Below are 1153433 nucleotides of genomic sequence, written 5' to 3'. Positions count from 1 at the left end.
TTGTTAGTGATGGATTAAAATATTTAAATGAATTCATTCATTTCAAAGTTTTTCATGAGCGTCAAATAAATACTAAACCTCTTTATTCTTCACAGTAGTTAACAACCCCCCCCCCATATTTTGTGCTTCAAAAGTTCACTAAAAGCAATATTTATTAGTGAAACTTTTATCATCATTAAATTTTGGCATGAATTATTTTATTTAAATTTTAGTAAGAATCAGAAGAAAAAGTTGTTGCATTGCTGGTTATAATGTGGACCCTGTAGGCTAGACTAGAAATAGGTTACAGGCTGTACAAAAACAGGGCATAGGCTAAATTTAGCCCATGGACTAGAACTAGCTAACACTTGTCTTAGAATAGTCATTAAAGATTATTTATTATTGTCATTTTTTAAGAAGAAATGGAGTAGGAGAACATAGGGTAAAAGCTTTTAATATATTTCTAGAATTCTTTCTCTTATTTCACAAGAGCCTGTGTGACTCTCCTTTTCTCTGTTGTGCAGATTTCTTGGAGGGGCAGTTACAAAAACTGAAATATTAAATAAGAAGTTGGGGGAGATGGAAACTCCCAAGCCAAATGACATCTATATCATTGCAATTCTATATCTGTAAAATCCTATCCATTCTGGAGTTAGGGGTTCATGTGGCTGGTTTCATATCATATTATGTCATGATCATATTATGATCATAATCATATTATGACATGAATAATAAAATGAATCAAGTGTATCTGCCACCCCTTTTTCTCTTCTTAGCAAACACCCTTACTCTTTTGATTTTTCACATTATTATTATTATTATTATTATTTTGTATTTTTATGAAGTGAGAAGCAAGAGGCAGAGAGACAGGCTCCCACATGTGCCCATCTGGGATCCATCCGGCATGCCCCCTAGGGGGCGATGCTCTGTCCATCTGGGGTATTGCTCCATTGCAACCGGAGCCATTCCGGAGCCTGAGGCCATTCTCGTGCAGAGACCATGGAGTCATCCTCAGCACCTGGGCCATGGAACCTTGTATGCAGGAGGGGAAGAGAGAGATAGAGAGAAAGGAGTGGAGGAGGGGTGGAGAAGCAGATGGACGCTTCTTATGTGTGCTCTGGCCAGGAATTAAACCCAGGAATTCCATACGCCAGGCTGACACTCTACCACTGAGCCAACAGGCTAGGGCCTCACATTAATCTTAATATATGAAGTATTATTATACCAAACATTGTTAGTGAATGATGAGTCTAAAGATTTTACCTTTCCCAAGGATTTGCATTTAAACTAAGAACAAAGCCCTATGCCACAATATTTAATCATTTGTTGCTACTATATATTATCCCTGAAGAATGCAGATAAAGAAAATATTTTTGAGCTTTCCAGAATCAGATGATCATACTTCATACCTTCTTATGAAGCTGACTTTAAGCCAATGTTCTTTAATTTTAAAGTATTTCTCAGTGTACTATTAAACTCTTCTTCACCTTGCTGTAGTCTTTTTTATTTTTATTTCTAAAAAAGACTGTTTTATACCACGGCATGGTACATGTATTTGAGAGGTATTCATAAGCTCAATAAAAGTACAACCAAAAAGACAATTAGCATATTAATAATCCACACAATACAGAGAAATGTTATCCAGACATTTTATAACATCCTCTTTTCCAGTGCCAAGAACAAAGGGAATATGTGAAAACACACTGACAAGAGGATAGCGTGTATGTATGTGCATGCATGCACGTTTGTATTTGTGTAGAAAATTGGCAATGAATTCACTGGGGAACAATTTTTTTTCATTTTCTGCTGCATGAGGTTTTAGAACTGTTTCTATATATTTCTGCATCACTGATTCCAAATCTGAAATCCGTTTCCTGGTGCATACTCTCGTTTTTATGCAATTTTAATTTCTTTTTGTTACAGTTAATGGCATGCATTAGTTTTTAAATTGGAGTTAAAAAGCAATGACTCTTGGACTGAACATACCCACAAGGCAATTAATGTTTTACAAACATCACTTTTATATAATTGTAGTTGTTCTTAAATGTAAAAAATTATTATCTGATAAAAACACCCTTTAGTTTGTTTTAAGATTGAATCATGGCTTCTTTAAGTAGGCATAAATATAAGAATAGTCCTGACACCTTCTGTTATATATGTGACTGTTACACACTTCAACGTCAAAGGTGCAATATTTCATCATTGTGACACGTGCATATATTGCCTATTTTCTTTTCTTTTTCTTTTTTTTTTGTATTTTTCTGAAGCTGGAAACAGGGAGAGACAGTCAGACAGACTTCCGCATGCGCCTGACCAGGATCCACCCGGCACGCCCACCAGGGGCGACGCTCTGCCCACCAGGGGGCGATGCTCTGCCCCTCTGGGGCGTTGCTCTGCCGCGACCAGAGCTGCTCTAGCGCCTGGGGCAGAGGCCAAGGAGCCATCCCCAGCGCCCGGGCTATCTTTGCTCCAATGGAGCCTTGGCTGCGGGAGGGGAAGAGAGAGACAGAGAGGAAGGGGGGGTGGAGAAGCAAATGGGCGCTTCTCCCATGTGCCCTGGCCAGGAATCGAACCCGGGTCCCCCGCACGCCAGGCCGACGCTCTACCGCTGAGCCAACCAGTATATATTGCCTATTTTCAAGTTCCCCTTGGTGATCAAGACAAGAATTGGGCTCTTCATATTGTGTGTCATAATTGTGAGGAAATGCTTCATGACTGGACAAAAAGAAAATGCAAAGGAATGTCTTTTGGTATTCCCATGATTTGGCATGAACCTAAGGACTACAGCAGTGATTGTTATTTCTGTCTGATCCATACAAAGGGCATTGGCCAGAAAAAAATGGCATATGATTGCATATCCTAATATTCCTTCAGCAATACGACCTATCCCACACTCTGAGACACTTCCAGTTCCAGTTTTCAATGGTTTCATTTCTTCTAAGGACAAAGAAAATGAACATGGTGATCAAGTGTATTTTGATAAGATGCATGAGGAAATGGTTGTAGAATCTGAAGGGTCTTCTTCTGATGCCAAGCAGTCATTAACCCCTCAGTAGTTTAGCCAACCTGAATTGAATGACTTAGTAAGAATGACATAAAAATTGTCCTTGACTTTCTGAAGTATGAAGAGCATAACTGGATCATTTGTGTGGATCTTAAAATGGTAAATTTCCTGCTAGGACAACAGAGAGGTTTCACGAAGTATCCTTGCTTTCTGTGTTTGTGGGACAGCCAAGCTCAGGAGAAACACTGGACACAGAAGGAGTGGCCAAAACGTGAAGCTCTGGAAGTAGGGATGCAAAATATTGTGAATGAACCTGTACTTAATCGAGACAGGATCATTTTCCCCCCACTTCACATCAAACTTGGCTTAATGAAGCAGTTTGTTCAGGCTTGAATAGAGAAAGTGAATGCTTTTAACATATTATTTCTGCTTTTCCTGCCTTGTCTTTTGAGAAGATAAAAGCAGGTGTATTCAATGGACCTCAAATTTGAACCCTCATATGTGATGAAAAATTTGCCAGGAAGATGAATAAGGAGGAGAAAGCAGCATGGCAGTCTTTTGTGGCAGTTACAAAGAACTTCCTTGGCAACAAAAAAGCAGAAAATTATGAACTTCTGGTTCAGAGGATGCTGTTGGTTTTCTGTGACATTGGATGTAACATGAGTGTTAAGATTCACTTCTGAACAGTCACCTTGATAAGTTTCCCAAAGATCTTGGCGCTGTTAGTGATGAGCAGACTACTGCTGGAGCATCAAACGGGATTGTCCTCAACAAGTACACAAACACAAGAGCTTCAAATGCAAATTTTTGCCTGAATAAAATTTAAATAAGTTTTGCACAAATTTTATGATTAAAATAAGTGTTTTAATATGTTCTATTTTGAAATTGTAGACAAATTCTGATGCAATCATATCTTTTAGTGTATTAGTGTATTTACTGTATTATATAAATTATTATATTTTTACAAAGATGATGCCCAAGAAGACATTCTACTTTATTATGTTAAACTAAACGTTGAAAATTTTACAATAAGATGAAAACCTAAAATCTTGAATTGCAAAGAAACTGTAGCTTACAGAGAAAAACTAATATCAGATTTGAGATCAGCACACTCGAATTAGGTACAAACAAGTGTTTTTGTGGATGCAACAAAAATTTTGTTCCCCAGTGTTATCTATCATTGGTAACAGACTACCCTTAAACCTAATGGATTAAAGTAATAACCATTTATTTATATGCTAATGATTCTTTAATTTGGGCTGCATTCAACTGGGGATTTTACTGCGGATTTTTCCTGGAGTCAGTACTGAGTCTATCTGTGGTCATGTGGGAGTTCATTTGTGGCTGATGGTCCATATTACATTACTTACATGCGGGGTCAGCTGTTGCCTTGATGGAGGTTGCTTTATTTTCCATGTAGTTTCTCCAGTGGGGTAGTCTGAGTTTCTTACATGGTAGTGGTAGTATTCCAAAAGAACATGTCCCAATAATCGAGCACTTAATAAGCCTTCACTTGTGTCATAAGTGCAATATCCGACTGGCCAAAGCAAGACACATAATCATACTGGGAGTCCATGTGGGAGTAGAGTATATACGGATGTGGATACAAGAGGGATGACTCATTTGGGCTAGTATTGTGGTGATAATAAGATCTCTCTACAAAATGTTAGGTTGGAAAGTTGATGATACTTTTTTTTCTTAACAAACATAGGGCAATATATTATATATATATATATCTCAATATATATATGATTCACAATTTACATAGCTGATTTAAGTATGATTATGTTTTGTTATGTGCTTTGGCACTTTAAACAATTGTAATTGTTTTTCAAAGAAGTCATGACTTTGCAAGGCGGTATAAAGGACATATAATGCAGCTACAAGTTCAACAGCAGTACAATCAATGCTCTATATGTAGTGCTTAAGGTAATTTTGGTTTAAAAGTTATAAGCTTCGGTTGTCAACGCTGCCACTTGCTATCTTGGACAAATTCTAAAACTCTCTATCTCAGTTTCCTCAGCTATAATAATTGATAGTAATAGTTTCAAAAATATGTCCAGTGACAGCCACACATTAAACCATGAAAAATATGCCTAGTATTATTATTTAATAATAGTGAATAAATTTTTTAATATGTACTTTTCCTAGATCCTTTAATGACTTATCATCCAAATATCTGTTCAGTCTTTTCTTTACTGACTTAAAAATCATTGAATTATTGCTATATATTACATGTAGGTACCACCACCATAAAAGACAACGGCAGTGAGTTGTTCTACTTGGCTCCATTTCCAACTGGATCCACTGGTTTATATATACTTTATTCCAACATTTTCCTTCGGAAATGATTTGGCACCACTTGGGAATCATATATTTCTACCTCTTTCCATCCTAGCTTGTATTAAGCTTATGGTGGTAGACTGAATGAAAATTCAAGAATTTGGGATCAAGGAGATCTGTGTAGTAATCCCACAACTGCACTTATAGCTATATGACTCTGAGTTTGTTTTTCAACTGTAAAATGGAAATATTAACAGAGCCTTAACAAGGTTGTGAGAATTCAAAGAGATAATGTTTATAAAATGCCCAGCACATAGATGGACTGAGTAAAGGATATCCTTTAAAATAAATTTAAATGTGTTTTTGCAGTATTATTCATTATCTAATCACAGTGTCAGATGAGCTTTGTGACACATTGGTGTATAAGAATATTTCTGCTGCCAAAGCTAGCACTGTTAGTTTTAATCAAAGATTCCAGATAACTGTGATTACTTTGCATTTGTGTCAAGACTGCCTCAGGTCATAGCCAAGAACAAATAGCCTACTGTCGGATGGCAATATAGAAACAGACTTTGGAATGATAGCATGCAGCTAGCTCCCCATGACTCTTTCTGAAACATTTCAAAACTACTCCAAAAAGCATAAAAGACAGAAGGAAACATCAGGGAATATTTATGGAAAATGATCAAGCAAAGATAAATTATCTCTCAAAGCATTCTATAATAGTTTTAAACTTATATGCATTTTTCAAATAAGTATAATAGTTTTAGAATATCAAGGAAAACTATGCAAAGCAAAACAAATATCTAAGTACAAATGGAATGAAACCTCATTTCTTCTACTACCCTAAAGATATGGCTTGATTATGTTCAGTCTATTTTAGAGTGGCATTAACTTTTTAAAGCCTTCAGGTTAGTAAACTCTATCTTCACTGCAATTAATAGAATGCTAGTAGACAAATAGCATTAAAGATCTTTCTAGAAATATCGGGTTTCTGGAGTACCATGGTATAGTGGGGTTGAAAGACATATCAACTTTACCAACCAATTTCAGTTAGGTTTTGCGGTTTCTTTGGTCCACAGTGGCTGACCTGGGAACAGAGAAATGCAGCCTACAGAGGTCAGCACCTCTTAGACACAGAGCTGAACAGAGGAAGGGCTCAGAAGGAACCTAAGTGCCAAGAGGTGGGCCAGGACAGGCCGAAGCAGCCAGAGCCATGGAGGCTTATATTCCACTGCAAGAAGATAAGTGATCAATGACAAACATATGAGGTAATTATTGTTTAGCATGTTGGAAGAGAATGAGTACAATAGGAAAACAAAAAAATAGAAGAGAAAGAGAGAGAGAGAGAGAGAGAGAGAGAGAGAGAGAGAAAACCAAGGGGGATTGAAAATGCCAGATAGGAAGAAGAGGTCTAGTTGAAGAATTAAATAGGATGATCAGGGTATACTTCATTGAAAAGGTGAGCAAAGACTTGAAAGAGAGGAGAAAACCAAGCATACAGTCACTAGGAGCAGAGTGTTTCAGGCAGAAGAGGCAGTAAGTGCAAAGGCCCAAAGGTGGAGTGTATTTAGCAAGTTCAAGGGCCAGCAGAGAGGCCACTGTGGCTGGAGCAGAGTGAGTGAGAGGGTTTATGTATGAAATAGTTTCAGAGGGCAAATGGGAACTCTTTCTTTTGGAGGTATATGGGCCATTTAATGGTTTTGGGTTTACTGTGAGTGCCTTTGCAAGGCTTTGAAGAAAGCAAAATTGCATAAATTATGTTTGTGAAAGATCCATCTGGCTGCTGAATTGGGAAAATAGTCTATGGGGATGAAGGTGGTAGAGAAAAGGGTAGAAACCCAGAAACTCATTAAGAGGCCTTTGAAGTAATCTGGGGGGAGAAGGTGGTGGCTCAGACCAAGGTGGTATCAGTGGAAATGGTCAGAAGTGTTGTATCCTGGATATATTTTGAATGTAGAACCAACAAGATCTCCTAATGGAAAATACTAGGGACTTTTTGCCATGTCAACTTCATTTTGGTCTGGTAACATCACTGATTCTAAATTTTTAATCATCACCTGAGCAAATAACTATAATCCTTCCCAGCTGCTCAAAGCAGTACACTGAATCATGTTGAAATGCATTTGACCTTCCAGGCATGCTGGAACTGATGCAGAAGGGGCAGGGGAGGGTGGAGTTTGAACATTGACTTCCTCTTATAAGGTAACTCTCCAAGTGAGAAAAGAACAGCCTCATAGGCAATGAGGCAATGGTAGCTGAAAAGGGAAGCCCACAAAGGTGGGAATGAAAGGTTGGGCTTCAGCATGCTTTGTGTCCCCTGAAGCCTTTATCCTTATCCCAGTTTATAGAGCCTTAACTCTTTCTTCAATACTGTGACTTTTACACAGAAGGAACCTGATGAGGCTATAAACTTCACTGGACATAATTAGACAACTTGAGCAAACCTTAATTGTGTGCTTGTATGTGTGTGTGTGTTTTATTTTTATATTATTATTATTATTGCTACCTTAGCTCTGAAGTTTGAAAATTTAAGAAATTCTTTAGTATCTTCAGAGGAGGTCTTTGGTATCGCTTTGTTTCTTAAGCCAAACATTTAAGGATATAAACTTGTCATTCTTTCTATAATTGGTTTACTCTCACTGGGGAGTTGTCACCAACAGATCTTACCTCTTACAATTTCTTTGTTGCTGAGTTGTCTCCCATACCTTGCCCTCAATTATTCTACTCCCTCATGTAGACCCATTTTTGTCTGTCAGGTTTTCTGGTTATAAGCAACAAAACTAAATCTGACAAATTTAAACTGAAAATGAATTTATTGGAAGAGACCTCATAGAATTGATGGAAGCACAGAAGGATTAAGTTAAGAAATGGCAATCAGTAAGGCCACTTGTAACAGGCAATACAGCTGATGTCATGCCTTCCCATATGTCAACTGCTGGAGGTGTCTCACCTCTGCATGCTGATTGGAGCTGATGTTGCTCTGGTCTGGGTCTGGACTCTAATCACTGAGTGTGTGCACCACACCTGCAAGGCTTTCAGTTGTGGGTGGGAACATCCAATTGTTTAATCTTAGGTTATAGATATCTCCCACTTGACTGTCTGAGGGCGGGGTAAGGAAGTTCCTGAGAATGAGAAGGGTAGACTATCCTATTACATGCAAAGAGGAATTTTCTTCCAGAAGAAAATATTTGGATACTGAATAGCAAAACATAATAATAAAATGAAACAACCAACTGGAAACATTTTAAAGAAAAAATATATATTTGCATAGAAATAGATAAAGATTTACATATACCTTGCATTTGCCCTAAAGAACTCATTCCATATCTATTTTCAGGTAGTTTTCTATTTGAAATGTTATTACTGTTGAGTTGGAAATTTCTCCTGTTCTTAAACATTTATGATTATTTCACTATTTATCTTTTTTTTCCTTTTCTTGTTCAACTTTCATTTCTTCCAGCCACTTTTTATTCTTCTCTTTATTTTGCTTCTTTCCTTGCTGACTTTATGACCTCTTTCCCCCTACTTATTTTAAGTGAAACATCTCGTATATATCTTATTTTCTTTTTTCTTTTATCATAAGAAATTCACTTGTTAGGACCTATGCAAAATCAAGTAAGTTCCGTTTATTTTCAAACATACTTCTTTATTAACCCCTTTCCTGACCCCCCTGACCCTGACAACTATCCCCTTCAATGTTTTCTATTATTTCCTAGGTATCCTGGTGTTTTTATGGATGCCAAAGAGATAGCAATTGACCTCAGAAAGGCAGTGCAGTACAACTGCTAAGGGTATGTCCTCTAGAATCAAATTGCTGGTATCATTTATATGATATAATAATAGTAACACCTACTGTTACTGGAGAAGGACTGAGACCAGGGCAGGCTTGCCCCAGCAAGGTCCAGAAATAGGATTCTTCTGTGGTGTTTCAGGAAAAGAATTCCGGGAATACACATGTAAGAGAATTTTAAGTGATAGTGGCAAGATTTAAGAGTGTAAAGACACAGTACTCCCACAGAGAGGCAGAGAGAGGGGAGGCCATAGTCGTGGCTGCATGGACAAAGGCAAAAGGGGAGTTCTCTGTGGCTGTGCACTGCTCCCTGGTGTCAAGTCTTGTGGGGATCCTTCGAGTTTATGAGAAAAGAAGCTGAAAAGTACATGCTCAATAGAAGGGCGTGAGTGTGCTTCAAGGAGGATGCATGCTGGGTTCTTTGTCTATCTTCCATGTATTTTCTTCGGTCTGGGAAAGAGCAGGCTGTCTTCTAAACTATCCAATTACTTTCCTGGATTTTCTGGGCACATGTGCCTTCTCCAATCCAATCCAAGCTAGTCTCCTTCCCCTTTTATGGCCACCATTTCAGCTAATGCCAGCAATGCCTCATAATTCTGCTTCATTATTTGTCTTTTACTGCACATCTGCCTAGTAAAAAGAAGCAGTCTGTGCGGTCTTGGCTTCTACTGCGCATGTGCCCAGTGAAAGGCGTTCCCTTTGAGGTTCCCCACCCCACCATTAATCCACAGACTGATGCTGATTGCTTCCTAGGGTGACTGAAAAGTATCTTTCCTGCTTAATCAGATGCCCAGAGTGACTGTAAACTGTCCTTTTCTAGTCTACCTCACTTAATCTAATGTAGGGTTCCATTTGCTCTCTTCCTCTTTGTTAGTATCTGACTAACTGCCTACTGTAACACAATTTCCTTGAGTTGGTAGGAAGTTTAAATGATTTATTACTTAAGTGCTTACAACAATGCCTGTAACATAGCACAGCATTGATGTGAAGCTGTTTTTATTATTACTACTTTCTGTATCAAAGTGTATCTTTTTCTGGTCTCATTATTCCAGGGTCCTCTTCTGTGATTTATAAAGTGTTAAAATAATGTCATTAGCATGATATGTTCATGGATTTAAATGGTGTAAGGTGTGATTTTAATCCAGGCAACATATCTTTATTTCAATATGAGGTTTATAAAGTTACAAATGTTATAACCAAAAGAGGCATTAATGTCTTTTTGGTACCATGGTAAAGGTGCTCATTAAAAGGAAATTAAAAATGGAACTGCCTTTTGACCCAGCTATTCTACTTTTAGGAATATATCCTAAGAATACCAAATCACTGATTCAAAAGAAGATATGCACCCCCATGTTTATTGTAACATTGTTTACAATAGCCAAGATCTGCAAATAGCCCAAGTGTCTTTCAGTAGGCAAGTGGATTAAAAAGCTGTGGTACATACACACAATGGAATACTGCACAGCCATGAAAAAGAAGGAAATCTTACTTTTTGTGACAGCATGGGTAGACTTGGAGAGTATTATGATAAGTGGAATAAGCCAGGCAGAGAAAGAAAAATATCATATGATCTCACATATATGTGCAATCTAATGAACAAAGTGAACTGAGGAACAGAATAGAGGCAGACTTGGGGTCACAGGGAGCAGAGGGACAGCAGTCAGAGGGAAGGGAGAGAGGGAATGGGATTAGAGAAGGTAAAGGGATTAATGAAACTATATATACATAACACAGAGATACTGATAACAGGACAACAAATCCTAGAGGGAAGGGGGGAAGGAGTTAGAGGGATTGAGGCAAAGGGGGTCTAAAAAGGAACACAGGTGAGGGAGTTATATTCAGTGGGACACTTGAATCCATGTAAACACAATCAATTAAAAACTAATAAAAAAATAATAAAGAAAATGGGCCTTTGAGCCATTAGTTACTCCGTATAGTAACACATCAGCCTTAATGTCTAGAGTTTACTTTTTCACCACATCCTTCCAACTGCCAGGCACTTCCCTCAACCCCAGATTGCAACATTTTATTTTGAATATTTTCAAATATACCACAAAGTCGAATAAATTTTACAGTGAATGCCCTTGTTTCTCACACAGACTTCCAGACTCTATATTTTCATGTTTTCAATTATGGACATGATTAGATTTAGTTATAGTATGGGTACAAAACAGAAAATGAAAAGAATATAAACTTTACATTCAGAGACCCATATTTAAGTCCATTTTCTTGACTTCCTGCTGTATTTCCACGGTTTATTTGTTAAACTCTTTGAATTTAGTTTCTTTATTTGTAAAACTGATTTTGAAATGTTGCTTTAGAGATCAAATAACATAGCTTAGGTGTATAATAAACACTAGATAAATATTCTCTCCTTTTTAGTAGTTTTTATATTTTTATTGTAGTCATTTAAATAATAATTATACTCCAGACCAATGGCCTTTCTTTAGTGTTTTCCAGTTTTCAAGTCTGTAAAAGAAGTTGGCAACTGATTTAAACAACTCTGTTGGAAACTCGATGCTTTGGCAATTTATCGTGGGCCAATCCATTCTGATGATATAGTTTCAGGACTCGGAGGGATTCTGTTTAACTTTTTAGGGTTTTCCCTAGCATTTCAAGTGAAGATTTTTGTGTTTAAAATTCTTTATTTTATTTCTTTGGCATGTGATTGTCATTTCTTTCTTTGCTTCGATATTTGAAACATATTTCCCTTTTTAATTTTTATTTTTGGATATCCTTTATTTTATGACCTTTTCCAAATCTTATATTTCTGCTTAAAAAATATTTTTCTCATGTCTGTATGTGTAATTTGAGCTTGTCAGTTCCTGAGTGCTTGTTTTTCTCCCAACTGCCATTGCTCATTTCTGTCCCATCCGTTGTTCTTTGCAGTGTTTCCTGACCTTATTCATGAATTCTGTAATCAGGAAGCACTTAAGTTATTTTTCTCCCTCTCTCCTTTTTTTCCATTTGGAAGGATGCAGCATTTTCTCTGTCAATCAAGCAACTCCTTATGCATTTTTATATGTTATTCTTATTGGTATCATCCTTCTTCTAGCTCCTTTCATATTTTCAAGCTACATTATTGAAAGATGCTTTCATCAGTGCAAATCATTCAATTTTTCATTTGTTATTTATGCAGCTTTTTTATATGCTCCTGTGTTTACCCAAATCTAGTCTTAACCTGAACTGATCTACTTTGAATTCTGCTTTTTTTTAACACAAAATATATCAGAAACAAACAACTCTATTTAAACAACTATTTAATAAGCTATCATTATTATTAGGTTGTATTTTAAAATTAACTTTTTATAAATTCTTTAAAAGATGGCTTGATGTTTGATAAATTCTAATAGATATGGTAGTTTATTCTTTTCATATACCTTATAAAAAAGCCCAGAAATAAAACCACATATATATGGTCAAATAATCTTTGATAAAGGGGCCAAGAACACACAATGGAGAAAAGAAAGCCTCTTCAACAAATGGTGTTGGGAAAACTGGAAAGCCACATGCAAAAGAATGAAACTCGACTACAGCCTGTCCCCGTGTACTAAAATTAATTCAAAATGGATCAAAGACCTAAATATAAGACCTGAAACAATAAAGTACATAGAAGAAGACATAAGTACTAAACTCATGGACCTGGGTTTTAAAGAACATTTTATGAACTTGACTCCAATGGCAAGAGAAGTGAAGGCAAAGATAAATGAATGGGACTACATCAGAATAAAAAGTTTTTGCTCAGCAAGAGAAACTGATATCAAAATAAACAGACAGCCAACTAAATGGGAAATGATATTTTCAAACAACAGCTCAGATAAGGGCCTAATTTCCAAAATTTACAAAGAACTCATAAAACTCAACAACAAACAAACAAACAATCCAATAAAAAAATGGGAAGAGGACATGAATAGACACTTCTCCCAGGAAGAGATACAAATGGCCAACAGATATATGAAAAGATGCTCAGCTTCATTAGTTATTAGGGAAATGCAAATCAAAACTACAATGAGATACCACCTCACCCCTGTTAGATTAGCTATTATCAACAAGACGGGTAATAGCAAATGTTGGAGAGGCTGTGGAGAAAAAGGAACCCTCATTCACTGTTGGTGGGACTGTAAAGTAGTACAACCATTATGGAGGAAAGTATGGTGGTTCCTCAAAAAACTGCAAATAGAACTACCTTATGACCCAGCAATCCCTCTACTGGGTATATACCCCAAAACCTCAGAAACATTGATACGTGAAGACACATGTAGCCCCATGTTCATTGCAGCACTGTTCACAGTGGCCAAGACATGGAAACAACCAAAAAGCCCTTCAATAGAAGACTGGATAAAGAAGATGTGGCACATATACACTATGGAATACTACTCAGCCATAAGAAATGATGACATCAGATCATTTACAGCAAAATGGTGGGATCTTGATAACATTATAAGGAGTGAAATAAGTAAATCAGAAAAAAACAAGAACTACATGATTCCATACATTGGTGGAACATAAAAATGAGACTAAGAGACATGGACAAAAGTGTGGTGGTTACCAGGGGTGGGGGGAGGGAGGACAGGGGGAGAGTTAGGGGGAGGGGGAGGGGCACAGAGAACTAGATAGAGGGTGGCGAAGGACAATCTGACTTTGGGCGAGGGGTATGCAACATAATTTAATGACAAAATAACCTAGACATGTTTTCTTTGAATATATGTACCCTGATTTATTAATGTCATCCCATTACCATTAATAAAAATTTATTTAAAAAAAAAAAATAATGATAGCTGTTCGGCCTATAGTGGGTAGCCAAGTAAAAATAGTTAACATGCCAATGATTAATTTCTTAATTATAAAAGACTATCTATTTTTTAATTAAAATAACTATGAATCTAAACATAAATAACAAAACCCCAAGTTTGAGAAATGCTAAAAAATATTTTAAGGATATACAGATAATAAAGTGCTAGTGTTGCCAGTGGAAATGGAATTTTTTTATGGAGTTGCAGGGAAGACATTCCACAAAATTCACGTATGGAAGATTGTGGCTTGGTCAAGTCTAATGGAGTTGAAATAGAGGCTGCCACAGGTTCCCAATGTCTCATCTCCATCCCTCCTGCCATGGAGAATGCCTAACCTTGTCTTCATCAGGCCCAATAAAAAAATTAGTGTCCAAGTAATCTGTGTCACAGTTAATTCCAGTTTGGCCCTGTTTCCATCTGGCCAGCATAGTCTTTTCGATTGCACCCAAGCGGGACTGTGCTCAGGCCCATGTTTGGAGCCCCTGCTTGGTGCCCGTGCCACTGGCCACTGTTAGGTCCCAAGCACCCGTTACAACTGCATGGCTGCTTGGACGGTGTACAGGCAAATGGGGTGAGCACATGTTTCCAAGCAAGAGAGGAGAGGAAAGAGCTTTTTTGTGAGGCATGGGTTTATAGGGCTAGTTGCTTCTTTAAACTAACAAATCAACTTCTTAATCTTTTGCTGGCTTCTTATGGTCCTTCCCACTAACTAATCATATTCTTTTTCTAGGCTAGACTGACAGGCCTCTATGGCTGCCTCAAATTAGAAACATTTACCCCATAATCTGGGGAAGAACTGATTTCCCCCAGGGAGACTGAAAAGCCTCCCTACATGGAGGAGGGGAGAGTGTTAATCTCTTTAGTGTGGCAAAACACCAATCCCCTAGGGTGACCAGAACTGTAAATACTATAGCTTCCTAATAAATGGGATGCTGTAAGTATATAAGCTTAATATTTGATTCCCTCTTCCCTAGTTTATTACGCTTAATGTCTGATTCCCTCTGTTGCCTTCCTTAAGTAGTATTTAGCTACCTACACTAACACTAGTTCAGCAAAGTCCTCTAACCCCAGTGCCCTATCCTTCCTGGGTATTCACTGTGAGAACTGGTGGGGTTTCTAGAAGCAAAATCCATATATGGGGGCCCCTCCCCATACTTTGGCCCTGTGGAGTTTCTCATCTTTATGCTAGTCCACACTCATCTTGCAGTAATTAATCAAGCTTACCATTTAAATGTACTTGCCAGTTTATGGTCCTGTGGATTCTGTTCCAGATAAAAAGAGACTTGCTGTATTCTCTGCATTCAGTTGTCTCTCCAGATTTCAGGGTGATGGTTTGCCCTGCAACTTCAATTCTCTGCTGGGTCCAACAAAAGTAATTGATTTTCAGTTTGTTCAGCTTTTATTTTCTTGTTGTGGGGATGAGTGTGATGACTTCCAAGCCCTTTAGATTTTGGAGCTGAAACTAGAAATCCAGGATGTTATCAACAAATGATGCTGGAAACTATTGGACCTCCATATGAAAATAAAAAAGAATCTCAGTTCGTAGCTTACATCACTTTAAAAAATTCACTCAAAATAGATGACAGGCTTTAATGTGAAACCTAAAACTATGAAACATCCAGAAGAAAACATAAGAGAAAATATTTGTGACCTCATATTAAACAAAGTTTCTTTTAAGATTATGACACCAAAATCATGACCCACAAAAGAAAAATTTGATAAAAGATTTTGTTTATTAATTTTAGAGAGGAGAGAAAAGGGTGGGGGGAGAGAAGCAAGAAGCATCAACTCCCATATGTGCGTTGATGAGACAAGTCTGGGGTTTTGAACCGGGGACCTCAGCGTGTGAGGTCGATGCTTTATCCACTGCACCACCACAGGCCAGGCAAAATTTTCATTTTTATTTTTTAATTGAATTTATTGGAGTGACACTAGTTAGCAAAACTGTATAGGTTTCAGGTGCACAATTCTATAGTACATCTTCTGTATATACTGTGTTGAGTGTTCAATTCCCCGAGTCAAGTCTCTGTCTATCACCATTTATCCCCTCTCACCTCCTCCACTCCACCTCCACCCCTGGCAATCACCACACTGTTGTCTGTGTCCATGAGTTTTTTTCTCTCTTTTTTTTTTGGTCCTTTATTGCTCAATCCCTCCACTTGTCTCACCCAGCTACCCCCTCCCCCCAACCCTGTCAGCTGTCAGCCAGCTCTCTATGAGTTTGTCTCTATTTTGCTTATTAGTTGATTAGATAAATTTGACTTCATTAAAATTAAAAACTTCTGTTCTTTATAAGGCATAGTTTAGAAAGAGACAAGCCACCAACTGGATAAAAATATATTTACTTCATTATAGAAGACTATATTCTCAAATATAAATGTAAAAAACCTCTTCAAATATGATTATAAAAAGTTGAACTGTCCTATTTTTAAAATGTGAGTAAAAGGTCTGGCTATACACTTCGTTAAGAAAAGATACGAATGGCAAATAAGCACATGGAACAATTTTAAATAACATTTGTTATTAAGAAAGTGCAAATTAAATTCACAATGAAATACCACTACATACATTTTAGAATTAGTGAAAAAAAATTCTGCTAATAACAAGTACTAGCAAGGATGTGGAGCAACTGAAATGCTCATATATTGCTGATGGGAATGGAAACTAGTACAGCTACTGTGAGAAACAGTTTAGCAGTTGCTTATGAAGTTAGACATATGTTTCCAATATGGTCCAGCATTATCACTCTTAGGTAATATGTTTAAGTGAAGAAACTGTACACTAATGTTTATAGCAACTCTATTTATAATAGCTCTAGATTGGTAACAACCCAAGTCAAGCAGCTGGTGAATGGATAAACCAACTGTGACATATCAGATGATGCAACCCTCTTCAGTTATAAAATGAAATGGTCTATCGACACATGCAATGACGTGGGTGAATCTCAAAGACATTAATTATGTGGAGTGATAAAAACCAGTCCTAAATGGCTATATCCTGAATGATTCCATTTGTGTAACATTTTGGAAAAGGCAAAACAATGGGACAGAAAACAGTGATTGTCAAGAAATGGGAGTAGAGAGAACATCTCAGTCATTTAGTCTTCAATAACAAAAATGCCATAGACTGGGTGGCTTATAAACAGCAGAAATTTATTTCTCACAGTTCTGGAGGCAGGGAAATACAAGATCAAGGTGGTTTAGAATTAAAAATTAACCTTAATATTAGACATGCTTCTTTCTGTGTGCCCACTATCTGCCACTTTGCAAATGCAAATCCATTTATTTTGCTTCCACTATTTTATTCATAAGTAGAATATTTTTTTAATTGATTTTATTGGGATGACACTGGTTAATGATACAGGTTTTAGGTGTCCAATTCTATAACACATCTCTGTACACCATACTGTGTGTTTAACCCCTCTAAGTCAAGTCATCATCTATCAACATTTATTTCCCCTATACCCTTCTCAATCTCCCCCAATCACCACACTGTTGTTTGTGTCTATGAGTTTCTTTTATTTGTCCTTTTTTGCTCAAACCCTCCACCTGCCTCACCCAGGGAACCCCCTGCCCATAGCTGTCTTCCTGCTTTATATGTATGAGTCTGTCTCTATTTTGCTAGTGAGTTCATTTTGTTTATTATATTCCACACGTGAATGAAAGCATATGATACTTATTTTTCTCTGACTGGCCAAAACATGAATTCAAAAGAATATATGTACCCCTTTGTTCATGGCAGCATTATTTACAATAGTCAAAATTTGGAAACAGCCCAAGTGACCACGAGAAGATGAATGGATAAAAAAGCTGTGGTCCATTTATACAATGGAATACTAAGTGCCATAAAAAGAAGGAAATCTTGCCTTTTGCAACCGTATGGATGGACCTAGAGAGCATTATGCTAAACAAAACAAGTAGAATTATTTTTTTCTTTTTTCTTCTATTACATTTAGTTTACTGGGGTAACACTGGTTAATAAAATTACATAAGTTTCAGGTGCATAGTTCTACAATACATCATCTCTCTAATGCATGTGTGTTCATCACCCCAAGTCAACCATCCATCACCCTCTATCTCCCCTTTTCCCTCCACCATCTCCACTACCCTCTTTTCCTTCCTACAGTCCCTACATTGTTGTTTGTCTCTATAAATGTTTTTTCCTTTGCTTGATTGCTTTATCTTTTTATCCCAATCCCCATAATTGTTATTCAGGGATCTGGAAAGGTACTACAGAAGCTGACTGGGCTTTGTCATTTTGTTCTCCAACTCTCAAAGTGGACCTAATAACGATCTTTAGGCAAAATATTTCCCTCTAAAACAAACCAAAAAAATGTATCTGCATAGTAATTAAGTATTTAAGCAATTTGGATATTTCTCTGTTATCTCAAGGTATTTCAAAAATTATACAAAACTGGATATTCTAGTAATATTTTAATCCAACAATTCAGTTTAATCTTAAGGAAGTTGGACATTGAACATTCTTCATTCATAGGTTTTAACAAAGGTAAAGATTAATTTTCCTTACAATGAAGTTGACCAGTTCTCATGACTTTTTTACCATGGGAGTGATATTGGCAGTAAACAAACTATAGTAATTAATTTATTTGAGTACTTACAACCTGTGGTATTAGTTTCTAATACTATAAATTGAGTTGTTTAAACAAAATAAATATATTACCTTCCTGTTCTGGAGACCAGAAATCTAAGATCGAGGTGTTGGCACACTCATGCTTCCCACTGAAGGCTTCAGGGAAGGTTCGGTACCAGACCTGTCTACTGGTCTCGGATAGTTGCCATGGTTTGTTGGCAGCATAACTGTTTTTTACATGATTCTCTCTCTGTGTGCACATCTGTGTCCAAATTTCCTCTTTTTATAAGGATTCTAATCATATTGGATTAGAAGGCCACCCTACCCCAGTGTGATTTCATCTTAACTAGTTATAACAGCCGTATTTCCAAATAAAGTCATACTCCAAGGTACTGAGTTTTGGACCTCAACATGTGAATTTTGTGGGAAGGGACACAAGTCAACCTGTGTACCTGTAGTCACACTTCATGTCAGAGGTAGAGGTTTCAGCCAAAGCCAGCCAACTCTTCTCACATATTTTCATAACATGGCTGTTGACCACTGTAAAAACTAGGAAAGAATATTAGAAGCAGACCATTGCACTGATTTTATGGTTTAGAGAAAACCTTCAAACTTCTTTTTTGATTATCTGCTTAATAAATAAGACACTGATTTTTTTTCCAATAGTGATATTATATTTCTGTTTCTCTTTGAATTAAACTATTCTTGAAGTAATTACATAGCTAGAACAGATCTTTATGATGAAAGATCAGTAGCCAATGCATGAGTTTCAACTTTTCCAGTGTTCCAGTAAGATGATGAAAAAGATGAACTTATACTTTTAGAAGATTATTCTTTAGTGGAATGGTTTGCTTTGTCCAAATTCCTTATCCTTCCATGCAGCTATTATATTTGCTACTGGTCATTAAATTTTCTTTCTCTCTTGTTTTCACAGCATGTTGTAGCATTGGCCCTTGACTACAAAAGTTTGATTTAAAAATGTGTAGGAAAGGGAATTTAGTAACACTCACATACTAGATATAAAATGTCAACCAATCTTCTGCTCCTTTGCTTCCGTTGAGATGTTTTCAGGCAGTGTGCTGAGTGTTATTTCACTGTTTCATTTTCCTTTGATTTATTTATTCTCATATTTAGTACACATTATTTTCTCTATCTCTTTTTAGATATTATTTAGAAGCATTGCTTCTAATTTTACTTTACTAAGAATAATTAGTTTAAAAAATACTTTCTTCATCATCTCATGATGTATGTTGTTATTTTCTATCTGTAAATCTTTATTTCTTTTTCTTCTTCTTCAGGGGAAAATGAAGTCTCCTTTTGGTGACGATTTAACTTCACAGACAGGAATTGATTATTCTCTCTGTTAGACCAAAAGTAAAGCATCAGGTAAACTATACTACTCACAAAAATTAGGGAATATTTCAAACTGAATATGTAGCTATAAAATATTCCCTAATTTTTGTGAACAGTATATTTTCAGAAATGACGCACATAAAGAATCTTTCTCTGGCTTAGGTCTGGCCCTCAGGCAGCCAGAAAGTCACTAAAGGTCATTCAAATGAAATGGAATTCTTTCAGGGGAGTCACTGGTACTGATATTTAATTAGGTCATTTAGGGTGTTCATTCTGCAAAAGGAAGGTTTGTATTATTTCTGGGCAAAACAGAAAAAGTAAATGAAAGCTGGGCACTTGAGGATTCTCTCCTTACACAAAGACCAAAATAGGTCTTTAGTTTCCTAAGAGACAAAAATCATGCAACTTTTAATGTGATGTGGCACCTAGAAGTTTGTATTTTAAATATTCTTTAAGCACCAGATCAAGCAATTAACCATTGCTTCTTAAATTCACATACTTCTGGATTATTGGACTCACCGTTCACATAGACTCAGTTGAAATCTACTGTGGGGTTCTTATTCAAGATACTCATTACCTCGCTCTCTAGGGTGGCGTGATGGGGATGGAAGGATTGAGCAGAAAAGGAAAAAAAGAAAAAGAAAAAACTCATGGACATAAACAACAGTTTGGTGATTTCTGGGGGAAAGGGGGTGAGGGAAGTGAAGCAGGGTGTAGGGGGATAAATGGTGATGGATAGAGTCTTTACTTGAAGTGGTAAACGCACAGTACAGTGTACAGATGATATGTTGTGGAAAAGTGCACCTGAAACCTGTATAATTTTGTTGACTAGCATCACCCCAATAAATTCAATAAAAAAGATACTTATCAGCTTATGTGATTTGATTTTTTTAAAAATCAAAGAACACTAAAGTGTTCATGACAACTTCCTCTACCCATGAAGTGGCAGTAGCATCTCCACTGTCAAGAAGATAGTACTGAAATGATCCAAAGGGCACATGGATTAGTGAAATAGGTTGCAGATCCTACTCTTGGAAACACAATGGCTCCATGACATTGCTTCAGGACTATGAAACAGCAAAGTATTCTTCACCTGACAGTTAAAGTTACAATTGCCCAAGGAACTCATTTATCATTTTTATAATGATATATAGTATAACAAATATATTAAATGATATATATATAATATAAAAATATGTATCATGTATTTTGTATAATAGGATTCTGTGTTAGAAATCATTTAGAAAAATTATTAATTGCTAAAAATGTTTATAAAATAGATGTACCCTAATATCTTGATATTAAAAGTAAACAGAGTTGAGAAAAAAGTATTCTCCTAGATATATATTTTTTTAAAGTAAGGAGTTGAACTTTATTCCTTTACAACTAGATTGTGAGTTCCCTGAAGCATTTCTTTAGGATTTTTATGGTTTTATTTTTTTATTATTCCCCATGACTAGTACATTGTAAATAATCCACAAATTTTTATTCAATGAGTAATTGAATAAATTAGTGAGTAAGCTAATAAACAGACAAGCTTACCATCTCAATTCTTTGACCCTCTGTTTCATTATGCTGAACTAACAGTCTGACTTTGGAGAAGATGGCTGAGGAGAAAATGAAAGAGCTACACCGAGTTTGGCTGAGTGCAGCTTTCAGCTTTCTTGTTGGGAAGTTGAAAGTTCTATTCTTGCTCTGCCCTGATTTTCAGTGGCAATGACCTAGTAGTATACATGGAGTAGCAACTAGGCCAGCAGATACTACCCTTTCATCTTAAGTCATAAAAGTTAATATTTTGAAATTTTGATATGTAGCTTACTTAGTCTTTGAGACAGTACTTTCCCTGAGCTTTCTACCTGACATGTGGGACAAAATCCAATACGTACATCTAAGTCCCATATAATTACTTGTTGCATGTAATGTGCAGTAATAGAATGTGAAGACATTCTGCCTCCTCTTTCTATGACACATAGATATAAAGCTACCAATAGAGAAATAAGCAATGACACAATCATTCTAATGCTAAAGAGATATATGTTATGTCAGGACAGGGTCAAAAATATAAACTGACATATTTATATAATATATAAAATATTTTCCATAACTTTTGGCTAATAGCACAAGAGATCAAAGTTTAACTTTTTATTTCTTAAAATTTAACCCTTCATTTCAATTCAATATTTATTTAACAAGCATTATGGTATGAAACAGATATAAAAATAGGGCAAGATAGGGACCTTATTTTCAAGAAACACATAATTTAATAGTGTGACTAAGATAGAATACAAATAATTGTGACTAAGAACAAGTAAATAAGAAAAGTACAGATAATTTGTATGGCATTTTTTTTATTTATTCAATTTTCAGAGAGGAGAGGTGGGGGGAGAAAGGGGAGGAGCAGGAAGCATCAACTCCCATATGTGCCTTGACCAGGCAAGCCCAGGGTATCGAACAGGTGACCTCAGTGTTCCAGGTCAATGCTTTATCTCACTGCGCCACCACAGGTCAGGCTTGTATGGCATTTGAAGAGCAGGTGCTAGTTTATTTAACTGAGATTCATGAAAAGAATGACATTTCAAATGGACATGAAAGTATAGGGTTTTGTTTCGTGAGGAGTAAAAGAATTGGTGAAAAAAGAGCATAAGTCAAGGTGTGACAGTGAAAAGTGGTTTATATTTTGGAATAATGAATAGTTGAATGCATTTGGATCCTAAAGTACATTGGAGATGTGGTGAGAAATGAAGTTAGGAAGACAGGTAGCTTTACTGAAGAAGGGTCGAAATATTAGGTGCAATATCCAGACTTCATTTCATTGGAAATGTAGAGCCTCTGAAAAGGTGGAGGAAAAGAAAAGTAGGTTTGGTGCTGTGCTTTAATAAATGTGGTCTGGCAGAAATTAAGGTAGAGAGAGGTAAGAGGAGAAAAGATGAGTTGTGCAATTATTACAATACCCTACTGCCTGGATTATTTAGAGGGGCTTGGAAAGTAAAGATGTAAGAAATATTACATAGGGTCTAGATGGGAAATAAATGAGACATTCAATTTAGGTAATTTCAGACCATTTTCAAAGGTGTGAATAGTTGAAGGAGAACCACAGGGATTGTCAATGCAGTTCTTTGGGATTTGTTAGAGCAGGGACCATCACCACCCCTGGTCTAAAGTAATGGTGAGACAGAAGCATTATCAGATCCCAGAGGAGAATTGTGTGGAGCAGAAAGCCTTCAGCAGAAAGAGGCAGCTTCATGGAAACCTCAGGAAACAGGTACATTCTAACTTTATTCTTCTCCCTTCTTGTGGTTTCTCACTAGGGCTCCCCATTGGCCAAGCATAACTGAAGGCCAGAAGTCAAGAGAACCATTAATGTCATCGTTTTAAGTCAGTCTTCCAGAGCATGCAGAGGGTCAGGAATGATCTGGAGGGAAAACGAAAACTACCCTATACTTTTATGGAGCAGTGCAGGGTACTTTAGGTGAGATGCCAAGCAGATGTGGATATGCAGATTTGGAGCACAGTGGGATTGTTGGGCTAAAGATTAAGAGGTTTGAACTGCTGCAGTTATGAGAGCGCATGAGATCATAGGGAGAGAGGATATAAAGAAAGAAGGAGTAAATTCATGGCATAGAACTTTCAGGAACAGCTAGATTTAAAAGACATGAGAATGAAGAGGAGACAATAAAGAGAATAGGGAGGAATACCAAAACCAGGAACAAAGAATGATGGGGCTCAAGGGAAGATCCAGTGCCAGGGAGGAAAAGAGACAGGAAAGAAACCTAAAGCAGAAAGATTTTTGAGAAAGTGTGCAAAAACACAAATTGGCTCTTTGACAATTTAGGGTGAAAGGTTGATTTTATCAATGCTGACATGGACCTGTTATGGTTGTACTTTGGAACTGGGGAGTGTATGGCCAGGGGCTGCCATTATGGCCATTCACATGCAGGTTTTCATTGAATTCGGACAGACGGTAATGAAACAATGGAGCCAAGAACTGGTGGGCCATTGCCTTTAATCCTTGCTTGTACCCGGCGGGTGAGAAATACACACAGTGGGAAAACACTTTCCTTTCTATTCAGGGCTCCCAAAGCCACTGACTCATCTGAGTATTCCTAGAATCAAAGGCCCCACCAGTCTTATTCACCTCTGTTCCCCATCTCCTTCTCTCTGCACAAACTCTGCACAAACTGGCTTCTTCTTCAGCATTCTATCATCTTGGCTGCCTCTCTTCTGCAATGCTGATGGCAGGAACTGAGCATAAGGGAGCCCCCAGTCTTCTTTATTTTATAGTATAGAAATTAAAGCATTCAAGCCAATATACAAATAAGGAAGTCTCTGATACAAAGCCACTTATCTGAAAGGTAAATGAGATTCCTCATAAGAGTGCACCACCCCACATCATGCAACAGTCAAGGGTGTGGGGAAAAGCTTAGTTTTGAGAAGATCTTAGTATTAGAAGGATGTTGAAAAGATCTGAATATTAAAAGGGTGGGAAAAGCTTAATCTTGAAACTAAGCCTTAGGCTATAAGGACCTTGCTAGTTTATAGCCTGTCTCCCACACCCAGTGCAAACTATAAGTGAGCAAACATATATATCATATTTACAAACTTATTTGACCAACACGGAGATAGGGAAGAGAATGATGATGACTATAGTTATAGTGTAGGAGTTGAGGCCAGGAACAAGTGATCACATCCTCACTTTTCCAGTCAGTTTTATTTTCTTCTGCTACTTTTCCTGCTTCTTTTCCTTCGCATTTATTGAGCACTTATAATATTACACATACTTCACCTACTTATAGCATCTTGTTTCAAACACAACCCAATCTGGTAGATATTATCTTCATCTTATATGAAAGTTTTAGAGAAGTTATGGATCTTGTCCATGGTTACACATTTAATAGGTTTTAAGCTTATTTTCAAAACCAGAACCCTTAGGCCCCAAAGCTGTACACTCTACACAGCATCAAACATCATATCTGACACATAATAGTTATTTATCAACCAACTGAAGAAAGAATGAATGAGGTGTGACATAGAATACTACACAAAAGACAGGCAACCTAGGTACTATTTCTAGCCTTGCTATTATGTACAATGCAACTTCTTTATTAAAAAAAAGCTTGCTTTTAACTTCTCTGAAAATAATTATGTCATAAAATACTTTCTTTAGAGAGAGTTACTACATAAATATTAGATGAATCATGAATATTTTCCATACGGCAAATGTTGGAGTCAAATTAAATTACTTTGTAAGATCTTTAGAGTAAAATACTTTATCATGTAATTGTAACTAGTGTTGCCTCAAGGGAATGGATGACATAATTCTAGATACTTTATTATCTGCCATATTCATTGTTCAATTTAAAGTATATAAATCAAGATGTTGGACAATTACTTACAATGTGATCATAGTAAGTTGTTGTAAAATCAGTGACATCTAAAATTTTAGGCCAGAAAATAAAGCAAATCTCATGAAAAAAGAAACAACGAGAGCTCCAAAAAATAAAATAAAATAAAATGAAAGTACCCACTGTTATTTTTCATTTTAGTTGAAAAATCAGAACTGAGCAATCTGGTCTGTTCTAGAAATGTTTGCCTTAAATAAGAAGTGTCCATAATTTTTTTAGCATCCCCGCCAACACAAGTAACACTTAGCCTTCCATTCATGAACTTTTGCTATACTGTTAAGAGAACACCGTCTGTCTAACATGAAACATGTAGTGATGATTTTGTGAAATTTTTGTATCAAATGCATTAAAATTACAGAAATTATTGGATAAATATCTTCCATCTTTTAAAACTTGCATTTCAGCCAATTTTTTTCATTTTTTCTCCCTTACTCTGTTTTTTTTTAGAAATTCCTTCAATTCTATGTAGTTTTATATACTGCTGTCCTTAGACTACTTGAGACATATTGTAGATAATTAACATATACTCACACTTGTAAAGTAAAAAAATGACACATTTTATTATCCTCACAGCACAATCACAAAAATGACACCCAGAAATGTTAATTGATTTAATTAACATTGAGATAAATGTGGATTTAGCAGGGCCATAGAATGACCCGTGTCCAAATAACAAGTCTAGGACTCTAGTATTCACCAATTAGTCAGACTGTGTTCAGAGCTCTGTACTCTTTCATTATAGACATGACATAATATCTACACCACTTTTGGATATACTAATAAATGTATTAAAACTGATATATCTATGGAGTTGAAAATCAAGAGACAAACACAATTCTCTACATTTAATACATTCTCTACTGCCTTCTATATAATACATATTCATTAAATGCTATTGAATGAATGATGCTAATGTAAGTACATAGGTGTTGGGATATAGCATGAAGAAAGAAATGTGAGGTAATGTAATAAAGTCAACTATAAGCCGATATCCATTGTCTCAGTTCAACTACCCCTAAGATCAGCATTTTAAGTCATATTTTGGAAATTTGGATAAAGTGAAGAGAAAAGAGGGGACAATTTTAACTTTGAGGGAATAGATGTTATGAGAAAAGCCTCAAGGTAGCATCTTTACTCACCTAAGAAAAATAAGTTATTTCACATAAGGGCAGATTGCACTCAATTATGTATAGAGGTATGGTATTACTACTCTCTTTCATAAATGAAAAAGTTAAAATTGGGTTTATGTTAAATAATTTTGGAAATATTTAAATTTCACATTATATATTAACTAGTTAGACTGAAAACATGTCATTAAAATCATCTGCTTTCAGTTTACAATATGCTTTTATATACATTATTTTATTCGTTTCATTTGATTCTCATAAAATATTCTGAAAGGCAGATAGAATAGATATTCTTTTCATTTCAGGGGAAATAAATCTATAGCTCAGAGAGGTTTTGTACTTTCTCTAGGACATGTGATCTGTAAGTGCCAGTAAGAACAAGAACTCATGTTTCCTGACTTACACTATAGTGTCCTTTACAATAGTCTAGCCTGCCTGAGAGGTACACATGGAGTGACTTCCAGTCTCAAACTTCTAGGTTCTCAAACAGTATGTAATGCATCCTTAATGCACAGTTAAATGTATATAGTATCTACCTGTATTGACCTTTTAGATTACATAAGGTTAGTATTAATGTCTTAAATTACTATAAGTACATTACATGTACAAAACAGGGTTAAAGCCATTTTTATGAGATCTTTTCATCTGAATTCATTTTTCTGAAATATATATTTTTAAATTTTTATTAATTTTTAATTTATTGTGTTTACATGGATTCAAGTGTTCCAATGAGTATAACTCCCTCACTCCCTACCCCTGTGTCCCTATTTATACCCCCTTTGCACCCCTGCCCCTAATCCCTCCCCCCTTCCCTCTAGGATTTGCTGTCCTGTTATCTATATCTCTGTGTTATGTATATATAGTTTCACTAATCTCTTTTCTTTCTGTGATCCCATCTCTTCATCCCCCTTTCCTTTGACTTCTGTCCCTCTGGTTCCTATTACCCTGTCTCTGCCTCTATTCCATTCCTCAGTTCAGTTTGTTTATTAGACTCCACATATATGTGAGATCATATGATATTTTTCTTTCTCTACCTGGCTTATTTTACTTGGCATAATAATCTCCAGGTCCATCCATGCTATCATAAAAGGAAAGACTTTCTTCTTTTACACTGCCACATAGTATTCCATTGTGTATATGTACCACTGCTTTTTAATCCACTTGTCTACTGAAAGACACATGGGCTGTTTCCAGATCTTGGCTATTGTAAACAATGCTGCAATAAACATGGAGGTGCATATCTTCTTTTGAATCAGTGAATTGGTGTTCTTAGGATATATTCCTAAAAGTGGGATAGCTCGGTCAAAAGGCAGTTACTTTTTTTTTTTTTTTTTTTTTGAGGAAACCGTATACAGTTCTCCACAGTGGCTGCATCAGTCTGCATTCCACCAACAGTGCAGGAGAGTTTCCCTTTTTTCTACACCTTCCCCAGCACTTATTGTGTGTTGTTTTGTTAATGAGCACCATTCTGATGGGTGTGAGGTGGTATCTCATTGTGGTTTTAATTTGCATTTCTCTGATGATTAGTGACATTGAACATTTATCCTCTTTGGAGGAGTGTTTATTCAGTTCTTTTGCTCATTTTTTAATTGGATTCTTTACCATCCTAGTCTTGAGTTTTAGAGGCTCCTTATAAATTTTGGTTATTAACCCCTTATCAGTCATATTGGCGAATATGTTCTCCCATTGTGTGGTTTGTTTTTTATTTTGTTCATGCTGTCTTTTGCTGTGCAAAAGCTTTTCGGTTTGATAGAGTCTCATTTGTTCATCCTGTCCTTTATTTCACTTGCCCATGAAGAAAAATCAGCACGAATATTGCTGAGAGATATCAGAGAGTTTACTGCCTATGTTTTCTTACAAGATGTTTATGGTTACACGATTTACATTTAAGTGTTTTATCCATTTTGACTTTATTTTTGTGAATGGTGTAAGTTGGTGGTCTAGTTTCATTTTTTTTTTTCATGTACCCGTCCAATTTTCCCAACACCATTTATTAAAGAGCCTGTCTTTACTCCATTGTACACTCTTACCTCCTTTGTCAAATATCAATTGACCATAAAGGTGTTGGTTTATTTCTGGGTTCTCTGTTCTGTTCCATTGATCTGTATGCCTGTTTTTATGCCAATACCAAGCTGTTTTCAGTACAATTATTACTTGATATCAGAAATTGTGATACCTCCCACTTTATTCTTTATTTTCTAGATTGCTGAGGCTATTTGGCTTCTTTTTTGGTTCCATACACATTTTTGGAATATTTGTTCTATATCTTTGAAGTATGCTATTGGTATTTTAATAGCAATCTCATTGAATATATAGATCTTTGGGTAATATAGACATTTTAATGATGTTTATTCTTTCTATCCATGAACACGGTATATGCTTCCACTTGTTTGTATCTTCCTTGATTTCTTTTATTGATGTTTTAGAAATTTTCAAGTACAAGTTCTTTACCTTCTTGGTTAAATTTACTCCTAGGTACTTTATTTTTCTTTCTTGCAATAGTGAAAGGAATTGTTTCCTTAATTTCTCTTTCAGATAGCTTATTGTTGATGTATAAAAATGCCACTGATTTCTGAATATTAATTTTATATCCTGCCACCTTGTCAAGTTCATTTACCAGGTTTAGTAGTTTTTTGACTGAGACTTTAGGGTTTTCTTTGTAGAGTATCATGTCATCAGCAAATAATGATAGTTTTACTTCTTCCAATTTGAATGCCTTTTATTTCTTCTTCTTGTTTGATTGCTGTGGCTAGGACTTCCAGAACTATGTTAAATAAGAGTGGTGAAAGGGGGCACCCCTGCCTTGTTCTTGATCTTAAGGGGATTGCTTTTAATTTTTGCCTATTGACTATGATGTTGGCCGTGGGTTTGTCATAGATGGACTTTATCATGTTGAGGTATGTTCCCTGTATTTCCACTTTGCTGAGAATTTTGATTATAAATGGGTGCTGTATTTTATCAAACGCCTTTTCTGCATCTATTGATATTATCATGTGATTTTTATCTTTCCTTTTCTTTATGTAATGAATCACATTGATTGATTTGCAAATACCGTACCAGCCTTGCTTCCCCAGAATAAATTCCACTTGATCATGATGTATGATTTTTTTCATGTATTACTGGATCTGGTTTGCTAATATTTTGTTGAGAAGTTTAGCATATAAGTTCATCAGGGATATTGACCTATAGTTTTCTTTCTTTGTAGTGTGTTTACCTGGTTTTGGAATGAAGATTATGCTTGCCTCATTAAAGGAGCTTGGAAGTCTTCCCTTCTCTTGAATTTTTTGAAATAGCTTGAGAAGGATAGGAATTAGTTCTTTGAATATTTGGTAAAATTTGCCTGTGAAGCCATCTGGTCCAAGAATTTTGTTTGCTAGGAGTTTTTTTCAATTTTATTTGTTGTAATCAGTCTTTTTAGTTTTTCTGATTCTTCTAGATTGAGTTTTGGAAGATTATATGTTTTTAGGAATTTATCCATTTCACCTAGGTTGTCCAATTCTTTTGGCATATAGATCTTCATAGTATTTTCTTACAATCTTTTGTATTTCTGTGGTGTCAGTTGTTACTTCTCACTTTCATTTCTAATTTTATTTATTTGAGTTCTCTCTCTTTTTTTCTGGATGAGTCTGTTTAAAGGATCATCAATCTTGTTTACCTTTTCAAAGAACTAGCTCTTAGTCTCATTGATCCTCTGTATTGTTTTTTTTAGCCTCTATGTCATTTATTTCTGCTCTGATCTTTCTTATTTCCTTCCTTCTACTTCCTCTGGTCTTTATTTGTTGTTCTTTTTCAAGTTATTTTAGATGCAGGGTTATGTTGTTTATTTGAGCTTTTTCTTGCCTCTTAAGGTATGCCTGTAATGATATGAACTTCCCTCTCAAGACTGTTTTTGCTGTGTCCCATAAATTTTGAGTTGTTGTATGTTTGTTTTCATTTGATTTATTGAATTTTTTTATTTCTTCCTTGATCTCATTGTTATCCCATTTGTTATTTAATAACATGCTATTTAGCCTCCAAGTGTTTGAATGTTTTTCAGTTTTTCTATTGTAGTTGACTTCTAGTTTCATGCCATTGTGGTCAGAGAAGATGCTCAATATGATTTCAATCTTCTTAAATTTATTGAGACTTGTTTTATGTTTTAACATGTAGTCTATCCTAGAGAATGTACCATGAACACCTGAAAACAATGTATATTATGATGCTTTGGGATGAAAGGTTCTGAAGATATCGATTAAATCCAGTTGATCTAGTTTGTCATTTAAGGCTGCTATTTCTTTGCTAATTTTTTTTCTGGAGGATCTATCCATTGATGTTAGTGTGGCAATAAAATCCTCTACTATTATAATATTGCTGTTGATCTCACCCTTTATGTCCATCAAAATCTGCTTTATATACTTAGGTGCTCCTATATCAGGTACATAGATATTTATAATGGTTTTATCCTCCTGTTGGATTGCTCCATTTATCATGCTGTTGTAGTGACCTTCTTTATCTCTTACTATAGCCTTTGTTTTAAAGTCTATTTGTCTGATATAAGTATTGCTGCCACAGCTTTTTTTTCATTTTCACTTGTGTAAAATACTTTTTTCCATCCTTTCACTTTTAGTCTATGTGTATTTTTTGTTCTGAGGTGGGTCTCTTGTAGACAGCATATGTATGGTTTCTGTTTTCTTATGCATGCAGCTACCCTTTGTCTTTTGATTGAAGCATTTATTCCATTTACATTTAAGGTTATTATTGATATATAGTTGTTTATTGCCATTTTATATTTTAAATCCACAATTCTCTTTTTCTCAAATTTTTTTTCATTTACTCTTTTTTACAGCAGCCCCCTTAACATTTCTTACAGTACTGGTTTGGTTATAATGAATTCCTTGAAAATTTTTTTTATTGGAAAGCTTTTTATTTCTCTTTCAATTTTAAATGATAGACTTGTGAGATAAATATGTCTTGGTTGTAGGTTCTTGCTTTGCATCACTTTGAATATTTCTTGCCAATCCCTTCTGGCCTCAAGTATTTCTGTTGAGAAGTCGGATGTCATCCTTATGGGGGCTCCTCTGTAGGTAATTAACTGCTCTTTTCTTCCAGCTTTTAGTATTCTTTCTTAGTCTCTTAACTTTGACACTTTAATTATGATGTGTCTTGCTGTAGGCCTCCGTGGGTTCCTCTTTAATGGAACTCTCTGTGCTTCTTGAACTTGTGTGACTTTTTCCTTCATCAATTTAGGGAATTTTTCAGGTATGATTTCTTCAAACAGGTTCTCTATTTCTTGTTCTTTTTCTTCTTCTTCAGGAACTCCTATGATGCGAATATTACTTCTCTTCGGGTTGTCAGAGAACTCTCTTAGAGTTTCCTCAGACTTTTTTGAGCCTCTTTTCTTTTCGCTGCTCTGCTTCTCTGCTTTCATTTATCTCATCTTCTAAGTTGCTGATTCGATCCTCTGTTTCATTTAGCCTGCTTTTAATTTTTGCTAGTGCAGTCTTCATTTCTGATATTTTATTCGTCATGTCTGACTTGGTTTTTTTATGACTTCATTCTTCTTTTGGTGCTTGCTATCTCTTTATTTAGGTACTCCATATGTCCACCCATTGTTGCTCTAAGATCCTTGAGCATCCTAAAAATTTATGGTTTTAAACTCTGCATCTGGTATATTGGTTACTTCCCTCTCATTCAGTTCTTTTTCTGGGGATTTCTCTTGTTGATTCATTTGAGTCACATTTCTTGGTCTGACCATTTTGTCTGTGTATTAAGTAGCACTGTCTTACTTTGAAATTTTTGTGTGGTCTTTACGAAGAAGATGGGCTCAGTGGTACTGTCCTCCAGGCCACTTGCTTTTCTTGTTCTAGGAATGCTTCTTGAAGGTACTATTTTTCCTCTTGTTTTATGTGAGTATTAGATGCAGTTGGTCTTTTTGTGTGTACATTTATCCCTTCAGACTGGCTGGCTCTAAGGGTCAACCTTGACTATGTATTATATAGTACACACTGTGCAATGTCTGTCCTGTTGGGCGTATTTGTTTTCCACAGTGTCTGGTGTTTGCTAGACTCTATCTTAGGGTGTACTGTTTGTATAGATAGTTGAGTCTAGGATTGGTGCTGTCTGCCACCCACTACCAGTAGCATTGGCTCTAGTTCTTCTTGGGTTGTCATCAGCTGTTTCCTGTAACCCACTGTGGACTACCCATCTGCAGCTACTACACTTTTCACTGTTTATGTCTGCGTTTTCTGTGTCTGGGTACTGTGGAGAGGCGAACCTTTGTATAAGGGTCAGCTTCCTCCTGCTTAGAGGTGACAAGAGCTACATAAAAGCCCCAAGCTCTGTAAGATTTGTCTCCACTTTTCAGCTGCTCCTCCTCTTGGTCTTCCCACAGAGTCTTCTGTAATAAAACTATAGTATGGGCTCAGTTTGGCCTCACCTAACCAATCCTTCTACATATTGCATGTTTTTTGGGTTAGGGCAGCTGAAGTTGTGAATACAACATTTGTGGGACCCCTACTTCCAGAGTCTGTTGGTCAGGAGCTCAGTACTGGGAATGTGGCCCCTACTCTAGAGCTTGATCCATGATCCACTGCTGGATACTCATATTTTATTTCTATCCAAGAAGGTGAGCATCAGGTTCAGACCAATAGTGGCCAACAGGGCCCTTTGCAGAAGTTCTTTCAGCTGTTGTGACCCCAGTCTCATGGAGGAAGACTGAGAGAGTCCTCTTCTGGGGCTGACCATGCCCCTCCTGAAAATGGCTAAGCCCCTCAACCAGATCCAATGGTAGACTCACAGGGACCCACACTTTAAATGTCCATGCTCCAATCCTCTCTCCATTCCCCCTGTGGAATCTAGCCTAGCAGGAAAGAATATTCAGTGCCCAGGATGGCTGACTGTGAAGCTCCACCCTATCCAATGCACATGAGCCACTGTGCCAGTGCTGATCACAGAGAGTGGAAATTGCCTCAGCTGCACCTTGTGTGAGAAGTTTAACCTTAGGATACCACTCTAGTAAGGGTTGTTAGGTCCTGAGCCAATGCTTTCCACAGCTGGCCCCTGGGTGGGCCAGCCCTGGGCCTCCCAAGCAGGAACCCAGCACAGAACAGTGAGAGACACTCCCTGTGACTGGCCCTCAGCAACCTTCTTGGAGCTACAAGCAATTCAGAGTTTGTGACTGCCTCTGCTGGGCCCAGGTGTACATGGAAATACCAAGCTGCACTCCAAGGCTGGCTTTTGCCCACTCTGGTCCTGGGGGAAAGTCTGCTCAAACAGCCAAGTTTTCCTGAGTCTCGTCTCCTGAAGCCTGTCTGCTAGCTGCTTGTTGGGCTCCACTGCTGAAAAATACCTCTGCTCCTGTGTAGAGCCTGTGGCAATTTAGCGATTAGGAAGGGTGGTGGATGTGGCTCTGCCCCTTGGCCTCAGGTGTCAGTCTGTCTAGACTTTTTTCACAGACCTCAGTGTAGTGTGGTCCCAGGAATCCAGTGGCCTCTCAGAGTGGCCGCTGAGTCCCAGAGGAGTGGTCTTCCCCCTCTCTGGACAGTTTCAGCTGTCTCCTGTGAGGTGGAAGCAACAGTCATAGACTTTGGAGAGTGTGTGTGTGTGTGGGGGGCTTCAGTCTCAACACCAGAAAACCGAGTCACTGACGTGCCCTCTGCTTCTTGGCTTCCCAGAACTACCCGTCACTATCCCTGGGGTAGGAGAGATTTCCAAAGGTGGAGCAGCTGCTTTTCCCAGGCTGATGCCACACAAAGGGGATGCTCCACCCAAGAAAGTTGGTGACTGCAGTACTGGAGAATGACTCAGCACAGGGGTTCTGGTGACCATCCCCCACAGTGTCTCTCCCTGGGCCTCCAACTTTACACTCTCCTTATGCAACTCTAGTCCTCTCAGCTCTCCCCTGCCAGAGCCCCAGGTAAGTGGCTGTGAATGAGGTTTTCTGAAAGGGCCCTTTAAAACAGTGTGTGTCTGAGAGGTGTGTCTCTTGCAAACAGAAACCCGGCTCTTTTCACAGCTAAATGCTATCTGGGCACCTCTTCTAGGTTCTAGGTCTCTAGGCTGGGGCTCTAGGCCTGGGGCTGAAGACCCACACTTGTCAGAGCAACTCACCCCACTGTGAGAGTCCCTCCAGGCCGCTGCTCGCTCCTGGCAGCGGGGTAGCCCTTTCTGTCTCCATCCTTCCTACCAGTCTCAGTGTGGTGTCTTTGATGTGATCCTTGGTTATAGATTCCTCTTAGTTTAGTCCAAAGTTGGTTTTTTCAAGATGATTGTTCTTCAATTAAGTTGTAATTCAATTTGGTCCTGGGAGGTGGCAGTTGGAACATTAGCCTACTCTGTCACTATCTTTCATCTTTGAAATATATTTTTGAATTCATTACCCTGGAGTTCGCTTGATTCTGAATTTTCAGGGACCAAGTTGTGACAGCAGTTCACATTGCTATGCTGACATGTTCATTCCCTTTTTCTGCCTTTAAATGTTTTAAAAATTTCAAAAAAAAGACACTTTCCCTCCTTGGTTTGTCTCCTTATTTCAAAAGAGTAGGCAGGGTGGGCTACATTGAGAGAGGTGGCCTGGGTGCCCAACGTGAGCTGTTCAAACTAATTGGAAGCAGTAGCTCAGGCCAGAAGAAAAACTGAGAATTCTAATTGTCAGCATAATGCTCAAAGTGAAATTTACAAGAAACAAATAAAAACTATGGACTATAATTGTATTCTGCCAAAAGGATCTTTCGGAGACATTTCTTGAAGTTACTATCAAAAGAGAAGGAAATGGCTAAAAGTATAATTTTCTCCTGTATCATTTTTTTTGCCACTTTAGTGATGAGAAAAATTAAGCGAGCGCACAAGAAAATTACTGACTAGGCCAATGAAAACCAACTTTTGTCCTCAAAGGAGAAGTGGTGTAGATGGATTCTCTCCATTTCTAATTATGAAATCACCTTTAAGGAACATATTACTAAAAATATTTACATATTTTCACAAGCCAAAAATTCAATGATTATTTGTCCAATTATTTCAATATAGAAGGCACTAATTAGGTATTCCAGTCCTGTCTCCAAAGAGTCTGCAGTCTAGTGGAGCTTGTACATATTAACTAATAGAAAATGACAACTTTTAATCAAGTAGTACAGGAAAGAAAGGCTGGGGATTTAGTAACAGGAGATATTATTTCTAGTTGAAAGAAATCAAAGAGAGCTTCTTGGAGGAATTCAATTTTGTCTATATTTGGAAAATCAAAAAGATTTGCATATGTGGAGATGGTAGAGGCATTATTTAAATTTTCTAGGTGTTGAAAACTGTGTGACAAAAGTATCCAGTGAGGGCTGTTGGTGGGAATGTAAAGTAGTACAACCATTATGGAAGAAAGTATGGTAGTTCCTCAAAAAACTGAAAATAGAACTACCTTATGACCCAGCAATCCCTACTGGGTATATACCCCCAAAACTCAGAAACATTGATACGTAAAGACACATGCAGCCCCATGTTCATTGCAGCATTGTTCACAGGGGCCAGGACATGGAAGCAACCAAAAAGCCCGTCAATAGATGACTGGATAAAGAAGATATGTGGCACATATACACTATGGAATACTACTCAGCCATAAGAAATGATGACATCGGATCATTTACAGCAAAATGGTGGGATCTTGATAACATTATACGAAGTGAAATAAGTAAATCAGAAAAAACAAGAACTGCATTATTCCATACGTAGGTGGGACATAATAGTGAGACTAAGAGACATTGATAAGAGTGTGGTGGGAGAGGGAGAGGGAAAGGGGGAGGGGGGGCACAAAGAAAACTAGATAGAAGGTGACAGAGGACAATCTGACTTTGGGTGATGGGTATGCAACATAATTGAACGACAAGATAACCTGGACATGTTATCTTTGAATATATGTATCCTGATTTATTGATGTCACCCCATTAAAAAAATAAAATTATTAAAAAAAAAGTATCCAGTGAGGGGAAAAACTATGGTGTCACAAATCACACTCAGTGGAATTTAACTATAGCACAGGCCGCATGAAGGTTAGTGAGAAATGAAGATTTGAAAGGATGCTTGGAGGCCAAAAGAAATTTTCATTTATTCTGTGAGCTGTGGGAAACCACTTGAGGTTCTTGAGCTTGTATTTATTTATTTATTTTTAAATTTTTTTGAGAGCGAGGGACAGACAGACAGGAAGGGAGATGAGAAGCACCAATTCTTAGTGGCAGCTCCTTAGTTGTTCATTTACTGCTTTCTCATATGTGCCTTGACTGGGGGTGCGAGGTGGAGGGGACTACACCAGAAAAAGTGACTCTTTCCCTAGCTGAAGCCAGTGACCTTGGGCTCAAGCCAGCGACCATGGGGTCATGTCTATGATCCCACGCTCAAGCCAGTGACCCCACACTCAAGCTAATGAGCCCACACTCAAGCTGGCAAACTTGATGTTTCAAACCTGGGTCCTCTGCGTTCCAGTCCGATGCTCTATCCACTGTGCCACCACCTGGTCAGGCAAAGGTTCTTGAGCTTTGAATGAAATGATCCGAGCTGTGCTTGTGGAAGATGAATCTGGCAGTAAATTGTAAGGTGTTCTCAAGGGATAAGAGCCGGGAGGTGGGAATTCCAATTAAGGAGTTATTGTGGTAGCCTAGGAAAGTGATCATGCAGGTCTGACGTTAGAGAGGCAACAGCAATGGAAAGAAGTGGGTAAGTAGAATATGCTGTGCTTATACCCTAGACTCTGCTGGGTTCTGAGCTAATAATATTGGTGAGCAAAATATAAAAGGCCTTTGCATCCATAAATTATAATGTAGTAGTGAGCAAAAAACTATCCAAGTAATTTTATAATTATATAATGGCAAATACAGAATGGGCTGTGAAGGGAATATACTTGGTGTTGGAAGAGCCCGTAGTGGGAGATCTGACCAGGCTTGTGCAGACAGCGAGATTCCCTGAAGAAGTAACATTTGATATGAAATAAGATAGGTGAGAATTAACTATAGAAAGGGTGAGGGACACAGAATAGTATTCTAAGCAGAAGGACCAGCATATCCGAAGCCTCAAGAGGTGAGAGGGAACCTGGTATAAGTTCAGTGAAGGAGAGGAAAAGAGGGAAAGCAATGTGCAATGAGAGTGAGATTACAGTCAGGTGAGATTATTCAAGGACTCATAGGTCAGATTAAGGTTTTGTACTTTATAGGTAATGAATTTAAAACAGTGGAGAGATGGTTATAATTTAAGCTCAATACTCTGACAAATACATAAAGAATGATCTTGAGATGGGCAAAATGAATCTAGGGAGACCAATTAAGAGGTTATTATACTAGTCCAAGTATGAACAGTAGGAATAGTAGCTTGCACTAAGTTGGTTGCAGGGAAAGAGAGAAGTTAATTGCATAAGACTAATAAACTGCAAGTGGCTTAGAGAGAAGGAATCCTTTTTAAATTTTATTATTTATTTATTTATGTTTATGAAGTCATTCAAAGATTAGAGGGGAAACTCTGATTTTGGTTTTGAGAACAATGAACGTAAATAGCCTTTGAGACATCTAAGTGGAGAAATCTGGTGGGCAGCTGGACATTTAGGCTTAGAACTGAAGTTAACTTGGAAACCATCTGGTGGATTATAAGACAGGCAAGATGAAACCAACGGGGAGATCCATGGATTATAACATACACAGTGCAAAGAGAAGAGGGACAAAGTCTGGCAATTGAAGATATTGATATTCAGTGACTAATTAGGGGAGAGTGAAACAGTACAGAGGACCAAAAAGGTAAGGCCAGTGGTTTTAAAAATAATTACTTTTCAATTAGTTACATGCAACACTCTTTAGTTTTAGGTGTTCAGCATGGTGTAGAGTCAATCATATATTTTATAAAGTGTTCCCCCTGATATTTTCAGTACCCACCTGGCACCATACAGAGTTATTGGAATATCACTGACTGTGTTCCCTATGCTGTACTTTACATCCCCATGTCTATTTTGTAGCTACCAATCTGTTGTGTAAGTAGAAGTACTGCACGCTAACGATTGTGCCACTGGAGCTCTGGCTGTAACTACCAACCTGTACTTCTTAGTTCCTTCACCATTTACACCCCGCCCCCCATCCATCAGACTGTTATCTGTGTCTAAGGAGTCTGTTTTCTATTTTTTTTTTTGTTTCTTTTGTTCTTTAGATTCCATCTGTAAGGGAAATCCTATGCTATTTGTCTTTCTCTGGCTTATTTCACTTAGCCTAATACCCTCTAGTTCCAATGGTAAGATTCATTCTTTTTCTATAGGCCAGCAATTTTTTTTTTTTTTTTTGTATTTTTCTGAAGCTGGAAAGGGGAGAGACAGTCAGACAGACTCCCGCATGCGCCTGACCGGGATCCACCTGGCACGCCCATCAGGGGCGATGCTCTGCCCCTCTGGGGCATCGCTCTGTTGCGACCAGAGCCACTCTAGTGCCTGGGGCAGAGGCCAAGGAGCCATCCCCAGCGCCCGGGCCATCTTTGCTCCAATGGAGCCTCGCTGCGGGAGGGGAAGAGAGAGACAGAGAGGAAGGAGAGGGGGAGGGGTGGAGAAGCAGATGGGCGCTTCTCCTGTGTGCCCTGGCCGGGAATCGAACCTGGGACTTCTGCACACCAGGCCGACGCTCCACCACTGAGCCAACCGGCCAGGGCCTAGGCCAGCAATTTTAAAGAAAAACCAAATGAGGGGCATCGTGAAAACAAAGAAAAGAGAATGTTTCAAAAGGAAGGAGTGATCCAGAGCGGCAAGCCCTGCTGGATGTTCAGGTAAGAGGAGCACAGGAAACATCTATAGGATTTAGTTACTTGGATGCCATTAGTGACCTTACAGAGAGGCACTTTAGTGGTGTGATTGGGCCACAATGGAGCAAAATGAGATTATAAAAGTTTGAGGGGAAAGAAGAGTAAGCATTGTGCATCTATGCTATCTATCTAAATCCTTGGGAGAAGTTTTGAGTATGAAGGAGGTGAGATAGTGTAATAGCTAAAGAAAAGAAGTGGGATAGAGACGTTTTTTAAATGGAGTTATTGTCTTCAGAAAATTATTTGACCATGTAGTGTTCTATTGTGTAAATGTACCACAGCTTTTTTATTCACTCCTCTACTGATGGGCACGTAGACTGTTTCTAAATCTTGGCTCTTGTAAATAACACTGCAATGAACATGGGGGGGGGTGCATATATTATTTCAAATTAGTGTTTCAGAATTCTTAGGACATATACCCAGAAGTGGGAAATCTTACCTTTTGTAACAGCATGAATGGACCTGGAAAGCATTATGCTAAGAAAAATAAGCCAGTCAGAGGAAGATAAGTACCATATGATTTCACTCTTTTGTTGAATCTAATGAACAAGCTAAATAGAGACAGACTCATACATAAAGAGCAGGCTGGCAGCTGTTGGAGGGTGGAAGGCTGGGTGATGGGGGTGGAGAGATTGAGCACAAAAGGAGAAAAAAAGGGAAAAAAACTCATGGACATGCACAACAGTGCGGTGATTGCAGGGACAGAGTTGGAGGAGGGTATGGGGGTTATGTGGTGACGGATGAAGAGTTGGGGGGTGAACACACAATAGAGTGACAAAGATGTGTTGTAGAATTGGACGTCTGAAGCCTGTATGATAATGTTATCTAGTGTTACCCCAATAAATTCAATTAAGAAAAAGAATTTTAGTCACTTTGTGAAAAATGTTAAATGCATGGTACTGTCTAAACATAGAAATACAAAAGTAAAATCTTTGAAAGCAAAGTAAACAAATAGTCAATTCCTGAGAGATAACTAGTTGGTATAAAGATTAAATTTTATTTAGGCCTCTCAGAGCAGACAGGGAAAGACTACATGTCATAAAACTCCATTATCTTATAACAATAATAAAAATAGTTTATACGAATGAGTGATTTCTATTATACAAGTAATATCTCATTTAGTCATCATTAAAGCCCATGTAGTAGTTACTACTCTCATATATGTTTTCCACATGCAGACACCTGAGCTAAAGATGGCATGTCAATTGGCTAAGATCACTACGGTAATTTTGTCTGAGGGATGTTTAGATCCAGACACTCTGACCCAGAGCCTGTGTTCTTTTTTGACTATGCTACAGGACCTTCATTTACACTGCTTCTTCAGAGAAGATGAATTTCTTTTTGGTACCAATCTCTAAAAAGAACTGGTCATGTAGGATCTCATATACGGGGCATTGGATAACATGATAGAACATGTCTATAGGCTTTAAGTGGTTAGAGCAGCCATTGATTTTCTTTTTGACATCAATGAATGTCCAGGTGGACTGGAACCTTCTACATCTACTTCCTGGTTCAGACCTGCTTGTATAATAGCAGCTATAGCTCCCCTTTGTCCTGCTAAGGTGATTTGTCCATGTTCTGCTTCCTGCACTCAATCCTCAAAGCCTGAACTCAGCTGCTTTGTAAGATTTTTATTCTTGGTTTCTTAGAATTGTTGACTTTCTGAAACAGTCAGGATGTCTTTTTTCACTTATAAAAATAATATATGTTTATTAAATACAATTTAGAGAATTCAGAGAAGTATGAAGAAGAAATAAATAATCACTTATAATCCTTTTATCTCCATATAACCATTGAAAACATTAAACATCCTTTCTGTCTTTGTTCTATGGATTTATGTGTATGTAACATCTATCTTTTGGTATAGACACTTTGCTTTATAATTTGTATCAATATCTATATAGGTGAAATCATACTATAAACCATATTTTATAAAATGCTTTCTTTGCTTACATATTTTGAATGATTTGCCATGGTGTTAAATATTTCTCTTTGAGGCCCTGGCTGGTTGGCTCAGTGTAAAGCATCAGCCCGGCTTGTGGAAGTCCTGGGTTTGATTCCCAGTCAGGGCACACAGGAGAAGTGACCATCTGCTTCTTCACCCCTCCCCCTTCTCCCTCTCTCCTCTCTCACTCTTCCCCTCCCACAGCCATGGCTCAATTGGTTCCAGGGAGTTGGCCTCGGGCACTGAGGATGGCTCCTCAGGTGATGAAAAATGGCTCCATTGCTGAGCAATAGAGCAATGGCCCCAGATGGGCAGAGCATCGCCCCTTAGTGGGCTTGCTGGGTGGATCCTGATCTAGGCACCTGTGGGAATCTGTGTCTCTGCCTATCTTCCTCTCACCAAAATAATAAAAAAAATTCTCTTCAAAATAGTTTAATCTTATTTTAATACAAGGGTGAACATTCTGTCTTTACCCAATTCTATATTGCCATACATTCAGCTCTTTTTCTCATTGTTTTGACAATCATAGGTAAGACTGCTATGAACATGGTACATAAATTTCTGTGCATAGGTATGATTTATTTCTTTAGGAAAGTTCCTAAGAGGCAAATTGCTGTGTTAAAAAGAATTTAAAAATTTTATCTGCTTATTTAGAAAAATTGACTTCTCTCCAAGGTACTGTGTCTTATTTTTTTAAAATCACCTTGTTGATGTATGATTAATATATAAAAATTGGACATATGTAATTCATACTACTTGATTTGTTGAGAGCTAAGTATACACCTGTCAAACTATCAGTATATCAAGGCCATAAACTCATCTATCACTTCCCAAGTTACCTCCTATTCTTGTTATTTATTAATTTTAAAATACATCTATTTTTTCTTTTGTGGTAAGATCACTTAACATAAGACCAACCTTCTTAGAAAATTTTTAAGAGTACAATATTAAGAGTATAATATTGTTAACTATAGGTTCTGTGTTGTCCAGACTTAACTTACATAACTGAAATTTGTAGGGAACACTGTCTTAGATTATAGTAAATAACATAGCACTTTGTACTTTGTAGTTGCTCAAGAAATGATGAGTCTTATTATTCAAGATGAGCAAACCACAATTTTTTGTTGAGCTTAATTATAGAGGATATTTATTATTATAAATGAAATTAATTTTTTAAGTAACATTTTGGTGCCTAATTTTCTTAAACAATTTTCATGTTTCTTTAGGATATTTCATACAATAATAGTGATGATAATGAGAAAAACTTGAGAGCTTTTTAATCTAGCAGACACTGAATTAATCATTTTATATGCAACACATCACTAGTCTCCATTTGCATAGGTACTATTATTCTACCCGTTTTACATATGAGGAAATTGAGACTGGAAAGTCTTACATGATATGCCCAAAGTATAAAGTGGCAAAACCTGGCTTCAAAGCAGGTACTCTGAACCCAGAGTCTGTATATTTTACTAGTACTCAGAAAGAAGGAAAATAATGTGAATGTATTATAATAATCTGGAATTCTGCTTCTTGTTACTGAAAACCTAACACTGACCATAAAGTCAGACAGTAGCAGTTTATCCATAACATGCAAAAAGAGAATTTTTCTGTATATCCCCCCTTTTTAAAAAATCCATCCCTGGGTTCCTCATGTTGTTCTTCTGTTACTGCTATCAAAATCTACTCTTATGAATGGATTTCATGAATCATTTATTTAAGGTTTCCTGGGGTTTGCAATTGTATTTTAATAAGAGCCAGCATTTTAATTCAAACTCATGTAGTTCTAATGACAGCATTTTAAACCTTAGAAAATTGATCGGTAAAAAAATTTGTGGGGAAGGGTAGTCTTTCTTAAAGGACCTGTGGTAGGCAGCCATACACATTGCCTACGCAGAACACCAGGCTTTAAGCTCAGTCTCTTCTCTCTCTCACTCTCTTTCTCTCTCACTCTTTCTTCCTTCCCTGAATTTTTTCCTCAGCTATTTTATGAGAGCAATTTAAGGAAAGTATCTTTAGGAAAGTAATAAAAATGAATGCATCAGTGCTTTTGGAAGAAAGTGCAGTGATTGAAAACTGATATTTATATTCATTACTTTTTTCTTCTTCTTAAAGCTTTTGGTTTTTGGCTTCAGGACCTTTGGTCCACAGGAAGAACATTATGCTAGATTGGTTTAAGTGAGGAATGGTGGAGACAGACAACAACATTGGAAGTCAGGGTGAAGCAGCTACAAATCCTAGAATGTTCACAGTGTCTTTGCTGTAACCCTCTGTGCGGCTCAGTATAGACTAACTTTAATGGAAGGGTCTCTTTGAATGAATGGAGAATGTTTGAGAAAATGATGGATGCGCAGGATTGCCTCCCTCCTACCAGCTGTGAAACTGATTGACCGTAAAGCTTTTTTCCTACCATGGTTGTTAGTTTAAGGAGAGAAAAATATATGTAGGAGTGGAAATTATTCAAGGACATCATCTTTCTTGATTTTCTCATTTTCTTCTCCAAGTGGTCAGAGGGTAATTTTGTAAGGTTGAAAGATATGCAAATCAATACACTGTTTTTGAAATTTATGCACAGTGGCCTTAGAGATGCCAAGGAACTGTCAAGGATCATCCAAACCAGCTTTTGACTTGTACTGTAACCAACCACCCACCCCCTGTACAGCTCAAGGAAAGTCACTGGACAGCGGGGGGCAAGTTAACAGTTTTTAAATGTTATCAGTAAAAAGGTTTCTACTAAAATTTATAGACAAACTGCTAGTTTCTTCTGCAGCTATTAGCTTAAGCTCTGCAATACAGTAAATATGATTTAGGACCACACTAGATTTTACCAGGTGTATTTCAAGAATTCACTATTCTCGCCTGTTATTTTAAGACCATGGATGTAACCATCTGATAACTGGCTCAGCTATATCACTGATTTTTCAGTGAAGAAAAGGGGTTGATAAAGAGGGAGAGCATTAAATTCTTGTGTCTGTTCTTTCCAAGGCTGCTGTGTTCCATTTTTAGTTCACCCTCATATGTTAGTTTGTGAACTACAATAGACAAACTGAGATATAAATAAGACTGGATGTTTTTCTTGTGCTACAGAGCCAATGAGCCAAAAGGAAATAAAGTCCATTTAATTCCAACTCAGTAGTGTTTATACTCCCATTTTGACAACTGTGTCCACTTTTGAACAATTTAAATCGCATGATGGGCATCTCTGAAATGTAGATAAGAAAGTTGGTTTTCATAGTCTGTACAGGTGCTCTGCCCCGTTAGGTTTCCAAGCGGCTTGTAAAACCTACCTCTTCCACACACTTCCCCTTCCCAAACCTGTAAGTCTAGCTGCTCTAAAGAAGCACTCTGTTCTGAATCTCACTGCCATGGTGGTGCTGGGGTTGGTAATCAGGTTACACAAAACTGTGAGGTCAAATATGAGCCTTAGATTAAAGACATCTTTACAGTTCTTTGATATGACCTCATTGAGTGGACCCTGGAAAATGTGTGAGGAATTCTGAAGACAGCTGAGGGAAACAAAGCTTCTAGAACAAAGTATTTGTATGGGGAAAAAGTATCATAATCATCTTGTAAATAAAAAGAGAATGCAAAGCAGTGTAGAGACCTAGAACTTTCAAGTTCAGTTAGGCTGCTTGGGCCTCTTCTGCTGATGCTCATACAAACCCTCAAACCGTACGTGTGTCCACCCGTGTCCCAGCGTGGATATGCGGAAATATGTTTGTAAATTCTTGCCAAGCAAGGGCAGGGGAAGGGAGCCATCTGGTGTGGGAGGTGTGTGCTGGTTAACTCTATCAGGAAGCAGGTGGCTGAGCTGCAGGGGGTTTCCTAGCTGAGAACTGGAGAAAGGGCAGACTTCATTGGTATGATGGACACTGAGCCAGCCAGGTAAGAGAAAGGAACTTACTGACCTGGGAGGAAGACGTTCAGAACTGCTCCTTTTGCTCCGTTTTCACTTTGACTAGCACTCAGTTTCATTCTGCAGGCATTTATTGAGTGCCACCACATGTAAGCCACTGTGCCTTTTGGGAAATAAATAAAAAGAAATGCCATGGATGAGAAAGAAGGGTACTCCTTTAGGGAAGAAAACATTTATAAGGGTCATGATGCTTCATAACTCCCTAAATGCCTGTGAGACTTCTGCAGACATTGCACAGAACCACTCTGAGGCTGGATTCTGTCTCCTGCAGGAGGTAGCCATGTAGATACACAACTCACGTAAAACCAGCGCCTGGGTTTCCTGTAGACAGGCATGGTTGCTGTATCGTAAACAGTTATTTTCCCAGGCGTGAACTCTCTGTCTCTCTCCCATACACATTCTTCTTTTTCAAGTGCAATATATTTTAACTTTAAAATGTTGTTATGCTAGGTGAAAGGTTGGAACCAAGTAAAAAAATAGGTATGTATAAAGGTTACATTAATAAGCACAGAAAAAATACAGAACATTTAGAAGTTTATCATTTTTCTATGTTTATATTATAAATGTGTTTTAATACAAATAAATAATAAATATGTGTACATTATAATAAATATAATATATAGTTCTTATAATAAAAATCATTATTGTAATGGTCAATCCCTTCATTGACTAAATTAAGAATTCAAAGTCCAGAGAAATTAAATGGGTTGGCCGAAGTCATACAATTGAGGTCATACAATTGAGTAGAGATAAATTTGGAGAAGAAATCAGTTTACTTACTGTTTACTCTAGAGGTCATAAAAACGACAATATGTTACTTCTTGAATATGAGAAACCAAAAATACATTTTATTGGAACATGTGGGTTAAGCCTTGCCTCCTACCTTCTTTTCTTCAGTATTGTCTGGGAAGCTCACTAAGTCTCAACAAATCCCTTTCTTGTCTTATAGTCTCAATTTTCTGCTCTACAGATGCTTCTAATAAACTAACCTTGTTTTTGAAACCATGTGAAGGCTTTAGTCAATAGTTGTTTGATGAAGATTTAGCATATTTAAAAAAAATTTCACATTCTACTAACAGATGGATTTTTTCTTCTTATTATATTCTAAATTAACTATCATGGTTCAGCTTTCTGGAAGTACATCAGAGCTGAAATTGGAATACTAGGATTATTGCAGGTTAATGTAAAATTACCTTGTGATGAATTATTTTTGCATAAAGTTCTGTCGAAATATAGCAACATTCCTCCATCCCAAAACACTTACCTCCTAAGCTTTCTCATACAATGAATTGTATTGTCATAGGAGGTACCACTTCAAAGGAAGTCAGAAAGAACCAGAGCATTCTTGAGTACGTTTCCCAATAAAGTGATAAAATCTTCTTTGTTTAAATCTAGAATTCTCTAGTGTAGAATTTTTAAAACAATTATTTTAGTAATTTATATATGTTGAACTGGGGGAGATATTAAAGAAAATGTTTTTGATATGATTGAGACAATTTTAATACTTTATTTTGAGAATGATCACAAAAATATATTCTGCTACGATTGTAGAGTTTTAGCAGCAAAATGACAAAAGGTAAGGAGATGGAATCAATGTTTCACAAAATATTTAAACTTAGAAAAAATCTGCTATTGCTTTGTATTTTATTTATCTACCTATTTATTTTGTTTATTGAATTTATTGGAGTGACATTGGTTAATAAAATTTTACAGGTTTCAGGTGTACAATTCTATAATAGATCATCTGAATATTGCATTGTGGGTCCTCCACTCCAAACAAGTTTCCCTCTATCACCATCTCTCACCCCCTCTACCCTCTTTGACATCTCCCACCCCTTTTCCCTCCTGCAATCCCCATAGTATATGATATTTATTGCCTGTGTCTATAAGCTTTCCTTCCTTAATCCTTTCAATTTTTTCTTTGTATTTTGTTTGTAACTTGTTATTAAAAAGGTACATTCAATGAACAATCCTTTCTAGCAATACATCTGGTAACTGTAACAATAGATGACACTCTTGTTTTGATAGGTTATAAATAGTCATTAAGGTACTGGTGAATTGTTTATTTCTGCTGCTTAAACCTTCATGTGCTCCTACTCTGTACATTATAATATTGCTTTGAGTCTACAAACCACAATTTACAATACTTTATACAGAGACCCATTGATACTAGAGTGAATGTTTTCAAACAATCCTTTAAAATGTCTTCTATTCCTCTCTAATCACCAACATTTATTGAATGCTTATCATATTCAAGGCACTGCACTAAAGACCTTAAAGCATAATATTTACAATTCTCAAACAACCTTAAAGTCATCTACTTTTATCTCCATTTTACAAATGAGAAATCTGAAGTGTCCAGAGATGAAGTTAATTGCCAAGGTCCTTCAATCAGTAAGCAGAAAAATTGAGACTTGAGTCCAGTTCTGTCATGCTCAGAGGTTATGGTGTCTGTCACAGTGCTTTGGGGCCTCAATGCAGATTCAGATGGTTCATCTCCTTCACTAGTAAATCAGGAGTCAGCGATTCTCTTTGTAATTGTTCTCTATTGTCAGTAGGCTCATAAAAATGGGTGTTAAATAGTAAAAAACTAAAATAAAACCTACATAGGCATTAGGAGAGACATTGACATTATCTAGTGACTTGCTAAAAAGACCAACAAAGTTAACATCACCTGGGGGAATGTAGCTTTGATGGTTTTCACATACTTGGACCAAAGAGAACTTAGACATCTGTCAGGTCTACAGAGAACCTGAAGTGTTCATTCTGCTCCTTTGACCAGAGGAGCTCAGGTTATGTTATTTTCCCTCTCTTTCTGAGCTTTTGTCAAAAATGAGACTCCAATATTTCATTTGAAGATAAATTTTGCTGCTTTATGAGAAGTTGAAAATCACTGCTCTACTCATGGTCTTGAAGTTTACACATGAGAAAAGTGAAGCTCAATTCATGACTTAACCCAAATTATTGCAGATCTGGAACTAAAACCCAGAACCCAGCTTTCCTGCCTTTCAATTAAAAGTATTTTAGCAGTGTGTTTTATAGGGATGAGGAATGGTTTTAGATTCAGAAAACTGAGGCTTTATTCATGACTCTACCTAGAGTCAGTTGGATAATCTAAATTACAAGCTTTATTTTTCTATGACTTAGTATCTCTGGCTATACAAAGAAGAGGTATTTATAATCTTTATGTTCATTTCTAGCTTTTATATTTAATGTAAATATTGTCACTCAATTTCTAAAATGTATCATTTTTAAAACAAGTTAAAAACAATATGAAAATGATACTATGCTAAAAAGGAATCAAGTAGTACCCAAGGGTCTAAAGAAAAATTGAATGTCTCCTTTCTCCCTGCTCCCACCGCTGCTCCATGACACAAAGCAAGCAATAGTGGTTTCTGTGATACCATTCAACAGTACATTTTGGCTCTATTTCTAGTTTTTACCACTAGACAGTACTGATTCCCTTTAAAAATGAAGAATCTATTGCATTTAAACTACTAGTAAATTGGTCACTTCCCATGGTTTAGTTATGTTTCGTTTTTGGTGTTATATAGTGTACTCTGCATTTGTTCATTTACCCACTTTAGAACAGATCATTTGGTATTTTTTTTTGTTCCTGTTATGAACTTTATAACTATTAATAACTGTATATCTTTTAGGTTGATTCTAAAAATTAAAAGGCTAACTAAGAGCTTTTACAGTCATATGATGATATAGTTCATACACATAGCAGACAGACCCTAGGGTGGCCATTATGTTTATGCCTTGGCCTGGAATGTGGGTGGAACGTTGACTTGCTTCTAACAGTAGAAAATGGCACAGGTGATGGATTTTTTACTCCCATGATTATATTATGTGTGTGTGTGTGTGTGTGTGTGTGTGCACATGCTTGTGTGCCCCTGAATGGTAGACATAAAAAAAATGGGAACCTCAATCTTACAACCAAAAGGAGATGATTCTGTCAATAACCTGAGTGAGCTTGAAAGTGGATTTTTTTCTAGTCTAACCTCCAGGTGAGAATGCAGTCTGACCAATATCTGAATTTCAGCCATGTGATAACTTAAGCAAAGAATTCCTAGGCTATACCTAGACTCCTGACCATGGAAACTGCGAAATAATTGTGTATGTGGGTTTAAGTTGCTGTTTGTCAGCACTTGTTATGCAACAATAGAAAGTTAATACAATATAGATCCAAGTAGAATTATTTTGTGAAAAATGAAGTAAATGTAAATTTTAATTTCTTTTTTTTGTGTGGCAGAGACAGAAAGAATCGAGAGAGGGACAGACAGGGACAGACAGACAGGAAGGGAGAGAGATGAGAATCATCAATTCTTCATTGCGGTTCCTTAGTTGTTCATTGATTGATTTCTCATATGTGCCTTGACCAGGGGGCTACAGCAAACCGAGTGACCCCTTGCTTGAGCCAGCGACCTTGGGCTCAAGCTGGTAAGCCTTGCTCAAACCAGATGAGCCCGTGCTCAAGCTGGCAACCTCGGGGTCTCGAACTTGGGTCCTCCACATCCCAGTCCGACACTCTATCCACTGTGCCACCGCCTGATCAAACAGTAAATGTAATTTTATATCACTAAATTTGTACTGACTAACAAAAGAACATCCAAATATTAAGGTCTACTTCTCTCTTAATTACTTTATTTGCTTTTAGCAAGATCTTAGGTGCGGTGGGTTGAACTGATCACATTGTTCAGTTCTTGACAGATTACTGTCCTTGGTCTATACATGATCATTCTTTATTTATTCATTGCTTTTTTCCTACTCACTTTTCATTTCCAATCTCTCTACCATGGGCAATTATTGTAATGTGTTCAATGTGTAGCTGGTTGTTTACATGCATTGCAGAAAAACAAGAATTATTCTTTGGGGTAAATGTTTATTTTATTGCTTTATAATGCATTTAATTATATAGAAATCTCATTCAGATTTTAATTTTTTCTCTCAACAATATACACTTAAGGTTCAACATATTGTTATATGTACATCATATTCTTGCTTTAAAAAGCGATGTAGTTTTCCATGAGCACCTACTCTAATTTATCTACTCTACTGCAAGAAACACTCAGAGCATCTTCAAATCACTGACACCATAAACAATACTACTTACAGAATTTTATTTTTTCCTAAAATTTTTTATAATTATTTATCAATTAAATAAAATACAACTTGGGTTTTGATTAGAATTGCAATGAACTTTTAGATTAGTCTGGGAAAATGAATATCTGTAGATGATTAAGATGTCCCTTCCAAAGCACGGAATCCATTGACTTACATCATCTTCTATGTTTTTTGTTGGAATTTTTACATGTTCTACATAGAAGGCTTGTGTATTTCTCACCATCTTCCTTCTCGACTGATGCTATAGAGGGTTTACTTTTTTTTCTAAGTAAATGATGACATTTTTGTAAATTAGGGAAATATTTTTCTTTTATAAACATGTTTCTCTTATTCTTTTTATTTTTTATAGATTTATCCAGGATTTTTTGTAATCAGTAGCAGTGATGGAGGCACTGGTTTTTTATTTCTAATCCTTATAGGAGATAAATGTAAACTTTCTTTCTTTTGTTTTTGCTAAGTGAGAGGCAGGGAAGCAGAAAGACAGATTCCTGTATGTGCTCAGACTAGGATCTATCCGCAAACCTCCCTATATGGCGATGCTCTGCCCATCTGGGGCCATTGCTCTGTTGCTCACTTGAGCTATTTTAGTGCCTGAGGCAAGGCCATTCTCAGCACCCAGGGCCAACTTGCTTCAATGAACTATGGCTGCAGGAGGGGGGGTAGAGAGAGAGAGAAAGAGAGAGAGAGAGAGAGAGAGAGAGAGAGAGAGAGATGGAAGGGGAAGAGGTGGAGTAGCAGAAAGGCATTTCTCCTGTGTGCCCTAACAGGTAATTGAACCTGGGACTTCCACATACTGGGTCAATGCTCTACCACTGAGCCAACTGGCCAGGGTCTAAAGTTCCTTTTTAAAGTATAATGTTTACTGTAGACTTTAAAAAAATAACTTTAATCAAGTATAATTGATAACAAATATTTAATATGTTTAATTTGATGTTTTGAAATATATATATTAATGCCATTACCATAATCAATATAATAAACCTATCCTTTATCAACTCCTAAAACCTTCCCTAAGCCCCTGTGTAAGTGTTTCCTCTCACACTTCCCTAGGTTACTCCATGCCCTTCACCATTCTTATGTACAAGAATCACTGATCTGTTTTCTCTCACTATACATTGTTTTGCATTCCCTAGTTTTATATAAAGATAATTATTCACGATGTACTTTTTCATATTGTTTCAGTCAGCATATTTATTTTAAGGCTCATCCATGTTTTTGCGTTTATGAATAGTTTATTCTCTTTAAGTACTGATTAGTATTTCATTGTATGGATATACCACAATTTACCTATTCATTGTTTGATGGAAATTAGAGTCATTTCTAGTTTTCAGTTTTTATCAATATAGCCGCTATGAACATTAGTATACAAGTCTTTGTATGGATTTATGCTGTTATTTCTCTTGGATAAATGCCTAGGAATATAATGAATGAGTCATATTTTTGATGCATGTTTATTTTTATAAGAATCTCCCAAACTGTTTTCCAAGTAAGTTGCCCCATCTTACATGACCATATGCAGTTTTTCCATGTTGCCAGCATTTGACACACTATCAGTTTAAAAATGTTTTTTATCCATTTCTTAAGTATATAGTGGTATCTCATTGTGATTTAAATTTGTATTACTATAATGACTAATAACATTGACTATTTTTTAAAATAGAGATGGCTCATTTGTCATCCATATATTTTCCTTGGTCAAATGTGTGCCAAAATATTTTGAACATTTTATTTTAGTTTGTTATCAAGTATTTTTGAGAGTTTTAAAGTAATATATTTTGTTATAAATGCTTAATTACATTTGATTTTTAGATATTTTTTCAATATTTTTTCCATCTGTGGCTCATTTTTCATTCTTTTGAAAATGTCTTTTTTTGTGTGTGTGACAGAAATAGAGAAAGACAGAGAGAGGGACAGATAGGGACAGACAGACAGGAAAGGAGAGAGATGAGAAGCATCAGTTCTTCATTCCGGCACCTTAGTTGTTCATTGACTGCTTTCGCATATGTGCCTTGGCCAGGGGGCTACAGCAGAGCGAGTGACCCCTTTCTCAAGCCAGCGACCTTGGGCTCAAGCTGGTGAGCCCGCACTCAAGCCGGTGACCTCGATATTTCAAACCTGGGTCCTCTGTGTCCCAGTCTGACACTCTATTCACTGAGCCACTGACTGGTCAGGCTAAAAAAGCCTTTTAAAGAGTTCTTAATTTTGATGTATCCAACGTTAAATTTGTTCTTTTATAGATCATGCTTTTGATATGTCTAAGAAACCTTTGCCTAATTGAGCATCATGAATATTTTCTACTATATTTTCTTATGAAAGTTTTGTGGTTTTTGATTTTGCATTTACACTTATGATCCATTTAGAGGTAACTTTTGTTTACATTGGGGAATGTGGATGGACTTATATATTTTTCAGAGAAATACTAGTAGTTCCAGGACCATTTGTTGAAAAATAATCTTTTTCCCCCCACTGAATCATTTTGTATTTTTTGTCAAAAATCAAGTGACTACATATGTGTGGCCAGGACCTAATTAACTTGAAGCAAGGGAGGCAGGTGGGTGTGGATTGGGCAGACATATAGTCAAATATGTGCAGAAAATTATAATAGGTGTTATGAATAAAACAGAGTATGGTATAAGAGCCTAGGGGCAAAGGAAAGAGTGACTAACGTCCTAGAGAGAACAACAGAAGTCAGAGGGCAGGGGTGCTGCTGGAGCAGAATGTTATTTATTATTTATTTATTTATTTATTTTACAGGGACAGAGAGAGAGTCAGAGTGAGGGATAGATAGGGTCAGACAGACAGGAACGGAGAGAGATGAGAAGCATGAATCATCAGTTTTTCGTTGCGACACCTTAGCTGTTCATTGATTGCTTTCTCATATGTGCCTTGACTGCGGGCCTTCAGCAGACCAAGTAACCCCTTGCTTGAGCCAGCGACCTTGAGTTCAAGCTGGTGAGCTTTTTTGCTCACGCCAGATGAGCCCGTGCTCAAGCTGGCGACCTCGGGGTCCCGAACCTGGTTCCCCCGCATCCCAGTCCAACACTCTATCCACTGCGCCACCGCCTGGTCAGGGTGGAGCAGAATATTAAAGAGCACGCGGGGCCCCACCAGCAGTCAGCGCAGTCTCAAGTGCACACTCCCATCATGAATACACTGTACTTTCCTTCTGGAGCATTAACAAATTGTAATTTATTAATTATTTGTAAAAAAAAACAAACAAAACTTACTTAATATTGCTTTTCCTGCTTGAAAATGTAAGCTCCCACTGGATGCGTGCTCACCATTGTGTGCCCAGAGATTTTCCTTCTCCACTATATAAAGTCAGCATTTCACAACCCTTTGTTTTTTTTTGTTTTTGTTTTTTTGTATTTTTCTGAAGCTGGAAACGAGGAGAGACAGTCAGACAGACTCCCGCATGCGCCCGACCGGGATCCACCCGGCACGCCCACCAGGGGGCGACGCTCTGCCCACCAGGGGGCGATGCTCTGCCCCTCCGGGTGTCGCTCTGCTGCGACCAGAGCCACTCTAGTGCCTGGGGCAGAGGCCAAGGAGCCATCCCCAGCGCCCGGGCCATCTTTGCTCCAATGGAGCCTTGGCTGCGGGAGGGGAAGAGAGAGACAGAGAGGAAGGGGGGGGTGGAGAAGCAAATGGGCGCTTCTCCTATGTGCCCTGGCCGGGAATCAAACCCGGGTCCCCCGCACACCAGGCCGACGCTCTACCGCTGAGCCAACCGGCCAGGGCTCACAACCTTTTATTATGTTAATGTTCAAAGCTATGCAGAAGTAAAGGATATTTAATAAACACTGTTGTGCCTATCACCAGTTTCAATAATATCCATTTTTTTGCCAACCTTATTTCAAATATCACCTACTTTTTTTTTTTTGCTTAATTATTTTCAAGCAAATTCCATGTCATTTCACTTAACATGAATCTCTAACAGAAAAGAATAGTTTTTTTTTTAACTACTACCTCATTAAAACACCTAATAGCTATCATTTCCAGACCATTTTCAAACTTACCTAATTGTTTAAAAAATACCTTTTGGGAGTTATTTTGTTGAAATCAGGTCTAAAACAAGATTCACCTGTTGCATTTGATTATTATATATCTTCTGGAATTTTATTCTGTAATAAAACCCTAATTTTTTGTTGTTGTTTCTGCAGTTTTTTTCTGGATAACATCTTAGGTTTTGGATATGGCTAATTGCTTCTTTGTGTTTTCTTTTTAACTAGTTCTTTTATTCATACATTTTCTATAAACTGATTGTTAGATTAAGGAGCTTCATTAAATGCAGGTTCTACTTTTTCACAATTACATTTTATAGGTAGAAGTGAATATTTCCTAATGTGTAACATCCATATCAGGAGCAAATAATGTTGGATTATCCCATTGTTAGTGTCCCATCATAATTTGGAAAGCCTTCATTGAAGTGGCATTGAGGTGACATTTTTTTTTAATTTTTATTTTATTTATTCATTTTAGAGAGGAGAGAGAGAGGGAGAGAGAGAGACAGAGAGAGGAGAGAGAGACGGGGGGAGGAGCTGGAAGCATCAACTCCCATATGTGCCTTGACCAAGCAAGCCCAGGGTTTTGAACTGGCAACCTCAGCATTTCCAGGTCGACGCTTTATCCACTGCGTCACCACAGGTCAGGCCCTGAAGTGACATTTGAATGGGATCTTCAAAGAGCCTTGCAAAAGGTTAAGGAAAGTGGTGAATCCAGTGGGAGGGAGGAGCAAGCCCAAAGGCCCAGAATCGTCATATAGGGTATATGAAAACAAGTTCTGCTTTCCTTTTCTCCTCAGATTTAGAATAGATAATGCCTTTCAATTTACAGGTTAAATTTTATTTTTTTATTTTTTTATTTTTTTTTTCCATTTTTTTTTTTCTGAAGCTGGAAATAGGGAGAGACAGTCAGACAGACTCCCGCATGCGCCCGACCGGGATCCACCCGGCACGCCCACCATGGGGCGACGCTCTGCCCACCAGGGGGCGATGCTCTGCCCATCATGGGCGTCGCCATGTTGCGACCAGAGCCACTCTAGCGCCTGGGGCAGAGGCCACAGAGCCATCCCCAGCGCCCGGGCCATGTTTGCTCCAATGGAGCCTTGGCTGCAGGAGGGGAAGAGAGAGACAGAGAGGAAAGCGCGGCGGAGGGGTGGAGAAGCAAATGGGCGCTTCTCCTGTGTGCCCTGGCCGGGAATCGAACCCGGGTCCTCCGCACGCTAGGCCGACGCTCTACCGCTGAGCCAACCGGCCAGGGCTACAGGTTAAATTTTAAACTCAATTTTATTCACCATTACTTTCAGGATAATTAATTTTGAAGCTGAAACTTTCTATACTCTTGCTAAGTATAGGTTTGGCTACTTAAATAATTCTTACCAATCAAGGTCAAATCTAGAAAGAGACCTTCTAGTTTAATATTATGGCCTGATCATTTAGTGGTATATAAATAAAGCTCTTAGCAATAAAACTTACTGAATTCTGCTCATTTAAATAAGGGTTACCTTTATGAAATAATTGACTTTAGGGGTCAAGAAGATATTATATTGAATTCAGCACACTGTAGAATTTATCAAGTATATCCTGGGATAATGTTATATGTATTTTATTGAATTGGTAAACTTGACATTTGGTTAACAGGAAGCAATAGGACCTGCTAGGAAGTTTATTCACAGTGGTAGGAGAGGCCATCATTCAATTTGTGTCTTCTAAGAATGCTTGGGGTTTGGATGTATTGATCATTTACACTTTGGAAGGCTGAGAACTAAACATAAAAGGTATGTCTATTTTATGTAGAAGAGGTAAGTAGTGTCCTATGAGAAGGGTTTCTTCCCTAGAATATCTCCTTTCAATTTTGTTGTTGATTGAGATTTCACCATTAATAAACAATTGACCATGGCTAGAACGAAGCTACTCTATCCTGATTTCATAATACATTTTACCAGCATTGGCGACTTGGTATGTATTAGCTTTGGTGGGGGAGTCTATCTTTGAGAGGATAAGGAGGTGTCAGTAGAATAAGGAGAATGGGGATGATCAAAATGAAGGACAAGGGAACTTTCAAGGGAGATGAGGCTCAAGAGTGGGAATCTAACCCTATTAGTTGTTCTATGAGGCCATTGCTTGGGTTGATGTCAGCTAACCCTCAATAATAGTAAATTGGGATGCATGTGCTTACAGGTCGATGTGTATATTTTTATAGCTATCATTTTGAGTTGCTGAAGCTGGCAAAAGGTGAGAGTTGAAAGGATGAGCTTCAAATATCTCTTTTGATGATACTCGGTCATGGTGATAAAGTATAAACATAATCTAGTAATGCATGGCTTGTATGGTACGTTCCATTGTAGATCAAAATATTGTGCAAATTCTTTTTGCAAGATGGAGATAAACCAGGCGAAAATCAGCTCCTGGGGTGGTATATGACGCCAAGGGTTCTGGTGTGTATGGAAACAGAAGGGCTTGGTTTATAGTGGCATTTGCCAAAGTGGAAAGACGGAGCCATAAACAAATAGAAGAACGGCTAAAGTCAAAACTAGGAGTCACAGGGTTTCATGTCAAACTGAGGCATCATCTAGCTCAGGTGTCAGCTGCAAAAGATGGCTTGCATCTGGTTGCCCCTATATAAGCTAGCTGTTCTGCACTCCTGGGAAAGGCACGCTTGCTACAGGAGGACATCATGGGGAACGCCCACTAGTGTGAACAGTGCTTTTCCATGCTAGTATCTGGGAGAATCGCTTGCTGGTGTGTTAAACAATAAACTTCACATAAATGTCACCAAGAGAAAACAGATTCATAAGGTCACTTAAACACTCAATTTAAAGTGCAGTTGTGCTTTAAGTAGTGACTTATCTTGAATTCTATTCTGAACTGGTGTTTATCTGGGGACATAAAAACAACCCAAACAAATAGCCACTGAATACATTTTGGTGGTAGATGAGGAAGAGTTATTTCTACAGATTGTGATTTGAGCCAGTATTTTTCTTAATTATGAGCATAAAATGTGACTAGAATACATTCCCAAGCCATTCCACAGTCAAATGGGTGCCATTAGTTTGGAAGCTGCACAAGTAAATAAACTCAATGTGATTCTGAATATGCACATCTCTGATGCGGGGGTGGGGGGGGGTAGGGGGAGCATAAAACCAAGCTGCTAAAAGAGTGAAGGGAGAAAGAAGAGTGAGGTGGGCTGAGATATGGATGTCCTGGTCCCTGTTGCAGAAGATGATGTAGTATTTAAACAAAGAGTTTTAGGTTTCAGCAGTGATTAAACTATAAAAAATACAAAGACATCTTTAACTTCTTTGCATGAGGAGGCTTCTGGAAGGCATCTCAGAAAACTCGAATATTGGGGACAGTAGATAAAAGACAAGGCTCTTGTAGGCTGCACCCATTTTTCTGCTCCTCTGTGTGTGGAAGTCACTGACAGGAAATATCCTCCATGTGCTAACTTCTCCATGTTTCTGCATTGTGCTGCCTGAGCTTCTATTTTACGAAAGAGCTGCACGGTCATTTATTCATTCAATGAACATCTATCTCACATCTATATGCCACATACCACATGACAAGCTGGGCATGAAGATATAAAGAAGACACAGAACTTGTTCTCTAGGAGCTCACAGTCTAGGAGGTTCATTTATAGCAGTCTTTGGAAGCACTATTGCTTGATGTTGCCTATTTCAGATAAAAAGAGAAAATATGCTATTCTTTCTTTTCTATTTTCTCTTCTGTCTCCCTATGATGCCAAACTTCCAATCAGCAATTATTGTACATTTCCAAGCTTCTATCAAAAACTGTTTCTATTTTTATTCCGACCAAGGCAGCCACCCTACTCAGTTCCTCTCTTTATTCTTCCTTTTTCCTCCTGATTAGCTCCTAAAGAAAAAATTGTTTTATTTACTGAAGCAAAGAGACCACTGATTTCAAAGTTGCTTTCTTCTTCTTACTCTTTTGAATACATTTTTCATATAACAAACACACTTTATAAAACAAGCACAACTTTCTAAATGTTTTCTTTGTCATCCCCAGTCACCAATAATATAGATGAGGGGTACCTGGTTTCCTGAAATAAATGTGTGAGCTTGTGCATTTTACTTGATTCAAGCATAGGAGTCACAGTTTTCTAGAACTGATTACACTTAGAAGAATTTTCTAAGTTTTACTGTTCCTGCCTCTTATAAATGAAGGTGGCATTGGCAGAAAGAAAATTCATGTTTTAGGGGATTTGGTGACTTTCCCACATGCCATTGTGTCAAAACTGAAAAAGAGAGCATACACCATAATCAACCCAACTTCCATAGAGAAAAGCAAGATGGATGTGTAGCTACTTCCCTAAAGTGGCAGACATCTGTTCACTCAGTCTTAGGTCTATTATTTGTTGTTGGTAAGACATCACCATCTCTGTGCTGAGGTTTCAGTGGATAATCTCTCAGTGGTTTTTTTGTTTTGTTTTGTCGTGTTGAAACCTGCTTAATGAAAACATCCTTTAGCTTTCTGCTGTATCTCAGGAAGAACAACTTTGCAAAATCCAATAGAGAATTTATTTCAAAAAGCAGGGAAGCCTAATATTTTCCTTTATTGAGAAGCTGTACTGTTGTAAATTATTTACTTGAAAAGCTTCCATTGCTTGAGTATCCTGTCCTAAATGCAGAATGGTATCCGTAACAACCCCCTTTGATCCTAGTCAGTCTCTCTGGATCCTTTGAACATTATATTACAAAGATGTAATTCATCTTCAATATATCACTATCATTGAACTTAATATTAATAAATATATATATGAAAGCTGCAATTAAAATCAATGGAAACAATACTTCTTAAATCATTCATGTAAGTTAGGTATCTATTATCTAATATCCTTTCAGTTCCTGCTAATGCATTACTTTTCTTCCTTGGATAGTATGACCTTTCCTCTACTCAGTAATCCAGAAGTGATAGAACAGCATTTTAACAACTATCATTTCTTTGTATATTTTACCCTCTAAAAATGTGTCTTACAATAGTATATTGATTTCCAGTGGGAAAGGGGGTTGAAGGATATAAAAGAGGGTATAGGATAAATGGTAATGAGGAATATATGGTAATGGAAAGAGACTTGACTTGGAGTAGTGAGCACACAATACAATATACAGAAGATGTATTATAGATTTGTATACCCAAAACCTTATACAATTTTATTAACCAATGTCACTCCAATAAATTCAACAAAAAGTAAAAAAAAACAAACACAAAAAATATGTCTTACATGTTTATTTTAGATAGAGGAGGAATTTGTAAAATATTAAGCATTCTTTCCATATACTCATACTCTGTAATTTTAGAAACAACTTTTCTCCCTTTTCTTTTTTCTTACCCTTTTCTTTTTTACTCAGTGAGAGGTGGGAAGGCAGAGACAGACTCCCACATAAGACCCAACCCCATCAATGCCGCAAACCCCCCACCAAGCAATGCTCTGCACATCTGAGCCACTACTTCGTTGCTTGACAACTGAGCTATTTTAGTGCCTGAGGTGGGGCCATGGAGCCATCCTCAGCACCTGGGACCAACTTTTCTCAAACCATTTGAGCCATGACTGAGGGAGGGGAAGAGAGAGAGAGATAATGATGGGGGAAGGGGTGGAGAAGCAGATGGTCACTTCTCCTGTGTGCTCTGAACCCAGGATTTCCACACACTAGGCCAATGCTCTACCACTGAGCCAACAAGCCAAGGCTCTCCTCTTTTTAAAACCTTGACTTATGGAGAAAAAAGTTTTAAAAAGTATATATTTTTTCATATCAATGTGCCATCAAAGCTTTATAAGGTCTGGAAATATTTTAAGCGTAAATAATACACTTTTAAATTAAAGCTTATGGAAAGATGCTTGGTAAAGTAAAATGACTAGAAAAAAATGTTCAAGTACACAAAAAATTTTAGTTAAATGCCTATCTGGCAATTATATAAGAACAAAGGGTATTAGAGCAATATTCATGTGTTTATTTTATTGCAAGTATATATTGAGACCATCTATTGAAATCTCATCCTTAAGCAATGTTAAGTTCTCTTTTGTTGCTAACTCAGGAAAAACAGCACACAGATGTGCAGGACTCTGTGGAGTATCTTCTTGTAGGAGTGACCTGAAATATTTAGTCTTAGCCAGTGTTCTTCAGAAAACAGAGCCAAAGGAAAAACTTTCCAAGGTAAGTCTTCATTGAAAAGTGTAAGTAAATGGTGACAATAGTGAGTGAAAAGGAAGAAGCAGGGAAGGAAAAATAGAAAATACAAGGTGGTTCATTACCAAACTGGCATGACTTCACAAAAAAGTATAGCTAGTTGCTTTATCATGTAAATGAGATAGGGTGTAGAGACCATTGCTCTTTGGAACAGTCTCACAGAAGAAGGAAGGAAGAGGAATCCAAGAGAGATCTCTCTCATTGTCATCTCCTACACTCTGAGTCATGCCACTTGTCCCCTTTGGGCAACCCTTGGGGAGCCAGATCCCACACCTCATGGTATTGCACTTCATCTGAGTGTGAAAGACTAGGAGAAGCCAGAATCTTTAGTTGGACTTGGGGCCTGGAGCTGCAGCAGCTCCTGCCTCAGTGGGTATAATAAAGATTGGTCCAGCCCAGCCCTAAATTTCAAGGGGTGGGGCAGTGACAGAAGAAGCTGGTATGCTATAAGGTGAGGCAACACAAGGGCTCTCTGAACCACTGGGGACCAGAAGACAGGGGAGTTTTTGCAAGCCTGGGAAGACCCAGACGTCAGGCCCAGGACATTCCTCCCCTGCCATCCTCAGCTCTGCTATCACCCTCTTATGATACTAGAATATGGAACTTCCATTTTTGTAAGAGTGAGATACCCTCATTTCAAGAAGGGTGTCCAAGAAGGAAGGTATAAATCTGGCCAATCATAGATTCCTTAAAGATGGTAGCCAAACACAATCCCTGTAAAGAGTTTGAAGATGCTTAGTAAGTCAAACTACAGCCTTCTCTGCTGTTGCTTATCCTGCAAATGTACTTGACATTCATCATCTTTCTCAAGTATTTCTTCCCTTAAGGGCCCTCCTCAAGGGGTAAGGGTCTAAGTTTTTAATTGTCTTGCCTGATTGGGATGTAGCTGTTTCTTGTTTACTGACGTTTTCACTGGACATGAAAGTAGTAAGAGACATTCTAGTGAATTCCCTAGGTTTTAGGTACATTTTTCTCTGGCTCATATTGTTGTCATTCTAGCTTGCTATGTTAAGTAGGATTAACTCCCCAAATGCTGTACTTCATTTTTTCCCCTCCATGTCCACTGACATGAGGAGTTCTGTGGGTGGAGCTCAGAACACATTCCTAGCAGCTGTGGCTGATACAATGCTGTGAGAATACTCCAGCTCCCAGAAGCTTCCTGGGCATACCCAGGAAGGAAGCTTGTCTGCTATAAGGAAGTGACTTAGCACTAACCATGCAGCTTCCTGATCTTTTCAGCCATTGGCTATGAAGGACACACTGTAACATCCTATTGGCTGAACCCATGTATATAAGCTAGCTTACTTCCTGAATAAAGTGGATCTGCGTCACTGAATCTGGTCCCCGGAGTCAGGTCTTTGCTTCTCTGTCGTCCTCACCCCTAGCAGGACTTGTCCACAACTGGCGCCCAACATGGGGCAGGGACCTAACCTGCATCCAAGGGACGGTTGAGTGACCCTCTGCCATGAGAAACCTTCTCCCCCACTCTAGAGCCCTGCAGGCTTGAGCCCTGCATGCCCTACTGCAGAGTAGGCGAGTTGAAGTTTGTGAAAAGGATCTCTGTACTTACTGGGATATTCTCTCTGGTCTCAATCCCTTGACTGAGGACGTGCCCCTCTGGGGCCCAAATACTTGGGCCCGAGCTCTCCGACGTGTTCATTCGGCTGAGGTGCGTGAGGGACGGGCCTTCCCTCTTGGAATCACTCCTGCCATATTGGCAATACACGCCTGCTTGACCAGAGCTCCTGCTGGGGACCCTCCATAGGTCCTAAGGTCCTACAGGCTACTCCTCTTTCTGAGGAGCCCCTAACTCCCTATTTACCCCCCTCCACTGAGGAGGAAACTATTGAATAGTTTAGCCTCCGAGTTTGAGAAAATCGTGGCTGAGTTTGCAGAAACGAAACCAACTGAATTGCTAACTGTGCCATCAGCTCTGCCACCGGAAGAAGCAGAAGTCGCTACTTCCACATTCCCTGCTGGGGCTCAATGCCCCACCCCAGAGGTTATGCTTGTGTTTTTCAGCCAGTTTGGATCCCAGGAACCACCAACCTGCTTGACAGAGTTTCTTGGGCACCCACTATGTGGTTCAGTCTTCACCCATCCAAAGCCACAGCCCTGGCCTTCTCCACACAGACTACGCCTGGGGGGAAGAGGTCCTCAGTGCTCCAGAAGAAGACCTTGCTGCTGACGTGCACACCTCATCAACTGGGGGGATGTGGAGGCTTTGGCAGGGCAGGCCCAGAGAATTGTCCCTGACGGGCCCCCAGACCCTGGTGCTCTGTTCTTGCTTATGTGTGCTATAGTGACCGCTGACTCCCAGACACAGGCGGCGGCAGCCTGGGGCTCGAGCCCAGCAGGGTGAGCTGGTGTTTTCAGATCATCTTTGGAGGATGAGGAGAATTGGGCCAGAGTTGTGATTCGCAAACTCCAGAAGGTAAATGGTGGCAGCTGTGGCGGGAGGATGAATGGAAGCCAGGCTTGCATTGCCAAGTGGCCGCTGGAATGGCAGGGAGTGCCTGCTAAGCCGCTGGTGGGTTCGCTGACATTTTGGGACAGAGGGGTGAATGTCATCCTGCTCTCCAGAGCAGAGATGGAAATGCTGACTGCCATTGCCACGTGCTCCTCTTTGGGACAGTGTAAGACCTGCCAGGATGGCAGGGATGAGGGGGGTGGCTGAGGCCTCATGTACATGGACTGATTTCCTGGACTACAATCCTGGTGAGCACTGGCTCCTTTGTTGGATGGACTTACGGATTTTGGACAATGTGAAATATCCTGATGGGGGTGGAGGGCGGCTTTGCTGAGAGCCCTTCCCCTGCTCTGGGAAGCTTTTCCCATGGCTACAAAGAAGGCCGAGGACATTTTGTGCTTTTGGCAAAGTTCTCAGAGACTGGTGAAATGTACCTTTGTAATTGTTGAAATTGTATGATTTGTCATGTTGTTGTAATTTGTGTAATGTGCCTTGTAACCATATGCAGTACACAGCCCACGGCAAGCCATCCATTCTGTGTTTGGATGCTGGGACCTTTGTGGGAAGGGGGTATGCATGGACCTACGTCCACTTTTTTTATTTTATTTATTCATTTTTAGAGAGGAAAGAGAGAGGGAGAGAGAGAGACAGAGAAAGAGAAGGGGGGAGGAGCTGGAAGCATCAACTTCCATATGTGCCTTGACCAGGCAAGCCCAGGGTTTCAAACTGGCAACCTCAGCATTTCTAGGTCAATGCTTTATCCACTGCACCACCACAGGTCAGGACCTACATCCATTTTTTACAATCAAAATGGAACTGTGTTTAACGGCCGGCACCTAGAAGGTCTCTGTAACACAATGGGAGGAAAATGACAACCCGACCCCTAGGAGGAATCCCCTGTTTAAGACCCCTGTTCTATTTCCTAACTAGTCAAACATTACAGAAGCTTGCCTCATTGTTTAATCCAGCTAATCTATTAGTATATAGTGTAATAGATATTATAGTTGTTTTAGTTCTACTAGGGTTCCATTGCATAATGTGTAGCATTCAGAAGCTACAACAACAGCAAGCTGCCATTCATCAAGTCCAATTGGCCTTAATTAAAAGAGAAGGGGGAGGTGTGGGTGGAGTGCAGAGCGCATTCCTGGCAGCTGTGGCTGATGCAGTGCTGTGAGAATACTCCAGCTCCCAGAAGCTTCCTGAACATACCTAGGAACGGAGCTTGCCCACTACAAGGAAGTGACTCAGCGCCAACCATGCAGCTTCCTGATCTTTTCAGCCATTGGTATGAAGGACGCACTGTAACACCCTATAGGCTGAACCCATGTAAATAAGCTAGCTTACTTCCTGAATAAAGTGGATCTACATCACTGAACCTGGTCTCTGGAGTAGGGTCTTTGCATCTCCGTTGTCCTCACCCTCGGCAGGACTTGTCCACAAAGTTCATAGTGGCTAAGTAGCTGCCATAGCCTCCAATTCCATAGAAATTTTAGTATATCCTCTGAGAGAAGTGGGGACCACCTCCATTCCCAGGATCAGGGTTTCTACCTTACAGATTTTATGCTTCCAGGTTGAGAAGCACACATTTTGCCAGGAGTCACCGAGAGTGATGGAGAAACAGATTTCTCCTAATACTGTTCTCACATATTGCAACTGTTAGGTGGACAATATCACACACTGGCTGTTGTTTAAATGCAGATACTGCATCCTGGAAAATAGGGTCACAGTCCTGTAATGTGTTTTCCCAAGCTAGTACTTTAGTTGAGCTTTGAGCAGACTATTTTTCTTATCACACCAGGCTTCTAGCAAAGCTCCTACAGTCATGAGCCCTTTGTCTTAACTCATATTCTTTAAAAAATGAATCTTATGGTTTAAAGTACTGTCATGGGGGTACCATATTGAATTATCAGACATTATGTCCGCTGTTGAATAGTGCTGGTGGGGGCCAGATTCCATGTGACATTAAAAGACACACTGAGTTCAGAGGTGGTTGGTGTTGCCCAAACAAGCCTCTTTGGCCCCAAAGGGTAGGGTGTGGGAGCTGGGGCTGAGTTGGTTCTTGCTGCACTGGCACATGGAGGTGTACCAGAGCCAGTTCCTTGGTTTGGGAGAGAATGAGATGCTGGCAGTGCTCAGAGGCTAGGCCATAGTGGCAGGAATGGAAGCTCTACATTGAACACATGACCGAGGCCAGGGTGGGGGAGAAGGTACAGCCAAGCTGATCTGGGAAGTGGGGAACATAACTTGGGTTTGGTACACATTCTAAACACATTTTCATTGATTATAATCCCATATAATTTCTGAAACAGGTAGCAGTCAAGAAGACCCATACTGTTGGTTTCAGACTTGCCTCTGCAGCAACAGCACCCAATTTTAGTGCAACAGACGGAGCTAGCTGCAGAGTCAAGTTCTTCCTCGTCCTCCTCACCTTCATTTTCCGAACATGTGGTGTGCCTTGCTGGTGCAGTGAAAATTGCTGAAGTTTAGGTGTGAGGACACCTGGTTCTTGTACAAGACCTGTCACCAGCTAGCAGGCTGACCCAAAACACCTTTTTTTCTGTTTTCTGGCTTCAGAGTCCTTACCTAAAATAAGGGGTAGCTAATGTCTCATTCAGTTCTAAATCTTATAAACTGTCATTCAAATCAAATTATATTGGGAAGGCTTATTACTGTCTTCAGACTTCCTTCTGCACTTTGAAGGAGATGATACCCAGTGCAGAACGCACTCTCTGGTGGAGTGCAGATGGGGGCTTACATGCAGTAAGATGGAAACACAGTAAGAACAGATACAGTTAAGAATTGTGAAAAATAAGCCTTTGAATATTATTAAAATAAACATTGCTATACAAAGGTGATACATATGGACATATAAAAGGAATAAAAGTTAAAATTAACCTGAAACTAGGCTCAACCCGGTCTTTTCAATACCACTCATTCTTCCTCTTTTTCAGTAAGCAGTGTTAAGGCATTTATTTTGAAAGGACTTTTCCTATCAGGTGATGTTTTAGGGGGTCATCTGCAGTGGGCACCTCTGCCATTGCTTGGCAGCTGAGCGCCCTGGCCTAGAATCCCTGCAGCCTCTCTCTTTGCGCTGTGGCCTCATTATGGAGGAAGCTGTCACTTCAACCCTCAGGTTCTGTTCTTTGAAACAGCCACTGATCGAACATCATAGGTTTGGCTCATTGATCGTTGCTCATTACATATTTATGTTGAGGGGAGTCTTCAAATTAACTTTTAGCTTCTCATTATCTTTTAATACTACCTACATTCAAGTTAAGTCAGTCTAGAAAGATAAAGAAAAATTATGCAAAGACCCTCTAATCTCTTTCTTTTGCCTGAACTCCTTGGACTAATCTTCCAGGCAAGAGGGTTACCAGAATGATAAAATAACAGGCCTACAGTTATAGTTATTTATTCCTCACTTTGTTTTTCCTATTTAAAAGGCTTCTAGGTGTTCCAGGTTTTTAGTGAAATAGAGTCTTTAGCATTAAACCAGACTCTCACTTCTGTTAAACTCTGAACTTTTCTAATTTTTAGTATTTTATACCCGTTCTCAGATCACTCAGCAATTTTTCACCTTTGGTTTCTTTTCAGTCATCCACTGAATTTGTTATTTATTTAAGTAAACTGATTTTTAAAGTTCTCTCTTGGTGTCTGATTGTTCCTTCTTTAATTAAAGCTTCCTTTGCCTGACCAGACAGTGGTACAGTGGATAGAGTGTCGGATTTGGATGCAGAGGACCCAGGTTTGAAACCCTGAGGTGGCCGGCTTGAGCGCAGGCTCATCTGGTTTGAGCAAAGCTCACCAGCTTGAGCAAGGGGTAACTCGCTCTGCTGAAGCCCTTCTGTCAAGGCACATATGAGAAAGCAACCAATGAACAACTAAAGTGGTGAAACAAAGAATTGATGCTTCTCATCTCTCTCCCTCTTTGTCTGTTTGCCCCTATCTGTCCCTCTCTCTGTCTCTGTCTCATACACACACACACACACACACACACACACACACACACACACACACACACTCACACACAAATTAAAGCTTCCCTTTGGTTTATGAATAATAAAGATAATAAGTAAGATAATAAGTAAGTTTATATAAGTACATGCCTTCATATTTTTTATTTTACTGAAATGTATCTGTTGACCAGGTCTTCGGGTCTTTATGGTGGACACCATGGTGGGTTGTTGCCCAGATCCTCATAGAAGCGCTTGTGTCTACGGCCATACCACCTTGAACGCGCCCGATCTCGTCTGATCTCGGAAGCTAAGCAGGATTGGGCCTGGTTAGTACTTGGATGGGAGAAGAAGCGCTTATGACCTTAATTGTGAGGGTGTTGTCAGCAGGTGGCCTGTCACCTGTCAGTCCCTGTGATGTGCAACATTTAAATTATTGTAAAATTATTTTCTCTGAGATGTACTCATGGTAAATACTGGTCCTTAAAACATCCTAAGTCATTCTTCCTCTTTGTGATTTTATGATTTTGTCTGAAGTGCATTTGCAGAATGCCACTACTGCTCTGTCTACTATGATTAGCTAGCATTTATAAATCGCTTTATGTGCTAGAAGCTGCTTATATACACGCATCAGCTAATTCCATCTATACAACCATCCTCCTGGGTAGGTATTATTAGTGTTTCCAGGATGAGGATACTAAGACTTAGATTAGGAAACTTGCTCAAAATTATAAGATCATAATAGTGAGACTGGGGACCCAACCCAGGAGGTCTGACTATACACACACAGTCTTAACCATTTTGCATCCCACCTCTTGATACTAGGGGACAGAAATATATTTCAACAAAATTTTAGTGTGAGGGTGGGATAAGGTTGTGTACTATTTGTGGTTTACTGCAATATAAAAAATAAGAACTAATTAAACTAGACCTAGAAAATACAAGTAAATAATTATGGGAATACCCCCAAATCTGTTACATTTAGAAGAGATAAGTGCTAGAAATATTTTTTTAATTTAATTTTTATCTCTATAGCTGGGAAGTTATCATGTGTATGCGTGTGTATTTTAAAGACTAGATATATCAAATTGTCACTACTCTATAACTGGCTGTTTTAAAAAACTATATATATATATATATATATATATATATATATATATATATATATCTTGTTAAAACAAAAAAAACAAACATAAGAGAATAGTATAACAGTTTAAGTACTTTACATTTCAAAAGCATTAGTTTCAAATTCCAAACTGATATGGCATTTTTATTAAAAATGTCTCAATGCTTTGTTTTCATGGTAAAGTGCATGACTAAATTTGCAAGATTTATTTTCTTCTAAGATTATTGCCATTTAAGAAAATATTTTTATTTAAAAAATTAAAGAATATTTGCAGTAGAAAAGATTCTGGTTGTTTTGTTCCTATGTGTTCTTTTTAAAAATAATTTTGAATAGCAGATGGTTACATTCAGACAACATAGGGTTTAGTCAGTTTTTTATTTTATTTTATTTTATTATTTTTATTACTCATTGCTTAAAATTTAGAAAACCTGAGTTTATGAAAGGAAGGAAGTTAATCAGTTTATAGTAAATTTTATCTCACATTTTCCCCTCCATGCGAATAGAATTAGCCATGTGTTATAGTGTTGAGATGCACTTTACATCTATTCTGGCATATGGGATGTTTTGGATCAGGTTTTTGGCCTGCCTTCAAACTCTTGCATATTTTCCAAGCTGCTTTGACTTAAATAAACTCTAATTTTTAAAAATGGAAATGAGGCAATGGTTTAAAATATTTAAAATGTCCTCTTTTTTGTCAGTCAATAATACTTATTTCAAAACCACTCTATGCAAATAAATTATGTGACAGAAAGTTAAAAAGAAGAAAAGTGGATACTGTTACTTTCATTACCATTACTGCAATGTACACCACATGCATTGAGCTCTGCTATTTGGATAATTATTTTCTGAATGGATAGAAGAGACAATGTAAGTATCATCTTTTAATGATACTTAAAAGATCTCATCTCTGCTCTGAATTCTTTTTCCACTTAAGAAACAGAGGTTATGCATTCATTTTTTTTAAAATTGAGATACAATTGACATTAACACTGTATAAGTTTAAGGTATATAAAATTTACCTGATAAATTTGTATGTTGCCATATGATTACCACTGTAGCATTAGATAACACTTTTTATCACATCACATAATTAACTTTTTAAATTTTTTTGGTATATGGTAAGAGAATTAAGAACTATTCTCTTAGCAATTTGAAATTTATAATACAATATTGTTGGTTATAATCACTATGATGTACATTAGATCTCCAGAACTTATTTATGTACCAGTTTCATGTTTATACCTTTAAATAAGATCTTCCTAATTTCTTCTCCTCCCAGCCGCTGGCATCTACCATTCTACTCTCTGTTTATACAAGATAAACTTTTTAGATTCCACATACAAGTGACATCATACAGTATTTGTCTTTCTCTCTTTTAGCATAAGGCCCTCAAGTTTCATCCATGTTATCACCAGTGGTAGGATTTCCTTCTTTCTCATTGCTGAAAATTATCCCATTGTAGGTATTTATCACATATTTATTCATTCATCCATTGACGTAAACTTAGGTTGTTTCCATGTCTGGACTATTGTATATAATGCTGCAGTAAACACGGATTGCAGATATCTTTTCGGTATTCTTTTAAAATTTACTTTGGAGAGGTACCCAGAAATAAGCATTTGGATTATCTAGTAGTTTTATTTTTAATTTTTTGAGGAACCTTCATACTGTTTTCCATATTGGCGAAACCAACTGACACTCCTACCAGTAGTGCACAAAGGTTCTTTTCTCCACATCCTCATTTTATGATAGTCATTCTAAAAGATGTAAGGTGATATCTCTTTGTGGGTTTGATTTGTGTTGTCTTGATGATTAGTGATGATGAGTATCTTTTCATATACCTGGCAACCATTTATATGTCTTCTTTGGAAAATTATCTATACAGGTATCTGTCAATTTTTTTTTTCTTTTTCTTTTCTGCAGCTGGAAACGGGGAGAGACAGTCAGACAGACTCCTGCATGCGCCCGACCGGGATCCACCCGGCACGCCCACCAGGGGAGACGCTCTGCCCACCAGGGGGCGACGCTCTGCCCCTCCCGGGAGTCGCTCTGTCGTGACCAGAGCCACTCTAGCGCCTGGGGCAGAGGCCAAGGAGCCATCCCCAGTGCCCGGGCCATCTTTGCTCCAATGGAGCCTTGGCTGCGGGAGGGGAAGAGAGAGACAGAGAGGAAGGGGGGGGGGTGGAGAAGCAAATGGGCGCGTCTCCTATGTGCCCTGGCCGGGAATCGAACCCGAGTCCCCCTCACGCCAGGCCGATGCTCTACCACTGAGCCAACCGGCCAGGGCCTTCTGTCAATTTTTTAATTGGATTTTTTCATATCTCAATTACTGGGATGTATGAGGTCTTATATATTTTGAATATTAACCATTTATTCAATATATGGCTTGCAAATATTTCCCCCCCATTTCATATGTTGCCTTTTTATTTTGTTGGTTGTTTCCTTTGTGCACAGAAGCTTTTTTAGTTTGATGTAGTCTTACTTCTTGATTTTTGCTTTGGTTGCTTTGTGCTTTAGGTGTCATATTAAAAAAATCATTGCCAATACCAATGTTAAAGAGCTTCTTCCTTGTATTTTCTTCTGTTAGTTTTATTGTATCATGTCTTAGTCTTTAATTCATTTCAGGTTAACTTGTATGAGTGTGTGTGTAAGAGATAGAGTTCAATTTCCCTTTAATACCTGTGGTTATTCAGTTTTCAAACATCATTTTCCGAAGAGACTTTCCTTCCCCCACTAGGTATTCTCTGTGCTTGTAAATTTTAGTTCACTGTAGATATAGGGGGTTATTTCTCAACTATTGATTCTATTCTATTGACTTAGGTGTTTGTTTTGTTATGCTAGTACAGATACTGTTTTAATTACTGTAGTTTTGTAGTACAGTGTGCAATCAGGAAGTGTGATGCCTCAGCTTTGTTCTTTCTCCTTAGTATTGAATTGCTATATTTTGTGGTTTCATAGAAATTTTAGGATTGCTGTTTCTATTTCCAAAATAAAAGAGTTGCTATTGGGATTTTGATAGAAATTGTTCTGAATATATACATGTTTTGGGGTAGTCCAGACACATTAACGATATGAATTCTTTTGATTCATTGACAAAAGGCATTGTTCTAATATTTGTGTCTTCTTCAATTTCTTTTATAAAGTCTTTTTTTATATTTTAAATTTTATTTAGAAAATTAACTTTAACAATGTGACATTGATCAATAAGAGTACATAGGTTTCAGGTGACTTATTTCTATAGCATTTGAACTGTTATGTTGTATGTCCATCATCCAAAGTCAAATAATTTTCCATCACCTTATATTTGTCCTTGTTCCCTTCTCCTGGTAACCATTTCACTTTTATCTATGTCTATGAGTCTCAGTTTTATATCTCACCTATGTGTGAAATCATACAGTTCTTAGCCTTTTCTGATTTACTTATTTCACTCAGTATAATGTTCTCAAGGTCCATCCATGTTGCTGTAAATGTCACTATCTTATAATTTATTATGGCTGAGCAGTATTCCATTGTATACATGTACCACATCTTCTTTATCTAGTCCTCTATTAAGGGACACTTTAGTTGTTTCCATGTCTTGGACACTGTGAATAATGCTGCAATGAACATGGAGGTACATGTGTCTTTATGTACCAATGTTTTTGAGTTTTGGGGGTAGATAACAGGCAGAGGGATTGCTGGGTCATATCATAGTTCTATTGTTAAGTTTTTGAGAAACCACCATACTTTCTTCCAGAATGGTTGTTCTAATTTCCATTCCTACCAGCAGTGGATAAGAGTTCCTTTTTCTCCACAACCTGTCCAACATTTGCTTTTACCTGTCTTGTTGATAGTAGCCAATTTAACAGGTGTGAGGTGGTATCTCAGTGTAGTTTTGATTTGCATTTCTTGAATAGCTAGAGAAGATGAGCATCCTTTCGTATATCTGTTGGCCATTTGCATGTCTTCTTGGGAGAAGGGTCTGTCCAGATCCTTTCCCCATTTTTTAATTAGATTGTGTTTGCTTGTTTGTTGCTGAGCTTTGTGAGTTCTTTATATATTTTGGATAATAATCCTGTATCAGAGAAGTTCTTTGCGAATATTATCTCCCATTTAATTGGCTGTCTATTTGTTTTGTTGTCAGTTTCTTTTGCTGTGCAGAAACCTTTTAGTTTGATATAGTTCCATTCATTTATTATTGCCTTTGGGGTCAAATTCATAAATTGTTCTCAATGGTCAATGTCCATGAACTTAGTACTTATATTTTCTTCTATGTAATTTATAATTTCTAATCTTATATTTAAGTCTTTAATTCATTTTGAATTAATTTTTGTACATGTGGACAAACTAGTCAAGTTTCATTCTTTTGCATGTGGCTTGGTTAGTTAGAGAGTCCTCCCCAAACACGAAGGTTATGGGTTTGATCCCTGGACAGGGCACATATAGGAACAGTCTATGTCTCTCTCTCTCTTTCTCTCTCTGTCTGTCTGTCTCTTCTTCTCTCTCTAAAATCAATCAATAATTATTTTTTTTCTTTTTTTTTTTTTTTTGTATTTTTCTGAATCTGGAAACGGAGAGAGACAGCCAGACAGACTCCCGCATGCGCCCGACCGGGATCCACCCGGCACGCCCACCAGGGGCGACGCTCTGCCCACCAGGGGGCGATGCTCTGTCCCTCCGGGGGGGGGGTCGCTCTGGGGCGACCAGAGCCACTCTAGCACCTGGGGCAGAGGCCAAGGAGCCATCCCCAGCGCCCGGGCCATCTTTGCTCCAATGGAGCCTTGGCTGCGGGAGGGGAAGAGAGAGACAGAGAGGAAGGAGGGGGTGGGGGGTGGAGAAGCAAATGGGCGCTTCTATGTGCCCTGTTCAGGAATCGAACCCGGGTCCCCTGCACGCCAGGCCGACGCTCTACCGCTGAGCCAACCGGCCAGGGCTCAATAATTATTTTTTTTAAAAATACAAGAAATGGAGCTCATTTTATCTATTTTTGTAATAATAAATTTATGTATCTTTATTTGTGTGTTTGATAAAGTTCTAAAAAGAAATACTCCCAAAGATTGGGATTGGGGAGAGACACAGAGAAAGGCTTTTCACTTGATTTTATACTTTTCATACCTCTACATGGAATATTTTTGTGATAGGTTGTTTTACATTTACAATTTAAAGAAAGCAATTGAGCCCTGGCCAGTTGGTTCAGTGGTAGTGCATTGGCTTGGCATGTGGAAGTCCTGGGTTTCATTCCCAGCTAGGGCACACAGGAGAGGCACCCATAAACTAAAAAGCACATCTCAGTGGCCTCTGAATATAGCACATTACCTGCCTAAAAGAGAGGAGAATTCAGAAAAACCATTGCTGGGGGAAGAAACACCAGAGGTTTTGCTTAACTGATGTGTGGTAAAAAATTACATCATGATGATGGGGGTGAGGATGGTGATGATAATGCCAACTGATTCTATTACTGAAGAAAGAGGATATAACAGGAAGTACAAAAAAAACAAAAAAACAAATCATAGCTATCTTAGTCTATCAAACAATATTCTTTACTATATTTCAGAAATATGATAATAGGAGATAACTTAATTTTTGACTAGTTATTGTCCTAAATATTTGTGCTATCAAATAAGAATAATTTCAACATATGGATACCATCCAAAAAGAGTATGGTTACTTAAGTTTAGTAAAAATAAAATGTTCCTATTAACCAATGTCATCCCATTAAGTTTAATAATAATATAAAGTAAAATGTCACCATATGCTATTTCACATTCCATGAAGTTTAAGTGCATGTATGAGATCAATTATATATGGAATGTTCTGCAAGACTCCTTTAAACTTTAGATTTCTATACTTAAATGGAATTTTAACTTTCATTATTCTACGCTTTCAATTCCCATGCATAAATAAAATTTTGGTTAGACTCTTAATTATCCTTTGGAAATAAATCTGGGTATAAGATGTAAAACAATGACTTTAATATTCCCTGAAAAAAAAAAAAACTGCTGCAGTATGCTGTGTCTATATAGGATCACAACTATCTTTTTTTCTTTGTCTACCACTTGCCGTCAATCTTTTGGAAGCAGTGAGTGAAAATGGAAACTGTCATACTAGACCTCAGCATTCGCTTCAGAGCCTTCAGCAGCACATTTTTGTTTCCTTTTCTTAAGCTCTGAGCTTCATTCTGTCCTTTCTTGATAACCAGAACTTGACTTTATCTGCACCTGTCACTCCAGCCAGTATACAGATTTGCTCATTACACTTGTCTTCCATATCACTTAAAAGACCTAGCTACGATTCCAGATTGCTTTCAAAAATGCTCCCTTCTGGTCATAGCTGTATATATCTTCTCCTGCATAAGAAAATAGGTAGGTGTGAAGACCCTAAGGCAACAGAAAGAGTTTCCATAAAATACTGAAGATATAGTCTAGTGTTAATGCACCAATTCAAGGTAAAAAAAGTAAAGCTAAAATTTCAAGACCATTATGCCCTTGTACCCAGGAATTGAGAACAGTCTGTTAAGTAATGCATGCACAGCAATCATTTGTACAGAGAGATTATGAAAAATGTGCCCTCTGAGGTTTCTGTTAGAATGATAAATGTGGTCCAATCAAACCATTATAATGACTTAAATGCAGCTGAATGTCATTTGTTGATTGCTGTAGATCTTTAAGAAAAAAATAGTCATTGTGAACTCACGAAAAGGTCTAAATTGCTTTATAACCTATGACAGTGCTGGTGACTGGTAATAGCCATTGGCTTTTGTGGAAATTATGAACTATGAAGGTCTAAATGTCATGTCTACATGAAAATGTAAAAAGAGTTTTTTTCCTTTAAAAAATATATTCTTACAATTATTTATAAAAATCCAAAAAAGTTAGAATTTTAAATAGCTTAATAACTTGTTTAACTAATAAGGACTCCTGTGCTATGATCTAACATAGGACATTTTTGTACAGTTATCATTGACCACATAAATTTACATAGTTTTGGATCTGTTATCTTCTGGGTCCAAATAAGTTTTATTGAGGAGTAAAGACTCCAGGTTACAAAGTTGCCACTTGTAATTAAAAAGTATATATATAAAATTATAATTTTATAAATTAAATAAAATATATTTAAATATAAATAAAATATTTTTAAAAATATAATTTAAATATATTTTTAAATTAAGAATATATTATTTCATAAGTTAGAAAAAAGAATAGTAACATCAAAATCATGAAAAATATTATGTAACAAAAGTAAAAAAACACCATATCATGAAATGAGTATAATTCAACTTTATAATTTTGTGAGTATGAAGGCAGATTGATTTGCTTCATCATTCATTTGTTTGCTGACTCAACAAAAATTTAATAAATTTTATTTATGTTTAAGATGCTTGGAATATATCTTTTGGGTATTTGTTATAATAATCATTTGTTTGTTTTTTAAACTAGATTACCATTTCTAAAGTTATACGTAACACATATTTTCCTAAAAAGTTTTCCTTCAGATGAATAGAGGTAGATTAGATTAACATTTTATCTGAGTCTTGTTATTTTGGTGAATAAGCAGCAGCAAGATGCTGACAGAAGCAGGACACCAGGTCTATAGTGACTCTCATTGAGGGCCAGGCCAGAAGATAAATATGGTACTTAACTCAGATATGGAAAGAAGACACTGGAGCAGTTTTTCCAATGGAGTTTGGTCAAAGGAGAGTCAGATCCACTGTCTGGGTATATACGGCCCCAGAGGCTTGAAATATTTTTACCTTCCTAAGTTTTTTTCTTAGATCTTGGACAATACTATTAATTTTGTCAAGGAAATAAAACTTTAGTCACCATTATATTTAGGGTTTTTGTTGCTACAAATATTTTTTTTTTTTTTTTTTTTTTTTTTTTTTTTTGGTGAGAGGAGGGGAAATAGTAATAGTCAGGCAGACTCCTGCATGCACCCTGACCAAGATCCACCTGGCAATCCCATCTGGGTCTGATGCTTCAGTACCAAGCTATTTTTAGCACCTGAGGTTGATGTGCTCTAATGGAGCTATCCTTAGTGCCCAAGGTCACACTTGAACCAACTGACCCACTGGCTCTTGGAGGGGGAGAGAGAGAGAAGGGGGTGAGGAAAATGGTCACTTCTCCTGTGTGCCCTGACCGAGAATCTAACCTGGGACATGCACACACTGGGCTGACGTTCTATCCACTGAGCCACTGGTCAGGGCCTATTGCTACAAATCTTGTTCCAAATTGTAAATTCACAGAAGAAGGACATTAGGAGTGTGTGTGTTAGGGTTCTGGGGAAACGACACTTGTTCCATGTATGCTACCAGACAAAAGAATTGTTGCTGTCACAAACTTAAAATTGACTCATTAAATTGTAAAATATAAGTCATGTTCTAATGTACAAGTTGGTAAAAAAACATTTCTTTTTTTTATACAGTGGTACCTTGAGATACAAACAGATCAACATACAAATTTTTTTTTTTAAGATACGAGCTGCGATTCGGTCCGTATTTTTGTTCGAGATCCCAGCGAAATTTCAAGATACAAGTCATGATTTGGAAAGCTGCCACTAGTTGGCGCGTTGGTGCACGGGTCCAGTATCAGCAGTTTGATATACGAGTTGACTGACTTACGAGCTCGGTTACAGAATGAATTAAATTTGTATCTCAAGGTACTACTGTATTTTGTTAAATTTATTTGGGTGATATTGGTTAATAAATTCTGTAGGTTTCAAGTGTAAAAATGTATAATACATTATCTGTATATTGCAGTGTGTGTTCACCACACTAAGTCAAATCACCTCTGTCACCATATAGTTTATCCCCTTTACTCTCTTACACCTTTTCTTTGTACCCTCTTTCCCTCTGGTAACCACCATATTGTTGTCTGTGTGATGAGCTTTTGTTTGTTTTTTGCTTTCAGATTTTCATATATCCTACATATGAGTGAAATCATGTGATTCTTGACTTTTTTCTGTCTGACTTATTTCACTTAGCACCATAATCTCAAGTTCCATCTATGTTGTTGCAAATGGCAGCATTTCATCTTTGCTTATGGCTCAGTGGTATTCCATTTTATACATATACCACATCTTTACCCAGTCATTGCTCAAAGAACACTTTAACTTTAGTGGTCTCCATGTCTTGGTCACCATGAGTAATGCTGCAGTGAACATAGGGATGCATATATCTTTGTGAATAAATGTTTTCAAATTTTGGGGGTAGACACCAAGAAGGGAGGTTGTTGGGTCATATGGTAATTCTATTTTTAATTTTTTTCTTTTTTTCTTTATGATTTTAATTTGTGTTTACATAGATTCAAGGGTCTCACTGAATATATCTCCCCCACCTCCTTATTCCCCCTTGCCACCCCATGCTGCCTCCCCCCAATGCCTTCTCCCCTTCCCTCCAGGATTTGCTGTCCTGTTCTCTATAATGCTGTGTTATGTATATATAATTTCATTAGTCTCTTTCCCTTTTCTGATCCCATCTTCTCCTCTACTTTCCCTCTGTCTGCTTTCCCTCTGGTCCCTTTGATGCTGCCTCTGCCTCTGTTCCATTGCTCAGTTCACATTGTTCATTGGATTCCTCAAATGAGTGAGCTCATATGGTATTTTTCTTTCTCTGCCTGGCTTATTTCACTTAGCATAATATATCCAGGTCCATCCATGTTATCACAAAAGGTGAGATTTCCTTCTTCCTCATGGCCATGTAGTATTACATTGTGTATATGTAGCACTGCTTTTTAATCCACATGTCCACTGATGGACACTTGGGATGTTTCCAGATCTTGGCTATTGTAAACAATGCTGCAATAAGCATGGGGGTGCATTTCTTTTTTGGAATCAGTGATTTGGTATTCATAGGATATATTCCTAAAAGTGGATAGCTGGGTCAAAGGGTAGTTCCATTTTTAATTTCTTGAGGAATCTCTCCATACTGTTTTCCACAGTGGCTGCACCAGTCTGCATTCCTACTAGCACTTCAGGAGGGTTCCCTTTCCTCCGCACCCTCTCCAGTACTTATTATGTGTTGTTTTGTTAATGAGCACCATTCTGACAGGTGTGAGGTGGTATCTCATTGTGGTTTTAATTTGCATTTCTCTAATGATTAGTGAAGTTGAACATTTTTTCATCTGCCAATTGGTCATCTGTTTGTTCTCTTTGAAGAAGTGTCTATTCATTTCTTTTGTCCATTTTTGATTGGATTGTTATCTTCCTGGTGTTGAGTTTTACAAGTTCTTTATAAATTTTGGTTATTAACCCCTTATCAGACGTATTGACGAATATATTGTCCCATTGTGTGGGTTGTTTTTTTATTTTGTTAATGGCATCTTTCACTGAGCAAAAGCTTTTTAGTTTCATATAGTCCCATTTGTTCATCCTGTCCTTTATTTCACTTGCCTATGAGATAAATCAGCAAAAATATTGCTATGAGATATATCGAGGAGTTTACTGCCTATGTTTTCTTTCAAGATGTTTATAGTTTCACAATTTACATTTAAGACTTTTATCCATTATGAGTTTACTTTTGTGAATAGTGTGAGTTGGTGATCCAGTTTCATTTTTTTCCAAGTACATGTCCAATTTTCACAACACCATTTGTTAAAGAGACTATCTTTACTACATTGTATGCTCTTACCTCTATTGTCAAATATCAATTGTCCACATAAGTGTGGATTTATTTCTGGGTTCTCTGTTCTGTTCCATTGATCTTTATGCCTGTTCTTATGCCAGTACCAAGCTGTTTTGAGTACAATGGCCTTGTAGTATAACTTGATATCAGTAAATGTGATACCTTCCATTTTATTCTTCTTTTTCAGGATTGCTGAGGCTATTCACGTTATTTTTGGAATATTTGTTCTATATATTTGAAATATGTCATTGATATTTTAATAGAAACTGCATTGAATTTATAGATTGCTTTGGGTAATACAGATATTTTAATGATGTTTGTTCTTCTTATCCATGAACATGGTATATGCTTCTATTTGTTTGTATCTTCCTTGATTTCCTTTAACAATGTTTTATAATTTTCTGAGTACAAGTCTTTTTGGTTAAATATACTCCTAGGTACTTTATTATTATTATTTTTGTAATAGTGAAGAGAATTGTTTCCTTAATTTCTCTTTCAGACAGTTCATTGTTGGTATATAAAAATGCCTCTGATTTCTGAATATTGACTTTATATCCTGCCACCTTGATGAATTCATTTTATCAGGTCCAGTGGCTTTTTGACTGAGACTTTAGTTTTCTATATACAGTATTATATCATCTGCAACTAATGATAGTTTTATTTCTTCTTTTCCAATTTGGATGCCTTTTATTTCTTCTTCTTGTCTGATTGCTGTGGCTAGGACTTCCAGAACTATGTTGAATAAAAGTGGTGAAAGGGGACACCCCTGCCTTGTTTCTGATCTTAAGGGAATTGCTTTTCATTTTTGCCCATTGATTATGATGTTGGCTGTGGGTTTGTCATAGATGGCCTTTATCATGTTGAGGTATGATCCCTGTATTCCCACTTTGCTGAGAATTTTGATCATAAATGGGTGCTGGATTTTATCAAATGTTTTTTCTGCATCTATTGATATTATCATGTGATTTTTATCCTTTCTTTTGTTTATGTGTTGAATCACATTGATTGATTTGCAAATATTGTACCAGCCTTGTGTCCCTAGATTAAATCCCACCTGATTATGATTTATGATTTTTTTCATGTATTTATGGATCTGGTTTGCTAATATTTTGTTGAGAATTTTAGCATCTTAAATTCATCAGGAATATTGGTCTGTCATTTTCTTTCTTTGTAGTGTCTTTGCCTGGTTTTAGAATCAGTATTATGCTTGCCTCATAAAAGGAGTTTGGAAGTCTTCCCTCCTCTTGAATTTTTTGGAGTAGCTTGAGAAGGATAGGAGTTAGTTCTTCTTTGAATATTTGGTAAAATTCTCCAATGAAGCCATCTGACCCAGGACTTTTCTTTGTTTGAAGTTTTTTGATAACTCTTTTAGTCTCATTCGATGATATCTGCCTGTTTAGGTTTTCTGATTTTTCTATATTGATTTTTGAAAGATTATATGTTTCGAGGAATTTGTCCATTTTGCCTAGGTTGTCTAATTTTATGGCATACAGTTCTTCATAGTAATTTCTTACAATCTTTGGATCTCTGCTATGTCAGTTGTTACTTCTCCTCTCTCATTTCTAGTTTTATTTATTTGAGTCCTATCTCTTTTTCTTGTTGAGTCTGGTTAAAGATTCATCAATTTTGTTTACCTCTTCAAAGAAACAGCTCTTGGTTGCATTGATCCTCTGTATTGTTTTTTTTATTCTCTTTGTCATTTATTTCCTCTCTGATCTTTATTATTTCCTTCAACTTCCTATGGGTTTTACCTGCTGTTCTTTTTCTAGTTCTTTTAGATGCAGTGTTCAATTTTTTTTTTTTGTATTTTTCTGAAGTTGGAAACGGGGAGACAGTCAGACAGACTCCCGCATGCGCCCAACCAGGATCCACCCAGCATGCCCACCAGGGGGCGATGCTCTGCCCATCTGGGGCATCGCTCTGTTGCGACCAGAGCCACTCTAGCATCTGAGGCAGAGGCCACAGAGCCATCCTCAGCGCCTGAGCCAACTTTGCTCCAATGGAGCCTTGGGTGTGGGAGGGGAAGAGAGAGACAGAGAGGAAGGAGAGGGGGAGGGGTGGAGAAGCAGATGGGCGCTTCTCCTGTGTGCCCTGACCAGGAATCGAACCTGGGACTCCTGCATGCCAGGCCAACGCTCTACCATTGAGCCAACCAGCCAGGGCAGTGTTCAATTTTTTATTTGAGCTTTTTCTACTTTCTAAGGTATTCCCATAGTGCTATGAACTTCCCTCTCAGGACTGCTTTTACTGTATCCCATAAATTTTTAGGTGTTGTATGTTCGTTTTCATTTGTTTCAAGAAAATTTTTGATTTCTTCCTTGATCTCACTGTTAACCCACTTGTTATTTAATAACATACTATTTAGTTTCCAATGTTTGAGTTTTTTCCAGTTTTTCTATTGTAGTTGATTTCTAGGTTCATGCCATTGTGATCAGAGAAGATGCTTGATATGATTTCAATCTTCTTAAATTTTTTGAGACTCGTTTTTTGTCCTAGCATGTGGTCTATCCTAGAGAATGTACCATAAGCACTTGAAAAGAATGTATATTCTGCTGCTTTAGGATGAAAGGTTCTAAAGATATCTGTTAAATCCCGTTGATCTAGTGTGTCCTTTAAGTCTGTTGTTTCTTTGTTAATTTTCTTTCTTAAGGATCTATCCAGTGATGTTAGTGTGGCATTAAAATCCTCTACTATCATAGTATTGCTGTTGATCTTGCCCTTTATGCCCATGAAAATCTGTTTTATGTGTTTAGGTGCTCCTATATTAGATGTGTAGATATTTATAAGATTATATCTTTCTGTTGGATTGCTCCCTTTATCATTATGTAGTGACCTTCTTTATCCCTTACTATAGACTTTTTTCTAAATTCTATTTTGTCTGATGTAAGTATTGCTACCCAGCTCTTTTTTTATTTTCCATTTGCATGAAATATTTCTTCCATCCCTTTACTTTCTATGTGTATCTTTTGTTTTGAGGTGTGTCTCTTATAGACAACATTTGTATAGGTCCTGTTTCCTTATCCGTGCAGCTACCCTATGTCTTTTGATTGGCACATTTAATCCATTTACATTTAAGGTTATTACTGATATGTAGTTGTTTATTGCCATTTTATTCTTTAAATATACATTCCTCTTTTACTAGACTTTTCCCCCCTTTGTCTGTTTACAGCAGGCCCCTTAACATTTCTTGTAGCATTGGTTTGGTTGTAATGAATTCCTTGAGCTTTTCTTTTTATTTCTCCTTCAATTTAAATGATAGCCTTGCTAGATAGAGAAGTCTTTGTTGTAAGTAAGCTCTTGTTTTGCATTACTTTGAATATTTCTTGCCATTTCCTTCTGGCCTCTAATGTTTCTCTTGAGAAGTCAGATGTCATCCTTATGGGGGCTCCTCTGTAGGTTATAGACTGCTTTTCTCTTAAAGCTTTTAGTATTCTTTCTTTATCTCTTTATTTTTTTTATTTTAGTTATGATGTGTCTTGGTGTTGACCTTTTTGGGTTCATCCTTAATGGAACTCTTTGTGCTTCTTGAACTTGTGTGACTTTGTCATTCATCAATTTAGGGAAGTTTTTAGCTATTTCTTCAATCAGATTCTCTATGCCTTGTTCTTTCTCTTCTCCTTCAGGAACCCATATGATGAGGATGTTATTTCTCTTCATGTTGTCACAGAGCTCTCTTAGATTTTCTTCAGACATTTTGAGCCTTTTATTTTTGTTATTTGCTGCTCTGCTTCCATGCTTTCATTTATCTTGTCCTCTAACTCACTGATTCTATGCTCACCTTCACCCATCCTGTATTTAATTCCTTCCAGTGTAATCTGCATTTCTGATATTGTATTTGTCATTTCTGACTCATTCTTTTTTATTTTTTCAATGTCCTTTTTTATACTTGCTTTTTATTTAGGTTCTTGTTATGTCCATCGATCATTGCTCTAGGATCTTTGAGCATCCTAACAATCATTATTTTAAACTCTGCATCTGGTAATTTCATTATTTCTAACTAATTGAAATCTTTTTCTGGGGATTGCTCTTGATTCATTTGGGTTGTATTTCTCTGCCTTCCCATTTTGTCAGTGTATAAGAATGGTGTGGTTATAGGATTTTGATGGGTGTGGCCTCTGTGTTCCCTAGGCATGGTCTGTCTGCAGGCCCATCACCCCCTCTGCCACCATCTTGGGTGTTTGGTCACAGGCACTGCCGGTGCTGACCCACTGCAGCGGTCACTGCAGTTTCTGCCTCACCTCCATGGTTGGGACTGTGTTCACATGCCCGGGCTGTAAGCCTTGGCTTGGCCAGCCTCCACACCTCCTCTGAGGGTGGGTCTACACTTGTGTGCCTTGGTTGCAAGTCCTGGTCGGACTCAGCTTTTGCCCCGCCCTGTGGGTGGGACTGCATTCATGGGTTTGAGCTGTAAGCCCTGGCAAGGCCACTGCCTCTGCCCTGCCCCGGTGGGCTGGACTGTGCTCTTGCTTTATGGCTACAAGTCTTGGCAGGCCTTGGCCTTCATCCAGCCCTCATGGATGGGACTGTGCTCCTTCACTCAACTGCAGGTCTCAGCTGATTTCCCACCTTTAGCCCTGCTCCTGTAGGCGGGACTGCAGGCAGAACCACTCTTACTCACCCAGCCTGCAGTTGTGGGTCTGAGCACTTTTGTGTGCCCCTTCCGCTGCCATTGCCACCCTCAACCTCTGCCCCTACTGGACAGGACTGAGCTGTCACTGGGCCTCAGTCGTGGCCAGTCCCCAGCTTCCGGTTCTGCCACCACTGAGCACTCAGCGTTGTAGTGGGGGGCAATGCAGCTCAGACCTTAGCACTTAATACTGTATCCCTGATGGGTCCCTGCTTTTAAGTGACTCTGCTCTGAGTGCAGCAGGAGAGCTTCTGTTTGGCTGGTGACCTACTTCCCTTTGCTGGTATTGCTGGTTCCAGGAAAAAATATTCACTTTAGATTTGGGGAATAACTCAGCCCAGGGGTTAAGGTTTCTGTCCCTCAAAATATTTTTCCCTGTGCCTCCTAGATTATACTCTCCTTCTGCTACTCCAGTTCTCTCACCTCTCCCTGTTCCCCTGAGCCCCAGGTGAGTGGTTGTGAAAGAGATGTTCTGCATGGTCACTTTAAGAAGAATCCTGGGTCTGAGAAATCTGTCTCTTTCTTGAAAACAGTATTCTAGATTGTTTTGCAGCTAAATACTGTGTGTATGCCTCTTCGAGGGTCTGGAGCTGCAGGATATGGGTTCATTTCTAGGATCCAGGTCCTTCCTCTCCTCTCTCCACTGAACTTACTTCCCGCTGAGCCAGTCCCTCTGGGCTGTCGTTTGCTATGGGGAGCTGGGCACCCCTTTCTGTGTTTCCAACCAGTCTCAGTGTGACTTCTTTAGTGTTCCTTGGTTAAAGAGTCCTCTTAGTTTAGTCCAAAGTGGTTTTTCCAGTTGATTGTTCTTAAAATTAAGTTGTAATCCACTTTGGTACTGGGAGGTAGAAGTTGGTATGTCTGCCTACTCCATCACCATCTTGCTGCCGACATGGAAGCATTCTATTTTTAATTTTTTGAAGAAACTTTATCCAGTTTTTCATTGTAGTTGTACAAATTTACATTTTCCCCCGCAGTATATGAGGGTTCCTTTTCCCCATAATCACTTCTGATACTTGTTAGTTTTTGTGTTGTGGATAATAGCCATTCTTATAGGTGTGAGATGGTCTCTTCACTAGGTATTAGAAAAATGCAAATCAAATCAACAATAAGGTAACAAACATACTCTCCATCAAGATAGAAAATAAGAACAAAGGAACTATGAGTCCTTTGGTATCCATCAAATAATGATGCATTTAATTATGATGGTTGAACCTGACAGATAATGGTCCTACTCATGTGTTCATGTCAACTCTTATTAATTGCTCTCACTTCTTGTGGTTTATATCTTTGAAAGTATTATTCCAACTATTTGAAATTGATGTTATAAGGATGCCTGCAACATTGTCTGGTATATTGTAAGCATTCAAATATCTGTTGACTCAGTGGATCAATCAAATCATCTTTGACTAAGTCCTCTATTTTTTTTCTGGGGGAGACTCTCAGGGATTCTGCCTGCATCTCCTAAAGTCTCATACCATTGATGCTTCTTCTACTCCCTCTATTCTTCCCCATCACTACACTTACCCTCCCTTATTTTGAAATTCTCTGTAGACATGATATTTCAAGTCATCAGTGTCTCAGGGATGGGCAACATCTGGAATTATGCATATATGCCACCCTGCTCTTTGTTCTATTTAGCATTAGACTTTGATGCTTTTTTCATTACAACTAGTTGTATAAACTGTTGTTTCTGTACTGAGTCCCATTTTTTCTGTTTCTAAGAAAAAATATTGGCTTGATTATTGAGATAGTGTTCCCTTGTCTATCAAGGGGGTTAGGTTCCAGAACCCCCACAATAGGTGAAAAACCACAAAGTAGTAACCTTTTATTTATTTTATTATTTACATATATTTTAAGGCTTTATAAACCCTCCCCACACTCTTATACACCTTTCCCACACTGTTATGAACCTTTTTCACACTTACTTTGCTTATTCTACCACAAAAACAATTAAAATAATAAATATATAAAAATACCTATATACTGCAAAATCCTGTGAAATAGTGAAAAATTCACGATACAAAATTAGATATTAACAATTTAAAAATCTACAATACAGTGAGACCATGAAAAATGAATCACAATATGGCGAGGGATGACTGTATAAGCAAATAAAATACTACCAGTGTTTGGTTATATATCCTGAATTAAATGTTAAATTCAACGATAATAACTAAAATTTACTTTCCCCTCATAGTAAGACCAAAGAGAGATTTTAAAAGTATTTAAATATATAGCTTAAAATTTTTAGTTTTGTTATGAATATTATTTAAAGTAATATTGGCAAAAAATAAGACTTCTACTTATGTATGTGTTTTGCTGATAATTAATAAGGTTTTCCATATTTTTATATGATCTGCTAGAGAAAAACCAAAACCAAATATAATGAAATTTCTATGGAGCCAATATTATAAACATAAAATTCATTATGATGTTATCATAATTTTCTCTGAAATCTTTATAACTATTGAATGGAAGATGTTAGAATATTAAAGAGAGTTATTTTTTGCTAGTTTATTTAAGGAAAACATGCTATTGAATACCTTATTAAATAGTTTAAAATTGTGATAATTCATTTAAAAATACAGAATATATATCAGATATTATCCAAGTGCCTCATAGTAGAAGTCATATTTTAAACTGGTCTACATGCTAGAAAAAAATAAGTATAAAGAACACAAGGGCTAACAGAAAACAAAAGGGCTCAAATTATTTCTTTCCCCACCTGGCCTTTCATCTACCAGTAGGCCGAATATGTCATAAGAAAGAAAACTATGAAATATGAACTCCATAGTTGTCTACATTTCCATCAGTTACAGATTCATTTGTTTAACAAGTACAATACCTCTGGGAAATTACCACCTGGAAGATTTACCTTTTCCAGTTTATAAATCAATAGCCCTTGCTTTAAGCTTTGCAGAACCAGGTAAAATATAATTAAAGTTTTAAGCTAAAGGAAGCAACTGGGGAGGAATTCCTGATGTTAATTAACATGATCAAGACTCTCTGTTTGAATTTTGGCCTTTGGCTCTCACTTGTATGTTCAACTTTATCAACTGAACAAGTAGGCCTTAATTCTGTGAGGTCACCAGTTGTAGTGTATTTCTTTTCATAAAACAGAAGCTCTTTTAATCCCTCCAAATTATAGACTTAATTTACTACACATTCCATCTAAAGTTTATGCCATTCTTTGACTTATAACTTACAATCTGGAATGTCTAGGCCAATATTCCATGCAAGATTCATGGAGGTGGTGGTGTGTTGTAAATGCCTATGTGATATTTCAGTCTGTGATGAGTGAGATAGCTTATTCCTGCTCTTAGAATTTATAGTCTAGTAGAGAGACATTCAATATATTTTTACATAAATATTCAATTACAACCGTGATATAAATAGTATGGACCCACTAACTGACTAATTATTCCATCTAAACTATTTAAAGCTCATTGCCCCTCTTACTTCAGAGAGATGAGATGAACACCCAAACTTACAGTTCTTATAGTGTTTACTCATAGCCTTGTTTCCCAAGCAAGTCTACACTAGCTGGGTCCGGAGCATTTTCCAAGTTTTTACGACCTGACACTAAAATCAGCTCAGTGCTCTTAGTCCTACTCTCAATTCCTATCTTTCAGTAAATCATATTTCTTTCCATGGACACCACCAGTTTCTTCCATGCATACATTAGAGTATACATCACAATGACATTGTGTGATTTCAGTCTTAATGTTGCTTATCTCCATATTTTTCATGTTTCTACACAATCATACATTACTAAAAAAATATTGCAGTACATCTGAGTCCATCTACTTCTTAAAAATTGAAGGCCCTGGCCGGTTGGCTCAGCGGTAGAGCGTCGGCCTAGCGTGCGGAGGACTTGGGTTCGATTTCCAGCCAGGGCACACAGGAGAAGCGCCCATTTGCTTCTCCACCCCTCCGCCGTGCTTTCCTCTCTGTCTCTCTCTTCCCCTCCCGCAGCCAAGGCTCCATTGGAGCAAAGATGGCCCGGGCGCTGGGGATGGCTCTGTGGCCTCTGCCTCAGGCGCTAGAGTGGCTCTGGTCGCAACATGGCGACCCCCAGGATGGGCAGAGCATCGCCCCCTGGTGGGCAGAGCGTCGCCCCTGGTGGGCGTGCCAGGTGGATCCCGGTCGAGCGCATGTGGGAGTCTGTCTGACTGTCTTTCCCTGTTTCCAGCTTCAGAAAAATGAAAAAAATAAAAATAAAAATAAAATAAAAAAATAAATAAAAAATAAAAATTGAAATTATTTTTATTATGGAAACTTCCAAATATATACAAGAGTAGAGGACATAGTACTTTATAGAAAAATCCAATGTACCCATCACCTTAAGTCAACAGTCATCCATTATTTTCATCGTTTTTCACTTACCACTATTACCCCAACATTTTATTTTGCTGGGATATTTTTAAAACAAATCCAAGGTATTGTGTCATTTATCTATAATTACTCTTTTATTGATCTCTCACTGCAAAGGCATTTTTAACATACTTATTGTGCCATTATCACAACTATTCTAATTAATCGTAATTCCTCAATGTCATCTGATATCCTCCAGTCTGTATTCAAATATTTTTGTTCCCCAAATATCCATTTTTACAGTTGGTTTGCTCAAATCAGGAATCAGTTGTGCTTCACACATTGTGTTCGTATTCTGTCTTTTAAGTTCCTTGTATGCTATAGTAGTGTCTTCCCCTACACTTTTTATTTGCCATTGATTTGTTATCAAACTAGCCTATGTGTCCTTTAGAATGTCCAATGTATTAGAATTTGGTTCATTTCTTCTTTCTTGTCTTATTTAACATTAAAAATTTTTTTTACTCCATGTACTTCCAATAAAGGGTTCAATTACAGTAAATGTTCAATTACATCAATTACATCTATGGATTTTTTAAAAAAATTTTGAGGCAAAAATAATTCATCATCATTAACATACTTTGTTATTGTTCTTATTATGAGGACAGAATGTCAGTTATGCTAAAACTGGTCATTGGCCTTGTTTTTCCTTTTTTTGTATATATTTAATTTTTATCAAAGTAATACATGCACATGGTTGAAATATAATATTGCACAGAAGTCTTTTATAGCTATACTTTCCCTGTCTTCTGCTCTCTCTGCACTATTACCAATCCCAAATTTAACTATTTCTATCTTTAGTTCTTCTTGTCATTATGTCTAATCCTCTAAATAACATGCTTACACTCTTCTTTCTTGATTTATCAACTTTAGAGATAATCTTTTCAGGCAGGATGTCAATAGACAATGATTTAACTAACTTATTTATACCACCTCGCCATTTTATGCTTCCTAATGTAGCAAGTCTATAGTAACAATTATATTCTTTTCAGTTCCCCTATTTCTTGCATTTATTACTGTAAAAAATTCAGTTTTACTTATTTTTCTTGTTCTATAAATTTTAGACAGAATTACTAATTATATTGACAGATGAGGCTATCAACTTTTCACTTTCCTGTTTTTCCTTCTTGCTCTCTCTTACTCAAGGTTTACTCATCTTGAACCTCCCTCTTCTGATGGGGATAAATGCCATTTTTCTTGAATGAATTAAGGCTTGCTTCACACAGAAAGTGCATTGCTTCCAGTCAGTTGTGGAGCATTACTATTACAGCTGTGGACACAGAGCCCTGCCCCAGGCACCCTCATGAACTGAAGTGTCTCTTATAGGAAGATCCAATTTTAAGTCCTGGCTTCACTTTTAGCCTGAAGTCCTTTCTTAAGAGCCTAAAGAAGTATTGGAACTTAGAACCACAGTACACATAAACTTGATGAAAGAGTGACATATTTGGGGTCACATTTATTTTATTTATTTATTTATTTATTTATTTATTTATTTATTTATTTATTTAATGTTTTAAACATTGCTGTGGATTTAGCACCTCAGTACAGCTTCAGCCCAACAGGGGTTTGCTGCTGGCTAGGTAGTCTGGGTGCTTCCTTAAAGTGCAATGAAAAAAAGAGAAGAAATGGAAAGAAAAGTCCATTTCTGCCTGCATAAGTGGAGAATATCTTTCTAATAATACCGAGATCCAAGATGCCATGAAACTTAAATGTATTTCAGTCCTTAAATATATGAAAAAATCTGTAACAGTATAGTGTAAACTATGATAAATGGTTAAAATCTTTAGCATTCAAAATTATTCTCCCACATAAGTAAAAGATAAATAATAACAAGAAAAAAAAGGACAGATTAGACAATACATGATAGAAGAAATGCAGCAGTCCTAAAGCTCTGAAACTGAGACATTTTAGAGACATGCAAAAATGTTGTGTTTAAAGCATCACAAAGTTGTATTAGAGAAGAGACTAAGACATGTCTAGAAATATGAGAAAGCAGAGCTTATTCTTGTTATTCTGATTAGATCAACACATAATTTTTACAATAAGAATGCACCTGAACTATGACCCAGCAACCTTACCTTGGGAAAGCTGGCCCATGGAGAAGTAACGTGTCAGAATACCAGTATTTTTGTAGAAGGAATTGGCCTGATTCCTTTTGACTAAGAATTATATACATATATATATAACTTAGGTACACATGATATTTTAATGATTTTTACATTATACTATTTATTGTCTGTCTCTCTCCTTGGTTAGAATCTCAGTGAGTGTAGGAATCTTTTCATCTTCCCCTCCGTCTCTAAGGTATCAAACAGTCACTCAGCTATTCCTGCACTCTGCCAACTCCATGGGGCAGATGCCCAGAGACAGCTTGAGGGGCTTACACTGATGGCCCACTGCCCCTCACCTCTACTTCTCTCCCGTAATTTTCAGTTACTTCTTTGGCCCTTTTTCCCTGTTTTGCCACTTGCTCACTGTGTGAGTTTGAACAAGTTACTTGCATTCTCTGAGCTACAACTTCCTCATCTATACAGGGAAAAAACAGGTTAACAGTTATTCCTATGGAAAATACTATGATTAATAAAGAATATAAGAATAAACTTTCACATGCTCATAACTGTAAACTTAATTTTGCCCCTACCTCTATTTATAGAGTTTATTTATTATTTAAGTTTATATATAATTATATATGATATTTTTATATTATGTATATATAAGTAACATATTCCATAAGAATTACATATATGTACATGTTTTTATATGTATATATACATACATATTTGTATATATATGTTTATATATTTTCCCTAGCCAAACTTGTATATATGTATATTCCTATTTTATAGCTTCATATTTATTTTGAAATATCCGCTAATTCTGCTCAGAAAAATTAGGGAATATTTTATAGCTTCATATCCATTTTGAAATGTCCCTTAATTTTTGTGAGTAGTATATATGTATGTATGTGTGTGTGTATGTATCTTTTCTATAGCCAATGCAATTAGGCTGTATGTATGTATCTATTACCATAGTTTTTGCTCCTTAAGAAGCACTTTTTCCCCTCAAAAGTGGAGAGGAAAATGCCCATGAGTCTAATGGAGTGAATGTGCATTTTTTTTTTTTAGCTGTTGTGGATTCCCAGACAATTAGAAGAATATTTGAAACAGTCAAGTCTCTTCTCATTTGTTAATAACAGTGCTAATGGTTGCTAATACTGCTGTTGAGTTTACGTTGTTGAAATATTACTGTGGTATTAAATATTTTAACATACAATATGGTTCAGAATTTTTTTTTATTTTCCTCAAAACCCTAGGTGCGTCTTATGGTCAGGTGTATCTTGTGGAGCAAAAAATAAGGTATTTTCTGATTAATGCCTAATACTGACCATTGTATTTGTTAGCATTTTAACTGCCTTTTGTTTTTCCTTCCTTTATCTCAGTGTTCTTCAGTGTTTACCATGGCAAATGTTTTATTATTCTACACATAAGGTAAAAATATATGTTCTGTTTTCCTATAACCCCCACACCCTATCTTGTCCTTTATAACTCTCTTATACGGAGTAACCATGAAAGATTCAAGAATACTGAGATAAAGGCTGGTGGGAAAAGAAAGGCATGACATGATTACAATACAATACTGAGAATGAATCGGCACAGCAGTGTCTGACTTCTAACCAGGAGAGTCTCGGCTAGTTCTCATCTATTTGCGAATATACAGAATAAAATTTTCTTGAAACTGTGTTCCTTCTCTGTTATAATTGGTTGTGTTTATTATACAACCAGTTTGGGGGTAGAATGTGATTGGAATATTCAGTATTTTATTTTTAGAATTTATAACGAATTGCAAGGATATACTCCTATCTCTATTCGCAGGTGTAATCTCCCGCAGTGAACTCATGAAGGCAGGGTCTAAGTCAGATTTGTTCACCCACACATCTACAATATTTGGAATGTAAGTGTGTTTAGAAAATATTCTCTACTGAATAAACAAATAAGAGGAAATTCTGCTAGTAATTGTATGTGAGGATAAGTGTTTCTAACCAGCTCCCAAACTTGACTCTTCAACTCATTTTTCTTGATTTGATTGTAGAGAAACTTGGGGAAATCAGAGATCAAGGCCCTACTAACCTTTGCTATTTTGTTCTGGTAGTGTTTTAGCAGGAGGAAAGTGGGTTCCGGTAGCTTAAAGGGAAAAAGGGGAAGGAAAAATATGGAATTTGGAGCAGAAATTTGGAATTGTTTTAAACTAAACACTGTTGTATATAAAAGATTACATTAAAACCAGAAAAAAAATTTATATTTTTATTATGTCTGGAAAGGCTATGATAAAGGGAACAGAAAGCAATTACATACTTTGAAAAATTATAAAAATGTGGTGCTAGTTATACTGAAGACAAAGTTTAATAGCAATTATTATTTTAATGTTTTGCCAACATTATTTTCAAGGTATGAATATATTAATACAATAAGGCTTAGAGAATCACTATTGAGCACACCTTTACTTAATAGTTAAATTAATCATTTTTAAAAAATGGAAGTTATGACCTTAACCATAGTAGTTTTTGTTGATTTGGAGATATAATAAAACCTGAGATTCTACTTAATTTGGAATTTGTGATCATTTGCTGAGGCTGACATTTCCTTTTGTATTATTTTAGAAAAGTTTTAATTGAATAGATTAAATGCTTAGAGAAGATGGTGGGGGTGGTGTTTAACCTTTATGAAAGAGACAACATAATTTTAGAAGACTTTAGAACATTATTTATATGCAAATGGTGTTATTATTTATGAATTGATTTTTGTCTTCTTATTAAAGGAAGCCTAGAATAATTTGTTTTACAAATATAGTTTTCATTACTCTAGCACATATAATTATTCTAGCTAATTATTAAAGACAGTGAATTGATGATGTTTATTATTCATTTACCTATTAAGCAAGTATTTATTTAAGGCTAATCATGTGCAAGGCCCTGTGAAGGGTACAGAAACAAACATAATCCTTCTTCTTATGGAGTTTATGGTCTAGCTTAGTCTAATGTTTTTAAAACTTGTTTTATTGCATGGCTTTATTAGTAAAAATACTTGATTATGTACCATTAATATATGCATATTTATTTATAAATTGCATGCCTGTAGTACTTCACTAATAAACTAAGTATATAAAATAAACCAAATCAAAAACAAATTTTGACCAGATGAGATAAAAAGTAACATAAATAAAAGTTTTAATAATGGATATTCAGGTACCACCCCTGAAGTCGTCACCTGCTTACCTATGTGAGAAACTACCTAGAAGGTAAGGTAAACACTGAGTCAATAAAGAGAAAATGTTTGTATATTTATAAATGTAATAAATAATGTAAAGAAAAATAAAGTGTTATAGGAAAAGGAGGAAAGGGAAATCTAAGTTATATAGCAATGTTTGAAAGACCATTCTGAGGAAAGTAATATTTGAGCAGAGGCCTGAATCAACCAGGTCAAGCCAGGTAGGAAGAATGTTCTAGAATAAAGGTAACACATGCTCACATTTCTTGTTGGTTCACTTGAGGTGCTGAAAGAAGCCAGTGTGGCTGAAGTGTAAGGATTGAGAGGATCTGTGTATGTGGACGGGGAGAGGCTGAAGAATTAAGGAGGGCCTAGAATAAAAAAAATTTGTATTTTTGTCTTAGTTTGTTGACAAATAATTGAAGGTTTTTAAGTACGATATTGTTATAATCTGTTTTACATTTAGAAACAGATATTGGTGTAATGACACTGAGGATTGGGCCTCGAGCGACTGAGTGAGTAGTTAGCGCTATACTTACTGAGATGGAGAAAATTGGGAGAGTAATATACTGGAGAATAGAACTACACCTTGGGCATGTTAAATTTGGTATGTTGTATTTGTTAGACTAATGCTAGCTGCAAGAACTGAAACCCAAATTTCAGGGGCATGGTAAAATAAAAGGGTGATTTTCTGATTAGTGCGTGGCTTTTGTCTATCCACTGATTTAAGGACCAAAGCTGTTTCTCCTGGAGTGTCCCCGTATCACAATGCCCCAGAGTCCTCTGAATCCAAGTGGTGGGAAAGGAATGAGAGTATGGAGAATATACTTTTGCTTCTTATTATTCTCAAAGCAGAATAACTTATAGCACTTCTGTTTATTTTCTTCTGGGGAAGGGGAAAATAGCTATATGTCCCCAACAAGATTATAAGGGCCAAGGAAATGTCCATTCCCAGCAAGAGTAGACATTTTCCATGAGCAACTTGGCACACTGTGGAAGAAGATGCTCAATGGGCACCCATTTCTGCCACAGACACCTATGAGAGATCTCTCTTGATGCAGCAGGCAAAAAGTAGCTCAAGAAAGTGTTCTGGTCTTATGATAGAAACATTATCATCAATAGTATATTTTCCTGAAAAATGACAACAGAAATCTCACTAGGATTGAATTCCAGGGCCTACCTACATTAGTGGCCAGAGACAGATAGTACAGCAAAGAAAACTGAAATGATCAAGAATATGAAAGAAAAAAATGAAGAAATGATGGAATCACCGGAGCTATGAGAATTTCTTCAAAAATATCTTCCAAACTTTTCACAGTCCAAATTTTTATTGTATTCATATGTTTTCACAATTGTCTAAATGAAACTATTTTTCTATATATCATAAAATATAGTTTCCTAATTGCCACAATGACTATCTTTTAGATTTTTATTTAAATTTTCTTTGTTTGTTTTAGAAAGTACTTTAGCATTTTTTGTTGAGCAATAGTCATAACATTTTAAATTTAATTTTAAAAATAACATTTTGATTTTTAACATAGCAAAAGTCACCTCAATTTTACTTATAAATTTATATCTAAGTTCATAGATTGGGTTGAACAATCAATACATAAGCAAGTTTAATTGATAGAGACATAAGAAATGAATGAAAGTAAAGAGATCTTTATCATTTAAAAAATTATCTAGAAAATTAAATTTAATGCAGTGATATTTATCAATAAGAATACTTAAGTTTCAGGTAAACATTTCTATAGCATTTAAACTGTTGATTATATTGTATACTTATCACTTAGTCAAATCATTTTCTGTAACTGTATATTTGTGCCTCTTTATGCCCTTCCCCCAATCTCTTTCCCATAAAGAGGTCTTTTAGTAAGCAATCAATTTCATTTCATTTGGTAAAATGTCAATACTTTAATTTGTTAAAATATAGTTTATACTGACATAAATTTAGAGCAGAGGTTAGTATACGCTAGCCTGGTGGTCAAATACAGTTTGACACCTGTTTATATGTACAACTCACAAGCTAAAAATAACTTTTACATTTAAAAAATAGCTCACGTCAATAAAAAGAAGTATAATATTGTTGACACATAAAATTGTATTCAATTCCAATTTCAGTCTTAGAAAATAAAGTTTGATTGGAACAAAGGCACTTCATTCAGTTACTTACTATCCATGGCTTTTTTACATTTCAAAAACAGAGTTAGTAGCTACAAGAGAGACCTGAAAAGCCTAAAATGTTTACTATCTAGCCTTTTATAAAAGAAATTTATGGACCCTTGATTCAGAATATAGAAGGGAAGACAACTGCTATTTAAGATGACACATGTAATGCACTGAAAACAGACAAACAGAAAGAAAAACATCCAAGAAACATGAGTTTCTTTGCTATCCTTCTTCATTTTCTTATGTAGTCATTTTGAAAAAAAATAAAACATTCAGAGCACATTCATATTATTAAATTCAAGCACATTTACTTATAAGATTTACTAATTAAGATAATTTTATATATTTAAATTTATATTGGAATTAATGTAGTTTTTAAACATATAACGTATACATGAACTGATTAAAGTTTTTAAGACAGATTGTTTTAAATTTATAAGGTGATTGTAACAGATGTTTAATAGCAGAATTACAGAAAGGTGGCATATTTAGTTCACAGAATACCTTTAGATTAAAATTTACTGCCTTTGAAAATCAAAGTGTGTGAACCAAAAAGAGAAAATGAACTTTGCCTTTTATTTGTTTATATTTAATATTTAAAACTGTGGTATGTTAGCAAGTTAGTTGAATATCTTACCAGTTATGTAAATTAAGTGCAAATCAAATTGTTAGTCAAAAAAGCATAATAGATTAAATACATAAAATAATGAATCTCCAAATACCATTAATGCAGAAACTATATCTTTAAGTCTTTTGTATTTTCCTCTGAATAGAACAAAGTTGTTTCAATTTGTGGTCAGTTGAAAAATTTCTAGTAGAATTGAATGTCCATTTTTGACAAAATACTTGATCTAATTTTCCATTTTGTCAGAATTTAATCCAATTTCTGTGTATTTAAATATCACATTATGTTACTATAAACTGTAAAACCAGAGATTTAGAATCCTGATTCTAATCATCACCCCATAATTTCCTCCCTGGCAATCTTATAATACTTTTATCTTCTTAAATATTTCATTGTTTTCTTTTTAGTGTACTCCTTGTTTTGGGGGGATAACACCTGGCACTAAATATTTTGAAATTATATTTTTAAAAAATAATATAAAAAATAATATTTAAATACCTAGTCTAAAGTATAAAGATGTTTAAAAAAACAAACCTCTGCATTTGTGCACTATAATGAAAAAAACAAACTCTGCTCTCCCAGGTATTGCCAAAAATATGATTTCCTCTGGAGTACTGATTTTAAATACTATAGGGAAATACTTCTAGCAAAAGTAAAGCATAATTGTCAAGAAGTTAAAAATAAAACTGTAAGATCGGTGGATAATGGGGAATGGTCACATGGGGAACCAAGACCGTGAACTTTGGCTAGTACTGCCCACAACCAAGCCCACCAAAAGAAATTTCCCAGGAGTCCTTTGGAGAAAAGCGACCATCTGCCAGCCAGTGAGATTTCACCACATCATATTAGTTCGACCACCCTAGGGACCCTTTAAATATCCCTCACAGGGGTCACTCCTTGCGACTTCCCTGGCCTCCATCTTTCCTTGGGGCCAGGAAACATCATCGGGAAGGATGCGCGCTCTGTACTCAACAAAGCCTTTGCCATTCCACACTTTGTGGCTCTGGCCCCCTTCCTTCCTTCTTGGTGGAAAAAAATACCTTACAATACAACTTCTGTGTATACTGTATATATGTATGTATATGCATATATTTTTTTCTCTTCTTAAACATTTCATTTTTTTTCCTTTTTGCATATCATCTTGTTTGGGGAAGATTCATACACATATGTATGTTTTAACCAGCTTTTATGTTGCAAGTGGTAAAATACATAGTCAATCAGCCTTATAATATTATATAAATTTCTTCTGAGTGTGGGGATGAGAATATGGTATAGCTATCTTCAAGGCTGATGAAGAAAAGAGCACTTCTTTGTTTGTTGGAAGAGCACAAACGGAAATTTGGTTTAATAATATCTTTAGTCATGTCTAGGCTTCTACAGGTGAACAAAAACAAACATTAATTTTGAATGTTAGTAAAGTTATAAGTTCTGGTTGGTCAAGCTTTAAGCCTTGAGATAAGTCTTTGTTGACACAAATGAATTGTTTTCTTTTCATGTTTGCCCTTTGTAAAAGGATGTGAAGGATCTCACAATGTCTTTTCACCAGGTGTGACATTGCCCATTCGTTTTTTTTTAGAGAGAGAGAGAAACATCAATTTGTTGTTCCACTTATTCATACATTCATTGTTTGACTCTTGTATGTACCCTGACCAGGGAAGGGATCAAACCCACAATCTTGGCATATCAGGACAACACGCTATTCAACTAAGCTACCTGGCCAGGGCTCCTCATTATTTTTCTTATTGCTTTGAGATCTGAGGCAATTCTTACTTGTCTTCTCAGAGCTAGCTAAGATTTTGTGCTTGCTCTGATGTTGCTGACACTGGATGAGAAAAGATACTAGAAATGTTTTCATTGTGAGTGAATAAATGGACAGGGTCAGGGATGTGGAAACAGATTTTATAGTGGTATCATAAAAGTTAGTGTTAATGTTTATTTATAGCAATATATATTTTAGTTAAAGCAATTATAATGACCTATAATAACAAATGAAAAAAATCAAATGGAAGAGATTCAGAAAATGGAAATTGTCTCTGTTTATAAAAAATATTTTCAGAGATATAGTTAATAAGCAAATTGGACAGTCAATTGACACTATTATTCTGAAAGAATTCTTTCTGTAACCATATTACCTCACTCATGAACATTACTGTTTGAACCAACTAATTAGATCTGTTCTTCCTCTTATAAAAATAATTTCTTGGTACAAAAATGCTCTCTCTGTGCCATTAAACTGCCTTTCTTCTTTACAGTCTCAGCCTTAGGAACAGGAGGCCACACTGCAAAAGCCAAGAGCCAGTCTATTTGAAAGAAAAGGTCTGTCAGGGAAGAAAAGCCACGGGGCTTTTCCATCATTTCTCCCTATAGAGTCCACAAAGGTTAATACAGCTTGACAGAAACTGAATTTTGATAAAAAATGTACATATACTTACTGAATATAAAATAATTTTAGTTCAACCTCATAGGAAGAAAATACCACTGAGATATAATAATTTAGAAAGGTTTGAAATAATGTTTTTATTGAATTTATTGTGGTGGCATTGGTTTTCAAAATCACACAAGTCTCAAGTGTACAATTCTGGGTTGAAGATCCCTGCATGGGGTTAAGACCCCTTGCTTCTGAGGGAGGAAGTTTTGCAGCCAAGATATTCCTTTGGCTTCCCAGCAACCACATGTGGGTGTGGGGCTCAGCCATTTTCACATGTCCATCCTTCTTGCCTGTCTCTATGTGTCTTCTTCTGTAAATCCTAAATCAGGGGTCCCCAAACTTTTTACACAGGGGGCCAGTTCACTGTCCCTCAAACCGTTGAAGGGCTGGACTATAAAAAAAAAAAAAAAAAAAAAAGCTATGACCAGATCCCTATGAACACTGCACATACCTTATTTTAAAGTAAAAAAATAAAACAGGAACAAATACAATATTTAAAATAGCCCTGGCCGGTTGGCTCAGCGGTAGAGCGTTGGCCTGGCGTGCGGGGGACCCGGGTTCGATTCCCGGCCAGGGCACATAGGAGAAGCGCCCATTTGCTTCTCCACCCCCACCCCCCTCCTTCCTCTCTGTCTCTCTCTTCCCCTCCCGCAGCCAAGGCTCCATTGGAGCAAAGATGGCCCGGGCACTGGGGATGGCTCCTTGGCCTCTGCCCCAGGTGCTAGAGTGGCTCTGGTAGCGGCAGAGCGACGGCCCCGGAGGGGCAGAGCATTGCCCCCTGGTGGGCAGAGCGTCGCCCCTGGTGGGCATGCCGGGTGGATCCCGGTCGGGCGCATGCGGGAGTCTGTCTGACTGTCTCTCCCCATTTCCAGCTTCAGAAAAATACAAAAAAAAATATATTTAAAATAAAGAACAAGTAAATTTAAATCAACAAACTGACCAGTATTTCAATGAGAACTATGCTCCTCTCACTGACCACCAATGAAAGAGGTGCCCCTTCCAGAAGTGCGGCAGGGGCCGGATAAATGGCCTCAGGGGGCAGCATGCGGCCCGCGGCCGTAGTTTGGGGACCCCTGTCCTAAATTATAGATACTATTTCAGAACAACTAGCCTTCAGTTGGTTAGTCAAGTTAATTGTTCTATAATTTAGCTGTAAATCCAGTTTGGCACCAAGAGCAAGTTAGTATAATTCTACCTACTCAGCAGCCTTCTTTTAAAATCTACCATAAGCATTACTTTTATTAATCCTAGAAATCACTTAGTGATAATATTTTCTTTTTCTTTATTTATTTAGTGAGAGGATGGGGAGGCAGGGATAGACTCCAGCATGTGCCCCACTGGGATCTACCTGTCAAGCCCATTATGGGGCGATGCTCTGCCCATTTGGGGCCCTTGGTCCATTGCAACTGGAGTCATTCTTTAGTGCCTGAGGGGAAGGCCATGGAGCTATCCTCAGGGCCCAGAGCCATCTTGCTCCAATTGAGCCATGGTTGTAAGAGGAGAGGAGAAAAGAGAGAGACACAGAGAGAGAGAGAGAGAGAGAGAAAAGCAAGAGGAGGAGTAGTGGAGAAGCAGATGGGCACTTCTCTGTGCCCTGACCAAAAATCGAACCCAGGACTTCCACATGCTGGACCAACACTCTACCACTGAGCTAACCAGCCAGGGCAATAATATTTTCTAAGGTCAATAAGTTCTTTGATTTAATAGATTAGATTAAAATGTCCAGCAAACATGACAGGTAAATGAAATTCCTTTCCAGTAAGTGCCCAAGTATTTAAAGATTTTATTTTTAAAAATTAATTAATCTTAGTGGTTTTTTTGTAAGTGTTATTAATAGCCACAATCCTTTGGAAATTGAAATTTTAATTTTTTGTTCTTAATTTATAAGATAGCTTTTCTTTTAGTTAGCTTATTTTTATATCTTAGATTTCAATTTATGTATTAACCACAGGTGGCTAACTATGAAATAAACTGTAAAAGAAAACCCAGGATAAATTCTTATTTTTGAGATGTTAGAGTAATGATATTTATTTGTTCTGTAGCTTCTATGAGACAACTGATTAAGTTTACTTTCCTATCTACTTCCAAAGCAGTTTTCCATAGAAAACTTTTAAGGTTTTTAATTATTGGAACCAATTTATAGATGAAGAAACAGGTTAGGGTCATTTGTAGATAGTGTCCATGCCCTGCCCATATTCCTTTGACATTTGTCATTTCAAACTGCTAGTAACTATGACCTTTTGCCTCTCCAGAACCACTATCAGTGAGCCCACAAAGTGCTTGATTATAATAACTGAATTCCACGTGACATTGCTTGGATCAAGGAAAACACAGGGATGAAGGTTCAACAATGGACACATGACCTTGGCACCCATTAGTTCCCCTATTATATGCATAACCCAGAAGTTGCTGGCCTGATGAAAAGCTATGTAACTTAGTTCTTAAAGGCACACCTTTGAAGCTAGCTGGAAAATATAACTGTGAGGAGGTGGGGTGATGCTTTTAAGAGGTATTATACACTTGGAGTTGACTGAGACTATATGGCTGTGCCCCTGATAGGTAGAAAAGGAATGAATGGATGGAAGTGACTCATCTTAATATTTGTCTGATTGGAGAATTTGTGATTCTTGTTCCCACAAGTTTGAACTCTAGTAGATTAGAGGTCTTGGTTCCCAGGAATGGAAAGTAAGTCTGCAAAGGGACATGATAAATGTTCTAGTATATCTTAACTAGGGCTATTACCTGATAGTTATTTGCTTCTAATACTAGTAGATATGCAGGCAAAGAAAGAAGTTACCATACTGGCAGGATAATGACCCTGATCATCGAGAAGGGGCAGAGTTGCTACTACCAACTGAGAGAAAGAACAAGTGTGTCTGGAGTCCCAGGGATTCATGGAGATAGTTCTTGGGGCTTCCATGCCTGGTAAATTTGAATGGGCATTGCACCATCCATACCTGACAAGGGTACAGAAACAGGCGCTCTGACCCCTCAGGGATGAAAGTTTGGATCACCCTACTAGGCAAGCAACCTGGAGAAGCTAAATCACTTCTGAGGATAAAGAAAGGAGATAATGCATATAGATTATGGTCTCAGGATCAACTGAAGCAGCAGGGAGTGTACCTTATTCCATTAACATTCCTAATGTAATTTTACAAATGGAATTGTGAATCAGTGACATGACTCAGGGACCTTCATGTGGGGCATAGGAGAATCTGAGTGGTGCAAGAAGAGGAATGTAGAAAGACGTTACACCTGTCCTACTCATGGGCCTTTGATCTTTACAATTTGTATGTACCCTGCCGCAGCTTCTACCTGATGGGATTTCTTTGACTAAGTATTTACTCTGATCACTTCTCTGTCTGTTGTAAGAACAGGCTAGAATTAACACCTGCTCTTCCCCACAAAATAAAACTCGGACAGTGTCTGATGGGAGTTGCTGTTTCTCATCCTGCAGTGGGATGACTTTTAGGGGTGTCTCCCAAGCAGCCTCTCAGTTGCCCATGGTGATGACTTGATTCATGATACATCTGTTAATGACTTCTTTCTTTTTTCTGTCTCATTTCCCCACTCAACTACCAGGTTTCTTAGAGTTGTCTTGTACATCAACTACTTGTACTTAAATGTTTGCCTCAAGGTCAGCTTCCAGGGGCCCCAAACTAAGACCAGAGGTGTCTCTTCAGTGTCATACAGCCAGTGGCAGAACAGCATTTACCAGGTCTCCTGACTCTTAGACTAGAGCTCTTCTTAGTCTTGTGTTTCTGAAGTGTTTTTGTATACTAGACTTAGATAAAGTAGATTAAGTATAGACCTTTGTGTAGAAAAATGACATTAACCACATCATGAAGGTGGGAGTTCAGTCATAAAATATCTCTCCCAGCTTTTTTATGTGTGTATGAGGTAGTAGATTTGTGGATTCAAACTTTGTAAAAAAAAAATACACACACACACATATTTACTATGTCCATATGTTTTTCTCACTCTTGTGCCCCTTTGAAGGAGGGGGGATTCATTGCTGAGTCAGTTCGTTGGCCCCTCTTTGCTGCACAGAGTCTGTGAGAGAAGCAGATACACTGCACCTCTCTGCTCGCACCAGTGACCTGGTGGGCGTTTGGAGAATGGAGGGCTGGGCTTCTGGGGAAGGCGTGGTGTGAAATAGGGACTGCAGGGTGTGCAGGAACGGGGATTGGAAAGGGCTGTGTAGACAAAGGGAGCTACACTGATGAACTAATGAAGGAGTGAGTTTTAGCCATTGATGTAAGAGAGAAAATATGGAGAGAAGAGCCATGTGGGTTAAGTTTGTGAGGATCTCTGTCTGTGTGGAGAATGTTGGGAGTGGCAGTGATGGCTAGAGAAGATTCCAAAGATATTTCATTCTGTCTTTTGGGCTCTCTTAAAAGATGAGTGAAGATTCAAAATACATTTTTATTTACTTTTGTTTGACTATGTTTCTCTGACTGTGATACCATGTGTAGGGCCAGTAGTCGTGGCCTTCGTCATGGCCATTTACATGCAGGTTCTCATTGGATTTGGGGAGATGGTAAAAAAGCAGTGGAGCCAGAAAACGGTGGGCCATTCCTTAATTAAAGTCTCTCATCGGCTGATGAGCAAACACACAGGGCTCCCACAGCCACTGACACATTCTCCACTTCACAACCAGGAGAATCCTCTCCGGTTCCTCCTAGAATCAAAGGCCCCCTCAGGCCTCAGTAGGACTCCCAAAGCCCTCAGCCCTGGTTCCTCACCTGCACACCTTCTCTCCTCTGCCAACATGGCTTCTTATTCAGCACTCTGCATTCTCTCTGCTCTCACTCTACAAATATGGCTTCTTTCTGCCTCTTGTCCTTCTCTCCTTCTCAAAACTTTCTGGCGCAAAAATCTCTGCTCCAGCAAACATTAGCAAAACAATGGCCCTCCCCAAGCAGGAAGGTAATTTGCAATTTCACAAACCACATATACCTGGCGCTGCCCAGCCCCAATGCAAACTATAAGTGAGTAAACATAAAAATCATTATTTTACTAACTTATTTGACCAACACTATGCTAGCCTCAATTCCAGTAGATCCTTATCGTTTCCAGGGGGAGAAGTAGTTATTAGACCAAATGTAGCTCAAATAGAGTTCCTACTAATTTTAATTTGTAGAGCTTCTCATACCTGTGTACGAGACTCATATTTCTGGGGAGGCAGCGTGCCTGCCCGTGGGATGAGAGGTGAAGGACAAAGGTGGTGAGTGAAGCAAAACACACTTAATTCGAGAATAAATCAGGAGTAATGGCTCCAGGGTTTCTAAAGCAGTTGTCAATGGCTTTAGTTTTCAACCTAGGATAAGGACTCAGGTAGTTCAGGTCCTGGAATAGGAAGGGAAAAGCAACAGCTCAGTCTGTGCTCAGGTCTCTATGGTCCTTGTGAGGAAGGAAGGCTGCACAGGAGCCCCGGCCTGCAGGGTGCCAGCCCTGAGTGCTCAGTGGTGTTCCACAGCGCCCTCTGCAGGGTCCAGCCCTCTGCCAGCGTCCAGACCACCTGCAAACGGCGTTGAATGGGAGGAGTGACAGCGAGCTGAGTTAGTATAGAAAAAAAGAATCAATAGAAGGGGAAGGAAAAGAAAAGCAACTTACTCTGTTGGATTACTACTATTATTATTTTTAATAAGGACAACTTTAAAAAAGAGTTTTAAGAGTGATATCGAAAGAAGTTGTTGGGTCTCTAAGAGGCTATGAAGGTCGCGGGTGATGCTTTCAAAGGAACACAGTGAAGAGTCGCCCCAGGGGGCTGAGAAGAGTTCTTCAACCCGGGGACACTGATTAGAAACTCAGTCAGATTGAACACAAGAGGCATATTTAAGATAATTAAAATCCTTATTAATAATAAATTTGCTGTAAGCTTCTAATTGGATAGAAAAACATGGAAGAAAATAGAGGCCAGGAGTTCAGAAATGATCATAGTGATTTCTCTGAATAAACCATAAATAAATACTATCACAAAAAAGCAAGGTTAGAAAAGGCATGGCTAAGAGACACTGTGATTTTGATAGCAGTAAAAATATAGAAGCCATTATAGAAGTGAAAATATAGACTAGGGCGGAAATACAGTCAGAAGATACAGTCAGACAGAGGGACAGGATGGCAAGAGGGATTCAAAGCAGGTCTTGAGAGAGTGAAAAAACACAGATGTGTTTAATTAAATTGTAGTGAGAACATACTATAGAGCAGGGCAGTGTTCGAATTCTGTTTGGTAAAGAAATATTTAAAGGAACAGCTGAGAAAAATAAAGTAATCTTGGGAGATGGAAGGCAGGAGAAAAATTATTGGTTGGTAGAAGGTAGAAAATAAACATGGTAATGGGAGAAATCAAAATAAGATTTTAGTCCTTAAAGTATATAAAAAAAACCCACAACAGATATGCTGTCTGCTTTAGAGAACTGGGAAAACCAAACACAGCGGTCCATAACCTAAAACAGAGTGGAGGATTTTGAGAGGGTGGCAGTCTTTCCATCATTACATTGTATCATCTATTACATGCTAGGCTTCAGAAAGGTGGTGGAGGGCTTATGGAATCTAAGCAAAACAAATAGAAAAATTAGAAACCTACTCCCCAAAGTGAGATGATCATGGGATTTGGAAGATTAATACAAATCGAAAGATATTTGCTAGATTCCACAATAAAAACTACTGAGTCAATATTAAATTATGTGTTTATGTGCCACTAATTTATTACCTTAGAGCATGAAGGGATTATATAATAATGTCCCAAAGCACTAGACTGTTCCTTGGGCTATGTGAGAGTTAGTGATGTGGAGATAAAGAGAAAGAAGATACAAGAGGAATAAATGAAAATAATTTTAAGTTCTAACTTTACACATGAAAAGATGTTTTGTTATCAAAAGAAATTTATTGCCACAGCATACTGAAAACACAAAGATGCTGATATTTACTTAAAAAAAGTTGCAGATTTAATTTATTCAAATTAAAAAGAGCATTTTAGAGTTATTTTGGATTAACACATTAAAAATGGATTCAATTATAATTTCTTCTCCTAAATATCATCAGTATGCTTTCCTTCTAGTCAATCCTTAACAAAACCCCTAAAAAGAGACTATATATCTATTTGGAGCATCTACTTTATTATATTTATAATCCTATTTCATTCTTGTTCTAGTCTTTCTTCTAATAGAGTAAGTATAAAACATTTATCTAATCTTAGCCATTAAAATTCCTTCTTGAACAGCTTGGGCTGAAGAGTAAGGAACACCTTGCCATGTGAACATATCAGCATTATGACTTAATACCCCATTCCTCCAGGTTTCTGCTCAGGTAACATGAAGGGATGATGATGGTTTAACTGGGCATAGTGGCCTCTGAGGTAGCGACACAGATTATTTTGAGATATAGTTCATGGGTAGAAATACTAGTCAGGGCTCACCTAGATTAAATCTGGTAGAAAAAAAGGGGGAAGGGTCAAGGGAAAGGCTATGCTTTTAGCTTGTATAATAGGATACACAATAATGTCATTGAATGAGCTGGAAAATAGTGGAGGAACCAAGGGGTTATATTAAAAAATTGAGCCTGACCAGGCGGTGGCACAGTGGATAGAGCATCGGACTGGGATGCGGAGGACCCAGGTTCGAGACCCTGAGGTCGCCAGCTTGAGTGCGGGCTCATCTGGTTTGAGCAAAGCTCACCAGCTTGGACCCAAGGTTGCTGGCTTGAGCAAGGGGTTACTCGGTCTGCTGAAGGCCCATGGTTAAGGCACATATGAGAAAGCAATCAATGGACAACTAAGGTGTTGCAATGAAAAAGTTGATTTAAGACATTTCAAGTATTAGATGCTTATAGATATGTAGGGAGAGATGCCGGAAATGTAATAGTGGAGCTTGGTGCTGGAAACAAGATTTTGGAAGTCTATTCATGGAGCTAGAAGAGATTACAGACAGAAAGATTAAGTACGAAATTCTTAGGACTGAGCCCTAAAGTTTGCCGATATTTAGAAGTCAGGAGGATGACCCAGCAAATGATTGAGGATAAAATGAAAGGAAAACCAAGACTGTGTGACATGAAAAAACAAAGTATATTTTTTAAGAAAATGAGTGCTCTCTGACCGCTGCTGAAGGCCAAAACATAGAAGACCAGCAAAGTGGTCATGTATTTGACCAGATGGCAGTTTATTGATTTCCAAAGAATAAACAGTGAAAATTCAAAAGTATAGGAAACCAGTGTGTTTGAAAAATAAATGGGAGGTGAAGAAGTGAAGACCACAAAAGCATTTTTTGCAAGAGAGAGAAAGAGAGAGGCATTAAGAGAGAGAGATGGAAAGCATCAACTTGTGGTTGCATCACTTTACTTGTTCATTGATTGATTCTCATATGTGCCTTGACTGGGGGGGCTCAAGCTGAACCAGTGATCCCTTGCTCAAGCCAGTAACTTTGGATTCAAGCCAGTGACCATGGAATCATTCAATGCTGGATGAGCCGGGCTCAAACCAGTAACTTTGGGGTTTCAAATCTGGGTTCTCAGCACCCCAGGTCGATGCTCTATCCAATGCACCACCACTGGTCAGGTCACAAAAATAAATTTTTGAGAAGTTCTGTGTGAAGGAATCAGAGATGGAATATTAACTACAGTAACACGGAGGGAGAAGGTGTGTATTTTAAGGAAAGTATTCCCTAGAACAGGGATCCCCAAACTTTTTACACAGGGGGCCAGTTCTCTCAGACTGTTGGAGGGCTGGACTATAAAAAAACTATGAACAAATCCCTATGCACACTGCACATATCTTATTTTAAAGTAAAAAAACAAAATGGGAACAAATACAATATTTAAAATAAAGAACAAGTAAATTTAAATCAACAAACTAACCAGTATATCAATGGGAACTATGGGCCTGCTTTTGGCTAATGAGATGGTCAATGTCCAGTTCCATATTTGTCACTGCTAGCCGTAACAAGTGATATGACGCACTTCTGGAGCCGTGATGCGTGCGTACAGCGTCACTGGAAGTAGTACTGTACGTTGAGTGATGCCGCGCTTTGTGTCTCATTTGAGGAAACTATGGCTTAGAGAGAGAAGTATCTAGCTAGCGTTTCCACTTAGACCAGTATGACTCCAGAGGCAACAAAGTGTGTATATATGTGTGTGCATATGTGCTCATGAACTGAGGAGCTTAACAAATGTTGCCAGTCTTGAGACTTACAGAGCAGACCATTAACACATTTTACAGTCTGATTTTTATAGAGTTCAGACAAAGTCAAGAAAGAAATAGACAGTTTACGAATAAAGTATGGGCGAAAATACGGAAGAGGTGCCCCTTCCGTAAGTGCTGCAGGGTCCGGATAAATGGCCTCAGGGGGCCGTAGTTTGGGGACCTCTGCCCTAGAACATATGCATGTCAATGGCAGATGGGAATATTATGGTCAAGTAGAAGGGATCAGTAATGCCAGAGAGAAAGGGATGACTACAGAATGAAAGCCTTGGGGAAGGGGGGTAGAAACAGGATCTGGAGCACAAGTGCAGGGTTGGCAGGGCATATCTGATTTATAACAGAAGAGAAGGCAAAGCATTAGTGTATAGATATAGCTACAGTCATTGATTTTGTGGTGAGAAGACAAAGGCTTTCCTATCTGCGAAAAAAAGGAGGAATCTGCATGTGACAGTTGAGAAGAGGTCCCATGCAGGGCCAAAACAAGCATCATCCCCTTGATGTTGTGGGCTAAGTCTCCACTGGACACACAGTGAACTGAAACTGACACTCACACCATCTAATAAACTTTATGCCATTTTCTTTACAGAGAGTAGATTTAGTTATTGCCAGTAAATCCTTTTTTCATTGCCAGAAAATCTTCAAATAAAGAACTCTTCTAGGTGTTATTAAAAATAGATCCAGGGGTTTGAAGAACCCCATGTCCTTACCAGAGTCACAGTCCTGGTGCCCTGTGTAGAGAGAAAAGGAAGTCCACTTGCCTCAAGGAGCTCTATTACCTGCTACATTTGAGGTAACATTAAAATAATAGGAAAGAGAACAGCTGAATGAAGACCTACTGTGTGCTGGCACTGTGTTGTACACTATGCATATTTATCCTACTTAGCCTTCACAACAGAGCTCTAAAGGAAAGCTATTTCCTTCCTGTCTCATTTGAGGAAACTATGGCTTAGAGAGAAAGTATCTAGCTAGGGTTTCCACTTAGACCAGTATGACTCCAGAGGCAACAAAGTGTGTATATATGTGTGTGCACATGTGCTCATTAACTGAGGAGCTTAACAAATGTTGCCAGTCTTGAGACTTATAGAGCAGACCATTAACAAATTTTAAAGTCTGATTTTTATAGAGTTCAGACAAAGTCAAGAAAGAAATAGTTTGCAAATAAAGTATGGGCGAAAATAAGAATGAGCAAAAGAAACAATCTAATATAATATTAAAGAACTTAGAACTGAAAACAAAGAAAAAAGTTTGATTTTATCTTAGTTCAAAAATAGATTGATTTCAGTAAAGAAATAAAGATATGTAAATATTGATGTAGTTGCTGATTTTGGAATTACAGAATTTCTAGCATTAGTGGTATCATAGAGCATTCCAACTAGACTTTTCATTTACAGGTGAGGGGGGACTAAAGAGGGTCAATGGTTTGCCCAAAGTTAAAGAGAGAGTTAATTTGTCAAGATTAATCTGATTCCTTGCCTTTTTAAAACTTCCCCACTGTATCACAAGGCATCTTGTAAGCACAGATAGAGAGCAGTGAAAGTGGATATTTAAACTGAAAGAACAAAAGAAAGAATATGGTTAAGACAAGGAGAAAAGGAAAAAGCAGAAGTACAAATTACATAGGCTAAAACATATTCAAGCAAAGTGTATGGAATGTTTCAAGAGAACTGTGGTCAGATTTAAATGAGTGTAACAAAGAAGAGGGGCAGAACTGAAACAGAATTAGGGGAAGAATGCTAAATAGCACGTGGTAGCCTAAGAAGAGATGAAGACCAAAAGCTTACACGGGAAAGGTCCTGACATTATAATGCATCTGAGAGCCACAGTGCTGAATTCTAGATGTTTGAAAATGTTCTCATCAAACTTGGAAAAATCTTCAGTGAGGTGTGGAAAATGTCAAGTGACTACAATATTGAAATAAGGGACTGATGATGTTTCTTTAAAAGAATGTGGGAAGAGAGAGGATCTTGGCCTCATTAAATGTGGTTGTCAAGTTGCCTTTTCCCCCCAGTAATCCTGCTGCAAATGATCTCATGAATAGTTTATTGGATGACACATGCAGCACAGTGGTATACTGTAAATCAGAAGGAAATGACCATGATCTTGAAATTACAAAAGATGCTGCAGGAGGAAGGTAGGGAGAGTACTTTAGTTTAGATTAGATAGACCGTGTTTTTCTCTTTGGGCCCATGCTGAGCTATGTGAAAACATTGCATTCCATTGAACCCGGGGTGCCTCATGCTCAGTAGAGGTGGGAAAAGATAAATGACAGGTGCAGTGAAGCAATGTGTCTTTATTATGCAGGTAAGCCTATGTTCCTCTTCATGAGGAGACATGCCAAATTTATACCAAGTTAAGACTCCAATTGGCGCCTTCTAAATGGAAATGAGTTAAATCGGCTTTGCTTGTCAAATGATATTGTCTGGGCAATAAAAGGAGGATGAGAGAGAATACATGATAAATGGGAGCAATAGGGATAGTATTCAAGATGAAAATTAGAAGAGAAATTGGTGAGAAATCTTTATAAAAATACTATACTTTGTAAACCTTACAACATTTATGATTCTCTGTAACAAAATATATTTTGTAGTTGTAATATGGTCTGATAAAACATTTAACTATTTGTGGCATGTATAATCTGAAAATTCGAAAAGTACAGTTCACTTTATAATATGTAAAATATTTCTTATAGTAAAATATGCTAATTAAAAGTCATTAAATAAGTTGATAAGCGTCAAGCTAGACATAGTGCATTCAAAGATTTAGTTTCTAAGCAAAGTAAATAAAAACAAGGAAAATGAAAACATGAGTATAATATATATTTTATATCATGAGTTATGACATTATTGAAATGTGTTATTTTTACTTTGTTGCAACTTTCTGCCATTCCAATAAAAATTCTATAGAGAACCAATGCTAGTGTTTTCTTCTGTTAAAGAATAGTCTAATTAAAATTGTTGTTCCTACTATATTCTAAAAATATTAAAATTTTAATCATACAATTGTATAGAGACTCATAATTTTAATATTCTAGTTCCTAGCTAACCATGTTTTATACTGTTTCTCTTACACTACTATCCTGGTTCAAATACACACACACACACACACACACACACTCACACACACACTATCTCGGGTTTCAATGATAGATCCTGGGATATTCCAAAAGGAATATTTTTAAAAAATATTATCTGTAGTACCATATTCTAGAACACTTTTTATTCTTTGTCTTTCATTAACTTTCCACAAGATAAAAACATTGTGAGGGATATTCAGCATTGAGTCCTACTCCCTTGTATACTGTCTCCTGTTTTGTAGGTGCAGAATCCTGTTAATTGAATTGTGTAGAATCATGTTAGTATGGTTCTAGTTTCCACCAATGAGAGACATTTGATGAAATTTGGAAGTTGTAACAGAAGGTAGAAAATACTGTTCTTCTAGTAGTGGTAAGTAGATGTTTGGATTTACACAAATGTGACTTTTTTAAAACCTTTTTATTGAGATCTAGCATGTATACTTTAAAGTTGTTGGTCAAATAAGTTTATAAAATATGAATTTTATGTTTGCTTGCTTACTGTTAGCATTGGGGGCTGGGCAGAGCCAGGTATATGTGGGTCTGTGAAATGGTGCAATACCTTCCTGCTTGGGAAGGGCCATTGTCTTGTTAATGTTTGCTGGAGGAGAGGTTTTTGTGCCAGAAAGTTTTGAAAAAGAGAAGAAGGAAAAGAGGTAGAGAGAAAAGCCATGTTTGCAGAGAGAGCAGAGAGAATGCAAAGTGCTGAAGAAGAAATGAGTTTGTGCAAAGAGAGAGAAGGTGTGCAGATGAGGAACCAGAACTGAGTGAGGGGCTTTTGTGAGCTCCACTGAGACTGGCGGGGCCTTTGATTCTAGGAAAAACCAGAAAAGATTGTCCTGATTGTGGAACCGGAGAGTGTGTCAGTGGCTTTGGGAGTCCTGTGTGTGTTGCTCGTCAGCGGGTGCGAGACTTGAAAAAAGGAATGGCCCACTATTTTTTGGCTCCACTATTTCTTTACTGTCTGCCTGAATCTAATAGAAACTTGCATGTGCATGGCCGCGACGACGGTGGCCCTTGGCCATACAAAATTGTACTAACATTAAATTGCATCTTGATGAATATTTGTATAGCTATCTATGGAACCAAATCCTTGATAAATACACATAACATTTTTAGCACCCCAAAAAGTTTCTTTCATATCACATGCCAATCAAAAGCTTGCAACCCCAGCAGAAACCACTCCCCTGACTTTGAACAGCTTAGATCAACTTGATTCATATAAATTGACGCACGTAGTATTTCAGCTTTATCTAGGAATTGACAAATAAAATTATATAAGATATTTAATGTGAACAACATGAGGACTTTATATATGTATATGTTGTGAAAGTATTCCTATCCCCATCAGTTTCATGAATACATGCATCAACTCACATACTTGTATATGTATATATTTGGTAAAAGCACTTAAGTTCTACTCTCTTAGAAAATTTCTATAATACAATACAGAAATTTCAACTATAGTCACTATGTGTTATATTAGCTCCTCATACCTTACTCATAACTGAAAGTTTGTGCTTTTTAACAACTACTTCCTATTTCTCCTGCCACTCCCTAGCCTCTGGCAATAATCATTCTACTGTCTGTTAATATGAATTCAACTTTTTATTTTGCTTAATGCCCTTCAGTTTTATCCAAATTGTTACAAGTGGCAGGATTTTCTTCTTTCTTAAGCCTGAATAGTATTCTACTGTATGTATATACCACATTTTCATTATCCATTTATCTGTTGATGGACACTTAGGTCGTTTTTGTACTTTGGCTATTATGAGTAAACCTGTAATGAATCATTAGAGTATGATATCTCTTCAAGGTAATGATTTTGCTTCCTTTGGACATACACATGGAAGTGAGATTACTGGGTCAGATATACCCTTTGCAAATATATTCTTTCATCCTATAAGTTGCTTTTGATTTTGTTAATGGTTTCCTTTGCTGTGAAGAGGCTTTCTGGTTTGATATCATCCCACTTGTTTATTTTTGCTTTTAGTGTTTTTGTGTCAAATCCAAAAACCATCACCAAGACCCATGTCAAAGAGCTTATTCCCTTTTTTTTTTTTTTCCTAGGAGTTTCAGAGTTTTAGGTTTCAAGTGGTTCAAATCTTTATCCCATTTTGAGATAATTTTCATATATAGTGAAAGATTGGGGTCCAGTTTCAGTCTTTTCCATGTGGTTGTCCAGTTTTCTTAGCAACATTTATTAAAGAGACTATTCTTTCCCCATGTATGTTCATGGTTCCTTTGTCAAAAATTCACTGACCAAATATGTATAGGTTTATTTCTGGTCTCTCAGTTCTGTTTCATTGATCTTTGTGCCTATTTTTATGCCAATACCATATAAAGTGTAAGAAACTGCACTTTGAAATCAGACAGTGTGATGCCTCCAGCTTTGTTCTTCTTTTTCAACATTGCTTTGACTATTCTGGATCTTTTGTGGTTCCATATGAATTTTAGGATTTAAAAATAAATTTCTGGCCCTGGCCGGTTGACTCAGCAATAGATCATCACCCCACATGTGGAAGTCCCAGATTCAATTCCTGGTCAGGGCACATTGGCGAAGCAACCATCTGCTTCTCCACCTCTCTCCCTGCTCTCTCTCTGTCTCCTTTCTCTCTCTCTCTTCCCCTCCTACAGCCATTGCTCAAATGATTCCATCGCCTTGCCTTAGGTGCTAAAATAGCTCGATTGCTGAGCAATGGAGCAGCAGCCCCAGATGGGTAAAGCATCGCCCCATAGAGGGTTTGCTGTGTAAATCCCAGCTGGGGTGCATGTGAAAGTCTGTCTCTCTGCCTTCCTGTCTCTCACTTAATAAAAAATTGTTTTGTCTATGAAAAATGCCATTGGAATTTTGGTAGAAAGGCAATACATCTGTAGATTGTTTTAGTTAGTATGTACATTTGAACAATGTTAAGGCATATAGCCTCAGAGGGAGGGGAAGTACCCACTGTTCTTTCAAGCCCTAGAAGGATCTACCACTGCTTCTTTGTTTGCTGCAGTCCTATGGAGTCATGAATGCCAAGCTGACTGCCTTTCAGAAAGCTGTGTGATTTGGGGCCCAGTCCTTGAGTGGCAGCCTTAAAATTTGGGGTACTAGATATGTGGTCCAAATCCTTCATGCATATATTCATGTATATAAATAATACTTCTTTGTTTGTTTTAGTGCCATGGAACTCCAAGGGAAGTGCTATTGGCTATCAGAGCTAGATGATCAAGGGGGGCCTCTCCCTTGGGGCACAGTGTAGAAGTGGAGAGGCTAGATTTGTGAACAAGCTGCCTCCAGGAAGATCCTGTTGACTTGGTTTTATTGTGGAAGAGAGCCAGAGGAAAGAGGGAGGGGAAGTACTCACTGTTCTTTCAAGCCCTAGAAGGATCTACCACAGTCATCATCTAGATGCATGCTAATTAGAAGCTGGACAGTCAGGCAACAGCTTGAATATGTGTAGTCAAAGCCCTTCCAAAGAAAGACTAAGAGATGGGTGTTTTTGCTGCTTCCTCTGCATTGAGCCCTGGAGGGATAGTCACAGAGAATGCTTGTGCACCCATTAACAACTGCTTCTTTGTTTGCTGTAGTCCTATAGAGTCATGAATGCCAAGCTGACTGCCTTTCTGAAAGCTGTGTGATTTTGGGCCCAGTCCTTGAGTGGCAGCCTTAAAATTGGTGTACTAGATATGTGGTCCAAATCCTTCACATATATATTCATGTATATGTCTTTGAATGAACATATCCTTTTATTTCTCTTATGTAAATGCTTATTAGTGGAATGGCTGGTTCATAGATAGGTAATAAGCTGCCAAACTGTTTTCCAAAGTGGTTGTACCATTTTACATTTTAACCAGCAGTGTAGTTAGTATACTTGGTATGGTAATCTTAATTTTAAGCCCTCTAACAGGTATGTAATGGCATTTTCTTGTCATGAGTTTTTATTTCTCTAATGAATAATGATGTTGGTTGTTTTTTAAGGCTTATTTGCTATTGGTATATCATCTTTATTAAAACGTTAAAATTTTAAACTATATTTTTAAAATTGATTGCTTACTTAACATTGAATTCTGAAAGGTTTCTTTTTTTTTCTTTTATTTACTTTTAATTTTTGACTTAATGTACATTTTTCTTTAATATTGAATTTATTAGGATAACATTGGTCAACAAAACTATATAGGTTTCAGGTGTACAACTCTACAACATATCATCTGTATATTGTATCACGTGTTTACCCCCCCAAATCAAGTCTTCTCCCATCATCACTTAACCCCCCTCTACCCTCTTTTACAGTGTTACCTTGAGATACGAGTTTAATTCGTTCTGTAACCGAGCTCGTAAGTCAGTCAACTCGTACATCAAACAAATTTCTCCCATTTAAAATAACTAAAATAGATTTAATCCGTTCCAGCCCTGTGTAACATCCCCAAATCATTCTAAATTATGAAAAATGACATGTTTTTAATTAAGAAACACACATGTATACTTTACCAATGCATAACAAAATATATGAAATAAAAAAAAGTGTTATTTAGTACTGTATTCTTACCTTGGAGACAGACGAGTGCGGCTAACGGAGGTGAATGGCGGAGGAGGGGGGAGGGAGGAAGGGATGCAGGCATTGTAGACATGTAAACTAAAACTGCACTTTCTTAACACTAAATGTAAACTAAAACTGCATTTTGTTTACTTTAAACAAAACTAAAACTGCACTTTCTTTACTTAAAATAAAACCACAAAAATCTTAATTGTAAAAAATGTACTTTCTTAACATTAAAACTACACTTTCTTTACTTAAAATGAAACCACAAAATCTTAATTGTAAAAAAATGCACTTTCTTAACTTTAAACTTAACCTAAGCTTAACATTACGTATTTTTCATTTAATCATCACCTGTTTTTGCCTTTTTGGCTGCACTTTCACTTGCAGGACTTTTGAATAAAAATCTATCCAAAGAGGTTTGCTTTTGCTTGCCTTTTAAAATGTTACAGAAATGTGACAAACAAGTGTCATTAAAAAGTGCTGAAGCACAACCAGTTGAAACTTTTTCTGGGTGTTTCTTTTCAATGAAACTTGAAAGCTTCTCCCACATTACCAGCATGTCTTTAATTTCACTTGTAGAAATCACTTCCTCCGACTCTACCTCCTCCTCACTACTAATCTCTTGCAGAAGCTCCGTATGTTGCATCATCTGTAGCTCCTTCAACTTCTCAGTTAAGAGTACCTCCTCATGTTCCTCGATGAGCTTGTTCACTTCACCCTCATCTACCTTCAGAACCATCGACTTTCTGAGGAACACAATCTCCTCCAATGCTTCTACCTTAGTTTCAGTCTCTGGTTCGAATTTTTCGAAGTCCCTGTCTGCAACAACATCAAGCCATAACTTTTTCCATGCTGAGTTCAAGGTTCTTCTTGTAACCTCTTGCCATGCCAAGTCAATAATGCGTAAACATATCATGATGTTGTAGTGATCTTTCCAAAACTCTCAAAGGTTAGAATTATATTCTCAGTCACCTCAGAGCAGGAGCAGAACAAGTGCTTTGTGGAAAGCTTTTTAAAGTTGTAAATAACCTGCTGATCCATAGGTTGCAAGATTGAAGTCGTGTTGGGTGGGAGGTAGAGGACTTTCACGAGTTTGAACTCATTGAGAATGTCATCTTCAAGACCAGGTAGGTGGGCTAGAGCATTATCAAGGATTAATAATGCTTTCATCGGGAGTTTATTTTCTTGAAGATATTTCTTCACTGCAGGACCAAAGATGAGATTTACCCATTCAATAAAAAACTGCTGTGTAACTCATTCCCCAGCATTGGTGCACCACATAACCTGCAGTTTTTCTTTAAGAATCTTGTGAGTCTTCACCAGTTAGAATGGCGCTCATCAACAAAAGAACACAGAATAAGTGCTGGCAAGGATGTGGAGAAAAGGGAACCCTTCTGCACTGCTGGTGGGAATGCAGACTGGTGCAGCCACTGTGGAAAATAGTATGGAGATTCCTCAAAAAATTAAAAATTGAACTGCCTTTTGACCCAGCTATCCCATTTTTAGGAATATACCCTAAGAACATCATAGAACTGTTCCAAAAGGAGAAATGCACCCCCATGTTTATGGCAGCATTGTTCACAATAGTGAAGATCTGGAAACACTCCAAGTATCTGTCAGTGGACAAGTAAATTAAAAAGCTTTGGTACATATATACTATGGAATACTACTCAGCCATAAGAAACGATCACATCGGATCATTTACAATAACATGGATGGATGTTGATAACATTATACTGAATGAAAGAAGTAAATCAGAAGAAAACTAAGAACTATATGAATCCATACATAGATGAGACATAAAAATGAGACTCAGAGACATCAATGTGATGGTAATGGGGAAGTAGGGGGGGAGGAAGGAGAGAGAGGAGGTGGGGAAGGGGAGGGGCACATAGAAGGTGACGGAAGACAATTTGACTTTAGGTGAGGAGTATGCAACATAATCAAATGTCAAAATTATCTGGAGATGTTTTCTCTGAACATATGTACCCTGATTTATCAATGCCACCATATTAAAATTAATAAATTAAAATGTAAATGCAAAGAAAAAGAATCTTGTGAGTCTTAAGAGCTTGAGGATTTTCGGAATGATACACTAGCAGTGGCTTTACTTTACAGTCACTGCTAGCATTTGCACACAATGCAAGGGTCAGACGGTCCTTCATGGGTTTATGGCCTGGCAGCTTCTTCTCCTCTGCGGTGATAAAAGTCCTCCAGGGCATTTTTTTCCAAAACAATCCTGTTTCATCACAGTTGAACACTTGTTGGGGGATGTAGCCTTCCTTTGCGATAAGTGCAGCAAAATGTGCGATGTACTCCTCAGCTGCCTTAACGTCAGCACTCACAGCTTCACCATGCCTCACCACCGAGTGGATGCCAGATCTCTTCTTGAAATTTTCAAACAAGCCATGACTTGCCTTAAACATATCTTCTGCTGCCTCTTTTGAGGTTGATGGTTCTTTCTTCTTCAAGTCGCCATAAATAATACGTGCCTTTTCACATATTACAGTCTCCATCACTGTACCTCCTGTGAGTTCTTTCTCTTTCACCCACAGTAGCAGAAGCTTCTCTATTTCTTTATGGACATTTGTCCTTAATTGGGACAGAATTGTAATTCCTTTCACTGGATTTGTGCTTTTGATGGCATCCTTTTGTTTAAGGATGGTATAAATTGTAGATGTATTGCAGTTGTACAGCCTTGCCAGTTCAGTCACTCATATACCACGCTAATGTTTTTCTATTATTTATTGCTTTACTTCTATTGACATTATTCTCTTCTTCTCACCACTGTCCTTTACACTCACTTTCTTCGGCCCCATGATAGCACACAAAAAATGTTAGTAAAAAATGCAAAAATGATGCAAGAACAAGTACAGCACATGAGATTTGACTTGATTCTGCGGGTAACACATGAGAAAGAACTAGATGCTGGTATTGTGCTGCCGATACTGGACCCATGAACCAACGCACCAACTAGCGGCAGCTTCCCAAATCACAACTTGTGTCTCAGAATTTTGCTCAGATCTTGAACAAAAATACAGACTGAATCTTAAAAAATACAGACTGTATCTTTAAAAATTTATATGTTGGTCTGCTTGTATCTCAAGGTGCCACTGTACTTCCCCCATCTTCCTATCCCTCTGGTAACCACCATACTGTTGTCTGTGTATGTGAAGTTGTTTTTTGTTTAATTTGCTTAATCCCTTCACTTTTTTTGCCCAGCCCTGCTATGCCCTGTTACAGTAATATAATGTTATAGTAATTAAATAAACAGAAATATAGAAAAATATAGAAGATATATAGAAATAAGTTAGGATATAATATTAAAATCCATTGAGGCAAGTGAATAAGGTAAGCCCTCTGGGTGAGAGTGAATTTAGTGGGTACAGATATGATATACAAGACTATGCCCTCTGCGTGTGTATGAGAAATTACACATAGATAAAAAGAAACCCCTGCAAGGAACTTCCTAAAAGTGACTTGATGTGACAATTCTGTAGATTAACATAAAAAAGAGCTCCCTGTGAGAACTCCCCAAAAGTGGTTTGATGTGATAATCCTTTAAATGAACACCTGTTAGAAGGCGTATGACACAAAGGGTACTTAAACCAAGGGGGTCCCAGCTGCTTTTAGTCATCCAGACTCCAATGTTGAATATGGACTGTTTCCATACCGCTCTTACCAAGAACAGCTGAGAGGAGCACGCCAATGAGGCCCCATTAAATTGTACCCAGGCACGTCATAGGATTAGTGAGTAATAAACTGCCTGTGTGATTCTTGCAACTACCTTGTGTATTGGTCATGTCTTTCCTATGGTGGTGATTGGTCTTGGTACCAATAAGTAGAATTCTAATAGCCGCCTCAAGGGTAGTCTTGAAGAAGCTGCCAGCCCTGCTGTTAAGCAGGAGTGTCCCACTGCACGGGGAAGTCTAATTGGGGATGCCTGATTGAGGTAGAGCTTGACCGCTACTGGGACAGCTCCACTCTTCTGACAGCTGTAGCCCTGCTCTCTATCTATAGACCTGTTTCTATTTTCTTTGTTAGTTCATTTTGTTCATTAAATTCCACATCTGAGTGAAATTATATGGTACTTGTTTTTCTCTGACTGGTTTATTCACTTAACATAATTCTCTCCAGGTCCATGCATGCTGTCGCAAAGGGTAAGGTTTCTTCTTTTTTACTACTGAGTAGTATTCCATTGTGAAAATGTACCACAGCTTTTTTATCTATTCATCTACTGATAGACACTTGGGTTGCTTCCAAATTTTGGCTCTTGTAAATAATACTGCAGTGAACATAGGGGTGCATATATTCTTTCAAATTAGTGTTTTGGATTTCTTCAGATAAATTCCCAAAAGTGGGATTGCTAGGTCAAAAGGCAGTTCCATTTTTAATTTTTTAAAATAACTTCATACTGCTTTCCCCAATGGCTGTACCAATCTGCATTTGCACCAATAGTGCACAAGAGTTCCTTTTCTCCACATTCTTGCTAACATGTTCATAGATTTATTGGTAATAGCCATTCTGACAGATGTGAGGTGATTTCTTATTGTGGTTTTTGCATTTCTCTGATGATTAGTGATGTTGAGCATCTTTGTATATGTCCATTGGTCATCTGTACGTCCTCTTTGGAGAAGAATCTATTCAAGTCCTTTACCCAGTTTTAATTGGATTGTTGTTTTTTTATTTTTTGGTGTAGAGTTTTATAAGTTATTTATAAATTTTAGATATTAACCTCTTATCAGATGTATCATTAATGAATATGTCTCCCATTCAGTGGATTGTCTTTTCATTTTGTTGATAGTTTCCTTTGCTGTGCAAAAACTTTTTAGTTTGTTGTAATCTCATTTGTATTTTTTCTTTTGTTATTCTTGCCTGAGGACTTTATATATCATAGCTTTATGTTTTTTATCAGATATATGATTTTTAAGTATTTTCTTTTGGCTTTCATTTGTTTTGATATTCTCATAACAATGTCTCTCAAAGAGCAGTTTTTAATTTTAAGAAAGTCCTATTTATCAATTTTTAATGGATCACATTTTTTTTTATGTTATCTGTAACAAATCTTGGCTTAATCTAAGATAACAATAGTATTCTTTTATGTTTTACTCTGAAGGTTTATAGTTTAATTTATTATATTTTGGTCTGTGATCCAGCTACACACACACAGACACATACACACACACACACATATATATAGTGCAAGGAATAGATCAAAGTTCAAATTTTTTGCACATGTATAATTGTTCCAAAAGCAACATTTTTTTTGAAATCACTATTCTTTCTCCTATAACTTTCCTTTGAAAGTTTTTCCAAAATCAGTTGTTTATACATGAGTGGGTGTATTTCCATGCGCTTTTTAAAAATTATTTTTATTATTAATTTTAATGGGGTGACATTGATCAACCAGGGCACATATGTTCAGAGAAAACATCTCCAGGTTATTTTGACATTTGATTATGCTGCATACCCATCACCCAAAGTCAAATTGTCTTCTGTCACCTTCTATCTGGTTTTCTTTGTGCCCTTCCCTCTGGTAACCACCACACTCTTGTCCATGTCTCTGAGTCTCATTTTTATGTCCCACCTATGTATGTAATCATATAGTTCTTAGTTTTTTATGATTTACTTTTTATTCTGTTCCATTCATCTATGTTTCTATCTTTAAATCAAATCACACTCTCTTGATTATTATAGCTCTAAAGTAAGTCTTGAAATTTGATATTAATTGACCTCAAATTTTTTTCTTCATAAAACTTTTGTTATTCTAGGTCTTTTGTATTTCTATGTGATTTTAGAATTAGCTTGTCAATTTCTAAAACAAAGTGTACTGGGATTCTGATATAAATGACATCAAATCTACATGCCAATTTTAGAGAATTGCCATCTTATCAATGTCGGGTCTTCTGATCTATCAACATGGTATGTTACTTTATTTACTTTGGTCTTCTTTCATTTCTCCTAGCACTGTGTTTTAGTTTTCAGTATATAAGCCTTATGTATATTTTGCTTGATTAATCCCTAATTAGTTCATATTTTTTGATACTACAACATTGTTGTCCAATTTCTGATTTTTTGTCTTCAAAAATTATCTCTTTTATTACAAACTATAAAATAGCTACATTTTACCCTGATTGGGTGGCTCAGTAGATAAAGCATCAACCTAGCATGCCAGAGGTCATTCCTGAGTAGCACTACCCAGCTCAGTTTACACTCTGGTGATAAGGAAAGTTTATAAAAATATCTTGAAAAATAAATTCATATTACATAGCTATCTAATAAAAAAATAAAAAAATTGCTAATTGCTGCACCAACTAACATTCTGATTCATTGTTTGTGTAAATTTAGTCAAAGAGAGTCTTACAATTATGAACTCTTCTTTAACATTGAAAAGAGTTTTAGGCCCTGGCCGGTTGGCTCAGTGGTAGAGCGACAGCCTGGCGTGCAGCAGTCCCTGGTTCAATTCCCAGACAGGGCACACAGGAGAAGAGCCCATCTGCTTCTCCCCCCTCTCCCCTCTCCTTTCTCTCTATCTCTCTCTTCCCCTCCCACAGCCAAGGCTCCATTGGAACAAAGTTGGCCCCGGATACTGAGGATGGCTCTGTGGCCTCCACCTCAGGTGCTAGAATGGCTCTGGCTGCAATGGAGTAAAGCCCCAGATGGGCAGAGCATTGCCCCCTGGTGTGCATTCCAGGTGGATCTTTGTCGGGCACATGCAGGAGTCTATCTGACTGCCTCCTTGCTTCTCACTTCAGAAAAATGCAAAAAAAAGAAAAGAGTTTTAGGTTGTTTTTAAGTATCAGTAGAGGAAAACCAACACCATCCAATCAAGATAAGAAATAAATAATAAAATCATATAGATTGCACTGATGTAGTCTTCAGTATGGAAAGAACTATTTCATTTAACTTGATGAGCTACTATATCTTTTTTTTTTTTCAAAGAACTAACGTTTTAGGAAAATAATAGAGTACAAATGGAAAGCTTATGCCTATCTGAAATGTTAGACTGATGCATGGAAAAAAAAGTCATTTCAAACTTTATATAATTACACCTACCTGCAATTAGAGTTGCTTTGTGAGGAGAAGTAAGCCAGGTGCAAATTAAATGCAACCAATGAGATGACTCCCAGCTAGTACTTCTTAATAGGCATTGTATTGTTCTGAAGGCTAAGTAGATAATACCTTTATTACACCACAGAATTTTTATCTTAGTCCAATAATTCTGAAAGTTTTAAAGTGAAATTCCTGCTACTTGAAACAGCTGGATTTTAAAGATGAAAAGAATTCTAACGTAAGTTTTCTGATTACTTGTTATTCATTCATAGTATAAAATGAAAGATGGATTGAATAACAATTTAGTTATAATGGTGATTTTATTTTTAAGGAAACTCTAGAAAATCTGAAAAAATCATTGAGAAGTAAGTAATATATATTTTGATGATAATGTTATCTTCCTCATGTTATGTCTCCCTACTAAGTCACTAGAAATACAAATGGAGGGTGTAGAAAACATAAACTTTTGCCTCATTTGTTCTTCTCATAAGAAGCAGTATGAAATTCATTAGTCCACAAGGGATAGATCACCTTATTAAAACTAACTTAAGGCAAGATAAATTTTCAAAATTCTTACCAATCATATTTGCATATTCCTGGTTTTTAATATACAGTACATCATGAAATTCTTGAACTTACAGAATTAAAAGAAAATGTGCTGAGAAGTTAAATAATTAAAAAATGATGCAAACATTTAGTATAGACTAAAAACAAAAACAAGGTTCTTGTTATTTTCAATATTATTTTTGTTTCCATGAGAATTTTATAGTAATAAAGGGGTATTTGGTTTATGATTTTGAACAGAGAACATATATAACATTAAACCAGAGGATTAATTTAGCTCAGTTGGAATAATTATGGAGCTGTAACTGTTAAAAAAATAACTCCAAAACAAAACAGACAGACTAAACAGAATAAAAAGACCTTCACCTTTTTAGTTGAATTACTGCTAAAATGCTCATAAAATTCACAAGGAAGTAGCTCTTGTGACAATGTAACCCTCCCAGAACAAAACCAATTAGAAAGGACTTTCTGTTTCATAACAAGGGACAGAGATCAGATTTACCCTCTTATCAGAAACAACAACAACAATAAAACCCTGACAAAATATGTGAAAATAGTGATTTTCAAGGTACTAGACATCAGGCAATTAAGTTCAGTTATCCCTAAAATACAAGAAACAAACCAAAAGCTATGCTATACAGTCATCCTAAGCTACCATCTTAAAATATTCCAGGCAAACCTCAGGGAGTAAGGAACAAAAGGGGAAACTGGTAGGCTCCTGATTAAGGAAGACCAAGAAAGTTTGAGCTTTGGCAGAAAGTACCACAAAGAGGAGATCTATGGAGAAAATTCTAGAAAGTGTCAGAATCCCCCTTAAATATTCAACAGTATATATTGATTAGTACATACATGCAAGGAAAGTACATAAAGCTGTGAAAAGAACTACCCAAAATTATTAAAGGATAAAGTAACCAATGTTTACCACATGATTGGGAATAAATGTACAAACAAGACTAAAAAACCTCACAATTCACAGAGCAGTGATAGAATGAATACCCAGAAGAGTCTTCACTCATTAGAGGGTAATAATACCTTGAAACTAAATATTGCATTGGTCTTGCCTTACAAATTTTAAGAAACAAAACCTGAAAGATTCAGACATTGCCCAGCAACTTAACTGCATCTCAGAAAAAACTCAAGAATATTTATATAAAAAACATTCTATACCCAACAAAATAAAATTTACAATTAAAAATTATTGAGCAGGCAAAGAGTAGGAAAATACAACCCCTAACAAACAGAAAAATGGAAACTGGTTCAGAAATTATATGAATGTTAGAATTAACAGATAAGGACATTGACCAATTATAACTGTTTATCTCATCTTCAAAAGTTTAAGTAGAAACATGAAGGTACAAAAGAGACCCAACAAACAATTGAAATTGAAAAACAATTAATATACCAAAACCACCAATACTTAAATCTAATGAAAGTTGTGCCAGCCTATACAATGAAAACTAAAGGCAGTGTTAAGAGAAATTAAAAACCTAAAGATAAAGTGTGATAAGGGGTCTGAAGACTTAAGATTAAGATGTAAAACTGTAAGCAAAAAAATGAACAAACAAGAAAAACAAACAAAACTCATTGACACAACAATATGTGGTTACCAGAGGGAAGAAGGGTGATGGGGTGGTAGAGGGTAAATGGGGTCAGATATATGGTGATTGAGAAAGATTTGACTTTGCATGTGGGCACACAATGCAATACACAGATCGTGTATCACAGAATTGCACATTTTGAACCTATATTATTTTATTAACCAATGTCACCCTAATAAGTTAATTTAAAAAGGATTTCATTGTAAGATAGTCTTCCTAGCAATAAAATGAAAAAATAAAAATAAAAAAAAGATACCATTCTTTACAAATTGATGTATAGATTCAATGCAGGTCCAGACACATTCCCTGTAGCCTACTTTTTAAAAAATGACAAGTTGATTCTTCAATTTTTATTAGATTTCAAAGGACCTAGAATAAGCAACATAAGTTTGATTAAAGAGAATGAGTTAAAGAGCTAGCATTACCTGATTTCAAGACTTTTTGTAAAGCTACAGTCAAAATGGAAATATAGATAGACTACTAGATAATTACTAGAAGAGAATAGAGAATTGAGAAAAACCCATACATAAATGGGCAAATAATTTTTAATAAAAATGCAATGAAGAAAGGATAGTCTTTTCAAAAATGATGCTGGAATACTTGGATATCCAGTAGCCAAATACAAAACAAAACAAAAAAACCCTGGATTTGTATGTTGTACTACATATAAAAATTAACACATAATCGATAATATATCTAAATTTAAAATATAAATTTATAAAACCTCTGGAAGAAAACAGTACAAAATAGTGTTCAAGTCACAAAAATCATGACTCAGAATATAAAAACTTAATAAATTGGATTTAAAATTAATAGTTTTTACTCTTCAAAAGAAACCTGTAGGCCCTGGCCGGTTGGCTCAGCGGTAGAGCGTCGGCCTGGCGTGCGGGGGACCCGGGTTCGATTCCCGGCCAGGGCACATAGGAGAAGCGCCCATTTGCTTCTCTACCCCACCCCCTCCTTCCTCTCTGTCTCTCTCTTCCCCTCCCGCAGCCGAGGCTCCATTGGAGCAAAGATGGCCCGGGCGCTGGGGATGGCTCCTTGGCCTCTGCCCCAGGTGCTAGAGTGGCTCTGGTCTCGGCAGAGCGACGCCCCGGAGGGGCAGAGCGTCACCCCTGGTGGGCGTGCCGGGTGGATCCCGGTCGGGGCGCATGCGGGAGTCTGTCTGACTGTCTCTCCCCGTTTCCAGCTTCAGAAAAATACAAAAAAAAAAAAAAAAAGAAACCTGTAAATATGAAAAGACAAGCCTTTTCATAAGAAAATATTTGCAAAATGCATATCTGACAAAGGACTTGTATCTAGAGTATGAACATAAATCTTTCAATTCAATAATAAAAAATTTTTGAACAAGGTTAAAAATCTGATCAGACATACTTCCAAAGAAGACTTACAGAGGGCAAATAAGCCCATGAAAAGATACTCTATGTCATTAATTATTAGGGAAATGCAAATTAAAACCACAATAAAATACATCTACTGGAATAGTAAAAGTAAAAAGAGATTGGCAATGATCAAAGAAATACATGTCTTTGTGAATAAATATTTTCAATTTTTCAGGTAGCCACCTGGAAGAGCTGGGTCATATGTTAACTCTATTCTTAATTTTTGAGGAAACTCCATACTGTTTTCTATTGTGGCTCCATATGTGGTGGCCAGGAGGATGGGGTGTGTGTGTAAGGGTAGTAAAGGGTAAAGGGGGTCAAAAATATGGTGATAGATGATGATCTGACTTTGGATGGTGGGCACATAATACAATATGAAGATCATGTATCATAGAAATGTACAAGTGAAACCGATATAAATTTATTAACCAATGTCACTCCAATAAATTTAATAAAAAGAAAAATAAATAAATTTCAAATTTTAATAAACAGAGAGATTGACAATGCCAAACTTTGGAGAGGATGAGGAGAAATGAGATTCTTCATACACTGCTGGTAAGAATGTAAGAAGTTACATTCATTTTGTCAAATGTTTCTTTAAAAGTTCAATATAGACTATGAATCTAGCTATTCCACCATGATCTAGCTATTCCACTCCTAGTTATTTATCCAAATGAAAATATGTCAGTTAAGTTTTTATATTTATAATTGTTTACTTGGTAGGAAATACAAAGTTGCCGAATCAGGAAACAAATCAAGTATTTATTCAGAGAGCACTTTAGTGCCATTTCTCCATGTCTCAAAACTCCATGGATGACCTATGAGGGCTCAATGTTCCTGTGCATGGAGAGGGATAACAACACCACAGGAGAGAAACTCCAAAATCATGAATCTCAGATTTCACATAAAGCAGCTGGCAAATATACCCTCTCTTCCCCTCCAGACATAAGAAGTGAGAGCACACTTTGCTCTGGAGTGTATAGAATGTGAGTGAATATTTTCTGGGAGGGGGAGAAATGTCTCTAGATCTACTACCCTTTGAGATAAAAATAAATTACAGCTTTAGGGAGGGATAAGGAGCTGTCCTACTTGGGGCACATTCTGAGAAGCAGGATTCTTTGGAAAGACAATAATGTTGGGAAAAATAAAAGGCAGCAGGAAAGAAGGAAGACCTAATTTCAGATGGGTTGATTCCATAAAAGAAGACCTAGGCAATGGGTCTGCAGGAGCTGAGCAGGACTCCATTCAGGACAGGACACTGTGGACATCACTCATTCACAGGTCTCCTCCAGGAGTCAGAGAAGACTCAAGGGCATGTAACACACAAAATGTTATATGTCTCTGGTGGTCTTTATATTTAAGCTTGTGACTTTATTATTATGTGATCCAAATACCAGTGCTCTATGTTTAGAAAGCCCTTACCACGCAGAAAAGTGAAAATATTCATGAGCATTGTTTCCTGATTGTGGCCATCTAAAATTTGTATATGAATGCTTATAGCCCTGATCTGGACAAAATACAAATATTCATCACAAATCCACGGACAAACAATTGTGATATATCTGCATAACTAAATGCTAAATTTCTTTTTCAGCAAGAAAAATAAATGAACTGTTGAAATATACAACTAGATAGATGAATCTAAATTTTTTTTAACTGAACGAACAATGCCAAACCAAAAAACAAAACAAAAATAAGAATATACTGGTAATTCTATTTACACAAAATTCTGGAAAATGCAAATTAACTTAAAGCGACATTGCCAACAAGCAGATCAGTGGTTGTATGGAAATAGTAGATGTGCAGAGGGGTTGGGATGAGTAGGACAGAAAAGGTACAAGGAAAATTTGGGGTGTATATATTCATTTTCTTTATTGTAGTGATGGTTTCATGACCTTCTTTCCACACATATCAAAACCTATCAAATTGTACACTTTAAATATATGCAGTTTATTTTATATCCATTTTACCATGATATAGCTGTTTTTGAAAAATCAGTTCCTCTAGATTTTAAAAATTTATATATTTATTTGAATTTCTGGTTTAGAGTTTCCTGGAGAGAGAAAAGGACAAGAATAGCTTATCCAACTGTTAGGGAAATTAAAGGCCACAGTGCTCACATTCCTCAGGCTTACACTTAACCTGGGTCTGAAGCTGGAGTAAGTGACTTCAGCCTGGGGACTGGTAGATCCTGAGGTTGGAAAATGTTACAGGACAGGCTGAGCTGTAATTTTTGATGCGAGTCTACTAAATTTGTACAGTGAAAATCAAGTAGAAAGGAGGAAATTCAGGTTCATTTATACTTCCATGACTTATTGTTGATGTTATATAAGTCACTTAATTTTCCTGTTGTAAAGGTTTTTATTTTTTGTTAAGAAAAAATAAAAATTACTATCCATTTGTTTTGGAAAATTTGTAACCCATTTTATGTATTGTATTTTAGCATTTATTCCTTAAGATGATGTTATAAACTATCAATATTCCCATTTATATATTCAAACGGGATATCCAACTTTGTGACTGCTCATTGTATCTATTTCCTTAAACTATGAATGCATGTGAGCAGATGTATTACCTCTTCCTTATGAGAGCCACCTTGGTCTATCCTGTCTCTCTGCTTCTGCTAACACCTCCCATTGGCTACACACTCAACCAGAAGTCACAGGGCAAGAGAGCTCTGGCAGTGCTCACTCCTTGGATATCTGCTATTTCCAGTGTATACTCTTTCTTTTCTTCTTCTTCTTCTTCTTTTTTTTTTTTTTTGATAATTCATTCATTTCCATAATTGTAACTCTTACCTTTAGAGAAATGAGCCAACTCACTTGGTCTTTTTTCCTGAGATTCTATAGTTAGGATGTAACTAAGGGCTAAAATATTCCAAGGAATCAATAAAGGAGAACTAACTGTATTTTTATTTATTCATTTATTTAATTAATAACATTTATTGAGTGCTTAGTATATGTAATAGAAGGTAAGGATACAAAATCTATGAGAAATAGGATTTAGAAAGGGAGAGAAATAAATCATTTTGGAAGAGTGAGATAATATTTATGATAAGATGATTTATGGAGAGTTAAGGGAATACAGGAAAAGTTTTAAGCATTATGTACCGATAAATGTTTAACAGTTATTTCTGAGGGGAAAAACAAAATATCCCCTCACACAACTTGTAGTGACTCCCATGAAGTAAACACTTTCGCTCTGGATGACTACAGGTCAGCAAGGTGATGACACTGAACACAGAGTTGGAAAGAGACATGCACAAGTGGCTCTCACAGCCCATTTAAGCCAGCTTCAGCTTAACACTACTTTTAAGTCGGACTCAGGATGCAATAAGGAGTGCTTCCTGAAAGAACCCACATTCTTTAATCCACAGATAAAATTGATAGATAGATAGATAGATAGATAGATAGATAGATAGATAGATAGATAGATAGAAGAGATCTAGATAAAGGATGAGTGGGACAGAGAAATTGATTTGGTAGCAGAAACAAGATATATATTATATTTTAGATGACATGCAATTTCTAAACATAGGATATGTCTGTATGGACTTAAATTGTTATATTTTTCTGTAGAAAACATGGGCACCAGGGAACAGTGACTAGCAGGAGAAGCCAGAGAGGAGGACTCTGTGCTAAAATGAGGATTGTACCCTGAAAGAGAAGCTTTGTGAGTTGAAACAGAATACAGCAGCTCCAAATCCCATCATTTCTGTTGATTTAAGTTTAATAAACCTTGTTGAATATCTGTGATGGTCCAGACACTGTATTTGGCACTGGCATATGTAGATAAATAGACATGGTAGTTTCTGCTCTTGACGAGATTCCAGTTGAATGGGAAGCTTGTTAAAGAATAGAAGGGTTCCTTGAACTTTACATAATTGATTATGTCTTTGTGGACACTTCCATCTCATCTCCACTCTCTAGGTAACCTGTGTATTTCCTGTCTCCCCAAAGTTACACTTTGTACTCACTCCTAGATCTATATTTTTGTCCTTGATGACAACCTGAGTTCAAGTCTCACATCTTTCTTTTCCTACACTATATATCTGTTAGAATCCTGCCACCATGACAAAATTAACATCTCACAAACAAAACTCAGTTTTCACTAAACCAAATCCTTTTGCAATTATCCCATTTTATATTCTTAGGTTCAAAATCAAGGGGATATTCTTTAAGTCATACCTCGTCTTTATCCCCTAACAGTAGGTAGATACCACTTTCTTTGAGTTCTTTCTTTGTATTGATCTCTTATTGTAACATTCCATTTTATGACTATAGCACATTTAGTATATCCATTCTCATGATGATAAATAGTTGGGATATTTTCTACTTTATGGCTATTGAAAGTAAAACTGTTATGAATATTTTTAAAACAAACTCTTGTATGGACATATATGTATTTTCATTCCTCTTGAGTAAACATCAAGTATTGGAATTACTGGGGCATAGTATATATCTAACTTTATAAGAAACTACCTAAGAGAGTTTGCTAAATTTGTAGTGTTTTACAGTCCCACCAGCATGTAGATGAATTCCAATTGCTCCACATCCTTACTAACATTTTGTATTACTGGTTTTTTCAATTTAATTTATTCCAGTGAGTGTGAAGTGGTAGTTCATTGTGGTATAATATTAGTTTTCACTAAATAAAAAATGAAAACATGTTTTTAATGAGTTTTCAGAGTTTTGATCTCTACAACCTACAATTAATTTGTATCTTGTAAGCCCTTAACGGGCTGATATTACCAGTTAATTTGACACATTGTGAGAACAGAGAGCAAAATTTTATTGTGAGGGGCGTTTGGAAAGAGTAAGGATGGACACAGTATTTTTTGCTTCACAGGATCTAGGAAGCCTGTGAAAAGCTTTGTAGTATTGTGAGGTATGTGTGTGTGTGTGTGTGTGTGTGTGTGTGTGTATAATTTTTACTAGTGAGGGAGTCATCAAAATCAAAAAGTGATCTTTAAGAATGAATAGTTAAGTAAATAACTGATGCTTGAGAATATTGTTTCTAATTTTTCCTATATATTTAACATTAGATGAAATTTATTGATTAATATTTAAAGAATTCTTATAGATATAAGTATATTTGTTGTGCATTTCATTCTCTTTTCTTCTCATCATTCTAACTCCCTACAGAACTGAATAAAAACACTGACCCTGCTCAAAAAATCATTTAATTTGCTCCAAAGCTTGAGCTTTGATTGGTTGCTGTGCTAGACCTGGAGCCTTACGTTAAGTGGGGGTTCATCAACTTTTAGAGTTTAGTATTCATGTTTGTCTAATTCCATTAGAGTTGAAGGTTTTAGGATTTTTGCTCTCCATACAGAAATAAAAGGTGCATTTAGTGGCTTGGTCCTATGCCAACAAAGCACTTCTCAATGGTTTATGTGTAATTTTCAGTTTAACCTTAGAAATTTTAAATTCCTTAACTTGAACTACTTGCTTTAGGAGACCATTCAGAGAACTAATAACTGTTTGGGCCTATTTCATTTCTATACATAAATGGTAATATAAAGCATCCTAAGTCCTAAAGTCTAGATAAATTCTGATAAATTTTGCCATGGTTTACACTATCTTTGTCAAGTATGTGTTATCGATCCTCTTACTTCTCACATTTCCATTTCAAAAGTGGTAAACATTTATCCCTCTATGAGAGAGGAGCCCACATGTATTTACAGTAAAATAAAATCATCTTAACTTCATAAAATTAGGCTTGAGAGTGTCCCTTCAGTTGCCTGTAAATTGATAGCCAAACCAGTACTTGAGCACAAAACTGGCCATGACAGTCCTGATTTTGTTGTGATGAAGCAGCAGGAACCAAATCTTGGCATCTACATCAGGTGCGGGTCTTATGGGTTGCCACCTAAACTTCAATCTTTTCCTCTTGGGACTGGTTTGCACCATGGTTTTTACTCTTATTTTAAATAATGGACATTGATCCCCATTTTCTTTTCTTAGTGACTGCCTTTCTGAAATCTCCTGCTTACAGTCACTTCAGCAGGCACAGGGCCAGAATAGTTTGCTTTAGGTCAAAGAGTAGAATTTGAAAGCTCTCAGATTTACATAGCTGCAGAACTTACCATGTCAGTTTTCCTTATGCATTACAAGGTTTATACTATTGCCTTTACTTTTTTCTCTTGTTTTCTCCTTGACTCTCAGCAGTCAAGTTTCTAGTCCATTAAAGTCATGTCATTTCCAATTCTAAGTGTATGACCTCATTACTTTTCCTTCTGGAGTTTATCATTACTTTTGTTTCTTTTTTCTCCTTGAAATCACACTTCAGGATCCAGAGATATTCCCCCCTATTCTTATTCTTTATTTTAGATTGATTTTTTTACCTTTGTCTAAAGTTTATGCTTTTACTTATCTCAATTAACATTGTTCTCTGGGAAATTGTTTTGTAAAGGTGGACACTGAGTGCTCTATATTTCCCTCTTCTTATTGAGGGAATTTGTGTTGGAAGAGAACATGTAATTATAAAGTGTAGGTGTTAGGGATGCCTGGTGAGTCTGGCCATCAGCCATGAAAAGCCAGAAATCCAATCTCACCTGTATTCCTAAGTGATAAGATGTTGGCATGTTGAATCATGCAGAGACCTCACAAAAGACCAGTATATAAAATAAGAATGCAGCTTACTAATTTAAAATAAGAAATGTAACTATTAGAAATACCAGATATTTCTCTCAGCCAGACCTGCCAAACTTTAGACAAACTACTTGGATTAGTGATGATATAATTGGAACAAGAAGCATTGGTTAAACGGACTTGATGTGTAATAGCAACTATCTTTAATAGCTTCTTGCCTCTGGTTACATTGCAGAAATATTTCAGCTGAATCATGTCAGTGCCTATGCCTGTATGGAAACATATCTTCTCTCTTGGTTACTATTTGTGTTATCATTACAGACATTTGCTTCTGTGACAATTTTCTTTTGTGCTCTTACAGCTACACAATCTTTGTTTTTAATGACATGTTTTTAGCTCAGTTATATTAATAATGTTGATTGGGTTGTGGTCAATAGTTGTTAACCAAAGAGTGTGTCTGTATATATGTGTTTGCTTTTTTCAGTTGGGTTATTAGGAAAAAGTTTCAGCTGTCCTTATTTCCCCCATGTCCTTTCATTACTTTCATAATCATTCTTTTGCTTACATATAGACTCATATTTTAAAAATGTATGTCATGCTATATCCAAGCTATTATATTTAGATATCTAGCACTAAAAATAATATTCAAACAATACATGTGTTTCTAGTTCCATTCCTAGCTCTTCTACTACCTAGCAAATATCCTTTTCTATCATAGCCTAACATTTTTTTCTGGTAGTACAGGTATACTCTGTACATTAGAGGAAATACTCAACATACTTAAGGAAAAGTATAGATTGAAACAGCAATCTGAAGTTATGGTATTTGTAGTGACTTATGAAATATATTTTTTCAGAAATAAGACAGAACAGACACTGTATTAGAAGCAGAGATGAGCATGTCATTATATTTGTCTCCAGGTGTTCAAAGTATCATGAGAAAGACATATATTTTTTAATAAATTTATTTTTATTTTTATTTATTTATCCATTTTAGAGAACAGAGAGAGAGAGAGAGAGAGAGAGAGAGAGAGAGAGAGAGAGAAAGAAGCAGGGAGCATCAACTCCCGTATGTGCCTTGACCGGGCATGCCCAGGGTTTTGAACTGGCGACCTCAGCATTCCAGGTCTATGCTTGATCCACTGCGCCACCACAGGTCAGGCGAGAAAGACAGATATTTAGCTATGTTTAGGAAAGACAGGGTTTTCCAAGAAAGTAATATTTGAGATTTGTGAGAAGTAAGTAGATTTTTCCTGGTCAGATTGAATGAGAACATTGCTCACGTGTTTGGAGAAGTTGAGTTTGGCTGCCAGTGGAATTCAGAGCAAGAAATGAAGTTACAAGGCTGGGGAGATCAACAGGTGACTTTGAAAGACCTTCCGTATGCTGCTAAGAAATCTTGACTTCTTCCTATAGGCAAAGGGGAGCAATTGTATCTTTAAGGCTACAGCTTGGGAGGGAGACAGAACTGGAGACATGGATTTGGGAGAAATAATAAACCACTGAAGCAGGTAGATTAAGAAGACAGCCAGTAGATTACAAAGAGAAGAGGTTCAGGGAGAACAAGAATCCTTGCCTTGGTATGATGCGTAGACTCTTGTTTGGGAATGAATTGGAGACCTAAGGATATCTCACGAGCTTTAGGAAATATCTATCTATGCATAGCAGGTTTTCTGAAAATTGCTGGAAGTATCCTGTTGAAAAGTAAGTGAAAACAACCAGTAAAGGGTCTCTTCATCACCCCCTGCACTACCCCCGAGTCAAATAAATAGTATAATGACTTCAGTTGTAAAAATTGTCACAATAGTTATTTACCTATCATAACCTCAGGCCTCTGACACTCATTTATTTTTACTATTTCTAAACTTTGCCTTTTATTTTTTAGTTCCATGCCTTATGTGTGCCTTAATTGCTATAGTCAAGTAAGAAACTTTTTTTCCCCATCAACTTTATTTCTCCATCAACTTTATTTCTTCTAACTCCTTTGCCTTTTTTCTTTGACACCACTTTAAAAATGATCTGCACCCTTTATAGTTTCCACATGTCCATCTGTTGCTCTTTGCAACAGATTCCTTCTGGTTTCAGAGCACTCTTTCACCGTCCTTCTGTGTATCTTTATATATCCTTTGTCCTTTTCCGTGACTTCATCCAAATAACTATCCTATTTGCTTGATTCAGCTAGTAAATCCTTTTCTACTATCCTCTTTTCTTAAACAATTTAATGATTGCAGTCAGTCTCTTTTTAAATTTAAAGCTTAATTTAAAAGAACCCTTTCTTTAATTTATCGCATAGCACACCTTCAGCAACCTTAGATAGCATACCTAAGACAGGAACAGGCACATTTGAACATTTTTCCAGTTTGGGATATTTGTCCCTTTCTTGAAGGAAGGGATTATCCTTTTATATTCGTATGTCTTTCTCATATCTTTGGATTTTTAAAATCTGTTTATCTATAATGAATAGGATTAAATTACCCAAAGATTTGAAACCAAGGCTTCTGAAATTTATCGGTGTGCACATTATCTTGTGGAGAAGACTCATAATTTTAGCTAATTCTTAAAGATCTCTAAGATAAAAATAAAACAGCTTGCTTAAGGGTTTAAGGCTCAAGATCTTGCCTTCAACTTATGCAAAGAATAAGTATGAATAGCTTTTTATATAAACTTGAAATAAGTTGTGTATAATTGATATCACTACTTTTCTTCCTTAGATGTCTGGTTGGTGTCACTATCACATTTCATTGACTTCCTGATCATATTCAGCAAGACTTTATATTTGTGGACTCTCTTCCTACTATATTAGCTATTGTGTAACGATTTTGAATGTAGCTCTCTTAAATTTGTTTTTTGAAAAAACTTTTTTTTTTTCCAAAGAACAAAATCAGAAACAGAAAAACAGGAACTTCTGGCAGCATAGAAACAAAGTGTGTAATTTTCTAGCCATTCAGCTGCCACCTGCCCTGCCACCAGAGATTCAGTCTAATTATGCTCGCTGATTGAGCCAGCCACAGAAAGAGACATGATGTATGGGAAAGGGGAGGTTCTTTGAAGAGTTAAAGCAATCTTTCTCTAAAAACTGGTTCTGTTTTTGCTTTGGTGCAAACTTTAACTGCTTCTTCCTGCCCATGATGTAAACCTAGATTCCACAGAAGTAGGTGACAGAGTGGAAGCTGAAGGTACTAACATTAATCATGAGGAAGTCTAATTTTTCCAGCTTTCAGTTCCACCAAGTGACAGGGTGATTTTCACTTTTCTCTTTCAGAATCCTAATGTGCTAAATGATATTTAGGCTTCACACTCTCCTCAAAGTATCCCAGTGTCATTCTAACAAATGACTGTGTCTTCTGTGAGATGTCAGGGTGGATCCTGGGCACATCTGGCTTATTTCCTTTTTTCAGCAAAAGGGAGGGCTTGGCAAACTCTCACCTGCCTCAGGTGGTATGTAGTCAGTGTTCTTGTTGCCTCTGTGGGATAAAAGCGTGATTCTCCACTTCTGAATAAGTGTCAAAGGTTCCCATGATGATCAAATTATCTGACATTGATATAACTGCTCTTTAGTTATCTTGGTAGCGTTTCAACTTTTTCCTTAGTGTTTCAGTTTATATATATATATTATCATGGAAATGATGTTACATGTAATTATATTAAAGGCATATTTGTCAGGTAATCAGTAATGACTTTTTAAGTACTTTTAATTTGGTATCTAAGCAAATTTAATCCATAAAAGTACCACTCAGTACAGGCAGAGAGTAGGCCTTTTTTTTGTGAAAACATAAGTTAGCCAACTTTACAACTTAGTTTAATGTCCAAGTTTTTGGGGGGACAAATGATGGTGTCATACTTTATAAAACAATGCTAGTTTTTAGAAAATTCTTCTTTATTATTAGGCAAACTTGATTTATTAGCTAAATACCTATTTTTTTTCTGAAACTTTCAAGATTAAGTCTCAAATCATTCTGGTCTAGAGACTTTAGTCATAACTTACTATTGTTTCTTGCTTCTGCCTCTTTTAAATTATGCTGACTTTAATAAATAAATCATTTTATTCCAAAAAGTATTTTTCACCTCTCCATTACACACTATTTTTCTACACTTTAGTTATATAAATATGACACTTTTTATAAGACTACTTTATTTTATTTTATTGATTGATTTTAATTTATTGTGTTTACATAAATTTTAGTGTCACCCCGAATGCATCACCCTCTCCCCAGTATTCCCCTCAACATCTCCTTTCCCCCCCTACCCACAGTGCCCTCTCCCCTTCCCTTCAGATTATCCCATCCTATCATCCCCTTTCCCTCTGTCCTCTTTTCCTCTTGTCCCTTTGATCTCTCCTCTGTCTCAATTCTGTTCCTCAGTTCACATTGTTCATTGGATTCCTCAAATGAGTGAGGTCATATGATATTTTTCTTTCTCTGCCTGGCTTATTTCACTTAACATAATAGTTTCCAGGTCCATCCATGTTGTCTCAAAAGGTAAGATTTTCTTTTTTTTCATGGCCCCATAGTATTACACTGTATATATGTATCATAGCTTTTTTAAATTTATTATTAATTTTAATGGGGTGACATTGATAAATCAGGGTACATATTTTCAGAGAAAACATCTCCAGGTTATTTTGACACTTGATTATGTTGCATCCCCATCACCCAAAGTCAAATTGTCTTTCGTCACCTTCTATCTGGTTTTCTTTGTGCTTCTCTCCTCCCCCCTTCTCCTCCCCCCCATAACCACCACACTCTTGTCCATGTCTCTGAGTCTCATTTTTATGTCCCACCTATGTATGGAATCATATAGTTCTTAGATTTTTCTGATTTACTTATTTCACGCAGTATAATGCTATCAAGGTTCATCCATGTTGTTGTAAATGATCCAATGTCATCATTTCTTATGGATGAGTAATATTCCATAGTATATATGTACCAAAGCTTTTTAATCAACTCGTCCACTGATGGACACTTGGGTTGTTTCCAGATCTTCGCTATTGTGAACAATGCTCCCATAAACATGGGGGTGCATTTCTTCTTTTGAATCAGTGATATGGTGATCTTGGGATATAGTTCTAAAAGTGGGATGGCTGGGTCAAAAAGCAGTTCCATTTTTAATTTTTTGAGGAATCTCCATACTGTTTTCCACAGTGGCTGCAAAAGTCTGCATTCCCACCAGCTCTACAGGAGGGTTCCTTTTTCTCCACATCCTTGCCAGCACTTATTCTGTATTGTTTTGTTAATGAGCGCCATTCTGACTAGTGTGAGGTTGTATCTCATTGTGGTTTTAATTTGCATTTCTCTAATGATTAGTGATGTTGAACATTTTTTAATCTGCCTATTGGCCATCTGTATGTCCTCTTTGGAGAAGTGTCTATTCATTTCTTTTGCCCATTTTTGATTGAATTGTTTATCTTCCTGGTGCTGAGTTTTACAAGGTCTTTAAAAAATTTGGTTATTAACCCCTTATCAGACATGTTGTTGAATATGTTCTCCCATTCCATGGTTTGTCTTTTTATTCTGTTCATACTGTCTTTAGCTGTGCAAAAGCTTTTTAGTTTGATATAGTCCCATTTGTTTATCCTGTCTTTTATTTCATTAGCCTGTGGAGATAAATCAGCAAATATATTTCTGCGAGAGATGTTGGAGAGCTTACTGCCTATGTTTTCTTCTAAGATGCTTATGGTTACACGACTTACATTTAAGTCTTTTATCCATTTTGAGTTTATTTTTGTGAATGGTGTAAGTTGGTGGTGTAGTTTCATTTTTTTTTTTTTGCAAGTAGGTGTCCAATTTTCCCAACACCGTTTGTTAAAGAGGCTGTCTTTACTCCATTGTATGCTCTTACTTCTTCAAATATCAATTATCCATAAAAGTGTGGGTTTATTTCTGGGTTCTCTGTTCTGTTCCACTGATCTATAATATATGCCTGTTCTTATGCCAGTACCAATTTGTTTTGAGTACAATGGCCTTGAAGTATAGCTTGATATCAGGAAGTGTGATACCACCCACTTTATTCTTCTTTTTCAAGATTGCTGAGGCTATTCATGTTCTTTTTTGGTTCCATATAAATTTTTGGAATATGTGTTCTATATCTTTAAAGTATGTCATTGGTATTTTAATTGGTATTGCATTGAATTTATAAATTGCTTTGGGTAATATAGACATTTTAATGATGTTTTTTCTTCCTAACCATGAACATGGTATATGCTCCACTTGTTTGTATCTTCCTTGATTTCTTTTATTAATGTTTTATAATTTTTCGAGTACAAGTCTTTAATCTCCTTGGTTAAATTTACTCCCAGGTACTTTATTATTTTGTTGTTGTTGTTGCAATAGTGAAGGGGATTGTTTCCTTAATTTCTCTTTCAGACGGTTCATTGTTGGTGTATAAAAAATGCCTCTGATCTGAATATTAATTTTATATCCTACCACCTTGCTGAATTCATTTATAAGGTCCAGTAGTTTTTTGACCGAGACTTTAGGGTTTTCTATATACAATATCATATCTTCTGCAAATAATGATAGTTTTACTTTTTCTTTTCCAATTTGGATACCTTTTATTTCTTCTTCTTGTCTGATTGCTGTGGCTAAGACTTCCAGAACTATGTTGAATAAGAGTGGTGAAAGGGGGCACCCTGCCTTGTTCCTGATCTTAAGGGAATTGCTTTTAATTTTTGCCCATTGAGTATGATGTTGGTTTTGGGTTTGTTATAGATTACCTTTATCATGTTGAGGTATGTTCCCTGTATTCCCACTTTGCTGAGAGTTTTGATTATAAATGGGTGCTGGATTTTATCAAATGCTTTTTCTGCATCTATTGATATTATCATGTGGTTTTTCTCCTTCCTTTTGTTTATGTGATGAATCATATTGATTGATTTGCAAATATTGTACCAGCCCTGCCTCCCCAGGATAAATCCCACTTGATCATGATGTATGATCTTTTTCATGTATTGATGGATCTGGTTTGCTAATATGTTGTTGAGGATTTTAGCATCTAAATTCATCAGGGGTATTAGCCTATAAGTTTCTTTCTTTGTGTTGTCTTTGCCTGGTTTTAGAATCAGAATTATACTTGCCTCATAAAAGGAGCTTGGAAGTCTTCCCTCTTGAATTTTTTGAAATAACTTGAGAAGGATAGAAGTTAGTTCTTTTTTGAATATTTGGTAGATGTTGCCTGTGAAGCAATCTGGCCCCGGGCTTTTGTTTGTTGGGAGTTTTTTGATAACTGTTTTTTATCTCATTTGTTGTAATTGGTTCATTTAGGTTTTCTGATTCTTCCATATTGATTTTTCAAAGATTATATGTTTCAAGGAATTTGTCCATTTCACCTAGGTTGTCAATTTTTTGGCATACAGTTCTTCATAATATTTTCTTACAATCCTTTGTATTTCTGTGGTGTCAGTTGTTATTTCTCCACCCATTTCTAATTTTATTTATTTGAGTCCTCTCTTTTTTTCTTGGTGAGTCTGGTTAAAGGTTCATCAATCTTGTTTACCTTTTCAAAGAACCAGCTCTTGGTTTCATTGATCATCTGTATTGTTTTTATAGCCTCTATGTCATTTATTTCTGCTATGATATTTTTTATTTCCTTCCTTCTACTTCCTCTGGGATTTACTTGCTGTTCTTTTCCTAATTTTTTTAGATGCAAGGTTAAGCTGTTTATTGAGCTTATTCTAGCTTCTTAAGGTATGCTTGTAATGCTATGAACTTCCCTCTTAGGACTGCTTTTTCTGTGTCCAATAAATTTTGAGTTGTTGTATGCTCATTATAATTTGTTTCTAGGAATTTTTTTTATTTCTTCTTTGATATCATTGTTAATCTATTTGATATTTAATAACATGCCATTTAGTTTCCAAGTGTTTGAGTACTTTTCAGTTTTTCTATTATAGTTGATTTTTAGTTTCATGCCATTGTGATCAGAGAAGATGCTTGATATGATTTCAATCTTCTTAAATATTTTGAGACCCCTTTTGTGCCCTAACATGTGATCTATCGTAGAGAATGTACCATGAGCACTTGAAAAGAATGTATATTCTGCTGCTTTAGGGTGAAAGGTTCTGAAGATGTCTATTAAATCCGGTTGATCTAGTGCAGGGGTCCCCAAACCACAGCCCATGGGCCGCATGCGGCCCCCTGAGGCCATTTATCTGACCTCTGACGCACTTCCGGAAGGGGAACCTCTTTCATTGATTGTCAGTGAGAGGAGCATAGTTACCATTGAAATACTGGTCAGTTTGTTGATTTAAATTTACTTGTTCTTTATTTTAAATATTGTATTTTTCTCATTTTGTTTTTTTACTTTAAAATAAGATATGTGCAGTGCACATAGGGAATTGTTTATAGTCTTTTTTTTTTATAGTCCAGCCCTTCAAACAGTCTGAGGGACAGTGAACTGCCCCCTGTATAAAAAGTTTGGGGACCCCTGATTTAGTGTGTCCTTTAAGTCTGCTGTTTCTTTGTTAATTTTCTTTCTTGAGGATTTATCTAGTGATGTTAGTGGGGTAGTGAAATCCCCTACTATTATAGAATTGTTGATCTCACCCTTTATGTCCATCAAAGTCTGCTTTGTATAATTAAGTGCTTCTATTTTAGGTGCATAAATATTTATAATGGTTATATCTTCCTGTTGGATTGCTCCCTTTATCATTATGTAGTGACCTTCTTTATCCCTTACTATAGCCTTTGTTTTAAAATCTATTTTGTCAGATATAAATATTGCTACCCCAGCTCTTATTTCATTTCCATTTGCATGAAATATTTTTTCCAACCTTTATTTTCAGTATATGAATATCTTTTGTTTTGAGGTGTGTCTCTTGCAGACAGCATATGTATGGGTCCTGTTTTCTTATCCATGCAGCTACCCTATGTCTTTTGATTGGATCATTTAATCCATTTACATTTAAGGTTATTATTAATATTTAGTTTTTTATTGCCATTTTATTCTTTAAATCTACATTCCTCTTTTACTATATTGTTCCTTCTTTGTTCTGTTTACAATAGGCTCCTTAACATTTCTTGCAGCATTGGTTTGGATATGATGAATTCCTTGAATTTTTTTTGTCTGGGAAACATTTTATTTATTTTTCCTTCTATTTTAAACAATAGCTTTGCTGGATAAAAAAGTCTTTGTTATAGGCTCTTGTTTTGCATTACTTTGAATATTTCTTGCTATTCCCTTCTGGCCTCAAGTGTTTTTGTTGAGAAGTTGGATGTCATCCTTATGGGAGCTCCCTTGTAGATGATTGACTTTTTTTCTCTTGCAGCTTTTAGTATTTTTTCTTTATCTCTTAGCTTTGGTATTTTAATTATGATGTGTCTTGGTGTAGGTTTCTTTGGGTTTCTCTTTAGTGCAACTCTGTGCTACTTGAACTTGTGTGATTTTTTTCTTTCATCAATTTAGGGAAGTTTTCAGCTATGATTTCTTCAAACAGGCTCTCTGTCCCTTGTTCTTTCTGTTCTTCTTTAAGAACCCCTATGATGCGGATGTTGTTTCTTTTTATGTTATCACAGAGCTCTCTTAGAGTTTCCTCAAACTTTTTGAGCCTCTTTTCTTTTTGCTGTTCCACTTCTGTGCTTTCATTTATCTTGTCTTCTAAATCGCTGATTCAATCCTCTGCTTTATCCAGCCTGCTTTTAATTCCTTCTAGTGTAGTCTTCATTTCTGATTTTGTATTTTTCATTTCTGACTGGTTCTTCTTTATTATCACAATGTACTTTCTGATGCTTGTTATCTTTTTATTTAGGTGCTCATTGTGTCCATTCATTGTTGCTCTAAGATCTTTGAACATTCTAATAATCATTATTTGAAACTCTGCTTCCCATAGTTTGGTTATTTCCATCTCACTCAGTTCTTTTTCTAGGGATTTCTCTTGTTGATTCATTTGGATTGCATTTCTCTGTCTTCCTATTTTGTCTCTGTGTACACTCCTTGTTTGGTTGTGTTGTTTGTGAAGCTAGCTAATTCTAGGGTTGGTATTGTCTGCCTCCAATTTTCAGTTGTGTTATTTTTAAGTCTTCTTGGGTTGGCATCAGCTGTTGTTTGTAATCCGCTACGGGCTACTTATCTGCTATCACTGTTCTTTTTTGTTTTTTGTTTTGGCGTTTTTTTATGTCTTAGTTCAGATGTGAGGAGCCCTTCCTTAATCTTTCACTCTAACAAGGGTTGTTAGGTCCTGAACTGGTGCTTTCTATATCTGGCTGCTAAATGTTCCTGTCCTGGACCTTCCTGTCCAGGGGCTCATGCTGATCAGTGGGGGTCACTGCATATTACTGGCTCTTATCAACCTATTTGGAGCTACAGGCGATCCAGATCTTGTATCTGCCTCTGCAGGTCCCAGGTGTCATTGTAAATATCAGCTGCACTGCTAGGCTTGCTTTTATCTACCCTTGGTCTGAGGGAAGTTCCTTTAAAAGTTCAAGTTCCCTGAGATCTGCTTTCTGTTGCCTCTTATTGCTGGCTACTTGTTGGGCTCAGTACTGTAATTCAGTGATTAGGTATAGTATTGGATGTGGCCTGCTTCTTAGCCTCAGGTGTCATTCTATCCAGTCTCTTATTTATTTATTTTGTTTTGTTTTTTTCTTATTTTTCAGCACTATGTAGGGTGTAGTCACAGGGGTCCAGTGGGTGTGGCCCCTGTTCTCCCCTTGTGTGGTCTGTCCAATGGCCCGCTGACGCTGTTGCTGCCTGGGGCATTTGGGCTCAGGTGCTGCCGGTGAGAGCCCACCTCTGCAGCTGCCGCAGCCTCCACTGCCCCAGGCAGGCTCATGGAGGAGGACCACTTCCAAGGCTTCCCCAGCCTCCACTGCTACTGAGGGTCCGCCTGCACCGTGGGCAAGTTTGCGCACAAAGGTGGGGGTGTTTGCATGTGGGCTAAAACTTTCTCAGCAGCCGCAGTGGCTCCCACCTCTGCTGGGGGACCTGTGCACGCCTGCTGGGACCACCCCCAAGGTCGCCCAGCATCTGCTGCTGCTGAGGGCCCACCTGCGCCACAAGCAGGTTTGCATGCCCACCTGGATCTCCATAGAGGCCGGCAACTTCTGCTCTCACTGGTGGGCTCGTGCGTGCCCATGCTAACCCACTCCGCTGTCACTTGGATCTCCGCCCGGCCAAGGGCGGGCCCTTGCCACAGGCAGGACTGTGTGCAAGCCTTGACGTCTGCAGTGGCATAGTGGTTCCCGCCCCTGTTGGCCGGCCTGTGCACGCTCACTCCGACTGCCCTGACTATGCCCTGCAGCTTCCAGCCCACCCGCCTGGGGTGAGCACTCAGCACTCCTGGAGGGGGGCAGTAGCTTAGAACTCTGTACTCACTATTTATGTCCCTAATGTGCTGCCTGCCTCTAAGTGCCTCTTTGTTCTAACTAGGGCAGGTGAGCCTCTGGTAGATGGGGTAATTTCTTCCCTTTGCTGGTAATGCTGTTCCTAGAAAAAATGTTCACTTTAGATTTGGGGAGTGGCTCAGCCCAGGGGTTAGGGTGTACCTTCCTCCCAAGTGTCTCTCCCTGTGCCTCCGAGACCACTCTCTCCCCTGGAAACTCTGGTCCTCCCAGCACTTCCTGCTCCTGGAGCTCTGGGAAAGTGGCTGTGAGCGAGGCTCTCCGTGCAGTCCCTTCAGCAGGGAGCCTGGGTCCAAGAGTTCTGCCTCCTTCTCTCAAACAGTATCTAGGCTCTTTTCTCAGCCAAATATAGTCCATAAGCCCCTTCCAGGCTCCAGGGCTCTAGGCTGGGATTCTTGCTTTGGGGCTGAGGACCCACATCTCACTGGGCAACCCTCCCTGTCGCGAGAGTCCCTCCCGGCCGCACTGGCTCCCAAGGTCAGGGCAGCCCTTTCCGCATCTTCACCTTTCCTACCAGTCTCAGTGTGGGTTTTTTGGTGGTCCTTGGCTGTAGAATCCTCTTAGTTTAGTCCAAAGTTGTTCTTTCATGATGAGTATTCTCAGAATTAAGTTGTAATCCACCTTGGTTCTGGGAAGTGGGAGTTGGAGTGTCTGCCTACGCTGTGGCCATCTTGTCTTCCAAGACTACTTTAATAGTAAAATCAGGGAGGTAGGTAAGGCAGTGTTGGATGATGTGTTAGTTTTCTACTGCTGTATAACAAATATCAAATATTAATGGCTTTGAAATAATATTTCCTGACTCATAGTTCTGCAGCACAGCCTAGCTGTCAGTACTCAGGGTCCCACAAGATAAAAATCAATGCATCAGATATGATAAGTTTTTGCTTGAATGCTCTGGGGTAAAAAATCTTCTAAGCACATTTTTGTTGTTGGCAGAATTTAGTGTCTTGAGGTAATAATGTGAGGCCCCTATTTTCTTGCTTGCTGTAAGCTGGGGTCACTCTAAGCTCCTAGTTTGCCACATTTCTTTCCACAAGGTCTTTTCCAACAGCTCTCTAGCAAATATGCCTTGAATTCTTCAAGGCTTTGATCTTTGGGCCCACATGTAAGGGGCTGTGTGATTAGGTCAAAACCACCCCAATGATTTTCCTTTGTTAAAGTCAATTGATTTGGATTCTTAATTATATCTGCAAAAATCCCTTCATAACAGTACTTATATTAGAGTTTGACTGTATAACTGAGAGAAATTTTATGTACATCAGAGACTTAGATGGGGGGGAGCTCTTAGAGTTTTGCTTGCCACAAATAGCTAACTCAGGGGTTCCTAAACATTTTACACAGGGGGCCAGTTCACTGTCCCTCAGACCATTGGAGGGTCGCCACATACAGTGCTCCTCTCACTGACCACCAATGAAAGAGGTGCCCCTTCCGGAAGTGCAGCGGGGGCTGGATAAATGGCCTCAGGGGGCCGCATGTGGCCTGCGGGCCATAGTTTGGGGATGCCTGACTAACTTATCAGCCACTACTAATTCCCTTCTCTCACATCATACATGGAATAGAAGTTGGAAAACTACATACTCTGTTTTTCAGCCTCCCGTTCAGGTAAGGTGACTAGTTGATCTAGCCAAGGACGAATTAAGAAAAAATGCATGGAAAGCTACTGAGAAACTTTTGCTTTCCTTATAAAATAACAAGAATACTCTTAATTTTTTTTTTACTGTATGGAATAGAGGTATGATGCTTAATGATGCATGGGCCATCTGGTGACCATGAGGTAACAAACGTTTATTTTAAACCAGGTGGGCATGAGCATATGCACATTTCTCTGGGGGACAATTGATGATATTCTTATTTGGTAACACAATGCTAAGGTGAATGGGGAAAGAATATTAAAAGTCCTTGAACTACTGCTCCAAGCTTAGATCTTTTTTCTTACAGACTTCTTGTTAATTTTAGGAGACAATGAAATGTGTTTAGTGATAAAACTACTATAATTTATGTTCCAACATTTCTAACTGTTATAAAGCAAAAAGGTGAGTTAATATTAGTTACTACATACTAACCGTGGAGCTATATTCTTTGTATGTTAGTTCACTAATCTTCACAGGAACTCTATTAAAAAGAAATTTATATTATTCTTATCCAGAATTCTCCTGTCACAGAAATAGCAAGTGCTGGGGTAGGTTTTCAAGACAAATCTGTCTGGCTCATTTTATTAAATCATGCTGCTTCTCTGAAGAGTTTAATCTTCTTCCTGTGGGCACCTTCTTAATTTCATTATAATAATTTTGTTATTTTGTATGCTCATAGGTGTTAAACAAAATAAGTATTTAGAAAACCTATGCTATGGATAGAATTGTGTCTCCCCAAAATTCACGTGTTGAAGCTCTAAGCCTCAATGTGATATTTGAAGATAGGCCTTAGGGAGATGCTTAGGTTTAGATGAGGTCATGATGGTAGGGTTCTCATGATGGAATTAGTGTCCTTATAAGAACATCAGAAAGTTCTCTCTCTTTCTGCTTCTCTTTATCTGACAGATTGACAGGTGAGGACATGATAAAAAAGTGACTGAAGCCAGGATTAGAGGATTAGAGCTCTCACCAGAACCCAACCATTGTGGCACACTGTCCTCACACTTCTTACCTTCATAGCTATAAGAAAATTATTTTCTGCTGTTTAAGCCACCCAGTACATTGTATTTTGTTACAGAAGCCTTAGTAGACTAAGACAGGTGATACCTGTCATGTCCCTCTTCTTCTGAACCAACATAAAAACCCAACATAAAAACTGGATGTGGCAGATGTTGACTGTACTCTTTAATCCTTGCAAAATTCTAGGTCTTTCTATGTTTACCTCAAAGCCAGATAAATGTAAATCTTTCACTGTGTTCAGAAGAAATTGCTGAAGGCAGGAAATCATATTTAGATACATTCCTTTATATCTTTCCTGAACATTTATGTTTTCTTGGGGACTGTTCTCTCATGGTATTCCCTTGGATATGTCTCTACCCACTGTGGGCATTTCAAAATAGTGTAATTCACTTCTGTAAACTGCTGACGTCTGCCCCTCAGAACATGCTATTATTCATGTTTCTTCTAAAGAAATATCCCTAGGGTTGTGAGATTTCAATTTGAATCTTGTACTTACTATAGCTGCTGCCCACCCATGAGATATATCCTTAGAAGGTATTCAAAGCAATAGGTAGCATTATCACTACCTAGAGCCCTGAATTCCAACATTCTGCATTATCTTTTAGTCTGATAAAACCATACTCAACCACAAGTGAGCCTCAAAAACACTTTTACTTCTATTACATCATGGCCCAGAATAAAAACAGAAAAATTCTTTCTCCTTTCTCTGACCATGCATATGGTTTTCCCCTTTGTTTCCAATCTAAAATCAAAGTGGGGGAAATGGAGAAAAAAGATAAGGGAAACTTCATATCACATAGGTTAAAGTGCCCCACTTACATCTACTAATGTCAACCTGGTCTCAGAAGGCTTTGTCATTAGAAGGTACCCTTAGCCCATTCTCCTCAACCCCCTCAACTCCATCTTAAATGGGAATGCATAGGGAGAGCTCTGCAGAGAAAAGTGAAAAAAGTTTCCCCGAAGACTGGTTTCATTCAAGTTCAGGGTATAAATCACATGCTTAAAGCTGCATTGCCACACAATTTAGCCTTGTCTCCTTAGAACTACTGTTTGTCCATCTCTTCAAGAGGAGTTTAGTTGTGGAAGTGAGGAGTCAAGAAAATTTTAAGTTCCCCCTTCTGCAATGATTTCCAAAATCATTAGCCATATTACCCTTTATTCTAACAAAAGTTTATCTGAGGTTTCATTTATATAAATCCAATAAATTCAGAGAGGTCTAAATGAGTCAAGGAGTAGGAAGTACCCTAGATATTGGAATACTGTTGAAAGTCACTGACTTAGAGGTTAGAAGTCATGACCAATATTTCCTGGTCCAGGCCTATATCCCTAACACTCCTAACAATGGGCCATGGGGATGCAGAGAAGACTGGGCCTATGCTTTGGAAGGTCCAGATTGATTTTTGTTTTATTCACTTTGGTATATTTGACATGTACCATATATGGGGAGAGGCTAAGCCCTGTCGAGCTGGTGGGTAAAAACTTTCCCATCTGTGTAGAGTTTCTTCAATCAAGGGTTTCACTGGAATCCAGACAACACTCTGGCCTGCTTCAGTCATTGGCAGAGGAAAAAATGTGGGTGTGAGATACTCTAATTAAGCACCAGCTCCTTCCCAGACTCTACCTTACTGCCTACTATAATAAAACCAAACTCATGGCATTCTTTTAGAAAAAGAATTCCAGAATATCTGACTGTGAGTTTCTTAAGTTTGCAGGACTTTCCTTGTGCTCAGAGCAGAAGATGGAAAGACCAGTGTTTGCTGCTCAGTCACTCTCAGGTATCTTTTACAATCTCTGAAGATCTGTTGAATTTCTTGCCACTCATCCTGTTTATATACATGAGTGATTGGGGGCAGAGGCTGACCCTGCTGTTGTATAAAAGTAATCAACAACAGTAAATTTGGGCCTTTGTGTTTCTCAGGTGTAGAAAGTCATTTATTTCACACTATAACATAAATTATCCACATTCAGCCAGGTTCTGAAATTGTCTTTCTCAACTCCAGTTAAAGTTCATGGAGTTTTCTGCGTGGATTTAGTATGGGATTAATTCCAGAACCATGACCTTATACCTTCTTACCCATGGGTATTTCCTGCATAGCATTTTCTCTCAAGATTGAATCTGATTAGAACATAGATATTTCTGCAGAGATATTGGTTATAGAAGCAGCTCTCAAGAGCATCTCTCACTTATCAATAAGCCCCTACTTACAAAGCCCTATTGATGTGAAGTGTTTGTGCTTTGCCCTTCTGATTATTATTTATTTAACTTTGATTTTCATGCCACTTCATATTTAACCAGTCATATGTTAAAATATAAATGAAAGGAGCCATGTGAAAATGTGCAAAAAATAAACAGGCTTACATTTAGAGTTGTGAATTAGAAGAAAAAAATACATAGACTGGAGGTAATATTTATTTATACCAAGTTGATTGACCAATTGCTAAACCAACCCACTGACATTGACCTGAATATCTATTGTATAACCATGCAAAAAATACAGTTATTGCATAAATTAAGATATACTAACCATATAAAGAACACCATTGGAGATTGAACTCTTGAAACAAAATCCTATCCCATGATGCCCTCTTTGTAAAACATAGCCTGGTATTAACCATTGCCAGCTAAATTTTCCAATGTTGGCCTTACTTTTGCAGCTATCCACTCTAATGCTTTGTCTGGCTGCATAATTGATGTGTTGGTTATTTATTTGCTCATCATTCTGTTTTTGTGGGCAGACTGAAAAGAAGAAACTGTTTAGACCCAAGATATATAATCACAAACATGTTTGTCTCACATAGACTCTAGGAATTTAAATGTCTGGATATATGCCAGGCCGACAAAGCAAAACAAACAAAAAAAATAGAATTTTAGAGGTTACCTAGGAGATATTTATTTCTATTTGAACAGCTTTAACATTAATGGGAATATTAAATTTCTCAAAACAAAAAATAAATCTAGTAAATCAGAATTCCAATTTGTATATGGACAATCTAATTTTATGTACTAAAGACATTAATAAATTTAGTTAGAATTTCTATGAAATTCTCTCTGTCAGTGACAGAGAGCAGAAAATCAGTAATAGGAAAAAAACAGCATGATTTCAAAGAAGTAACCAAATTGGAGAGAAACGCTTATGTTGTAAGGACTTAGGCACCTATAAGGAGAGATCTGAAGAACCCTCATGGTCATCAAGGTCATAATCATAATGACCCGGGGTGGAAAGAAAGAGTTGAAATAAGATTTAGTCTAGATTTAAAGCCATCTCTGGCATGGGGAAAAGGAGGAGTGAGAGGTATCAAAATCAAAGCTATGAGGTAATTACATACATACCTTAGTAAAGTAATTGCTAGGCAATCAAAGGACCATAGGGGCTGCATGCGTGTAGTGAGGCGGCATAGCATTGAGTTTATAAGTAAAACGTATCTCTGTGCCCTTTAGCTACCAAAAATCCTTCAGCAAGTAGCTTAGACCCTGAAATCATCAGTTTCTTTACCTGTAAAGTAGAGGTAATATTGATACCTTAGCTCATAGTCTAGTTGAAGATTAAGTCTTAATACACATAAAGTACTTGACAAAGTACCAAGTCCATACAGATGTTCTATTGTGGAAAAGTCCTGCCGGGGGTGAGGATGATGGAGATGCAAAGACCCAACTCCGGGGACCAGGTTCAGTGACGCAGATCCACTTTATTCAGGAAGTAAGCTAGCATATATAGATGAGTTCAGCCTATAGGGTGTTACAGTTTGTCCTTCATAGCCAATGGCTGAAAAGATCAGGAAGCTGCGTGGTTGGCGCTAAGTCACTTCCTTATAGTGGGCGAGCTTCCTTCCTAGGTATGCCCAGGAGGCTTCTGGGAGCTGGAGTATTTTCACAGCATTGCATCAGCCACAGCTGCTAGAAATGCGCTCTGCACTCCACCTATATCTCCCCTTTCTCTTTTAATTAAGGCCAATTGGACTTGATGAATGACATATTGCTATTGTTGTAGCTTCTGAATGCTACGCATTATGCAACGGAACCTTAGTAGAACTAAAACAACTATAATACCTATTATACTATATGCTAATAGATTAGCTGGATTAAACAATGAGGCAAGCTTCTGTAATATTTGACTAGTTAGGAAATGGAACAGGGGTCTTAAACAGGGGATTCCTCCTGGGGGTCAGGATGTCATTTCCCTCCCATTGTGTTACAGAGACCTTCTAGGTGCTGTTAAACACAGTTCCATTTTGATTGTAAAAAATTGATGTAGGTTCATGCACGCTCCCTTCCCACAAAGGTCCCAGCGTCCAAACAGGAAACGAATGGCTTGCTGTGGGCTGCGTACTGCATATGGTTGCAAGGCACATTACACAAATTATAACAACATGACAAATCATACAATTTCAACAGTTACTAAGGTACATTTCACCAGTCTCTGAGCACTTTGCCAAAAGTGCAAAATGTCCTCAGCCTTCTTTCTAGCCATGGGAAAAACTTCTCAGGGCAGGGGAAGAGCCTCTATCAAAACCACCCCCCACCCCCATCAGGGTATTTCACATTGTCCAAAATCCATAAGTCCATCCAACAAAGGAGCCAATGCTCACTCCGGTCATAGTCCAGGATATCAGTCCATTCACATGAGGCCTCAGCCACCCCCCTCATCCCTGCTGTCCTGGCAGGTCTTACACTGTCCCAAAGAAGAGTACGTGGCAATGGCAGTCTGCATTTCCATCTCTGCTCTGGAAAGCATGATGGCATTCACCCCTCTGTCCCAAAATGTCAGTGAACCCACCAGCAGCTTAGCAGGCACTCCCTGCCGTTCCAGTGGCCACTCTGCGATGCAAGCCTGGCTTCCATTCATCCTCCTGCAGCTGCCACCGTTTACCTTCTGGAGTCTCCAAATCTCAACTCTGCCCAATTCTCCTCATCCTCCAAAGATGAACTGAAAACACCAGCTCACACTGCCGGGCTCAAACCTCGGGCCGCCGCCGCCTGCGTCTGGGAGTCAGCGGTCACTATAGCACACATAAGCAAGAACCACCAGGGTCTGGGGGCTGTCAGGGTTAATTCTCTGGGCCTGCCCCACCAAAGCCTCTACATCCCCCCAGGTGATGGGGCGTGCATGCCAGCTGCAAGGTCTTCTTCTGGAGCACTGAGGACCTCTTTCCCTCAGGGGTAGCTGGTGTGGAGAAGGCCTGGGCTGTGGCTTTGGAAAGGTGAAGACTGAATCATTTAGTGGGGCCCCAAGAGACCCGGTCAAGCAGGTTGGGGGGTTCCTGGGATCCAAATTGGCTGAAAAACACAAGCATAACCTCTCCCCTGCATTAGAAGAGTGTGTGATCCCTGCCACTGTGCCATAGCTGGGTCCTTCCAGTGTCATTTCAGAGAGAGGGGCAGGAGAGAGGGAGAGCCAGAGATACAAAAAAATAGACAGAAAGAAAAAAGACACATGGGGGCGTATAGGCTGGCCCATGGGTCTGCAGCTGGAACACGTGTTGGAGTTAAAGCTGGGGTAGAAAATGGCGTCTGACACAAACCAATGACAAAGAAAAAATTCTCAAGGCAGCCAGGGAAAAGAAGAGTACAACATATAAAGGAAGGCCTATTAGATTATCATCAGATTTCTCAGCAGAAACTCTACAAGCTAGAAGAGAGTGGACCCCAATATTTAAAGCCCTGAAAGAGAGGAACTTTCAGCCAAGAATACTATACCCATCAAAGCTATCCTTCAAGTATGAAGGAGATATAAAAACATTCACAAAAACACAAAAGATGAGAGAATTTATCAATAGAAAGCCCCCACTCCAGGAAATACTAAAGGGGGTTTTCCAACCAGATTCAAAGAACAAAAGAAAACAACACCACAAGTAACAGCTCCACCAAGAACACAATAAAACCAAACTTAAACTGTGACAACAAAGGAAAAAAAGGGGGGAGAGAATGGAGATTAACAGTAGCAAAGGACGATGAAGTGCAGAAATACTTATAAGATAGGGTACTACAATGAATATGGTAGGTACCCTTTTCATTACTTAATGGTAACCACCCTAGAAAAAACCACCACAAAAACACATGACTTAAAAAAGGTAGCAACAGAGGAAAGAAGTATGAAACACAAACAAACAAAAACAAATGATAGAAAAACAAAAGAGAAGAATCAAACTAGATACAAAACTAACAGAAAGCAATTTATAAAATGGCAGTAGGGAACCCACAAGTGTCAATAATTACACTAAATGTAAATGGATTAAACTTACCAATAAAAAGACACAGAGTAGCAGAATGGATTAAAAAAGAAAATCCAACTATATGCTGCCTACAAGAAACACATCTAAGCAACAAGGATAAAAACAAATTCAAAGTGAAAGGCTGGAAAACAATACTCCAAGCAAACAACACCCAAAAAAAAGCAGGTGTAGCAATACTCATATCTGATAATGCTGACTACAAGACAGAAAAAGTACTCAGAGACAAAAATGATCACTTCATAATGATTAAGGGGACACTGAATCAAGAAGACATAAAAATCCTTAATATATATGCACCAAACCAAGGAGCACCAAAATATATAAGACAGCTACTTATTGACCTTAAAACAAAAACTAACAAAAATACAATCATACTTGGAGACCTCAATACTCCGCTGACGGCTCTAGATCGGTCATCCAAACAGAGAATCAACAAAGACATAGTGGCCTTAAACGAAATACTACAACACCTGGATATGATAGACATCTACAGGACACTTCATCCCAAAGCGACAGAGTATACATTTTTCTCTAGTGTACATGGAACATTCTCAAGAATTGACCATATGTTGGGCCACAAAGACAATATCAGCAAATTTAGAAAAATTGAAATTGTACCAAGCATATTTTCTGATCATAAAGCCTTGAAACTAGAATTCAACTGCAAAAAAAGGGGGAAAAACCCACAAAAATGTGGAAACTAAACAACATACTTCTAAAAAATGAATGGGTCAAAGGAGAAATAAGCGCAGAGATCAAAAGATATATACAGACAAATGAAAATGAAAATACGACATATCAGAATCTCTGGGATGCAGCAAAAGCAGTAATAAGAGGAAAGTTCATATCACTTCAGGCCTATATGAACAAACAAGAGAGAGCCGAAGTAAACCACTTAACTTCACACCTTAAGGAACTAGAAAAAGAAGAACAAAGACAACCCAAAACCAGCCGAAGAAAGGAGATAATAAAAATCAGAGCAGAAATAAATGAAATAGAGAACAGAAAAACTATAGAAAAAATCAATAAAACAAGGAGCTGGTTCTTTGAAAAGATCAACAAAATTGACAAACCCTTGGCAAGACTCACCAAGGAAAAAAGGCACAGAACTCAAATAAATAAAATCCAAAATGAAAGAGGAGAGATCACCACAGACATCATAGATATACAAAGAATTATTGTAGAATACTATGAAAAATTATATGCCACCAAATACAACAATCTAGAAGAAATGGATAAATTCCTAGAACAATACAACCTTCCTAGACTGAGTCATGAAGAAGCAGAAAGCCTAAACAGACCAATCAGCAGGGAGGAAATAGAAAAAACTATTAAAAACCTCCCCCAAAATAAAAGTCCAGGCCCAGACGGTTATACTAGTGAATTCTATCAAACATTCAAAGAAGACTTGGTTCCTATACTACTCAAAGTATTCCAAAAAATTGAAGAAGAAGCAATACTTCCAAACACATTTTATGAGGCCAACATAACCCTCATACCAAAACCTGGCAAGGATGGCACAAAGAAAGAAAACTACAGACCAATATCTCTAATGAATACAGATGCTAAAATTCTAAACAAAATACTGGCAAACCGAATACAACAACATATTAAAAAAATAATACATCATGATCAAGTGGGATTCATCCCAGAATCTCAAGGATGGTTCAACATACGCAAAACGGTTAACGTAATACACCATATCAACAAAACAAAGAACAAAAACCACATGATCTTATCAATAGATGCAGAAAAGGCTTTTGATAAAATACAACACAATTTTATGTTTAAGACTCTCAACAAAATGGGTATAGAAGGAAAATATCTCAACATGATAAAGGCCATATATGATAAACCATCAGCCAACATCATTTTAAACGGCATAAAACTGAGGACTTTCTACCTTAAATCAGGAACAAGACAGGGTTGTCCACTCTCTCCACTCTTATTTAACGTGGTGCTAGAAGTTCTGGCCAGAGCAATCAGACAAGACAAAGAAATAAAAGGCATCCATATCGGAAAAGAAGAAGTAAAGGTATCACTTTTTGCTGATGATATGATCCTATACATCGGAAACCCGAAGGACTCCACAAAAAGATTATTAGAAACAATAAACCAATACAGTAAGGTCGCAGGATACAAAATTAACATACAGAAGTCCATAGCCTTTCTCTATGCCAACAATGAAATATTAGAAAACGAACTCAAAAAAATAATCCCCTTCACGATTGCAACAAAAAAAATAAAATACCTAGGAATAAACATAACAAAGAATGTAAAGGACCTATATAATGAAAATTACAAAGCATTGTTAAGGGAAATCGAGAAAGATACAACGAGATGGAAAAATATTCCTTGTTCTTGGATAGGAAGAATAAATATAATCAAAATGGCCATATTACCCAAAGCAATATACAAATTTAATGCAATTCCCATCAAAATCCCTATGAGATTTTTTAAAGAAATGGAACAAAAAATCATCAGATTTATATGGAACTATAAAAACCCCCGAATAGCCAAAACAATCCTAAGGAAAAAGAATGAAGCTGGGGGCATTACAATACCTGACTTTAAACTATATTATAGGGCCACGATAATCAAAACAGCATGGTATTGGCAGAAAAATAGACACTCAGACCAATGGAACAGAATAGAAAGCCCAGAAATAAAACCACATATATATGGTCAAATAATCTTTGATAAAGGGGCCAACAACACACAATGGAGAAAAGAAAGCCTCTTCAACAAATGGTGTTGGGAAAACTGGAAAGCCACATGCAAAAGAATAAAACTCGACTACAGCCTGTCCCCGTGTACTAAAATTAATTCAAAATGGATCAAAGACCTAAATATAAGACCTGAAACAATAAAGTACATAGAAGAAGACATAGGTACCTAACTCATGGACCTGGGTTTTAAAGAACATTTTATGAACTTGACTCCAATGGCAAGAGAAGTGAAGGCAAAGATAAATGAATGGGACTACATCAGAATAAAAAGTTTTTGCTCAGCAAGAGAAACTGATATAAAAATAAACAGACAGCCAACTAAATGGGAAATGATATTTTCAAACAACAGCTCAGATAAGGGCCTAATTTCCAAAATTTACAACGAACTCATTAAACTCAACAACAAACAAACAAACATACAATCCAATAAAAAAATGGGAAGAGGACATGAATAGACACTTCTCCCAGGAAGAGATACAAATGGCCAACAGATATATGAAAAGATGCTCAGCTTCATTAGTTATTAGGGAAATGCAAATCAAAACTACAATGAGATACCACCTCACCCCTGTTAGATTAGCTATTATCAACAAGACGGGTAATAGCAAATGTTGGAGAGGCTGTGGAGAAAAAGGAACCCTCATTCACTGTTGGTGGGACTGTAAAGTAGTACAACCATTATGGAGGAAAGTATGGTGGTTCCTCAAAAAACTGCAAATAGAACTACCTTATGACCCAGCAATCCCTCTACTGGGTATATACCCCAAAACCTCAGAAACATTGATACGTGAAGACACATGTAGCCCCATGTTCATTGCAGCACTGTTCACAGTGGCCAAGACATGGAAACAACCAAAAAGCCCTTCAATAGAAGACTGGATAAAGAAGATGTGGCACATATACACTATGGAATACTACTCAGCCATAAGAAATGATGACATCAGATCATTTACAGCAAAATGGTGGGATCTTGATAACATTATAAGGAGTGAAATAAGTAAATCAGAAAAAAACAAGAACTACATGATTCCATACATTGGTGGAACATAAAAATGAGACTAAGAGACATGGACAAGAGTGTGGTGGTTACCAGGGGTGGGGGGAGGGAGGACAGGGGGAGAGTTAGGGGGAGGGGGAGGGGCACAGAGAACTAGATAGAGGGTGGCGAAGGACAATCTGACTTTGGGCGAGGGGTATGCAACATAATTTAATGACAAAATAACCTAGACATGTTTTCTTTGAATATATGTACCCTGATTTATTAATGTCATCCCATTACCATTAATAAAAATTTATTTAAAAAAAAAAAAAAAAAAAAGAAAATGGCGTCTGAGAGGCTGGGTGGGGCATTGAACCCCGGCAGGGAGTGTGGAAGTAGCAACTTCTGCTTTTTCCACTGGCAGAGCTGATGGCGCAGTTAGCAATTCAGTTGATTTTGTCAAACTTGGAGGCTTAACTACTTTCCTCCTCAGTGGAGGGGGGCGAATAGGAAGATAGGGGCTCCCCAGACAGAGAGGTAGCCTGCAATATCTTTGGCACTGGTGGAGGGTCCCCAGCAGGAGCACTGGTCAGGCAGGCGTGTATCCCTAGCAGGGCAGGAGTGAGGCTGAGAGGGAAGGTTTGTCCCCCATGCACCTCAGCCAAAGGAATGTGCCGGAAAGCTCGGGCCCAAGTATCCATATCCCAGAGAGGCATGTCCCAGAGCCAAGGATTGAAACCTGAGATCTCCCAGTAAGTACAAAGATCCTTTTCACTAACTTCAACTCGCCTACTCTGCAATAGGGCATGCAGGGCTTGAGCCTTTGGGGCTCGAGAGTAGGGGAGAAGGTTTCCCATTGCAGAGGGTCATTCACCCGTCCCTTGGATGCCAGTTAGGTCCCTGCTCCATGTTGGGCACCAGTTGTGGACAGGTCTTGCCGGGGGTGCGGACGATGGAGACGCAAGGACCCAACTCCGGGGACCAGGTTCAGTGACGCAGATCCACTTTATTCAGGAAGTAAACTAGTTTATATACATGGGTTCAGCCTATAAGATGTTACAGCGTGTCCTTCATAGCCAATGGCTGAAAAGATCAGGGAGCTGCGTGGTTGGCGCTAAGTCACTTCCTTATAGTGGGTGAGCTCCCTTTCTGGGTATGCCCAGGAGGCTTCTGGGAGCTGGAGTGTTCTCACAGCATTGCATCAGCCACAGCTGCTAGGAATGCGCTCTACACTCCGCCTACATTCTATATCTATGTATTAGTATTTATTAATAATTATTATTGTAACTCAGTCCCACATCAAACTTTGGAATCAATCCTATTACAAAGTATGGCAGGAGTCTGATATGTGACCCTCTATCTATAGCCTCAAGTTTATCATCAGTCTTACTGTAGATTCTGCTTGAATTATTTTGCTCATTTATGCATATACTCATTTAATGGATATATATTGACTATCTTCCCTTGAGAGACTTCATTCAATGCATATGTATTGACTATCTTCCCTTGAGAGACTTCTATTCTAGTAGAGACTGTTATGATAAAGAAGAACTATATAAATAAACAAGGTAATGGAGGAAGGATAAGTACTATGAAGGAAACAAGGGTGGCTAGGGTGGGAAGACTATGCTAGATAATTGGTCAGGGAAGGCCTTTCTCAGCAGATGGCATTTAAACAGAGATCTGAATGGGGAAGTGGAGATATCGTGGGAAGATATTTAGGAAAACATTACAGGTAGAGAAAATAGTAGAAATAAAAGCAGGGAGGTAAGAAACACATTGGTATATTTGAGATATACAGTGCCTGTATATCTGGACCACAGGGGAACAAATATGTTTCTAAGATGAGAAGAGGCTGGAAAAACAGATCACCAAGGCCCTGAAAGCTATGGGAAGGAGTTTAGGTGGTTTATATCCAACTGCCTAATTAACACTGCTACTTGATTACCTCAAAAACAATTCAAACTAAGGCTTTGACAGTATTTGGGGTGTGTGCACATGAACACTGGAATACCACTGTTGTTTTAATATGTGGCCTCCATTATTTTAGTGCGTTCGATAACCTACTGTATGAGGCGGTAACAAATTTAGGAGCATTACAAGTTTTCCAGAATCTCTGTTGATCTTGCCCAAGGGCCAAGTGAATGCCTCAGCCTCTTTTCTCTGAACCAATGAACCCTAGCCTAGCCTTGATGTCTGAACTATCAGCCTCTTTCTCCTGGATCACAGGAGCTGTCTACTGCTGCCTCTGTTGGTACCTCAGGCACACAGATTATTTGTAGTTTTCACTCAAATTGTGGGCATGACCTGAGTTAACTCCTAGAGCCAAAAGGATCGCTGTTTTTAACAAGATACTTACACTCAGTTTTAGACATTCCCCTGTCCTCTCCAAAGAGAGTTTATATATTCTGATCCCAAGGCTCCAATCCCAAAAAATCATTCTAAAGGACACTCACATGCTCTAGTAAAGCAGTATAATGATACACACACACACACACACACACACACACACACACACACACATTATTCTGTGTGAATTTAGAGTTCACTTTGTATCAAGAGACCTTGTGACCCATCCTTTCGGAGTCCTTTTGACTGAGATCCAAGACCCAGTCTTGGTCCCTCCTAAGGTCCAGTAGTACTCTTTCTCATCAAAATTTCAGAATCCAACTTCAAGTTATTTACATTGAGCCTCCAGGTTTAGATTTATCCCTAAATTCTGAGAAACCTGTCTCTAAGCCAAGGACATTGTTCCTTCTCATTGAACACAAATTTACTTGCTATATGCTATGCACCAGATACTGTCTTAGAAATGCAGGTTGTAGCAGTTAGCAATAGAGCCACAGACCTGGTTGTACCTTTAGTGAAGTAAGCAAGAAATTCTCCAAGATCAGGGGAGATCAGAGTGCTATGAGAGTGCAGAGTGCTATGTCCAGCCTGGACTTGTTGTGTCTATGCTGACAGTCGTGGAAGGAGTACGATTCAGTCACATGTAAAGTATTGGATTCAGAGGGGACTGAAATTGAGGGAAGATTGTATAATTCTGTGTTTATGACTACATAAATCTCTTTCTATATTATTTGAGAAATTATGCTGCAGTTTTTTTAGGTGGTTAATGAGATAAAGATAAAACAACCTACAAAGTAACTGAGAGTCAACTTCTTATTTGTCTTCTGTAAAGTTAGCCTTAGCTTTAATATCTTTTTTTTTTTAATTCAGGTTCTGAATTTTTACAATTTATTTATTTTTTACATTTTATTTATTCATTTTTTTAGAGAGAGGAGACACAGAGAGAGAAAGAGACAGAGAGAGGAAAGAGATAGAAAGAACAGAGGGAGGAGCAGGAAGCATATCTTAAGGGGCTTAAGGTAGATTGCATTCTTGGCTTCAGTTGTTCACCATTCCCTGCATCCATAGCTTTTGCCATGTAACTTTGCTTTTCCTCTTACTGAAGGTAAAGTGAACTCTCCACTCTGACTTTGTGCTCAACTATGTAACTTGCTTGGGCCAATGGATGTTAGCAGATATGCAAACAAAAGCTTGAAAATGGACTTCAAATGATTGGGCTTGCTTTCTTGCACCTTTGCTATCACCATGAGAAGAACTTCCTCTAGGTAAATGCTGCCTATACAGCCTGGACCCCAGAATGAAGATACACAAAGCTGACCTGATTCAACCTACAATGAGGAAATAAGCCTAGACACAATGAAAACTTGAAGCAGAGATGACCCATTTGACCAGAGCACATAAACCAGCGGTTCTCAACTTGTGGGTCATGACCCCGGCGGGGGTCGAATGACCAAAACACAGGGGTCGCCTAAAGCCATCGGAAAATACATATTAAACAAACCCTTAGTGGACCCATGTATACCTAAGTAAGAATAAGTAAGTGCTGTTTTAAGCCACTGAATTTTGAATGGTTTGTCACATAACGTCATGTTACTAAAAATTTTGCACCAGTGATAGTCCTACATTTCAATGTTAGGATGCCTGACTTATTCTTTTTTCTTTCTCAGGAACTACATTTGCTGGTTTGTGTCCTGGTTTTCCAATATTTGTGGCTGAACCCATTCTCCCCCCAGTTACAGTAACTTCTTCATCTTTACTTTTTGTGACTGTCTTATGCCTGGACTTTATCATGACCTAATAGGCCCCATAGGTAATTGATTGAACCCTGTGTATTAATACTATCTACATGTGCTTCCTATCACCTCTCCTCCCTATGGATTTAGATTTACTGTCAACTTCTATCTCTGTTTAATTATTTCCAGAAGAAATTGTTTGACATCTTGCACATAAGTTATGTATAAGAGGTTGTACTAAAAAATGGGAACATATAAGTGACTAAGACAGTCTTTACCCTCAAAGCATTTATAAGCTAGATATTATGTGCCAAATTGTACCCTCCTTAATTCAGATGTTAAAGTCCTAACCTTCACTAACTTAGAATGAGACTGTATTTGGGGATAAGGTCTTTAAAGAATTAATTTAGTTAAAATGAAGCCATTATGTTGGGCCCTAATACAATAACACTAGTATACTGATAAAAAGAAGAAATTAGGACATAGAGATGTAGAAAGAGAAAACCATATGAAAACACAGGGACAAGATGGCCATCTACAAGCCAAGGAGAAGAAATTAAGCTGGCTGGCATTTTGATCTCTGAATTCTAGCCTCTAGAATGATGGAAAAGTAATTATTTGTTGTTTAAATCACTCAGTCTATGGCATTCTGTGATGGCAGCTGCAGCCAGCTCGTACACTAAACCAAGGACATGAACATGAACTAGGATAGGTGCACTTTTCTTAAAGTCACATTCAAAACACTATGGAAACACAGAAGAGGTATGCAGAAGTTAGGAGAAAGGAGGAAGAAGACAAATCTTTAAAGAAATGGTAACATTTTGAATTTTGACTGATGTATAGGATGGGATTAAGTAAAAAAATGGGAAAAGAATATTTGAAGTAGTGTGAAAAGCATATGCAAATATAGGAAGACATGCTAACTTATGGCATATTTAGGTAATGACAAATTGTTTGGTGAAGTTAGAAATATGAGATTATCAAAAAATGACTATCACAGACACCTTATGCAGGTGGTTCATACTTAAAGAGAATGCATTCTTTACCTTTGAACATATAAATGATCTACCATGCAAAATAACTTTTGTAACAAGAGAGTGATTTTTTCTATTTTTTTAATTTTATTTAGAAAATTAAATTTAATGAGGTGACATTGATCAGTAAGAGTACATAGGTTCCAGGTAAATACCTCTATAGTATTTGAATTGTTGATTGCATTGTGTACCTATCACCCAAAGTCAAATCATTTTCTGTCATTGCATATTTATCCCTCTTTACTCCCTACCTCCCCACCCCCGTTACTCCAAATCTGTCCCCCTGTTAACCACTTCACTTTTATCTATGTCCATGAATTTGTTCTATATCCCACCTATGTGAAAACTCATATAGTTCTTACCTTTTTCTGATTTACTTGCTTCACTCAGTATAATGTTCTCAAGATCCATCCATGTTGTTGTAAATGTCACTGTCATTATTTCTTTTTGCTATATAGTATTCCATTCCATTTATGTATCACATCTTCTTTATCTAATCTTCTATTGGACACTTTGGTTGTTTCCATGTCTTAGCCACTGAGAATAATGCTGCGATAAACATGGAGTTACATGTGTCTTTGCATAGCACTGTTGTAGAGCATTTTGGGTAGATACCCTCTAGGGGAATTGCTGGGTCATATGGTAGTCCTATTCTTATTTTTATTTCTTTGAGGAACAACCCTACTTTCTTCCATAATGGCTCTACCAGTTTACATTCCCAACAGCAGTGAACAAGGGTTCTTTTTTCTCCATAGCCTCTCTAACACTTGTTATTACCTGTCTTTTTGATAATGGCCCATCTAACAGGTGTGAAGTGGTATCTCATGTGTAGTTTTGATTTGCATTTCTCTAATACCTGGCAAAGATGAGCATCTTTTCATATATCTGTTGGCCATTTATTCTATTCTAATTGGCCCTCTGGTGTCAAATTGCATGAGATTTTAAACACCTTGACAACTTGATTTTAATATCTAGCTGCCAAGCTTTTGGTGATTATTTTAAAACTCAAGATATAATTTAGCATTAGTGGCAATTTAGACTGATATAAATATACAGAACATTATAAACCAACCAAGATTGATATTTCTGAATTTCTATTAGTGTATTCTTACCAGAGCATAATCATTACACCAAATGGTCTTTTGTTTTTTAGGCTATCTAACTAACACCCGAAGTTAAAGCTCTGAAGTGGTTGCAGAGGTTGTCAAATTACAGAAATTTGGGTACTTTTTAACATCAAACTGGAGTAATTTTTTTATCTTTTAAAAAGGCTGAGAATCCATGTTTGTTTCAGGTTGGACAAATAAGGATGGGGAGAGGGGCTAAAGCTTTTAGCCTATAGAAGAAGGGAGATGAGTGAATTTCTCTTATTGGGCTTCTCTCCAGAAAGAGTCATCTGGCGAGTTGGCAAATAACTAAATCAAACAGCCATGTGCCAGATGTGCCCAGCTGCTGTTGGGCCATCTGCCGCTTGTTTTTGTGCCATATGCCACTTTTACATTTGGTTGATGGGGGTATGAGAGGCAAAATTCACAGTGCAAATGTTTTTGCATTATTCTTGTAAATTGAATCAGAAAAAATCGAACTGATACCCAGCTAGGCTAGAGAGTGAGTCCAGCAGAGTTGATGCAGAGATAAATACTGCCAGGACTGCTTAGGGTCTTACTCTAAAGCTAGAAACAACATTGGAATACACTGTGGGAAAACAAATGACAAAGTGGTGCTTTAATCCTGAATCTTTGGTGGCCTTGTTAACTTTAATCATCTCTAAGGCAATCTTTTACTTTTTTTGTCTTACTTTTTTTTTTTCACTTTACTTTCTCCCTTATCTATGGGTTTATAGATAGCAATATTACTCCAAATAAAAACAGAGCCAATTACTTTCTTTTTATTAAAAATGAGTTATATTTGTAGTTTTATATTTCTGAGTTGTTGGTTTATATGGCACAGTAAAACAAAAAATGATTGCTTTGTAATTTGAAATCTATAGGAAATATAATATCACTGACAGGGTATAAACAGAGGAAAAAAGGTAAAGAATTTTAGAGACAGTAATATGCAAAATGTCATGGGGTTTTTTGGTTTTTTTGTCTACATTGTTTAGCTAGAGTTCATTTAATGTGTTAACTCTATTTTAGGATTATTTTTCTTTAAGCATTTTAATAAGTGTTCTTGGTGACAAACTTTATGAAATGGTTAGTTTATAATGTTCAGTATATTTATATCAGTCTAAATTGCCATGAATGTTAAATTATATCTTGAGCTTTAAAATAATCACCAAAAGACGTTATTAGATGTTTTGGCATTTAAAGTTTGACTTGAGAGATATTCTGTGAGATCCAAATGGACTGTTTCTATAAGAAAAATTTTAGGCTCATAGACCATGATTCTAACCTAGGATGGTAAGGGATTCTCTGTGAGTGACTAATTTTTCAGATTCCTCACCAGAAAATTCAGTAGGCTGGAGTAATTTATACCAAAGTTCCAATTCAGCTCTGGAGTGTATGATTATCACTTGCAGAATTTGGTTTAAGATCCCCTGACTATCTTCCCTAACACAGAAAATTGAGAACAGATTACACATGAAGGTCAGCATCATCCATGGAGAATTGAAGGGGAATATGAAAGAACAATTTTGTGGCTTCAATATATTCCAGAATCATGCAAGATGCTCTCCACATATTATCTCTATAATCCCTTCAGCATATCTATTAAAATTAGTTATTAGATTAAACCACCTGAAGTTCCCTACTTTATTGGTCAAAAGCTGCCAAATATCAGCAATATCATATGGGTCATTCTAATTGTTATGCTGTTTCACAGATCAAAACACTGAGGTCTAGAGAAGATAAATAACTTGCCCAGATTCACAACTAATAAGTGGCCAACCTGGAATTTAAACTCAGCTCCTACTTTTATATACTATATAAAGCATTGCTTTTATAAACTATGTAAACATAGTTTATTATTAGCTATTTCTATTTGCATGTAAATGATACCCTAAAACATTTTCAAATTATATTTTGATGGGTGAAATGTGCCTCAACATACAATTTATCTTGCTAGAAAGCCCCTACTTTTTCTATTCTACTATTCTACATATTAACTTTTGAAAAGAACTGTAGAAATATGGCAACTGTATCTCAAAATTTCCACAGTTAGCATTTTAAGAAGTAGAGTTAGTTTCATATACCAAGTGGTGACATGGTTTCCAATTCTTTCAATTTATTTTGTTTTAGTCTTAAGCTTAAATTTTGCTTATAGTCCTTTATTAGAGATTTGATATTTGTGTGTGTGTGGGGGGTATAATTCAGCTTTTGGTAACATGCATTTTTTTCTTATGCTAATTTTTTTTTCTTTTCCTTTTCTTTTGGTAACACTTAAGATGTATCCTGTTAACAAAATTTTAAGTGCACCACACAGTGTTGTTCACTACTGGATCAATGTTGTTCAACATATTTCTAGAACTTATTCATCCTGTACAATTGAAACTTTATACCTGTAAACAGCCACTCCCTAGTTTCTTACAAATGTTTTTTTGTTCTGTTTGTGCATACATAGTTTGCTTTATTAGCAGATGTTGGGTGCAGTTTTATGGGGTGGGCAAAGCGAACAGCTCTAAATAGCTAAAAATATGCTTATTTGGACTATACTTAGAGCTATTGAATATAGAGAAAAGAAAGTTTTATATACTTTGGCACAACAGTACCTGCCTTCTGTGAAGAAGTAAACCATATAGAAGCCGATAGACAGGGGCCATTTTTGACCCATTTATATAACACTGTGTTATCCAGGTATGTACCCAGAGGGAAAGGAAACATGATGAAGCATCCATTTGATGAGATCACGATTGCCCTTCAGGGATCACTGTGCCAATAGGGGATGCAGGGGAAAGGATGCCTCTCAGAAGTCATGAGCAGTTCTTTTAGTAGTTCCTTCTCTGTTCCCTAGAAATTCCATCATATGAGGTACATGCCTTTATTAATTTAGTACCAGGTATTTGGCATCTGGGTGATTTATACACCTAGAACTGTTCTTAGCATATAACAGGTACTTGACAAATAATTTTTGAATAAATAAATGGTCTCTAATATGCACAGTAATATTAGAAGGTAGATATTGCTATATAACTGTGTCACAGATTAGAGATCCATCTTCCCAAATCAATTGTTTTGGGTAAGTATTTGAGATACAGTAGCTATATCTCTATGGTTCTTTGTCATAGAGTTAATATATAGCATATTAGAATAGAAAAAGGAGAGACTTTCTAGTGAGAAAAGTTGTACGGTAAAGCACATATATCTCATTAGAAATATAATTTGAAAAGTTTTTAGGGTATTATGTGCATGCAAATAGAAATAACTAATAATAAACCACATTTATCTAGTTTATAAAAGTGTTTTACATAGTATCTGAAAGTGTGGGCTGGGTTTAAATTCCAGGATGGCTATTTTCATTGCTAACAGGTGAGCATAGCCCAGAGAAGCACATGGAGGGAAGATGACATCTTTTTAAATTGATGGCAGAAAAGAAGAGCTCTCACATTCACAAATAGCCAATAAAAGCTGTCTATAAATATGCTCCAAACACAGCTTTGGCTCTCTGTCCTCACTTCTGCCCAATATTCAAGCAGACTACATTGTGTTTGGGGAAAGTCATAAATTTGGGGATCAGAACTTAATTTTTTTTTTTGTATTTTTCTGAAGCTGGAAACGGGGAGAGACAGTCAGACAGACTCCCGCATGTGCACCACCGGGATCCACCCGGCACGCCCACCAGGGGCAACGCTCTGCCCACCAGGGGGCGATGCTCTGCCCCTCCGGGGCGTCGCTCTGCCGTGACCAGAGCCACTCTAGCGCCTGGGGCAGAGGCCAAGGAGCCATCCCCAGCGCCCGGGCCATCTTTGCTCCAATGGAACCTTGGCTGCGGGAGGGGAAGAGAGAGACAGAGAGGAAGGAGCGGGGGAGGGTGGGGTGGAGAAGCAGATGGGTGCTTCTCCTTTGTGCTCTGGCCGGGAATTGAACCCGGGTCCCCCACACGCCAGGCCGACGCTCTACCGCTTAGCCAACCGGCCAGGGCCCAGAACTTAATTTGAATTCTGATTTCTCACACAATAGCTGTAGGCAAATAACCTCTTGTGTTTTCAGTATCAGAATCTGTAAAATGGGATCTATAATACACATCTCACAATGTGCTTTGGAGAATAAAATAAAATGGTATGTCAAGGGCAACTAGCAGAGACTTTGGCTCACAGTTAAATTCTCAACAAATGTTAGTTTCAGTCTCTACTTTTTGAGTTTCCATTGTCTACATCAAGGATTCCCCCAATGCTTACTCATTTCATTATGATTTTGTCAGTGTAGAAATGTTCAAGGTGGAGGTAGTTGAATAAGCTGATTTATTTCTTTCTCGCTTCCTTTCCTTTTCCCTTGCATGGCTCTACAAATGGGTTTAACTTGACGATTTCTTCAGAAGCTATGTCTAGCGGAAGAGGTATTGAGATGCTAGGTTCTTCTCACTGAAAAACACAATAGAAGCTAGGAAAAAACTGGCCATAAATAGGTCCATGCATATGTGGGGACCCAGCTCCTCTTCATGTGACAGAAGCAGATTGCTGTCCGGGTGAGTGAGAAGGTGGGCACAAGATGAGGTGTTTCTTCCCAACAAAAGAATGTTCTTTATGACAAAGTGTGACTAGGCAGAGCTTGTAGCTCCAGGAGAATATATTATAAAAGTGGCCTTATCCTCCATTAAAATGAACTGGCAATATGATTTATATTAATATATATTTTCATTTGAAAAAATGCTGTCCTCTTTGTTTTTATATTTTTGGATGCTACATTTATTTTTTCTCTCTTTGAAAACTCAATGACCATCTGCACTATTGAGAACTAGAGAAGTTATTATGACAGCTAAGTTTCAGATTCAGTTAAGACGACTGGTAAATTGCATGCATTGGCTTTTAAAAATTTGGGACAGATTCTAAACACCTATATAGCAGCTTTAAAACAAAATGTGTCACTCTTAAATTCTGGAAAATTCTCAAAAAAGAAAAGAACATAAAATCTGTTTGGCATGCTTCTTTGAGAAAAATATTCAGAGCATAAAAAATAACTTAGGTTAAAACAGAACCCGATTTTTTCTCTCCCTTCTTTGGCTTCCTCCACCATGCTGCAGCCGCTAACACTAGCACTACTGACCAACACATTTTTTTTTCTGGAAAATTCCTTCTTCCCTAACCTGGGTTCCTTATCCTGAAATGACTGTTTTTTATTTTCTAATATTTTATTTTTTTGTAACTTTTTGTTTCTTTCTCTTCCTCCAAATTGTAGCTTCCTGTCCCTCAATTCTGTTTTCTTCTTTCTATGTTCTCTGTTCCTCAGTGAGCTCACAGTGTCCCATGAATTCAATGATTATTCCCAAATAGGTAACTTTCTTTTCTTTTTTTTTTTTTTTTTTGTATTTTTCTGAAGCTGGAAACGGGGAGAGACAGTCAGACAGACTCCCGCATGCGCCCGACCGGGATCCACCCGGCACGCCCACCAGGGGCTACGCTCTGCCCACCAGGGGCTACGCTCTGCCCACCAGGGGGCGATGCTCTGCCCCTTCGGGGGCGTTGCTCTGTTGCGACCAGAGCCACTCTAGTGCCTGAGGCAGAGGCCGCAGAGCCATCCCCAGCGCCCGGGCCATCTTTGCTCCAATGGAGCCTGGGCTGCGGGAGGGGAAGAGAGAGACAGAGAGGAAGGAGAGGGGGAGGGGTGGAGAAGCAGATGGGCGCTTCTCCTGTGTGCCCTGGCCAGGAATTGAACCCGGGACTTCTGCACGCCAGGCCGACGCTCTACCACTGAGCCAACCGGCCAGGGCGACCAAATAGGTAATTTTCAAATACCACTCTTATATAACAACCATGTTTAATGTTTTATTTCACATTTTCAAGTCTTTTATTGACAATACCCCAATAATTACATTGGCACCACAATAAAATCACTCCCATTTTTTTATACTGGCATTTAGAAATAAAACTAAAAATCTCAGCTCTACACTTGACTGCTTCCTTTCTTACCTGATTTTAAGTAATTCAGTTATCAGATTTTTTCTATACATCTAATCTCTTCTTTCTTTTCATTGCAACAATCATGCTATATTTCATCAGTTGTAACATATACTTTTTTAAATATTAAGATTGATAAAACCAACACATGTCCTACAATCAATGGTGGATTAAGATTGTTATAATTTAATTAGCACTGCTTTCATCATTGTACATAGAATAATGTTGCATTTTACAAATGATGGTGTCTTAGATTTGATGTCTAACTTTATACAAAGTACTAATTATCACTCTCTTAGATTTTGACAATTGTTTTTCTCAAGCTGTGGTTATTTTTTTTCTTATCATCATAATATTTCTCTTAAAGTATAATTCTGATTACTGCCTTGGTTAAGAATTTTTATTCCCATTAGTATCATATACATTCAAAATTCTGTGTGTTGGTATTCAAAGACCTCTTATAGTCTTATCTTCCACAGTTCTAATAATTTCTCTCTATATATACAAACTGAAATAGTTGTAAAGTACACCCTATAACTTATCTTTGTTCCTTTGATGAAAGCAGTGTTCTGCATCAGATGCTACATTCTTCCTTCCATCTGTTGATAACCTACCTGTGAATCAAGAACCAGTTTAAATGTCACTAACTTTATGAAGCCGTATGAATATTCTCAGCCTCTATGGTTTCTCTCTTACTCATGAAAGATACTATTATTATTCCCACCTAATAAAGAAGAAAGTTGCATTGACAATATAATAAGAGAAGTGTCACTAAAGGGCCAGGGTAGGTGACAAGGCAAGGATTTGAAGGTAGATTCTGTCTTAGTTGAAATAATACATTATATTTAGTTACACATGAAATGTAAGAATGAGCTGAGGAAAACAAGGAGAAGTCTAAGCTTCAGCTTTCTATGTTGTAGAAGTATAAGCCTAATAATAATTTTATTTTACCTTAATATCTACTTATAATTAAATAACCTAAAATACTCTAGTTTCAACTGGATGCTTGATAATTTATTTATAGGGAAAATTTAGAGTGCTGGGATTTAATGTCTTCTTATATATCTGGACAGAGCACAATAGTTATCAATATAGTATAGGAAACTATATTCAATAATGTTGCCAGCAACAGATTTTGCCAACCAAAAAGGAAATAAATAAAATTAAATTAAAGGACATATTAAAAAGGTAAACACAGAGCTACATTTTTGCATAGGAATAAATAGGACCCTTTAAACTGGAACTGATTTAGATAATGGGTTTCCTTCCCATGCCTCTGTATTAGTCAGAGAAACAGAACCAGCAGTACAGTATATATGTATATAAAGAAATTTATTGTGAAAAATTGGTTCATAAGTTATGGAGGCTGAAAAGTGCCATTATTTGCCCAATACAAGCTGCCAGCCCAGGAAAGTTGGGTGTCTTAAAAATTAAGCACTATTCTGACACTAACCCTACATATAGATTAAGGGTTCATTTCTATAAGATTAACTCCAGTTTGGATGACATTCTCAACTATGGGGTCCCCAGGTTACCCTCAACTTCTGTCTGACTTGCCTGCAGATCAAAGATTATCATGATCCCTTCTTTAGGTTTTATAATTTTCTACAGTGGCTCACGGAACCCAGGAAAACAGGTTACTTACTACTGCTGATTTATTGCAAAGGATGTTTTAAAGGCTACAGGTGAACTGTCAGATGAAGTGATAAGGTGAGGTTTGGATGGGTTCTGAATGCAGGAGCTCTATCTCTGTGGAGTTGGGGTGTGCCAATCTCCTGGCACATGGACATCTTCACCAACTGGAAAGCTCTCCAAATCCTGTACATTGGGTATTTTTTCATCATATGGGCACGATCAATTATTAACAAAGTTTCATACCCTCTTCTGTATCCAGAGAATAAAAGCTGAAGGTTTCAAGCTTATAATCATGACTTAGTCTTTCTAGTGACCAGCCCCCATCTAGGAGCTAACCAGCATCACACCATTAGAACAAAAATACTCCTGTAACTTAGGAAATGCTAAGGGATTTAGAAACTCCATCATAAAGATTGTCTTTTCTATTTCTTCTAGAATTTCTTAAAGCTTGGTTTTTACATTCACAACTATTTTAGTTAATTTTCATGTCTGTTGTGAAGTAAAGATTAAAGTTCATTCTGATTATATATATATGTATATATATGTATATGTGTGTGTGTATATATATATATATATACACACACACATATACATATGGCCAGAGACAGAGAGAGAGACAAAGAGATGGACAGATAGGGACAGACAGGAAGGGAGAGAGATGAGAAGCATCGATTCTTTGTTGCGGCACTTGAGTTTTTCATTGATTGCTTTCTCATATGTGCCTTGATGGGGGTGGGGGACTACAGCAGATCAAATGACCCTTTGCTCAAGCCAGCAACCTTGGGCTCACCTCAAGCCAGCGACCTTGGGCTCAAGCCAGCATCCTTGGGCTTAAAGCCAGCAACCTCTGAGCTCAAGCCAGCAACCACGAGGTCATGTGCATGATCCCACGCTCAAGCTAGTGACCCCGAACTCAAGCTGGTTAACCTATGCTCAAGCTGGCAACCTCAGGATTTCAAACCTGAGTCCTCCATGTCCTAGTCTGACCCCCTATTCACTGCCTGGTCAGGCTAAGGTTCATATTTCTATATGAGTGTCCTATTTTCTATTACTGTTTGTTAAAAAGTATCAATTTTCCGATTCAATTACCTTGGCCCCTTTACTTAAAATCATTTGGTGTTATAGAAATAAATTTACTTCTGTATTCTTTATTCTGTTCCAATATTGTATATGTTTATTCTTGTGTTAGTACCGTATTGTCCTAATTACTCTACTTTTGTAGTAAGTTCTCAGTTTTCAACTAATGCTACAGCGCATTAACATCTATTTGCACGTAGACTTGCCATTCTCCACTACATCCCCTTCTTGATTACCAGAGTGAACTTTGAACAAGACATTTTGGCTTTTATAGGTTCTTTTCAATGTAAATTTTAGAATCAGCTTGTCAATTTCCATAAGAAAGTTTTCTGCAGTTTTGATTATTTTGAATATATAGACCAATAAGCATAGAAATTCCATCTTACCGATATTATGCTTTCTGATCCATAAATATTGCATACCTTTCAATCTATTTGGATAATTAGTTTCTCTCAGTAATATGTTGCAGTTTATAGTGTACAGATCTGGGGAGCATTTTATTAAATTTAATTCAAGTTAGAATGTAATTAAAGTGGTAAAATTTCAAGTTCTAATTTTTCAATGTTAATCTATACAAATGTAATTAAGTTTTTAGTCTTTTTGTATCATATGAAATTACTAATTTACTTATGCATTGTAATAGGTTTCTTTTGTAGATTTCTTAGGATTTTTGATGTGTATAATCATGTTGTTTTTGAGTAAGGACAGTCTTTACATATTTGGCTCTCTTTTTGCTTTTATTCCTTTTATTTTCTTTTTTGCCTTATTGCACTGGTTACAACCTCCTTTGCAATATGAAATGGAAGTGGTGTTAGAAAACATTCTTTCTTTGTTCTCAATTTTAGGGAAAAATCATTTAATCTTTTATTAAAGATGATGATAACTCTAGGCATTATGTAGACACTATTTATTATTTTAAAAATGCTCATTTTTAAGCCCTAGCCAGTTGGTTCAGTGTTAGAGCATTGGCCTGGCGTGTGGGAGTCCTGGGTTCGATTCCCAGCCAGGGCACACAGGAGAAGTGCCCATCTGCTTCTCCACCCCTCCCCCTCTCCTTCCTCTCTGTCTCTCTATTCCCCTTCTGCAGCCAAGGCTCCATTGGAGCAAAGTTGGCCCGGGCGCTGAGGATGGCTCTGTGGCCTCTGCCTCAAGTGCTAGAATGGCTCTGGTTGCAGCAGAGTGACGCCTCAGATCGGCAGAGCATCGCCCCCTGGTGGGCATGCCAGGTGGATCCTGGTCAGGCGCATGCGGGAGTCTGTGTGACTGCCTTCCCATTTCCAACTTCGGAAAAATACAAAAAATAAAAATAAAAAGCTCGTTTTTATTACTAATTTGTAAGTGTACATTGAATTCTGTTAAATACTTTTTCTACATATTGAGAGAATCGTGGTTTTCCTTCTTTGTTAATATGTTGAATTACATTGATTGATTTTCAAATCTTGAACCAACCTTGTATTTCTGGTGGGAAAAAGAAAAAGTAGTTGGTCATGGTGTAAATAACCTCTTAAGATATTGTTGGATTTGATTTGGTAATATTTTTCTGAAGGTATTTATGTCTATATTCAGAAGTGATTCTTGTAATATGTGTCTTATTTTGGTATCAAGGCAATATTAACCTTATAGAATAAGTAGAATAGTTTATGCAGTTTTTTAAATTATTTCTTCCTTTAACAATGGATAGAAATCACAATTGAACCACGTGGGCCTGGTATTTTAATTTTTGTAACTATAAAATGCTTTAATAGTTATAGGACTACTTATATTTTCTATTTTTTCTTGAATTGCTTTTTAAAATTTTTTTTGCCTTTAAAGTAATTTGTCTATTTAATCTTTGCCAAATTTAGTGGTATAGATGCAGTCCAAATATTTATTTATTATTCTTTTATTACTTCTATACTCAATTTAGACAATTTTGTTCTAGCTGTCTCTGTTTTTTTCTTGATGTCTCTCAGTATGTCTAGTTGATCAATTTTAGAGTTTTTTAAAAAAGTGTTTGGTTTCCTGATTTTTCCTTTTATTCATTTTTTTCAAGTTAAGTGAATATAAGATTCCAAATATGAAAACACAACATGATATGACAGAATTGCATTGGCAACAGTAGATTTTAATTTCTCAGAACATTGTAAGTTTAAAAGATAAAAAATAAGTAGAAGTATAAAACTAAATAATAAGTTATATCTTATTTAGTAAAAATAATTATCAAAATCATTCAAACAACATATATCTTTTTTTAAAGTTCTCAACAGTACATAAAAATGACTATGCATTATATGTATCAAACACTAAATATATTTTTAAAAGCAGAAAGATTAAAGATAGCATTCTTGTTTAGTGGAAAATGAAACTAAAAAATGTAAATCCTGTCATGTGAAAATTAATAACTCACTTAAAAAGTTCTTAAAGAAACTTTTAACCAAAAATTCAGAAAAAATTAAAACAGTAATTTTTATATTACTACCTAGAAGAGACAATTATATTTAACTAAAATAGTACTCAGAGAAAATACATATACTTTGCCTGACCAGGTGGTGGCACAGTGGATAAAGCATCAGCCTGGGATGCTGAGGACCCAGGTTCAAAAGCCGAGGTCACAGGCTTGTGCACAGGCTCACCAGCTTGAGTGTTGCTGGCTTGTGTGTGATCATAAACATGACCCCATGGTCACTGGCTTGAGCCCAGAGGTCGCTGGCTTGAATAAAATATCAGTGACTCTTCTGGAGCCCCCTGGTCAAGGCACATATGAGAAAGCAATCAATGAACAACTAAGGTGCCGCAATAAAGAATTAATGCTTCTCATATCTGTCCTTATCTGTCTGTCTCTCTCTCACTAAAAAAAAAAAAAAGGAAAATACATATACTTTGAGTTTTTTCTTTGCTTAATCTCTTCACCTTTGTCACCCAGACCCAAAGTTCTTCCCCTCTGACAGATGTCAGTGAATAAGTGTATAAAAAAATAATAAGCATAAAAATAAATTAAACATCTGACTCAAGAAGTTATAAAGACATGAAAAAATTGGTTAAGTGAGAGCAGGAAAGGATAGATGATTAAAAATTAGAAAATAAATGCCATAACTAAGCAATAACCCCAGGAGCTGTTTTAGTAAAAACAATATTAATCACATTAATAAGAACACAATAAAAAAGATAACATATTAGCTTACCCAATAAATAAAGTAATCAGGCCTTTAGGGTAACTAAGAGTCAAAAGAGGCTATAAATGAAAGAGACTTTTGAAAATATAAATGGAAAAATATGATATAATGTATAAGTGTTAATTTTAATTCAATTTATAAACATGGAGATTCTAAATATACAAATTACCACAGTAGAAGGAGAACAAGTTATTGAAGAACAGCATAAAAAAATATACCAGGCAATATGTATAACATGTGAATTTTATTGTGTCATTAAAAAAGGTAATTTTTAATGCTACAAACTTTTCCTTAGACTCATAGAAAGAGTTGTGATTGGAAGTTCAGTCGCAAAGGTAGTTTGTCTCCTACCATCTCCTGAAATTTGCTTATTCCTCCTGTTTTTAAATCTCTGTCCATGGAGCTATCCCATGACTTTTATGGTCACTCTGAAATAATAAAATATTGCATTAACTTAGCAATTAGAATGTTCATTCTTAAGAAGAATTAATACTCTGATCTTCTTGTATTTTTATCTCCTCAAAGAAGTGCTTATTGTTGATTCAAACAGGTAGGCAATGATGAAAGGAGAGCAGGGTCTTTCTCTTGTAGCTAGTTTTAGGCCATTAACTTTCTGCAACTTCTTCTGAGGGCTCTGTCTTACCATTCACTTTGGTAGTTGCTCTCTCATCTTAAGTCTTAACCAAAATTTCTACATTGTGACATAAAAGTAATTCAATAAAATTCACTAGATGAGTGATTCTAGTGAGAGAAATCATATAGTTATTTGTAAAGATAATAAAAATACATTTGGTAAAATTCAATACTGATATATTTTTTTAAGTAAAGACTGAATAGATGATTTCTTAACTTGATAAAACATATCTATCTGAATTCCAAAAAGAATGAAATAGTTAAGATGCCCATTAATGTTACTAGCCGGTATCTACTCTCACCACTATTATTTAACATAGTCTGAAAGTATCAGTCTCAATAATTAGAAGAAAGAAATAATGAGAAATATAAGACTGGAAAACAATATGTAATTTTTTTTCAAAAAGTTATAAAATATTATACATGAAAAATCCAAAAAAACAAATTAAAATAATTTTCAACTAGTAAGAAAATCAGTAATGTTGATGAGGGGTGCTTTTTATAAAAATAATAACCAAATTGAATAGTCTTTTCATGTAACTATACAAAAAGATTCAGTAACAGAAAAATATTTTCTATTTAGTAATACAAAAATTATGAAAGATATATACAAAAAAGCTCTAATATATCAATGATACCAAACTATGACTGAGAAAAGGCATTTTCTATTTCCTTTTTTTAAATTTATTAATTGATTTTAGAGAGAGAGAGAGGAAGGGGAAAGGAGAGAAAAACATCAATGTGTTGCTCCACTTATTAATGCATTCATTGGATAATTCTTATATGTGCCCTGACTAGAGATCAAACCCACAACCTTGGCATATCAGGATAATGCTCAATTGAGCTACCTGAGCAGAGCAAGAAAAAGCATTTTCTATTCTGGAATGGGAATTTGTAATATCACAAGAGAATTATTTTCTAACCTAATCTGAAATTTTAATTCAATCTCAAAAAAATCACTATTAAGTTTATTTTTAGAAATGAATACTCTGATTCTAAATTTTATGTGAAAAATGAAAAGTAATAATTAATTATGTTACAAATATTGAAACAGTATAAATATTATCAATTTGAAACAGTTGGCAACACTGCTTAAATAAGCAAATAAATGAATAGGACTAAAAAGGGAGTTCAGAAAAGGATACACTTGATTAATAAAAGAATTTAGCATATGATGAAAATTATATTTTATTCTATTAGTGAACAGATGAATTATTCAGCAAATAAGCTAAACGAGACAGCTAAATGAGTAACTAAAACAAATTTAGAGACTTAAATATAGAGTGAAAGCATAAATATATTAGAAGAAATCATGAAAAGTTTTTAAAAAATTTTTTGGAAAGACAGTTGTCCTAGAGATAATATAATAATAAAACACAAGCTATAAAAGAAATATTTTTATTTCACATAAAAATAAATGTGAGAAGGTAAAATGGAAAAATAAATACAATTGACAAAGAATGAATTTTCTTTATATATATGTTTTTCCCAAAAAAATAAATTTTAGGAAAAACCAATAACCCAGTAAATGTGAGACAAGATTATAAATACATAGTATATAGAAGGAAAATATAATTTACTTTTAAACATATACAGGAGTCTAATCCTGGCTGGGTAGCTCAGTTTGTTACAGCATCCTCCTCATGTGACAAGGTTGTAGGTTTGATCCCTGGTCAGGGCACAGGAACAATAAATTGACCTCTCTCTCTCTCTCTCTCTCTCTCCTTTCTTTTCTCTGTAAAAAAATTAAAAGTAAAGTTTAAAAATTTTCTAAACTTCACACACAATAAATAGGAACAAACTGAAACTATAAGGAGAAAATTTCTGGTATAAGACTGCCAGAGATATATTAAAAGTTGATACATTGTTGGGAAGGGCACAGGGAAACAAGTATTCATAAGTATTGGTAGAATGCTGTGAAGGACAATTTTGAATATCTATCAAAATATGAAAAATACAAATAGGCTTTCACCATCACTATTGCTTTTAGAAATTCATCCTCACACAAATGCAAAATAAGCTATGCATAAGGATATTTACTTAGTGATATTTATAACTTCAAAAGGGTGGAAACAAGCTAATTTCCAATTGTAAGGCATTATTTATTTTAATTATGGTATACTCATGCAACGGGATGAGGAAAGTTTTATGTCCATTCATATAGAATGATCTCTGGGATAAATTACTATTATATAATCATGTAATATTATTATGACATAATGGCAACAAATTGAACAATGCACGTAATGCCACATTAATCATGGAGAATGGGAGACTACATTTCCCTGTATGCCTTTTGTATATTTTGAATTTTGTATTATTTTGAATTTTACGGCATGTGATTAATTTTATCTATTCAGAAGTATTTAACTTAAATATGTTAAAAATAAAGAACCCTGATGATGATGTTGATGATAGCTACCACACATTGAATGCTTTAGGTAGGGGCTTTCATACATTATCTCTAATGCTCACAATGACTATTTAAGACCCATTATAAAGATAAGGAAACTGAGACTTGAAAAGGTTAATTAATGTCTCCAATATTACAGGGTTAGTAACCCACTTACCACCTGGAAATCAGGTCGATCTAACTTCAACACCAGTGATAACCAAGGCTTGGCCATATTCAACTGAACATCACGTTTAACAAAGTTTAAATAGATGTTAACCATTACTCCACCTCATTGAGTAATATAGCACAATCTTTTCCTTTTAAATGCCAAGTTTGATATAAATTAGCTAACTTTATTACTATAGTTTGTGATTTTATGTACATGAAATCTTGTTCTCTGAAAGATCCAATTAAGATTACACAAAGGTTTATAACAGTAGTGTTGTGTGAACCGTTCAGCATTCCAACAACAAACTAGATAAACATTTTGGCAATCACTAATTAAAAAGCTGGCTCTAAGTACAACAACCTGGAGTCAGTTTGCATTCACATTTCTATTAAAGGCTAATGAATACACAGCTAAACTAATTTAGTCAAATTGTTTCTTTATTGTGTTCAAAGTTAAAACTAACAATTCAGCGTTAGCCCTGAATCTTTTAAATTATTTTTTCCTCCCCTATTGAGTAAAAGTCTAATTAAAAGCTTTTAGTCTTTCACATTATGCACGCTGCTAAGTGATATTGTTTAGTCTGCAGGGATTCAATTATGGCTTAGCTTTAAAATATACATTTCTACAAGAATTTTTTTTTAACCCACTTTACCTAAAAGGGATTTGTGCTCTAAAACTTAATTTGATAACAAGATTATCAAATTTTGATACAAAAGAAAAATTGTCTTTTGTGTGAGATTTTATTTCTATTTGTATTTGGTGTACAATTTTAACCCAGCTTTAAGACAACTTATTGACTGCTTTACGTTTTAAGTCAGGTGGAGTGAATATTTAAAAGTTTCCTAAAGCACTATGTAGTAAGTGTGACTTTTATTCTGCATATTCACAAACAGGACAGGCAATGTAATTTTCAGGGCCTAGTGCAAAAGAATAACATGGGGTTCCTTGTTCAAAAACAAAGAATTTTAATATGGCAACAACAGAGCATGAAACGGAAGCACAGGCCTTTCTGACCATGGGTCCCGGTGCAACTTCCCAGGTTGTAAGCCCATGAGGCCAGTACTGCTCCCAAGTGTAGGGTGTAGAAATCACATTATGTTATTATTCCTTTTTATATTAAAATGATTCCCCAAGATATAAAAACGAGACTAAGAGACATGGACAAGAGTGTGGTGGTTGGGGGGGGGAGGGAAGAGAGGTAGGGAGAGGGGGGAGGGGAAGGGCACAAAGAAAACTAGATAGAAGGTGACAGAAGACAATTTGACTTTGGGTGATGGGTATGTAACATAATTAAATGGCAAAATAACCTGGAGATGTTTTCTCTGAACATATGTACCCTGATTTATTAATATCACCCCATTAAATAAAAAAAGGGGAAAAAATGATTCCCCAAATCCCACTCTACTATACTGACAGACAAATCCACCTTCTTGGAGCTCTGCCACTACGAGGGCTGAGCCTTCCAGCGCTGAAGGCTTCTTACCTTAACTGTGCTGGTTGCTACTGAAATGCTCCTGGCCCAAGCCCACAGCTCGCTCCCATTGCCGAGGATAGCTGTCTTCAGTGAGAGCTTGGTGTCCAGAAGTCAACCTTCTTAACTACACCAAATTTATAATAGCAATTAATACATTTTGAGAGTGAATGGAAGCTTATACTGACCTAACAAGCTTATAAGGAACTCAGTCAATTTAATAGCAAATAAACAAATCACCCAGTTAAAAAACTGGTAAAGAACCTGAATTTGCCAACCAAGACATATAAATGGCCAACAGATACATGAAAAGATGCTCAATGTCACTAAAAAATTAAATGAAGAAAACCGGAAATTCTTTTATTAATTAAAGCATTGGAGTGATATTGGTTCACCACACCATACAGGTTTTAAGTATATAAATCAACAAAACCACCATCAGCACACTACATCATGTGCCCGTCGCCTTGAGCAAAGTCTCTTTCCGTCCCCATGGCCCCAACTTTGCCCACCTCCATCGACTTCCCACCTCCCTTTCCCTCTGGCTATCACCACTAATTTATAGTGTGCATACAATTTGTCATTTTACGGAACCCCAGTTTACATGAGCATAGCAGATTCTGTGGAGACCTTGTCATCCCTTTACACTCAGAGGGCTGCAGAAACGTAGCTCCCCAGCCTGAGAGAAACCCCTCCCCCTGGCATTGGCAGTTCCCCAAACAACAATTTATATAGCCTTGCTTTCAACATTGGGTCTAAATTGTTCCTGTGTCTCATTTAAAGCTTGTAATGATAGTAATTAGGTAAAAATGACTTTATTGTCTCTCCCTATCATTGCCAATGTTACCTTAACAGAATTTTCAGAGAAACGTTGAAACAAAGAAAAACCTGCCATTTACTCTTAATGGGAATTTTTATACAAACTTAATTTCAGTTTCAATGGGATGCGGCATTCGGATGGAAACCTTAGGGAGTAGTTAATGTTCAAAATGAATTCCCCTTGATACCTCTACTAAATTGTTGCTAGCATAAGACTATTTCAATAGCCTGACCTGTGGTGGCGCAGTGGATAAAGCATCGACCTGAAATGCTGAGGTCACCGGTTTGAAACCCTGAGTTTGCCTGGTCAAGGCACATATGGGGTTTGATGTTTCCTGCTCCTCCCGCCTTCTCTCTCTCTCTCCCTCTCTCTCTCTCTCTCTCTCTCCCTTCTCTAAAATGAATAAATAAAATCTTTTTTTAAAAAAAGACTATTTCAATAACCGTTACATTAAAAAATGCAATTGAATATGTCAGTACAGCATAACAACCTGAAGAAATTTACTCTTTAAACTCAATTTTCAATAGTTTTCCAAGTCCTTAAGTCTTCAGAGAGCTATCATTTTTGTGGGAAAAGATAATCTTCATGATTGTCTAGTTAGTTTCCATTTGTATTTCTTCGGTTCCTTAAGAGAAGTTGGTCATAAACAGTCACTTTCTGTTTTCATGTCAGCTTAGTTATCTCCAGATTTTCCATAATTGCTCTGTCAAAGTTTATCTGATTGTCCACAGAAAGTCATGGAACTATTTGTTCCTGAGATACTTTATTTGGAGTCCATTATAATGATGTCAAAGGGAAGGACTTCATGAATGTAAAACAGTTTTTCCAGAGCCACTCCCCTACCATATTCTACACCTCTCCCCTTAGCTTGCAATCCAGAAGAGCCTAGAAAATTCCTATCAGCTCACTGAAGGGCCAGTGAAATTAATAAACTTACCGAAGGCTCTAGTTCTAGGCAAAGTCACAGTTGAAATTAGAACCCAGGCCTCGCCTGACCTGTGGTGGCACAGTGGATAAAGCATAGACCTGGAAATGCTGAGGTCACCGGTTCAAAACCCTGGGCTTGCCTGGTCAAGGCACATATGGGAGTCGATGCTTCCTGCTCCTCCCCACCTTCTCTCTCTGTCTCTCTCTCCTCTCTCTCTCTCTCTCTCCCTTTCTCTCTTCTCTCTAAAATGCATAAATAAAATAAAATAAAATAAAAAGCTTTAAAAAAAAAAAAAAAAAACCCCAGGCCTCTACCACTCTTTCCATTAAATTATCTGTGAGGTTACTGATTGTTAATTTTTATTTCTATTGCCATGATTTTTTTCTTTCGCATTGTTTCTTTTTCTCTGCTTTTCTTCTTTAATCCATCAAGACTGATTATTTCTTATGTCACATTCATTCATATTGCTGTTTTATCTTCATGTTTTTCTCTTTAAAGACTCTCTTTCAGCTCCTTCATCTCACAATATCTGTTGAATGAATGAATGAATGAATGAATGAAATGAATGTATGAGGGCAGTGGCAGTGCCTGTCTGGGCATCCATAGGCAATGCTCTCTTAGCTGGCATCTTCTTGGATAGTGCTCAGTTTTACATTATGTGAGGGATAAACTGGCTCTTACCTGAAGGCTCTGGAGAAGCTCTGCTCCCAGGCTCCTTCAGGTTGTTGGCAGAATTCAGGGTGTGCAACTGTGGCACTGAGGTCCTTGTGCTTTGGAACTGCAGCCTCTCTTATCTACATCCTGAAGGCCACCTACACTCCTATCCACCCCTCCATCTTTGAGCCGGCAATTGTGTATCAAGTTCTTCTCACATTTTGACTCTCTGACTTCTGCTGCACCTCTTCTGCCCCAGCCAGAGAAAATTTTGCTTTTAAGGACTAGATTGAGTCTATTTAGATAATCCAGGCTAATCTTGATATGACACGTGAATCCCTTTTGCCATACAGTGGAACATTTCCTCATGTTCCAGGGATCAGGATGACCTACCACAGCCCCTAAATTTGAATTCTTATAAGGAATACTCATAATCATTTTTAATTCCCATGCCACTGGGAATAATTAGCAAACCTCTGAAAGCATGGGATTGGTAAAATCTTGTCAAGAATCTTTACTTTTAAATATAATATAAATGAATTTTAAAAATTTGCATACATCAATGTTTACTCTTTATGTTGGAAAGTCCTATTGGTTTTGATAAATGCATAGTGTCAAATATCCACCATTACAGGATCATGCAGAATAGTTTCACTAGTGTGCTTCACCTAATTATCCCTCCCCCGCATGTACCTGAACCACTGGAACCACTACCCTTTTTACTGTCTATGTATGTAGTTTTCCCTTATCCAAAATGTCATTTGTTAGAATCATATAGTATTTAGACTTTTTATTTAACAATATGCACTCAGCTTTTCTCCATATCTTTTCATTGCTTGATAACTCATTTCTTTTTTTTTTTTTTTTTTGTATTTCTCTGAAGCTGGAAACGGGGAGAGGCAGTCAGACTCCTGCATGCGCCCGACCGGGATCCACCCGGAACGCCCACCAGGGGGCGACGCTCTGCCCACCAGGGGGCAATGCTCTGTCCTTCCGGGGCATCACTCTGTCGTGACCAGAGCCACTCTAGCGCCTGGGGAAGAGGCCAAGGAGCCATCCCAGCGCCCGGGCCATCTTTGCTCCAATGGAGCCTCGCTGTGGGAGGGGAAGAGAGAGACAGAGAGGAAGGAGAGGGGGAGGGGTGGAGAAGCAGATGGGCGCTTCTCCTGTGTGCCCTGGCCGGGAATCAAACCCGGGAACTCTGCACGCCAGGCCGACGCTCTACCACTGAGCCAACCGGACAGGGCCATAACTCATTTCTTTTTATTGTTGAATAATATTGCATTGTATACCTTCAGTTTGTTTATTCATTCACCTACTTAAGAACATCTTGGATGCATCCAGTTTTCAGTAGTTATGCATATAGCTGCTATAAACATTTATGCATAGGTATTTTTGTGGACATGTTTTTAACTCGTGTCTAAATACCTCAGAACATGATTGTTATATAGGATTATACTATGCTTAATTTTATAAGATGCCAAGTTGTCCTCCAAAGTGGTTATACCGATTTTCCTTCCCAACAGAAATGAATAAAAGGTTCTATTGCTCTGCATCTTTGCTAGGATGGTATTGCCAGTGTTTTTTATTTTAGACATTCCAACAGGTATGCAGTGATATCTTGTTTTGGTTTGCATTTCCCTGATGATAAATGATGTTGGTCATTTCTTCATATGTTTATTTTCCATCTGTATATCTTCTTTGTTAAGGGTCTATTCAAATCTTGTGTACATGTTTAATTGGGCTGCTTGGTTTTTTTATTGTTGACTTTTAAGAGTTCTTTGTTTATTTTGAATAGAAGACTATCAGATAAGGTGTTTCACAAATATTTTCTCCTGTGACTTGTCATTTTATTCTCTTGACGTATTTTGTAGAGCAGTAGCTTTTAATTTTAACTAAATCTGACATTACTTTTTCTTTCATAGGTCTTTTTTTGGTGTGTGTCTATAGTCTTATCACCAAACCCTAGGTCACCTGGATTTCTCCTATGTTTTTTCTAGATGTTTTGTAGTTTTATTTTTTTAAAGTTTTATTTATTCATTTTAGAGAGAGGAGAGAGAGAGAGAGAGAGAGAGAGAAAGTGGGGAGGGGAATGGGAAGCATCAGCTCATAGTTGCTTCTCCTATGTGCCTTGACCAGGCAAACCTGCAAACCCGGCATTTCAAACCAGCGACCTCAGTATTCCGAGTTGATGCTCCAACCACTGTGCACCACAGGTCAGGCAATGTTTTATAGTTTTACAATAATTTTACATTTAGGTCTATGATCTATTTGAGCTAAATTATGTGGAAGGTGTATGGGCTGTGTCTGGATTCTTTTGCATACAGATGTACAACTGTTCTAGCACCATTTATTAAAAGAATTTTCTTTCTTCATAGAACTTCCTTTGTCTGCTTGTCAGAGATTAGTTGATTATACTTGTGTGGGTCTGTTTCTGGGATGTCTATTTTGTTCAATGTGTCATTTTTTTGTGTGTGTGTGTTTTTGCCAGTACCACACTGTCTTGAACATTGTAGCTTTACAGAAAATTTCCAGTCCAGTAATGGAATCCTCCAACTCTGTCCTTCTCCTTCAGGCTATTCTGTACTTCGTGCATTTCCATACAAACTTTGTAACCACTTTAGCAATCTCCACAAAATCACTTACTAACACTGTATTAAAACTACTGATAAAGTTAAAAAAATGACATCTTAACAATAAAGTCTTCTTTTTCATTAAAAATTTTTTTTTTATTAAGTGACAGGTGAGGAGGCAGAGAGACAGACTCCCTCCCGCATGTGCCCTAATCAGGGTGCACCTGGCAAGCACCTTACTGGGTGAGGCTCTGCCCATCTAGGGTCATTGCTCCATTGCTAGGCAACTGAACTATTTTAGCATCTGAGGCAAGGCCATGGTGCCATCCTCAGTGCTCTGGGCCAACTTGCTCAAACCATTTGAGCAATGGCTGGAGGAAGGAGAAGAGAGAGAGTGAGAGAAGGGGGAGACGGAGGGGTGGAGACACAGATGGTCACTTTTTCTGTGTGCCTGACCGGGAATTGAACCCAGAACAACCACATGCTGGTCCAATGCTCTACCACTGAGCCAGGGCCTCTTTTACTTTCTTGATAATATTCTTTGATGCACAAAAAATTCTAATTTTGATAAAGTCCAATTTATCTGTTTTGTTGTTGTTGCCTGTATTTTTGGTATAATATTCTTAAAGTCATTGGCAAATCCACATCATGAAGATTTTCCTCAGTATTTTATTAGAATTTTGCAGTTTTAGCTTTCAAGTTCAGATCTTTAATATAGTTCTGATAATTTTTGTGTGTGGTGTAAGTTAAGGATCCAATTTCCTTGTTTTGCATGTGAATATCTAGTTTTGCCAGCATCATTTGTTGAAAAGATTGTCTTTTCCGCACTGAATGGTATTGGCAACCTTGTCAAAAATCAATTGATCATATATGTAACAGTCAATTTCTGGGATTTTTATTCAATTTAATTGGTCTATATGTATATCTTTATGCTAGTATCATACTCTTATGATGACTTTGTAGTTAAGTTTCAAAGTTGGAAAATGTTAGTCCTCCAACTTTATTCTTTTTTCTTTTCAAGGTTGTTTTTGCTCTATTCCCTTTTTATTCCATGTAAATTTGATAATTGGGTTTTAAATATCTGCAAAAAGATTTTGGGATATTGATAGGGATTTTGTTGAATTTGTATATTTCTTTGGGTAGTACTGACATCTTAACAGTGTTAACTCTTGTTACACATGAAATGAGATATATTTTTATTTATATAAGACATTTTTTGGCCCTGGCCGGTTGGCTCAGTGGTGGAGCGTCGGCCTGGCGTGCAGAAGTCCCGGGTTCGATTCCCGGCCAGGGCACACAGGAGAGGCGCCCATCTGCTTCTCCACCCCTCCCCCTCTCCTTCCTCTCTGTCTCTCTCTTCCCCTCCCGCAGCGAGGCTCCATTGGAGCAAGGATGGTCCAGGCTCTGGGGATGGCTCCTTGGCCTCTGCCCCAGGCACTAGAGTGGCTCTGGTCGTGGCAGAGCGATGCCCTGGAGGGACAGAGCATTGCTCCCTGGTGGGCAGAGCGTCACCCCCTGGTGGGCAGAGCTTCGCCCCTGGTGGGCGTGCTGGGTGGATCCCGTTCGGGCGCATGTGGGAGTCTGTCTGACTGTCTCTCCCCGTTTCCAGCTTCAGAAAAATACAAAAAAAAAAAAAAGACATTTTTAGTTTATTCTAGCAATGTTTTGTAAGTTTCAGTATATAAAGCCTTTTGGCTCCTTGGTTAGATTTCTAAGTATTTAATTCTTTTAGGTAGTATTGTAAATGTAATTGCTTTTCTAATTTTATTTTCAGATTATTCATTGGTAACACTAACAAATGCAACTCTGTATCCTGCAAATTTACAGAATTTGTTTATTACTCATCATAGTCTTATGGCTTCTGTGAGATTTTGTATAATTATGTCATCTGTGAATATGGATATTTTTACTTCTTGCTTTTCTTTCTGGGTACATTTTTTTTGTCATAGTTTTGGTTAGAACTGACAATACAGTTTTGAGCAGCAGTGGTGAATGTGGTCATCCTTGCACTTTTTAGTTTTCACCCCTGAATATGATGTTAGCTGTGGATTTTTCATAAACCCCGTTTATCATGTTGAGGAATCTTTATTCCTATTTTCTGTAAGTTTTCATCATGAAAGAGTGTTGGATTTTGTGAAATCCCTTTTCTGCATCAAATGAAATGATTATGTGGGGTTTTTTTGTCTGCATCCTGTGAATGTAATATATTACACTGATTGGCTTTCTTGTGTTGAACTACCCTTGTATTTCTGGGTTAAGTTCCACTTGGCTATGGTGAATAATTCTTTTTATATGTTATTGGTTTAATATGCTTACTTTGTTGAGGAGTTTTATTTGTATGTGCACAAAGGATATTGGCTTGAAACTTGTTGTGTCTTTATCTGACTTCAGTATCAAACTAATGCTGGCTTCATGAAATAGTGGGTAATATCTTACTAATATTGATTAAATAGAGAATTGATTTATTTGATGTAGTTTTTTTCAGAAAGTGAAATATTCATTAATAAAAATATAGTGATTGTATATTCATTATAAAATCAGGCTATTGGGGTTAGAAGTTTTAGTGATATATGAAAATTGCTTCAGAATGAGGAGAAAACAATTTTGGTCCATGGTCTTCCAAATAGATACTGTTTAGCTTGTGTATCATTCTTATATTGTCTTGTTCTTCCTATTTTCTACTTATTTTCTACTAAGTGAGACCCTTCTTTTCTACCAGGCCTGGCTTTATTGTATAAATTCATATTAATTATATTATACATATTTTATAAACTCATGAAATGATGTTATGGGAATTATGATATTCAAATCTACAAGATTTCAGGTAAATTTTTATTTGTACATTGCTTGCTATGTGACCTTAATAAATCACTTAGCCTTTTAGTTTACATCTTAGAAACCTAAGATATTTTTCATGTTAAAAAGTACAAAGGGCCTGGCCTGTGGTGGCACAGTGGATAAAGCGTCGATCTGGAATGCTGAGGTCGCTAGTTCGAAATCCTGGGCTTGCCTGGTCAAGGCACATATGGGAGTTGATGCTTTCTGCTCCTCCCTCCTTCTCACTCTCTTTCCTCTAAAATGAAAAAATAAAATCCTTTTAAAAAAGTACAAAGAGTTGGTGTTTTAGCCTTCAAAGACTAATTTCTTATTTCCAAAGATGAAAACTAAAGATATATGAATTAATATATAGATTCACTAATATATAGATTAATTAAAAATTGTTCTCCAAAAGGTATAATTTCAGCTCATCCTATGAATGATCTCTAAAATTATTATCAAATATTTACAATAGGTTCCCTGGGCTCTGACTTGTAAAAGAAGTCTTTGAATTCTAAATATACATATATGTCTATACTTCTAAATGAGAATTCTCATACTTTCTTTCATGGCCAATTTCTTAATCATAAGGAATGCTTAATTCTGATTTCTAATATTCAATACAGCTTAATCAAATAGCAATACAAATTGAAGAAAATGAAAACTCTACACATTTGCAATCTAGAAAATATGATGAATTAGGAAAAAAGAGTTCACATATAAGTGAGAAAATGTAATAAAGTGTTAATATTCAGTTTTTCTTCATTATTTAGCACTTAATTTTAGGCAATGTTTAATAAAGTTTTTATTTCTTCTATAATTTATAAATCAGTCACCTTAAAGATAAAATGAGTTTTTATATTTCCTTAAATAACAATAGTTTGAAAAATTAAAGAATATCTCTTTATTTTCATTCTATATGTGTGTTTTACCTTAAGCCTGAAATATTATTTTACATAATAAACTCTCAATTAAGGTTAGACATGTTTAAATATAGTTGAGGGCTGGGCAGGAGTATATTTGGGAGGGAGATTGAATATGCATTTTTTTGTAGACCCAGGGGCCTGAGGGTTCAGGAAGAGGGACATGAGTGGAATTTAGTGAAAGTCAGTGATCAAGACAGATCAGATTATTAAAAAAATAAAATAAAATAAAAAAAAAAAAAAAAAAGACAGATCAGATTATTAGCTTCAATTAGATACTAACTATCACAGAAAGGTCCGAGGGCAAGAAATAATAACCAACAAAGAATCTATGCCTGGAAGAATAGGGCCAGAGAGGTATAGTCAGAATTAGGGATAGTTTTTGACATTTAAAATATTAAATGAAATAAGACTGGAAATGTTGATAAGATTATCAATATTTGATAGGCATAAATAATAATGATAATCCAAGATTACAATGATTTACACCTAAGTTTTCTAATAGTTTTATACTTTGAGCTTTTACATTTATGTCACATAAATTTTGAGTTAATTTTTTTTTTTTTTTAAAGATTTTATTTATTCATTATAGAGAGGGGAGAGAGAGAGAGAAAGGGGGAGGAGCTGGAAGCATCAACTCCCACATGTGCCTTGACCAGGCAAGCCCAGGGTTTTGAACCAGCAACCTCAGCGTTTCCAGGTTGACACTTTATCCACTGCGCCGCCACAGGTCAGGCTTGAGTTAATTTTTTGAAACAATTGACTTTTTTTTTTAAGTGAGAGAGAGAGAAAAAGGGGGACAGACAGGGACAAACAGGCTGGGAGAGAGATGACAAGCATCAATGCTTTGTGGCAACACCTTAGTTGTTCATTGATTGCTTTCTCATATGTGCCTTGACCAGGGCCCCCAGGAGAGCGAATGACCCCTTGCTCAAGCCAGTGACCTTTGGGCTCAAGCCAGTGACTTTGGGGTCATGTCTATGACCCCATGCTCAAACTGGCAACCCCATACTCAAGCGTTTGAGCCCATGCTCAAGTTGGATGAGCCTGCACTCAAGCCAGCAACCTTAGAGTTTCGAACCTGGGTCCTCAGCATCCCAGGTCAATGCTCTGTCTACTGCACCACTGTCTAGTCAGATGAGACAATTGACATTTAATATTTTCTCTAAAAAATACAAAGGAAATGAACTCTTTAGGTCAATACAACTCAGAGAAAGAAGATATTCTGAGTTAACTTTTATATATAGTGTAAGGTAGTATTTATTCTTTTTTCTTATGTAATATTCAGTTGTCCCAGTACCATTTGTTGAAAAGACTCTTCTTTTAAAAATCAATTAACCACAATTGTATGGGTTTTGTTCTGGGCTTCGAATGCTGTTCCTTTGTTCTATATAACTATCCTTATGCCAACACCAGATTCTCTCTCTTTTTAATTTTATTTTTCATTGACTTGAGAGAGTGAGAGTGAGAGAGAGGAAAAGAGTGAAAGAGAGAGAAGCATTAACTCATTGCTTCACTTAGTTGTTTCATTTCATTGTGTATTCATTGATTGCTTCTTGCATGTGCCCTGACTGGGGATGGATTCTGTGACCTTGGTGTGCTGCTGGGCAGATGTCTTATCCACTGAGCTGCCTTACCAGAGCCAACACCCTGTTCTGTTGCTTAGTGTAGCTTTGTAGTAGGTTTTGAAATTAGGAAGTTTAATTTCTACTTTGTTCTTTTGCAATATTATTTTGGTTATTTGGAATCATAAGATTGTAAGATCAGCTTATATGTTTTGTAAAAAAGATAGTTAAAATTTTGATAGAAATTGTATTGGATCTGTAAATTCAATTTTGGGAATATTGCCTTTTTAACAATATTGTCTTTTAATCCATGAACACAGAATATTTTTCATTTATTTATATTTTAAAATATTTTTTTATTTATTTTTTATTTTTTTTACAGAGACAGAGCGAGAGTCAGAGAGAGGGATAGATAGGGACACACAGACAGGAACAGAGAGATGAGAAACATCAATCATCAGTTTTTCGTTGGAGCACTTTAGTTGTTCATTGTTTGCTTTCTCATATGTACCTTGACCATGGGCCTTCAGCAGACCGAGTAACCCCTTGCTCAAGCCAGTGACCTTGGGTCCAAGCTGGTGAGCTTTGTTCAAACCAGATGAGCCCGCGCTCAAGCTGGCGACCTCGGGGTCTCAAACCTGGGTCCTCCACATCCCAGTCCGACGCTCATCCACTGCGCCACCGCCTGGTCAGGCTAAAATATTTTTTAAAATTACATTTTGTAGCACCTGACCTGTGGTGGCACAGTGGATAAAAGCATCAACCTGGAATACTGAGGTCACCGGTTTGAAACAATGTGCTTGCCTGGTCAAGGCACGTACGAGAAGCAACTATTATGAGTTGCTCCTTCTCCCTTTTTTCTCTCTCTCTCCTTTCTCAGATCAATAAATAAAATTTTAGAAAATTATATTTTGTAGTTTTCAGTGTACAAAGCATGTGCTTCCTTGGTTAAATTAATTTTACTATTTTAGATAGTATTTTAAGTGGAATTTCTTTAAAATCAATTTTAGATTGTTTATCGATAGTATGTAGAAATACAACTAGTTTTTGTATGTTGATTTTGTATATTGCAAACTTGCTACATTCTGTTTTTATTTTGTTGTTGTTGTTTTAACTTTAGTGTGTTTTGCTTTGTAAATTCTTTAGGGTTTTTTATTTGTAATATTATGTCATGTACAAATAAAAATAGTTTGCTTCTTCCTTTCCAATAAGGATACTTATAGTTTATTGTTTTTGTCTCATTACCTTGACTAAAACTTTCAGTACAATGTTGAGGACAAGTGACAAGAGTGTAGAACTTTATTTTGTTCTTAATCTTAGTAGGAAATATTTCAGTCTTTTAAAATTGAATTAGCTGTGTTTTGCATTGATGCCTTTTATCAGGTTGAGGAAGCTTTCTTCTATTATTTTGTTGAGTGTATTTTTCATAAGAGTGTTAAATTTTGTCAAATACTTTTTGTTTCTATTGAGTTGACCATTCATTTTTCTCTTTCATTCTGGTACACAACGTACTATATTAAGTGATTTTCATTTGTTGACTTAATCTTGTATTCTTGGGATAAATCTCAGTGGGTATGTTGTATTATTTTTCTATGTGCTGCTAGATTGGTTTGACAGTATTTTGTTGAAAATTTTTATATCTATACTGATAAGGGATATTGATCTGTAATTTTCTTGTGATGTCTTTGTCTGGTTTTGAAATATGCTTTTGAACATGCCTTCATAGAATTCAGTAATAAATGATCCCTCATTTTCTGGGTTTTTTTTTGTTGTTGTTATAGTTTTTGAAGGATAAGTATTAATTTTTATTTAAACATTTGTAATATTTATCAGTGAAGCCATCTTCTTTTGTGACCTTCCCCCCCCCTTTTTTTAGTGGGAATTTTAAAAATTACTAACTGTAAAAGAAACAAGTTGTATTGGACAAGATAAACAGACAGAAATTGATCCTATTTCAATACTAGTGCCAGCAACAAGGGAGAGAGCACAGAGCAAGTCTGAGTACCCAGCTCTGCCAACACAAAGAATGGAGAGTTTTGAAGAGCTGGGGTGGTATTGGGGGAAATCATAGACCATCTGTGTTTGCTCATTGACCTTATCTAAAGGAAAATTAAATTATCTCTTATCTTCAACACCAAGGGTAGTTTTACAACTTAGAGCAAAGCATCCCTCCCCCCAAAATTGGGCTCTTATTTTTCCCTAGGAACTGGGAAATAGTGGTACTATTTTTCTTAATAATTATTAATACATTTCAAAGATATGGTTTTTAGGTCTTTAAGAAAGACATCCCTGTATTGAAATACTTGTAAGAGGCTGGGAAGAGATTTGCATTCCATCAGGGTAGAAAAAGAATTTACAATTTCAACTTTCTAGAGTAAATGCTATAAGTAAAGGGACATCATAAGTCCACAATGAGGGAAGCTGAGAGGAATGTTAACACCATCTTGATCATAACTCCAACTCCAACTCTTTCTTTCTTATAGAGCTATTCAGATGTTGTATTGTTGAGTCATTTTTGCTAGTTTCTGTCTTTCTAGGAATTTATCTATTTTATCCAGGTTATCTAAATTGTGATATACAGTTGTCCATTTTACTCAATTATAATTCTTTGTATTTTCCAATTTTTTTCAGGAGATAGGATAATTGTAGTTCCTCTTTCTCTCAAAACACAAGTTGACATATTTTTAATGACTAACTAAATGGTTTGTTTCATTCATGTTTCTCTTTCATTTTGATTCAGTTTAGTAAGTTATTTTTCTAGAAAACTATTTTATTTACAGTTTCAAAGTTATCAGCATAAGGTTATTAATAGTATCTTTTTATTTAAAACTTTGCTTTATCTGTATTTATGACTCATCATGTTTTTAATTTTTATCGTTAATTTATTATGTTGACATGGTTTTAAGTGTCCCACTCAATGTAACACCCTCTACCCCCTGCATGGTGCTCCCTATGCCCCATGCACAGTCTCTTTCCATCCACCTTTCACTGCCTTTGTCCCCCCGCCCCCTCTTTCATCCCCCCTTTCCTTCTGGGAATTGCTATCCTGTTGCCTGTATATATGTCTTATATGTATATAACTTGGCTAATCACTTCACCTTCTTTGATCTCATGCCCTCTTCCCCCTCCTCTCTGACAGCAGTCTATCTGTTCCCTGTTACTCTGCCTCTGTTTCTATTTTGCTCCTCAGTTTATTGTGTTTATTAGATGCCACATATAAGTGAGATCATATGGTAATTGTCTTTCTCTGCCTGGCTTATTTCACTTAGCATAATAATCTCCAGGTCTATCTATGCCATTGCAAAAAAGTAATTTTTTTTTAAGTGAGAGAAGGGAAGGTAAAGAGACCTGCATGCACCCCACCTGGGATTCACCTGACAACCCCCCTTCTGAGGCTGATGCTCAAATCATGTGAACTGTCCTCAGCACCCAGGCCGACACTTGGACGAACCAATCCATGGCTGCAAAAGGGAGAGAGAGAGAGAAGGGGGAGAAGGAGAGGAAGAGAAACAGATGGTTGTTTCTCTTGTGTGCCAAGATGAGGGATAAAACCCGGGACATCCACACACCAGGGTGATGCTCTACTCACTGAGCTGGTAATCATTTTTAATATAATTTTTCCTTCAGAAATTTTGTAACAAAATTTTAAATTCCTTATGCTTTTCAAAAAAAGCATACGTTAGATTCTTTGATTCTGTTTTATTTTTTATATTACAATGTTTAGTGTCATATTTATTTTATTCTATATATGTTCTTTTAGTTTATTGTTACCTTTTAACTTCATAAGTATCACCCTCAACTCAATAAATTTTATTCTGCATATGATCCCATTGGCATAAGGTTATTTCTTCGGACTACTTTAAATTTCAGCCCACTCTTCTTCCCTAGGTACATAGGAACAGTCCTAGGATTTCCTAACCAATGGATAGGAGGTTAGCTTGCAAATGTCAGCTATCACCAACTATTCAAAAATTTTGCAGTTTTGTGGATTTCTCTTTTAGCAGCTCTTCCCACCTTAACTCTGGCCTCATGGTATTACTTATTCCAGCCTATGGAGTGAGAAGTAGTGGTGACTCTTAACATTTCCTTTGTTGTAGCTAGATACTGAGTAGAATGCCAAATGTTGTCTTGACTCCTTTTTTCATCTTTAAAATATACATTACCTGACCTGTGGTGGCACAGTAGATAAAGTGTTGACCTGGAACACTGGGGTTGCTGTTTCAAAACCCTGGGCTTGCCTGGTCAAGCCACATATAGAAGTTAATGCTTCCTGCTCATCCCTACTTTTTCTCTCTCCCTGTCTCTATCTTCTCCTCTCTAAAATGAATAAATAAAAATCTAAAAAAAGTTTTTAGAAAAGGATATACATTTAAGGGCAAGCAACAGAGGTTTATTTTTATCAAGTAATAAAAGATCATCTACTGCACTTATTGTGTCTTCTGTTCACAGGTATATTTCCCCAACACATTTCACAGAATTCAGTTGTATCTCTCTATTTGAGTGGTTTTGTTTAGAAAAATAAAGGCTAGTCTAGTGCCATGTACATATATATAGTTACCCAAGGCATTGCCTTGGCAAGATTGATGAAGCCAATTTTGGATCTTAATTCCTTTAAAACTATATTCTACTTCAAACTGCTGACCCCTCCGGGAAATATTTTTAATGGTCTGCAAACAAGGCAGCTGGAATGTTTATCTGCATCTTTGTGGCTGAAATAGTGTGAGATGAAACCATGAAACTATTCAGCTGGTATGGTCACCCACCATTGCCACTTAGTACATAGAATTTGGCTCTAGTGTGCAGGTTTTTGAGTAGATCATAGTCAGCCATCTGCAAGTTCTTTGCTAGTGACTTTTTAACACAGGCTCCTAATTTGTGAAAAAGTTACAGACTTTCACCTGCAGTAAGAGATAGATTTACAAATTCCTGGCCTTTATTCTCTATTCTTTGTCTTAGTATAACTCTCTCCCTCAGCTCCCAAGGCCAGTACCTCAGTGAATAAGGAATTGCAGAACACAGCCAGAACAGGCTAAGGCAAAGCTCACACCAGCGTGTATCACTCCTGACAATGTGATCACAGTGTCTGTCCACCCAGAATTCTAGGAAAAACACAAGAAGCTGAAGATGAACTGGGTGGGAATCCAATTGTCCAATGGGTTTCCTGATTTTCTTGGTTTTTCCCAGCTGTATGTTTCTAAAATAGAGTTAGCTCATTGAGCAGTTAAGTAATCTGGGAACAGTTCTTCAGAGAACATAGTAACCTCTTAGCCCCCAGTGATTTTTATTCTTTATAATTGGTTAGGCATTGCCAACTGCTGCTAGCTGGTAGCTTTCCAGTACTGGAGCTCCCTCTGTGCTTGAACGCTCTGTGCCCAACATATTTAAGGAAAATTGAGAAGAAATGGGGGGCGATAATTAAAAATCTGTCCTACCCAAACTGTTTGGTAGTTTAAGATGTAGTTATTCATGTTTCTTCCAAGCCCTGCAGAAAATAATTATTTCTTCTAATTAAAGCAACACTTCTGGCTAATTGGTATCCCTAAATATGTTTTTTGTTTATCAACAAAAAGTGGCAGTTTTCCTTGAAATACCTTGGATTTCACTTTCAAATTGGTAGAATTCCACAGAGCATAGGACAAAAGTTCTTTGTTCTCATAAACTATAGGTATTTTCCTAAGTGTTTCAGAGTGAAAGGGAAGAGAAAGGCCTTTGAAAATAATGGAAAGGGAGAAAGAGTCTGTGTATGTATGTGTCTGTGTGTGTGCATGTGTTTGTATGTGTGTGTGTGACAGAAAAAAGAGAGAGAGAGAGAGAGAGAGAGAGAGAGGTAGATATTGGACTGCATTTGAAGAAAAGAACAGAATTAGGAAAGTCCTGAGATTAGATGATTCTCACTCCCCAAGAATTGCCCACAAAAGAGGCAAAGACCTGGGAAACGTGCATAGTGTTTCAGAGTTCACTGGACCCTAAACAAAGGGACTCCCTCCCTCCTGTGCTCTCCCTGTGACAAATGAGAAGCAAAGCTGCCAGATCTGAATAGGCCACTCCCTCTGGGAAAAGAGGTTTCAGAGTATCTCCAAAGTCAAGGTAAAAGACTCTGGGAAACTCGGATGCTACTATGTAAGTCCCTGAGAACTTTGCATATCTGTTGGGAATAAAAGGGGGCAGAAAGAATGAAAATAGTAAAAATTTAGTTGATTTAAAGAAAAAAATAAATGCTTCATTTTTTTCTTACTTGAGATTTTTTTTTTATCAAGATTCATACCTGCTAAGGAATGGTATTTATATACTAAAAAAAGAATCACAGAAACTAGTGGCACTAAGGTTTTTATGAATCAGGCATACTCAATTACTGGCAGATAATAAGTGAATTGTCAGTTTCTAAGTTTTACATATGCTTCAAATTTCTGCTGTTTTAGTTAGTTCAACATCAATGATGATGTATAAAAGGATGTGTTTTGTCAAGTACATTCAAATTTCACTAAAATGTCTCCCCCCTAAACTACCATTACAAGGATCAACTTGGCACTCTCTGTTAAAGTTGATGGTATCTATTAAAGTTGAAAATGCAAATTAACCAAAAGTGGCCTGCAAGCCACCAATTCCACTTCTAGCTTTTACTCTGGAGAAATACCTGAATATGTGTAGAGGAGACAAATGCAAATATGCTCATTACAGCACTGTTTCTCCATCAAAAAGCTTGAGGAAATTTTAATATTCATTAATAGGAATATACATTTTAAAATTGTGGCATATTTATAAATGGCATGCATAACATTTCAAAGGAATGAACTAGGTCCATATGTGCCAATATAGACAGATCTCAAAAATCTAATATTGACTGGAGAAAGCAAATTACTACATAATGATGTCATTTATTTAAGCTTGTTTATGGATTATTGAAAATGTAATAGTTTTTTTTAAAAAAATACCTCTAATTCAATGAGAGGTTGCTACTAGTGAGAGAAGAAAATACAACCATAGATTGAATACTGAGTGGACTACAATTGTATCAGAAATGCTTTGTTAAACTAAGAAACAACTGTGGCAAATAACACAAAATGTCAACAAATGGTACATTCATGTTATATTTTCTGCACTTTATTTTAGAATATGGTATAATTTTTTTAGAAAAGTCATTCCCCCTTCAAACTCACACAAACAGCAATTCAATAGAAGATTTCTAATCATTTTAAATTCCTTTATTAGATAATTATCAGTTTCTTCCATACACTAGGTTTGAAGAGGCTTAAACTCTCCTTTGTCAAAGGAGAGTTCAATGGCAGTTGGGTCTCAGTGCTGCGGCAGAGGGGCAGGCTGTGTGCTGTGTGTCCAGGGGGCTGGGAGAGCCATGGAAGGAGAGATAGACTGTCACTGAACATTCAAAGATTCTCAGGGTAGGAAAAATTGTGTTAGATTTTATTTAAATCCTACTCATTCTTGCCTGACCAGGTGGTGGCACAGTAGATAGAGTGTCGGACTGGGATGCGGAGGACCCAGGTTCAATACCCCGAGGTTGCCAGCTTGTGCATGGGCTCATCTGGTTTGAGCAATAGCTCAGCAGCTTGGACCCAAGGTCTCTGGCTTGAGCAAGGGGTTACTTAGCCTGCTGTAGCTCCATGGTCAAGGCACATATGAGAAAGCAATCAATGAACAACTAAGGTGTTGCAATGAAAAACTAATGATTGATGCTTCTCATCTCTCTCTCATCTCCTGTCTGTCTGTCCATATCTATCCCTCTCTCTGACTCTCAATCTGTTTCTGTAAAAAAAAAAGAAAAAAAATCCTACTCATTCTTCAGGTAGGGCATTCCAGGCTGAGGGATGGAGTTGTGAAAACTGCTTAGTGTATTAGAGAATGATGAGACATCTGGCGTCCCTAAAGAGAAGATTCTCACAGAGATGACTGGGAAATGGGGGTGGAAGCATGGCTGAAAGAGGAGCTTGACAGAGTCATCAGTGCTCAAGAGTTTACACAGACTGTGTAAGTCATGGGAATGTGTGTGTCCTATGGAGGTGAGTGATATGATCTAACCTGCATTTGGGGTAGATCGCTCTGAAAAAGTGTAAATAATTAAAGTACAATGCAACCTGAAAGCTGACAAGCCAAGAATACAACCTGAAATACAGTCTGAAAATACAAGAAATACAACCTGAAAGCAGAAAGGTGAGGTAGCATTCTAGGTTAGACATGAAGAGAACTGAGCAAGGAAGCATTTGTAAAGTGAATCAGAAGGGGACGTAGCCAAGGGGAAAACAATGGCTGCATCCTCTGGGGCTGACAGCTGAGGGACAGAAGCCAGCAAAATCAACAGCACTGAGTCCAATAGAGAGGTGAGAAGGAATTAAGAAGCAAGCTTGAAATCAGTGGAAGAGAGGGTTTCTACCATAAGATGTTAGTATTAAATATTTCACAACTTTATGATAGATGAGGTCTCAGCTGATTGATCTCCAAGAAAATGGCTTGAGTCCAGTAATGAAAGAGGAAGCCAGGCTACAAGATGATGACAGGATGAGACCGACTACTTGTTATGAAGGTGTAATGGTAAAGAAAAGGAAAAAATTGTAGTAGTAGATTTAGAATAAAGGAAATTTACTCTTAATTGTACTTGTAGTTCACTTTCAGATCTATTCAGCAATCTACGAACTTCAGATATATAACATAAAGCATCAGGCTTACAAGATGGGTTATTGGTGAGCTTTTAATAAGAGGAAGCATGACAGAGTTCTGACTTTCAGCAGAGGCAAGACATCTATGAAATATCTCATTGAATTATGCTGTTCATTCCATTTATCATATATACCCAATACTGGATTGAAAAGCTTTCATAAGCAAGTCTATAAGATTAAAGTTTAGGGGTTTGTAGAACAAAAAAACAGCGTTTTTAGACAAGGGCAAATTTTTTTTTTTTTAGAATGGGATTTCTACAACCTGAAGAAAGAATCGTGTTTTGCCTTTTATGAAGAAAAAAAGGGGGGGTATTAATGAGAATTGTTTGAGTCTGCAAAGGCTTTATAATATGTAATACAAATAATAAGAAAACAGGCAATGCAGAGAAAGCATGGATTAAATTGCATGTTGAGGAGGAATGCTTGGGGAGGATTAAGATGGCCAGAAATAGAACTGTTTCTCAGACTTTCTAGGCAGATCAGGTGCCACTCAATACAGGACAGAGTTTTCTCTGTGCGCAACTGGAGTTGGGTGGAACAGTTGTGCCCACCGAAACTGTGAATTGGAAAGCAACTTTTCCTGAGTTTCCTTAGTTAGAAAGTCTTCTCGCCTGACCTGTGGTGGCGCAGTGGATAAAGCGTCGACCTGGAAATGCTGAGGTTGCCGGTTCGAAACCCTGGGCTTGCCTGGTCAAGGCACATATGGGAGTTGATGCTTCCAGCTCCTCCCCCCTTCTCTCTCTCTGTCTCTCCTCTCTCTCTGTCTCTCCCTCTCCTGTCTAAAATGAATAAATAAAAAAAAAAAAAAGAAAAAATTAAAAAAAAAAAAAAGAAAGTCTTCTCATCCTCCCTTCACCTGCTGTTAGCCCTGGTCACTGATGTTTTCATTTTGTGGAACTACTGAGGATGGGGACCGTGGGCATAATCTACTGTTTCTTTCTATCTGTTCCATCCCCACATTTATAGTAACTTACACTTTATTAAACACATTCATTTAACTCCGGCAGTAGGATTTCTAATCTCTGTTTTAAAGAAAAAGGATGACACAAAGGCTCAAATAAGTTAAATTAGTTATCCTATCAATTGAGAAGTGATGAGAGAACCCAGCCCATGGGGAAGATTTTGCTTTTTCCTTCTTTCCACTTGGGAGAATGTAGTGGAAATTACTTGGTTCCTTCATAAACCTCTTCCTTTAGTCCTTCTTTTAGTTTTTCTGTTAGTCCTTTATAAGGTCATGATATTTTGGCCAAAGCCTTGGTCCTTAAATAAATGGTAAGGCCCATGTGTAAAAACAAGTGGTCTGCTTTTCTCTTTGATGCCTAGGTTCCCAGAAGATGGGTCACTTCTGTTTTTGTTTCTTATTATCCACACACCTGGGTGATTGTGGCAGGCTAGTCACTCCCAACCTCTATTGCAAAGGTTTTGTGAAAGGTGACAGAAGTGGGGGTTCTGAATCTTACAACACTGGGCTCAAGTCCTAAATCTTTACTTGCTCTTCTAAAGTTCCTCTGCTCTTGCCTTCTAACTGGTTGTGTAGAAAAATCCAGACATGAGCTATAATTAGAACTATGCTTTTTATTACTTTTCATATAAAAAAATCAAGCTTTTCTAATAATCAATGTATGGATTAACACTGGTTCCCATAGCTGTTGGCAACTCAGTCAGTAAAAGCAGGCCCTTGAGGTTCTGAAGGAAAATGGGAGTTTCTCAGTGTTGAGGTGTTGACAGTGCTGCCCTCGCTCAGTTGATTTTGCTGTTCCCTGACACTAAGTGTAAACTGAGTGTACTTTACTTGCCATTTATTGCCATGAAGGCGATTATTTTTATAAAAGCAAGACCTGGAAAAATATATTTTTAACTGTTTTGTACTAAGAGGTAGAATGACTTTGAACCATTTCACAAAGAGATTTGCCATTTATCTTGTGGTGAAATATTTAAAACAGTTGTTGGAATTTAAAAGTTGTACATCTTTATTTTATTTCATGAAGAGCTTAATATTCTAAACACTAAATATTTTTGTGAGAGAAATGGCTTTCAACAGTATGACATCTAGAATTTGTATTTTAAAAAATTCCACCAAATTTTTTTCCTCTTGACGGTAAACATGACATTTAAGCATTAAAGGAGAAAGTAAATGCTTTTATTTTAAAAAAAAATATCTCACTACAGAGAGAGTGCTTCAAAAATGGACATTTGGAAATGTTTCTACTGTTGTGAAATTTTATTGCTGAAAATAATGCATTGCATTACTTTTAAAAAACACTTGTAGCCCTGGCCGGTTGGCTCAGCGGTAGAGTGTCGGCCTGGCGTGCAGAAGTCCTGGGTTCAATTCCCGGCCAGGGCACACAAGAGAAGCGCCCATTTGCTTCTCCACCCCTCCCCCTCTCCTTCCTCTCTGTCTCTCTTTTCCCTTCCCACAGCTGAGGCTCCATTGCAGCAGAGATGGCCCGGGCGCTGGGGATGGCTCCTTGGCCTCTGCCCCAGGCGCTAGAGTGGCTCTGGTCGCGACAGAGCGACGCCCCCTGGTGGGCAGAGCGTAGCCCCTGGTGGGCGTGCCGGGTGGATCCCGGTTGGGCGCATGCGGGAGTCTGTCTGACTGTCTCTCCCCGTTTCCAGCTTCAGAAAAATACAAAAACAAACAAACAACAAACAAACAAACAAACAAACAAAACACTTGTATTTAAAAAACTAGGAAACTGAATTTCCTGTTTTAAGATTTTCCAAATGAAGTTATTCAATGAATTTTGAACTTATTTGTTTAAAAATAAATCAGAAGAATTATCAACTTTCAATTTGTTTATAAGAACACTGATTAAATTAAGGAGGATGAAAATTTGCTATCTGAATTGGCAAAAAAATTTTTATAATTGGTAGATAGAACCACAAATAAGTTTCATGATTTAGTAAACATAGTTAATTATATACTTGAATTTGAAACTATGTATACTTTTAAAATATTTTTTACCTATTATAACTAACAAAGCCCTCTATTAAAACCAGACCTTCAAATAGCTGCATTACAAAATTTAATAAAAATTTATCTACCATATTTATTTTAGACAATATTGTATAAGGAGCAAAAAAAGCTTTCTCTCATTAATTTAAAAAGATTTCAAAGGATTTTATTTAATTTTTGTCTTCTTTTTTTGAATGTGTTCTATAATATACCAGGACATTTTATGAAGTAGATCTACTATACTGAGGGTACATGCTCAAAATCTTTTTTTACAACTAGGCATACCTAACCAGAAATCTTGCTCTGTTCCTCAAAAAAAGGTTACAGACAGAACCTGGTAATTTTGAGGATGGATTCCTGAAAATGGGAATTTAGATAATTTCTCTACAGAATTATTATAATATTGGAGCTCTGCTGAGACTTGCTCTTGGAAGCTCATATTAGTAATCACTCTTCTTCAAATCCCTGATACTGTCATGTACCTCCAACCACACTTTCTTTCAGCTGCTGGTGGTGCGTTTGTCGGTGGGTCTTTGCCTGTTGCTGTAATGCATGGTGCCCTTACTGATGTGCCTGTTGATCCTTACTGCCTATTTCTTTGGCCATTCTCCTGAAGGTTCTTCAAGCTGCTCTAAAAGTTGCATCACAAGTTGTAGTTTGATAACCCTCCTTTGTGTCTGTGTTCAGTTCCGACAGTATTACTTATACACCTTTAACAGCATTATTCAGTCAGGATCATTTACCAAGGAATTGGTAAAAGATTAAGAACAAGAATAGCAGCAAAGAACCAGCGTAGGTTGTAGAACTCACTTAATTTAGGGTAGGCTGTAGACAACTCCCTGTCTGAGTCTGTAGAAGAAGAAAGCGCGGAAAAATTGTCACTCCAATTCTAAATAAAAGATCCTTTTATTAATATTTATTCAAATCTAAAAATAGTCAATTAAACTGATCCAACCTCCAACTAAACTGTACTGTTCTGACACAATCCCTTTACTAAGTTGTACTTACTGTCCACCCAGATAGGGGACAAACTTTCTTGCAATCAGTAGGGATATCTGGATGCAGACACCTTAATTAAACTATAAGTTTCTCTAAGGTGAACATCATCTCACAGGTCACAGGTTTTTGTTTGTTTGTTTTTAATGCATCTTTTGCATTTATAGCTCAAGGATAGATGTTGAGTAGAACTTCAAGAGATATTTATTAAATTGTGAGTTACAATTTACTGGTAAGTAGAGCAATAAAGATTATAATGCAAGATTGCAAATGACTCCCAAATAATTTAATGATGTAGTGGTTTTAAATATGAATGTATCTCACACATCTGTAAAATACACATATTTAAGAGCACATAATAAATTGTCTATAAAAACATAATTCAAAGGGAGCTGAAAATAAAAAGAAAAGACTTCAATTTCTTGCCTCAGTGCTTTTGAAGCTGTAACCTTGCCCTTTCCCTCCAAGTGCTGAGGACAGAGCTCTACAGTTGACGTAATCTGAGCAAAACTATTCAAATCCTTCCTCATTTTTACTGGTTTCTCTGGAAGGGGAGGCACTTTTGTCTGTCTCTCTTCTTCGCTCCCCACTAGTCCCACCCTCCTTTCCATCAGAGCTAACCTACTGAGAGAGCTCTTTTCTCACACCTGTTGTAAAGAATAAATAAGTACATAACCATTTACTGAGAAAGCCCACAGTGGTTATTACATACAGATTCCAGAGTATTAAAATTAAAGTTCCCTTGAGAATTTAGAGCAAAGTCATGATAAATGAAATTCCAGACCAGTATCTTTTCCTTGGCTCTCCCCAGTAATCTTTTGGTTTTAATCACTAGGCTGAGAGGACTGATTCACAGAAAACCAAACAACTATACTGACTTAACTCTTATGGAAGCCCCCAAAGCCCTAGCACATTTCCCTTATACTAATGTAAACCTGCTAATAAAAATCCCATTTAAAGAAAGGTAAGGAAGGGGATTCTCGTCCCTCACCGCTGTCTTTCTCGAGAGAACAGCTGATTGAAAGTATGATAAGATAGCACGTGGCACCTTCATTACCTTCTCTTTATAGCAATATACTCATATGTCTTAAAGAATATTATTTTCTGTTAAAAATATTGTCTAGATCTTTTTTTCCCATTTATTTTCAATTTCTATGACTAATTCCAGATTTCATTTAAAGAGAACTGAGAATTGACATATTTTTATTTAGTAGTCTAAACATGTCAGTTCCAGTGAGGTTCAGAGGACCAAGGTATTTATTATGCTTCTTAAAGGGAAATGGTGCCAATAACAGATTCAGGTGCTTACAGGAGAAAAGCTGCTTCAGGCGTGCACGTGCAGACTAATGATTGTGAGTCACTGATGCCCAAATCCACTGGAAAAATTTGATCACATTTTTATTAAAAGCAACAGAAAGAAAACATGCAAAATATGATACACTGTATGGAGCTTTTTAAAAATCTTTATAAAAGGATATACAATAAAAATATGGTAGTGGTTCAGAATACAGATAACTTAGAAATAAATTATCAGCCCTGGCCAGATAGCTGGGCTGGTTAGAGTGTCATTCATCCCTGTGCACAGAGGTTGCTGATTCTGTCCCCAGTCAAGGCACATACAGGAACAGTGCGATGTTTCTGTCTTTCTCCCCCTTCCTCTCTATCTAATACTAATAAATCAACAAATAAAAATGTGAAACTTTTTAAAAAAAGAAAAAAATGACGGGGACTACATTAGTCAGGTTCATTTTAACTCTCATCTGAAGACGTGTTTCTCATTATGTCATTGGCTTCTCTCTGTCTCCCTTTTCTCTATCTGTGAAACACCATGATTTCTATTTCTTTGCAAAAACTGATGTGAAAGGCTATCTTCAAAAAACATTCCACTACCTTAAAAGAATGTGAAGTGAGAGTTCATAATAATAATTTTTTAAAACTTGTTTTCAATTTGAGAATCTATAGACAAATTTCTGAGGTACATAGAAAATCTGTAAATAGGGAGAAAATTTTTACTTGGCTTAATTAAAGTAGACCTTTGTATTTATGATTTATTCACATAGTGGTAAAAGAGAACCCTTAATTAGTCTTCATTTCTTTGTTAGAGAGAGAGAGAGAGAGAGAGAGAGAGAGAGAGTGTGTGTGTGTGTGTGTGTGTGTAGAGAGTGTACATTATAAGGCACAGCTCTGCTGACATCCGTGTCTGCAGCTCAGTCTCCTAAAGTCTAATAAAGGATATACTATAGGAATGTGATCCTTTAAATATGATTATCTAATTAGTAATAAGAACTTTCAAATAGATATTTTATTATTTGAGTGTTGAATATTACATTTGTTTATCTACTTCACCCAAAAGGCATACAATACACACTAGCAATATTATGAAGATTTTTTTTGAAGCTACAATCTAGTGAAGTGAGGCTCAGAAGACCTTCACACAAATCTCAACAAACTGCTACCTTTCTACCAATTGCTATCTTTTTTGCACTTGCAGAATCACAGCTGGGTCTTCTTATGAAAAGAGAGCACATAATAATTGCACTAAATATGCATTAAATTACTTCGCAAAATGATAGTGGCATCCATTATAAATCTTGTGTTTGAGGAGTTTAATCAGCTATTTAAATTTTCATCAGAATGCAAGTCAACATGCAAGTTCTTAGCCAAAGGCATTCTATTTATCACATAAATATTTGTTGATTAAGAAAAGTACAGGCCCCCACACTTTCCTAGGGTTTCAGAGTCACACAAGCATTTCTCAGGAGCAATAAATAAAACCATGAAATTTTTTAAAAAGTCAAACTTTAATTTTGAAACACTGTTTAGTTGGCAATCATGTTTCCTATGAATAGTATGTCACTTCACAGTGATTTAATGTTATAGTCCTCAAAAAATCAAGTTTATTAGAGTGGAATTAGAGAACATAGAAAATGCTAGTAATTGTATTTTTGAAGAACAAAGCTATTACATGCAAAGCTAACTCTTTGCTGATTATATCACAAGGTTTTATTTTAGCTCCTTCTATGTTAAATCTTTTGTATACCAGAGCACTTACACCAAAATGAAAAGGATTGGACTATTTGAGGTTGTAGTATTTTATTTTATCATTTCTTTTCACATTTACCTGATCTCCATTACATTCAGGGTATGGGTCTGTATCGATTAGCTTCAGAAAAGAGAGTTGGTACATTTTCTATCTGCTGGGCTCCAGGGAAAGAATCAAGAAGAAAGTGACTTCTTGTCTCTATCACAGCAAGTCCTCCAATTATCAAGCCCTGAGTATCATACAGGTGCTGGGAGGAAGAGAAAAAGGGAAAGAAGGTAGAAAGAAACTGAGGTCACCTTGAACTTGGCTAGGATTGGTTGGTTTCTAGATAACTGAATAAAATTTAAAAATTTTTTCCCTGCAGTAATTTATTATTCTGAGGTGAAAGGCAAAAATAGTGAATATTTGTAGAAAATATAAATGGGAGTGCCCAATTAAAAAATAGAAAAAATACCATACTTAAATATTGTGGTTTTGCTCTTGGAATGAGGGTTTGTAGTATAAAAGACATATAAATTCTCAATTTTACAGTTCTAATGTCTAGCAATTACTCTGAGAGATATAAAATGGTATGGTAGAAAATTATTTAGGTGAATCTCTCTTTCCCTTTGTAAGAGATAGTTTAGACTATAATGTGCATTGTCAGGAAAGCTCTGTGATATTTTATCTGCTCTATTTTATTGTATTCACTGAAATTTAAATCCTATGATGAAAAAGATTGTTCTATTTTGTCACTGTACTTACATCTATAACCCAGAATGATGTGTGGAACATAGTAGACATACCAAATTTTTACTGAATGAGAGGCTGAATAAATGAATGTATGTGTGCTGAGGAGACTATCGAAATGAAATAAGGACAAATGGCTTTTTAAGCCAGAAAACACTCTGCATTTTCAAGAGCTTCTCCTAAGTAGACAAAGTTACTGAATTTAATTGTTAGAGCCACTGTTGCTAAGTGAGAGATCTGAGTGACAATTACAGTGCTTATTCAGTTTATATATGGGTATGTGATGCGCTCTTTCTTTCTCTCTCTCTCTTCTATGAAGATGTCACCTCTAACAGGAATGGGTATTTATATAATTGAAAGGAGGTTTAAAAAATATATTTGCAAATAATACATTTTCCAACTATTTATATGTAAACACTGGCCCTTGTGTTCAAAAAATCTTTTGCCGTCGGCCTGGCGTGCAGGGGACTCAGGTTCGATTCCCGGCCAGGGCACATAGGAGAAGCGCCCATTTGCTTCTCCACCCCACCCCCCTCCTTCCTCTCTGTCTCTCTCTTCCCCTCCCACAGCCAAGGCTCCATTGGAGCAAAGATGGCCTGGGCGCTGGGGATGGCTCCTTGGCCTCTGCCCCAGGCGCTAGAGTGGCTCTGGTCACAGCAGAACAATACCCCGGAGGGGCAGAGCATCGCCCCTGGTGGGTATGCCGGGTGGATCCCGGTCGAGCGCATGCGGGAGTCTGTCTGGCTGTCTCTCCCCGTTTCCAGCTTTAGAAAAAAAAAATACAAAAAAAAATCTTTTGCAGTTATTGGCTAAGAAATTCTTGTAACACTCAGTGTCTTAACTCCAAAAGTTTGAAATTCTGGTTGACCTGCCATAGCTAACCAGGCATATGACCCCAAGCAAATAACTCTGGGCCTCAGTTTCTCCCTCTAAGGACTGCAATTTGCAGTGTTCTGGGAGAGCTCTAAGGTTTCTTCTAGCACAGTAGCCTATGAAATTACATTCTTAGATTTACCTTGACTGCTGCTGGCAACCTAGAGTATATGACTGTGTATATTTAGAAGTGTGTTTCCTGCTCCCCTTTGCCCTTAGTGACTTCCAATTGCCACGTCTCTGCTCCTCTTCTATTGGCAAATGGAGTTGGTTAGTACTTTCACATCCATGAGCAGTATTCAAGATACACATATTCAATTACTGAATCCAGCCAGGCAACAACTTAATTATGGTACTGGTGACTGTCTCTCCATTTAATGTTAATAGTACTCATAAGTAAATCATGGCGTGACAGCAATTGAGAAGTAGCAAATAAGAGCTCTCTAAATTCATATCTCAAAGCTATATGGAACATGATGTCCTCTTTTTTCTGCTGTCTCAGTGTGTGTGTGTGTACTTGTTGAATAAATATGTATATACTGCCACCAGCCCAAAAGAAGGTGTTATTCTGAGATAGAAAACCATCAGTCCTTTCACAAACAGTCTAATAAGCAAAAGGAGAGCAAAACTTTTCAGAAACACAATAGTAGCATTTGGTTCACAAAGCATCTCACTACTTGGCTGAGGAAAAATTAACTCTGAAATCTAGTCTGCTGTCTGGGGTGATGAGTTTTGTGTATACATATTACCTTTAATCTCGCTATCTGCTTCTACATACTTGAGGATAATGACTCTGCTACCACAATCTTCCCTAAATTTTAGCCTCATTTTCTTTGTCCTCTTTCCATTCATTTCATATAATCATATATTTTAAAGCCTCTTAAAATTTCTCTTTTCAATGAATTTAATCACTTTTTTATAACTATTCAAAAATGATTATTAAAATTATATTCATTTATATACATTGCACTCTCTCTCTCTTTCTCTTTCTCAGCGTCTCCTTCTCTCACTCCCTACCTCCTTCCCTTTCTCATAATATTGAGGAGCATGAGAGTCCCCGGCAAGGACTTAAAGCTTGTCTGGTTAATCAGAACAGCTGTTTATCTGACATTTGGAAGCTCACTGGAGCAATATTCGGTTTTCAAGGTAAATAAATTAGCCCCTTTCCCTCAGAATTGTTGGACAGTTCAAGTTTTCAAAGTCAGTGTTGTTGCCAGCTCTCCCCATCCTGTCTCATAATGCCACCATCCTCTGCAAACCTTTTCCGATACCGTGTGCCAGGCTTCTGGGAAATAAAGGGCAAAGAGATTTAAAATATTATCTCAGACTTTGGGGGAGATGAAGACCATAAACATAGATATGCTGTTAAAACCATATACTGGTAGCATATTCTCCATGTCAAATAAGTGAGGGAAATAATAATTACTACAGGAGTACGGAAGTTGAAGCTCAGGCAGGTAGGAAGATCCACAGAGGAGAATAATGGTCGTCTAGGCTTCAGTGTCGCCTCTTGAGACCCGGCTGTTTGTGGAAGTGACCTATGTACTACCAAAGGATGCACAGATGGACGTCTCAAATGACAATAATCTCCTCAAATTGCATAGGAACATTTGTTCTTATGCCCTTTTGCCCCTCCATGGGTGAGTCAGATTTTCAGTGGGTTAAGGACCACTTCTTTTCTTCCTGTTCTTGGCTGAAGCTGCTCATTCCCAGTGTAGGTTGACTTCTGCCCAAGGCCTTTGGCTAATGTGGTTCTGCGGATGTTGGCCTCCAGCCTGATCTCACCACCTTACCACCTCACCATTATCAGAGTTCCTGTTTTGTGAATCTGTGGGTAAATTTTTGCTTTGTACTTCAAATTACTTATAATGAGCACTCATTGGGCCTCTGTGGATGAGTCCCTACTTGCTGTCCCACCCCAAATCCAGACCACCCAGAGAATGAGTTTTCTCTTCTCTTTTTTAAATGGTTATTATTGAATTATTAGGTGACATTGGTTTGCAAAACCATATAGGTTGCCAGTGTACAACTTAACAAAACAACATTTTCACAGTGCAGCATGTGCCCATTGGCCCAAGCCATGTCTCCTTCCATCTCCATTTCCCCCACTTTTGCCCTCCTCCACCTACCCCCGTTCCCCTTCCCTCTGGCTATCACCACACTACTGTCTGTGTCTACATTTATGTATATATGTTTGGTTAATCCCTTCACCTTCTTTTATCCACTGAGAAACAAAATGAAAACAGAGACATGAATAGAACAGACCGGTAACTCTTAGAGAAGGGGGAAGAAAGGGAGTTTTCTGTTCTTGAACCAACTTTTTAGAGCCGGTTTTTCAATATTTGTTGCCAGATTTCCAAATGTTAGCCATCCACCTGTCTCCCTGCTCTTTTTGTTATCATTATCACACTGGCTTGAATGGATGCCTTGAATTTCAGATAAGAACCTTTGTCTAGTTGTGTTTTGTTCCTATCTGTTCTTTTTCTTTGATTAACTCATCTCCAAATGTCATATCTGCCCATGATCTGATTATTAAGTCATAAATGTCCTCAATCCTTGCCGTTGTTATTCTACTTTTTAAGACTCACAACTTGTTGAATCTTAGGCAGAAATGACATATAATCCTGAATTTTTGTATAACTCAAACTTGCACAAAGATTGAAAGTGATATAAGACCTAATACAAATTGAGATAGGTAGAAGGAAAACATCTTAATAAGAGGTAGGGGAAGAAATTTAAGCAAAATTAAAGATGTAGGAAGGCTATAGTACATTTGAGAGGAATAAGTATTTATATAAAATAATGAATGTCTAACTTATGTAATAGTTTGGAAGAAATAGAGTTTATTTATTTTTTAAAATAATGTCTTCTGAATTAGAACTTATAAAATCTAAAATGTTTTGCAGAATCTTTAGAGATCCTTGGCAATATTGGTTCTTCAGAGGCAATATTTAAAACTTTTATTTATTTTCTATTTTTAGATGATTCAAAATTAGACATATTTTAAAAAATATTTTATTTACTGATTTTTAGAGAGAGAGAGGGGGGAAAGAGAGAGAGAGAGAGAGAGAGAAGGGGGAGGAGCATGAAGCATCAACTCCCATATGTGCCTTGACCAGGCAAGCCCAAGTTTTCGAACCGGCAACCTCAGTGTTCCAGGTTGAAGCTTTATCCCACTGCACCACCACAGGTCAGGCAAAATTAGGCATATTTTTATGCAAGTATGTGCTTCATGGTGCTTAGCATTGAATTATTTTTCTACTATTTTCACCATCACATTATAATATTTTGAGGCATCATATATATGGTGATAGAATGTCAAGATTCCAAACTAAAATAATACACATTGCTAATAATAATATTATTATTTCTTAAAATAATACACATTGCTAATAACCTGTAATTTGTCACACTAGTAATTTTCTACAAGGCTGTAAAATATTATCACAAGGAACTCATTTTATTTGACAGTGTTATATCTCTAAGTATATTTTTGTTATTTAAAAATAAATATTTTAATTTTGAGCTACTCTGCTATGGGATGTTCTCATTTTTAAAAATTATTATTAACAGCACAAGCCCTGACTTTTAATTTAGAGTGGGTGTAGCTTGTAATTTTTAAAGTACTTTTATGACTAGAAGCCATTTTTCAGTGATAATTAAAATTATATTAAGTGAATCTTGTAAAATGTAACACCATAAACTGTTGCAGTGGTGCTAATCTGATAAATCTCAAAAGCAATGAATGTCATTAGCACTTTAAACACATAGAAAACAAACATAAAGAAAGCTACAGAAGCAAACATAATGGTAGCCCTTAACATTTCAAATGATTAGCAGTGATGCTAATTTTTAAGCTTAGTGTCTGCTGAGACTCTTGCAAGGAGGGTAGAGGTTCTAAATTGTGCCTTATTTCATTAGAAGAGAAAGAATACCCAAATAATTTTTCTAAAATATTTACTTTTGGGCCTGACCTATGGTGATGCAGTGGATAAAGCATAGACCTGGATCGCTGAGGTTGCTGGTTCAAAACCCTGACCTTGCCTGGTCAAGGTACATATGGGAGTTGATGTTTTCTGCTCCTTCCCCCATTCTCTCTATTTCTGTCTCTCTACTCTCTCTCTCTCAAAATAAATTTTTTAAAATCTTTAAAAATTTTTAAATATTTACTTTTGAAAGAAATAAAGTTATAAATTGATAGACTGAGCATCTTCCTGCAAACAAAGAAGAAAAATTTGGTGTAAAACAAAGTAAGTCTTCAATAAATGCTTATGAATTTTGTGAGCCTACAGACATTCTCAAAGCTTCCCAAGAAATTTCATGGTAGGTCCAGCTTGGATATTATAATCCAAAGAACCCATGAAACATGAGGACAACACTGAAATCCTTTGAGGCCAATATTCTCCTGTGAAGAGGGAGAACTAAGGCACCAAGTTTAGTGTAGCAGCATAGATCAGAACAACATAAATTAGTGCTATCCTAAAATAGTGCACTTCTCCATAGGGTCAGTAACAAGATCCAGCCCCAAAGAAGATTACATCTCTAACATGCTTATGTTCACCACACTGTGCCTGAGAAAGCCTTGGACACACAGGATACAGGGCTTTTTATACAAAATAATAGTTTTTCTTCTAAAATAAAAATGTGGGATCATTTTTATGTCTTCATCTTTTCACACATAACATTGAAAAGGAATCAGTCATAATTTTGAAGTCTGCTTAAAGCTAGGGAAAGAACAAATGCTTCTACTTGAGAAGAATTTTGTTAAATTAAATTTTCTTATTAATGTACAGTACCATATGTATAATATAAAAAATACCATAACAGATTTTTTTGAGTTGCAATTTCTTAATTTAGTCTGTCCTCATACATTACTTTCCTTTGAAAATGTGGTTCAAAAAGTACTTTCTCAACATGGAGAATTCCAGTTTTAGGAGATGTGGATTTTGAAGCAATTTTGTGACAGAAGCTTATGGAGCGTGTGTGGGGGGTATGTGGGAGTGAGACTTGGGAGAGAAAAAGAGACCAGGGGAAGTGCAGGGAGAAATCACGGGTAGAAAATAGTCCTTTTGTTTTTCCTCAATATCAGAGTAGTGTCCCAAGGTCTGAGCAAGTAGGAAAACTCTTAAAAATATACTAGAATTATCCACAATTTAATTTCATTAAACTATGAAAGATGAAACATCATTCTGGGATAGTTCTTAGTCTGCTTGACTATTATAACAAAATACCATAGACCGAGTGCTTTCAACAGCAGACATTTAGTTTTCATAGTTCTGGAGGTTGGGAAGTCCAAGATCAACGTGCTGGCTAATTAGGTTCCTGGTGAAGGCTTTCTTTCTAGTTTGCAGATGACCTTCTTATTGTGTCTTTACAGGTTAAGTGGAGAGAGGATGAAAGGGAAAGGGAGAGGGAGGGGAGAAGAGAGAGACAGAGCTCATGTGTGCATGTGCGTGTGTGTGTGCGTGTGCGTGTACATGTGCGTGTGTGTGTGTGTGTGAGAGAGAGAGAGAGAGACAGAGAGGGTGAGAGAGAGGGCAGGACTCACTTCTTCTTTTATAGCAGGGGTCGGGAACCTATGGCTCGTGAGCTAGATGTGGCTCTTTTAATGGCTGCATTTGGCTCGCAGACAAACCTTTGATTAAAAAAATAATAACGTTAAAAATATAAAACATTCTCATGTATTGCAATTCATTCATTTCCTACCATTCATGGTCATGGTTGCGGGTGGCTGGAGCCAATCACAGCTGTCTTCCAGGACAACACCAAATTTTTATTGGATAATGTGTAACGTACATGGGTTGTTGTATGGCTCTCATGGAATTACATTTTAAAATATGTGGCATTCATGGCTCTCTCAGCCAAAAAGGTTCCCGACCCCTGTTTCATAAGGACACTAATCCCACCATGGGAGATTTACCCTCATGACTTAATGTCCTCCCAAAGGCACATATTCAAATACCATCACAGTGGAGAATAAGGCTTCCACATATGAATTTGGCGCTAGTGGGCTTGATTCAGCCCATAGCAGGTAGTGCAAATCATTTTCCTTTGATTTTTGTTTCTTTCTGTTTTGGGGTTTTTGTTTTTGTTTTTTTTGTCACAGTGGAAGATAAAAACAGAGGTGGAAGCACCTATCACCATACCCAAGAAAAGGAAGAGTCATTTTTTTTTTCAGCTCTCTAGCATAAAGATAGATAAAACAATCGTGGTCAGCAAGGCATGGTAGAGGGTTTTGCAATGTTGACTTTTTTTTTTTTTTTTGTATTTTTCTGAAGCTGGAAACAGGGAGGCAGTCAGACAGACTCCTGCATGCGCCCGACCGGGATCCACCCAGCACACCCACCAGGGGGCGATGCTCTGCCCATCCGGGGCGTCACTCCGTCACAACCAGAGCCACTCTAGCACTGGGGCAGAGGCCAAGGAGCCATCCCCAGCTCCCGGGCCATCTTTTGCTCCAATGGAGCCTCGGCTGTGGGAGGGGAAGAAAGAGAAAGAGAGGAAGGAGAAGGGGAGGGGTGGAGAAGCAGATGGGCACCTCTCCTGTGTGCCCTGGCCTGGAATCGAACCCGGGACTTCCGCACGCCAGGCTGACGCTCTACCACTGAGCCAACCGGCCAGGGCCGCAATGTTGACTTAAGAGAGAAATAGGAAGAGGAGACAAATAACCCTAAACCTTCTCTATTAGGTAAGAAACAGTTAAAAATTGTCAGAGGTTCTTACAGAGTCTTTTACAGGGTCCAAAATTTGTGTTCTAAATTATACCCCGTTGGCTAGTTTCATAGAGGAAACTCATCCTGAATAATTGTCTCTTTGTCCTGTCCTGTTCCAGGGGTGAGGCTAGGCCTTGATAAGATCTACTACACTGTAATACATTGAGAGAATGATTACCCAAAATTATTGATTGTTTTTTTTCTTCTTCTTCCAAGTGAGAGAAGCGGAGATAGAGAGACAGATTCTTGTATGCATCCTGACTGAGATCGACCCAACAACCCCCATTTGGGGCAGATGCTCTGCCCACCTGGGGCCATGCTCACAACAGAGCTCTTTTTAGCACCTGAGGTAGAGGCTACACGGAGCCATCCTCAGCACCTGGGCTGATACACTTAAACTAATTGAGCCATGGCTGCAGGAGGGGAAGAGAGGGGGGGAGAGGGGAGGGGTGGAGAAGCAGATGGTTGCTTCTCCTGTGTGCCCTGACTGGGAATCAAAACCAGAACAGTCACGTGCTGGGCTGATGCTCTACCACTGAGCAACCAGCCAGGGCCCTGAAATTATTGTTGTCGTTGTTCTTCCCCTCATTATCTCAATATGTCAAGGGTTCAAATTATTTTGGTTTTCTTGGATTTTTAGAAGCAGAACTCAACAATTTAGCTCCTAAGGGCATAATGACATTGAACTTTTTATAAGGGATCAGACTCCTCTTAAGTATATTTATAAGCTGCAATAAAACAATGACAATTGATATGTCTCTCATTAAAACAATGGGGACAAAGGGCTCCTGAGTTAGCTCCACCAAGGAAGAAAAAGTAAATAGAAATCAATTGTAGAGTTAGTTGTATTTCTATTTAATCTACTATATTTTCTTTTTATTTTGGTTAATGTGAAAACATTTATGGGGCTTTTACAGGTCCTCTCATGTTATTAATTTCCAAAACCCATTTCTGCATAGTCTTCCACTCCTCAGTAGTGATTTTCTTACAGAATAATATTTCATGAACGTAGTGGAACCTGGGGAAGGACTACTGTTTGATTCCTGCAGTGTTGTTTTTGAGATTAAAAGAGATCTGTCCACACTGTGACTTCCTTTCCTGACAATGGGGAAGTATCTGAATTGATCTAACTAACCTCTTTCATCTCATCTTATTTCCAAGAAGTAAACAATCACACATGGCTATGGACAAGGGATTTCTCTGGAACACACTGTTGACTGATTTTTCAGGAATATGACATTCAATCAGCTGTACTAATGCATCATATATCAACATTTACCTGAGTCTGCATATATCAGATGATGATTGAAAAAATTCTGTCAGTATTACCTGATGTTTTCTTTTGGAGGAGTGATGCCAATTTTTCTTGACTTTATTGGGTCTGTGATTCTTTTTCACATACCACACTATACTAGATCAGTTTAGAAAAATAGAATATACTCCAGTGCTGCTTCATTATTCACAATTGTCAAGAACTATGCAGAAGCAGTAAGCAGCTTTGTGTCTCTACCTTCTTCTTTAACTCCATCCACCAACCACTCTTATACCCATCCAGATGTGAGAGGAAGTTACTAATAAAAGAATCAAATTCTTAAGCCATTTTTAACAGGCAGGGGCAACATGTATTTAAATTTTTTTAAATTATTAACTCACTTTTATTTTGTTTTCTTCTGTGTTGCTGAATTTCGCTTTTGACAGGGAATTTTAAGTCCAGTGTTTACCTAAAATATAATCAGACCATTAATAATAATAAATATTTATAGAGCACTTTTACTCAGGTATCAGGGTAGCTACGGGCTATATTTTTTTGAGAATATAGAGCAAAAAGCAGTAATCTTACTTACTGACATTTACCCAACTATAGTACTTTGATTTTCATTTTCTTTTATGTCTTTGTGTTTAAATTCATGTGTTGACCTAAAATTCTAAGTGTGACTGTAAAAGAGTGTTCCTTGCCAACTCTTGGAGAATATTTACCGTGAGCAATAAATAAATGCTTGTGGTTTTAAACCACTAAAAATTAGGATTTCTAGAACTTATGAATGCTGAGGTATTATCTTATCCTGATTAATACAGTCTTCTGGGAAATCTATATGCCTTTCATTGCTATTCATTTTTCTTTCCTCACTACCTACTGTGTCTAAAGTTTTTCTTTAGTATGATAATAGCCATGCTTCCAAAGTCCTTCCTTTTAAGTATTAAGCAATGATTTGAGGTCTGATTTCTAGTCATCTGAGTTTCACCCAGAAACGAAGAAGTTGTCTTTTATCAAAAGTAAGACATGAATAGCAATGGTGAGAAAAAATATTATTAAAATTTGACAAAGAGTTATGTAATAAAATAAATAGCACAATAAAAAGATGTTCAAAAGAGGCAAACAATTTCTAGAGAAAATACGAAACTTATTAATGATGGAAAAACAAAGTTTAATCTCATGGTAAGCAGAGACATTTATATTAACATATTATTTACATACAGTTTTATTTATCACATTGACACAAGTTATTTAAAGATAATATTCAATACTTAATAGGCTGCAGTTTGACAAGATCCTCATACTCCACTGGTAGAAGTGCTAATTAGAATAACCCTTTGGGAAAACAACTGGGAGCTACATATTAGAAAGCTGTGAGGATGTTAATTCCTCATGACAAAGAAATCCCATTCATAGACTATATCCCAAGGAAATAAAAATCAATAATTTAGTCCAATATTTGCATACAAGGGTATGTATCCTAGCATTTTTCAAATAATAAAGAGTGGAAACAGCCTGTTTTTTAAATAAGGGAATTTAAGTATATCACAATATATCCTCATATAAGAAAAAATAATAAAATTATTAAAACCACAGATGAAAACATTCATGTCATGAAAACATGATCTCATTATAATATTAAGGGAAATAGGCATAATAAAGTGCTAGGTTTTTGTTTTTAAATATGTAAATTTGTAAAGCACTGCTTTGGTTTTTAGATTTTTAATATTTTCTTAATTGTTCTATGTTTCATATTTTCCAAATTTTGTATCTAATTATGCCTTATAAAAACCTGACAATCAACAATAAGTTTACATAAAATGCATTCTATGCGTGAAGACTATTCTAAGCACTCTCCTTGTAATCCTATGCAATAGAATAATTATTTTCCTCATTTTACAGGAAGGGATATGTAGGCAAGGAAAGAATAAGTAGTTTGCCCAAGGTCATCCAACCCACAAACTTGAAAGTCCATGCTCCTACACTATGACATAAAAAGTAAACATAAGAAATGATTTTAGGTTCTGAGGAAGTGGGTATTAGAGATCACACACTGAATAGAGCTCTTCCAAAGGAAGAATATGTGTTCTGTGACGGTAAAGGGCTTTTGGAGATCAAGTCCAACCTCCTGCTTTTTGATAAATAAAAATTTGTATTGGCTTCATAGCAAGCACATTTTATATTCTGTTTCAAAACAGAAACCTACATACGTGATCAAAACAGGACCACACTCTGATTATGATTACCCAGGGCAGAGAAGCTCAATCCATTCCTTCTGACCACTTTTCCTGCAACTTCTGACTGCTGGCCAGCAGCTTCCCTGTCAATCTGTTACAGATGAGGCTGCTTCTTCTACCCTGGGGAAGGCACCTTTGGAAATAGCTCATGCATTCTTCAGGGAACCCCAAACCAAGAGTACTGGTATAACTCCCTGACTCTGCCCAGAACTAGAATAGGGAACATTGATTTCAGTTCGGGGAATGTATTATATATTTCTCCTGTGGTCTGGGGTGGGGTGGGGGGGAATCTCCACTTTAGTCCCCATACTCATAAAATATTCTGCTGTTACCTCTGTTCTCTCTCTACATATCCTGTATTAGGAACATCAGAGAAACCTTATGTAGGCCTTCTCAAGGTCAGGGGTTTGGGCAGACCAAAGAGCTGCTCATCCTTCATATAATTTACACAGAAATTATTTGAAGCTATCATGTAGCAGTTTTATTTTACATCTGGTTTTTCAGAGATTGTCACTCAAGGATTTTGCCAGGGAGAAAGGTGGCCCGCTGCTATACCATCACTTCAGCCCTGCCCTTTGCCCTTGCTCTCTCTGCAAATATATGACTCTGTACACACCTGAACTTAAGATGCCACAGTGCTGAGATATGCTTGTTTCAGTTATTGCGGAAACTTCCATTTAGGTATCATTTTGTTTTCCCTTTCTTAAACAAAATTATTTTTGATATTTCAATTTTCAAACACAGCACTAAGAACTTCTCCCTAGGTGGTGGTGAGATTTTCTTCCTAGTGCTTCAGTTAATAAAGCATTTTGGGATAATGAAGGGTGAAGATCACAGTATAAATGTAAAAATTCTTATATTAATGAAGCATACCATATTATTGGACCCTTCATGGAGTTTTCCATTGCCAAATCAAGCTCATTATTCTGCACCTGAGCACCACAATCCCTGGAGTTCCATGACATGTTTTAATAAGAAAAACATCCCGTTTCGTTTTATAAAACCTTCTTTTCCCTCTTTGACGGTCTTCTTCTCACTGGCTTTTAGGATGGCTTCAGAGATTCATACTTTCAAATAGGAATTCCCTTAAGACACATCTTTTTCAATTGTGTGGGTTGAAGCATGGTAAGGGTTTGCTATCATATGAGAAATAGTGTAGTAAGTCTTGCCAGAAAATATGTACTGGATGATGTGATATGAAATATTTCTGACTTTGGGTTTATGATCCAAACCATGACATAGCAGAGACTTCATGGTATTCTGAAACCAAGTTTATATATTATGACAATTCTTGTCTTTTCTGATCTCAGTGTCAGGCTGATGTGTTGGGCAATACATACTTGAGAGCCTATTAGAGAAAGGCAATGATTCACAATATTTTTCATTGATCCTCTTCTCAGAATTAATTTCTCACTACTATGTTGTTTCACCAGACTTTGTATGTGATCCTCTGTTTTTTCTTGTTATTGCTCTCTCTTAGTCACTAAATCATTTCTGGTGAAAAATAAAGGATTATAGCTCATTTATGATTCTATCCGTTCTATTTAGCACAGAGCCTGATGCATTGTTTTAGCTTGGTTGGATTGGTTGAATGGATTTGATTACATTGTTAGGATCAATACATTAATGCCAAGTAATGACTTCAGTTTATTCTATGAATAAGAAGTAGTGGCTTTAGTTTTTTTATATTCTTATTGGTTCAGAGAAAATATGTTTTAAATAGGTTTCAAATTATGAAATCAGGTTTACTATTAAGTGTAGATTTTAAAAATTGAAAATAATTTATTAAAATGTTTAAAAGAATCTCATATTGACAAGATGTAAAACTTAAAAGATTTTAACAAATAAAAGCAGTAAAAACTATATTTTTGACAAAAGCATGAAAACAGAAAGTTATAACAAAAATAAAGACTTAAGAAAAACATATGCACACAAACACATACATACACCTCTTTTCTCTTACAAATTTCAGTTTGTAAGTCAAAGGAAATATCAAAACAAATTATAAAATTTCTAGGAAATAAAGATAGTACATTACAATCAAAAGCTATAGGATAAGGCTATGAACGTACCCAGAAGACATTTTTGAGCATTAATTTAATTTATTAAAGATAGAATAAAAGTGAATCACTTAAATATCAAACTCAGAAATTAGCAAAATAAAAAATCTCAGAAGAATACAAAGACAAAATTGTTAAAAGTATAAATTAATGAATTAAAAAGGAAAACTGACATAGATAAATCCAAGAGCTGGTTTTATGAAAAAGTACTGTTAAAAAAACTCAGCTACCAGATAGTTTAATGAAGAATAAAAGAGGGGCCCTGGCTGGTTGCTCAGTCAGTTAAGAGTGTCATCCGAAAGGACAAAAAGACAAACTTGCAGGTCTGACCCCAGTCAGGGCACACATGGGAAGTACATGGGAAGCAACCAATAAGTGCATGACTGAGCAAAGCAACAAATGAATGCTTCCCTTCCCTCCTCAAACACCCCCACCTCCGTCTCTCTAAAAATCAATAAAAATTAAGCCTTGGTGGTATAGCTCAGTTGGTTGGAGCATCATCCTAGATTGTGAAGGTTGCACATTCTTTTTTTTTTTTAAAACTTTTTGCTAGTTTTTTTTTTTTAAATTTTTAAATTTTATATTATTTATTCATTTTTAGAGAGGAGAGAGATAGAGAGGGAGAGAGAGAGGAGGGGGGAGGAGCTGGAAGCATCAACTCCCATATGTGCCTTGACCAGGCAAGCCCAGGGTTTCGAAACGGCAACCTCAGCATTTCCAGGTCGACGCTTTATCCACTGCGCCACCACAGGTCAGGCTGGTTGCACATTCTATTCCCCTGTCAGAGCACATACAGGAGCAGCTCCATGTTCCTGTCTCTCTCTCCTTGCCACCCCCCTCTCTCTCAAAAGAAAGAAAGAAAGAAGGAAAGAAAGAAAGAAAGAAAGAAAGAAAGAAAGAAAGAAAGAAAGAAAGAAAGAAAGAAAGAAAGAAAGAAGGAAGGAAGGAAGGAAGGAAGGAAGGAAGGAAGGAAGGAAGGAAGGAAAGAAAGAAAGAAAGAAAGAAAGAAAGAGAAAGAAAGAGAAGCGTAAATAAGAATGAAAAAAAACCCCAGTATTCATGAATTGAGGGGAAATATATACTTTAAATATTAAGAGATTTTGTTTTGCGTTTTTCCATATTAATGTAGTTGGAAAAATACTAGATAAAATATATGTTTTTGAAAAATTAAATGTTCAAAATTGACCTAAAAAGGAAAGACAACTTAATTGAGTAACAGTGAGATTAACTGGGAAATTTTAAATCTGTACCCATCCTTAGCTACTAATAAACTAACAAAACAAAGGAAACTATACATAGTTACTACAATATTATTGACTGTATTTCCTATGCTGTACTTCACATTCCTATGACTATTTTGTACTTCTCAATCCCCTCACCTTTCACCCAGTCCCCCAAGCCCACTCCCCTCTGGCTACCATTAGTCTGTTCTCTGTAACTGCGTCTATTTCTGTTTTATTTTGTGGATACTGAAAATATCAGGAAGAACCCTTTTTAAAGTATATGATTTTCTAATCACTATACTGTACACTTGAAATTCTCTTCTCTAAAATCAAGGAATAAAATCTTTAAAAAAAAGAAAGAAAAAACCCCCACATGCCCTCATACCACGTTCTAGTTTACTTTCCCCAGACACACTGGCATCTTTGGTGTACCCTAAACAGTCCAGGCATTTACCGTTACAGCCTGGGCACTGCCACTAAGTCTTCCTGGAACACTCTTACCCAGAAATATCTGTGCAAAACAAATACTGCATTTCATATCAATGGATAAGTGAATTATTTAATAGATAATAATAGAATAATTATTTTCAGTGCTTGAGTTACATTCCTATCTTACTCCTTATACTAAATAAATTTTATGGGGATGAAAACCTTAAATGTAAAATTTTAAACCATAAAATAAAAAAAAGAAAACATAGATTAGAACAGATACTTAGCTTGTATAAACTAGTACAAGCAAACTAGTGGCATTAAATTATTATCTATCATCTATCTATCTATTTATCTATCTATATATCATCTATCTCTACTATTTTAGTGTATAAATGTAAATTAAAATTGGAATTGTGCTGATATTTTGTGTCTACTCTCCTACCTTTGGATATATTGATGTAGTATATACAGGGGTGGACAAAGGCAAGTTTACAGCTATTTGTATGGAAAAATACCTAATATAATAATAAACTGTGTTTCATGTACTCACAACTATAAACTTACCTTTGCCTACCCCTGTATTTATCTATAGGGAAGATCTTAGTAATGGCAAAAACCATCTATGGTAATATATATATATATATATATATATATGATATATATGATATATATATATCATGACCAAGCTAGAAAATAAAAAATAACCTGGGGAGAATACTTACAACAAGACAGGTTAAAGGAAAATATCTCTAATATACAAAGAGTTCTTGAATAATCCACAAAAGAATAAATGATATAAACTACCCAGTAACTTAAGAAATAATTATAAAACAAATTAAAATATTTATCATCTAAAATATTTTCTAGTATTAAAAACATTGATATTAGTGTTGGCAAAGGTGTAATGACGTATATCCTCATTCATATCGGTGAAAGGATGAGTTGATATAATCTTTTTCCAGAAAATTTGGCTATTAAAATTTTTAAAATTTATATACCCTTTGAAGCAGAAATTCTATTTCTAGAAAACTCATCTTACAGAATTATACAAGAATTATCTCAATGCAAGACTGTGCACTCATAAGTGGAGATATAAAGAAAAATTTATATGTCAACCAGTCTGGTTTTTTATAGTATAGTTATAAAACACTATGTTGCTGTTTGACAAAAAGAGACTTGTCTAATTGTACAAGTATGGAAAGGTTTATAAGATGTATTGTTAAACAAAAAAGGACACAATGTATCCTATATTTGGTATGATTATATTTTTGTAAAAATATATATGCATAGCTATCTGTCTAAACTCAACACACACATTTTAGCCTATGTAGACTAAAACAATAAAAAGCATGTTCATTATTTACTAATAATCATTAATTTAGGGCTTTAGGCATTTTCAATTTCTAACACACATTTTGTTAACATTTGCATTTTTTTATACAACGAGCATGTATTTTAAAAAAAAAACATATGTAGAAACAGAAGTTTAAAAAGATTATGTGAGTCTGACCAGGCCGTGGCGAGCATCGGACTGAGATGTGGAGGACCCAGGTTTGAAACCTCAAGGTTGTCGGCTTGAACATGGGCTCACCAGCTTGAGCAAGGGGTTGTTGGCTTGAGCATGGGATCATAGACATGACACTATGGTCACTAACTTAAACTCAAACGTCACTGGGGGTTTTTTTTTTGTTGTTTTTTTTGTTTGTTTGTTTGTTTGTTTTTGTATTTTTCTGAAGCTGGAAACGGGGAGAGACAGTCAGACAGACTCCCGCATGCACCGTGCCAGTTCCACCCGGCACGTCCACCAGGGGCTACGCTCTGCCCACCAGGGGGCGATGCTCTGCTCCTCCAGGGCGTCGCTCTGCCGCGACCAGAGCCACTCCAGCGCCCGGGGCAGAGGCCAAGGAGCCATCCCCAGCGCCCGGGTCATCTTTGCTCCAATGGAGCCTCGGCTGCAGCTGCGGGAGAGGAAGAGAGAGAGACAGAGAGGAAGGAGAGGGGGAGGGGTGGAGAAGCAGATGGGCACTTCTCCTGTGTGCCCTGGCCGGGAATCGAACCCGGGACTTTTGCACGCCAGGCCGACGCTCTACCACTGAGCCAACCGGCCAGGGCCAAATGTCACTGGTTTGAAGCCCAAGGACACTGGCTTGAGCAAGGGGTCACTCACTCTGCTGTAGACACCCAGTCAAAGTATATATGAGAGAGCAATCAGGGAACAACTAAGATGCCGCAACAAAGAATTTATACTTCTCATCTCTCTCCTTTCCTGTCTGTCTGTCCTTGTCTCTCTCTCTCTCTCTCTCTCTCTCTCTCTCTGTGTGTCTCTGTCAAAAAAAAAAAGATTATGTGAGATGTAAAACTGAGATTCATAGACATAGACAAAAGTGAGTTAGTTACCAGAGGTGCAGGGTTAATGGGAAGTAAAGGAGGCCAAATATGTGGTGACCGAAGGTGGTTTGTCTTTGGGCGATGGGCACACAACATCACATGCCATGGAGATGCACACCTCAAACCTGTGTGGTCTTATGAATCAATGTCACCTCGTGAAATTTAATTTCTAAATCAAAAAATAGAATGATTAAAAGGAATCAGTAAATATAGACATTCCTAAAACATATTTTAAGTCTTTGCTTCATCTGACGATGATACAGGACTACAAGTCAAGTGGAAGAATGTATACAGCATCTCTAAACATAGTTCCTGGGAAATAAGAAATGGTGAATTATTTCTGGGCAATCGATAGCAAAATGTTTAATCTAATCGCTCTTATATGATTTCTGAAACATATTGTCTTGAAATAGATGAATCCCATGCAGTGTTTTACTTATTCACTTCTGTCAATGAATATGCTATAAAAAGGTGACTTTTCTAATCTTTGTGATTTTTCTTATCTTTTGAAACATTTTATTTCTACCAATGTTTGAGAAATGTTCTCAGAGTAAATTGAGTGTGAAGAGTTTTAAGAAAGGGATTTAGTAATATGTCTTTTTGAAATGCTAATCCTTAGAACATTTTAAAATTTTGAGCTCATATCAGTCTCCTAGTTGCACTGAAAGAATGGAAACATTTGCACTTAGCCAGTTAACTTCCTTGAGGAGGAAGCTTATCAAGGAGTTTTTTCCTTAAGTATACCCAAGTGACTTTATACATTCTAAATTTTTTTGCAAATTCAACATGATTAAAAGCAACATCATGTAATAAAATCTCATTTCTTAAAAATAACAGCACACAATTATTTAAAAAATTACTAACTTTAATCCCAAGACTAGTCTGGACAATATGAAAAAGTCAAATTGTAGAGCATCTCTCCTGCAAGCCTTGCTGCCAGAGAAAGGAATAACAGACTCGCTCCAAGAGTCAAGCTGGGGCCCTGGCCGGTTGGCTCAGTGGTAGAGCGTCGGCCTGGCGTGCAAGGGGTCCCGGGTTCGATTCCCGGCCAGGGCACACAGAAGAAGCGCCCATCTGCTTCTCCACCCCTCCCCCTCTCCTTCCTCTCTGTCTCTCTCTTCCCCTCCCGCAGCAGAGGCTCCATTGGAGCAAAGATGGCCCGGGCGCTGGAGATGGCTCCTTGGACTCTGCCCCAGGCGCTAGAGTGGCTCTGCTGCGACAGAGCGACCCCCCCCCAAGGGCAGAGCACCCCCTGTGGTGGCGCAGTGGATAAAGCATCGACCTGGAAATGGTGAGGTTGCCGGTTCGAAACCCTGGGCTTTGCCTGGTCAGGGCACATATGGGAGTTGATGCTTCCAGCTCCTCCCCACCTTCTCTCTCTGTCTCTCTCTCTCCCTTTCTCTCTCCTCTCTAAAAAAAAAAAGTTAAAAAAAAAAACTTGTGGAGTGTACGTTCTTGAAAATAAAGCCACATTAATACTGATTTCTAGAATCTAAATTAATTTTAGATTTAGAAAATTGGGCAAGAGCTAGGTTTGTCCTGTTTTCCTTAGAAATAGTCTCCTATTAAATATACAGATTAATAATCCTGAAGTTGAGCAATATTTGAACTACTCTGAAATTAAAGTTTCCTAAATATTTAAGAAATACATATTAATAAAGAATTTAGGAACTTATATATAGCAGATAGGAATTTAATTTGATGAATAAATTGACTAAAATAGAACTATAAACTATCAATCTATTACTGAATATTTTAGTTTGCTTGTGTATATTTGAAAATAATTGCAAAACTCGTTTTAAAATATTCTATAATTCATATTTTATACTCCTCAAATTCATTAATGTATTGTTTTGATATTAATTTTGGGATTTGGAATTCAATAGTATTTAGAACAGAGGTTTACTTATTTTCTAAGATGTCCATTTGTGTCAATAATCTTCAAATTAGTTTACGTAAATATAAATAAATTTCTCAGGTTTCTATAAAAAGAGAGTTGTTTTTTAAATTTTCTTTTTATAATTAGATTAACACAAGTTCAACATTTAACTGATAGTTAAAATAAAAACTATTGTACTGAACTTTGGAACAAAAGTGTTTGAGACATATTTGTGTGTGTGGGGGTGTGTGTGTGTGTGGGTGTGTGAAAGAGAAAGAGAGAGAAGAATGGAAAGAGATGAGAAATATCAACTTGTAGTTATAGCACTTTAGTTGTTCATTGATTGCTTTTCATATGGTGCTGTGATGGGGGGGTGGGGAGGAGGTTGCAGCTGAGCCAGTGACCCCTGGCTCAAATTAGGGACCATGAGATCATGTTGATGATTCGATACTCAAGCTGATGGCCCCAGGCTCAACCCAGTGAGCCTGTACTCAGCCAGTAACCTCGGGATTTTGAACTTGGTTACTTCAGCATCCCAGGTCCATGCTTTATCCACTGCGGCACCACTAGTCATACTAGTCATGCTGAGGTGCATATTTCTCTTACCACTTATTTACATCCTGTATTAGCGTCAACTCTTTTTAAAATAGATTCTGATTATGAAAAAAAATTAAAATATAACCATTTTTTTTCATAGAAACCTGAGAAATTTAATTATATTTACATAAACTAATTTGAAGATTATTGACAAAAATGAATATGCTTGAAAATAAATAAGACTTTATTCTAAATACCTTTGAATTTCAAATTCCAAACTTAATGTTAATACTCAATATATTGGTGGGGATAGTTGGAGGGAAGTATAGGGGGGATAAAGGGACGAAGACCTGATCTGATGGGGTGAATACACAATATGGTGTACAGAAATGTGTTGTAGAATTGGACAGCTGAAACCTGTATAATTTTGTTAACCAGTGTCACCTCAATAAATTCAATTAAAAACATTGAACAGTCTAGATGTTTTCCTTTCTTTCTTTTTTCTCACAGACCAATGGCTAATGATTATTTGTTGATGCTTATCTGTAAATTCAAAGTACTTGACATACATAATATGTGAAGCATTGCCTATTTCAGCTGCACATTTGGGACTTGAGATCATTGTACATTTAAATCTATTTATACTGAGCACATTCTGAATTCTCTAATGTGCATTAGGAGAAAAGCCTTGCTAAAATAGAATGTGTTCTCTGGTTTTTACAAAAATTGTTTAACCATTCATCTTCAACTATTTTTACAAGATTTGGCTTTCACTTTTGGAGAAAATGTTTATTTGTATGTCTAAAGATTGTTGTATTTGTGCTAGGTGAAGGTGCAATTCAAACAACCATTACAGTCAGTGACTCAATTTGGTAGATTTGTTTTTTCTTTTTCCATGACCTTTGTTCAAGATAAATCACCAGTTTCTTATTGACAACAGCCAATTTCATTGATATTTCCTGGTTGTTTTCCAGTGGTATATTGGTTTGTTTTCATTTAAAAGGGGGCTCGACTATTTAAATGATTTGTCTATCCTATGTCTTAAAGGCCGATAGGTAGGTAGCATCAAACACAGCTTTGATGCCAGAATGGATTCAACTCAAACGCATCCTGTTTTATGAATATAGCATGTGTATAAAGCATCATCACCCATAAAGGGTAATAGGCAATGACAGAGTGTAAAAGACAGAGGGAGTCATTGAGGGTCAAGCAAAGAGTAGCATATTTTTTTTCTCCCCCAAAGAATATGTGGACACAGTTTTATTACTGCAGATAAGTGAAACCTGTGTGAAATATATGGGATATTTCATGTATCTGATAAGTAGTTTGTTAGCCTGATGGAATTAAAATCACCTGTAAGAAAAAGCAAGACATTCCATTGAATCATAAGTAGTGTTTCTCAACATAAATATTTTTTTAAAATTTTGTAAGTATGCTTGTGGGGCAGCTGTGATAGGCTTGCTCGCGGGTTACCAGCTGCAAGCACTTTGCCTGATTGGTAGTGAGTGCATGGCTGCACCCTGTGTGTATGGCCTGTGTAAGGCTATGGCTGCTTGCGCTCCAGGGGAGATGGGGGATTGCCGATGCGCAGATTGCCTGCCCAATACTGTGAGGGGCCAGTGTGCTCTTTGTTTGCCTGACAGGCGGTTTCCCCTGCCTGTGTGCTTGTCCACCATTGTGAGGCTTTATTAAATGAAATGACCCAGTGCTTTTCCTGCTCTGCAGTTTTTCTACCATCTGCCTGAATCCAGTGTGGACCTGCCTGGCCTTGGCCACTGGCATTACAATACTAATTGTTAAATACTGATAAAATATACTTTTGCCATTAAATAAGGTGACCAATCATCCTCCTCTAGGGAGACAGTCCTTCTTTTGTTAAGTTCCATCCTTCCTTGAAAAGTGTCCTCCTACATGTCTTCCTTTTTGATATTGGAAGGCTAATCTGTAAATGTCCGTATTCGATTGATGCAGAGTCGATCCATTGTGTATGATGTGACAAATTTGTATTTGACATGACGATTTGTCAAGGATCAGTACAGTGTGGAGAGATGCGATTATGAGATGCATGTGCTCCGCATGGGAGACCTTGAGAGAGCGCGTGAGAGTGCACAAATGGCTTTGTGTACTTCTTACTGAAACACAGCATGGCACATCCGACATTGCAGACTCATGATTATTTCTTTCTCAGTGAATATTCAATCAGACAGGTAAGCACAATTCACGTTTTATTAATTCATTATCTATTAATAATTACCAAATACGTATAATTTTATTTACAAGTATTTTCCCAAAATTCGAGTTTTAAAGTGGAAATCTAACCTCAAACTATATCTATTAATAAAGCATTTTGATTAAATACTTGCATAAAACAGACATTTTTTAATTAAAAAATGATAAATACACCCGAATATCACTCCAAATTAGTGGTTTTGTTTGATATTTAGTTTTACTAAATGAGTACTTTTTTCTTACAATTATTATTAAAAATTAATAGGCATGTAAGCATAATTACAATATAAAATATTACAAATGTTTTTATTATGCATTTATCATATTATAGTGTATTACTGTTGCAATGAATAAAATATTTCTTTTATTTATGATATGGTTTTCTTCCATTTATTTTTGTCCTCCTTTTCATTGTAAAAATGTTGGTCACCTTACATTAAATCATAAAACTTAACAGTTTGATCTTGTTATGGACTGAATGTTTGTGTTCCCCAAAATTCATAGGTTGTAGCTCTAAACTTCACAATGGGAAGTCATTAGGAGATGGGTTCTTTGGGAAATAATTAGGCTTAAATGAGGTAATAAGGGTAGAGAGTCCTCATGATGGAATTAGTTTGCTTACAAGAAATGATTCTCTCTCCCGCCTCTCTCTCTTTCTCTCTCTTCTGAGGATTCATCAAGAACATACTGATATGCCAGCCAGGAAAAGGACTTTTGCCACAGTCTGAATATGTGGGTTTCCAGAACTGTGAGAAATAAATGGCTGTTGTTTTAAGCCACTGTAATGCTGGTGGCCAAGGCCAGGCAGGTTCTCATTGAATTCAGGCAGAAGGTAGGGGAGCCATGGAGCTGGAACGTGTCAGGCCATACCCATATATTGGAGGCTCACAAAGATAGGCGAGTGAATAAATAAAAAAGGAAAAGAGCTAATAAGCAAAGGAGAGCCTGCTTTTCTCAGTGAAGGGCAAGGGAGCAGGAAAACTGTGCCTCACGGTGGCGGGAGAGTGACTGGGAGAATACCCACCCAGGGAAAGCACCCACACAGCCTTACATAGACCACACACAGACATGGTGCTGCCAGGTGCTCATGCACTAATCAGGCAATGTGCTTGTGAATCAGCGAGCAAGCCTAACACAGCTCTTTTCCCCACAACCACTCAATGTATGGTATTTTGTTATAGCATCCTAAGCTAAGACAGTTCTATAGTACTTTTGCATATTTCCCTGTTCAACTGATTTTACATAACTTTGGTGATAAAAATTCATGCTAACTTTTCTAAGTATGCAGTTGAGGGACATTCTTGAGGTCATGGGTCAGTGTAAGTACCAACTATGATGTTGTCTATTTAGGCTGTAAGTGCCAGTCCAAAGGGGCAAGGGCTCTACCTAATTCCAACTGCATCAGCCAATTCAGTTTAAAATGAATTAGGCCAGACACAAAATAATTGCATGAAGATAATTTTACTTTTCCATTTGCTACTTTGGGCATGTACAAGCTTATTGGAAACTACTTTATTTAGTATCAAAATTACATCTTGCATCACATAGATATTTATTGATTGTTGCAGTGCTATTGCTTTGAAACCCCCGTCCCCCCTTTTTTACTAATATGAAAGAAATAAGATGTTCATAATAACAAACGTGCTAACTAGTTCTGCTTTAAGAGTCTTTGTGGGTTTTGTTTTGTTTTTGGGTAATTTTTACATTCCAGAAATTCTTTATTGCTGTTAATTTATCACAATTAATACTTTTAATAATTATTATGGCTTGCATTATTAAGAAAAAGTAATATTCTATTTCAATATTATAGTGCAGTTTGAAAATCATTGTGTTGTCTCCCCTTGGTGTTTTAATACATCATGGTCTTACATTTTAATTGTGAGGCAACATAATATACTCAGAGTAAGAGCAGATTTAAAGATGTGGCCTCCAGTCTTGGCACTTCCATCTCTTACTGAGTAATCAATCTTCAATCAGTCACTCTACCTTTCTGGAACTTGGTTTCTACATAAAAACTTGGGCTCTCATCCCTAGATCTAAGTCTATGTGATGTCATTTGAGATTACTTTGTTTCTAATGGTAGATGAAGTGCCAAATTTACCAAGGATTTACATTTTATTTTAGGATTGCTATGAGCAGAATAATATCATTCACACTAATTTTCATTCAGGTATGCTAATTTTGCATACAAAAAAATAAAACAGGATAGATTTGTAGTTCATATGACTCATATGACAGGAATAAACCTGTGAAGTAGTTCATGCTGTGAGGATTTTATTAGGTGTGGATTCAGAAAAAGAGATTGAGAACATCAGGTCTAATTCCTGTGGCCACTGATTACTCCATAACATTCTGTGATCCCATTAATCCACTACAGATATCCCCCATTCTCCACTTCAGAAATGAAAAGGGTGCAAAATATCCTTTGAATTACTTTATCTACCACATCGAGAGGCATCGGTTTCTTTTATAATATTTTGTCAACTCAATGACAATATTTTTGCTTCAAAATTTTTTTTCTCTTTAGAACAACAATGTCCCCACTTATTTTTAATAGCACTTTTAAACAACCATGAATTCAATCTAATAATTATATATAAAATATTCATCCTAAGCATGAACAGTGAAAATAATTGCTGAAAAGAACCACAGAGACAAACGTAAAAAGGTAATAGGAAATGTAATGTAATCATTTATAAAACTGAAGAAAGGAACACTCTCATTGGATGCTAAATGTATTAACTTAAATCTTAGCAAGACTGAAGAGGACAGATAGGAAAAATCAGAAAAAGCAGAGAAAAGATGATGTTGTAGCTACATTTGGAGATTAAAAATGGTAGTGAGACAGCTTGCTGACACCTGAACAATGGTGGGAGTGTCCACAGATAACAATAGGGAGAAAGGGGAAAATATCCATTAAAACACTACAATATTCTGAGGCAGCGTAGTATAAGGGCATGTTAAGTTCAGCACGACTCAGTCACCCTCTAGGGATTCTTGGTGCCAATTTAAGACTAAAGCTCACCAATTAGAACAGCACAGCATCCTGGAATTATGCAGCATTTGGGGAAACCAATTTTTCATACTACAAAGAGCAGAAAATAGCAATATATTACTGCATAGTTCAAATTGTCAATTGTTCATGAAATTTTCTGATTCACCAGAAAAGTTTAAAATGTTTTGAGAAACTTCTATCTTATAAAGCAGAGAACTAAAAATCTTTTCAAAGGACTTTATTGACAAAAAGAATGCTTTTTTGTGGCGTCTGAAGACCCAGATTCTGATATTGTGTCATCCACTTACATGATGTTACGTTGAACAAGTCATTGAACTTCCTTGAGCTTTAGTTTGATTCCCTCTGTTCAGTGAGAACATCTGTTTTATGTACCTTGCAGACTAGAAAGGATTAAAATCTAATTGAGATAAAGTATGTCTTTGAGTAATTAAAATATATAAAATATAGTTGTCAGATTATGTTACTATAATTGAAAATTTTAAGCTTTGAACATGCAGAAGATCCACAATTCTCCTTTTCCCAAAACACCTCATTTCTCCTTCCTAGTAAACCAAGCAGTACTGTGGAATAAATGTTAGTATTGAGTCCAAGGACCAGAAAACTCTCTAGAGGAAAAAGAAACAAAGTAAGTAAGCAAATAGTGGGATGGCTTTATTTACATATTGGGAATGGAATTTTACTTGTGTTGTAATTAAACTTAATACAATTTCTGTTTTATGCATATGACAAGGTAGCTTCTAAAGGAATACAGTTATGCAGCCTCCTAAAAGCATACAGAAGTCTAGGTGATGCTCTGTGATATTCGTTTTAAGCATGGTTTTATAAAAGATCAAATTTGCATTTAATGGGAACTTAACGCTGACAGATTCTTGTCAAAGATATGAGGGAGTTGGCATTTTTGTACAAACAGCTTCTTCTTAATAGAAGTGCTTCAAAGTGGGACAGCCCAGGGGACCCTCAGCCAGGTTTGCCAACACATGGCTCCTTAAGGTGGCTCTCTCGGCTTCCACATTCTGTGACTCCTTCTCCAGTTATGTAAGAACATACTCATGGCACATTTCGATGTGAACCTCCTTTTTACCTAACCAAAAGGATTGTAGTATCATAAATATAGGGAATGTCTTACCAGGTTTGTCAGCTCTAAGCAGTGGGCTGGGGTAAGGTAATACAAAGAGGAGTAAATTGGTTATTGTAGATAAATAGCATGATACATGAGAGAATATTGACTATTCATGTTTTCTTGTTGAATGAGATTTGTATCAAAATAAAGAGCTTCTACACCAAAGTCATGTTTAGTTAAAAAAAATGAAAGAGTTTTGTGCTTTTGTGATGGGAGGCACAATGGGGTGAATTTTTGTCATATTTTGCAGGATTTTAGAACTACTAATTTGTTGATAGAAGGGCAGAACAAAAGATTTGCAAATTCATTTGAGAAGGGATGAAGGGTTATTTCTTTCCAAATTTTTTTTTATAGAAATTGCTGCAAAGCAAAAATAGAAACAAAAGTGAGATGGAAGCCTCTACATTTGGATACTTTCCACTATAGGTTTTCAAATATATTATTTGCTGTTGAAAGACTGGACTGTTTTCACTCTCTTACTGAGGAGATCAAAGTTGTCTTCAAAGGTAGAGGACAGGCCCTGGCCAGTTGGCTCAGTGGTAGAGCGTCGGCCTGGCATGCGGGGGAACCGGGTTCGATTCCCGGCCAGGGCACATAGGAGAAGCGCCCATTTGCTTCTCCACCCCCCCTTCCTCTCTGTCTCTCTCTTCCCCTCCTGCAGCCAAGGCTCCATTGGAGCAAAGATGGCCGGGGCACTGGGGATGGCTCCTTGGCCTCTGCCCCAGGCGCTAGAGTGGCTCTGGTCGCAGCAGAGCGACCCCCCGGAGGGGCAGAGCATCGCCCCCTGGTGGGCAGAGCGTCCCCCCTGGTGGTCAGAGCGTCGCCCCACGTCGCACGGTGGGCGTGCCGGGTGGATCTTGGTCGGGCGCATGCGGGAGTCTGTCTGACTGTCTCTCCCCGTTTCCAGCTTCAGAAAAATACAAAAAAAAAAAGGTAGAGGACAGCAGGTGAACGGCATTAGGCCACATGAGTCCGTGAATGCTGGTGCTGGCCTCATAGTCTGCTGCGGAGGTTAGCTCTCCTATCCACTTCAGCAACTGACAAGAGTCTTGTGAGTCATGAAGTTCTGATTGGGGGAGAAAAGTTTAGGCTCACTGTTCATTCACTGCTTCCTATAAAGTGCGTTAGGATCTATTTCAGTGGCTGGACATTTTGACGGGAACACAGTGGATAGATGAGAAAAAGAGGTAAGGGAGACAGTGTACCTGGAGACTGTGGCTAAGATGTGTTCCAAAACTTTGTCTCCATTTTTAACACTGTCTACTGCATATAAGAGGCAGTTACTCAGTTTTGGATTATAGAAACCTGGGGTAGATTATAGAAGTCTTATGATTTCTCAGCTGTGACTGCCAAATTTTCCTACCTCAGAAAAACCCCCTTGCCAGGTAGTGATAGCCTCAGCCCGGCGGGAGTGTCAGGAAATAACAATTCTGGTTAGATGCTATCAACAGACGTTGAGGCCACTTGAAGGCTCAGGACACCAGCTTCTTGTGCTCATCTACTGTCAGGTAAGCCCAACTTAAAATAGTCATGGGGGTAGTAGTTATGGTTCAAAGGACTGAAAAAGACTGAAGATTGCTGCATGAGAAAGCCCCGCAGGGGAGGGATCTGCAAACTGGAGTCCCTGGCCCTCAGATGGTGCAGTCATCTGTTGAGGTAGTGTGAAATGGCTATTATAGGAGAGATATTTGGAGCCAAACAGGGAGGTCAGAATGGCTATGGAGCTAAAGTGGAGCATCTCCAGGGCCAGATGTGGCACCTTCTCTGAATGGGGGTGAGGAGGTTGTGTGGAATGTCAGCCAACCTGAGCACAGTGGCAACTCAAACCCATAGCAGGCTGGTTGTCCTGCTTGTCTCGCTTACTGCCTAACCAGACAGGAAGTGAGAACTTGAAGTTTATGTCCACGGAAACACAAAGAACTCTAGATTTCATTTATTATTCTACACCTAAGTTTTTGCATTTTTATTTGGCATGCTTTCTCCCATTTGTCCCTAGAAAATTTATTTATAAAAGCTAAAATTCCAACTACTATAAAAGTAGTTTCATGGAGGGAGCATACTTCCCACTTTTTAGTCCAACAACATCTAATAATATATGACAATGACATTAAAGGAAGACCTGGGACATCGCCCACAATGGCCTAATACTCCTAGGAGGGTTTGTGAAGTCTTATGTCTTATATTATAGTTCTTATGTCTTATATTAGAGTCCATACAAGATTAGTATTGTGTTATATAAAATAACTGTGCATGCTTATTTTAATATAAAACAATGTATTAAATTGCTTACTAGTTGTAAGCCCAAAAAGGATCTTTGCCCCCGAATATTGTTTCTCCCATTTTTCTCCTCTAGGATGTCCTCAGTAGTCCATACTTTAATGCCTTTGGAAACGTTGATATTGTCCTCTAATTGAAATCGAGTTCATTTGCAGTTTCTACTATTGCTATTTTCATTTTAGGCATCCCATCTAAAAAGAATTTTCAGTCTTGTTTTCTTACTGTGACTGGCAAAAGCACAGGGAGTGAGTGTGTTACTTTGTACAGACATCTTGCTTCACAGAGGCAGGAATGCCGGCCGACACCTTCATTCCAGGTTCTGACCACAGAATCAGGAAGGGCAGGGAAAACTTTATCCCTGAACCACCATGGATCTCCTGTGTGCCATTCCATGCAGCATGTCACCAGATTGTAGTCATTGTCCCTTGAGAAAAAAGATAAATAAAAACAAAACACTAGGTCAAATAAGTGGGGACTGGCTATGGTGAGTGTGGAATTACTCAGCAAACCCAAAAATAGAAAATCTAAAGGGCAACTTCTTTGAAGTGATTTTAATGACAGGGTTTTAAAAAGAAATACAGCATTGTATTCTCCATGTGTCCTCTATTTTCCTTTGTATTTTTACTTAACAGAGAAAGGCCAAAGGAACTTGGGGGTGTATTCACCATCTTAGTTAGTTTTCTATTCTTAAAGGTCTTTCACATCTTTCATGCTGAAGAATGGGTGTTTGTCCAGAGTACCATAGTACTCATCTGCAAAGCAAATTGGATTGTAAGTATCTAAATACTTTTTCTTGCCTTCAGCATTTTTTTTCTGCACCTAGATGTGTTCTGGTAAGAGGTCCCTGCCAACTTTCAGATGACCACCTTCTTACTGTGTGTCCTCACATGGCAGAGACAGAAGATAGCTTACTCTCTTTTCTTAAAAAACACTAATCTCATCATGAAAACCCCAGTCTCATGACTTCACCTAAACCTTATGATCTTCCTCAATATCCCAAATCCAAACACTGTCACATTCAGAGCTGGGGCTTCAAAATGTGAATTTGGAGAGGACACAGTTTAGTCCACAGCATCATACAGCTTTAGGTTCGAGCTGGTTTCTTTGTCCCTAAAGTGGGCCCTGGCCCTGCACAGGCAGGTTTGGATTCTTTCTGCCAAATGCTCTGGGTCATTGCCAACGCAGTCTTGGGACTGGTTCTGCTCTTACCTTGATGGTACTATCTTCTTCTTTTATCTTTTTTGAGAAATTTTATTTTATAGAGCAGTTTTATGTTCATAGAAAAATGGAGCAGAGAGGAGTTCCCATGCACTCCCTGACCCCTCCACACACACACACATGCACAGCCTCCCCTCTATCAACATCCTGCACCGGAGGTTGCATTTGTTACAACTGATGAGCCCACATGGACACGTCATTACCACCAGAAGTTCATGCTTGCTTTAGGGTTTGCTCTTGCTGTTGCACATTCTGTGGGTTTTGACAAATGTCTAATGACATGTTTTCACCATTTTTGTATCACAGAATAGTTTCCGTGCCCTAGTCATCTCTCCCTTCGTCCTAACCCCTAGCAACCCCTAATCTTTTTACTGTCTTCCATAGGTTTACTTTGTCCAGAATGTCACAGAGTTGGAATCACATAACATACAAGCTTTGCAGAAAGGTTTGTTTCACTTAACAATAAGCATTTAAGATTCCTGCATGTCTTTTTGTGATTAGATAGTTTATTTCTTTTTTGTGCTACAGATAGTACCATCTTTAATTGCCTAGATTCCTGTCCTTGTCTTCATGTCTGTTGGTGCCTAAATTTGGACCCAACTGCTCATTCTTTAGGAGTCTGAGTCTTCAGCTCTGCTAGTTAGATCTTGATCCTCAGCTTGTGGAACCTGAGTTTTGTCTGCCTTTCTTTTACTCAGTCATCTTTCATCCATGTTTCTTCCTGCTGCATATTTGGTATCTTGTTGGCAACTGTCCTATGTAAGTCTGTGGCTTCAGCTCAGCCCACATTGGGGCTGGCCTACCTTTGTGTGAAGTCCTGTCCTTGGCAGAGCCCTCGTATGGCAGTGACAGGCAAGGAATAACAGTAATGCTATGGAAATGTTTGTGCATTTGCTCCTAGCAGAATTTAAGCCTGTTCCAAGAAGCAAACTGGCATCTTGGTCCTGATGAGAGAATTCTGTGGTGGCTACAGGAATCCAATAAAAAATTCACGTATACACAACCCCAAACTGACAAACAAGTATAGTAAAATAGCTGTTAAGTTATTAAAATAAATTTTTTAGATTTTAAAATGGGGTTGATATTAAAAATTCTTTTTGAAACTTATCAATTAACATTGCTGTTCATTATACAGCAAATGGTTTACTTTCCCTTCTCTCTCTGCTCCTCCTACCCTGGAAGTTAAATATCTAGAAACTCCAAATAGTTCAGAAAAATGTCCGTAGCTTTATGGGTGCTTATATTATAGTATATTAGATATAATCTGAAAGCAAGGATTGGCTAAATATCACATATGTGATCCAGCCTTTTTTAATTCAGTTGTTTTATCACCATCTATAACTGCGTTCTTTTTTCTTGCAGAGAAATAATATGGCATGACATGGAAAGAAGTTCATTAAATGTGTTGAAACATTAACCTTTCTTGGTTTTTCTGTACTGATATAAATGACATAACTGCATATTGTGTTTGAATCCATGTGGGAAGTTTGAAGGAATGTTGTGAGAATTTATCTGCAGGTTGCTCAAGCTCTGTATGAAATATATGAAATCTGAAAAAGGTGCTATATTAGGAAAATTCCACAACAATAAAAAACACACTATTATTTTACTACAGCAGATGCAAACAAGAGAGAAGAGGAAGCCAGCTTGAGAGAACACAGTGATGGGCCAGGCAGTTGAGATGATTATAACCATTGGTATCTAAAGCACTCTCTTCATACACTGTTTGATGAGAAAGGAGACAATGCCAGAAATTATGAATCTATGTCATAATTACATTCAACTACATTCAGAGTGGCCTGTTCTTGACCCGTATCTGAGAACAATTTGGTAGTTGTTTCTTTTCCAATGGAGTGGGTGAAATCTCTTTTGTTTATCTTTAACTGAATGGTTAAATTCATCCTTACAGAACTGCAAATGATTTAATTTAACATGGAGTGAATAAAAAATGGATTTACTCCCACCTTGATTGCTGTCAGCATTTTAATAGTGGAAGAAGTGTCTTTCTACACCTGGGATTAGACAAGATCTGAGGGAGGAAAGGCTCAGGATGCATGGCTGAGGAAGTATCATGCTGTCTGTCCCCAGGGAGAAAAGAAATCTGTCCTCGTTTTGAAATAGCTCTTGGCTACGGCTCAGAAACACTCAATGGACAGCTTTAGAAATTGTAGCACTTCCTTTCACAAAGAGAAAAATCACTGTATGTCTGTGTACTCTTAAGGGAGGCAGAGGAGGTTAAGAGGTAGATGCAGAAATTATTAGGTACTTGTAACAAGTACCCACATTATGAAATATTCTTTTTTATTAACAGTATAGATAGATTTCTGTAAATATAGATTTAATTTCTGATTTCAATTTTTTTATTGAACTTATTGGGGTGACATTGATTAGTAAGATTATACAGGTTCCAAGCGTACTTTTCTATGACACATGATCTGTATAATGCATTGTGTGTCTACCACCCAAGGTCAAATCATCTTCTCTTACTGTATATTTGACCCTCTTTAACTTTACCCCCACCCCCCTTTTCGTTACTAACTACCATACTAGTAGTTGGCTTGGTCTGAGGTTTTTCTTTTTTTAATAATAATTTTATTTTTTAATGGGGTGACATCAATAAATCAGGATACATATATTCAAAGATAACATGTCCAGGTTATCTTGTCGTTCAATTATGTTGCATACCTATCACCCAAAGTCAGATTGTCCTCTGTCACCTTCTATCTAGTTTCTTGATTTTCATTCATTTGTTGCTCTCAGATTTTAATTATTTTGTTCTGTATTCAGATCATGAGTTCCAATTCTGCATTAAGGGATACATAAAATGTATATGAATTAGTTAATGTCATAATATTCAAGAATACTTTTACCATGGTCTTAGATTTTTTTTTTTCATAAATATTCTGTAGTCCTCAAAAATTTCACCCAATGTGGGTAGACTTCCTTTTTCAGTGAAACTGAGCTGGGGCACACAGCTTCTGTTTTCTATCAGTTGCATCTTCCTTCCCACACTTGAAGGTCTAATCTTAGATATCCCTCACCTTTATATTGCAGGCCACCGAAACTGCCAAACCTAAATTTAGTTTTGAGCTTGAAGAGTTTACATAGGGTCAATGGAGTTAGAGTTAGAATTCTTTTCTGTTAAAAGGTATTTCAACCAGGAAAGAATAAAACTAACAACTGTTTTTTTGTTGTCCGTGTGAAACAGTATAAGAAAACTGACATATAAATTAGACATTTTAGCAATACGCTGAGAAAAAGACCTGAACATTAGTGTCCTTTCAAACTGTTTTAGTATTGTCCTTCTGGAATAAAAAGCCACTTTTACAGAAAATAGGGGAACTCTATTTTGAAGATTCCTTGATGGTATTGATGTGAAATCAAATATATTATCAAAGTATGTACTCAGCCAGGAGATGTTCTTTTATATGACCTAATACATTTCATTTTTAAAATAGCATTTCTTTGTTATTAGATTCATTCTTAGGAAATTGACTAAAAAGAAGATAAACTTTAGAAGTAAGCAGTGCTAAGCTCAACAATCACCAAGTAGACTGAGGATCTGAAGACCCAGCAGAGTCACTCTCCATTCTAGCCTTGAAGGATTGCTTTGGGAGGGTTACTGACATAAGATGTGCAGAACACCTAATGAAGTATCCACATATAACAATTATTCAATAGAGAGCTTTTATCCTCCTCAAAGGGTTATAAGGACCCAGAAAAAGTAACACTGAGCTCTTTCTTTTTTATTCTCCCCTCAGATATTATAGGAGACAGTTGAATATGGATCACTTGCTAGAGCAGGGGTCGGGAACCTATGGCTCACGAGCCAGATGTGGCTCTTTTGATGGCTGCATCTGGCTCACAGACAAATCTTTAATAAAAAATAATAATAACGTTAAAAATATATATAAAACATTCTCATGTATTACAATCCATTCATTTCCTACCGTTCATGTTCATGGTTGCGGGTGGCTGAAGCCAATCACAGCTGTCCTCTGGGACAACACGAAATTTTTATTGGATAATACATAACATACACAGGTCGTTGTATGGCTTTCATGGAATTACATTTTAAAATATGTGACGTTCTTGGCTCTCTCAGCCAAAAAGCTTCCTGACCCCTGTGCTAGAGCCTTAAACAGCCACAAACCTTTAGTCTTGGTAAAGAGAAATAATTAGAATATTAGGGATATCCCAATAATTTTGTCTAAGTGACAATAGAGGTGAGTGCACTGCTAGTTTTATCACTGGATGTTCTGGCCTCCTGGGCACAATCAAATAGAATTGCTGTCCTTGGGAATTGTCCAGTCACTAGGAGAAGAGAAACTTACTTATAAAATTTGGTCATCTGCAGCAATAATTTTATTCTTGTATCTAATTATGAAACTCTATCTCTGAAAAAACAACAACCAGGTTTGCTATTTATAAGTTTGAAGAAATACTTTTTGTAGTATTTGAAATAGTTATTTTGAATGGACACACAAAGATGTGATTGAGATTATATAATGTGATACTTTACAGGTTAGAAACTATAAAATCTTTGAAATTAAATTAGTTGCAGTTTGAAAGTACTTGTGAGATAATAAAACTTCATTAACAAATATTTTTGTCTACCTATTCTATGCCAGGTCCTGAGGATAGAGTGATAAGTAGAGAAACCATGGTTCCCACTCTTAAGAAGTTTATACTCCAATGAAACAGATAATGATAAATGCTGAGACAAAAAAAGAAACAGAATAACATGGTGGAGTGTAATGTGGGGGGGATGGCCAGGGAAGATACCTTTTTTTGTGACAGAGACAGAGAGAGGGACAGATACTGACAGACAGGAAAGGAGAGAGATGAGAAGCATTGGTTCTTCCTTGCAGCACCTTAGTTGTTCATTGATTGCTTTCTAATATGTGCCTTGACTGGGGGTTACAGCAGACTAAGTGACCCCTTGCTCAAGCCAGCAACCTTTGGCTCAAGCTTGTGAGCCTTGCTCAAACCAGATGATCCCACACTCAAGCTGGCGACCTTGGATTTTTGAACCTGGTTCCTCCGAATCTCATTCCAACGTCCTATCCACTGTGCCACCAGGCAGGGAAGATGTCTTGAAAAAGTTAACTCTGGAAAGGTGAGAATAATTCAACCACATAAAGACCTAGGGCACAAGAACTCCAAGCAGAGGGAACAGAAAGTGTGGTATGGTGAGCAAATGAGTGCAGAGGCCATGAGACCAAAACAAGTATAGTGCATTCAGGGGAAGGGGGGAAAACATTGTGGTTAGACCATTGTTTGAGAGGGTGAATTTAGCAGGAACCGGAGTTAGAAGGATGAGTAATGTATGCAGGACCATAGTAAGGAGTTGTGTGTTACAAAAATTAATTGACTAGAACAGTTATCATAGAGTTTTAAGTAAGGAGAGGCTGAGTAAAACCTCCTTGGTGCTGCATGGAGAATGGATTGTGGAGGAAAATACAGAAAGAAAAGATTCAACCTTAGCCGGATAGCTTAGTTGGTTAGAGTGCCCTCTGAAGCACAGAGGTTACCAGTTTGATACCTGGTCAGGGCACATACAGGAAGAGATCAATGTTCAGATCAATGTTTCTCTCTCTCTCTCTTTCTCCCTTCCTCTCTAAAGTCAATGAGAGAAAGAAAGAAAGAAAGAAAGAAAGAAAGAAAGAAAGAAAGAAAGAGAGATGAAAGAAAGATGAAAGAAGAAAGAGAGGGAAGAAAGAAAAGAAGGAAAGGAAGGAAGGAAGGAAGGGAGGGAGGGAGGAAGGAAGGAAGGAAGAAAGGAAGGAAAAGAAAGAAAAAGAAAGAAAAGAAAGAAAGAGAAAGAAAGAAAGAGAAAGGAAAGAGAAGGAAGGAAGGAATGAATGAATGAATGAATGAAGGAAGGAAGGAAGGAAGGAAGGAAGGAAGGAAGGAAGGAAGGAAGGAAGGAAGGAAGGAAGGAAGGAAGGAAGGAAGGAAGGAAGGAAGGAAGGAAGGAAGGAAGAAGATACAGTTTATTTTACTATGTCAGTAAACTAGCTGAGAGATGATGGTGGTTTGAATAAAAGTCATGGCTACAAACAGAAGAAATGGTGGGTTTTGAGTATATTTTAGAGAAAACTTATAGGACTTGACAAATTCAGTAAAGGGAATGGTGGTGAGAGAAAGGAAAATCATGAGTGACTCAGGTTTGACCTAGACAATGGAGTAGACGTTGCTGTATTTATGATATACGGAAGACTAAGAGTAAAAGATTTCAGGTAGATCTGGAGTTCTGTTTGGGACATTGTCCTATTAGACATTCAAATGGAATTGAGTAAAAGAGTATTTTAGGCCTTCAGCATATAAATGGTGTTTATAAGCCATGTCATTTGAGTCATTCACTCGGACATATAAGAGAAATTAAAACTGAATTATTTCAACATTTAGACATTCATATGATAAGGAATAGCCCATAAATGAGAATGAAAAGGAAAAGCATATAAGCATAGTACAATAAATATTAAAGTAATAATAACAACAGCAGCAATAATAATAATAAAAGTGTTTCAAGAATGTGGTGTTGGTCTACCAGTATGAAATGCTCTTGAGAAATCAAAAAGAAAAAGAGAGAAACGGGAACACAGGGTTGAGTGACGTGGAGCAGGCTGATGGTCTTGGCAAGCCCATTTGCAGTGGAATGGAGGAGATGGGTAACAGAATGTAGTGCATCAAGAGGTGGTGAAAGGAAAAAATAATCAGAAGATTCAAGAACTTTTTCTTTGAAAATGAGTGAAGAAATAGAGTTGTAGGTAAGGGGAGAAAGGGGATGGGAAGTTATTTCTTTTTCTTTTTTTATTATTCTTAAGAAAAAGTGCTAAACTATAAGAGCAAAATGCTTAAGCATGTAAGACAGTATGAAACCCAGGGTACAAGTACTAATAGGATGATCTTTGAAAGAAAAAGTATGGTCATGTTATTTTTCAGAGGATTAAAAATGTGTAATGACACAGGAACACACGGCAATGGAGAAGTGCTCTTGCTGATGGGCGAAGAAAGAATTCCTATCCAATAACTTTTTGTTTTTTTGTTTTGAGCAGGATTGAGCATATTATAATTTGAGATAAGATTTTGAAGGAGAAGTAAAAAGATGTGAATTCATTTTACGGAAGAGTGGAAGAGCTAGTTTGCAGGGCAGTGTTGAAAATTCAATTGTAATTTATAGTTATTAATAAGTTTGGCCAGATTGTCCATCTATTAGTTTCCTAGGGCTACCCTCACATAGTATCACAATGAGGGTGGCTTACAGCAACAGAAATTTATTCTCTCACAGTTCAGGATGGTCGAAGCCCAAAATGAAGGCATTGGCATGGATGGTTTCATCTGGGAGCTCTGAAGGATAAATTGTTCCATGCTTCTTACATAGCTTATGGTGGTTGTTGGCAATCCTTTTGCTATTCTTTGGTTTAAAAATATATCACTCCTTTCTCTTCTTCCATCTCCACATAGTGTTTGCCCCTCTGTGTGTACCTGTATTCTATTTTCCATCTTCTTATATGAACAGTCATATTAGATTTAGGTGCTGCTCTAATCCAATATGATTTCATCTTAAGTTGATTACACTTATAAAGACTCTTCCCAATATGGTCTCATGGATTTTGGTAAGATAGTACTCAACCCAGTACATCCTATTCATACAATTTTCTCTAAAATGTTTAGTTACCTGGGTCCAAATACTGAATGAGTTTAATCAGGGTCATATTTTTAAAACTAGTATGTTATTTCTTCCTGTATACATTAACTTTAGACATCAAATTAGTTTTTGGTAGTTTTTGTTAAGTGAACAAAATTTATCCTTTTTTTGTGTGAAGATTTATTTTCAAGTTAGATTATATGTTGCATGATTCTGATGACTTTGAATGAAGGATGAAGTCAAAGACCACACATCTTCTGTAGCTCAGCTTTTTATTTAAGACATGCTTCATCATCTGAACAACAGTCCAGAGGCCTGAGCACTGCTCCCACTCCACCAGTGACTGTAAGTTTCTTTTAAGAAATTATCACTTTTCTTAAATTGCAAAAAAAATCATTGATTTTAAAATAAATTTCTGCTCCAAAGTTTACTAATGAGAAAACAGAAGGAATCAACTGCATTACCAAAGACATTATATTTATTTTTAAAAAGTTATTGAATTTATTGGGATGACATTGGTTAATAAAATTATACAGGTTTCAGGCCCTGACCGGTTGGCTCAGTGGTAGAGCGTCGGCCTGGCGTGCAAAAGTCCCGGGTTCGATTCCCAGCCAGGGCACACAGGAGAAGCGCCCGTCTGCTTCTCCACCCCTCCCCCTTTCCTTCCTCTCTGTCTCTCTCTTCCCTTCCCACAGCCAAGGCTCCATTACAGCAAAGATGGCCCGGGCGCTGGGGATGGCTCCTTGACCTCTGCCCCAGGCGCTAGAGTGGCTCTGGTTCAACAGAGCGACGCCCCGGAGGGGCAGAGCATCGCCCCCTGGTGGGCATGCCGGGTGGATCCCGGTCAGGCGCATGTGGGAGTCTGTCTGACTGTCTCTCCCTGTTTCCAGCTTCAGAAATAAATAAATAAATAAATAAATAAATAAATAAATAAATAAATAAATAAAATTATACAGGTTTCAGGTACACAATTCTACAATACATTATTTGTATATTGTACTATATTTAAATAGAGTTCCAGCTGGTAGAACTCCTAGCCTAGTGTTTATTTGCTGTGCCATAAAATTGTTGCGAATCTTTCTGCCTTATTTATTAATATAAAGTGAGAGGAATATATCTATTGAGCCTCTGTAGTGATTTTTTTAAGTATAGCATAAGAAGAAATAAATGAAAAACATTTGCAAATTCTAGATTCTCCCCCTAATGGGTGAAACCATTTTAAGTCTGGCTTCTGACATTCAGATCTTGATTGCTAAGTCTTTTATTGTAGCATAAAAAATACATTCAAGGGCATATAAATACAAAACCTATATCTTGCTTTAAAACAAATATCAAAAAACATTATAGAAATTACCGCATTTCTTTTAACTACAAAAAAATAACTCTTTCTAATGATTAGAAATTATTTATTTCCACATCACAGATTCTCCCCCCCCATTTTCATAATTATATAGCTAGTATTGTAGAAATAACTCTGAAGTTATCCATTTGTCAGCCTAGAAGAGCAAACAAAATATCAGAGACAGTATGTTTGACCACATTTCCAGTTTGTAAATAAGTCTTGGTTGGATAGCTCTGTTTGTAAAGTGTAAATGTGATCAACAGACCCTTAGTCCCTACAGTCCACAGAGAAGGCTAAATATGCTTCTGACTTTTACCTGATCAACTACACAAAATATTGATATAGTGAAGTGATGCATTGCTGTTGTTCATCTCCTTGTACTCGGATTTAACGTGTTTACAAAGGGACACTGATCTGGAAGCAGATTGAAGCAGTTATATATTAAAAGTTTGTTGGGAACAACAGATTGCAAAATAAAAGTTTATCCTCTGATCGCACATTTTCCATTAGTATTGAGCATGGGCCTACATTTTCATTCTAGTCACCTCTCTGTTCATTTCCTGTTCATTTTAAACTTAATGCCTCATCCATTAATTTATAGAATTAAAAACCATAACTGAATTCTATTGCCTCTGAGTGTGCTTCCCAACAGTGCACAGCCAAACAAGGCCATGGCAGGCCTATTCCACAGCCTGTGCGATTCATTAGTAGCAAGAATGTGAAAAGTAGCTGGTCAGCGGTGTTCATATCCTTAATGAATGTCAGTCCTGGAAGCCTGGCTCCCCTGCAATAAGAGATTCGAAAACTGCTAATTAGAATTACTACATTAAAGCAGAGAGGAAAATCTATTGGCACCCTGGTCAGTGCATAAAGATTCTCCATAACAGCTTTCTATGGCACCGATGACCTCCACAGGCAGGGCTCATTAAGGAAAATATCTTCATCCAGCAACTTCTTTTATGATGAACTGAATCAATCAGAAGATTTCAGTGCTGAGTGGAAAATAAATATAAAGCCCTATTTAACATTGTGAAATAGTGTACAAAGTTGGCTTGAACCCAATGACATATATAAGTGAAACCCACCCTATCATTGGAACAACCCATGAGCACAATGTTTGTACATGGAAATCACCTCCAGTCCCCATTTTGGAAAACGTTGGACAGTTTCATAGTCAGAAAGTTGGTATATAGCTGACAGGTGTAGATTCTCCCACAGGAAGAATAACTAGGAAGGTACTATGATTGAGGATGAAGGGTTGTTGCCTAAAGTGTTTCTGTTTTTATTCTCACTTATTGCAAGAATTGTGCCCTTGGCAAAAAATATCCTTTAGGTTCTGCTGAGAACACTCTTAAAGGATCAAGTCAAGTTCTGGGATTTTCCTGAACCCTGATAAAGGCTGAGAAGAAGAGCCCTCTGCTTGCTTTTAAGCTTGCTGAATCTCTGAGTGTCAGCCGCTTCTGATTTCCACTCTGGACAAATCTTTTTCTCAAGGGGTTGTTGAGGAACTGACCTGCATAATCTGAGTCTCTCCGTGTTCTCCGGCCCTTCACCATCGCATTCAAACCTGTAGGCCTTGATCTGTCACAGCTTGTAAACAATATCTGAACCTCTTGGAATAAGAGACAACGCTGGGGCAGGTAATGCTGTGCTTTATTCCACCTGCCTCCTCTGATGCACCAGCAAGAACAGTAAACCACAAAGTCTGGAATCCTAGTTTTGCCTTCTCCAGCTGTGTGTCCATAGGCTAATCACATGATCTCTCTACGTTTTATGTTTACCTTTTCTGAAATACTAATTATGCATTTGAGAAGACTGTTTAAAGAATTTTATGTGATATTTTATGTAAAAGTGTCCCTAGAGGAGAGAAAGGCTTGCAGGAATAATAATTTTCTCTCCCTGAAACTTTGCATTAAGCATCCAAGAAAGAGGAGAGCTCAAGGGTAGGTGTGGAATGGTCCTGAAAACTTGTCATTGGCAGTTCCCCCGTGTCTGAAAGACCAGGCCCTGTGGTTTGGAGAAGCATGTACTTCTCTCTTGGTCTGCTCTCCCATCCCACCCACAGTGGGAATCCCTCTCCACTTTGCCATGCCCCTAATGATCTTCACTGCCTTTGAAATGGCTTCTTTCCTTCTTTGTTGGAGGTGCAGTGGGGAATCCAGTAAGAAATATGTTCTGGTACAATATCTCTCTAATAGATTCCACTTGTGTGCATATTATTGATACACTCCTGCTTCCATGTCATTGCTTTTAACAAAAGGAGGAGCAGGAAAATTATAGTTACCACGTGTCTTCAAAAATATCATATGAGGTATACTGTCTACATTTGTTCTTCAATATTATGTCTCCATTTCCCAGAATCATAGTAAGCACTCAATAAATACTTGCTAAAACATTAAATAAATTAGCTAAGGGTTGAGGTAGGGCTGGGAAATTTACAGACTAGTGACAGAAGCAGCAGTGAGGCGGATAAGGGGAGACAATACAAAGTAATCTTAAAAATCTAAAAGTTATATTGGTAGTAAGGGTGATTTAGAGTCCTTGGAGCACTCAAAGATCTGTAACTCATCAAAAGAGAGTACTTGAGGAGTACTTTGATCTTGGTACTATTTTAAGAGTCTGGGGAAAAGTAAAGTTACTGAGCAAATATTAACACTGAGAAAGTTGAGTGCAATATATATGGAAGGTGCTGAGTGGAAAAATGTTTACATATGAAGCAATGGATATAGAAGCAAATGATTTAGTCATTTCATGTGATCTGGAGGTCTCATAGATTTGTTGCATCTGGATATGGCATTATCCAGGATAAAGAGGCTCAATTGTATGTTTTACGTGCTTGGTGAGATGGAGAAAGTGCATCGGAAAAGGTGCTCAGATCTCTCTCTGCTACCCCTCCCTCCCTGGGGGATGGATGGACAGTCCTTCTAAGAAAAAAATGCAAGCATACACTTTGAGGATTCTGAGGCCCAGGAATAATAATACAGTCCTTGGCACAAAGAAAAATAGGGCCCCAGAAGAATCCCATCCACCCACCCCACAAATAACACAACTTTAGCACCACAATGTCTTAGAGACCACTCGGCTTAACCCCAACCTACCTTTTGTCCCTATTTATATTAGCCTTTATAAGAGTCTGGGGCTTCCAGGTAATCCCGTATCACTTCTCATCTTCAGATTGCTGTGTACATTACTAAATCTAAAACCTTCTCATTGTCTCCCCTGGCACTCAGTCTGCCACAATCTTCTCTAAACTTTTTCTTTAGAGAATTACAAAACTCTCATGTGATTGCTGTGTCTCTCCCTCACCACTGCTGCCACTGGGCCAGGAATTAGAGTACATGTTCTGGCTTCTTTGAGCTCTCACCATCTACCCTTTCAGCCTAAAACCCTCAAACTTCAAAGTTTATGCCATCAGACTACACCATTTGTTAATTCTCTCTTTTATGTCTACATCACTCTCAGGCCGTTGCTTGAAGATATTGGCTCATTACTGTGCACAAGTCCTGCCGGGGGTAAGGATGACAGAGACACAAAGACCTGATTCTGGGGACCAGGTTCAGTGATGCAGATCCACTTTATTCAGGAAGTAAGTTAGCTTATATACATGGGTTCAGCCAATAAAATATTACAGCATGTCCTTCATAGCCAATGGCTGAAAAGATCAGGGAGCTGCGTGGTTGGCGCTAAGTCACTTCCTTATAGCGGGCGAGCTTCCTTCCTGGGTATGCCCAGGAGGCTTCTGGGAGCTGGAGTATTCTCACAGCATTGCATCAGCCACAGCTGCTAGGAATGTGCTCTGTGCTCCACTCACACATTACTATCACTTTTATCAGACATATTCCTGCAATCATTATTGATTATTTCAATAGTCATATCAATGATACTTCTAATACCCTGGGCAGGACCTTCAGTCCTCCAACCATCTTGTTCTCCAACCTTCCTAGGTCTCTCATTCCCAGAGTTACTCACTCCAGTGCTATACTATAAAACTTTCTGTGATGGTGCAGTATTCTATATCTGCACTGCCCAATGTGGTAGCCACGAGCTATCTGTGGCTACTGACCATTAGAAAAGTGACTCATGTTATTGAGGAACTGAATCTTAATTTTAATTAATTAAAATTTACATTTAAATAGCTGCATGTGGCTAGTGGCTATCTTTAATGACTTCCTAGACTTCATCATTATAAAAAGCTACATCCTCTCTATAATCTTAAATTCAAGGATCACCAGCAACTCTCAAAGCATCATCTATTACCTTTCTAACTTACTCTCTTCACTTCCCTAACCATAACAAAGCTTCTACCAAAGAGTGACCCTATTGATTCTATCAGCTTTTACCATTCCTTTTTTGATCTTTGTGTCTTCACTTCACTCTTTAATCAGCTGGGTTCTAGGGTCCATCAATATAAGCACAACCTTGAATCACATTTAACTCCATTGTCCCCATATCTCTTCATCACACTTACCTGGTAAAACCTAAACTCCACTTAAATGCAACCCCTCACCTACTCAAACCTGCATTAGTAGCACTAAATGTGACTAATGATAAGTATGACCATGTTCACTGGTTTGATTCTTCACCATTAATTTCAAGTGGTCCTGAGTGTTGGGAAAGTATCAACTACAACTTATCATTTTTTTCACCTTTCCATTCCCCAAGTAAAAATCTCACACTTTTTCTATTTTCCTTAAACATCTAATATATTCTCCCCGACCCAAGACCTTCAGCTTCTGTGTTTTATTCTTATCTCATGAAGAAAATATAAAGAATAACAAGTAGACCTCCTTTCCTATCACTTGGACTAATGGACCCTTTATGCCAACTCCTCTGCTGTGTACTAGATTCCATCCTCTCTTGACTAGAAAAGGACATTTGTCAATCTCTTCTTTATCATCAGTTTATCCACTTGTCTTCTCCACTTTCAAGTAAAAATTTCTTGAAACAAAATTTCTTCTATTCTCTCTTGAACTTATTTTAGGTAAGCTTTAATCCCAGTACTGCTCCCAAAATGCTTTTATCAAGGTCACCAATGGTTTCCACATTTAATCAAACAACTGATTCTTGGTGCCCACTCATTTGTCCTATCAGCAGCATTGAACACAGCTGAACACTCATTGGGGGAAATACTTTTTTCGCTAGGGCTCTGGACAAATCTTGGTTCTCCTCCATCTCAGTCATTCTATCTTCTTTACAGTTTCCTTCTCATCTCAAAGTTTATACTTTGAAATGACTCACTGCTCAATCTTGAGAACTCACTTCTTTGTCTATATGTATTCCCTAGGTTATCTCGTTTTTCTCATAACTCTGGGAGCTGATGAACTCCGGACCTGTTTCACATGGCTGCCTTATTGGCATCTCTACCTGGAGGATTAATACATATCAGAAACCTAATATGTCCACATCCTCACTTATTATTCATCCAATATCCTCCAAATCTGTTCCTCCTATAATTTTCCTCATCTCAATAAATAACTGTATTCCCTTGTGGCTCAGGCTAAAAAACCTTGGAGTAATTATTCATTTGATCCATCATCAAATTCTCTCAGTGACACTTAAAAATACACCTAGAATCGGAACACTTTTTACCATCCCCATGCCACTATCCTGGTCTTGTCCACAGTCTATTGTTATTTGGATTATTAAACTAGCTTCCTAATTGATTGCTTTTTTCCCCACCTTGGCCTTTATTAAGCTTAATCTATCATATTAAAGCATCCAGAATTGTCCCTTAACATTTGGGTCAGATCATACCTTCCTCTGGTCAAAACCACTCCATGGTTCTGTTTTACCTTCAGAGAAAAATTTCCGAACTTCTTAGGACATGGCCTTCTGCTACTATTTAACAGGATTTTCTACTAATCTGTCTCTCCTTTGGTAATTGGCTTCTTGCTCTTCCTCAGGGGCTTTACACTTGTTCCAACCTTTAAGTGTAAAGGACCTTTACACTTGCTGTTTCCTCTGCCTAAAATCTTCTTCCTAAATCCATGTGCATATTTCCCCCATTCCTGTCCTCCCAACATGCCCTATTCTTCTCACACTGCTTTATTTTTTTCTGTAACACTCCTTGCTATGTGACAATTTATATATTTACTTGTATATTTGTTACTGTCTGTTTTTCTTCTAGCCAACTGAAGGCTCAGTGAGGGCAGGAGTTTTGTTTAGTTTGTTTACTGCTGTTTTACTAGCATTTGAGCAGTTCCTGACAAATAAAATGTGTTCAATATATTGAGAGGTCTCAAAAATAAATAACTGATCTCTGCCTTTAAGGGCAGATATTAGTTATCCTGTGAGAAAAATCCCATAAGCCATAAATATTAACACCTTGGTGTAATTTATGTCCAGTTACAGCTAAAATGACTTGAGGGGATGAGGACGGGTGGGAATCAGGACTCCGGTATCCAGTCCTGAAACTGTCTGTCCTTAGCCCACTCTATGACTCTTAGTTTTCATTTCTTGGTCTAGATTTCATCATCTATAAAATAATGTTGTTGGACTAGTTGGGGTTCTTGGCCTGAGGCCCAGGGACCCCTTGTCAGCCCACAATGGGCTCCAGGGGATTTTTGTACCATCTATTGCTTTATGAAAAATTTTGAGGCTCTGAGCACATGTGTACATTTCTTTTCTGGAAAAAGAAAAGGTTTGTACTCCTGAAATGGAGTAGAAATCCTTGAAGTCTCTTTCAGTCCTAACTTTATGTGATTCTAAGTTTTGAAAAGAGGAGGACAGAAGCTGGCTCGATGCTGCTCTGCGCAGCTGGAGGGGCAGCCCCAGTTCTGCCACATCCTGAGCAGGTCCCCTCTCTCACTTAGGATTACATCACTCGCAGAATAAAGGCATTGGACTAGAGGATCCAAAACAATACCTCCAATTCTATATTCAACTCAAACAAACCAGACCAAAGCAAACAAACAAACAAGTAAAACTTTGTAGTAAGTTTAGGAAGTCAGATTGGTCGCTGCTGGGTCTTTAAGAGTCAACATCCCACATCTGCTAATGGTCCACGAGCACCTTGAGAGGTAAAGAAGGAATAATATAGATGTGTTTCCTGTGTAAGACTAAAAGCTCAGGGACTCAGCCAACATCTGAAAAATGGAAAGTTAAGTTTTTACCAGTGTTTGGAAATGGAGAAGAAAAAGCTTCATGCTTCCCCTAAAAAGAATTAGGATCTGGTCCTCTAAAATTTAACCTAATAAACCCTGAAATAAATGCTAGAAAAGATCTTTTTATTGTGTTGTAGAATTTTATTTTGAAGGATTAAAGGGGGGAATATACAGTCCTTGTTAGTCTAATTTTCTTATTAGACTCCAGATAAAAAATTTTTTTTTATTGAGGAATGAATCTGTCACAACATGCATAAAATTTATGTGTTTCACTCTTCCCAGCTTTTACTCCTGGCCTCCATGCCCTTGCTAGTGACAGTTATTCCTTTCTTTATAAGTGTGTCCTGTTTGGTCTGGGGAAAAAAAAAATGTGACTGGGGTCTAAGAACAACACACAGCACTTACAGGAAGTTATTTGAAGTCCCTCCCTCCCCCGATACAATGTGGTCCTGGGGACAACAGTGTGGAAAAGGTAAAGAAATCCCTCCTTCTTTCATTCAGCACCCACTGTATGCCACACCCTGTGCCCAACACTTGAAGTCAAATGAGACACACTCCCTGCTCTACATCTGAGGAGTCACAAAACAAAGCTGGATTTGCATTGGAATCTACTCTCTTTCCAGGGTTTTGCTCCACCCTCCTGTAAGTAGGGAGGCTGGGTCCTATAAGGAGAGGGCCTTTAGCCAGTAGACAAGTTGTCTTCATGACTCCTGTTGGGAAATGGGACTGAATGGGGTATTTTTCCCCACGCCTGGCCCGAACTCGGCTCTGCCTCGAGGGCCCATTAGGCTTCAGGTCACAGCAGCTGGAGCCCAGGCGCCCAGAGCCGGTCACGCGTCTGTGCTGCCCGCTCCGTGAGGCACAATGGAGTCATTGACTATTTATTTACTCCGTACAACAAGGCCGCTGTTGACTTAATTACGGGAGGGAGCCTCCCTGCCACCCCTGGGATCTTTAAATGACTAACGAACTCTACGGACTCTCCGATGACGCTAAATCTCTGCTCCTTAACCTCTGTAAACCCCGAGTCTCCCCCACATGGAGGGGCTTCATAGGCATGTAGGGGGCATGGAGAGCCAGGAGTGGTGACGAAGAAGGTAGGGACTGGTGCTTTTGCGCGAAAGCCAAGCTAGGGTTTGGCAGGACTGAGTCTCTGTGTTTCAGGGCTGGACTGAGTCAGGAGCTAGCCCGAGGTTGTGGAGGGTGGCGAGGCTGCGCCTGGTTCAGGGGAGGGCTGAACTCTGAGGCTGGTCTCCGCTTAGGGCCACGGAAATGAGCGAATGGAGACCAGGGCTGGAACCTTATACATGGACAGCCTGTTTGAAAACTGCCTCCCTGCCCAGGAGGCGGGCCTGCTACCGCTCGCCTCGCTTCAACCTCCTAGCGAAGAGCCGCTCGCTAACTTCCTCTGGGGGCAACTTGCCAAATCTCTGCTCTAGGTAATATTGTAGGGATGAGGATAAAATAGAACCGGTATTGGATAGATGTTGACTTTTCCGACCCAGAGGAGCGGAGATCGGGAATTGTTTGCAAAAGCTAATCGTTTCTACTGAGAACCTGGATAGCCCGGTGTGTTCCCCAGCGGTGGCCCCTTCCTGGAAGCAGTTTCGGGAAGACTTAGGGATTTAGGCATCCCTCCTCCCCCTCCGGCCTTTTAAAAAGTCTTTAGAGTATTTAGAACCGAGTCCAGCCAGACCGGGACTGCTCCCTAGGTTTTTTTTCCCCAATAACCTTTGAACTGCGACCTCCGGTTCGGCGCCGATCAGATCTCAAGCCAAACTTCTTTCTGCAATTTGTTTGGGTTGGGAGTTTAGGGATCTGGGGGGAGCGAGGCGTCTGCCATTCAGGCGCCAGACAGCACCAAGACTGCCCGCCAGTCTCTCAACCCTTGGGAGAAGTTTCTTTCGATTCTCAGCAACTGAGGCAGAGAGAGAGGGGCGCAGTGACTCCAGGAATCTAAGGGGTGGGGCGACTCACTGGTAATGTGCACGAGGTAGAGGTGCGGGTAAGGCGCAGGTAAAGACCATTCTCGCAGACTTCCAAGGGAAATGGCAGTACTTTGACTAAAAGGTCCACTTTGGAGACTACCAGCTGCTCCCCAAATGCTGGCAGCAGAGAAGTTTCGTTGCTATGGTTTCAGAGAGGTATAAAGGCCACCGCTCAGAACCAAACGAGCTGGGGCTCCCTATACGTGTGGTCACCACCCAAGGGCCAGGCAAATTCCTTGGCGATTTGCACCACTCCTTGACCGAACATCTCTTCCCGCTCCTCCCATCCCGGAGCAGGCGGGGGTGTGCTCGGATGCGAGTATTACTAACATCTAAGTCTGGGGCATCCAGAATTCTCGCACTTTCGCTTCTGAGGTCCAAGGACCAGCGCTGTGCCCCCATTGGCCCTGGCGGCCCGGAGCCCACAGGGGCTGCGGGGAAAAGAGCGCGGCTCCTTTAAAACAGGAGGCGAGGAACCCCCGCCAGGAGGCGTGTCTGTCTCCGCCGCTGCGGCCGCTGCTCCACCGTCTCTGTCTCCGCCGCCGTCACTCGCGCTCGGCGCCCGCGGCTGCGCTGCTCTGTCCGTGAGCCGGGGACTTCCCGCCCGACCTCCTCCGGCTGCTCCTCCCCGAGGACCACCCCTCCCCCTCCCCGCCCACCTCACCCCCATCGGAAGGTAAGGACTCCCCCGGGGTGGGCTCCGATCCAGGCTGCCTTCCCAAGAGTATTTTCCCACGAGGACAGAAGGGACCAGGGGGTGGGCGAGGGACATTTTCCGCCTGGAAAGGAAGAAAGCGAAGAGCAGCGTGGCAGAGCCCGGTGCGCTGGGGGCACCCGCTGCGAGTGGCTTAGTCCCGCTCGCTGCAGCCAATTCCTGTCAAGGATACAACTGGCTTGGTTGGCTGCAGACGCTCCCGGTCTCCACATAGAATAATTTAATAAGTGGACGTGTCAGGAAGTGGCCTCCGGTACTGGGACTCAAGCGAGGCGAAGAGACACAGATTGCAAGAAGCTGTGTGTCTGCTTGCGGGTCTGATGAACTCCCCAACCTTCCTTCCATCCTCCCATTCTACCATTAACCCTGCTCCCTAGTTCTTCTGTGCTGAAGAAGTACACATTCATGCTAACCGCTGCCACTATTAAGAGCTTTGAAGAAACTCGGAGGGCGTCCCAGTAGGATGGGGTGGGGGGAGTGTCACTAGGGTAGATCATAGACGGCAAGAACTTTTAATGACTCTCTCACATCCCCTGGCATTTTTACCTTTAAGGAGTTCTTTACTAAACAACATGACCCAACTGAGGCTCTTTATAATGATTTCCAGTGTAGGGAATAGAGGATATTATAGTAGAAAAATTACCACCGTATACTTTCAGTAACAAACAGATTACCTCCTGTGATTTCTTCATCTTCATGCTGTAAGTATTCTGCCAACAGAAATTACCTTATGGATTATTATTTTCATTTCACAAGAGATGATTGATTGACTTGAATCTTAGTTTGTAGTTTACTAGAAGATATTTCAATCTTTAATTCTCTAAATTTATTACCTTATAACTTTTTAAAATATAAACCATTTTTGTCATCACCAGGGAGGCTTCCAGGGGCTTTAGGAATTTCTTAGTTAAACAAACAAACAAAATGAAATGTACAAAAGGAAAGTGATAGAAAATAAGTGATGCCTAGAAGTCTTACCTGTTTGTTTTCTTCTACTTAAACCCATTGAAGTTTGCATAAGCTGATATTAAAAGAGAAAGGTTCCGGTTTAATTTCTTAATTAAGACATACTTCTTTTCATTATCAAAACAATTAATTAAAACTCTAAATCTCATTAAACTTCAGTGCAGCAGAATGTTGGTGGAACAATTGATAGGTGTTGAGAATCACAAGGGATTTCATAGCATAATATTCATAGTTACGAAGAAGAAAGTGCAAGTATGCAACAGTGTGGTTTTAACTTATAACAGCTCTGATTTTATTCTCTGGCAACTCTAATGCCATGGATGAACAGGCTGTTTATTTTAGCTTAGTTACAATACAACAGGCCACATGCATGGAAGACTTAAGTCGAATGTTACTATAAGATGAGGTTTCTCAAATGTCACACAACAGCAGGAATTCAGTGACAAGTTAAGTGGAATTCTTACACAGAATTCAATGTGAGACATTTAAATATAGATATGGCATGAAGAACCTTGAAAAACCTTTAAAATTCAGGTTGTCCTAGGATTACGTATTTGCTGTTTCTTGAAAAAGGTATATAAATGTGCTGGAAGGATTATTGTTCATGCCCCAGCAGGTGGCAGCTAACTAGAATAAGATTCATTTTCAACGGGAGAACAGAAAAATAAAATTGCTTCTCAAGTAATATTGTCCCAAAATAAGAGGTCATTAGTGTCAGTTAATGTGAAAATACAATGAAAAATAAAGCTAATGGCTTTTTGTTTTTGTTGTAACTAGCTTTGCATGAACACGATATACATTTTGTTCCTTGATAATTTATCATAGGCTTGATATCTCTTCATGTCAGCATTCTGGGTTTTTTTTTGTTTTTTTTTTGAGCCATACTTTTAGACACAGCTCCTCTTTTTGAGCAGTTAGTCATCTCTGCTTTGACCTTGGAACCTACAGAGCCTTGTCTCCTAGAAATAAAGGTTGCCATATGGTTAAAATAAATAACAAAACAAAACAAAAAACAATAAATGAAACCATTAAATAAGGTGTTTAAATCTTACTATTGCTAAATATATATGATCTCCTGACACCAAACAGTGTTTTTGTGTGTTTTTTTTTCTTTGAGAAAGGAGCAAAGTACAAAACTGACACAATGTTTAAAAGAGATTTAGAACTGGGTAGAGAATAGTATATAATGATTTTTATCAATCCTTCATATAGTCCCAGAACTATGATGTATATTATTAGTATTAGGAAGAAACTTGTAATAATTTCAAAATTGCATTACTCTAAGCATTTTATACCAAATCATTTTGTTCTAATATTAGGGGGATAATTTTAGGGTTTTTTTTTGTTGTTGTTGCTGCTTTTGCCCTGAGAGTGAGCGATATCTAGTGAGAAAGAATGAGAATTAATCTGATTACCCTTGTAACAGATGGAAATCTAGAGGTGGAGAATTCTATAGCAATAACTGATTGTACACTTTAGAAATGTTTCTAGCCACTGAACATTGACAGCATGTTATTCAGTATTCTAAATTCTTGGTGGTCTTTTGGGCATTCTTTTTTTGTACTGGGAAATGAGTAGTTTAGTGCTCATGAGTGAACTCAGAGTTAATGTAAGTGGCTTTTGTGATAGTATGTCTTGGAGGGGGATGACTATTAGCACATCCTGGGTATGCCAAACAATTTCAGTAAGGTACCCTGAAATATACACACAGCACAGTTGACAAAAAAAAAAGTCCTCTTGATGATGTGAGCAATGCAGTGATTCAAATTCACAGGCTTTGAGTAGTAGAAAGATGCAATTGTCACTTCAAATGGTACATTACCCATTCAATGTACTACTATACTTTCAATGTACTACTCCAGAATGAATCTATGACTGGTGCGCTGTCCGCGGTCCTGAAGAAAGGTTTTCTACTGCCTTGCAGTTTAGTTGGACAGGTGGAGATATCTGTGGTGTTGAAACCTTTCAGATTCATTGATGGATGTAAATGAACCTAATTTATCACAGGTGCACAACTAGTTCTTTGGAGACCAATTAACAGTAAAAAATTATAATGCACGTTTTACTGTTTAATTTACTGTGTGAGAATTTCATGCGTCTGGAAGCTTGATTTTTCACTTTTTCTACTAGAAATCTAATAAATAATCTCACAAAAATGAAATAGTTTAGAATGCTAATTTTCAGCAGAGAAGTTACAACTGTAATGTCAAATGCCATTATGTTAACAGAATACACACAAAAAAGGAGTTATGATACATTTTGTTTTCTCAGGTTCCATTAAATGACAACTACATGGCAGAATTGCAGTATTTTCTATAGTCACAGTGTTCTATTTTCATGTATTAGGTATCAATTATATTGACAACTAAAAAATAGGAATATTTATTGTTTCCCTGGAAGTCATTATTATCTCTGCTAGGATCAAAAAGCATAAAGAACAAATAGAATGGAGTCAATGAGACTGCAAGTACAAGACAGAACATGTTGGGCTGTACTTGTTTTACAAGAGATATTTTAAACATGGACTGAAGGAGTCGCTAGATACCCTTGGTTTTAGCACAAGGTGTTCCTTTTAAAGTGCTCAAATAGTCAAATTATTTGATTGAATTGCCTGCTATACTGCAGAACTAGCCATTCATGATACTTATTTTTGACACTGCAGTTATGCCTCCATCTTAAAAATAAAATCAATGCCCACTTAATGCTTTGGCAAAATGAAAGTTTATTTTTAAATAAGCATTTTATAATATCTTAAGAAAAATAGATTGAAGGAATCATTATGACGGAATGAAAACATTACATTGTTTTCTTGCTTTCTGGAGGAAACAGTACTCATATCACTATTTAAAAATTAGATTATTCTTCAAATAAGATATGATTTTGTATGTTGTCCTAAGGTTTAACCTATGCCCTGTTAGTTGGTTCTATAAAAAAAGAGATTAATTTTAATATACAGGTCTAGAAGTTTGCCTCTTGTGCTTCTTTGCCACTTAAAAACAATAATATATAGCAATATATTTATTACTATCCATTTTTATTTCACTTGGTAATGTAAAACATTATGTAGTATTGAGTATTTTTATCTATATGTCTAGCAGACAGCATATTACCTATTTGAACAATAAAGTGTATTTTTTATTATTTTAATAAAAAAAATACTCTACTTTTTTCTTGACTAAATTGCTAGTTTGAAAGCCAAGACAGTCACTGCCTGGGAACTCTAAATATTCTGACCAGGACACCAGGAAACAATAAGGCACTTTTAGATAGAACTGTGACAAAGAAAAACATCCATTCAAAAGACCAAAGAGAAGATATCTGGGCATAAGTGACTGAGGCCTTTGGAGTTTACTTCACCAATTCAAACATTGTCATCTTTTTATATATGCACAATTATTTTAGGTGAGCTAAAAAGTGGGTGGAAAAATATGATTCTTTCTCTTATTCAACTTTTTTTTTTTTTTTTTTTTGCCCTAAAAGGCAACTTGAAGAAATCTATTTTTATTTCTTGGTAGTAATCAAGGAATATCCCACTCAAGTTTTAAATGACGATCTTCATCTCTCCGATTCTGCTCCTATCTATATTCATTCCTGGACAAAATTTTAAAAGTATAACTAAGACCCTCTTTCAACTTAAGCACAAGTTACATTTGCAGTAAATTCCTTCATTTTAGACCACTTCATTTTTTACAACTCTTAAGCAAAGTGATTTTGACTTAGTTTGTCATTTATTAAAAATTCATCAGTTGATTGTAAGAAGTCCGCTTGCATGCACCAGTCACTCTCCTGGAAAAGAGTATTATTGAAAATAAAAGCACTTTCCCCAAGTAAATAAATTCGACTTCTTCCTTGCAACTCAAGGCAGGCGATCAGAGCGGTTGCATAATAGATATTGGGAAAGCTCACTCACTGGCAGGGAGCCTTAAGAAGCAAGCAGCTATCTCAATTTTTCTCACTTAATCTTGGCTTCACGTCAGAAGCTGTGCAGCAGTGCAGTAGAATAGGGCCTGGCAAAAACCTTTGCTCGCAAAGCGCCTTTGTACGGGTACGCTACCTCGCTACTGACACCTCGGCGGTTTCCAGGGCTGGATTTCCTATTGATTTCCCTCCTCCTTTGCTTCTCCAGGCTCGCGCAGCCAGACATTGTGGGTGTGCGTGCTGGATTTCTCCCGGATGCTCTCCGAATAACATGGATGTCCCACCATTCCTTGCAGTGGAAGGTTGCTCCTTGGCGCAGTGAGTGAAGAACATGCAGCGATTGCTAATGGGTTTGGGAAGCGGAGACTCCTTCCTCTCTCTGTGACCATGCCGTGATCGTGCCTGCGGCCACCGCTCAACACATCCTCATTCCTACCCGAACCGGGAGCCTAACGCTAGATCCGGGAAGTGGGTGCCGCGCGCGTGTGGACACAGAAACACCATGAAGATTATTTCTCCAATTCTAAGTAATTCAGTCTTCAGGCGCACCATTAAACTCCTGCTCTGCTTACTGTGGATTGGATATTCTCAAGGAACTACACATGTATTAAGATTTGGTAAGATTCCCCATCTCCAGTGCTGGGTATCTGGCTACCAGGCAGCCGGATGTAAACAGGCGGGTTCGCGCTGCCAGGCGGGTGGGCTCCACGCATTCCAACCTGTTTCCCTGCTCCGTAGCCTCTGGGTTTTAAAGAACCGCCTGTGCCTTTTCTTTTATTATCTTTCCCCCCATTTTCTTAACAGAAAATTAACTGCAGGAGGTTGAAGTGAGTGACAGTGTTTGACAGTGGTCGCTGCTTGACCTCCCCATAGTAGCCTGCCGGAGAGCGGCTCGTGTCGTTGGGGGCACACCGCCTGGGCGCCCCGCCTGTCTCACCCGGAGTTTTCCAGGCTGGGCGGCTGCGAGGTCCTCACGAAGGTGCGCGCCGGGGCTACACGTCTCTCAGCTTGCGAGGCTGCTGAGTTAATACTTGCTAACTCTGACGAGTTATATAGTCCGTGCGCTTTCGCCTGGGACTCGGACAGGTCCGCAGGTGGAAGGCGCTAGTCTTTTAGATTTCTTTTGTCAGCAGAAAGATTTTTTAGTTAATTCCACCGCTTTTCAGTTAATCGTTTCGTGCTGTCTTTACAGGGATTCGGAGCTCTTAAAAATCTTGTTAGGTTAAAAAGCTCTACTTAGCAAGGGGAGGCTGCTACCTAGCTGGAGTGAAGTTGTGTCCGACGGGGTGGGGTGGAGGGGTGTCTGTTTTCACCCCGGCAGTACTCCTTTCTTAGCTTTCTCATTGCTCCTTCTGGACTAATAAATGATTAACAGTGATGATTGGGGCAGAGGGTAGTTGTATATGGGAGTCTTAGTCTGCATCTTTATTTCCCTGTGACGTGATTAAAGGGCCCAGGTAGCCGTTATGTATTATGGGAGTCTGCTTTCCCAAAGAATCAGGGTTTCCTGAGAGCGCAAAGGAAAATCTAAACGTGGGACTCCAGTGGAAATGCTGGTCAGAAGGTTTTCTGGGAGACAATGAAGTGTGGGCAATACTCAGCTGCTCTTGATGGCCAGTGGAGTTTTAGTAGAATTAGGGAAAGTTCCCATAAGTAGATAAGAGGGACAGAGAAGAATTTCAGCTGGGTAAATGCTTCCACCCTGGGTGCTTCCTTTAACAGTTCAAGTGGATTTCGACCAAAGAGTGCAGGAGACCGTATAATCCTGAATATGTGCTTTTGAGATAAAAGCAGATACATTAAGTCACTCAGTCAAATTTTAATCAAAGAGTGATTACCTGTATCTCCTATTATGTCAACAGCATCTTCTCTTTCCTTTCCCCATGTGCTTTTTCTATAATAATAAAAATTTATCACTTCTCTCAGGCTTTGTGGAAGCAAGATAGAAATGCTTTTCTCATATTAAAAAAGGAAACCCTACTTTTCCCTTCCTCCCAACACATAGACACCTGGAGTCCAGTAGGCTAGTAATGACTAAAAAACAATGCATTATAACTAGATTCCTGGTGTAGTAGTTTTACTTCTTTCTTCATGCCTTTAGATGGTGCTTAAGCACGTTGCTCTTAGCAACAAGGGTCCACAGGAATGCTTATTTCTTTAGATGAGATTAAACAGGTCCCTCTTATCACTGGAAATGTGTGTGTGTTCAGCTGTTCTGCTTCAAGCACATAAGTGCTACAGTAGGGTAGTTTTGCCAATATTTTGAGTAGTACAACCTACTTATTTGGAATATTAAGTTATCTTCTGAAGTGTGTTTGTGAATGAGTGTGTGTTAGTGTGTTTGCAGACTGGGTGGGAAAGAAAGAAAGACTGGGAGCTGGAACACTGAAACAGTACTCTAAAGATTTAATTATCGCTGCTCTGGTCTTGCAGCACAATATTTGCTGAATCATTAGATTGTTACATTCGCTGATCATTTCATATCTTCATATTAAAAATCTTGGTGACTGTAGCAGAGTGGGTAGCTGCTTTCCAAAAAAAGCTGACACACACAAAAACACATTTTCCTAGACCAATGCTTACTAAGAATCTCCTTAAGAAAAGGGGAGCAGGTCAAGACCTTCCCACCAGTGCCTTGGTACCCTAAAACAACAGCCCAGTTTCTAAATAACCTGGTATTTTCTCCATTAACTTCAAAAATCTTCCATGTGGAGGGCCATTTTCTTTGATTTCTGACTTGAGTTGAGGGGCAGGTCTGTGTATATTGTAATCACTGTGACATTTCACTGTTGAGGCTACTTTGATGCAGTGGTGACAATTTTGCTTTCCTCTGGGGAAGACATTTTTTTGAGTGGAGTGTAAGCCACTTTTGAGAAAGGCTATTTTCAACTTTGACTGAAAAGGTGAACCAGAATCTTATACCTGGCCCTGTGCCTGGGAAGGGAAGAGGTTGGAGTTGCTGGTGGAACAGCTACCTTTGGACAGCCCTTGGATGTTGGTGAGACCCACCATCTCTGATAAGGTGGCACCTAGCCCCTTCTTTCACCCACTGACCCAAGCTAGCTAGCAACTTCCAGTAGCGGCCACAACAGTGGAGCTATGGCAACCACCACCTTCCGGGGTTCTGTGCTGTCCTTGACCCAGCTCCCACTTCCTGTGTCCCCTATCATCCTGCTCAGGGTACGACCCTTGCCAAATCCCTCAAAACCCTATCCAGGTGCTCTCTCTCCTCTCTCTCTCTCTCTCTCTCTCTCTCTCTCTCTCTCTCACACACACACACACACACACACACACACACACACACGCACACACTCACACACTTATTCATTCACACAGGCAAATGTGTTATCGCCTAGAAAAGCAAGTCAAATACTTTGGCACAAGGACTCTGGTGCCCAAGAAAACTTCCTGCAGTTCCGCCCACTTGTGCCTGTGTCACAGTGCTCCCCACTTCCCAGTCCCAACCCACTTGGCTTCGTACTGGGCTGCCCACGCGGGCCTGCTCCTCAACTGCTGCTTAGCAAACATATCCCAATGAAGGCCTCCCAAGGAGGAGGAGCACAACCCCAGGGCGCTTCCCTGAGGCTATAAAGCAGCCTGCGGGGCACCCCAGGGTCAGCTCCTCAGGAGGGGACCGGCAGCTTTTGGTGGTGGCCATTTCCCCGCCTTCGATCCAGGGTGGCTTCTCCAGGGCGACAACCCAGAGGTGTCAGCAGACAAGGTGGATCTTGGAAAGTTAGAGTCAATTCCTCCACGGCAAGTCAGCTCAGACATTCTCCGCCAGCTTTTCCAGATGCGCAGGCCCTGGGTCCCCCCCGCCCCCTTGACCCCCCAGTCGCGCCTCTCCCTATCGCTCAAGCTTTGGGGCCCCAGCAGCACTATGTAAATGAGGCACTTTGTGTCCTGCAGCTGTTTCCCAGCCCTGCGGTTCCCTGGAGGGGGCTCCAGCGGGATCCTTCCGCCCAAGGGGCGTGGCCCCCAATTCCCTGGTCTCTCAGTATTCGGTGGCTCAGCAGAACTTGAACGTTTATGTTGTTACTTTAGCCGCCCTTCTCTTTCGGTTGGCTGCACTTCTGCTTCTGGGAAAGCGTGAGGTTATTCGAAGCCGGCTCTGGACAGGGCTTTGTGCAGGGCTAGAAGTCCCCTCAGAGTTTGGGGACATCTTTTTAAAGGAATCACTCATCAAGCCACCCCTTGTTTCCTTTCTTTAGGGTCGGGTTTTTCAACTTCCATGTGCGAATTGACATTTTTGTCAAAACGAAGATAGCACCCCAAACTTTCTTTCAAACTTCTGGGCGTTTTTTTTTCTTCAAGATCCTTTCCGGAGGAGCTGAGCAGGTGGTAGGCCATTTCTTCCCTGTAGAAGTTTCGACCAAGCTTTTCTCTTAAGCATACCAGTAGAAAGCCTTCAGTAAAAGGTTTCCCAGGCGAGGTTCCCCTCTCCCTCCAAGATGCGCCAGTTTCTTGGCCCTGCGCACTGCCCACAGGTCCATGACGCTCCTGTGCGTACGTCCGAGGTGAAGGCAAGCAGCTCAGGGACAGCTCAGATAATTAAATTCACGGCCTGAGAGGGAACACAAAGGGTTCCTATGGAAATCCCTGTATTTGTTGGATGTCTCATGTGATCCCAGATATAATAATTAGTAGCAGATGTACTACAACGTCGGGGAGTGTGAGTGAATTGACTGAGTTTAGAAGCCACCACGCTCAGCAAGTTCTTTGAAAGAGATTTTTCTTCCTTTGGGAGTTGAGGTGGGCGGGAGGGAGGAGTGGCCTTACATCTGGAATCAGGAAAAGTGGCTCTTGGGAGGCGGGGATTCGGGAGTAATAGCAGCTACTGCCTGAAACAGATAAAGCCTGAACACCTGCTCTGCTGAGCTCTGGAAAGCAGGGGAGGGAAAGGAAGGCTTTCCAAGAATTGCCAACACAAAGGCTACAATATATTCAATAATTTTTTTCTATTTTTTCACATAAGTTCTCACTTATTCTTAAAGCTTCAAATAATACCTCTGATGTGATCCATCAACGGAGGCACACTTATTTCAGAAAACGACTTTGAAAAATGATCTTTCCATCCTCTAGAAATAGCTCCCCTTCTCCACCCAGCCACATGGATCTCAGCGCCTTTTCTCGCTTTGTGTGGTTGTCTTTCAGCAGTGAACATGGGTTTATATGTCAGCAGAGATTTCTTCAGACACCTTTTGCTTTTTAGTTTAACTCAAGTGATCATTGCAGTGTGTTCATTTCCTGAATTCTCAAATGACACTGTTTCAACATTTACTCAGCACAGCAAAGTTAATGCGAATTGTTCCCACACAAAGGAGGAATGTATGCCATGGACCAAATGTGGGATGTACCATTCACCATGAAATATAGTTTTGTTTGTGATAATCATGACAATCTTTGATTTTCTTTTAATTGTCAAAATTTCTGTAGGAAAATGCTTTGCTCTTTTGTGGTAGCAATTTGAGTGAGGAATTAATTTTTTTGTTGTTAGAATTTTATTGAGTTACTGCAGGTCCAGTTACATTTATTTCCTGGAAATGGTCAATGTCCATTTTGCACACCAAGTAGAAAGCAGTTCACTGTTATTCAACTGTATTATACTTAAATCACTATACTGCATCCATAAACCTTTGCAGGTTGTTGGAGATCCCAGGTTTTCCTTAGTAGGATGGTCTGATGGATTTACATGGAATGGGTTATTTGCATTTGTGGTGAAGCTTTATCTTCTATGCACTTTCAATTTATAGTCCATTTATCAAGGAACTAGAAGTGCTTCAAATGAATCTTAAACCCTAAATCTTAGCATGAAAGGTAAGGTCAAAAGCTCCTGAAAGGAAAGGAAGTAGATGCACATCATCATTATTGACTGGTCTAGATTAAACTCTGAAGGGGAAGATTTCAATCTGATAACGTCCTCATAGGGCTTCCTGTTTTTCTTTGCTGCTTCTGCTGACAATTTTGTAAGGTAATTAAGTTGGCTGATTGAAGTCATGATGGTCATGGGGCGATAAAGACCATTTGAATTTAATGGAATTTAAAACAACAGAGCACTGAACACAACTCTTACCCGAACAAGAATTTTAATGGCCCATTCTGGGTGCTGACTAAATAGAACGCCCTTAACAAGTTTAATAGAAAGGGCAAGGCAGATTAGCACTAGATAGTCTTTATGGTTGAAGATTGGAGAATTAAAATTATCCCTTTAAAAGACTCATTAATGCCTTATCAAGATTTAATGTAGGTTAAATAAGCTTTCTTTAGACCTTCATCATATACTGTTAACCTAGGTTAAGGACCAAGTTTCAGTAAGAAAATAATTTTGAGAGCTGACTTATATGGCTCTCTTATTTCAAAAAACAAAAGACATTTAAAATTCTCTAAGAGTATATAGATACAGTGTTGAGGGTTACTATTGATAATGAATCTTTTCTTTCTGTAACCTTTTTGTAAAGAACAAATTTGACTTTTCTTTTAAAGTTTCATTATTGGTAATTTTTTCTTATAAACAAAGCTTGTCTGTAGTTGAAAAACTGCAGATATAATAAAGAAATGTTCTCCTTCTGCAGTTTCAATAGTCATAGGTATTTGATCTGGTTTATGTTGTCATTTTAATTCTGTTCTTTTTTCTTGCTGAAACTTTTGCATACAGGCTACCATACTTCAGTGCATTCAGATTCCTTCTGCTCCCAGGAAAAGAGCAGGTCCTTGATTTACATTGGGGTCACTAAAGAGCAGTCAGTGCCAAGGTGAAAGTCAAACTTCAGTCTCTTATGTGATTGTTCCCTCCAACTCTTTCTCATCTTGTGGAATTGTCTACTCAAAGTTATCAGTTGCTTTGACTATTCAAGAAGAACCTGAGAACCAAGTTTTCATATAAAAAAAATCTGCCAAATTTTATGGTACATAGTTTTTATTTTTAAATTGATTTATTGCTTGATTTTAGAGAGACAGTATGGGAGGGAGGGAGAGAGAGAGAGAGAAACATCTATTTGTTCCTCCACTCTTCCATGCCCTCATTGTTTGATTCTTGTATGTGCCCTCACTGGGGATTGAACCCACAACCTTGGTATATCGAGACCACACTCTAACCATCTGAGCTGCCTGGCCAGGGCTAATTGTACACAGTTTTTAAAACTGTTTCAAGAATTCTGTGTTGATTAAACCTAAAGCATTTAGTTAACTAGGTTGGATGTGGCTTCCCCCCAACCAAAGGTCACCAGTTTTCACCCTCCAGCTCATCCCACATTTTACAGGTTCTCTAAGAAACACATATTTTTCTCACTCCTTAGGGATCCCCAAACAGGTAAGGCTTATTTATCTCTTGTCTCACATCTTTGGGGGAAAAACATTTTATATTGCTGTATTTTCAAAGGGACAAAATCAGCTAATCTGGTGATAATACTAATCTGATAAAATTAGAATGGATGGTTAGAGAAGACCTTCAAAACCTGCAGGATTTATGTATTTATTTTATATTTGGGCTTGGAGGCTACTCTTCATCTATAGCAGGATTCAGAGAGGGCATTTGCCTATAGATTGACTTAAACCTTTTATTCCCTTAATTAAAAACTTCTTTTCTAGATTTAGTAGAGAGCCAGTTCACTCGACAGCATGGTGTGAAAATCTGAAAAGGGTCTGGGAGCTTGTGACTTTCAGATATTTTCCCATTGGTACATGTAAGTCTATCTTTCTTTTTAGTTAATCATTTGCCCTCTCACATGGCCTGGGTTTAAGACAAGTATATTCTGGAAGGAAGAGTACATATCCCTGGACTGTAAATTTAAGATGAGTTTGTTAGATCCATCGATTCTGCCTGTAAGAGAGATGCTCAGATAGAAAAGAAAATACCAGGTGCCTAAGGGAGTGCTCAGTGATTAGCACTGATTTGAAGGGGAGGCTGAGAAAAGAAAAGTCAAATGCCATTTGATACACAGTCTTTTCTAAAGCTACTGCCAGACATCTCAGTGCTTTATACGTTGATATTTTTTATTGTATTAATCCAACTCTTTGAGCAGATGTGATTATTTTGTATTAGATGTCAGTGATATTCCTAGGGAGTTATATATATTATGTATGTATATATATATAATGTATGTATGTATGTATATTGAAGTACTAATTGAGTGGCTCAAAAATATATGCAATAGTTGTGTAAGAAGATTTTTGTGTCTTAAATTTTTATTGGGGAGATGGGACTCTGACTGGAACCTATAAAACTTGTGTGATAGGAAAGGAGAGAGGGAAATGATTCATATGAGGAAGAAAAGGAAATTAAGAAAAGTGAGCTTTGGGACAGGGAATATCAGAGGATAGATAAAGCTTTGCTTTTCTAGAACTTTAATATTTAGGTTATAGGGTTTGGACACCTGTCTGTAGCCCCTGGAAAGCTATTGAAGGTAAAAGATAAGCTTGACTTGGTCTTTAATAAGCAGTCAAGTGGTTTCTCAGTCTGCTGCTTGCATTTTATGAAGAATAAGTGGGTCTCCTTTCTATGTCTTTAAAATGAAAGCAAAGGACACATCCTTGTTCTTGATTACTGAAGCCTTTAAGGAGTTCTTGGTCTGGGATCACAGACGTTTCTTAAGTGAAATTCTGAAATGAAATAAAAGAATATTTTTAAACATATGGTCTGATGAAATGAGTAAGCAGGGGAAAGTTTCCAGTTAATCTAAGGGAAAATGCATGGGAAGACAATTTAAAACTAGTTAGATTCTTTGAGGGATACCGTAAATTGTCTCCAAGGCATTCTCAATGTTTTGTCTTAATTTCAAGAGATCTTCATTACCCGAAACATTATCTATAATATATAATACAATTATTTTAAAAAAGAATTAATTAAAAACAATTTTAATAGAATGAGCTCATTGTTGGTGATATTGTCTAAGTCTGCGTGCACTCAGGATTCAGACCCTAAATTTAGTTGTTTGAGTCATTAATTTTACTCCTGATTTTGTCATCTAGTGGCTACAAATTAGGAAAAATAATTAAATCTCACTGAGCCTTGACTTCCATATCTGTAGAGTGGATATTACTTGCTATGTGTCTAACTTTCAAGGATAATGTTGGAATCAATAGGAAAATGTATATAGCTCTGGGCTATCACAGAAAAGGACTTTTGGGATTAAAAATGTAATTGTTTATTTACTGTGTATGTGTGGAACAAAGTAAAATTTGTTATTACTCATGGACATTTTATTCAACACCTTAAACTGTGCATTGAAAATAGTCTGTCTTTTAAAAATTATTTTCAAGTAGTTTTCTTTAAAATGCACCGGAAGTTATCATAAACATGTTGAAAAGGACTTATTGACTAATAGAACAAATTTTTGTTTGAGTTGATAGTTTTATAGAACAGCAAGTCCATTGTTTCTTTTTCCTCTTTAAACATCAGGAATTTAATTGGCATTATCAAATATCCCAGGTATTAGTAGGAAACAAATCACAACTGAAAGCAAGAAATAATGAGCAAAGAAATAATGCTAAGTCATAAGGTAAAGATTTTTCACTTTGTCACAACTGTATAGTTTTTTAAATTTATGATCATAAACATTTCTGAAAAATTATGCCTGATTTTATATATTCTTCATTCTTCATCTAGCTGCCTGTGATGACCTTTTAGCAGTCATTCAAGTTTTGTAGACGCATGACTGTATTTGATCCATTTGTATTGATTCAGAGAAGTTTCATGAACATTCAGATTTACAACAGTTGTCTGGGGCAGATAAGTGGGACTTTTCTATGGTTATGTTGACATCTTCATTGCAAAGCTATCTTAGGCAGATTCTTTTTAAGGCACAACAGACTCTGCTGTCAACCTCACATCACTAACCTCACCCTTCCTCCCTCAGGCTCCTCTACATTGCCTTTGACTCTTCCTTTCATCATCTACCCCAGCGTTGGTGCGTGGGAAGAGATGAAGACCCCTACCTCTCCACACAACCAGTGGTGCCACATGAGAGAATCCAGGCCTTTGAAAAAGTCTATTTAACTTATAACACATTTTTATATTTGGATTTTTTTTTAATGTTTTCAAAGCTTCAGAATATGAAGCTTATTAGGAAAATTTCCTGGATATTGAGGATAGTAAAGTTTTGGATCAGTGATTCCCGAATATCCGGAGTGGGATGAAGGAGAGGAAGTCTCAAGATTTTTATGATAACCTAAAGTGGGAATGGACTAAATACCTATTGAAAAAGACTCTCCTGTTTTAAGTCTGGTGTCCGTTGCCCTGGAAGCAATTCTGCACTGTTGTAGATGTGATGTTGGAGTATGGGAAGATATAGTGGAGGTTCTGCTTCCAGGGTTGAAGGCAGAACATATTCTAGTCAGTCATCCTTCCCTGAGCATTCTGGGTTAATCCTTCAGAGAGCCTTCCTGGAGACTGGAGGTGATGTTCCAGTCACTCATGTCATCTTGTTTTCTAAGATGCATCTCTTTTCCTTGTGCTCTTCCATATGTCAACTGTCCTTTGAAATGTAATTCAAGTTTTACTGTCCTCAAAATGTTTATTTTAGCCTGACCAGGCAGTGGCGCAGTGGATAGAGCCTTGGACTGGGATGTGGAGGACCCAGATTCAAGACCCCGAGGTCGCCAGCTTGAGCATGGGCTCATCTGGCTTGAGCAAAAAGCTCACCAGCTTGGACCCAAGGTCGCTGGCTCGAGCAACGGGTTACTTGGTTTGCTGAAGGCCCGCGTTCAAGGCACATATGAGAAAGCAATCAATGAACAACTAAGGTGTCGCAACGAAAAACTAATGATTGATGCTTCTCATCTCTCTCCGTTCCTGCCTGTCTGTCCCTGTCTATCCCTCTCTCTGACTCTCTTTCTGTCCCTGTAAAAAATATATATATTTATTTTAGGTAAGGATTTGGTAGAATAGAGTAAGCATCGGCAAGAAAACTTGATTATATCAATGGTTCCAAAACCTTGTTTCACATAAAAATGGAAAAAACTTTAAATATTGTAAATTTAAGGTTCCCAAACCTGGAGATTTTATGAATTTAAATGTGTCATTTTTCACAGCTGCATACTTCCACAACTGCATAGTAATAGTATCTTTACGTTTTAAGAAAACTTTTAAGTAATGTATTTGAAAGAAACAGAACAGAACTCCAAGGCAGGATGAGAGTCACCTACTAGGGTTGATAATTCTAATAAGTTTTTTTAAATTATTTTTTTTATCTTAAAATAGTTACAGTTCCTCTATTTTTTTTTTTTTTTTTTTGTATTTTTCTGAAGCTGGAAACGGGGAGAGACAGTCAGACAGACTCCCGCATGCGCCCGACCAGGATCCATCTGGCACGCCCACCAGGGGGCGATGCTCTGCCCACCAGGGGGCAATGCTCTGCCCCTCCAGGGTGTCGCTCTGTTTCGACCAGAGCCACTCCAGCGCCTGGGGCAGAGGCCAAGGAGCCATCCCCAGCGCCCGGGCCATCTTTGCTCCAATGGAGCCTCACTGCGGGAGGGGAAGAGAGAGACAGAGAGGAAGGAGAGGGGGAGGGGTGGAGAAGCAGATGGGCGCCTCTCCTGTGTGCCCTGGCCGGGAATCGAACCCAGGACTTCTGCACGCCAGGCCGACGCTCTACCACTGAGCCAACCGGCCAGGGCCCAGTTCCTCTATTTTTAATGGGCACATGCCTCAGCTTTTTGGATTGACAATTTATAATTATGACTAAGCTATGAAAAACAATGAGTAAATTTTGAGATAAAGGTTGTGGGTTTGATATTTTATCATTCCTCATAGAACACACTCAGTGTTGGGCTCTCAGCATATCTCTGAAGCTCTGACTGGTTCTTTAAAACCTAAGGATTTAGAATATTCATACACAACCAACACCACAGCCCAAAGGGATCTTAAACAGGTGTTGTTTTACAAATAATGTCTAAGATGATATATAGTTGTGGGACCTTTCCCTCTCAACATCCTACTAAAGGAGCTCCTAATAGGTCATTTAAAAATTTTGTTTTCTCCAACTTTATCAGAAACAAATTCCAGCAGACATCTGCTCTCATTGAGAAGACCTCAACTAAGTTGTCTTGAATACATGCAAATGACCCAGAATCTAGGCTGAAAGTGAAGTCCAGCCTAGGTAGTGTTCATGGACAATACCATGCCCACCTCTACCCTAGCATCATTGCTCTGATTATATTCTCTGGGTTATTATTAAGTCATGGTGCCAAGAGTTGAAATCTGGACACTACCTTTGGAATGAAATCAGAATGTTCTTATATATTCTTTCAGGTAGGCATTATCAATAATTATGTATACTGCTTTAGTATTAAAATTGATAATATCTTCATCAATATTATTGGTAACTATTTTCAATATTGATTGCCTACTGTGTAAAACATCAGTTTATTTCTATAATTTAAGTTGTCATCTGAGAAACTGTACACAGAATTATGTATAGGACACATGTAATTGATTCATAATTTATTTATTTATAGGCAGTCCCTAGATTATAAACAAGATATATTCTGAAGATTTATTCTTAAGTTGAATTGGTATATAAGTTGGAACAGGTACATTTACCTATTAAATGCAACTTAAATGTTTATTTTTACCTTTCTGTGCATATAAGTACTTAAACATTTTCAAATCTATGGAACCTAACTTGTTCGTAACCTAGGTACAGCCTGTATTTATTTTTAATTAATTAATTAATTTATTTATTTATTTATTTATGAGACAGAGAAAAAGAGAGAAACATCTATTTGTTGTTTCACTTATTTATGCATTCATAGTTTGATTCTAATATGTGCCCTGGTGGGGCATCGAACCCACAACCTTTTTTGTATCTGTACAACATTCTAACCAACTAAGCTACCCAGTCAGGGTGATAGTATGACTTAAAAGTAGCACAGTTATAGATAGGTAAGAGATTCTAATGTATTAAAATTATTATAATCACATTTTAATGATAATTTCAAGAGAAATATTGAAGAAACTAATCAACTTAACTTTACTATTTCTCAGAAGTTTTCTTATATGTACTCAACTATATTTACAAATATGTGTTTAAATTTTGTCAATTCTTTTAATTAAAACAGTTCAGAAGGTATATCACAACTGAGAACATGTAAATGTGTTTTGTTGTGTTTTTTTTTGGCGAGAGACAGACAGATAGGGACAGACAGACAGGAAGGGAGAGAGATGAGAAGCATCAATTCTTTGTTGCGGCACCTTAGTTGTTCATTGAATGCTTTCTCAAATGTGCTTTGACTGGGGGCTCTAGTTGAGCCAGTGACTCCTTGCTCAAGCCAGTGACCTTGGGCCTCAAGACAGCAACCTCTGGGCTTAACCCAGAAACCATAGGGTCATGTCTATGTTTCTGTGCTTAACCTGGTGATCCCGTGCTCAAGCCAGATTAGCCTGCGTTCAAGCCACCGATCTTGGGATTTCAAACCTGAGTCCTTAGCGTCCTAGGCCATCTCTATCCACTGTGCCACTACCTGGTCAGGCTATAAATGTGTAATTTTTAAAAAATGTGTCTAGTGCTGTGAAGTTCTCTGGAAGACAAATATGAAAAAACCTTTTATATGGCATGAATTTCACAGTAGGTTTTATTCATATATATTTATCCGATTATAGTTCTAGAAGTACTATGCCTATAATGTTACCATTTGCGTAGGATAAATTTATATATATGTAGGAAATGAAGAATGTTCACAATAGGGAATACAAATTAGTAAATTTACATTTATTCAAGGATATGAATTTATTGGCTTTAGGTAGGAGTCTCTGACTTTACTAAATTTGATCACAAGTAAATGGTAATAGAAGTGAATTTTTCAAAGTACTTTAAATTTCATACATCTTTTATTTCCTAGCAGGTAGCCAGAATACATCAGCATTTTTAATATAAACAAAGATAGAATCTTAGCTAAGATTTCAAAGTATCGTATTTTGTAAGTAAATTATGGTGAGGATTTTAACTGTCAAAAACTTTTTTTATTATTCTTCTGTATTGTGTAGAAGGCCACTGTACTTGAATATAAAAAAGTACTTATGTATTAATAAAATGATCTACTTAGTGTAAGTAACCTCACTCCCTCTATTTTAGGTGTTACTTATCAAGAAAGAGAGATAAAGCTAAATTTGTTCACGAGAAAATAATATTGTAAGGAGGATGCTGAAAGCTTCCTATCAGTTCTTTCAAATTCAATTTAAATTTTAAATTTTAAATTTTTTAAAATTTAAATTGCCATTCAATTCACCAAATATTTATTAGCATTGTTGAATATCTGGTTCAGTTCTTTGATTACTGACCTAGTATAATGGTTGGAAATCAAGATATAATTAAAAATTTAATAAATATGAAAATTTTCTTAAAATATGGTTATTTTAACAAATACATTATATGGAGGTTTTTAATGCTACTCTCGTGTTTTGTTTTTTATTTTTTGTTTTTTTGTTTTTTTGTATTTTTCTGAAGCTGGAAACGGGGAGAGACAGTCAGACAGACTCCCGCATGCACCCCACCGGGATCCACCCTGCACGCCCACCAGGCAGCGATGCTCTGCCCCTCTGGGGCATCGCTCTGTCGCAACCAGAGCCACTCTAGCGCCTGCGGCAGAGGCCAAGGAGCCATCCCCAGCGCCCGGGCCATCTTTGCTCCAATGGAGCCTCGCTGCAGGAGGGGAAGAGAGGGACAGAGAGGAAGGAGAGGGGGAGGGGTGAAGAAGCAGTGGGCGCCTCTCCTGTGTGCCCTGGCCGGGAATTGAACCCGGGACTTCTGCATGCCAGGCCGACGCTTGTTTTTTACCACTGAGCCAACCGGCCAGGGCCCTCGTTTTTTTTCTGATAGGCAATCATGTATATTTTTCAGTTCTATATTTTTGGTTCTTTTCAATATTTTATTTTAAAACCTTCTTCATTGACATTTAGTCTAAGACATTCACATATAGTTAGATATAACTTATTAAAATGTATGTGTGCATGAGGACAGTGAAAGGGGGGAAGGAACACATCTAAATTACTTGAAGTGTTTGAGTACTATATTGATTAGGCTATAGATTTAGTGACATGACAGACCCCCCCAAAACAACAACAATAACAACAACAGAGTAGATGTTCACTTCTCTCTCACATACAAGTCTAGATTTTGGCAGTTAATATATGGTATGGTGGATCTACAACCTTCTGGGTTCTACTGCTTCCAGTTCTCTGTTATGGCATCTGGTGTGGCCTTTCTGATCATCTAAAAGGGAGCTCTGGTGATCTCATGCCCTTCCCAACAAGAGGATGGATACCTCCGGGATGCTATACACACCATTTTACCCCACATCCCATTGGTAGGAACTTACTTAGTCCTGTGGCTATTCCTGGGTGCACAGGAGGCTAGGAATTGAAGGCTTATTACAGAAAATGTTGTACCCAGCTGAAAAGTTCTGAGTCTATTCCCATAGAAGACAAGGAAGATGAATATTGAAGGGCTACTGACAGTCTCTGCCACTGGCATCCAAGTAAACATTTTAAAAAGAGGCTCTTAAGAATTTTTTACTTTATTTTTGTGGCCATGAAGTAATAATGCCTTGTAGCATGTTTGGAAAGTATAAAGAAGTGTAAAAGCATAAATAAAACTTCTAATTATGCCATTCAGCCAAAAGCACTGTTGTCATTTTGTTTCTATTTACTAGTTTTTCAAAATTAAGATAAAACAAAAATATTTTGGTTGCTTATAAGAGTAATACATAGTTATTGTAGAAAATGGAAAATATATAGAAAATTATGAAGAAAATAAATGTTACCTCTCCATAAGTGTCATTTTGAAATTTATTCTTGAATCTAACTATATGTGTTTTGTTTTTAATTTAGAAATTAAATTTAAGGGATGACATTGGTCCATAAGAACACATGTTTTATTAATTTAATTTTTTTCACTTAATGCTTTATTGTGAACATTTTTCTATAATGATGTATTTTGTGTAGCACTATTTAGCAGGTTTTTACTTTTTCTTATGTAGATATTTCTCATTTTTAATTAGTTCTTCAAATTATAGGGCCATGAGCTTGGGTTTTGGATTCTAACATCTCTGAGTTTGAACTGGGGTCTGCTGTTTTGGGGCTATATGATTAAAATATATAGCTGATGAATCTAAGTTTTAGTTTCCTTATCTGTAAAATGGGAATGATAATATTGCCCACCCCAGTTATTCTTGGAATTAAAAGAGAAAACACATGTAGTACTTAATGAAGGGCCTGGATTATAAGTACCTCAAAGTGTTAACCATCCATCAATCAGTCAATCATTTCATTAATTTTGCCACAAAAAGTACTTGATTTCTGTAATTGGTTCAGGCTCATTTAGAGCAGATGCTTATAGATCTTGTGCTGTTTTCAAAAATGTGCTTGGACCCCACAGAAGTGCTTCGAGGTCTTCCAAGCCATGGGGGCGCCCTTTAAAAACACGAGCACCCAGGTGATTGTCCAGGATCCAGTCGACCTGTAAACACAGTTGTAGGTCTGGCCCTCCCTCTCTGCTTCCGAGGCTGAGAATGGCTCTTCAGTGTTCCCATGTGGTTTCACAGCAGTCCTTTTCTTGCTTTCTGATTTGCTAAGAAAATTCCAGGCGTTTTACTTTCAATCGTATTATCACCTCTGATGCTTAAATGTTTTCTGTAGGGAAATGGATTTGTTTAGGGATTTTAGGAAATTAAATTGAACTTCAAAAGCCTCTTCCACATAACAATTAATATTTTGGGTGTATGGCTCAGGGTGTATGGCTAGGTTAGTTTGCCTAGCTTTTTCTTTAAAGGGTATACTCTTAAATAGTAGATTTATTTGTTTTACTTATTTAAGATCATACTTTTAAAAACTGGACATGTTAAGGCTTCATAAATCCCTACTGAGATGGTATAAAAATGTGTGGCTGGAGCCTTTGAGGTAGACTAATGCTGTGATCTAAGGAGTGGGAAATTGGCAGTGATTATCCTAGGTAATCTATATTAGAGAGGAGCCTATGTCACTGGAGAAGGTACCTATTAGCCTGCTCAGAGAAGAAAGTGGTTTTTGTGTTAGTAAAGCAAAAATGCCTAAGAGTGATTTACACTGTATAAGAAAGCAAATTTCAATGTGGCTGTAGACACTATCTCATCTTTTAATAGAGTCTACATAACCTCAGCACTAATATTTGTAGTCATATTTTAATAAGAGAGACCGTCTGTGTATTGTCACTCTGTGCCCCCCTAAACATCCCTCCTCTAGTTACCCTGATATGCTCTTCTTAACCTTTTAGGTTGCCTTTAAGTTCAATATTTTCTAATTTGTGGCACATGGATACAGACACAATGGAATCTTAAATTTAAATCACACCACCTTCCCCTAAAAGGATAGGGTTGCAGAATTCTCTTGGAATATTGCCATGCATCAGCCTTTGAGAGGCACTTGTAAGTTAAAAGAACCACAACCTGTTGCTAATAATCTACTATTGCCAGGAGCCCAGTGTCAGACTGATCCGGAAAAGGTATGGTCAGGCAGATTAGTATGGTAGAGCCAACTGCACCACTTAAAAGGTGTGTGACCTAAGACCAATTACTTAACCTTTGAGTCTAATTTTGCTTACTTAAAAAAATAAGGATAATAGCACCTCACTTATATTATTCTTGTGGGACTAAAATGAAATAAAGTCCTTGCACTTAGAAAGAATCCAAAGCATCCTTTCCCTTTTTGTTATCGGAAACTTTGAATGTGGAAGAGCCATTGAACGATAGTTTAGCTTTGTATTCTACAAGAGCCTGTCTGTCAAATGCAGAGTTGTCTGTGTTTATTGACTACTAGCTTTGGCTTTTGTGCAGCTGAGATTTAAATTCAGCCCTAGGCTGTTATTCATAGATCTTAGAGGAGGAAGGCAGGCACCTGTAATTATAGCAGTAATGGTGAGTTGTTGCCGAATTACATAGTGTGTTAGGCTTTTCTCTGTTGCTTGACTTGAGTATTGCTATAGTAAGTAGTTCTGGGAGTAAAAGACAATGTTTTAGCAAGTATTTGTCTTTCTGGTATCCATTTTAACATAATTCTAGAATCTTCATACACAAGCAAGAGTTCTTCTGTTGCTCTCCAGCAGCAGATCAAAGGGCCCGTTTTTAGAAGGTTGTCTGTGCAGAGTTTAACAGTCCTTTCATTTTTGGACTGGTACTAGATTACATATAGAGGAGTGAAGGAAAGATAGTCTTTTCCTCTGATGTTTGTAAAATGTTTGATTCAAGTTTCCATGATTCAAAACACTACTCTACAAAATCTAATACTCCAAGCTTTGCAAATGCTCATCTCTGTTTCTTCATTTCCTGTTCTCACGTTGATTGGTCAAGAGAGCAGCAGTTCACTTGATCTTTCCAAAGTGGTGATGGGGTGGATGGCTCTGTGTGTAAGGGTGACATTTGGGCAGGTGAGGGAAGGTGGGAGAGAAGACTCTTTTGTTCTCTCTGCTGGTTCCCTTTCCTCAATTACTGTTTATTCCTCTTTCCCTCAATTATTATATTGGTTTTGCCAAGGTTCTCAACATCAGTTGAATGAGAAATAACTAAACAGTATCTTCAAAATGATGTTTGTGAAATCTAAAATTAAAATGAGCCTCCAAACCCAGATTATTTTCCATTTTTTTCTCATTTATATGAGCACCCTGATCACAGGGTTATCCTGACATGCCAAGGAGATTTAAAATCTTTACTGAAACTTATTAAATGTGCTGTTTTTAATATGGCCTTGTCTACATAACCCAGAAAGCCCCTAATGGGTAATGATCTATCCATCTGGTTGCTTAGCAAACAAGCTATTCTAGCACCTGAAGCGAGGACATGGAGCCATCCTTGCTCGAATCGAGCCATGGCTGCAGTGGCAGGGGGTGAGATGGGGGTGGGGGATGAAAGGGGAGGAGTGGGGAAGTAGATGGTCTCTTCTCTTATGTGCTCAGACTGGGAATCAAACCCAGGACTTCCACACACCAGGCCGATATTTTATCACTGAGCCAACTGGCCAGGGCCTTCTCTAGCTTTTAAGAGCAGAGATGAATCTCAACTCTTTGTACCTAGGGTAGAAAGGAAGGAAGCCTCTTACATAACTTACATAGTTTTCCCTCTTGCTTACCTTTCTCTGACTCATTTCTTCCCGAAGATGGACCACTATGATGCCTTTTTTTTCCCCTCTTCCTCAAGCTAGACAGCAAGGTGGATCTATTTACTTCTCTTGGTTTTATTACATGATCTACTCTTCATGTGGGTTTCTGATTTTTCCCATCACCCTTCCTTTTCTAGGACCCACTTTTATTTCCTTCTACCCAGAGTCACCCTATTCTCAGTATATCTGTTTTCCTCTTTGTATAGTGAGCAGATTTATTAAATAATCAAAATCACACATAGGCTGTGGGAGGATGGAAGTATTTGGACCCTTTGGTAACATAGAGGGATGGCTGAGGTCCTGGGATAGAGACTATGAGCTACAATGACCATATTAAAAAAATTTTTTTTTATTTATTCACTTTAGAGAGGAGAGAGAGCAAGAGAGAGAGACAGAGAAGTGGGGAGGGGAGGAGTAGGAAGCATCAACTCTAATATGTCCCTTGACCAGGCAAGCCTGGGGTTTCAAACAGGCGACCTCAACTTTTCAGGTCAATGCTTTGTTCAATGATCACATTTTTGAAAAGTCTAAGTCAACATTCAGGTGTGACACCTATGGGTAGATTTATAGGGAGAAAAAATTGTGTGGTTGAGTATGGAACTGTTTACTACATATTATACAAATAAATAATAGTTGTATGGTGCTTTGCATTTTATATGCATTATATATATATTTATTTAATCTTTACAATAAATCTAAGAATAAGTACTGCTAATCTTTCACAGATGAGGAAGGAAGCTAGAAATGCTGTGTTTTTGGTTTTTGGTTTTGGTTTTGTGTGTGTGTGTGTGTGTGTTTCATTTTTTTGAGAGTGAGAGAGGCAGACAGGGACAGACAGGAAGGCAGAGAGATGAGAAATATCAATTCTTCATTGCGGTACCTTAGTTGTTCATTGATTGCTTTCTCATATGTGCCTTAATTGAGGGGCTGCAGCCAAGCATTTCTAATCACTCAGTTTAATATATTAATGAGTTAATATATACTGCTCACAAAAATTAAGGGATATTTTATTAATTCATATTCATTTTGAAATATCCCCTATTTTTTGTGAGCAGTATATATGAATAAGTGACTGTGGTGTAGGCATTTCTAGTCTTTCTTGAACCACTCCCACCCAGAATCCAGCATAAGAGATATGGCAAACTAGAGAGTATGGGCTCTGGAGCCAGACAAGCCCGCATTTAAATTCTCACTTTGACACTTGCTAGGTGTCAAGCCCCATGTAAATCACATTTCCGGTAGCCTCAGTTTTTTCATCTCTAAAATGGGGGTGATGGACTCACTATGAGGATTTAAGGAGATATATGAAATGCACCTACATTGTATTTGGCATGTGGCAAACACTCAATAAAGAGTAATCATCATAATTATTATTAATTTCATGTATATTGTTCAGATCTTAACATCACATCACACTCTAGAAATCAGAATAACTCATATTCTTCTATGTGTTTTCTTTGTGTAAAAGGTAAACCTAAATTGGAAAAGGCTGCTTGGGAGTTATTTCAGAAGAGCAATGGTTCTTCTTGCTGAGAAAGATGTTCTTTATTTCTTTCTTTTTTACTTATTTTTTTATTAAATGAGAGGCCATTTATCCAGCCCCTGCTGCACTTCTGGAAGGGACATCTCTTTCATTGGTGGTCAGTGAGAGGAGTGTAGTTCCCATTGAAATACTGGTCAGTTTGTTAATTTAAATTTACTTGTTCTTTATTTTAAATATTGCATTTGTTCCCGTTTTGTTTTGTTTTTTTACTTTAAAATAAGATATGTGCAGTATGCATAGGGATTTGTTCATATCAATAGTTTTTTTTAATAGTCCGGCCCTCCAACGGTCTGAGGGACAGTGAACTGGCTCCCTGTGTAAAAAGTTTGGGGACCCCTGCTTTGGACCAACAAAAATGGCAATTTCATGTGGCTTAATGCAGTGGTTCTCAAAATGTGGTCTCTGGACCACCTCCAGCAGCAGCAGCACCTGGGAACTTCTTAGAAATGCAGCGTCTCAGATCCCACTCCGATCTACATCATCAGGAGCTGAGGGTTTAGAGTCTGTGGTTTACCAAGACCTCCAGATGACTCTGCCAGCACTTAAATTTGAGAACTACTTGTTCAAACCACTGGTGAACCTAATATATTCACTGAGCAGCTACTCTGTGACAGATGCCATGTTAGCCACTGGGTTTAGAGTCTGAGCAGAAATGAACATGGTTCTTGCCTTTAGAGAGTTTATACTTGCCTGGAAGGAAAAAGTTTTGAGAAGCACAAATATCAGGTTATTCTTCTTAGTGGTATTTTCATTTTATTAGAGTTTCTAGATCTATGCCAAAAGACTGGAGTCTTCAGAGGCAAAAATTAGAGTGGAAAGAGCCTGCCTTCTCATCAAATGGGTGGGTAAGACCAAGCAAGACAAACACAGGTCCAGGAAGGAGGGGTGTGGGAACAGAGGTGGGGCCAGTGTTTAGGGCTTAGTGCCATCAACCCAAACATCTTGGGCCTCTTCTCTGCCCCTCCCATCATTGTAACTCTGGGAGTGGTTCCATTTTATTTTGAGGCCCTTTTGGGTTGGTAGGAGTATAGTAAGCTTACCTTTCAGCATGATTCAACTGGAAATGTTTGAGACAGAACATGGTCAGCCTCTAGCCAGCTGGTTCGTTCAGCTGCTGATCTGCTGCTCCCTCTTGCTGTGAGGAGCGTCATTTCGTGGGCAGATGGCAAGGGCTCAGGAAAAGCTTCATTCCAGAATGCTCTTCATGTCTCTTCAGTGAGCTGTGGAGCATGACATAGAGGATGCTCTGCCTTTCGCAGCCTGGAGGTTGGTCTAGAGAGTATAGTCACACAGAGGCAAGAGGAGCAAGCAGCGCTCAGTAGAGATGAAGAGCAGGGACTGAGCCCTTCCTATGGTCTGGGTTTCCCCCACTCTGAGGGTTATGCTCCTAATGCATGTCCATTAACCCTTTGTCATACCAAAGGGAGACATTTCTAATACTCTTCCAATTACTAAGGCATAAGTCCTGAGAGTTTAACAAGTATTACTTTGCTGAGTAATATTTTGAAGTTAGAATGATTCTGGGTTCATATTTTCTTAGTTTCTTTATAGCCAACTTTTTATAAATAATACCTAAGTACAAGTAATGCAACTTGAATAATTCTCTGTTTGTTTTTTTAAAGCATCCCTAGGCCATTTGTGCCACCAAGTTCCCAAAGAGAATGAAATAAACATCTGTTGTATGTTCTATTTTTTCAAAACAAGAGGATTTTAAAGCAATCTGAAGTAAATGAGCATTGAATCTCATTTGGAATCTCTTCCTTCCTTTGGTGACAGCTTAGAAAATAATTGACAGAGAATTTAATGATGGGATTAGAACCTGAAAGTATACAGGGAAAGGGAGGATGCTTGGTCACAATTTATACTTTAAGTACCAGTGGCTCATTTTCATAACATTAAAAAGGTTGCTCCTATTATTAATACTTAATTTGAACTAAATTCCCATATGTAATTCCAGCCTTGTTATGGGAGAAATAATTCACATACCAAATAGCAGCAATTGTGTACTTACCAAAGGCAAGCCAGATGCTTATCACATATCAGGAATGGAAGTCCCACCTCTGAGAATGCAAAAGAATGCTCATATAATCAGTACAGGTTTTTACCCAGTCGATCAAATTATATTTCCTCTGCTTTTACTGAGGCAGGAAGAGGGGCGATTCTAAAGGTTATGAAATCAATGCAAGCTGCTCTTGGATTGTATTATTTGCCTGAAATGAGGATTCAGATTTTTCTCATCACCTGAAAGACAAATTGTATTTTTTTTTTCATGGAGTCCTTCAGAAATTCCCTGAGTGTGTTTGCGTATGACATGAATAATTCATTTTACTCACTACACATTACAGCACTTAACGAAGACTGGCCAGAATCTCCTCCTCGGGGAAGCTAATTTGGAGCATCATTATGACTCTGATTTCACAATGTTTAGAGGTTTTATAACCCACCTGATGAAGTCCTCCTTTCTTTTTCAGTCCTTTTAGAGAAATGCTTAAAGTCTAAAATTTCATTGAGTATATTCTTGGAAGGAAATGATCCTAGATTTTGACATTTATTCCACCCCCTACTCCTGAATGAAAACAAAAAAGAAAAAGAAAAAAACATATAGACAAAGAGATACTTTCTAATATAAACTCAATCTACTGCTCATAAATATTTCCTTGCTGTTGAAAATCAAAGACATAATTTTAATGTTATATGTACATTTCTTCCTGAATTTTTCAACATTGGAACAAGACCAGGAAAAATACTATGTGAGTACATATGTGGACACATCCCTTAGAACTCTGTATGAAAACTTTTGTGTATTTTCCTTAGTCAGAGTGCATTTTTTTTCCACATTGCCATAATACCTCAGTGCTCTCTCAGCTGTCATTTATGACCACATGGGATATGTCCTACCAGAGAGCAGATGGCCTTGTGTACTGTGGCTCATACTGAATACAAAAAGTCTGAAGGCAATGCTGACTCTTCAGCTCACTCCACCAATGAACCTCAGTCTTCGTGCCTTTCTTTCTTTCTTCATTACTTCACAATCCCTCAAGACACACCGTTGGCCAAAGTGAGCACTCTTAGTGACTTCAGGTTGGAACTGGGAAATTCCTCCATGACTCTATAATGCACATCACTAAATATCTTTTCCAGACTGATTTGATTTTAAGTATCTAGGGCAGACCTTATTTTACTCAGTAAAGCTTGTTTTTAGTTATACTTTTATAAGCCCTAGGAGGATATCTTTAAAAAAGAAGAACAAATGAACTTCTTCATTTTTCAGAGCGCTTGGCCAATCTGCATATAAAAAGATGTTCAAGTTTACTAGCAGTCAGAGAAAGGCAAATTGAAAACAAGTGATACATCACTTCGTACTCATCAGCCTGGCAGAAATGGAATAGAGCTATAGCATCTCTTGCTGGCTGGAATGCAGAGGAGAGGGTATTTTCATATATTGCTAGTGGAAATGGAAGTGTTACAGCTTTTTTTGGAAAGCAATCTGGCAGTATCTATTAAAATTGAATATAAACATGCAAATAATATACTTAAAAACTTCTCTCCCGTAGAAATGAAAGCACTACGTATGAAGACATAAATAATTGAATGTTTATTTCAGTATTGTTTGTTGTGGCAAAAAATGAAAATAGAGTAAATTTCTAATAAGTGGAGACTCACTGAATGAATGATGATATAGTCATGCTATGCAATAGTATATCACTATTAAAATAACATATTAAGACTATGCCAGATAACTTAGAAGGCTTTCCAAAAGATACTATTGAATGAGGTCAATAAGTACATGTATAAAAATACATACAAATATATAATATATATTTAATAGTATATGTTATAAAATATAATAATATCTAAAGTATATAATATTTTACTTATTTGTAAAACAGTGATAAAAATCCCTGTGCAAATGTATATGCATCTGTTATATCTGTCCATGTATGTGTGAGTCTAAGTGTGTATGTGAGCCCATGCATTTTTAAGTATAGTTTTGTATGAGATTATATGAATACAGAGGAAAAACCCATTGATTATTAACATAGATGCCTGGAGAAGAGGTGTGGATATTTTGGGAAAATGTGGATTATATTGGAGGGCCAAAGGGAGGAAACATCCAAAAGAGAAAAGCGGCTGTGTGAAAAGACATGGAGAATACTTACGCATCCATGTAAAGTTAAGTGTATGCCTTTACTTGCAGAAGTGGAAAAAAAAATGAAGAAAAAAATGGGAAAATGAAAATATTCCTGGAAGAGTCCCCTGTAATGCAAAGCTTAGTACATATTAGTTTAATTTGATTGCTTTTCTTTGACTTTGACAGAGGATAGAGAAAGAAGTGTTTTAGGTGTGGGACCTTGGGAGACAGCAAGAGCAGCTCAGATTGAATATGGAAACAGATGGTGTTTGAAGCCTGAAGAGACAGTGAGGTGGGAAAGCACAGAGACAGCTTTTCTCTATTTTGACATTTATCTGAGGTTGGCCCCTGGAACAGAGGTGAGCTAGCTCCAAATCAAGTTAAAGAAATCCTGATTATTCCCATTTTTGAAGAGCAGCTCACAAATCTATGTTATCCTTGACATTTATAGGGAATTGTGTTCCTTACAAATGCCAGTAGCACTAAGCTTTCCATTATTCATCTTAATGAAGTATTCATTGAAGCTTTAGCTACTTGGACAGTCTGGCTCCTTTCCCACGGGAAGTTTCCCCGAATTTGGAATGCAGGGTAGCAGTGGGAGTGGAAAATGTCTGGAGCCAAACTAAAGATTGTACAGATTCTCCATGAAGGTTTGGTTTTTCCTACAGAAAATATATGTACGTGGGATCACTACTCTTTTCTGAAAAGAAACAGGAGATCCAATTTGCAACAAAGTACTTAGAATTAATAGCAAGTGTTGTGAATCTTACTGTACCCAAGTTTTACTGGTCAGTCATAAAAATTAGTAGAGACATTAGATGTAATCAATATAATTGATTGTATTATTAGCAGAACAATTAGTTATATTGTTGTTGACTAGTGCCAAATCAAAGGTTTCAATAAATGTATCTTAGATAATTTATATAACCCTATTGCATAAAACACTGAAAATTAACATAGTAAATTAAATTTCTCATAAGAGTAACACCCCACACAACCACCAATAGTATTTCTATACAATCTGTTTCATTCCTTTTCTAGTATGCATCTTTTCCCCTTAATTTTTACTATTTGTGTATCATTTTAGCCTACTTTTTTCAAGAAAACATTGATTAGATTAAAGCACTTATTAATATGAAATATGAGATAAAATGTTAGAGATAGCAGAGCATGTATGTAACTAGTTAGTTTTTCTTGCAATCAATACTGTGTATCAGCGACAAATTCAAATTTCAGATAGCATTGTTCTTTCCTCCTCTAGGTCTTTGTATCTGTCTCTTATAACTGTTGTTTTGCTCTCTGCCTGACCAGCATTTCCGTTTTCTGCTAACTCTCCTGTGGGTTATTCCAGAAGAGAGTTCAGTTCGGTTTTCTGAGCATTTGAGTCACTCTCCAGGACAGGAGAGGCACTGATTAGCAGTGCCAATGCTGGCACTGAAGTTATCACCTATGTTCCTAAACTAGTTTTTCCATCTGAATTTCCTTAAAAAAATTTTTTTTTGATGAAACATTCACTCTATCAGACTTGAAAGCGTGGAGGCATTTTTGTTGTCTCTTTCTCTTCCTGTGCACACGCCATATTGTCATTATTAGATTATTAAATCTTTTCTCTAAGTACCCCAGTTCCCAGTTCAGCTCTTCACTGTCTTCTGCTTTGTCTGTTGAGAGACAGTGCAGTGCTGTGCTTAAGGAGTGGGCTCTGGACCTGGAATTACTGGGGAATACCCCACCTACTACATTGTAGTTAGTTGTATGACTTTGGTCAAGATTCTTAATGACTCTACTTGTCTCTGGTCTGTAAAGTAGGTAATATAATAGTACTATTTCCAGTGCAAGGTTGTGGTGAGGACTGCTGAGTATTTATTAGACACCAAGCACTCAGAGTGTATCCCTGGCTTCTTTGATGTCTGTTTCTTTCTGATTTGTTCAGATTGTTGCCAGATTGATTTCCCTAAAACATAGTTTTATTCCTACTGTTTCTCATACTCTCCTTCCACTCACTCTCCAACCTCATGAAACTACTTCCCAAATGAAATCCAAAGTCCTTGGCCTGGCATTTAAGGTCCTACATAACCAGCTTTTATGAACTCTTTCCTGTGGTCCTTTACATGCTAGACAATCCAAACTATATGATGTTCTTTCTTAAATGGCCCAGTGTAAGGATGATATATATCGGTGGTTTTCAACCTTTTTACATTTAGAAACCAGTAAAAATAGGAGAACTGTTTCAGATACTGCTAAGAGAACAATCACCCTGAGCATAAGAAAATTTGACTAAGATCATTGGGTTTATAATCTTAATACAACAGTAGGGTGGATAACTCTTTGACCAGCAAGAAATTTCTGGCGGGCCAGTCCACAGACCAGTGGTCCAGAAACACTGTTATGTGCAGTTTATTTAATATCTCAGAAGACATAGGCAGGCACAGACTGAAAGCTGGAACAGGGTCTCAGGGAGCCATGATGTGCCATGAATTAACCTTTGATTGCTCAATTGCATCAGGCCCTGTGAGAGTGTCCTGTGCAACTGAGATAGCAGGAGAGCTAGCTCTAGGGCAGGTTGAAGCAGAGGCCTGTTATCACCCAGTCTGGAAGTAGCTCAACAGTTTAACAATTTCCTTAGTCAAAATGATGCATACCAACTGAAATGTCACCCCTGACCAAGTGCCTTCTTCTTGACTCCTTCACTGAGCTTTCTTGTTCATTGAGCTTTTGTAGAAATCCCTATATATTCAAGAAGACCTAGATAAAATATTACCTTCATTCTTATTGCTCTGCCTTTCTGAAATCCCACAGCAATTCTAAATAACTGTTTTGTAAGTTACACATTTGTCTGCCTTCTTTTTTATAGTTATTTTATACAGGAGCACATATAATTATCCACAGTTATCAAAGTTGTTAAAAAATCTACTAGATGGCCAAGACAGTGAGCTTTTCATTTCTGCACCCATATCCTGGTGTTCTTATCCTACTGGGAAGCCAGTCAGTATGTGCTCTTATCCTCCTGGGAAGCCAGTCAGTACGTGCTGGGGGAATAACTTTGAACCAGCACTATGTAATATGTGTGCTCCCTAGTACTTTGCTCACTGATCATAAATAACCAGGTTTTAATTATGACAATATTTTGTTCCTGAGGATTCTGTGAGGAAATCACAATCTGAAATGTTTTGTTAAAATAAATGCTTCATTTAAGTGAACTGATTAGCCTGTCAGTGGGTTATTCTGTCAGTCAGATTGTCATCCATTTTTTTCATTCATTCATTCAAAGACTGCTAGCAATTCACAACTAAAAGATACTGGTGGTCTCTAAGCTGTTGTAAAATTTCTGATGGATAATCTGATGGATCACAAATATAAAAAGTAAGATTTTTTTTCATTTTCAGTGCTATTCTAATTTTTAGCCTCCAGAGTTATCTACTTATAAAGTGGTTTGGAGTCCCCCTTTTATTTCTCAATATGTCTTTCTGTGAGGTTTTTCTTTAATGAGCTCATTAGAATGACTGTTTTTTTTTTAAAGTAATAGTGCACATTTTATCATCTATAATAAACAAAAATGTCAGTACTTTTTTTCATGTGAACCAAACCAACATACAATAATAAGTTCTAAATACAAATCATTGACATTAAAAGAAAACCAAAAAATGGAGAGCGCTCTTAGGCTTGGTGATTACCTTGCAGTCAATCCTGCTGGCTAGTTAATACCCTGAGAATCTGTTACCATTGAGCTTTTTATGTGGCTCTCTATACTGAATTGAGTGAAATTATCACTCATGGTAGCTATTTTTATAACATAAAATAAGAACAAAAACAGGCATGTTTTATGTCAGTCAGTTGTCAACACTAAAGAAAAATATTTCAACTTTTGGTCATTAAAAAATTAACACTTGGAAAATAATTTTTAAAATCTTGGTAGGATGGGAAGATCACTTTGTATTTCTTATTTTATTTTTAAAAGGCCCATAGTGACTTTGATAAGACATAAGAAAAACTGTTTTGAAATCAAAAGGGCAACCCTAGCCAGTTGGCTCAGTGGTAGAGCATCGGCTTGGCTTATGGATGTTCTGGGTTCGATTCCTGGTCAGGGCACACTGGAGTAGTGATCATCTGCTTTTCCACCTCTCCTCCTGCCCATTCTCTCTCTGTCTCTGTCTTACTTCCTTTCCCCTCCCACAGCAATGGCTTGATTGATTGGTTCAGTGAGTTGGCCTAGGGCTCTGAGGATGGCTCTGTGGCCTCCACCTCAGGTGCAAAAAAAAAGGCAAAAAAAAAAAGACTTAAGGCTTGGTCACTGAGTAATGGCCCCAGATGGGTAGAGCATCACCCCTTGGTGGGCTTGCTGGTGTATCCCAGTTGGGGTGTATGCGGGAGTCTGTCTCTCTGCCTCCCCTCCTCTCACTAAATCAATCAATCAAAAGGGCTTCTTGTAGTTACATAAGAAAGTTTACATTATTAAGCAATTTAAAAACTTCAATTTTAAAAAGAACCAAGTATGAATGAAAATACGTTAGTTTTTTTTTTAAAGCAAATACAATGAGAATCTATAAAACCCTACAGTTCATCCAACACCCTTATTTCCTTCTACAGGGAATGTGAGTGTCAAAGTAGTCGCTCAGCAGTATTAATCTCCAGGTGGGTGTAGAAATCGGCTCCTGCCATGTCTCTAACTCCCAGTCCTGTGCTCTTTGCTGCATGACACTGTCACTTAATTTTATTCTATGGTTATTCTTTCTCCTCTCAAATTCTTAGGGTTCTTATTAGAATTTGCTACACTGAAATTCTAAGATAAAACCTTATGAAAAAATCAAATAACTTATTTTTTTTAAAATATTTTTTAATTAAAAAGTTTTTTAAATTTTATTTATTGATTATAGAAAGTGGAAGGGGTTGAGAGAGAGACAGGGACATTGGTCCGTTCCTGTATGTTCCCTGACCAGGAATTAACCTGATAAGCTCTGTACTTCAGAGTGATGCTCTAACCAACTGAGCTATCCAGGCAGGGCTGAATGACTTCTTATTCACCATAGATTAAACATGTTTATATTTGCACCTCACCCAGAGTCTAAAATACTACATTTTTTGTGTGTATTGCTGTTTCACTGTAAATCCTCTTGGTGATCTTGGCGTTCCGGAAGCATCTAGTGGGAGTGAGATGTGTACTGGATCAGAGCATTTTCAAAGAATTTCAGAAGTAGTTATTTACTTGTTATTTCTATTTTAAGCCACACAAGAACCTTGATTTTGTAGGTAGCATATTAAGAGGAGAACAATATTACAGATGAAAGAGAATTCACATAGGAACAGGAGAAATGGTACCCTTGTCAGTCCTAAACTCTTCATTAATACTTAACCAGAGAGCAATATAGTACACTCCCTAACTATGGACGCACAATATTTTGAGTAGAGCAATTCCTAGCTCTGCTTCAGAATGATGGCGTCAGGACCTCAGCACTCTGATACTGGACCAAGAATTATCTTGGCAGGGAACTGCAGGGCAGTTACTACTGAGAGCTTAAAAGAAAGTGCTAAGTAGATAATTAACATCTTTCTTCTCAGTGGCAAGCTGGAAAAGTTCTTGGTCAGAAGCCATAAAAATGTCTCAGGCCTATGAAGGGAGTTTTACTTTAAGTGTGTGTTCTTGGTGTGATTGTATATGTGTGGATGACAGCGTGTGATCTAACTTATGTTACTATTTTATCAGAGTAGAACTTGTCTTCAACATCAGTTTGATCATTTGAAAATGAAAATACATAGTATTTCTTTGTTAGTTGGCTTGCAATGAATACCTTATACACATTGATTTAAAAATATTCTTTGTAAAGAGGAGACACTGAACAAGGTTAAAGGACGTAAGGTTTCTTGCACATGAAAGTACTACCCATTCAGGGTAGTTGCATGTAAGTTTTCTTCAGACATGGATGATTGGTCATAGGAATCATGTAAATGCTCCCTGTGCTGTGTTCCCAACAAAATATAATTTCTTATTAGAAAGCAGAATCTCTGTTCTCTTGTTCTTTACACATACAAGAAGTCAACAGTTCATTTTGAGCAGTTATTCAAGGAATTTTAATACTCTAATACACAATTAAGAATCTTGTGACTGTGGAATCGTCATTCTTCTACTTAGATACTGTCCTGCTCCTCCCTATCCACCCCATGTCCTGATAAACCAATCTGTGCTGTGGTATAATTTTAAACAATGGATTAGGTGATGTTTTCTGCCCAGGAAACACTGAACAACAATCGACTCTGTAAACATTTATTGGACACCTAATTTGGTGTGGGAATACAAAGATGAGGGTTCAGTGCCATATTTAAAGATAATTGTATACTTCTTTTTTGCTTTTTGGGAACAAATTCATCCTAGTCTATCAAGGCATCTATTTGCTTGGGCTGATAGGAGGGGGTAATGATTTGAGTACATTAAGAAAAGACAATGAAAATATTCATGTCACTGAAAAATAGGAGGAAAGAGCACAATAATAACCACACAGAATGAGCTATTTTCTTGACACAAGATCTTCTAAATATCTTTTTCTTCCCCTGGGGCAAATCAACAAAAGACCACTGTGTATAGAGGTCAGAACCTTCTCCACTGTTAAGACTTTGTAGAGCTAGAGAAGAAGATGTGAGCAGAGGAAGAAAAACCATTCCCTTTTCATCCTGACCTGTGGTGGCTCGGCGTAGATAAGGCATTGACCTGGAATGCTAAGGTTGATAGTTTGAAACCTCAGGCTTGCCCGGTCAAGGCACGTACGAGAAGCAACTACTGTGAGTTGATGCTTCCCTCTCCTTCTCTCTCTTCTCTTTCGAAAATCTTTAAAAATTAATAAATAAAAGAAAAAAACCTCCTTTCCAGACTCTATGATTTTAAAAAGGTGGAGGATGAGGAGGAGCAGGAAGCCTGGAGGACATGATATGGTCAGGTTGAAGGGGACTCGGAGGTTTCGTGTTTGAGGTGCAGACACTGCGTTGCGAGCTGTGGGTCTGTCCACAGGGGGTGACCCACGACAGAGGCTAGAGAGGACTTTGGGACTGGCAGAAGCCCAAGAGAACTTTTCCGTGTATTGGAGATAAAATAACGACTCTGAGGGCTGTTGTGTGGATCACATGGAAGAGGTAGGTGAAGTATCCAGCAAAGTGCTTGGCATTTAGAAGAAACTAGAGAAGTATAACTAGCCTCATTTTTTTCTAAATTGCCTTCTGGCAGGACTGAATAAACTAACTTCCTCAAGGTTTGAAAAGACTCAGAGAGCAGACTGGCCTGGCTTGCTGCTTTTCCAGATGTGTGACCCTGGCTAAATTGCTTTACCTCTTTAAGCCTCAATGTTCTCATCTATAAAATGAGGATATTCTTTTTTTTTTTTTTATAAATTTTTATTAATGTTAATGAGATGACATTAATAATTCAGGGTACATATATTCAAAGAAAAACATGTCTAGGTTATCTTGTCATTAAATTATGTTGCATACCCCTCGCCCAGAGTCAGATTGTCCTCCGTCACCCTCTATCTAGTTTTCTCTGTGCCCCTCCCCCTCCCCCTAAATGAGGATATTCTTAATAAATACTTTGTAGGCTGGTGATGAGGATTAAAAAAGATAACATGTAAAATTGGCTTAGCCATGTGCCTGTGCCTTGCTTTTGGTAAGGGTGTAATAAATATTTATTACGTGCGAGGGTAGGAAATTTTACTATTTGTTCTTTTGTGTTATCTGATATGTCTCCCTCCCCCCCCCCCCCGAAGTTAGAAGCAGAGAGGCAGTCAGACAGACTTCCACATGAGCCTGACCGGAATCCACCGGCATGCCCACCAGGGGGCGATGCTCTGGCCATCTGGGGCATTTTCTGTTGTGGCCAGAGCCATTCTAGCGCCTGAGGTGGAGGCCATGGAGCTGTTCCCAGAGCCCAGGCCAACTTTGCTCCAATGGAGCCTTGGCTGAGGGAGGGGAAGAGAGTGACAGAGAGGAAGGAGAGGGGGAATGGTGAAGAAGTAGATGAGCACTTATCCTGTGTGCCCTGACCGGAAATCGAACCCAGGACCTCCACACAGGGCCAATGCTCTACTGCTGACCCAACTGGCCAGGGGCCTATCTGATACGTCTTAAAACTAACCTCCATTCTTTTTTATTGAAAAATACCTATCTCAGGTACTTGATTTTTTTCTTGTTGTTTAGTTTCCCCTATGCTGAAGAACAAAATATATAGCTTTGCATTTAAAATTCCACAACAGAACAGATGGTCCATGGGGATGAGAACTTATTTTTTTTACTCTGAATCAAGAGGTGAGCTGTGTGATTAAAAGAGAAAGCTTTACATTTATTTATCCCCTGTTGCCTACATTTGCAGTCACCCAATTAATGATCACTAGTTGCCTATGCAAATTGCTCCCAAGAGTAGCTTAAGGAACACTTTATGAGTCTTGGAGGCCAGGAATAGCTCTTAAAATAGTGACTAGAGATTTGCAGTCCCTCTTTAGTATGCTGGGATAAACAGTGCATGACCAATCACAGCAACACAATGGCCCCAAATCTGACTGTAGCCACTGATAACACATGTGCTGTATAGATCACCCTTAAACATAGAATAAAATCTGGCTATGGCAGTTTTTAGACACTGAGAGGCAAATGGTAGAAAGTGGGCTTCCATGCTCACTGGTGGGGCCACTGGCAGCAGAATTCTAGAGGCTCTCAGCAGAAGCTCCAACTGGAGGTGAGAAAGAGATCATGTAGTGGGATACAAGTCCTGGATCATTGGCGAGGGAAGATTACTGTAATCAAGCCCTGGTCCCCTTCCTCAGAGTGGATTCTCAGAGAAGTTTTCTTCTTCTCAGGCAAACTCAAAATAATGAAATCTTGGCGCTGTAGGGATTTTGAATATCAGTAGAAATGTGGTTCAAACTTTAAAGTACCTTGTAGGCATCTGATTCAGTGAACAGAAGAGCTGATGTGAACTTTTCTCACTAATTTGAATATACATATATATGTTAATATATATATATATTTTAATAGAAAAAGGCAAGATGCTGTTACATTGAGTGGTACACTTGAAATTTGTATGGTTTGGTGAAGCATGTCATCCTAATAAATTAAAAATAAAATTTTAAAAAAGGACAAGATATTTATATATTTTCCCTCTGAGAATTTTGTGAATGTTGGGTAAAATTTTATAGCACATTGAGTTTAATTTAATGGTTTGAGTATCACCTTCTGATCATGGAGATTTGAAATGTTCTCTTTTCACTGTTATGTGGAATCTAAAGAGCAAAATAAAGAAATAAAATTGAGCCTGACCAGGCGGTGGCACAGTGGATAGAGCGTTGGACTGGGATGCGGAAGGACCCGGGTTCGAGACCCCGAGGTCGCCAGCTTGAGTGCGGGTTCATCTGGTTTGAGCAAAAGCTCACCAGCTTGAACCCAAGGTCACTGGATCGAGCAAGGGGTTCCTCAGTCTGCTGAAGGCCCGCGGTCAAGGCACATATGAGAAAGCAATCAATGAACAACTAAGGTGTCACAAGGAAAAACTAATGATTGATGCTTCTCATCTCTCCGTTCCTGTCTGTCCCTATCTATCCCTCTCTCTGACTCTCTCTCTGTCTCTGTAAAAAAAAAAGAAAAGAAATAAAATAGAAACAGACTCATAGATACAGAGAACAGACTGATAGTTGCCAGAAGGTAGAAGCTTTTGGGAACTGGGTGAAAAAGATGAAGGGGTTAAGAATTGCAGATTGGAAGTTAAAAAATAGTCTCAGGGATGTGAAGTACAGCATAGAGAATATAGTCAATAATATTGCGTAGTGTCAGATGGGTACTTGAAATATTGGGTGAGCACTTTGTGAAGTATATGATTGTCTAACCACTATTCTGTACACCTGTAACTAATACAAAATAATATCGAATGTCCACTGTAGTTGAAAAGTTAAATTAAAAAGATAAAATGTTGCTTTTCTGACTATATTCTGGAAGGTTATAAAGCCTCTCTAAGTGAGAGGGTAGCCCTAACCTTCTGTGGTTATCTAGTGTGTTACACACCTGTGTGGGGCGGAGGCTGTCTTTATCCCTGAGGGTCCAACAGACATGCCAGTGCAGGCAAACGGGCCACTCTCTCCCCAACTGGACATCCTGACCCCTGAAGGGAAAACAAAAACCACAGGAAATAAAGACTATTTTATTTCCCTGCAGTTACCTTGTGATGATTCTGGATACTTGGTAAATCTGTTTCTGCTCCCGAAGAGGAGTCTGAGGAGAAAATAAAGTTCTGTCCATAGAGATGTAGGTTGTTCAAAGTGAGCCTACATTTTCAAAGAAAATAATAGATCACATAGTCATATATATATAAATCATATATATATGATTTTTGAGTGCTTTCATCCAGAACCATGAGTGTACTTTGCTGTTCTTTTTTGTACACAGTAGGAGTCAGCAGCAGTGGGGCTGTCTTGTGCTTCTCTCCCCAGGAGTTGTTGGGAGCTCTGACCGTTGTCTGGTGCTGGCACTTTCCACTGTGCAGGGAAGAGTCCACTTCCGCTGGGACTCGTTCACCACCTACTCTGCCTAAACTGTGCCAAGAACAAGACAGTTCCCCGACTAACTACATCATGAAGACGCTCAGTGATTTTTAGTGATATTTTTTTTCAACAGAAGCGGGTTTAAAAAACATTTTAAAACAGGATGGTGCTGTGTCCACTGCCCCAGTTTTCTCCTTCACTCTGGAATCCCTTTCTCTTCTAGCTGGCTGGAGATGTCTCTAGGCCTCTGTTTCTGCACTTTTCCATTGCCTCTAGGCCAGTGGCTCAAGCAATTTTCTTTACACAGTGAAATGAAGCAAAGAGACTTTCAGCAGAACTTACTTTCTCTAAAACAAAGAGACTTTCAGCAGAACTTACTTTTTCTAAAAGACACCCTACCCCTGGCCTCGCGGCTAGTTTTATAGACTTTGACCTTGGTCTGGTTTTGCAAGGTTGCAGATGTTCCCAGAATGTTGCTCCCTGAGTTAATCCTATAGATACATTGTAAATGAGGTTGTTTCACTGCTTTGTTTTACTGCTAGGCTTCCCCTCCTCCCCACACCCTGTCCAGGATGTAATCTTGCCTTTAAAAGCTTGCTTCTGAGTGTGTTTGGGGTAGTGAGTTTTTGGAAAGCTAGTTCCCTCATTGTTTGCCAGCTTTTGAAATAAAGACTCCTTAATTGACTACTTAATTGTGTGGCAAACATCTGTTTCTCACTGTTCCAATATAATAATATGTGATTTCCAAATCTCTGTCTCTAGTCCTGTCCTCTTTTTTTTTTTTTCTATTTTTTAAAAAATTTTCTTTTTCTTCTTTTCCAAGTGAGAAGAGGGGAGATAGCTTGCGCCCCCCACTGGGATCTACCCGGCAACCCCATCTGGGGCCCTTACTCTGCCCATCTTGGGCCATGCTCATAACTGAGCTATTTTTAGCACCTTAGGTGGAGGCTCCAGGGAGTCAATCTCAGTGCCCAGGGTGATGCGCTTGCTTGAACCAATCATTGCAGGAGGGGAAGAGAGAGAGAGAGAAAGAGAGAGAGAGAGAGAGAGAGAGAGAGAGAAGGGGAGGGGGAAGTGGGGAGAAGCAGTTGGTGCTTCTCTTGTGTGCCCTGACTGGAAATTGAACCCGGGACATTCATACGCCTGGCTGACCCTCTACCATTGAGCTAACCAGGTAGGGCCATTCTGTACTCTTTTCAAGCCGTCAAAATTTCTTTTGGCACTTCAAGAGTCATGTGCCCAAATAGTACTTGTGTTCTTTCTGGAATCCACAATCCACATTCTTTTTTTTTTTTTTAAGTGAGAGGCGGGGAGGCAGTGAGAGAGACACCTGCAGCCCCCCCCCCCCCGGCCTGACCACCATCCACCACCCACCACCCACCACCAGACAAGCCCTCTACCAGGCAATACTCTGCCTATCTGGGCCACTACTTCATTGCTTGGCAACCAAACTATTTTAGTGCCTGAGGCAAGGCCATGGAGCCATCCTCAGCACCTGGGTTTAATGAAACTATTAGAGCCATGGCTGCAGGAGGGAAAGGGGGGGAGGGGTGAAGAAGTAGATGGTCGCTTCTCCTGTGTGCCCTGACCAGGAATCGAACCCAGGACTTCCATAGGCCAGGCCAACACTTTACTGCTGAGCAAACTGGCCAGGGCCAGAATCCACATTCTTATTCTTATTAATGCCACTGCCATTCTAGTTACTTGAACTCAGAATCATGGATTTTGATTTGTCTTTGACTTTTTCCTCTCCCTGCTTTCATGGCTAAACATTTTCCAAGCCCTGGGGACTCTTCATTCTCAGTGTCTTCTGAATCTGCCATATCCACACATTCATAGCTAGGTATTCATTTTTTTTACAAGGATGATTGCAGTAACTTCCTAATTTGTTTGTCTCCATTCTTCTTTTCTTTTACTTCATACAGAAATATTAAAATATATACATAATTATTTAAAGTTAAGATATATTGTTTATCCTTCTCAAAATTCAATTTAAGATTCTCTGTAAGTATAATCTTTCTTAGTACATTTCAAAGATGAGTTGGCTTATAAATTTTATTCAGAATTTTTCAGGAGTAAAACTTTTGAGCAAGTTGTGTTTTTATATACTTAAATATTTATATTACATTTTGCTAGTGGTAAGTTTTTATAAGTAAGCAAAGTATTTTTTTCAAATTGTATTTTGAAGTTTCATGTATGTTATAGCCCTACATGATTTTTAGTATCTCAAAATGTTCCACAAAATGGAAAGCTTGACTGAGATAATAATGATTTTTTCTGTACTGAACTCTTAGTGACACAGTTATATATATTTTTTCAGCTGCAAGGCTATGTATTTAGAATTTGCCTTGTGAGAAAAATATTCTGTGGCCGAGCTTGAATAGAGTGGGGGTGTGGTGAATAATGAAGGTTTTTCTTTATTTAAATCCTATGATTTATATTACCCTTGCTCTTACTAAAGCAAGATTTTCATGTGGGAGCAAGAACTAGTCTGGATAGAGAATATGTAATTTGGGGAATTGGTATCTTCTGAAAATTTTGAGATTCTTCTTGGTTCATTTTGTATAATCATTTCCTAGAACTAAATCACCATCTTTAAGATCTTGTAGATTTAAAAAAAATTATTATGGGTGTTTTGGGGGGATGGGGTAAAAAATAATAATGACTTTAAAAAATGAGTGGAGGGGAGATAGACTCCCACATGTGCCCAATTGGAACCCACCCAGCAACCCCCATCTGGGGCCAATGCTCAGCCAACCGAGTTATCCTCAGGGCACAAGGCCATGCTCAAACTAATCAAGCCACTGGCTACAAGAGAGGAAGAGGGAGAGAAGGGGGAGAGGGAGGGGTGAGAAGCAGATAGTTGCTTCTCCTGTGTGCCCTGACCTGGAATCAAACTCAGGACATCCACACACTGGACCAACGCTCTATCCACTAAGCCAAACAGCCAGGTCCATAATAATAATTTAAAGTAAAAAAAAAATGTTCTAGATGACTTAAAATTATATTGTAAATTTCTGTTAAATTAAGATCTAAAAATGGCCTATATAATAATTTTAAAGTAGAAATTTCTATATAGTTTATAATTTGTGTAATATATTCCATGTAGCTTTAAAAAACTTTCAGATTTAACTGCTTATATGGGCATATATATATTGTATTTTATAAGCAAAATTAAAAAAATTCACAGTATCTTTACTGCAGACAATAATTGGCAAAGAAATCTAAACTTACAAGAACTGCAGGAGAGAAATAAAACTATCACTTGATGTGAGTAAGCAATCGAAAAACTACATTGCTGGTCATTTATGTACTCAAAAAAAGAATTGGTTTTCTATTCTCATAAAGGAAAGGCATTAGCAAAAATGTCCTTTTGCATTCCTTCATGAGGCCTATTTACTTAATGGAAATCTTAGCAAATATGTTCTTCTTCTTTTTATTGATAATGGTCTAGCTACATAATAGATGCATAATGTGACGAGCATCTAATGTACTTCACAACTGCCAAAAATGGTGCCAATTAGGACAAAAAGGATTGCTCCATTTCTATTTATTTCAAAGTCCCTTTTTTATATTTGCTGCTATATAGTAAATATCGTGATTAAAAATCTTCTATTCTGTTTCTGTGTTTTTCTGTGTTAATATGCCTTGTAAAAATTTGTAATTTCATAGGGCATTGCTCAAGAACAAAGAATGTTGTAAATTAATGGGGACATATACTTAACATCTGAAAAAATAGAGGCAAAAGTAACATTTTAATTTTCTAACATTATATACAATATAATGCTAATCACTTTACCAATGTAGTCACATTGTCCAATTACCATCCTAACCTAGGGTAACTAACAACAGTTATCTCCCTGCACCTCAGATCCTCAGCTGTAAAATAGAGAGATACTTACAGGAATACTGTAGTGAGTAAATAAATGATATAAATAAAGAAGCCAGCAAGGTACCTGATACTTTCTTCTGTATCTTCTTCCCAGATCACTTTCATACTTCATCCTTTCTCCCTCACAGATCTTACGTTTCATTGTGATAGACAAAAACATACATAAAAGGCAATAAAACATTAAGCATCGGGCAGAGAACAGAAAGTGTGGTAGGGAAAACACTTGGCATGAAACCCTTAAACTATAGGTAGTACTGAGTATAAGATCTACTGAGTATAAGACCTTGGTTGATCACAAAGTCTATTTCTCCATTTATCCATTGGATGAAGGTTTAACTGGGTATTCCAAATTCGTTATATGGGCAGAAAGGCTAATTGTAAATCCAAGTTAAATGTTCTCATGGATTGAAGTAAGTGATTAGGAAGATGTCATGGAAGAAATGGGACATGAAGTGGGCTTTAGAGGGCTATTAGGATTTGGTGAGTTTAAGGAATGCATTCAGTTTTTGTTATTTTGTTCTTAGCCAACGGAAATGTTTCTATTTTTCACAGAATGACATAATTGACCCAAACAATTTGCTCTGAAGTTACACTGGCCATTAGTTTAATTGCTTTAATACTGTAGGTGAGATTTATTTCAGTGATTTAAAACCACAGAAGATGATGCATCCTGTGAATAGTTCCATTACTGCATTTATAGATAAATATTTCTGAAGAACTCCTGAATGGAGCTTAGAACTTTCCAATACAGCATCCTCTGGAAAGACCAAAATAAAGCAGCTGCACTGTGAGATCACCATCAACAAACATGTGCTCAACGTCTTTTTTTGTCCCTGGCACACTCTTTCAATGAATCCATATTTGTAATTAATAAATGTATGACATCACTACTTTCCAGTAAATATGTATAAAGTAACATTTAAAAGTGACACATCAAGTGTTGTTAGTGGTTTTCTTAGTAAACTGCTGGAGAAGTGTGCTTTTAAAACAAAGTCACAGCTAAAGGGATCTGGGAAGCATCATCGCCATACAGCAGGCAATTGAATTCCCTGGAAGAGCTGATATTGTCTAGAGAGGATGCATCTATGTTTACAAGGCAACATACACTTTTTATCTATTGATTTTTTTTATCATAATGCCTATTGAGGTTATTGATAAGTGTATAGAACTGATTAAATTTGGCATATTTTATGTCATCTTGAGTCCTGATTTTGTCTCAGATTTTCAGAGCCTGGGATGTGAAATAGGTCATGTATCTTAAACAATTGCTCAGCTGCTTTCAGCATGCAGCTGGTGCTTGGTAACCACTTTTTTTTTTTCAGATGCACTGAGCATTCCTATTTCCCAAAAGTGGGTACTATCGGGTCAATATGTGTTAATATAATATGGATTGCTCCTATATATAATATGGACTGTTCCATAGGACCCATCTCAGAGATAAGCTTAAGTATTTCTGTGGTTTGTCTGCCCATCCCTTGGCTAGTTAACTTTGTTCTAGAAAGCAATGTTGGTTTCACTAGGTGTCCATTGATCAAAGTAACAACTTTTAGCAGAAAGGACATCTTGGGACTTCTGAGAAGAAAAACATAGTTCTGGCAGACACTTAATGTTTCATAGGCTCCATTACACATACATCACCTCATTTAATTCTCACATCAGCCCTATATAAAAATTATTTCCATTTTCATCTTTTAGATGAAGAAACTAAATTTTAAAGATAAGTTATCCAAATTTACACAAATAGACATATGAAACTAGGGTTTTCTGATTTCCAAAGATATGAAGTTTTTCTTTTATAGTCTACTGATTTCAATTAACTCTACTTCTTTCCACCTTCTTTGTCAAAGTAATTATTATATGTGCAAGTATATGTAGAGAGAATATTAATTTCAAAATGGAAATACCAATACACTGTTGTTGAAATAATAATAAAAATATATCTCTGAGATGTAGTTATAATAGTAATTATCTAGTGAATATTATGCTAGGATAAATATTTGGTTTAGAATATTGGCTTATATAGGTATACCTAGACACCTTGAACTTAAATACAATTTGTACAGAAAATCAATGTTTGGTCTTTGGTTGAATCTTGTGAAAAGATGACTCTTGGAAAATTCCTGAGGGAATGTTTATCTTGTTTATGCCAATTAGTGCAGATCTCGGATTAAAAATTATAATTATGACATAATGTTTCTTTTGGAAGATGATCATGTCAATGCAATTATGAAAAAGCTCTGGTATGAACAAATGTTAATCAATGCTAGTGGAAAAACATTTTCCAAGAAATATGTACAAGATCACTCATTCACACATGGTTATAGAAATAAAAATCATGAAATATCAAATAAAAATTACCTTTCTGTGTATAAGTCTTTGAAAAGGAATTTATTAAAAACAATGAAACACAGGAAATAAGGTGAAATTAGAGAGAAATTCAGTAGAATTAAGTTTAAGATACAGCATGGAGCAAATCTTATTTGACAGGAGTCAACTGATGTCACCAAAAACTAGAGGGAATCATTAGATTTTATGAAGAAATGAACAATGTTGTAATTTGGCTCAGTGAATTAAATTAACCAGTAATTAAGATGATCCTGCAGAGGCACTTGAATCTCTATTTCATTACCCAGTGGTTTGGAGCCACAAGAACCTTAAGACAAATGCTTGCACAGTCGATCTGGTTAATCAGCCAATTCTAAGACCAGTCAACTCTAAAGGAAAATCATTTGAGGAAGATTCTTATGCCCAGTTGTAAGTAACTAGACTGAGGATCTGAAAGCTGCATATCTTTCTGCCTGTGTAATAGAACTTGAACCCATGAAGTCTGTACAATAAGTATATTTTCTGGTTCTTTTCTGCTTAAGAAATTAAAAATAGTGATCAGATTCCAATTCCTCTTTGCCCTGAGACATATGGACACATTTATTTTTAATTCCATTTAAGAGCCTAGAATAGCTCAAAGCCCTTTCCTTCCAGATTGTATTACTTCCTCCTGTTTTCTGTCCCCACCACCCCTCTATAAATCTGCAAGGACCTTATGACCCAGTCCTCATCAGACTCAGACCTAAAGACTCATTCTCTTTTCCAGATTCCACAAGAAATGCTGTGTTTTGTTTTGTTTCAATTTTATTGGAGATTTACAGAGGGGAAACTGTTATATTGAAGGATTTAGAACTGTCTTTCATCTTGTTGGCCATATTTAATACTTTTATATTCTCTCCAAGCTAAACCATTCCAAAAGCCAGTATCCCCACACATGTCACTCCTCACTGACGAATACTTTCTGTTTAATCTAATGTCTGTCTCCTGTCACCACAGGATTCCTGCTTTTGAGGGGACTGGCCCTGCCAGCCTAGTCTGCTCCTTCTGAAATGCTGGTCAGTGAGATTCTATTTCAGTATCAGAAGACTGAGGAAAAAATAGGTGGTTACAGTTTCCACAGTAACCTTCTTACTATTCTTCTATAAGTGTCTGCCAATTGTATTTCTAGTGAGAGAATTTTTGTGTGTGTGGTTTATCAGTTTTGTTGTTGTTGTTGTTTGGCATTGGCTATGCTGCCTTAATGTGGTGGTATCCACTTTAGGAAGTGACTTACTCACTTGTGACAGTGGATCACCAATAATTCTATATTGATTGGCTTTAAGGTCTGGGAAAGCTTTATGAAGTAAAGAGTTTATATGGATTCATTTTACACTGGAGCTACTGAGTACAAGAAAATGGCTTGGGAAACTTCTTGTAGTGAAAGGATACTGGTCTTTGGGGAGATCCAAGGAACAGATGAGCAGAACAGAGATTTTCCAACTCTTGGGAGAAGCATAAGTTCAAGGGGTTAAGTATAGATGAGGATAATTTTAAAGAGGGAAGAAACAGCTGAGATTTTAAGGTCTACTTGACGACTATAAAGAATGCCACAGAGCCTTGGCTTTGGCCACAGGTGTGTCCTGAAGCTTGAAAATTGCCTGACATGTTGCCATATTTCCTGAGAGACACACCAGAAATATGCTTCTGTATGCTGACACAGAGTTGAGAAGGACGTGTAAGACATAAAGAGTGATGGAAAGACAAATAAATGGAGAACACCTCTGAACATAAGCTTCTGATTGGCAAATTTTTGCTGGTAAAGGGCCAGATAGTAAATATTTTCAACTTCACAGGACATGTATTTTCTATAGCAACTACTCAATCCTACCTTTGTAGGCATAGCTGGGTTTCAGTAAAACTTTATTTACAAAATCAGGTAATGGATGGGTGGCCTGAGGGTGCTGGTTTCTGCCCCTTGTCTAGATATGTTTCCACAGATTTCTATGAATCAGTATGTTTACTGTGCCTTGTGTTAGCGAGTCGTGAATGAACTAGCAGAGAAATGTAAGATTTTTTTTTCCAATTTTACTTTCTTCTTATAATCATTACTATAGAATTAATTGGACATGAACATTTTTGATTCCACCATTACCTCTTTGCATTATACTATTTCATTTTTATCACTCTTTAATAAAAATAGCATGCATGACAGAGTGATCATGGATATTGGCTTATCAACATTTTTAAATATCTAAAGTAGGAGAGGGGTCTTCAAGAAGAGGTATAAATGTCCTAATTATACCCTTTATGGAGTTATAAAAGTGTGACTATATATAGTATTACATTTTCTCTTTAAGAGTCATTGGAGAGGCCCTGGCCGGTTGGCTCAGTGGTAGAGCGTTGGCCTGGCATGCAGGAGTCCCGGGTTCGATTCCCGGCCAGGGCACACAGGAAAAGTGCCCATCTGCTTCTCCACCCCTCTCCCTCTCCTTCCTCTCTATCTCTCTCTTCCCCTCCCACAGCCAAGGCTCCATTGGAGCAAAATTGGCCCGGGTGCTGAGGATGGCTCCATGGCCTCTGCCTCAGGCGCTAGAATGGCTCTGGTTGCAACAGAGTGACGCCCCAGATGGGCAGAGCATTGCCCCCTGGTGGGCATGCTGGGTGGATCCCGGTCGGGTGTATGAGGGAGTCTGTCTGACTGCCTCCCTATTTCCAACTTCAGAAAAAAGAAAAAAAAAAGAGTCATTGGAGAGAAAATAAAAGGTAAAAATATTGCTAAATACTTTAACATACATCTTTAAATGTATATCTCAAAAGCTAAATGATTTAATTCCAATTTTAATAGAGGAGTACTCAAATAGAACAGCACTAAATATATCCAGTGATTGATGGAAGAAGCAGAATACAGTAAATATCAAAATAAATGATGTGGTTGTATTGTGATTACCTCTTAAAACAGATGAATGGATACATGACTCTGAGTTTTAATCAGGGCATTAAATTTTGTTCAGCCTTATCTATTGAGGCAGCAATAATGCTAAAGTGGGCAAGTAAATTTTGGATGCAAGAAAGTATTTTTTAAAAATCACTTTAGAAGTGATTTTTTTCACTTATTATGTATAAATGAAAATTATTTTTGAAACTTTTAGTGGGATAGATCTTTTGCATATGTAATTATACATGGAAGATTTCAAACTTAAGCCAGATAATAATTCTCTCTTTTCCTTGATTATATGCTCTAGAAATATGATTACAACCTGAAATCATTTGCACTGTAGTAATTGTAATTTGTAGTATCTTGGTCTAGAATTGTATTCATTTTGAATTACTTTCCTTAGCAGGAAAAATATATCCTATATGCTGAGGTATGGTCTATCAGGCGTCCCCAAACTACGGCCTGCGGGCCGCATGCAGCCCCCATGAGGCCATTTTTCCGGCCCCCCACTGCACTTCCGGAAGGGCCACCTCTTTCATTGGTGGTCAGTGAGAGGAGCACTGTATGTGGCGGCCCTCCAACGGTCTGAGGGACAGTGAACTGGCCCTCTGTGTAAAAAGTTTGGGGACCCCTGGAAGTTTTACTTATATTTATTTATATAGTTATTACTGTAATAAATTTTAGAAATATTTTAGGTTTACATTAAATAACATATTCAAAATATTTCTTCTCTAAGTCTTGGCAATTTGACAATATAATTTTTAAAACGCTATTTTTAAAATGTATTATGATTTCTGAATTAGAGAAGAAAGCGTTGTTTTATACTAGCTGTCGTGACTTTCTGGTTCTAGCTTTCTTTTACAGGTGGTGGAAATGATCCTAATTTACAAAATCCCTTCCATTTGTAAGCCAAGGTTACTTTCATTGTACATATTTCGTATGGAACTACACAATCTGCTCACTAAGAAATAATTTCAAATTTGGCGATTGTGTTCCATTCTTCTTATTTAAATTTATAGTTTTTCAGATTAAAAAAAAGGTGCCAATTTGACTCATGTGGATGATGGTACTAAAAGCTTCTTCATGAACTGCTTTCAGTCCTCCTACCGCTCCCTGTAGCATGACTGAACCCTGAACATTGCCCCCAGATGAAAACGTCTATGTGTTACTACCCTCCACTGAATCTACTGTTGATCAGTTGCCTCTATTTTGTTGTGTGCATGTGTCATCCTGTTGGGAACAAACTAACCTTTTTACTTGAACTTCTTCTCAGACATTTCTTCCTCCCCCTTTTTATTATACTCCAAATGTGAGAACACTCCTGTGATTTTTTTTAGTGTAGGCTGCTTCTCCATCAGTTCCCTAAAATTCTGGAACCAAGAGACCGGCTTAGCATCCTCCTTGATTGCCACTATTTTACTCTTTCTTTTCCTCAGTAATCTAAGGATTTAGTTCAGTTTGCCTCTGTGGCTTTCTCTTGCCATCGTATTTGAAGACAGCACTCATGTTGACTATAGGCCACCCATCTCTCAATGTTTCAGCATCCTAAAACCTGGTAATGTTTGCCTCTGTCCTGTCTCAACCGGTCTGAACCACTATCCTTGTGCTTATAGTCTCTATCATCACATGAAAGTACTCCAACTTCCGAAAGCTCTAACAGTGAACATACTTTCTGTGGATATCTTACCCCACCCTCTCCCATTCTGCACTCCCTTTTCTGTCCCCATAATGAACTTATTATTTATCTCCTTTGAGTCCTTCTGTCCTCATGTGCCCTCCACATCTTATTCATTCTGGTTCATCTGCTCAAATGTTCAGCTTGTACTACAGAGACTGCCATTTCCAGTGAGTACTTGCTGTTACTTTAGAATACATTGTCCCTTTGTTATTTTACCAGTTTCCTTTCATCCTTCCAGAGCCCAAGTTATCCTCCTGTGTCTGTTTTTTCTTCTGTAGTGGACTCCCAGATTTAGTTGATGTGGGCTGTGCAGTGAAATGAGTGCTGACTAACTAACTCTAAAACAGATTTTCACACTTTAAAGCCGTTGGATCATGGCCACTTTTTTCATCTCTGGTTGACTCATTCACTAATGAAGTTGTCTATGCTAGACCTCTCCAGATTCAGGGTTTGCAGAATTTCTCCTGACATCCTGGGTTATGCAGTATACTCCGACCTTTCAGGTTCCTCATGATTGCTCCAAATAAGCAGAACAGGTAAGCTAGCCCAATAGATTGCAGAGTGCAATGGGAAAAAAGAAGTACACTGTGCAAAGATTTCCATCTGAGTGCTTTGGTTGTCTTAGATATATAGCTTTTTATTTATGAAGATCATTGAATTGTGATTCTCTCTCTCTCTCTCTCTCTCTCTCTCTTTCTCTCTCTCTCTCACACACACACCCCAGAAATAAAAACAACCAACCAAATAAAGAAATACATATTTGCCTACATAAAGAGTGCCAAATTTTAAAAAAAAAATATTTTTCTTTTTTTTCTTTCTCTTAAACTTACTAGAGTGACACTAGTTAACAAAATAATGCAGATTTCAGGTGCACAGTTCTATGACACATCATCTGTACATTGTACTATGTGTTCACCATCTCAAATCAAGTCTACGTAACACTATCATATATTAGCTAAGTAATACACTTAACATATAATGCCAGTGGTCTATTCAGTTCATTCATCTGGGGTTGTGTGTGTGTGTGTGTGTGTGAAGAAACAGAGAGAGAGACAGAGAAAAGGCCAGATAAGGACAGACAGACAGGAAGATAGAGATGAGAAGCATCAATTCTTTGTTGCGGCACCTGAGTTGTTCATTGATTGCTTTCTCACATGTGCCTTGACAGGGGAGGGGAGCACAACAGAGCGAGTGACCCCTTGCTCAAGCCAGTGACCTTGGGCTCAAGCCCCCGACCTTGGGCTTTAAGCCAGCGGCTATAGGGTCATGTCTATGATCCCATGCTCAAGCCAGAGACCCTGTGCTCACGCTGGTGAGCCCACGCTCAAGCCAGTGATCTTGGGGTTTTGAATGTGGGTCCTCTACATCCCACTCTGATGCTCTGTCCATTGTGCCACCACCTAGTCAGGCTCATCTGGATTTCTAGTGATGTATATAGGTTACTGCACATCATATATATGACTTTAACAATCAGAGTCCACTTGAATAAAACAGAAACTGATATATCCCCTAGGCCAGGGTAATGTGTTGATACATATTTTTATTATAATAGAAATAAATATCATTCTTGATATGTGATGATTTATACTTATTTGTAGAGAAATAGAAGGGTTTTTTATTAATGATTTTTATCATAATTCATATACCACTGACAGAGAAATTATATGTGGAATACCAATTTAAATAATTCCATTATAAACTTGTTACATAAAATAAAGTTTTATTTTGCTTTTCTACACTTCAGAAGGGCTTATGGTGGAGTTGGGACAATACGGAGTCTGAAGAAAATGTGAGTTCTTGTTCGGAGATTATTCCACTAAAGTTGTTATTTCAACCCTTTTCAATGTCGGTGTTTCTAAGTCCTCATTGGAACATGGCAGTTTGTGTATATGATTTAAAGTTCTTTCCAGTTTTAAGATGTACGGCTCTTAACAGAGATATGATATGAGGGAAAAAGACTGTAACAATGTATCAATTAATTAAAGTAGGTTATATGTGTTAGGTCTTTCATTAGTAACTTTCTGGAGTATTATTTGTAGTTCATTTGTTAGTGTAGTCACAATCTCCAGTTCCCAAATAGTTATTTTAGAAGTAACTAATTAAAAATAATTTTTTTTAAGTGAGAGGAGGGAAGATAGTGAGACAGACTCCCACATGCACCTTGACTGGGATCCACCTTGCATCCCCATCTGGGGAAGATGCTCAAGTACCAAGCTATTTTCAATGCCTGAGGTTGACTCACTGGAACCAAACAAGCCACTGGCTGTGGGAGGGTAAGAGAGAGAGAAGTTGGAGGAGGAAAGGGAGGGGAAAGAGAAGAGAAACAGATGGTCGCTTCTCTTGTATGGCCTGACCAGGAATCGAACCTGGTTGTTCATATGCTGGGTTGATGCTTTAATCTATTGAGCCACCTGCCAGGGCCAAAAATAATCTTTGTAAAGTTCTTTGCAAAAAAACACTTAAGATTTGACAACACTAAAGGCAATGATAATAACAATAAATGTATTTGTATCTTAATAGAATATTTTAATATATACTTATTTATTTGAATTACCTAAATGGTGTTCTTACAATAACTTAAAATTTTTTTTTACTTATTAATTTAACTTTAGAAAAAATTAAATATATAAGGAAAAATTATATTATCCATTTAGTGAGAAAAATGGGACTTGCTTATTAAATAATTGTTCTTGGGACATTTGAATGCCTATTAAAATATAAAAAGCAAGCAGAGAGAATAGTTGAAAGAAATATATCAAATAGTATGTATTATTACATATGAAGTTCTTGTGACAAAGATCATGAGAAAAGAGACAAAAAATTGACAAAAAAACATGAGGAAAGAGGATTCACATACCATGAAATACAAATTCTCTTAATAAGAAATAAAAATGACATCAATTTACTATAATATTTTTAATCTTACTAGTAAATAAATGCCAATAACAAAAATATATAACTATTTAACAAACTGATATTGAGTATATTTTTGTAAGAATACAAAATCTGTTTTACTTTTTTATATTACCCTATATATATATTTTTTTATTATTTTTATTTATTTTTATTTTTCTGAAGCTGGAAACGGGGAGGCAGTCAGACAGACTCCCGCATGCGCCCGACCGGGATCCACCCGGCGTGGCATGACATGCCCACCAGGGGGTGATGCTCTGCCCATCTGGGGCACTTGGGGCAATTTTGCTCCAGTGGAGCCTTGGCTGTGGGAGGGGAAGAGAGAGACAGAGAGGAAGGAGAGAGGGAGGGGTGGAGAAGCAGATGGGCGCTTCTCCTGTGTGCCCTGGCCGGGAATCGAACCCGGGACTTCTGCACGCCAGGCCGACGCTCTACCACTGAGCCAACCGGCCAGGGCCTACCCTATATTTTTTATTTAATATACAGTGTGTTTGTAAAGTCATGGTGCATTTTTGACCGGTCACAGGAAAGCAACAAAAGACGATAGAAATATGAAATCTTCACCAAATAAAAAGAAAACCCTCCTAGGGTTATGTGGCAGCATGTGCACATGCACAGATGATGATGTAACACCGTGTATGCAGCGGAGCAGCCCACGGCCATGCTAGTCGAGATGTGGACGGTACAGAGGAAAGTTCGGTGTGTTCTGTGGCTTGCTAAATTCGAATCTGTCACCAAAGTGCAACGTGAATATCAATGCATTTATAACGAAGCACCACCACATAGGAATAACATTACTCAGTGAGATAAGCAGTTGAAGGAAACCGGCAGTTTGGTGGAGAAACCCCGTACTGGTAGGCCATCAGTCAATGATGAGTCTGTAGAGGCTATACGGGATAGCTACCTAAGGAGCCCTAAAAAATCTGTGTGTGAGCCCACATTGAACTGCATTGAATAGGTATGAAACTGGGAGAGTTTTCCTTTTATTTGGTGAAGATTTCACATTTCTATAGTCTCTTGTTGCTTTCCTGTGACCAGTCAAAAGTGCACCATGACTTTACGGACACATTGTATTATTTTATAATTGAAATGAACACAAAACAAAATTTAGCTTTAGGTGTTCTGGAAGCCAGGGCAACATGGAACTAAAAGCAGAATATATAATAATCTGATAAATGAAGACTTTTTTTTTTGTACATACATACATGTGTAAAGGGCATATGTAAGAAATGAAAACAGCAGAATGAACAAGGGCTTTTTTAGGATCAGTTTTAGTTATTCTTAGATCTTTTCATTTAATAATTCAAGGACTTAATATTAGAATGTAATGTGATTGGGCTTTTGTGAGAACAATATCAATTATCTGACCATATAGTCCTAATTATCAATCAAAAGAGGGTTGGCCACCTTCTCTGATGTGCCTATTATCTCAGCTTCACTTTTGGCAAATGTTGGCTAATAATAAATTTAGGGGTAAATCTCCCAGTGGTTACCTTGAATGCACATATTCTGATACTGAAGATCAGTTTGCTTTAGTTGGATGAGGGGATTTTAATTCTGTTATAAGTATAAAAGGACAGACATATTCTGTGTAGCCCCACATAATAAAATTGACTCAGTCATTCACAAATGTATTTCCTAACAATATAGTAAAAATTTAATTAAAATTTTTTTTTATTAATTTAGTGGTGGGGCAACTCCTGCCTGCCCTCTGACAAGGATCCACCTGGCAAGCCCCCTATAGGGCTGCTGCTCTGTTGCTTGGCAACTGAGCTATTTCAGTGCCTGAGGCAAGGTTATGGAGCTATCCTCAGCTCCCCAGGCCAACTTGCTGGAACCATTTGAGCCATGGCTGTGGGAAAGGTAGAGACAGAGAGAGGGAGAGAGAGAGAGAAGGGGAGAGGGGTGGAGAAGCAGGTTGTAGCTTCTCCTGTGCACCTTAACGGGGAATTGAACCTTAGACTTCAACACACTGGACCAAAGCTCTACTGCTGAGCCAACTGGCCAGGGCAGTAAAAATTTAATAAGAATTTTGAAATTATATACTGGATGTATATGTATATATTATTTATAAATAAAATATTCAACATTTCTTAATTTTTACTTCAATGCATTTGCCAAAATTTGTGAAAATATTTTCTGAAATATGATTTGTCACATTTGAATATCTTGGAGTCCTTAAAGTTGTTGAATTTTTTTTTAATCTGAAAGTTTTCACACTAACAGTGCCAAATGGAAGAAATTTAAGAAACTATGTCTATGATTAACATTTATTACAACTTATATTTGGATTTAAGATAAATTATTTTTATTTAACATTTTTAGAATGAATTAAAGTATCTAATAAATTTTCTGCAAAGACAATCTATGAAAATAACAGTTTTTCTAGTTAAATTATTTACATTGAGAAGTTTTTAAAGTATTTTTGTTTGAAAATTTAAATTACTTACTGTCAATGATAGAATGCTTTTAATAAATTTGTTAATCAAGTAACATTTTCTAGATATTTCAGGTATCTTTAATAAATATTTTGAAATATATTTAAAAAAGGACAACTATTTGATAGGAAGATTTTGAACATGATTTTCTTGAAATAGTGAGACTAAAAATACAAAGATAAACTTTGGAAAAAAGTTGAAAAAGACAACATTTCCTAGTTTAAAAACATGTGAGGGAACTGAAAGAACATTATGACTTCCTAAAGTATAAATTTTTCACTATTCATTCATTCTGGTAGATTTACTCTTCAATATATTGACTAACTAATAGACTCCAAAATAGTATTGAATCTATGGAAAACCATCCTGCATGGCAGGTAAGCTATGTAACCTCTTGAAGAGCATATAGTTCATGGCCTTCTAATGCAGAAAACAAGAGAAATCTGGGAAATCACAAGTCATATACAGATGGCATGGGATTTTGTAGCTCTAATAACAATAGATTTAGAGCATGAATGTAAAAAAAAAAAGACAAAGCATCATGGAGTCTTTGTTTGAATAAATTTGCAATAAGTTTGGGAATGAACATCATTAAAATATTGGATTATATTATTTGTAATGTTGTCTTCTTTATTACTGCTATTGATCCTATGGAGTTTTAGAAATATGGCAAATTGAAAGCCCATGAATATGCCAGATATTTTGGGGTCTCAAAAATTATATCAAGGATGTGATTCTGGTCTAAGGGCAATTTCAGCATCAGCTCCAGGGCTTTTGGTCCAGAATCCAACTGGCTTAAAGTGTGGATACACAAGAGAAAGCATTATATTGCTACTAAGTAAGTGGCACTTAATGAGTGTAACAATAACTGCTCAGTGCTTTTCATCTTAACCTTTTTATTGTGCAATTTATGGTACTTTATATATATGGTATTTTACAAATACCCCCCCCCCCCAAAGAAAGAAAGAAATTTAATGAAAAAGAATTAAAAAAAAGTGAAATAATGAAGAAAAAAAGAGAGGAAAGGGAAAGGAAAAATAAAACAGAGAGAAGGTGGGAGACAGAAAGACATTGGGGAAGGAACAGAGGGAAGGACTAAGAGGTTTATTTTTTGTGTATAGCTCTGCCAGTTATTGCTGGTGTGAAGTTTGGTGAAACATTAAACATCACTGGGCCTCAGTGTTCTCAATGTGAAAGGAGATGCTTCTACCTGATAATCTTTAAAGTGGGTTTCAGGCCTTTTGGTGTTGATCCCATGGAAATGTCTTCTGAATCTCCTTTCCCACTCCATCTTTTCATGTGTTCTATGCTTCAACCAGAACTCACTACTTCTTACCAGTCTCTAAACCTCTTTCCCCTTTATAGATTATTCAATGCATAGTTTTCTAATATCCCTTGTCTTATGGGAATTCTACTTAAACATGGTTGAGCTCAATTGTCATCCTCATAGCCTTTTTTTATTCCTGATGCTAAAAATTTATTTCTCCTCCCTCTGCACCACTGTAGTATTCCTTTGTTTACACCTCTCTTTATTTAATTGAATTTGTTGAGGAGATATTAGTTAATAAAGTTACATAAGTTTCAGATGTATCATTTCATAATGCATCATCTGCACACTGCACTGTGTGTTCATTGGTTCAAGGCAGGTCTCCTTCCATCACCAGTATTCTCCTCCTTACCCACTCTCTGCCTCCTCCACCCTCCGCTCCCTGTGGTAATCACCACACTGTAGTCTGTCTGAGCATTTTTTTCTTTGCTTTATTCCTTCACCCTTTTTACCCAGCCACCTCCCCTCTTGCAGCTGTCAGTCTGTTTTCTCTATCTTTGAGTCTGTTTCTATTTTGTTTGTTAGTTTATCTTATTCATTAGATTCAAAATATAAATGAAATTATATGGCACTTGTCTTTGTTTGACTAGCTTATTTTACTTAGCATACTTCTCTTTTAACTCTTAATATATTTTATCATCAGTTATTATATATGTAATAATATCTTTGAAGGTAGAAGTCAAATGGGTTTTAATACTATATTTTTCATAGCTACAGGTAGTTCTTTTTTTTATAAATAAATTTTTATTTTAATGGGGTGACATCAATAAATCAGGGTACATATATTCAAAGAAAACATTTCCAGGTTATCTTGTCATTTAGTTCTGTTGCATACCCATCACCCAAAGAGAGATCGTCCTCCGTCACTCTCTATCCAGTTTTCTTTGTACCCCTCTCCCTCCTTCCCTCCCCCCACATCCCATAACCACCCCACTCCTGTCCATGTCTCTTAGTCTCATTTTTATGTCCCACCAATGTATGGAATCCTGCAGTTCTTGTTTTTTTCTGATTTACTTATTTCACTGCGCATAATGTTATCAAGATTCCACCATTCTGCTGTAAGTGATCTGATGTCATCATTTCTTCTAGCTGAATAGTATACCATGGTGTATATGTGCCCCATCTTCTTTATCCAGTCTTCTATTTTTTTTTACAGTGATTAAAAGCCTTTAGGCAAACTCTTGGCCAATATAGCAAGAATCCATAAAAGAGTAGTGTCCTTAACATGTTCACCAAGTCCAAGTTGGCCCCATCACCATGCCAAATTCCTGAAAAATGCAACCCAACCACAGTTCAGTCTGTTAGGAGCTGTCACAGGGAGCAGGAGTCCAGGAAAAGTCCACATCCAGGAAAAGTCCTTAGCTACAGGTAGTTCTTGATTGTTTTAGGCAGTCAATAAATTAGTTCAATGGAGTTGGGTTTATTTTGACATTTTTTTGAAGATTATTTCTGTTGTTTTATGGAAGTACAAAAACTCCCTTTTTTGGTGGCAGAATGCTGTGGTAGGGAAAAAGTACAGAATAAAATCTGGATCTGCACTCCACTTTTTAAGCTGAATTATTGTGTGAATCGAGACAAATTATTAATTTTTATGAGACATTATTCTGATGGTGGGTGCTATCTACCTCTCAGATTTTTTTTTTTAAGGAAAGAGAAATAATGTATTTTATATGACTGGCCAGAGGATGTACCCTCCATATATCATTTTTCTTTTTATTATTCTTTTAAGAAAAATTAGAAACTTTATTAATTAGTACATATTTTGTTTTATGTTATTTCAACCTTCCTATAGAGTCACTCTTGATATCCAATATTATTTATTAAAATATAAAAGTACACACTAATATTCAAACTAATATCTTATACTTGTATCTGAATAGTTTTTTCAAGAGTTATAGCTTGGGATAATAATTTTATTAATTTAAAATTATTGCCTGACTAGGCAGTGATGTAGTGGATAGAGTGTCAAACTGGGACACAGAGGACCCAGGTTCAAAACCCCTTGGTTGCCAGCTTGAGCACAGGCTCATCCAGCCTGCGTGCAGGCTCACCGGCTTAACGGCGGGGTCACTGGCTTGAGTGTGGAATCATAGACATGGTCACTGGCTTGAGCCCAAAGGTCTCTGCTTGAAGTCTTAGGTCACTGCCTTGAGCCCAAGGTCACTGGCTTGAGCAAGGGGTCACTCACTCTGCTAAAGCACATATAAGAAAGCAATCAATGAACTAAGGAGACTAAGGAGCCACATCAAAGAACAGATGCTTCTTATCTCTCTCCCTTCCTGTCTCTCTCTATCTGTCCCTCTCTCTGTTTCTGTCAGAAGAAAAATTGTATATAAATAATTTAAATACTATTCCATTAATCAGTTTATAAAATATGGAGGACATGTTTCTTATAAAAGTGACACAAATGCGAAAATCATATTCTGAAAAACATACATAGCAACAAAGCATATGTATATGCAATTGAAGCATATGGATCTCCATATGTTAAAACACTTTCTTCCAGAAACATGGCTATCGTATTGATAATCAGTGTGGTATGATGCCCGATTTAACTAAAGATTAGAGTCTTCCATTAAGCAGTAATACAAACTTAACTTACATTTTAAGAATAACTAATTCTTAAAGTAGTGATTCTTAAGCCTTGCTAAATGGTAGACTAGCATGAAAAACTTTTAAAAACTGCTGTGTCTGAGTTCTCACCCAAAGACATTTTTATTTGATTTGGGGTTGTAGTGCAAGCTTTTTTTTTTTTTTTTTTTTTTTTAAGTTCTCCAGTGTGTAGCCAGGGTTGAAAATTGTGTTTCTCAAAGTATCAAATAATAGAGAGAGGGGGTGAGGGGAGGGGAGGGGCACAAAGAAAACCAGATAGAAGGTGACGGAAGGCAATTTGACTTTGGGTGAGGGGTATGCAGTATAATCAAATGTCATAATAATCTGGAGAAGTTTTCTCTCAACATATGTACCCTGATTTATCAATGTCACTGCATTAAATTTAGTAATAAAAATAAATAAATAAAAAGTATCAAATAAAATATTGTTTTCAAGTTCCTCCAAAACTACTTTACTCTACGATGTTTTGGGGTATTTTTGTAAGAGGATGCCAATGATAGTATGAAAGATAGGTTTGCTCAACACTTAAGTTGTCAGTTCCACGCATCAAAAACTGAAGCACCCTCCAGCAAAAACTAAATAATGCAAACAGAATATTTAGTGTCAAGCAGGTTAAAATTCCATTTCAATATGCTTCTTTATTGCTTTCCCATCTTAAAAAAAAAAAGATGTTACAGTCCCAAAGTGAACGGAAATGAGCTGGAGTGGGTGGTGAACATTGAGAAAACTGTCTGAGTGTGGTCTGTAGAAACATCTCACCTACGTTTCAGATTCAACAAGGGATTGACATGAAAATCCTATGATTATTGGTAATAAAAGTAAATGACAGTTTTATTTTTGCAGTAAGTTTGTATCTTTTAGTTACTTTAAAAATGCAGTTTTCAGTAAGTAATAGGGCTAAAAAAAACACTTTCTCTTTAGCGCATTGCTTTGAAAATAATGTACTGACTTTCCACATAGTACCCTCCCTGTATTTCAGTGACGTCCAATAGATGTTATTATTCAACTATAACCTGCTATTAAAGTCAGAAGAAGAAATGACACCTTTAGCTTTTTTCATCCTTTTGTTTGTTTTTCTTCCATTCTCAGTAATTTTTTTTATTTATCTTTTCTACTCATCATTTATACATCCCTGGCAATTTCAATCTAGAAGAAACAAATTAAGAAAAAAATTAATTGACTTTATTTGCTCTAATGCTGCTAGTCCATATTATCTGCTTTCCTAAACGAGTTTGGAATTGCTAGCTTTGGGGGTACTGCATGACATTTTGGGTTGCTGCCAGCATATCCTGAGCAAATATATTTAAATCAAAGCTAAGCTGCTTAAATATTCATGTTATGCTCTTATTATGGTTTAGAGAAGTGTGAAACCATTTAAGATTTGCAAACCTGTTAAAGGGCCAAAAAATGTATTTGAATTGTCAGAAATATGCTTTAAATTGATGTTAACCTAGTTTAATCAGGAAAGGTTTCCATAGTTCATTAGTTGTGATACATTCAAAATGTTTTATTTGTTTGTAATTTTCCAGTCATTAGAGCAATACAAATCAAATATTTTTCTGCGGAAATATCTATTGGAAAAGACCTCCAGAATGCTATGTTATGAAAATATAAAGTCTTCCATTGCATGTGCTTTATGTCTAACTTTGATTTTATAAGCACCCTTAAAGCACATATACAGTACATTTTATTCTATTAATTTTTCCTTGTTGCTCTATTGATATGTTTCTTCAAAAATGTTCAGGAGTATAAATGGTAATACAAGGGGACTTGACTTGAGGTGGTGAACACACAGTACATTACACAGATGATGTGTTATAGAATTGTACACCTGAAACCTATATATTTTGATTAACTAATGGCACCCCTATAAATTTAATTAAAAATAAAATTTATATAAAACATTAACTTACTTCTCAGTAATAGGATTTGAGGATTACAAATTGTTTGACCAAAGTATAAGAGAGAAAAAAGAAAATAGCAGTAATCCGCTGTTATCCAAGGAGGTTTCAAGATGCCCAGTGGATGCATGAAACCATGGATAATACCAAACCCAATATACACTGTATTTTTTTGTCTATCTTACATACCTATGATAAAGTTGTTTTTTTCACTGAGAGGAGGGCAGATAGTGAGACATATGCCTGCATGCATCCCAAGTGGGATGCACTGAACAACCCCTGTCTGGGGCCAATGCTTGAATCAACTGAGCTATTCTCAGTGCCCAGGGCCAGTGCTCAAACCAATTGAACCACTGGCTGTGAGAGGAGAAGAAGGAGAGAAGAAGGAGAGGGAGGGAGAGAGAAGCAGATAATCGCTTCTCATTTGTGCTCTGACCGAGGATCGAACCCAGGCTTTTTGCACACTGGGCTGATGCCTGTGCACTGAGCCAACTGGCCAGGGCCATGCCTATGATAAAGTTTAATTTATAAATTAAGTATGGATAAAGATTAGCAATAAAAATAAAATAGAACAATTATTACAATATTCTATAGAAAAGTTATATGAATATGGTATCTCTCTCTCTCTCTCTCTCCCTCTCTCTCTCTTTGTCTCTCTCTGTAGTGGTTGCTAAGTGACTAATGGGTAGGGAATGTATATAGCATAAATATGCTGGACAAAAGGATGATTCATGTTCCAGGTGGGACAAAGCAAGACAGTGCAAATTTTCATCACACCACTAAGAATCGCGTGTAATTAAAAACTTATGAGTTGTTTATTTTGGTAATTTTCCACTTAATATTTTCCGACCACAGTTGACTGTAGGTAAGTTAAACCAAAGCAATCAAAATGGCAAATAAAGGGGGACTATTATAATCAAGAAATGCTAAACACTAAGGAATCATTACATGAAACAATACAGGAAGCCAGGGTGGGGAGGCTGAGCTCACACCTCTGTGTAAGGGACAGATTTGATTTCTTTCTTCCACAGATTGAAGTAAGTAGCCTGATTTCCTCGCTGGATCCTCTCCCTGCCCCTTCTCCTTCTTAGTCTTCTTAGATTAATAGCATTTTTATTGCAGAGTCAAAATATCTGATTTTGTATAAAATATTTTTAAAAAATTTTTCCTCATGACAAAGAAACTATTCACAGTTTTACAGTCCCTGAATACCAAACGCTATCTGTTTATAATCATAGATTCTAATGACAGTGGAATCATCTATGATAGGATGGAGCATTTTCAAAGCATTCTACAAAATTCCATTTGAATTCATGAGATGCCAGTGAGAATTACTGCTGTCCCACCTCCAGCTCTGACATGAAATTGGCCAAGCATGCTACCTTCCCAGCCAGGGAAGAACCTGGAAAGCCAGTGCAGCTGTCCCAGACTAGCCCCTGGTGCTATTTTATGCCTTCTGTCCAAGTGTTCAGATTTCAGTATAGGAGACTGACCAGTTATAGCAGTAGTCTTGGTCATGAGTTCTACATGCCCTATGTTGAGCTCTTTTTAGAATTTCTAAAACTCAACCCTTGGTGGGTCCAATTCAACTATTTAGCTTTTACTGAATTTTACTCTTTATGTCGCAGTATGAGAGAGGAGTTACAATCCATTTCTCTGTGGGGAAATCACAGGTAGTTTTTTGCTTCACTGAGGCACAAACCTGCTGGGACAGAGCTTGAGAGAATTGCAGAAGCATCAGCTTTAGTGCTCCGCGAAGGAGAAGCATTTCATCACATTGGTGGGAATTGGGTGGGTGTTCAAGATTTTCAGACCATGATCATCAACATTTGTATAATTCTTTATATGACAATACCTGCATTTCATTGAAATTCATTTTTTTTAGCTCTACCTTAGGGTTGCAAGCCAGATCAATAATGCATGATTATCAGAACGATTTTCCACTTTTAAAATTAGTGATTTGTTTTTAAGGTACAAACTTGTATGCCATTTATAAAAGAGAGTGAAAAATCTATTCTCATAATATGGTGACATTTCTAAATCAGAATGAAAATACTCTGTATTACGTGGATAGTGTTATTGGTAAAACACAATACTATATTTTATTGTTTTCAGTTTAAGAAATTCTAAAGAAAATTTTGGTTTTAATGATATACAAGGGTTGATAAAAGTAGATTTAAAGTTGCGAATACATGAAAGTGTGCTTGAGTGTAGTAAGTAAACTGCAAGATTGTTTAAATAGAAATAAGAAAAAATATCTCATCTATAACTTATGTCCTTAACCTAGTTATTAGCAATTTAATTTACTTTCTTTTAGCTTTTTATGCATTTACTTTTTATAAATGATCTTTTTCACATAGGATTGAATTATACACTTTTTGCCATGCTGCTACAAGATTTTGTAGTCATTAGGTTTTTGTTTTTATTTTTTAGGTTAAAAATATTGTAGTTGTTTTTAATTCTTGGTCAGTTCCAATGGATTAAAAGTCTAGTTTTACTCCCAGGTCAGGATTTAGCTCTGTAAAGCCTCTTCTTCCTCTCTTTCTCTCTCTCTCTCTCTCTCTCTCTCTCTCTCTCTCTCTCACACACACACACACACACAAGACAAGGAAGGAAGCTGGTCATAAAGCTGACAGAAAGCTAATAAATAAAAAGGAGCAGTCCAAATGTCAGTCTATCAACAATCAGGTACCAATGATAATCAGTATCAATATTTTAATAAAATATTTTTCCTAATTGGAATTATTGGATTCACTGAATATGGTTTGTTTTATGCTCAGTTATACTGTTAGACTTTCTTATAAACCTAACATGTGAAGATCCTTTTCTTACAAATGCTTCAAATTGTGCTTAGGACCTGGAGTTTCTTCACACGTCCTGAGCATTCACAAAGTTTTAAATGCAGCAAATACATTACTTTTTAACGGTTTTTTAAATTTTTTAATATAATTCTGAATTTTAAGTGCTGTTGGAGATAATTTCATAAAACTCACTAGTTTATAAATGTCTTCATATTTTATCTACTGGATTTAGAGATTACAGAATAAAACTATTATTTGGGGAGTCATGTGTGTGATGCACGGGATTGGTAGCATGTGCCAGAAGGAAAAGGGACAAAGACTTTTCTTGGAAAAGTTGGTTCATTTGCTTGTTTTTGCTCTCTCTGTGTTGTATGTCTGAAAAAAGAAGAAAAAAGGATAGATAAATACTGTTTTTAGAAATCTTGGTTCTGTTTAGTTTGAAAGATTTCAGCAATATGTTGTTTTATATGTTAAGCCCTCAGGCATGTTTTATTCATGAACTTGATTGGGATTATAAAATGCTTCTAATATATGGCAGGTCTTGGGGGCCTAACATACTTTTAGGTTGCTGGGCACTGGCAGGAATAGGGACAGACGTTTGAAAGGAAAAGAAAAATGCTGAAAGGGGCACATGAATATGAGAAGACACTAAAGGAAAACTTTACTAACATTATAATTTTGATTTCATATAGCCAGGAAACGATAGGAGAAGAACACCTAGGGCCCAGAAATACTTTAATAGAATCCTTAATTAGATACTGAAATATTTTTAATTTGATATAGAACATTTTCACTGGAATAATTTATACTCAAACTTGCTTAAGCTGAATATTGTTTATCCAGGAAGCTACTTGGAGGAGAACATGTTAGAGTTCCCACTAGTTAAGAGTTGTTCTGAAAATCAAATTCTAAAAAACAGAGAAGTTCTGGTTGGGTACATGAAATATCGGGGGACCATTTTTGAAGACTGTAATTGTCTACCTGTATTCTGCTGTATTCTTCAAATTAATACAAAATAATATTGAATACAAACTGTAATTTTAAAAAAACAGTAGTTTAATCAAATAACAAGTAATTATCTGAAATACATATTTTCTGTGTCTACTGTATCTAGGGAACAATATTTGGCATATAGTAAATGCTCAAACATTTTGTTGAAATAATGAGAAAACTCCCTACCTGTGGTGGCGCAGCGGATAAAGCGTCCACTGGGAACGCTGAGGTCTCTGGTTTGAAATACTGGGCTTGCCTGGTCAAGGCACATATGGGAATTGATGCTTCCTGTTCCCTTTCTCTCTCTCTCTCTCTTTCTCTTCTCCTTTCTTCTCTTCTTTTCTTTCTCTTCTCTCTAAAATGAATAAAGTCTTTTAAAAAAATAATGAAAAACCATTATTATATTTTATTTTTAAAATTTTATTGATTGATTTGAGAGAGACAGAGAGAGGGAGGGAGAGAAAGAGAAGCATTCATTTGTTGTTTTACTTAGTTGTTTGTTCATTGATTGCTTCTCACAAATGTTATTTTAATTCAATATCAGATGTGTATTTGGTATGTGCATTTGTGCATTTGTATGTAAAAACAACTTTAATTAAAAAATAGGTTAAAGAAGAATGTGAGCTGTTTACTATACTTCTTATGTATAAATCTTGGGTTCTTGCATTCATGAGTGAGACTTTTTTAAATCTATGTTTATTTATATATCTAAATCTTAAATGTTTTTAATATTTTCAGATTTTTTTAATCAGACAAAATATATGTCTTGTATAGATAAAAATATACCAAAACAAAAAAATACAATGGTAGAGGATAAACTCGGAGTTTAGATGATTATTTCTGGACTATTTGGGGGATATCTATAACAGAGTGAAGTTAATTACCCCATTGAAGCAAGCTTTGATAAAAATGTAATATTTAGTTTAGTTGAATTACTGGATTTATTGGTAAACAATTCTAAAGGGAACACTAATGTTTCATGTATGCACGTGTGCTTAGGCGAAGCTGAGAGTGTGAACGAGAAAAAAGTACATGCACATTAAGCTGTAGATATGTAACTATCAATAATCAAACCATTGCATAGGAACTCATGAACAAATTCTGATTAATGCCTATTTTTTTCTTTGTCTACATAATTTTAATATCAGCATTAGTATTTATAATTTAGGTAATCATAACAGGTATGGGAAACTTGTGAGGTATAACCATATGTTAATCAATTTGCACCTTTTGAGGTCACTTATTGATTACAGACCAATCTTGATATATTTAATTTGTGTTTAATGCTTTTGGGACTTATGGCAGGATGGTACCGAGTATAAATTAACAGTATGCCAGTACGGTGGTATGGCACTTAGCATCCCTGAGATTTCAATATATGATATAATTTTTACATCTGTATATAATCTTTATTAGCCCAAATAATCTACCTACATTTTGCTCTTATGATATAATAAACATTTTTTCTTAGCTAATTCTACTTTAATTAACATTCTGACTCTTCTACCTCTAAAAATAAATGTCTATTTTAGTCTAAACACAACCTTTGTCTCTGAATTTAGCCACATTATAGTGATAGTTACTGCTAAATGCTTCTGTAGATTCTTTAATTTCTTTCATGGAATTAGGAATTTCAATTACCCTAACATTTATGATTTTAGTGTTTCACAGAAGCTTATTCCTTTGAATCATTTTTTCCTGCATGATAAGGTTGACCTGGAATTAGAAATTATGACTAACCTTGCTTAGTAAACATCAGCTCTGGGGATGTTACAGAATCTTGTGGCTACTACTTTGAGAGTAAAGGTAAAGAGTATTTAATGAATGGAAAGGTTTTAAAGTAAATTTAAAATTGTTAAATCTTTTTATAATACTTGTACTTTAAATAATTAAATTCATATTTAGGCCTTAAAAGTAATTCATTTTGCAAAGGAAAAAGCAAAAGTACTTCAACTATCACTTTTAAGACTATTTTTTAGAAAATAATTCTTTCTGAAAAACATATTGTTTATATTTTAAAAACATTAAAATATAAATTTGTTCTTTAAATTTGATAGTATTACAGTATTATTGCTTTGATACCCAATTAAAATTTTTTCTATATTCTACAATTTTCTGTGAGAAAACTCTACTTTTTTAAAGTAAAATTTTGGAAGAATATTAACATTAAAATAATATATTGTCCATGCAGCTATTTCAAGAATTTTTATGCAACTAACAAATTTCATCACAATATATTTGTGAAAAGTGTGTACAGATCTCTTTTTGAACAGGCTTGTTAGCTACTTCCATGATTCAAATATTCTTTCATTTAATGTAGTGTTTCCAGTATTTTTCAGATTTCGGCACATAGGAAACGATAGGGGTGACTGAGTGGAGTGAAGGGACACATGAGGATGCTGGCAGCTGGAGGTTGCTGGCCCAAGCTTGGGCTGCCCAGCCAGCTAAAGTGCATCCCTCAAGCTTGCATGTTTGGGGGGCTCTGATGTAACTGAACTCACCTAAGCTAAGTTGGCCTCAGTTCTAAATACAGTGGGTACAAAGGTCCATCAGATAGGGTCATGACCGGCTCTGTATTTTGTGCGTGCCACAGAGCTGTTTACTTGGTAAAACCTGGCTCTGTTCTGAAGTTGTGTGTGGCCCCCTCGGGTAGCCTTTTAGCAAAAAACAGTCAGGACTTTGTCAGTTTCAATGAGAGCTCCTCCTGAAGAGGCTCATTTATTGGCATAGAATATTATCATGTTAAATTTAATAGACCCTCTCGGTCCTGGAGGCCAAAGATTTCTTGATTTGAAATTAATTTTCAATGTAAGAGAATAAGGCCAATAATTCATTTTAGAAATCAAATTGAATTCTTTATTTTGTGATTATGATTCCAATTTTTTTTACTGTAATATCTTTAGAAAGTATAAAAGTACATTCAAAATTTTGATAGCTTTCAAAACTGGAGCCCTAATAACAGGAAAATCAAACCACCCTGGTCACCTGCCTTGTGCTTCTGTGCTATTCTTAGGTAAGGACTAAGGCATCCAGCACACCTTATTTGCAGGAATGTATTTTTCTTGATCTTTAAAAGTAAGAACTGTCAGCTCATATGTAATGAAAACTATCCAGGCATGATTTCTAGCCCAATTTGGCATACTCCAAGGGTCTTTTGAAAGGCGTCTGACATTTCTGATGATTACCTAAATTGAATTGAACCTTTTGAATGTTGTCATTTTAAAGCATGTAAGACTCAGTCCAAAGAAGAAAAAAAATAAAAGCCATATATTAAAATTTCTGTTGATGTGGAAGAAATGATTTATTTTCTCATGTAGAAGGCACAAATATGATACATTTGTTATGGATCTTAAGAAAAATCTATTATGATATTCTCTTACTGAAAGAACTGTTCCACTCTTTGTTAGTATATTCACAATATAGTTTTATTCAAAGACATAGGCTATAACCCTTTTTTAGAAAGCACAACTTATGTGGACACAGTAGTGATGATTCTTCCTAAAATTGAATCATTACTCTACAAAAAAGAAACTTTATAGGAAATTTCAGAAGAATAATTTTTCAACTGTATTGAACTATTCATGGTAGTCAATGAGTAAGTCCAAAACTATATAGGCTCACTGCAGGGAATCCTTGCTTATATGCACTATGGTGGGTATTCTGCTTTGGGCGGTAGAAATTGCATACCGCTTGCTGTTGTCCTCACCTGTGTTTTCCAAATTCTGCCTCTACTTTTCCTTCCACTCCTGCCTTTCTCTCTGCCAGTTTTCTAGATGTGCTGTGACAGTGGCAAAGCCCCAGCAGAAATGTCACCTCCTCTATGAAGCCTTTCCTAGTCTCTCTCCAGTTTTCTGTCCTGCAAGCAGTGTGTCACTGTACTTCCCCTGGGCCATTTAGGCCTGTTTATGCACAAATGCTCAAAGGAGAAAAACTCTGGAGTAACTGTTCTATAGACCTAAGACCCAGTATAGAAACTCTGATGGAATCAATGTAGGAAATAGGTACTATACTCTTCAATCAGATGTTTGTTTTTTCTTGACTAGAAGAATAGGCCCTAAAATAAATTTATTATATTAGTAATGTAGCACCAGTTTTAAAACTAATTTGTAGCAACATGCATTCTTAATAGTGACAGGAAATGTTGCAAATAACCTAGAATAGTCTTCTTTTTGCAGTTTGGATTACTTTTTAATATATAAATAGTAAGAATATTACAACACATTTTAACACATTGGCCCATTTCATATAGATAGGATATTTACAGTCCCATCCTAGAGAAATTAGCATTCAAACTTTGAACAGCAGGGAGTTATCTCCATATAGAGAATCTTCAATTTTCACTCTGCGATGCCTTCATTTTCTTTGGAAGGACACTTGGAAGCATAAACCATGGGTTCTCTAACATTAAATTTTGTGTCGTTAGAAGCCCGAGGGAAAGCAGAAGGACATTTCTGACAAGTCACTTTTTTCTTTTTTACTTTGGTGAAAAGTTATATCTTTTTTATTTGGTGTTACAACATATTGATTCCTTGTAATGAAGCCAATGTAGGCAGTCATTTTATGATGAGAGTTAGATACGACATATAACTATTTTTAGCAGATGTACTTTTAGTACCAGTGTATATGTGTTCAGTGTGTGTGTGCAGTATTACCTTAGACATATGACAGGATGATATGATGTAGATATAAAATGATAGCTTTTAAAATATTTTTTAATCAAGCCAGAAGAATAAGCTAATTTTCTAGTTCCTAAATGGTGGAGATGAAGCCATGTGGACACTTATGAATGTTAGCTCTGGGTGCTTATATTAGTTTTCTATTGCTAACAACATTTTATCACAAACTTTGTGGCTTAAAACAATACATATTTATTATTTTCTAGTTTTTTAGGTTAGAAGTCTGCTTTAGGTCTCACCAAACTAAAATTAAGGTATGAGCAGGAAGAAAATTGTTCTTTTTTTTTCTTTAAGTGAGAGGAGGGGAGATAGTGAGACAGACTCCTGCATGTGCCCCAACCAGGATCCACCCAGCAACCTCCATCTGTGGCTGATGCTCGAATCAACTGAGCTATTCTCAGTGATCTATGCTGGTGCTCGTACCAATTGAGCCACTGTCTGTGGGAGGTGAAGAGGGAGAGAAGGGGAGAGGGACGGGTTTTATGCACTGAGCCACCAGCCAGGGCCAGGAATTTCTTCTTAAGGGATAGTCCTTTTCCTATTTATTCAGTTATTGGCAGCAATCTATTCCTTGTGGTTGTAGGACTGATACCCTGCTTACTTGCTGGCTGTCAGCTGATGGCTGTTCTGAGGTTCTAGATGCCACCACATGCCCTATGTCCTGCTTCCTTCCTCCATTTTTATAGCCATTAATAACCAATTGAGTACTCACATTTTGTTTTTCTGACACTGCCCTGAAAAGTTCTCCACTTCTAAGGATTCATGTGATTAGATTGGGTTTATCAGGACAATCCATGAAAATCTTCATATTCCCTGGTCTATAGTCTGAATCATATCTGCAATGTTCCTTTTCCATGTAACATAACATATTCACAGGTTTCAGGGATTCAGATGTTGACATCTTTGGGAAAGCAAGTTTTCTTTCTATAACACTAAAGAAAATTATCTTAATATTTCTCAGTCACTGAAAATTGTTTAGTAATCAGGGATTACTATGAGAATATCAGTTTGTTTTAAACTGGGCAAAAGTAGAGAACTCAGAGTAAAAACTCAGTTTTGTACATTCTAAAGCCCTAGCCTTTTGACTGCCAATAGCTTTTCTCCAGAGCCAGGCTAGTAGAGTGTTGCATTCTGATATTCTTAGCTATGTTTAGACATGAGAAGCTGAGGTTTGCTTCACAAAGGTATCTGGTTTTGAATCTTCATTCTGACTTATTAGCTGTAGAGTCTTAGGGAAGTCATTTAACCTTTCTGTGCCTAATGTTGATTATATAAAATATAGATACAAATAGTATTCATTGCAGGATATTAAATGTTAATATATTTCTGACTGAAAGTTATTCGTGTTTAGCACTACATTAGAGTTATATACAATTATTATAGAACTATGCATTGCTACTAAGTCATGCCAATGACCTTCACTCTATAGGTCTTTTTCTAATATAGTAATGTGCTCCATATGAAACTGGACTGAAGTGCTTTTTAAATTGATGAATGATTGGAAGTAGGAAATATGAGAAATTGTCATTTTCAAATTGACAGCGTATTTTATGTTTCTCAGGAGAAGACTGAATTTACCTATAAGGTCTGAATGTCCCTTTGTTTTGGAGAAAAAAAATATCACCAGGACTTTTATTTCAGAAGAATTAAAATCAAAATGTTATGCTAACATAGAAATCTTCAAGACTTTGAGGAACAAAATTCCTCTGCTTTAAAATATATATATATATATATTTAAATATCTGTATTTAAAGTATATTTATATAAAATTATATTTATATAATTATATTTATATAAAATTACAGGTACAGGTACTTGTTAGAAATTATGTTTCTTGTTAGGAAATAAAAAGGTTGTCTTTTATGGGACTCTTGATGAATAGGAAGCCAAGATTCAGGAAAAGAAGCCATGATGAAGGACCTGTGCCTTGGATGGGGACCATATGAGCATGGGGAATAGCCAGTCTATGCATCATCATGACCAGAGACTAAGACTGCATATTTTAGGGACATTTATTTCTAAAGTCCAGTTTTAATCTTTGCTTATGATATGAAATTCCCTAAAGCCTATAAAAATGTCTCATTACGCAGTCTAGTTTGCTTTTGCCTATGCTCTGCGGTGTAAAAGTCTGGCCCTTCCCAGTGTTTGTAAGGACTTTGTAAAGAGGAAGTTAGTTGGTATAGTCCAAGTGAAGACAAGATGGAGAAATGAGAAGCGCTATGCAGAAGAGCAGGACAGGGGACTGACTGGGGCTTCTGGCCAAGGGGACAGTTGACATTCGGTCCGGATTTTTCATTCATGACTGTGTTTCGGCAGATTCCCAAAACTGTGTAGTTGGAATGGTTCATCAGAGGTGGGGATGGGCTCACATGACTGCTGTGTGGGTTTTATAGGGAAGAACTTTAGCAACTAGGAAATCTGAATTATAGTAAGAAATGACTTTCTTAAATAAGGAACAGTTTATAACAGGGGTCCCCAAACTTTTTACACAGGGGGCCAGTTCACTGTCCCTCAGACCATTGGAGGGCCGGACTATAAAAAAACTATGAAGAAATCCCTGTGCACACTGCACATATCTTATTTTAAAGTAGAAAAACAAAATGGGAACAAATACTATATTTAAAATAAAGAACAAGTAAATTTAAATCAACAAACTGACCAGTATTTCAATGGGAACTATGCTCCTCTCATTGACCACCAATGAAAGAGGTGCCCCTTCTGGAAGTGCGGTGGGGGCCGGATAAATGGCCTCAGGGGGCCGCATGTGGGCCATGGGCCATAGTTTGGGGACCTCTGCTTTATAATATAATGTTGAAGATTATTGTGTTAAAGAAAGCAAATATATGTCTTTGTATAGGTCTAGTAAAATGCCATAGACTAACAGTTGGACTCCTTAAATATTTCAGACACTTATCTTTTTATATATTATTAATCAAAATTTTTTCTTTGAAATTTTAGTGAAGTACAGCAATATGACATCATTTCAAAGGATATTCTATTAAAATAATATAATAGTAAATAAAGTAATAGTAATAAATAATGATGGCATTTTACAGGTAATGTTTTAGAGACAAATTTCTTTAAAGAAATTTGTGATAACAAGGTAACTTTCTTTCCCTAATCTAGAGAGTTATAGACTATCTTATTGGCAGACATAATGGTTAGAATGGGACCAAAATAGGAAGAATATAAATTGTATTCTTGTCTACATTGCTCATCTTTTGTTTTTAAAGACTTTATTTATTCATTTTTAGAGAGGAGAGGGAGAGAAAGAGAGAGAGAGAGCGAGCAAAAAACAGAAGGAGGGCGGAGCAAGAAGCATCAACTCTCACATGTGCCTTGACTAGACAAGCCCAGGGTTTTGAACCAGCAACCTCAGCACTCCAGGTTGATGCTTTATCCACTGCACCACCACAGGTCAGGCTTACATTGCTCATCTCTACATCAAACTAGAAAACTCAGTTTCAACTGGGAGTATACTACCTGGTCTGTGGAGTAGTCCTAAAAATCAATTCTGAGAGGATGTTTTAAAATGCCATAACTCTTTCTCAGGGAATCACTTCACAGGCACATGAGAGAAGAAGGTTCTTTCCTTGCAAGTACTTCTAGAACTTTGCATCGATCCAAGGATGACGCAAGGGTTCTAATGTCCACCACACAGATAGAATCAGGTCATGGGCACAAGGAAAAGCACCCCAACCTGTATGGAGAACAGCATTTTCTAAGGTTAATCCTGAGGAGCACTGGTATCATTAAATATGGGTGTTTTAATCCAAGAAAGATTTCATGTGAAGTGCAGGACTAGAGTATATTATAGATTTTTCCTTACTGTAAGAATGTCAAGATATTTCAGTGTAATAATGTGTATAGTAATCTCTAAGAGAAGGTAAAATATAAGGTATATGGCAATTTTCAAAATATTTGATTATAATATCCCCTCTTTTTGTGACTTTTTTTAAATTACTGGAGTCTACTTAGGTGAAGTATTTGAATAGGATAAGCCAAAGAGCACATATGGAACAGAGCACCCGGTTTGGAAGCTGACAAAAAACAGAAAAAAACTATCAGGAGAATAAGATATTCTACACAAGATAAAGTCAGCCTCAAGAGGGAGTCAATGCCCTGAACAAAGATAGCATTCAGTAAGTGAAGCGCAACACATAGATGCATGAAACGAGGTGAAGAAAATGTAATTAATAAAGCAACTTACTGCTCCGAGTTTCGGTATGTGAGGTTCTTCTTGTGTTGGAGCTAGTCTCAGTGGGACAGGTATAAAAGTTGCCTGTGGTTAAAAGTAATTCCATTTAACTTTATTATAATTTTTACTTCTTATAAAAAGACCTTGTTGTAGATACTCCAAGGTAGAAAGATATAGGCTTTTTAAAGGGTTTATACTTAGCAGAGATGGAGTACATAGTACATTAGATCTGCAGTTCTCTGTAAGCCAGTCTTGATAACAAAACTTAATTCTTCCTCCACTATTTCATTTATTAGCATACCTGTAGCATTAAATAGTCCTAGAAATGCAATATAGCCAAGAAGATGGCATCTAAGAGCAATAGATCTTGACCTTCCTTGGAGAACTTAATATAAAAGCATATTCTCAGATGCTAGATTTAGAGAGTCTTACCCAGTAGGTCTACAGTGGAATCCAGGGCTCTCCAGGTTTGAGAAGCTGCTTCTATGACTCTGAGGAAGGAGATCCAGGGACCATTCTAATGAAACTGTCATGAAACCTTTGTGGTAGTGAATATATTGCTCCTATCTAGCTGGAGAATATCAAACAAGATGCTTATGTTACTTATATCAAATGAATTCAGATTTTTAAGATTCCAGTCAGGTCAAGTATTTAGCAGCATTTCTCAGAAAAAAATTATCTTCAATTTGGAGAGTAAGATTAGATTAATTTAAGTTTTATGTGGGTTGAGTGTTGTTTTGACTAGAGGGAAGTGAAGTCTAAAAGCATGAGGTAAGATTGTCTTCCCAAATGAGCTCAAAAACAAGAACAACAAGAACAGCAATAAATCAAAGACAGGTTTATTTAAATCTTGGCTTCCAGTCAATGCTGTTGTCATTGACACTCTAAGCTGTTATGGTTCACACTTATTCTGTTGTTTCCAAAATGCCTTTTTCTTTCATGGCCAGTGCTCTTCATTTGTCAGTTATGTTGCTCTGAGTCATGGTTTCATCACCTTAAAACACTTTCAGACTTCATTGATTCCTTGAACTTAAACTGACCTATTAAGTTAATTTCATGTACCTCAGAGAAGCACAGTTGTAGTTTATGAATGTATAAGATTTGATATGATAATCACTAATGTGCTTCTATTTTGTTAATTTTTTACCCTGATTTATTGATGTCACCCCATTAAAATTAATAAAAATTTATAAAAAAAAGAAAAACAACTAATATGCAATTTGTGCCATTTTTTATAACTTCATTAATATTAGCATGTTACTATTGTTAGCAGCATTTCAATAAGTTGAATAGCCCTAAAAATGCCCAAAACTCAGTAGGAAGTTCTTTTGTGCTCCAGCTTGTAGTGTTCCTTTACTTCACAACTAGTAGTCAATTGCTATACAACTAAAATCATTTTGAATTAGTAAAAACATGTTTGTTGGTTACTTTGAAATATTAATATTACAAAAATAAAAGCTGCCTCACTACTTCATCTTGTCATGACACATATTGTCTTTCATTCATCCATTTTTCAAGACATAAATGACTTGAGGTATCAACTTTTATGGAGAGCAAAGGAGACATCAATTATTTCAGGCACTACAAGAGCTTCAATGTACTTTTAGAGAATGCACTTTCCTGAGGTTTAACAGGAAGCCCTTGCAGATGATGAAGATGGAGATAGAGAAATGGCTGCTGTTGACTATTTCCTGTTGACTCGGGAGTTAGAAACAGTTACTTTTTATTTTACTAGATTTTGAAGGATGAATGAAATTTAAAGGTGTTCATTTAATGCTTTCAAAGAAAACATTTTAAAAATAATATTCTTCATTCTGAGATTTGATCTAAGCATCTACTAATGTACACTAGTAGTAACTGTGTCAGATGACACAGGAAAATAAAATACCTATTTATTCATTTCTGACTTGGCAAGTTGCATATCACAAGATGCATTTCTTACCCTTTTCCAGCAACAGAAATATGCTTTCACTGTATAATTTAAAGCCATTTTCTATTGTAAAATTTAAAAAAGAAATTGGAAATGTGTTGAAATTGGATTGTTTCTGGACCAGAGAAAACACTATGAATGAGACTGCATATAAATAATTGAAAAGTGTATAGGAGAAAAAGCCAAGAATTCATTTGTAATTCTGAATAAAGCCAAATTTTTATTTAATTATACGGTAGTGGGCTTTAAACATATATTTGTAGTGAAGTCTGTAAAATTGCCAGATGCTAAAGTAACACAGATAGGCCAATTATGGATTATATTTCATTAACATAATCAGAGATTTTATTAAAGATAAAAAGCTTTCAAGGTCTGGATCAGAGACAAGATTTTTTGTGCCTCAATATAGTCTGGTAAAAATGCACAATGATTCAAATGCAGAGTAGGGCAAGCTAGAGTCTTTTATCCTTATTTTTAAGAGTTGACAAAACTAGGGCTCCACTTCCCTTTACCTAAGATTGCCCTTGCCTGATATATTGGGAAGAAAGAGGAGGAATAGTTTCTGGTAGGAGATGGGCAGGGAAACATTTTCCCCTGACTGATAACATTTGAAAATGCCTATCTACTCTATCCACACCTTTTGGTATCATCTAAGTTCAGCAACATGGTACAATATCAACAAATAAACCTCATGCTGTATTTCACTTACAAGTATGGAACTTCCTATAATGGAAAGCAACCAAGATTATTATTTCACCTATTGGAACCCAGTACGTGCTGCTTCAATAAGCCTTCCTTATTTTTTCCTAGATTTATTCCATGGTTCAGTTTCACTTTCTATTCCTCTACTAAAGCTTAACTTCACCTAAAACTATTCAGTTTTGGGGTTTCTTTCTTTACTGGAGGACTAGATCAAATAAATAGAAATCTAAGTTTCAATTCCAGCTGATGTTTTATAGTCTTTTTGCTCCATGTATTTTTATAGTATCTTTTACTCTGGCATGGATGAAAAGCTTCAGTTGTTATCCATGTGGATTACAATGGAAATTATAGACAGGTAATAAAAAACACAGAAGATGTTCTAGACAAAAACTTGTAAAAAGGTGGATGGCCATCTCTTGTGGTTTTTGATTTGCTTTTGTAACAGCTACTAGATTTCATTCCCTTTTAAACAGGTCCTAGGACAGATTCCTTTGTGAGCTGCCCTTACTGGATCCTGTTATAACTTTACAGGAAATGGAGAAGGTAGAGACCTTTTGCAGATAAAATCTTAGGAGATATTTTTGAACCAAAGTAATCCAGTAAACTGCAGACATAAGTAATATTTTCTTCCCAGTTTGACTAAGAGAGAGGAAACTTCTCCGTATTTCATAAGATGCCACATTATAATGACTTCATTTTTTTTCTCACCTGCTCCTTCCCTCCACCTGCCCCCAACACAAACCACTACCATTTGTTTTGTTGGACAGCACTGAATGCAGACCCATGGGGTGAGGAGTAAGTAACCCTACTCTGGTTCCAAAGAAGCCATCAGGACAGCAATCACTAAAAATATTTAGAGTTTGAATGGTCATCTCTTAGTATTATTGATGGGTAGATCTTAGCATGTGTGGGAAGTTCACTGTGTGTTCTCTTATTATCCACCAATTAGAAGGTTCTAAGGTTGTAACCCCATACTAGAGAAAACAAAGGGATTTAATCAATACTATTGGAACCTATGATTTCAAATTTCTTGATAAATGAACTATACTATTTTAACAGATGGGATACTGCTTATCATTTTTATCAGATTGAAACAATGTGCAAATTGAAAAAAAGAAAACTGTTACTGGCATGCAAGACGAGACAACTATCTTTCCCACATTCCTTAATAGAAGACCCACGCTGGTCAAACAAAATTATTTCAAATAAACAATATCATTTTTTTCCTTTTTCTTCTAGAAGACATTGACTTATGGGACCAATTAGGTTAAGAGACTGTCCGAATAGAATTTCTGTTATTTTTAATGAAATTATATCATTGTTAAGTAAACATTAATGGCTTACATATTTGTAAGTGGTACATTTACTCTATGCATTCAGTAGATAGTGGGATGTAAGATCTTAAGCGGCTTTGTTTTTCTTCAATCAGCACCTCACCATGCTATACTGAGTGTTCACTTTCCAAACTTTAATAACACCTTGATTAGATTGTATAGCTTTCTAGTCAATTTACTTCTTAAAAGTCAGCTCAGTTTAATATTTCACTTTCATTTCATCCTGTAAATGAAATAGTAGGGAAAGCATTATTTCTTGGAATGACACAGGTACCAGGGCTAAATTTGATTGTAGACAACTCCTCTTTCCTTCTCTTCAGAAGACTCATTTCTCCTGACCTGAAGGACTCTCTTACATTCTGGTATGGCATTTGATGGTGTGTGAGCTGCTTTACTCTTGCCTCTCTCTCCCCTCTGCCATAATTTTCTACTTTTCTATTTCTTGCTTGGCTACCTATGGAAGCAGTCAGAAAGTAGTTTGTTGTCTAAACAGATCTCTAGGGAGGAACAAAAAGCTAGTGTCTCATTCTTGGAATAGCCTGAGATTTTTTTTTTCAGGTTCAAGATTTCTTTTTATTTGATTTTCTTTCTTTCTTTCTTTCTTTCTTTCTTTCTTTCTTTCTTTCTTTCTTTCTTTCTTTCTTTCTTTCTTTCTTTCTTTCTTTCTTTCCTTCCTTCCTCCCTCCCTTCCTTCCTTCCTTCCTTCCTTCCTTCCTTCCTTCCTTCCTTCCTTCCTTCCTTCCTTCTTTCCTTCCTTCCTTCCTTCCTTCTTTTCTTCCTTCCTTCTTTCCTTCTTTTCTTCCTTCTTTCCTCCCTCCCTCCCTCTCTCCTTCTCTCCCTCCCTCCCTTCCTCCCTCTCTCCCTCCCTCCTTTTCTCCCTCCTTCCTTCCTTCCTTTTCCCCTCCCTCCCTTTTCTTTTTTAAAATTAATTAATTAATTAATCTATCTAATTGTGTTTATATAGATTCTAGGGTCACCCTGAATGCATCCCCCTCCTCCATATTCCCCTCAACATCTCTCTTGCCCCCTCCCTACAGCACCCTCCCCCTTCCCTTCAGGTTTGTCCCATCCTATCATCCCCTTTCCCTCTGTCCTCTTTTCCTCTGGTCTCTTTGATTTTAAGGTGTCTTTGTCTTTCAAACTGTGGTCACACATGCCTAAGCACTTGGCTTTGGGACAAAGGGAATTCTCCTCCCTTCCCTCAGAAGTCCTCTCACTCTGCTGATTTGAAATCCCTCTCTGTTTTCCTAAGTGTTCTCCTTTTATATCCTGGAAGGGTAGGGGAATGGTCTTTCTGGAAGGGTGGGCACAAGACCTTCAGGAGGGTTATTATCTTCAGACTTAGTGAGTTTTTGTCCTTGATCTTTGAGCTTAGTCACCAATTACTGAGTAACAGGAAAATCCCTATTCACTATCCTGCCATGCACTGTACAAGGAAAATAAGACAACAACCTAACAAATTCTTAGCTAACTTTTTACAGTATAGTAGCCAGCATTCTACATCTTTTGTTTATCAGGTATTTTACATATGTTCAAACCTTTAGAGGACTGCATGCTCTATAGTACAACAATGATGCTATAAACACCAGGACATATCTGGGGTAAAATTATTGGAGTGATTATAATAACTCATATATTACTGTTACCTTTTGCTATATTCCTTTTGTGCCCTGATGCAGAGTTGTTGTATCAGTTCCATGCTTTCACTTTATTTTCTTAATGTACCACCATCATTTTTTATATGCATACCCATTAGAAAAAGTCCTGAACTTGACATAAGAAAATCTGAGTTAAAATCTGGTCTCCTCTGTTTGACTCTATTGCTGTGTGACTATGGATAATCCTCTTACTTTGTTGAACTTTAGTATTCTGTAGCCTATGTATAACACTTTGGTAGGTTATTCAATCTCACATATTATGCCTAGTATAAATCCAAGTTATTTAGAATATGCTATTGAGTCTATAATTTATTGTGCTTTCTCAATATTTACCTAATGTCACTTGATTTAAGTACATCCCCAGCAGTGTGGTATTCCCTAACAATTTAATATCTATAACTTTTATACAGTCCTGTCAAAGTAGACCTTGAGGTATTTTGAGCTAATTATTTTGATCATTGTCATATACTGATTTAGTGATTGAGTAGTGAACATATCTTACAGCTAAACATCAGAGTAATAAAAATGACTAAATATTATAAAGATCAGTTTATGTAAAACTTCAGTGCTTTGATATTTGTGCAGGATCTGTCTCTTTTTAAAATTAAGGTTGACATTGATGTTTTAGTCTTGCAAATATTATTTGAGAAATGTGATATATTTCTTTAAAACATGCAATTCCCTAATTAACTGGATAGCTTAAAGATTATTACATTTTTAAGCATGCATATGTAACAAAAGCATAAATATATCTGAAAGTTGGTGTTCATTTAAGAGAAATTCTTTTGCTTAGTAAGCTTTTTCATTAATAACACAAGTTTAGTTTATTATGTATATACATGAATAGAAAAGAGGCTGTTATTTTAAGCATTTAAGATGAGCTATGTCTTTCATGTAATCAGAGTGTCCATAAAGAAATTTTCTTCAACAAAGAACGTTTTTCTATTGTCATACCACATTTGAAATATAGTGTTTCGCTTAAGATAGTTGGATGTTATATTTGTATTGTTAAACATTTTTACTGTTACTAGTTCCAACATTTATTAAAATGCCATAGGTTTATTGTTATAACCATTCTAAAAGATGTTTCTTTATAAATTATCATTTTTTAATGGTATGTTTGTGATTGACTGTATCTAGATGTCTCTTAAGTCTTATCTTTGGAGATAGCTTCCCTTTTGGAAATTTCTGCACCAAAATGATTGCCTTTCAAAGACATCTTTTGCTTCATGCCTTAGTTTTTGTTTAAATTTGTTTTCTTTGTAGAGATATAATAGAGAAACAGTGGAAACAGTGATACTGAAAATAACCTTTTGTTGGTATTTTAAAAAATATCCAGGGTTATTTATTTTGACTTCTGTATTCACTATAGAGTCCTAAGAGACACATCATAGATTTCTAATTCTTAATATATGCATTTAAAATAAATGTACCCACACATGTTTGCAGAAATATAAAGGTACTGCATTTTTTTTTGTTTTTTTGTTTTTAATCAGGAAATCCTTCCATGGCCTGACAGATAAAATGTACAGTCTAAAGATTATTCAAAATTCATGAAGTTTGTGCAGACTAAAATTTATAAGTGTGTGAATAAGAAACAATTTCCATTTCAGATTCTTTTTGAACAAGCACAATACATAATTATGATTAGCTGATTGGCAGCTATTCCTTCTAGTGATTTAAAATCATTATGCAGTTTGTTGCACTGTCCGCTTTCAGTTCTTTGATTGCTAATTTGAAAAAATGATATTCATTTCAAAATGAGAAATGTTATATATTCAGAATTGGAAAACAACAAATCGGGTTCATTTTCTTTTCTTTTCCTTTTTTTTTAATTTTTATTGTATTTTTACGAACTGAGAAGCAAGGCAGAGGCAGACAGACAGAATCCCGCATGTGCCTGACCGGGATCCATCCGGCATACGGACCAGGGGGAGATGCTTGGCCCCTCTGGGGCGTTGCTCCACAAACCGAAGCCATTCTAGTGCCGGAGGTGGAGGCAGACCATGGAGCTGTTCTCAGCCTCTGGACCAACTTTGCTCCAATGGAGCCTTGGCTGCGGGAGGAGAAGAGAGACATAGAAGGAGAGGGGGAGGGGCGGAGAAGCAGATGGGCGCTTCTGTGTGCCCTTACCAGGAATCAAAAGTTAGGTTCCTTTTCAATTTTTTAGTTTAATAGAAACTTCAGATAAGATGCGAGGAGGGGAGAAAAGAGTTTAATGACTAAAATCGAAATTATCTCTAATTGATTATATCTTGTTATGTTTATTCAGTTCATTTCAAATAAATTCTGTCATTTCTATATATTTTACAACTCATATCATTTATTTTATTTCTGAGATTTCAGTCCTATGATAAGAAAATGCTTTTTCTTTCACTTTACTTTTTTTATCCTTTTTTTTTTTTTTTTTTTTACTTTCAGGCAAGAAAATGCAGGGACCATTTTTTTATTGTAAGTTTAATTTGCTTCTGTGTTTAATTTAGAATCTTATGTACCACTTCAGAAAGATATACAATAAATATCAAAAAAAATTATTTTAGCTTTCTGGTTTCATTCACTCATCACTTCTTTTAGGAATTTTAAGAATTTTAATGATTTTAGGACAAGTGGTACCCAGTTCTTTCTTGTCTGTGTATGTACAAGCATGGATTTTGTACACAATTAGAACATCCTTTGTTATTGAATAATGTAGATAGCAGTCACATAAAACATTTAGTTGGACTTAATTTACAGTGCTAGTGGTTTGTACTTTAGTTGGTATGATACTTTATTAGAAAACAAATATTCTCTTCCAGCAAACAAAATAGGAATTGGAACTGAACTAAAATTTTTCAATGACTAGCTCTGATGGACTACAGCTGCCACCATTAAAATAGCTTATATTCTTGTTCCGGAACCAAATGACAACTAAATCAATTAATTCTACAACTAGTTATGGATCTGTTTTTGCCCATGTTTTCAACATACTGCATGCCCTGAGGTTTGTAGCACATTTTATGTATCTGCTCTGCCATAAAGTGAAACACATTCATAGCTTAGAGGAATAGATGTGGTGATCGATCACTAAATGGGAAGCACCAAAAATGAGTAGCAGATGTTGCTTTCTGATTTTACCTTGTTTTACATATCACAAATTAAGCTCAAAGAAAGGTTTGTAGGACTATTGTACAGTGCATATTATCACTGTTAGATAGTTGAACAAAACAAAACAAAACAAAAATAAGAAAACACTGCCCTGCTGCTCAGTTCTTTAAAACTTACTAGCCATATGTCTCATTGCCTAGTTCTTTTAATGCCTTCTCTCACCAACATTGTCCTACTAATGAATTCTTTATGGAGTGCTTGCAGAGAAGGTGGTTGTAGAGTGGGTTTGTATTGAAGGGATAGTGAGGAACAAACCAAACTCTCCTTTTCTAGACTAATGCTACTGCCAGAAGTGCTTTGATCACTTGGGACTTAATCAAATGTTACTATTGGTCTGTTCATTTAAAATAATCTAATTGAATAAGTAATAATATAAAAAAAGCTTGGGATAAATGCCTTTAACATTTGTTTAGCCTGACCAGGTGGTGGCGCAGTGGATACAGCATCTGACTGGGATGCAGAGGACCCAGGTTCAAAACCTCAAGGTCTGAGCGTGGGCTCATCCAGCTTGAGCAGGGGCTCAACAACGTGAGCATGGGATCGCTGGCTTGAGTGTGGGATCATAGATATGACCCCTACTGTTGGTGGCTTGAGTCCAAAGGTCACTGGATTGAAGCCCAAGGTTGCTGGCTTGAGCCCAAGGTCACTGGCCAGAGCAAGGGGTCACGCGCTCTGCTCTGCCTTAGCTCCCCCCCTCCCCCAAAGGCACATATGAGAAATCAATCAATGAACAGCTAAACAAACTAAGGAGTGGCAAAAAAGAATTAATGCTTCTCATTTCTCTCTCTTCCTGTCTGTCTGTCCCTATCTTTCTCTCTCTCTGTCTTTCTCTCTGTCTCTGTCACAAAAATAAGACAAAACAAAAAATACAGATTTGTTTATAATTAGAAAGGAAACGTCCTAATCATTTAGAATTAAGTATTTAAAGTCACACAAGCCAGAATATGTGGAAAACTTTTAGTACATATAGTTCTTATAGGTGTCAATTTTATTTATTTTTAATATAATGAATGTCCTGGAGATGTGTCGGTCAATTAAACTACTTGGCTTTTTATGAAGAGTTTAGACTTGAGTACTGTACTTTTCATTTCTGCTGTGGATTTTTATAATATAAAGGGACTATGGTTTTAAGCATCTTATTTCTATAATAATCATATTCCACCCTTACCCTCTATATTATATTTCTACTAAGCTGTTACATGTATCAGTGTTATATCTAAGTCAGGGAGATAAATTAAGATTCCAGAGGAGAAAAAAAAAGAGGAAAATTGGCATGTTTTTTCAGTCTCTCTATACTTTCTACTACCCAAATCACATTGTGCAAATTGGATATTAGATAACTTTTATAGGTAATATAATTATTTGATTATCTACTGTAGATACCGCAAAAGAAAGCTCACCTGACACTGTTTATCACAATATCTCTAGTTGTAAATCTTTGTGAAAGCTAAATGTAAATCTTTACAGCACTGATTTCTTTTTTGCTCATGCAGCTCACGGATTTTTCTTCTTCCCATAGTCCCATGCAAGCAAACACTCAGACTGCTTCATTACATGGATCATTTGTGCTTCCTAGATAACCAGAAGGTGTAACTCTTGTTTGATCAATTATAGGAGACTTCCCGCAAGGCCTTAGATAAAGAATTCTTGAAAGAAATTCTTATCTGCTCTGCCTGACTCTCTTTGATGACTGATAACACATCTGAAGGTACTGTACGTTAGAGGCTGACACCCATTTACAAAAGGTGTATTGTGCCCCAGAGATCTGATGCTTTGCGTCACTGACTAAAATTCTGCTATTCTCTTGTGTTTCTCGAATTTAAGAAAGTAAACTCAGTAAGCAAACATGTAATTGAGTTTCTTATTTTTTTACTTCACAAATATTGTATTTGAGTCCATCAAAATATTTAAGAATTGCGTGAGAAACGTATTATAGAGAATGTAGTTAAAAGGAATTATTTTGTCTAAGAAAAGGTTGTATAGTAGACTCCGAACTTAAATCAGTTTAAAAGTTGGATCAGATTTAAGAAGTGTATAAATTATAAAAAGCTATTTCATCACTTTTACTTCTTTTCAATGAGAACTTTCCCCCTGGTTGTGGTTTGTTTGTTTTCATCGTGTTTCACTCTGGGGAGAGTTCTGGGCATGAAATTCTTCTCTCTTTCCATAAACAAAAGAAAGGAGAGTGGCATATGGGGGTGAGCAAAAGTAGCTTTTCAGCTGTGAGTCACACTGTGCCATTGTAACATGCTTTTGAGTTAATAAAACTATTGTAATAATCGTAAACTGCGTGTATTTTTCCATATGAACAATTGTAAACTTATTTTGTCCTTCCCCTGTATAGTATTCAGTAATCTTCTATTGAGTATGGTATTATTTAGTATAAGGAAATGTCTTAAAGACATAATATTTATACAGCCTTGGAATTCCAATCTGAAGTAAACTATTTATATTTATGAGTGGAATAAAAGAAGATGATGGGAATAAAAATCATTAATACCTACACAAATGGACTAAAATTTTATACCGTATTTTTCACTCCATAAGATGCACCTTACCATAAGACACACCATTTTAAGGAGAAAAAAAAATTCTGAACCTAATGGTGTGTTAAAATATTTAATAAAATACTGTATATTTTTGCTCCATAAGATGCACGGGCATTTTCCTCTCCACTTTTGGGGGGGGAAAGTGCATCTTATGGAGTGAAAAATATGATAATTTTTATAAATTAAAAGTATAAGAGTACTTGAATATTGGAGAAGCATAAAAAGGATTAAACTTTTATATGTAGAGTGAAATATATAGAAATAAATCAGGAAAATACTACATTTGATCTAGTTAATCTGGGAAGGTTTTATGGAAGGACAAAATGGATACAGGCATGTCATAAAATGAAACATTTCATTTTTTTCTGTTGTGAGACATTAATAAATACTAATTAAGATGTTGTGCCATTTTTCTTTAATTTAGTAAATACCCAACTAACCCTAAGAACACCATACAATTGGCCCTGGCTGGCTGGCTCAGCGGTAGAGCGTCGGCCTGGCGTGAGGGGGACCTGGGCTTGATTCCCGGCCAGGGCACATAGGAGAAGTGCCCATTTGCTTCTCCACCCCCCTTCCTTCCTCTCTGTCTCTCTCTTCCCCTCCCGCAGCCAAGGCTCCATTGGAGCAAAGATGGCCCGGGCGCTGGGGATGGCTCCTTGGCCTCTGCCCCAGGCGCTAGAGTGGCTCTGGTCGGGGCAGAGCGACCCCCGGAGGGGCAGAGCATCGCCCCCTGGTGGGCAGAGCGTCGCCCCTGGTGGGCGTGCCGGGTGGATCCTGGTCGGGCGCATGTGGGAGTCTGTCTGACTGTCTTTCCCCGTTTCCAGCTTCAGAAAAATACAAAAAGAAAAAAAAAAGTTAATGAATTCAGCTATTACATACATTTCCCAGGTGAGGTAGTCAGGTCTTCAAGGAGAATTAACTGGTAGGTGCCTTTCAACTGGACAGCTAGCTGCGAGCAAGTTGGTAGATGGTATAGTGTAGTAATTAAAGGAAATGGCCCTGGAGTCCACTAAGACTAGGTTTGCCTTCAAATTGTTCATCTATAAAATGTGAATGATTATAGTATTTATCTTTTAGTACTATTGGGAGAATCTCCAGAGATAACACAGAAAGAGGTTGGCACTTGGAAAGAATTCACTGAATCTCACCTATATGGTAATTATGGTAGGGGGATGAAAAGGTGAAATTTTAGACTGGTAGTTTTTAAGATAGTCCTTGTATTCCTCATGATAATTTTTAATTTTTTTAATGTTTATTTTTATGATCTATAAAAATTGATTCTGCCTCACTTGGTTAACCACTGTCATGACCAGATGCTAAGCATGTTTTATCATATTTACACCATATTCAAACCAAGTGATGTTATACCAAGGCTCTATGAATGAAGTTTTTACAGTGGTTCCAGGAAGACAAAGTGGTGTGATCTTAGCTCATCACCAAGGTATAATGGTACGTATAGCCAAACCAGAAAAAAATGGTACCATATTTAAATCGTAAACACTTGATCCCAGAGAAGCAGCAAAAATGTAATTAGTTCAGTTTATTAATCATGAATTGTTTTTATGTTGTTTTGTAAATTTATAAACTCTCTATGGACTAAAAGTATATGAAGACTCTACCGAGTATCTGTTTATATATGTTTAAGAAATTTGTTCGGCCGTGGCTGGTTGGCTTGGTGGTAGAGCATCGGCCTGGCATGTGGAAGTCCCAGGTTTGATTCCCAGTCATGGCACACAGGAGAAGCACCCATCTGCTTCTTCACCCTTTCCCCTCTCCTTCCTCTCTATCTCTCTATTCTCTTCCTGCAGCCAAGGCTCCATTGGAGCAAGGTTGGCCCCGGGCACTGAGGATGGCTCCACGGCCCCTGCCTCAGGCACTGGAATGGCTTTGGCCACAATGGAGCAACGTCCCAAATGGACGGAACATCACCCCCTGGTGGGCATGCCTGGTGGATCCTGGTCGGGCGCATGCCAGAGTCTGTCTGACCAACCCCCTGCTTCTAACTTTGGAAAAATACAAAAAAAAAATCTCGTAAAGTTAAGACTAGAGTCTGTGAAAATAGATGTTCTTTAGGGGAGGTGGATACAATCTTCAAGTTTCAAATACCTTGAAAGTGTGGAGCACACACTTAAGGGGGCAATTTAAGGTGGTATGACCAGAGCAATGATTGTCAGTTATCACTGGGCTCAGGGTTGATAGAAGGAGGGTGCTAGTTCAGTATTAGAGAAAAAAACCCCGGCAAGAATGGTGACGGTTATTGAGGCTACTGAAAGGCAAATGTTTCAAATTTCAGAAATTACCCACAACTGACCCTTCTTCAGAGCTTGGCCACCAAACAATTCATCAAATTATGTTCCCATCCATTATGATCTATCTGGCTTTCTCTGTGGTTATTCCTTGATTGGATGGCTAATGATGAAACATGGGACTCAGGGCAGGATTCAAGCATGTTGGCTACTTTTCAGTCCATTCCATTGGCAGAATGAGGACCTTAACCATATGGTGATGCTGTGCACTTCACTCATTCTAGTGGTTTATTCATGTCTGCCTGCTGCAGGAAATTAATGCTGTTCATACTTGTTTAGCCTTAATAAAAATCTTTTTAGCTGAAGCACAGGGATAAGGTCACCATCTGCCACAAAGAAATGCCAGTATTAAATGAGCAACAGGAGGAAAGTGTCTTTTATTCTTAGGGACTTCTAGAAAGAACTTGAAATACATTAAATACAAATTGATTCTCCTCTTCACCAGTTTATACCATAATTTACATTTTATATTGTCAGTTGCATTGTAATGGCTGTGGAATCTATGAGTGTAGCGTGCTTGCTATTCCTAGAAATAGCACCACAGGTAGCTTTTAAAAATATGAATGTCTTTACAATCAAACATATACTCTCTGTGTCAAATACTGCTTGAAAATTAAGCTGAGACAGCTGAGTGAGCATCTTTGAGCTTAGGTAGATTATGGACTATGAACTACTTTTATTAAAAAATACATTTTAAAATGGAGGTATATAATTTGAATGAGATTTTATTATTTATAAATTCATTGATAGTTAGGAAAAGTTAATGAGTATGGTCTTTTTAGCCAGATTTTCATGAGTGCATATTTTGAGTCTTTGAAAATTGTCAGGTACTCAAAAATCTGCTTCTACCACCAGAATTTAATTGTGAGAAGACAACTAGAATAGTTAAATGCCATTTTGTTCTTATATCTTTGTATCCTATGTATTATAGTGAATGCTTAGTTTTTCTTTGTTCAGTATGTTCTATAAGCATATCACAATTAATGATTACTGGATGGAGGAATGATTAAAATGGTTTTAAAAAATCACAATATTGATTTTTTAAAATATTACATTTTATGCCAAGGAATGAACTTGTTCTTTCATTTGTAATTTATAACAACTGCTTTTGAATATAGTGGTAAAAATTGAAGCCAGGATCTAATATTTTGAATGAAACATTCATTTTTACCTCATTCTGCCCCCTTTACCTTTTTGGTGATATTTAACCTTTTGTATGTTATTTGCAGCAATATGCCCTTAATGTTCAAACATCTATTGGCATTTTACTGAAATAGATTATGTTGTTCATAGCTACAAAATCAGCAGACTTTTTCAATTGAAGAAAAAATTGAGACACAATCAATATGTGAATAACAAACAAACAGAAAGAATGTGTAATTATAAACCAAAAAGTTAGTAGGACCTTATCTTCATTTTATTTTGGTTTTAAAAAATTTGATCTTACACAATAATACAAATTAGAGAGAAATGTCTGAACAGATCCAAGCTCTAATTCCTATTGCTGTGGTCAGTAATCTCATTTCTTTGACCTTATTTTCTCTATAACCTTTACTTCTTAGCAGACTTACCACTTTCTCTAATTTTATTAGGAATGATCATGAGGCTCTCTGTTTCAAAGGTGCTGGAAGCGGTATTTGTTGGATAGGTGGTTATATCATGTAAGTACTCCATTCTCAGGGAGGGAGAAAATATTTTCTATCTGAAAATTTTTTGACTGGCATAGTTGAAAACCAGCCAGTCATGTATCATTATGGCTATTTGCCATGTGTTTTTGTACAGGAGCCTGCATGCAGTTCAGGAGACAAAGACTTTGATTTCAAGCATATAAAACAGTGATTTAGTTTTAAAAATTAATTGCAAAGAATAAATGTTAGTATTATGAGTTTTGTAGAAACTTTTACTGCTGAAAATTTATTATTTCTAATTTCAATATATTTAATCTTTGTCTAACTTTAACTTCTTTTCTTACCTGTTAGGATAACAAATAGGTTATTAACATGGACATATAAGTTACCTACTTAATGAAATAGGTTTTGTTATAGCTGATTTGTACTCACCAATGACTAATGTCAGCACTTAGATGGCTTGATATTTTAGGTTATTTTATTATGGCAGTATCTTTAATTGTATATGCTAAAGCTTTTTATTTTAAAAAATTAAATTTTGAGGGGCAAAATCATACTCTATTCAATAAAGAGAAAGAGGGGACTTGCCAAATCTCATAAAATCATAAAGCAACACAGGTATCAGCAGAAAATCCAAGTAGCACTGGCTTCATGTTGTTGTGCTATGCCCCAGGCAGGTGCAGGCCCCTCCCCACAGCTTCTGTGAATCTACAAAGGCTCACGGTGGGAGGTAAAGTTTGTGTGCCCAAAGTCATGCCATAGAAGGATTTCTGCTTATTCTGGAGAAGTTTCAGTTCTGCACAGTATCAACTCACAGGGAAAACAAAACCTTTTTGTCAGTGTCCAAAAAAACAACCATTTAAACCAATTATTCTGAAGAGCACTAAACTTTGCTGATGATGTTAGGAGAGCGGGGATGGGGAGGTAGTTTTATCACATCCATGCAAATGATGTTTAATTGTAAGTTAAGTCAACCTTCCTATTTAATGTATCTCTCAGAATTTTATCTGGCCTCAACTTCATAGCATTCCACTGCTTTCCCTTCCTCCTCTCTTATCCTCCTATCTAATTTTCTCTCAGCCAGGAAAAAACAAATCTCATTTTTATAATACAAAGGAAATCTCATTTTCGTACTTTCCACAGTGCCTCACTGTGACTTTGTAGCTTTGGTGTCTACCTCTGAGGAAGTACTGCTTGCTACTTCATAAGGCATTTTCCTGGACAGAGAAGATTCCTTCTGAATGAAAATTCTTGTGCCAGCTGTTTAGATATGTTAAGATATGCCAGCCTGTTATATATTTATTTATTTTTACTTTATAACCATGTATTTTCTTCACAGATTGCCAACTCAAGATCAAACTAGATTGTTAAAAAAAATACTGAGCAAAAAACAACAACAACAACAACAAAAAAAAGTACTGGGCAAGTAAGTGCCCTGTTCAATGGTCTCTTCTTTGCTTTTCTCTCACTCACTTTGTTAGACTTAGAAATATTAGCCAGTTCCCAAAAGAAGTAATTACTTATATTGGTAAAGAAATATGGACTCAATTATTGAGAACTTGAAAGCAGGAATAGCCTGAGCATAGTGATTATGGGATGTAAGGAAAGTGGGCTGTGAACAGTACGTTGACAAACAGGAACGACATAGGCAAACATAATACGATTCTTTATGAAAATGTACTTTGGAAATCAGAAGACAAGCCTATTTTTAAGCCCAAGGATAATTTTGATTTCAAAATAACTCTGTGTTTGATTCATTTTACTCTAATATTCATGTAATTAAAGTATACACTTGGTGACACATTCATTTTCTTTCATATAACTGAGAGAATATATTCTTATATTTTTCAGGGATTCTTTTTTGGGACTAGAAGCTAATAGCATAAATTGGGAAACTATGTTGTGTTTTGGAAGGGGATTGTATAAGCTGTTTTGATTTCAGAATCCATGCTGAAATCTATGTTAGCTATTTTATCCAGTATACTCTGAGCAAATCTCAGAGGAACTTTTGTGTTTGGCTATCATTAGGCTTATTAAACTAATTAATAATTAATTAGTTTTCATCTCACTTGTGGAAGATTGGAATATATCTTTGGAGATATAGAAATAAATCGCCTGACCTGTGGTGGCGCAGTGGATAGAGCATCGACCTGGAAATGCTGAGGTCGCCAGTTCGAAACCCTGGGCTTGCCTGGTCAAGGCACATATGGGAGTTGATACTTCCAGCTCCTCCCCACCTTCTCTCTCTGTCTCTCTCTCCTCTCTCCCTCTTCCTTTCTCTCTCCTCTCTAAAATGAATAAAATAAAATAAAAAATATAGAAATAAATCTCCAACTATACTTTAGAAAGCATTACTTACAGAAAAACAGTGCTTTGTTATAATTTGTTTGTAAATTATTTACTATTAACTTAAAGTTTGTAACTATTTGTACTAATTGCAGAGACTATCACAGATTACTTCTGAATATTAAATACATGATATTTTAAGGTAAATGCAATTTTATTATTATTTTTTTGAATTACAAATGACCAAGTTTAACATAAAACATGTTTCTAATATATTTTGTCATGTATAAGTAGTTGATTTTGATTTAATCAGTGAATGAGTGCAGACATGTATCATTGATTATTATATTTTCTAGTGAAGCCAAAATACTAATATTTTTATTTTCCTTAGTATGTTAAACTTTCTCCCTTAGAGTCATTCATGTAACACATTTATTGAGCACCTACTATTGGCACACCTGTGCTTAGCACTGGAAAAATAGAATGAACTGTGTCCCTTCTTCTCAGTGGATTTCCCAGCTTTATCAACAGGCAAGCTAGGGATTGTCAGTGATATATCTCTGATCGGATACGCTGCCCTGAGTGCAACGGGCTAAAAAAGATGGAGATATTTTGCATATCATTTTATTCAACACATAGACTGAGCAGTTCAGTCTTCCCAAAGCTGGTGATGCCATCTAGAAATTAAAGGATTTGAGTGGCATTTGAGTGGCACAAGAATAAAGGCATTTTCATGCAGGGAAATTACTGTGAGCCAAAACTGGGGAGAGTGGTGGAGGTGGTGGAGAGATCACGGACATTCACTGATAGGAAATGCTAGGTAATACAGTTTGCAGAGAGAAAAGGATATGTGTGAAGCCAGAGCTGAAGATGAGGTTACAGGGATAGGCAGCTGTGATGTCGGGAAAGGTTTCAGGATTTAAACTAACGACTGATTGGCAGCATAAAAGTTAAAAAGGATCATAGAAAGGATTTGGAGCAAGGGAATGGCATCAGGTTTATATTTTAGGAAGATCATGCTGGAAGCAATGGGAATGTGAGGTGTGTGTATAGCAGTGAGCAAAGCGTGTTTAAGCAGATTTGATAAACAAGTGAGAAACATGTTAAGAGGCTACTGGAATAATCCAGATAACAAATAAGAGGCCTGAACTAAAGTTGTGGGAGCAGGAATGGGGAAGCGATGAATGGGACGGTCGGCTCAGTGTGACTTAGGGACCAAATAGAAGTGAGAAGTGATGGGAAAGCAGGAGTTTAAAATCACATGGTTTTCAAGTCTACAGCTTATAAAGCTATTTTTTCAGTGTCCATAAAAGGATGATTTTACTTGTTATTTTAACAGATTTCATAATGATAATAACTACACTTATTTTTATTTGGTATTTGTCATAAGCAATTATTTGCATCTAATGTGCAATTTTTTATATATTAGCTGTGTGACATAGAGATGTAAAAATAGACTTAGTAATGTATCATAGTAGTCTTATATTAAAGCTTGTTGTATATCTATCAAAAGGAGTCGTCTTGATTTTTATTTATTTTTTCATAGGTATTAAAATATTGCAGAACTTATAATGGGCATTCTGTTTATTTTTTATGAAATTCTACTCCGAGACCTGTCCTCCTCAGAGTTCTCACTGTGACAAAGGCTATGCTGGGCAAGTGGCAGTGCTGTAATGTAGAGTAATTTTTACTATAGTAGTACATTTGCTAAATAAAAAACTTCTACTTTCAGATCTTCTACAGTATGATTAGTAGTGGGTACAGAAGTGCCACTTCTGTCCCTTTTGAGTTTATACCAGTCTAAATGTTTTCCAGAACTACATTCTTCCTTTTCCAGGCATGTCTTTTAAGCAGAATGCCACTTTTAGATAATCACCTTTAAAAACCCTCTATCACTGGTATAATTTATATGACTATTTCTTATACTATTTTCCTGTGTTAATTTTGTTGGTCTGCTTTCCCTCTCTCCTTAACCAAAGAGTTACTTAAATTGGAAACGAATATGGACATTTTGCCAACACTTCACTTGGATTATAATGAAAGATACCGGGCAGCTCTTTAGAGTGTTTTGTAGACTTTTTCAAATAAAGAGAAATGTGTTAGCTTTAGCTTATAACCTGAGTTTAATTTGTTTATTTTTTTATAACTTTGCAGTCAACCTTATTTTCATTTACACCAGATATGCCATGAGTCTTCTGATTGCCAAAGACAACAAAGAATGAAATGAGAATTTTAGCAGAGCAGGTATTAGTCCCAGTTGCTTGGCTCTTTTGATAGCACATATGAATTATTCAGCATCCATATTTAATAGCGTATGTTATACTCCTTAATACATCTATAACCATCCACATCCAGAGGGGAGACTATCCTGCTGCTTGTGGTTTGTATATTTCATTTTTCAATGAAAGCTGAAGTGAACATTGAATACTTTCTCAAAGACCTACTATAGACTGAATATTACTACTTTAGCATATTATCATCTATTGTATTTTCTGAAAAGATTTCCTTGGGAATTCTATCAGATTTTTAAGATAATTTTAAATATATTCTATTTTCAATGTTTGCTAGCTGATTCTTAAACTGCGTTGCCATGACATTTAAAAATTTATGTATATATGCATATATATGAATGTATGGGACATGATAAGATGATATTTATATCTTTGATATGAGGAAATGATGTCTGGATAATGTTAAGATGATATTCAGAAAACTGTTTCCAGGAAGCAGTGAAAGCCTCAATAAAAATAGTAATTATTATAATAATAATTATTTATTATTGGCACTTCTCTCAAGCATCAGAGAAGTCTGAGGCAAAATGTATTTTTTTAACATAGAAAACATGCTACTGGTTTGTCTCAACTATTTGTTATATATCACTGCTTAAATAGAGTATCCATTTTTAAACAAGTGAGAAATTATAGGTGCAGAATTTATGAGTTCAAAATGCTTCTTCTATTATTGACAAATAACTTAATCACTGGAAACATTTATTGCTTTATTGGCGTAGCTTACAGACAGCAGGCTGCTGCTGTCTTGCAGGAGTCAGGCTGCAGAAGCATGTCATAATTCAATTGAAACACATTTCTTCTATCAGGAAAACTAAATAGCATCAAATACCCCTGACTTGACATAGCGTGATGACAACATCCTTGACTAAGCACAGATCATTTGCTTTTTCAAAAAGATAGGTCTAAATATCTGTACACTAAGTTCTATATCTTACTCCAAATTATGTAAACTACTTGTAGTTTTACAATCATACTATATATTTTTAAGCTACCTTAGCAATAAAAGTATTCAGTTTCTTCATTTTAGGAATGAAAACATTCAAGTTCCTTATAGGTCAAATGATTTTCAACAGCTGGTTAGTGGCTGATTAGGGATATAATGCGAGACACGTGACCTCAGCCCAGTCCAGTACTTTTTATTTTGTCATTGCCTTATATTTAATTATTTTTGGCATAGTAAACTAATCGCAATGATTGGTGATTTTTCTTTAATCTTTCAAAAATAATTTTTTTTTCTTTTATGGGAATGTTGTGTCAATAAAAAAAAAACAAAAAACACAAAAACTCCTAAATCATTATGAGCAAAATACACTGATGACAGTTTTGGGGGCACTTGCTCTGTGATATATATATGACATACAGTGATATGATAACCATGTATGTTAATAATCTTTTTCAGTCATTAATGCAAAAAACTAATTCTACAAAATTTAGAGAAGGATTTGCACCATAAATATTAGTAAATATGATTATAACAGTCAGGGAGGTTTTATAGGAATAAGGGCAATTATATTGAAATATACTTAGATCATAAAACATGACTATAAAATGAAAGTCTTTAATGTGAATATTTCTTTTAGAAAAATAAACACAATTACAGTTATATTTCTGCATAATAGGCAAAGAAATGCTATGGTTCTTTTGAACTATGTTATGTGATCCAAAGGAGCATTATTGTTTTAATTTATGCTGCCATTTTTCTCTTTGGTGGAAAATATAATTAGAAAGTGTGATTTTGTATTTAGTGAAATAGCTTTATTAGTTTCGTGGGGGTGGTGATATATGTATAAAGCATTATTATGTAAAAACCACAGATTTCTAGTTATGATTTTTTAGTTAAGTTGTTTTATGCTCATATGAAATTTAATTTATTAGCCTTTACTAATGTAATTGGTGACTATGGTGGGCCTTCATATTGTATCAAGGTTTTCCCTGGGAGAGCAGTTACCTGGGGAAAGCCATGCTGTAGTGTTTTTAGTCTTCTCCCTGGAATTTAGGAAAAATGAAAACAACCTTGAAGTGGAAGGAGAAGTGATGTCACTAAGGGAAATGTTCAGTTTGAATAGGTATGGGGGAGAGCTGTCTGTACTGGTGGTAACTGCATATTTCTGAGGCTGGCTTCCTTGTGAGTATCCATGGGATTACTCTGATCATTGTGATGGAAATGAAATTTTGAGAAGTGATATGTAAGCAAGCAGATTGTGGAAAGCCTGCCAAATTAAAGGGTTTTCACTCCAAGCTGTAGGTGAAAAGTTGTCACTAAGTCTACTAAGCAAGGAAATGCTAAGGTAGAGTGCCCAGAATACACTTTTGTGTTTATTTTAAGCATTTGAATGACCTTGAACAACTCTTTGGTGGATGAAGAAAGACCAGACTGGGAAAGAACCTCAGTGATCTATTAGCTCCTTGCTTGAACTTTTATTTATTGAATCTAAAAGTAGGCTTCAAAAGTCCATTCCATCAAATCTGTTTTCATGTAATGACAGTAAAATTAAAGCGGGTCTTTCTCTGGTGGATATGCAACAAGCAAGAAGAAGAGCAGCTAGAGTTTACACTTGGGATATTTATTTGTAATTCTTGCACACATAAGAGTCTTTGTAGTAATTGTGAAGTATTTTAAGTAACTGATAACTTCTTGCAATGACCAGATAATGAAATACCTGGTCCTGAGAAGAATGTAGTTATGTGTAATAAGATTAAATCTCTAAATAATTCTGTCTAGATTATTTGATTGTAGCACACTAGAATTTGAAATCAGGCACCTGAACAGCATTATTGAGGAGGCAAATTTTGTCTTTAACTCATACCACCTCCTTTTTTTCATGCAGTTTAATAAATGAGAAAGAATTTCGGGGAGGGATCAATTCATGCCACACAAAGAATTACTTACTCTGCCTTTGTGTAGAATCAGTCTTATGGTCTGACAAAGTCATTTTTTTCCAGATGTAATTAAACCATTAATAAGTAATGTTAATATATTATAAGTATATAATATAATAAGTACATTATAAGTATTAAACATTGTAAGTATTGTTTAATATATTATTAGTACAATAACAATGTAATAATGTAATAGTACAGTGTGTCTGTAAAGTCATGGTGCACTTTTGACCGGTCACAGGAAAGCAAGAAAAGATGATAGAAACGTGAAATCTGCACCAAATAAAAAGAAAACCCTCCCAGTTTCTGTAGGATGATGTGGCAGCATGTGCGTATGCGCAGATGATGACATAACACTGTATACAGCGGAGTAGTCCATGGCCATGCCAGTAGAGATGTGGATGGTACAGAGGAAAGTTCAGTGTGTTCTGTGGCTTGCTAAATTCAAATCTGTGACCAAAGTGCAATGTGAATATCAGCGTGTTTATAATGAAGCACCACCACATAGGAATAACATTACTCGGTGGGATAAGCAGTTAAAGGAAACCGGCAGTTTGGTGGAAAAACCCCGTTCTGGTAGACCATCAGTCAGTGACGAGTCTGTAGAGGCTATACGGGATAGCTACCTAAGGAACCCTAAAAAATCTGTGCGTAAGCTCACATCGAACTGCACTGAATAGGTATGAAACTGGGAGAGTTTTCCTTTTATTTTGTGCAGATTTCACATTTCTATTGTCTTTTGTTGCTTTCCTGTGACTGGTCAGAAGTGCACCATGATTTTACGGACACACTGTATTTAGTGTTTAGTAATATTTTTGTCAAATGGTTGTTAAAATACCCTAGGTTACTTTTGTTATTAACTAAGAAACACTGGTCTGAAGGATAAGACACTGACCATTCTAGAAGTAACTCTGCTTCTGATCATCCTTAAAACCAAACAGAAGTCTCCCCTTCTCTCAAGCCTTACCTATGTCTTCTTTATAAACTAGAGGTAATACTATTAGGTCTACTATTAGTTCTATCTCAACCATAACATTATTATAAGGATAAAAGGAGATGATGTATGTGAATGGGAACTGTCATTATTTTTTACTTGTATGGGAACACTTGTTTTATAATCTTTTGACAATGAGCTTTGACAGCCATCCTATATGAATATTATCAACATGGAAAACATAAAGTGCTAAAAAACCCAATGTGACTCATATAGGAACAATATTATTCAACTTATACATATAAAACTGCTCTATGGTTTTGCATCATTCTTTCGCTTACTCAAAAACTATTTATTAATATGATGTGATAATTATACCGTATGATGCTCTAGGTGCTGAGTATATAGCACTAAATAAAAAAGGCAAAAATCTTGGCTTTCATGGGAATAGGTAAATTAAGAATTTTTTTTCAGAGTAATGTAGGAAATGACATGTTAATACTGAATAAATATTATCATTTTATTAGTCAGTAGGGAAAAAAAAACTATTAAGAGGAATATTTGCCTGACCAGGTGGTGGTGCAGTGGATGAATTGTCAGCCTGGGATGCTAAGGACCCAGGTTTGAAACCCCTAGGTCGTTGGCTTGAGTGTGGGGTCACTGGCTAGAGCATGGGATCATAGACATAACCCTATGGTTTCTGGCTTGAGCCCAAAGGATAGTGGCTTGAAGCTCAAAGTCACTGGCTTGAATCCAAGGTCGCAGGCTTAAGCAAGGGGTCACTCACTCTGCTGGAACTCCCCAGTCAAGGCACATATAAGAAGCAATCAATGAACAACTAAGGTGCCGCAACGAAGAGTTGATGCTTCTCATGTCTTTCCTTTTATGTTTATCTGTTCCTGTTAGTCTCTCTCTTGCTATAAAATAAGAAAAGAGAAAAATTTGTATCTTTATATTTTAATTACCAAGAAATGTATAACTACTCTAATCTCCATAATGTTAAAAAATATAAACTATAATCCAATTCAACTATAAAAGTATATGTGTTCCCCTTTTTCCTTTTTCCACTTAGACTGTAATTGAAATCGTATATAAGAAAGCTCTAAATAGACATGAGTTGTAAAATATTTTAGGCATCACTTATGCTTATATAAATAATAATAATAATATATTTTTAGTATATTTTATCACCTTGTATTTAACCAAATTTTTATGACTTACATATTATCAACAGATAAAAACAGTGCTTGTTATAGTATCAACTTGTTAATGTTCTCACATAGTGAGTGGTAGAGGTGAATTTTGTGTGAGATTAATCTGAGAGCTTGTTGAGAAAATTATCATTTCCGTTTTGGGGTTTGTTGCAGTTAATATACAGAGGTTGGCAAAAGTGAGTTTACAGTTGTTGGTATTGAAAAAGACAAGCAGGTTATGATTATTATAATAGTTTTATTAATTCACTCACAACTGTAAACCTCCTCTTACCCATGCCTATATTTGTTGAAGGATGAATTCCTCTATTGTTTGAGGGAACCTGAGTTCTTAATTTGATTTTATCATATGTGACTTAGAAGCTGCTTTTCTTCTCTGGGCTCAGCATCCCTTATTCAAAATAAAGTAATCAGACCAAATGATGTCTAAATTTTTAAATTTGGGTTTTTACATTCATACATGCACTTTTTATTTTATTTTTATTTTTTGCTTGATGTTTTTGCTTAATTTTCAAAATAATTTTCTTTATTGCATTTCTGATAATAGGTGGGTTTATCTTTTTTCTTTCATGGGGATAAATTTATGTGTATAGAAAACAGGTATAAAACATATTACACTTCTCTTTAGAAATCTGAGAGTTAGAGGAAGAACCGGCAAGGTAGAGGAAAGAAGCAAAATAATTTTTTTTTCATTTTTCCGAAGCTGGAAACGGGGAGGCAGTCAGACAGACTCCTGCATGTGCCCTGCCAGGATCCACCCAGCATGCCCACCAGGGGGCGATGCTCTGCCCCTCTGGGGCGTAGCTCTGTTGCATCCAGAGCCATCCTAGCGCATGAGGCAGAGGCCACAGAGCCATCCTCAGCGCCCGGGCCATCTTTGCTCCAATGGAGCCTTGGCTGCAGGAGGGGAAGAGAGACAGAGAGGAAGGAGAGGGGGAAGGGTGGAGAAGCAGATGGGTGCTTCTCCTGTGTGCCCTGGCTGGGAATCGAACCCGGGATTCCTGCACACCAGGCCGACTCTCTACCACTGAGCCAACCGGCCAGGGCCTGCAAATTAATATTTAAATAGGTGATTATATTTTAGAAAAAATAAATTCAGTTTTGCTTAAAATAGATTTGTCTACTGATAGGGGTGAACACCTATATTTTCATTGGAATTCTAAGACTTTTACTTTTTGAACACTATGACCATTAGATTTAATTTTGAAAATAAAGCCTCTCATAGAATCTACCCTTTCAGCTGTGGTTCCAAATGGACATTGCCAAAATGTCATAAATCCTCAGGAAAAAGTGTGCCCTATTTACATAAGGAGGTGATACACGATTAGCTTTTATTTCAGGAGTAAAAATCACCATGGTTCTCATCCCAAACAGACAGTTTGTCATTGATTGTGGCTAGAGAACCATGCTTTCTGGTCCATGGGAACTTTCCAAGAAGAGCCAACAAGGGTCTTGGAGGCTGTAAGGTAGGTGGATAATGGGGAATGGTCACATGGGGAACCCAGGCCTGCGAACTTTGGCTAGGACCGCCCACAACCAAGGGCGCCAAAAGAAACTTCCTAGGAGTCCTTGGGAAAAAAGCGACTGACTGTCAGCCAGTGAGATTTCGCTATGTCATATTAGCCTGACTTCCCTAGAGGACCCCTTTACATTTGCCCACGTGGTCTCTCCATGTGCGATTTTCCTGACTTCCATCTCCCAGGCCAGTGAATCTCCTCCGAGAAACGCTCTGTACTGAATAAAGCCTTTGCTATTCCACACCTTGTGGCTCCGGCCCCCCTTCCTTCCCGGCAGGGGAAAAATACCTTACAGAGGCCATTTGATTATTCTTTTGTGGAAAACCATTTATTTAAAATATAAGTAAATTCTAACTGACATTTTTTATTTCTCCAATACTAACTGATTCCTTTTTTTCCCCTGGTATTTGTGGAATCTGGTATTTGTGTTGTTTTTATTTTAATATGGTGATATTCTGAAGTACTTTTGTAGAAGCTGAATTTGAGAAGTCAACATCTTGCCTACTATGGTAACATAGACTTTGATTTTTTTTTTTTTGTAAATCTTTTTATTTTTGGAATTAAACTGTTGAAGTCAAATAAATCTTTTTTAGAGGCTATTCAAGTAACTAGCTAGGTTACCCCAAGCATGTGGTGCTCTTCTATAGAATTTGCATTTCTAAGTATGTGAGTTTAAGAGGAAAAAGAAGAAGAAGAAAAAAGGAAACCTCTGTCTATGCAAGTACAAAAATGTGCGTGTTTGCCGTGATATACCTTGTTTCTAGAGGATGGCATAAAAAGAGAAAATTCTTATATTCCTTTGGAGCTGGGGTTTATGCTGCCAGTGTGGGTGGCCTACAAATAAACCCAGTCAAGTTGTCTTGGGTTGTTCCCCAGGCCCATGGCAGAAGCAAATATAAACATGTTTTTTGGCAGAAGCAAATATAAATATGTTCTGCGGGATGCACTTTAAATTTTTAAATGTTTCCAAATGATTTAATTATGAGAAATTCAAACATATAAATAATGGAAGAGTAGTACAGTGAAAACCCATGTAACCCCCCCCGAGATTAAAAAGATCAGTTGTCAGCATTTTGCCAAATTTGCTTTATATTCGTGTCTGCCTTTTCATTTTCTATCTCGTTGTTGAACCATCTGAGTGTAATTTGCAGAGATCATGGTGCTTCACCCATAATTATTTCAGGATGTATCTCCAAAGAATAGGTGAATACATACCACACTGTCTTCATCACTCATAAGATAATTAATAATTCCTTAATATTATTTCATGTCTATTCTGTGTTCAGATTTCCACGGGTAATGCTACATCCTTTATAGTCATTATTTTCTCTAGAGTTCTACCATAGTTTACATAGCTTAAGGACACACATACGTGTTTATGTATATGAATATATTATATATGCATATATACATACATTAATTTAAAGTATAAATCTAAATGCTTATTAGGTAAGTTTAAACTTTTTTGGCAAAAATTGCTTCTATTCTATACTTCATGCTATATCTCATTAGAGGTGCAAGAAGTAAGGATCCTGCCCTATTAATGAGGCTCTAGGGTTGATCACTTGGTTAAGGTGATGACTACCTAATATTCTTATAAATGTATATACTTATTTTTTCCTTTGCCATTAGCAAATTATCCTTCAGGTGATATTTTGTCCTTAGTTGAATGTTTTTGTTTCCAGATAATGTTTTTCCTGTTAGTTACAGTATCCTATAATGATACTAGCTGAATCAATTACTTTCTTGAGAGTTGATATGTATTAAGCAGATATTTAACATTTATTAGCTGATGTTCTGTAAAAAATGACTTTTCCTTCATCAACTAAGAATGAACCACAGCTGTTTGTAATCGGTAAATAATATTTTTTCACTTCAGTTGTCAATTCTCAGTGAGAGTTGTTGGCATAACAGTTACCTTCTAATAAGAGCAAATGGGTCTTTCTTCCTACCTCCCTTTTTCTCTTTTGAGTAACACTATGCACTCATTTAAGAAATTTATTACATGAATTATAATAAATTAGAATTCTTACTTGAAGGCCACACTTTCTAAGCTGTCTTGTTGACATGCCTTCATTTGTTTTTCAGGTTTCCTTTCTGTATAGCACAAGGTGTCCTAGGCTATTCTTGTACAGGTCCTGCCCCAGACCTGGACTTAGACACTTCTCTAGGGAGCCCCAGAGTAATGTCTGGGCTCATAATATTGCTGAGTTAACTTCTGGTTGCCAGTAATGATTATATATTATATATGTAATTATTAAAATTAGAAGTACAATAGATGATTTTCATGGTAGATTTAATACAGCTAAGAGAATTAGGGAATGAAAAGATGCAGAATTATCCAGATAATAGCACAGATGTGATAGAGATAGGGAAGTTTCAAATACAGAAGATAGAATAAGAAGGCATAGTATACATTTGATCAGGATGCTAGGAGGTGAGATTAGACAGAACAGAAGAAAAGCAAGTCAAGGAGGTAATGGCTAAATATTTCTGGATGTATTAAAGATACAAATTCTCAGATACAGGAAATTCAACAAACCAAAATAGAAATTCATACCTGGACACATTACAGTGAAACTTCACAGTATCTAAGACAGACAGAAAAATCTTAGCACCCACCAGATAGAAAATTGATTACCCACAAAGGAACAAAATTGAACTGACAGCTAATTTCTTAATAGAAACAATGGCAACCAGAAGTTAACTCAGCAGTATTATTTTCCAAAAACATAGGCAAAATGAAAACATTCTCAGACCACAAAAATAAAGAAATGTTTAGTAACCAATGAACTTTCAATGAATGTAGTTAAGGAAAAGAAAAGGAGCCTTAAAGTGAGGTCAGGGTTGCAACAAGGAATTATCAAAGGAAATAATCAGCAAATGTATAAATATAAATTATCATGAGTTGTATAAAATTATAATAAAAATTTATAGTTATAAACAAGAATGAAAATACTAGACATAAGTACTATATAGATCTGAAGGATAATGATCAAAGTTAAAGTATTGTTATCTTTGCATTATTTTGATTACATTTAGATTAAGTTAACTGTATATTCTCTAATTTTAGAGTAACCCTGACAGGAACAGAAATAAACATAGAGGGGAGAATGGATAGAGTGGACCTGAGAGGAAAACACAAGTCCAGCCACAGTTAGATCAGGTTGCAGTCCTTGCCTGTGTGAGAGCATTTTTTACACATCAGAACCCCTGAGGTTTAAATACTTTAAAAGGTATTGCTTTTCATCATTTTACTATTTATGAAACCAAACCAAATTTCATTATAGAGAATTTGGAATACCAAATTATATAGTTCACAATAAATATAAATGTAATAAATCTTAATACATTTAAAAAGAAATAATATCCTCTATTGTGTAATACCATATAAAGGTACATACACATATATATTTAAAGAAATTATCTGTAATTTCTTCATAGAGATTGTCAAAATTTTGATGCACCCTCTTTAGACATCTTTCTATTTTATTTATTATGTCGCCTATAATACATAAACTTGTATTATATAATCTATTTTCTATATATTTAGCATCTATGTACCTATGTACTTGTCTATCTACATTCTTATTTATTAAGTGTATCATTCTGCCTTTAAGATGCAGGTAAGATTAGATTGCTTCCCATGCATGATGGTAAGTTTATTGACTACCCCAGAGTGTTTGAATTTTGGCGCACATATGGATTTTGGATTATTTTATTCTTATAAGTATTTTAATGTGTAAATGTTGAATACAAGATTAGGAATGTTTTCAAGGCTTTTGATTTAGATCGTCAGATTACCATAGAGGTTATATTAACTCATAGCTCAGAGTATATGGGATGTACATTTCACTTGCCAGCATTTGGTTCTCTGATATACGTGTCTTTTCTTTTTTACGTAAGATTTTTCGAATACATATTTACACTGATTTTCTATTCTTTCCTAAATTATACTGACTAAGAGTGAAAATAAGATGAGAAAGGAAAGGTATTTTGTGTATTTGGACTTTTCTAATGAGGAAAATAAAATAGCAAAATGCCTGCATGGCCAGATATATCCAACCTGGAAATAAAGCCTTTTTTTTTTTTTAAGAGCAGTGATGTGACACAATGCCTGTGATTTACTTTGGAAGTATGCCCATAGCTCACATTAGTAATAATGAAAGTTAATGACATAGCTTATGGAATCAGAAAGTGGTCTTCAATATTCCTAGCTACTTGCTGGGGTAGAAGCTATTTTATGTTGTCAGTGGGTGTCAGTTTGTAATTACAAATTGTACAAACACTATGCATGGTATGTATTTTGCCAACAAGGATTAACTTGGCATCTAGAAAAATGTTTTATTTTTAACACCCAAGAAAAACAAAATCTGTGCCTTTTTTTAAAGTACAGTGTTTGAAGAGTAACTAAACACCCATGATATATAATTTATTGCTTTCAAATTTAATGGGAAGTACATGTTTTTGTATTTTTAAAAATTTAAGTGATCATTTACCAACTTTTCTCACCAAATAATGAGTTAGAGTGAGCTTTCAATTTCAAAAATTGTTGTAATATTTAGATTGAAAATCACTTATATTTTAGGACCATATATTGTACACTTAATATAGCTATAGCATAAGGATTAAAGAGAGACTGATCAAATAAACTTGGAAATAGCTTCACTCATGGTTTCTGAAATAGCTTTGGTACTTGATTGTCCCTGGTTTTATGTTTAGTAAAAGATACTAAATATGCTAAAAAGTAATTAAAGTAATAAATGAACAGTTTACTTGAACCTAACTAGATCTAGTTGACTTTTATTTTTCTTTTTACTCTGCTCCAGCTTCTCTGGTCTTTCTAAACACACTAATTTTCTTTCCACCCTGAAGCTTTCATATATGCAGCCCTTTCTTCTCCTCCTCCTCCTCCTCCTCCTCCTCCTCCTCCTCCTCCTCCTCCTTCTTCTTTTTTTTTTTTTTTACAGAGACAGAGAGAGAGTCAGAGAGAGGGATAGATAGGAACAGACAGACAGGAACAGAGAGAGATGAGAAGCATCAATCATCAGTTTTTCGTTGCTACACTTTAGTTGTTCATTGATTGCTTTCTCATATGTGCCTTGACCGTTGGGCTACAGGAGTACAGGAGACCGAGTAACCCTTTGCTTGAGCCAGCGACCTTGGGTCCAAGTTAGTGAGCTTTGCTCAAACCAGATGAGCCTGCACTCAAGCTGGCAACCTCGGAGTCTGGAACCTGAGTCCTACTGATCCCAGTCCAACGCTCTATCCACTGTGCCACCACCTGGTCAGGCCAGCTCTTTCTTCTTAATTGATTCTCTTTTACTCATTCTCCTTTTCATTCTCCAAAATCTGCTTTCTTGAGTAAGACAACTTAAGAAGGCTAGTCCTTTTGTTTTTTCTCCTCACACTTCCCTCCCACCCCTGCATTCTTTATAGACCTTACCACAACCCTGGAGTCTATATTCATTTTTCCACTGGCTTGTTCAGTTCGTACCACCTGCAATAGGTGATAGTTCCACATGTCAGAGATCGTACCTATCTTCTTAACCTTCTGTTTCCAGTGCTTGCCAAAATGCCAGGCACATAGTAGATGCTCAATAAATATTTTGACTTACTGTAAAATGAATGACAAAATGAATGAATCAGAGATACGCACATTTTGGAATTTATTCACTGTTATTTGAACTTGTTAAAATATGATAGTCTGCATTTTTTATTTTCATATTTCATGTTCACAAAATGAGCTGGTAACATTTTTGTTCCACCAGATGGGCAAGTTGAAAAGAATGCTGAGCAGATTATTACTTATTCTTTTTTACGTACCTAATATCATAAAATTTCATACTTAGTACTGAAGATTTATTCCTTATGTAAAAGTTCCATATGTTCACATTTCACAGTTAAAGTTAACTTTAAATTAACTTTAAATTCTACATTATAAGTGTTACCAAATTTATAGCTAAAATATTCTAAATTATGCTTATTAAATATTCCAATTTAAAATTTAAACATTGAATACTTTTATAAGCTCATTTTAAAAATTGTTATAAACTTTGTAAAGATGGAATATGTTTACAAAAGATTTTTATATACAATGATAAAGTTTGTTTTAAGAAAAAGTTTGATAATATAAGAAATAGCAATGCTATTTTTTCACTTACCAAATTCAAATGTCTTGGTCAATTTAAAATAAAATATTTTATTTTTTAGTAAAGTTTATGCTTTTTATCAATATGTTAATACATTTTCTAGCTCTCATAATATAAAGGCTTTATTTGTTTTAGAACACTAACTCTGTAGCAAATAAAGCTTAAGATTGTATTGGTTTAGAAAAGTGGCAGTGATATTTGGTACATCTTAATGTATGAACTTTGATTTTGTGAAATTCCCTGCTTTATTCTTTATAGTTTTTTATGGAGAAAATTAGTTAATTTTGTAGCAACATGTTATTTTCAATATTTTACATTTCTTATTTCTACCACTAAAATATATGTTTTCAAATTAGACTATTTTTTCCACTTGTAGATTTATTGGCATAGTATTGGCATATACTCTGTTTTAAGATCCATAGTATGGGAACTGTATTGCAAAGACTGTAACAGTGCTTGGCCCTTACCTCATACTCAGTGAATTATTTACTTCCTTCCTTAGTTACTTGATAGGAGGGGATTAAGGGGTATGGAAGTAAAGAGGGACAAATATACGGTGAGGAAAAATGATCTGACTTTGGGTGATAGGCACACAACACAATCAACAGTTCAAATGCTATAGAAATGTTTACCTGAAATGTATCTACTCTTATTGATCAATGTCACCCATTAAATTTAATTTCCTAAATAAAATTTAAAAAAAAGAAAAAAATTAGTGAAGGCACAAAAGTGAACTGATACGTCTTTTAAGTATCAGGGAAGGACCAGATTGAGTATTCTTGGTTTTCATGATATTGCATATAAAATCTATACTTTATAATACTATAGCACTTATATTTTTGATTCTGGTTTGCTATAATACTGTTGGATGGATAGGTCTGCCTCACTTACTGATAAAGAAACCTATGAAGTAAAATAATATGTCCTAGAAGTTATTCTAATTGAAGGTAATTTCTGGATTAAAGGATTTAAAGTAAATTCTATCCTCTATCAAACTGTAAATATTGATTATCAATGTATATATAGAGGAATTTTTTTTTTAGAAAGTCAATTATCTTTGTATATTGAAATTTTTAAGATAAAATAAGCCCAGGAATTCTAAATTCTAAGTGTAAGGTCTGTTACTATAATGAAAAGATAGGATTTATGGCACCAATATATGGAACTTACATAGAGAGGAGATTTTTTTCTCATCTTTTTTTGGATTTGGAGTGATCTGCAAATTTTCTAGACAGGGACATAGATCTTATTTAGAACTAAATGTGTTGGCTCATAGAGTTGATTAACGTTTAGGTTAAGGTGACATTGCAGAAAACTACTTTTGGTGAAAGGTTTTCAACTTGATCTTGGTGAGTTTAATGTTCTTGATGGATGGATTTTCTTGTGTGTAATTTCAAACAAATTTAAATAGGTAAACAAAATGTTATAAAAAGTGTGAGTTTTCTTTTCTTGATACTACCCTTGTCCTACACGATTGAGGGAAAGGAAGTGAATACTAAAAAGAGCAAATCTCTGAAAGACTAAAATTATTCTTTGAAAGCCATTATTCCTCAAAGACTTTTATTCATATTTATTGGCAGTTCATGCTTTGATTATAACTAATTCTGCATCTTTTAACAGTGTTGAATAATGGAAAGTGTGCACTACAAAACCAAAACCAGGGTTTGGATCCCAACTCAGCTTATTTGATCAGGCTGATTATATCTGTAAATTGGGTATAAGAATACTACCTTTCAGGGTTATAATGTAAAATCATATAAGTTATGTTAAATGTTTAGATCACTGCCTGGTAAGGTAATTCATAAATGCTAGTTATTGTTATCAATACTTTATAAGTTCTAATAACTTTCTCCTAGATTGTTTTTTATAAAAAAAATGGAGACTGCAAATATCTTGAGATAATTAGGATGCTAAATTACCTTTTCAATATTAATGACAGGGATGCTTTCTCAGCTTAAGACTCAACTCCCTTGACAATCATATAAATACAGATTTAGAAGCAAACAAAGCTTCCAGAACACACTCAAAATTATAGAAAGCATCTTGAATAAATGAGGGCTCCTGGGAAATCTCTTAAGCACTTCAACTTGTATCTCAGTATTAATACATGATTCTACTAAAACATATTTGATAGTGGGTATTTTGAATTTTTTATTATTTTTAAAAATTAAATTTTAAATTAGATTTATGGGGGTGATTGTGGGTTTTCTTTTTTATATATATATTTTAAATTTTTATTTATTTATTATTTAATTAATTGTGTTTGCATAGATTCTAGTGTCGCCCTGAATGCATGCCCCCTCCCCTGTATTCCCCTTAACATCTCCCTTGCCACCCCCAACAGCGCCCTCCCCACTTCCCTTCAGGTTTATCCCATCCTATCATCCCCTTTCCCTCTGTCCTCTTTTCCTCTGATCCCTTTGATGCTGCCTCTGCCTCTGTTCCATTGCTCAGTTCACATTGTTCCTTGTATTCCTCAAATGAGTGAGGTCATATGATATTTTTCTTTCTCTGCCTGGCTTATTACACTTAACAAAATAGTTTCCAGGTCCATTTATGTTGTTGCAAAAGGTAAGATTTCCTTCTTTTTCATGGCCCCATAGTATTCCATTGTATATATGTACCACTGTTTTTTAATCCACTCGTCCACTGATGGACACTTGGGCTGTTTCCAGATCTTTGCTATTGTGAATAATGCTGCATAAACATGGGGGTGCAATTCTTTTTTCAGTCGGTGATATGGTGTTCTTGGGATATATTCCTAAAAGTGGGATAGCTGGGTCAAAAGGCAGATCCATTTTTAATTTTTTGAGGAATCTCCATACTGTTTTCCACAGTGGCTGCACCAGTCTGCATTCCCATCAGCAGTGCAGGAGGGTTCCCCTTTCTCCACATCCTCACCAGCACCTATCGTGTGTTGTTTTGTTAATGAGTGCCATCTGACTGGTGTGAGGTGATATCTCATTGTGGTTTTAATTTGCATTTCTCTAATGATTAGTGATGTTGAACATTTTTTCATCTGTCTATTGGCCATCTGTATGTCCTCTTTGGAGAAGTGTCTATTCATTTCTTTTGCCCATTTTTTGATTGGGCTGTTTGTCTTCCTGGTGTTGAGTTTTACAAGTTCTTTATAAATTTTAGTTATTAACCCCTTATCAGACGTATTGTCAAATATGTTCTCCCATTGTGTGGTTTGTCTTTTTATTCTGTTCATATTGTCTTTAGCTGTACAAAAGCTTTTTAGTTTGATATAGTCCCATTTGTTTATCCTGTTTTTTTATTTCACTTGCCAGTGGAGATAAATCAGCAAATATATTGCTGTGAGAGATGTTAGAGAGCTTACTGCCTATGTTTTCTTCTAAGATGCTTATGGTTTCACAACTTACATTTAAGTCTTTTTATTTATTTTGAGTTTATTTTTGTGAATGGTGTAAGTTAGTGGTCTAGTTTCATTTTTTTTCAGGTAGCTGTCCAATTTTCCCAACACCATTTGTTAAAGAGGCTGTCTTACTCCATTGTATGCTCTTACCTCGTTTGGGTTTTCTTTAATTCTATTAAATAGGACTATTTTTCTGGGTGTCCATTTTTAAACAATTTTCCAAACTCACAATGGAGCCAGAAAACTGAAGGTAGTTTCATTTTTTGCACATTGTGTCATTAATTAATAATTTGGAGATTACTTAACATTTTTCATATAACACAATGTTTGAAATTTATAGCAAATGATGATTTTTATGAAATTTCTTATACCAATTATCTTGCTTATAATTTTAGATTACATAATTCCTGGACAGATACATCAGTGGGAACATATGTTTCATTTATCTACTCAGTGACTACACCTCATTGTGTCTAGATATACTTGAATGGGCTTAACTTTTAAAATCAGAAGGGAGGCAGTTACCATCAGCACGTCCTATATTTTCTACTTATGTCTCACCATTTGTACTTTCTGAAAAAGCAACCAGGTCTGTAGAAAGAACTGAAAATAATCCCATTTGAAACCTGGCTTTGTTGCTTACTAACTTTGGAAAAGTTACTCGGCATTCCTGAATTGTAGTTTTCTCATCTGTAATATTGGGATAATAATATAACAATAAAATATATACTGATCTTGTTGGCAAACATTAATGATATTTTTGTAAGAAAACTGGCACTCATACACTGTTGGTGATGATATTTCTTATTAAAAACATATCTCTAGGGCAATTTGGTATTACCTATTAAACATTAAAAGGTACAGTACCTTAGGCTCAGTAACATCATTTCTTGGAATATACTCTACAGAAATTGGTACAAATAGACTTATGTACGGGATGGTCATTGGAACATTATTTATAATAGGTAACTTTGGGAACACTTGACTATCCATTACTAAGGAAAGGTTAAATGAATCATAGTATAGTCATGCAACATAAAAGAGAATGTACTGAAATGAAAAGCTCTCTGAAGCATAATAAATCAATCACAGGTAATAGAAAGTATAATATTTATGTAAAATGTAAAAATATAAGAGTAATTAATATAAAATTATAATTTGTATATTAATTATTGAAATATATAATTCTTAGGTACTATTATAAGTATGTTGATCACAAAAATGATACACAATTATTGATAGCGGTTTCTTTTGGGGGCATGCTAAGAATTTTGAGTGTTTGGGGCTGGTGAATGCATTCATATATTAATGAAACATGAAAGTTAAAACAAATATTACTAAATTTTTAAAAAATGAAGTACTGCCTTCTTTTCACTGTTATTAATGCCCTTTTCATCATTCCAGTTCAGTGTTTTTATGATCTTGCTAGAGATTCTCACCCAAAGTGGGAGGGGCAGGATACTCTAGAAGGTAATAATTCTATTAGGACTCTAGGGCAAGCTAAGTTTGCCATCTTCTTTTGACACTGTATGCCTGCCCTCCCTCCAGCTGGGAATGCCTGCTCCAGGGAGCTGTGACTGATAGGAGGGGCTTTTGTGCTGTCGGTGACAATGCTCACAGAGAAGAAAAGGGCTGAAGATATTTAAAACCCAACATCCAATGGAAAGGGAGAGGAAAGAGACCCCCTAAAGAAGACTAGGAAATAAACAAAAGAATAAAGAAAAGTTGGGAGATGTGGCATTCCAGGACCCTGGGAGAGACAGTTTTGAAAAGGGAGGGATTAGCCAACCATGAACCATGTAAAAACCTTAGAGAAGTCAAATACATTAGATGATGAAGGATGATTTTTTTTATTTTTAGTACAGTGATAATTTGTGAGAACAGCTTCAGTGGAGGTTGGGGGAGGGAAGTTAGGATCCAGTCCAAAATAAATGAGTGAGTAGGAAATGAGAGCATAAATATTATAGACTACTTTTTTTCAAGACATTTAGCTATGAATGTGAGAGAAGAGTGAAAACTAGATGGGGACTCTTTGATTTCCTAAATCTTATTTTTTGAAGACAGTTAAAAAAATACATCACTTGTTCAAAGTCATCAAATTTTTCATAGACATCTGACCTTGAAATGATTAATTAAAAAACAAATCATTTTTATTCCTTAGTCATACATTTTGTGACTTGGTTTTTCTAGGGAAGTGCCTAAAGAAGTTATGTTGTTCAATTTTGACATTTTTCTTGACACTTTTCTGACATTTTTGATGGTTAAAAGGGGGTGTTTAGTAACTTACAAATAGTTCTAGTTTTAAGTTATCTCATTCATGTTTTATGATGTAAGTTTTGGAGTTTTTCACTTCCCTTTTTCCATGGCTTGAATAAAAGTCCTTGTGTACTTTGACACTCTGCTTAGTTTTTAATTAGTAAAAATTTGGCCTTGCTCATGGCTTTCTTTTAGTCAAAAATGATGTCTTCAACACTATGTCTCCTGCCATTTCAGAATACTAGGCGAGATGTAAAAGCAAGCAAGACGGGGCAGCTGGAGGGGTGAGGGGAGGGAGGAGAAGATAGGCGTATGTGGGAATGCTATGTGGAGGGAATCTAGAGGTGCAACTATGTGGAGGGTATCTAGAAGGAGCAACTATGTGGAGGGTATCTAGAAGGTGCAACTATGTGGAGGGTATCTAGAAGGAGCAACTATGTGTAGGGTATCTAGAAGGTACAACTATGTGGAGGGTATCTAGAAGGAGCAACTATGTGGAGGGTATCTAGAAGGAGCAACTATGTGGAAAGTATCTAGAAGGAGCAACTATGTGGAAGGTATCTAGAAGGTGCAACTATGTGGAGGGTGTCTAGAAGGTGCAACTATGTGGAGGGTATCTAGAAGGTGCAACTATGTGGAGGGTATCTAGAAGGAGCAACTATGTGGAGGGTATCTAGAGGTGCAAGCCATGGAGAAAGCAACTTGTAGCATCATCATTGAACCCCTAACTTCCTGTAATTTATACAAAATTAAGAACCAGTTATATTTAAATACTACTCCCTTCATTTATAGATGAACAAATTAAAGCTAAATACCTATAGCATATATATATAAATTGGAAATGGATAATATGCTAAATTACATATTTATCTTTAGTTCTACTCAGATTACTCAAATTATTGCGTTGATACATGGAACAACACAAATATTGCATGGAAATTTATGTACTTTTCTGAGACATAGATATAATATGTTTAAAATATTCTATATAGCAACTAGGTCAGTAATTTTTTTTAAGAGATGACTAGAAAATTTGGGAACCAAAGAAAAATGAGAAAAACTCATCATAATATAATTTAGATTTTACCAGTATAAATTTTTTAGTAATTTTTTCAGTTTTATTTTTATTTGAAACATTTTTAAACTGAAAAATATTTTATGTTAATGCTGGTAATATTGAAGAACAAGAACAACAATATAAATTATATATACTAGGTTGGTTATTGTACACTAAGGGTCAGTAATTGACAGCCTGGATTTAGCATTAAAATCTTTAAACATATATTGTATTAAATACTCTGTTTTATTGTACCTTACATTCATTATAAATAACTTTAAGTTATTTATGAAGTTTATGAGATTATACATAAAGAAATAAGGTACGTAGCCTATTCATTTTATAGTTCATAATACCCCTCATATGAGCTGTGTACTTCCCATTCACCATCAAAAATTTGCATGAAATTGTGTTCCTGGACACGATCATAGTGAATGCGGAAATGATTTGTTTTTACAATTCAAATATCATGCTTGTTAGTTCAGTGTTTTCAAAAATAAGTACAGTAAATATAAAATTTTTAACTTGTTTTAGAGAACAACCTTATTTGATGAAGGTTAGCTCTGGCATTAAGTCTAAAAATTACCGTGATCAGTTAGTTTTTGGTGAATTTGGTGTTCAGATTGTAGAGGATTGCACTGCTTTTATTACCGACATTGTTCATTTCCTTTACAAGTTTTCAGTTCTGCTTTCATGTGCTGAGAGATGTTCAGTTGCTGTCCGTGACGGTGTTGCTCAAGCTCATTCCTTTGGCCAATGGCTTGGGGAAATTTTCCTCCATGAATAAGCTGGCTATAGGCTGGTACTTCTTTAGAGAAAAGTGAAGAGGGTTTTCACACTTTGGCTCATCTGGTGACTTTCTTCCCTTCAGTTTCCTGGGAAGAGGGTTTTCACACTTTGGCTCATCTGGTGACTTTCTTCCCTTCAGTGATTCAGTTTCCGGTGACTCCTGTTGTCATTAACAATAACGCTAAACTAAAAATGAGTTTGGTTCCATTGTACCAGACTTGGAAAACTAAAATAATGGTACTAAGACAATTCCACTTTAAACATTTCCTGTTGAATGCATACAAGTCCCTTTGGTTTATTGATCTAATTTCACAAAGCCCCAAATGTATTAGTGCCAACTCTACCAGTTTAAAGTGAAAATAAAATAGAGGAGTAAAGAAGGTTGGTCAGCTTACATTTCTCTCTGAGATGAGAACCTAAAGAAGATTTGACTTACACAATTTCTTGGGCAGGCACAGCAACTACTTGAAACATTTAGAAATCATGGGATATTTCAATTTTTATCTGAAAGTGGAGCAAAAGGAGTGGCAATCGCTAATCATTCTTCTGATGAAACCTTTTTTTTAACTAAATTATATTAAAAATAAATTTTGAAATGACACGTTGATGTTTTAAATTAGGATAAAATATGCTGTTATTAAGAATAGGCTAATAAATAGCAATTAGTTAATAAAAACACAAACCCTGTTTTTCTTAGTATTCACTATGTGCCGGACTTTGTTTCAGTGTTTTGTATAAGTTAAACAATCACCAGTGAAATATGTTATAATTATTCTATTTTTTTCAGATGATTAAAATAATGTGTAGGGGGATGCACAGTCACACTGCAGTGAAGTGGCAAAGCTGGGGTCCAAGCCCACCCGGCAGTTGGTCCTGGTGCCTATTGGCTAAACTCCCCCACTGGGCTGCTCTGCTTAGGAACACTCTCTGTGGGAATTGGGACTCATTTCAGAGAGTGGATATTTTTTTCTTTCTAACTGAAAAAAGTTGAATTAAATGTTTACTTAAAAAGAAATTCTTATTCTCATATGAAAATTCAAAATCTATATCCTTCAATATAATGTAGAAGTATAGAGAATGTTTGTTTTATGCCTTTCTGATGTCAAACATATTTATCTAAAATAGTTTTAAAAACAATGTAATATGGGTATTTTTAAATATGTGATTTTAGGAATGAAATTTTAAACTTTCACTTACGTGTTTGGTTTTATGTATACTGGATGAATATACACTTTTAAAAGATTAAAGTTTGGCCCTGGATGTTTGGCTCAGTAATAGAGCATTGGCCCGGCATGTGGATATCCCTGGTGTGATTCTCGATCAGGGCACACAAGAGAAGTGACCATCTGCTTCTTCACACCTCCCCCTCTTGCTTCTCTGTCTCTTTGTGTGTGGCTCTCTCTCTTCCCCTCTTGTGGCCATGACATGATTGGAGCAAGTTGGCTCTGGACACTGAGGATGGCTCCATGGCCATCCTGGCTCTGCCTCAGGTGCTAAGAAGAACTCTGCATCAGATCAATGCCCTACACGGGCAGAGATTTTAGGTGGAGCACGGAGTGCATTCCTAGCAGCTGTGGCTGATGCAATGCTGTGAGAATACTCCAGCTCCCAGAAGCCTCCTGGGCATACCCAGGAAGGAAGCTCGCCTGCTATAAGGAAGTGACTTAGCACCAACCACACAGCTCCCTGATCTTTTTAGCCATTGGCTTTGAAGGACACGCTGTAACATCCTATTGGCTGAACCCATGTATATAAGCTAGTTTACTTCCTGAATAAAGTGGGTCTGTGTCACTGAACCTGGTCCCCACAGTTGGGTCTTTGCATCTCCATCGTCCTCACCCCCAGCAAGACCTGTCCACAGAGCATTGCCCCCCTAGTGCGCTTGCTAGGTGGATATCCCAGTCGGGGCATATGTGGGAGTCTGTCTTTGCCTCCCCTCCTCTCACTGAATAAATAAATTAATAAAAATAAATTTTAAAAATTAAAAAAATTAAAAGGTCAAAATCCATGGAAATGTAATTAAAATTATCATTTAAAGGTGTTTTCATTTTTACTTTTATTTCTTGACTGGGTAGACTAGTAATTGACACAGATCATTAGAGCTCTTCTTTCTAATTTTGAAAACAGACACTGCTGCTGTTAGCTCCTGATGTATTTTAAATGACTAATAGTTTTATACATTAAAATCTCTTAAATTATATACCTGTGTTCACATTTCGTGAGAGCTGTAAATTAGATAAAGATATGAGAGGGACAGTTTGTAGAATTGTGTCTTACACAAAATGCATTTTAGGTTTTTCTATTAAATAAACCACGTACTAATTTGAGATTTATCTAAGTCAGGTTGGAATGAGTCACTGGTGTCAACCTTCTGTTCTTAGTATCACTAAAGTGATGTTCACTTGAATTTTTCAGACGACTTTCTGTGGAAAGTACAAAAAACAGCCAAGTCACTTTCCACAAAGACAGGAGCAGTTAGGACCACTGTGTTTGAATGAACTCTTTTGTATGTTTAATTAAACATAACTGTTCGGATCAGGTGTTTCGTTTTTCATAAACTTTGAGAATTGATTCCTGATTTGACTATTTTAGGAATCTTTAAATCCTAAATTGACTCCTGAAACCTTATGTAAGTACTATTAGCTTAGAAAATTTGTTCTTTAAAAATGTCTGTACATTGCACTGTGTGCCCACCACCCAAATTCAAATCTGTCACGGTATATTCAACCCCTTTACCCTTTACAACCCCCTTGTTTCTGGTAACTACCATATGTTATCTATGTGTATGAGTTTTTGTTCATTAGTTGCTTTCAGTTTTATGTCCCACATATGGTGGAATCATATGGTTCTTAAATTTTTCTGTCTGACTTATTTCACTTAGCATGGTATTCTCAAGGTCTATTTATATTGTCACAAATGGCAATATTTCATCTGTTCTTATGGCTAAGTAGTATTCCATTATATATATTTGTTTTGTAGCAAATATATACAATTCTTTAATAAATTGTGCTATTGTAAAGAGCAGAAGAATTAATTGATTTTAGAGAGATAATTAGTTATTGCCTTAGAGATGTATCTGAATTTTGCCTGTATGATTAAACACACCAATAATATTATTCTATGTATATATAAAACTATTTCCTTCTGTAGGTGTTCATCAAAAAAAGAATGAAAAGAAAAAAATTTTCTATATGGTTTTTTAGGCCAAGTTTCTTTTGATATAACAAAGATTGTGAACGTAAGTTAAAAAACATATGAAAACTTTTAAAAGTTAAAAAAAACTTTTCATAGTTAAAAACTATGAAGATACAGTATATTTAGATAATGGAATGTTATACATTGTACATAAATATGAATAGATTGCAGCTAAAATAGATAAAGATGAATTATAGAATCATAATGTGGAATGAAAAACAGGTTGTAGAGGAGAATGTAGAGTGTAATCCCATTTCTATAAAGTTCTGATAAACTCAAAACTAAGCAATTTAGCAACATACAAATATACGATAAAACTATTTTTTTGTGTGTGGGGCAGAGACAGAGAGAGTCAGAGAGAGGGACAGATAGGGACAGACAGACAGGAAGGAAGAGATGAGAAACATCAATTCTTTGTTGCGGCTCCTTAGCCGTTCATTGATTGCTTTCTCACATATGCCTTGACCAGGGGGCTACCTCAGACTGAGTGAACCCCCACTCTATCCAGCGACCCTGGGCCCAAGCTGGTGAGCTTTGCTCAAACCAGATGAGCCCGCGTTCAAGCTGGCGACCTCGGGGTCTGGTCTCAAACCTGGGTCCTCCGCATCCCAGTCCGATGTTCTATCCACTGCACCACTGCCTGGCCAGGTGTTATAAAACTACTTTTTTAAAAAAGGAAAAAACAATGCTAAATACAAATATTAAGGTAATGCTCCCATTGGGAAGTAGAGGCCTGAGTTTGAGAAGAAGGAAGTGGTAATATTCTAGGGAATAACTTAATGGCGGGATCACAAGAATTAGTTTTATCATCATGCTTTATAACTTACATAAGTGTAAATTGTTTTGGATCCATCGAATAACACATCATAGAAAAAGCTGGAAGATGGTCGTTAATGTTCTGCCTTTTTGTCATTGTATATGCCTTTGAAGAAACCGGTGAAGTGGGAAATTTAGGCAATTAACTAGTTGTTAGATTTACATGAGCTCAAATAATAGGCTTACTGATTTTATTTTTAGTTAGGACTAAATCATCATTTCTAGAGCTTTACATTTTACTTTTCTATTTAAAGTTTATTTTAATTCACTTCAAACCAAATTTAAACATATAAGAGAAAATTAAACCTCACAAATATTTATTGACTTCTCACACTACTTCTCAGATGGTGTGTTGAGTACAGCAGCAGTTCCAGAGGGAGTAAGATGAATTTCTGTTCTTCAGGAGGTTGAAGTTCAACAGGGACAAGAGACTAAATTTGATTATAATTCCAATTAGTACAAATTCTGAAAACACAAAGAGTTAGATAAATTTAAATGAAGGGAGTACTTGAAACTAATCCAATTCTTCATATTACAAGAAAATGTGAACAAAGATAAAGCTTTATATAATAGCTTTAAGAGAAATCATAAAACTTATTTTGTCAACTCTCTTTCATCATTACCTAAGTTTATATATCTTCTATGCTTAGGGTTTTCTTTTTAAATATTGAAATGTAAAGGCAAATGTATCAATTTAATGAAATATCATATGTGAGATATAATTTATGCAGAAGATATGTTAATGCCATACATCCTTGACCTGAATGACATTATATGTAATTTATTTTTATTTAACAAGTCCTTTATCTTCTCTAGGAGTCAGTTTGGTATGCTAAAAAGAGTGCCATGTTTTAGAGACTTGGTTTGAATTCCATCTCTGATATTTTCTTTCTAAATAATGTTAAGTACACTATTTATCTTTTCCAAAACTCAATTTCTTTACTTCTACAATGGAGTTGCTAATATCTCCCAGGCAGATCTGTGAGGATTGAATTTTATAATGTATAGCCTGTTCAGGTGGTGTGCAGTGGATAGAGCAGCTGCCTAGAACATGGGGGACCCAGGTTTGAAACCATGAGGTCACCGCCTTGAGCACAGGCTTATTTGGCTTGAGAGTGAGGTCTCTGGCTTGAGTGTGGAATCATAGACATGACTCCATGGTCATTGGCTTGAACACAAGGTTGCTGGCTTGAAACCCAAGGTTGCTGGCTTGAGCAAGTGGTCACTGGCTCAGCTGGATTCCCCCTACCCTTCAAGGAACATATGAGAAAGCAATCAATGAAAAACTAAGGTGCTACAGTGAAGAACTGATGCTTCTCATCTCTCTCCCTTCCTGTATGTCTGTTCCTATCTGTTCCTCTCTCTGTCTCTATGTCTGTCTCTCTCTCACACACATATATATTATATATAGAAAGCACAACCACAGTGGCTGCTATTTGTTTATATCCCCCAAATGCCAGGTAGGATTTAAAGCCACTTTAAAGATAAGGTCTTCAGTGTTTGCAAAGTGGATTGTTAAAAACCCTAAATTTATTAATCCCCTAGTCTTTGATGGTTAAATGTGCTGAATGACTGATTTATCCATGAATTATCTACTAAAAGCTGAATGCCAAGGGTGTTTGAAGGCTTCTCTCTAATTCAACTACTAGCAAATATCTTTTTTGAACAAAAGTCTCTAGTTATCTTTCTGCCTTGAACTGAAAACTTAGGAAGAAGTTATACAGATGCAGACCTTGTCCCTGCATCCTTTGATGGAATGGACACAGAAAAGAAATGATCCAGGTAGAGGATGAAGAATCTGGGACACTTTCTATCTGCTGCTGAATTAGATATTAACCTTGGCTTGTTTTTTCATTGAAGTCCTGCCTGTAAATTCCAAAATAACAAGAGTATTTATAATCAGATAGAAAGCAACACATGCATTCCAAATGATATTTGGATTATTTGAAAATTTTCTGCTCTATGACTTTGCTTTCTTAGTCTGAATTATTGGAGTTGACTGTAGAAATGTCACTACTGTGTACCCAGCCCAGTGAAAAGAATATAGTTTTCATTTCAGTCTCTTTCTCCCATATATTCTGTTCAACCCCCCCCCAAAAAAAACCAAAAACTAAAATAAAAACTAAACCTTCATGAAGTATTTTAAATTTATAATGTTTCACTACTTGTTTAAAAGTGCATGTGAATCTCTTTTAAATATGTATGTCATATATTTTTTATTAATTTAGAAATATAAAATTTAATTCCCTTTAAATAAGTGACTTTCTCAATTTTTAAAGAGATACAGGTAAACTTATTTCAATGGCATTGTAGTAGGTCTCTTGCTATATAATTTTTAATATAAAATCAATACCCATGGCATAGTAATTAGTAGCAAGTAAGACTTATTTTAAGTCTTTGTAAACAAAGGATTGGAAAGTTTTGATTCTATCAATCACATATCTCTAAAAGCAGTCTGGCTTTATGAGGAGCAGGGAAAAGGAGGTGAAAGATAATAATATGTAAAATGAATTTAGTGCTCAAAAAAGTCTCTCTCTCTCTTTTTTTTACAAGTCAAATAATAGTTTATAATTCTCACTGGAAATGGTACACCTTAGTTTGAAAGAATGGTTTGTTTCTTGAGCAGCAAATTCAATTTTAGAGTTGCTGAGGAGATCAGAGAATCTTAATCCTAGAAGGTCATTTAAAAAGCAAGTCTAAACATTTTCAAGGACCACTGATGGAAGGCAAACTACGATTTCAATTGAAGAAAGTGTTTCTGCAAATTATTCAGGACTTAGCCAAATGTGCAAAAGCTACATATCCTGAGGGGCAGCTCAAAACTTTGCTGTCTGAGCTTGTTTTTGAGGAACAAGAATAATCTCAGTTCACCACTAAGTGTTAGAACACACAAGATGGGGGCTATTTTTTCTATTCTCAAGCAAATAATTTTTTGAAATTGTATTAAATTTCATCTTTTTATAAAAGAAACATAATTAGCTATAGAATTGCTATGTTAGCTTATCAGTGGTAGTCAACCTGGTCCCTACCGCCCACTAATGGGCATTTCAGCTTTCATGGTGGGCAGTAGTGGAGCAACCAAAGTATAAATAAAAAGATATATTTAACTATAGTTTTATAAAGATTTATTCTGCCAAACTTAGCAAAATCCAACATAAAGTACTTGTAAGTAATTATTATTATATGCTTTAACTTGCTGTAACTCTGCTTTATAAATTTTATAAAGTTACTTCCCTACTTTATAAATCACCATTACTGTGGAATGGATGGGCAGTTAGAAAATCTTACTACTAACAGAGATACAAAAGTGGGTGGTAGCTATAAAAAGGTTGACTAGCCCTGGCTTATATGATTACTTTGGGTTTCAAGGTTTACATCTTTTAATTCCATGATATCTTCTGTAAATTACTTATCTTAGCCTGAATAAAATTACATTTAGATGTCACCAAATAACTTATAATCTGTGGATTTGTGCATGTATATAGAAAAAATTTTATTTTGAAAATGAACTATTAAAGTATTTCTTGTGGCTTTGGTTGCATTAATATAACACATGGTAATATATTATTAAACATTTTATACATGAGGAAATGTACATATATATGGGCTTCTTGCAGTAGAGAGGAAGGAATGTTTAGTTCAGCTCTAGATTCCAAATACAATTATGCTAGTAAAGTTGTGTAGCAGTGCAATTAATGTTAGTTTCATTGTCTACCAACTTCAGAGTATGTTTCATGGACCAACAACATTGATTTTTCCTTGCAGTTGTTAGAAATGCAGATTCTCTGGCTCTAGCCCAGATCTACTGAATCAGAAACTGAATTTTAACAAGATCTCCAAATAATTCATATGAGCACCAAAGTTTAGGAATAACTGGTCTAATAGATACTTAGAGGTCTTGTGGCACAAAATTATTACTAACTAAATATGTAAAGATGGTCTAAGTGATGAAAGTGTTATTAATAAACATAAAATCTACATATTTAAGCTTTATTGTTTCTAAACTGGAAAATTACTTAAGCTGTGTGTACAAACTTTTTAAAAATAGTGTGTAATAAAGAATATTAGTGTATTCAAAATTGCATAATGGTCAAGTTTGAAAAGACAGTGTGAAACCAGTAGCCAGGGCCACCATGACAGCCGCCTGGCCCATGCAGGTTTGCATTAGATTCAGACAGATGGTAATGAAACAACGGAGCCAAGAACTGGTAGGCCATTAGCTTTAATCCTAGCTTGCACCCGGCGGGCAAGTAAAAACACACACTGGGCTCCAAAACCCACTCATTCAGTACTCACAAAGCTACTGACTTATCAGAGTTCTCCTAGAATCAAAGGTTTCTAGCTCACCAGACTTATTCACCTCTGTCCCCCAACTCCTTCTTTCTCCCTGCACAAACTCTGCACAAACTGGCTTTTCCTTCAGCACTCTGCCATCTTGGCTGCTTCTCCTGGCCTCCTCCACGTGGCCTTTCTTTGCTCTCTGCTCTCTAATGCTAATCTCAGGAACCAAGAGAGAGCAAGATCCTGGTCTGCCCCACTTTACAGTGTAGAAATCAAAACCTTTAAACCAATATACAAAATAGAGAAGTCTCTAATACAAAGTCACTTATCTGAGGCATGATGGGATTCCATATGAGAGTGCACCGCCCTACATCAAAAAGGGTGGGAAAGGCTTAGTTCTAAAACCAAACCCCAGGCTACAAGGATCCTGCCTGCCCACAGCCCACTCCCAACACACATTAATATAATCACGTCCATCCCAAGCAATCACCTGGGCATGGGCTTCCATGTGGGCAGCGCCATCTTCAACAAAGTAAGCATAATATCTTTTATCTGCCCAACAGACAGATTGTAGACTATTTGAAAATTATTAACAACTGGTTTAATAGTATTCAATAACAATTCCAGATATGAAAACTAAAACTACAGCATGGTACCTATTTTTTAGTATATTTTAGCCAAAATTAAAAGGTAAAAATGTATCTAGCCTATTGATGAAGTAATGCATGAGGAGAGAGGCAAAAAGTGTTGCTGTAGTTGAAGTTATGTCTCATTTCATCTAACTATTATAGTGTTAAGGAAATGAGGAAATGGTTCAGTTGTATATGAAACTAACAAAATTGTGCACATAATTAAGAAGTAAACATTACTAACCCTCCTGATACAGGACTAACACTCTGTGATTTATATAATCCCACACATGACAGAGGGCTTTCTTTCACATTCATCAGGAAGAGTTCTGTCAAGGATTTCTACATGGGAGGACACAGGGATGCCCGAAGATGGGTGCGAAGCTCAGACTTCAGGTGGTGGGAACGTTGCTGTAGCGGGTCCAGTCCCATCATCCTCTCAGGGTCTTATTGAGCCAACTTTGTTCTCACATTCTCAGCAAAAGTGTCCTTGTGTCTTACTGCCTCAGAGTGTTTCTGTTTGACTAGGTAAGGTCAAGGTCTGAGAGTTGGGGAGAAGTAGGTCTTTAAACAAACAAATGATAAATAGGGCTTCTATTACCAAAATAGATTCCAAGCAGGCAATTAACAAAAAGTATTCAGTAAAGTCGTATTCATAAAAATAGAACAAAATTACACACCAAAAGATGAGATATTCTGCTTTTTACAATGTAAATCACAACAATCTGACTAAATCAGTTGTTAACACTAAGCGTAAACATTACAGGGAACTTGTAGGACTGTTTATAAACAGCCAGTTACCTTAGGGAAGTTGCTCTGGCACTAGGTAAATATCTTATGGGACTGAGAATACAGGGGGTCCTCCGGTTACAACAGTCTCGACATACGACGTTTCAAGTTTACAACAAAACTTCAAAAAATTGAGACATGAGTGTTTCAGCTTAGGCTGTTAGCATCATACTTCCGGACTACCTGGGCAAACCTGTGGGAATGCACATGGCAGAAGAATTCGCAGTATTCTTTTTCTGTAACTTAGTTCTTAGTTAGGTTTTTGTGTTCTAGATTATGTTTTGACAACTGTGTTAGGATAGGTAAGTGACTTAGGCTAGGGTGTGTTTCGATTTACACCAAAATTCGGGTTACATCACTGAGATAGGAACGGAACTGTGCCATAACCTGAGGAACCCCATTACTGCTTATAATTTATTTTACAACAAAGATACTTTAAGAATGTATTTTTCATTGGAAAATCTTTGTCCCCCAAACAAATCATTATAATTTAAGTCACTAGTGTTTCTCGTGCATTCATGCAGATTAATAAGGAAAATACTGGATAGAAATTTTCATGGCGTGGCTTCTTGACCTTTAACAAGGAGGTTTCTTGATCTTGCTCCCTCATTTGTTAAGTGAAGCTGTTGGATAGAGAGCTTTAAGATCCCTTCTAATTCTATTGCTTCTTGGGCCCGTTGGCTAAGATCAAGTATAAGGTTCTATCCAATTCTGTAATACATTATGGTCAAATTGTTCTGAGTGGCACAAATAAAATTAATATTAAACATAGCAAAATCTTCTGTATAGAGAGAAGTATTAATGTAAAGATTATTTAATGTTTGTTTAAAATTTATATGTACAACACTTAATGTGTTAAGCATTTTGGACTTTTTAAGAAGTTTATAAAACATATAAATTTTCTAGTGATATATATTTATTATTATATTTATTATTAAGATTTTTGTGTTAGAAAAATAGCAAAATACAAATAGAAAATGAAAGTACTCATTTTTAAGATTATTTTAATCATGGTTATATGGTGAAAAAAGCTTGATATATTTTAAAGTAATATTATGATTTATTTATATGTTGGTTAAAAATGATTACTTTAGAACATGTACTGAGGTTTTCATGAAACTACCTCTGATCAGTGTTTGGATTAGTAGAGTAACTGGATATTTTATGTTGACATGGATTGAAATTTAAAAAAAATAAGATAATGAAATAACTGAGATTTTGAAAAGAAAAGTATTTACTTTCATTAATGATAAAAACATTTTGTTCTGGCTAAAAACATAGAAATGGAATAATCCTAACATTTTATGAAATAATGAAATGTAATATAAATTATTATTTTTGAAAAAATTTAAATTTGACTTAATATTTTGAAATACAGGAAATAAATGTCTAGTTCTAGAGTTTATTTTATTTAATGAGTAGTATAACTGCAAAGTGAGTCCAAATGGTGAAAGAAAATTGTTGGCCAAAATTTATGCCAAGATTTTTTTAATTAAAATCTAGTTGGTGACTTTCATCTCAATTAAAATCAAGTGATTATTCTTTCAAACTAATCACAAGGTATTAGATTTATAAACATTTTTACAAATACTTTTAAAATCCTGTAAAATTTTCACATAATAAAAATATTTCTAAACATCCACTTTACCACATTCTTTTCATACTATTAGCTTTTTTTTATTAAACTACTTGTTTTTTCCATTTGCCATAATATAATCAGCCAACTAGCATGTGGCAGAAATGATATTTATGGTCACCCCCATTTCAATATAAAATATTATAACAATTCACTATGTTTTAAGTGTCTTGTTTTCAAAAGATTAACTGCTTTGACAACATCCTGTCACACTCATAAAACTGGCTTCAAATTCTTTGTCATAATATTTTGCCTATAATTAATGTAAACAGTGACTTTCATGTGTGATGCTATTACTGTATCCTAGTTTTGCTTTTTTTTTATTATAGTCAAATTTACACTCTGTCATTTGTATACTCTTGAAATAAAATATTAATTTTAAGGAACTCAGTGTGAAGACAGTAAATCCTCTAATACAACATTGTCTTTAATGGTTAATAATAAATGAAATGTATATTTTATTGGAACAATCTAATGACTTGCGACCTGTTAGAGACACTTATGTTTGAGTCAACTGTGTAGCAGTCCTACATAAAAGAATGAAAGTGGTAATGACGGAATAGAGGCATTTTTCAATAAATAAAATCATGATAACAAATTATACTTCTGTCTAAGATATGCAATATGGAAACGTGTAATGATCACATAGCTTTTTCAGTTTTATTATTTTCTTTTGAGAATGAAGTAAAGCAGATCTTCTGTGTAGATCTATGTTTTATGGAAACAGGAATTCTGAAATGACATAATTTTTGAAGACATCCTGAAATTTTCAGTTTCTAAAAATGGTGGAACAGAATTGTTTTCTTAATGGTACACTAATTTCTTACTAAGTAATGTGAAAGGAGACTGCCTATATTTTATACATTGTTCATTTACATGTATAAAGCTGTGAGAAAATATAGACTTTCTTAGATTCAGTTAGAAATATGGCTGCCTTCCCAGCAGAAGGCAAGCATATAAAAACTGAATTTCCTCACTTTTTAAACAAGTGGGTCCTCAACCCTTAATATATACATATGTATATATTTTTTCAGTTATAACACATTTTTTACTCTATTTAATAAATTCACATGCAGATAAATTATCTGAGTTTTGACTCTCTTAATTAGCATTAGGTAGTCTTGCGTTCCAAACTAGACTTTTTTTTTATGGAACAACTTAGCCAAATTCTCAGGCCACTATATAAACAATGATCAATTGCATTTTTCTGGAATCCATTTTCTGTGTCCCGAGCTTTCTTATTGAATAAGTTAAGTGTATACATCTTTGTAATTTTTACTTTTCATTGAATAAATATGCATATTTTATATGACATGTTATAATATTAAATGCACAAACTGTGGGAAGATGTGTAGTCATGGAGGAGAACCAGCATGTTTTAGAAGAAGGAGGAGAGACTTAAAACCAGATGGACCTCAAGCTTGAAACCTGAACATATCACTTGCTAGCTATGAACCTTTAGGAAAGTTGCTTATCTTATATTTCAGTTTGCTCACCTAATAGGGGAGGTTAAGTGTTAAAGGAATTCAATTATACAGCAGATGATCTATCAGTTATATGTATATCATACTTTTATATAAGATTCAAAGAAAATTTGAGCCAATTTTTTTTATTGTTACTACAGTATTAAATGTGGTATTTATCTTGTATAGGTAGTCCAACCATTCCAAAAAAGATCTCCAACTGTAAATATATTGTCCTTTAAAATAGGCCACAGGTTGTAATTTAGTCAGGCAACTGCAAAGTGGGCAAACACAGTTTGGATTTTTAATCCTCTGCTTTAATTACTGAAAATGTGTTGCCTTCTAAGCAGATACCAAGTAACATTTATTAGCTTCCTCTGAAGTATTGTGATTGAACAGTTGTGATTTTACTCAGTGCCTATTTCTCAAGTGATATTTGGCTACTTGATGAAAAATTTTATTAATCGGCTAAAAATATCAATATTGTAAAATATGTGTGTAAGGAGAGAGCAAATATTGGTTCTAACAGTCATAGCCATGTATTAACCATTTGTTTTTCTTTTACAGTTCTCATAGTTAGATACTGACTCCCTGGTGTCTGTTATCCACCACACAATTATGTGATTATTTTAAACTATAGTCTTTTCAACCTATAGCTAATCTTAAGACATGAAAAACATTGCAATTTTTTTTTTATTTCTCACAAAAAAAGGGCCATTGTGAATGTTTTGAGTCCCCACTTGTTTTGACTTATTAAGATTGCAAGATGAAGTGTTTATTGGAATGTATCTTGTTGCTAAGACAAATATACTGGTAATAAGTTTTTAAAAAGTGATATAGCAAGTGTTTGTTTCATTATAGCTAGAGAGAAAGCTGTCATGTTAATGTACTGCAGCATTTAATGACACTTCTGTGTGTGATAAAAGCCACAAATACTTTCATTAGTTAAAAGGATGAGCCCCACTTACGTAGGAGCATTATTTTCTTATGCATTCTGTTTGAACTTCTAGCATGTATAATTTTCTTTTGTTAAAGATGTAATCGGTCAGCTAATCAGCAAAGATTTATTGCAGACTTTTCCTGTAATGTATGTCGCTGTACTTTTGCAGAACACAAAGATTGGAAGACAAGGTAAGCAGCTTCCCACTGCATTGGAAAGAATAAATTCTCTCTGTGAAACAGGTAGCAATATTAGCTAATAGATGAGTAAGTGATGAACAACCTTTCCAGAAGTATTCTATGAAACATTATTTCCTTGAAATGCTCTGAGGAAAATATTCTATAGCCAAATATGTTTGGGAAATGTGGCCCAATAGATATTTCTTTTAGAGATTTACAGTATTCTTCATCATATTAAAGAGTCTGAAAAGGACAGCAATAAAGGAGCCAATAAAAATTATTTGGCCAAGCAATTTTCCGAACTTATTTTGACCATGTTCTGAGTATCCCCTGTAGGAAGCCACTTCAAGAAATGCTTCTTGATTTTGAATCTAATTAATCCAACAGATGGATTAATTAGATGGGAAAACTTACTTTTCTATGATAAAATGCTAATTTAAAAAGTGTCCTTAAAAATTCATTTTTGAAGGCAGCGGAGATTTTTACAACTTTGCAGAAAGAAAACTGGATAAACCATGCAAAAATATAAAATATAAATGCCCTTGGTTTAGGAATTATGCTTCTAGAAATTTACACATGTTCAAAAGCTTGTGATGGGTAAGTCTTAGTTCTGAACCGAGGGCTATCTCATCAGCATGCCAGTTACTGTCCTCTGCAGCGTTTCCCAGTATACCTTGGGATATACTGGCTTACACAGTATGTGCTGCTGAGATGAAGAATAGGGGCAGATCTATGGAGGGTGGGAAGGTTGGGAAAAGATTGCAGCAGGTGGACTTAAATCAACCACAGTGGAGGGGCAATATTTTGATACGAGAAGAGACATTATTTTACACTTGATATTCCAAATTTCAAGTCTAAAATGAGCAGTTGGTCTATTGTGGCCTTAAAAACATTTTTAGGGCCTGACCTGTGGTGGCACAGTGGATAAAGCATCAACCTGGAAACACTGAGGTTGCCGGTTCAAAACCCTGGCTTGCCTGGTCAAGGCATATATGGGAGTTGATGCTTCCTGCTCCCCCCCCCCGCTCTCTCTCTCCCCCCCTACTCTCTAAAATAAAAAAAAAAACATTTTTGGGAGGGTAGAGTTGCTACTACATGTCAGGCAGGCAGAGTTTTCAGCATTTGATTATATCTCAGTTCACAAAACCATTCCACAATATCAATTTTATTATTTTTCATTTTTATGTGCATCAAGTGACTAAGATTTTAGGTAAACTTCCTTCAGTTACACTTCTAGTGAATGTTGGAGATTTCTTTTTTTGTTGAATTCATTAGGGTGACACTGGTTAATAAAATGAATTACATAGGTTTCAGGTGCACCATTTCCATAATACATCATGTGTATACCACATCACACATTCACCACCCCAACTCAAGTCTCCTTCCGTGTGGTGGAGATCTGTAACCCCATCTCAGAGCTTGTATTTTAGCTGCTTTATTATATTCATATAAAACTGTTGTCTAATTAAATCCCAGAATAGGCCTGACCTGTGGTGGCGCAGTGGATAAAGCGTCGACCTGGAAATGCTGAGGTTGCCGGTTCGAAACCCTGGGCTTGCCTGGTCAAGGCACATATAGGAGCTGATGCTTCCAGCTCCTCCCCCCTGTCTCTCTCTCCTCTATCTGTCTCTCTCTCTCTCCCTCTCTCCTCTCTAAAATGAGTAAATAAAATAAATAAAATTTAAAAAATTAAATCCCAGTATAAAAATACCTTCTCTCTTATTCTTAGGGAAAGTGTGATTTCTTTCCTATCATACTGAAACCCACATTCTTTGATTGAGTTATTGATGGTACATAAAAACAGAAATGATTATGAACCACAGCTGATCTTGAGTTGCAACTGTACATGTACATAAAAGGTATCAAGCACAAATTATTTATGTAAATTTTGAACTTCTCTTGGTCCAAAATGGAACCAGTCAAGTTTGCTTATCTGGACCTTTATATTTGACTTCCTCTTAAGAATTTTATAAATTCAAGTCTCTATAGGGTATATATGGGACAGCTCTGATGGCTTTCCTGACTTTTTTTTTTTAGTACAACCAGCCAGAATGAGATTAAGTTTGGGGTAATGAAATAAACTAATCTAGATAATCTCTATAGCAGAATATATGAGAGAGTGCCTCAAAAATCAGAGGGAACCTGTGGCTTTTCCAAAGTTTTTCTCACATCTTGTAATACCTTTATCTTAACACATAATTCTGCAATATTAATACAGAGGAAAAGAGAATGAAAAGTTATGCAACACTTTTGGGGGGGCGGAAGCAATCAAATTTTTTAAACTTTTTTTCAGTTACAGTTTACATTCATTATTATTCTGTATTAGTTTCATATATATAGCAAAGTGGTTTAGAAAATCATTTACTTCACAGAGGGGTCCTCCCTATGATGCAAATATACACCTAGCTCCATACGTAATCACAGTGTTATTGACTATATTCTTTATTCTGTAATTTACATCTCTCTGACTGTTCTGTAACTGGCAATTTGTACAGCATAATCCTTTCATCTTGTTCACCTATCCCCTGAACACCCTTCCCCCACACTATCAATCTGTTCTCTGTATCTATGAACCTGTTTCTTGTTTTGTTTATTTTGTTCTTTAGATTCCACATACAAGTGAAATTATATAGTATTTATCTTACTCTGACTGACTTATTTTTCTTAGCATAATAAATACCCTCTAGGTCCATCCGTGTTGTCTCAGAAGGTAAGATTTTATTCTTACTTATGTCTGAGTAGTATTCAACTGTGTATGTGTACCACAGCTTTTTTACCCACTCATCTATTGATGGGTACTTGAGTGGCTTTCATATCCTAGCTATTGTAAATAATGCTGCAGTGAACATAGGGATGCTCATGTTCTTTTGAATTAATGTTTTGTGTTTCCTCAGACATATTTTCACAAGTGAAACCACTGGGTCAAAGGCTATCTATCCTATTTTTATTTTTTTGTGGAATTTTCCCACTCTTTTTCATAGTGGTTCACGCAACACTGTTTAAGTATTTCTTTCTGGAGTATAATTTTCCTGCATAACCAGGAAGTAGAATGCTGGTAGACATTACTAATGTTTACCAGTTTAATTAAAACTTAGTTTAATTAAAAATTTTATATCTTTTCTTGATCACCTCCCTCTCCCCTGATCTTTTCCAGAAACTCTCCTAACACCTTACTTTTTTTTATTCATAGCAGTTATCATAATGCATTGTTTAATTGCTTGTCTTTTCCTATGTAGACTATAAGCTAAATATTTTCTGGAACAACATTTTTTTTTTGCTTTCAATATTATTCACAATAATTAGCATACAGTAAGCAGCTAAATATCTATCTGTTGAAATAATAAACTAATGAATTTCCATGGCTTTCAATCTTTCAACTAGAATGTTAAGTTATAAGTGGGATCTATGTTGATTTCTTTGGACTCTCCCATGTTTTCACGTATAATGTTGTATACGTAGTATGCAACAAGCAGATTCTTTATTAATGAATGAGTCAAGTATTCTAAATAAATATTTAGTACATATTACATATTTAAAACTATTTGAGTAAATCTGTTTTAGCAAATGATTATATTTTCCTGCAGGTAGGAAGACACTTAGTCTTGGCAGCCAGAAATAATTTTTCCATAAGATATTTCTGTTACCCTCTTCTCCCATCCAATCAACAAAATACTTACTATAGATTTACTGCAATAAAGACTATACTAGGAACTTGCTAGAGGGAAGATGGGAAAAAGGGATTTAAAGATGAATGAGTAATGAACTCTATTCTCAAAGAGTTGACCATCTACAGGGGAGAAGGTGTATTTATGGTCCTGACTGTTGTAGAAAGCAGTGAAGCATAAGGGGTAAGAGCTAGGGCTATGATTCCTAATCAAGCTGCATTACTTCAGTTTTTAAAAGCCTGTCAATATAAAAATATAAAAAATATTAGCTTAACAGAATATTTTGTTGTTGTTGTTCACAATCTGATGCTTAATGAGTGACTCTCACCGACAGCTTCAAGCCATGAATATCAGGGTAGGTTTGATGGAGGAGGTCACACTGCATTATCTGGGCCTTACCTGTTTAAGGAAGTTGAGAAGGGCAAAAAGCCATTACAACCTGAGAGGAAAATACAAAGACCCTCTACTACATGCACATTGATTAAGTAGTAGTGATAAGCATCAGCAGGGCTCATCAATATTGTCACTTCTTTTCTCCTTACTGTAAAAGCGGAAGATAATGTTTCCTTACTTTTTAAATATTAGGTGTAGCCACAGGCTAATTTAGGTTAATGGACTATAGTTGGAACTGATATTTGTTATTTCTGGGCCAAATTCCTAAAGAGGCCGTGCTTGATTTTTCCATACTTCCTTCCTTTCTATTTTTAATAGATTTAAAGCGTCAGGTAAAGATAGAGAGTGTCAGGGCCTTGGCCAGTTGGCTCAGTGGATAGAGCACCGGCACAGCTTATGGATGTCCCAGGTTTGATTCCTGGTCAGGGCACACAGAGAAGGGGCTATCTGCTTCTCTCCTCCTTCTCTCCCTATTCTCCTCCCACAGCCAGTGGCTCAATTGGTTTGAGTGTCCCCAAGCATTGAGGATAGCTCAGTTGATTTGAACATTGGCCCCAGATGGGGGTTGCCAGGTGGGTTCCAGTTAGGGTACATGTAGGGGTTTGTCTCTCTATCTACCCCCCTCTCATTAAAAAAAAGTGTCAAACTGACAGAGCCTTCATCAGCATAGATCTTTGCCAGCATGAATCAGAACCCTCTCCATAAACACCTGTTAGACATGGAGCATAAGCAATAAAAAAACAATTCTTCTTTAAAATCACTGATATTTGGATTTGATTATTGCTATAGCATAATCTAGTTTAATCTGACCAACTATAGAAATCTTGCCAATTCTCATATATATAATATTTAAGTTTCTAAGGGAGTTGGTATTAGAAAATGTAGATAGTACTCAATTTTATTCACTAAAACTGTTTTCTTATCTTTGTCTAAGACTGGGATTTAATAAGTGAGATACTTAAAAAGCCCAAGGCCTACATAGCATAATTCCAAGATACAGACAGAGGTAGATGGTAAGTAGACTGCCAATTGTTTGTCTAACATTTTATCACCTCACACTATATATACTATTTTACAAATCGATTCTTCCTCAAATTGATAAGAAAGTCAAGGCTCTTGAGGGCAATGAAAAAAATTAGCTTAACAGAAATTTTGTTGTTGTTGTTTACAATCTGATGCCTAATGAGTAACTTAAAAACTGGAGTGATGTGGCTTGACATAAAGTAGAAGAGAAGTTAGGCTATTTAAGGAAGATTTACGCATACATGTTAATTTCCATATAAGAACACAATTTAGTTTTTTTAGATAGCTTCCTTTACTTTCTGATTCTCACATGTTCAGTTACACAAAGATGATTGTTTATGTTACTGGTGGATATATGTTATCAACAGCATGAGTATTCCTTCTGGAGGCAGGTCTAGTGCCTATGGTCAGTTCTAAGAGTTAAGACAGCCACATGAGATACTGATTTTGGGATTTTAGTATTCTACCAATTATGATTGTATGTAAATTTATGTTAATGACAAAGAATTAGAACCCTTCCTCTTTAGAAAGATTGAGTCCTACTAGCACATAGTAAAATAAAAATAGTTAGGGAAATACACAAATAGGGAAAGTACAGATAGGGAAAAACCTGTCTGATGCACTCATACAGGAACTAACTTAACAATTCTCCTTTCAGTTTTTAAATATCTGATACCTTTAACTTACCAATTCTTGAATTTCAGAGATGAGCAAGCTGTTGGGAATCATTCACATATTTTTATACTTTGGTTTAATTTTCTACACTTTAGGATGAGTCAGACTTCCCTGTTTTTCAGCACCCACTTTATAAAAAATGTAAAGTGTACTGTGACTTCCAAACATGACCTGAATGAACAACTTTAGGAAAATAATGTACGTGTATAATTACATGCTGTCAATTCTCTTATACGAGGGAGGATACTCAAGTTTGCATGTTAATCACACACACGGTTTCTGATTTTCCTCCTCTGAGCATTAAGTGCTGTTTTAAGGACCATATAATGAGGTATATAAAAAGAGGAAAGCCGACACCCCTAGTGCTGTAGAAAGTGTGATATAATGAAGAATAAATAGGGAGCAATGTACAGCAAGATGCACTGAGATCGTGGAGGTTAGGATGCATAAACCAGAAGAAGCTGGAATGATGTCTGAGAAGGCAGCAGAGTAGAAGTGATTCCCTAGATGTGCACATAGACCGGCTATTCTATCGCGGACCCCCTCTGGCTCCTCTTGGCAGGTGTCTGACTTCAAATTATCCTCCACCTTCACCATTACTTCAGTTCAGAAAAGAGAGCTTTTATCACAGTGATTTTTATTTAATATTCTTACTGGGTAATTATTTGCTTCAGTCTTTATTCTACAATGCAATTCATGATCTAGTCTGCTTATTATTGACATTTTTTTAAAAAAAATAGAAAATTGAATGGGAACATTAACTTAGAATTTCTAATCATCAAGGTAGATGTACTAAACTATACAAAATTTTTTATTATTGAATGTTGAACCAGAAAGAAAATAAGCACTAAATCAGCATGTTTCACTGATTGCTGTGGAACTGGTTGGAAATTGAAAACATGAGGGTAGCTGCTGCTACATCGTCTCACCTTCCACATGGTAGATTAAATTATGGCTGCTTTGTGGATAAGACTGATTTTCTCATCTCAGATGTGTAGCTGGAGAAGGTCATTTTCCTCTATGGTGGGGCTTTCTACAGGGGACGCAGACTCAGAGCTCACTGCTGTCTGCAGCTCCTACGGCGCCTAGAAAGGAAGGTGCCTGGTCATGAGGAAGGCAAGGGCTGCACTTTCATATCCCTGACACCGATTTTTACACAAGCTGATGGGACAGAGGGGGTAAGTGGAGCGATTCCCCTCAGACTTTGGCTTCTGGAAAAAAAGCTGAGTTCTTTTCAGGGATTCAGAGAAGGCAATAGTTCTCTTAGCAGATTCCCATGGGTACATAGCTGTGTCACAGACCTGGCCTGTCTCATAGCCTCAGGCTGTCCCAGAGTGAAGGCTTTCATGTTCTCTTTCTGTTGAGTCCCACAGAGTGTGGCCTGTGCTCTTACAGAGAGTTGACATATCACAGGCACCAGGTACCCAATCACAACAAGTATAGCAGGGTCCTCTAAGTCTCCCCTCCCCCCACAAGCAAAAACAATCTGCTCATCCTTTCAAAAAAAAAATGCCATAAACCGGTCACACTTACATGTAGTTTTGCCACCCAAATTAAAACTACTGCATTATGATCAAACCCCATCAACTCTATAGTTTTAGATTAAAGGCCCATCAGCATTCTCTCTTTCAGGAACCAGAGAAATGAAGGAACCAATTACAAAATGCTATTTGCTTAAGAATCCTTTCAAGTTCAGCAAAAGAGGATAGTCTCAGGGATGTCTTATCATAATGACATAGTTGGAACTAAAATTTGGAATGAAAATTTCCGATTAAAAAGTTAATTTTCAACTTAAAGGTCATTTCCCAGTTACCAGAAGGGATGTTTTCTCAGAACATGTCAACTACTGTTTGATTTTTGTGATTTTAATGAAGGCCAGTCTTGCCTTTTGTTTCCATGGCTTTGTGTGTGAAGCGGCGCTGTGCACAGAGGTATTTCTGATGTTCTTCAGATCTCATTAGGAGGAGGTGCCAGCAGTGGCCCTCTCATCAGTTCATTGTAGGGCATGATGCCTGGTACTTTAAAGGCGCTTCCATTATGCTCAGTTCAATAACATTCTGTTAGCAACTAGGAAAATTGGCGCTCTTTCCTTATCTCCTCTAGGCGAATTTGTCAGGTGATGACTGTTGGGTGATGACATGTTTAATCCTTCCCTGTAGAGCAAGACTGTAGCACAGACTCCTTTAAATAGTTAATTCTTTCAAGGAGCAGATTAAGTCAAATTATTTTCCAGCAAAGCGTGGAAGGCTGGCACCGCGTTGGTGGCTGTGTGTGCTTTGGCACCAGGCCGCCAGGGTTGTCCCCCAGCTCTATCACTTAGTGTGATGGGTGACTGTGCAAGTCGTGGAGTCTACCTTTACACCCATTTCTTCAGCTACAAAATGTGCATAATTGTTGTGTTCTTGCAATGAGAATTAAATGAGCCAACTCATATAAAGTGCTTAGAAAGGTATCTGGCACCCAGCTAGCATTTAGTAAATATCAACTATGATAACAAATTACATTTGAAACCTGTGGGGCCATTGATTTTTGAAGTAGAAATATTTTAGAAGTAACCTATACATTACATAACATCCACTTTAGGGTTTGAGGAAGAAACTCTAAATATACACTTTGATACTTCTGTAGAGAAATACATAGAATATTTGTATGATATGGGATAAAAAAATTAAAAATACCTTCAAGTCAGTTCAGGTTAGATTTTGCTGCTAACCAAGTTACCAAAAACAACTTTTTTAGAGAGAATTTTAGATCTTAAAATTTCAGATTAGGAATTGTATACCTCTATGATATTTTCCTATATCCCTAAGTCAATCCAGACCCTACAGTAGGATGGCAAGCATTATTTCAAAGTCAAGGGTCAGACCCATTCTCTGTCTTCAAAGTATTGCTGACTCAAGCCTCACTGTAGGGCAGGCTGGTTTATACATGGGTCCTAGTATTCAATTAGGACTAAACAGGCAACATACAAAAAATAAAATTATTCCTCACTGAAATCTCCCGACTGGGTTTTCAGAAAACATATTCTCACAATCTGGTCTTGCTTCACGATTTCAGAGATTTTCCTCTGTAATACATATGTGGAGCTGCCTCCAGCTGTATTTCATGTCCACAGAATCATCTTCCTTTGACTAATCCCATTTTATTTTTTTCAGAAAATTCCAGGGCAGTCTTGGTGGTCAGAGGCAGAGACCGCCAAGTCTCCAGTGCCTATATCCAAGTCCCACATTGCTCTGTTTTGCTTTCGGTAGGCAATAGTAATTAATGCCTAAGTGGACATTGAGGTTCAGTAAAAAGGTTGATTTGAAGTCCTGGAAAAGAAAATGGCATCTAGGCTGACCAGGTGGTGGTGCAGTAGTAGATAGGGTGTCAGCCTGGATGCTGAGGACCCAGGTTCTAAACCCCGAGGTTGCTGGCTTGAGCACTGGATTACTGGCTGGAGTGTAAGATCATGGACATGACCCCATGGTAGCTGGCTTGAGCCCACTGTTGCTGGCTTGAGCAAGGGGTCTCTGGCTCTGCTGGAGCCTCCTAGTCAAGGCACATATGAGAAAGTGAACAACTAAGGTGCCACAACAAAGAATTGATGCTTCTCATCTCTCTCCTTTCTTGTCTCTCTGTTCCTGTCTCTCACTAAAAAAAAAAAAAAAAAAAAGAAAAAGAAAAAAAAAGCCATTTCCTTATGGTATTCCAGAAACTATAACTGATTTTGTCTGTTTTTTCCATTCTATATATTCAGTACATGGTGGTGGTACACATTCAAGTTATTGTTTTGATTATGAAATTTAAGATAAGGAAAAGACTTTCTATAATATTTAACTGACGCTGAAAAAAGTTAATTAGCTAAAGCATGAGACTGGGTGATGCTCTGGCTTAGTCTATGAATATCTTCTCTTAAGGGTAAAATCCATGCTTCTATTCTGTTGGGTTAATGGTCCAGATGGAGTCTTAAGCTGGATTTTTTTTTCATCAGCAGAAAGCTGAAGTGCCTAGAAGACTCATGCTTATAGAAATTAAACTTGCATTATTATTCATTTACCTTGTTTCTTTCTAGATTTCAAAATTCTTTTGGGGTATCCCGATGATGGCAAAACTCAAAATATAGTTGACACAATTCAATTTATCTATTTCCTTCTGGGTTTTGTTTGTTTGTTTGTTTTAGCTTTCCTTCAGCAGAACACCATCAGCAAATTAACTTTGTAGAATTTTGCTCGACATTTAGAAAAATGATGGCAAAATGAATGCATTTCCACCCAATAATTCCCTTATAGTCTCCAAGGCTCACCACTCATTAATTGCTTTTCTAATTGCCTTATGAGAAATTGCTATTTATAGGTTTTTCTCCTTTTTTTTTCTAAATTCATTGACACTTGCTAATTTGCTTACTAGATAATTTAAGATAAGTTACATAATTTATTTAAGTATTTACAGATAATTTCAACCAGCTAAAATCTGAATTGCCCTTGTGATACAGTGTTCTCTGTTGTTCTATTTTTGACATTCATTAATTCAACCATTTATTCAGCAAACAGGTTTTGAATGCTTATAATGAACAAGGCATTGATCCAACTACTGTAGAATCTATAAGGAGAGTTGTTGTCCTAAAGGAGCTTATGTTCTATTAGGGAAAGAAGACTAACATAATTAGAATTCAAGGTCGAAAGTGATAAATGCAGAGGATTGGACAACATTTTATTGGAATTCAGAAACGGAATAGAGATAATTTCTGGATGAGTATTTTAAAGTTGGTTTAATGGAGGTAACTGTATTAAGTGGTATAGTGAAAAATAAATACAACTTATTTTTTATTAAAATTGATTATAATATTACCTTTTTTTTTGGTCCATCAAGAATAGATTGCTTAGGTAAATAATGACACATCTAAAATTAGGTTGATATGAAAATTATTTAACAGCCAGTACAATGTGTATAATGACACTTCAGAATAGATTTCTGACTTTTCAGAATGGACAGATGTCAACATATTGGCTAAATATAAACCCTACTTATAACTGAATATATAATAATTAAAATAATGACTCAAATCTATATTTCTGAAGGATTCCTGCAACATGCTGTTGCATTAAAAAAGCAAGTTAAGCAACAACATATATATTATGATCTATTTGTATAAAGATAGATAGATGATAGATAGATAGATAGATAGACAGATAGATAACCTTGAGAATTTGCAGAACAATTCAACAAAAATTGAGTAGAATTTTGGATGCTTTTTACCTACTTCTTTGAATTTTCTGTTTTCTTTGAATAATTTACAGTCACTATGAATTAATTTTCCAAAAGAAATGAAGTAATCTAAACATCATGTCAAAAGTCATTATGAACAATATCCTGTTAGTGATAAATTAGTGAAGAACATGACAATTAGAAAAAAAATTATAGTTATGTGTGTGTATTCATGCAAACAATCCAGTTTGATGAGAGAAGAAAGGGAGTGAAAAGAAGATGATGAAGAAAAGATGGAGGAAATAGAGAAAATGACTTGTTGGGAAATCTAGTAAAGCTTTTAAAAAAATAAAAATTTGACTCTGTGACTAGCAAATGCAGAGAGAAGCAACTATGGTTTTGAGCTGAGTAATGATTATTTAAAACCCTCACTTATAAGTTGTTCTAGAAACAATCTCTAGGAGAGATTTTTGTTGACTGAGACTATAATTAGGGGCACTGTTTAAGAGGTTAATTTAATAACTTACAAGGTAAGCAAGCCGGACATAGAATGTGATGGTGAGAGAAGACATGCAAGAGAATTATAAATACCATTTTTTTAAGGAAGGATGAACAGAACTTACACATTGTCAGGGTAAGGAAGGCAAAGGAGAGGAAGGAGCCACTGGCTATTACTGGTAATCTAGATCTAAATAAATTTGTTATAAAAGAGCTTCAGGTTTATGAGAGAAGTTCTGAGAAATCAGAGAATGTTAGATCTAGGAGTTTTCATTTATTTATTTTCTCCATTCTGTGTAAGAAAATGAAAGGGGGTTAAGTGACTCATCAAAAAGTTTTACAGTTAAAGGTTGAGTTTAGATATATTGAATTTGAAGTGGAATAGGATATGCCATTGGGATATCTCATAAACTCATTAGAAATATGAGTTGAGAACTCAGTCAAACCCTGTCTTTCCCTTTATCAAAATTAGTGACTACTCTGTGGTCCTCTAGAATTATGCTTACTTCTAATATGGCATTTACTAAATTGTACCTCATATGTTGATATTATTGATTTCTAGTTATTGTATCGCTGAGAAAGAAAGGACCATGAATATTCCTTTAAAAAATGTATATATACTCCTTAGTCCAGTGTCAGCACTGCAGGTACACAAAATTGTTTAGATGAATAAATAAAAAGGTAGCAAGGAATTCATATCTTTAAGAGTCTCCCTAGAGGATATAATAGAACCTAGGGAAGTGAAAGTCCTCACAGGTGACTACATAATTACAGAAGACCTTCTCCTAGTTGAGCTCATCCACCCGCACAGGTATCAGTATAGTTATATAGGTACGATACCTATTTACTGAAAACTTTCAAATATGTATTTACAGTTCTGATCTCTTTTGAATTGCAGATATGATTTCCTGAATAGTCCCCTTAAAATCAAGAATTCCAACATTGAATAGATCATATGTCTCCCCATTCAGTCTGTTTCTCCTTCCTAAGACTTATTTGGTTCATTGTACCACCATCCAATGTACCAGAAATCTGAGAGCTGATATTTTCTCATGCTCCAAATCTGATTCTTATTCTATTAAATTTATTTTCTCAATATCTCATAAGTAGATAATTCCCTCTGCCCCTGAATTCTCTTGCTGCTCCTTGTTGATTCTGATTCTCATAACTGCTCAACTGAAACATTGCAGTGACCTACCAACTTGTCTTTGTTGGCTCCAAGTTTACCTATGTCCTTGAGCCACCACCATCAGAAAATAGAATTACAGAATCATTTCTATAAAACACAAGTATAATTTTATTTATTTTAAAAAATATTCACATGGCTTTCAGTTGCTCATGTTATAGATGACATGCCTTGGTGTGTTGGAGTGCCTGCCCCGTTTGGGTCTGTCTCTCTAATTTCCCAGGTATCTCTTACACACTGGTCCAGCCATACTGATCTAATTACATCTTTTCAAACAATCCATGCCATTTTGTACCTTGTTAATTCTTTTTCTTCGAATGCTGTTTCCTCTAATATGAAGAATTTCTGTTCATTTTATAAGAACAAGATTAATTACCATCTCATTTGAGTAGCATTCTCTGACCTTTCTTGATAGAACTGATCACTTTTCTCTTACATCCAGAATGTGCCTGATTCCATGTATATACATAATATATAATAAACAGTTTCTATCATACATTATTGCCTAAAAGACAGGGGTTTATACTGTGAATTTCAAGACAGGAGAAACTATCTTCATCAGCTTTTAGTTTGGTATCTTGTGCAGTGCTGACAGTAAATATTCAATAAATATTTATCAACTTTTGTATAGAAGGATGCTGATGACTGAGAAGCAAGTATGCTTTTAATTAGGTTATTTGTGACCTTAATATAACACTTTCAAGAGAGAAGGAAAGATAAGAAGAGATTTTAGAAGTTTAAGGAATTAAAAAGTGAAGAATCAAAGTCAGTGAATGTGGTATAAAAAAAAAAAAGATAGAATCTCAAAGGAGTATCAGCGACCAAAGCAATTTTGGAAGGGCATACCTAAAAAGGGAGTATAGGCTCTTGGAAAGGAACCAATGGAAGAAACATATGTGAGTTTTAAGAATATTGTTGTATATAAGAAGAAGGTTCTATATGAGGAAGAGAAGATGAAGTTGAAGAGGGAGAGGACTTTGTCTATAGATCTTTGTATATTTATATGTCTTTATGTGTTTAATATTTGCACATAAGATCATTCAATGTATTTACATAGAATTGTAGGAAAAGAGTGTGGATGAACATAAGAAAAAGAAGAGAGCATGGAAAAGAAATAGGGAAGAGATTTTAAAGGTGGATAAGTTGAATAGTTAAGACAAAATGAACAATTAGGTCTAGCTTATCTCAAACTTTGATATGAAATTGTCACCATAGGTCTTTCCTCATCCTTGTCTTCTAGTACATTTACCCATTCATAACCACATTAGGAGACTAATCTAAAGCAAGGTTCTAGAAAGCTCTAAGTGTCATGATAAGTGCTTCAGCTTTGATCTGTTATGCAAAGGGCAGCTCTTCTCTGAGTGTCCTTGTGGAAGTGGTGCTTTAGATGGATTAAGTTTACCTGGCTACAAGAAGTGAGGAAGTCTCCAAGAAGAGCAATTAAGAAACTAATAGAAGTGTTCAAGCAGAAATAACAGTTTAAGAATTAGTTTATCAGCTGGCACAAAAAGAAGCATTGCCATGAAGTGTATCAGAAGAAAAATAGGCAGAAATTGAAGATCAGTTAGCTTGGCGGCTATAGAAGGGGCAAGAGTCAAGTCTGGAAAGAGATAAGAGTACATCTTCTACCTTGTTATTTCCTCTCCTTGGAATGTCCTTTATACTACTTTGAAAGATATCATACTGCATATAAAATAATATTAAATCTGCAATGCTGTTCAGAGAAGGCAAGCCTGTCTGAAGATTTTAAATGAGCTGTTTAAATAACTGAGATGTCATGCGAGGCTCACAGTTTACATGCTGACCATGCTGTTGGGCCAGTTATGCTGACAGGGGACTGTAAAGACAATATGAATTGTGCTCTGGTTTTAAGTGTGAGTGCCTACCTATAAGAGTTCAGTGATTTTACTACATGACAGCTGTTGAACCACTTATTTTCATTATAAAGGAAATTAAACATCTGCCCTCATAGTTAATCACAATCCATGACTATCCAGTTTTTGCTGCCACTTGAACTTATTTATCATCATTTTATGGCATCTCTGTATTTGTTTTGCATATATCCTTTTAAAGTTATGCAATTCTGAGTTTTAATATCATAAATCTTCTTTCCTTGTATTGATTCAACTTTTCACTCATTGGCATTAAGAGAAAATAATTTAGATTCAAGAAGCAATTCTTATAAGAATACTACATGTAGACAGAGAAAATACAAACATTTTTTTCTAGATATCTAAATTATTGATGGTGATCAGCTAATCAGAAGGAGAGCTGTGATATGAATTGTTTTATCTTTTTTCCCCCAAATACCATTTACACAATTCAACAGTTTTTATAGTCTTAGGAAAATAATGAGTTGAAAGATAGACCCTCACAACTTTATATCTTCAACTGTTAATAACTGACGTAAGATTTGTTTGATATTGTTGATTAGACAGTGGTATTAAAGGGCATTGTCAAATGCTTTCCACATCTGCTTTTAGTACAGAAAAGCTTTAGCCAGTGTGTGGTGTTAATGTAGTTGAGAAACTAATCACTTTTTAAGATATGCTGTTTCATAAATACTATTTTGTTTTCTTACCCACAAAATATTCAATCTATATGTTAATATTATAATGAGTGGTTTTTAAGTCAGTCCAAATAATCTAAACCATATATAAAAGGCATTTGTATTTTATGCTGGTTCTATTTTTAAGTAAGATGCAATCTCAATAAAATCCGTGGAAATCTGTGGAAATGCTTGCGAACATTGATCATGTTTTTTTTTTCCAAGGCTTTTGATATTTTCTTGTTTTTTTTCTCCTTACTCTAAACCAGCAGACTTATAAACCATGTACTTGAACAGCAAAAGCATTTGCCATTTGGTAGAATTGGCTGACATTTCATTTTTTTTTTCTGGGCAGATTGCAGATTAGTTTGACATTATTTTGCTGGGTTCTGAACTACATCATTAGCATACTGTTTATGACTAAAAGCAAAGTAGTTTCATTTGCGACATAATACCCCACATTTTCTACAAGTAGTAAAACATATGATTTCTCTGAGAATAACTAGGTATTGCTCCAGTCTTATAAAAAAAAAAGCAACAGAATTCTATTAATGTAACAATATTTATCACTAAAATGGTGTGTCAGAGGGGAACAAAAACCTCCATAAAAGCATGATGTGTTTACTGTTGATATCTCTAAATCTTGGCTGGGAATGAGAAACATTCATGAAATATTGGGCTTAAACTGAGATTACATCAGTATGGTAGCAATATCGTGCTTGTCAACTAACGGAATGTAACTGCCTGGTTGTACCACATGAAAATGAAAATTTGCTTTTTGATCTAAGGCATAATTCTTTTCCTGTCCATGTTGGATAACTTTTTGTTTTTAATGTAAAGAAAATAAGAGCCAGGCAATAGTACCACAAGATGGCTTTGTTTGGGAAATCAAGGGAATAACAAACTGCTGATCATTTTTTAATTCAAGTGGCGATCAACTAATTACCATGCTCTTATTTCACTTCTTAGTGTATTTGTTCACCTCCCATTTTCCCTTCACTGAATTAACTCTAAAATCAATAAGGTCCTATTGTACAATTCTTGGCTTCTCTTCCATTTAAAAAGCAATTGTAGTATTATGCTTGTATGATATATATGAGCTATGTTGAAGAATTCACTTGCTATGATTTCTTTCTCTTTTCTTTCATAATGCGGACATATTTTATGAAGACAGAACATCTTGTTGCTGTAAAATGCTGCTTTTACTGACAGTAAGCACCTCAATGAAGTATTGTGCAAATGTTTTGGTCACACACACTTCAGCGTTTAAGCAAAACATCAAACCAATTAGCAAGCTATGCTTCAGAGATAAAGAATATAGCCTACTAGCAGACTTTAATGCATTTTTTCTCCAGTTACACTCATGGATTTAATTCTTTCTAGTTACATGAAAGCAGATAGAAAATCTTGAGGGACAAGCTATAATTTCATGGTCATCTAAGATAATTATTATACTAATTACCAGTTATTAATTTCTTTCCCATTTGTTTCATTGACATTTTGAAAGGGTAAAGGAGACTGTTTTCATGAACTTACTTTTAAACTGCTCAACATTTTTGGTCCTAAAAGGTATTCAGGAATGATATACATTGCACTAACACACTTTATTCATGTTGTGCATCAAAGATGACCTGGTTTTTGCAATACCTTAGATAGAATGCAATTATATCAGATAAAATGTATTCAATTGTCAAGAATGATTTTAGAAATATCACATACATCTTTTCATTTTACCGTGCCCATCTTCTTCTAATTCGCCCTATATGTTAGATTTTATCTGAAATTTGTTCATCAATTTTCTCCAACTATAGAATACAACAGGCTGGGAGTGGGGATAAGCAATACAAAATATGAAATAGACTTACAAAAGGCAGTTACAAGAATGACATTCTGACCCTGGCTGGTTGGCTCAGTGGTAGAGCGTCGGCCTGGCATGCAGGAGTCCCAGGTTTGATTCCCGGCCAGGGCACACAGGAGAAGCGCCCATCTGCTTCTCCACCCCTCCCCCTCTTCTTCCTCTCTGTCTCTCTCTTCCCCTCCCGCAGCCAAGGCTCCACTTGAGCAAAGTTGGCCCAGGTGCGGGGGATGGCTCTCTGGCCTCTGCGCTAGAATGGCTCTGGTTGCGGCAGAGCATCGCCCCCTGGTGGGCATGCCGGGTGGATCCCGGTCGGGCATATGCGGGAGTCTGCCTGCCTGCCTCCCCATTTCCAACTTCAGAAAAATGCAAAAAAATAAAAATAAATAAATAAATAAATAAAGAGGTTCCTTTGATTCTAATAGTTTTTACAAATTATTATTAGTTTTTTTCTGATATATATTAGGATTTAAGACAAAACATACTTTTTTTAGGAAAGGAAAGAGAGAGATAGAGACATTTGTTGTTCCACTGATTTATGCAGTCGTTGGGAAACTTTTTTATGTGCCTTGACCAGGGATTGAACTCACACTCTTGGCATACAGGACAATGCTCTAATCACCTAAGCTACCCAAGTAGGGCCATAATATTTTTAGATAATTATTTATCAACCTATTTGAGTATAGTCAGATTACTATTATTTTTATGAATATCAATATTTTTTTATTACTGTAAAGTTGTTCATATATATTCTTCTAGATTTTACCAATGTGTAATAATTCTTAAAAGGCCAAATTTATTGTAGATTTTGATAGATTTTATTTTCATTTTGTTTACCAATCAACTAAAATAATTATATTTTATTTACTAAATATTGGTTGGTTTCAGCCAGAGTAAGTCCATTGTTCAAAAGCCAGTAGTTAAAAACTAGTCAGAATTTTAATCAATTGCTTTGTGTCACAGAATGAGAGTGGGTGTGTTTTTGTCTTGTTTTGTTTTTGTTTTAAGCAAATCAGGGAGACAATGTTTCAAAGAGTGACAGAGGCAGAAAGCAATGATTTATTAGTTATTTCTTTATGTGTGTCTCAGTATTTGTCACCTGATGGGCCTTTGTGCCACAGAGAGAGGCTGATAGTGCAGGCAAGGTGAAATGGCTTGAGAGGGTTTCAAATTGCCTGTAAACTTAGAACTATTAATAATTTTTCTAGTTTGTCATTTAATTGAAAAAACATGCCTAGGGTCACTAGTTGACCTTCACAAATCATCAATGACACAGCTGAAGAGGGAACTATAGACTCCTACTTTTAAGTGCACTAAGTGCACTGTTTTTCATGTGCCATTGCCATTAAACAAAGCAATTCTGCAGTGCTGGAGGGAATGCCATACTGTGAGCAGTCATTGCTTAGCAAATGCTTTTCACACTAAGATATTTCCCTCAGACTTTCTACATAGTATTGTTTGCTTAAAGAATTCTGAAATAAAATGAAAATGAAATATTCAGGTTTAGACTCATTGCAAGGGAAACTGCAATAAAGGGAACTGCTATTACCATAGAAACAAGAAAGTATGCACATCAACAGCTTTTGAAACCAACAAGACTCTTGATAACAACACATTATAACCTAGCATCCTTTAGGTTTCACAGAGTAATTTTTGACTTTGTGTTTTCACTATAAGCCATATATTTGGCTTACATTGGTAGGATTAACTCTGTCTCAAGATGCTATGATGCTCAAATAGATTATTCAGAATATGTAGGGTATAGCAAGACTAGGTTTACTGTTGTAAGTAAGCAAAAGTTTATTCTTGTATTATTATTTATTATTATATTAATTTCCATACAAACAACTGTAAACCTACTTTGCCCCAACCTGTAATTTTTATTCAGAATATAGGATTAATTAATCTGAGCTTAGTGATGGCAGCTGGACTCTCAGGTATACAAATAGATTGGAGAGTAAAAGTTATTTGATCTGTATTTTTATTGTGACATTCTGTGTTATTTGACAACGCTAGAGAATATGTTATACCCCAACCTAATATTTCATATAATTACTGGAGGGGGGGGAGGAGAGGGAGGGAGAGGGAAAGAGGAGGGGGAGGGGCACAAAGAAAACCAGATAGAAGGTGACGGAGGACAATCTGACTTTGGGTGATGGGTATGCAACATAATTGAATGACAAGATAACCTGGACATGTTTTCTTTGAACATATGTACCCTGATTTATTGATGTCACCCCATTAAAATTAATAAAAATTTATTTTAAAAAAAGCATTAGTAATTTTTAAAGCTTTTGTTACTCATGATAGAATTTACTTATTTTTAAATGAGAAGAGGGAAGGTAATGAGACAGACTCCCACATGCGCACCAATTGGGATTCACCCTAGCCAAAATGCTCAAATCAACTGAGCCATTTTTAATGCCTTAAGCTGAAGTTCTCAAACCAACAGAGCTATCCTCAGCACCCAAGGCCAACATTCGAACCATTTGAGCCACTGGCTGTGGGGGGAGAAGAAGAGAAGGAAGAGAGGAAGAGGGAAAGAAGCAGATGTGTGCCCTGACCAAGAATTGAACCTGGGATGTCTGTATGCTAGACCGACACTCTACCAGTGAGCCAACTGGCCAGAGCTAAAAAATTTTGTTAAGTAGAATATTCTTAACTTTTTTATACATAGTAGCTTAAGCAGATTTAAATTTTTTCTTGACTTTTATGATTCATAATTAAGGCTATCAATTATAATATTATATTTTGCTGTGACTCATAGATGCCCTCTGTATTTTTGTTTATTTAGCCCTGCTTGTATTTACTCTAAATTAGTAGTAGTCAACCTGGTCTCTACTGCCCACTAGTGGGCATTCCAGCTTTCATGGTGGGTGGTAGCAGAGCAACCAAAGTATAAATAAAAAGGTAGATTTAACTACAGTAAGTCATTTTATAAAGATTTATTCTGCCAAACAGCGAAACTCCGACATAAAGAACTTGTTAAGTAATTATTATATGCTTTAACTTGCTGTAGCTCTGCTTTGTAAATTTTATAAAGTAAAGTTACTTCCCTACTTTATAAATCACCATTACTGTGGAACCAGTGGGCGGTTAGAAAATTTTACTACTAACAGAGATACAAAAGTGGGCGGTAGATATAAAAAGGTTGACTACCCCTGCTCTAAATGATGCGAGTCTGGTACAGGCATTCTTCCTATCAAGTGTCACTTCACTGTCAGCTCTCCTTCTTCATGTTATTCACTCAGTTACTATTTCTTATCTATGTGAATAGGTTAGACATTTCTCCAGAACAAGGACAAACAGGCTTTGCATGAGCAATGAAGACTTTTCTTATTATTAAAATATGGGTTTAATGACTCTTTTGTAGAATTTATTTCTGCAGCCCAAATATCTCTTTTATCAACATCTAAGTCCTGCCAATTTTTTTTTGTGATTGAAATATGGGATGGTTAACTTAATGATAAATGGAACTATTATTGTATTTTGAAAATGTATTACAATACTGAAGATATGAAAATCAATTTAATCTCTAAATTTAGAGCATTAATGATGCTATTATGAAAATGGGAGAAAGAAAATAATCTGAATACTTGAAGGCTTTTATTTAAAATTTTTTAAATGTCTAAAGCAGGAAATTCAAATTTTAAAATGACTATCACCTCAAATTAATTACCATAATTTTTCATGTTAAGTTTGGGTCTTTGCAACAAAATCATCTGCTTAGGAGGGATAGCAATAAGTGACAATTTTTATCTCTTGTGGACAAGGCCCACTAGGGGTGAGGACGATGGAGATGCAGAGACCCGACTCCAGGGACCAGGTTCAGTGACACAGATCCACTTTATTCAAGAAGTAAGCTAGCTTATATACACAGGTTCAGCCTATAGGGTGTTACAGCATGTTCTTCAAAGCCAATGCCTAAAATGATCAGGGAGCTGCCTGATTGACACTGTGTCACTTCCTTATAGTGGGTGAACTCCTTACTGGGTGTACCTAGGAGGGTTTCAGGTGCTGGAGTATTCTCACAGCATTGCATCAGCCACAGCTGTTAGGAATGTGCTCTGCGATCTACCTACATTTCTACCTTCTCTTTTAATTAGGGCCAGTTGGACTTGATGAATGATAGCTTGCTGTTTTTGTCTCTAAGGGCAGGATAATGCCAGGGTGGGGAAAAGCAGCCCAGATGTGGGGGTCCACCCACATCTGAGAGTCAGTGGTCACTATAGCACACACAAGTAAGAACAGAGAACGAAGGCCCGGAGGCCCATCAGGGGCCATTCTCTGGGCTTGCTCTGCCAAAGCCTCCATATCCCCCCAGGTGAGGGGGTGCACACGTTGGCCATGAGGTCTTCTGGAGACTCACCATCTCCTGGGTTGAGGGGTTCATCAGAGGCATCATCTTGGGACACTGGGATGGCCTTATGTTTTGTCCTGGGATCCAAATTGGCTGAGGGCTGTTTTCTGGAAAGACACAAGCATAACCTCTCCCTTGCGTTAGAAGAGGGTGTGGTCATCACCACTGTGTCGTGGTTGGGTCCTTCCAGCGTACCAATAGCAATGGGGTCTGTTGGCTATGAAGCCCTCCCCAATGCTTGCAAGCAGGAGCCACGCCGCCAGAATTAAAAGTTAAATAACTGAGAGTGAATACAGCACTGAGGAGCACTTCTCTGGGTTAGGCCAGGGGCATTGGTTTTTCTGCACACTCAGCCATGAGTGTGTTAAACTTGGGGTCTAAGCCTCCTCAGTGGAGGGGGGCGAATAGAGAGGTAGGGGCTCCTCAGGGCCTTGGCGGGAGATGGCTAGTAGGGCAGGAGTGAGGCCAAGAGGGAAGGTTTGTCCCTCATGTAACCTGAGAGGATTTCCTAGTAGATACAAAGATCCTTTTCATTAACTTTAACTTGCCTACTCTGCAATAGGGCATGCAGGAGAATGTTTCCCATTGCAGAGGGTCACTCACCCATCCTTTGAGCGCGGGCTGCGTCCCTGTTCGAGGTGCTAGTTGTGGACAAGGCCTGCCGGTGGTGAGGACGACGGAGACGCAAAGACCCGACTCTGGAGACGAGGTTCAGTGATGCAGATCCACTTTATTCAGGAAGCAAGCTAGCTTATATACACAGGTTCAGCCTATAGGGTGTTACAGTGTGTTCTTCAAAGCCAATGGCTAAAAAGATCAGAGAGCTGCCTGGTTCGTGCTGAGTTACTTCCTTACAGCGGGTGAGCTCCCTCCTGGGTGTGCCCAGGAGGGTTCTGGGAGCTGGAGTGTTCTCACAGCATTGCATCAGCCACAGCTGTTAGAAATGCACTCTGTGTTCTACCTACAATCTCTTCATGACTTTGTTTTTTTTTAATAAGCTGCCTCTTATTTGCTTTGCTAATATGACACTTCCTAAGTTTAAATTTTTTGTCTCATACATTGCAAACTACATGAGTGAGTCATAAGATAATCCAGTTCTTAATGTTGTATGTAATGTCTACACAAGAAAAGTAATAATATTTTAGCTCTAGGTTTTTCTCCTTATTTATTTATTTATTCTTAAATTTTTTGAGAGAGTCAGGGAGAGAGGAACAGGAACATTGAGCTTCTCCTATATGTGCCCTGACCTGGGGTGGGGGAGAATTGAACTGCCAATCTTTGCTCTGAGATGAGGTGGCAACCAACAATTTCTCACATCTTAAAACACAAGAAATTTTATCTTAGAGGAATGATTTTTCAAAAAGTAACAGTAATTTTATTTAGGGAATAAAAGTTAATTTTCATGACTCAGTTTTCTTTTGGTAAAATGACAGGATTTTAATTATGTGATCTCTAAAATTCTGGTCAATGCTAAGATTGATTGAATCATATTAAAGATTGGAGGATGAGTGCATCCGTTGATGTTTGGCCTTTGAATCTGGTCTACCTGCCAGGAAATAATTACTTGGCAGCTAGTCATGAAAGGTCAGAGTATCTTGGCTGTTTTTCACCTAATCTTTTAATATTCATTCAAGCATGACAATTTTTTTTGTGGTGTAAGTTGTGATCTGTGAAGTTATACATTCTTCTGCAACTCCATTTTTAGGGTTTTGAACCTGTTTTTACAATTTATATTGGAACACATGAGAAGACTGGTTGATAATGAAAGTTTTAAATTAAGTTTAGACTTTGGTAGGAATGGCAAAGAATATAATGATTGTTGAAAAGTTATGATGAAAATGTATGAGGGGGCAAATTTGAGCTAAATGCCAGGCCTTTTTGATAACTAGAATCATCCAAAAAGGAAACTGCTTTGTGTGATGTGAGTTTTCCCATCATTGGTTGTATTTAAAGAGCAGTTGTATGGTTATATGGTAGAATTTTTCAAAACCAGTGAGTGGGAGACTGAATGACCTTGCCTTAAGGTTCTTTCTAATTTTAAGTTTCTGTGAGTTGCAAATAAAATATAATTATATTAACTTGGGAATTTTTCTAGAGTAAGGATTCCATGAAGAATTATGCTTAGAACATCTGTCATTCTTGACTAATGCATGGGACTCTATAGTGATATATTAGAATAATTAATAAGCAAGGATTTCTTTTTTCTTCTTCTTTTCCAAGTGAGAGGAGATAGAGAGACAAATTCCTGCATGCAACCTGACCAGGATCCACCCAGTAACCCCCATCTGGGGATGATGCTCTGCCCATCTGGTATTATGCTTGCAACTGAGCTATTGTTAGTGCCTGAGACAGAAGCTCCACAGATAAGCAAGGATTTCAACACTGATGTGACAACTTTAAGAAAAAAAAAAACAAAAATTCTTTGAGAGGCTATCTATCTATAATGAGAATTGAATGAACAGTTGAAGTTAAACCTTGGGCAAAGATGAAAACTAATACAAACCTAAATCTCAACAATAGAATTTGTGGACTATGAGTTGATGATTCAGTTTAAAATTGTATTCTTGTGTGTCTGTGTTTAGTATTGGAATCTCTAAGAAAAACTGATGGACCCTAATTAAGTAATAATACTTCTGTTGTCAAAGCTGGGAGTGGGAAAGGAGGTTGGTAGGAGAGGAGACCTGGGCACTATGATTTCAGCTTCACTGGAATCAAAGCCTAAGAATAATATTAGCTGAGAGGGGTATCTGACAGAAGGGGTGGATTAAGAGTTGCTCAAAAGAATGGGTTGGAGGTGATGGGGGTGCTAGGAAGTTAAAACATTCTGTAATTTTATATATATTTTTTCTTTTTTTTGTATTTTTATGAAGCTGGAAACAGGGAGAGACAGTCAGACAGACTCCCGCATGCACCCGACTGGGATCCACCCAGTATGCCCACCAGGGGCGACGCTCTGCCCACCAGGGGGCGATGCTCTGCCCCTCCGGGGCGTCGCTCTGCCACGACCAGAGCCACTCACTCTAGCGCCTGGGGCAGAAGCCAAGGAGCCATCCCCAGTGCCCGGGCCATCTTTGCTCCAATGGAGCCCTGGCTGCGGGAGGGGAAGAGAGAGACAGAGAGGAAGGAGGGGGGGCGGGTTGAGAAGCAAACGGGGGCTTCTCCTATGTGCCCTGGCCGGGAATCAAACCCAGGTCCCCCCCATGCCAGGCTGACGCTCTACCGCTGAGCCAACCCGCCAGGGCCTATTTTTATTTTGTCTCTTTAGTGGCCTCTAAGGTCGAAGTCAAGGATTGTGTCTTGTTCACTGTAAAATCCCCAGCCTCTGCTACATTGGCATAGGATTTTGAGTAGTGAATATTTGTTAAACAATGAGTAACGAAATGAATTTAAGTGATATAGTTGAGAAGTTTACTGATCCACCTTTAATAGATATAGAGTACAGTTTAGAAAACTTTTGACCCAGTGACCCTCAGGGGCTATTAAAATACATGTTAGCCAGTGGCTAGTGAGGAAGTACAAGCTTCATCTTTTTGTTCTTTCCATTTTCCATTTATTTCCTTTTGTTTCTCCTTTCCTCCTTTTTTTTTATCAACCTTCCCTCCCTTTTCTTCCTGCTTTCCTCTAATTAAATATATATTTAATTATATTCATATATTAATTATATATTTTTATTAATTATATATTAATTTATATATTATTAATTATATATTTATAGATCATATAAATTATATATATTTATATATCATATTAATTATTATATATCATATTAATTATAGATATATTTATAGATCATAAAGACAATATAATTTCTTTTCATTTATAAAAAATATAATTATACACCATAATTATTGAATGAGACTTTTCTGTTTGTCTTCTCTTAATAGTTAAATACAGCAGATGGACTAAAATTCTGCCAAAATTTCATTGATTATAAGGTGTTTTACTCTTTCCTGTGCTTCTAAGGGAACTGTAATAAGTCTCTCATCTGATTTTTTTAAAGCTTTGATGAAGTCTAGTTCAAAAGTAGACCTAATCATAGCTTATAATGAGCTTTGAGAGATTTTTCTTCCAAATTTGAAGATAAAAAAATAACCAAATCATAATAGAATTTTAAATATTGTTATTGAAGTCTTGAAATTGTTATTGAAATCAGAAAATAACTCTTAAAAATAAATTGCCTATATATCAGGTTCATTGTATCCATGTTTGAATAAATATTAACACAGCTCATGAAACTTTGCATTTTACAGACACATAATATATAAAAATGCTGCCATATCGGTAACAAATATACCTAAAGAATGGTCACCATAGTGGGTTGATTATGTTTGATGTACAGAATTTAGAAAAAATGTCTTCTTTTAAAAGGCATTTTCTTGTCAGCAAGTGTACATAAAAGATAATAGCTTGTACTATTTCAAGTGTTATGCATAAGTTCAATACATTTACAAGTCAGCAATTTTTAGACCCTACTTACAAATAGCTGTTGGGGAAGAACATGAGGCATTTGGAGCTTTTATGTAGTTTCATGATTACATAGTAACTGTAAGAGTGTAAATGACCTCATAGCTCAAGCATAAAATTAAACTATGAAACATTATTGTCTTCACATAAAATGAAAATTCAGTGATATCAAGAATGCTCCATTAGTGGCCATCCCCCTAATTATTTGTAGAATGTCATCAGTGACTATTTTATTTAAAGACTGTCATGTGTTTAGGTTGCTACTGATTTATTCCAAAGCTACTGTTATCAGGGACGGAAAGAAAATGCAAATAATTATTGGGATGATATAACGGAGAACTACTTATGTGTTAAACCACATAAGTATTTGTATTTTAAGGAACACTAGATTCTCTTCTGTATGCTCAATAATAGGTAAGCATGAGCTAGTTAAAAAGCAAACAAACAAAAAAAAGACAAACTCCCAAAATGATAGATTTTATGCTCACCTGAAATTGATCAATTTTGTAAGCACATAGAAGAACATCTAATGCAGGCAAAAATCAATGTGACTCCATGAGGAATACTTCTTGTTGGATTAATCCAATTTCCTTCTGTGCCAGAATGACAGATTTAGTAGATCCATCTGAAGTCAAAGTCTCAATATGACTTGATTCATTGAGGCTTTTATTCTCTTCTGAACTGTGTCACAGTTAACAACCTGAGAAACGTAAGCTTTTCTATAAATACACAGAAGGTTCAGAAGTTTTGGCCAATGGGGACATTTCAAATAAACCATACCAGAATGATCACCTGATACCTTTATACATGATATCAATAATACCATCAGAAAAACTTGAAGAATAAGTAACATTTATCTAGCCCTTATTATGTGCTAGATATGATTTCTGGACAAGGTATTCAATCACTCTGCCTAGGATTGCTCATGGATAATTGGTAATAACAATTCTTAGCTCTTAGAGTTGTTACGAGGATTAAATGAGTTATGGTTTATAAAATATTTAAACAGTGGCTGTTTCTCAGCTAATGCTACAAACATTTTGTTAGATAAATAAAAATGTAATCCAAACAATAAATTGTTGATTACAGAATAATACTTCGTAAGGAGTTAGCCAAAGTATTGCTTTTAGTGATGAGTTCCAAACAGTTCCCAGTGATAGAAAATGATTGAGTAAGCAGAGTATAATACAGCAGAAGAAGTGCTGTGATCTCAGTGGGACACTGGTTGAGCATATGTCAAGAACACAGGGCTGTGGTAATTTAAAATACACAAGCATTAGGTTGCGTTGAAGGAACAGTGTCAAAACAACTTTGACAGTGGGGTTAGTGCTTTTACTTCTTTTCTATATATTGTAACCAATTTAGTTTTCTCTTCCTTTCATCCTCCCCCTTCTCTCCCCTTCTTCTTCCTTTCTTTTTTTTTTTTTCTTCTTAAAAATACTTTAAAGAAAAAAGAGGTTACCCAGAGGAAAACAATAGCAATCATTTTATTATTGAAAAAATATATGCTGGAGAAATTAATAAAGCTTGGATTGACAGATTTTCTATATAGGCTATTTTGGTTTTTGTTTTTGTTTTTTTGTGTTTTTTTTTTTTGTATTTTTCTGAAGCTGGAAACGGGGAGAGACAGTCAGACAGACTCCCGCAATGGCCCGACCAGGATCCACCCGGCACGCCCACCAGGGGCGACGCTCTGCCCCTCCGGGGCGTCGCTCTGCCACGACCAGAGCCACTCTAGCGCCTGGAGCAGAGGCCAAGGAGCCATCCCCAGCGCCCGGGCCATCTTTGCTCCAATGAAGCTTTGGCTGCGGGAGGGGAAGAGAGAGACAGAGAGGAAGGAGGGTGGGGGCGGAGAAGCAAATGGGCGCTTCTCCTATGTGCCCTGGCCGGGAATCGAACCCGGGTCCCCCGCACACCAGGCCGACGCTCTACCGCTGAGCCAACCGGCCAGGGCCTATTTTGTTTTTTTTTTTTAAACAGAATTTTAAGGCATTCCTGTCCATGTCATCATTTAAGAAAAGTCAGGATGGGCTCTGGTTTTCCATGACAGTTAGGTTCTCCTATTGAACAGGCCTTTACTGCACCCTCAGAAATGAAAACTGGGCTCTGGTTCTGCCGTGGAAGTAGGGCATATGTGACTCAACGTCTTGTACCATACAAGATCTGCACCATAGCTCTATATCTTGTGTAAGTCCCCACTGTAGTGCTTCTCTCTATTGTCTCTCTCAATTATTATTTTATCTTGGACTCCATACCTATAATATGCTTTCCTCTTTTTATGCTTTATGGACTTTCTTTTCCAGTCAGCTCACTTTCCACATGATCTGTGCTCTTACATGTTTCAAATCACTAAATCCTTAAAAGAACTCTTTGATACAGTTATCATTCTGTTCATTATTTAGTGCGGGAAGCTGAGATTCAGAGAAGTTCATTTGCTCCAGGCCCCCCAACCTGGAGGTAATGGTGGAGCTGAAATTCAGGCTCTGGTCTTCTCACTGTACAATCTGGAAATTTTTTCCAAACCACTTACTGAATTTTGCTGAAGGGGTAAATATGGAATAGTGCTTCCAAATACAGAGGGTTTGTCTGCTCTTTTGTAAAATAATAGAGAGTGGGTCTCACATATGTGTTCTATTCATCTAGGTAATATGCTCCAAAGCTAAACAAAGTTATTTTCTCATCTTTGCTCTTGTTTCTTTTCCCCTGAAGTTCTACTCTCTTAAACTTTCTAAGACATACTCTCAAACTGTTCCTTAGTTTTAGCCTATACTCACAATTCCTTAATAATTCTCTGGCAATGCTAAGTCACTGGGAAGATGCTCTCAGATGGCTGGCCTTTCCCCTAACTCCTTAGGCAGATTAGTGCTTCTCTGATCTACCTGCCAGGTGTGCAGAGGCCTCAGAGCATAGCCTGTCTGTTCTCCCTCACAAACCAGAGCCAGGCAGGGCTTCTTCTGCTTTGTCTCCTGGGAGCTTTGAAAGGCCTAGAACGCTATTAGTGTATTTCCAGTGAGAGTAGTCTACTGTGGCTTATGTTAAGAGCAAACTTTTCAGAGTCTATTATTTTCTCCTTTAAACTTTATTTACATTTTGAATTTTGTTGAAATATAAAAATGATATGATTCTTATATCTTCATGGAAATGTGCTTAACCAGACGATTGTACTATACTTATCCCATGGATGTGTATGTCCCATCACAAGCCTGCACTGCACGCTCTGGGTGATAGAAGCAACTCTTGCAGAAATGCAATTCTCAAGAAGAGCCACATTCAGTCTGAGGCACGGCGCAGCTCTGTGTGGAAGCCTTCCTGAGAACACAGAGCACTGTATAATCATAGAATAGACGTGTGCGGATTTGTGTCTCACAGACACTTGGCTTAATTTTAGAGGATATAAAAAAATAGACCATGAATTGATTTAAGTATACTGTTTATAAAAAAGTTTGCTTGGCTAAGAATTTAATTTTAAGTTAATTTGAGATATTGAAACCATAATTATATCACTCAATTCTTAAGAACAGACCTTGAAGTCTTTCTCACAAAGACCTCCTAAAGATTTGTTTTTATAATTAGCTTTTTTTTTTTTTTTTCATTTTTCTGAAGCTGGAAACAGGGAGAGACAGTCAGACAGACTCCCGCATGCGCCCGACCGGGATCCACCTGGCACGCCCACCAGGGGGCGACGCTCTGCCCCCCAGGGGGCGATGCTCTGCCCATCCTGGGCGTCGCCATATTGCGACCAGAGCCACTCTAGCGCCTGGGGCAGAGGCCACAGAGCCATCCCCAGCGCCCGGGCCATCTTTGCTCCAATGGAGCCTCGGCTGCGGGAGGGGAAGAGAGAGACAGAGAGGAAAGCGCGGCGGAGGGGTGGAGAAGCAAATGGGCGCTTCTCCTGTGTGCCCTGGCCGGGAATCGAACCCGGGTCCTCCGCACGCTAGGTTTATAATTAGCTTTTTGATAGTCTTACAAATTACGTATATTTTTGATTCTTTTATCTGTTCTTTCCTATTTCCATGAGATCAGATTTCTTGCTTTTCGGTGCTGCCATTTAGTTCTCTGTTTTTGTTTTCCTGAACAACTCCCTCCAGCTCTGTTGTCCCCCCACATCTAGTCCCACATCTATCTCTCTCATGCTGTTGAATGAAGTAAAATCTCTCCCTTACTTATGTGTATTGCATGCATTTTTCATGGTTATTCACTTTTGGATTGTAGGCTCTTCAAGGACATGGGTTACTTCTGTTCACTTGTGTTATAGGCAAGAGTGATATTGAGCTGTGATGACAAAGAATAAACAAAAAAAATCTGGTCTGGGATAAGTATCATTATTATTAAAACGAGAATAAAAGATGCTGTAATTTCCTCCACAATGATGTCAGAAAACAAGTGATACATATTTCTGTTTTGGAACAGAATCTGCTTACTTTAAACATTGCACGGTAATCACTTCTAATGGTTAACCTGATACCCTTGGAAATGTTGGAATTTTGCATTAGTACTTTAAGAATTTTTCAGATCTCCCCAATTATTTTCCTTAGTTTAAGTATTAAGTCTTTTGAATGATCTTCTTTATATACCATGGGATATTGTGGTACAACAGATAAGAGCAAAGATTGGAGACAAACTTAAGGTATTAAATCCTGGTTTTATCACTTATCACCAATGAGACTGTGAAAAAATTTCATCTTTCTGTGTCCTAGTTTTACAAGATAATAATAGTTCCTACCATATAAGTTTGTTGTTTGGATTAATTTAGTGATATATGTATAGAGAATAGTGCCGGACACATTGCAAGTGCTGTGTGCATATTAATACTGTTCTGATATTACTTTGAACTGAGTTGAACTGTTGATAATTCTATAGTGCTAGTACATCTTTAATACCTTGTGGCTTTTCAGTATTCCTCTAGTTCTTATCTATTTTTGCTTCTCTAGCTCATGCCTCATTATGAAATAAACGCCTGCCATCTAAATTAGTGTATATTCCATTTTCTCCTAAAACATGTAAAACCAGTGAAAGCAGAGGATGAGCTGAATATTCCAGTTATCCTCTCCAAATTACATTTATTAGTCTGCTGCATAGTGTTAGGTGCATTGTCTATTAGCAGTTTCTTTCATCATCATCATTATTTTTATCATTGCATAATCATAATTTCATCATATCTAACACTTATTGAGTGATCAGGTCCTGCCAGGAACTAGTCTAAGCACTTAGAATTATAGAATCACTTAATCTTCACAAAAACCACACGAAGTAGGTAATATTACCTTCAGTTACATGTGTGGAAATGTCAGAGTGGTTACTCCTCTTGCTTCTGTCAACCCTTTCACTGAGGCAGAAAACCATTTTAACAGAAACATTCCTTATAGATAATCCACTGTCCCTTTCCTACTTTAAACCCTCAGAAGATGATAAACGACCATTGATTTCCCTTATGACAATTTCAAAGATTATTTTAGGGGATATTGAAGGTCTAATACTTGAACAGGGATCAGCCTGATTGGTTTTGGCAAGTATAATACTAATACATTAGAGGGAGAAGCATATATAACATAAATTGTGACATAGAATGAGAACAAGTTCCTGTGTATGGTTACATGTAATGCCTCCTGAAATGATCAAGTGGAGGAGGCCTAGTAATGATGAATTGGGAAAAAAGACGGTTTCTAGTATTGCTCTGTGGTAGATGGGTCCAGCGGGTGGGCTGGGAGGATAGGGCTTGGCTTGGCATTTCACAGAGACAGATGCTCAAATGGATTTTACAGGTGATTTTATGCTGGTTCATGGTGGGTTCATTGGCAGATTTTGCTCTTGGCTCTAGTTCATTTTTTCAGGCTCTGAGGTGACACTATGTATCTCTGTTGGCAATACATATATAATGACCTTGCCATATTTTATCAGTTCATCTTAGAATGTATTTTTATCCTCTTTTTACCTAATTTCAATGCAACAAGTTTTTTTAATGTAAATTTTTACAGAGTCAGATTACAATGGAAGTTTCCTTAATTATGGTATGAATCTAACATTAAAATGCTAGGGTAAAAATAGATTCTTAGTGAATTAAGTCAGCAACCTGCTCTTATTGACTTAATTTAAAATCTCACATCCAATAATTTAGACCAAAATAATAAAAGCTATCACTTGCCGAAAGGTCACTGAGTGTCAGTGTTTTGGATCCTTTACCAAGATTGTAGCTATTAATTGTCACAGCAATCCAATGAGGTAGGAACTATGATTGTACCCATTTTCCTAGTGTAGAAAACACAACCTGGGGTAGGTAAATGACTTGCCTGTGACCGCTCAGGAGGTAGCCACGTAAGCTTGCCCCCAGGCCTCTGTCCCCGGAACCGAGGTTCTCAACCCCGGCACCACCTCATTTGAGAGTGATCTCCAGGCAGGGTGCTTCATTACACGGACTTTTTCTATAGCTGTCAAGCACAAAAGGAGCCAAAAGCTCTTTTGCAGGGACATACTAAATTATAACTTGAAGTTGTTTTTTTTTTTTTTTTTCTGTATCAGCTTGAAAATAGGAGACATAAGTTTTTATTTTAATTAGTAACATTGAAATACACTAAATAGAATCTGTGAAGGCAGCTGTGTATTCTCCCTTTGACTTGAAAACTACATTCATTGATATCTTTTTAGTCTTTGGAAAGAAATCTATTGTCCATTCTAGCTGCTCCTCCGCTGAACCCTTTTGAATATCGTCCATGAAAGACTCTGCTCTCTCTTCTTTGGGAAAATAACAATGGCATGCTGTACTTCACAGGTGCAAAAATGAAATGATTTGCTCCATCATTGAGTTTGCTTAATTTACAGCTTTTATGTTTAATTACATCTATTGTTCATAGATTGGATATTGAGGATCCAACAAAGATGATATTTTGAATCAGCTTTGTAATGTCATTCAGTAAGTCTCCCACTGCAGGATACTTCAATCTTTTCTCCCATTGCGACAGTTTGGATATCCTCAGGGGTTCCGAGCTATCTTCAATTAGGCCAGCTGTCTGAATGTGGAGTGTAAAACTACTATTGCAGTGGGGAATTGAATATTATTTGGCCCAATTTTACCTTTCTAGTCAAAAGTGAATCACATGTGCCCACATATGCAATAAAAGTAGACAGATGCAGCATGTGCAAAAATGCTGTTGGTACAATTTTCTGTTCAAAGCTTTTATGATAAGGAGAGAACACCCATCTGCCACTAATAAGTGGAATAACCTTGTGGATGTTTCCTTACCTCTCTGGGTTTCTATTTCCTTACCTGTAAAATAAAGGAGTTATTCTAAATCTTTTTGTAGCCATTGAGATAGAAACATGAATGTTTTATTATCTTGGGAATTTCATCATTCTTGCTCCAACAACCTGAGGAGGTCTCAGGTCAGCATCACCTAAGACTCACCTCATGACTCCAGTCTCTCTAAGAATGGACAATGTGATCTCAAATGTCTTTCTACCCTGTTCTCTTAGATTTGCATGTTTCCTGAGAGCTTGTCCAGAAAATGATCAGAATGAAACTTAAAGGAAGATAAAACTTATCTTTTAGAGACTGATGTGCAGTAAGCTTCCAGCTGACTGTTCAAGGTGTAGTTCTCATTTGGAAAAGCTTCACAAAGCTTTTGCAGATAGGTGAATTGAACGATAGTCTTGGCTGTAGAGAACTGGGGTAGTATTCACATTTTTGAGCCTATAAAAGTCTGTCCTAGTTTATCTTTTTTGTGTGTGTGTGTGACAGAGACAGAGAAAGGGACAGAGAGGAACAGACAGACAGGAAGGGAGAGATGAGAAGCATCAATTCTTCATTGCGGCACCTCAATTGTCCATTGACTGCTTTCTCATATGTGTCTTGACTGGGGGGGGGGGAATACAGCAAACCAACTGACCCCTTGCTCAAGCCAGCGACCTTGGGCTCAACCTGGTGAGTCTTGCTCAAACCAGATGAGCCTGTGCTCAAGCTGTTGACCTCGGGGTTTCGAACCTGGGTCCTCCGCATCCCAATCTGACACTTTCTTCACTGTGCCACCACCTGGTTAGGCTGTTCTAGTTTATCTTCAAATACCAACTTAGATTATTCATAATTTATTATGCTGTGCATTTTTATCGGTATCCACAAGCATGGGAGACCTAAGGATTAGATAGAAGGGAACAAAATCTTAGCGATTAAGAAGACACTGTGTTGCCCTGGCCGGTTGGCTCAGCGGTAGAGCGTCGACCTGGCGTGCAGGGGACCCGGGTTTGATTCCCGGCCAGGGCACATAGGAGAAGCGCCCATTTGCTTCTCCACCCCCCCTCCTTCCTCTCTGTCTCTCTCTCCCCCTCCCGCAGCCAAGGCTCTATTGGAGCAAAGATGGCCCGCGCACTGGGGATGGCTCCTTGGCCTTTGCCCCAGGCGCTAGAGTGGCTCTGGTCGCGGCAGAGCAATGCCCCGGAGGGGCAGAGCATTGCCCCCTGGTGGGCAGAGCGTGGCCCCTGGTGGGCGTGCGCATGTGGGAGTCTGTCTGACTGTCTCTCCCCGTTTCCAGCTTCAGAAAAATACAAAAAAAAAAAAAAAAAAAAAAAAAAAAAAAGGAAGAAGAAGAAGAAGACATTGTGTAACATTGATGGTCAAGAAGCCTAAATCTTTTTTTCAGGTAGTCAATGAACATGGTTATGTCTGGATCTGACTGAGTCCCAATTATGTTCAATCATTTATTCATCTAATAAAAATGAAGTTATGCACCCAGAATGTGTCTATCATGTTTTCTAGGACCTGGAACAGAGAAATGAACACAATGGACAAAACCTTTACTTTATAAGATTTATACCAAGAAGAATTTAGCACTGAGGTGTGAGCTTACTCTCCCTGAGCATTGTTTTTATGCCTACTTATATAATTACCCCTTTCCCTTTGAGTCTTTTTTTTTTTTTTTTTTTTTTTTTTTTGGCTGTTGAAATTTTATTTTGTCACAAAAACCCAACAGATAGTTCTTAGTATAATAGATAAAATGTGATTATGTGGTGATCCCTCACTCTCTGGTACCATGGCAAGGATTATGAGTTGGGACGATTAGGGTAAACCTGCGGCATCAAAGACAGTGCTGACCTAAGGTAATAAGTTAATCACAAATGAATAGTATTGGATGAGTTTCAATTCAGTTTGTCAGCAGATTTCATCGGAGTGGCAAGTGGGTGAGAGTGAGGAAGGCATGTGTGACTTTCTCTCCATGGTCTGGCTGGAGGGTAGGAGAGGACTACCTTGTGTTTTAGGAAAGAGAAGACCTTGGAAGTACAAGTAAATTCATAGGTACATTGCTCAAATCATAAATGTGGCAGCTGAGAAAACTGAACTGAAAGATTTTAAATGAATTGTCAGAATTATATAGAAAGTCACTGAGGAGTTTTTGGTGCTGAAGGGGTAAAGCACCAGGTGTCTAGTTGAAAGACGGCAGCCTTGAGCTTTCAACCAGAGGATCTCTTATCTTCCCTCTGGAAACACACTTATACGCCTTATGCAGCATAGTCTCTGCTTACACTTGGGCAGGACTTTTTTGGAGTAAAACGTAAAGGTCCCATCCCCTGTTGTCTTTTAATTCACTAAAGGACAAAAAAATACAAGAATTAGTAAAGGTGATTATTAGAGGTTCTTGAAGAGCGGCTCCTCCCTATCCAAAATTTGGCTCTGCTCCATTTTTGGCGTTATGTATGGGTGGAAATCTCAGTGTGTGCTTTTAGCTTCGTTGGCCTTTGGGATGCTTCATTGCACATGATGTGGCACTCATCACAGAGCTCCGCTCAGCACAGATGTGTCTAACCTGCTGTCTGTACACTTGAGGATTGGAAAGGTGATGTGCTCAGCATTCTATTGTAAGCTTATTTTTCTAGGTACTTCAAAAGCCACAATGAAAAAGTTTCTCCTGCCACCTGAGGCTTCCTTTTACTCTTTCATTGGTGTTCAGAGATGATCAATAGGGAATACTCTTAAAACACTTTCAAGTTGAAACTGTTGAACTCTGACAAGTTTGGGAAGTACAACACAACAGCATTCTCTTTAATTTCTATCTGTATCTTATTGAAAATGTACATGATCAAATTAATTATCCTTCAAAGCTATCCCAGTTAATATTTTAATAATTATTCACTCACCAGTCAAGGCCAGTTCTCTAGAAGGTATTAGTGATGAGGGAAAATATACTATATTTCCCCATGTATAAGATGCTTCCTTGTATAAGACACACCTTAATTTTGGGGCCCGAAATTTGGAAAAAAAGTATTACATAAAGTTATTGAACTCAAGTTTTATTCATCATAAAATTCATACAACTCCTTATCACTGTCAAAACTCCCATCCATTAGCTTGTCCTCATCTGTGTCTGATGACAAATCACTGTCTTCATATATTATCTCGTCCTCAGTTCCATCTATGGCATTTGAAATGCCACACTTCTTAAATGACTTGACTACAATCTCAATCTTGGTATTATCCCAGGAATTTTTCACCAGGTACAAACTTCTCCTATAGTTGGTTTCTTCACTCTTCCTGCTGGTGTCAAATTGTCCCCAGAAGACTTCATCCATTGGTTCCATTCGTCTCTGATGGCAGATTTGAAGGGTTTGCTAATGCTGACATCAAGTAGTTGGAGCTGGGATGTCAAGCCTCCAGGTATGATGGGAAATTTTGTTTTTCACTCTGCAACAATCTTCTTTGTGTTTTTTGTTATATGTTCCCTGAACTGATCAAGCACCAATAGGGCAGATTTGCATAAGAGCCCACCTGGTCTCCTTCTCCACACTTTCTCAAACCAGATCTTCATTCCATTCTGATCCATCCAACCCTTGCATAAATATGGACAACCTAGTTAGAACAACTGTATAATGGCTATTTTCATGTCTACTTGTTTTTACAGTCACAATTTTCAATCCTTTCTTATCAACAGTTCTGTTACTTGGGACATCAAATTGAAGGGGGACTTCATCCATATTTGCAATCTGTCCCAACTCAAACTGATGTGTCTTCAACATTGAATGACAAAACGATGAATTTCAAGGACCTTCTGCTCATAGTTTTCAGGCATCTCTTGGGCAAGTCTGGTGTTTGTATGCATGCTTAGTCCATTCTGTTTCATGAACTTGAAGCACCAATTGTATCCTCCTCTGAACTCAGTAACTTCTTTTTCATTAGCAATCCTTCTTGCCTCATGCTGAACCATCTTTGTGGACACAGGAATTCCAATTGCCCTTCGCTCTTCAATCCATATCTTCAATTCTCTCTGTAAATCAGTCCATTTTGCTGACTTGTCACTCATGGCTTTCTTCTGCTGTGGCATTTTCAGTAGGGTTCTTCTTCCTGTAGCCAGTGTAGGTTTGATTTCTCAGTTGGAGGAGGACCAAACTTATATTCAGCAGCACGATTTCCATTCACTTTTGCAAACTGGATCACTTTTGACTTGAATTCAGCATTGTAAGAAAATATTTTCTAAGCCATTTCTGGCCAGAAAGTGGCAAAGCATAATTTACCACAATATACTAGTAACAAGTGTGAAACAATGAGCACAAAGACAACAAGCATGAAAAAGCGGGAAATGCAAGTAAAAAAATCTACAACCACTGTATATGATGTACCCAGTTTTTAGACTCCAGATTTTCAAAAAGGGTGTGTCTTATACATGGGTAAAATGTTTTCAAGGAACTCACATTTTTGGAAAGGAGAAAAAAGAAAGAGAACAGTTGAAGTACAATATCATGAATACTATATATAGTTATACACAGAGTATCATAGGTATTATATGACACAGTAGATTGTCATAATAAATGTGCTTTGTCATTTAGAAATAATTCTCAATTACATGGTTGGAATTTGTCAAATTTATCATAGAAAAACATTTCAAAATGTATTAATTATAGGGATATGTTTTAGTTCCTAGAATTGGCATTATTTCAAATCTTTTTATTCTCCAGAAATTTCTGATTAATAAAGAATTATTTTGTTTGTTCCTTGCACTTACAACAGTTTTCAGCACATAGTAAAAGGTAAATAAATATTTAATGAATGATCCTTAAGTGAAAAAATAACACCATCAGAATTTGACTATAAGATTATAGTGGCCCTGGGTGCTGAGCATTGTGTGGGTCAGAGCATTTCCCTTACTATGTTTGGAAGAACGTATTTTATATCTCTTCTCCTACCTGCCTCTGATCCCATATCTACCTGTCTCTGTCTGTGTTAGGTGGCCTCCCAGAGCGGCCCATCAAACTCTATGTTTCATTGTCATGGCAATCAAAAAAACTTTAAAATTTTTTCTCTCTTTTTTTTATTTATTGAGTTTTGGAGAGAGGGAGGAGAGAGAGAGAGAAAGAGAGAGAGAGTGAGAAAGAGGGGGGAGAAGCAAGAAGCATTTACTCATAGTAGTTGCTTTCTGTATGTGCCTTGACAGGGCAAGCCTAGGGATTTGAATTGGCGACCTCAGCATTCCAGGTTGACGCTTTATCCACTGTGCTACCTTGGGTCAGGCTGAAATTCTCTCTTAATATAACTCTGTCTGTATTCTTCACTAGATGGCAGGCTCCTAAGGGTCAAGAAGTGCATTATTTATTGTTTCCTTTTGGTGCCCAACATAGTGCCACAAAAATGCCTCACAATGAGTATGTTCTTGATGCATGCTTGCTGAAAAAAATCTGTACCCATAGGTAGAAAGACCACTTTTTGTTATTAAATATACTAATTTAAATATTGACTTTTTCTCCAAATCAGCCATATTTATAATATAGCCATCAAGTTTGAATAGATGGTATGTGATAGGGTTATGATATAATTGCATGATCTTTTAACTGGATAGAAAAGACAAGAAAATAATACAATAGTGAGGTTCTGGCTGGTTGGCTCAGCAGTAGAGTGGCAGCCTGGTGTGTAGAAGTCCTGGGTTCAATTCCCGGTTAAGACACATGGAGAAGAGACCATCTGGTTCTCCACTCCTTCTCTTTCCCCTTCTCTCTCTCTCTCTCTCTCTCTCTCTCTCTCTCTCTCTTTCTCCCACAGCATGGCTCAAATTGTTGGACCAAATTGGCCCTGGGTGCTGAGCATGACTCCATGGCCTTGCCTCTGGTGCTAAAATAGCTTGGTTGCTAAACAACAAAGCAGCAGACCCAGACGGTGAAGCATCACCTGGTAAGGGCTTGCCTGGTGGATCCCTGTCAGGATACAAGTGGAAGTCTGTCTCACTGCCTCCACACCTCTCTCATAAAAAAATAATTTTTTTTTTTTAATTTCAAAGAAGTATACAACAGTGAGTTGCAATCAAATTTAATTTCCGCATCATTCTTGAAAATCTTTTTGTATTTATAGTTGAAACATTATTAAGAATAGTTTTAGGCCCTGGCCGGTTGGCTCAGCGGTAGAGCGTCGGCCTAGCGTGCGGAGGACCCGGGTTCGATTCCCGGCCAGGGCACACAGGAGAAGCGCCCATTTGCTTCTCCACCCCTCCGCCGCACTTTCCTCTCTGTCTCTCTCTTCCCCTCCCGCAGCCAAGGCTCCATTGGAGCAAAGATGGCCCGGGCGCTGGGGATGGCTCTGTGGCCTCTGCCTCAGGCGCTAGAGTGGCTCTGGTCGCAACATGGCGACGCCCAGGATGGGCAGATTATCGCCCCCTGGTGGGCAGAGCGTAGCCCCTGGTGGGCGTGCCGGGTGGATCCCGGTCGGGCGCATGCGGGAGTCTGTCTGACTGTCTCTCCCCGTTTCCAGCTTCAGAAAAATGAAAAAAAAAAAAAAAAAAAAAAAAAAAAAAAAAAAAAGAATAGTTTTAATAATTGCCTGACCTGTGGTTGCGCAGTGGATAAAGCGTCGACCTGGAAATGCTGAGGTTGCCGGTTCGAAACCCTGGGCTTGCCTGGTCAAGGCACATATGGGAGTTGATGATTCCAGCTCCTCCCCCATCTCTCTCTGTCTCTCTTTCCCTCTCTCTCTCCTCTCTAAAATGAATAAATAAAATAAAAATTAAAAAAAAAGAAAAAAAAAAGAATAGTTTTAATAGTGAATACTGAAAGTATGCTGCAGACTCTGTAATCATTTATTAATACTTTCACAGTTTTCTTCCACACTGAAGCTTGATATGTATTTGGATTTGGATTTTACTTTTTCTGATGCCCTAACCACTTTCACTTCTATGTTAGTCCAAGATAGTCTTCAAAGTAAAGGAACTTTTTCCACAGAGATTGGGTTGTACAGAGGTATACTGTGCTGTAAAAAGCTAGTTTCCAGCCGCCCCGTTGTAATCACAGGGTCCTAGGTGTGTCTGTGAACATATCCTCTTATGGCAAAGAGCATGCATGTGATGGCTCTTGTGATTTTCAGAAAACATCTGGCTTAGTAGTTCTTGCCTCTTCTGTTCAATGTCAAGTTTGACATGTTTTGTATTTAAACGTGATAATTTACAGTAACTACTATATCCAGAGGAATTTGGACTTCAAGGTTATCAAGAGAGTGGCATATCCAGAATTAAACATTTTATCCAAAATGTTATGTAATTGTCTTTCTATATATTTGGTACATACTTTTCCTTACAAAGAGCATTTATAAAATATATTTAATTCAGAATTATAATATTTTTTAAAGTGTTTATATATAAATTTTTTTCAGTAAATGTTACTTTTTCAAATACATTTTCATGATTAAGGAAAAAAATGTTATTTTGACTGCATAATTATTATTGTTTTTCTGACAGAGACAGAGAGAGAGACAGAGAGAGGGACAGACAGGGACAGAAATACAGGAAGGGAGAGAGATAAGAAGCATCAATTCTTCATTGTGGCACCTTAGTTGTTCATTGATTGCTTTTTCATATGTGCTTTGACTGGGGGGTTACAGCAGAATGAGTGACCACTTGCTCAAGCCAGAGACCTTGGGTTCACGCTGGTGAGCCTTGCTCAAACCAGAGGAGCCTGCGCTCAAGCTGGAAACCTTGAGGTTTCAAACCTGGGTCCTCCGTGTCCCAGTCTGATGCTTTATCCACTGAGCCACCACCTGGTCAGGATTGATTGCATTATTTAATTTAATTTTTAAAAAAATAAAATTATGTGTCATATTTTATTATAATTGTATAGTACAGAACTTGTGAAACATCTACTTGTGAAGTGAGTATTCACTTGCTACATTGTTTGATAAGTTCATATTTTCTTTTTTTATTAATTTTAATGGGGTGACACTAATAAATCAGGGTACATATATTCAGAGAAAACATCATCTTTAGGTTATTTTGATATTTAATTATGTTCTTACCCATAACCCAAAGTCAAATTGTCTTCCATCACCTTCTATCTGGTTTTCCTTGTGCCCCTCCCCTCCCCCCTCTCCCTTCCTCTCCTCCCCCGCCCCCCAACCACCACTCTCTTGTCCATGTCTCTTAGTCTCATTTTTGTGTTCCATCTATGTATGGAATCATGCAGTTCTTATTTTTTTCTGATTTACTTATTTCATTCCATATAATGTTATCAAGATCCATCCATGTTGTAAATGATCTGATATCATCCTTTCTTATGGCTGAGTAGTATTCCATAGTATATATATACCACATCTTCTTTATCCAGTCTTCTATTGAAGGGCTTTTTGGTTGTTTTCATGTCTTGGCCACTGTGAACAGTGCTGCAATGAACATGGGGGGGCTGCATGTATCTTTATGTACCAATGTTTTTGAGTTTGGAGAGTATATACCCAGTAGAGAGATTGCTGGGTCATATGGTAGTTCTATTTTTAGTTTTTTGAGGAACCACCATACTTTCTTCCATAATGGTTGTACTACTTTACATTCCCACCAACAGTGGATGAGGGTTCCTTTTTCTCCACAGCCTCTCCAACACTTGCTAATTTAATTTTTTAACCAACTATTTTTGTTGAGGTAAATGCAAACATTGTAATGAATTGATAATTTTGAAAAATTATCTCTCAGCTGGGGTAATGAGTATCCAGCTAAGTACTAGAACACTACATATTAATATGAGAAGGAAACAAAAATAAGTTAATAAATAATGAAGGACAAGGAGGACACTGTTTAAAATGGGGTTGTAAACAGTCAAGTTTTCAGTAACTTACTGTAATGTGTAAGGTTTTTTCATCAGAAGGTGCTTACCATTTTTATATTTAATGATATGTATATTGAAGATGTATCTCCACATTGCAAATGTCTATATATCTTCGTAATTGCTAATCATAAGGACATGACACTTTGGAAGTTATCCAAAGGTACTTTTCCCTAAAACATTTTACTAAAACTTTAATCTCCTCATTTAGTTTTCCTTTCTTTAGATTTAGCTAATATAATAGCTTAAAAAAAAAAGTTGCCATTGCCGGATAGCTCGTTTGCTTAGAACATCAACCCAGAGTGCAGGTTGCCAGTTTGATTCCCGGTCAGGGCACATACAAGAATGGATTGTTATTGTTTTTCTCTCTCTCTCCTTTCCTCTCTTGCTAAAGTCAATAAATAAAATTTGAAAAAAACATTGATTTATCAAGAAATACTGCTATCACTCTTTGTGATATATTGGTAATATTTGCTTCACAAAACTAAGAGCACTTTCTTCATATGTATTTGATGTTTTTTAGCATAGCAATGAACTTTATTTTTATTTTTTAATTTAATTTGTTAGGATGACATTGGTTAATAAAATTAGATAAGTTTCAGGTGTAACATTCCATAATATATCATCTGTCCACTTCACCACACATTCATCACCTCAGTATTTGATCTTTTTTTAAAGTGTAGTCATAGAAGAAACCTGTCATAAGGAAAATGATTGTACTATAGGAAGCCATCTGTGATTTAAAATAATAGCCATTTATTGAGAGCTGACTCTCTGCCAGGCATCTTATTAAATGGTTTGCATGTGGCAGGTTGTTTGTGCTTCACAACAAACCCATGAGATTGGTGCTATTATCTTCATTGCACAAAAGAGGTAACAGGTGTGGACAGTGCAAGCCTCTGGGCAAGATCACTGAGCTTATAAATGGTGGATTGAGTATTTCAACAGGTGTGTTTAATGTCAAACCTCAGGCTCTTAACCACTGTATTGTATTTTAAGATCCTGCTTCATAAAAATGTTTTGAAGATGATAAATGACATGATGTATAATATTTGTGGTACTTTACAGTGGATTAAAGGAAGAAAAATTTAAATAGCATTAGCTTTTGAAAGAATTTCTATATTATTTTTTACTTCAAATAAGCATTTTTAAAGTATTTTATTCTCTGTATGTTTAAACCACATTTTTCTAGAGAAGGTAGTTTTAAATACTTGAAAAATTGTTTTGTCTCAAAATTATATAATCATGCAGCCTTCTTTAATTCTACCTTCATTTTTTTATTTTTTAATTCCTAAGTCCTATAACTCATGGAAGGGGGACCAAATAGTCATTACTTATTCACAGATGCCTCTCAGGAAGAGAAGAAACTTTTTTCTCATCTCTAAGAGAGAAACTCTACTGTGACACTTTCTTGCCTTTTACCTTCTAATCTCAGGGGAGGAAAGCTTTCTATTTGCTTTCAGTTACTGTGTACACGGTATCTCTCCCAATTACTCCTATTATCTGGTTTCTTAAATATCTACTTTCTGCTTATACATTTACTCATGATTTTTGTATCCTTAAATTCTTTTCCTCAGCATTGCTTCCCCCTTAAATTACTCTCACATCTCACAACTGCCTGTTAGTAGCAAATTGTAGATAAAGTGATCTGCAGTTTTTCTAATTACTACTCATTCCTTCTTTAATCTTTTATTATCTTGGTTCTATCCATAGCACTGCAGTGCAATCATTCTTACATAGGTCATTACTTCCCTCTAAATAGCCAAATCCAACTTCCTGTACTTTGTGCTCATTTTATTTAACCACTCAGAAGCATTACTATCCAAATAGACTTCCACATTCAGCAAGCATTCTGTAGATGCCCATTCCGTGCAAGACTTTAGCTTTAGAGGGTGGATGTATGCCCACCAGGAGTTCCCATTTAAATGGAGGAATAGAAGCAAAAACAGTTAACTTACTGATACAAGGAGATAAGTACTGTAATGCAACTACTTGCCAAGTAAGGCATTGTTGAGCAAAGAGATTTTGGGGTAATTTCACAGAGGAAGTGGTAGTTGAAAGAATTACTCAGTAGGAATTTCAGGCAAATTAAATGGGAGTTGAGAGGAAGCATAGTGTGTTTTAGAAATAGTGAGTGTGGTTCACCTTACAATGCCTGGGGAAAGAATGGAGGTAGGTATAATAAGAATTGGAAACAGTTCAGGCCCAGATTGTACAGATATGGAACACTTCCCATTCTTTCTGTTCTTCCCCTTTTGATTCCTGTTTTTCTTGGTTGACTGCCATATTTTTAGACTACTCCTCAGCCATAGCTTTTCCGTGATATGGCATCATTCCTCACCCTGTCCCAGGTGAGGTTATCTGCTCATCTCTTTAACTGTTATATTAGAGACCTGTGGTTTACTACCATCTATAAATCTCTGCCCCTGACCTCTCTTCTGAACTACTAATATGAACTTTCATCTTTTGCTATATATTATATAAAATATAATAAAAAATCATAGAATAATCTTAAAACTCTTTGCCCCTTCTGTATTCTTTATCTCATTCAATCATCATCACTTTTTTTTATTATTACCAGGGAGTTATATTAGATTTTTCTTTCTCCTTCTCAATACCTTTTGACATCCAATCAGTAATTTTTCTGAAATTCTTGCTATCTCTAGCTCCTTATTTTAAGATTCATTTAGTTTATACCATTATTATTTTTACCTAAACTATTATCTGAATATTTTAATGGTTGTTGCACTCCCTGGAAACTTTTCTTTTAGTGTCTTTTATACTTTTATACCAGAGTTAAAAATATAAAACTATTCTTTCTAAAATTTTCTATGTTACTCAATTTTGTACAAAATAAAACCCAACTTTGGCAAGGTCCATTCCAGGGGCTCTTTTAAATACTGTTACTACTCATCTTACTGGCCTTAAAATCCCCTGTGTGACCACCCCTGCTCTATATTTCATCAATTCACTGAGTATGCTCTTTGATTTCCCTGAGAATTCACTCAATATTTAATAGGCCCACTTTCTTGCCTCATTTTCTTTTTGTAAAGTGAACTCCGGGTTTTTTGTTGTTGTTGTTATTGTTATTGCTGTTTTTTATGTTCCAGCTATTCATGCATAACTCCATTGGAAACCAACTGGTCTTTGGTATTTCTTTTCATGGTCTGGACCTCTAATAATGTCTATGTGTTCTACCTTGCTTCAAAATAGCTCAGTTATCTGTTTTTCTAATTAGATATTTAATTTTTTAAACATATACTTTATATATTTTTCTATCTACTTGGGTTGTAGAATAATACTTTGTAGTTGTATTACTTGAGCATTGTAATGTGTGTTCAAATGCAACAGTCTATTTATATTTTAGTGTTCTTTGTGTCAACCATAGGTATCTCAACTGTTTGGAGGTTAAGATTGTATGTGACATATTTATTTGACTGTAAGTATCTCAAGGACAGGGATTTAGCTATATTTACAATCAACTACTCCCAAGACTGTTGGGCACATCATAATACTGTTCAAATATTTATTGTTTAATATTTCTGATCCTGTCTTATATTTTTAATAACAATGAGGAAGAGACAGCTTCTTTGTAAACCATGCATATTTATGATTCCCTTGAATATTCTTTTATTTTTTTTCACCAAATAATCAGTCTGATTTAGCTGACTCTACTAAAGGCTCTCAATAAAAATCTAGACTTTCTTTTATGATCACATTCATTTCACAATTTGTAATGTCTACTTTAGAGTCTTCTTTATTAGACTATCAACTAAAGTCAGTAGTTGTATTCAGCATGTGTATTTGTATATATAAACAATGAAAGACACTGCAGTTTATATCACTGCAATTCTGAACTTTTGTTGTTTAAGTTTAATGATTTAAAAGTACCTAGGATGCACAGTCATGTGGCTGAGTAACCACTCCACCCCATTTTTATGATATTTTTATTTCATAGAAGAGTGACTTAGGTACGCAACAGAGTCCTGGTTCACTGCTGCATTTGAAAACTTATAGTAAATGTTAAGGGTCTTATTCTCATTTAGTAACAGAAACACAGGATATGTGGTTTTCCATGCTAAACTTATTACTTAAATTTTATTATGTTTTCTTGAATTTAGTAATTCCTTTTATTTTTATTTTATTTTTTTTATTCATTTTAGAGAGGAGAGGGAGAGACAGAGAGAGAGACAGGACAGACAGAAATAGAGAAGGGGGGAGGAGCTGGAAGCATCAACTCCCATATGTGCCTTGACCAGGCAAGCCCAGGGTTTCGAACCAGCGACCTCAGCATTTCCAGGTTGTCCTTTTATTTTTTTAAGTGAGAGCGAGACAGAGAGAGTGACAGAAATAGACAAACAGTAAGGGAGAGAGATGAGAAATGTCAAAACATATTTGTTCTTTGATTGCTTCTCATATGTGTCTGGAACAGGGGGCTCCAGCTGAGCCTGTGATCCCTTGCTCAAGCTAGTGACATTGGGCTCAATTCAGTGACCTTGGGCTTTAAACTAGAGACCATAGGGTCATGTATGATCCCATGCTCAAATAGGCTACCCTGTGCTCAATCAAGCCAGAGACCTCGGGGCCTCAAACCTGGGTCCTCTGTTTCCCAGGTTGACACTCTATCTACTGTGGCACCACTGATCAGGTAGTATTTCCTTTTTTGATTTGAGTATAATGCTTATTTAATTGGGACCACAATCACATTTTTAGGTGGAAACAAAAGTATTAAACTCTATGATTGGGATATGTCTTCTTACCAAATATGCATTTGAGCCTTTACATTTCTCATCTTCTTTGGAATAACATGAGGCCATGTGAATTGTCCAACTAGAGGGATGTGAGAGTGACCTTCATCTCTTTGAGGCCAGAACTTTAAAAAACATGAAACTCTTGAGTTCTCTTTTTAAGTGGCCACAGAGTGGTCATGGAAACTCCCTGGTAAGATTGTGGAGCTATAGGCTGGATCCATTTGAATCCCTATGCCTCCTTAGAGAGCTGCTGGACCTGCAGTTGATTTAGAGCCACAGAGATTTTGTTATAGGCCATAGAGATATTAAACATTTATTATTGCACCTCAACCTAGCCTATCCTGTTTAATACATGAGTTTTGGAGGTAATCCTGGTGCTCTGCAGGGGTGTCCTAGACTAAGTTTAAGAATAAAGATAGAGGAGCAGGAGCAGTTCATAACATGTATTTCCAAAGGAACCACATCATCACCAGGTTCAAAACACCTCCTGAGGGAACAAAGAGGGAGCAAGAGATTAGGAATCAAGGAGGCCTGGGAGTGTCTGAGAAGTGGAGTGTGCATAGTGTAAGAGAAATTGGCACAAGTTGTGAACAAAGTTAGGTTCACAGACTTGACACCACTTCATAGCAGTGTAAATAGGTCAGCTTATTTGATGGGATAGTATTAGGACAAATGCTTAAGACTTGTTACTTTAGAGCTACATTTCTCACAGCCTATATTCCTCTCCAGTATTGCCAACAATACACAACCTTTCTGTGACAGTATGGTTCACCTCTGTGAGATGAGTGTCAAGAAACTGGGATATAGTCCTCCAATATTCTGTGTTTATTTTACTTTATTTATTTATTTTTTTGTGACAGAGACAGAGAGAAAGAGAAGGACAGATAAAGACAGATAGACAGGAAGGGAGAGAGATGAGAAGAATCAATTCTTCATTGTGGCACCTTAGTTGTTTATTGATTGCTTTCTCTTATGTGCCTTGACTGGAGGGCTACAGCTGAAGAAGTGACCCCTTGCTCAGGCCAGTGACCTTGGGCTTGAAGCCTGCGACCTTTGGGCTCAAGCAAAGGATCATGGGGTCATGTCTATGATCCATGCTCAAGCCAGAGACCCTGTACTCAAGCTGGTGAGTCTCCGTTCAAGTTGGATGAGCCTGTGCTCAAGCCGGTGACCTCGAGGTTTTGAACCTGGTTCCTCTGAGTTCCAGTCCAACACTCTATCCACTGCGCCACCACCTTTATTAATACATTGTGGATTTTATTTTCAATGTAGTTGTTAATACTTTTATATTACATGTTATGAGTTGGATTTTCTAAATTAATCAATTTATGGGTAAATTAATACTTAATGTATTTGTAGTAAAAATGTATTTTAGGCTGTTAGGGTCACTAAAAAACTTCATCTAACTATAAGTATTTTCAAGCTTAAAAATGGAAGATCACACTTTTCCAATGAAAGAGCATAATAGCCACAATCTTGAAAAAAAATTATTCCAGTCTTGCCATTGTAGGACATGGTTTGATTAACATTTTGAAACATACTATAGATAACTAGAAACTGCATATTAATAAAACAAACATAGGTAGAATTTAACAACTAGATAAATTTTAAAAACTGAACACTATGACTATTGAAAAATAATTTTGAAGACATTATTTAACTCTAATATAAATCATTAAGGCATCTCTAAATTTTAAAAATGACCCGATTCTCTTGACATCACTGAAAATATTTATTTTGTCAAAGCCAAGGAAAAAATAGTAAGTCTTAAAGGGACAAAATATACCCCAAGAAATTTCACTGTTTGTAAAGTTTCATTTTAACTCATGTTGTTATTACTAACAGTCCAACATCGGTGTTTCTATTTATTTCTTATTAACAGGGTACTAGGAATTAGAAGGTAGGATTTTTGTGATAAGGAAACAGAATGGCTATTTGAATGTTGTTCAGCAATGTTTTTTAAAAGAAAACATTATCTTTTTTTTTTTTTTTTATTCATTTTAGAGAGGAGAGGGAGAGACAGAGAGACAGAGAGAGTGAGAGAGAGAAGGGGGGAGGAGCTGGAAGCATCAACTCCCATATGTGCCTTGACCAGGCAAGCCCAGGGTTTCGAACTGGCGACCTCAGCATTTCCAGGTCGACGCTTTATCCACTGCGCCACCACAGGTCAGGCCAGAAAACATTATCTTAAGGATGCATTATATGATTTTTTTATAAAAATGATGATACTTGCAAAAATGTCTGTGACACTTAATGTTCTGAAGAATGTAGACTTGAAAAAAATAAACATTAAATGATAATTTCTGTACTATAGGAAATAGGAAATACATGTAGACTTTTGTTATATTTACCTTGTCATTTCTTGAGGATCTCAGCTATAGCTAGGCACTGTGCTAAGTGATGAAAGAACAGAGTTAGAATCACGAACCCAGGAAACAGATTGTTCATATATACTTTCAATAACTTTCAAGGTATTCCTTTGTTAAAGAATGCAAAAAAAAAAGCTGTAAAGAGGCTCTGGGTTGGGTATTTGGGAATAACTAGGCCTGAGGAAGTTCAAGGAAAAGTCATTTAAGGAATACAGCCTTAGTAGGGCTGAAGGAGAGTGAGAAATTAGACTTGGATATTTGCAACCTGTGTGGGGTGCCATTGTGATGTTTTATGATATGAAGAATTTAGAAAAAAATAATTTGAGCAAAGGTGAGAGTTCAATTTTGGGGCCATGTTGCTTTCATGGTACCTGTGGAACACCAACTGGAGATGTCCCATGGGCAGGTGGACATTGACAATCAGAGCATGTTAGAGTTTTCTAAGCTGGCGAAAATGATTTGACAGTCATCATTTTGAATAGATAAATTTGACACGACACAACATCCATTCATAATAATAATATAAAACAATCTTAACAGATTAGGAAAAGAAAAAAACTTCTTTAAATTATTAAGAGGCAGCTAAAAAAATGTGTCAGCTACTATTATACCTAATTGTGAAAGAAAATATTCCCCCAAGATTGAAAACAAAGCAGGGATTTTTTTCCAAGTCAATTCAATGGTTTCAATTCGTTGCAATATAGGAAGGCGGTCAAGAAACCTGTTCCGGAACCAGACTAATTGGATTCATATCCCAATTATTTTCAGTTACTGTGTAACCTTTGAAAATTAATTAACCTTTTCATATCTTAAGTTTCTTATCAGTACAATGGATATGATATAATAATGAAAACTTGTGAGAATTTAAGAGATAATACCTATAATGTACTTATAAAAGTAGTATAAAATATTCAAAAATACTAGCTATATTTCTAAAGAGAGTGTTCAAGAGAGGAGAGCTGGAGCTGTAAACCTGAGAATATCATCATTTTAAGAACAAGCGGAGAAACACAATGCCAAAAAAGACCCCAAAATAAAGGCCAGAAAAATGGGGAAAACACAAGATCTACCATGGGACACAAAGCAGAAGATAACTTCAAGGATAGGACAATAATCAGTAGTGCAGAAGGATGTGGGAAATTCAGTGTTATAAGCTGATAAGTGTGTCTATGAAGTTTGACGTCTACAGGTTGGTCGTTGCTGACATTTTAGAAGTAAAATAAATTTATTGGAAGGTGTAAAGTAGAAACCAGAGTAAGATGTTGGGGAGTGGATTATCAGTGAAAGGGTGAAGATGCTTATCAAATATTGCCTAATTCCTTCCTTCAGTATACATGTGTTGTAAAGTCATGGTGTGCAAAGCATTGTGTCTGGGACACAGCCATGAGCTTGGTTTAGTCCCTGAACTCATGGAGCATTTAGTCCAGCAGGAATAATAGTCTTTAAATAACTTTGTGTCCATTTGATTTCAATTATAATTTTAATACATGTTATAAAGGAGAATTTCCTGGTGCTTTCAGAGTGGGCACCCGAGGTCCTGATTTAGTTTTAGGAATTAGGAATGTCTTCCTTGAGGAAAACTTTTATGTCCAAGCACTAAGAGAAAGGTGGAAATTACCTTTTTAAAAGAGCAAGGGTGAGGCCCTGGCCGGTTGGCTCAGTGGTAGAGCGTCGGCTTGGCGTGCGGGAGTCCCGGGTTTGATTCCTGGCCCGGGCACACAGGAGAAGTGCCCATCTGCTTCTCCACCCCTCCCCCTTTCCTTCCTCTCTGTCTCTCTCTTCCCCTCCCGCAGCCAAGGCTCCATTGGAGCAAAGTTGGCCCGGGAGCTGGGGATGGCTCTGTGGCCTCTGCCTCAGGCGCTAGAGTGGCTCTGATTGCGGCAGAGCGACGCCTCAGATGGGCAGAGCATCACCCCCTGGTGGGCATGCCGGGTGGATCCTGGTCCACGCATGCGGGAGTCTGTCAGACTGCCTCCCCGTTTCCAACTTCAGAGAAATACAAAAAAGAAAATAAATAAATAAATAAATAAATAAATAAATAAATAAATAAATAAATGAGCAAGGGTGAAGAAAGCCCAAGCAGGAGGAATCCCAGGTGTGATAGCTCTGAGAGAATGAGCTGGCGCATTTGAGGAAGTGGAAGTAAACCAGGGATTAAAACTGTGGCAGTGAAGAGGGCCTCATGAGAATCAGAGATTGAGATGATGCCAGGAATTCTTTTCTATACCCTAAAATCAATGGGATACCACTGAAGGGTTGAAACAACATACTGGCATGATTAAATAGCATTTAAAATGATCAATCTGGCTGCATTTTGTAGAAAATATTGAAAGGAGTAGATGTGAGGAATACAATTAAGAGCCAATGAAAATGTTCCAGGTAAAAAGTGATGGCAGATTGTATTTGAGTGGTGGTTTGAGAATTCGGGAGGAATTGAAGGATTCAAGGCATATTTTAGAAGACAGCATCTATAGGATTATGTGATTTTCTGAATAAGGGAAACTGGGGAAAAAGGTAGCATTATTTGATTCCTAATGTCTCACTAGCATAATTTATTGTATGTTAGAAGCAGACCAAATTTTTGGAAGAAGTTTCTGAATTCAGTTTTTCACATTTAGAGTTTGAGGTTTTCTTTGTGATAATGCAAGTTGAATGAACAGTTTGATAAACTGGTTTGCTACCTCTTCAGTTGGCAAGCCACGGGTGTTAAAGAGATTGCCCTGTAGGGAACAGATGAGGGCCCTAAGATTAAGCCTTGCGTACCTGTGGCACTGGTTATTTTTGAGGAGGCTGTTGTAGTTAGTGACTTGGGCACAGAGGATAGAGGTATAAGGTGAATGTGATGTTATTAAACCATGGGAAGTTCACAGAGGGCAATACAGTCAACAGCAGCATATGCTGTTGTCTGGTCAAGAAAGATGAAGACTGAAAACAATCCAGTGACGTTAGCAGCCTAGTAGTCACTAGTGACCTTAGCAAAGACGATTTTGGTGAAATGATAGGAAAAAGAAATTAGATTGGAATATATCTGGGAGTATTGTTAGAAGAAATTTGGCTATGAAAAGAAGCAGAGAGATATTAGGTGGCAGTTGTGGATGGATGAATAACAAGAAAGTAATTTTTTAAAGGTAAGATTTCTGTGCATATGTTATTTTCTTTTACTAATTATCTTAACTATTCTTGAACTAAGCTTCACTAGCAAGATTTAACATTGCCTTGAGATAGTGGATATCATCTCTACTAGCCTTGCAGAGTGCAAATATAATAGCATAATTTTATGCCTGTTCTTATTCTAGTTGCAGATCAGTTATGTCTGTGAAAAGCCAGACAATATATTGTATTATCTCATATTTCCTACAAGTTAGCTTTCAGAAGTGTCCACAAACTAAAATGATTTAGATCTGCTTTGCTTTCCTAAAATCTTTTAAGGAGGCTATTGTGATTTGGTTCAGTGTCTTATCTTCCAGGAAAACAGCTCTAGCGTCAATGGAAAGAGCATCACACAGTTCAAGTTCTTAGCAGCTGTTTCAGTTGAGGCAAGTTTCTTCTCTGTGTCTGTTTTCTCATCTGTGACGTGGGAATTTTCTTTCTGTTAGAGTTGTTCTGATGGTTCAAATGAAATAGTATATGTAAAAAGTCAAGTTGAATACCATACACTCAATGAATGATATTTTCTATCTTGGTTTTAAGACAATGCTTTTTGTAGCATGCCATTAATTTCCGTTTCACTTATTTTAAGCCAAATATTAGTCTGTGATCTCTGTACTTTTTCTTTTTGATTCTGTAATGATGATTTTAGAATAAAACTTGTACAAACAAGAAAAGGTCAATGGGGTTTTATGGTCTGTCATAATTGTAACGGACTGTATCTTCTGTCATGGCAAATTCACCAAGAATATGTTTAATAGGGCAGCTGCTGCTACCAGATCTCTGAGGCTTGTGTCAATTTTCATCCTTGGTTTTTTCCTCTTCTTCTAATAGGACTGTATTCTTGCTTCTGTCTGCTTATAGTAATATATAACTTTTAATTACATAGTAATTACCAGGCAAATACAATCGAGGCATGAAGGCAGGATGACACACCAGCAGGCAGGATAGCTTTTCTTACTTGTACTTTTTGGTTCTAGTCACTATCTTAAAATGTCAATGACAAATCATTGCTTATTTTTAAGAACTTAAGGCACATTTTTCAAAGAGAAGAAAATATAATTTGTTTTTAACTGACAAGATAATTTTATTAATGAAGGGAAGCATATATTTCCAGCAAACATCTTGGTAATTCTATTTAGAGTTGTTGAAACATTGTGCTGTCCTGTATTGTAACACGAAGAACATTGGTTTTAATAATTTAACTTCAGTTGGACACATTCCAATGTTGCACTTAGGTACAATGTTAGAAAAATCAGTTTTTAAAAATGTTTTTCCCCTACTCAGCTTTTTCATTTTAAAATTAGACAAAAGAGTAAATAAGATCTAAATTTCTAAAGTTAAGAGAGGTTTGACTAATTATAAATTTAAGAAATATAAGGCATTAAATAAAATTTTTGTGAAATGTTTTAAAGTAAATGACTGGATAAAGAAGATGTGGCACATATATACTATGGAATACTACTAAGCCATAACAAATGATGACATCAGATCATTTACAACAAAATGGTTGGATCTTGATAACATTATATGGAGTGAAATAAGTAAATCAGAAAAAACCAAGAGCTGCATGATTTCATATATAGGTGGGACATAAAAACGAGACTAAGAGACATGTACAAGAGTGTGGTGGTTATGAGGGGGGAGGGAAGGAGGGAGAGGGGTGGGGGAGGGGGAGGGACACAAAGAAAACTAGATAGAAGGTGACGGAGGACAATCTGACTTCGGGTGATGGGTATGCAACATAATTGAATGACAAGATAACCTGAAGAAAAAAAACTAAGAACTATATGAATCCATACATAGATGGGACATAAAAATGAGACTCAGAGACATGAACAAGAATGTGATGGCAACAGGGGTAGGGGTTGGGGGGAGGGGAGGGGCACAAGAAAACCAGATAGAAGGTGACAGAAGACAATTTAACTTTGGGGGAAGGGTACACAGCACAATCAAATGTCAAAATAATCTAGAGATGTTTTCTTTCAACATATGTACCCTGATTTATCAATGTCACTGCATTAAATTTAATAAATAAATTAAAAAAAAAGATAACCTGAACCTGTTCTCTTTGACCATATGTACCCTGATTTATTGATGTCACCCCATTAAAATTAATAAAAATTTATAAAAAAAATTAGAATTTAAAATAAAGGGCCTATCTTGTAGTTGTATGATTTTAAATAATGTTTAAAATATCTTTTTACCTATGTTATTTAAATACCCTTTCCATAAACTCTGTGAAGGCTAACTTGGACTATGGTTATCTTTGACTTTCTGATTTGAGCACATTTTAGTTGTCCATTATTTGCTTTTGTCAGAAATGTTACCAGACTAAATGTTACCAGTCTGTTTGCCTGTGTGCATTGAAGTAAGGTTTATATTTTAAGAAAATGGCACCACGCTCAGAGTCACAGGTGAGCTCAGACTCCAAAACCTGGTTGCTTGATGATTGCTGGGGAATGGGTTAATTAGGGGAAAAATCATTAATCATGGTGGCTAACGCATTTGGAATCATGGGCCCTGCTGATTGGTTAAAGCTGTCACTGGAAAGAGACTAGGACCAAGGTGGGTCTGCCCTGGTACTATCTGGAATGTGTGAATTCTTGACTTTTTGCAGGAGAGCTTTCACAACAGAGTCCAGTTGATTTTGAGAGTACATTTATTAAAACTGGGGACAGTGAAACAAAGGAAGGGCTTACGATAGAAGAGGCAAGATTATGGTCACGGGGTGAGCCTCGGTGGAGCTGCCTTGGCCTTTTGGAGACTTGAGGAAGAGTTGCGTCTACATGAGGCTATCCTTTTAAAAAGAAAGTCACAGAAGCAGAAGAAGAAAGCCAGCTCGCCTGTGGAGACTCAGGAAACAATTTACAGAGGCAAAGGAGGACCTTTGGAGAAAGTATTAGGGTGTTAACACGGAATGAGCTGCCACTGCTCCCCTAATTACAAGTCTTCTGGAAACCCTTAGAGCTTAGGAGAAAGGAAGCAATGATGCACACTTGAGAAAACAAGGGAGGGAAGGTACCAGCATGCTTCAAGGAGAGCATGCCCTGGGTTCTTTGTCTTTAGAGTTTTTACCTGTTTTCTAAAGGTGGGAATTTTCAGGGCATTCTCAGGGGAGGATCTCAATAAAATATTCATCAAGTACACAGGTGTGTCTTTTAATAAGCTGACTCATCAAAATGAGAGTATAGAAGGGTCAAGGCTATTCTTTAGTCAGTTTCATCTTCAAAGAATGTCACCAAAGAGGAACTGGGACTAAGGAAGTTCTGCCCACCCCCCAAACAACAACAACAAAAGTGCTGGAATGTATAAACCATTTAAACCATTTGCTTCTAAGTATCCTTGGTTAAAGAAGATAAGACCTTGGGATTTATTATCTGGCTGTAAATTGTGCTGTTGACTATTTAACTATCTGCCTCAATATCTCTATTCCACTTTGTTGGGCAAACCAATGTGAGTTTAGGTTTGCTTGCTTGTATTCTGCATTGGAGCCATGTGTGTATATCTGTGGAAGGCTGTGGGTGCTTGTGCTCAAGGTGGCAGATTGAAAATTGCATATTGCCTTCTTGCTTTGGAGGGGCCATTGTTTGCTGGAGAAGAGGTTTTTTTCCTCCAGCCTGTTTTGCTGGAGAGTCTAGAGAGAGGGAGTGCTGAGGAGTTTGGGAGCGCTGAGATTTCAGGCAGGCCTGTTTGGCTGGGGAGTGCTGAAGCTGGTGGGGGCCTGTGAGTCCAAGAGGGTCTGGAAAGAAAGAAAGGGACACGGTCATCCCTGCCTGTTTGCTCATCTGCCATTAAGGGACTTTAATAAATGGAATGGCCCACCATGTTCTGGCTCCACAATTCCTTTACTGTCTGTCCGAATCCAATGTGCACCTTGCATGGCCAGTGGCTACTATCGTTATGGCCATGCAGGTTCTTATTGGATTTGAGCAGGTGGTAAAACAAAACAAAACAGTGGAGCCAGAACATGGAGGGCATTCTGTTTATTAAAGTCTCAGACCAGCGGACAAGCAAACAGGCAGGAAAGACCACTTCCCTCTCATTCAGAGATCCTAAAACCCTGATGCATTGTCCAGCTCCACAACCTGGAAAATCTTCTCCAATTCCTCCTGGAATCAAAGGCCCCCACCAGCCTTAGCAGAGCTCCCAAAACCCTTTAGATCCAGTTCCACATCTGCAATCCTTCTTCTCTTCCTGCAAAACCCAGGCTGGGGAAAAATAAAATCTCCTCTCCAGCAAACATTAGCAATACATACAATGGTCTCTCACAAACAGGAAGATAATTTACAATTTGTAATCTGCCACCCGGGGGGCAAGCACCTCAACCCTTCATGAACTACATACACAGGGCGCTGCCCGGGCCAATTCAAAATATAAGTGAGTAAACCTAAAGAAAACATATTTTACAAACTTATTTGCCCAACATTCTACCCCTTTTGCTTGTGTTACAATCTATACCACTGGTTTTCTTGTGCAAGAAATGAGGTATACTACATAAACAAACTATAGTAACAGCACAGATTATACAATTTCAACAATTATAAAGGTGCCCTTTACAATGTCTCTCTGAGCACTTTGCCCAAAGCATAAAGTTGACCGTCTCTAGCCCCTTTACAGTAGGTGGGAGGGTCTCAGGGCTGTGTCCATGGAAACCTTACAAGTGTCCTTGGTGCATTCTGGTGCAGGCAGGCATCCACCGGAGCTGCCCCTCCCCATCAAGGTCTCCCATACTATCCAAAAAGGACATATCCATCCAACAAGGGAGCCAGTGCCACCCTCTGGTCGCAGTCCAAGAGTCAGTCCATAATAGACAGCCCAGCTGTATGTGCAAATCACCAAGGTAAGTGTAAGGCCAGTAGCCACCCCACCATCAGAGCTGCCTGGCCTGTGCAGGTTCAGGTTTGATTTGGACAGATGGTAATGAAACAATGGAGCCAAGGACTGGTGGGTCATCATCTTTAATCCTAGATTGCACCCAGTGGGTGAGAAATACACACAGTGGGAAAACACTTCTCTTTCCATTCAGGGCTCCCAAAGCTACTGACTTATCTGTGTTTCCTAGAATCAGAGGTTTCCACCTCACCAGCCTTATTCCCCTTTGTTCCCCATCTTCTTCTTTCTGCACAAACTTTGCACTAACTGGCTTCTCCTTCAGCACTCCACCATCTTGGCTGCCTCTCTCCTCTCCTCCACATGGCCTTTCTCTGCTCTCTGCTCTAATGATAATCTCAGGAACCAAGAGAGCAAGCTCCCGGTCTGCTCCACTTTATAGTGCAGAAATCAAAACCTTTAATCCAATATACAAAATAGAGAAGTCTTTAATACAAAGTCACTTATCCGAGGCATGATGGGATTGCACCACCCCATGTCAAAAAGGGTGGGAAAGGCTTAGTCCTAAAACCAAGCCCCAGGCTACAAGGGTCCTGCCTGCCCACAGCCCGCCCCCAACACGCATTAATATCACCTGGGTGAGGCTTCCATGTGGGCAGCGCCATCTTTAACAAAGTGAGCATAATATATTTTATCTGCCCAACAGCCACCATCACAGCCACCTGGCCCATACAGGTTTGCATTGGATACAGTCGGTAATGAAACAACGGAGCCAAGAACTGGTGGGCCATTAGCTTTAATCCTAGCTTGCACCTTGCGGGCAAGTAAAAACACACACTGGGCTCCAAAACCCACCCATTCAGTGCTCATAAAGCCACTCACTTATCCAAATTTTCTAGAATCAAAGGTTTCTAGCTCACCAGCCTTATTCACCTCCATTCCCATCTTCTTCTCTCTGCACAAACTCTGCAGAAACTGGCTTTTCCCTCAGCACTCTACCATCTTGGCTGCTTCTCCTGGCCTCTTCCACGTGGCCTTTCTCTGCTCTCTTCTCTAATGCCAATCTCAGGAACCAAGAGAGAGTAAGCTCCTGGTCTGCCCCCATTTTATAGTATAGAAATCAAAACCTTTAATCCAATATACAAACAAGAAAGTCTCTGATACTCAGTCACTTAACTGAGGCATAATGGGATTCCTCATGAGAGTGCACCATCCTACATCAAAAATGGTGGGGAAAGCTTAGTCTTAAAACTAAGCCTTAGGCTATAAGAATCCTGCCTGCTTACAGCCTGTCCACCCACATCTAATGCAAACTATAAGCAAGCAAACATATATATCATTATTTACAAACTTATTTGACCAAGAGTAAAGAAATAGTGGAGCCAAAAAATGGTGGGCCATTCCGTTTATTAAAGTCTTGCACCAGCACATGAACAAACAGGCAGGGAAGACCACTTCCCTCTCATTCAGAGCTCCCGAAGCCCTGACACAGTCTCTGGTTCCACAACCAAGAGAATCTTCTCTGGTTCCTCCTGGAATCAAAGACTTCCACCAGCCTCAGTGGAGCTCCTAAAGCCCGTCAGCTCTGGTTCCACATCTGCACACCTTCCTCTCTTCTTGCAAAACCCAGGCTGGGGATAAAGTCCCTTCTCCAACAAATATTAGCAATACAATGGCCCCTCTCAAGCAGGAAAGTAATCCGCAATTGGCAATCTGCTGCCTTTCATGGACTACATACACCTGGTGCTACCTAGGCCATTGCAAAATGATATAAGCGAGCAAACCTAAAAAAAACCCACATTTTACAAACTTATTTGCCAAAAAAACCTGCATGGCCATGGTGGTGGCCACTGGCCCCACTCACTTGTCAAAGAATTTTCTTTGCTTCTTGCTATCCTGTCTAAGAGCCAGGATAGGGAGTAGGTGATCATTATATCAGGTCTTGATGTCTGCCATTATGTTCTTCTGATTGGTTTTATGAGGGTATGATCCCTAGGGTCTTCTGCTTTTGTGGGCCTGGGGCTGATACACAACTAAAGACAAGATGTTATCTTAAGTCTGTTTTTGTGGCCAACAGATCTAAAGCTTTGATCTTAAGATAATTTGATGCTGACCAGAATCTGATGTCCTAGAAAAGGTCATGTTAAATGGAGTGTCTGCAGGGTTAAAGAAGCACAGAAAGCATAAGCTATAATAAAAAACAAATGCAATCAGCAATACCAAATTTGTAATATGGGAGATGCAATATTCATTATTTCTATTTTAATTTATTATTTATGAATATAACCTTAAAGTACTCATTATTTGCTCAACACATATATCTTGGATCTCTTCCAGCCTGAATACAAAATAAGACAACTTTATTTTATATATTCAAATTATTAATGCTGAAGCTCACATCGGACGAATGCTGGAAATTGTGTTCTTTTAAATCACCCCTAATCTCTATTTGAGAGGTTGCTAATGTTCTGACTCCTGTGTGCTCAATGCAGGTAATTCTGTTTCATTCTTATCTAATTACAACAATATTCTACCACTCATGACCCCAGGGGAATGCTCTTATGTTATGCATAGTTCTTTTTCCTTGGTGACTTGGCTGGAAGGTAGGCTCCAGGGTGAATTGGGTGTGGATTTCTAACTTGGGCACCTCAGGTTTGCATAAGACTTTCTACTTTTCCACAAAATGTTACAATTAGAGTCACAAACTTCAGTAAGATTGGGCTAAAACCTTTATGATACCATAACAAAGAATAACTGAATTTTACATCAACTGGTACTGGGAATGGCTTTTTTTTTTTTTCCTAAAGTGAAAAGCCAGTTGGCAGAGAGACAGACTCCGGCCTGTGCCCAATTGGGATCCACCCAGCAATCCCACTAGGGAGTGATGCTCTGCCCATCTGGGGCATTGCTCTGTTGCAACTGGAGCCATCCTCAGTGCCCAGGACAACTTGTTCCAGTGGAGCCTTGGCTGAGGGAGGGGAAGAGAAAAAGAGGGGGGAAACAGTGGAGAAGCAGATGATACCTTCTTTTCCCATGTGTCCTGACCAGGAATTGAACCTGGGACATCCACACACTGGGCCGATGCTCTACCACCAAGCAATCCGGCCAGGGCCAGGAATAGCTTTTCTGAAGAGTCAGATGCCCCAACTTGATTTTAAGTCCTCACTGTGTCTATTTGTCTAGCTTGTAGCTGGTCTTCCCCTGGAAGGAATCAGCTTTCTCTTAAACATATATATTCTCAAACATCTACTTACCTTAGGGAATTGACCAAACTGTTACTCAATTTACTATATGAGTAATAAAGAGATTAGGTAGCCTTTTGCCCCATCAAAACCCCTTGACATTAATGCCCTGGATTAATTTTTTTTCTTCCACAGTTGCTTTCATGGAAATTTCCAAGTCCACACCGCTTTTGGTGTATGGTCTGGTTCATTGGCTCCACCATGATAATTAGTTCAAAAGAACATTTCCCCAACTCTTGTTTGCTCAGTATGAAGTCATACACACATGGAACAGTAGCATTTTGGTTCATACTTTACTTTATCCAAGACTATTAACTCCATTCACTCTGTAGGGAAGTGAAATATCAGGGCTGTGCTTTTCCTCCTGCAGCTGTCTCATCCATCCCCATTCCCGGTATCCTTCTGCTCATGCTTGATATACTCTCAAAACAAATCAGGTTTCAGGCAGCATGCTACCTAAATCTAGATATTTAAGATTTAGGGGAGCTATGTCTAACATAATTTACAGAGGCTGCATTTTTCTGAAAGATACAACTTCACATTACTGAACAGAACACTTTCTGTCTCTGAAGTATCTGCACTTGATTTATTGCACTGCATTCAAGCCTTCCTCAAAAGTTCCATATATAAATATCTGAATTCAAAGTAGGGCCTTCTAGAGTGGTCCCTCCAACAACAAAGGATTTATTGGTTCCTGATATAATTCTGCCAATTTTTATCCCACAGGACTGAAAGTACTGGCATCTGTTGCCCAATTCTTTTTTAAGCTTTTATAAAGAAAGCATTAGTTTCATTCTTTATCAGTCAGCACAATGTATTTCTTTTATAATTTTGTGATTTCCTACTTTGAAGAGTTTTTAAGTGGGTGTATTTCTAAAATTATTTTGCCTTTTCTCTCTCTCTCTCTCTCTCTCTCTCTCTATATATATATATATATATTATATATATTATATATAATATATAATATATATATATTATGCTCTTTGAAATATTCGATTTATCTGAATGTCAAATATTACGATAGTAATGTAAATTTATATTACCTCATTCTATAGTAAGTAAATCATTTAATAATTACATCAAACATATAAAATGATTGAAAAAATTTCTATGAAATTTAATGCTAATAAAATGAGTATTATTTTACTTATGGATTAAATTTAATCAATTTCTAATCATGTCCAAAATCAAAATATAAGTGCTTCTTTAAAACAAGCCAGAATTTGTAAAATATATAATAAACATCCATTGTATATTCTAAAATCTTAAATTTCTCTGATGGTAGAATAATTGCTGCATGAAACTTCAAATATATTGAAAGAAATACTTTTGGGGAAATAATGTTACATGCTATTTGTAAATACAGCTAATACTACAAATATTTCTGATATACTTTTTACAACCACTTTCTGTTTTCACATAAAAACATCTAACTATACTATTTTCTCCTGCACTAGGCATACCATTTGCCTTAAATATTTGAATTAATTTTTAAAATTTCTGAACATTTAAGCATGAAAATTATAACTTAAGGTTTTTTAGTATCACATTTTTTATTAAAGTATTTGAAAATAAAATTTTTAATAAAAATCAAACTAAAAAGCAAGCAAAAACTTTACTAAGGTATCTTTTTAATAGTATATTCATCCAACCTAAATATGAAAGTTTTCATTATCTTTGGCATAACCAAAGGAATGTTTGTTGCTTTGTTCCTGTGTTCTTATTTGCCACTTCAAATTAGTCAGTCTATTTATTTATGTGTCAATGAGAATAAATAGCACTGGGAAATATATATATATATATATATATATATATTCACTTTACATGAGTGAATATGTATATATGTCTAGTATATAAATATTTCTTTGGGAGACTTTAAAAAATCAACACCTGTAGTTCTGTGATTTTTAGTATATTGTCAATTGGAGGGCAGAAATTGTTTTACCTATGAACATATATTTTGTTGTACTTTCTGAGTGAGCATGACTCCTTGTACACTGTAGTAGGCACCATAAATAATCCTGGATGATAATAGTGATGGAATCTGTTCATTTTGAAACATTCTTATATCTAGATTCTTGTTAATTCACATTCTTTCTATCTTATCTGAAGCTTTTATCTTTTCTCTCTTGGCATATTTTAATAACCAAAATTATTATCAATCTCAAAAATATTTTTATTTTCAATCTATCCTACCAGATGAATGCTGGAATAACGCTCCAAATACAACTCTATTATGCCACTACCTTTATCATAAGACTCCAGGGGTTCCTTAATGTTTTCTAAATTTATATCAAATGTCAAGACTGGAATTATCTTTTATAGCTTAGTTGTTTTTTTATTTCCCTCATATAACACATTTTCTTCATCAACATCACATTCTAGGCAAATGGAATAAACTTCCTGTTTTATACACTTACTTCCAGAATCATTCTAAGCCCAGCTCTAAGGCTGCCATCTTCAGGGAGTGTCTGAATTTTCTCAGTGGAATGCAAACCATGCTACTTCAAGCCATCCTCCCTCCAGAACTTAAATGCATCTGTTTTGATCACAGTTTAGAAACACAGTTGATGTTTGATTGACTGGCTATTTGGGATCAAAATCTTATTTAATAGAGTTATAATTCTACTTCTTAGAGAGGTACCCAGGGTAATTTTCTAAAAGAATATCATAGGTTTTTTCTATAGTGTCAGTTTATTGAACACCACTTTCTAAATTTATTATTAACTTAGAATTATGTATTTAACCTACTCCATTCTAAATTTGCTTATACAATTTTTATTTTGTTCTTTATTTTTAAAATATTTCTTCTTTACTGAATGTATTTCATCGGAGTTATGATATAATATATAAAATGAATAGATGAGACTAATATGACCTTTTAAAATAAAACTGTTATTTACAGATGCAGAAAACAAAGGCAAATATTTAGCTGGGAAGCATAACTTTAAAAAGAGTTCCTGTTTCTTACAGGTCTGACTTTTATGCTTCTGTTATTTAGTATTGTGAAATAATTCTGGGGAGAATTTTTTGGAATACACATTGTTTGTCTTTTAAAACCAAAAAGGCACTTGTGCATTTAAATATCATTTTCTTGTCAAATAAATAAAACTATACATACAGGGTAGCTCAAAAGTAGGTTTACAGTTGTGCATATGGAAAACAATACAAGAATTAACTATTTTACATACTTACAATGTCAACCTACTTTTGCCTTATCCTGTATATGTAACCTTTTCTTTTTCAGAATATTTTATATATCCATTTTTGATTAGTCAGCTCTGTACTGCATTATGAGGCATGCCACTGCTCAACAGCCCACAGTGAATTTGGCAGAAACAAGAACTAATGTCCAGATTTTCTAAATCCTTTGTGGTTCTCTGTGCACTAAATATGCTTACAACACTGCCACCATTTCTGTGAGTAACTATTCAATTGTACCAGTTGTGACAGACCTGGTGACTGAGAAATGCAAATTTAATAAAATCTTAGATTTTTAAAAATTTAAATTTTTCTTGAAAATTTATAAGCCTGATCTCTCTCCTTTAATGACATGGTACAGGGCAGAAAATTTGCGAATGAGACTGGGGTTAGGGATTATTATTAGCCCTAAAGATCTTCAAGTCTGTTAACGTTTTCTTCCATCGATCTATCCATCTATCCGTTTGTTCATCCTTCCATCCATCATTCATCCGTCCATCCATCCTTTCATTTGTTTCCTTAACAAACTTGTACGTCTCATCACCTCAGACACAGGAAAAGATTAAGTCTGAGGAAAACCCAGTTCATCTTAATCTCCCTTTCTGCTGTAGTCCATATATAATAAATGTAGAGGTAGGATTGTTTTGAAGGAAGACTTTCTTATGAGTATGGGAATCCAGAAGTAGGTGATTCTTCTAAAATAAGTGTATTTCCCTTCTCTATATGAGGGTAGGGGGAAATAGTATATTAGATTGTCAATTAAGAAAAATAAATAATATTTAATGTGTCTGAGTTAATTCAAATTTCAGAGATACCTGAATTATTATTTACTCTGTTTACTTCTTAAATATATGAAATGTAATGATATTTCTATGCTGTTTACAGCCCCGTGCTTAGTAATTAAAAAGTAGTATGAATGCTACATGAAATATGTTTTTGTGGTACATAGTCCACTATTATTTGTACTTGTTAGTTTATATTACTTATCTGCAGGGTTAAATTTAAACCAAATGTGTAAGGTAATGTTTGTTATTGATTAATTCTTAACATCCTTTTTCTTGTCAATAGGTGACAAAGTTATCTGTCCTATACTCACTCCTGCACAGACATTGCTTTTAAATACTTTCTAGGAAACATTAACCATAGTAGTAAATCTTGGTTTGTGCTCAGACCCGTGCATATTAGTTTCTCTTTTGTTTGTGTACTTTACTGAACATAGCTGTCACCTGTTCCATATTACACAGAAATTTTAGTAATGCATGTTTGTAAGGAGATGCTTAATAAATGTAATTGGAAGATGAAAGTAATGCTGCTAAGAATTCTAATTTGGGGGAAATCTTATTGCGTAATGCAAATGCCAACCAGGAAATTTTTTTTATAACCTTGTGACCATTTTTTATCATTCTTAGAAATGGTTAAAATTTGTCTTCAAGATGTTTTTGTTCAAGTGATTTCTTTTAATTATTTTAAATTATTTTTATAAATTTGTTACTCTGATACTAAGCTCATGCATGCACATATGGCAGTGTATAGAAAATAATGCAGCATGAAACCACATTATTCTATAGCAATGGAAGTCCTCGTATATCAACTATGTCCCATCTCACAATAAAAATAAATTTGTCTGAAAGAAAAAATTTGCTTGGAATCTTATGTTTCAATAGACTGTTAGAGAGCTGGAGTAGGAGGTAATTGTAAAGACAAGGACCCTCCATGGACCAGGCCTTGCTTTGAGAGCCCTGACATTCACATTTGTTGATAGCTGAGTGTATATCAAGGAGAAGCTTCTGAAATGTGACAGAACACATACAGGAGTGGGAAACATAGTTAATAATAATAAATAATACAATAATTAATAAATAATAATACAAGAATAAATTCTATTTCATGTACTAACAACTGTAAACTGACTTTTGCCAATTCCTCTATGCTATATAAAATTCACTGCTTTCTTATTTCTGAGTTTTTAGTAACAGAGATAGCTTATATAAACTATGCTCCCAAATCGTTTTTTGGTTTTTTTTTTCATGAGTGAGATAGAGAGAGACAGGCACAGGCAGACAGGAAGAGAGATAAGAAGCATCAATTCTTTGTTGTGGTTCCTTAGTAGTTCATTGATTGCTTTGTCATATGTGCCTTGACCAGGGGGCTCTAGTAGAGCAAGTGACTCCTTTCTCAAGCCAGCAACCTTGGGTTTAAGCCAGTGACTTTGGGGTCATTTTTATGATCCCACGCTCAAGATGGCAACTTCATGCTCAAGTCTGTGAGCCTGTGCTCAAGCTGGCAACCTCATAGCCTACCAAAGTATTAATTTTTAGCCAAAAATATCGACTTTGGCATTGTTGGACATTATAAAAGAAAAATATTTAAATCATATAAATAACAATGAAAAAAATGCTCAATTTCTCATAATAAGGTGACTTTTAAAAAAGGTATACTCTTAATCTCATAATTAAAACTTTTAAAATCATTAGGTAGATATTAAAGTTTATGATCCAAATGAAATTACCTTCCAATCAAAATTTATTTGATGGACATTGCAGTGAAATGTGTATAGCGAGTAATCTCCTAGTAAATTTATAAAATATAAATGGTATGGAACTGAGTGGCTTTAATTTATTGCTCTATTCTTTTAAGTGCATTTAGTGTGTTTATAGATGATACATATTGATATACATTCACAATAATGTACCTTTATATATACTTTATTATATCCCATATCTGTTAACAAAATAACAGAAGAATCCAGTAAATTCTTTGTATTTCTGTATATGTTGTTATTTCTATCCAAAGGATCATCAAATACCTATACATTTTTTAAAAAGCACTAGTTGCTTGTGTAAAAAAAAAATTATATTGAAGTAAATCTTTAGCCACCTGTATTCGTTCAGAGGAAATAATTCTAAAAAGATGAGTAAATTCCTGGATACCTAAAGGTTAACTCCTAAAGCCTGGATATACTTATTTTAAAGACCACAGCTGAAAAGCTTTGTAAATTACTTTCTTTCTTGCCTTGTTAAGCAAATAGTACAGTGAGCTTGACGCAAATATTTTTTATTGAATCAGAGTAATCTCCATGAACTTTATTTATTGTAAAACACTGAAGCTTCAGCTACAGGTAGTGATATAGATGAGTAGAAAATGGAGCCACACAGATACATGCCTGAAACTTGCAGAAAGCTTCATTATGTTCTTCCTCAGTCATTGAAAATAGTTAAGTGTCTTACAGCATAGCCTTTGAAAACACATAGGTTTGAGTTTGAATCCCAAAGCTTTCACTTTCACAGTCGACTATGGTTTGGAAAAGGTTTTCTCACCTCTGCAAAACTTGGTTTTCTGAATCTTGGGCTTAGAGTAATAATATCAGCTTTAAGGAATAAATAAGACAACCTGTGTAATCTATTTAAAATTACTGTGTGGCATGTAATAAATGCTCAACAAATGATGATGATGTTCTAGAAGCAGAAGATAGTGACAACAGTATAAGAAATAGAAAAAGATAAATCAAGATCAATTAAGATGGAAAAGTACACTTAGTTTTTTGAAGTCTGTTATTATCTTTTCTATAATGGGTTTTCTTATTTTTTGCTGCCATAGTATATAATATTGCCATGCCAAACTTTACTATTTATCTAATAGTGCTGATCTTGATTACTATTTTATATACCTTCCAATTTTGTGCTTTCTGGTTTGTTTAGCTTTATTTATTTTTAAAATTTCTTTTTAATTATTTAATTAAATAGTGAGTTTTACCAGTCAAGGAGAGACCTCAATTTCTATTCAGCAAGCAAGTAATAATGATATTTTGTAGTAAGTTCTTTTCAGCTGTCTTTATTTTCTCTATAGTACTTTTGTATTTTTTTCTGCTCCTTTTTTCTTTCTTTTCTTTCCTTCTTTTCCTTCCTTCCTTCCTTCCTTCCTTCCTTCCTTCCTTCCTTCCTTCCTTCCTTCCTTCCTTCCTTCCTTCCTTCTTCCTGCTATTTTAACTCTATGTTTTAAGACTATTTATTTATTTTAGAGAAGAAAGAGAGAGAAAGAGAGGAGGAGGAGGAGCAGAAAGCATCAACTCCCATATATGCCATGACATGGCAAGCCCAGGATTTCAAACTAGCAACCTCAGCGTTCCAGGCTGATGCTTTATCCACTGTGCTAACACAGGTTAGGCCAAAGATCTGATTCTTGATCACAAGTCTGGCTTGCTATATAGCTGGCTGCACTGACAAAACATTCATACAATGTGGATGAATGACACCTCAGAACCCAATTCGTTACCTTAGCTACTCCATAAAAAAAGACTGGGATCTGTGAGTCTTGATCCAGTGGGAGACACCAATACACCAATAGCCATTGACTATATTTTATATCCAATAGTGAAGTTCACTAGAATCAGGGATGTACTGGTTCATTTTTTAATAACACTAAATAGTCTTCTTGCCTTCTTTTCTTAGCTAATACAAAAGTGTGCCTAATTTAAAAGAAATAAGCTGATGTACTGGGAGAACTGAACTGTATGAAATAAACCCCGCTGTGTATTACCACAGGTATCCCAGGAACCATCTGCACCACCAGGTTAACTCTGGACTACGCCTATGTATTTACTATTTACTAGATTGTTGACAATGGGGAGAAATCAGAATAGTTTTGGCACTTTTGACATTTCATTTTGTTTGAGTCTCTGCTTTACTTTACTACGGAATAAGACAAGCCAGAAAGTAAACCAGCCTGAATTGGTTTGCGTGCTGTTGCCTAAGAGCTAATCAGAGTCCAGCATATGGGGCATTTGAACAAAGAAATGGATGTTAAGTATCTGGTGTGTGTCTGGACAGCTCCAGAATCAGGTGGTTCTGCTTGGTAATCTTAGATGTAGCCTGAGGGGATAGGCACAGCTTTGGCCACTCTACCTGTAAGTGGCCTAAATTCCACCATTGGCCTTTCCACCTTCCTCATGTGAAAATTCCTCTTTGGCTTCATGGATGCTTTCCTAAACTAAGAGCTGTTTGGTGAAGGCTTATTTCTAGATTTAGGAATAAAATTGTTGCTGGTATATTACATTCAAATTCAGCAAATATTTATTGAGTATCTGCTACCCATCAGGCAGCATATAGATGATATTCGTTGAGGTGCAAATATGAAAACAGTTGTTAAGAGCAATTCTGAAACCAGATCACACTGAATTATAGCTCCTGCCATATTTTTTCATATGTGGCTCTAGGCATTCAACTTTTATGTGCTTCATTCTCCTCATCTGTAAAATGGAACTTTGAACAGAAATTAGTGGGATGCAGTGTGAAATGAAGGGCATGCTTACCCCTCTGTTTTGGAAGGCCACAGGGCTCAGTTCTTAGACTTCCTCACTTTTTTAATATTATATATTCCTAGTGAACTTATCTAATCCTTGTGACTTTAAATACTATATGTATTCTGATCACTTTCAAATTTATCATATCTCAATTTTTGACTCTCTCCTCTGAAATGTAGATCTGTACACACAATTTCCTCTGTGACATTTTAAACTGAACCCTTGTTTGTATACTCTCACCAAGCTTTTTTTTTTTTTAAATAATCTTTCTTGATTAAGCAAATGACACCTCTATACTTCTAATTGCAGAGGCGAAACATTTAAAAGTCCTTTTTAAATCTGTTTTTCCCCTTCAATCTCACATGTAATCTATCAACCAAATCTGTTCAGCTTTACCTTCAAATTTAAGCAGGTCTTTGACTAATATAATTTTGGTCAATGCTTTATTGTTATAATATTAATGAGACACCATAAGACCCAACTCTTGTTTATATCCATTAGTCTGTGGTAAAATTGATTTTGTTATATGTCACTTCACTTAAGTCTCAGAACCTGTCGACAACAGTGAGGACTCACTGTATATCTGAATCTGACCACTTCTCATTGTCTCAGTCACTATCTTCTTGATCCAAGCCACCATAGCTCTCTTCTTGATTATTGTAGGTGGCTCCTACTAGTCCCCTTGCATCTCTTCTTGTTGATATTCAGTTTCTTCTGAACATACAAAGTTATTCTTTAAAGGCACAGGTAGAATCATAAGCACTCCTCTGCTAGAAAGAACCAAAACTCTTAAACTGATTCTAAACCCCATCTGAAACCCAGTTTCCTTATCTCCCTCCCTCAGCTTCCAGGACCTCCTTGCTCTTTCTTAGACTTGGCAGAGATGCTCCTGCCTCTGGGCATTTTCACTTTTCTATTTCCTCTGCCTGGATGCTCTTCCTTCAGCTATATGCATATGTTTCCCCCACCCCACCCCTATCTTGGTCTGCGCACAGATGTTACCTTCTCAGTGAAGGCTTCCCTGACTATTCTATAAAAATTACCACCCAGCCCCTAGCACTCCCAAGTGTCCACCTATTTTGTTTTTCTCTATAACAGGAACCAGCCACTCTTATACTATGTATTTACTTATATACCTGCTTATTTTCTCCTCTAATAGAATGCAATTTCCAAGAAAGTAGGGATTTTTGCCTAATTTGTTTACTGCCAGATCCCTAGAGCTTAGAGTAGTGGCTGGTACATAATAGACATGTAATGAAGATGTATTGAGTGGGTGAATTAACTTATTTCATGAGAATTTACTGAGTACTAAACATACAGCATTGGGTTGGGTGTTGCTTACAATAAAGAGGGGATAAAAGTACTTCATACCTTCAAGAAAATTAAAATCTAAGTTACGAAATGATATACATACATATTTATAGTATAAGACAAAATATGATAAGCAGCATAAGAAATACAAGTAAAAAGCAAAGAGAAATAAAGTGTGCTCCTTTGAGAAATCTGCATTTAAGAATGGACCCGAGCCCTGGCCGGTTGGCTCAGTGGTAGAGCTTCGGCCTGGCGTGCAAGGGGTCCCGGGTTTGATTCCCGGCCAGGGCACACAGGAGAAGCGCCCATCTGCTTCTCCACCCCTCCCCCTCTCCTTCCTCTCTGTCTCTCTCTTCCCCTCCCGCAGCGAGGCTCCATTGGAGCAAAGATGGCCCAAGTGCTGGGGATGGCTCCTTGGCCTCTGCTCCAGGTGCTAGAGTGGCTCTGGTCGCGACAGAGCGATGCCCCCTGGTGGGCGTGCCGGGTGGATCCTGGTCGGGCGCATGCGGGAGTCTGTCTGTCTCTCCCCGTTTCCAGCTTCGGAAAAATACAAAAAAAAAAAAAAAAAAAAAAGGACCGGAAATAGGTAATATATTTTAACCAGGAGATATGACAAGTTTATATAGAAAATGAAAAGGTAGGTGATTTGCAGAGATTAGTGAGCATTTCAGTTTGTGAAGAGTGTAGACTATTTACACAGAAGGAGTAAAAGATGTCCTTTATATATAGTAGACACTTCTTCACATACAGTTCTGACAAAGACAAGCTTCTATGCACTTATGTCTTGAGCAGGAAAACCATGTGATATCTATTCCCCTTTCTACTTTTTCCTTTGTTCATAGCCAATAAGTCAGAGACCTGTGTGTGGCCTGGTGTGGAAAGACCTGCTCTCTCAAACAGTAGCTATTACCCAGGTCAATCAGGATTTGTCTTTTGGAAACTTGAACTATAAAGTAAGTAGATAATCAGGCAAAAGGAATGGGCACACAGCAGAAAGGTCATGTGGCAGAGACAGACCATGAGGAAGCATCTTAGTAAGCAGAAGTTACAGTAGTATTTACAAGTATGAAGAATCTCTGATTAAGCAAATGTATAGTCAATGTTTAAGAAGAAGCAGATTGAGATAAGAAAATAATATGTAGACTAAAAGGTAGCTAGTAAGTAGGAAGAGAATTAGTCAATATACACACTGAGAGAAGATATAACTTAGTGAATATCTATGCCATATTAATGGAGACGCATTGATGTCAAGAAGATTACATACTTCTGTTTTTACTGCTGTTGGAGCAACAAGAAGAGAGCTACATGGATTCTGATGATTTAAAAAAAAGAAAATTAAGCCTGGCCTGTGATGGCGCAGTGGATAAGTCCTCAACCTGGAATTGAGTCACCCGTTCAAAATCCCAGGCTTGCCTGGTCAAGCACATACAAGAAACAACTATTACGAGTTGATGCTTCCTGATCTTCATCTCTCTTTCTCTCTCTCTCTCTAAAATCAATAAATAAAATCTTTAAAAATTTTTAAGTCTGTTTCATACCACTATAGCTATATCATAAGTCTCTATTATTTAAGATTGCCTGAGTGCATTGCTGATACTACTTGCAACTCAGAGATCCTTGTACAAACCATTTGCCCTTTAGCAATTAGCTTCCTCTTCTGTACTATGACATACCAGACAAAATGGAGTTGCTACATGCCTTTCAAGGATTTATATAGCAATGAAAATAACCTTTGATTTTTTTCTATTGAATGTTTACTTATATGCATTCCATATAGAAAAGTATTATAATTAAAGTAGCCTATTATTCTATTTGGACAGCTGGGAACAGAAAAACTAGTTTAGTGAAAACTTGTGCAACTGACTTTTTTTTTCTACTTTTATTTCATTTGGTGGTTTTTTTGGAAGTTGTATGTCTTGTCCATGAAAGATGAGGATTTAATTGCTATCATCAAACATGCTGCCTAATAAGTTGCTTACTCTGGCAGAGAAAATTAGAAGTAGCTTGAATATGAGCAAAATCTTTTTCATATGGCAGATTTTATATGATATAGATTTATATAACTAGATTTTTTTATATCACATGTCATCTGTCATTGACGATTGGCATAATGGCTGCAGTTGATGTTATTATACACACAAATACAATGATAAATGAATCTTGCTTTGTATGCATTTACTATTTTTCAAATATTCTCTTAAAGAAAAAAATTTTAAATATTGTAATATTTGACATAAATTTTTATTTATATGGTAGAGCAATATTTAATTCTACTTTATTTGTAGTACTTATTTTTGCTTGCCTGTGCCTAGGGATGCAAAGCAGACCACTTAAAGGTAATATTAAAATAAATAGAACTTTCTCCTCTCAGTTGTTTATCCCATCTACTCAAATATAATTCATTATAGTCTGCATGGGAAGGTTCTTATTTTCTTTAGAGGAAGGTTTTACTTCAAGGCAACTCATACTTCTCAAGTTTTTATATAAAATGATCTATTTAGATATAATTTTACAAAACTCTTTTGTCATAAGGATACTAATGAAGTCTTCTGTGTTGCCTACCTCGGGAAACTAATATTTTCAAAATGCCATAAGAAATCTGGACATAAGGAAACACTGAAAAACAAAAATCTAGAAAATCAAATTTGAAGAGAGGAGTCAATTATCTTTATCAAGTAAATCAGCATTAATATTTCAGTATTGTTTAAATTTTTACAATATTTTTAAAGAATATAGAAAAAAATTCAAAATCAGTATAATCACCTAAGTTTATAGTGATGTCACCTAGAAGACACAATGTGAAAGAAGTGACATCATGGATCATATAACAAGGAATTCACAACTGCCTAATGCAATTATTTACAAACACATGTACACATATGTCAAAAACTGCAAAAATCCAAGATTATACCACTTGACTTTTGGTTACATGCTGAAATTTCAATACATGGGATGATACTACGTGAAAGAGAAATATGATGACTAAACCAGTATTTCTCATTTTTCTAAACTCTGAGTAAGGACCTTTTTTATTTGAAAGGTGAGGAGGAGGAATCCCTAGCATTAAGTACTTACTTCTCATCTACATAAATAATTGAACAAGTTTATAAGTCTGATAATCCTCCGTCATGATTATAATTAAAAAAATGATATTTTCCAAAATTAATCAAGCTTAATAAATTAGTAAGATCTTTAAATCTCAGAAATTTGTCCAGTAATTGCTATTTCCTTTTAAAAATAATTTATTGATTCTGAAGCTATATGTTTGTTTAAACTCCCAATTTTTTATAAAATTAATTTTAAAATGTCAAAATTATTTATATGTTTATATATGGATATAAATATATGCGTATATATGTTGAATATGAAAAATGAGTCTGCTAGTCTATTATTATAAAATAAAATTATGTGTTTATTTATTTGTTTATATATATAGCTATATTTTTGTGTGTGTGACAGAGACAGAGAGAGAGAGATAGAGAGAGGAGCAGATAGGGACAAACAGGAGGGGAGAGAGATGAGAAGCATCAATATTTAATTGTGTCACTTTAGTTGTTCATTGATTTCTTTCTCATATCTGCTTGAACAGGGGGCTACAGCAGACTGGGTGGTGCCTTGCTCAAACCAGTGACCTTGGGTTCAAGCTGGTGAGCTATGCTCAAACCAGATAAGCCCATGCTCAAGCTGATGACCTCGGGGTTTTGAACCTGGGTCCTCTGTGTCCCAGTCCAATGCTCTATTCACTGTGCCACCACCTGGTCAGGCATATTTATTTTCTTAATTTATTTAATCATTCAACAAATAATGTGTGCAATATTCCAGTTACTGTGTTACAAAAATGATGAATAAATTACATACCCTAATCTCAAGCAACTCATAATCTAAAGGGGTATAATACAGATAAAAAGATGAATGCAATGCACAGAGGTCACTATTAGATAAAATATTTATAGGACCTGGCTGGACAGATCAGTTAGATAGAGTGTCTTCCCAATCTGCAAGGGTTTGATCTCTGGTCAGGGCAAATACAGAAAAAGATCTATGTTTCTGTTTGTCTGTCTCTCTCTCCCTTCCTCTCTCTCTAAAATCAATAAATAATAAAATAAAAAATAAAATATTTATAGAATAGTTTTCACTTGCAATAAGAACACATGTGGTGGTGTTTGACGTTGAGAACCTTGTAAATTGGGTGCCCCAGGCAGAGTATAAATGAAAAGATTCAGGCCTATGGTGGAGCAGCTAAGATAAATTTTTGCTTTCTGCAAAGAAAAAAAAATGAATAACTTTCAAACAAAAAGAAGGAGTCTTTTTTTGTGTAATTTTTTTTAATTAAAAATTATAACAAAGGGTGAAAAGAAAACAGCACTTAAAGATAAAGAAGTAACAATGCAAGTTGCTGTGATAATGTAGTTCAGAGTTTTAAGGGTTGTGGCTTAAGTCTTTAGTCCTGAAGCTAAGCCCTTACAGCTGGACTCTTGGACTTTAATCCCCTCTCAGGAATAAACACTAGAATAGAACAGGGCATGAATTTGAAACTGTGATGTCTATATTAACTAAAATATGGATGGGCTGGATCCTCCCTGGCACAGGATAAAAAATCTCTACACATTGGATCATAGAAAGAAGTAGAAGGCAGACTCTGTCCAGGGCTCTGAGTGAAAAGCAAAACAAACAAACTAAAAAAATAAAATGTTTATATTTCTATAAAAAATCAGAATTCAAAGCTTGTTCCATGCAAGGTATAATATGCAGTTTTACTCTCTTCATGGTGCAGGTATCTCTAAGTAGACTCTCTAATATAAAAATTGATCTCAGGACAATGAAATATTTTGGACACCTGGCAGAATCAAATGCAATGCAAAACGGCTCTGAAGGACTATGTCCAGCCCAGCTGAACACAGAGTCCCACTGAGTAAAACATTTCCACTCAGAATCAGCCCTGCTTCACCTCCAGCCATGACAAGTCATCCACACCAAGTGATAGTTAGAAATTACAACAGAGGAGAGTCAGCATCCCTGAGAGCTTGAGATAAGAATCTGAAAATTATCATAAAATGAATGTAAACTCAATGATGACAAGAATTGCTTTGTTATTTTCACTGTTGTACCAATATTGAGAATAATTCTAGAATTTTTGAATAAATTAATATACTTAAAATAAAGAGATTCAAGGGGAAATAGAGTTCATAAAAAAAGTCAGAAAATGAGCAAAGTTGAAAAAAATAAAGTAGAACTTCTAGAAATAAAAATTGTAGATATAAAAATTTAAAAATATGAGACGAGACAGGTTGAGGGGTAAATCTAAAGAAAAAATATCTGGGGACAATTATCCAAATGTGGCACAAATGAAAAAAAGACAGTTTTTGGAGAATAATTAAGAAATATGGAGAATAAAAATGACAGAATTTACCTGTCTCTCCATCTATCCATCTGCAACATGAATTCCAGAAGGAGATGAATGAAGAAGAAATAGTATTTATTGAGCTCATGATGAAATATATGAATCCTCAAATTGAAAGCCACAGTGAGTTCTGAGAAGATTTTATAAAAATAAATCTATTTATAGACATTTTGAACAAATAAACTATAATTAGTTGAACTACGGAGATTTTAAAAGCAGTACTGGAAGCTCCAAATCAGAAGAATGAGATCTTCAAAGTGCTGAGAAGAAATAGTTCTCAGACTAGGATTCTAAATTTGAATTGGTAAGTTAATGATAAAAAATGAGGCTAAAATAAGAACATTTTTAGGCAAACAAATATTGCAGAGGTTTCTATGCATAGACAATCTCTGAACTACTAGAGAATAGACTTCAGGAAGAATACGTTAAAACCAACTATAAAAAATGTGAAACATTATGAGCAATGGTGAACAAAGAATTGGTAAGCCTATAGGCAAATATAAATAATTGATGGCTCTAAAAATAACTTTGGGCAGCTAAAATGAAAATGGAAATAAAATACAAAACAGCAATGAGAGAGTGGCAGAGGAAGATGGGTACATAAACCTCCTTAGCTCTTTGTGTTAGGGTGAAGAGTTGAAAGGTCCTTAACTTTTTTATTTTGTTAGGATAAAATATGAATGGAACTTAGAATAGAAGGTCAATCAGGATATAAATAGATACAATTTTGAAGCCAATAGATGAACATTTTGGAAATTAAAAAAATTATCAGATTTTTTTGATAAGAAAAAGAGTATAAATTAAAAGCAAAACCCCCCACAAAACACACAAAACAATCTGTGCAGATAAAGTTGTATTTGTAGAAATGTGAAAGCCAGAGAAAGCAGTGATATTGAAAGGTATAAGTAGTTCAGAGTGCCTGGAAAGGAGGCAGGTTCAAGTTTGCAGAAGGAAAAAGATTAGGGTGTGATATAGGATGAAGCTAGATAAGTGATCAAAAGCTATAGGGATCATCATATTCCATATCAAGTGTCAGAAGGTGTTTTAAGATAAGAAGTCAGATTTATGTGCATTGGAAGATCTGCCTTGCCATCTACAACAGCATGGATGCACCTTGAGGGTATTATGCTAAGTGAGATAAGCCAGGCACAGACAAATACTGTATGTTATTACTAATATGTGGAATTTAAGGGCAGCATTTGTAGAAACACAGAGTAGGATCATAGTCACCAGGGTCAGGGGACTAGAGGAGATGTTGGATGGTGCAAACTTGCAACCAGAAAATGCTTATTATCTACTACTCTTTTATCTCTGTCTCCAACACCTATTTAAAAATCCTTATCAAATTCAGCAAAAGGTGTTTTTTGGTTTTTTTTAATGACTGTAAGCAAACATTAAATATCCCTTTCTTGAACTTCTGTAGCATTTTACACTTCTCTTATAGGGAAATTATTTTTCTTTCTTTTTCTTTCAAGAATAGTCTTTTCATATACAGTGTACTTTAAAAAATATTTTAAGGCCCTGGCCAGTTGGCTCAGTGGTAGAGCGTCGGCCTGGCGTACAGGAATTCTGGGTTTGATTCCTGGCCAGGGCACACAGAAGAGGCGCCCTTTGCTTCTCCACCCCTCCCCCTCTCTTTCCTCTCTGTCTCTTTCTTCCCCTCCTGCAGCCAATGCTCCATTGGAGCAAAGTTGGCCCAGGCGCTGAGGATGGCTCCATGGCCTCTGCCTCAGGCACTAGAGTGGCTCTGGTTGCAACAGAGCGATGCCCCAAATGGGCAGAGCAGCGCCCCCTGGTGGGCATGCCGGGTGGATCCCAGTCAGGCGCATGCGGGAGTCTGTCTGACTGCCTCCCCGTTTTCAGCTTCAGGAAAAAAAAAATATATATATATATTTTAAGACTGATTTTGACAAGAAAGGTACAGAATAGATGTTAAAATGTAAGAAATGGATAATTAGTGATGTACGATGTGTGTGGGTGGTGGGAGATGCCTGCAAACCAAATTTAAATAATCTTAAGTGAGTTTTAAGTGATCTTAAGTGAGCTTTAAGTGATCTTAAGTGAGCTTTAAGTTTCGCAGGTAATTTTTGGGAGGCAAATGTAAAGAAGAACTTGATGGGCTTTGTGTTCATTTGTATTTATTTTATATTTTTGGTCTTAGGTTGAATTCCTTAGGAGAAAACAATGTATTCTGGTGTGCTGTAAATTTTATAGATTAAATAGTTTTATAGCTGTAGATTAAAGCACGATCATGTGCATGACCTTGGGGTTGTGGGTCTGGAGAGAAGATTAAAATACAGTGTCAGTTTTTAATGGCAATTAGTATGTGACTGGAAAACCTAAATAAGTAAGTAACTAAATAAATAAAACTAGATAAATTTAAAAGGAAATATACATAACAGGTTGTGGCAACAGCAGAACAGATGCCACAAGGAATTACATTACCTGATTAATTGCCAAATGAGCCACATTAAATCTTTGCTGGAACAAATAAAAATAAATTACCAAATTAATGATATAGGCAATTGTTGCCACAGGAGTGTAGTTGGAGTGAAAAGTCAGAAACTGAGCAGTTAAAGATAATGCTGCGATTCTTTCTTACTGGGATCCTAAGAATGTTTGAAGGTGTTCACAAGAGATTGGCCTCACAGTGGTGCCATGGATGAGTAGGAAGAGACGGGAGTAGACCACTGATGTACAATTTCCAGTCTAGACATGAGATGACAGAAGCAATGATGGAAATGGAAGAAACCGCTTCTGTAAAGGTTTCCCTAACTCTCTGCTCTATGTTGACTGATTTCTCTCTCTCTTACCTGCCACATGCCTTGCTGCTTTACACATGTGGGTCTTTGATAATTTGCTATGTAATTATTAAAGATATTAATAACAACAATTTTAGGATTTATATTTTACAAAGTGCTTTCCCTGCTCATCTGACTCTTCTAAGCATATTGTGAGCTAGGCAGGACAGGAATTTTTATCACCATTTTTACACATGAAACTAAAGCCCTTCTTACAACATTAGAAACCTCAAGCAACAACGTTCATTTTTGTCTTACAGAGCCTAGAATAGTGCTTTGAAAATGAAAAAGCAGTCAACAAATTTCAGTGTGATGAGTGTGAGTTCAATTTTGAGGCACTACAATCTCATAAAATTAGATGATATAGATTACGCTGCCAACACATGCCTTCAAGTTTTAAAGTTAACTTTTTTTTATTTTTTACTTCCTAATGAGCAAGGTTTAGTTTTTAAATAGATGACAGCTTCATATTTTATTGTAGATGTAATTTCACACGAGGAATCCTTTTTTCATGCTATTGGAAAATGTTACAGAATTTTCAGATAGGATGTTATAAGTATCTCTCTAAAATGAGTACACACTGCCCCAGTGAAAAATGTATTTATATCTGCATATACTTACTTTACATGAACCAAATCTCAGGTAAAATAATAGGTAAGAGTAAAATTTAAAGTATTAGGTGTTGGAGAACACATTAACTGTTCTCAATTTCTAATAATCATAATAGGTCACATTTTTAATTTAATAATTCATTACTTTTTATGAGTGTTATTGTTTTGTTAGTTTATTTTGCTCATTAGACTCCACATATGAGTGAAATCATATGGTTCTAGTCTTTCTCTGACTGGCTTATTTCACTTAGCATATGCTCTCCATGTCAATCCATGCTGTTGCAAAGGGTAGGATTTCCTTCCTTTTATGACCACATAGTATTCCATTATGTAAATGTACCACAACTGGAGGGTTTTTTGTTTGTTTGTTTGTTTCTGTGACAGAGATAGAGAGAGAGAGAAAGGAACAGATAGGAACAAACAGATAGGAAGGGAGAGAGATAAGAAGCATCAATTCTTTGTTGTGGCACCTTAGTTGTTCATTGATTGCTTTCTCATATGTGCCTTGACCGTGGAGCTACAGCAGACCAAGTGACCCCTTACTCAAGCCAGTGGCCTTGAGCTCAAGTTGGTGAACCTTGCTCAAACCAGCTGAGCCCACACTCAAGCCAGCAACCTGATGGTTTTAAACCTGGGTCCTCCACGCTCTAGTCTGATGCTCTATCCACTGTGCCACTGCCTGGTCAGGCTGTACCACTGCTTTTTTTACCCATTCATCTACTAATGGACACTTAGGCTGTTTCCATATCTTGTCTATTGTAGTGAGTAATAATTCATTATTTTTTAAGAGATACTTTGAAAAGGAAAAGTATCCTTGCCAATTTAGTAATGTAAAAGAGGCAACATTAAAACATAGAAACAAACACTGGAATGAGGTCTAATAATCCAGCTTTACCAGTAATTTATTTTATCCACATGGGAAAGTTGAGGGGTTTGGGGTTAATACCTCTGAATTTTCTTTCAGATATTAAATATATTTATTCAACTGCTATTTAATATTTAATGTACAACTGACACTTGTGATATAACAGAGGATAAAAATAACATTTGTTGGCCCTGGCCGGTTGGCTCAGTGGTAGAGCGTCGGCCTGGCGTGCAAAAGTCCCAGGTTCGATTCCCAGCCAGGGCACACAGGAGAAGCGCCCATCTGCTTCTCCACCCCTCCTCCTCTCCTTCCTCTCTGTCTCTCTCTTCCCCTCCCGCAGCCAGGGCTCCATTGGAGCAAAGTTGGCCCAGGCACTGAGTATGGCTTTGTGGCCTCTGCCTCAGGTGCTAGAATGGCTCTGGACGCAACAGAGCGACGCCCCAGAGGGGCAGAGCATCGCCCCCTGGTGGGCATGCCGGGTCGATCCCGGTCGGGCGCATGCGGGAGTCTGTCTGACTGCCTCCTTATTTCCAGCTTCAGAAAAATACAAAATAAATAAATAAATGAATAACATTTGTTCTCCTGAATCTGATATACTGTTAATGTCTACTGGATATATTAATTGTGTCATGCCTTGAAATAGACAGACCTTGTGCCACAAAAAAAGCATTGTTTATTTCAAAGAAAATGGAACTACAGAAATTGGCCTAAATTTGGGAAATATAGCATCTGCGTGAAGAAAAGTTAGTGATACATTTTACTTAGGTACTAGTGGAATATTTAGAGAATATCAGAAACCTACTGAGAAAAGGATTTCAATAAAGATACAACAAAATCCATTACCAGAGATATTAAAGAGGAAGAAAACAGAAAACTGATTATTAGCTGGTCCTTGGTGACTTCTGGGTAAAATACAGTGGGATAGCAAAGCATAGTCAGGTCGAAGGAATTACAAAGTGAGTAGGTAATGCAATAGAGGCAGTGTGGCATATGTGTTATGTTTGAAGAAATATCTGTAGTTTAAAAACATGGGTAAAGGTAGATAGGATTGTAAGTTATAGGAAATAAGAATTTGAGAAATGTTTTTTGTGTAATAAAAAATTTTAGTAGACAAATATGCATATGAGGATAGAATTGGCATGATATTGAAGTCTGGAAGCTATTGTATTATGGCAACATTGGTTAAGTTTGAGGAACAAAGAAGTGAGTGAAAGAGAGAGGTAAAGATACAGAAAAACCTCAAGTTGAATATTCATAGACTTATCAAAAGTCTCAAAAGTTTGGAATAGTTAAAGAACAAGGTGGGGAGTCAACAACATGAAAATAAAAGGGTTGGTCAGGAGAGTAAGAAAATAAGCCACAGACTGAGAGAAAGAATTTGCAAAAAAGATACATCTGATCAAGAACTGGTATCCCCAAAACTCTTAAAACTTAACAATAACAAAACAACCTGATTAAAAGGAGGTCTAAGACCTTAAGTGACACCTAACCAAAGAAAATATACAGATGGAAAGTATGAAAAGACATTCCACATAATGTGTTATCAGGAAAATGAAAATTAAAACAACGAGATAGCACTGCACCCCTATTAGAATGGCCAAAATCCAAAACAATGACAGCACCAAATGCTGGCAAAGATGTAGAGCAACAGGAACTCTCATTCATTGCTGGTGGGAATGCAAAATGGTACAGCCACTTTGGAAGACAATTTGGCAGTTTCTTACAAACCTAAACATATGCTTAGCTTAGGATCTAACAATTGAATGCCTTGGTGTTTATCCAAATGAGTTGAAACTTATATCCATACAAAAACCTGCATTCAGATGCTTATTGCGGCTTTATTTATAATTGTCTAAACCTGGAAGTAATTAAAAAGTCCTTCAGGAAGTAAATCGATAAACTCTAGTACATCTGGACAATGGAACAGTATTTTGTACTAAAAAGAATGAGCCATTGAGCCATGAAAAGACATGAAAAAAACAAACAAACCAACCTTAAGTGTGTATTATTATTAAGTAAAAGTAGCCAGCCTGTAAAAACTATCTACTGTATGATTCCAACTATAAAAAATTATAAAAAAATCCAAAACTATGTATAGAGTAAAAAAATCAGAGATTGTTAAGGGTAGGGGGCAGTGAGGGTATGATTAGGTAGAGCACAGAGGAATTTTAGGGCATTGAACATACTGTGTATGATATTATACTGATGGATACAGATCTATAAGCATTTTCCAAACCCTCACAATGTATAATACCAAGAATGAACTGTAATTCAAGTTATAGACTTTGGGTGATTATGACATGTCAATGTAGGTTCATCTGCTGTAACAAATGTGCCACTCTGGTGAGAGATGTTGATAACGGGAGAGAAAGGCTATGCAGGTGTAGGGCAGGAGGTATACGGGAGATACCTGCACCATCTTCTCAATTTTGCTGTGACTCTAGAACAAACTGCTCTAAAAATATTCTTTAAATATAGGAACAGCCTGACCAGGCAGTGGTGCAGTGGATAGAGCATTGGACGGGGATTCGGAGGACCCGTGTTCGAGACCCCGAAGTTGCCAGCTTGAGCGCGGGCTCATCTGGTTTGAGCAAAGCTCACCAGCTTGGTCCCAAGGTCACTGGCATGAGCAGGGGGTTACTCGGTCTGCTGAAGTCCCACGGTCAAGGCACATATGAGAAAGCAATCAATGAACAACTAAGGTGTCACAAGGAAAAACTAATGATTGATTCTTCTCATCTCTCTTCGTTCCTGTCTGTCTGTCCCTATCTGTCCCTCTCTCTGACTCTCTCTCTCTCTGTCTCTGTAAAAAATAAAATAAATAAATAAATACATACATACATACATAAAGAAACAAAATAATAATAGGTACTCAATAAAAGAATCTTTTCTTAAAAAACAGGAAAGAAGGAAAAGTAAAGGAAGGGAGAAAGAGAAGGAAGATGGGGAAAGGAGGAAGAGACAGAGGGATGGAAAGTGGGCAGTAGGGAGTATGAAAGTCCAGATCAGGAGCAAACAAACTTTTTCTGTAAAGGGCCAGATACTAAAGATTTTAAAATTTAAGAGCTGTAAAATCTGTTGCAATGATTCTACTCTGCCTTATAGTGCAAAAGCAGCCTTAGATAATATATAAGCCAATAGATATTTTGTTCCATTAAAACTTCATTTACAAAAATAAGTGGCTGGTTAGATTTGTTCTAAGAGACATACTTTACTGACTCCTGATCCAGATGATGCCAGAATCTAATTGGTTACAGAATGCCAAACTAGTATGACTTCATGACTTCCCTGAATGAATGGGACTGTGTATATACACACATATGTACAGGTACATATGTAAATATTTGTATGTATGTATACATCTCCCATACAAAATTTTCAGCTTCCCATTGCATATAAAAGTTTTACACAAAACCATAATCTATTGAGTGTGCAGTAGCATTGTAGCTTAAAAACAATATACATATTTTAATTTAAAAATACTTTATTATTTAAAAATCTTAACCATTATCTGAGTCTCAGTGAATTGAAATATTTTTGCCGGTAAATTTGTAAAAAAAACTCGGTATCTGCAGACTGCAACAAAATGCAATAAAAGGAGCTATTCTTGTAATTCTGATGCAATGATGTCTGTATTGATAGAAGAGTAAAGAAACATTGCAAGTTAGCCTCTAGTCTCATAGTGAGTTTTGTTTTCTGCATGATTCCCATGAATGCTTTATCTGCTGTTACACTGTCCTCACTTTTAATTCCAAAGCAAAGCAAGGATTTTCTCTGTCTTTAGCATACAAGTGGCTAAAGAGGTAGTATTTAAGTATAACAGAGATGTCATCAGGGCCATTGGGTCCTTTCCAGTACTTTGAAGACTCCTTGGCAGGGATGGAGTTGGCATTTTACCTAGTCATCTTTGGCTGAATTTACTTCCTCTGAATTCTTTCATCTCAGTTAGACCTTGCAGTTGAATCCCCCTATATGAATATGAAACTGTCCTTAGTTCCTGATTCTTCCCCCAAATTACCACCCACAAAAAACATGAAATGGTTGTATGGGTAGAAAATGTGTAGTAACTTTTAAATTGAATTGAATATTAAGCCTCCCTATTTTTAAAAGTTTTGGAGACCATGCTCTCTTTCTCTCCTTCTGCATTTTCACACGTTCTCTCCTGTTTGTACATCAGCCTGACTGTTGTCGAATACGTTCTATGGTTGCTTTCATTTATGTAATAGATGTCTAAAGTATTATTTCAATATATTAGCTCCCTTCGGTTAGCATACGTCAAGTCGAAAATACAATTCCTGATCTCAAAGACCTTCTTATTTAACTGAAAACAATGGATATTAAATAGACCTAAGAGAGCAAATAATCAACATATACCATCAGTGTCAATTGAATAAAGCAGAATTTCACAGATTCTACTGTTTTTCCATCAAGTCAAAGTGGATGGAGTAGGTAGTTGATTTAACTGACTCAATAACAGCTATGTTAGAACAAAATGCATATTTTGTTAAAGGTCTGAAGGTTGAGATTAGAGGTATGAGCTTGTTCATAAAACAGGGTTGTATAGATCATTGAAGGAAGTTAGAAAAACATAACGACAACTTTGGCAAGCAGAAGTTTTGGTTCACATACTGAAATTCATATGATGAGATAGAAGGGTTGTTTAATTTTAGGGTACAGTGAGATTGGGGCTGAAATTATTTGTAGAGAAATTTAGACCATACTCAGCAAAGTCTGCATATAATTTTATGATTTAACATGCTTTACTTTTACTCTCTTTGGCAAGGCCTTTCTTCATAAACTGAAAATAACTCATGAATGAATTATAACCAGTATCTCTTCATGTTTTAGAAGCTCCATGAATTTGTAATGAATTCTATTCTTTGTATTCTCTGTTTGAGTGATGAAAGGGTCAGAAGCACAATTTATAGGTTAAATGATATTAGAGAACTCTGCATTGTATGACATATTTCATTAAAGCAGAGACTATGAGCTGGGGCTTTAGCAACCAGGAATTTCACTCATCTGACCAACAATCTTGTTCATAATTACTTTTATAATTGCTAAAAATAAAAAAAAGAACTGTGTGCATGCATATTTTAAAGTTTTACAACTGTAGTTTTTATTCAGAGTTCATTTTAGTTGTAAGAGATACTATGACATATAAAGTATAGTAATTAATTCTATAATGCTTATGTAAAGTATTAAAGTTTGTCTATAACTAAGAGTTCTGAAAATATATAGTAGAACGTACTAAAATTGGAACTGATATTCTTTCAAGGATCTTTCTTAGGAGGAGAAAGGTTAGTTACAAACTATCCCAAGAAAATTAAAAATCAGATTAAATTCATTGCTTTTCATCAAAAGGTTAATTGTTGCCAATTAAAAACTTGGCTTAAAATTTTTCTATTTATAAAATTAAATTATTTTAAAGTAAAAACAATATAATGTGTAATGTATAATTATTATATGACAACAGATGCACATACATTAATATATCCAGTGAATGATACTGGTAGCTACAAGTAAGTCAATTTAAACCTCTTTCAGACATCTTTTATTGTCCCTGATGGAGCCATGTTTAATGTACATTTTGGAAGCCTAGTATAATGTACATTAAAACTATAAAAGAAAGCTTGACCTGTGGTGGCGCAGTGGATAAAGCTTCGACCTGGAACGCTGAGGTCACTGGTTCAAAACCCTGGGCTTGCCTGGTCAAGGCACATATGGGAGTTGATGCTTCCTGCTCCTCTCTCTCTCTCTCTCCCTCTCTCTTTCTCTCTCTCTCTCTGCTCTCTAAGATGAATAAATAAATAAAGTTTAAAAAAAACTATGAAAGAAAGAACAAGAAACTACTATGTATATTTGAGTAATAAATGGCACAAGTTTGAGTGCAGTTAGAGTTTAGCAGAAGTAAATATTGCCTTTAAAAAGAATAAACATTTTTCAAATTTTGTAACACTCATTTTATTTATTTTAATAAATGGCTAAAGAGAAATTTCAGACCCAAGGTTGATCAATTATGCTATTTGAAAGACTGTTAGAAGACAAGAAAATACTTAATTATCCACATAATCATAGTGTAAAAACCAATAATTTATTTAAATATGTAATGACCTAGCTGGTGATGAACATTTTTTTCTACTCTTTATTAAGCAAGCTATAATATTTTAGTTTAAATAAACTAAATATATATAATATTTTTAAAATAATGTTGAATAGCTCCTGTGGTAGGGTGTAATTAAAAGTACAAAGTCCTCAAGACAGTGAATGACTTGAACCTTGAAATTAAAGCAAATGTGGAGACATAACAAGAACAATAAGTGAAATGGGAGGGCTCACAACTGTTAATGAGTTTCAGAATTTTACATGATCACTGGATAAATCAATTCCACTGTTATGTACCCCTTCCTTTGGCTAGATTGATTCTGTGAGAGATAAATTGTCACTATTTTTATTTTCGAAAGAATTCTTGTTTTTACTGTTTCCTAATAAAATGTATAGGTTATGGTCTAAATAAAATAGGAAGGTTTTATGTTTGTACACAGAAGGCCTGAGTTCGAGTCCTCCTCTCTGTGTCATATCTCTGTTGTGTGATCTTGAACAAGTCACATTTCTCTGTATGAGACTGATTTTTCATCTGAAAAAATTAAGCAATATTCATGCTTTTTTCACCCAGGAGTGAATCTGTGCATGCTTATGGCAACATTTTGTTCATTTCCAAGTGCTTGGGAGTCATTAGTTCTGCCCGAATTCCTTTTCCTTTCCTTTTCCTCCCTCATGCCCCACACACACATACATACTTCCCTTCCTTCCTTCTTTCCAATGGCTATTACGAGTGATATATAAAGAAAAAAAATCAAAGCTTAAATAATTGTCTTTTAAACTACTAAAAATTAGAGATGACTTAAAAAAAAAGCTTTTAACTCAATCTTTTACTTTTTATGCAGATATTTAGGTTTCTAATAAGTACAAGGTAAGTAGATACCCTCTGTGATATCACTGGTATAGGCTAAAATCAGTATTATTTCTTCCTAACCTTTTATTCCAAGCTTGTATAAAAGCCATTAAAAATGATTTGTAGAGAGTAACTCATTAGCCTAATAATTTCATAGGGCAAAAATGTAATGATTGGGTTATTTCAAATCCCTAACCTGCTTCTAGAAAGTAGAATAGTGTCCTATTTCTTTGAATAAGGTAATTTTCTAGTGTATGTGGCATGAATAGGAAAAGGCAGTAAGCTGACAGAAACCCACAGCTGTGATTTTTCTGGTGTTCAATACAAGGTAAGTAATTAATTAAGTCACCAACAGTAGAAGTTGAGTCATGGATGAGGTCTCCAACTTGGCCTGTATTATTGGACTCTCACTGGATGACTCAGCTAAGTCACTACCTTAACTTTGCTTTCTCCAGATAGGCGCATGGTTCAGAATGGACTGACAGGGGGTTTAGGTGGCAATGCTGTAATTTACTTTCTAGATCCCATTTACCCATTTCAGAAAATACACATTTGCCTTAGAACCAGGATTTAATTTCACAGGTTTTGTTTGTTGTGCAAATTAACTGCACAATGTCACGGACAGTGCAGATTGGCAAGGGTCTTATGGGTGCCTTTATTCATTGATACCTCCAATCCATTCATTCGTTTTCACAGATATTTATTAACTATCTCCTATGTTCTAAGTACTGTGCTAGATACTGGAATTAAGGAGATGAAAAGGAACAGCATGAGCGTTGACATCACTGGAGCTCTTTGAGCTTCTCAGTTCACAGCTAGGGAAACTGATACCCAGAACTTTTACTTGCTTAAGGTTCACAGTTAATGGCCAAGCCAGGATTAGGATCTCAGGCTCTAAACCAGTACTTTGATATACTTACCATAATTGTGATGCCTTTAATTATTCCTGTAAATTCACTTAAGCATGGTATAGTATAGTTAAGCATCATATATTTATGCCAAGAATTAAATATATAAAATATCTAAACAGCACATACCAGAGAAAACTCATTTGGATTTAGATGCAGGCTTTATATATAACCCCCTTTGAAACAAAAACAAAAACAAAAAACTTGAACTGCTTTAAAGGAAGAATATCTTCATTTACATTTGTGCCGTTTCTTAGTATCTTTATTCTGTGAATCTGTCCATAAATAACTGTCTCTGTCTTTCCTTTGAAGTGTACTTTGTGCCACATTTTCTGTGTCATAAACCAGATATAAGAGAAAAAAAAACAAATGGCACTTTTACTCAAGTTAGGGTTATGGGATATTTGTTGTTCTCTGACACAGCTAAATACATATTCATAGTACCCTACAAATATAGTAGAAATTCCATCTCTGCCTCTAGGCTGCTTTCAACTAGGTCACACCAGTCAGTTAGGATATGTATTGGTTCTTATAACCCTATTGGGAGAAATCCATTTTTGGAGGTTGGGCTGGGAAACAGTTTAGGCCGTGGCTTATGTATATTTATAGTGCTTGCATTTACTCTCTTGCTATTCCCCTGTGTGAATCATTGTATGGGCTTGTGTTGACAGTATTGGATGAAGCACAATGTTTTAACCTCTTTTCTTTTGTGATTATATAAACATGTACACTGTCTGTGGTGACCTAGGAATGCTGATCAGAACATCTGTTATGATAAATGGAACAATGAATGAGAGTTGATTTTTGAATTGTAAAGTACTAAAAGTCACTCTTCTGATCTGTGGCTTTATGCAAATGTGAGTGTTTGAAAATGTTGCTAAAACCTGTCATTCTTTAACTTGCCTGAGGTAGAGAGTTTGCTTTTTATTGTTCTCACGTGGGTGTTGCCCAGCTAAGGAGTTATTTGTCTTTGTTGGAATCAGTCAAATTAACCATTATATCCATTTGTATAGCAATTTAAGCATTCTAGAGCCTGCAGGAAAGTGCCAACTTATTGTAACCAATAATGTAAGGATAACCCCTAGACTTCTCAGCAAAGATTTTTTTAGTATGCAGTCAGCATCACTTCCATATATCACTGGCAAATTTTGGGTTAAGGATCTAAGAGCAGTAAGGTAAAATTTGATAACATGAACATTACTGTTATAATTCTTCTCTTAAATGAATGATGAGTCAAAGGAGACCTTAGACCCAGAGGCAGATTATAAACTCAATTGCATTAGACTCTCTGGCTATCCTTCTGATTTCTTATAAACCCTCCTCACTGTGTCAGAATAGCCAGTCTCCAGGATATCATCAGCTACCTTTCCCGTTATTGGCTTGGCTGTAAGCAGAAGACATTTTAAATATTTCAAAGTTATTTTCATGAATTTAAAAATATCTTTTGTTTTTTTCCTTTTAACTCACAATAGGTCTCTAAGTCAAACAATAGGAATTTTAGTTTTGATTTACTTAACACATAGGAAGTTCAGGAAATAGTCTTAACCAGGTTACTCAAGTACTCAAAGAATACTGGACGGTGCTGTTCTGGAGGGAAGGGGATGTAGAGGTGGCATTGTCTCTGCCCTCTCTAAAACCAGGTCAGTTTTTATTTTAATTTTCAAGGTCATATTCTGTAAAGATAAATTGGCTAAATTTGCTGAATAATATTTCCATATGATTGGGAATGTTCTCCCTTTTGCTTGGGTTCTGTCCAATGCTAAGAATCTAAAAATGTATAATCCTCTGTCCCAAATTACTTCATCATCAAAAATTGTTTTCTTTTTATAAAGTTTCCTCAGATACATCAATATTATTTTTATTTTAAGAAGTCCAGAAAATAGTAATTATGTATAATCATATTACTCAGATATTTTCCATTAATAATTTGGTATGTGTACTTTCATTTCTTTATACCCATGCTCACATATTTATAGGTAAATGTAGAAACATTACTGAAATGGAAAAGCTAAGTTTTATTGAGGTAGCCCTGGTATTCTAAGGATTTTAGTTTAGCCTCTCATTTAACCTTTACAACGAACCTACAAAGTTGGCACTTAGTAATCCTGATAATGTAGCAGCTTTTTTTCAATAAGACACTGAAATATAAAAAAAAATATATAATTTGTCTGAGTCCACTTGGTATAAAGGCAAAACTGGGCTGTGAACCCAAGTACCATTGACTTCAGGGTCCTTATTTTTAACCAGGACACAATATTGTCTCTGAAAAAATAGGCTGACTGCTATGTTTGACCTGCTATTTCAGTAGGAATATATTCTGAATATTTTTCCATGTCAAGAAATGTACATCTACCCAACCATTTTAATGACTGCACACTATTCATTGGTGGGTTTACCATAGTAGATAGAACCAACCCCCAAGTGATGTACATTTACATTATCTTTAGTTTATTTCACCCTTGAAAATAATATTGCTATGAACATCTTTGAATGTATATAAATTGTACTAAAATTTGTATAATTCTTCAACATCCATGCAATTTACCTTTACTACTAGAAAAATATTATTCTTCAGAGTACCTTGTTTAAAGAGTATTCCTTGATTCTGGCGGCCAATAAGATTATATCATACAAGGAATATTTATTGAGCATCTACTGTGTGACAGACACTCAGATAAAAGCTGGAAATTCAACACTGAACAAATGAAGAAAAGTTTACAGGCTAGTTATTTTCACTATATGGTGAATTTTAGAAGTTTTGTTTTTAAGCTCTGCTTGATTATAGATACATGGTTTACTTTTCAGATATTTAGGATTAGTACCAGTTTTAATGGTGTATTTAATGAAAGTAACTATTTTAAACAAAAGTCTGTCCTGTGTGTGTGTGTGTGTGCGTGTGTGTGTGTGTGTGTGTGTGTGTGTGTGTTCCAACTCACTCTCCATCCTGAACACACAAAACTTCATAATCTGCAGTTGGTTCATTTCATTTGACTATAATAAATACATGTTCTTTTAAACTTTATTTAACAGTGTCAGACCACTATATTTTCCTCCTCTATTTTGTCTCTAGATTAACTAATTAGTTAAGTTTTCTTCAGATATTGCTTTTCAATGAATCTCTATGGGTATCTATCTGTTTTGCATGCATAATCACATTTATGTACATTATATAAATATTATCTCTCTACCGGCTTAGTCACATTATATGCAATTAAAATTTTCACAAATGTGTTTTTTTTTGTTTGTTTTGTTTTGTTTTGTTTTTTTTTTTCATTTTTCTGAAGCTGGAAACAGGGAGAGACAGTCAGACAGACTCCCGCATGCGCCCGACCAGGATCCACCCGGCACGCCCACCATGGGGCGATGCTCTGCCCACCAGGGGGTGATGCTCTGCCCATCCTGGGCGTCGCCATGTTGCGACCAGAGCCACTCTAGCACCTGGGGCAGCGGCCAAGGAGCCATCCCCAGCGCCCGGGCCATCTTTGCTCCAATGGAGCCTCGGCTGCGGGAAGGGAAGAGAGAGACAGAGAGGAAAGCGCGGCGGAGGGGTGGAGAAGCAAATGGGCGCTTCTCCTGTGTGCCCTGGCCGGGAATCGAACCACAAATGTGTTTTTGAGTTATTTGTTTGCAAAAATAAAGTTACTAGCTTTAATACTGAATTTACATATTTACATTGTCCTTGACAAAAAACTTTCTGCAATATTTTCTTTCTCCTTTGGATTCTTTCAGCTTTTAAATTTTCAGGAATAATATCCATTATTGAATGCTAAAACAAGTTATGAAGAATAAGAACTTTTATATAAATTCCACTTAGCCTCAAAAATTTAGCCTTCTATCTCATAAACTGTCCTAATTAGAAAAATAACTCATGACACTTTGTAACTCGCAAAGGGCTTTAGTAGATACTTGAGGCCAGCATCTGATCCACATGATTCTCTTAGTTACCTGGGAAAGGGGGAAAAATTATGACCATTGATCGATTTCTACAATGTTTATTTTATATTTTGTTGATATATTATTTTTATTTTCCTCAATTTATTTTGTATTAATACTCATAACACTCTCATATACCTTCCCCATTCATATTAGTAGGTTATTCTTTGAAGCTTTATTAAACACACTTTGTGCAGAACACCAAGTTAAGTCCAGTGAGTCAAAGACGAATAAGGTATCTCTCCCATTTTCAAAGAATTTTCTGAGGAACCACATATGGTAATAAGTTATGTCACTTTATGCTGTTAGAAGGACTAGAAAAGAGAAATGAAAAAGGTGTTGCAAGTGGGAGTCTTGAAGTTTATATGAGGGAGTTTGTGGTGAGGTGGTCTTCACAGAGGAGATGATATGTTATTAGTGCTTACGTGAATGCTAACCTTTATTAGCAATCTCAAAATATATTTTTAAAAAAAGGAAGATATTTTTAAGGATTTAAAAAATCTTGCCTGAATAGTTAGTAGTAAATAGAAGAAAATAGTTTTTTTTTCTTTTACTCCCTCATTTAAAACAAAATGATAAACATACAAAAATACATAGCTTATATGTAATAGGGTATAATCCAACTAATAGTATAAGGAGATTTAAAAAAATTTTAAATCAATATTTATTGATTTTAGAAAGAAAAGAGAAAGAATGAACGAGATGGGGGAAGAGCAGAAAGCATCAACTTGTAGTAGTTGCATCTTGTATGTGCTTTAACTAGGCAAGCCCAAGGTTTTGAATTGGTGACCTCAGGATTCCAGGTTGACACTTTTATCCATTGCACCACCCACCACAGTTCAGGCAAGAAGATTTTTTTTTTAATTTTATTTATTCATTTTTAGAGAGGAGAGAGACAGAGAGAGAGAAGGGGGGAGGAGCTGGAAGCATCAACTCCCATACGTGCCTTGACCAGGCAGGCCCAGGGTTTTGAACCGGCGACCTCAGCATTTCCAGGTCGACGCTTTATCCACTGCACCACCACAGGTCAGGCCAAGAAGATTTTTTAAAACTGCAAAATAAGCATGTAAAAGGTAATAAATGGACTTTCTTGAAAGTATAGTTTATATAAATAATGTGAATTATTTTATATGTAATATCAAATTACATATTTAGGTTACTTTATAGATTGTACTATTAAATTGATTTTATTATTATTTTTTCAATCTAGGCAAAGGAGGGGAAGCAGAGATAGAATCCTGCATGCACCCCGACTGGGACCCACCTGGCAAACCCACTAGGGGCAATGCTTTGCCCATCTGTGGCATTGATCTATTGCTCAGCAACCGAGCTCTTCTTAGCACCTGAGGTGGAGGCCATGGAGCCATCCTTGGTGCCTGTGGCCAACTCTCTCTAGTTGAGCCATGGCTGCAGTAGAGAGAGAGAGAGAGAGAGAGAGAGAGAGAGAGAAAGAGAGAGAGAGAGAAGCGAGAGTGGGAGAGGTGGAGAAGCACTTGGACATTTCTCCTATGTGCTTTGACTGGGTATCAAACCCAGGAAATCCACATGCCAGGCTGACACTCTACTATTGCACCAAGCACTGGCCAGGGCCAAATTGACTTTTTAAAATATGAATTTGTTAGTCATATTTTTTAGTATTAATTCTGATTTAAAACTTCAATGAAATCAGTGATGCTTTTCAATTTATTAAGCAATCTTAGAATCATTAGTTTGCCAAATCTCTGATTTTCAAGAGCATTTTTCAGTTTCTCCATTTTGCAGAAAAGAAAATAGAAGTCTGGATAGTAAAAGGGTTTGCTCATTCAATCACTTTTTGCTTTTGCTTTTTATTTAGCTGACCTATTTTTAAAAAAAATCAATATAATTAGAATCTGTGCTCCTGACCTTCAAATAGTTGGTATTATTTATACTGTTTTATATGCTGGTTATTCTTGTGGCTGCTTTCTGTGTTATCTTAGTTTGATCTGTTCTATTTATATCTTGATATTATTCAAGCATCTGCCTTCCCAATCAGTATGCATTTCTTCTGGATCTTTAATTTTTAACATTTAAGTAACCATTTTCCAATTTTCTCCACAGTATGTAGTGTAACTACTTTAAAACTAATATTACTTGAATGTGTAACTACAGGTTCTTCTCTATGATTTTAAAAGTCCGTTTGTAAGAAGAAAAAGCAAAACCTATTTCCCATTCACTAGAGAAAACTATTTTGAAAACCAGAGGTTTGTAAAGTTTAAAAGCTTATTTATTTTTTAAATAAGAAAGCACATCTATATGCCTGTGTACAACCCATCTTTGTGCAATGGGACTAAGACATTATTTCCTGCAACTCGATTTCAGTTTGTATACTGCCATCTACTCATATTCTTTGTTCTGCACTGTATTCAGCAGCTTTCTTTTTCCAAATCCTCAATACAAATTTGAGTTGAATTGAATGTGGTAAGTGGAGGAGGTATGCCAGAGTACGTTCATGCTTTCTATAGTCAAATGACTACAAACAATGCTGAAACTGCAAAACATTCCAAGATATTTCACAGACACAACTGCCATTGGTCACATGTTTATACAGTTTTTCGTTTACTTGCAATGTTGGCAAAGATGCTAATTTACATGCTTGGATGAACTTAACTTCGTAACATTATAATGAAGGATATTATTGTTTGTAAAAATATGGCTAAAAATATTGGAACCAATTCTTTCATTAAATTAGAAATAACTGTTGCTTCATGGCCCAAGGGAATTGAAAGCAAGTGGGAAGAGTGGTAGGTATCTCTCAGTTTGCAGTGGAGATGGGTCACTGCTCCCCTTGTTGGAAAATCCATACCTTACACCATGTACTTCCTACACAATTTCCTTTTTGGGGGGATGTGACTGACTCACTCATTTTTTATGAGTTGTCAGTCATTAAGGTCACGTGTGCATATCTTTTTTCCACTTGCATACACAGGTAACTAGGATGGCATATACCACCTTCACATAAAATCAGTCTCAGAATGTTATAGACATACTTCGTATGGATGTACAAGTCTATGAATCTGTTTTAAGAAATTGAAAATATTTAGCATTCAGTAAAAGAAACCTTATGTGAAAACAAGCAGAAGTTGAAGATAGAGGCAGTATTATCCAGCAGGAAATAATACAGCATAGTGATTAAAAGATGAAGCCTGGATTGAGGGCTTGTTTCCTAATCCAGTTATCTATTGCTTAGTGACCATGAAACTGACATTCGGCAATACACTCAGGATGCTGGACTAATAAGGTGTTGCTAGAACAGAACATAGTAGACCCAGTAAAGCAAGTTATTGGCCTAAGAGTTAAACTACTTATAAGACCATGGGACAAAAAGCAGGAAAGCAATTCTTAGACTCAACTATGGGAACAAATATTAGGGTTATATTTAGAATTAAAATATAAACTATTATAACAATGGGAAATATATTGAGGTTATAAAATGTGATTCAATTATATTTCTTGCTGACTTTCTATGGATATTAATGTTTGAAAAATATTTATTGCAATGCCTGATATAGAGTATGCTCTCAAAAAATGTTGAGTGTCAGAAGCTTTCATCCTTCAGTGTGAGCTCGGGTTTAAATATGTTTCATGCTGATTTGATTTTCTTAAGCTTCTGATTGCAAGAGTATGCATTTAGAATGTTCGAAAATGATCTGGGACTTAAAGAATGTAAAGCAGAGACACATTTTATCCACATGGTGGTTGGGGCCAGAGATGAATATCTTTCCAAAGAAAGTGACTGTGCCAAAGGATGCCAGTGCATTGGGAAGAGAAAGAGCTGCAATTGTATATGTTCAGACCATGTGATCCTCAATGTATGTGTATGTAAGTGTGTATATATGTGTATGTATGTGTTTATATATGTAAGTAGAAACTAGGTTCTTGGAAAAAGAACATCATTTTTGGATGCATTTAACACTGCATACTATGGCCGTAGGCCTGGGGAAGTGGGAATGTTAAGAAAGGAGTGTGGAAAGGGAGACAGAAGATAGATTGTGCAGAACACTGTAAGTAGCACTAAGCTTAAAAGTTAGGCAGTTATTGAAAGATTTTGAGAAATTAAGTGACACGATCAAAATTGCATTTTAGAAAGATTATTCTGGTTGCAGTGTGGAGAAACTACTGAAAAAAGCCAGAATAGGGTCAAGTCTCTGTGAAAAGCCTGTTAGAAAGATGCATTATTACCACGTGAAAGACATAGTGTATTTGCACTTGGTCAAGCAGGTGAAAAGGTTTGCAGTGATATTCCTGTATAAATGATGGAGACCTATGAACTATTAGCTACAATAATTAAGATCATTAGCTACTTTAACAATAGAAGAACATCCAGTGGGGATATCCATGGAGTGATGATCTGAGGCTTAGTATTTAACTCTTTTTTTCACCATTTTTATTTCTCCTAGAGAAGTAGAGACTACAGGTGCCAGCAAATTTGTCATTTCTAGATACCCATATATAGTAGTAGCGGCAATCATCCAAAGGATGGGTAGATTTGATGATTTTTTTTTTGACAGAGACAGAGAGAGAGAGAGTCAGAGAGAGGGACAGATAGGGATAGACAGACAGGAAAGGAGAGAGATGAGAAGCATCAATTCTTCCTTGCAGCACCTTAGTTGAACAATGATTGCTTTCTCATATTGCCTTGACTGGTGGGCTACAGCAGAGCGAGTTACCCCTTGCTCAAGCCAGCAACCTTGGTTTCAAAGCAGCAACCTTCGGCTTCAAGCCAGTGACCTTTGGGCTCAAGCCAGCGTCCATGGGGTCATGTCTATGATCCCATGCTCAAGCCAGTAACGTCACACTCAAGCTGGTGAGCCATGCTCAAGCCAGAGACCTCAGAGTTCCAAACCTGGGTCCTCTGCATCCCAGTCTGACACTATATGCACTGTGCCACCACCTAGTCAGGCAACCTGATGATTTTTTGTGTCAATTTTTAAGACTCCTATCCTTTGTACTTATAATAATAGTACAATTCTAGTACATAGTAAGACTTTTCATAAATACTTGTAGACTCATTTAATGGTCCTTCTGAGACATCTATTAAAATATGCATAATAACAATGATTTCTTATAAGTAGAGACTTTAAAATATGAATTTATTTCATTTACTTTCAGTGTAATTACTCATTGCTTTATATTTACCACTTACATCACCTTAATAATCTTTAATAATTTTTGTTTAGGTTCTTTTATTTATATTTTCTTATCAATTTGAACAAAAATTTTATTATATCAATGATTACATTTGATTGTACAGTATTTTATTATATGCTTACTAATCTTAGGCATTAATATGCTTTCTTGAATTATTACAGTCCAAAATAATTATCACCTTTACCTTTCTTTTAATAATGCTAGAACATAAACATCCTTTAATTCAGTGGATTCATTTCTTAACTTGCATTATTGTTACCATGTGCTTAAATTCTACTTACATTATAAACTTCATAAGATGCTCTCACTCTTGCTCTTTCAGCCAAATTCAATATTCATTCACTAATTATTCAAGAATAATTAGTGAGCCTGACCAGGCAATGGTGCAGTGAATAGAATATCGGACTGGGGTATGGAGTACCCAGGTTCAAAACTCCAAGCTCACTGATCATGATAGACATGACCCCATGGTCACTAGCTTGAGCTCAATGGTCGCTGCCTTGAGCCCAAAGCCACTGGCTTGAGCAAAGGTCACTTGGTCTGCTGGTACCCTCCTGTGAAGGCACATATGAGAAAGTAATCAATGAACAACTAAGGTGCCACAAAGAAGAATTGATGCTCCTCAACTCTTTCCCTTCCTGTCTGTCTGTCCCTATCTGTTACTCTCTCTCTGACTCTCTATGTCAAAAATTTTAAAAAAGAAAGAATAATTAGTGAGATCTATTAAGTATCTTCATAATATCCATTATGGTGATTATATTTTATTTATGTTTGATGAATTAATATTTTATGTATTATTAAAACCTTCCAAATTCTTAAATAGAATTACAAAAATTTTTTTGACCTAAGTTTGAGGTACCCGCCTAACTTTTCTTTAAAAGTAATTTATAGTATATTTTTTAAATCTTCTCTGCCCATGCGTGCCCCATATACATCATGGGTAATGATCTCTTTTCTTAAGTTAATATGTTTGGGAGGCATCATAGAAGATAATTGTGCCTGGAAAGCTTGTATAATATTGATGTTTTTAGTTATATATATAAAATTTTAAATTCTGGCTCTGGATTAATAAAAAGTAATTGTTCATGTTTCTTAATTAAGTAGAAAATGAACCCATTCCTAAGCAAATGTAAGGATTTCTTTACATATTCAAATCAATGGGAGATACAAAAACTTAGTTTAATTTTATTTTTTTACTTTGAAGAAAGTCAAAGATAGAAAAGGTTTAACCCATTATCATCAAATATTAATCATTTTTAATTTTAATTTTGTATTTATACCACATAGAAACTATACTTTAAACTGAGGAAAGTAGAAAATTCAGTTCTTCATTTTATTTTGCTGTTAAGAAATAATTTCAGGTTTGGATTTTTATAATTGATTCTTTATTACCAATTAACTTTAAAAGTACTTTCCAACTGTTCGATTATTTTTCTATTCCATTACAAGATCTTACATTTCTCCTTACATATTATTATTAAGGTCATCATACCTCATATTTTAGATAAGTGCTGTGTATATTGCCTGAATGACATTTAGAAGAAAACTACTAGTTTGTAGTAGAGTAGGTAAGGGCTTTGAAGTCAGGCACCAACAGATTCTAAAGCTGGCTCAGTCACTTGATAGCTGTATATGATCTTTGACCAGCATGGTTTTTTTTTTTCCTGCAATATAATATTACTTGGGATTATTTTGAAGATTAAGTGAAATCTTAAACACTTACTGAGGGCTTACTTCTATGGAAGCTACTTTTCTAAGTACTTCATTATGAGATAACAGTTAATCTTTATAATAACTGTGCATTAGCCTCCATTATCATTCCTTTTTTATAGGAGAAGATACTAGAACTGAGGATTTAAGAAACTGTCCAAATGTACATGACGGCAACTGGCAGAGCCAGAATGTATACCCATATTGCTCCGCAGTTCATGCTCATTCAACTATTCTCTAACACATGAACAACAGTTCTAATTTAGTTCTTGACACTCATTAGGCATGTAAATACTTTTTATCCTTGTGCTTACCATAAATCAACAGAGATTTTAAGTATATTCAGATGCCAGTTCATAATAAGTTGATTACTCTGGTAACTCTACTATCAATTTATTTGAAGAAAGAAAAAGAGAACTATTTCAAACCAGTATAGTGTACAACAACAAATTCTTCCTGAATAGAAATTTTTCTGATCATTGTGGTATTTTTTGAGTCCTATTTCTTCATATTTAGAGGAATTGGTACCATACATAACTTCTTACTAATTTGTCATAGGTAGTTTGCTCATAGTATCTTCATCTGACTGTCATGTATCAAGAGACTTTTGATGAGGTATGAATTTCAAGCTGTGGAAATGGCCTATTCAGGGAGTTTAATTTGTAAATGACTGTGCTGAGAGTATATGGTGTTAAATTTTAAAGCTACAAAGATAAATGCTCTCTTTTTATTAAATACTGGTTTCCCAAGGACATAATTTGGAGGGTACCAGGTATCAGGTGCTCCCCTTCTATTCTATTCATCAAAGCAACAATAAGGAAGAAATTCTGATGGAGGTATATAGGTCTTAGTTAGGTCAGTCATTACTGAAGAGAAAGAATTGATGTCAAGGAAAAAAAAGGCTGGGACGAGAATGAGGTTACTCATGGCAAATAGAAGGCGAAAAATGGGAAGGTCATGTTTTTAAATTATACTTCACATTTTTTGGCCAAGATTATATGCTCTAGTGTTATACACTGATTGGAAGATTTTCACCATTTGGGAGAATTATCTTTCACAAATCTCAAGCAACTTCTGAAAAAACAGTAAAACAGAGATGCTACTTTGTTCTCTATTTCTTGCAAGATGCTGCAATTTGCAACTAAATAAGTGGGGCTTCTAATACATATGTCATAAAATTATTCTAAAGAATTATGATTTCTGAATTAATGAAGACAAATTAATATAATTTTCCCAGTTTATCTTTATAGATTTATATAAATATAGAAGATTGATTGTTCCAGAACTCAGTGTAAAATTTTTAGGGATATTGTTCACTTGTTAAAACAAGATCTATATATACCTAGGCACTAAAAAAAGCAGTTACTAAAGATGAAATTATGTTACATTTTGGCAGTACTACCATGATAATTTTGCCAGTATGGATTTCTCTAAAAGGGCACATACCAAATATTCAAATTATATAAAAAGTTAGCACAAACTTCATGTCCTTAAATCTCTCTCTCTCACACACACATACACACACACACACAGCACACATATAAAGACGTACACACATACAAAGAAGTATAGGAAAGTTTCTACGTTTTCTCTTGTAAAAACTGTGAGATTACTTTTTCTTTTTTGCCAGGTGGTATTTTTGAATATGTGGAATCTGGCCCAATGGGAGCTGAGGAACTTGCATTCAGATTTGCGGTAAACACTATCAACAGAAACAGAACCTTGTTGCCCAATACCACCCTGACTTACGACACCCAGAAGATAAACCTTTATGACAGCTTTGAAGCATCCAAGAAAGGTAATTGATAGATATTTAACATTATGTTTTCTGGAATTCAAATTTCTAGTTATTCTTAAGAGATTTTTTAATTTCAAATATAATTAAGTAATTACGAGTGTTTCACGAAAGTTTTCTTATTCAAAGTGTGCCTATATTTATCAGGAAAAGTAAAGTAATATAACTACTTGTTGCAAAGATTTTGCTTATCACAAAAAAATGCAATCAGATCTGTGATAGTAAAATTGCTTTTTTTTTTGCCACTAACCCTTCTTTTATGTTAATAAATTATTTTACTTTAAGAATTCACCACCCTGGCCACATGGCTCAATGCATAGAGCGTCACCTTGGCATGCCAAGGTCATGGGTTTGATTCCTTGTCAGAGCACATATGAGAAGCAACCAGTAAGTGCACAACTAAGAACTCACCTATAATAAAGCAATAGGTATCAATGGATTTTTACCAAGTTTTGTAATCCATTCTTACAATTTATTTGCATTATCTTTCAATTTTATTATTTGATTACTGTGGTCCCAATTTACTGTCTACCTTGAAAGTCCTGTAGTTCCCAGTGGTCTCTAAACTTTATTGGAAATTTTGAGCAACCTTTTATTTATATATAATCTATGACCACTTATAACCACTTGGTATTCTTTTTATACCTGAGAATAAATAGCTAATGAGAAAAACTGTATTTTTTGAAGAAAATATTAGAACACTTTATTATTTTAAAGTATTATGTTAATATTAAATATTAATGATAGTGCTTTATCATTTATGTTATAAATGTTTACCATTTATGTTTTAAATATGATTTTTTAGAATATGAGCTTAACAATTATATATGAAGGAAGATGATATAGAAATTATTATCAAGGCATTATTTTAACCAATCAACAATAATAAATGTGTATTTTGTTTTGTTAGTTTTTTGTTGTTTTAGGTTTGTTTTTTTTTAAGCAAGAGAGAGAAAGACAGACAGACAAGGACAGACAGAAAAGAAGAGATGAGAAGCATCAATTTTTCGTTGAGGCACCTAAGTTGTTCATTGATTGCTTTCTCATATGTGCCTTGATGGGGGAAGGGGGCTCCAGATGAGCTGGTGACCTCTTCCTCAAGCCAGCAACCTTTGGCCTCAAGCCAGCGACCATGATCCCACACTCAAGTCATTGACCCTAAGCTCAAGGTGGTGAGCTTGTACTCAAGCTGGGTGAGGCCAGGATCAAGCTAGAGACCTCACGGGTTTCAAACTTGGGTCCTCAGCATTCTAGGCCAATATTCTATCCACTGTACTACTGCCTGTTCAGGCAGTAGTAAATGTGTTTTGAGAGATGGTTCCATATTTTACTTTGTCTAAGTAGGTGATATTTTAGTGTGTGGTTAGCATTCATGTAACAAGAATTAAATTTTATAGTACTGTATAGATTTTCTCAAAGGAGTGGGCTTACAAAGCATTTGTTCTAAATTCTTATTTTTTAAACAATATTTGCTTTTCTTTAATGATAATATTGTTTTATTAGCCACCTTACACTGATGAAAATGTACATAATTATTTATAATTCTAACTTGGTGCAGGTTTCTTCTAAGCTCATTAATATTAATGGCAGCTGATCAAGTACAATATTTCTTGAGATGAAAGAATTCTTCTTTTCCCCCAGCTACCTAGTGTTTATCAAAGCCTGTATTCTGCCTGCCCTTTGAATTCATATCTTTATGAATACAGATAAGTTTCCATATTTCAGAACCATGTCAGGGTGACGAAAGGTTTTAAAGGCTGAAAAAAAAGGGTAAAGGTTATTGTGAAATACTACATTTGTCATCATAATTGCAAAATAAGTCATTAACTTGAAGATAAGTGCATTTGATTAGTGACATAGTTCATGATTATTTCCATTAGGAAAAAGAAGCTCTGTCTCAGTTGAAATCATTTCGACCAAAGAATATGTAATATGAGTGCAGTATAAATAAAATATTAATATATTTTCTAATGGACTACAAAGGAGCAACATTTAAAAAAAGATGAGAATGTTCTAACAACAAAGAGATTTCTATCTTGGGAATACCCTACCAAAATTATGAGATGTTAAAATTATTTGGTTTTAAATATTAAAAGGAATTTATAAACTTTGTCATCCATTGGGATCAAATTCATTAATTGACTTTGAGCAGAAGCGAGGCAAAGCTGAAATAAGTGTGTGAGTAACTGTATTTGTGAGCTGTTGAAAGGGTTAATGTCATGGTTTGGATCTTGTAAAAGATTAATATAAGGGGATAGCTAATATAGTTTTTAAACCTTGTGGTGGAGCCAATAAGTAAATATGTGTTGCTAAGAACATTAATGTTTAATTATCAGATAACTTAATTATTTGGACATTCTTAAAATGGTTTAAAATTTTTTTATAGGCAAAATATAAAAAATTAAATGTAAAATAATTTGCAATTTCTCTGATACCATGGCCTTACACTTTTCATGGGTAGTACGGTTTTGTTCAATAAGTGAATATTTGGAAGCATTAAACCTTGAAGTATTATTTGAATCATATACTGCTTTTACATGACTCCTCTGATAACTTAAAACTCTTTCTTATTTGTAACACAGGTACATTCTGAATAACCTAATATAATGCTTTTTAGTTTATTTGATTTGTGACTTGTCAAAAACTTAGTGAAGGAAGATCCTTTGTTCTCAGTGTATGTGAATTAAAATCCAAATGAGTGAAAAATTTTAGACTCTAGCCTTTGTGTTGGTTCAGATTTCCGACTATTATTTTAAAAGTAAGAATGTACATATTTCAAAGTAATTTATTTAGATTAATTGAATTTTGAAAGAAAGTTTAAACAAGTGGAGTTTTTCAGTTAAAATTTACTTAATATCTCTATGCTTAAAAAATTAATCCATCGCATTGCATTTTATGCAGTAAATTTTCTGAAAAAAAATCAAAACATTTTACACATTAAAATTATAAACTATTTCGGAAGGATTGGGTCTGAACACTAATTTGATGCCTAACTCTCAATTAATAATCCTTAGTTCTGTTTAAATATTTGCAGGGATGGGCCTCTTAGAACACATGATTCCATTTTTGGACATTTCTTATGTTTGATTACATTTCATTTTTAAAATTGAATCAAAATTTTTGAGAAGCTTCTAACCATTTGTCCTAATTCTTCCTTTTCCAGACAAATGAAATGAACTTAAGTGTCTTTCATAGGCCAGATATTTAAATATTTGAAGATGATTTCATGTTTTCAATAATTATTCACTTTCTAAACCCAAATTCACCTCAATAGCTTAAAGAATTTCAAGTCCTGACTGACCAGGCAGTGGCACAGTGGATAAAGCATCGACCTGGGATGCTGAGGTCCCAGGTTTGAAACCCTGAGGTCACAGGTTTGAGTGCAAGCTCATCTGGCTTGAGCATGGGCTTACCAGTTCGAGTGCGGGGGTTGCAGCTATAGCATAGGATCGTAGATTGTTTGCTGGATTGGGCCCAAAGGTCGCTGGCTAAAGCCCAAGGTCACTGGCTTGAGGTCAAGGTTGTTAGCTTGATCAAGGGGTCACTGGCTCAGCTGGAGCTCCCCTCACCCGCCCCAGTCAAGGCACAGATGAGAAAGCAATCAATGAACAACTTAAGTGCTGCAGTAAGTTGATGTTTCTCGTCTCTCTCCCTTTCTGACTGACCCCCCTCTCTCTCACTAAAAAACAAACAAACAAAAAAAAACCATTTTAAATCCAGTCAAAATATATCTATTCTCATGTGAAACCTTCTAGATTGTTTATGCCTCTCTTGATTATTACAATTATTATTGATATGAATATAATTTGTTAGAAATAAATATAAACTTTACTTATCTAAATGCCTTTTTTTTTCTTAAGTGAGAAGTGGGGAGGCAGAGAGACAGACACCTGCATGCACCCCTATTGGGATCCATTCAACAAGGCCCCTATGGAGCAATGCTCTGTCCTACTGGGGCCTTTTCTCTGGTTGCTTGGCAAGGAACTATTTTAGTGCCTGTGGCAAGGCCATGAAGCCATCCTCAGCACCCAGGTCCAACTTGCTCCAACTGAGCCATAGCTGTGGGAGAGGAAGAGAGAGACAGAGAGAGAAAAGGGAGAGAGGGAAGTGTGGAGAAGCAGATGGGCGCTTCTCCTGTGTGCCCTGACAGGAATTGAACCCAGGACTTCCACATGCCAGGCTGATGCTCTACCACTGAGCCAACTGGCCAGGGCCTCTAAATGACTTTAACATTCATTCTAGCCAATAAAATTAATTATTTTGAGTCACATCAGGTTTTATTTGGTTTGTTGTATGCATAGATTGACTATCTCATTATATATAAGCAAATGCTTAGCTGTATGTGGCCATAGTTTTTTCATGTGGAGAGCAGACCAAATGGGTTCTGATTAAAAATTCAAAATTATAGAAAATGGCCAGTGAGTTTGGGAAGGACCACTATTCTTCCAACTCCTTGATAAGAACTATTCTTCCAAATAAATATTAACCTCTTGAATTCTAGAATATATTTTCTCTGTTTCCTGATCTCTCTCCCTCTCTTGACATTATTTGTCAAATTATTGGATACTGACTGCATGTTTCTGGATGAATCAATTCCCTTCTAAGAAACTGAAAATGTGTAGAGTAGACAAAATGTAAAATTAGCTAAATGCAGATGTTATATTATAAAACACAAATCTTTCTTCAGGATAATTCCTTTGGGTTTACAATAATAATAGTAATGTTGGTACACTGGCATCTCTCCTCTCATTATTGACAGACTTCTATCTCCTCTTCAGCCTGTGATCAGCTGTCTCTTGGGGTGGCTGCCATCTTCGGTCCTTCACACAGCTCTTCAGCAAATGCTGTGCAGTCTATCTGCAATGCTCTGGGGGTTCCCCACATACAGACTCGCTGGAAGCACCAGGTGTCAGACAACAAAGATTCCTTCTATGTCAGTCTCTACCCAGACTTCTCTTCACTCAGCCGTGCCATTTTGGACTTGGTGCAATTCTTCAAGTGGAAAACTGTCACAGTTGTATATGATGACAGCACTGGTAAGAAAAATCAGTAGCTTTCGGAGCTATGTTTTAAATATTAATAATTTTTTTCTGAAACTTACTTGAGGTTCTTACTCTATTCTCGTTTTGTTTTGTTTTAAATTGAGGAATGGAAAGACATTTGGTATCAAACATCAACATTAACTTCACACATCTCTGCTCCTCCCCGAAAAGAACAAAAAACACATTTAATTCATATACTTTTTAGAAAATATTTATGAAAAAGTGGGGTTTTTTCTGTGAAGAATAAACTAATTTTGGATAAAAGATACAGATAGTCTGAAATATAATACTGAAATATTTAATCCAAGAATACTTTTACTCAGTCCAAGTAATTACTCAACCTAAGATCTCATGAATGAGCCTTCAGGGAAACTTATCAAGAAATTCAGAATTTTGCTTTTATATTTTTCTAGCTGTTTAGGTGCAAATAATGCTTATGAATAGTAGTAACCTTTAATAACCTTTATCTGTATAACCGGTTAAAGTTTGGGAAAAAAATTTATTTAAATTTCAAACAATATAATGTCCATTGAAATACTCAGAGTTTTTGCAAATGTTTATGTGCAGACACACTTTTGGGACTTGAAAAATAAGATTTAATAAGTGGTATTTATCCATGTCTTTAATGAACATTTGCTGTGCTTTCTTTTTTTGATGTATGCTAGTTTTATATATGAATGGTTTACTTGAGTTATAAATTAAAAACAAGTCATAGATAAATATAAGAAAGTTAATAGTAAAATTAAAGTGTTAATTTTTCTTGGTTATAGTTGAAAGAAGTATATACTGTTTTGGTTATTATATAGTGATAAAAAATTTCATGATAAAATAATTATCAGTGGTCTCTAAATTAGAATTTAAAAATATTTTATTCTAACACTTTTCACTATACCCTGATGTTTACATAAAAATTAAAATCTATTGAAATTTAAATTCTCCCAAAGTGTGCCAAGAACACACTTTGTTCATGCATTCAGTATTCATGACTATGAAGAAATTAGTCTATTTGACAATAAAAATTACCATGTAGAAAACAACAGATAGGCATTCTCCCAAAAGAACAGGGAATAAGAAGTAACAGGGATGAAAAAAAAAGAAAAACATTTTAAAAACATTTGAATTGGGATAAGAAACAGTGAATCTAAATACATATTTATAAAGTGATTTTGCTTTTCTGATTAAAAAGTAAAATGTTTACAAATAATTTAACTGTTTTTTATTTTATTTAGAAAATTAACAGGGTAACATTGATCAATAAGAGTACCTAGATTTCAGGTGAACATTTGTATAGCATTTGAACTGTGATTATGTTGTATGTCCATCTCCCAAAGTCAAATCATTTTCCGTCACCTTATTTTTTTCCCACTTTTACACCCTTCCTTCCTACTCACTCCCCCCTCACCATTCACTCAAGTCCCCTCCCCCTCCTTCATGTCCCTTTCCCCTGATAATCATTTCACTTTTATCTATGTCCATAAATCTCAATATTATATCTGACCTATGTGTAAAATCATACCATTCTTAGCTTTTTCTGATTTACTTGTTTCACTCAGTATAATGTTCTCAAGGTCCATCCATGTTGTCGTAAATGTCACCATGTCATCATTTCTTATGGCTAAGTAGTATTCCATTGTATATACGTACCACCTCTTCTTTATCCAATCTTGTATTGAGGCGCACTTTGGTTGTTTCCATGTCTTGGCCACTGTGGATAATGCTGCAATGAACATTGGGTCGCATGTTACTTTATGTAAAGTTTTTGAGGTAGATACCCAGTAGAGCAGTGGTTCCCAACCTTTTTTGGGCCACAGACCAGTTTAATGTCAGAAAATATTTTCACAGACCGGCCTTTAGGGTGGGATGAATAGATGTATCACATGACCGAGACAAGCGTCAAGAGTGAGTCTTAGACGGATGTAACAGAAGGAATCTGGTCATTTTTAAAAAATAAAACATTGTTCAGACTTAAATATAAATAAAACAGAAATAATGTAAGTTATTTATTCTTTCTCTGCAGACCGGTACTAAATGGCCCACGGACTGGTACCAGTCCGCAGCCCGGGGGTTGGGGACCACTGCAGTAGAAGGATTGCTGTGTCATATGATAGTTCTATTCTTAATTTTTTGAGGAACCACCATACTTTCTTCCATAATGGTTGTACTAATTTGCATTCCCCGCAGCAGTGAATGAGGGTTTCTTTTTCTCTACAGTCTCTCCAACACTTATTATTATCTGTCTTGTTGATAATAGCCAATCTAACAGGTGTGATGTGGTATCTCATTGTAGTGTAGGTTTGCATTTCTCAAATAGCTAGCAAAGATGAGCATCTTTTCATATATCTGTTGGCCATTTGTATATCCTCTTGGAAGAAGAGTCTGTTCATGTCCTCTCTCCCCAGTTTTGGTTTTTTTTTTTTTTTGTATTTTTCTGAAGCTGGAAATGAGGAGAGACAGTCAGACAGACTCCCGCATGCTCCCGACCGGGATTCACCCGGCACGCCCACCAGGGGCGATGCTCTGCCCACCAGGGAGCGATGCTCTGCCCCTCCAGGGTGTAGCTCTGTTGCGACCAAAGCCACTTTAGCGCCTGGGGCAGAGGCCAAGGAGCCATCCCCAGCGCCCGGGCCATCTTTGCTCCAATGGAGCCTCGGCTGCAGGAGGGGAAGAGAGAGACAGAGAGGAAGGAGAGGAGGAGGGGTGGAGAAGCAGATGGGCGCTTCTCCTGTGTGCCCTGGCCGGGAATTGAACCCGGGACCTCTGCACGTCAGACCGATGCTCTACCACTGAGCCAGCCAGCCAGGGTCCCAATCTCCCCAGTTTTTAATTGGACTATTTGCTTGTTTATTATGTATTCATTAGAGATACTGATCTGTAGTTTTCTTTCATTGTGTTGTCCTTGCCAGGTTTTGGTATGAGGGTTTTGTTGGCCTCATAAAATGTGTTCGGAAGTATTGCTTCTTTTTCTATTTTTTGGAAGACTTTGAGAAGGATAGGTACCAAATCTTCTTTGAATATTTGTTAGAATTCACTAGTGTAGAAATAAATAAAATAGAGAAAAACTATAAAGACAAGTAATATAATGAAAAGCTGGTTCTTTTGAAAGATCAATGACATTGACAAACCACTAGCTAGACTCATTAAGAAAAAGAAGGACTCATATAAACAAAATCCAAAATGAAAGAGGAAAAATTACCACAGACATCATAGATATACAAAAGATCATAGTAGAGCCTGAACTGTGTTGGCACAGTGGATAAAGCGTCAACCTGAAATGCTCAGGTCGCTGGTTCAAAACCCTGCACTGAGCTGGTCAAGGCACCTATGAGAGTTGATGCTTCCTGCTTTTCTCTCTCTCTCTCTCTCTCTTTCTTTCTGTCTTTCTTCTGTAAAATGAATAAATAAAAAATAAATAAAAAATATTATAGTAGAATATTATGAAAGATCATATGCCACCGCATTCAAGAATATAGAGGAAATAGATAAATTCCTAGAGTTATATATGGTGCTCCTAGACTGAGCCACAAAGAAGTGGAAAACTTAAAGAGATCTATAAGCAAGGAGGAAATAGAAACAACTATCAAAAATCTCCCCAAAAACAAAAGTCCAGGACCAGATGGCTACAGTTTTAACTTTCTATGTGAGTGCTTTCTGGGTTGTGTAATGTGATGGTCCAGGACATTCTCTGTTACAAATTGGTCCACATATGTTTCTGGATATTTATATACATAAAGATATAAATATGAGTACATAAGCATTAAGCTTCCATGGGTTATTTACTCTCTATTCCCTTTGATATCATTTAGGAGAATGCTGCCTGAATATCACATAGCCTCATATATATCTGCACATACACATGATTGATACATATACACATATATGTGGGTATTGTACATGTGATATTTTATAGATATTTCTTACTATTTTAAAACTCCTCATAGTAGAAAGAAAATTGATAAATGCTTAAAATGTTTATGGGTATCCAGTTATCCCTTAGCATTTCCAGAGGATTGCTTCCAGGAAGCCCCATAAACACCAAAATTTGTGGATGCTCATATCCCATATATAAAATGGCATATAACATATACACATCCTCCTGTATGTATTAAATCATCTTTAAATTACTTACAGTATCCATTACAATATAAATGCTATGTCAATAATGGTTATACTGTATTGTTTAGGAAATAATGACAAGAAAAAAGCTGTGCATATTTGTACAGACACCACCATCATAGGCCTAACTATGTAGTATACAATGTCAGCAACAATGTAGCATTTTCTTCAGATCCACAATCTGTTAAATTCAGGGATGGGGGGCTGTGGATACAGAGGGTAGACTGTACCACCTTTCTTTACTATTGTGTATGTGTGTGACATTTCTTTATTTCATACACGTAGTTCTTGAAAAATTCAATAAAGAAATAATGGGATTTGTGGTTGAGGTTATATCACTATTTAAAAGAAACTTTGTCACTCTTCTTACTTTGAAGGTGGCATAGGTACTTGAAGATTCTAAAGGTCCTTGATTACTTAAATATTAATGCTGAGAATCACTACAGAATTATTCATAGAATAAGTATAACTTTGACATCGTTGAGGAAAAAAACGTATAATTGCTCTACTTCATGCAATATTAAATTCAAAATATATTGATTAAGTACCTGCTAAACATTCCAGGGACTAGTACATGTGTATATGTGTGCCCGTAAAAGAAACAAAGTCACAGCCCTTTCTGAGTTTGTAGTTCCCATTTAAGGATACATGATTGTTCATGGTTTTAATATTGTTTGTAATGAGCTAATTGCACTTGTAACTAGGCACCTGTCATCCCTTTTAATTGAAAGCACTTTTGAGAACTTCACTGTTAATGTTGTGGGGTTTTTTTATAGGATAGAACTGACTAAGGGAGACAGAAGAATCCCTTTGAAATGTATACAGAAGTACATAGAAGTAGATGTCTTTTGTCTTTTTGGACATGTTTAAAAATCTCAAGGTAGAATTTTAATGATAGAATTTTACAGACAGAATTTTTAAACTTCCAAGTGCACGACATTGCTCTTTGATCATGTGGGAGGAAACCTGATTATAGCCAGGACTGTGAACTGAAATGGGAAAACAAATCCACCTTACACCCAGCAAGATAAACATTATTGACTCCATTATGGACTAAATGTATCTGCTATTTACTGTGCCATTTTATTTACATTCCCTTTTTCCCTTTTCAGGCTCATTTATTATGCATGCCATTCCTCCCATTTATATTCATTTCTTTTTCGTTGTGTTGTCCAGTTTGATGCATGATAATTATACTTGCAGGCAGTCTTTGTTCCCACCCCAAAACAGATGGAATGATAGATGAAATGTAGTGCTGGAGAAGGAGAAATTCTTAGAATGATGTTAGCAGGAGCTGTTTATTTTTTATGATAATTAGCATTTGTTGTTGTCGTGGATGAATGCTTTTAAACACCCTGAAAGTCTGTTATAGCTCTGAATGATGTCCAAAAATGATGGAGGAGAATTGGCTTCAGAAACAAAGCTGTGTTTCTGTCAGTCACTTTGGAGCATATGATTCATTTTAAATTTAAAGTAAAAATAAGTTGGATAGCTGTCAGCTTGAAAGCAATTCCAGGATAAGTTGTGAATATTTGCTTGAAAATCCCTGTGTTTCATCTTTGTTTATAGATCAGCAGTCCATTAACAAAGAACTCTGGATTAGTAAACAAGTCTGGCTTCTATTCTCAGTTTTGCTACTAAATTACTGGTACAGCTTTAGGGAATAAAAGAAGGGAATGGGAATGACTATAGAAAGGAGTTATAATGCAGTAGGCATCGTGGTTATTGCTATTATACTGCTTACAAAAATTAGGTGATATTTGAAAATGGATATGAAACAATAAAAGCATTTGATTTTTTTAATATTAAACAAGAACATCAGAAAAGCAAACGACAAGTCAAAGAAAGTTGTTTGAATATGCAAATGAAATGCAAAACCAACTTTATTTCATTGGTGAAAATGCACTATACAAAAGGCTGAAAGTACTGGAGTATCTGCATTTTCCCTGATCTCCAAGTTTTTGTGAGGAGTATATATAAACTATTTCACTTCCGTAACTGCTTCCTCTGGTGACTGGCTCTTCTGCCCACCAACAGCTCAGGACAGAAACTTGAACATCTTCCTTGATTCCTTCTTTTCACTGGACCCACAATCAAATTTTAACCATTGCAATTCTACACCTCTATGATATCTCAAATTTATGCATCTTTTTTGTCATCTCTCACCTGGATTTTCACTAACAGCCTTCTTATTGGTCTTCTTACTTCAAATCTGTGCCCACTAACCCAGTCTCTATACTGCAGATCGAGTAATCTTAAAAAAATGCAATTCTGATCCATTGTCCTATTAATAGTTTCTCATTGCTCTAAGGGTTCAGTCAACATTTTTAAAAGGCTTATAAAACCTGACATGCTCTAGTCCCTGTACCTCTCCAATGACATTTGAGTCTAATATTTTGCTTATGACTTTCCAAATGAGCCACTAAACTTCCTTCAGTTGCTGAAAATGCTATTCTGTCTGCTTGAAAAGCTCCCATTTTGGCCCCCACGCCTCCTGCCCACTAAATGTACACACCAGTGCATGTATGCGTTTGCACATACTCCCTCATGCCTATCTCCTAGGCTTAGGTTTCACAAAGAAAGACTGCCCTTTTTCAGCCATGAAGCCTGAAGTAAGAGTCCCCCAACATATCCCCATAGTACCATGCTACTCACATGACCGTCCCTACAGAAAATTGCACCACATTATGAATAACTTTTTGGCTGTATTTTCTCCTAGATCAAATACATGTCAAACTGGAATGGAAGCTAAGGCTGCTCATTGTGCTATCACTACCTCCTAGATGTTTCCTGGCTCACAAAAGTTACTCAGTAAATATTTAAGAAATGAATGTGTTAAGAAGTATTATAATATCCATTGTTTTGACAAAAACAACAACAACAACAATGGATTAAGTAATCGGCCCTAGGTCAATTTAGGTTAGGTAGTTTTTTAGTACTTGTCATCAAGTAAAATATTCACAAATAATTTTTAGATTGATAGACATAATTTCTTTCATCATTGAAAGATTTTCATAAGAGCTAGAGTGAATTGGGCTTCTATCCAACTGTAATTAAACTTATATTTACTCATTTAATTATTTGAACATCATAAAGCATCTTCTGTATACAGCTGCTATGTTAACCACAAGGATAGCATTATAGATAAAACTTTGACTATCACCATGGGCTCAGAGTAGAGTGTTTGTGTGTGTTTGGAGTGGGGGAGAACATGTGAGCAGGACATTATTATAGTGTGGCAAATGCAGACAAAAGGTAAGAAAGCAATATTGTGGAAGCCTAGGAGAGGAAGATTTTAAAGCTGCCTAAGGAATGCAGAGGAGAGTTTTGGAGAAGGTGGCATTATCATGAAGTGATAATCAGGTTACAAGTAGGAATACTTTAACTAGAGGAGGAGGGTGCGAAGGGTGCAACCAGTGAACATGTGAAGAAGCTAGAGGAGCCAGTTTGTCAGGGAATGCAAGCATTTCATTATGACTGAGCTTCATAGACAACGAAGATGAAGAATGATGATGGAGAATTTATAAAATGTCAGGATAGGAGAAATCACAAAAAGCTTTCTACTAGCTACTCTGCCCTTCCTTCTCCCCAGAGTACCCTGGAATCTGCATGGTTAAAGCAGTATCAGTCATGTTTGTGTGACATGACCCTACTTTCCAAGTCACCTATTTAATTCCTTTTAGTTTTCTTTTTGCATGAGAGAAGGGGAGACATACAGACTCCCACATGTGCCACCAACAGGATCCACCTGGCAAGCCCCCTAATGGCCATGCTGTGCCCATCTAGGCTGTTGCTCAGCAACAAAGCTATTTTTAGCAACTGAGGCAAAGGCTCTACAGAGCCATCCTCAGTAGGGGGGGGGGCAACTTGCTGGAACCAATCAAGTCATGGCTGCAGGAGGGGAAGAGAGAGAGAGAGAGAGAGAGAGAGAGAGAGAGAAGGGAATAGGAGAGTTAGAGAAGCAGAAGGTTGCTTCTTCTGTGTGCCCTGACTGAGAATTGAATCTGAGACATTCACATGCCAGGCCGACTCTCTATCAGTGAGCCAATGACATAGACAGAGAGAGGTATTGGGTAGCCTGGACTATCATGGTTACTATGGTCTTTGATGTCAAAGCATTCATTCTGGATTGAAATTTTGTCTCTCTTGTATAATTTTCAGCAAATTACTTGACTTTAAAAGCCTGAGTTAAAAAAAAAAAGCCTGAGTTGACATATTTATAAATTGAAGAAAATGCATACTTTAGGGGATTGTAGTCATGACTAGCGGAATATTATATGTAAAATCTCCATAGAGCCACATAGTGGAGCTTAAAACTCACAACACAAATGTCATGGACTATGTTACATTTATTCCTTATCATCTGAGAAAAAAATTATTATTAATTCTACTTTTTTAATATGAGAAAATTCAGATAGAAAGAATTGAAATAAATTTCCCAAGGTTACATAGCCAATAGATGGTAGATCTGGGTTTTGACCCTGGACAGTCAACTCCAGAACCCACTCGGTTAAATACCGTGATATATTGTTAGCTGTTATGTTTTTATTTGACTCATTTTGTTGTCATTGTTTTTTTAAAAAAGAATGACACAATCAGAATTATTTGTGTTAAAGTCTCTCTGACAATAGTGTGAAGAGTATCTTGGGGCTACTGAGATGTGTTGTGAGACCAGAGAATTTCTGACTTAGTCTCTCACAGAGATTGTGATGAAGTGATTTTGAGATAGGAATTCTAGGAAGATTTAGGAGATATATAAAATATTATAGGATTTAGTAACTAAGGGGCGGGAGTGATGGAGACAATTTAAGAATGGCCTCTATGTTTTTGGTCTAGGTTACTAATCTGTGGCACATTTACCTAAAAGAGGAAAACAACAACAACAACAACAAAATTTGAGAGAGGGTATAATAAATCGGGTTCTTAACACATTAAGATTGAAGCAACTATGAAATATTCCCTTGGAATCATTCAGTGGTGTTGGAGGTCTTAGTATATCCTGAAAAATAGTAATTCAGTATAGATATATTTATAGGTATATTAGGCTTTCATTGGTATTTTTCTGGCCTCCATTTGGACTTATTTTGTCACATGAGGAAATGAAGAAAATACACATACAAAAACAGAATGATAGTACAAGACAGTGTAGAGTAAGTAGTCATGGAGATGAACATAAACATAAAAAATAATTTAGAAGAAAGAATGTAAGTATTTAAAATTAATGAAGAAAAATCAGTTATTTCTTCAGGTATATAATTTTTAACATGTGAAGCTTTGATTTATGTCTATTATATGAACATAGAAAAAAAAAGTCCAGGGCTTTTATCCTAAGCAAAAGCAGAAATATTTTCTTTATTAACTTTATTAATTTAAAGCATATTTTTAGACTATGTTCTAGATATATCTGTGTGTACTTTTGGCTTTGTCAAAATAAAATGTAGAGTTAACTAATAATAAAAATTAATTTTATTTTATCTTAGACCTATGGTTAAATAGGAAAAAATAAAATAATTCAGTAAAATGAGTTAGTATGAAAATATATGTTTCTGTAGGATAACTTTTGAATAATATTACAATTTTTGTATTACAAAACATCACTAAATAATTTCAATTTTGTTTCAGAGAGTGGAGTAATTTGGATCTAAGATGATTATATGTTGTACATTCTAAATTCAAATCTTTAAGTTTTCTAATTCCAAGTATATATATATATACTTAGCAATTATGAGTTAAACTTAATTAGATATAGTTGATTGCATAGCTTGATGTACTAGTATTTTCACAAAGTAGATTTTGCTTGAACAAAGTTTCTTTATTTCTATTTAAGCAAACATAAAACTAATTTGAATTTATACATATTACGTGGGTTCTGAGTATATGAGAGTGAATATTTTAAAACATTCATAGAACTAATTCTTTCTCTAAGTTTTAAATTTTTTTAATATATGCAAACCTTAAAAAACAACAACAAAAAAATTTCTAACCTATAACAATCACAAAATTCACATTACTGCCTATGGTAAAATAAATACATATGTAGGTCTAAACAAAAAAGCAGGGGAGGATCTGATACCAAACTTCAATGATTAGTAATATTTGCCTTTCTTGGAAAAAAAACAAAGTGAGAATAATTCCCTGGTCAAAGCTAGACAGTGCCAATTGTTCTAAATTTAAATCTGGAACATTAGCCTGGCCCTATTGATAGTTACTTTTCTCGTAGCCTTTTTCTATTCTTGTTTGTCTCCCTCTCTGAGCAGCATAGAGATAGGCTTAGTACTTATATTATCTCTCTGATTCATGTCACAATTTTGACTACTTTTTTTAAGTGGAAAAATAAAGCTCTCCTATTTTGGCTTCTGTTCCATCATTTTCTATTACCTTCTTCTTTTCAGCCATTTAGTCCTATTCTTATACTCTAGAACTCTATTCTTTCCTTGGTCCTTAACAAGCTGATGTTATTCAAGTTTTCTTGTTTTCTACTTCTTCACCCCACTCTCCCTAAGTGAATACGTGGACTCATGGGTTTCTATTTGTTTACTAGAAACTAGCCCATGCCTTACTCTGCCTATGCAGTCATGTGCTACTTAATGCCGGGAATAGGTTTTTAGAAATGTGTTGTTACACGATTTCACTATTATGTGAAGATCATAGAATGCACTTACACAAGTCTAGATGCCTCACCCTACTACACAAGTAGGCTGTATAGTATGCCATCATTGTAATATATGGTCTGTTATCCACCAAAACATGTTATACAGTGCGATACTGTATGTTGTAGATTCACTGATCTACAATTTCATTTGTTTCTACTGAGCTCCATACTCACAGATCTAGCCACATCTTTACATGGATGCATCAAAGGCACATCTAACTCAAAATGATAAAAACCAAACTTATTATCTGTACCTCAAAACTTGCTTTTTCTCCTGTATTTTCCTCTTTATCAGGTTACTCAGTCAGATCCTTTGTGACAATTCTAGATTATTGTCTTCCTCTCATCCCTTTTTTCCAATTGATCATTTAATTTTATTGCACATCTTTCAAATTTAGTTCAATCCTCTATCCTGCTACCTGTCTTAGTTAACTCACTTATCATTTACTACCTAACCATGTCTGCCGACTGCGTAATTTAACCTCATCTATCTGATGCAGGCATGCATCAGACCAAAAGAAATGGTCTTTTTAACAATGATAGTCTGGCCATGTCAGTTTCAGGCTTAAAGCTGTTTGATGGCTCAATCTTTAGAAGAATGAGTGCTAATTCCTCAACATGACACATGCAGCCTCCATCATTGGCACTCTCATGCCTCTGTGATTTTACTTCCCTGGTATTCCCTTAACACTTATACTACAACTGTCCTTATGTAATTATAGTTCTCCCTTTCCAATCATACTCTGCTGTCACATGGTCTCTTTTGCTGTGCAAAAATTGTTCTCTCTCCCTGTCAAGCTCTTTCCCCTTGGTAATGATTCACTACTTTCAGGATGCATCCTAAAATATTCTTACAAAGTATAAATGTGAAGTAACCTTCTCGACTCCTACTCATGTGAGCTGATAATGCTGTTCTTTGTGTGTATAGGCAAGAGTTAAATTAGTTGTTAAAATGAATTCATCATGAGTTCTGTAGTAAAGCTTATTTTCATCAGGATCACCGTCCTAACCCATTTAGCAAGGGTGTTGCTTTCCTGGGCATGAGAGGTCTAATTATTTATAATTAATTCACCTGTTTATTTACTTCTTAATTTTTTACTTTAAATTTATTCCTTTGTTTTGTCCTCCAAAATTATCAGACATTTGCTACGTGTCGGCACTCTTCTAGGTAATGGAGATAGAAGAGTGAACAAAACTGACAAAAATTCTTTGGTGGAGTTTGCATTCTAGTTTGGGTGGTAAACAGTAACAAAATTAATATGTATACTATATAGTATCAAATGCGGTAAGTGTTATGGAAAGAAATAAAGTAGGGGAAATATATAGCGTGCAGCTTAGTATTACAATCGTAAGTTATATTGTCAGAAGTGACTTTATTTGTTTGGTGACGCTTGGCCAATGCTTGAATGAGCTGAGAAAATATGCCATGGGAGTGTGAAGGAAGAGTGTTTCAGAGAAAAAGCAAGGAGAAAAAAGTAAGTAGGGGAGAAAAAGTTAAAGAATTTCAAGGAAGGGATTTTGTTTCTTTGTGTTTTTAGAAAAGGAGTTTGGGAAAATTGAAGATTTTTATGACATTGTTTTATGTGCATGCATGTGTATTTGTGTATAAATGTGCAAAATATTACATATGTTTCCTTATTTTCTTGACAACAGTAATGTCATTTGGTTAAAAATAACTCAGTGTAGAGACTTTTCGGCAGAGGGGCTCATTTTTATATGAGTTACTTAGTAATGATTATGGTCCATTGCACCAACCCCTAAAAAAGTGACTGAATTTATTTTAAAATACAATAATATTTCATGTAAAAAAAAAAGAAAAATGAGTCTAATATGTGTCTATTTCTGCAAGATGTAGTATATTTTTTTATCAGGTAATCAGTTAAAAATATATTGATTTGGTATCAGACACACATTTTAAAATTTCAGAATCTGGATGCATTACAACCGAGGTTTGATGCTCGTGGTACATCAGGCTAACGCAACTGACTTCTAAAGCACTTTTCTCTATCCTACTCAGTATTGTGTCAATGTTTATCTTGTTTTAAATATAAGGTATGTACAATATATTTGGGGACAAAATTATCTAGAATTAAAATTTTTGAGAAGGCAGGAAAAGGTTAACACCCAAAGTCTAGGGTAATTGTTCATAATTATTTCAATATTATTTCAGATGAAATATGGCATGGTGTCTATTCTGATAGTGTTTCAGTGACTCAAAAAAGAACTCAAAAAATGACTTTATTTTGTATAAATGCATTAAATACATACTAAATCTACCGGGTGATAAACAGCCTTGACTAGTAAAAGCTAATGACAATACAAAGCCTTAAAACTCTCCTTTCTCCCATATAACTACCAAAGATGTTATTTTACTATTCATAAATGCTTGCATTTCTGTAAACCCAGTTATCTTTCCTTTGATAAAACAATATTTATTATATAACAAATTTTAAAATTAAAATCCAGGGTGACGTTGATCAATAAGAGGACACAGATTTCAAGTGAACATTTCTATAGCATTTGAACTGTTGATTGTATTGTGTGCGCACCACCCAATGTCAAATCGCTTTTTATCACTGTATTTTTCCCTCTTTACTCCCTTCCCTTCCACCCTCCTGCCTCTGGTAAGCACTTCACTTTTTATCTATGTCCATTAGTGTCAGTTTTATATCCATCTTCTGTGTGAAATCATATCATTCTTAGCTTTTTCTGATTTACTTACATCACTCAGTATAATGTTCTTGAGGCCCCAGTAATGTGTTCTCAAGTAATGTGATTGCTGTGCTACTGTTAAAGCTAAAGATTCCTAGGCTAACTTTTATGATTCAGTAACTCTAGGGTTATATCCAAGGACTTGCAATCAGATGAGACATTATTAGTGTTTACCAATGTCTGATTATCTCTTTTTCTAGACTTCATCAGATTAGTTTCCTCATCTTCAACTTTAGGTTTGTCCACGTAGATAGCTATAGTTGAAGAAATGTGAGCAGTAGTTTTGCTCAGTTTTAGGTAGAAGCATTTAATTACCTGGCACTAATTCTTCAGCTTACTCATTCCCTTCTTTTTTTTTTTTGAAGTTTATTTTTATTTATTTATTTATTTTTAAATTTTATTTAGAAAATTAACAGGGTGGCATTGATCAATAAGAGTACATAGGTTTCAGATAAATATTTCTATAACATTTGAACTGTTGATCATGTTGTGTACTCATCACCCAAAGTCAAATCATTTTCCATCACTTTATATTTGTCCCTCTTTATAACCTTCATCCCACTCCTTCCCTATCTTTCTCTATTATGTCTCTTACCCCCTGGTAAGACACATCATTTTATCTGTGTCTACCTCATTCCCTTCAATAGCTATATGTCAAAGCACCCTAAAATACTGAGCCAAAATATTGAAGATAGCAGCCCTGGACAATTAATTATTTAGGTTTATTATGGACCTTGCTTTTATGAGACATATAGTTTTGTTCTGCTAAATCACTGTGATTTGGGGATGAATTTTTCCTACAATGTAACCTAGTCCAGTAGTTCTTGGACTTCACTGTGCAATAAAATAATTAGAAGAACTTGGTAAGCACACCTTGCTATGCTTACTACCCATTTTTGATTTAGTAGATATAAAATGTGGCCTGAGACATTTTTTTTCTAATAAGTCACCAAGTGATTATTATGCTACTAGTTTAGCAACCACACTTTGAGAACCATTGATTCATTGGATCTTGAATATTATGCATTTTATAGACAAAAAAAAATTTTAATAATTTTAAACATCTTTGAATGATTAGTGATTTAATATTGTCAAAATTATCCATTACTTATTAAAAATACTTATTCAGTTGTCTGAACTTTCACTCTAAGTAGTTTTTTGGGGGTTGTTTTTTTTTTTGTATTTTTCTGAAGCTTGAAATGGGGAGGCAATCAGACAGATTCCCACATGCACCCGACCGGGATCCACCCCGCACGCCCACCAGGGGGCAATGCTCTGCCCATGGGGGCATTGCTCTGTTGCGACCAGAGCCACTGTAGTGCCTGAGGCAAAGGCCATAGAGCCATCCCCAGCTCACAGGCCATCTTTGCTCCAACGGAGCCTTGGCTGCAGGAGGGGTGGAGAAGCAAATGGGCGCCTCTCCTGTGTGCCCTGGCTGGGAATCGAACCCGGGACCTCCGCACACCAGTCTGACGTTCTATCACTGAGCCAACCGGCCAGAACCTCACTCCAAGTAGTTTTAATTGTGCTAAATACTCTTGTTTTTAGAGTAAAATAGCTTTACATTCAATTTAATGTAGATGGAGAACCTTACACTTTAAATATAGTAAAAATTATCATGTGTAAAGTAGTAAGAATTAGAGTAATCTAGCATTGATAAAGTGATTTATAATATCCATTTCAGCAAATTTACAAATAGTTGTACTTTTTAATTTAACTTTAAAAAAATTTTTTCAAAAAGTACTAATTGCATGACTAATGATTCTTAGTTGTCAATTAAGCATATTTTAAAATCTCCTGTTCCATTTTCACAATTAGCTTTTTATCCTTTTATCCAATTGAAATAATTAGATTGGCATTAAAGAAAGAAAATTAAGTCAACCCTTGAAATATTAACACTAACTTTTTAATTACCCTATTAATTACACAATGAAAAATGACAAACTGTAATTTCCTTTCCTAAAGTATGACTGAAGGTCATAGAGCTATCTTATTGGCATATTGAGAGACCAAAGCAAAGATGCAATTTTTTTTTCTTTTAAATATCATCAGATGTCATTGGAAACTTTGCCAAGGAACTAGATTACTATTTTAAATATAATCTTTAAACATTGTTTTATCTCTTCTTAAAGGGAACATATTATATATTAAGAAGTAACATGACACTCAATAGCCAAAAAACAAACAATCCTATTAAAAAATGGGTAGAGACTATTTTGCTTGTTAGTTCATTTTGTTCATTAGATTCCACAGATTAGTGAAATTATATGGTACTTTTCTTTCTCTGACTGGCTTATACATAGAGAGAAGGCTGACAGTTGTTGGGGGGGGGTACTGGGTGGAAAGGATAGAAGAAGTGAGTAAAAAGGGTCAAAAGAGAAAACTGATGGACACAGACAATAGTGTGGTGATTGCTGTGGGGAGGCGGAAGGATGAGGAGGAGGGTATGGGGGAATAAATGGTGATGGATGACAGCTAAAATTGGGAGGGTGAATATACAACATGTATAGAGATATTGTAGAATTGGGCACTTGAAACCTGTAAAATTATGTTATCCAGTGTTACTCAATAAATTCAAAATGATGACCACAATAAGTCTAGTTAGCATCCGTCACCATATATATAACTACTTCTCTTGTCAAGTAGGGATGCCCAAGAATAGAAACAACAAGGTCGAAAGAGATCATGAAGGGTCTGACATGCCCTAAAGTTAGAGCATGTACTCATTTAAGAGTTAAGTACGCTTGGTCAAGGCAGCCCTGTGGAGGGAGCTGACTCTAAAACTGGAAATGACTGAATATCGCTGTACAAGTTGGATGCAGATGTAGGTTCCCAGAGGGGAAACAAAGGCAATCTTGGTTTGAGCTTCAGAATGTTGGTTACCAGGAATTAATAAACTTTCTAGGAGAAATTGATGTTATTAACTATTACATAAAAAAGCAAATTTATAAAAATTTATAACACATGGGGCACAATGCGATGTGTAGAGGGTGTTATGTTGAGTGGGACACCGGAAACCATGTCAACACAATAAAATAAAAAATTATAGCATATTTTAGCACATCAGAATGTTATTAAATTTTGTCATTATTCATGCTAGTCACTATATACATCTGGCTCTGCTTTCAGACACAGAAAATTACATTTCCCCACCCTCTTTGAAGTTAGGTAAGACCATGTGATTTTAGTTCACTAATGAAATGTGAGCCAAAGTACTAAATCACTTCTTGGTGCATATTTTAAAATCCAGTAATCAATTTGTCATTTTGTTCTCATACCATGATGATGATGATAACATGTGTCCAGACAGAGGTCCTGGCATAACTACAGTGTGTACAGCCACCCTGTCAATCAATGCTAGATCAATGGTAGGAGAGACAAATAAACTTGCATGTTTTTAAGCCACTGAGATTTGGAGGCTGATTTTATTAAACATAACAACAGCCTATCTTGACTGCTAGAAAAAGTAAGAAATAGTGGCTGTAAAAAGGCTTGATAACAAAGGAAAAAAAAGGGGGAGGAACCCTTAAAATTACCATAAACTAATCAAAAAGAGGTAAGAGCCACTGATTATTTTGATACTTACCTCTAAACTGTGTTGTTATATGAAAGTTTACTTATATCAGTTAGCAACTAGTGACCGAAATTCACTCTACTGAAGATATACTTTATAATTCTCTCACTCAGGAGATTAGCTTTTCTATCAGTAACTGTTGTATTATAACCCAATTTGTAATCTTGATATTATAGGTTTTGCTCCAATGTGTAAACTATTATCAATATTTCCTTCAAAAGGCAAAACATGAGACAAAGCAGGGTTGTTCTGCATCTCACAACAGACAATATATGTCAAATAAGAGTCACATGCACACCTGAAACCCATGTGATTTTATTAACCAGTGTTACTCCAATAAATTTAATTAAAAATAAGGTAAATAAGTTTTGAAAAAGTAAATTAAACCGTAAAAGCCAGATGGCTGTTTTGTCTTTCTATACATTTATTTATAAAAATGTAAAGATATCTGACACCTTTAAGATGTAAAACAGGTTTGTTCAACAGAACTGGAATGTGAAATGTAAATTCTCTGTCTCTCCTATGCAAGTAATGATTATGTTGTTCTTTAAAAAAATATCGAGTTTTGGAGTTAGTTGAAAATTTCCTTTATAAAACTGAATTATAAGTTGGTGATATTTATTGCATTATTATTTTTAAAAATCCTGGAATTCAGTGCTTTTGATTAGTTCTTATTTTTCCTCTAAGAGTATTGATGTTAAATTACATTTTAAATTGCATTAATGCACATTTATTTTGAATATGATTAGGACTTCTGCTCTTCACTGTCTAACACTAGAGTCAAATATAAAAGTTCAGCTTTGTTATTAAAGCTGTATTACAAATAAATGATATTTATAATATTTTGGGTTTTTTTTTAAAACCTATCACAATCTAGTGCTTGAACAGTATTTTCTATTTCTCCCATTTAAAAAAAAATTCATTTCAAAATTTCATCTGGAACTGTCTACTTTTATAAGAGATTTAGTTTATTGCTTCTCCTCCCAATAAGCTGTTCCAGGGAATTCATCTTTTTTATTACCTCTCCTCCTGGAACAGGTGCTGACATGTAGTAAATGCTCAGTACATATTTGTTGAGTGAATAAATGTGTAAAGATTATACAGATATAGGTCTATGAACTTGTATCTGGCACAACTACATCTCCCACTTACATTTCAGAGAAAGGTTTTTGTTTGTTTGTTTGTTTTGGTGATTTGGTTATAACTCTGCCTATATAGTTTAGAAAGTACAAAATTTACTTGTGTTGTTCTTAATCTACTTTATTCTTACCAGCTAGGCTTCTGGTAAAGTAAAAAGAAAACATAATTACAAAGGGGCATTAAGGGATCTTAGTGGGTGATGAAAATTTGACTTGACTATAGTAATAATTTCATGATATCAAAATTAATCAAATTTTGTCCTTTAAAAGTATACAATCTTGTTTACTTCAATCATACCAGAAAAATATGGAAACTCACACCAAACCAATACTAACATATCAACTTGCTTTATGTTACAACTACAACATTTCTGGAAATATTCTGCCCCTACACTTAGAGATGTGAAAAAGATATCACTATGGAAAATTGAGGATGACTTTGAGATTCTTTGTCTTCTAATTAGGAATATATGGGAAGCAGATAATAGAACATTTGGAGAAGAAAGTATGTTATTTATATTAACAGGGAGAAGAGCAACAGGAAAGATATAATGCATGAGAGATAAATTTCACTAATAATTAGCCCTGGCTGGTTGGCTCAGAGGTAGAGTGTTGGCCCAGTGTGTGGAAGTCCCGGATTTGATTCCTGGTCAGGGCACACAGGAGAAGCGACCATCTGCTTCTCCACTCCACCCCTTTCTCCCTCTTCCACTCCTGCAGCCACAGCTTTTAGCAAGCTGGCCCTGGGTGCTGAGGATGGTTCCATAGCCTCACTTCAAATGCTAAAATAGCTCAGTTGCCAAGCAATGGAGCAGTGGCCCCAGATGGGCATATGTCGCCTGGTAGGAGGATTACTGGGTGGATCCCGGTTGGGGTGCATATGAGAGTCTGTCTCTGCTTCCCTGCCTCTCACTTAACAACAAAAATCAATAATCACCATAACAACTGCTATTGAGAACTTGCTCCATGCTGTTTATGGTCTAAGTACTTAGCATGCGTTCCTCATTTTTCTAGTTTCACAACTTTGTTTTATTGTCATCATATATACCAGTGTGGGATCTGAGTTGTAAAAACAGTAAGGAACTTTTTAAAGGTGAAATATCCCTGTGTTAGTATCGGGATTTGAATCCCAATGAGAATCCAGCACTCACGTTCTTTGCTACCACTACCTTCAACACAAGTAAGAAAATACCAACAAACCACAGCTGAGCAGTGATGACAAAATGAATCAAACTGTTATGTGTATTGGAGGGTGAGGAGGGACTTGGTAGCTGAAGCTAAACAAGAGTCCAGTAGAAAAGTGTACAGGCCTGCAGAAAGCTTTAAACAAAAGTAACATTATGATACTGTATTTACAACTTTTATACTTTATGCATTTTTAAGGACTCAAAGTTTCTCCAAGGCTATAAAAGTGCATATTAAGCCAAGGTTTTATTTTATGAGACATAAGAAACTACAGCAGACAAGGAGATAAGCAGAGTTGAGTAATGATATATAGCGTCTCTAGTTTTACAGAGGATGAAGATTATATCAGAAGTAGCAGATTGTCACTCTAAAAAGGATGCATAATGTTCTTCATACAACTTGCTAAATCATTTGCTTTTTTGTGTGTTTTTTTTAACTAAAGATAAATAGCTTCTGCCATACAGTGAAAGGGCAGACAAAGCCAATTTAGATCATAGAAAAGTCTACCTGGAATACACAGTTGATGACAAGCACATGAAGCATTCATTCAGCATGGAAAGCAGAAGGCACTTACCACTGTGATGTACTAAATACAGTTTCAAATACCTATGGCTTAGGCCAGAGTTTCTTGTCCTTGAAACTGTTGGCATTGAGGATAGAAAGTTCATTGTTGAATGGTTAGCAGCATCCCTGGCCTCTACCTACTAGATGCCAGCCGCGGTCCCTACCCCCAGTTGTGACAATCAGATGTCTCCAGACATTGCCAAATGTCTCCTGGAGGAAATATCACCCCTGATGGAGACCTTGTAGCTTAGAAGCTATACATAGGCTCAATACAATCAGCGTTGGGCCAAACAGTGTCTCTATTCATTGGTCACATAAACATTTGTTAGTTGCTTACTGAGTGACTATTACCATTTCAGGTTCTTAAAGTACATAAATAAAGAGTATGAGATTTGAATTAAACCATGAATTACACTCTTCATTCATTCAGAACCACCAGTGTTCTGAATTCTATTAAATTAGTCTGATAAAGTAAAATGTATTCTATTAAATTATCAGTATTATATTAAATTATTAGACCATAAATTATAGGCCTTATTAATTCATATCTATATAGATATATTTTCAATGAATTATCATTTTTCTTGGAAAATGCATATGAAAATTGACTCAAATGATTTTTAGTGTTTCTTTTTTTAAAGTTATAGACTAAAATACTATTTCTCAATAGGATAAACTAAGGCTTGATTGAATTCAAAGCTATAAAGATTGTTTACCCAACTGTGATTCTATGTGTTTACTGTTTGAGTAATAATCATTATATCTTTAAATTATTTCTATTGTTAGAGAATTTAAGAAATAACTAAACATTCAGAGTAATTATCAGAACCATTATCTTTCCAGAAGCTTCTTTTTAACTATTTTGCCCCTCTCCATTCCCTCCAAGAAAGTAGTTCAAGTCCTGGAATAAAAACAAAGAAATAAATAAGCAAATAATAATAGCTTCAGAAACTGTAACACATATTTTATTTTTGTCATTTTATTTAATCATTTCAGGAAGCAAAGAGAAATTAGAGGCCACACAAGTCATTAATCCAAGGTCCCATGTTAATTAGTACCCCGTCTGGCTGAATCTAGTTTGTGCTTTTGCCATTCTACCACTTTACCTCTGAGTTCCAGTCGTTTGGGGTAATATTCAAAATGTTTAACAGTCAATGTCCTCATACCTGAGAGACGTTTACCAGCTGAGGATCAACTGTGACTTGCATAGATGATCCTAGTCCACATTCAAGTACAAGCCACATTTGATCTTTTAGGTAAAGTCTCATAAATTATTAGAACTGAGTTTCCTTCCTAAACTACTCTGAATGATCTCCTCTCAGTGAACTTGGAGATTTAAATTTTATACCAACAGGCAAATGAGTTTACAAAATGTTCAAGGTATTAACAGGGTCACCATACTCAGGGTAAGAATCAGGGAAGTGAGACCAAGTGCTAGCCAAGAGTGAAGGAAGTATGAGCCCAGACTCTGAGTCTGGTATGGTGCTGGCTGACACGAGGCAGCTGAGGAAGGGAAGGGAAGGCAGTGACTGTGAGGAAGAGGAGGGTACAGAAGCATTGAAGTAGCTAGTCAGAAAAGCCCTCAGTACCGGGTCTGAGCAGAGACCACACTGAGGGCTGCAGGAGACAGCAGAAAGGCCAGAAGAGCCTTTGCCATCTCGAGGCCTCCCAGGAATGTCTTATGTATTAAAATGGACTCAGTGCTCCTTGACAGACTCTGAAATGGGGCTTCTAGGAGATCCCGACAAATGACTGTTTCCTTTGACCAAAGCAACCTGAAAGCAGTTTCGACCCCATTCTTAGAATGAATCCAGATACCTAAATTTTCCTTCATCTTCCAGAGCACATAATTTGTCAGACCACAACTAAAGAACAAAGGATTAAAAAAAAAATCCCCAAAGAGGAATTATATTAGAAACTAATTACCATATGTCCCCATGTATAAGACGCTCCCATGTACAAGACACTTCTTAATTTGGGGGCCTGAAATTTGAAAAAAAGAAATGTATTACATAAAGTTGTTGAACTCAAGTTTATTTATCATAAAATTCATACAACTCCTCATCCGTGCAAAAAAGCAGTAAAACTGCAAGTAAAATAATTTACAACCACTGTGTAGGACACACCCAGTTTTTAGACCCCAAATTTTTCAAAAAACAGTGCATCTTATACATGGGGAAATACGGTAGTAAAGAAAGTCTAAATGACCAGAAACAGAAACATATCTTTCTCTGTTTGACAGAAAGAAGAGAAAAAAGCATGCAGTCTACTTGGTTCCTGGGTGGAACCAAGTGGTGAGCACTGGAGGGCTCACCAATGACGAGGAAAGGACGAGGAGACGTGGGCAGAGATCAAGTCTATCCATTTCCATTTCAGTTTACCAGTCTACTGCGTCTGAGGAATACTCAGTGGACAAAGAAAAGCAGCACCCAAAACTGCTTCATTTCATAATTGGCTGTGTTTAGGAACGTTGATGCTTGGGTGAGGGAGGGTGAGAGTCAGTGCCAGCCCCACAGAGAAAGTGACAGTTGGGGGCGGGGTTGCAGGGGGGCGGGGTCTCTCTGTGGAGACACCAGCCTGCACTTCCCAGCACCCACCACCCCTCTTTGCTTCATTAGAACTAATCTCCCCTAAATGGCCCATCATCTGTGCCAGCATGATTTTTTTCACATTTACTAAAAGCTTTTCCCCTGTTTTTTTTTTCTTTTGTTTCTAAGTAACTATTTAATTTCCTCTCCTCTCTATTTTGCAGTTAACTGACTTGAAACCTCTGATGTGAAATGGGGTTTGCAGACCAATTTCTTCTGTCTTTCTCTACATCCACCCTGAACACCCAGTCACAGCCACTGCATGTGCATTAACAGAAAGGCCCATTAGTGTGATATTGTTTTTGCACTTTTTGTAGACAAAGAAGAAAGAGGCCTCCAGTTGGAATGAACTCATTGTATCTTTTCTTTCTCTCTTTTTCTTTTTTGGAAAAAAATGTTTTCCTTTTAAATTCAGAAATGTAATGGCATTGAGGTCCTATATTGTTTTTATCTAAAATGTTTTTCTCCCATCTTTACTCTCCTAGATTATGATCAATTTTCCCCTAGAATGAATTATTCAAATTGAGCCCAGTATTCTGAATCCTTAGAAACAAAACAATGTCTTAGTACTTTGGGTCTATTCTATTCACTTATCACTTGGCACATTCTGCTTGGTATTGGCAGACAGTCTTTTTTCCAACGTATAATTTATTTCTCTAAATGTACTACAAACTCCTCAAGATTAAAGATCATAAAATTCAGTCATTCATTCAACAAATATTTTTGGATATCTTCCATATGGTAGATGTGCTCTAATCACCTGAGACAGATACAGGAAATAATCAGATAAAAATCCCTAGCTCCATGGGGTTTATATTATAGCAGAGGGAGATAGAAAATTAATCATCAATGTTCTAAGTTTATAAAGTGCATAGTATATTAGAAGGTGATACGTACAACAGGAAAAATAATAAAGTGATGTAGGATAAATCTGAACTCTAAAAGGAGAAGACTACAATTTTAAATACGTTGGTCAAGGTGGACGAGAGAGCAGGCCTGGTGCATAAATAGGAAACGAGCATTATAGACAAAGGAAATACTCTAAGGTTGAAAGTTGAAGAATGGAGTTGCTCTCTGCTGACTCCAGAAGGACTGTGCGCGGGACAGTGTACAGCTTTGGAGATATTAACTTTTGGGTATCTACAGACTTCCAGAAAGGGATGTAGTGGGCAGTTGAATGTAAGAGTCTGGGGATCCAGGAGGGTCTGGGCTGGATAGACATTTGAGAGTAATATCAAAGCCATGGAAATGGGTGAGATCAATATAGGAGTGAGTGTATATAATTCAAAGAAGACTGAAGTTGAGAAAAGATGGGTCTGTAAGACGAGAGAACAAAGAACTTGTGATATTCTATAAATAAAGTGAAGAAATGCTATCAAAGAAGCAGAGAGTGATATTACTTATCAGTAAAATGAAGGGTGTGACTTGACCAGGGAATTTAATAACCTGGAGGTCACTGTTAATCTTAATAAGAGCAGTTTTAATAGAATGGTGGGCACAAAAACCTTATCAGAGTGAGCTTAAATGTGAACGAGAAGTGGGAAATAAGAGACTGAGAGATGATGAATATAGACAACTCCTGCTAGGAACTTTTTCATAAAGGAGAGCAGAGCAGTGAGGTACTAGCTGGTGGGGAAGTTAGTGCAAGAGAAAACGTCTTTAAAATTAAATAACAGTATGCTTGATTGTGGAGAGAATTACAGTAGAAAAGAAAGACTTGATAACACAGAATGGAGAGAATTGTGGTCTATTCTAACAATATGAAGGAAATGCTCTTTTTTTTTCTAGCAGGTAGCATAGCAGTCTCCCTGAGGAGAGACCCAATCTGTGATTGCTTTGATAAGCCCAGTGGTAGATAGACCTCTAGGGTTTCTCTGTCAGCTGGTTAAGATCGAGAGAGTTAAGACAGAGTTTATAATTGCCACAGGAAAGAGGAAAAAGGTGTGTGAAGGGACAAACAATAATGCTTAGGAAGGAGACATTAGTGTCACATAATCAAGAAGAAAGATTTGGTGATTTTTAGAGTGTGTTGTGCCTTGTAATATAAGCCCTGTCCCCTGTCTCCCACTAATTTTTTCAGTAAAATCAACATGTGTAAGTTTTTAATTTAGAAAATGTTGAAATGTGCTGAAAGCTGTCTCAAGGTGGTAGACAGATTTGAAGAGTGAAACCAGAGCCAGCCATGGAAGGACACATCCAGGTTGCATGGCTGCTTTTCTCTGCCAGACCTCTGTCATCGTTGTTTGCCCCAGGCGGTGCTCATATATTTTATACCAAATTACCCACTTAGAACATTATACATGTCTAATTCTTCAAAGTCCTGCCTGGTAACATACTCCAGACTCCTAACTGACTGACTTCTTTGTTCTGACTTTCTGAGCTGTCATCTTAGCCTCGCTAGGTGCACAGCCTCTGCTTATCTTTCCCCATTCCCATCACTCATATTTTTTTTCCTTGTTCAATGTCAGGAAAACAGAACTTTTTAAAGTTCCCCAAACCCACCATAACAAATACTTAAAATAGAATGGTTTTACTGCCCAAACTTTTTATGAGCAAAAAATATTCAAACCACAGCACAATTCAGTGGGCTCCACAGGTGCTGTTGTCACTGTTGGAAGTTGGAGCTAAGTACTTTGGACATACCTGGAAATTAAGTTGCCCTTTGAAAGTTCAAACTGTGACATCAGAACAGAATGAATGAGAATGAAGAGTTGTAAATCTACCTTAACAATACAGGTTGGCCTCCAGATGAGCAAAATTCGATTATCTCCTGTTTCAAGATACTAACATCCACAAGGAAAGAATATGTCCATTTGAAAGAGGATAGATTAGACATATGGGTTTCTTAAAAAGAGGCTCAAACAGGAAAACAAAGATGAGACATCTAAAAAGTGTTTATGGAAAATAGATTCTTAGCTGATTTACTACTAATATGACCAGGATTATTGAACACTGGATAAAAAGATTTGAGTACTAGCTTTGGAAGAAGATTTCCAGGATTTGAATCTGGCTTTGTGACTTAGTAATTATGGGTCTTTGAACCTTACCCAGGCAACAGTGCCTTCATCATCTGCAAACTGGGGCTGACAATAGTATTTCTTCACAGAGTTCTTATGGATGAAATACAAACCCTCAATAAAAGCTATCTATAATTATTATACTCATTAGGCCAATTCCCTTTGTTCTGACTCCAAATTAATATTAAGTAAGCTTCAGATTACAATATGCTTTCTCATGTAATTTGAGAGTGCAGTGGCCATGCAATTCCAGTATTGTCATGCATGTGACAGATATAGGTCTCATAAATTATAAATTGGATTTTTGGTTTTATGTCACTCTCGTGAACTTGATTAATGCGACTCTATTATGTTAGCAATGTGGCATATATTTCAGAGCAATTCAAAGGTTTTTTGAGCTAAAGTAAAAATGCAAAAATTCAACATGGCCCTGGTTGGCTGGCTCAGTGGTAGACTGTTGGCCTGGCGTGTGGAAGTCCCAGGTTTGATTCCTGGCCAGGGCATACAGGAGAAGCACCCATCTGCTTCTCCATACTTCCTTTTCTCCTTCTTCTCTGTCTCTCTCTTCCCCTCCTGTAGCCAAGGCTCCAGTGGAGCAAAGTTGGCCCAGATGCTGAGGCTGGCTCCATGGCCTCCACCTCAGACGCAAGAATGGCTCCACTTGCAAGGGAGCAGCAACACCCCAGATAGACAGAGCATCGCCCCCTGGTGGGCATGCTGGGTGGATCCTGGTCAGGCACATGCGGGATTCTTTCTCTCTGCCTCCCTGCTTCTCACTTCAGAAAAATACACACACACAAAAAGTCAACATGTATTTCTTCAGTTAAGGTGTAGTTAAATTCAATGTTACTTTTTTTATTATAAGAAATTCTCTTTCTAGAAAAATAAATAATAGAGAATACATACAGATATGTGGTAGGATATTAGGATGACACAGCTTGTAGAAAGAATGCCTCCTGCTCTTCTCACACTTATGCAGATAGAGGCTAAAACTCAAGTCAACCTCCTTTTCAATAATAGCTTGTACTATTTCAATATCCCCTAGTTTACCACCCCAAAATCCATCCTTAGAAAGACCACCAAAGTAGTATATGAACAATAAATCTTGGCCCTGGCCGGTTTGCTCAGCGGTAGAGCGTCAGCCTGGTGTGCGGGGACCCGGATTCGATTCCCGGCCAGGGCACATAGGAGAAGCGCCCATTTGCTTCTCCACCCCCACCCCTTCCTTCCTCTCTGTCTCTCTCTTCCCCTCCCCGCAGCCAAGGCTCCATTGGAGCAAAGATGGCCCCGGCGCTTGGGGATGGCTCCTTGGCCTCTGCCCCAGGCGCTAGAGTGGCTCTGGTCGCGGCAGAGCGACGCCCCCTGGTGGGCAGAGCATCGCCCCCTGGTGGGCAGAGCATCGCCCCTGGTGGGCGTGCCGGGTAGATTCCGGTGGGGCGCATGCGGGAGTCTGTCTGACTGTCTCTCCCCATTTCCAGCTTCAGAAAAATACAAAAAAAAACCCAAAAAACACCCAATAAATCTTGTTGATATCAATCTTCTTAATTACTTCAGTGATTCCATAGTGGGCAGGGTCAGTACACCTAACTCCCCCACCCCCTAGCTTCCTCACCCTTAGAGATGCAGCCATACAGCAATGTTCATATCTTAAAGTAGGTCTGTGCTCCTGGCTGCAGTTTATTAGACCAAAGATTCACACAGCTTGTGTGAGCCCTTTCTCTCCAGAAATTTGGAAGTGAGACCAAGAAAGATTAGCTGGTCTCTACCAGCTACTGGACTTATAACAGGTACACTTAACAAGTGAATTTGAAAGGTGCCCACATCTCCTTTGTGAGGCAGAGAAAGCTGTCCTGTTAGAAAACAAGAATGAAGCAGACACACAGAAAAGAACAGAAGTGTATGAAGGGGATATCTGAACAGCCTTGTTTCTATTTGTCTGTGTTTCTAAGGAATGATTGAAATCCTTACTTGAGTTTCATGAAACTACCTGAAATTTTCTAATAAACTCTCTCTTTGTGCTTAAGCCAGCCTGAATTGTATTGTTTTGTTTTGCTTTAATACTTGCAACTACAAAGTTTCCTCTCTTGGAAAGTACAATCTGCCTGACCTGTGGTGGCACAGTGGATAAAGCATTGACCTGGAATGCTACTACAATTTGATGCTTCCTACTCCCTCCCCCAAAACAAACAAAACAGAAAGAACAATCTCATATGATGCTCTTTATAACTAGTTCTTGCCTAATTCTGGTCCAGACTCACCTCCCACTATGTTAAGCTTATACTTGATTTTTCAATACTATCAACCAATGAATTCAGGAGATTTTGTGAACTATCCACACTCTCATATTATCATATTGTGTACATGCAGTTTCTTCTTCCTCTAATACTCATTCATCATTATCCAGCTGCCAAATAGTTACTCATTTTGGGGCATTCTATACCTACCATTTCCATTTCACTTTAGAACAATGGTTCTCAAAGTGTGCACCAGGGTGCACTGGTGTGCCTTAGAAGATTTCCAGGTGTGCCCTATGGTATTCCAGAGAAATATGTGCAGTTGGAGACCAAAAAACCAACAGGATTTTTAGAGTTTAGATTTTTGAGGGACAGAGGTGTGGGAAATTGGCTGTAAACTGACAGTCTGCCCAACCCCCCACTTCACTTGCCTGATTAGGTTGCAAAAGGCTGTTAAACTGTGGTGCTGGATTGTTTACACTACCCCCCATGTTCTCTGGAAAGACTGGAGGCAAGTTTATTTTATCCTTTGTTTGGTATAAAGTTAAGATGATATGTATGGTGGAAGTTTTCTGCAGTCAACACAATTAAGAGTAAAAACAGAGTAATTCTTCAATGTATTGATAAGGAAATGAGAATTTGCCTTTCAAATATCACTAGGACACATCAGGCTCATGTTTCTCATAAACACAGAGTGAAAACTTAACACATTTGCGCGAGAACCTGCCAAATTTACTAAATCTTATAAGAATATATCTATATATATAAAATGTTAACTTTTTTTAATCCCCTTTTTTTTACGAATTCTAAAAAGCATAACTCAAAAAATGTAATATAAAAATTTTTTTAATGTCAGAATAAATTTAATTTTGTAGTATTTATTTCATTTAATTATCATAAAACATGCTTGGACTTTATATATTTTTTAAATATTTGACTTAATTATAACATATTTCTCAGAAATTTGCATATAGTGCACCTCCAATTATTTGTAGGATTTTAAATGTGTCCTGACTTCAAAAAGTTTGAGAAACACTGCCTTAGAGACTCCCATTATTGTACATAATTTGTGGCAGAGAAATGATTTGCGTGACTTTCTTCTCACTATCCTATAATCTCCCAGATGGAAGCTATCTATTGTTTATATTTTTGGATTTCATTTTTACATTCCAAATTCAGATCACAAAGTATGTGCTGTTATGAATTCTTAATATATATTCATATTTTTCAACCTTTTAGAAGATAAGTTGTATGTTCAAAGAGCACAGTTGCTGAAGGCATTGGGAATTAATGGTATTGTTTTCTGGGACAAAAGAAATAAAATCTGAGGTCCTAAAGAGTCACAGTCTACATGGTATTAATACCTGCACATAGTAGTTTCGGTTGTTAGTCATGGGCCCACCACAAAAAGCTTCTTAAGCTGTTTTATCAATGTCTACTTTAAATTATATTTGATGTATTAAGTGGCAGGATACAACTGTTAACAGCAGCTTCCTGGGTCAGAGCCAAAAAATGCTGTGAAGGATGATTTGCCACTTCATAACTGCACTGGCCTGGACACAAGTGGGGATTGAACTAAGCAGGGACTAATCAGCCACTGTCTAGAGAGTTGACGCTGTGTCACCACAAGCTGAGAGGGCAGTCAGAGTAACAGGAGGACAGGTGTATATCTGAGCAGAATGGTCTCAGGAAAAAGGAAACTGCAGTGTGGTTATCAGAATCGAACAGTGAGGTTTGCCAGTCCCAGCAGGGGCGGGGAGCAGTGCCAGGAGAGCGGGCGATGAAGTGTCTCAGATGAAGGATGAAGAATGCTGTGAAGTAGGAGGATGACTGTACAGAACCCCTGGTTGGCCTGTCGTGCCTGGATTATGCATGTCCTGGTCTAATCACTCCTTATTTACACCTCTTCCTCAGGCTATCTATTTCTATCTTGAAACGGCCCCATTTTGGCAAAAAACAAGAAAGTGCTTTTAATTTTAAATAACTATAATAATTTTAAATAGCAATCAAAAGATTACCAAACTCTGGCCACAAACCAAACTACAGTCATCCTGGTTGGAAAGTTTATGGCACATCGCCATGATGCATTTCTGGGCTGTGCTTGTGTATTGTCCCAGAAGCCCTTCGAGGAAATCTCCTTAGTAGCTGTGGTTCAGGCAAGGCTCACTGTCTCCCCAGGCAACTCAGTGATGCATCCAGCTTCAACCCTTCCACTCCCACCAAATAACCTCAGTCTGGGTCAGACAGTTCTTTGGATTTAGACAGAACTTTCACGGAAAATCTCTCTTCATGAGTATGAGGGTCTGTTGGCTTTCTGTGCAATGGAGTAATGAAGGTAACAGAGGAAGAGAGACCTGAGCAACAGGAATTCCTTTCTCTAACCATGCCTTTTCAGTTATGGGAGGCAGTGAGTCCCATTTTTGCTCAGTTCACTGTGAATTTGGTCTGCACGTATTACTAAGAGTCCTGACAAATACAACCGCCTTCTCATTAAAGTGTCCAGCTTTCTACCTGCCCTATCTCATTACACCAGGCATAGGTCCACATTCAGTAGCTGTCTGCATGGGACAAATTAAAATTAGGTGATAGGCTGGATCTAAGGCTGGGCTAGCCTAGGACAGAGCCACTTATCATGACTACAGTGCCCCCAGTGTGCATAACCTTTAAGTTACCACGGCTGGAAATCAGTCACTAATGTGCTTATTCACTCATAAATCATATGCAGCAAATTTTAATAGCGGTAAGCAAAGAAGAATTAAAATTTAACATTAATTCTATTGACTTCTTACAAACTGAAGCATTCTGAATAGAATTGACCTTAACAGATATTGAGCTTAGACCCCAAGGCTTTAGAGGCCAAAGGGTTTTAGCCTTGGCATAGTAAAATGCACTGTTTTCTTTTGTTTTTCCTTTCTTTTTTTTTTTTTAATAATGGCATAATTGCTTTTTCTTATAGCAGTGAGAGATAAAACAGGGAAATTATATTTCAGTGTTAGCTTTAGGAGCATCAGGCAGGCTGACAGACCCTGCTTTCCAGGGAACACAGATATAGTCTATGTAACACCTCAGTTCAGTCCATTATCTGAGGAAGGCTGTGACCAGCTAGGACCCTCGTGGAGGTAGCGTGCATCTGGCCTTGAATGTCATCTTAAGCTAGTCTTGGACCCAGCCTCAGGTTCATGATAGCAATTTTGGCATTTGCTGTCCATTTCTTTCCCATTATCCCTGGTGCGTTTCCCATTCTTAACTTGAAATCTCTGGTTATAGCCCCGAGACCTTGCCTAGCGCAACTGCATTCTGCTGTCTATACTGTTTTTGGAACAACTTTCTTTAGATGGACTGATTGTCTGGAAGGATAATTTATCCTTCCACTTGGCCTAGAAAAATCTCAGGCTGCTGTAATATGTATGTCACACTTTGGAATTCATTGTGTATTGAATCAAGCTGAAGGACTGCGTATTTCCATGGCCACTGACTACAGTTCCACCCAGCTGCTCTCATAGTTTTCATGCCTATACTAAAACTGTTCTGCGTGCACCTGCATTCTTCATTCCCACCTTTCTATCATAAAATGGTCCAAGAAAACTGTACTTATCAGAGTTCTGAAATTAGCCCCATAGTCAATGAGCTGCTACTGGATGTACCTGGATGTACAAATATATAAGGGCAGTGCTAATTAGGAAGCTTTAGTTTAGAGTAATTAATTTGAGGGATCAAAGTAGCTCAATCCAGTGAATTAGAAGCAGTATGAGTTGGTAGCTTCCTGTATATGTTTTGAAAGAAGATCAGATAGGATTTTTTTTCTTTTTTTTAAATTAGAAAATTAACTTTAATAGGATGAAATTGATCAATAAGAGTACATAGGTTTGAGGTGAACATTTCTACAGCATTTGAGCTGTTGATTATGTTATATATCCTTCACTCAGTTAAATCATATTTCATCACCTTATATTTGTCCTTCTTTACACACTTCCTGCCACCCCACCCCCTCCCCATTCAACTAAGTCCCCTTCTCCCTCCCCCACATCCCCTTCCCCCTGGTAACCACTTCACTTTTATCTATGTCCATAAGTCTCAATATTATATCCAACCTATGTGTAAAATCATATCATTCTTAGCTTTTTTTGATTTACTTGTTTCACTCAGTATAATGTTCTCTAGATTCATCCATGTTGTCGAAATGTCACAATGTCATCTTTTCTTAATGGCTAAGTAGTATTCCATTGTATATATATATACTACATCTTTATCCAATCCACTATCGAGGGGCACTTTGGTTGTTTCCATGTCATTGCCACTGTGAATAATGCTGCAATGAACATTGGGGCACATGTTACTTTATGTACCAATACTTTTAAGTTTTTGAGGGATTGCTGGGTCATATGGCATTTCTATTCTCAATTTTTTGCAGAACCACCATACTTTCTTCCATAGTAATTGTACTAATTTGCATTCCCACCAGCAGTGAATGAGAGTTCCTTTTTCTCCACAGCCTCTCCAACACTTATTATTATCTGTCTTGTTGAGAATAGCCAACTATTCACTAACAGGTGTGATGTGGTATCTCATTGTAGTTTAGGTTTGCATTTCTCTAATAGCTAGAGAAGATCAGCATCTCTTCTTATACTTGTTGGCCATTTGTATGTCCTCTTGAGAGAAGTGTCTGTTCATGTCTTCTCCCCATTTTTTAATTGGGTCATTTGCTTGTTTATTGCTGAGCTTTGTAAGTTCTTTTTATATTTTGAATATTATCCCCTTATTGGAGCTGTTGTTTACCAATATAATCTCCCATTTAGTTGGCTGCTTATTTGTTTTGTTGCCAGTTTGTTTGTTGTTGTTTTCTGTGCAGAATCTTTTTAGTTTGATAAAGTCCCATTTATTTACTTTTGCCTTTACTTCCATTGCCTTTGGGGTCAAATTCATAAATTGTTCTCTATGGCAAAGGTCCATATAATTTCAGGTCTTATATTTAGGTCTTTGATCCATTTTGAATTCATTTTTGTACAATGGGACAAATTGTAGTCAAGTTTTATTCTTTTGCACATGGTTTTTCTATTTTCCCAGCACCGTTTATTGAAAAGAGGTTTCTTTTCTCCATTGTGTGTTTTTGGCTACTTTGTTCAAGATGATTTGTCCATATATATGTGGTTTTATTTCTGCATTCTCAGTTCTGTTCCATTGGTCTATATCTTTGTTTTTCTGCCAAAACCATGCTGTTTTGACTATCATGGCTCTATAATTTGAAGTCAAGTAGTGTGAAACCACTGGCTTCATTCTTTTTCCTTAGGATTGTTTGGCTATTTGGTGGTTGTTTTTTTTTATGGTTCCATAAAAACCTGGTAATTTTTTTTCTATTTCTTTAAAAAATGATATTGGGATTTTAATGAAGATTACATTAAATTTGTATATTGCTTTGAGTAAAGTGGTCATTTTAACTTTGTTAATCGGTCTGACCTGTGGTGGCGCAGTGGATAAAGCATTGACCTGGAAATGCTGAGGTCGCCGGTTCGAAACCCTGGGCTTGCCTGTTCAAGGCACATATGGGAGTTGATGCTTCCTGCTCCTCTCCCCTTCTCTCTCTCTCCCTCTCTCTCTCTCCTTTCTAAAATGAATAAAAAATAAAAAAACAAAGAAACAAACAAAAAAAAAACTTTGTTAATTCTTCCAATCCATGAACATGGAATATTTTTTATTTCACTGTGTCTTTTTCAATTTCTTTCAATAATATTTTCTACTTTTCAGTATATAGGTCCTTCACATTCTTTGTTAAGTTTATTCCTAGGTACTTTATATATTTTTTATTGCAATTGTAAAAGGAATTATTATTTTTCAATTTTTTTATTTTTGAGTTCATTTTCTGAAGTTTCATTGCTGGCAAATAGAAAAGCAGTAGAGCCAGACCTGTGGTGGTGCAGTGGATAAAAGTATCAACCTGGAATGCTGAGGTTGCTGGTTCAAAACCTTGGACCTGCCTGGTCAAGGTACATATGAAAGTTGATGCTTGCTGCTTCCCCCTTTCTCTACCTCTCTCTCCTATCTCTAAAATGAAAAGATTAAAAAAAAGTCTAGAAAAAAAGTAGACTTTTTTTTTTTTTTTTAAAGATTTTATTTATTTATTATAGAGAGGGGGGAGAGAGAGAGAGAGAGAGAAGGGGGGAGGAGCAGAAAGCATCAACTCCCATATGTGCCTTGACCAGGCAAGCCCAGGGTTTTGAACCGACAACCTCAGCATTTCCAGGTTGACACTTTATCCACTGCGCCACCACAGGTCAGGCCAAAAGTAGACTTTTTATATTGTTTTTGTATCTGTGACTTTACTGTATTAGTTTCTTGTTTCTAATAGTTTTTTGGTGGAGTCTTTGGGATTTTCTATATACAGGATCAAGTCATCTGCAAAAAATGATACCTTTACTTCTTCTTTCCCTATTCAAATGCCTTTTATTTGTTTCTCTTGCTTGATTGTTCTGGCTAAAACTTCTAGAACTATGTTGAATAAGAGTGGAGAGAGTGGGCAATTTTGTCTTGTTCTTGATTTTAGAGGAAAGCCTTTATTTTTTCACCATTTAGTATAATATTAGCTGATGGTTTGTCATACATGGCCTTTATTATATTAAGGTACTTACCTTCTATTCTGATTGTAGTGAGTTTTTTTTTTAAACATAAAGGGATGTTGTATCTTATTGAATACCTTTTATGCATCTATTGATAGGATCATATGATTCTTGTTCTTTGTTTTGTTGATGTGGTGTATTACCATATTTCTCATGTATAAGACGCAACATTTTTGAAAAATTTGGGGTCAAAAACCTGCATGAGTCTTATACAGTGGTTGTAGATTCTTTTTACTTGCATTTCTTGCTTTTTTGCACTTGTTTTTGCATTCATTGTTGAAGACAGTGATTCATCATCAGATACAGATGAGGACAAGCTAATGGATCAGAGTTTTGACAGTGATGAGGAGTTGTATGAATTTAATGATGAATAAAACTTGAATTCGATAACTTTATATAATATATTTTTTCAAATTTTGGGTTGAATTTATTATTCAACTTGATAGTATTTTGTTTAGGATCTTGGCATCTGTATTCATTAGAGATATTGGTCTGTAGTTTTCTTTTCTGTGTTGTCCTTGCCAGGATTTAGTATGAGGGTTGTGTTGGCCTCATAAAATGTGTTGGGGAGTATTGCCTCTTGTTCTATTTTAGAAGACTTTGAGAAGGATAGGTACTAAATCTTTTTTGAAAGTTTGGTAGAATTCACTAGTGTAACCATCTGGTCCTGGACTTCTGTTTATGGGGAGGTTTCTAATACTTGTTTCTACTTCCTCTCTATTAGTAAGTCTATTTAGATTTTCCACTTTTTATTTGTTCAGCCTAGAAAGATTGTCTAGTTCTAAGAATTTATCTATTTCCTCTAGGTTGTTAAATTTGGTGGTAAATAATCTTTCATAATATTCTACTATGATCTTTTGTATATCTATTATGTCTGTGGCAATTTCTCCTCTTTCATTTTGAATTTTGTTTATGTGTCTTTCCTCTTTTTTCCTTATTGAATCTAGTCAGCAGTTGGTCGATTTTATTGATCTTTTCAAGAACCAGCTCTTTGTTATATTAATTTTTTTCTATAGCTTTTTTGTTTTCTATTTCATTTAGTTCTGCTCTCCTTTTTACTATTTCCTTTCTTTTGCTCACTTTAGGTTGCCTTTGTTCTTTTTCTAGTTCCTGAAGGTGTGATGTTATGTTGTTTACTTGTTGTTTACTTGGGATCTCTCTTGTTTCTTGATATAAGCCTAAATAATATAAACTTTCATCTTATTACTGCTTTTGCAGCATTCCAGAAATTTTGACATGTCATGTCATTTTCATTTGTCTGTATATAGCTTTTCATCTCTGCTTTTATTTCTTCTTTGACTCAGTCAGTTTTTATAAGTATGTTGTTTAATTTCTACATTTTTGTGCATTTCTTTGCTTCCTTTTTACAGTTAAATTTTAATTTCAAAGCCTATGATCAGAAAATATGCTTGGTATAATTTCAATCTTCCTGAATTTGTTTATGTTAGTTTTATGGCCCAACATATGATCTATCCTTGAGAATGTTCCATGCATACTGGAGAAGAATATATAATTTGAAATTGTGGGATGAAATGTCCTATAAATGTCTATTATGTCCATTTGGTCCAGAGTGTCATTTAAGGCCGACATTTCTTTATTGGTTTTCTGTTTGGATAATCTATCTAAAGTTGTCAATGGTGTGTTAAATTCTCCAAGTATAATTGTGTTTTTGTCTGCTTCTATGTTTAGATCAGTTAGTAGATGCTTATATATTTTGGTGCTCCCTGGTTCGGTGCATACATATTAAAAAGTGTTAGGTCTTCTTGATACAATGTCACCTTTATCATTATGAAAGGTCCATCTTTTTCTCTGGTTACCTTTGTTGCCTTGAAGTCAGCATTGTTATATATGAGTATGGCTGCACCTGCTTTTCTTTGTATATTATTTGCTTGGGGAATTTTTTTCTAGCCTTTCACTTTGAGTCTACTTTTGTCCTTGCAGCTTAGATGTGTCTCTTGAAGGTAGCATATGGGTGGGTTTTGGTTTATGATCCAGTCTACTACTCTGTGCCTCATTATTGGTGAGTTCAGTCCATTTACATTTAGGGTAATTACTGACACTTGAGGATTTCCATGTGATTGAGATTTTTTCTGGAGATTTTTTCTTTTCTTTCTGAAATATGTCTCTGTCTTGTGTAGCCACAGTATTTTACTTCTTCTTCCTTGTTGGCATTTGAGAGTGGTATTGTTAAGAACCTTAACAAAAAACAACTAAAAAATTGAAAAATTAAAAAAAAATACAATAGTATAATTTTTTTAAAAAATTCTGATAAGTAAAAAAGAAAAACCACAGGAAAAAAAGATAGAAAGCAAAAAAAAAATTAAAGACAAAATACTCACAAAAAATAAGAATAAAAATTTTAAAAATGAAAAAAGAAAAAATGATATTAAAAAAAGGGAAGAAGGGATAATAAAAAGGAAAATAAATGTCAGCTTTGAGAAATTTTTTTCAGTAGGTGTCACTATATTACAATTTTTAGCTTTGTGAAGTTCCTAGGCTGTCCAGTTAGATGTTGCTGTTGCAATGATGTAGGCGGGACAGTAGTGTTGATGGATGGGGCATGTAATGAGGGTTTTTCAGCTCTAAAAATGGTGATCTCAGGCTTCCTGGCACTCCTTCTTACATCTCAACAGACCTAGAGACCAGATGTGGAGCACCTCTGTTCTTCAGGGGAGACAGCGGCTTTGGAGAGCTAGCTGTGGCGTTAGTCTCTGCTCATCTCCATACCGTGAGGTGAGGGGGGTGGGATCTGGGAGACTGGGAGACCCACTTTAGCTTTCTCTGTCTCTTTCAAGTGCCGGTTGCAGGCAGACCACAGGAGCACTGGCCATGACCTTGTACTCTTGCTGCTTTGGTTTATCTCCTCCTCTGCCCTTCTTTCTTACTACTCCTCACAGCAGAAAGAGACCAAGTCACTCCGAGTCTTGCCCTCCATACCTCTCAGACAAAATCCAGAGAGCCCAAGATTCCTTTCTCCCCATAGTCCAGAAGAGAAAGAAAAAACAAACAAACAAAAACAGTCAGTCCAGGTTTGTCTACTCTCATTTCCAAAGCCCATCGTGATTATGGTTTATCTTCTACAGCCCTTTGCACCCTGTTCTCACTTTAGTCCATTAGGTGAATGGATCTTTTAGGTGTGACTGCAAGCCCCATTGGGGTTTCTTTACTGCGCTATAATTGTTCAATTTGTTAAAATTTCAAGAGGAGAGATCAGGAGTATCTCTCACGACACCATTATTCTGACATCATTCCTACAGAATTTTCTAAAATGGATGTAAAGTGTTCTAGAAAGAGAAAAATCAAAGATGTTTCTAGGTTTTTGGCCTGAGTACCTGGAATGATAAGAGTTGCCATTATCCTACATGGAAGCAACTGAGGAAGGAGCAGATTTGGGGTGGGGAGAAGAAGTGCAAAGTTTAGGTAATGATATCTACTGTACCTCAGTGTAGAGATGTTGCATTATTCCAGACTCTTTAAGAACATCCTCACTTCTAATATCAGCTGCAAAGTTTTGGGTTTTTAAGACCACCTTCACTTTTGACACCATCTGGAATTTCAAGGGTACCCAAGATCACCTGAAACTTTGATAATTCACTTGAATAACTTATATAATGACTAACTGATGTTATACTCCATATTGTGATTTATAACAACAAAAGGATACAGATTAAGATTAGCCAAGAGAAAAGACACGTGGGACAAAGTCCAGAAGAGGTCCACATTTAGAGGTTCCAGTTGTCTTCTCCTAGTGGATTTGTGGACAGTATTCATTATGGAAGACAACAGTAAGTGACAATATACATGGAGTATTACCACCTAAGAAAGCTCACCTGAGTTTTACTGTCCAGAGTTTCTTCTGGTGCTCAGTCATGTAGATACGGCTGAGCACTGGCCTGGCTGACCAGGCCAGTCTCTAACCCCACCAGTGGTTGAAAACCTCATAACTCAACTCCTCAACCATAAATCACATTGTTTGACTATGCTGTGGCCCAAGGTACCCAGGTAACAAAGACATTCTTACCAGGCAGGACATTTCAAGGGCTTAGACATTACCTCCCAGGAGTCTCTAGCACAGGCCAAACTTCTTTATGGGTAAGGTTAATTTATTACTACACAGTTGTGAAATAGGAGAGTGCATTTAGGAGTCTAGATTTTGGGAAAGCTTTTTGGCAAAGAGATATAAATCTGGTAGTCATGAGCATATACATGGAGTATTAATTATGTTCTAAGCAGAAAGCAGAATTTACTTCGATGCTTGAAATGAAGAGATTTTGTTAGAGACCACTCAAAAGACTGCAAGCAGGGTTTGGGGAGTAAGCAGGGCTTATTGAGGCACACATACACCAGGCTTCTATGTTGTCCAAGTGAGAAGTAAGTATTTGAAACCCATGAGAAGGGTTAATATGTATCAGGTAGAATATTAAGTAATTCATGTTTATCAGCCCATTTGATTTTTTTCCTATATGTTAATAAACATAATTATCATAGTTTTACAGATAAGAGCACTAAAGTTTAGAAAACTTCAATACCTTTGTCTTTAGTTATTCAGTAGAATGCTAATAAGGTGTATGCAGACTGCCATGCCACTATGCGGCTCAGAAATTTGGCGACATAATATTGACCTTTCGGTTTCAGCATTTCTTCACAACTTACTTGCTAACGGTCACTCTGTAATTTCCTGCTAGTGACTTTCCCACCTAGGCCTTCCCAAGAGGCATCTGCTCTGCTAGATCAGTGCTGTAGTATTTGTGGTGCGAACTTTACAAATGGCAGTAGAGCAGAAATAACAAAAACATCACAGTCAGATTCTCCTGAGGAGAGAAGTCTGCAAAGAGGCAAATTATATTTCCCAGGGAAATAGAAGCAGAGCAGTGTGATGTGTGCTTGCATGTGTATGCATATGGGTATGATGTGTCAGAGTGAGTTTTCAGGATTTGAAGAGGAAACACTGTTTGAAGAGGAAAAATAGAGAATTGTAATGAGTGGCTTCACACTATAAATATGTACATTTTAAGAATATTTTCTGGAGACTGTATGTCAGAATTTCTATCTGGACTCCAATTATTTGAATGCATTACGGTTCAGGATTGAACCATATGGGTCCTGGCTTTGGTAGAGAGCATGATGCTTATGTGAGGCCTACACTGTATCATTTTCCATTTTGAAGCATAGGAAGGCTTTTCCATCAACAGGACAATACAATGGAGAGGATATGATGATACAAAAAGTAAGAGGGTATTTTAATGTAGGGCTGACCATGCCTAGCCCACCACCCCGGATCTAATCCCTCATTGAAGCATGCCCTTGAACACAGAATTAGTCTGAAATCATTCTCAACACAATATTTTCGGTAGCCATTGACAATCAATCGACCCTGGCATATCTATTGAAACTCATTTGCCACTTAGATGCCAATATATCAAGCTAAAGTGTTTCTTTTTTAAAACATATTTTGAATTTTAAGTTTCTTAGGCTCCAGAATAAAGTAAAAATACAGCATAACTCCCAAAGAGAGAAGGCAGTCCCTCTCTGGAAGGTCAGTTAGAACCTGAGGATTTTCCCAGGAGACCAGCCCTCTAATTTCACTTTACATAACTGGCTTTCTCTCTTTGAACAAGATGAAACAGCTTGGGAAGTTTCGCCTTCCTTTCCTCTTCTCCCTTCTTTTTCTAGATCCCAGTTTTCTTTATTTTCTTTATTTTATGGACTGAGGAAATATTGACCTATGCCCCAGAAGAGAAGAGCTCACAAAAATCTGGGGACAGAATTTTTTTTGCAGTGCCAATGTACCTCTCCTGTCAAAACCACTTTTTAAAATTTTCTCATGACAATCAACTTCCTTCTTTATATTTAGAGTTTTACCAAATATTACAATGTACAGAACTGGTAAACCTAATCTATCTAGCTTTCTTTAACACACTCTGTAGCAGAAATAAAACATTCTAAGAAAAATAACTTGAAATGTTATCCTTTCTCTACTGAAAAAAAGAGGGAGGGTGAGGAAACTGAATATAGATGAGTCATTTTTGTATCACTTATTATACAGTGCATTTTGGGCTGGGGGGAGGGAGGCTAGCCGGCACAAAGACCACATTAACTGAAATGATAAATAGGCCTGATGAATAAGCCAGGTGGCAAAGCTCTAGTTTGTGTAGCTGCCGAAATCAATACATGGGGAAGGGAGGAAACTTGGGACTCCCTTCCTGGGGCCAGGGGGAGGCTGGGCCTGTGGAGAGGTGGTGTGATTGATCTCTGTAGAAGAACTCGCCAGCTGGAGTGTGTGTAAATGGCTCCTTCTGGATTCTCCTTAAAAACTAAATTGATGGCAACTTTAGAAAAGAGCAGCTCAGACCTCCCTCCATCCCCTGTAAGCTTAAGATAAACCTTGATTTCAGCTACTGTAAAACGACTAAAAAAAAGTAAAAAGAACTTTAAGAAAATATACTCTCAGTGAGGGAATTAGAAGAAATAGAATGTTACTCGTCTACCAAAATAAAATGATAATTGCAATGCGCTGTTGTTCTTTGTTAGAAGATTTTTCAGGAACCCATCTGTGCAGATTGTTTCTTTTTCGTTATCATTACATCAACTAATTACATTAGGGAAAAGGGGACATTTTAATTAAAAGACTGTTTTAAGGAGTTATAATTCTACTTTTTCATTAAATAACTTTATTTCTTAAAGATGAAAAAAATTTTAATTACAATTGAAATTCAATATTATTTTGTATTCGTCTCAGGTATACAGCACCTTGGCTAGATAATATGCTGATAACTTAACCAGGTGCCAAATTTGTTAAAGTAAACCATTTTTCTGAAAATTGAATTTTTCTTTGAAAATTATTTGTATTAACTACATTTTCAACAAAATAGATTTTTCCCTTTTATTTTATCTAATAGATGGGTCCTTTTATTTCTCCATTTTGACCAAAGGGCCATAGGACAGGACTACATATAAACTATTACAAATATTTTGAGAGGCTTAACTTTTATCCTAAAAAGAATGGAAAAATAATTTCCATTTACAAAACATGCATATTTATTTCTCTCTGATGAATTTGATTAGGGTAATCTTTTCCAAATCTGACGTTTTTAGAACATGGTTAATTGCAGAGGGATATTAGGAGAGGGAAGGAGATCGACAGAGATCTGCAGAGGAAAATTTATAGCCAGCATTATAATTAAAAGATATTCCTCCTATTTAAGCATATTTCCCTATGGGTATAATCTCTCCACATACAGGGATGCCATCCAATAACTCATATTAATTAGGTGCATAAACATCTATTTTTTTTATATTTTGAATGCATTTTTTATTATGTCAACTCTCTCTACTCTTCCAAGGTGTTCTAGATAACAATTCAGGCAGGAATTTTTAGCTCAATGTTAGACAATGAGGAAGACAAAGAATCTGGAATGAAAATGTAGATTAAAAAAAGGAAATGACACCACAGGGCACATTACCAAATGCTTGGAAGTCAAGAGAGAAGTAAAAGCACCTGGTAGAGGAGATAATGGAAAGCCAGAATTTAAAAACTATGATGCTACTTTCAGTATCAAATAGCTCTCTGGATTTCTTCTCTCTGATAGAAATATTGAGTCACTTTTATTCCAAAAATTGGAAGGTGAAAAGCTTATAGGAACAGCTTTTGTATAAAAAAAATGCCTAAGTCAAAATGTATTTCATGCAGTTGAAGACCAGATACATACTATCATTCCAATCATGGTATTTATCAATGCAACAATGTCTGGCACATAGTAGACATGCAGTAAATTTATGTTGAGTAAATGAATGAAGGCAACATTTCCTTAAATCCCTAAGTAGGATATGGCAGTTCCTAGAAGCAGCAGTTATTTTCTTAGCTTTTCAATATTATTCCCTTGGAAAGCTGGCAAACTGAAATCTGTTACCTTGATGCCAGCAGGGATGTGTATGTGTGAAGAGAATAAGTAAGCATTTATTGTATCTGATGGCTCAAGGGGCTATCCACATGCACTCTTAAGAGACTTGAAAATACTTGGCAATATTTATACTGAGGGTGAACTTCACAAATACTATTTATAGTTTTTTATAATATAGTTATAATTTTGAGTCAGTTGAGCTTTTCAACATAAAACTATGGGCTAATTTGTTACTATATAGCTCTTCTCCTCTTTAATAAGTTCATCTCTAAAAATTTCATTATAATTTTGCTGTTAGGTTTTCAATCAAATTAGTGTCACCTTCCAAGAGTAGATTTAAAAATCAGTGAATTAAAAACAAACAAACCTCTATATTCTTCCTATTTTTAAGATGCCAAAATAACAATGACAACTGCCCCTTATTAAGAATGTAATATTTGCAATTTACTCTTTTTGGTGTTTTATATATTAATACACAGATGGTTTTACCCTGCTATAGGGAAAAGGAAAACAAAGAGCTATATAATGCCTTGTACAAAGTCACATAGATCATAGATTCTTGAAGTGAGATTCAAATCTAACAACCAGGCTATTTCTATTATGAAAGGCTAAATCTCCCAAATTTGCACTTAATTTTCACAAAATCTTATGAGTTAAGGAAGTCAAGGGTAGCTTTCTTTTCTTTATTCAGTTAAGGTTGGTATCAATCAGTCTGTGTTTACATAAATAATTTGTTAGAATAATAAAAATTTACAGCTAAGGAAAATTTAGAGATAATCCAAGTTAGTAATTTTTAGATGTTTTTGTTTTAATACTACTTTACATTTGTGAGGATATCTAAAAGCACTTGTAATATATATATATATATATATATATATATTGATATCATATTAGTAATAAAAATTATAATATTCAAAATACTTATTTGTGTGTGTGTGTGTGTGTGTGTATTTTTCTAACATGCGAAGCAGGGAGGCAGAAAGACAGACTCCTGCATGCGCCTGACCAGGACCACCCGGCAAGCCTACCAGGGGATGATGCTCTGCCCATCTGGGCCGTTGCTCTGTTGTAACCCTTCTAGCACCTGAAGCAAAGGCCGTGGAGCCATCCTCAGTATCCGAGCCAACTTTATTACAATGGAGCCTTGGCTGCAGGAGGGGAAGAGAGAGAGAGAGAGAGAGAGAGAGAGAAGAGAGAGAAGAGAGAGAGAGAGAGAGAGAGAGAGAGAGAAGAGAGAGAGAGAGAAAGAAAATAAAGGGAAAGGTGGAGAAGCAGATGGGCGCTTCTCCTGTATGCCCTGGCTGGGAATTGAACCAAGGACTTCCACATGCCGGGCCGATGCTCTACCACTGAGCCCACTGGCCAGGGCCTGAAATAGGAATATTAAATGGTCACACTATCTAATGAACATATACATGGTCAAGATAATCAGGCATTTTAGTGAGTATATTTTGTGATTCTATGATCCACTCCAAATTTTCTCTAATATTGTTTGTTGTTGTTTTTTATATTTTTTTATTAAAGGTCTCATTCGTTTGCAAGAGCTTATCAAAGCTCCATCAAGATACAATCTTCGACTTAAAATTCGTCAACTACCTGCTGATACAAAGGATGCAAAACCCTTACTAAAAGAAATGAAAAGAGGCAAAGAGTTCCATGTAATCTTTGACTGTAGTCATGAAATGGCAGCAGGCATTTTGAAACAGGTAATCTATAAATTACTTAATTCTTAGTTTCTTTCAAAATTTGCATTTAAAGTATGGCTTTTTGGTTTTCAAATTAAAGGGTTATTGTTTATACTGTCAGTTAAAATAAAAAGCCAAAGAATTCAACTAGATGTAATTTTCTGATAAAATGTCTGACAATTGCTTTTAATTAATTGTTTTACAACAAAAGTTATGTAAACATAGATGATATTCAAACAAATTGTAGTTTGTAGGTTATTTTAAGTGACTATAATATTCTTTATTAATGCTAATATTGATTAATGAGTTAGATTTTTGTTTGGAACTAAAATAAAGGAAGAAACTAACAATCAACAGTTCAGCAGCTCAACCATTAAAATTATCCAGTGGGAAAAAGAGAAAAAAGATTTTCTATTTAGCTGGCATCTACCATGAGATGCCTTACACATCCGATCTCACTTAATCATCACCACAACCAAAAGAAGTAGGGACTATCTCTACTTTCTACTTTACAGACAAAGAGAATGAGTCTCAGAAAGATTGAATAACTTGGCCAATGCCCAACAGCATGGAAGTAGCAGAGAGATGCATCTCTCACCAACTAATGTCAAGAAATAAAACTGAAGGAATGAATGAATAAGAAAAAAAAAAACAAAGAAAAACTCATAGACACAGATAACATGCATATTTATTTCTCTCTGATAAATTTGATTAGGGTAATCTTTTCCAAATCTGACATTTTTAGAACATGGTTAATTGCAGAGGGATATTGGGAGAGGAAAGGAGATTGACAGATAACAGTGTAGTGCTTACCAGTGGGAAGGGAGGTAAGAGGGCAGGCAAAGGTAAAGGGGGTCTAGTATATGTGATAGAAGAGTTGACTTTGGGTGGTAAACACACAATGCCATATACAGATGTTGTATCATAGAATTGTACACTTGAAACCCAAATAATTTTACTAACCTCTATCACCCCAATAAATTTAATTAAAAAAATTCCTTCCAGAATAAGCACTGCCTACTTAAAAATATAATACTAAATTAATTGAATGAAATAACTTATGGCAGTAAGACTTCTTAATATTTTTTAGCACTATTCAGACCTAACAGTACATTTGAAAACAGCAATTACTTTTAGCTCGTAACTGACAGATGAGGGAGTTAATGTCTGGGGTTAAATAGCTAGTACAAGGCCACATACTTACAGTGTAGTAAAGCGTGAATTTGAGCACGAGTCTTTGGACTTTGCTTTTTTAAGATCATTATGTACACTGGCTAACAACACAGTGGTTTAGGATTATCCAACTGTCTTGAAAACTTTAATGTCTAGGATAAAATTTCACTACTGCTGAGTGATGCAGATTCAGATGTCAAGTTATATTCTGTAAAATTATACCCCATAAAATATAACTCCCAACAGTAAGTGTCTGTTATAACATGGTTATTTTATTAAACAGATGTTTGTCCAGCCTCCCAATATGAATGTTGGTTTCACTGCAGTAAAATGTTTAATTGGATTTGAAAAATTGCTCTAGTGTTAGATTTGGGTAATAAAGCATATGAGAGTTTTTTTGTTTTGATTTTGTAATAAATTTTGTAAAAAATTATGCAATAAACACTAAAATCCAGAGTAGGGATTTTTCATTTAAATCCAACACAGTCCTTGATCACATTAAGAATACACTGACATGGCCCTGACCAGTTGGCTCAGTGGTAGAGCGTCCGCCTGGAGTGTGGAAGTTCCAAGTTTGATTCCTGGTCAGGGCACACAGGAGAAGCGCCCATCTGCTTCTCCACCCCTCCCCCTCTTCTTCCTCTCTGTCTCTCTCTTCCCCTCCTGCAACTAAGGCTCCATTGGAGCAAAGTTGGCCCGGGTGCTGAGGATGGCTCCATGGCCTCCACCTCAGGTGCTAGAATGGCTCTGTTTGCAGCGGAGCAACAGCCCAGATGGGCCAAGCATTGCCCCCTGGTGGGCATGCCGGGCAGATTTTGGTCGGCTGCATGTGGGAGTCTGTCTCTCTGCTGTTCCCCCCCTTCTCACTTTGGAAAAATACAAAAAAGGAAAAAGAAAAAATATACGGACATGGATAGTAGACTTCTTTATGCTTGGAGTGAATTAGCACTCAGCTGTTTGTCAGTGACAGAACTTTGGTAGGCTTTTTCTAGTCTTCCAACTAATATGTAAATAATCAGTTGTCTTGTCCCTAGAATAACTATTTCTGACTTATTTTCCTATCTGCAAGGTGAGAGAACCCATATCTTTTCATAGTTTTTCCATTCTGCCTTCTCTTTGATTCATTCATTATTTTGTACTTGTTTTCATATGTGTAGTCTGACCTAGAAATATAATATTAATAAATATTTATTCTAAAATATATCCATCAGGATACACACAGAATTATAACAATATTTAATATATATATATAACAAGAAAAAAATGTATAATTATAACAAGATTAGTAAATGAAAAATTAGAGGAATAATAAATGAGTTTATAAAAATTAAGAAGTAACATTATTACACAGAATGTATACTTTTAGGTACTATAACACTGGTAGACCACATATATCAATATATTATAGTATTTGTGTTTTTAGCTTACTCTCTTCCAGAGATTTGTCTCTTGTTTGTATCTCAGTTATTCTAGAAACCAATTCAAGAAGAAAGCAAATAGTTTGCGTACTTTTTGAATAACTGTGGTGATTTACATCTGTTTCTTTAAGGTCGGGGAAATGTCTCTAAAGTACAAAAAGAACTCCTGTTGGCATTGCACTTTGCAGCACATTTTCCCTAATTGAGTAATACCTTTCATCAAAATAAAATGGTGTTCCTCATTAGAGTACTTGTTGTGGATACATTACAAATATAAAGAACTAAGATGTGCTGTCTCTGTTTTTTGTGTCAAATGAAATGTTACCTTTAATATGCAAAGCAATAAGCTTTACAATTGCAAACATTCCACTTATAGCTTTTCTATCAAGAGAATTAGTTCTGAAATTTCTGTAGAAACCACTAATCTTCTTTAACTAAGGAGAAAAGATTTAGTTTGACCCTTAATATTAAAGGCTGGCTCTTTATTACATCCTACTATTGTGTTCTCACTTGTCTTAATAAAATAATTTATTTCATAAAATGTGTACCTTCAATATAAATATATTTATATTTATTTTTATTTTTTACTTCTTAGGCATTAGCTATGGGAATGATGACAGAATATTATCATTATATCTTTACCACTCTGGTAAGTAATTTATAAAACAATGATAATACTTGAAATTTTATTATTATGACATTACTGAATGGGAAATGGGTTTTGGAGTAAGGTTAAATAATATAATGATCCATACTTTTGTAGTTATACTATATATTATTTTGATAAAACCCAAGAAAAATTATCATAGAGAACTAATAATTCTTGATAGGAAGCTGATGATTTTTGAAATAATATAATTTCATATATTAAATTTAAAATACCTTATTTTTATATTGCTTTAGAGGACTTTCAGAACATAATGGATTTTAAAATTATTTTGCTGAGAAATTAGTGTTTTAGAATAGCACAAATTCTAATATTGTTAGTTCTGCTCACTTTATAAATATCATGTTTATTAAAGCTGCTCTTTTAGTAATTAAATTTGCTATCTAGTTTTTGCCTGTGTGTTGTTGGATTTTTAAAAAGTCAATATGATTTAACTTGCAATTAACAAATTGAATGTTATTTTTCTTTTATCTCTACATACCCACCATACGGTTTTTCCTTAATATCTGACTTTATCTCTTTACCAGACCAACTTACTCTTAGCTCTATTTCTTTATAGTTCATATCCTGATTTTCCTTTATTAAAAAATAAAATTCAACTGAGTAAATTTGAAAATCTAATTGGCTTTATTCAGTGATTTCTGAATTGGACAGCATCCCATTTACCAAGTAAATGGGAGCTTCGAGGAACTGTATAAAAGGCTTTTAATGGGGGGGGGGCGTGGAAAAAGAAAGTTATAAATGAAGAAAAGGATTAATTCAGGCAAGGTACCTCCCACTGGGGAATAAAGCGATTTATTTAGGCAGATTATCTACCTCCCTGGTGTTGACCAGAAAATTACAGACAGAGAGACCAATTAAGATGACATTCCTAAGAAAAGTTTGACTGCAATTAAGTTAGGTATTAAGCCATGGTTTGGTGACATGGCTTTGCAAAATTGATTCCACTTGCAGGGGTCTCGAACTCAACTCAGCATGTGGACCGCAGAGCAAGATTACAGCCGTTCGGCGGGCCGCACTAGGTCTACAAAAGGCAACTGTTACGCAACACTTTTCAGTGTCACAAAACGACCAGAAACTGTAGTTCGTGTATTAGTCTGTGGGCCGCACAAAATTGTTCGGCGGGCCGCATGCGGCCCGCGGGCCGCGAGTTTGAGACCTCTGATTGGGGTCTGTTTCTATTTAACAGCTTTCTTTGTGAAATCAGTCTCTGTCACTGATTTTTCTTCTGCCCATTTCTAAAATATGAAAATATACTCAACTTTGGGCCTTCATTCTATTTTCTTTTATTCTCTGATTATTTTCTTCAGAAATGAGATGTATTTATGGTCTCAGTTATTACTTTGTTCAAAAAGATTTAAATGTCTATCTGTAATAGTCCTGAATTATGCATCACAGAACAATTCTAATTGTTGTGGCATTAAGATAATTTAAAATTATTTAAACCTTAATGTACTGTCCTATAAATCAACCCCTCTTCTGACTTCCTTCAAAACTCCCATTGTCTCTGACTCATACATCACCAACAAATTCTACTGTTCTTTCCTCAATAGTGTCTCTAGCCTGCATATTGTCTACCCTCACAATGACCAACTGAACCAATGCTCAATCACTTGTTAACTTAAAAATCTTCCAGTTGAAGCTACCTGATCAAATTACTAAAATTTGCCTGACCTGTGGTGGCACAGTGGGATAAAGTGTCGACCTGGAAGTGCTGAGGTCGCCGGTTCAAAACCCTGGGCTTGCCTGGTCAAGGCACATATGGGAGTTGATGCTTCCAGCTCCTCCCCCCCTTCTCTCTCTCTGTCCCTCCTCTCTCTCTCTCTGTCTCTCCCTCTCCTCTCTAAATGAATAAAAAATAAAAAAAATTAAAAAAAAAACTTAGAAAAAAAAATTACTAAAATTTAGTTGATCACATTAGCTTCTTGTATTAAAACTCTCCTTCAATAGAGATCCTTCTAGTTTTAGGTTGCATTTTACTGGTAAATACTAAAGTTAACTCTGCCGTATTATCTCTATATTGCTTCTCACCAGGAGATTTTTTGTGGCCTGTAAGAAAGTTAATAATAGGCTGGTGGAGAGGGAGTGACCGCCTTCACTCATCAGCAACTTATATTTTAATCATGCTGAAATTCAGCTCTAGCATAATCATAAGATTTTAGAGAAATCAAAAGTATCTTTTAATAAGAAAAAAACAACAACTAGTTTAAGATGTATAGAACTCAGTGTGTAATTGAAGGCATTTTTAGTTTGATTCTAAACTAACTTTTCTAGTTGTTGTTTGTTTGTTTGCTGCTATTCACTTTCATGAATTCTTTTTTGTAGCCAAACTGATCTAGATCAGTTTTCCAAATAGGTTTTATGTTTTCTGATTTTTGTCTCCACTGACATTTCAAATGACTGCGTCCTTTGCCCTTTTGCCTCTCAAAAGCCTGGCCTGACTCTCACAGCCACTCAGATTCCATCTGCTCTATGAAGTTGTTTCTGACAATAAAAATTGGAAGTCATCTGTCTTGCTTCTGAATTTTGCTGACTTCTACTCTTTTACCCCTTAGTGTATATTGCAATATATTATTTATTTATTCCTTGGAAAAAAAATTTATATAATCTTCTTGGCTCAATTGCAAACATTGAAAAATAAAAATCTAAAGATCCATCATATTTTTAAGCACAGAGCACAGCTCAGGCTAATGTCTGTTGCTCTCCTCAGGGTTTTATTCCCATTATCTAGCCTGTCTAGCAGTATGGGTTCAAGGCAAGGTATGTAGAAAACCAATAGCATTGATCTTGCCCCAGTTCTCATGTTGTCAGTATGATCAGTTCAAAAGAAGGCAAGAGTCCCACATGCTGCATGCATGGTCTTATGGTGACATTCAAGTCCCCTGAGAGCTTTGGTCTCCTGTCTCCTGGGAAAACTAAAAGGCAAGGCCAGTGCATTCCCTGTATGCAGACTGGAAAGGCAACTATATCTAAGGTGTTTCTTATGGTGAAGTTGCTGGATAGGGTGTAAGACAAAGGGACCACAAGCATTCTGCAACCAAAAATGCTACCATTCTTCTTAACTTTTTTTCTCAGCTTTCATATAATTTTATTTAGTTAGAAGCCATATTTTATAAACTGTTTATTAAATAAAAAATAAAAAGAGAGGGAGAAAAACAGAAAGATAGCAATAAGAGATAACTAGCCAAGGAAGCAGGGCATAGGAAAAACATGTCTAGTCAGTTAAAAGCAAAATATTAATGCATAATACTTAACATGGAGAAGAAAGCTTATGCAAATATTAAATGTAGTTATAAATAACCTGTTGTTCTATTGGTAGAATTAGAATATTATACATGTGTAAAGTGTATACATTTGTGTTGGCAAAGGAAAGTAAATATGCTTATGTAAAGTATATATATTTGCATTTGTGAAGCATGAGGATAGTCTAGTTGAATCTTGGTGATTTGTGATATTTAACATCATTTGAGACGCATTGCATTAACTATCCTAAAGAGAGCAAGAATAAGTGACTCTTTCAATTATGCATGCCTGTGAATATACTCTGTTGATAACAACACAAACAATTTTGTCTTTCAGGACCTCTTCGCTCTTGATGTGGAGCCCTACCGATACAGTGGCGTTAACATGACAGGGTTCAGAATATTGAATACTGAAAATACCCAAGTCTCCTCTATTATTGAAAAATGGTCCATGGAACGGTTGCAGGCACCTCCGAAACCCGATTCAGGTTTGCTGGATGGATTTATGACGGTATGAATACCCACTTAAAGATCAGTTTGTATGTTTCTAAGTAAAATTGTGTAAATTATTCAATCCTTTCGATCCAAATTTTGGTTTAACTGTTTAAAGGAATGATGTCTGAACTACTATTACAAATAATTCTTTTAACAATTTTCTTTTTCTTATTTTTTGTTAATTCAGTAAGAGTAGGGAAGGCTAAAACAGATTCCTGCATGCTACCCAACCAGGATCCACATGGCAAGCCCATTAAGGGGACCACACTATGCCTATGTATGTGTTGCTCAGTTGCTCAGCAACCAAGCTCTTCTTAGTGCCTGAGGTGGAGGCCGTGGAGCCAACCTCAGGGCCTGGGTTCAACTCACTCTAATCAAGCCATGACTGCAGGAGGGGAAGAGAGAGAAGAGAGAGAGAGAGAGAGAGAGAAGTGAGAGGGGGAGAGGGAAAGAAAGGGAGATGGACACTTCTATTGTGTGCCCTGACTGAAAATTGAACCTGAGACATCCACATGCTGGGCTGACACTCTACTACTGAGCCAACCAACCAGGACTGACAACAATTTTCTAAATCAGTTTTTCATTGCAAATTTGCACCTTTGTTAAAAAGTATCTCAGGACTCATTTCTTCTATTGTAGAATTCAGTGTAGTATTATTCACTGTAGAATACTACACTGCAGTAATTTCTCTAAAATTAATTAGTGCCATATATATGATAAATTAGAGACTGAAGTCATTGCCTAAGAGTTATTCTTCTGATTTTAACTGCCAATATAAAGACTCTTTGACATGTTGGTTTCTGATAACTGATGTCATATAGATGACTTAGGTACATCACAGACAAGTCTTCATTAAGTTCACTCATTTTTAATACATTTTTATTATCAAAGAAGTTTAATATGCTTTAATAAAATAGCCTAGAAAAAGATCATGGAGTAGAAGTCAATGTTAAAGAAGTCCTTCATATACATCCTCTAATTCCATACCCTATCTCTCAAAACCAAACAAGAAAATATGAAACCACAAAGGAAATTCTTTCAAGCTTAGATTTCAGTGAGGGCTCCTTCACTAATAACAAGGATATAGTTTCCTATGTAGCCTGATAGAAGAGTAAAACACAGAAGCACAGGCAGTCCACAAGATTTAAATATTTAGGAAACTAGGTACTTATTCAAACTTAAAATAACTAACTTTTATAACCACACATATTGTTTTAAAGCAACTTAACATATTTTAAATTTTCATATATCTAAGAATTTATCCATGTTGTCCAGATAGTCAAATTTGTTGACATATAGTTGTTTGTAATATTTTCTTGCAATCCCTTGTATTTCTGTGAAGTCAATTGTGACTTTTCCTCTTTAATTTTCTGATTTCATTTATTTGGTTCCTCTCTCTTATTTTCTTGATGAGGCACGTTAAGAGTTTCTTGATCTCGTTTATCTTTCAAAGAACCAGCTCTTGATTTCATTAATCTTTTGGGGTTTTTCTTAGGCTCTATTTTGTTTATTTCTGCTCTGATTTCTATTATGTTCTTTCTTCTACTAACTTTGGGCTTTGTTTGATGTCCTTTTCCTAATTTCTTTAAGTGTAAAGTTAGATTGTTTATTTGGGATTTTTTTTTGTTTGTTTCTTGAGGTAGCCCTGTAATGCTATGAATTTCCCTCTTAGGGCTGCTTATGCTGTGTTCCATAAATTTTGGGTTATTGTGTTCTCATTTTTACTTCTTTCAAAGTATTTATTAAAATTTATTTCTTGATCTCATTGTTAATCCATTTATTGTTTAATAACAAGCTTCAATACTCTTAAATTTATTGAGATTTCTTTTGTGGTCTATACTAGAAAATGTTCCATGTGCACTTGAAAAAAATGTATATTATGATCTTTGGATGAAAGGCTCTAAAGATATCAATGAAATTAATCTGATCTAATATGTCACTTATAGCCACTGTTTCCTTGTTGATATTTTGTTGGAAGATCTATCCATTGATGTCAATCGGTTGTTAAATCTCCTGTTATGTCTGTATTGCTGTCAGTCTCTCCTTTATATCCATCAAAATTTGCCTCATATTTTAAGTGCTTTTATGTTGGATGCATAAATATTTACAAACATTATATCCTCTTGTTGGATGCTCCCTTTGTCATTATGTAGTGTCCTTCTTTGTGCCTTAGGTATAGTCTTTCTTTTAAACAAGCCTGTTTTGTCATATATGAGTATTGCTATTCCAACTTTTTTTTTGGAACTTACTCATTTTTAAAGCTCAAGATTAACCAACAGTCACACTTGACATTTTCAAGTGCTGGTTTACACTTACAAACTAGATTAATACAAAAACTGTAAAAGAAGGGTAAATATTACTATATAACGTTATTTATACCAGTGATACAAGTGAGAGAGAGAGAAAGAGAGGAAGGGAGGGACAGATAGATGGGAAGGGAGAGAGATGAGAGGCATCAGCTTATAGTTGGGGTACTTTAGTTGTTCACTGCTTGCCTTCTTGTATGTGCTTTGATGCAGGGAGGGGGGAACTCCAGCCAAGCCAGTGACCCCTTGCTCAAGCCAGCAACTTTGGGCTTTAAGCCAGCAATCTCTGGGCTTAAGCCAGCGACCATGGGGTCATGTCCATGATCTCACGCTTAAGCCAGTGACCCTGTGCTCAATCTGGGGAGCTCACACTGAAGCTGAATGAGCCTGTGCTCAAACCCATGACCTCGGGGTTTCAAACCTGTGTCCTCAGCATCGAGGCTGACACACTTTTCGCTGTACCACTGCCTCATCAGGCTTACCGTTTTTTTTATTAATGAAGGAAAGCATTCTGAATAAATTGGTTTATCTCATATTCCACTAAAACCCCAAAAATGAAGTATAAAATGTAACAAAATAATGAATTTTAATTGTATGCACGATACACAGGATTTGCTACAGGCTTGGAGGATTGGGTAATGAAGACAATAGTACCACTATTTTCTCACAAAATTTAGGAGATTGACAAAATTAGAAGATACTGAATGTCTTACTGACATCTTACATTTTTGTCAGTACAAAATTATATTTAACTTTTGATTATTGATGTCTTCTGAATTTGGTACTTATTTGGTTGATCTAATTTCCTAATTCTTTCTTTAAATTTTGTTAAAATTTCTTTTTTCTATGCTATTTTATGATAGCAAGAGAGGTATATAATTACCAAGGGTTTTACATAACTTCCTAATATTTTGCTGAAAAAATATGTAACATTGAACAAAATTTATTAATATAAGTTTTATTTTTTACCACAGAATAAATATTTTGGGGTTCATATTATAATCAAATATGGAAGAAATCTTTATGTAAAATATTTCAGAGTATGTGATGAAGTCATAAATACAACATTCATTGAATTTGTGTATGATTGATTTAACGAATAGTAAAAGGACATGTAGTATTGGCATGAATAATAGAATGACACTTTCTTCACTTTATATACCTATTAATCTTCCACGATGTACTAATTGCAAGTTAAGTTTGAATATAAATAATTTAGATGACCTAACAACATCTATTGGTTTATTAACACATGGCATTCCAATTGCCTTTGTTCGTTGACAGATTAAAAAATCAGCATTTATCTAAAGCCAATAAAGAGATAGAATTTCTATTTTAAGTAATTGTTTTTTTCCATGAAAAATGACAGCTGCAATGAAGCATTTACTTTATAGTTCTGTTACTCTTTAGATCTACTTTTAAACTTTCATTTGGTAAAGGTAAGGTTGACGAGAGACTGTTGTGCCCCTTCTACCTTGAAGTGTATAATATGTCTTCAAAGCATTGATCTAAAATCGTGCAATACAAACTCATAGTTTTATCCAGGTTCTTTCATATTTGTATTTTATATTTAAATATACTTACAGATATATATATATATATATATATATATATATATATATATATTGCCACTCGCAGATATATGAACAAATCTAACTAGACAGAAATTCCTGTTATTCAGGAAAGAGGGTTCATCAAGGGGCAGTCAATGACAAGGACATCTAGAGAAGGTGATGGCCAATGCTCACAGGAGAGCAAAGTCCAGCATCGCCATCTAGGAACTAGCAATCCTCTGAGATTTAGGATGCCACACATATGATAAATTAGAGACCGAAAAGAAGACGTTATCTCATAGTTAGCCTTCTGATTTTAACTGCAAGCTTTTTCGTCATGCTCAATTTTAGAACAATTTTATTTAAAAATTAAATCAACTGAAAAATATTACAACTACATAAAGAACTTAGTGTATAATAATATATATTATGTATAATAAACAGCAATCATAACTAATTTCTATATCAATATATATCACCGATATTTTCCTCTTTTTTTTTTTTTAAGTTATCTACCTACATATTCCACCAGTAGAGATATTCTCTTGGCTAGTTGATTCAAAGAATTGCCTGTATCTGTTATTAGAAACAGGAACGTACGCACATATAAAGTTTGACTTTAAGGACCCTAGGAGGTAGAGTAGCCCTAGGAAGTTTGATCTAAATAACGACTATGTAGAAATTCTGAGTCAAGCTCCCATTTACAAACTACTGTTATCTGACAATCTTTACTATAAAAATTACCTATTTATGAAATACATTAAAATTTTACTACCTCCTAGTGCTATTATTGCCCATGACAACATCATGAGGCAGATAAGATCCTCATTTTATAGATGCAGATACATAGAATAGGTAAGTTTTGCATAAAGGAATATCCCTGAACTATAATCAGAAGCAAATATAAAGGAACCCTTAGCACCCAGAGTTAAAAAAGTTGGGCATGATGAATAAGAAACCAGCAAAAATGTTACATTTATTGCTTTTTCTTTAACTTTAGTATATAGGGTTTCATATCAATTTTGAGTGGTGGGTCTTCTTAACCCTCTGATTTCTTTCCTAAACAGATTAAGCCAACAAAGAGGGGTTAAGAGGCAGCATCTGAATCCCATTTCTAACCCTTTCTAATGCTGTTACTTAATCTCTTTGAGCCTCCCTTGTCAAATAGAAATAATAAATTTTGGTGTGTTGTCCTAAGGCTCAAAAAGTATAATAAATTAACATATAAAAATATTGGAAACCTTCCTCAGGGCTTTTTATAATTACAAGCTATATTATTATTGCCTCTTCTTAAACCCCCAGTGTCTGATAAATGTAGAACAAATTTTGACACAGTGATTATAGTTTAAATTATCCAGTCTTATTATTTCAGCATCATTTGCAATTCTTTTTAGGCAATAATATAACATAGTAGATAATATGGTTTGTATGTGTTTGTGTTAAGTGGTTAATTGACATAGAAACTTTAAGAAGCTTTCATAAAAAATCTACTTAGTACTTGAATTAATAATCTTAAAAACACACCCAATCACAATAATTTTAAATGTGCTTTTAGAATGATATGTCCTTATTTAATAGGTTTTTAAGTTTAGTTAGGAGTTTATTAAATGGTATGCATTATTTGTTTCTTTTTTTTTAAATAATTTTATTTTTTTAATGGGGCAACATCAATAAATCAGGATACATATATTCAAAGATAACATATCCAGGTTATCTTGTCGTTCAGTTATGTTGCATACCCATCACCCAAAGTCAGATTGTCCTCTGTCACCTTCTATCTAGTTTTCTTTGTGCTCCTCCCCCTTTCCCTCTCCCTCTCCCCCCTCCCCCCGTAACCACCACACTCTTATCAATGTCTCTTAATGTCAGGTCACTTCCTTTTTAGGTTAAGAGATGGTTCTTTGGGCAGAAAATTCAATGATGAATTTTGCTTAGCTTTTTTTTAGTTCTTTTGTTTGTTTTTTGTCAGTTATAGAAGACTGCTAAGTCTATCCTATCTTAGAACAAGAACCTTGGGATGAGAATCACCTGACTATTGAAACTGAGGTGTCCTCATTCCATCCTTTATAAACTTCTAATTGTTTAACATTGCCAAGTTTCAATTACTTTATCTATTTAATGGAAACCATAATACATCATAGTGTCACTATGAAGATTAAATACATGGGTATTCTGCTTAAAGACAGTACCTAGTCAACAGTTGATCCTTCAAAAATGGTATCCATTTTCTTCAAGGCAAATACCATTCTAAACTTTAATGCAGTGCTATTTCTATTCCAAGTAAATTTCATCACTCAGAGAGTTTCTTGATACCCTGTTGTACAAATTTGACAACTGATAAGAATGCAACTATGTGAATACTACTTTTTAAAAAAATCTAAGAATAGATTGCTTACTCTAATGCACTAGATAAAATAGGTGAATGAATGAATATAAATCAGAACTAGTTTAATATCAAATTGTTGATGTCATTTCATGATACTGGTACTTAACTAATTATATTTACATTAGAAAGACAGTTCTTCAAAAATTGTAGCCTCTGCATTTTTGTGATATAAAAAGCCTAAGAAATGGTTAAGGATTTCCTGTGATGCACTAATTTTCAAGATATCCTTGCCTAATATTCTTTAAATTCACATTAATAAATTAAAAGGATATTTCAGACAAAATGAAATAAGTTGTAGGATGAATTTGCCCTGAGGATATTAGGAATTCTCTTGCTTTATTGTGCAGAGAGGGAATATTATGTTGATCTTTCATTTGCCTTTCTAAAAGAAGTTATAAATATTTTATTCATTAATCTTCAGAATACCCTCTGACCGAATTGAACCAAAGGGAGAAATAAAGTTATTAAATATATACTGTACAGATATTGAAATGGTACCAAATCAATTCTTCATGAAAAATTCCTATACTATATTGTTAGTCATTAATTTATTCTCCAAATATTTACTGAACATCTGTTACATGTAATATGTGGTATTAGACCATGTGGAGGATAAGAAATATATATATCTGCACCTGAAGAATTATCAATTTACTAAGCTAATTAAAACTAGCCTTTAATAATTAAATTTTTTTTACATGTAGTAAGGAATTTATTAAGAAAGTAGTAAGCTTAGATGGGAATTTATCTATTTTTTGTCTAGGGTAAATTGAGCCTCACTAAATGTCACAGCTAGAGAATATTACATGTCCAAATTAACAGGCTGAACAGTTTCTTTTCTGCGCTATTCTCTCACTGCACATGGCCAAAAGTCCACCATTCTCTGACAGGTTGTGATACTCAGAGACTTGATCAACTTGATCAGGTTGGTAGATGAGCACAGGCTCCACTGTATGATACTCCACATGGAAGTGCCCTCCTTAAACTGGAGTGCTCCATGCTGCTACCAGGTTTGAAGCATTCCAGAAAATGATACCACAACCCCAAAGCTGTTGCCAGGCTTGGAGTTTTGCTATTTCTGCCATAAAAATGGCAGTCAGATTGTCATGTTAGTCACCGCACTTCTTTTGCCTCTGGTCCTAGAGACCATTTTTTGCCAATTGAAGCTGCATGTCTTGTCACTCACAACTGGGGCTAAAGCTCAAGTTTATTCTCAAATTACCCTGGATTACCACTGTTCCATCCTTCAGCTTCCCATTTCCTAGCTCTTTAGTTTACATAACAAATGTGAATTTGGGAGCCTTTCCTTAGTGCCAGCATGGGTGAGTCAGGAGCCCCATATCATAGGTTGTTTGCGGACCCAACCCTCCTCTAGTGCTCTCAGGTCTGGTCTGGGCTGTGGACTCAGCTGGTGATTGCTTTCACTCACCTACCTGACTGCCTGGGCAGTCTTCATCCTCAAAGGTATCCCGATTGAAGTCTTGACTATTTTTTTCTCTAGGAGTTTCCTTGACCCTTTTGAAAATTTATCTACTTTCTCCCCACCAAAATTTCAAGCTCCTGGTCCTAAGGAATGGAGGAAAGAGAGATCTCTGTAAAAGCAAAAGCACAGTTGCTATGGCTACTGCAGAAATGCTACAGAGTTGGTCCCTGGCTGGTAGTTCAGTTGGTTAGAGCCCTGTTCTAATGTGACAAGGTTGTGGTTTTGATCCCTGGTCAGGACATATAAAAGAATCAACCAATCAATATGTAAATAAGTGGAACAACAAAATCAATGTTTCTTTCTCCCTCTCTCTAAAATTGATAATTTTTTTTTTTTTTTTTTTTTTTTTTGTATTTTTCTGAAGCTGGAAACAGGGAGAGACAGTCAGACAGACTCCCGCATGCGCCCGACCGGGATCCACCCGGCACGCCCACCAGGGTCCACGCTCTGCCCACCAGGGGGTGATGCTCTGCCCCTCCGGGGCGTCGCTCTGCCGCGACCAGAGCCACTCTAGCACCTGGGGCAGAGGCCAAGGAGCCATCCCCAGCACCCGGGCCATCTTTGCTCCAATGGAGCCTTGGCTGCGGGAGGGGAAGAGAGAGACAGAGAGGAAAGAGGGGGAGGGGTGGAGAAGCAGATGGGCGCTTCTCCTATGTGCCCTGGCCGGGAATCGAATCTGGGTCCCCTGCACGCCAGGCCGATGCTCTACCGCTGAGCCAACTGGCCAGGGCTAAAATTGATAATTTTTAAAAGAAATGATGCAGAGTTAGCTTTCATCTCCTTAAATCAACAAATAAGGAAGGAAAGATGAGAAAACCTATACCCAAAGTATTTGTGTCTTTCAACATGGAGCTAAAATAATAATAATAATAATAATAATAATAATAATAATTTTATTTTATTATTTTAGCATCACCAAGTACTAGGCACATCTGCTACAGTGTTATAAGAATTTGACAGTTTGGTAAGATTGGGAAGGACATTTTGGAGGAGATAGTGCTTGAGCTGGATCTTGCAGGTAAATTGAAACATAAAATAGCATCCTGATAAGACTAGATGAGAGCAGAAAGGCCAAATTGGAAGAAAAGAATGGAAAGCCATGAAATCATGGCATTTGTGGTAGTTATATGAAGCTATGCTAGCCTTACATTTATCTCTCACATAAATACTGCAAAATAAACATTTCTCAATTTACTGCTGATGAAAGTGAGGCTCAAATATGTTTAGTATGTTGTCCAAGGACATTTAGCTCAGAAGGTGAAAGCTGAACTTTAAGTCCAAGCCTTTCTACCTTATTCCCTTGTGTACTTCCTGCCCTGCCCTGCTCCCAGTAAGGTTCATATGATGGCTCTGTGCATTGGACTCCCTACAGGCAAAGGCAGGAAGCTGTAATTCTAGTCTGTGGACACAAGAAGACCCTGCAGGCATCCCCAAACTACGGCCCGCGGGCTGCATGAGGCCCCCTGAGGCCATTTATCCGGCCCCCGGCCACACTTCCGGAAGGGGCACCTCTTTCATTGGTGGTCAGTGAGAGGAGCACTGTATGTGGCAGCCTTCCAATGGTCTGAGGGACAGTGAACTGGCCCTCTGTGTAAAAAGTTTGGGGACCCCTGCGAGGGCTCAAAGACATGTTTGAAAGGGAAGACCTGTTAGAGGTAGGAAAGGAGACTAAGGAGACAAGGTTCAGAAGGGAGAATAAGAAAATAGGACAGACTGAGGTGACTGCAGAGATACTAGTGCTTTTTAACAAAAATAGGGGGCTGTGTAGAGGAGGTAACTTGGAAAATAGGATGGCATTGATTGAAATATGATGATAGTGATACCTAAAGGGAGAGAGGCCTGACAAGAAGTTGGAAGCCAAAATATTATTTCTCATTGCAGTAGGAGGTGAGGGCTTAATTTCTCTTTCAGAAATAAGGGAAACATCCCAGAACCTATTGCCCTATGTTTTCAGTCGTTCATAGAAAGAATGTAGCCTGTCTGTTTGGCCACCTAGACTGAGCAAGCCTGAAAGTGAGAACATTTATTTATATTGAATGTCAGTTAAAGAATTACTTCATCTTTTAGTCTCTTTGCTTCTCCTTAGTCACGCCAGAGCCTGAGGCTCTGCACCAGTTATGTCTTGGGTCTTGGGAGTATTCCTTGGGAAAAGAGGTTTTTAATTTGTGTTCTGGTCCTGGCTTTCAAGGAAAATATTACTTCTGCTAAATATTGCCTTTAAAAATCAACTTCTCATACTCCATTCTCAGCCTTAAATATTTATTCCTTTCTCCAAATTCTTTACTTTATCAAAGGGAAAGAAAAGTGAATAAGTGATAAATTAAAGACTGTGAAATACCTTTAAAATATGAACTTCTCTAACCCCTAAGGCAGGTGCACACAAATTTAACTGACAAAAAATCGTGCTGAGTTCTGTAGATTTAAATCTGCAACTAAAACTTAAGTAAACTTTAAGTAAATTTGAAATAATCAAAATTACAAGGTAAACACAGATGTAACTCATTTGTTCACTTTTTTTTTTTTTTTTGTATTTTTCTGAAGCTGGAAACGGAGAGAGACAGTCAGACAGACTCCCGCATGCGCCCGACCGGGATCCACCCCGCACGCCCACCAGGGGGTGACGCTCTGCCCACCAGGGGGCGATGCTCTGCCCCTCCAGGGCGTTGCTCTGTTGTGACCAGAGCCACTCTAGCGCCTGGGGCAGAGGCCAAGGAGCCATCCCCAGCGCCCGGGCCATCTTTGCTCCAATGGAGCCTCTGCTGCGGGAGGGGAAGAGAGAGACAGAGAGGAAGGAGAGGGGGAGGGGTGGAGAAGCAGATGGGTGCTTCTCCTGTGTGCCCTGGCTGGGAATCGAACCCGGGACTTCTGCACGCCAGGCCGATGCTCTACACTGAGCCAACCGGCCAGGGCCTCATTTGTTCACTTTTAAAAGCACTGTGATTATCTAGTATTATTAAAATGTTATTGTAGATGATGCATACTGCAGAAAATTTGTAAGCCAAGAAATATATGAACTAAATTAAAATTTTTTATTCATTAGTCAGAAAGAAAATAGAATTACAACTGACATTTTAGGGACCAGTGGAAGCTCTCTTAATCTACGTTTCCTTAACTATTCACAGAAGTAACCAAAACTCTTTATACCTTGGTTAAAATAAACTGGTGTCTTGGCAGCCTAAAAACTCATTTCTAGCAGGCTGCTCAATAATGTTTCTGTATTTTGCTCCCACAGTTGGGTTTTTAAAAATATTAATAATGTTTCTTCCCAAACTAGTTTATGCTTGTTGTACTTATTAATTACATAATTCAATTAAATGTTACATAAAATAATGAAATACAATGGCAAAACAGAAACTTGTTTCTAAGAATGATTACTTTGAAAAACTTGATAAAGTCAAGCCATTTAAGATGATTTTCATATTCATATGAACAAGGGAGTTCTACAAGGTAGATTTTGAACATAATTTTCTTTATAAATATCTTTTTTCTTTTAACTAAAAGAAACCAAAGCTGGAAATTATGGATAATCCATTATGTGACACAGAAGATAAATAAAGTGTTATGGCTCTACTTTAATACATTTAGGGATAAATTTACAGTTAGATGTTTTACATTAAAACAAATTCTAAAGTATATATGCTTTAACTAGTCATCTTAATCAACTGACCAAATATTAGCTTCGGGTTGCTTTGCAAAAGGGGTCATCTATGTATGTATTTCTATTATTTTTTTTGTCCTTGTACATATTTTATTAAAAATAGGGTCATATATTATTCACCATTTGCATGATGTTTTCTTAAAGTTAAACTATTCAAAATCTGTTATGTGTCAGGTACTGTTCTTGGCCCAAGGATATAGTGGTAAACAAGATAAAAATACAATTTAACTTTTATTTGGTAAATAGAAGAGAGAAATGAAAGGAAAAAAAATAAAGATAAGAGGTCAGAGAGTGATTAGGGGTACAGAGGGCTGTTTAGCTAGGGTGTTAGGCAGAGATGATGTGTAAGACAGGTCTCTCTTTTTTTTTTTTAAGAGAGGAAAGGGAGAGACAGAGAGAGAGAGAGAGAAGAGAGAGAGAGAGAGAGAAGGGGGGAGGAGCTGGAAGCATCAACTCCCATATGTGCCTTGACCAGGCAAGCCCAGGGTTTCGAACCCGCGACCTCAGCATTTCCAGGTCGACGCTTTATCCACTGCGCCACCACAGGTCAGGCAAGACAGGTCTCAATGATATGAAATAGGTGGCCATGCAAAGATTTATCAGAAGAACATGCTATGCAGTAGGAACAAGTGGACACTCTTTGAGATAGAAACAAGCAAGTTGTATTTGAAGAAAAGAAATGTGACTTTAGGCTTATTTAGAGTAAGAAGAAAAATGATACAAGATTGGAGAAACGGTCTTTGAAGGACATGTAAGTTTGGGTTTCAGTGTCATTACAGTGGAAGGACTTTAATGAGGGTAGAGATTTAACCTGACTTCAGCATTGAAATGAAGTCTATGGCTTTGGTGTGACATTAGAGTGTAGAAAGCAAGAGTAAAAATGGGGACAAGAGTTAGCTGTTTCAGCAATGCTGAGGGACAATGTCAGTGATTTAGACTCAGGTTTTATCAGTGGGAAGAGTGGTTGACTTGGAGATATAGCTTGGGGTGATGTCCAAATGATTCATTAATGGGTAAATTTGGGATCTGAGTGGAATACAGGATGGTGTAGCAGTTACTGTCAGTTACTTACCCATATCCTTCTGGCTTTATGGTTCAGGGTGCCCAGAGAATTGTGGCAGCCAATGTCTGCTTCTCTGTGTCTGAGAACTTTTTCCAGAAGGCTGCTCTGCTTATGTGTCCAGCTGGATGGAAGGACTGGGCAATTAACGTGTCTCCCCCACAGCTCAAAAAAATCCATTACCAGTGGGAATGGCCCAGCTTCTTCAGTCTTACAGTGAGATAATTCTGAGATGTGCACTGTATATATATTTTTTAAATTACCCTGTGAGATCAAACTCCATTTGCACATTATTGTAGCTGGCTTATTAACCATTTAGTAGCTGTTTTTTCTTCCATGTCATTTCTTCTCTTTCTTGCTGGTGTTTCCTTACACAGAATAATTGTGTCAAGGTCTGCTACCATGGGAACACACATTGAGATAGAGGATGCTCAGATTTTTAAAGTCTGAGAAAGTTGATAAAAATGAGTCATGTGCTGAAAATGTAGAAGAGTTAAAAAGCTGATTTGAGGATGAAAACATATGTACCCTTGTTATACATTATGCTTGAATTGCCTAGCAGACATTCAAATAGAGATGTTTTCTCTTGTTTCTCACTACTGTATTCTTTGTGCCATAACAATATAACACATCATACGCATTTCATGTTTGTTGAATAGGGGAAAGAATTATTTGGAGAATGAATGATTTTGAGATGACGACTATTTTATGAGGTTGAAACTCAGGTAAAATGTCAGGATTAGAGTACAGATTTTTGAGTCAACAGGACATAGATAATATTTAAAACCAAGGGGCTAGATAAGATCATCTGGGAACACAATGTGTGTGAAGGAGTGAAGAGTGTCAAGGACTGACCTGAAAGAGTAAGAAAAAGAAGTGGGAGCTCTCAAAGGTGATTGAAGAGAGGGGGGTACGATAAGGTAGAAAGGAAATGAAACAGCAGCTGATTTATTGGACACCTAGAGAAGAAAGTGTTTGAAGAATGACAGAGAGGTCAGTTGTGTCAAACATGTTACTGACACTGTTCAAATGTAATGAGTTTAGAGAATTGGTCACTAGATAAAATACATATGAATTCATATTTACAAATGAGTATTGGACTTAACTGGTCATTTCTTGTTAGGAAAAAAAATTTTTTATGTCCACCTCTCTATAATAGAACTGTGTCACTTTAGAGGGAATAGAAAAATCTCTATGGACAGTGTAGATATGTCAAGTGGTGACAAATTAAAGGAAATAAAGTTTGATAAAATGTATTAGCTTATATGTAAAATAAAATTAGTGACAGTTAATGTGAGAATTCACTGTTTTAATATGATACCAATGTATGGCAGTAATTACTTACAATGGCTAACAAATGACAAAGTTAAATATAGTAAAAAAAAAAAGTATTTTGCATACCAATTAGTTTCTCCATCTACTTTGATGCTCTTTAAATGTTAAATATTGAATACACAGTTATTTAAATTGCATTGTTTTTGTTTCTTTTATGACTATGTAAAATAAATTCCTTAAGAAGTGCAACAATAAAAAATATACATCAACAGTGTTAGGAAATATATAAGAAGATAATTAAAATTCTAATCTACTAGTCAGTGTTATATTCAATATTTTCTTGTTCATCAAAATGTACCCACAGGAGCATGGTTGGACAGAATATCTTTCTGTGATCTTTAGTGGCTCAGTAGGCCCCATGAATGACTCAGTTACAAATCAGTGACTGCTTCAGGCTTTCTTTTTTGTTTTTAGTTCAAAGATGGACACCTTGAGGACATCACCTAGAGAAAAATTTATCATATGTTGTTTCAGATCTCTAATAGTAAAAGCTGAATTTTCTTGACTTTGTTCTACCAAATATCTTTTATACATATAATAGTTTAAAATTTTTTTAATATATTAGAGAATATTAACCAGATATCATAAAATTAGATTAGGTGCCCCCCTCTAAAAATATAATACCATTTCAAGACCTCTCTATTGGTGTATTTATTATTCTAACATTTTATTTTATTATTGTATATTTTCAAACATTACTATACTATGCAGACTGTTAATTTTTAATTTAAAAAATATAAAATATTATATTTGTTTTGGTCCTCCATAAGGCAAATGCCAAGATGAGATTAGATGTACAATGGATTTATTAGCAGATATGCCAGTGAAGTATAAAAAGGGAGAAAGTTGAAATATGTAGAGCGTCTTCAAGCTGAGATGCAGGTCTGAAATCTGTGAAAGGAGAGAGGAAAATTAGGACTGGATAATAAGAACCTATACTGCAATTCAGGAATGCTTATCCATGATGAAAAGGATTCCTTGAGCCAGAACTTCCCTATGGATAAAATGGCATTAAGCATAAGTAGCCTGATTCTAGCAAGCTAGCTCTCCTCAGTCATTGGTTAGGAGCAGTCTGCTGAACACTGTGGTGTGTAAGAAGGTGCAGAAGCTGGAGGCTGTTAACAGGTTTATACCCTGTAGTAATTTGTCTTAAAGCAAGATTTGAACAGGGCATCTCCATGCCCATGACCTATATATTTTTGGGCCTTTTAATAGAGTTATTGTCAAGGGGAGGTAGATTTCCTTTCTTGGTTTCCTTAAATTATAATGCCCATCCCTAATTTACCAGGTGCTGTAAGTATTATCAGTGGAGAGACTGGGGATGGATGGACTCTGTAGTGACATCATTGCTTTGAATGAAAATCAACAGTTAAATAAAAATGAAATCTCAAAACATTTGTCTTACTTATAGGAGAGTATAAAATTAGATGTGTTCACAAATAGATTTGTTTTAATTAGACACAGAATACTAAAAACAAATTAATTCAAAATGCCAAGAGGGTTATTATATTTTAATAAGGAAGACCCAGCAGTGTTCAAGAAAATGGTGACAGAAACTTGTAAGCAAGCACAGAAGATAGTATAATCAGATTACAAAGTGCATAGGTTTAATAATTGAATTAATAAACAATAACCATGTGTATTATTTATTTTTAAAGAACTGATAGTATAGTCTTGAAACTGAAATGTTACAGCAGAGAGAAAGAAGGACTAGGCTCCCCCATTCAGCAAGCTCTCAACATACTTTACCTTAATTAAAAGAACAGTTTCATTCTTGATAACAGTGTTTGATTCACACACACACACACACACACACATAAAATTGCAAAGATTGCAGGTTCTCTCAATATTTCTAGATGATCAACTATTATAGTTACTCTAAAACTAGTTGTCATTGTACAGTAATATCACTTACAACTCAATAATAGATTAAAACAAGTGTTGATTAAGTGACAGGCATTGTCTCGAGTACTGTTGATACACAGGAGAAGCAAATCAGGTGTTATTCTCTCTGCAGCTGGTTAGTTGAAATTTTATTTATTTGTCTCTTGGGCAAATAAAATATATGTTTTCTTATTGCTCCTCTGAGGACAGGGATACTGCAGTAAGTAAAAAAAATAAAATAAACAGATAAAATAAGTTAATGAATAACTAAATAAATAAGTCCCAAAGTACAACTTGCTAACAGAGGAGAAATCTTCCTCTGTAGCTAGAATCTTTTATTCTGTAATTAACACTGCTAAATTCTTTAATAGCATAGACCCTATGATACAGAAGTCTATTTCAGATATAGGATTTTTAAAAGATAATTAAATCTCAGTGAAAATAAAGATAATTTATTTGAAAAAGTATTCCATTATTGGAAAGTAAACTGCTATCAGCATCAGTCAACATTCCTTACTTTACATTCTTAATATTTTTAAAATACATCTTAATTGTCTTTTTTGATAATAAATTATTATTTTAAGAAGTTAAAATAATATATAAAACTGAATAATACAATCTTTAATGATACGTTTATTAATAGTTTTATATATATTCCTCAATAATTTTTAGTCATAAATTCACCCACATGTATATTTTTAACATAAATTTAATTTCAATATACATGATGTTAGATGACTTTGCTTTTTCAATTAATATTTCTGAATTTATTGTTACTCATTTACTTGCCTTTTCTTTTTTAATTACTACATTGAATCTAGTATATAAGTGTATATGATCATTTCCTGATAATAATTTGTTTCTAGTGCTTGATAAATAGTCCTATGGAAAATATATTTTTATATTTATAAATTTCAATAACATGTGTATTATTTCCTTAGGATAAATTCTTAGCAATGGTATACTTGATTAAAAATTTTGCGTGTTATAAATTTTTATATTAATTTCCAAAGGACTCTTCAAACCTCATATAATAGTTTTTCAGTTTTCATTCATTATGTGTTTGAATTGCGTCTCCAAAAAAGGTATTTTGAAGTCCTAATTCTTACTATCTTTGAGACCTTATTTGGAAATAGTTTTTACAGATATTAACAGGTTAAGATCAAATTATTAAGGGTGGGCATTGGTCCTATAAGATTGATGTACTTGTAAAAAGAGAGAAATTTGAACACACAAACACGTAAACACAGAGAACACTACGTGAAGACACAAAGAGGGAGAACACCAGATGAAAATGAAGGTAGAGGTTAGAATTATGCAACTGCCAGCTAAGATATGTCAAGTATTTCTTGTCAACACCAGAAGCTAAGAGAAGATCTAGGAATAGAACAGATTCTGCTCTGCATCCTTAAGAGAAATATGGCCCTGCTGACATCTGAAATTTAAACTTTCAGGCTGTGAGAATACATTTCTATTGTTTTAAACCATATCAGTTTGTGGTAATTTGTTAAGGCAACTTCAGGAAACTCATACAACCTATGACCATATTAGAAAGTGCTTCTTTACCCACACTCTCTCCAGATTGAGCATTATTACTAATTTATTCCTTTTGTCAATCAGAAAATGAAATTAAAAAGATACCCAATAATTTTAAATTATGTGGAGCTTATTATATAAGAGGCAGAGAAATTTTACATCATATAAAGGCATATATTTATTTATAGTTTTACTTTTCTATTTTTCAATCAACCTACCTCTCAATCCATTACTTTGTTTTATAAAATACATAATTTAAGCAACTATTATCCAGTTGGTATAGGAAAAAGTGCTATAAAATTGAAGGAAGGGACATTTCCACTAAATAAATAGGTAGCTAAACTCAGGGTGTCATACTCCTCACTGAAGAACTGGGCCTTGCAAGGTCTAGGTATTTAGCTGATGGCTCTAGTAGTGACTGGTTTGCAGGGTTAAAACCTGTTTGTGATTTCTGGCTCACCTCTTATCTCTTAGCTTCAGGTTTTGGCACAAACCTAAGGTGGCAGAGAATCATCTATTTATGTAGAAAAGAAGGCATAGAATTCCTGCCATTAAAGTTCTGTTTTGCTCTCATAGGAGTTTTTCTATGTTGCTAAAATATGCAGAATTAGTTCTGGATGGGAAAGAGCCTCCTGACAGTGTTAGTTCTGAGATGTTCTGGGTTTATCTTTAGCTTTGGGGATTATCTCGTGAAAGCCAAAACCTAGAAAACATTTATCAATGCCACTGTTGGAGTTGGCTGGCTTTAGGTTGATTTGATCAGGATGACATTTACAATGTTTTAAATACAAGAAGAGTCCATAGATGAGTCCTCATTCTGGAGTCTTTTCAAATGGAAAGCATTTCAAATATCATCTCCTGGGATGATGGGATAGTTGCAGAGAGTGACAGTAATGGGGAAGTGGGAGAGTAGGTGACTTGCACTCAGAGACCTGCATTCTATACCTGGTGTTGCTGCTTATTCAATGTGTGTCTCTGGAAGGGTGACTGAACCACTGATTTCTAAACAGTGAGATGGATTTATAAAGCATACCACAAAAGTGATTGTTAGAACCAAATGAGACCACATTTATCCCACTATTTTGCAAACACCTACTCTAAATATATGTAAAATGTTTTCAGATATAATGATTTAGTTTGAATCAAGAGTAATTAGACTTTGTGGTTCATAGTTAATTCTTCTCTTGTAGGAATCTTTCAGTCATATTTAATCTGTAGATTGAAATCAAAATGAAAACTTTATAACTCAAAATGCAGTTGATTGAGGCTGACCCTAGGCAAAAGAGTATTATTATTGAAGGATGGTCATAGCCCCTCCTGTGGCCCACCCATCCGGGACTTGGTACTTCCCATGTGGGTTCATCTAAACCAAAGTAACCAAACTGATAAATAATAATCTTGATAAGCTATCTTTGCAAATATGAAAATTAGGAAATATTAATTAGTAAAGCTAAAGTATAAATCTGCCTTGATATACTTCTTCTCAACCAGGGTTCTCTCTGTATACTACCTTAAAATTGATAATAAACATTTTGAAACTTGAGCTGACACTTCAAAGCAATTTTTGTGACACTTGACCTTCAATTCCTAATGTAAAACCAGGAAGGACTAAGTTAATGCCATCATAGATGTAGACTTCAAAGTAGAGGCTCAGCCTGTTTATGAGAGTGAGAGCTCTGGTTAGTGGTGAATAGATAAAACAACAAAAAACAGTTTCTGAGTATAGGGCACTTATTACTTTAACAATTACCAAGACTTTGAATGATGTAACACTTTTAATGAAGATCATAGAGACTTGCTCTATCTACTTCCCTAACCTAGAAACCAGAATGAAACATTAGTACACCATTAATCTATACAATTTAGGAGTCCTATTGCTTCTTGCATGGATTATACACATTTTTATTATAAGGAAATTTTTATATTTTTCTTCCTTTTTTGTTATACAAGTTATCAACCTCTGTCATCTGGTTCAAAATATTTCAGGACAATATTTCTTCTTTCAGGATACAATTGACTCATTGACTCTGGTGAAATATTGATGGATTCCTACTCCTTTGCCTCCTCGTCTATATCTAGTGAACCCCTGCAGGCTATTCAGGGCTCATCCTGAATTTCTCACTTAGGCAGACCTTCCCTGACCACTTACTTCATTGCAGACACACTCCCTCCTAGTCAATGTGCTGTCACCGCTATACTATCCTCACAGCTTTATTTACTTATGTGTTTGTTGTTTAATGGCTCTCCCCTTCCAATGCAAGATCCATAAAAACAGAAATCTTACCTGTCTTGATTACCAGAGCCTCTAAAAAACTCAATTTATCAAACGAATGAATGGATGGATGAATTAATTAATGAACTTCAGTTTTATCATCTGAAAAATAGCTGTGCCACCTACATTACTGGGTTCTTAAAAATTATACAAAAAAAGAACATAAACACATGTAAAACATTCACCATGCCTAGTAAATACTCTAAAAAATAGTGACTGTTGAAAGAAATGTAGACTTATATTATGTTTTCAAAACAACTATCCACAGAGGGAAGTTGAAATAGCAGGACGTAAGCATAGTTTTATTTCCTGTGGGACAAGTGGGGGAGATTGAGCTAAAAAGGGAAGAGTGATTTAAATGAGTGAATTTAGATTTATATGCAGTTTCTTAGCCTTGGAATAATTGATATGAAAAAGTAACTTGTTTTTCTGCGGTTGATTCTATCTTGCTTGACTTTGGCTCACCCTTGGGGTTCCAGGAATCTTGAGGTTTCTATTCAATGGATAGAATCTTGCTGCCATCCCTGTGTGTATACACTCAGATGACCACCTATGCCTTTCTGAGTATCACATTTGTAAGGAATATCTGGATCAGTATGAATCACTGGGTATTAATAAAAATGTGCAAGGAGACACACCTTTTCTGATTTAGTTTCTATGAATACACGTATTTATTCCACTTAACATTTGATATATTTTACATTGGCAGCCTCATCGGCTGCTGAATTTTATAGAAGATAAACTACGAATGTCTGTGAATAAAATTAGAAAGATTTAAAACAATCTTCAAGATAAAGTTAAGTGCCATGATTAAATTCACTGACTATATAGTAAATACAATGACAAAAATATTTTTCTAAAATCCCACAAAAGAATATTTGAAATCATCCTGAGCTTACATTTTGTCCATCTGTGTCCTTAGTTCCATAATTTGAGATACAAAAATATCATAATTTTAATGTAAAATCTGGAGTGTAATACTCATGGCTATATGCTTATACATGTCCTCTCTAAATATGTGGTTGTAATATTAACTATCAATATACTACGTAAAGTGATAATTTGTATTGAAGGAAAAAAATTGAATTCAAATATCCTTTTCTTGCTTTTACATTACTTCTTTGGGAAGCCAGTGACTTATATCCAGACCCTCTGAAGCAAAGCACAGAGGTAAAATTTCTTTAATGCTGTGATGAGTTTTAATGTTAAAGGGCACTGTTGATGTCCATATAAGATTAAAAGAAGAAGTGTATTATATTAGCTTAATAACAATCAGTAAAAAACTTCCCAGTTAAGGTGTGAACTCAAAGCATTATAACTAAAAATTCTAGTGGCATTTCCATGTATTCTGGACACACAAATCTGCAACAATTGGCCAAAAACATTACATAATGAAAGCTAGCAAGCAGTATATTTTTCTAAAATATAGTAGACTGTGGCATTATACTTGACATTTAGAAAAGCTTTTCATAGTGGTTTTTTTCTATCAATATTTCTACAGCAATTTGATGCTAAGAATGTATTTATCTTGTTTCTCAAATTTCTTTCAACTGCTAATATATGAACTACTATATAAATTATCCCTAAGATAGGTCAAATTAATCACAAATGTCTGAGTAAATTTGCAGCCAAGCTGAAATTAGAACTTTTAATCATGATTAGAAATGTAACTGAATGGAGTCAATCATAGAAAAAATTATATTTAACTCCTCAATGCATTCAGGGTTTTTTTTTTGGGGGGGGGAGGGAGCCATAGGATTATAGTTGACTGTTATCACTTGAAACCCTTTTACTTTATGTGTGATTCAAGGACCAGAAGTATCAGTAGCAACGCAGACATACAGAATCTCAGATCTATTGAATCATAACCTGCCTTCTAACAAGATCCCCAGGGCTCTGTGTGCCCAATAAAGTTGGAGAAGCACTGACTTAGAACATCACTATATATTCCCTTTTTTTTTCCTTGTATGTAATAGATGTGAGCTACTTACCAAGGTGGACAGCAATAAAAATATTAATGTTATAATAAAATGTCATATATCTATTACACTTTTAATATCTATATGAGGATGAGAAAGCCCAATTCCCAGGAGTAAACTATGCAAGATATATTTTATTTTCTGCTAACTAGGCTTAAATATATTGCTTTATATAAAGCTTTAAAACTATCTCAATGCTTTGTTCAGGTGACAAAATGCTTATGGGCAATAATGTTTCTGAGCTGAATTTTTACTCTTATCACCTCTGAGGAACACAGTATTCTCATATGTATCCAATATCCTTAACTGACTAGAGAATTCCTGCTCAAACTTCAGTGTTCAGCAGGACTCTGTTCAGATCTTATTTATAGTTTCCTATTGGATTTTATGCCCAGGACTGTAATATGTTTTAAAAATTCACATTAAAAACACAATAATTCAATTAATTATGTAACCAGAACTCTATTTCTTCAAATAGCTATATGTTTCCTTATAAAAAGTAGACTTTTTCAAAAGACTAAGTCTATGTTTATATATATTAATATTGGGTTGAGTATATAAGCAAAAGTATACTTTAAAAATATTTGGTAATCAGAGAAAATAAAACCTTTAATTTTTCATTTTACAATGGAAACTTGTCACACACACAAAGAAAAGGGAAGCATGGATGCACACCATTTTCTAAGTGTAGGAGAGAAAATGTCAAAACAAAAGATGGCTAAGTCTAAAGACACACTGTCTTTAAAGTTGTGAGATTATTTAATTCGAAAAGAAAAATCACACCAATATTCTACTTAAGAGTCACATTGTCGGTATCATTGTTGCTTGTATGCATGGGCAAAACCTCCTGATCTTTTCTGTTTTAAATTATATAACTCGGAGGTGACGTCAGAGTAATGGCAGGGTAGGAAGCGATACCGATAAATCTCCCCCAAAACTCAACAAGATCTTCAACCAGAAACAGAAAAACCTATCCTTGAAGCCTCCAGATGTTTCGCAATACACCCGAAGGTATGGCCAAGCGAAAAATTGGCTAAATATATCATCAAACCCCGAAGGAAATAGGGAGTAAGAAATGCTCCGCCTTCCTCACTAACCTAAACCGGGTGTTTTTACCAAAAAGCCCGTCAATAGATGACTGGATAAAGAAGATGTGGCACATATACACTATGGAATACTACTCAGCCATAAGAAATGATGACATCGGATCATTTACAGCAAAATGGTGGGATCTTGATAACATTATACGAAGTGAAATAAGTAAATCAGAAAAAACCAGGAACTGCATTGTTCCATACGTAGGTGGGACATAAAAGTGAAACTAAAGGACATTGATAAGAGTGTGGTGGTTACGGGGGGAGGGGGGAGAGGGAGAGAAAAAGGGGGAGGGGCACAAAGAAAACTAGATAGAAGGTGACAGAGGACAATCTGACTTTGGGTGATGGGTATGCAACATGGTTGAACAACAAGATAACATGGACTTGTTATCTTTGAATATCTGTATCCTGATTTATTGATGTCGCCCCATTAAAAAAATAAAATTATTAAAAAAATTTAATTACATAACTCATGTGAATGCTGTTTTCTTAAGGACATTAAATGGTGCCTATGCTTTCTCAATGACTCAGAATGCTAATTTCCTTCAGGTAATTGGATTAACGGAGACTCAAGTCAATAGGATATTTTTTTATAAATATATAATGTTATACATTCTACTTAATAAAAATTAAGATATTATTCAAATAACTAGTATATAAAAAGAAAGAGTCTGAGTTTTGTCATTTTCCAAAAGTTCTATTAGGCTAAATAGATATTGAGTGAAAAATGGTGATAAATCAGTTTCTTTTCATTGAAGCTGTTGGACATTTTCATCTCAGCTACTTCTCAGTCTTAGTCTGCTCCATGAGCAACTATTTATTACTAGCCTTTGTACTGATCTTTAAACTATCTCTTTGGTAATCAGGATATTTCAGTTTTGTTTCTAATGACCATATTAGAAATAGGCAAACTTTGGCTACATATGTGACAGAAAAAGCTAAACTTTCTAATCCTGTCTTTTAAAATATCTGTCTTGAAGCAAAGAGAACAACTTAGCTGTGCTTTGTTCCCTTGTCCTCTATTCTCTAGAAGTGAAAACGGGATAAGGTAAAGTACATGGTACCCTAAAAACCTTAAGCTTGATTTAAAGAATGCTTTCTTTCTTTTATGTTAGAGTACGTTAAAATTAGATACTTTTTTTTCAGCTGTCAGATGAAGTTTATTGCTTTCAAAGTAAGCTTTATTCTTAGTGAGATGACTTCCCTTTTTCTTTCTCATATTAAAACACAAAAAAATATCTAATCCATTTTACAATAGCAAATTCATGTGTTATTTACAGAGGTCGTACAGAATGGAAGTAGGTTGCCAGGGCACTCCTTCTGAGCTAATAAAACACTTGAGCATAGCCCATTTACAGGAGATGTTTCTCTTATCTGTTGGCAAGATCTTTTTTAATAGGAGGAAAATTTAAAAAAAAAGTCATACTTCCAAAATTGAAATGTCAATCATATCTCCAAAAATAAAATTAAAATGAATTAACAAATCTATTTTTACAATAACTATTAGAATAATTTTCCTCAAGAGTTTTTTGGTCTTTTTTTGATGAGTTGTTAGTAGCATGAAATGAGTATACTTTTTGATTTTCTTGAATCTCAATTTTTCAATATATTGATATATCCTACTCCAAGTCTCTGTTTCTAAAAATGGTGTTCAATTAACACTTTTGAGTTTAAAAAACTAGGCTTTAATATTCAAATATAAATGAATTCTTTAAAACACACCGAGGCTCCTCAGTTTACAACACAGTTCTGTTCCTAGGACAGTGATATAACCCGAATTCTGGTGGAAGTCAAAACACACCCTAGCCTAAGTCACTTACCTATCCTAACACAATTGTAAAATCATAATCTAGAACATAAAAACAAAACTAAGCCACAGAAAAATAAAAGGACATAAATATACTGTACTGTACACTATCCTGTGTATTCTTCTGTTATGTGCAAACAAACTAGTTTGCCCATGGAGTCCATAAGTATGATGCTAATGGTGTAAGCTGAAACTTACACCATTAAACTAAAAGTCTCAAGTTTTTAGTTTTCTTAATGGAGTGAGTGTTGTAAACTCAAAATGTCATATGTCGAGACTGTCGTAATCCAAAGACCCCCTGTATTTTGACATTAACTTTTAAAATGTTATCTCTTGAGCGATCCATTGGATTTTTGCCCTGGTTAGCTCACTTCAGAGTTGATCACAAAGAACTACTCATTTGTTTTCGATGCAAGTAATTGTTCTCCAGTTCATGTTTCACCACACACAATACCTAATTTCACTTTTATTACTGAATTTATCTTTGCTTTGTCACATGTCCTTTGTTTCCTTAGTATTTTGTTTCTTTTTATGTTTAATGTGGTTCATCTATTCACTTAAACTTCTGAAAAATGATTTTTGTCATTGTGAATTTCAAATCAGAGGAACTGATTTTAAAATAACCTGAATTTAAAATATAAAGCAAACTGATTTTAATAATATAAAGCAAACAAATTATTGTACTATGAAAACACTAAAGTAATTTAAAGTGTTTCTTGAGTTTAAATAGCAACTATAATATCAATAAATCCACTGATGTAAAATAATCCTGAAAGAAGTTCTGAAGTCCAGCCCTTCCACCTCACTGTGCTCACCTGAGACCCCTCCCCCTGCTTCACGCCTCCATCCCCACTTTCTTATCTTTCTACTTTTCCACCTTCCTTTGTCATTTCCTAAGCATCTATGGATAAACCTAAAGCTTCACAAATATAGTTTGAAAATGATTTGCCCAGATCATTTCTAATATTCTTTTGGACAGTACTTTTTATATACCTGAATACTGTTTAACAAATAATCACTAAAATGGGTTGGAAAATAACACAGTAGAGAGGTAGTTTTGAGGGCAGTGGCAAAAAATGCAATCAGGTTCAATTAGACATTTCCCTCTAGCAGAGGCCTGAGTGAGTTTCTGGAAAGAAAAGATAAATTATAATGGAAGAGGGCAATAACAGGGGTGGTTCTAGAAGTTCTGCTGTTTTAATCGATTAGAAATATTATTATGGTACAGTGAAATATGGAACTATAATAGTAATCATAAGTACCTATTCATTTATTTCAGATTATGTTACAGATATATGAAATATTTTTATCTTGTTTAAATATTCACCCACCCTGGGTAGATATATTAATTTCTATTTGCAGAGAAAGTTATATGAATAAAAGAAAGGGTCAAAGATGTTTTCTTTTTCTTTTTCTTTTTTTTACAGAGACAGAGAGTCAGAGAGAGGGATAGACAGGGACAAACAGGAACGAGGAGATGAGAAGCATCAATCATTAGTTTTTCGTTGTGCGTTGCGACACCTTAGTTGTTCATTGATTGCTTTCTCATATGTGCCTTGACCGCGGGCCTTCAGCAGACCGAGTAATCCCTTGCTCGAGCCAGCGACCTTGGGTCCAAGCTGATGAGCTTTGCTCCCGTGCTTAAGCTGGCAACCTCGGGGTCTCGAACCTGGATCCTTGGCATCCCAGACCAACGCTCTATCCACTGCACCACCGCCTGGTCAGGCAAAGATGTTTTCTTATAAGATTCCCTTGACAACCTGTGGGGAGAAAATGCCTTTGCACTGACCTTTACACATATTGATCTCAATCCTCACAGCCTATGAAACTCTAAAGCAGGTACACTTATTCTCATTTTATAGCTAAAAGAGAGAGATTCCAAAAGATGAAATGAACTGTTTAATGTAGGGACATTGGGCTCCTTCTCCAGTGCCCTTTCCTGGCTATACTTTACTACTTCCTTAATCTCTACAGGAATCAATTTTTCCTGTCAGCCTTCAAAAGCTTGTTGATTGCTTTCTAATTATAAATACTTGGAGAAAAGTATGTAAATTGATATGCAAATGATCTTTCCCCCTTAGCAAATTAGCACTTTACTTCCATTTAATTAAGTAGCTTTGTGGAGGAAATGGCTTTTCGAAAGAAGAATGGAAAGTGTTTGGATTTGTTCTAGGGGTGTTTTAGTAAGCCTTGATGATGAAGTACAGAAAAAGGAGGGGTGAGTGGGAGCAAACATGACAGCAGAGAGAAAAGCGGAGGGGAGACAATCAAACTTAAGTGTAATGGCTGAGATACTTTCATGAGATAGTACATTGCCTTTCTTTTTCTTTCCCTAATGGTAACACTTTTTTTAAGTAAAATAAAACTTTGAAAATAAGAAAATTCTGTTCCCTTTCATATATCTGGGTGTTGATGACTAATCATTTATTGGAAATGGATATACAGTATTTAAGGTTAAATGTTCAGAATTGACAGGATGTGCTTCTAATTAGGATAAATTGATTCCTTAAATATATTACAAATGTGTAAAAAAAATTAATTGTTGCAATGAGAATTGTTAAAAGATAGACTGGGGTGTATTAAAAAATGTTGAGTTTATTTGAACAAAAACCGGTTCCAATCAGGTAGTATCCAACCTAGCAGACAAAAAGGAGCTCCAAGGAGCCATACAAAATGAAAGGCTTTGATGGGCAGAAGGGAACAGGACAAGGAAGTTATATTAGCAAAAAACTGGTTGGTTTTTGCAAGGTTGCTTTAAGGGATGGCAGGGATCTATTAGGCAGATTAGCAAACCAGTGCTGATTGAAGGATTCCTGATTGACTGGATTAAAATTCCATTTCAGAGAGAGCTGAACTGCAATTAAATCTCAGTTTGGCGAGGTGAAGCTTAGCATAAGTGATACCATTTTGGGCCTGTTGTATTGTTTTTTACAGAATTAATGGAATAAATTTCTGCCCTTATATGTGTTTAATGGTATTAGGAGCAAGGAGTATTTGTATGTGTGTGGGGTTACTTCTGTGCTCCCTGCTTTAATGCTATCTTCCATAATTGATACTGAAGAGGAAACCAGTACATATGTATTGAATGTGCAAGTCCATGAGTAAAGAGTACCAATTTCAGTTTATAATTGAAACAAAGATGAATGATATTCACAATGATATATTAAATTTGTAATATCCAAAATTTATTTGTGGATATATGCAATACTTTAGTCTTTATTAAATTGGGCTACCAAGGTTCATAAATAGCTGGTTCCTATAAATCATATAATATAGTATTAAATTAGCACTTCTTCTTAACAATGAAAATATTGTTTAACCTCCTACCCATAATGCTATACCAGGTGTTATTTTGTCAATATTCCCAAATTATTTTGAATTTATCTTGCTTGTTCTTATATTTTATTGATTAAAATAAAATAAAAAATAATAACAAACTGATATTAATTGAGTACCCCAGCAAAACTCCGCTATGCTATTGGCAAATTCACTTATCCTCAGTGACCTTCAAGAAAAATAGAGAGAAATCATATTTGCCAATTTCTAGGCTAATTTAATATAGTGAGAAAGGAACAATATTTACACTAGAAAATAGTGTGTCAGATGCACAATTATGATAGAAATTAGATTTATTTTATTATAAACAATATGGATACCAGTGACTAAAATCACATATCAGAGTAAAGGTCAGATGGACATTCAGGTCTTAAGATAGATGTAAAAATATCTTTCCACTATTATTGAAAACTGATATGCCAAGAACAATTAAAAACATACAAGTACTGAAAGTTATCTTCAAACTACAAGATTTTTATTTTTTATTTTTTTATTTTTTTTATTTTTCTGAAGTTGGAAACAGGGAGGCAGTCAGACAGACTCCCGCATGCGCCAGACTGGGATCCACCCGGCATGCCCACCAGGGGGCAATGCTCTGCCGATCTGGGGCGTTGCTCTGTTATGATCAGAGCCACTCTAGTGCCTGAGGCAGAGGCCATGGAGCCATCCTCAGCACCCGGGCCAACCTTGCTCCGATGGAGCCTCGGCTGCGGGAGGGGAAAAGAGAGACAGAGAGGAAGGAGAGGGGGAGGGGTGGAGAAGCAGATGGGCGCTTCTCCTGTGTGCCCTGCCGGGAATTGAACCTGGGACTCCTGCATGCCAGGCTGACTCTCTACCACTGAGCCAACTGGCCAGGGCACTACAAGATTTTTGTGAAGAAGATTTTGAATTTTATATCCCCAACTATGGCCGTTCCTCCTTTATCTGGACATTACTTTCCTTGTTTTTTTGTAAAAAGTCCTTGTGAGATCATGCTGCTAATATGTACAGTATCCTGCCCTTTTATAAGAGAAGAGTGTCTTTGAGATTACCCAGTTCACCTTTGCTTTTAGATGAAGATACTGAGGTCTGGAGAGGTCATTTGAGTTGGTCCCCTTGTACTGCTTCTTAGAAGCAGAAATTTGATACCAAATTTGATATCTAATCCTCAACTAAGAAAGGGTTTTCAACCCTGACATACTGTTTTCATGCTCTGAATAGAGTCATCACTTTATTATATAATTTGTCCAGTAAAACAATTCTAACTCTAAAGAAAGTAAACATATAAATGTGTGTTCTGAAATTTGCAACATACTGTAAGGGCTTTTTTTTTCATAATTACATAATTGTCCTGAGCATTTTTAATTTGTTGCATGACAGATTTCCTGAATGAAATAGCAGCTGTTACAAGAAAGTATCAACCACATTCTCTCCAGGCCCATTGGCTGCTGTTTTGCTTTTATATCCTCTCACCACTAACTATACAGCAGCTAGAGCAGAGGAGTTGTTAGCAAAATGTACTTTCACTGCTTGACAAACATACACGTTACCTTGTGGCAATATTTGATTTTATATCATTTACTTACGTCTGTATATGTCTAACACCCAACAGAAAAAAGAAAAAGTGGGGAAATTAACTAAATAACTGTGAGCCATCAAATAGGCCCAGATTAAATAATGAGCTTTCAGTTGACTGGAGTAGAATAACATTAAGCCTTTGGAGTTCAGTGGGCAGTTAGATGCACTAATGGCAGTGCTGTGCTGGAAAAGCATGTATTTTAGCTAAATTTTTTAACATGGAGGTGATTGCACATTATGATATGAATAGCTGTACTAAATGCATGGAGGTTTTATGTCAACACAGGAGGTGATTAAGGCCCCCTGTACCAGGTAACAGCTCGCTGGAGGAATGTAATGATGGTAAACTGAAGTCTGAAAGCAAATTTCCCTCTTAATAGTCCATTGACTCACCTCCTAGAGTCACCGTGGTGATGATACTGCTCTTTATTTTCATTTCACATCAAAGAAACATAAGTTGTTTTGATGTTTTTGAGCTCATACTTCTTCGGAAAGAGAGAGAGAGAGAAGAGAGAGAGAGAGGAACTCTTGCAATAAAGATAAATGCAATTCATTCAGTTATTCATTTTAAGAAATATATTGGTTGTTTTTATTGAATATTTTTTGTAGTTTAGGATGATTTTTTCCTCTTTTATCTTCCTCCTCTCTTCCAACTGAATTATTCAGCCTCTCTCTAGTTGTAACAAAATTACAGAAAAGGGCATTGTATCTTGAACGTGTTCTCAATGTGATTATTAGACTGTCCCAGCACCCCACACCCTCTAAGAGCTTGACTTTTTTTCAATGCAAAGTGCCATTTGTATGTGAAATAGCTAGTATAGTTTTCCCAATGAAAGGATTTACCTATTATTTTTTTTCTTATCTTCTATATGTTCTTTATTCTTATAGTATGTAGGATGAATATACCTGGATGTCTTATTTTATCATTTGTTTAAGCATAGGAGTTAATTTGCCTTTATTTAAATAAATATTCTATCCAGCACACAGAATTTTCATTAATTTAGATATCAATTAAAGTATACAGCTATGGTATTATTTATTACTAATTCCTAGGGTTTCCATTCTAGGTTTTAAAAGCAGCTTAGTATTTCTCATACCAAAACATTTTAGACTATCTTTATTTACTAATACTACTTTTCTCAAGCACATCTGTTTTATTTACTTTTGAGATAATAAACAAAGTAATGATTCTGTCATCTAGGATTTGTTTAAATATGGAAATATCAATCTTCAAATAGTCTTATAGTAAAACAAATTTAAAAGAGCACAGAGGGGTTTAAGTTGAATTCATTTTTTTGCACACTAGTAAAAAAAAATAAAATGCAAAACTATTTTTATCCTTACATTGCTGTTGAGTGAAATAGTTTTATCTTAAGAATTATTTTTGAATTACCTTACAAAACACTTAAGCCCCAAATCTTAGCGTTCAGATTTCTAAAATCAAGGATGAATTACTTTCGCATGTGGATTTCTTCACCTTAAATACACTGCTGCTGCCAAGACTTAGGCGGCTGATCATTAAACAGTCTTGTAATTTCCGTTTACTAGCGTAAGTGAGCGGCTGGATTTAACCATTTGAGTCAAGTGGTTGTATTTTATAGCCATTTATTTCTCAGGATGAGAAATGTTTAAGTAAACTTGCCATCTCTTAAATCAGACAGCTTCTTCTAATCTATTGGTACTCAGGACAATGTAGGAGATTGGTTGTTGCTTCATTTTTTTTTCAATTTATTTTTATTTAAAAAATTTTTTTTGCTATCAAAACATGTAACTACCTCTTATTTTAAAAGGCAGGTTTTATAGCAACAACTTGCACAGAATATAAACTTAATATTTGTTTCTTTTTTTGAATGTCGTCACTCCTTTATCTAAAAGTTATTCTATGTATTTTTTCTGTACCAGTTACTTTTTGTTATAGTATGAGTGGACCTGGAGATTATTATGCTGAGTGAAATAAGCCAGTCAGAGAAAGCCAGTCAGGTACTATATGATTTCACTTATATGTAGAACCTAAGAAACAAAATCAACTAAAACACAAAATAGAAACAGATTCATAGATACGGAGAACAGACCAACAGCTGTTAGAGGGGATGAGGTTGAGGGGGTCTGGGTGAAAGAGGTGAAGGGATTAAGCAAAGAAAAAAAACTAATGGACACAGACAACAGTGTGGAGATTGTAGGAGGAAAAGGGGGTACAGGGAGGTGGAGGTGGGTAGACGGAAGTAGATGGTGATGAATGGAGACTTGACTTGGGGTGGTGAACACACAATGCAATATACAGATGATGTAGAATTGTGCACGTGAAACCTGTATAATTTTATCAACTAATGATACCACAATAAATTAAAAAAAAATTATACCTATTTACACTGGTCTTTTCATTTCATGCCTTTAACTTCATAACCTACTATAGAATGCTGACATTTTTACACGCAACACATATATTATCTAATGTACAACATGCATTTTACTAGCCTGAAAGAAATAACTTGCAAATTCTAATATTATACCTTATGCTTTCAAGAAAGTTTATATTTTTACTTCTCATCAGATTTATGTTTCACATAACATGATTCCATATAAACTCTAAAAATCTAATTAATCCGTCTGCCTCAATATATCCATTAATGGGAAGGGGCAGTGATTTTTTACTTTATTAAAAATACTACTAGTGAAGATTAAATATGGTGGTGTTATAGTTTTTTTTGTTTTTTGTTTGTTTGTTTTGTATTTTTCTGAAGTGAGAAGTGGAGAGGCAGACAGACAGACTCCAACATGTGCCCAACCGGGATCCATCCAGCATGCCTACCAGAGGGTGATGCTCTGCTTATCTGGGGCATTGCTCCGCTGTGACTAGAGCCATCCTCAGGGCCAGAGGTGAAGGCCATGGAGCCATTCTCAGTGGCCAGGCCAACTTTGCTCCGATGGATAGTTGACTGTGGGACGGGAAGAGAGAGATAGAGAGAAAGGAGAGGAAGAAGGGTGGAGAAGCAGATGGGCACTTCTCCTGTGTGCCCTGACCAGGAATCAAACCCAGGACTTCTACATGCTGGGCCAACACTCACCCGCTGAGTCAAATGGCCAGGGCCATAGGTTTTTTTTGTTTTTTGGGTTTTTTTTTTATTTCAACATCTTGGATATTTTTGAAATATATATAGTAGTAGCATTCCTGTTTTTAAATAAAAAAAAACTTATGAGAAAATTAGTGATTATCATAAGATTTACTATTTATATATGACAAAATTAAACTGAAACCTAATCTACTAAATCTTACTATTATAAAGTCTATTTAAAAAATAACTTTTGTGATTCAACTTTATAGTGCTACATTTGAAACGTACTAATCCTGGTTGTTTCTTCATCTTCTTTTTGTCTTCCAATCCAAGTATAATCTATGCATTTGACTAACATATTCTGTTTGTGTTTATTTTTATTCATCTCTTAACATTTTTATGACTGATAAAGTTGTTTGTACAAATAGTTAAAATGAATAGATATGATACCAATTCATAGCTCCGGAATGTACATATTGTGCTAATGAGTACAATATCAGTGATTCAAATTCCATTTTTAGTTTTAATATAGGATTTTACATTCTCCTCAGACCCGGGGTGCACCTGGACTATATGCACAGTGGGATGGATGCCAACTGTAAAACCCACTTTGGAAACTGTTCATTGTTGGGCAAGTTGAGATCCAAAGGAATGAAGTGCTGTGAGATGGTAGGGAAGGAGGAAACCCTAATTCCTAGCCCAAAGAAATAAAAGAGCTGGTGGCATCAGAATCATTTACCAAATCTGGGGCCAAAGCTGAAAGGAGAAAAGTTATGGGAGCTAGCAATTTATGATGTGATCAGTATGGAATAATTTGAGATGCAATCATTTTTTATTACCAGCTCTTCTAAGGGACCAGGCCTTCTTGCCCAGGGGTATGTCTATCTATCATCTATCTATCATCTATCTATCATCTATCTATCATCTATCTATCTATCTATCTATCTATCTATCTATCTATCTATCTATCATCTATCATCTATCTATCATCATCTATCATCTATCTCTCAATGCAGATACATATACACACACACTGTGAAATATATATGTAAACTGTGAAAATGAAATTTTTATATTTTATATGCACAAATAAGAGTGTTTATCATCCTATCCCAGACATAATAAAACTCAACTACAATTCATATAATCAAACTTTAAAAATTTTTTACTGTAGTATGCAAGATAGAAAATGTTTAGAAATACCAAAAATAAAAACAGATTGTAAAAATTTTAGTAACATTTTTTAAATAAGCCCATTATTAGAAACTTGAAAATGTGTTTATTTCAGGGATATCTTGGAACTTCCTGCTTCTATGGCTATAGATACATTTTGTACTACACTGTAACATCTATAATTTTAGGATAATAATCTTAGAATTCAAAGAAACCTTAGATCAATTGATGCAGTCCTTTTTATAGCTAAGGATCTAAACACTAAGGTAGTTAAATGAATAAATAGAAAGTGACATCCAATAAAATGTAAGAAACTCAACAGTATTTATATAATAAAAAGAAATAGATATAAATTCAAAACATGACATCACTGTTGGGCAACATAGAGAGCTAAGTGGAGAAATTAGATTTCTTCCTTTCCAACTGAATTTAATATCTTATGAAGGAAATATCCATTGATAATTTTAATAATATGTTGTTATAAAGCCTGTCTTTTAAAACTCTTCTTGCTATCTTTTTCTTATATTACATTATATAGAATTAATAAATGTGTCTGTACAATCAGTGATCTATTTAAAATACTTTCTGATAATATTACTTCTCTCTCAATGTCATTTCTTTTTTAAAAAATTATTTAACACAATTGGAGGTATATGTGTAGGGTTTGAATCAATATATATTTTAAGTAAATCTTTGACTTAAAATACTAAAGAAAAAGTTCTGAATATGTTATAGAAAATTATTGTGATTTCAGAAAATTAAAATGGAGACAAATTAATTAAAATGTAGGTTAATAGTCAATGAATATTCACTTTTAAATCAACATTATCAATTATCTTTCAAAATTTTTTTCTGAATTACATTTCAAATACCTGTATCATTTATTTGTAATTTTCTAAGAACATGTTTATTATTGACTCAAAATGATTAATAATTTAGTCTTTGCTTTTTAAAATTAGATATAAGGGGAACATTCTACCACATACATGGGAATCACTAAGCTAATTCTAGTGAAGATCATTGAGATTTATTTCCTACTGATGTTTCCAAACAGAAAGCTTTTATGCTTCCACATTTAGGATTACACTGAGACAGAAACATCTATTCTGGGTGAGTAATAGAGAGATTTAAGAACTGAGGAGAGAGAAGGAACTGGAAAGAGCTATCCTAGCCCAGCACACCAGTATCTTGAAGTAGAAGTACTAGCAAGAAGCGTAGTTATATTTGAGAAGAAAAGAAATATCTCCTATTCAGTCTAGGGTAATATCCCTAGCTGTTGACATTGATTTGGATTTAATTTTATCATATATGCAAATATGCTCTATAAACTGTAGTCTAGTATGTAAATGTTAGATGTTAAGAAACATGTGCTATAGGAAACAGAATGTGGGTTTGGCATTCACATAGGCATGGGTTTTTAAAAAAATAAAAATAGAAATGAGTTAGACATCATTTTTTGTTAACATAATTCCACTAATATTATTATTTCAGTCTTAAGTGCTTGAAAAGAACTTAGAGGGATCATGAAGATCATTACCATACCTGTTGCAAAAACTCATTCTTGGGAAACACCAGGACTGAGCCAATGTCAACCTGATAAAATTGAAATACCTTAAATGCAGTTCTGGGATAGTTTAATGCTTAATATAATATTATAAGGGTAGGAGAGTCAATGAAATCTTTATCATCATTAAAGGTGGCATTCAGTAGAGTACAACTTCCTACAATTGGAAAATTATATTCCTAATAAAGATGATGTAGTTCTTTATAAAGAAAAAATAATCGAAAGCTGTATATCTTTCATGTAGGTCAATAGCTGGTTCTTTGTTTACTTTTTCTTGACTTTATATCAACCCTTAATGAAGTTGTAGAGAATCACATTTATCTTAGATTGGGTGATCATACATTCTTTTCTGTCCTGGACATTCCTGGTCATCATAGTATTATAGTTAAAATGCTCCTCTCATTCTCAAAAATCTCTTTGTTTGATAAATTATATGGCCACACTTCTTTTAGGGATAGGTCTTATTAATCAGTCAGAATGAATTTATTAGGTACATAAATGGTGCATGGGAGAAATTGATGAGATAGAGGAGGCATTAATGAAAGATAATCAAGACATACTCCTTGTACTTAGATATTGGTACCTAGATGGGGAGAGAAGAAATACTTTAAATGGTTAAGTCAACCTAATGAAATGACATAGTAAGTGATATGTCCAAGTAATAGAAAAAGGAGTTCAGAGATTTGTGGGATGAAATGAAGAGCATTTCCCCCCTTCTCAGCACTGTGAGATTTCCTTACCCCACAACATCTAATTGAAGGACTCCTGCAATCTAGACATGCCTTTTCTGTCTAATCTTTATTTTATTGCTCTCTGCTTTGCTGCTGTAGACTTCCAGTGTTAAACTCTATATAAACATTTTCACCTTTACTTTCTGAAATCAGTGTATCTAGTAGCTATTTTGAGATAATGATCCAGGTTTATGGCTTTTCACAGATAACAATCATTCATATATTAAATGGCTACTCTTATACCCAATTTATGTGGTCCTACAAATTAAATTTCTACTGTTATTGGTTTCTTTCCTTCATCAGACCTTTTCCTAAAGCAGGGTTTCCCAAAGAAGCACTATTAGGAAACAGTGGTTGATTGCCCCATATTTTGAAGGTTGTCTGATTTTAGTTCTGTGTGATTCCATAAATATTAAATATAGAGTCATCACTGACACTGACTTACAATAAGAAAAGATGCTGTTTAATCTCTCAGGAAATTGAATAAGAAGTGATAATTTATGTGTATGCCTTACACACTTGAGGGATAATAGAGACATTGATTATTTTTTACTTATTTCTATTTAGAAGATATTTTTTGTTATGTTCATGAGTAAATCATCAGAGAAAAGATGTAAGATTTTTAAATTGTTGTATAGGTAGTATAATCCTAAGAATGACTTAAAGGTTAATTTTGGCTTTAATGTATATTTGCTGTAGCTATACTGTTATTTTTTTTAGTGCACAATTTTAATCTTCAATATTTGTAAGGCCACCAGGTCTCTGGACATAATTCTAGAAAGCAACACTTTTCACTGGTCACTGACATCCAAAGACTTTTGATTCTGATATTTTTCACATGGCATATTGTGCTCACCCAATTGTTCATCCCTACAAGGAAAATGAATATTCCATACATTCTCAAATGATATTTGCTTTTGGTTTTCATGATGTAAGTGAATTACATGGTGATTGTATGACCAAGTTCATTGAGGATTATTTGTAACAATGCTTCTGTGTGAATTTGATTAATAAAACTATCTAAATCTTAAAGTCAACCAGTAAATTTAAATACAACTATTGATTCTTTAGAACTTAATAAACCTCATAAAGATTGAAAAATGCACTTATATACATAACACTGAGATAGGCCTTAGGTAATTATTGTAATTTTCTCTTCATAGGAGGATTTGAAGAATAATCTTCATGTGTTGGATAACCTCTCAGTGTCCAGAGAAAAGATGTAAAATCTTCATTAAAAGTGATTATGCTTGGTTAGTCTCTACTTTAATAGAAAATCAAGACTTTCTAATGGGAAATTAGTTTCTGTTGTTTCAGAAGATTATGGTAGTGATTTTGTTGAAGCATATGAAAGGTACTAAAGTGAATCAGTAATCTAAGTGGTTAATTTTTTAAATGATTAAAGAAAACTTGAATGCATAATATCATCATGAATTGGTTATAGTTATGTTTTGATAATAAACTTGTAATTCAAATATGCCTACAAACAGCAATCACATTTGACAGAAAGGATTATTAACATTAATAATCACTTGCTTTGATTGGAACCTAACCTGTGACAGTTATATTGATGACTAGAGTACCTATAAATGAAAATAAGAATTTAGATTGGTGGAAATTAAAACATATATCCAAAATAACATATTGTCAAAAATAAATAATAATTGCCTGTTTGAACAATGTACATAAAAAAGCTATAAAGTTATGTGACTACTATATATTTTTAACATTTTATTTATACACCTTTTAAAAACTAAAAAAAATACAAATGATACAAAACAATGAAATTTGTGCTCAGAAATTAAAACCTGCATTGTAAATAATTTTATTTTTTTAACATTTCTGCAACACAGTAACCAAGCCAAGAAAGCAAAGTAATATTATATTTTGAATTTGTTACATTTATTTTCCTACCTGCCACCTTACCTGGACAGAAACTACCTGCTTGAAAGTATTACAGATATTAATATTAACAATATTTACCTTAAACTCTATTTTTCTCCTGGCTTTTAGTATCTGATATTTTATATTTCTCATATTAGTCATGGTCTTGCATATGGCAAAATGTAAACTTTATTTTTATCAATTCATTCATATATATACAATTATTTAAATATTTGTTGAATACCAGGCACTATGCTATATTTAACAAGTAAATATATGAATTCCCCCAGTATACCTTATTTTACAAGATAAGGCAACTAATTCTTATTTACATACTCTTTATAACAAGAAAATAAACAACCCATGGGATTTGAGAGAAAATTGGATATTATTTCATATATCAAGTTCTACTGCCCTGAATAATGCAGAGCTAGTAGAAAATTGAACAAGATATTTGATATGGGTAGGTACTCTAAAGAATAAAGCCCACGACTGGTCTGTCTGATATTCCTGGAGTACATAAAACCTCATCAGGAAAGTGAGTTGCAAAGATTGCGTGTGGGTGGCCTGGTCTGGATCCTCTTTGCTACTGGCTGGCTTCCCGCCATTCGGCTGCCTTTGCTCACTAGACCAGTACATAATAGGCACATCACTTGTTGGATGCTCTCTTTCAAGTCTTTTTATCTTTTAATGATTTGTCTGGCTGCTTTCTACTTTTCCTGGGAATAAAGTAAAGCTGTTTGAAATCTTGGTTTCAGAGCTAGTTCTTGTGACTGTGCTATAATGAGGGCCCAGACCATTTGCCATTATGCTGCACAAGGAATTCAAAATACCACCGCAGAAGAGATGAGACTGGGAAGTGAGAAGGTGAGGGAAAAAGGCCCTTCATTCCATCTCTAGAGATGAGGGTTTCAATAAAGCAAAGGTATATTTATAGACAACTGAGAGCTGTCTATGTGCATGTGCAGTGTGTGTGTGTGCGCGCGTGCGTGTACATGTGTGTGTGTGTGTGTGTGTGTGTGCATTTTACAGGTAAGAACTCTACACAAACTAATATCTAAGCAAAAATGATAAAATACCAATGTGCATAATTGTGAATAAATTGCCAAATGGTACTTGCCCAGATGCAGTAAATTAGATTCAAAAATAATTTCAGTAAATTATTTGGTTGAGGTTAGAAAATGTAATAATCTAAAAGCCAAAGATATTAGAAATTAATTTGATTAACTTAGCTTATCACAGGCATGGCAGGTATAAGAATAACTGTCACAGAGTAAATAGATTAGACTAAGTAGATTAGATCATATGATCGTATGTGCTAGACAAAATATATATCTTATTTCATTGAATTACTCAAAAACCCTGTATTATAAATGTTTCCTTCTCATTTGATATATGAGAAAACTGATGCTTAGAGAGGTGAAACAGCTTACCCAAATCATATCATGAGTGACACAGCCAAAATCTCCATTTACATCTCTGACACCAAGCGTTGTTTAAAAAAAAAAAGCGATTGAGTTAATTAAATTAATAGAATGGTTGTAAGCATGGGCTTTTAAGTCAGACCTGGGTTTAAGTTCTACCACTGATGTGTAATAGCTGTGTGGGCTAAACTGCCCTCATTTTTATAAATGGGGATAAAAATACATATAGGAAGCTCTCAATATTGTTAATATTAAGATGAATATGTTGCCTTAAATGACTCAGTTATCTATGACAAATGTAACTCCATCGTTATTCATCCAAATATTTTTTCTTAAGTGAGAAGCAGGGAGGCAGAGGGACAGACTCCCGCATGTGCCCTGATTGGGATCCACGGGACAAGACCCCTATGTGGCAATGCTTTGCCCATCTGGGGCCATTGCTCCATTGCTTGGCAAACAAGTTACTTTGGTGCCTGAGATGGGGCCATGGAGCCATCCTCTGCACCTGGGGCTAGCTTACTTTAACCAAGCCATGGCTGCAGGAGGGAATGAAAGAGATATAGATAGAGAAGGGAGAGGGGAAGGGGTGGAAAAGCAGATAGTTGCTTCTCCTGTGTACCCTGACTGGGATTGAACCCAGAACTTGCTGTGCTGATGTGTCACCACTGAATCAACCAACCAGGGCCATCCAAATATTTTAAGGGATGTTTTATTTGTCTTCACCCAGGAACATCATAACCTATCTGATCCCTTAATTGTGACTCAAAACAAATTGCTGAGGCTTTTAAAATGTTAAGAGTCCATTATTATTTCTTTCTGTGTAGGTTCCTCTGTTGAAATAGGTACTTTGTAACTCGAGGGTATACTGCTAATGAATATGGATATATTAAAAGCGACTCTTTTGACAACCCTTTCTTAACAGTGAGCAATATATTAAGAAGACTTGTTTTGCATATTCTTTCAACCACATAACACTAAAGATCTATATGTTATAATTACAATTATCCTTTCTCTTCATTGTCCTGCTGAGGAATGCACTGTAATTCTGGCAGCCAGACTACAGAGTTGGCTTGCTTTCCTTGGATTGCAGATGTCTAATTACAGGCAACCATTTCATTTAAAATGGCTCATTAAAGTGGAAACCACTTAGCATCAGTAACATGGATCAGCATCCATGATTATGCATTTAATTAGAGAAGTACATTTTTTCCACTTTTCAAATTTTTCTATCAACTTATCGATCTACTTATGCATGTTTCTATCATATATGCATACACATGTTTAAACAGATATATACAAAGCCTTTCTTAGGTATTAATTTTATTTGTTTAAAAGAATTAAAATTCTTTGGTTAATTGTTTCATGTAATATCTATAGGAAGTTCCAATTATAAAATTATATAATTTATGCTATTTAAGTAGATTGGGTATTACATATAAAGAATAAATTTCCTACTTTATAGGCTTTTCTAGATGTATTATATTTTACCTTAGTAAATGTCTTTATCACTAAAATATTATTTTTTATTATAATTTCAAAGAATTGAAATATGAAAAAAGACTATTTTCAGATCCTGAACTACTGATTTTACCAATCACTGAAATGGGATTGTGGAAAGAGAAAAAACACCTGATCTTTCTTATGCATAAAAAATCAATAAAGCCTGACCAGGCAGTGGCACAGTGGATAAAGCTTCAGATTGGGATGCAGAAGACCCAGGTTTGAAACCCCAAGGTCACCAGTTTGAGTGTGGGATCATCTCGTTTGAGCAAGGATCACCAGCTTAAGCCCAGAGTTGCTGGCTTGAGCAAGGGGTCACTTGGTCTGCTGTAGTCCCCTGGTTAAGGCACATATGAGAAAGCAATCAGTGAGCAACTAAGGTGCCCCAATAAAGAACTGATGCTTCTCATCTCTCTCCCTTCCTATCTGTCTGTCCTTATCTGTCCCTTTCTCTGTCTCCCTCTGTCTGTCACAAAAAAAGAATCAATCATTAAAACATAGTTTTGATTTAATATTATGTTTTGTTTTTCATATTGTGAAAATAAGTTTATCTAATATTTGTTCAAAAATAGAATATTTAAAATTTATAGTCTTTTTACTTTTAATATAAAATAAATTGCATTTAGGCCCTGGCCGGTTGGCTCAGCGGTAGTGCGTCAGCCTGGCGTGTGGGGGACCCGGTTTCGATTCCCGGCCAGGGCACATAGGAGAAGCGCCCATTTGCTTCTCCACCCCCCACCCCCTCCTTCCTCTCTGTCTCTCTCTTCCCCTCCCGCAGCCAAGGCTCCATTGGAGCAAAGATGGCCTGGGTGCTGGGGATGGCTCCTTGGCCTCTGCCCCAGGTGTTAGAGTGGCTCTGGTTGCGGCAAAAGCGACGCCCCGGAGGGGCAGAGCATCGCCCCTGGTGGGCGTGCCGGGTGGATCCCGGTCGGGCGCATGCGGGAGTCTGTCTGACTGTCTCTCCCCGTTTCCAGCTTCAGAAAAATACAAATAAATAAATAAATAAATAAAATAAAATAAAATAAATTGCATTAAAATTTTTTTAAGAGAATTGGCTTTATGTTATAATTCTACTAAACAGCATTGCTGAAGTATATGATCTATAATTAGTTGGCTATTAAATCAGTGTTTACATACTTATTTGCAAGTTATTTTAAATGGCCTTGGGCTTTTTAGATCCATATGTTTTAATTAATGAGGTGTTACTTAAAGGCTTTTATAACAATATCTAAGGATAGACTGGTCTGTCTTTTATTAGCTTCTTTTTTCATTTCATTAGAAGTAAACAATTTGTTCCTTTCTGCACAATCTAGATATGCGGATGTACTATATCATGTCATATCTAAGGCAGTAAAGAATTTTCTGTTGAGAACTCCAGATCCCAACAGAGTCAAATTTAACATGTATGTGAAAACGAGATTGAAAATGATATATAAATTAAGAATATATAATATAAAACCTGCTCTAACTCCATTTTGCAAGGCAGCCAAGGATGGCTTCATGAGTTCAAGGTTGGTCAGTATCAATAGAAGCTTATTTATTTCCTCAGTGGATTTTTTTTTTTTTTACAGAGACAGAGAGAGAGTAAGAGAGAGAGATAGACAGGGACAGACAGACAGGAATGGAGAGATGAGGAGCATCAATCATTAATTTTTCATTGAGCATTGCGACACCTTAGTTGTTCATTGATTGCTTTCTCATACGTGCCTTGACCGCGGGCCTTCAGCAGCCCGAGTAACCCCTTGCTCGATCCAGCGACCTTGGGTCCAAGCTGATGAGCTTTGCTCAAACCAGATGAGCCCGTGCTCAAGCTGGCGACCTCGGGGTCTCGAACCTGGGTCCTTCTGCATCCCAGTCTGACGCTCTATCCACCGCGCTACCGCCTGGTCAGGCCATCAGTGGATGTTTAAATTGCATTCTCTCTTTTTCCACAAGGATTACTAAAGTAAAAAAAAAAAAATGCTGACAGGTATGTTATTTACTATCCATCAGAAGTTCTAAAATAATTGTTATGAATGTATACTGAGACCTTGATACATACAAGCGTTGTATGCTAGTTGCATTTTGCCCCATTCTACTCCCATCATTCTTAATGAGTCAGAAGCAAGAAAAGAAACAAATGAAATTGAGAGTAGAAGAGGAAAGAACAGAGAAAAAACAAGATACAAAGGGAAAAGAACAGCATGAAAAATGGAGAGAAAAAGAGATACTCCGCAGAAGGGAAAGGGTCACATAAACAGAAGCAAAAATGAGAAGATCAACCAGGACTTGAGAGAATAAAATGGGAAGTTAATATTAAACCACCCAGGGCAGGGGGTGGGTAGCCGGGAAGAGCTGTTTGAATCTGAAGTGTTAGTAAACTCTACATCTCACAAACTGCAATTTACTTGAGTACTTATCTTCAAAGTATTATCACATCTTTTCACTGCTTTGAAATGCAAAGTAGATGATTGATTACTATTCATAGTTCTTAAACTTTCCTTGCAAGCTTATCTTCAAGTATTTCTATGCAGTTTTAGTCCCAGTAGCTAACAAATCTTAGAAATTATTCTGGCAGTAAAGAGAGCATTACACATCTTAAGAAAGGAATGGATTCAAGTAAAAGTGAACTGTGAGTCATTTTTAAATAGCAATTCCCATCCTAACCTGGTTGCCAAAGGAACTGTTTTGCTTTGATTCTTTCTCATCCTTGCCTCAGTTACTGTATTGCCTTTCTGGTCAAGTACTATAGAGGGGGCCACCACGAAAGTATCTCTGTACTACAGGAGTCGGGAACCTTTTTGGCTGAGAGAACCATGAACACCACATATTTTAAAATGTAATTCCATGAGAGCCATACAATATGTTTAACACTAAATACAAGTAAATGTGTGCATTTTATGTAAGACCAACACTTTTAAAGTACAATAAGTTTCTGAATTCTTTTTAATAACATTGTTATGCTATTGCTAACCAATGATGAATAAAGTACTTCTTACCATTAGTGCAACTTCTGGTGCTGCATGGTTTTGCTGATGGCTTTGTAGTCTGGTTGATACGTGGTGAGGTTAAGCTTCATGCAGTCATTGAGACTTCCATTCATTAAACGTGATCGTAGGTTGGTCTTAACTTTCTTCAGATGTGAGAAAGACTGCTCACATGCATACGTAGAGCCAAACATTGTCAGTACAGCAATACTCACACGCTGCAGTGTGTGGTATGTGATGGGAAGCACGTTCCAAGTTTTGACAATCAGCTGGTCCGCGGATTGAAGTTTTTTCATTTCTCCACACTTGTATTTGCTCACCAACTCTGCTTGCTGTTGTGCAAGTCTTTCCAAATCTTTATTCAGTGACTTGAACTTATTCACCCACATGCCTGAGGCCTTCAGGTCAGCAGCTTGTAGCTCAAAATCTCTGACGGAGACACCAGGGATGTAACTCAGGTTGGCGCTGTCCACTGCACACTCGTGTGGATGGGTGATGAACTTAAAAAGACGAGTGCACTCACGAAATTCTCCACAGCGCACTTTGAATGACTGCAAGAGATTAGATGTGAAGCCCGCTAGCTGCTGGAGATCAAGATGTTGAGCATAGTTACTTGCTGTGTATGCATCTTTAAACTCTCCCAGTTTTTCAAAGTGTAGTAAATGACCTGTTTCAATGTCAGTGATAAAGAGTTCCGGCTTGTTTTCAAATGCAAACACTGTTTGTTGAAGGGATAAGACTGTATTTCCAACACCTTGCATTTTCACATTGAGCTGGTTCAGATGTTCAGTCATGTCCACGAGATAGTAGAACGTCAAGAGCCACTCAGTGTTAGCTAAGTCAGGATGCTCGACGTTTTTCATTTCAAGAAAAGTCCGGATTTTGCTCTGACAAGTCACAAAATGGCTGAGCGCCTTCCCTCTTGACAACCAACTCACATTGCTGTGCAGAAGCAGACCAGGATAATTATTTCTAACTTCATCCAGCAGTGTTTTAAACTGGCAATCATTTAAAGCCTGGGCAACAATAAGGTTGACCACCCTAATGACCAGCGACATCACCTCACCAAGCTGCTCACCACACATCTGAGCACAAAGCGCCTCCTGATGTAGGATGCAGTGAAAACTTAGGATGGGTCCCTTTTCATGTTCACAAAGAAGAGCTACGAATCCTCTGTTTTTCCCCACAATGCACGGAGCACCATCAGTACACACCGAAATAAGTTTATCAATCGGTAGATTTTTTTCTTTAGCAAACTCAGTGAAAGACTTGAATAAATCCTCCCCTCTTGTTGTCTCCTTCATAGGCAAAACAGCAAGACTTTCCTCACGTAGTGTGTCACCAACAGCATACCTTGCAATCACGCTGAACTGGGATAAATGGCTTATGTCTGTTGACTCATCTAAAACAAGAGGAAAGAATGGTGCTGCATTTATGTCCTTCACTTGTGTTGCCTCAATTTGATTTGTGATCACGATGGTACAATCATGAACAGTTCTTGCCGACAGAGGCATGTCTTTTATTCATTTGATTATCTTGTCTTTATCCAAAAAGTCATCAAAAAGTTTATTGGCAACATGAAGCATGAATGTTTTGGCATACTCCCTGTCTGTGAATGGCTTTCCATTTCTCACAATTGTTAAAGCACCAGCAAAGCTAGCCAAATTCCAGTCACCTTGTTGGGTCCAAACACGGAGTTGCTGCTGACTAGCTTGCACAGTAACTACTCTGCACAGGAGCTCTTGACATGCTTTCTTCCTGCTCTACCCTGCTGGATATTTTGATGCAAATGTAGTATGGCATGTGTCGAAGTGCCACTTTATATTTGAATGTTGCATGGATGCAATTTTATTATTGCATATTAGACACACCGCAGAACCTGCTCTCTCCACAAAGGCGAATTCCTCTGTCCATTCCTGCTGAAAGTACAATACTCCTCATCTTTTTTTCTTTTAGCCATCATCTTCGTTAAAAGGGTTTCTGCAATTAGCTAGCTGACTACTTGATTAAAAGGAGGGAAGTTTACTTCCTGACCTCACAACAACCCATATACATTACGCATTATCCAATAAAAATTTGGTGTTGTCCTGTTGGACAGCTGTGATTGGCTCTAGCCACCTGCAACCATGAACTTGAGCATTAGGAAATGAATGGATTGTAATACATGAGAATGTTTTATATATATATATTTGTATTTTTCTGAAGCTGGAAACGGGGAGAGACAGTCAGACAGACTCCCGCATGCGCCCGACCGGGATCCACCCAGCACGTCCACCACCGCCCACCAGAGGCAACGCTCTGTCCACCAGGGGGCGATGCTCTGCCCCTCCGGGACATCGCTCTGCCGCAACCAGAGCCACTCTAGCGCCTGGGGCAGAGGCCAAGGAGCCATCCCAGCACCCGGGCCATCTTTGCTCCAATGGAGCCTTGGCTGCGGGAGGGGAAGAGAGAGACAGAGAGGAAGGGGGGGGGTGGAGAAGCAAATGGGCGCTTCTCCTATGTTCCCTGGCCGGGAATCGAACCCGGGTCCCCCGCACGCCAGGCCGACGCTCTACCGCTGAGCCAACCAGCCAGGGCGAGAATGTTTTATATTTTTAACATTATTATTTTTCTTATTAAAGATTTGTCTGTGAGCCAGATGCAGCCATCAAAGAGCCACATCTGGCTCGTGAGCCATAGGTTCCTGATCCCTGTTGTACTAAGAATTTTAAGAAGGGGTGAAAATAAAGTGTATACAAAGTCTTGGCTTAACCTCACTATAATTGGAATATAGGTAGACATGATGATGCAACTCATGTGAAGTTTCAAAGACAACATAAATATAAAATTTAAATACAGTGTAAATTTCAGCATAAAAGAACTAGAGAGACACATGACAAAAACGTTCTCATTTTGGTTTGGTTTTTTTATGGAGTTTGGCAAAAATAACCTAAACCCACTGTAAAGCCAGTAGCCGTGGCCGCCATCACAGCTGCCTGGCCCATGCAGGTTCGCATTGGATTTGGATAGTCGGTAAAGAAACAACGGAGCCAAGAACTGGTGGGCCATTAGCTTTAATCCTAGTTTGCTCCAGCGGACAATTAAAAATGCACACTGGGCTCCAAAACCCACTCATTCAGTGCTCACAAAGCTACTGACTTATCCGAGTTTCCTGGAATCAAAGGTTTCTAGCTCACTAGCCTTATTCTCCTCTGTTCCCCATCTCCTTCTCTCTGCACATACTGGCTTCTCCTTCAGCACTCCGCCATCTTGGCTGACTCTCCTCTCCTCCATGTGGCCTTTATCTGCTCTCCTCTCTACTCTTCTCTTAGAACGTAATCACTCTTCCCTGGAACAATGTGATCTCTCTTCCTTTTTAAAACCTTTTGGCACAAAAGCCCTCCCCCAACACACATTAATATAATTACACCCATCCCAAGCAAGAAGGGCAACTAATATTATCACCTGGGCAACAGGCTTCCATGTCGGCAGCACCATCTTTTTTTTTTTTTTTCTTTTTTGTATTTTTCCGAAGCTGGAAACGGGAAGAGACAGTCAGACAGACTCCTGCATGCGCCCGACCGGGATCCACCCGGCACGCCCACCAGGGGGTGAAGCTCTGCCCCTCTGGGGCATCACTCTGTTGTGACCAGAGCCACTCTAGCGCCTTCGGCAGAGGCCAAGGAGCCATCCCCAGCGCCCAGGCCATCTTTGCTCCAGTGGAGCCTCACTGCAGAGGAGAAGAGAGAGACAGAGAGGAAGGAGAGAGGGAGGGGTGGAGAAGCAGATGGGCGCCTCTCCTGTGTGCCCTGGCCAGGAATTGAACCCGGGACTTCTGCACGGCAGGCCGACGCAGCACCATCTTTAACAAAATAAGCATAATAGATTTTATCTGCCCAACACCCACTTTTAATAAAAGCCATGAAATAGATAACAGTGTTTAAATTGAAAGGTAAAAAAATAATACTCTCACACAGATATAAAAATGAACACGTGTTAAATAGTTTTATTTAACTCTCTAGGGAACCAGCAGATGTTAATACCAGTTTAAAAGAGAATTAAAAAAACAGACAAATTTATGGACCAGAAATATGCAAATAGAGGCAAAACTATTTCTTTATCCACAAAAAAGAGGAGGAAGTCAAATGTATCCCCTACCAGATAAGACAGAATTTATGTCTGAGAAGTACCTACAATTAATAAAGTTTTAAACTATCTTCCATAGAATTATAATCTTGACCTGCGAAGGTCAAAACTGCTATTGATGATACAGGGCTTTCTTTTCATTACAAGTGTTTCCTCTCAAATAGTAAGGTCAAGAACCTAGAGAACAATAATAATACTTGCTGCATCATATTTTTAAATGAGTAATAAACAGCATATCACAAACATTACAAAAGATAGAAACCTTGACTACACAAGTTATTACATAACATTTTTCAGTTCTTGGTGTTTGTACACACACACTGTTTTCCCCCCTTTGTGGTTGATAATGGCTTTATATTTTGATGATTCTACAATATCTCAAAAATATTAGGGTCCATCCAGAAAAATGGTATCATGCTGAAAAACAAATGCAAAACCATGACTGCAATTGATCTCTAGGTTTGGGTCATGTATTTCAGTTGTATTGCTTTTATGTTAACTTTTGTACCTGTCAGCAAAATGCCTTCATAGGCTATAGGTCTACTTTGGCTGCAGATGTGAAAGTTGATGGTATACTATGGAAGGCCGAACAAAAATCAATCCAGTTCAAAATTGATTATAATCAGAAAAATGTTACAGTGTCAACGCAATATTTAGGATGAGCATAATAAGATGGGAGTTAGAGGCAAATGAGGTATTGCTTACTCGGGAATATCAAATCTAAGAAGGCAGAGATTGAGATATATGACTTTTCTTTTTCCCTTGTGAAAAGAAAGAGGTAACTCTTCTCATGTATAAATTAGAATTAAACTGCTATGTTGAAGAACCACACCACAACTTTATAGACAAACTATAATACAATTGGTATTTTGAATATATACATATATATGTGTATACATGTATATTCAAAAATTATCTCCCTTTTTATTTTCAGAAGTAGTTTATTTTTTATGGTAATAGCATAATCTTCATTTTTTACTATCTTCATGATGTAGTGCAAATTACAGTTTTGTAATTTTCCCCTGAGAATTGTTCGGTGTTCCTACCTGTCCTGTTGTCATCACTTTGACCCTGTATGGCCAGTAGTCACAGCCATCACAGCCGGGCACGTGCAGGTTCTCACTGAATTTAGACAGATGGCAGAGAAACAGCAGAGCAGAAACTGGTGGACCATACATTTATTCTAGCCTTGCACCCGGCAGGTGAGTAAAAACAGAAAGGGCACAAAAACCCACTCATTCAGTTTTTGCAAAGTTACTGACACATCTGGGTTTTCCTAAAATCAAAGGCCCCACACCAGCTCAGTCCCCTCTGGTTCCCCATCTCCTTCTCTCTGCACAAACTTGGCACAAACTGGCTTTTCCTTCAGCACCTGGCTATCTTGGCTGCTGCTTCTCTGCAAAAACATGGCCTCCTTTTTCCCTCCTCCTTCTTGTTCTTAAAACATTTTGGAGTGAAACCCCTACTCTAGTACACATTAGCATAACAAAGCCCCTTCCCAAGCAGGAAGGTAATTAGCAATTTCACAGATCACATATCTGGACAGCAGCTATTTTTAACAATAAAAGTGAGCAAAATCAAATAACACAAATTTTACAAATTTATTTGCCCAACAGGCCCCTAGTTTCTTTTTTTTTTTTTTGATAATTTTTTTTTTTTTTTTTTTTCATTTTCCTGAAGCTGGAAACGGGGAGAGACAGTCAGACAGACTCCCGCATGTGCCCGACCGGAATCCACCTGGCACGCCCACCAGGGGCGACGCTCTGCCCACCAGGGGGCGATGCTTTGCCCATCCTGGGCGTCGCCATGTTGTAACCAGAGCCACTCTAGCGCCTGAGGCAGAGGCCACAGAGCCATCCCCAGCGCCCGGGCCATCCTTGCTCCAATGGAGCCTTGGCTGCAGGAGGGGAAGAGAGAGACAGAGAGGAAAGCGCGGCGGAGGGGTGGAGAAGCAAATGGGCGCTTCTCCTGTGTGCCCTGGCCGGGAATCGAACCCGGGTCCTCCGCACACTAGGCCGACGCTCTACCGCTGAGCCAACTGGCCAGGGTGCCCCTAGTTTCTTTATCCTCTAAAACACCAGCATCATTCACTCATTTATTCCTTTATCCATCCATTCATTTATGCAGTAAATATTTATTAAACCAAAGAGATAGTCTTTGTCTTCACAGAAAGCTTACATTCCAGAACAAGGCTGCTTGACCTTGGCATTGTTGACCATTTGGGCTAAGTAAACCTTTGTGTGTGGGGGGGATATCTGTTAGGCAATGTAGGGCATTTAGCAGCATCCTACACCTCTTCCTAGTAGATGCCACTAGTAGTCTCTGAAAATGTCTCCAGAGTGTCAGATGTTCCCTCAGTGGCAAAATAATGCCTGAAGAAAACAACCATTCTAGAGGGAGAGAATGGACAATAAGCAAATGCAACAACATTTTACAGTGGTAATAACTGCTGTGAATTAAAATAGATACTGGGACTATGATAAGAGAGGTAGCAGAGGCGAGAGCTCAAAGGTTTTATATCAAGGACAGCAGTCTGCATAGTACACAGACACGGGAAGCCCTATTTATCTTTACATAGATGTTTATCGTTCACTGAGACCCTATCTGTGAAATTGTCAATTAGGACAAGAGCCTGATATAATATTTATTATGATTAAATTATTTCTGGTTCTTCAGTATTTATAAAATGCCACAGTGATAGTAAGATGTTTTTGAATATGTCAAGTACTTCAACTGAATAGAGCATTTATAATTTCAAATGGACTATCACAGGCTGTTGATTTCATTGTCCCATTTCTGCTACTGAGAAACATGAAGATTAAGTCCTGTAGACCCTCGGTGGTATAAGTGGAAGACTGATTAAATCATGTATATCTCAGCTAGGAGGTATGTTTATTTTAAACTATTCTGTTAATTTTTGTTCATTACATCATTTAACTTTTTTGTGTGTGAGAGAGAGAGCAAGAGAGACAGGACGGGAGAGAGTTCAGAAGCATCATTTTGTAGTTGCATAATTTTTAGTTGTTCATTGATTGCATATGAAAAGCATTTTATACATGCCTCGACTGGTGGTTTCAGTTGAGCCAGTGACCCCTTGCTCGAGCCAATGACATTAGGCATCAAGCCAGTGATCGTTGAGCTCAAGTCAGCAACCACAGAGTCATTTCAGTGATCCTACACTCAAACTGGCAACCCTGTGCTAAAGCTGACAAGCCTGCACTCAGGCCAGATGAACTCAAGTTCAAGCCAGTGACCTTGGGGTTTTGAACCTGGGACCTCAGCATCCCAGGTTGGCACACTATCCTCTGAAGTCACCACCAGTCAGGCTATTTTAAAACCAGGTCTTCCATTTTTATGGGTTTCAGAATTGTCAAGACTCTGAAGGGGACATTCTGTGATTCTGTAATAAATGAAAGAGCAGTGGACTGTGATGTGGACTCTAATTAAGGCTCTATTATTGACTGGCTGGGGACCTTGGGCAAATCATTTCACTCTGGGTGTCTTCTCTTAAATGAGGATTTTTATACTTTCTTTTAGTGACTTCATGATTTTCTAGGAAGAAATGACATTGTAAATATAAAATAGTTTTTTATTTTTATTTTTAAGAGTTCATTTTAATCTTTTATTGAATATATTGGGTAACATTGGTTAATAAAACTATACAGTTTTAAAGTGCATAACTCAATAACACAGTATCTGTACACTATATTAGGCAATCATTGTCCAAAGCTTCTGTCCCCATTTATCCCCCTTTGCTCAGTTCTTCCTTCCCCCACCTCCTTTTCCTTCTATCACCATACCATTGTCTGTATATATGTGTCAGATAAATATTGTGGGAGAACAAACTTTCCTCTACCCCCAAGGTTCTTCTGACTGGTCTAATAATCAAATAGACATGAGACAGATTAGCAAGAGAAATTTAATACATACTTATGTATGGGAAACCCACATACATGAGAAAGTCTGGGATCCCACATGCAAGAGAGGTTCAGAGATAGAAAAATAACCTGAGTATTTAAGACATTCTGAGCTAGAGATGAGGTAATGCACCTTGCGGATTTCAAAGTGTCATGGCAGGATAATAAAAAGAAGAGTTGGTTAGTAAATAGGTCAAAAGTGGTTATATATGATAATCTCTTATTATGGGCAAGGCCCCTAATTTAACTTCTTTTAGGTAGTTAATGGGAGGGACAGATGTTTTTATTGAGCCTGAAAGTACAATTGTGGTTAGCTCAAAACAATCCACAAACCACAGAAGCATATCTTAGGGTGACTTCTTTTGAACTCCCACAATATTATTGAGAGCAATCTATTTCTCAGATACTCTTGAGGCTGAGAGGGAACAACTGTCACTATTCCCATTGCTCAATGTTTCTTCTCATCTAATCTATTCAAATTTTTCAGGTCCCTGACCTACCCTAGTAAGTTTCCCTTCAATTTGCAAATATTCTTGAAAGTTATGCCAATGTTCTCTCTCTCTCTCTCTCTCTCTCTCTCTTTCTCTCTCTCATTGACCTGATAACCCAGATGGCTGTTAAGTGACTAATAGGCAGGTAGCATCCACAACATGAATGTCCTGGACAAAAGAATGATTCACATACTGGACGAACAGTGTGGAATGGTGTGAGATTTCATCACACTACTGAAACGGCGCATGATTTAGAATTTATTGTTTATATGTGGAATTTTCCATTCAATGTTTTCAAACTAAAGTTGACTGTAGATAATTTAAACCACAGAAAATAAAACTGCATAAGGGGATACTACTGTAGAATAGATTTGTTCCTGCTCAAGAACCAATTTTGCCTTCAGGGGTAACATGGCAAAGTCCTCCCTTTTCTCCTTTGTGGATAGTTCATGTATTAGACTCTCTAGATTCTAATTAGAGTCTACCTTTGCCAGCAGCTTTTTAGCAGATCCAGTCCAGAACATATGTGCAATGGCTTTGTGGTATAGGACAGTGGCTCAGCTAGCAGAAGACAGTGTTAAGCTCTTGTGTTCCATGTTGGTTTATACTTCTGAAATTACTTAAGGTCTTTGAGCATTTGGCCAGAAAATAGCATTATATTTGTTGTTCTTGAGTTACAAGGCTGAAATGAGGTGACACCTAGAAAGCACTCAGCACAATGCCAAGCACATCATAAGCACAAATGTTTATCATTATTAATACCAAGTTACAACAGCCAAAAATAAAAAATGAAAAGAGTAGGAGGGACTAATGCTCTTAAGTTACACTACTGTGTTTTGTACTTATGCGATTATTATTTTCATTTTAAACTATGTATACAACTTAACCTTTGCTCCTGGTTGTTGTTTGTTTGTTGGTTGGTTGGTTTTGACTCCATGTTAAAACTTACCATATATAAATTTAATTGGCTTTTGTGGTTCTAATCCTAGATTAAAAACAGAAACAAAAATTAAACAGTGCTTTGGGGAGGACAAGTTCAGGGAAAGCTACAAGCATGAAAATAATGAAAGAATCCAACCAGAAATTTCCCCTTAGGACTATGGTTCTCAACCTTGACAATATAAAATGGACTGAAGTATGACTTAGGTGTGGGAATTAAAAAAAGAAAAAAAAGTCAGTAAGAGGTTATATTAGGAAACTGGGTAAAGAACTGCATATTCAAATATGTAATATTTGAATCCAATAAATCCTATAAAGTTAGACCAGTGCTTTTCAATTGCTGGTCTGTGTAATGACACCCATCCACCAGAAATTTCGTACCCATCTGCAAAAGAGTTAACCACCCTGATGTTGGATGAAGATTATAGACCCAGTGGTTATATACTCCATAATCTTCATACAACATCAGAGTGGTTAACTCTTTTGTGAACTGGCACAAAATTTCTGGTGGACCTTTGATTGAAAAACACTAAAGTTGACCACCCAGTCCAGATCTCTCCTTCTCTTTACAAGAATATTGCTAGATTTTGCCCATAATTTTTTGCTGAAATCCAGACATACTGTGTTTACAGAATTTGTCCATTAGAAGGAAAAGTTTTCCTCCACTCATAGGTTCCAGAGGTCAGGGTCTGCAAATTCACTGAAATGTGTTTCACAGGAGAAAAGACCAGGGTTTATTCACAGGTGCACAGAGAGTACTCAGTGATAAGTAACTCTGTGAACAGCCAGGGGTAAAGTGTTACATACAAAAAAGGAAAAAAGAATCAGAGCTGCTGTGGGAAAGCATGGAAGGTTCTATTGGCCTTTTTATACTAATAAGATGGGCTGTCTGTCTCCATGGCAGCTGAAGTCACAGGAAACCCTCTTGGAGATGGTTAATGGCAGCTCTGTTTTCAGGAGACTCTGATTTAACCAGATAAGTCAAATTCAGGTAAGATTCTTTTCCTGTATTTAACATGACTCACACTGCATTAAAAAAGCCAGTTATAGCCAGACGACATAACTGTGTACTATGCCCCAGTTTTTTTTGACTGGGCCAAATAATTTGCCCAAGGTCAACAGCTAATAAACATCACAGCCAGGATAAACTGAGGTTTACCTGACTCCAAGGTCAACATTTCTATTATACCATGCTGTTCTCAGTGTGTCCAAATGATTACTGCCTCGCTTAGAGTTCTAATCAGGTTAAAAAGCTAACATAAATTTTTACTTGGGCTGATTATACAATAGAATATAATGTTTTCTATAGCAAATTAAATGTCTTTACAGTTTTTAGCAACGTAGAGGGTCTTGATCATCTTATTTGAAAAATTTCTCAGCACAGTGGTGTGCAATTCACTGGGCACAGAAACTCAACTAAGAGTCATATTCCTACAGAATATCTTGGCCTTTGGAGGTCTCTTTCCATAGTTTTTTTTCAACCGAAATTTTGTTCTCCTTGACAAAGAAAAAAAGCAGTAAAGGTGAAGTTTCATGGTTTCTTGTTTTCCTTCTAGTCTCTAACATTGTAGGAGAGGAAACATTTTTTTTTCTAACCTCTTAGGATTCTTGGCTAGGACTGAAAATTAAACTTATAAAGACAGATTAACAAAAAAAGAGTGTAAAATTTATTTAATATAATTTTTATGTGGCACAGGAACCTTCATAAGGAAATGAAAACTCAAGGAGACAGACCTGAGTATTTTATGCAAGTTCTGAGGAAGAGTGGACAGCACTGGAGGAATAGGATAGGTATAGAAGTATGAGGTAATTATAGTAAAATGACGAAAACTTAGCAAGGCCTGTTAGTTACAATTCTGCTTGGTGTGCCTTTGTTTTTGGAGATGAAGATGTTCTTTCCCTCCAGGCATAGGGAGGGCACCTCCCACATGAGGGGATTTATGATTTGTTTCACTTTACCTGAATTAGAAATTAAGAGAGAAGGTTAGAGTAAGCTTCTTGTTCCTGTCCTTTTTAATAACTCTTTCAGCTTAAAATATTCAATAATAAGATGCCATATTTTAGGATACCATGTCCTGAACCACATCAATACCAACTCTAACTTTCACACATGGGGCCCTTTCACGGCGTTGCAAGGAAAGCATTCTAGGTCCACACAAGGCCCATATATAGGAGCATATGGTGAAGTGGTGAGGTTTATTGAAGCTAGAGCAGACACAAAGGACTGTCCCAGGTTCAGCTCCAGTGTCTTATCTCCATTCTTTCTACTGTAGAGAAAGTCCATCTTGTCTTCATCAGGCCCAGAAGAGAGTCCAGGATCCAGAGATTCAGTTTCAGGGTTCAGTCCAGTTTGGTACCTGTCCTTATACAACTAATCTGTCTTCCTGTCTGTGCTCCAGCTGGCACTGCATTTGGAGTCCTGGGGTCTAACTATCACATGGATAGAGTGAGAATGCACAAACCTGGTGACCAAGTGTTACCTAGCCAGAGCGACTTGGGCTTGGGAACAACCAGGCCCTTCTTCAGACTAATCATTCTTTTATGGGCTGGCTTTTGGGTCCTCCCCTAACAATACATTTTCTAGATCTCTCTGGGTTTTGTCTCTTATCCACTCTGATCCTTTTCCCAGGGTAAACTGACAGGTCTCTGTGGTCCTCATCCTAGCTCCTACTGCACATACCTTATAGTAGAAGCACTGTCCCCTGCACCATCTTGACTTCCACTGGGCATGTACCCAGAAGAGGAATTTCTCCTACTGTTTTACCTTTCTTTTGGAAATCCTGGGGATTAGGTCCCAGTGTAGTGGTCTCCTGAGAAGACTATAAATGCTGCAGATTCCTAGTGAAGCAGGCCCATTGTTCAATTCAGCTCCCCAGCTGATTATGCTTAATAATGTCTGATTCCCTTTGCTCCCTTCCTTGATTAATATCTAGCTACCTACGCTAACACAATGTGACAGGTTTTATTATTTCCATATTTTTTTCTTACTCTAAAAATAACTAAAAAGTAAGAGTTCCTTAAGGCAATGTCGAGGTAGACATTATACTTGCTTTATCTAAGCACTAATTTAATTCTTGGCCTCCTTATAGGTAAACAAAAAGGCAAGCAAAATGACTTATGCAATTTCCATAACAACTGAAGGGAAAATATTTTATTAGTTTATTTGCAAATATATTTTTTCATGCTCTAAGAGAAATTTATTAAATAAATGTTTATATAAGAAACATTAAACAAAATGATGCTCAAATACTGCATATAACATTTTTTTGTGGAGTTATTTAGTTTATGTACTTAATTAGTTTTTTGATTAAAGCTGAGGGTATAATATTAACATGTTATTCAGTGAAAAAATACCTACTGGTAGCAAAAACTGTTATAAATCTTTAGGTTTTAGAGATCTAAATTTTAGATTTATGCAGTGCAGGGAAAGTATCAGAATGAATACCCACCATATCACAGAGAATGCTCTCTGTATTTGAGATACTCACATAGCAAACAGCTAAACATGATGCGCCTGCTATTCTAGTGCTAATTATCAATAGAATCGATGCTTAAAAAGAATCTGGCAAAGTTATGAATAGATGTGCAGTATAAGATTATATTATAAAATTTAACTTTCTTTGAACTAGTTTCAAAGTTTAATGCCATGTACAACATTAAAAATTAAAGAAAAATTTCTTAGTCCCATCTTTTCTTTATTGTGTAAATATATATTTTTAAACCTTAGCTCTTCAGGATGTTGTTACCATGCAGGTATATTTTTAAATGTTTCCCAATTTCTGTCCTCGTTGGGATCATTTAAGATTGTAACATTTTAATTTTGATTTTCAGAGGACTTTTTTTTTATTTTGACAGACACAGAGAGAGGGACAGGTAGGGACAGATAGACAGAAAGGAAGAGAGATGAGAAGCATCAATTCTTCATTGCGGCTCCTTAGTCTCCTTAGTTGTTCATTGATTGCTTTCTGATATGTGCCTTGACTGAGGGGCTACAGCAGACTGAATGACCCCTTGATCAAGCCAGTGACCTTGAACTCAAGCCAGTGACCATGGGATCATGCCTATGATCCCACACTCATGCTAGCAACCCCACACTCAAGCTGGTGAGCCTGCACTCAAGCAGGTGACCTTGGGTTTTGAACCTGGGTCCTCTGCATCCCAGTCTGATGCTTTATCCACTGCCTGGCCAGACTTCAGAGGACCTTTGTTTCAATACTTTCTGATTGATCTTTTGCACCATATAAGAATCTTAGGTCTTGCTGTTCCCTGAAAATTTTAATATCTGATTTTTTTAAAAAGACATGAACTAAATTATAATTGTATCCCATAATTCCCATACACCAACCAGCCTTACCCAAGACTATCTTGAACATTAGAATAGCAGGTCATATTCACACAGTCCCATCATTCCAAGGTTGCCACCAGTTTTTATTTAAATTACCAGCCAGGCAGGCAAGAGAAAATATTAACTTCTCTAGTTGAATAATGCTTCAAGGAGAGTTGAGCACTTTTTCTTTCTTCTTCCCTATCATTTGTATAGCTAATCACTGTAGTATTTAAGCATATAAATGTGGAATGATCATCCATTTTAATTATCTAACCAAATAACCTTTATCATCCTGTTAAAAAACAAAATTCATCTGAGTATTTTAAAGAACAAATTGGCTTTATTTGACAATTCATGAATTGGGAAGCATCCCTTCTAGGAAGTACAAAGGAATTCTTCAGATCTGCAGAAAAGGAAAAGCTTTTACAGACAGAAGGAGGCAGAAAATAGAAATTTTTAGCAAAGAGTGGATAATTTCAGGCGAAGCTCACTGTTCTTTGGGGCAGGAAGAGTCTTTAGAGATCATCTCACTGGTGCTGTCCAAGAAATTCCAGTCTGACATTGCTGGGGTAGGTTGAAACTTCAATTATGTTAGATACTGAATCACTGTTTGTTTAGCACAAGTTACTCCATTTTAAGACTCTATCTTCTTTTCTAACAATTCTCAAAAATAGTAGCATTTATAATCCAGTCTCAATTTATTGTCAGCATCACGCTGCCTTCAAGTTTCTAGCTTTGCAGATAAGATATATTTTATTATTCTAGCTTTCCTTTTAAAAAACATCTTTAATTAAATACTTACACTGTTGTATTCTAATACTGAACCTCTCAGTTTCTCTTGGCAAGTATGCATGTGCACAGGAAGGGGCATGCACACTCATATTCTTTTTAGTATAATAGCCTGGCCCTTGATACTTGGTTATCTGAGGCCACTGATGTCTATATTCCAGTATGTTATCCTAGGAACAGCTTGGGGAACTCCTGAATGTTTTTCTTTCTCTAATATATAATATAATTTTTATAATCCTTGTTAATATTTTGATATTTTTTTCTTCTCATATTTTTTACTTTAAGATCCTCTGAATTAAATCAGCTGTTCACCAGAGAAATAATATTCTTCTCTGTCTATATAAAAATAATGTTTTATACTTAGCCAATGATGACCAATATTGGTATCATAAATTATGATTCTGCTACCATCTATATAATCAGCTGCTTAGGATTTTTTTCCCCTTTCTAAGCCACACATTGAGTTCGAGAAAGGATAAAACAACACCTGGGTTCCAGGAGCCCCTTAGCTTCCTGCCTAGAATATCATGGCTTCGAGGAATGGTTTGCATATTTATCATGTTGGCATCATTCATACCGACATGAACCAGCAGGCATGGGTAGTTACTTGTCAGCAGGTGTGAGAAGTGTTGGCAGTTTTTCCATCATGTCCTGTATACATGTTCCAGAAAGATGATGCACTTTTTATTTGGGCATGTCAAGTCTACATAAAATTGGCTCTTCTCCTTGGTGAATATGACAGGCTTTATCCAATGGACACCCTTATTCTTTTTGAAAATAGAATATGACTCTTCCTAAGTCATTACTATTTGATTTCTTGGATCTTTTGAAAATTCTGCGCTTCATGTCTATAATCCAAATATTAACAATAGTGTTTTATAATAACAATATAGACACCAATGTTGATAGGGACATCATTTACTACTATTTGGGTTGTTTAAATTATACTTGGTCACATATGAAAACAGAGAGGAAGACGATCTTTGTAATTTTTTGAGGCCACAGTGCATGAAATAGAGAAACTGCAATACAAAGTTGATCTTTGGATATTATTAGACAACAATTCTGTCTTACTTTGTTCTGTGGCTGGTAGGCCACATGCTATAGAGGCAGTAGCCAGGAAGATTTCAAATACTGCCAAGTCAGAAAGAGATTTCAACCACAGGGACCTGGCATTGTGATTGCTAGAATTTCTTCTGAAAAATGTTAATATTTTAGGCAAAAATAAAGGATGTTACCACAATATCTACATATAAAACTTGGGACAAATCCTGGCTGGGAAAATGTAAGTTACAGGATGATGTGAAAATGGGAAGCGAATAACTGAAAAGGATGCATTCAAGCAAAATAAGTGAATAATTTTTAGCTAGTTATTTCTTATTCTAGTACTTGTTAAAAATAAAATGGACTAGGATGTATTATCTGTTAGAGAACATCACAGAATACAGTTATAACTTTGTTCTGCCATTCTTCTGATCCATTTAGCACAAAGAAGATAATTAAATAACAATTATTTAGTGGTGAGAAAATTTGTATTCTGGGACTTAAGCAGCCTTCTTCATTTAAAGGACAAATTAATGTTGAGAAATTTGGGAAGAACTAAAGACTTTGCGAAGGACAATAAATATTTAATGGAATTACATGAAATTGTCATTGTTATAAGTCAAAACTAGTTGGTATCTATAATTTCATATGGTTCAACCAAAGTAGTTTTTTTTTTTTTTTTTGTATTTCTCTGAAGTTGGAAATGGGGAGGCAGTCAGACAGACTGCCACATGCGCCCGACCGGGATCCACTTGGCATGCCCACCAGGGGGCGATGCTCTGCCCATCTAGGGCGCTGCTCTGTTGCAACCAGAGCCATTCTAGAGCCTGAGGCAGAGGCCATAGAGCCATCCTCAGTGCCCGGGGCAACTTTGCTCCAATGGAGCCTTGGCTGCAGGAGGGGAAGAGGAGGGAGAGGGGGAGGGATGGAGAAGCAGATGGGCGGTTCTCCTGTGTGCCCTGGCTGGGAATTGAACCCGAGACTCCTGCACGCCAGGCCGATGCTCTACCACTGAGCCAACCGGCCAGGGCCCAAAGTAGTTTTAATATTATTTGTATCATAAACATTTAACATAAATTCCTTCCTTTCCATCAGACTTAGAGTTCTATCAGAGTAGAATTATAGATCTTCATATTCCCCAGGATACTTCAAAGTACCTAATACCAAGGAGGTGCTGAGCAAAATTTTGAGTTTAAATATGAGTCAAATAAGAACCTGAGACTGTTCTCTAGAATAATCATCTCAAACATTTTGATTGACTATGACTCAAAATATGTGTATATTTATTTAGTAACAAATTATGTTCTAATTCAGTACAATATTGTTTACATCATTAAACATGTATACATAAATTAAAATTTTTTAAAAGTGATTGTTTGTTTCTTTGTTTAAAAAAAAAACTTTGGCTTAGAAAAAATCCCAAATTTTAGTCTAGAATAAATATTAAATTTCAATAAGTACTGAAAAAAAAATTATTGGCCTAATTTACATCTGACTTTTTTCTTTTTCTTATTTAAGAAAGCTATATTAAGGCAAAAAATATATAATGCTTACTAAGTGCCTGGAATAAAAAAGACAAATTTATTTAAGTTAATAAATTTATACATTACAAAAGAAGTATGTCTGCTAAACAGATTTCAGAGCAAAGTCTCAGAATATAATACCCAGAATCTGTCCTTAAGCCTGGTCTGATAATTCAGATTAATATGTGACTTCCCTTCAACTGAAGATGATGATAGTATTTCTTCATGGTAATCAAAGATGGTTAAAAATATATACTTGTTTTCTATATTTAAGCATTTCATATATATTTATATAACATTGGTATGAAAAAAAGTTCTCTTCATTGTAAACAAGTAAGACTCCTCAATGAAGGCAACCATTCAAAATATATTTACTTCTTGGTTTCTTCCTATAGCAAAACAAGATAAATCTTGCTTATTGGACATTTGTATGTGCCAGTTTCTGTGATAAGTATTTTACTTAGAATTGCCTCATTAACCCATAATTTTCTGGTTGAAGTATTATTTTTACCATTTTGTGGTTGTGCATACTTGCCTTAGAGTGACTAAGTTGGTTAGGGTCACACTGTAGAGAAGTGGCAGGTCTGGGATTTGAACATAGTTTCTTAGATTTCAATCCCTTAGACCATAATCACAATAAATATTGCTTCTCTTCTCATAAGAACCAGACTTTATGGTGTGTGCATGATGCCTTCTTTTTTTATCGAGCTCACAAAAGATCAGATAAATGTGTTTGAAAATCACTCAATCAAATTCACTGGAAATTGGATAGAAAATAAAAGTATCAAACCCGGGAGCAGAATCCTTTCTCCTCAATGGCATAACCAGTATTTCTTTCTTGGGTGCTGATTAATGGCACACAATGTTGCATGGCTATTACACATATCTATAGTTCCAGCTATAGTAACAAGATTCATCAATGTCTCAATGCTATGGCAAGAAAAAGCATTCGAAAAGAATGATGCAATTCTTTTTTGTAGTTTCAAGAGTCTTATTTTTGGATAGTTAGCAGCTGAATGGTCAGAAAGAAAGAAATATTGTGACTCTTGTTGCTGGACGTATGATAGATAGAACAATGATAGGTAGACATCCCATACTCTTTCACACAGACTCACTGGCTATTTTCTTCACTGCCTTTTAATTTACTTTTCATGCATTTTATAGACTAAATAGGGCAGGCAACTGGTTCAAGACTATTTTGTCAAGTGAATATTTTTATTTACTTTCAAGTTAATTTCAAGTTTTCTTAGCATTGTGACATATTATGGTACAATAAGAAGAGTTCTGGATTTAGAAGCAAAACATTGAAATTCTCTTTCATGATACACTTTAACCAGTGGTGGGATTCAGCCAGTTTGCACCAGTTTGGCAGAACCAATACCTACTTTTTGTTGAGTTCAGCAAACTGGTTGTTAAAATGACACTTGTAATCAGGAGTCTCTCTAAGGTGGGTGCCTAGGCAGTGCCCAATGTAGAAATCACAAATTTACATTCCTTACTCTTTTTCAACGTTCATCTGTGCAACAGTGTATTTTAAGTCCTGTGGTAATATTTATATTTATTCCATCCATAGGTGAAAAAATTTGATGAAACTATGCTTGTATTATTTATTTATTCATTTGAATAATAATTTATTCAAAAAAATTATTATTTATTCATTATATCTTTAATGAAATACTACATTTTAATTCCTTTATGTTTGTTACTTCAGTAAACAAACATATAACATAAAGAGAAAAAGTGCCAAACAACCAGGGGCTGACAAACTGTCACTGGAAATATCTTAAATAACAGTTTTATTGTTTGGTATTATTTAATCTTTTTTATTAATATTTTAAAACTCATGACATAATCAAATTTTGTGTACCTCTTTTATTGTTCTTTTTTAAATATTAAATGTATGAAATAATAAACTACGTTTTGGTACATTTTTTTTTTATACTTAAAATGGTCATTAGAGCAGAGAACCGGTTGTTAAGTTATTTGAATACCACCACTGCACTTAACTGTACATTTCTAGGGTCACTTTGTTTCTAAACTTCTTTTGCTCTTTTATTCTTTATTTTTACTTTTTAATTTCATAAATTTTATGTTCAAAAGTAGACAGAATAGTAATAGCAAACCCTATGTACTTTACCTAGTGTAAAGCCAGTATCCACGGCCAGGGCCACCATCAAAGCAGCCGCTCGGCCCATGCAGGTTCTCATTGGATTCGGACAGTCGGTAAAGAAACAATGGAGCCACAAACTGGTGGGCCATAGTCTTTAATTCTAGCTTGCACCCGGCGGGCAAGTAAAAAACATACACTGGGCTCCAAAACCCACTCACATTCAGTGCTCACAAAGCCACTGACTTACCCGAGTTTCCTAGAGTCAAAGGTTTCTAGCTCACCAGCCTTATTCTCCTCAGTTCCCCATCTCCTTCCTTATCCCAGATACAAACTCTGTACAAACTGGCATCTCACTCAGCACTCCGCCATCTTGGCTGCTTCTCCTGGCCTACTCCACGTGGCCTCCTTCTGCTCTCTGCTCTGCTCTCTCCTCTAATGATAATCTCAGGAACCAAGAGCGCAAGCTCCCGCTCCGTCCCCATTTTATAGTGTAGAAATCCAAACCCTTAATCCAATATACAAAATAGGGAAGTCTCTATAACAAAGTCACTTCTCTGAGGCATGATTGGATTGTACCGCCCCACATCAAAAAGGTTGGGAAAGGCTTAATCCCAAAACCAAGCACCAGGCTACAAGGATTCTACCTGCCCACAGAGACACACATTAATATCACCTGGGCAACGGCCTCACGTGGGCAGCGCCGTCTTTAACAAAGTGAGCATAATATATTTTATCTGCCCAACACCTAGCTTCAAAAATTATCAGCACACTGTGGATTTTATTTCATTTCTATCCCCTCCTACTTTCCCCTCCCATGTTACAATATAGCAAATGCCAGCTATAACATCATTTCATTCATAGATATTAAATTAAGTCATCCCAATATGTCAAGGTTGATAATTCCATCCCCATTCAGGGCACATACAAGAATCACCCAGTGAATGCATAAGTAAGTACAACAGCAAGTCAATGTTTCTCTCTATTTTTTTCTCTCTCCGTTTCTCTCAAAAAAATTAATGCAAAATTTTGTATCACAAAAAAATAAGAACTCTTTCAAAAACACATATAACTTTAACAGTATAGTATCTGAAATTAACTAATAATTCTTTCATCATTGCAATGTTCTAATTTCCAACAGCTTCATATACTTAATTTTTCTTTACAGTTGGGTTTTTAGAATTAGGATCTAATTAGAATCTACTCATTATGATAGGCTGACATTACTGTCTAGATTTTACTGATTGCATCTCCATGATATTCTTCAACATGTTCATCTATCCTTTGTATTTTCTGTAAATTGATAGTTGGTTAAAGACTTAATCAAATTTAGATTGGATTGTTTGTTTGTTGGTTGGTTGGTTTCTGAGCAAAACTACCTCATATATAGTATATGTTCTTCCATCAGAAGATAACTTGGTGTTTGGTTGTCTTTTATGGTATTAGGAAACAATGATGATCAATGCCCAAATTTATTAAGTCAAAAGAATAAAATAGAGTTTATTTTCTTATTTCTTTATTTATTAGCTGAAATATTTCTGCAAATTTTTTTTCTATTTTTTATTTGTTTTCCTAGTCACACAATTTTTTTTTAATAATTTTATTTTTTTAATGGGGTGACATCAATAAATCAGGATACATATATTCAAAGATAACAAGTCCACGTTATCTTGTCGTTCAATTATGTTGCATACCCACCACCCAAAGTCAGATTGTCCTCTGTCACCTTCTATCTTGTTTTCTTTGTGCCCCTCCCCACCCCCTTTCCCTATCCCATTCCCCCCTCCCCCCCGTAACCACCACACTCTTATCAATGTCTCTTAGTTTCACTATTATGTCCCACCTACGTATGGAATAATACAGTTCCTGGTTTTTTCTGATTTACTTATTTCGCTTCGTATCATGTTATCAAGATCCCACCATTTTGCTGTAAATGTTCCGATGTCATCATTTCTTATGGCTGAGTAGTATTCCATAGTGTATATGTGCCACATCTTCTTTATCCAGTCATCTATTGATGGGCTTTTTGGTTGTTTCCATGTCCTGGCCACTGTGAACAATGCTGCAATAAACATGGGGCTGCATGTGTCTTTATGTATCAATGTTTCTGAGTTTTTGGGATATATACCCAGTAGAGGGATTGCTGGGTAATAAGGTAGTTCTATTTTCAGTTTTTTGAGGAACCACCATACTTTCTTCCATAATGGTTGTACTACTTTACATTCCCACCAACAGTGTATGAGGGTTCCGTTTTCTCCACAGCCTCTCCAACATTTGCTATTACCTGTCTTGCTAATAACAGCTAATCGAACAGGTGTGAGGTGGTATCTCATTGCCGTTTTGATTTGCATTTCTCTAATAGCTAAAGAAGATGAGCATCTTTTCATATATCTGTTGGCCATTTGTATTTCTTCCTGGGAGAAGTGTCTATTCATATCCTCTTCCCATTTTTTTATTGGATTGTTGGTTTGTTGTTGAGTTTTATGAGTTCTTTGTATATTTTGGATATTAGGCCCTTATCTGAGCTGTTGTTTGAAAATATCATTTCCCATTTAGTTGGCTTTCTGTTTATTTTGTTATCAGTTTCTCTTGCTGAGCAAAAACTTCTTAGTCTGATGTAGTCCCATTCATTAATTTTTGCCTTCACTTCTCTTGCCTGTGGAGTCAAATTCATAAAATGCTCTTTAAAACCCAGATCCAGGAGTTGAGTACCTATGTCTTCTTCTATGTACTTAATTGTTTCAGGTCTTATGTTTAGATCTGTGATCCATTTTGAGTTAATTTTTGTACAGGGGGAGAGACTGTAGTCCAGTTTCATTCTTTTGCATGTGGCTTTCCAGTTTTCCCAGCACCATTTATTGAAGAGGCTTTCTTTTCTCCATTGTGTGTTGTTGGCCCCTTTATCAAAAACTATTTGACTATATATATGTGGTTTTATTTCTGGACTTTCTATTCTGTTCCATTGGTCTGATTGTCTATTTTTCTGCCAATACCATGCTGTTTTGATTGTCGTGGCCCTATAATATAGTTTGAAGTCAGGTATTGTAATGCCCCCAGCTTCATTCTTTTTCTTTAGGATTGCTTTGGCTATTCGGGGTTTTTTATAGTTCCATATAAATCTGATGATTTTTGCTCTATTTCTTTAAAAAACGTCATTGGAAGTTTGATGGGAATTGCATTAAATTTGTATATTGCTTTGGGTAATATAGCCATCTTGATTATATTTATTCTTCCTAGCCAAGAACAAGGTATATTCTTCCATCTCATTATATCTTTTTCGATTTCCCTTAACAATGGTTTATAGTTTTCATTATATAAGTCCTTTACATTCTTTGTTATGTTTATTCCTAAGTATTTTATTTTTTTTGTTGCAATCGTGAAGGGGATTATTCTTTTGAGTTCCTTCTCAGTTGTTTCATTGTTGGCATATAGAAAGGCTATTGACTTCTGTATGTTAATTTTGTATCCTGCGACCTTACTGTATTGGCTTATTGTTTCTAGTAGTCTTTTTGTGGATTCTTTGTGATTTTCAATGTATAGGATCATATCATCTGCAAAAAGTGATACCTTTACTTCTTCTTTTCTGATATGGATGCCTTTTATTTCTTTGTCTTGTCTGATTGCTCTGGCTAGAACTTCTAGTACCTCATTAAATAAGAGTGGAGAGAGTGGACAACCCTGTCTTGTTCCTGATTTAAGGGGGAAAGCCTTCAGTTTAGTGCCATTTAATATGATGTTAGCTGATGGTTTATCGTATATGGCCTTTATCATGTTGAGATATTTTCCTTCTATACCCATTTTGTTGAGAGTCTTAAACATAAAATTGTGTTGTATTTTATCGAAAGCCTTTACTGCGTCTATTGATAAGATCATGTGGTTTTTGTTTTTTGTTTTGTTGATATGGTGTATTACGTTAACCGTTTTACATATGTTGAACCATCCTTGAGATTCTGGGATGAATCCCACTTGATCATGATGTATTATTTTTTTAATATGTTGTTGTATTCGATTTGCTAGTATTTTGTTTAGTATTTTAGCATCTGTATTCATTAGAGATATTGGTCTGTAGTTTTCTTTTTTTGTGCCATCCTTGCCTGGTTTTGGTATGAGGGTTATGTTGGCCTCATAAAATGTGTTTGGAAGTATTGCTTCTTCTTAAATTTTTTGGAAGACTTTGAGTAGAATAGGAACCAAGTCTTCTTTGAATGTTTGATAAAATTCGCTTGTATAGCCGTCAGGGCCTGGACTTTTATTTTTGGGGAGGTTTTTAATGGTTTTTTCTATTTCTTCTTTACTGATAGGTCTGTTTAGGCTTTCTGCTTCTTCTTGACTCAGTCTAGGAAGGTTGTATTGTTCTAGGAATTTATCCATTTCTTCTAGGTTGTTGAATTTAGTGGCATAAAGTTTTTCATAGTATTCTACAATAATTCTTTGTATATCTACGGTGTCCGTGGTGATTTCTCCTCTTTCATTTTGGATTTTGTTTATATGGGTTCTTTCTCTTTTTTCCTTGGTAGTTCTTGCCAAGGGTTTGTCAATTTTGTTGATCTTTTCAAAGAACCAGCTCCTTGTTCTATTAATTTTTTCTATAGTTTTTCTGTTCTCTAATTCATTTATTTCTGCTCTGATTTTTATTATCTCCTTTCTTCGACTGGTTTTGGGTTGTCTTTGTTCTTCTTTTTCTAGTTCCTTAAGGTGGGAAGTTAAGTGGTTCACTTGGGCTCTCTCTTGTTTGTTCATATATGCCTGAAGTGATATGAACTTCCCTCTTATTACTGCTTTTGCTGCATCCCATAGATTCTGATATGTTGTATTGTCATTTTCATTAGTCTGTACATATCTTTTGATCTCTGCACTTATTTCTTCTTTGACCCATTCATTTTTTAAAAGTATGTTGTTTAGTTTCCACATTTTTGTGGGATTTTTTTCCTCTTTTTTGCAGTTGAATTCTAGTTTCAAGGCTTTATGATCAGAAAATATGCTTGGTACAACTTCAATTTTTCTGAATTTGCTGATGTTGTTTTTGTGGCCCAACATATGGTCAATTCTTGAGAATGATCCATGTACACTGGAGAAAAATGTATCTCAGTCACTTTGGGATGAAATGTCCTGTAGATGTCTATCATATCCAGGTGCTCTAGTGTTTTGTTTAAGGCCACTATGTCTTTGTTGATTCTCTGTTTGGATGACCGATCTAGAACCGTCAGCGGTGTATTGAGGTCTCCAAGTATGATTGTGTTTTTGTCAGTTTTTGTTTTAAGATCAATAAGTAGCTGTCTTATGTATTTTGGTGCTCCTTGGTTTGGTGCATATATATTAAGAATTGTTATGTCTTCTTGATTCAGTGTCCCCTTAGCCATTATGAAATGGGCATTTTTGTCTCTGAGTACTTTTCCTGTCTTGTAGTCAGCATTATCCGATATGAGTATTGCTACACCTGCTTTTTTTTGGATGTTATTTGCTTGGAGTATTGTTTTCCAGCCTTTCACTTTGAATTTGTTTTTATCCTTGTTACTTAGATGAGTTTCCTGTAGGCAGCATACAGTTGGATTTTCTTTTTTAATCCATTCTGCTACTCTGTGCCTTTTTATTGGTGAGTTTAATCCGTTTACATTTAGTGTAATTATTGATACTTGTGAGTTCCCTATTGCCATTTTATATCTTGCTTTCTGTTAGTGTTGTGTCTTGTTTGATCCTTCTCTTTCGTTTTTCTATCTTTTGTTTTTATTTGGTTGTATTCCATACATCTTTCCTCTGTTGCTATCTTTTTTATCTCATGTGCTTCAGTGGTGGTTTTTTCAATGGTGGTTACCTTTGAGTAATGAAAAGGGTCCCTACCCTGTTCATTGTAGCGAACTATTTTGTGAGTACTTTTGCACTCCATCGTCCTTTGCTACTGTTAATCTCCATCTTCTCCCCCTCTTTCTTTTTGTTGTTGTCACAGTTTAAATTTGGTTTTATTGTGTTCTTCTTGGAGCTTTTACTTGTGGCTCTGTTTTTTTTTTCTTTGTATCTGATTGGAGAACCCCCTTTAGTAATTCCTGGAGTGGGGTTTTTCTGATGATAAATTCCCTCATCTTTTCTGTATCTGTGAATGTTTTTATTTCTCCTTCATATTTGAAGGATAGCTTTGATGGGTATAGTATTCGTGGCTGAAAGTTCCTCTCTTTCAGGACTTTAAATATTGGGGTCCACTCTCTTCTAGCTTGTAGAGTTTCTGCTGAGAAATCTGATGATAATCTAATGGGCCTTCCTTTATATGTTGTATTCTTCTTTTCCCTGGCTGCCTTGAGAATTTTTTCTTTGCTGTTGGTTTGTGTCAATTTCATTATGATATGCCTTGGAGTAGGTTTGTTGGGGTTAAGAAAACTCGGAGTTCTGTTTGCTTCTTGAACTTGAGGCTTTAGTTCTTTCCACAGGCTTGGGAAGTTCTCATCTATTATTTGTTTGACTATGTTCTCCATTTCATTTTCTCTCTCTTCTCCCTCTGTTATACCTATTATTCTTATGTTATTCTTTTTGATGGAGTCAGATAATTCTTGTAGGGCTATCTCATTTTTTTTAATTTTTGAGTCTCTTTCTTCTTCTCTCTGTTGTGCCTCAAGTTGCTTGTCTTCTATTTCACTAATCCTCTCTTCTATCTGACCTGTTCTATTAGCTAAGCTTGTTACTTTGTTTTTCAGCTTGTGAATTGAGTTTTTCATCTCTGGTTTGTTTTTATAGTTTCAATTTCCTTGGACATATATTCTTTGTGTTCATTGAGTTGTTTTCTGAGCTCCTTAAATTGTCTTTCTGTGTTTTCTTGTATATCTCGGAGGATTTTTAGGATTTCTATCTTGAATTCTCTGTCATTTAGCTCCAAAGTTTCCAATATATTAAATTTTTTCTCCATAGATTTTTCCTCATCTAGCTGTGTTACCTCTCTTTCTTTTGTATCCATGATATTCGATTTTCTCTTCCTTAATGGCATCTGAGGGTGGTTTTGTTGATAGTATTAATGAGATTTAATAAAGAATAAAAAGTTAAAAAAATAATAAAAAAAATAAAAAATCGAAAATAGTTTTTTTTTTAAAAAAATTATAATGAAATAAAGAAAAATAAAATAAAATAAAAATTTTTTAAATAAGGAAATTATTCCCCCCCTCCTTTTTTCCTCTCCTCTCCTCTCCCCTCTTTCTTGAGAAAATCTTGTGGTGAACTGTGAATTATAACAAACAATGCCTGTGATTAAGGGCCTGAATTGGGGAAAAGTAATAAAGGGGAAAAAAAAAAAAAAAGCGTATGGACCCACAAAAAGCAAATAAGGAAAAAATTTGGGTCAAGAATAAAATGATTTGCTTTTAGGTGTTGGTTATCTAAGAGTTATGATGAGAGGAATAAGAGGAAAACGGAAAAATGGGGAGACAAATTAAAAAATTACTATTGTATTTAGTGGAACAAGAACTAGATAAAATGGAGAGCCAGGGATGAGAGCACTGCTAGTGAGTTAAAAAGGTGAAGTAAAACCCCCCCAAAATGCCACAAACATAAGTTTGAGTCCCAGATATGATCATTTGTTTGTTATTGAGGTTTGAATGAGAGGAGATGTAAAGGAGAAAGGAAAAAACTAATATAGAGGGAGAAAAGAAAGAGAGAGAGAGAAAAAAAGAGGGAACCACTAATAGAAGAAAAAAGAAAGGAGAGAGAGAGAGAGAGAGAGTTAAGGGTTTTGGAGTGTAACCCTCATAGAGAGAAAGGAAGAGAAGAGAAAAGATAATGGGAGATGTAACACTTATGGGTAGTGTAGTTCAAGGAGAGGAGAGAGTAAGACCGGTAGAGAGTTAATCGGCCAAATTGGAGGAGGAAAAAAAGTATCAAGAATGAAGATAAGAGAAACAAACGAACAAATATAATAAAATGGGATAGGTTATAAAGTCTGCAGATTATTCTTGATTTTGAGAGGTTATCTTCTTGCTTTTTCTTTTCTCTCCCTCTTCCTGGTTGGTGACTCTGTACCCCAGGTTCTGCCCCTTTGGCACGCTCAGGTAGAGGTTTGCAGTTGATAAGTCTCTATGGCAATGTCATGTATTGTGCTTTAGTCTCGTTGGCAGTCGAGGCTATTAGCATTTATAGGCTCCGACAGTGAGAGAGTCCGTGTTCCTGGAACCTTTCTCCTAGTCTTTCCTTCCTCAATTAGTAGCCTGATAATCCAGCTATGGGGTTGCTGCTGCCTCTGCCTGGATAGTAAGAGGCTCAAAGAGCTGGCAACTCCCCACTCTATTTCCACTCAGCACAGGGCTCTGGGTGAGGCTCAGTCAGTCAGAGCTGCTAGCATAACCAGGTGGGCTTTCCGCCCACTCAAAGACCTCTGGTTCTGTCTGCCACTCTGTCTGGTAACACAGGCGGGCGCTCACTTCCAGGGCTCTTGGAGGAAACTCACTCACTGGCTTCGCGCGCAGACCAGGATATCCGGCCAGCAGTCTCACGCTCTGAGTGAAACCCTCAACTGCAGGGAAAAGTTGCAGCGTTGGAATTGAGTCTTGCTCCGTCCCCGTGCGCGGCTTTTGCAAGGCGCTGGGGCGGCCCGAGATTCCGCTTTGGCCCACACAAAGGCCCCTGACTCTGCCCCTCTGTGCGATAACACGGGCGCGCACTGCCGAGGCACTCGGAGGAATCTCTCATTCACTATCTGCGCGCGCAAACCAGGATATGAGGCTGGCCGCGTTTCCCTCTGAGTGAAACCCCCAGCAGCACGGAAAATTTCCACCGTTGGAATTAGTTCTCACTCCCTCCCGTGCGTGGCTTTCCCAGGGCGCTGGGGCTGCCCAGAGACTCTGCCCTTGGCCCACAGAAAGGCCTCTGACCCTGCCTCTCCGTGGGGCAACATGGGCACCCACTCTCGGGGCCTAGGAAGAAATCTCTCGCCCACTAACTGCGCACCAACCAGGAGACCGGGTAAAATGGCCGCCCCGCTTGTCTTTCTTTGTTTGGGTTTGGCGCGAGTGTTAGCTTGTATTGCCCGGGTTGCCACAGGATCAGTTTTTTCTCGGCTTGGATCTCCGTGCCACAGCCTGGTTCAGCCGTTTGTGCTGTGGCCTGAATCTATTCACCCCCTTTGCCCACCTCAGTTTCTATATTCACAGTTACCAGAGAAAGCCACCCTGTTTAGGTTAGTGAGGAAGGCGGAGCATTTCTTACTCCCTATTTCCTTCGGGGTTTGGTTATGTATTTAGCCAATTTTTCACTCGACCATACCTTTGGGTGTATTGCGAAGCATCTGGAGGCTCCAAGTATAGGTTTTTCTGTTTCTGGTTGAAGATCTTGTTGAGTTTTGGGGGAGATTTATCGGAATCGCTTCCTACCCCTCCATTACTCTGACGTCATCCCCACACAATTTTATGTAAGAAATAAATAAATAAATACTTAATTACTTCCCTTTATCTACCAGGTTCTAAAATAATATATTGGCTCATTATTATCTACCACCATTTATCAATTAATTATTTATTATTACTAAATAATTAAAAATACTTGTTTCTATTTATTCTATTCAGTTATTATTCTTGATTTTCTGGTTATTTTATTTCAGCCAATGTAAACCTCTACAAGAGAGCCTTTAAAAAGTTTTTTGTCAGACCTATGTCTCATTGATAGTGTCTTTAAATTAGCATTAATAAACTTTTCCAGGTTTGTCTTATATTTCATTTTGCCCAGCACTAGAATCACCAATTTATCCAAAGAGCCTGGTTTCTTTTAGTGGTAAATGGTAAATCAAGACTGTAATATGGGCATTGAGGGTATTCATTGCTATTGAGTTGGCCATTGTTTCTAGGCCTTTTCAGTAGGTGGAGCAGTAAAATATTTATTTTTAATTACAAGATATAATACATCATGAGTTTATTTGGATAATTCAAGTTTAAAACTATATGATTTTTATTTATTCTTTTTTGTGTTATATCTATATCTCCTCTTCCCAATATTTAGAATCAATTTCTTGAGGACACCAGAAATTACAGAATTAGAATATTAGAATATTAAAAGAGTACAGTATTTTCTTTATCCAACATATACACATATTAATCTCAGAATACCAACACCACCACAAACATGAACACATGATATAATAATAAATATGAGGGATAATATTTTACATGTAAAAGTGCATTGTAAGTTCAAAGTTCTGTACTAAGTTAAGTAGTTTTTATGTGTAATCATGAATGTACTTTGCAAGTGTTTCCATAAGCCTCCAAAGGGAAAACCTCTTAGATATATGATATAGCGTGACACAGAAAATATAGTAGAAAGTAAACTTTGTAAATCTGCCACATTTTTAAGTCAACATAGAAAATAATAAGGTTATCATCATTTCATTTACAAAACTCTCTGTTGTGATATTCCCATGAGCATTATAATATGTCTAAAGATACAAGACAATTTTAAGTGAAGAAACTACTTTGTTTTCTTTAAGATCTAGAATTTAAATTCGCAATAAAATCTGGTGTGTTCCTTACATGGAGTTACTTATGGTCTAAAGAATTTTTGAGAAAAATGAACTTGTTATACAATTATGAGGACAGTACATGAAAGATAAATATTTTTCCAGTTAAAATACTTTAGAATACTACTTTTCTATGTCTTAACTATCAAAAGACTCTAATCCAGTGGTTCTCAAAGTGTGCGCCAAGGTGCACTGGTGCACCTTAGAAGATTTCCAGGTGCGCCTTCTGGTATTCCAGAGAAATATGTGCCTGTTGGGGACCAAAAAACCAAGAGTTTTTGGAGTTTAGATTTTTGGGGGGACTGATGTGTGGGGAATTGGCTGTAAACTGACAGTCTGCCCAACCCCCCATCTCACTTGCCTGATTAGGTTGCCAAAGGCTGTTAAGCTGTGGTGCTGTGTTTACATTACCCCCCATGTTCCCCAGAAAGACTGGAGGCAAGTTTCTTCTATCCTTTGTTTGGTGTAAAGTTAAGATGGTATGTATGGTAGGGGTTTTCTGCACTTGGTAAAATTCTTGGGTTGCCTTGGAAACATGATCAGAGACCATTGATTTGCTAATGGCTTCACTTTGCCCTATAAATAAAGCAAGATGCGGTTTTTGGGTGCACTTTGTTCTTGCCTGCAGCAATTACAGGGCCCTACCGACCACAGTATTTTCTTAATTTCGCATATTTTCTTAATTCCACACTGTTCCACTCGGGACCTGGAATTACTAGCTGCGCTGGTTCGTGGCATGTGCCCACATATAAAAATAAATATAGTTACTCTATTATACCATTTCATTACGGAAATACTGCTCTTTTTGTTAACACATCATTATTATATTTATTATTAACACATCATTATACTCTTTTTAGCTAAATACATCCAAATAAAATAAATAGATTTCTCAAAAAAAAGTGTAATATTGAAGAATTCTATTCTGGAAGTGAGCAAAAGTTAAGTGTAAATAAAATAGGACATGAAGGCTGATGGGCAGATTTAATTTATAGCATTTTCTATCACTTAACATTGAACAATATGATTGGATTAGAAACCCATTCATGGAAGCTTCAAGTGATTTTGGTTTAACATTAACAGAAGAAGAACTGCCAACTATATCCACTAATTGTGGATTGATGATTAAACATAAGGAATTGTCTCTTGAAGCCTTTTGGATTTCTATAAAAGGAGAATATGTGGCAATATCTAAAAAAAGCTTTGAACATTTTACTATAATTTTCAACATCCTATTTATGTGAATTAGGATTTTCTACCCTAAACACAATTAAGAGTAAAAAGAAAAAAAATTCTTCAATGTATTGATGAGGAAATGAAAGTTTGCCTTTCAAATTATGACCAAACATTGAAGAAATTGCTAGGACACATCAGGCTCATGTTTCTCATAAACACAAGAATGAAAAAACAATATATTTGTGCCTGGACCTGCCAAATTTACTAAATCTTATTAAGAATGTATCTATATATATAAAAAGATAAATTTTTTGTCGTTTTTAAATTTTTTAACCCTTGTTTTTTACAAATTCTAAAAAGCATAACTCAAAAAATGTAACATAAAAATGTTTTTAATGTCAGAATAAATTTAATTTTGTCTTATTTATTTTGTTTACCATAAAAGCACACTTGAACTTTATATTTTTTTCTTTAATATTTGACTTAATTATTATAACATATTTCTCAGAAATTTGTATATAGTGTGCCTACAATGATTTGTAGGATTTTAAATGCACTCCGACTTCAAAAAGTTTGAGAACCACTGCTCTAACCATTAAAAATTACTGAGAAAGTAGGTGTTGTATTAATATGACAAAGAGAAACAAACAGAATTACCAAACTTATTAAAAATTTGTGGCTTGTATAACTACTGCATGATAGATAATGGTTTTCCAACACATTAATAAAGTGTTCCTGGGCTTTCTACTGTGTAAACTAATATAGACTACTGATAATGGCCCTGGCTGGTTGAGTGAGCAGTAGAACATTGAGCTGGCATGTGGAAATCCTGGGATTGATTCCTGGTCAGGGCACACAGGAGAGATGACCATTTGCTTCTCCCATCCTCCCCCTTTTTTCTCTTTCTCTAACTCTTCCTTTCTCACACCCATGGCTTGATTGATTCTAGCCTGTTGGATCTGGGTGCTGAGGATGGCTCCTTGGAGCCTTCACCTCAGGTGCTAAAAATAGCTTGGTTGCAAGCATGGGCCCCAGATGGGAAGAGCATTGGTGCCAGACAGGGTTTATCAGGTGGATTCTCATCGGGGCACATGCAGGAGCCTGTCTCTATATCTCCTCTAATCTCACTAAGAAAAGAATATTGATAATGTAAAATACATTAAAATAATAGTATAATTAAAAATAGTCTTATGTTATTGTATGCATTAATTTTGTTAATTATAATTTTATTATATTTTAGGACTGTTTTTTATAGTGCCTTTCAAACTTTTAATTAATATGTTTGGTTTCACAAATTGAAGCCATCAAATACTTTTAGAATTATATGAATTGCATTATGGAATGAAGAACAATGATAAATTACTTTTGGTAAATAATAATAGAAGATATTAAATTAGCATTTGCTAGGAAAGAACTGTCACGTTATTTCTTTATATAGACTATTCCTTCAATATGCAGCTGATCTTGATGATAGAAAATTTATGTTGGTAGTTATTATTTTTCTTTGTTGTATATTTTTAGGATTATTTTCAGAATTTCAGACTTAAGTAAAAGTATTTATATAATCTAATAAACTTATACAAATATATACTTAACCATAATCTCACTATCAAAGTGTACTTTAATTTGCATACAAAGTATATTTCTTTTAAAAACTGAATAGCTGCCTAAGTTATATTTTGTATTTAATCAGTTTTCTCCACCCAAATTTGCTTAAAGCAGAGATACTGTGGTATAGGATACAGTACATGCAGGGTCTGGGTTCTACTTCGGATTACTGGTTCACTTAGCTCTCTGACATAGGACCTTTCAAATAGCTACTGAACATTTGATGAGCACTTACCATACATCAGACCTGTGAAATCCACCAGAGATAGGTCATTAAAAGCATGTCTTTCTTGAGAGGGTTAGTATAAATTATCTTTAAAAGAATTCCTAACACTATATAAATCCAAAGTATCTTTTCATCTAGATGCTAGAGAGTTTTCAAGAAGGTTTATTCCCTTGGAAACGTAATGATAGGAAATTAGTTTTATCTTCCAGATAAACTAGTATGTTATCAGCTCTAGGTTGTCAGATCAGAAATCACAGTACACACTAATAAAAATTTAACTTGAAGGTGTTACCTACCAAGTGTGTGTGATAGGTTTTCAGTCATTTGGAGCAAGGCAGTATCAGATGCCAACACTAAAATAACATTAATTAAATATGACAAAATAATAGCTAAATATTGTGAAATATTTTCTTCTCTTATAGGTATGCCTGTAGGTATACCAAACCTATTGGAAAAAAATGATTTATATAGTACATTTCATCCTAGGAAAGCAATTTATGAAACATTATTATAATGGAAATTGTATTTTTTTTCAATAAGTTAGACATGAAATCTTTAACACCTGGGGGAAAATGCTTATAAGGAATAGTTTCTGTTAAGAGAGGGCTGTAGGCATTTCATTTGAAAGGTTTTGTATCAGAGGACTTTTATGGGAGATGTAAAGGTCCCTCCCTCCAGGTTTTGTGTTCCTTAATAACATCTGAGGCCACTGTGTTGCCATTCCTTGTTAGTGCTGCTCCTGCACAGCTCAGACAAGACTAGCAGAAGAGGTAAGTTTCCCTAAGGGAGTAGTTAGAAAATTAATTAAACAGAGGGAGGCAATGGGATATTTAGAAAACAAATTAGAGTCAAGACCAAACACAGGCAAGAACAAACAAGAGCAACAAGAACCATGAAAGGACCACGTTTACAAAAGTGTGGCCTTTCTGCTACTATCCTAAAAGAACTTGGATAACAATTTTTCATAGGAACACAAATTTCCTCTGTTTACAATAGTGTATATTAATAAATACTTATATTTAAAAAGTTTAATTATTTTATTCCAATAGTTTAGATTAGAAGATATGTTCTCACTTAAAGGCTTCATACCAATCACAAATCTCAGTCTGGTTTAAATGGCATTTGGAAGGTTGCTACAGAGTCTTATTACAAAGTGCAGGTATGCAAGGGCTTGGTGTGAAAATATTTAGTCCTCTTTGAAAACAACTTCTTCAGATGGCCAACATTTGAATTTAAAAAGTTGTCTTGTTTTTCAGTCCTGCGTAAACTAAAAAATCAGAGTACTAGAATCTAGAATTTATTAGACAAGTAGGCATAAACACTGAATTAGTTTAAAATACAGAGTTAATTTGTCTGCCAGTCACTATATATGAATTGCCCAATTTTCATGAAGTTTGGTCAAAACTGGCATTAACTTTTTGCTACTGCTCCTACTAAGAATTTAATTCTTATAACCCTTAAATCAAATAAACATTCTTAAGGCAAATATATCTTTAATATATATGTATTTAATTTTGAAGTGTGACCTCCTGAAATCTTGTAAATAATAATTTGCCAAGAACAAGTGGCTGACTTTCAAGTTTCAGAAAATATTGGTTTGGTTTGTCAGGGAAGGGGAAAAGAAAGTAATTGCCCAGTTATTGATGTAACTCGATTGAGTAATCATGATTTTGTGGCCTGTGAATCAATGAATATTAAAGCCTTCTATTATATTATCTGTCTGAAGAAATATCTTTGTAAACAGGGGAACTGAGGTTTAGGCCACCATTTTCTGAGTAAATCAATAAACATTTATAATGTATCTAATGTGTGTTGTACAAAGGTAAAAAAAGTTTAGATTTCCTGGAATTTATAGTATAGTAAATATGAAAAATCACAAATACCTTACTTAAATGATTAAAATGTAAACATTGAATAAAAATTGGATAACTCTTCTATTATCTAGAGGGATAATATCTTAGTTTTCTTGAATGTTTATTTCAGTGAAGCATACTACATACATTCTCTCATTTAAGTTCTCAAAGTAGGACTAAATTTAATTCCCAATGTCCAGTTGAGGTCAACACAATTGTCATTTCTATATCATAGAAGGTTCAGAGAGATAAGAAACTTGTCTAAGGTCAAATAACCCAATATTCAATCAATGAAGTTTGTCTTTTTGCCTCTCTCATAATCTGATTACCTAAGGACTCTTTTATATGTACAGGCATGAGTGTTAGAAATTCTGTGTAAATAGAATTGTGATTCTTCCAAGTACAGTTTAGAAAGTTTATACTAGTGCTATGCTGATGAAAAAGAACATTTTCATGTATTTTCTTTTCCAAATGTTTCTCCTTTAAAAATTTGTTTCCTTTACTCATTCAAATCTATATATTTAGTAGACTTTTCTGTTTATAATCAGATGATTTATACTTGCTAACTTCATTGTTGGCATTAAGAAGTAAACATATTAAGCAAAGAGGAAAAAGTACTTAAACCTTAGTTGCTTGCAAAAAGTATACTGTATAAGTGATGTAAATTATTTCAGTACATTTTAGTGTGTTTCAATAACTGTCTTATTTTTAAGTCAGAGCCTGTAATGTGGGATTATTATTCATTTGAGGTATTATCCTCTTTAAAGTGTACTTTATGTAGTTCAAGGTATATGTTGATTATTAAGTGCACATTGTTTATAGTTAAATGACTTGCTGATGTTCCTGTATTGCTCCCTGTTGGAAAATACTCGAACAGTGGAAACAAAATCTTTGCTGTTTGTTTAATTGTGCCCTAGGGTGGAGCTGGGAATGTGTCTAGGAGTAAGAGAACACCAGCTTTAATAAGCATACAATGCAATTTAACAGTTCATAAAATAGTAAAATTTAATCCTAGACTGAGAGATTTATTAAATTTCACTCAGCAAAATAGAGTGTAGGATATGGAAGCAAGTGAGAATTAAGTGAAATGATTTCAGGGGTAATAGATTTTATTACCTGATAAAGTGGGGGAGTCATTCTTTTTTCAAGCTGTTTCTTCTTAATTCATTCATTGGAAATAATTGTCTTACATAGGAAAGCTTTTTGCAAACAAATAAATAAGTTGGGAACAACTAAAAGCATTTGCTTAACTTTGTTTAATTTTAAAAAAAGTAAAACTATTCTACTGAAATCTTGTATAGATTATGGCTGAAATATTTTGAACTATAAATTAAAGTATTTTGTATTCAAAGAGAATTGACCAATTTTCTATTCTCTCAAATCCATTTACAGTGCCCCTGAACTAAATGATGCTTAACAACACTACAGTTTCAGATAGTTTCATTTTTTTGCATATCAAGTAACATTAAAAAATTCTTAGGCATATCCTCTGTATCAATAATGTTCAATTCTATCAAAGACATAAATGGATGCTATTTAATTTTTTAAACTTATTTTGTTTTTCCCTAATGTAAAGAAGTATTAAACAGTATGAACATATTGTTAAAGCATATGAGGTACCCTTGTAAGGTTGAAAAACAGTTTTTTTATGATTAAAAGAAGGAGCCTTACCCAAAGCTAGAAGTCTCTTGATATGTATTACAAAAACAGCAGCTAAGGACTGTGTTGAGATTTAACTGTCTGACACACATTGTGTCATTTGAGTCTCATTTAACCCTGGTGCAGTAAGTAGGGAAGGTATCATTTCCCATGTTTTATAGCTGAGAAATAGGAGGTTTGGAGAGGTTACAATTTACCAGTGAAAATACAGCCGTAAGGTGCAAAAGATTCAGTTCTGGTCATTGGAGTTCAAGTTATCAAAGCACTTAAAGCCCTTTGCTGTATATTAAGCACCACCATTTAATATCATTAGTATTTGAAGATTTAAAGAATTTTACTTGAGTCATACTTTTATTTGAATCATACTTTTATATCATTTTTGTAATATTAAAAAAATCCATAGACAAGTCCAATATTTCATTTTATTAAAATAAGGTTTGTATTTTAGTGGTCACTTGCTAGATAACAACAGCACTTTATTTTTAAATAAAAATACATTTTAAATTGTTTAATGTCCTTTATGCAAGATGCCTGTGAAAGTTTTAATAGGCTACTTAAATATGTATTTAGTCATATTTAATTACATGAGATGTTAAAATTAAAAACATAAAAACAAGCATAACAGAATCTATGCCTCTTGTGTTGTGTATCATTTTCTTTTGATATTTTTGCTTATCAAGTTCAATTTTTGAGACAGCACTGTCATACAAAATTAATTTTTCATCACTTGACTTTGACAGCTGTGTGTTTTACATTATCTGTACTGTGCAATATCTGTCTCACAGGAGGTTACTTGATACGTGTTAAACAATATTGATAGTCAAATGTCAACTGTTAGTTGGTGGATGACATGAAGTGTAAGTGATATTTCAGGAGTGAATCAGAACAACACTTTTCAAGGAAAGTTAAATGTCCACAAGAGCTCACCTATTGAGTGTCCTCTTTTAGCTTTGTTTAGAAAGATCATCGGGCACAACCAGGAAAGGAGCACTGGTCATACAGTCTTTTCAGGTTGACCTGTATACAGAAGTCACCTTTAGTGCCAGTGCCATTGTGTTCCGTGGCTACAAATAGAAATATTGTCAATTGTTGATTGGATTTTTTGGTTATGTCTGACACCAATCACCTATAAAGAAGAAAACAAGGGAGCAAGGGCATTTACGTCTGCGGGACTCTGATGATTTCATTTGTCATTCCCTTTTGTTGTTGTTTTTGTTTAAGTAGAAATCTAAGTTAAAACAGGTTCCCTCAAGAAAAATATAACTGACCCATTAGGAAATTGGTGAGGAAACAAACATGTAATTGTGACTCCTTCATTTCTCCAGTGGGTTCCTGTTAGCATGCATGTTCTATTCCCATTGGCTATGTTTTCCCCACACTGTTCTTCAGTATTTGTCTCCTGACTATAGAGATCAACAAAATTCAATACCTGTAGCATATGTTATAAAATCATTCACTAGAATATGACAATGAAAGAGTTTTTGCTTTTCAGACAAACTCATAGTAAAACTTTTCTGCCCAGGATCTTTCAAGGTTATATTTTTAACCAAAACAGACGCAAAGGTTTTACTTAATCATATCTTACCATATGCCCCCTTTCTTTTTTAAATTAAGTATCTCCTAATCTTACTCAGAATGAGGGACATGACAGATTCATATTTGCCTGAGTACTTAGGATGACAGGACCATCATCTCCTGTTCTAATTTGATAAATGACTTAGTCTAAAATGGTGTCATTAGGTACATGCTTTGACAGGATTTGAAGTTTGTCCAAATTCAGGATGTTAATTACAGCTTTCTTGTCTAGTTAATATTCACCTAAAAAGTAGATGTGTCATATGGATCAGGTTCAGTTCACCTAGAAGCAAAGTAGTTATCATCAAAGTGTAATGTGATCAATACATTCTGCTTTTCTTATTTGTGTAACATTTGACTAAGAAACTTCCTTATGACTGAATCATCAGATGTAATGAGCTTGCTTTTAACTGTGCATCTCCTAGAGTCAGACTGAACAGTCTCGGCAGCAGGTAGAATTCCCAGGGCTCTCTGTAAGAGGCTGCAGTGCCAGTACAAATTATTCTGGGTGTTCCTTAGAGACTCTCATGTACAAATGGAATAATGTTTCAAAGAACATCAAGGCCATCCTCCAGAGGAACAAGTAATGACAAAAAGGCAATATACAGATCGAGGGTCTTGGCAGAAAATCAAAGGGGCTGTCCCTTCTGCTTTGATTCGGTGACAGTGTGGTAAGAACATTGCAGTCAAAGGATTTGTTTTTAACAACTGAGTGATCTCCCCGCCACTGAAGCCATGGGCCAGTGTAATTGTCCTAATTCACTCAATCCTGAAAATGACTCTGATTTAGAGGTTTCTAGAAAAGGAATATAGAAATAGAATTATTTAGTCACTTTCTGTTACTTGGTCATTGTCATTTATCTGACTAAATAGCTCAAATTAATAAGCTCTATGGATATAATATGAATGTTTATGTAGCCAGAAAATAAATGTATTTTTTATTTTTTTCTTGACATGTTACCATCTTATAATCATATTTAATTTATTCAACCAGTTAATTGTCTGTATTTTCTACTCAAATCAATCCCCTTGTGATGGCTTCATGTTTTCTTGCTGCTATGAATTCCAAAGCAACAGAGAAGAGTGGGATTCTCTTCCCTTGTTCACTCAAGGTTTAAAGAATTTGATCAGATGGAAAAAAGAAAGTTTATGGAAAAATAACATAGTCTCATTCAATTGCTTTAAACCTGATTGAAACTTAAAGATATAGGTTGTTTCCAGGACTGACTCTGTGGTTGTGTGACTTGTATAGTTACACAGGACACCACACTAGAAGGGACCCAGGCTTGTGTTAATGCTGTGCTATTGCTCTCTTGCAAGTCTTAATATTTGAATAAGGGCCACACTTTTTTTTTTTTTTTACTACGTCCTACAAATTACATAACTAGTCCTGATTGCTATTAGTATTTTAATAGAATCTTCATTTGACAATTAACTAAGTTTAAACCAAAAATAACTTCTTAATTTTTATCTGATTTGACAGAGCATGAGATGGACATTTGTCTTAAGAAAGGTCAATCCAAATTCAGAAAATTACAAAACGTTTTCATTTCTGTGGCTTGGCTTCCCTGTCTCTTGGCTTTCTGCCATTTGCTGTTTCCTCTCATGCTCATCTTTGTCATTTGTCTATGTTGGTGAACACCAGTGTTCTCTTCTGTCATTCTACCTTGACTCCCAGGTATCGTTTGCTCCTCTGCTTCAATCCTTCTCCATAAACTGTTGATTCCCAGATATACACTCTGGCCCATACCTGTCTCCTGAGACATAAACTCATATATCCAATGCATGTACATGTACAGGACACTCAAACTTATCATCTTCCAACCTGAAATCTTTTGTATCCTAATGGAGATACAGTAGTGAGTAAAGTCTCTGTGCTCATGGAGAATATGTTCTAAAGAGGGGGGAGATAATTACACTGTGCTTGTGTGTGTTGGTGGTCAAAAAGTGCTCTTAAAAAAGTACAAGATAAGAGAATAAAAGTGATAGCATTTTTGATAACGTTTGTCTACATTATTTTATCTTAGTGACTGTCATGAGTATCTTTCCATTAGACCAAATAATAATAAATCTGAGAGTTGCTGTAGCTTCCTGTTTGTCCTCATTGCCTTCATCTCCTTAATAATCATTAAGCCTACATATAGCTATTTCCTGATTTCATCCATTTTTCTTCCTGTCCTTAATATGCTCATCTAAACTACTGCCATCAATATCACCCACTGGGATTATTTTAACAAGTTTTCTGAAGGATTTCTAGTCTCTAGTTTTGTACCAAAGTGCAAGTCATTTTTCACACTCCCAGGGAGTAGTCCTCCCTGAAAGTAGATCTGTTCATATCTCTCCCCTGAAAACACTGTAGTGACTTACCCTTATCCTACAGATAAAATCTACATTTGTGACCCTGGCTGACAAATCTTTAATTTTCTGATTATCACTGCAAACCCCCAACCTCACTGGTGCTTCAGCTACCAGGACCTTTCTTCAGCTTCTGAAAGCCATTGTGCACTCTCTCTCTTTGTCTCTCTCTTTCTTATTTCCAAGACATCTCAGATTTTTCTCCCTCTGCACCAGACTCTTATAATTTCTGAGTATCTACATCACTTTTTCACAAATGTCTTGTCTGAGAAATCCAAACTAAATTAGGGTTATTAGTATGTGCTTGCTGTAGCACCCTGTCCTCCATTTCAATTTTAGCAGTCAACACACTTAATTTTTACTGCATTTTCAATACATTCCACTGGATATAAAGTTCATAACAACAAGCATGACAAATCTGTCTTATGTTTTTTGTCTCTGTTGTTAGCACAGAGCCTAGGACAGGACTGCTGATCACAGAATACATGTGTGCTATTTCTCTGTGTGTCTCTGGTTTCCTTCTGAATCTAAATGATACTGTGTATGAATTATTATACTATTATGTAAGTACATGATGGCAATTGGGCACAACATATTGGGTCTTTAATAGTTGGCAATTATTCTAGGAAGAATAATGAAGTGACTCATTTATTTCAGATTGTGTTTCAGTTTTAGATAGTACATTTACATCTACTTTTGCAGAAGCTATAAATTGGTCTTGAAGTTTCTGCCTAATCCAGAGATAGAGGTCTGAGCTAGTACTACTACCTAGGGGAGGGACATGAAAACATTAGTAAGATATGATTTCCTTCAGAAAATTTTTTGTTTTTGTGTTTTGGGATTTTTTTTTTTTAGGAAATCTATCTTCCTCTCCATGAAGCAGAAATTAAACTTGTAACTTATTTTTGAAAGACTGTAAAAATGGCTAGAATGATCTTTATTTTAAACGAGGTTAATCTGGACATATGTGATGGAAATGACCATTTCTTTTTAAATTAGAAATGTGTCTAATTTGTATATTCCTATACGTTTACTGAAATCTAATTTCTCAAAAAAATGTTGAGAGTAATTTTTATGAGATCCTTTGTTCTTTTTTTGCATCACAAATAAAGGTTAAATTTCAAAAAATTTCAAAATGTATGAGTTTAATCCTTTAAAATGTAAATTGAGCAATTAAAACAACAACATTGTAAGCCACCTTTATTTTGCAAGATGCATTAATTAGAATATTAATTTAAAATATTTTTAATATAAAGAGATTATTTAAGAAATGATACACAAAGGACTGAATCATTGGAACAATTGCCTGATAAACTCTATGTGCTTATTGCACTTCTGCTTACAATGACTGCTCAATGACTTAGAGATTTGATTTTAGAGCAGTGTGAGAAAATCAATTTTAATACCTAATAAACATTTTAAGAAGTTAAATGGCCACATTATTAGATATTTCTATTAATTACTCTAGAAATTTTTCTAAATCTAATTGGTAATGATTTGATATTAATGAGGGTATCAAAGTGATATTCTAAACAGTGCCTGCACTATTTTAAACCTCCTTGAAAGTCATGTTTGACATACATGAACACATTTTGAATTTCTGTAGCATTCAATTAGGAGAATGTGATCTGCTATGTTTACATCATTCTTATTTTTTATAATAGAGGTGTGTGTAAATAAAGGCTTAAAACCATTATGTTTATTTTAAAATATCTAGTCATTATAGTATAATTGTCAAACTGTATTTTAGGTAAATACAGCATGTTTTTATGACCAAAAGATTTCTGGGATTGTCATCCTCTAGAGCTGAGCTGCTTACTAATAACTCTGATCAAGGCAAAAAAAGTATATTAGAGCTTTTTCAAATGAGCCCATTCTTAGCGAGCACTGCTGTAATTTTATTTAATAGCTCAGAGCTTCATTTGCAGGAAGCAGACACTATATTAATTAATAGAACAATGCTTGCAGAAAAGCTTTACGATACTACTTGATTAACTACTTATTTCTTTTGATGTTCATATTTAGAAAATAATTCTTTAGGTCCCCTGATACAGTAGCTGGCCTGGTTGGTTGATTGTAGTTGTCAAAAAGGGGTTGTTTTTAGACTGATATAGCATCAAAACAGCTCTTTTTTTATTACCTGGCAATCTTGGACCCTGCTTCTATCTTCTGGTGGAGTTTACATATGACAAGATAAAAATATATAGTTTAACTTTAGGGAAATGAGAAGGGGCTCAAATAAACAGTGAATATTATCTAGAATTCAGAAGAAAAAATTGCTACTTTTAATTAGAAATTTTAATTGACTCTTCATCCATTAATTCTGTTTATTAGCTCAACACTTAAAATTCCTGAATATCAAGCATGAGTAAATGTGTAATTACTTGGTTTATTTTTATTTTATGCCAAACATAATAACTTTAGCATTTTTTCTACCTAAGAGAATATTGTTCTCATACAATATAAATAAAGAAGAAAGGTAAACTTCTCTATAATTCATTATGATTGTAAACATTTGGCTTTATTATAACCTCTATCATTACATATTTATGAAGATAAATATAAAAATATTTAAATTAATATAAGGGGTATAAGCTACATTCTTTTTTATACCTAAGCAATGTATACCTTATATAGTTAAAAGTTATTCAGTTGTTAGAAAGAATGAGGTAGGTCTATTAATACTAACTTAGAAAGGTATATTCTTAGTTTTTAAAGCAAATTGTATTATATCCCACTTTTGATTAAAATAATAAACATCAATTCAATATTTATGTGTATGTGTATTTATAGTTCCATGCTATTGAAAATAATTATCTCTGAGGCAGCTTAGAGCACAGATGGTAGGCTCTAAAATATTTTATTGAATGTAATACTGAACTATGATAATCCATATAATAGGAATACATTATTTTATAATACAAATATGAAAATCTTTTTTTTTTTTTTCTTTTCTCATTTTTCTGAAGCTGGAAACAGGGAGAGACAGACAGTCAGACAGACTCCCACATGCTCCCGACCGGGATCCACCCGGCACGCCCACCAGGGGCGACGCTCTGCCCACTAGGGGGCAATGCTCTGCCCATCCTGGGCATCGCCATGTTGCGACCAGAGCCACTCTAGCGCCTGAGGCAGAGGCCACAGAGCCATCCCCAGCGCCCGGGCCATCTTTTGCTCCAATGGAGCCTTGGCTGCGGGAGGGGAAGAGAGAGACAGAGAGGAAAGCGTGGTGGAGGGGTGGAGAAGCAAATGGGCGCTTCTCCTGTGTGCCCTGGCCGGGAATCGAACCCTGGTCCCCCGCACGCTAGGCCGACGCTCTACCGAAAATATGAAAATCTTAACATTCATCTTTACATGTCAATAAATATAGTTTCAGAAAATAATTTTAATACTATTACAATATTCAATTATATAAATATAACAAATTATTTAATGTTATGAGGCACCCTTAGGCTGCTATATTTTTAAAAACATAAACTATATTATAATGTGTATATACATCTAGGTGCGATTATATTTTTGTTTCTATGAAGTAAATGCCCCAAGTGAAATTATAGTGTTTTAGTTTGTGTTGGACACATATTTCCAGATTGTTTTCCAGAATAGTGTTACTAATGGTTTTTAGCACCCAACCATGGGTGCCAACACATCATGATGCACTATGTCTCATCAGGAAATTGTGATTTCTTTAAATTAAAATTTTACTGATATTCTCTTACCTCTGGATCAAGAAAGTGAATACATGTCATCAAGAAATGAAAGGTGTATTTTTAATCATAAAAAGCTTTAGATGAAAGCTATCTTTTCAATGATCTTTGTTACATAGAGCACATTACATTATCTTAACATAAGCAGATCTAGTGTCTTAGATGCCTAACATTTTGTTTGGGTACTACTATATATAGTAGCAATGTATATTATTATAAAGTATAATGGTTGAGCAGTTAAAGCAAAATCTTTGAAATTTTGTAGGCCTGGGTTCAAATCTCAGATATGCCTCTTACCAAGTGATTTGAGCCACAGTCTACCCAGAATCTCTTACTTACATCATTAGATTGTTTAAACAAACAAAATTAAATAATATCTGTAAAGTGCTTACTACTCTGCCATATGGTGGACATTATAGAAAGTATCTTTTAGCCAAATAGCTTCTTTGTGAGATATTTACTTTCCTTTCAATTCAAAAAAGGAAAGACAGAATATTTTCCATGGAGTACATACAATAAACATGGATATGATAGCTGTTATGCTTTTACTCTGGCTTTTAATATCTGTAGTAAACCTAACTCTTTTAAATTTTGGTAAAGGATAGACCTTGTGATTCAGCTAGTTTCAAAGAATAATGAATAAAAGTAAACACTATTCTACTTTGCATGCTGTCTATGTGTAACACCTTTGTACTGGATTCCTTGGGAACAAAAAGTAGGTGCAAATGCCTAAGTATAAAATGTGTTGCATTTTGTTCAGTATTTAACATAGAATAATACTTATGTTTCAGTACTTTTTCCTTAAAACACAATTAAATTTACATGTTAATTATGTAGCACATATTTAAGAGGTGAGAAGACAATGAAGGCTGCACAATTGTGTAAGAGGAGATTGGGTGGGTTCAAGATCAGGAATAAAAAAGAACTGGGAGAATAAAGGGAGCCTACTCAATCATTAACAGCTTTGCATTGAAGTGCCTTAGTCATAGCCATTTGATGCAATGTATGCTTTATAAGACATCCTTCCATAAGATTCCCTAAATCTAACTCATGAGCAAAACTCAAGGATAAGTTGAACTATTTGTAAATGTCTTTAATCTGAAATTTTTTCTTATAAATTTATCATATCTGTGTTTCAGCTAACAAAGAAAAAATTTAAGCTATTTCTATCTTTACTGCCTCATCATTTCTTAAATTTCTTTTTGTTTCTTTTGGTGATCATTCTTATTATGCTTATTAAGACATTTCTAATATCCTTTAGCTGCTAATTTCTCTATGGAATTGCTATTCCTTCTGGCTTTCCTCTGAATTTCAGCCATATATTCCTCCCTCTTCTCACTTTGGCTGCAGCTGTTCAGTCATCAAATCCAGCAGGTGAAGACAAACTATTCTTTTCTCCTGGGTAGTGTGATCGCCCTCACCTCCTGCTCTTTATCTACTTTGAATTAGTTTTCTAAATGGCATAGAAGTCAGTGCAAAAAATATATATCATTTTAATGAAAGTATTTTATGTCTTGCTTTGTAATTTATAATTTGTTTCATCAAGTATAAAATTCAAAAGTATAAATGTCAAGAGTTAACTGATATAGCTTAATCAGTGATTTCCAATTTTGATGTCAATCTATTAACCTATTGACTTCAAGGGCATCATAGAGTACTGGCTTGCATTTGGTTTTGGAATTCTCTATGATTTCTTTTTTAATAATGTTCACAGCAGTGTACCATTCAAGTTCTTTGCTTCAGTTCACATTCTGATTGTCCTTGAACCTGTATAATTCACAGTAGAAATGATACTGTTGATTCAGACAAAATGTTGATCCATGTATTTTGGCAGGCATGATGGGAACTCATGTGCCATCTCACAGTTGCCCCATTCTGTGATTTAAAGTGTAACCAAGTCACAATATTTTAGTAGGTATCTAAAATTTTTCTATTGTATTGAATACTTTTCTGCAAAGAATCAAGGTTCTTGATAATTAGCAAATAATAGTTACACATTTTGTGAATTTATTTAATATAACAATGATATTTTTGAGTACTCTCATGTATATAATTGTATATGGCCTGCTTTTTTTTTTTTTTTTTTTTTGTATTTTTCTGAAGCTGGAAACGGGGAGTGACAGTCACAGACTCCCGCATGCGCCCGACTGGGATCCACCCGGCACGCCCACCAGGGGGCGACGCTCTGCTCACCAGGGGGCGATGCTCTGCCCCTCCAGGGCGTCGCTCTGTTGCGACCAGAGCCACTCGAGCGCCTGGGGCAGAGGCCAAGGAGCCATCCCCAGCACCCGGGCCATCTTTGCTCCAATGGAGCCTCGCTGCGGGAGGGGAAGAGAGAGATAGAGAGGAAGGAGAAGGGGAGGGATGGAGAAGCAGATGGGCGCTTCTCCTGTGTGCCCTGGCCGGGAATCGAACCCGGGACCTCTGCACGCCAGGCCGATGCTCTACCACTGAGCCAACTGGCCAGGGCCTATATGACCTGCTTTTATATGCATCTTATTTTTTAATGTGTGTTTCAACTTGAGGAAGTAGAAGAAATAATAATCTCATTTTGGCTTGAGGAAATTGAAGCCTAAACCCGTATTCTTTGAGATTCTTTCCATTTCAGTTGTCTAAAATTTCATTAAAATTATTTAATAGTAAGATGAAATCACATTGGTTTTCTAGCTTTTAAAGTACAGGATAACTGTCTTCAAATACAGTTGGATATAGGAGTACAAAAAAAAAGTCATTAACAGATTATTCTCTCTCTCATCTCCTCTTTCTTCTGCATTGGCTTCATTCTTGACAGAGGTGGTGTCAAGGTTCATATCCCCTGGAACAGAACTTCAGGAGAAACAATATGCCTCTTTATTCATGGCTCCCTCAAAGGGCCTGGGTTTAACTAATGAGCTAAGTTTGTGTCACATGGCCATGCCCCACGCACTGGTTGTTACTAGTCCTGAAAATTCAGAGCCAGGAGCTTAGGTCAGGGAATGGACTCAAAAAGAAGAGGGTTCTGCTGACCTTCTGAGTTCCATGTTCTACTCTTTCAGTCTTTCACTTAGACTGGATCTAATATAAAATGATTTATACAGACTCCACTTTAGGAAAATCCTTTAATTTAACCCATAAAATGACAAGCATATTTTAAGTGTAAGAAAGAAGATATTGAACATTTCAGAATGTAAAGTATAATCTTAAAAAAGGACTAGTGAGAATTCAGGTTTGACCTTTTTCCTTGAACCCATCATTCTTTTTGATCTTTTTCTTAGCTTTTCTACTCTTTTTGATTTTTGAAGCTATGGATAGTAATAGAAAATCATATTAAAATAATGAATACTTTTTAATTATTCAATAGATATTACTCCAGATAAGATTAGATTGTTCTATATTATCCTCCATATGCCATTATATTAAGAATGTTAGTTTACCAGTTTGTTGAACTCATCTACTCTAAATACCCCAAAAGTCTAAATCATCTTTGATTTTTTACCTTTAATATCCAAGCTCTTAATTATATTTACTGTCAGTAGCACAATAACATTAATAATAAATATTGTTGAATGAGTGAATCAAACTGTAAAGTGCCTAGAAACAAATTAAAAAAAATTGGGAAAGTATATGTCCATATGGGAAAAGAGATATTTAAGAGACCTACAAATGGGCAAGCAAAGCATATTCTCATAGCAATAAAACAAAATTAGTTAAGTCAATGTATTTTCAAAATAGGAAATAATCACATTAATTAAAATAGTAAAGAGATGGCATGTCTTCGAGTTAGGAATATAAGGTATGCTGTAAAATATGAATATAAAAATGAATGTTAATATTTTTTTCTCAAAGACCCCTGTGTGTTACATACCTTTGACTTGCTTCTGACTCCTAGACATTCTATGAATGAGTGATGTTCTTAATATTCTGGCTTCAACACAGCCCTGGCTCATTTCTTATAGAGTCTTGCCAATGACTTCTTTTTAACAAAGTTAATCCATCTTGTACTTAGTCTTCCTCTTTTTCTGCTGTCTTTAATTTTTCTCATTTTATTATCTTTTCCAAAGAACTATGCCTTCTCATGATGTTTTTGAAGTAAAACAATTTATTTTGTCATTTTTGCTTCCAGAAATGTTTCAGGCTAAATTTGATGTGATATTTACTTGTTCATCTTTTTTAGAAGTCCAGGGTGTCTGTAGAGCTCTCCTTCCCATACCATACCTTAAATGAAACTTTTTTTTTAATCAGTCTTCTTCACTCTCCAACTTTCACATTTATGGATAGCAATTGGAAATATAAGGGAAGTAGGTGATCATAGCCTTGGTCTTTAATAGTATATCTTTTCTCTTGGTGATCTTTCCTAATTCTTCTATTGCTGTCCTTCCAAGGAAAGTAAAGTCTTGATCAATTTTGATGTCATCACTATCTATATTTTCATCTGTAGTCATGCTTTTTGTCTTCTTGAGGTTCAAATGCAATTCTGTCTTAGCACTTTTGTTTTTAACAAAGAGAGAGTCAGAGCGGGGGACAGACAGGAAGGGGGAGAGATGAAAAACATCAATTCTTTGTTGCTGCTCCTTAGTTGTTCATTGATTGCTTTCTCATATGTGCCTTGACTAGGAAGCTACAGCAGCAGAGTGAGTAACCCCTTGCTCAAACCAGCATCCTTTGGGCTCAAGCTAGTGACCATAGGGTCATGTCTCTGATCCCATGCTCAAGCCAGTGATCCCTTGCTCAAGCTGGTGAGCCTGTGCTCAAGCTGGATGAGCCTGTGCAGAAGCTGGTGACCTCAGGGTTTCCAACATGGGTCTTTTGTGTCTCAGTCTGACACTCTATTTCACTGTACCACCACCTGATCAGGCTGCAACACTTCTTAATATATATGTACTAAACCAAGGAGCACCAAAATATATAAGACAGCTACTGACTGACCTAAAAACAAAAACTGACAAAAATACAATCATACTTGGAGACTTCAATACACAGCTGATGGTTCTAGATTGTTTATCCAAACAGAAAATTAATAAAAAAATATTGGCCTTAAACAAAACACTAGAACAATTGGATATGATAGACATCTACAGGACATTTCATCCCAAAGTGCCAGAGTATACATTTTTCTCTAGTGTACATGGAACATTCTCAAGAATTGACCATATTTGGGCCACAAAATAACATCAGCAAATTCAGAAAAATTGAAATTATACCAAGCATATTTTCTGATATAAAGCCTTGAAACTCTAGTTTCAACTGCAAAAAAGAGGTAAAAAACCCCCACAAAAATGTGGTAACTAAACAACATACTTTTAAAAAATGAGTGGGTCAAAGAAGAAATAAGTGCAGAGATCAAAAGATACATACAAACAAATAAAAATAACAATACAACATATCAGAATATCTGGGATGCAGCAAAAGCAGTAATAAGAGGGAAGTTCGTATCACTACAGGCCTATATGAACAAACAAGAGAGAACCCAAGTAAACCACTTAACTTCACATCTTAAAGAACTAGAAAAAGAAGAACAAAACTATAGAAAAAATTAATAAAACAAGGAGCCAGTTCTTTGAAAAGATCAACAAAATTGACAAACCCTTGGCAAGACTCACCAAGGAAAAAAGAGAAAGGACTTATATGAACAAATAGAGAGATGAAATATACCTTGTCTGACACTTCTGCTTGATCTAAATTGATATTAATTGTTCACACATTTATACATTTATCTAACTTGATCATTACAACTCTGTGAGGTAGACTACTATCCTACTTATTTTATGATGACTAATAAGTTACAAAGCTAAAGATCAAAGTACCACCAGCTTTCCATGAAAATATTCCTTTCTTACATGTCTGTGACAAGTTACTTTTACTGTTTTTTATAGAATCATAAATAAAGTATAAGAGCTTAAAAAGTCATAATGTTTACATATTAATATGACATGTTTTAATATCTACTGCTTTATTTTCCCAGTAATGTCTATATTAATATGTATATTATCCTTCAAATTATATTTAAATTAGATCTTTACTATATTTTATTTTTTTGTTTGGGTAAATTTTATATAAAGTCTTAAGTTCTCAATGATTATAACCATTTGAAATTGGTATTTACATGAACATTTGAACTCATGAGTCTAAATTTCTGATAATTTATTTTTGGTTTGCATACTTCTGGATCTCAAATTAAAAATAATCAGTCTTTTAACAACATAAAAATATATTTTAATTTATCATATTGAAAAGGGTAAATATAAACAATATTAATGAATATAAAATTTTAAATGCACATAGCTAATTTGAGCTCCAAATACCAAGATAATTGGATGTATTGGAGACCAGCTAGAAGTGCAAAGAATACTTCCCCTTAATATTGACTCTTCTCTAGATCAATAGCAGTTTTAAATGTAGTACAAAGCAGACAAGATTTAACAGTGCCTAAATTATTAAGGTTAGTGCGTTGTTGCTAGAGAGTTCATTAACAATCCTATCAATACAGTGTGGTTCATGGATGTTAGTAAAAGCTTCATGGAACATTTTAAAAGGGAATGAGATATCTCAATGGGCTGATCTTAGTGGGAAAAAATTAATTAGGTAAGAATAATTACATTAGTTAAATGAAACTTTTAATTGAAAACCTGTTGGTATTGTCTAACCTGCTTCACAGCTGTCCCTTAATCATCTATATTTACAAGTGAAGTTGACCTACATGGTGTTTAAGAAACAACTAAACATCTTGAATTTGTATACAAATGTTTAAAGGAATTTAGAAAGTGTGGTAATAAAAACAAATAGGATTTTCTGCTTGGAAATGTTACATTTTAAAAGTATATGTGGAAAGACAGAAAATTATATAGAAAATACTCATGGAAAATAATTCTTAGAAAGAATTAAAAATAGTCACTTCCTAAAGTTTTCACAATTGCAACATTAAAACTCCACAAACTGAATTTCTTACTTTATAAAGCTCTAAAGCTTATAGGCAAATAATGCTGTTTGTAAAATTATCTCATTGAGTGTTGTTAAGGAAACTGGCATCTAGCAAGAGTTTTTGTAAGATAAAAAGTTACAAATTGTGGATTTTAAGCATAAAGAACTACTGAAAATTCTAACTATAAAAGTTAGCATTGGATACATTTAAAATTTTTTGTGCTAGTTGTTCAAAATATTTTAACTAACTATCACTATTTTTTCATAGCTTAAGCCAGAGAGCACAGGTTTTTTGTTTCTTAAGATTTTATTTATTCATTTTAGAGAGGATAGAGAGAGAGAGAGAGAGAGAGAGAGAGAGGAGAAGGAGCAGGAATCATCAACTCCCATATGCACCTTGACCAGGCAAGCCCAGGGTTTCAAACTGGCAGCCTCAGTTTTTCAGGTCGATGCTTTATCCACTGCACCACCACAGGCCAGGCCCAGAGAACACAGGTTTGAAGAGACATAGAATATATTTAAATCCACAAACTCCAAGGAACTCCAAGCAAATGGGTCCATTACTTACACATTTCATCCTGGCCCTGGCACTTTCTTTACTGAGTCCCAGCAGCACTGTCACCCAGTGCTGTCTCCTTCATGATCTTTAGAGCATTGCTAAACTTGAGTTTTCTTTGTAACTCATTAATTTGACTGTGAGGTAAAGCCATTCTATTATTTCCCCTTCTCCTTTTTAAATCATCCTTTTATTCTCTTATCCCTTTTAGCCCTTGTGGGTACTGAATCCCATACAGGTAACTATAAAAATGTATATTCATTTTAAAGGTCTTCCATCATGTAGCTTCTGGAGTCTCCTTTTATTCAACTAATTTTCAATATAGAAATCTCTCTGGTTAGTTAAAATCTGAAGTATAGCATATCCATGTTCTGACTATGCAGGAGGATATACAGGAAGATAAAATACTGGGATATCAGTGAAACTTTAGATAGGTGTAACAAAGGATATTAGTTTTTCTCTGCAGAATATAAGCAGGCTGAGGTAGGTTTCAATATGGGTGAAAAGTTTCATAGTCAATTTAAAACAAATACAATATAATAAAAGTGTTGGCAGGTTTTATTGGACTAGGCAGGAATTGTATAGAGTATTAACACATACAATGGTGGAAAAAAGTGACTTGATTTCCCCTATTTATTAATTTGTATGAATGTTGATACAAAACTTCATTATAAAGCACACAAACCATAAAGAACTATGGAGCAAAGGTAGATAAATTAAGCTTGATTGTATTACAAAAGCCAAAATAAAATCAGAATGAAATGTGAGTTTTCTAGAATAGAGTTGTAAGCCACAGGACACTTTAAAATCTACCTAGTTCTAGCTCTTCCTCTTACAGATAAATAAATTAAAGACTAGAAAAAGTTACAGTAGTTTTGTCCATGTTCATATGGCTGGTGTGCAATTATCTGTCCAGCAGCAGCTTTTTGTTAAGTGCAAGACACTATAATATTTTTGCCACTTATATTTATTCTTTAATCCTAGATGTGTCATGTAATACTTTTGTATTCAGTAATTTTTTTTTAGCTCTGAATTGTAGTGTTTTGTACACACCACATTTTATAGGAATCAGATTGCTGTTGTATGATAATTTTCTTCCCATTCCTCTCCTTCCAGACCTTGATCTGCTTTTTTGAACAGCACGAGGCCTTGTCCTCTATTTAGGCTAACAGTGGGTATAGAAGGATTGAAACATTATACTTTCTAAACTGGTTCCTGGTTTTGGATAGTATCCATGTTGAAGAGATTACTGATCTTCTGGTGATCATCATCATCATCATCTAACACCTGCCTAAGTACCACGTGCCAGGGATGGTGCAAACTGTTTTAATGTATTATCTCATGCAGTCTGTGCAGTCCACGCAGCTGCTGGTAAAGAACCCCATTTCAGAATAGTACAAAGAGCCAGCAACTGAGAAAGCATAATGGCAGCTTCAGTGTAAGAGAGAATTGTCTCTGACAATTGGCTCCAAACTGGGTCTGCGGGCATTTCTTCATCAGTCCCTCCATTCTGTTAGCACCTGCTCTGTGCCAGGCAGAGTACTGGGTGCAGTGTGCCAGCTGAATGAATGAGCACCAGCCTGCCTTCCATGTGTGGCCCTCACTCTTGCTCAGAGGGGTGGATGATTTTCCATCTCCTTTATGCTTGTGCTGCCTACACAAGGAAGCTTCTGAGGTCAGAATCCACCCTTTCCCCCACTTACCTTAACATATGCGTCTTCTAATTAAAGAATTAATATCTGTAATTGTTTTTCACCTAGCATTGTCTGGTTTTTAGAAGTGATTTTTTCAATAAAGACGTGATATGGTAGATCACCATTTTTTTAATTTCCAATTATAAAATGAGAAAACAAAGGAAAGGGGGATTTAAGTTTTTTTTATATCATGTTAATGAAGGAATCAGAATTCATCAACTTAAATTTTGTTTATTAGACTATCCTACTCTTTGTGCTGTGCACTCTAGTTCAGATGGGAATTTAGAAATGAGCAAAATATGAGACGTAGGAGTTCCAGAATGGATCTGCCACCTGCCAGCTAGCATTCAGCTCTCAAAGGGGACCTGCCTGCACTTATTTAATGGGAAGATAAATGTGTTCACAGAACTGTTACTATAAATTCATTTAGAAATGGGACAGACGCTGTACTCACATTCCTCCCAGGTATGAGTTGCTGGCAGATTTGGTTCACTGTACCTCTGGGAGGTAATACATTCTAACTAGATGGCGAAGTGTGACTGTTATTCAGAACTCCACAAGACCCATTTCTTTTACAGTTTATGTGAACTTTTTGGTTGAATTCATCAATTTATTAAAAAATTGTTTTATATAGTTACTATGGGTAAGATAATGTATGGAACCCTGTGTGGGGTATTACAAAGATAGATATGATTATTATCTTAAAGGTGCTTATGACCTGGGAGGGCTGATAAAAGGTGAGAAATACATGATTACATTTTAAAATATTTTTGATATCTGTATTGGAGTAAAATTGGCATAAAGTTCTCAAATTTAAATTATACAATTATCTAAGTTTTAACATACATATACACTGGTGTAATCATCATTTCAATCAAGATATGAACATATATCACAACACTCTTAAGCATGATTAGATTTAAATGTAACTTATTACATACAACATAGTGTGTGTTTGGAGCCCAGGATAAGAGTCCAAATATGCACAAAGTGTTTTAGGAGAATCTTATTGTAACAAATGTAACTCTGCTTGTCATAATAGAGAAAATAAATTGAAGGGGCTATCTTTCAAGTTCTCTGAGTAAAAATTAAATAGGGATCACAAAAGCCATGACTCTTGGGGGACAGAACATTCCAAGAGAATGTCCCCTCTTTGGAAAGAAAAACAAATCATTTTGATAGCTTTTTGCTGAGGGAAAATTTTAGTATATCTGAGAGATTTTTATGTACCAATGTTCCCTTCTATGATGGTATGTAGTTCTGAATTGTCCATTCATTTCTATTTGCTTCATGTTTCACGCAACTATAAGCTGTTTTAATTTTTTATAACCTACAACATCTCAGAAGTTCACAAAGAAGATGTTTAATGATGATTATAGTGATCAAACACAGAAATAACATATGCACTCAACATGCACATAGTTTGTAATTACTGCTTAGTGCCAGATTCATCCATAAATAAAATCTAAATACATAAAAACATTTTAACTGTTCACAGCACCCATTATCATTCTTGTGTTGGGTTTTTTTTTTGTATTGGGAAATGTTTTAATTATACATACAAAATCAAAAATATTAAACAATAGTAATTTTTATCATTTGAAACTTTTGAGAGCAACTAATTTCTCTGAATCTCAATTGTTTAAAAACATGTAGTGGACTTTTCAGAGCATAAAAGAACTGTAAGCATATTTTACTGTTTTTTCAACACTTTAAAGTCTCATCAGACATGAGTTTAGCTGAGATGGATGAACTAGCACTGTGTGACTAAACCAATTTCTGTGGCAATAGCTCAGCCACAGATATTAGCATTTGTCACTCTTCCACCTATCTCCATGTTACACAATCCATACCTAAAAGTAATTAGACTAGACATAATATGAATTCAGAAATAATGTAGTGAGATGGTAAATGCATAAATAAAATGTATCTGAAAGCATTTTTTATGATCTTTTAAGCCATGATTTTGATAGATCACTACAGATTTACTGAAACGTGTAGGACTGTATTGCACAGTTTTAAAAGTTTGCAAGAACACTTTTTGTAAGTTAACTAAATTATTTGAGAAAGAAAAATAAAGTTCCAACTCCAGTCTATCAGTGGTAGCCTCTTGAGGGGGCTCCAAATGCTATCAATAGATGCTTGACCCAGCTTTAAAGACTTCGCTCTTTCTGTCTTATCTGGTTGTGCTTTCTTCTGGGCTCTATTCTCAGGTGAATAGATATTCTAGCTTTCCAATAAGTGTGATCTATTTATATATAAATGAGTAATTATACTTGAAAGAGAGAAAATAGGACAGATTGTTTTGTCTTCACTGCTAATTGTTTTTCCTCTGCTTAGCTTTTGTCTTTGTAGTTTAGGACGTGCATGGCTACAACTTTATCTCACCCTCTCATATGAATCTTAATAGTCAAATTGTGCACATTTTTCATTTTAACTTAGTTGGTTAAATTTCAATTACATTTAACCTTGAAACTTTCTTTAGAGGTAGCTATGATGTATAAAGAAAAAAATATCTGACTTGGGAACCAGATGAACTTTTATTTATATATCTGCTCAGGGACATAACTTATTCTCTATGGGGCCTAAGGACATAATTGTCTGGTATTCCACAGAGCCTCCAAAAATATGAGACATGCTCCCATCAATTTCCCCTTCATTGTTTCACATAGTTTCAGTGGGAATATGGCCGGCTTAGGGAAGTAGTTAATTATGATAGTACAGACAGTGGTTCTAAGATTATACCTTGCCTGCATCTTGTTTCTATGTCTTCTTTCTGAGTCTTATTTCTGCCAGAGTCTTGCTATGATAGTTTGGATGGTAGTTTTAAGAGCTAAGCTTTGCCTGAGTCTTGCTTTCTGAGTCTTGTTTCTCAAGGTGATAAAACCTTGAGAAAATTGCTTTAACCTTGCTGAGCTTCTAAAACGTATGGTCCTTGAGAGAATGTATATAAAGAAAATAACATGGTTGTGTAGCACACAGTAAGCATGTAATGTAACTTAAAGGTTAACAAAAATGGTGACAAAGTAATTAACCTGTATGTCTCCTCTTCCTTTCACCTCTTCATTTCTATCTGTTGCTTCTTTTTCACCTGTTTCTCACTGAGAACAGAGTCAAAGCAAGAGATTATAGAGTGAATATGAGTGTGTGAAAAACTTAGCAAAAGCAGCTCAATCTCTATACTTTAGAGGTGGTAGTAAGAGAGTCCCTTTAAGCCTGATCCTGATACTATGCCTTCTGAAAATCTGAGCAGCAATTGTATAAGCAATCTACTACTTTCATGAATTATTTCTGGTTAACATTACTAACTTCCTATCTAACCTATTCTTGACCCAATACATCCATGCATTTTTTTTTGTGAATTTATATCCATCAATTCTCCACAATCTATACCTTTCCTTACTTTGCAGTATGTTTTCATTATGTGAATATTTATTGCTCATCAAAAATTATACTAATTAGTATATTCAAGTACTTATCAGAACTTTTTATATTTTGTAACTTTAAAATCATTTGAACTATTTTGCTTTATTAAATGGAGAGCACTAATCCAAAAACTAGAGAGAAGGATGTGAACTCTGGATAGATAGTCTAGATTCAAATCCAGACTCTCCTCTATATGATGTGATTTTAAGCTAATTACTTAAGTGTTTTCTGCCTCAATTTCATGTTAGATACAACCTCAGTGGATTTCCAAATGGATGATGGTTATGAGAAGTAAAGGAAATGATGTAAGGAGAATGCTTCATGCATAGGAAATACTCAACAAATGTTAACTAATAATATTACAACTATATGACAAATTTCCAAAGATAGGCTTTTTTGTTCAAAAATTATAGGAATATCATAGTTTATGTGGGTTTTTTTGGTTATTATATGGAAATAGAATAAAACATTTCCACCTTGGGAATAATTGCATTGGTGTTTGGTAAACTTCCATCTTTAAAACAAACTGTAAAAAAAATAAGAAAAAGAAAATTCTATCTATTACTAATCCCAAGAATAATCATTGATATCATTTTAGTGTATTTTCTTCCCTTTGATTTGTTGTTGTTGTTGTTGTTATTCGTGCAACATGCAATATGGTGGTGAAGAACACCAGCCAAGAGTATTTGAATATGGGTCTCTCTCTACTTAGCTGCTTGGCTTTGGTGAATTATTTAACTTATCTCAACCTTGGTTTTGTCATTTGTAAAATGGGAACATTTACAATAATTATTGTGAGAATTAAGTTAACTAGCATATGTCAAATATTTTGAAGATGTATATTATGATTAATGCTGTAAGTACAGTTCTATATAATCTATTTTTACACTTAACCTTTACACACAATTTTCAATCTAATTGATTATTTTCCAAAACATGATTTTGAATGGTTATATAATTTATCATTGTGATATTGATATTATATTTTAATTTTGAACATTCAGCAGGTTCTACTTTTATCTATTTTTAAAAATAAATTATATTATATATGTAGCCTTTGTTCTTATCTCTTATTTTTTTTGGCAATCACAGGGTTAAAAAGAACATGGATTTTTTAAAGGCTCCCTTGTGGTACAAATTGCAGAATGCCTTTTATTTTCTATTTAGTAGTGTCTGAAAGTGTTCATTTTTCTATGTTTTTAAGAGTTATATTTAAAAACATTATTTTAGTTTGAAATCATTTGTACCTTTTATATCTTAATAACTATTTTTATGACCACCTGTATGGTATGTGAAACACATCCTCCGAATGTTCACATTGGCCAAAGACAAATATCAGTGTAAACGTCAGAGTCATGATGTATGCCTATATCAATTCCCCATTTTAGTTTTCACTATGCAGCCATCAGAATATGTGAAAATAATCAGCTGATATTTACAAAATGAAGGTTAGGAATCTGAGCTATATTCCCCAAAGATTTATGAACTATAAAATTGCATTATTTTTATTATGTTCTGTCATTGCATAGTGCTCTTTAGCTGTCTTTCATTTATGAGGTAGAGCTTCTTAACATCCATTTGCGTGAAAGCTACTGTGTGTATTCATTTTGTATTGTATTGTGGCAGGCGCTGTAATCTACAGGGTTCCTATTCATTTTGGAATTCATTTCACAGCTCACTAATTGTGTGGATGAGAAGAAAAAATATATGCTTTGATTCCCAGGCATGCCAAGCAGATGGCCCAAAGTTCATTGCTACCAGCACTGTCAGTGTGGCCCTCTTCTGTAGGTAGTGGACCTGGCACCAATCGTCAAACACAATGTGAGGGTCCATTTCACACAGCATTGACGATCGCTGAGCCTCTGGTTTCCTATGACTTATAAACATTTTAATCTTTATCATCAGGCTCTAAAGTGGTCAGTCATTTGAGCAGGTGCAAACACAGTAGAATTCATATTCATTTTACATGAGAAGCCAAATAAATTTTCATTCATATGGAAATTTGGGGGGGAGAAAAAGTAGAAGGGATTAAGCTTAGTTTCTTGAAAAGAAATTAATATATATGTGTTGAGATTCAAAACTGTAGCATTATTTCTGAGATTGAACCCTTTGAAAAATTGAATAGAAGATCAGGGTTTATATTTTTACATTTTTTAGTGAACTTCCTATCAAATATCTTTTTAGTCTTTCAATACAAAAAAAATGTTTACTTAATTATTTTTTATATAATATGTACTTTATATAGCCATTCAAAATGTCAGCAATTGCATTCAGTGTGTGTGTTTGTGTGTGTGTGTGTTTGTGGTAAAAGAGTAAGATAGAGACAGAAGTAGTAACAAAAATAAAGTAATGAACGTCTTTACACATTTCTTAGTTCAACAGAGACACGAGGACAATATGAATTTGGGTTATCACTTCAGGAAAGGGAAGGTAGTCAAATGTTCGAATAGCGCTGATGTAGAAATTTTATGTTTCTTTTATCTCTTCCTTCTCTTCAATTCCAAATCACCACCATGGGTTTCACATGTTTTCTTGACTTCATGTTTCCTTTTTTCTTGGCTTTCAGACTGATGCTGCTCTGATGTATGATGCAGTGCACGTGGTGTCTGTGGGCGTCCAACAATTTCCCCAGATGACAGTCAGTTCCCTACAGTGTAATCGACACAAACCCTGGCGCTTTGGAACCCGCTTTATGAGCCTAATCAAAGAGGTACGTCAGGAGATGCACATTCCCCCTTTTTGTCCTCAAGCTGAATGCATTGAGATTATGGCAGCTTTCTTAACAGTTGACCTTTTACTTTTCTCTTTTAAATTAAACTTTCTCTCTTCCCTATACAGGCAAAATCAACATTTTTACTTAATAATATGAAACAAAGTGCCTGACCTTTGGGTGCACAATGAATAAAGCATCTACCTGGGATGTTGAGGTCACTAGTTAGAAACCCTGGGCTTGCCTTGATCAAGGCACATATGGGAGTTAATGCCTCCTGCTCCTCTCCACCTTCTCTCTCTCTCTCTCTCTCTCTCTCTCTCTCCTCTCTCTAAAATGAATAAGTAAAAATCTAAAAATAATTAATAATATGAAACAAAGGAGGTAAAACTACATAACAAATAAATGGACATTCTTCAAAATATATAGAACTGTGTAAACAGATAAAAGTCTGTGAATTATGGTTTATGACATTTTTAGTTTCACCTTCTCGAATTACATTTATTTATGTGGAAATATAAATGTTTAAAAAATACTTGTTTATATTTTAGGCAATGCGATATGTAAAGAATTTTTAACATGCATGCCATTTACAGTATACTAAATTGCACCCATGTTGTAAATCTTAGAGAATAGTTATTTAGATCTATTGTTCTTAAATATAAAGTTGTTATTTTAATTATTTAACAGGTAACATAAAACATAATATATTGATTTATAAAAGTGCAAAGTTACTTCATATTGCATAATGCAACCACTTTTATGGCCATATACAGGACAAAAGTACATTTATAGTTCTGAGTATGTGAAACACTGAGTTTATTCTTAAATTATTATTTAATATTTATTACATTATTTTCCATAAGAACTATAAATCTACTTTTGCCCACTCATGTAATATTTCTTATTACATCCGTTGTAGTTATAAACTATGTACAGACTTAGAAAGAAAAGGGAAAATTCTTTTTTTTTTAATTGAGGTTGTGAGGACTAGGGCTATTTATAGGCTGTGGCAAAGGAGACATGCTCAGGCCCTCCCTTTGAGCGGAGGGTTTTTTTTGTGTGTATGTGTGTTTCTTATTAAATTTTTAAATTTATTGTGTTAACATGGATTCAAGTGTCCCACTCAATATAACACCCTCACCCCACAACCACGTGCCCCCTATTATGCCCCCTATTATACCCCTTTGCCTCCCTCCACTAACTCTCTCTCTACTTCCCTCTGGGATTTGCTGTCCTATTATCTGTATCTCTGTTATGTATATATAGTTTCACTAATCCCGTCACCTTCTCTGATCCCATTTCTCATCCCTTTCCTTCTGACAGCTGTCCCTCTGCTTCCAATGACTCTGCCCCTGCCTCTGTTCCATTTCTCAGTTCACCTTGTTCATTAGATTCCACATATAAGTGAGATCATATATTTTTCATTCTCTGCCTGGATTATTTCACTTAGCATAATGATTTTCAGGTCCATCCATGCTATCACAAAAGGTAAGATTTCCTTCTTTTTCCAACCTTGTAGTGTTCCATTATGTATATGTACCACTGCTTTTTTATCCTTTCATCTACCGACAGACACTTGGGCTATTTCCAGATATTGGCTATTGTAAACAATGCTGCAATAAACATGAGGGTGCATATCTTCTTCTGAATCAGTGCTTTTGGATTCTTAGGATATGTCCCAATAAATGAGATAGCTGGGTCATTAGGCATTTTCATTTTTAATTTTTTGAGGAAACATCATACTGTTTTCCACAGAGGCTGTACAAGTCTGCATTCCCACCAGCAGTGCAGGAGGGTTCCCCTTTCTCCACACCCTCACCAGCACTTATTGTGTAGTTGTAAACTATGTACAGACTGTATTTTGAAGATTGATTTGTTAATGAGTACCATTCTAACAGGTGTGAGGGCATCTCATTGTGATTTTAATTTGCATACCTCTGATGATTAGTGACAATGAACTTTTTTTTTTTAATTTATATGCCTATTGGCCATCTGTATATCCTCTTTGGAGAAGTGTCTATTTAGTCCCTTTGCCCATTTTTAAATTGGATTGTTTACCTTCCTGGTGTCGAGTTTTAGAAGTTCTTTATAAATTTGGGTTATTAAGCCTTTATCAGACATATCGGCGAATATGTTCTCCAATTGTGTGGGTTGTCTTTTAATTTTGTTCATGGTGTCTTTTGCTGTGTAAAACATTTTGATTGATAGAGACCTATTTGTTTATTTTGTTCTTTATTTCACTTTCCCATGGAGATATATCAGCAAAATAATGCTATGGAATATATTGGAGAGTTTACTGCCTATGTTTTCCTCTAAGACATTTATGGTTTTATGACTTACATTTATGTCTTTTAGCCACTTTGAGTTTATTTTTGTGAATGGTGTAAGTTGGTGGTCTAGTTTCATTTTTTGCATGTACCTATCCAATTTTCTCAACACCATTTGTTAAAAAGACTGTCTTTACTCCATTTTATACTCTCACCTCTTTTGTCAAATATCAATTAACCATAATAACATGGGCTCATTTCTGGTTTCTCTGTTTTGTTCCATTGATCTGTATATCTGGTCTTATGCCATTACTAAGCTGATTAGATACAATGGCCTTGTAGTATAACTTGATATCAGGAAGTGTGATACCTCCCAGTCTATTCTTCATTTTCATGATTGCTGAGGCTGTTCAGTGTTTTGTTTTGGGGGGTTTTTTTTGGTTCCATTAAATTTTTGAAATATTTGTTCTATATATTTGAACTATGCCATTGGTATTTTAATAGAAATTTCATAATCTATAGATTGCTTTGGGTAGTATAGACATTTTAATGATGTTTATTCTTTCTATCCATGAATACAGTATATGCTTCCACTTGAAAAAAGAAATCTTCCATGACTTCTTTTTTCAATGTCTTACAATTTTCGAAGTACATGTCTTTTACCTTCTTACTTAAATTTATTTCTAGGTACTTTATTAATTTTTTGTTGCAATAGTGGAGGGTGTTGTTTCCTTAATTTCTCTTTCTGATGGTTTATTATTGATCTATAAAAAGGCCACTGATTTCTGAATATTAATTTTATATCCTGCCACCTTGCCAAATTCATTTATCAGGTCTAGTAGTTTTATGACTGAGACTTTAGGGTTTTCTATGTATAGTATCATGTCATCAGCAAATAATGACAGATTTACTTCTTCTTTTCCAATTTGGATGTCTTTTATTTCTTCTTGTCTGATTGCTGTGGTGAGGACCTTCCAGAACTATGTTGAATAAGAGTGGTGGAAGGGGGCACCCCTGTCTTGTTTCTGGTCTTAAGCGGATTACTTTTAATTTTTGCCCATTGAGTATGATGTTGGCTGTTGGTTTGTCATAGATAGCCTTTATTATGTTGAGGTATGTTCCCTGTATTCCCACTTTGCTAAGAGTTATGGTCATAAATGGATGCTGTATTTTATTAAATGCTTTTTCTGCATCTATTGATATAATTTTGTCATCCTTATGGGGGCTTCTCTGTAGGTAATTAACTGTCTTTTCTTGCAGCATTTAGTATTTTTTCTTTGTCTCTTAACTTTGACATTTTAACTATGATGTGTCTTGGTATAGACTTCCTTGGTTCCTCTTTAATGAGACTCTCTGTGCTTCTTGAACTTGTGTGACTTTTTTATTCATTAGTTTAGGGAATTTTTCTGCTATGATTTCTTCAAACAGGTTTTCTATCTCTTGATCATTCTCTTCTCCTTTAGGAAGCCTCATGATGCAAATGTTGTTTCTCTTCATGTTGTTGCAGAAGTTTCTTAGAGTTTCCTCAGTCTTTTTGAGCATCTTTTCTACTTGCTGCTTTGCTTCTGTGCTTTAGTTTATCTTGTCTTCTAAATCACTGATTCGATTCTTTGCTTCATCCAACCTACTGTTGATTATTTCTGGTGCAATATTCATTTCTGATGTTGTATTTGTAATTTCTGACTGATTCTTTTTTATGACTTCAATGTCCTTCTTGATACTTTCTCTCTATTTAAGTTCTCATTGTGATTATCCATTGTTTCTCTAAGATCCTTGGGCATCCTAAATATCATTATTTTAAACTCTGCGTCTGGTAGTTTGGTTAATTCCATTTCATTTGGTTCTTTTTCTGGGGATTTCCCTTATTATATCACTTGGGTCATATTTCTTTGTCTGCCCATTTTGTCTGCATATTAGGAAGCACTGTCTGACTTTGAAGTTGTTTTGGTGTCTTTATGAGGAAGATGGGCTCAGTGGTGCTGACCTCCAGGCCACCTAATTTCCTTGCTTTAAGAATACTTCTTGAGGGTAGTATTTACCCTCCTGTTGTATGTGAGTATTAAGTACAGTTAGTCCTTTTGTAGGTGTGGTTATCACTTCAAGTGTCTGGCTCTCAGGGTCAACCTGATCATTTGTATTAGATCTGTCCTGTTGCGTGTATTTATTCTCCACAGTGTCTGGTGCCTGCTGGACTCCTCCTTTGGGTGTGCTGCTTATGTAGCTAGTGAGTCTAGCATTGGTACTGTCTGCCACCTACTACTAGTTGTGCTGGTTCTAGGTCTTCTTGGGTTGGTATCAAGCTTTTTTTTTGTAACTTGCTGTGGGATACCTGTCTGGAGCTATGACTCTGTGTGCTGTTTGTGTCTGTGTTTTTATGCCTGGGTAGTGTAAGAGGGGCCATCCTGTGTATAAGAATCAGCTTCTTCCTGCTTAGAGATGACAGCAGTTCCATAAAAGCCCCAAATTCCATAAGATTTGCCTCCACTTCCAGCTGCTCCATCTCCTTTTCCACCTGCCTTGTCTTCCCACTGTCTTCTATAGAAAGACTTTAGTGTGGATTCAGATTGGACTCACTCAAGCAACCCCACTATAGGTTGCAAGCTTGGTGGTTGAAGATAACTGAGGTTGGCAATATGTTAGTGGATCCTGTACTTCAGGGGTCTCTTGGTTAGGAGTTCAGCATGACTAAAGTGGCCACTACTGAGCCTAAACCCTCAGCCACTGCTGTATACTCAAATATTATTTCTGACCAACAAGTTGAGCAGCAGGTTCCGATTGAGTGATGCCAACAGTCCCCTTTGCAGAAATTCTTCCAGCAAGTGAACCTCTGGTTTCAGGGAGGAAAACTGAGAGAGTCCTCTCCTGGGTCTGAGTGGGACGCCCCCAGAAAGTGGATAAGCCCTTTAATCAGACACAACAATAGCCTTGCAGGGACCCACACTTTATATGTCCATGCTCCAAACTTCTCTCCATTCCCCCTGTGGAATCTAGCCCAGAGGGGCAGGATATTTAGCATCTGGGCCAGCTGACTGTGAAGCTCCACCCTGCCCAATGCACATGAGCCACTGTGTCAGTGTTGTCCAAGAAAGCAGAACTCACCTCAGCTGGGCCCAGTGTCCAATGAGTCCTCCCTTTAGACACACCAGAAGCAAGGGTTTTTAGGTCCTGTTGTTAGATCCTGAACCAATTTTTCTCTGCAACTGGATACCAGGTGTGCTGGCCCTGGGCCTTTCTGGAGGGAACTCAGAGTAGACCAGTGGGGGACACTGCCCATGACTGGCCCATAGCAACCTTCTTAGAGCTACAAGCAATCCAGAGTTTGTGAATGTGTCCGCTGGACCCAGGTGCACATGGAAATACCAAGCCACACACCTTAAGCTAGTTTTTACATACTCTGGGTCTGGGAAAATGTCCATGAAAGGACAAGGTTCCCTGAGCTTTCTTTCCTGCAACCTATGTCTGCTGGCTGCTCATTTGGGCCGGCCACTGAAATAAAACCTCTGGTGAAGTCTAGAGCCTAGGGCAGTTCAGGAATTAGGAAGGATAGTGAGTGTGGCTTGGCCCCAAGTGTCATTTTGTCCAGACTTTTTTCACAGACTTCAGGAGGGTCTGATCCCAGGAATCTGGTGTGTGTGGCCTCTGACAACCAGAGATGTGGTCTGCTCACAGTCCGAACAGTTTCTACTGAATCTTCCATGAGGCAGAAGCACCAGTCACAGTCTTGGTAGCAAAGACTGTGGTAGTCACAGTCTTTTGTGGGCAAAAGCTCCAGCCTCAATGCCAGAAAACTGAGTCACTGATATGCCCCCATTTCCTGGCTGACTTCTCAGAATGGCCTAGTATCCATAGGGTAGGGCAGGAGAGGCTCCTAAGGGTGGGGCAGTTGCTTTTCCCTAGGCTGATCTTACAGGAAGGAGACTGCTCCACCCAGGAAAGATGGCGACTGCAGTATTGAAGTATGACTCAGTACAGGGATTCCAGTGGCCATCACTGTGTCTCTTCCTGGGTCACCAACTTCACACTCTCCTTACTCAACTCTAGTCCTCTTAGCCCTCCTCCACCAGAGCCCCTGGTAAGTGCCTGTAAATGAGATTTTCTGCATGGGCCCTTTAAGACAGAGCCTGCATCTCTGAGAGCTCTGTCTCTTTCTTATAGACAGAAATCTTGGCTCTTTTTGCCACCAAATGCAGTATGGGCACCTCTTCTAGGCTCTGGGGCTATAGGGCCCTCCCACCTGAGGATGACCTTCCCTGCAGTATGAGTCCTTCTGGACCCTCCGCCAACACTTGCCCCTGGGAGCGGGGCAGTGTTTCTGCATCTCTGCCCTTCCTACCAGTCTCATGTGGCTTCTCCTGTGATCCTTGGTTATAGACTCGTCTTCATTGAGTCCAAAGTTGGTTTTCAAGATGATTGTTCTTAAATTAAGTATTAATCCAGTTTAGTACTGAGAGATAGCAGTTGGAATGTCTGCCTACTCCATCGCCATCTTGAAATCCTAAGGGAAAATTGTTAAAAACATACACACACATACTTTTTTCTGTTTTTCTTATCATAAAGAAAATTCCTTTTTCTCCTTTTTTAAAACTTTTTTTTCTTTTTTTATCAATTGAGAGGCAAGGAGGCAGAGAGATAGACTCTAGCATGCACCCTGACCATGATCAACTAGGCAACCCCTGTCTGGGGGTGATGCTCTGCCCATCTGGGGCCACTGCTCCATTGCTTAGCAACTGAGATATTTTAGTGCCTGAGGTAAGGCAATAGAGCCATCCTCAGTGCCTGGGGACAACTTGCTTGAACTATTGGAACCAAGGCTGTGGGAGGAGAGGAGAGAGAATGAGTGAGAGAGAGAAGGGGGAGTGGGAGGGGTGAAGAAGCAGATGATTGCTTCTCCTGTGTGCCCTAACTGGTAATCAAACCCAGGATTTTTATACATCGGGCCTATGATCTACTGCTGAGCCAACCAGCCAGGGCCCAGCTTAGAATACTTTTCATTTAATAAAAACTATTATTTTATATAAAAATTTAACTATGAAAATTTAATCTTTGCTATGAAAAATCACAGGTATTATTATCATAAAGATTTTTCATTAATGGCTTACAAGAAATCATCAGTTCATCATGTAATAAATTATTTATCAAGAAAGCAAAGCATAAATAGGATAAAAATTAAGAATGTTCATGTTTTTAAAAGAATATCCATAAAATTTCTATGTCTAATTCTTATAAAACTCTCATTTAGGTGAAATGATACCCCCTGAAGAATATGCCTTTTATTTATCTTTCCACATCAAATATTTATTTCTGGTTTAAAACAACATCAGAGAGCTGAAAACACCATGCACAAGACTGACTAGTTGAAGAATAGCTTTTTCTGAATGCAGCACTTGAGTATGGAGACATGTGTCAAACAGCCCTATAAAAAGCAGTTGTATAAAACTCACTATTGTGCTTATTGTAGAGTGTTATTGAGGACCTTGTCCACTAAATCATACAGTGTGCCCCCTCTGAAGACCAAAAGGAGACATTTCTCTAAGGTCTCCATGTCAGGAAGAGCTGGGCTTCTCCTGGTAATTGGCGTGTCTTAAATTATAGGGCCTGTATAGTTTTTCATCATATTTTCTTTATTCTGATTGCTGGGAAGTTCAGGATTAAATTTGTGATTGAATTTTGTTAGTTGTACCATTTCACCTGATGTTTATTACCTCGTGTTGTCTCCATACCAGATTTGTTTTACTATTTTTCAGTTCTACTCCTGTACTTCTTGATCATGTCTATTTTTATACTAATATGTATTTTTGTGAATTACCTGAAATTATTTTATTTAGAATAAGGATTAAAAATATTTTTCATTTTTTTCTTTTTTTCTTCTTTCCCAAGTGAGAGTAGGGGAAATAGAGAGATAGACTCCTGCTTCTACCCTGACTGGGATCTACCTGGCAAACCCCATCTGGGGCCAATGCCCTGCCCATCTGAGACCATGCTCACAACTGAGTTATTTTTTTATTTTTATTTTTTTGTATTTTTCTGAAGTTGGAAACGGGGAGGCAGTCAGACAGACTCCCGCATGCGCCTGACCGGGATCCACCCGGCGTGCCCACCAGGAGGCGATGCTCTGCCCATCTGGGGCGTCACTCTGCTGCAACCAGAGCCATTCTAGCGCCTGAGGCAGAGGCCACAGAGCCATCCTCAGCGCCCAAGCCAACTTTGCTCCAATGGATCCTTGGCTGCAGGAGGGGAAGAGAGAGACAGAGAGGAAGGAGAGGGGAAGGGGTAGAGAAGCAGATGGGTGCTTCTCCTGTGTGCCCTGGCTGGGAATCGAACCTGGGACTCCTGCACGCCAGGCTGATGCTCTACCACTGAGCCAACCAGCCAGGGTCAACTGAGTTATTTTTAATGCCTGAGGCAGAGGTTCCATGGAGCCATCCTAAATGCCTAGGATGTATGCACTTGAACCAATTGAACCATGGCTGCAGGAGGGGAAGGGAGAGAAAGAGAGAGAAAAAGGGGAGGGAGAGTGGTAGAGAAGCAGACAGTTGTTTCTCCTGTGTGCCCTGACTGGGAATCATACCTGGGACATCCATGCACAGGGCCAATGTTGTACCACTGAGCCAACTGGCCAGAGCTATTTTTCTTTTTTATTACAGACCAATTCATATGTGTTTAAGCGCAGTTATGACATGTTGCAATATTCATATAGATATGTATTATAATTTTTCTTTTATTTATAAATTATTAGCCTAAAACTATTTTAGAATACCCACCCATAAGTACCCAAAAAACACATGAAGCCTGAGAAATGCAGTAAGAATAACATCCATTTGTATCCTCATTGAGATTTTCCCCATGATCTACTGGATTTTACTTCTTTTGGGTCTATTTCTTTCAGATATTGTAGTTTTGAGTATATATCACATATTACACATATTAAAATTTTCACATATAACTATTTTTCCAAGTTATTTCCAAATGATAAATAATGGGAAACATCTATTTATAGTAAAATAGTTAGCAGAATGGGAAAACTTATTATACATTATTTATTTATTTTTTTTGTATTTTTCCCAAGCTGGAAACAGGGAGGCAGTCAGACCGACTCCCGCATGTGCCGGACTGGGATCAACCCGGCATGCCTACCAGGGGGTGATGCGCTGCCCATCTGGGGCGTCGCTCTGCCGCAATCAGAGCCATTCTAGCACCTGAGGCAGAGTCCACAGAGCCATCCTCAGCGCCCAGGCCAACTTTGCTCCAGTGGAGCCTTGGCTGCAGGAGGGGAAGAAAGAGACAGAGAGGAAGAAGAGAGGGAGGGGTGGAGAAGCAGGTGGGTGCTTCTCCTGTGTGCCCTGGCCGGGAATTCAACCCGGGACTCCTGCACGCCAGGCCGCCGCTCTACCACTGAACCAACCAGCCAGGGCCCTTATTATACATTTTTAAAGCCCCGATATTTGCTAAGCATTGAGTGGGGGTAAACACATTTAGTAGAGTATAAAATATACTTCCTTCTACATAGACAACTCCTACTCCAGGAACTCTAACTTTATGTGAACTAATTTTGATACATTTCTCCCTGTCTAACTTAAGGGAAACTACAGTAATAAGTTCATTATTCTAAGTTGAAAGTGTATAATTAAACTCTATGAGATAGGCTTTCCTATGTTCAGTTTTTTTTATTGTAATAAATTTATTTTGACATTAGTGTGAATTTAAGAGTGGTATTTTCAAACAATAATTCTATCTGTAATCTTCAGTTAGATATTCACTATTTTCTTTTTCTTTTTTTTTAATTTATTTTATTTATTCATTTTAGAGAGGAGAGGGAGAGACAGAGAGAGAGGGAGGAAAGACAGAGAGAGAGAAGGGGGGAGGAGCTGGAAGCATCAACTCCCACATGTGCCTTGACCAGGCAATCCCAGGGTTTCGAACCGGTGACCTCAGCATTTCCAGGTCGATGCTTTATCCACTGCGCCACCACAGGTTAGGTTTCACTATTTTCTATATTAAAATAAGTAACTAAATTCTCACTTTACTAAAAGAGATTTGCTATTTTAAAATTTGATACCAATATAAGTTTGTAAGAAGTAATAAAAATGTTTATTTTTTATTGGTGAAAAGTGTTTTCTTTTCTCATCCTTTACTTAATAATTCATATATATTTTTTTCTTTTTTCTTTTTTATTTCTTTTCTTTTCCTTTAGGCACATTGGGAAGGTCTCACAGGCAGAATCACTTTCAACAAAACCAATGGCTTACGAACAGATTTTGATTTGGATGTTATCAGCCTCAAGGAAGAAGGACTGGAAAAGGTATGTTAGGCATTCAGCTTATTTACTTTTAATTATTAAATGAAACACACATACATACAGTAGAATTGGGAAATAGAGCTAAAATGCTAGATTTGAGTCACACAGTAAACATTATGCAGAGATAATTTCAATATATTAGTATACAATTTGAGTTTAAAGAGAGAATATCCTGGAGGCATATGGTTTGCTTTAGGAGATATTGTAGTTTGGAATAATTTTAGTATAAAACCATGAATTTAAAACTGTAGTTGTATTTTGAGAGTGGAAGTAAGAGACAAATAAATACTGACAAAGGAATTAACTGACCTTCTAGTAATCTTGTTAATTCAAAGAATAGTAAGAAGTAATGGAGAAGTCAGGTGGCAAAAGTGAGAGGAGGTAGTAAAAAAGATGGAAATCAAAGATGGGAGGATAAATTAGTGGGAGGAATTAACATTAAAAAAATTGGCTCAAATCTTCTGAGAAGACACTTAAGTTATTGAGGACAGGTAAAGGTAAGCTAGAATAAAATAGTATTCTAAGAGTTCATATCAGGCCCTGGCCAGTTGACTCAGTGGTAGAGTGTAGGCCCTGCATGTAGATGTCCTGAGTTCAATTCCCAGTCAAGTCACATAGGAGAAGTGACCATCTTCTTCTCCACCCCTTCTTCCTTCCCTTCCTTTAGCCATGACTCTATGCTTTGAATGAGTTGGCCCTGAGCATGAGGATGGCTCTGTGGCTTCTGCCTCAGGTAATAAAAATAGCTCAGTTGCTGAGCAACAGAGCAATGGCCCAGATGAGCAGAACATCATCCTTAAGGGGTATGCAGGATGGGTGGATCCCAGTCAGGGTGCATGTGGGAGTCTGTTTCTTTGCCTCCCCTCCTCTCACTTAATTTTAAAAAAAATTCACATTAAATGTCTTTAATATTTTCAAAAATTAGTACATAAAGCTATCACTTAAAGGACAGAAGTAGGATTTAGTTTTGTAAGCGCTTAAGAATGATATAAATGTTTTGGAAATGCCATTATGGCAGAACTGACTTTGAGTCAGTAGAAATAAAGTGTTTGTAAATAGAAAAATGTGCTCTTTTTTTTTTCCATTTAGTAGAATAATTAAGAAATAAGTGACTAGAGTCAGAGGAATTGGGCTCAAATCCTTGTTTTGCCTTTTACTATTCATAGACATATTTTTTTATCCTTCTAAAACAGTGTCTTAAATTTCATCATGCCTAATAGCAATATTCACCTCATGAGGAATAATAAGTCTTGTTGATTTTACTTTTACTTTTTCCTGGAAAGACTAGTAACCAACTCATAGATGAACTTGTAGAGTGTCTACTGGGTAGAGCTCTTAGTTTGGAAGAGTCAGTACCTGGTGATTCAGGAAGCTTAAATTACAATTCTAGCTCTAGCACAACTGTGTAAACTTTGTCCTTCCGCCAAACTTCTTTATGCCAAATTCTTAACGCCCCCCCCCCCCCAAAGACTGCAGTGTGCTTCCTTCTTAGACAGGCTGATGTGAGAATATCATGATCTCTAAAAGCACCTGGAAATTCTTTATAGGGGTTGAGGCTAGGAAATTTAACTATCCTCACTTCAATCTTATGACCATGAGAAGAAAATCAACAAAGAAACTGTGTGAAATGCTGACTTTATCCATTACTTTTTCTCATGCCACTGCCTTTTCCTCATTTTGTCTTGGTTATCTTTGATCAGCATACTTCATTTAATTAATTCTCTAGCAAATATGCAGTGAACATCTGTTTTGTGCCATTATAATGGTTATACTCTAGTGAAGGAAACCTGCCAATAATAAATGGACTCATAAAATTATCATATTGGATTGGGCAGTAAAAAGTGCTAAAAAAAAAGATATATTGTTTGCACATCATTAAAATGATGTATTTTGGATCATTTTCTGAAATGTGAATTTTAGGATTAAAATTATTAATAAGAAGAAAGTCCATGTTTCTGATGTTTACGACTGTGGAACAGATAAACCAGGAAGAAACAAATTGTGTTTCTGTCAGAGAATTTGGATATAGGAAAATGAGCTTGAGGTTAACATTTTACTATGGGCATATTCTTTCCACCTAGTGCCCATAGATGAGTGAATATTTCCCACTCTATCTCAGTAGGGACCTTGGTTGGAAGCCGGCTCAGTTAGCCATGGTCGAAGAAGAGTCACCAATACCACATTCACAGCAGCCACATATGTCCAAAGAAGCTCCCAGGGCCATGGAAGTGCCTCTGTGGAGCAGAGGAGGGAGAACAAAGGAAAAAAAAAAAAAACAGTAGGTGACTTTGACTACCTTAGTCAATAGAAGAACAACTTCTTTCTTTAAGAGCCTAGTATTGAGTACTAACAATAAGAAAAGAAAAATCAGAATAAGTGGTTTTCCCAGCTTGAATTCTTCTGTCAGATCAAATACCACAATGTATATTCTACTTTCAAAATATATTTAGAATCCATCCATTTCTCTCCATGTCCGCTGCTGAAATCCTAGCCAAGAGACCTTTCACCTAGACATCTCCATTAGAGCCCAAGTCTCTCTGCTCTACTCTTTGTGATTCATTCTTCAAATCACAGCAGTCAGCCAATACCTTTAAAAGCAAATTGATCTGTCACTTGCCTATTTGAGTCCTTCTATTAACATTGGATTTCCTAACTCTCCCTTTTAGCTCTCACTTCCTCTCAGATGTTTTGTTTGATCCAGCAATGCTAACTTTTTTTTTTTAATTTTCTAACAGATTTAAAGTTTTCTTTTACTTGGCAATAGAGTTTCCCAGTCTAGGGTACCCATCTCTATCCCCTATACCTGGCTAACTCTTACTCATTCTGGATGTCATAGTATAAATATTATCTTAGATAGGCATCCCCAAAGTTCCTCTCAAATTTGAGTTTCTCAGAGTGCCCTATAATTTCCTGTCTGGGATTTGCCACAACATATGATTTTGTATTTACATATACATTTTTATTTATTTATTTATTTATTTATTTATTTATTTATTTATTTATTTATTTATTTATTTTACAGAGACAGAGAGAGAGAGAGTCCGAGAGAGGGATAGACAGGGACAGACAGACAAGAACAGAGAGATGAGAAGCATCAATCATTAGTTTTTTGTTGCGATACCTTAGTTGTTCATTGATTGCTTTCTCATATGTGCCTTGACTGTGGGGCTACAGCAGACTGAGGAACCCCTTGCTTGAGCCAGTCACCTTGAGTCCAAGCTGGTGAGCTTTTGCTCAAACCAGATGAGACTGCGCTCAAGCTGGCGACCTAGGGGTCTTGAACCTGGGTTCTCTGCATCCCAGTCTGACGCTCTATCCATGGCGCCACCGCCTGGTCAGGCTGTATTTACATATACATTTTTTAAAAGAGTGTGTTTCATACTGGATGGGTAGCTCAGTTGTCCCAATATACCAAGGTTGTGGGTTCTATCTCTGGTCAGGACACATACAAATTCAACCAATCAATGCATAAATAAGTGGAACAACTTGATGTCTCTCTCTCTTTCTCTTCCTTTCCCTCTCTCTCTCTCTAAATCAATACATAAATAAAAATACTTTAAAAAAATAATGACTGTGTTCCTAGGAAGAATACATGTCCTACTAAAGGCGAAAAATGTCCTCTTAATCACTGTTTATATAATCAAGGCCTAGCAAAGTGTCTGGCACAAACTATATCCTCAAAAAATATTTAACGACTGTTGAATGAGTGAGAATTACAATGTAAATCATAAGAGATACTTCCATAGAATGCTTACTCAAGCATCTGCTGTAAAGTTATTTTCTTACAGCTTAGCTTATTTTTTTCAGTTTTTCTGCATACCTACAGAGTGGGGACAGAGAACTCCAGCAGTTAAGCAGTCATTAGGCTGGGCTGGAGGGTCAAAGCACCAATGGGTACAGGATTTAACAGTGCAGAGGGCAGCACTGAAGCCTGAGCTTACAAAGAGGCACATGGCACCAACGGCAAATCTGTCCTGCATGATGTCATGTAATACTTTCGACACTCCAACATAACATCAAAGATTAAGAATTATCATTCTATTTAAAAATATTTTTATTCTTATAAATGCATGGTGTGAAAACAAATAAATGCCTATCAAATGAGAACAAACAGAAGTTATTATTCAGAGCTGCAAGGGACCCAGCCACCATCACTTGCATGTGGCAGAGATTCAAGGGTAGGCAGAGGAGTGGAGAAGCTTTACTGTAGAAAAAGGGACTATCTCAGGGATGTTCTGAAGAAACAGAAGGTAGGATAACTAGAAATTTGACATCTTAGGTGATTGGTTGAAGCACATATTTTATTTCCTATGTTATATCTGGAGTGGCAAAAAGCCGGGATGGAAGCTATCAATAACTGAACAAATTTTAATTGTTCCAAGCAGATTTCTGGAGTAGTGATAACTTGTAGTTTGACCACATAACATGTTTTATCCAGAGGTTCTGGGCCAAAGTTTTGTCTTTATACATGGTCTGACTATTGCCTATTTGTATATTCAGTCTGTCATTGGAATTATTTGGAGACAGTTGGAAGGAGAGGGAAAAATAGAAAAGAATGATAAGGTGTCACAGTGACAATGAACTACTTGGAGACCTTATGACATGCTCTGAGGGGCTGAGGGGAGGTAATAGCCCTGGTCAGCAGACTGAATTACTGAAGCCCCATCCCCAGCCTTACTCAGATATTTATTAGCCAGTACAAATAACTCAAGGAAGCAGACAGCAGAAGATTTCAGGGGTGAAGTAAAGGACAAGGAATGTGCTGACTCCTAATATCTGTTCTGAGAGACTAAATATTTCTGTTACTGAATCTTATCATGCTGTTTTGCTGTTTCCAGCACTCACTGTTTCCAGTACGGGTCAGAGAGGCCACTCAGGGCTATCACCCTAAGGCGCCTGTCTGCTTCTAATTGTTTACCCTAACTCTGCATATTTTCATAGCCTATTCCTATAATAAGGTCAAGAAGAATTGAGGAAAGATTAAAAAAGTTTTCATAATTGACTTTAAAATAAAATTTTTCTTTGGTTTTTGTATTTTTTTTTTCAGAATATATAACTGGAATGTGATCTACCTTTGGAAATAGCTTAATTGTACTTATTTGCCTCTAAAGCTTAGATATATGGTTAGGAAAGACAAGCTTTATATGGAGGAAGACACATGAATGGTGGCATTAGCTGTTAAGAAATGTTCAGAAGGTTCTTGGAAGATAATGTCAAAAGGATTCTGTTTAGAACCAAAACAGTTGAAAGCATTTTACACAAAATATATTCGAGCTGAGTTAATGCTACTACATGATAATGGTATATTTCCATTGCAAGATGACCTATATAGAGGCTAATTTTGGAAAATAACTGCTTATGTTTAATTTTTTTTCCTAAGAGGCTCTAATGCAAAAATAAAATTACTGAATTTGAGCACATATTGAATTTTTTTATTGAATGTCCTTTGTCATCACCATGTACGTCATCAGATACTTTCTAAGAAACAAAATCAGTCTCTTACTGTTTCACCTTGTTGGTTGTTCAAGTGGGTGTTTATTGTTCTAGAGCAGTGGTAGTCAACCTGGTCCCTACTGCCCACTAGTGGGCATTCCAGTTTTCATGGTGGGTGGTAGCGAAGCAAGCAAAGTATACATAAAAAGATAGATTTAACTATAGTAAGTTGTTTCATAAAGATTTATTCTGTCAAACTTAGTGAAAATCTGACATAAAGTACTTGGTAAATAATTATTATCATATGCTTTAACTTGCTGTACTCTGTTTTATAAATTTTATAAAGTTACTTCCCTACTTATAAATCACCATTACTGTGGAATTGGTGGGCGGTTAGAAAATCTTAACTACTAACAGAGATACAAAAGTGGGTGGTAGGTATAAAAAGGTTGACTACCCCTGTACTAGAGGATATTTTCTTCTAAGTAGAGGTGTTAAACCTAAAATCATTGTGTATCTCTCTTGTGACTTCTCTAGCATCAAAGTTTGCTCTCTGTTCTGGTTATTTTTCTCATATTCTCCTGTATGGGACATTTATGTTTAAAAAAAAACTTGGGAAAGAGATTTCTTTGTCTCTTGGACAAGTAAAGGGTCTTGTAAATTCTTATTAAAATTTTTTTATGGCATCTAATTTATTTATTTATTTATTTTTTTGTGACAGAGACAGAGAGAGGGACAAATAGGGACAGAGAGGCTAGAAGAAAAAGAGATGAGAAGCATCAATTCTTCATTGAGGCACCTTAGTTGTTCATTGATTGCTTTCACATATGTGCCTTGACGGGGGGGGGGGGAGGCTACAGCAGACCAAGTGACTTGTTTCTCAAACCAGGGACCTTGGGCTCAAGCTGGTGAGAGTTGCTCAAACCAGATTAGCCTGCACTCAAGCTGGCGATCTCCGAGTTTTGAACCTGGGTCTTCCATATCCCAGTCCAACACTCTATCCACTGCACCACTGCTTGGTCAGGCTAGTTAAATTTATTTTAAATATTAATATGTATTTAATAAAACGTTAGGTATGAAACGAATACATTTCTCTCGCCAGACATCGTGATGAATGCCTGGTGTTTAGGACTGTGAACAATTACACCATGTGCTTGCCTCATCATGCTCTTATGATAAAATCAGCTTTCAACTTGTACATCCTCAGTGAAAATCTTGAAAAGGAAAATGGCTACAAAAAGCCATCTTATGGAATGTTTATCCATTTCATAGTTAAGAATTCAAATGAATAATACAAAACAATATAACTCATATTTGCAAACCTTGAAAAGCTTAAGGTAGTAATATTTATTTTCAAATAAAGCTTTATTCCAACTTTAACAGTTTTACTTTCTAAATAGTCACTTCTGCATGAGTCTCAGCAGAACAGAAACTGGTAATCCAGAGGCTTCTCGCTGAAACCTTAAATACTTTTATAGTATAAGGAGTGGGTGAGAATTAGTGAAACTCTGCCTCCCTGAGTTTACACACATAAATGTTCCAGGAAATGAACTTGTTTCAAAGTGCTTTTTTGAATAATTTTTTTTTGTAGAGAATATATTTTAAGAAAAGGTGGTGATTTTCTTAGAAATCTTTGCTATTGATTTTTCTCTTGTCTGTAAAATCTGGTGCTTAACTTTCTATGAAAAAGGTTTCTGAATGGAATTTGCAGGCATCAAACTTAATTTAAAACTGAAAATACACACTAGATAGGTGAAAATTATTTCTTTGATAGATTTTTAGTAACCTGAGGCATTGCCGTTTTTATCTTCCCCTCTTTGATGGCATTTTATAAATATACCCTGGTCCCCATGGCAACAATAACCCCCACCTTTGCCAGGAACTGAGATTTGTTTTGCCTCCCTCTAGGAAGGCACTGCTAATGATATAGTAATCTTCCAGCCAGTGAGAAATGAGTTGTTTGCTTCTTAAAATGCAAAATTATATCCTGGGCAGGATCCAAGCCTAGTGTCTTTCTTTGGAGATGTTAACTATTTAATTTGTCATGCTATTATATAGAGTTTATTATATGCCTTCTCTCACAGCTGTACTGACATATTTTGGTTGTGTATCAGTGTGTTTATAGTTATTATTTTGCTTGATAACCTTTAACCTTCAGGGAGGTAATATACTTAAAAAAACAATTTACAGATGATATTTATGTTTAGAAGTCAGTAGTATGGCCTCATTTGACAGCACACAATTATTTTTATCCAACAGAGAATACAAACTATTGATTTTTTCTTTCAACTACTGAATTTGAATTAAACATATATGTATGCTAAACAGAATTGTAATACATTGGTTTGATTACAAAGTAAACTCTGAATTACATTTTATCCTTTGAAAAGTGGCCTTTACTTGAATTATATCAGACTGTTATACTTGAGAAAAGTTAATTCATTGATTAAAATTTGATTTAAAACATCAAAACTATCACTTGTCTCTAAATGCTTTAATTATGTTTATGGTTGACTTTGCCCTAGATGAAAATAAAAATCTTAAAGGTGAAAAATATGTGTTTAGATTAGTCATCCCTTTTTGTGAGATAATTATATATATACTTATTGATTTATTGTTTCATATTAACACTTAATGGTTCTCAAATGGTGAAGTTCTAGACCCTGTGGAAACTGGTTGATAGTTTTAGGAATATGACTAGCCGAAGGGTTCTTTTCATTATCCTCCTGAGCCAAATCACGAATATATGACGATGGCTCACTTACCAATTAATTGTTCTTTACTCTGAATATTCTGAAATGCCAGGTAGCACACAGACATTGCTATAAAATGTTTCATGTATCTTTGCATGATCAGGTACTAGTTTTTTTAATTTTTTTTTAAGTAATCTGTTAATACTTAGCCAAATGGAAACATGCACATTATTATTGTTATTAGACTATACTATACTATAAGACAGTAATGCAAGTAACTATCTCTGCTTTTTTTTTTTTAATTTTTTTTTTTTTACAAGGACAAAGAGTGAGTCAGAGAGAGGGATAGACAGGGACAGACAGACAGGAACAAAGAGAGATGAGAAACATCAATCACCAGTTTTTCGTTGTGAGACCTTAGTTGTTCATTGATTGCTTCCTCATCTTTGCCTTGAATGCAGGCCTTCAGCAGACCAAGTACCCCCTTGCTCAAGCCAGCGACCTTGGGTCCAAGCTGGTGAGCTTTTGCTCAAACCAGATGAGCACACGCTCAAGCTGGCAACCTTGGGGTCTCGAACTTGGGTCCTCTGCATCCCAGTCCGATGCTCTATCCACTGCGCCACCGCCTGGTCAGGCACTATCTCTGCTTTTTATTTAAAAATTCTACATTGGAAAGAGTAAAATAAGTGAGGGAAAAAATTTTTCCAATTTGCCTGCGACACTTAGCCGGATAACTACTGTGTTTAACTAATCTGTTCCTGCTATTCATGTACACATAGGCTTCAGAAACCTGAGTTTGGAAATTATCCATAAAGAATGGGTACACTAAATAATAGAGAAATCTACAGCCCACCAGCATATCTTCAGTCAATTGGAGGGAGTATTTATGGTCTAACTATAAATGAACATTTAATATCAACACATTTCCTTATGCCTTCTCAATACTTTCAAAACGTAATTGTTGGGCAGATAAAATGTATTATGCTCACTTTGTTAAAGATGGCGCTGCTCACGTGGAGGCCATTGCCCAGGTGATATTAATGTGTGTTGGGGGCAGGCTGTGGGCAGGCAGGATTGTTGTAACCTAGAGCTTGGTTTTGGGATTGGGCCTTTCCCACCCTTTTTGAAGTGGGGTGGTACAATCCAATCATGCCTCAAAAAAGTGACTTTGTATTAGAGACTTTCCTATTTTGTATATTGGATTAAAGGTTTTGGTTTCTACACTATAAAATAGGGGCAGAACAGGAGCTTGCGCTCTTGGGTCCTGAGATTATCATTAGAGGATAGAGCAGAAAGAGGCCATGTGGCCAGGAGAAGCAGCCAAGATGGCAGAGTGCTGAGAGAGAAGCCAGTTTGGGCAGAGTTTGTGCAGGGAGAAGGAAGGAGATGGGGAACAGAGGTGAATAAGTCTGGTGAGCTAGAAACCTTTGATTCTAAGAAACTCGGATAAGTCAGTAGCTTTGTGAGCACTGAATGTGAGTGGGCTTTGGAGCCCAGTGTGTGTTTTTACTTGCCCACTGGGTGCAAGCTAGGATTAAAGAAGATGGCCCATCAGTTTTTGGCTCCGTTGTTTCTTTACCGACTGTCTGAATCCAATGCAAACCTGCATGGGCCAGGCTGCTCTGATGGTAGCCTTGGATACTGGCTTTACAGTAATCTCAGAGATTCCCTTTCTTTGGAAAGGAATTGTAAACAGTCTTCAAGGAAAACTGTACTTTACAGGTCATGTGTTTGAAGGCAACTCATTATGGGAAAGATTTTGTTTTAAGTGAACTTACTTTATGATAAAAACCAGATAATTTATGTTAAATTATTTCTTAACTTTAAATGAGGTTAACTTTATTTATAACCAATACTTTTAAACCTAGCTGAGAATATTTACTTTGTTCTAACTTGAGACAGTTTTTGGTATACTTATCAAACAGATTATTACTGCAATTCCACAGAAAATAAGAAACATGTCCCCCTGATTTCGCTTACATGGTTAGAGAAAAGTATAGGAGGATAATTACAGATGAGATAATAAGCAATTTTGTAGCTCAGGAGGAAAAGGCAACACATTTTTTGGACATTGTTGGGCGGATAAAATGTATTATGCTCACTTTGTTAAAGATGGTGCCGCTGCCCACGTGGAGGCCGTTGCCCAGGTGGTATTAATGTGTGTTAGGGTGGGCTAAAGGCAGGCAGAATCCTTGTAGCCTGGGGCTTGGTTTTGGGATTAAGCCTTTCCTACCCTTTTTGGTGTAAGGTGGTACAATCCTATCATGCCTCAGAGAAGTGACTTTGTATTAAGAGACTTCCCTATTATGTATATTGGATTAAGGGTTTGGATTTCTACACTATAAAATGGGAACGGAGCGGGAGTTTGGCTCTTGGTTCCTGAGGTTAGCATGAGAGAGCGGAGAGAGTAGAGCCAGCAGCTAAAGGAGGCCAGGTGGAGGAGGCCAGGAGAAGCAGCCAAGATGGCGGAGTGCTGAGTGAGATGCCAGTTTGTACAGAGTTTGTATCTGGGATAAGGAAGAAGATGGGGAACTGAGGGAAATAAGGCTGGTGAGCTAGAAACCTTTGATTCTAGGAAACTCGGATAAGTCAGTAGCTTTGTGAGCACTGAATGTGACTGGGTTTTGGAGCCCAGTGTGTATTTTTACTTGCCCGCCGGGTGCAAGCTAGATTAAAGACTATGGCCCACCAGTTTTTGGCTCCATGGTTTCTTTACCGACTGTCCGAATCCAATGCGAACCTGCATGGGCCGGGCTGCTCTGATGGTGGCCCTGGCCGTGCCTCCTGGCTTTACAGACATCAAGAAGTAACATGATGGAGAGGCTGCGGAGAAAAGGGAACTCTCATCCACTGTTGGCGGGACTGTAAAGTAGTACAACCATTATGGAGGAAAGTATGGTGGTTCCTCAAAAAACTGAAAATAGAACTACCTTATGACCCAGCAATCCCTTTACTGGGTATATACCCCAAAACCTCAGAAACATTGATACGTAAAGACACATGTAGCCCCATGTTCATTGCAGCACTGTTCACAGTGGCCAAGACATGGAAACAACCAAAAAGCCCTTCAATAGAAGACTGGATAAAGAAGATGTGGCACATATACACTATGGAATACTACTCAGCCATAAGAAATGATGACGTCAGATCATTTACAGCAAAATGGTGGGATCTTGATAACATTATACGGAGTGAAATAAGTAAATCAGAAAAAAACAAGAACTACATGATTCCATACATTGGTGGAATATAAAAACGAGACTAAGAGACATGGACAAGAGTGTGGTGGTTACCAAGGGTGGGGGGAGGGAGGACATAGGAGGGAGGGAGAGAGTTAGGGGGAGGGGGAGGGGCACAGAGAACTAGATAGAGGGAGGCGGAGGACAATCTGACTTTGGGCGAGGGGTATGCAACATAATTTAATGACAAAATAACCTAGACATGTTTTCTTTGAATATATGTACCCTGATTTATTAATGTCATCCCATTATCATTAATAAAAATTTATTAAAAAAAAAAAAAGAAGTAACATGTAAAGCCAGTAGCCAGGGCCAGGGCCACTATCACAGCAGCCGCCTGGCCCATGCAGGTTCGCATTGGATTCGGACAGTTGGTAAAGAAACCATGGAGCCAAAAACTGGTGGGCCATAGTCTTTAATCTAGCTTGCACCCGGCGGGCAAGTAAAAATACACACTGGGCTCCAAAACCCAGTCACATTCAGTGCTCACAAAGCTACTGACTTATCCGAGTTTCCTAGAATCAAAGGTTTCTGGCTCACCAGACTTATTCACCTCTGTTCCCCATCTTCTTCCTTATCCCAGATACAAACTCTGTACAAACTGGCATCTCACTCAGCACTCCGCCATCTTGGCTGCTTTTTCCGGCCACATGGCCTCTTTCTGCTCTCTTCTCTCTGCTTTCTCCTCTAATGATAATCTCAGGAACCAAGAGTCTAAACTCTGTTCTGCCCCCACTTTATATTGTAGCTTCACAACCTCTAATCCAATATACAAAACAGGGAAGTCTCTAATACAAAGTCACCCTCTGAGGCATGATTGGATTGTACCACGCTACATCAAAAAGGGTGGGAAAGGCTTAATCCCAAAACCAAGCCCCAGGCTACAAGGATTCTCAACACACCTTAATATCACCTGGGCGACGGCCTCACGTGGGCAGCGGAGCCATCTTTAACAAAGTGAGCATAATACATTTTATCTGCCCAACATAACATGAGTTGTAAAACTAAGGAAGTTTATACTGAGAAATTTTCAAAAAAAAATAAGTAAATGAAGTACCAACTAATTAATTAGATACTTAATTTTAGAATTATTTTGAAAACATGTTTTTTTCTACATAAAAATAAAACAGAAAACATAGTTAACAAAATTATCTGATGAATTTAAACATTCATGACAAATATTAAAAATAAATTACAATTTTATTTATGTGTCTTCTAAAATATTTATATTAAAATATATAAAATGCAGCCTAAGAAAAGTATAAATAAAATGCAAAGATATTTGGTTTAATATTTCTAAAAGTTAAATATAATATTATGTCAGAGCTTCAACAAGAAAGCATAAATATAAAAGAAGTAGAAACATAGTATATATTCAATGTTTGACTGCTGCTGACCAGCCCGGCTAGTAATTAATTGTCCAGGTACTGAGTGAGAATGGTGTGAAATGAAGAAATAAACTCAAAGAGAAAAAGAATGGGAAAGGGAGGTCTGTGCATAGCCAAAAGCTTGCAAGAACAAGTCTCCACCCCCAAACCATTTTTATTTATAGGGCAGAGCAAAGTCATTAGCAAATCAAAGAGATCTCTGATACAAAGTCACCTATCTGAGGCATAAACAGGAATTCTCTTAAGGCCAGGAATCCATTTAAGGCATAAACAGGAATTTCCCCACCATGCATAGCTGAAATCAACCATCATCAGAACAAACAAAGGATAAGAGGAAGGGCAGGTAAATTGCCTCTAGCAACTTAATCAAGCAAGTGAGGTGGGTGGATGGGACGAGTACAGATACTCAGCTTCATAACCAATATGAAGTGGTAGGGAAGAGCTTAGCCTTTAACTTAAGCCTTAAACTGCAAGGCCTTTGCCAGCTTGCAGTCTCCCACATTTGCCAAAAGAATGCATGACTTAATAAATGAATTTGGAAAATTAACAATGTAAAAAAAAAACCCTAAATGTTTTTATTAGTCATTCACTCACTTATTCCAGTTGTTCACTCATTCATTTAATATTCATTGGTTTCTTCAAGGCACTTAATGATGGTCTAACACAGGAGGATAAGAAAAATGAAATGAAATATATTAATTTAAAGTAAAACATGAGTGGCCTTTCTGAATTGAAAATATATTTATTTGTTCATTCAACAATGAATTTAGATCCTTCACATATACAGTATAGCCCCTAATATGTCCTTTATCCAAAGTCCTTGGGATAAAAGAAGGAGGAAACCAGTTTCTACCCTCAAGGGATTTAAATTTTACATCTACAGAGATAAGAAAAGGATTACAATTAAAATTAATATGATACTTTTGTCTTGGGTGCATACATAAATTATTCTGTCCAGTATTCTACCAAAGAAAAGACCACTTTTATCAAATTTTGAATGATTAAGACACATGTGGAAGGGTAGTGAAATGGAAAAAAAAATGTTTCATATAAAGATTATGACATTTATAAGAGATATGACAATACAGATAATCAGGAAAATTATACCTGCAATAAAATCCACCTTCAAAAAAATGCAGAAATGCATTGTATTTCTGGCAGATATAATAAAAGAAGAACCTTCTCTTTCTCTCTTCTTTATCTTTATCTCTCTGTCTCTCTTTAAACCTTCATATATTGGTAGGAGAAAGGTAAGTGGGAGAGGGTAAAGAGGGACAAATATACAGTGATAGAAAGTGACTTGACTTTGGGTGATGGTCACACACCGCAATCAACAGTTCAAATGCTATAAAAATGTTGACCTGAAACCTATGTACTCTTGCTGATCAATCTCACCCCATTAAATTTAATTTTCTAAATAAAATATTTACAACAGAAAAAAACTTCATGTAGAGAATCCTGGAAGCTTTTGATAAAAAAAAATATTAGTACCAATAAAGGAAAAAATATTAGGTTGTTTTTAGTCTTTTTAGCAATATTAAACATCAAATGAGTTAAGACAGAGCTCTGAAAGGCCATGAGGTGATATGTCTTTCTTTAGCCAAGTTTTCTTTACATAGAAATGCAACAAAAATATTTTCAAATCTGAAAATAGAAGCATTTTCTATTCATTTGATGTTCATCTTATATAATCATTAAAATTATAAATTGGTTAATTTTAATTTCAGATGAAAATGCTACTAATAGTGTAGAAATAGAATATATTTAATTAATGTAATAATTATAGCCTACTTATAATTGCATTGACTTTTTTCATTTAATTCTTACAATAGCTCTATGAGGTAGATAATACTATTTTATCATTTATAGATGAGAAAACTGAGGCACAGAGAAGTAATATGTTCAAGGCACCTAATGGTAATGGGATGGAAACAGTCTGATACTTTTCTACAGAATTTGGGCCATTAACTACAATGTTATAATGCAAATTATGCTATCAACATACATACACTAAAGCTTTAGCTATGATTGACTCATGTTAAGTGTATAGGTTCAAAGTTTAAGTTGATGTTCTGTTTTATATCTTTTGTATAGTTTATAATTTGACAGTAAACCTAGATTCTTTTATGAGGAAGAGCAAATTTATTTTAAGAACTATTCAGAACATAAAATGAGATAAAAAGTCAATGATGGCATGTTTCTATAGTTCTGTATGGTTTCTGAAGCACCTTTATATTACCAACTTATCTAGTTTGTTCTTATTATGGGAATGCTTTATAATTTATTATCCAAACCATGACTTTTTAAATTGTACAAAAGGGTGCTATTAATATGTACACTAAGAAGGCAATTTTAAATTTGAGATATTCAAGTAAACCAAGATATATACTCACTCTGCTTAAAACATCTCTGTAAGGTCAAGAGTGCTTAGATATCTTAATTCACCTTTATAACTGAAAAAAGTTCCTAAAATACTTTATTAAATCATATAATAGAGACATTTTAGTTTTGAAAATAGATGAACAGAAATAATTGTCTTGACTTAGTTTATGATTCTTGAGATTAAAACAAAGCAAAAAAAACAACACTGGTAACAATTTCCTCAATCAAAAGAAAGTTTTGAATGAACAGTTCCAGCAGACTTAAAATCTAATAATCATACAGAATTTGATTTAATTTAAAATTTTATGCCACTAAAATTTCTGAAACTTCATAATATTCTGCTCAGAAACTTGAATTTCACAAAAGGGAATACCCAACATTTGTAATTATAAGAAATTATGGATTCATATACTATGAACCAGAACTCCTCCATCTAAATAGTACTAGAAAAGCAACTAACAGAGTATGAACTAAGTATGTTTAGATGAGTTATTGTTTAGCTATTTTTTTAAATACAAGTAATCATAGTGGACAATAATAACTGAAATGAGCAATATTTCATATTAGTGATTTGGTTAGAAATTTGAAAAACTTATTGATTAAGCTTAAGAGTGTCATGAGGCAGACAACAGTAGACAAATGATGTTTGCCAGTATTTTGACAGATAGAATTGCACATGTAAAATATCTGGCTATTTAGTCAATGGTGGGGGGAAAAGAAATCCAATGAAATGCATTTTCTGTAATAGGTGTTAATTATATACCGGGGGCAGAAAAGTGACAGTCACTGCAAAATACAATCTGCAGATGTCTTGTTTAGCCAACAGAGTGTTTTTAATGATTTTGAATTTGAAACATTTTAAGCAGGTCAGCAGACATTCCATATTTTACATCCCTGCTATCCTTCTTCACCCAAGTCCCCAGGGCCTCTCCTAGCTCCTGAGATGCCCTGCTGGGAACTTGAAAAGGCACCTGCTCTGGGAACAAGCAACCAACCCCAAAGCCCACAGCTCGGGAACAGAGCAGAGTCAGGAGGTGACCCCTACTTTCTCTTCTCTCTTGAGATTCTGTTTGATTTTAAAACTGCGCACATTCTTACTGTTGGCTTACATCTTTCCACTTCAGTGTTAATGTTACCAGTCTGGTCCCTGAATGTCTTTTATTCCTGACCCCGAATATCTTTATGACATCATGGTAATTGTACTTTAAATTAAAGAAATTTGATTGGCACATAGGTAATGTACTTTGGAAAAAATACTAAATTGATATTTTTTTCCTCACTGTGTTATATGACTCTTTCCTTTCCTGACTCAAACATCAGAAATATGTAGTTTTTAATGGTAAGAAGGAATGTAACTGGAATGTGAATATATGGCAAGATATTTTATTTTAGAAATCACTAAAAAAATTCCATAAATGCATTCTTGAAAAAACATACTAGGGTTTGCACGTATGCGCAAGTATTAGCACTTATTATAAGGAATGGAGATTACTAATATCTCCAATTTTCTGCATTTCTATTTAAACATCTTAAAAGTAACTAGGAAAGCTATGAAAATGAAAAGGAGGTCAAAAGAGAAAATATAATGAAATACAAAGAAAATGAAAGGATCATAATATTTCATTTGGATAAGGTTGTGTTGATGAGATCCTAAGTGCTCCAGGTTTAAGATGGTGGGAAAACAAACTGCTGGAACTACTGACTCCTCATCTCATTTTGCCTCTGTTCTCCTTTCGTGATGACCATTGTTATGTGATGGTTCAGTGGTGAAGTGCATGCAAAGCATCCATCTGATCTATGACTTAGTAACATCCTGTGCTTCTGTGTGTCTCCCAGAGGCATGTCTGTGTCTTCCCAAAGCTGTGTTGAGTGGGTATAAAAATGTCTGATCATTAAAAGTAGATGCCCCAGTCCAGTGATTTTCAACCTTTCTCATCCCATGGCACACATAAGCTAATTACTAAAATTCTGTGACACACCAAAAAATATATATTTTTACCACTCTGACAAAAAAAATAGGTATAATTTGTATTCATTCACACCAGAGACGGCTATTGTTGTGTTGTCTGTTATCATTTTTTATTTGACAGTGTAAGGGAAAAGATGTCAGTGTCCCTGACTAAATAGTCGGGTATTGTATGTTTTAAAAATTCTTCCAGCACACCAGTGGGCCTTGGCACACTGTTTGAAAATCACTGTCCAAATCTATTACAAAGTACTGGTAAATTAAATATACATTAAATGAAATAGTTGGAACTATTGAAATCAGTTAAACAGATGAGACTGTAATATAATCACCTTTCTTCTGAGTATTTTAAAAGTTTCAGAGGTATATTTTTAAGAGCTCCAAAGGTAATTCCAGGTATAATTTTACCCTACTGAGAATACCGATCAATGACTCTCCTAAACTTGCCCTTAAAGATTAGTTTATTCTGGATCCTGAGGTTTTGCTCTGTCTTTTAGCTTTCTTCATGTAATATGGCCTGTTATCTTCATAGTAAGAGGATGAGATGGCTTCATTACAGTAAAAGATATGCACTATTAATGAGCTTATAGCCACCTATCAAGGAATCATCAAATGTGGTTTATCTTGGTGAATGAAAGTTTGAATAGAAAATTAAGCTTCCAAACTGACTATAGAAGTGCAGTGGATCGTTTTGTTCTTTAATGTCACACTTCACTGGACACACTTCACAGAGCAGTGAATCATGCTTAAAACAAGCAGCCTTTACTTTAATGGCAGCGGATAATGCAGCAGAGGTGAATAATAAGTGTTAGCAGTCTTAACTTTCTCTGACAGTCCTCTTTCCCAGGTGCCTGATGGACAATTTACAAAGACCATATGCTATTTTATAGATTGGAACTTGGGATCCAGCCAGTGGCCTGAATATGACAGAAAATCAAAAGGGAAAACCAGCCAACATCACAGATTCCTTATCGAATCGTTCTTTGATCGTCACCACCATTTTGGTAAGTATTTGTTTTTCCATTCTTTTTACATGAAATGTAGATAAACACGGAAGCAGGTAGAAAAGAACATTATAATTGGAATTCTATGTATTTTATAGTTGTTTAGCAATTACTGTATAACAGATAAGTCAGAGTTAACTTAGTCACACTTTTTATCTTTTTAGTTTTTAATGATATAAATTATAGTAATGAGATGATTAGGTTAATTAATAATATAGCTCATACTTTACTGGAAATCTTTACATTTCTACAAAATTAGTTACTAGGAGAATTTTCAATGTTAAGATGTAAAAATATATGGACGTGCAGCTGTGCAAATATAGTTGTGTGACAAGCTGTGTTTGACCTTTGCTTTTGGTTTCATTTTCTGCAAATATTTTTCAGAGGACATGCCATTTATTTCTTTAGAATTTTCCTATAATAATTCTAACCTTTCTTTCAATTTATTTGTTGTATCATGAAGAATCACTTTTACTTTACTAATCTCCCTAATGAAATCAAATGACAAGTGTTAAGACAGAAATATTTTTACCACCAACAGAATTAAATTAATACTCTTAAGCTAAACATTTTTGCCTCTCTTATAATAATAAATTTTTATTAGATCACACAGTTATGTTCATTTATGCTTCATATGCCATTTGCAACTGGGAATTTTAATTTTAGGATAAACAAGGAGCTCTTATATTATTTAATCAGTAATATTACCTACAGAATAAGCTTATAAATACCAGTTCTTATATCTCTCCAGTCATCAGTAAGAACGTAAGATTAATGGTCCAGAACAAACTACCACATACTTTTAGCATGTATTTCATTTCTAAATTTGATTTATGGTGGGAAATCAAGCCAGGAGGAATTTATAACCTTGTCTTTTTAGTAACAACAAAGGATGTCAGATGTCTAGGCATATCATAATAAAATAGTTTGGGTTAAAGACTCTTGATAATGAAGCAAAGCTGCTAATAATTAAATGGCAGTGATGGAAGTTTATGAGGCTTTAAAATCACTTTCTTTCTAAGAACCTTAGTGAATACTTGTCCCTATAAATCACATCCAAACTTCCTAGGTTCTCTTTTACTTTATTTTATATCTTCTTCTCTTTTCAAATATAACTCTCACACTCGCCAAACAGCTTTGTTCTTCATTTGGAATGTTCTTACAGGATGATGGCACATCTTTTTTCTGCCAGTATGTCCTGAGTCTCATTATGTCCTGCTAGAAATATTTTAGCAACCATGTAGCTATCCCCTCTGCCAATGGCCTTCCCCCATTGCAGTGCACACCATTCTCCACTTTAAAGATCTAATTATGTAATTTTCCTGCTTTCTTACTTATAAGGCATTAATGTATTCATGTTAACCATTAAAAGAGCTCCAACATTTCAACTCTGGTGTTCAAACCCTTTAACAGTCTTATCTTCTTCCATCTTTTTATCCTCATTCCCTGTGACTACCTTTCAAGATTCCTGTATTTTAATTGAACTGAAATAATCAGTTGGTCTACCACCATGACTGTGTTAGCTCTATTTCCTTCATCTGCAATATGTTTTGTTTCATTTTTACAATACTATCATACCTATTAGTACTTTATATTATTTAGTATTAATGCTATACTATTTTTGAATTATATCATATACTCAATATTTTTTTCTAGACATTACTGAACATTCCTCATAGAAAGGGGATATGACTGTTTTTTGTTTTTACACTCTATGTGCCTCTCCAAGGCTTGCAAAGAGTTCTGTGCAGGGACCTCTGGGGTTTGCAACAATCAACCCTGCACTCTTTCCTCTGTTCTCTTCAATTCAACCCAATTTACAGATGCATCATTCATTTTATAGGTCCAAACATTTGTTCAGTTCTTTTTATTATTATTATTATTTTTTTCTTTCATTTTTCTGAAGCTGGAAACGGGGAGAGACAGTCAGACAGACTCCCGCATGCTCCCGACCGGGATCCACCCGGCACGCCCACCAGGGGCTATGCTCTGCCCACCAGGGGGCGATAATCTGCCCATCCTGGGCGTCGCCATGTTGCGACCAGAGCCACTCTAGCGCCTGAGGCAGAGGCCACAGAGCCATCCCCAGCGCCCGGGCCATCTTTGCTCCAATGGAGCCTTGGCTGTGGGAGGGGAAGAGAGAGACAGAGAGGAAAGCGCGGCGGAGGGGTGGAGAAGCAAATGGGCGCTTCTCCTATGTGCCCTGGCCGGGAATCGAACCCGGGTCCTCCGCACGCTAGGCCGACGCTCTACCGCTGAGCCAACCGGCCAGGGCTTCAGTTCTTTTTATTTCCCTATGAAAATCCTATTCATTCTTCCAGACCAATCTCAAATGAAATCTCCATGAAACTGTCTGATCTCTCCATTAAACTGTGTGTGTATTTGTGTGTTGCAGGGGTGTTATATGATATATGTGCTTTATGTATCGTAATACTCTATCATGGCACTTACCATGCATATATATATTTTTAGAAATTATCTGTCTCCACTTGACATGAATACAAGGCCAATGATCAACTTTTACATTTTTTTTTAATCCAAGAATCTCAGAGAAAAGTGCCTTGGGCACTGCCAGCACTCAGTAAATATTTGCCAAATTAAATTAAATGAATGGTATTTAATTAAATGGAAAATTAGAGGAACTGAGAAACTTCCAAATGACTATATTTAAATATTTTTCAAATGTCCAGGTTATTGCACACCCCTTGTTCAAACAGAGCAGGTAATTGAGTATACATATAATTTCTCTATCTTCCCTATTTACTCAGGGTTGTTTTACAAGAATGATCCAGACTTTTCCTTAACAATGAACAACTTATATATCAATAAGCAATGCCAATTAACATTGGCTTTATGTCAGAGCCAAGCATAAAGCTTTTAAAAAGGTACTGCTCCCAAAACTTACTTCATACTTTTTAAAACAGTATTTATGAGATTTGGACCTCATATTTTATTTTATTTTTTTTAACCTCCACAGGTAATTCTGATCTATAATGATGATTGAGAACTGCTCAGATCATTACTCTGTATAATTAAGATGTAAGATCAATTCTGGAACACTGACTAAGTTTACATTTTAATAAATACATTATTGATAATTTTTCTATGGAACCCTACTGATTTCTAAGAGATCCTGATATTAATTCAAAGGAAAGGTGGCACTTTATTTGTTTTTATATAACTTAGTAGAAAAAAAAGTTCTTTTCCTGAATACTCAGATCACAAAGTATCCTCAAGCTAGAAAATAACAGATTTGAAGAGAACATTTACCTTTTTTATGTAAACATTGTGTTTCATGTAATTTGTTGATGTTTAATTCATATTTATAATGAGGTTGAGGTTATGATCATTTGATTTATGTTTTGGTTATTTTGTTCTTTTGTCTCCTGAAAATCTTAAGGGGAATTCTGGCTGTGTTATGAATTAATGACATGTCCACAAAGAGAATTTCATTTATATCTCTCTTTTAATATATTTTTAATGTCTTTAAAAATATATAAAGTATTTTAGAATACATCATTATCATTGTGCCAATAACAACCAGCTCAATTTCTCAAAAATTTATGCATGTATTTATTTTATTTTTATTTTTATTTATTTGTTATTTTATTTAACAAATATATATTAAATGATGATGATAAAACAGGCATTGTATTAAAAGCTATATTTGATTCATTAACAAAATAGACCCATTCTCTTTTCTGATGAACCTTAGAAAACAGTAAGGATTATAGAAAGAATTACACACACACACTTGCACACACATTCCCTGTGAAACAAAAGTGGATATGCTTTATTACAGAATGATCCTGATTCTTCTCGGGTCAGGTGTGAAAGGAAGGGTCAGATTAGGCCTTACTGTGGAAGAATTGAGAGCTGAGACTTGAGTTTTTAGAAGGAACTGGCAAGGTAAAGAAAGGGACAGAGATTCTTGGCAGAGAGGAGAACATGTACAAGGGCTCTGAACTGGGAACTATGTTGTACAATTATCAAAACTGAAAGGAGGTCATGAATGGGGCTAGTGCTTCATCTGCCTCTCTGCATCATGAAATTTAATTTTATGAATACAGTCTATTACAAAGAAAAAGGGAGGCCAGTTTTGTTTTTTTATGCATCCCTACTATCTGCTAGACATTGTTTAAAGTACTATTCATAGAATAACTAATTTGTCATAATAACCTTTTGAGTTAGCTACCATTATTAATACCGTTTTACAGGTGAGAAAGCTGATGTCCACTTTGCCTAAGTAAGTTATTCATAGTCACATAGCTAGAAAATAGAGTAATGGATTTCAACCAATCTGAATGGCCAACTTGAGCAACTGATACTCTAAGATGAAAGCTTTAGTGCCCCACTACAAAAAGCCTAACAACTATAGTTTAGACCCAAAATAGCATTCTGATGGAGAATTAAAGCAATGCTTCTCATTCAGAAATCTCATATAGCTAAAGCACTGAGATGCTATTATGGGTGTATACACAAACATCTAGACGTACTCATTGTTAAAGGCAGGATTTAGAATACACTTGCTTGAATATCTTGGGCTTCTCATTTCTCTCTTTCCTACTTTAGCACTCAGTTTTCTTCCAGCCTTTTCAAACCATAATCTCATTTATTTTTATGAGCAATCAAAATAGTATTCGGGCTTATCTCATCCCCTTCAACAACAACCTATACCCAATACAGTCTCTGGGAGAGGCATATAGTGATAGCATGGAATGAATTCATTTTAGAAAGCCCTACATATATTTTTTAAAAGCTTCATTTTTTTTTTAGTTTTGAATTAAGATTTATGATATCATACATTTTGAACATTTTCGTACATCAACTGAGGGCCAAATCTGAAGCTCAGGTCTACTTTTGCCTTCTAATATATATTTCTCATATTACAACTCTGGTTTATCAAATTGCAAGTTAAAATCCTTTCCTTGCTTTTTGTTTTTATCATTATTAATAGAATTAATAATATCAACCTTAGAATTTTGTTTTCATTTACGATGATTTCATTAATTGCATAGAAGTTGTTTTATCTTAACTGCCAAAATAATAACAAAAATACTAATTCTGAATGAGATATAGACAGCATTTGAGGAATGATATTGCTGTATTTTTAGTTTAAAATCTCATCCTGTAGTCCTTACTGCTATGGATTCACTAGTTAAAGGCAGTATCAGGTGACTGAATACTTACTTAAGTTTATATAGGGAATGCCTATTTTCCCACTGTGTTTTTGGTTTTCAGTAGATTTTTCAGACCTGTCTAAATATGTTGAGTGCTTCCCACTTTACTGCTTCTGTACAATGTTTGTTTTTTTTTGTCCATCAGAAGATTACTAGCACTTAAAAGTCACTGTATATTTTCTTTTCCTTGATGACTAGTAGCACTTTAGTATGCAAATTATATGAATTTGGTTACTTTTTCATAAAATCACTTACTCTTTAAAAGTTTTTTCTTCTTGGCTACTCAGTGAATTTAACAAATGTGCTTGCATCTGTAACTTAGTATTATTTTTTATTTTCCTAGCACTTCCTGGCAGGTTGTGTATTTGAGGAATGAGTTTACTTGCTGAGGCTTATAAAGCTTCATTGTCAGCAGCCCACAGATACAGAGGCTTATCTGGGAGCAAACTCCCAAGGACACTGGAAAGAATCACAGAACAAAAGTCAGAAGTGACCTAATCATCCCCTAAATGATGCTGCAGCTTATTCTATAATAACAACAAAAGCAGTTTCTAGGGTTTCAAATCTGTCATGCAATAAATTTTCCCCGATTCTTCTCTTTCCATTGTCACAAAAGGACTGTGAAGCATGGAGTTCTTAGAGAGCTGTTAGCATTCAGGCTTGGAAAACTGGACACTGCAGCTTCACAAAGAAAAAAGGCTTTCATCCTTACCAACCCCTATGACATTTCTAAGTAGTTGTATGTATAAGTACTTCTTAAATGTTAACATGTGAAAGGAAAGCATCTCATTCAAACTCAGTCTCTTCACACCATGTTCTTGCAACCAGCTTGTTCAAAGGCCACCAAACTGTTTCTCACCGTATTTTTTTCTTTTATTTCTGGGAATATCCTGGCACTACATTATTTCCCTTCCATTCTTGCTGTAATGGCTCAATGTATTTTACTTCTAATGACTTGTCATATTTTCTTAGACCTCCATATTAGTTTAGGTAAACATAAAACATTTGGTGGTATCACCACTGAGAAAAAAAGCCATGTGTTTTAATTTGACATATATTTTCTAACATCTTAGAGTCTCAATATTTAAAGAATTTTTAAGCAACAAAGACCTTTTTTTTATCAAACACACACACACACACCTGCTTCCTTTATCTTTTTTATTAAAGCCAATTATAAAATGAAACCATAATATTTTTATTTTCATTTTTATTATATTCTTTTTATTGTCAACACTATTGCCCATACTATAGTTTTAATGAAATAATTTTGTTATGAGCAATACATTAAGTTTTGTATAGAGGAATGAATAAAGAAATCTGAATTTTGGGTTCTACTTAACCACAACAAACTACATGGAAATTAAAAAATTTGGTTTACCTGTCTCATTTTTAAAGATGTTATCAGGATAGTACCATATGAAATAATAAACCTATATTTCAGAAGCATATTGATCTGAGATTCATGTGTAAATTGACAATTATTTATAGATATTCATCTACCTATATGTGTAGTATCAAATTCAACCTTTATCAAAACTCCTTTATTTTTTTTTAAATTTTATTTATTCATTTTAGAGAGGATAGAGAAAGGGAGAGAGGGAGACAGAGGAGAGAGAGAGATAGAGAGAGAAGGTGGGGAGGAGCTAGAAGCATCAACTCCCATATGTGCCTCGACCAGGCAAGCCCAGGGTTTCGAACCGGCGACCTCAGCATTTCCAGGTCGACATTTTGTCCACTGCGCCACCACAGGTCAGGCCAAAACTCCTTCTTTAATTCAGGACTTGAACATCTGTTTCAGCTATATACGAAACTATTTCTTATATTTTCAAACCTGTTTATTGTTCCCATAACTTTCTATCTACACAAGCCAGATGCTTGTTTTCTTAGACACTTCAGTCTCTTTATACCCCATATTCACATTTCAGATACCAAAAAGGAAAAAGAAAAAGATGACTTATTCTAAGAGAGTTTAACAAAGTGAGTCAATGAACATGTTGAGCAAGTGAGATAAGGTTTATTCATGGGTACTACCGAATGGGGAATTTATAGAGTCTGATTTGAAGGACACTGTGCCTTTAGAAAGAAGAAAGAGATAGCAACCTTGAACATTCAAGGGTGAGATTTCTTGGAGATGGTTTAGATGTGGGGCAAAAACAATTAAGGAAGTGAATGAATACTTTCAGGTTAAAAGCCTAAGAGGCAAGGGTGTTAACATCGCCAGAGAACATGATAGGGATGTTGGAAAGGGAGTAACAAGGCCTGTTAGTCATGTTTGAATGGACACGTTGGCAATAACTTTCATATACTCAAAACTTAATTATGCATGTAAGAAGATAATAAATTTGATCAGCAATGAAATGCAATTTGGAGATTAGCTAAAGGTGCAGTCTCCTTTCCCATCAAACCTTTTCCTGGAAGAGCAGTGAAATGGCACATTTGATTGATTTGAGCTTCAGCTTTCCCACCCTCTTGACTCTTTCACGTGTGAATTAAGCTAATGAAATATTTAATGGCCAAAATACAAATACCAGCCGCAATGCAGTAACAATCAAGACATCCAATCTGAGCTGATAATTCAATCAAGTAAAGAAGTTTAATAGCATACCAATTTTTACTAAAATATAAATATTTTTCACATAAAAATTAATAAAAATCACTAAGCCAAATTTTTCTTTAAACTCTTAATTGCTCTGACATCAGTATCTTTCCTTAAATGTTGATGAACAGAACAACTGGCAAACTTTAGCCCTGTTTTTGAAAGTTAATTCCAACCTATTACACAGGATTTGCTACAATTTCAGGTGATTAAATATTACATGCCAGACAGAAAGAAGATTTTCTAACTGTCCCAAATACCAGATTTTTTATAAATATGAAGTAAAAACAACATGATAATTACAGGCAATAAAGATTTAAATTTTTGGTATATTTTGTAAATTCTGTAAAGTTACTCTTTTGAAAGGAGTTAAAAACGGTTTGCAGCAACCAGAATGTGGTGATTGTGTCTGAAGTAGTGTAGTGAAGGATTTGTTTGGGCTTGCAACATAGGATAAAAGGAAGGAAAATAAAAGAGACTTTGTAGAACTCCTCCACGTGCACTTGATTTTTTTTAAGTAAAAGGTAAATAATAAATATGGCTTATTACAAAGTTAGGTTGAAACATTGCTTTAAAATGAAAGCCCCAGATGATTGTTATTCATTTTCTCTCCAGAAAGTTTAAGTGAAAGTGCCTTTTTAATAATGTCTTGTGGTATCAAAATAGGGTTAGTTGTTCAGGCAAGCGAACAGTGTATGAGCTTATATGGAGAGTCTCTCATTAATAGCTTTTGTTTTTAACAAACCAGTCATCCTTAGTATTGCCTTTCTTTGAAGACATTAAGTTGTTCTGATGGTAACTGCTAGGTTTTTTACTGTTTCTTACTAGTATTCTCACTCCCAATTGTGATAACCTGTAGTGCACCATAGGCAACTGACATGAATGCTAATTAAGGATGGCAGAATTCAGAGTTTAAGAGCTGGTGAATAGAAGGACGCTGAAAGACCAGGATTCAGACAATGGCAAGACCTTTCTTAGCTTTACAGTGGTAAAAGCACAACAGTTGGAACAAGGCAGATGCTGAAAAAAGAAATGTCTGTCGTTTCTGTCAATGGAGTAATAACAATCAGCTGTGTAATTTTTATTTACACTTATCTATCATTTATTGTTTTTGTTGATAATTTTTGTGACTGTGAATTGGAAGATTGTATTTTTTTGTTTGGTTTTTTTTTTTTTTGGTCTGTCCAGTTAACTTCCTATGTATTTTCTGGCAGCATTTAGGGTAGTAGGAATCATTAAAATGTAATGAAATACTAGTAGTTAAGATTATTAACTACTTCCCTTAAATGATCCCTATTCATTTTTAAGATCAAAGTTTACTACATATGTTTGTGAACCTTCCTTAATTTAGATAAGAAAAAGAAAATGACTACTTTAGGATGACTAAAATGTAATTTTGATTAGTGGTGGTATTTATTCAAAGAAGTGAAATTACAAGCTTGAAATTGTCTCTAGGCCTTGGATAGTATATGAAGGTATAAAACCAAGTGATATTAACAAATTTTAATGATACTGTTTTCTTGTTAATTCTCATCAGGTTTAAAAATACCATTTTAAATTAATACAAATACCTTATAAATGAATCACTTATATATAATATAATAATATTTACTTCTGAAATTCTTTTGAAAGAATCTTCAAACATGGTCAACTAAATTAACACTTAAATATATTTTTTCATAATACAGAATTATTCTCTTTTTAAATTATCTTTCAAGAATAATTCACAGTTTTTTATACTCATTAACCAAATGTTCATAAATTATGAATAAAGTTCTAAAAGTTTCTATTATTTCTTACAATCATAAAAATGTGTCTAGGAAATTTTCTTAAATAATCAAAAATAAGATTTATATTTGAAGCAATTTTGGATAAATGTAAGAACAACCAACCATTTCAGAAGAAAAAATAATGCAAACTGTTTAAAAGTTAGGACACAAGAAAATTGGTTCTCCATTTTATTTGGAAGTTTTGACCAGGGCTGGCTCCTCACTTGGCAGATGGCCTGACACCCCTCTGCCAGCTGCCGAGCAGGAGGCTTGGGAAGGATAGTTACAGTAGAAAAGCTACTTGTGATGTTTCCCAGTCAGATCTAAAGAAAAATGGAAGCTGAAGGAACAAAAGATAAATTTTCCTTTCATTAAAAGCTGTGTTTCCTGTTTAATTGAATTCTGTTTTTCATCCTTCATCTACTATTTCAGTACTGGTGCTCCAACTTATTAATTGTGGTATTGGTTTTATAGTTCAAATAATTAGAATTATCTAAAAATCTGTAATCAAAGTGCTCACTAGATGTTTATAATGGCAACTGTTCTCATTAACACTGTAAAATATATACTTCTTAATTTTCCAATAAAATTTACAGTGAATATTTAGGAAAAAAACCCCAGAAAAACAATGAAAATGGTAATATTATAAACTAAAGTTAAAAGGAGACCATATGCCATCATTTCAGTAGCATATCCACCAAATAAAATAAAGCTCATGGGGACAGTTTCCTGATTATCTTCTAATATTTGTAGACCCTAATTATGAATTGAAACAATGTGATTTTATGTTTTTATGTCATAAAAACAGGAAAATAATTTGTTTTTGAATGCTTCCCATATTTTAAGTCACTTTAGGAAAATATTTTTATATTTAAGAGATCTATAATTAATTTTACTTGGTTATTTACATATTTAATCATGCATTTTATGTATAGTTATAATTCTATCTCTTCCTTTACTAATTTTTAATTGCTTTTCTTTGTCTTATTTGCATTTGGTGAGGACATTTCTCTCTAAATCTGTTTTTTGTTTGCTTTAATGGTATTTTCTTTTCTCATTATTAATTATAATAATAAATTTCCTTTCAAAAGAGTTTTTATTTCTCATTTTCCCATGATATTTCAAGAAGGAGCACTAAATGTTACTGAATACATTGGTCATCCAATTCTGAATAGTAAATATAGTTGTATTCTAGAAATAAACTATTATTGATTTTGGCTGAAAAATTGTTTAATAGACTGCTTTATTTCGTTTATTGTTTTTAGGTATATTTGACAGTGACTGTTCTTAAGATACAATATTTAATTATTTTGTTTGCTTTTTATGCCATTGTTATGCTAACTACATTTAAAAAGAGGGAACTAGTTCCACAGCATTTACTGTTCTCTAAAATAGGTTTATAGCAGTGAGTATATGAGTATGTGAAATAATTATTCTTGTATTATTTACTAATTATTTTATTATTTAATTTTATTTTAACTGTAAACCTACTTTTGTCCACCCCTATATTTATTTTTTTCTAATTTCCACATTTTTTATTATATTTTTTAATATTGATGATGTAATGCTTTGGTAATCAACAAAACCAAAAGTGATATTCCCATTTCGAGGTGAGGAGCAAAGGGTTATTGCTAGATAATGTTCTTTTCAGATTCATAACAGAAATATATATTTTATTAGCAGGTATGTGGTTGCACTTTATTTTTATGAGAAATGGAGGCTAGATTCAGTCTAGAAAAGTTATTTTTAAAATGTATTTGCCAACTTTCTGCAAAAATATCAATTCATCCTAAAATGATCTTAACAAACACTAAAAATATTTTTCTTAATATCAGCGAGGGGTACCAGATTCACTATGAGTTTCTTTTTTGTCTTAAGGGACTTTGTATTTTTTCGTTAGGCCTTTTACTCAGCTGTAATCTGGGACTTCCTTTCACCATCATCCTGTGAATCCTACTCATCTTTCTCATTTGCTGGAACCCATTTCCTAGATCTTATGATTTCATTTTTCCTGAGTGATTTTATCATTTATTTTATAGTGCAGGTTTAAACATTGCCTCCTGTGGATGGAAGTGTAGGTTGAAGACACATGTTGCTCCATGTGTCTTCTCTTCCTGTTCGAGCACAGTTTTGCATGATCATTCTTATCCTTCATCCTTAGTGTGTGTCCTAATATCTTTACTGTGGACAATTTTAAGATCATCTTTTTATTCCTAAAGCTTGTGTATTTCACTAATAAAGTGTCCTGGGATGTGTAACTTTTAAAAATTCATTATATAGAACATTCTCTAGAGTCTAGATCTGTGCTTTCCAACAAAGCTGTTTGAAATTTAGTCAGAGGAATAAAACTATGCTGTAAGTACAAAATAAGCACTGGTTTTCAAGGACCTGATATAAAAAATAATGTAAAATATCTTGATTTTATGTTGATTATATATTGACATGATAATATTTTGGTTATATTAGGTTATATTAAATAAAATATTAAAATTGCTTGTTATTGTTACTTTTTTAAATGTGACTACTAGAAAATTTTAAATTACATATATGGTTTTTAATGTGGCTGGCATTATATTTTTATTCAACAGTTCAGGTCCATAATCTTATTGGAATAATTCACTTTGGAAACTCATGTTCTTTAGTTATGATATTTTTCTTAATATGTATTATTTATTTGATGATTTCCTCTCTGCCTTTTTTTCATTGTCTAATTCTCTGGATGTCTATTAACTGACTGTTAGACTTCTAATCACATTAGATAGTTTTTGTTTGTTTTATACATTGGTGCCCAGGTACGTAGCTAAATTTAATTTAATTGACGAGACTGTAGCATTTCTATTGTTTGCAATCTCCCCTGATAATGCTAATAATCCTCTAATTTTATCTGTATTTTATCTTGTTTTTATTTTTATTCTACTTTCTGAAAGTTACTCAACTTTGTTTTTTAGCCATCTTTTTCTTCCTGTTCTTCCCTCTCTTCTTTCTTCCTTTTTCTCTTTCTTTCTTCCTTTTTCTCTTTCTTCCTTCCTTCCTTTCTTTCTTCCTTTCTTTCTTTCTTTCTTTCTTTCTTTCTTTCTTTCTTTCTTTCTTTCTTTCTTTCTTTCTTTCTTTCTTTCTTTCTTTCTTTCTTTCTTTTCCTTTCTTTCTTTTCCTTCTTTTCTTCCCCTTCCTTCCTTCCTTCCTTCCTTCCTTCCTTCCTTCCTTCCTTCCTTCCTTCCTTCCTTCCTCTCTCTCTCTCTCTCTAATTTTAAGATTTAGTTTATTTAGAGTAGTGTCAATTTCACAGAGTATTTTCTGTGCTCTTCCTTTCTCAACCTCTTTAACTCTTGGCAACCACTGATCTTTTTACTGTTTGCATAGTTTTGCCTTTTTCAGAATGCAATATAGTTGGAACCATACTGTAAGTAGTCTTTTCTAATTATCTTTAACTTAGTCATATGCATTTAAAGTTTCTTCAGGTCTTTTCAGAAATAGCTTCGAAGCTCATTTTTAAGTGAGTTTTATTTATTTTAAATTCTGTTATATTTTTAATTTTTAAGATTTTTACAAGGTTTGGGTTTTCTTAACAGTAACTTTTATTCATTAAAATTTGTTTTTCAAGTTGTTATCTATTTCTTATATTTTTTCTTTCTTATTTGTGGTTTGTATTCTTCTGTTTTGTTTCTGTCTTGATGAAGTCTTCATTCAAATTTTCTCAAATATCCATTTACACTTTGCAGTGGTAGTCAGCCTGATCCTTACTGCCCACTAGTGGGCATTCCAGCTTTCCTGGTGGATGGTAGCAGAGCAACCAAAGTATAAATAAAAACATAGATTTAACTATAGTAAGTTGTTTCATAAAGATTTATTCTGCCAAACTTAGTGAAAATCAGACATAAAATACTTGGTAAGTAATTATTATTATATGCTTTAACTTGCTGTAACTCTGCTTTATAAATTTTATAAAGTTACTTTCCTACTTTATAAATCCCCATTATCTTTGAACTGGTGGGTGGTTAGAAAATTTTACTACTATCAGAGATACAAAAGTGGGCGGTAGGTATAAAAAGGTTGACTACCCCTGCTTTAGAGTAACTCATCATTAAAAGCAATGGACTCTTTATGTGCAAGTGAAGAATTACCCACAGGTGAACTGCACTATGGAGTGTTCGGGGAGAAATATGACTTTTCATCTAAAAATACTTATATCTATTATCTATGTTTAATAATTTCTGAAAGGAGCACCACAGCTCATAGGCTGGGTGACACCAACCTGGCTGCTGGCATCCTCAATCACGAAGGGAAAATAGTTTGGAGAACTTGCTTTTGACTGATAAAAACTTTAATTTAGACCTCTAGATTTTAGCTCCAAGTTCAGTCACTGGGACTCAATTCCAACCAGTTGAGTCAGGCCATCTTGGCCAGCTTGACCACCCTGCTCTGCTAATGTCAACAGAATGTTGCAATGGTGTGACTGTCAATATGAAAATAGAGTGAATTTTGTACTTACTTTTTTTATTCTAAGAATCCATTCTTCTTTGTTAAACAGTATTCATCACCAATAGCCAGCCCTTTCTCTTCTCTATTTCCAATTTATTTCTTGTAAGACATGCTTTATCTCTTAAGTAAAATGAAGCCCTTTTTGATGACATGTTGATGCTCTTGCCCCATGTTTTTTACAGCACTGCCTACAACCTACCAATTACTTTCCGCACATGATTTCTTACATATCTAAATTCTGCACCAACAACCTTTAGCAAGATTCTGTTACTTTTATTTTTTACTCTTGTGAGTTTTTATATTTATATATACATATTTCAATAGCCTCAGAACCAATTTGGTAAAGAGTTAGGTTAGGGACGTCAGTGCCTGCTTTCCACAAATCCATTGTGTTTGGTTCAAGAGTAAGAAATTATTCTGTGAAGAATGAATGCAAGATATTTCAGACAGTAGGAAAAGTATGTTTGAAGGCACAGACATATAAAAGAGTATAGAGAATATTAATAGCAATAAGTAGCCCACTACATCTAGGGCAGAGATTATGTGCCAGAGAAGTGATGAGAGAGGGAGAGCAGGCAGGCACAGGACTGTAGAAGGCCTTTGTTGGTCTCCTGAAGGTATTTAGTTTATGCTATTTATAAGGGGGCATTTTTGAAGGATTTTAGGTGCATAAAATATGATCAATTGGGATTATTCAAAACTCATCTAATAGAATTGTATGTAGTTAATGAGATAGTATTTGGTGAGACCAGCCAAGAGAACAGTGCAGGCATGAGAGTTGATAAGGTTCAAACTCTGGCAGTATTTGCAGGGTGTGGGGGAAGAAAATCAGACTCACAAAATATATATGGTGAAGAATGGGGTATATCTAGTAACAGTTTCAAAATTAATTCAAAATAAATTAGGAAGATTTTTTTTTTTTTAATTTTGGTAAACACGACTGGAAAAAGAATGATGTAAAAAAACAATTGGGATAATACAAGAATTTAATATTGGGCATATTGCATTTTATTTTTCTATGGTTTATTATCTGGTTGGCAGTTAGACATGTAATTCTATAGCTGAAGAGAATGGTTCTTACTCAATATGATATTTGGAGTTATCAGAATAGAAGTTAGTTGGCATTATGAATATTGATACTATTGTTCCTTAGAGAGCACATATGTGTTTTTTAGTGAATCTGCACTACTGCACATTTCTTTCTTTCTTAATACGTCTGTTGATGTTGTCATGAATCAGCTCTATTCTGTTTGGCTTGACAAACAATTAGAAATTAAGGCTTCCCAAGGAAGATAAGAGTTTGGGTTAGGTGAAAATATATATAGATAGATAACGTATACATATACTCTCTTTTGAGTCAAGCTCAAGGGTCCCTTATCTATATTGAGAGGTATTGGATGACAATTACAAGACTTTCAAGTAAGTAAGTCCTAAGTTATGTCAGGTACTTCCAACCTAACTTCACTTTCTGATCAATACCTGATTCTTAAGTCCTGATCTCTGTATGTTCAATCACAACTTGATTATTTGACATTGATTCCTATTTGCTTCTCTTTGTTTGAGATTTAACTAGTGCTATTAATGTCAGACTGTATTCTGGCTCCAGTTAAACCCAGCACCATGAATCAAAAAGAAAAATACTGACCTCTTCCTTTGGCAGAAAACATATCTGTAATTTGCTCTACTGAATCACTAAAGTTAGTGCTCTTTGTCTAAAAGAACAGAATAATAGATGTGTCTCCAGGTGCTCATCCATATAAGTCAATGTATAAATATTTTATTAGGTGTATCATTACATAAGGCATTTATGCCATTAATTTATGGCATTGATTAGACAACTAAACAAGAATAACTATAAATATTATAAAATTAAATCCTATAAATTTCGTATTCTGAGATCTCTTAGCTTTATTTCCATGGTAGTTGAGTATAAAACATGAACATAAAGTAACTTTGAATTTGTTTTGATCACCTTGTTTGAGTAAACATATTGCTCAAACAAACAAAAGGTTTTTACCACTTCATCTGAGAACTAATGGAATAACAACGCTTTTGCCTCATAGCTGTTTGGAAAACATTTCTTATTATATGAAGAATATACTGCATTCAAATATAATTAGAGTCAATACTCATCAAATATTTTTCCACAGATTTGTATCCTTAAAATAAATCTAAATTTATATTTCCTCCTTTGAACTCATATTTGAAATTATTGACAAATACGATACTCTCTGTCCTTAGAAATGAAACTACTTTCATAATACTGCCTGCAGTTTCTCTGCTCTGTAGCAATAATACTCTGATTATTAATTGGTTACATCAGAATTTCAGTGTGCTTCACAGTTCTGATAAGTATGTGATACAGATAACTCCTACAACTATTCTGTGGTTAAGTAGATTTGGGAAAAACTGGGTTAAGCCAAATTTATTGTTTTTTGTTTTTTGTTTTATTACTGAATCTTTAGCAAGTTTATATGTATTGTGGCTATCCCAAATACTTTTGATTGCATAATTTTTTTGAAAATAAAACTTGTATGATAATTGTCAAGAACAATACACTATAGACAACACTAAATTAAACCACAACAACTTTGAAGCCCTCATTGACATCTGTGAAGGAATTTACCTACATGAATTTAATCCATGACTGCCTACCCCACCGACACTTTGCAGAGGAGCTAACCTTTCCTATATTTAATTGACACAGTATCTGAATTTAATTTGTTACTGAAAATGGACTTTCTGCCAGTTTAAAGGACAAGTGGAAGTTAGAAAATCTAAGTTTGAATTATAAGTCTGCCATTTATTAGATGATTTACCTTGGGTAGTCACCTTAACTTTATAATGAGGGTAATAATGATGAAGTGCAACTCGAAGTTTATACTAGGAGTAAAAATTTAGAAAATACATAGCATAGTTTCCAACATAGTAGTATCTGTAAATGATAATTTTGAATGGATTCAAAGTAACTCATAAATTATAAAGTAATGAATACTGCTCACATTTTTTTAACCATGTTTATAAACATCTTCCTCTTAGGAACCACCATTCCTCTTCTTTGAGCCATGTGCCAGTGAAATTATTCTGTGTACCTTTTCTCATTTCATTTTTCTTACCTGAACAACTCTTATTTCTCCCCATTTATCTAATGTGTTCTCATTCTACAATCCATTTCTCTAATGGTCTTTCCTCTAGGATGATTTATCTAAAGACCTTGGAACATTTTTACTTTCCTTTTGCTGTCACCTAATGGTCCTCTTATCTATACAATTTATTCCTTGGGTACTTACATGAAAACTTGCATTATAGTTTACATTTTTCTATGCAAGTATTTTGAACTAGATTTAGAGATGCTTAGGAGAAACAACTCTGTCCTAAAGCAAGGTATTTTCTTTTATATGATAGGTTTTAAATAAACATTTGTTGATTTTATTGATTACAAAGGGCAGTGGCTGAAAGTTAAACTCACCATTCATTATGTAAAGAAATTTCAGCAGATACGTGTTGCTAACTACTACTGATCATTGATGGGTAATCCTCATTGCACAAGGACATTTTCTTATGAGCATTTTACATCCCTATTCAGGAATGTTGAAAAGCTTGCCAATATATCATTCCCTTTCAGTGTGACAAGGGTAGAAAGCCAGTTAGTAATCAGTTTTTGTTTCTAATTCATGTTTCTATTAGCTGATCTCTGTAATTTTGGGGAAAATATTAAGTAGAACCAGAGGATGCTAATGTTGAGTCCGCCTTTTTAAGACTCAAGAACCTCCAAACTCAAATTGTTGCATTAAATTATTAGACACAGAATTTTAATGATTGAATATTCCATATTATAGACATTTGACAAATGTCTTCCTCTTTTCAGTTTGCTTTTTCTTCTCCCCAACATACATTCAAATTTATACAATGTTTAAGAAGTGAAAAAATACCTAAAGGGAGAATGCTGGGGGAAAAATTCTCAACTTCATTTCCTATATCAAAATTGCTTTTAGATAGATGCTGAAAAATAATCTCAGGAAAGGGAAGGCCATTCTAAGCAGGATATGAATTGAAGCCCTGATAATCAACAGTGATTATATCTAGATAGTTTCTCAGAATTTTATAGGAAAAAGTTTTTTTTTCCTAAATTAGATTTTTATGATAGTATCTCTCCCTATCTTTCTTGCTCCACACTCTCTTTCCCTTAAATCATCCAGCTATTTATTCTTTCCAGCATCACATGAATCATTTTCTCCCTCCAAAATATTTTCATTTACTCTATTTCTTTGTTTAACTCAGGAGTTCTTATTCCTCATTGCATATATGACTGGCTTCATAATTTCCGCTCTCAGTGTGAAATGAACATGACAGTCTTTTGTTAAAAAACTATTAAGAATTTTTAAAATCAACAGTAGAGTAGTTAACCTAGCACAGGGTCCTTCAAAATGTTGGGCCTTGTATAACTACATGGGACACACACTCATGCAACTGTTCAACCGCACATTATAATCATCTACAAAGGTTTAAGAGGAATGATGCCTAGGGAGCACTCTAGATAAAGTAGATCATGATCTGGAGGTGGAGGCTAGATATCAGTATTATAATTTTAATTGTAAAATTTAATTTAATTTATACAATAATTTAATGTATAAACAGGACTGAGAACTGAACTCAAATGCCATTTCTTGTGACTTCACATTGTACTTATCTATTTACTTTTCATCTCTTTCACTGGACTGTTTTGCTCAAGAATAGGTACCATGTCGTATTAGTCTCCTCATCTTCATGACATAGAGCAATGACTAGAATATTATGAGCCTCTAAAACTGGTTATTGAGTGAAGGAACAAATAGATAGATATTAATAGAACTAGTTTATTCATTTCATAGAGAATAATCAAGGAGAAAATAAAGGCAGCCTTTGCAAGATAATCTAAAAGTAAAAAGTGAAAGCATGTTCTTAAAGAGAATGGGATAAAGTAAAATAAAAGATTTGAGAAATTATATCTAAATATGAATTTTCTTTTTGAACATGGTGTTGACCACAGAATAGCTTCCATAATTCTGTGCTTAGAGGGACAATTATTTTATTTTGCTATTACTCACTAAACTTCCAGTGTTGAGAAAAGCCAAAAACAAGGAATAGATATCAAAAAAATTTTAAACAGAATTAAGAAAAAATAATCACTCCCTAGATATACCTATTATAATTATTGGGAGAAAAATTGGTGGTTATACTACTTCTAGATGTATTGTGCAGCTTGTGAATGGGACTGTAGTTGGGAAGGAGTGTCTGTTTTGTTTTTTGTTTTTTGTATTTTTCTGAAGCTGGAAATGGGAGGCAGTCAGACAGACTCCCGCATGCGCCCGACCGGGATCCACCCGGCACGCCCACCAGGGGGCGATGCTCTGCCCATCCCGGGCGTCGCTCTGTCGCGACCAGAGACACTCTAGCGCCTGGGGCAGAGGCCAAGGAGCCATCCCCAGCGCCCGGGCCATCTTTGCTCCAATGGAGCCTTGGCTGCGGGAGGAGAAGAGAGAGACAGAGAGGAAGGAGAGGGGGAGGGGTGGAGAAGCAGATGGGTGCTTCTCCTGTGTGCCCTGGCCGGGAATCGAACTCGGGACTTCCGCACGCCAGGCCGACGCTCTACCACTGAGCCAACTGGCCAGGGTGAGTGTCTGTTTTTAACAGTGGCATGTCAGATCAAAGTAGTAGAATAAATGTAATTGTCCACAAATACTGGTAAAGTACAATTCTAGTACATACATACAGGGTTGAGAAAAAGTAGGTTTATAATTGTGAGTACACGAAACACAGTGTATATTATTGTATTATTTATTAATTATTTCATTATTTTTCATACAAGCAACTAACGCTCACTTTTGCTCCACCCTGTACACTTTACTACATAAATTATATTGCTATAAGTTGTTTTTATCTAAATAGTATACCATAGCAATTTGAGGACACAAGAGATATTTCATTTATTTATTCTTCACAGATTTTGGTAAACTAAGAACAGAGGAATAGTCATATATTTTTGTCTATATGATTATTTTGTTTTATTTGTTGAGATAAAATTCACAATATAAAATCACCATTCTCACTGTTTTAAAATATACAATTCAGTAGCTTTTAGTACACTCATATTGTTGAGCTATCATCATCATTATCTTGTTCCATATTATTTTCATCTTCAAAAAGAAACTCTGTATCCATTAAGCTTTCACTGCCAATTCCTCCCTAAGGCCAGCCCCTGGCAACAATTAATTTGGTTTCTGTTTCTATGGTTTGCCTAGTCTACATTATTTCAAATAAATAAAATCATATAATAAGTGACCTAATTAGGATTAGCTTTTACATTTCTGCAAAAAGAGTGTGGGATGTTTGATGACTGCATTGAATTTCCACATTACTTTGGGAATTATTGCTATATTAACAATATTATGTCTTCCCATCCATGATCATAAAATGTCTTTCTATTTATGTAGATATTCTTTCCTTTCTTCTATTTTTTAATTTTCAATTTACAAATCATGTACCTCCTTGGTTACACTTACTACCAAGTAATTTTTAAAATAAATACATTTGTAAATTGAATTGTTTTCTTTTTTGTGTGTGTGACAGAGACAGAGACAGAGAGAAGGACAGATAGGTACAGACAGGGAGAGATATGAGAAGCATCAGTGCTTCATCGTGGCTCCTTAGTATCCTTACATGTTCACTGATTGCTTTCTCATATATATGTTTCTTGACCGAGGGACTAGAGCAGAGCAGTGACCCCTTGCTCAAGCCAGTGACCTTAGACTCAAGCTAGCGACCTTGGGCTTCAATCCAGAGATGTCTGGGCTCAAGCCAGTGACCATGAGTTCATGTTTTATGATCTCATGCTCAAGCCAGTGACCACTCACTCAAGCCAGATGAGCTTGCACTCAATCCTGCAACCTTGAGGTTTTGAAGCTGGGTCCTCCACGTCCCAGTCTGACATTCTATCCACTATGCCACTGCCTGGTCAGGCTGAATTGTTATTTTTCTTTTTGGATTTTTCAGTTCTACTGTATCAATATGCAATATATAGATTCCATGATGATCTTGTATTTATTTATTTTTGTTACCTTAGGGTGAAATTTTTTAGTCTTTTACTACTAAGTATAATGTCTTCTGTTGGTATTCCCTTAGCATGTTGAAGAAATCTTTCTATTCTTTTGTTAAGTATTTTTTTGAATCAAGAAAGCTGTTAAATTTTGTCAAATGCCTTTTATATACAAAACTGAGGTGATCATGGGACCTTTCTCTTTTAGACTATCAATTTTGTGTATTATGTTATTTGACTTTCAAATTGAACCATTCTTGAATTTCTAGATTAAAAAAAAACTTGATCAAAATATATAAATAATTCTTTGGACATGTTGCTGGATTTGGTTTGTCTGTATTTTGTTGAGGATTTATTTATTTATTTATTTATTTATTTATTTATTTTGCATTTTTCCAAAGCTGGAAACAGGGAGGCAGTCAGACAGACTCCCACATGCGCCCGACCGGGACCCACCTGGTATGCCCACCAGGGGGCGATGTTCTGCCACTCTGGGACGTCGCTCTGTTGCAACCAGAGCCATTCTAGTGCCTGAGGCAGAGGCCACAGAGCCATCCTCAGCGCCTGGGCCATCTTTGCTCCAATGGAGCCTCAGCTGTGGGAGGGGAAGAGAGAGACAGAGAGGAAGGAGAAGGGGAGGGGTGGAGAAGCAGATGGGCGCTTCTCCTGTGTGCCCTGGCCAGGAATCGAACCTGGGACTTCTGCACACCAGGCCAACACTCTACCAGTGAGCCAACTGGCCAGGGAGAGGATTTTTTCATCTATATTCTTAAGAAATATCAGGCTATAATTTGATTTTATTGTGAAGAGGTTTTTTTGTTTGTTTGTTTTTTCTATTTTTCTGAAGTTGGAAACGGGGAGGAAGTCAGACAGACTCCTGCATGCACCCGACCGGGATCCACCTAGCATGCCCACTAGGGGGCGATGCTCTGCCCATCTGGGGCATTGCTCTGTTGCATCCAGAGCCGTTCTAGCGCCTGAGGCAGAGGCTATAGAGCCATCCTCAGCGTCCGAGCCAACTTTGCTCCAATAGAGCCTCAGCTGTGGGAGGGGAAGAGAGAGACAGAGAGGAAGGAGAGGGGGAGGAGGAGAGAAGCAGATGGGCGCTTCTCCTGTGTGCCCTGGCCGGGAATCGAACCCAGGACTCCTGCACGCCAGGCTGACGCTCTACCACTGAGCCAACCAGCCAGGGCCTTATTGTAAGAGTTTTTAAGCCCTGGATTGATAACTCAGTGGTCAAGATATTGTGTCTATATGCCAAGATTGTGGGTTCAATTCCCAGTTAGGGCACATAGAAGAATGAACCAATTAATGCATAAGTGGAAAAACAAATTGACATCTATCTATCATCTATCTATCTATCTATCTATCTATCTATCTATCTATCTATCTATCTATCTATCTATCTCTTTCCTTCTCTTTCTCTTTTTCTCCTTTCCTCTCTATATGAAAAATAAGTAAGTAAATAAATAAATAAAGGTATAAAAAAAGAGTTTGTCTGGTTTGGTATCAGGATAAGGCTGACCTCAAATGAATTAAGAAATGTTTCTTCATCTTCTATTTTTTGGAAAAGTTTGACAAGAATTAGTGTAAAGTCGTCTTTTAAATGATGGTAGAATTTACCAGGGAAGTCATCTGGTTCTGGACTTTTTAAAATTTTTTTGATTGGTAGGTTTTTGATTAACAATTTAATCTCTTTATTTGCTAAAGGTATATTCAGATATCCTATTTCTTATTGAGTCAGTTTCAGTAGTTGTATATTTCTAAAAATTTGTCCATTTCATTTGGATTATCTAATTTGTTAGAGTACAATTGTTCTTATAACTCCCCTATAAATCTATTATTTTTTTAAGGTTAATAACAATATCCCGTTCTTTTACTTGAGACCTCTCTAGTTTTTTTTTGGTTGGTCTATAAAGACTTGTCACTTTTGTTCATCTTTTCAAAGAACCAAATTTTGGTTCCATTGATTCTCTTTACTATTATGCTGTTTTTATAGATAGATAGATATTGATATAGATATACTGTATATATGTAGTATATATACAGTAAACATTTCTTCTACATGTTTGTGTTTAGTTTGATCTTACTTTTCTAGTTCTTTAAGGTATGAATTTGTTATTGATTTAAAATCTTTCTTCATTTTAATATAAGCATTTATAGCCATAAATTTTCTTTAGAACTCTTCTTCCACTCCATTAAACAGATTTTGAAACATTCTGCTTTTGTTTTCACTTGTAACAAAGTACTATTCTAGTTTCTCTTCCAAATTCTTCTGCCTGTAACACATCTGTGAACTGTATTATTCCATTTCCACATATTTATAAATTTTCCAGCTTTGTTTCTGTTATTGATTTCTAATTTAATTGGTATTAGAGAAAATAGTTTGTAATTTTAACCTTTTAAAATTTATTGAGACTAATTTTATGGCCTGACATATGGACTATCCTGAAAAATGTTCTATATGCAACTTATATCACTGTTTTTTTCTACCTAAATTTTGTCTTTTATTTGCTTTATATATTTTTGGGCCCTGTTTTTCGGTGCTTACATACTTATATTTGATATATCTTCTTGACAAATTGATACTATTTTCATGGAATATAGTTTTCATTCTTTAACTTTCAACATATTCGTGTCTCTGGACCTAAAATTAGTCTCTTATGGACAACATATATTTGAATCATATATGTTAGTTTTTTTAATATTCTAAGTATTGTCTTGTATTTGGAAAATTTAACACATCTACATTTAATTAATTACTGATGTTGAAAGACTTATTTCCTTTGCTATGTGTTTTTATATGTAGTTTATATGTTTTATTCATTTACTTTTTTACTGCTGCCTTGTTTTACATTTAATTGATTTTTTGCTGTGTACTGTTTTGATACCCTTCTCTTTTCTTTCACTATATATATTTTACTGAATTTCCTAGTGGTTATTATAGGAATTACATTTAATATTTGAATTTGTAGCCATCTGGTTAGAATTAATAGCAAATTAGTTTCAATAGTATGTAAAAACTTTCTATATAGCTCTGTTCCTCTACATTGTTATCACAATTGCATCTTTATATATAAATATATGCCTATTACCATAAATTTATCATTATTGTTTCATCCATTTTTAAATATATGAAAAAGAAGTTACAAACTAAAAATAAATGTAATATGCATTCATATTTACTTATATAGTTACCTTTTTCTGTATTTAAAAAAAATTCCTATGACTAAAATTTACTGTCTGATGTTCCTTTATTTCAACTCAAAGAACCTCCTTTCATATTTCTTGTATGACAAGTCTACTGGCAGCAAAATCCTTTAAATTTTATCTGAGAATATCTTAATTTCACCTTCATCTTTGAAAGATCGTTTTATTGGATATTGACAATGTTTTCTTTTAGTGCTGTAAAATCTCCATGGTTTCTGATGAGAATTGACATCATATTAAACATTATTGTTCATGGCAAACCATTTTACTCTTGCTGCTTTCAAAATTTTTCTCTTTGTCTTTCAGCAGTTTGATTATAATACCTTGCTGTGGACCACTTTTGGTTTATTCTACTTAGAATTAATTGAGTTTTCTGTATACTATGATTTATTAAATTTGAGAACTTGGCCATTATTGTCTCAGATATACTTTCTGGCTCCCTTTCTCACTCCTGTCCTCCTGGGAATCTCATAGTGCATTTGTCAATCCATTTGATAGTGTTCCACAGTCTCTTAGGCTCCATGCATTTGACCTCACTCGTTTTCTTTCTGCTCTTCACACTGAATTATTTCAGTTGACCTGTCTCTAGTAAAAAAAAAACAACTGATTGTTTTTTTTTCTTGTTTAAATCTGCTGTTGAACCCTACCAGTGAATTTTTTATTGTAGTTCTTGTAATTTTCAGTTACATAATTTGTATTTGGTTCCTTCATATAATTTTTATTTATTTATTATTGTTCTCTGGTGAGACATTATTCACATAGCTCCTTTCAGTATTTTGTCTTTGGTTTCTTTTATCCCTTTGATTATATTTAAAACAGTTGATTTAAGTCTTTTCTAGTAGGTCCAGTGGCTGCTCTCTGTCAGGACAGTTCTTATAAGTGGGCTGTATTTTTTTGTTTCCTTCCATACCTCATAAATTTTTGTCAAAATGTGGACATTTTGCATGTGTAATGTATAATTGTTACATTGTTATAATGTAACAATCCTGTAAATTAGACCCCATCTCCTCATTGAGGAATTGTTATTGTTTTTGATGGTTGTCGTTTGCTTGCGTAGTGGCCTTGCTGAGCTAATTTTCTAAAGTCTATATTCTTTGTTAAGTATGGCCAATAAAGTCTATGTTTGTGAGGTTAGTTGTGGTCTTATAATGACTTTACTAAGATTTCTTTAAACTCTTGAAACAAAATAAGAAAAATAAAAATTTTTCCCATTTTTATAGTTTAATTGTGTATAGAGCAATTCTTTGTTGCTTAGCCAGGTAGTTTACAAGTTTACTTTCTCCCTTTCTGCTTGCACTGAGCCAGAAGCTCAGCCAGAGGTAAATGCTTAAGTCCTCTCAAGTTTATCGCATCATACAGCATGCCATAGGCATGTCTATGGTTTCCTTTGAATATAGATTTCTTTGAATATGTTGAACTTTTTAATAGACTTAAGTTTTTCAAGTATCTCCTTCTCCAGCCTCTTCTGTTCCAGGCAGTTTGGTTCATCAACTTCCTGCCCCTGCTATCATCTATCATCTCTTGCTCTGGAGGTAGTGGCTATTATAGTTGCCTTTACATGCTTATGACAGCATTATCTATGAAGCAGCTTAAGATGCCAGGAACCTCTTATGTAGGCAAAACAAGGTCAAGCCCTTAAGCAGATCCTTCAGGGAACAATCACACAGTCAAAACACTAAAATCCCTTTTTTGAGAATAAGCCCAACTGTTCCCTACGGTACTCACAACCTACACCAGGAATGTAGGCTGCCTTCTTCAAGGCTGCTGCAGAATTGGGGAGTGGAAGATAGTAGTAACAGGGAAAATTGATATGCCAGAGAAGTCTTACAGCAAAATTCTGCACAGAGCATTCTGCTAGTTATTAGAAACAGGGTTATATTAAATTCCAAAGTACCTAAAACAATTGATTGTTTAAATCTCTGACAGTTTTCATAGCTTCTATGGCTGTTTTAGTTCTGCAATGGAAGAGCTGGGTGGTTGCAAGCCCTGCTTGGTTGGCTCAGTAGAAAGAGCACTGGCTCAGTGTATGGACATCCTAGGTTTGATACCTGGTCAAGGCACACAGGAGAAGCAACCATCTGCTTCTCCTTCCTCTCTCTCCCTCTTCTATCCCTCTTTTACTCTTGCAACCAGTGGCTCAGTTGGTTCGAGTGTGGCCTGGGCATTGAGGATAGCTCTGTTGGAGTGCATCAGCCTCAGGCACTAAAAATAGCTTGGTACTTGAGCATTGGCCCTACATTGGATTGCTGAGTGGATCCTAGTTGTGGCACATGTGGGAGTCTGCTTCACTGTCTTCCCTCCTCTCATCTAAAAAAATTTAAAAAAAGACCATGATAATACATTGATTATTTTGGAGTTGTCATTTTTACTTAGTTCACTATTCTATACAGAGTTAGTAATGGCCAGTTAAAATCAAATTTTTCCATTTGAAAGCATATATTATCATTAGGGAGGCAGTTCTATTATTATCATAATCTGCTTTTTTTTCAGTTACATGATACATTACACGTTCTTAATCTAACCAGGGGTGTTGCTTATTAGAACAATGAAATAGGCCATGATCAGATAGTTACAATAACTTATTTGTTAAAGAAATATCCATCTTCTTAACATTGCTGTAGATGATAATGTCCTTTCATCCTTTATCTCCTGTTTTAAAGCATAATTTTCCACTTAGTATTCTCTTGAGCATTCTAAGGCAAAATGTTTATGCTTGGTTTTTTCTTTTACATTTTGTCATATTAAGGTGCAAGTTCTACAGTTTTAAAGAGCTGTCTCACCTTCCTGTAGAGGCAGCTTCAGCAGCATCATTGCCCTTGCCCTTCATGTTGGTCATCCATTAACCTTCTACTTCTGATCAACTACTCAGCACCTACCTTGATCTTCACACTCTTTCAAAAGCAATTTGCTCTGCTACTACGTGTCGGCACTTTCAGTGTAAGGACAGTTATAAGAAATAAAAACTATGAACATAAGGCTCAGAAAATTAAAAAAAATAAAATTTTGGGGAAAATATAAACAGCTTAGCTTTAAGTCTTAAAATCTGGAAATTTATTTTATAATAATGCTATAAAAAAGATGTTTTGTTTTGTTTTTGTTAACCTTATTTTCATTAAGGAAAAATTAGGAGCCATGAACAATATAAATGCATAAAATATACATTACTATTATTTTTTATTGAGGATATTGTTACCCATAGTCAATAGGAGTTTCAACTGGTTGCCAAAAACTTATTTTAAGTTTTCTGGTCATAAGGGTAAATTCAGAACCAACTGAGGCTAACTGGATATCTATTTCTTTCTTCTAAAAAAAATATTATAGGTCTTGAGGTTTACCAGAATGCTGTAAAACAAGACACACACACACACACACACACACACACACACACAAACACAGAGTTATGTTTCTTAGAAATGTACTCTGAAGTGATGTTTTATTTTAGTAATTAATGAAACAGAGTAGCCATGTCAATAATATAGGATTATATGAAATAGATAAGAATCTCAAATTCATCACTAGATTGGAAGTTTCATTAGGGGAGGTACGTTTAAGTATTGTTTTTTTAAATTTTTTTTTAACTGTTGTATATCAGGGAAACTAGTTCATAATAAAAGTGCAGTACATGTTTGAATAAAGAAATTAGTTACATAGTTTAATTTTATTATTGTTATAGCAAGGTGTACATGTCATATAAAATGAATTTATGTTTTTATGTCCTTGCTATTTAAATATTATGAGTAAAATGATATAGTTGAAGGGTTAACACATGAAGAAGCTAATTTAGTTTTCTGTAGAGTGGAGAGATGTATGAGTTATATACTTATAATCATAAAGCTTTATTATATTTAAATAAACCATTTTGTTCCCCTGAACCTAAAACATATTTCAAATTTTCAGAACTTCATTTTAGGTTTATTCTGTGCCGACTTCCCATCTAATGCAGATAAAAATATATGAGTTATTGGGTTCTTTAAAACTGGGGTTGATAGTGGAAATGCTGACAAATCTTTATTACAGATGCCAGTAGAATGAAGTGCCTTTACCTCTAGTAAATGCTGATGTGGAGATTTAAGACTATATGAGAAATCAGTGAAGTTGTCCTGGAGAGGTTTATCATATTATTCACTGAACTCAATGTGTGGTATAGTAATTGCTTCTGCTACCATTTTTCTTTTATTCTGTGAGGTTATTATTTATCCTTGTGCTGTGTGAAACAGAAAGAGAGTTTAAAAGAGAGTCATAACTCGGTGTAAACTATCTTGTGGCACAGTGTAACTGGAGATAGGAATCACAGCTGGAACACTGTGTCTTGCCAGAATTAAATATAGGAAGAATGATATTTGACATTGCTGAAATCCATAAATACTAAAAAAGACACAATCATACCACATAATTTTTTCTTGTGATATGAAACTGTTTTAAAATATATATATATATCTTATTTCATTTGTGCAGTGGTTGCCAGGGGGAGGGAAAAGGAGGAGAGGAAGGGAGGTAGAGAAAAGGGACAGGCATAAAGAAAACCAAATAAAAGGTGACAGAAGATGATTTGACTTTGGGTGATGTGTATACAACATAATCGAATGTCAAAATGACCTGGAGATGTTTTCTCTAAATCTATGTACTCTAGTTGACTAAAGTCATCCCGTTAAAATTAATATTCTAAATAAACTTAAAAATATATGTATATCTAAATAAGCTTTTGACTCTCACAGGGATCATCAATTCATTTGCCTGTGATGGAAGTTTTCTTATAGATTATAGATGAAGAAAATCTGTTAATAAGTTAGATGAGTTAGATGGTTATTACTAAAAGCTAGATTAATTTATTTTTATTTTTTAATTAATTAATAATTTTAGTGAAAGAGACAGAGAGAGGGATAGACAGACAGAAAGAGAGAGAGATAAGAAACATCAACTCATAGTTGCATCACGGTAGTTGTTCACTGATTGTTTTCTCATATGTACCTTCACTAAGGAGTTCCAGCTGAGCCACTGACCCCTTGCTCAAGCCAGTGACCTTGGGTTCAAACCAGTGACCGTGGGTTTCAAATCAGTGACCTTTGGTCTCAAGCCAGCGACCATGGGGTCATGTTTATGATCCCATGCTCAAGCTGGTGACCCTGTGATCAAGCTGGTGAGCTGGTTTCAAGCCAGAGTAGCATGTGCTCAAGCTGTGACCTCAAAGTTTTAACCTGGGACCTCTGTGTCCCAGGCTGATGCTTTATCCACTGCACACCACCGATCAGGCTAGATTAATAGTATTTAAATAGCATAATAATTTTTGAAATTTTTGCTCTGTTTGTACCTTAAACACATATATCCCTCACATGCCTCATGCACTCATAAGTAATCACTAGCTTATATCATATTTTTCCCCAGTGGGCAAGTGAATTTGTATTAAAAATATGCCATAAGGATTTTGAAACAAAAAGTTAAAATAGAGACAATGGTGATTTAACAGTGCAAATAGGAAAATAAGATCATTTTTATATATGTATTAGTACCTAAATCTGATGAATTTAAACTATGCTATTTTCGCAAATTCTGTACTTTTATGTTAAAAACACATATTCATATTTGTAAAGGAGATAATTTGTGATGTAGAAAGTGAATTTTCTGGATTATATATTTACTTTGTTTCTACAATGTTGTTTTGATTGCATTGATTAATGAATAAATGTATCACCATTTTTGCCTGCAGTATAGATCAGTGGCTAATCCCAGTTATTAAAAATAATAATAAATACATGAAATACATATTACATTATCTAATGTGCAATATAAAATTCTGCATTTTCATGGTTTTTGGAAATGATCACTAGGAATTTTTTAATGTGGGAATTATAGTGTGGTGGTAAGTGGTCTAGCAGTCTGACTACTTGAATTGTATGATAATTGTTGTTAACCTTAGGCAAAAAATACTTAACACCCCTGTCCTCAGTTACTTCATCTGTAAAAAAAAATAATATTACTGACTGCACCTGGTGGTAATGAGAAATAAATGAGTTAATCTAAGGGAAGCGCTCAGAATAGGACTTGACACGAAGTGCTTGGAAAATAGAAGATGGTGGCATTAGTGCAGGAAGCTTGAAAAATGGTTCGTTTGTGGCTTTTAAATTTAAAAGAAAGTATATATTCACTTATTTATAAGTCAGAAACTGAGACCAAAGTTTGAATTTGTTAGAGATAATTTATTGAACCAAGGTAATTCTTTTGATTCCCATTCCACCAACCCTAAATTCTTAGGCTATCCCCTCTTCTGCAGGGGAATATGGTGTGTTCTTCTCAAGCCTCTAACCCTCTGCTCATGGGTTAGGGACCTGAGGATTTGTTTCTACCATACTATAACCTCGCAGGGGAAACTACCTCTTCAAGTTCAAGTTCTCTTGTTTTACTCAGTTGACCAGAGCAATTTTTTTTTTTTTGTAAACCTGGCGATGTCTGGTATTACTGATGCAAATTTAAGGAACTATCTTGCCATATAAATTGTTCATGTCTAGTACAGAAGATATACATATAAATTACCTCTCACTATTTAATATGGTAAATATTATGGTAAAAGAATTCAAAAGTCATGTAGGAGAACCAGAAAAAGAATACACCTGAAATGCCTGAATATGACTGCTGAGCTCAGGATAGCTGTTTAGTTGTAGTAACCCTTCTTTTCAGGGTAACAGGGGCATTTAAACTGTTAGGTAATATGTTATCTAACTTAAAAGACTAAGAGGCCTGGAAAAGTAGAAGAAATATAGATATAATAACCCAAAAGGTGGAAAAATACAGTATGTCATTTTCTAGTACTCTGTATACCCATGAGGAACAAAGTTTTCATGTGATCACATGGTACATAAAAATTAGACAAGACTATTTTGTTGCCTTATGATAAACCCAAATATTTAGCTTTGAATTTAGTTACATATTAATTTGATTTCTAGATGTTTAACCTAATTGCATCTAAAAATTTAGCATATATAAACTTTTCACAAATAATCTTATGGTATGGAAAGCTATATAAAATAGTGAGGAAAGTATATATCCTGGAATTTAAATAACCTGAGTTAAAATCTCTACTTTTCTTCTTTTTAGTTTTTGTATCTATTCATAGACATATGATCTAGAAAAAGAATTTAACTTTTCTTGAAGAATGACCAATGTGAAATAGTCTTAATAATCACCCTACTATTGTTTGCGTCTATAGGGATTTTTTCATTTGTTTGTTTTGTTTTGTTTGTTTGTTTGTTTTCAGTTAATCCCTTCATTGATGGCTGGTGTCCCTTTTTTGGAACAGTCCAGTGTCATTTTGATCTCAGGGCTTTTACTTGCTGTGTCTTGGCCTAAAAAGCTCTTCTTTCAGATTTTCAAATGACTAGACTCTTCTTTTTTTTAACTTCTACCTCAACTCTCATCTCCTCAAAAGGAATTCCACACTTATTACTTTATTGTCTTATCTTCTCTTATCTTATTAAGTATCTTCCAGTTTTTCTGTATAATGTTTCTCGATTTTATGATTTTATACCATTTATTGACATATAAAATTACATGTTTAGGCATTCATTATTGGTTTTCTCTTTCATATCATGAACTTTATTACTTGGATTTTTCTTTTAGAAAGAGGAGGGCTGCATCAAAGTAGATGGCCAACATAATGAATATGTTCCTGATAAATGTTAGTTTTTTATATATGTTCTAAAATAAGCTATTACTTTTTTCCTATAAGTAAATGTATTAGTTGTAATTTTCATAGTTGTTAAAAAATGTGATAATATATATAAAAATTTCTAATTCTTTGCATGTGCTAGGTAATTAGGCAATGAGTTTTTTCATTCTTTTTCAATAGATCCCACTAAAATAACACATCAGATATTGATAAAGGTTATAAATCAACTTGGGATATTGTAATGATAGTGAAATTATATTTGTATGTATTATATATTATATCTGTACATATTATATTTCTGTATTATACAGTATGTAGCATGTCATATTGTCATACTTATTATATGTGGTATAAGCTATATATTAAAGATATATAACTATTTTTATTATTTTCAAGGTAAATTATTATATTTAAATATTCTTTTGTGAAGAACAAATATTACTGATAATCTGCCTTGTTAGTATTTCAAAATATAAAGTGAGGCAAAGGTAAGTTTACAGTTATGAGTACATGAAATACAGAGTTTATTCTTGTATTATTATTTATTATTATTTTCCATAGGAACAACTATAAACCTACTTTTGTCCCATCCTGAATATTAATTAAAATTAGAAAAAGATATAATTTATTTGTGTCATAAATTAAAGTGAAATTTTCTATCTTCTAAGAAAAGCTATAATTCTGATATTAGGTTTCATGATTAACTGATACCTCCTACATTCATATTCACTGTTTCCAGGAAGAACCTTATGTCCTGTTTAAGAAGTCTGACAAACCACTCTATGGGAATGATCGATTTGAAGGCTATTGCATTGACCTTCTCAGAGAGTTATCAACAATCCTTGGCTTTACATATGAAATTAGACTTGTGGAGGATGGAAAATATGGAGCCCAGGATGATGGCAATGGACAGTGGAATGGAATGGTCCGTGAACTAATTGATCATGTAAGTCTTTTTTCTCAGTATTTATCACTTTTGGTAGATTATTATTTCTTTTTGATGGTCATTGGTTAATAATGTCAAGTATATATTTCCTTCAACCATTTTATTGAAAGTATGTTTTTTTGCAATTAAATAGAAAAAATCAAAGAGAGATGTAAAGTTCATATAAAGAGTTTTCTATCTTAAATTAGTATTCAGTTGTTTTGATATCTTGAAGTATTTTCTCTTAACTTATAAAATGGAATGTGATTTTCAACATTGATTTTTTTTTTTTTTTTTTACTTTTAATGCCAGCTTTTCTCAATAGAGTGAATGGGTGATACAAATCTAAATTTCATGATAAATATTTTCTATACTAAGGTATTTTCTATATAGGGCAAAGAGCATAGAATAAGGTACTATTTTAAAATAAAGCAAGAATATTAAACATATTTTAACAGGGTGATAAACATTTTGTTTTATATTTTTTAATTAAAGAAACCAAGGATTTTTTTCATGGACAAGAAAGCATTATTTATCATAGTTATTTTATTTTATTTTATTTTTTTTCTGAAGTTGGAAACAGGGAGGCAGTCAGACAGACTCCTGCATGCCCACCAGGGGGCGATGCTCTGCCCATCTGGGGCATCGCTCTGTTGCGACCAGAGCCATTCTAGCACCTGAAGCAGAGGTCATGGAGCCATCCTCAGTGCCCGGGCCAACTTTGCTCCAATGGAGCCTCGGCTGTGGGAGGGGAAGAGAGAAACAGAGAGGAAGGAGAGGGGAAGGGGTGGAGAAGTAGATGGGTGCTTCTCTTGTGTGCCCTGGCCAGGAATCAAACCCAAGACTCCTGCATGCCAGGCTGATGCTCTATCACTGAGCCAACCGGACAGGGCCAAGAAAGCATTATTTATAATGTCTTAGTTGGTAAAGTCATTCCTTTGAAATAAATTTTTATCTTTTAAATATAGCATTGTATTTATTTTGTGATTTGTAACATTTAAGTTTATTTTACTATTTGCCATAATACTAGGGGTAAATAATTGCTAAGAATTCTACAAAATAATAAAAATAATTTTCTTTTAAATTTTTATTTATTAATTTTATAGAGGGGGAAAGAGACAGAGAGAAAGAAGGGGAGGGGCAGGAAGCATCAACTCCCATATATATGCCTGGACCATGCAAGCCCAGGGTTTTGAACCAAAAATAATTTTATTTTAGAGAACATTGTGAATTGTACGCTTAATAAAAATTCTTACTTGTGGAAGTAGCAAATATGAGCAATTTTCAAAGCATTTTGAAACATTTTTATTAATTACAAACTTTATTATCAAGAATAAAGACATATGAGAAAGAATAATATGTTAATAAACATGATTAGTATCTATGAATTTTCTAATACAGTACCTGACATTTAGTAGATAATAAATAAGAACATAACTAATAAGCACAAATTTTGTATCTTCTTACTTATTCTATATTTCTCCTATAGTGTTGATGAGTATCCTTATTGAAGACTCAGAATTAAAATATTTAGACACTGTTACAATGAAAAAAATGTAGCAATTATAGTGCTATTGATATTAATTACGAATTGAATTTTAATCAGTAAAGTCAATCAAAAACCTTTGGTTGATGAATATTTCAGTGCTTTTCCACCTAAATGGCCTATGTCTTTGAATGGTAGCTTTGTATTAGAATTAGTTAAACTTAGGAAGGAATTATGTATTAGGAAATCAAACTCACTATTAGATTAGAAATAGGTAATATAATGGGAAAAATAATGCTTAAAATATGAGCAAATTGGGGGCACCCAATTAAAAAAAAGTAGTATTTGATATGTTTTCAATCAAATAATTAAAGGAAAAATCAAAATAAGTTTGGGAACTCCTTATACATATTTTATGACTTAATATTGTGTCAAATTTGAATTTTATATAAGATTAAAAGTGAAGAGATTTATATTTTTTGCTTAAATCCTATAAAACCTTAATCTAGCACTTCTCAAATACATTTTTTTAAAACATAAAAAATTGCCCAGAAACTCATTATTTAGTACATTTCTTGAAATCTTAATAACATATGACCTCCTACAAAGGAGGTACTGGAATATCTATGCATTTTTTTCCTGTATGTAAATAACCTACTCTTTTTAATATTTTAACTCTATGAGGTCTTTTCATCAGGCTAAGCATTATTTGAACTTTTATCACAATGAAATAACCTGAGCCATTGAAGTTTGTTGGGCAGCTATAAAAATTGATAATTTTTTGAGTGATCAAAATGATTAAAATTTATATAAGGATACTATTTTACCATATCAGTTCACTATATGATATTATACCATATCAGTAGTCCTCAGTGTTGTAATGTATGCTTGGTTGTATCATTTTGCTTAAAAATACTGAAAATCACTAAGTGACACAGATAATACAATTGCAGAAAGTATTTAGAATTCCAGAATATTTTTAAAAGAATGGCACAAAAGTTTCACAATAGTTTACACCAAATGTTACACTCAAACACCATGTTCCTTTAAGAATGTGCTATGTATTTTCCAAATGATTTTATTCTTATGTTGCCTTCCTAAGACCCCACTGAAAGTGTCTATTCAAGGGCCAAGTAAGGAAATAAACAGTGACATATCTTTCTCTAGAAAATAAAACATCATAATTTTTTTTATATTTTATAAAATATTTTACCAAGATTTTCCACTCTTAAATGTAAGTTTAGCTGTTGAAACTGAGATAGTGGAGATGAGTTCATAGAAACTTGCTATTCCATTTGTAGTATGAAATTAAACATACATTTTATTTGTAGCCTTTGATTGTTTTATTCCTCATGGCTAAGAACTCATTTATAGGCTCATAAGACAACTGTTGTAAGCATGTTATTCATATAGCCAACTAGAGTTATTCATTCGCATGAGGGAAACACCTAAGTTGCAATAAACTAGAAGCCCATGTTGTAATAGGACTGCTTAAAGAAGACAAGAACAGTTAAGTTTCAAATCTTTGGTGATGTCTCCTAGGCAGTGGAAAACTACAAGAAGATGTATGCTTGTAATCATCCATATAAGAGTTAATAAAGAGCATGCAAAGTCTCTGAATATGTGGATTAAAAATAGACCTCAAATCTGTCCCTACCTTCTAATTTTACACCCAGCAATCTAGTTCAAACTCTTGCTACCTCATTTTTATTATAAACTTCCTTCCTCACCTTTAGGAATCCACCTGTACATTATTGTCAGATTCTTATGTTATCATCAATGTCTTAAAGCTTTCCCACTCAGAGCATTGTAGAGATACTGAAAGGTTGCAGTAGACAATTTCAAGTACTCCTGTTGACCTTTAATTTCTTATCCATTGTCCTTTGACCCTTAGTGTTTCATGCACTCCTTCAGCTCTCTCATCTTGTCACCTATTTAAAGTTCACTTCCAGGAATCTGTGTTGTGCTCCTGCTCCACAGGCCTTTCCTGACCATTTCACTGCTTTTAAGAGCCCATTTTTTTTTTTTTTGCCTGACCAGTGGTGGTGCAGTGGATAAAGCATCAACCTGGAAATGCTGAGGATGCCGGTTCAAAACCCTGGGCTTGCCTGGTCAAGGCACACATGGAAGTTGATACTTCCAGCTCCTCCCCTCTTCTCTCTCTCTCTCTTATCTTTAAAATGAATAAATAAAATCTTTTTAAAAAACTTTTTAAAAAAGAGACCAATTTTTGAATACCTATAGAATTACTGCTTCTTGTGCTTAATCACAGACACTCCTTGTTATTTGAGACTCGACTCTTTGTTCTTTAATCTTTCAGCTGGTGGCATCTTAAGCCAGTTATATGCTGGGGTTTCTCTGACCTTGTGTCATAATGCTGATTAAATGTGTGAGGGAATATTGTGTTCTCATACTCCACAGACCTATAATTACATCTGAACTTTGTCAATTTGAGAATTTGGGTGTCTTTATCTATCCATCAACCTATCTTCCTTTTTACCTACCTATCAATCGTCTATGATGAGTATCTTTGGGGAAGTTATGGATCCTGTTTTAGGGTCAGTTTTATCGTATGTACAAATGGGAATAATATACTTATTTCATAGAATAATGATGTGGACTAAATGTTAATATCTGAGAATGCAACAACATTTTAGGCCTTTTTAATTTAGTTAAATGGATCAGCAGGACAGCAGAGATGGGGGATAGATGCAGGAGACACAGTGAAGGGAAGAAAGACAACGATATGAGGAAAGAATAATTTAAATATTATTGCACAGTAATGCTGATCTCACTGTAGGTCCAGGACTTACTGTGTGAAAGAAATCTTGGCATAGATGAACACTATTATGAATACAGATATAGATTTAAAACAAACAAAACAAAAAAACAACCTTAAGTCAAAAAACTACTGCGTATTTACCTGGTATGCAATTATAGAAACAAAATTCACTTCCGCAACTGGGCTATTTAAGGAATGTACACATCATATTCTAGAAGTTGACTCTCATTTAAAATATGAATGTATATTGCACAGGTCTTAGTGTGTTGCCTGGCAATTAATTGTTGTTAATATTTATTATTATTATCACTATTACTATTACTGTTACTATATCCCAAGGGTATGAAATGTTTTCTTTCATGTTGCATTATCTTGGCTATTACAATGATTTACTTTACCAGATTACTATTGAACCATGATTATTATATATTTAGAACAAATAACTGACTAGATGTGTGATATACTACTTTCAGAGCAAAGTTTTTTTTTTAATAATTACAGCAAAAAATATTTTTAAATTCATATTCTCAATCTTCTTACCTCCTTAAAACTGAATAGATTGGACTATGAAAAGTGTCTGCTTTTTTTTTTTGTCAGCAATCACATTTATTAAGATTTTTTTTACACAATTAAATAATTTTATTTTTTTAATGGGGCTACATCAATAAATCAGGATACATATATTCAAAGATAACAAGTCCAGGTGTCTGCTTTTTTAAGTAACATTTAAGCTTAGCTTTTTTAGAAATGCCGATGAACTTGACAACTCCTTTGTGCTTAAAGAGACTTGTGTTTTAATATCATTACCATTTGTGGTTGGTAGGAGAATGTATAAGTCAATAAAAGCTTATTTTTTTTCTTTTCAGTGAGGCTCCTTTTTATAACTAAGTGCTGCTGAAATTTTAAAAGCAAACAAACAAAAACTTGATTATTTGACAGTTTAAGAAAAACTACAGGAAAAAAAAATCTGTTTCAGTTTATAAAACAAGAATGGTAAAGTCGGAAGTCTGTTGGGGTCTGCTCTTATTTTACATTATTTTTAAAAGGACTCCTGATGTTATGGTTTCCTGATGCATGAGTGCTCCCCAGCATGTTTCCTTAGCATTGCAATTGGTACTTAACACTATCAAGCCTTTTATGATTCATAAATGAACCTTCCAAGACCTCACTATACTTTGCTTGTGCCTGCTGATTGCACTTTTTTTTATGTACTAGGAAGAAATCAAATATTTGCTTTTCAGGGAACTTAAAAAGGCTCCAGGTAATATCACAATAATGGAAAGGCTAAATCAGAAACCAGTTTCCACTAAATGAAAATTGACTTGCCCCATATCTTTAAATTTTGGTTCACATTGTCTCAATTTTGCACTGCAGTGGAAGCATTCTAATATTTTCAGAAAAAGTTGAAGGAGAGTAATATTATAACTACTTTTTTGAGTTATAGACAAATAACTAAATAATAGAAGTGCAAATTAATTTATATTTTCCTATGACCTCAAAATGACAACTATAAAACATTACAGATAATATTGAAGGTCCTTACCATAAAATCTCTTAATTCATTAATTTTCCAAGTCAAGCACAAAAGACTGAATCACATTTTCCTCATGCTTCTGCATGTTATACATGCTTCAACAACAAAAAGAAATTCAAATCTATAGAAAAAAAATGTGTAAAGTTTATTTGATCCAAAATTTTGGAAGACAGTCCCACAATTAAGACCTCAATGTATTGAGAAAATATTGTGGAGAATTGCCGATTTGCAGTTCTGTAAAGCCAGTAGGCAGGGCCAGGTCCACTATCACAGCCGCCCGGCCCATGCAGGTTCGCATTGGATTCGGACAGTCGGTAAAGAAACCATGGAGCCAAAAACTGGTGGGCCATAGCCTTTAATCCTAGCTTGCACCCGGCGGGCAAGTAAAAAACATACACTGGGCTCCAAAACCCAGTCACATTCAGTGCTCACAAAGCCACTGACTTATCCGAGTTTCCTAGAATCAAAGGTTTCTAGCTCACCAGACTTATTCACCTCTGTTCCCCATCTCCTTCCTTATCCCAAATACAAACTCTACACAAACTGGCATCTCACTCAGCACTCCACCATCTTGGCTGCTTCTCCTGGCCTCCTCCACATGGCCTTTCTCTGCTCTCCTCTGCTCTCTCTTCTAATGATAATCTCAGGAACCAAGAGCGACAAACTCCTGCTCCGTTCCCATTTTATAGTGTAGAAATCCAAACCCTTAATCCAATATACATAATAGGGAAGTCTCTAATACAAAGTCACTTCTCTGAGGCATGATAGGATTGTACCACCTCACACCAAAAAGGGTGGGACAGGCTTAATCCCAAAACCAAGCCTCAGGCTACAACAATTCTTAACACACATTAATATCACCTGGGCAACAGCCTCTTTAACAAAGTGAGCATAATACATTTTATGTGCCCAACAAGTTCCTTTTCTGCATTTAGAATCAAAGGAGAAAAACATTAAGGAAGGTATATGAAATCTACAGTGAAAGATTGTGGGAGCAGGAGAAAGCAAAGCAGGAAAGCTCTATGACTGGAAAAAATTACAATGATGAAACACGTACTGCTGTTACATCAGTAGGTACAGGATATTTAGTTATCATTTACAGCACATGGAGATGGTACTTGGGAACAAGATAACAGTGAGGGGTTTCTTGGTCTTGTGCTGTGGTGGTCTTGTGCCCTTATTCCTGGTGGTTATGTCTTCAAGGGGTCTGGAAAGGAAAATTCTCTGACATTTCAACATTTAACTATATTCTCTTAGATGCTGAAGAACAATCAAGGAAGCTATAGGCCTGGTACCTGGGACGCTACCACCTGCCATGACCTGCCTAGTTAGGAATTTAGGATCAGACCATCCTGTGTGGTTACTTTTGGTCATTGAGCTTGTCAGGCCTGCCATGTACACCTTCTCCCCACCCCAGACCTCTCTGTTTTTTTTTCTTCCATAGGCCTTTTTGCATTCACACATATAATCACTATCTTAAATTTGGTATTCTTGTCCACTTTGTATAAATTGCTCAATAGTATTCTAGATAGAAATATACCATTTTTATTTAACTAGTCTTCTATTGAGACATTCAAGTTATTTCCAGTGTTATATAATAGTATAAAAACTAATGCTGTCATGAAGAGCCACATCATGTCCCCTGGAGCTTCTCTGAAGGATGCACTGAGAAAGGAATTGATCAGAGTTGACATATTTTTTTTTATTTTATTAAATATTAAAAATAGTTCTCCGAATTCTTTTACTAGTTTACATTTCTACTAGTAGTGTAAAAAGTTTCTGTTTGTTTGAAAAATTATTAACTTAAAAGACTTACTCTTTGAATTTGGTCAGTTTAAATGGAATGACATTAATTTGCAATTTCCTGATTTTTAGTTTCTTCTTCTCCCCACCCCATATTTAGAGACATCAGTTTCTCCTTCTTTGAATTTCCCATTCATGTTCTTTGATTTTTCTTATAGATACATAGGGATTTATTACCTAGTCTGAAAATAATAATGTAAATATTTATCCTAATAAGGATTGTGTCTTTTAATTTGTTTAAAAAGTTTAAGTGTGTGTGTGTGTGTGTGTGTGTGTGTGTGTGTGTGTGTGTGTGTCTGTTGGCATGGAAGTTTTAAAGTCTAAGTTTTACAAGTGTATTTATTTTTTCTTCATGGCTTGTTCTGTTTTGTTCCTGGTTGAAGAAATTCTTACTTACTGGATTTCACAGAGATATTCTCTATTTAAGAGTCTGACAGTTTTTGTCTTTGAAATTATTTCATCACCCATACTAATTAGACTTGAACTGAAGAAAAAGATATGAATTTTTTTTTACTCCCTTTATGAAGATGGATCCCCAAATATGCTAAGCTATAACATAATTATTAATAAATGTCCTTTCTTTGTAAAAAAAAAAAAGCAACTTGAAAAGCAAGTGATTTTTACTTTTAATGTGAAATCCTGAAACTGTTAGCTCAGGTATTAGAGGCAAGGAATTAAGAAAAGTTTATGATACATTCATGTTGGAGAGGAAGAAATTTTCCTCTACCCTTCTAGTTTCTTTCAGCTGGTCTAATAATTCAATCAACACAAGGTAGATTAACAAGAGAAAAAAACCAAATTTAATCATATAAGTATGTATGGGAACCCAACAGACATGAGAAATCAGACACAGAAAGGTAAAATGAGGTGATATTCTGAGCCATAGCATGAGGTAAGGTAGTGCTACCAAGCTTCAGAGAGGAGGATGGTAATACACAGGACAATAAGAAGAGCAATTTCAGGAGTTAGATGCCTGCCTTGCCATATAGATAAGTTCTTAAACATGATTTTTGCTAATAACTCTTATTACAGACAAGGCTGCCAACTTAATTTTTATAAGGATGAAGCAAAAGTTTCTATTATGCCTGCAGGTTCTCCGTTGTCTTCAACTAACATGCAAAAGTAGCATGTCTTGGGGAGACCTGTTCTGAACATCTTCATTATTAAAGGGCTAATGTAATTCTTTATAACTGAATGTTTCTTTTAAAAATGGGTTCATGGACATAGATAAAAGTGAAAGTGAAGTGGTTACGGTGGGGGGAGTGGAAGTTGGGAGGGAAGGGAATAAGGAGGGACAGACATACAGTGACAGAAGATGATTTGACTTTGGGTGATGGGCACAAACACAATCAACAGTTCAAATATTATAGAAATATTTACCTGAAACCTACATACTCTTACTGATCAATGTCATCTCATTAAATTTAATATTTAAAAACATTTTAAAGGTATTGAAACCACAGGTGTTGAAAATCAAAGTGTACCGTCAAAAAATTCCAGAGACTAAGATATTGATAAAGTTCATCCAGAATTAGGATATCATAGACTAGTATAATTCTGATTTGTGCTATATAATAGATTAAGATTCACTAGAAATTATTTCACAGTTGATGCTCAACAATGATATATTGCTTATCTAGTCTGAGAAAGACACTGTCAACTGCAGCATTAACAACATCTTATAAATATAATGATCACATTTCTTTCATAAAGGAAATAAGGTGTTTTAAGGGTTAAATATTTCTTAAATGCTAAGTTAATAATAAATTTGACCTCATTCTATGTAGTTTTGCAGTAATATTAAGGTTATGTTTAGGAATATTTGTATTTTTTAAACTTAAAAATGAAAATAAACCACTAAAATTTTTTTTTATAATTTATATTCAAAAATTTTAAAAGAAATTCTTTTTCAACAACCATATTTTTCTAATTTGCCATTTAATTGTACTTTATAGGAAAAACCAGTACTAAAATTTATTTCATTTTGCAAGTATACAATAAATTATTCAATAATTCCCATGAATACTACTAAATAAGTTCTTCAAAAATTATTTCTGAACTTAAATTACTAAAACTATCAGTAAAATAAATGTTTTGAACATAAATATTACAAGAAAAATATAGCACAGTCATAAATTGAAGGTTATGAGGAAGTAAAATTCTAAGTTGATATTATGGAGACTTCATAGGTATGGAGAAACTCCTATACGTTCCTATACATTCTATGCATACTTTTGCGCCTTACAAAACAGTATATAACTAATTATTTAACATAGTCACACAAGGCTTCTTAAAACAATAAAGCTTTTATAAAGCTTCATAAAATGAACAAAAAAAGAGATTGGATTTGAGAAAGCTTCAAGATAGGATTTTGATAGCTCAAAGTATTATATAACAATGAAAGTAGAAATATAAATTAAGCGTAATAGGGTTCTCGAAAATATTGCCCACCTGAACAAATCCAAATTCTATAGTAATTTAAGTTTAATAATATTAGTTTGTATTTGACTCAGTGAATTTACAGTGACACAGTAAGTAGTGGGCAGTCTATCTGTTGTATATGGCACATCTGTGTGTTTTTGTATTATTAACAAAAAAGCACTGATTTGCATCTATAATTACCAGAATGAATACAAATTATACAGGTATAAACAAATGTGTGTTTTTATTAAGTTGACATTTTCTTTAGAACATGCACAAATCTAAACAGAAACAGAACAAAGTCCTGAGCAAATAAAAAAAAATTAAAAAGGAAACCATAGCATGAATTTATTTAATTGCACAAATATTTCTTTGTTAACTGTGATTAGATTGTTTTATTACCTAAAATTGTGTGGAGTTGCTTTCCCAAGTAATTGAATAAGTGGAAAGAATGTCATTGTTAAAATAGAATATTCTTTAGATATCCCTAAATGGAAGTATAACTCAGTATTATTAATTCAGCATTTTTATGCCTGTCACAATTTTAGACACTGAAGATATAAGCATAAAAATGAATCCCAGGTATGATTGAAAGTTACCTAATTCTAACCTACTTCAGGTACTACAATAATATAGTTAATTCCCAGATACTTATGGAAACCTGATGGGTACATATCTAATCCTGCCTGAGAGGAAAAAGGTTGAGGAAGTCTATTTTATATAACATCATAGGTGACTAAGACAGTGAAGTACATCTTGGTCAGATTCATTTAAATATATTGAAAAGCAATTTCAGATAAACTCTTATCTGCTTTAGATGATTTTTAAGAGACAATTAGCATCAAGTAAAAGAGATTTCTGTCTCTTTTTTCCTGATAGGTTTATTTTTATTCATTAGCAACAATATATTAAGAATAAATTTATTTGGTAGTATGTAATTCCATTAACATTAACTATTATATTTTTATAACAAAGTCATGTATCTTTAGCCATACCCATATAAATTTATGATTACTTTTAATTACATTTTAAGGTTTTCTGGCTTTTTGAGGACATTTGTTTTGCTAAAGATATAGCCACTGATCAAGAGTTCATTTTTTTATATGTTTAATTATGATATTTAAAAACATATTATCTAACTTAAATCTTTGGAAGAGATATTGTCTTTAGAACATATTAAGTATAAATTTATTTACTATCTTATGTGATAATATTTAGTTTAGTATTAGATAATATATAATAATTATAGTTTATGTTCTTGTAATTTTCTTTTCCACAGGAATGACTGATTTTGGTCCCTTATAATATGCTAAGCTTTCCTTGTTCACTGTAGATTAATTTCTTAGCAACATTTAGATTTTTAAAAAATTTCTCTAATGTCACTTTCTGTGCTTCAAAACATGACTTCAGGCTTCTCTCCCAGTTAGAATATAAGCTCTGGGAGTCACTGTATTTCTGGAATTAGCACTATGACTAACATATAATAGACACTTAATGATTGTTTGTAAAATAAATTAATTCTCTTGTTTTCATCATGCCAATTTTACCAACTTCACTTACTAAACTACTTATAAGTAGTGACATGCCTCAGATGAATTTTCTCAACCTTTATATTCCAGCTGTTAATGTATACACCTTGTCTCCTTTACACAGGTGTCAGTGTCTTGATTCAGCTGGAATGATTCCATCTCCTTCTTGGTATCTCCTACACGCAACACCTACCACAGGGCCACACACTTGGTGGCGGTGGTCAATGCATTTCTATAGAATAAATCGATATATTTAAATGATTTGCCTACGTTCTTCTACTCTCTATTAGGGAAGTGTAATAATCTTTACATTACACCTGCGATTACTCTAAGCCATAGCTATGATATTGTCACAAATTCCTTTTGAAAAAAAGTAAAATTGGTGAGATAGTGGAACAAACAGAAGTTAGAGTTTTAAAATGAAAAAAATGAGTCATATCTATGGAATAATAAGGACATTCTGAAACACGAAATGTAGATGCATAGAAAAGTCATTGTCCAAGGTTTTAAAAACAGATATTGTCAGATATATCAGTCAATGTATGGCAAGATAATAAGAATGTATAAGTCTTGGAAAACATTCAAGATATGATACCTAAAAAAAAGTGGCTTTGTCCTGAAATTCTCCAGATTAATAATACACCAGGTCAGAATTGTCATAATTATATTTGCATAAATCAAATGAGACTTGATTGCATATGATAATACAGAAAGATAGCTTGTCCTCAGTGCAGGAGCAGAAGAGAAATATTGTGAACTCTGTAATCAAAGGGTCATCAATTTCAAGGTAACAATTTTAACATCAGCACCTTAAAAAAAGGAAGATATCCTGGTTATTTGAGTTTATCTTTTAAGCACCTTAATACAGTCTTTGGATGAAAGCATTTCTAGAGTGCATTATATATAATTCAATCTTTGCAATGGCAGTACAGTGAGCATAATTCAAACTCCAGTTGAGAACTTCATATTTATTTTGATGCTTATATGAAACCTTTATACTTTATATTACAATTACCCCCCAAAATGAAATCCATGTCTAATAAAATTTCATATCTGTGGGTTGTGATTGAAATGTTGTAAACACTTGCTCAGTAACAATACACTAGGGCTATCTTACCTCATATTTTGTAGGTTCAAATGAGCACCTGATGATTGATTCACCCTGTTCCCACTCCTCAGCCCCTCCAAAAAGCCCTGTGCTTACTTCATATTGTATCTAGTATCTTTTATTTTTTCTTAACTTCCTCACACATATTTTGCCTGATTTGCTACACAAAATACTACACAGACTACTAAGTAACTTTTATTTCTATTTCCAATCAGCATTTGAATAATTTGAAAGTTAGTATTTTAAAAGGTATATTCATAATCTAATATGAGGTATGCTTCATGAACTAAGGGTAAGATTGAATTAAACATGTTTCAAACTGGCATTGACTGCTCAGCACAGCCACCTACACAGGTGGTAATTCCATAACAGTGATCTTGATTCTGGGCCTGGACCTTAGTTGTGCAAGTCTCTAGTGCTTATGCAGTTATTCAAGAGTTACTGAGCCAACTAAACACATGGGATTGAATTTAAATCAAATATTAAATTTCATGTGAGTGTAATAAGGACCAGTGCTTCCCAGTGTTCGTACTCCTTCCTGTTTCGTAAGTGCCACTGGAAGCCAGTTTACAAATCAGGGATCAAAAGACAAAAAAGCCCAGGTAACATGATGTTTTGTCCCATTTTCTGGTGATATTTCTAAGTACAAATGCAGGACATTGAGAATAAGAACACTCTTTCCTGGTACAAAAACTCCACATATAAAATCTTTCTCATTTTCAAAGGCAGACCATCACACATCAACTTGAATGAAACATCTTATTTCAAAGGTGTTAAAATTAAGTGCACTATCATTTTTTAATTCAACAACTGCTTTTCTTGATAAGATTGATGAAATTAGTAACACACCAAAAATCTCTCTTAAATCATTTGCATTTTACTCTCTAAATTGCTTTCTTTTTTTCTCTTTTCTTGACTTCTTTTTGATTTAATGGGCTTTCATATCTTTTTTGTTCTATTAATTTGAAGTGACAAGCCTTATTTTTACTGATTATTTTAGTGGCTATTTTAACAAGCATACTTAATAAGCTAGCAATAAATATTGTCTTTCTCCAAAACAATGTAAGGACATTAGAAGGCTAAACTGACCAATAGTAGATACTGACATCTATAGTTATTTTAGTTATAACTGGATTTATTTTAATGTCACAAGCCATTAATATTATTATCTTATATAATCAATATTTGTTTAGAATGAATAAATTTAACACATATATTTACTTTAATCTTAATTCCTTCTTATATTACAAACCTTCTGTGGTGTTATATTTTCTTCTAGCATAACATACTTCATGACTTTCAGTTGGTTGTACCAAATTCATTTTTCTTTTTATTACAATTCTCTTTATTTTACCCTCACTCTTGACAGATAGTTTTTCTGTGATGTGATTTTAAATTAATATTTTTTTCTCAGTGCTTTGAGCGTACTGGCTCACACTTTTCTTTTGGTGTTTTTTCATTGTTGTTCTCGCAAAGTTAGCTATAATTTTGTTGTTCCATCTTTTAAATTTTTTTTCCCTCTGGCTGCTTTTAAAATTTCTCTCTATGTGGTATTTTTAGCTTTACTCTGATAAAAATTAGTTCTCAGTTACTTATCTTGCTTAATTACATTGACAACCTACATGAGGATTCATGACATCTATCGATTTTTGAAAATTCTCAGCCATTTCTTCATATATGACATCACTTTTCTGAAAGCTGATTAGATTTATTTTGGAATTTCCATGTTTTTAAGCTGTATTTTCCCACTTTTTCTCTGTGCTGTGTTTTGTATAAATCTGCCATTTTGCTAAATTATGGTTTAGTTTTTCTAATTTGTAATATAACCAATTCATTGAAGTTTTAATTTCATTATAATTTTGTTTTAAAAAATATTGGATTTGTTTTCAAATTTCACTTTTAATTTCTCAGTTTTTTGACTCTTTGTGTTTTGCATATCTTCTATTTATTTAAAATTAATGTACACACTTTTTATGTTTATATTATATGTGATAATTTTAATATTTTTATTCTTGAGTATCTTATTTTGCAGTTTATTATTTCTGTAGACTCTTGCTCCCAGAGATTTATTTCATTGGATACTTTCTGATATTTTATTGTCAAAGTACATATAACTTGAAATAATATCTGTTGAAACGAGAGTTTTTGTTAATATCAGGAAATTTTACAGTAGCATTTCCAGGTGTTTATGAAACAACCAGTCTGGAACTCTTTAAAATAAATTTTCTATTTGATTTTTTTTTGAGACCTCCAGAAGAGGGTGGATAAGGGGTTAAGAATTCTCAGAATAGGCATTTTATTTTTTACTCCCATCTAATTAAGGCCAAAATTAAAATTAAGAAAGGGTCCTCACCATCTACTTGTGGGGTGAGCTTTATTCTAGTTGACCCACTGAGTATAGGTGTGCTCAGATGTGGTAGTTTTATTAGGTAAAAGTCTCCAGTCTGATTATTTTTTTTGCTAGGGCTCTAGACCTTAACTTCTGGTTTTGGTTTCTGGTTTATCAAACTTTATAGCTCTAGCCTATGGAGATTAGAGGATTACATGCAATCAAGGCAGATGTCAACTAAAAAATATATAAACTAATGTAGTCTTTATTTTACTGAAAAGTATTTTTCTGGTCATTTAATATTTTTGGAAATGTGTGTGGTGGGATGTTTGTACAAATACCTAGTCTTTCACATTATATATTGGATGTAGAATTGTTGCTTTCATTTTCAGGGAAATGGCATTTTCCTGACTCCCTACCCCAAATGGGAGTACATAAAAATTAAAAATTTAATATTTTATTTATTAAGCAATAATGTAGAAAATACATTAAAGAGAGCAATATAGTTAATTTTATTGTATGGCAAACTATATTAAATAAAAAAACTCCAAACACATTTATTTCTTTTATTTATTGAAGGAACTACTTTGTACAGGTTCTGTGCAAGTCACTACAAATGACATGAAGATGACTTACATATGGACTCCTTTTCCAGACTATTTGAGTATAGGACCTAGGCATAAACAAATAATTATTTAATTGATTAATCAAAGAATCAAGTATCAGCCTGACCTGTGGTGGTACAGTGGATAAAGTGTCAACCTGGAATGCTGAGGTCACCAGTTCAAAACCCTGGGCACATATGGGAGTTGAGGCTTCCTGCTCCTCCCTTCTCTCTCGCTCTCTTTCCTCTCTAAAATGAATAAATAAAATCTTAAAAAATTTAAAAAAAAATAAAAAAGAATAAAGTATCAAAGGGCATACTTAAAAGACATATAATAAATCTAGAGCAAGAGAAAAATATAAATTGGAGGCATGTGAAAGGCTTTGTGAAGAGGTGGCACTATGAATAGTCCTTGAAGAATCAATCTAATATGATGAAAGTTATGAATCAGAAAAATGTATTCAGGAAAACTTTTTTTATAAACACAAGTCAAGATCATAAAAGAACTCAGTGTATCCAAATCAGTAAAAATAATTCCTAACAACTTTCTTCTAAAATATTATTCAGTGGTCAACAATATCTCTCAGCCAAAAATTGTGATGAATCAATTGCAGGAATAGGCATGTGTATGTGCACATCTTTTATCTTCAATTTTTCCTGCTCAAAAAAGCTAGTTAAGGTTTAAAAATATAATTATTGCTTACCTTGGGATTAGCATTACAAATAAAAATGCGATCTGAGCAACGTGTAAAATCTGAAGCTAGTACTTGAGAAGTCAAAATTTAAGAAAAAGTGTTTTGTCAAATCATTTAATTATATTAGTAATAATATTAGGTTGAAACTTAGAATTGCTATTTTTGTAGATTAAAATGAAATATCCAGAATTTCATATCATCCAACTTATACATTTTCCCTACTCATGATACCATTAAACTGTTAGCAGAAGCTTTTTTTTCTTTCTACTTTTGGATTTGAATATTTAATCTTTAATGATAAAGAGCAATTCTAAATCCTTTTTTAGAAGACAGTTGTGAAAGCATATTTCTTTTTGATATTTTATAAGCTTTGTTAAGACTCCAAAACTAATTATGACCAATAAACAGTCTAAATGATTAAAATATGGTTTCCTACAAACCAAAACGAAGCAAAAACAAGCAAGCAAACAAACAAACAAAAACCCCTTATTCCTGAAGCACTGTTCAAGGCCCTTATTTTCTGCCAGTGCCAGAGCCCTGTCACCATTGTTTAAATCCTGGCAAAGTTCAAAAGGAGCTCAATGATGCACAGTGAGAAATAATGTGTACCACTCATTATCCTGCTGAGACCCTTTGTTGAAACAGTCAATTTCTATGCTGTTTGTAAGGTTGTGCCGTTGTAATCCCTGGATAACTGCCAGGAATAGCCATAGTAACAAAACAACCATTGTCTTTCTGTTTTCAAATCAGACTGTCGTTATGTAAAGAATTTTTTGAGTTACGATGAGTCTTGTTTCTAGTCAGTGTTTTTAGATTATTCCGAGCTCCTAAGTAAATGATGTTACTTTTAAGCATATGCTATCATTATTCCCATACACCTCTTTACGTAAATTTTGTTATGATTTGTTAATCAGCTGATGTTTTATTTTCTAATTATCATAAAATAGAATATATTTATGTAATATGCCTAAAAATAATAACAGTGTTCTGATACTCTCTAATATGGCCTTTATGTAAATCACAGTACACTTAAAAAACAAACTTGCCTGACCAGGTGGTGGCACAGTGGATAGGACGTTGGACTGGGACACAGAGGACCCAGGTTTTCTTAAGCACGGGATCATCTGTCTTGATCACGGGCTCACCAACTTGAGTACAAGGTTGCTGGCTTGAGTATGGGATCATAGACATGACCCCATGGTCGCTGGATTGAGCACAAAGGTCTCTGGCTTGAGCCCAAGCCAAGGTTGCTGTCAAGGGGTCATTCACTCTGCTGTAGTGCCCCAGTCAAGGCACATATGAGAAAGCAATCAGTGAACAACTAAGGAGCCACAATGAAGAATTGGTGCTTCTCATCTCTCTCCCTTCCTGTCTGTCTGTCCTTATATGTCTCTCTCTATCTCTTGTCACAAATAAAATAAAGTAAAATAAAATATGAAATAAACTTAAACTTTACAATTTTTAAAGTAATTGATACAACATTATTAGTACATGCACAATTGTGTCTAGACTTATTTCTATATGCATACAGTATACACTGCATATGTATGTTTATGAATATATACAAACAGTATTGTGTTTTGATATATATAAAAACAGTTTTAAAAGAATAAAAGCATCTGCATAAAAACAGGTACTGTTTGAATAAACTAAGATTTGGTGTATTGTCAAGAACTATGTCTCAAGTTTAAATGTCAATACAAACTTTGATAATTTAATGAAGACTTGATCATGTCTTTATAGGCTATCTTCAAGAAATCTACATTTGATTCATTATTCCTTAATACATTTTTACTGTAGGTTGAAAGTTAGTTCACCAAATGTATTTTGATATTAAAAAGCCTTCAAAAGTCCCTGGCCAGTTGGCTCAGTAGTAGAGCATTGACCCAGTATGTGGATGTCTTGGGTTCGATTCACGGTCAGGGCACACAGAAGTGCCATCTTCTTCTCCACCTCTCCACTCCACTCCCTTCTTGTTTCTCTCTCTCTCTTTCACTCTCTTTCCCTCCTGCAGCCATGGCTCAATTAAAATGAGTTGGCCCCTTGTTCTGAGGATGGCTTCATGGCCTCTATCTCAGGCGCTAAGAATAGCTAGGTTGCTGACCAGTGGAGCAACTCTCCAGATGGCAAAGCATCGCCCCTCAGTAGACTTCCCGGGTGGATCCTGGTTAGGGCACATGTGGAAGACTTTCTCTTCCTCCCCTCCTCTCATTGAAAAAAAAAAGAAAATAAAGCCTTCAAAATAATACTAGTAGAACACCTTTGCTGTCACCCAGATTTCCAAATCCCCTTCCATTCTTTATCAAAAGTATGGTTTTGGGAAATTTGTGTTAAGTTCCCTGAGCCTCACTTTTCTTATCTAAAAAAGGCATTGAAAAAAACCTGCTAAAGATTATATGTCATAAAATATATAAAATGCTTAGAATAATACCAAGTATATTTTAAGCATTCAGTGTTAGCTGTCATTAGTAATTTTTTTTGCTAGAATAGCCAAATATCTGAAATAAATATAAACAATCTCAGACATTTTACTGCCTTTTTCACTTACCCTACTTTCCACTGAAAACATCAATAGAATTAACAAATAAATAAGTATAAGTCTGAATTCCCTGTGGAATCTAGATATGGAGCCATTCAAATGATGCTTTTTGCTTGACCTAGGACATATGAGAGCAGAGATAAGGAAAAGTAGAAGATTGGTACCTAATCCCACTCTCATAAAATATCAATGAATTTGAGAATTTGGTGAAAAGCAATGAAAAACTGCAATTTATATCCACAATAATTTATTTTTAACATGAAAATTAAACTAAATGAAATATAAGTCACAAATTTATTATTGGACTTTGTAAAAATGTTAAGACTCCAGTCTGCTTAATTTTCTCTGTAGTTTTGCTTTTAGAATGTGCTGTGCTCTGTTGATTTTCTCTAATCACTCTCTCTGTTTCTGACAGTCCATTTATTATATCCTATGGACCTCCACCCACTTCATCATTGATAATGTATTTTAATTTCTAATATCTATTCTCATTATTTCCTATTCTATTTGGCCTCTCTCCTATTGAAATTGCTCCCTCTATGGCCCTGTCAATGACTATTCTCTCTCACTCCACTTAACCTCAAGAGGTTGGGTCAGATCCTCTTGGCTCTCAGAATTAGGCAGCATGAACTAGGCTAAAGTTATCTTAGTAGTTTACACTTTATGGAGACTAAATATAAATCAAAACCCAGCTGAGGGTTCTGGTTCATTTTCTCACTCAGAAACCCAAACAGATAGAAGAGCTATCATTTGATTATTGCTGATTTTCACATCATGGAAGGAGAAGGAACATGGTGAATTGGACATTGTCTTTAAAAGTTTCTCCCTAGATATGAAAACACATCATGTTTGCTTACATTCCATTGACTAAAATATATCATGTAACTGTGCTCAATTTCAAGGGAGAAAAGGTGTGCAATCCACCATGTGCTCAGAAAAGGTAAATGGAATATAGTTGAATAGCTCTAATATTATAATCCCTATTTTTGTTCCAAGTTCATGAATTCTCTAAACTCTAGAAAAACCATGCTTTATTGAAGTTCTGCTTTCTGAATAAACTATTTTTTATGCTATCATCCACTTATTAATCACAGTTATTCACCCACTGTTCTTTTCAGCCACTGGCTCATAGCATTTCACTTTAATATGTTTGATTTCATGATCCTATATAAATTCCCTCTTTTTAAATATTTTTATTTTTAATAATTTTATAGGGGTGAGATTGGTTAATAAGATTATATAGATTTAAAGTGCATATTTCTATGATATATAATCTGTATATTGCATTGTGTACCTCCACCCAAAGGTAAATAATCTTCCATCACCATATATTTGGCCCCCTTTACTCTTTACTTCTCCCCCATCCCCCTTCCCTCTGGTAACCACCATATTGTTGTCTGTGTCTTAAAGAGTTTCAGTTTTATTACTGCAAATGTGTGAAATTATATGGTTCTTAGCTTTATCTGACTGACTTATTCCACTTAGCATATTATTCTCAAGGTCCATCTATGTTGTCACAAGTGGCAGTATTTAATCTTTTCTTATAGCTGAGTAGTATTCCATTGTGTGTGTGTGTGTGTGTGTGTGTGTGTGTGTATCACATCTTCTTTATACAATCATCTATTGAAGGGAACTTTCGTTGTTTCCATGTCTCGGCCACCATAAATAATGCTGCAATGAACATAGTGGTACCTACATCCTTGCAAATTAATGGTTTCAAATTTTTCACAGTGTCACCCCAATAAATTCAATTAAAAAAAAAAAACTTGGGTAAATACCCAGAAGAGAAATTGCTTGGTCATATAGTAACACTACTCTTAATTTTTTGAGAAAATCCCATACTGTTTTCCATTGTGGATGTACCAGCTAACATTCCTACCATTATTAGTGAATGAAGGTTTCTTTTTCTCCACAACTTCTCCAACACTAGTTGTTACTTGTCTTGTTGACAATTGCCAGTCTAACAGGTGCGCAGTGGTATTTCATTGTAGTTTTGATTTTCCTTTCCCTAATAGCTAGTGAAGTTGAATATCTTTTCAATTATCTGTTGGCTGTTTATATGTCTTCTTGGGAGAGGTGTCTGTTCAATTTTCTCACTGTTCATCAGTCTATTTAGATTTTTCATTTCTTCATGATTCAGTCTATGGAGTTTATATGTATATTTCTAGGAACTTATCCATTTCTTCTATGTTACTGAATTTGGAAACATATAGTCTTTTATAATATTCTATTATGATTCTTTGTATTTCTGTGATGTCTGTGGTATATTCCCTTTTATTTCTACTTTTGTTTAGATGAGTCTTTTCTCTTTTTTTTTTTTAGTGAGACCAGCCAAGTGTTTGTAATTCTTTTAAATCTTTTCAAGAAAACAGCTCTTTGTTTTACTAATTTATTGTATGATCTTTTCATTCTCTATTTCATTCAATTATGTTCTAATTTTTATTATTTTCTTTTTTCTGCTGACTTTGGGTTGCTTTTATTCTTCTTATTCTAGTTCTTTAAGATTTTGCTTCTTAAGATACTCCTATAATGATCAACTTCCCTCTTGTTACTGCTTTTTATGCATCCTAGAAAGTTTTTTTTTTTGTTTGTTTGTTTGTTTTTCCTGAAGTTGGAAATGGGGAGGCAGACAGACTCCCGCATGCGCCCAACCGGGATCCACCCGGCATGCCCACCAGGGGTGATGCTCTGCCCATCAGGGACGTTGCTCTGTTGCAACCAGAGCCATTCTAGCACCTGATGCAGAGGCCATAGAGCTATCCCCAGCGCCCGGGCCAACTTTGCTCCAATGGAGCCTTGGCTGCAGGAGGGGAAGAGAGAGACAGAGTGGAAGGAGAGGGGGAGGGGTGGAGAAGCAGATGGGCGCTTCTCCTGTGTGCCCTAGCCAGGAATCGAACCTGGGACTCCTGCACGCCAGGCTGATGCTCTACCACTGAGCCAACCAGCCAGGGCGCATCCTAGAAGTTTTAATATGTTGCACTGTCTTTCTTATTTATCTGTATATATCTTTTTAGCTCATCTTTTATTTTTTCTTTGACCTAGTCATTTTTAGTAGTACATATATTGTTTAATCTCCACATATATGTTTGTTTCTTCCTTTCTACAGTTGATTTCTAATTTTAAAGCATTGTAGTCAGAGGATATGCTGGGTATAATTTCAGTCTTTTAAATTTGTTGAGGCTATGTTTATGATCCAACATATGGTCTATTCTTGAGAATGTTCCAGGTACACTGGAAAAGAATGTATAATTTGATGCTCTGGAATGAAAGGCTCGGTAAATGTCAATTATGTCCATTTGGTCTAGTGTGTCATTTCAGCTGATATTTATTTTTTTGTGTGACAAAGAGAGAAGAGAGTCAGAGAGAGGAACAGACAGGGACAGGCAGGCAGGAGAGCAGAGAGATGAGAAGCATCAATTCTTTGTTGTGGCTCTTTAGTAGTTCATTGACTGTTTTCTCATATATGCCTTGACCAAAGGGGCTACAGCAGAGAGAGTGACACCCCTGTTCAAGCCAGCGACCTTGGGCTCAATTGAGTGACCTTGGGCTTCAAGCTGGTGAGCCTGCACTCAATCTGGTGACCTCAGGGGTTTCAAACCGGAGTCCTCTGGGTACCAGTCTGATGCTCTATCCACTGTGCCACCACCTGGTCAGGCTCAGCAGATATTTCTTTATTCATTTTCTTTTTTGATGATCTAGCTCAGGGGTAGGCAACCTTTTTATACCTACCACCCACTTTTATATCTCTGTTAGTAGTAAAATTTTCTAACTGCCCACCGGTTCCACAGTAATGGTGATTTATAAAGTAGGTAAGTAACTTTATAAAATTTATAAAGCAGAGTTACAGCAAGTTAAAGCATATAATAATTACTTACCAAGTACTTTATGTCAGATTTTCACTAAGTGTTGCAGAATAAATCTTTATAAAACAACTTACTGTAGTTAAATCTATCTTTTTATTTATACCTTGGTTGCTCTGCTACTGCCCACCATGAAAGTTGGGCGGTAGGGTCCAGGCTGAGTACCACTGACTAGCTAGAGCTATCAGTGATTGTGTTTTTGTCAGTTTCTCCCTTTAGTTCTATTAATAGTTACTTGATATATTTTGGTGCTCCCTGATTGGATGCAAATATAATGAGAAGTGTTATGTGTTTTGATACGTCTCCTTTATCATTATAAAATAGCCGTCTCTGTCTGTTGTTACCTTTGTTATCTTGAAATATATTTGGTCCGCTATAAATATGGCTAACCCTACTTTTTGTGGATGTTACTTGCTTGGAGAATCATTCACCACTCTTTCACTTTGAGTCTATCTTTGTCTTTTCTACTTAGATGTGTCTCCTGAAAGCAGCATATGGTTGAGATTCATTTCTTTTATTTATTTATTTGTTTATTTATTTATTTATTTACTTATTTTGAGCTAATTTGCTGTCCTGTGCCTTTTTATGGGTGAATTCAGTCTACTTACATTTGTGGTAATTATTATTTTGTGTGGCTTTTCTATTGCAATTTTATCTTTTGTTTTTCAGTAGCTCTATGCCTCCATTTGTTCTTTTCCTTTGTGTGTCTGGCAGTTGTTTAGTTTGGTGGCATCCTATAACTTTTTTTTTAAGTTATATGTCTCAGTTGTGGGTTTTTCGTGTGTGATTACCATTAGGTTTTTTTTTTTTAATTGTTTAATATATACAGTGGTCCTTTATCTTTTGAATGCATCTAATCTCCATCCTCCTTCGCACATTTGTTTTTGTTGTCACAAGTTATCCCCATTTAAGCTATAAGTTTGTTGGTAATTTTACTAATAGTTTTGTGACCTTTTTTTCTTTATTACAGTTAGATAACCCTGTTGAGTACTTTCTCCAATGAAAATCTTCTGGTGATAAATTTACTCAACTTCTGTATGTCTGGAAAAGTCTTTATTTTTTCTTCAAATATAAAGGTTAATTTTGCTGGATATATTATACTTGACTGGTAATTACTCTCTTTTGATATTGGAATATTTGTATTCATTCTCTTCTAGCTTTTAGAGTTTCTGCTGAGAAGTCCCATGATAGCCTTATAAGTTTTTCCTTATAGGTTACTTTCTTCTTTTCCCTGGCTGTCTTAAGAATTATTTATTTGTCATTAATTTTTGACAGTTTTAAAATCTGTGCCTTGGAGGAGGCCTCTTTGGATTGAGGTAATTAAGTGTTATGTTAGTTTCTTATATTCAAGGATCTAAAACATTCCATAGGTTTGGGAAGTTCTCATCAACTGTTTGTTTGAATAAGTTCTCTGTTCCCTTTTACTCTTTTTCTTCTGGTATGACTATTATTGTTATATTGGAATCAGACAGTTCTCATAAAGTTCTTTCATTTCTATGCTAATTTCTCTCTCTTCTTCCCTCTGTATCATTTCTAGATTTTTATCCTTGATATCACTATTTTTTTTTTTTGTGGCAGAGACAGAGAGAGTCAGAGAGAGGGACAGACAGACAGGAAGGGAAAGAGATGAGAAACATCAGTTCTTTGTTGCAGCTCCTTAGTTGTTCATTGATTGATTTCTCATATGTGCCTTGACTGGGGGTGCTACAGCAGACCAAATGACCCCATGCTCGAGCCAGCGACCTTGGGCTCAAGCTGGTGAGCCTTTTTCAAACCAGATGAACACACACTCAAGCTGGCGACATCAGAGTCTCAAACCTGGGTCATCCACATCCCAGTCTGACTCTCTATCCACTGTGCCACTGCCTGGTCAGGCACTGATTCATTTTTTCAGTTAGCTCCATTCCTTATGTTCACGAGTTCATTCTTGATCTCTGGTACTGATTTCTTCATCTCCAAATTATCTATCTTGTTCTTTTTTAAAGTTTCCATCGTTTTTGTTAAAATGCCCATTTTCTCCTTTTTTAAAATTTATTTTCTGAATTTATTAAACTGCCTGTTTTCCTGAATCTTGTTCAATTCTTTCAAACTGCAGTCTTGAATTATCTGTCACTTAAATTACATATTTTCATGTTTTAAAATTTGTTTTCTGAGGCCTGGCCGGTTGGCTCAGTGGTAGAGCGTCGGCCTGGCGTGCAGAAGTGTCGGGTTCGATTCCCAGCCAGGGCACACAGGAGAGGCACCCATCTGCTTCTCCACCCCTCCCCCTCTCCTTCCTCTCTGTCTCTCTCTTCCCCTCCTGCAGCTGAGGCTCCATTGGAGCAAAGATGGCCCGGGTGCTGGGGATGGCTCCTTGGCCTCTGCCCCAGGCGCTAGAGTGGCTCTGGTCGCAACAGAGCGACGCCCCAGAGGGGCAGAGCATCGCCCCCTGGTGGGCAGAGCATCGCCCCTGGTGGGCGCGCCGAGTGGATCCCGGTCGGGCGCATGCGGGAGTCTGTCTGACTGTCTCTCCCCGTTTCCAGCTTCGGAAAAATATAAAATTTGTTTTCTGGAGATTTTTTTTCTGAGCTATTTTATTACCTTTGTTATTCACGGTATTTGATGGATTCTCTGTCTATTCCACCTATGAAATCTGTGGATTCCATCTATGTATTAGTGGCACTTCTCTAATACATTGATTAAAAGTCTTTCTATTGTTTACCAGTAGATGACACTGAATCACAAGTTTCTTGGCTCGCTGGAACTTCTCTGGATTTTCAGATCTCCAAAGGGTGGAGGAAAATACTCTCTTGTGTTCCCTGGAAAGATGGCTACCTTCCATATAATCTGCTCATTTTTTTCCAAGGGACAAGAACCATAAAAGAATGCTATGGACAAAGAGGATTTAAATACATAAAATCCCAGTGCTGTCTCCCACAGCCAGATGCCACCAACAGTGCTGGTTCATATGTGGACATATTGAGCTTGAGAAACATCAGTGCTTTCTTTGTTGCTTTGCTTTCCCAGGAATGGAAACCTTGGACTTCCATGGAGTCCCCAAGGTTCTCTACTCAGCCCTGGGATTAGTAACAGAATGTTCCTTTTTTTTTTTATTTCACAAAAAAATTGTTTCTGTAATACAAGTTCTCATATTCACAGATAATGTGTTCTATACAAACGATAAGGGAGGGTGAGTTCTGGGAGGTTAAAGGAAGACAACCAGGTTCCATGCTGTATTTTTTCTGTCTGGAATGCTGATTGCCAGACAACGGTGATCACATTTCTGTGTTTCATCTTCTGACCAGGTTACTGGGCTCAACTGCAGATCGTACTGCCCACTCCTGAAGGAATGTTCCATAAATCTTTTTGCTCCTCTCAGTTTAAGGAAGTGCCAAATCACAACATGATCTCTCTCCAGGCTGAACCCTGCAGTAAGCTTCAAGTTGCAAGGCTGAGTCTGTGGCTCCTTTGAGCTCTTCTCCATCCTTGTTTCCCTGGTTTTCTTTCACTTATTCGCTTTTAGATGTTTTTATGTGGTTTGTGTCCACTTATTCACCTTTAGATATTTCAGTGTGTGAATCTCTCATATGTGTGTGTGTGCATTAAAGAGGGAGTCATTTGTGGAATTATAGCTGTTCAAATTGTTGAAACTTCAAGGGGAGAAATCAAGGGGATCTTTAATGCCACCATTCCTATGACATCCTAAATTCACTTACCTTACAGAAGATCTGTCCAACAATATAGATTTTATTTATTTATTTTTTTTTTTTATTTTTTTTTTTTATTTTTTTTTTTTAGAGAGGAGAGAGAGAGAGAGAGACAGAGAGGGAGGTTTTTTTAGAGAGGAGAGAGAGAGAGAGAGACAGAGAGGAGAGAGAGAGGAGAGAGAGACAGAGAGAGAGAGAAGTGGGGAGGAGCTGGAAGCATCAACTCCCATATGTGCCTTGACCAGACAAGCCCAGGGTTTCGAACCGACAACCTCAGTATTTCCAGGTTGACGCTTTATCCACTGCGCCACCACAGGTCAGGCACAATATAGATTTTAAATATATTCAGTTAAACATTTCTAAGGGCCTCTCATCCACATAATATTTACATATCATTATAATTACATCATAATCATTATGACCCAGAGAATAATAATTTTACATAAATAACTCAGAAATTCAACTCTTTTCCTTCGTGCTTGTAAATTCATTTGACTCCAATATACTAGCTTTTAACCCTCTAAAATGCATAAGTTGGTAAATTATTGGTTTCTGTATATTATTTCTCACCTTTACTTATATTTCTCTATATTCAGCTTAGTGTCTATGGGTTATCGTTACAGCCATTTTCTTCTACAACCAAATTTACTTTTTGGTTGTTTTATAGCTTTTACCTCCTCAAAACTTGATTCTGTATTAATGCTATTATCTTCTTCACTCTATCTGACTTTATTAATCATTTCAGATGGGCAAAATTCACCAATTGTGAAAAATGGAACCTCTATAAACTGCTAGTAATCCCAAACAATCTGTCAAACCTGCCACAACTGCTAGAAATTCTGGTTAACAAATTCACTTATATTCTACAACATTATTTTCACATGCTTGTTTCTACTTCTCAAGTCTGTTTAATTCACTTCTGATCTTAAAAACCTGTTTACTTGCTTCCAAGAGAAGTAAAAATTGTATTTCAATTTTCCACCATCAAGTTGATAAGCACTGCTTTATTGACACTTGTTCTTTTTTCCCTCTCTTCTACATTTGATGGAAAAATTGGCATTTCTACTGCTTAAGGGTATCCTTTTCCATTCCAGTTGTCAATTTATAAATTTTTAGATCCATGTGCCTTTCTTTGCTTTAGACATTAAGGAATTTTTCTCCTGGTCTATTTCCTTTGTGTTTTAAAAAATTATAATTTCTCAATAAAAAGGTTTCTTTCCATTTCCAACCAATGTTTTCATTTTGTCTGAGGGAAACATGTTTACCCAATTAGCTGCACTAGGTATTTCAATTGGCTCAGATCTTACCAATGATCATTTAAAAACTAACAGGTCATTAAAATTTTTTATTAATATCTCCAACTTGTTAAATCCAGTGTATATTTATAAAGCTTTATCTCACTTAATCTTAATAAGCTATTTTCTTAACTGACTACTGTAATTCTTGAAATCTTCTTCCATTGGCTCCTATAACACTGTCCTCATTTTTCAGTTGCTTCTTTTAGGTCACTGCTTCTCAATTCTATTTGTTACCTTTACATCTTCTGACTAGCTTTTAAGTCCTACTAGAAAGAGTATATATTATAATCTACTTAGAAGTAATACTGCCTCATTTCTTGTCAAGATTGTGTAGTAACATCAAGCTTTGACAGATTCCTCTTTGATTAATACCCATAAGAAAAACCATGCAAAATACACAGAGTAAGCCTGACAAAGCTATGGGCCACCGGACTTCTGATGCAAAAGTATAGTTTGCTGGTCTAGAGTTATCTGTGGATTAAAAATGCTCCATATGAAATTTAGCTGGCAATGACAATGAGATGTAAATAGAGATATGGATTTCTGAAATATTAACACCAAGGGCTCAATGATCTGCATTTGAAGATTCAAAACAATCCCTGGAAGCTGATAGTTAATGCTCTTACCTCGTGGTGGGCAAGGCATTAGGGATTAATCCTGCTGTTAATGAATGTTTAGAGGCTAAGCAGCAAGAGATGGCATTGAGGTCTACTGTCCAAATGGTGAATTGGGCAGGTAAAAGGTATATTATCATGAACATGATGTAAAAAGCTTCATAGTTCCAGGTGAAAGGCTATGTGGCTAGAGCTGTTTATTTAAGGAAACTCTAAAGAGGCAATAGATAATTTCAGACTAAAGATCTTGCCACATAATAGAGAACACTGGACTGGCCAAAAACATTGGAACTTTGAGTGAATGGCAAAGAACCATATCCCTGCTCAAAATTCAATGTAAATGCATTTTGGTTACTGCTGCAAATTTTCTCTCTGTCTCCATTCTCCCTAACCCCTCTTGATACTTTTATCCCAATCTCAATTTCTTTAAAGGGAAAAAAATTAGTATGGATAAATTCAAGTTTTCCCTACTTCCAAAACCATAAATACCTGTCCATGTATGCTGGCGAATATCAGTCAGGTTATGATATTGCTTTGTTACCAAAAAAGCTTTGTTAGATACAAGTGACTAAGTCACAATCTTACCCATTCTCATTGGGTGTTGACTTTAAACAAATCGCCAGATATTTCTCCAGCAAAATGAGTGTACTCAGGAACAGCAAAGAATTGCAATTTCAGACATTGCAGTCTAATGGCAAACCATGTGCAAGTCTGAAAAAACAATGAAAAGGGATATTTTTTCATGAACTTGAGAGATAACTTATAGATAACAAGTCTATTGGAGGAAACTGAAAGTTCAAAGCATAGTGCTTTTTCATTGGTAAAATTATAGCAGTCTCTTATTGGCTGAGCTGTTACTGGGTAAAAAGGAATCTTTTTCTTTCTCCTGCTCAGGTAATAAATGACACATACATTTTGTTAATGTATTTTACTCAGGATTCACAATTGAGGAAGGACTCTAACAAGACTTTGGGTTGAGAGCCTTTAGGACCAATTCAATGTACTGTAGTTGTTGCTTATACATATATATGTATAAAAGGAATTTATGTTGTTCTATAAAGGCTAGAGAGAATCCTCTGAATCATAACAAGTTAATGTAGAAAGGTCCTAGTACCTTTGGGATTTCATGACCCTAAAGATTCCTTTGAAGTATAAGTCCTGTGACTGATGATTTTGCTTTTTGCTGTCCTGTGCCTGAAGTTTCCCTCCAAGTTCAGTACTAATCACATTCTAGACATAGCTACCACATATAATCTTTTAAAAATATGCTATAAACTTGTTGTTTGGACCTTGTTGGAACTGAATACCTGATTTACAAAAATCTTTTGACTCCATGGCCTCATAGTCCTATTCTGAGGTAGGTCAACTTGAACTTTAATAACTAACAATGTTGAAAAGTTTCACTTATCAAATGGAGATAGTATATTCCAGAAGCCAGCCAACCTGACAGTAGTAATATCTTGGCTCTACAGAGAAAGAGGTAGCTATCACATTGGGGGAGATTTTATACCCCACGTCACAGTGTGATCATTCCCATTAGAGGTCAGAAGTCAAGGTCAATCTCAGAAGTTTACATATGACTTGAACTGTTTGGTATGCCTTTGGGAAAGCTACAGATTGGTAGATTAAGCATACTTCTCTCTGGGACCACTCACTATGGAAACCAATTGTGACTACTAATTGAAAAGTTTGAGTCATTAATTATTTTAGAATCTATGCTTATTAGCTGCTACATTGGTCTTTTTCATAGTTTAAGTCTTTAATCTTCCATGAATCTTCTCCTAACCATTCCATTGACTCCTTCCTCATACAATTTATCGTGTACTTATAGTTCCTCTGAGTATTCCTTGCTTCAAGAAATTCTATATAAGCTTTGGGAGGAATCACATTTAAAGTCTTTTTATCTCTACTTTGCCCAGTCCACCAGTAAATATTGATTGATAGAACCTGTCATATTATATTTCATAGTTGAGAAAATGCAAGCTTATTTTACTTTACCATGGGATATAGTTCTGTGAATATTTTAAGCGAGTGATAAAACACTAATTCTGAAATCATGATATGTAATATTTTTATAATTTAATATTCTAAATTTTTGTGTTTACATTTATAGAAAGATAATCTGATTGATGATAGCTTTCTCTTAATCCTGAAAAATATGCATGAACATATGAAAAAGATAAGACTTGAGATATAATATTTTTTCCAACATGTTATTCACTATTGGATATCAGAGACTGTATCTGAATTGTTCAGGTTAAAATAGTTATAAAAGGGGAATTATTTTCCTTACCCCCAAAATAAAAACATATCAGCTGCTTCTCAGGCTTTTGAGGATAAAACTAAAGTGAAACAGTCCTATAATTCAGTTTTAAAATAAATAGTGGCCCTGGCCGGTTGGCTCAGTGGTAGAGCATCGGCCTGGCATGCGGGGGACCCGGGTTCGATTCCCGGCCAGGGCACATAGGAGAAGCGCCCATTTGCTTCTCCACCCCGCTCTCCTTCCTCTGTGTCTCTCTCTTCCCCTCCCGCAGCCAAGGCTCCATTGGAGCAAAGATGGCCCAGGCACTGGGGATGGCTGCTTGGCCTCTGCCCCAGGCGCTAGAGTGGCTCTGGTTGTGGCAGAGTGACGCCCCGGAGGGGCAGAGCATCACCCCCTGGTGGGCAGAGCGTCCGCCCCTGGTGGGTGTGCCGGGTGGATCCCAGTCGGCGCATGCGGGAGTCTGTCTGACTGTCTCTCCCCATTTCCAGCTTCAGAAAAATACAAAAAATAAATAAATAAATAAATAAATAGTATGATAAAATTTTTTAGTATTGATTATTTACAAATATTATAATTTACCTATTTTAAAATAAATCCTGGAAATCTAATGTGCTGAATCCATTACCCACTGAAGAATGCTATACCAGATCAGAATTATAAGTTCACAGTTCCATTGAGAAGGTTTCTTGTAGTTCATAGTCATTCATTTTGGTACAAGTAGTTGTTTCTTGCTCCACTGGTTGTGTTCCCATAGTACTTAAACTGAGAAATGAAAAATATTAAGTGGAAAATATATAGGAGAAATAACAACTTAAATCAATAATAAAAAAATCTGTAAATGTTTTATGGGTTCAAAAAATAACAGGAGATTTTAAGTAATATTTTGAGTTGCTTCTAATTCTTCATTTTGTATCTTTGCACATAAATTTGTTTTGAAGAAACCATCTATCATCTATCTCTTCTCAAGTACAGGATTATTAAATAGATAATGATATTAAAAGTAAAAATATTGTAGGTATTTCCTTGTTTTTATGTATGTTTAAATATAAATACTATGGAATGGAATGGAATATCTTTTATATTTAAATGATTGTGTTTGGCAGAAATAAAATTTTTTTACTTATACTATGATTTTAAAAGAGGTTAATTATTTTAAAATTAGGAAATCTGCAATGCTCAAAATCCGGAACAGAAAATGTCAGGGAGAGCATTATTCAGTGTATTGCTCATGAATAATATACTAAATTCCTCTTTGGAGTATTGACATTTGTGACTTCAGAATATTTTTAATAGAAGTTTATTTTTCTTGAAACTAACAATGTTAAAAAAATCCTCAATTTCTGTGTACCTTTTTTCCCTCCAAGTGAGTTAAACTAACTCAACTAGCATTAAAAATAAATAAATCTCATATAAATATTGGAATGTGACAGAACAATATTGTGACATTTTTAGTATAGAAATGTTAATATTTACAAATAAGAGAATTGAGAACATATGATGAAATCAGATTGCAGTGGAGATAAAACAAAACAAAATTAAATTTAAAAAAGCAAAGATAAACCCACCCTCAAACTGTCAAACTTTAAGAATCTTTTAAAGTCAAAACACTTTTGAAGAATTACCAGTTGAGAAGTTTGTTTTATTTTGTAAGTAATGGCACATTTGGTGGATTTAATCAATATCACTTGAGATTATTAGCAGACTTACAGAAGCATTAATAAAGTCACAGCTGAGGGGTGACGTCAGAGAAATGACGCTGCGAGGAGCACTCCCAATATGTCTCCCCAAAATTTCAACAAGTTCTACAACCAGTGACAGAAAAATCTATTCTTGGAGTGTCTGGAAGTCCCACACACTGAACACGAAGGTATGATCAAGCGAAAAAATTGACTAAATATATAATCAACCCTGTAGGAAATAAGATGGAGAACGGAACACTCTGCATTCCTCACTAACCTGAGCAAGGGCTGCTTTCACTTGGAACTGAGGGAGAGTGGGGGCTGGGAGCACAGAGGGAACCGGGCTGCAGCACAGACATCCAAGCTGAGGAAAGAGTGTGCTCACGGTGACTCAGCCCACTCGAGCTAATGCCTGCACTGGACCCTGGCAAAGGCAGGTGAGCGACGGCCACCATCATCCCCGATATCCTGGTCAGTGAACGCGGATAGTGTGCGAGAGGTTCCTCCTAGCACCCCGGGAGTGGCCGCCAGTGTTCCCGGACAGGAGGGCAGGGTCAGAGACCTCTGCGTGGGCTGTGACCAGAGTCTCGGTGTAATCCCTGCTCCCCAAACAGTGGTGCGTGGGGAGTCTATGAAAGCAAACTTCACTGTGCCCGGACCTCTCCGGGCAAGTGGGGTGCCTCACCCAGCCATTCAGGCTAACATCCTGGGGAAGAAAATATATGGAAGCGCTAGGGGGAGGGGCATGCAAGCAGCTTGCAGACTATCTCTGGAGCAGATCTGCAGATCCAATCACTGAAATTAGCTTAACCCACAGTCTGCTCACCTCCCAACTGACTTACACAGCTCTAATGGACAAGGTCTCTCTCAGATCAGCGATCTGAGACAAGAGACATGATATTTTTTTAGTGCCTCTTGCTATGCACGTAGGGGCGGGGGCAACTTCCTATCAGCTGACACAGGGTGAAAAACATATTCCTACAGAACAAACCTCAGAGAACACTGCAGAAGTTAAACAGGATAGGCTGTAGGCTTTTTAACAGGGAAGAAGCCTGCAGGAAACAATCCCATGGAACACTAAGGCAAATTTAACTAGATATACCTGGGGAACTGAACAGAAGTCAATACGCCCTCCTACCTGCTTAAGCTGATGGCTCTGATTGGCAAAGCTTTCATACTCAGGGCTATACATTAAAAAGAGGGATTTGGCAGCTTTTAAGACCTCCTGTTCTGCAGGCAGTGACTAGGGCATATCTTCTTCCCAGCCAAAACACGTTACAAAGTGCAAAAAGCCTGGGGAGAGTGGTCCCACAGAGTGCTGAGGCATACTGGACATGCCTGGAGGCTCATAGAAAGGCACCTTGAGAGCAATTGGCACCCAACCCTGCCTGATTACGCTGGCAGCTCTGACTGACAGAGCCTTACCCAGAGCCCTGTGCTGAGTGGGGATAGAGTTGAGATTTGCCAACTCTTTGAGCCTCTTACTCTCCAGGCAGAGGCAGTGACAACCTCATAGCTGGATCATCAGGCTGCTAATTTAGGAAGGAGAGACTAGGAGAGAGGCTTCGGGAAAACAGACTCTCTCATTGTTGGAGCCTGCAAATGCTAACAAGCCCCGACTACCAATGAGACTGAAGCCTAATATATGACATTGCCATAGAAACTCATCAACTGCAAATCTCTACCTAAGCGTGCCACAGGAGCAGAGCCTGGGGTACAGAGCCACCAATCAGGAAGAGGGAGAGGAAAGAAAAAGGAAGAAGATAACCTCTTAAAATCAAGAAAAATACACAGACTTTATAACTTTCCCCCCTTTTTTTTTCCTTTCATCTTCTTGTCTTTATTTTTTTTCTTCCACCTTGGTCCTTTTATTCTCTGCTCGTCTCATTGTTTTCTCTTCATCTTGAACTACACTACCCATAAGTGTTACATTTCCCATCTTTTCTCTTTTCTTCTTCCTTTCTCTCTTTGAGCATTACACTCCAAAACCCTTAACTCTTCTTTATTTTTCTTTTCTTTTTTCCCTTTTTCTTTTTTCTCCCTCTCTTTTAGTTTCTTCTTTTCTCCATTACATATCCTCTCATTCAATCCTCACTCACAAACAAATTATTTTATTTGGGACTCAAATTTTTTCTTTGTGGCATTTTGAGTGCTTTTTTCCTTCACTTTTGAACTCATTAGCATTCCCCCCAACCCCGGCTCTCCATTCTATCTAGTTTTTGTTCCACTTAATACAATAGTATTTTTTTTACTGTTTCTCTCTTATCCATTTCATTATATCTCTCAGTTGACCATCATTTACAAACAAGTCATTTTACTCTTGCTCCAATTTTTTTCTTTTTTTGCATTTAGTGGATCCCTACCTCCTTTTTTGCCCTTTTATCACTTCTCCCTAACTCAGACCTCTGTTATAGGTAGTTTTTGTTCCATTTAGCACAATATAATTTACAGTTTTTCACAGTATTTTCTCAAGGAGGAAGGGGAAAAATAATTTTTTTTTTTACTTTTTGTTTGTTTACTTTTTATTCTTTTTCTTTCTTATTTCTTTTTTTTTTACAAGACAGAGAGAGAGTCAGAGAGTGGGATAGACAGAGACAGACAGGAATGGAGAGAGATGAGAAGCATCAATCATCAGTTTTTTGTTGTGAGACCTTAGTTGTTCATTGATTGCTTTCTCATATGTGCCTTGACCATGGGCCTTCAGTGGATGGAGTAACCCCTTGCTCCAGCCAGTGACCTTGGGTCCAAGCTGATGAGATTTTGCTCAAACCAGATGAGCCCGCACTCAAGCTGGCGACCTTGGAGTTTTGAACCTGGGTCCTCTGCAAGCCAGTATGACTGCTCTATCCACTGTGCCACAGCAGGCACTTTTTAATCTTTATTAATTCTCATTAGTATTATTAACAAAACCACCCTGAGATGCCACTAAGAAAAGGAAAATTGAATATCATGGATACAAAAGACAAAGATGTAGCACAGATAGATGAGAAAAAGTCTATGGAGAAAAAAATTAATAGATTGGAAAACTTGGAGTTAAATGACAGAATATTTAAAGTCGAAATCCTAAAAATACTCAGAGATATACAAGAAAACACAGAAAGGCAATTTAGGGAGCTGAAAACGCAAATTTCTCCCTTAAATCAGGAACAAGACAGGGTTGTCCACTCTCTCTGCTCTATTTAACGTGGTGCTAGAAGTTCTAGCCTGAGAAATCAGACAAGATAAAGAAATAAAAGGCATCCATATAGGAAAAGAAGAAGTAAAGTTTCCCTTTTTGCAGATGATATGATCCTGTACATCGAAAACCCCAAAGACTCCACAAAAAGATTACTAGAAACAATAAACCAATACAATAAGGTCACAGGATACAAAATTAATATACAAAAGTCCATAGCCTTTCTATATGCCAACAACAAAACATTAGAAAACAAACTCAAAAAAACAATCCCCTTCACGATTGCAACAACAACAAAAAATACCTAGGAATAAACATAACAAAGAATTTAAAGGACCTATATAACGAAAACTATAAAGCATTGTTAAGGGAAATCAAAAAAGATACAATGAAATGGAAAAATATACCTTTTTCTTGCAAAGGAAGAATAAATATAATCAAAATGACCATATTACCCAAAGCAATATACAAATTTAATGCAATTCCCATCAAAATTTCAATAACATTTTTTAAAGAAATGGAACAAAAAATCATCAGATTTATAAGGAACTATAAAAAACCTCAAATAGCCAAAGCAATCCTAAGGAAAAAGAACGAATCTGGGAGCATTACAATACCTGACTTCTAATTATATTATAGAGCCACAACAATCAAAACAGCATGGTATTGGCAGAAAAATAGACACTCAGACCAATGGAACAGAATAGAAAATTCAGAAATAAAACCATATATATATGGTCAAATAATTTTCAATAGAGGCCAACAACACACAATGGAGAAAAGAACGCCTCTTCAAAAAATGGTGCTGAGAAAAATGAAAAGCCACATGCAAAAGAATGAAACTTGACTACAGTTTGTCCCCTTGTACTAAAATTAATCAAAATGGATCAAAGAGCTAAATATAAGACCTGAAGCAATAAAGTACATAGAAGAAAATATAGGTACTAAACTCATGGACCTGGGTTTTAAAGAACATTTTATGAACTTGACTCCAAAGGCAAGAGAAGTGAAGGCAAAGATAAATGTATGGGACTACATCAGACTAAGAAGTTTTTGCTCAGTAAGAGAAACTGACAACAAAATAAACGGACAGCCAACTAAATGGGAAATGATATTTTTAAACAAGAGCTCAGATAAGGAACTAATATCCAAAATATACAAAGAACTCATAAAACTCAATAACAAACAAACAAACAATCCAATAAAAAAATGGGAAGAGGACATGAACAGACACTTCTCCCAGGAACAAATACAAATGGCCAACAGATATCTGAAAAGATGCTTATCTTCATTAGTTATTAGAGAAATGCAAATCAAAACTACAATGCTATACCACCTCACACCTGTTAGATTAGCTATTATCAACAAGACAGGTAATAACAAGTGTTGGAGAGGCTGAGAAGAAAAAGGAACTCTCATCCACTGTTGTTGGGAATGTAAAGTAGTACAACCATTATGGAAGAAAGTATGGTTGTTCCTCAACAAAGTGAAAATGGAACTACCATATGACCCAGAATTTCTCTATTGCAGGGGCCCCCAAATTACGGCCCCCTGAAGCCATTTATCTGGTCCCCGCTGCACTTCCGGAAGGGGCACCTCTTTCATTAGTGGTCAGTGAGAGTACTGCACAAAGTGCAGCATTGCTCACGTACAGTACTACTTCCCGTGACGCAGGACGCACGCGTCATGGCTCCAGAAGCACGTCATATTACTTGTTACGGCTAGCAGTGATAAATATGGAACTGGACATTGACCATCTCATTAGCCAAAAGCAGGCCCATAGCTCCCATTGAAATACGGGTCAGTTTTTTTAATTTAAATTTACTTGTTCTTTATTTTAAATATTGTATTTGTTCCCGTTTTGTTTTTTTACATTAAAATAAGATATGTGCAGTGTGCATAGGGATTTGTTCATAGTTTTTTTATAGTCCGGCCCTCCAACGGTCTGAGGGACAGTGAACTGGCCCCCTGTGTTAAAAGTTTGGGGACCCATGCTCTATTGGTTATATAACCCCAAAACTCAGAGACATTGATACATAATGACACATGTAGCCCCATGGTCATTGCAGCATTGCTCACAGTGGCCAAGACATGGAAACAACCAAAAATCCCTTCAATAGATGACTGAATAAAGAAGATATGGTACATATACATTATGGAATACTACTCAGCCATCAGAAATGATGACATCGGATCATTTACAACAAAATGGATGGATCTTAATAACATTATACGGAGTGAAATAAGTAAATCAGAAAAAATTAAGAACAGCATGATTCCATACATAGGTGGGACATAAAAACGAGACTAAGAGATATGGATAAGAGTGTGATGGTTCCTGGGGAGAGGGGGAGGAGTAAAGGGAGGGAGAAGGGAAGGGGGAGGGGCACTAAGAAAACTAGATAGAAGGTGATGGAGGACAATCTGATTTTGGGTGATGGGCATGCAACATAATTGAATGACAAGATAACCTGGAGATGTTTTCTTTGAACTTATGTACCCTGATTTCTTGATGTCACCCCATTAAAATTAATAAAAATTTAGAAAAAAATATAAAGTCACAGCTGCTGAAGCAACAGCTGAACTGCTACTGTCTGTGTTTAATTTTTTTCTTAATTGCCCCTGTGTAGGCCCTACAGGTGTGAAAGAAATCTCTGTATTTTATAACTCAGTTGCCTACATCACTTTCCATTTTGTACTGTATGGGCTAATATTTGTTTTGCTGATGAGCAACTAAAGGTATATTTCTCAAGTATTAGTTTATGTTTTTTTAAAAAAATCTACAAATAGAGATTAGGTTGTGTACAGTATACAATATATACAATTTATAGAAGTTTGAAGTTAGGTTTTCCATATGTGAAGATATGTAACTTTGATCTCATTAAACTATTTTTGTTATTCTTAAACATAACCTACTATGTACTAACGGAATGGTATGAGGTGATTTCTTATTTATTATAATAATTTCCAGTTTGTAGGTAGAGTGCAGAGCACATTCCTAGCAGCTGTGGCTGATGCAATACTGTGAGAACACTCCAGCACCTGAAACCTCCTAGGCATACCCAGGAGGGAGCTCACCCTCTATAAGGAAGTGACTCAGTGCCAACCAGGCAGCTCCCTGATCTTTTCAGCCATTGGTTTTGAAGAACACACTGTGATACCCTATAGGCTGAACCTGTGTATGTAAGCTAGCTTACTTCCTGAATAAAACGGATCTGTGTCACTGAACCTGGTTTCCGGAGTCAGGTCTCTGTGTCTCCGTCGTCCTCACCCTCGTGGGCCTTGTCCACACCAGTTCACCACATATATGTTATATGAAACATTTTTAGCAGCTATTTATTATTATTTCAGTTGTATAAAAAAAATCATGCCTATGAAAAAATCTCACTATTGTAAGAAGACAAAACTCAAGATTACTATCTTCTATAATGTTTAAAGAAGCACTGGGGGAAAAAAATCACAATAATCATCATTTTATCCAATCAGCTATTCATTTAAAATATTTATTTAATGACTACTCCATGCCAGGTACTATTCAAAGCACTGAGATACAGATTTGGACAGAGAAACTTGTATGGGAGGTGAATGGATATAGACAAGAATATGGGGAGATAAATGATGATGGACCAAGACTTGACTTGGGTAGGGTGAACGCACAGTATGGTGTATAGAGGTGTGTTGTGAGACTGGGTACCTAAAACCTGTATAATGTGTTAACCAGTGTCACTCCAATAAATTCAATTAAAAGAAAGAAACTTACATTCTATTGAAAGAAAGCTGACAGTAAATGAACAAATTCAGATCATAAAAAGAGTTTGAATAAAATGAAAATGTGTGAAGGAGATGAAGAGGGATAGAGGAAGTGACCACAAAAGACTTCTTTCAGTGACTGACACCAGGATAGCACATGAAGGAAGTAGGAGAATAAAAGATGTGCATGTGTAAGGTCAAATTTTCTGGTCAGAAAGAATAGCAGATATAAGACCTTGAGACAGGAATGTGTATACATGTTTAAAGATTAAAAAGGCAGACAGAACTGTTGGAACAAAAGTGATCCAATTAAGATCAGAAAAATGATAGGATCTGATATAAATGCAGTAACCATGAGCCATTTTATAGTAATTTGTAAGCCAAGATTAGATTTTATTCCATGTATGCTAGAAGTTATTGGAGGATTCTGAGCAAGACATGATAATCTGGTATGTGTTATAAAAAGAAGTTTCTATTTGCCTGACCAGGCGGTGGCGTAGTGGATAGAGCATCAGCCTGGGATGTGGAGGACCCATGTTCAAGACCCCAAGGTCGCCAGCTTAAGCGCGGGTTCGTCTGGTTTGAGCAAAGCTCACCAGCTTGGACCCAAGGTCGCTAGCTTATGCAAGGGGTTACTTGGTCTGCTGTAGCCCCACGGTCGAGGCACATGTGAGAAAACAATCAATGAACAACTAAAGTGCCACAATGAAAAACTGATGATTGATGCTTCTCATCTCTCTCCATTTCTGTCTGTCTGTCCCTATCTATCCCTCTTTCTGTCTCTGTAAAAAAAAACACAAAAAACAAAAAACAGAAGAAGTTTCTATTTGGATGAAGAACTGACTATAGCTGGACAAAAATGAAAGCTGGGAGCCAATTAGAAAGCCACTTTACAAATCCAGGCGGTATGAGGGTGTTACTAGATGGACAGTGATGGAGGTTGTTGGCTATGTGTACCCAAAGTAAGCTATGTTTCCTAAAAATGAACACAGGAGCAAAATATTTGTTCACATTATACATTGCAGAGTTTAGGAAAGTGTGATCTCATTTATAAGTGACATTAATATTCATAATTATCTAGATTAAATTTCTTAGCTAAATCAGTTAAAAATTTTCAATTTAGTTATATACAGTTACTACTTTAGTTATTTTACCCATATATTAAGGATTTCACAGCAGCATGGAAAAGAAAACAATACATAAAATTGTTTTTTTGTTATTAAGTTTTGCAAGAACTTTAGGAAGACTGCATAAAAGATTTCACTAACCAGATCATGTATAATATATAAAATGTCATTATGTTCTTTAATTACTAGAACTTTAAAAGTGTTCTTAACATGATCAAATTTGAAGTCATTGTGCCATTCATTAAGATATGTTTTGTTACCTATTTTTTATAATAGTTATTACATTAAAATGTAAAATTGCCATTGTTTTATAAGACTTTAATCAAAGGATTGTTATTAGCTATATAACTTAAAAATATAGATGTTTAGTTTGCTAGAAATCATATTAATATACAAATAAATCTTATTTCTAGAGTAAGATTAGAGAAAAGCTTAATTTAAAAATTATCTGAATGATCTTGTCTTTAGTAAGTTAAATTAAAACTGAATTTAGGAAACACTTACTAAGCAGTTCCTAGGTGTCAGAATTTGTCCAATGCCCTAAGGATGTTAGATTTGGTTATGCTCACAGGGCTACATAAGATAATTTGGAAGAGTTTCACCTAGGATGATATAATTTTAAATTTATACTTATTAAATTAATAAAGTAGTTGCTATTCAGGTATCTGTGTGAAATTTCCAGGGAGGGATACTTTACCATTCCCTTTAGTTCAGAACTATGTGCTTTGATTAAGGGAATGCCTGAAGGTTTCAATATACTTATATTCTCATAGGGACAGAAACAATACAATTACGATGACATATACATTCAAACATCTCATACCATATTAATTGACTTATATGTAAAAAAATCAGAAATAACAAAGTACTGTTAAATAGTCAATTTCATGGTTAAGTTTACAAACACTATAAAAATTCTTTAGAAGACATTAATGTACAGTATATTCAGGAAAAGCTTCACGGAAGAAAAAAAAAACAGATGTGTCTTACAGAATTTGAATAGTGAAGAAAAGGATAGATCATTTTGGGCTCAGAGAAACAAAAATAGTATAGTGGAAGAAATGGTTATGTTGCGCTTGAATGATTGTAAAAGGAAAAAATAGTGGGAAATGAGTGTAGTTGTCATATTTGGCACCATAACTTTTTAAAACTCTCACAATTCTTTGTTTTCATCCATAAAAAAGGAAATCACACAACGAATCTGGTAGAGCTGTTGCAGGGAGTAATGGAAGTGATCCGGGCAATGAATATAACTCAGGTTTGGCCCATAACAGACACATTTAATGCTACTTACTACTATGATATTTCTTTTTCTTGCTGCTGGCACTCTCCCAATTTAGGCCTTTGTCATTTGACTCTTTCATCAAGCTGCAACACTATTATAAGTATTACGGTTTTGTAAAACCTTTGTTAACCCAATCAGATAGAAGTAAGCTCTCTCTTTTTTTTGTCCTATTCATATGACATAATTTACTTATTTTTCTTTTGCCGAAATAGGTTTTTTAAGCAACTTTGATCATTGACAATTTCTCATATGAAATTATTATTATTTTTTTTTGTATTTTTCGGAAGTTGGAAATGGGGAGGCAGTCAGACTCCCACATGTGCCCGACAGGGATCCACCTGGTATGCCCACCAGGGGATGATGCTCTGCCCATCTGGGGCATTGCTCTGTTGCAACCAGGGCCATTCTAGTGCCTGAGGCAGAAGCCATGGAGCCATCTTCAGCGCCTGGGCCAACTTTGCTCCAATGGAGCCTTGGCTGCAGGAGGGGAAGAGAGAGACAGAGAGGAAGAAGAGGAGGAGGGGTGGAGAAGCAGATGGGCACTTCTCCTGTGTGCCCTGGCCGGGAATCGAACCCGGGACTCCTGCACGCCAGGCCGACGCTCTACCACTGAGCCAACCGGCCAGGGCTGAGATTATTCTTTAAAATAGTTATTTACTAAATCTATTTTTACTAAATTATAAGCTGTATCTACAGAGATAGAAACTTCTTGGATTATTTAATTTTACCATTAAATTCTTTTTTCCTACTGCTGTCTTGAATAATATGAGCTTTGATGAGAAAGACCACATCATTACAAACATCTTTATTATAACAACATTTTGATTAGATTTCAAAATGATTATATTATTAAAATACTTGTAATGAAATTAGATCTTATTTATGGAGAATGATATTATGTATAAATAAATGTTCATCTTTACTGGGGCAAGATAATCCTGAGGATTGTTTAAATGAATTTAACAATATATTTGATGTACAATTTTAGACTACTAGTTTTGATAATGATGTTTGATAAGTTTTATGTGTTTTACTATTAATTGGAATATTCAAGTTTAAATTTATTACTCAACATAACTCATTAAATTCTACTAACTGGAAATGTAGTTTAAAAATACCTGTTGTGCCCTGGCCGGTTGGCTCAGCGGTAGAGCATCGGCCTAGCTTGCCGAGGACCCGGGTTCGATTCTCGGCCTGGGCACACAGGAGAAGCGCCCATTTGCTTCTCCACCCCTCCGCTGCGCTTTCCTCTCTGTCTCTTTCTTCCCCTCCCGCAGCCAAGGCTCCATTGGAGCAAAGATGGCCCGGGCGCTGGGGATGGCTCTGTGGCCTCTGCCTCAGGCGCTAGAGTGGCTCTGGTCGCAACATGGTGATGCCAGGATGGGCAGAGCATCACCCCCTGGTGGGCAGAGCGTCGTCCCATGGTGGGCGTGCCGGGTGGATCCCGGTCGGGCGCATGCGGGAGTCTGTCTGACTGTCTCTCCCTGTTTCCAGCTTCAGAAAAATGAAAAAAAAAAAATACCTGTTGTTATTCTTTAAAGATTAATAGGCATTTTTAAGAGAGGTTTTAGATTTATAGAAAAATGTTGCAGAAAGTAGAATTTCCCTATAACTTGTCCCATCTTGACCCTCCAGCCCACACACAGAATTTCTTTTATTAACAGCCTCCATTAGTGTAGCACATTTGTTACAGCTGATGAACTGTTATTGATACCTTATTATTAGCTAAAGTTTACAGTTTATGTGAGGATTTTTACTTTGTGTTGTACAATAATATGGGTTTTGATAACTATAAGGTGTTATATACCTACCATTACAGTTCTTGCAGAGTAGTTTCACTGCCCTGAAATTGTTCTGTTTTTTACCTATTCATTACTCCCCTTTTCCCTTGAGCCTTTGGCAACCACAAATCTTTTTACTCTCCACAGTTCTTCCTTTTCCAAAGTGTTACATAATTGGAGTCGTACTATATATAGCCTTTAAAGATTGATGTCTTTCACTTTGTCCTATGCAATTATGGTTCTTCCATGCCTTTTATGGCTTGATAGTTCACTTCTTTTTATGCTGAATAATATTTATTTATTTATATTTTATTTTATTTTATTTATTTTACAGAGACAGAGAGAGAGTCAGAGAGAGGGATAGATAGGGACAGACAGACAGGAACAGAGAGAGATGAGAAGCATCAATTATTAGTTTTTCGTTGTGACACCTTAGCTGTTCATTGATTGCTTTCTCATATGTGCCTTGACCATGAGCCTTCAGCAGACTGAGTAACCCCTTGCTCAAACCAGCAACTCTGGATCCAAGCTGGTGAGCTTTGCTCAAACCAGATGAGCCCGTGCTCAAGCTTGCGACCTCAAGTCTCAAACCTGGGTCTTCCTAATCTCAGTCCGACGCTCTATTTCAGGGGTCAGGAACCTTTTTGGCTGAGAGAGCCATGAACACCACATATTTTAAAATGTAATTCCGTGAGAGCCATACAATGACCTGTGTATGTTATGCATTATCCAATAAATATTTGGTGTTGTCCCAGAGGACAGCTGTGATTGGCTCCAGCCACCTGTAACTATGAACATGAGTGGAAGGAAATAAATGGATTGTAATACATGAGAATGTTTTATATTTTTAACGTTATTATTTTTTTAAAGATCTATCTGCGAGTCAGATGCAGCCATCAAAAGAGCCACATCTGGCTCCCAAGCCATAGGTTCCCGACCCCTTTTCTATTCACTATGCCACCGCCTGGTCAGGCAATATATTTATTATTTGGATGTACCATAGTCTACTGATCCATTTATCTTTTTATTAAATATTTAAAAGTGTCTGCTTACATTTTTAGTTTCAAATGACCAATTTTTTAATAATTAAAAGTATTTTACTATGTTATTTCTTTTCTATTTTATGTTTTGAATCATAGTTTTATTTTAGGCAATGCTAAGTAAAATTTGAAACTTGATGTATGTCTTGTCAAGCTTATCAATATATGCCTATAGAACAACTTTTTAAAAATTATTTAGTAGTTTTCTTTTTAATATATGTTATTTGAATTGTTTTTTTCTAACTTTTGTTAATATATATTTTGAAAAAAATATTTTTACCATTTCAAAATATATTTATATACAAGCTTTATATATGGTAAAATTTTGCTTTCCCTGTGCCTAGGAAGAGGGACGTCACAAGGGGAAGTGACACCCTCGTAAACTGTGCTGTACAAAGCCCCCCAAACAAGAGCAAACCACCACTTTATAGTTTCCATTTTTTTAAACCTGGGATCTTTATTTCTTAAATGAGTACTTTCTTTCCCTTTCAAAGTTGTTCACTTTTCAAACCATCTTTATTGCTTTCTTTTCTGTCTCAGGAGTGCTGTCTCTTTCCTGTACAACATATGCCATCTACCTGCACTCTGCATCTACCCGCTAAATTCTCGTAGGTAGTAGTCCATTCATCGCTGCCATTGCTTCTGCGTATTTTAATGTCCATCTCTCCAAACTCTGTCATGAATGAATGAATGAAGAATGATGGCTATATGATTTCATCTCTTGTTTCTGAGTTACAGGCATTGTTGCTTCTAGATTTCTATTTTTTTATTTTAATTTTTACTTATTCATGTATTCATTTTAGAGAGGAGAAACAGAGAGAGAGAGAGAGAGAAAGAGATAAGAGAGGGAGAGAACGGGGAGAGGAGCAGGAAGCATCAACTCCCATATGTGTGTTGAGCAGGCAAGCCCAAGGTTATGAACAGAGGACCTCAATGTTCCAGGGCAATGCTCTAGCCACTGCACCACCACAAGTCAGGCTAGTATTAGTTTTCAATAGCTTGGTTTTACACCCTGGTTCTAATTCTCAGTTAGCTCTATGAAAAAGAACAAGTGCTTAATTTCTCATGAATTTAGCCTTCTTATCTGAAAATAGGAATAATTGTAAGATTGTGTAGGGATTAATTGTGACAATTCATTTAAAGTTCTTATTGAAGTGCCTGTTACATAGCAAATGCTTAAGGATATTAATAATTATTATTACTAAACTGACATTTTTTTGATTTATGATATGAAATATGAATACCTTCCCTAGGACCCAGAAGGCCTATTTTTTTTCCTAGTTGTTTTCCAAACATGAAGGTTTGTTTTATTGTCTAATAAAAAAAATATCATTAAAACCTATAAGGCATCATGCAGTCAACAGTATGCTAATTATAAATTGTACACATAAGTGAATTTATAATCTAACATTTAAAAACAAGTGCCAAAAAATACATAAAATTCAACTTTAGTTATGGTATATATTTGTAATTTGATGTTATTAAAAAGTCCTTCAAATGTATTACTTGGAAGTTATATTTTATAAATAGTGCTGGGAGTCATGTCAGGTTATAAACTTAAAAAATTAATTATCTTTATGGAATTGGAAAGCTAATATTGTGATATTCAGACTTACTTGAATCAATTTTCAATTCTCACTCAAATTAATTTAATATACTATTAATAATCTAAAAAACATCTTTTTTCTAACCAAAAAAAGTCTATTGTAATTAAATTATGCATGTTCAGCGGTTAAATTTCTGAGTAGACCTGAATGGCAAGACCTGGACTCAAGATGGTTTGGTGTTAATCAATGCACTCTGCCATTCGGTAGAAGCCTTCTCTGTACATTTGCCTGATGAACACATTGCACATGAAAAGTTCCTATGACTAGCCATTTAGTTCTTTCAGAGATTCATCGCCTTCTCTTGTGATCTGACCATATAAACCAAACATCTTTCATAACTTCTCTTCACTGATAGCACCGGGTCTGTCAGTCTTATTCCCAAGAATCAGTGTAGGCACATTAGCAATGGTTTCAGTAGTCATTAGTGAATCAAGTTCTTCTTTTGATTCTAAAGGCCTTTCATAGTCTGCATAATCCAACAAGAACACAAGGCCATTGATAGCAGGAAGATAGTTTTTCCACACACTTCGAGCTTGAACATGTCCACCCAGATCAAAAATGTTAAAGGGCATGCCAGAATTGGTTTGTTTCTCTGAAGTGGGATGTAATGTTGGGACATGTTATCCAAGTCTATCATCTGTGAGCATGTGTAGCAATGTTGTTTCTCCACATTATCCAACCCAAGAAATACCAATTTACCAATGTTCTTATATAATCCTAAAAACTTTAGCACACTGATGAAATCACTGTAAATCCAGTCAGATATGAAAGACATAGTCATATCTTGTAAGGTCTGCAAATGAAGAGAATGCAATTCCTTACTTGTCATGGACTTTATACCTTCCAAAACCCAACTACAAAGCGCAATGACTGCTGCAGTCCCAGATCTGGTCAGCAACTTCCAGGCATGCAGGTCACTTCCGAATTTTTAGGGAAATGTCTTTCTTCCTCTCTACATAGCTACTCTCCAAGATACTTTACCCAAGCATCTTTCCTCCACACTTCCACAAATGAGCTCAAATACATAACCAAAACAACAGTATCAACAAACCTAGCATGTTATAGAAGTTTCTTCTATAAGTTCTTTTACAATTTCTGCGCCAAGAAAATAGTAGAGATCCATTTTTATTCTTTTATATGTCATTCTATAGTGCTCTTCAATGAGCATTTCTTCTATATTGTCTAAAAGTTAGTGTGTTTATGAAAATAAAAGAAATGTGGAAATACAGCTTCTCACCAAAGATGAGAATAGATGCTTATGTTATTTTCAAATATTATAATTATTTTTTTTTACATATTAGAGTTGAAGTTCATCCCTGACAGATGGTTATAACATGATGAGTGAAAAGCATTAGTAGTTTAACATATTTAAGTTACCATGGAAAATTAGCAAGTTTATGAAAATTGAAAAATTCATTTCATAATGCAATTTAGGCAAGGCTGCAAGAATTTTCATTAAATAATATAAAACACAATGGAAAAAAACTCAGGGACATTAAAAGTGATTTTCACAATGTTAACTATTTAAAGACTATAAGCTTTTAGCTGTACTCAATAGTGTTAAAATGAGAAAAAAAATGTTTATTGTCAGATGAATGGTTTGAGGTAGCAATTAGTATTACCTTTTAGGATTTGACCAAAGAATTTATAAACTTATAATTGATATTAAATGATTTTTAAAGTTTAAAATCAAAGTAATTATGCAAATGTTCAGTAGCATAATAATTCTGATATCGATTGTATAACTATTTCTTCATTGTTTTCATCATACAATTTTTCTATCTCTTTGTACTTGCAATAAATCTTGGTTTGCTAATCCTGAAGCAGATAGAATTGAGTAGCAACGTAAATCAGATGCTTCATATCAGAGTGAAGAATGCTTTAAATGTTAATATAATCATTTCTGAGACAATTCTCAAGTGTAAAGCCTTTGTTTTAATTCGGTTACTGACTTCTTTCTTCTTAGAACTGATTTTTGTTTTTGTTTTTTATGTTTCTCTCTACAGAAAGCTGACCTTGCAGTTGCTCCACTGGCTATTACTTATGTTCGAGAGAAGGTCATCGACTTTTCCAAGCCCTTTATGACACTTGGAATAAGTATTTTGTACCGCAAGCCTAATGGTACAAACCCAGGCGTCTTCTCCTTCCTGAATCCTCTCTCCCCTGATATCTGGATGTATATTCTGCTGGCTTACTTGGGTGTCAGTTGTGTGCTCTTTGTCATAGCCAGGTAACATGCTCACTTTTGTGATTTTTTTGGCAATTGTTACCTCCTTTTTCTAACTAATAATTGTCAAAAGTCACAATCAGTTTTCTTTTTTTTTTTATTTCCCATGGGATGCTGAAGAATAATGAACTTTTAAGAGTCACATAACTTATTAAATATTCTAGAATGCCTTTTGGGGCAAAAGCATGCTGGTTGTATCACTAGGCTATAATTATGGTTGAGTTACTCTTCTAATCAGAATTTAAAAGGAGTAGTAGTCACCATAATACAAGAATTATTTCCTCATTTTGAAGGTTTCTCTTGAACCAGACAGAAAAATACTAGTATGTTTTATGAATTTGAATTAATAAATCAGTCATAAGAAAAACCAAAGTGGTAAAATTTAAAAGGTGGCTTCTCTTTCAATGAACCAAAGCTAAATAAAAATAACCATTTTAAGTATTAAAAGACTATCATGATTTTATACCTAAAATTTGTCATTCTCAAAAAAATGTATATATCACTACAAAAATTGCCTTATATTATTAATATGTAGCCTTTATTTTATCATAAGATCAGAAACTGAAATACCTAATTGAAAATTATTAGTTTTATATTTGCATAATGACCCCCACATTCCATAATATAGCTTAATCTATGTTGCTTTTGCTAATCTATTGCTGTTTTGGAAGTAGAAATCTATAATAATTTCTTGCTTATGCTTACCTCACTATCAGACTTTTAACAGCTAGATCATTTCTATATGATTTAGTTTTGAGGGTTTTTTTTTTTGCCTTAATTAAGAACATAAAACTATTCCTCAGGACTCAGAGCACTATTGTTACTATGATGATCTTGAAAGTAACATATTTTTTATCAACTTTAAATTTTTATTTCCTAGTACATATCAAAATGATAGCTCTAAATTCACAATGAATTAGAATTTTACATATAATTCTTTCATGTTGATAAAATTTATAATGTATGACTATAAATATGTTACCCTAAAAATAAAATAAAATATTAAATGTGTTTTTTTTTAAGTACACTAAAAAGGTTGTTCTGATCAATTTATCACTAAGGATATGTATCCTTCTTGAATTTATTATACTTACAGTGAAGTCATATATTTTACCAGCAGTAAAACATCACTTAGTTCATCAATTAAAAGGGAAATAAAATCAGTTATACAAGTAGCATAATATTTTTGATGTAGATTTGATATATTTATTTCTTAGTTATATAAAATATTTTATATATTTATATATAAATGTTATACAGATATATAATATTTTACCTAATTGGTTCAATATTAACACTTAAGTCCTTCAGACTATTATCATTTACCTTTGACTGAAAATTTGTATTGGAACCCATTTATATATACTTTTGTAGCTGAATGGTAGGGAGTGTTAACATTTATTTGAAATTTCTGTCCCCAAAAGGGAGAAACTGGAGCATGAAGTTTTTAAGCTTTTAGCAATAGCTCTTTTCATGTCTTGTAAAAATAAAATAACCTTCTCATTTTGAGCATTTTTGAACAAAGTATATAATTTTTATAGTGACTAACACAAGCCATTCTGTTTCATATATATTAAGAGATATGAGTTCAAGAATTGCAGTTTAAATAATTCAATGGCTAGAAAACTCTGAAACCTATCCACAGAGCAAACAAAAATAAATCTTGCAATGTATAAAAAAAACGACAAAGTTTAGAAAAAATCTGCAGCTGCACCTGTTTTTATTACATAAAAAATGGTTAGATATCCTATATGAAATGATAATATTAGATATTCTTGGTAAAATATATGTAATATAAAAATAATCTACAAATTTTCTCAGAAATTTTGTTCAATTAGCAATATTAAAAACTTTGATATAAATATTGCCAAATTTCTGAAAATGCAGTAAAATTTCAGATTAAAAGAAAATTCTTCAGTGTCCTTTAAAATTCTAAACTAAACCTCCCAAACCAAATGAATTTATATGATTATAATCTGCTATCACATGGTATTGAATTCTTACTACCATGGGAGAAGTTCATGATTTGCAAATACAGAAGAAATTCCAATATATAATTTTAGAACTTAACTTTCTAATTTAAGTGGAACTGTGATATTTGTTATCAATTCAAAATAAATGCAGTATTATTATTTTACTTAAGAATAAACACCTGTTGGACTTCAATGAAGTTCACAAAAATACTTAATAGTTACCCAATTTTTTTAATGAATGCCATGTTTTAAAATATATTTTTCTAAAAAAAAATTCTGTAACATATTTCACTGGAGAGAAATACACAACTCTAAAAGAAATAAAGTATTAAGCAGATTGTTAGTTATCATTAGATGCCAGATTTAAGGCTTATTGAATTATCTGCTATATCATGATATTAACAACAAATTTTATGACAAATGAACTGATCATAACTGTTAGAATTTATATATTTAAAATTGGATTTAAAGGTAAATTGTGATTGTGATATTTTGTTAAATTTTCCCTTACTCTTATTTTATAGAAAAGGTAATCTAAAAAAAATACATAACAAATGCTAGGTTTTTAAGTCAAGAATAATGAAGAGATATATGGTCTTATTTGTTTGTCTGGATATGGTTTTATAATCTATGATCTCTTAAAAATAGTTGCATTATTTTTATAGTATAATGACATAACCAGCATGCTTATCTGAATTAGCTAAGAAACCTTAAGAATAAAGATGAGCCTGGGGTACTGCATTCTAGACATAAAATGGCCTTATCCTGGGTATCCTAGTAAGTTTTTGGCTGGCAGAAGATAGGAAGAAATCCTCCTGTTCATGATGGGCTTGTATTTAATCATATTTATCCCTAAACACTTTTCTCTCTTTCTATTTTTTTCTTTGATCTATGTATATCAGTATAAAAATGCCAGCTAGACATATAAAAACTGGTCAGCAAACCCACCCTTTACACTAATAATGAGGAATATTTTTCACCTTGCTTCAAATATTTTCTTTATGAAAGAACAGATGGTATTGATACAGTAGGTACTATTTATAAAGGGAGTCAATTTATATTCTCATAATATTAGGAGTTATTTTCTTTTAACCATAGTTTTTTTTTTCCAGGATAACTAGAGCTGTTCAGAAATACAGCCTGAAAATTTTGGTCTATGGTTCTTAGTAGTTTGTTATACAGAGATGAATAACTAAAGACCAAACTTAAAAGAAGAGAATTATGGTACACACATTTCCCTCCAACAGGATTGATGTAACCTTAATAATGATGCACTGGTTATATGAAAAACATTGCATATTATATTCTGAGACTGACACTTAAAATTAAATACAAATAAACTCTGAAGAAGAAAAATAATACTATACCAAATTTTGTAGTAAAGATATTATCACAGAGAAATGGCTTACGCTACTTAAATGAACAAATTAATATGGTCAAACAGGAAAAACAGTAAATAGTAGAAAGCAAGCAACATTGACTACTTTGGCTTTCTTAGTAAGAATAAAAAATAAAGTAAATATTCAATGTGTTAAATATGTAACATTAGATTTTCTAAGTAAAAAAAGAATATAGACATTTCTTGCGTATTTTTTGTATTTAATTGATTTGCATTATTTTTAGAACATTAAAATACTATTTTGTTATTGAATTAGGCAGCAGGGCATGTTATTCTTAGAATCAACTCAAGAATTTATTATTACTGTGACCATCAGGACTGTCTTGATTTATGTTTTGGCTTTAACATGGACTGTGGTCATAAGATGACAGGGCTACTGCCTTATTGAGAGTCCTCAGACTGTTAAAGGTATACTATCAATATATATCTTTTGGCTCTCAGAAGTATAGAAGTTCTAAACATAACGTTTCTGATAATTTAACTGAGTTTAGAAAACCATGTCCAAAGTGCTTCCATTAACAGCTTTTATATTGGCTCCTTACTGGTGTGCAATAGCTTTTATATGCCTGTCACAATGATGGGTGACATTTAATGTACGGTGAAGGGCAACAATGAATTATTATGCACTTGAAAATAGATGACTGTTTTTGTGGGATGTTCACTGTTAAACTAATCTTCTGTCAAAAAGACTGTTGTCACATTGAAATGAAATGCCAGTTTTGCTGTGTGCCTTTGCCACCAACTTGCCCACCTCTTACGATTCAACCATTTTAGTTTACCTTTCCATAATATTTTATTTATGTTACCTTTATTTTTAGTCATTTTTTTTACTCAGGTAAATTGCAGGAAAGCCAATCTGTTATTCCTCTTCTCATTTAGCAATTTTCCTAAAATTTAATGAAAATTTGTTTTATGGTTGTATTGTTTTGCTAGTCTGCCTTTCACGTGTATGAAATGATTATTAAAATTGGTAATATTAAGAATATCTCAATTATGGATCTAAAAATCAACATTGATTAAAAAGAAATTTACTTTCAAATATGTTTTGCAGGAGATAAGGTTGCTTCTACATTAACAGTTTTCTTCCACAACTGTTATTTGGTAATCCATTGTAAAATAATTTACACCTTTATTATTAATACTGCCAGTAATTCTTATGGTTACAAAATAGACAAACAGTTACTAACCCAGAAAATAATTCCTAATTTGTATGATTCATAAAACCAAACTAATTGAAACTAAGGTGAATCAGTGACTTCATTTAGGTTTGGTGAAAATGGAATCTAGATAACTGAAGCAGGAGAGATTTTTACTGAAATTGCATATTTAGGATAAAGAAGAGTATTTCAACCATCATAAGAAAAAATAAATATATTTTCTGCTTCTCAATTTTATAGTTATGTTAGATATTTATAAGAAAAAAAGATTTGAGAAAAAGTTAGAAAAACAAAGAATTTAAAATTAAAGTGCTTTTCCTGTGGTCTGTAGTCAAATGCTTTTTGGTATATTTACAGACTTTCACATCTCTTTCCAAATTATTTTTTCAGATAAAACATTTTTGATAGTTAGAATAAAATTAAATATAAATGCAAGTGTAAAAGTTTGATAACCCATTTTTATATTTCATATCTATGGATTAATTATTTGCCTCTGTACCTTTCCTTGTGTCATTACCAAACTGAATTCAGACTCCTAAAAGTGAAAAGGCTGCCTTTTTGTCTAGCCATTGCAAGTGGAATTACCCACTCAATAAATATATTGGCTAATGATCCTCTGAGAACTATAGTCACCCTATGATCATTTGTTTCAATTTAAAAGTTTCGCAAGTTTAGCTCAGTAAATCACAGATGCTAATTGTAATAAATTACAGTTGATAGATTCACATCAAGAAACTCCAGAATGCTAAAACCTTGAATGCTTATTAAATTATTATATTTGCTACCAACACATGACACCTCTATTCTTAATGAGTCTTTACAAAAAATGAAATTATATTTTACATACATACACACACATATATATCTCCTGCTAAGGAACAAAGAACCTTATAAGAAATTAAGTCTTTTTGAAAGCTCTGGAAAAGTGCAATAGTGCCTTATTTCATGGTTACCACCATGTCACTTACATATTTCTAATTAAAGTTGAAAACTTAATAGAACAAGAATAATACTATGAGTGGCTTATTTCACATACTTTTTATTTCTTCCTTTTCTTTCTTTCTTTTTTTTATTTTTGCCATAGGAAAAAGCTGAGGTGATTCTCAAGAACCAATAAGATAAATATAAGCAAGCATTTTTCACCAACCGATGTGCTGCTTCTCCCACATTTCACAGTTTCTCCGTAGCTCCTTCTGCCACAGCAGCAGAACACTGTGAATTATGTGTCAGAAGGCATCTCCCTTGCTTGTTTTGCTTGTTAACTATCGAAACAACACTGCACTTCTGTTTTTCTGTAGCCACCAGGAAAATGGTCCCCTTGAACTTTCGATGGGAGGTTCTCAGTCACCTAGAAAATATTTTCAAATTTCTGAACTACCCCAGAAAAATCTGTGATCTGTTTTAAAAAGAAAATTAACAGTATTCTTTATGAAATACTTTTATGTAGAATGTCCTGTCAAGAGAAGCAAAAGTTTTTATATGAACATACACCCAGAAATAGTAAAACCTGTGCAGGAAGCAAGTGCAACAAAGATAATGAGAAAATAAAGAAATGTTCACTAGATTATATATATATAGTACAATGATAGTGTAGTCTTCTAATAAAATGGCAGTTACATTGAGAAATATAGAGAAATAGGTGAGTTTGCGTTTTTTTAACAATAAGCACAACACCTGAATTAGTAAAATTTATATCTAGATAAAGGGGATTTTTTCTTGTTGATTCTTTGATGTAGAAGTTCTTTTAGGTGGATGTTTTCCTATATAGTCATGTCCTGGGCTGGTGAGTCATTTGGAAGAATTCATTGAGAGAGATAAGGAAGGAAACTAATACAAATTGCTATTTTACAATAGCCGGGTTACATTTGAGAACCACAGAGAGATTAATTTATTAACTTCTTTTTTCAGTAACTATGTTTTTATGGTTGGTTATGAGGAACAAATAGATATACATCACCCTCCACCCCACATACCCTACACCTCTTACAAATGAGATTAGAGAGGTTTTCCTTTGTTTAAGGCTATTATTGTACTTTTACAATTCTAATTTATTATAGGGAGGAAGATTCTACAGAAAAGTAAATTTAGAAGAAAACAAATTTTAAAAAGGAACTTATATAAACTTGGTTCTTTTTTACTATAATGTTAAATTCACTTTCCACTTTTTCATCTAAGATTTTAGGGAAATAGTTGGATACCTTTTTTTGATTGTTTTTAAGGAATGTTATATTAATTATTTTACTACATGTTAGCAGTGTACTATTATATAATAACAGGTGATAATAGAATCACCTTAGTTAGCTATATTTATAAAGTATGTCTTTCTCTTTAGATTGGCAAATTAGAAAGCTTAAAAACTTATTCCCAATCACTTGGGCATGTAAAAAGGAGACATTAGTAAGCCACACATGCAGATTTGCCTCATAAATCTATTACTTAGAAATGCTAACTTTCCTCCCTGAAAATTTCTAGCTGCATATAATAAAAGAATTGAGCTACATTGTGAACTTTCTATTGTATACTCAAAATGCTATAATTGATAGTTTTGACTTTTTTTATAATTCATGGGTGTGGGAGAAATATCACCAATATTAAATGAAAATGTATGGATGTAAATCTTAGTAGTAATTTATGAATTTATCTCTTCATGCTATGTAAAATAATGTACTCTATCCAAATAATTAATGAGTAGGAGATATAATATCATCAACCAGTATAACTTCATTCATTAGAGCATGTCACAACACCTTAATTGCTATAATTTTTTTTTTACATTCCATTACATAATTACATCATTCAAGTTAATTGTTTTCATATCAATCCTGTTGGGTGTGTATACATATATTTATATTTTTTTAAGAAAAAATTGTCATTGCTTTCTCAAATAGCAATGGGAATTTCAATATAATATTTGGATAGAAAGAGCTTAATAACAACTGTTTTTATATAAATAGAATTAGCAAAGCAAATGACAACAGAAACTATTCTATTGATTTTCTACACTATAAAATGTGAACTTATCTCTGTTAGAAATATGCTAATTTTATATTCATCTTTAAAATTTTATTTTGAAACCCAGAGATTAACCTGGTAACTTTTATGAAGAAACTCTATTAACAAAGGTGTTATAAACATCTGCATTATAAAACTAGGATAATTCTATTTTGCCCAATGTATATATTGGATTGAAACAGAATTTTAGTTTCAATACTTTTTATATAAAAGTAACTCTCACCATCTATTTTGCCCAATGTATATATTGGATTGAAACAGAATTTTAGTTTCAATACTTTTTATATAAAAGTAACTCTCACCACCCCCCAGTTTCCCTATCCCTGCCCTGGATATAACTTAATTGTCCACTATTCTTAAAAAGAGATGTTGAACCCTAAAATAATTATTTCAAAATATTTTCCATTTTCATTTGCCCTCTCCGACTGCTCCTGAGATGCTAAAATGAGGTGAAATGAATTTACGATAGATTTTCCTAATTAATACAAGGGACTTAATATTTGAAGCAAAGGTGAAATGGTAGGTGTTGAATGTTACTGGCATGATAAACATAAACAGAATAGGGCTACAACTGTCATCTAAGTTGGTTCAGAATATGCACCTGAATATTATTTTAATATGATAAAATTAGGTAAGTGTTTCCCTGCTTCCCTTCCTATTACTGGTATTGAGAAGGGGGGTGCTGGGAGGTGTGTCTCAATATAACTGTAACAATTCACTAGACTGACTGAAGATATGTTTTGGAAACTTATGAATAATGTGATTTTTACCAAAAAAATTGAAAATAGTGACAATATGCTTGTAGAAGAAGATGCAAAAATAAGATTCACATTCAGGAATATGTATGTTAATTTCAAATTTTTCATATTTCTACTTCAATTTATCAATTAGGGTTTCAATTTTTTAATCAAAAGATATTAAAAATTTTAAATCTTCTGCCAAAACTGTAAAAATATTTATATCTGTATATCTTAATTCAGATACTTGAGTTGAAAAAGAAAATAGGGAATGCTTTCCAAACATACTTCAGTTGCTTTAAATACAAAACTGCATATGCAGTGCATATACTTAATTATGTGATTGATATATTTGATTTAATAGAGTATAATTTCAACGGATGTTTAGTTGGAAGAAAAGAAAGCTCAAATTAATTTCATAGTTAAAAATTCAATGAAAAATAAAACTTATGTGCTTTGCATGTTTATAGTACCTCGTTTGCTATTTTTGTATAATCCAGATATTGCTATATTAGCTAAATCAGTTTAAATGTCCAAGTGATGCTAAAAAAATAATGCTGCTTTCAAATACTAGCTTCAAGTTCTTGTTGATTGCATTATTTACTTACTGAGTGTTCATTTCTTTAAAAGCCTAGTCTGTTTCATTTTTCAGTATTAGAAACCACATGACCACCTGACTGATCTGAGGACAGTCTGCCTTGATCCTTTTAATACTGCTTGGACTTACTGCTTTTAAAATCCTTAGCAAGTGTGTTGCAAGCTAAACACTTGCTTCTGCTCTGTAAGTCTAAGAGAATTTTTTCAAATGTAAATTATACTCATATTGATTTTTAAATAATTACCTCTTTAATGTTTAGTACTTCACTTGCAAAGAAATAGTACATTGGTAAGACATTATTAATAAGACAAACCTTTGCTTTCTTATGCAATGTTGATATGTTGGCCATTTTCCTTATTATTCCTAATTTAAAGCCACTCTTAATTTGATTGGACAATGGGGTGTTTAAAAAAATGGTTTTAGTATCCGTTTAATGATACTATATGAAACCTATTGTATAATCTAAAAAAATAAATTCCAACTTTTAGTGTAAATTTATATTAGGTATTTTACCTTTATAAAATTAAGTCTGAGTTTTATCGTAAATAAAATAATGCCTTTTCTTCAGAAATCTTAAAATGATCAATAGATGATTATAATAAAGTCTTTTACTTTATAACAATAAAACCAATTTTAGCTACTTTAAAACTTAACTAGGTTACAGTGTAGCATTATGACTTAATTGTACTAAAAATTAAATTTCTTAGGATAATGATAGGTCACAAAGATCTGAAACCAACCTATTGTTGAACTTAGTTTTTTATATCAAATATAAACTTTAAATAGGAATCAGTAGTAATACCTACATTTTGAAGACATTTATTAATTATTCTTTCTAGTTATCCACTTATGGCTGATAATGATATTTATTTTTTCTTAAGATTATAGTTTTATTAAAAATTGATCTTAATTTAAATTTGTCATTAATAAATTATAAATCAATAAAGCTGATCACTGTTACCATCTCATTAAATCCTTCCAATCCATTCAAATCTACCTAATAATATGTCCAATGACATATTATTGTAGCATTCATATGCCAGTAACCCTTGTACTTCACTCTCTGTAAATCTGGTGTCATTCTGGTACTAAACTATAATTATACAGTGCTGAGTTTAATTAATGGATATTATATGACAAACATTTAACATAAATGATGTATAATGTTCAGTGGTTTTATTGTAATTGTTTAATAGCTGACTATGGCAAAGAGAGAGGCTTTGATTTGTAACAATTGCCAATTTTATGGCATAAATACTACCACTGTGACCAATTTTAAGCTATCAGTGGAGGAATCTCAAATGTGGAGTTGAAAAGATAGTTGGAAAGTTGGCTCTCACAAGCCAGTAAGAGCCAGCCCTACCATACTACTAATGTATCACGTGGTTATGTGATGGGGAAAGAATAGCTCAAAAAAGGGAATAGCAGTCATTCCAGATGGAATATGTTTATACAGATATGTAGGGTATATCATAAAGATATGGGGAGGATAATGGTAAGGTTGAAGAACCTTGAAAACAAAAGTAAAGACCTGGGCTTTTATTAATACAATTAAAATCATTGATATAATTCTAAACTTAAATGTCAATTTATTCTTTCATTTATGAAAATAATTTGATATCTGAAAATTAGCAATATTTTAAAAGTTAACCTCATATTAAGATATCTATGGAAAAGAGAACATACACTGTGGGGAATTTGAGTTATAAGACAGTCTCATGGAATGAGTTTTTGTGAATGCTGATGTTTTCTGAATTATTGAGGATTCATCATTAAATTAGAAAACTTTTAACTTTTATGTGGAAAATATTTAACCATGAAACGATCTGCCCACATTTATAATTTAAAAAAAAAATTCTAAAAACAATAAAAATTTTTAAGATTATTCAATAACAATATTAGAACATTAATTAATGACTTCTGATAGTTCAGTAGTAAGTAAGTTCAGAGCCTATGGTAGCAGGAATAGCTTCACATGTAGGCAGTCAGAAACCTGACAGAACATTTCATTTAGTGATAAGGGGGATTATTGTCATTGAGTCTTAAATTAGGCAGGTTAAGACTGAAACAGCTGCTGACAGGTGTTCTTCAGGAGCTTGACACCTGTGTACATGCTACACTATTCAGAGACTGAAGCTTTCACCCTTCTTGGTCAATTATTCTAAAAGAGGCTGCAGATGTGAGTGACTTTACATGGATACATTGTCATCTCAGTTCTCTTGTATGTAAGAAAGAAGACGTCATTGGGTATGCAATTGACAGTGTCTGCCACAGAGTTTATGATATGGGGAAGTAATGTTTAGCCACATATGAAATTCTCTCAAATTTTTTATTTCAAGTATTCATTTTTGAAATTTCCTTTGTCATCTGTTATTCGGGTACCTTTCTCTAAACAGCCTACTTTCTTCTTATTTCTTGTTTTAAACTAACATTTTCTTTAAAACAAGTTAATAAAGCTTGTTTCAGAATGTATCAAAAGTAAGTGTAAATATTTTACATTTTAGAGATCTTTTGTGCTTTCTTTCTAGTCCTGACCATTCTTGGAACATGAATATACCAAATTAATTTTCTATAAGAAGCATGAATTGTTATTCCGATATTATCTTAAGTGATGCTATCAAAATACACATTTTCAATCCTATAAAAATAACCCTGGTTTATTTTTGATGTCGAGTAGTTCAGGACACCCATGCTTTCCCTAATTTTTCTAAAGCAGTAAAGAAGTTGGAGCAAAAAATATTGTATCATATACTAGTCTTCATAATACACATGCAATATAAATGTATTGCACATCATAAGGCAGTTTTTATAAAACATTAGATGATAGGCTGTTTCGGGGGGATTAAGCAATAACATTCTATGATAAAATAAGATCAGTTGAACTATATTCTAGGTGTTGGGACTTCACTATTAAAAAAGTTTAAGGTTTTGAAGTCTTGCTATAAAGAAATCTGATTAGATTAATTTAACTCAGCGTTATTCAAATATCCTATTTAACCATGGGACATTGTTTTCCTGTATAATCTCAACATTATCTCTTATTATATGTTCTCCATAATAACCAATTAGGTAATCTGCTGAATCAAAGATGTGAAGCATTGCTTTAATGTGATATTAAAAATTTCTGTTTTCATCATACAACTTTCCTATAGATTATATCACCTGAACAAGATTTAGTGTCTATGCTTCTGACTTCTCATGGAATTATTATCAGAACTTCTTTTGCTGATGTTGATGAAAAGTAAAATAGTAAATTTGAGAGTATTTAATTTAACTATGGAATTTTAAAAATTCACTTCCATCTAGAAATGATAGGTGTATATCAACTTATTATACTTACTTGTGAACTTGTTTTGCTATTAAATGATCAGAAAGACACTTGAATATTTAAGAAAACATTTTTCTACATGCATTAAAAGTTATAGAATAATTACATAGTTAGAAAAATAAAAAGAAAGACATTTTAAGCTAATGACAAACCTAGAAAATATGTCTGCTTTTCATACTGGAAATTTATGATCTGAAAAAAAACCATATATCTTATATAAATTCCAGTTCTATTAATATCAGTTACCATGTGTGTTAACAAAAGAAGTATTTTGAAAAATTATTGATAAATTATTTTGTGCTTATTGAAAGGATGAAGTTTATTATCTATTCTTACAGAAGTGATCAGCACTTTAAGTAGATGAAATATGTAGATTTTAATTTGAGATCTAGTTTTGAAGCTACATATTTTTGTGAGATTTCAATCTTTTATTAGAGTCTTATTTGTCATCTATCTTAAAACCCACACTTTTTAAATAGGACTGAAGGAGGTCTCTGCATTTGAAATCATATTTACATATTAGATAGCATCAAATGGTAATTATTAATGTTCTAGCTGTATATGAAATATAAGGATTCTAAGTGTAAACGCAGGAAAATAAGGAGTAAATTTAGCAACATGTGTGCTTACAGTGTCTGACACTCAGCTATAGTGATATTAAAATGCCTTATCTAGGTACAACCAACAATTTTTATCCACATGCTTCTAGTTTCCTCATCTTATGCAGGTTGGACAGGTAGCGATTTTGAATGGCTCATCTCTAAATGAATGCAATTATCAAATGATTATATAGTCTATCCTGCAAAACAGTCACTCATTTAATCTTCTGTCTGTAGCCTTCCAGTTCTTCTTATACACACATATTTATAGTTTAATGGGAACTATTATAGCTTAGGCCTTAGCCTATTTCAAATAAAATATGTTGTTAGATAATAACTTCATAAATGGCAGCTGCTCTTTCTCAAATTTAGACCAAGTATTTGTTTTATGATATCAGTGATGGCATATCATTTGTTTACTGTGTAATTATAAGATAGTATATATCCAAAATATTAAACCTATGATCATAATTTATAGAAAAATTGAGATTATATAAATTCAGTTTGAGTTCTAAATAAAAATTTGTTTTTTTATTCAGTGACCTTTGCATTGTCTAAAAATTATTCCAGCTTGCTCTATCAATCTTTTCTCTATATCAATTATCAAAAAGTACTATGCATATAAATCATCATTTGAAATACATATTTATGTATTCTCTATTCATGATTCCTAACAGATTTAATTTGAGATAACCTGCCAGTATCTATTTCAGGAATAAGATAAAACTATTATCTTTTAAATTTGATTAAATGAAAAAAGCATTACAAAAATCAGTTACAGTTTTGTGGATGAACATTCTGGATGAAAAAGATGATTTTTTGCTACAAAATATAGCAATCTAATTTCCTGACCTTCTACCTCAAATATGATAATCCATTCCATATATTTCATTATTAATAAAACATACACTAAACATTAGTTCAAAGTCCAAATTGTTGAGAGAGCTACAATTTTTCTTTTTCTTTTTAACCAGGGTATTTTAAAGAAATTTTGTATGATAGGATTTTTTACAAATGCTTTAACATTTTTTAATTTTTATCATAAACTAAGTTGTTGTGTATGTATGTATATATATATGTGTGTGTATTTTAAATCTTGGGATAAAGATTATAAACACAGAAACTTTGGAGATTAAACCCATTTACCCAGAGGTAGATTAAGGTCGATTGAGGCCCTGGACGCAGAAAAAAATATTGGACTCTTTAAAAAAAGAGAGAGAGATAGGGAAAATAAAAATACATGTTAGTCATATTTTTAAATAAATAAAAAATATTATGTCTTATTAGTGTTAAAATTGCATATATGATACCAAACTTGGTGTCATTAGAAAAAAAGTGTAAAGTTGAGGGTTTGCGGGGCCCATCCGAAGTTGGGGCCCAGGATGTGCTCCCAGTGCACCTGCCATTAAATCCACCTTGGCATTTACTCCCAAATGTTTGAATACCGATCTTTATAGAATATTGACTAAGCAATGTGAAGAAATACACACTTAAGGTGTTCCATCTAAATGGGGGGATTTAAAATTTAATATTGTAAAAGGACTAGAGTACATAGGAAGGGACCAGATGATAATAAATTAGTCCACCCAGAAATAACACTCTAAACGGCATTCAAGTGTGATGGATTATAAAAGAACACAAAATCTGCACAGTAGACTCAAGAAGTTACAAAAAGATATGACTAGCATTTCAGTGTTAAGCATTGCCAACAGAAGATGTCATCCAATCAATATGTTTGTCTATAATGTATTTTAAAGCTATATGCCAGACTACAGCGAAGAGTGAGCAATACCATTTGTAGTTTTGGACCTTATTAACCACATGCAACCTACCTATGATTTGATTTATTGGCCTAATACATAGTGAATGTTAGTCCACACTAGGAAGGGTTAATACAGCAAACAACAACACACACTGCTTTTGATTGTTAACTTACTTCTCATATTGTCTTAAAATCCAAGTGCTAGCATAGTCATCCATTTATGAACAGAGGGACAAAGCATTATGAATGTAGCAATGAAATGATTAAGTCTTAAAAAGATTATGAACAAATTGCCAGAGATTTATAGTATAACGGCAATGAAATTTTGCCTTTAAATTTGAAAGTCATTAAATACGATATTTTGAAGGCCAAAGTACAAATAAATGTATTAATGACACAAAATATTAAGAAACATGATTTATATATAATATTTAAATAAGAAACTGGAGCATGTATGTTATTTTACAATACAAAGTCATAAGTCTTTGAAACACTTTTAAATAGAACCGGTTAGATTAATAGAATGACAGGAATTTTCTGTGTCACTTAAAGCATTAAGACATTTAGGAAAACTGAACTATATGTTTAAAAAGAATAAAAGTACATAAACCATATTAAAAAACTAACCTTGTATAAAGTTCTATGCTGTAGCTGATAAAATTTTAACATATAATTAATGGAAACTCGTTATTACTGAAAAATATGAGGTCTAAAGACACAAGACAACCTGACAAAGGTCAAATGTTAATCACAGAACTGGGGCCAGATTGCTACAAGCATGCAAGGTAGCACAGCTTACAAACACATTAACAACTCCACTTTCCCAATTAGAACAAAAGTTCAAAGTTTAAAGACTTGAACCTGCTCGACTTTAAATGTATTATAACTAATAATGTGTTCTGCAGTTTTCAAGACAAATTTGTTTCCTGATAATATTTAATATTTTAGATATTGGATTATTATATTTTGAAGTTTTTCCATAAAAAGCTCTTAAGATGTTTTTAATCTTTGTGACAACACCATAAATGGAGAGTTCATTAGGTAAATAATATCTGACAATATGCTACATTTTACTTTGTAATTTAGTACGGTATCTCATTTACTTTTTAAGCCATTAAATGCATCCTAATTTAATGTGCATTTTTCATTGCTCTCCATGCCATGGGAATTTTCTTTTCCTCCCCTCCCTTCTTTTCTTCTGCTTTCTTTGTCTTCTATTTAATACAGAGTGTGCATTTCTGAATTTATCCTTTGTGACTTTCCTTACTGACTCACAGTCATTGATTGATTAGAGCTTTTCAGCAAGATTTATTCACTTTTCCTCAGTCCATTGTTTCTCTAGTGTTGATTGTTACGGATCTAAATTAATATCTTCTGACAATTTTATTTATTATATTATTTTTGGTTGTTTCAAAATGTTACTATGGTATATAAAGCTAGGCTAGATACATTAAAAAATTTGCGTCTTATGTTCACCTTCCTTACATACTAATATTTATTAAATTAGCTCTTTTTTGTCTCTCATGTAGTTTTGAGGATATAGGAGTGCCCATATTTAAGCTAGTTTGAATGAAGTAAGATTTGGTCCCAGGAAGTTTACCTATTCCGTGATTATTATCTTTTTAAAAATATTTGAGTGTGAATTAAAGTAAGTATTGCTACTTACAATATTATGTCTAAGCGAAACTTTCAGGAACTTTAAGTCAATGTTACCTTAACAGAGATCAGAATAGAAAAAAATAATAATAAAATAGATAATAGGATTTAGTAGAAATAATAAATAAGTCTATAAAATAATGTAGAATAATTTATTAAATTTGCTATTTTTCAATTAATAAATTTTCAGAATGAGGATATTTAATGGGTACATTGATTCAAGCATCCTATGAAAAACAGATAAAAAAAAGAATAAAAATAAAACATCTGAATCACAAAAAGTAGTAGATACAGACAAATGAAGTTACTTAAAATAAAACAATCATGATAAAAGCATCCTAAAATTCTTTTGAAATAATGAGATGATTTTATTTAACTCCCTTATTATATACATGAGAAAATTGATGAACTGAGTGGTCAAAAGACTTATTGGGAGTTCCATAATCAAAGACGTGTTGAGACTAGTATTGGTCTCTCAAATATAAGAGAGAATTTAAAGTACTCTGTTCAAAAAACAGATATAAAGAACATTTTGAATTATTAGTGTTATCCTAAACATAAAAGATTAAAATGAGAGGCAACAAGATTTCATTTGAGATCCAAAGAACAGGTATTCAGAAACACTAATTTAGGAAGAAATCTAAACTGTGTTTTCATTAAAAGATGAAGGAAAGGGTATTGATTTGCTGAGAAAAGAAAGGAGAATAAATACATGAATAGAAGAAATACATTTTTATTTCTGTAAGGTCAAGGAAGAATTTTTTTTTTTTTTTGACAGAGAGAGAGTCAGAGAGAACAGATAGGGACAGACAGACAGGAAGGGAGAGAGATGAGAAGCATCAATTCTTTGTTGCGGCACCTTAGTTATCTGATTGCTTTTTTATATGTGCCTTGACTGGGGGGGGGGGTGCTCAGCAGAGCGAGTGACCCATTGCTCAAGCCAGTGACCTTGGACTCAAAGCAGCGACCTTTGGGCTCAGTCTAACAACCATGGGGTCACATCTATGATTCCACGCTTAAGCCAGTAACCCCGTGCTCAAGCTGGTGAGCCCTTGCTCAAGCCGGATAAGCCCACACTCAAACTGCCAACCTTGGGGATTTGAACCTGGGTCCTCTGCATCCCAGTTTGATGCTCTATCCACTGCTCCACTGCCTGGTCAGGCAAGGAAGAAATTTTTATAGGTACAAATAAACTAATTTATTCTCTAGCTATACCTGGTGGTGCTAATTCTAAAGAATGCCTTTAACTTTCAGTTTTGTAGTCAGAATATCTGCTTTCTGTCAGCTTTGCAAATAGCTGTATGGAAGACAGTGTTTCTTTGGGCCAGTCCAAAGGTTTTTTTGCCCAATTTAAATATTTCTAATCTTTGATGAATAAGACATGCACAGCAGTTCCTCTGTGGTAACATCTGTCACTCTATTCTGGAGTAGCTCCATTTATATTATTTTTTTTTTAAATTAGCAAAACTAAGTTCAAAGTAAGAAGAGCTTATTAAATAACTGCAAGGTGTTACAAGGGGATAAAACATTGTTCATGATAATTTGATCAAATCCTTGGCTCTGTCATCAATGTGGAAGAGATTTTTGATGTTAATATCTGGAGGAGTTTTGTTGAAATACTCTGAATCATAAAACAACTTTTAAAATGATGATTGAGATAATGTCTTGGAAAGTCATGTAAAGAGGGTCAGAAGGTACTAATTTAAGTGCTTTAATACATACTAAGGTGGTTTCAGATTGAATGGATTATTTTTGAATGCTGAGTGAGCAGATTTTTTTTTTGAATACGATCATTAGGGAATTAGAGAAAAAGGCGCTACGAGAAGTTGGAACAGTCTGTTTGTTTAGAAGAGCAGACATATAGTTAAGCTTGAAATGAAAAAAAATATTTTGAAAAATTAAAGGACTGATAGCTTAGAGAAATGATCAGACACAGATGGACTTCTTAGTCTTCTTTCATCAACACATTTTCTATTTTATTGATTAGGATAAGTATATGTATATAAATAAATTAAAATGCAGAAGAAAAATGCATCTTTTGGAAATGTATAAAATATGACCTTTACCTCTGCAAATATAAGTAAATAAATGTGTGTGTCTAAGGGTGGGCAAACGTAGGTTTACAGTTATTGTTTGTATGGAAAAAGGCATGCAGGTTATGATCCTTACAGTATCTTTATTAACTGTGTTTTACACACTCACAAAAAAGCAGGTAAACCTACTTTTACTACCCCTGTGGACCAGTTTCTATATATACATGTATATATATACATATATGCATTCTCATTGATGAGAAATGAAAAACAATTTCTAATAGCATAATAAAAACCTTTTAATTATACAAATATAATATAAAGAATAATTAACAGAAACAAAAAACTGATAAAATTTGAATATTCAAAGTTTTAAAAACACAAACTGCCATAAATATTATAATGCATAAAAGCTATTATTTGACAATTATTTTTAAATGTTTTATAAAATTTTATTATATGCAATTATAAAATTGCATTAAAATTTAAAAACCACAAAATTATTTTAAATATTTTATAAAGAATAAACACTTACTGAACATTATCACTGGTATATTTTTCCACACTGTAAAGCAGAAGAAAGACGTGATTATAATTTAATGCAAAGACATGTTATATATGCTAAATAGTTCAAAAATACTTAAAGATGATAAAAATTGAATGCAAAGTGACAAATTAATTTTTATTTTTTTTTAATTTTGCTTAAATCCATTCTTGCATATTTTAAAGTTACATAGAAGGATGTTGAATAATGACTTCTGCTTCTCTGAAGTTAATATGCATAAAGTTTTGTACCCTTGTGTGTCATAAATATTTCAGTGTATAGTTTAATGTGGTGTAAAGTAGAGAAGCGCCAACTGTACTGAATGGAGAAAAGACATAAATATACATAGAATTTTCTTTAAAGTTTAAAGAAGTACAGGAAAAAATGTATCTATTTCTGTGATTGTAAGAAAGTTCTCTGATAGCTTTAATATGTCTGCTGCTGGTTTAGTATGTTTTATATAGAAAGATATTGAATTAAAGATTCACCTAGACAGCTTTGAACTTAGTGGTAACCATTAGTTGTAATAAATTTGTTTACTTAAAAAATTTAATGTTTAAATATATTTAGTAATTCAATATTTTAACATTGAACATCCTCCATTTTATCATGAATTTAACTCAATAGAAGTCCTTATTCTTCAGGATCTGACATTAAAAACAGCTCAAACAATGGTCTCATCCAAGCTTCTCACAAAGCATTCTTTGTTTCATATTCAGAAATCATGACATTCAGGGAGTAAAGAGAACTTGAGAGCATTCAATCCAGAGCCATCATTTTGCTGAGAAAGACAATGAGTGGAAGTGAATTGTCTCATTATACAGTTAGGGAGCAAATAGGAGAAAGAGAGAGAGAGAGAACACAGAAGGTGCCACAGACAAAACTACTTCTATTGTGTAGACACCATCAATTACATTCTTCATTGGGCATCAATTACATTCTTCATCTACCTAACTTGCACAGATATCCTGAGGTGTTATTTCAAAAATACCAAGAAAATAGAGCAAAAAGCTATATTGTATTAGGTAATTAAGGAAAGATTAGGAGTTTTTTTTTTAAAATAATTTTTAGAGCAGTAAAACAATTGGCTTTGTTATACAGTTTTTTCAGCTCCAAGTAGTTAGCTTTACTAAGTGTGTAGGGGATTCTAGTCTCAATCCTACAGCCCTGTCAGACCTCAGTATTTATATGCACCTCTTTTAAGTCCTGCTCAAGGCTTACTTATGATATGTTATCAGCAATGATCACCAATGGTGGGAAATCTGTGCCTTAAAGCAGTGGTCCCCAACCTTTTTTGGGCCATGGACCGATTTAATGTTAGAAAATATTTTCACAGACTGGCCTTTAGGGTGGGACAGATAAATGTATCACGTGTGACCAAGACAAGCATCAAGAGTGAGTCTTAGGCCCTGGCCGGTTGGCTCAGCGGTAGAGCGTCGGCCTGGCGTGCAGGAGTCCCAGGTTCGATTCCCGGCCAGGGCGCACAGAAGACGCGCCCATCTGCTTCTCTACCCCTCCCCCTCTCCTTCCTCTCTGTCTCTCTCTTCCCCTGCCGCAGCCGAGGTTCCATTGGAGCAAGGATGGCCCGGGCACTGGGGATGGCTCTGTGGCCTCTGCCTCAGGCGCTAGAATGGCTCCTCATGCAACAGAGCGACGCCCCCTGGTGGGCATGCCGGGTGGATCCTGGTCAGGCGCATGCGAATCTGACTGCCTCCCCGTTTCCAGCTTCGGAAAAATGAAAAAAAAAAAAAAAAGAGTGAGTCTTAGACGGATGTAACAGAGGGAATCTGGTCATTTTTAAAAAATAAAACATCGTTCAGACTTAAATACAAATAAAATGGATATAATGTGAGTTATTTATTCTTTCTCTGCAAACCGGTACCAAATGGCCCATGGACAGGTACCGGTCCGCAGCCCGGGGGTTGGGACCACTGCCTTAAAGGGCTGAATACGACTATAACTTTTCTCTGTGCACATTTAAAAGCAGTGCTTTCATTCATAGCCAAAACCCTGCTAACAGGGATTGGTATTATTGTGCCTAGACTTCAGTTTCATGAAGAGATTTGTTGTAAGAATTTCTGAACTATCACATTTAGTTGCATGTTTTTTTTCTGTATTATCAAAAAATATTCTGTGCCCCTGTCTTTTGTGCACTGTTTCCAGCAACTGCTTGAGTGAGCATCTTAATATTATTCTTTATTTTTTAAAGAAAGTAAGTTTTTCCTGGAAGCGTTCCAAACAAGTCATATCTTAGGTCTCACCAAAGACTTTGTTCAAGAGACTTAAGCTTACATTGAAAGTAATAGAAAGTTCATATTTATTTGTTTATATATTTGTTTTTACTTCTACTCATTTTTTAATACACATAGTCTTATAGTCAAACTAGTATTTTGCTTATTGTTTAGAGAAAGGTTACCTTAATGAAATATAGAACTGATATGATTTAAATATACATACATCTTATTATCTTTGTAGGTTTAAAGCAGTAGAAGGAATTTCATCAGTAGTTTAAATGTGAAACAGTCCTGCTCAAGAAGTAGACCACAGAGACAGGTAGGAGACAGGTAGGCAAGGTAAATAGGATTAAGACAAATATTGTTTGTCTATAGTTGGTAGTTGTCAATATTACTACTTTGCACTTGCTTGAGAACATGGGTATTGAAAAACAGATAAATCTTAGAAATTATTTTGTGAATACCAAAATATGTTTATGTTACATTAAACAAACTCTATGTGCTATTGAGAAGTATTACTATGATAATTATTCACTAAACAGTGACTCTTCCCTGTCTCTTCTACACCCAGTAATATCACACATTCTAAATAATATGAATCAAAGTACATGCAGATTTTGTTTTTCTATATATATAGACTCTACAAAACAATAGAATTTATACTTCTAGTATTGTTCTAAAGCTATAGGAGATATAAAATTAAAATGAAACATTCTCTTTCCTTAAAGAATCTATTTTCCCAGCAAGAGAATTTGGCTTTAAAAGAGGAAAAAAAATATTCTGAATAGCGAAAAATGGAGAGAGTATTTTGGGGGGAGATTAAAATAAATGTGTCATATCCTCTCCTGTCAAAGGGCTTATCATCTAATGGAAAGATTATGCTTTAATTTTTAAGTAGGTTATTAATATACTGTAATGAGGGAATATCTTAGCTGTAACAGTGTTAGCTAGAGTATGGAGATGTTAATATAAATGCCATATATGAGATATTTATTGGTGTATTTTAATAAATTATTATTTTTTTGTTGTGGCTTAGTAGGAAATGTGATGAGATGACTCAAGTTTCTAAAGTGTTAAAATTTGGGTAGAATATGTTAGAGTTGATTAGAAAGTGATACTGATTTCTAATAGATTCTTGATGAAAGAATGAACAGTATCAACATCTAGAAAAATTTGATAAAAGTCATGTGTAGGATGGACAAAAGAGATAGGATTGGAAAAATCGAAAGGAAGGAAGACCTGCTGTACTAGAGGTAGCCAAAACCCAAGCTAAAATTGCATTAATAAAGGAATTGTGAAATGGGAAGGGAATGGCAAATACAATAATTATTTTGCAAACAAAAATACACTAAATCTTGGTGATATAATGAATATAGGCAAAGAAGGAGAGAATAGACAGGGGACTTCAAGTGTTCTTATCTCGATCCTTGTAAAATGATTAGCTTATCTGCATAGGTCATCAAGTATAGACATAGCCTTGGTTTGGTATGAGGACTGGGAATATTGGTTTAGGTCATGCTGGGTTTGAGGCATCGCTGTACATCCAGGTAGAAATCTCTTGTAGCTAGCTGGAAATACTGGATGGGAGCACTGGTAAAACTCCAGTGAGATTCAGATACATAGATGTTCAAGTTAACCCAAAATCAGCAGGTGACTCTAAAAAATTATACATGTGCTAGTTTAATAGTGATGTGCATAATGACGATTGCATGAATAAATCCATTGCCATTATGGTTTTTTAATGTGGGAGTTACTTTGATTTGCAGTGTGAATTAATGTTCTTTGAAGCTTTTGGTTTATTTTTTTCCATTTTCACACTTTCTATTTGAACAGTCTTTGACATTGTGTTAACTAGCTAATATATTGCAATAAAGTTTATCAGATGGAATAATATGTGTATGATAAGTAATTAATATGCCTTGAGCTGCTTCTTTTAAAGAACTACCATTTTTAATCATTACAAATTTATTCTAGAAAGACAATATTCATAAGGATTGTGCCACATTTGGCCTGATGAAACAGTATAGGAATTATTACAGTACAAATATCTTCTGTTCAGTCCTGGGTGATTTGTAAATAATAACTACACACCAGAAATTTAGAATTGACTATTTACTTGAGCTGCATTTACTTCAATTAAATATATTTACGTTTAATTGTTTTTATTTTTAAATAAAATCAGTGTTCTAAACTGTAAACTCACATATTTTATAATTTATGTAATAATGTCTTTCAAATGTTTTGTTTCATTTTTTTTTTTACAAAGATAAGGATTTATTTAAGACAATAGTTGAATATATTTTAAAAAATCTCTCATGTAAAAAATTCTTTTCATTTTCCTTGGACATTTTCTTTCACAAATGAATCTTAAAATCATCAAAATCTACTTAATATAACACAAAATCCAATTTTAAAAAACCTTTTATCAAACTCTGAGATGAGAGTGATCTCAGCTCTATCATGCATAACTAAGAAACCTATGAAAACACTCTGCTTAATAGTAAACATTTCAAATATTCCCATTGAAGTCAGGAACATGCAAAGTTGCCATCAAGTTACTTATTTAGCATTTAAATGTGTCATGCTTTCTCCTTATTTTTAACCCCCAATGTCTTTTGCTTGATTCATCAAATTTTCTTTTGATAAATTTTCCTCAATCTGTTTGAAATTTTATATTCTGTTTCAGTTTATTTAGTGGTTAACAATGGGCTCACACACCCATAAGTGTATAGAGTTCCATTGCTCTCTCATATTGAACATCAATAGAATTTCTAGGAACTAGTTAGCAATTTTAGTACTTTTCAGATCCTTCTGAACTCCCCCTACTTATAAATGATTATAGCAATGTCTTCTGGAATTTTAATTTCAGAGTATTCATCTTTCTTCTAGAATCATACTTATTTAGACTTAATAAATCACTTTACTAATTTCCTTGCTTCTGATCCTTTTTGCATTCTACTTCTTCCTCTTGGATACTACTCTCTCTCTGAATAAAAATATTATATGTCCTTTCACTGCAGGTAGCAAAATCCTCCACTCAAACTGCCTTTAACAGTAAGGAAATTTATTAGCTTGTGTAATAGATAAAATTCAGAGGAAGCTCATTCTTCAAGTCCAGTGTGATCAGGATTCAGCCTTCTCTTGTTTCCTACACTCCTTCACCTATCTGCCACGCCCTCCTCAATTCCCACTAGCACCCTTAACTCAGCTAATGAGATGGCTGCAGGAGTTCCAGAACCTCCCATCTGTGCACTACCTGGTGCAGAGCACTCTAGCATCTCATTGGTTTATAGAAGTCTAGATTCAGAGTTATTTCTTATGCAGCCTTTGAGGATGTCATCCCATTCCTTTCTCAACTTTGCTGATGCTGCCTAGTGAGATCTGATGTCAGGCTAGTTCTGCTTTCCTTGTATGTCTCATCTCTTAGGTAGCTTTTGGGATTTTTTTTTCTACCATACTACAATCAGGTACGTGTCATTCTCATGTGCTGCTCAGGATGCATGTCTTTCTTCAGTGTGGAGAAATTATTAGCCATTATTTCTTCATATATTGCTCTCATATAAATGTTCTGTTCCTCTTGGTAGAAGTTTTATGTTAGATGCCCCAACTTCTGAAGCTATTCTCAGTGTGAAGCATCTTCCACAACTTTACCTCTCTTTTGCCATATTCGGGGGTTCCCTCTGTCCAAATATCTAGTTTACTGATTTGTTCCTCAGTTCTGTCCATTAGCAATTCAAATTACAACATAACTTGGTATTTCAACAAATTTTTCATCTCAAACATCTCTAATTGACTTTTTATGTAAGTACATAGAATAACATATTATCCTGTATCTCTCTAAAGATATTAATTATGCAGTTTTAAAGAATTTTTCTGGATCTGTCAGGTAGCTCAGTTGGTTCGAATGTTGTCCCAATATGCCAAGGTTGCATTTTTGACCCTCAGGGCACATACAAGAAACAACTAATGAATGTATAAATAAGTGGAACAACAAATTTATCTTTGTGTCTCTCTTTTTCACCCTTCCTCTCTTTAAAATCAATTTTTAAAATCATATAAAAGTCTTTTTCTGAATGTTCTATTGCCTTGGATGTTCTTCTTTTTCCTCTTTTGTTGTGTACTCTTTAAACTATTTGGTCTTTATATCTCTTGTGAGAAAAAAGTCATGGTGGAAATACTATAGACTGAATGTTTGTGTGCTCCACTCCTCAATTTATATTTTGAAATCCTAATTTTTACTGAGATAGTGTTTGGAGGTAGATCTTTTGGGATGTGATTAGGTCATGAGTGGAACCCTCGTGATGGGATTGGTGCCCTTGTAAAAGAGCCCCTAGATTGTTCTCTTACCCTGTCAGCCACAAGAGGACACAGCAGGAGGACAGCTATCTGTAAACTGAGAACAAGACTCTCACTAGACACTGAATCTTGTGATCTTCAACATCAGTCTCCAGAACTGTGAGAAATAAAGTCCTGTTGTTTTAAAGCCACCCAGCCTATAGTATTATATTACCACAGCTTGACTATACTGAGACAGAGGAAGGCAAAGGGAGACTGCTAAATATATGTGTGTGTTTGATAGAGCAAAAAGGGTGACAGAGGGTGCATGGGAAGTAAGCACGGACCCTGCTAGGATCCTGGGATGAAGCTCACAGGCTCAATCCAGACAAGGCAGAGGAAAGAGAGGAAAGAGTGGGAAAGAAATGGAGACTTAGGTTTAGGACTAGAGAACAGGGAGTATTTAGCAAACTCCTGGATCAGGGAAAGGGAGATTGACAGCAACTGACAGAGGTCAGTGTGTGCTATGGGTAAAGAATGCTGGGACCCTGTGCACATAGGTGCCAAAGGAGGTCTGCATGAAACACAAAGCTTAACCCACCATGGGTCTGAGTCCTACCCAGGGGTAAGAAGCCAGTGGCACCGGGCAGCCCCTGGAGTGTCTCTATCAGTTGGTCCATGTGGCACCGTGGCCTTGCCATACATCTCCGTGCAGTGTCACTGCTTCAGTATAAGATACAGATAGGGTCTGCCTGGATTCTCGTTCCATGTGGTGGCTGGGCTCTTCATGATGGTCCAACTCTACATTCACATCCAGTCCAAGAAAGTGTGCTGACCCCACATGCAGGTCGGGGTCCTATGGAGACCTGCCTTCCTGCCGTAGCCTCTACCTGCCCTCCAGCTTCTTCCCTCATGGTGGCCATGGCCTCTTCCTGCTTGAAAACAGATTCTGTGAAAGTTGCAGTCTTGTATCTCATGGGTTTCACATAAGCAAATGGTTTCGAGAGATGGACTTGCTCCACAGGACCATGTGCTGACATGGGGACTTCGCCTTCCAAACCAGTGAGGCCTGGCTTCCCGGGATGCCTGTCATACAAAGAAATGTTCAGGTTTGAGCATTCTGACCCTTTCCCTGTGCTAGATAGGGAAGGAAGACTTTCATTTCTTTCTTAGACATATCTTAACTTTATCCAACTTCAAAACTTCACCAGATCATTTCATATTATGAAGCTTTTTTACATCTGAGCACAGAAAACACAATACAATCTTAACTAATATCCTGCTCATGAATGATTTGGAAGGTAATTAAAATTAACTCTAGCTAAAAATGTATTTTCATTAGGAATTAATTCTTAAAGTAGTTTAAATGTGCTCAATTAAAAAAATTCCAGTATGGGCTAGTGTGACATATTCTAATATACACACAATTTATTTTTAAGTAAAACAAATTTAATTTACTAAATAATAGAAAAACATTCTGGGATATGTTATTGATAACTATCAAGATAAGATTTTTAATAACAACTGCTATAAAAATGTCATCATCCTTATTTTTGGAAAAGAAATTATTTAAGTTATATTAAACAATTTATTTGGAATAATCACAATACTAATTTTCTGGCTAAAAATAGTGTTTAAGATTAATTATGCACTAGAATTGGTCTATGTGGTAGCAAAGGTTCAAAGCATAAAAACAACATTATATCAAACCAACAAAAAAAGTCTAAAAGTAAAATGATATTTGCCAAATATATGTAGATCATACCTACAATATCATTGCTTGGCATCAATTTTGGGTATTGGTAGAGCATGTTGCTGAAGACACCACTATTTTGTTTGCTTTGAAGTAAAGCTATTTGTATTTGAGGTAATTGTCTCTGTTTTTTAGACTTTTAGTAATATTATAAAAGATAGATAACTGAACAGTCTAAATTTCACAGAAGTTTCTCAGCTTGAACCCCTGTGTTTTGTACAGGTATTAGGAGAAAAACCTAACTGCACCATTTGATATGGTAGATTTCTCAGTCATATTACTATTTTTGGTCATGGATCTTAATAGGTACATAAAATATTCTAAGGTAACTTTCTTGATATTTTCTTTGCTAAAATCAAAATTAATTAGAAATGAATGACTTGGAAATATAACCAATCTACCCTAAAAGATTTCTTTTTCTTTTTTCCATATGTAGAATTAAATTCCTTTAACTTGATTTATTCCATCTCAAAGATTCTGTGAGGGTTCACAAAAATTGCTGAGGCTCTTGCTTTTAGCATTTCTTCATGGATTCAAAAATATAACTTTTCCTGACAGTGTAAAGGAAGCAATATTATATTTCATGTGCAAAATAGTTAGAATTTAGGTGGCAATGGCAAAGTATAAAGCAAAGATAATATTGTAAAAATAGTTTAGACTTCAGGTGAATTTGACTTCCTTTAAGGATTTTATATCTATTCCTCTATTATTTAATTTTGACATTTAAAATACTTATATTATTAAATTTGGTTTTGTGGTATTTAAAAATTCATAATGTAATATTTTAATAGAATTTAGATGTCAATTAATGTATTTACTAATTGAAACAAGACCTTTGTTGAAAATATATGAATACTTTTTTGTATTCTAATGACATTAAGGCACTATGACCAACTCTTAATTTTTGAATTTTCTCAATGACATTAAGACACTATGACCAACTCTTAATTTTTGAATTCTCTCAATGTGCAATATTTGACTCTATAAAATGCAGGGAAAAATGTGCCCAAAATTAATTAATAAAAGGGTCTTTTGTATTCCAAATGAAAACCAACCAACTCCTTATAGACTAGAGAGTAGAAAAACTGGAAATAATATTCTTCTATCACTAGGAACTGAATTAGATCATAAGACATTCCTTTATCTTTCTCATGAGAGATGAGAAAAATGGAAATGTTGAGTGGGTTGGGCCATACAAAGAGAGCAGAAACTTGTTTGCATGAGGATATTGCATACCTGACTGCAGCCTTCTACGCTCTTGAGCAGAGATCCCTGATCCAAATGAATCTTGTTTTTTTTATAATAATGTTAATAATATTACCTCAGGCCATTTCTTTGCAGTTCAAAATGAGATAATATAGCTGGATTTGTTTTTATACTTGGCAAGTATGACACAAATAGAAAGTTAGATTATTATTCTTATTAATTATATGTTTTATTTTTAAGTTTATTGTTTAAGCTTGCCTTCTCTGGAATACCTCAGCTGGACCTTTAATATCTTGTTTAAAGCTTTAGAAGTTTCCACTCATAGCTCTTTTCAAGGTATTCCTAAAATTAAACAAATAGTAACTTTATCTCCAAGTAGAACTATACTTAGAACTTTCATTCAATCTGGATCTAATTTCTAGAAATATTCTCTCATTTCTGATTGTTTGCTTTCATGCTAGTGATAGCTATCATATCCACTTCCATGCTCTACTTTTCAAGTAAATGCTAAATAAACTAGTGTCTCTATGCTACCAGTATTAGTACTAACATGGCTTGATCACCACCTATCCTGACATAGCTTATAGCTCATTTAAGTAATAGTGAACAGTTGTACATAGCTTAAATGGAGGGTGAACTTGAAAAACTATAGAATTGTGATTAAAAACATGGTTTATAGACATTCTTTGAAGAATTTTAATGTATATGGAGTTTTTATGTGCTTCTCGTTTCTCTCCTAAACAATTCAGTTAGGCTGACCATGTCACCTGATTTATTTAATACCAAACAAACATGATTGGATCCTATAATTTTCCTTATTAAATGCAATGCTATTTTCTTTTGAAAATTATATATTTATTTAATGAAATGGATCAATTTTTAACAAATAGTTATAAATATTCAAAATAATCTTTTTGTACATAAATTAAAAACATAACAATTGAAACTTTATCAAATTTTAGATATTTAAATTACTCTGATACTTCAACTGAAAAGTAGCAACATCTCATTTGCCATTTCATACTCAGTTAAATATAATATATTATGACCATGGAAGAAAAAGCAAAACTGTAGTCATTTTGTAAAATGTATACAAAACTAAAAAAACTTATCATATTATTTACATACTGAGTATTAGTTTATAGTCGATTTTGGAAATGGTTATGTTTATTTTGTTTAAGATAAACTACAGTTGCAAAGCTATTCATTTTTCCTATCAACCATTTAAATCCCAGTTTAAATTGATGTGAAGGATTGCTGTGTCAATGAAGGACTAAGTAGAGTAAAGAGGAGCAGAAAATTCAGAGTATCATAATTACTGTTGTTGATGTTTAAAACAAGATTTTCTGTTGATTTATAATACAGAAGAAAGTTGAGTATAGCTATGAAATAATAATGATGAAGATATCAACTCATATTGAATTTAAATTCTGAAATATGAAGAAGACATATTTTAGAAAGGTCAATACAACTTCAGGAAGTGGAAAGAAGAAAATGATTAAATATGTGAAAGTATTGATATATAGCTCACTGGCTCAAAATAATACATAATATTATAAAAAATCATATGTGTACTCTTGAGTAGTTGTGATGTAGTTTGCCTCTGATAAAATGTTCAAATGTTGAATTTGCATTTTGAAAAATATGGTTAAAAAACATTCTTAACAAGTAGTAGATAATTTGTACTCTAAATTATTATTGATATAAGACTCTAGTAAGAACCTTTAAATAAGAATTATATACTTTTAATTTATGTAGCACTGTATAGTTTACAAAATGCTTTGCATATTTTATCTCTAATTTTTAGTATTTTTTCCTTTCCTTTTAGAGATAAGTCTCAGTTCAGAGAGGTTTAGAACTTGTCACCAAGTACAAAATATACAGGTGTCTGGAACTCAAATCTTTTAGCCCTCAAACCTGTAGTCCTTCTATTATGCCATTTTAGTTACTGAATATAATAATAATAATGATGATGATAATGCTAAAAATCCCATCTCTCAAGAATCTCATAAAAATTTGAGAATTCAAGACTGGTACATAAAACACCAATAGTAGAGCACAAGCAATACTTAACATAGAAAGATTTGAAACCAAAGCTTTGGGAAAAGGTAAATCCTCTGGAATTTCAGAAGAAAATAGAATAAAAGCTAGTTGGGTGAACCAACCAAAGTGAAGAGGTCTTTTCATTAGTAAGAGCAGAATAATCAAAGATATAACAAGAGAATTGGCCAGTTTCCATATAATAGAATAAAGCAAAAAAAAAATTTGTTAAGTCATTTTATAGATCCTTGAAATTCAGAAGAAAAGAATGTTAAATCTGATTCACTAGCTAATAGAAAATGATTCTAGAGAAGGTATGTTTTATGGTACACAATTTAATATAAAGTTAATTTTTAGAAAATCGGAAAAAGGGGAACCAAGTAGGAATTGACTTCCAAACTTTTTAATTTAGGATCAAGATGAAAGTCCCATAGAAGGTGAAACAACATAAAAAGGAATTATAAAACAAAAATTGATATGGTGTAAGCATACTTATATTTAAGGAAGGAGATAAAAAGAAGATGGAAATAAACTTTTGTTTTCAATTTCAGCTGACATTCAGTATTACTTTATATTAGTATTATAGTTATTACACTATTATATTACTTACAAAGTGATCGCCCTGATAATTCTAGTACCTGCCTGGCACCACTCATAGTTATTACAATATTATTGACTATATTCCCTGTGCTGTACTTTACCTTCCCATTACAGTTTTATAGCTACCAATTTGTACTTCTAAATCCCTTCATATTTTGCACCCAATTCCCCCAAACTCTTTCTCTTTTGACAACCCTCAGTTCTCTGTTTTCATGAATCTATTTCTGTCTTGTCTGTTCATTTATTTTGTTCTTTAGATTCCATATATAAGTGAAATCGTATAGTATTTTTCTTTCTCTGTCTGACTTCTTTCATTTAGCATAAGTCACTCTAATTTCATCCACATTGTCACCAATTACAAGATTTCGACGAGATTGGGCGCGTTCAGGGTGGTATGGCCATAGACACAATATTTCATGTTTTTTTTGGTATTTTTATGAAGTGAGAATCGGGGAGGCAGAGAGACAGACTCCCACATGCACCCAACTGGGATCCACCCAGCATGCCCACTAGGGGGCGATGCTCTGCCCCTCTGGGGCATTGCTCCATTGAAATTGGAGCCATTCTAGAGCCTGAGGCAGAGGCCATGGAGCTACCAATTTGTGCTTCTTAATCCCTCAGCGCCTGGACCAACTTTGCTCCAATGGAGCCTTGGCTGTGGAAGGGAAAGAGAAAGAAAGAGAGAAAGGAGAGGGGAAAGGGTGGAGAAGCGGATGGGCGCTTCTCCTGTGTGCCCTGACTGGGAATAGAACTCAGGACATCCATACTCCAGGCTGACGCTCTACCACTGAGCCAACTGGCTGGGACATGATTTCATTATTTTTTTTATAGCCAAGTGATATTTTATTGTATATTATCTTTTTTTAACCATTCATCTATCAGTGGATACTTAGGTTGCTTTCATATCCTGGCTATTGTAAATAATGCTGCGGTGAACATAAGGATGCATATATCTTTTCATATTGGTGTTTTGAATTTCTTAGGATAACTACCCAGACATAGGATTGCTGGGTCATGAGGTAGCTCTATTTTTAAATTTTTGAGGAAGCTCCATACTGTTTTCTATAGTGGCTGCACCAATTTTCAATCCCACCAACAGGACACAAGGGTTCCTTTTTATCTACATCCTCACCGACTCTTGTTGTTCATAGATTTATTGATGATAGCCATTCTGATGATGTGAGATAATATCTCATGTGGAAATAAAATTTGAGTCTCAAGAATTCAGTGATATGTCATATCATTGTAGAAAAGGAAAAAATTGGAAGCAGAGCTAGTATAGGAAGAGTTAGGCTCAATTTTAAACACTTGATGTATAAAGTAACAGTGAGCTGCCTAAGTAGGAATATACAAAGGTGGTTGGGAATACTTTGAGAAATCACGGCCATAAATTTTGAGGATTTGTAATTATCAACACAGAGATTAAACCTTGAGTGTGTTTACTTACTAAATACAGAAGAAAGATGTGTGACCAATTTTTAGCCAAAAGAATGCTTTATTAGGCAGAAAGTAGAAAAGCAGATATGCAGGTCACAGAAGTTAAAAGAGAAAATATCAAAGGGCTGGTGCTTAATAATTTTAGCACAATATGGCTAATAGCCTTGAGAAGAAGACAATGGGTTGAAAAACAAAATCAAGATTTTGCAGAGACAAAATCTTAGGGTTAAAGAAAAATTAGGTGTAAAGAAATTAGAAGATTATTATTTTAGATATTTGTCCAGAAATTTAAAAAAAAGTAAATGTTGCATAAGAATATTTAAAATATACTTTTTATTTCTTATATTTTTAAATTAGAGTTGGCGTACAGAAACTATGTTTGCTTAAAACCTAGTAGAAGAGAGTAGATAGATACTTTACTTTACAGTGAAGAAACCAGGAGATGGTAAACGTGTACATATGAAGTGCTTAGTGCTGTACATATGAAGAGGGAGGTACCTGAATCATTCAAGTACTGGTCAGGATTCACTAACAAAGGTAGGCAAAAAACAGGAACTCTAAACCAAAAACCTTATTTCTTTGAATAAGCTATAGACCAGTGGAGTGCCAATCCAAGCCTCGTAGGGCAACTTTGCCATCCTAAACATGGGATTTCCAATACATCTTTAGTTGCCACCATTCCCTGAGGGACAGAAAAAGAAAAGAGAGTCCTGGACACATATCCTTAAAGAGAGTTCTCAGGTGTTGTACACACTGCACTGCTCATATTCCATTGGCTCAAATTTAATTGCTTACAAGATGTGCAAGTATAGTTTTATTTGCTGGGCAGTCAAGTGCCTGGTGAAACTCAGACAGGACCATGAATACTGAGGGATAGCAACTGGTCTCTACCATAACTATCCTCCATGAAAGGATCATAAAAACAATAACAATATGGTAATACTGGATTGGGATTGAATGGTGGGTGTAAAACTTGAATATCAGTGGAGTGAAGAATAGGGATTTACATGCTGAAGGACAATATTAGCAAAGAAATGGATAAAAATTATTATAGTTAATATAGTCTTTTTTTTTAAAGTGGCCAGTAGCCCAGCAGGTAGGTGAAAAAGTAATGAAACATAATTCTGAAAAAGTATGTGGAGGATCCTGAATTCCCTCCCTAAAAGCATGTGTATTTATATAATATATAGACTATGGTCAGATTAAAGATTTGTTTTTAATAGAGCTATGGAAATATGGAAAATTAACAGAGAAGCAGAATTTGGAGCTTACAAATTTGGAATGAAAAATTAAAAAGTGGACAGTCCAGATAGGAGACTATTGCTATGGTATATGACAACCAGAACCAGCATTGATGTCAATGGAAATAAACAGGGAGGGAGAAGGGTAAGGAATGAAAGAGACATTCTGGAGGTAGACTGATACAACTTGACAACTGTTTGGAGGTCAGGTTGCAGGGCAGAGAATATAAAGAACTAAAGATGACTTTGAAGTGTTAGCCTAAATGAGCTAAGGGTTAGTGTCAGAACCACTGCAATTGTTAATTTAGGGATGCTGGCAGGGGAAGCTATTGGTAGTGATGGAGAAGGCAGTAAAAGGCAAGGATTAAGAGGAAAGATTATGAGTTCACATCGAATTTATTAATATTGAAGTCTACTCTAAGGTCACTAGAAATTAACTCTATTGACAATAAATGTATAGTTTGGAGGTGATGGAAATAATTCTTTATGATCAGAAAAATTATTGTGGAGACCAACAGAGTTTTAAAAATTTTACCTGAAGGAGATGGAAGGTAGGCACAGATACCAAAGCAAGATCTGCTGGAAACACGGAGGACAGCGTTAAGCATAGCACTTAATCTGAAGGAGGGATAGATGATTTAGTTTAGAAAAATAGAGAACAGAAATAGAATCAGCTGTGATGCCTTAAATGTGAGGAAGACAAAGCAGACCACAGACAGAGCAGTTAAAGGCGCGCGCGCGCGCGCGCGTGTGTGTGTGTGTGTGTGTGTGTGTGTTTGTGTGCGCGCTTGCGCTCATGTGTGTTGGAGAAGGAAGTGGGAGTGTTGTTTCAGATTAGGAATTCGAAGAGAGGAGGCGTGATTAACAGTAACACCTAAAAGAATGCTAATAAATCAAAGGGAGACAGGAAAAGCTTTCTGAGCATGATCATGGGGAGCAAATCACAAATTCAAGTGAAATAGTATTTATGTTAGTTAGATTTACAGGTTTCAGAGCCTTTGTCCACCAGAAATCTTTAGTTTAAGAGGAAACAGATAAAGTGGAGCACATGAAAGGTATATATAATTTGAATTTGAGTGTTAATTTGACGTATATTTTTCCCTCACTTTCAATTAAGTTATACACGAGATGCCCTTACTGAAGTAGATAGTCTCTTGAATTGGGTCAGTGTTTCTAGATTCTTCTTACTATCCCCCCCCCCCCCCTCGTTTCCCCTTACCTCTTTTCTTTCTGTCTTTCCTTCTCAGAATATATGTATATGAAAGCTTTAAAATATAAATAATATAAATTGGAAAGAGAGGACAAAGCCGTGCGTATTTACAATATATCTCCCGAAGCCCCATCACCACATCTCTCTCCCCTCATTTCAAGGAAATTCCATGAAGCGCCGGTATAAACCTCAAGGGCTCTTGGAATTCTATGCGGAAACGAGTGGTCTCGATCAGCCACAGTTCTGTGCTCATTGTGTATGGTAGTGTCTCTAGGATTTGTCATGTGCAAAAACTAAATCCAGCTCTTTATGTTTATAGTTAGTACACTTGTAGGGGTAAAAAAAGAACAGTTTAATGAATAATAAATCAAAACAGTTATTTTAGTATGTAACTACAGTCAAAATTACAAAATTTAACTATATGTATTTAATAATAGGATGTCAGACTCTTGAGTAATTGCTGTCTGCTAGTACATTATTAACTCATACAACTATCACACTCTTATGAGTTAGGTTTTGCTACTGTTTCTCCTTTTCAGATAGGGGTACAGCACAGAGAGGTAATGCAACTTGTTCAAGTGCCTGAAGCTGAGCGTTCCAGATGGATCACATTGTCTCTGATGAGCAATGGATTGTTTAGATAGTTAAGTAAAATTAAAAATATTTTTAAAGAAGACGTTCTAGTGGAAAGATTGATGGCCAGCATTATGATACTTGGAATACTATTAAAACACACACTCAGTAGAGTAAAATTAATGAGGGAATTTAAATAAAAATATATAAATTTCTATAACTAAAGCTAGTTTTACTTGAGTTAGACTACAAGTCAGACCAGAATGTTTAATTACCATCCAATCAATCTTTTTGTTCAGCGTGTCACTTTAACTTAGAGAACCAAACAAAACATTTCTTGTTTGTCAAGCATAGGCTATTAAAACAAGGGTGTTCTAAAATTGTATTAGAAAGGTGAAAATGGTTTATTTCATCTTCTGAATTTTAATATGTCAGAAAGATTATTGTGAAGAAAAGTAGGCTCATTGCAATGACAGGTACATTATTCAAATAACTTTGATTGAATGTAAGATTTCTTAATGCTTTTATAAAGGGCATACAAACTAATTTGGTTTACAAAAGAGTGGCTTTAAAACTTGAGATATTAGGAAAATATTTTGTTAGTTTAGTAATAGACTAAATAGTTTTCATTACCGCAGTGATTTTTTTGGATAGTACCATTAATTGATAAATATATCTGGATTATAATTAGGATAAGTTAATTTATGTATACAGTTGACAATTTGAAAAGCCCTCTGTTTGAATTATTTGAGAAGTATCATTAATATTTCTGAAACCATCTATCACTGGACTCAAATTTTAGATTTTATTTTCTTTCTCTTAAATCAGTGATTCAAATGAATTATAGACCTGATTCCAAATAATAAGTAGAAACCAATCAGCCTTCGTACTGACTCTTGCTTGCTTCTAACACTGCTTTGATATGCAAATTGCCATACCCTCTGAACGTTATATTGATGTCAGAAGCATGTATCAGAATGCAGTTTATTATGATTTGGTTTTCAAGTTAGAACTGAGTTTGCTACACAAAAAGATGTAAGTTTATAATACTGTTTTCTCAGATATATAATAATTCAGTGATTATTTTAATTTATTATTTTGGTAGTTTGTGTTACATCAGAAAAAAATTTTAAGCTGGTTTTGTATTGTTTCTTCTGCATTTGCTATTTTTCCACAGTTTTAAAAATGTTTATTCTATAACTCAACTTGTTTTTATAATGGTTTTCTAGTCTTTTAATGAATTTTTAATCATGCACATGAAAAAGACTGTCTTAAAAATGTTCTCAGTTTAATGGTATACAGATTTTCCTCTCAGGAGTAATAATATATAGTGAAAATATGCCATTTATCATCGTTTTTTATAAATTAGCTGGAAAGGCCAGGAAGCCTTCAAACTTAACTTTTGCTGTCATGCATATGAAATTATACTATAAAAATGCTTATCTCTGATTTCTTTTTAATCTTACCTGTCTTTCTGTTTCTTTTGCAGCAAAAATGCTGGATAGAATTTCTTCTCACTACATTTAAATATATTCTTTTCTTGTCAATTACCACAGGTTTAGTCCCTATGAGTGGTATAATCCACACCCATGCAACCCTGACTCGGACGTGGTGGAAAACAATTTTACCTTGCTAAATAGTTTCTGGTTTGGAGTTGGAGCTCTCATGCAGCAAGGTATACGATTCAGCCTGCCATTTCCTTTGGGCACCATGTCCCACTCTTTGCTGGGGGTGACAGCTCTTGCTGGCATAAGTCGCTTGCATGGGTGCCTCTGTGCATGTAACCATAATCCAGCTTCTCCATCTAACTAATGCATTTTAGGTGTTCTCAAATCCCATTCAAGAGAGATTCTGAGAAAATAATTAGCTTCTGCAAATGCCCATACAGTATACTCATCTAATTTTTTTCTTAACCCACAGTAGGTACATTATTTCATAGATAACTAAGCTAACCTAATCCATTAGCTGGAAGCTGCATTTAAAGTACTTCTAAGATTACATCCTCTTGAGACAAGAATACAGTGTAACTCCTGTTTCCTGTTTCACTTTGATGTAAGACATTCTCTTTCATATCAATCCTTGATGGTTAGATGCATTTGTGTTGCATGATTAGTAATCTATTGAAAATAAATTGGCAAAAATCAAAGATTTAACCATTTAATTACCTTTTCAAGTAAAATATAAGCTGCATCTGATAGTATATGAGTATAAAACATTGCATGCTCAGAGGTGCTTGCAAAATACTTCCATAATTATTTAAAATTTATAATATAAATGTTAAAAGTAAAGACTATATATCTTAGAAAATGATATAATACGTGCAATATATCTTAGTGATTTATATATAACTCTAAATTTATTTTAGTTTCAGTTCTCCCAAGTAAATTTATATTTTTTTGCTGTCATGTTTTTTATTTATAATTTAATTTTTACATAATTTTTAATATGTTAATATTTCAATCTACTACTCAAAATAAATATTTTATTAGCCAAGATTTAAAGTTACATTATGCATTTTAAAATGTACTATTTTTTAAAATTAGTAAATAAAGCAAAATACCCAAAATTTGAACTGACAATGAATAGATTAAGGAGAAAACACATTCCTTCATAAGAGTTACACCTCCTATCATAATGGTTTACATTAAATATTAGTGGTGTATTTATTATCCACTTTCAAGAAATTCATTTGGTAATTGCATTACAGATATGAAGAAGTGAAAATTTATTGTTAAATTATAAGATTTTTTATTAAAAAGTTATTTGCTCTTGCATGTTTAGTATTATGTATAAATTTATTAACTCATTACTATTTAATTTATAAACTAATTTCTAAAATGAGAATAAATAACTACATATCAAAAGAAAAAAATAATTTGACCAATACATGTTGTAAGCAAGGCTTTAGAGGTTGAAATAATTTTTTTCTTTTAAAATTATGAGCATCCATATATATATATAGCTTTATAGAATTTCAACCTAAACTGTGAAAGTTAAGATAACTCTTACATGAATTAATCTAAGTTTGTTGGTATCTTTTTCTAAATAAATTGAATAGTCAGTAGCTGTATTTTGGGTTCAATTTTTTCCTTAGGCATACTCTATACTTGGAAGATGATTTTGGAGTTCTTTCAAGACATTAAGAGTGAATAAAAGCCTATCAAATGAGACAAACATCTCTTACAAGTGGCATTGGGTAATATAATCACCCAAGAAAACTGCTATTCACCTGTGAAAAATTAGTCTTAATACTCTAGATTATATTATCCTCAGAATAAAGGTCCTAACATAACAAAGTTGTTTTCTTAATTATTATTTTTGCTTTGAAAAATAAAATATTTATTCACAATATTTTCTCTGATGTTTGGAGATTTTTGAGCATTTGTATACTCATAAGATGAGCTTGATATCTATAAAATCTAGCAATTAGAAATAAGACTATAACTGACATCTTAAAATTATTACAAGCAATGAAAATTTCAAATATACATTTGCTTTGCCATATAACTACCTCACTGCTGGTGGATACATGAAAGAGGAACCCATACTATTCTGACTGATGCCCAGCTCCCAGGAATTAGTGGGATATAGTGCTGGACATGACGTTACCTTGAGTACATGACAGTCAGCCCCTAACCAGGCTCTGATTCACAAGCCTAGGAGGTATTCTCTTTAAGTCCTTGGGTAAGATATGAACTTGTGGTAATTGGGCCATTTTTGTCGGATGTCTCCACTGTTCTTTTCATTCCCAGTCTCGTTTGACTTTATTAGTGTTGTTGTTCAAAAAAAAAAAAAAGTAGAATGGGCAGCCAAAACTGCTGGTCATCTTGGGAGGAAATACTTTAGTGTGTCAGTGTCCGGTGTGTGTCTAACAGGGCCTAGGAGCGACAACATCAGAAAGGTACCTTTTGTTTTTTCCCTTACAGAGTGGTAGGCAGAGTCTGGAGCTGGAGTTGGCTGTCATGTCCAAGTCTGTCTGCTTTTAAATATTTTGTGCTATTGTTTTGAAATTGCAAAAGTAAGATGACCTGCAGTATAAGATGGGCTATTGTGATTTATTCCAGTCATGACAGGAGTTCTTTTCAATATTAACATAAATAATGTGTCGTATTTTTCACTCAATCTAAAAGTAAGTTACTTTACTGCATCAGTGATTATATTAAACATATGACTATAAAACAAGTCCACAAATGAAGTCCATCTTTGCTTCATTCCATTTTACTCAAACTCTATTAAAAATCAAGTAACTTATAGCCAATGCTTTTTTGATTATGGAGTCAAAATGATTAAAAGTGAGTAGTAATATATTATATATATACCCATATTTTAATCTCATTTTCTTATAAAATAATATATGCTGATATGTTTTAATTTAAACATTAAGATTATAATAATGTATTTAATGTAAATAAAGTAAAACTATAAGGCTTGATTTTAAAATTGTTAGGATATTATTTTATAATCTAACTTATTTAAAGTTAATAATAACCAAAAGTAAAATATAATTCAGATCCCATTTTCTTATTAATACCATGAGCAGGCATCTCCAGCCATGTATTGTAATATGTTTATAAGATATTTAAATGTGTGTAAAAGTAAATTTGTGACAGTTTCACTAGTTATTCTGATTTCCTGCATTGATGCTAACTATAGTGATAGGAGACATTTGTTTATACATAGCAAATAATTTACTACCTTACTTTAAAATAAAAACTGGACTAACAACCCTAATCTCAAGAAATGTGGGTTTTGTAATTACTTGATTATTATACATTACTGATATAAATGACGAGATAGACAATGTTTTGGAGCTTCATGCACATGAAAAATGCTAAGGAGTGAATTTGATCCATCATGTTATTATTTCTTCTAATACCCACATAACTAACAAAAATATGAAACACTGTGCATATGGTTAATAAACTAGAGATATTTTTTTCTTCTAATGCTATTTTATAAAGGTTTTTCACTGTTTTTAATGTTCACCCTCTCTCAGAAAGAACTTGAGTCTCCTGTCACTATACTTAAACACAAGTGTCCTAAGAGACTGCCTACTAACTGCAGTTAGCTGCTGCATTCCCAATGGTTGTTGCTTGCTTACTAAAGCAATACGTAAATCTGAATAAAGCTTTTATTACACAGTGATTCCATTCTGCCACTGTGACCAAAAGTACCTGACTGCTGATCAAATTCTCTGTATTCGTTTCACCTTTTCCCCCAAATCTCTGTTAGGTTCTGAGCTCATGCCCAAAGCACTCTCCACCAGGATAGTGGGAGGCATTTGGTGGTTTTTCACACTTATCATCATTTCTTCGTATACTGCTAACTTAGCCGCCTTTCTGACAGTGGAGCGGATGGAATCCCCTATTGACTCTGCCGATGATTTAGCTAAACAAACCAAGATAGAGTATGGCGCAGTGGAGGACGGTGCAACCATGACCTTTTTTAAGGTAAGTCTTATTGGTTATCTAAAATTAATGTATTAAAGTGATAGAATGCAAACAAACAGACTTTATTAATGAATGTAAGAGCATAATGACACAGTTATTCATGTCTAGCAATCGATACCATATTCCTCAGGGCTGGAGAAGATTACAACAAAATATATAGCCATGAAAGCAAAACATTTTAATACCAGACTTTTTGCTTTATAAGTATTCTATTTTTGGTTTGAGGAAGTCTGCCCAAAGGTAACATTATTTCCCCGAAAAGAGTTTTATCTTTGAATGTAAAACAGATAATGCAATATATTTATTAAAAATTGATACAAGGCTTGGCTATTCCAGAAGAACAGAATGACTACATGTAATAATATTTCTCTAAATATATTTATTTGTTAAGATGAGACAAGGTTTATTCATTCAGAAGTCTGCAGAAAAAGAAAAAAAAAATAACGGCTTAAAGAGAAGAGCCAAAACAGCTCTTGTTATCTGTCCATTCATCCATTTAATATTCTGGATGTCAGAGTCTGAATGAAAATGGCCTACCCTCTTGAACTTGCAATGTTTCCAGAGGGACAGCCCTGTGGAACATTTTAAATGAAAGGTGTAGTTGAACTAAGTTCCAGGCAGATAGAGTGTCTTGCCTTCCTCTTTATTATTTTTCTCCTTACACCAGCTGACCTCATTAGGCAAGAGTATATCAAATTTAACTTTAGGACCTTGTAATTGCTTTTATATATATTTTACCAAATATTTCTTAATTCTTTGTAAGTTGGGCAAGTATGGGTGTTTTCCTTCACTGTTCACACAAATGCAATTTGCAGTACAAATAAATATTCAGTAGAAGAGAATTCTTTTAAAATAATTGACTCAAACTATAAAATAAACTATTTTATTAAACATTCATCAAGTGCCTATTGGGTGCCAGAAATCGCACTACATGTTGGTCACTCTACAGAAGATAGTATCTTACCAGAAAAAGTGCTAACAAAGGTGAAGAGTAATTGGAACTTCGATGTGCTGATGCCATCACTTTGGAAAACAGTCTGGCACTGCCTAGTAAAGTTGAAAATGTCATAAAAAAAGAAGAAATAAAACAAATAAGGATAGATCAAGACCTTTTAGGAATTTGGGGACTTGGTGTAGTAGAATTAAAATCACACCCCAGGGCTGAACACTATACAAAATGCTTTCAAGCGAACAAACACAATATATTTTTATGTAAAATATAAAGATTAGGAGAGTTATTACATACATATTTCATGCTTAAAACTAACTTAGCCAGAGCCTATGTTTTGGTCTTTTTGAGAATCCCTATATTTACAAAGTGATGCTGAATCGTCTTTTTCTATGTAACCCGTGACTCAAGTTATCCAATTTCTACAGATTCTCTCCTGGGCTTGGCCTAACTAAAATGTCTAGTTTTTTCCCATGTACGAATATAGTCATCCAAAAATAGATGGTATCAAAGGAGATTCATTTTCTTTTTTATGGTTGTTAAAAAATTTCTTCCACAGCCTGACCTGTGGTGACGCAGTGGATAAAGCTTCCACCTGGGATTGCTGAGGTCACCAGTTCCAAATCTTGGGCTTGCCTGGTTAAGGCACATATAAGAAGCAACTTCTAAGAGTTGATGCTTCCTGCTCTTCATCCCTTCTCTCTCTTTTCTCTAAAAGAGATAAATAAGATATTTTAAAAATAGTTAAAATAAATTTCTGCCACATATTGAAAGAACATTGAAGTAGATTCAAATACCTAATGTCAATCACTTAATACTTCTGAAAATATATTCTGCAATTTAGAATAGTTGTTAGGAATAAAAAACAAACAAACAAAAAACAGCTATGAAATCAGAGAAACCTGAACCTATCAGGCTCTGCCACCTATTTGCTGTCTTTAGATAAGACATTCACTTTTATAAACCTCTGACTGCTCATTTCTAAATTAATGACTAATAGGACCATTCTCACAATATTTTTTTGAATATTAAATAAAAGCTGTTCATGATATGTTAAGCCCCTAGTAAAAACTTCATAGCTATTACTAGAATACATGGCTAGTTTAAAAATTTGAGAATTGAAATTATTTTAAAGATATTCAAGTAAATTATGTTTCTCTTACCATTAATTGGATAAATAATTTTAAAATAAATTTAAAGAGATCACATCATGTTTCTCTAATTTAAGTTGCTCTCAGGTAAAGGGAATACTTTCATAGGTAAAATATAAAAAGTCTGTGGGAAAAAAATTAGTAGCTCTTTTTAGACTATGTATTTTGAAATTATATGGGACATATGTTCCAAGACCCTCAATGGATGTTCAGAACTTCAGATAGTACCAAACCCTTTATTTACTGGTTTGTTAATGCAAACGTATATATGACAGTTTATAAATTTGGCAAAGTAAGAGAGATAAATAGCAATAACTAATAATAATATAGAATATTATTACAATATACCATAATAAAAGTTATGTGAATGTGTTCTCAGTTTTTGAAAATATTTTATTATAGCATATTCATCATTCTTTTTGTGATAATGTGAGATGGTTGATACACTGCCTACCTGGTAATGAGATGAGTGAGGTACTCAGAACGGCACTCATGGAATACCACACTGTTTTTGCTTGGTTCCTCTGTATCCACACGATCCTGGACAGCAGGCGGACAAGGATAGAATCTTTGTCACTCATGCTTGGATCTCTAGTTCTTAGCACAGACTCTGCATATTGTTTGGGCTGTATTAATTATTTATTGCCACAGTAATTTAGCTTATAGACAACTACAACTGTTTAGTGGTACGTAATATAAACTTGTATTTAGTTTACAAGCGAGCTTTCCTCCTCCTAGAAACTTGTTGGCCCAAAAACATTCTACATTTTGAACAGATTTTGTTTCTTTTACATCAGGATCAATGGTTTTGCCAATAACATTCTGCTAAATCGTTATGGCCTGTATATATCTGAGTTCGTTTATAATCTGAAACCCACACTCACAGTTCTGTTTAAGAGGTGTCTCAAAACATAATCATTGCTATTTTGAACTAGAAGGCTTTTATCTAGAGGGGAAAATTTGCAAAGTTTGTCCTAATTTTTTCAGAGGTAATAACAAAGCACCTTAAGGCAACATGATTAATTTGATCTTTAATTAAGGCCTGACACTATGTTGGCACAATTTTGAGAACTTTTACATGCTTAGAACACTGAAGATTAGAAACACTTTCAGAACCCAATCATGCAGTTTCTCACTTTGTATTACCTCTAAGTTGTGTTTGCCAACATCTCTAAATTAGTTTCTCCCTTCTCTTCCTCCACCTCCTTCTCCTCATTCTTTGTTGTTCTTATTGTTAATATTCTATCCCTTTCTTTTACTACTGTTTCTATGTAGCTAAAAATAACCAGTTAATAATGCCTAAATATTTTGCATTTTGTCTGGATATTTTTTGGCCAAGTCTAAAGAATTAAAAGTGTATTGTTCCATCTTTCAAATTACTATAAGGCAACTTAAAAATATTATGTGTCCATATATTCACAGATTTCCAATTTCCCAGCCTTTCCTAATGATTTTATTGTCATCTGCCATGTGACCCTAAATCAGTGTTACATATTTACATTTTCTTTATGGCAACAGCTCAATTCTTTTACCAAATTTTGTACACTTATCCATTGGAACAGTGACTACTGCATTAATTGATGGGACACCTGTGACAGAAAGTTTTAGATAGAATGTGTGATTACTTATAAAATTTTACTATTCCATAGAAAGCTATAAATGTTTCTTCAAAATATGTAGTGTTCTATTACATTTTCATTTTAACCACGGATTATGAGTCAATTTACTTCAAAGTACAGATTATAGTGTTATGAATACAAACAAGGGGATTAATCCATTGGGAGGGGGCTTTATCTTTTGGCACCCAGCGATGTAGAAGCTTTGCTTGTTCGTTTGCTTTTTCTCTCTTTCTTTGTGCATAGGCTTCCTCTTTAAGAGAACTCAAAGTACAGACTAAATGCCAGCTCATTAATCTTCACTTCAACCCCTAAGGAAGGAAAAAAGCAATTATCATTATGCTCATTTAACAGATGAAGAAACTGGGCCATAGAGAGGTTAAGTGACTTATTAATTATGAAAGCAATAACCAAGGGACACATACTATCAAGAATGAAAGCAATAGCCAAAGATATCATGGCATAACCATCACCATTCAGAAGAACTACGTGCATTAGTCATTTTGGTTCAATCCCGTGACCTCAAATGTTTGATCATATTAAAATTTTAAAACATTTGCCTTAAGCCATTAGGATAGATACAGCTATGACATGTTTCTTATAGTGTGCTTCTTATTCTGAGCTTATAGGTTCAATGGTCTTCTGAAATTAAATTATGCTAGGGTGACAGTATAGGTTTTTAATACTGAATTACTTTTGTGGCATGCCTGTAATGATTTTTTTGAAGCTTCAGTGATTTTTGCTTTTTAAGTGCCAAAAGACCATAAGTAATTTTTAAACTGACAGATAGAATGTAAAAAGGGGGACAGTTTAACAATTGTACTTAATGAATTTAGAAAAACACTATTCATTAGATATTTTTCATATTTTTCTTAATTTCTGCAAAGCATAATTTTTATTTTTTATGTAGAACAGTTGTGGTAATGCAATCATGAGGTATTTATTATGAAAAGATTTAAACAATAAAAAAATAAATTCTTAATATGATATCTATTGTCTATTTTTCACATTGTAAAGTATTTTCTGAAAGCAGTGTTTATTTTCTCTTGCTGTATTGGTGGTAAAACATTTTAAAAGACCTATTTTACATATGCAGAAATTGACTTGAAATAGTTTTTGAAGCTGAGAAATATCATTAAAAATTACTTTTATTTAAATGTATTTATTTTTTATTGAGATAAAATGACATAATATTGTGTGAGTTTAAGGTGCACAATGTGGGATTGGATACATTTATATATTGTAAAATGATTACGATCATAATGTTAGCTAATAACTTGATCACATCACATAAGTATCATTTCTTTTTTCTGGTAAGAACAACTAAGATTTAGACTCTTAGCAAGTCTAAAGTTTATAAAATAGTATTGTTGAGTATAATCATTATATTGTGCATTAGAACTCTAAAATTTATTCTTTTATAGTTTATAGTTGTATAGGTTTTATAATGCCTTTTATGGCTCTTCAAGTAACTCCCCAGTTCAGTATGGTCTTCATAAAGCGTGGTTCAATAATTGTCTGCAAATGGATAGAAATTGGGTATGTCCTTGTTTGTGTGCCTTATTTACTCTTACACATATTCTAATCACTTTTTGCCACTATCCAGAAGAAATTCTTTGACAATATAATATTTAGAAATTCATAGTAGTACTTTAGTAAGTACCAGGATCATTGCTTTAATATTTGCCCATGTGTGAATTGCCCTGTTTCTTTAAATGTGATTAAATCATTACATAGCTTTGTTTTCAGGTCATTTTTTTTATTTTTAACTTGGAATCACTTTATGTTTAGTAATGTCACTTTCCATTTCTCCTCAATAATTTAGAAGAAGTTTTAAATTTCACTTTTGGGTTTTATATGGGTGATGTGTCTGTACCTGGAACTCAATTTAAGAGTGGAAAAACCATGAACATGTTTAAATTATCAAAGTTTTGTAACTATAATTTTTGATTTGGTGATAAGTGTACCTACCTATATATACATAAAAAATTCTACGTCAAAGCCCAGAAAAGTTGGTGAAACTGGCTATTTTATCAAGATAACCAGTTCAAAGCACTACTTCAACTTATAAGGCCAATCTTTTACCTACAGAAATTGCAGGAGGCGTGGCTGGGCTGTAGCCAGCAGGACTGGAGAGCATGTAAATCTGTGCAAATACAGTCTTGTCAATAACAGGCAATCTTATCTCTCTGATAAAAAAGTATTCTTAATTTTTATATCAATTTTTTTTCAAAGGATAGAGTCATTATTTGTTCCTATTTGAGGGTTTCATCTGCAAAATTTTACACATATTTACAATATCCATTTGCTTAAGCCAGTATTTTTTCATCTGCACATTGGAACACTAGAATCATTTGGGGGAGTATTTAGCAAATACTGAGGCCACTGGCCCTTCTACAAATTTAAACAAAAACATCTTGAGGTAGCACCCCAGGCACCTGAGTTTTTTATTACCTCCACTGGTGATTCTATTGTGTATAGAGATTTTTTTTAATTTGAAATGTGAACATTACTTTCACTGTTGACATCAATGATTAATAACTGGTTGCACAAATTTCCCTTTATTTTATATTGAAGTGAGTATTTTTCTCTTCTGAAACACAAACCCCACAAAATATCAAATAGAGGAATGAAATAATCTGCTGAACACATTCTTACTTCTTTTGAATTAGTTACCTGAATTGTTTTTAAAGCTCTTTCATTAGAGATTTGCTGACAGTGAAGAATCTAATTACATTTTTAATTTTGACACCATTTCTGAAGCCCCTAATACATATGCATGAGAATTGCCCTGTAGCAGTATGAAGGTTAGAGGTTTCTCCTTCCTCAGAGAAGTGTGATGGACTAACTTCTGACTTTTGTTTATATCTCTGAGTAAAAGTTGATAAAGTATATGTTCTGTGGGTCCTGGGAAATAAATATATTCATTTTTCCTTTATAAGCCTTTATTGCAAGTTATTTTATTATGGAGGAATGGAGAGAAAATTAGAGAAGAGAGGTATAAGAAGGGAATATTAGAGTTGTAGGACTGTTACGTGACTTTTGTGTTTAACTGATGGGAAGTAGATTAAGAAGAGATAAAATACCTTACTTTATAGGTAGATATTGTTAGGTTCTGAGCAACAGTTGGAGTTTTGAACTCATGTAATTTTTTTTGTCTGAGCTTATAGTAGCATTATCCTATAATATTTAGTGAACTATTGTCACACCTTTTCTTGTGAAAAAAAAGTGTACATATGTTAACTGATGGGGACAAATTAGTACACAATTCTAAATGATATTTTCTTTGTGTCACTTGAGGATTTCTTAATATTCATCATTCTGTAGCTTTAAACAGAAACAAAATGCTCTTCAAATATGACATTTTTCTCAAATTTGAGTGATGGTAAATAGAATATAGTTAAGCTTCCAAGGCAAAAAACTATTCTAGCTAATTTGCTTGTGAGTTACTAATTAAGCAATAACCCTATGGTTATTCATTTTGGATTTTTATTTGTTTCATGCATTAAAGTTTGTGGATAATTTACTATGTGAATTTTTCTACATACTTAAGTGAATGAAATAATATTTTAAACTATCCTGTTGAACATCAATATACGTATCTGAGCAGTTAGTTGATTTTATTTGTATTATTATTAATTTTTTTAACAGAAAAGAAGATAGTGAGGCAGACTCCCACATATGTCCCTACCGGGGTCCCCCTGGCAACCCTTTCTGGGCTGATGCTCTAGTAGTGTGCTATTTTTAATGCCTGAGGCTGGCACATAGACCAACTGAGTTATCCTCAGTGTCCAGGGCCACACTTGAACCAATTGAGTAATTGGCTGTGGGTGGAAATGAGGGAGAGAAGGGGGAGTAAGGTACAGAGAGAAACAGATAATCTGTTCTCCTGCGTGCTCTGAGAATAGAACCCAGGATGTCCATACATGGGACCAAAGCTCTATCCATTGAGCCACCAGCCAGGGCCTCTGAACATCATTTTAGAATAATGTTTAATATTATTACTACATTTTTTATTTGTTAACATTGATGCTTTCCTTATTTCCCAAGACAACTTTTCTTTTTTTCTTTTTTTAAATTTAATTTATTGAGTTTACATAGAATCTAGTGTCACCCCGATTGAATCCCCCCTCCCACATATTCCCCTCAACATCTCCCTAACCCTCCTCCCAACAGCTCCCTCCCCTTTCCCTTCAGGTTTAATTCTGTTCCTCAGTTCACATTGTTTCTTGGATTCCTGAAATGAGTGAGGTCATATGATATTTTTCTTTCTCTGCCTGGCTTATTTCACTTAACATAATAGTTTCCAGGTCCATCCATGTTGTTGCTAAAGGTAATATTTTCTTCTTTTTCATGGCCTCATAGTATTCCATTATATATATGTACCATACTTTTTAATCCACTCGTCCACTGACGGACACTTGGGCTGTTTCCAGATCTTCACTGTTGTGAGCAATGCTGCAATAAACATGGAGTGCATTTCTTTTTTTGAAGCAGTAATATGGTGTTCTTTGCCGGGGTCCAGCCCCGGGGGGAATCCAGGGGTCCCACAGGAAGAGACGGCGTCGGCACAAATCAAGTGAGAGAGCCGAATTCTTTTCTTTCTCTTTATTCTCTAGTTAGCATTTACTGCCAGGCATCTCCGCCAATGCCTGGTCTAACTTTACTTTTTTATGCACACACACTAAGTTACAATCACATGGTATTTTGAATACATCATTGTTTTGGTTTCACTATGGTTACATATTTCTAGATAACAGTTAATTCATATCTATAAGCTACAAGTCAGGTGGTAAGTTATTCAAAGTACAGTTATACAATAACTTGAATAGTAATAACAATATCGGTACAAACTTCTAAAAGATTAGTACTAATTAATAACTCTATTTTACTGTTGTTGTGAATCAAGGGCGCAGAAAGAGATAGCAGACAAAATCATCAAGGACTAGCAAAGGACCACCGCTTGTTCAGGCAAATAGCCTTGAGTTCATGTAGTGTCCTAATTCTTTTTTCACAAGACTACAAAAGTCTTGCTATTTAAGAAACTGATACAGCATTAAGAGTAACTTTTACTTAAAGATACATAGAGTGCACCTGCAAGATAGCTAGTAGCAACATAATATCATAAGGCATTAATTGCTATTGCTGCTATGAATCCCACCACATTCCTCTCCTTATTCTTGGAAAATACAAAAATCTCATGAGAATGTTTTACTGAGAAAAGACCAGCAACTGCCTTCAGTGACAAAACAAGTCTTTTAACAAAACATTCTTTACTTGCCAGCTGCGCTTCCATCCAAGGCCATGCAACAGGCCATTTCACTACACTTTACCTAAGATTCTAATGTCTAGTTAAACTTTATTCATTTACTATATTCAAACACTAGTTAAGTTCTAACTTTATTCTTTCTAACATGATTAATAAGAAGAAATTCTCCTACAAACTTAACCCTTTATGAGGGATATCATGGCCAGCCTCTTATGTTTATGAGCCCAGATCAAGGGGCTTACAGGCTTTTTTGTGGAACTTACACCTTCTGTCTCATTTCCAAAGAAATTACTACAAATCTACAGGGAAAGCACGGTACTATTATTCCTGTGCCATAAATTATAGCACACACCCAGAAAAGGGGGAGATATAAGGCCAGATTAATTCAAAAGATTAAAGGGGGAATTATCGTTGTGCCTTTCCTTTGCGGTGACTTTGTCAACCTGCAGCTGTTGGTCTTCACTGCGGTGACTCTATCAACCAGTAGCCATCGATCTTCTTTTGCTGTGACTTTGTCAATCAGCAGTTGTGGATCTTCTCCTGCTGTGACCTAGTTAGCCAGCATTAGTGGATCGGCTCCCGACAGTTCTTGAAATATATTCCTAAAAGTGGGATAGCTGGGTCAAAAGGCAGTTCGATTTTTAATTTTTTGAGGAATCTCCAAACTGTGTTCCACAGTGGCTGCACCAGTCTGCATTCCCACCACCAGTGCAGGAGGGTTCTCCTTTTTTCACATCCTCGCCAGCACCTATTGTGTGTTGTTTTGTTCATGAGCTCTATTCTAACTGGTGTGAGGTGGTATCTCATTGTGGTTTTAATTTGCATTTCTCTAATGATTAGTGATGTTGAACATTTTTTCATCTGTCTATTGGCCATTTGTTTGTTCTCTTTGGAGAAGTGTCTATTCATTTCTTGTGCCCATTTTTTGATTGGATTGTTTGTCTTCCTGGAGTTGAGTTTTACAAGTTCTTTATAAATTTTAGTCATTAACCCCTTATCAGACGTATTGTCGAATATGTTCTCCATGATGTGGTTCATCTTTTTATTCTATTTATATTGTCTTTAGCTGTGCAAAAGCTTTTTAGTTTGATATAGTCCCATTTATTTATCCTGTCTTTTATTTCACTTGCCAGTGGAGATAAATCAGCAAATATATTGCTAAGAGAGATGTCAGAGTTTACTGCCTATATTTTCTTCTAAGATGCTTATGGTATCATGACTTACATTTAAGTCTTTTATCCTCATTTTGAGTTTATTTTTGTGACTGGTGTAAGTTGGTGGTCTAGTTTCATTTTTTTGCCTGTAGCTGTCTAATTTTCCCAACACCATTTGTTAAAGAGACTGTCTTTACTCCATTGTATGCTCTTACCTCCTTTGTCAACTATCAATTGTCCGTAAAGGTGTGGGTTTATTTCTGGGTTCTCTGTTCTGTTCCATTGATCTATATGCCTGTTCTTATGCCAGCACCAAGCTGTTTTGAGTACAATGGCCTTGTAGTAAAACTCAATATCAGGAAGTGTGATACCTCCCACTTTATTCTTCTTTTTCAAGATTGCTGAGGCTATTCGTGTTCTTTTTTGGTTCCATATAAATTTTTGGAATATGTGTTCTATATCTTTGAAGTATATTATTGGTATTTTAATTAGTATTTCATTGAACTTATAAATTGCTTTGGGTAGTATAGATATTTTAATGATGTTTATTCTTCCTAACCATGAGCACAGTATATGCTTCCACTTGTTTATATCTTCCTTGATTTCTTTTATCAATGTTTTATAATTTTCTGAGTACAAGTCTTTAACCTCCTTGGTTAAATTACTCCTAGGTACTTTATTTTTGTTGTTGTTGCAATAGTGAAGGGAATTGTTTCCTTAATTTCTCTCTCATAGTTCATTTTTGGTGTTTAAAAATTTCTTTGATTTCTGTGTATTAATTTTATATCCTGTCACTTTGCTGAATTCATTTATCAGGTCCAGTAGTATTTTGACTGAGACTTTAGGGCAGGGGTTAGGAACCAATGGCTCGCAGGCCAGATGTGGCTCTTTTGATGGCTGCATCTGGCTTGCAGACAAATTTTTAATAAAAAAAATAATAACGTTAAAATATAAAACATTTTTATGTATTACAATCTATTCATTTCCTACTGCTCATGTTCATGGTTGCGAGTGGCTGGAGCCAATCACAGCTGTCCTCCGGGACAACACCAAATTTTTATTGGATAATGTGTAAGGTACACGGGTCATTGTATGGCTGTCATGGAATTACATTTTAAAATACGTGGCATTCATGGCTCTCTCATCCAAAAAGTTTCCTGACTCCTGCTTTAGGATTTTCTATGTACAGTATCATATTATCTGCAAATCATAATAGTTTTACTTCTTCTTTTCCAATTTGGATGCCTTTTATTTCTTCTTCTTGTCTGATTGCTGTAGCTAGGACTTCCAGAACTATGTTGAATAAGAGCGGTGAAAGGGGACACCCCTTTCTTTTTCTTGACCTTAGGGGGATTGCTTTTAATTTTTGCCCATTAATTATGATGTTGGCTGTGGGTTTTTCACCAAGACAACTTTTCTAGTAATCTAAAAAATGTATCCTAGCAAAGGTTATTATAGCCATATAATTTCTGTAATTCTCCCAAATTATATTTTCTTTATTAATGTTGTTAAGCTATTGGTTATGGGTAACGGATTATTGCTACCATTAGATTAAATGAAAATATTTTGTTTGATAAAATAAAGTTGGTATTTTAAAAGTGTTATAGTCTTAGTAGTGTCAGATATAGTTTTGATATTAATTCATTATCTTTAAAATAAATATTTATACCAATTTTTATTATGCATTTAATTTATTGGTATAGTAAGGAGGTTGTTTTTACCCAAGAGAGTTGTCTCCTTCCCCATCCTCATCTAACACACAACTTATTGTATGTGAGGCCTGATTCTATGGTTTATTACAGGATTTGCATAAGGCCTGCAGAAACCCACACCATTTTACCATGTTCCCATTTCAAGAAATAAAATGATGCCTTTGAGTAAAGCTGCTTCATCAGACGCTAGTTTTGCATGCCAAGTTACAGCTATCAAAGGTGAAACAGCAGATGTGGAGGCTAGTTGGCATCAGAGCATATGAGTCAAAGACTTTCCTATGGGAACAAAAGTGCTTCATTACACTTTATCTATTCTAAGAACATTGGTTCTATCAAGCTGTCTGAAAATTAGAATATGATGGTTTTTATTACCCTAGCTCTGCCAGAAAGAATTTGATAGTGAAAAAGTAAGTGATGTCACCATTTGGGGAATTAGAAGTAGTGATTACAGTCTCAATGTATTTAAACTTGGGAGGAGCAGCAACTTTTATCTTAGCTTCTCTAAAATGTCTGAGGGACAAAAGTTCAATTCTTCTCTAATTGTTGCATTTTCAATATGTACCAGTGAAACTTCAGGGCCCTTTCACTGAAGAATATTCTGTGTTTGACTCAGTGTAAAATCTGAGAAACAAAGTTTTAATTGCCCTGAAAAGCCAGTGCGTGAGGCAGCTTGTATTCCAGGACATACGATGGCTCTCTCCCTCCTTTGCCCTCCCGCCTCCATTCTGTGCAGGGACCATTCTTGCTGTTTGTCATGTCAGGATGGCAGTTTAAACATTGTGTTGCACCTCATCAATCTTAGGAGAGAGGTCCCCACAGGGAGTAAGAAAATTCGAAAGTAAGTTAATATAGTGATGTTGAGCTGGCATGTCAAATGCTGGATAATGGATAATAGTTGTCACTGCAAGAGTTTATAGCCACTGGTTAGGCAACAGTTTGAAGGAAATCCAAGAAGGGCATATTTTTGGATACAATGAAGTAGCCTGAGAGAAATATTATTTAAAATACTGTCCTTTAAAAAGTGCAAGGTAAAAATAGTACATGGTATTCTTTAGATAAAAATAATTAAAATAAAAATTTCATTTCCTCTATGTAAATAGATGAATAAAAGCATCATTTGATATTTCTAAAACAAATGTACAAACAAACAAAATTTCAGACTCTCTGCTTTGTAACTTTTTTGAGGAAATTATATTTATTGGCATTGTGGCTAAGAAAGATCTATTTTTCATGCTTACTGCTTTCTTTGGTTAGGTTTAGATTTAGACTATCAAAAAAAAGCATATTTATTTTTCCAGATTGTCCATTAATTACAGATGTGTACACTGACCTTCTGCTTAATCCAGCATGTCCTTGGTAGATGTCATTCTTAATCTTTCATGTCCTGTGATGTCTTTTTGGGGGGAAGCTCTCCTTTTGTTGCAAATACAGTCTGTACTAATTAGCATCTTCGGTCAGTTGAAATTTCCGTTGTTCACTTGTTTTCTTGTCCTTTTCCAGAAGTCCAAATTATAGTAATTTCACTCTGCTCTTTGATCTTAAATATTGATGGAAGACATCACATGGTAGTTAAGTTGGTTCTTTTATTAGGTCATAAAACAAAATAAGGTTTACTATTCCTTACTGCTACTGCCACCTTTGAGATGGCTACTGAAACTTTTAATTAAGACAACACAGAACTGCCATTCCCTTTTAGAAGCAACAAAATATAAAGCCACGAGGTCTGAGCACTTTACCATGATTATTTACAAATAGAAAACATAAATCACAATTCATCCCCAGTATTTCTTATATCCTTCCCACTAACCCCATATAGTTTGAAAAAAAAAGACAAAATAAACTCTAGAGCTCAATAGCTCTTTATACTTTTAAAGGAAATATAATAGCTTTCTCAAAAATATTGCTTTAAAAATATGACTAGATTGAACAATGATGATAAATGTCTTAGTCTTAATGTGATCAGATTCTAAAATAACTGAAATTCATCTGTAATATTTGTGACTATGGTAATGCCTACAGTTGTTTATATATCTAATTCATACTGATGAGTACTTTCATTGGCCTCCTATATTCAGACCAATCCTTTAATAATTCAAAATTAAATAAATTTCCAGATGTGTGAATATGTCTGCACATGTACACATATATGCCTAAGTGTGTTCTGTAGAGCCTGACCAGGTGGTGGCGCAATGGATGGAGCATCAAACTGGGATGTGGAGGACCCAGGTTTGAAACCCCAAAGTTGCCAGCTTGAGCACGGGCTCATCTGGTTTGAGCAAGGCTCACCAGTTTGAACCCAGAGGCTCTAGCTTTAGCAAGGGATCATTCGGTCTGCTGTAGCCCCTCCATCAGGGCACATATGAAAAAGCAGTCAATGAGAAACCAAGGTGCTGCAAAGAAGAGTTGATGCTTCTCATCTCTCTCCCTTCTGGTCTGTTTCTATCTGTCCCTCTCTCTGTCTCTCTGTGTCTTTGTCAAAAAAAAAAAAAGTGTGTTCTGTAGAATTAAGACATGCTTCTTTAATTGGAGTTAAATTATGGGTAATTACATAATTTATTTTTATTTTTCATATACCCAGTTTGCATATTAAATCTGTTTTAGTGAAAGAATAGTTCAGGGTTTGCAATAAATTGTAATTTTATATGTTCTGACAGCATATGAATAATGCTTTTGATTGTTATTAACCTATTGTAAAGCACTAGCGGAGTTCAGTGAAAAAATTTGATTATATCTAAAGGCAGGTGTTGTATTTTTAAATATTTTAATTACAGCTATTTAAAGGCAACACTATAAATTACTTTGCTTTGTAAGTCCTTGACTGTTTTCAGAACACTATGAGTTTATGTTTCATTTTAATTTATTACAGAAACAATTAAATGACGATAAAAGAATTGGAAAGCAGTATTAATAATAGAGATAAAGGATTATTGAGTCAATGTAGTTAACTTTAATATAATAATTAAATGCATAAACTAGGTCACGGCATGAATAGTCACTAGGGATTTATTTAATCACTCCAGGCTTCTGTTTTCTTATAGGTAAAATGTGAGTATATGTATGTGTTGTCTAGTTTGGCTCCATAAGAACTAAATATATAATTAACTCCCAGTATCTACCTACAGTTTTCCTTAATATAAGGGGCTTAATAGTAGAATTATTAAACTCTATAGCTAATGAAACTCTTTCCCCAATATGAATCCTTGTATTTCTGGAAATACATTCTATTTTCTTATGTTTAATACCAAGATCTGATACTCAATTGCATATTTTTCTGTCATTCATAATTTGATTCTAATTATAGACTATTTTAAAATAATCTGGATTATTCTGCTTAAAAGGTAAAATACATTATAAATCCAGTTCCATTCACACATTATAGGTAGTCTTTTAACTAATGATATTTTATTAATGGTTGTTTAATTAATAGTCTTGTTATTAATGTGTGAGATTTGTTTTTGACAAAATATTCATATTCAGAAACAATGCTTAAATAGGAAAAATATCTCCCATTTTTTATTATTCTTCTTCACCATGAATATTAACTGTTGTAAATTAAACAAGTTTCTCTTTCTCTTATGAAAATAATGCATTTGATTTATGAGCACTAAGAATTTTAAAGGGAAAAAAGAAAAAAATTCTTCAAGTCCAATCTACAAAGACAATTCCTAGTATCTTCTAACAGTAGCCCCATTGTGTAATTCTATCATAACTTTTTTATTCATTCATCTACTGATAAGCACTTGGGCTGGTTCCAAACTTTGGCTATTATAAATAATGCTGCAGTAAACATAGGGATGCATATATTCTTTTGAATTAGTGTTTTGGGATTCTTCGCATATATTCCTAGAAGTGAAACTGCTGGGAAGTTCTATTTCTAATTTTTTGAGGAAACTCTACTGCTTTCCACAATGGCTGAGTTAATCTGCATTCTCATCAACAGTGCACTAGGGTTCCTTTTCTTTACATTTCTGATAATTAGTGAGTTGCGCTTCTTTTCAAATGTGTATTGGCCATCTATGTGTTCTCCTTGGAGAAATGTCTATTCATATCCTTTGCCTAGTTTTTAATTTGATGTCTGTTTTTTTGGTATTGCATTTTCTAAGTTCCTTGTAAATTTTGGATATAAACCCCTTATCAGATGTATCATTGACAAATATGTTCTTCCATTCAGTGGGCTGTCTTTTCATTTTGTTGATGGTTTTCAGTGCTTTGCAAGAGCTTTTTAGTTTGGTGTACTTCTTGTTTGTTTTTCTATTTTTCCCTTGCATGAGGAGATATATTAAAACAAATATATTGCTTTGAGAAATGTCTGAGGTTTTAGAGCCTATATTTTCTTCTTGGATTTTTATTGTTTTGGGTTTAACATTTAAGTCATTAATGTATTTTGAGGTTATTGTCATGTAGGCTGTAAGAATGTGATCTAGGTTCTTTTTTTGTGTGTGCATTCTGTCCAATATTCCCAACAAAATTTACTGAATAAACTTTAGCCTATTATAGGTTTTTGCATCTTTTGTCAAATATTAATTGACTAAAATAGGGTTTATTTCTGAGTTCTCTATTCTGTTCTATTGATCTAGATGTTTATTTTTATGCCAGTACCATGCTGTTTTGATTGCTATGGTCTTGTATTATAGTTTGGTTTAGGTAGCATGATTCTTTCAACTTTGTTCTTTTTTCTCAAGATTACTGTGGCTATTCAAGGTCCTTTGTGGTTTCACATAACTTTTTGGAATATTTGTTTTAGTTCTGTTAAATATGCTATGAATAAACCATGAAACTGAGCAGACTCTGAGAAATGTTAATACATTTATTGGTTTAATTTTAGACAGGTTTTATAATTCAAAGCAAGTAAATTCCTTCTTCATACCCTCTACAATTTGTTATATACATATAGTTAAGTTTTATTCTTCTCTATGTTCTTATATTCTGGGACAAAAGGACACATTTCCCTAGTCTTTAAAACACCAGCATATATTTCATTTCTCTGTCACTATTGCTCATGCTCTATTATCAACAACCCATAATTTTTATAACTTTTAACAACAACAAGAAAAACTAACTTTTATTTCCCAAAGAAAAAAGAGAGGTAGGTTAGAACTTTTGTGATACAAAATCATTTTAGCATCCCAACAAAGCCCATGAATAAACATAATACAACTTTCTACAGTTGCACAAGTTTATTTTACACTTTCTTATAGTAAAAAAAATGAACATATTTATTAATATGATCCAAAGATATAGCCACTACATAGAATATAAAATGTAAACTTAATATTAAACTCATCATTCAGTACTCCTTGGTAGGATTTATTATCTAAAATTCTTTACAAAAAAGGAGTATTACAAAGAATTAAAACAAAAAGATATAAAAAATTTCTTACACTTTATTTATTTCAATAAATATTTTTGAACATGTATTCTATGTGTTAAAAATCACACTATATTTGAGGGATACTTCTCAATAAGAGCCTGTAATTTTGTAGAGAAGATAAATATTGAAAATATTATTAGATCTATGTCAACTATTAAATAAAAATATAGAGGGTAGTATAAAAACTGTATCAGGGTTCTCAACAAAATTATTAAAATTCAAAGAATTATTAAAGATATATCTTTAAAGACATATATTAAAGATATATAAAGATTATATATAATATAGAGTTAAAGATATTATATAATTTATATGATATATATATAGATTTATTTTAAGGAATTGGCTCACATGAATGTGGGTGTTTTGCAATTTTGTAATCTGCAGGGAAATGAGCTAGTCAGAAACTCAAACAGAAGAGTTAATATTACTTGCGAAAGAATTTCTTCTTCTTTGGAAAACCTCAGTTTCTGATTGTAGGGCCTTTCAACAGATTGGATAAGGCCCAGCCACATCTTCAAGCAGAAGATCTTTTGCAGGGAACTGACGATAGATGGTCACAACATCTAGGAAATAAACAGTATACTCCTAGCAACACCTAGATTAGTGTTTGATTAAATAAGTGGATCACAAAGCCTGGTCAGGTTGACACATACAACTAATTATCACAGGAATGTGTAAATGGGTATATAAAAACAGTTAACCCATCAGTCTGAAAGGTTAAGAGTGGGTTTATTTTAAAATAGACATAAAAATTGAAAATTAAAACAAAAATAGAGTTAGTTAAGTAAAAGGTAAGAGTAAACTGTAGGATAAAGTTAATTCAAGAAGAAAGAAAACTTTTGGTGGAAATATTCCAAGGTAGCAAGATTATTTATACTAATTTTATTGTTTGTTTTTGTTTTATATATAGTTTAAAAAAAGAAAGAGGATGATTTCTTGGCTTTATGCACTAAGTTAGGGAATTTCAGAAGAAAAAGTAGAGAAAAATTATAACTTAAGTTTGAGGTTTGTTGTTAACTTTGAAAAAAGACATCCACAGGAAGATGGATGGTAAGAATATAGAACTAGAGGGTTCACGTTTGATAGTTATTAACTCATATAAGTAAAATGTTAGGTATAGATATATCATCTAGGTAAGTATAGGTAAATAGGTATTTAGACAATTACTTGAGGCACTTTATTAACCATCATTTCACAGGACAATGACCCAACAAATTAACCTGTGAGAAACGGAGGACAGCTCTAGAGATAGGAAGATAATAAGGAATGTATGATGTCTGGGAAACCAAGAAAAAAATTTGTCTTGAGAAAGAAGTGATTAACAATGTCAAGTGCTGCTTAAAGGTCAAACAAGATAAGGGTAGGGAGGAATCCATTGAACTTTGTGACAATGAGCCAATTTCAGAAGTCCAATTGGAGGTGAATGAGGGAAAACTGAAACTGAAAAACAAGGAGAAAGCATGTGTGAAGAAATATAATTAACCATCAGGGAATGGAAAAAGGAAAGAGTGCCAAGATGAAGGGCAAGAAGAATAAGTGAGGTCATGTAGGTATTTGTTTATTTCATTATAATTAATTATATTTCTTATCTATCTATACAATTTATTTTTTCCTTTGGGTTAAAGTATACAAGAGCAAGTAGAAATGAGTTTGGAAACCGTAAGAGATGGAATCTTAGATAGCAGAACATTGCCAAAAAAAAGCCGAAGAAACTGATACACAAAAAAGAAATGAATTAGTGTCAGATAGAAGGTAGGTTTTCTCATTGTACTGGAAGGAGAGGACAAAAAAGAGATCAAGGTGAGAAAAAGAAGAGAAAGTTTAGAGATTTCAAGAAAACGGACACTGTTTTAAAGATTGTGAAGAATTGGGGAGCTGATTGAGTAACAGTAAAATTATAAGGCAATTTTGAACACTGTGGATGTAGTGACATTAAAGATATCTAGTTTCTCCTGTTGGGTGGTATTTTTTCCCAGTGGAATAAAGTAGCCTAAATATTGTCATGGAATAAAGGGTTGGATTTATGTAGGTTTTTTTGTTTGTTTTTTTCTGTGATGAAATGGTAACGAAGCAGAGGAGTTTAAGCTCCTCTAAAAAATTAGTGGTTCAAAAAAGGTCTGCAGAATAAGATTTTAGAATAGAGGTAAGTTATGTGAGAAGATAAAGGAAGAATAGGGTGAGGAAAGAAAGGCTACTGTACAGACTGCACCCCCCTAAAAAAATGCAGTGAAATAAACTGAACTAGACTAATGCAAATTGGAAGTTGTGCAGTGGAATGATATACAAAAGAGTGGAGTTCTAGTGGATTAGAGGAGGAAATTATTGAGAAAACAAAAACATTAGAACTTCAACCAGTGGTCCATATGCACATAAATTGCCAGTGTCATATCAAGAATTGGGATAAGAACACTGTAGCATAGATGTTAACATCTTCAATGAGCTAGAGAATGACCAGGAATTAGTAGTCACAGCAATGAGGTGACATAGGAATATTTGAAGGCATATGATATGAACTAGATAGGAGAGGCACTTTTTAAAAGAGAGGTTGGAATAAAGAGTAAGTAGAATTTAATTTATTCCTATTTACTAGAGCAGGGGTCGGGAACCTATGGCTCGCGAGCCAGATGTGGCTCTTTTGATGGCTGCATCTGGCTCGCAGACAAATCTTTAATTAAAAAAATAATAATGTGGCCCTGGCCGGTTGGCTCAGTGGTAGAGCTTTGGCCTGGCGTGTGGGGGTCCCGAGTTCGATTCCTGGCCAGGGCACATAGGAGAGACGCCCATTTGCTTCTCCACCCCCCCTCCTTCCTCTCTGTCTCTCTCTTCCCCTCCCGCAGCCGAGGTTCCATTGGAGCAAGGGTGGCCCAGGCGCTGGGGATGGCTCCTTGGCCTCTGCCCCAGGCACTGGAGTGGCTCTGGTCGCAGCAGAGCGACGCCCGGGAGGGGCAGAGCATCGCCCCCTGGTGGGCAGAACGTCGCCCCTGGTGGGCGTACCGGGTGGATCCCGGTCTGGCACGTGCGGGAATCTGTCTGTCTCTCCCCGTTTCCAGCTTCAGAAAAATACAAAAAAATAAATAATAAATAATAATAATGTTAAAAATATAAAACATTCTCATGTATAACAATCCAGTCAGTCATTTCCTACTGCTCATGTTCATGGTTGCAGGTGGCTGGAGCCAGTCACAGCTGTCCTCCGAGACAACACCAAATTTTTATTGGATAATGCGTAACATACACGGGTCATTGTATGGCTCTAACAGAATTAGATTTTAAAATATGTGGCATTCATGGCTCTCTCAGCCAAAAAGTTCCCGATCCCTGATCTAGAGCATATACTGTGTGGGTGAGTTTGAGTACTCTGTGAAAGACAGTGGAATCAGAGGTGTCAAGATTTGTTTGGAAATGTCTGTGAGGAATAAAGAAGGCAAGGGAGCAGAAGTGGGCAAGAAAAGCCTTCCGACAGAAATTCAGGCTAACACCTGTGAAAAGAGATAAGGAAGGAAGGAGGATTGAGTGGGAAGAATTCAGGACCTCACAGTCATTCTGCAAAAGTCACATACAGGCCAGTGGGGAGCTTCCAAGCAAATGTTGCTCAATGGAAAATTCTGGCCCTGATTTAGAAGGCTCACAGTGTTAAGTCACTGGCAATCACCAGAGAATAGGAAGTGTGGTTTGGGTATGAAAATCCATGGTGGATTCAAAGGTGCAGTAGCTGGAGGCTGTCAGCCAATTCACTGCAGTGAGTTTTCTTGCAGAGACATCTGAGCTAAGACCTCTGTGACCTGCATACTTTGTCTTCTCAGGTATCTACTGCTTCTGCACAAACCTTCAAATCTTTTAAGACTTTCTTCATCGCACTTCTTTGGTTCATTTAACCTTCTTTTCTAGAAATACTCTATTGAGAAAAAATAACATCTGCTAAGTAAAGATTCTTGAGAAATTTCCTGGAGGTGGGATACATGATAAATATACTTGAAATGGCTCAGAATTTTTGTGTGTGTGAGTTCGGTGCAGCCATGTATTTGGTAACTCCTAGAATAAAATAATTTTAATTTTTTTGTGGACATAAACATCTTTTAAAAAATTATGACATTTGCATTCCAGCAAATGTAAAAATTTTAGAGTCCTAGTTATATTTGTATCTTCAGAGACTTAAGTTCATAAGCTTAGTTACTAGTCAACTACTTATATTCATTCAGAGTATGGCTTAATGTTAGCATGTTAAGGGAAAAATCTGATGGGTTAAAATTCTCTCTACCCTGGATTTCAGGATTCAAGTCTATTTGTGTGTGTGTCAAAGGTCTCCTAATCAGGAAACTGATGGCTGATGTATGTACTTGATTGTACATTTTCACCCCCAATTATGAGGAGTTTAAAAAAAGTATATCCACATTTCTGCCATTAATTACCCGAATCTTAAAAATTGACATTTTTAAATAAAATAATTGAGTATAGAATTATACATTGCTATTGATGTGTCTTTTTTTGACTGTCATTACCTCATGGTGTTTAATTCTGATTGGCAGCTGTTAGGTACTTGCATTCATTTTACTCATCTCTTTACATGTGGTTCACATTAAACCTATTATATATTCAATATCTTTATGTCACAGATTTGAAGCAATCTGGCAGTTACTGACAGAAAGTTGGAATAGAAAAAGACAACTGTCCTTCATATTTTTTTCTGGTACTATTGCTGATACTTCTACAAATGTATAAACATTATGATAGAGTAGTTGGATTAAACTATGCTCATGGGGCATATTATTAATAATTTATCAGTTTATTTGTATAGATAGGATATATATATATATAACATTTAGAATCATTTGCTAATGACCAGTATTCTGTTTGTAACAAACTATAGAAATGATCCCTGAAAGTATAGTCTTCTGTTTGTAGAAAACTGTATTTATTTATTAGTAGTAAATAATTGGCAATTATTTTGTAGCTTTAGCTGCTCACTAAATTCTCTTCTCAGGTTTCTTATACTACTTCCATATGTTTTATTAATTATGTGGCACAGCATCTCATTTCTCATGGTCAGTTTTAGATAACATATCATATTGTCAACCAATAAGTTATATCTAGTAGTCATATAAACAGATGTTCTCATAGTAAAACAAACAAAACAAACAGAACAAACAGTAATACTGTGACAAATTCAAATAGTTATACTCTCCCTAATTCAGTTAGTGTGCTCAAAATTTTACTGATTACAATATGGAAATTTTGAAGTTTAGTAAAGTTAAGTTTAAATTCAAATTTATTCTGTTGACTCTGAACTTACACTTTTTGAAAAGGGTTTATATATATATTTAAATGTTGTATCAGTTAAGAGTTCCTTAATCAGAGTTAATCAAAGGATTAGAGATCTTACTATGAGCTACCTGTGATCCATTTTAAGCTAACTTCTGTGTGTAGTGCAAGATACAGATCAAAATCCAGTTTTTTTGTGGGTTTTTTTTTTTTTTTGCATATGGATATTGCTTGTTCCAGTACCATTTGTTATAATATAGAAACTGAGGAGAAGCATGGAGGAGGCATTTGCTTAATGCCAGAGAGCACACTGAAAGATGTGTGAGTGCTGATGTGCCAGAAGAAATGGGCAGGAAGGAGTGGCCCCCTTTGTCCTTCCTGATGGAAGTGAACTTGTTCAGCGTTCACATTTGATTGCTGTGGTAAGGGATGGGTTTAGGCTCTGGGCAAGAGCTCTACCTTGGGAAAGTGTTCCAGTGAAGTGGGTTCTTCTACCATGTGAGTTTCTCTTTACCTGGATGAAAAAGGGGACCATAAAGAATATGATTTGTTTTTTTTAAATTACTCTATATCTTAAGCACCTGAATGTTTTATCCTCTCTTTATTTACTCCATAAATATTCACTGAATGTTTCCTAAGTGTCAGGTGCTGTTTTGAGTTCTTAGTCTCCATCCTGAAGCCGAGAGCATAGAGACAATGCCAGTCATTTCACAGATAATGACCAATTAAAGCTATGGAGATTTCCATACAGGAAAGCTGCATTTTGCAAGAAAGCATATAACTGAGAATCTAGATTTAATTTTTGTTGTCAGAAGGTCTTATCTGAAGAAGTGACATTTAATGTTTTTGAAAGAATGCTGGTGAACAGGGCAAGTATGTCAGGCAGAAGGAAATCTGGATAAGAAACTGAGGCAGCCCCAGGCTTGGTATTTTTCATGCATTCTAACTCCCCTCTACTTCCCATTAAATCTCATACAGTGCCAACAGATAGGACTTCTGAAATTTTTCAGAGAATTTCACAACATACAACTGATTAGTTTCAAACCAGATGTAGAAACATGTTTTACCATTGTTCACACTTCTCTGACTGGTTTTCTAGAATCTGAAGAAAAGAAAGAGTTTTTTCTAAGGGAAGTACTACCTTAGAGGTTCCTAAGTAGAACTTCAGAATGCTATATTTCTAAAGTAATTTCTTATATTAGAGGCAGAAGAATGTAAAGAGCAGGGGAAGAATATAAGAGCAATAGTAGGGCTTACTCAAAGCCTTTTTAAAACCATTTGCTCTAGCTTTTATAATAGACTTTAATGCTAAAAGTTTTAAGTAATTAGTAAATTAGCAAAATTTACCAAGTTCTTACTATGTGCCATCAAAATGTGCTTATTGCTTTGATCAATATCACTTTTTGTAAAGATATGATATGTGTGTTTATATAATATCAGGATTTCTGGATTTACCTCATTTAAATTTCTAACTATATAAATGAGATCTTTCATGTCTCTGAAATGATTTACTCCTGTTTTGTTGGGATTTTTCCTGAAATAATTATAAGGCCACCTGGTTTTGTTTAAAAGATTTGCATTACTTACAAGAAAGTAAGCAAGCAGTGTGTCTTCATTGACTTAGTTGACTATAATGTAGCAAAATACCATAGCTGGGAGGCAGACATTTATTTCTCACATTTCTGGAGGCTTAGAAGTCCATGATCAGGGTGCTGGCCAATATAGTTTAGTCATCAATTGAGTATCTTTAATGCTCAAAAATGTACTAGACACTAATAGTCTATTTCATATCATTAAATATCCTTGTCTTTAAAGATTTTATAGTTTAGAAGAAGTGTCACCCATATAGATTAGAATACTATAAGTTATAAGAAAGTTACTATAATGTTGATACTTCAAAGTTCTCTAGGAATTCAAAGAAATGGTGGTTAATTATAACCTGGAAAATTTAAAAAGGAAAGAAATAATAGTAGATTTATAGAGGAGTTATCATTTGAATAATGCCCAAAGGAGAGAAGGGTTTTAAGGGAAAAACAATGGAAAGATACTTTCTTCTGCCTCTGAGATGAAATGGGAAGAGAAGAAAAATGGAGTTTAAAAACTACAGGGGGGTCTTCAGATTATGACACAGTTCTGTTGCTACAATAGTGACATAACCCAAATTTTGGTGTAAATCAAAACACACCCTAGCCTAAGTCACTTATTTATCCTAACACAGTTGTAAAATCATAATCTAGAACATGAAAACACAACTAAGCCACAGGAAAAGGACATAAATATACTGTATTGTACATTGTACTGCAGTAACAGAAAAAATGACAAAAATTAGTGTAAAAAAATTCCTTATCTTTATTCCTGTGGTTGGCTTGTACACTGGAAGGGGCATTGCAAGGTGGGAGAGAGTGACCTATTGGGAAGAGGAAGATAGAGAGGCAGGAGAAGCTGAAGAAGGTGCTGGAGATACCGGGTCAGGTGAATCAGGATTGCCTAAGGAACATGCAGGAGATGATTCTACCTGTAATACAGGTGTTTCATCTTGAGAAACAGCTGAGGTAGAGGATACAGGATCTGTTGCAGGCCTCTCAACCTTCTTAAAGAATTGGTCCAGGCCTGACCAGGTGGTAATGCAGTGGATAGAGCATCAGATTGGGATGCAGAGGACGCAGGTTTGAGAACCTGGCATCACAGACTTGAGCGTGAAATTATAGACATAACCCTGTGCTCACTGGCTTGAACACAAAGACCACTGACTTGAAGCCCAATGTCACTGGTTTGAGTCCAAGTTTGCTGGCTTGAGCAAGGGGTCAATCACTCTGCTGTAGCCCCCCAGTCAAGGTATATATGAGAAAGCAGTCAATGAACAACTAAAAAGACTAAGAAGCCACAACAAAGAATTGATGCTTCTTTTCTCTCTCCCTTCTTGTCTTTCTGACCCTATCTGTCTCTCTCTCTGTCTCTATCACAAAGAAAAAATTGTTTCAGGCTAGTCTGAAAGGTTGATGACTTCTTCTCTTCCAAAATCTGCCTATAGCATTGCAAGGCATCCATAACAGCTCTGTAGACCTTACTGAATCTGTCATCTCTGGGATCCTCAACCCACCCTCTACCACAGAAAAACCTTCTGCCAAACCATTGGTAGTAAATCTCTTGGGTTCTGGGGTTTCTATCTCTTCCTCTTCAATCAGGTGCTTCTCCAGCTGAATGAGGTCCTCAGCAGACAGCTCCTTTCCATGTGATGCCAGTAGCTCTATGACATCCGTCATGATGGCTTTCCCCTTCTTTGAAGCACTACCATCTCAAGACTCTGACTTTCATTTAGGAGCCATGATAGGGGCCAAAAAGTTGTCAAACAAAGCAACACAAATGGAACACTTGCACTTTCAACAGTCTAAAATGGCATAGATAAGCGTACTGGATGACACCAACTCCCTCACTCATATGCAACATTACTGCATAATCTTCTGCCTTGTGCAACCAAACTAGTTTTCCCACTTAGTCCATAAGTACAATGCTAAGGGCATAAATTGAAACACTCACATTTTAATTTTTTAAGTTTATTCGGGAGTAAGCATCATAAACTCAAAACGTCGGATGTTGAGACTGTCATAACCTGAGGACCCTCTGTACTTTGAAAAGGAAGTGAAAAAGAAGAATTCACTGAGACAGCCTTGGTTTTCTTCAGTGAGCAGATGGAAGACAGATCTGCATGTCTAGTGAGAATGAGTTAGGGGTAGTTGAGTGGATATGTAGATGAATTGCTATATGGAAAAAAATAGAAAATATTGAAACACAGTTCTAAATTCTTAGTCTGTATCAGGCAGTATGTTTTCATATCTACTCTTTTAAGCCAAACTGAAGGGAATAAAAGGAGACTGGAATCTGAGAATTTGTGCTTATGTTAGAAAAATCCACTTAATATTAATTTGGCATCAAATTTCAGCAAAGAGAATTGGTGGGTGGTCTTTTTGATTCTTAGCATTGACAGTTCAGATATCTTGGGCCTAGTCTCTTCCTCTAAGGAGGAAAATAATTCTTTCTCATATCATTCCCCTGTGTCTTTCTCTAATCCCTCTTTTTCTGAATGGTCTCATCATATATAAAACTTTCTGGCTAAAACGGAGTAGGTGCACTTGAGCTACATTACATGATGTTTGCATTTACGATCATTTCACTACACTTATATGGTACTTAGGCTGCTCCATTTTGATTTGGGTGAATGATCAGACATTTAATCTTAAGGTGAAGGAAGACAAGCTAAAAAGTGTTTTTTTCTGCATCGTCATCTAAAGTATTGATGTAGTTTAAGTCAGAAAGGAGGAAAGCATTGCAGAGTGACCCTTAAAAATAAAAGGGCAAGAATAAAAATGAAAAAGCCATGTTCATTTGATCATCACTAACTGCTACCATCACTCTCTGTATTGCATACAGGAATCCAAAACTTTTCAGTGCCACAGCAGGGATTAAAGGATTTGTCTAGATTAGACAAAAGTGACAGACTATAGCAAAATGACCCAAAAGATCCAAATGGCACTATTTTCACATACCTTCAGGGTGTCAATGACCTTATAGATGAATGGTATTTCAGTAGTGCCCTATAAGAACCAAGAACAGCATAAGAACAGAACCAGACCCACTAACTCCATTTCCATAAAGATAAATCTATTTCCTTCTGCACTCAGATGCTGAATTTGGAAAAGAAGAGAAAATTTCCTTGAGAGGAGAGAAACACTTAACAGATAGAGTCCTGATACCAGTTTTTCTTTATTAAGATTTTTCTGTTATTCACCTGTTTAAATCAATTTAATTCTTTTTATTATTTTAGCACCCCTCTTTATCCTCAGAACAGTACCATTATTTATTTTCCATTTTATTTATTTTATTGCTTTTTAATTAACTTTAATTTTTTGTGTTAACATAGATTCAAGTGTCCCATTCAATATAACATCCTCACCAACCAAACAGGTTGGTCCTCACCATTACAAACACTTTGTCTCCTCCACCATTACAAACCAATGGTCCTCACCATTACAAACCCTTTGTCTCCTCCCCCTAACTGCCTTCCCCTCATCCTTCTAGGATTTGCTGTCCTGTTATCTGCATCTATGTATTATGTATATATAATTTCACTAATCTCTTCACCTTCTCTAATCCCATCCCCTCATCTCCCTTCCCTCTAACAGCTGTTCTTCGGCTCCCCATAACCCTGACTCTGGTCTATTTTGTTCCTCAGTTCACATTGTTCATTAGATTCCACATATAAATGAGATCATAGTATTTTCCTTTCTCTGCCTGGCTTATTTCACTTAGCATAATAATCTCCAGATCCATCTGTGCCATTGCAAAAGGTAAGATTTCCTTTCTTTTCACAACCATGTAGTATTCCATTGTGTATATGTACCACTGCTCTTTTATCCACTCGTCTACTAATGGATACTTGGGCTGTTTCCAGATCTTGGCTATTGTAAACAATGCTGCAATAAACATGGGGGTGCATATCTTCTTCTGAATCAGTGTTTTGATATTCTTAGGATATATTCCTAAAAGTGAGAAAGCTGGGTCAAAAGGCATTTTCATTTTTAGGAAACACCTCTTTTTTGAGGAAACACCATACTGTTTTCTACAGTGGCTGCAAAAGTATGCATTCCCACCAGCAGTGCAGGAGGGTTCCCTTTTCTCCACACCCTCATCAGCACTTATTGTGTGTTGATTTGTTAATGAGCGCAATTCTAACAGCTGTGAGGTGATATCTCATTGTGGTTTTAATTTGCATTTCTCTAATGATTAGTGATGTTGAACATTTTTTCATATGTCTATTGCCATCTGTATGTCCTCTTTGAAGAAGTGTCTATTCAGTTCTTTTGCCCATTTTTAAATTGGATTGTTTACTTTCCCAGTGTTGAGTTTTAGAAATTCTTTATAAATTTTGGTTATTAACCCCTTATCAGACGTATTGTTGAATATGTTCTCCCATTGTGTGGGTTGTCTTTTAATTTTGTTCATGGTGTATTTTGCTGTGCAAAAGCTTTTTAGTTTCATATAGTCCCACTTGTTTATTTTTTTTCTTTATTTCACTTGCCTATGGAGTTAAATCAGCAAATATATTGCTATGAAAGATATCAGAGAAATTACTGCCTATGTTTTCTTCCAAGATATTTATGGTTTCACGACTTACATTTAAGTCTTTTATCCATTTTGAGTTTATTTTTCTGAATGGTGTAAGTTGGTGGTATAGTTTCATTTTTCTTACATATACCTGTCCAACTTTCCCAACACCATTTATTAAAGAAACTGTCTTTACTCCACTATATGCTCTTACCTCTTTTGTCAAATATCAATTGACATAAAGGCATGGATTTATTTCTGGGTTCTCTGTTACGTTCCATTGATCTGTATGCCTGTTCTTATGCCAGTACCAAGCTGTTTTGAGTACAATGGCCTTGTAGTATAACTTGCTATCAGGAAGTATAATTTCTCCCACTTTATTCTTCATTTCCAAGATTGCTGAGGCTATTTGTGTTCTTTTTTGGTTCCATATAAATTTTGGAATATTTTTTCTATATATTTGAATTATGTCATTGGTATTTTAATAAGAATTGTATTGAATTTATAGATTGTTTTGGGTAATATAGACATTTTAATAATATTTATTCATTCTATTCTAGAACACAGTATATGCTTCCACTTGTCTGTATCTTTTTGATTTCTTTTTTCAATGTCTTATGATATTCTGAGTACAAGTCTTTTACCCCCATGGTTAAATTTACTCTGAGATACTTTTTATTGTATAGCAATAGTAGAGGGGATTATTTCCTTAATTTCTCTTTCAAACAGTTCGTTGTTGTTGTATAAAAATGCTTCTTATTTCTGAAAACTAATTTTATATCCTGCCCCCTTACCAAATTCATTTATCAGGTCTAGTAGTTTTTGACTGAGACTTTAGTGTTTTCTATGTACAGTATCATGTTATCAGCAAATAATGATGATTTTACTTCTTCTTTTCCAATTTAGATGCGTTTTATTTCTTCTTCTTGTCTTATGGCTGTGGCTAGGACTTCCAGAACTATGTTGAATAAAAGTGGTGAAAGGGGGCACCCCTGCCTTGGTCCTGATCTTAAGGGGATTGCTTTTAATTTCTGCCCATTGAGTATGATGTTGGCTGTGGGTTTGTCATATATGTGGCCTTTATCATGTTGCGGTATGTTCTCTGTATTCACACTTTGCTGAGACTTTTGATCATAAATGGGTGCTGGATTTTATCAAATTCTTTTTCTGTATCTATTGATATAAATGTGATATTTATTTTTCCTTTTGTTTATGTGATGAATCACATTGATTGATTTGCAAATATTGTACCAGCCTTGCCTCCCCATAATAGATCTAACTTTATCATGATGTATGACTTTTTAAATGTATTGCTTTTCTGATTTGATAATATTTTGTTGAAAATTTACCATCTATATTCATCAGGGATATTGGTCTATAGTTTTCATCTTTGTAGTGTTTTACCTAGTTTTGGAATGAAAAGAAATGCTCTCATCTTAAAAGGAACTTGGAAGTCTTCCGCCTGTTGAATTTTTTGAAATAGCTTCAGACGGATAGGTGTTAGTTCTTTGAATGATTGCTAAAATTTGCCTGTGAAGCCATTCAGTTTGGAACTCTTGTTTGCTGGGAGGTTTTTGATAACTTTTTAAATTTCATTTTTTATAATTGGTCTGTTTAGGTTTTCTGATTCTCCCAGATTAAGTTTTGGAAGATTGTGTTTCAAGGAATTTATCCATTTTTTCTAGGTTTTACAATTTTTTTGGCATATAGATCTTTATAGTATTTTCTAACAATCCTTTGTATTTCTGCAGTGTCAGTGTTACTTCCCCAACTATCATAACATTCCAGTTAATATCACCTTTTATGTCCATCAAAACCTGCTTTATGTATTTAGGTGCTCCTATATTAGGCACATAAATATTTTAATGGTTATATCCTCCTGTTGGATTGCTCACTTTATTTTTATGTAGTGACCTTTTCCATTCCTTATAATAACCTTTATTTTAAAGGCTATTTTGTCAGATATAAGTATTGCTACCCCAGATTTTTTTATTTCTATTTGCATAAAATATAAATATATTTTCCATCCCTTCACTTTCAGGCTATGTATATCTTTTGTTCTGATTGGACTCTTGTAAACAACATATGTATGGGTCTTGTTTTCTTATCCATGCAGCTACTCTATGTCTTTTGATTGGAGTATTTAATCCATTTTTATTTAAGGTAATTATTGATATGTACTTATTTATTGCCATTTTATTCTTAAACCTACTATTCTCTCTCTCTTGATTTTTTTCCTTTATTTTTTTTTATAGCAGGCCCCTTAACAATTCCTGCAGTACTGGTTTGGTTCTAATGAATTCTTTGAAGCCTTTTTTGTGTGGGAAGGTTTTTATTTCTTCTTCAATTTTAAATGATAAGCTTGCTGGATAAAGTGATTTTGGTTGTAGTTTCTTGCTTTGCATCACTTTGAATATTTCTTGCCAATCCCTTCAGGCTGAAATGTTTCTGTTGAGAAGTTAGATGTCATCCTTATGGGGGCTCCTTTTTAGATAATTAACCACTTTTCTCTTGAAGCTTTCAGTATTCTTTCTTTGTCTCTTAATTTTGGCATTTTAATTATGACACATTTTGGCATAAGCCTCCTTGGGCTCCTCTTGAGTGGAACTCTCTGTGCTTCTTGAACATGTATGACTTTTTCCTTCATCAATTTAGGAAAATTTTCAGCTACAATTTCTTTAAACATGTTCTCTATCTCTTGTTCATTTTCTTCTCCTTCAGGAACACCTATGATGTGGATGTTGTTTCTCTTTATCTTGTCACAGAGGTCTCTTAAATTTTCATCAGTCTTTTTAAATCCCTTTTTGTTGCTGCTCTTCTTCTGTGCTTTCATTTATGTTGTTCTCCAAATCGCTGATTCGATCCTCTGCTTCATCAAGCCTTCTGTTGATTCCTTCTAGTGCAGTTTTCATTTCTCATATTGTATTTGTCATTTGTCATTTTTTTAAATGTTATTTAGACAGTTAATTTTAATGGAGTGATGTTGATCAATTAGAGTACATAGATTCAGAGAGAACATCTCCAGACCATTTGACATTTGATTATGTTGTATACCCATCATTCAAAGTCAAATTGTGCTTTGTCAACTTTTATTTGTTTTTTTTTTATGCCACTTCCCTCCTCCACCTCCCCTCCTCCCTTCCCCTCCCTCTGGTAACCACTGCATTATGGTCCAGGTCCATGAGTCTCAGTTTTGTGTCTCATCTATGTATAGAATTATACAGTTCTTGTTTTTTTCTGATTTACTTATTTCACTCAACATAATGTTATCAAGATCCATCCATGTTGTCGTAAATGATCCTATGTTATCATTTCTTATTGCTGAGTAGTATTCCATAGTATATATGTACTACATCTTCTTTATCCAAATATCTATTGAAGGGCTTTTTGGTTGCTTCTATGTCTTGGCCACTGTGAATAACGGTGCAATGAACATGGGGCTACATGTGTCTTTACGTACCAGTATTTTTGAGTTTTGGAGGTTTATACCCAGTAGAGGGATTGCTGGATCATATGGTAGTTGTATTCTTGATTTTTTGAGGAATCACCATACTTTCTTCCATAATGGTTGTACTACTCTACATTCCCACCAACATTGAATGGTTCCTTTTTCTTCACAGCCTCTCCAACACTTGTTGTTACCTGTCTTGTTGATAATAGCTAGTCTAACAGGTGTGAGGTAGTCTCCCATTGTAATTTTGATTTGAATTTCTCTAATAGCTAGTGAAGATGAGCATCTTTTCATATATCTGTTGGCCATTTGTATTACTTCCTGTGAGAAGTGTCTGCTCATGTCCTTTTTCCATTTTTTATTGGATTATCTGCATGTTTGTTGTTGAGTTTTGTGAATTCTTTCTATATTTTGGATATTAGGCACTTATATGAGCTGTTGTTTGAAAATATTATTTCCCATTTAGTTGACTGTCTGTTTTGTTGTCATTTTCTTTTGCTGTGCAAAAGCTTCTTAGTCTGATGTAGTCTCATTCATTTATCTTTGTCTTTACTTCCCTTGCCTTTGGAGTTAAATTCATAAAATGTTCCTTATGGTCAAGGTACATGAGTTTATTACCTATGTTTTCTTCTATGTAATTTATAGTTTCAGGTCTTATATTTAGGTCTTTGATCCATTTTCAATTAATTTTGGTACAAGGGGAAGAAATATAGTTGAGTTTTATTCTTTTGCATGTGGTTCTCCAATTTTCCCAACAGCATATATTGAAGAAGCTTTCTTTTCAACATTGTGTGTTTTTGGCTCCTTTATCAAAGATAACTTGACCATATATATATGACTTTACTTCTGAGCTCTCTATTCTGTTCCATTGGTTTGAGTATCTATTTTTTCTGCCAATACCATCCAGTTTTGATTATAGTGGCTCTATAATATAATTTAAACTCAAGTATTGTAATGCCCCCAGCTTCGTTCTTTTCCTTAGGATTACTTTGGCTATTTGGAGGTTTTTATAGTTCCTCCATTTCTTGTTCCATTTCTTTACAAAATGACATTGGAATATTGATGGAAATTGCATTAAATTTCTATATTGCTTTGGGTAATATGGTCATTGTGACTATATTTATTCTTTTTATCCAAGAACAAGGAATATATTTCCATTTCATTGTATCTATTTTGATTTCCGCTAACAATGCTTTGTAGGTTTCATTATATAGTTCTTTTATATTCTTTGTTATGTTTATTTCTTAGTATTTTTTTGTTATTGCAACTGTAAAAGGGATTATTTTTTTAAGTTTGATATAATTTTTGATGTTTCATTGTTGGCATGTAGGAAGGCAATAGACTTCTGTATATTAATTTTGTATCCTGCAACCTTGCTGTATTGGTTTATTATTTCTAATAGTCTTTTTTTTTTTTTGGAGTTTTTGGGGTTTTTGATGTACAAGATTATATCATCTGCAAAAAGTGAAACCTTTACTTCTTCTTTTCCCATATGAATGCCTTTTATTTTTTTTCAAGTCTGATTTATCTGGCTAGAACTTCCAGCACTGTGTTGAATAAGAGTGGAGAGAGTGGACAACCTTGTCTTGTTCTTGATTTTAGAGGAAAAGTCTTCATTCAGTTTTTTGCCATTTAATTTAATGTTAGTTGATGGTTTGTCATAAATGGCCTTTATTATATTGAAATATTTTTCTTCTATACCCATTTTGTTGAGTGTTTTAAACATAAAATGATGTGTTTTATCAAATGATGTGTTTATTTCTGCATCTATTGATAGGATTATAGGGTTTTTGTTCTTTGTTTTGTTGATATGGTATATTACGTTATGTGTTTTATATATGTTGAACCATCCTTGTGATTCCAGGATAAATTCTACTTGATCCTGCTGAATTATTTTTTAAATGTGTTGTTGTATTCAATTTGCTAGTATTTTATTTAGTATTTTAGCATCTGTATTCATTAGTGATATTGGTCTGTAGTTTTCTTTTTTTGTGTTGTCCTTGCCAGGTTTTGGTATGAGGGTTATTTTGGCCTCATAAAATCTGCTTGGAAGTATTGCTTTTTCTTCAGTTTTCTGGTAGGCTTTGAGTAGAATAGGAACCAAGTCTTATTTGAATGTTTGATAGAATTCACTAGTATAGCCGTCTGGCCCTGGATTTTTATTTTTGGGAAGGTTTTTGATAGTTGTTTCTATTTCATCCCTGCTATGGATCTGTTTAGGCTATTTACTTCTTTGCGACTCAGTTTAGGAAGATTGTATTGTTCTAGAAATTTATTCATTGCTTCTAGATATTTAAATTTGGTGGCATATAGCTTTTCATAGTATTCTATGATAATTTTTTGTATATCTATGATATCTGTGGTGATTTCTTCTCTTTCATTTTGGATTTTGTTTATATGAGTTCATTCCCTTTTTTCCTTAGTGAGACCTGCCAAGGGTTTGTCAATTTTGTTGATCTTTTCAAAGAACCAGCTCCTTGTTTTATTGATTTTTCTATAGTTTTTCTGTTCTCTATTTCATTTATTTCTGCTCTTATTTTTATGATTTTCTTTCTTCTGGTGGTTTTGGATTGCCTTTGTTCTTTTTTTCTATTTCTTTAAGATGTGATGTTAAGTTGTTTGCTTGGGCTCTCTCTTGTTTGTTCATATAAGCCTGTAGTGATATAAACTTCCCTCTTGTTACTGCTTTTGCTGTATCCCAGAGATTCTAATATGTAGTATTGTCATTTTCATTTGTCTGTATGTATCTTTTGATTTCTGCTTGTATTTCTTCTTTGACCCACTCATTTTTTAAAAGTATGTTATTTAATTTCCACATTTTATGAGTTTGTTTACTTCATTTTTGCAGTTGAATTCTAGTTTCAAAGCTAATGGTCAAAGAATATGCTTGGTATAATTTTAATCTTTCTGAATTTGTTGATGTTAGTTTTGTGGCCCAACATATAGTCAATTCTTGAGAATGTTCAATGTACACTGGAGAAAAATATATACTCTGGTGTTTTGGGATGAAATGTCCTATAGATGTCTATCGTATCCAATTGTTCTAGTATTTCATTTAAGGTCCATATTTCTTTATTGATTCTCTGTTTGGATGAACGATCTAGAGCTGTCAACACTGTATTGAGGTCTCCAAGTATGATTGTATTTTTGTCTTTTTTTAATAGTTAGATCAGTTAGTAGATGTCTTATATACTTTGGTACTCCTTGGTTTGGTTCATATATATTAATAAATGTTATGTCTTCTTGATTCAATGTCCCCTTTTTCATTATGAAATGACCATCTTTGTCTCTGAGTACTTTTTCTGTCTTGTAGTCAGCATTATTAGATAAGAGTATGGCTACACCTGCTTTTCTTTGGAAGTTATTTGATTGGAGAATCATTTTCCAACCTTTTACTTTGAATTTATTTTTATCCTTGTAGCTTAGATGTGTTTCTTGAAGGAAGCATACAGTTGGATTTTCTTTTTTGATCCACTCTGCTACTCTGTGTCTTTTTATTGGTGAGTTCAATCCATTTACATTTAATGTAATTATTGACACTTGAGGGTTTACTATTGCCATTTTATATTGTTGTCTTTCTGATAGCTCTGTATCTTGTTTGGTTCTTCTCTTTTGTTTTTTTGTCATTTGTTTTTCTTTAGTTCTAGTTCATCTTCTTTCCTCTGTTTCTTCTTTTTTGAGCCATGTGTTTCCGTTGTGGTTTTTTCAGGGGTGGTTACCATTTGGTAATAAAAAGGATATATATCATATTCATTGTAGTACATTATCTCATGAGTGCTTCTGCACTCCATCTCCTTTGCTATTGTTTATCTTTGTCCTCTTCCCTTTTTTTGTTTTTGTTGTCACAAATTAATCTTGTTTTTATTGTGATCTTGTTGGAGCTTTTACTTTTGATTTTGTTTTGTTTTGGTCTTTATATCTGGTTGGATAACCCCCTTTAGTATTTCCTGAAATGGGGGGTTTTCTGGTGATAAATTCCCTGATCTTTTTTTCTATATCTGTGATTCTTTTTATTTCCCCTTTGTATTTGAAGGATAGCTTTGATGGATATAGTCTTCTTGGCTGGAAGTTTCTCTCTTTCAGTACCTAAATATTGGGGTCCACTCTCTTCTGGCTTGTAGAGTTTCTTCTGAGAAATCTGATGATAGCCCAGTGGGCTTTCCTTTATATGTTGTATTCTTCTTTTTTTTCTGGCTGCCTTGAGGATTTTTTCTTTGTCATTGGTTTGCGATAATTTCATTACGATGTGTCTTGGAGTAGGTCTGTTTGGGTTAAGGTAACTCGGTGTTCTGTTTGCTTCTTGAATTTGAAGCTCTAATTCTTTCCTCAGCTTGGGAAGTTCTCATCGGTTATTTGTTTTAATATGTTCTCCATTCCATTTTCTTTCTCTTCTCCTTCTGACATACCCATTATTCTTATGTTGCTCTTTCTGGTGGAGTCAGACAATTCTTGTAGGAATTTCTCATATTTTTACATTTGTGAGTCTCTCTTTTCTTCTCTCTGTAGTATCTCTAGTTGCTTGTCTTCTATTTTACTAATATTCTCCTCTATATGGCCTGTTCTATTAGCTAAGCTTGTTACCTTGTTTTTCAGTTTATATATTGAGTTTTTCATCTCTGTTTGCTTCCTTTCTATAGTTTCAATTTCTTTGGTGAAGTAGTCTTTTTGTTCATTAAATTGTTTTTTGAGGTCTCTAAATTGCCTTTCTGTGCTTTATTGTATTTCCTTGAGTATATTTAGGACTTCAATTTTTAATTCTCTGTCATTTAACTCCAAGGTTTCCAAGCAATTGAAATTATTTTCTAGAGCTATTTTATTATCTATCTGAGCTACATCTCTGTCTTTTGTATCCATGATATTTGATTTTTTTCTTTAATAGCATTTAAGAGTGATATTGTTAATAACACTTATAAGAGATAATTAAAAAATAAAATAAATATTGAAAAGATACAGTGAAAAATGATAATTCTGTAATAAGTAGAACAAAAACTACAGAGAACAGGGAGTAGGAACTGAAGGAAAATGACAAAGAGAGAAAAAATGAATTCAAAAACATGCAAAGTGCCACAAAGAAAAATATAAATCCAAAATAAAATAATTTGTTGATAAATGAAGATTTACTGAGAGAACAAGAAAAAGAAAAAATGAGGGAGAAAAAAATGTTAAGGTTTTTAAAATAAAATCCTCATAAAAAAACCAGAATGAAAAATGTAACAACTATTATTAATGAAGTTCAAAAGGAAAAAGAATAAATAAAAAGGAAAAAAAGTAAAATGACCAAGGTGGAAAAAAAAGTTATAAAAAATATAATTTTTTCTTGGTTTTGAGAGTTAGCTTCTTCCTTTTTTGGTGGGCAGGTGGTGCTGTACAACAAATTTTGCCCCTGTTAGACTCTTGAGCAGAGGTTTGCTGTTGTGTCGCTATGGCAAAGACCTAGGTTAGGCCTCAGTTCCATTGGTAGGCAGGGCTTGTTAGTTCTTGGAGGCTCTGACAATGGGAGTCTCAGTTAGTTTTTCAGGTGCCTCTCCCCACATCTCTCACACCTGAGGTAGTAGCTTGGGGACTTAGCTGTGAGGTTCACCCCAGCCACTGCTCACAGAGCAAGAGGCTCTAAGAGCAGCCAGGACATTCCTTCAGCACTGTTCAAAGCAAAGTTCTGGGTAAGGCTGTGCCAACCAGAGCCACCAGCAAGAGCAGTCAGGGCTGGGAGCCGATTGCAGATCTGGTGCCTTTCTAGGGGCTGGCAAACAGGTCTAGCAAGTCTCAGTGTGCCGTGAGCTGGGAGCCAATTGCAGATCAGGCACTTTTCTAAGGGCCCTTGAGCATGTCTACTATGCCTCAGTGCTCGCCAGGTCTAATCTCCATAGGCTTCCCCCTTGTGCTCTGTTTGGTAGCCCATAGCATGCCACGTGTGCACCCAGCCCCCACAACATCCGCAGTGCACACCGAGGTCTGCTCCCACCCACTTAGGAGCACCACGCCTGTGATCTCATTCAGAGCTAGGAATGCAAAAATGCAATTTGAAACCTGTATCTGCTTGTGGAGCTGCCTTTCCCAGACCAGCCCTTGTGCATTTCCTGTGCTGTTGGTCGGAGAGCCTGAGATACACAAAGACACTGGCTACAGCCCATGCACATGTCCTCTGCTTATACTCTTGGGCTAAGCCCTCTAGTCTGCAAGTGTGTCTGCCCATGCCAGAGGTGTCAGGCAGGGCCACTCTCACACCACCCACAATCTTGGACTGGAAGTGCACTACTGGTGCCAGTGCCAGCTCCCACAGGCACCCCGCACCAGCAATCCTTCTCAGAGCCTGCCACCCATGCTTCCCCCGCATCTGCGATCTTAGGCAGAGCCAGTGCACTATCTCCTCTGCTTGATCATCCACCCTAACCCAGCTTCTTCCCTGTGCCCCAAAACTTGTGCTTCTCTCGGTTCCAGATGAAAACAGCCCTTCTTCAGATCAGTAAGGAAAGTGAAATACTTTGTTCTCCATCTTATTTCCTTCAGAGTGGGTTATATATTCAGCCACCTTTACACCCAATCATACCTTTGTCTGGTGTGTATATATTTCAGGTGCTCTTGAGATTGTTTTCTGTCTTCAGTTGTTGAATTTGTTGAAATTTCAAGGGGAGATATCGGGAGCACTCTGATGTCACTGTCATTTCTGACTGGTTCTTTCTTATAATTTTAATATCCTTTTGGGTTTGCTACCTCTTTGTTTAATTCTCATTGTAACCATCTATTGTTGCTCTAAGATCCTTGAGCATCCAAAAATCAGTATTTTAAACTCTGTGTCTAGTAGTTTGGTTACTTCCATTTCATTAATTTTTTTTTCTAGGGATTACTCTTGTTGATTCATTTGGACTGTATTTCTTTGTCTGCCTATTTTATCTGTGTATTAGGAGGCACTGTCTGACTTTGAAGTTTGTTGTGGTATCTTTAGGAGGAAGATGGGCTCTGCGCTACTGACCTCCAGGCCACCTGATTTCCTTGCCCTAGGAATGCTTCTTGAGGGTAGTATTTTCCCTCCTGTTGTGTGTGAGTATGGAATGCAGTTGGTCCTTTCATGGGTTTGGTTATCCCTTCAGGCTGGCTTGCTCTAAGGGTCAACCTTGATCATGTGTACTAGACTCTGTGCAGTGTCTGTCTTGTTGGGCGTATTTTTCTACACATTGTCTAGTGCCTGCTAGACTCTTCCTTTGTGCATGCTGCTTGTGTAGTTAGCTGAGTCTAGCATTGGTGCTATCTGCCACCTACTACTGGTTGTGTTGGTTCTAGGTCTTCTTGGGTTGACATCAGCTGTTGTTTGTACCTTGCTCTGGGCTACCTTTCTGGAGCTAGTCACTGCTCTGTTTGCTGTTTATGTTTGTGTTTCCTGTGCCTGGGTAGTGTGGTAGGACCCAACCTGTGCATGAGGATCAGCTTTCTCCTGCTTAGAGGTGGCAGCAGCTTTATAAAAGCCTCAAGGTCCGTATCATTTGCTTCCTCTTTTCAGTTGCTACACCTCCTCTTGCAGCTGCTTGATCTTCCCACAGAGTCTTCTGTTTAAAGACTTTAGCTCAGACTAGCCTCACCCAACAAACCCCTCTACAGGTTGCAAGCTTGATGGGTTAGGGAAGCTGAAGTTGGAAATACAACATTAGAGGGACCACCTACTTCAGGAGTCTCTTGGTCAGGAGCTCAGTACAGGCATGTAGCTCCTATTCCAGAGCCTAATCCCTCAGCCACTGCTGGATACTCCAATTCTATTTCTCCCCAGCAAGGTGAGCAGCAGGTTTGGCTCAGATTCAGTGGGGCCAACAGTCCTCTCTGCAGAAGTTCTTACAGCTGGTGAAACCCTTGTCACTGGGAGGAAAACTGAGAGAGTCTTCTCCATGTGCTGACTGTGCCCCACCCCAGAAAGTGGTTAAGCCCCTCGACCAGACCCAACAATTGTCTCATGGGAACCGACACTTTAAATATCTGTGCTCCAACTCTTTTTCCCTTCCCCCTCTGAAATCTAGCCCAGCAGGGCAGGATATTTAGCACCTGGGGCAGCTGACTGTGATATTTTATCCTGTCCAATACATATAATTCACTGTGCTGATCACAGAGAGTGGAACTCACCTCTGCTGGGCCAGGTGTGAGGAACCAGAAAGGGTTGTTAGGTCCTGAACCAGTGCTCTCCACAGCCGGCGACTGGATGTGCCAGCTCTGGCTCTCCCTGGAGGGAACCCAGCCAGATCAGTGGGGGACACTGTCTGTGACTGGCCTTCAACAACCTCCTTGGAGCTCTAAGCAATCCAGAGTTTGTGGTTGCCTCTGCTGGGCCCAGGTACATGTGGAAATACCAAGCCACACACCTAGGCTGGCTTTTACCCACACTGGGCTTGGGGGAAGGTCAGCAAAAGACCAAGGTTCCCTGAGTACCGCCTCCTATAGCCTCTGTCTGCTTGCTGATTGTTGGGCTTGGCCACTAAAAATAATCTGTGGTAGAATCTAGTGCCTGTGGCAATTCAAGGATTAGAAAGGGTGGTGGTTGTGGCTCTGTACCTTGGCCCCAGGTGTTAGTCTGTCCAGACTTATTGCACAGATCTCAGTAAGGTGTGGTCTGGTGAGTGTGGCCTTTGAGACCCAGATGTGTGGTCTTCTTGCAGTCCATACAGTTTCGACTGAGTCTCTCATGAGGCAGAAATGCCAGTCATAGACTTGGGAGCATGTGGAGCCAGGGGAAGTATTCAGCCTCAATGCCAGAAAACTGAGTCACTGATATACCTCCTGCTTTTTGGCTTATTTCTCTGAATGGCCCATTCTCCATCAGGTGGGACAGTAGAGATTCCCAAAGGTGGGGTACTTGCTTTCCCCCAGGCTGATGCTTCAGAGAGGGAAATGTTCCACCTAAGAAAGATGGCTACTACAGTACTGGAGAATGACTCAGCACAGGGGTTCTGGTGGCTCTCCCCCATGGTGTCTCTCCCTGTGCCACCAACTTCACACTCTCCACACATGACTCTAGTCTTCTTAGCCGTCCCCCACTGGAGCCCTAGGTAAGTGGCTGTGATTGTGATTTTCTGTACTGGCCCTTTAAGACAGAGTCTGCATCTCCAACAGCTCAGTCTCTTTCTCACAGACAGAAACCTTGGCTCTTTTCATCGCCAAATGGTGTGTGGGTGCCTCTTCTAGGCTCTGGGGCTCTAGGCTGGGCTCCTGACCTGGGGCTTAGGACCCTCCCCTGTCAGGGCAACTCTCCCTGCAGTGAAATTCTCTCTGGATCCTTTGCCACTGTTTGCTCCCAGGAGCAGAGCAGCCCTTTCAGCATCTTCCCCTTTCTTATCAGTCTTGGTGTGGCTTCTTCTGTAAAACCATGACATTATTTAGACATTAAATAGTCACGTTTCTAATAGTGAGCTTAAATTTTTTATTGGTGTGATGACTTTAGCCCAGAAGATAGTAAACTTGATAAATTTATTCAGCAATTGGTTTAGGTTTTTTTTTTTATTCCTTCTCTCAATTTTCTAGAATACTCCACTAATATTGGAAACTCAAACCCCAGAACAAAATGAAGCTAGCTAAATAAAATAATGGTTATTTTTGCACATTAGTTTAAGGCTTTTAATTTCTAGTCTGCTGCATTAATCATGGGTAGACAGATTATTATGAAATAAAAGGGCAGTATTTTCACTATGTCTTGACTTGCTGTTTTTTTTGTCTTCATCTATTAAGACATCCACAGAAAATCTTTAATGTAACTGTAAACTCAGGGTTTCCCATTATTGCATAAACACATTTGTGCACTAAGTGTTCTGTCAAAATCTTGCTGACTTTCCAATGTTATATAATACAGTATATTAATGTCATTGTTGGATAATGGTCGAAATATTTTGCCTGATTAGAAATTTATTTAAAATCCCTCTCATTTTATATAATGTATATTTATAACAGACACCTGAAAGTACCCTATGATTTTTGCTCTATTTCATAAGTCATGTGTTGTGTTTGAATAAGCCTATTTCAGGAATGTGTAGTGATTATTTACTTAAAATTTCTTAAACTAGGTTTCTTGATTTTTTAAAAACACTAGATTTCAATTTTTGAAATCCAGATTCTGGTTTTATTTTCAGAAGATGAGCTTTGGAATCACCATATTTTTGAAAATTTTGAAAACAGGTTTGTCAGATTGCTTATAACATAGTTATTATTTATTCTTAGCAAAATAAAGGCAAATTAAATATTTTCACAAAAATTATTTTTAATCTTATATGTACTACATATAATATAGCAACATAAATGTAACCCTTTATATCAGGGGTCCCCAAACTACGGCCCCGTGGGCTGCATGCAGCCCCCTGAGGCCATTTATCCGGCCCCTGCTGCACTTCCGGAAGGGACACCTCTTTCATTGGTGGTCACTGAGAGGAGCATAGTTCCCATTGAAATACTGGTCAATTTGTTGATTTAAATTTACTTGTTCTTTATTTTAAATATTGTATTTGTTTCCGTTTTTTTTACTTTAAAATAAGATATGTGCAGTGTGCATAGGGATTTGTTCATAGTTTTTTTTATAGTCCGGCCCTCCAATGGTCTGTGGGAGTGAACTGGCCCCCTGTGTAAAACATTTAGAGACCCCTGGTTTATATGTTAGATTGAACATTCAAATGTCAATTAGGTAAAATTACCAAAATGTCTCAAAATATTTAAAGTTATTAACTGATTGGTGTTTATACAATGGGAAAAGATCAGAACTGGAAACAGCGAGCTTTGGTTTTAATCCCTGTTCAATTTCGAATGATAATTTATCATTCTAAACTGAAAAGTTTATCATCCCCAGTACAAAAGTCATCTGAAAATGTGTGAAATGAGTTTTTCTTTTTTCTTTTTTTGTTTGTCATTGTAATACAGAGAACCAAGTATATTTGTTACAATCTGTGTATTATGTATGGAGTAGTGCCTGGCCAACAAAGAACTGTCCCCCACAAAATGTATCTTTAGTAGCTAGCATCTCTTGACTGAAACACAAATTCATTATTTTCTCTGGGCCTTGTTTTTGTATCTTCAAGGATACTTTCAGTTTTTAAATGTATTGATTAGTTTTAGAAAGACATGAAATAAAGTAAACACACAATTAACCTAATAGAATCACATCACAGATATATTTGACATTGATACATATATATGAATACATAGCAAACACACATACCTATACACAAGCTTTTGCTTTCAACGTCATCTTTTCTACAAAAAAAAAAAAAATTGTTAAAAGCCTGCTTCATTTAAGAGTCAAGCTAATAAAAACTAGTAATGAAAAAAGGGTCTTTTCTTTTTGTTTTTGTGAGAGAAACAGAGAGAGACAGAGAGAGGGACAGATAGGACAGACAGATAGGAAGGGAGATGAGAAGCATCAATTCTTCACTGCAGCTCTTTAGTTGTTCATTGATTGCTTTCTTATATGTGCCTTGACCGGAGGCTACAGCAGAGCTAGTGACCCCTTGCTCAAAGCAATGACCTTGGGCTCAAGCCAGCAACCTTGGGCTTCAAGCCAGTGACCTTTGGGCTCAAGCCAGCGACCATAGGGTCATGTCTATGATCCCATGCTCAAGCCAGTGACCCTGAACTTAAACTGGTAAGCTTGTGCTCAAGCCAGATGAGCCCACGCTCAAGCCAGCAAACTCGGGGCTTTGAACCTGGGTCCTTTGCATCCCAGTCTGATGCTCTGTCCACTGCGCCACTGCCTAGTCAGGCAGGGTCTTTTCTTTATATTATTTTCAGGAAGGTGATCCATAAATCAGACCCCAATGATTAAATTAAAGTACATTTTTGAGTAGTGATATTATAACATATTTTTTTTCTTTAAAGAAGCAATATTATCTCTTCAAATAAACTAATACATAAGTATAATTGTATGGAAGTTGAGCTCTTCGATGTTCCATGGTCCTCACCTTCTAGACACCCTGTCTTACTATCAGGAAATTCTAGGGGCTTCTCCATTCAATCCAAGAACTCCATAGAAGACAGTGGAAAATATATTGCTGTGAAGTAGAGGTCACCGAACTCTTTAAATGGTCAGATAATAAGCAAGTAAAATTAGTTGTTCCATTCCTGGACCATCAGCAGTGGTAAGATTGAAGTAAATTTGAGACTCTGTATCATCTAGTAAAACATTCAAATTGAATCAAAATTTTATCAGCCCAGTATGTGGAAGTCCCAGGTTTCAGTCCCAGCCAGGGCACACAGGAGAAGTGCCCATCTGCTTCTCCACCCTTCCCCTCTCCTTTCTCTTTATCTCTCTCTTCCCTTCCTGTAGCCAAGGCTTCATTGGAGCAAAGTTGGCGAGACACTGAGGATAGTTCCATGGCCTCCACCTCAGGTGCTAGAGTGGCTCCAGTTGCAAAGGAGCAATGCCCCAGATGGGCAGAGCATAGCCCTGTAGCAGGCTTTCTGGGTAAATCCTGGTCGGGCACATGCAGGAATCTCTCTGCTTCCCAGCTTCTCACCTCAAAAAAATACAAAAAAAAATTTTACACATTAAAGGACTGTAGATATAAACTGTATATTGTTTTTAATGGATGTTTCTGATATATTCTAAATTAGACATTGTTACATTGTTAGAAGAACTCTTGTTCCTTCATTGTCACTAGAATGTAGGAAAAGCCATCATGCTCTTCAATATTTCAGGTCCAGTAATATGAAAAAGCCCTAACTCCTTTCAACTGTCTAGAGAATTAATTCAACATTTTTTCATAGTGACGTTTTCTCTTGTTGCATACTCTATGAATACAGTGTGTGAAGTCCTCAATGGATTTCAGAGATTATTTGCTTTCTGAAATATATCTGCTTGTTTTGGACCTTATTCTGAATATGTGAATATTACCTGTTTACTGGGGCAAACGTGGTCAATAAATGCAACCAATCTCTTCTGGAAAAACTTTAGGACAATACATATGCTTAATATCCCAGGCCCTTGATAAAAGAAGCCAAAGGGTAATTATCAGGTGGTGCAGGATATGATTGAATAGTTTAGGATTGTCTTGAAAGTTCTTAGGATCAATGCTGAGCTCATACATTTGGACAAAAGAGTGTAGAAGAGAGGTAAAAAAAATGATGAAATAGGGAAAATGAAGAAGAAAAGGAAATACCTTGTATAAAGTTCACATATGTTTGGAATTTCATTTATATTGATTGTATGGTATATGTAATATTTTGCACTCATGTATTTTCTTTAAAAAAGCATAGATGTATATTTTATACTCATGCTATTGAAAATGTGTCTCTCTTACAAAATTTATGCCGTATGCATTTTATACTATGAGAAACTGCATTTGAATATAAATGTATGCAATTTTATCTCAATGTCTATATTTCAATTTCTTGCAAATTAACAATTAAATTGAACTAAATGCACTTCTGATATAATTTAAATGCAATTCAATTCTTTTTTTAGAGCACATATAACTATGATTTTTTTATATTAGTGGGCTACAATCATGTATTCAAAAATAAAAAAATTTTTTTTCAGTGACAAAGAAATAAAGAACAGAGAATTCAGAGTAATGAAAATTCATCCTTAAATTATTCTTTTAGTTTTAAATTCATTATATTGTAATGTATGTGTGAGACTTATGCCTTATCCTCACAAAGAGGAGTGACCTAGCAATTGATGAATGTTTGGTGTGGTCTGACTGGACACTTTGAGCTAACCACATATTAGTCAGATTTTATATTGTATTTTGATATTTTGACCTTGATAGCTCTCTTTTGGTTATTGCACTAGCCCTGATGGTCTTTAAAGAAAAGCATTTTAAATAATGTCACAATGAAAGATTCAGAGGTTTATTTGCTTTTCTATTAAACATGCTTGATCATAGATGTTAGTATTTTCTTTCTTGTTTTGATGCATTAGTACTTTGCTTCTTTGTATGAGCTGATGAGGCTGTGGCAGAATATTATGTCTAGACCTGGAGCAAAGAATCATTCTATTATTATTCATGGCCGAAACAATGCCTAGTACTCAATGGTTCAATGAGTGAAGCTGTCAAAAATATATATATTACATGTATAAAAATATAAAAGACATTCTTAGTTTAAGAATCATAGTCTATATATTACTACATGAGAGGTATATTGTTACATATTTTATACTAATTTTTTGGAATATATATATATATATATATATATATATATATCACTAGTGAAGACACAGATGGCTATATTCAGAGTGGCTACATTTTATGTTGCTTCTTTAAAACCATAGCAAATGAAATTATATTAGTAAGCAAACAAAACAAAATGATAGGCAGTTATTTTTTATTAATGTTTTATGTCATTACATAATTTTGCTTTAGTAGTTCTTATCATGTCTAAATTTTAAGCGTAATACAGATGAATCTTTAACCATTTATAATAGTAAGTTTACCTTGTGCACAGTGTAATAATATAATTGCATGTTAAATTTCTATAGGTACTTGATAATATAAGAAAAGTAGAATTAACTAAATATATTATAAATTCTATTAATTCCTATTAAACACCACTGGCTTCCTATTCTGTAATTAATTAGATGTATATTAATTATTAACACTAAAACATATAAGTAAATATGTAGTTATAATTAAATGAAATATTTATATTGATCACATATTTATAGATTTGTTTTATTTTCATTTTTCTAAATTCTAGTCATTATAATTTATGAAATATATAATGTTATCCATATATAATCAATAATCAACAAAACTACATATTCTGTAACTTCTTTTTTATGTTTTCTATAGGCTTAATCTTTCTATTCATTTGATTTTCATTCATTTTTATAAAATGGTAGCATTAAATCTTCTTTGGTCTTGTACTTAAAATTTTCTGTACCCCTATTTATAGATTCCAAGTTTATAACCAGTTACATTGGAAACTATTTAAAGATAATCTTTTTTGATAACTCTAACATCTGAATCTGTATGTAGTATATAGTATTTCACCAGTGAGTTATAGGCAATATTAAAATACTTTGTATTAGATGATCTGTTAGGGTTTATTTTTTTTAACTCTGATATGTCCTATGAGACATGGCAGATTGACATTGCAGATTGCAAGAGATGGTAAAGCAATATGATGACAAAGAAATATAAATTCTGTGTCTGCATTCTGTGAATTGTAATCCCAATTTTACAACATAGTAGTTATTCAATCCTGAAAAGCTACTTAATACTTTGTATCATCTACAAGATGTAGACAACAAAGCTACTTACCTCATAGGGTTATAATGAGTTAATTCGTGTAAGTACTTAGAATATATGACTAATGCATGTTATGAGTTTAACCAACTTGAAAAGCATTGATCTTAAACTTTAATTAAATTTATGGTAATTCCTTGATGATTTGAAGACAAATTTAATTTACACTTATAAATTAGTAATCTAGATGTTACATGTCAATAAACTCAGCTACTGGGCTGCATAAATACCATGCATTTGTTTTTCAGCCCCAATTTCAATGTCAAAGTATACCAAATTCATATACTTTTAAAAATAACCTTAAGGAGCTTAATTATTTTTAGATGTCTTGTAAATAGTCCACTTCTGTTGCACACCTCAAAGCTTTATGCATTTGAATACTTTACAGTGGTTTTGATGTTTTCAGATACTTACTTTATCAAAGACATTCATTAATTAAGTTAGAGTCTTTGAGTGTGTTATCTACGTTATGGTTTGAGGCATGCATACCTAATTAAAACATTAGATTTTTATGATATTAAAACTCATATCACTTAGGGCATTTGTTTTTTGATATTACATCTTCTAGTCAACTCATTTGGGAGAAGAAAGCAAATGAATTGAGTTGAAAAAATTAGCCACTAGTTAGCTAGTAAGTTTGCAATTAGCAATTATTTTGTCCAAATTACCTTTAGTAAGTAATATTTTATTTTATAAGAACTGGCAAGTGTTTATCACATGTGCTATCTTGAAAAATTTCTTCACCTGAACCTCAGTTTTCTCAATACACCATGAGGTTAGGAAATATTATCTTGCAGAATCTTTATATCTGACAGTTATAGAACACACTTAACAGAGGGGCAAGGTCTCCCTTGAAATAATTCAAGTTGTTTGTTTTTTTTCTTGGTGGAAACCATGACATTTTAAAAAATACATTTTGTTATATTTGAACATTTTTATATTAGATTCTAAAAGCAGATATTTACTAAATATGATTATAGCTGGTAGACCATTTAATACAATCCTATATTATGCTTCATTACTCCTGAGTTATTAGAGGAATTGTGAGATTGAATGAAATAAATAAGACATCTTCCAAAATAAAAATATAATAAAATAAGGCATCTTCCAAGAGCATTCCCCTAAATATATAGATGTTTCTTCCTTTCTATGTTTATGTATATTGATATAATGGAAAACTGTTGCCTTTTATTTTAATATGATGATACAGTAAGTAATTGCAATATTTTTAATTATATAAGATCACCAACATGTGAATTCCTTCTTATTTGGTGGAATAATTTATTTCTGCTACTCTAATAAATCACCATATACCAGACTTGTGTTTTGCACTTTGTTTTCAGTTCGTCACACAATCCTTACAATCAATCTGGAGCACTACTACATATTATTCACATATAAAAATAAGGAAATTAGCCTGACCAGGCGGTGGCGCAGTGGATAGAGCATTGGACTGGGATTCCGACAACCCAGGTTTGAGACCCCGAGGTTGCCAGCTTGAGCGTGGGCTCATCTGGTTTGCGCAAAAGCTCACCAGCTTGAACCCAAGGTCACTGGCTCGAGCAAGGGGTTACTCGGTCTGCTGAAGGCCCACGTCAAGGCACATATGAGAAAGCAATCAATGGACAACTAGGTGTTGCAATGCGCAAAGAAAAACTAATGATTGATGCTTCTCATCTCTCCATTCCTGTGTGTCCCTGTCTATCCCTCTTTCTGATTCTCTCTCTCTCTCTCTGTCTCTGTTAAAAATAATAATAATAATAATAAAGAAATTAAAGTTCTTTTACTTTAAGGGCTTGCCAAAAGTCGTACAGTTTTATAAATTGCCAAAGGCCAGATTTGAACTCAGACCTTACTTTACCACCCTCAGTCTCACTACTACGTACTATATCTGTCCATTTTCTAACTCAGATTTCCACTTAGTAGTTTATATTCTCTGAAAATAATCAATGAGTTTGACTATGCAACTACAACAAATGCTTCTAAACACAGTTTGAAGTCTGCTGAAAATGGAAAATTAGCACATAAGAAAATGTGAGATATCATTTTAGACCACTTCATGAAGCAATTCCTTCAAAAGTTTAATTCTAATTTGAGTAAAGAGCAATTAAAAAGAAGATTTTCAGTCTACTACAATTTTTAAAGAGGTGTCTTATTGTCATATTTTGGTAATAATTTAATTTCTCTGTTTCATGCCTGACAGGTAAATTAATATTATAAAATGACAGATAGACTTAAATAATTATAAATTAATGAGTTCATCATGAGGATATGTGTTTCATGATCATATATTTCTTAGTTATTTTGTAGATTTATTTTAGGCAAGAGATTACAAAACTTCAATAATCCTTCATTTTAATGGTAAATGTTTTAAAACCACAAAAATGTTTTAATGATAAATGTCTATACTAAATGCCTTATGATGAGTAAATAATAAGTTAGTAAAAAAAATCATTTCCTCTGTACAATAAAATGTTTTATCAAAAGATCCTTTTTGTATAAGAGGCACATGCTAAAATGTGTAAGCCACGTTTCCCTAAACTGCTCTTGTCGATGCATGCCAGGATAATAATGTCAGATATAATAATTATTGACTGATACTTACTTTTTCTTTATGTGGAGTCATATCCTAGCTACTAATGAGAATGAATCTCAATTAGAAAGTCATTATTATTGGCACTCTTTATCGGGCCTTTCCTGTGTGCCACACCCTATGATAAATGCCTTACACATAAAATATCTTATTTAGATCTCCTTTTATGCCCTAGATGTGGAAACTGAATGTTGGAGAAGTTTAGTCATTTTCTCACTGACAAAAGCAAGAACATAAGCTGGGATATCTGACTCTAAATCCTAATGCCTTATTTACTGTGTCTTTCTATGGCTTGCTACTCATTGCTATTTTATTTTATAATGAATAATACTTATGAAAAACTATGATACACTTATGACAATATTAGAAGAGTTTGATATGTAGCTGTTTATGAGCACAGGTTTCTGTATAAACAAGATAAAATACAGTATTTAAAGGATGACATATTTATTTTATACAGAGAAATTTAAAAAATTATAGCAAATGTTCTGTAATTATTCATGGTGTTCTATTTAATATCAAGTCTAACTTCTGTGAAATAGAACTCCTAGAAAAATTAATATTTATAATTAGATTGTGGCACTTGAATGTGTAAGAATGAAATAAAATAATGTAAATGATGTATGTCTCATGCTATCTTTGTTGCTGGCAGTAAGGTACAGGCTTAGAACACCTGGTTCACAGTATAATATTTATAATAAATATTAACACTATTGACTATGTACTTAGGGTATAAGAAATACCAAGTTATATCATGTCTGAGGGAGTCAAACTAATTTAGTTAATATTGGAATCTAATTTTTGAGGAAAATATTTGTCCATGTGATGATACACACCAAATAGGATGAAGAAAAAGAGAATACATATATATAATATATGTATTTATGTTTATATATATATGTAGAGTATGTGTATATGTATATTAATATATGTATTATATAATTATATATTTAATTTTATTTTAATTAACAGAAATTATGCTGTTTTTGAATTTGTAGAAATTATAATTTTTTTTTTCAGTACAGTCATTTGAAGTTGGATTCTTATATATAATATTCATACTGTTTACTATAACTGGAAAACTTCATATTTTTGCAGGTATCTTTATAGTCAATAGTGCTAATATTTATGTTACCTGAGAGATAAATATGAAAGAACCAATCAGTCAGCTGCAGAAATCAGCTGTAACAGTTTTTCCACAGAAATTCAGGATGTTGCTCCCAAGCAAAGGCACAATGACAAGACCTCAGATTAGTCTCTTCCTTATTATTTGTTTTTTCTTAAATAAATAGATTACTCTATGTTCTCAAAGTAGAAAGGGTGATACATTCTAATATTGCTGTAGCATTTAAGATTAGATGAAAGCCTATTTAGCAGGGCATAAGATCGCCATAAGCCTCTTGTCAGTTTCCAACAAATTCATACATATCAAAAAAAAGGACTCAAAGAAAAATAACAAAGAGGAAAGATAATAAGCCCGTCAAAGGAAATGCTTAATGCAGCTCCACTTTGGTATTAATCATCCTGTATGTGAGTGAGGGTCAAAGCAGCTGAGGTCAATAGAGAGGCTTTTGGTAAAGGGAAAAGGAAAAACTAAGCTAGGGATTTCCGACAGATTGAAATTTTAAAAGTGAGACAGAAGGTCACAAATCAGAGTCAATGTGCAGAAGCACAGTGGGCAACTCTTAATGACTTCTCAGCAGAGCTTTTTAAGAGAAGCACTCAAGATTGAACTATCCAGACAAACTAAACTTCTTCTTTTTATCACCAGTAAGAGATGAAATATTCTGAAGATTAAATGACATTATAAATTGCTTTGATTGAGGGAGTTTTCACTACTTTGGATTATTAGAGTAGCTTCTTTTAAAAAGAATTTGGAATCTGTACAAATTTTATTCAGCACATATAATTTAGATATTGCTTTATATCACAGATGAGCAATATATACAGATGAATATACGTGTGAATATATTTTAAAATATGTAGTTTTAAGATGATTTTCATAATTAAATATAGATACTTTTCATATTTATAAGGCTTTTAAAATATATCTGTAAATTTTCTCCTGAGCTTACTAAATCCTGTTGACAAATGCTGAGAGAGGCAATGAAATCTTTCTTTTCCTAACTCCATTAACTTCATCAAACCATTCACACTCTACATTTAAAATAAAAGTCAAGGAGAAGGATGAGAAGCAGGGGAAGGAAAAGCAGATGAGGGGAAGAAGAGGAGGAGAAAGAGATGGAGGAGGGAAACAGAAGCAGGAACACAAAATCTTTTGTATAATACAGAGTATTTACTTGTCAGTTCTCTTACTGAAGTGTTAAACAAGTTTTATTTCTCTCAAGATTTATTTTCAAATATGTTTACTATTATATTATTTAATTCAGTTATTTACTGCAAGTTTACTTGGTAAGGTACCTTTCAAAGACTAGAGAGAGTTCAAAGGTTTAAAAAAATATAGAGTTTGCAGGTATTAGAGTGTAAATGGCTGTCATAAGTAGTCATGAATTTAGACATTTTTGTAATCTAGAATAAAATTATACCCATGTAAATGGCTATTTAAAAGTTAATACTATAGTTCTGTGCTGAAATATCTTTCACAGTTCCTGGTCCTTCTTTAGAATGTAAACATATTTATTTATATATCCACAGATAATATTTCTTAAAAATAAATGTAATTGGATTTATTGAAAATGGCATGTGTTAGAACCATACTAGGTACTACTGTTTCTTTGTTTGTTTGTTTGTTTATTTATTTATTTATTCTATTAAGCTAATATTGCACTCTTTACATTCGCATTGTCACCAATTAGTTCACTTAAGCATCCTAGATTATTGTAATCTTCTATTGGACCCTCTTTCTGTAGTCATCCCCAACATCTCAGCAATTTCAGGTTCCCAGTCCAGTTTTTGAGAGTTCCAAATTACGGGACCCTTAGCTCCATTATAACCTCAGTTACTTGCTTTTGCATTTTCAGCACATAAATGGCTGCTTTATATGGCACTGTTTATTAGGTGAAATGATCATAAAGAATAAAAAGATATCTTACTCTATGAATATCTAGAGTTTTCAAATAATGATAATGAATGATCCATTTTTTTCTCTTATTATAGAACTACAAAAATTATGGTAAAAATATTATAAATACATATTTTTTGAAACATAGAAAAGAGTCAATGTGTACTAAATCTTCATAGTACTCGTTTTCTAAGAATTTTTAAATGTATTGATTGATTTGAGAGGAGAAAGAAAGAGAAATAAACATTAATTTGTTATTCCACACAACTGAGCTACTTGAAAATTAGACACAGTAGAAATAAATATTCTATTTTATAGAGGAGAAACTTTATGATTAAGAAACTTGCCCAAGATTCCTCCCTTAGTAAATGATGAACTAGTAATAGAATCCAGGACTAATGACCACAAATCTTTCATCTTTTTTCAAGAAATATAGGATAAACTTATGTCCCAATTTTTCCAGGTAAGTTTCACTTAATAGCTGGCATCCTGAATGAATCATTAGTTGTGCCCTCTTTCACTCTCAGTAGTGTTAATAAGTTATAAGGTCACCATAACTGTTGCTCATAGTGAGAAATAAGAAAAAAAAATCAGAAATAGAATGTATCAAAGATTTTGTTTTGATGCCAATGTTGATAAGGTCATATTAGCTTATGACTATTAATAATGTAATAATCTCTTTTAAATAACTCGCAGGATAGAAAATTTGCCATATAAACTTCTTTGACATAAATCCTTATTACTTTTTTATTATTTGAAAACTACTGAATAATCTATGAGCATCTCTAAATGTTCTCTAAAAATATTCAGACATTACAATATGTGAAAATGAACTCATAACAAATCCAAACTAGCCAAGTTTGACATATAAGCCAGCAGATGGGATGGGAATTGACTTTCTTGCTTTGTTAACAATTTAGTCAGGTTGAGTGGGAGAAGTTCTTTTTGTTTAAACACAATACAGGTTTGGTTAGAAGATCACAATATGGGCATAAGTTGGTGTTTCCTATATAAATTAGCAACAAAACTAACATTTTTCATTCTAATAACTTTAAAACTGGTGAATGAAAACTGAGTGGATTTTGACAGATGCTTATTTTCTTCTGAAATTCATGTATTTCTCCTCAGAAATGAACTCTTGACATTAATGATCTTGGCTCTATTGTCTGGTTTCAAAAATCTATGCTCTTTAGAAAGCTGTAATTATTGTTACAATGCTCTAGCCAGCTAGCAGACTGCTTTAATGTTTCTTAATAGCTTTCCAAAATAGGTCATTTAAATAATTTATTTCTAAATGTGAAAAGATTTGACAAAGGTTAAGATTTGTTCAAATGTATCAATCCCAGTGTATGTATATAATATATACCTGAAATATAAAAATTGTGTGTGTGTGTGTGTGCACGCGTACATGTGTGTTTGTGTTTCAATCTGTGTGAAGGGCACATAACCCTTCCAAAGAATTTAGGGAAAATTGCTTCTGACAATTCTATTATGAAAAGCATAAGAAAGAAATGAAAAATCTATCAAAAAGTCTATTCACAAAATCATTTAAATAAGTCTGGTTTAGAAGAAGACAGTAACATAACTATAATTTTTATGTCATCCCAGATAACTATTTTGGTAAAAAAAGTTACACATCTATATAAATAAGTTTCTAGAGTGTTGAAACTAGAACTATTTCAAAGAGAGTATAATGACCATAGGTCCATGTAACATCATTGAACATAACTGAATTGAAAATCTACAATGAGCTAGTTGAATAAATTTTTCAACTTTGTTCCATCAATTATTATGAAGAGTCTACCATATATAACATTATAATACTACTTCATTAATTGTATTCTTAAAGTTATTCTATATTTTTTACTGTGCTAAATTTCATTCTAAAATCCAGTGTAATAGACACAGTGAAAATTTTGGTAAAATTTATTTTAAAATTTTTATCTTTTTTTCTGATTTTTATTACCTTAGATTTTCTATCTAGAGAGATAATTATAGATGGAGAGAAAATACTTGGCAACATAGTAGATAAAGCAGAGTATTTTAAATGGTGAAAAATATTTTTTATGACTACTACAATGAAGTTTCCAGCTTTTTTATTTTTATTGTATTTGATAATTATGGTCCAGTTTTTCACTAATTATTTTTATACAGCCATAACACTGTCAAACGTGCTCCATTTTTTTGCCCCAGATAAATAACTTGGTTGGCAAGAACACCATTCCAAGATGCCAAGGTTGCAAGTTCTATTCCTGGTCAGGGCACATACAGGAACAAATCAATGTTTCTGTCTCTTTCCTCTCTCTCTAAAAATCAGTCAATAACTTTTTTAATGCTTCATTTTCATTAAAATCTATTAACAGAACACTCTTCATATGCATTATGTGCACAAAACTCTTTTCATTTGCTTTGTTTATTTGTTATTTTTTTTGTAATTACAATATAAAATGGATCCTCATCAGTGATAAGAAAGTGGTTATTTTAGCTGCAGATTAGGTATCATAATTCATATATTCTGTGCTCTCACCAGAATTTCCTTGCTTCAGATAGCAGACACAGAGGGATAGACTCCTTTAGTGGGTCTTGGTGTTCTCTTCATTGCTTGGGTACGTTCCTCTACAGATCTGTGCCCCTTACACTTACTCACTGAGGCTTGTACATAGATTTGTAGCATTGTATAATTAAAAAACTCAGTTTCCTCCATTATTGATCTATTTTGATAAGCGTAACCAATGGTGGATTACTGACTATTCTAGGTCCTTATATTCCCATATAAATTTTAGAATCGACATGTCAAATTTTATAAAAATATCTACAAAAAATTTGTGAGAATTGCATTGAACTTATAGATCATTTGGTTAAGGAATGCATAGAATTGACATCTTAAAATATAGAGACTTTGAATAAATACAGTATATTTCTCAATTTAAATGTTATTTCTCTAAGGAGTGTTTTCTGGTTTCAGTGTCTAGGGCTTACAAAAATTTGTTAAAAAATTATTCATAAGTAATTTGAAAGCCAGAGACAGAAAAGACAAGGAAAAGAAAGCATATATTTTGGAGTGGGAAAGGCAGAACCCATAATCAAGCTACAACATCAAGGGATAAAAATACAGCAGAGAATAGCTATGATAATATAAAAATCAGGCATAAGGAATTTGATGGAACCAACTTGAATGGGTTCAGCAAGGTTAGGGGCAAGGCTTTCTGATGACAGAACAAGTAATGATGGGTTTTTGTGTTTGAGCCAAGTAGAAAATCTTTTCTATGGACATAGTCAGAAAGAGGTAGACAAAAAAGCAACAAAGAGGACATGTAAAATCTGCTTGTAGTAATTTATTAATGAACTCTAAGAGTTTGGTGACTTGAATTCTAAAAGTGGTTCTGTCTCTAAAACAAAAAATACAATGTAGATAAATATCAGATGGCTTATCTAATGTTTTTTGGCTTTTCTAACTGTAAAATGCCTTTTAAAAGTGGTTATAGGGCCTGACCTGCAGTGGCACAGTGGGTAAAAGCGTCGACCTGGAACACTGAAGTCACTGGTTCAAAACCCCAGGCTTGCCTGGTCAAGGCACATATGAGAGTTAATGCTTTCTGCTCCTCCCTGCCCTTCTCTCTCTCTCTCTTCCTCTCCCTCTCTCCTCTCTAAAAAAAAGAATGCATACATAAAATCTAAAAAGAAAAAAAAAGATCTACCAGAAAACATTTAAAAAAAAAGTACTTATAAGTTCAAAATGATTTTATGTGTTCTCATGAATTCAAGGTAAATTCTTAGTGAATCAAAGTGAATCTTACTGAAAATTAGTGCTTCAGGACTTTGAAAAAGAACAAGTTATCCAGAACCATCACTATTATAACATAAATCTTGAGGAAATTTTTTAAAAACAATACATGATTATGAACTACTATATTATACATAGTATTTTATATGTAAATGCATATATGTATTTTACATATGTATATAATAAAGTATATCACAAGAATACTCTGCTACTATAATTTATAGAAGAGAAGGTTTAAGTTAAATTATATAAAATTAACTCCTCAAAGGATTATTTGTTTAAATTAATTGAAAAAAAATTAGTCCAAACAGTTAGTTTGACAAATGTCTATCTAAGCATATATTACATCAGTTTTGTATTAGAACTATTATGGACAAGGAGATATATACTCTGTGTTCTCTGAAGACAAAAAGTGAAAAAGAATCGTCAGACCCAACTAATAAACCATTTTTTTAATGTAGTTTAGTCCCGTGGACTTACTGTTGTTCACCTTTTTTTGAACAGTGCCTGCTTTATCTTTATTATAGTGGTTATTTCTGCCAAGGCTTTTATATACTCCCTAGGTTTATTTGGTCTCTGCTAACAGTTGTTTGTATATAAGAGATTGTGTGCATTTTCAGAAACTGTAGTTCTATAATTCTATACTATTGCTGTTCCTAGCTTACTCAACTTAGATCAGTGTGACTTTTTAAAAAAATAAAGCTCTTCCTTCATCTACACTTCACTCTCTTTAAAATACCTTTGGCCCAGGCTGGTTACTCAGTGGATAGAGTATTGGCCCAGCATGCAGACATTCTGGGTTCCATCCTGGGTAAGGGCAAACATGAGAAGAAATCATTTATTCTCTTCCTCTCCCCTTTCTCTCTCTTTTCCTCTCTCTCAGCCAGTGGCTTAGTTGGTCCAAGAATCAGTCCCAGAAGCTAAGGATAGTTGGTCCCAGTACATCAGCCCTGGACACTGAAGATAACTCGGTTGGTCCAAGCATTACCCTCAGATGCTGAGAATAGCTCAGTTGATTTGAGTGTTGGCCCCAGATATTTTACCTGGTTGACAGTGGTTAGGGCACATGTAAGAGTCTGTCTTCTGTCTTCCTTCCTCTCACTTAAAAGAAAGAGAAAAAGAAAGAAGGAAAGAAAGAAAGAAAGAAAGAAAGAAAGAGAGAGAAAGAGAGAGAGAGAAAGAAAGAAAGAAAGAAAGAAAGAAAGAAAGAAAGAAAGAAAGAAAGAAAGAGAAAGAAAGAAAGAGAAAGAAAGAAAGAGGAAGGGAAGGGAGGGGAAGGGAAGGGAAGGGAAGGGGAGGGAAGGGAAGGGAAGGGAAGGGAAGGGAAGGGAAGGGAAGGGAAGGGAGGAAGGAAGGAGGAAGGAAGGAAGGAAGGAAGGAAGGAAGGAAGGAAGGAAGGAAGGAAGGAAGGAAGGTAGGAAGGAAAGAAGGAAGATGGAAGAAAGGAAAGGGAAGGGAAGAAAGAAAGAAAGAAAGAAAGAAAGAAAGAAAGAAAGAAAGAAAGAAAGAAAGAAAGAAAGAAGAAAGAAAAGAAAGAAAGAAAGAAGAAAGAAGAAAGAAAGAAAGAAAGAAAGAAAGAAAGAAAGAAAGAAAGAAAGAAAGAAAGAAAGAAAGAAAGAAAGAAAAGAAAGGAAGAAAGAGAAAAAAGAAATGCCTTCAACAGATGTTGTCAGAGGTGAAACTGTCCCTTTCCCCAGTGACTGGCTATACAGAAGCTATAAACTTCAGGTCTTTCAGTGGAAGGCAGGGACTTCCAGATTAAATATTACCTATAACATCTTATTGAGAAAAATTCATAAATCTTTAATATTTTATATTTTAAAATTTTTTGTGTGAGTTAATGATCGTCCTCTTGCCTACAACTAGATCCTGTCTTTGGCTTTGCTAATCTGAATATTTTCCATATAACTGTCCAGTGTCTTCTGTGTATGGTTACACAGACACATTCAAGAGCACTGTATGCTATTTTGTGTAGGAAATTGTATTACTGTGTGTCAGATACTATTAAGTTAGTTTATGCAGTCTTCTAAGAGAGAATTACTGAAAGTCATTATTCTATTTAGAAGACTTTTGAAATATGAAAGGTAAGAGCAAGGCATATGTGGGCATATTTGCTTACTTCACTTGAATGCAGTAAATTGCTACAGTTTTATGATAAGTTCAGTGATATTTTTTTAATCTTTTTTTTAATAAATAAATTTTTATTTTAATGGAGTGACACCAATAAATCAGGGTACATATATTCAAAGAAAACATGTCCAGGTTATCTTGTCATTCAATTCTGTTGCATACCCATCACCCAAAATCAGATTGTCCTCTGTCACCTTCTATCTAGTTTTCTTTGTGCCCCTCCCTCCCCCCTCCCCCCACCCCCCGTAACCACCACACTCTTGTCCATGTCTCTTAGTCTTGTTTTGATGTCCCACTAATGTATGGAATCCTGCAGTTCTTGTTTTTTTTTCTGATTTACTTATTTCACTCCGTATAATGTTATCAAGATCCCACCATTTTGTTGTAAGTGATCCGATGTCATCATTTCTTATGGCTGAATAGTATACCATGGTGTATATGTGCCACATCTTCTTTATTCAGTCTTCTATTTTTTTTACAGTGATTAAGCCTTTAAGCAAACTCTTTGCCAATACAGTCCTTAACATGTTCACCAAGTCCAAATTGGCCCCAACACCATGCCAAATCCCTGAAAAATGCAACCCAACCCAAGTTCAGTCTCTTATGAGCTGTCACAAGGAGCAGGAGTTCAGGAAAAGTCCACATCCAGGAAAAGTCCGCATAATACTGGAATTGTTGTCACATTTCTATACTTTGCAGCTCATGTCCAAGTCCCAATGACTGCTGCTTCTAGCTGGTAATGATTCAAATAGACTGGAAAAGCCAACTGCAGCATGTGTGGAGATTTTTTTTTTAATGACAATGTTACTACGAAAGATTTGAATGAAAACTTAGTTTTAAAATTTAGTAAGAATGGAACTTGTATTCTCAAAGTAACAACAGAAATATTTCATGAGGCATTTTAATGGAGTTAGTTTGAAATAAATGTTCAAACATTTTGGGTTTCTTTTTCATACAATTATTTTAAGAAATAGTTTTCAGTTTGCTATATGCCTCAAGTTAAAAAAAGAATTGCCTTGGCCTCATTTAAATAGATACTTCATTTGTGGTATTTGCTTAGGCAAATTAGTTGGTTATACTAGTGGTTCTGTTACTTTTATCAAGTCAAAAAGATGTTATCAGCCAGAATTTGGGGCTGGAGTCAGTCAAATTGCCATCTAAAGACTTGTCTTTACCATCCGGTTTGATGCCTTCTTGACATATCATTTTGATGGATGGTGTAACAGGAAACTCTCCATCAGCAAAGGTAGCATTCCTCAACATCTGCAAATTCATTAGAATCCACAACAGGGTTCTGGTGCAGTAGCTGTGACCTCAGTAAATGCTGCATTTATACTAACTGGAAAGCAAGCTGGCTCTTCCTGTGGCAGCTGCCCTTTGGGGCAAACACTAACATTCTAACTCAGAGCCTGCATTTCATCCCAGGGATCCAGACACCTTGTGCCGCCCTGGAAATTGATGCTGTTACTTCTCATATAGTCATTTGTTCTTTAGGTTTCCTAAATGTGTGAGGGACGCTGGTTCTCTGTGTCAGTCGAAGCAGGGGATCTGGATTAAGCTCTCTGACCTGTCACCTCCCAACCAGTTTCTCTATAAGAAGTACATGGCCACATACATTCCCACCTGAACCAATGAATAGCTCTCTCTTTAATTATCCTCAAAATGTTTGTTGTCAAGCTCTTTCATTATATTTTTATATCTCCTTGTGAATCAATCCCTTAATATCTACTAGATCTACTATGAAATGTCTTCACAGTTATGTCTTGACACTTTATTTAGTGTTTTATATCAGTTGTTTTCTTGGTGTCTCAATTGAAATATCTAATTTAACTTCATGTTACCTACACAGATGTTAAAAAGATTACAGGCAGATTTAGTTCTTATATAAACATTTTTTCTGCTAAATAAATGAAAATACAATACAGAAAAAGAACCTTTCTATTTAAAAGACTTTATGTACAAATGCTATAGATTATATATAGCAATTGGATGCTATTCCACAAAGGCAACACCTCAGAGACTGCCTTTGATGATGTGATTGATAAAAAATATTCTTAAAGCTTTGATTTTGTTATTTTTTTTTACTTTTATTTATTGCTTTTATCAAGAGAGAAAGGGGGAGAGAGAGAGTCAGGAACATGGATCTGTTCCTGTGTGTGCCCCGACCAGGGATTGAATGGGCAACCTCTGAGCTTCAGGATGAAGCTCTAACCAATCAAGCTATCCAGCCAGGGCAGTATTATTTTTAGAACACACTTATGTACAACACATGAAAACTAACTCCTTTACTTTATAGCTATCCCTACTTTTATAAAAATAACAACAAAAATAGAGTGTAGTTTAAATATACATTGTTTTACTCCAAATGCTTTGATTATTTTCAAAAACAAAATTTACCCTAATAAGATATAAAAGTGTTAATAATGAGAGTATTTAAAATGATATAGTATACAGACTTTTTTTGTGATCATTTTGCATGGAGACAGATAATTACTAGAATTAGTGGGGTGCTCACATTTAAAGGTATAATCACTATACCATGTACCTGAAATTAATATAACTAATATAGTATTGTATACCAACTATATTTAAATTTATAAAAGATATAGTGTAATATCTGAAGACAATTCTAAAAAACTTTAAATGCAAGCAAATTTCTAATAAAGTGACTATTTTGAAGATATAATGGTCATTTTGGATATTTTGACTTGACAATGTCCATATAAAAAGAAGTTATTTTTCTCTTTATAGAGAATTATGTGGCCCTGGCCAGTTGGCTCAGTGGTAAGGCATCGGCCTGGCATGTGGAAGTCTTGGGTTTGATTCCTGGCCAGGGCACACAGGAGAAGTGCCCATCTGCTTCTCCACCCTCTCCTTCCTCTCTGTCTCTCTCTTTCCCTCCCACAGCCAAGGCTGCACTGGAGCGAGTTGGCCTAGGCGCTGAGGATAGCTCCCTGGCATCCACCTCAGGCACTAGAATGGCTCCGGTTGTGGCAGAGCATCGCCCACTGGTGGGCGTATGGGTGGATATCAGTAGGGTACAAGTGGGAATCTGATTGCCTCCCCGCTTCTAACTCAAGAAAAATACAAAAAAAATTATTTTAATAAAAAAAAGAATTATGTGCTTTCTGGACATGGTCACAAACCATCTATCTTATGGGAAGTAAAAAAATTTTAAATTTATTCTAGGGAAAAGACAAATGCTTTTTAAAAAAATCTTCCTTTTTGGAAAGATAGAAAATCTTGCTATAAAGATAATAGCTAAACAGTAAAAAGTTCAAATAACATGGCATTGTCCATTTAGATATTTGTTGTTGTTCTTACTTCCCTAGCTACTGTCAGAGTAAAGTATTTTGTTTTCCTAGAAAACCTAAGTGCAAAACTGAGTACCAAATTACCATTACAAATAAATAGTGAGGGTAAAACTAGTCCTTCATTTTTACTTTCTTGGTTAGTAATTAAATGGATAAAGTGATACTTTGAACAAGATGAATAATTACGTAAATATGTTATATATAAAAAGTTATGTTTACTACTTCAGTTTCTCCAGAAAAATTTTATATTATTTATAATTAAATTTTTACTAATGTAATTTATTAACTTTTACTTAGGTATTTATATTTTGAATAGAATTTTAATACTCATTAATGAAAGTGGAGGTTTTACTGTTTTGTTTATTTAGAGATTTATTGGCATTTTTATTCACATTCTTATATTAGGTTTAATATTTTTATTTTGCACCATATTTTTATTTTTAAAATTGAATTTATTAAAGGTGACAGTTTATAAAATTATATAGGTTTCAGGTGTACAATTCTATAACATATCATCTGTGTGTTCACCACGCCAAGTCAAGGCTCCTTCCATCACATTTCTCCCCCTTTACTCTCCTCTACCTCCCCTTGTCCCTTTCTCCTCTTGTAATTACCATATTTTCATTTCCTGTTTCTTTTATTTAACTAAATTCATCCATATATAATTTCATGCATTTTTAGTTACAGCTGAGTTCCCTTGCTTATATATTGAGAAGGTTGAAATATGATTATAATTTTTTAAAGTGCCCTTGAGAAACTTCAGCTCAACCTAGAATGAATTTCCAATTTTAAAAAGTTACTTTTGTGAATGTGAGTCAGTTTTTGTTTTAAATACTAGGATATACCTTTCTTCATTTGTTTCAATCACAATATGGCCAAGCTGATGCCAACACAATTATTATTGTAAGCTATGGATATGAATATATCAGAAAATTTTTGTGTATATTTTCTAAGTATAGATGGAGTTAGATATTTATCCAAGCAGTCTGCATTGTTTTTTAAATTTGTTGATACTCTCAAGAACAATTCTCCAGTCTAATTTTTAAAATTAACTTTATTTTCTTTTCTTTTTAAATGAGTCCTTTTGCTATAACTTGACAAGTTACTTATATGCAATTAACTAGGTAACATTCCAAAAAAAAAAAAAAAAGATCCATAAAGCATGATGAAAAGCTTTATGCACTTTGTTCAATAAATTAAAGGGAAGATAGATTTTTTTTAGTTTAGTTAGTATTTCTTATTCTAAAATTGAGTAAAATTGGATGATTAAATAGAAACATAAACACACATGCATACATATATTTTCTGTAAGTACACTTTGGAAAACCTGGTTTATTTATTTTGTGTTTAAAAAAAATTCTATTGTACTTGTGGTACTACATTCAGAAAATCTCAGCATTCCATCTATCTGAAAGAGAAATTAAAAGTTCCATGGATTTTATAGAAGTATATTTGTGATCAAATAAAGTTGAAGGCAGGACCCATTTACTAAACAACATAGGTCTCTGGTATAAAAAACTTGATTGACTTAGTCTACTCTTCTCAAGAAACTTCATCTGTGCAGAAAGAGAGGTCTGGCATGAAAATTTCTATTATGGAGCCAACTGAACAAAAGTAAAGCTTAAGCTTTTGAAAGCAAATGTAAAAGAGAATCGAATCTGTAGCCACATAAATGTGAGACTCTAACTCAGAGACGGGGAGTTACAAAAAAAAATGTAAGAAAGTAGTTAGGTACCAAATTGAATACCTGGATAGAATAAAATTAATTATCAATATGATTGAAACAATACATAAAAGATCACTCAAAAGTCTATACTAAACTATAATGGTTATTGGATGACAGGTAGTGATGAATACTGTTTAGAGGCATAGATACAAATGACTTAGCTCTCTCCACTCTAAGGTACGTACAGACACATTTAGTAGAGTTTTGTGTCAAAACAATGAAGTCATATGGAAGGTATCTTTAGTTAAATGCTAAGTATTGAGGTTAGAATACCTGCAGATTATTTTTCTTGCTACCTTTGATGGAGGATAATATAAAGTAATAAAACCATATTTTTCTCGCTACCTTTGATGGAGGACAATATAAAGTAATAAAACCATTTCACTATATATCTATCTTGCTTTACCTATTTTTGTTAGCACTGCTGACAGGTAGGAACCCCATGCTGGCAAATGTTGGATACTTACTTGTGTTTTATGTATGGTGGCCTGGCATTGAATTCATTTTGGCCTCTAGATGCTTAAAATATTCTTCCTGCACAACTTAATGGGTTTAAGCCTGTTCAGGGTATATAGTGGGAGTTGAACAGTTTCTCAGCATGTCACACACACACACACACACACACACACACACACACACACACTCACATATTCAAACCATTACTACCCTTATAAAATGAAATTTAGATTCATTTAGGAATCACTTAACACATACTTGAAATTATCATTTTTGAAACTAACCTCAAATGATGGTTCTTGAAAACTATTCAAATCAACCATACATTATGGGTTTTTTTTTTCTTTTGGTATTTCTATTAGATTTTTTGTTTGTTTGTGTTCTTTGAGTTTCATTACATATATTATTCTTCTGCATAAATATTTTGGGTGTTTCTTCTTAAATTAATTATAGTTTAATCAGTTAGCCAGAATCTATTGTCTTGCATCTATTTTGCTTCATCTTATAGTATTTACTTCAGAAAGTATATTTTGGTTTATCTCTGAATCATTGTCTTAAATAACACCAAGAACTAATGACAGAAGAGGAATTTCAGCAAAATTGTCTAGTTATAAGTCACAGAATCTTGCTTTAGCATATAAATTAAAAATGTGCCTTAAGCCTTGTACTAGATGTTTAATTAAACTAACATCTCACTTTTTTTTATCTTTGTGATGGGTCTCACAAAACCTATCTCACAGGGATATGAGTGTTTAAATAACATGCTGTTATTAAAGTGCCTAATATAGAATTTTACACATTATAAGTTCTCATTCAGGTGTAGTATAAGAAAAGCAGCTAAGAATATGTATTATTTATATGATCAGTAGCAATATTAACCCAAGTCTTCCTTTAACAAATTACAATGTTAGTGGTAATTAGCCTATTATTTAAACTTATCTTCATGAAAATGAGATTTAATACATTTTCATAATTGATCTGAATATTTCCTTCAGCTATTCTATAATAATTTTATGTATAGTTAATACCCCTTCAGAATTAATAAAAGATGTATATTGAATTTTTCCTTGGGATGAATCTTCAGTGATATAGTTTTGATAATAACCTGGTGTTTCATGGTTAATTTCCTCTTTATCATTTCATTCATGTACTCCATTCATTTCTTAAAATATTTATTGAGTTTCTTTCTGTCAGTACATGTACTAGGTATAAAGATGTATCAAGCATTATGACTCAACAAGAGTCATGAAGAGTACAAAAATTAACCAAATAATGATTAAAAGAATAGATATTATAAACTGCTGAAGTTGGCTACAGGCATTAGAAGAACATTAAACTAATCTAGAAAGGCATCGGGAATGTGCCAGCTAAATCTTCCCTCTCAGGAGTAGTTTATCATAAACTCCATCCATGTTTTCTAATTATATAATTGGGCATAAAATTGGTTAAATGGCTAATTTGCTATTAAGGGAGGGATAGGAAATGTATATTCTGTTAAAAAAATTTTTGTTAAAAATGAATAAGGAGGAACTAGTTAGATAGTGCTCTGTTAGTCTTTTGTAACCTGGGTTATTAATACCCTTTCATCTTCAGAGTAACAGGTAGCCTTATAAGTCAATTAATAAAGTATGGGTTGAAATTATTTGGTCTTTGAGTTTATTCTCATACATGGTTTCTATATTTATTTATTTATTTTTCTTTTTTCTTATGAAGCCAGGGCAAGGCCAAGTGTCAGGCGTAAATGCATCCACAGGAGGTTTTGAGTTTTAGGAAAGGAAAGAAAGTTGAAATAAGCATTGTAGAAAATAAATTGAAAGAAGTATATTTTCTAGGCAGTGTGGAGCATGTACTTGAGCCTCTCACACTTTTTAGTATGACCATTTTTAATAACGCTGTGCTGCCATAATGAAGAATCAAAAGAAGTGGATAGTTGGGTTTAGTTAGTGTTCAGGTTAAGTGGTTCAAAAGGAAAAAAGAAAGCTTATGAGTTGAGGATATTAGTAACAATAATTTTGAAACAATATATCATGGATAAACACCTGAACAGTGGGATATACAGTAGAAGGAGCTAATGAATTGTAATGTAGGTCATTAATGGGCATGAAGCACTAATGAAATTGGAAAATGTGACTAGAAAAGAATTGAATAGCAAATTAGGAATAAAAAAAAGATTATAATCACATTGTAAGCTATTTTAGTTATTGATTTCAAAAGCAAAGCAAATTTAGATGGTGATAAATACAACAGTAGGACTATGAATATCAGTATCTAAAATAAGAAAGGCACTGGAAATGAATCAAGAAGTAGCTTAGGACTTTCAGTGAAGGAGAAGCAGGCATCATGGAACTGCTTTGTACAAATATGAAGAAATTAAATATTCAAAAAGTTTATAGTTTGGTTGATATCATTGTCATAGCTTGAAAATGGCAATAATGGGAATATTTAAACCATAAAACTACAAGTCCAGGCTTTTACACCTTTTCTAAAAAGCCAATTGTTAAACTAGTGCATCACTGAGGAAAAACCAACATATGGGTGCTGTAATATTCTAGGAATGATGGCCAAATTCAGAAAATAAATAAAAGATTGTAGTAAGAGGAATCCGGTAGAAAAATTGTGTGTGGTATGAGTCTTAAAATATCAGGGTTTTGTATCTTGTTTTATTTTATCCTTTTTTATTGATTTTATTGGGGTGACAATGGTTATAAAATTATGCAGGCTTCCAGTGCACATTTCTACAGCACAACATCTTACACTGTATTGTGTGTTCACCACCCCGAGTCAAGTCTCTGCCCATCACCATTTATCCCCCTCTATACCCTCCGCCACCTCCTCCCACACAACCTTCCCCTGCAATCACCACAAATACCTTGGTTTGTTTTAGAAGGTATTATGACAATGATGATTTAGCAATGGGGATGGAACAAAGAGGAGACTAATCCTACTTCCCATCCTTGAGGGTATGTGCAAGGTGAAATACCTTCTAGTATGTTTATGAATACTTGACAGGTACAATTTAACATTGGAATAGAGATTAAAATTATTTATGCAGAGCAATGAGATGGCTTTGTTTATGCTATACTTTAAAACTAGTGCAGTGGTGTTCTTTTCTTTATTAAATTAAGCCATAAACGTAATATGAAAGAAGTGTATGTGCCTGTTTACTCTTTTAAGTATGTATAGTTATATAGGCCATCTCTGATGAAAGATATCTTGGAATTTATATAGTCTTACCCTTTTATTCTGCAGCTGAGCAAATTGAGTTCTGGCAAGATAAACTTACTCATCAAATATCACTTAACTAGTGCTGAGACTAATATCTCTGTTTTTTAAATTTCAGCACAATAGCTCTGGCCGGTTGGCTCAGCGGTAGAGCGTCGGCCTGGTGTGCGGGTTCGATTCCCAGCCAGGGCACATAGGAGAAGCGCCCATTTGCTTCTCCACCCCCCCCCTCCTTCCTCTCTGTCTCTCTCTTCCCCTCCCGCAGCCAAGGCTCCATTGGAGCAAAGATGGCCCGGGCGCTGGGGATGGCTCCTTGGCCTCTGCCCCAGGCGCTAGAGTGGCTCTGGTCGTGGCAGAGCAATGCCCTGGAGGGGCATAGCATCGCCCCCTGGTGGGCAGAGCGTCGCCCCTGGTGGGCGTGCCGGGTGGATCCCGGTCGGGCGCATGCGGGAGTCTGTCTGACTGTGTCTCCCGGTTTCCAGCTTCAGAAAAAAAAAAAAAATTTCAGCACAATAGATAGAATGGATTACTTTATTTATTTACTCATTTTTTGCTTATTAATAAATATCGGCTGGTATCTAATGTATTTCAGGACTTCTCTAGATATAGGAACTATAAGGGTGAACAAAATGAAACAAAAATCACTGACTTCATGCCATTTATCTCATAGTGGATGGATACAGAAACTGAAGAGATGCAAAAGCAAAATTAGAAAATGTATAATATTCTACATAGTTAATAAATTGTATGGTTAAAGATAAAGCAGGAGGCACAGCTATGGTATGTGAATTTATACCTGAAATTACAAATGAGGTAAATAGAAGAGTTGTCTTGAAGATGTGATCAGATGAAAGTGAAAAACTGAGGAACAGACATATAAAGGAAATGCACTCTAGCTGGAGAAGATGTCTAGTTCAAGTCCCTAAGCTAGAGTGTGGCTTTTCTAATTGTAATGTACCTTAGATGAATGATTCATATAGTCATTGATATGATTATTTTTTACATATTAATATTATTGTGACCAAATGGGCTTTTCCAGCCATCAGATGGAGATGTGGTTGGAGCTGTTCATCTCTTCTCCTTCAAATTCCCAAGGCCCAGCTGTGGTTATTTATTTACTGTTTAGAAACAAAACATCCCTTTGGTGTATACTTTAATGTATGTAGGTTTACAGTAATGGTGGAGAAAAATACCATTTGTGTAGTTTAATGTGTATGTTTGCAGATATCATTCATATGCAAATAGGGGTCCTTGGGTTACAACACAGTTCTGTTCCTATGACAGTGACATAACTCAAATTTTGGGGTAAGTCAAAACATACCTTAGCTTAAGTCACTTATCGATTCTAACACAGTTATCAAATCATAATCTAGAATGTAAAAACACAACTAAGCCACAGAAAAAGAATACTATGTATTCTTTACTACACGAAACCAAATTAGTTTGCCCATGTAGTCTATAAGTACTATGCTAATGGCACAAGCCAAAACACCCATATCTTAATTTTTTTAAAGTTTTTATGGGACTGGGCATCATAAACTTGAAACATAGTATGACAATACTGTAGTGTGTGTGTGTGTGTGTGTGTGTGTGTGTGTATATATATATATACAAATACACACACACACTCACAAGGACATACCTATATATATCATGAGGATTGCATCATCTCCTAGTAAAGGTTAGACACTCTAGAATAGCTTCCAGCAAAATGAGAATAAAATTCTTTTAAGAGTTTTAATACTGGTATTTTTTAGCCACACCTATTCATAATGCAGAATTCTAATGACAGACATGTGTGAGTGTACAGCAACTTTGTGACTGATTTAAATAGTAATAGGATGAGAATTACTTCCTCTGACTTTCTTTCATATCTCCCCTCATCAATTTAGTTTCCACCTAAGCTGTCATTTTCATGGCACTTTGTACACTATTTTAAAATTCTTAGTTTACTTGTTCTGCATTTGGAGACTTTAAGCTTTGTTAGGACAGGAGCATGATTTGTTTTTGGTTAATCTCTGCCTTCCCAGTGCCAGACATTTTTGTTACACCAAGCTGGTGCTCAATAAATATTGAAATAAAATAACAAGCAAGTAAATGAACAAGCAAGTGAATCATTCAGTAGAATGAGGTGAGATTTAAAATAACACTTTTGTGCCCCTGAGGCTCCCTGTATGAAAAGGTCTGATGTTATAAGCCATGTTGGGTAATGATGCTTCCTCAGCAAGGGTTCAGGATAATTTTGGTAATCTTGCTCACTAGTGTTATTAGGACAAATTATGGAGGAAAAAAGAGGTAGCATGTTTCCATATTCCCCAAAAATTATAAATTATACAAAGAATAGAGGCATAGGTAAGAATGTAGTAACATATGCTACAGTCAGCATAGAATTACTATGTTTCTTCATTGATTGATTACATAAATTTGCAATACAAATTTAATCCTCATATATTTTGAATGATTTATAGTTTATGAAAGTAAATTTATATGGATTTTCTCAATTATTTCTCATAACATTTCCATGCAATTGGTAGGGAAGCTTTTTATTAGATAAGGCTAAAAAAATTGTGGTTTATTCAAGGATCTTCATTGACTAAGTGAAGTCAAGTTTTTCTAATTTTATTTAAATCTGGCAAAATGACAGTAAAATTTATTGCTGATTACTATTATTTGTAGCAAAAGAAAACATCTGACCAGGAAAGTTTGAAATATCTTTTTTTTTTTGTATTTTTTTTTTCACTTTTCTGAAGCTGGAAACGGGGTGAGACAGACAGACTCCCGCATGCGCCCGACCGGGATCCACCCGGCATGCCCACCAGGGGGCGATGCTCTGCCGCGACCAGAGCCACTCTAGCGCCTGGGGGGCAGAGGCCAAGGAGCCATCCCCAGCGCCTGGGCCATCTTTGCTCCAATGAGCCTTGGCTGCGGGAGGGGAAGAGAGAGACAGAGAGGAAGGAGGGGGTGGGGGTGGAGAAGCAAATGGGCGCTTCTCCTATGTGCCCTGGCCGGGAATCGAACCCAGGTCCCCCGCACACCAGGCCAACGCTCTACCACTGAGCCAACCGGCCAGGGCCGAAATATCTTTTTTAAAGAATAAAATGAAGTGATGGAAAACTCATTGTTAGTGATTTTGTGTAGTGGAGAATGAATATCTAATTCTGGTTCAACTTGCTAAAAAAGATAACCGCCTTTAATTGCATCAAATTGTTTTAAACTTACTGAGTATCCTATTATGCTCAGTCATAATACTTTCTCTTATTCCTGTCTTAACTCTCAGTAACATCAAGAAGAGCAATTCCTTCTGTTTCTTTGTCCTTCCCTTCAAATATCCTGTTAAGAGATTGCAGATGCTTGGAGATAAAAACTGCCAGAATTATTCTAAGAACTGACAGATTTGCTAACAACCAAATGCTTCCAGATCACTGCACTAGCCTCAGCTCCACCTTTCATATGAACCACATATGGCTTCAGTCCTGTTTTCCTGAATTAACTCTAATCTCCTAATGACCAAGGTCAGATGAGTACAGATAGGGCTCAGCTGTTCTTACCTAGCACATATGTTCCAGTATTGTTGGTAATTTATTTACTCTAATAAAAAATTAAAATGCAAATCTCAGCCAAATCCTTCTTTACTGAGAGAGATCTCGGTATGAGCTTTTTTCAAACCACATATTAGGAACTATGGCATGTGACTTTTTCATAACAAAATAAGAAAAATTATGATAGCATTTATAACAAAATAACAAATTAATGCTAGAAACAACATTGGTCATATGGAATTTATTGAAAAGGAGTAATTTGAGTAAGTGCCAAATACCACCAAATTTACTTTGGTAATTATGAAAAATAGTAAAAAATTACTGCCTTTATTAATTTAGAAATTAAATTTAATGGGGTGACATTGGTCAATAAGAATACATAGGTTTCAGGTAAACATCTCTATAGCATTTGAACTATTGATTGTGTTGTGTGCCTATCACCCAAAGTCAAATCATTTTCTATCGTCATATATGTGTCCCTCTTTACTTCCCCCACACACACTCCCTCCCCTCTGGTGACTGCTTCTCTTTTATAGATATTTCACCATATTTATTCTTATATCAAACTTTAACTAATCTGCTTGACTTTATGGTTTAGGAACTAAAACTATTTTATTTTTACAAATTTTTTTTAGATCAAAAGAATGGAGTTTCTAACATGCAGTATTTTTAGGTTACTTCAAGATGCTTTGGGTATTGTACCACCTATTTAACTTTGTCAAAGAATCTGAATTACATTCAACACCACTAACATGTACAACAAACCATATTAAAGAGTAGTACTGCTCTGGCTGGCTGGCTGGCTCGGTGGTAGAGTGTTGGCCCGGCATGTGGAAGTCCCAGGTTCAATTTCTGGCCAGAGCACACAGGAGAAGCGCCCATCTGCTTCTCCACCCTTCACCCTTTCCATTCTCTCTATCTCTCTCTGCCTCTCCTGCAGCCAAAGCTCCATAGAAGCAAAGTTGGCCCGGGCGCTGAGGATGGCTCCATGGCCACCACCTCAGGCACTAGAATGGCTTTGGTTGCAGTGAAGCAAACACCCAAATAGGCAGAGCATTGCCCCCTGGTGGGCATGCCAGGTGGATCCTGGTCAGGTGCATAAGCGAGTCTGACTGTCTGCCCCCTCCCCCCCCCCCGTTTCTCACCTTTGGAAAAATGCAAAAAAAAGTAGTAGTACTGATTATTCTTTGTACTACTGATGCTTTGTGGTTATGGTATTTCAAGCAAGATATAACTGTATTGAAGATTTTCAGTATCAGAATAAAGTTTTCACTAGAACATTGTTCAAAAGTTAATTTTAAATTCTTACTTCTAGAGGTCAAATATGTTCTTTTCTCGCTATACTTTAGGCTCTCTGACAGATTTATGAAATCAGGTCAAAATGAGCACAAGATGGTTTCTAATTTTTAATTTTATTTGACAGCAAGTAAAATAAACAGAGGTAAAGAATTGTGTACTCAGGCAATTTAAGCCAAAGATATTTTTAAAATAGAAAATGACTTTGCATTATAAAATATGTTGCTTCCGGTAATAGAAAAGAAGATCTATGCAGCAAAATAATAGTAACTTTTACTTTAATCACTCACACAACTATTCAAAGGGGATAGAAACAAAATTTCAAAACAGTATCTTTACAGTAATATCTTACAATATTTATAATATCTTATAAAATCTATCTCAGAAATGCTCAGGAAAAATAAATCTTGCCTAAAACCATTACTTACGGTATTTGAGATCTGCAAAGAGCCAAATAGTTTCAGGTTGCAAATCTTATTTACAGTTCAGTCAGATACTAATGCAGGGGTCCCCAAACTACTGCCTGCGGGCCACATGCGGCCCCCTGAGGCCATTTATCCGGCCCGCCGCACTTCTGGAAGGGGCACCTCTTTCATTGGTGGTCAGTGAGAGGAGCACATTGACCATCTCATTAGCCAAAAGCAGGCCCATAGCTCCCATTGAAATACTGGTCAGTTTGTTGATTTAAATTTACTTGTTCTTTATTTTAAATATTGTATTTGTTCCCGTTTTTTTTTTTTTTTTTACTTTAAAATAAGATATGTGCAGTGTGCATAGGGATTTGTTCATAGTTTTTTTTATAGTCCGGCCCTCCAACGGTCTGAGGGACAGTGAACTGGCCCCCTGTGTAAAAAGTTTGGGGATCCCTGCACTAACGCTTATATCTCTTAATTTTTAAATCATTAGCAATATGTTTAAAACAGCACTGAATGCTCTTTTTAAAACACAGAATCATTTGGCATATGTGAATTTTAAAAAGCATTGTATTTCTTTTTCTTTGTAAGTTTGTCCCTGGCAATTTTTTTTTTTTTATTCTTTTGTTGATGTTTCATAGTCCAGGAAAACTATTTTATAAAGGAACTGCCTTATGAACCGGTTTTATTTGTTTTGTGCTGATGTCGCAAAAATCAAATCAGCTTACAAGCTTCAGCATTTTGATAAAATAAACACCGCTAACCATTGACTCTCTAAATCCATTTGATGTAACAGAAAATAAAATTGTCTTTAATGTGAGGCTCAAAAGAGAGAGAGAGAGAGAGGAAAAAGCAAGAAATTGAGTCGTGTTCAGTGTGACAGGATTAAGTTGCAGGAGGAAATGAGATGATTTTACTTAGAAAATTTTAAAGATGCTTTTCCTCTCTAGGACTTTCTCGTATGCATTTCAACAATATATCTCTGAGATGTTGTTTAATTTATTTGCTTTATTTTGTCTAAATTTCTATGTGCAACATAACTGTAAGAATAATATTAGGAAATGCTTTACATTTTTGCCAAAGACATTATCTTGTTATATAATTAAAATTCTTCTATATAATCATCATGATGATATAAATATTATCATTTTTCTCTTTACAAATCTAACTTCTCTGGTAATTTTTTTTTTATCAAGTAGCCTTCGTTTTCTTATCTGTGAAATTAAGGAGTAAAACAAGATCCTCTTTATACTTTTCCCCATTAGTTTTGTTTCTCTTTTACTAGGCTACACTCTATTTGAGCTCCTTTTCTGTTATGCTCTAATTTGTCATTTCATTTCTCTTCTTACAGAGAATTATATTATTTTATGCTCAGCTTATTACCGGATTTTGATTTTTTTTATACTTCTCTTAAGTAAAACATTTCTTCTGGAAAGTCTTTTCTAATCAGTTGGACAGCAGCAGTGCACAGGGCCACTCTGTGTATCAATTCTGCAATTCCTGGTGTTCTATTTCAGTCCTCACTATGCCACCTCACTATGGTCATAGCACCTTCAGAGACTATGCACATTTTAGCTCAGCAGCTTAGTTGCCATCCAGAATTTTATCTCACCCCTTAAAAATTATCAGTAGCCATTTCATTAAATGGAACTAGTAGTGGAAATCAGCCAGTTTTCACAGGTTCGGCAGAAACTATACCTAATTTTTGGTTGAGTTTGGCAGACCGATTGTTAAAAATCTCTTGTAATCAAGGTTCTCTCTAAGGTGGGTGCCTGGGCAGCCACCTAAAGTGGAAATCACAAATTTACATTCCTTTCTCTTTTTTAACATTCGTCTGTGCAACAGCGTATTCTATGCACCCGTAGTAATGTTCATTCCATTCATAGGTGAAAAAATTGCAAGTGAGAATGCCAACCAAAAAAGCAATATGTAGCCTGACCAGGTGGTGGCAGAGTGGATAGAGCATCAGACTGGGATGTGGAGGATCTAGATTCAAAACCCCAAGGTCACCAGCTTGAGTGTGGGCTCATTGGCTTGAGCGCGGACTCACTCACCTTGAGCTTGGGGTTGCTGGCTTTAGCGTGGGATCTAGACATGACCTTATGGTCACTGGCTTGAGCTTAAATTCACTGACTTGAGCAAGGGTTCAAGCTCTGCTGTAGCGTCCTGGTCAAGAAACATATGAGAAAGCAATCAATGAACAATTAAGGTGCTGCAACAAAGAATTGATGCTTCTCATTTCTCTCCCTCCCTGTCTGCCCCTATCTGTCCCTCTCTGACTCTCTCTTGTCTCTGTCAAAAAAAAAAAAAAAAAAGAAGCAGCATCAATATGGAAATATCTTTAACAGTTTTATTGTTTTTTGTCAGGTATTATTTAATATTTTTTCATTATTAAAATTGTAAATCTTTTCTTTCATAATCTAGTTTTGTGTACCTCTATTACTGTTCTTATTTGTTGTGGAGACAATGACTTCTCAGAGACCACATGGCATGCACCGAGTGACCTGGGGGAGACCACCTCACAATCCCCTATACAGATTTCATGAGACGGCCCTAACCCTCAATCATTATTCCTTTGAGTAGTGAGTTTTTTTTTCATTCTTGTTGACCCCTGGGAATGAATTTTTTTCAAAAAATGAAATTAGTTCCAGTTCCAGTTCTAGATTTACTAACTTAAAATTATGTTTGTTTGATAACCAACATATGGAAACAAGAGGAACATATACATTTGCCATTTTTTAAAGTTGCCTTACACATTTTTAAAATAAATTGATTGTACTCTGAATTGTCAGGAGTCACGAGGATGTACATGAACATTTTTACTACTCAAAGGGTTATGGGTATTTATTGATACACACAAAATAGAAGCAGGGACAAGAATGAGGAAGTCAGGAAGCAAAGAAGAGAATGAGGAAGTCAAGAAGGGGAACTTCTTTAGAGCAGATTATAGGGCCAGCAAAGTAGATCAAGTGTCCCCATTATTGATTAATCAGAATTGCTACTTCTATCCCTATTGTGCTGTGTTCAGCACAGTACTGTGTTCAGTACTTTTGTCAATAAAGACACTGTGACCTTATCCTCAGTGCACTGACCTCTGTCTCTGTGTTATTTTCCTATTCAGGTCCTCTACACTTACTTAAGTATTAAATGCATAAAATAATAAACTACCTTTTGGTAATCTTTCTTTTTTATATATATACTTAAAACTGTTCTTAGAGCAGAGAACCGGTTGTTAAATTATTTGAATCTCACCACTGAATGAAACTAACCATAGGGACAGGAGATTCAAGCACAACATAGTACAGGTAGTTCTCAGCATGTCCTGTCTTCCACTGACAAACACTATTTCATATTGCAACCAGATATGTCCTTTCTTTTAAGTTCATATATAATTTTCATGCTTTACATACTCATATATAATTAATTACCTCCTTTCTGATGTTACCTCCTTTCTGACATTAAATTCATTGAGATACCTAATCTTTAACTTGTGCAGTTCCATCAGTTAATTTTAACCTTATAAATCTTAATCTATTTCACCTGAAAGCATTCAACAATTTTTCTATTTTGTTAAAAATAAATTTGGTTGAGTTTCTTATTTTTTTAATTTTTTACACAGTAGATCTTAAAGTATAATTCCACATGTGTTTAATATAAATATTTTGGATTATGAGATCAAGCCAATTCAGTATTTTAAATCCTCTTTTATTCTACATAGGACACACCTGTTAGAAACTTTACATTATTGATAGTTCTTTCATTCTCTGGCATGTTAAATCACTCTCTCTTATTTATTTATTTTTTTGAAAATCTCCCCATTGACATTTAAACATGCTTAAATCTTGTCAATTCTTGAAAATTTTCTAAATACAAGTCCTTTACCTTCTTGCTTACTACTAGGTACATTATATTTTTTGTTGCAATAGTGAAGGGAATTATTTCCTTAATTTTTCTTTCAGACAGTTTATTGTTATAAAAAAATGCCATTGATTTCTAAATATTAATTTTATATCCTGCCATGTTACTGAATTTATTTATCAGGTCTAGTAGATTTTTAAATTTGGATTTTTTTTTTTTCTGTATTTTTCTGAGGCTGGAAACAGGGAGAGACAGTCAGACTCCCGCATGCGCCCGACCGGGATCCACCCGGCACGCCCATCAGGGGGCGACACTCTGCCCACCAGGGGGCGATGCTCTGCCCCTCTGGGGCGTCACTCTGTTGCGACCAGAGCCACTTTAGCACCTGGGGCAGAGGCCGAGGAGCCATCCCCAGTGCCCGGGCCATCTTTGCTCCAGTGGAGCCTCGGCTGCGGGAGGGGAAGAGAGAGACAGAGAGGAAGGAGAGGGGGAGGGGTGGAGAAGCAAATGGATGCTTCTCCTGTGTGCCCTGGCCAGGAATCAAACCCGGGACTTCTGCACGCCAGGCCGACGCTCTACCACTGAGCCAACTGGCCAGGGCCAGGTCTAGTAGATTTTTGACTGCGACTTTAGAGTTTTCTATGTACAATATCATTTTATCAGCTAATAATGACAGTCTCACTTCTTCTTTTCCAATTTGGATGCCTTTGTTTCTTCTTCTTGTCTGATTGCTATGGATAGGACTTCCAGAACTACATTGAATAAGAATGGTGAAAGGGGATACCTCTGTCTTGTTCCTGATCTTAAGGGGATTGCTTTTCATTTTTGCCCATTGAGTATGATATTGGTCATGGGTTTGTCATAGATGGTCTTTATCATGTTGAGATATGATCCTTATATCCCCATTTTGCTGAGAGTTTTAATAATTAATGGTGCTGGATTTTATCAAATGCTTTTTCTGCATCTATTGATATTATCATGTGATCTTTATCTTTCTTTTTGTTTATGTGATGTATCACTTTGATTGACTTGCAAATATTGTACCAGCCTTGCCTCCCCAGAATAAATTCTACATAATCATGATTTATAACTTTTTTCATGTATTGCTGGATCTTATTTGCTAATATTTTGTTGAGAATTATAGCATCTAAGTTCATCAGGGATATTGACCTATAGTTTTCTTTCTTTGTAGTATCTTTACCTGGTTTTGGAATGAGGATTATGCTTGCCTCATAAAAGGATCTTGGAAGTCTTCCTTCCTCTTGAAGTTTTTGAAATACCTTGAGAAGGATAGGTGTTAGTGCTTTCAATATTTGGTAAAATTTACCTGTGAAGCCATCTCGTCTAGGACTTTTGTTTACTGGGAGTTTTTTGATAACTGTTTCAATTTCACTTTTTGTAATCGGTCTGTTTAGGTTTTCTGATTCTTTCAGATTGAGTTTTGGAAGATTATATGTTTCTAGGAATTTATCCATTTCTTCTAGGTTGTCCAATTTTTTGGCATACAGATCTTCATAGTATTTTTTTTTTACAATCCTTTGTATTTCTGTGGTGTCAGTTGTTACTTCTCCATTTCTACTTCTAATTTTATTTATTTGAGTCATTTTTTTCTTAATGATTCTCATTAAAGGTTCATCAATCTTGTTTACCTTTTCAAAAAACCAACTCTTGATTTCATTGATCTTTTGTATTGTATTTTTTTTTGCCTCTCTGTCATTTATTTCTATTCTGTTCTTTATTATTCCCTTCCTTCTACTTCCCCTGGGCTTTATTTGTTGTTTTTTTTTTCTAGTTCTTTTAGGTGAAGGGTTAAGTTGTTTATATGAGTTTTTTCTTGCTTCTTAAAGTATGCCTATAATGCTATAAACTTCCCTCTCAGGATTGCTTTTGCTGTGTCCCATAAATTTTGAGTTGTTGTATGTTCATTTTCATTTGTTTCAAGGAAAATTTTTATTTCTTCTTTAATCTAGTTGTTAACCCATTTCTTGTTTAATAACATACTACTTAGCCTCCAAGTATTTGAATGTTTTTCAGTTTTTCTATTGCAGTTAATTTCTAGTTTCATGCCGTTGTGATCAGAGAAGATGCTTGATGGGATTTCAATCTTTTTAAATTTATTGAGACTCATTTTTGTCCTAACATGTGGTCTATCCTAGAGAATGTACCATGAGCACTTGAAAAGAATGTATCTTTTGCTTCTTTGTGGTTAAAGGTTCTGAAGATATCTTTTAAATCCAGTTGATCTAGTGTGTCACTTAAGGCCGCTGTTTCTTTGTTAATTTTCTATCTAGAAGATCTATCCATTGATGTTAGTGGGGTATGGAAATTCTCTAATATTATAGTATTGGTGTTGATCTCGACCTTTATGTCCATCTAAATCTGCTTTATATATTTAGGTGCTCCTATATTAGGCACATAGATATTTACAATGGTTACATCTTCCTGTTGGATTACTCTCTTTATCATTATGTATTGACCTTCTTTATCCTTTATTATAGCCTTTGTTTTAAAGTTTATGTTGTCAGATATAAGTGTTTCTAATTCAGCTTTTTAAAAAATTTCTGTTTGTGTGAAATACTTTTTTCCATCCCTTTACTTTTAGTCTATGTGTATCTTTTGTTCTGAGGTGGGTCTCTTGTAGACAGCATATGTACAGGTTCTGTTTTCTTAATCATGAAGCTACCCTATATCTTTTGATTGGAGCATTTAATACATTTACATTTAAGTTTATTATTGATATGTAGTTGTTTATTGCCATTTTATTCTTTATATCTGCAATTCTCTTTTTCTCAATTTTTTTTTTTCATTTGCTCTTTTTACATCAGGCCCCTTAACATTTCTTGCAGTACTGGTTTGGTTGTAATAAATTTCTTAAGTCTTTTTTTGTCTGGGAAGCCTATTATTTTATTTTATTTTTTTAATTTTAAATGATAGCCTTGCTGGATAAAGTAGTCTTGGTTGTAGGTTCTTTCTTTGCATCACTTTTAATATTTTTTGCCAATCCCTCCTGGCCTGAAGTGTTTCTGTTGAGAAGTCAGATGTCACCCTTATGGGGGCTCCTCTGTAAGTAATTAACTGCTTTTCTCTTGCAGCTTTTAGTATTCTTTCTTTGTCTCTTTGACACTTCAATAATGATGTGTCTTGCTGTAGGCCTCCTTGGGTCCCTCTTTAATGGAACTCTTTGTGCTTCTTGAAATTGTGTGACTTTTTCCTTCATCAATTTAGGGAAATTTTCAGCTATGATTTCTTCAAACAAGTTCTCTATTCATTGTTCATTCACTTCTTCTTCAGGAACCCATGTGATGCGGATATTGTTTCTATTCATGTTGCTACAGAGCTCTCAAACAGATTCCTTACAGTTTTTGAGCTTCTTTTCTTTTTGCTGCTCTGCTTCCATGCTTTCATTTATCTTGTCCTCTAAATCGCTGATCCAGTCCTTTGCTTCATCCAACCTGCTATTAATTTCTTCTAGTGCAGTCTTCATTTCTGATATTTTATTTGTCATTTCTGACTGGTTCTTTTTTATGATTTCAATTTTCTTTTTGATGCTTTCTATCTCTTTATTTAGGTGCTCATTATGTCCATCCGTTGTTGCTCTAAGATCTTTGAGCATCTTAAAAATCATTGTTTTAAACTCTGCATCTGGTATTTTGGTTACTTCTATCTCATTCAGTTCTTTTTCTGGGGATTTCTCTTGTTGTTTCATTTGGGTCACATTTCTTTGTCTGCTCATTTGTCTGTCTATTAGATAGCAAAGTCTGACTTTGAAATTTTTATTTGGTCTTTATGAAGAAGATGGACTCGGCCATTTGATTTACTTGTTCTAGGAATGCTTCTTGAGAGCACTATTTTTCCTTTTTTTGTTATTGAGTATTAGATGCAGTTGGTCTTTTCATGCATATGTATGTTTATCCCTTCAGTCTGGCTTGCTCTAAGGGTCAACCTTGATTATGCGTATTACACACTGTGCAACATCTGTCCTGTTGGGCGTATTTATTCTCCACAGTGTCTGGTGCCTGCTAGACTCCATCTTTGGGTGTGCTGCTTGTGTAAGTAGTTGAGTCTAGGGTTGATGCTGTCTGCCACTCACTACCAGTAGTGTTGCCTCTAGTTCTTCTTGAATTGGCATTAGCTGTTGTTTGTAATCTGCTGTGGTCTACCAGTATGTAACTATTGTACTTCTCACTGTTTGTGTCTGCGTTTCCTGTGTCTGGTGCTGTGAGAGGGGCTAACCTTTGTATAATAATCTATTTTCTCCTGCTTAAAGATGAAAAAAGCTCTGTAAAAGCCCCAAGCTCTGCAATATTTGTCTCGACATTTCAGCTGCTCCTCTTCCTGTCACAGCTCCCTAGTATTCCCATTCTTCTGTTGTAAGATTGTAGTGTGTGCTCAGTTGGCCTCACCCAAACAACCCCTCTACAAGTTGCACACTTGGTAGGTTAGGGCAACTTAGGTTGTGAATACAATGTTTGTGAGACCTGCTACTTCAGGAGTCTCTTAGTCAGGAGCTTAGTACAGAGAATGTAGCCCCTACTCCAGAGCTTGATCCCTCAGCCACTGCTAGATACTCAAATTTTATTTCTCCCTAACAAGATGAGCAGTAGGTTCAGACCTAGTGTGGCTGACAGTTCCCTTCACAGAAGTTATTTCAAGAAGGAACACTGACAGAGTCCTCTCCTGGGGCTGACTGTGCCTCTCCCAAACATAGCTAAGCTCCTCAACCAGTTCCAACAATAGACTCACAGGGACCCACAGTTGAAATGTCCATGCTTCAAGCCTCTCTCCCTTTCCCCTGTAGAATCTAGCCTAGCAAGACAGAATATCAAACAACCAGGCCAGATGACTGTGAAGCTCCACCCTATACAATGCACATGAGCTGCTGTGCCAGTGCTGATCACAGAGAGTGGAACTTGCCTCAGCTGGGCCTGGTGTGAGGAGCTTCTCTTTAGGATACCACTCTAGCAAAGGTTGTTAGGTCCAAAACCAATACTTTTTGCAGCATGCCCCTGGATGTGTCAGCCCTGGGCCTCCCAAGCAGGAACCCAGTGCAGACCAGTGAGAGACACTGCCTGTGACCGGCCCTCAGCAACCTTCTTGGAGATACAAGCAATTCAGAGTTTATGGCTGCCTTTGCTGTTCCCATGTGAACATGGAAATACCAGCTGGATACTTAGGCTAACTTTTACCCACTCTGGGTCTGGGGGAAAGTCTGCTCAAATGGCCAAGTTTTCCTGAGTCTCGCCTCCTGCAGCTTGTCTGCTGGCTGCTTGTTGGGCTCAGCTACTGAAAAAAACCTCTGCTAGAGCCTAGATCCTGTGGCAATTTGGTGATTAGAAAGGGTGGTGATTGTGGTTCTGCCCCTTGGCCCCAGGAGTTAGTCTGTCCAGACTTATTTCACAGAATTCAGTAAGATATGGCTCAGGGCAGTGACCTACATTCTGATTTTTTTTTTTTTGATGTTTAGGGGTTCCATTTTATTTTTTTCTTCTTTAGTCTATTTCAATGTTATTTCTAAGTGCTCACTCCACTAAATTAGCTTCTGCTAAAATAACCAAGGAACTGTCTGTTGCCAAATCCAAAGATATTATTCAGTTCTCAATGCATACATTTTTTTTTTCTTTTGGCAAGTCATTCTAGGTGACAATTACCTCACAGAATATTCTCTTGCCTTGATTTCTGCAGCACTCCAATTTCCACATTTTCTTCCTTAATCTTTGTCCCCTCTTTTTATGTCTTATTTGTAGACTCAGTCTTCTCATCCAGTCATTGAAATTTGAAACTGCACAAAGATTGACTCCAGGACTCCCTTTCCTCTAGAATAATTTTCTTCTTCTTCCACTACTTTGTCTTCTACATCCAGGAGAAGTTCAAAATCTATATTTTAAGTCTTGAGTTTTCCACCAAAATTCAAACTTAAATATCTAACTTTACATGACAGGTCCATTTAAATGTCTTTAGGTACTTCTAACTTACTAGATGTGATCTTTCCTCCCAAGTATTTACTCTTCTTTTTCTCTTTTTTTCTCTCTCTTTCTCTCCATGACCCTCAAGTTTAATTATAAAGCAAGGCATTAATCTAAATCTCTTATTTACTTCCTGTATTCCAATAATGACCAAGTATTATCCATTACACACATGCACATACACACACATACACCATATGTTCTTAAATTTCTTTCTATCTCCAACACCACTTTCCTAGTACATGTACCATTTCTTACGTAGAATGCTACTACATTCCCTTGATTATCTTCTTCCTACATCTACCTTTTCCACAGCTGATCCATCTTCACATAGCACCTTTAGTGTTCTCACAATGCAAATGTGATTGAGTCAGCAGTTGGCTTCATACCTGTTTTGGCTTTCACTGTTCCTATGGCAAATATCCATGATGTTCTTGCATGTTAACTATTTGCAGTACCTAGAACCTGGCTAATATCTTGAATTGTTCCCAGCATGTATCAGACAGTATATCAGAGTAATTCAAGAAACATAATTTAAATAAAACAATGATCAGGCCATGTCAAAGAAAAAATTGCACTGTGCTAATTTAAATAGGCATGGAAGATATTGATTGCTAATGTTCTTATAGCTAAAGCAAAGCAGAGAATTTAGGCAATTTATAGCCAGTACAGGGAAAAACAACATTTTGTTTACTTACTTACTCTGCTTGATTTTGGCCACCCATATCCTGATTTTGCACTATCACCCTCCAATAAATATGTTACATTTCATTTTACTTATTTATATTTTTAAGTGAGAGGAGGGGAGCTAGAGAGATAGATTTCTGCATAAGCCCCGACCAGGATCCACTGGCAACCCCCACCTAGAGCTGATGTTCAACTACTGAGCTATTTTTAGCACCTGAGGCTGATGCCCTTGGACCCCTAAATTATTCTCAGCACCCTGGCAGACACTCAAACCAGTTGAGCCACTGGCTGTGGAAGGGTAAGAGGAAAAGAAGAGGGAAAAGGAGGGGAAGAGAAGCAGATGGTCACTTCTCATGTGTGCCCTGATTGGGGATCAAACTGGGACATCTGCATGCTGGGGTGATACTCTATCTACTGAAACAACCAGCCAGGGCCTAAATATGTTACACTTTAAATATTCAAGTGGCAAATGTGCAGTTTTGAAAACGTACTCTTTAAGTGTTATTCATTATTGAATTGTATTTCTTTATTACCAGTCACAGATTTAGTAAACCAATAATTATATCCAATTTTATTTTTTACATAAAATTATATTATTATGCAAGAGAAAGCTAATTTTGATTTTATTTGTATTTAGTCCTCACTCAATCTAAAACATTAGGAGAAATATTCTTTTTCTTCTTTTCCAAGTGAAATGAAGGGAGATAGAGAGAGACAGACTCTCCATGAGTCCTGACTGGGATCCACCCAACAACCCACAACTGAGGCCAATGCTTTGCCCATCTGAGGCCATGCTTGCAAGTGAGCTATTTTTAGTGCCTGAGGGGGAGGCTCCACAAAGCCATCCTCAGCACCCAGAACTGATGCACTCAAACCAATCAAGCCATGGTTGCAGCAGGGGAAGAGAGAGAGAGGAGGGGTAGGGGTGGAGAAGCACCCCTGTATCACTTTTCCTGTATGCCCTGATTGGGAATCAAATCTGGGACATCCATACACAAAGACAATGCTCTACCACTGAGTCAACTGGACAGGGCAAGAAATATTCTTTTACTTTTTTATGACAGAGACAGAGAGAGAGAAAGAAGGACAGATAAGGACAGACAAACAGGAAAGGAGAGTTGAGAAGCATCGATTCTTTTTTGAGCTCCTTAGTTCATTGATTGCTTTCACATATGTGCTTTGACTGAGGGGCTACAGCTGAGTGAGTGACCCCTTACCCAAGCCAGAAACCTTGGGCTCGAGTCAGCAACCTTGGGCATCAAGCCAGTGACCTTTGGGCTCAAGCCAGTGACTGTGGAGTCATGTCTATGATCCTACAGTCAAGCCATTGACCCTGCTCTTAAGCTGGCGAGCCCATGTTCAAGCCAGATGAGCCCATGCACAAGCCAGAGACCTCAGGGCTTTGAACCTGGGTCCTCTGCATCCCAGTCCAACACTCTATCTACTGCACCACTGCCTGGTCAGGCAAGAAATACTATTAACTTTGTAAAAACTGAACTTGTTCTATCTATCCATTTTTTTAGTGATTTGGATGACCAAATGAGTCTATGAAAATCTCACTATTGGTTTTAATTGATCCAATAAAATTTTATCACAAACTTACATATCCTTTTCATTTTCTTTAGTTATCACCAACACTTGATTATTTTATTTAAAAACAATTGACCTGTCACAATAGCAGCCCATATTTGTAATTATCTTATTCAAGGTGTTTTAGCTGCTCTCTTTTAAAGTTTCAGCTATTGTCCTTTTAGCATGTTTTAGTTTCACTGGAGAGCAAAGGTTTTCATTTCTTCCCTTACTTAGCCATAATGCTATACTTGTTTTTATATAGTACTCATGTTTTATTAGTTATTTTCCCAGTAAATTTAGTTTCCCTTCCCATTTTATGGTTGAAACAGTGCAAGAACTTTTCTAAATATTGTTGTGCACCCACCTTTTAGAAGAGGTCATGGTAATATCACATTTATGACCTGGCACATATAGAACTAAAAGTATGATGTAAAAAAGATTGCATATGTATTTGTTTGAAAATAAGCTGTTCTGGATTTTATAACAGAGTCACCTGTATGATACATATGCTTCTTATGTTTATAGATCCAGTATTATTTTGTATTTCTATTAGAATTAACCTAAAGTAAGGTTTTCATGGATGACCTTTCATAGGCAGATACTAACTTTTTTCCTGTTTATGTCGTACCAGTGCCTTCTGAATAAAACCCATTTCTTTCCCTTAGCAATAAAATCTAGTAAAGCCCCACTGAGAATTTTCAATTGGTTATAAAAACTATTCAATTTTATTGGTCCAGAAATCTTTAGTTAGTTAGTGGACCTGAATGATAGATTTCCTGTTGTCTAGAGGCTGGCTGTGTCTCAGTGGAAATGTAGTAATTTTTATTTGTAACATCCTTATTTGTAATGAATTTTTCTCATCTCTTCAACTTGTATCTTGTGTATCCTTGGGGGTTAACGTAACATCTGTCTTATAGTCAACCAAAGTGGGAAAAATAACCTCTTGATGCTCTACAGTGTCAATCGGTATTCAATATCTGTCTCTCTCAAATTAATGTTACTGTAATGTTGAAAGATAAAATTATACACATAAGGTATGCATGTGAGGTATAAGCACAAAAGATTTGATTTATTAATCTTGTTTATTTTTCTTTTTATTACCATCTGTGATTTGCTACTTCTGCATTTTTGAATATTAGGACACTTTTGACATATTTGTTAAATAAATCTGTACTTTACTTGGAAATATTTGAGGAATTGCTATGAGGCATATTTTTATACAGATTTTTATTTTTCTGTTTAGATATTATTATTATTAATCTTACAATTAAAGGTTATATTGTTAACTAAATATTGTCAGTTCAATCTTATATTGTTGAGTCACATGGAAACTAGGAATTACCCTTCTTATATATTTTCTTTTTCCCCAGAAATCAAAAATTTCCACGTATGACAAAATGTGGGCCTTTATGAGTAGCAGGAGGCAGTCAGTGCTCGTCAAAAGTAATGAAGAAGGCATCCAGCGAGTCCTCACCTCTGATTACGCTTTCCTAATGGAGTCAACAACCATCGAATTTGTTACCCAGCGGAATTGCAACCTGACACAGATTGGTGGCCTTATAGACTCCAAAGGTTATGGCGTTGGCACCCCCATGGGTATGTTTTATGTCAGCCACTTGTTCTTTGTTTATTAATTTTAGTTGCTTTGAGAAGCAGATAAAACAGTGCCTCTATATGCCATTATGAATTTTGTCTTTCACAAATGCATCTTGCTAAATTTTATTACTATAGAAAATCAGAGAAACAATTTAGACATCTGCTTCTAAATAGATAGGTAACAAAAGATAATTTAATTTTTACCTAAATGGTCCGTATTCATGTTTACTGAATCAATATTGAACAATCCTACAACATCCCCCTACAGAACCTTTTCAATCTGACATTTAAAAAATGTTTTATGGATAAAGTAAAGCTTTTTCAACTTCTTTCTTCAGATTTCTGGCTTATGTGTATAGTATATCACTGAGAAAGTTAATTAAAAGAATGAGCCACAAATTGTTTGTTGAATGTTTACTGTATTTGTTTTATTTAAAAGAAGACGCATATAGCAGACTATTCCTGTAACAGTTAGAATATTTGACACCGAGGATTAATTATTTTTAACATCCTCTTTATTCCATATGACAAAATTATTTTCAAAAATTGTTATGAAATTAAATAAAAGATAATCAACTGCCAGAAAAGACAAAAAGTAGAATTTTAGTTTATTCAACCATATATATATATATATATATATATATATATATATATATGGTGAGGCAAAAGTAGGTATGTATATATTTATAGTTGGGAAGATGTGAAACAGTGTTTATTCTTGTTTTATTATTTATTACTTTTTATATGAACATGTGTAAATCTACTTTTGCCCCACCTTGTGTATGTATGTACCATACATAAATAAATGCACAAGTATACAATATTATAGTACATGTATTTTTGTGACAGCTGTAGTAATGGGTCCACCACAAATTTCCATGACTTAATTCCCAGAACCTGTGACTATGTTACTTTATATGGCCAAAGAGACTTTGCACATGTGATTAAATTGCAGATTTTGAGAAGGGCAGATTATTTTGGATTAACCAAATAAATTTAGCGTAATCAAATTGTCTTTATAAAATGGAAGCCTAAGGGTCAGATGAAGAATTGAGATAATATAGAATGGCTAAGTCCTATAGCATTGGTATAACAAAATACTGGAAGTTGGGTAGTTTATAAACAAAGAAATTTATTTCTCACAATTCTAGAAGCTGGGAGCTCAAGATTAAGGTGTCACAAGTTTTAGTATATGGGAAGACCTGCTTACTGGTTAATAGACAGCCATCTTTTCATCGTGCCCTCACATGGCTGAAGGGTCAAAGGATCTCTCTGGAGTCCATTTTACAAGAATACTAATCTCATTTATGCTGCCCATCTTCAAGACCTAATTATCTCCAAAGGTTCCATCTCCAGATACCAAATACCATTATATACGGGATTAGGTTTCAATTCAATGAATTTGGGGTGGGAGGGTACAACCTTTCAGACTATGATGGAGAAAGGAAAAAAAATACATATACTGTTTTTTTTATTGTTTTATTTTTCTGAAGTGAGAAGCAAGGAGGAAGAGAGACAGACTCCCACATGGGTCCAACTGGGATCCACCTGGCAAGGCCCCTGGGAGGTGACACTCTGACCATCTGAGGTGTTGCTCTGTTGCAACTGGAGCCATTCTAGTGCCTCAGGTGGAGGCCATGGAGCCATCCTCAGCACCTGGGCCAAATTTGCTTCAATGGAGCCTTGGCTACAGGAGGGGAAGAGAGATATAAAGAGAAAGGAGAGGGGGAGGGGTGGAGAAGCTGATGGGTGCTTCTTCTGTGTGCCCTGGTCGGGAATCAAACCTGGGACTTCCACACTCCAGGCCAACACTCTACAACTGAGCCAACTGGCTAGATCCTACATATATTGTTAAGAATAATATACCTGCATGAGTCAATATTACTTACAAAAATTTTTATTAGAACATGTGCAGATCAAGTTTTTAGTGCCATTCACAGCTGTATTGTTATGGCATTTTATGTCAATAGATATCCATTTTAGTATAAAAAACATTTTGGAAGGAATAATAGTAGATAGAATTGACTTTAATAATTAGGAATAAAATATTTAAATATGAAAAAAAAAAAAAAAAAAAAAAAAAAAAAAAAAAAAGAATAATATACCTGAGAAAATTTGAAGATCTAATTGGCTTTAGTAAATAATTCATGAATGATACAGCATCACATCAGCAAACAGAGCAATACTCCCAGTGGTTATACAAGATAGAAGGTTTTTATAGAAAGGAGATGGGACAAGGAAGTCATTAACAAGAGAAATAGTAGTTTGTAGAAGGAAAATGAGAGTTCAGGTGGTGATGGCTTCTTTTTGCCTGAAATGCAACAATTCAATCTGCTGGACTTGTTGCTGGGCAAGAAGAAAATCTTCCTTCTTCTGGGGTAGCAAAGTGGTTGAACTTGTGTGAGACAGCAAGATACAGCTTTTCTTGTTGCAGTTTTTAACTGATGTTAAGAACATAGTGATAGGGCATGAAAGCTCCCTCTTCTGGCCTTTCCTACTCTAATTTTAGTTGAGGTTTCTCTTTATTAATTGATGAGAGAGAGAGAGAGAGAGAGAGAGAGACATGCAGGGATGGGGTATAAACCCAGAAAAAGAGAAGACCTTTAAAAGTTTATTGAAAAGGCACAGAAACATTTTTTTTCCCTAGAGGACACATAAATACAGCCTTGCAGACACTTTTTAGGAACTGTGACCCCTGAACTATGAGATAACAAATGTGTGTTGTTTTAAGCTACTAAATTTATGGTAACTTGTTACAGGAGAAACAATAAACTAATACTATATAAAACCCCCCAGCATATTAACATATTTTAATTATATTATTGTAATTTTTAAAAGAAAAGGAAAAGCACTAATATCTTTTCACTGGCCTATCACAGTAATAAAAAATAATGATAATTTTGGAGTCTTAATTTCTCCAAATTTGTCAATGATTAAATTAAAACTGATATTCACGTTTCAGATGAACGTTTAACAAATAATATAGCTATATTTGTCAATTTGTCTTTACTCATAAATTTATTAATTTTAATTTTGAATAGTTTCTTTCAAATTAACTAATATATATATACAATAGTTAGAAAATTGGGCATATGTTCATGAAAATTTTCTTTTGTAATAAATTTGAGAAACAACAATTTTATGTAAGTTTTTCTTTCTTTGGAATAATTTCCATTGACTTTAAAATATCTAGAATGTCCGAAAATTTTCACCATAATGACTTCACCAAAAAAATTAACATTAAATTTTATTATATTTGATAAAGTTTTCCAAATTTTATTATACTTCAAAATATTGTGAACTGGCTTTGAGAAAATTTCACAAGGCTAGTTCCCATAACACTACATATTCCTGCATTATACACTATACTCAAAATGATGATTCCACAGTCATTGTATAAATGAAAAATATAACAAACAGAACAAAACTTTGAGTTCTTACTCCCAAAACATTCAAGTGTAGCTGAGTCCACCTCTATTGAAATGAACTGTATAATAACAATTTCCCAATTAATTTTCAAACAGAATACAATGTCTATTAAAGAATAAGAAATAAATATATGCTAATTCAAAGCTTAATAACAGTTGGGTTGTTACAACTCAATAACAATTGTTTAGAAACTAGATGGACAAAAAAGAGATGTTCAGGTAGAATTTTTTATTTTTGAAATGTTTGACTTGCTAATGCATGGTGATAGCTGATGCTATTGTTGTTAATAAATGATCATACTCATAGCATGGTATGGGTTGATTGTTCTAGTTTTGAGCTGGTGGATTGCTCAAGCAGTGCCATTCTTCATAGTTAGAGCAGCTATGGTTCTTTCCCTCAGTAAGAATTACACAATGAGCCCAACAATTACTCGAGTACTATTTTACTTGGAATTTTTAAAAATTTATTTATTTAAACAAATATAACGAGGTGACATTGTCAACCAGAGTACATATATTTAGAGAGAACATCTCCACATCATTTGGACAGTCGATTATGCTGTATACCCATCACCCAAAGTCAAATCATCCTCCATCACCCTATATTTTATATTTCTTTAAGCCCCTCCTCTTCCCCCACCCCTCCTTCCCCTCTATTCCGTTCCTCCTGGTAACCACTGCACTTTAATCTATGTCCATGAGTCTCAATTTTATGTTCCACCTTTGTATGGAATCATACAGTTCTTAGTTTTTTTCTGATTTACTTATTTCACTCAGTATAATGTTATCAAGATCCATCCATGTTGTCACAAATGATACTATGTCATCATTTCTTATGGCTGAGTAGTATTCCATAATATATATGTACTATATCTTCTTTATCCAATCCTCTATTGAAGGGCATTTTGGCTGTTTCCATGTCTTGGCCACCATGAACAATGCTGCGATGAATATGTGGGTACATGTGTCTTTACATACCCATTTTTTCAAGTTTTGGGGGTATATACCCAGTAGAGGAATTGCTGTGTCATATGATAGCTCTATTCTCGATTTTTTGAGGAACCACCACATTTTCTTCAATAATGGTTGTACTACTTTATATTCCCACCAACAGTGAATGAGGGTTTCTGTTTCTCCACAGCCTCTCCAACACTTGTTATCACCTGTCTTATTGATACAAGCTAATATAACAGGTGTGAGGTGGTATCTCATTGTAGCTTTGTGGTGTTTTTGTTTGTTTGTTTGTTTTTTTACAGAGACAGAGAGAGAGAGAGTCAGAGAGAGGGACAGATAGGGATAGACAGGCGGGAACGGAGAGAGATAAGGAGCATCAATCATCAGTTTTTCATTGTGATACCTTAGTTGTTCACTGATTGCTTTCTCATATGTGTGTGCCTTGACCGTGGGCTTCAGCAGACCGAGTAACCCCTTGCTCAAGCCAGCGACATTGGCCCAAGCTGGTAAGCTTTTGCGTTCAAACTGGCGACCTCGAGGTCTCAAACTTGGGTCCTCCACACCCCAATTCAACACTCTATTCACTGCGCCACCACTCCGTCAAGCTCATTGTAGTTTTGATTTGCATTTCTCTAATAGCTAGTGAACATAAACTTTTTTTCATATATTTGTTGACCATTTGTATTTATTCTTGGGAGAAATGTCTGTTCATGTCCTCTTCCCATTTTTTTATTGATTGTTTGCTTGTGTTTTGCTGAGTTTTGTGAGTTCTTTATATATTTTAGATATCTGAGCTGTTCTTTGAAAATATTATCTCCCATTTAGTTGGCTATTTGTTTTGTTGACAGTTTCTTTTGCTGTGCAGAAGCATCTTCATTTGATGTAGTCCCATTTATTTATCTTTTCTTTTACTTCCCTTGCCTTTGGAGTCAAATTCATAAAATGTTCTTTATGGCCAATGTCCATGATTTTAGTACCTATGATTTCTTCTATGTAATTTATTGTTTCAGATTTTATATTTAGGTGTTTGATCCATTTTGAATTAATTTTGGCACAAGGAGATAAACTGTAGTCAAAAATCATTCTTTTGCATGTGGCTTTCCAAGTTTCCCAGCACCATTTATTGAAGAAGCTTTCTTTTCTCCATTATGTGTTTTTGGCTCCTTTATCAAAGATGATTTGACCACATAAATATGGTTTTATTTATGGGCTCTCTATTCTGTTCCATTGGTCTGTGTGTCTATTTTTCTGCCAGTACCATCTGTTTTGATTATCATGGCTCTGTAGTATAATTTGAAGTCAGGTATTGTAATGCCTTCCAGGGGAAAAGCTTTTTTTTCCCCCTTAGAATTACTTTGGTTATTTGAAGTTTTTTATTGTTCCATATAAACCTGATGATTTTTTGTTCCTTTTTTTAAAAAAAAAATGACATTGGAATTTTGATGGGAATTGCATTAAATTTGTATATTGCTTTGGATAATATGGCCATTTGAACTATATTTATTAATGGGCTCATTTTATGAAATGTTTTAGCAAAGTTATATTTTAGAAATGAGACTGATAACGAACTATTAGAAAGTATCATCATCTAGTTATTCTGATATTCTAGATTTAGCCTTGTCACTTAGTGTGATCTTAGATGAGTCACTTGAAATTTATGGTCTCTAGATATTATTTTTTTATTAGTAAAATGAGGTGCTTATACTCAGAAAATCAAAGTCTACTTAAGTGCTTAACTTATAATAATTTTCCAGATACATGCTTAACAGATTCCCAGAGTTTAATCTAAAACTGGGTTACAAACTATATGGAAAATGTAGCTGATATCTTAGAATGAATTTTAAAAGTCAAGCACACTCTTAAACATTTATGAAAGGTGGAAGCAGTGATTTGTTAGGCTTCCAGGCTCTCATTGACTTATATTTTCATTTGAAAAAAATCTGGAGCACATAAATGCATTTTCTGGTGTTATGTGACAGGAGTGAGATTCCCATATATTTCTACCACCCTCTATGGGTTTACATTATCTGGATGAGGGCAGAGATTATTTCTTTAGTAATATTTTAGTAATTTTGTTTTGTTGATGTAATCATGGAACAATAGTGGCTATACTCAATGGGCCCTAAATTATTATTTATTGAACAAATAAATTCTACTTTGGTAAATATGATGTATAGAAATATTTTCAAACAGAATAAAAATATTTTTAGAGCTAAACATCTGACATTATTAAATGTGCTGACCTCATTAAGCAAACAAATAATCCAGGGTAGTGAGATTTGAGTAAGACTTGAGGGAGAGGGGAGGTGAGATGTACAAAGACTTTGGAGTATAGCTCAGACAGTTTTCAGTTATGGTAGTTAAATAATGGCACTCATACTTTTCAAATTGCTAAAAAAGATAATTTTGACCTATACTTCATACAAAACACTAAACAAGTGTTTTATTTGTTTTGTAAATAGTGTACTAATGTACCAGGAATTTCTATCAAACTGTCTTACTTTGAGGTAGTGCTTGGTAAAGATAAATCAGAATAATATATTATAAAAATCCCACCAGGATTTTTTAAAAACCCACTTAGATATTTCAAATGGGAAAACTATTTTTACAAAGGAAGTTCATATTGGAATTAGTTATAAGGGAGCTCTTTGTACAGTTTTTTGGAATCATACTTTGAGCAGTCTTTGATCCCTTTCTACCATTAGTCCTGTTTAGTATTGACTTATTAAGAAAATATAAAACAGTTTAAAATATTAATAAATGTATAAAATATATTTTAATGCTACTTTTTAAATGAGGAATAACTGAAGACAGCCTTCAAATTTCTATTTCCTCTGTTATACACATGGATACGATGTGAGAACAAAGCAAATTAAACTATAAACCTTGGGATGGAGGCATTTTTTTTTCTGTCTGTTCCACTTGGCTGATAGATCAATTCTTGACCTTCTGAAGAGTGCTGAGCTATTTCTGAAAATATTTATTGATATTAGCAGTCATTTTCATGAGTAACTTATAGAAATCAAGTTGCATTATATGTCTGAGTGGAATTATTTCCTTGTAGTGTGTATATTAGTGTGGTATAATAGTGTAATATATTTATGTTTTTATTAAAAGAAATTTTTAAAAATTAAGCAATAGCACATGATAAATATCTGATTTTTATAAGGACTGTCTTGTAATTTTAATGTAAAATTATCAGTATAGACTAATAAAAATTCAGAGGATATAAATAACTGTGACATCAAATTTTATAGATGAAGACTATTTTAGAAAATTCTTTAATTACTAATAAACACAATGACTTACAACTCTAATACTTGAAAGAGATTCTAACCTACCAATACTTTCAAATCCATTAGCAGTTATCTGTTTTCTTTTTTATTGAGAGGTGGGGAGGCAGAGACAGACTCCCCATGCACCTCATCCAGGATCCACCCAGCAAGCTTCTACCAGGTGATACTCTGCCAGGCTGGTCCACAGCTCCATTGCTCAGCAACCTAGCTATTTCAGCACCTGAGGCCAAAGCCATGGAGCCATCCTCAGCACCTAGGGCCAACTTTGCTAGAACCATGTGAGCCATGGCTGCAAGAGGAGAAGAGAGAGAGAGAGATGGGGGGATGGGTAAAAGCCGATGATCACTTTTCCTGTGTGTCCTGACCGGAATTGAACCTAAGACTCCACACACTGGGCCAATGCTCTACCATTGAGCTACCCAGCTAAGGCCAGCAATTATCTTTTATATCATCATTGCAAATATATTGAGGATTATTTGAAATATGTTATATTTACTTACCCTTAAATTTTGTTAATCACAAGCCTAAACTAAACAAAACAATATAATGCATTTTGGTATGAAAAAAAAAAGTTATTGGAGGCTCTAGCTCTTTTTCCTGCAAGAGTTAATGTGATAAATATATTCAAAGAAAATTAATATGGGCTCCATTTCTGGACATTTAGTTCAGTTCTAGAAATTGCCCAGGATTCTGTGTTTATAATCTGCAGGAACCATAATCTATAATAAAAATTTCAGTTATACAAATATTATAAATATGATTGAAGAGAGGAACTTCTTTTGCTTAGAGTTGAGTTTTTCAGATATTGTCAGAGAAGCATATGTGGTTAATTAAGCACAGGAGGTTACAATAGAAAAGACTGTGTCTTTTAGAGTGGGAAATCAAAAATATTTCAAAAATTATACTTTTTTTTTTTTTCCTAAAGGATTGTGCATCTTCATCTTAGCATACTAAACCTCCTCTTGCGTGATTCATCTAGGGACCTACCATCACCATTCATCACTCTGAGTATGATGATTACTGACCAGTGTGTTGTGAAAGTGCTGAATGACTCAGATATAAGCTATTTAATTAGGGAAGCTCTCTTTACACAAAAATACCTTAGTGGAGCAATCAACAATGATATGAAGGTGAATGCTAAATAAGCATAAGCTGCTTTAATTAAGCTGGAGGTGACACTAAATGTCTTTTATAATTTTCCTGACTGCAGCAATGTTATTTTAATGTGGTATTTACTGTATTTTTGAAGTTGTAGGTGTTTTTATTCATAATAAGTTAACTGAACTTCCTATTTCATTCAAAAGAATTAAGAAAAAAATAACAACGCTGGATGGGGTAAAGTAAAAAATAAAATCACAGCAGTTTTTATTAAGGGATATTTAAAATGAGTGAGCAGCTGCAGTCTTGCCTCTTAATTCACCATAGGTGATAATCTCTTTATCCAAACAGGGAGCATTTCTACTTTAATAGCATTTTCGACTACATTGCCTCCCTTCTGACTTCCCATACTAAAAGCCTTCTTGGCTTCTCTCTTTCAAATGTTGAGTACATATTGTACTTGGAAGACTAGGCAGACTCAGCAGTCCATGAGCTGGTAGGAAAGCAGCAGTCTAGAAAAAATCCATCAGGGCCAGTTGGTGTTATTTTGCTTTAATGTGTTCACTTTGGTAGAAATATTGTTAAGTGACTGAAGTGTCTCATTAAAACTATCTCTTCTTTAACAACAAGCTAGTTGCATGCTTCATGCATTCACTAGTTTCTTACAACTTTAATCACATATGTGACTTATGTGTCAGCAGAGAAGGGTATTGAGAGAATTGTGTTCATCTTTCTATATATTGCCAATGATGCTGAATTTTCTATGATCTCATTTCTTCTTATTTTCCTTGTGGGATTAAATTAATAGTTTGTTTCAGTCAATGAAAAATTATTTCTGTAAACAAAATCTAAATTAAATTAATCATATAGTTATAGATCTACTGAGATATATGGAACATAAGAAGGTCAAGTGGCAATGTAAAAGTGAATGTACATTAAATATATTTATAATGATTGATAAGACTAAGGTTAATTAATTAATTAATTATTGACAGGCAGAGAGGCAGAGACAAACCCCCTCATGAGCCCCAACTGGGATCCACCAAGCAAACCCCCTACTGGGTGATGCTCTGCCATCTGGGGCTGCTGCTCCATTGCTCGGCAACTGAGCTATTTCAGCTTCTGAGGCAAGGGCATGGAGCCATCTTCATTGTCTAGGGCCAACTTGCTCAAACCATTTGAGCCATGGCTACAGGAGAGAAAAGAGAGATAGAGAGAAGGGGAAAGGGGAGAGGTGGAGAAGCAGATGGTTGCTTCTCCTGTGTGCCCTTACCAGGAATCAAAGCCGAGACTTCCACACCCCAGGCTGACACTCTATCACTGAGCCAATGAGCCCCGGCACTAAGGTTAAGTTTAACGACAATTTTATTACACACGAAATTTTTTGCTATACTTTATTTTTATCATATTTACTATTTTTAAATATAAAGATATATTCTTATTTTATATTTACATTTGAATGTTACCTTTATGAACTGTTTTTTTTTACCATATTTTAAATTAAGAAATACATAACAGCAGTAGTCCTATTGATGATTCTCAAGTAGCGTTCATCTCATTATAATCAACCGAAAGTAAAAAAGTGCCCCAGTAGGTTGTACCATTGACTCTTTACAGTGGAATGCCCCTTTGACATGTAAACAATGTGAAATTTATTTTTCACTTGTTTTCTAATGTTAAATGCATGAGATTCTAATGATTGTTTTTTATTATTTGATGAAGTAAAAGATGTAGTATTAGTACTAGGGGAGACATGTTGTTTGTTTAAAGTATATGCCAGTATTTATAAAAATAGAATTAGTATAAGAAGCATGTTTTTTCCATTTTGCTCACCATTAATTTCTAGAATTCCCAGTTCATCATATAATAAGTACTGTAATATGAATTATTATACATGCATAAAATTGCTGGCCTTCAGTTCTTCAGCTTTACTGAAATGAATGAATCCATTTATCTTCATTAGTTGGACATAATGCACAAAAATTGATGCAAATTATTCATTTTTCCTCAGGTCAAACCTACCATTGAAATGCATTCTATTTTTTCATTGCACAAGTAGGACAGTTTTAATGTTGGTGAAGTGACTTTGAAGGCTAAATCAAGACCTAATAATTTTCAGAGCCTGAATTAAACAAAAAATGTCAAACTACAACTGTAGAAGCTGTAAGTTCCTGGCATATTTGTTAAAGTCTAGATTTCATGTCACTGAAAACAGACGAGTCTCAGTAAGATATGCCTGCTCCACAGATATCATTAAACAACTTTGTATGTTAGAAACCGGGAAGCTTCCAGAGGGAATTGGATGAATTTTGAGCATCAGTATGATCAGCCTTCATTAATATTATAAATGCTTACCAAATGGTAGCAAACAATATATAAACAAATAATTGTCATAAAAACAGGATTAGTTCTGATAGATATTATATGCAAACATTGGATCATTAAATTCATTTATTTATCATCATATGCTGATTAGTCAAATGTCCTGGGTCCAAATTCTATTCCAGATTAGTTATCCAGATTGACTATGTCAGACTGCATCCTTTAGTTAGCATGACTAAGTAAGATTGGTGAATAGCACTTATTAGAAAAAAAAAAGTCAAAGCATGGAAGTAAATTGTGTAACTACTAAATTACAAAGATGAATGCTCTCCAGCTGCTGGTACTTGTGTGAAAGGCATTTTCTTAGGATATTGTACAGACTCCGTGGCCTTTCCAGTAAGATGGCTTATGTACAAATACTATATCAGTGTCCCAGATGTCCCAGATAAAGCCTACCTGAGACTCAGAGTCCTCATCTGTAGAATTGTGTCTGTATAATTGGATTGTGCTATGAATTAAATACATTATATTTATAGTATTTGGCTCAGAATGCATGTACCCCGAAGAATTCCAAAAGATCTTCTTGAAGAAATGTTTTATAATATACTGCTCACAAAAATTAGAGGATATTTCAAAGTGAATATGAAGTAATAAAAAGCACTTGACATTTTTTATATTAAATTTTATTTAGACAATTAATTTTAATGAGGTAGCATTGATCAACTAGAGTACATAGATTCAGAGAAAACATCTCCAGATAATTTTGACATTGATTATATTGTATACCCATCACTCAAAGTCAAATTGTCCTCCATCACCTTTTATTTGGTTTTCTTTATGCCCCTGCCCTCCAACCATCTCGTCCCTCTCCACCCTCCCCCTCCCCCTGGTAACCACTGCACTCTTATCTATGTCCGTGAGTCTCAATTTTGTATCCCACATATGTATGAAATCGTGCAGTTCTTAGTTTTGTTTTGTTTTTTAATTTACTTATTTCACTCAGTATAATGTTATCAAGGTCCATCCATGTTGTTGTAAATGATTCTGTGTCATCATTTCTTATGGCTCAGTAGTATTTCATAATATGTATGTACCACATCTTCTTTATCCCATTTTCTATTGAAGGGCTTTTTGGTTATTTTCATGTCTTGGCCACCGTGAAAAATGCTGCAATGAACATGGGGGTGCATGTGTCTTTACATAGCAATGTTTTTGAGTTTTGGAGGGTTTATACCCAGTAGACAAATTGTTGGGTCATATGGTAGTTCTGTTCTTAGTTTTTTGAGGAACCACCATACTTTCTTCCATAATGGTTGTACTAATTTACATTTCCACCAACAGTGAATAAGGGTTCTTTTTTCTCCACAGCCTCTCCAACACTTGTTATTGCCTGTCTTGTTGATAATAGCTAATCTAACAGGTGTGAGGTGGTATCTCATTATAGTTTTGATTTGCATTTCTCTAATAACTAGTGAAAATTAATATCTTTTCACATATCTATTGGCCATTTGTATTTCTTCTTGGGAAAAGTGTCTGTTCATGTACTCTTCCCATTTTTTAATTGGATTGTTTGTTTCTTTAATGATGAGTTTTGTGAGTTCTTTGTATATTTTGGATATTAGGCCCTTAGCATTTGATATTTTTTTATTAAACAAGAACATCAGAAAGGCAAACAAGTTAAAGAAAGTTGTTTGATTATGCAAATGAGATGCAAAGCCAACTTTTATTTCATTGGTGAAAATGCAGTATACAAAAAGCTGAAAATACTGGAGTATCTGCAAGTTCCCTGATCTCCTAATTTTTGAATCCCCTAATATTGAAAACAATTTTTGATCCCCTAGTATTAAAAAAATGTATTTGTGGTTTCAGTTATTTGTATCTTAGCCCTTTTTTTCTTCTACTCTTTTTATAGAATCTAACTAGGGTTTTACCATCAGCCAGTAGGTAATCTGTAATTAAACAACAATAATTTAGGGAGAAGGAAGTGATTATCTACTTTATAAGTATAAGACCATTCCTATTGTAAGGCATTTCCTTCTCTTAAAATTTCCTGAGTGTTTACTAAACAGAGTCCAAGATATATTTAGAAAAGTTTATCTCTGAATACATATATGCTTCCTTTGCATTTGGTCAATGTAAAAGAAATTTAATCACTTTTTAATTTGTTTGACTCTGAAAAATAATGAACATAAAATATAGATATATATCATACTCTTTTTAAAGAAAAAATGTAAATGTAAATATAAATATAATATAAAATAGGAAAAATACAGCATATACAAGGGATCTTTTATATAATCAGGGACTCAGAATAGTATATTGTTTACTAAGTTCAAAAGCAGTCAAACCAAATTAAGAAATAAACTTGAGCTCTATCTTAGGGATGGTTACTTGACTCTCTTAGAAAAGTTATCTTCTCTCCCAGTTTTGAGGATTCTTTATTATTAACTATAATGATGATTTTATTTAAAATTACCCAACTTTTATCATTTATTCATTAAAGTTTAATATTAGATTTGGAATGAAAACATCATAGTTAGAACATTTTTTCTGACATTTTCATTCTTACCACTATTCAAATGATTACTCTGTAGATGAAAAATTTTAAAGAAGGCATGATTTCTAGAATAAACCATTTCTATTTGCATACTTAGTGTCAGTTTTATGATTTAATAGCCAGAGAAGAAATGTGACTACAAATCTACTTCACCAGCCACTTTTAGCTAATATATGATATATTAACTAGTGACCATAGTTTACCTTTTCATTATAAATTGATAACATTTGTCATTTCTATTTTTTTCATATGTTCGTGTATATTGAGAATATGAATAAAAGGCAATTAGCTACATAACATACTCTAAAATTGGATTATTTTTATTGATACATTTTATATGCCTCATACAAGCATGTCTCTTCGTGATCTTACATACCTGAATTTTCTTCTGAGAATTCTGCAAATAGTATTATAATTAGAATGCATTTACTTCCTCTTGAGTTCATAAAGACATTGCATTTAGTGTCTACAAGACAGAAGAAAACATAACCTCTGTCCAATTTAAGCCAATTATTAATTTTGAATAAAAGTACTTACCTTTAAATTTTATTATCTTTATAAAGTCCTTAGTGATACATAACTTGATACTTACTCCCTATATATTTGCTCCCAAATCTGTATAGTATGTGCTTTGTGGAGTTTATTTGTTTTTACCTCTTCTTTTATTTTCATATAAACAGTGGCATTTATATTTCACATTATTCCATTATAAATTTAATATATTATACCTAGTTCTGCCTTCTGTATCTAAAAGAAATGAACAAAGTAAGTTAGGGATGCTCTTACTATCATTTCCCTTTTTTGTATATAACTTCCTAAAAACAGAATGCACATAAAAAAATAGAGGAGAAGTAGGCAAAAGAGAAAAAAAAAAGAGTTATTGTCCCTACTCTTATTTTTAAAGTATGCAAACTTTACATTTATTTATTTATTTTACAGAGACAGAGAGTGAGTCAGCGAGAGGGATAGACAGGTACAGATAGACAGGAACGGAGTTAGATGAGAAGCATCAATCATTAGTTTTTCATTGCGCGTTGCAGCACCTTAGTTGTTCATTGATTGCCTTCTCAAACGTGCCTTGACTGCAGGCCTTCAGCAGACCGAGTAACCCCTTGCTGGAGCCAGCAATCTTGGGTTCAAGCTGGTGGGCTTTTTGCTCAAACCAGATGAGCCTGCTCTCAAGCTGGCGACCTCGGGGACTCGAACCTGGGTCCTCTGCATCCCAGTCTGATGCTCTATCCACTATGCCACCGCCTGGTCAGGCTAAAGTATGCAAACTTTAAAATTGAAATTCTGTTATATAGCTTTAGAGTATCACTGAAAATTTTTAAGTAAAGAAATGATGTTCATAAGTGTCCAATGTGGAAGATTACTCAGCATCACAGAGAATGGATCACTAATATAATATATCTCATTTAACATTTTGTGATTAAAATGTTATAAGTTGATCATTAGTTTTCAAAATGAGATTACTCTTTTTATTCTTATGATTCTCACTCATGAATTTTTCATACTCCTATAAAATTAAGTGCATTTGATGAGATGCCCTTAAAAAAAAATACAAGAAGCAATGATGATAACTTCACATCAGTTTAGCTTTTTTCTAACAGGGAGTCTGCAATGGGCCTTATGAAATATTTAGTTGCAATATATATTAAATGCTTTATTTAAAATAAATTTAATTATTGGATAAAGATGAAATAAACATCTAGATATGGTTTAGATTTATAAGAAATGACTGGACATAATTTTAAGTATTCCTGATCAATTATTAATAAATTAAAATTTCATTTTACTTATGCACACATTTATTCAAGAAATAATTGTGGTTTTACTGTGTGACAGCTGTTATACTAAGAAAACAGTCTATTAGGGTAAATGAACATTAAACAAATATTCACAGAAATTATGTTTTAGTTACAAATTGAGTCAAAATTTGTGGAGGAAAAGAACAATGATCCTTTCATACTGTATAATAGCATTATTGACTGAATAGAGCATAAAACTGGAAATATAGATATATAAAATTGAATCTGAAATGTAAATATAATATTTTTCTTAGCACTTCTTAAAAACAAATATGGGAGAGAAAGTGTTCTGAGAGATAACAAAACCCATCTTCTCTGTGGAAAAGGCTTTAAGAGAATATAGTCTGTTTCTGACTTTATTGGAAGATTTTTATCATAAAAAAGAATTGTAAATAGAGATAAAGCTCTAAAAGCAGCCAAAATGTGTTGTGCATTTAGGGCACCCAGAAACAGCTGAACATAGAAACCAGGGAGTCATTTATATTAATAAAATTTAATATTTTTCAGAGCATTGTAAATTAAGAATGGAAATTGATGATTCCAGCAGATACTCTCAGGTCTTTTGTGCTAATAAGTTTTTACATATGATGATACCAGCCAAGAGAAATCACTGACTATAGATATAAATGCTGATATGACAAAGAATTTATAAGCTTATTTGTCCATCTAGTTTATTATAGATAGTCAATACTAGAAATGCAAACTAAGTCTGCTTATGGGCTCTTCTTATTCTACTAAATTTAATAAGAATGTGTGAAGATGTCCAATATCAGAAGTTCTTCCTTAACATATTTTGGCTATTTCATAATGATATATTATAGTTGACTTAATATTTTATTCAAAAAGCATTTGTTGAATGGTTAATGTGTGATAGGCAGTGTGCTAGATACTGGATGAAATAATGCAAATAACCAATGATTGACTGCTGATAACTGACAGGTAGTGTAGTCTTAACCCAAAATTCAAGGGCTTCAGGATTTTTGGGTAAATGTCCTGAAAACATTTATCAGACTCAGTTCTTTAAAAGAAGAGAAATAAGGATTATTAATTTTTTTTGAGGCCAGTCCTTAGATTACTATATGCTTTTTTAATGATTTAGCCTCATACCCACAAGACATGTACATTACCATATTTCAGAAAGTGTACAGTATTTTGAATTATGACAAGCTAAAAGAAATCTAAAATTATGAGTAGACTACTTCATAGAATCATCTTCCCAGAGAGACCCAAAGAGAGCAACTACCAAAATGTTACCTAATTTTGTGTCCTACAGAGCACATGCTACCATTATGATGATCTGAATAACTACAAAATATAAAACCAAAGAAATCAAAATGTTGTAGGAAGTGGACATAGAGGACTTGTCATTATGAAAAAAGAGCAGTACTTGCATAAAATTTTAACAACATATTTAAAAGATGCGGGTGCTGTTAGAAAGAACAAAAGTCGTGTACTTTCTATTGCAAAAAATTGGTTTAATCAATTTTGGTATGAAAATATAGTTAAGTAACTTTTATAACCTTGTCCACCACAAAGTATCTTGTACTTTATGTACTTTGTGTAAAGAGATTTCAAAGCCAAGTGTGATGATCTGTCTTACGGTGATCAATGAGATATGAATTTTTGTGAGCTAATATTTTATAAGTGTATGGAGATATAGATAATAAAAAACATACAAAAATGCAACTTAATGTTTAATAATGTGCAAATTCAAACAGTAAGGAAGATGTCTAAGCAGGGGCCAGCAAAAATATTTAATAGGAGCAATGTTTGGTTTTTTTTTTTTAGAGAAAGAATGGTGTAAAAAAATTAGTAAGTATTGTGATCTAAGGCAGTGCTTTTCAAATTAAGTTTAAAATAATGTAAGTGATGAAAACTTTAATAGATGTGAAGCAAAAAAAATTCTTCCCCAAAAAACAAATTTAACCCCTTTAAACAAGTTTTGAAACTTCTTTCTTTTATTCCTTCACGGAGAGATGGAAACCTTTATTTTGCTAATGTGTAATGTGAATTTACCAGAGATATATTTGTTATGGATTATTCTTCAGTTTATCTGACCAAAGAATATTTTAAAAATAAGACACTAATGTACATTTCCTATAAAGAGAAAAGTGTATGGAAAATTCAGTTTTAGAAGTATTTGTATAATGAGTTTTAGGGAAAGATATTTATAGACAGCAAGAATTGTTTTGTTTCTGATATGTGCAATTGATTAAAGCACAAAGGAACCAGATTTTAAAGTAAAGGCATTTGGACAGGATGGATGGGAGATTGCCAGTATGTGGATAACTTAATTTCATCATATTTCACTAAAACGTTGTAAGTATTAGGCAGCTTGCTGTGCAACCTTTAAAGAGAAGCTGTTTATTAATCAATAAACTTCCCCAAGATTTAAATGAAATACTGATTCCATTTACTTTATTATTTCTTTTTTGTTTGTTTTGTTTTTTATTTATTCATTTTAGGGAGACAGAGAGGGGAAAGAGGGTTGATTCCATTTATTTTATTATTTCTTTTTCATTTGTTTGTTTTTTACTTATTCATTTTAGGGAGTCAGAGAGGGGAAAGAGGGTGAGGGAGAGTGAGAGAGAGAGAAAGGAAAGGGGGAAGGAACAGGAAGCATCAACTCCCATATGCTCCTTGACTAGACAAGCCCAGGGTTTCGAACCAGGGACCTCAGTGTTCCAGTTGACGCTTTATCCACTGTGCCACCAGAGGTCGGGCTACTTTATAATTTCTATACTAGCCAGATGTATTGAAATGGGACAAAAAATATTGGTATATAATTGAAATTGAGAGTTGGTACAGATTATGAAAAGAACAATTAAATGAGCATATCAATATATTATGTTTAGTAGGCTTAGACTTAGAACCAAGTATGCAGTCCTTAAGTAAAAAAAATTAGAATGGTAGAAATGAAGAGAAGAAAGGATGGAGGTGGAGATAGGAAAGGAAGAATGGAAACAGGAAGGACAGCAAGGAAGGGGAAGAAAAGAAGAAGAGAGGGTGAGGAGAACAAAAGTAGAAAGCATGAGAAAGAAGGGGAAGAGAAAGAAATGGATGCATAATGAGGGAGGAAAAAGGAAGGTAAGGAGCAAAGAGAAGAAACAAACCTAAATGCAGTATTAACTCTGAAATATTTCATAAAATTTGGATTAATTGCCCATAATAATGACAGTTTATTTCTCTAAGGAGCTTTTAATTTGTTTGTTCAGAGGGATTCTAATGAAATTATAATATTATATTATGTAAAACATTTTATCAAAATTTAACATTTAAGGACATTTGAAGACACTAATTCTTTTATGAGAAAATTTCCAGTTGGGGCATTTTTGGTTTTCATTTATGCCCACATATATGTGATTACTGTTTATCATTTGAAAATAACTGCCTCTAAGACTTCTTTATGTTCTTATTTTGAGCCCCAGGTTATATGCATCTGACATGTCAATGGGCTTCAATATGTAGTAATCATTTCTTTTCTCTTTCCTTCCTTCCTCCCTCCCCTTCCTGCCTTCCCTCCCTCCCTCCCTCCCTCCTAGTCCCTCCTCTCCCTTCCTCCCTCCCTCCCTCCCTCCCTCCTAATCCCTCACCTCCCTCCCTCCCTCCCTCCTAATCCCTCACCTTCCTTCCTTCCTTCCTTCCTTCCTTCCTTCCTTCCTTCCTTCCTTCCTTCCTTCCTTCCTTCTCTCTTCTCTCTCTCTCTCTTTCTCTTTTGTAACCTAGAACCTTTTGGCAACTTGGAAAAAGACCATTTTAAAAACATAATATGTAGTTTCTTACTGTCAGTATGAAGTACATGTTTAAATAACGAAAAAAAGTCTCATTGCGATCGAGATTATAAAAGAGACTATTAAGATGCTTTACTTTGGGTGGTAAACACACAGTACAGTGTACAGATGCTATGTTGTAGAATTTTGCACATGAAACCCGTAATATTTTGTTAACCAGTGTCACGCTAATAAGTTTAAAAAAAGAGATTGCATAGTGAAAAATTGAGGGACTAGATTTAGCATTGAAAAGTATTTGGTTTATCTTGAATGATAATTTTTTTTTATAAATTTTTATTAATGTTAATGGGATGACATTAATAATTCAAGGTACATATATTCAACGAAAACATGTCTAGGTTATCTTGTCATTAAATTATGTTGCATACCCCTCGCCCAGAGTAAGATTGTCCTCCGTCACCCTCTATCTAGTTTTCTCTGTGCCCCTCCCCCTCCCCTAACTCTCTCCCTTCCTCCCTCCTGCGTCCTCCCTCCCCCCACCCCTGGTAACCACCACACTCTTGTCCATGTCTCTTAATCTCGTTTTTATGTTCCACCAATGTATGGAATCATGTAGTTCTTGTTTTTTTCTGATTTACTTATTTCACTCCGTATAATGTTATCAAGATCCCACCATTTTGCTGTAAATGATCTGATGTCATCATTTCTTATGGCTGAGTAGTATTCCATAGTGTATATGTGCCACATCTTCTTTATCCAGTCTTCTATTGAAGGACTTTTTGGTTGTTTCCATGTCTTGGCCACTGTGAACAGTGCTGCAATGAACATGGGGCTACATGTGTCTTTACGTATCAATGATTCTGAGGTTTTGGGGTATATACCCAGTAGAGGGATTGCTGGGTCATAAGGTAGTTCTATTTGCAGTTTTTTGAGGAACCACCATACTTTCCTCCATAGTGGTTGTACTACTTTACATTCCCACCAACAGTGTATGAGGGTTCCTTTTTCTCCACAGCCTCTCCAACATTTGTTATTACCCGTCTTGTTGATAATAGCTAATCTAACAGGGGTGAGGTGGTATCTCATTGTAGTTTTGATTTGCATTTCTCTAATAACTAATGAAGCTGAGCATCTTTTCATATATTTGTTGGCCATTTGTATTTCTTCCTGGGAGAAGTGTCTGTTCATGTCCTCTTCCCATTTTTTTATTGGATTGTTTGTTTGTTTGTTGTTGAGTTTTATGAGTTCTTTGTAAATTTTGGATATTAGGCCCTTATCTGAGCTGTTGTTTGAAAATATCAGTTCCCATTTAGTTGGCTGTCTGTTTATTTTGATATCAGTTTCTCTTGCTGAGCAAAAACTTTTTATTCTGATGTAGTCCCATTCATTTATCTTTGCCTTCACTTCTCTTGCCATTGGAGTCAAGTTCATAAAATGTTCTTTAAAACCCAGATCCATAAGTTGAGTACCTATGTCTTCTTCTATGTACTTTATTGTTTCAGATCTTATATTTAGGTCTTTGATCCATTTTGAATTAATTTTAGTACACGGGGACAGGCTGTAGTAGAGTTTCATTCTTTTGCATGTGGCTTTCCAGTTTTCCCAACACCATTTGTTGAAGAGGCTTTCTTTTCTCCATTTTGTGTTGTTGGCCCCTTTATCAAAGATTATTTGACCATATATATGTGGTTTTATTTCTGGGCTTTCTATTCTGTTCCATTGGTCTGAGTGTCTATTTTTCTGCCAATACCATGCAGTTTTGATTATTGTGGCCCTATAATATAGTTTAAAGTCAAGTATTGAAATGCCCCCAGCTTCATTCTTTTTCCTTAAGATTGCTTTGGCTATTCGGGGTTTTTTATAGTTCCATATAAATCTGATGATTTTTTGTTCCATTTCTTTAAAAAATGTCATAGGAATTTTGATGGGAATTGCATTAAATTTATATATTACTTTGGGTAATATGGCCATTTTAATTATATTTATGCTTCCTATCCAAGAACAGGAATATTTTTCCATCTCATTGTGTCTTTTTCTATTTCTCTTAGCAATGCCTTTTAGTTTTCTTTATATACGTCCTTTACATTCTTTGTTATGTTTATTCCTAGGTATTTTATTTTTTTTGTTGCAATCGTGAAGGGGATTATTTTTTTGAGTTCGTTTTCTAATATTTCATTGTTGGCATATAGAATGGCTATGGACTTTTGTATGTTAATTTTGTATCCTGCGACCTTACTGTATTGGTTTATTGTTTCTAGTAATCTTTTTGTGGAGTCCTTTGGGTTTTCGATGTATAGGATCATATCATCAGCAAAAAGTGATACCTTTACTTCTTCTTTTCCGATATGGATGCCTTTTATTTCTTTGTCTTGTCTGATTGCTCTGGCCAGAACTTCTAGCACCAAGTTAAATAAGAGTGGAGAGAGTGAACAACCCTGCCGTGTTCCTGATTTAAGGTGGAAAGTCCTCAGTTTTACGCCATTTAATATGATGTTGGCTGATGGTTTATCATATATGGCCTTTATCATGTTGAGATATTTTCCTTCTATACCCATTTTGTTGAGAGTCTTAAACATAAAATTGTGTTGTATTTTATTGAAAGCCTTTTCTGCATCTATTGATAAGATCATGTGGTTTTTGTTCTTTGTTTTGTTGATATGGTGTATTGCATTAACCGTTTTACATATGTTGAACCATCCTTGAGATTCTGGGATGAATCCCACTTGATCATGATGTATTATTTTTTTAATATGTTGTTGTATTCGATTTGCCAGTATTTTGTTTAGTATTTTAGCATCTGTATTCATTAGAGATATTGGTCTGTAGTTTTCTTTTTTTGTGCCATCCTTGCTAGGTTTCGGTATGAGGGTTATGTTGGCCTCATAAAATGTGTTTGGAAGTATTGCTTCTTCTTCAATTTTTTGGAAGACTTTGAGTAGAATAGGAACCAAGTCTTCTTTGAATGTTTGATAGAATTCACTATTATAACCATCTGGGCCTGGACTTTTATTTTTGGGGAGGTTTTTAATAGTTTTTTCTATTTCCTCCCTGCTGATTGGTCTGTTTAGGCTTTCTTCTTCTTCATGACTCAGTTTAGGAAGGTTGTATTGTTCTAGGAATTTATCCATTTCTTCTAGATTGTTGTATTTGGAGGCATATAGTTTTTCATAGTATTCTACAATAATTCTTTGTATATCTATGATGTCTGTGGTGATCTCTCCTCTTTCATTTTGGATTTTATTTATTTGAGTCCTGTGTCTTTTTTCCTTGGTGAGTCTTCCCAAGGGTTTGTCGATTTTGTTGATCTTTTCAAAGAACCAGCTCCTTGTTTTATTGATTTTTTCTATAGTTTTTCTGTTCTCTAGTTCATTTATTTCTGCTCTGATTTTTATTATCTCCTTTCTTCGCCTGGTTTTGGGTTGTCTTTGTTCTTCTTTTTCTAGTTCCTTAAGGTGTGAAGTTAAGTGGTTTACTTTGGCTTTCTCTTGTTTGTTCATATAGGCATGAAGTGATATGAACTTTCCTCTTATTACTGCTTTTGCTGCATCCCAGAGATTCTGATATGTCGTATTTTCATTTTCATTTGTCTGTATATATCTTTTGATCTCTGCGTTTATTTCTTCTTTGACCCATTCATTTTTTAGAAGTATGTTGTTTAGTTTCCACAATTTTATGGGTTTTCCCCCTCTTTTTTGCAGTTGAATTCTAGTTTCAAGGCTTTATGATCAGAGAATATGCTTGGCACAATTTCAATTTTTCTAAATTTGCTGATATTGTCTTTGTGGCCCAACATACGGTCAATTCTTGAGAATGTTCCATGTATATAAGAGAAAAATGTATACTCTGTTGCTTTGGGATGAAGTGTCCTGTAGATGTCTATCATATCCAGGTGTTCTAGTATTTCGTTTAAGGCCACTATATCTTTATTGATTCTCTGTTTGGATGACCGATCTAGAGCCGTCAGTGGTGTATTGAGGTCTCCAAGTATGATTGTATTTTTGTCAGTTTTTGTTTTAAGGTCAATAAGTAGCTGTCATATATTTTGGTGCTCCTTGGTTTGGTGCATATATATTAAGGATTGTTATATCTTCTTGATTCAGTGTCCCCTTAATCATTATGAAATGACCATTTTTGTCGCTGAGTACTTTTTCTGTCTTGTAGTCAGCATTATTAGATATGAGTATTGCTACACCTGCTTTTTTTTGGGTGTTGTTTGCTTGGAGTATTGTTTTCCAGCCTTTCACTTTGAATTTGTTTTTATCCTTGTTACTTAGATGAGTTTCTTGTAGGCAGCATACAGTTGGATTTTCTTTTTTAATCCATTCTGCTACTCTGTGTCTTTTTATTGGTAAGTTTAATCCATTTACATTTAGTGTAATTATTGACACTTGTGGGTTCCCTATTGCCATTTTATAAATTGCTTTCTGTTAGTTTTGTATCTTGTTTGATTCTTCTCTTTTGTTTTTCTATCGTTTGTTTTTGTTTGTTTGTATTCCATACTTCTTTTTTCTGTTGCTACCTTTTTTAAGTCAAGTGTTTTTGTGGTGGTTTTTTCAAGGGTGGTTACCATTAAGTAATGAAAAGGGTACCTACCATATTCATTGTTGTACCCTTTCTTATGAGTATTTCTGCGCTTCATCGTCCTTTGCTACTGTTAATCTTCATCTTTTCTCCCCCTTTTTTTTTTCTTTTGTTGTCACAGTTTAAGTTTGGTTTTATTGTTTTCTTGGTGGAGCTGTTACTTGTGGTTATGTTTTCTTTTGTTCTTTGAATCTGGTTGGAAAACCCCCTTTAGTATTTCCTGGAGTGGGGGCTCTCTGATGATAAATTCTCTCATCTTTTCTGTATTTGTGAATATTTTTATATCTCCTTCGTACTTGAAGGATAGCTTTGATGGGTATAGTATTCTTGGCTGAAAGTTCCTCTCTTTCAGGGCTTTAAAAATTGGGGTCCACTCTCTTCTAGCTTGTAGAGTTTCTGCTGAGAAATCTGATGATAATCTAATAGGCCTTCATTTATATGTTGTATTCTTCTTTTCCCTGGCTGCCTTGAGAATTTTTTCTTTGTCATTGGTTTGTGTCATCTTCATTATGATGTGCCTTGGAGTGGGTTTGTTGTGGTTAAGAAAACCCGGTGTTCTGTTTGCTTCTTGAATTTGAGGCTTTATTTCTTTCCACAGGCTTGGGAAGTTCTCATCTATTATTTGTTTGAATATGTTCTCCATTCCATTTTCTTTCTCTTCTCCCTCTGATATAACTATTATTCTTATGTTATTCTTTCTGATGGAGTCAGACAATTCCTGTAGGGCTTTCTCGTTTTTTATTATTTTTGAGTCTCTTTCTTCTTCTCTCTGTTGTGCCTCAAGTTGCTTGTCTTCTATTTCACTGATCCTATCTTCTATCTGGGCTGTTCTATTAGCTAAGCTTGTTACCTCGTTTTTCAGCTCTTGTATTGAGTTTTTCATTTCTGTTTGATTTGTTTTTATAGTTTCAATTTCCTTGGTAATATATTCTTTGTGATCATTGAGTTGTTTTCTGAACTCCCTAAATTGCCTTTCTGTGTTTTCTTGTATATCTCTGAGTATTTTTAAGATTTCTATTTTAAATTCTCTGTCATTTGGCTTCAAGGCTTCCAATATGTTAAATCTTTTCTCCATAGATTTTTCCACATCTATTTGTGTTACCTCTCACTCTTTTGTATCCATAATATTCGATTTCCTTTTTCTTATTGGCATCTGAAGGTGGTCTTGTTGATAGTGTTAATTAGAATTAATAAAAAATAAAAAGAAAAAAAAAAAGGAAAACACTCCACAAAAAAAAAAAAGTAATAATTTATTATTTCCCCCTTTTTTCTTTCTTCTCTTCCCCTCCTCTCACCACCTTAGGGAAATATCGTGATGACCTGTGAATTATATTATGCTAAATGGAACAAAAACTTCCTATAATGGAGGGCCTGATTTGGGGTGAAGAGTTCAAGGGGCAAAAAAGGGAGTAGGGACCTACTAAATGCAAAAAAAAAAAGGAGAAAATCTTAGACAAGCATAAAATGATTTGCTTGTAAGTTATGGTCAACTAAGAGATATAATGAGAGGGATAAGATGGACACAGAAAAAAGGAGAGAAAAAAAAATAATTAAAGAAGAAAAAAATAAAAATAATAAGTAAAAATCTGTTGTATTAAGTGGAGTGAAGACTAAATACAATGGAGACTTTGGGTTGGGAGGAATGCTAGTGAGTTAAAAAGCAATGTAAAAAGTGCCCAAAATGCCACAAAAAAAACAAATAAAGGAAAACCAAGAACAAAAGCAGAAGAAGAAAAAAAAAGAACAAAAAAAACTTGAGTCCGAAATTAAATAATTTGTTCGTGATTGAGGCTTAAATGGGAGGAAAAGTAAAAGGAGAAAAGAAGAAATGAATAGAAAGGAAAATATAAGAAAAAGAGAGAAACAAAGGAAGGAGAAAAGGAAAGGAAAAAAAAACAAAAGGGGAGAGAGTGAGAGTTAAGGGTTTTGGAGTGTAACCCTAAAGGAGAGTTAGGATGAAGAAAAGAAATAAAATATAACACTCATGGGTAATGTAGTTCAAGAAAAAGGTAGCATAAGATGGGCAGAGAGTAAAAGGACCGAGGTGGAAGAAATAGAAATAATAATAAAGGCAATAAGATAGAAGAAAGAAACAACAACAACAAAGAATTAGTGGAACAAGTTATAAAGTTTGTGGATTTTTCTTGATTTTGAGAGGTTAACTTCTTCCTTTTTCTTTTCTCTCCCTCTTCCTGGTCGGTGACTCTGTACCCCAGGTTCTGCCCCTGTGTCACTCTTAGGTAGGGATTTGCAGTTGATGGGAATCTATGGCAATGTCATATAATTGGCTTTAGTCTTGCTGGTAGTCAAGGCTTGTTGGCATTTGCAGAGTCCAACAATGAGAGAGTTTGCTTTCCTGGAGTCTCTTTCCTAGTCTCCCCTTCCTGAATTAGCAGCCTGGTGATCCAGCTATGAGGCTGCCAGTGCTTCTGTCTGGGGAGTAAGAGGCTCAAAGAGCTGGGAAATCCCCACTCTATCCTCACTCAGCGCAAGGCTCTGGGTAAGGCTCTGGCAGTCAGAGCCTCCAGCGTAATCAGGTGGGGCTGGGAGTCAATTGTTGTCAAGGTGACTGTTCAGCACCTATCATTCAGTTGGACCACTCAACCCAGGCTTTCCACACTTGGTAGCCTGTTTTGGCTGGGAAGAAGCACTAGTCGCTGCTTGCTGTATAGATCTTAATATCTGCCAAGTCCCTTTTGTTAGGTATATCCCTGAATATGGAGGCTCTGTCAATCAGAAGTTGCCCCCGCCCCTTTAGCGAAAGGCACTGAAAAATATCACGCCTCTTGTCTTGGATCGCTGAACTGGGAGAGATCTTATCAATTAGAGCCCCGTGGGTGCGTAGATTTTGTGGGTTAAGCTAATTTCAGTGATTTTATCCACAGCTGTGCTCCAGAAAGTATTTCAGGCTGCCTGCGCACCCCTCCCCCCAACGCTTGATTGTTAGCTTGAATGGCTGGGTGAGGTGCCCCGCCCATGGAGAGAATCTCCTGACTAGGAAAGACAGCCTTGGCACCCCTCCCAGACCGCAGCACAGGGCGCGCACGCGGTTTCTCAGGCACGCTGGTGACCGGGGACTCTCTGGACCGTGGCACGGGGCGCGCGCACGGTTTCTCAGGCGCGCCGGTGGCCGAAGACTCTCCGTACGGCGGCATGGGGCGCGCGCGCGGTTTCTCGGGCCGGTGGCCGAGGACTCTCCGGACCGCGGCACGGGGCGCACATGCGGTTTCTCGGGCCGGTGGCCGAAGACTCTCCGGACCGCGGCACGGGGCGCGCGGGGTTTCTCGGGGCCAGTGGCCGGGGACTCTCTGGACCGCGGCACGGCGCACGCGCGGTTTCTCAGGGCATGCGGCGGCGGCCGCCAGTGCCCAGGCTGCCACTCTCCGAGTGTGGGCGGGCAGTTGCACGCGTGGGTTGACTCACCACAGGCGTACTCCCTCCTCAGCAACAGTCCTTTTGCTTTCAGTGTGTGTGTGGAACTCCGGAATGCTCCGAGGATAAATTTTTCTGTTTTAGTTGATAAATTTGTTGAGATTTTGGGAAGATCTGTCGGACACACTGCTCACGGCGCCATTTCCATGACGTCACTCGAATGATAATTTTTTTTTTTTTTTTTTTTTTTAAATAAATTTTTATTAATGGTAATGGGATGACATTAATAAATCAGGGTACATATATTCAAAGAAAACATGTCCAGGTTATCTTGTCATTAAACTATGTTGCATACCCCTCGCCCAAAGTCAGATTGTCCTTCGCCACCCTCCATCTAGTTCTCTGTGCCCCTCCCCCTCCCCCCAACCCTCCCCCTGTCCCCCCTCCCCCCACCCCTGGTAACCACCACACTCTTGTCCATGTCTCTTAGTCTCATTTTTATGTTCCACCAATGTATGGAATCATGTAGTTCTTGTTTTTTTCTGATTTACTTATTTCACTCCTTATAATGTTATCAAGATCCCACCATTTTGCTGTAAATGATCTGATGTCATCGTTTCTTATGGCTGAGTAGTATTCCATAGTGTATATGTGCCACATCTTCTTTATCCAGTCTTCTATTGAAGGGCTTTTTGGTTGTTTCCATGTCTTGGCCACTGTGAACAGTGCTGCAATGAACATGGGGCTACATGTGTCTTCACGTATCAATGTTTCTGAGGTTTTGGGGTATATACCCAGTAGAGGGATTGCTGCGTCATAAGGTAGTTCTATTTGCAGTTTTTTGAGGAACCACCATACTTTCCTCCATAATGGTTGTACTACTTTACAGTCCCACCAACAGTGAATGAGGGTTCCTTTTTCTCCACAGCCTCTCCAACATTTGCTATTACCCGTCTTGTTGATCATAGCTAATCTAACAGGGGTGAGGTGGTATCTCATTGTAGTTTTGATTTGCATTTCCCTAATAACTAATGAAGCTGAGCATTTTTTCATATATCTGTTGGCCATTTGTATCTCTTCCTGGGAGAAGTGTCTATTCATGTCTTCTTCCCATTTTTTTATTGGATTGTTTGTTTGTTTGTTGTTGAGTTTTATGAGTTCTTTGTAAATTTTGGAAATTAGGCCCTTATCTGAGCTGTTGTTTGAAAATATCATTTCCCATTTAGTTGGCTGTCTGTTTATTTTGATATCAGTTTCTCTTGCTGAGCAAAAACTTTTTATTCTGATGTAGTCCCATTCATTTATGTTTGCCTTCACTTCTCTTGCCATTGGAGTCAAGTTCATAAAATGTTCTTTAAAACCCAGGTCCATGAGTTTAGTACCTATGTCTTCTTCTATGTACTTTATTGTTTCAGGTCTTATATTTAGGTCTTTGATCCATTTTGAATTAATTTTAGTACACGGGGACAGGCTGTAGTAGAGTTTCATTCTTTTGCATGTGGCTTTCCAGTTTTCCCAACACCATTTGTTGAAGAGGCTTTCTTTTCTCCATTGTGTGTTGTTGGCCCCTTTATCAAATATTATTTGACCATATATATGTGGTTTTATTTCTGGGCTTTCTATTCTGTTCCATTGGTCTGAGTGTCTATTTTTCTGCCAATACCATGCTGTTTTGATTATTGTGGCCCTATAATATAGTTTAAAGTCAGGTATTGTAATGCCCCCAGCTTCATTCTTTTTCCTTAGGATTGTTTTGGCTATTCGGGGTTTTTTATAGTTCCATATAAATCTGATGATTTTTTGTTCCATTTCTTTAAAAAATCTCATAGGGATTTTTATGGGAATTGCATTAAATTTGTATATTGCTTTGGTCGAATGATAATTTTTAAAAATGATTTACTTGTGAACATTTTAATGAGATAATTTTTGACAAAATATTTCACAAAATATTAATATACCTGATAACACTGTTGAAATCTCACAGAGTTTTAATAAAACAGGACTGACAGTTATTTTTCCACTTTCCACTTAGGATGTTGCAATTTTCCTTTTTTTATTTATTTTTTTTATCTAACTTGCTCCTTCACTCATTTATGAGTTATCTGTCTGCTACCTTAAGCCTTTGTGAGTTGACTGTTAGGTACAATAGTACATGTTATGATAAACATATTTAGAATTTCTTTAGTAGTTTCCTAGTCAAACTTAAGAGTCCTCCTGCAAAAATCCACATCTTCCCTGGAGGCAGCCTTACAGTGAAATTCCCAGCTTCTCTCAGTTGCCTGTAATGCCTTAATTTTTTGCTTGCCAGCATACAGACTGAGTCTGACTTGTGACTTGGAAGAAAACATAAGTTTATCTATCTAACTAATAATGGCTGGTCACTTCATTAGAGTTAAGCACACAGCTGTTCATGTCACAGGAGGATGGAAGATACTTTTGTTCTTTGATCTCCATATGTCCTTGAGATTTTTTTAATTACATGAGATTTCTGAAGAGTTTATTATCAACAGTCCATGGTTGACTTCAACTAGTATCTATATAGAAATTCCTTATAAGGAACATCAAATAATGTACCAAATAATTAATAATTCATTGTTGAATCATCAGTTTTTTGTTGCGACACCTTAGTTGTTCATTGATTGCTCTCTCATATGTGCCTTGACCGCGGGCCTTCAGCAGACTGAGTAACCCCTTGCTCGAGCCAGCGACCTTAGGTCCAAGCTGGCGAGCTTTCTGCTCAAACCAGATGAGCCTGTGCTCAAGCTGGCGACCTTGGGGTCTCGAACTTGGGTACTCGGCATCCTAGTCCAACACTCTATCCACTGCGCCACTGCCTGGTCAGTCTATTGTTGCTTTTAAAAAGTAATCACTAAACTAAACCAATGACAGAATGACAAAGCAGGGCAATAATTTATTTTCATTGATTATATGCCTTATTATTTCATCCTGTTAAAAACCTCAAAATGAGGTATATTAACTTTGTCATTTATGCATTACTATGTTTACACTGAAAAACAAGTGTGGTGAGATTTACTAGTGATAGGAAATGTTTATATTTATAGGAAGTGCTGGAAATAAGCAGCTCAGCTCACAAGAGCAAGATGTGTGCATCATTTGTTCAACAGTGGCTTGCTTTTATTTATCAGTGCCTAATTTTGAGAATGCAGTCAAGAATCTTGTGTTTAAAGACATTAGAGTAAACATCCTAATGCAATTCAGTGTGTATGGTAACTTAGTAATAAAACCATATTCTTTCAGTATTGCTATGTGCTGGCTCAAAATATTACTAAACTGGGTCAATAATTTTTCATATTTGAAAGTTTACTTTTCAAGTCACTTACTGGCAAAATTTTGCCTATAATTGTACTTTTAGAAAAGAAGCCACATTTTATGTTAACCACACATTACTGTTTTTGCTAGCATTACAACACAAAACTTGTTTGAGATGCTATGTTTCTAATTAAAAGTTTTGATTGATAAACTATAACTGTGTTTGGAATGGGTTGTATTTTTCTCAGTCAAATGTTTATTTTACAAGGAATATACATGGTTAATCAGAGTGGTAATTCAGAGTCAATGTGACCTGAAGGTTGGTGATAGACTAAACTTAATGAATTCATGAAAAATTGATATCCAAATAGGGTTGTCTTTGAAAGCACCAGGTTGTCATTCTTCACATTATGTGAGGAATGCCTCACTCATATTATCCTCCTTATAATAGAAAATATTTGTTGAGAGCTTATCGTGTGAGAAAAAATTTAGAATTAAGATAGATAGATGAATAAGATAGATCCTAAATATAGACTATAGATAGGTAGATGATAGCTAGATGATAGACAGATAGATAGATAGATAATAGATAGAGAGATAGAAAGATGATAGATAGATAGATAGATAGATAGATAGATAGATAGATAGATAGATAGATAGATAGATATCCTCTCTTCTGAAGAGTTTATGCTCTACATAAGAAAATAGGTCACATCTTGAAAGGTAAATAGTAATAATATTAGATTACATAGGCTGTCTCCTAGGCTGAGTAATCAAGGTAGAAAATCCTATGGGCTGGGATAATAATCCCTTGAGATTCTAAGTGACTTGAGGGACAGAATTGAAAGTGAATTCTCATCAGAGTAGTATTTGGAAGAGAGCACAGGAAAGAAACTGAGAAGCAGGGATGCCCTACAATATAGTTAAGATATTTTGAGTTCGGGCATTCTCTCTCCTGGGAGCAGGCCCCTCTCCTTTCTCTTCCCCCTTCCCCTGGTCTCCCCTCCCACACACACCCCAGGCTCATTTTTTCTCTCTTTTTCTCCTAAACCCCAAGGAACCTTCTTCTGCCCCTGTTATTTGTTTCCTAAGGCCCATTTCTTCTACCTCTATGACATTCTAAATAAACTTTCTTTTATATTTTAAAAAATAAAATAAAATATTTGAGTTCTAATTATAGGAAAGAATAATGCCCCTTTTTAGGAAAACTATAAAAAATGTTATATAGAAGCCATGTATTTACATATTTGTTGTGAGCAGATTAAGATTATGCCAAAGAAATAGCTTTCCAGCTGGATTTCATAGATTTTTCACTCCAAATTTTTTAACAGGCTACTTACTTTCTTTGTTTATCCTTGCCTCTCTATATTTAACTTGCATATTCTTGCTAAATGAGTAACACTGAATTAAAATATTACAATAATCAAATAAAAACAATATATATAGTAGTGTCCCCTTGTGATGCAGAAAAGTTTTCTCACCAGGTTTTTAGTTGCTCTTAGCAGAAATAAAGCTTTAAGTATAGTTGTAGATATATTTAAGTTAAAACAAGAATACAGTAATATTAAATACAAGCTAAAATTGGTATTTTTCTGTAGGCATAAAAAATTATAAATGAATTTGTGAAGAAAAATGGAATGTGCCTGTAGTATTTTAGAGAAGTAGATTAAACGTTGGAAATAGGCTATTTCTGGATGGGAGAAAGGCGTAAGACAAATCCTTTGGGAGAGATATTAAAAGATACTTTTACTTCAACATTATTCTGTGATTCTGGGCAACCAATTAGAAAAGTTATTACCTATCACATAATAGCTAATGCAGATGAATATCCACTCCCATCAGCCTAAATACTAAATTTCACTTACATTGTTGCCTCCACTAAAAAAGAACATTTCTTCCCACAGCATAAAATGATAAATAAATATATAACCGGAAAATCTAACAATGCATTGATTGCCATAATGATATTTGCATGCATGATTCAAGTCCATGCAAACCTTTTATTTCCATCAAATAGAAAAATAAGTTATCTGTTATCTGCAAGGTATTAGCTACTCCTGCATACAGCTTGTTCATGATTGCCTTAATTTCACTGAGTGAAGGGAAATACCATTTTCTTACTATTTCCCTAAAAATAAGGGTTACTATTTTTTCAATACTTTGTTTTCAATGTTAAATGATTCCTAGACATTAACAAAATATCTTTGCAATCTCTCTATTTCCTACTGTAAATTCCTCCTTACTGTTTTACTTATTTTCCGATACTCTGAGTTAAGTCTGCCTTTCAGAAGGAAACATTTTCCTTTAAAAAAAAAAAAAAAGAACAACCAAATTCATTTTACCCTTCAAAATGAGCCATACATCTTGCTTATCTTGTTAAACTTACATTCTCTGTTGTTTTCCAGTTTTTCTCTACTGGAAATAAACATTGGCACAGTTCGGAGCATTTGGAAAAAAGCTCTGTCCTTTTCTCATGTTAACTTTTAATTATGAAATTTTGAGTTCCTTGAAAAGGTGAACATACACCCTCTCTTTCTTAGGTTCTCCATATAGAGACAAAATCACCATTGCGATTCTTCAGCTGCAAGAGGAAGGCAAGCTGCACATGATGAAGGAGAAGTGGTGGAGGGGCAATGGCTGCCCGGAGGAGGAGAGCAAGGAGGCCAGTGCCCTAGGCGTTCAGAACATTGGTGGCATCTTCATTGTCCTGGCAGCTGGCTTGGTGCTCTCAGTTTTTGTGGCAGTGGGAGAGTTTTTATACAAATCCAAAAAAAACGCTCAATTGGAAAAGGTAAATATTACTTTTTTTTTTTACAACTTAAACCAAATTGTTATAATAAAAAGAAGTATTTTGATTTTTCCAACCAAGGGTAGTGCTTAGAACTGTGACTGTTGTCTTCTACCACTTGTTATATAACAAAGATAACATACATGTGTAACAAAGATTATATATATATATCAGAGAGAGAAAACAAGATCAACTTTATGATTTTAATTTAAATGCAGTATGTTTAATTAAACCAGCTGCAAGACAAGTGACTATTTCACCTCTTATTAAAGACTAAAAAAAAGCTGCTTGAAGTTTATTGCAGTTAGGTTGGTGAAGGAATATAATTAACAATGAAGCAAAAATCAGAAACTGTAATATGAAGAAAAAAAATACTTTCCTGCAGATGAAACGTGTTTTTTATTTATGATTTTAATTTATTGTGTTTACATAGATCCACATGTCCCACCAAATATATCTCCCCCCACCCTCCATTCCTTCCCCCCTTCCCTCCAGGATTTGTTGTCCTGTTCTCTATAATGCTGTGTTAAGTGTATATAATTTCACTAATCTCTTTCTCTTTTCTGATCCCATCTTCTCTTCCACTTTCCCTCTGACTGCTTTCCCTCTGGTCCCTTTGATTCTGCCTCTGCCTCTGTTCTGTTCCTCAGTTCATATTGTTTATTGGATTCCTCAAATGAGTGAGGTCATATGATATTTTTCTTTCTCTGCCTGACTTATTTCACTTAGCATGATAGTTTCTGGTTCCATCCATGTTGTTGCAAAAGGTAAGATTTCCATCTTTCTCTTGGCCACGTAGTATTCCATTGTGCATATGTACCACAGCTTTTTAATCCACTCGTCCACTGACAGACACTTGGGCTGTTTCCAGATCTTGGCTATTGTAAACAATGCTGCAATAAAAAGGGGGTTACATTTCTTCTTTTGAATCAGTGATTTGCTATTCATTGGATATATTTCTAAAACTGGGATAGCTGGGTCAAAGGGCAATTCCATTTTTAAGTTTTGAGCCATTGCTTTCCACAGTGGCTGCACCAGTCTCCATTCCCACCAGCAGTGCATTTCCCTTTTCTCCACATCCTCTGCAGCACATGTTATATGTTGTTTTGTTGATGAGCGCCATTCTGACTGGTGTGAGGTAATATCTCATTATGGTTTTAATTTGCATTTCTCTAATGATTAGTGATGTTGAACATTTTTTCATCTGCCTATTGACCATCTGTATGTCCTCTTTGCAGAAGTGTCTATTCATTTCTTTTGCCCATTTTTTGATTGGATTGTTTACCTTCCTGGTGTTGAGTTTTATAAGCTCTTTATAAACTTTGGTAATTAACCCCTTATCAGACATATTGGCTAATATATTCTCCCATTGTGTGGGTATCTTTTTATTTTGTTAATGGTATCTTTTTGCTGTGCAAAAGCTTTTTAGTTTCATATAGTCCCATTTGTTCATCCTGTCCTTTATTTCATTTGCCCGTGGAGATAAATCAGCAAAAATATTGCTATAAGAGACATTGGAGAGTTTACTGCCTATGTTTTCTTCCAAGATATTCATAGTTTCACAACTTACATTTAAGTCTTTTATCCATTTTGAGTTTATTACTGTGAATGGTGTAAGTTGGTGTTCCAGTTTAATTTTTTTAGCAAGTACCTGTCCAATTTTCCCAACACCGTTTGCTAAAGAGACTGTCTTTACTCCATTGTATGCTCTTACCTCCTTTGTCAAATATCAATTGTCCATATAGGTATGGGTTTATTTATGGGTTCTCTGTTCTACTCCATTGATCTGTATGCTTGTTCTTATGTCAATACCAAGCTGTTTTGAATACAATGGCCTTGTAGTATAACTTGATATCAGGAAGTGTGATACCCCCCACTTTATTTTTCTTCAGGATTGCTGAGGCTATTAGGGTTCTTTTTTGGTTCCATATAAATTTTTGGAATATTTGTTCTATATCTTTGAAGTATTTCATTGGTATTTTAATAGAAATATCATTGAATTTATAGACTGCTTTGGGTAATATAGACATTTTAATGATGTTTATTCTTCCTATTCATGAACACAGTATATGCTTCCACTTGTTGGTGTCTTTCTTGATTTTCTTTAACAATGTTTTATAATTTTCCGAGTATAAGTCTTTAACCTCTTTGGTTTAATTTACTCCTAGGTACGTTATTTTTTTTGTTTGTTTTAATAGTGAAGGGGATTGTTTTCTTAATTTCTCTTTCAGACAGTTCATTGTTGGTATATAAAAATGCCACTGATTTCTGAATATTGATTTTATAACCTGCCATCTCGCTAAATTCATTTATCAGGTATAGTATTCTTTTGACTGAGACTTTAGGATTTTCTATGTACCGTATCATATCGTCAGCAAATAATGATAGTTCTACTTCTTCTTTTTCAATTTGGATGCCTTTTATCTCTTCTTCTTGTCTGATTGCTGTAGCTAGGACTTCCAGAACTATGTTGAATAAAAGTTGTGAAATTGGGTACCCCTATCTTGTTCCTGATCTTAAGGAGATTTTTTAAAATTTTTGCCCATTGATTATGATGATGGCTTTGTGTTTGTCATAGATGGCCTTTATCATATTGAGGTATGATCCCTGTATCCCCACATCACTGAGAGTTTTAATCATAAATGGGTGCTGGATTTTATCAAATGCTTTTTATGCATCTATTGATATTATCATGTAATTTTTATCCTTCTTTTTGTTTATGTGTTGAATCACATTGATTGATTTGTGAATATTGTACCAACCTTGTCTCCCGAGAATAAATTCCACTTGATTATGATGTATATATTTTTTTTATGTATTGCTGGACCCAGTTTCCTAATATTTTGTTGAGAATTTTAGCATCTAAGTTCATCAGTGATATTGGTCTATAGTTTTCTTTCTTTGTAGTATCTTTGCCTGGTTTTGGATTCAGTATGATGCTTGTGTCATAAAAGGAGTTTGGAAGTCTTCCTTCCTCTTGAATTTTTGAAATAGCTTGAGAAGTATAAAAGTTAGTTCTTCTTTGAATATTTGGTAAAATTTGCCTGTGAAGCCAACTGGCCCAAGACTTTTGTTTGTTGGGAGTTTTCAATCTCATTTGATGAAATCAGTCTGTTTAGGTTTTCTGATTCTTCTATATTAATTTTTGAAAGATTATATGTTTTGAGAAATTTGTCTATTTTCCCTAGGTTGTCTAATGTTATGGCATACAATTCTTCATACTATTTTCTTACAATCTTTTGCACTTCTGTTGTGTCAGTTGTTACTTCTCCTCTCTCATTTCTAATTTTATTTATTTGAGACCTCTCTCTTTTTTTTTTTTTGATGAGTCTAGTTAAAGGTTCATTTATCTTCTTTATTTTTTCAAAAACCTGCTCTTGGTTTTATTGATCCTCTGTACTGTTTTTTTAGCCTCTGTGTAATTTATTTTCTCTCCGATCTTTATTATTCCTTCTAATTCCTCTTGGTTTTACTTGCTGTTCTTTTTCTAGTTCTTTTAGATGCAGGGTTAAATTTCTTATTTGAGCTTTTTCTAGCTTTTTAAGGTATGCCTGTAGTGCTATGAACTTCCCTCTCAGGACTGCTTTTGCTGTATCCCATAAATTTTGAGTTGCTGTATGTTCATTTTCATTTGTTTCAAGGAAATTCTTGACATCTTCCTTGATCTCACTGTTAACCCATTCATTATTTAATAACATGTTATTTAATTTCCAAGTGTTTTTCAGTTTTTCTGTTGTAGTTGATTTCTAGTTTCATGCCATTATGATCTGAGAAAGTGCTTGATATGATTTCAATCTTCTTAGATTTATTGAGACTCATTTTGTTTCCTAACATGTGGTCTATCCTAGAGAATGTATCATGAGCACTTGAAAAGAATGTATATTCTGCTGCTTTAGAGTAAAAGGTTCTGAAGATATCTATTAAATCCAGTTGATCTAATGTGTCCTTTAAGTCTGTTGTTTCTTTCTTAATTTTCTTTCTTTAGGATCTAACTATTGATGTTAGTGGGGTATTACAGTCCCCTACTATTATTGTATTTCCATTTATCTTGCCCTTTATGTCCATCAAAATCTGATTTATATATTTAGGTGCTCCTATATTAGGTGAATAGATATTTATAATTGTTAAATCTTCCTGTTGGATTGTTCCCTTTATCATTATGTAGTGATCTTCTTTATCCTTTTCTATAGTCTTTGTTTTAAAGTCTATTTTGTCAGATATTAGTATTGCTACCCCAACAGTTTTTCATTTCCATTTTCATAAAAAGTTTTTTGATCCTTTTACTTTCAGACTATGTGTATCTTTTGTTTTGATGTGTGTTTCTTATAGACAGCATATGTACGGGTCTTGTTTTCTTATCCACGCTGCTACCTTATGTCTTTTGTTTGGAGCATTTAACCCAATTATATTTAATATTTAATGTTATTATTGATATGTAGTTGTTTATTGCCATTTTATTCTTTATATCTACATTCCTCTTTTACTAGAATTTTTTCCTTTTTTCTGTTTACAGCAGGCCCATAACATTTCTTGTATCATTGGTTTGTTTGTAATGAATTCCTTGAGTTCTCTCTCTTTTTTTTTTTTTTTTGGTCTGGGAAGATTTTTATTTCTCCTTCAATTTTAAATGATAGCCTTGCTGGATAGAGAAGTATTGGTTGTGGGCTCTTGAGATTCATTACTTTGAGTATTTCTTGCTATTCCCTTTTAGCCTCTAATGTTTCTGTTGAGAAGTCTGATGTCATCCTTATGGGGTCTCCTCTGTAGGTAATTGATAGCTTTTCTCTTGCAGCTTTTAGTATTCTTTCTTTATCTCTTAATTTTTGTATTTTAATTATGATGTGTCTTGGAGCAGGCCTCTTTGTGTTACTCTTTAATGGAACTCACTGTTCTTCTTGAACTTGTGTGACTTTTTCCTTCATCAATTTAGGAAAGTTTTCAGCTATGATTTCTTTAGTCAGATTCTCTATCCCTTGATCTTTCTCTTCCTCTTCAGGAACCCCTATGATGTGGATGTGATTTCTCTTCATGTTGTCACAGAGCTCTCATAGAGTTTTTTCAGGCTTTTTGAGTTTCTTTTCTTTTTGCTGCTCTGCTTCCTTGCTTTTTTTATCTTGTCCTCTAAATCACTGATTCGATCCTCAGCTTTATCCATACTGCTTTTAATTCCTTTTAGTGTGGTCTTCATTTCTGATATTGTATTTGTCATTTCTGACTGGTTCTTTTTTATTTTTTCAATGTCCTTTTTGATACTTTCTATATCTTTATTTAAGTGCTCATTATGTTCATCCATTGTTGCTCTAAGATCTCTGAGCATCCTAACAAGCATTATTTTAAACTCTGCATCCGGTGATTTGGTTATTTCCATCTCATTTAGATCTTTCTCTGGGGATTTCTCTTTGTTGTTTCATTTGAGTTACATTTCTCTGCCTTTCCATTTTGTTCTTGTATAAGAAGGGTGTGGCCATTGGAGATCTAAGGGTGTGGCCTCTGTGTTCCCTAGGTGTGATCTATCTGAAGGCCTGCCACCTGTTTTGCTGCTGTCTTGAGCGTTGGGGCATGGACATTGCCAGGGCCGGCCCACTGCAGGGGTTGCTGCAGCTTCCGTCTCGCCTCTATGGGCAGGATTGCCTTTGCGTGCCCAGACTGCAAGCCCTGGTTAGGCCCTGGCCTCCACCCCACCCCTGCCAATGTGACTGCATTTACACATCTGTATTGCAAGCCTTGGCCGGCCCTAGCCTCTGCCCTGCTTCTGCAGGTGGGTGGGACTGTGCTCGTGCGCTGGAGAGCAAACATCAGCCCCATGCATGGGGCTGTATTCACGTGCCCTGAAGCACGTTGCAGGCCTCAGCCAGTTCCCCAGTTTCCACCTTACCCCCACGGCCAGTTATGCAGGCATAATGGCTCTCACATGCATTGCCCACAGCCGTGGATCAGATCGTTTTTGTTCGCCTTTCCCACAGCTGCCACTAGCTCCTGGCTTCTGCCCCTGTGGGTAGGACTGTGCTCATGCCTGGGGCACAGCCCCAGAAATAATAAGATTACTTTCACCCCCAAGGGCTGGACTGCGCTGGCATGCCCTGACCACAGTCGCCACTAGCCCCTGGCTTCTGCTTCCACCAACGGGACCACGCTCCTGTGTCCCACTACTTCCCACCCTCTGGAGAGCACTCAGCAGTGTGGGGAAGGAGATGCAGCTCAGAACTCAGCACTCAATACTATATCCCTGATGGCGTCCTGCTTCTAAGTGGTTCTTTGCTCTGACTGAAGCATGGGGAGCTTCTGTTTGGCTGGTGACCTGCTTCCCTTTGCTGGTCTTGCTGGTTCCAGGAAAAATATACACTTTAGATTTGGGAAGTGACTCAGCCCAGGGGTTAGGGTGGCTGTCCCTCCAAGTGTTTCTCTCTGTGCCTCCTAGATTACACTCTCTTCCTGCTACTCCCGTCTCTCATCTCTCCTTGTCCCCTGGAGCCCCGGGTGAGTGGTTGTGAGAGAGGTTTTCTGTGCGGTTCCTTTAAGACGAATTCTGGGTCTAACAATTCTCTTTCTCATAAACAGTATCCTGGCTTGTTTTGCAGCTAAATACTATCTGTACACCTCTTGTAAGTTCTGGTGTTGCAGGCTAGAGCTTCAGTCCTGGGGCCCAGGACTCTCCCTTCTCCAGGAAATTTCCCTCTCACTGCACGAGTCCTTCTGGGCTGCCGCTAGCTCCTAGGAGCTGTGCAGCCCTCTCTGTTTTCCCGCTTTTTCCTACCAGTCTCAGTGTGGCTACCTAGGTGATCTTTGGTTATAGATTCCTCTTGGTTTAGCCCAAAGTTGGTTTTTCCAAATGATTGTTCTTAAAATTGAGTTGTAATCCACTTTGGTTCTGGGATGTGGAAGTTGGTACATCCGCCTACTCCATCTCCATCTTGCTGCCCTGGCTGAAATGTATTTTTAAGAAACAATATTGATTAACAGTTTCAAGCTAGAGAGTAAATGGAATTTTTATATAAAGATTTTTACTCCTGTAAATTCTTAATTGAAAAAAATTTTAACTTTCATTTTGAAAATTACAATTGATTTTTGAAATTAAGAGTGAAAATAGTATGGTTTTTAAAAATTTAATGTTATTCTTACTTAATGAGCCCTTTATTTCCTTGTACTAGTGTCTTTTGAAAAATATACATAACCACAAAAATAATAAGATTACTGCAAGTTTTCTTGAGATTATAATACATTTGTTTTGTTTTATTTTTTGCACAAATACATTTATGTTTTATCCTTGAAATTTTTGCAACCCTATTCAGATTATGTATATCTAGTGCTGTAATTTCTATACTACTATGAATACAAGGAAGAATATTTCTTTTGTTTATTTTTTAATCTTTCTTTTAGATGGTACTGACGCTTGTTATGTAAATTTATAGTTCTGGACATGAAATAGTGCTTTAACATTTTTTTTATTCTCTGGCACTTCATTTTAAACTTTTTGCATATAAAAACCTCTTTTTTAGTTAAAAATATTTTGGGAGGCTTAACTTACAGACCTTGTATTAGAGTGAGATATTTTCTTTAATATTTGAAAGGTTTATGAACATTTTTGATAAATATGAGCAGAAACATGATATTTAAAAATAATATACATGAATATAAAGCTAATATATTTGGCTAATATTCTTAGAAGCACTTGTACCTTTAAAACTATATTTGGAAACCATAAATGTCTTCTTATTTTCCAGTGTTTATGTTGCTATTATGTATATTTTCTGGTAAGTAAATGTGATATTTCTATATGTTCACTTGACTATAGTACTTAAGTCTTAAAAATAATGTTTTTCTAAATTAGTATTTTGATGAGTAACCAATTCAAAATTTGAAAAATTCTAACAATCATATGATTTATTTTTTTATAATGTTCAGGAAGGCTATATTTGCTGACGTGGCTTAATCAAATATTTATTGCTCTGGTGTGAGTGACAATAATGTCTAAGTACGCATTGTATGTTATGGTCTTTTTTTATGGTGTCAAAATGAGTCATGACAGGAAATAAAAAAAAAACTAACCAAGACAAAATATTTTAACTCATCAATTTTTATTTCTACTTTAATTTTTCAATAGATGTGATATTTGGTTAGTCAATGCTTAAAATAAGTCCAAAAATCATAAAAGGCATTTGGTTTTTTTAATTGGAACCTCAAATTATTCATTTTCTTTCATTTATAGCTCAGTATTAAAATAGAACAAGTGAACTAATTGCTTGGCAATATGTGTATTCAATTGCCCTTTTCTTTTGTGTCCTATGCATATGATTTACCTTGGCCATGTGATTATATATGTTTTGTTTTATAATCATTCTCCTTAAAAAAAATTAAGGATGTGGAGATTTAATTTCTATAAAATAATATTTTTTATTGTCATTAGAAAGAACTAATTTAGTTGAATTTTTAATATATCAACTAGCTCTCTTGAATTTCTATGCATCTATGCCCTCTAAAATATTAGTAAAAGAAGTACACCTTTTGATTGAAACAAATGAAATATTACACTGGAAAGAAATAACTGTTGGTATTCCATTAGTTTTTTAAATCATGTCCCTCAGTGTTTTCACATACATCTCCACATAGCTTCCTTATGAAAGTCAAATTCCCTGGATTAGCAGGTGAGGCACTTCAGAATATGTCTATGCCCACCATTGTAGTTTTACCTTTGTTTCTCCCCAATTGGCACTTTATTCTCTAGTGTACTAGATTACTTTCAATTTTCCAAGGTCTAGTTTTTTCAAAACTTCTTCTATTTGACTTGAGAAAACCTTTTACATTTTTCTACCCAGTTTCTACTAGTCTTTTCAGATTTGGCATTCAAGACTAGGTATCAATTAGCCTAAAAAGCTTTACCTAGTCAATAGATATAATAGTTTTGGGGAAAAGAACACAACTATTTCCACAAGGTTGTGTTGGGCTTTTATTTCCAATTTCAATGAAAAATATATGACTTTTATATGTTACCTTATTTTACTTAGCTTATGTCAGGTATCTATCATCATTCCAAAAACAATTTTCTCCTCCTTTGAAAAAGTTATGAAGGTATTTTGCCCATTTCAAACCATGTCCATCCATAAACTTTGCTACCTTTTCTCTGAGAAATATGCATCTCTCCCTTATCCTATATTATTTATATTTGTTGGTTTCTGTGTATGAGTGCCTCTCTCCTTAGTTCCTATAAGACAAGTATCTAATGTTTTGATTTGTATTTCCAAGGTATCAAGTAGTGCCTGTTGGCATCAGATCTATCATCTATCTATCTATCTATCTATCTATCTATCTATCTATCTATCTATCTATCTATCTATCTATCTATCTATCATCTATCTATCTATCTATCTATCTATCATCTATCATCTATCTATCTATCATCTATTTATCTATCATCTATCAACCTAATCTTTCTTTCTTGCTTGCTATTATTTTAAATTAATAATGCATTGACTCCAGTGACCTATTTTAAAAAGTCTATCATAAAGAGAAAAAAGAATCATATTTCTAAATAATTCAAAAAAATTATGTTTAGCAAATAAATAATTACATGCTTATTAGAATAATTCATTTTATTTACTATGGTAAATTAGCTTCTTGGAATTCATTCTTCTTCATTTTTCTTGAAAAATATTTATTTATTTGGGATGTATAGTTTAACACCTTACATAATTTATTAAAATTAGCCATAAATTGCTCCTATATTTTATCATAAGGAATGCACATGGACGTATAGAAATTCACAGTTTATTTACATTTATAATTGTACCTTTAATCTAAAATTTTTATTTTATAGATATGATGAACATTTGTGGTATTATTCATTTTCTCTAATTATTTATTGAGAACCAGTCATGTAATAAATTATGTTTTGAATATTAAAAGTAAACAAGGGTTTGTTATTCACCATCTAGTCCCAGTGTGTTTTGCTATCTGTTTTCTCTTTCTCCATTTTCCTTCTTTTTATTCAGTTTATAGTATGCTAGTAGTTTTCTAAAGGAACAAATAAAATTCCCCTTCTTTATCTAAATAGTTGGTAGATGTACACACAGTCTATTTGAATGTGGACTTTATGGATAAAATTAATAAAGAGCAATATCTTTCTATGGCAGGTCTTACTTCTAATGATGATGATAAATTAATAATGGTGATGATTGGTATTAAAAGGTTTATATAAAAAGTTTATAGTACATACTTTGTAAAATTTTAATAAAACAAAAGGACATGATGACTATAAGTATTTTATATTTCCAATTTGTTTAATAATTAAGAGTAGTATATGAGTACATCATTTTAAAATGAAGACTGATTAAAACTGAACACATGTATGCCTTAAAAATTTGAAAACTCTAAATTGCATTCCTTACAGATACCACAAGATGGTGTATTCTAATTTTTATAGTACTTAATGGTTTTGATTTTGATGCAAATGTTAATATATCAAAGATACCTTGTTTTTCTTTTATTCAAACTTTTAAAATAAATGACTATTTATTTTTCTAATTTTACTGAAGTATAACTTGACCATTTGAAAAGATACAGAGTCTTCCTTCTGAAAAGTCTTAAAAAGTAACTAATGAACATGTGCATTTTAGTTGATTTTCTTTTTTCTTTACCTTTTTGCTGGTTTTAAAAAAAATACTGCTTAAGTTTCTTTCAGTGTGCCATCCAAGAATCTGTTGCACATCTGAAACAATTATAAATCGATTTCAAGTTGTGTGCCTTTGTTTGAAAAGTCCTAGTCTTCCTTTCTAACTGAAAAAAACTGCCTAATATACAAACATTTGTTTTCTCTAGTATTAATTATGATAATATATTGGTTTTGTAAGCATGAGTTATAAGTGATTGTAATAATTTTAATTTTTACAAAATTATTTTATGACATAATTATGGATTAATATTTTATGCTTAAAATTACTCATTATTTCTTAATTATTTGAATGTCTTTCTTAAAAAGTATACATAATTCTGCCTTCTTGCCTTCCAGCAAGAATAGTAATTGTTTTTGTCTGATTTATATAGAAAAATATTTTCTTTCCCATGTAATAAAAATAGATTTGCCTATACAAATTGTTTTCATTGAACACATTGAAAGCCAATCTGGATTCTTGACATGACCATTAACTTAGCATCAAAAATATTCATTTTTCTAATAAGTTTAAATAAATCATAATAAATATGAGAAATAAAAATATAAACTATTGTGCCTGACCTGTGGTGGCGCAGGGGATAAAGCGTCGACCTGGAAATGCTGAGGTCGCTGGTTTGAAACCCTGGGCTTGCCTGGTCAAGGCACATATGGGAGTTGATGCTTCCAGCTCCTCCCCCGAGTCTCTCTCTCCTCTCTCTCTCTCTCTCTCTCTCTATCTCTCTCTCTATCTCTCTCTCTCTCCCCTCTCTAAAATGAATAAATAAAATAAAAATTTAAAAAAATATATATAAACTATTGCTTAGATATTAATTTTTAACTTATGTGTTCTGTATTGAAGACATATATTTATTTTAAGTTTTCTCCAAGATGTCTGATGTACATTTTAAGAACTTCTCAATATTGATTTTTTTTCTGTATATAGTCCATTTTAATCAATATATTTATTTGTGTTATGGAACACTGGTAACATGATATCTCTAAGTAATATTTTTCTAGTCACTGAAAGTTCAAAAACATTATTGAGTGCACATAGAATATTCTTCACTCCATAATTGAATAGCAAATGTAAAAGGCAGCTGTAACTCATAGTCGAACAAATGAATGAAACAACATAATCTGGGGCATGTAAAGGAGCAATTACAATGCTTTAGTGTAAATTTGGATCCTAGGTGAAAGATTATTCACAAGGAAGACATTTTTCAAAGCTAGCTGAGTCTGTATTTCATGGAACTAGAAGAATGAAAGCAGGTTGTTCAAAAATCTTTATACGCTAATTGCTTTCAGAAAGTTGAAAAATCAGTTCTTACAAGAGCAATGCTTTAAAAAAGAAAAGCAATGCTTTTATTCTTGAATAAAATATAAGAATGTAAACACTGTTATAAATCATCATAAAGATTTAAAAATTTTTAAAGTTCTAAATAAATTTTCAATATGTAAAATTTATCTATAAAGCATGATGCTAATCAAAAGTTAAAAGACGTAAATAAACTTTAGACAAATAGTTTCTTTTCTATTTTTTTTATGTTACTACCTTTCTCTGCGCGTGATCATCTTTCATTTTCCATTAATAACCTTTATAAGAGTTAACTAAATGGCTTTTAAAGATGTTTTTTTTACATATAAATATTAAATGATACTTTAAAATGAGAGGATAATCTCTGTGGTGGTCACTAATTTACATCCAAGTCAGCAAAAGGATATTTAAATCATTCCTTTACAATAACCCATACTCTTTTTATGCCTATAAATATGCCTATAAATGATGTTTTAAAATTAAAATTGTAGCATAACAGATAAATTTGTTTTTAAAATAAATTTAAGGCTTTTATAGAATAACATTATTATTATTTTTTTTTTAATTTTTTTTTTTCATTTTTCTGAAGCTGGAAACAGGGAGAGACAGTCAGACAGACTCCCGCATGTGCCCGACCGGGATCCACCCGGCACGCCCACCAGGGGGCGACGCTCTGCCCACCAGGGGTCGATGCTCTGCCCATCCCGGGCGTCGCCATGTTGCAACCAGAGCCACTCTAGCGCCTGGGGCAGAGGCCAAGGAACCATCCCCAGCGCCCGGGCCATCTTTGCTCCAATGGAGCCTTGGCTGCGGGAGGGGAAGAGAGAGACAGAGAGGGAAAGCGCGGCGGAGGGGTGGAGAAGCAAATGGGCGCTTCTCCTGTGTGCCCTGGCCGGGAATCGAACCCGTGTCCTCCGCACGCTAGGCCGACGCTCTACCGCTGAGCCAACCGGCCAGGGCCATTATTTTTTAATGTAAAGTTATCCTTAGAATTAGGTAAATTGCCTGACCTGCTGTGGCACAGTGGATAAAACATTGACTTGGAACGCTGAGTTCGCCGGTTCAAAACCCTGGGCTTGTCTGGTTAAGACACATATGGGAGTTGATGCTTTCTGCTCCTCCTTCCTTCTCTCTCTAAAAATGAATAAATAAAATATTTTAAAAAAACAATTAGGTAAATTATCCATACTATACAGATGAGGGTAAGTGTCTCAAGGGTCAAGTATGTTTCCCAAGGTCAAACATGGCTAGTCTAACTCTATACTATATCATATTACACAAAATAGAAATGGAAAATTTAGCTATTTTTCTTTATAGATTTTTGTCCTGAAGTTTGATAAAATATATGGAGTAAGAGCTTGATTTAGGTAAACAGATTGTGGGCTTTGATCATAAGCACTGTCTAGGCATTTCATTTTCTTATTTTTATGTATGAGTTTTGAAATAAGAGACTTGGGATAAGTTTTCAAGTTTGTTTAACCTTGGATACAATTAGTTAATTTCTATACATGTCTTTTTAAATAAATATATACATGCATAAGTAAATGGATTACAAATGTACCATGAATGAAATGTTTTAAAAAGTATATAATATGTGACAGACATAGAGTTTTTGCCTGTGTCTGACATATAATAAATAGCTGTTGTAATTATTATTCAAAAAGCTGATACATTTTAACTGTTAGTCCTTCAACAAAAAGTGCTTTCTTGTAATTAAACATTAGTTATTTGGATGTTATATATTTTGTTGAAAAATTGTATCATTATGACTACCAGCAAGAATGTGATGAATAGCATTGCTTTTTCTTAAAATACATTTTACAGCTGTATTGACTAAAGTGTTTTTGAAACTTGTCAGACATTTTCATTGATTTTTCTAGCTTAAGTAGGGGATGTGTAAAAATGTATAATGATGCCCCAGTTTTCTTTGTGTATTTCCAAATGCAACATAAAGATATTTGGTGAAGTGTTTCTGTAAAATTCAAGGTTTCTGAAAATATTTTAATCTCTAGCTGTGTTTATTATTGTAAAATAATCTAAGCAAAACATAAGAAGCTTTATCATTTTATTCATTGAGAAAAAAATGTTTTTGTTTTGCACCATAAATTTTTTTATTTGACTTATTATTTAGTTTTTTTAAAAATTAGCATTTATTAAAAAATATAGTCCAGGTAAAAGGCTCAGCTGAAATTATAATCATTGTTAATGAAGTGCACTAATATAATAAAGTATACATAGAATGGAAGCCAAGAGAACAGTATTCTTCTCTTAGCTTTGGTATCACTTATGTGCATAACCTTAGATAGAAAACTTTACTTGAGTTTTAGTTTCTCTAGGTGTAAAGTTACAGTGTTTAAGAGATAGGATCATTAAAGAACCTACTTGTAAAGTCTCATCTAACTGCTGCACAGCTTACCTAAATAATATAATTTGTTCAGGAAGATGGCTGCTATAAAACTGAATATCAAGATCAAAGTTGCTATATATATTTTTTGACCTGAGTGGTTTAACTAGTCATTTTTCATCTCTCATTGCTTCATTACTAAATTCATACAGCCCCAAATCAATTCATACTTCTGATATATAGCATTTTAAAAACACTGCCAATTAAAAAGTATAAGTCAGAAAGAGGGCTCCCAGTAAAAGATACTTATTTTCTTCATTTAATATACCAATATTATAGAAAATATTGCATATTATATATACTGTTAATCCCATTTTCATCATTATGTAGTTAATTTAGTTATTTTTTAATGTGAGACAGTTTTATGCAGGGATCACAGTGACTTTTTGATTTGTCTCTACAACATGTGATATGGAATTCTTGGACAAATGGCCTACAACTCTGAAATTAATTAGAAAAGAGTCTGAGAATAGATTAAGTATCTATAATCAGTTAACAAACAATTTAAACAACAAGCACAAAATCAGTTTGTTCAATACATAATAGTCTACATTTAAATGCTGAGCTGCAAAATCTGATAGAAGCAGCTGGAAGATAACTTGACAGGAATCAAGTATGCAAAAATGGTTAAAATTATTCTAATTAAATATTAAAATATTATGTAAGTTTAAACTGTCAAAGAATAGGATAGTAAGACATAAAATAAAATTTATTCATTAAGAAATATAAATACAGATGAGAGTAGTTTATAATATTTTATGATTATATTTTATTTGGGTTATAAATGACTAATATTTCAACATGAAAGTGATAAGCTTAAAATATAAAAAAATCAAACTGGTTACTTTTTCTCAGTAGCTGTTTTGTTTTTTTTAAAAAAGACATTGCTAAATATAAAGGTTTTAACTTAAAAATGAGGTTCATTAAGTTAGTGTTTAATGTGGATCATATTTACAACTAGATTTGTAATATTAAAAAAAATTGTGTGCTTCAAGTGTTGTCACATCTGTTATATAAAAATGTCTATAAATTAGCAACTTAAAGTACTTAGAATAAATTATTCTATAACAACTATAATGATGTTATTGAGAACATTTATCTGTAGCTATGTGTTATCTTATTATAGCCAAAATAAGAAAATACAGCTTTTAGAAAAAGCAATGCAAACATTGTCAAATTGATACTTTTAAGGTTTCCAGATCTTCATTGTTTTAAGAATTAGAAATGTGTAAATGTGGGTTGCCTCTTCATTAATTATAATAAATTTTATAATGGGTTTTACTAATTTAAATGCAATTACATGCTAACAGCTCAAAGATTTAAATTTTCATTTTCAGGAATCTTCTATTTGGTTAGTGCCACCCTACCATCCAGACACTGTTTAGTAAACTTTTGAAACTTACTAAAAGAGGTTTTTAATAATGGTTAGTATCCTTGTGCCTTTCTTTTTCTTTTTGTAGTCTGTTATATTAATGTGGAGAAACACTTCTGTTGTTGTTTTCACCTTAAGAACGTTATCTTACTTCATAACACAGTTTGTGTGTTTTTATCCCGAAGAGTAATTTGAAAAGCAAAATAGCTTTCTTTCTTTTTTCTTTCCTCAGTCTTGCCCTTCTTTTCATCTCCCCCCATAATGTTTTCTTTTTCCCTTTCTACCTCTTCTACTTCTTTTTCTTTCTTCTTCTTCTCCTCTTCTATCTTGTGTATTATTACCCAGAAAAATTCTTTTAAGTGCATTTGGGTTTTCAAAGCCTTATTTCATAGTTCAATAAAAAGACACTGAAAAACATTCTAATCATTATATGAAACAGAAAAGACAATTTTTTAATCAAATGATGTTAAGACTTTAAAAATAAAACATAGTTAATATTTGGCAACTTACAGCACAGGTAAATGACTATATTTCACAATGATCTCTACAATTGCAACTTTAGATTATTATATATATCAGGATATATAGAACTGATATTCTAAAGCTTAAAAAAAAAAAAGAAAGAGTATGTTTGCCCTTGTGCCACAAAAGTGAATAAGACTTTATAGTATGAAAATGTTTTAAGATTCACTATGTTGATTCCAAACTCTTGCTCAAATTTAAAGGTTTTTATAATTTTTATGAGGATTAGAAGTATTCTATAAGTGAGAAGAAAACCTATTGTTTCAGTGATTTCATTAGTTACTTAAGATAAAACTATTTTTCAGGAATAACTAAATTAACAGATAAAAAATAAAAGTGCTGACAATATTCAGCTAATTGGATGGAAAAAGTGAATAAAACTGGTAAATTGACATATAATCAAGTCTATTCATTGATTAATTAAAGGTAGCTTGATTGAAATTTTTAATCACTAATTTCTTTGTAAACAGATAAAGCCTAAAATGGTAATGGACAAGTTACAAATTGATAATTTTCAGTGTTTCTAAATTCATAAATATTGTTTACATAAGATAATTTTAAATTATAAAAGATCAAAAAATTTTTCTAAATTTGTAAATATAATTTACTTAAGATAACTTTAAATTATAAGTGATGACTTTTTATCTTTTAAATTATAAAAGGAGATTCTAACTTTGATGAAAGTTTTTACCTACATTTTATATTACTTAGCATTATAAATTTTATATTACATAAAATTTTTTTAAAAGAATTTTACATGTCTTTATTTATGGTCTGAAGTTACATATAGGGTACTATATTCATTTTTTATTTCTTAACTTATTAGAAATAAAATTTAAAATGTCATGGTTGAATGGGTATGTACATTTATAAGAATTTTTTCTGAAGAAAATTAGTTGTTTAGAACCACTCTTGTAGTATAGACAAAAATTAATTAATATATTTTCTATAGTTTTTGAACAATGTAACCAAACTAAAAACCAAGATTGCCTAGAAAAGAGTATTATAAATAATGTACCATTTGGGACATTTATTACTTTTAAATGAAGGCTTATTTCAAACAATTCAAAGTTTTTCACATCCTATAGCATTTTTAAGTATCAATGGCATCAAGTTCTGACTTTATTATATTATCTAATCAATTATTCTGTTAAATGTTTCAACAGATAGCCAAGACTAAGTTACCTCAAGACTATGTATTCCTCTCCTTTTTGGAGTCAGATTTTTCCATTTCTACAGTGTTGTCATCATCACCATCTTCATCATCATTGTCATCATGTTCTTAATAAGTACATCTAATAGTAGGTATTAAGAAACAAGAAACACTGTGTCCATGTACTGGCTATCAGGTGTCATGAGTCTTTAAATAGAAATATAATTTATGGATTTCAAAACTGTATAATTTAACACAATAAAACATGCATGGCAGTAACTCTATTACTTAGTGGGGAATTCATGTGTGGCATTTAATCATCATCCATTATAAGTACTAATAAATTAATAATTTTACTATTTTAATGTTATGAAGCAAATACCAAAGTTTTACTTGATTAGTTAACTGGTATGCAATGTATTTCATTAAACTTCTGAAAATGCTTTTTTAAGCAATTGAATTAGAAACATTCTTAAATAAGAGTTAAGGTATTAGGGTCATATATAGCTATTGTTAATTAAGTCAATATTTAAATAACACGTGTGTACAATCAGTACCATGGGAACTTGATCTCTTCTCCTATCATTCATTAAGAGGAATACATAGAAAACCTAGAGGCCAGATGGGAAAACATAATGAGTTTAAATACTATAATGAGTTTAAAGGGACAGAACTAACTTGAGTGAAAACAATGTGCCTGATCAATTAGAAAGTGAGTCCCAAATAAGTTAAAATTTGAGTTATGTTCCGAGGCAAGGGATTAAGTCAGGTTGACCAGAAGAATGAAAGGACATGACAAGGTAGCAGAGCAAAGAAAAACAGAGGAGATAAACTTTGGAGGTACAACCAGAGAAGGTTGTGTGTATTGTGTGTAGAGAAAAAAAATAAATGTTGGGGAGAGCATTTAGGGGAAAGCTGAATCAGAGACGTCATGATGAAAAAAGTAGATGTGGATTTCATCTACTCTTTCTTTGGACAAGAAAAAGCTATTCATAAGTGTTTAAAAAAGTAGATTATTCTGCTAATTGTAAGCCTTTGGGGAAGGAATAGGCTAAACATAAATTTGGGAAGGTCATTAAGGGAACTATTCAGGAAAATATGTCCCTCAAAAAATGAGGATATAGCCAGGAATGGACAAGAAGGTACTAGGGCAGGGACAAAAGTTATGAAATTGATTATCTTGCTGGAGTTTCAGTTGTGATTTTCCCTGTCTCTGCATCAGTCTTCTTTGTCATCAGATTCCTACTTTAATCGAAATATTAGTTTTTCACAAATGATTATGTATGCAAAAAATTTTTAAACCTAAGAAGCATATGTGGTATTAAATTTTTTTATTCTATATTCTTTTGGAGCATAACTTGGTAAACAACAAAGCAGCAACACTTAGGGGAAAAAACAAATCCTCATATGCATAACTGATTAAGCTTACTCATTGTTTTCATACCACTTTTTGGAATTATGTACATGTTTCATACTTGTTCACGTTTTTGGTTGTTTTCTGTATTTTTAGTTTTTGTATAGAAAGAGCGTAAGGCTCAGCACATCTGAATTTCAACTACAATATACAACTGGCCTATGAATATATGATTTATACGCAACTAAAACATGTATTTCAATAGCTGGGAGGGAGACCAACAAAATTTTGTTTCCTATATGTGACTTTATAATAGTAATTTTGAAAAGTTTGTAATAATAAGCCCCAAATATACTGTTTGTAGAAATATATTGCCAATGAAATTAGAATTTTAAAAAAATATGTAGAGAGCCATTTTTTTTCTTTATGGGATAACTTATTTACCAGTACTCAGTTATCAAATCTGATGATGACAAAAAAGTTAATATTTTTTCATAGATTTTTAATGTGCTAAAATTTGTTATTTCATGGTGAAGTCATATTTATTTGTAATCATTAATAATTTTATAGGCCCAATCACAAAATATATAATGAATACCAGAAGTTATTTTCCATATTTTTATGTCTGTGTGAGTGCTATTTTTGTTTTGTTTTGAGATGCACAATGAAGAATCTATGTTTAAAGAAAATTTTCATATTTCAAGTGTAGTCTAAAATGTAGTACATTTCCTCTATTTTTTAATATAAATAATGTATTTCTGGTAATTGATTTGTGTATATGTGCTTGTGTTTAAATTTTAAGGTAGATATATATGTTATGATGCTAATTTTACATCTGAAAATCTTAATATACATGGAATATATGCATTCTTAGTTGGCAGTTCATTTCATTATCAGCTGGAGATTTTCTTTAAACTAGTCCACTGTGATAAAATATTTTAATTATCGTGTGTTGTGTAATTAAAAGTGTGACAATATGTTGTAACCTTTATATTGAAAATTTTCAAACTTGTAAGGCTGTTACATTCACAAGTCTGTTGAGAATAATCTTAGACAGTTACAGTTTATCTGTTCTTTAATATTTTATTTTCTGTGTTGTTCTGTAGAGGTCCTTCTGTAGTGCCATGGTAGAAGAACTGAGGATGTCCCTAAAGTGCCAGCGTCGGTTAAAACACAAGCCACAGGCCCCAGTTATCGTGAAAACAGAAGAAGTTATCAACATGCACACATTTAACGACAGAAGGTTGCCAGGTAAAGAAACCATGGCATAAAGCTGGGAGACCGAACACCCAAGCACAAACTGTCGTCTTTTTTCCAAACAATTTAGCGAGAATGTTTCCTGTGGAAATATGCAACCTGTGCAAAATAAAATGAGTTACCTCATGCCGCTGTGTCTATGAACTAGAGACTCTGTGATCTGAGCAGTTGCAATTGATCGGACTTGATTTATAAGCATCATGGATCAACCAAGTTACACGGGGTTCTACTGTTTATCATGGGTTCCTCCATTCTTCTGAGTGAATGTTACATGCGTATTTTGTGGCTGATTTCAAATGCAGTCCAGTAAGACATTACAGGTTCCTATTGAAGTCCAACTGTTGCCAGGAGATGGAATATCAATGCCCCAAGGGTAACCAGTGAAAATGTCTGTAAGAATAAAAATACTTGGAATCAGCAAAAACTGTAGTATTACAAGAAACAGTACAGTCTTCTGAAACATCCAGACAATAGTGGTGGTGATGTTACTAGCCCCCAACAACTCAATACAATGATCATCTGAAGAGACAATATGTGTTTATAGGACATGAAGAAAAAAATGTAACGCAAAACAAATCAGAATTTCATGACAAATGGAATATAAAGCATTTCTTCATCAGTGCTTTATTTTTTCTTTCTTTCTTTTTGACAATCTGTGTCACTGATTAAGATAGAAATGTCAATTACCACGGCAATGATGTTTTTCTTAAATTTACCTGCAGGAAATTTAACATGTAATTCTACTAGATCCCTACCTATCTACCTGTTCCCCTCACCTGAGCCCCATTTCCTAACTCTACACCAAGAATAAAAAGCAACAGTTGGTTCATAGATTATGAATTAAAAAGTATATTTTGCAATCTTTGTCTTACGTTATGAAAGAGGGCTGGGTATTGATAGTTATGTGGAAGACCGAAGATTTCATTTTAATATTCAGATATGTTCATCTAAAGCCTAGTTCCTGCTAGAAATGAATTTGATGGAGCCTGGGCAGAGATCTCAGTGACAGGACAATGGGGACTAGTCATCTGTAGAAAAGTATGTGTGGAGAACTTTGAAGTGGACTGCGTTTATCAAGACAGTCACAATGTTAAATGAACAAAATTCTTGAGCAGTTTTTTTTTCAAAAAAATGTTCAGGTTTATTTGTGGAAATGCAAGATTTCTATGAAAATAGTTTTTGTATGGAAATTTTTGTAATACTTTTTATCAACAAAATAAGAACATGTGTACCTGTCAGGGGTGTGATGTCAAGCATGAATGGTAGTGCGTGTGCACCACCAACGTTTGGTGAAAACTATTTTTATCAAGAAAAAAAGGAATCATAGAAGAGAAATATTTTCAAGTTAGATAATATAAAAGTTAGGTGCACTACCACCACTGCTTACCATGCTACACCCCTGGTTTCCATGAGGCTGACAACATACTGTAATGAACAATTGTGTGTAAAACGGTAAAAGACACAGATCTCTTGACAACATTGTGATAACAGTTGAGTGCACACAGTTTGCTGTTTGAATCCAATGCACAAAATTGAAAAAAAAATCATTAAAATTATGTCCATTTTACTTTCAGCTTTGCCTTTTATTTTTCTTTGGTATGGATAGATGAATGCACAATATGCTCATTTCATTAAGGGAAGTACACTCCTTAAGTCTTTCTAGGTCATCAAGGATGGCTATGTTCCCAACTACCTGGAGACAGGAAGAAAATAGCTTGAATTCTGAGCTACCACAGATGTAGGATATAATCTTTAGGCTTAGGGCAATTGAAATGAGAAAAAATAGCAGTTATAAAAGCAACAGTCATTGTCTTGCCTCTTCTGTGAGTGGATATTGACTAAGTTCATAGAGTTGGATGAGACTGTATAGTGATTGCTGATCTTATATTTAAAGTCAAACTGATGTCCAATATAAGACCTCTTTGTGCATTGATAATTTACTGTAATTCAGCAAAGGGAGAGGAAGTGATAAGTTCAGTTTCAATGTTTAGTAATAATGTGTGTGGTTTAGATGTTAACATACTCACAAAGCTTTTATATATATTTAAATAACAATTACAGCATAGTTTTTACTAAGCAAAAAAGATACACATTTTAGCTAGAACACTTAACAAAAAAAAAACTTTTGTAAAATATTTCTTTAAATTTACAAAATTTGGATAATTAATTTGCTTATATCAAATTAAATTATAAATTAAATGCCTGTTTTCAGTTTGTTGTATCTGAGGAATTTTAAATTAAAACTCAATATTTATTTTTTCTTCTTCTTCTTTTCCAACTGAGAGGAGGAAGAGGGGAGATAGAAAGACAGACCTGTTTGAGGCCAGTGCTCTGCCCACCAGAGACCATGCTTGCAACTGAGCTATTTTTAGTGCCTGAGGCAAAAGCTCCATGGAGCCATCCTCAGTGCCCAGGGTCAATGTGCTCAAACCAATTAAGCCATGGCTGCAGGAGGGGAAGAGAGAGAAAAATAGAGACAGAGGAAGGGAAGTGAGAGGGGTAGAGGAGCAGATGGTCACTTCTCCTGTGTGCCCTGATAGGGAATTGAATCCTGGCCAATGCTCTACTACTAAGCCAACTGGCCAGGGCCTAAAACTCATATTTCAATGATAATTCTGTCCCAAAATTTAATTTTATAGAGTTACACAATTCACTGCATAAAAATCTCAGCATTGTATTTATTAGTTGTAAATAATATCAAATAACTTTTTATGAAAATGTTCAGATTTTGGAGAATATTAAGCTTTTTATCAATCAGGTTCTAATCAGATTTTAAAGCACTTTTTAGTTTTAATGCTTTATTATATTAAACAACATTATCAGGCAGAAAATGACTAAATTTTTGAGAAATCAGAAAATAATTATTTAGATTTTTGGGTAAAATTTAACAATTGTTTGAAGTATTAAATTTAAAAATTAAAAAGTTTAAAATATCTGCTGTATTTTAACTTAAAGATAATTTTGTATATATAAACAATGTATCAATATAATACTTATCTATTTCCTAAAAGGTTTCTATATTATTGTCAAAACAGATATTTACCTATTCATCAGGTCAATATACATACATGAGATACTGTTCTTAATTTTAATATAATCTAGATTACTTTCAAAATAATTTCAACCACTAAGAGAATTTCTCTTCTAAGAAATACTTCTAGAGTATATCAGAATAAACATTACTCTAGTGTTAGACTCAAAGTATAGGAAGAAAAAAGAGGACATCTGCTCTAGACAACCATATAACCTGATGGCTCCAGGTAATCAATAGAGACACATATTCCACAAATGAATAACCCTAACCAGAATAGAACACTGGAGAAATATATTTATATATACCAAAATTAGGAAATCCTAACCAGATAAAAACACCAAGAATTTATATGTATATATATTTCAGTTAAGTAACACTAACAACTATGAGAATACCAAGGAGATATATTCACATAATTACAACTAAATCACCCTAACCACTATGGGAATGTTATCCTAATCACTAAGGGGATGTGTTCTATTTTACAAACATGTAAAATGTATAAGGGCATTTTAATAATTATAATGTCTCACTATTTTGAAATTCTTATATTATAAAAAGTTTCCTTATAAAATTAAATGAATTTATGTACTAAACATTAACAATTTAAAAGTATTTTAGCAGTCTAACAATGCTGTTATTATAATCACATAAAAAATCATTAGTTTTTCTTGGTATAGAATGCTAAGTTGAAAGTCATTTTCTTAGATAAATTCAAAGATACTCATTTATTGCTTTTTTACTTCCAGTCTTCTGTGGACAAACTTGAAATTTTTCAGATCCCTGATCTTTTGTATGTGACTTTTTTTTTTTAACTCTTTCTCAGGTTTGTTTGATATTCTCTTTTACCACAGATCCTGAAATAGCCCAATATAAGACATTGACCTATTTTCATTCATTGTGCTAGTGCTTGCTGAATGTTTTAATTCGGCTAATGTTGTCCTTCAATTTAGAGACAACTTTCTGAACTATTTTTTGATGATTTCTTTTGTCTGCTTTCTCTACTTACTCTAACAGCTACACTCAATATTGGAGCTCCTGAACTACTGAGTCTAAATTTATAATCTTTGTGCCCCTAGTTGTCATTTATGTAATTTTTATTTTCCAAATTTTATACTAAATTTTCTACTTCTGTTAATTGTTTTAATTTCTATGAGATCTAGTCTCATGGCTATAGTATCTTCTCTTATCTCTGAAGTCATTAATAATAATCTCATGACATTATTTTCTTCTTGAAAAGATCTCCATTTCCTCCCAGTTGTATTTTTTCTGTTCGCATTTTTTAATTTTTATACTTCATAGTAGAGGTTTTTAAAATATTTTTGTTAATTATTATCATCCTGTTAAAGATTTTAAAAAGGAGACAAAAATCTATTTAGGAAGCTGTATGTTCATGGCAGGGTTTGAGGTGGGCGATATTTATCTAACTTGAGGTTCAGCACAGATTCATCTATCATTCAAAATGTTCTCTGAATCTTTTCTCTTAGGCCTTTTAGGTTCCCCCTGAGAAATATTTTTAAATTTCTTGCTTGGAGAATAAGGCCCTGACTGCCAATGTTCTGGTAATCTGGGGTTAAGATATCTTGAGATCTGAATGCATTCAACTGGACCTGGAATCTTTTAGTCTGGAGCCATTTTATTTTTCCTTTTTTGAAACTACTTTTCTATACTTTTACTGAGTTGGGAGAGAACAGGCTCTCAGGTGTAAAAAAAAAAAGAGAGAGAAAAAGAGGAAGAACGTAGGAATCCACTGTTTTCAAACTTCACTTAATAAAAATGAAATCCTCCTTGTGTTCTCCATCCTGTACGGCTAATTATGAATGTACATTGTTCAGCTGGTTCCTGTATCTTGGAGGATTCTGTGATAAAAGTAATCTGATTAGTTGTCAGGTTTTTACATTGCCCACTTGGGATTATATTTTGCTTCAGTCTGGTTAGTTAAATCATTAGTTCATATGATTTCTCCTAACAAAAGTTTTGTTGAAAGTTTTACTTCTCTGTTCTCTTTATTATTAGAGTTTTAAAAATGAAATAAAAATCTACTGCAATTATTATGGGTGAATAAGAAGCCAAATTTCACATATGCATTTAATTCATTTAATTTGACATATGCATTTAACATAATTTAATAAATATGCAGATTATTATTAATGACTAGCATATGCCTTGAACAAGAACTCTTTATACTGAAATCTAGTATAGGAAGCAAATAACTAAAACTACTGCAGTTCAAATAAAGTAGAAATGGAACAGACCTTCCTCTTGTAATTTCAAAGAATTTAATATTGCCAAGTTTCTCTTCTTTCCAAATAATTTTTAAGTCTATATGTTAAGTAGACTTTTACAATGAAAATTAATTTCACAAAATGGAGCCAAAAATTATTTCTGAAATGGGGATTATTTCTATTTTATTATCTGTCAAATAACACTAAATTTTGGAAGCCAAGGTAATTTATAACCTAAGGGCTAAAGTCTAATTCAAAACATTCCAATTCTTATTTTATAAGGAATACTTTCTTAGTGAACCATAATGAACTATACAATTTTAAGAATTCCCTTTAATCTATTGCCTTACACTGTACCTTCCTTTCATATTTATTATGATTGTAATTTTAAAAAATTTTAGATTTTATTTATTGACTTTTAGAGAGAGGGGAGAGAAAAAGAGAGAGAAAGAGGAGGGAAAAGTGGGAAGCTTCAACTCATAAGAGTTTCTTCTTGTATGTGCCCTGACCAGGCAAGTCAACAGATTTGAAACAGTGAACTCAGCATTTCAGGTCAACATATAATCCACTGTGCCACCACAGGTCAGACTTAAAATACTTTTAAACATATATATCCCTGCTTTATTTCCAAGTACAATTACTGTTTTCCTACATTTTCACTAGAAATTTTCACAATAGAATACTTAAAAAACATAACACTCTCAATTGCTTTAGTTAACCCTAAAGTCAATCTGTAGAGTTTAATACCTAATAATCATAAATACACTGAACAATATAAAATTATATATTCTACTCACCGTAGTCATAATTCATGTTAAATGGGGAAATATAAAACATACTATACATATATGATCCTTCTATAATATTTTAAAATACTTTTTAACATTACCCTATATCTCAGCTTCCAATCTAATATTTTCATATGGTTCAGGATAGATGCTATAGCTCCAGCCACTGTATTCACATTTCTACCAACAGAATACTTTGGTCAGAAGTTAGTGATGTGTCCACACTTGTCTGTAAAACAGGATAGGAAATGTAGACTTAAATTCAGGCAGCAATACGTCAGATAAAAGGCAAGGGTTCTGCCTCACCTGTGGTGGTGCAGGGGATAAAGCGTCGACCTGAAAATGCTGAGGTCCCCAGTTCGAAACCCTGGGCTTGCCTGGTCAAGGCACATATGGGAGTTGATGCTTCCAGCTCCTCCCCCCTTCTCTCCCTCTGTCTCTCCTCTCTCTCTCTCTCTCTCTCTCTCTCTCTCTCTCTGTCTCTCCCTATCCTCTCTAAAAAAAAATGAATAAATAAATAAATAAAAAATAATAAAAGGCAAGCGTTCTATTACTAGGGAAATGTATAAACAGATATGGGAAAAGAAATTGCAATTTTTGTCATTCCTAGTATTTTGCAGTCTTTTACCCCAGCACACTAAATCCTATCTTGTTCTATTAATTCCCTTTTTTTATTTTTTTAAATTAAAGTACAGTTGACATACATATTATTTCAGATGTAAAACATATTGATTCAATATTTATACAACAGTTCTTACAGTGTGATGACTCTGATAGATCTAGTAACCATCCATCCCAATACAAAGGTCTATTTTCTCTATGGTGTATATTACATCCCCGTGACTTACTACTTTTTTATCTCACCGGAAGTTTGTACCTCTATTCCCCTTTATTTTTCTCACTCATTCCCCTCTCCATCTGACAATCATCCATTTGTTCTCTGTATAATATTATAACATTTGTATAATATTTGTTAACCCACTATTTTGCTCATTTCTCACTCATGTGCCATCTACCACTATCATTCTCTCTTTTTCTTATAAACCAGATTCTTTCATATCTTAGTGATTTCCTTTATATTTCTTTTATCACCTTCCCTAATGGAAACCTGGATTTTCCTTTATGACACTATTTTTCTTGAAGCAATAGTAGAAACAGTTGACAATTTCTTTGTTCTGCAAAACACTGTTATTTTCATTATAGCTAAAGATGTACCTTTTTTCAAACCATTATTTTAATCCCAAAATACTCTTTCTCATTCTTTAAAAACTTGGACACCTTTATTAGAATTAACCTGTAATTCTGTGCCCTACCAACTTTAATTAATTATGTATGCACCCATTTGTTTATATTAAAAAATCTGTGAACCTACAATATGATCCAAGCTTTCTGTTAGATACTGGCTAAGCAATGATGATCGAAAAGAGACATGGTACTTGCTGGTACAGTTCTAGAAGAAGAGGCTAATCTTAATCAAATACACTAAATATAAAAATACAAACTGAAAAATGCTGTTGTAAGAAGTACTCCTTTTTGTTATTTTCTGATGAGACATGAGACTTTCCTTACTAGATCTCAAGCAATACAGTTTAATAGTTGAAGATATTATAAATTTGATTATATTTATAAAGTATGAACATAAAAACATTTATTGGTCTAATAAGACAAGCATGCTTTGCTTCATTGTGCTTCACTTTCTTGTGCTTTGGAGATACTATGTTTTTATATATTGAAGGTTTGTGGCAACCCTGTGTTGAGAAAGTCAATCAGTGCTATTTCTCCAACAGCATTTGCTTACTTCTTGTTTCTGTGTCACATTTTGGTAATTATTGCAATATTTCAGATTATTTAAGCATTTTTATGATAATCTGTGATCAGTGATCTCTGATATTACTGTTGTAACCATTTATGGTTGCCACAAACTGCTCCCATAAGAGACAGAAAACCTAATAAATGTGTGTTCTGACTGCGCCACTGACCAGACATTTCCCTGTCTCTCTCCTCCTCCTCAGGGTTCCCTATTCTCTGAGACAAATGATATTAAAATTAGTCCAGTTAATAAGCCTACAAAGACTTTTAAGTGTTCAAGTAAAAGAAAGAGTCACATATCTCTCACTTTTATAAAACTGGAATAATTAAGCTTAGTGAGGAAGGCATGTTGAAACCTAAGTTGGACTGAAAGTGAAGCCTCTTACTCCAAGCAGTTAGCCAAGTTGTGATGCAAAGAAAAGGTACATGAAGAAAATTCAAAGTGCCGCTACCATGAACACATGAATGATGAGAAAGTGAAACAGCCTTATTGCTGATATGGAGAAAGTTTAGTGGTCTTAATAGAGGATCAAATGAGCCACAAAATTTCCTTACCCTATAGTCTAATCTAGAATGAGGCTCTAACTCTCTTCTCAAATCTACAAAGGCTGAAAAAGGTGAGGGAGCTGCATAGAAAAGGTGGAAGCTAGTAAAGATTGGTTCATGAATTTAAGAACATGCATCCATTGGCAGCTCAAGGGTCAAAGCTTAATTTTTACTTTCAAGTCTTATTATTGAAGAATATATTTCATAAGGCTATAAGTGCCAATAATAATGACTCTTCTGCTAGATCTGGGAAGGTTTCACCTTTCTAGATGTCATTAAGAATATTCGTAATTCATGGGAAGAGGTTAATATATCAACATTAGCAGGAGTTTGGAAAAACTAGATTCCAACCTTCATGACTTTGATGGGTTCTACACGTCAGTGGAGGAAGTAACTGTAGATGTGATACAAATAGTAAAAGAGCTAGAATTAGAAGTGGAACCTGAAGGGATGATCAAATTGCTGCAATCTCATGACAAAATTTCAACAGATGAGAAATTGTTTTCTTTGTACTTTCTTGAGATGAAATATACACCATAAAGATGTTGTGAAGATTGCTGAAATGACAAAAAAATAGAATATCATATAAACTAGTTGATAAAGCAGTGGCAGGGTTTGAGAAGATTGACTCCAATTCTGAAAGAAGTTCTGCTGTGTGTAAAAAACTATCAAAGAGCATGGCATGGTACAGAGAAACTGCATAAAAGAGTCAATTGATGCAGCAAAATTCAGTCTTAAGTTAGTGCCATAGCTACCCCAGTCTTCAGCAACCACCATCCTGATCAGTCAGTGGCCATTATCATCAAGGTGAGACCTTCCACCAGCAAAAAGCTTACAATTCCCTGAAGGTTTACATAATGATCAACATTTTTTAGCAATAAAGTATTTTTTTTTAAATTGAGGTATATACATTGATTATTTTTAGAATCATGATATTGCACACTTACTGGACTGCTGTATAGTGTAAATAAACATAACTGTTATAAGCATTGCGAAACCAAAAAAAATTTGTGTGAGTCACTTTATTATGATATTCACTTTATTGCAGTGGCCTGGAACTAAACCCTCATTATCTTCAAGGTATGCCAATATTATTGGTTTATGTCTTCCTCTCAGGAATGCATAACTTCTGTGAGCTTCAAAGCTTGGCACAGGGTAAGATTCTAATGGGGTTGAAGAACATAAACTGATATGTAAAGTGTTTTAGTTCATTACTGCTGTCCTATTATTCATACTAGCAATTTTCCACTATGTGCAAATATGACACCATAACTTTCTAGGTTCTAATTTGATCTTTACTACTGCCACTTACACATTTTCCTCTTTTTCTTACAAAGGTGCAAGAAAATATTCTACAAGTTTTACTTGGATTTGTTTGTTTATTTTGTTCTGTTTTATATTTCTTGCTTTTCTTTCAGGGTAAAAGTAAGTAGTAACCTAACAATTAATTTGAAAAATCACTGAAAGCATGCTTATTGAATTGAGGTCAAACATTCAAATCTCAAATATTTATCCCCTTTTTAAAAATTTACCAAAAAAATTCACTTGAGTCTCTCTCACACAGTATGAGAAGTATAGGAATAATGCTGTATAAAAGTGAATAATAAAGGAACATTATTAGACTAGAGGATTGGAGTAAACTTCCCGGAGGAAGCGATGATTACACTGAAATATACATGCTGAGAAGCAGATACTCAGTAAAATAGAAATTTTCACAAGCCTGTGACAAAGTACACACAAGTGTCCTGTGGTAGAAGGGAGCATGGCATATACTTGAAGAATTGAGATGCAGTCAGTGTTGTAGAGCACAAAGAAGGCATAGAGATATATAGTAGAGATATATTTAAAATGCAGCTCAGAGCCAGACCTTAGCAAGGTAGTGCAAGTGACCTTAGTGATTTGATATTTATCCAAAGAGCAATAAGAAACCACTTAAATCTCTGAAGCAGAAGCAAGATTGTTGGATAAGATCTGCATTTTGTAAGGACCACTCAGGTTTCTTACAAATTTGGAGCATGATTTTAATAGACACCAGAGTGGATATGGGGAGGTTAGTGAAGAGGCCACATCCGTAAGGCGTCTGGGAAAATATTGTGTTACTTCAGATTAAACTCAATTGGTAACAGTAAAAATGAACAGAAAGAGACATTTTCATAAGATATTTAGCAGGTAAATTTAATAATAAATATACAGATTACTAATAATTGTTATGCCATAATTTATAATTAGTGCTTTTTATGATTTACCTCTTCCAAATCTCTGAGCTAGGGCCAATATTTCTGCTGTTTTATAAGTAAAAAAAAACAACTGACAAGAGAAATTAAGTAAATTTCCTAAAATCTTACAGATGCCAAAGTTAAACAAAATGATTCCAATATTCTTTTCTTTTTTCTTTTTCTTTTTTTTTTTACAGAGAAAGAGAGAGAGAGTCAGAGAGAGGGATAGATAGGGACAGACAGACAGGAACAAAAAGAGATGAGAAGCATCAATCATCAGTTTTTTGTTGCGACACCTTAGTTGTTCATTGATTGCTTTGTCATATGTGCCTTGACCATGAGCCTTCAGCAGACCGAGTAACCCCTTGCTTGAGCCAGCGACCTTGGGTCCAAGCTGGCGAGCTTTCTGCTCAAACCAAATGAGCCCGAGCTGAAGCTAATGACCTCGGGGTCTCGGACCTGGGTCCTTCCACATCCCAGTCCAATGCTCTATCCATTGCGCCACTGCCTGGTCAGGCCCAATATTCTTAGCCACTGTACTTGGTCATAGTCACAAACAACACTGCTGTCTCAGTGGCTTATCAGAATGGAAGTTTATTTCTTACTAATAAAAATTTTGTTACGTGTGTTTTGAACATCCTTCTATGTCTCTTGTGCTCTCTGTGGTAATCCCTAATCTGGATGGTTTCACTCTTCCAGTGTCTCGTGAGGCCTTCTCCTTGATTACCTTCAGAACCCTTTGTTAGGACCTAGTCACATGGTCCTGACCTACTTTAAGAGGCTCAAGTGTTGTAGGGGGTTGCAGGCTAGAAGAGAACAAAAACTGGTTTTGTGAGAAATAGTAATGCTATGCAAATCTGGACCAAATTCACCTTCCCCACTGATGTCATCAAGTCAAACAGGAAATAGAAAAAAGTGAAAGAAATCGTTACATTTGTAAGAAAAAAGGTGCATTTAGTTTTTGTTTGTTTCTTTGTTGGTTTTTGACACAGCTGGAAATACCTGAAACATTCAAGTGGAAATTTCTTTTTAAGCAATTGACAACACATGTGTGAGTTGGAGTTGAAGTCTGAAGTACACACATCACAGAAATACTAATTGAATTTGTGAATACAAGGTCGTCCCAGTAAAAAATGCCAAGTAAAAATAGATGTGGGTCTAAGACAAAGTCTTGACTGCCTCTAACTTGCAGTGTTGGATATGGAGGGTAGGTTCGTAAGAGATAGTGAATGCATGGCCAGAGAAATTGGACTTTATAGTTTTACATGTCACCCAGAGGGGTCCATAGCATTTTATCTTAAGTTAATGTCTGCAACCCTTAATATCCTAAAGATAGAAAATGAAGATGTCCTAACATTTCTTGCTGCAAAAACATTATTAAGTTATACCAACCTGACAACCAAAAAAATATATATTAATATTTACATTGTGAATTGGAAGAGTTCCTGGAATAAGCATCTGCGGACAGCTTGGGCCATTACTGACACTGGACGTCAAGCTGCCATCAGTGTCTTACATGCCTGAAACACTCCTACCACGTTGCACTAAAGTTGCTTTGGTCTCTCACTTCTGGAATCTTCACTAAATTCAAGAAGAAGAGGTTTCTTACCTTAATCTTCCCATCATTACTCTAAGTAACACAGATAGGTCCAAACATTATTTGGATGTTGCCATCCTATACTGTAAGGTTCACTCATTGAGTCTAATGTGCTTGATGCTGGCCTAAGAAGTCTTCGCCATGTGTTGTGCCATTTCTTGTGAACACCCATGGATGTCATTCCTTATCCTGTTTATATAGAGATCTGTAAGAGACTAAAAGGAAAAGCAGGACCCTGCTGCCAAGCTTGTGTCCAGGTGGTGTTTCAGGATGAACAGACCAATTAAATGCCTCATTTTCTACAATCCAAGAAAGATTGCATACTAATTTAAAGGTATGCAGATATCCTATGTGACCTTTTTGGCAGTTCCATACTAAAGACTGGAGTGCTTGGCGTGTCACAGTATGGCAACTCTCACTGCCTGGTCCACTGACAAAGTAATCACAGCCATAGAATATTCTTAAAGGTTCTTAGACAAGCTCTTCAACAGACTAAGAAATAAGGTTGAAAGAAATAACTGTCTCTTAGAAATAGAATAACAGTAATAAATGTGATCTAAAATAGTTGACCCAGTAACTACAGGGATCCCCCTTTGCTGCTAGGCCATTTTAGTGACCTGCATGTCTAGCTACACCCTTGCCTCAGTGCCACAAGAATAGGCCCTCACTTCCAGGTATCAGACTCTGAAATTACTGTCTCTGAACAAAAAGCTCCTGTTTTCTCTTTTTCTACTTCCTTGCTTCCATCTCATTTACTCCTGTTTTCACCCATGTCCTCATTATTTCAAGTTTTTCAGTAGTTTTATTATACCCGTCCTCCACTCTACTTTCCTCCAGACAATATACAGTGGAAATAAGAATTTCTAGAAATGAGGAATATATAGAGAGAATGAGTATAGTACTCTAAGGCAGTGGTTCTCAAAGTGTGGGCAAGGGTGCACTGGTGCACTCTAGAAGATTTCCAGGCGCACCGCATGGTATTCCAGAGAAACATGTGCCTGTAGGGACCAAAAAACCAACAGGGTTTTTGGAGTTTAGATTTTTGGGGGACAGAGGTGTGGGGAATTGGCTATAAGCTGACAATCTGCCCAACTCCCTCTCCCTCACTTGCCTAATTAGGTTGCAAAAGGCTGTTAGACTGTGGTGCTGGATTGTTTACACTACCCCCATGTTTCCCAGAAAGACAGGAGGCAAGTTTCTTCCACCCTTTGTTTGGTTTGGTGTAAAGTTAAGATGTTATGTATGGTGGGGGGTTTTGATTGATGATTAAACATAAGGAATTATCTCTTGAAGCCTTTTGGATTTCTATAAAAGAAAAATATGTGGCGATATCTAAAAAAACTTTGAACATTTTACTACAATTTTCAATATCCTATTTATGTGAATTAGGATTTTCTACTCTCAACACAATTAAGAGTAAAAAGAGAGCAATTCTTCAATGTATTGACAATGAAATGACAGTTTGCCTATCAAATATATGCCCAAACATTGAAAAAATTGCTAGGGCACATCAGCCTCATGTTTCTCATAAACACAGGAATAAAAAAACTTAACACAGTCACGCCAGGACCTGCCAAATTTACTAAATCTTACTAAGAATGTATCTTATATATAAAAAGATAACTTTCTTATCATTTTTTAACCCCTCTTTTTTACAAATTCTAAAAAACATAACTCAAAAAATGTAACATAAAAATGTTTTTTAAAGTCAGAATAAATTTAATTTTGTCATATTTATTTTAATTACCATAAAAACACTCTTGGACTCTATATTTTTTTCTTTAATAGTTGACTTAACATATTTCTCAGAAATTTATATATAGTGAGCCTACAATTATTTGTAGGATTTTAAATGCACCCTGACTTCAAAAAGTTTGTGAACCACTACTCTAAGGTGTTTTCTGACACTTTCTTTTTTTCTTATTTTTGTATTTTTTCCAAAGTGAGAAGTGGGTGAGAGGCAGACAGACAGAATCCACCATGTGCCCGACTGGGATCCACCCTACATGCCCACCAGGGGGTGATGCTCTGCCCATCTAGGGTGTTGGTTCGCTGTAATCAGAGCCATTCTAGTGCCTGAGGTGGAGGCCATGGAGCTGTCCTCAGCGCCCGGGCCAACTTTGCTCCCACGGAGCTTTGGCTGCAGGAGGAGAAGAGAGAGATAGAAAGAAAGGAGAGGGGGAAGAGTGGAGAAGCAGATGGGCACTTCTGTGTGCCCTGACCGGGAATCAGACCTGGGACATCCACAAACCGGGCAGATGCTTTACCACTGAGCCAACAGGCCAGGGCCCGACACTTTTTTTTTTAACTTAAAATTATGTTATAAAGATTTGTTTGTTATTTTCCTGATAACTCCTGTTCATTGTTTTTCACTGCTACATAATATTTATTGATGGTACCCACTCTTATTTATATGTTCTCCAGTCAGTGGATATTATATATTTTTTTCTTTTTAAGTAACTCATTCATATATATATATATATATATATATATATATATATATATATATATATATATATATATTATATGTTTTCTGGTACTCATGCATTAATTTTTTTTTACATATTCTGAGTCTTGGTATGTGTCAAAATCCTACTTTACAACACTACCAAAACCACTATATCAATCAGCACTTTAATCTTTGTTTTGAAGAGAAAGGAGTAATACATTTTCTCTCCAACTCTTGGTCTTTGTCAGATTTTTAAAAATCATCTTGCTTATCAAATGTGTCAAATGCCATTGTGGTTTTGTTTTGTGTCTACCTGTTGACTACTGCTATTGATCTTCTATGTGTATTAGCTACACATTTCATATTCTTTGAAAAGTTAACCCAGGTTTTTGTTTTTCCACCGTTTTTGTGATTTCTAGGAGTCTATCTATTGCTGATATTATCTAATTTGTTACTTGGTTTTATTTGCTGCAAACATCTCTCTTCATATGTTATCTATGTGCTTTTCACTTTAAAGTCCGACTGATGAACAGAGGTTGCTAATTTTAATGTTCCCAAATTTGTCACTCTATTACTTTATTATTAGCATTTTTGGTACCCAGTTTAAGAAATGCTCTTAAATGATAACAGAATAATACTCATCTGTATTTCTTTTTCTAAAAGTTTAAGTTTTACTTTCTAATTTTAATTAAATTCAAATATGTACATTTACCACCACCATCTGCATAACCATCTCCCCCTTTATTTAATTTGTGGAACAGTGTGTTTCCTTCTCTCAATGATCCATTATGCTTTGTCTGCAATATATCAGGATTTCTTTTGTACATGGAGGTTTCTAGGGTTTATATTTAATACTTTCTTATTCTGTCTTCAAAAGTATCTTGTTACATCATCTAAATTTCAGATTCAACCATGCATCCTACTAGATAAATATACACATAACTGCTGAAATTTTAATCAGAATAAATCAGAGGCAATTTGAAAAGATTTTTTCGTATTTGTTAGATATCACACATAAACACGTATCTGTCATCTGTCTCTTACAATTTTTGTACATAGTTCTCACACACATATTTGTTTCATTTATTCCTAGATATTTTGTAGCTACTATAAATTATGTTGATTTAAATATGTTGTTTTTTATGATTTTTATTGCTTGTATATAAGAATGTGTGTGTGTATATATATAACATTTGCATATATATTATATATGTGCACATAAATGATACATATTTTATATAATATATAATGTATATATTATATATATAAACCTTGCTAAACTCTTCTTTTATTTCTACATATTTGTCTCTAGATTATGTTGGATTTTTTATGTAAATAATCATGAAATGCAAATAATGAATGTCTTATTTTATCATCTTTCTGTCACTTGTTTCTAAGTTTCTTCTTATCATATGGAGCTATGATCTCTAATACAATGTTGACTCTAATAGGTGGTGGTAGCATCGTTGTTTTTTTCTCAGTTTAAAAGGAATGTTTCCAATCGACTTGGCTACTCAATTTACCTCACTGTTTTGAGATTACTGTTTAAATCATTATCTCCACCCAAATTATTTTCTTCTCCCACTCCTGATACTTGTCAAGATTTCCACCAGTCTCCACTAGCAAGTTACAAAGATATATATGACAGACTTTGAAGGAGGCAAGGAAATAAACTAGTAAATGCCCTCAGATCTTTTGGATTCTTTGTATATGTCTGTAAAGAGACCAGACCATCATTATTGTTTGCTATTCTAAAATCTGCATTTTCTACCTAATTTTTCTGTTTCCAATATTTTTCTTTTTAATTTATTCCTTTCACTTCCATTTATAGAACCTGATAAATCACTATTTGCTGTAAAAAGGCAAAATAGTCTCTGATTATTTTTTCTAGGTTCCTTATGATATAAGTAGCAGTGTTTTGACATGCCATTTAGAGACAGTTTAAACTCCACACAAACTATCTTATTAGCCGTTTCTCTTATTTCAACATATGTTCTGTGTTTCAAGTAACTTATTAATAATGTTGCCATGAATTTTCTCACATCCTATTCTTGTTATACCTGAACAGTTCTTAGCCTCTTCTCTCCTATCAGAATTTTCTGCTAATTTTTCATGGTCTAGCTCACAGGTAGAAAAGTATTTATGACTCCCTTTGAAGTTTTCTAAGCTTAGCACAGTGTTTTTCACATACTAGATGCAAAATTATTTATGATACAATTTTTTTTTTGGAAATAATTTTAATTTATATTTTGTTGTCCTACATATGAAAGTAAATTAGTTTTAAATTTAATTAAATGTCAGTAGTGGAAGTATAAAAATAAAATTTAAAAACTATTTTTATGATCATAGTGGCAACAGAAACAGAACTGATATCCATCATTTATTTATGATTGTTTCAAGTGCATAGTATGTTCTAAGGATTTGCCTCTACATTGCCATATTTATGAATTTGTTTATTTATTATTTAATCCTTACTGAAGAAAATCTTGTCACATGTGTTAGCAATATTTTATTAAGTCTATTTTATAGTCTATAGATTATAACTTCTGATTTACTTCATTCTAAAGGAAATAATTTGAAGTGTGTTAATGCCATAAATGTTTGCTACAAATCTCTTGTGAGCCAGATATTATATCATAATCTAAGGATTCAGTTCTTAGCCAGTAGATGAGTTCTTTTTTATTTTTTTAATTGAACTCATTCATGTGATGCTGGTTAACAAAATAATTCAGGTTTCAAATGCACACTTCTATAACACATCATCTGTACATTGTAAGGTGTGTTCACAAACCCCAAATCAAATCTCTGTCAGTTCTCATTTACATCCCCCATATCCTCCTTCATCTACCTTTTCCAAGGGGGCCTACAGTATAATGGGTGGGTAAACATTGAATCACTAATTATACAGATCAATATATTGTTGCATAGTAAACCAATCACTGTATTTTGAGCAAAGGGAATAATAGAGGTTGCAGTTTACATTCATGAGTAAAATGTGTTTCTAAATAAATGAAATTTTAGGTTAAACTATAAAAATTACAATTGACTAAGAAGAGAGAAGGAGGACGGCATTTCTAGGGAAGAACCTCTTAAGTAATACTATGTGTGAAAACACAAGGGCAGGGCCTGACCAGGTGGTGGCGCAGTGGATAGAGTATCGGACTGGGATGTGAAGGACCCAGGTTCGAGACCCTGAGGTCACCAGCTTGAACATGGGCTCCTCTGGTTTGAGCAAAAGCTCACCAGCTTGGACCCAAGGTCACTGGCTCAAGCAAGGAGTCACTTGGTCTGCTGTAGCCCCATGGTCAAGGCACATATGAGAAAGCAATCAATGAACAACTAAGGTGTCGCAATGAAAAATTAATGATTGATGCTTCTCATCTCTCTCCGTTCCTGTCTGTCTCTATCTCTCTCTCTCTCTGACTCTCTCTCTGTCACTGTAAAAAACAAACAAACAAACAAAAAAAACACACTAGGGCAGGATATATGATGATGTAGCCAAAGAAAAATGAGTGAAGAAAAGTCTGACTTTGAAGCACAGATTGACTCATGAGAGACATGGATGTTCATGTAAAGAATTCAGTGTTGTTGGCCCTGGCCAGTTGGCTCAGTGGTAGAGCGTCCGCCTGGCGTGCAGAAGTCCCGGGTTCGATTCCCGGCCAGGGCACACAGGAAAGGCGCCCATCTGCTTCTCCACCCCTCCCCCTTTCCTTCCTCTCTGTTTCTCTCTTCCCCTCCCGCAGCTATGGCTCCATTGGAGCAAAAGATGGCCCGGGTGCTGGGGATGGCTCCTTGGCCTCTGCCCCAGGCACTAGAGTGGCTCTGGTCATGACAGAGCAATGCCCCAGATGGGCAGAGCATCGCCCCCTGGTGGGCGTGCAGGGTGGATCCCGGTCCGGCGCATGCAGGAGTCTGTCTGACTGCATCCCCTTTTCCAGCTTCAGGAAAAAAAAAAAAAAAAAAAGAATTCAGTGTTGTTAATACAATCAGAAGCACTAAAGTTATTGATTACAGGAGTTAGGTGATCAAAATTGAGTTTTCAGAGAGAATTTTGGTGGCTGTGTTTCCAGAAAGGACACCCAAATAAACAGTAAGGGTATTTATGATCCTGTCACCTTAAACAAAAAGTTGGAAATTACTAGTTCTATATATACACAAATCCTTACTTTGCTGGTTTTCCAGTAATACAGAAAACAAATTTTTATATCTACTAGTCAAAAAAATCTTTCATTATTTAATAAACAGCTGGGAAGCAATGTCTCATTGCCTTTCGCATCATGTTTTTTGTGTCTGTGGGAAAAGTTCAAGGCTTAGACTGTCAATAAATATTTGTTGAAAGAAAATGAACTGTGGCATCTCAGGAGAATAAGAAGCCACTAATTAATAGTTAAGACTCCATTGACAAAGACTGGCTAGAGATGGCAGAGAAGGCTGTGCTGCTGATCTGGTGACACTGAAGTGTTAGGAGAGTCACGTTGCAAGTTAACAAAATTACAATAAATTGTATCAAGAAACTACAATAAGAAAAATTTTGCTAATATTATTAAGCTAGTAACAGGATCAGATGGAAAGATAGGAGCAAGAATGGGTTACCAATATAAGTAAACCTTTTATTTAGCTTTTAAACTTTGGCGAAATTGTGTCTTTCTCAAAGTACTCTTTCTCCATGGACATTCTATGCAATCTCTTTGCTTAAATGGCTAACTATATCTCGGTGACTCCTGCACTTATATCGAGCCTAGAGTACTTCTCTATTGCCAGATATTTCTCTGTAACCCAGTGGGCATCTACAGATTTACCTCAAATTTCCGGTATATTCTGGTGAAAGTTATTGCTAAAGACACTACTAGATGCTGGAGAACCAGAATCAGATATGTTACAATATAGAGATTGCAGTCCTTTGGAGAAAGTGTTCTATTAGGTATATGTAGGTTTTTATGACCTCAAACAGAGGGCCACATAATGCAGCTGGGGGCCCAGGGAACAGGAGCCAAGAGCCACCTCAGCAGATTGTGCTTAAGCTACCTGATTTAACCTATAAATCATCAGGCAAAGTATGTGGTTTGGGATGGGGAACATTGCCAGTAGAGGGCTAAGTCTAAAGCGCAGTTTATCATAAAATTGTAGAAACTTAAATAGGGTCTAAAGGTTACATTTGAAGTTGTGAATATATATGGGGTAAGAAAGGAAAGAACCTAAATAAATTACATTCTGAGGAAATTTTACCTATTTGTTAGGGAACGGGAAGTCATTGAAACATTAACGGGATCATTTGATTATATTCATATTTTAGAAAACTGTCATTTGAGTGGCAGAGAATTGATTTGAGGGGGACTCAGATTAAAGTCTTAAAAGTAAACACACAAAAAAAACAAATAGGTGTCTGTCATTTAATTCATGTAAGGAAAAACAAAATAAAGCAAAGCAAAATGAAAGATAGCAAAAACTAAATCAATAGGAATGGGAATGAAGAAATTTAAACAACTTTGAGAGAAATTAAGGAGTTAAGAGTTATAAGATGTAAGATAAAATTGCTTGATGAGGGAGGTTGAGGGAGGAATACAAGATGACTCCCAGGTTCCTGCTTGGGCAGCAGCCCAGAGGATTGTGTCTCACAATAGGAAAGAAGAATTTAGGAGGCACAGATTTGTGAGAATTACGGTAATTTTCACACCTCCTTCCCCATCACCTTGTATTCACTGATCATTACACTCTATAAACATCTCCTGAGTATTTATTTTCAACACATGATTATTTAAGATGTTAATATACTGGAGATAATATACTAAATGAATTATTCCTTATCTTCAAGGAGGTAAACTGTCCTGAGTATCTTTTAAGGTATCTTGTTTTCATTACCTCTACTACTGCCTTATTTCAAACGTAGTACATTAACTCGTTTTCTTGTTCCCAGTCTCAGGTTTCCTGTTCTCTTAAATAACCCTGACACAATCACTTTTTTAAATCAGCTAGATCTGCTTCCATTATAACAGTAGTCACATAATGTATTGGTATGAATTTTTTTACATGCACACCTCCACTTTTGGAATGTGAACTTCTTGCAGGAACAGGCTATGTCTTTGTTTTCTTTGTATGTCTGTCTTCTACTAGGGTGTGCAACAAATGTTCATTACACTCTAGGTTTTTTGAATGAGTAAACAAATGAATGACTTAAGGAATAACTAGCAGAAATGCACTCATGTCTACTGGAGGTTTAGGGAAAGACACTAGTGAGGAAGGGTGGCTGTAAATTTCCACAAGACCTTGATGTTTTCACCACAGTCCAAGATCAAGACACAAGTTTTGAAGGTCCAGACTCTATCTGTATTAAGAGTTGTTGGTCTCCACAAAATTGTCTTTTAGAACATGTACCTTTAAACTAGGGTGACAGATATATGCAAATTCAGGTTCCTATATTATTTACAAATGTTTGAAGCCATCATTATGGAACAGCACTGTCTAATAGAACTAACTCTCTGTGATGTTCTAGACCTGTCCTGAGCAGTAATACAGTAGCTACTAGTTACATGTGGTTATTGAGCATTGAAATGTGCAACTGATAAACGGATGGATTTCTAAAATTAATTTTATTTAGTTTTAATTATTTTCAATTTAAGTGTAAATAGTAGCAGCTGGCTAGTGGTTACTTTGTTGCACAGAGCAACTCTAGTATAAGAAAGGAAATTTTCTTCCAAATTGTTAATTTAATGATTCTTAACTATTTCTAGTGTTATTATTTTCATTTTAGGGTCTGCATTTGCATCTGGTTTGCCTGACTTTGATTGTCTACCTGCCGTATTTTATTAGACCTAATAAAACTATGTTGGGTCTCTTTCACTGCCTCTCCCAATCTCAGCTGCAGAAAACCTCTGATTTAATTATTGCCTAGTTAGAGGCCCTATATCTGGCTCTCAATTTCAACATCCTTCCTCCTGCAGCCATGTCTTTTCTAGTTGTCAATTTTGATTGTGCTACTTAGCATTGTGAAAAAATTACAATATACTTATATTTTAACCTGAAAAAAAATGTCTAACTGTAACTGAAATATACTATCTCTATGTTGGCTTGTCAGATATTATCTGGCCTTCGGGAATAATAATTAGAAATCCAATTATTAACTTAGAAGTGATATAATATTTGCTGGTGATATGAAACTCAGATTATAGGTAGCAAGTTTTGTTACTTTTTCATCATTAACTTTTTCCTGAAATTTCATCAGGGATCCCCACTGTGTACAGCCAGTGCTCGACTTATGACCACGATTGGTTCCTACAAACTGGTCCTAACACATTTTGGTCATAAATTGAGTAGGCAATATATACAGTACTGTGAAATGATGTTATAAAAATCGTTAAGTTACATTTTATCATAATTTTCTTTCATTATTGTTATATATCATAATTTTCTTTGTTCATTTTATGCCATTTGTGTCATCTCTACACCATTTTGTTTCTTATTTTTACATTCGTCAGGTTTAAGTAAAACACTGCATTACCAGTACAACTGGTTTAATATTTGCAAAGACAATTTCTCTTGGTAGACATCTTGGGAGGGGTTTGATGAAAAACATCCAAGACACAAAACACAAATTGCTGTACCGAGTCTGGGATAACAGTTGAAATGGTGCACGCGGAGATGGTAGTGCTGCCAGAAGCTGGTCCGCACTGTCATACACCCAGCTGGGCAACGCTTATGCTGCCAGACGCTGAGCAGTCATGGCTAGCAATTGTGGTTGTAAAGTTGAATGGCAGTAAGTTGCATAGGTCGTAAATCGATCAATATTTGTACCTGCCTGAGAAGAGAAAGAGTTCTCTTCCCAGTAGACTGCACACCATCTCCTAGAAAAGTGCTGGAAGCACACAGATTGTAAATTACACTAGAAATATTTTTTTTAATTCTTCATATTGAATAGACTCCTTTCTTTTATAATACCTTTCTCTGTCAAGAAAAAACAATTATTACATCTTTTTAATCTATAGTCCCAGTCTATTTTTTGCAGCCTGAAGATGTCTTTATTTAACAAGTAGCGAGTGATGTTCTAAATTTTTTTTTATTTTGAAATTAAATTTAATGGGATAATGTTGATCCTATCAAATTTTATCAATAAGAGTACATAGTTTTCAGGTGACTATCTCTACAGCATTTGAACTGTTGATTGAGTTGTGTGCCCATCACCCAAAGTCAAATTATTTTTCATCACTGTATATTTGTTCCTTTTTACTCCCCTCCCCCTCCCCCTGGTAACCAATTAACTTTTATCTGTGTCCATGGGTCTCAGTTTTATCTCAAGTATCTGTAAAATCATATAGTTTTTAACTTTTTATGATTTACTTATTTCATTTAGTATAATGTTTTCAAGGTTCATCAGTGTTGTAAATGGCAATACAGTATGCCATCATTTCTTATGGCGGAATAATATTCTATTTTATATATGTACCACCTCTTCTTTATCCAATTCTCTATCGAGGGATGCTTTGGTTTTTTCCATGTCTTGGCCACTGTGAATAATGACACAATGAACATAAGTCTTTAGGTGTCTCTGAGTGCCAATGTTTTCAAGTTTTTTGGATAAATACCCAGTAACGCGACTACTGCGTCATACTATTCTTAATTTTTTGAGGTACCACTATATTGTCTTTTATAATGGCTCTACCAGTTTACATTCCCTCCAGCAGTGAACAAGGGTTCCTTTTTCTACACAGCCTCTGCAACAGTTGTTTTTACCTGTCTTGTTGACAACAGCCAATCTAACAGGTGTGAAGTGATATCTCATTGTGGTTTTGATTTGTATTTATCTAATAGCTAATGAAGATAAGCATCCTTTTTATATACTTGTTGGCCATTTGTATGTCTTCTTGGGAGAAGTGTCAGTTCAGGCCTTCACCCTATATTTTAATTGCATTGTTTGCTTGTTTATTGTTGAGCTTTGTGAGTTCTTTCTACATTTTGGATATTAACCCCTTATCAGAACTGTTGTTTGTGAGAGTCAACTCCCATTTGGTTGGATGCCTTTTTTTTTTTGGTCAGTTTATTTTGCTGTGCAGAAGCTTTTATTTTGATACAGTCCAATTAATTTCTTTTTGCCTTTACTTCCCTAGTATTTGCAGTCAAATTTTTTATGGACAATTCCCTAAGTTTAGTACCTATGTATTTTTCCATATAATTTATTGTTTCAGATCTTATATTTAGATATTTGATTCATTTTGAATTAATTTTGTGCATGGGGACAAACTGTAGTCAAATTTCATTCTTTTTCATGTGGCTTTCCAATTTTCCCAGCACCATTTATTAAAGAGACTTCCTTTTCTCCATTGTGTGTTTATGACTCCTTCCTCAAACATTATTTGTCCATATGTGATTTTATTTCTGGGCTTTTGATTCTGTTCCATTGTTCTATATGTCTTTTTATTTTTTGCCAATACCATGCTGTTTTGATTATTGTGGTTCTATAGTGTAATTTGAAGTCATATAGGGTGATACACCTGGCTCCATTTTTTTTCCTTCAGGATTCTTTTGGCTGTTTGTGGCCTTCTATATTTCCATACAAATCTTGTGATATTTTCGTTCTATTTCTTTAAAAAAATGATGTTAGGATTCTAATGTAGATATCATTAAATTTTTATATTGCTTTGGGTAATATGGTCATTTTAACTATGCTGATTTTTTCTATTCATGAACAGAATATTTTTCCATTTTATTGTATCTTTTTAAATTTCTTTTTAATAATGCTTTCTATTTTTCAGTATATAGGTTCTTCATAATGTTGTTAAGTTTATTTTTAGGTATTTTGCTTTATTTGATATTGCAATTGTAAAAGAAATTATTTTTCTTAGTACATATTTTGAAGTTTCATTTTTGATATATAAGAAAGCAGTAGAGTTTTGTATAATGATTTTCTATTCCACAACTTTACTGTATTTGTTTATTGTTTTTAATAGTTTTTTAATGGAGCCTCTGGGGTTTTTTATATATGAAATCATGAACAAGTAACAAGTCTTAAGCTTTTCAGTGGTTTTTGTCATGCTTATATATACAAGATTTTGCAATTGTTTTGACTTAATTAGCTGATCAAATCAGAGAGTAATCATTAGGTTTAATTCACCATACCTTTTAAGTAATTTTCTTTTATTTTTTTATTAGCCTTTTCCTTTTTATTATTAAGTGAGAGGTGGGGAGACAGAGACAGTCTCCTGCATGTGCTCTGACTGGGATCTACCTTACAAACCCCTTATGGGGTGATGCTTTGCCCATCTGGGGCCGTTGCTCCATTGCTCAGCAATTGAGCTATTTTAGCACCTGAGGTGAGGTCATGGTGTCATCTTCAGCACCTGGGGCCAACTTGCTCAAATAACCCATTGCTGTGGGAGGAGGAGAGAGGGAGAGAAAAGAAGAGAGAATACGAAACAAGTGGGAGGGGAAAGGAAAGGATGCAGAGGCAGATGGTCACTTCTACTGTGTGTTCTGACTGGAAATCAATCCTGGGACTTCCATATGCTCCAGTTGACACTCTCATGCTGAGCCAACCAGCCAGGGTCTTTAGTAATTTTAAATGATTCAGCAAATAAGTTTTGAAAAGTACAGGCAGAAAACTCAACCTCATCTGTGGGAAACCTTTCTTAACCTTCTTTATATTGACCATTCTCATTTGTATATGCCAAATCCATTACACTAATATGACCAATACTTTGAGATCTATCAAGTTTGCTAAAATCTCTATGACCATGCTCTAAGTATAATTAACATTGATCTGCTCAAAAATTTATAAGAAAATTATTAACAATAAAGTTTTACACTGAATCAGCACTAAAATAAGGTTCTATACCTAGAAATTCATTACAATAAATTTTAAAATTTAATATTTTTAAATAAATGGACAAATTATAAAAATAAAATGAATAAAATATATTAATGCCAATGTATAAGAGCTGGGTCAGGTAAGTGGTTTATCTGTCAATATGTATGAATAAATCATGAACCACATATTAATTAACACATATAAACCTTAAAGATTATAAGTACACAAATCATTTTGAATTTTACATTTTTTTTAAAAAAATGTAAATTTTATCCCCTATGAATCCAAATGTTTTATTTGGTTAGAATTAAAAAATCCTCTGCTGGGCCCTGGCCGGTTGGCTCAGCGGTAGAGCGTCGGCCTGGCGTGCAGGAGTCTCAGGTTCGATTCCCGGCCAGGGCACATAGGAGAGGCACCCATTTGTTTCTCCACCCCTCCCCCTCTCCTTCCTCTCTGTCTCTCTCTTCCTCTCCCGCAGCAGAGGCTCCATGGAGCAAAGATGGCCCAGGTGCTGGGGATGGCTCTGTGGCCTCTGCCTCAGGCGCTAGAATGGCTCTGGAAGCAACAGAGCGACGCCCCAGAGGGGCAAAGCATCGCCCCCTGGTGGGCATGCCCGGTGGATGCGGGAGTATGTCTGAATGCCTCCCTATTTCAGGCTTCGGAAAAATGAAAAAAAAAAATCCTCTGCTGTTTGGTTAAAGAACAAATTAAAAATAGGCTTTAGTTTGATCTCCAATATATTAACAGTTGAATGTGGCTAAGGATGAGAATAATTTTATTGTTTGGGCTCAGAAAAAAATATTGTTTAATCAATTGACATGCCTTATATTTTTAAGTACTCTACAGATTATTTCAATACAGGTGATTCAAGAACTTCACTTTGACATTGTTACATTTAATCTGTAAAAATAAAATTATTATCTTGATATCCTTTGAAAGGCACTATAATGAATTCTGTGTGAGAATGAGCTTTGATTTCAAATTATCATGAGTTTTAATCCAATTTATTTGTATAAATTTGAATGAATTAAATAGCTTCAGTTTTCTCATCTGCAATTTTTAAAGTTAGTGGGTTAAACTATTTGTATGTTATTTCACTACACAATGCTTTCAGATAGTTCTGAGGAAGATAAGGGAATACCTTTATCTTCTGGCTTGTTCTTCTTTATGAGAAAAATATAGAGCATATTATTTTTAAAAGAATACTATGAAAAAAAGACAAATACAAAAACTTTTAATCTTAACTTTAAAAATACCTCTCTAAAGCATGACTGCCTAAATCCATTATATAACTAGGTTATGGGGAAGAAAAGTTACAATTATATTGAAGCTTTAAGTATAAACTATCTTCCATAATAGCTGATAAAAAATGTTTATAAGGGAATTTTATATACAGCAACACTTTCAGGTGTTAATTAATAAAAAATTTGAGAACCATTTTTTTGAAATAAATTCTATAAAAGTATTTATTAAAATTCAATTCTTGGTGTTTCTCAATAGTGCAATACAGTCAGTAGTTCGGCTGCTTCATAAAAAATGCAATAAAATAGTTTTACATTAATTTCACTATATAATGTAATATTTATTATAATCTCATAAACTTTTAATGTATTTAACAACAAAAGTTTTAAAAGTGTATGTATTTGGAACAGGCCTGTATTTTAAAAAGAGTTTTTAATCTGTCTAATGTAATTCAAACTGTTCTTAATGTATAATATTTGTGATTGTTGTGTTGCTATACAGTTTTGAATCTCTTTTACAGAAATAACAAAATGACTCCAAAGTGGTTTAACAAATATAAAGATAGTGTAAATATAGTCATAAAATATTACAATGTAGAACATCATAATTTTAAATAAAATGAACAGAAAAATATTGATAATTACATTAAACCCAATTAGTCTGTCTCCCAACTTAAAGGAAATAATGTCAGGTTGAAAATAAAAGCAAGGACAAAATATAGGCACTTAAAAGAAAATCACTTCATTTTAAAGTAGAAGTATAAAAATATATATACTGAGCTATTACTCATTTGATGAAAGCTCAAATACTGTATTAACCTCAGGTAGAGTAGATTTCAAAGTAGAGCATAATACTAGGGGTAAAGAAGTTTATTTTATGATAAGAAAGGGATCACATTACCAGTATTATTTAACAATTCTAAATATTAGTTCTCTTATTAACAAACATTCAAAATTTATTAGGCCATTTCTTATAGAACTACATGGATAAATAGAAATCTCCAAATATAGTCAGGCATTTCAACATTGCTATTTCAATAATTGTCTAAAAATAAGTGAGTACGTTGAAACTTGAACAATAACAACCAACTTCACCTAGTTAACATTTATAAAACACTTCAGCTAACAATGACAGAACATGTTATTGTTACAAAATATTTATCAAGGTGGATCATATCTTGGTACATAAAACCAGTATCAATAAATTGAAATGTGTTTAAGTAAACAAAATATATTTTCTGCTAGCAATGCAACAGAATTAGAAACAAATAAGATTTTCTGCAAAACTTGGAAAAACATAATACTTCTAAATATTTTATGAGTCCAAGAAGAAACCGAGAGATATATTTAAAATATTTTGTACTGAATGAAAATTTATACACAATATATTATCAATGTGGAGGTGCAGTTATAAAATATATAAAATTATTTTTATAATACAAATACTTTTAAAAAAATATACGTCACAAGTCAAGGACCACTTTTTCCACCTTAAAAAAAATGATAAAGAAAAGCAAACACACCAAAAAGTGGAGAAAGGTATAATATATATCAAAGTGGAAATCAATGAAATGGAAAACAGAAAAACAACAGAAAAATAAATGAAGTTTAAAACTCTCATCAAATTGTGAATAGGAGAGAACCTGTTCAAAGTGGTCAATGTTGGTAATGAAAAATTTATAGGAGAAAGACTGAATGATTTCTCACTAAAATCAGGAACAAGACTGAAATGACTAATCTTATTCGTCTACTCTTGTTCTTGTGGTGATAGATATGTTCACTATTTTGTTTTTGCTAATGTTTCACAAGTATTTACATACATTAAAACTTGTCAAATTGTACCCATTAAAACTGAACAGTTTGTTGTATGTCAATTATACCTCATGAACGCTGTCACAATCTTTGTAGTACACTGCATTTAAATTATAACACAATAAAAATATTATTAGGAATAATAAGAGTGATAGCTATTTCAGAATATTTTCATATTATCACTCAATGCCTAAAAGAAAGAAGAAAATAATGTATGTCCTAGAAAAGAGGAGAATGTCACACTGTAACACTGTTTCTAGGCCAAAATTCCCCTAACCATTTGCTAGAGACTGAATGTGCCCCTCTAAAAAAAAAATTCATGATAAAACTTTTGGAAATGTTAGGTCAAGTGGGTGGAGATTTTATAAATAGAAATAGACCTCTTGTACAAGAATCCTTCCCCTTCCACAGTGTGAGGTTATGGCTGATAGTGAGAAGCCAGAGAGCAAATCTTCACTAAGTACTCAATCTGCCAGCACCTTGATCTTGGACTTCCAGGCCTGCAGAGCTGTCAGAAACTTCTGTTGGTCATAAGCCCCCTAGTCTATGGTATCTGTTATCACAGTTCAAATGGAATAAGACACAACTAAGCTAAAGTTGTATTTTAAAAATGCCAGGGGGACATTCCAGTTCCCCACTTTAAAACTTCTCACTAAAAAAAAAAAAAAAAAAAGAAAAAAGAAAAAGAAAAAAGAAGAAGAAGAAAAAAACCCTTCTCACTAGCTACATGATAAAATGCTTAAAAATGACCTACAGATCTATGCATTGCCTCTGTTTAACTGTCTTTATCTCTCAGTAGCATCTGTTTCAACTTTTGAAGGACTTTTTTTTTCTAGCCATGGCAAGATGAACATATTTCAGAATACGCTGCATAATCTCTTGTTTTCATTTCCATAAATGTGTTTCCTCTGCCTTGAGAATTCTTCTTCATTGTTCATGCTTCATTTTTACACTTCCACCAGAGGTCCCTCCTATACCAGACTAAATTAGGTTCTTCTGCTTTGTTTGCTATGCAGAACAAATAGTCAGGTTTATATTCATGAAAGATACTTTGTAGCAATGTATTAGAGTTATTTAAGAGGAAGAATGCCATAAATATTGAAAATATGAAAATCAGAAATAATGAACAAAGGAAGAGGTATTTAAATTTCTATACTCATTTAATTATTGGCTAGATACTGTGCTAAAAGCTTAATGATAGTTAATATATTTCCTATAGGACTCTAATCTACTAGCTCAGATAACTCAAATAAGGAATAAGAGGAACTTGAACATGACTCTGTTTTCCACAGTTTGACAGCTCCAAAGTTACCTCTTTCATTTCCATTAATAACAGAGTTTAATGCTTAGAATTTCTCTAGCGCTATATTTTGACATCCTTGAATGTGATCTCATGTAGCATTCTTGTACTGCCTACCACACCCATATTCATTTTAAAGAACTGGAGGTAAGAAATCAGGAATACAGAGCAAAGAGAGTTGTAAAAAAGAAACAGAAATTAAAAATTTATTTCAACACTATTTTAAAGCAAATAAAAGTGCAGAAAAATAGATTAGAAAAATATTTATTCTCTCATTTAGTTTAGAGACATGGAATAGAGAAATAAATAGTGATGTAGAATAAATTCTAGTGATATGTAGAAATCAACAAAGACAATATTGTATTTTTTTACTCAGATTAAAATAGATACAGCCTTGATGGAATATTAAAGAATGCAAACATTAAAAAAAGATACAGCACTTTTCTTAAACATTTTTCTGCATGAAAATTAGAAAAACGATTAAACTTTAAATTTCTGTCATAATACTTAAGAACTTGCAACAACTGATATTTTATGTGTTAAGGACATACATTAAAGAAAAGAAAACCTCAGATAATTTTTTTTTTTTTGGATTTTTTCGAAGCTGGAAACGATGAGGCAGTCAGACAGACTCCTGTATGTGCCCGACCGAGATCCACCCGGCACGCCCACCAGGGGGCGATGCTCTGCCCATCTTGGGGCGTCGCTCTGCAGCAATCAGAGCCATTCCAGCGCCTGAGGCAGAGGCCACAGAGCCATCCTCAGTGCCCTGGTAAACTTTGCTCCAATGGAGCCTTGGCTGCAGGAGAGGAAGAGAGAGACAGAGAGGAAGGAGAGGGGGAGGAATGGAGAAGCAGATGGGCGCTTCTCCTGTGTGCCCTGGCCGGGAATCGAACTCGGGACTCCTACACGCCATGCTGGCGCTCTACCACTGAGCCAACCGGCCAGGGCCAGATAATTTTTATGTAGGTGATCTTGAGTACAATTTTACAAACATCAAAGTTGAGTAAATCAATTATTCAGAATTGTGTGTGTAGCAAGAGCAAATCTTATTAACATTTTAACATATATTTTAGCATATATTTTCCAGAGGTCTTTTGCCTGTAGTTATTTAGATATTGTGTTTTAAGTCTTTACATATAATAAAGTATTCAAATATGTGTTGTGATTTTGATTTTCTATAGATACATAGTTAAGAATAGATTTTGTGATGGCTGGTAGCCTGGGTCTAATCTTTGTTTCACTGTGGTTTGTCTTTTATCAAATTGTTTAACCATCCCATGTCTAATTTTTCTAATCTATATAATGATAAATAAAGCATCACTTAAAAAAGTTAAATCCTAGTATATATAAAGTACTTGATATAGTTAATGTAGTTAATGCACAGAATACTAGCTATGATTATTGTCTTAGTAAAGAGTTGTTGACTTTTTATATAAGAAAAAAACGCGTATTTTAAGTGACATCTTTCAAGCTACTTGACCTAAGAAAATAACAAATTAAATATCAGTATGTTAGCATTTTTCTTTACATGTTAAGTATTATTTGCAGTCAATGTCCAACTTCCAACTGAATAAGCAAAATTACATTTTAAAAGCTTTTTTTCATTAATGATACTTATTTTGGAATCATGATTTAAGATCAGAATGCAAAAGACATGTAAATATTTAAGTAAAATATTATAATATATAAACTTGCAATGTAATTAATTAAAATAGTTTTCTTTATAAAATGTAAGAAATACCTACAGTATTTTCTTGCACAACAAATGTAAATTTTCTAGTAAATATTATTAGCTATAGTAAATATAAGTGTACTTAAATTGATTTAAAGAATTTAGTGACAAAATGTTATTACCTCAGAAGTTATTAAAAGTACTATGTTAAAGGTTGCTGATAGAAGCTAAATGTAAGCCAATGACATTTGAAGTAGAGCTTAGTAAAATCTCAGGTACAGAACTTGCAGTGTTTGAGAATGTATTTTCAATGTAAATACACAGGCTTTTTTATTACAACTATAAGAAGTAGAGTCAACACAAGAGTGGTTATCCAATTAGAACTCTAATGATACATTTCTAAATTCACTTAAAAGATAAATATTTCTTCTCTGTAATTGAAAAAGAAGTGAAGAAGCCCTGGCCAGTTTGCTCAGTGGTGGAGTGTTGCCTGGCATGTGGAAGAGTCGGGTTTGATTTCTGGTCAGAACACACAGGGGAAGTGCCCATCTAGTTCTTCCCCCTCCCAGCCATCTCTTTCTCTTTGCCACCCACAGCCATGGCTTGAATGGTTAGAGCAAAGTTGGCCTTGGGTGCTGAGGATGGCTCCATAGTCTCCACGTGAGGCCTAAAATAGCTTGGTTGCTGCAGGGCAGAGCATCGCCTGGTAGGGGCTTGCCAGTCTGTCTCTGTCTCTCCTCCTCTCATTAAAAGGAAGGAAGGAAGGAAGGAAGGAAGGAAGGAAGGAAGGAAGGAAGGAAGGAAGGAAGGAAGGAAGGAAGGAAGGAAGGAAGGAAGGAAGGAAGGAAGGAAGGGGAGAGAGAGAGAGAGAGAGAGGAAGAAAGAAAGAAAGAAAGAAAGAAAGAAAGAAAGAAAGAAAGAAAGAAAGAAAGAAAGAAAGAGAAAAAAGAAAGAAAGAAAAAAAGAAAGAAAGAAGAGAGTGAAGGAGGGAGGAGGGGAGGGGAAAAAAGGAAGGAAGGACAGAAACCAAAAAAAAAAAAAAAAAGAAAAAGAAAAAGAAAAAAGAAAGAAAGCAAGAAAGAGAAAGAAAAATAATGAAAAAAAGGCTATACTAAATGAATGGTTTCATAGTTTGAAAATACAAACTTCATGAGAGAGAAGAAGAGAAAATTGTTTTTATATCAGATAAGCCGAGAAAAAACAAGGAAGTGGCGTGTGTGTGTGTGTGTGTGTGTGTGTGTGTGTGTGTATGTGTGTGTGTAAAACACAGCTTCATATTGGTACCTTGGAAGAGTGTTTGTGTGTTCATCTATTTTTTTATAAGGCTAAAGCTTACATACAAAAAATAAAATCACAAGTTGTGTGTTTGTGCAAATTTCTATTTTACAAGTTAATTCTTTCTTCAGTTGGTGTCAGTTTTATAATCAGAGAAGGTACTGTGAATATAACCTGACCTCTCTGGTATGAAATACAAGCAGCTTTCAATCACTAAAGGGGCCATAATATAGACAAAACTTTCTGCTTAAACAATTAATTTTGAGAAAGTAAAAATTATTCATGAATTTTTAAATTGTTCTTGTCTGCTATGAATTCTGTCTTGTGATAATGTGGAAACAATGTGATTTTTCAAATCAACATAAAGAATGAATAAATATGTGTACAAATAAGCAGTTAGAAAGATATTTTGTCCCTGCTGTTCTTTGTGTATTGTTATTCACCTCCAAAGTTGATTTAATCTTCTGTATACTTACTAATTTAATTAATTAATATCTTTTTATTCAGTAAGAGTAACTGTTGACGTACCCAGTTTTAAGAAATATTTTCCAAATTAACATTTCTAAGACAGGCAAGTATTTAAGCTTGGGAAATAAAATGTTTTGAAATTCTAGAGCATGAGTTTCTTAAGTCTATCAGTACAGACAATAGTAATGTCCATAGCTAATTAGTAGATACCTCCAAAATGCCATGTTTTTAAATTAAAAAATTTTTTTAAAATGTTCAATATATTTTTATATCTTAGGAAAACTTATTTTTTATTATTTATTTTAACGTATTGTGTTAATATGAATTAAAATTTCCCATGTAATGTAACACCCTTACCCCCCCTACCCCCATGTCCCCCTGCAACCTCTTTGGTCCCTCCCTCTAAATCCCTCCCCTCCTTCCCTTTGATATTTACTGTTCTGTGGTCTGTATCTATGTGTTATGTACATATATATAATTTCAAAAATCCCTTAACCTTTTCTGGTCCCATCCTCTCATCCCTCTTCCCTTTTACAGCTGTCTCTCTGCTCCCTGTGACCCCACCTCTGCCTCTATTCCATTCCTCAGTTCATCTTGTTTATTAGATTCCACATATAAGTGAGATCATATGATATTTTTTCTTTCTCTGCCTGGCTTATTTCACTTAGCATAATAATTTCCAGGTCCATCCATGCCATCACAAAAGATAAGATTTCCTTCTTTTTCATGGCCACTTAGTATTCCATTCTATATATGTACCACAGCTTTTTATCCACTTGCCCACTGATGCACACTTGGGCTGTTTCAAGAGCTGGGTTATTACAAACAATGCTGCAATTAACTCAGTGATGCGTATCTTCTTTTGAATCAGTTTTTTTGTATTCTTAGGATGTATTCCTAAAAGTGGGATAGTTGGGTCAAAAGGCAGTTTCATTTTTTAATTTTTTGAAAAAGCGTCATACTGTTTTCCACAGTGGCTGCACCAGTCTGCATTCCCACCAGCTGTGCAGGAGGGTTTCTTTTTCTTCACATCAATTGTGTGCTGATTTGTAAATGAGTGCTATTCTGACAGGTGTGAGGTGGTATCTCATTGTGATATTAATTTGCATTTCCCTGATGATTTCTAGATGGCTTACTAGCCATCTGTATGTCCTTTTTGGAGAAGTGTCTATTCAGTTCCTTTGCTTATATTTTAATTAGATTGTTTACCTTCGTGATGTTGAGTTTTAAAAAGATCTTTAAAAATTTTTGTTATTAACCGCTTATCAGACATGTTGGCAAATATGTTCTTCCATTGTGTGGGTTGTCCTTTTATGTTGTTAATAGTGTCTTTTGCTGTGCAAAGGTTTTTAGTTTAATATAGTCCCATTTGTTTGTAAATGGTGTAAAGTTTTCATCTAGTTTCATTTTCTTGCATGTACCGGTACAATTTTCCCAACGCCACTTATTAAAGTAACTGTCTTTAATCCACTGTAAACTGTACCCTCCTTTGTCAAATATCAACTGACCAAAAAGGCATGGGTTTATTTCTGGATTCTCTGTTCTGTTTCTTTGACCTGTATTCCTGTTCTTATGCCAGTACCAAGCTGTTTTGATTACAATGGGCTTATAGTATAACTTGATATCAAGCAGTGTGATACTCCCCACTTTGTTCTTCATTTTCAATATTGCTGAGATTATTTGGGTCCTATTTTGGTTCCATATAAATTTTTGGAATATTTGTTCTATATCTTTGAAGTATGCCATTGGTATTTTGATAAGAATTGCATTAATCTATAGAATGTTTTGGGTAGCATAGATATTTTAAAGATGTTTTTCTTTCCTATTAATGAACATAGTATATGCTTCCACTTTTTGTATCTTCCTTAATTTCTGTTTTCAATGTCTTATAATTTTCCAAGTACAACTCTTTTACCACCTTGGTTAAATTTATTCCTAGTTATTTCATTGTTGTTGTTGTTGCAATAGTGAAGGGGGTTGTTTCCTTAAGTTCTCTTTCAAACAATTTATTGTTGGTATGTAAAAATGCCACTGATTTATGAACATTAATTTTATATCCTGCCACCTTGCTGAATTTATTTATCAGGTTAGTAGTTTTTGGATTGAGACTTTACGTTTCTCTATATACAGTACCATGTCATCAGAAAAATGATAGTATTACTTCTTCTTTTCCAATTTCAATGGCTTTTATTTCTTATTCTTGTCTGATTGCTGTAGCTAGAACTTCCAGAACTATGTTAAATAAGAATGGTGAAAGGAACCCCTACTGCCTGTACTTGATCTTAAGAAAATTGTTTTTCATTTTTGCCCATTGACTATAATGTTGGCTGGTGGTTTGTCATAGATTGCCTTTATTATGTTGAGGTATGTTCCCTGTATTCCTACATTGCTGAGAGTTTTGATCATAAATGGGTGCTGAATTTTATCAAATGCTTTTTCTGTATCTATTTATATAATCATGTGGTTTTTATTCTTTATTTTTTATGAGATGAATTACATTTATTGATTTGAAAATAATGTACCAGCTTTGCCTTCCCAGAATAAGTCCCACTTGATCATAATGTATGATCTTTCTGATGTATTGCTGGATCTGGTTTGCTATTATTTTGTGGAGAATTTTAGCATTTATGTTCACCAGGGATATTGGCCTATAGTTTTCTTCTTTGTAGTGTCTTTACCCAGTTTTGGAATAAAGATAATTCTTGGTTCATAAAAGAAGCTTGGAAGTCTTTCTCCCTCTTGAATTTTTTAGAAATAGCTTGAGTAGGATAGGTGTTCTTTGAATGTTTGGTGTAATTCACCTGTGAAGCCATCTGGTCCAGGACTTTTGTTTGCTGGGAGTTTTTTGATAACCTTCTCAATTTCACTCGTAATCAGTCTGTTTAGGTTTTTTTATTCTCTCAGATTGAGTTTTGAAAGATTGTATGTTTCAAGAAATTTATCCATTTTGCGTAGTCCTAGGTTGTCCAATTTTTTAGCATATTTATCTTCACAGTACTTTTTTACAATCTTTTGTATTTTTACAGTATCAGATGTTACTTTTTCACTTTAATTTCTAATTTTATTTATTTGAGTCCTCTATATTTCTTTCTTTTTTTTTTTTTCATTTTTTCCGAAGCTGGAAACGAGGAGGCAGTCAGACAGACTCCCACATGCGCCCGACCGGGATCCACCCGGCATGCCCACCAGTAGGCAATGTTCTGCCCCTCTGGAGCATCGCTCTGTTGCATCCAGAGCCATTCTAGCGCCTGAGGCAGAGGCCACAGAGCCATCCCCAGTGCCCGGGCCGGGCCATCTTTGCTCCAATGGAGCCTCGGCTGCAGGAGGAGAAGAGAGAGAGAGGAAAGAGAGGGAGAAGGGTGGAGAAGCAGATGGGCGCTTCTCCTGTGTGCCCTGGCTGGCAATCGAACCCAGGACTCCTGCACACCAGTCCGACTCTCTACCGCTGAGCCAACCGGCCAGGGCTATATTTCTTTCTTGATGAGTCTGGTTAAAGGTTCACCAATCTTGTTTACCTTTTTAAAGAACCAGCTCTTGGTTTCATAGATTTTAGTTTTTTGAGTTTTTTTTTTAAGCCTCTATGTCATTTATTTCTGCTCTAATCTTTATTATTTTCTTCCTTTTACTTCCTCTGGGCTTTCTTTGTTGTTCTTTTCCCATCTTTTTTTTTTTTTAGGTGCAGGGTTAAGTTGTTTATTTGAGCTTTTTCTTTATTCTTTTCTTTTCTTTTTTTTTTTTTTTTTTTTTTTTGTATTTTTCTGAAGTTGGAAACGGGGAGGCAGTCAGACAGACTCCCGCATGTGCCCAACCGGGATCCACCCAGCATGCCCACCAGGGGTGATGCTCTGCGAATCTGGGGCATTGCTCTGTTGCAACCAGAGCCATTCTAGCGCCTGAGGCAGAGGCCACAGAGCCATCCTCAGTGCCTGGGCCAACTTTGCTCCAATGGAGCCTTGGCTGTGGGAGGGGAAGAGTATGAATAATTGAAAAAATGTGTATTATGTTACTTTGAGGTGAAAGATTCTGAAAATATCAATTAAATTTAATTTTTCTATGTGTAATTTAAGGCTGCTATTTCTTTGTTAATTTTCTTTCTGGAGGATCTATTCATTGATGTTAGTGGGGTATTAAAATCAACTTCTATTATAGTATTGCTGTTGATCTTGCCCTTTATGTTCACCAAAATCTGCTTTATATATTTAGGTGCTCCTGTAGTAAGCACATAAATATCAACAATGGTTATATTCTCCTCTAGGATTGTCCTCTTTATCTTTATGTAGTGTCTCTTTATCCCCTACTATAGCCTTTGTTTTAAAGGCTATGTTGTCAGATATAAGTATTGCTACTCCAGCTTTTTTTTTTTTTTCATTTTCATTTGCATGAATACTTTTTCCCATTCCTTCATTTTCAGTCTATTTGTATCTTTTTCTTTTTGAGGTGGGTCTTTTATAGACGGCATATGTACGGGTCCTGTTTTCTTATTCATGCAGCTACCTTATTATTTTTTTGATTGGGGCATTTAATCCATTTACATTTAAGGTTATTATTGATATGTACATACTTATTGCCATTTTATTCTTTACACCTACAATTCCATTTCTCTCAATTTTCTTTTTTCTCTTGCTTTTTTTAAACAACAGGCTCCTTAACTTTTTTTACAGTACTGGTTTTGTTGTAATAAATTTCATGAGTCTTTTTTTTTCTGGGAAGCTTTTTATTTCTCCTTTTATTTTAAATGATAGCCTTGCTGCATAAAGTAGCCTTGGTTGTAGGTTTTTGTTTTGCATCATTTTGAATATTTCTTGCAATCATTTCTAGCCTCAAATGTTTTTGTTGAAAAGTGAGATGTCATTGTTATGGGGGCTTCTCTGTAGGTAATTAACTGCTTTTTTCTTGCAGCCTTTAGTATTCTTTCTTTGTCTCTTAACTTTGACACTTTAATTATGATGTATCTTGATGTGGGCCACCTTGGGTTCCTCTTTAATGGAACTTTCTGTGTTTCTTCAATTTGTGTGACCTTTTTCTTCACATCAATTTAGGAAAATTATCAGCTATGCTTTTTCTAACAGGTTCTCTATTTCTTGTTCATTCTCTTCTCCTTCAGGAACCCCTATGATGCAGATGTTGTTTCTCTACATGTAGTCACAGAGCTCTCTTAGAGATTCTTCAGACTTTTTGAGCCTCTTTTATTTTTGCTGCTCTGTTTCTGTACTTTCATTTATCTTGTCCTGTAAATCACTGATTCGAGCCTCTGCTTTATCTAGCCTGCTATTAATTCCTTCTAGTGCAGTCTTCATTTCTGATATTGTATTTATCATTTCTGACTGGTTCTTTTTTATTATTTCAGTTGCCTTTTTGATGCTTGCTATATCTTTATTTAGGTGCTCATTATGTCCATCTATTGTTGCTCTAAGATCCGTGAGCATCTTAAAAATCATGTTTAAAACTCTGCATCTAGTATCTTACTCATTCTTTTTCTGAGGATTTCTCTTGTTGATTCACTTGGGTCACATTTTTTGTCTGCCCATTTTATCTCTGTATTAGGTAGCTCTGTTTGACTTTGAAATTTTTGTGTGGTATTTATGAAGAAGATGTGCTCAGTAACTGTCCTCCAGGCCTCTTCTTTTTCTTGTTCTAGGAATGCTTCTTGAGGGTAGTATTTTCCCTCCTGTTGTGTGTGAGTATTGAATGCAGTTGGTCATTTTGTTGGTGTGGTTATCCCTTCAGGTTGGCTGGCTCTAAGGGTCAACCTTCATCATGTGTATTAGACTCTGTGCAGTGTCTGTCCTGTTTGGCATATTTATTCTCCACAGTTTCTGGTGTCTGATGGACTCCTTTTTTGTGCATGCTACTTGTGTAATTAGCTGGTTTTGGAGTTGGTGCTGTCTTCCAGTCATTACTGGTTGTGTTGGTTCTAGGTCTCGTTAGATTGGTATCAACTGTTGTTTGTAGTTTGTCCTGGGCTACCTGTTTGGAGTTACTGCTCTGTTCACTGTTTGTATATGCATTTCCTGTGCTTAGGTAGTGTGGGAGGGGCCAACCTGAGTATAAGGATCAGTTTCCTCCTGTTTAGAGATGACAGTAGCTCCATAAAAGCCCCAAGCTCCACAAGATTTGCCTCTACTTTTCAGCTGCTCTACCTCCTCTTGCAGCTACCTGGTCTTCCCACAGAGTGTTCTGTATAAAGACTGTAGTGTGGGCTCACACTGACCTCACTCAACCAACCATACTACAGGTTGCAATCTTGGGTTAAGGCAGCTGTGGTTGTGAAAACAACATTACTGGGATCCTCTACTTTAGAGATCTCTTGGTCAGGAGCTCACTACAGGGAATGTAATCCCTTCTCCAGAGCCTAATTCTTCAGCCACTGCTGGTTACTCAAATTTTATTTTTCCCCATCAAGGTGAGCAGTAGATTCAGATCAAGATCTGACAGTCCCCTTTGCAGAAGTTCTTCCAGCTGGTGAGACTGTGGTCTCAGGAAGACTGAGATCATTCTTCCTCGGGGTTGATTGTATCTCCTCAGAAAGTAGCTAAGCCTCTCAACAAGACCTGATAATGGGTTTGCAGAGACCTATACTTTAAATGTCTGTACTCCAAGCCTCTCTTTCTTCTCCCTGTGGAATCTTGCCCAGCAGGACAGAAGATCCAGCACTGGAGTGGGTGGCTGTGAAGTTTCACCCTGTCTAATGCACATGAGCTGTTGTGCCATTGCTGATCACAGAGATAAAAATTTTCCTCAGCTGGGCCATATATGAGGAGCCCTTTCTTAGGATACCCCACCAGTAACAGTTGTTAGGTCCTAACTGGTGTTCTCCACAGCTGGCTATTATTGGTTGTGTCAGCCTTGGTCTTCCCTGAAGGGAACCTGGTGCAGACCAGTGGGAGACACTGCCTGTGACTGGCCTTTAGCAACCTTTTGGAGCTACAAGCAATCCATAGTTTGTAGCTGTATCTACTGGGCCCAGCTGCACATGGAAATACTTAGCTTCAGATCTAGTCTGTTTTTTACCCACACTGGGCCTTGGAGAAGGTCCAGGAAAGGCCCAAGTTTCCTGAGTCTCATTATTGTGTTTCTTGTGTATGATTCCAGTTCTCAATAAAACCTTAGCTTTTTTTCAGGTGGTGTTTTCCAGAGATACTCTTCCAAAAACAGTGTATCTTTATTTTCTCATATTGCTAGAAATGGAAGTTTCACTTTTCCATATATTTTAATAAAATTATTTTATTCAATCATATCATTCTTTGATCATTTTTCTTCTAAAATTTTCTGGAGCCTATCTTTTCCTTTCCACTCCTACTACTATTGCCTTATATGGGCCATCATAGTCATCATTATCATCCCCAATATATTGCTTTATTTTAATTTAGGCAAAGGGAGAGAGAGACAGGAATATGGATTTGTTCCTGTATGTGCCTTGGCCAGGGATCAAACTGGCAACCCCTGTGTTTTGGGTCGATGCTCTCTAACAAACTCAGCTAATCCCACCAGGGCTTTATTTTTTTTTATTGGTTTTCAGAACAACAGGGAGAGGAAGGAAAAGAGAAGAGGGGGAGCAGAGAAGCATTCATTTGATTTTCCACTTAGTCATGCATTCATTGGTTGCTTCCTGTGTATGTCTTGTCATTGATCGAAAACACAACCTAGTCATTCCCAGACAACTCTCTAACTGACTGAGCTAACAAGCCAGGGCCCAAATCTACTCTTATAAAGGGTTCTTCTCAATTTAATTAAGAGGGTGGCACCACAAGATTGAAGTGCTGCCCTCCTAAGAATCTTACTGATCTCATTGCATTACTATCTTTAACATTTGAAGTCAACATAGTAGCCCACATTATGCTGACCTTGTTTGGATTTCCCAGTATCTGTCATATAAAGGGCAAATAATAGCTATTTATTGAGTGAATAAAATAAATTTAATTGATTCTCTCATTGGATCTTTAAGACCTATGAACATAACTGATTCAATTCATAAGATATACACAATAAAATTTTTTTACAAATGAAAAAGGACTAAGAATGACTTTCTATATTTAATGACATAATTAGCATTAAAACCACTTTTTCTTGATTACAAGTTCTTGAATGTAAGCTTAAATTTTGTATTTAGATCAAAACAAAACAGCTAAAATCTCTTCTTTGACTATTTTTGCCTTGATATTTTCAGGTTACTAAGAAAAATATATCTTAGCCCTGGCTGGTTGGCTCAACAGTAGAGCATTAGCCTAGTGTGTGGAAGTCCCAGGTTTGAAGTGCCCATCTGCTTCTTCACCCTTCACCTTCTCCTTCCTCTCTATCTCTCTCTTCCCCTTCTACAGCCAAGTCTCCACTAGAGCAAAGTTGGCCCGGGCACTGAGGATGACTTCATGGCCTCCACCTCAGGCATTAGAATAGCTCCAGTCACAATGGAGCAATGCCCCAGGTGGGAAGACCATTATCCCTGGTGGGCATGCGGTAGTCTGTCTGACTGCCTCTCCACTTCTAACTTCGGAAAAATACAAAAATAAATAAATAAATAAATAAATAAAAAGAAACAATATCTTACCTTAAATATACATCAAAACGATTTTGTAATATGACCTTCAGTAAAACTTTAGTAAAAAAATTATTTCTAATATATAAAATATGTGAAAGTCTAATCCAGATGCAGTTTGGTTTACCCAAATACAAGACTATTAAATTTGGGCAAGTGGCTCATAGAACTATAACTTCCCTTTTGTGAGTACAGGGTATCCTCAGGTTAAGACACAGTTCCATTCCTATGACAGTGATATAACCTGAATTTCTGTGGAAGTGGAAACATACTCTAGCCTAAGTCACTTACTTACCTATCCTAACTGGCATATGCCACTGATCTTGGTCTTCCAGCCACAAAACTAGCGATCTTTCTATCTCATTATGCTGATTTGCGGTTTTGTAATTACAGTCAATTTCAGAGTGCCTGATCCCTTTACATGCTTTAGAATACAGTCTTTATTCTTGATAAGTTTTGCTATAGTAGAGTGGTTAAGGCCTAGCATGTGGCCTATGTTCATCACAGATTGTCCTTTTTCTTATCTCTTTATAATGTCTAATTTCACTTCCATTATGATGGCTTTCCTCTTCTTCAAAACATTACTATCAGAAGACTCTGACTTTCATTTAAGAGCCATGATAAGGGCCAAAAATTTGCCAAACAAAGCAACACAAACAGAACATTTGTGTTTTTAACAGTCCAAAATGGTGTACTGGGAGTACCAACTCACTCACTTCTATGCTGTATTATTGCATATTCTTCTGCTGTGTACAACCAAACTAGTTTGCCCAAGTAGTCCGTAAGTACAATAGCATAAGCAGAAACATTCAAGTCTCAATATTATTAAGTTTTTGTGGGAGTGAGTGTTGTAAACTTGAAATGTCATATGTTGAGACTGTCATAACCCAAGGACACCCTGTATAGGCAGACAGTTTGTGTTCGTGCAAAACACATTTATATTAATTGTTGTAAGGTATCAAAAGTTACAGAATTAATATTAATATTTTAGGAAGCTTGTAGAACATTTTAATATTTTGGGCTAGGCATGCAGAGAAATTTTGAAAATGATCTTTGTACTTGTGTGATTAGCATCAAAACCAGGATGGCTGATGGCATTGTATTGTAAATGCAGAGGGGAAGGAGAGTTGGATTCTCTGACCTCCCCCCACACCTGTGAGGAAGTGAGTGAATAGCTAGCCAGGTGCAGGAAGAGAAAAAAATAAATTAAACCTTTTCTTATATTGATGGGCCATTTACAGGCATTTGTCCCCATAGAAACTACCCCTCCCCTCCTGAAAGCATGTAGTTAATGTATATATCTCTGAACAAAGGAATGGCAGGTGAACAGTAGAAAATATAGGAATATCTTTTAATATATAGAGTGACATTTTTACTATTATGTTACCTTGTAAGTTTTAATGTGTAGAAATGCTTTTTATGAATCCTATAGACCAGGGGTCCCCAAACTTTTTACACAGAGGGCCAGTTCACTGTCCCTCAGACCGTTGGAGGGCCGCCACATACAGTGCTCCTCTCACTGACCACCAATGAAAGAGGTGACCCTTCCAGAAGTGCGGTGGGGGGCCGGATAAATGGCCTCAGGGAGCTGCATGTGGCCCGCGGGCCGTAGTTTGGGGACGCCTGCTAGACAAATGTTATAAACTTGCTAATGAATTGTGTCACATCCCTCCCTTCATCCTTTTCCCAAACCTGTATAGGTGAAATCAAAGGTTATAAGCTTATGCCGTGATGTCAGGCTTTTTCCCTGCCCATGTATAATTAAGGGTATATAACCAGCCCCTAGAATATTAATCAGACACATGATTTGGGACTGCTGCCCGTGTAAGATATATGCGGCTGGCATATTTAATAAATTTCCTCCTTCAATAAAACTTCTCCAAATTTATCTGGACTGGGTGTCTCTATGTGAACTCGATGAAATGAGGTACAGTGCTTTTCAGAATCTGGGGTGCAATACTTTATAACATAATTAGCTATTAGCTAGGGTAGCTGGATTTGAATGTTTTCCGCAAACTCATATACTGCTAATAAGTTTCTCTCTGAAAATAGTTTGGGCTTCTTTATTGAGGGCATCTGTAAAGAACTTAATTATTATTTTATTTAAAATATGGTCCTAACGTGCAGAGGACCCAGGTTCGATTCCTGGCCAGGGCACACAGGAGAAGCGCCCATTTGCTTCTCCACCCCTCCGCCGCGCCTTCCTCTCTGTCTCTCTCTTCCCCTCTCGCAGCCAAGGCTCCATTGGAGCAAAGATGGCCCGGGCGCTGGGGATGGCTCTGTGGCCTCTGCCTCAGGTGCTAGAGTGGCTCTGGTCGCAACATGGCGATGCCCAGGATGGGCAGAGCATCGCCCCCTGGTGTGCAGAGCGTCGCCCCTGGTGGGCGTGCCGGGTGGATCCCGGTCGGGCGCATGCGGGAGTCTGTCTGACTATCTCTCCCTGTTTCCAGCTTCAGAAAAAAATAAAATAAAATAAAATAAAATAAAATAAAAAAATAAAATATAAAATAAAATAAAATAAAATAATAAAATAAAATATGGTAAGCTCAGTCAGTTGAGAAGGTTGTCTGTAAAAAACAAAGTTGTAGGCAGGTTGAATTCCTGGTCAGGGCACACATGGGAAGCAACCAATGAATGCATGACTGAATGGAACAACAAATAGATGTTTCCTTTGCCTCCCACTCTTCCTTCTTCTCTCTGTCTCTCTAAAAATTAGTCAATAAATAAAACCTTGGCTGGACAGTTAGGTACACTGCAGTGCCATGTTGATGTGGAAGTTGCCCTTTAGATTCCCAGTCAGAGCACATAGAGGAATAGCTTAATGTTTCTCTCTCTCTCTCTCCCTGCCTCTCTCAAATATAAATAAATAATTAAAATATAGAAGTAATTTTTGCTTTATATCACAGAAATAAGGTTGAGATATATATATATATATTACTATTACATTTTTTTTACAAAATTTTTATGATAGGAGCAATTAGCTTTTGTTTTTACCAAAGTTGAATCACCAAAAATTTAATATTTTTAGCTTATTTCTTATGAAGCTACCTGAAAATCTGTTCAGGCACAGACCAGTATTTCTTTGTTCAATGGTCAAATATGTTATCCCCAAATAATCACCTTGGGGTGGATCAAGCAAGCATATCTTTTTTCATCAGAATTTAACAATTTCTCAGCAATAAATATTTCCTATTATTCTACATGCAAGCAAAAACAAAATCATAAAAATGGACACCATAGTCCAAAACAGAAGAAGATTAATATATATTTATTACACAGATATCATTGTATCTAAAATACAAAAAAAAAGAAAAGAAATATAGATATATATATATCTATTTCTACTACTACTAATATATATCTATATTTCTACTAATAATAAACTAAAATCCCTGGACATTGTTACAAAAAAAAATAGAAGAAGACTTTGAAAAACTGAGACTAGAAGGTAGGCTATCTTTGCACCCTGAGACCCAAGAAATTATGAAATAATGAGTTTCCTGGCTTCTTTTGTCTCAAACATCCATATCTGTAACTGAAGATCTAGCATCCCAGAAATTTCAGTGGACACTGAAAAAAAAATGCCCATACAAATGCCTGTTCTCTCTAGTCAAAAGACCAGGAAAGGTTTAGACTAACAAAACAAAAATAAGTTTTAGATAATTATCTCTATACCCCAGTCCAATACAATAGGAAAAAGTGTGGCTCCATGGCATCAGCAAAACTGAGTGCAGAGTTTAGACTTCCACTTTTGCTGGGCTGTAATAAGGTCCTTCAACACAACTGCCAGGTAGTGTCAGAGAAGGCCAGAAATGGAGCTGAGACTTTCATTTCTGATACTGAAGCCACCTAATCTTGATGATTGGAGACTATATGAAGAGCTGGGACTTCCACTTGGCAATAAGAAGATGTGTCCCCCCCTTCTTCATTTGAGTGGTATTAGAGGAGAACTAGCAGAGAGTTAAGGCTCTCACCGTTGCCTAGGTATAAGAGAACACTTCACCACAATGTCAGTGCAGATTGTGTGAATAATGGGAACCCTCATCCTAATGCAGAAGTGATAAGGACACTGGGGGCTGATTGTGGAAATTGGACTTCTAACTTCACTGACATTTCAATTTAACCATCTGAACACTTAACACTTGGATAGTTTGCTATTCACTCATTTACATAACACATTTACTGAGTGGCCACCATGTGCCAATCTGTACTCACATGGGAGTACAGATGACAAATGGTTTGTTTCTGTCTCCTTGAAGGTTTTTAAGAAGACAGACCCTGTCTTCTGCTGGAATGGTGTCAGACAATTCAAATTAAAACAACAGGGTTAACGCCCTGGCCAGTTAGCTCAGTCAGTTAGAGCAGTTAGATCATCACATATTCCGGAAACGACAAGGTTGCGGTTTGGATCTGGTCAGGATATTCATGAGAAGCAATCATTGAATGCATGACCAAGTGGAACAACAAATGAATGCTACTTTTCTCCATCCCCCCTCTCTCTCTTCTCTCTCTGTCTCTTTAAAAATCACCAATCAAAAAAAAGTAAAATAAAATAAAGAAATTAAGCCCTGGCCAGATAGCTTGATGGATTTGAAAGTCCTACTCAAGTGCAGAGGTTTCCAATTCGCAGTTATAAGAACAGCTCTATGCTCCTGTCTCTTTGACTCTCTCTCCCTGCCTCTCTATCTAAAAATAAATAAATAAAATAAATAAGACCTAGTGCAATAAGAAAATGTCCAAGTTTCAACTAAATATCGTCTCTCAAGAAACAAAAAAACTTCAAACTGAATGAGAAAAACAATTAGTAAGATGCCAATACTGAGGTAATGGATGCTAGAATGAGCTAAAACTTAAATAAGTATGTAGAGCAGACATGAATAAAGTAGTTTATCAGCTATTATGAATATACTTAAAAAATGGAAAACAAAAATCATAAAAAATAGAAAATATCAAAAAAGAGATAAAGCATATAAAGGAGAAACAAATTTTATACTTAAAACCCACTAACAAAATGAAAACCCAGTGGATGCACTCAACAGTAAAATGGAAGGTACTGGAAAGAATTAGTGAATTGCAAGACAAACAATAGAAACTGCATAATCTTAATTACAAAGAACTATATTTAGTACTACCATTAGTCCTTCAAGTGACAGTAAAACAATAACAAAAATACCAAGCCCTGGGTGATAGCTTGGGTGCCTAGAGCATCATCCTGAAGTGCAGAGGTTGTGGGTTTGATCCCTGGTTGGGGCACACACAGAAATATCTCAATGATCCTATCTTTCTGTCTCTTTCTGCCTCTCTAAAAATAACAAATAAAAAAATAATTTAAAGAAAACAAAAAGTTTTTTCCAAAATTAGTTTTTTTATTGTGTTTAAAAGTTCCAACTAAACATAAAATGTTAAATATTCAGCTAGTTATGGTGGTATTAATTTATTACTTTCAGTTTATTTCTGACACTTTTCTACACAAAGAAAAAAAATTGAGAATAAAGAATAATATCCAGATTTTGAAAAACTTTCATTATAATATGAAGAAATTTTTTTTCTGCCCTTAAATGTAAAATAAAAGCAATTTAATTATGTTTCTCTTAAATCCTTAAAATGATAAAGTAGGTACAGAGATTTCTTGGGTTACCTCTCTTTTCTCCCAAATGACAGATTCTATATATTTAAAAATAACATGTTGACATTTCTGCAATATTATGTATAATCTCTAGTGTCATAATCCCATAATCCTCAATTTGCAGACATAAAATTAAATGTTAAAATTCTTTGGACCGTGACTGTTTCATTTGTATTATCCAGCAAATCATTCTCAATATACCATAATCACAACAAGTTCTAATTCTTCAGCTTTTATTAGAATCCCTAAGGCAATATTCTCTGTCAAATTTCAAATTATCTCACAGCATGGCCTTGAGGATAAAATTGGAAAGTGATTGGTAAATGGAAAATGCCTGTCTGTAATGTGAAAATCTGTACTATTCAGTTCTTTATCGAGAAATAAACAGGCTCAAAATGCATAGTACAGCGTGAAATACTGATGAATAAAGGCATTTAAGAATGGAAACGTATTTTTAAATTAAAGAAGCCTTTTAATTGCTATCTCATTTGTCAATATACATTTGTTTTTCAAAAATCTTCAAGAAGGCAGAGACTTTGTCCTTTACTTTTTCTCCCATCTGATCTTATGTTGACAAATGTCAGTCACTCAGTAAATGTGTTATGTGAATGATTCACGAGTGTGTTGCCTGGCTTTTAGGACTGTTTAGATAGTACATGTAAAAGCACGTTCTAAACTGTGGCATACGATTCAACCAGCTGATTTACTTACTTCTTGCTTCTGCTTCTAGATCTAAACCATGTTCATTTGCCCTTTTCCCAAAACACCAAGCTTTTATTTATTTTTTCAAACAAACAACATTTATTATTCATAGTTCTAGAGGCTGGGCACCCAGCTTTTTGTTTATTTGTTTTTGTTTATTTATTTTTACACTTTTTAATAGTGTTTTAGGTTTACAACACAATTGAGAAGATTCAAAGATTTTTCATATAGCCCCTGCCCCCTCACATATATATAGACTTTCCAATTATTAATATCATTTATGAAATGGTACATTTTTTTTTCAAGGTTCAAACCTAATTTGAAACATCATAACCCCAAAGGTCGTGGTCTGCGGGTTTGGATAAAAGTATAATGACGTATTTCCATCATTATCATACCATAAAGAGTCTTTTTCACTGTCCTAATACTCCCCTGTGCACTACCTATTCATCTTTTCTCCTCACATATCCTTAACACCTACACTGGAAACCATTGATTTTGTGTGTGTGTGTGTTTGTGTGTGTGTGTGTGTGTGTCCATAGTTTTGCCTTTCCCAGAATATCACAAAGCCGGAATCATATAGTGTGTAGCTTTTTCAGATTGGCCACTTTCACTTAGAAATATGAATATAGGATTTATCAAAACAGATTTTAATCTCTTGTTATACCTCTCACCTGCTACCTTCTTTTCCCAGTCTTCTACTTCTATGCCTTTACTCCCTTCGTTCCTTAGAGATTTTAGCTCCTGGCTGTGATAGTTAATTTTATGTGTCAAGTTGGCTAGACTATGGTTGTTTGGTCAAACATTAGCATAGAAGTTGCTGTGAAATTTCTTTTTAGATGTGAATAACTGAAGAATATAACATAGAAACCCTTATATGAGTTTGCAGCCTCCTGGTCAGTCCTTCAGATTTACACATTTGCCAGCCTTCTTGATTATGTGAGCAAACTTCTTAAAATCGTTTTTTTGTTCATTTTCTCTCACTCTTTCTCTCTCACTCTCTTCTTCTTCCTTTCCATCTCTCTATCTATCTATCTGCTATTGTCTCTGTTTCTCCAGAGAGTGCTGATTAATACACTGGCTCGGTGTCACTCTATGTAATATGGCACTGATTACAGTGCTTTTGATTCTTCCAAAGTTTTTCATTTCTATTTCCTAGACTTTCTCTCTTCCAATGATTTTATTATTCTCTTATCATCCACTTAAAACATGGTCATATTCTAGACCTAGTCATAATTTCAAGAGCAATGTATCCATAATCTCAGTTTTAAATATTTCCTTCGCTGACAATTTTCTTTTTTTAACCTCTAATTCCTTTAATACTTCAGTTTAAAAAATTCTCAATCCCACTAACATCTATAAACTACTCTCTTCTCTCCTTCATTCTCTGTCTTTTCTCTCCTGAAGAGTTAAAAAAAAGAAGCAGCCATAGTAACAAAGATTCTTTCTTATGATCCCTCTTGAATAATGATAATTCTCTTACTTATATAATTCTTTGCTCTTTTTACTTTGTCGTAACCTGCAGTCCCACTGAAATCCAACTTTTTGCTACCTGTGCTTAAATATAAACATAAGTGGAGAAAATAACTATTGATTATTTTAACTTTAAAAGTATAATTCCTAACCTTAGTAGGTCTTTAAAGATCTTTTCCCAGTGTTCCTAGGTCCACTCTAACTTTCTGAACCCTGCTTTGTAAGACCACGTACCATAGCAATAGTCCTTACGATTGTTTTCACTTCTGTTTGGATTTAGCTATTACGGCTCTCCTACACCTCTGTAGATAATCTGATTGTGTATTAATTCTCTTAGAAATATCTTCCTTCAAGTGATCCATCTGTAACAGAAAAGGACCCTTAAGTTTATCAGTAAATATTTTTTCTTCCATGCAACTAGTTTTTACTTTTCTAATCTTTTAAAATAATCTGAAACTCTTTTCTATTCTTAATCTCAGGACATGACCTTATTTCCTACTTCTCTGAAAAAATGAAGAAATAATCTCAATCTCGATAAAAAATTTATAATCTCTTGCCTGGCCTGTGGTGGCGCAATGGGATAAAGTGTCGACCTGGAATGCTGAGATCACTGGTTCAAAACCCTGCACTTGTCTGGTCAAGGCACATATGGGAGTTGATGCTTCCTGCTCCTCTACTTCCTCTCTCTCTCTCTCTCTCTCTCTCTCTCTCTCTCTCTCCCCCCCCCGCCACTCTCTCTCTCCTCTCTAAAAATTGACTAAGTAAAGTCTTAAAAAAATTAAAAAAAAATTCATAATCTCTGTCCTCTACCCACATCTACCCAATACACTGAATTCATATAATGATTCTTCGTGTTGTCACCAACTTTCACATGCTGATTGGAAGCTATCAATGTGATGCCACTGAGCCTGGGATTTCCAGCTCTCACCAGCCATGCAAGCCAGCTCCGGCACAGTACTGGAAGCCAGGATTTGATTTATTTACTGTTCTATGTCCAGTAGGTGATTAATCAAACTATGTTGAATAAGATAAAGATAGTAATCATTATATTTAAACATTTACTTGGTAAATTATTGTTGAATATGGCTGAGAAAACATATGATTATGTGAAGACACCTGGGTATGTGACTTAATTTAATCGTATTTGATCAGCTATTATTTAAAAGCCATGTATGCTTTAAAATTCTCAGCTTTTCTTGAATTGGAAAAAAAAATATTTCACTTTTAAAAATTTATTTATTTGTATTGTCAACTTAAGCATATCTAAGAAGATAAAATATTTCTTCCTACTTTAGTATATTAACTTCTATACCTATGAAGTAAGTAGTAATATGAAGAGACAAAGTAAATGTTAACAATAGAGTAATACCAAGAATATAGAGGTCATTGAGTTAAAAATGAAGACTGTGATTAATTGTAGTTATTTTATAGGTTCATAACAGAAGCTGAGGAAAATAGAATAATGCAGAGTATTAAATAGCTGGACAGGAAAACTAATTGGCCTGAGGGTATTTTCATATAAACATATATTTGCTTATTGGAAATACTGCCTGCTTCTTAAGAACCTTGCTGATAATTTTCTTTCAAAGCCAACAGGAGTGATAAGACCGAGAAAATCCACAAAGGTAAAAAAAATCCCTGAATTCTATATTAAGGCATTTTCCTCGCATTTTATGACTTTCTATAGACTATTAGCTCCCTTTTGAAAGTGTATTTTACAATCCTTCTGCTAGTAAAGATAGCCTTCAAGCTGAAAATCAGTGTATACTATGAGCTGAGGGTGAATTTCCTTTATTGACTTACTGAAATTTCTTATACTTATTTTTTTATATATTTGGATGTCCAGGGAAGAATAATACATATTTAGTAAAAAAGCATGGAACAAAAATAGATCAATTATAAATCTATTAAACTTGTTTCAGGATCCTAACAGTACTTTCACAGTTGTACTTCTAAATACAAATTATGTTCCTAATTTCTACCTGGTGAAATGTACAATTCATAAGGTTGATTATGAGAAAAATATACTCCTTTCCAAACAGAAGGTAAAGCTTTATTAATTTTTAGACAACAGTGTTAAATCATATTTTGTTCATTTTAAAATATAAATTGATTCTTTTGTGTTTGCCCATGTCTTGATCTCCAGAATACATTACTATACGTATATGGTAAAATGGGCTATGTATTTGTGAGTAAAGATTTTGATACAGAGAGATTGTCCTGGATTATTTGGGTGTGTCCAGTGTAGTCACAAGTATCCTTATAAAAATCAAGGCAGAAGTCACAGAAAGGAGAAGGTGATGTGGCCAGAGCAGCTGACACTGGAGTGATGTCACCATAAGTCAAGAAAAGCTGGCAGCCTCAAAAAAACTGCACGAGGCAAGATTCTCTTTTGGATCATTTTGACAAAAAAAAAAAAACAGCCTTACAAAACTCTTGATTTTAATTCTGTAATGCTCCTTTTGAACTTTGGACCTCAGAATTATTAAGATAATACATTTGTGCCCTGGTAGGCTGGCTAACTGGTAGAGCATCAGCCCAGCATGTGAAAGTACTGGTTTGATTCTCAGTCAAGAAACACAGGAGCAGCAACCATCTGCCTCTCCACTGCTCACCCCCATCTCTCTCTTTCTTTTCCCCTCCTGCAACTATGGCTCAAACAAAGTTGGCCCTGGGCACTGAGGATGGCTCCATGGCCTCACCTCAGATGCTAAAATAGCTCGGTTGCCAAGTAACAGTGCATCGGTCCAGGCAGGCAGAGCATCTCCTGGTAGTCGACTTGGTGGGTGGATTCTAGTCCAGGGCACGTAGGAGTCTGTCGTCTCTGCCTCTCACTTAAAAAAAATTAATTAAAAGGAAGTGTTTTATGAATGGGTGAAGACATGAATCTGTTCTGAGTACAAGAAACAAACAATTAATAAACTAATACCTTCACTAGTAACAAAATATATTCAAAACAAAATATTTTAAGTTATGATGTGTTGCTTATCATACTAAGAAATTACTTTTAACATGATAATGAACATACTTTCTATAATTTGAGGAGTGACCCACTGCTATTCTGACAGCTCTGAGGGAATTTAAACTGGCACAACGTTCCTGGCAGTAAGTTGGCAATGTATTGTGTCTCCAGTTACTGGCAGGTAATTACTTTGATAATTATTAAATACAATATGATCATGCAACAATTCTGCAATTTACTAGGTCATGGATAATCCAGAAGTTTTCCTGAATATAGATTCCAACACTTCTTTTAGCCAAGTATAAACATATTCAGTTTCTATGCAGATGATATGAACAATTCAGTAGTGATATTTCTTAAATACCAGATGAAATTATTCATAAATCTGATGCCTGAGGAGAATAGTGAAAATCAGATTTGTTTCATATCATAACCAAAGGCCTAACATGAAACATAGTTAAGAATTAGACATGGTTTTGTAAAGAAACAAAGGTAATTGAGAATGGAATGCATTTAATAATAATCATAAAAATCCCATGGGCATTACTATAGGGTATGTTACAATTATTTGTTTTTCATTAAAAGTAAAAGACAAACTATGTCTTTCAAATGGTTGGATTTCATGTATCTCCTACTATGCTATGTACCACACAGGTCTTTTGAAGTGGTCACTCTTTACCATGCAGCAGTAATTCATTAGTGTTTGTTAGACAGAAAGATAAAAATGTTGCAGGGGAGGAAGCATTAGAAAGTACATGTTTAATTTATTAAAACACTGCACTTAAAATCTAAATTTTATAAACTATTTTAAACTCTTAAGATAGAGAGTGATAGAAAAATACCATTCGTTTTAGTAGTCTTTTACTTGATAGCTACTATCTTTTTCTATTTAGTTTTACAATTTTGTCTGTTCTTTCATTTTCTTCAGGATCTCTATGAGTAGAGTTTAGGGGATGCAGACATTGCATAAAAATGAAAGGTTGGTGGAAATAGTGGTCTGAAAACTTTCTAAAAGACTTAAGTCAATTGCATGAACATTAAGACTACTAAAAAAAGAACAAACCATACAACCCTGTGTTCAAAGAAACTAGAAGCCCAGTTTCTTTCTTTGTGCCCCCAAAACTACTTTACTCTTTCAGATCACCAGCATTGATTTTTCGCTTGTATAACAAATTATCACAAAATTAGTGATGAACTAATTTATTATCTCACAGATTGTGTGGCCTTGTGTTGAGGCATGGAATCCCAGGGCTCTCTATTCAAGGTCTCACAGGCTGAAATCGAATTGTTGATTGGGTTTCTATCTTTAAAGAAGCTTAGATCCTTTTACAAGCTCGCATAATTGTTGGTTGAGTTCATTTGCTTGGAGCTCTAGACCAAATAAATGCACCCATGCTTTTGATGGCTGTCAGCTTTCTGGTCCATGCCACATGGTTCCCATCAATCTTCTGACTTCAGGAAAGGTTGACTGGGTTACATCAGACCCAACCAGTTAATATCCCTTTAATTAACTCAAAATCAACTTAATGATAGCCTAATTATGAGAGTAACATCTCATCACATTCACAATTTCTGCCTGCACTCCTGGAGTAGAAATTATAAAAAATGTGTACACCAGGGGTGGGAACCTTGAGCTATCTTAACATCCTGCTTCACACAGATATGTAAGAGCATGTTTCCTATTTGGGCTTAATACATAGTTAGTACTTGAAATTCCATTTAGATCTAAACGATGATACATTTTCCCTGCTTTATAGGAAGTAATCAACCATTCATTTTGCCAGTAAAAAGTAAAAAAGGATTCTTCATAAAACTGCTGCCTCAAAATTTTAAGAAATGATTGGAAATTTTACACTTGATTAAAACCCTTATTTGAAGACTTTTAAGTTTCATTTCTAACATTTTTTCAGTGCATTATAACACTGCCCAGAAGATTTATTGGTATGAATAAGAAAAAAATAAATATTGATTTCTGCATTGTTAATAACTTAATTAGAAACTTACTCTGTGATAAATCATGTCTGAGAGGGCAAGATTTTCATCATTTAATCTTCATATCAGTAAATATTATTATCTTATGTCACAGATGAAGAGAGAGAAGGTCAGAAGAGATGACACCACTGAGAAGCATCTAAGCTGGGCTTATATCCTCCTCTGTCTGTACCATATCCCACTGCTGTTCTAAAGCAGAAGTTATGCATGGGATCCACAACCTTAGATCCTTGCACAACATGCTAGGGCACCTCTGCAATAATTATTTTTAAAGTGTCTTCTGTGGAATGCTGAAATTCTGTAAATGTGTCTTAAGGATACCTGATGGATAAAGAAAAGACCAAGTAATATTATCTTTTCACACATTTGTGGTACTGGGACAACAGAAGGCTATTCTGTTAAAACCTGATTGAAAATCAATCCTATTGTTCAGCCTTCATTCAGATATATTCCTTGGAGAGAGTCATTCTATCTTCCATTGAACCTTTCTTATACAAAGTATATTAATACCAGAATACTGTTTTGATAACTTTTAAATATTAATATAAATTCAAACTTACAGACAACTTGTAAGAATAGGTCAAGAGGCTCCTATATGTTTTGTGTAGATTCACTAAATGCTTATGTTTGTTCCATTTGTGCTTTCTCTCTCTAACACACAGATACACACACAAACACACACCTATTTCTTAGATATGGGTTCTTTCCCTTGGTGTGGATTGCTTGCCTGCCACTGTGAGAGGCAGTTTTCCCTGCCTGTTTGCTCATCAGCAATTGGGAGGAGCAGGTATGGCCCAACATTTTCCTGCTCTGCATTTCCTCTACCATCTGCCCTAATCCATTGTGAACCTGCCTGGCCTCGACCACCAGCATTACACGAGCTAAGACAAGGACACATGTATTTGATTAGATTGATTATCTTGACCTGATTGGTTAGGAAGCAATCCCTTGAGTGGTCAGGGAATGCCTCAAAGAAGACAGTGCAACTGACTTAGAAGTGCCTCCTAATGTACAGCTGGAAAACCGCAAGATTGTTAAATCAAAATAAATGTTATCATATATTAGCTCATATGCGAAAACGATCATCATTTTCAAGGAATGATTTCTCACTTTTTCAATGCAGTATTTTCTAAGGCATGTTCTGTTCCTGAACAGGGGAATTTTCACATCCCTTCTCTTGACATGATGTTATTATGCATGCAGTGCTGCCTGTCTAGAGGATGCTCACAGTCAATTTTAAAAGATAACAAAATTATTTTTTAAATTATAATTTCACTTACACTATCAGTTATCCCCACTGCACAATCCCAGCAACATACTCTAAAACTTTCAATGTTGTTAACTATAAAATATATGCTCATGTTTTTGTTGTTATTTTTTTTATAGAAAGTGATAGAGACAGGAAGGGAGAGAGAAAGGGGGAGGAGAAAAATGAGAAGCATCAACTCACAGTTGCTTTAATTTAGTTGTTTTATTGATTGCTTCTCATACCTGCCTTGACCAGGGGCTCAAACTGAACCGGTGACCCCTTGCTCATGCCAGCAACCTTTAAATTCAAGTCAGTGACCTTGAGATCATGATCTCATGCTTAAACTGGAGAACCCATGCTCAAGCTGGCAGGTTTATGTTCAAGCCAACAACCTCTGGGTTTTGAACTAAGACCCTCAGCATCCCAGGCCGATGCTCAATCCACTTATATTCTCATAGTTTTAATGCATTTTCTAACATTAATCATTGTTTCTTATATTTATTGCATATTAGTATTGTCTTTTGAGTAAATATTTTTTCATATTGTTTCCATTTTCTATTATGTTTCTCAATCGTATTGATTTGCAAATAGTTTTATATATTCTTTACACTATTACTTTTGTTACATATGCTGAAATATTTTCTTCTGGTTGGAGGCTTATCTTTTCACTTTCCTTATAGTGCCTTAAGATAATTTTGTATAATGTTTTTGTGATTTAATTAATCACATTTCCTGTGACTGTTTGCCTATCATACCTATAAAACAAAACAAATATATTTACTTTTCTCAGAACCATAATTATATTTTCTACATTGCTTTGAAGATTTTAAACATTTGCATTTTTACATTGTAGCTCAATATTTATCTGGAATTATAAGTAATTGTAATATGTTACAATTTTTCTTTCTGTTTTGTTTTACTTGGAAAATACCTTTATTAGAAAAGTGTTATAAGAGCAGCAAAATGGGAATGGAGTAAGCAGAGGTTCCAACTCCCACCTCCCAGAACCAAAGTGGATTACAACTTAAATTTAAGAAGAATCATCTTGAAAAACCAACTTTGAACTAAACTAAGAGGATTCTATAACCAAGGACCACCAAAGAAAAAATATTGAGACTGGTTGGAAAGGCAGAGATGCATAAAGGGCTGCTCACCTCCCAGGAGTGAGCAGCAGCCAGGAGGGACTGTCGAGGTGGGGTGGGTTGCCTAGAGAGTTGTGGGTCCTCAGCCCCAGGACCAAAGCCCCAGCCTAGAGACCCGAGCTTAGAAGAGGCGTATGGACAGCATTCAGTGGAGAAAAGAGCAGGGATACTGTTTGCAAGAAAGACACAGAACTCTCAGAGCCAGGCTACGTCTTAAAAGGGACACACAGAAAACCTTGTTCACAGCCACTTACCCAGAGTTCCGGGGGCAGGGAGTACTGAGAGGACTGGAGTTGGCAGTAGAGAGTGAAATCTCAGAGGCACAGGGAGAGACACTTGGAGGGACAACCACCCTAAAACCTGGGCTGAGTCATTTCCCAAATCTAAATGACCATTTGTTCTGGGAGCAGCAACGCCAGCAAAGAAAAGAAATTACCCTGCCCACTGGAGGCTCTTCTGCTCTAGTCAGAACAAAGAGGTGCTTAGGAACAGGGAGAGCATCAGGGACACAGGCAGTGGGTCCTGAGGTCTGAGCTATATCCCCCCACACACACACTGCTGAGTACTTACTGGAGGGCAGGTGGGCCGGCAGAGGCCAGGCATGGCAGCAGAGGCTGGGGCGGCCTCAGCGTGTTTGTACAAGCTCACTCATGGTGGCTGAGGCAGGGGCCTTAGTGGTGACTGTCTGGCACTGGCAGCACCCAAGCTCAAATGCCTGATGTGGCAGAAGCAGTGGTGGTAGTCCAGGCCAACAGACAGAACACAGAGGCCACACCCACTGGACTCCTGTGGCCACACCCTTCAAGGGCTAAAAAAGAAGGAAAAAAAAAAGTCTGGATAGAATGACACCTGAGGCTAAGGGGCAAGGTACATCCAAAACCGTACCTAATCTCTGAATTACAGTACTGAGTCCAACAAGTAGCCAGCAATGAGAAGCAGTAGAAAGTGGATCTCAGGGGAATTTGAACTTTTAAACAAAATTCTCCCAGGCCAAGAGTAGATAAAAGCTAGCCTTGGAGTGCAACTGATATTTACAATGGCACATGGGCCCAGCAGAGGCAGCCACAAGATCTGTATCGCTTATATCTCCAAAAAGGTTGATAAGGGCCAGTCATAGGCACAGACCCCCAGTGATCTGTGCCAGGCTCCAGCCAGGGAGGTCCAGATTGGGCACATCCCACAGCCAGCTACAGAGAGCATCAGTTCAGGACCTAACAACACTTGTTAGAGTCATATATTAAGGAAGGGCTCCTCACACCTGACCAGCTAAGACATAGAAAATGCCAACACAAATAACAAAAAGAATAGTGACAGCAAACAAGTAGCCCACAGTGGATTATAAAAAACAGTAGATTCCAACCCAAGAAGATATAGAAACAACAAAATTGAATGTTAGAGGCAGAAAAAAATCAACACTACACTCAGCTAGCTAAACAAACAACACACCCAAAGGAGGAGTTTATACAGAGACAAAATGGGAAGACAGAGAAATGCAATCCAAATGAATCAACAAGAGAAATCCCAAGAAAAAGAACTGAATAAGATGAAAATAACAAAATTATTGGATACACAGTTTAAAATAATGATTGTTAAGATGCTCAAGAATCATAGGGCAACAATGGATGGATATAATGAGTACCTAAATAAAAACATAATAAGCATCAAAAAGAACCAGTCAGAAATGACAAATACAAATCAGTAATGAAGACTACTCTAGAAAGAATTAAAAGTAAGCTGAATGAAGCAGAGGACTGAATCAGCAATATAGAGGACAAGATAAACAAAAGAATGAAAGCAGAGCAGAAAAAAAAAAGATGATCAAAAAGTCTGAGGAAATGCTCAGAGAGCTCTGTGACAACATGAAGAGAAACAACATCCACATCATAGGGGTTCCTGAAAGGGAAGAGAAAGAAAAAGGGATAGAGAACCTGATTGAAGAAATCAGCTGAAAACTTTCCTAAATTGATGAAGGAAAAAGTTCACAAGTTCAAGAAGAAGAGAGTCCCATTAAAGACAAACACAAAGAAGCCTACACCAAGACACATCATAATTAAAATACCAAAATTAAGGGATAAAGAAAGAATACTAAAAGCTGCAAGAGAAAAGCATTTAATTTTCTACAGAGGAGCCCCCATAAGGATGACATTCGACTTCTCACCAGAGATACTAGAGGATAGAAGGCAATAGCAAGAAATATTCAAAGTAATGCAGAACAAGAACCTACAACCAAGACTTCTTTATCCAACAAGGCTATCTTTTAAAATTGAAGGAGAAATAAAAAAACTTCCCAAATAAAAGAAACCTCAAGAAATTCATTACATATATACAAAACCAATGCTGCAAAAAAATGTTATGGGGCCTGTTTTAAACAGAAAAAAGGGAAAACAATCTTTAAAAGAAGAATGTAGATTTAAAGAATAAAATGGCAATAAAAAACTACACATCAATAATAACCTTAAATGTAAATAAATTAAATACTTCAATCAAAAGACAGAAGGTAGCTGCATGGATAAATAAACAAGACCCATACATATGTTGTCTACAAGAGACCCACCACAAAACAAAAGAGACACACAAACTGAAAGTGAACAAATGAAAAAAATATTTCATGCAAATGGAAATGAAAAAAAAGCTGGGGTAGCAATACTCATAACTGACAAAATAGACTTTAAAACAAAGGCTATAATAGGGATAAAGAAAGTCACTACATAATGATAAAGGGAGCAATTTAACAGGAGGAGATAACCATTATAAATATCTATGGACCTAATATAGGAGCACCTAGATTTTTTTTGTATTTTGTTTTAATTTTTTAAATTTATTTATTCATTTTTAGAGAGGAGAGAGAGAGAAAGGGAGAGAGAGAGACAGAGAGAGAGAGGGGGGAGGAGCTGGAAACATCAACTCCCATATGTGCCCTGACGAGGCAAGCCCAGGGTTTCGAACCAGCAACCTCAGCATTTCCAGGTCGACACTTTATCCACTGCACCACCACAGGTCAGGCAGGAGCACCTAAATTTATAAAGCAGATTTTGATGGACATAAAGGGCGAGATCAACAACACTACTATAATAGCAGGGAAATTTAATACCCCACTAACATCAATGGATCCTCAAGAGAGAAAATTAAGAAAGAAACAGCAGACTTAAAGGACACGCTAGATGAACTGGAATTAATAGATATCTTCAGAACCTTTCACTCTCAAGAAGCAGAATATACATTCTTTTTAAGTGCTCATAGTACATTCTCTAGGATAGATCACATGCTAGGACACAAAATGAGCCTTAATAAATTTAAGAAGATTGAAATCATATCAAGCATCTTCTCTGATCACAATCGCATGAAACTAGAAATCAACTACAAAAGAAAAATGTAATAACATTTAAACACTTGGAGACTAAAAAGCATGTTATTAAATAATGAATGGGTCAACAATTAGATCAAAGAAGAAATAAAAAATTTCCTTAAAACAAATGAAAATAAACATACAATAACTCAAAATTTATGGGACACAGCAAAAGATGCCCTAAGACAGAAGTTTATAGCACTACAGGCATATCATAAGAAGCAAGAAAAAGCCCAAATAAACAACCTAACCCTACATCTAAAAGAACTAAAAAACAAAACAAAACAACAACAAACAAAACCCAGAGGAAGTAGTTGGAAGAAAATAATAAAGCTCAGAGCAGATGAATGACAGAGGCTAAAAAAGCAATACCGAAGATAAATGAAATCAAGAGCTGGTTCTTTGAAAAAGTAAACAAGGTTGATGAAACTTTAACCAGACTCACCAAGAAAAAAAGGGAGAAGACTCAAATAAATAAAATTAGAAATGAGAGTGTAGAAGTAACAACTGAAACAGCAGAAATACAAAGGTTGTAAGAAAATACTATGAAGAACTACATGTCAAAAAATTAGACAACCTAGGTGAAATGGACAAATTCCTCAAGATATATAATCTTACAAAATCAATCTGGAAAAATCAGAAAACCTAAATAGAATGATAACATCAAGTGAGATTGAAAGAGTTATCAAAAAACTCCCAACAAACAAAAGTCCTGGACCAGATGGCTTCACAGCAAATTATACCAAATATTCAAAGAAGAACTAACTCCTATCTTTCTCAAGCTATTTCAAAAAATTCAACAGGAAGGAAGATTTCCAAGCTGCTTTTATGAGGTGAGCATAATTCTCATTCCAAAACCAGGCAAAGACACTACAAAAAAAAAGAAAAAGAAAACTATAAGCTAATATCTCTGATGAACTTAGATGTAAAATTCTCAAGAAAATATTAGCAAACTGGATACAGAAATACCTGAAAAAAATCATACATCATGATTAAGTGAGATTTATTCTGAGAAGGGAAGGCTGGTACAATATTCACAAAAAAATCAATGTGATTCATCACATAAACAAAAAGGAGAAAAATCACATGATAATATCAATAGATGCAGAAAAATCCAGCACCCATTTATGATCAAAACTCTCAGCAAAGTGGGAATACAGGGAACATACCTCAACATGATAAAGGCTACCTATGACAAACCCACTGCCAACATCATACTCAATGGGGAAAAATTAAAAGCAATCCCCTTAAGATCAGGAACAAGGCAGGGGTGCCCCTTTCACCACTCTTATTCAACATATTCTGGAAGTCCTAGCCATAGCAATCAGGCAAGAAAAAAAAAATAAAAGGCATCCAAATTGGAAAAGAAGAAGTAAAACTATCATTTTTTGCTGATAACATGATACTGTACATAGAAAACCCTAAAGTTGCAGTAAAAAAAACTACTGGACCTGATAAATGAATTTAGCAGGGTGGCAGGATACAAAATTAATATTCAGAAATCAGTGGCATTTTCATACACCAACAGTGAACTGTCAGAAAAAGAAATTGAGAAATCAATCCCCTTCACTATTGCAACAACAACAAAAAATAAAGTACTTAGGAGTAAATTTAACCTAGGAGGTAAAAGACGTGTACTTGGAAAATTATAAAACATTGAAAAATAAATTAAGGAAGATACAAACAGTGGAAGCATATACTGTGTTCATGGATAGGAAGTTTAAACATCATTAAAATGTCTATATTACCCAAAGCAATCTATAAATTTAATTAAATTCCAATTAAAATACCCAAAGCATACTTCAAATATATAGAATAAATATTCCAAAAATCTATATAGAACCAAAACAGAACATGAATAGCCTTAGCCATTTAAAAAAAAAAAGGATAAAGTGAGTGGTATCATGCTTTCTGATATCAAGTTATACTTCAAGTCCATTGTACTCAAAAACTGCTTGGTATTGGCATAAGAATAGGCATACAGATCAATGTAAAGAACAGAAAACCCAGAAATAAACCCACACATATATGCACAATTAATATTTGACAAATGAGGTAAAAGCATGCAATGGAATAAAGACAGTCTCTTTAACAAATGGTGTTGGGAAAATTGGACAGGTACTTGCACGGAAATGGAACTAGACAACCAACTTATACCATACACAATAATAAACTCAAAATGGATAAAATATTTAAATGTAAGTTGTGAAACCATAATCACATAATCATGTTTTATGTTGGAATAAAACATAGGCAGCAAACTCTCCTACATCTATTGCAGCAATATATCATATTTGCTGATTTATCTCCACAGGCAAGTGAAATAAAAAACAAGATGAACAAATAGGACTATATCAAGCTAAAAAGCTTTTGCATAGCTAAAGACAATATGAATAGAATAAAAGATAAACCACACAATGGGAGAACATATTTGACGATATGTCTGATAAGGGGTTAGTAACCAAAATTTATAAAGAACTTGTAAAACTCAACACCAGGAAGATAAACATTCCAATCAAAAAATGGGCAAAATAAATGAATTGACACTTCTCCAAAGAGAACATACAGGTGGGCAATAGGCAGATGAAAAAATATTCAAAATCACTAATCATTAGAGAAATGCAAATTAAAACCACAATGAGATATCACCTTACATCTGTCAGAATGGCGCTCATTAACAAAACAACACATAATAAGTGCTGGCAAGGATGTGGAGAAAAGGGAACCCTCCTGCATTGCTGTCAGTAATGCAGACTGCTGCAGCCACTGTGGAAAACAGTGTGATGTTTCCTCAAAAAATTAAAAATGTAATCGCCTTTTGATCCAGCTATCCCACTTTTAGGAATATATCGTAAGAATACCAAATCACTGATTCAAAAAAAGAAATGCACCCCCATTTTATGGCAGCATTGTTCACAATAGCCAAGATCTTGAAACAGCTCAAGTGTCCATCAGTGGATAAGTGGATTAAAAAGCAGTGATATGTATACACAATGTAATACTATGGGGTCATGAAGAAGAAGGAAATCTTACCTTTTTCAACAACATGGATGGACATGGAGACTATTATGCTAAGAGAAATAAGCCAGGCAGAGAAAGAAAAATATCATGTGATCTCATTTATATGAGGAATTTAATGAATAATGTGAACTGAGAAACGGAATAGAAGTAGAAGCAGGATCAAAGGAACTAGAGGGAAAGTGGTCAGAGGGAAAGGGAATGAGAGGATGGGATCAGAGAGGGAAAGAAATTAGTGAAATTATATACACATAACAGTGTTATAGAGAGCAGGACAGCAAATTCTGAAGGGAAGGGGGAGGGCATTGGGGGAAGTGGGTCAAAGGGGGTATCAAGGGGAACACAGGGGGAGGAGGGAGGGAAATATATTTAGTGGGACACTTGAATCTATGTAAGCACGATAAATTAAAATCAATAAAAAATTAAAAAAAAGAATTTAAAAAGTCAATAAATAAAAATTTAAAAGCGAATAAAAAGTGTTATAGCTTTCTTCTTTTATAGCATTTCTTTTAATACTTTTTTACTATTGATCATAATTATTGCTTTGTTATATATTATTTTCATATGTGTGAATATATCTTTGACTTCTTTATTCATTTCTTTTCATCTATGTGACAGTGCAAATGCCAATACAAAACTACGGTTGGCTTACAACATTCATACTTCCTGCAACAGAGAGTAATGCTCTAATATGACACTGTTCACTGAGGACATCAACAAGAAAAAACAACTATTTAGTTATGCTTTAGGCTTTTCTACCCAATGTTTCCTTCTTACTTTCTCCTTCCACAAGTTGCACACCTGAATTATATTATAAAATCTCCTCCTAAGCACTTCTTATATTTCACAGGTGTTTTCTCAAATACATCTTTTCCATTTAATCTTGTATTGGTGTTGGCTTCTCAGATGTCATGAACAGAAACATATGTTTCATCTGAGAAAATTTGTTTATATTCTTTCAAGTAACTAACATTGGATAACAAAGATGTCCAAATGGTAAATACACAATTAAAAAATGCTCAACACCATGAGTTATTAGAAAAATACAAATGAAAACCACAAAGAATATCACTATAAAACTATTAAAATGACTAAAAAATAAAAAGACTAGCCATAAAAATGTTGGCAAGGTGGAAGAGGAACTGAAGCTTGCTTCGCTGCTAGTGAGAATGTAAAGTTACAACAACCTTGGAAAATAGTTTGGCAGGTTGCTAAAAAGTTTAAATATGTCCTATCACAGTTTCTAGCCATTCTATTCCTAGATACTGTCTTTAGAGAAATAAAAAACATATGTTCATACAAAGACTTGTACATGAATGTTTATTGCAGCTTTAGGTGTAATCCAACACTGGAAACAAACCAAATGTTTATCATCTTGTAAATGGGTGGACAAACTAGAGGCTATTTCTAAAATAAAATAATATTTAGCAATATGAAAGAATAAACTGCTGATACTTTTTTTTCTTTTTGTGACAGAGACAAAGAGGGAGACAGATAGGGATAGACAGGTAAGAAAGGAGATGAGAAGCATCAATTCTTTGTTGTGGTTCCTTAGTTTCCTTAGTTGTTCATTGATTGCTTTCTCACATGTTCCTTGATGGGGGGGTGGGAGGAGCTACAGGAGAGCAAGTGACCCCTTGCTCAAACCAGTTACCTTGGGCTCAAGCCAGCAGCCATGGGGTCATATCTATGACCCCACGCTCAAGCCAGTGACCCTGCACTCAAGCCAGTGAGCCCCACTCAAGCCAGGTGAGCCTGTGCTCAAGCAAGATGAGCCTGTGCTCAAGCCAGATGAGTCTGTGCTCAAGCCAGCAATCTCAGGGCTTTGAACCTGGGTCCTCCGGGTCAATCCAATGCTCTATCCACTGCGCCACTGCTAATCAGGCGCTGATACTTTAACTAAATCCTAAAATAATTACTCTGATTAAAAGACTTCAGATAACAAAAAAGTAGATATTATTGTTTTAATATATAAATTTCTAAAAAATACAACATAAACTACAACAGCAAAAAGCATATACTGTAGGTGGTTTCTGAGACGGAAGGAGAGGGAAGGGATGTAAGAGACTACAAAAATTTCACAGGAGATCTTTTGGGGCAATAGACAAATTCATTACCATGAGTGTAGTAATACATTCTGTCAAAATTTATCAAGTCATACACCATTTATTTATTTATTTATTTATTTATTTATTTATTTATTTATTTATTTATTTATTTATTTATTTTAAGAGTGTGAGAACAGCTAAGGCTACTCGGTGGCTTTTCCCACCCTTCAGTGGCCTGAGCAGTGAAGACTGAGCACCTGTCCTCAGTGGCGGGCTGAGTACTCCCATTGTCAGTAGGCAACTGCTGAATAGGAGCAGAGGGCACCTGCTGACCTTCAGGCTGTAACTGGGAATAAACATGCTATATTTCCAATTAACTGATGTTAGTTTGACTAGCCATAAAGTAGAGCTAAATAAGAATGTACAAACAAAGTAAGCTTATAAAAGAATTTCTATAAAATGATAAATTCAGTCTGTTGTTTTTATAACTATGATTCAATATTACCAGTTTAGTGATCAAAGTTATATATTCTGTAACAGTCAATATTATATATAATTGTAAGGCTGATGGTTGTGGCCATGCAGATTCTCACTGAATTTGGGCTGATGGTGAAGGAATTGTGGAGCCAAAAAATGGTGAGCCATACCAATTTATTGGAGGCTTACAAAGACAGGCAAGCCAAAAGAAGAAAGAAGAATAAAAACCAAAACAATAAAAACAAAAGAAAATCTTCCTTTTGCAGTGGAGGGCAAGGGATCAGGAAACAAACCGCACACCGGGGAAGCACTTATAATAGTGCTGTCACGTGCTTATGCACTAATTGCACAAAGTGTTTGCAGTCGGTAAACCAGCAAGCAAACCTAACACAGCTGTTTTCCCCACAATAATCAATCCTGTACTTTAACCTCTGGCCAAGCTCTCTCTCTCTCTCTCTTTTCTTTTTAATAAAATGAAACAGCCTCCACAACAATCACTTTCATTTATTTTTATTTTTTTAATTTATGATTTTAATTAATTGAGTTTACATAGACTTAAGTGTCCCACGGAATATAGCTCCCCACCACCAACACGTTCCCCTCTGCCCACCCTTTTGCCCCCTCCCCCCAATGCCTTCCCCCCTTCCCCCTTCCCTCCAGGATTTGCTGTCCTGTTCTCTATAACGCCATGTTATTTATATATAATTTCAATTTGTGTAACACACTATTGCCATATCATTTATAGAAATTTACTTATAATATTGTTATCTTGATAAAACAATTACATTTTTCAAAGAAGGGAAGACATTTGACTACTACCTAACAATTTCAATCTATTTATTTAAAATCATTCTAGGATGCTAATCATTTTTTCAAAGTTCATGCATACTTTCTTCCTCTATTAGCTTATATGTTTTTCTCAAAGATTACAGTAATAGTTTTCTTATCATCCTAAAGCTTTTTGCCTAGAACAAGATTAATGAAGTCTACCATATATGCCTCATGATATTAACTCAGTACCCCAAGTTTTGATTTTATGATTTTATAAAAACTCTCCAGTAATATTTCATGCCAGTCACTTCTCATTTGAAAAACACTGTGCTATCTTAATATCAACTCTTAGATCCCATTGTGCATTCTATATGGTATGAAATTTTAAATTCAGAATGAATGATTGTTTCTCCCATGTTTAGTTAGATAAGTATTTTATTTTAAGTTTACATTATAGAATGTGTTATGCCTAAACATCTCATTATTTTTTCTTATTCCAAGAGATATTTTGATAATAAAATCTGCTCAATTTTGTGCTTGTTATGTATAGACAAGATTTTTCATCTTGAATGATTTAAAGATAGTGATAGTTTTATTTTAACTGTCCACTTGATTGGTCCATGGCATGCCTAGATATTTGATCAAATTATTCTGGTTATTTGTGCAAGTTGGTTTTTTTTTTAGTGAAATAAACATTTCAATTGGGAATAAGGCCTATTACTTTTCATAATGTGAATGAGCTCCTCCAGTCAACTGAAAGTTTGAATTGAACAAAATGTCTTAGGTTTTGTCTGCAATATCAGCTCTTCCTGACTTTCAACTGGAGCAATTTATCCCTGGGTCTCTAGACTGCCAGTTCGCTCTGCAGATTGGATTTACCAGCTTCTGTAATTGTGTAAGCCAATATATATAACACATAAAATATATATAGTAAAGATATACATGTATATTATAAACACATGAAAATATAGTATGTATAAATAAATATGTAAATATAATTCATTATGTACATATATTGTACTATATAACATCTATAATTATATATGTTATATATAATTATGTTATAATTGTATAGAATTTCTATATATATATACATATATATACATCTCTTATTAGGTCTTTTCTTTGGAGAACCTGAATAATACGGAGGGATATTAACTAAATATGGGCACAGACGCAGAAAATATTGCAAGCTCTTCATCACTTGGATTAACTCATTTTATCATATGTCTAATTCAAATTTCCTGAGTAAAGTTTTTTATTTGAGGTATGTTTTTTTCTAGGCTTTCCTCTCTAATATGTCTTTCCTCTTCTATTATGTCCTTCCTCTCTAAATAGAGGATATTGACTTTAATTATTTTAAAACATTTATTTATACTTATATTCACATTCTATGAGTATAAGTTATAGAATTTGAGTTATGTCATTTTTGTGCTTCTTGTCTAAGAAAATATATCAAATAAGACAAATCATCTAGAAAATGACATCCAGCATCTTTTGTTATGTTTTAAAAACTATTTTAACTCTCAGCCTCAAGCAGAGATAGAATCTGCATTTAATAACAGCTACTTCAAAGATATGCAAAAACACATTTGCATATGCTACAACTGGAAGAATTTATGTGCTTAGTTCACTGATATTAAAATTAATTGTAAAATGCCACTAAGGGAATTTGTCTTTTTATGTTTTCTGTAGGGAAAAATTTACGTTTTGAGATTAAGCATTAAAAAGAAAAAGAAAAAAACTGAAAGAATGTATGTTTTCATCCTGTGGTAGTGGATTGGGCACAGATATATCTCAACATATTATTAATTGGGGGTTTTCAGGGAGCTATGTTTAGAATACGCCAGAGGAACAAATTCCCAGTACTTCATTGAAGACCTCAATTTCCCTTCTGTATAAATATCGCTATGCTGGCTTCCTTTTGCTCTAAAAAAAAAAAAAATGTGTCAGGTATGTAAATATTATGGACTATTTACTGGTAATTCATCATTCAAATGTTAGAAAAGGCTTTTAATTAGTAAATATGTGCAAGAAACTTAATGGAGATGCCTAGCAAATTTCATTTCACATAAAAGGATTTTTTTCCACATTAATAAGAGTAAAAATCAGAGGCAAAGTTGACCTCCTGTCCTAGAAGCAGCTCATCCATTTTCATAATTAAGTTTCTAAATAATTTCATGGCCCTTACATAACACAGTCTTCTGGGTTTTTAGTTCATGTCTAATTTTCTCCTTTCAATGTTTCTGATGAATTCTTCAGTCTCAGCGGACATGGCTTGATAATCCCCAGCAAAGCACGGCCACATCTCTGGTCTCTTGAAGTGCTGCCAACTCACGCATGGAACTCAAGTAGCCTCATTGAAGTAGACTAAGAGGACAGAGGTTGCTGCTTTATTGCCTAGCAGTTGCCTTAATAAGAAAGAAAACAAATAATAGTCTATTTAGATAGTGTTTATAAGATGCAAAATCATTTAGTTGAGAACTGGAAAGTACAGTCAGTGTTTGGGCTAAATTTAGGTGCACACCTGCTTTATCCTGAAGAACCAGCTACAGGGCTTAGCAGTTCCCATGAGTTCACTGTGAATGCGTAAATATTCACAGGAGGGGATGGGGATGAGGAGGATTGTAGAAAACAAAGGGAAGGTAGGAAGGGAGAAAGAAAAACTAAAAGGGACAGGTACACAAATGAAAAATGGCACATAGTTTTGTAGTTGACCTTCTGATAGAAATGAATGGCCCTATAGTACCAAATTAAATAATTGATTCAGGCCAATTAGAATAAGTTTAACCTCAGTTTTGCCAGGTTCGAAATTGAGCTTTCTGGTATGACAATAGGGTATAGTAAATTTTATCAGAAACAGGACAGTAAAAATTGATGAGTATTGTGTGTCACTGTTTATAAACAGATCAAAGGCCTTCTGTACTTATTTGGCTGGTAAGTATCAAGGAAGGGAAAATTAGTTTCCTAACCCAGTCATTTAGCCTTCTATTCTGTTTTCTATATACATTAAAATTATATCCTGTTATGAAACATAAAAATGAAGTGTGTCTGAAGAACACCTACTGAGATGTCACGTCATCAGGCAGGCATTTCCCTTCGCTCCCACTGAAGGCTTTCTCTGCTAAATTTTTCTGTGAAGTGGGATTAATTCCTGAAAATAGAGCTAATATCTCCTCTATCTCCTTTCTTCAAACTGAAGTTCATTTACTCCTGGAAGAAAAACTATAAATCAAACCTTAGCAAGCAAGCACTTACTACAAAAGTGAACAGGAAGGAAGTTCCTGTGTACATATTCAAAAAGATGAGGCTCATTAAGGCACTGGAGTAGGACTTCTGGATAAGGAAACAGCAGAAATTGAATTCATAATATGCATTACTTCTCATTGTACTATTAAGATAATGTCCCCATGATTACTGAACTTTGCCTAATAAGAAGAGAAGCTTTTATTTAAGAGGACCTAATAAAGATGTAGATAAATGGGCCTTGATTTATTCCAACATGTACTTTGTTTTCATGTGAAGAAGAGATACAGTTTCTTTATCCTTGCAATTTTAGGAGAAAATGTAAGACAAATGCCGGGAATGACTCTAATAGCTTGTACTTTATGGTGAAGACAGTGTCAGTGATCAGAGCAGTCACATGAAGGAAAGAACTACCTTGTTTAACTAAGTCAGGTAATCAGAAGGATGACTATAGGCCCAAAGTGCATTGTGGAATTCTGACTCACAAATCTGGCTATTTCTTGAATAATTCATTTATTAAACATTTAATAAAATATAGTATGCAGTATTGTTAAATGCTGAGATAAAAGAAACATTCTTATTTTAAGAAGGAAAAATGAAGTATCCTTTTAGAAACTCTTTGTTATTTCATCAAAGTTTAGTAGGTACCAAAAAAAAAACAAAACAAATGAACTACAAGTAAACAACTATTGGTAAAGAAGAGGTCAGAGCATACTGCAAAAACCTTTTATTATTCTTCCATTATGTTCTCTAATTGTGCAAATGAAATAAATCTTAGGTGGGCTTCTGAAGAACCCCTTATCTTCATAAGCCCTCTTCTCTTTTCCCTCCTGCTCCCCACCTCCACCATTACACCTTCAGTAATTTCTCTTCTTTTGCCCTCCTCTGTAGGGCCAGATCTCTCAGGGAAAGGTGCTAACAAACCCCAATGCACTGATTGTGATTGCTCACTCTCTCTGGCAAATTATCACCATGGATTTAGCAGATTCATTCTCCTGAGAGGAAGCTTTAAATTTTCATTAGTTTTGCCTGATCAGGCGGTGGCTCAGTGGATAGAGCATCAGACTAGGATACGGAGGATCCAGGTTTGAAACCCCGAGGTCGCCAGTTTGAGTGCGGTCTCATCTGGTGTGAGCAAAGCTCACCAGCTTGGACCCAAGGTCGCTGGCTTGAGCAAGGGGTTACTTGGTCTGCTGTAGCCCTATGGTCAAGGCACATATGAGAAAGCAATCAATGAACAACTAAGGAGTCCCAAGGAAAAACTGATGATTGATACTTCTCATCTCTCTCTGTTCCTGTCTGTCCCTATCTTCCCTATCTATCCTTCTCTCTGACTCTTGCTCTCTCTCTGTAAAAAAATAAATAAATAAAAAAATTCATTAGTTTTGCTGCAATGTGTCGGGAGCCGATTCACTAATGCTGGCTAACTAAGTCACAGCAGAAGAAAATCCACAACTGCTGGTTGACAAAGTCACAGCAAAAGAAGATAGAGTCACCGCAGTAAAGACCAACAGCTGCGGGTTGACAAAGTCACCGCACGGAAAGGCACCATACTTCCCCCTTTAATCTTTTGAATTAATCTGGCCTTATATTCCCCCCTTTTCTGGGTGTGTGCTATTATTTATGACACAGGAATAATAGTACCATGCTTTCCCTGTAGATTTGTAGTAATTTCTTTGGAAATGAGACAGAAGGTGTAAGTTCCACAGAAAAGCCTGTAAGCCCCTTGAACTGGGCTCATAAACATAAGAGGCTGGCTATAATATCCCTCGTAAAGGGTTAAGTTTGTAGAAGAATTTCTTATTAATCATGTTAGAAAGAATATAGTTAGAACTTAGCTAGTATATGAATATAGTAAATAAATAAAGTTTAACTAGACATTAGAATCTTAGGTAAAGTGTAGTGGAGTGACCTGTTGCATGGCCTTGGATAGGAGTGCAGCTGGCTAGTAAAAAATGTTTTGTTAAAAGACTTGTTTTGTCACTAAAGGCAGTTACTGGGCTTTCTCAGTGAGACATTCTCATGAGATTTATATACTTTCCCAAGGTTTTTCGTTCAGATAATAAAGAGGAATATGGAAGAATCCATAGAAGCAATAGCAATTAATGCCTTCTGATATTATGTTGCTACTAAGCTATCTTGCAGGTGCACTCTATATATCTTTAAGCAAAAGTTACTCTTGATGTTATGACAATTTCTTAATAAGCAAGCCTTTTGAAGTCTTGTGAGAAAAATTAGGACACTGCATGAACTCAAGGCCATTTGCCTGAGCAAGCGGTGGGCCTTTGCTAGTCCTTAATGATTTCGTCTGCTAATCTCTCTCTGCGCCCTTAACTCACAACAACAGTAGAGTTATTAATTAGTACTAATCTTTTAGAAGTTTGTACCAATATTGTTATTGCTATTGTATAACTGTACTTTGAATAACTTACCACCTGATTTATAGTTTATAAATATGAATTAACTGTTATCTGGAAACATGTAACCATAGTGAAACAAAATACCATGTAATTGTAACTTAGTGTGTGTGCATAAAAAGAAAGCTAGACCAGCATTTGGAAGAAATGCCTGGCAGTAAATGCTAACTAGAGAATAAAGAGAAAGAAAAGAATTCGGCTCTCTCACTCGATTTTCGCCGACGCCGTCTCCTCCTGTGGGATCCCTGAATCCCCCCCAGGGCTGGACCCCGGCAGCAATGCATCTACAAGACAAAGTTTTTTCTTGAGAATGTTAAATATTTTTTTGTAGCAGAACTTCAATATCATTTTGAATTAGTGAATTTTGTTTTCTTTACCCAATCTTACTAGGGTTAAACAAAGATAAAAGGGAGGAAAGAGAGAAAAAATCACATTTTCTCACACAAATAATTTTTTACATATGTAATATATAAATACATATGTACCCTGACAGGGGAATCAAATTGGCAACCTCCACACTTCAGGAGGATGCTCCAACAACCTGAGTTATCCAGCCAGGTTTTAATGTTTTTATTTATTGATTGATTTTTAGAGAGACAGAGAGAAGAAGGGAGAGAGAGGACAGGGGGAAGGAAAATACTCATTTGCTGTCCTATTCAGTGGTATACTCATTGTTTGCTTCCTGTATATGCCCTGACCAGGGATCAACACACAAAGTTGTCCTTTGGGATGATGCTTTTAACTGACTGAGCTAATCGGCCAGTGTGCAAGTATATTTAACAAAAGCTTTTAAGAGGAATCTCAAGAGAGTAATAAGGTATTGGGGCAGATCATATGTCTGATGCTGAAAGAATGCCAAATAATAGAGAGATGGATGTGGGTGAAATTCAATGAAGAGACCACATGTGAATGATTTTATTATGAATCTTTTAGAGAAAGCTAAGTACTTGTGTTTCTGGAAAAATAAAGCTTTTTTCAGAGGAAAAAGAAGATAAGAATTAAGAACAGGAATATAGGTTGAGGAGAAGCAAGTTATACAGAAAAGATAAGAAATTCTAAATGATTGGATTGAAGAGCCAAATGGAGAAAAAAAATAAGAAATGGATCTTTATTAGACAAAGATGAATTTATAAAATGTTTAAAATAAAATTTGTAATCAATGAGGGTAATGGAGTTTTAGCTGGGTACATAACTGCCCATCTAGAGACTATCATTCTTAGTATCCTTTGCAACAATATGTGGATATACAATTACAATTTTTCCAGTGAAAGGTGAGTAAAATTAATATGGGCAATTTTTAGGTAACAGATTTTGACTTTTTTTTTTTATTATGACAACCTTCCTAGGCTAGTTTCCAGTTATTTAATAAAACACTAATCTAAGTATTGAGTTTCCAGTTATTTAATAAAACACTAATCTAAGTATTGTTCTAAAGAAACATGTCAGATATAAATAAATTCTTAATCAATTAACTTTAAGTAAGGAAGAATATCCTGAGTAATTTATATGTGCCAGACAATCAATTAGAAGGCCTTAAAGCAGAGCTAAGAATTCCTAGATAATAGATAGATAAGTTAATAGTTGTGATAGTTTTTCATATTTTTGAGACATTCTTGTAGTAAATGACTGTAACCAGTTGAAATTGGGTTAAGGACCCAAGTACTAGACTCCAGTCCTTTGTATTGTCCTGTCTTATATGAATCATATAACCATACTCTATTGATATGCAATTGTCTATTGCCTATCTGTGATTGGACCACCCGCCCTGCTCTGTCAAAACCCCAGGTAGAAACACAGATATGTTAAGAAAAGGAGTGCAAATGTGTAATGATTGAAAAGCAATATTTTTTTACACAGACCCTTGAGTGTGAATGCAGTCATTTTAGTCTAAAGTAGTATAAGGGACAGTGAGTCTCTAGACTGCCCTGTCTAGAGGGTGTCTTACCCCTTATTCCACCGTTAGAATTTCGGGCTCACCTTTATAAGGAACAGAGAGGCACGGATGGCCATATTCTCTTAAATTTTTTTTATGACCTCTTGTATATTTTGCATTGGTTTAATAATAAAAACAGTGAACAAAAAATAATTAAGAATACGTAAGTTGTTATTTTTATCAGTGACAGCCTATGGATTTTGTCCAGGCTCATGCTGCTAAATTTTAAGTTTCTAAAAGGAAAGGTAGAGTAAATTTTGTCTTATTCATTATTATATCTCAAGTCTTTGTTCAGTATCTGTAACATTCTATGTAATGTTAAATATTTACTAAATAATTTATGAGTTAATATAAGCATATTCTTTTTTTCAATAGATTACTATCAATTTCCATAAGATGCTCTATCAACATATCAAGAGTAATGATTCTAAAATTTCACTTATTATTAATATTCATAACTCTGTGCCTTTTTTATGATTTGTTTTCCCATTAAATGGCAAAACAGGTCCCAGTAGCTACTGTGGACTATTGTGGAAACACAGTAGTCATCTTTTCTTCCTGCTTAGCCACCAGCTTCATTTTGTTACTAATTTCATCAACTGGGGTTTATCTGAAGGGAAATCTATCTATCTATATATCTATCTATCTATCATCTATTTATCATCTATCATCTTCCTATTTGTATCTTTTCTCTGTCTAAATTCCATCCAGTTAACTATTTAACCATGGAATTTATACTGGGTATATTAATGGACTCTTGGCAAGAAAGTTAAGACTCAGAATTGCTATTTTTCTAAAGAAAGTTAATTGTCCTGGTGAGATGGCTTGGTTGGATAGAGCATCATGCTAAAACACAGAGGTTGTTGGTTCAATCCCCGGTCAGAGCACATACAGGAACATGATGTTGCTGTCTCTCTCTCCCTTTTTCTCTTGCTAAAATCAGTAAGTAAACATCAAAAAGAATTTCAAGAGTGTTAAATATTTTTCACTATAAATCATTAGCGCTTCCTTCTATACTCTTGTTTTTTTAGAAAAATAAAATCACCCAGAATACTAAACATTTGTTTAATGGACTATAATTTATAAGTAATATTAGTTAAAGTTGTATCTAACTAGCATTACTTGCTGATGTCTCCTCCAAATTTCCAATAAAATCTCTATAAAAATATATAAAAATTTAAAAACTCATCATGCAACCCAAAACTACATGAGATTTAACCTATAGTAACATTTTAGAAACTTTTCTATTAATGACAAGTATGGTGGATCCTAATTTCAAAAATCAACAGGTAACCAAAGAAAAATGTCTATCAGATAAGCATAAATACTATAATAAATGGATCTACTTCTTTGTCATGCCTGGTCTTTGGTGAAAAAAGAAAGAAAAAAAGAAAGAAAGAAAGAAAGAAAGAAAGAAAGAAAGAAAGAAAGAAAGAAAGAAAGAAAGAAAGAAAGAAAGAAAGAAAGAAAGAAAAAAGGAAGGAAGGAAGGAAGGAAGGAAGGGGGAAGGGGAAGAAAGGAAGGAAAAGAAAGAAAGGAAAAGAAAAGAATGAAAGAAAGAGGGAGGGAGGAAGGGAGGGAGGGAGGGAGGAAGGGAAGAAGGGAGGAAGGGAGGAAGGAAAGAAAGAAAACAAAAGGAGAAATTGAAATTAAAAATAAAGAACTTTCCAATAGGGTATCTACCGTACTTTGAGTGATTTTTTTATCCTCACATCATCATCACTAATGCTACTAATATCTATAAATAACCATATGGAAATGGTAGACCACAAAATGCACCTAGATAGACACAGGGCAGTAAATAAGGACAGTACAGTGAGATGATCTGGGAAATAAGTCATTTCTCCAAAGGTTTGAGATACATAATTATTATGCTATAGGTTGGGGTAAAGTCAGAGGAGTTTACAAAAAGTGGTATTATTCACTTTTCAAGGGTCAATTGTAGGGATGGCGAAGGAAAAAAAATAGCAGCCAATACTTTGGGAAAACTACTGGTACCTATGTGACAAATGTTATACTAAGCAGTTTATACACATTAACTCAGTTATTCCTCACAACAACCAATAAAGTGGCTGTTGTTATTAGTTTAATTTTTAAATGAGAAAATTGAGTCATCAAAGGTGATATGTCCAAATCTATAAAGCTAGTAAAAAGTAAAGCTGGGACTCTAGCTCTGGTTTCAAAAGCCATGCTCTTAATTATATTACACAATTAAGATAAACTTGGTCCAGGAACACTCTCTGGACACTAGAAATCAAGCTGAGAATTGTACCTTTTAATGTGCTTTTAAGTTGTATCTCTGAAGGTGACTTGATCAAGACTCAACTTAATAATGACTTAAACCAAGTGAAGTATAGTTACATCATCTGTAATAAGCAAAGCAATCAGAAAACTATACTGAGCACCTAATAATGATATATAATCTTGAAGACTTACATTAGGATCACATAGCTCTCTGCACATTACATATAAAGACTTAGGAATTATTTAGAAATCTATTCTGTCCTCAATCCTACACAGAAAATTCACAATGAGAGAAAAAATCAATACAATGAAGAGAATATACACTGAAATGAAAATAATACCAATATGATAATGAGTGTGGGATGGATGACTAAAAAGAAACTAAAAACATCACAATAGAGTATAAATAGCAGGCAGTATAAACATTAGTAAACAATGGAGAAAACTGAATGAATGGTTTGGAGGTAACATTTATTTCTTATAGATTGCTTATGAATGGATGAAAATATCCAGTGAGAAGCCGGTGCATATGGAGGAAACAAATATCTGAGGTAAGAATTATATGTGTTCTTGTGAAAGTAGAAAGTTAGGGATAAAAGCCATAATCAAAAACATGATTGAAGAAAACTACATGAAATGAATAGCATCAAAGTATGGAGAGCAAAATGACTCACTGCAGTTTTTGTAAAAACTATTAAAAGATACCCTTTCTGATGTATGTCTTAATGCAGAAAATTGGGTAAAAGAATGAAAGCATTAAAAAAGCTTATGAAATTGTCATCCTGTAAAAGCTGGTTTTTAATATAATTTATATATTAGATTTACATATAATTTTATCATGCCCTATTTATTTTCTGACAGCCTGGATTTTTCACTTGAACTATTCAAAATATTTTCCCATTTATTGAACTTAAGTTTACAAAAATAATTTCTAAAACATGAAGGTGTAATTTATTTAACGAATCCACCATTTTTTAAAATATAAGCAAGGGTATAAGATCAGTTGCATTTTGAAGTATATTCATTAATCTACCTATAGAATAAGTTGAAATTGGTTGTTCATATGGTGTGTGCATTCTTAATAATTTTGACATTAATCCTGAATATATTTAATATGGAGCAATTGTTTAACAAAAGGACTGTGTTCGCATCCAGTTTTTATATGAAATATGAATACACATGGATAAAGAAAATCAAAATGTAAGTACAATACATGCTGTTATTGTTTTGTTGCTTAAGTACAAATAATTTCAGAACACAGGTTGAGGATAAATGTTTCTACTTATGAGTTCTGTAATAATCAGTAAAAGCAATTCCTACATACAGTATTTCATTTTAATATTGGATGTCATATACATTTTTTTCTGTATTCCTGTTGCCAGACTATAAACACTCTAAATATTTTTTCTTATAAATCACTTAATCAAATGCAAACGTGTTACTGTGCATTATGCATTCAGAAAATATTTCTAATACATTTGTATAAACACCAAAAATGTTAATAAATCTGATATGTAGTTGCTGTCTAGGTGCTATTGGTGTAAATTGTACTTGTATATTTTAAAGGGATCTGGCAGTGCATATCCATTTATATGCTGGATTTCCAAAACAGAATAGTTAGCAAGCAGGGCATTAGACAATTTTGATGTTTTGTAACTTGAATACATTAAAATGTACATATTTTTTTTGCCTCATAAACTCTTATTAGGTTGAGAAAAAAATATTAGGGTACATATCTTCTTTCACTTTGGAAAGAAGTATTATCAAGAATATTTTAAAATGTAGGGAAAAATATGGTAGATTGTAGTAAAAGTCACTTAATTGTCTCTGCCACCATTGAACCCATGTCTCTGTCTCTGGTTTCATTCAACATTTTCTCAAATTCCCCTCAAATTAATTTCCTTGACATTTCTGTGCTGATCTTTCACTTTTTATTCTAAAGAATTTTAATACCTCCTCAATAACTAACAAAAACCTTAGGCTGGCATCCCAGGTTCTCTGTAATCTGTCACCCAGATGTCCTTCCTTATTTCCTCACAGTTGTCTTTCTCAAACCTAGTATTTTTATTGTTCATGATTGAAGGTTTCTTTTTGTTAGTTTTTGTCCTGTTTATTTTCTCATTATGAAATAATTTACCCCACTTCTAAATTTACTAGTCCTCCTTTTTCTTTAAGATTAGTAAATACAGTGTGGAAGTTTAGTTAGAAACAGACTTTGGTTAAATTCCAAATCCACCACTAAGTCACTGTATGGCTTTCAGATAGTATTCAACAACGTGACCTTTGATTTTCTCATGAGCAATAGAAAGAAGATGTCAGTCTAACCCTCCTGAGGAAGTATGTGTCTGGCACGAAGAAATGACTCAGGGAATGTTAAGTCTTGTTACTTTGTCTAAATGCTTTATTAAACCCATCAGTTTTCATTTGCATTATGCTTATGTGTATACAAGCACTACTTTTGTCTTCTGGACTGTGTGCTACCATTGTCACCGTGATTCACTTCTCTGTTTATCGTCTTAGTGCTTAGCACATTATCTTGCTTATATGTAAACCTATATTAAATACTGATTGAATAAAATAATGACCGAATCTGCTAGAGTGATCTACTTAAAGAATTGCTGCCTCACAAAGTGTCCTGCTACTAAAAGTGTTCAAGGAGTGGTGAGCTAATTCTCACTGTGGAATAAGGCATATGCTGAATAAAGTACAAGGAAGACAATAGAAGGTGAACTCTTAGACACAGTTTGACTCTAAGACATGTAGATAAGAAAGAAGATCTAGCTACAAGTTCAACAAAATAAAGCACCTAACAAGTATTGAATGGTTTTAGATTACCACAGTTTATTATGAGAGCATTGTGGCAATTTAAGTGAAGTAAGCGTGTTAAGGGGAAATACAAGTAATAACTTTGCATTACTTTAGTTAGGAATTAAGTGAGACATATCATTTTTAAAGATGATACTTGCTTAATAATGCCTGCTAGAAACAATTATCTGATGTTAATTAGAATAAACTGGGAATTCCAATATGTAGTTTTGCAGTGAACAAGCTGTGTGATTTTAAGACTATATACATTTACCTCTCTATTTTTAATTTTCTCATTTGTGAAATTTCCGTTTGGACTAAACAACCTTAAAATATGAAGTTCATAAGAGCTGTGAAGAAACTTTAGGCTCTTTAATGTACAAAATGTTAAATAAACAGAGAAACCCTATATTACTTAAGAATTGTAGATCCCTGGCCAGACAGCTTGGTTGGTTAGAGCATTGCCCCATATGCAAAAGTTAAGGGTTTGTTCCATCCCTGGTCAGGACACATACAAGAACAAATTAATGTTTCTGTCTCTCTCTCCCTTTCTATCTCTAAAAATTAATAAATAAAAATTTTAAAAAAGAAAGAACTATAGTAATTTAGAAACAAATATATAGTCAGCAAAGGATATGACCAAATGCCTGACAAGCAAACTCTAGTGTGTTTTCTCTTCAACCTAAATTATACTATAATTATACTCCAAACAGCCTTACATATCTGTGGGTTCCTGCCAATATTATGTTGGATTTCTCTTCTGCAGCTGTCTGATGCTCCAGAGAGACAAGTGAATACTGTTGTCAAATTAAAAGTGTAGAAAGTGACATCATTAAGACAGAATGAGTAAATTACAATAGTCCCATAAAGGCATCTTTAACAAATGAACACAGACAACCACTAAGGGATAAAGTTCTGATTTTGCACAAGTATAATTTTAAAAATTCTTTAAGTTGACATTTTAACTTAATAATACATAATTCTAGTTTAGTTCTGTACATTAGCTTTGGCATTGTTTGGCAGCTTTATTAAGAAACTAAAAATTAAGTTTAATAAAAATATTTCTGACTCTAAAGTAAAAATCTGGCATTTTAGTTCTTGCATTAAGCATCTGTGCTATACAACCTCATTTGGTCTTGGTTTCTTTAAGTGCAAATTAAGACTAAATTTTAACCAAGATCTTTCTGAAGTTCTATGATTCTCTTATTCTGTAGGCATTGGTTTACTCTTGAATATATTTGCCAAAAATACTTATTTGGACCTTGCATGTACTACAAAGAGTGTTGATCATTATTTTCATAGTTGTAAATTAGTTGAGGTTAATTTGAGAGTATTAATGGGGAAAGCATGGAAAATACAGACAAGTTCATATTTCAGGGAAATAGAATTAGAAACTGAGGCAGGTGAAAGATTTGAATGTTTCACTGCAGGAGTCAGGAGGAATGCAGATATTATTTACTTCAGCGCTAGAGTCAGGGAAACAAATTAAGCATTTTTATTGCTTCACAGTGTGTTAAAACTGTATACTCACCTCGGATATTTAAATGGAGACTTAGCAACACCAGCAATTCTTAAGAGCAAACATCTGGAAACCAGCAGCGACGACTTAGCATGTGGGCACCAGTACAAAGAAGCACATCTCTGGCACGTAGCATTCAAATGAACGGTCACGTGAACTGCAGCTCTCTAAGAAGCTTGTTAGGTTGTCTGTTGGACTTCAGACTGCTTCTGAAGGTTATGTTTAGAGAAATGATGAAGCAAGAGCAACAGTGGTCAGAAAAGGCAGCAGAAGATTTTATTTTTACATGAAATGATACATAAACCAGCATAATATTGAAAATCTGAGCCTGTGCAGGTGCTAATTATTCTTTCAGTGGCCCAGCAGAGGTCAGGGCAAGGAACCTGATTTATAGTTCATCTCAGCTCGTATTGACCAGGCGTAAGTGACTCTGAGGGCACTGGACGGGCTCCACGATAAATATGGTACATTTTAAAATGAAAACTGTCGGACCTCTGTCCTGTATTCTTTTTGCTAAGTAAGGGTTATTCTGAGTTACAGAATAGATTTTTGCTGACATTGACTTTAGAACTTGTACTGAATTTCGGTATACCTTGACCAGCTTTATTTGTTTCTTTTCCACCTGTACCTCACCCAAGTAGTTCACAGCCAGCCAGGATCACATAGTGACCAACATCTCTTAGAACAAAATAAATCTTTCAACTAATGAAGTAGTTATAATGTGCATCTTTCTCCTAAGAAAATAAAAATTACAAAAGAAAACTGCATTTTAGAATCTTTTTCCCTATGTGGCTGCCTTTTTGAATTCATACATGTAATTCAAGACTTGACTCTATTCATGATGAACACACAATGCAGTGTGCAGATGATGTGTTGTGGAACTGTGCACCTGAAACTTGTATACTTTTGTTAATCAGTGTCTCCCAAACAAATTCAATAAAAAGAAAAATAATTTAGACTCAGAAACAAAAGACTTGGCTCTACCACTGTATGTTCTCAAAAGACAGAATAACCCTTTTTTTTTTCTCAATCCTAAACCCTCAAGTTAAACACATTTCTACTGCATTAAAATGTTTGTGTATTTGTTAGTCATTCTCAGTGGGCCCCCAAAAGTGAATGACTTTATCTCAACTGTAAGTGCTGAATGAATGAACGAATAAATAAATAAGTAAATAACTAGATGGGTGTGCAGATGGTGTGCCACCCTGACAACCAAAAACAGCTGGGCCAGATTCTGGGCTGACACTGGTGGCACAGCAATCAATGTGACAATCAGTAACATTTAATATGTTACTTGGTACATATCAGGATTATGTGAGAATTACTTTATTTTTTAATAAAAATTTTAACATCTGGCTCTTACTCTTTAGTGCAATGATTCTCAAAAGCTTTCCCTGGATCAGCAGCATTAGTATTACTGAGAATTTGTTAAGAAAGCAAGTCATTGAGCTCCACTGCAGACTATCTAAATCAGAAACCTTAGGGATGAGTCTCAGAAATCTGTGCTCTAGAGAACCTTCCAGATGCTTCTGATGCATAGTCAAGTTTAAGAACAATTATGATATTCTCATTCAGTTGATCTGGAATGTAATTTAGGTGTGCACATTTTCTTTAGAGCTCTTCAGATAATTTTAACACATACCCTGAGGCGTGAACTATAGGAATAGTGGAAGAAACTAAAAAGAAATATATGCACATACAGTGTTGATTTCATAAGGAATAAGAGCAGAATGGTTAAAAATATAATGAAAAGAAAGTATGTTAGGTTGTCAAATATTGACTTAGCTATATTGTGTTTGTTTTTATTCTGACAAGAGGAGAACATTATAGGGAAATGCTGTCTAGGGCCACCTAGTGATTTGATTGTTTTACAAAATTCGACATCAATTGTGGATGCCATATCATCCAACTTTATGAAATGGTCAAACCACAGAACTATTTCCTTCAAGAATCGTCATCTATACATATATAGGTATAACTGTGCATCAAATCAATTTGATTTAATGCTTAAACAATTCTTTGAAAGATAATAATTATTACACTGCTTTTTTACAAACATGTAAACTGAAACTCAGAAAGGTTAATTAACTTGCCTGTAGTCATAAAATAACGGAGGATACAGCTGGGATCAGAACTCAGATCTCTTTCACTCTATAGTCTTACTTCTCACAAGCAAGACACTCAGAATATTAACATAGTGATGTTTAAATCATGAAAGAGTATTCTTAATAGTGTAGTTAATGCCCAGGATGGGGATTTGCTCTACATGGTTTATAAGTAAGTGTACATATTTCTTTATTATGTGAGACATAAGCAAAAGAAGAGGGAAGTAACTTATCTTTTTAAATTTTTTTATTTCTTGTATTTTTTTTTCTGAAGTGAGAAGCAGAGAGGCAGAGAGACTCCCACATGCACCCAACCAGGATCGACCTGGCAAGCCCCCTAGAGGGCGATGTTTTGCCTATCTGGGGCTTTGCTCCATTGCAACCAGAGCCATTCTAGCACCTGAGGCAAAGGCCATGGAGCCATCCTCAGTGCCCAGGCCAACTTTGCTCCAATGGAGCCTTGGCTGCAGGAGGGGAAAAGAGAGATAGAGAGGAAGGAGAGAGGGAAGAGTGGAGAAGCAGATGGGCGCTTCTCCTATGTGCTCTGACCAGGAATCAAAACCAGGACTTCCACATACCGGGCTGATGCTCTACCACTGAGCCAACAGGCCAGGGCTGGGAAGTAACATATCTTAATAACTGTTAGTGGCTAAATACTTAACCTACATTGATGCATTTATCTTTTGAAAACCCTGAATGGTAATTAAAATAACTATTTATAAATGAGGGAATTCTGGCTGAAAGTGACAAAAGTGTTAACCAACTCCACACAGCTGGGCAGAACTACACTCAAAATCTAAGTCCAGTTCTCTCTGATCAGAACTCAATTTGACCGTATCTATTCTCACTACAATGACACATTCCTCCCTCAAACACCAGTGAAGAAAAAACTACAAGTGAGTCCTGAATTATGCTGGGAATGAAAGAAATGATAGAGTAGAAAACAAAAAACAAAAAACAGATAAGTGTAAAGTGATGAGATGGAGAAATGTGAATGTTAATATAATGACACAATTAAGCATTGCTTTCAAATAGCAGGCTTTTCACAAAGCTAAAGAAAGTTAAACACATTTAATGTAAATGAAAGCAGAAGTGGGAAATTAAATCTAATCCTGTGGAGACTGAGAGGAGAATAAATAGTATGACCTGAGGAACCTATGAATTAAGGGAAGAAGTGCTCATGAAAGAAAAGTGAAGTGCATCAAATAGAGGGAGGAGATTGTGCATATTAAGTAAAAGCAACTGTATGAATATGCATAGAATGTTTGACAAGTTTTAGGTGTTCTTAGAAACAAATGTTTGGGAAAATTTGAAAAGACTGGCCATCAAAATAGAAAAGAAAATAAGGTCCAACTATTTCAAGGTGAGGAATATCCTTTGGAATTTGTTCTTTATTACAGAGTGTTTTTTATGCTGGATTAAGGAGAGGTGTAGACCTTCAGTATCAGTGGAGGGCTGATGCATTGGTCTGGGTGAGACGTAATGATGCTTACAATGGATAGTGGGTAGCACAAAGGGGATTGGATTCACCTTCTAAAAAAGAAAATAAAGTGAAAAGGTTGGGGGATTATTTTTCTTTGTGCTTTGTTTTGTTTCACTCTGTTTTGGCACCATGTATAGGAGAAGAGAACAAGAGCAAAGATCCCATCTTAAGTATGCTAAAGACATCTGAAAGAAGAAAGCCACCACCAAGGAAAGGGAAGAACACATTATATAAGTGATGGCATGAATCAGAAGAGCAACCTCATTTGAAAAAAATGTCTGATCACTTTCCCACACTTAATATCTTCAGTGGAAGCAATCAGGTTTCTACCACAGCTCTGTACCACCTACATTTTATTGGCTTATATTTTTTGTTACTTATATGCTTACATATCTAAAATGAAGTATGTATCATTACTATGAATAGAATACCCATAATTTTCTATTTCACTTTAAAATAAACAGGTAACAGGGTTGTCACAAAGATTAAGAAAAGATTCTAAAATCTTTCCATCCAAACATTTCACTTTCCCTGTGCGGATAGATAGGGGGAAACAGCCTACAGCAGTGAAATGGGGTTGAAGAACCAACTCTCTGGCCTTCAGGTCCCACTGCCTTTGTTCAGGGTGATGATCCCATTAAGCCTGAGAAAGTCCCCTTGTCATTCTCACACTGGTGTTTCTACCCTTCCAACTGCTTATCTTCCAGTTGCTTTGGAGGGTTGGGTTTCCATCACTCTTCCTGTCTCTTGGGCAAATCAGTGGTTACTCAGCTTATAATATTATGAGATTACCTCGCTCACACCCATAAAAATTTAAATTTTATGTAAATTATCAGGCACATTTGGCACATATTTTACTGAAATTAGAATATATGATTTCCTCAGAATTGTAAACTGACCAATGAATAACACAGATACACACATATTGAGAGAGAATGAAAGAGGGAAGGGGGAGAAAGAAATTGCTCATTTTGGATTTCTTTCTGCAAGTCTGACTCATCCAAATATGCTGAATGAAAGAATTTGTTGGTGTCTGAAGTCATATTCAGAACTTTGCCTAGGTAGTATATTTCAGGGCATCCCTGTGAAAATTGTATTTTAGTTGATGTTGTCATGCTCAGCCTATTCTCTGTAGTTAATAAAATGAAATGAAGTGCTCGTTTTTCTTATTTTATTCACTCTTTTTTAGTTTCTCAAGGACTCTCTAAGACTTCTAAAACTTTCTGTTAGCACATGGTTGTTAGAGAATCTCAACAGGCCATGAATATTGTCAAGTGTCCTTGATCAGTCATCACATATAAATGAATTTGAGATTAATGTGCCACTACTTTTCCAATTAGTATAAATAATCAAGAATTGATTGTAAGATTATTAGAACAGAAATTTAGTTTTTTTGTAAGACAACTGCATATAGTTTTTATTCTACGATTTTTTTCCCTGAAAAATTCTGCTCATACTTTTCTATCTTTTATACATAAAATTATTTAACTGATCGCCTCAATAACAATTTGACCTTTGCCACCTCTACCTGTAATTGCTATAGGCCCCAAACTCAAACAAGAAACAGAAGCAAGAGAATCACTATAGAAAAAGTAGTGAACTGTGAATCTTTTTTATCATTTGATGGAGACTTCTCTTGCTGTGTAATTGACCTTCCTTTTTTCCATCAAAAACCCTCTTAAAATATGTCTTAAAACTTTCAAAGCATTTAGTATATAGTAGTTATGAGTTTGTTATAATATAAAATAGAATAATACACTGATTTCTATTACTTTTAACATTCCTAAAACTCAATATTTGACTTTTAATAGTAAATTTAATATCCAGTTTATATAAGCCTGGGTATTATTTTTCATAAAAATCACATTCTCCTATATTGAAACTCATAGGAAGTAGTAATTTTTAAAATGTTTGTAAATCTGGACCTTAGAAATAACCATTATATTTATTTATATGCATCTAGTTTCTTCCCTCTCTATCTGCCCCACAAACAAACTGCCACTTTGGTTCTGAGGCTACTGCTCACAGCTCTTCAGATCCTTTGTATATCAAAGTAAAGTGAAAATTTAGAATACTTGTAACAGTGATTTTCAACCTTTTTGGAGTCGCGGCACATTTTTTACATTTACAAAATCCTGGGGCACACCACCTACCAAAATGACACAAAATGACACTCTAACACCATACATATTATACATATAGTTAATAATATAGTTTCTAAGTGTATTTATACTCACTTAGTGTGAAACCTAGGCCTGTTTTGATGAACACAAAAGGAATATCCTGGCAGGAATGGTAGAAAGACACACACGAAGCTCTTCCTCAACAGTTCTCAGTCTCTCTCTGTTTTTAGTTTTTATTGCAGTCAAGCTTGAGCAGCTCAGCTCACATAAATATGTAGTTGAAAACGGGAGCAATGTCAAAATAACTTTGTTGGCCAGAATGGGGAACTCCTTGGCAACAGATAACCAAAAACTGTCCAAAGGAAGATCAGCAAACTTTAGCTTTAAAGTTAGATAACATTGTGATGCATTGTATATCACCCTCTGCGGGGGCCTCTTTTAAAAAGAAAAAGGTCAAATATCTATATACACCATCAGGATAGACATAAGCAGCTGAGGCTGAGGCTTCATCTAGTGGTGGCAACATTTACCTCCAGTCCTGACCAGGATTAGAAATCGGGACCATGGGGAGGAGTAGCAGCTTCAACTACTCGCCACAGCCACACAATGACAAGTGCACGGCAGCCCGAGTGGGGACCTTCCTGGGTGTGGATGAGAGGTGGCCTACTATTGGTTCATCGCTAGTGGTTGGGATGAATCCTAGAAGGTGATTGGTCAGTGAGCGTTCCCTGTGCCTCCACTCTTCCTGTCACTGATAGCTGGAGGGATTGTGAGGGGAATGTTTATGTTCAGATAGGGGCAGCTGGCAGCGGGCCAGATAAATAACCTCCACGGGCCGTATCCAGCACACGGGCCGTAGTTTGGGGACCCATGTTTAATTTCCCCACGGCACACTTGACCATGTCTCATGGCACACTAGTGTGCCACAGCACACTGGTTGAAAAACACTGCTTTATAAGACTTCAGGATTTGACCCTATTGTAACTTCTAAAACCATTTTTATCATTAGTTTACTTGGTTCTATGCTAACGTTCTAGTCCAACCAAAGCTCTATACTGTTTCCCATAAGTGCCAACGCACATCTGTCCACTCCATCTCAGTTGCTCTCTTGCTTGTAACCAATTATAGCTTTCACTCTTCTTCCGACCATGAGTAATTTCTCCTTCCTTTGAATTTAATGTCAATCATTTGCACTTACTATATCTCCCTGTATGTTAGATACACTGTCATAGCTGTCTAGCTAAACTCTGTACTCCTTGAGGTCAGAGTGTGTTTGTTTTTTTTGCATTCTTAGTAGACTCTTTCAGAATACTTGAATATTGTAGGTTCTGAAGCAACATGTGCTCAAAGAAAGTCAAATGTAACGTATTACTATATCTCAGTGGTGAATGAGGACTACTGAATAGTTAATTTATTCATTAATTCTACAAGGTTATGGGATATTCATTGTGACTTAGGAATTGTTTTCTGCCTGAGTAGTGGTTTCCATTTCCATGTCAAATTTCTTAACAGATTTGAAACTTGCCCTGAGGCAGATTTTATTTAAAATCCCTGACTTTCATACTTCTCTGCTTTCCAGAATCTTTTCTATGGTTAATACTATCTTTGATGTTCCTCTAAGTTAAGCCAGGTATACCTCAAAATCTATAACTTGGAAAAATTGTTATTGTGGAAAATGTGAAAAACGCTTATCTTCCAAAAATCTTTCCACATGTGTTATTTTTCTATCTTCTCACAGTGAATACTTTTGGCCACTGATGATACCTTGCATGGTAGTTGAATTCTCTATGTTCCTCTTGAACTGATGGCCTGATCGTGCAGGACACTAATATCTCTCTATCAGTTTCTCTGATTTCCACCATATGGCAATTCGAATTTAATCTGCTCCTTCCTATAAGAACTTTTAGCACAGCATGCTATTTATTTGCATCATTCACTGCAATTTTCTGAAAATATTATTGCAGTATATGATTGCAGTAAGACATACACATGTGTCTTCAGAATTAGACTTTAGTAAGAATTATGAGTCATATCCTCATGATATAGGTAAAACCTGATATAACATAACCTGTGTTGCAATACTTAGTCATGCAGGTTTTGTTTGTTTCAGAAGACAAATACTTCAGTAGACACAGCACTGGTTAATACTAACAAAGTGCCTGGTGTAGGGTATATTCTTAACACATATTACTGAATCAATGAACTGTGGTGTTTTTGTGCCATAAAGAACAATGAAAACAACACATGTGAGAGTGGGACTCTGTGTGTGTTTATCTATGGGTGGGTGTTTGGATGTTTCCTCTATATATGCATTTGAACTAGCTGGACTTTTCTTATATTTAAAATGAGGAGACATGATTTGAACAAACTCTAAATTCTCTTCTAGTTTTAAAATCTGACATTTCATGGATTAGGTTACTTTATCTTACTCTATTCCTTTGTCATTGTTGTTACCTTTGGGTGTATTTTGTGCTTCTTTTCCACAGAATATTAAAGCACTACATGCATGTATGTGTACACATATAAGCCTATATATGTATTTATATTATAAAGCATGGACACTGGTTTAAAATATCCTGCTAAATAAATGTAATGATGCATGAATAATGAAACATTTTTTATGAGTTCTTATTTCAAAGTTTGCTTTGAAAGTAGATGATTAACATACTGTTCTTACCAGCTAGCTACTTGAATGAGGAAAGGCAGAAACTAATGATAAATGATCTCATTAAAGTGAGATTTGGCTTTACTCTGAATGTCAAGTGTATAAATTCAGGCTTAAAGTAAATCTGGGCCCTTTGGCAGTTGCAGTATCTATGGTTTTGCTCATCCCTCTGGGTTGTTTTGTTTCTGAGCTCTGTACTATTATTTATTTCCAAGCAGCTTTACATAGCCTAATTATGAGCTCTGCAAAGATATGAATCATGTCTATATTTTAATTAAAGCTTTCAGTAAATTCAAGATGCTTCTATAAAATAGCAATCATTTAATAAAAGTATAAATTGTATCAGTTAACTTTAAACTTTTATATCCTTAAAATTGTGTTGATTAGCAATGTCATTTGTAGTAGCTCCATTTGTTGGTAACCCAAATCCAGATATGTTGTAGAATTCTGTTGTTTAACTTGGATTGCCATTATTTTGTCTCTGTTTCTTAACAACAGGCCTGGAGACATAATCTTTCTATCTTTAGATATATTGTTATTTGCCTTATGGTAAGGATTTACAGCAATGGCATTAGGTTACAAATCACTCCCCCCCCCCCCCACACACACACACACACATACCTTTCAGCAACCTAATTTCCTGGAATTTCTTTGCAATGATCATGGTAGTCTCACACTCTTCTCACATATGCCTGAAGGCTTATAGTGTGAGTCCTTAATTGCTTTCATGTAGGCCATGCCAAAGAGGACAAGATTTTAATAAAGACAACTCTTTACCAAAATATAAGTGTCTAATAAGGCAAAAGATTTTTGTCAGTGTAGTTCACTAATATTTTCCAAGTTCCTAAAACAGAGTTCACACATCCCAGACACTTGGTATATCTGAGCTAGTAACCTGATAGTTTCCTACCAATAACCTTCAATTTTTAGTTCCTGGGCTATCATGTGCCTCAGATAACATGGGGAACAGCAAAAAAGGACTTGCATTTGTCAACACACTGTGAAGGAGTCTTTACTTGAATATACCACACAGCCAGCTACATATTTCAAAATATATTATGGTTGAAATACTCTAATTTTCTTGAACATGAGTTTGCATTGCAGGTAAATAACCAAATTAAATTAGTTTATGAAACAATGCATTTATAATAATGATTTTAAGCTGTCTAATGGAATTAAAAAATGGGATCTGAACTAGACTTCAGGGAAAAGTAAGATGAAGTACTTGAACAGTATTAAAATTTTCCCACATGTTGTTCTCTGTCTTTCTTGTGCATCTTCAATTTAATCTCTTTCTAATCCTCACGCCTTCCAAATTTTGGTCCACAGAAGTATTCATTATTAAAAAGTTAGCCACTTGAGAATTTCTCCCATTTGTGCAGGTTTATCAGGGGAGCCTTATTTAAATTATCAAAGTACATTCCTCCAAAACTTTTAGTATAATGCTCGTAAAAGTATAGAATAAACATGTCAAAATATATTAAAATTTTAATAAGAAATTAACACAATTATGAGATTGTTTTTAAAAGTTTAAAGAAAATTGAAGCATTTCTATTTAAAGTATTACTTTTCTATTCAGAAAAATAGAATGCTGAAATACATTTCTGAATCACATTAAAAACTAGTTGATATCTTATGGGCAATACAAGATAAGTAAAACTTTGGGATAAAATTTTTAGCATGCTTGCCTATCTATTTGCATCTCAAAATTTATTTGCATTCCTATTTGATATGAAACATTTACAGTACTATTTATTTTATACAAATCAAGCTATCCTTGCAGAGTTGTTAAATCTTCAATCAATGGAAATAAAATATATATAGAACTAGAAAATTACAGAACTCTTGCCTAGCCCTGCTCGACAATGCTCTAGTGTGACATTGGAGCCATGCAATTATCTTTTCCCTATTTCCACATTATAAATGTTTTTAAACAGTGCCATAAATATTCTCTATTTACATGGTGAAGATTAAATGAAAACATGTGTAGAAAATGCTTAATTTAGTGCTTGGCACAAAACAAATTCACAATAAATTTTAGTTCTTGTTTGTTTGTTTATTTGTTGGTGAGAGGAGAGGAGACAGTGAGACAGACTTTGACATGGGTCCAGATCAGGATCTACCCGGCAACCACATCAAGGGAGTACCGAGATATTTTTAGCACCAGAGGCTGTCATGCTCCAAGAACCCAGGGCCACCTTCAAACCAACTGAGCCTCAGGATGTGGGAGAGAAAGAGGGAGAAAAGGGTGAGAGGGAGGGAGAGAGAAGTAGATGGTTGCTTCTCTTGTGTGCCCTGGTCAGGAATCAAACTCAAGACATCCATATGCCAGGCTGACACTCTATCCAGTGAACTTCTGGGAAGGGTCAAGTTTAGTTATTTTAAGTAGTATATTTTTATGTTATAAAAACACAATCTGTTTGAGTTTATGAGATGTTACTTGAAGATTTTTTATATTAATAATTTTTCCTCCTTCCTTTTCTTCATTCTTTAATTCATTATTTGCTTTATCTTTTGCATCTTCATTTTTCTCCCTAACTTATTTTCTTCTTTATTTCCTTCTTCCCTCTGTCAAAAATCCAGATACAGCATCCACTTTGTTTTATTTTAACATTTTCTTCCATATTTTCCTTCTTCTTCTTCCCTCTCTCTGTTCATTTTTGAACAATGAATAAGTAACAATGAAAAATATAAACAATGAAAATATAAAACTTCAACTCCACTCTCCAGAGATCTTTTATAAAGAAAAAGTCTTCTTATGGGAAGAATCTGCTGAGGAAGGCAAGATAACAAATGGGCACTTGAGAAATTCATTATTCCTATTTCAGAGGCTATCGAATATATTTTTAGTCAGGGATCAAGGGCCCAATGCATCTTTTTTCCTGGATAGACTTTTTTACTATTGTTATTCTGGTTTATTCCACAATTTTACATCAGGTATTTTGAAAATAATTAAATTAAAATTATCATTATGGTCACACATTCTCAAATTGTAGTCTGTGGGTAAAATTCTTCCCACTGCCTGTTTCTGTACATCTCTGAGATAAGAATGGTTTTTCCATTTTAATAGTTGAAAAATAAAATAAAATGTTGAAGCATGTTACTCTTATATAATTCAGTTCAATGTTAATAAAGTTTTATTATAACACAGCCAGACTCATTCATTTACATGGTATCTATGACTGCTTTTATGTTATAATGACAGAGATGACTAGTTTTAATAGAAACCATATTGCCCATAAGCCTAAAATATTTACTAACTGGTTTTGCTGAATAAGTTTGCTAAACTCTCTCTAAAGCATATGTTATAAGATACAAAAGAGATAAATCTAGAAAGATTGAGAAACATTTTCTGGTAGACCTTGACATTTTCAGAATTTTGTATATAAAAATATCAGACAATTTCTATGCTGATAACAGGGAATAAAATGAGCATCAATGAGAATATCAGACTAGACCTAACTAGCACTAGCTTTACGATTATTATTTTTCTCCATGGCTTCAGCAGAAAGCTAGATAAAGGCATATAACATAAAATTTCAGGGCTGCGTGTGGCCTTGTTTCCAAATATGTGAGACAGATAAATGAATATGAACAGTGAGAAGAAGAAACATGATAGGGCAAAATGAGTGAAATAGTCATCCAGAAATAGGAAACAACAAAATAGGGAAACATTCTTATATGTTCAGTTTATGGCTTCAGTTGCATGAATGCCCAATTGCATTCCTGGCTTTAGTTTTTATAACATTTTCTGGATTTTTTTTTTTTTTTTTCATTTTTCCGAAGATGGAAATAGGGAGGCAGTCAGACAGACTCCCGCATGCGCCTGACCGGGATCCACCCAGCATGCCCACCAGGGGGCGACGCTCTGCCCACCAGGAGGCGATGTTCTGCCCATCTGGGGCATCGCTCTGTTGCGACCAGAGCCATTCCAGCGCCTGAGAAAGAGGCCACAGAGCCATCCTCAGCGCCCAGGCAATCTTTGCTCCAACGGAGCCTCGGCTGCGGGAGGGGAAGAGAGAGACAGAGAGGAAGGAGAGGGGGAGGGGTGGAGAAGCAGATGGGCGCTTCTCCTGTGTGCCCTGGCCGGGAATTGAACCCAGGACTCCTGCACGGCAGGCTGACGCTCTACCGCTGAGCCAACCGGCCAGGGCCTTTTCTAGGGTTTTTATTGATAATACTCCTTCTGATGAGAAAGGTAGAAAGTGATATAAATAACTTTATGAAACATAATTTTGAATAGATATCATATAATTTAAGACAATAACTATAAAAAATCACTGTACTCTAGTTGCTGAATTTGTTTAACACAGGGCTATGTCTTAGGAATTATAAAGTAACTTGAACAGAACAGCTCAATAAATAAGTAAATATATTTTAAGATATAATGTAAATATAATAAGAAACATTTTTCAATATCCAAGAAATCAGTTACAAATAAGAGGAGAGGAAATGTTAAATTGAACTGTGTGGATTAAAATAGGAGTTATCAATATAAAGTTTTTTTAGATACATAGATTAATGAATCAACAGATAGAGAGATAGACACATTAACAAATTGACTGATAGATAAGAACATATATATATATATATATATACACACACACACGTGAGTTAATATGTTTTTGTAGATATTTTACCTCTATTTATCTATCTAGCTATCAATCCCTTTGCTCTATACATTAAAAAGGAGCTAGAAGCAGTGATGCCCTATTGTAACAAACACAACAGTGTCCCAATCTTTGTTTTCTAAATATAACTCATCATGAAAATGAATCAAAGCTCCTTGGGAAAGTGGGTAATTTCAGACGTGAGATAGGGAAAATATAAGATGACCCTGAAGCATCTTGTTGTGCTTGAACATAAGAATGTGCTAAAATTTATATATATTTAGGCTAGAGAATATTAAAAGGACACATAGCTACCTTGAGATTACTCCTCACAGCCAAAGCTGGAATAGTTTTGACAACAAAATAAATACTAATGGTATTGCATTCTAGGCCTAAAAATGAAATAAAAATTTATGAATTCATATAATATAATAAAAAAATTAAATTAATAAATAGGGGAGAGTAAACAGGTATTCCCTACAGTAGAATTTCTGTAACTGTGAAGGGAAGTAATAAGTAGAAAATCACCAATTCGGTCATGGATGCAGAAATTAGTTGAAAAAAGTTTAAGCAGAAAGAGGATATTTGTATATTCTCAAAACATCACCTAAAAAGTACTTTGTCATTAAAAAGGGAGAGAAAAGAAACTTTACAATGCAACATTACAATATCCTACTATATGCCATTTTGAAAGATGGTAAAGACAAACATTACCAATAATAAACATATAAATATCATGTATCCTTGATATGATACACTGAGAAAGGCATGCTATTGCTGAGATATTTTGAATGATAATACATAAACTCGATGTAATCAAGGGAAAACATCAGGCAAACCAAAAGCAAGGGGAATTCTACAAACTGAATAGTTCTTTTAAAAAGTTTAAAATGTTTTGAATGAAAAGAGACCTCTGAAACACTTTCCTACATTAGACTAAGGGGTTATACCAATAAAATGCAATGTGGGAACCTAAATTGGATTCCAGAAAAGACAAAGCACACAAGTAGAAAATAAAATAAAATTCACATAAATTATATATTTTAGTTAATGGCATTGCGTCAATGTTAACTTACTAATTTTGATAATTATCCTGTGGTTATAAAACCTGTGCTATTGGCATAAAGGGTACCTGGCTGACATGTATAGAGGCACTCTGTGTATTATTTTTGTAATTCTTCTGTGAATTTAAAATCATCTACACATATTTTTAAATGCTCTCTGTTAACCCTGTTTTCCTTTGTCCAAAAGGGTCCGAACAGTACTGAAAAAGGTGGCAATTATTCCTGTTTTCTTACTGAGCAGGCAGAGAATGGAAAAACCAACCCAGATCATACATAAGCTGCTTCCTAAGCTTCCTGACACTTTCTAGTCCCTTCAAGAACAGATGCAGCCAAAAGAAAAAAAATGGGCAGAAGTATGAAGTCCGAGTGGCTTATCTTCTTTTCAAGCAACAGAAGGAAGAAGAAAAGACGCTCTTAGAAACCAGGGGAAAGAAAAGCTGGATAGAGCTAGTATTTCCACACTCTATTGCTTTTTAAAGAATAATTATGTTGTTTACAGAAAAAGTCTTTGAACAAAATCTAGGTATTGTATTAAATAGCAATTCAAATAAGAAGTTTAGAATATTTATCATTTTACTCCTGTCTCTCATAGATGTTTAAATAGAATAAAAGCAAATACCATCTGATTCCCATATGTATGTGCAGATAATGAGAATAAAATAGCCGGTAATATTAATTAATGGAAGTTAGGTTTCCAGAGAACAGAGATGATATGGTTTTTGAAGTCATCTTATTCAGACTACAAATTATCAATAGTTCTTTTACTTCATCATTTTCACCCAAAATCAAACAGAATGGAAATGAATATGCAGAAGATGAAAAATGTATTTGCTTTCAGACCTATGGCAATGATCATCAAGTCGTTTAAGCAAAAGTAAAATTTACTATGTTGTAAGTAATGACAAATCCCCACCTAAATCACTGGTAATTTGTTGTCATCTGAAGTGAATTATTCATTTCCATCTAAATCCTGCAGCAAGGATAACAAATTCTAAAACTGACAGGGGGAAGCACATAAAATAACTGAGTGCATTAAGCTGGGGTGGGCACTGCGGAAAACAGAAAAGCCCCTGTCATTGCCTGATGGAGGCCACTGATAGGTAAGAGTTCATTGTTGCCTTGCAGGAAATAAGCATTGTCTTTTCAGGGGTTTTTTGGGGGTTTTTCCCCAATGAAAGCAAAACCCAAGACTTTTATACAAAATCTCTCTAGCCTTTGACATCTTCCCCACAGAATTGTCAGTGCTATTTGGCATATTTAGTTTTTGCTTCCCTTCCAACAGCGGAACAGGCAGCATGGACTCAGAGTCAGTAAGAGGGTGAGTGTCATCCCTAGTGGCAGACTATACACTTGGATAATACTTTTTAAACTTGGTTCAAAAAAGAGTGGAAGATGAAAGCTTAAAACAGGTTTTATTTGCTGTGGAAAATCTTAAGGATAATTTATACACTAAAATATATGTAAAATATGAGAGAGCAGAGTTGGAGGATCCTGAGTTTACCTCCTCCATGGACACACAAAATTTATAAGGACATAGAGAATGACTAGAGCTGAGAATAATCTGAAGGCTAGCAAAACAGATTTTTTGCCACCAAGGATATAAAAAAGAAAGCCACATTGAGATAGATGGGTGAAAGGGACGAAGATATAGTCTAGTCAAGATCCACACTCACTGTGTGGCAACCCACCAGCCAGGGGGATATCACACTGCAGGTCCCCACTGAAGAGTGAGGGTCCTAATACATACTTTGGGCTCCCCTGCCTGTGGACCTGTACCAAGAAGAGGATCCCTCATTTTTTTTTTTTTTTTTTTTGGTTTTAAAAACCAGCGAGACTTACATCAAGGAAAGCCAAAAGGCTGGAGGAAACCAAGACTTCTCGCTGAAAGGGCCTTTGCCCAAGCTCACTATCTCCAAGTCCCAGTGCAGAGATTATAGTTTGAAAAGCATAGTATATGAAACATCATTTATGAAGCAGATACATTTTTCTAGATGAAAGCATTGGAAATGCCTTTGTTTTTCCCTCTTCTTCCACTGAGCTGGCCCAGGGCTGGTAGATAGGGGACACACTGATGGTTTAAGGGAATAGGCAAAAACAAGAAGGGGTTTAAGAAGTACAAACTTTCAATATTAAGATAAATAAGTCACAGGATGTAATAATGTACATCATATGAAACATAGTCAGTAATATTATCGAGACATACTTACGTTTTGTTTCTGTTACTTCTGTATATTTGAGCGCACATACACCCATGCATTTTCTTGGCCTTTTCATGTTTTAGAATTGCTGTTTAAGTTTTTTAAAGTCTGACCAGCAGATTATTTTATCCTGCGCAAAAGAGAATAGTAATCTTGAGTTGGGTTAAAGCAGATGTTTGCAGAGCCTTTGTTCATATTTCCAATCTGGGTACTCCAGCCTGTTCTTTATGCCTTGATTTTTGTCTCAGAGCTCTATGATCATGTCTCATCAATTCGTGCTGGTTCAATGCATCCTTAGCATGTTTCTTTTGTGAACCTCACTTGCTGTTGCCCTGCTGCAGCTGGATCTGCTAGCCTGCTGAGATTCCATTCTCTGCACAACTCTTCCAAGAGCAATTGTCATCTTAGTATATTTAGGTAAGCATTGATTCTTCCATTTGAAACAATACCTTTATGCATTGACAGTCAAAATTGGCATGTATTACAAGGAACAATCTCACTGGTGCAATGAAGGCCTTGAACTGGTAACCAGGATATCCAGACTTTAGCTTGTCCTTTGCCAGATTGTAGAAACTTCAGCAAGTCAACCATACTGCCCCTCAGTTTTGTTATCTAAGGAAACCATATTTAACGAGAGTCTAAGCATGTCCTATCTTTCAAACATTGTAGTATTCAAAAGCAGTGGTTCTCAAATTGAGAATGTATTGGAATCACCTGTAGGGTTTCTAAAAACAGAGATTTCTGGACTTCAACATTGTATTTCAAAAGTGAGGACCATACGTTTCCAAGAGCTTCCAGGGAATGATGATGGTTTTCCAGACCACACTTTTTGTATCACACCTCTATGAAACACTGGTCATCAGCATTGTGTTATGAGCAACTCTGAATAATGTGTTAGCTAAGTAATATTCCTTGATTCTAATGACTTTAATATTTTTTACAGGATTGCATGTGTTGGGTATGTAAGGCACAACAGTATAGGATAGTAAGAGTGAGGGTTTTGAAGTGCTTACACTTAAGGTTGTATATCCTTCATCTCTGTAAACTCTTAACCTTAATTTCTCCTTTTCTAAAATGAGAGGGTGAACACATGATTCCTGAAGATATTGCAAGTGTTATATAGTTGAATATATGTAAATATGTGCATTACAATTAGATTTCAATTCTTCCTTCACCAACTTCCTCCCAACTGTCTCTTTTGTTTTACTACAAAGATAATTTGTCCACCATTCAGGTAGCTAATACAATAAGAAATTTAGTTATTCTAATATTTAAAAGATGCCTATTTGTCCAAATACAAGTGTTATGGGGACTAGGTGATAAAAAATATATAATAAAATTAAAAAAATATTATACATGCCATCTGTCTGTGGAAAACTTTATTCTAATAGATACAGAAACACTAAGAAAGATTACAAAGCCCAGCTTTGCATTTTGGAAGAAGGTAAGATAGCAATGCCAAAAAATGCATCTTAGAGAAGATTCTGCTTTGCTATCCTTAAAATGAGTTTGAGTAGTCAGCCAAGAAAGATTTTTTAGAAAGAGACTTCTATGTTAAAGGTTCTGTGAAAGTAAATATGGTAGGCTGAGTTTATTTTTTTCTTGCTTTGCACAAAAGTCATATAACAATGTTCCTGCCTGCTTTGTCTTAATGTAGTTTTCTGCATTTGCAACAAGCAAAACAAAAGGATTGCTTTCGATCCCCTTTCTTCTTAATCCACCCTTAACCACTACCTTTTAGAGCAGGGGTCTCAAACTCGCGGTTTGAGACCCCTGTTTTAGAGTATTAATTTTTTAGGGAAAAAAAACTCATAAATCTCTCACATGTCAAAATGAGTTAAAACCTGCTGTCTTTTAAACCCACCTATTCATTTACTGAAAGTACTTATTTAGCACCTATTTAAGCCAGGTATTATTCCAGTATGGGAAGAATACTGGCATAATGCAACAGACAAAAATCCCTGATTTCTTGAGCTTATAGTCTAGGACAAAGTATCTATATATAGTATGGGATATTAGATGATGGTGGGGTCTAGGGAGGATAAAAAAATAAGGAAAGAAGTTTGATGTGTGATCAGAGGACTCAATTTTAAATAAATATAGCCAGAGATGACAAAACCAAGTAAATGACACAAGAATAGATTTGAATGGGGCAGAGAGCTAAATTTATGGCAAATAGAGCAAATCATACCAGGTGATGGAGCAGCAGTGGAAAAGCCCTGGGAAAAGAGCCTGCTGCACATCTGAGGAGCAAGGAGGCTATGTGACTGGTGTGGAGCGAGAGAGGAAGAGAGTGAGGTATGTGATGCCAGACAGGTCATGAGAACACATGAGTCTATCCAGGAGAACCTGTACTTCAGTGCTAGTGAGAGGGGAAGGATTCGGACAGATAGAATAGAGCACTGATAGGATCTGACTACACTGAGAAAGGGAAGTTTAACCCTTTGAGTAGTATGAATGCTCATGTACATCCTCCTGCCTCCTGACCATCCAGACTATGATTTTAAAAATGTGTAAGGCAACAGTAAAAAAAAAAGGTAAATATATGTTCTTCTAATTTCCATAAATTGGTTTTCAAACAAACATGATTTTAAGTTAATAAAATAAATCTCAGTTTTTGAAAATAGAACTCACTCCCAGGGATCAGCGAGCATGAAAAAACTCACTACTCAAAGGGTTAAAGAACTAAATGCCTAATAAGCATTAGCTAAGCAAAAGAAGAAGTAAGAGGATCCAGGTAGAAAAAAAGCATTTGTAGAAATACTGATTTTTCTCTTTAAGAGAATAATCATCACTGATGACGTCTCTCTATTTCTTTTCTATTTTTAGTTAAGTGTATTGGCATAACATTTGTTAATAAAATTATATAAGTTTTAAGTGAACCCCAAATCCTCTCTTCCTGTTATCTACTCAAAAATATGAAGACATTTATTTGCAAACATATACTTAAACTTACAGACTTGTGTGTTGTTTTTCTCCACCAGATTAAAGAAGTTATTATTCATTATTGCTTCAAATAGATTTTTGATCTTTTATGTTCATTGCAGCATTATTGATGATGACCAAGACATGAAAACTACCAAAGTGTCCCTCGATAGAGGACTGGATATAGAAGATGTGGTGCATATACACAATAGAATACTACTCAGCCATAAAAAAAAATGAAATACTGCCACTTGTGAAAATATGTATGATTGGAGAAGATTACGCTAAGTGAAATACATCAGACAGAAAAAAGTTAAGAACCATATGATTTCACTTATGTGATATATAAAACTGAAAGCAACAAATGATCAAATAAAAACAAACAAAAACTCATACACACATAAAACAAGTGCGGCAGTTACAGAGGGAAAAAAGCTAGGGTGTAATAAAGGGTATAAAGTGGGTCAAACGTGTGGTGATGGAAGATTTGACTTTCAGCAATGGGAACACAGTGCACTGTACAAATGATGTATCTCCATTTTTGTACTGTGACTCATCTGAGATAAGATATAAGAGTCTTTCAGTGTATTTTTCCTGTTGATCATGTAAGTTAGCGATGTATCATTAATTTTCTAGTGATGTATTCAGAGAAGCTCATAATTAACTGATAGATGCTTTTAAAAAGAGAACCAGCTGGATTACTTAACATAAAATATATTATTCAACATAAAATGGAGATTTTTTTCAGTGAATTTGCTACATACACAAAAATATGACTAACTACAAAATTTCTAGCAGCTAAAGCAGCATGAGGATTTTTAATGACCAAGTGGTAAACAGCTTATAGAATGTCCATGTGCAGGTCAATGACCAGAACTGATGTTTTCAATTTTTAGAAAAACTTAAATTTAAAGTTGTAATGACTTCAAACTGAAGAAAAAAAATGAATGATGGATAATATGTTTTCTTTTTTAAATAAATCACTTAAGGTCTCAAGTTTATTTTTTAAAAAACAAAAATTTTTCAGTAGTCAATTTCTAAAAATAAAGTTCTAGGAAAACTTTTAATATAAATATATGCTAATATCTTAATACAAATGGAAACTATTTTTGTTTCTCATGTATTAATACTTTATCTTAGAAGGATCTTGTCCCATATTCTATGACAGAGCCTCATCATTATTTCATGAAAGCGCTCTTAAAGTCAGTGTAAAGTCAGAGACAAAACAAATCCAACATAAGTGTACAGATTAAATTCCATTAAAGATAAAAAATATTGCAAGAACATATTGCATATTGACTTGTATTTTACTCATTAACTTTTATTTTCTATTGAAAACTTTATGGCATTGATATACATAAATATTTTCTTCTCTACTTATAAGATAGCAAAGGTATTACATAAAATTCCCAATTTTGTTATTTATAGTGAAGCAGAGTTTTCAATTTTTTTTTAGTTAAAAATGTTTTTTGTAGCTAGAGTTTTAATCGTATGTTTTATTTACATATATTTGAAATTACAATTAAATATATTTGAAGCAAAGCTTAATAACAATAAGCTTAATTAAAAAGGATGTGTGTCATTTGGTAATTATTTTAGTAATCACTAAATTTGTTTTTGTATACATATATAAACCTATAAAAGCACATGAAATAATATATTTATATATACACATGTATATGTATGTGTATAGGAACACACATACCTTATATATATATATATATATATATACACATGTATATATATAATTTCTAGAAGAGCATATAAATAACTATCAAACATAGTTACCTCTATCTAGGAAAAGGGTGGATTCCGTAGACTGGAACACAGAATATTCATTGTTTGCGTATTATAGTATTTGAAGTTTTTGTGTTTTACATAGTACTCTATATTTTTATATATTATTTAAAAATAATAAAGAAATTATCATTAATTAATATTTTTAAAAGACAAAGACTGCTATATATTATATGAGCTAAGGGACTTAAGAAGACTTTCCCTGATAATATTTTATAAAAACCCCACGTTAATGCTCACAAGTAAGAGAAACAATAAGATTGACAGTGAGAGTCAATGATAAAGTAGAATTTAACATCTGTCTCTATTTCTCCATACCTTTTGGAGGCAAAAAACTTGACTAGGGAATGTTCCTCCCACCCCTTCCTTGTTCAGACACAGGGGCATCTGATGCTGTGTTGAATGATGTTGTATTGAAGGAGCAAAATATAACTACATTTCTTTCTGAAATCTACGTTTTTTACTAGCTGTGTATCTTCTGGTAAGTTAATTAGCTTCTTTCAGCATCAATTTCTTTACATAAAAAGTACAGGTAATAGCAGTGTATTTGTTGCTGAATGGGTAAAGAAAATAATGTAAAAAATCACCTGGAATATAGTAGTATTCAACAAATGCATTTTATTCTGTATTAAATATAATGAATGTATTAGGCCCCTTAAGTCATTAGGACTTCCTTATAATAAATGTATTATGTCTTTCATGTCATTAGAACATTTTCCCATATAGGTCTTTTAGATCTGTATCCTTCCTTCTGCCTTTTCTCATTGTTAGATTCTTTTGTATTTCCAGAGTTATTTATTTGATAACATGTGCAAAAACTGTAATTTATTTTCTATTGTCTTTTTAAAGGGTCTCTTCACTCTTCTTGATAAGCCACGACTCCCCAATTTTATTATATTTGGCTCAGATCTCAGCCAGATTGTAAACACAAGTAAACATACAAATAGAATTATGGTAGATTACATTCTCTTTGAACCTGTCAATTAAGAAACTTTTAAACCTCTAAGAATTTTTATAAATTTGAGCTAAACAGTTGACAATTGCCAGGAGCAAAGTCTCAACGGATTGAAAAGTGCTCCTGAAAAATGGCAGTTTTACCACTTATTTTATATTTTACAATCAAAGGGGAAGACATCAGGGGGTTACATGAAATTGATTGGCGATAGATTAGGGATGCAGGAGAAAGAAAAGCGGGGAAATCTCTGGGATTGGATATAAAGTAAAAATGTATATACTGATACTTTTTTTTACATAGGCAGGCCTATGATATTTAACAGGTAATTGATATGATAATAATAACATTGAGGAGGGTTGTTGGTTTCTGCTGTGGTAAGATGCCAGCCCCAAGTGGGGCAGGCGGGAAAAGAATATTATCTTTTGTTTCCATAGCATATTATCAGGTATAATATTGTTGATGCAAAAGACCACAGACAGGCTTGATTAAGGTAATAATTGATGTTTGTTAGATAAAAATACTTCCCTAGGACATGACTACACACCAAGAAGTGTTTTTAGTTAGAAAGTTTTAATTTCAGACGATCCTATGTGATTACCTTAGGTCTCTGAGTCTGCAAGACCACTATGAATGCCTCCCTTGAGTTTGCCAGGCTCAGTCTGTGGCCCCTTTTATGTCCACACATTTATTAGAGAACTTTTTGAAACGTAAGTATTTGTATCAATTAGTTTTTATTTCATATTGATTACTTCTAAACTTAGTGGTTTAAAACAACAATTTATTTAGTTCATAATTCTGTGGGCATTTCCTTTTTTTTTTCTTATTTACGTATTGATTTTAGAGCAAGAAAGGTAGAAAAAGAGAAACTTCAATTGTTGATTCACTGTTGATTCACTTGTTTATGCATTCATTGGTTGATTCCTGTATGTGCCTTTACCAGGGAACCCACAATTTTGATGTATCAGTACCACGCCCTAATTAACTGAGCTACCCACCCAGAGTCTCTAAAGCATTTCTTTTGTTCTGAACTATAATCTAGCCATCCCTGCTCACATGGCAAATGGTCTTATTCATGTGACTAGCAGATGGTCTTATTCACGTGACTAGCAGATGGTTGGACATAAGCTGTGGCCACATGGATGACAGGGACCACTTGTCTCTCATATCCAACAGACTGCCCATACTTCTCACAGAACAGCCGGGTTCCAAGAAAAAATAAGCCCCAAAGAATAATCACTTTTCCACTACCTGAATGATGTCCCATTGGAAAGCCAATCTCAGAACAGAGGAAGGAGTCAGATTTAGTGAGTTTTCAAAGTTTTATAACAAGAGCAGTGATACAAGGATAGAAATAAATGCTGTCATTTTTTGTAATTATTCTGCACAAAAGTTTACATACGTTACTTTTTAATTTTACAGAATTTTTATAGATTGAAATATTTATCAGTTTGTTCTTTTTTTTTTCCTACCTTAATTTTTTTATTTTCTCTTTATCTTTTGTATCCACACTGTCTTTCACATATTAATGATTTCTGGTCTGTTCTTGTTGAAATTTCTTCATTATTTACCTACTTGTTGTTTGAGTACTCTCCTCAGATCCTAAGCTGGAGGGCTTGTTGATATAAATTTACATTTTCTTTATAGCAATTTAATGGAATGACTGTAATAGCAAGGGAGCCATAGCTCTGGGCAGTTCCAGCTGAGGAACTTCATTTCTGCATAGTTTATTCTCTGTGTTAATGAGGTGGTTGCTCTGGGAGCAAGGTTTCTGCATTTACCTTTTTGATTGACTTGGCTTCCTTGCCAGCTACCCTTGTAGCTTTAGCTTCAGGCTAAACCCAACTTTTTTTTCTGGTGTATCAAGGAAAACCCCAATCACTGCATACTCCTGGTTTTCCTTGTTCAGTGACTTTTGAATGCTTTCAACGCTCTACAGGTAGAATAATTCCTATTGTTGTAGTCTTTGTCAGGCCTGTGGTCTACCCATGTCTGCAGAAAGATGTGCTTTTGTAAAGCCAGTATACAAGGCCAGGGCCACCATCACAGCCGCCTGGCCCATGCAGGTTTTCACTGGATTCAGACACTCGGCAAAGAAACAACAGAGCCAAAAACTGGTGGGCCATCATTTTAATCCTAGCTTGCGCCCGGCGGGCAAGTAAAAACACACATGGAGCTCCAAAACCCACTCACATTCAGTGCTCACAAAGCTACTGACTTATCCGAGTTTCCTAGAATCAAAGGTTTCTAGCTCACCAGACTTATTCACCTCTGTTCCCCATCTCCTTCCTTATCCCTGCATAAACTCTGCATGAATTGGCTTCTCACTCAACACTCCACCATCTTGGCTGCTTCTTCTGGCCTCCTCCACATGGCCTTTCTCTGCTCTTCTCTCTACTCTCTAATGATAATCTTGAAACCAAGAGAGCAAGCTCCCATTCTGACCTCATTTTATACTGTAGATTCATAACCTTTAATCCAACATACAAAATAGGGAAGTCTCTAATACAAAGTCACTTATCTGGGGCATGATGAGATTGTACCACCCCACATCAAAAAGGGTGGGAAAGGCTTAATCCTAAAACCAAGCCCCAGGCTACAAGGATCCTGCCTGCCCATAGCCCACAGAGACACACATTAATATCACCTGGGCAACGACCTCCACGTGGGCAGTGCCATCTTTAACAAAGTAAGCATAATATATTTTATCTGCCCAACAGCTTTAAATTAAAGAAAGTTACTATGATCCTGCCAGGATACCCTCTGCTTCCCCGGATGACACACTGTTTCATGGGAAGTACAATGTCTATTCAATACCCTTCATGTGAGTGAAGACCTGACAATTTGGCATTTTCTTCCTGTTTTAAAACTACCACTGCCGATTACTTAGAATCCTATTTGGACTCTCTCCTATCTACAGCATTCTTCTCATGTTCATGTAATAGAGAAAGAATAGTAGAAGACATCAACTTTCTCTTTTGGAATTTATTTTATTTCGCAAATATATCTCTAGAAGTTAAGTACATCCTTGATACATGTGTCTTTTCATTGATGCTTCATATAGTTTATACCTCATCAAAATATTTTGTTGATTTCTCTTCCAGTATTTTAAATATCTCTCCAGTTTTCTTCATGTCCATCATTCTAATGCAAATTGCTAATCTCTATCCTCATTGTTATTTTAATATTTCCTTAGCTGTTTACTTGAACTTAATTGGCCCTAGATCTTATATTGTAGGGCCAGTAGTCTCAGCCGCCATCACAGCCGCCTGACCCATGCAGGTTCCTATTTCATTCAGATAGATTGTAATGAAACTGCAGAGCCAAGAACTGGTGGGTCATTTTCTTTATTTCTAGCCTCGCACTCAGCCGGCAAGTAAAAACAAACACACGGGCTCCAAAACCCACTCATTTAGCTCTCACAAAGCTACTGTACTGACATATCCAAGTTTTCCTAGAATAAAAGACCTTCACCAGTTCAGCGGAGCTTACAAAGCCCCTCACCTCTGTTCTCCTTCAGCAGGCCTCCATCTTGGTTGCCTGCCTCTCCAACCACCATGTGGCCTTTGGTCCCTGCAACAACGTGGTCTCTCTCCTCTGCAACAATGTGGTCTCCTCCAAAAATGGCCTCCTAACTCCTCTTTTAAACTTTTTCAGTGCAAAAGCCCCTCCTCCAGCCCACATTACCATAACCAAGCCCCTTCCTAAGCATGAAGGTAATTAACTGTATCACATGAGAGCATCATCACGTGAGCAGCAGCCATTTTTAACAATAAAAGTGAGCAAAACCAGAAAATACAAATTTTACAAACTTGTTTGCCCAACATATATTCTTTAATTTTTTTCTAATAAGATTTGAGATGAGCTATTAATAACTTTTGCTTAAGTGCCTATAATATTTAACAAACCATGAAAGATAATGGTCAAAAAAAAAAAGATAGTGGTCACCACCATGGCCATGCAAGTCCTCATTGGGTTCAAGCAGATGGTAAAGGAACTGTGGAGCCAGAATGGTGGGCCATTCCATTTATTAGTGTCTCGTAATGGTAGACAAACAAACAGGGAAGGAAAATTGCTTCCCTTTCTCTCAGGGCTCCCAAGCTCCTCAGCATTCTGGACTCACTGGACTCTTTATCTGGACTCACTGGACTAACAGGCCCCCACCCACTTCAGCATTCCCCAGCCAAATAGACTTGGTCAAAATACCCTTTCTCCAGCAAACAATAACAATCAATGGCCCCTCCCAAGCAGGAAGACAATCACAGTTTGCAATCTGTCGCCCTGAGGGCAAGCACCCACAGCCTTCCATAGATAATCTACACATGGCACTCCCCTGCGTCAATGCAAAATACAAGAGAGCAAACCTAAAAACACTTTACAAACTTGTTTGCCCAACAGACAGTTTCTAAAGACTTCATTTTAATGGACTCTAAAGCTTTTTTTTTAAAAACGACAATTTTTTAAATTTTTTTAAAGATTTTATTTATTCATTATAGAGAGGAGAGAGAGAGAGAGAGAGAGAGAGAGAGAGAGAGAGAGGGAAGGGGGAGGAGCAGGAAGCATCAACTCCCATATGTGCCTTGACCAGGCAAGCCCAGGGTTTTGAACCGGCAACCTCAGTGTTTCCAGGTTGATGCTTTATCCACTGCGCCACCACAGGTCAGGCTCTAAAGCTTTTTAATAATATATTTGTATATGGAGAGAAATGATCACCACAACAAGTCTTATTATTTGTTACCATACATAGCTGCAAAAGACCTTTTTTCTTGTAATGAAGACTTAAGATTTACCCTCTTAGCAACTTTCAAATATGTGATATGGTCTTATTAACAAGAGTCATTATGCAGTGTATTATGTTGTCATAACTTAATTATTTTATAACTGGAACTTTTTACCTTCTAGTTCCCTTCATCCATTTTGCTCACTCCCCACCCCTGCCTCGGGCAACCACCAATTTTTGTTATCTCTGGGCTTGGGTTTCTTGTTTGTTTATTTGTTTTAATTCTACATGCAAGTAAAATCATACAGTGAATCTAACTTACTTTTCTTAGTATAGTGCTCTCAAAGTTTATCCAACCATGTTGTCATAAATGGCAAGATATCATTTATTTTATAGCTGAATAGTATTCTTTTGCTTATGCATGTAGGTGCTTGTATAAAACATCTTCTATGTATATTTATCCATTGACAAATACTTAGGTTATTTCTACATCTTAATATCTTTCTTATTGTAAATAATCCTGCAATGAACATGGGGGTGCATATATTTTTTCAAAAGTGTTGTGTTTGGGGTTATTTTCCAGATAAATACCAAGTAGTAAAATTGCTGGATCAAATTCTTTAATTTTTCAATGAACCTCCATGTTTTCCATAATGGTTACAGCAATAGACATTCCCACTAACAGTACTTAAGAGTTTTCTTTCTCCACATTAGCACCAAAACTTCTTATTTCTTGTGCTTTTGATAATAGCAATTCTAACAGATCTGAGACGAGTTCTCATTGTGGTTTTGCTATTTATTTCTCTGAGAGTGACTGATATTGAGCATCCTTTCATGTGTCTGTTGGTCATTTGTGTACATTCTTTGTAAAAAAAATATCATTTCAGATCCTGGACACTCTAGCTTTTATTCTATTTCTGTCTTAACCCATAGTATGTATTACTTTTATTTTTAGTGTGCACTTCACTAAAATTTAATGCTCTTTTCTAGTCTTCCTGTGTTTAAACTTACTCTTCTTCATTTATTCTCAACATTTCAGTTGCAGTGATCCTGATAAATGTAAGTATTAGAGTTCATAGTAATCTTCTGCTCCAAACTCTCCAATGCTCTACAAATAATTCTGAGTAAAACATCGAAATTACCACCAACTACAGTGATGTATGTGGTTGGCCCCTCATTATTTCTCCAAACAAATCTCCTAACGCTCCTCTCTTGTTCCCTTTGTTCTGACCAATTTCTTTGCTTTTCTTTGAATGCAGCAGGTAGTGTTCAAGTTTTTTGTTTTTGTGGTTTTGTATTTTTCTGAAGTGAGAAGCAGTGGGCAACAGAAAGACTCCCACATGCGCCCAACCAGGATCCATTGGGCATGCCCATCTCGGGATGATGCTCTGCCCCTCAGGGCCATTGCTCCACTGCAACCGGAGCCATTTCAGCACCTGAGGTGGAGGCCATGGAGCCATCCTCAGTCCAGGGCCAACTTTGCTCCCATGGAGCCTTGGCTGCAGAAGAGCAAGAGAGAGATAGAGACAAAGGAGAGGAGGAATGGTGGAGAAGCAGATGGGTGCTTCTCCTGTGTGCCCTGGCTGGAATCGAACCCAGAACGTCCACATGTTGGGCTGATGCTCTACCGCTGAACCAACTGGCCAGGGCCAGTCTTCAAGTATTTTATGCAGTCTTACTTCCTGCCTGGAATTTTCTCTCCCCAAAATATTAGCACTTTGAAATTTTAAGTAAATACTGACCAAGGTTTCAATTTCCTTTGGCAAATAATTTTTAATACTTTTTAATAGAATAATTTAAATTATTAAGTTATGTTAAAATATTCTTGTCATAGTTCCTTAGATATAGCAAGTGCTCAAAATTATTGGCAATTTTCATTGATCTCACAGACAATAAAAATGAGCTTAGAAGACTGATTTTTGTGTCAATTATTAAATATTTCTAAAGTTACTAAATTAAGAAATGTCTTTTCTAAATCATATCAGCTTTTAAATATTATGCAACGTAAAACAATTTTTCTCAAATTCTGAAACATCTGGAGTTTTTTTATAAATATATTTTAAAACATTAATATCTTTTGTTATATTGAAAATTTTATTCTATAAAATATAAGATATGCATTCCTCTATATAATCTTGTCAAATTGTGTGTGTGTGTGTGTGTGTGTGTGTGTGTGTGTGTGTGACAGAGACAGAGAGAAGGACAGATAGGGATAGACAGATAGGAAGGGAGAGAAATGAGAAACATCAATTCTTCATTGCAGTTCCTTAGTTGTTCATTGATTGCTTTCTCATATGTGCTTTGACAAGGAGGCTACAGCAGATTGAGTGACCCCTTGCTCAAGCCAATGACCTTGGGCTCAAGCTGTTGAGCCTTACTCAAACGAGAAGAGCCCTCACTCAAGCTAGCAACCTCAGGGTTTTGAACCTGGGCCTTCCGTGTCCCAATCTGATGCTCTATCCACTGTGCTACTGCCTGGTCAGGCTTGTCAAATTTTCTAAAGGCCAACCTTTACCTTCCCTTGTATAACTTTAATAAAATCTTATGCACAAAATATTATGTTTCTTTAGTTTACTAGAAATAAAAATACTAAATCTTAAAAAATTGTTCACTAACAAATTAAAATTGTTTTATTTGAAAAAAGATGTTACCATTTCTAGGTGAATGTTTAATTTATAAATTTAAAAGTTGTTTTATATATATATTTATATATCAGCTAAGAGGTAAAAAACAAAGTTTGTTTTAATATAAGCAAGTTATATAATTAGTATTATTTAAATTTTACACAAAGAAAAATAAAACTTTTCTAACATGAGAAAAAATCAATAATGCATTTATATTTATAGATTTTCAAAAAAATCATTATATAACTAATATATAATTTTTATTGTCTATAATTATTGTCATAACCACCACAAATCTACAAAACTTATGAAATACATCACTCTTAACTGAAAGATTTTACTTAACTCTTTGAGTAGTACGAACATTCATGTACGTCCTTGTGCCTCCTGACCATCCAGATAACAAAAATTTTTATTTTAAAAATGTGTAAGTCAACATTAAAAAAAGACAAATATATGTTTTTCTTGTTTCCATAAATTGGTTATCAAACAAACATGACTTTAAGTTAAAAATACTGGAAGTAATTTCAGTTTTTGGAAAAAAAAACACCTCACTCCCAGGGATCAGTGAGCATGAAAAAAACTCACTACTCAAAGAGTCAATGAATTTTCTTTCGTTCTCAGTCTTTAAAATCAATATTAAAATTAGTTGTTCTGAGTAACAATTATTAATACAAATTAAGGTAAAAAATGTACAATGATAGATATTAAAAGATATATTTTCTTATGTATAATAGTTTGTATTTTACAGTTTTGAGCTTTAAAATTAAATCTCAAAAATGGGTTATTTTTTTCTTAGCTTTGGGCAAGACTACACACAGAGGTAACTGTCTCTTCTCATTTCTTTCCTGCTTTATCAGTAGAGTTTTGAAGATGTCTGCTTTGATATCTTTTTCTTTACACCTTTTTATTTTTTGTAAACCCAGATTTCTTAGCATCTTTTCATACTTTATGAATATTTCCTATATTAGCTTTCATTTTCTTTAAGATACAATTACATACCTAGATAAACAATACAAGTGATGGAATAATAGATACTTTTTTGAACTAATGAGTCAGATTTTGACAAAGTAAGGCTATTTGCTCAATATACTGTGGTGTTCCATCAACAAGAGATGTCATGAAAATTTACTAGCTATTTGTTCTCAATAAAAGATCACATGGAAATTTACCAGTTTGTTGTTCAAGATTTCTAATAACACTGAAATTATGAGTGACATTTTAAGGATATATTACTGGTAAAGTTTTTTATTTCTCTCAGTTACTAAATATATTTTGGCTTTGTAATTAATAGTCTGAGAGATTACTTTTGTAAATCTTTTTCTTTGAGATGAGCCAGATGGTGGCATCATTTTCATTCAAAATATAGCTTTGAACTTTATTATCTAAATATTTAGGTAATATTTAGAGTGGCATTTTCATGCAGATTTCAATTTTCAAAAATTTATCAACGTCTGTTCTAGTTCAGTCTTGCTGCTAAGAGATAAGGATATAAAGATGAGTGTTGCCTGCCCTAGAAAAACAGTCTTTGCATGGCAAGGCAGAATTTGCAAACAAATCATTTAAAATATAATGTTTATATTCTTCTCTAGAAATACGTAAGGACTACATAACAGTTTCAAAGGACAGTAACTATCTCTATTTATTTTTGTCATGCAAATAAAATAAAACATAAAGGAAAAGTGACACCAGCCTTAGATTCTAAAGAATGGAGGTTTACTAAGTGAAAAGAAACGATAATCAGAAGTAAAAGTTTGTTTAAAGCCATGGTAATAAGCTATAATTTTGAGTTGTGAGTTTATATGTAGAAAAGTATTATAAAAAATGAGAATAACAATTGTGAATATGGTATTAAGCTAACAAAGTCAAAACGTCAGAAAATATACACATTAAGGCTGATAAAACAATGATTCTATGTCTGACACAATTTGAGCTTGCTATACTAACAAAGTCTAACCTATTCAGGTACTCTCTCCTCCATGAGACAAACCTTTATATAGACTTAGACAATGTAAAAAAAAAAAACACAAAAAACAAAAACAATGATTCTATGGGAAACAGTGAGATAGAATCAGTGGCAGAAGTATGGACTTCCTGTTATTCATTATGTTCTAGGTTAGAGCCCAAGAATAGAGCAAGACCAGTTGCTGACTCTGGGAGATGAACTGCAACCTTGCCTGTAGGGCTACTTAAAATTTATAATTAAAATATCATCGTTCCCTCCCTGTCCTGATTAAGAGCTGGGACTGAACAGCATACCAATGGGCAGGTCTGTGGTTCCAGTCTAGAAATTCCAGATCAGCATCCACAGCTAGAGAAATACTAGCATTAAGGGGAGCCGTTACTGTGTGATCGGAGGAGGATTCTAAGCTTTGTGCTTGTATCTGTAACATTCCAGGCCACTCCAGGATCCTCCATCTCAGCTTCATCCAGGGTTGGTTCAGTAGGAGTTGGAACCAGTGGCTGGCTTCCATTGACATTTGTAGATCAACTTGCAGAGAATCTATCTTGGACAAGTTAACCCTTAGTTCTTAAATATCCAAAGTATTTAGAATACATTTTTACATAGAAGAACCTCTGAATACTTTTAAAATTATTTCCGTAGTATAACCAGATAGTTTGTGGAGAAGCTGGCATTGTAAATAAGGTCTTCTTCACTTTTCAGCTTGTATCTTTAAACATTATGTTGTAGTGACTTTAGCATCATTCAGTGTGTCTTCATTCATATTGAGCTCTATCTCCAGTCACTATGGGAAAAATAACAAAGGCTAAGGTGATTTTTTTCTTTCCTGCTATTTCTTTAAGATGTAGAATGAATTATATCAAGAATCAGAGTTAAAAGATACTTTTTCTTTTATAATGTAAGAATCAAGCACATTTCTAAATATGTGTCAAGGAAAATTAAAAAATCAAAGACTATAAAATATGCTGAATATATTTTTGGAATAAAATGTATTTATTTTAATTACCACAGTTGATGCTAATTGTGTCTGCCCTTTCTATTCTTCTTGTAACAAAATTTACACATCTAGCCCTATTAATTAGTCTATCATTGTGGGCATAGGGGCTAAGTTAGGTAAAAATCTTCTGAGCATATTGCTAAATATGAATGATAGGAAAATATTTTTCTACTGCTTGTAAAATATAAATCCAGAGTTCTAGAGAAGTGTTTCCACAGTCATACAGAATATCTATTATGGTTGAGAATTAAGTCAAATAGCAGGGAAATAAAGACAAACAATATATGGATACAGAGGGATGAAACCTTGATTCTATCAGTGGTGTTGAATCAGTTTGCTACATGGTCTTCTGAGGTACCCTAATCAATGATCTCTATAATTTAGTTGAGTTTTGGGGTTTTTTTTCCTACTTGCAACTGTACTCCTGGCCAGCACAAATTCATTTTAGAATTTCTGGGCTAAATTTTAAAGAAAAAAATAAAGGTTAAATTTAATATTAAAACCTGTTTTTCTTTTAATTTCATTCTTAAAAGTTGTAGCTAAGTGAATTAGATGACAGAATTCATGCAATTGAAATATGATTCCAGTTCAGAACCAACTTGAAAGTTATTTCTGCATTGCAATTGTAAATAATTACAATTATTCTGTTACAGCCTTGGGGGAGATGAGAGTGCACACACACATTGAGAGGGGAGCACAGGAAGGACTCCATTTCTGGGCACAAATACTTCAGAACATGCTATAAGCCAGGGGTTCCCAAACTACGGCCCACGGGCCACATGCGGCCCCCTGAGGCCATTTATCTGGCCCCCATTGTACTTCTGGAAGGGGCACCTCTTTCATTGGTGGTCAGTGAGAGGATCATAGTTCCCATTGAAATACCGGTCAGTTTGTTGATTTAAATTTACTTGTTCTTTATTTTAAATATTATATTTGTTCTCATTTTGTTTTTTTACTTTAAAATAAGATATGTGCAGTATGCATAGGGATTTGTTCATAGTTTTTTTTATAGTCTGGCCCTCCAACGGTCTGAGGGACAGTGAACTGGCCCCCTGTGTAAAAAGTTTGGGGACCCCTGCTATAAGCTATGGGTGTTTTAACATATGCATGACTGAAAACAGGCATAGCCTCAATAGTAGAAAATCATTTTACACAAATTTTTAACTCCATTAACAATTCTCTCCTTGTTATTAAAGGAAATGTCACTAAATTGAGTGGCGTAGGACAAAATTATCATAGAACACAAAATTAAGTTAATCAGAACTGCTGACAAAAACAAAGAAAAAAAAAGAGTAAGGATGAAAGTTTAATTCAGGATGATTCCCAAGTTTCTGGACTATGTAACAGGGGACATTATAAGGACACTATCCAAGCTAAGAAATGGACATAAATAACACTTTTGTTGTAAAAATATTCAAGGTTGTTAAAATAACAATGGTAAAAATGCAGTTAAATGGAGACTTTTAGTTGTACATACAAATCGAAAGCTAGATAAAGAATCAAGACTAAGCTTTATATGATTAGCAGAGCATGTAGAAAGCAAAGAAATAATGTAAGATTTATTTAACCCTTAGTAGAGCATGTAAATCAAGAGAGGACATAACATTTTTCTTTTGAAAAACACAATATGCTGAGACCTATGTATACATACTAGATTATTAAACTGTCATTGATATAAAATATTCCTGAGTTTTCAGTGCTATCTATAATTTTATCTCATGTTCTAAAACATAATAAAGCCAAGCATAAAGCTTCATCTATAATAATCACTATTTAGCTAGACTAAGTTCACTAAATGTCTGAAATATTTTGTACTTAGTTAAAATCTGTCTACCTGGTTCATGTACTGATTTCTGAATATATATGAAGAAAATTAAAACCAAATAAAAGAAAAATTAATTTAAAAAGACTAGACATGTGAAAAGATGCTCAATGTCATTAATCATCAGAGAAGTGCACACTAAAACCACAATGACATATCACCTCACACCTGTCAGAATGTTTATCAGCAATAAATCAACAAATAACTATGTTGGTTAGGATGTGAAGAAAAGGAAACCCTGGTGCACCGTTGGGGGCAATGAAGAGTGGCGCAGCCACTGTGGAAAGCAGTATCACGTTTCCTCAAAAAATTAAAAATCGAGCTGGTTTATGACTAAGTTTTTCCACTTTTGGGAATTTATCCCAAGAAACCCAAAACACTAACTCAAAAGAACATATGCACCCCTATGCTTGCTGTAGTGCTATTTACAATAGCCCAGATTTGGAAACAGTTCAAGTGCCCATTAGTGTGATAAAATAGCTGTATTACATTTACACAATGCAATACTGCTCAGCTGTAAAAAAAGAAGAACATCTTCTCTTTAGCGACAGTATGGATGGACATGGAATTATGCTAAGCAAAATAAGCCAGTCAGAGAAAGACAAATGCCTTATGATTTCATTTATGTAAAATCTAATAAACAAAATAAACAAAGATAATAGAAGCAGACTCATAGATACAAAGAACAGACTGACAGTTGTCAGAGGAAAGTGGGGCTGGAGGGCTGGTTAAAAAAGGTGAAGACATTAAGCAAAAAACAAAAACAAAAATAAACAACTGATAGACATAGACAATAGTATGGTTATCACCAGAGAGAAAGAAGGGTGGGGTCAGGTAGAAGAGGGTAAATGGAGGATAAACAGTGACAGAAAGAGATTAGATTTTGGATGATGAACACACAATACAATTTACAGATGCTATATTGTTTAACTGTATACTTGAAACGTTTAGATCAGGAGTAGGGAACCTATGGCTTGCGAGCCAGATGTGGCTCTTTTGATGGCTGCATCGCAGACAAATCTTTAATAAAAAAAATAACGTTAAAAATATAAAACATTCTCATGTTTTACAATCCATTCATTTCCTACCACTCATGTTCATGGTTGTGGGTGGCTGGAGCCAATCACAGCTGTCCTCCAGGACAACGTCAAATTTTTATTGGATAATGCATAACGTACACGGGTCGTTGTATGGCTTTCATGGAATTACATTTTAAAATATGTGGCGTTCATGGCTCTCTCAGCCAAAAAGGTTCCCAATCCCTGGTTTATATTGTAATTTTATTAACCAATGTAACCCTAAAATTAAAAAATAAAAAGGGGCCCTGGCTGGCTGGCTCAGTGGTAGATCGTTGGCCTGGCGTGCGGGAGTCCCGGGTTCGATTCCCGGCCAGGGCACACAGGAGAAGTGCCCATCTGTTTCTCCACCCTTCCCCCTCTCCTTCCTCTCTGTCTCTCTCTTCCCCTCCCGCAGCCAAGGCTCCAATGGAGCAGTGATTGCCGGGGTGCTAAGGATGGCTCTGTGGCCTCGGCCTCAGGCGCTGGAATGGCTCTGATTGTGGCAGAGCGATGCCCCAAGATGAGCAGAGCATCGCCCCCTGGTGGGAGTGCCGGGTGGATCCCGGTCAGGCGCATGCAGGAGTCTGTCTGGCTGTCTCTCCCTGTTTCCAGCTTCAGAAAAATACAAAAAAAAAAAAAAGAAGAAGATATATACTATGTATCTATAATATATTAATGTATACAAACACTATACAGAACAAGCATATATTATAATTCTGTTATTAATATTAAATCTCAGACTAAGTTATTTTAAAAGTTTAACAGTCAGAAAGCCACTGGAATTCTTTCTGTTCTAGTTAATTCAATAGCCCATTCTGTTTTTGGTATTCTTGTTTATTGTCTTAAGATTCCTCATTCCCATTCCTGATAACACTGGCTTTTGTCATTTCTCTTTTGGCTCATTGCAGTTGCTTACTAGTATCCTCACTAACTCCTGTCTATTTTGTGTGTGTTTGTGTGTGTGTGTGTATGTGTGCAGGGGGGCTTAGATATGTTCTCTGTTAAACTAAGAAAGAAATTACCTAAAACACCAATCTGACCATGTAGTCATTAAATCTAAGTTATTAACGTGTTCCATTCCATAAGAGAGGAAAAGGAGTTAACATTTGGCATATAACTGCTATGGGGGAAAAATGAAGAGAAGTCTTGCATGTATTAACTGATCTTCATTGCCTCATTTAGCTGAAATTGTTATGGAAGAACAAATATAATCAACAGGCAAGCATGGAGACAAACAAACCTGTAAGTAAAATATATTTCATGTGTTTAGAAACCAGATGTTTGAATTGCTTCATAACAGAAAAAAAAAAAAAGCCCAAAGAATTGAAAGATGATTCAAATGGTGTTCCAATCACAGAAACTTTGGTAAATCATATGAATCTATATCAGGATAATCTTTCCATATTTTGCTGTGTCTTATATTTCTTCCTTTCCTCAGGACTTTACACTCTATTTTTTCCTACGCTTGTATATTTATCTTCTTCCTCTCTCAGCAAGATAATTCTCCTTCAAGTTAACTTCATTTTATTCTTTCTAAAAGTTAAAAAAGTAATAGAGCACTGATACAAAGATGACTGATTGATAGATCTCCCACCTTACCTCCCATGGCCTTGCAGATACTACGTTCTCTCACTTTTTTTCACTACCAAGCATTCAAGACTTATCCATAATGTTGTGCTCATTCTCCTAGGTCCCACTGGTTCTTCAAACCACTCCTTTCTGGCTTTCACCCTAACAGCCCTCTGAAAGTAGAATGTCTCCTTTCAAAGGCTTCTGTTACTGAACCCAGTGAAGATATTGACTCTGTCATATTACTTAGCTTCTCAGTAGTACTCAGACCTGCTCATAACTTACTATACTCTGAAGTTTTCTCTTCCCTCTAATTTAACAATGCAACTTTTCATAGCCTTCATGCTTATGTGTCTACTCATTATCTTCTTATTAAAGGATGGTGCTCTACAAGTTACAGCTTCCTATTATTCTTTATCTAATATTTACACCTGTTCACAGACAAGTCACCAACAGGGTTTTCTACCTATACAGATTCAGCTCTACACAATGTTCTATTATCTTGAAAATGTTCTTTTATCTGTAATGCCCAAAACAATAGCCACTAGCTACATCTGGTTATTTAGCACTTGAAATGTGACTAGTGAGACTGAATTTTTTTTTTCCGAAGTTGGAAACGGGGAGGCAGTCAGACAGACTCCTGCATGCGCCCAACTGGGATCCACCCAGCACGACCACCAGGGGGCGATGCTCTGCCCATATATGGGGCGTCGCTCTGCCGCAATCAGAGCCATTCTAGTGCCTGAGGCAGAGGCCACAGAGCCATTCTCAGCGCCTGGGCCAACTTTGCTCCAATGGAGCCTTGGCTGCAGGAGGGGAAGACAGAGACAGAGAGGAAGGAGAGGGGGAGAGGTGGAGAAGCAGATGGGCGCTTGTCCTGTGTGCCCTGGCCGGGAATCGAACCCGGGACTCCTGCACACCAGGCTGACACTCTACCACTGAGCCGAACGGCCAGGGCCGAGACTGAATTTTTCATCAGTTTTTAAATAGTTACACGTGGCTAGTGGTAACTGATTGTACTGTGCAGGTCTAAACCTCACAGTACTCTATTTGGCTTATCTCTTATAATGTCTGAAAACTACTTTTGACAGAAGAAGCAAGACTAAATTCACCTTCCTTCTATCTAAATCTGCATTTCTTATGGCTTTTATCAATTGTCTAGTTATGTAAATTAAAAATCTAAGAGTCATCATAGACACTGACTTCTTGAATTCCTGATATTTTTCCTTCTCTCAAATCAGTTTATTCTCCATCATCTCATCATCTCAGTACCAGCCTTGGTCAAAACCACCACCATTCCTGCCTGTTTTGCTGCATAGCCTCTCTTACGGTCTTCTCTGAAATATTTTCTAGGCATAGCCACAGTAATCTTGCTGAAATACAGAGCTACTTGCATTCAATTGCCCCACCCTTATCTCTACCCATCTAATTTGAAGCTTTATAAAATTACATTTGCTTTAAAATAAAGATAGAACTCCTCAAAATGACCTACATAGCCCTATACTTCCGGGGCCATAATCATCCCACTGACATTTTCTCTAACTCATATTATATTACTAATTAATAATATAACAGTGCTTTATACAAATATTGATCAACTTACTACCTGTGCAACTTACGACCATTTGACTTTATGACCACAATCACTAGCCATGACTGCTCTGCGTCTGACAGCACAAGTGTTGCCCAGCTGGGCATAGGACAGTGTGGACCAGCTTCTGGCAGCAATACTATCTCCTTGTGCACCATTTCAACTGTTATCCCAGACTCGGTACAGCAATTTGTGTTTTGTGTCTTGGATATTTTTCATCAAACCCCTCTCAAATTGTCTTTGCAAATGTTAAACCAGTTGTACTGGTAATGCAGTATTTTACTTAAACCTGACAAATGTAAAAATAAGAAACAAAATGGTGTAGAGATGATAGAAATGGCATAAAATGATGATATATAACAATAATGAAATAAAATTGTGATAAAATATGACTTAAAGATTTTTATAACATCATTTCACAGTACTGTACATATAGCCTACTCAACTTACGACCAAATAATGTTATGACCTGTCTGTCTGAACCAATCATGGTCATAAGTCGAGTACTAGCTATATTTACATATTCTATATATGTCAGTATTTGTATACTCTTTGCCAGGTTATAAAGCACTGTTATAAACCTTAATAAATTTAATGTTCACCTTCTCCCAAGCTTCCTCTACTGCAGTCACACAGGTTTGCTTTAGTTCCTTGAACACACCATACTGCCTTCCCCAAAGGGCCCTCACATACATTTTTCTCTTTCCCTGTATATTTATCTTTATCTCACCCATTCATTCCAATCTACCTCTATATTTCCCATCAATTTGGAAGAGGCTAAGAAGTTTAAGTTTTGTGTTTTTTTTTGTATTTTTCTGAAGCTGGAAACAGGGAGACAGACAGACTCCCGCATGCGCCTGACCAGGATCCACCCAGCACGCCCACCAGGGGGCGATGCTTTGCCCATCTAGGGCATTGCTCTGTTGCGATCAGAGCCACTCTAGCGCCTGAGGCAGAGGCCATGGAGCCATCCTCAGCACCCGGGCCAACTTTGCTCCAATGGAGCCTTGGCTGCAGGAGGGGAAGAGAGAGACAGAGAGGAAGGAGAGGGGGAGGAGTGGAGAAGCAGATGGGCACTTCTCCTGTGTGCCCTGGCTGGGAATTGAACCCGGGACTTCCACACGCCAGGCCGACGCTCTACCACTGAGCCAACCGGCCAGGGCAGAAGTTTAAGTTTTATTAACTCTCACTTTTATGGAATGCGTTCAAGATGCCTTAGGCCTAATTTGAATTATTTCTCATAATTAAAATTATAATTGGCAAAATATTTGATCATAACAAATCTGTATTCAACAATGGCCACAAAATACAATAACTTTACTTCTAAATTAAAAAAAAACACCTAATGATGATTACTCATTGGAGTGAATTCTGATAATAAATTGGGGGAAAGTTGTACACTTAAAACTAATATATCAATTACATTTTAAATTAAAAGAAAAAATTTTTTTCCAAGTCAAACAACTTGTGATTTTTTAACTAAAGTATTACTTTCTGCATAGTAGATGGCTTTTTCCTGTTTTATACCTCAAAGGAGAAATTTAAAAAGTACATTGTTTTGTTTCAAAATACTACAACTAAAACATTTTTATTGTTCAAATCTTTATTTTTATAAAATAATTTATAAAAACTGTTAGTAAATATAATGCAACATGCATTCCATTTGCTGATAAAATATAATATTGTCTATACTTTTATAACATGTACATATATCTACTTGAAATAAGTTAAAAAAGAAAAATATGCCCACTATTATTGTTATATAATAATTTGACTCAGAATATGGATTCTAACATTTAAAAAAGCAAATGGTCAAATAAATTTATTTTATTTATATATTGTTTTTAAAAATGTACAAGCAGTTTGCAAATTCAAAGCAATAAAATTATTTTTAATAGATTAGATATCATACATCTGATAGTGTTTATAATGTTTCCAGTATAAAAGTTGAGCAATACCTTTTTTCTTACAATTTGAGGAATGTTGGGCATATAACTTCAAATGTATATACTCTGTGGAATATAAGGAACAGTTTTGAAGAACTGATTATTAGAGAGAAAAGACCTGGACTGGTTTATTGATTATGAGAGAAAAAGGAGCTATAAGTTAACCATTTTAAAAAATAATTTTTAATTGAGTGCTACATAATTCTGAAGGTATAAATTTAGCATGCAGAAATGAGATAACATTTCTCCAAATATTGCAATTTTATTTGGGGCAAAACAACCCCACAATTGTATGTTTGTTTTGTTAAAAAAAATATGTCAATATTCTATAAAGCTTATTTATCTAATATATAAGTAAAAAGGGTAAAATAATTTATAATATGCTAAAAAAATAACTGTGGAATTGTGTTTAAGAACTTTTCTTAAAATCTGTTCTTCAATGTATTTTTAGGTTCTCTTTGTATGATAGTTATAAAAGTCTGTTTTTGTTGAAATCAATGTCTTATGTAAAACTTGACCAATTATCAGCTGCCTATAATGAAATTTAAATGGTAACATATCAAAATTAATAAAGATAATGATTATTTAAAAGAAAAATATAACACAAGGCACAGTGTATCATTCATATTATGGAGTTATCTCCATGTTTACTCATGAAAATCAATTCAAGTTTTCACTCATAACCATTTATGAAAATGAAAAAATTAGTATTTAATTGAGTATTTAATTCTATATTATTGAACCTATGCTTTTTAAATCCTTAAGAATTAGTAAAAGAATCAGTGGTTTGGTGCTAAGGAAACTATCCAGACTTCTAGCACCAGAGAGAGAGAGGAAGACCCAATATAAAGTATATTTCATTGAGGGTTCACCTGGAATAATGCCCTCATTACCTAGGCTGTACAACCTCACCTAGTGTAAGATGACTTGCCTGGAGACTGAAATCTTCCAGTTGCTACTCCAGAATTCTCCTATAATACATCTTGTCAAGTGAATAAACAGTTTTAGGTTTGCTTTTTTTTTAGGTAATATAGATTCATTTAGTTGATCACCAGTATCTAGCAAGATAAGATGAATTATTTTGTAATTCCAGACTTCAAAATATCAGGCTGAACCCCTGTTTTGATAGAGGAGACTGATGATATTATCATGACATTAAATTTCTCTGTATATGTGGGAATTAGAACAGTTCCAGGTATATGATTGATTCTTGTTGGTTGAATTAGATTGAATATATCTTTTAGAATTCTGAATTTGAAATATCTATTTTAAAGTGGTTATTTTGGAAAAAAGTGGGGGTGGAGGTATGAGGTCGGCTTTTCAATTAATGTAACCAAAAGTAACCTCACAGGATGATATGATCATAAAATTCTAACTGGGCTATACATGGTGGGTAAAAAGTTATCTATGCCTTAAGTAAGCCCTGTTCATTGTTTTGTGCATTTAGGTTTAACACGCCTTCAAAATGCCTTCTTTTCAGATCCTTGGAAGCCAGAACCACCATGAAGAGAGCATGTAATCTTTTTAACTATATATAATACAATCATAAAGATTTCTCTGTCTCGCTTTCTCTAACATTCATGTAATCTTCTTTGTGTTCCCTTCTTAATTCCAAATCTATGAAAGAAACTATAAACCATCATTTTGAATAACATTTTTCTAACCTTGTTGAGATCTTGCTTCTGGGTATGTCTTCTGTTTGGCTCAAATAAACTCTAATAAACATAAATTTTTTCTATAAGTTTGGACTTTCTTATATCAACATTATTAATGTTTTAAAGTTAAATCTGCATTTAATAGTACTACAGTAAAGAAAATTTAAGCAATTAGCAGATTAAATAAAAATTTTTTATGACACAGTGTTGATTTACTTAAAAATGCTATTATTCCTTAAATTTCTAATTATATATTTCAGAGTGTAAATTTATATTCCATTTAAGGAATTTAAGGAATGTAATGAGCAACAAGGCTTTGAGGTTTACAAATTAAATGGGTCAAATTATGCCTAACCTGTGGTGGCGCAGTGGATAAAGCGTCAACCTGGAAACGCTGAGGTTGCTGGTTCAAAACCCTAGGCTTTCCTGGTCAAGGCACATATGGGAGTTGATGCTTCTTGCTCCTCCCCCTTCTCTCTCTCTCTCTCCCCTCTCTATAATGAATAAATAATTAAAAAAAAAATCTTTAAAAAAAATAAATGGGCCAAATTACTAGATATAAAATAAGTCTACAGGTATTATTATGAACAAATTGAGAAGACAGATATAAACATTGCAGTTACTGTTATCCTTGTCATCTAGGCACTAAGCATGTATAAATGCTTCTCCACTCCTCTTCCACCCCCTTAATTAAGAACACAAACAGCATGCAGGGATTCTTCTAAGGTCAGTATCTGAGAGAAGTAAAGTGTATAAAAGAATCATATTAGATTTATCTTGTAAACAGTAGAAAGATATATACTACCGCTTTTCAGACTTTCAAATTGTCTTAAGAAATTTTCCTTTGGCAGGAAAAATTGCTTTTACTTGGCAAAATACTTTTTTTTTTTTTTTTCTGAAGCCGGAAACGGGGAGAGACAGACAGACTCCCTCATACGCCTGACCGGGATCCACCCGGCACGCCCACCAGGGGGCGATGCTCTGCCCACCAGGGGGCGATGCTCTGCCCCTCCAGGGCGTCGCCCTGCTGCGATCAGAGCCACTCTAGCGCCTGGGGCAGAGGCCAAGGAGCCATCCCCAGCGCCCGGGCCATCTTTGCTCCAATGGAGCCTTGGCTGCAGGAGGGGAAGAGAGAGACAGAGAGGAAGGAGGGGTGGGTGGAGAAGCAAATGGGCGCTTCTCCTATGTGCCCTGGCCGGGAATCGAACCCGCACACCAGGCTGATGCTCTACCGCTGAGCCAACCGGCCAGGGCCCAAAATACTTTTTTGGTGAAAATAACTCAAATGTCAAAAAAATGATGACAAGAAAATTGCTTAGAAAAATTACAAAAGACTAGCACAAACATGAAAAACTAAAAAAAATTTTTAAATAGCAAAAGAATATTTTAATAATAAAACAAAACAAAACAAAAACCCTATAAATTAATAGAGGTGAGAACTCAGCCAAGTTTTTTCTCTCTAGACATATATAGAAATTAACTTAGCTTGACATGGTGGTGGCACAGTGGATAGAGCATTAGAATGGGACCCAAAGGACCCAGGTTCAAAACCCCAATGTCACCAGCTTGAGCACGGGCTCATCTGGTTTGAGCACAGCTCACCCGCTTGAGCCCAAGATTCCTGGCTTGAGCAAGGGGTTACTCGCTCTGCTGTAGCCCCCCTTCCCCGGGTCAAGGCACATATGAGAAAGCAATCAATGAACAGCTGAGGTGCTGTAATGAAGAATTGATTTTTCTCCTCTCTTTCCTTCTTGTCTGTCTGTCCCTATCTGGCTCTCTCTCTCTCTCTCTCTCTCTCTCACACACACACACACACACATACAAAAGTATTAATTTTTGACTCAAGTTTTGATCAATGTTTCAGTACTCTTTTTTATATTGCCTTCAGAAAAGTTGTGTATTTGTTTCTTCATTTAGTTTTATCCTAATATATACATTTCTAAGTTTTCTAATAAATTTTTCTAATTTGATTTATTAAATTTGAGGCAATATAGATAATAAACCTTGTAATGGCTTTCACTTGCCACATTTCTAGATTATTTTTAGAATCAAATGAGGTAAAATAAGTTAATATTCTTTGTGAAATATGACATCTTTTTTGAGAAATTATTTTTATTAAGATACTTAAGCATTTAAATTTTAACTTAAAATGCACAATTGTTCAGTGGTCATTATGTCTAAATTGCTTTTAATATATATATATATTAAAATATTATATATATATAATATTCAATGTTACTTTTCCAAAGGATTAATTAAACAAACCATTCAATGGAAAATATTAAAAATTTAAAATACTAAAAGTTTAAATTTTATATTTAATAAAAATTATTGTTTTTTTTTAAAAGATAAAATAAGATACAAAAGAAAAGAATAAAGATAAGTTCAACATTAAATTACTAACCTCATATGGTTTTTTGTTCCTAGTTTACCATCTATTCTTCTAGGTATTTTTGTTTGTTTGTTTGCTTTTACTTCCTTTTTCTAAAATTAAAATTGAGATGTCTTCTGTCCAGATACAAGATTCTACAGATGCCAAACCCCAAATGTGTACACTTTTCTTCAGCATTCCAACTGCTCTGAGATAGACAGCTTATAAGTATTTGTTTGTCTTTTTCAATTTGTTCTTATTCACATTTGTATCATACTTAATTTTTATTTTTACTTACAGTTTACATTCTATATTATTTTGTATTAGTTTCAGGTGTACCACATAATGGTTGTATAATTATATAGTTTATGAAGTGTTATCCGCTGATATTTTCATTCCCCATCTGGTACCACACACATAGTTATTATAATATTATTGACTATATTCCCATGCCATACTTTACCCCCCCTTGATTGTTTTGTAGGTATTCTTGATGTCAGTTTCTCTGTGCTGCATTTTCCATAGAAACACCGTCACCTTCTGCTCTACCTAAAGACATTCTAATAGCGTCACCTGAGGTATTTGCCTGCTGATCATCCTCAAACCTACCACTATCTTTCAGTTGTTCCAGACCTGTGACCAGACACAACTTGCAGCAACACTGAGGGGGCTGACACAAAAGGTAAATAATTAGAAGGTACAATATGCATAAAAATGAATTACAAGTTTATGTATATTATATTTATAAAAATGAATAGGCTCCATTAATACACAGGGTGCTGAAAAGGGTGACTTTCTCTTGACTTATCAGGGTTTTAAGGGTATAAGATGACCCAATCTGCTAGAAATATATTATTCTGATTATGATGAGGTTGATTTGTATTCATTATTGAATTCTAATATAATTTATTATTTATAATAGTATTCATTAGTATTAAAATATAGTATAATTCATTATTAAATTATAATTTTATTCATTTTAAACTTTCACTCTGTGTATTGTCAATTTATATATTTTATACAAATTTATTGGTTTAAAGTTTTTTATCTTACTGCTATCCCTCTTTGCCTCTTCCAAACACAAACAGACACTGTTTTCTCCTCTTCCTATTTTTTCATTCATTTATTGTGAGGTTAAAGAATTATGCTTTGTGGTCTTTAAACAGTGCATCTAACTCATTAGGATTTGTAATTCATCAATTAATTTTGATTAGGTTGTTCTTTACGGCACATAGTACCTTTATTTTTTCTTGTTGCTTGCGTTTTATGGGTCTCATTACAAGAAATATACATTGTAATGACCCTAGGTCATATCTTTTTATTAAATTTGGGGTATATCATTCAAAATTCCATTATTACTTAGGCTTTATCATAGGGAATTTACTAGTGATATTTCAATTTATCTCCATATAGTGATCTAGTTATTTAGTACCATCATTGCTGGTCCTACTAACTTGCTATGCAACAATGATCAGTTTTCATTTTCTGGTTACATTTTGGGGCCAATTTGGGGACTGTTTTGTTTTGTCTATTATATTTCAGTTCCAGTACAATATTTTTATTACAAATTTTATTTTTATCACATTATATTTATCAAAATTTCTTAAATTTGGTAGACAGAATCTTAATTTTTATTCTATTAAAAATATTGGTCTTAATTGTGAACTTTAATTTACATAGTTTACATTTAATTCTTTCTATCACATAACTTAAGTTATAAGAAGAATTGTATGAAATATATACATTTTAAAAATCATATTTACCATATTTGTAATGTTACATAATTCAGTACATGTATGTGATATTTTTATATATGTTCATAGAAAAGTAATTGTGTTTTCTATTTTTTTTGTTTCTATGAGTTTTATTTTATTTTCTATTATATTTCCTGGTGGGTTATTTCTTGTGTGGAAGCATTCTATTGGTTTTTAGCCTTTTGTTATTTCTTGCAACATTATTAATATTCTTTTATTATTTTTAATAGTTTCTTGGTTCTTTATTTAGTGTGTTCTCTGTTAATAACATTTTCTAAAAATACTGTTCTTCCAATGAAATACAGACTTCATATTTATTGTTCAGAATGTAAAACCACCACACTCCACATATAAGGAAATCTTTAACTTCTTTTCTTTCATTCATATGCTTTTTCTTCATTATAACCTCCTTGCTATACTATACTGGAATTTTTTTCTCTTTTTTTAATTTACTAAGTGTAGATACACCCCTTAGGTGATACTTCTCATTTTTATTTACACTATAGCACACATAAAATTGGTAGCAATATTTATTGTGAATTATAAAATATGCTAATGAGTCTATCCTGAGACACTAGGAGCTCCAGCCCATTCAGACATCACCAGGTGTGATGAGGACTGAAGGTGTCTTTATATATTTAAACACTTGTCAACTATTTTATCAAGCTAATTGGAAAACTCTTTTAATTATATATTTTTTCTTTTTTCTGCTCTCTACAGGAGGTTGTCTACTCCTTTAACTTCAGAAATATCTTTAGAATCTTACTCTTTTATTCCAAACCTTTTAGTCAAGGTAGGTGATTGCTATTACAAACAATTCTAAATCACAAACCTTTATCTAAATAAAGTTTGCTTCTCATTCAAATAAAGAGCAGTATACATTGAAGGAAGGGCAGACTCTATTCCATGTTATCATTCGGAAACCAAGGCTCCTTTCTCCTATTGGTTCAGGCTTCCTTCACTGGACTCTTTGCATTCAGCCGGCAGAAGAGTGAGGTAAAATTATTTGAGATAATAGAGAAGCTTTTAAAGGATCCGGCAAGCATATCCCCACCAAACTCTGGAGGAGTCTGAGGAATATAATTTAACTTTGAGCACACACAAATGAGAAAAGGCAGGTTAGCAACTCTAGTTAGAATTTACTCTGTCTTGGTTCACCTTTCATCACCAAAGATGTCCGTATGGTTAGATGAGAAAAGTAGAGCCACTAAATGGGAAGAATTATTAGTATATTAGAGAATTTAAGTCTTACACAATTTTTGGAGTGGTTGGGGAAATAATATCCTTGAAAGAAATATTAGTGAATGTGGGAGAAAACACTGATCAAGAACTATAGAGCACAGCTGGTGAAGAGGTTGCAGAAGGCTGCTGCATCAGCTTATGGGGGTGGCCTGCAGTAGTTGCAGGTCAGCACAACATGTGAACAGTAAAAGCGCCATTCAGAACAGAGAAGAACTAAAACAGACTGGAACTCACGAGAACTAAATTGAATTGACAAAAGCAAAGAGAAACCTGTGAGGATGAACTGGAATCCACTTTTACCTCTCGCCACATTTAACCCTGATAACATAATCTGAACAAAAAAATACTATTGCCCTTTTGCACAGACCTACTTATGTGTATATGCCAGGATTTGAACTAAAGAGGTGATTCTGCAGAGTGGATGATATGTTTGCCCATGAGCCAGACCTCAGTAATATATGTGAGCTGCTGTAGCTCTGTGCTGGTAGTTCTGTGCTGACTGTCTCGGAAAATGCTACTGTTTACCTGCACTTACAAGATCTAGCACAAATTCTTCAGTGGCCAGGCCTAACCAGAAACACACAGAGGAATAGAAAACCTGGCAATACATTTCCAAATCAGCTCCGACTTAGAAAACAATTTACAGTGTCTTCCAAAACCCCACTGTACTATGTAACTATGGTTTTCTGATTGTGTGCTTATAAAATTATATTTGCAAAAAAAAAAATGTTTCCTGATATTTTGGTTATTAAAGCATTCTTCATGCATTCTAATGCTTCAGACTCAGTAGTGTTCATCAGATATATAGCTACATGCTAAGCCCAATTTAAAACTGTCACAGGAATAATAACAGTGTTATTAATTTTGCTTTAGAGTCATTGAGAAGAAGTATCATTGACACAGGTAGAGAAACATAACTATATCTTATTTTATTAATTATAGGTTTTAATTATTTTTTAATATTAAGTTTGAATTTAATTTTAAGTAATGTAAGGCTTTTTAAGCTTTGAGGCTCTTTAGTTCAGCAAACTTTTGTTAAGAAAGTTTCCTTGCCAAGCAATTTTCACCAGTTCTCACACCTATCTAAACATAGTTCCTTTTTCAGTGTCTGACCTAAATATATTTTCTTTAAACAAAAAGAACAAGGCCTCAAGGATATGGTACTACCTGACTCGTTTACTCTGTGCCCAAGAAAACATAAATACATTCTTTCCAGGGTGGTGAGGTTTTGCAAGGCATTGTAAATTGTTTTGTGATAGATGAACCCTAGGAAAACACAATGATACTGTTAAAACAATCAAAGAAACATTATTCAAGTAAAAAATACATTGTACAGTACACAACTAAAACCATAGACAAAACCCTATATATAGTGTCAAAGAACCTGAAAGTTGCCAAATGGAAATGTCAAAAGAGGGGATCAGGTGGCCAAAATACTGCAGCAAGGTAAGATAACAAGATTTTGATTTAAAATATAATGAGTTGTTGATTAAAAATATAATTGTGAAAACAAAATCTCACAATTCTGGGGAAAATATCTATTTTTATGTAGTATTTTTAAATGATGCATTTTTTAACAAATTTGCTGTTGCAGGAAGAAAACATTATTCTTTCCTCCCAGCTTTTCCTTTCTGGATTTTACATTATCACATTCATTATATTTGAAAGAAATAGCAAAGAAACATTTTCTTCCACATTTATCTTAGGTTGTCTGTTTGAAGCAGCCACCTAGTTTGCTGTAAAATTTGATTATTATTTTTATAAATTCTTTCCTAAGTATAGTTACATAATATACTAATTGATTAAAAATAAAGGAGAAAAAAAGGATGGTAGATGTGGAATATATATAAATACATATATATGTAGAATAATGTATATAATGCAATAAAACTTCAACAACTATAATATATTTTCATACATATAATTATTTATATATAACATAAATATATTAAATACTAACATAAACCATAAATATATGAATTTCTAAATATATAAATGATATACATTTAATTTTTTTTTTTTGTATTTTTCTGAAGTTGGAAATGGGGATGCAATGAGACAGACTCCCGTATGCACCCGACCGGGATCCCCAGGCATGCCCACCAGGGGCAATGCTCTGCCCATCTGGGGCATCGCTCTGCTGCAATCACAGCCATTCTAGCTCCACAGAGGCCACAGAGCCATCCTCAGCGCCCCGGCAAACTTTGCTCCAACGGAGCCTTGGCTGCAGAAGGGGAAGAGAGAGGCAGAGAGGAAGGAGAGGGGGAGGGGTGGAGAAGCAGATGGGCGCTTCTCCTGTGTGCCCTGGCTGGGAATCGAACCCGGGACTCCTGCACGCCAGGCCGACGCTCTACCACTGAGCCAACCGGCCAGGGCCAATATACATTTACATAAATGTATAAATCTATTGTATACATACATAATATAGAAAATATATATTCTCTTCCTAACTTAACTATTTCTCTTGTTGTCTTTTTCTCTATTTTCACTGAGCTCAGCTTGGGGTAATGGAGCAACAAAAACAAAATACTCAGTGCCCTAGTGACAACATTGTTGTCTATGGATTGATAGACTTGAGGTAAAGAAAGGCAATTGATCTATTCTAGAATGATTTTTCAGGGGTCATTTTGCTCTGATTTGGGTTTAGTATGGCTAGAATGAAAGAGACATTACTTTTGTGTACTAGAAAGAAAATTGAAAAATATCCTGGAGTGGAAGAAAAATTTTCTTTACTTTCTAAGCATACTTAGCAATGTTATATAACTGGAATTATGGAAACAGATTCTCCTTAGAAATGTACCAATAATATAATGAAGTCATAGTACATAAATAGATAGTATAATTTAAATTAATATCTGAAAAAATCTTAACTTATGTACAATTTTAACAAATACATAGAATAATTATTAAACAAATGAGTCAATAATTGAGAATAAAATAGATATATAAGTATCAGCCCAAAATATCACATATATGCAAGCACACAAAAAATACCAGGTAAGATAAATTTTTAAAATTAGAATACGAATAGTTGTATATATAAATTTATAATTTATTTTGTTTAAAATAAAAATTCATCTCAAAATAAGATGACAGATTTGTTTCTATAAAACAATAGTTTCTGTAGAAATAAAAACCACAGAACTATCAAAACTAATAATTAAAATAAAAAGACTAAAGTTATTTTTGTGCAAAACATTTGTTACAACTATAAAAATAAATTAATAATTTTGATATAGAAATATAATATCAATCATTAGAGAAACTATCATAGGTTCAACTGGAAAAACCAACAAAAAGGAAGAAAAATATTTATATTAAAATAGGAAACACAAAGGACTTACAAATATTTTCCCAACATTGTCTTTAATAAATATAAATAAATAAATTCAGACATAAATACAACAAAGAAAAACTCTTTATTTTACAAATTAACAATTTAACTTATATTGTGATTAAGAAATGCATTCTATACATATCTCACTCATAATTCTAGTAATTATCTACAATACTCCATTATGATTTTCTAAACTCACTTTAACATTTTACTGGGCATTAATGACATAATATGCTACCCCATCTCTGGAATTTTGCCATTTATAAGAAGTTTTATCCAGAAAATACTTAAATCCAAAGCCTCAGCCTTTTGTTAAAAGAGTAGTTTTAGTCATTCAAATGTCGGACATTATGAGAAGCAGTGGTGAGAAAAAAATCTCTGCAGCTAAATTAACACTGTAGAATCAGCCACGTTCATGAAAGTTTGAACCTGTGTAGGAACAGAAATTATATTCAAGCTTAAGCTCAACCTCTGAGTCAAAATGAGCTTGGCATTCTTTGTGTAAAACAAAAAGCAATTGTCTCTCTTTAAGACTTTCAGAATCTCTTGGCTAGTTTTATACTCCATCATTTAAATCATAAATTGCATGCAGACATCGACTTCCTATCCTGTTCACATGTGCCTTCTCAGTGTACAAGGTGTGGCACATATAAGGAATTCAATATATACATATCTTTGAATGATCAAAATATGTGATAGCATATTTAAAGAAATGATGACTATGATTCATAATATTTAATTAAAAGTATAAGTAGTTTCTGTGAATAAATCCCAAAGAATATTAAGATAAGGAAGAAACTGTGTGAAGGACTATCCTTCAACAATAAATTTAGGTCAAGAAAATAGCTAGACTGCATAACCCATGTTAAAAGAGAATCCAAAGAATAGGTGAGTTTTCAAAACACATATTTACTGGATGGAAAAAAAGAAATGAAGTGGTAAATAACATAACATGCTAAAGAAAGAAATACTCATTTATAGAAGGGATATATTCAATTAAGAAAATATTTCTTTCTTTTAATAAATACTTCCAAATTTCAAGACAAGAAAAAAAATGTGGTGAAATAAGAAATAAAAACTCAGAGTAAAATTGATTGAGATACTAAAGCAAAAATTTATAACTAAAAAAATCAATTTGACCTCAAAAATCTACTGTTATAAAATTAATAGATAAAACCAAAAATGACATGGCAGGACACAGAATCAATTAATTGGTAAAAGGCTTCTGGCAATGACAAGAAATGAAGAGCAAAGAAACAATAAAAGAAGCTATGATTTGATGAAGATACACAACAGATATTGATCATAGAAACTGATGGTGTTTTATAAATAAAGGACAAGTTAAAAATACACTAGAATTCTTAAAAGCGTGATAGAAAAAATATTTTCCAAAATAAAGAATTAACAGAATCTGTAGATTGATACGGTATATCTTATTAGAGAAAAATTTTATTTAATCAATTTTATCTAAATTTAGTCTCTTGAAAGTTTTTAAAAACATCATGAAAGAAAAATCACATAAATATATATAAAAGAATGAATCTCTGGCCAGTTGGTTCAGCAGTAGAGGGTGGGCCCCTGCGTGTGAAAGTCCAAAGTTTGATTCCCAGTCAGGGCACACAGGAGACAAGACCATCTGCTTTTCTACCCCTCCCTACTTCCCATCATCTCTCTTTCTCTTCCCCTCCTGCAGCCATGGCTTGAATGGTTCAAACAAGTTGGCCTTGGGCACTGGGGATGGCTCCATGACCTTGCCTTAGGCTCTGAGTTTGGTTGCTGAGCAACAGAGCATCGGCCCCAGATGGGCAGAGCATCACCCAGTAGTGGCTTGCTGGGTGGATCCCGGGTGAGGTGCATGCTGGATTCTGTCTCTGCCTTCTCACTCCCCCATCTCTCACTTAATAAAAAAAAAAAAATTAAAAAAAAAAAAGAATGTAGTGGCTGGCCATGCAAATTCAATGCAGAAAAAAAAGTTACATAAGATCTGAATGAAGTAACACTGAACCTAAGATTTTTGCAATTAGCCAAGATTTTTTTATTATTAATAGAAAGGCAACATAGTCTTTTTAAAACAGATCAGGTTTCAGGGCACAGCTCTTCATTCATATTTTTCCTCTCATCATTTTCTCTCTGTACCTTTTATTTTAAACAAAGGATAATTTCTTTTTCTTCTTTGGAGAGTTGGCATAGGTAGAAAAGTGGGTAATCTTTTTTCCCTTGTGTTAGTTCCATAGCATTTTAATTTATATTACAAATTCTCTATAGTTTCCTATAGATTAAGCATTTTTAGATAGAAGATCCAGTGTTTTTCTTTAAGAGATTCTGGCCTGGTCATCTCTTTACCAAGGTAAAGAACGCTGATTTTCTGACAATATGGGGTAAGGAAAACAACTGGACAAATCAGCAACAACTAAACAATTGTTGATCTGAAACAACTAACAGTACATTCTCTTATTAATAAATATTTACATCCTTGTATCAATCATGGTCCAGTTAGGAGGCAAATTAACACCAGAGGTTTAAACAAAGAAAATTCAATATAAATGAATGAAGTAATAAAAGGGACTTAACTATTAAAAAGGATGAAAATAAGTCTACATGAAAGAAGATAGCAGATGTAGAGAGACAGTTGTTACTCCTAAGGCTGAGGTAAAATGTCCAAGGAAGAAAAAGACAGGGAGTCACCACCTCCCTCCCAACAACTGGAAGGCGGCCAGCAGAAAACTGCCCACTGGGTGCTGGCAAGACTTGGAAATCTTTCCACTGGAGTTTTATAAAAATACACTGGGAAGTTATTGGGTTTCCAGTATCTATCCTCAGTGTTACAAAGCAGGGCAAAGGAAGGTGAATCTGGAACTGAGAGTCAGTAAATTGTTAAGTGGCACATCGATAAAACATTTATTATATCTAATTTTCATTTTCTAAAAAATTACAACCTGGAATCTATTCAATCTATTCTAAAAGGGTTCATCTTAAACCAAACTCAAAATACTACAAAAATCGCAAAGCTATATGAATATTATTTCAAAAATAACTAGGAATTGAGTTTATAAGCCAAGACTCAACGTGCAAATTTTCCCTTTTTAAATGTAAAGATAACTATTTGCTTCCCCTACTAATGGGGACAGAACTTAGACCTAAAGTTTACGTTGTTTGGTCTTCTGCAATCCTTCTTTCTATATTCTCTCCTCTTTTTCTTTTTCCTCTTTTTCTTTTCTTTTGCTTTTATTTTCTGTCTCCTGACTTTGCATTTTCCACCAAACATGAAAGTCTGACTTGACCTTACTTTGACCCTTAGTCAGTTAGGATTAGCAGTCTTCAGATTTATTTTGGTATAGGGGTAAAAATTCAATCTACCGTCCCATAGTGAAGGATATTTCTTAGATAACTTTAACTGGCCTGCCCCATGTCTTTCTATACTTAATAAATAACAAACCTAAACATTTCTGGAGTTATTCCAGAATGTTTATGCAAGTACAACTAGAGTGTCCACAGCACAATCTTCCCTTTCCCTGGAACTATCATGAGCTTGTATGAAGCTGATAGTGGGTACAGAAAGGATTATTTGGTGGTAATATGAGGTGTTTTAAAATGGATAATTTCTTCATAATGTATCATCAACAAACCAGCCACCTATTAAGATTAGGCTTAAATGACAAAGACTGTCTTGTGTTTCATTGTCTGCAGAATCTAAAACACTGCCTGAAATATTCAGTAGAATTATTATGCATTGAATAAGTGAATAATATTTTCATTTTTTCATTTCTCGATCTCCTTTTATCATCTACTTTTACCATCTTTTTCAGATTAGTTTAAAATACAGAAGCCCACAGAACTTCAGTGTTCTATGTTTCTTTTTGAAATGCTACAAGCTGTAATAGAAAATAACCTTTTCTAACCAGAGGTCATTAAATTCTTCATGTCAGTCTATCCAGTTTGCTCTGCCTTTTCTTTTTTTATATACTAGTGTTTATATAGTTTTAAATTTTTTCTTCTTACATTACAGAGAAGCACAAATATGCCTAGAAATTGAAGTTATGCATCTTAGCCTTAAAAGACCATTGACAGTTCTTCATCCATTTCATTTATTCCTTTGTTTCTGTTCTGCCATTTGATTATATGTCCAGCGACTTTGTGATTGTTTGTGTTTCTTTTAAATGTAAAGATCTTTGTCTACAAACATATGTGGTATCATTATGTAAGCCTTTGTTTTATCTCATTCATCTTGGTATGGGTGTGGGCAAAAGTAGGTTTACAGTTGTTTGTATGGAAAATAATGTAATAAGTAATAAATAATAATACAAGAATAAACTTTTGTATTTTGCTACTGACAATTGTAAAGTCCTTGAATATGCACGGTCCAGAGTTAGCTTGAATTTAAATTTGTTCGCAGCTACTTGTTAATTTAAGACCTTGGGAACAATAGCTAACTTCATTTCTGGTGAAATGTGAGCTAAAAATAAATCCCTTACTCAAGGAGTTCTTTTTATAATGCATATTTTTCATATATTATAGTCATAATTACTTCTTTTTTTCAGCTGATTGTTCATTTATTTCAAGCAATTTCATTGAATTTATTGGGAGGCATTGGTTAATAAAATTATACAGATTTCATGTGTATAATTCTATAATACATCATCTGTACATTGTATGGTGTGTTCACCACCTCAAGTCAAGTCTTCTCCATCACCATTTACTTCTCCCAAACCCTTTTCTTTCTTTACCTATCTTCTTTCCCTCTGGTAATCTCCATTCTGTTGTCTGTGTCAATTCTTTTCTTTTTGCTTAATTTCTTCACCATTTCACCAAGTCCTGCAAACCCCTTTCTCTCTGATAACTGTCAGTTTGCTCATTATCTTTAAAATGCAGAGTCTCATTATTTAAGGATATGAACTTAAATTCAGTTTATATAATTCTTTTATAAGGTAAATAATTTGAAGTTTATACATGGTTCTCATGAAAATTATACACTGAGTTCTCCATTTTATTTTCCTGCTCTCTGGAACTAGTAGAAGAAAATAAAAACTTATCCTGTCAACATCAATCACATTTAAACAAACAAACAAAAAGCAATTGAACATTACTTAGGAGACCTGAAGAAAAGGTCAGACTTACATATAATTAAGGAACTGCTTTGATTAAACTTCATATATATATATATATATATATATATATATATATATATATATATAAATGCATATGAGATTTTGTTAGTAAACATTCAGATACAACTCTAAATAACAAGCTATAATAAAGTTATTTGCTATTCTTCTTAAAAATTGGGAATATATTAATTGAAGGTATATCATGAGGTTAAATGCCAGATGGAAAATATAGGTATGTTATTCTACAGCCAAAACTTTCCAAACTAAGAGCCAGACATTATTCTAGGTGCAAGCCAAGAAAGTTAATTCCAACTCCTGGTGTCTAATTTATACACTTTTCCTTAATGAAAAGGCATTAGAAAAGTCATTAGCCTAATCTCTTTCCAGGCACAAAAATCATTGTAAAAGGAAATGTCTAATACACTTGAGGGAACAAGCTGTGAGGCTTTGTTAATGGTCATCTAAAACTTGAGTTCTTTGATGTTCAGCCAACGTCATACTGGTTTGGTTCATTGGGTTATTATAAAAAAAAAATTAAATCCTTTTTTTTTTTGGTTTTCCAAATGTATCTTTTTTTTTTTTTTAAGTGAGAGAGACAGACAGAAAGAGGGACAGATAGGGACAGATAGGCACGAAGGGAGAGAGATGAGAAGCATCAATTTTTGTTGTGGCACCTTAGTTGTTTATTGAGTGGTTTCTCATATGTGCCTAGACTGGGGGGCTGCAGCTGAGTCAGTGACCTTTGCTCAAGTCAGCGAGCTTTGGGCTCAAGCCAGTGACCCTGCGATCAAGCTAGATGAGTCAACACTCAAGCTGGCAACCTTGGAGTTTCTAACCAGCGTCCTCTGCATCCCAGGCCAATGCTCTATTCACTGCGCCACTGCCTGATCACGCCCAAATATCTCTTAATCAAGTAATTAAAGCATGATAGATAATAAGAAAAACAAGCAAAAACCTGAATATAGATGCAATAATGTTCAGAAAACAAATTAAACATAGTAGTACATTAAAATTTTTAACATACTAATTTAATTTTGTTTCAAAAATATATAAATAATTCACTATCAAAAATCTTTAAATATAACATGGAATAATTTGAAAAACAAAGCCCATATTTATTTTATAATTAATAGGTGCCAGAGGCATTAAGGAGCAAGTCTAAATTTAACTAGAAATTTGAATACAAAATAAATAAAAGTAACTTAAAATGTTATGAATAAGGAACCCCATTTTCACAAAAAGATAAATAATATATCACATAAAATGTGGATATTTAATTAGAACATTTGAAATTCAGATTTTTTTAAACTTCTTTTTAACCTTTATTCTTTGAAAATCTCTTCATTCTTTGGCATATCTTATAGGAAAATTATTTTTGTTTTCAGATTTCTATTAGTGATGACTAGGAAGAGGGAATTTTGAGGATATCTTAATCTGGTTTTATGCAAACACTAGAATACAGGTTCAGTTTTATCATATAGACAGTTTTGAGTACTTGAACACTAACTTGCCAGGCTCCTCAAGACCCATATTGAAGAAATTACTGAGCCAGATATCTTTAAAACTTAAGCATAGATTCTTTTCTGCATATATAAAACACTATAACTATTGTCAATTAAGATAAAATTAGAAATCCATTTTCCAAATATGCCTTAGCTTCAGCCATTTCTATTTCTATTTATAAGACTAAATACAAAGTATAGAAACTCAATCATTTCAGATGATTCTGACAGGAGAGTTATAGAATGAGAACAAAGAGTATTACAAAATAATATTGAAACTAGATAAAATCATGCATTCCTAAACAAAAGAAATTGATATAATTAGTGCATTGTTATATATTAAGTTGAGACTAATTTAGTGAGACGTGAAGAATGTTAATGTTATAAGAGACTTGAAATCACAGAAAGACTATAAAACTTTGTATATTTAATTTATGATTATTTTTATAATTATATATATATTATATTTCTATCATATACAATATAATTATTTATATACATATTATAATATCTATGTCACATATATCATATTTATACAGTTCAGCTTTCCCTAAAATGTCTTCCATGAAATAATAGCTTACATGCCTTCAAAATCTGTGTCAATCTTGTGACAATCTGATACAGGTAAATATTATAATGCCTCACTTTACTTAGAAGGTAATTGGAGCTCGAATGTGCTAAATATTACCTAAAATTATACCTGCAAAGTAATGCACTTGTAGTTTGAACTTGGCAATATGCACACTGGAATCTATGCATGCTTATTAATTACACTGATTTTCTCACCTATTGACAGGTTTAGATGATAGGTGTCCATAATAAAATTAGTTTTGGGCACAGATATACAGATATGCTAAAACTTATTGACCACAAAGTCTTTTTCCCTCTAAAATATTTTTAGTGCTAGTATTTTAAGTAGTTCATTTGCAAATTGCTACTATAATAACACATATAAAAAACATAATCATTGAGAACAATTATTCCAAAGCAACAAATAAAATAATTGCCAAACACTTTTAAATAGTACTGTTTGATATACTGTCTGCGCAGATACAAATTTGGTATCTCTAGGAGAAGAAGAGAACAAATGGAAAACCAATCTTCTCCATCATTCTTTCCTGCTCCTGACCTTGTTCCCACTTATATCTCCGCCGACCTCTTATATATACTGGCTTTGGGGAAAACGTGCTATATTTCATATCAGACATTTTCCAAACTTTATCGTATATAAGAATAATATCAGTAAATAATTAAAATGCAGATTCTGGTTTGGTAAGATTGGGATATAGCCCAAGATGTTGCATTTCTACAGAGTGCCTCGTTTCAGGTGCATAACAATGATTTGGTATTTATAAATCTTAAGATGTAAGCCAAAAGTTAAGACAACATCTTTTCCTAATAAGTGTATTTTGGAAAAAAATTTAGAGTGATTAAAATCTGTCCAAAACAACTTCTGATCTAATGAGGTTGTTATATTGAATTAGGTAAAATTTTTTATACTAATTGCTTTTTCCTTTTTCTGAATATTTGTATTGTGACACAATAATAAACGTATTTTAAAAAGACATTTAAGTTAATATTTTCTGTTTTGATATTATTTATTTAAAATAATGATTTTGAGCTTTAAAGGGAGAGAATCAAAATAATTAAAAAAAATTTAAAAATAAAAATATATAAAGGGAGAGAATCATATAAGAATAATAAGAGTGTTTGGAGAGATAGTATATCATATTTCCTCATGTATATGATGCACCTGTTTTTGAAAAAATTGGGGTCTAAAAACTAGGTACGTCTTATGCAGTGGTTGCAGATTTTTTATTTGCGTTTCCCACTTATTTGCGCTTGATGAGGAACTGTATGAATTCTATGATGAATAAAAACTAGAGTTCAATAACTTTATGTAATATGTTTTTGGGTTTTTTTTCAAATTTCAGGCCCCAAAACCAAGGCGCGTCTTATACACGGGAGCATCTTATACATGGGGAAATGTATACTAAACAGTATATGTCTAGTGAACTTCGTCCCACCCCCAAATTTCTATATTGAATTTCTAAACCCCAGTACCTTGGAATTTGTGTTTGGAGATGATAAGGCTTTTAAAGAGTCAAGATTAAATAAGGGCAGGAAGGTGGATTTTATTCATATGAGCACTATCCTAGGAAGAGGAAATGTGAACATAAGTACATGCTCAGAGAAGAATGGCCATCGTCAAGCCAAAAGATGATGTGGCATTAAATAAAAAACAACCTACCGACACCTTGATGTTGAATTTCCAGACCGCAGAATTCTAAGAAAATGAGTTTATTGTGTTTCAATCACTCAGCCTGTGGTATTTTGTTATGGCAACTTTCAGAAATTAATACAAATGGAGTCCATCCATAATTGATGAGTATATTATTATTGCTTTGCCTCAAAATGTCTGCAGCATTGTACAAAATAGTACTAATATGTTTCTCATTTACAAAATGCAGCACACTGATGAACACTCAGATATAAAATTTAAAATTAGATGAGTTTGAAAAAATGTTTTTTTCTGGAAAAGGTGTATATATGTATATAGAATACACTTAAACTTCACTCACAGGCTAGCTTAAGGTTTAAACATTTCTATTCTATTTCTTCACCTGTCAATAATAATATTGTCAAAACTAATAACCATCAAGTCTATTTTTGTAGGAATATATAGAATAGATATAAAATATCTAACATGGTGCCGAAAAAAATAAGTAATTAAATAAAACAATTGCAACTTCTTCCTACTTGGACTTCTCTGCTTTTGTTCCTAATTAAATTCTAATGTAAAAAATGACCCACTTGTTTTTAGTATGGTCCTTTACCAGCAGACCTATAATGACACATCAGTTTCCTAACCATTGCCTCCTGTGAACATGCTATGCTTTCATTCCCCCATCTTTTTCTTAACATGCCATTAGTAATTACAGTATTTAAAAACATGCTTAAAGAAATGGGACTAAGAATGTGAAAATGAAAAAGGAAATTTTAAAAAGTGGCAGATACACTTCTATTAGTATTCCATACAATAAATATGAAATAATGTTGGCAGTAATAAGGAACACATATGTCAGTATAATTTTTCCACTTATATTGGTGAACTGGAAGGGAAAATGAGCATACCACTGTAAATTGAAAGTGAGAAACATTATAAATTTGAGTGCATCACAGAAAAAAATTAATAAAATGGTATAATAAAAATATCTTTCCAATAAAGAAATTTTCTTCAATATATCCCTTATTTTTATACATAAAACAAACATATTTAATGTTTTTAAATCATTGAATAGCATTTTCCTGGTTTGCATGAAAATGATATAACTAGTGTGATTTTACTATCATGAATCTCACTATAATTTATTCTCATGATTCTTATTTTACTGAGTTATTATTATGATAATAATTTTGCCACTAAATTGCATTGTGAATTATTCTAATCAGGCTCCATCATTTTGTGAAATCACAAATGTTGTATTTCTAAATATTCATTTCTATAGTATTTATTTGAAGATGAACATTCATGATGAAAAGGAATAAGCCATTATTCTGTGACTGGAACAGTTTTGCATTTTAGAATTAGTGAACTGGGGTAGTTGAACCTAGATAGTTTTCTCTGCAGTAGAATAGTATATAATGGTGAAAGCCTGAATGTCATCATACATGGAGCAGCCTGAGGCTGGTGTTTTTATATTCAGAGTTGGCGCAACTGGCCATTCTAGATGAGACCTCATTTAGTATCTTTAATTAGGGTTTAACTGTAAATTGTAAGGTCTTTTAAAATGGTTAGTCATATATATTCATATGTTCTTATAATACATCCTAAAAATTTAGATTCATTATTGATTAAAGTCACAACATAAAGTTTAAATGTTATCTCATGGACACTAATTTTATCCTTCATAACTAGCTGTGTGTGTGTCTACATTTAAATTCTAAGGCCTTTTTTCCTTTTTATTGTAATATATCTTGAAAGATTTTAATCATATATTCAGAAAATAATTGCCATTTAAATTGAACTCAGAGCAGAACAAACCAATTACTATAGTTGCCTCAGTGTAAAGCATTTTTACTCTTCTACCAGCTGTAGAAGTGTGCATACTTCTTCTATCACAATTATTATCACATTACTACTGCATTTGTATTCACCTCCTGTAGTAGACTAAAAAGCTTCCGGGGGAATGAATATCCTTGAAGTTTATATTGGATTTTAATGGTCTTATATGACACAGTTTAAAATGAGAAATCTATAGTTAAACTAATTTATATTCATCCTCAAAAATTTTGACTGAATTCTAACAGAAGTAGGAAAATTAAAAAAAATATATACACACAAACACATGCACATTTCATAACACCATTTAACCATAAGGAATGCAGATTTTTCACTACAGAGACCAAAATCTATCTATGCTTAAAACTACAAATGATAAAGGACATCTTGAAAACTATTGTCTATAGCAGTGATTTTCAACCTTTTTTGAGCCGCGGCACATTTTTTACATTTACAAAATTTACTCTATAGGGTAATTAATTCCAAGGGCCATGTAGTACACATGACTCATCTTTTTGAATGTCTAATTCTTGTTAATTTTTGTTCTTTGTAGTTGTGTGTATGTGTTTATTTCTTTCTGTGGAAAAAAAAGCAGAAATTTCCTCTAGTGTAAAACTATATGGATACAAATACTTTTTTTGTCAGAATTTTCATACACACATACACACACACTTGGATTCTTATTGGCAAGATGATTCAAGCATAAGAAAAATTAAGTGGCACTCAGTGACAAATTAATAAATATTTATTGAAGTCTGTACTAGCTATTTGAAACATTAAAGTGAATCAAGGCACAGTCTCTAAATGTAGAGTGTTCACATCCGAGAATGAAATTAAATTCTATATAAAGACAGGCTGTGTGAAGACCCTTTCATGGCAGTACAAAGTAACTCTGTTTCTTGGGAGAGATGAAATGAGTGATCTTTGTGAAGCAGATGACATAAGACTTAGCTGTTGATAGACATCTGGGCATTTGTTAAATAAGAAAGGGTCAAAGAATAGTCTATGTAGAAGGATGAATGAGCATAAGGCACAGATACTTGAAAGACTCTACTCTGCCAATTTTGGCAAGGTAGTTGGACAGGTAGGTAGAGACAACTGAGATGGCTTTTGTACTCCTTGAAGATTAGTTTATATTTTAAAGCTTTTCTGTTTCTGTATGAGGATGATATATATAGCTCTACCTTTATGCTAGGTGACTAGTATCAGAATGAAAATCAGCAAGTGAACGACAATTTTGCAACAGTTAATCAAGAGACGAGCCTGAAATATGGTTGTACAAAAAGGATGGGTAAGAAAGATAGATGCAACATTTGAGATAGATTTGAGATAATTCTGTGAAGGTCTAGGTGAAAGAAAAAACAGCAGGTAAAGTCAAGGGTGGTTTTGAGGATTTTACCTTAAACTTGAGATTACTTTATTAACTAAAATGGACAATACACAAGGAGAAGTAAATTATAGATTTGTTGGGGACAAAAGAAGAATGCAACATGAAGTTATCCTAGATGCTTTCCAGATCCTTTCAAAGATACTGGTTGATGATCTTAGCAGCAAGATGTTCACAATTTATGTTTTCTCAAATTTCTTTTTTTGTTAAATTTGCTTCAGTTAGCTTAATCCAAATTAGTAATGATCAAAATCTCTTTCCATTCCAACTTCACTTCTGTCACACTTCTTTTTGTGCTTGTACATATTAAAGAAGCTGAAGAATTATGGGAATTTGGCTAGGGGACTTGGAGTTGGGGATAGTTTGTGTTTATTAAGATAAACTTTTATATTCATATAAATTTACAGGGAACTATCCTTTTATAGAAACAACTTCCAGAATTAGTTTGACTTCTCACTGTGAACTAACCTGCCCACAAAGTGATACAAACTTGGAGGGCCAGTGATGGTCTTTTATTACCATATTCTCTGTTGTTTGACACCATCAGTACATAGTCATGGAGGAGAAACAGGATTGGAGATATATCGACTAAGAAGCTATTCTGTTCAAAATTCTACTAATCATCAGATGCATAAAATTAAAAACAGAAAATTCAGTTCTTATTGGTACCTAATTAAAATGTATTACATTTTCTGTCAGAAATATACTCAGTAATATAGGATAAAAATACAAATATGCTAAATTCCCATATCCTTTTTTTTTTTCTTGATGGGTAAATTAAGAGTTTAAAAGGATCCCTGTGTTTGTAGGACATGAAACTGTAGCAGGTTCTATAATAAAAGATTCATTCGTAACAGCTCATAATCAAAAAAATTTGATAGAGATTTTCCAGTTTAGATAACATTTCAAACATTATACACAGCCAAATTTTCCAAGAGAAGATTCCTGTAGAAAGGGGCCAGAATTAGTACTTCTGCCAGGCTCTGTCACTGGCTGGGAGTATCATAGGGGAAGTGTGTTCTCAGCATAAATATAGTGGTATATTAGAGAAAGAGTAGCTAGAACTATCAGTCAATCATACTTCCCAAAGTAGTAGATCTGATTGGCACATCTTTATGGACACCATATTTTACAACACAGAATTCAAAATCTTTTTTTCTGTGTGAATTTGAGGAATAGCTCCTCCATTGTTCCCATGGACCTCTCCTTCTAAGTGGAAACTTAAAAGAGGGAGTTTAAAGAGAAAACTATAGATCTGAATAAATACTGCAGTTGACATTGGGGTGTAAATGGTATTCATTCTTTTCCTATGCCACTATGCATCCAAAATTTCTTTTACTGTCAGCTTTCACCTGATGATGTGATCAATTCCAACATTCTTAAAAAGTTGGAAGCCTCATACCCTCTCAGGCTGGAGGTGCTACACTTGTCTATTTACAGATATAATGGGGCAAGTGACTATCAGGAGGCCCTTAACATGGGTCTCCTGGGCTCCACATATATTCTTCTCTATACCTATTGTATAAAAGCAGCCTGACTGCCCCATGGTGGTCAAGGTAAATTACTCCTCCAAAGATGGCAACTTCTTTACTTGCTTGCTGGTTTTGAATATGAGGAATGCAAAGTCCTGGTAGCTGCCTTAGCTTATAATTAATGTGATTCTTGCTGTGTGTCTCAGAGGGAGCTTTTGCATTTGAAGACCAGACTCCAAATCTGAGGAGCTCAAAGTTGTGAAGAACAAAATTTTCTCACAAAATTCCTCATGGTTCACTGAGTATGATGGTGAAAGAGGTTAGTTATGCTTTCGGCCCTTCAATTCTGAGCCATATAATATTCCAGTTGAGGATGGAGCACCTTATGAAGACGTCTGATAAAATAAATACACAGCATCTTAAAGCATAATACTTTATCTTTTCAGAGTTAATAGTGTCTTCAAACTGCTACCTCAGTCACGCTTTAGGTATGTCATTCTGGGGTTTTACGTGGCCTGCCACTTCTGGATAGTACAGCTGGTGGGTCCAGGGCCACTCCCATACATATTTCACAGGGAAGTGAGTCATGAGAAAGTACCCTTAAATCTATACCTTCCCTATTTACTCTTTAAAGTTATAACTCTTCTTCCACAAACTATAGCCCACATCTAATACTGAAACCTTCCCCTAGCTTCTATCACTAAGTGCAGTCCATTCTTGTAGCTTGTTCAGTGCACGGTTTCCTTCCTCCCTTATCAGATCATCTGTGATTCCTGCAGAAGGACATCTGAGCAATGCATTTTTATGGTCACTATAACCTAAATTTTATATTTAAATTTATGTATTCTTTTATAACAAGTACTTTCCACATCAAACTACATGCTTTATTCCAAAACCTTGGTTAACACTGGGCAGAGAGAAAGATTCACAGAGTTGTATTTCCACCTACTTTGTTAATTCTTCTTACACATTGGAGCACCTAGACCTGGATATGGAAGTAGATTTTAATATCTACCTATTGAAATACCTATTTATTGAAGAAGTATGATTTCAATAAATATACAGAACATGAAGAGCTTTCTAAGAAAGGAGAAAGGGTATGGATGGAAAGATGGCATTGGCAAGTGAACCCACTAGAGTTGAGTGTAAAGAACAGGAAAAAAGAGTTTTAGAGACAGAGTTCAGATATTTATCAAATCAAGGAGCAGAAAAATTATATGCTAAAGGTGCCATTCTGGGAAGGTATGTCTGAGGCTCTATAAAAAATAATAATATTTTGGGATGTGGAAGTTGGCCTTCTGCAAAGTGCTTACAGTAGAGAAGAAAAGATAAAATTAGATGAGAAACCAGTGGTTCATTCACACAAAAAGTTTATCAATCACTACATTTATAGTCAGAGTTATTTTAAAAATTTCTCACACATATGAGCATAATAAAACCAGTACTATGCTATTAAATGATTAAAAACTGTTTCTTTTAAGGGAAAAATAGGAAAAAAGATAAAATAAATGCAAAACTTAATTTATTGTTTTTGCCAAACACGTGGTATATAAAGACACCATGACCAGTTTCAAACTATGGGTGTTGAACACTAGCCATCAGCTCGCAGGTCTAAAAATACCATCCTTTAGCACTTCATTGCTAGAATCTAAGATGGCTACATTAATAAAGCTAACAAGAAACAGAATATATAAATCTAATTTAACTTTCCTAATTTAAAATAAGCATTAAAAATATACAGTTAATGGTTATGTTATCTGAGGACGATGTTCAGATACTGATTAAACCTTGTTTTTTCTTTTTCTTTTCTTTTTCTTGTAAAGTGAGACTAGCGGAGATACAGAGACAGACTTCTGCATGCACCCTGACCAGGATCCACCCAGCAATCCCTTCTGGGGCTGATCAGCCCATCTGGGACCATGCTTACAACCAAGTTATCTTTAGCACCCAAGGGTGGAGGCTCCTTGGAGCCATCCTCAGCACTTGGGGCCAATGGAGCCATGGCTGCAAGAGAGAGAGAGAGAGACAGTGGGAGGGAGAGAGGAGAAGAAGCAGATAGTAGCTTCTCCTGTGTGCCCTGAGCAGAAATACAACCTGGGACTTCCACACACGGGTTCAATGTTCTACCACTGAGCCAACTGGCCAGGGTCTACAAGTTTTCCTTATTGACAATCAAATGTGTATTTTCTAGAGTCTCTAAACTTTGGAAAACAACTATAATGTCATTATAAAATCTGTTTCTTTTTTTTTTTTTTTGTATTTTTCTGAAGCTGGAAACGGGGAGAGACAGTCAGACAGACTCCCGCATGCGCCCGACCGGGATCCACCCGGCACGCCCACCAGGGGCGATGCTCTGCCCACCAGGGGGCGATGCTCTGCCCCTCCGGGGTGTTGCTCTGCCGCGACCAGAGCCACTCTAGTGCCTGGGGCAGAGGACAAGGAGCCAGCGCCTGGGCTATCTTTGCTCCAATGGAGCCTTGGCTGCGGGAGGGGAAGAGAGAGACAGAGAGGAAGGAGAGGGGGGGTGGAGAAGCAAATGGGCGCTTCTCCTATGTGCCCTGGTCAGGAATGGAACCCGGGTTCTCCACACGCCAGGCCGATGCTCTAACGCTGAGCCAACCGGCCAGGGCAAAATCTGTTTCTTTACATCTTCTAATCCCTCAAATAATCATTTTTCTTATAAATTATGTACTTTAATTTTTAATTTCTTGAAACTGTTTTTCTTCATATGAATGACTTAACAATTGACAAACACTTAAAGTGTTTTGTTTTGTGGCCCATGGCAGATCTAATCACCTGAAAAATGAAAATCTTATTATATAGCCTTACAATTCTTGTTTCATATAGGCACAAGAGCATATAACTCAATATAACATCTGTTCCTAAATACATAACATTAAACTTTGGAAGTAATTCCAGGAAGTTAAAAAAATTAGTTTTGTAAACTAATCACCTTAATTCTCATTTCTAATTACAAATTTCTACTAATTAAATATTTTGAATTTTATCCTTCAAAAATTTAAACTATTATACCTTCTGTTTTTTTTCTTTTAAATTATATCACTTTGCCAAATGAACTAAATATAACTATTATACGAATATATATAACAGTTAATTAAACTTAATTTTAATTTTCTTTTACTAGTAAATTATTTAAATATCAAATGTATGTTTGAATATCTTAGGTTAGTATACTTAAGGATTAGTTGATTCATATACTGATCAGTGAATAAGAACACAAAAAATACATAATGTACTCAAACTATATATTGATAGATTATAATACGTGTTTAATTTAATATTATTAACAATTCTGATGAATTTTCTTCTTTGCAAATTATCATACTTTTTGGCACCATGAAAGTGAACCTTTCATTATTTTGTAAAGGTACAGCAGAATATATAGTCTGAAAACCAACATTAGATAGAAATAATTTTTGCCTAAAGTTTACCGAGTATGCTTTCATAAGGAAATCTGTACAGACATTTTATATCTCTTATCAAAAACTAGGATCTTGTCTAGATGTATATTTAACTTACATTTTGCCATTTTCTAAAAGATTTATTGAAGTCCAGCAACTATACCTACAAAGAACATTAAAAAAATTTAATACTTGAAAAGAATGGACTTGTGTGTGAATGGTTTGATTTGGTCTGGTATAATTTTTCTGAAGTTAAAAACGAGGAGGCAGTCAGACAGACTCCCGCATGCGCCTGACCTGGATCCACCCGGCATGCCCCCCAGGAGGGGATGCTCTGCCCATCTGGGGCGTTGCTCTGTTGCAACCAGAGCCATTCTAGCGCCTGAGGCAGAGGCCATGAAGCCATCCTCAGTGCCCGGCCAATTTTTTGCTCCAATGGAGCCTTGGCTGTGGGAGGGGAACAGAGAGACAGAGAGGAAGGAGAGGGGAAGGGGCAGAGAAGCAGATGGGCGCTTCTCCTGTGTGTCCTGCTGGGAATCGAACCTGGGACTCCTGCACGCAGGCCAATGCTCTACCACTGAGCCAACCAGCTAGGGTCTGGTTTGGTATAATTTTTGCACAAATGCCTGTTTGTATTGATCCAAATTTGGAACAAAGACTTTAGCTGTGAAGAAAATCCTTGCTTGTTCAAATGATCCATCTGCTTGACCAATACTGTTGGTTATTTTTAATTTCAAGTTAAAAATTAATTATAAAAACTAATCATGAAAAACAATTGCCTTCACTGAACACCAAGCATACTTAGTATTTAGAAAAGAAACAACACAGCATTCACAGTAGAGTGAAGGTCATGTGACTCCAAGGCATAGAGGCTGATATACTTAGATCACTGTGACTTTGTTCATATTGAGATCATACAGATCATCTCAAATGAGAGATGTTACCTTGTCAGCCAAGTGTCCTCCTTTGGGAGACCAATCTAGCTTCCTTTACTTGGAAAAATTTCATTCTAACAATATTTATTTTTCTATACTTGTTAAACATTCTTCATAAAATATCATGATATATTATACAATAATATAATATATATGTTTTATATTATATAATATACATATATATTGTAACTCCAGACCCATTCTCATTTATGTAGATATTTATATGCACTTTAAAAATTCTCAAGTTATTCTTTCAGGAAAAAGTTAATGGATGTTCTTCACACATCTCTGGAGCTAGAGGTAAAACCCAAAAATACCTGTAACTCTTCTCATCCGCTTGGGAACTAGCACCAACCAATATAAGAATGCAACCTGGTAACATTAATATTTTTGGTTTAAAAATTAAATACTGAGGATACCAGAAGGAAGCAAAAAGGGAAAACAACAAGGGATAAACTATATTTTTTGAAATAAAAATACCATTCAAATAAAATAAAATTAGTATTAAGTATGTACTTTTAAGAACTATAGCATCATCATAGTTTTCAGTCATCAGAAAATAAAAATTCAGAGCATTCTTCAAATTATTTCAGAGGTCAATATTAAATTTGAGTTTCTTTGACTTTGAGATTACTTAGCTAAGATAGTTCTTACTATAAATTAATTTTTAAATTATTTTATTATACTTAAAGATTGTACAGATATAGAGGTGAATGGATTATAAAATAACTAAAATGCTAAGCATTTATAACAAACCAAAATGCATCTATTCTCTGATATAGATAAAAATATTATTTTATTACTCAAGTAATTACATAGGTATTTGAAGTTTCATTCTAAAATATTTATCCTAAAGTAACTGCACAATATTAGCTTAATGTATTATTACACAAAAAATGTTTTATTTTAGTATGTTTTTGTACTAAAATGACCAAAAAATTTATGTATTTTTTAAAATTTATTTATTTATTTACTTTTTTGTATTTTTCTGAAGTGAGAAGCGGGGAGGCAGAGAGATAGACTCCCAGATGCACCTGACCAGGATCCACATGGCAAGTCCAACAGGGAGTGATGTTTTTCCCATCTGGGCCATTGCTCCATTGCAACCAGAGACATTCTGGCACCTGAGGTGGAGGTCATGGAGCCATCCTCAGTGCCCAGGCCAACTTTGCTCCAATGGAACCTTGAATGAGGGAAAGAAAGAGAGAGAGATAGAGAGAAAGGAGAGGGGGAGGGATGGAGAAGCAGATGGGCGCTTCTCCTGTGTGCCCTAGCTGGGAATTGAACCCAGGACTTCCACACGCCAGACTGATGCTCTACCACTGAACCAACTGGCCAGGTCCAAAAAGTTTATAAATTGTGATCTTTAGCTCCAATAGTGTAATCTGCATTAAGGATTAGGAGATTTCTTTTTGTAACATGTATAGTTATAGGAGCAGCTAACTGAAAATTCATTTGAAATCTGAACAGAGGATTATAAGGTTTAGGCAAGAAAGTATGTGTTTATAATTTTATAATTTCATAATAAGAGCTGTACTGTTAAATCATATAACTGTTAAATTATTCTGCAATAACTAAAAGAGTCAGTCTGGTTGTAATAATCCCAGTCATTTTTCCAACACCAGCAGTACAAGTGAGAGTGAAGATGAGAAATAGGGCTGACAGAAAAGTTCTTTGAGGTTTCATTTAAGGTAAAATTGTACTCTTTGGCCATTCAAAATCTCCTCCCCAGAGTAGAGTTAATATGAAGTTTATCATCTGACAAAATTTATAAGTGTTTTGTGCAAAAGAGAAACATAGACCATTTTCTGTAGAGATAACTCTAGTGTAGCTGTGAATACCTCAGAAGAAGGCTCAGCTTTTCTTGCATCTGAAAACCTTGCAACATGTTCAGGACAACTTACTGAAACCTGAACAGTGCAATTACATCAAAACTGCCCTTGCATATCACTCATACTTTATATTAAAAAGAAAGCCCAAATGAGAGACAGAACCATTTATTCAACAGCAGAGGAAACCCACCTCCACTATCTTTCCCACTTTTTTAATTGTAACCTTCATAATATTACTAGAATCATTTCCTATATAACAGAGTGAAATGCTCTCTCGCTCTTATTCTATCTATTCGCCAATTCTCTCATGGCCTTCAAGTGAACAGCTAATTATTAGAGGAATTCTTTCTGCCTGAGACTTGAGCTTTTAGAAAAGATTTGCAAGAGCCTCAAAACTGGATTCAGATCAGCAGGGGCCAATGGACCAAGGAATGATGGGATTTAGAGATTTTGTGCCTTTTCTTGGATCTTTTTTGGAATCTTGGTGTCACACGTATCTTCCCCCACCCACTCTCTATTCCTTTGACATAAAAGAAGCATAGATTTGGGGCTTTCTTAAGATGGATTTGAGGAAGTTTTAGGGCCCCCATAAAGCTGATGCCTTCTCCATCAATAAAACTTTTCTCACTCCAAACTCTGATATATTGTATATGACTTTGAAGCATTGGGCACACAAGCCTTGATTAGGTAATAGATATACTACCCATAGTATCACTATGTATGTTACTAGCATGACATAAAAAGATAAAGATAAAACAAAAACCTACTCTAGAGCAAAAAAGATAATTTAAGAGTAGAAGAGAACTTTAAAGAAAATTTAGTATACTCATTGTCATGTCAAAAACTTTTCTAAAATCCTTATGTTTTTGAGACAGAGAGAGAGAGAGAGAGAAAGAGAGAGGGACAGATAGGACAGACAGACAGGAAGGGAGAGAGATGATGTAATATTATGAAGTTACATCCAAAAAGGATCCAAGAAAAAGCATCAATTCTTTGTTGTGGCACCTTAGTTGTTCATTGACTGCTTTCTCATATGTGCTTTGACTGGGAGGCTCCAGCAGAGTGAGTGACCCCTTGCTCAAGCCAGTGACATTGGCCTCCAGCCAGCAACCTTTGGGCTGAAGCCTGAGACCATGGGGTCATATAGCTAGTAAACCCATGTTTGAGCTGGTGAGCCTGTGCTCAAGCCAGCTGAGCAAGCGCTCAGGTTGGTGACTTTGGTGGTTTGAACCAGGATCCTCCGTGTCCCAGTCTGATGCTTTATCTACTGCACCGCCACCTGGTCAGGCAAGTCATTAAGTTTTGAAGTAATTAGTTAGCAACAATAGAAATTGGAACATTCATATTAAATTATTTTTTAATGTTTGATTTTTATGACATTATTGTGATAACCTAAAAAATACACATTAAAATCATAGAGCAAAAGAAATCATTATGAGTATATTTAATCAGCTATATTATTAGCCCTCAAATTTGAGTGAAATTATGAACATCCAAAATGTTTTTAAAAATATTTTTCTTGAGTTATAACTATTTCAAAATTATATATATTTATTAGTAGTATAGGTTTTTAAAGATTTTTAAGATACCACTTATGTATATTTATATTATGTTACTAAAGTATTGACTTTAAAATTCTAAGACTTTCTCTCTAAAAATACACTCTCTTAATTTAGCATGCTATAAAATTCTAGCTTAAATTATTCTTTTTCCTCAGAAATTTAAATGTTTTCTCTCTCTCCTTCTCTCTCTTTCTCAGTCCCCACAATGTAGTTAATGAAGACCCTGATTCTGTATTTTTCTCTTTGGAGCCTACTAGATTAATTTTATTTTGATTATCTAAAACTTTACCAAAACTTTCTTCCTGTACTTATTTTTTTATTTACTCTGCTCCTCCAAATTTGAATATGCCATCAATATATACTGCTCACCAAAAGTAGGGGATTTTTTCAGAATGAATATGAAGCGATAAAAAAAAGAAGCATTAGATTTTTTTTATTAAACAAGAACATCAGAAAAGCAAATGAAAAGTCAAAGAAAGTTGTTTGATTATGCAAATGAGATGCAAAACCAAATTTTATTTTGTTAGTGAAAATGCACTAATACAAAAGGCTTAATGTACCAGAGTACCTGCACATTCTCTGATCCCCTAATTTTTGTGAGCAGGTAGAAAAATAACAGTGTTTTTTTTGTAACACTATGCAACTCCTCCAATCTGTCTTTCGACAAATAAGATGCACACTGTAAATAGGAAGGAGCAGTCTTGCAGGGCTCCTTTTGAAATGGAGTGTATTAGTGAGGGAGCAGGGAAGCAGGCTAAGAACATACTCCAAACGCTGATTTTAGAAAGGCTGCTGGCCCTGGCCGGTTGGCTCAGCGGTAGAGCGTCGGCCTGGCATGCGGGGGACCTAGGTTCGATTCCCGGCCAGGGCACATAGGAGAAGCACCCATTTGCTTCTCCACCCCCGCCCCCCCCCCTTCTTCCTCTCTGTCTCTCTCTTCCCCTCCTACAGCCAAGGCTCCATTGGAGCAAAGATGGCCCCGGCGCTAGGGATGGCTCCTTGGCCTCTGCCCCAGGCGCTAGAGTGGCTCTGGTCATGGCAGAGCGATGCCCCGAGGGGCAGAGCATCGCCCCCTGGTGGGCAGAGCATCGCCCCTGGTGGGCGTGCCAGGTGGATCCCGGTCGGGCGCATGCGGGAGTCTGTCTGACTGTCTCTCCCCGTTTCCAGCTTCAGAAAAATACAAAAAAAAAAAAAAAAAAAAAAAGAAAGGCTGCCTATTATAAACATAGCACTTTCTACATTTCCCTTTTGGAAAAAACAAAAACAAAAAATAATCTACTTTCTTCTATTCTCTCTCCTAACTTTAAATATTGGTATACCTGTCAATACAGTGATCTGATATATCATCTATCTCAACAAATTCACAGAGCACATTTTCTCCCCAATATCAGTTAAGTTGAAGGACTTGAGGTACTTATTATTTATTTATTTATTTATTTATTTATTTTAAAGAGGAAAGGTAAACATGTTTTCTCACTCTCTTGTCTTGAACCAGATGCACCCATTATTTCATTAAAATTTTCTCAATTCTTTTCAAAACAAGCAGCATCTAAGGAAATAACATAATGTTATTTTTTTCTTCTTTTTCTTTTTTCTTTTTTTCGAAACATAATGTTATTTAATGGTTGATGTACCCAAGGGCATGAAAACTGCGGTAATAAAACCATTAGTACCTTTGCTCAAATTGTTAAATTGCAATCCATTTTGTTGGTGGAGAAGAAAAAATATGTCTTAATTGGTCATATGAATGCTGAGGTTGTGACTCACATAAAATACAGGATTCAGAGCACAACTCATTCATGCCGGCTCACTCAAGCACTGCTGAGATAACATGTGGGGCCGGGGGAGGGAACATGGAGGGCACCAGCCATGCGGTGCCAGCTCTAACTTTCCTTCTCCCTCTTAGTGCTCCACCGCACAGCAGTGTATGGTGATATAGCAGTGGACATCCGCTGGTTTGGAGCACTGGATATCACAGGGCATGTCGCTTTTAGCCAGTGGGTATATCAAGGGGTATTTACAGAAGATGGCAGTATCAAGAGGAAGATGTGCGATGAAGCATTTTGGACTGTTTTTCAGGGTTTATGTCTATTATGCCTAAAGATATATTTTTAAATTCTAGTTGTATGTCATGCAGTAAATTTATTTTATACTTTTTTGAATTTGAAATATTTTTATTTTCTCCAGCTTCATTGAGGTATAATTGAAAAACAAAATGGTGTATGTTTAAAGTGTATGACATGATTATTTGATGTATGTATACATTATGTGATGATTATCACAATTATGATAATTAATTCATCTATCACTTCAGTTAGTCACTGCTATTATCTTAGCGAATTTCAAGTATGCAACATAATAACACAATAAAATACTATTAGCTACAGTTATTATTCTGTACATTATATCTCCAGAACTGATTAAATTCTATAACTTTAAGTTTGTACCCTTTTACCAAAATCACACTATTCTCTCCCCATTCTACCACCCCACCCTGGCAATCTTCATTTTATTCTCTGTTCCTGTGATTTAAACTTTTTATTTATTTACTTGAATTCCACATATGAGTCAAGTTATACGGCATGTGTCTTTCTCTGCTTGACTTATTTCACTTAGAATATTGTCCTCCCGGTTCAACCATATTATCACAAATGACAGGGTTTTCTTCTTTTTTTAATTGGCTAAATAATATTCTTCATAGGTATATATCTTAGCTATGGTTACTAAAGCTACAATAAGCAAAAAAAGTGAAGATATCTTTTTGAGATACTGATTTTGTTTCCTTCAGCTATATTGCCAAAAATGGGATTGTTAGATTTTATGTTAATTCCATTTTTAGTTTTTTTTTTAGAAGCCTCCATACTACTTTTCATAATGACTATAACAATTTATACTCCCATTAACAGTGTACAAGGTTTCTCTTTTCCTTACATCCTCACCAACACTTGTATCTTCTATATTGTTTATACTAGCCATCCGAACAGGTGTGAGGTGATATCTCACTTTGGTTTTCATTTGCATTTTCCTGATGATTAGTGATGTTGAGCATCTTTTCTATATCTGCTGGCCATATGAATGTCTTCTTTGGGAAAATGTCTATTCAGGGATTTTGCACTTTTTAATCAGATTATTTTTGGGGGGTGTTATTTAAATGTATGTGTTCCTTATATATTAACCACATTTCTAATATATAATTTGAAAATATTTTCTCCCAATCCATAGGTGCATTTTTATGTCATTATTTCGCTGTGCAGAAGCTTCTTAATTTGATGTAACTCCACTTGTGTATTTTTGCTTTGGTTATAATATCCAAATAAATTATTGTTAAGACAATATCAAGAGCTTCTTCCTTATGTCCTCTTCCAGAGTTGATTTGTTTTTGTTTTTGTATTTTGGTGACAGAGACAGAGAGAGGGACAGATAGGGACAGACAGGCAGAAAGGGAGAGAGATGAGAAGCATCAATTTTTCCTTACGGCACCTTAGTTGTTCATTGACTGGTTTCTCATATGAGCCTTGACTGGGGAGCTACAGTGGAGCGATTATCCCCTTGCTCAAGCCAGTGACCTTGGGCTCAAACCAGTGACCATGGGGTCACGATTATGATCCCATACTCAAGCCAGTGACCCCATGCTCAAGCTGGATAAGCCCGCGCTCAAGCCAGCAACCTTGCGATTTCAAACCTGGGTCTTCTGCGTCCCAGTCCGATGTTTTGTCCATTGCTCTCCTGCCTGGCCAGGCTTCTCCAGGAGTTTTCTGATTTTAGGACTTATGCTTAAGTTTTTAATTAATTTCAAGTTAACTGTGCATGGTGTAAGATAAGGGTTCAGTTTAACTTGTTTGTATGTGGACATTCAGTTTTCCAAACAATATTTACTGAAAATAGTTTTCTTATTGTGTGTTCTAGGTGCACTTGTTAAAATTAGCTGACTGTACACATGGAGTTTATTTCTGGGCTCTCATTCTGTTCCTTTGCCCTATGTCTGTTATTATGACAATACTATATTATTTGGATTACTATAGCTTTAAAATGTATTTTAAAATGAAGACCTCTGATGCCTCCGTTTTTGTTCTCCTTTCTCATGATAGTTTTGTCTCCTCTGTCCTTTTGTCATCCATATGAATTTTAGGATTTATTTTCTATTTCTGTGGAAAATGCCATTGGAATTTTAATAGGAATTACATTGAATCTGTAAATCACTTTGAGTAGTATGGAAATTTAAAAAAGATTAGGTCTTCCAATCCATAAACAAAAATTCTCTTTCTATTTATTTTATGTTCTTTGTAAACCATTTTAATTTTCTATATCTTTCTGGATGTGCTTTTTAAAATTTTTGTCACATTCTAAATTTTACCTTGTATTTCCAAAGAGAAATATGTCATCTTGTTACATTTTGAAAGGATCACATTTATCAGTGGTTCTTTAAATCAATAATATCAAAGTATCATATTACTGATTATTACTTCTCTTTAAACACACAGCAAATTTAAAATATTCTTTTTTGGTTGGATATTATCAGTGCCACTTGAATCCAAGTCAAATAGTTTGCTGCATCTTATTTATTTATTTATTTATTTATTTATTGGTGAGAGAGAAAGAGAGGGAGGGACAGACAGACAGGAAGGGAGAGAGATGAGAAGCATCAATTCTTCATTGCAGCTCCTTAGTTGTTCATTGATTGCTTTCTCATATGTGCCTTGACTGGGGGGCTCCAGCTGAGCTTGTGACCCCTTGCTCAAGCCAGTGACCTTAGGCTCAAGCCAGTGACCTTGAGGATCAAGCCAGCAACCATGGAGTCATGTCTATGATCCCACTCACAAGCTGGTGATACCACGCTCAAGCTAGTGAACCCATGCTTAAGCTGGATGAACCCACACTCAAGCTGACAACCTCAGGGTTTTTAACCTGGGTCTTTTGCATCTCAGGCTGACACTCTATCCGCTGTGCCACTGCCTGCCCAGCCTGCCACATTTTATCTTGAATTCAAGTATCAGGAAGGTATTTACAAATATTGACCCTGCCTCTAAATAACTCTCCCTTAACTTACTCCTCACTAGTTTCCTATTTCTCATAATGCCCACTATTAGTTTTATGACAAAATGATGTGCCTACTTTTTTGAGTGAGCTTATATCTTAATACAATCTTTCATTTATCAATGATTTCTTCTGCATATCCTCTACATGCATAGTTCCATATTGTGTTAAGAATAGAAAGATTATTAAGCTAGGACTAAGCCCTTTATTAGTTAATAAGATGATAGTGAGACAAAGAAGTAAAATTGATAAATGTCATTTGATGTTTAAAAAAGTATAATAGAAACCCAAGTAAATATTAGTTTATATGGCCCAGTGAGGTAGAGTTACTAAAAATTCCAGGAAAATAAATTTTGGCTTATAAAGATGAACCTTGCCACAGTAATAATGAGATGGGCTTCCTCAAAAAATGATGAGTTCTCTGTCACTGGACGTTTTCAGACTGACCATGCAATCACTTAGTGGGGATCTGGTAGAAGAAATTCAAACATCATATGAGTACTTTTACTAGAAACTTTTAAAAGATTCTTTAACCCTGAGACTATTCACAGCTCTATTTAAGATGCTTGTTTAATTTTTAAAACCTTTGGCTTCTAAAACTTTAAGTTACTTGTATTGCCAGGTGATTATTAGAGCAAAGATGTTAAATGTCACTTTTAACTTTTTCCTATTATTCCGAGAAGAATATTTTATCTACTTAACCCAACTATTTTATTTTTTGGGTGACAGAAAAATGATTCCTTCTGCTTTTTTATTTTCATGGAACAGAAACCATGGATAAAGATTGTGTTGTATATTTTTGGAAGCCTTATACATATTATAATAAGATATGTTAAAAAAGTCTATTTGAGAATATTGGTATTATACTGTCTCCTTTCAACTGCTCAGCTCTTCAGCAAACTTGAACACAAACATTTCAAAATGAATTCACCTGGAATTGAAATGGCTACAGTGAAAGTAGTTAGGAGTAGATAAATTTCTTCAAAATAATTAGAAATATCTCCATAAAGACTGAAGACTAAATGCAACAGTTCTGCCTGTATGGCATGGCAATATTCAGTCCAAATCTGAAATAATAGAGGGGCTGGCTTTTAGACTGAGAAGGTCATAGAATTCAGTGTTGCATTTATAAAATATAGTCATTGAAATACTGGTTCCTGCTGGCAATAGTTATTCCTGAATTGATTTAAAGATAAATTTTTGTTGCAATTTTTCTAGTCTAGCAAAGTATATTTAATTGAATATATTATTTTATTCTTTATATATGAATTAGAATTTTCTGGTATTTTTATATTAGCATAAGTGTTTTTCCTTGGAAAAATATTTTTTTTTAATTTAACTAAAAAAAAATGGAAGCTTTATTTTTCTTCAAAAACTATATAGAAAAAATATTAGTGACTTCCTAGAAATGAGCCATTGCTAAATAACCTGTGGGATTTTTTTTTTAAATGAGTAAATGGAAAATGTCTTAAGTTTAAAACTAAAAACTGATCGTATCAAAATACTGAATTAGTGTTTTGATCACTTTACCTGAATTAATGAAACATTCTTTTAGTTCTAGTATTCTATTATTTCTAACTAAGTGCGATCACATAAAAGAAGCATGGCCTCAGAATGAATGGAAAATAATGTATTTTTTGGAATAAATGTATTATAATTAATTAACTGATAAAATTATTATCACAGCATCAGTTTGGGAAAATGAATATTCTATAGATATTTAGATAATTTTTTTCTCAGTACAGAATCATGCATGTAAATATAAAATTAAATGGAAAATATTGCATTCTAAAAAATAATACTTAAAAAACAAATTGCTGAACCAGAGAATTCATCATGAAGATATTATAAAAAAGAAGTACCCTATTAATATTTTTAGCAGAAAATTTTTATTTGCTTATCTTCATGTTTTTAATTTGACAGCAATTGATAAAAAATATAATGTCAAGAAAGGGAATATTAAAATACATGTTTCACTATTGTTTGTGTGGAGTTTGGATCGAGGGGAACGGATTAAAAGGGAAGCATTTTGAGGTAAATGAGAGAATATGAATTCTCTATATTAGGAAGCAAATGATGTGTCATGCTGTATAAAATCTTCTCAATTCAGGGAAATGAAAGACTTTCTGTAGAATATGGCTTTAGAAGTTTAAAACTGTTTTTCCACAATTTTGATAGTTTCATTTTTATTTATAAATTCACAAAAATACTTTTTCTATAATTCTGCTTTCATATATATTTCTGCTCTTCTGAGTATACTATTCTGATCTAAGAATTTATGTATCTCCTTCCAACAGATGTTCTTTCCCCATATTAATCCAGACTCCTATATACAAAAAAATTAGAAAAATAAAAGAATCAGTGAAGAACTAACAACATCATGATAAGATTAGTTCTAAGTAAGTGTCTATGCTTAGGAATGTGCAATATTTCTTAACAGGTATATTTTATAATCAATAAATTATAACATTGTTGGGCAAACAAGTGTGTAACAAGTGTGTTAGGCTTGCTTGCATTGTACTTTGCCTGATTGGTGCATGAACACAGGGCAGCACCACATGTGTATAGTTAATGTAAGGCTGTCAGTGCTTACCCTCAGGGAGACAGGTTGTAAATTGCCATGATAACCCAGATCACTATACCCTATTAGAACGGGTGATGGCTACCGTTCATACAGTCTGTCAGAATGCCGGGGACTTGCCAGGAGCAGTGGCAATGCTATAGTGAGCTAGTAAAGGTCCTTCAGGAACCAGGTATGAAGAGTGCTGCTTTCAACTTGAAGAAGTGTATACAGCAGGCATGAGGAACTTTATTCTCTGCAGTGCCCTGTCAGCCCTTTTTGGGTCACTAGTGGATATCTTGGGCCCCTATGTGGTGTAGTCCATCAATGCAGTTATGCTTACGCAGATGATAGCTGATTTGGAGGATCTTGGGGCAGCTCAGGATCATAAAAGCAGTGAGGGCTGCTGCCCGTGCAGCCCCTCTTCCCCTTACAGGGAAAGGAGTCTGTAAAGGTTTCCCAAACACAGATGTGCGTAGGTTTGACTGTGGCTGGGGCAGATAGGGAGAAATTAGATGGCATGTCTCATAAAGTTTTTTTGAAGTTTTGGTGGCAGCTTGAGCTGGAACAGAAGTTCCAGCAACTGAAAAAGTGGGTGGCACAGTTATAAACTTACATGGTGGAGACAGTTGTGGAAGCAGAAGATCCTCCCCAAGGCCCATTGTTCCAGTTGGAAGAGGGGGAAAGCTGAGAGTCCTGCCTAACAGGGATGGACAGGAACGCCTGAGACTCTATGTAAAATTGACAATCCACTGATCACTTTCTAATGTGCAGCAGGTGTAGGTATTAGAAGAAAATAGGTGGGTTTTTTGTTTGTTTGTTTTTCTTTTATTTCCTTTTTTTTCTTCTTTTTTTCTTCCCCCACTACCACAAATTATGCAGTCGAGTTTCCCACATTTGGGGAAATCGCAGGGGTCAGCACATCCGGAGAGCAATGGGTAAGCCTCGCCCTGGGAAAACCACCTTCGTGATCATGGTATCTCCCTTGCCAGGTAAGTATGTTTGTTTTTGTTTTTGAAGCAGCAGTAGCAATAGATAAAAAACTATCAAGGCAGCACAGGCTTTGAATGTGTTTGACCCTGCCAGGCCCTGTAAGCTTACTGAGGCATTTAGGTGGGGCTTGAGGCAATGGACAGAGTGCTTATGGAAGGCATTGTGGTTCATTAATGAAGAGCTGTATGCCTAGTTGCCTGTAATGAACCTTTTCCTTGGTGATTTGTACAGACAGCTGAGCTGTCTATTGTGGACTGATTATTGAGAGGTGTAATGGACTCTTGGACTGCAACAAGAGGAGGGCACTGATTCTCTTGTCACATGGACATGCCACTTTTGAACAGCATGAGAGACCCAGATTGGGGGGCAACTCTTGTGGAGGCCTTCCTGCCCAGAAGGTAGCTTTCATCCAGTTGTAGAGATGCACCAAGGACACTTTATGGTTTCCATGGACACAACCCTGGACTATACAGGCCCTCCCACCTACTGTGGTGTAGGAGGCTACAGATGGGCCTCCAGTTAGCACCTTGGGCAGAGTGCTCAGGGAGACATAGTGAAGGGCACCTTTGTAATTATTGTAACTGTATAACTTGTGCTGTTGCTGCAGTCTGTTTATATAATGTACCTCACTCCTCGCACAGGGACCATCGTGGAAGATACCTGTCATGTAGATTATGAAGCAAGCAACCCTAACGGGGTGAAATGTTGGGCAAACGAGTGTGTTAGGCTTGCTTGCCTTGGACTTTGCCTGATTGGTGCATGAGCACGGGGCAGTACCACATGTGTATAGTCTATGTAAGGCCGCAGGTGCTTGCCCTCAGAGTGGCAGACTGTGAATTGCAGATTGCCTGCACCATTGGGAGGAGTCATTGCTTGCTATTGTTTGCTTGAGAAGGTTTTTTTTTTACCCCAGCCTGTTTTGTTTGTGAGTCCTGAGAGAGAGAGATAGAGATAGAGAGAGAGAAAGAGAGAGAGAGAGAGAGAGAGAGAGAGAGAAGCAGTTTGCCCTTTCCGCTTGCTTGTCCAGTGTTGTGAGACTCTAATAAATGGAATGGCCCACCATCCTCTGGCTCCAGTTCCTTTACTGTCTGCCTAATTCAATGTGAACCTGCATGATCACAACCACCAGCCTTACAAATATGAACCCCATTCTTATCCTCTTACTTGTCTTCCATAAGTTTTGCACTCATAGACTCCACAAATGGGCGGATACAAATATTCTAAAAGTGTATTCATTTAGTTAAAGAATTGTATACATAACCATTTACATTTAGTTTTACTATCTGACAACTTAAAAAAATTAAGATATTTGGAATTCTTTCCTTTATGTTAATATTTATTGAATTTTAAGGGGTTATTTATAAATGAAGCACTGTAAACAAGAAAAGCAGCTCTTGTGTGATACTTATTGACAAGCAATTTTTAAAACCATATTTAATTTTTAAACAGCTAGAACATCAAAAGTCAATTCCCATTTTGATTCCATCAAGCTTTGCCACATATAAATAGCTTATCTGCCTGCTTTATTTTATATTCACGTGATTGCTTTACCATTTTTTCTCATTTTCCAGTTTACTGAATTCTAAATAAGTTTTAAGAATGTGTTGTTCCTTTGGTTAGTTTCATTGTTTCCCCCCTTATTATCTTTAATCTCTTGATTTTTTAATGTTCTCCAAATGAAAGACATTTTACGTGCAGATTGTTATGTTAATCTATTATCTTCTCAAGTATTTTAGTGTTTCACTTGATAAAGTATGAGTCATCCATATTCTATTTTTTTTTAAATAAAAGTTCATATATGCAATCAGAAACAGGTGAAGAAATAGAAACCCATGCCTCAAGAGAAACTGAAAAACTCATCCTTTGGAATTAACAGCTAAATAACAGCTATTTCTCTTAGCAGCTAATTGGCTTTCCCAGGAGGAAAATCTCTAGTATGAGTTTATACTTCTCAGGAAGTAATAGCTTCTTGAAATACCATAGCAATCTTTGTTAACATGCAGTCATTCTTAACATCATGTTGAAGTGACTGGACACCAATAATCTAAACATCAATGCTCTATAAATAATTTGGTAAGGGTGAGATGGCTTTAGTTTTATATCTCCTTGCTAGCTACCTAATGGATATTAAATTGTAAAGCAGTTCTAATAAATGTGTGTAATGGGCACAGTTTACATTTGCTTTTACAATTCTCTTTTCCAGAGCTTCATTGTTCACCACGTCTGTCTCCTAAACCATTTTCCCACAGTAAGCAGGTACACTCTGCTGCCTTCACCCATGTACCACCTCTCAACTGCTACCCAAGGTCTCAAGTACTTTTCCTGCTCTTGAGCGTGTGATGACATCAGTACTGCCTGGTGGGAAAGCCATGGCCTGTGCATTCAAAACCCAGGTCTTTTACTTCCAGCTACATGAATGTAGGCAATTCATCTAATCACATGGAACGTTGGTTTCCCATCTGTTCAGTGCACATCCCTTTTCAATAATGAGACAAAAAGCACTAAGGATGGAAATTGGCATATGGTAATCAATATTTAGGAGATATTTTTTTAAAACTAAGTCTAAATTATAATGGATAATGTGTTTCCTGAGACACCTACTTTGATTATATGGCTAAGAATAAGAATATTATGCTTTGAAAGATTTTCTTTTGACCCAAATTCAAAATTGGAAGGGCAAATATCCCTTAATTTGGGGGGTGATTAGCAGAGAAGTTAAAGAAAGCAGGCATGGCAGACTTTAGTGTTTTAGGTTATTGTTTGAGACTTGTCATCCCAATTGGAATTTCTAAATGTTAACTATAACAAGGTTGCAAATTTACCCACATTGTACTCAGATGAGCAAATACATTTAGCTTCCTTACTTAACTCTTTTATAATTGACCTGACCTTCTCCGTGAACCCCCTTTCTTCAAATTACATTACAGGAAAGTGTGGTATTAAACATGCATACACAGACACACAAGCACAGTGCAAATAAAACGTACAGTGTAGTCCAATTTGATAAGCTCAGAATGTCAAAATAGTTTTTCCTATCAGTTTATGTATCTAGTCATTCATGCTAGTTAAATATATTTCAGATACAAATCTTACATCTGGATTCTCTCCAAGATGGTGTCTGTATATAGAAGTTTGCATAATCATGTTTTGGGAACTATATACTGGCCAGTGTTCCCAAACAAGAAGCTGGATAGACACTGTTCTTGGCAATGTGCGGGTAAAATCGGTGGCTGCTGCAATCTGTTGTCTGCTTTCTTACAGAGCTCACTGAATCTCACCTATGGCTATTGCCAGCTTCACGCATTCCCTGAGGCTGACCCAAGTGCTCTGCTCTGGAGCTTTCAGTTACAGCATAGTTTCCCTCCTACTTTTCTGAAATCCCTAGTGAGCTTGCCACACAGAAAGGTTGGATCTTACACATTCCTCCACAGGGCACACAAGAACGTCTGTCTGCCACTCATGTGACATGGGGACTGATGAGACCCTCAGGCCTTCCTTCTGCCTCACTGTGGCTCAAACATCGTTCAACTCTCATGGGGAGTACTCTGTGGGGGATACATTCAATAAGTCTATCTTCCCAGAACACCTGAAACAGAAAAAGAACAGCTACTTTTTCTTAAGTTTTGCCTTCAACCTATTTCTCCCTCCTCATGGCCTCTGAGATTGTAGCCTTGCAAAAAATGAGAGAAGGCCACAGCGTGCCCTCTCACCACCTTTGAGAAAATGTGTACCCTCCATGTCACAATCCTACCGAGAGACAGGAGTCCGATCTATAGCCACAAAAGAAAGTTGCTCTCTTATCCCATTTTTCTAGCTGAAACACTCATATATCATTTATTCCACCACTATATTTCTGAAATAACATCCATTTACTCTGTCTTCCATATGTGTATCAGAAGGAAAACCAGATTACTAATCAGGGACATAATTCAGAAGGAATTTCAGAAATTTAAAATTCATTATTAACTTTTTTTAATGTATTAACTATTACTTAAGGTCCTTTACTATATAAATACATTTAGTAAATATTGGAGAATTGAACCTCATTATTATAATAAATATAGATTGTATTATTTGTGATGAATGGAGAGACTTAGGTAATATTTGTGTTGATAGAAATTAGACCTGTAAAACTTATGTATGTGGATATATAATATATATAGGAATGTAGAAATAATATAGATAATGAATGTAATATTTATAATATAATAAATATTATACATATATCAATACATAAGTATTTACATATACTTCTATATATATTCTTTCATTAATTATTCATAGATGCCTGACCTGTGGTGGCGCAGTGGATAAAGCATTGACCTGGAATGCTGAGGTCGCCGGTTCAAAACCCTGGGCTTGCCTGGTCAAGGCACATATGGGAGTTGATGCTTCCTGCTCCTCCCTCCTCCTTCTCTCTCTCTCTCTCTCATTCTCTCTCCTCTCTAAAAATTAATAAAAAAGTAAAAAAAAATTAAAAAAAATATTTCATAGTTTTCTTCTTTCAGTCTTGTATCTTGGGATAGGAGACTATGTAATTTGAATTAAAAATAACAAACTGAACAAGAACGGGGTGGAAAGACACCAAATTCTGTGTTCCTTATTTCTTTTCAAGTCTTTCCAACAAGATTATAGAAATACAGTGGTACCTTGAGATACAAACAGACCAACAAACAAATTTTTGAAGATACTCAGCTGTGACTCAGTTCGAGATTCAAGCAATATTCCAAGATACGAGTTGTGATTCAGGAAGCTGTTGCTAGTTGGCACATTGGCACACAGGTCCAGTATTGGCAGTTTGATGTACGAGTTGACTGACTTATGAGCTCGGTTAGAGAACAAATTAAATTCATATCTCAAGGTATCACTGTATAATGAAAGGATGTTAGAACCTGATAACCATCTTAAGGTAGTTAGTTATCTTAAAAGTGTTCTTTTTAAAGGGAAATAATTTTATTCCTTTTGTTTGTATGTTTGCATTTTATTTCATTTGTAGAAGAAACCTGGCATTGACTATAAAGATGAAATTAATTTTACATAGTTGTTTTAGCTTTTCACAACTTATAACCACAGTGACCTACACTAGACAGATAGGTTTTCTCCCCTATTCTCCAGGAGTTTTTTAACCCTTATTTGAATTATGTGATTTTTCACACATATTGAGATACTCCAACATTCAAATACTGAACTTTAATCTGGATCTATTAAACATATTCCACATATTCCTCAACTATCTTTGCAGATTCCCTACTGACTCCATCAAAGTTTGTTGAGTTGTGGGACTCACACCATTCAAGTCACTGGCCACTGGTAATACTTACTGCTACTCCAAGAGGCAACCAATGTTTTTTTCACCACTATCAACAGAAAGTGAGTCCTCACTGCCTGCACTAGTTTGGGTCATTTTTTTCTTTCAGTTTTATTAGTAAGGCTCTGAGTACTGCTCTGGAAAGAAAAATGTTTGTTACATTGAATCATAACTATAGGGGAGAAAGACATGGGTTGACTTTCAGATTTTACCACATATGAATGTGAAGCTCTTTACTACTCATGGGTCTCACATTTTTCTAGATAATACCATATTGGTGCTAGATGTACCAAGTATCCAGACTTATTTTAATAAAACTATTAATAACAATGCTTTGATAAGAAAATAGATAATCTGGGCTGATTTAAAAACTAGATGGGACACAACATGCAAACCATATAAATATATAATAAAGTATCACTCGTTCCTCTTCTTTATGTCTTTCCACTCCTATGAATTATCGATACTGCTGCAAATGGAGTACTGATAAAATTCAAATATGAGCGTACCACTTCCTGTAAAAAAAAATCATTTTTATGCTTCAGAATGAAGAACAAAACCCTCCCTTCTATGTTCCCTCTCAGGCTCACCCTGGCTTCTACCTTTACTATGCCAAATTTGATATTCCTTCTGCTGTTACAATTACCTGAATTGCACTTCATCTCTCCCCCTTGCATACTTCACTCACCTATCTTCTACTATCCTTCAGATCTCTTTCAGTTGAGTCCTTCTCCAGGAGGACTTGACTCCTCAATCTCAACATAGAATTGGTGTCTGTCATTGTACTCCACACAACACTGTGCATACTTACATGGTGGTTAAGAAAAGGCTTTAAAGTGACTGGCATAATTGTGTTTCTCAAGCGATTAGACTTCAACATCCAGATGAAAGTGTTCAGTCTTAGAAAAGTGCCTACTACAAAACTCCTTAAATATTTGACATGAACTATTAAATAAATAAAATGTCCTTACCCCAAAGGAGCCTACCATCTAGTATGAACAGATGCTTTTCAATTTATCCGTCTATGTGCAACAATTATAAATAGGTTTTATTGGCATAAGAACATTTTTAGATTCTGATTCAGGCCTTAACTAAATCTTCTGTTTATTTATTTATTTATTATTTTTTTAATTTTTTTTTTTTTGATGAAGAGAAAAAAGGTTCCCAGAGTCTAGTATATTTGTGATGATGCCTTTTAGGTTTTTTTCTATTTCTTTTTTGGCTAAAGTTTGAATTGCCAATTTGTGGATCAGGTAACATTCATCTTACCTTGCCCAGAATTTCCATCTGTTATGAGCAGACAAAGCCTTCTTAATTGTCAGTGTACTTGAAACACTTGAATGCACACCCAGTCAAATTTTCTATTTTTACAGTTAGATTTACATACAAATAGACAGACTGGAAAGGGTCAACAGAAGTCAAATTTCAGTGAAGAACAATGACACACATGACAGAAAGTGATTTGTGTGTCATTCAGAAAGCTGTCACAATGTGGCTATGGACACTGTGAGGTTGAGCATGAATTCTCCCTTCTGGAAATGCAAAACTTTTCCATCATAGTTCTACCATTGCTTCTAATTAGTGATTCTAATCCATGAAGTTTTATCAAAATCATAGTAGTGGTTGTGGTGAGCTGAATTTTTCAAACAATACACATCTCCCGGAGATAGAGACACATTTTAGAGGTTATTTTCCTTCTATCCATAGATTTTTCTCACTTAACTGCCACACAAACACACAGAGAGAAACTCATACACTTGGAATTAGAATCATTAAATGGTAATTCAATGATAAAGATAGGGATATGCCACATTCTTCATATGCATAAGTGTAGAAAAAAGATGGAGTTCCACTAAGCTATATGTTCTAAGAGAAGAGAATGAGATAGTAAAATTACAAAAGAAAATAAAAGGAAAAGAAAAAGAAAAAAGAAAAGAAAAGAAAAAAGCAAACAAGAAAGAAAAGTAATAAAAAGAAGAAAGAAAAAAATCACATATTTTGAGCTACTCTGTAGATGCAACCATTTAAAATTACAGGACAGTAGAAGGTACAAAATGTGTTTTTTTGTTTGTTTGTTCAATTACCTGCAGGAGGAGTCTGGGAATCTGACAGCATGGTTAAATTACAGAATTGAAAGATCAGGACTGTGCCAAGCCACTTCTCCACAAGGTCAAGGAATCTAGTGGAATTAAAGCAAGGAGAATCACAGGGTGAAGAAGATTTACAGAACTGCTGGAGGCAACTGCCTTGGCTTTGATCCATTGTTCTACCACATCCTCATTTCTAAATCTTTTTTTAATTTAATTTATTGTGTTTAAATAGATTCTAGGGTCACCCAGAATGCATCCCCCCATATTCCCCTCAACATCTCCCTTGCCCCCCCCCCATAGTGCCCTGCCTGCTTCCCTTCAGGTTTATCCCACTCTATCATCCCCTTTCCCTCTGTCCTCTTTTCCTCTGGTCCCTTTGATCCCTCCTCTGTCTCAATTCTGTTCCTCAGTTCACATTGTTCATTGGATTCCTCAAAGGAATGAGGTCATATAATATTTTTCTTTCTCTGCTTGGCTTATTTCACTTAACATAATAGTTTCCTGGTCCATCCATGTTGTTGCAAAAGGTAATATTTCCTTCTTTTTCATGCCCCCATAGTATTCCATTATACACACACACACACACACACACACACACACACACACACCACAGCTTTTTAATCCATTCATCCACTGACAGACACTTGGGCTGTTTCCAGATCATCGCTATTGTGAACAATGCTGCCATAAACATCATTCAAAAAAAATGAAATGCACCCCCCACATCCTCATTTCTAAAGAACGTCAGAGCAAAGAAGAGACAGAACTAAAGCTGTAGTCCTCCAGCTCCCTGGGAACTACCGGTGTAACATGGAAAAGAACTGCTCAAGACACAAACTGATGTCAAGAGGAAGAGGTAGAGGATGTCAAGAGAGACAAAGACCTCCTGAATCTTCTTCTCCCTTAGCTTTTATTGATCAGAAGCAGAACAAAAGTAACAGATTACAGGGGAGGAAGATGAGATGATTAGGGGAAACAATGACTAATGTACTTTTTGCTGACATTGAGAAAGGGCTAATTTTGGTCAGTATATTCTTTTTCTTTGCTAGTTAACAAGCACAAAGGAAGGTCAATCTGAAACTCTCTAGGCTAATTTCTTAAAAGCCTGTTCACATGCATTTTTTTATGTTTGTGCAAAGATTATTCACTCACACAGCTTCATGGTGTTTGCATCCAAGAACACATTCACATTCAGGGCTTTTTAAACTAAAGTTCCCAGTCCAAGTAATAGAGGGTTCAAGGTTAGGTGGGTAATTCCCTACATAAAGCTTTTAAATACTTGGGAGCTCTATTGGATTTAGGGACAGACTATTCAGGAAGCAGATGTTAGGCAAGTAAGTTTGTAAAATGTGATTATGTTTGTTCACTTTGTTAAAAATGGCACTGTCGGCCCTGGCCGGTTGGCTCAGTGGTAGAGCGTCGGCCTGGCATGCAGAAGTCCCGGGTTCGATTCCCGGCCAGGGCACACAGGAGAAGCGCCCATCTGCTTCTCCACCCCTCCCTCTCTCCTTCCTCTCTGTCTCTCTCTTCCCCTCCCGCAGCCGAGGCTCCATTGGAGCAAAGATGGCCCGGGCACTGGAGATGGCTCCTTGGCTTCTGCCCCAGGTGCTAGAGTGGCTCTGGTCGCAACAGAGCGACGCCAGGGAAGGGCAGAGCATCGCCCCCTGGTGGGCAGAGCGTCGCCCCTGGTTGGCGTGCCGGGTGGATCCTGGTCAAGCGCATGCGGGAGTCTGTCTGACTGTCTCTTCTCGTTTCCAGCTTCAGAAAAATACAAAAAAAAAAAAATGGCACTGTCCACGTGAATGATGCTGCCCAGGTGAAACTGCCAATTACCTTCCTGCTTGGGAAGGACTATTGTCATGCTAATGTGTGCTGGAAGAGGGGTTTTGCATCAAACAGTTTTAAGAAGAAGGAGGAAGAAGGAAGCCATGTTTTTTCAGAGTGAGGGGAGGAAGAAGGCAAGATGGAAGGAAAGGAGAGAGAAGCCAGTTTTTCAGAGTAAGAAGCCATGTTGGCAAACGGGGAACCAGAGGTGACATAGACTAGTGGAGGCCTTTGATTCTAGGAAAAACTGAAAAAGATTCTCCTGGTTGTGGAACCAGAGAATGTATGAGTGGGTTTTGGTGCCCTGTGAATGTTTTACTCGCTGGCCAGTTGCAAGGCTAGAATAAAGGAATGGCCCACCAGTTTTTGGCTTTGCTGTTTCTCTACCATCAGTCTGAATCTAATGGGAACCTGCACCTGTACCTGTCTGGCAGCAGCGACTACTGGCCATACCGAAAAAATTGATGGTATATAGGGGGCATTTTATATATACCGAGATAAACATGTAATTGCATTCAGCATTGATTGAGCACCTAATCTGTGCTTTGTCACATGCCTAATATAAGATAGTATAGATTTATTGAGACTAGTTCATGAAATTATTGCCTTATCCTTCCTTCTTTCCAGGATCTAGAGGTTGTTATATAAAAATGTAATAAACATTAATTTATTATTATTGTGTGATTAACTTAATGTCCATGTAAATAACAGAACTAGCTGTGAATATACAAATAGGATAAGAAAGATTTCCTTAATACCTAACATATCTTGGCAAAAGTTATAAACTGGTTCCTTTTGTTTCTCCCTATAGTTCTTGTAGCTTGCCATCAGTTAAATAGTGATATCAGATACAAATAATTGAAATGAATGAAATGATGTGTATCTACCATGGTTAGAAATAGAAATTAGCATTAATTTACTTAGCTAGTGCCAACATAAAACAATAACTTCCAAACTTATGAGAATTTTTATGAGTTTTTATGACCCAAACTGTCAACAATTGCTGGGAAGTCAAGTCTCAATGGATTGAGAAAATGCTCCTGCAAATGGTGGTTCCACCACTTATTTTATACATTAGCATCAAAGGGGAAGATGTAAGGGGATCACATGAAATTGATTGGTGATAGATTAGGGAGGCAGGAGAAAGCAAAGAGAAGAAATCACTGACATTGGATAAAAGTGAAAATGTATATGTTGTTGAAACATTTTACATAGGCAGGAACAGGACAGTCAACAGTTAACGATTCACATAACAATAACAATGAGGGGTGTATTGGCTTCTGCTCCTGTGGGATGTCTGGCCAGATGGAGAAGGAAGATGACCCTTACATTTCAATGGCATGTTATCAAGTGAATTATCATAGATGCAAAAGACAACAGACAGGCTTGTGTAAACTCAAACATTGACCTCTGTTTAGAGAAAGTTCTTCCCTAGGACATGACTGCCCAACATAAATTACAGTTAGTTAGAAAGGTTTGATTTAGACCACCCTGTGTTTACCTTAGTCCCCAGAGTTCTCAAGGCCATTGTGTAGGTTTTCCCTGAGCTTGTCAGTTTCAGTTCATGGCCACATCTTGATTTATTAAAAAAAAAAAAATTGGGGGGGTTATAATAGTTAGCTTACTTAATCATGCCTTTTAATATTATACATAAAAATAGTACTTTTTTTTAGGTAATGTCTCCTAAGTTGTTTCTTTTTTTAAACAACTGATGGAAGATGTTATAGTAAATATTAAAAGAAACACTTAGAGGACTGTATTATTAACCATAGCTCCTACTTTTAACTAATTGTTTTCATTGTTTATTTTTGAATTGTCTCTGTTACCTATGATAACTTCCAGTATGTTCATATTTTTGTTTGTTTTTGACAGAGACAGAGAGAGAGTCAGAGAGAGGGAGAGATAGGGACAGCTGACAGGAAGGGAGAGAGATGAGAAGCATCACTTCTTTGTTTCAGCACCTTAGTTGTTCATAGATTGCTTTCTCATATGTGACTTGATGGGGGGAGGAGTGGGGGGCCGGGCTACAGCAGAGCAATTGACCCTTTGTTCAAACCAGAGACCTTGGGTTCAAGTAAGTGACCTTGGGCTTCAAACCAGTGACCTTTGGGCTCCAGCCAGCGACCATAGGGTCATGTTTATGATCCTATGCTCAAGCCAGTGACCCCGTGCTCAAGCTGATGAGTCCATGCTCAAGCTGGCGACCTCAGTGTTCAGTCCTTTCATTTTTTATGTCCATTATCAATGCTTAACTTATGTAATAGTTGAAATAAAGATATTATATATCTCGGCTGTTGATTCTGAGATATAAAGGCTCTCTGACAGCTATTACATTTTTCTCAGAATAAATTATCTGTCCAGACATCTGATTTTATTTTTCAAACCTCTAGCATCTGCTCTAAGGTTTTCACATCATCTAGCTCTAAGCTTAGGTATGGGCAATTAGTTTTTTTTCTTACCTGTGGGTTTCAATGATCATAAAAGTCAAGCATACCCTTTTCGGTTGTTGTTGTGTTTCTTCATACTACGTAAGATAAAGCTATAACTTGTACAGAGGGCTTATCTGTTACTTGGAGATTTGTGTTTTTATTTTAGAGGTAAAATCATTAAGTCATTTGAAATAAAAATGACTTTAAACAGTTAAAGTATATTACTTATTAGAATTCCTAAAGTACACACTTATATAAACTTTCATCATTTAGATAATGTGCCTGTCCTATGTAGAAAAATGTAGTTGCTTAATAATCAAATTCAAATCCTCTACATGATAATATGGAAACATTTTGATCTATGACTCTAATATTGTATGCCACAGTTCTCTTTATCATCTTGCAAAATTCTCAAGTAAGTGTTTATCATTCAAATCTTTTTACTTTCTAATAGTTTATTGAGAAAAGGCAACATTAATTTCTTTAATATTCTAAATATCTCTTGCCATAACTATTGTAGTGCCAGTAGTCATGGCTGTCATGCCCATTCACATACAGGTTCTCATTGAATTCAGACAAAAAGGTCAAGATACAGTGAAGCCAAAAAATGGTGGGCCATTCCTTTATTCAATTCTCACACTGGCTGATGAGTAAACAGGCAGGGAAAACATTTCTCTTTTACTCATACAGAGCTCTCAAAGCCTTGACATATTCTCCAGTTCCACAACCAGGAGAATCTTCTCCAGTTTCTCCTAGAATCAAAGGCCCCCAAGTCTTAGTGGAACTAGCAAAGCCCCTTACTTCTGATTCCCCATCTGCCCACCTTCTCTCTCTGCAAAACTGGCTTCTTCTTCAGCAGTCTGCATTCTCTCCTCTCTCACTCTGCAAATATGGCTTCTTTCTGCCTCTTCTTCTTCTTCTCTCTCTTTTCAAAACTTTCTAGCACGAAAACCTCTCCTCCAGCAAACATTAGCAAGCAATGGACCTTCCCAAGCAAGAAGGTAATTTGCAATTTCACAGACCACATACACCTGGCGCAAACTGTAAGTGAGCAAACATAAAGATCATATTGATATTTTACAAACTTATTTGACCAACAACTATGTAGTCTCATAGTATTATCTGAGCTTGCATACCGTAAGTGAGCAAACATAAAGATCATATTGATATTTTACAAACTTATTTGACCAACAACTATGTAGTCTCATAGTATTATCTTCTAATACTATTCACCCAGCTCATGACTAATCTTTGAAGTAATTAACTGCAATGTGGTAAATAAATTATTCAGGAAAACTTTCTTTGTTGTTTGATTATAATAACATAAAGTTTTAAAAGAAGGTATGCCAAAGTGACTTTTATATTTCATTTTGTTACCAGTTTAAGAGCCATCATACTCATTAATGACATGACCCTTTTATAATTTTTATAATTTTTTTTATTTTCAAATCATTTGCTTGTCAATATAATTACTTTTTATAATTAAATGAAAATGTTTATACATACTTAAGAATCACCTATGTCTTACCAGTGGTTCCGTCTTGCTGAGCTCAGTGCCTCAGTAGGATGGGAATTTTCTGTGGAACTGGGACCTTTAGAATATAGTTCCCTGGAAGGTTCTTTTCCAGGTTTCAGACTGGCACTGGGTTATTTAGCTATAGCTTAGAGGTGGGAGTAGCATTCTTCTCCCCTCTGCAAGCTCAGCCTATACCACTTCCCCAACAGGTAACTCATTTGACCATTCTCTGATGCCTGAAGGCTCTGCCATACTGAGCTTGTACCTGCAGAGGAGCTGGCGCAATGCACAACCTGAACCTTTGGTGTGTTTTTCTGGTGGAGCCAGGGTCAGAGAGTGTGTGGTATAACTCTGAAGTAAGGGGTCATTTTCCACTCACAGTCTTTCTGACCACACTGTCACCAAGCTGGAACCCACTAGTCTCATCTTCCTAACTCCAGGCACTCTACCCTATTGAGGTTAAGCCCTATGGAAGGATCTGTGGGTTTTGGCCAGCCTGGGCCCATTATATAGTCTTTTCATAAAAGTCTTTTGAGAACTACTAGGCAAACTCAAGTAGTGGCAGAGTAGTTGACAGGAGGAGGCAAACCTCAGGTTGCTTTGGACCTTTTACTGATCTTCTCCCCCTCTCAAAGCTAGAGAAAGCCAACCCTTGTAGTTAGCTTGGCCTTTTCCATGCACACCCAGGTTCAGAATAGTCAACCACAAACAGTGAATTGTGTGGTAGCTCCAAAAAGTATCCCAAGCATAGTTACAGGTATATCCACTTTCACTGGAACCCTGCCAAAGTGGACTCAGAAAAAAACACAACCAGTGGTGTACACAAAACCACACCAGAGCTTGACCCAACTAACCAAACAACCAGCACACCTAAAGAGAGATCCTAACGGACACCATACCTTGCTGGAAAGAACTCTACCTCATGGGGGAGAGATGAGTAGTTCCCACACAGCAGTTCATACACTGTGATTAAGGTTTATCTTTATAGTTAGTCACTCTGAGGGGTTTACCTCATCCAAGAATGGACAAACGGCAGTCAAAACTCAACATCAATGAGCGAATGTAAATAAGCCACACAAGAGACATCTTTGGAGCATCTAGCTCAGATGATCTGGAAGACGGTAGCATTGAGCTGCACAGGACACTTACAACATGAAAGCAACATAAAAAATGTGAGAGTCATAGCAGATCAACCTAATATAAAAGAAAATGCAAAAAAGCAGACAGAATGAAGAGAGAAAGAAACATGCCCGAAATGAAAGAACAAGAGGAATCACCAGAAAAAGAATGAAATAAAATGGAAGCAACCAAGATAACCAAGATATTAGATGCAGAGTTTAAAACAATGCTTATAAGAATGCTCAAAGACCTTAGGGGAAGAATGGATAATCTCAATGAAAACTTAAACAAAAGATGGTAAGTATGAAAAAAAAAAAAGAAAACATAAATAAAAACCAATTGAAACAAGGTACAAAATATCTGAAATGAATAATACACTAAGAGAAATAAACAGCAGGTTGGTTGAAGCAGAGAATCAAAACAGTAATTTAGAAAACAAAGTAACAGAAAACATTCAAGAAGAGTGGCAAAAAAACAAACAATAAATAAATAACAATAAGGAAAGTATAAAGAACCTCTGGGAAAACATGTTACAACATGTGCATATGCATTAGAGGGGTACCAGAAGGAGAAGAGAGCAGGGCATTGAGAACCTGTTTGAAAAAAAATTGTTGAAAAGTTCCTTATCCTCGTGAATAAAGACACACAAGTTTAAGAAGCATGAACAGTTTAAAGAAAATAAAACCAAGGAGGTTGATAACAAGACAAATTATAATGAAAAAGGCAAATATTAAAAGTAAAGAGATCATCTTAAGAGCAGAAAGAGAAAAACAGTTAGTTACCTATAATGGAAACCCTGTAAGGCTGTCAGCTGATTTCTCAAAAGAAACACTCCAAACCAGAAAGTATTCAAAGTAATGGAAAGCAAGGACCTACAACAAAGACTACCAGAAAGGTTATTATTTAAAATTGAAGGTGAAATAAAGAGCTTCCTAGACACCCCTCCAACCCACACACACAAAAGCTAAAAAAGTGTATTACCAGCAAACCAGTATTATAAGAAATGCTAATGGGTCTTCTTTAAGAAGAAAAAAGAAAAAAGAAAGAAGGAGAGAGAAGAAAAAGAGAGAGAGGAAACATAGAAATAAAAATAAAATGGCAATATAGGTACTTATTAATAATTACTTTAACTATAAATGAGTTAAATGCATCAATCAAAAGATATAAGATAGCTGAATGAATAAGGCAACAAAATACATATATATGTTATTTATAAGACCTACCTCAAAATAAAAAAAAGGACACAGACTGAAAGTAAACAAATGTTAAAAGATATTTCATATAAATGAAAACACACAAAAAAGGTGGGGTAGCAGTACTTATATAAGACAAAAAGGACTTTGAAACAAAGATCATAACAAGAGACAAAAAAAGTCTTCATATAATACTAAAGAGATCCATTCAAAAAAGGGGATAAAACCCTTAAAACATATATGCACCTAACATAGGAACACTTAACTATATAAGGAACATCTTGGTGGACATAAAAGTAGAGATTGACAGTAATACAGTCATAGTAGAGATTTTAACACCCTATTGACATCAATATATAGATTTTCCAGAGGAATAAATTAACAAGGAAGCAGTGGCCTTAAACAACATACTAGATCAGATAGATTTAACTGACAATTACAGAGCAGTTCACTGAAAAGTAGTAGTATATACATTCTTTTCAAGTGTACATGGAACATTCCTAGGGATAGACAACATGTTAGGACACAAAATAAGTAGTAATAAATTAATAAAAGAAGATTGAAATAATATCAAGCATCTTCCCTGACCATAATAATATGAAACTAGACACCAACTTTAAGAAAAAGAACTGAGATACAAACACATCGAAGCTAAATAACATGTTACTAATCAATGAATGAATCAACAATGAGATCAAGGAAGAAATCAAAAGTTACCTTGAAACAAATAAAAAATAAGCACACAACAAGCCTAAATTTATTGGACACAGCACATACAGTTCTAAGAGGGAAAGTCACAGTAATACAGGTCTATCTCAAGAAAAAAAAATTTCAAATAAACAATCAAACCCCACACCAAAAAAAAAAAAAAACCCCTAAAAAAAGAAGAAGAAAAACAAACAAAGACTAAAGTAAGTAGAAGGAAGGAAAAAACAAAGATTAAACTGGAGATAAATACAGAAACTTACTGAAAAAAATAAAGAAAACCAAGAGCTGGTTCTCTCTATTTCTCTTTCTCTCTCTCTCTCTATTTTAGCCAAGATTAAGAAAGAGAGAGAGAGAGAAAGAGAAATCAAACAAATTCAGAAACAAAACAGGAGAAATAACAGCTGACACCGGGAAATACAAAGAATTGTAAGAAAATATTATGAACAAATTGGACAACCAGGATAAAATTGATAAATTCCTAGAAAATACATCTTCAAAAACTGAATGAGGAAGAATCAGAAAAGCTAAACAGACTGATTATAACTAGTGAAATTGAAGTAGTAATCAAAAAACTCCAAGTAAACAGAAATCCTGGACCAGTGGGATTTTACCAAACATTCAAAAAAGAACTAACACCTATCCTTCTCAAACTATTACAAAACATTCAAGAGGAGGGAAGGCTCCCAATCTTATTTACAAGGCTACATTATCCTAATTTCAAAACCAGATAAAAACACTACAAAGAAAAAATTATAATCTGGTAATCCTGATAAACATAGATGCTAAAATTCTCAACAAAATATATATAGTTTTAAATCTAACAATACAGTAAAAAGATCATACACCATAATCAGGCGGAATTTCTTCTGGAGACACAATGTAAGTACAATATTCATAAATCAATAAACATGATACATCACATGAACAAAATGAAAGACATAAGCCACATGATCATATCAATAAATGCAGAAAAAGCACTTGATAAAATTCAGCATCTATTTAGGATAAAAACTGTCAGAAAAGTCAAAATAGGAGGAGCATACCTCAACATAATAACAGCCATATATGACAAACCTATAAGTCAATATCATACTCAATGAGTAAAAATTATGTGTTTCTCTTAAGATCATGAACAAGACAGGGATGTCAACTATTACTATTCTTATTCAACGTAATACTGGAAGTGCTAGCCATAACAGTCACACAAGAAGAAATAAAAGGCATCCAAATTGGAAAGAAAGAAGTAAAACTGTTATTACTTGGAGATGTTATACTATAGAGAGAGAATTCTAAAGATTCCACCAAAAAACTACTAGAACTGATAAATGAAAGTAGCAGTAAAGTAGTAGGACATAAAATAAATATCAAAAAATCAGTTGCATTTTTATACCAATAATGAACTATTAGAAAGGGAAACTAAGAAAAGAATTTCATTCATGATATCTCAAAAAGAATAAAATTTAACCAAGGATGTAAAAGATCTGTGTTCAGAAAATTATGACACTGAAGAAGAAATTAAAGAAGATTCAAAAAAGTGAAAGTATATACTGTGTTCATAGATGGATTAGAAGAATTAACATCATTAACATGTCCATACTACCCAAAACAATCTATAGATTCAATGCAATTCCTATCAAAATGCAATGGTGTATTTCACAAAACTAGAACCAATATTCTAAAATTTCATATGATACCAAAGATCCTAATAGCCAAAGCAGTATTGAAAAGAAGAACAACGTTGGAGGAACCACATTACCTAAAATCAAACTATACTAGAGTCTATACTAATCAAAACAGCATAGTACTGGCAAAAAAAAAGACACAGATCAATGGAACAGCATAAAGAGCTTAGGAAAAACCCCACATCTTTAAGGTCAATTAATACTTGACAAAAATGCAAAAACATATAATGGATTGAGATTGTCTATTCAATAAATGTGGATGGGAAAATAGAAAAGATACATGCAAAAAAATGAAACTAGACCACATTCTTACACCACTCACAAGACTCAAAATGGATTAAGGATTTAAACATTAGACTTAAAATTATAAAAATTCTAGAAGTAAACAGGCAGTAAAGTCCTGGACATTTCTCATAGCAATATTTTTTTATATATATCTTCTTATTCAAGGGGGAAAAAAAGACAAAATAAACAAATACAACTATATCAAACTAAAAAGTTTTTTGGGTTTTTTTTTGTTTTTGTTTTTTTTGTTGTTGTTGTTGTTTTCATTTTTCCAAAGCTGGAAACGGGGAGGCAGTCAGACAAACTCCCGCATGCACCCGACTGGGACCCACCTGGCATGCCCACCAGGGGGCGATGCTCTGCCCCTCTGGGGCGTTGCTCCATTGCATCCAGAGCCATTCCAGCGCCCAAGGCAGAGGCCACAGAGCCATCTCCAGCGCCCGGGCCATCTTTGCTCCAATGGAGCCTCGGCTGCAGGAGGGGAAGAGAGAGACAGAGAGGAAGGAGAGTGGGAGGGGTGGAGAAGCAGATGGGCGCTTCTCCTGTGTGCCCTGGCCGGGAATCGAACCCGTGACTTCTGCACGCCAGGCCGACGCTCCACTGCTGAGCCAACCGGCCAGGGCCAAAACTAAAAAGTTTTTGCACAGAAAAGGAAAGCATCAACAAAAAGAAAAGACAACCCATTCAACGGCAGAACATATTTGCCAATGATACATCTGATAAGGGTTTAATATCCAAAACCCTTATAAAAGAATTTATACAGCTGTAAAAGAACTTATACAGCTTAACACTATAGTGAAAGAGTCAATAGACACTTCTCTAAAGAAGACATACAAATGGCCAATAGACATCAAAAGATGCTCAGTGTCACTAATCATCAGAAAAATACAAATTCAAACCACAAGAAGATTTTACTTCATACCTGTCAGAATGGCTATCATCAATAAATCAACAAATAACAAGTTTTGGCAAGGATGTGGAGAAGAGAAAACCCTTGTGCACTGTTGGTGGGATCACAGATTGGTGTAGCCACAGCAGAAAGCAGTACAGTATAGAGTTATCTCAAAAAAGTAAAAACAAAACTGCCCTAAGATCCAGTAATTCTACCTCTGGGAATATATCCAAAAAAACTGAAAACACTAATTCAAAATAATACATGCACCCATATGTTCATTGCAGCATTATTTAAAATAGCCAAAATTTGGAAGCAGTTTAAATGCCCATCAGTGTGTGAGTAAATAAAAAAGCTGTGGTACATTTACACAGTGGAATACTACTCAGCTGTGAAAAAGAAGAACATATTACCCTTTGTGACAGCTTGTATGGAACTGAACAGTATTATGCTAAGTGAAATAAGACAGCCAGTACCATATGATTTCACTTATTTGTGGAATCTAATAAACAAAATAAACTAGCAAACAAACTAGAAACAGACTCATAGAAAAAGAGAACAGGCTGACAGCTGTCAGAGGGGAAGGTTGCTGGGGAGCTGGATGAAAAAGGTGAAGGGAGCAGGCAAAAACAAAACTCACAGTCGGATAGCAGGATGATAATACCTAGAGGAAAACAGGGTGGGTAGGTGGTGGTAGACGTGGGTAAAAGAAAATAAATGGTGATAAAAAGATAATTGACTTGTGGTGGTAAACTCACAATACATATATGATGATGTATTATAGAATTGTACAATTGAAACCTATGTAATTTTATTAACCAATGTCACCTCAGTAAGTTAAATAAAAATAAAATTAAAAAGAGAAATATTGTTCTCTGACCATGGATGAAGTCTTGACTTGAAGGCAGGGTATACAGAGGTGTGTTAGAGAACTGGGCACCTGAAACCTATATAATTTTGTCAACCAGTGTCGCCCTAGTACATTCAATTTAAATAAAAATATTTTGATTGAGAAAAAAATGTAAAAATTTTTAAATAAGTAAACAGAAGGTGGAAAACGCTTGAACAACAGAAGAAAAGAGAAAACCATCTGTAACCCAAATCTCTCAGACACTTGTGGAGAAAAGTAAAATCTGAGAGACAATGTCCATCATTCAAAGAAGTGACCAGTAACAAAGTAAACAATGGACTGGATCAAAATGAAAAGAAATAGGACAAGAACATAATGTTGAGGTGAAGCCTCCAAGAAGACATTTCAAAATACATTATGATCTAAGAATTGGTTCATTCACTCAGTGCTTAATCCTTAATAAGTGGGTCCTTGTAGCACTCCAGCCCGCTGAGAACTACCAGTGTCATGTGGAAAAAACCTACTCAAGACACAAACTTATGTCAAGAGGGAGAGGGGGAGGCTTGCCAAGGGAGGCAAAGAGGACCTGAATTTCTTCTCCCTGTGTTTTGGTTGTTCGACCTCCACCGGGGTCGCGACCCACAGGTTGAGGACCGCTGCTCTAAGCTAATTTTCTAAAGCCAGTTCACATGCATTCCTTTGTGTTTGCACAGAAGTCACCCACTCACACAGCTTCTTGGTGTTTGAATCCAAAAGACATTTACTCAGGGCTTTTAACAAAAGTTACCCAATCCAAGTCATAGAACGTTCAAGGTTAAATGGGTGATGCCCTACAGGTTCTATCATTTAAAAATGATATCTGAAACTGAATTATTATTTCCTATCTCATACCCCACCAAAGCTCTTTATTCTAGGGGAAATATTTATACTACACAATCTTGGTTTTTATTCTTTTGTATCCGTGTGTGTGTGTTTACTCATCTCCTTCCTGATACTACTCCTCACTGTCTTCTCTAAAAAAATTTTTGTGAAAAGACTAGAAATGTTTTAAATGTATCTGTCTATGAATTGTTATACATAGGAAATTATTTTTAAATAACCTAAAATATGAAAAATAAATCTCTATTATCTATTTCTTCATCTCTATCTATTCAAAACTTTCTTATCAAGCTTTTATTTATGGTGCTGTAATGTTACATGAGAATTTTTCTTAGTGTTAGTGACAAGTACTTTCTTCTAAATAAAGAAGATAAAACATGTTATAAATAAGGAAAACATATTCTATTCTCCGAATATATCATTTATTACTCTTATATACACATATATAAGAACTTTAAACTAATTTGGTTCTTTGAAGAACATTGATACCCTATTAGGTAGCAAGTACTGTGGTATTTCTACTTCTCTCCCTGTATACCATGTAAGGATATTTGAAGAGAATTATTCATAGAGACAACTGATGCTTTCCAGATGGACCAGATGTTCTTATTTTGCAAACATTTATAAGGCCATTCTATACTGCTACCAGAGGAGAGCAAAACATGGTTTGGTGTACATCCAGCATTTCAGGATTTAGAAAGGCAAAAAATGCCAAGCAGACAGCAAAGGCAGGAAGTGAAGCTCAGATTGATTTAAAAGAACTTCTCCCAAGTTTAATGACTTTATTAGAAAAAAAATATGTGGGAAAAACTGCCCAGAAAAAAGCTGGAATAAGTAGGAAACATAAGATCTGGAGGCAGGGCCATAGGTAAATATTTTTTATGATGCCTATGTCTATAAATGCAGTTTGATTAAAATATTACAAAATATGATGTCATTGTGTTGCTTAAACTATTCTTGACCTGTTGCATCATGGCTAATTCCTTCATTGGCAATTATGGTTTCAGCTTCCATGCTACTGTGGTAGGCAGGTTCTAAAGTTACTTTTAATGATGGATATTTATTCATTCTTTGGTATTCATACCACTGTTTAATTCTCTCACTTTGAGTGTGGACTGGATATACTGACCTGGTAAGAATGAATACTATAAGGCAGAAATGATGCTATGCCACTTTTGAAATTAGATTATAAAAGACTGTGGCTTTCAATTGGATATGCTCCTGCTTGGATTTCCAGCCCTTAGGGAAGTGGCTGGACATGTGTATAGGCCAAGGTAATGAGAGATCGAGGCTTGCCAACAAACATGTGTGTAGTTTTGGAATAGATTTTCTACTGTTGAATTTTTAGATGAGGCCATAGCCTGAGCTGAAAGTTGGACTGCATCTCTTAAGAGACATCAAGCCATAGGCAACCAATTAAGCAAAGCCGAAATTCTAAGTAATATAAATTAAGAAAATCAATGTCTGTTGTTTAGCCACTTATTTTTGGTTCTTTATTACTTAGTAACAGATATCTAATACACTCCCTTCCTATCTAAACATTTATTTTTCTGACTTCCCTATATAAACATCTACATTTTTTATAGTTATTTGAACTTGTTTCTCTACATGATACTTTTCACTACATAATATTTTTTTCTTGTTTTCTAATTTATTTTCTGTGCTTTGATATAGAATATAATCTTGATGAAGGCCAGAAATTGTGCTGTATGCTAAGTGCTGTGCAAATGCACATGATAGCATTTTAAATAAATAATTGATGAATAAATAGTATATATAATTTTACAAACTAAGTGCTTATTATTATAACATGATTTATCTTATTCAAAACTTAGTATCTTTCATAACTGTACTATTGCACTAAATGAATTTATAATACACAAAGACATACATACACATACTGAACACAAAGAGAATTCATCAATGTATCAGCGCATTATACAAAAGCCCCTGTACAATTTGTTATTTATATTTTACTCCAGTTTTACTTCTATCTTAGATTTATGTTCCAGGAAAAATAATTGCTTGGATTTTTTTCATATTCAGATTTATGCTGAAATCCTAGTTTCTCTGTCTGGAATGATTTTCTTTGTCTGTCATATTGGGGGCTTTATATAATGAAATATTTAAGAACAGCTGCTTTAAGTCCAAATTGGTTTGGCTGGAACAAGTATGGCTCCACTAAATATCTCATAAACAGTTGTTCCTTGTTTGTAAACATTTAAGCTTTTATTTTCCCCACACAGAACAATTCCATCAAGCTCATAAGAGAGTTGGGGAGAGACAGAACCTGCAAAGATTAATGTTGCAATATGGTAAATTTTTCAGGACTAAAGTCCAAGACATTCTTACCCTCAGACTAATCCCTGTAATGTTCAAGCAAATTGCAACAACAAACTAGATATATGTCTGAGTCCTCTCTGTGATCCACCATTCTTGTAGTAGAACATATGAGTGACTCTGTCCGAGTTTCTGTTTATGTTTTTTTTAAGAATTTTAATAACACCAACCTAGAAATTTATCTGAAATTTTTGAAGGTGCCATTTTTCCAAGTTTGAGTCCCGGAAACATAAACATTTTTGTAATGAGAATCAATCTGAAAATACAACTCAAAAAACAAACAAAAACATATTCAGAATGGGGTAAGATCATAAAGAGCAGGGCAAAGACTAGGGTCAATCATTTTGTGAGCAGATTATAATAGAAAACATTTTTTCCTATTTCACACATATCAGAAAGCTAACTAAAACACCTCACAATGTTTTACTATTAAAAATATTTCCCTATGACTCCTTGGTAACTTCCATTGATGTTTTAAGACATAAGCCTTGAATCACCTCTTTCTGAAAGCCTCTTCTGCATCAAATCCCATGCTGTGTGAGTTGCCTGTCCTCTGTGTTCTGTATTCCTTGCACATTTTTTTTATCACAGGCTTACCATGTTTTATCTTTTTATAACCTCATTAATTTGAACTCAGTTATACCAGTTTAAAAGGAAAGCCACAGTTCCTTCACTTTAATATCCTCATGTTTACTATATCACTGTATTAACTGAAAACATGTAAAAATTTTCCGTCCTTTGCATTTTTGGTCCTTCGAAAGGCAGGCCTATGTGTCTGAAATCAGTTGATGATCCAGACAGTAGAATCACTCATGCAAAGAAAACCTTACCTCATCCCTCACCAGGTCTTCCATGGATGGCTCTGCTTTGGAGAAATAGGACCTTCCAGGGCCATCATTCTCAAAATGTGGGTCCAGGAACAGCCAGATCAACAGTACCAAGGACTTTGGTAGAAATGTAAATTTTAAAGTTCCTCACAGAACTACTGAAACAGAACCCTGAGGGTGGGCAAAAATGCATGTTTTACTATGCCCTTCAAGGGAGGCATCTCACTACAGTTTGAAATCTTGTGTTCGGGGCAGTGACTCGCTGTGTAAAAATAATGAAATCAATTGCAAAGTTTTAAAAATTGTATATGTGCTATGCCTTCTTCAAGGAGATATTCTCATATGTTCCTCTATAGGTTGACAGGCCACAGTAATAACTAATTAAAAGTGCCTTCCCTGTCACGGAGTGGGTTTCTCTGATAATTGACTTATATAACTATTAAATTAAATTATTCTATGATTAATAATACAATTTGTGCATTTTATTCACATCTTTACACTTTAGGGCAGATGGCCTTTAGCAGGCAAACATAATATAAGGAATGTTTTGTGAAATAAAGTACAGTATATGCAAAATGGTTTAGAATCAAGATTTGACCTAAATATAAATGTTTTTACATTATACCTGATCACTGGTCTAATTCTCTAATTTTAAATAAGACTGAAGAAAATAGTTTGCATGTATGTAAAAACAAAACAAAAATAATACTGATATTAATTATTTCCTGATGGTAAAAAACATTTTTTCATCTACTTTATTTAGTTGCTTGAAATGTATAGAAGAGTTTCCTCAAAGAAAAAAAAAGTCTAAATAAATCATTAAATAGCGGTTTCAACAGTAAGAGGCTTTCTGTTGATGGCAATGTGATAAAATATTTATATTTAAAAGTGTGTACTTAAAGTGTAGTTTTTAGTGAACGAGAATATCCAGGTGATTTATTGTACCTAACTTTAAATGTCATTCACTATGTTTAAGTGATGAGTTTGCCAATATGTATTAGTTCCTGTACTCTTACTTTATTAAGAAAGATTATTAAGTACCTTGGCTAAGACAGAAGTCAGGACAAATTTAATATATTGGCAGTATTCTTAGATATACTGAAGCAAGATCACCTGTATATCTTCATATTGCTTTAGCAACTATTTAAACACTAGCATTTAAAATATTGATGTTGCTGACCAACATTTTTTGCTCAGAAAGAAGTATATTGGCTTCACAACTTTAGATGCTTTTAGCCTCTAGCATACATACTTTTACAGGCTATGTAACAAACCCTTGCATTAATCATGGAATTGCCTTTAACTTTTGTAGATTGAAAGCAAGCAGTACACACATCTAGTCTAGTTTAATCAAGGATGTTTAAACATATTCCATTTTATTCCTCTTTTTTCTCTATATATTTTCAATATTCAAAGTCTGTATGGAATTAACCTGCTAAATATTTAAATATGTGTTTTTAAATAAAATCTATTACAATCTACCTAAAAAGACATACTACAAAGCATTGAAATTAGTTATAATATCACATGAATTTCTTTTAAGCCTGAAAATACACTTTCACTTTCTTAAACAAACATCAGAAATAATAGGAAAGAGTGTCAATATAAATAATAGTATAACATAATATTTTAGCGTAAAGAGCATGTATTCTTTTTTTGTCTCACCTAGGATTCAGGTTTATCACAATAAATTTTTAATTAGACTCACAATGATTTGCCTATTTTTAAATGATCATGAAAATCAAATTCCTCATATAAAAATCAGTGTTAATTTCCACATGCATTTCTCCATTAATTGTATCCTTCTTCACATTTCTTTTTTTTCCCTTTATTATTAATTTTAATGAGGTGACATTGATCAGTCTGGGTACATAAGTTCAGAGAAAACATCTCCAGGTTATTTTGACATTTGATTATGTTGCATACCCATCACCCAAAGTCAAATTGTTTTCCGTCGCCTTCTATCTGGTTTTCTTTGTGCGCCTCCTCTCCCCCACCACCTTTCACTCCCCTCCTCGCCATAACCACCACACTCTTGTGCATGTCCCTGAGTCTCATTTTTATATCCCACCTATGTATGAAATCATATAGTTCTTAGTTTTTTTCTGATTTACTTATTTCACTCACTATAATGTTATCAGGGTCCATCCATGTTGTTGTAAATGATGCTATGTCATCATTTCTTATGGCTGAGTAGTATTCCATAGTATATATGTACCACATCTTCTTTATCCAGTTATCTATTGAAGAGCTTTTTGGTTGTTTCTGTGTCCACTGTGAACAATGCTGCAATAAACATGGGGCTGCATGTGTCTTTACGTACCAATGTTTTTGAGTTTTAGGGGTATATTCCCAGTAGAGGGATTGTTGGGTCATATGGTAGTTTCATTTTTTATTTTTTGAGGAACCACCATACTTTCTTCCATATTGGTTGTATTTACTTTACATTCCTACCAACAGTGGATGAGGGTTCCTTTTTCTCCACAGCCTCTCCAACATTTGTTTTTACCTGTCTTGTTGATAATAGCTAATCTAACAGGTGTGATGTGGTATCTCACTGTAATTTTGATTTGGATTTCTCTAATAGCTAATGAAGATGAGCATCTTTTCATATATCTGTTGGCCATTTGTATTTCTTCCTAGGAGAAGTGTCTGTTCATGTCCTCTTCTCATTTTTTTATTGGATTGTTTATTTGTTTGTTGTTGAGTTTTATGAGTTCTTTGTATATTTTGGATATTAGGCCTTTATCTGTGCTGTTGTTTGAAAATATCATCTCCCATTTCAAATGAAATTTTCTAAATTTGGATTATTTTAACTACAAATTAATAATGAAACTCATGGTGAGGTGTTAGTACTTCTAAAATTATAAAAGTTAGTTAATATGCTTAATGCCTTTCAGTGAATGCAATATAAACTAAGTTATAGAGGCTTTTATCTATTTTATAATTTCATATTTAGTGCCCAGTTTTATCCATTTACAATTTTTCAATAGACAAACTGTAGACATATAAATGCACATCAGGCAATTTATTATATTAAAATGTTATTTTATGTATTTCAGGCTTTTGCTATTAAAAATGCTTTCACATGTGCTTTCTTATATATGTTTTATATATCCGAAATGCTTCAGATGTATGTGTACTTAATAAATCAGTGATTTATACAGAAGCATAAAATTATATTTAATCTATAAACTATATATCATAACTAAGGAAATTAATCATTTAGAATTTAAGTATCATATATTGCATAACTTAACATAATTATGTACAGTTAAAATGCAAACACACTCCAGATGTGTGGCATTTTTCCTATAGGGCATTCTGTTTCTGTGTCTTCCCTTAGCACTTACACAGGTCTCTGACATAAAGAGAGCTAAAGCCCCAGTAAAGGAGGGGGGAATAGTTTCTTTAAAGGTAGAGCACACAAATTGGAACAAGTTTGGGGACGATGGTAACATATAATATTTAGGCAGTTTTAGCTGGATATAGTTACCAAAGGCCACTTCCAAAGAAATAGTCTAACACTGTTTAAAATATTGTCACTACTTTAAAGTAAAAAAATCAGTTGGATGTACAAATTTCAGAATATCTGGGTGATGAAAGGGAGCAAACTAGTTAAATTATTGATGCTTCATATTCAACTTTTAAAGTACACCAAGAAAATAAAAATTATTAAAATGGTTATTATCATAATCTCTATTATAAAGCGATGAACAAGTATTACAGCTAACATAAAAAGTCTTCATATTAAAGCTAAGAAATAAGGCCTTTTTATTATGTACTTTTGATTTGGGTTATAATATAAAACAAATTTGGGGATTTTTAATATTGTGAAGTAAAATGAATGGAGGGCTAAAATGTGAAGAAAATTAAAATTGTTGTCATATTTTTAATGAGATGTACTTCTTACAATCTTATGGTTCAAAAAGTTGTTGACGAGACCCTGGCCATTTGGCTCAGTGGTAGAGCATCTTCTAGCATGTGGATGTCCAGGGTTTGGTTTCCAGTCAAGGCACACGGGAGAAGCAATCATCTGTTTCACCACCCTTCCTCCTCATGTTTCTCTCTCTCTCTCTCTCTCTCTCTCTCTCTTCCTCTCTCTCTCTCTCTCTCTCTCTCTCTATCTCTATCTCTATCTCTATCTCTTCCACTCCCCCAGCCATGGCTCGATTGGTTTGATGCATTGCTGCAGATGCTGAGGATGGCTCTGTGGAGCCTCTGCCTTAGGCACTAAGAATAGCTTGTTTATGAGCATGGCCCCAGATGGGCAGAGCATCAGCCTCAGAAGGGGTTTCCAGGTGGATCTGGGTTGGGGAGCATGAGGGTGTCTGTCTCTCTATCTCTCCTCCTCTCGCTTGGAAAAGAAGAAAAAAAATGTTGTTGATGAGCAGCTGCTCTAATAAAGATCAACCCTCTGATGGAAGTTAATGCAGTGAAATTTACATGGAGAAAAGAACAGTAGAGTATATATATTTGGGTCAGTTTTTTTTTTTTTTTAAAAAGGCCAGTTGACCTTAATCTACGTTATAATATGTATAATCTCAAACATAGGCTTCAAGATATACTCAAAAGACATCTTTGGAATTTGTGATCCCGTAATCATGAATCCTCATTTCCAACATGTAAACAGCTCTGAAAATGCTTTTTTCTACCTTTTAATGGAGAAATGCAATGAAGTTGATTAAAAGGCCTATGAGCAATGGGACTTTTTCCAGAATATACATACATAAACATAAATCTCATCAGAACTTAACACTGACTGCTTTTGTTATTGTTATTGTAATAATAATAATAACAACAAATTAGTGATTACTCATGTGCTAGTCTGCTTTTCAACTTCAACCATATTGTCATGTGCTGGAATTATCTGCTTCCTTTCACCTACCTTTTTCTCTCACACATCATTCCACTTTTATTTTTCTTTTTTTCTGCTTTGAGGTGCAAAAGTTCTGAACAGATATTTTCCTTTTAGCTTTTTCTTGTGTGAAATATTGTTCAAGTTGTTATCAACACATAAGATTTAAGAAAACATTTGGATATGTTTATATGTTTAATAATTCATTAAGCAGAAATTATTATAATGATTATGATTCTGCCATTTTACATTTGTGTCTTGTCTTCCCATTTAAAAGTGAACCTATATATCTCGTCTCATTTTATCATTGCACAGTCTAGTTAGCTTTATTAGTTTTTTGCTTACATACACTAGGAGCATAACTTGCCTTATTTATTGCTCTCATCAGGAATATTAGGTCCTCTGCTGCATAGTATATGACAAGTGACCATGTCTTGTAATTCAGAGGACAAATAGTCTATAGCACAGAACAACTATGTTTCATTCTCAAAGTACCTGTTAGAACAAAATATTCATTGTGTTGTTGTAGAGAAAAAAAAAGGCATTTCATTTCATAGTCATTTTCATTCTGAACACATTTAATAATTAAAATGATTGAATGTAATAAATGGAGAAAAATAATCTATTTAGCTTTAAAATTAAGAACCATAAATAAAAAAATCTGTTTTGCATATAGAATTTTTAAAACTGATACTTTAGTTTTCCAAGTAAGTCATTTATAAAATGTTAACAAGTTAAATTATGTCTTTACAGCAAAAAGATTTTTAAAGACTAATTTTGAAAGTCTTGTATTGTCATAAATATGAAGAAATTTGCATTTGTTCATAGTTGGTAGTAATGTGATACTAAACTGTAATAGGCTCCTCATAAAAGTTGTATTGTCAATAAATTTTGAATGACTACTACGTGCAAATCATAGTGTTAAAAGCGTCAGGATTTCAAAGGACCACAAGCCCCCAAGGATCTTAATTAGTTTTTAAAAATACAAATGATAATAGAAGTAAAGAAGAATTCTGAGAAGTAAATACTCTCCAAATTTGTGGTAAATACTGTACACATTTAAAGGCAACTGACTAGAAATTGTAAAGGATCACATAGAATACAAATTTGGAAATCTTGGAGATATAGAACTGATGTCACATAATAGATGAGTTTTAGGAGGCACAGATTTTAGAGACTGAGCAGACAAAGGGACGCCAGATGACAAAACTAAAGAAAAAAAAATGAGTTAAGAACTAAAACAGATGGTTGGCCAACAATTTTAACTACTCTGGAAACTCAAGTAAAATACGGGCAGAGAAGTCTGCTTTCAAATAAGTGATGTTGTGGTCTTTGTTAATTTTAGTTTCAGTCACTGTAGCTTGAAGTTACAAAATATATATTTGTTTTCTCTTTTATAGTTTCTAGTCCTTTGGTGAATTTTTAATATTATCCTTATATCCTTGATCATGTTAACCACACTGATTTTAAAGTCTGTATATAAATGCATAAATTTATTTTTATTGTCTTTTCTTTGTCATAATCTTTTTTTCAGGTACTTTTGGTTGATTGTATCTCCTGTTATTTTTTTTTATTGTAATTGTTTTAAAAGATTTTAATTTTAAAATAATTATAAATATACAGAATTGCAAAGTAGTACAGAGTGATCCTATAAGTATCTTATATATATATATATCCCTTCCTTTGTTTCTCCAAATGTTAACATCTTTATAAACACAGTATATTTAACAAAACTAAGAGATTAAAGCCCTGGCCAGTTGGCTCAGTGGTAGAGCGTCAGCCTGGCGTGCAGAAGTCCTGGGTTCGATTCCCGGCCAGGGCACACAGGAGAAGCGCCCATCTGCTTCTTCACCCCTCCCTCTCTCCTTCCTCTCTGTCTCTCTCTTCCCATCCCGCAGCCGAGGCTCCATTGGAGCAAAGATGGCCCGGGCGCTGGGGATGGCTCCTTGGCCTCTGCCCCAGGCGCTAGAGTGGCTCTGGTCACGGCAGAGCATCACTCCAGAGGGACAGAGCATCGCCCCCTGGTGGGCAGAGCGTCACCCCCTGGTGGGCGTGCTGGGTGGATCCTGGTTGGGTGCATGCGGGAGTCTGTCTGACTGTCTCTCCCCGTTTCTAGCTTCAGAAAAATACAAAATAAAACAAACATACAAACAAAAAAAACAAAAAACTAAGAGATTAAACATTGGTAAATGCTGTTAACTAAACCAGCACATGTAGTCAGAATCTCTTAGTCTTTCCATTGATGTTCTATTTCTAGAATACCACATTAATATAATCATGATGGTCTCCTTAGTTTTTTCTTTTTATTTATTTATTATTATTAAGTGAGAGGTGAGAGGCAGAGAAACAGACTCCCATATGCACCCCAACCAGGATCCACCTGGCAAGCCCAGTAGGGGGTGATAATTTGCCTATCTGGGAGCATTGCTCCAATGTTAGGCAACCGAGCTATTTTAGCACCTAAGGTGAAGCCACAGTGCCATTCTCAGTGCCAAGGGCCAACTTGTTCAAATGAGCCATGGTTGTGGGAGGAGGAGAAAGGGATTGAGAGAGAGAAAAAAGGAAGGGATGGAGAAGCAGATGGTTGCTTCTCCTGTGTGCCCTGATCGAGGATTAAATCCAGGACTTCCCCATGTCTGGCCCAAACTCTACCACTGAGCCAACTGGCCAGGGACCTTAGTTTTTTTTAATCTATGACATTTTTCAGGTTTTCCTGTTTTTCTTGACAATTCTGAAGCATAGTGGTAGATCTTATAGAATAAGTTTCACTTGAATTGTTCTTATATGTTCTAACAACTATACTGAGGTTATAATTTGTGTAAAAAAATGAAGGGATAATGTGCTGTTATCAGGTCATATCAGAGGGTACATGTCAACATGACTTATCGCTAGTGATGTTAACCATTATCATTATATATATTAAGTCTTACAGGTTTTTCCACTTTGAAGTTATAATTGCTCACTCTCAATATTCTATTTATTAAAAGAATTCACTAAGTCTAGCCAAAGTTAGAAAAAAACAATAAAAATATTTAAAACCTACCTCCAAGAGGAGGAATATTAATGAATTTGTGAATATTTGTTAAAACTACCACATAAATTAATATATATTCTTGAGAAGACTGTTTGAAGGTAAAAAATATTTTATTTCTTTATAATGTTAGGCTTGCTAGTGTAGTATTCATCAATGGATTTTATTTGCAGTAGTTACTGGAGTAATAATAATGACTTTCTATGACCACGTGTCTTCTACAATTTTTATTTGGAATTCTTCTAGACTGAATATTTGTCTTTTCTCTACAATTTCTTTGTTTTTTCAATCATACAGTCATCCCTCACCATATCATAGTTCACTTTTTGTGGTCTCACTGTATCGCAGATTTTTAAATTATATATATCTAATTTTGTATTGTGGATTTTTCACTATATCACAGGATTTTGTGGTATGTAGATATTTTTATATATTTATTATTTTCATTATTTTTGTGGTAAAATAAGCATTTTCTAACCTAAAAAATTGAAAGCAATATAAAAAATATCTAAAAATATTAATTAAAACATATTAAAAGAATATTAAATCAAAATAAAATACATAGCATACAGCAGATGAGCTGAGCTGTAATGCTCTTGGCTGTATGGTACATTCATATCATCACCTTCATTGTCATCAATACTGCACAGCTAATTCATCATCATCTTCATTGTTCAAGTTGTAGTATATTCACTGGTGAGTACCCCTATCGAATTTTATATGTTGTTAAAATTAAATAGGTTTAAGAGTGTAGAAAGTGTTTAAGATTATAGGAGGTGTTTATAAGAGTGTGGGAAAGGTTAATTACACTGTGGAAAAGGTTTATAAGAGTGTGGGGAGGATTTTTAAAGCCTTAAAATACAGTTTTGTAAAGTCATGGTGCACTTTTGACTGGTCACAGGAAAGCAACAAAAGACGATAGAAATGTGAAATCTGCACCAAATAAAAGGAAAACTCTCCCAGTTTCATACCTACTCAGTGCAGTTCGATGTGGGCTCATGCATAGATTTTTTTAGGGTTCCTTAGGTAGCTATCCCATAGAGCCTCTACAGACTCGTCACTGACTGATGGCCTACCAGAACGGGGTTCTCCGCCAAACTGCCGGTTTCCTTCAACTGCTTATCCCACAGAATAATGTTATTCCTATGTGGTGGTGCTTCATTATAAACGCACCAATATTCACATTGCACTTTGGTCACGGATTCAAATTTAGCAAGCCACAGAACACACTGAACTTTCCTCTGTACCGTCCACATCTCGACTGGCATGGCCGTGGGCTGCTCTGCTGTATACATGGTGTTACATCATCATCTGCACATGCACGCATGCTGCCACATCATCCTACAGAAACTGGGAGGGTTTTCCTTTCATTTGGTGCAGATTTCACATTTCTATCTTCTTTTTGTGCTTTCCTGTGACTGGTCAAAAGTGCACCATGACTTTACGGACACACTATATATACAAATAGTGAAGTAAATATAAGGTCTCTACTTCACAAATTTTTGCCTATTGTGGGGGGTTCTAAAACCTAACCCCCATGATAGACGAGGGGTCTATATTGGATATATATCTATATTATTTTGGATTCATAGATATATGGGCATTTATTTTATTCCTTGATTAATAATGAACAATATTTATTCTGTTGCTCTAATTTTTTCAGCTTAACCCATTGACAGTTCATTTGAGGTTGGCTCTTATGTCCTTTTGACATACATATTATTTTTATTTATTTATCTTTTGAAGACTTTCTTTTTTTATGGCACCACAGATGCTCCATGACCACCTTGTGTTTTCATTTTCTTAGTTTTAGAATCAGTCATTTTGTCAAGCTATCCTGATTCTTTCTAGTGGAGAATAACATTTAGCAAACAAGATCTGAGAATTAGATGTGGTCGTCACTACTAGGTTATTACTGCTTGTCCATAGGGCCTCTCAATAGAAAGAGTGAGAATATATGCAATTATTATATAAACATACACAAATGTCTATGTTCATTTATATATTTGTTTAACTATCATATTTATTAAAATAAAAAATGAGTTGTACTAATATTTTGTTAATTTTTTTGCATCCATATTCATGAAAGTTATTCTCTGTAGTTTTCGTCTGGTACTTTTACCTGCTTTTGATATTATTTAAGTTTCTTATTCTACTTTCTAGAAAATATTATGTAAAATTCATATTACTTTTCTTTAGTATTTAGCAGATTTTGCTAGTGTGATTATCTGGATCTATAGTTATCATTTTTTAAGCTATAAATTAAATTTGTATAATAAATATAGGACTACTCAGGTTATTGACTTCTTTGGTGAGTTTTGATAGTATGTACTTGTTAAGGAATTATTTTATTATAGCTAAACTGTCCAATCCACAATTATATATTTGTTAGTAGTGTTTTCTATCACTCTTTGAATATCTTTCAGATGGTAGAAAGGAAACTCCAGATATTAAATGTACAGTGGTCCCTTGTCTATCGTGGTAGTTAGTTCTAGAACCCACCACGATAGGCAAAAATTCACAAAGTAGTAACCTTATATTTATTTTATTATTTATATATTTTTAAGGCTTGAAAAACCCTCTCCACACTCTTATAAACCTTTCCCAAACTGTTATTAACCTTTCCCACACTTTTATAAACACTTCTTATGCTCTTAAACACTTTCTACCCTCTTAAACCTATGTACATTTTTTAAATTTATTTTTATTCTATTTTATTATATATTTTTTATATTTTATTTTTTTATTTTTAGAGAGAGGGAAGAGAGAGAGAGAAGGGGGAGGAGCAGGAAGCATCAACTCCCATATGTGCCTTGACCAGGCAAGCCCAAGGTTTCGAACCGGCAACCTCAGTGTTCCAGGTCGATACTTTATCCCACTACACCACCACATGTCAGGCCAACCTATGTACTTTTAACAACATATAAAATTATATATGGGTACTCATCATTGAATACTAATATGTTTTAATTAATATTTTTTTTTACATTTTAATAGTTTTCAATTTTTTAGGCTAGAAAATGCTTATTTTATTACAAAAATAATTAAAATAATAAATTTATAAAAATACCTATATCCCACAAAACCCCACAATATAGTGAAAAATCCGAGATACAAAATTAGATATATACAATTTAAAAATCTGCAATACAGTGAGACCGCAACTAGTGAACTGTGATATGGTGAGGGACGACTGTATAAAGTACCATGTTAAAATGCATGTGTTTCATTAGTTTGTTAATATACAGCTAGTAAATATTTCTGAGAAAAAAGTGATCAAATAAAAAGTTAAAAAAAATAATCTGGTAATAAAATTGGAACTTAGACAGTTGTTTAAATCATAGTACTTATACTGTTGTAATTTGACAAATGTAGATGACTAAAGTGTAGTCATAAGAATGTGAAGAGAGGGAAAATTGTTAGAGTTATGATGTGAATAGTCTTAACATTGTTTCTTAACGTTTTATTTTCTTCTTTTTCTATTTTTATTCTCAAATATAATTTGAACATAATAAAATTATGTATTGCTCTAGAATCTCAATGAGATGTATAAATTTAGTTGCTTAGAACAACACAAATTAATTGTCTTACAGTTGTACAGACCAGAAATCTGATGTGATTTCACTAAGACTAAGGCATCATCAAAATGCATTCCTTTCTGGAGAGAGGTTCTAGTATCTACTTCTTTATCCTTTTATTATTTTTTTTAATCTTAACACTCCATTTTCTTTGGCTCATGGCCCCCTTCTTTCATCATAAAAGTTATCAACATCAGGCCAGTCCTCACTTCCATCTCTCTGGTTCTCCATTCTGATTCTATTTCCCTCTTTTAAGTAGCTTTGTGATTATAGCAGGTGCATCTGCATAACTCAGGATTACCTCTCTATTCTAAGGTTAACAGATTAGCAAACTTAATATCACGTAAAACCTTAATTTAACTTTGCCATATAATCTAACATATTCACAGATTTCAAGGAGTAAGATGTAGAAATCTTTGAAGAGGAAGCATTTTTTTTGCTTACCTTAATAAACAATAAATTTGTCTTTTTCATGTATTTTTTCATGCAAGGATTAAAAACTAGAAATATATCTGAAGAATGTATTTTGATATGCCAACAGGATTTGGGTGAAAGATTGTTATACCTATAAAGTTATATAATATTGACAATATTTTAAAATCCTAAATACATTATTTTTCTATTTAGAAGATGTAAGCATCAAGGTTTGATTTAGGATTATTATTATTTTTTTATTAAGTCAGAATCAGGGAGGCAGAGAGACAGACTCCTGCATGTACCACCACTGGGATCCACTTTGCAAGCCCCCATGGGGCAATGTTCTGCTCATCTGAGGCTGTTGTTTCATTGCTTGGCAATTGAGCTATTTTTGTGCCTGAGGCCAGGACATGGAGCCTTCCTTAGCACCTGGAACCAACTTGCTCCAACCGAGCCATGGCTGTGGGAGGGGAAGAGAGACATAGAGAGAGAGAGAAAGGAGAGGGAGAGGGGTAGAGAAGCAGATGGGCACTTCTCCTGTATGCCATGACCAGGTATCAAACCTGAAAATCACACACTGGGCCAATACTCTATAACTGACCGAACTGGCCAGGGCCAAATTATTTTTTTAATTAACAATATTTTAATGTTTCTTTTTATAATTTTCTTTACAGGAATGCTTGTAAAGCAAATTAATAAAATGATTAGCTCTATATTCATAGAGTTTCTTGATGAATAGTATTTTAATATATTTTTCTAATCAATCTGGAATAAAATATCCAAAGGAGATTTTAAATAATTTTAATAGCATTGTTAATATTACTTAATGTTACTTTCTATGTCACTTTTTTTTAAGTTTTAGAGTCACAGAAAGGATTTTGAAGTCAATTAAATACTTAAAATATCTTCTATTCTTTTATTACAATCTATTTCTAATCAATTCTTATCATCAATTGACAGTAATAATACTCATGATAATTTTGGAGAATGACAGTAGGGAGTTTGTGAAGTGAAGCATTTGTGAAATGAGTTTGTTTATTTCATCATTCAGTTTAAGGAATTTAGTATGTGGTATTCCAATGATCAGCAAGTGCAAATAAAATAGTATTAACTTAGCTGATACAGCTAGTTTCATCTGATTCATTAAAATAGAAAATATTAACATTACTTTTATGTTTTTGTGTCAGGCTGAATTACTGTACTGTGTCCAGATACACGTATAATATATATAATATGTATATTATTGAAATTTTGTTATGTAGAAACCTCATTTTTGAGGTTGTTTATCAAATAACCTGAAATTGATGTATAATCTATAATTGATGACAACTCTAGCTTCAGTGACTCTCAAGACAAATATTTATTTTCTCTTTCATTACATGTAGTTTAGTTTACTGTGCTTCTGCTCTATGTGTCTTCAATGGGATCAACACTATTAGGACTGCTGGCTTTGGAGCAGATGGAAAAGTTCAAGTAAGCTGCTGAAACATGTAATCACTTAAAGGTTTTCTCAGAACTGTGATATCATTTCTACTCAAATTTTCTTTCTTTCTTTCTTTTTTTTTTTCTTTCATTTTTCTGAAGCTGGAAACAGGGAGAGACAGTCAGACAGACTCCCGCATGCGCCCGACCGGGATCCACCCGGCACGCCCACCAGGGGCGACGCTCTGCCCACCAGGGGGCGATGCTCTGCCCATCCTGGGCGTCGCCATGTTCCGACCAGAGCACTACTCAAATTTTCTTACTCCATACAAATTCACATAACCAAGCCTGACAACTGAAACAGGAAGTGTACCTCTCCCACAGGAAAGACTTGCAAGTTGCACGGCAATGACACTGGGAAGGGATGTTCAGTCCTTATGGGGACTCAGAATGTAATTAAAACAAAGTAAAAATACAAGCCAATCCAATTGTTTGTCTTGGTCTCAAATATTCTTTTTCTTCCCATCAGCAACAGAAACGTATTCTGTATCCCAAGTCTCCCACTCAACTAATGTTACACTCTGTGTGAGGTATTTTGCTAAACTCAGAGATAAAAATAATACTTTATTTATAAATAGGTTTTATATAATCTAGTCCATCCTAGTTTTACAGTTTAAGAATCAGGGGTCTAGAGAACCCAACATATTTTCTTCATATCCTAGTTAGTGAATAAGTATGGCTAGAACACAGGCTCTTTGTCTTCTTTATTTTTTTTCCTTTACAAGAAACTAGGTTACACTGCTACTAGAAAGATACATAAGGTAACTATCTTTGCCCTTAGAGAATTTTCTAATTAAAAATAAAAGCAGGCTAGACATATATGTAAATAGATTTTGTATAAAGAGAAAAATATATAAAATGCCAAAAGAAAATTGGCAGACAGGAATTGGCTTTATGTATTTCCAATTAAGTCAAGTGAAAATTTTTTGACAGGATTTCAAAAGGAACTGTTAAACAGCTGTCCTGTAGTCTTTCATCTACCATCAACAATACCTGAGAATTTGACTCTTCATATGATTTTCTTGTATCCCTTACTTATGCAATGTATACAAATATATCAGTGGCAAAATAAAGGACAATCTTGTTGAGTTTGCCATCTAGTTGTTGAAATTGATTATTTACAACCTAGAATTGATGAGTAAGTGTTAATTGATAGATGTCGTTAAACTAGAGAGTGGGAGCTTATCATGTCAATCTGAGTGGATATATGACCAGCAAAGTAATTGACTTCAAGGGATACCAGACATAATTCCCCTAAATTGAAACGTTCCTCATCTACTTGGTTGCATCTCCCTTGATCACATATGTCAATATGTGAAGTAATAAGGACATTCAGAAGTTACACTGAAAATCAGGAGATGTCCACTATTTTGTTATGAATGAAATACTGGCTGTCCTCTATGTTTTATTCAAGTTAAATGCACTTAGTATATTATATCCCAGGAGTATAAACATCTGCTCAAGCACTAGTGCTACTAAAGAAAGGTGGGCATTTCAGCACATATGTCCATTAATTCTGAAGGCAACTTTATGTATGTTTCTCATGTTCTCCCGTAAATTGGTTATATAAGATATTCACTTTAGCCCTGGCCAGGTAGCTCAATTGGTTATAGTGTACTCCTGATATGTCAAGACACTGGGTTCAGTCCTTGGTCAAGGCACATAAAAGAATCAACCAATGAGTGCATAAAATAAGTGGAACAACAAAACAATGTTTCTTTCTCTCTCCCTTTCTCTCTCTCTAAAATCAATAAATTTTAAAAAAATTTTAAGATATTCACACCTTAACAGATGTCATGACAATATCACAAAAATTTAAAAGGTAGAGATCTTTGTTCATATTGCCATTAATCTACTTAGCTAGAAGCATTTAAAAAGTTACTTAGCCTATTTGATTCTCAATATCCTAATCTGAAAAATATTACTTTTACCTTTCTTGGTGAATAGAGTTTATTCAGTTATTACATGGTAGATGTTCATCAAATTGTAGCTATTATATATTGACCTTAATTTTGATTTTAAAATACAAAACATATATTTGTATATACATAGTATTTTTCCTATTTCTAATTTTATCTTTTAGGTTTAATTTAATTTAAGTAATAGTTTAAACTAGACAAAACTCTTAGCATATAATTTATGTTCCTCATATTGAAGTTAGTACCAGAATCAAAATAGGAAGCTGATTCACTTCAAAACAAGTCAAATTTATTTCCCATATTCCCCATAAGAACATACTGCCTCATTTAAAAAATAAAATAAAATTAATTTTGTAAGAATTAATTTTAAAGAACACATATATCTGAATAATGAAAGTTTTGTTAAGCTTTCTCATAAATTAATATAATAAGCATGATTACATGATTTAAACTGGGAAATTCATTATAACTAACAATTTAGTTATGATTCTTTTTAATTTTCCATATTCCTTCACTTAACTGACTGCAGTCTGAGAGTTATTTAGGCTGAATACCTTATTATGGTTGCTACATGTTTAGAGTAATCCTATCATACACAGAGAAAAAGGGAAATAATTCTTTAGATATATGACCCTGCAGGGCATTTGGGAATGAAAAATATAATACATTTGAAACACTCTAAAATCTTTGAAGCAGGAATTGTAATATAATGTAATATCACAGAAATCTAAGAGATTACGAAAGAGCTATGTATTAAAGACAAACGATCCTTCAACAGATTAATCTTTGACAGAGCTCCAGGCAATTGCTAGGATGCTTGCACTACTGTCAGTTATACTGCTGAAAAGATAGATGAAACAGCTATACAACCACTTCTTGTATGTTACTTCTTATTTTTTATGACTGATGCTGATAGAGAAAAAAATGAAAGAAAATGGTACAAATCAATCAAGAATTAATTATGCACTTTCCTTGGTCTTTCTCTCTTTTTTTATTGATTGATTTTAGAGAAAGAGAGAGAGAATGAGAGAGAAGGGAGAAGTATTTATTTGTTGTTCCATTTATTTGTGCATTCATTGTTTGCTCCCTATATGTGCCCTGACCAGGGATTAAACCCACAACCTGTTGTTTTGGGATGAAACCCTAACCAACTGAATAACTGGCCAGGACATATTTTCCTTAGTTTTTTAAACACTTGGTCATTTTAACCATTCATCAAAGTAGAAAAAAATCGAATCAGTAATTTTTAAATGGAAAACTGCATGTTTAAGTTTATAGAGTATTTTCTAAACTGTATATTAACACATGTATGCTTCTACCAACAATATATATTTTTATCCCAAAAAAGAGACCTGATATAAAACACCAATGTAAGCATACCAGAGAAGATACTTTCAACTTTAAAAGTGTATTATAAAATTTTATATTAGTGTATCTGATTTGGTATTGACAAAAAAAAAAACTTATAGTTTGGGGAATTTATTTTATTATATGTAAAGTTCTAATTAATTTTAGGATTTATAGTATAAAATAAAAGGCAATATATTTAGAGATGAGAGAGTTCTTTTCAAAATACTTTTTGTCTAAAATTTACTCACACACATATTTGATTATTAAAACAGATTTTTTTCCTCTTTGTGCTACAAAGATAGTTTCAGGGATAGGGTATTTCTTTTCTTTTTTTATTCTTGGTACTGCTTTAATATATTGCTTTATTTCTTTTTTTTTTTTTTTTTTTTACAGAGACAGAGAGAGTCAGAGAGAGGGATAGATAAGGACAGACAGACAAGAAAAGAGAGAGATGAGAAGCATCAATTATCAGTTTTTTGTTGTGGCACCTTACTTGTTGATTGATTGCTTTCTCATATGTGCCTTCACCAGAAGGCTACAGCAGACTGAGTAACCCCTTGCTCAAGCCAGCGAACTTGGGTCCAAGCTGGTGAGCTTTGCTCAAACCAGATGAGCCCATGGTCAAGCTGGCGACCTTAGGATCTCGAACCTGGTTCTTCTGCATCTCAGTCCAACGCTCTATCCACGGCGCCACGACCTGGTCAGGCAATATATTGTTTTAAAACACTGTAATTAGTACACAAAAAGCCAAATTTACACAAAAGGGTGAACTTTACAAATTTAAATATTCAAAGAGGATTTCATGTGAGTACCAAATTAAATGCAAAATAGTATATAGATTTTAATATAAGTAGACTGATAATTTTGAAATATGATAGTGTTGAGAAAGCAGAATCAACCTCTCAATTGATGTAGTTTATTATCATAAGATTATTTTTAAAAAATAAATCACCTACAATTTGTCAGTCATTATGCTAGTTGCTTTAAGTAATAAAAGCCATTTGTTACATGAAACCTAGTGAGCACAATGTTACATCTTTCTAAAAATATAGGATATATACTTCTCAAAATTCAAGAACATAATTATGTTTATATAATAATAATTTACAAATTTCTTTATCACTTTTTACATTTTCACAAGACTTGGGTGTAATTAGCATTATTTCACTTTACTTTTGAGATGGCTAAATTTTGGATATGTATTAATTAAGGCAATTTTACCTGCTAAAATAGATAAACACTGAAATACTAAAGAGTTAGGTTAATTCAGTAGACATTTATTTTTTGCTCAGAGTGTTTTTGATAACACCTTGAAGAATAAGGTATGAGGTGAGGTTTTCACATAGATATTCTAAAATTTAGGCTGGTGGAGGCTCTGCCTCTTTAAATCTGTGGTTTCTGAATTTGTCCTGAGTATTTATATCCAATCAGGAGAGAAGGCAAGGTAAATAATAAAGGGACATTGCTGAGTAGTTTTTATTGAGTAGAACTGGAAGAGCTACTACTCATATTTCATTGGCTTAAACTTGATTAAATGGTTATAAAAACAACTACAAAGGATGCCAGAAAATATGTAATCTAACTTTATGCCAAGGACTTGGGAAAAATAATTTGAAAGCGAACATTCTGTCACAGAAACGGTGAATTCCCTATTCCATGCCACATAGCTAGTAGATACTAGTCTGACAACTGTCTTCTGATCCAGTGAAAAGAACATACCCCTGTTAATAATTAATAATTTATTTGGTCTTTTCAGGGCTTTCCAGCTAGTAAAGATGATTCACTTTTGTTATTCTGTTTGATCAACACAGACATTTTATGTGAAAGTGAAATTATTACCACAGAAATTTGTATTAGGTAGTATTAATAACACAAATTGTTCAAGCATAAAAATGATCATGAAGCCTTGTTCTATCACTTGCCACTTGTTAATTTTGAGCAAATTACTTAGACTTTATTACCTCTAATTTACTTAGAGGATACGATAATACCAAGATACATACCTCGGAAAATAAACAATACACAGCACAGTAGAACTAGGTTTACAGTTGTTCATATGGAAAGCAATACAATAATTAATAAATAATAATACAAGAATAAAGTGTTTTACACACTCACAACAGTAAACCTACTTTTACTGTAAACAAACATGTGCAAAGCATCTGAACAAATAGACCAAGAAAATATAAAAATAGACTTGAATGTTTACAGTTACTTAATTTATGACAAATGTTTCCCTGAAATTTGAAGGAGAAACATGATCTGTTTTAGTAGTAATGGAGAAGTTAAAGATTTGTATAGAACAAACTGAACCTTGATTCTTACCTAAAACTATAAACCAAAAGGGTTTTTTTAGATAAATTATAGATCTTAATAAAAAACATAAAACATAACATTTCTATAATTAAATTTTCTAAAATATTTTCATGACTTTAAAATTGACAAAATTTTGCCCTGGTTGGATAACTCCATTGGTTAGAGCATTGGCCCAAAGCACAGAAGTTGCTGGTTCAATCCCCGGTCAGGGCACATATAGAAATGGATTAATGTTCCTGTCTCTCTCTCTCTCTCTCCCTCCCTCTCTGCCTAAAATCAATAAATAAAAAAACAATTAAAAACACTAAGAAATAGACAAAATTTTTAAATAGAATATGAAAACACTAGTTATTAAAAATATTTTAGAGTGTTATAATTAGAAATTTTTTTTCATAAAAGGGCAACCTCATATGGATATGAAGACAAATCATGTACCAAGAGAAGAATATGAGCAATAAATATATGACATAGTTGATATATTTATAAATATATGTAATACATATAATATAATATAATATATTATGTAGTTCAAATATATTCCTACAAATAGTAAATAAATAGAAAAAATAATGGGCACAAATTTAAGTATACACATTACATTAGAGAATTTCAAGTTGTCAGTGTTTAGAATTCTTTATAACATTAGAAATATGCAAATTATAGCCTCAATATGCCTATATACAGTCACAAGATGGCTATAATTAAAAGTGCTACAAGTTTTAGGTATTATATATATATTAATGAGAGTATAGAGGACTGGAAGCCTCCATATATTAGTACAACTGTTTTGGAAAACTTGATATGTACAAAAAATAAATTTGCATTTGGTAGCTGATCTCCAAAAATGACCTCCAAATAAACAGTAACTCTAGAATATACACTCCTTTGTTTTAGTCCTCTTGAATCCGACTTTCCCTTTGTGACTGGCTGAAACAATTAAAAGAGGCAAATGTGTTGTTTTGAGATTTTTGAGGCTTGATCATCAGAAGACATGAAGTGGCATCCTGAACCTTCTGAAATACTCACTTTTGGGAAACTCCTTCTAAGAGTCCAGTGTACATTCTTTGAGAAGCCCAAACAACATGTAGGAGTCCAAGTATTGTGTGAGTGATTTGTGAACACCTAGATCAGGGGTAGTCAACCTTTTTATACCTATCGCCCACTTTTGTATCTCTGTTAGTAGTAAGATTTTCTTTCTTTCTTTATTTATTTTTTTTAGAGAGGAGAGGGAGAGACAGAGAGAGAGAGAGAGAGAGAGAGAGAGAGCAGAGACAGAGAGAGAGAAGGGGGGAGGCGCTGGAAGCATCAACTCCCATATATGCCTTGACCAGGCAAGCCCAGGGTTTCGAACCGGCGACCTCAGCATTCCCAGGTCGATGCTTTATCCACTGCGCCACCACAGGTCAGGCAGTAGTAAGATTTTCTAACCACCCACCGGTTCCACAGTAATGGTGATTTATAAAGTAGGGAAGTAACTTTACTCTATAAAATTTATAAAGCAGAGTTACAGCAAGTTAAAGCATATAATAATAATTACTTACCAAGTACTTTATGTCGGATTTTCACTAAGTTTGGAAGAATAAATCTTTATAAAAAAATGTACTATAGTTAAATCTATCTTTTTATTTATACTTTGGTTGCTCTGCTACTGCCCACTGTGAAAGCTGGAATGCCCACTAGTGGACTGTAAGGACCAGGTTGATTACCACTGACCTAGATGAACTCCCCACTGGCAACCAGCATTAATGGTCACTTTTGTTATATCAATCTAGTTTATTTGATCCTTTAAATGTTTCTGGACACAATCTAAAGATAGCAGTAATAATCAAAACAACATACTTAAACCAGTACTAAATAAATTCCTGAGACTATATATCCACTGAACAAATGCCTAAGAATATTTATTGCAATACTAATCATAACATTTGAAGACTTGAAATAACTAAAATGTGAGATTTCATAGATGTTACATTCCAGATAAAGAACCTATACCCAAAATAGCATGTTTTATTAATATGAAGTTCAATTGCAGGTAAAATTATTTAATAGTGTTTAAAGTCAGAATAAAGATCACATTTGGTGTTTGAGAGATAAGATTGATTGGAGAAGGGACACAATAAAACTTCCTGTGTAGGTGCATATGTAAACATTCACTGAGCTGTATACTAAAAATTAATGCATTTAATTCAGTTTATTCAATGCTTGTTATATTTCACTAAAATGTATTTTAAATGTATATCACAAGATTATATACCAGTGATTGGAATAAAAACAAATATTTTATATTTTTGATTCTCACTTCTTTGTATTTTACAAACAAGGACACTAAATCTCGGGTTAAGTAGTCAAGAAGGCATGATATGAGAGATCTTAGAAATAAAATAATGAAAATGAGGATAGAAGTGAAGGAGGAATTGATAAAATGTAGTGGCTGGTCTTGGGGTGAGAATAAAAAAGATTACCTACACAATGTTTTATGAAGACAAAAGTGAAGTTGAAACATGTACAGGAGTGGAAAGTTGAAAAATTTATAAATTTGTGTAAAAGCTTGTAACATTTGTCATGGAAATAGACTATTCAAAAAAATGTCAAGCACACGATAGAAACTGAAGGCTGTGAGATAATGATGTCATGACTAGAGTGACTACTTTTGAGTTATCTGTATATTTGACAATAATTTGGTATTAGGAGAATACAAGGATTATCCTGCAGAGACAAAAAAAAAAAAAAAAAAAACAGAGAAAGGAGAAAAAGTGAATAAAATATTTAAAATGTTTTTGGAAAATAGAAACTAGAAGTAAGACTGCCAATTAACTTATGAGAACTGACAAAGTTACAATCTAAGCATGAAAAGGGGAGACATTTAGAAATCAATTTATTTATAGGATCCTTGAGGTATTCAAAACTTTAATATCTTCTATCAATTAACCAGATACCTAAGTATATCCTCCATAGAAAAATAGAAGTTTTTATCACAGGAGAAATAGAAAGAGAGGAGTCTAAAAATACAAACAAGAATCAAAAAGCAAAGGAAATATATTGTTTATCTTTTTGTCATATAATTTATTACAATAGGAATATATTTTATAGGCTGAGATTATTTGCCTAGCAATCAGTTAAAGCAAAGAGTTTAAACATTGTAGGTGTTTGAGACAGTATAAGGGAAAATATAACTTACACTAAAAGAATTATTTTTCATCGCATTTAATGATAGGGTAAAATATAAAGGTAAGTAAGCCACTTAAAATATATGTATCTGCTTTTATTTTTTTATTTAAAGTGTTCTTATTACTTCACAGACTATCTGACAGAATACCATCAATATAAATAAAAGTATCTATAAATCCAAGGTGACAGGGTGATTTCTGGGTATAAATTTTTGCCTTGGTATTTTCTTCATTAATCAACATATAGCATAAGAAAACATATGAAATATATTTGAGATAATGTAAAAATTTAAATAATTGAGGATTGTGAGTTTCCAGATTGGAAAACACATACTAGAAAACAGCTGGATAACTAGATTTAATCTTTATAGTCTTTTATATAATAGTTGTTAAGTTTTCTATTTTTTTATTTTTTTTTTAGGGAGATAATGAAGCAGGCTCCCACAAGTGCCCCAACCAGGATCCACCTAGCAACCCCATTTGAGGTCAATGCTTGAGTACCAAGCTATTTTTAGTGCCTAAGGCTGTTATGCTCTGACAGAGCTATCCTCAGTGTGTGGAGCCATGCTCAAACCAATTGAGCCACCACCTAAAGGAGAAAAAGAGGGAGAGAGATGGTTGCTTCTGTGTGCCTTGACCAGGAATCGAACCCAGGATGTCCATATGCCGGCCAATACTCTATCCACTGAGCCACCAGCCAGGGCCTATTTTTAATTTTTAAACATGCTCTAATATTTTAATATTTATCTAGGCAAACAGATATACATAGATCTTAGTGACTTCCCATAACTTGTGGTCTCTTTCTTTCTTCTTGTAGGTTTAAGTATTTTAATTAGAAGAGAATTTTTCTTGATTGTCTACAACAGAAGACAAAGAATCTGTTTAGGGATACTGCATACCTCCTCTCATCTTCTCAACCCTTTTTCTTGTGCCCTGAGAAGAATATGTGTATTTGTTGATAAGTTTTAATTACTGTTTAAATTTCTATATATTTCATATATTAAATATCTATATAATTTATATATTAAAAATATATAGATGGTCAGTGTTAGTTCTTCCAAAGTAGTAATAAAAGAACAGTGACACACCCAGAAATCAACTTTTTAGAACTTGAAGAGAATTCACCACACAGCATGAGCAGCTATATGATTTTGTAAAAATCTGAGAAAACCTCTGAAATGTATCTGTGACTAGAAATATGTTGTGTTAGTTCTTGCTGGTTAGATCTATCTATGCAGCAATGGTAGGTATCCCCTTTAAATCTGCCTATTTTTGTCTCTCTAACATTACTCCATTATTGCTCATGACTGTGTAGATAATCACTGGTCATTTTATGGTATATCAATAAAATTGGACTATAAAATGAAAGTGAGATGCATCATATTTATTCACTGAAATAATTGAGCTTTTTTCTTTTATTCTGGTCTAGAAAAAGTGTGATAACATACCTCTCTGTGATACTGAAAAATGTGGAAAATAATTTCTGTAGGTTAAAATTTCTTGTCCACATTAAGCAACAGCTTTCAATTACATGAAGGACTCTAGAAACACAGAAGAATGATTATGTGTGTGATATATTCCATCTTCTCAGTCAATTAGGAATCATCTATTCAGTGTGAGTGGAAAGGCAATGGGTTAAGAAAATTGAATAAGTGGAGAAAGTTTGAAGTAGCCTTGAAAAATAATGAGAGATTAAATTTACTGAGAAAAGAGAACAATTACCTAGTAGGTATAAAGAGTCATGAAGGTGGGAGACTAAAAATTTGGGTCAATAATCTATTTACTCAATGATATTTTCTTCTGGTCAGGTTCAGCTGCCTTTGTAAAAGGGTAAACATGGCATATATTTTGTTTACTCTTGATTTGCAATTTTATGTATGTCAATTGTTAGGGAAGACAGAGACTTGACTAAAGTTATCTACATGAATAACTTGTAAGGTATTTTTCCCCGCCGAGAAGGAAGGAACGGGGCTTGGAGCCACCAAGTGTGGAATAACAAAAGGCTTTACTGAGTACAGCGCATCCTGCCCAGCGAGGTTCCCTGGCCCCGAGGAAAGATGGAGGCCAGGGAAGTCCCAAGGATTAAACCACGTGGGAGATATTTAAAGGGGTCCCTCTAGGGAAGTCGAGCTAATATGACTTGGTGAAATCTCAGTGGCTGGCAAACAGTCTTTTTTTCCAAACGGTTCCTGTGAAGCCTCTTTTGGCGTGCTTGGTTGTGGGCGGTCCTAGCCAAAGTTCGCGGGTCTGAGTTCCCCATGTGACCATCCCCCATTACCCACCGACCTTACATAACTTATATAGGGAAAGAAGAATGTATGACAGGGTTTATAGATTGAAAGAAAGGAGAAGAGTTAGAAATTGGATGTTTTAAAATGTTAAGAAACAACAACAGAGTTAATAAGTGGTAAGAATAAAAAGTGCAGGCCTTGGTTGGTAGCTCAGTGGATAGATACATCTGTCCAGCATAGGGATTTCCCAAGTTCAATTCTTGGTCAAAGCATACAGGAGAAGCAACCATCTGCTTCTCTCCCCTTTTCTTCCTCTACTGTTCTCTCCCTGTCCCCTTTTCGCCTCTTTCCCCTTCCACAGCCAGTGGCACTATTGAGCACAGCCCTCAGCATTGAGGATAGCTTAGTTGGTCTAAGTGTCAGCATCAGGCACTAAAAATGGCTCAGTACTTGAGCATCAGCCCCAGATGGGATTGACGGGTGGAACAGTGGATCCTGGTCGGGATGTATGTGGTAGTATGCCTCAGTAACTCCTCCGTTCTCATGTAATAAAAAAGAATAAAAAGAGCAAAATAATACTTAAAGTGTATACAGTGGAATACTACTCAGCCATAAGAAATGGTGACAATTGTCATTTACAACAATATGGATAGACTTTGACATCATTACACTAAGTGAAATAAGTATATCAGAAAAAGCTAAAATCTATATGATTTCACAACAGGTGGGATATAAGAATGAGACTCATGACATAGATAAAAGGAAAGTGATTATCAGGGGCAATGGGAAGAGGAAGGGTGGATAGAAGTAAAGAGGAACAAATATATGTTGATGAAAAATTATTTAATTTTGGGTGATGGGTATATAACACAATTAACAGTTCAAATGCTATAGAATTGTTTACCTGAGACCTATGTACTCTTATTGATCAATGTTACCCAATTAAATTTAATTTTTTTAAACAAAAAATATTGTCAAATATTAATTTTAATATTAAGATTGCTAAATAACATTCACTCAAAATATTTATTGACTTCTCCTATATGAGAAATTGACCTTCTTGTTGTAGAAATGAAGATGGGACAAGTTTTCTGCTCTTATGAAGCTAAGATTCTAGCCAGGTGGATAATAACAAAATAAAAAAAAATTTACTGTGATAGTCTCTATTGCAGAGGTGACCGACAGGGAAAGAGAACACGTCCAAGCACTCTCAGCCAGAGCAGCTGTTTAACAATGCTACACAGACAGTGTCAGGCACTTATGTACTGTTCAATTGGGAGAGTCAATCATCAGCTTATAACACAGAAAGGTACTTCTGTTGCTACATGGGATGAGAATTAATCCCTACCATCACCACAGCATAGGCAGGACACCGTGAGCTGACCTTGGGCATGGAATAACATCAGAAAGCTGCAGGGTCATAAAGATACAAAGAAAAGCCACTCTAAAGCTTACTGGCAATACGTGGCCAACTATTTCACACAAAGTGTTAGAGGCAGTCTATCAACTTGCAATTTCAATGACTGAAACTGTATTTTTATCAATTTTGAAGATATTTATTAACAACTGAAAATATGGGTCATATACAAGGGAGGGATATCCAAGTATAAATTTGCTTATAATAAAACCATCAAAGAATAGACATAAGAAGCAAAGCTTAGAAAACATCTGAATATGATCAGAATAAAGAAATTTTCTTTCAGTATACTGAATTAAAGATTTTTGAAATTTTCTTATAAAGAAGATAATTATAAATTATTATCAAACAGAAAGCTATTGAATTGGTAGATTTGGGATAAATTTATGCTTATATTATCAGTATTGTCATGTATTTGTAGTCTAAGTTCATTGTACATGTTATTCATACTCAACTACATTTTTTTATTGACTATAAAATCTCTAAATCTTCTTCATATTGTTATTTGTAAGTATCTAAAGTATGTCAATCTAACTGGCTTTTACTGTCTAAAATGGGTATATCAGTAACTCTGGCTATTTAACAACTTATTCTAAAACTCAGTGGTGTAAAACAAACTTTTATTATGTTCACAGATTTTTGGAGATAAGGAATTCAGACAGGGTACAGCTGGCTTGCTTGACACTTCTCCACAGTGCATTGGAAAACAGATGGAGGGCTTGAAGCTTAGAGGCTGGAATCATCTGAATTCTATAGTTTGTTCACATGTCCAGTGGTTGATACTGGCTCTTGGCTAGAAGTCTCCCTTCTCTTCATGTGCTCCTTCTGTGAGAGCTAATTTGGGCTTGCTTTCAGCAGGGTGGCTGGTCCCCATGGCAAGTCAAGAGAGAGAAGGAAGGAAGAAAGAAGAGAGGAGAAGGAAGGGCACTGAAGGGGAGAGGGAATGGGGAGGGGAGGGGAGAAGAAGGAGAAATCAAATCACCTTTATGACCTCAACTAGGAAGTAATGCAGCTTCATTTCTAAATATTCTTTCATCCTAGAATATGCACAGATTTAAAGAAGAGACAGATTTGCCTCATTTCTGAAAGACCATAAAGGGAAGGACAAAAGTAGTTTACCTTGTTAATATGGAAAATAATACAATAATTAATAAATAATAATACAAGAATAAACTCTGTTTTGCACATTCAAAACTCTAAATCTATTTTTGCTTCATCCTGTATAATCTGCAAAATTCCTGTGGCCATTTTTGAAAAATATAACTTGTGCACTGGATAATATTAAGTATTATTCCTTAAAGAGAGTTGTCTTTAAAAAGGTTAATTTCTGTTAGGTTTTGTTACTAGTTAAACTTGTACTTTGTGCTGTAAGAGCACAATGTGGAAATCCATTCATTTTGTCTAACAACACTGAATCATGTTTTATTGAGTAGGTAATAATTGAGTGATCTATTTAACTTGTTAACTTAGAGTTAACAAGTAAAGAAAGTGAATTCATTCTATTACCCCATAGATGAGTAAGAGAGTAAGTAGTGTTTTGTTTCAAGAAAGAATGACTTTTGATAAGAAAGAAGAATTTGGGAAGGTCACATAAAAGTCTACCCAGTTTCTATTTTAAGGAACCATCAAAATCTTTTAGTCCAGATCTGCAATGATTCACATATACATGCATTTTAAGTAGATTTTATTACTATATAATAATCTGAAATCAAAGAAGGCTTTCTGGTGTCAATTAAGCTTTTTGGAATTTAAATATATTATAATTAGTAAAAATATATTTATGAAGGGTTATTCATAATTATTATATAATCTTGGTATATACTTCATTTTTAATGGTAGAGATGTCTAGCTATCTTCCCTCTGTGGTATATAATTGTAGTTAAAAAGTAGCTGTCCAGCCAAGAACTACATTTATGAGCCTATATTTCCCATTGGCTAGTACTGTCCCAAGTGAGTAGTTCTCATCATAGAGATATATGTGAAAGTCATATATGCTCTTGCAGTCTAAGACTTTTAAGGGATAGTGTGTTTCTTCCCCACAACTGTATACTGATAATAATACCCGGGGGAATGAAAAACTGCATGAACATGAAAATAATCAATGATGTGTATATGTTGGTTTATAATAAAAAATTCAGCATAATATTATTTTTCTTGCTATTTAAAATCATTTCTATCAGTATATCTATGATTGTTTATATGATGTAAATTATGTAGTCATACCCCTATTTTTAAATATAATAAATTTTATTTGAACTTCAATTTTTTAATTCTACTATGTGAACCAACAAAGTCTGTTTTGTTACACTGCTTTCTAAAAGTATTTTTCAATTAAATGATAAGTATGTTTAAATGTAAACATTAAGAAAAATATTGGGCTGGCATTAACAAAGACAACTAAAGTGTGACCTAAAATTAAATTCTTTTTTTTTTTTTAGTGATAAGAGGAGAGGCAGAGAGTGACAGACTCCTGCATATGCCCTGACTGGGTTCAACCTAGCAAGCTCACTAGGGGTTGATGTTCTGCTTATCTGGGGCATTGCTCCGTTCAGCAAACAAGCTCTTCTTAGCATCTGAGGCGGAGGCCATGGAGCCATCCTCAGCTTCCGAGACCAATTCACTCCAGTCAAGCCATGACTGCAGTAGGGGAAGAGAAAGGGAGAGAGAGAGAGAGAGAAAGAGAGTCAGAAGCCAGAGGAGGAGGGGTGGAGAAGCAGGTGTGTGCTTCTCCTGTCCTGACCGGGAATAGAACCTGGGACATGCACTCGCTGGGCCAACACTCTGCCACTGAGCCAACCGGACAGGGCCTAAAATTAAATTCTTAGGCACATACTTAAACTTAAGCTAAAGAATCAACGATCACATTAAGGGTCAGCTTATTCACTGTCAAGGATATATTGTCACTCTTATTTAGAAACATTGATTTTAAAAAACAATTAAGAAAAAAATAATGTCATCAAAAACTGCAAACAAGGAACTGCCTTTGTTCTCCAATCCTTTCTCTTAGATCCTAGAGCAGAGCATCAAACACAGTTCTCCAGTCCTCTACTCCATCCACTCTTTTGGAGCCACAATCCTATGCTGTCATGCAGGCAGACAGAAGCTTTGCAACTGGACAGCGGTAAAAATTGCAGTGATTGAAAAGCTGTGAGCTAGACTAATGCCAATTAAATGAATGACCTTGCTTTCACTGGGAAGCAAAATTCACATAAAACTGCTGATAGCAGTTATTAAGGAAAAACATAAACAATAGCAAAACAAACAACCAAAAAAAAAAAGCAAAAATCTCATCGAAGTTATAGCACAATGATCTTAAACCTTTCTATCAAATCAGGTTTTACTAGAAATATATTAACAGCTTTCAGTTGAAGCTGGAGAAAAATCTCAACCCAGGCCACAAGCCACAGGGCCCTAGATGATCCAGTTATTATCTACTTCTCCTAACTCGTCTTGGACTACTCTCCATCCTGCTCAATCTTTTTTCCTGTTACAGTTTTAAAATTTGTTTTGTAAATTTTGTTTTTATTTCAAAACTTACAGAAAAGTTGTAATAGCACAAGAATGTACAATGTACCTTTTCCCTGTTTCATGTATTGTTTTCATTTTGCACATTTGGTTAATACTCTCTCTGTGGCTCTTTCTCTTATGTTCTCTCTCTCTCTGCAATGCACACGTACGCACATTCACATTGTCTTTTTTTCTGACCACGTTAGTATGCTGTAGACAGACATCAGGCACAGTTGACAACACCACATCCACAAAGTTCTAGTGTAGAGACTTTTAAAATAACCCACTTTCTGCCTGACCAGTAATAGCACAGTGGATAGAACAACAACATGAAACACTCCCAGGTGCAAAACCAAAAGGTTGCTGGTTTGAGCAGGGGCTCATCCAGGTTGAGTGCAGACTTACCATCTTGAGTACAGGGTTCCAGGCTTGAAGCCCAAGGTTTCTGCCTAGAACCCAAGGTCACTGACTTAAGCAAGGGGTCACTGGTTCAGCTGGAACCCCCCACCCATCAAGGCACATGTGAAAATCAATCAATGAACAACTAAAGTGCCACAACTACAAGTTGATGCTTCTTATCTCTCTCCTTTCTTGTCTTTGCCCCCCTCCTTCTTTGTCTCTCTCATTAAAAAGTAAATAAGTAATCTACTTTCAAAAAACATAGATAAAGGAAATGTCAATTCTCTTTTTAATTCTTCCCTCTTTGACTATAAACTGTTTCTTAGTTCATGTAAGAAAAATCTTTGAAGAACACGGGTGCTAGAGAAGATTGTCAGTTTAAACCCCAGATAGCCTCAAACTATGGCTCTGTTTAGCTTATGTATTTTGATTGATTGAACAATTGATTGATTGATCTAAAGTGAGAAACATCAGTATATGAATTAGAAACGTTGGCTAATGGAATAAAATTGACAGGATCTAATGATGGGTTATGACTAGAACTTGAATCTTGTTTAAGAAAAACTCAGCTTGAAGTATAATTTTGTCATAGAATTTGAATAGTCCAGAAAGAATCAAGACAGGAGAGTCAGCCAAGGTTAGATTATTTTATGATGAAGCATTAAATGGAGGGGTAGGATTCAAATAATTTAATAACCGATTCTCTGCCCTAATGACCATTTTAAGTATAAAAATACGATATACAAAAAGGTAGTTTTTATTTCATGCTTTTAAAAGAACAATACAAGAGGTACAGAAAAACAGATTATAAGAGTTTAAAAATAATAATGAAAAATATTAAATAATATATGACAAAAAGCAATAAAACTTTTATTTAAGGTCATTTCCATATTGTTTCCTGAGTGGCATCCTCACTTGCAATTTTCTTCGCTTTTATCCGAGCATCCTCAGGGGTCTGATTTATCCTTAACCATCATTTCACTGTAGGAGTAGGATCCCATTCTTTCAGAGGCAGGCCGATTAGACTAATAGTCATTTTGTTTGATATATTTTGTTTGATATATTAGAAACAGGTGACTTCTCTTCCCTGAACATATTATGTTCATCTTTGAAAAACCCCGCCTTAGAGAGAACCTTGATTACAAGTGTAAGGTCGGTGGATAGAGGGATGATCATGTGGAGAACTCAGACCCTCCCACTTTGGCTAGGACCGCCCACAATCAAGCCCGCCAAAGGAAGCTTCCCAGGAACCATTTGGAAAGAAGCGATCGTCTGCCAGCCAGTGAAATTTCACCACGTCATAGTAGCTCCACTTCCCTAGAGGGACCCTTTAAATATCTCCCACGCGGTTTAATCCGTGCAACTTCCCTGACCTCCATTTTTCACCTCCATCTCTCTTTCTTTCCTTGGGGCCAGGGAACCTTGCCGGGCGAGGTGTGCGCTCTGTACTCAATAAAGCCATTTATTATTCCACACTTTGTGGCTTTAGCCTCTTCCTTCCTTCTCGGCGGGGAAAAATACCTTACAACAAGTGCCATTTTAACCACTGGTTCACCAAACTCAATAAAAAATTAGGTATTGGTTCTACTGAACCGGTGCAAACAGGCTGAATCCCACCATTGATTAAGTGATATTACTCATGAGCACACTTTGAAAAGTTGTCAGTAAAACCACCTTCTTCTTGCTACTGCACTTCAAATCTTCAGAATTTTGAGCCGCTGTAGGACACTTAAATCCTTATAGGGCTGTAAAAACCTGAAAACAGTGTCTTCATTCCAAAATAACTTATATTTTTAGAGGGATTTGGGTTCATAAGAGCTCTCATGTAGGTAATGAGTAAATGAGATCTGTCTTAAGAGTAGATCTTCGGTGGGCTAAAGGGCAAATTATTTTTAAAATTTTTCAACTGGCATGTCTGCAGTCATGTGAAAGATAAGGTATGTGTCTCTACAATCCTTGATTAAATTCTAGATTCTATAACACAATTACATAAAGCTTTTTTTTTTTCAAAATTATTAACAGTGAGAAAAAAAAATACATACCACTAATAATGGGATTAGTAACATTTCTGTCTTTCCTTCCTTCCTGCTCTATTTTTCTTTCTCTTCCTCTTCTTCCTCCCCCCTCCTCTTTTTTCTCCTCCCTTTTTCTTTCTCCTCTTTTCTTCTTTCAAATTCTCCTGCAGTTTGAAGGCCAGAGACTCAGAGAGAGATGAAACATACTTAAAGAGAGAAACATCACCAGCAGCACTAAGAAAGACTTGTTCTTTTTCCTGCCTTCAGGCTAGCAAATTGCTGCTCTAATTTTGTGATTATGAAAGAAAAGGATTAGAGAATAATCAACAGACATTAAATGAGCAATGCTGTTGGCCTCATATATAGATAATGTTATGGTCCCAGATAACTGATTTTGGTTGTTATAATACTTTAAGGAGAGGTTAATAACATATCATTGTAATCCATTCCAGTATCATACTGATTCTAAATACATATGATAATTAATTTTCTGAAAAACCTGTGATAGCATATACCACTTTTCTTAGAGTTTACATTGTCACAGGTCTACAAAAATTAATATACCTATATCATTAGGTTTATTTTATAGAAATATGTATCTTTTAGGCTAATAAGAATAAGGAAAATAATATTGGATATGAATTAAGAAAATAGGAGAGAAGACATCGTCACAATACAAAAAAAAATGTTGATAATTTGCCCCTCTCCAAAACAACCCTATAAAAGTTTGAAAAGTAAATTTTAAAGGTATAGGTGTTAAATAGGATATTTTAAAATACATTATTTGAGTATATAATATAAGCCAATTTTCCCAATGAAATTCAAACATTTTGACCTTATCATATACACAAGGAGTTGGAATATAAATATCTTTTATACTTTTCTGCTCCCCATATTTTAAATTATATAATTCAAACATTATAAACCATGCTTATTTTCTTTACTCTTGGTTTGTGCACTTTCATAGCTCTACCATAACAGTGGAGCGCCAGAATCTATGGCTTCTCCTTCTGCTCTGAATAGACTGTGCTCTTTTACACACACAGAGATAAATAAAATGGATGAATGAATTCCAAGTTGGTTTTTCATTTAATTTTCTATGTGCTTTAGCCATAAAATACAGTTCATTTAAAGGCCTCTTTGTTGTTTCACTTCATTTATTTGGCATAATAGCAATAAATGTTCTACTTGGTGTGTTTCACAATAGTGAAACAGCTCCTGGCTTTACAATAAAAATAAAAGATTTTATTATATAAGAGTAGCTTATTGTGCCACTGGAACATGTACTGAAGGTGTCATTGTTTAATATACTAGAGTCTGACAATATCAGACCACCATTAGCTGCCAGCTGGATATATTTGATATGGAGTCAAAATGGAGCATATAATAGTATAAGTTATACATATATGTATGTATATATTTGTGATTTGATTTCATATCATGACCCACAGCAATTTTCAAAGAGGTTTCAGCATTTAATTTATGGCTGAATATTTTAATGAAAAATGTTATGGGATAATAGCAATAAATGGTTCTTGCTACTTTTAAGATTCTCATTGTATTTAACCTATGTCATTTTAATTCTGATGTATTTTGGTGTGGGCCTCTTTGGATCTATCTCGTTTGGAACTCTCTGCTCTTCCCAGACCTGGATATCTTTTTCCTCCATCAGGTTAGAGAAATTTTTGGTCATTATTTCTTCTAATAGGTTCACATTCCCTTGTTCTCTCTCTTATTCTGGTAACTTTATGACATAGATGTTGTTATGCTTCATGTTGTCCTTTAAACTACCCTCATTTTTTAAATCATTGCTTCTTTTTTTTTTTTTAATTTTTTTTAAGACTTTATTTATTCATTTTTAGAGAGGAGAGAAGGAGGGGAGAGAGAGAGAGAGAGAGAGTGAGAGGAGGGGAGGAGCAGGAAGCATCAACTCCCATATGTGCCTTGACCAGGTAATCCCAGGGTTTTGAACCGGCGACCTCAGCATTCCAGGTCGATGCTTTATCCACTGCGCCACCACAGGTCAGGCCATTGCTTCTTTTTGGTGCTCTGATTGGATGGGGTTTTTTTCTACCTTGTCTTCCAAAATGCTGATTTGATCCTCTGTTTCATGTAATCTACTCTTTATTCTTTCCAAGTGTATTCTTGATGTCAGATATAGTATTCTTCATTTCTGACTGTTCTTTTTATGGTTTCTATGTCCTTTTTTTATGCTGTAGAGCACTCTTATAATCATTACATTGAACTCTATATCTAAAAATTTGTTGCCTCTCTTTTATTTAGCTCTATTTTTTTTTAGAAATTTCTCTTGTTCTGTCATTTGGGGACTCTTTAATTTCTCTCCATTTTAGCTACTTCTTTGAGTTTATCTGCATTAGATAGATCTGCTATGACTCCAGTTTTCCTGGGATGTCCTTTTGTAGTAGGTGTCTTGTGGGGTCCAGATTAACGTTTAATCACAGTTGATATTTCTTATTTGATTGGTTATAGAAAGTAGTTTACTGGTTTATAAGAAATACACTGGATGACTTTTCATTTTTAGGGCCTTATTTAATTTCCACTTGAAACCCTTCTGATAACCGTCTCATATTCTGACACACTGTTGGCTCTAACCCAGTACAACCTTTTAGAGAGTTGAGCTTTCTACCTCACCTCTGGTTCTATAGGTGATTGCTAACTCCTTGTTATCAAAAATACAAGTCCTTATTTTTACCTTCCAAATGCAGTGTCATATACACATATACAAAGTTTAAAATTGTTTTAGGAATCCGACCACTATTCTTCCTGCAATCTGGGCTTCATTTTTTACCATTTAATAGAAATTTCTCTATCTTTCATATTCTGGGAGGTATTAATAGGAAATTATTTTCTTAATTTAGTCAATTCTATGAAAAACAAAGATAAAGATATGGCACCTGATGTAGTATGGGAAGGATTACTTTAGGTTATTAAAATTTGGTAAGAAATGGTTTCTATGTAATATAACAAATTTAAATTCAGCAGTTATTAAAGAAATCTTTTAAATACAGTAGATGTTACATAGTGTTCTATTACAAAAAATCAAATCACTAGAATAGCATAACCTTCTTAGTGAGTAAAGGTCATTAGGAAAACTAGCACTTTAAGAAAATAGGTATATAGTAAAATATTTTGAAACCTAGAAAAATAGAAAACCATTTAACACAGTGACAAAACATTGGACATAACCGTGATGAGTAAATTTAGAAGTCAGAGATTGACTTCTGAGTATGTAAGTATAGGAAAAGAGTTAAAAAATAGAATATAAGTAGTATTTTTTATTGGCTATATATGGAAAAGTGTTAGAGAAATAAAATAAGTCAGGGAAAAGATTGGAAGATTGGAAAGAATAAATAAAAAGGGACAAAAAATTGCAGAAATCTAGGACTTTTCAAAGTTGTGAAAGCCAATTGATTTGAAACCTCTAAAATCTCTCCAAAAGGTTGAGAAACTCTATACAAACACACCGTTTTTAAATAAATTTTAATTTTTAACAAATAAAGTTGAAGCAGGACTAATATCAGAGTACAAATGTACTATCTGTTAAATATTTTTAAACTGAATATAATGTTTCAGGGAAAAGGTTTAATTAAGCCTTTCTCAAAAAATCCCAACAGCTTTTCAAAGTACCTGCAGCAGCAAACAGAAGAAATCTAGCCTATTCTAAGAACTAATGTGCAAACACTGTGAATGTGGCTCCTGGCAAATGGAGATGCCAGGACTCAAACAGATACAATTCCCACAATGTTTGTTTGAGGATTATACTTCTAAGAAACCAGAGGTGGGTTGTGGTTGTGGCAGTTTGAGACCAGAATGTTGGCCCACCAACTCCTTCCGGTAGAACTGATCTTAAAAATATGAAAGCCATTCAAGCAGTATATATTCCCATAGCTTCCTTCATCTTGAGTTTAGAAACTTTTACCAGAGGAACCGTAAAGAAAAATGAACAAAGTAATACAGAGAGCAGAAACTGGGTGGAATCAAGGAATATTCTTGCATGTGGTTGCAGCCTTCACAGTATTTCCCCAAGGAGAGAATTTCAGAATTGCTGTTTCTATAAATAAGTGTTTGTTGTGGTTATTCTGTCCCTGTCTGTTATCTTCTTGTGGGTGTGTAGGAGTTGGGAACAGATTATTCAGAGGTCTCTGTACAAAGAAAACTTATATCAGAGCTAATGTAGAAATTAACACAACATAAAAGTTACTTCTTACTACAGTTGATAACTTCATCTCATGATAGTGTCCTTTATGTTTTGAACACAATAGTATATAGTTACACCAACTAAAAAGGTTTCACTACACCTTAAATCCTATACTCTTTTCTTCCTTCCCAATTTTTGTTACAACTTTTGTTACAAATGTTTTTCCATCTGAAAGACTAAATATGGACTACTGTATGGTACTATTGAAAAGAGAAAAAAAGTAAAAGTATATGAAAAGGTGGTCAACATCATTAATAATCAAGAGAATATATATCACATTTTGTTTTTCCCTTTAATGGTCATTAAAGTTGTTTCCATGCATTGCCTATTGTAAACCATTAAACCTAATCCGGAGGGAACCGAAACATTGAAGACATGAACAAAGTCCATCAATTCCACACCAAAGCTTTATTGTCTAGCTTGGCCAAGTGGCGGCAAACTCCGACAGTGGTCTGAGGGAACGTGCGCTGGCCCTTTGTTCTACTGTAACAGTAAAAATAGAAAATTCCATCTGACCTTTTCTTGGCTAATCTTGGCTTGCAGAACAGGAACTAGCCCGCCTTGCCCCGATGGAATCATAAGTGATTGCTCTTCCGCAAGCACCTGGGGCAATCACCCTGAGAGCCGTTGCAACTTCCCTTTCTTATGACTCCTGAATTCCTGGGTGTCTCCTCCCCTCTCTGAAATAATGTATAAAACTTGCTTGCTGAAGTTGTTCGGGGCTCTTGGCTATCTCCTTGCCTTGAGCCCGCTCGTGAGTATAATAAACTTTTTCTTCTGTTTTACCCACACACTTGGGTCTAGAGTCTTAGTGGTGCGCCCTCGGTCAACATTTGGAGGTTCCACCGAGATCCCGCTTCCTCGCAGACCATGAAACGCACGCCTGACGCTTGGTGAGTGAAACTGGCGGTGGCTGTCAGGCAGGGACGTGAGTCCCTCCTGGCTGCGACCGACAGACGTGTCAGGGGGTCGCAGGCCACGACTCCGGGGG

The 1153433-nt window shown here is 35.5% G+C and overlaps 1 protein-coding gene, 1 non-coding gene and 3 pseudogenes across 5 annotated transcripts; 2 read left to right on the top strand and 3 right to left on the bottom strand.

Annotated features, from left to right (window-relative positions):
• Positions 1 to 251805: 251805 nt before the first annotated feature.
• On the top strand, positions 251806 to 932940 carry GRIK2 (glutamate ionotropic receptor kainate type subunit 2). 4 transcript variants are annotated; one of them, XM_066358813.1, is made up of 18 exons: positions 251806 to 251861; positions 258560 to 258968; positions 482280 to 482447; positions 487223 to 487480; positions 531301 to 531482; positions 534648 to 534701; positions 538299 to 538472; positions 641038 to 641181; positions 651643 to 651750; positions 669739 to 669852; positions 702561 to 702767; positions 750748 to 750971; positions 787892 to 788010; positions 791568 to 791785; positions 877971 to 878196; positions 911154 to 911404; positions 927103 to 927189; positions 928826 to 928921. In XM_066358813.1, the coding sequence occupies exons 2-17, from the start codon at positions 258854 to 258856 to the stop codon at positions 927148 to 927150; spliced, it is 2610 nt and encodes an 869-aa protein (XP_066214910.1). In that variant the 5' UTR covers positions 251806 to 251861; positions 258560 to 258853; the 3' UTR covers positions 927151 to 927189; positions 928826 to 928921. The 4 variants fall into 4 exon arrangements, with proteins under 4 accessions (XP_066214910.1, XP_066214909.1, XP_066214912.1 ...); XM_066358812.1 differs by lacking the exons at positions 927103 to 927189; positions 928826 to 928921 and adding an exon at positions 931273 to 932940; XM_066358814.1 differs by lacking the exons at positions 251806 to 251861; positions 258560 to 258968; positions 927103 to 927189; positions 928826 to 928921 and adding an exon at positions 931273 to 932940 and having other exon boundaries at positions 482353 to 482447; positions 487204 to 487480.
• Positions 748921 to 749516, bottom strand: LOC136389480 (small COPII coat GTPase SAR1B pseudogene; annotated as a pseudogene).
• Positions 932941 to 1024610: 91670 nt separating the features above from the next.
• Positions 1024611 to 1024686, bottom strand: TRNAG-GCC (transfer RNA glycine (anticodon GCC)). The gene has a single exon. It is a non-coding gene; the product is annotated as a tRNA-Gly (tRNA).
• An 18615-nt stretch (positions 1024687 to 1043301) lies between these two features.
• On the top strand, positions 1043302 to 1043433 carry LOC136389830 (small nucleolar RNA SNORA28; annotated as a pseudogene).
• Positions 1043434 to 1092457: 49024 nt separating this feature from the next.
• LOC136390015 (U1 spliceosomal RNA) lies at positions 1092458 to 1092601 on the bottom strand (annotated as a pseudogene).
• Positions 1092602 to 1153433: the final 60832 nt, after the last annotated feature.

The sequence above is a fragment of the Saccopteryx leptura genome, chromosome 1, assembly GCF_036850995.1.
Source record: "Saccopteryx leptura isolate mSacLep1 chromosome 1, mSacLep1_pri_phased_curated, whole genome shotgun sequence".
NCBI lineage: Eukaryota > Metazoa > Chordata > Mammalia > Chiroptera > Emballonuridae > Saccopteryx > Saccopteryx leptura.
This window is presented reverse-complemented; position numbering and strand designations above follow the sequence as displayed.

Bases quoted from the DNA above. Each gene is read 5' to 3' on its own strand.
- GRIK2 (XM_066358812.1), top strand. From the start codon at position 258,854: ATGAAGATTATTTCTCCAATTCTAAGTAATTCAGTCTTCAGGCGCACC. The intron at 487,481-531,300 runs GTAAGAAAAATC...TTTTTATTAAAG, and splicing joins TGTATATGATGACAGCACTG to GTCTCATTCGTTTGCAAGAG. The intron at 641,182-651,642 runs GTACGTCAGGAG...CTTTTCCTTTAG, and splicing joins TTATGAGCCTAATCAAAGAG to GCACATTGGGAAGGTCTCAC.